At 46.8% G+C, this 1,132,690-nt stretch overlaps 10 protein-coding genes and 1 pseudogene across 55 annotated transcripts; 6 read left to right on the plus strand and 5 right to left on the minus strand.

Moving 5' to 3' along the window:
• Positions 1-292: 292 nt before the first annotated feature.
• On the minus strand, positions 293-153,686 carry EFR3B (EFR3 homolog B). 8 transcript variants are annotated; one of them, XM_073335563.1, is made up of 23 exons: positions 153,036-153,686; positions 84,858-84,934; positions 82,341-82,468; positions 70,635-70,785; positions 56,856-56,977; positions 45,874-46,023; positions 40,838-40,972; positions 38,968-39,046; positions 33,388-33,523; positions 29,953-30,111; positions 27,051-27,162; positions 23,509-23,560; positions 22,745-22,917; positions 21,815-21,890; positions 20,157-20,318; positions 16,858-16,989; positions 16,366-16,433; positions 15,666-15,793; positions 13,496-13,587; positions 11,195-11,243; positions 10,265-10,371; positions 9,270-9,319; positions 293-8,567 (listed from the first exon to the last, which is right to left on the minus strand). In XM_073335563.1, the coding sequence occupies exons 1-23, from the start codon at positions 153,040-153,042 to the stop codon at positions 8,462-8,464; spliced, it is 2,451 nt and encodes an 816-aa protein (XP_073191664.1). In that variant the 5' UTR covers positions 153,043-153,686; the 3' UTR covers positions 293-8,461. The 8 variants fall into 8 exon arrangements, with proteins under 8 accessions (XP_073191664.1, XP_073191661.1, XP_073191660.1 ...); XM_073335560.1 differs by lacking the exon at positions 153,036-153,686 and adding an exon at positions 131,490-132,091 and having other exon boundaries at positions 10,265-10,368; XM_073335559.1 differs by lacking the exon at positions 153,036-153,686 and adding an exon at positions 131,490-132,091.
• Positions 153,687-168,442: 14,756 nt separating this feature from the next.
• LOC140908348 (INO80 complex subunit E pseudogene) lies at positions 168,443-168,931 on the minus strand (annotated as a pseudogene).
• Positions 168,932-184,764: 15,833 nt separating this feature from the next.
• DNAJC27 (DnaJ heat shock protein family (Hsp40) member C27) lies at positions 184,765-205,598 on the plus strand. 3 transcript variants are annotated; one of them, XM_073335570.1, is made up of 7 exons: positions 184,765-185,024; positions 189,793-189,875; positions 190,642-190,711; positions 191,780-191,944; positions 192,397-192,519; positions 193,080-193,240; positions 205,302-205,598. In XM_073335570.1, the coding sequence occupies exons 1-7, from the start codon at positions 184,938-184,940 to the stop codon at positions 205,348-205,350; spliced, it is 738 nt and encodes a 245-aa protein (XP_073191671.1). In that variant the 5' UTR covers positions 184,765-184,937; the 3' UTR covers positions 205,351-205,598. The 3 variants fall into 3 exon arrangements, with proteins under 3 accessions (XP_073191671.1, XP_073191669.1, XP_073191670.1); XM_073335568.1 differs by lacking the exon at positions 205,302-205,598 and adding an exon at positions 196,376-200,537 and having other exon boundaries at positions 184,766-185,024; XM_073335569.1 differs by lacking the exon at positions 205,302-205,598 and adding an exon at positions 196,376-200,537 and having other exon boundaries at positions 184,932-185,166.
• Positions 205,599-214,535: 8,937 nt separating this feature from the next.
• On the plus strand, positions 214,536-308,482 carry ADCY3 (adenylate cyclase 3). Of its 3 annotated transcripts, none has more exons than XM_073335572.1 (21): positions 214,536-216,883; positions 237,288-237,437; positions 280,639-280,769; positions 282,977-283,088; positions 285,497-285,624; positions 287,319-287,477; positions 290,305-290,467; positions 291,001-291,117; positions 291,609-291,751; positions 293,032-293,193; positions 295,315-295,402; positions 296,510-296,626; positions 299,321-299,580; positions 299,908-299,989; positions 300,546-300,704; positions 302,954-303,100; positions 304,564-304,683; positions 304,866-304,992; positions 306,519-306,643; positions 307,332-307,496; positions 308,227-308,482. In XM_073335572.1, the coding sequence occupies exons 1-21, from the start codon at positions 216,209-216,211 to the stop codon at positions 308,371-308,373; spliced, it is 3,477 nt and encodes a 1,158-aa protein (XP_073191673.1). In that variant the 5' UTR covers positions 214,536-216,208; the 3' UTR covers positions 308,374-308,482. The 3 variants fall into 3 exon arrangements, with proteins under 3 accessions (XP_073191673.1, XP_073191672.1, XP_073191674.1); XM_073335571.1 differs by having other exon boundaries at positions 214,537-216,883; positions 290,998-291,117; positions 308,227-308,481; XM_073335573.1 differs by lacking the exon at positions 308,227-308,482 and having other exon boundaries at positions 214,538-216,883; positions 290,998-291,117; positions 307,332-308,190.
• CENPO (centromere protein O) lies at positions 305,892-325,685 on the minus strand. 10 transcript variants are annotated; one of them, XR_012157875.1, is made up of 8 exons: positions 324,925-325,024; positions 322,475-322,635; positions 319,825-319,994; positions 319,275-319,404; positions 317,990-318,249; positions 316,499-316,670; positions 310,570-313,622; positions 305,892-308,365 (listed from the first exon to the last, which is right to left on the minus strand). XR_012157875.1 is itself a non-coding variant. In XM_073335578.1 (8 exons), the coding sequence occupies exons 2-7, from the start codon at positions 322,503-322,505 to the stop codon at positions 313,495-313,497; spliced, it is 891 nt and encodes a 296-aa protein (XP_073191679.1). In that variant the 5' UTR covers positions 322,506-322,635; positions 324,925-325,024; the 3' UTR covers positions 305,892-308,365; positions 313,473-313,494. The 10 variants fall into 10 exon arrangements, 5 of the variants coding, with proteins under 5 accessions (XP_073191679.1, XP_073191678.1, XP_073191677.1 ...); XR_012157874.1 differs by having other exon boundaries at positions 305,892-309,211; XR_012157872.1 differs by having other exon boundaries at positions 305,892-309,211; positions 309,802-313,622.
• Positions 325,178-333,345, plus strand: PTRHD1 (peptidyl-tRNA hydrolase domain containing 1). The gene is made up of 2 exons (XM_073335580.1): positions 325,178-325,600; positions 330,970-333,345. Exons 1-2 carry the CDS (start codon positions 325,193-325,195, stop codon positions 331,138-331,140), a joined length of 579 nt encoding a protein of 192 aa, XP_073191681.1. The 5' UTR covers positions 325,178-325,192; the 3' UTR covers positions 331,141-333,345.
• Positions 333,346-343,241: 9,896 nt separating this feature from the next.
• On the minus strand, positions 343,242-702,898 carry NCOA1 (nuclear receptor coactivator 1). Of its 19 annotated transcripts, none has more exons than XM_073335585.1 (22): positions 702,565-702,898; positions 615,524-615,692; positions 568,046-568,181; positions 483,826-483,931; positions 475,310-475,476; positions 431,328-431,422; positions 423,563-423,740; positions 416,622-416,801; positions 414,518-414,613; positions 413,454-413,594; positions 411,730-411,877; positions 409,437-410,760; positions 392,595-392,778; positions 378,428-378,554; positions 374,229-374,397; positions 370,163-370,474; positions 369,367-369,468; positions 366,116-366,515; positions 364,627-364,834; positions 350,231-350,414; positions 346,485-346,574; positions 343,242-344,573 (listed from the first exon to the last, which is right to left on the minus strand). In XM_073335585.1, exons 4-22 carry the CDS (start codon positions 483,912-483,914, stop codon positions 344,403-344,405), a joined length of 4,365 nt encoding a protein of 1,454 aa, XP_073191686.1. In that variant the 5' UTR covers positions 483,915-483,931; positions 568,046-568,181; positions 615,524-615,692; positions 702,565-702,898; the 3' UTR covers positions 343,242-344,402. The 19 variants fall into 19 exon arrangements, with proteins under 19 accessions (XP_073191686.1, XP_073191685.1, XP_073191692.1 ...); XM_073335584.1 differs by lacking the exon at positions 568,046-568,181 and adding an exon at positions 569,981-570,075; XM_073335596.1 differs by lacking the exon at positions 568,046-568,181 and adding an exon at positions 344,666-344,722 and having other exon boundaries at positions 344,481-344,570.
• Positions 702,899-754,515: 51,617 nt separating this feature from the next.
• LOC140908098 (uncharacterized) lies at positions 754,516-818,592 on the plus strand. The gene is made up of 6 exons (XM_073335073.1): positions 754,516-754,628; positions 767,401-767,574; positions 772,183-772,249; positions 784,668-784,740; positions 813,767-814,530; positions 816,902-818,592. The coding sequence occupies exons 2-6, from the start codon at positions 767,438-767,440 to the stop codon at positions 816,941-816,943; spliced, it is 1,083 nt and encodes a 360-aa protein (XP_073191174.1). The 5' UTR covers positions 754,516-754,628; positions 767,401-767,437; the 3' UTR covers positions 816,944-818,592.
• A 50,232-nt stretch (positions 818,593-868,824) lies between these two features.
• On the plus strand, positions 868,825-923,428 carry ZNF395 (zinc finger protein 395). Of its 6 annotated transcripts, none has more exons than XM_073335605.1 (11): positions 870,657-870,716; positions 880,983-881,076; positions 884,720-884,977; positions 893,220-893,479; positions 895,152-895,264; positions 899,655-899,890; positions 900,725-900,825; positions 904,214-904,472; positions 908,035-908,127; positions 908,504-908,607; positions 916,755-923,428. In XM_073335605.1, exons 3-11 carry the CDS (start codon positions 884,729-884,731, stop codon positions 916,864-916,866), a joined length of 1,527 nt encoding a protein of 508 aa, XP_073191706.1. In that variant the 5' UTR covers positions 870,657-870,716; positions 880,983-881,076; positions 884,720-884,728; the 3' UTR covers positions 916,867-923,428. The 6 variants fall into 6 exon arrangements, with proteins under 6 accessions (XP_073191703.1, XP_073191708.1, XP_073191706.1 ...); XM_073335604.1 differs by lacking the exon at positions 880,983-881,076 and adding an exon at positions 883,848-884,012 and having other exon boundaries at positions 870,700-870,716; XM_073335606.1 differs by lacking the exons at positions 870,657-870,716; positions 880,983-881,076 and adding exons at positions 872,822-873,297; positions 883,848-884,012.
• Positions 923,429-992,202: 68,774 nt separating this feature from the next.
• PNOC (prepronociceptin) lies at positions 992,203-1,034,936 on the minus strand. The gene is made up of 3 exons (XM_073335074.1): positions 1,034,895-1,034,936; positions 1,017,546-1,017,688; positions 992,203-992,914 (listed from the first exon to the last, which is right to left on the minus strand). Exons 2-3 carry the CDS (start codon positions 1,017,669-1,017,671, stop codon positions 992,348-992,350), a joined length of 693 nt encoding a protein of 230 aa, XP_073191175.1. The 5' UTR covers positions 1,017,672-1,017,688; positions 1,034,895-1,034,936; the 3' UTR covers positions 992,203-992,347.
• Positions 1,034,937-1,097,268: 62,332 nt separating this feature from the next.
• LOC140908463 (serine/threonine-protein kinase PDIK1L-like) lies at positions 1,097,269-1,106,081 on the plus strand. Of its 3 annotated transcripts, none has more exons than XM_073335610.1 (5): positions 1,097,269-1,097,317; positions 1,098,986-1,099,614; positions 1,100,825-1,101,041; positions 1,103,488-1,103,734; positions 1,105,495-1,106,081. In XM_073335610.1, exons 2-4 carry the CDS (start codon positions 1,099,069-1,099,071, stop codon positions 1,103,715-1,103,717), a joined length of 993 nt encoding a protein of 330 aa, XP_073191711.1. In that variant the 5' UTR covers positions 1,097,269-1,097,317; positions 1,098,986-1,099,068; the 3' UTR covers positions 1,103,718-1,103,734; positions 1,105,495-1,106,081. The 3 variants fall into 3 exon arrangements, with proteins under 3 accessions (XP_073191711.1, XP_073191712.1, XP_073191710.1); XM_073335611.1 differs by lacking the exon at positions 1,097,269-1,097,317 and adding an exon at positions 1,097,377-1,097,398; XM_073335609.1 differs by lacking the exon at positions 1,097,269-1,097,317 and having other exon boundaries at positions 1,098,703-1,099,614.
• The last annotated feature ends 26,609 nt before the right edge of the window (positions 1,106,082-1,132,690 follow it).

Below are 1,132,690 nucleotides of genomic sequence, written 5' to 3' on the forward strand. Positions count from 1 at the left end.
CTTGACTGAAGTCAAAGGAGCAATGTCAATTTACACCAGCTAAGGATCTGGCCTATTGACTTGGTTGGAGGTGCACTGTGTAAATCTAGAGTAAGGGAGGAGAATCAGGGCCAAGAAACCCAGTTTATGCTCATCTCCAGCTTTAACATGCCCTCTACATACACCCACAGAAGGAAAAACAAACAAACCGTTGCTGTGTTTCCTGTTGTCTCCATGAAATCGGTGTCGAGGGGTAGTAAACATTCTTGGCTCTCAACGACGCATTCCCATTACGAAAAATCTCAAAGCACCATAACAGAGCAACATTAACATTTATTTGAAAAGGGCAGAGATGACTTACTTGAAAATATCAACAAAGCCCCTTACCAAAATGTGACCTTTAGCAACTCAAAACAACTTATTCCTGCCCTCGGTTACTCACACAGAAAATGATCTAATGTTCCTGAAACACAGAAATGGAAACTTGACCATGCACCTATAACAGGCTTATATAAATATATTTATATCTAATTATATATACACTATCTATACTCCCAAGGTCTAAACGGTACGTACAATCACAATGCACGGCTGGAGACATTTACAGATGGAGATCACGTGTCAAAATTCAACTCTTAGTGCAAATATCGGAAACTATTTCCAAGGAGGAGTGGGTGGAAGCATCTCACCACAGGCTGAAACAAGACATGCTTGTTTGCAATTTGGGGCAAGCCTACAGTAAAGGGGGTTCCAATCAGTCTCAGCTAGGACACCGCCCCACATGGTTTTAGAGGAAGTTCAAGAATCACTCCGTGCCAGTTAAGCCAATGCAGGAATTGACATAATGGCCAATTAGGGTGACCAGCTGTCCCAATTTTATAGGGACAGTCCCTCAGTTTGAGGCTTTGTCTTATGTAGGGGCCTATTACCCCCCAACCCTTGTCCTGATTTGTCACATTTGCTGTCTGGTCACCCTATGGCCAATTGTCCAGCTACTCCAATGTCCCGTCTCTGATTTTCTGTCCCAGCATCCAACCCGTTCTGCAGGATGCTTCTGTTACTCTTGCCAAACAATGGGCAAAACCATGATGTCCTTATTGAGGCAAAACTTCCATTGCCTTTAAGGGGAAGTTGGCCAAGTACAAACCCAAGTAAGGACTTCAGGATTTGTCCCACTGTTGGTAGAGCTGGGTGAATTTTCCTATGAGCATTTGAGCGACCAAACCTTACGAGCATGAACCGTCACAGGAATGACATTTTCATTTGCACGTATGAATACCAGCACTGGGAAGTGCTTGCTTGTGCACTTACACAATCAGGAAATAGAATCGGTACCATGTGACTTAACCTGACCAATTGCAAGTAACCCCCACACGCAAGATTTTTGCAGTGAACCAAGGCGGCCACTCTTGATTTGGTTGGCCTGGGTAGACCACATGTCCTAGGCTGTATCTACACCGGCATTTTTATTCACATCTCCCATGGTTGCACTAGTACAGTCAGTGATTGCACTAGTATGCACCAACCATTGACATTTTAACCCTGCGTTGTCTAACCCTACTCTGAGCAAGTTTAGACGAGACTGCTAGAAAATCCAACAGCCAACTGAGCCTCGTTCATATTTGTGCTGGTCACCAGTGAAGCAGAAGCCATGTAGGCAATGCCCTACTGTGTCTCCATACCAGTGCTTCATTTGTGCCAGGGCTGAGTCCCGGCACCTCTGGGCCTGGCGGTTCCTCGCCCTGGCACCTCTGGGCCTGGCGGTTCCTCGCCCCGGCACCTCTGGGCCTGCTGCATCAGTTATGAAAGTAAAAAAATTGCTTGAGCCTCACGCCTCTTTCTTTACAAACTAAGCCCTGCTCCGGACCTTCCCCACACCCTCTCCTTCCACTGGATTCGAGGCATGTTAGAAGACAACTGGGAAGCTGCTTGCTGCTGCTAAAAGGCTCGTGACCCCATATGGCCAAGGAGGGGGGAGAAGCGGAGACCAGAAATGGAATCCACGCGACTGCTGCCCGAGTCTCAGGGCAACGTGGCCCAGGTGAGGAGACCGCGACCCAGACACACTCACCCTTCCCTCGGAAGAAAAAGTTGGGCTCCGTGAACAACGGTAACCGGAGTGCCTGGTATTATGGTGGGGAAGTAGCAGCCCTGTCGTAACGGCCAAATCTAGCTTCCTATTTACCATATAGAGCTAACTGGACCCAGTCTTTTACTGACGCAATTAAAAATAACTAAAATATTTTATTTTTGTTCTACATTTTTGCACACATTTTGGGGTTTGACACATTTCAGTTTGAAGAGTTTTGGTTCATTTTGGTCGGAAGGGGGGAACAAAAACACTCCCCCTTTTTCCTCCCGCTCCTGGGGGAAAAAGTCAAAGTATTTTATGTTATTTTCTCTCACCTCAAGAGACAGGATATCCAAAAGTGGAAAGAAAATACAAGTTTTGAGGGGCAAAGGTGTTATTTTCTCTCACTTTTTAACTTCCCCCCTTAATTTTGTAGTGGGAAGGCGGGGGGGGGGGGATCCAGAAAGGTGGCGTTTTCTCGCAGCTTTGAAGGGAAAAACTTCGGCGTTTTTTCCAACATTTTTTGTTTTGAATTTAAACAAAAAGAATTTTTTTTCAAACAACTTTTTCTTGAAAAATGTTGTTTGACAAAACCCCATTTTCCCAAGAAAAGCCTTCAACTCTGTAGCGGTGCAGGGACTCACCCCTGCGGCGCCTCCTGCTGGTCACCCGGGGAATTAGCATTCCAGCCTCCGGAGCGGGTCACCACCCCGCCACAGACCAGCTCTAATGGGATGGGCTCCTATTACAGTTATTCCCATGGAGCGCAACCCGCTTCAACAATGTGGTCATGTCTCCCACCCTTTCCTGTCCTCTAGACCGAACACTTTGTATGTATGGCCAGGGATTATAGGGAGGCAGTCGTTCAGAGGAACTTACTGTTTAACAGCTGGTTTTTCTAAGCGTACGCAAGTTATTTACATCGGTTACTCCCACTTCGGGACAGGGAGCCTCACTGATAAAATAACCCTTGTCCCCCCAGCTAAATGCTGGACACCTGTGTCGGGTCACAATGCTCCCCGTTTTCTCAAACTTTCAGCTCCGCTCCTGAGCGGTCAGTCCCAGACAGTTACTAATGGAGCGTGAGGCTTCACCCAACATGCAGCCGTTAGAGGAGAGGCCGGCACGTCTTATAGAATGTCTCGGGAAGGGGTTCTCTGTGAAGGAAAAAGCAAAATGCTGCTTCTGCATCTCATTGCTTCCCACTCCTGCTCTCCCCCTTGAGGCAAGTTGAAGGGGGGACCCAAGGGGTCAGCACTGGCTCCCTCCCAGCCAGGGAAGTGCCATGAATGAAAAAGGAATTTTTCGGAAGAATGAGCTACTGTAACTGTTGTAACAAACCCATGCTTGGTTCAGGACTTCGCAGCTGCGACCAGCCACACACTGCCTGCACTCAGAGCTTCACGGGAAAAAAAAACTCAGAACTGCCTGCTCCACAAGCACAGGTCCCAGCCCCTTGGGCTAAAGGAGAATCCCCATTAGCTGTTTGCAGTATAGGGCTTATGACACACAGCCAAGCCATTCTGATTCTTTCCAATAGATAACAGTGGTGCATGTGCACACACACACAATCCTTTCCTCCCTATTAGAGCTTCCCTCGGAGTTCTCACTTGGGCCTTAACTTCCCCCTTTACCGCAAGGTGTGTCCAAAATTTGGGATGGCATGGGCTGCACCGTGGCACTTTGCCAGGGACCCCAGAAATCTTGCCCACTTGCATGGACAATAAACAAATCTCCCTTTTCTCCCCCAAGACCTGCACATTCCCCCCGCCCCTCAAAAAACTGAAACCACTTGCTGCTCAGGTTCATCCAGCTCCACATGGGATGCTTCAGACATAGCCACCTCAGGGTGCCCCAAACACCAGGGGTGACAAGATTCCCATGGACTCTCCCCTTCCACAGCAAGGAAGGCTTTGGGGCCAGGGAAGCCAGTGGTGACCAGGATACTGGAGGGTTGGGGGCAGCGGAGAAGTCAGGCTGCAAGTCTGAGTCTGGAAGGGGGATTTGGAGATAGAGCCTGGAGGGTTATGGGGGCGAAGAGCCTGGGAAGGAGAATCTTGGGGGCCAAGGGGCACCTGGGGAGATTATTGGAGGGTTGGAGGAGAAACTGCCGCTCTGAGGTGGCAGCTGGCACGTGGGCCCCTCCATAGCCAGACATCGCCTCGGGCTCTGGCGCCAAGGTGCAGACCCTGTGCCCTGAGGGAAGAAGGCAGGTTCAATGCAGGGTTTTGTCTACACTGAGTCTACGCCTTGGAGCGGCTCGACACATCAGGTTAAACCGCTCGGAGGGGCTGGTGCCACAGGGGCGCTTCACCCTTCTCCTCAGAGGGCAGGTGATCTGAGCCGCTAGCCATAGCATGTGTCTGCGGTTAACATGGGCTAATGTCTGGAGGCAGCAGCTGTCCGATCCCACGTCCCTCCGCTAAAACCTCCCCACCCAGCGTTGTCCTGCAGCTCCCCAGGCCTGGTGGGCCTTGACTATCCATGCCAGGGAGGGCTAGATTTGGCCTCCTACGGGAAGTTCCGGTGACAAACCCGCCTGCTGCTTTCTAACTCTGACCGACCTTGCCTTGGTTAGGCCCATCGTCCCGGTAGCTGAGCCCTGGCCGTGCTATTTGCCCTCACGTTTCCACTCCCTCCTCCCTGGCGCAAAGCTGGAGTAAGTGGACTTTGTGTGGGACCCCCACCAGGGCAGGGAGGAGTTTCTCCAGCCACTGCTCCACCTACACTGGCAGGAGCCGCGTGCCCATCCCGATCCACTGGCTAGGTTCCCACCCTGCAAGAGGCACCCAACATGCCTGGGCAGATGGTCTCCTTGTGCTGCAGAGAGCCCAGGCTTGGCCTCTGAGGCAGACTCTCTGGGAGCTGCACAGCAGAACCCCCCTCCCCAACTCCACTGCCTTCTATCAGCAGGCGCGGTGGGGCCCAGAGGCGGGCAGGACAAGATCTGGGGCCATAAAGCGCCAGAATCAATTCTCTTCTCCGCCTTCTGACTTGTGCTCAGGCTTTCTGCTGCTGAAGGGAAATGGTCCTGAATACCGGCCTGAGCTGCTAGAATTGCACCATTCTTCAGAGTTTACTTGGCTAAACTCAGAGTAAAGTTGATTCGTGCCAGGATAGAACCAGCTCCAGGGGTGGTCCGAGATGGTGCTATGAACTTCCCCAGGAACCAAGGACCATTCCAACCCCACTGCTTTCTGCTTCAATAGCAAGGTGTGTTTCATTGACCTGCCTTCTCTAACGTAACATGTAGCAAAAAATATGGTTAACGAATACAAATAATTAAAATAAACCCTATTAGGGACGTATGTTAAAAACAAAACCTTACCAAAACAAGATACTCCCTTCGATGCAAAGGGTGGGAAGAGTGGCTGTGTGGTCTTTTGTTTCTTTATGACGAAAGAAGGCGGCCTGAATGGTGTATTCTTTGAAAAGGGTTTTCTGTTCCTTACTGTTTTCTTGTTACATTGCGAACTCAGGTCTTTTCTACCCGGACAACTGAGAACTAGAGGAATTATCACATCCCAAGAAACTGAACACTGAGCAGTTCAGAAGGGAGGAATTTTCACCCACATAATAAATCACATTTCTGTCGGAAAATCTTTTCTCTCCTACGGTTACAACAGATCAGAGACTGGAATGGTTGATCTCTGCCTGGTCAGTTTGTTTGCTCTGTGTTGAGCAGCAAAGCAGGTCTGACTGTCCCGTCTAGCACCTTGTGACATCACTCACATCTGTGCAAAGTGCCTGTAAAACTCTGCCCTTTGGATCTGGCAGCATTTTCACGCACTTAGCTCTCACTTTGCACAGGTGTCAATGAGCACACAAGTTGCAAGGCAGGGGAGAATCAGGTCCTTGGTGTGCATTTTACACCATTTTATGCCGATTTCGTTACATCGCTGCGAAAGGCCGCATGGACCCTCTTATGCTGGTTTAAACCAGGCTTATTTATCAATCAAGAACAAATGTAAGTTGCACTGAATTAGCCCAATCAAACCGAACTAAGAGTGTCCTTACATAGGTGCTTGCACCGAAGAAACAAATGGTTTCATAAAACTGGTGCAAGTTTGTGTAGACAAGGCCTCAGGAGATATATACATCTAAGAACAAAGCATGCAGGCCATACTTACAGGATGGGGGACTCTATTCAGGAATCGGTGACTCTGACAAAGATTTTAGGGTCATGTATATTTGGCTTCCCGTGTGACGCTGTGGCCAAAAGGATGAATGCAATCCTTGGATGCATAAACAAGGCAATCTCTAGCAGGAGTAGAGAGGTTATTTTACCGCTGTATTTGGCACCGGTGCGACCGCTGCTGGAATCCTGTGTCCAGTGCTGGTGCCCACCGTTCAAGAAGGATGTTGATAAACTGGAGAGGGTTCAGAGAAGAGCCAGGAGAATGAGTAAAGGCTTGGAAAACCTGCCTTATAATGATAGGCACAGGGAGCTCAATCTATTTAGCTTAACAGTGAGAAGATTAAGGCCTGACTTGATCACAATCTATCAGTACCTACATGAGGCGCAAATATTTAAAAAATCAGCCCTTCAATCTAGTAAAGAATGGTCTAATACGGTCCAAAGGCTGACAGCTGAAGCTAGACAAATTCAGATGGCAAATGAGGTGTACGTTTTTAGGGGAAAGGAAAACATATTTGGGAACAAGAAAATGGGATTATCAAGCCACAATGATTGAAGGGAGAATCCAGGGGCAGATGTAGGATGGGAAACTCCTTTGAACTCCTGTTTTGAAGCTGGCAGATGACAGACCCTCCTCTGCCTGCACAAAGTCACCACTTTCACACTTCAGCTGTTTTTGCTGTCGCCTTGTGTTGTTGTTTTAACCGTTTGGAATGGTTCAAAAAACAGAATTTTTTCATTTTATTTTAGGTCCCTTTGCCAGAGGGATTTTGCTGAAAGCGAGAGTGAGACAGAGCCCAAACGTGGGAAATTTCAGTCCCAAAGAAACACTGGGCTCATGTGAAAATGGGGGGTAATCATTATCTTAACTAGAGGAGGTGCCTCCATGCACTCCCTGAACCGTCTGCACGCGGCACACAGTCTAACGCCCCATTTGGGCTGGCATCTGGGAAATGCCAGAGTTCAAAGGGTTAATGCACCTTTCTCTCCATTCCCATTTCACTCCTGCGGCTGCTTCTTTCTGGGTTCTCCAAGGCTGTCCCACCCTTAGTCCCGCCTGCACATCAGTACAGCCCTCACCCACCGCCTGTGAGATCCGGGTCCGGGTCTTCCGCAAGACAATCCCCACTGAAACATGGATTTTAAAAGTCAGGTATGCAACAAATCTATAACCACCTAGGACTTAAAGGGTCTCCCCATCTGCTGCGTACCACTGGCAACTTCGATTGGCTCACAGAGCAGGTCCTCCTCCTCCAGAAGCCCACGACCCCCTGCCACTTGGCTCTAACAGAGAACCTCTTTTAGCTGTTAGCAGTATAGGGCTGAGCCGTTGGGATTCTAGGCACTCACTCCACAGAGTGGGAGACACACACACAAGCTGGTTCATTACAGGAGTCATTTCCCTTTCAGTTGAGAACATGCAGGAAAAGTTTAAGGGTGTTCGCCTTGATTGTACCAGTCTGTCAATCAACCCCTTTGTCTTCTTAAACCAGCATTACTGGAAAGGCAAATATACATCTGATGTATAGGACCCTGCAGCACAAAAATAATCCTTTTTTTTTTTTTTAAATATGCATCCAACTGTGATGACTAATTTTACGTCCTGGGTCAATCTGCCTCTGACTGCTTTGGACTGTCTTAAGGCAACTAGGATTCACCTTTCGCAACAAGTTTGGGTCCTATGTTCAAGTACACTTAGTCTGTCTTTAAAATACAGAAGACCTCAAGTTTGGACAGCAGCTCCTTGCTAAGAAAGAACTCTCCTAAACTGACCAAAGGCAGATAAACGTGAGTGACACCTGTCACTGACATAGGTCTGCTTTATGTAGTGGGACATCAACATGCCAAACTCTTTCCAGGGTAAGAGCTAACACCCCCCCAAAAAAAAATTCTAACCTGCTTCTAAAAAGGGAAGCTAAAGCAAAACTCAGCTACCCCTGTGCGCTCCCCGACTTCTCACTGCTGGAGTCACAACTCAAACGGTTTCCTGAAGGCCCTTGAGTCTCATGCATTGTCAAACCCTGAACTAGCTGAGAAAAAATAGGGTGGCAAAAAAAGTACATTCGATTTGTGTAAATGGCTGAAGGATTGTGGGGTGGTCTCGGGCCATGTAGCTCTGGAAGAGGGAAGACTGCCAAAGAGTCCACCAAGAGGGGTTTTCCTTTAGGGTTATTGAGTTCAAGAGACTCATTTTCATTCATGCAGAAGGCGCGTTTCCCCCTTGGCTCCAGTTGCATAAGGCCTTGGCCTTCTCTCGGCATGCGCTTCGACTCTCAGTACACGCAGAGATCTGGGAACTTCATCTCATACACCGGGATGGAGTGGTTCTGGGGCTGGCCATAAGCTGCTGTGATGGTACCGGATGGGCTCGGGGGTGGTCTGGAATGTCAGAGATACAGAGGAGAGTTACAGGTGGACTCCCACATTTCATCAAACCGGAAAAACAGGACCCAGCCCGGCCATGGTTCTGCCCAACTCTTGCTCGCTGTGAAGATTGCAAAAGCTTTCCCCCTCCCAACTCAGGAGCCTGTCACTGTGTTACCCGAAGGTGAAGACTTATCACCACTCAACTGATGTGAAGGAACAAATCCAACCTAGTGACTCTACATTAGAGCCAAACTGGAGAGGACAAGGGGGGCCTGCCGGGGTCCAAAGCCCACCAGAGACACTGACAGCTTTGGGGAGTTGGGAACATGGGAGAGAACCATACAAAGCAGATTGGAGGCAAAGGGAATGTCGGTGGGGCCTGATCTAATGGAGAGGCTGACCTTCCTTCTCCTCCTTTGTGCCAAGCCTTTCTGCACTCACTGGTGGTATCTCTGCACCTTCCCAGTGTTGTCCTGTGTACTCGGCTTGCCTGAAGCTTTTTAGGGGCAGGGGGGCCTGTTTCCTCCCATGTTCTGATAGAGCCAAGTATGTCTCCAGTTGTAAGATTGTGGCTGCCCCCTGCATGTCTCAATCCATCCTCGTGCACGGGCCACCCAGCATTGTAGTTTACAAGCCTCTCCCTGCCCTTGCAAAGCGGGCTCCTGAAAGCCCTCTTCCTCTGACTGTCCTCTCCCCAAAGAGTCTGACGCTCACCGGATAGTGATCTCAAAGATCTGGTTCAGCTTGCTCTGCAGCAGCGAGGCCTGCAACAAACAACAAGAATTCCATTAATCTGAGGTTTTGCGCCACGGCAGAGCTTGTTACAACCGCAGAGCCCGGACACACCGCTGCCGGTCTGCGTCCTTGTGCAAGGCACAGCAGGGTGCCCGGTGCTGCAGCGCACCAGTGCAGCTGACTATGGGACACACTCCTTCACCCAGAGTCCTCAGTGCACCTCCACAGGACATCTCCATAAAGCAGGAAGGGGTGCTGGTGATGCAGGTACCATCCTGCGTCTGTACTGATCAACACTGCAGCATGGCGTGAAGTGGTGCTTTGAGATCCCAGCTTTCATGTGAGATTGTGATCTGGAGTCCGGACTAATTGGGGCTGTTAGTGTTTCCCTGACATGTTTCACAGGAGCAAGGTGCCCTGGCCAAATTTAGACTTGGATAATTCTGTTCTGCCTTCCCACTGTGGTTTTAATTGGATATGGGATTCTCCACTTCCTGTCCCAAAGGGCAGTGCAAGAGCTGCTTGAGAGCTGCTCTGTTCCACCCCCTAGCTGGCTGCATTTCAACACTGGCAGATGAGATCCTTCTCTCTGATGCGTAAGGGACTTTGGGGTATTTACAGCAGAAAGGTCTAAATATCAGTCACTCCCGAAGACCACCTAATTCCAGAGGTGTCTCAGCTTCAGGGAGCTGATGGCTTCCTGTGCTTTCACAACAACCTGTCCCATGCGTCGCCAACAGTATCTGAACTCGGAACGTACTACGACATCGGTCTCCACCACTTGAGCTCAAGGCATAGCTTAGCTGGCAGGTAGCAGTAGTAGGGTGTTATCGCCTAGTAAATCAGCCATTAGCGGGGACATGATCCACACTTTGCGGTGTGCTACGCTTTGGTTTTGTGACCCACTGGGACAGGCCCATCATCTCCACAGCAATGCAGAGCCGGTGGGTGAGAGGCCAAAAGCAGAGACTCACCCGGGCACCGCAGTGAGCCGCAATCTCTTCAAAGGGAGCTTTCTGGAACTTCTCCACCACCAGCCGCCTCCTCTCTCGCTCCTGCTCCTCCACGGCGACGCTGTCTACTAAAGCACCCGGGGGCAGGGGGGGGCGACAAAGCAATGGTGAAAAAGCTCTGCGCAGCACCAGGCACACAGCGCTAGAGTCTCAATCATTCTGTTCATGGGTCCTGGGGCCATGCACAGATCCTGCCCAGCCCCAGGGGAATGGATGCTCTGCTATGAGCCCTGGTGTGCACAGAATACCCAGAGAGCGGTGCCTTCCCACCACCCATCATCTCCCCTGCATGCCAGGTGGCGAGAGCAGGCTGAACTCCACACGGCACAGCTACTGTATTTGGATTTGTGGGTGCTCAGCACCTTTGGAAAAATCAGGCCCCACGTCTTATTCTGGGCACCCAGACACCGACGCACCCCAAAATCAAAGGACAAGTTTGAAAACTTTGGCTTAAGCGACATGCCCAAGGTCAGAAAGAGTCAGTGGCAGGCCCAGGACTAGAACTGAGCAGTTCCTCGCTCCCAGTCCTGTGCTCAGACCATTAGCTGGCCATCTCTCCAGCCCTAAAGGGAGGTCTCTCTGTGTGAGAGTTAAAGACTCGCTGGCCAGGCAGTATGGTGGGCCTGGGGCAGAATTTGCACCCTGACACTTCCAGTCACGTTCGTGGAGCAGCACAGCAGAAAGAGGGGATGTTTTACACCCCCGAACAGACACAATGTGACCAACACAGCTCGATCTTTCCTCTGTGTGAAGACTAACTTGGGCTTAACATAGCAGCAGCTGGGTGATAATGTACAGCCTGTGGCATGGAGAGGGTCAGACAAGATGATCTAACGGTCCCGGTCCGGCCTTAAACTCTGTGGCACTCGGAAAGATCGCTCAGTTACTTACCAATTGCTTTCTTCAGGGTTTCGTACGTGATCTCTTCAGCGGGGGCTCTCTAGGGGTAGGGCAACAAAAGAAAGATTATATCTCCAGGGCAGCTTGTCTTTGAGAGCAGAAGAAAGAAAGGGGACGGGGCTATTTCATTTCAGTAACAGACCATGCGGTTCTAGGGGCCAGCCCACTCGGAGGATTGATTCCTCCAGTAGTGTGGCTGACCACTAGGAGGCGATAACTTTCAGGTCTCTAGACAGGGGTACCTGGGTGAAACTGAATGGCCTGCACTGTACAGGAGCTCAGCCTACATGGTCCAATGGTTCCTTCTGGCCTCAAACTCTATGGATCTATGAAGGTGCCGACTACGACAACCACCTTTTCAAAAGGCAAAAGCGGGACACATGCAGGAGCCCCGCCCCTTCTGTGGCCCCACCCCCTGCTCCTCTTCCCCTCCAAGGCCCCGCCCCCTGGCCAGGCCAGAAGCCAGAGTCAGGCCATGGTAAGAGCTGCCGCCCAGGGAACCCGGGCCACTGTGAGGAGCCCCAGACGCTCCATCTGCCCTGGTCAGGGGGCTGGAGTGCCTGAGAGCAGCCCCTGGACCACATCCCCGCTCCCTGGGGCGCACCACCTAGGGCAGGTGATGGGTGCGGGACTCCCCACGGTGGCCTGGGCTCTCTGGGTGGCTCTTACCATGGCTGGGCTCCAGCTTACAGCCTGGCCAGGGATGGAGCCTTGGGGGCCGCGGGGGGGAAAGGTGAGAAAGGAGGGGCACGGCCCTGTGGCAAGCGGGGGCTAAGGCCCACCTAAGCCCCCCAACAATGGGAAGAGGCTGGCATCACCCCTGAGCCTTGACAGGCACAGGGGCACCACAGGGAATCCGGGACATGAAATGTACATTTCGGGGCTGTCCTGCCCATTTTGGGACGGGTGGTGACCCTAGTGCCAAGAGTCTATGGAAAAGGATAAACAAGAAGCAGCTGCCCAAAACAGTGGCTTTCAGAGAGCAAAGCAATCAAACTGGCTCTCGGAAGATAAATGCAGGACAGAATCACCACGTGGGAGCTCCTCCTCCCCCTGAGGATGGGACACAAGCCTTGATTACCCAGCCCTGGCCGCCAGCAGGGGAGTCAGGCTCTATAAATCATACGGAGGACACAAGGCCTATTCACCTCGCCCTGCTGAACACATGAGGAGTGAATTATTACTCCATTGTTCACGGCCTGCAGCGCCCAGACGCAGACACCGAGTGTTCGGCTGTGCATACTAATGAAAAATTATACGGTGCTTAAGTATGTTGCATTATCCAGTTAAAACAGGAGCTTATGGGGAGAGAACACAGGTCAGGAGATGGAAAATGTTTAACACCAAAGGGAAGGCTCAGGCTTGTCTTTTATAGGTATTTCGTTCCCACAGATCCTGTGCCTTTAATGTAGCTGCGAGGATCTGTATTAAGCACAGCGAGGATCTGTATTAAGACCAAATCTGAAATTCCCTGAAGATCATGGAGCTTCCGGGGGGTTTTAGTCTGAGTCGCTCTCTAACTGCAAGTGCAACATGGAGCCAAGTCCGCTGCTGGTGAACAGCTAATCTCAGACATCAGGCAATTAGGGAGGGGGCCAGGAGGGGCGTACGGGCGTGCGTCTTCGCCAAGATCTCGACCCGGTGGAAAGAAGGGGGAAAACGCTCCGGGGGGCGGCGGAAGCACCCACAGTCTGCACAGCACCCACAGTGGGAGAGATGGAAACACTGTGCAAAAGTTTAAAAGGTGTAAGCACTGAGGGGGGGAGGGGAAATGTTCTGGACGGGGCTAGAAGTAATGGGCTAAGGGAGGTTTCAGAGTAGCAGCCTTGTTAGTCTGTATCCGTAAAAAGAACAGGAGGACTTGTGGCACCTTAGCAACTAACAAATTTATTAGAGCATGAGCTTTCGTGAGCTACATCCGATGAAGTGAGCTGTAGCTCACGAAAGTTTATGCTCTAATAAATTTGTTAGTCGCTAAGGTGCCACAAGTCCTCCTTTTTTGGGGGCTAAGGGAAACGTCCTCAGGAAAAGCGTCCCAGGCCGGAAATCATCTCCCTCTGGGTTCACACTCCATGATCTAATAGGGCTCTGCCATCCCTAGACTGGATAGGAAAATGGCTGTCCCAAGCAAGCGCCCCCTTGCCGATCCAGCCGGCTCAGGACACTGGGCACCAGCAGAGGAGCTGTCTAGGCAAGCCTCAAAAAGCACCCCTCCTGCTGGTGACATGGTGCAACGACAAGGACTGTTCTCAGGCTGGCCTGAGCAGGCGGCAAACCGGCAGCACCCAGTACCTCCTCTTTCTCAGGACTGTTCCTCGATTCCACTTCGACCTGAAGAGAAATGGTCTCACCGATGCTCTTCCTCTTGGACAACCGATCTTCATCTGGAAAACAGGGGGAGCCAACCCGTCAAAAGGCAGAGAGGGGAGACACCCGGAGGCATTTCGGAAGGGGGCTGTCTGGGTCAGAAGAGGGAAGGATGCAGAGGTTGTGGAAGGTTTTCAGAAGGAGGCTGGAGCCATCTGATGGGGATGGTTTAGACCCAACAAATCCTGTGTCCCAGAAAGGGGTAAATGAGGGGACCCTTGCAGTCCTTTCTGACCCTACGGTTCCACTTCTCTCTCTCCTGTAGTTATTTGGCCCCCGCTGCCGTAGCATCGGAGCTGCTCACAATACATTCATGTTCACGGCCCCCTGTGAGGCAGGCCAGTGCAGTAATCCCCATTGTCCAGGTGGCGCTCTGAGACTAAGTGAGTTGACCAAGGTCACGCAGGGAGTCTGTTGGGAACACTGGGGCATGGCCACTAGGTAACTCGAGGGGATGGAAGACCACAAGTGTCGATGAAGCCCCCTCGCACTAGGCCCCTGTGTCCTTGCCCCACCCCCTCCTGCCTGGAGGCACTCGCAGCAGCTCTGCGTGCTAGGCCCAAGTGTCCTTGGCCCCCCCCGCCTGGAGGCGCACACAGCAGTTATGCTGAGAATCTGCAACAGTATGTTGCAGAGTCAGACTGCCTGAAACTAAGCAAGGCCAAACAGGGGAGATATGGAAGAACAGTGCTGAATAAAGCAGCTTTATGTATAGTTTAACAAATGATACAGAGAATCAGGGAACTAGCTGGGAACTGGATTGGCTGCCTATATGGATACTTGGAGCAGCTTGCTATTGGATAAGTATGCTGGGAAAAAGGATGTATAAAAGCCTGTGTAACTTCCTGCTCTGTTGTACAGGATTTGAGATTCAAATCTCCCTGTACCTTTTTGAAGCTTCAAATAAACTTTTCTGCTTCTCCACCCCGTTGTGATTATTGGGTGCAGCACACCGGGTAACGAACCAACTCAAGCTGTTGTTCAGCCTCTCGGCACTGGGTGCCGGCAACAGCTTTTGGCGTCCCTGGGTGGGCTCGAGGCTGCAATTTAGCCTTGCCCGGACCCCTCCTGGAGGTCGAGGATTGCGGCGAGAACCGACGCCCAGCGCGCACCGGTGAGTTCATCGGGGGCCTCGGAGGAGACGCGATTTGATCGACCCCAGAGGGCACAACGGTGCAACGCACTCATATAGTGGAGAAGCTGTTGTGGACTACGGTGAAAAACCGGTCCCTTAGACGTGGGGGAAGAGCAGCTGCAGGCCACGGTGAAGAACCGGTTCCTTGGATAAGGTAGGATCCTTTAAAATCCGGATTATATGCTCTGTTGGAACCTGGGGACGCCCAGAGTTACCCTGTAGGTATGGGACAGGGACAGAGCTCAGAGGTTAGGGCACGGTGTACGCCCCTAGAGTGCATTCTAGCAAACTGGAAGGTATTTGGTGCGGATCCGATGACTAAGAGCCAATTAAAACGATTCTGTACAGTTGACTGGCCTCAATATCAACTCGAGGACCAGGAGTGGTGGCCACCAGGAGGGTCAATTAATTACAACACGATCCTTCAGTTACTCCTGTTCTGTCAGAGAACAAGGAAATGGAATGAACATATGTATGCGCATTTGTTTCTGACTTTATGTACTCGACCAGATATTTTACAGCGCTGTAATCTGACTCCAACTGGTTTGGTAGCAGCTAATGTTAGTCCCCAGACCCCCACCCCCACTGTAATGGCAGAGCCGGTGTCCCCTTCGGCCCCTACACCCACACCTTGTAAGTCCCCAATGGTTGGCCTATACCCCTTAATCACCGAAACTAAAGTCGCCCGGTCTGGATCGGACAGGCGTCCTGCCACAACTATGCAGGTTTATACTCATGTGCCCTTTAATCCTGTGGATTTGGCTGCTTTCAAAGCACAGGCAGGAGAGTTTTCCACCAACTCAAGCTGTTGTTCAGCCTCTCGGCACTGGGTGCCGGCAACAAGTCTATGGCAAAGGAAGGACTTGAATCTCAGAAGCTAGCCACGGAGCCATGCTGCTTGCACGGCAGGACACAGCAACGGAAAAAGGCCGCAGCGCACAGGGACGCTCTGTACCATACCTGTCAGCTGGGGGATGTAAGGGGTGCTGAGCCGGTCTGAATTATAGCCGCTGCCTCCCAGCACCTCGCTGATCTTGCTCTGTCGGAAGAAGACCTCGGGCACTAAGTGATCCAAGCTCTTCGTCAGCCTGTGTGATTGAACAGGGAGAAAAACGGGTGATGACACTGGCATGCTGCAGTTTGGGTTACCTGGGCCCTTGCTGTTCAGAGGCCTGTAGGGTTTCCAGGTGAGCACAGGGGACCGGGACTGCTCCACGTCCCTCCAAGACAGCCAGATCGGTCCAGATGGGCACAGAAGACTGAGCCTGATCCGCCTCTGATTCACACTGGCGACAGCAGAGTCACACTGGTCCGAGCAAGATCAGAACCAGGCCCCGCGGCATTTCCGCCTGGAGGAGGTGATGCCACCACCTGGGGGGCGGAGCTGAGCTCATGCACGTTCTCGACTCAGTGAAGGACCCAAGGGAAAGGAAATGACTCGGCTGGGAGGTTTCCCTGGCAGCTACTTCTCCAGGATTCCTCCTTCAACTCATCTGGCAATTCGATCCCACACAAGGGCTGCTAATGGAGAATTATAAAGAGCCACAGTTTGTTGGCGCCTGGCTGCAGGCGACGGTTCTGAAAGGGGCAGCAGGATTTCTGCCGCTGCTCGCAGCTCAAATCAAGGGTGACAAGTGCCTTCCATGGCAGAGGTGCTTACCTGGGCGTCTCCACAAACACGTCTTCTGGGAGTAGATACGGCGCCTCCTTCTGCCTTGTCTCGAGGACCTAGTGGGGAGGGAAGGGAAGAGAACCTGTCAGCGGCTTGTCAACCAACTCAGCTGCAGCTGTTCAGGCTTCTTCGTTAAGGCCAATTTAGTGCTGGGGACAGGGGCCCGATGCACAGCCCTGGAGACAACAATCCTCTAGCTACCCACAGAACAGGCGCTGCAAGGGCAGAGGCCACACAAGCACCCCACCACCACCACACACACACCCCCTACCTCAGCCCCAGGCCTGCCTCCACCCTGCCCTGGAGCCACCCCCTCTCGGAGTGGGAGGGGAATTCAGTCTTCGGCTTCCCTGCTGAGACAATCAGCGAGGGGGCCAGTAAGTGCTACCTGCGGGGGGGAGGGGAGGGATTTCCTGATGGAGACCCCGATCTGGTCACAGTTGACTGAGACCCTCCAAGCTCATTGCAAGGCGCACTGACCTCGTGGATGTGCTGGCAGAAGGCGGGCACCGTGGTGAGCTGGCTGATCAGATTCAAGTAGGCGGCGCCGAGGGCATAGAGGGCGCAGCGGTTGTACACAGGCAGGTTATCCTCGTTGATCTGGGCGATCTCCTGCGAAGCCCACGGACAGGGAGAGACCCGGCAGCAGGGGCCAGACCGGGGAGCGGGTTAGTTCGTTAGCCAAGCAAGGACAGGCGGATGGGGAGACAGCAAACTAACTGGCAGAGGTTGGGACCAAAAAAAGGTGTCCCAGGGCAGCTGGCGCTTTAAGGGGAGTTGGGCCCAGCCTCGCCTGTGACCATAGGCACGGATTTTTATTTTACCCAAGGGGTGCCGCCCCAGACCCCCACCCCCACCCCAAGGCCTCCTCTTCACTCCGCCTCTTCCTGCCCCCACTCTGCCCCCTCCCCTAAGGCCTCACCCTCGCTCCGCCTCTTCCCGCCCCGCACCGTGCCCTCCCCTGAGGTCCCCACCAGCTGCTCACTGCCCTCCCCCAAGTCCCTCTCCCAGCCGCCAAACTGCTTGATCAGCTGTGTCTGGTGGGTGCTGAGCACCCACTGTCTTTTTTCCTGGGGTGCTCCAGCCCCAGAGCACCCACAGAGCGGGCGCCTATGTCTGTGACGGATCAGCTGCCTCCCTGCCAGCCGTCAGGGGAGCCTACAAACCAGCAAGTGGCTCAGTTGGGATGGAGAGCGACCGGAGCAAGATTGGTCCCTGTGGCAGGAAAGTCGGATGGTGGAAACCTGAAGGCAATAGAGAGGCCCCTACAGAAGACCCCGGGTTAGCTGGGAAGAGATGACTAACGTGTTGAATTTACAGGGAAGAAATAAAGCTCAGGGCCTGGAATAGACTCAGGGGTGACGCTGGTTCCTTCCTGGGCTGGGCAGACAGGCCAGCAGCCTACAACATGGATGGGATATGAACATAGAGCTGCTTCTCCACCTCAGTGCTAGCCCCGTGTGGGCAAATGCCGAGATGTCTACGTGCCACACCGATTTAGGCTCAGAAGCTGGATGTCCCTTCAACCACTTCACCTCAGAACAACACCCTCCTTCATGCATCTTCTAGGTCTACTATTAAGTAGATGTTCCATTGAAACCAATCTGTCGCAGAAAGGTAGTAGCTAAGTTCGTCTGCATTTGCCGAACATACGGCATTATGTTTCCATCTTACTGGCAGGTGGCTTTGCTCACTGCCATTGTGTGTGCGACAGGTGAGTGGCAGGGCAGGGCTGCTGTCATGTTCGTGTTTTGTTGTTTTCCCATCTGGGTTTACTGGCTACGTTGCATTTACTGGTTCGTTTTTGTATTGCTATTTATTCCATTTTCTTAAGGTACCCAGAGGCTTCTGGGTACCTGATGCAGAGAAATAAAAAGACTATTATAATGTTAATCGCAGTGAAAGGCTAAAAGAGAAGAGGGTTTGGTACCGACTGGGCAAACGTGGAAGAGAAACGGTTCTCAAATATTCATTCAGATTTTGAAACTTGACTGTGATCAAGACGAAGATGGTGGAACTTGCAAACCAAGGGGACAGAATGAAAGTGCGGCTGTAATTCCCATTCCCACATTACTCCTGAAGGAATCCTGCGCCAAAAAATTAAAAATTCTGCACACTAGGTTTTCAAATTCTGCATATTTGTCAAAACAACACAATACAATCACACCATTTTCAATTATTTATTTATAGTAATTTATTTTAAAATACTGGTCAGCAAATAATTGAAAATGGTGTGGTTACATTGTTACTGTGTTATTTTGACAAGTAAAACATGCAGAATTTTGCAGAATTCTAAAAATTGTAAGTTTTGGTACAGAATTCCCTCAAGAGTACCGGGTGGGTTCTGTGTGGCACAACCTGGATGCGGGCAGCTCGGCAGGGGTGGGGGTGTGTACAGGGAGGATCTGGATGCACAGGGGCTCATTGTGGGGTTCAGGGTCGGGGGAATGGGACTCTGCAGGCGAGTCCAAGTGAAGGTAGTTAGGGCTCAGTGGGGAGGGGAGGGGAATTGGGGTGCTGGGGGAGTGGGTTTGGTGGGGGGGAGTCAGGGTACAGCTGGCTGGGGCTCCACGGGAAAGGGGTCTGGGTGGGGGGCTCCCAATGCAGGGTGTGAGACTTAGGGAGGTGACTGTTTGGGTGTCGGGAGGGGTCAGTGGCGTGGAGGGGTTCTGGGTGCGGGGAGGCTCCTGATGTAGGGGGTGTCATGCAGTGGGACTCGGTGGGAGGGTTCTGGGTGCAGGGGGGGTGTGAGGCTTGACGGGGGGGATTGGGTGCCGGGGGGGTGGGGGGTGCAGTGTCCAGATGCATGAGGGTTAGGCATATAGGGGGAGCAGCTCCCCACACAGTGACTCCTTCCCTGTGGCTGAAGAGCAATGGGGCCAGGAAATGGGGGGAGGGGGTCACTGTATGGGAAGCTACTCCCCCTGTCCACCCAACCCCCGTGCATCTAGACACACCCCTCCGCACCCAACCCCCTCTGCTGAGCCTCACCCCTACACCTAGACCCCCGCCGAGCCTCCTCTTCCCTCCCCGCACAGTGCAGAGCTTCCTGCAGCTGGGGGAGGTTCCCGGGGGTTGATCTGACCCAGCCCCAGATGCCGTTCTCCTCCTCCCCCTTCCTCCCCACACCCAGCCAGGCCTAATGTCCCTGGGCAGCTGGGGCATGCCCAGACCCCCCACTTCCCCTCGCCTTGACTTCTCTCTCCCCCGGCTGCCTGAACAGACGCACCCACACCTAGTGCGCACTGGTGCAGCTTCTCTTTGTTTCCACACACACAACATTTTTCTGTGGGGAAGCAAAGAGAATCTGCGGAGGAGGGGATATTTCCACTCACGTGCAGCGGTGCAGAATTCCCCCAGGAGTACCATATCACACTTCCCTCCTGCAGCCCCTCACAATGTGAATTGTACCAGCCTCGACGCACTGAGCGAAACTTGGATCTCATTTGCACAGACAGAAATCTGGAGCAACGCCGTGGGCCCTCCCTAACTCAACATCACAGCACCCATCTGGGAAAGGGAGGCATTATAGACATGGGGCCGCATCCTGATCTCCACTGTGCCAGTGTAAAACTCCATTAAGTCAAGCAACCTAACAGAGCCCAGAATCCAGCCCTGGTAAATTTGTTTTCACCCACTTGCCAATATGGAATTTACACCACTTTGGGCTGTCTGCTCCATGCCTAGCTGAGTCGATCCCCTCTTTGCACCGAGGGGAGAGGAGCCCTCTGCACGGTGGGCCCCGCCCCCAGGCGCCTGCACTGCTCACACAATCCTACCTGCACGGCCAGCACCAGGCGGATCAGGTCCACCACCACCTCCTCGTTGGCCAGCTCGATGCTAATGAGCGCCAGCATGCTGTAGAGCGCCTCGTAGTGAGGCTGCACGTTGCTCTCCTCTTTGCTCGTCAGGTAGATGTGTCTGTAGAGCTGCTGGGAATGCTGCCGGAGAGAAGAGAACACGGCACCACGTAAACTGGGCCCAGGGGAAATACAGGTTCTTGTCAGAGAGGCGTAACGGGAGCCAGCCCAGCACGGCACAAGTCACGCAGGCAGGTGCTTCTAGCCAGCCTTCGCTAAGTACTAGAGACATTAGCCCTCCGGCAACTCTGCTCTAGGGGAGCCGTTGCCTGGCTGCGTTCTGCCTTCGGTTGCATCTACAGCTCCCACGGGCAGAATCTGGCCCAACGATGTTCAAGGGGGAGCAGTTCTGCCTTTTGGAGTCTCGTATTGTGAGAGGCTGTGCACCTTCTGTAAGGAGCCGAGACCCCTCAAGTCGGCACATCTCAGGGTCCGGCTCCTGATTCCAAAAACCATCCCCAGTCCGGAAAGCACACGAGGCCCACTGAAAGGATGCAAGCACTGTCCTAAGGCGGGGCGCGAGGCTGCATGCCCTTTGCCGTCCGGCTTTCCTCTAGCTTCCTATCCAATGTTTGAAACTAGGTTCCTTATTGGTTGTGTTCTGGTCGCTCCTGAGGGGCCCCCCCATCAGGTAGGGTCTACAAACCCATGGATTTCCCCAACGGTCCGTACAAAACCAGGCCACCAAATCCTGGCTCCACTAGGCAGCTAGCTGCCTGTGCAGATTTACATTAAGAGACGGATGCTATGAAACTGCAGCGAGTCCTTTCTACCTGTTCCCCCACCCCCCAGGGCAGATTAGCAGGGGTTTGGAAGCTTATTCTCCTACTGCCAGAAACCGTGGGTTTCAGCCTCAGGATCACAACCTCAGCATCATGTCTGGGGAATCCAGAGAGTTTCTCCAGTCCTAAGATTTCATCATCAACTTGAACTCGCTTTTCTAGTTGCAAAGGAAATCTTGTGCGTATAAACAGGGTAGAAACCCTGTTATACAAATGAGGCAACCAGAGCATCACTGAACAGAAGGCACACGTGTAGCTTACTAGATAACAGTTTTCAGATTCTCTTGGGATTCTGTGGAAGTTGCAATGATTGAATGGGTGGGTAGAAGTGGGTTCATTTACTCTATAGCAATGGGGAATACGCAGGGCAGGACATTGCGTCGGTGATCACTGTAAGATTACTTGTAGCTGTGAAATTATCCAAGGTAAATGCTGCCTCTGACACTATACCACTCAATAGTGCACATGTTGTTAGGTACTACAGCATTCTGTGAAACAGCGCAAAGGATTCTGCGGGGAGATCCCCTCGCAACGGAAAACCATGGACGGTCTGGGGATGCAAAAGAACATTCGCAGGGCAGTGAGTGGAGATCAGCTATTAGAATCCGGTCAGCGTATCTCACACGATCACTGGGTGCTCCCAGACCCGGGTGAACCGAGACCTTTCCTCTCTTCGCAGCCACGCTGCTCCGCGACACGGGGAACCGGGCCGCATCACATGCATTTTGTGGGAGAGTGACCTGGCGCAGAAGCCGGCCAGCGGCTACCATCAAATAAAGCCGGCCAGCTGCCTACCTTCTTCATGAAGACGGTATCTTGGCGGGAACACTTGTCCACTTTCAGCTTCAGGACAGAGATGTCATTGATGGTGCTGCAGTTAAAGAGAGACAAGGGGGGAGGGAAATCTAAGACACAGAGACAGCGGAATACTGTAGGAGGCAGAGAACTGCCCCTTCCCTTAGTCTTCTCGGTAGAATACAAATCCCCGCCTCCACACGCCCCGCTACCGCGCCTCTTATAGGGAGTAAGCTGGTCTGGCAAGACCCGTTGCTGGAGGCCCTGTGGCATATTTTTAAAGAAAACTGAGCTATTAAGAGATGTAGAAAGACTGAGCTATCGCCTGACCATAGTCCTCTGCAGTAGCCCTGTCCTGTTCCTGCCCCAGCGCTTCTGTTTGCAGTTACCTTCACTTGTATGTAACATCATCATCTCAACGGTCAGCTCCCTGACCGAGTGTCCTGTCTCTGTGTTCTGGAAGGCTCCTAATCAATGGGGTATTATGTTGGGCATTTAGGCTCTGGGAAGTGAGCATAGGCAGTGGGAGTAGTACTGGGTAGGTTTCATCTTTAAAGGGTTTTACAGGCGTTAGTTAATAATCCTCACAACTGCCCCCGTAAGGACAGCAAGTATCAATCCCCATTTTACAGAAAGGGAAACTGAGTCACAGGACGATTAAATGCTCAGCATCCCAGAGGAAATCAGCAGCAGGATCAGTAGCCAGTCGTTGCTGGTTCCCAGTCCTGGGATCACACCCCCAGATTATGCCTCTCGACATTTCTTTACGAACACTAAAACTGTTAATTTCTTGAAAAATGACCACTAATTTCAGGAAATGTGCGTTAAAGGGTGAGCGTATGCCTGTTGTAACATGTGCCGTAGGTGCCGGATGTAAAACCAGAGTCCGATCCCAGCCACAACCCGTCGGGGTGAAACACACCAGCGCACCTGATAGTTGAAAACTTGGGCCTGTTTCCATGGCGGTCAATGAAGCTGATCAGTATCTCGAGGACAAAGAGACGCAGGTCGGCGTCTTCCATCAATGCAGCCGAGAGCAGCCTGTCCAGGAAAGAGCTAGGCAGGGCCGTGAGCATGTTACTACACTGGAAACCCGTGGAGACCTGCAGGTTGCACAAGGTGGAGGGAGAGCAGAGAGGGATATGACCAGTGGGGAAAACGTCCCAGGGAGAGAAAAGCATTTCCTAAAGCTGGGGGATGGGCGGAAGAGATGCTCTGGCCTGCAGAGGACCAGCCCGAGCTCCATTTTAACCCCTCGTGGCACAGGGAGCAGCTTGGCATGGGAGCTTCCATGCAGCCCCAACAGGCTACAGGTTGGGCTGGTGCAGAGGCAGGCTGCATGGGGAGTCCTGAAGGGCAGCAACCACTTTTCCAGCACACAGGCCGGGGCTGCACCTGCAACCTACACCGCGTCCCTAGCTTCGAAAAGCCAGACAGAGGGACTGTAAATCGAACCCATGTGGCACGGCAGGGTACTAGCCACGGAGCCACTCAGCCAGTCCTTGCTTTGGTATAGTGTGTTCGAACATGGGTACTGTTCTTTGCATGAGGGTGAGCAGTCAAACCTTCCTGAGGAAGGGCAGGTGCATGCCCGCCCGCCCGCCAGCCAGCGGCTGTCCCAGGGCAAGGCCCGTGCTGAGACCACATGGGCACTTGCTGCCAAACCACACCTGCTCAGGAGAGCCCGTTCGTACCTGCAGGAGGGATTTCAGCAGCATTATCTGAGTCAGGCGATTCCGATTCTCCCTGTGGGGGACAAAAACCAACGTTGAACTCGGCACGGAAAAGAGACTTACACAAACCCAAAGCCATCAGTTTATTCCCTGCGCCAGGGCCAGGGCAGGAGTGTTCCCTATGGGATATTTCCTCATGCCTCAACCAGGCCAGTTTTAACAGCTCAAGCAACGGTGGCCACACCACTAACCTTAATACGGGGCACTCACTGCTCAATAGATGTCACTGCCCTTGGCTCCTAGTCAGACCCCTGCAGGCCACCAGACGTAATTCCTCTCCCTCCTTAGCATTCACACCCTCCTGTTTGCAGACAGTGATCCTACAGTCACCCCCGGTCACTGCACAGTAAGACAAATCCTGAGGTCCCTATGTGGGGGCTGGTCTCTACTGGGAGCGGACATTGGCATAGCTATGTCTCTCGGGGATGCGATTAAGCCAGACTAACCCACCCTCTCAACAGCGCCAGGTCTTCTGTTCACCTAACTACCACTTCTCGGGGAGGGGATTAACCGCAGCGAGTGGCTACGCGGAAGCAGTGCGGCTGCTGGTGTACCACTGTAGCATTTTAAGCATAGACGCAGCTGGAATTTTAACTCAGTCCGTGCTCGCTGGATCAATTAACATCACGGGGAGTTTGCAGGGAAACGCGATCGTCCTTCGGCCATGTACAAGACTTCTCTCCGCGCCCTCTAGCTCTGAACTCCAAGGCTAAAGCACCTGGCAGGAAGCCACGTCCCACAAGGATCAGTTGTGAGCTGTGACTTCATTAGGAGCAAGAGCAACCCTTGGGGTAAAAGACGAGTTCGTACCCTCGCACGGAGTCAGCTGCGTCTTTCCCGCAGCGTCTAGTAAGATTTTAAAACTCTTGGGGATGAAGCGGATAGCGGTGCTGCGCTAAATGGCTCCTGGGACTCCAGTCTGCCATCCCCGAGCCTGGAAACGCCTGGCTTTCACCCGCCGGGGGCCGCCGGCCTGACTCTGATCTCACAGCAGGGGCAGCACTGACGTTAGCGGGCCTGATTCTGATCTTGCACTGGTGCAAATCAGGAGTGTCTCCGCTGAAGTCAAGGGAATTACACCAGCGTAAATGAGGCTGTCCATACGAATCCTGTACACACCAAGCGCTAAGAATCTAGTCGCGATATGAATCTGGCACCACCCTCCAAAGCGCTTTGCCTAGTATCTCTCATCTTTGCTGCCATTATCCTGGCTCCAAATAGCAGTTTCTATTTTGTCCCCCAACACCCTTAGTCTCGTGTTTCTTTTCCATAGCAAAAACTAAATAGCATTATTCTACTCACTGAGGGTAAAAGCTTTACACACAAACTAGCCACAAGCTTGAATGCTGCTCTCTGGGCTGTGGTGTTAACACAAATGGGCTGGCGCTTCATTAAATACCACACAGTTATCGGTGATGCTTTAAGATCTGACATGCCCTCTTCTGTAATGGGAACTACAATAGCTTGGCCCATCCCTCTGGAAAGCTACAGAGAGATCTATGACCTGCTTTGTCCTTCTGGCTTCCTTAAGCTCTTCTAATTCAGCCACGAGACAAGTTAGAAGCAGCAGGGCATTCGTCACGAAAAGAACAGGCAGTTCCTGCACTATCTGGGCCTGACTGACATCTATCACTGACAGCCCTTCAGGGAGCTCCGTTTGTGATCAGCAGCGAGCGGCCGCTATTCTTGTCTGATCTCTGGATTTAGGTCACATCCCTGGTTTTTATTCCCTTTCCCAAATGTACTTGTACCCGGCTCTAGTCACTGGCCAAGGCTGAACTCGTGACCCGACTTATGGGGACATCATCTTATCTCTAGCTGTCATGCTCTGTAGCTACAACGCCTCCCCCTCTCAGTACAGGCATTCCCTCCAGGAAAGGACAGACTTCTCTAGAGCCAGAACTAGACTTCTAGCACTAGGGCTGAATTTGGCCTTCAGAACCCTTTATTTCCCCAGGAGCCAGGCCCATAAATCAGAGCACAGAATTTACACTAGGACGTGTACGTATATGGACGCTCCCCTTCAGCGTCAGTGACTTCAAGCGGTCGGCCACCTGCACTCCGGCCGGAGAGCGGTCTCTAATCTCCAAGCTGATGCTAGTGATCATGGTATCATTCCCCCTGGGTTGAGACAAGGGAAACTGTCTTCAGTGGCAGCTGAGTGCTCCACACCCCGGAACCTCAGGCCATGAGCGACTTGCTCCAGGTCATTCAGTGAGTCAGTGACGGGGTGGGGAATACCAGCCAGGATTCCTGACTGTGTCTCTTGCCTGAAACCCTAGCCCTCTGCGCACTTCCAGCCTCTAGCAGAACAGTCAAGCAAACCCACATGGCTAATTCTGATGAAGCTACTAGTCTCCTGTGGCCACGTCTGCCTGAAAGGATGGAGATGCAGCATTAAAGCATTTAATAAGCAGCAGGTTTAAAACAAACAAAAGGAAGTATTTCTTCACACAACGCACAGTCGACCTGTAGAACTCCTTGCCAGAGGATGTTGTGAAGGCCAAGACTATAACAGGGTTCAAAAAAGAACTAGGTAAGTTCATGGAGGATAGGTCCATCAATGGCTATTAGCCAAGATGGTCAGGGACGCAACCTCACGCTCTGGGTGTCCTTAGCCTCTGACTGGCAGATCCTGGGAGTAGACAGCAGGGGACAGATCACTCAATAATTGCCCTGTTCTGTTCATTCCCTCTGAAGCACCTGGCACTGGCCACTGTGGGAAGACAAGACACTGGGCTAAATGGACCCTGGGTCTGACCCAATATGGCCGCTCTTATTAAAGCTCTGCTCTCCCAAAGCTCTCTTGCCCTGGGATAAGGATTTCAGTCACATTCTGAAAAGGCAGCAAAGCGTGAGAAGGAAGAGGGAAACCCTTTGCTCATGACACACTGGATTCACGTGCCTTTCTAACTGCGCCGTAAAGAGGCTTTGACGGGGAATTTGGAGGGTGAATGCAGATGGCAAGCATGGCAGTCTCGATAGTCACAGAAATGGCCGTGCAAGCTTCCTTGCCACGGCCCTCCCAATGTACCAAGCACTGACTGAGGAGGCGGGGGTGACAGGAGGTCAGCCTCCATGGCCCACTTGCTCTTTGGTGTCTCGGTTACTAAGGGGACCAGCTGTGGTGGTGGCTCTGTGATTTGGGCACCCATCCAATAAAAGCTGACCGGAGCTCATTTTATAAAGGTCATGGATGGACACTACCTTCAACCACCGGAGGCTGGATTTGAACCAGGGACCTAGAAGTGAAAGGAGTCTTCTACTGTACAATGAATCAGAGAAGCGGCCCCAAGAGTCAAAGACCTTCCTGAAAACTGGTCCGGGATATGAACTAAAGTCTGGCCTGGTGCATGTCCAGGGGAGGCAGGGGACACTTCCCCAGGGATCCCTGCTGGAGCGAATCCAAACCCAATTCTTGATCAGCTTCCAGTGTGTCACCTGAGAGAGGTTCCCTTTCCGCAGGAGGGGCAGGGAGAGAAGAGAAGTAAATTTGTCCTCACCCAGCTTTCCCAGCGTCTAGAGCGTGGTGCAGAGAAGGCAGTGGGACCTTGCTCATTATAAAGAGCATGACCTCGGACCTCTGATAGGTGGGGAGGGTGCTGGCAAAGGAACCTGAGAAGACAGACAGCACTAAGACCATGCAAGACCGTCAAGGTCAACCTGCAGGAGAAACACACGCCCAGTTCCCATTTCCACAGCAGACGCCCGCGCACCCATCTCTGCCCTCAGCGGTCAGTGAGCATCCCACACAGAACTGAGCCCTGCACGTCCGTTTACCTACCCCACGACACGCCTGGCCAGAGAGAGCCCCCAGGCTGAACCTCAGGAAGAGCACCAAGGGGGCTTCCTCCTCGGATTGCCGCGAGCGGGATCAGCTGGGTGGCCCACCGGCATTCATGGGCAGTAGCAGAGGTTGGGTAAGTCATCACCAGCACACAGCTCAGGCGATTAGCGTTTGGTCTTGACAGGCGTCAAGCAGGACCCTTTAGCCCCTCAGAAAGCCAAAAGCGGGGGAAAGACCCACCTTAATCAGCACCACACAGGCAGCAGAAGTGGCCTTCAGAGCAGTATGCTCCGGCATATCCTGCTCCTCTCAGCCCCGGGCTTAGCAGCACACAGGGTCACCAGGTCAGGGGTAAGTACGTCCCGGCGTAGGGAGGGCCAGAACCTGCCCAGCCAGGGCCGTTCCCTCTCCTCCTCCCCCTGGGACCGCACCACTGGGTTTGCTCAGAGCTGTGAGTGGAGAATCCGCCCCGGCAGGGCTTGGCTACAGCCGGCCTGCCAGGGCTAAGCAGCAGGCAGGCTGGCTGCAGTGCCATTCCCAGCGGAGAGAACAAAAGTCCTGAGGAGCTTAGGCAGTGGCCTGCAGCAGCTTCCTCGCTCGGATTTCTCCGTCTCCCCTCATGTCCCTGCCCTACACTCACGCCCCTCCTTGAGGGAGGGGTAGGGTGAACAGAGCTCAGATCCACCAAGAACAAGGACTCCTCAGGCAGAAGGCAGACAGCCAAGCCAAGCCGGCAATGGGCTACCCCTGCTGCTGCGCCTCTGATTCACTGCTCAGACTAGAGGCTCCTCTGACGGGCAGGCCTGGATCAGCAGCATCCTGCCTCTCCACCTGGGCACCTGGAGACAAAACGATCCTATTCCAGCAGTGTAAAGGCTGCGGCACAAATTAGAACTGCAGGGAGGCTGGTACCTCGTAGTTAGCTCATGCCCACTACCTCTTACACTGCTCCCAAATCTCACAAGGGCAAACGGAAATCTCCGCCTATAGCCAGAATCTCTTTGCAGTTCCCTGTGTTCAGCCTCGGAGATGAGGCTGTGTTTGGGCATTCTTGGGTGGATACTGCCCTCCGCTGGTATTTCTTTGTCATTGCTAGACAAGTGTTAGCCCACGAAAGCTTGTGCTCAAATACATTTGTTAGTCTCTAAGGTGCCACAAGGACTGCTCATTGTTTTTGCTGTTCCTCAATTCATCTGTACCACCAAGCTAAGGACAACAGCTTTTCAATCATTTGTTTGCTCTGCACCTCGGTCCTGATTTTCAGCCCCTCCTGACCATGCACCCCTCCCATCAGGATGTGAGTCTGTGATGTGGACAAATGGGAACCCAGATGACAGATCCATCCAAGTCACAGCCACTTATGATCTAAACTGGATCCAAACTTCTGCCAAAGTATCGATTTCCTATAGGAAGCCAATTCACCCCTCTGGGAAATTTACAAATGAGACATAAGTGAAATAAATGGCAGGATAAAGAAGTGGGTGACAATTCCAAGAAGCTCCCGAGTTTGTGTTTTCCACTGAGCTGATTGGGAAAACCGAGTTGTTATGCAAGGTCTTGGAAAAAATTTTGAAGGAGAAAGTAGTTAAGGACATTGAAGTCAATGGTAAATGGGACAAAATACAACATGGTTTTACAAAAGGTAGACCGTGCCAAAGCAACCTGATCTCCTGCTTTGAGAAAGTAACAGATTTTTTAGACAAAGGAAACGCAGTGGATCTAATTTACCTAGATTTCAGTAAGGCATTTGATACCGTGCCACATGGGGAATTATTAGTTAAATTGGAAAAGATGGGGATCAATATAAACATTGAAAGGTGGATAAGGAATTGGTTATCAGGGAGACTACAGCGGGTCCTACTGAAAGGTGAACTGTCAGGCTGGAGGGAGGTTACCAGTGGAGATCCTCAAGGATCAGTTTTGGGACCAATCTTATTTAATCCTTTTATTACTGACCTCGGCACAAAAAGTGGGAGCGTGACAATAAAGTTTGCGGATGACACAAAGCTGGGAGGTATTGCCAATTTAGAGAAGGACCGGGAGATCCTACAGGAGGATCTGGATGACCTTGTCAACTGGAGTAATAGGAATAGGATGAAATTTAATAGTGAGAAGTGTGAGGTCACGCATTTAGGGATAAACAATGATCATTCCATTATCGGCTCAGATGTCACTGTCCCTGAGCCTTTTCCCAACGCCACTGCTGCACTTCCCCCTTTGTCTCTAGGGCCTGACCCCAAGCCGAGTCTGTGGGTTTCAATGCAGACTCACAAGTCAGGCTGGATGTACACTTCCCTGGTGTTCCCTCGTGTTAGAAAGAATCTTACTCAGGATGTGGGAACATCGGTCAATTAGATCCCGGCAGACCTGCCCTGTAACTAGAACTGTAGGGCTGGCTCCTCCTTGACTAGCCGATTTTGCTCCTCGGCATGATATGTGATTTGGATAGTTTCCTGTTTTATGGGTCTGGTTTTCACAACCATCAGATCACCCCTGTCCAGCCCGACCGACAGCAGCAGCAAACGACTCCGCCCTTATCTGAACACGTCCTTGTTAGCAGAGCAGGCCCCTCCGGCCAATGGAGGACGCGATGCCCCCACAGCGCGCGACCTGCATACCTGTGGTCTTGATAACGGCCTCTTGGAACATCCTCTCTTCATGCTCCTTGATGATCTTGGTACTGATGACAGCACAGTCATAGCTGCCTGTCAGCTCGTAGTCGATGCTCAGGCGGAGCTGCCGCAGCAGAGTGTTGAACACTTCCAGCACAGTCGGTCCTGAGCAGGGCGGAGAGGGCAGGCAGAGGCATTGAGCAATACCACCACCGAGCTCTTACAGTGCTTAAAGGTCAGTCTCATTACCCCCAATTTACAGATGAGGAAACTGAGGCAAAAAGAGAGGCAGGGACTTGCCCAAAGTCACCCAGCAGGCCAAGGGCCGAGCCGGAATTGAACCAAGATCTCCTGAGACCCAGGCCAGCGGTCTAGCCGCTACACCACATTGCTCCCATTCAGCCAACCCTGCTACTCCTACTGGGACATGCAGCCCCACTGTAAGCGAGAGGGGGCTGGTCACACTAGGATGCAACCTGACAAAGAAGAGGACATCCCAGGCTTATGGTCCTTGCTCTTCAGACCCCCAACAGAGACACAGGGCCAGAGTGGACAGTGCCACAAACTCAACCCTCCCACCAGTATGAACCTCACACATTACCTCTCACATCTACACTAGCAAAGATCCCACATCCGAGGATCATTTCCGAGAGCACAGTCTGGGGTTTGCCAGCACAGATGGGACCAAACGGTGCTAGTGATTTGTTAGCAATCTGAAGTAAAGCCCTTGTTAAACCCAACTCAACTCAACGGGGAGTTTGGCCCCTGGGGTCTTTATGACTGGGACATAAGTCCCCACCCCGACACATCCCACAATTGCAACCACTGGTTCAACTCCCACAGTGGGCGGTGCTTGGCCAGACGGGACCCCGGCTGCTGCCACCTTTGACCATCCTGATCATGTCAGATGAGCCAAATGATGGAGAAAGCCAACAGCCCCAAGCAGCGCTCCCTCCATTGCCACCACGGAGACTGGGGGTAACAGCGATCTGGACAAAGCTCTGATGTAGGCAAGGCCACGAGGGAGGGAGTGGGTCAGGTTTTCAAACAGGCTGAGCCTTCACCTAACTCTGCTCCCATCAAAGGGGAGTATGATCACTGACTTTTCAGGGAACAGACCTAGGACTACACCGAGCGCTTTGGAAAGCCCTGGCCAGCATGGCTTGGCAAGGTCGCTACAATGGTCTGATGCCATCTGCACAGGGTTACAGCAGTTAGGGGCTCCCCACATAACACCGCAGTGCTCCAGGGAACTCCCCCAGAAGCTAAAGACCATCACAAACCTCCCTTGCTTCTGCTCCGACTGCAAGGCGCATTTCTTTGACTCGCTCTCCCTAACACAAATACAGAGAAATGCGTGTGTTGAAAACCCCCAAATCCCCTACAACCCTAACAAAGCAAGCCACTCCCTGCAATCACGTCTGCCTGTGGGGAGAGGACAGGAGAACAAACAGCAAGAGAGCTGCGCAGTCATGCTGCTGAACGCATGACCGGGAGGGGGTTAGATACCACGGGGATGTGAGATCCTAGCGAGAACAGATGAAACAAACAGACTAGAACACGAGAGAGACAAGGCAGGAGAGGTGACCTCTTTTATTGGACCAATTTCTGTTGCGGAGAGACAAGCTTTTGAGCCACCCTGAGCTCTTCTACAGGTCATCGTCTCTCTAATATCCTGGGACTGACACGACTCCAGCTACGCTGCCTACAGAAGAGAACACGGCAGTTTTGCTATGGAGATGCACTCCGTCGCATAGAGTTGTCCAGGCTTCAAGGTGCAGAGCATGCTGGGACTCAGGACTCTGTTCCCAGCTCTGCCCTCTACCTGCTGTGTCATCCTGGGCAACTCACTTCACTGCTCCATGCCTCAGTTTCCCCTCCCATCCTTTCTGTCTCATCTATTTTGATTGCTGGCTCTTTGGGGCTGAAACCATCTCTCACTGCGTGTTGGTGAAGCGCCTAGCACAAAGAGATCCTGATGTGCTCCTATAATGCCAACACCTACCTGGTTTCTCCAAGGGTCTGTGTGTTTCTGATGCACCTCTGGCCTGAATACATGTGACCACATACTTGTAAGGAATATAAATACAAGAAAGAAAGACACAGAAAAGATGCGGGGGGGGGGGGAAGGAAATGTATGGAAAAACAAAGCCCAGTACAATCCTGATGTGAACCACCATCTCTAACAACCTGCCCGCTCATCTCCTTGTTCTACTGACCCAGTCTCATTAGCTGCTTTTTGCCGACCTTAGGTCACACGGTGAGACAGTGCCAGAAACTGAGCCGAGGAGCTCAACTCCCAGTCCCCTGCAACAGGCACTAGCCAACGCTCCCTGGCCTGATGTGCCTGAGACACTGAAGCTCAGAGATGGGAAGCCCACAGCCCCAGGGAATCCAGGATTTAAGAGCGTCTGATTAATGGACAGAACTAAGTCATCTGCGTTTATGTCACACTGTGCGTCAGGAGGCCAGGAGTGCAAGGGGTACCGAGCCCAGGACTCCCGGGTCTAAGCAGCAGGAACCCCCCTGGCCCGGATTCTGCGATTCTACAGCTCGAAGCAGGAGCGCTGAGCACAAGGGAATCCACACGTGGATGTGCTGTCCAAATGCCAGCAGCTCTCCCTTAAAGCCCATAATCCCAGGCTGCGTGTGCTCAGCTCACCCCGTAGAACCAGCCAATCCACCAGCGCCTAAGGCCAGCTGGGCTCAGGCAACATAAGGGGCACCTCCCTCGTCCCACTCGGCTGCTGCCAGAGGTGGGAGCAGGAGCAGGCCTCAGGTGTAAAAGCCTTGCCGGGGAGTCCGCCTCTCCAAATGCACCACCTGCCGCTCTCAGATCTTTCCAGCCGGGAGTCGGAACAAACCTAAATCAAACCGTTCTCTCCCCGAAGCTCGGACACTTCCTGCTCTCTGACCTGGTGCCCATGGTGCCAGCTGCTGGCAGTGCAAAGGGAAGCAACGAGCCAGGCTGAACCATTCCCTGTTGGCACAGTACTGCGGGCACCAACAATCCATCAGCCCAGTGTCTGTCTGTCTGCCTGCCTCATTTCCTTCCCAGTTGCGTAGGGGTTTTATCCCCAGCTGGCATCTCGATGTGCTGGGTAACTGCTGGCACTTCTGCAATGCCCCGTCCCGTCTAATGGGTCTCGAAAGGAAACTGACAAATGCTTCCAGTTGCTACAGTGCAGCAGCCTGCACTGGGCCAAGCTTTCGCCATGGCTCCTGGAGCGGCCATTTCTGGCTCCTGAGAACCCAGCTCCCACCGTGCCTCTCAGATCAGTTACTGCTGCAGGCCCCAGCCTGAAGGGAATCACTCCAGCCCGGCCGGGAGCTCCAGCCTGGAGAGGCAGATGCAGGCTCAGCCGCTGGAGGGACGGGGAAAGCCATGGGAGTGCCCTCCGGCCATGATCGGAGGCTCACTGGACTGGGTCCCTTCCTTACCCACTGATCCTGAGGCTGCGATGACAGCTGCCTCCGACAGGACCTCCACGATCCCAGCCCGCACCGTGGCTGCACTCTTGCTGTTGGCATCCAGGTGTCCCAGGAGTTGCTGGATCACCAAGTGGGAATGCTGAGGCTGGAAGGAAAGCAGAGAGTGAGCCACGCTGATAGACGGCTGCTGAGCCGGGCCGACCTTAGCGGTTTGGGGGCAATTCCTGCCTCGGACACCAGCGCAAGAAAGGAAGGCCTGACAGTCAGCACCTGGCAGATGACACCCATGCGAGGGCAGAATCCAGCCTGCTTTCCCATAGCAGCACCACCTCTGCAAGGAAGGCAGCGGAGTTAACTGGAAGGCACACAGAGTGCGGGGTCACTTCTGCACAGAGCCTTTCCTGACCGCACAATGGTGGCCATTAAAAATGGACGTACGCAGCACTGAACTATTGACCTGTGTGTGTGGAATCTTCCATACCAGGCCAAATTCTGTGCCTGCCTGCGGCCTGTGTAATCCCACTGACGCCAGGGAGATGGCAGCAGGAAGGTGAGTTGAGGAAGAATTCTGTGGCCAATCCCGCAAGTGCTGAGATCAATTTAACACCTGTGAGTGATAAATGTGTCACTCCTAATGGCACCCACTACCTTGGCTTGGAGAGCTCAGCGGCTCGTTTCATGCTCACATTAGCACGGCCACAGACATGCAGGTATGACAGGTCCCCTGGAAGGACAGAATCAGGAACCTTCAGCACCAAAAGCACTGGTCTCTGCCACTCGATCTCAAGGGGACCACCCTTAACGAAGGGAAAGTAAGAGGCTGGGTCCAGCCAGTAGAAGATGCGCTCACACAGACTGCACCAGTCTATTTATGGAAAGAGGCACAGGGAAATATACCATGGAGGGAACAACCTTCACTGTCCCAGGAATACACCTGATGCCTTAACAGGTCTTTTCAAGCTACCAAATAGAAATGTACGTGCAGAATGGAAACATACTTACAAAAGTCTAGTGCATGGAACTTTAGTCTGGAGATGTTCATATAGGGGAAATGATTTACAGGGTTTACATATGTATAAAAGCCACTGTCATGATTAATCCTGTATGCATGGGTGTTGTAACCGGGTCAGTCCCGGGATATGAAAGAGATGAAGTGGGGGAGGTCATATATCTTTTAGTGGACCAACTTCTGTTGGTGAGAGAGAAACTTTTGAGCCACACAGAGCTCTTGTTCAGGCCTGGAAGAGGTACTGAGAGCGTCACAGATAAATACAAGGTCAAATAGCTTAGCATTGGTCCCTTATAATATGTGCTTACTATTTATGCTAAACTATCCATTCAATCTTGTATTTCGCTGTGACGCTCTGAGTACCTCTCCCAGACCTAAAGAAGAGCTCTGTGTGGCTCAAAAGCTTGTCCCTCTCACCAACAGGAGTTGGTCCAATAAGTGATTAACCCCAGGTATTTATGAAGGGAGAATGTATTGATTGTGTATCCTTCAAACGGACCCTAGTGAGTTACTTACGCCCAGCATTTAGGTTTTGTAAAAAAAATTGATTTTATAAAACCTAATCTAAAGATAATGGGCATCGTGCAGTTTACAAGATAAAACATGCAATGAAAACAGGTGCCTTTCCTAATGTAAGCATTCCCCAAGGACAGCAGGGCTGAGCTGTCAGGAGAGAGCCATAAATCAAAATTAACGAGAAACAAAAGTGACACTGACATCTTTGGTACCCTATCACTGTAGTAGCAAAAGACTTATCCTGACAACATCACTGTGAGGCAGGACAGTGCTACAATCACCATTGTAAGGATGGGACACTGAGGAACAGGGAGGCTAAGTGACTTGTACGTGGTCCCACAGGAAGTCAGTGGCTGAGCTGGGAATTGAAACCTGGTCTCCGCAGCTAATGCCCTAACCACCAAGCTGTCCTTCCTCTCCGTTTACCCAGCTGTGCAGAGTGGAAAAAGGATAAATAACCAATGCGATGGGTGAAAAGTAAATGGGCTAAGTGACAACAAAGAAGGGAAGCAAGATGACAATCCAGACAGAAATATATTTTCATTGGGATTCAAACAAAGAGATCATGGAAACATTTCTAATTACCTCAGAATTTCTAGAATCCTGTTTTCTAACAAAACCTAAATCTGGGGCCTAACTCAATCCAACAACGTCACCTGAAAGGGGAGGGCTTCAGAGCAAGAAGGGGAAAAAGATAAAGCCCAGAATCATAGAATCATAGAAACGTCAGGCTGGAAGGGACCTCAAAAAGTTGTCAAGTCCAGCCCCCTGCACTGTGGAAGAACCAAGTAAACCTGGACCATCCCTGACAGGTGTTTGGCCAATCTGTTAAAAACCTCCAATGACAGGGATTCCACAACCTCCCTTGGAAGCCCGTTCCAGAGCTGAACTCCCCTGAGAGCTCAAAAGTTTTCACTTAATATCTAACCTAAACCTTGCTGCAGATAAAGCTGTCTGAGGACATGGAGAACAATTGATAATTATCCTCCTTATAATGGCTCTTAACATATTCGAAGACTTATCAGGTCCCCTGACAGGCTTCTTTTCTCAAAACTAAACATGGCCAGTGTTTGTAACCTTTCCTCACAGGTCCTTTGATCACAGGTCCTTTTTGTTGCTCTCCTCTGAACTCTCTCGAATTTGTCCACGTCTTTCCTAACCGGTGGCACCCAGAACTGGACACAGTGCTCCCACCGCAGTAGTTCAGCAGCACCAAGCAGAGCGAGACAGTTACCTCCCATGTCTCACATACGACGCTCCCGTCAATACACCCCAAATGATATTATCACTGGTGACTCGTATTCAATTTGTGACCCATTATAAGCCCCAGATCCTTCTCAGCAGTACGACCCCCTAGCCAGTTATTCCCCATTTTGTAGTTGTGCTTTTGATAGTTCCCTCCTAAGTGAAGTACGCTGCACTTGTCTTTATTGAATTTCATCTCTTGGATTTCAGACCAATTCTCCAGTTTGTCAAGGGGGTTTTGAATGCTAATCCCGTCTGCAAAGTGCTGGCAACCCCTCCCAGCGTGATGGCATCTGAATACTCTCCATTCCATTTTCCAAGCCATTAATGAAAAGACTGAATAGCCCTGGAGCCAGGATACCCCCCGTAGGGCCGTACTGGATACATCTTCCCAGTTTCACAGCAAACCAGTGACAACTACTCCAGTCTTTCAACCAGTTGTGAATCCACCTTATAGTAACTTCATCAAACCCACATTTCCCTAGTTTACTTATGAGAATGTCACGTGGGACTGTGTCAAAAGCCTCACTGAAATCAAGGTATAGTGAAGTTTTGGAATAGCCTCCCAAGGGAAGCATTGGGGGCAAAAGATCTATCTGGCTTTAAGATTAAACTCGATAAGTTTATGGAGGAGATGGTATGATGGGATAACATGGTTTTGGTAATTAAATATTCATGGTAAATAGGCCCAATGGCCTGTGATGGGCTATTAGATGGGGTGAGATCCAAGTTACCCAGGAAAGTATTTTCTGTAGTATCTGGCTGATGAATCTTGCCCATATGCTCAGGGTTTAGCTGATCGCCATATTTGGGGTCAGGAAGGAATTTTCCTCCAGGGCAGATTGGAAGAGGCCCTGGAGGTTTTTCGCCTTCCTCTGTAGCATGGGCCACGGGTCACTTGCTGGAGGATTCTCTGCTCCTTGAAGTCTTTAAACTACGATTTGAGGACTTCAATAGCACAGATATAGGTGTGAGGGTTTTTTTGTAGGAGTGGTGGGTGAAATTCTGTGGCCTGCGTTGTGCAGGAGGTCAGACTAGATGATCATAATGGTCCCTTCTGACCTAAATATCTATGAATCTATGTCGAAAGCTTCCCGCCCAGTGACTAGGCCAGTGACCCTGCCAAAGAGGGAAATTCAGTGGGTTTGCCGTGATTTATTCCTGACAAAGCCATGCTGGCCATTCCTGCTAACCCTATTCTCCTCCAGAGGCTGACTGATTATTTCACAGTTTGTTTCAATATCTTTCCAGTATCCTACACACGAGGGTCAAATTCTCCCCTCACTTACCTCCAGGCAACATCTTGCTAAGCCACTGGGGCTCCGTGGGAGTGACTGAGCGCAGAATTTGACTTGTATCGTTTTCTCCTGTCTGCACAGTTTGTGCTTAGCCTCGGGCGGCTCCTTTCCCTTTCTGCCGAGACAGGCGGCGTGCACTGATGTAACGGCAGCAAGCTGGAAACGGGTAGCTCCCCATGGCTCCCTTGACAAGGTTTTTCCACCATATTGCCATACCACTTAACTCAATGGGACGATGCTTTGCACTGACAAACAGGGAAAGAATGGCTCCCCAAGGAGAGAGACAGGCTGTATTCTGGGTCCCCCACACACACAGTCCTCTAGAGCGGCGTTTTATTGGCTCGCAGAAAAGGGTCGCTAGCCCTGGCCAAATTCCAAGGCAGGTAATTGACCTCTGCCTAGGTAACAGAGGTCCCCTGATATAGCAATTGTGGATGGGACCCCCTAGCCTAAGGCATTACTTCTTGTATCTGCAATGCCCTGGCTGTCCAAGACAGGAGATCTTGAGGCCAAATTCTGGCTAGCCCCAAGTGGGTGCACAAGGACGGGCTCCAGGAGTTGGCCAGAATCCCATTAGGAAGCATAGTCCCTGCTAGCCACTTCACATGCAGCAGCTCCCTGAAGAGGGCAGGGCCATGGTCCTGTTGCCTGAACCGGCTAGCACAGCTGGGACTCTGCACTCCCACTCCAGCATGAGCACCCCAGGAGTTCTGGCTGTGTCAGCCTGAATTCCTCCTGGGAGCTCCAGCCTCATGATAGGCCTTCTCTGTCCTTCTCCAGAGTGCAGGGCAGGATCCTGACACCCAGCACAGCGAGGGTCTCTCATTATTTGCTGCACCGGGCTGCGAGTGTGTCTAATGAATGAGGAAAGGGAAGGACAAAGGCAGCAATAAGACAACAAGGATTCAATGCATTCCCCAATCCTACAGTCCCGACTCAGGCAAACTCTCACTGACTGAATAACGGGTTTAGGATCAGTCACTAGTGCCACAGGTAAATCATGGAAGTAGTATGATCTAGCGGTTAGAACACAGGACTGGGAATCAGGAGTTCTGAATGGCCTTGGGCAAGTCACTTACCCTCCGTGCCTCAATTTCCCCATCTGTAACATGGTGGTAACAACCTCCCCATCTTTGCAAGGTACCGTGTAAGGGCAAAGTATCAGTATTTATATGTTGATGTAATTTGCAAAGAACCATCTGATAGCAAATCTCTGTATTGACACATACAGAGAAATTCCAGGGAATTACCCACAGGGTCTTATATAGAGTGCAACAAATCTGCCCATCATTGCCAGAGCACTGCATGCAGTGGTTACTCAGACTTTCACAGCGACAACAGGGACAGAAGCTAGATCCTTCTCCTCAAAAAGCACAGGCCTTCACCACAGTTAGCAGCACCGGGCCACTGACACACAAGTTGTGCAGTTCAGATTCCTCCTAGCAGAGAGCAATGGGGCATGCACTCACAATTCATTACAGGACTGAAATGACACAAAACGCCATCTCTCCAGCGGCTCACCTGAATGGAGTACATGATGATCTTAAAGCAACGAATAGCAAACGTCTTTGGCTCCCAGAGCGAGTGGTTGTCTAGATGGCTTCAGGGAAAGGGAAAAAAAAAAGAGAGAGAGAAGAGTTAGTTTAACGATTACAGAGGCTTGTAGACTTGCTGGTACGACAAGCAAAGGCATCTTTTCCCTTTGCTCAGAGAAAACAGCAAACAAACAGCGTGGGAGGCAGGTGACACAGAAGCAGTCAGAGCAGGGAGTGAGAGGAGGCGGAAGAGCAAAGATCGGGAAGGGGGAGCCGACGTAGAATTGCAAACTGCCAGCTAAAGCTCAAACCCTGTAAAGAGCTAATTTGTCTGCCTTTTTCTGCAATTCCCTCCCAGGCCCAGGAGTTGCTCACTTTCAGGGGTTAGTCCACAACTGTGCTCACTGACTTTGCTTCTGTATGGCTGGGACGGGGACCCAGGAACTCCTAGGTCTTTATCCCAGCTCTGCCATTCAGTCCCTCTGTAACCATGGGCAAATCATTCAGCTTTTCTGTGCCTCAGTTTCCCTCCTCACCAAACTGGGGCTGATAGTAGTTACCTGCCCACTAGGGGAAGTAGTTGTTGGGAGGAGGAGATTACCAAACACGTACACAGCCTAGGTATTGGAACAAATTCACTGCCTCCGGGACATCAGAGCTGCCATTCTGCTCCAGGCTGCAGCCACTGACTTCAAAGCAGCAGCAGAGATGGAACTCAGCTCATCCTGATCCAGAAACGAAGGTCCCACAGCCACTTGAACTAAAGGAGAATCTCCGCTGCCCATAAGCAGTCTAAGGTTTATGACACACAGCTGAGTAGATCTGATCACTAGATGATTACCTGTGCCATGAATTCCCTCTGAAGCACCTGGCATTGGCCACTGTTGGAGACAGGATACTGGGCTAGATGGACCACTGGTCTGACCTAGTATGGCTGTTCTGATGTTCTTATGATTCCATTACATACAAAGCGACACTAAGGGTATGTCTACCCTACAATCTTAAGTAGACCTATGTTAGGCCGATATACAGCTACTGCAGTGGCTGATGTCCACATGACCCTCCTTCTGTCGGTGGCGCATGTCCTCACCAGGAGCGCTTCTATCGACTGAAGAAGGGCAGTGTGGGGGGCTGAGAGCCAGGGCTCTTAGCTCCACGCAGCTCCTCACCAGCTGCCCCCCAGGCTTCTCACCTCCTCCACTCCCAGCCAGAAGCTGGGATACAGTAACCCAGGGCTTCTCACTTCCGGCGAGGAGATCTGCGCCCAGAGTCCAGTCAGCTGCCGTACTCCCCATGGGGAGCGAGGAGCCAGGACCCCAGGGGGCAGCAGGGTTCCCAGTGGCAGCTCAAGCCAGGAGCCTGGGTGGCAGCTTGGCTTGGAGTAGAGACCTGGCAGCAACCGGGCTGGGGAGCCAGGAGCCAACTTTCTCGTCAATTTCACAGCTCCAGCTGAGCCATGAAATTGACAAGACAGCCAACAGCAGATGTAAGGAACACAGTGTTTATACAGACACTGCCTCACCCTAACTACACCAACCTGAGCCCTATGCCTCTCCTGGAGGTGGAGTTATGATATCGGTGTAGTAGGGCACTTACATTGGTGGGAGCAACCCTGTAGGGTAGACTCTGACATAGTTAGGTCAACATAACCTGCCTTATGTCGACCTAACTCTGTAGTGTAGACCCAAGCCTCACTAATTCACGGCAATATTAGTGTTCCTTATTATCAACAATACAAAAGGGTCCCCCTCTGGGACAAAAGGGGATGAGGAAACGAGAACACAGACAGCCAGAGTGTCCAGCCCAAGAGAGATGCAGGCAGGGTGGAGGGACAATCACCTGATCAAGTGACTTACATGAGAACAGGTTTGATGGCGTTCTTAATGTTACCATAAGCCGCTCGCCCCAGTAACTCCCGCAGGCACCTTTCTGCCAGCTCAGTGGGACTCTCTTTCTCCTTTTCAGTTGCTTGCAGGGGAGATGGAGAGCGGCTGAGAGAGAGGGAAAGAGAGATTAAGCCTCCTCTGTACAACCCCTCAGTACAGCAGCAATCAAGGAGACCGATTTTCACGCCCTCATTCTCCCGTGCCACAACGCGACGCTCTCGCTTTCTTTCCAACGCTGCACTCCCAGCGGTGCCACTCCTCCGCTGCGAAGGACGCCAGCATCCAGAATATAAAAACCGCCCTTTGGAACTGGAAATCTGGGCCCACAATGAGAGCCATACTGCCTCCCTACATGCCAGATACACTAGCGGCTCGTCCCATCTCCTTGCAGTATGCCACTGCACCATGCAGAATAGAACTGCTGTGCTCTGCTCTGCTCCAGGGTGGCTGCATTTCAGTGCTCAGCGAAGGGATTCCCTGTGTGCGGTGAACCTGTTGACCAGTCTGGGCTCCTTTGACAGGAGAGATGATCTATAAACAGAAGGGATGCTGACTATTGGACTCCGCCCACGTGGACCTCTCCCACCCGCGCAGATCCTAACATTTACCAGCGTGGCACAGCTCAGATGTACCATGGAATGGAGGCAGACAGTGGGAAATTCCTCTGTTCTGACAAATTAGGGCTCCAAGTAAAAGAGGGCATTTGATTCAGGGTTTAAGAGGTGCCTAGTTTATTCTGCAATGGGCCAGTAGGGGGAGCTCCGACTCTCCCCTTCCCCACCAAAACCACCGATTTGTGCTTTATACACTCAGCCGGGAGTAACACGCTGGGGTTATTGGAATCGAAGATCCAAGCTCCTGATGAACCTAAACAGAGGCTGTCACACAAACCCCGTCCCATCTCCAGCTGGCCAGAACGCTGCGCTCTGTGCCATCAGACTCTGAACTGGCCACGCTGACTCTGAGAGGTAGGATGGCACAGCGGTTAGTGCTAGATTCAGAATTGGGACCCCGGGTATCAATTCTCTGGTCTACCAGTGACGCCCTGCGCGACGCTGGCAAGTCGTGTAGTCTCTGTGGCATGGGGACCACAGCACTGCCCTACCCCACAGGGTGCTGGGAGGGTAAATACAATGAAGATTGTGAGGTGCTCAGATATCCTTAACCAGCCATTCCTGACCTCTGGGCTAGCTCGCTGCTATTTATTATACCTTGTAGTGAACCCCCCAGCCCCGAGGCTGCTCCAGTGGGCTCAGACCCCAGCAGCCTCCACTCAAACACAAAAACCAACTGGGAGCCCCCCACCACACTCCTGCCTGGGAAGCACAGCGTCAAACTCAAGGACTTGGCTGTGATGGTGGCTGGCCCTGATTGCTTGAGAAACCATCTCCTTCTAAATCACCACCCACAGCAGCTACGTGCCTAAGAATGGCCACACTGGGTCAGACCAAAGGTTCATCTAGCAAAGTATCCTGTCTTCCAACAGTGGCCAATGCCAGGTGCCTCAGAGGGAATGAACAGAACAGGTAACCATGAAGTGATCCATCCCATGTTCACCATTCTCAGCTTCTGGCAAACAGGCTAGGGATACCATCCCTGCCCTTCCTGGCTAATAGCCATTGATGGACCTATCCTCCATGAACTTATCTAATTCTTTTTTGAACCCTATTATAGTCTTGGCCTTCACAACATCCCCTGGCAAGGAGTTCCACAGGTTGACTGTACATTCTGTGAAGAAATACTTCCTTTTATTTGTTTTAAACCTGCTGCCTATTAATTTCATCTGGTGACCCCTAGTTCTTCTGTTATGAGAAAGAGCAAACACTTCCTTATTTACTTACTCAACACCAGTCATGATTTTATAGATCTCTATCATATCCCGCCTTAGTCAGCTCTTTTCCAAGCTGAAAAGTCCCAGTCTTATTAATCTCTCCTCATATGGAAACTATTCCAGCCCCCTAATCATTTTTGTTGCCCTTTTCTGAACCTTTTCCAATTCCAATACTATATATCTTATTAGTACCTCTGGAGGATGGACGGGACCATGAGGACGAGTGGGGTCAGAGCTTCCTTAGCCATGGGCCCTTGAATGCGGAGCTCAGATCAGAGTGAGGAGAGACCCCAGCGCCTTGAGAACAATCTGAAAAACACACACTGATCTGCCTCGGTTTCCATACGAATCATGTTTGAAAAACATGTCGCCATGGCACCCGAGTGCCAGACGGGTGCTGCACAGACCCCCGCGTAGGCAGCCAGACAGTGAGTCAGGGACAAGGAGGCAGCAAAGCACCCAGCTCGCTGCTACCAGCCAGCCCTGTGCTTCTGACCCATGGGGCAGGAGATGGACCTTTGGTCTGCAGTGTGTATCCGTAGGAGACTGTTCACGTGCTGCACACTCAGTCACTACAAAAACTTAAGACATGCACCTGGGGAGCCAAGGCTAGAACCCCCATCCAAATACACAGGTCTCAACCACTTCAGGTAACCCCTTTCATGGGAGCACTATACTGCACACTAAGCCTGGGTCTGTGGGACCTGGTGTTTCCGAGCCTGGGCTTGAGTGTCCACACTGCACTACAATTGCTGGATCCGGGTGTCTCAGCCCTGCCAATGCATCCCTCCTGCACTGGGCTGACCATTTACTGCGGGTCTGCAGCCTGAGCTGTGTCCACACCGCACAAGGAGAGGGCTTGGATCTGTCACAGCAGGACCTGGGCTCTGACCCATCCCCCTAGCAGAGTCCTAGGGCCTGGGCCCTCAGTGCTTGCTGACCCGAGTCACACTGATTTGTGTAAAAGAAGGAGTACTTGTGGCACCTTAGAGACTAACCAATTCAAGTACTCCTTTTCTTTTTGCGAATACAGACTAACACGGCTGTTACTCTGAAAACTGATTTGTGTGTGGTCAGACTTGGGCGCCAACCTGCATCAGAGCCCGGGCTTCGTGCGCATTATAGGCACACCCAGAAAGGCTCCTTTATTCTTTCTGGGAGCCAACCACTCGAGGACAGTGGTAGACACCCAAAGCCAGGAGACTGCAGTGTTTTACACACCATAAATGCCTATTTGAATATGAAACATGGGATTTTGTGCACTCCTTCGAAAATCAGACCCCCCAGAGCCAGAACCTGCCCTCGCTTCAGCCGGTGCAAATCCAGGGTAACTTGCTGCCTACTCACAAGTTACTCCAGATACATGCTGGCATCAGGATCTGGCCTTCCGCTTGGACCTTTTGCTTATGCAAACACCATGAAGGAGTTTTAAGCCCAAACATTTGATTTTTGAAGGCATCTTTCCTAACCTTCAAAATAAACCAGGCAGAATTCATGCATACTTCCCTTTCTCGCCAGTCTGTAAAAGCATCTTAAGAAAGCGGATCTATTGCCTGAGTAATTTCCCTTAAAAATCCCTGTCTGCTTGTGAAAACCCAGCAGGCTGGGGTGGACATGCCTGAGGCATATGATGGGGAAGGGAGAGAGAGAGAGGTTTTACCTAATCTCCCGTCACAGCTGGCACGCTGTCTTGGCAATTACTCCTCTCTAAAATTGTAGAGAGAGCGGAGAAAAAGCTGAGACTTATCTGGCGAATGCACAGGTCTGCACTTTCACCTTGACAGCTCTGCAAAGCAAGCTGAGTCGAACAGCTGGTGGCTAATGATCTTGATTAGGATTCAGGAGATGGGTTCAATTCCTAACTCTGCCTCAAGCTTCCCCACACCCTTCACTTCATCTCTCTGTGCCTATGTGCCCCATCTGCAAAGTGGGGATAACAACACTGCCTTTGTCTTGTCTCTTTCGATTGCAAGCTGCTCAGGGAAGGGAGTGCTTCCTTTCAGGCGTCTGTACAGCAACTAACACAACAGGGCCTCTAAGCGCTATCATCATAATGAAGAACTTTCCCAGCAGGCAATTTCAGTCCCGCAGAGAGAAAACACCACAAACAAAAACTCAAGTTGCCTCATTTGAAGGAATCTTCCGAAGGCCCCAAACTCTAACGCCCATTAAATATCGTGCGCTTGAGAGAATATAAACAAAACGGAGAGCTGGTGGCAGGCTACAAGGCAGAGGGCAGGGAACCAGGGCTCCTGGTTCTGCTGCTAGCTAGCTGCAGAACTTGAGAAAGGCACTCAGCGAATCACTGATCCGGAAAATTGGTTTGTTTCCAGCAGAAACTTTTCAATTCCTTCAACCAAAAGTGATTCTCCCCCCCCCCCCCCCAGTTTTTTGTTTTGTTTCATTTTCAAGGGTTTTTTTGGTTGTTTAAAAACCTTTTTGGGGTTTTTTTGTCAAATCTAGCTACATTTCAAAACAAAATCATGGTTTCAAAATGAAAAATCAAAATATATAGTGTCTAAATGGTTGACATTTTTTTTGTCTTTTTGAATATATATTTTCTTCTTCTTTTTATTTCCACCAGATTCGACCCAAATTCGCAAACCGTTTTAGTCCCCTGGAAAATGGATGTTTCATTGAATTTACCATTTGCCAAGAAATAAATAAAATAAAATAAAATAAAATAAATGTCACCCAGTTCTACTTAAAGGTCACCTGCAATGGAAACAAAATGTCTGGATTGTGTGTTTTTTTTTTACACCTCTTTATGATGTCTGCAGAAAGCCTGATGCGGGGGGTTGGGGTGCAGTTTAAGAGAAGATCGTTTTGTTGTTTTAGCCATCCCTTTTTTGTGGCAATAATAGGAAATATGGGTCAGCTCCTCAACGCTGCAAACCAGCGTAGCTCCGTTGACATCGATTTGTGCCAGCTGAGGATCTGCTTCAACGTGTACACTGCGACTGAAACCAGACAGACTCCCAAGGCCGGGTCCACCCATTTCTCACCCAGCAAGGACAGAGGGCCCTCCAGGAATTCAAACCCTTCCTCGCTGCTCGGGGAACAGAACAACAGTTTGCTGCTACCCAGACTCTAGCACTGGGGAATTCTAAGCAGCACCAAAAACGCTATCTGCAGCTCCACGCCCCCTACCAGGAAGGGAAAAGCAAACTCCCACCTCTCAGCCTCCTCTGCGTGCTGTAGGTTGAAGAGCAGCGAAGGCACGATTTTGTCCATGTGCTGCGGGTCCCAGATGTTCGCTTGGAGTTCATCATTAACCGTCTTCCTCACCACCCCCTGAAGGCCTTTTATGCCAGACGTCCGAATCCTTAAGGAAAAGATTAAAATAAACAAAAAACACAAAAACAAAAGACCAACACACGGATGACACAGTGCTACCCATTCATTAGAAAGTCTGAACCCGTGACTCCAAACTGCTGGGGATTACCCATCCCACAGGTGTGACATTAGGAAAGAGATGGTCATCCAGAGGTGAGAGCAGTGGACTGGCCGTTCAGGAAGCCTGGGTTCTTTTCCTAACTCTGCAAGAGGAATGTGATCTAGCGGTTAAGACAGAGAGTCAGGACTCCGGGCTTCCTTTCTCAGCTCTGGGAGCTGGGCCTGCTGGTTAGAACTCTAGCTGTTTGAAGGGAGGTCATTCCCTTTCATGGAGGATTTCAAGAGTTCAGAATCTGGGTTTGTTCCGATTGAGAGCAAAAAATTCTCTGCAAAAGGGGACAGAGCCCCAAGCTCCAAGGCAGTGTGCCTGGTGGGCTGTTTTGCAGTCACAGACCCTAGGACCTCTGACTCCAGGGCAGTCTGTCTGGTGGGCTGTCCCAGAGCTACAGGCCCTGGAAGTGCAGACGGCCAAGGAGCTTCTAGCCTCTCTGCTCCCGCCATCCCAGACGATGTGCTGCTGAAAAGCATAGCAGGCGAGCTGGCAGGAAACCCAGCAGGGTTCCCACAGAACTTTGTCAAATCGAACTGTCTCCACGGAACATTTAAAGTTTGACAAATTGGCAAATTCCAGTGAAAAGAACGTTGTGTTAGCATTTTTCCGACCTGCTCTAATTAGAACAGTGTATGGCGGGGTCCAGGCTCTGGCTTCTCCTTCCAGCTGTGTGGCAGAGTGATCTATGGCAAGTAAATTTACTTCTCCGTACCTCAGTTTCCCCATCTCTAAACTAGAGATAATGTTACTTCTGTCTTTCCCAGGGGCTGCTGTCAGGACTAATTTTAAGTTTGTAAAGTGTTCTGAGAGCCTTAGGTGAAAGGCGCTAGAGAGGGACAAAGCACCAGTAGTGCAAGCCAGGGCCAGGGGGTGAATTCCTGACTTTATTTCTCACTTAACAGAGAGGTCAATCTGCTTAGAAACAGCGATGGGCCCAGGATGCAACATTTACAATTGGACCAAGATCTAAATTTCCCCAGCATGTGGTGGGGAGGGGGTGTTGGATCGGGGGATTTGGTTTAGCCCAATACAAAGATAAAGGGCAGCCATGAAGTGGCAGATCCAGATCTGATCTTCCCCAGAGCCTGAGGGATCTTGGAGACAGGATTTTGGTTCAAGCCCATCTTGACTTAGAAGCAAATAACAACTGGTGTTATTTCTCTGTGTGTCCTAGCAGACCCCAACAAGCAATGGGCCAGCTAACGTAAATCAGCTTCGCTCCATTGACTTTAATGGTGGTATGCCAATTTCTACCAGCTGAAGATCTAGTCCAACATAATATGATCATTCACATCTCCCTCTAATAGCTGGCTCCAGCAAGAAGAGACTGCCGCTTTGTAACAGCTAAGAGAGGTACTCCTTTAGCGGGAGTGCTGTCCTTTCGGTTCTGAAGGTCCTAGGTTCCATTCTAGCGGACTACAAAAATGTTCTCCATACTGAGAAATCCCCCGCTCTGCCCAGAGCCCAAACTGTTCAGCTGTGATGAGAAGGAAAGACCACCCCTTTACTCAGATCAGCAATCTGTATACTCAGTGGTCTCCTAGAGCCAGAAAAATAAAAATAACCCAACACACTTTGTGAAACCAATTCATGGAACCACAGATCTGAGCAGTGAACTTATCTGACTCCGAGGCAACTCCCAAAGAAGGGCTGTTAAACAGAACTAAAACGCTCAAAACCACAGGGTACTTCTGATTGCAGGAATCATAGACTATCAGGGTTGGAAGGTGTGACGAAGTGGGACTGTTCTTAATGTTTCCTCTGAATATTGTGGGGGTGCCTCAGTTTCCCCTATGCAGTTCTTAAGTATCTAGGTGGTGGGGTAAGGGTGTATGATCATTGCAGAGCCCTAGAGGGCATGTGTGTGCAGGGGTCTGGACACAGAGAATGGCTGACACCCTGTTTCCTGGCAACTGATGGCTTGGGCCCTTCCCCCCTGCAAGGCGAGAGCTAAAGTGTTGGAGAACAAAGGAATTAGGTGACCTCCTGGCCCGGGAAAGGAACAAAGCCCAGGGGAGGAGGGGCTAGAGGCAGTTTGGAGCTGGCTGGGACATGGAGTGAAGGGCAGACATGGTTGTCTGGCTCACTGCCCCCCAAAATGGACCCAGCTGAGGGGTCCTGTTCTCTGCACCTACAAACTCTGTTTTAGGCCATGTTCCTGTCATTTAATAAACCTCTGTTTTACTGGCTGGCTGAGAGTCACATCTGACTGCGAAGCTGGGGTGCAGGACTCTCTGGCTTCCCCAGGAGCCCCGCCTGAGCGGACTCGCTGTGGGAAGCGCACGGAGGGGCAGAGGATGCTGAATGCTCCGAGGTCAGACCCAGGAAGGTGGAAGCTGTGTGAGCTTTGTGTCCTGAAGACAGGCTGCTCACAGAGAGGAGACTTCCCCAGAGTCCTGACTGGCTTCACGGGGAGCAGTTCCAGAGCATCGCCCAGGGACTCCGTGACAGAAGGGACCTCAGGAGGTCATCTAGTCCAACCCCCTGCTCAAAAGCAGGACCAATCCCCAATTAAATCATCCCAGCCAGAGGGCTTTGTCAAGCCTGACCTTAAAAACTTCTAAGGAAGGAGATTCTACCACCTCCCTAGGTAACGCATTCCAGTGTTTCACCAAACCCCTAGTGAAAAAGTTTTTCCTAATATCCAGCCTAAACCTCCCTCACTGCAACTTGAGACCATTACTCCTTGTCCTGTCCTCTTCTACCACTGAGAATAGTCTAGAACCATCCTCTCTGGAACCCCCTTTCAGGTAGTTGAAAGCAGCTATCAAATCCCCCCTCATTCTTCTCTTCTGCAGACTAAACAATCCCAGTTCCCTCAGCCTCTCCTCATAAGTCATGTGTTCCAGACCCCTAATCATTTTTGTTGCCCTTCGCTGGACTCTCTCCAATTTATCCACATCCTTCTTGTAGCGTGGGGCCCAAAACTGGACACAGTACTCCAGATGAAGCCTCACCAATGTCGAATAAAGGGGGACAATCACGTCCCTTGATCTGCTCGCTATGCCCCTACTTATACATCCCAAAATGCCATTGGCCTTCTTGGCTACAAGGGCACACTGCTGACTCATATCCAGCTTCTCGTCCACTGTCACCCCTAGGTCCTTTTCCGCAGAACTGCTGCCTAGCCATTCGGTCCCTAGTCTGTAGCTGTGCATTGGGTTCTTCTGTCCTAAGTGCAGGACCCTACACTTATCCTTATTGAACCTCATCAGATCTCTTTTGGCCCAATCCTCCAATTTGTCTAGGTCCTTCTGTATCCTATCCCTACCCTCCAGCATATCTACCACTCCTCCTAGTTTAGTATCATCCGCAAATTTGCTGAGAGTGCAATCCACACCATCCTCCAGATCATTTATGAAGATATTGAACAAAACCAGCCCCAGGACCGACCCGTGGGGCACTCCACTTGATACCGGCTGCCAACTAGACATGGGGCCATTGATCACTACCCGTTGAGCCCGACAATCTAGCCAACTTTCTACCCACCTTATAGTGCATTCATCCAGCCCATACTTCTTTAACTTGCTGACAAGAATACTGTGGGAGACAGTGTCAAAAGCTTTGCTAAAGTCAAGAAACAATACATCCACTGCTTTCCCTTCATCCACAGAACCAGTAATCTCATCATAGAAGGCGATTAGATTAGTCAGGCATGACCTTCCCTTGGTGAATCCATGCTGACTGTTCCTGATCACTTTCCTCTCATGTAAGTGCTTCAGGATTGATTCTTTGAGGACCTGCTCCATGATTTTTCCAGGGACTGAGGTGAGGCTGACTGGCCTGTAGTTCCCCGGATCCTCCTTCTTCCCTTTTTTAAAGATTGGCACTACATTAGCCTTTTTCCAGTCATCCGGGATTTCCCCCGTTCGCCACGAGTTTTCAAAGATAATGGCCAGTGGCTCTGCAATCACAGCCGCCAATTCCTTCAGCACTCTCGGATGCAACGCGTCCGGCCCCATGGACTTGTGCACGTCCACCTTTTCTAAATAGTCCCTAACCACCTCTTTCTCCACAGAGGGCTGGCATTCTACTCCCCATGTTGTGATGCCCAGCGCAGCAGTCTGGGAGCTGACCTTGTTAGTGAAGACAGAGGCAAAAAAAGCATTGAGTACATTAGCTTTTTCCATATCCTCTGTCACTAGGTTGCCTCCCTCATTCAGTAAGGGGCCCACACTTTCCTTGGCTTTCTTCTTGTTGCCAACATACCTGAAGAAACCCTTCTTGTTACTCTTGACATCTCTTGCTAGCTGCAGCTCCAGGTGCGATTTGGCCTTCCTGATTTCATTCCTACATGCCCGAGCAATATTTTTATACTCTTCCCTGGTCATATGTCCAACCTTCCACTTCTTGTAAGCTTCTTTTTTATGCTTAAGATCCGCTAGGATTTCACCGTTAAGCCAAGCTGGTCGCCTGCCATATTTACTATTCTTTCGACTCATCGGGATGGTTTGTCCCTGTAACCTCAACTGGGATTCCTTGAAATACAGCCAGCTCTCCTGGACTCCTTTCCCCTTCATGTTAGTCCCCCAGGGGATCCTACCCATCCGTTCCCTGAGGGAGTCGAAGTCTGCTTTCCTGAAGTCCAGGGTCCGTATCCCGCTGCTTACCTTTCTTCCCTGTGTCAGGATCCTGAACTCAACCAACTCATGGTCACTGCCTCCCAGATTCCCATCCCCTTTTGCTTCCCCCACTAATTCTTCCCGGTTATGTGAGCAGCAGGTCAAGAAAATCTCCCCCCCTAGTTAGTTCCTCTAGCACTTGCACCAGGAAATTGTCCCCTACGCTTTCCAAAAACTTCCTGGATTGTCTATGCACCGCTGTATTGCTCTCCCAGCAACTGCAGGAACCAGGAACTGCAGAATAGGTCTCTTGCAATCCAGCACGTAATTGAACCAGGATCATTTGTGCTCTATGGGTCAGGGGGAAACAATGAGTTTTCTGCACCATTGTCTTGCTAGGGGAAAATAAAATGTCCCCTGATCAGAGTAAGGGGAAAATAAGGTGCAGTGAACAAATCGGCCCAAAGAGACTCTGCTCAGCCACTAAACTATACTCCAGATTGGAATGGGCTCCATGGGAGTTGGGCACCTTTCTGCCTTTGACAATCCCCCTCCAGGTCCGAATGGATGCTTCTCTGGGATGCTTATTATTTAAATTGGGCTGCAAGAGGTGCCTTCAAGACAAACCGGCCGACAAGATCCCTGCCTTGGATGGTTTACGAAGGTCCCGATCCTGCATTCCATAGTGGGGTGATTATTAAACAGGTGCAGCGCTCCCTGGATGGGATCCCAAGGGCCTCTGAGCCAGATCCCCGCCGGCGGGAATCAGCTTCGCTTCATTGACATAAATGCAGCTACGTCAATTTACACCAGCTGAGGATCTGGTGTAAATGCCTCTCATTCCTCTGTGGCGCCTACGGCTTGCCTCTTTCCCCAGATACAGCAGCCCTGACCTAAAGCAAACACACTAACCTCCCCACAGGCCCCAAGGAAACCTGAAGAAAGCCAACAGACCAGGCTGGAGAAGCTGTGTCTGACATGCCATCAATGCCTGGGCATCCTCACTCCCAGCCTCGCTCACTGCAGCACCACTGAAAATATGAGGCCCAAGGTGGTTAAAGGGACATATCCCTTAAGGAGGGTACGTTTTTCTGGGTTGGTTCACCCCACGCGGCATCTCTTCCCTGGAAAATGACTGCATTGTTTAAAGACATGGCTTGACTTCCCAGCAATCCCGGGGGGAGAAAAACCCTGCAGTGTTCCGTTCCTTTTGGAGGGACGACATACATTATAACTTCAGGGGAACTGTCCCAGGTCTGAACTTGGCCCTGCAACCTCATTTATCAATAAACACTAAGGATCAGACCCTCTGCTGGAATAAATCAGTGAGAGCCATTGATTTACCGCAGCTGAGGACCTGGTGCTGAATCACAGACCGAGCTCCGAGGCAGCTTGCTGACTTTTACCAGGTGAAACAGGTGTGGGAGGGCTGGGACTAGAAGAATTTGGGGCGGTGTTAAAAAGTGGATAAGCAGCTGTGCTTCAGGAGAACAGAAACGTCCACTGGCATTAGAGCTACAGGAGGCGTCAAGGGAATTGGTGCGTGAAGTACATGGACAGAACTGTTTAAAATACAGAGGCCGTTTCCTAGTATCCCAGGGCAGGTCAGATGGTCACGGACGGAGGGGTTGGCTGAAACCAGGTCTGGGGGAAAAAGAGGCCCCATGCAACTGGAAATCGTGACCCTGTGAGTAAGGGTCACAGGTCAGTCGCTATTTTCTCCTCATTTTCTAGGCGTTTGTTTCTCAATGAACTGTTTGGAAGTGGAGTAAAAGCCCCCAGACTATGAACTGTAATGTTCCCCTGGTAAGTCACCGGCAAGCCCTTCCGGCGACCATACTGCAGCTGTGTGTGGACCAGCACATCACTGAGCCCCCACACACAAGAGTCGTGCCCAAGAAACATAGGCCCTAATCCTGGGGGCAAACAAACAGACTTCCCACTGGGTCACTAGAAGTAAAGCGGGGCGGCAGTCTGTGAAGGCTTTCGATCAGTAAAAACGGAGTGGGAACCTCAGGACTTAGCCTGCTGCAAACAGAGATGGGCCTAGACTCTAGATCCAAATGTGCCTGGATGTCGGGGCATCTGCAATCCCAGTGGCAACCGAAACCCACTTGGCCCTGCCCTCCCCAGCAGCCCCCCATCTGCCCCCCCCCGGAGCACCCCTCTCCCCCACAGCAACCTGCCCCCAGATTTAGTCAGGGTGGGTATTTTTAGTAAAAGTCATGGACAGGTCACGGGCCATGAATTTTTTTTTTTTTTAAATTATTGCCTGTGACCGGTCCACGACTTTTATTAAAAATCCCCCGGACTAAATGCTAGCCTTAGTGATGGCTCCTCCCCATGGCCAATGAGCTGAATTCAACCACTCTCGGCACAGGGGCAGCTGGAGCCTGAATCTGACTCCACGTATCACTCGTCGCTTGGACCCAGCTCTGCTAGAGAAGCAGGTGAATCTCACCTGGAGCCACCAGTCCTTATTGAGTTTTGACACCAGATGAAAAGCGTGATATGGGAGCCGAGTAGTGTATTATTCTTCCGTCTGATTGTTCAAATAGTAAAGGTTGACTCTTCATGTGTGAAAATGCAATTTTCAAAGCCTTAGAACTCAGCCAAATCTCATCCAATTTTCACTATAACACTTCAAGGCATCTCTTCTCAGTTAAGGCTCGTTCCTTGTCAAATTTCAGCTTTCTAGTCTCAGCCGTTTCAGCCAGACAACTTTCAAAACACAAAGCTGCCAATGTTACTTTTCCCCTCGGGGAAAATATTTTCCCCATCGCTCTCCCTGTTCTCAGAAATGGCTGGTGTGGTTTTATTCCCCCTTTCCAAAAGAAAAAAAAAGTCTCCTTCAAGCAGCAGGCCCCAAGAAGCAAAACCTGAAAGTTACAAGTGACTGCAACCTTAAGCTTTCTCCAGCCAGATTCTCACACAGGTACCTATCATTGCACTATTTGAGCACTAGACTATCTGAAAGGTGGGGTGGTCCAACGGAGGGAGCTCTGGACCATAGGTTCTATTCCCAGCTCTGCCAACGACCCACCCTGGGTCATGTCCCCTCTCTGTGTGTCTGTTCCCACCATTAGTCCGTTTAGATTGTTAGCTCTACAATCTAGGGCAGGGATTGTCTCTTACCATATGACTGCACAGCGCCCATGACAATGTAGGTCCAGATTCTGGCTAGAGCACCTAGGGCTTCCATAAAGCTACTAATAGTTTGTCCAGCAGCATTAAAATAGTCCAGGACAGCAAAACTTCATGCCCTTCGCTCTGGGTTTGTGCATAGTCTGAGCATTGGCTGCTCTAAGGTTCCAGACTCCAAGACCAGAGACCAAACGATCACCTCTCCTTTAGGCGCTAGACACTCTTCCTGGCTCAGCTCTGAAGCACTGGGTTATTACTCTGTGCTGTCCCTGGCCTCTCTCTGCTTGTTATTCCTCGGCCTTTGAAAGGCTTCCTATAACGCCTAACCTTGCTGTGAGAGGAGGGGAAGCAATTCAAACTCAAACTCAGACTGCAGCCTAACCATGGGCAAAATATGGTTAAGAGAACAGCAGGGCGTTACTGAAATGGCACCCAGTCAGGGTGACACTTAGAAAATCCCAGTGCCAGAGGGCCTGGAGCCCCTTGGCACGTAGCAGAGAGTCTCAGCTGGCTGGTTGGCTCAGCGTGCTTCACACACTGCTGCCGTGGTATTGCGCCAAAAGATGGCATATATCTTTGGAAAACTACTAACTCACTGCTAATTCATGTTCTTGCGTGATGCGGGTACAGTTACCCTACAAAGACTTATACAGATGTGCTGGAAAGCAATTAAAACATATTTAACGCAGGCATGCCAGGGGAAGTGGATAAATGGGCTTTTCCAGATGAAGGAAAGGGGCGGACACCTGAAGCCAGGTGTGGCCAAGCACAGGGGACTTCGTACTGGACTTTGCAGGAAGATCATTTGCATTGCAAAAATCACATGCAGGGTAGAAGCCAGGATGGCGTCTACACCCGGCATGGAAAGGAACTTTATGTGGGGAGTCACTTCAGAAGAACACATTTCAAAGGTTTAGTGGTCTATAAAGAGAGGGGAAGAAAACCCTTAAGTGGCCCTTCCCCTGAGGAGACAAAGGGCTTGTCTACACTTGAAACACTACAGTGTAGACACTGCTCTAGGGGTTCTCCTGTCGGTGTAGGTCACCCACCTCCCCGAGAGGCAGTAGCTAGGTCGACAGGAGAATTCTTCCATCCACCTAGCGCGGTCTACACCCAGGCTTACGTCAGCTTCATTACGTTGCACCGGGGCGTGGATTCTTCACACCCCTGAGCGATGTGGCCAGGTCGACCTAAATTTTTAGTGTAGACCAGGCCAAAGAAACTAAGCGATTTGAACTCTGTGTTGGGATCCTGGCTAAGGACTAGCCAGCCACGCTGGAATAATGACTGTGGCGAGACAAACTCTCTGAACAAGAGACTCTCGTTTGTTGAATTTCAGGCTTAGTAGAGTATTTTCACTTGTGTGTGTTTGTAACCATTTCTGTCCTTATGGGATCACTTACACCGAGGTTCGCTTGTTCACAAACTTGGTTTACATTTGCTATAAACCAGCTCAGTGCCATGACTGAAGGAAAGGATGTGTTAACCCCCGTTAAGATAACAGGCTGCTGTATATTGTCTCTCTAAAGGAGCAGCGACCTTGGTAATGGTTGTGTGAGCATTACAGTGAGGGGCTGGGAGTTGCAGAAATATGTTCCGGGAGGAGAACTCAGGGCTGGAAGGCTTATTGAGTTCCCCTGCAAACAGGTGTTGACTGAACCCCTTCTTGGCCTGGGAGATCCCCCAGAGCATCACAGTCAGTTATGGAATGCTTTGCAAGGGACGGAGAGGAGGTAATTTTAAGTGCTAGTTGTTTTTAAATACACTGCAGACAAGATCACCATAAACAACATTAATCTGTCTGTGTTCATCATAATTAATCCTCCCGAGGAGCATCTTCCCAGCACAGGAAAGCAAGTCGCTCATTAACACTCGTGTCTAGAGAGATTCGGTTTTCCGTATTTCAATATTATAATCAAGCACGCGATCACATTAGTGGATTTTAATGCTGCTCTAAGGAGCCAGATCGACAGCACTGGAGACTGAAGTCCTATGTTGAACCACACACTAGATGCACACTTCCCACCCATATGTCTCAACCCTGATCTGAGTCACTGGGTCTCTACCAATTTGATGGCCTCTCTCTAGTGAGTTCTAGTGGTCTCTGGAAGGTTGTCCTAGAGGGTGAGTTTGTACCCTCTATGCCCAACAGCCATTGGCAAAAGAACCAGCTTTCCCTACTAGGTAGCTGGGAATAGATCCAGGTGGGAAACTGTTTTCCTCTCCTGTGAATATTTTCAAGAGTTCAGAAACTTTTCCCTTCCACATCAGAACAAAACAGAAAAAAAACAGGCAGAGACCCATTCACCTGGGATGAAGGAGAGCTGGATTCAAGTCCTGTGCTCTAACCACTGAGTTACCCGCAGGGCGTCTGCCTCTTTCAGTTCCATCCTGCACCCAAGAGACCTCTCTCGCTTAAAGTTCTGGCAAATCCAGTATGTTTCTTCAAACAGTTTTGCTTCCAACACATCGGCATTTTCCAAATAAAAAACGTTTGGTCGAAAAATTCCCAACCAGCACTAGCTGTGGGATGGCATGGAGAGCAACTGGATTCCATTTCACAGGTGGCTTCAGCTCCCAGAGGTTGTTCACAGGCTCCATTGCACAGTGATCCCAAGATGAAAAGCATCATAAAACGGCTTGTCTACATGGGGACACTCAGGCAAATTAATCCAAATTAATTTTCAAAATGAATTCGTTAAACTGCATTAAACCTGTGTGGACATTCTCGTTCACAATTAAAGTGGCCTTAATTCAGTTTAATTTAATTCGCTTCCAGATGAATTAAGATGAACCAAATTAAGGCCTCTTGAATTCTGGATAAGAGCATCCACACTGGTTAATGAGTTTTAACTCATCCCCTTTAAATTTTAACCTGTAGTTAATTCAGTTTAACTTTCCTGACCACGCCCAAGTAGAGAAGCCCCAAAAGTTTCATTCACTTGTTCAGTTATTCATTTGCTAGACAGAAGTTGGGGCTGATGTATTTCATTCCATACTCACTTGGTTCTGATCTCCAGCTCATCGTGACTAGAGTGGCACATCTCACTGAAGCGCGACACAAAGAAGTCATAGCTCCTGTGGTAGGACGGAGTGTCCTCTTCAATGTTCGCAAACTTCACAAACTGGAAAAGGGAAAATGAATGAGAGAATAAGTCAGCCCAGAGAAAGGAAAGCAAAAACGGGAGGGAGAAAATTGATTTATAAACCTCACCATCAGAAGCAAGCTCCTCACAGAGCAGGTCACACCAACTCAAAGCAGCACCAGACCCTGCCAGAAAAGATGCCAAACCGGCAAACATATCTCCACCGCTACAATGATCAACATCCCCGACAACACACCTGTCAAGATTCTTGGGTCCTATTCATACCTATCGCAACATGCGGGGTACCTCATCCAGTGCAATAAACACCCCGATAACAACTTTGTGGGTGAAGCCAGATAACCACTACGCTCTCGAATGAACTTGCACAGGAAAATGATAGAAGACAGACACCCTGTCACCTGTGGGTGAGCACGTTTCACAAAGCTATCGTTCTATATCTGTCCTCGTCCTCAATGGAAAGCTGCACAACACCACCTTCAAAAGACCGGCCTGGGAGCTTAAATTCATAACTTCACAAGACAGTAAAAAAATCACAATCTTAATAAAGACACTGGTTTGTGGCTTATTAAAACAGTCACCCGCTAACCCCCCTTTTTTGTCCTAGGACTGCAGGGGTGTTAACAGGTCACTTTGCCTTGAATGGTTTCTTACAAAACTGTGTTAACTACTTATGCTAACCTGTCTGTTCCAGCGGCTGGGACACTCAAGTACCTTTCCCAGACCTGAAGAAAAGCTCTGTGCGGTGCAAAAGCTTGTCTCTTTCACCAACAGAATTTGGTCCAATAAAAGATATTGCCTCCCCCACCTCGTCTCTCTAATATCCTAGACCCAACACGGACAACACCACCACTGCAAATAATCAAAAACTTTTTTCAATTCTTATAGCTTTTATGGGCTCCAGTGATACAAAGAGGACTTAAAGCTACATTAAGGCAGACGCTGAGGATACCTCTAATGTAGGAGAATCCTGAGCTGAATAGCCAGCCCTATGCCAGCCCCCACCATGGAGGGATAGGCAGGAGATTGGAAGGGGGATGTGACAGATGGGAACGCAATGTGCTCTGGTGATCCTGGCTGAGGGAGCAGCACCTTGAGGACCTTTTTCCACTGACAAGTTAGAGCAACCCCAAGGCTGCTCTAATTTGCATTATAGGCTAGTTCAACCTCAGTATCTCCAGGATCTGAAAAGGATGGCATTAAAAAGATTGCATAAAGCCATCTAATGCCCTCAGAAGGGCACTGAGTGCTACTCTAGCGGACCTGGAAATCTAGGCCTGAAAAGTGAAGGTTTACAATAACATGGGACTCTGAAAATCCAACTGGATTCTTCCCGCTTTTAACATCTCCACCAGGAAGTAGTGTAGATTCTGCCCGCAGAACTTAGTTGACAAGTCTGCTGCTGCTGACAGAATCCAACTCATAGCCGCACTGCCTCAGCGGGGCTAGCCAGAGTTAAAACTTGTTGTGTCAGTAAAGTCAGCAGATCTACAGATCTGGCCTTTGAGAGTCACATTTTCAAGCTTTTCTCTGCAACCACGAAGGCTAGAGACTTAGCCGACAGTCTCTGCAGTTTCTTTCCAGGACCTGAAGCTTTCAGAAAAACATCAAATACCACAAGACTCAGGATAAAATTGCAAGCACTGGTATCTAACATGAGCACCTAGCAAGTAGCTACGATGAAGAGAAGGTGGTCATTGCTTTCCTGACTGTAATCTCAGACAAACATCTTAGAAAATTACCAGTGCTGTGATACTTTGAATACACATTGCATTTATTTTTTCCCCAGGGAAAGGCAGAGTCCTTGACATTTTCTTTTTTTGCTAACAATCCCACATGCTTTATTTTTCCATTCTCCAAATGCAGGCACAACCAATTCCCTGGTGAGGTTTTGGCTACTGTAGCCCGACAGATAATTCCTGGGCTCATACTATGCTGCACCTATACAACTGGGCAGATCATGATCCGCCAGCACGTGCAAGTTTTACATCGCCACAAGAGTTCTGTTAGTAGCAGCCGCGTTTGGATGGCATTGTGAGGCAGGAAGGGATACTCTACAGCCAACCACTTAAAGCTATCTCCAAAACCGTCCTAATTACTAGCGCAACACAGCAAATCAGCCAGAGAGGAGCGACTGCTCATGGAAGAAGGCTCCTAGCAATGCTTCATTCCAGGAGCTGACATCCAGCCTCTAGCCAGCACATCAGCTCTATGCTTCAAGCTACCATCTGTCCACTAGCAAAGCAATGAAGACTGCAGAGACCCACTCCCTCTGCCAGAAAGAGACATTTATGCATCACTTCTATTTCAGATTCCCTTGCTTTCATTACGGTTTTATCATGGCTGGTGTGGAGAAAGTGAATAGGGAAGTGTGTTTACGCCTTCACATAACACAACAGCCAGGGGTCACCCAAAGAAATTAATAAGTAACAAGTTTAACACAATCATAAGGAAGTATTTCTTCACACAACGCACAGTTAACCCATGGAACTCATTGCCAGAAATGTCGTGAAGGCCAAAAGTATAACAGGGTTCAAAAAAGAACTAGATACGTTCATGGAGGATAGGTCCATCAATGACTATTAGCCAAAATGGTCAGGGATGCAACCCCATGCTCTGGGTGTCTTTAAACCTCCAAATGCCAGAAGCTGGGACTGGATGACAGAGGACGGATCACTTAAAATTGCCCTGTTCTATTCATTCCCTCTGAAGCACCTGGCATTGGCCAGTCGGAAGACCGGATACTGGGCTAGATGGACCATTGGTCTGACCCAGTACGGCCGTTCTTATGCCTTCATCTGCAAAACGGGGAGAATACGACTTACCTCTGAAGTGTGCTAGGTCTATCTAGCTTCTAATACAGTGCCCATCACCATGGCAACTCGAAGTTAAAGTGAGCACTTCAAGTCCTCCTCTCTCCCCCCACCAGTCAGGTGCAGCTAGACTTTATTCTTTTTCTTTTCTCTGCTTGCCTATCCTGAGAGGCTGCTGGGAGAACAGTGTCCAAATTGTCCGTCTTATTGGTGGCATAAACAACACAGAACATAAGAACGGCCGTATTGGGTCAGACCAAAGGTCCATCTAGCCCAGTATCTGGTCTTCCGACAGTGGCCAATGCCAGGTGGCCCAGAGGGAATGAACAGAACAGATAATCCATCCCAATGATCCATCCCGTCACCCAGCTTCTGGCGAACAGAGGGTAGGGCCACCATCCCTGCCCATCCTGGCTAGTAGCCATGGATGGACCTATCCTCCATGAACTTATCTAGTTCTTTTTTGAACACTGTTATAGTCTTGGCCAGGGATCTCAAACTCAGATGACCACGAGGGCCACATGAGGATTAATAAATTGGCCCGAGGGCCGCATCACTGGCACCCACCCACCCCCCCACTTCCCCAACCCCGCCCCCGCTCCATCCCTTCCATGAGACCCCGTCCCTGCCCTGCCTCTTCCCACCCCTTCCCTGTTCCCATTCCCAGGAGGGGTTGGGGTGCAGCAGGAGGCTCGGGTGCAGGGTATGGCAGGGGGCTCAGGAGGGGTGCGGCAGGGGTGCGGAGTACAGGAGGAGGTTCGGCTGCGAGTTCAGGGGGCAGGCTCTGGCCCGGCACACACCGGGGGCAGGGCAGGCTCCGTGCCTGCTGTGTCCCTGCACCGCTCTGGGAAGCGGCCGGAACCTGCGGGGGGGAAGAGGGCCCAGGGGTCTGTGTGTTGCCCTGGCCGTGCCTCCAGGCACCGGCCCCCGCAGCTCCCATTGGCCAGGAACGAGGAACTGCGGCCAATGGGAGCTTCAGGGGAGGTACCTGGAGGAGCAGCCAGGGCAACACACAGACCCCTGGGCCCCCTCCAGGTTCCCGCTTCCCAGAGCGGCGCAGGGGCAGGGCAGGCAGCCTGCCATGCCCCCGGTGCATGCCTGGCTGGAGCCACTCTAGGTAAATGCTGGGGGGGGCCCATGGGGAGCTGGCAGGCCGCGTGTTTGAGACCCCTGGTCTTGGCCTTCACAACATCCTCTGGCAAGGAGTTCCACAGGTTAACTGTGTGTTGTGTGGAAAAAGTATAACAGGGTTCCAAAATGAGTTAGATAAAGTTCATTTTGTTTGTTTTAAACCTGCTGCCTATTAATTTCATTTGGTGATCCCTAGTTCTTGTGTTATGAGAAGGAGTAATTAACACTTCCTTATTTACTTTCTCCACACCAGTCCTGATTTTATAGGCCTCTATCATATCCCCCTTTTCCAAGCTGAAAAGTCCCAGTGTTATTAATCTCTCCTCAGATGGAAGCTGTTCCATCCCCCTCCTCATTTGCGTGGCCCTTTTCTGAACCTTTTCCAACTCCAATACATCTTTTTTGAGATGAGGCGACCACATCTGCACACACCACGGATTTATATAGTGGCAATACGATATTCTCGGTCTTGTTATCTGTCCCTTTCCTCATGATTCCCAGCATTCCGTTCGCTTTTTGGACAGCCACTGCATATGGAGTAGATGTTTTCAGAGAACTGTCCACAATGACTCCAAGATCTCTTTCTTGAGTGGTAACAGCCAATTTAGACCCCATCATTTTATATGTCTAGTTGGGATTATGCTTTCCAATGTGCATTACTTTGCATTTATCAACACTGAATGTCATCTGCCATTTTGTTAACCAGTCACCCAGTTTTGAGAGATCCTTTTGTAGCTCTTCACAGTCTGCCTGTGACTTAAACTTTCTTGAGTAGTTTTGTATCATCTGCACATTTTGCTCAGCCTCTATCTTCGGTGTTCAGATCATTGCACGGGCAGAAGGGACTGATTCGCCTCTAGGCGCATGATTTTTGCTCTCTTAATAAAATGTCAGATCCAAAGAGGAAATGAAAGACTGGCTTTGTGCAATCCAACAAGCTGGCTCAGCCGCATTGGGAACGGTTCCCAGAAAAAAGGGACCCTCTTTCAACCTATAAATGCCTCCATTATTTACCAGGAAAAGCAGCAGTGTTATATAACGAACCTTATACCACTGGCTGCAGAAGAAGGCAGCCGCCCGCTTAGCTTACTACACATCCATGTGCTGATATGGGACAAGACTTGGACCCCGGGGTGAGAGAACTGGGAAGGATGCTCCTGCCCATCCCCCCGCCAGCGAAGGAGCTAGTTATCCCAACGGAAGAAACCGATTTTAATTAGTTTCCCTTGATTGTCACCCTAGAATCCTAAAGCTCCCAGGCCTTCAATGGCGGCTGGCACCGGCAGCGTTGGCTGCAGCCTCTCCTTTTTGGGTAGAAGGTTTGTTTTAGAGTAGGGGGACATTTAGTGCTCCCAAAAGATGCCCCATTGAAAAGCTCCAGAGCACAACAGACAGGCAGCGGAGCTTCTTGCTTGCTGCCCATTTCCTGCCAATCTGCCTCCTTCCTGGCCTGCAGGGGCCTCTTCCTGGGGCTGAGAAAGGAGAACATTCCCCAGGGCCCACTCAATCTGTGGCCCCTCTGCTCTGCCTGCCAACCAGGGCTGCAACATGGTGCCAACTGCAGACTGAGCTGTCTGAAAGCAGGGACTGTCTCCCTCTGTCTGTCTAGCCAGCGCCTAGCACAATGGGACCCGGATCGGATGGGGGGCTTCTGGATGCTACCTTAATACACGTAATAAATTGGGATGGCAACATCTGTCCATAGGGACCTAGACTCAGACCAACCACACATTTCACTCCAGTAGACAGACATCAGATCGGAATCGCTTTGTGCTTTGCCTGCCCCGAGATGGACTGGAGCGAGTGACCTGTAGATGAAAGGCTCCACCAGCCATTAGCAGTCCCTGATTAACTGTATTGGCGACCCAGGCTCAAACCAACCATTGAGAGTGCAGAGGGACCTGTGGTTTGTAATGAGGCTCTTTCTCTGCTGTACATAGACTGAAGCATATCTGGAAACACCCAGCAGCGTCTCTGGGCTCAGAGTGGGGCTGTCGCCAGTCACGCATACTTCAAAGTCTTCCAAAGCAGGAGAAGCCAGAGACAGGTACCTAAAGACCAAAGCATCAGCTTTGACAGACACTGGAAATTTTTTATGAGTTAAATTATTAAAAATTCAAGGAACTAACTTCAAATACGGTTTTTTAAATAAACATTCGCCGTTCAAGCAGGTGGGGTCACTAGGACTCCTGGGTTCTAATTCCGAGTTGCTGAGGCTCTGCAGATCATTTCCCCACTGTGTGTCACCTTCTCCACCTATACTACAGGGATAACGATCCTTCCCTATCTCACAGGGTAGTCGTGTTGAGAAACCGCCGCAGGATTCTCCCCCAAACCCCCGTCGCCCCAAACTCAGGCGAACACCCCTGACACGCGACAGCTATTGGAAGTCTCATGCATGCATCTGAACGGCACTGTAAGCTCCTGGAGGCTCAAGCCTTTACGTACAGCACCGAGCACCATCGCCGATTTCAGTAGAGAAACGCAGCAAAATTAATAACAGGACCCACACATATCTCTGCTGAACCCTAGGACCTCCGAGTCCTGAGAGGGGACCTGCTTATGCAGAGTTACACGAGAGTCAGAGTGCAAAGCTGAGCCGTCCGTGTGGGGTTAAACACCAAACAGCTGCACTTCAACCAGCAAGTTGCTTCCGACGCATAGGAGGCAAGTAGGAAGTTGGGATCTAGAAGGGATGGAACAAGCAGGCCCTGGGAATTGTGGGATAGCACTGGTGGACTATCAGAACACAAGCTTTATGTCCTCACTGCAAAGTGGGCAGGCTGGGACACGGGTTGGCACCTATGCCCCGTCCAGCAAGCCCACGTGCTAAGGGGAATGCAGGCACGTGTGCGTGGATGAGAGAGGGTTTGGGGCTTCTACATGTGTCTGAGCCGGATTTCTGCACTACAGAGACTCCCCAAGGGTGCAGAATCTGCATGGGCGAATGGAGGCCTTCAGGGATACAGCAATAACAGGATTTGCACACATCTCTGCTAAATGCCTTGAGATGGGCACATCCGAGAGAGCTGTGGAACGAGCCCCCCCACTGGGGGCGTGTGAGAATGATCAGTCTTGGGGATTAGCAACGCGTGACTCAGTGAAGGGAAGACATTTCGAAGACAAGATTTCACAGGTGTGACTCAGCCTGGCTGTCTATAAACAGCATCCTCACGTCTCCATCATTAGCTCCATTACAGTAGGGACTGTTTGCGACAATACCCTTTAATTAAGCCTGCACCTGAAACAGTTTCTCCTTAGCAGAGAGAGGAGGAAGCATCTCATTACCGCTACCCATTTCCCAACACAAGCACACAGCAGGTTCTCTGCAGAAATTGTCCTGAGCGTTCCTCTGAATTATGGAGTGCAGAACACCACATGGCAGGCAGAGGGTCCCCTCAAGTCAGACCAGAACGTAGCTGGAATAAATTTATTAAGAGTTCATTGCCAGCAATGCAACTGACCACTGAAAAAAACCACAGGGAAATACCACAAACCAGGCAGTAGCCAAATCCTCAGCGCCCATTGTTATTCCTAAGACATTTCGATACATACGCACCATACATGCACTCCAAGCCAGGGTCAATGACAGAACCCCAGCATGTGAGCCTCAGTCCTCTGCTCTAACCACTAGGCAATTCTTCCTCAAGACTGTCCTGCTTCACAATCTGGATTGCTATTGCAGACGGTCTGCGCGGCTGGAGCAATAACGGGCAAGGAATGAACGGGCGGGGACAGCTTTCATGATCCTCTCCCCGCCCCGCATTTCTCACACTGGCCCGGGGCTGCGTCAGGGGAGATGTTTGTAGCTGATCTACACGCTGAACCTGATCTGTATAGACACAGAAGACTCCGGGTCCAATTTCTGATCTCAGCTGTGCCAGCAACTCCTCTGAAATCCATGGAGGGTGTCAAAGGGCCAGGTCCACCCTGTAAGAGGGAACTGATCCAGCCCACCTGTGCCTCATAGGCAGCCTCTCTGATGGAGGGCCAGAGCTCCCCATAATGAGCCAGAGGGGAACAGGAGGAGGAAACTGTAGTAAAGGAGACCAGTTGTGAGCAGGAAGCTCCTGCAGGAGACCCTAACCTGGAGAAAGGGAGGCCAGAGGCAGAGGGCTAAACACCAGCTGGGCGCAACAGCTTCACGAAGAGCAGACTGAGACCCAAGAAGAGATATGGTAGGAGGCCCCATGGCTGACTGTGAAGTTTGATGCTTGGCTGGTGGACTTTATTTGGACCTGGAGAAGTTGGTCCAATGAAAGATATTACCTCCCTGACCTGGTCTCAAATTATTTCTTTCTGTTATTCACCCGTTCCCAGGCAGGGCTGGCGTTACAAACTCCACACAGTCTCTCGTGGCTAAGTGCCCTGAAGAGGGGGAAACTGAGGCTGGCCTGCTGCAGAGCAACCCCAGGCCAGGAAGGGATTGAGGGAGGCAGCTGGCCTGCTGGCACAGGGATTGAGATTAACATTAACGGAGGGATTCAGATTAACACTACAGTAGCTGAGAGCAGCATCTGAGCCTGTAACCGGAGTAACCAAGAGCAGCCTCTGACCCTCCGGTTGGCAGGCATGACAATCCAGCCCTGCTCAGCAGCAGTGAATTTCCCTTGAGCCCAGTGTTTTTCATTGTGCCTTTGGATGGATATTCCTCATGTTCACCGGACTCTGTGGCTCCCCTTTACTCTCCCAAATTGATTACCGACCACGGGCACCCTCGAAATCCATCATTAAATCAACTGAAGGGAACGGGGCTGCGAAGGCCATGTTCCAGTAGTGATTCCATGCTTCCCAGGTACAATCAGCCTCCCGCCTACGGGGGCCATCCGTCTCATTTAAAAGATCAGCTGCTGATAAACCCCGCTCCTTTCCACAAAGTGGCTCATGGCAGGGTCCCACTTGCTACCCCTCCATCCTAGGCTGCTCGGTCCCCATTGCATCTGGGAGGGGAACCGGACTGAGACAGACCCAGTGTTTTCTTTTGGGTCTGATCCTCCCACTCACTCACAGCTCCCTGTTGGCTCGAGTGAGCACGGAGGAGGGTTTGATCGGCACAGCGCGAGCACTGGGATGAAATGTCTGGAGCCCAGCAGCTGACGACTGTCACCTCCAATCCTTCGGCAAGCTGAACGTTTGAAAAAGCGTGAAAAAGCAACTCCCATTAAAATCACTACGCTCCAGGCGGCCCAAGAGGGGAGGTGGCTGCTGCTGCCACAAACCGAAATACAGGTCTGTCGTCTCTCACTTCCTTTCTGCCTCCATGGCTCTCCCATGGCCTGCGCAACACCCGGGCAGGTGGCGAGCTGAGACTCCCACAGGTCCAACGAACACACTTGGCAGACCCCTCACCTCTGCCTCCAAGCCCCATGCAGTTTGCCTCATCCACCTTTTGGGGGAGGAAATATCTCTTTACTGCATGTCCGTACAGCCCCTGGCACAATGGGGCCCTGGGATCCATGCTCTGGTTTATCAGAGCCACTAAAGGTTAGGAGGTGTTTGGACAGAGTTCCAATTTTCACTTAGGGAGGCAGTGTTGCTGAATGCTTTAAACACTGGACGGGGAGCAAGGAGCTTCCAACTTCTAATCCCAGCTCTGCCATGGACTTCTTCTGCAGCCTAAGGAGAAACACTTAACCTCTCGGTGTTTCAGTTTTCCCACCTGCAGAATGACACCACAGAGGTAGGGAGGCAGGGATGTGAAGAAATGACTGCTCATAGAGTGCTCTGTATTACAGTGTATCAGAATGAACTGGGGGGTGGGGAAGAAAGATCACTGCCCTCTACTGGATGGACCCAGAACAGCTCAGCTGTGTGTCATAGGCCTAAGACAGCAAGTGGAGATTCTCCTTTCCCTGAACGGATATGCGCTTTATTACTGGGAGAATATAATTCTATCCTAGGATTCCCATCCAGTGGCTATTGAGGGCAGAGTCATTACAGTAGGAGACAGTGCCAGCCTGCCAACAGCAGCATTATGCTAACTTAGCTCGACCGATCAATGATCTTGCTTCTCTGATGTCTGTGGATTAATAGCTCTGCTGATGGATGCGCCATGGCAGTTTCCCATCACTTTCAATTTGGAGCAATTAACATCATTGAAGAACAGGGTGTGAAAGCTTTTGACTGTGCCTCCGGTTTTTATGTGGCGATATTTATAACCCACGCTGGTCTTGGGAACGTTCTGTTCTGCAACACAGAGCTGCCCTGCCTGCCAGCTGGGATGCAGCCGCTGGCCGTAACCCAAGAGCAGGGTTTCCCATCCAGCAGGAGGATGGTCTATTACACAGCCAAGTCTCAAGCCAGGAACTTTGAGATGCATCCACAAGAGTTCAAACAGGAGAGCTGTAAACAGTCACCCACCCACATGGCTAAGCCAGAGAAAGCTACGGGTCTCCGCTGCCTAAAGGATTATAACTAGCAATGCTGAAGCCATCAAGCCAGGTTCCAAGAGGTCCACAGGGTCTTCAAAAGCCTAACTAACTGTCACATAAACCTAGTGCTCCAGAGAAATGAAGCAACCAATAAGCAGTTCTAGTTGTCCCACCAAACGCACGTATGAAGAGCCATTGTACGAGCAGTTACCCAGCTGGAGACAGCACGTGTAGTAGTTAGAGCAGGGGATTGTGAATCAGGACCTCCGCTCTGTGTGGTTTGGAGGAAGTCATTTCACCACTCTGTGCCTTGGTTTTCCCATCTGTAGAATGGGGGTAATGTTACATACTTGAGCTGACCAAAATTATTTCTTGCAAATGCAGTTGCTGTCTAATTCAGCCCTTTCTCTGCTCACAAACTGCACATGAACCCAGCATGATTTGTACCGAGTCTGCCTGCTGTTCAGAATTGTTCATGGTGAGCGCTCAATATTCATCCGAGGATCTCAAAGAGCTTGGCAGGGCTGAGCAACGAGACGATCCCCGCTCTACAGAGGGGGTAACTGAGGCACGGAGCAGTGACGTGACTGCCCAAGGCCACACAGCAAATCAGGAGGAAAGACAGGAAAAGAACCCAGGAGTCCTGATTCTCAGCACTCAGCGCTGGGCAATACTAGCTAAGGACTGGGAGAAGAAGTAGTGCCCCGGCATGCCTGCTAGTTACCAGAACAGACTGAGCCAAGGAAAGGGGTCTTGATCCTGGCAGCTGGGCTTGCTATGCCAGTGTCTGTCCTGCTCGCTCCTGCAGCTGTGACCCTGCCAGCTTCCCGTAGCTACAAGATGCAGGGAGGCAGCCCCTCCAGGCGCGAGCCATAGCAGCTGGGCTAAACTTGCTCCAGCTGACATTGCTCTCTCTGGATATAAAGCTGCTGCTAAGAATCTCCTTTGTACAACTCCCTTCCATGGTTCAGCCTTTGTCCAGAGGCACGGAGCTCTAAACAATCCCCCAGCGGGTCTTGGGTGCCAGAGCTCATTACACGGAGCATGAAAACCCAGCCTGGGATTTGTCTAGGACTGTCACAGCTTAACACAAAGGGAAAGACCCTCCTCTGGTCACAGAGACCAGCCATCAGCAGAGCCTTTCAGCTGGGATTTCACAGGCAAAGGACTCTGCTAAGCTTGGAGAGCAGGGTCCAAAGAAAGAGGACCAAGGTCAAGCCGCACCCTGCAGCACTGTCCCCTGCAACTTATTCCAGATCCAGAGTGGATGGTATTATCCCCCTTGTACAGAAACTGGGGAAACTGAGGCACAGAGAATTGCCTCAGCCAGGGTCCCACAGGGAATCCTTAGCAGAGCTGGGAATAGAAGCCAGGTCTCAGACGTCCTAGCCCAGCATAGAATCATAGAATATCAGGGTTGGAAGGGACCCCAGAAGGTCATCTAGTCCAACCCCCTGCTCATCTTATCCACTGGACCATGCTGGATACAGTGAAGTGAGATCAGCAGCATGTGAATCAGCCAGGGAGACTAACTGGTCTCACTTCACTGTATTCAGCATGCTTTTAGCTAAATTTGACTTCTGAGCCCACACATGGTCACGGATTTCTTGGGTGGCCAACTTCAGACACCTTGAGCCTGATTTCCAGAGGCACTGGGTACCCATCAACAGCCTTGCCAACTCTTGTGACTGCATCATGAAACTTGTTAGATTTGTTTTTTCTTCCCCCAAAAAGCCCCAAGTCCCGGAGTCTCGTTATTTCATGAAACTCATTCTTTTTATTTTATTTTTTTTTAATATGTTTCTGGCTCGTAGGGTTTCAGAAAAAGCAACTTGAAGAGGTGCCCGGAATGTGACCTAAAAGTTCAAAGAGGAAAGGAGACAGAATGCTTTTTCCTTCCGTCTCATGATTTCTGTGGACCTGACTACAGATTTTTGAATGCTTAGGCTGGCAATATTGCAGCAACTCCGAGTGAAGGCAACGGCAGCTGCGGGTGCCCTACACCTCTGATTATCGGGCCCTAGCTGGCTTAGGAGAAGCTCCTAAGAACTGATGCATCCCAAAAGAGTGGCCAGTTTTGCAAACTTTCCCCTAAGTGACCATATCCCTTTAAGGCCCCTTCACCTTTTGGACACTGCACAATCCCAGCCACAGAAAGCCAACACCAGTAGGCACCGTCTTTCTCACCCCACGTCTCCCCCTCTGCCAGCGCGCCGACCCCGCTCACACAGACGCCACTTGCAGGGTGAGAATGCAACAGAAATGACAGAGGCTCCACATTTCCCCTGGGGCTGCTGGCAGGTCGACAGCAGGGACAAACCCAATCCTCGCCCCATAAAGGTCCATTTCAGTAGGGCCATGAGCTTTGGGCACTGGCCCCTTGGTGTCCTCCAGACCCAGGACAAGCTTAATGCTTAATACAGCCCCTTCCCTCCCTCTTTGTCCCATCTTCATTCATTCCATCCCCTAAATTCAACCCACTTCCCTCAATCCCCCTCCCGCTTTCAACAGCTCCCTCCCCATGTCTCCGTTCCCCCTCTCTGCTACTGATTCCCGATCTCATCCTCTCCTGATACCCCTATTCCTCCTACCCTTCCCCCACACCCATTCACCCCATTGGGTCTCTCCCACTCTCATCCCATCAGCCTCTCCCACCTCCTCACTGGATCCATCCTTCCAGCTCTTTGCCTCCCTGTCTCTCTCACTCCACACCCCTCAGTCTCTTTCTCTGCCTCTCACCTCTGACTTCTCTCTCTCTCTCACACGCACACACACTCTTCCCCGACCCGCCATTCACCACCCCCCACCTGTGCCCCTCTTCCACTTACTGATCTCCAGAGCACAGAACGAGCTATTTCCCTCTACTAGGTTTATGGGGTGGGGAAAGCCACTGGGACTTTCACGGTTTTCCCAGTCCTGGGCTCCCCCCGTACAGCTCTGATGATGCCCCTCAATCCTGATCCACAGCCCTCCGGCTATTCTCGTCACGAGCTCTGCCCCCGCCCCAGCTCCTATTCATGCCCTTTCACCCTGGCCTGCAGCCCCCTGAGCCTGAGCCTCTCCCAACCGGAGATTTTCTGACACACACGGTGGTTCAGAGATGTGGCTAGAGAAGGAGGAGATCACGATCCACGGCACTGTGATCTGGGCAAGGCTTGAACCTGGCTCTCCAGGGGGAAAAAGCTAGTGTTTGAACATGCTCTTGTGCCCCTGCGTATTGGAACAGGCAGAATCGAACCAGGATCTCATTACTCTGCAAAGGATCACTATAAAAGGAGGGGGGTCAGAGGAGGGGGAGGAAGACAACCATTCTGCACGAGAAGATACGACGAAAGGCTCGGCCTTGCCAAGGCTGCTACTTACAGAATTTGTACCCAGGATCTGCAGGTTGGGCTTCTCGGACTCCAGCAGCTTCGCCACCATCTTCAGGAAGCTCTCCACGAACAGGTTGATGCTCTGGCAGTGACAGGCCATTAGCAGCTGGTCCAAGGCTTCCATGGCAATGCACACGTACCTGAGGGAAACGGCATATTGCAAAAGTAACTCACCTTGTAGGAAAGGAGGCCCAGTGATTAGAGCAGGAGGACTGGGTCTCAGGAACCCTTGGGTCAACTGCCAGCTCTGCTGCTGACTCACTGTGCAATCCTGAGCCAGTCACTTCACCCCTCCATGCCTCAGTTTCCCCATCCGTAAAGCAGGCTTACTGCACAACACACCGTGAAGGAATCAGATCCTCAGTTTAATTCATTAATGTTTAGTATCAGAGGGGTCGCCGTGTTAGTCTGGATCTGTAAAAGTGGCAAAGAGTCCTGTGGCACCTTATAGACTAACAGACGTATTGGAGGAAAACGCAGTGGGGATTCACCCACGAAAGCTTACGCTCCAATATGTCTCTTAGTCTATAAGGCGCCACGGGACCCTTTGTCGTCATTAATGTTTGCGTATGAAGATCTCTGGAGGCTACAACAGCACAGGGCCCAATCCTCAGCTGTCAATGGAGCCCTGCTGATTTACGCCAGCTGAGGATCTGGCCCAGGCAGTAATATAGCATTATGGGCAATTTGTATTAAACCTCACGTTTGCTTCTGAAAGGGTTAATCTGCTCCCAGCACCCATTACTCTGCAAGAGGCTGCTGGGGAAATAACTGGAATGGTGCAAACTGAGGGTTAAGAGGACTTGTGGTGGGGAATAAGCTGCAGGAAGAGCTACTCGGAAAAGCAATACGATGATTCTCTTTACACGTTCATTTCTCTAGGAATAACAGCCCCACAAGGCCCAGAGAGCTCCAGGAGGCAGCAACAGAACAAGGCTCTGAATAGTGTTTTCCAAAGCTACTCAACCGATTCCGGATTCAGTCTTCCTGCTTGGTTGTCTTCTTACAGCTGAGTCCATGGGGACACAGGCTCTTTGGTCTTTTACAATATCCTGAGCCCCGCAACAGGAGGCAGGGCAGAGGGAGCATAACCCGATAGCAAAATAGAGCACTTTGGGGGAAGTCAGACATCCCACCACCCACAGTGATGCCTCAGAGCCCTGCCCCAGCTGAACATCTGCGAGCACCGGCGGCTGGACTCGGATCTCTTTGCTGGAGGCGAAAAGACCCTTTGCCTCCTCCCGATGAAGAACAGCAGGAAACAATCACCTGGTACTAGTCATGCTACAAATGACTCGCCCCATGTCTTCTCCATCTTCAACTGCACAGTCTTTAGAGCAGGGAATCTAGCAGACAAAGGTCTAATGTGATCCAAAGGCTGGAAGTTGCAGCTAAACAAATTCAGACTGGAAATAAGGCGTGGGTTTTTTTTAAAAACAGGGAGGGTAATTAACCATTAGAACAGCTTACCAAGGGTTGCAGAGATTCACTATCACTTGGCGATTCTTAAATCAAGACTGGATTTTTTTTAAATCTATTTATTTAATTTATTTTAAGATATGCTCTAGTTCGAAAGGAATTATTGTGGGGAAGATCTCTGCCCCGTGTTATAGACAAGAGGTCAGACTCCGGGATCACAAAGGTCTCTCCTGGCCTTTAATCTATGAACCTAGTCAGTGCATTGTATGCGCAGAGACTCAACTAAATCAGATCTGTAATGCTGCCCTTGCACCCCACGTGTAGCCAGAAAACTCTCCAGGCAGCCCTGATTTTCCAGAAAATACCTGGGTAAAGGTGTCCCTGGCGCTGCCGGTCACCACCCCCAGCTCTGATGGATCATAAGAGAGGGTGAATTCCACATCAGGCATCTTACACCGACAGCATCCCCACAAAGGTCAGGCCCCCGCCACTCGCTGATGTCAATGAGCGTGGTAGGTGCGTCTCAGCTCCAAGGACGAACACCGGAGGGAGAAGCAGAAGGGCACCTCACCGGACTGTTTGCAGTGAGTTGTCACTGCAGGTCTTTTCAGGTAACTTATTAAATCTCTTTTCTAATGCTCCTATATTTGAACAGGAGAAAAGAGACGGAAGGAGAGACTGCGAACATCAGGGAATAAGTCTTTATTGGACACACACCACCGTGCAGGCTGCCTGATTAGGTTCCAGTTTCAGAATTTGTTCTGTGTCACATTTGGTTTCCAAGACAAATTGAATCTGGTTGTTTTGATGCGGCTCTGGAGGTGTCTGTGCATGCAGGCTGCAGATGGCTCTGGATTACTTCTCTGGTTGGCTAGTTATATGACAAAGAGACAGGCCAAGCAGCCTTTGGACCCTGCAGTCGTGGAAGGAGTGAGCTGCCCCAGAAATGTATTTATTGCCCTTCCCCAAATTAAAGTGCACTCGCAACAGAGAATCAGGTCCTCAGCTAGTATAAATCAGCGTAACTCCATTGAAGTCAATGGATCTGTCCCAATACCCTCAGTGGCTATTTCACAGACAGACTCAAGTCTTACCAGATGGACCTGGGACTGGCAAACAAAACTGGGCTTTCCAGACAGCTGTTGGACTTCTGAGTTACCCCAGTGAAACCAACTAAAATCCCATGACCTGATCAAAAGAGTCAGCCAGCCCACTGAAAAGGTTTATGTACGGGGAAGGCACGTGTGGGAAAGGCAGATCTAGTTCCAGACCTCTGGCAGCAGACAGTCTAGTGGTGAGGGCGCAAGCCCCAGAGCCAAGAGTTTGTAATTTCCAACCGTGCCTCAGACACTAGCCCCCATGTGTCGCCTGGGGCAAGTCCCATCACCTCGCTGTCTTAGTTTCCCTCACCCTCTGGGGCTGTTGGGAGGATGAGTTGGCTAATGTCAGCAACATGCTTTGCAGTAAGTGAGAGGCATTATTACAGCCTCCGTGAGCGTCCCTGTTCCATCTCTCAGATGCTGGTATCAGGGCTCTTGCTTTTCGCATATGTGACCCAGCCCGGCAGGATATTTTTTTGAACACAGCCTGCCCCCCCGGAGCACGTAATGAGAATTATTTGGCTCTTTGCAGGACAGGGTCCTGCTCCTCTGGCTTCAGCTAACAGATGTTTGGCATCAGGTGCTGCATCACAGATTTGATTAAAATCATAACACACTGAAAATCCTCTGTCTCCCAGAGTCAAGTCAGCACCCTCCCAAGCTGTTTGCGCTTGGCAATGATCAGTGCAACCTCCAAGCTGGACTCTGCGGGCCCCAATCTCTATCGATGGTCCTTATATGGCTCCTATCACTGTAGTATCCTCATAACCCCCGTATGAGGCAGGGAAGGGTGTTATCCCCATTGTACGGATGGAGAAGCTGAGACAGAGCAACTAAATGACTTGCCCAAGGTCATACAAAGAGTCTTTGGCAACACAGGGACTTGAACCCAGGTCTCCAAAGCCCTAGGCTACAGCCCTAATCACTGGACCACTGTTCCTCTTCTCTAGCAGCATGACAGGAGCCCTTCCCCTAAGCTTGAACAGGAGTTACTCATACCCTAGGAAAGGAGAATAGGGTCGCAGGGACTTGCAGACAGTGCTGCCCATGCACTTAGTGTGGCTATGAGCAGCCTAATGGCCTGGCCCGCAGAGCGTTAACGCCTTAGATCTCCCTCAGACATACAGGGCAGAGTGAGTGCTGTCCTCGGCCCATAAGGGCCCAGCCAGCTCAGAAGGAATACAGGCAATCCCGGAGCAGCAGCTCCTTCGGAGGGTGATGAAGCCTCCAGGGAATGTGAACTCCCCCAGCTATTGGTGGACCGAGACAGGTGTGGGTTTGTTGATGGGTTCACCCCACTAGCTCACTGCTTCCTCCCCGGCAGCCTGGGCCTCACCTCTGATGCCAGAAGAGGCTGCGGGCTCCGGTGGGCCACGTTCCATTCGGACCAGCAGCCCCCTGGGCCACCTCCCCATGTAAAAGATGAGGCCTGCCCCATTTAAACAAGAACCCAGCAGGCTCCTCACAAGTGCAGTGGCCTCTATTCCCGGCTCTGCCCCTATCAGGATGTGATCTTGGGCCAGATCATCAGCTGCTGTATGTCAGTGCGGCTCTGAACGGCGCTACGCTGATTTACGCCAGCCGGGCGTCTGGCCCAGTATCCCAAACGACTTTACAAATATTAGTTCACTCAGCCTCCTGAGTTATGGAAAGCACGTGGCAGATCCAAGAGTAGCTCCTGGAGCACCTGGCTCTTGTCCTGGAGCATTAACCACAAGATCCAGACTGAGCAGGGGGGATGCCCGCAGTGCACCCCTTCCCCCAAGCCGTGAGGTGTTGGGGAAAGGAAACCGGGCTGGGAGGAGCCAGCCAAGAAGGAAGCCGGGGAGCAGCTGCAGAAGCAGCAGAGATGGAGCTCCACGGACACGATGAGATTTACTACAGTTTTGACTGGGGCTGATCGGCTGTTTGCTCCCACCTCCTCCTTCACAGTCTCTTCACCGCCGCATCACTCCACACCTGCCCCTTCCTACCTTCCCTCACCCCCTTCCCTAATCCCCTCCTAACTCCAACCACCCACCTCCCAAAAAACTCATGGTACCATCACGTTGATTACGCCATTCATCTATCATACCCCTTTCCCCTACCCTTTGTCTGGCCTCTCCATTTAGATCGTAAGCACTTCAGAGGCAAAGGTTATGTACTACTCTGGGTCCGTACAGAGCCTAGCACAGGGCCCTGATCTCAGTGTGTCCCTGGGCATGACCCAGCACTATTCATATTATTCTAGAGAGAGGCTCTCTTCATTCAGCAGAGATTAGCCTTGGCTTTCAGAGAGGAGATGAGGGTGAAAAACAAAAACCACTCCATTCCAATTCACTCGGAGTTAGAAAAAGGTCACAAGAAAGGAAGACATAGGATGGCCGAGTGAGTCCCACCTGGATAGGCCGTGTCACATAGAGGTCCAGTAAGCAGCCAAGACAACCATGGATACAAGAATACAGCTAATGTACATTTCATGTCCTGACTCCTTAAAGATCCTAGATTTGGTAGCCTTGGTCACATGCAACAATGACCATATCGCTCTGTAAGGGGGAAAACGACGAGCAACAGAGGAAGAGAATCTCCAAGCAAAGATTTCTAGTACGAGCAGAAAATAATCTGCAGATGGAGGCTCTATTTGCATGGGTCGCCGCCTTGCCTGAATGTTAAGATGATGCAGATGAAAAAAATACACCCTCAGAAACAACGGACAAAGCGAACAGGCGATCAGCTGCTAAATATGTCAATGCACCAAATCCCTTTGTAAAAGGAAACTAGGAAGTGTACCGCACAGCCTTGAGTATGAACGCCCAAACACACCGAGGAGAGAGACGGAGAGCCCCCCACAGCCAGAATAAATGAGTTACTGTTCAATAGACTTTAACCTTCCACCTTCAGAAATACTAAAGATTTATACAGTGGTAAAAATCCGTCTGCACACTGGTGCCAGGCGCAGAACTGCTGATCAATGGAGCGCCGCAACAGCAGAGATCTGAGCCAACTACAACGGGTCTGTCTGCAAGCAGAGACATTTAGCTGCACTTAGCCTTTGTGCTAATAAGACACCAGCAGAAGCCCCCCCAAAAAGGTGGACGGGGTGTGAATGAAAGATGCACTGTATACAACGTGCAAAGCCAGCTACCTTGCTACAGACATGTACCTGCAGGGGAAGAGAAAACGGCAGTAGATAGCCAGCTACCCCCCAGAGACAGACACCCCTCTGCTGTCCTGCACTCCCCAAAGGGTGCCAGGCTTAGTTCATGCAGTTGCCTCAAAGGGTGGATTCTGGTGCTGATGCCAAGGCCACGAAATCAGGGAGCACATGGGGTCCTGGTAACAGCACATAAGGAAGGTTTCAGAGTAGCAGCCGTGTTAGTCTGTATTCGCAAAAAGAAAAGGAGGACTTGTGGCACCTTAGAGACTAACCAATTTATTTGAGCATAAGCTTTCGTGAGCTACAGCTCACTTCATCGGATGCATATCGTGGAAAGTGTAGAAGATCTTTTTATATACACACAAAGCATGAAAAAATACCTCCTCCCACCCCACTCTCCTGCTGGTAATAGCTTATCTAAAGTGACCACTCTCCTTACAATGTGTATGATAATCAAGGTGGGCCATTTCCAGCACAAATCCAGGGTTTAAATACGAACGTCGGGGGGGGGGCACAAATCAGATGTCAAGAATTATAACATTCATAAACCAGTTGGAGAACACTTCAATCTCTCTGGTCACTCGATCTCAGACCTAAAGGTCGCAATATTAAAACAAAAAAACTTCAAATCCAGACTCCAGTGAGAAACTGTTGAATTGGAATTCATTTGCAAATTGGATACAATTAACTTAGGCTTGAATAGAGACTGGGAGTGGCTAAGTCATTATGCAAGGTAACCTATTTCCCCTTGTTTTTTCCTACTCCCCCCCCCCGACGTTGGTGTTTAAACCCTGGATTTGTGCTGGAAATGCTCAAATAAATTGGTCAGTCTCTAAGGTGCCCCAAGTCCTCCTTTTCTTTTCACATAAGGAAGGTGTGTGTTTGACAAGTTGGTACCAGGCCTGATTCCACTCTCACTTACCCCAGTATTAGACCAGTGTAGCTCCATTGAAAAAACACTCCTATTCACGCTGGTGTGGAACACAGTGATACCGAGCCCAACTGTGTGTATTTTAAAAATGGTGTCCTGAACCATATGTTACAGTATTTGAAAGTCTGTTTTGGGGACAACTGAACACAGCGGTGGCCCAGAGGGCCAAATGGGACTTGGGAAGTCCTGGGGTGTGATTGACACCTGCTGCCTGCCAGTAACTGCTGGGTTCAATTGCAGGAGAGTTCAAAAAACAAGCAATTTCTAGAGAATTATTAAGGAAAATACAAGTGCAAGCAAATCAGATCACAGAGGTCACCCCGCGGGGCTACTAGCATGAACAACCATTGCAGAAGGATTCTGTAATTTTTTTTTCTTTTTTTTTTAAAAGGACTATAACTTCATTTTACAAGGCGGGAGATCAGCAAACACAAATTAAATTCTGCAGCTCTCCCGTGGCTGTTTATTCTGGACCGACAATTCATTGCTTTTGAGTTTAGGTCACAGCACGATGCTGGTCTGAAGAAGCACATCAATTCCAACTGGTGATGACCTGAGCTTGACTTCAGGGATTAGAGAAAGACTTGAGATCTGCCCTTCTGCAGGGAATGAACTGATGCACTAAGTCAATTCCATGCCTGTACCACTGGGAGGGTGTGGGGGGAGAGGGGGAAGGAAAAACAGTGCCCAGAAAGTCTCGCATCAGATGTCAGACTCTCTTCATGTCGTTCTTCTGGGTAGCATGCAGAGCCCCGTTAGCAGCCACTTATGTATATAACATCAGGCAAAGCTTTGGGGTGTCTTGTCAGTCATGATGTCTGATTCATAGCAGACTGAGGGTTTTTCAACTTTTTCACTTCTTAGGAGCACCTCTCTGCCCCCTCTTCCCAGAGGACGAAAGCCAAACTGAACTTCCCACTGCACTGTGGCGTTAAGATACATTTGTCAGTCTTGGGTTTGTTCCTGAGGCAAAGAGAATGAATCTCTCCCTTATTTCAAAGAGTGATCCCTTCTGCACTCTTCCAGCACTTGGCATCTCTAATCAGAGCAGCTGTCTAGTCTTAGCAACTGCTCTGCTACCAACGGAATAGGTTTGTAAACAATGCAAGTCCCAGACATGGCACTGCATAAAAGACAGATGGAGAAAAATGGAGAAAGAATATAGAATCCAGTCAACTGGCTGAGCCAAAAAATTGCAACGTCAAGGGAACAAATGAAATAGTTTCTCTTCCTTCAATAGGTCCCATTCTATATTGCCCCAGAAAGATGTTAATCTGAGCCTTAGAGCAAGGTAATAATTGGTACCTAGGGGTGGAATCTTACAATCCTAGAACCACAGAAATGTAGGACTGGAAAGGAACTCAGTACGCCATCTAGTCCAGTCCCCTGCACTGAGGCAGGACCATGTATTATCTAGACCAGGAATCGGCAACCGATGGCACGCAAGCCGATTTTTAATGGTATGCTGCTGCCTGCCGGGGTCCCAGCTGCCCTGGCAGCAGCGTGCCATTAAAAATCCTGCCCGCCCCAGCCCGCTCTTCTCCACACACACACACACACACCCCGCGGGGGCAGGGTGAAGAAGCTTGGTCCTGCCGGCTACTGCTGCAGGGCAGCTCCCCACTCCCCTGCCTCTTGCCCCAGCGTGCTGGGTTCCTCCCCCCCTCCTCTCCCTCCCTGCCACTCATCAGCTGATGGCCCTTGCGAGAGAGGGGGAGAAGGGGACCCACAGCACACTCGCTGCTCCAGGGAGGAGGCGGCGAAGAGGTGGGGACAGGGCCGTGGGGAAGGGGGTGGAATCAGGGAATATCCCCTCCAGCCCCCTGCCGTGAGCCGCTCAGGGCAAGGGGCTGGGCTCACCCCCATGACCCCAGCCCTCTGCCCTGACCCCTGAACCGCCCTCAGCCCTGACCCCTGCACCCTCCTCACACACCCCATGCCCTGACTCCTGCACCCCCCTCACATACCCTCTGCCCTGATCCCTGAATCCCCCACAACCCCAGCCCTGACTCCTGCACCCTCCTCACACACCCTCAGCCCTGACCCCTGCACCTCCTCACACACCCCCTCAGCTTGACCCCTGCACGCCCTCACACACCCCTTCAGCCCTCTGCCCTGACCCCTGCACCCTCCTCATACACCCCCAGCCCTCTGCCCTGATTCCTGCATCCCCCACGACCTCAGCCCTGACTCCTGCACCCTCCTCACACACCCTCAGCCCCCTGCCCTGACTCCTGCACCCCCACACATACCCAGCCCCCCGACACCCTGTGCCCTGACTTTTGCACCCCCTACATTCCCACCCCCACCCTGGGCACCAAATGGGAGCTCCTGCACCCACCCTCCACATTCCCACCTACACCCTCACACCAAATGGGAGCTGCCCAGGTAAGCACTCCACACCCCAACCTCCTGCCACAACCCTGAGCCCCCTCCCTCATTCTAGCTCCTGGCCAGACTTTACACCCCAACCGCCAGCCTGCTCCTTCACCCCCAGCCCTGTGCTCAGTGCACTCCCACCCTCAGCTCAGTGCAGAGAGAAAGAGAATGGGCTAGAGCCAGGGAGAGGGTAGGTACCCACTCTATGTGGGCAGGACCAGGACCCCAGACCGGCAGCGGGCTGAAGGGGGCTAGCATCCGGGACGCTGGCTGGCAGGAACCAGCGGACGGAACCCCAGACTGGCAGTGGACTGAGTGGCAGCGGGCTGAGCCGCTCAACCCACTGCCAGTCTGGGGTCCCAGCCACCGGCCCCTCTCAGCCCACTGCCGGTCTGGGGTTCTGACTGCCGGCCCCTTGCCAGCCGGGGTCCTGGCCGCAGGCCTCACTCAGCCTGCTGCCGGCCTAGGTGAACAGAACCCCAGGCTGGCAGCGGGCTGAGCGGGCCGGCGGCGTAAGATCAGCATTTTAATTTAATTTTAAATGAAGCTTCTTAAACATTTTGAAAACCTTGTTTACTTTACACCTGACAATAGCTTAGTTATATAATATATAGACTTAGAGAGAAAGACCTGCTAAAAGACGTTAAAATGTATGACTGGTTCGTGAAACCTTAAATTAAAAGTGAATAAATGAAGACTCGGCACACCACTTCTGAAAGGTTGCCGACCCCTGCTCTCGACCATCCCCTAACGTATTCTTATAAACCTCCAATGACTGAGATTCCACAACCTCCCTGGGCAATTTATTCCAGTGCTTAACCACCCTGACAGGAAATTTTTCCTAATGTCCAACCTAAACCTCCCCTGCTGCAGTTTAAGCCCATTGCTTCTTGTCCTGTCCTCAGAGGGTAAGGAGAACCATTTATCACACTTCTCTTTAGAACAACCTTTTATGCACTTGAAGACTCCTCACATCCCCTCTCAGTCTTCTCTTCTCCAGTTGAAACAAACCCCATTTTTTAAATCTTCCCTCACAGCTTTCCTGCACCTTTTATCATTTTTGTTGCTCTCATCTGGACTCTCTCCAGTTTGTCCACATCTTTCCTGAAGCGTGGCGCCCAGAACGGCATCTTACTTACAACCCTCCTGCTAATGCAATGGTTCTGTGAAAAGCAAATTGTGGGCTTAAGTCTCCTCCTCTTCCATGTATCCTACCTCCTCATTGCTACCAATGCAAAGTGTGCATAAAATACGACCTGCGCTCCTCCCGACACGGGTGGCAGCTGTATACACTCACTTTGCAAAGTGGTGGATGGTTACCTAATGGGCCAGGAGGAGGAGAAGCCATCCCTATGGCTTTATGAAGCAGAGATTTTGATGACCATTTACACATATAGCGCCCAGGCGAAGGGGCAGCGTGGTTTGGCAGGATTCATGAGGAATGTGCCACAGGATCCAGGGGTACGGTCGGATGGAACCCCATCTGCACAGGGGTGCATGGGCAAAGGAACAGGCTCAACACAGACAGTCGGACTTTGCGCCCCATGAACGATTAAAGAATTAGAAAATGCCTTATAGGGACTGAACTCCTTGAGTCTATCTATTTAGCTGAACAAAGAGACGGTTAAGTCTATAAGTACATACATAGGGAACAGAAATTTGATAACAGAGGATTCTTTAAGAGGCATAACAAGATCTACTGGCTGGAAGTTGAAGCTTCAGACTAGAAACAAGGTGCACATTTTTAACAGTGAGGGTAATTAATCATTGCAACAACTGGGGGATTCTCCATCACTGGCATTTTTTAAAATCAGGACTGTATGTTTTCCTAAAACATAATTCAGACAGGGATTAATTCAGGGCAGTTCTCAGGCCTGCAGTACGCTGGAGGGCAGATTAGATGATCACAATGGTCTCTTCTGACCTTGGACCCTATGAAGGCCACAGGTGCCCAAGATTCAGGATAAACCAGAAGTGAGGAGACTCCATTTTCATTAAAAGATACTTGTAGCCCTTTTGCCCTGAGCAGAGTCTTGAAAAAGTAACAGATAGAAACAGGTGACCAGGGCTAACAGCAACAAGCCAGCATGGCTCCACTCCTCAGCAAGAAATGGGGTGGGGAAAGTTCTAAAGATCTCAGACACTTGGTACGTAAAACGAATCAGTTAAGAGCCTGTGGTGTAACCCAGCATCGTCACCCACCAACCCACAAAATCCTCAAGCCTGCCCAAGCACAGCGCTCTAGCAATGGTGGGCAGGAATCAGCTATGTTTTGCAGTCCTGCCCCTCAGTGCTATGGATGACTTTGGGTAAGCAGTAGCTGTTGCAAGCCTCTTAACAGCTTCTAGCTAGAAGAAGAGAGGTGCTTTGGAACTCCATATGCATGGATGAATGCGTACTCTGAGCTTGGTGTAGCTCCAGGCATAGGTAGGTGCAGAGGAGAACGGCACAGTAATTCAATTCCTGGTCTCACACCACGTGTACATTCATAGGTGACAAGATACCATCGTCTAGATGTAACCTGATGTGTGTGTAGCTGGCCAGGCAACAGAGAACACAGTAGTTTGGGTGTCCCGCAGGACATATGGATACTTTAGTGCTTGGTGCGCCAATTCATCCCATTAGCTTCATTCAGTCTTTGCCTGGACCTTGTCCCGTATGTTTTGGGCACTCACTCTTTCTGCACACGCCGTAGTTCTTGCTGCGAGTCAGTGTCACGCTGCCTCTTACCCATATCGGTGCCGGCCCACATCTCGGATCAGCCTCTCCGAAAGGTACGCGCCAATGCGGTCTAGCTTCTCCGGCGCAGACAGCGCATAGAAGGTCAGCTTCTCCATGTTGGTTTTTACCAGCCCATCCTGGAAAATAGACCGACACGGGGTTTGATCTCCTTTGCCTTTTACAAGGCAATTCCCAAGGAACGGCACAGGGGAAGGGGCTATGGAGCTTTCGGCCTCCAGGTTGAAATCGACAGCACTGGAAGTCACACCAATTGTCATCCTGGGTCAGACCAATAGCCTAATTAGTCAGTTAGCATCTCATATCTCGGACGCTGGCCAGATTCTTGATGTTTCAGAGGAAGGTGCCCAAAACCCCCCCGGTCAGCTGTCAGTATCCGTTAGCATTGAGGGATCTGCTGCCCAGCGGCCTGTGTGAAATGAGTGGAGGAGCCACCACGCACTTCACAGCTGGCACAAGCTGGCAGCCTCAGTCCGGAGTCAAAGGACTGACTAGCAGCAAAGTCAGCCCTCAGGGTCATGCCTGAAGCACACTGGTGAGGAACTGGTGTCTGTGGAACCTGGCTGGGACTAAACAGAGACCTCCGCCTCCGGGGCGGACAACCCACCAGCTTGAATCAGCCTTCAAGTCACTTCACCCTATTTGCCCTATTTGCCCCATTTGCCCCCAAGCTTTATCTCCAGCTGCGGCAAGCCACACACTTTTTTGCAGGGATGGTGCAGAGGTCAGGCCACCTATCCAGGTGCCGTATGTTGGGAACTTGGAGCTCCTCAGATGGGAGGTGCTGTAGAAATGCAAGGTCTCACCACCTCACCATCTTCCTAAGATGATCTTTAGGACCAAAGTGATCTTTAGCCACTAAGGTGGAAGGTACTAGGCCGGATTCTGCCCTGTACCTGGTGTAGTTTACATCTGCTGGGGTTACGCAAGCAGCCTGGGATAATTACCTGCCTTTTCAGCACGCGTGTCAATCTCCCAGCTCTCTCTGAAGATGCTGTTGCCATCCTATTAGGAGACCACCAGCCACGCATCCCAGACATCAATTCCTACTCGTGTCTGGTGGTATTTGCATGCATGTGGTCACAATTAGTTACACGGGGATGCTGCTAGCTTGCCTCTTGTTCTCCCATCCATCCATGGCATTTATTATACATCTATTTTATACACAACAGCAGAACACCTCTTCAGGGAAAAGAAAATTTCATCTGTTCCTCCAGACAAAATTATACTGTAACGTATTAAAGGATCTGTTCCAGTTAGTTCTTCATTGTATCAGGGCACGAAGTTGTTGAGATAAAAAAAATATCTCTTAGCGGGACAATGACAGCATCTTCAAAGAGAGCTGGGGGATTGACGCTTTCACTGAGTGGGCAGGTAATTATCCCAGAAAGCTGCTTGTGTGTCATGGAAAGCTTTGAAAAACAGTTTTCTTTAGAAATCATTCTGTTCCCATGTGAGATGTTTTCAGCATTCCTCCTCCCTTATTCTGTACTGCCAAGGACTGCAGCATGAAAACAAGAGTCTTGAATCTGGAGGCACTTCTGCCACTCCTGCTTCCCTGTTTATGTCCTCACCCATCCATTTGTGACATCAGCCACTGAATCACATAGATGTCAAAGAAACACAGTCGGGGAGGTAATATCTTTTATTGGACCAACTTTTGTGGATGAGACAGACAAGCCTTTGAGCTTACACCGGGCTCTTCTCCAAGACTGGGAAACACACTCAGAGTGTCACAGTTACAGACAAAGTGGAACAGATGTCAAACAAAGACTTGTGACATAATGTGGGAAATAAGCAACCAATGTGAGATGCTTTTTAAACTTGGCAGTGATATGTATTCCAGGCTCTGTTGTCTACTGTTCAGGACAGTCCTGGGAGCCAGGAGTCTTAGGTCCCTCCTATTCACGGCTCAGCCACTGAGTGAGTTTGAGACAAGTCACTAGCATCGAGTACTTCCAAATTCGGGGCCAAACGATGCTACGGACATGGACCTGATTGCAATTAACTCAAGTTAATGAACGTAATCATAAACACTAGGCTAAACAGTCCCCTAATGTTTGTGGCAGGACTCAGCCCAGGGTAACCCACACACACACTTGTGTCTTGAAACAAATATTTGGGGAGTGTTTAGATTAGCATTTAGAGCTATGGTTATCACCTCGAGCTGACGACAAATCTAGTTAAACCCTAGTCTAGACAAACCCAGAGAGGCCATTATAGCTCAGGTGGTAAGGGCTTTGGCTTTTGGTACCAACACACAATGCTTCTAACTAAAATTAAGGGCAAATTACAGAAAATTAAATCCTCCATGTACGGCCCGGAGGAGCCTTAAGAGGTCACCTTTTCTGCAACAGCATTCCCCTGGCGTGCAGATGAACACCCCTGAATGACAGTGAGTTCCCTGCAATCCCGCACACAGGAGAAATGTGAAAATTCTGGGACTGTTTCCAGCAAGCTGGGGGCTGTTAAATTATTGTGCTTAAATTAAACAGGAAGCTCATTTACCTCTGGATCCTCCGGAAAGATATTGTCAACTAGCCTCTTGTAACGGGGACGCAACGCACCACAGCAGCCACACACACCTGGAAAAGAAAGGAAAAGCTAGTCAGCAATGCAGCAGGGCAGCGGTCCTCCTCACGACCTATCCTTCGTCAAGAGCCAAAGATGCGCTCCGAACAGAGGAGACGGTTCCAGGGAGAGGCATGTTTGACAGAAAACACGTACCCTGCTAACAAAAAAACAACCACCACTCATAGCATTACTCAGCGACTGCTCGGGGCCACGAGGGCCTGCAAAGGGATGAATCACGAAGATTAACGCCACTGCAAAATGTCATGACTGAGAAGACAAGGGAAACACTGGAAGCCCAGTGCAGAACAGGAGGAAGCTCTCTGTGTTGTTGTTTTACGAATATCCTATGCCCTGCAGTTTACCTGCTGGATATGATCCTGCCTGACTGCATGGAGTTAAATCAAAGAAGGCCACTGGAGGAAAACAAGCAGATAACGAAACAATGACATATTGTACAGTGAGAGAGATATCCAAGGTCTTTAAGGGAACGATGGGGGATCCATTAATTGGGAAATGCCCACCTGCCTGGCTCCAACAGGTTAGCAGGTTAAATTCTCCCCAGGCCCAAGCTTAGGGTCAAAGGGGCACTATACTATTAAAGACGCTGGCCTATAGAGGAGTTGGGGGGTAGGGAGCAGTGGGCAGCAATAGCTGGAGATGAGTCTCTGACAGAGACACACTGGGAGAACATGGCCGGGGCAGTCTATATCTCCAAGGCCACAAGTCAGGTGTCTGGGCTGAGTGGAATTTACCCAACACTTGCAAAGAAAGAATAAAGTTTTGGTAAGATCCAGATGGACAGGCCTTTTGTTAGTCAATCTCTTTCCCCTGCTTGCTATGTACCTCTGGGTGAATAAATAACGCTTGTCTTTAAATAACCTGTTTCTGAGCCACTTTGATCAGCTGTTGCCATGGAACTCTGGAGGAAAACGTCTCACAGTTGTACACAATGCAGATTCTGATTGTGGCAACAGTACGACCGGAGATCCTCTTACATGGTTAGGCATGGAAGGTTGCACGGTAGGTCACCCACAAGGCTATCTCCCTTCGGCTGGCAAGAATGCCTGTGATTTGACCAGGACCTGAATTCCATGAGCTGCATATTAATTGCGATCAGCTGAAGTAGTAAAGCTAAAAGCTACGGCCAGCCACTTCAGCCAGGAAAACTGAGGGGGGAGGGGACAAGTGCTGAGGCATTTGCGGTCCTAGCTAATGAAGCACTCTTCCTGGTAGAGAAGAGACAAGGCTCAGGTGTAATGATGACTGGACACAGGCTGTCCTTATGGTTCTCTCTGGCTCACTGGCCCCTAAGTAAGGAGAGTGATCACTTTAGATAAGCTATTACCACTCTTGGGAGAGTGGGCTGGGGAGAGAAAACCTTTTGTAGTGGTAAACACCCATTTTTTCATGGTTTGTATGTATAAGAACATCTTCTGTATTTTCCACAGTATGCACAGCCTCCCCTAACCAGCCCTCCATACAGTTTCCAAAACCCGATGTGGCCCTCAGGCCAAAAAGTTTGCCCGCCCCTGTTCTATTCCTTGAGTTAAAGTAGTAACTCCACCAGCTACTAGCTGTAGTAGACTCTTATCCACTCATGTGAGCCAGCCACTAGAGGGGGACAAAGATCCACATTTTTCTAGTGCAAGTCACGCAGCCATGGGGCAACTGCAGCTTTACAAGTGCAAGGGAAATCAGAACCTGGGTGGGTACTCTCAACAAAGAGCATTACCTCCATGGCATACAGTGAAAAGGCATAAGCCGAGGACCTCATTCAGCAATTCACTCCCCACAGAGGTATTACTAAATGCCACAGAAGGAAATGCACCCAACCAGAAACAGCGCAAGCAACTGATTACATAAGGGTAAGTAAATAATTGTTTACACAAAATGATGGGCAAGAGATGAAGCACCGGATCACTGGGCCCTGCACCAAAACGCTGGTGTGTAATCAGATCACCTCATCCAACAGGCGCCCACCCACCCACACAAGTCATCTGCTGTCCAGCCATACTGGTCAGGAGTTTGATTACTCCCTTACTATTGGCAGCATGTATACCAGAATCAGTGACAGATGGAACAGAATACAACCCACTGAAATGAGAGCGGATGCACCTATTAGTTCATCTCGTCCTTCCTCTCTCCACCCTCCCTACCAATATAGGACTCTTCCCAATAATATATTCTTGACCATCCAAAGGTCCCAATGGCATGCTAATGGAAGGGTCTCTCAAAGAGGTGAATCATTACAATTTCACTAATGCATCGATGCCAAAGGGACCCTGCACCAGACTGATGGTCCATGCCAGCACTGGCTATTTCCTGAACAGAGGTCCGGTTAAAACAGCACTGGGTCATCCCACAGAGCATTGTGGTCAAATAGGAACCATCTAAAGAGACCACAAACTCTAATTAAGGAACCTCTAAGGAGACCACAAAACCAGACTTGTTTAAGACTTCTGGCCTTCTGTTGTACCACAGGAAAGAGACTAGACTTTAGTTACTAGCTCCCCTCTTCTCTGACCCATCTGAGAAAAGATCTTACCACAAAGACAAACAGCAATATTTATGCATCCCCACCTGACCTCAGTTTTGCAGCTTGCCTGTCAAAACCTCTATCAACCAACTTGAGTACAATGTTTAGACAAAGAGTCACCACTCATATTCAGCTCTATTCCCTGAGTGATAGGGTGACCAAACAGCAACTGTGAAAAAATGAGATGGGGTGGGGGGTAATAGGCGCCTATATAAGAAAAAGTCCCCAAAAACAAGATTGTCCCTTTAAAAACAGGACATCTGGTCATCCTACTGAGTGATGATGTTTCCATAGTATTGCACAGGGCCTGCTCAGCAGAGAGAACAGGTACCCAGTAGCCTCAACGCACACGCCTCCTTACCCCCTTTTGTCTCTCTCAAGGTCGCTATTACTAAGAGAGGAAGGATGAGCCAGTGGTTAGAGTGCCTACCTGGGAGACCAAGCCTTTGCTCTTCCACAGACTTCATGTGGGACCTTGGGTGAGTCACCCAGTCTCTCTGTGCCAGTACAAGGGGGACATTAGCATGTCCTACCTCACAGAGGAGTTGAGAGGATAAATGCATTAAAGACGGGGAGGTGATCAGACACTAAACTGACAGGGGCCATGTAAGTCAGATAGTTAGACAAAAACTATCCCATTTTACAGATAGAGAAAGTAAGGCACAGAGAGAAGTGATTCGGTAAAGGTCACCAAGAGCCAGTACCAGACCTGGGAGTGACACCCTGGAGCCCTGTCCCCCAGTCCCCTTCTCTAGCAACTAAACACCTCCTAGAACATCCCAACTGACACTGATCGGCCCCCGTGTTGACAGTCTCAGGCACACAAGACAGAATGCTGAATTCCTGATCCCACAGCATCTCCCAGTGTCCCGATCAGATTCCAATTCGGAGAATGACATTCCATCTTCTCAAATTTCCCCCTCCAGTCTCCTCTGAATACAGTATTGTCCTTCACTTCCTGTCCTTCACTGTTGCTGTGCACTAATGAACAGCCGTCACAACACCCCACACAGGCTGCTAGACGGATTCCTTAGGGAACCCTTCAGGATGAAAGATGTTATAGGAATGTAAGATTTTATTATGGCGGCGCAGCCAGTTTTCACCGTCAAAAGTGCCTTTATTTTATGGGTGTTTCTTAACCCACAGGAAATACCACAGCCCAGCTGATAATGTATTTGAGGACTTAACAGTCAGTCACCCAGCACTGCAAAATTATTCTTGAGGCAATCAATGGAGCAGCCAACCCACAACATTAAAATCACTTACATTTATCAAATGCCCAGCGCTCCAAGAGCTCTGTATCCTTATTTTATATATTACCCACACACACACCCCCATTCAGCTGGCTCTATGGCCTCAAAGACACAATCCTGCCCACTGGGGATAGAATTCTCCCCACTCCAGCCACCTGGATCCAGCTTACCCCACCCCTTCCACAAAAGCCTTGGAGGCTAGACAGACCTTGCAGGGTGCTCTGATGGGCCACAAATCCACGGTGGTGCCCCTTCCAGAGAGGAAGGCCCTACTGGACCACCAGCCCATCCCCCATTTAAAAGGGGATGCTAGAAATCTGAGCACCCAATAGCAAACATTGAGGGATCCTATGGAGAGAGATGGCATCTCTCCAGAGCCAGGACTTACACCATTTACAGATCAATGCCAATGCCTTAAATTTCATCTAATAAATCACTTGGAAGTCAGCGCAGACCACGGAGACTGAGCATCAAATACTCCCTGAGCCACATGCAGGCTGCACTCCACACCAGCTGAAGTTTTCCACTGGTTCTCCCAGCACAGCCCCAAGGGGAAGTCATTTCAAAGAGTTTCCATTCAGCACATTCACATCAGAGGTGTTTATTATACACCAGCTGGGCTGTAATCATGGGATATTATCAGTATTATGCCTTGTTTCTTTGTATACTACTACAGACTCATGCTGTTTCTAAATGATTGGCAAGTGATAAAGGGATCATTTGGCCCTAGAAATTTGGCCTTGTACCATATCCAGGTCCTCAGGGTCTTGCTGTATCCCTCTTGGCAGAGCAATTGTTCATGGAGACAAGGTATTTCACTGGTGTGGTGCCGTGAAAGAAGAGGCTCTGTTGGGAACCATTCAGATCACTCCCATTTCCTTGGCTATACTGAGCACATGTTGTCTAGTGGCAGGAGCACGGGGGATTTAACATTTGTGGATTCTAGTCCCATCTCTGCTACTGAGACACCGCATGGTCAAGTCACTTCACTTCTCTGTGCCTCTGCATTTCCATCTGCGCTGCAACGGGGGCATTGCAGGGCTCAAGTGATTAATATTTGCGAAGTGCTTTGAGATCCTTGGACAAGAGGTGCTATTGGTATGATAGATGGGGTATTTTACCTACCTAAAATTCCCTTTGCTAGATACACTACACTACAATTGTTTTCCAAGCAGCACTGTGTGTTATGCAACTGCTGCAGTCCCCCCCGACCCCCAGAGGTGGCTGTACGTCAGCAGCAGCTGAAGAAGTGACCACTGTAACCATACTTCATAAAGCGCACAGAAAATTTGAAACACAAGTGATCAATACCCTTTACCTTCATTCCCCCTCCTTTTTAGAAACAGGCCACTAATGGGAACTAGCTTCTGGTCACACTGGAACGCATGAAGTCATATGCCACTCACACCAGCCCTTGTCTCTGGCGTTCCAGGATTTCATAGAATCTCAGGGTTGGAAGGGACCTCAGGAGGTCATCTAGTCCAACCCCCTGCTCAAAGCACGACCAATCCCCAATTAAATCATCCCAGCCAGGGCTTTGTCAAGCCTGACCTTAAAAACCCCTAAGGAAGGAGATTCCACCACCTCCCTAGGTAACCCATTCCAGTACTTCACCACCCTCCTAGTGAAAAAGTTTTTCCTAATATCCAACATAAACCTCCCACACTGCAACTGGAGACCATTACTCCTTGTTCTGTCATCTGCTACCACTGAGAACAGTCTAGATCCATCCTCTTTGGAACCACCTTTCAGACAGTTGAAAGCAGCTATCAAATCTCCCCTCATTCTTCTCTTCTGCAGACTAAACAATCCCAGTTCCCTCAGCCTCTCCTCATAAGTCATGTGCTCCAGCCCCCTAATCCTTGTTGTTGCCCTCCGCTGGACTCTTTCCAATTTTTGCACATCCTTCTTGTAGTGTGGGGCCCAAAACTGGACACAGTACTCCAGGTGAGGCCTCACCAATGTCGAATAGAGGGGAACGATCACGTCCCTCGATCAGCTGGCAATGCCCCTACTTATACAGCCCAATATGCCGTTAGCCCTCTTGGCAACAAGGGCACACTGTTGACTCATATCCAGCTTCTCGTCCATCGTAACCCCTAGGTCCTTTTCTGCAGAACTGCTGCCGAGCCATTCGGACCCTAGTCTGTAACAGTGCATGGAATTCTTCCATCCTAAGTGCAGGACACTGCACTTGTCCTTGTTGAACCTCGTCAGATTTCTTTTGTCCCAATCCTCTAATTTGTCTACGTCAAATCTGTCTAGGTCATGGGCCTGTTTTGTTTCCTGAAGTGTGTTTGCTCGCTTTCTGAATGCATTGCCTCTGAGCAAATGCGGCACTGTGAATAACAGCCACTGGTGCCTGCAATCCCCAGGGTAGCAGGACTCAAAAAGCTCTCTCTTTGCCACAGCTGTGTGACACTGGCATGGATAGTGGTGAACGACAGTGTGGCTCTCTTGCCCTTTGGACTTTTCACACGCTCTTCCGATGAACCCCTTGGTGCCTTTCCCACCATTGATTTTTGTAATTCTCCTTACAGTTGCTCGCTTCCTCTCTCCTGCTTCCTCCTTCAGATAGAGTTATCGATTTCTCTTTCTTTCCAATACAAAGTACCTTCAATCTGGCCTCTTAATAAATTCTTGTTTCCTATTCACATTGAAACTCACGTCTTATGATCTCTTAAAGCCTCCTAATAAATTCCCCTTGTCTCGGATCTCTGAGTTAATTCCTTCTTTACATGATTTATCTCGTCTCCGCATTGACAATGTGTGTCACTGAGACCATCCGAGTCTCTGAGCTGTCTACAGCTGCGCCCACTCACACCAGCTAAAGAGCTGGCCCTTTGACTTCACTGGAGTTGCACCAGAGACAAGGCTGGCTCCCTAATCTGTTCACAAGCCCTTCCTCTACATGTGTCTAGAATCTCCAAGTCTCTTCCTGCAAATCATCCCATTAGTTCTGAATCTGGGTCCCCTTCATCCCCCACAGTCTCAACATACATTACCTCATCTCCATAAATGCAACTTCAGAGTATTTTTAGGTCTAATTCAGATTTCCCTCCTTCCCCCCGCCCCAGAAGCCCTGGGAGAAGGGCTAGTACAACTGAGCTGCAGCCTTGATTCACTGCTGCTATTCGTCGTGGGGAAGGAGGCTGAGCAGCAGATGCATCAAGGACCCCGTTAATACGAACGGCATAATTATGTCCAGTGCTTTCCCCCACACCTGACATGACCTTCCTTTTGGAAATACAAGATTTCAAGATGCCTTTAAAGAACCGCAGCAGTCAGGACAAACGTTAAAAGCCCCCCAAACCTGCCGAGAGCAAGGAAAATAGCCTAGGTACAAACACTGAAGGGGGAAGAGCGAGGGGGAGGTTATTAATCAGGAGAAAGCTTGGGAAGTTAACAAAATTTACAAGAATAATAGATTCTTTCCCTCCTCCCCAGGGGCATCAGGTACTTGCGACATCCCCAGATGGATGGACACAGCCAACAGGTCCCACTGAGTTAATTCAATTAACTCATTTTTAAATTGCTTTTAAGAGCCAAGCAGATCCATGACTATGATTATTATTATTAATTATTCAGATGGCGGTAGCACCTAGAGGGCCCCCCCCACAGGGATCTGGGGGCCCCGTATATTAAAGCACTGCTCACACACAGCACAGACACAGTCCAGGTCACAAAGAGCTCACAGTCTTACGCCGATTCCGCTCTGGTTCTACAGCGCCGCTTTTCAGCGGAGACCCTGAGAGACAAGTTCCTCAGTGGAAAACCCACCAGAGGCTGGGGGATAGTTGCAGTAGAGGAAAGTGGCTGCCACTTTTTCTCCACAAGGGAGCCCCCCACAAGGGAGCTGCCTAGATAAGGGGGTGCAGCCAGGTGCCGGGTGCACGGATCGAGCCCCTTGCAAGCCAGCTGCCTCTCCTGTGCGGCCCCGATCATCATATGAAGTGGATTCTCCCTCCCTGAGGCAGGGTTGTGGCCGTCACAAGCAGCTCCTGCCAATGCAAGGAAGTACTGGCTAATATCCCGGTAGAGGGATGGCTTCACCCACCACCACTGGTTCGCAGCTACTGAGGGCGGAGAGCGTATGGCAGGCAGGGCCAGGCACACAGCATGCTACAAACCGTGGGGTGGCCGGGCAAACCCCTATGGTCCCAAGAAGTGCCGTGGGATCTCCCCATAAGAATCCTACCTTACGAAAGACCCAGCCCCATGAAACGCACGGGACTCAGTGGACCTGCCACAGAAAGACAAAGGGCGGAGTCGGCCGTGCCGGCGACCGAACACGCGGCTCCGCAGACCTCCCTCTCCCACCCTTTGGCACGAGGCCTGGCCCCCCCGACTTCCCCCGGCCACCAGCACTGCTCCCTAACTCCTAACCCCTTCCCCTGGTACATGGCAGCCGCCCCCTCCCGGAACAACTCTGACTTCTGCCCCTGTTCCCTCCACACCTCCCAGGCCTCAGCTCCCTCTACCCTCCCTGGCAGGGAAGGAGGCTGCTCTCCGGGGATCTGTCCGTCCTCACCCCCACCCCTTCCCCCGGGACCGCCTTACCCAGCTGATGCCCCATCGCTGGGGGCAGGGAGGGCGAGGCCTTGGCTGCACAGGGCCTGCTCCTGGCAGCAGCCCCTGGCAAGAGTAGCAGGAACTGCAGTCAGCGCCATGGAACAACAGCCCCGCGATGCGGAGGCGGGTGCCTAGCAAACAGATGTGTCTGGAGAGAGCACCACTTCCCAAATCTGAGCTCCAGTCACCCGTGTCACTCCGCTGCATGCTGCAGACACTCAGAACTTCAGAGCAACAGGGGGGGATAAACGCAAGAGCTTCCCGCTCCAAAATCCCAGGCCCCTGCCACTTGAACTAGAGGGGAAATCTCCATTTGCAGTATAGGGCTTATGTTCAGCACGCCCAATCCTATCTCATGGCCTCCATCACCCAAATCACCTCACATTCTTGACTGTGTTTATATCCTCACCCCACCCCTGTGATGGGCGCTATAGCATAGAGGGCAGGTTTGAAAAGCTCCCTCCCACCCTGCCCTGTCATCGTGACACCGCTGAATGCCCCACCACCCCTTGCCATTTGGCTTCAGATACCATGGTGCTGGGTGCAGGCTCCCAGCCCAAACAGAATAAAATTCCACACATAACCCCAGCAAGCATTTCCCCCTTCCCCGCAACATATTTGCGGGCCCCCTATAAACAGGGTTTTTTCATTGAGGATTTGATGAGTTTTACAAGAATTACCTGCTCCCCAATGCACACTGGTTTCTGTCATGTCTCCACAGAGCCAATGGGAGTCCAAAAATTCACAGCAGGTCTTATAACTCTTGTCTTCCAGGCTTTCTAATTCCACCCTCCCCTTGCTCTTCCTCCCTCCAGTGGGAAGGGACATGCTTGTACGCTGCCTGCATTGCCAGGCATCACACTGTGGGGACGGCAGAGTCTCTTTTATTCTTTCATCTCAGGGGCATCCAAGCTTTCCCCACCAGGGGGGCTGCACTGGCATCTTGCCAGGATCCAGAGGGCTGAGCCTTATTTGCATAATCAGGCTTAGCCCTTACCTAGCGCTTGACTAGTTCAACACACTTCACGGACATTAACGAATTAATCCTCCCAAGGCCCCGTGAGATAAGTCAGTCTCTTCATTTTGTAGATGGGGAAACTGAGGAACCAAGTGGCAAAGTAACTCCCGCAAGGCCATAGGACAAGTCAGCGGCAGAGCTGGGATCAGAACTCAGGCATTATTGGCTCCCAGTTCTATGTTCAAGCCCCTAGAGCACCTCCATGTGCAGATGGCACAGGGGGCCTTCACTGGATATCCTCCTTGCTAACGATGGAAACAGTCATTAGCCATACTGTAAGAGTCCCTGGATTAGGTTTTGCCTGGTCCAGCTTAACTTCAGACCTACAGGACATAGAAATTTGTCCATCTTCAACATCATTAAAGCTCATTTTATAAATGAGGAGAAACTCCACAGACCCACTAGATAGGATAAAAAAAAATGTAAGGAATATAAACCACAGCTGTATGGCAAATACTTTCCTGCCTACTGAAAACTTCAGTTTATTGATGACAATTTAGCTGAAAACTAAATTTTTTGCCCCAAACCCAAAAAGTTTGACTCAGAAATGCCCACCCCAAGGCCTTATGGGAGACATAGTTCAGGTGCCTCAGGCCACCATGCTCCTCTACAGAATGGACTTCTACGCCAGACTACATCTCCCATGATGCACCATGGTCCACCTTCTAGTCGTGCTGCCATGGTGCATCATGGAAGATGTAATCCAGCTGGGTGACCCAAGCCAGAGGGGGAAAGGGGGGCCTGAGCCACCAAAACTACAACTCCCAAGAGGCATCCAGGCAGCATTTCCTATTGCAATTGCTGGGCCAGAAACTGAACATTTTGGCTTTTTTTTTTTAATTAAAGATCAAGTTTTCTGCAGAAAGTAAGACTTTTTGCAAAAAAATTTTGTTTAGCCGAAAACCCGTTTTCCACTGGAAAAAACAGTTTTGATGGAAAATTTCCAGTGAGCTCTAATATAAGCACTAGTGCTTCAGGTCATGAACTGAGAGGGGCTAGGAAGAAACTTCCCCTAAGTACAATGGAAATTTCCACGGCAAAGTTTTCATTTTATTTTGCCCCTTCCACTGAAGCTGCTGGAAAGAAGGCATGGGTCTAGGTCAACCCCCTGCTGTGATCCATGCTGACAATTCCCATGCTCCTTTTCATTACAATCAGCAAGAAGACCACGGTGTTACATTTTCTCCCGTCCTGGATCAGCCCCCAGAGCTAGGGGCCCTGGCAGGACCGGAGCTTCATGTAAGCCAAACTCCAGGCCTTTACAAAATAGTTAGAGAAACTGCTTGGTCCGATTTGCTTTGTTAGCAGAGGATCAGCAACAACCGAAACACAAGAGGCTGCACTGCGGGTTGGGGGATGGGCAGGGATACCAACCAGAAGCTTCTGCAAGAGGCAGAGAAATCTCTATGAAAGGAACTCAGCAGCAGCATCCCACGCAACCTTGTGAGGCCGATAAAGAGCTAACTACGCAGCATCTAGGCAGGCACAAAAAGTCTCCCAGTCCCAAACCTGATTTACTTGCGGCATCCATTTGCCCGGGCTGGATCGTGAAGCTGTGATCGAGGACTGCAAATCTCTAGCCCTTGGGCAGCAACATGAGACAGCAAGGACAGCCCATCTCCATCCTGTGTCACTCTGTACCAACAGCCAAGGCAGTCAGCCGTCAGCCAGACCACAGTCACTTTCATCTCACTGCGCCCAGGGGAACAATGCCTTAGCAGGAAGCTGTGTGCCCCGGCAGGCGCCTCTGGGATGCAGCTGCCCAAGATTTGTCAACGTGCTGCCCACCAAATGGTCTCAATGGTGTCTATTTAAAATCACCTTTTCTGGCTGCATTTCCTTCCTATGGACTGAATTCTCCACTGGCAGAAACAGCTGGCACGTTAATTGAGCTGCACCTATTCTGAGGACAGTGGTGAATTTAGCTCCATGCCTAGGCCAGGTGGGCTGTAGGATTCTCCAAGCTCTTACACACTGGCTAGTCCCAAAAAGCTGCCTCAGGATTAGAAGATACCCCAAGGGTTCCATGAAAAGGGAGGTTTCCTTTCAGAGTTTCTTTTGGGCACCATTTCCATTAAGTATCCAATTCATTGTCAAGGGACTCCTGTACATTCAGGAGCTAGTCACCTCTCTTCTCGTTGTTTGGGATCTGTCTCTCCTTCCCATCCCTCGCTTCAACCGAGTTACGATCCCAAAAGCTATTCTGTTCAGGCATGACAGAAAACCCCAAACTATTACTGATAAGGTCGGGGGACAGGAGAAAGTGGGGAAGGGGCGGGAGGGTACTGGGGACTTAACTGCCGGTACTTTTCACTCCGAGTCACTGCCGTAACAATGACCGGGTACATCTCCATGGGAACATGATACCAGCGCTCTCCGATTTGCACTAGCTGGCTATTGGTTAGAAGATGCTGGGTTTGACCTAGAAAGCCCTACCTGACCTGAGAATATGGTACTAACGCTACTCCAGCTACACACCAATGGAAGTAAGATCAGAGTCGAGCCCAGCAGCAGGGACACCTACATGCATCTCCATTATTGGCATATAATGAACCTGAAGCAAGGACTAAGAAAGGTACCTCCAGCCAGGTGGCATATTGTCCAGTACAACGGGGGGCTCTCACCACACAAATCCGCTGCAGAGAGAACCAAACAACCAAATAAGACCATTATTAGCCGCTACATCGATAGACCACGTCTGATGGGCTGACATGCACTTCTTGCGAAACAGAAGCGTCCCTGCCAAAGCAGAGGCGAGAGGCTGAATTAGATTGCATGCCTGCTGCCTCCCCCGGGGAGCAGCACAGGGAAGGAGAGGGGCATCTCAGGAGGCCAGCCCAGCGAGCAGTGTTTTAAATAAATAAGTCAAAGGTGAGCTTTTACTGCGTGTCTGGAGCAAATGTGCAGAGTCACCAAGTCAGCTTGGATGGCAGCAAAGCAGAAGGATCTGGGCTGCAACACCACAGAACCCTCTTCAGGAGGATGATTTATTCTGCTGGTGTTTCACACGGTCAATCGGAGGGGGCGTTTTGCCTGTTCTACGCTGAAGCCTAAAAACAGCAGAGGAACTGCAGGAGTGAAAATGAAATGCATTCCTCTGCTGTTTGGAGGAGTTGAATGTTGACACAAGGGAGGGACAGAGAGTACTGGGAAACAGCGGGCAAGCTTCCTGTACACAGCTCCTCTATCCTGACCCACAGTACCTGCCCCTGTCCTCCATATTCCAGTGCTGGATCCACTCATGAGCCTCTTACGGTGCATCTCAAATCGGACTTCTAGCTCAGGTTGCCAATTTTGGTTGGATGTATTCCTGGAGATTTCATCACATGACATAATCTTTAATTAAAGAATAATCTTTAATTCCTGGAGGGTTGGCAACCCTACTTCTAACCCTACCCTGCTATTCCAGTCCTCCCCCTTCCTGCTGCTCCCAAAACACACAGCTCTGCTGATGTGCCACAATCCTGACCGGCAGCTCTCCTTGCTATTCCACCCTGATCCTGTCCAAGTAAACTACACTGTGGTTACGGAGATGCATAATGACCATGGGAGAAGATCCCCAAACTTTTTTTCAACATTTGTCTGAGAAGTCCAAATTTGCTTCGGGGGACCATAATTGAAGACACCCACGTAGCACAAGCCCTTAGGTCACAAAGCCCCAAAAGTCTCGGCTTTAGTTCCCTGCCCATGTCCCCTGAAGCACTTTAAGAAGGGGAATTCTACCGATGCAGCATCTCTTACTCCTTGGCCCAGGATACGCCTCTCACAGCTCACGGGACGCACCAGCAGGTTACATGGTATATGCAAACCCGGGAGAGAGGGAGTAGCACAAATACTTGCACGTGCATAGTGCTTTGCAGCAGAGGATCATAAAGTCTTTAAAGGGGTACACGAAGAGTTATCCCCTTTTTACCGATGGGGGAAATGAGGCAGACAGAGACGGGATTCGGGTCAATCCACAAACGTGAGCACTAGATGTCCTACCTCCCATGAAAGCTGCTCAAAACAGTAGCCTGCTACTAGGCTGCCATGAGCCAGCGAGAGTTTGTCCTAGTTATCAGAGTCACAGCCGTGTTAGTCTGTATTTGCCAAAAGGAAAGGAGGACTTGTGGTACCTTAGAGACTAACCAATTTATTTGAGCATAAGCTTTCGTGTCCTAGTTATGTCATCTATGTAACCCGATATCCTGCAGGAAGGGCTTCGGTGGTGGGTGGGGCTTCTACGGATTTGTGTCTCACGCTGTGTAGTTTCAGTTAAACCCAGGTGAATTAATCTCTTTTGATAAACTCAGTTTTTTTCCAGACTCAAAGACTTTAAGGCCTGAAGGGACCAGCATGAGCATCCAGTCCAACCTCCTGCACATTGCAGGCCAGAGAACCTCACCCTCCCACTTCTGTAATAGACCCACAACCTCTGGCTGAGTTACTGAAGTCCTTCAGTCATGGTTTAAAGACTTCAAGTTACAGAGAATCCACCGTTTACACTAGTTTAAACCTGCAAGTGACTCCCCACGACCATTGCTGTAAAACACAGGAGATTCTGTCTGCGTTTGTGCCTGGGGCAAGCTAAGGTAAGAGGAAACTTCTGCTTTGTTGTTTTAGTGCCAAGAACGTTGATCTAAGAGGACAATTATGGTCATTTAGCCCCAAAACACACTGCTCAGGATTACAGCCTTTAGTTCGCTGCTTTGGTGCCTGCATGAGCTATTTCTTTATTAGAAACCTGTTAAATACATTTCCTGTTTCTAAAATCGGTCTCCATGCTTTGTGGCTTGCTGCAGTTCCATGTGGTGAGAAACCAGCTCTGCTGTTGACAAAGGGCAAACCCCAGGGCTCCACTTCAGGAGAAAACTACTTCCTCTCTAGAGCAAAGAAAGAAACTGGCCAGTCTGAACAACAGATACTGACACAGACATACCGGTCTCCAGCGAATGCGGCTTCTTCACACGAAAGGGCGATTGCTCCACCCCTAACTCCAGCCACTTCAAGTCTGCCCTCCTCGGGGACCTGGTGCAAATCAGCAGGGCTGCAGAGACGTCTTTGGGGGGGTATGGAAATTTAGCCCAGCTGGGGAGCCAGTCCTATTACTTCTATCACAACAGCCCGCTACAAGAGTTAACAGCTTCCTACCCCGAGCACAGAGTCACCCCACAGTAGTTTATCTGGGCACATACGGTGAGCATCCGAACAGCTCACTAGTCCCAGACGTCACTATGCCCTGGATCTGGTTGCATCTGCTGAGGAATGTTTTCAGCTTTCAAAATGCAGTTTGTACCGGCCAAAGGTGTTGCCTTAATACCCCTGGAGACACAGAAGCCCTCTGACTATTCACAGAACAGATGCAGCAGGGCATGATTCCACCCCTCTTCCAATCCCCCACCACCAGGAAGTGTTGTCTTCCACAAGCCATTCACACGGATACCAGAGAAATGCACGTTCTAGGACGCCTATGGAATGGATTCAATAGCCAGTGTTAAGAGAGTCCTGAGGAGCCCCAGCCTGGACCCAATGCTAATCCCGGTTTTCCGGTAAGGAATTGAAGGTTGCAGTGGAAAAGACCCCTGCCAAAGTCATACATAGTGAGAAGCTGGGGAAGAGGACAAAGCTTTGGGAAGATGATATTAAAATGAGCTCTGAAGCCCTCAGAACTTCACACATGGCAAGTTTGTGTGTGTGGAACTGAACCTTGCGCCTGTTAGTTTAGAGACTGGGCAAAAGTCCAAAACCAGCAGGGACCTGTTTTCCGGATCCAGCCTGGCTGCAACCCATGTTAGCGGGAAGCTCGCCAGGACAGCGGATCTCCCAAGATTTATCTGAGACAGCAGAAATCCCACAAGCGATCAGACACAGAATTCGGCCCCATGGGGCTAAGCCCTGGGGAGAACAGCGTCCACAATTTCAGTGTCCCTTAACCCAAACCCTAGACCTGACTAAGCCTCAAACTCCCAAGCTCCAGCTTCGAACTAATCGGGATTCAGCTCTGAACACGGGATATTCAGCACCGCATGGCTCTGATGCGCTCGAAGAGGCAAGAACGCAATGAGATTCATCACCGGCCAATGGAAAGTGGCTCACGAAGGAAGGAATAAATCAGATGCAAATACACAATGGGGCCAGGGGAGGACAGCCACAGGGCCATGGCCGGGTGGAAAAACAAGCAAAGCCAATTACATTACTCCACTTGCCACCAAGTGGGCCTCAGCGCCGAGTTCTGCTCTGGAAGCCAGACAAATCAGAGAACAACCAATCATCAACGGCAGCAGCACCAGGGCTGGGAAACAAGTCCTCAGAGGAGTAGGTAACGGGACGGGGCATGTTCGCCGGAGAGAAAACAGGATGGAGGAGGTACGAGAACAGCCCGCAAAGATGCGAGCAGGGATATTCTGAAGTGGGCAGGGACCAATTAGTGTCACTTGATGGCAAGGGCAGAACAGGAAGTGACAAGCCTTTCTCCAGAGGGGAAAGCAGTATACCAGGCAGAAGAACGTGTTCCTGGGCCGCTAGCTGCCCCGGCGGGACGTGGAAGGATCCCATCAGGCCTGAGGATGGTTTAGAGAGAGTGAGATAAACCCGGCTCAGATGCAGGGGAACGGACTGGAGACCTACTGCCGCGCCCATCCAGGCAGTGACGCTGACTCAAACATGCAGTGCATGATCACTCCCACCTGCAGAACACACCTGGAAGTTATGATGGAGAGGCAGAGGCCGCTTGCAGAGTTCCTGGGACACTGACATGAACTATGAGGCCACAGAGAGGGCAGGAAGCCCATCCCTCTGACTGTACATGTCCGAGGGCCTCAGGAAAACGCTCTGGATAATGGGGCATCTGCTATTCGCCATCCTACATAGCTCCCAATAACCACACTGTCACTGGCTCCATGCCCACACCCCCTATCCCTGAGGATGGCAGAGAATCAATAGTGACAGCGCCCCCATTAACTCCCACTCAAACTCCCTGGGATGCCTCATAACGCTGCTCTACCCTGGCCATGCTCCTCCTCCAGCTGGCACTCCGGAGAACCCTCGCCAAGTGGCATTCAAGCAGAGGGGCTTCCAGAGCTGTGGAGAATGGGGAATGCCACTGCCTTGGTCCCACTCTTCTCAGAGAGACTGCCTTGGAGCCACTGCTCCTTTCACCCCCTTGGGGCCACGCCGTAGCGGGGGGTCTGTCAGACTGTAAGACCACACTGGATCATCTAGTCTGACCTCTGTACATCACAGGCCAGCAGCACCACCTGGCACCCATACGCTAAACCCAACGAACAGAACTAGACCAAAACAACACAGGAGACTTAACTATTGTACGCCACAGGCAGAGACCCCCCCCTTAGCATTTCTGGCACACACATCATGAGGGTGTCTAGCACGTAATATGGGCTATAATCGTGCCGTGGAACTGCGTGCAAAACTCCCATGGACTCTGTATGCAGAACAGACGCTTGAGGGCCAGATCCTAAAATCGTGCAAGTCAGCATCGCTCCATTGAAGTCTTTGGAGGGAGGCCAGTTTACACCAACTTAGGGGCTGTCCCTCAGCATGAAGAACATGAAAAAAAGAGATTATATTATTTTCACTCTGGAGAAACCAAAAATCAATGTGGCCACCAAACATCCAGCCAAGACAGGGACGCAAAACAATACTAACTGTGATAGCGGTGGTTGTGATGGGCTCCCTGTCTCCCGAGAACTGTACTCAGACCCGCAAGCCATTTCACCGGATGGCCACCAGACAGCCCTCAGATGGATCATCAGTGCTTTGACCTAGTGCCCATTTGCATTAGCCTCTCTCCTCCCCAATTTCGAAAGCATCCGTGTCCGAACACCACATGGAATAGCATTAGGTAAACTCCATACACAAAATGAGGGCACTCGAATTAGAAATAAATCTGCAAAACATTCATGAAACCACATATTCCATGAAGGTCATTCCCCTAATACTTGCCATAAATGCCAAACCTAAACCAGGCTGAATTAGAGCCGTCTGCTAAATCTGCTTAGCAGAATCTAGTTTACATGTCTGATGAGAGTCTTAGGAAAAAACTAAGCTCGCGCTACACTGGTTTCTTTCTCCACCAAGCCAGGGAGATAAACTGCTAAGCAAGTCAGTAGAAAAGAAAGTGATGTCTTTCCAATGGGTGCCTTCTGCTAGCCAACTCATTGAGCATTAGAGTCAGCTGAGGAGACCATCTATCTATCTATCTATCCCAGCGTAGGATGAAAGATAGAGGCAATGATCTTCAGGCCGTTTAAAGAACAGAGGGCAGAGAATTGATCTCAGAACAATAGTGCAGCAAGAAGACAAAAAAAAAAAAAAAAAAAAAAAAAAACCACTGACAAGCATTTGGCAGGCTCCATCAGCGAGATGGTAGATTTTAGCAGCTGTCGGATCAGCCCCACAGCTGGTGATCAGAGAAACATTCCGCAAATGCCTTTGTGGACTTGCTTCCTTGCCTTTCCCCGGTGTAAGTGTGTGTTCCCTCAGGAAGAGCAACAAGGTAAAATATAAACGGGGCGTTTGGAGCGTATTTCTCTGGGGTTTTATTTAGCAGCTTGTAAGAGGGGACGCCACCAATTTAAAACTGTAAAAAATTAAAGACTGCAACAGGACAGTATCTTCTCCATCCACCCCAGGGAGTGGATTCCTTCCCTTCCTCCCAGCACAAAGAGACAATGGACTCAGCTGCTGTAAATCGGTGCAGCTCCATCGAGGTCAGTGGAGCGGTGCCAATTTATCCCCAGCTGAGGATCTGTCCAGACATCTAGAGTCAAGTTTAAAACAGCCACGAGGATTGCAACAACAACACAGCTGGAAGTCTCTGTAAATGAAAAGCCTAATCCCAAGATGGGCTGAGCACCTGCAACTTGGGTGCTGAATGCCATTCAGGATATGGCCCTAAGAAAAGGCTGTATCCATACTGGGGGGTGGGACTGAGAATTTAGCCTGGCTCGAGCTATAAGCAAATGTTCCCAGTAGTAAAGTGCCAAGGAGACGCTTCCTCTTCAAACTGGGCCAGATCCAAAGCTGGCTGAAGCCAGTGGCAAGGCTCCTGTTGACTTCAATGGACCTGGAATCAAGCCCCGCTCTTTGCATCTTCAGAGAGAAGAAGAATTAAAAACACACCCCACAGAGATGAAGGGGCTTGGCTGCCGTACCAGACGGCGACATTGCCCGGAAGCTCAGCATGGTTCTATCATACGATTGTTTGTCCAAGGCCCTTTTCCTGACTGGCCCTTTGAATAGCCATGTAAGCAGCAGCCATGGTTAGTAGCACAAGTCACGTACACCATGCATCAAGGGAGCGGGGTTTCTAAAGTGCGGAAAAACCTCCTTTCATTTCGCCGTCAAGAACAAGATCAGCTCATCACATACCAGCGGCTCTGCTAGGGAAGCTGCTGAAAGGGATTTGCTAAACGGGGTTGTTTTGTTCTCTACTTTGGGGGTTCTCCTTCCATTAATAATGGAGCAGAGATGTCTCAGGATACTGCCTCACACAACAAACCTTCTCTTAGCCCAGATGGGGAATTCCCGCAATCGGCAGCATGTGCCTTGGGTGGGTATCACCCCAGCACTCTATTCTCACCTGATACCCCACAAAGGTGCTCAGCAAGCTACAGCTGGGGTTAGCTGGATGGGACAGCACCAAAGTAAGGCTGGGGATGGGTTGCCCAGGCCTGTGTAATTATGGTCTGTTCATTTGCACTGTGCTGGTTGAGATTGGTTTGGGTGGCACTGGGGGTGTTTGAGGTCACATTGGTTGCCCAGCGATCTGTGAGAGGTTACATTGGGTTGAATTCCAGAGCCTCACATAGACTTGTGATGGGTAGGAGAATGTCCATTTGGGTTGGGATTGGGACTGGAAGGCAGTGGATTAGATGTCATTGGTTCACACTGGGTTGAACTTGGTTAGATTCAAGTGCACTGTCATGGAAAACGTATGCATAGAGCGGAGTCAGAATACACTAGGTTGAATGGGGCTGGGTCGGTTCTGGCTAGAATGGAGAGGAATGGACAGTGCATTGGGTTACATACCCAGTACCAGTCCTGTGTACAGTAGACCCATTTTCTGCCCTCCTATGCCCCTCACCTACACCCTCCCAAATAATTCTGACACCATAACTTGGGATTTCTCCAAGGGACGATCTGTTTTCAGTATCAAACAGGTATCATTGTTTGGCTTTGGAGTTTGCTGTCCAATAGGGATGCTTTCCCTGGTGTGCCCTTGTGTGTTTCCCCTCGTTCCCCTCATGAGAGACAGGAGATTTTTGACACCAAATGTAGAGAGGCTGTGGCTCCAAGGTGCAAAGGATATTCAGAGGGGTTAATCCTCCCATCCCGTATGGACCACTAGAATCCGGGCTCCCTTGGGGCACCAGGAATTCCATTAATAATAATAAATAATAATATCTAGCACTTATATCATGCTTTTCATCTTCCCAGGGCATTGCAAACATTAAAGAATCCTCCGAACAGCCCATGCAGGGAGATAAGATCTGGATTCTGCCATTCTTCCTGGTTCAAGGACTCCAGGATGGAGCCTGCAAGATTATCCCCATTTTACAGCTGGGAAACTGAGGCAGAGAGATTAAATGACTTGCCCCTGGCTACAGAGCAAGTCACTGTCAGAGACGGCATTAGACTGGAGGAACTTCTAGCTAGTTCACCACCCAGAGGATTGATCCAATCTCTGTGCAATAGTCCAAGTGGCCTAGCGGATATAACATGAGATTGGGAACCAGGAGACCTGGGTTCTAAGCCTAGCTTTGCCAGTAGCCTGCTGGGTGACCTCAGGCAAGCTGCTCTGTGCCTCAGTTTCCCCAACTGTAAAATGGGGATAGTGAACATTATCTCTTTGCATAGTACTTTGAAATCAACCAATGAGAATGTCTACATAAGAGCTGGGTGTTATTACCTCAATATCTAGCATCCTGTTCAATGAAATAGCTCATTTACAGTCTAGGTGCTGGATGCACAATACTCATTACATTATGAATGGCTTTTTAATAGGATACATTCACTGCAATGCACAAGGGGAGGGGTCAGAGGAGAGGAGATGGCATATTCAGAACACTGCTGGCACAACATAATTAAAGGCAATCCACTGCCACTAATTAACCATCCTTGACCTTTCAAGATAGTGAGGAACAAGGAATAAAAAACGTGATTTTTAAAATCCAGGCTAAGCTTCACTAATCTGACGGTGTCCTTCATTAAGGACAGGCTTTGGAAAGTGGGAAATAATGCCAGATTTTTAAAATTAACAAATAATCAGTTATAGAAAAAATCCTATGGGATTTCATAGAAAATTATATCCCCATGGAGCTCTGTAAAGGTGGATCAAAAAGTCCTGTGTGTGTGAGATAGAGAGAGAATTCCCTAGATATTCAGATAGGTATTTGGACAGGTAAACAGGACAGACAGACAATAAATTTAGTGAATCAGATCTTCAACTGCTACTGTACGTTGACTTCCAAAGAGCTACATCAATTTATATGAGTTGAGGATCTAGCCTTATAAATATGTAAAGTAACATTATAGAGAACCTTATTAAGTTTCTATAGCATCCAATTAGTGTCATCCCAATGAAGTTCTAGAGGACTTTAGTATGATGTGTTACCACTTATGGAAGTTTCAGAGCTACTTCTGTAAATGGAATCTGGATTGAATCTGGTATAATGCACTTTAAGTGCATTATACCAGATTCAAAACAAACAAACACTTTCCCTTAAAAGTAGCAGCTCTGAAACTTCCATATGGGGGGATACCTTCTATATTATTTCCACCGATATCTTGATTCAAGTGTGAGGACATACCATATGTTCCTCTGTTTCATGCTCCAGCATTTTACTCCTTATGTTCTACTCCATATAGGTCCACTGACTCATGCCATCTGTGAGATGCTTGGCAAGTCATTGCGTTAGGATTGCTTATTATGCCTTAGGGGCAGACAGCGTGCTTGGAGCTGCACCCAACACAAAATGCAGACGTGACCACCTCCAATCCAGAAGGTTAAATGGAGAAGACGGGAAGCCCAGTGAAGGATGGATTTAAATTTGCTATATTTGTTGGTGTCAGTTACACCTCGTGGACATTGCAGAAGATGCAAGTCTACAGAACGTGGTGGGGGTGGGGACAAGGAAGGCCATTCCAAGCCTAGTGGGACAGCATAGAATAGACAGAGAGGGTAGAGAGAAGAGACAGATGGTACAGCCAGGCTGACTCAGCAGGTTAAAAATTAATTGATCCTTCAAAATCTCGAGTTCTGCACAACTCACCTCAGCCTATTTCTGATTTAAACACACACCCCACTACCTTCTCGGCTTCCTGTCTATGATGTGGAGATAATCATGACCTTCCTCTCTGGGGAAGCTGCAAAGCTGGATTTATTAACGTTTCTATCTGCAAACATAAGGCACTATAGGAAAGCAAAGTCCTGCCTGGAGGGAATAATTGGCTCCACCACGGAAGTGGAAGAACTGCTGAGAACTTAAATTAGCCATTGGTCAGGGGATTGTGGCGATGCCAAGAACTGCAAGCCAAGGGGTGGGTGGGGCCATAATATTTTACAGCCAAGCTGTAAACCGCTGCAAATGTGCTTTCCAGAGGAGATGTTGACATCACATTAACTACAGGAGCATGGGCGCGTGGCTGGAACTGCTGTGCCGTTACCAACTTTGAGATACCAGGCTGCTTTTATCCACTTAAATCAAGTCACTTTAAGCCAGTTGGGTGCAAAGGAAGCCCTGAGGAGAGGAGAGGAGAGGAGAGGAGAGGAGAGGAGAGGAGAGGAGAGGAGCGATGCACTTGGCTCCAGAGCAGAGCGGTGGCTGGTAGATCCCTGACTATGGAGTCCCCTTACCACCTAGTTAGACAAGATGCAGCTGGGAGACAGAGATTGGTGGGGGAATCCATCCGAAAGAGACTTTTGTCTGGAATCACTACGGAGAGATGGGGGGAGGGAGGGTTCCAGAATATTTGATAAGTCTGTGGCTCATGCAGGGTCTGCTCTGGGGCCACTATCCCCCCATTCAGACAAATTTGGGGGGGGGGGGAAATCCACCATCACAATCCCTTCTTCCTCCCAGTTGCATTAGAGATGGGACATGCCAGCACATCTGGCCTCGCAACCCTTGCCGGGGGCAGGGAGAGGGGTCACAATTCACACCTGTATCCTGAGCTGAACATCATAAGTGGCTCCTGTATCTATAACGGGCTGCAGCCAAGCCCCAGGATTCCGAACACACCCAAACTTGGGGTTGACATTCAAAATCCAGATGTGAATTCTGCAGCACAGGCCCCACCTGTCGCTTCCATGCACCGTTCGTGGGCGGTGAGTTACAGCGACATACTCAGAGCCGACAAGTCTCGCCTAGGACAGACTGAAACATCCAACAGCTTTCCCCTGCTATCTATTGTCTTCTCTGCAGGGTCACCCTGGGATACTGCCAAAGCAAAACTTGCATGCAAGTGGGTTTGATATGCACAGGAAAGTTCACAGTCTGCCGTGTGGTAAATGTACCTCTGCACTAGTGTCAGTCACTCAGAACAGCAGCTGGCAGATATCGGACATGCCCCCAAAGACACAGTGAAGTCCTTGCCACTCTGAGCTTCCAGGAATCAGTTCCTGATGCTTTTTACATAAACAGAATCCTTGTGAGGGTTTTTTTTAAAATCCAGATTAAAGACACTTTTGTTAGACACCACAGATAATCAGTTTGGGTTGTTCTCTGTGAAGTGCTCCAGCCCTATAATAGAAACGTGACGATTAACAGCACTTGGCTTTCATTGGCTGCTTTACACCCATGGATCTGAAAGCACTTTACAGAGAGAAGCCAGTATCCTCAGTGTCTCCATTTTACAGATGGAGAAAGTGAAGCACATACAGGGGAAGTGACTTGCCCAAGGTCACACGACAGAACGGAGTACAGAACCCAGCTCTATTGACTCCAAGTCCACTGCACTATCCCCCAGGCCACATATCTTCTTCAGCCAACGCCTTTCATATTGAACCGATCCCAGAGTGCTCCCCAAACCACGGCCAGCTTTTGCAAACCCAGGTGTCAGAACATCAGCACCCCAACTTTCAGAGATGCTGATTGTGCTCAGTTCCCACGGATGTCAACGGGGGCCAAGGGTGCTCAGCGCCCTGCAGGATCAAACACAAGGAGCACCCATCAGGACAGCAGGCATTGCTGCAAACCCTGGGGCTACAGCATCCAGTTGAGATGCTGAAAAAGACAGAGATCCGTTGTAGCTGGCTTTGAAAGCATCCTTATTTGCTCTGAGCCCCAGAAGCCTTCGGTATAAGGGGGTTTTGCTCGTTAGCCTTAATTTGTTATTAGCGTTTCAGCTTCACCATTCAGAAGAGAAACGCACTTTCTATTAAGCCGTCGGCGTGGGGAAGGAAAGAGGTTATTGGGGACTGTTTAACAACAGCACCAGCTGCACAGACAAAGAGCTGAATTATATGGTATATCACATACCATACAGTAAGGGTACGTACACTTGATACACGGCTCATAACTTGGCTTTCTACATAATAACCCCCTTTGGCTTTGTGTTGTGAGAACTCTAGCTGAATTGCTCCCAACGTTAGACAGGTTTTTCATTTGCTAAGCATTGCTCCTTGTCTGATCTGCAATATCAAGTCTGCACGGGAGACCTGTTGTAATCATTGTGCAGTCTGATTTACCCCCCGGGGCAAGCTGAACTGTGGGAAAGTGGATAAAAGTTTATAAAGTGTCACAAGAAGAAGAAATGTGGATGGGAAAAAAGTGAAAGAGGGAGAGACAGACTGAATTAGTCCAAATAAAAAGGCCTCCGGATAGAAGTCAAGGACAGTGTTAAGATCATGCCTGGAGAACAAAAGAAGTGTGGGACTGTGGATCAGTGAACTCAAGTTGCTGTGTCAGAAATTAGACCTAACTGGTGGTCAAAACAACAAAATTCTGCCCACCACTCCCTTTCCGAGTTCTTAAAGAAAAGAGCTGGTGGGGTGGAACTAGCAGAAGTAGCAGCTGTCTGCCAACAACCCCTGAAGCAAGCTTTACAATCCTGGCTGCACCCCACTATCTCCCGGGCCCCCAGGATCCATTGGGACATCGCTGGGCCATCTTCCTCCTGAGCCTGGGAGGTGTCCTGACCAGGCGAGGCCAGAGGGACCCAGCTTCCACCACCACCTCCCGCTAAATCCCAAATACCGTCTTGGATGCGAGTTTTTTGTTCTCCCCAATCCCCAAAGTGTCCTTTTTCTTCTCTACCACGGGCTCCGACTTTCTAATGTGCTGGTGGGAGAGGAGGGAGCGCTCGACCCCCAGCTCTGTCCCAGTACCCGCCCCCACTCCACCCCTTCCCCAAAGGCCCTGCACCCACCCCACCTCTCCCCGCCTCAACCGTGCCTCGCTCCTCCCCCTCCCTCCCAAAGCCTCCTGCACACCGCAAAACAGCCGATCAGAGCGGGTGGGAGGCTCAGGGAGGGAGGGGGAGGCGCTGATCAGCTGGGGGGCAGCAAACGCTGGGGGGCTGGAGGGAGGAGCTGATAGGGGGGCTGCTGGTAGGTGTTCAGCACCCACCATTTTTCCCCCGTGGGTGCTCCAGCCCTGGAGCACCAACAGAGTCAGCACCTATGTTCCCTACTTTATTATTTCTTTCCTTTCCCCCTTCCTTTTTCCTTCTCTCTAATCAGAGTCTGGCTTAGCCAGTCAAAGCTGTATATTTTCCAACACTGCTGTAAGCCTGTGACCAGAGAAGCCACTAAAAGCACTGCCCTAAAGAACAGTTCCATGCTGGTTCCAGTTTGCCAGGTCTCAGAGGGGCTGTTCACACCACGGGCTGGGCCTGTGATGTGCCAGCAACGAGGCCGCAAGTAACAGCCAGAACCAGAAGCTGCATATTCTCTCTTTGCGACTCTCCCCTTTTGTGTGCTCTAGGAAATGGATCGGACGTTAACAGCAGCAATGACCACAGCTCCAGCCTGTCTCAACTAAACTTCTGCTCTTCCCCCCCACCCCAGAGGACAGTTCATGACCATCTTTAATTCACCAAAGAGACTGTCAGATGGGAGGGGGCGGGATTTTCCTTCTAAAACTTCTCTTCATCTGACGGGAAAGGGATGGTAAAATGAAAGCCTTACTGAACCCTTGTTTGCAAAGTTTGTAGCACTGTTGGCACCAGGCTATGAGAGAGACAAGGTGGGTGAGGAAATATCTTTTATTGGACCAACTTCTGCTGGTGAAAAAAATATTTCCTCCCCCACCTTGTCTCTTTATTTAATACCTGACATTTAAACTGTTTTGCCTTCTTTTCTGTATCTGTAATAAAAGGCGAAAAGGAGGTTTAATGGTGTTTTTGCCATGGTGCTAAGCAGGCTGAGGTCTTTATGCCAAACCCCAAACCTTGTTTAATACTCGTTAACGTTGGACAGTTTTCACAGTCACGTTAACAGCTCTGACTCTTTGGGCCCACATAGCCCATCTAAATTAATACGACAGACCAGATGCTCAGAACTGATCTTGAATCCCAAATCCTTCCCAGATTTGCCCAGATCTAATTTTCCCCTTCCCTTTTTAATAGGGTCGCAATGCGGATGGAGCCAGTTAAAGAGATATTAACTCTCAAACATGAGCTCCTTGGGGACAGGTTTGAAGCTCGTTCAGGGCGTGATTCAAAGAGGCATTGAGCACCCACAGCTCTCATCTTCCATTGGAGCTGCACCAATCTGGATCGACCCGTTAATATAAATCAATGGGTTCTGTGCTCCTAAACCACTTGCTGCTCTTTACAAATCCAGCTTTAGAGGTTGATCTCCTATAGCAGTTTCTCTCAACCTTCTTGACACCAGGGATCGGCTTGCTGCCTTCCAAACCTGTGTCAAGGAGATCTCAGGGACCAGCGCCAGTCCAGGGACCAGCTGTTGAGAAACACTGTCCGAAAGGATGGATCCTCAGCTAGTGTAAATCAGCATAGATCCATCAGTGAAGTCATGCCAGTTTACACCCAAAGATCTGGCCCGGTACTCTCTACACTTAACCGCCCAGCCTGGTGCTTTGACACGGACACAAAGATTAAATAATGGCTGGGTTACCTAATTAATATCATATGGTGATGACTTGGTCCTTTGTACACCAGGTAAACTACCCATGCAGGATTTCATTAGGCGCCTGGCGTACTGGGGGTGCAAATTCATAAAGCCAAGAGCGTGGTTTTCGGACTTTAAGCTTTTCATTACCCAACAAATGGCAGAAGGAAGAAAAGCACTTAAATGGCAGGAAATGCAACTGAGCTAGCAGGGGCAGCAATGCTGGACTGAGCTGGGAACGGGGGAGCCACACTGAAAAGTCCTGTCGGAACGGGGACAAAGCAGTTGCAGGTGATTGATCCCTGCGCAGAATGGACCAAGCAAAGCCCAGTGCTCTTAGGAGGTACAAACAGATCCCTGGCCACACTGGAATCAGGACTATACTAGCAATGGTCTAAGGGTCCTATTCTGAAAGGAGCAAGACTCAGCATCCTAAATACAGGTACAGATTGCAAGGCTCAAGCGTGGCTAGTGGGCACAGGGGTTTATCCTTCCCCCTCGAGGGTCACAGTAGCTAGGATGTTTTTCCGCAGAGACTTTCAGCCTCAAATGACTTATTTTAGATTTAAAAAGAAACCACAACAAGAAGGAACCCCAGTTAAGTCTCTACGAGAGAGAGCACAGCGTGTGCACCTCCTCGGTGGCAGGCTGCGACGAGCGCAGGAACCACATGGCTGCTGGACTCTGCACACAGGCTGAGCTCTTGGAAATTTAAAGATACAGTACAGAAAAAAGGGCTTAACAGCTTCACCTACGCCACAGTAGCCAGATTACAGCGCAGGCTAACCCACCTACAGCAGCTGTGGAGCTGGTCACCCTTTTCCACACACAGAAAAGGTTCTAGACCGGGGGTGGTCAACCTGAGCCTGAGAAGGAGCCAGAATGTACCAGTGTGCATTGCCGAAGAGCCACAGTAAGACGTCAGCAGCCCCCGCATCAGCTCCCCCCACCCCGCTCCCAGCGCCTCCTGCCCACCGGCAGCCCCACTGATCAGCGCCTTCCCCTCCCTCCCTGCACCTCCCAGTCAGCTGTTTTGTGGCGTGCAGGAGGCTCTGGGAGGGAGGGGGAAGGCGCGAGGGCACGGCAGGCTCAGGGGAGGGGGCAGGAAGGGGTGGAGCGGGGGCAGGGCCTGTGGCAGACCGAGGGGTCGAGCCGCGAGCACCCCCCGGCCCATTGGAAAGTTGGCGCCTGTCGCTCCAGCCCCGGAGTCGGTGCCTGGACAAGGAGCCGCATGTTAACGTCTGAAGAGCCGCATGGGGCTCCGGGGCCACAGGTTGGCCACCCCTGTTCTAGGCCCTTCTCAAAAACTAAAGCCAGAACATCATCCATCTTCTCCATTTTAAAAAAAAATGAAACATTTTAAAAAAGTACCCAATACTTTTTTGTTTACTCTCACGCCCCCACCCCCCCAAAAAAAAAACCCAATCTGATTTTCAGTAAGAAAACGCTTTTTAGAAACTGCCATCATGGATTTTTCCCCCAAAAGACTGCAACTGGGGCCAGCTGGAACCCTGCAAAAATGGTAACAGCTTTGACAGTTCAAATGCTTTTGTGAAATAGTTTTGCTGCTTTGCAGCCGGCTCTGCACATAGTTCATGCAAACCAAAAATCCCTGTCCCCACCGGTCCAGCAACCCCTTTTAGAATCACAAGCAACAGGTCTCCGTAGGCCTGCACCTAGCACAGTTCTATTCCCAACAGCCTTGTCTCCACCGTCAGAGTCTGTACTTAGCCCTGTCCACGCTCGCATTCAAGCCACTGTCAACAACCGCACCCTGTGGCCAACAGAAGCTGCTAGTGGAGACATGTTTAATGTGGACAGGATCTAAAACACGGCCACCTTATGCCCTGTTCTCACCCCAGGGGTAGGAAGGAATGTTTAAACATGGATGGGGTCCAACTATGTTGCAACATGGATTTCTGTTTCCCCCAAGCTCTGACACACAAACACTTCTATGTAAAACGTTTTAAGAATCAAATCTGTCCTCTGCCCGAGAGCGCTGCGAGCAGAGACGTCACCGACGGCACGACACGGGGACTGTGGGAGGACCAATTGCACCAAAGCAGCTGAAATGCAGTGCTTTCTGTCCACACTTGCACTGCCCAATGGCACAGTGACCCCGAGCAGGCGGTCCCACTGGGGAGTCTCACTCACAGCAAATGCCATTGCAATGGTGCTAAACACTCGTTCACAGCTGGGAGCACTTGCGGGCACGAGGTATGTTACAAGGGTCACAGGGTTTGCACGGCTAAAATTCTCTCCCCCGGTGGGGTCAGGAAAGAAAAAGGATGCTGGCTACATGAGATGATGTTTGAGTCCGGTTATCTCCCTGGATTCACCCATGGTTCCTGAACTTGGTAACTACATAGTTTTTTCTATTCACAGAGGGAATAGAAAACTCTTCACAACCCTGGGCCACAGCCATGTTCCACACTGGGGGGCCTCTGCCTACACTACAGAAATAACCACCAAAGGCTCGGCGTGATTCCTCAGAAAACTGCTGCGGTAGATCCCGTGCAAGACACTGGCTCAGATCAATGCAATCCACTTGTGATACATCAGCCAGAACAAAAGCAAACTCAAGTGTGTCCTTCCCAATAGCTCTCTGGTAGCTGCATGCTCCCAGCATCACCAAAGAGCTTGTTTGCACTTTCCAAAGTGTACTGTGCTTTCATATTTCAAGAAACTGATGCATCAGCACATCCTCCAACAGATGGAGAAGATCCTCTAATTGTATGTCCTTACTACATTGTCTGGATTTATAAAAGGAGCAGGCCTCTTCCTATAAATATGTTGCTTCTTTGATATACAGAGTGTTCTCCGAGCCCAAACCACAGCCCTGATTACGGACCATCTGATGCTATTGGATGCCTGCACAAAGACCCCTGAACGAGAACACAACTGTTCAGACACGAGAACTCTGAACAGGAATACAAGCCTGAACTTGCTCCTGGAGGAGAAGTTAATGGCCAGACCAGGGTCGTAGGACATCTTGGGTCTATTCCCCAGTTCTGCACAGCATAGCCTGCCTGCTCATCGCTGAGCAAATTACCTAAACTCTGTGCTTCCATTTCCCTGTTTGTAAAAAGAGGATAATGAAACCTCTTTCGCACACGTGGTGCTGTAAATCCGTGCTCACGATGTACTCAAAGTGCTGTGAGATTCTCAGACAGGTGGTGCCAGAGACAGGCCAAAGCCTGGAGAATACTGCAAATAATCAGACCCTAGGCATCCAGCCTAACAAGCCAGTGTTGATCACACAGGGAACAACCCATAAGTGTAAGTACCGATGTGGAGCAGTTAAAAGTCTAGTAGCCTCACAGGACTCAACTAGCTTGGTTAGCAGAAGTTCACGTAAGTCACACAAAAATTAGTTTCCATTCCCACCTCTACTATCTACTCCACATAGAAGAAAATAGTGTTCTACTGCTGCCCTCTAAGGGAACTATTCCTTTAGCTCAAGTGATAGTCTGTGCTTCAGTGCAATGAAGGCCCAGGGTTCAAATCCTCTTGATGACAACCATGATTGGAGTTATTCTTTTCACATTAAGGAGCTCAAATCCCTTGAGTTTCTCATTCAAAACATGCCCAGGACTTGGCCGCAACCCCTAAGTTTTGCAGTTTCAATGCGAAGACGTAAGTTGGCCCAGGCTTGCTCAAAACTTGAGTCTGGGTTCATCCCAAACATATTGATGAAACCATGATGTGTTAAGCATTTGTAAGAGGGCTGAAAGCCAGGGGAAGTGTGTGTGGATTCAGGTATCGTAACAAGTGTCTTGTAAGGGCACAACCCAGCTGAACAGCAAAGGCCTCCGCTCTGGAGATGGCATAAGACAGGAATAGCAGGTATGTTAATTACCTTGTGGGAGCAAGATGCAATGGAGGGCTCTACAGGGGAGCCAGCCCAGCTGCCGCCCGCCCCATGCCTGAATCGAAGAGCAGGCCATCAGGTCCGCACTTCCGAGAGCACTAAAGTAACTCATTAGAAAATAAAGTCAGACTTTGCTTCCCCCTCTTCCTGACCTGCTGACCCAACCAGCCCCATGCACTGCTCTGGAGTTAATGCAAAACATGTTGTTAGATTCCTGCTGCCTAGGACTCGATGACTCGCTCTCGGCTGCGGGTGCTGACGCACCACATGGCAGTCACTTGTTCCAGCGGTGGTCAAAGCGGCTGATTTTCCACCGTTGCTGTTGTGGTTCAGAGGAGATCGTGTCTTTTTCCAGCTCCACTCGCATGGGAGGCGGCAGTTTCTGCCGGTGATCAAAAACCACAGTGATGGGTACAGTAGAAATAGATGGGAGCAATAGGGTAGATGGTAAGGCAGGATAGGTCCAACCCTGACAGCCTGTGACCATCTCCACTGCAGCCTGAATTGTCAATCGACTCCCACCTCGCCTGGGCTATGCAAGGCACACAGGGATCACCGCATCCTAGCAGTGAGATATGGGACCTTGGGAAAGTCACTTAAGGCCCTGTTTTCAAAAGTATGTACTAACTTTGGATGTCTGACTTGAGCCATGAAACCACCGACTTCAGCTGGAACTGCAGGTGTGCAGCAGCCTCTGAAAATCAAGATGGGCACCCAAAATGAGTGGGCCCTTGCAAATGTGGCCTTAGCCTCCATGCCTCAGTTTCTCCATTTACGGAATGGGAAGAACGACCCTCACGGACTTTTGGACAGGAACGAGTGAAAAACATTTTCTCACCCAAGCCAGCACCTCACACCAGAGCTGTTCTCACAATAATCCTTCCCTTACGCTTCTATAGCATTTTCCACCTCCCCACGTTACGAGTATTGATGAATCAAGCCTCACATCCCCGCTGCATGGCAGTAACTAGCCTTCTCTCCATTTGAGACCAGGGGAAAACAAGGCAGGGTAAGTTACAAGGCACACAGGTTTCAGAGTAACAGCCGTGTTAGTCTGTATTCGCAAAAAGAAAAGGAGTACTTGTGGCACCTTAGAGACTAACCAATTTATTTGAGCATGAGCTTTCGTGAGCTACAGCTCACTTCATCGGATGCATCTGAAGTGAGCTGTAGCCCACGAAAGCTTATGCTCAAATAAATTGGTTAGTCTCGAAGGTGCCACAAGTCCTCCTTTTCTTAAGGCACACAGGAAACGTGCAGCATGCAGACCATGACAGGACAGAAATAAAAGCCAGAACTTCTGACTCCCGGCCCTTAACCAAAGGCCATTCTGCTTCCCTACAGAAATGCGAGACACGCATCCAGAAGAGGAGCTGACCTCACTGCCAAGGCAACAGGAGAAAGACCTTTGGGCACCGACTGCCGGTCCAGCCCTACAGCCACAACTAAAACAAGTCATTTCCTTGCGCGTTAGCCCTCGATGGGCAGATCTACACCGCGGCAGCCAAGCCGCGTGGACGCTTCCCACAGCGACGGAAGGGGTTTCCCACGGCTGTCGTCAAGCGCCCCCCTGGAGAGGCGGTAGCAAGACTGATGGAAGGGTTCTTCTGTCCCCCCGCTGCTGCTCCGGCACAAGTTAGCGCGACCTCACCGCAGCGCACAGGGCGACGTCGGCAGCTCAACCTAGGCTTTAGGGGCAGAGCCGGCCTGAGCGTCGCACGGCACCAGCGACGGGGCACACGCTGCTGGGCTTGGGAGGTCACTCGCCGAGAGGCACCGAGAACACGGCAGGTTGGCGCGGTTCCCACGGCGCCGTTGTGGTAACGCTGTTCGGAAAACCAGCTCTGCCATTTCCGTTGCTGTCCTTGGCGTCTCGCCGATTTCCTCAGCTTGCTGCGTGGCCCGCCACTTCGGTGGGGGAGGAGCGGAGACACGTTCCACGGGCTGGTGAAGGGAACGAGGGGGTTTCATGCAGCAGTCGGAGCTGCGCCCTTCTCTACGGCAGAGGTTCCAGCTTCCCCAGTTTGGAAGACTAAGGGCACGTTACGCTGCAGTAAAAGACCCGCAGCCCGGCCACAGCTGAAACCCGCAACGGGGGCGGGGGGGTGAGTGTCAGAGCCCGGGCTCCAGCTTGACCCTGAATGTCTACATTGCATTTTTTGGCCCCACAGCCCAAGCACCGTGAGCTTGAACCAATTAACCCAGGCTTTGAGACTTGGTGCCATGGGGTTATTTTACTGGAGTGCAGACCCAGTGCCTGGCAACCCCTATGACGTATTATCTAACGCATCACAGGGTGATACTCCCCCAAAACCCAGCCCGACGGCACTGGCAGCAACCTACGCCGCACTGCAGGGTACAGCTCACACAGTGGGAGACGGTGCTCGTGCACCGAGGGCTGGCACCAGGATACAAAGGAGAAAGAGCCTGGGGCAGAAAGCACCGGTAACACTGGGAACTGCTGCCCTGGAAGCGTAAGTCCTGGCAGCCATTGCTGGGATGAGAATGCCCGTTGCGGGTGAAGTCCTGGGCCGCAGGCTGGTTTGCGTTCGACTTGCTTCCTGCATCGGTGCTGCTCGCTGGCCACGCACAGCCAGGATCTACGGCCGGCTGTTGCGATCTCATGGGAGGCTGTAAAAGGCTCCTGAATACAGAGCAGCCAAACGTCCATGCCTCCTGCCTCAAGCATTTGCAACTGCAGCCAGCCCAGCAGCGCGGACGGGCCTAGATGGGTGAGGAGCCACCATGCAGCTCGGAGTCTAACAACGGAGGGTAAGCGCAGCATCTGGGAATCAGAGCAGAAGGAAGAGGACTAGCGAACCCTGCTCGGAGTGACTCAGCACTAGCCATGCCTGGTGTCTCAACCCTTCAAGATCATCGGAGGCAGGACAGTCACTTCGGCCCTCATGACAGCAGGACGAGAATGCCCACCTGATCCTTACGACCATCTCTGCTCAGCACTGCAGAAAAGAGCAAAGGGAAACCACCAAGGTCACTGGGGGACAATTCCCTGCCAGCCCCTATTATGGTAAAAGCGTAGTCCTGTGCCTGAACAAAGGGAAAAAAAAAAAATCACCTGGCATTAAATATCTAATCCTTGCTAGAGCCCAAGAGAGAGTAAAATGATTAAAGAGACACCAATAATCCCTTGCATTTCTAAGGCGACTTTCATCCAGAAGGATCCCACAGCACTTTACAGATTTACAGGCCTGGATCGCTTCCAGCCAACAGGGACATGCAACAGCTAGGAAATTGGTTTCCAGTGCTCTTCCAGGCTGGAGTTTAAGTGGTGACATCTGGGGAATTGTGCGGAAGAATTTCCTTGTGTGTCCTGCAGTGCTCTGCAATTTTCCCACCAGTCCTTGCTTGGCAGGGGGGTGGGGGCAGGAGAGCACACTGAGTAGTCTGGAGCAGGTGCTTTGGGAGGGGCAGAAGGCATTAGCCCAGCACTAACCGTAAGGCAGGCTGTGTCTGGTAAGAGCTAAGTGCTTCCTCCAGAACTGAAGAGCCGAGATGGCAGGCGGCACCGCTGCCTTGGCCAATGGTGCCATCTCAGAGGGAGGGGTCATAGGATGGGACAGGGAAGCTTGGCAAGCAAGCCTAGAAGCAGGGGCCTTTAAGATCAGACAGATGAAATGGCACTGCCAGTTGGGCCTTCCCCCTGTCCCCAAGCTGCAGGGGGTAGGTCCCACATGGCATTTTATACAGTAGAGTCAGCTGTGACATTTTGGAGACCCTCAACCTCTGTGACCCCAAGGCTCCTGATACCCATAATTAACCCTTTGGGTCTGGTTTTTCCAGAGGTGCTGGGCACTAGCAGCTCCGGGACTCCAGTGGGGTCATGGGTGCTCTGCTCCCGGCCACAGCGATGGCTGCTCTAGGTCTCCAGTCTAGAGTTAAGTGCCCCCTTATAAGCTCCTGGGAAAATAAGTCCGCAGCTAAGCTGCGGAGTTCAGATCCCAGTCTGGACCCCGTGCCCAGGCCCGGGGAGGAGGTGGGGAGGGACTATCCCAACATCAAACAAGACCCCAGCCCCTCGAACAGCCACTCCTGTGGGTGGGAGACCTGCATGACCAGCTGATGCTCTTGGAGGACTCAGAGCTTTAGGGCATCCCGGGGCAGGTGCAGAGCTGAGGATTTAGAAATGCTGCGAGAGCTTCTGCAAATTAGCAAGCAGCTTCACCCAGTCTGTTTCCACCCGCTGGTGCGGTTCCTCCGAGGAACCAAGCAGGCCTCTGGAGAGATGGAGCTGGAATCCTACCCCAGTTGGGCTGGCGCTGACGGCAGACCCCCTTCCTGTCACTGCGCCATAACCAAGAAAGCAGAGGGAGAGGGTGCCTTGCCAAGCCCGGCACATGCTCCTCCGTCCTCAGCCAACAGCCAGGGTCGGGGGCCAGAATCGAGGGTCGCAAGGACACCACCGTGCCCTTTTCAGCAGGTTTCAGCCAAACAGCTCAGACAAGGATTCTTTTCTGGACAAAAACATTAAGCCCCAAACATCCCTGCGAGGTGGGGAAACATCACCTCATACCACCTAATGCCTATACAGAAAAACACAGGCACGGAGAGGCAAAGCGACTGGCTCACGGCCACCACACAAATCAGCCACACACCCAGGACCAGAACCTGACGGCCGAAGACCTTCCTCCGGCTCCCCTGGGCCCACCCCCCCCCCTTACGGGCTAACACGTCCCAGGGCATTTTCCCCCTACTAGCCCGTTCCAAGCCCGGCAGCCCCGCACGCTGCAGGGAACCCAGCCAGCCCGGGGTCGCAGCCGCCCCAGAAGCGTCTACACGAGCCAGAGCGGCCCCACGATCGGCGCCGCAGCAGCCCCTGCAAGGAGAGCGCGCAGCGAAGCCAGCGACCGGAGGGTGGGGGGAGGGGGGGCGACCGGAGGGTGGGGGGAGGAGGGGGGCTCACGGCGGGTTTCCCTCCCCTCTCCCAGCCTGGCCTCCCTCCTCAGCCGCGGCGGGGGGCAGGCGTGAGCCAGGCGCTGATGCCCAGCCAGCGCGGGGCTCCCACCGCCCCGTTCAGCCCAGGCAGGCGGGGGACCGGGCTGGACCCGCCAGCACCCTGGGGACACGCAGCAGCAATGTGGCTGGGGACGGAGCCAGACGCTCAAGCTCAGGGGCGGGGGGAAACCCCCCCAGCCAAACCGAGCTGCCTTATCCCCTGCTGCGCCCCCCCCCCCCCCCCCGCACCCACCGGGACCCGATCCCCCGTCCCGGGCAGCCTGCGGACCGCTGCGCCGGCTCCGAGAGCCGCGCGGGGCCGGACGCGGCGCTTGCAGAGAGCCCGGGGCGCAGCGGGGGCGCACGGGGCCGCTCTGCTCCCCCGCTCCGGAGAGACCGGCCCCCGAGGGGGCTCCCCGAAGGGGGCTCTCCCCGCCCCGGGGCTCCAGCCTCGGGGTGGGGGGCAGCCGCGCAAAGCCCGCCAGGGCTGGGGGGCGGGGATGCGCCCCGGATCCGCCGCCCGGTTCTCTCACCGTACATGGCTCCGGCTCCTCGGGCCCCCGCAGCGGCCGCCGCCGGCTCTGCCTCTCAGCCGCCGGGCGGGCCGGAGAGCGGCGGGGTGGGCGGAAGCAGCAGCATGAATGGGGCGGCGTGAGGCTCATTCCGCAGCGGGGAGAGCCGCCCCCGGGAGGGGCTGTTAATCCGGATCCGCCCCGCCCGGGGCTGCTGGCACCTGGAGCGTCCCGCACACAAAGGGAGAGGGGCCCAGACCAAATCCCTTCCGCCCTGGGGCTGGGCTCGCCCCCCTATCACACCGGAGCAGCCGCTCCTCCTCCGGCTCTCCCAGCTTTGCCCAGCCCAGGGCTGTACCTGTCGGGGATCAAATGGAGCCCCTGTCCCCGCACCACTGCCTCGGTGCGCCCAGCCGGGAAGGAAGAGCCGGGACTCAGGAGCTCTGGGTTCAAATCCCAGCGCTCCCCCCACAATCCCTGCATGACCTTGAGCAAGTCGCTCACTGCGGGTTTTTCACCTGCCCCCTGCTCCACCTGTCAAGAGTGCTCCTCCTTCTGGTGCCTGATGGTTTCTGTCTGACAATCCAGCAGGGCCTGGGTGGGCTGAGCACTTGCAAAGCTGGCCTAAGGTGTCTATGGGCCTCAGTTCCTATCCCTGAAATAGGCACAATAATCCTTCCTACAGTGCCAATGCTGAGAGGATCAATTCAACTGATGTTTGTGAGGAGCTTGTCCATGGTGGTCCCTACAAGCAGGGGGATGGAGACTGCCGATCCCAGTCTGCAATGCCCCCTCTTGGTCCAAGCACCCACTGGGACTGGAATCTGTGCCAGCCCTGGCCCTGTATTTAAATGATGGCAGCCATGGGCCACACTACAGAGCTCTGTGACTTGTGCGGCCATCAATCACTCATTACTTCCCCATTATGTGTTTACTCTGCTACAAGCAAGACACCGCTCCCATCTCTCACGTCCATGGCAGGCCATAAACCAGCGACCCCTAGAAGAAACAAAGCCAGGCTTTAACAGGAGAAAGTGTTATTTGTCCAGCAGGCAGTGACAGCCTCTGAGAGCTTAGCAACTGATCCCCGGGTCAGCCAAACACATACCCCACTTTCTGTTCTGGAAAGAGACAGATAGATGGGATTCCCCTTTCCCACGCGAGACAGCTGCCTCCCGCAATGTAGGTGTAGCCTTTCCCCAGAACAGCTGAGCAGACCTTCACCTACTGAGGGTCCCCCTCGCCACCTGAAAACCTGGTCACTGCTATTGCCCACGTCCTGGGCACCATCTGCTACACAAGTGGTTCCCAGACATGTGTTATCAATACACTTAAGATCTCTCCTTACCACCACGTGAAGCTGGATCTTCAGCATGTCGCACGGAGCTGAGATTGCTCTGAATTACAGTCTGGCAAGCACAAGCTCCCCGTCACAGGTTAGTGCACACGCACCGAGACAGGAGGTGGCAGACACTGGTTGGTACAGGCAAAACTTAGCTGGCACATTTCCCCAGAAGGCTTGGGACTCCTGGCCTGGGATATCAAAGTCAAGGACACCCATACTTAGCATTCATAGGAAGTATGATCTAATGGACAGGGCATAAGTCTAGGACGCAGGACACCTGGGTTCAGCTACTGGCTCAGATACAGACTTCCTGTGGGGCCTTAGGTAAATCACTTAATCTACCCTCTGCCTAAGTTCCCCCATATGGGGATGATGTTTCCCTATCTCATCAAGGTACTGAGGATAAAACCCATTAATGACAGTGAGGTCCTCAGAAAGTAGGGGCCATATAAGAACCTAGGCAGATTGACAATCAGGCCCTGTACACATCTGAGTTACTGAGTTCCCCCAGCCCCGGGTGAAGCCTTCAAGGAGCTGTGGGCGCTCAGCACCTCTGAAAAAATCACGTTTATAGTACTGTACCCCTATCAGCAATCATAACAGAGACTTACTGAAAGGATGGCTAGTAAGAGAGATTTTTCCATCGCTGAAGGCAGCTCGCCCTGCTGGGAACTTCAGTATTGCCTTCCGAGATCAAACGAGATTGGGGGCGTTCGGTTCTGTATTACTGAGCAAGCAGCATTGAGTAAGGCAGAATAAAGCCTAGCACAGTGGTGTAATCATCTGAGAAGAACTCTTTCCTCTTGATTCATGATATCTTCTCCCTCCCTCTCCATGCAGCCTAGGCCAGTAGTTCCCCACTCATACAAGGCTCTGCACTTCCTGTGGCAAAGGGTGTCTTGGTGAGAAGAGGAGCTTCCATCATGACCCATATGGGTCTTAGTCCAGGCCCACAATGTTTATGGCAGCAGCCATGTTTCAACCCTCCACCCACCTGGTGGCTGGCAGCAGCTTACATGGGACCCTGCCCAGCCCCAGTGCGAGGCTCCGCCCTGATTGGCAGAGTCCCAAATCAGCTGATTGGCCAACTAGCCCTACTTAAGCCAGCAGCAGGAGCAGGAAGTTGTCTGAACTAACTGGACTCCAACCTGGTCTGGATAGTGTGCCTTGTGCTCCCTCTTCTGTATTTCCCTGGCTTGATATCCTGGCATCCCTACCCGGCTTGACTCCTGGCATCTGACTTGTGGTTCCCGAACTCCAGTTTGCCTCCTGCCTCTGACCTTGCTTCCTGACTAGTGGTTCTGATCTCCCCTTTGTCTCCTGCCTCTGACCTCCCAGTATCCTGACTCAGCTGACTCTGGACACCTCCCTTGCAAACTGCAGACTCTGGCTCTGACTATTAGGTCTGGCTACCCATGACCCACTGTGGCAGATTGGCTGAGAAGAGCTAGACCAGAGAGTCACACGTCCCCATCTTCCCATTTGCTCCCCTCAGCAACAACAAGTTAAACATCTGGGGAGGCCACTCTCTTCCAGAGGGGATTATCCCTGAGTCTGTCTGAAAATCCTGCCATTTACATAGGTATCTAAATGGGAGCTACGTTCTTTTCCAAATCCAGGCCTTGGTACTCAGTATTAGTCTCATTACTCTCTGTTGCTGGCAATAAGCCATGTGGACGTTTGAAAAATCCTTTCTCCAATCTGGAAAACACTGATTATTACATCCCTCCCTATCCCTCCCCACATTATCCCTTGTGTTTTTGTCTAGAACTGAATTCCCCACCTCTGCCTCCCAGCCCAAAAAACCCGCATCAACAAGAGCTTCAACTGCGTATCCAGCCGAGAGATCTTTGTGCCCTGCACAGCAGTATCACAGATGACGTCTGCAGCAGCTCAGCTCTGGGAGCCAGGTTGGCTAGCGAGCTGCAGGGACAGCAAAAGATATCATGCCCATCTGTGCATCACACCTGGCTATTTTTAAATGTTCGGCGGAGTGGGAGTGGCACAGGTTTCCAAAAACACTGTTCAGGTGACAGGAGAGGCCGGCGCAAAAGGGGCAAGGAGAGGGAGTTAACAAATGAAGACAGATACAGGTGTGCTGTATTTCAAACCAACAAACAGGCCTAGATTCTAGAAACGACTGAAATTCTATAGCATTAGACAGTGAAGCTCTCCCTTGTGTGGAGAGTCAGCAGAAGACACTCAGCTTGCACTTGGCATGTCAGGAAGAAGCACAATGACCCAATGAAAATAAGGTCCCTAGAGGGCGCATGCTTGAAGATGACTAGGTCGGGGAGGGGGAAGAGGATGGAGAGAGAACTCAGTAGAGATGGACCCAAACGGTTATGCGAGGGGAATTGGAATCCAGATCAGCAAAGCTGGAAGGCATTTGGGTCTGGGGTTCCTGACTGGACCTCCCTCTGGTGCAAAAGAAATCCAATGAAGCTTCCACTCTGAGAGAAGCAAGATGGGGAAACTGAGGCCGAGAGAGGCCACATGACTTGCCCAGCAAGGTATTGGCAGATCCTGGCTCCCACATCCACTGCTCTCCCAACTAGGCCACACTTACTCCCCGTGATGACTTGAGTTGGCCATAGCTAACAAAGGCCCCACAGACATACCATTGATAATAGTTCTCTGCACTGATTTACCCTCTGTCCTCAGGAGAAGTGAAACCCGAGCAGGCATTGGCGATCCTCATCAGGTAGGACGTGGATCCAGCAAGCCAGAGTTCTCAGCAGCACCCTTCCCAGAGAAGGGCCCAGGAGCTGCCAGTGGGACTCACACAGGGAAAGTGAATGAATCTTGGCTCTGGGCCACATGCATCTAGCCCTGCTTCCCGTGCAGCTGAATGGCCAGTAACTAGTGGCGACATCAACACATCACTCAGGGGCTAGTGGATTGCTCCCTGCTGGAGAGTGCACGACAGGGTTTGGTCTCTGTGGCTCCCTACCCTCAATGAGCGACCCTCTCCAAGCATCGCCAGCGCTACCAACGGAAAGACAGGGCCACACTCCTCACGCAGAACCAGTCCCTGTAACCCACTGAGTGCAGGGGGATCGTTCACAGTTGGTGCGACGGGGAGGGCTGATGATTTGGTGGCAAGCGCGATGGAGGTTCTAGGACAGGCCAGGACATATGTAATGTGTGCACAGATGGGGGCTGGCGGCTGCTGCTCTGTCACCCAATGCATCAAACGCTGGTTATCGTAAGGCGCAGATGGGGGACACTTGACATTTTTTTTAATATAAAAGTTGTAGCAAATTATCTGGCTTCTTTCCCGCGCCCTTCATATGTCAATTGTCTTCTGAGACTGTAAGCTCTTTGGGGCAGGGGCCATGTGTTCGTATATGTTTGCACAGCCCTAGACACAATTCCCAGTGATCCTGATGGGGACCTCTAAGGGAGGCACTGTGGTCATGTAAATATTAAATAATCATTATGCAACCACTGAGTTTACATTGTATTACGCCTGGGTATTGGCTCCGTAGCCCGAGAGGCAAATGCAAGCTCTATCCTTCCGGTGGCATTTCGGTCACACCTAATCGGCTACGTTGAGCCAGGCCAGGTCAGTAATGGGAGACCTAGCCCTTTGGGGAACTCTCCCACCATCCACATCTGAAAGGAAAGGCTGCAGCCTCCTGGCCCGAGATGAATGTCACTGCCACTTGAACACTGAGCAGCAACGGGGATCTAACCAGCCTCCCGAGCTGAGAAGTCGAGAGACAAACGGCAGACAAATACCTTCAGCCAGGGAGCTTGGATCTAATCCTGCCACGTCCTCTGCCCTGCTGCCTGTTTTGAGAGGCACCATATGGAGCTTTAATTCCCTTCAGGACTGCAGCTACTAGATGGGGAGAAAGGACTTTAGACTAAAGTCTTGACTGCACTTCTAATGGTGCAGCCCCCATTGCACTCCACTGGGAACGGGCTCTGGGGCAGAATCTGTAGCCACCATGACAGCCCAAAGGTGGCACAGAAGCCATCTGCCTTTGGAAGCGCTCTGCAGGCAAAGCCTGGCCAGGGGAGGGAAATCTCGACTTGTGCCCGCAGCAGCACTGAACGCAGACAGACCACCCAATGCCCAACTCAGATCCCTCCCTCCCAAGGACCGCTTGTTCCTCACGCCTAGCACACAGTGGGCGGGGGGGGAGCTACCCCGAGGAAGCACCAACAGGAATGCTCTGTGCTTCCAAACATGAAGCTAAGAAACTGACACCCAGAAAACAGGAAGAGGTGAATCATGTCCTACCAGCCCTGCCACCCACAGGGAGCATGTCACCCCACTGGGTCCTCATTCATTTCAGGAGCCAGATCAAACTCTTCTTTAGGCCTGATTCATCCTTGCACCACTGCAGGGCCAGAGCTCTGCGTCTTCCTTATTCAGGAGAGTAGGGCTGATGAGGCCTCTGGCCTTAGGGCTGCCCTAAATTGTGCCCATGCTTCAATAACCCCATGAGGCTTTGCAGGGCTGAAGAATACCCCAGCCATGGCTCCTTGCTCCCTATTTTGCCCCCTGCTCATGGTGTCAGGGCAGGTTCGTGATATTAGGCTCTTCTCATGTGCTAATCACCAAGTGCCACGATGCAGCTGGTCAAAATCTGGGCATCCGGCTGTTAGTAGACCACAAAAAACATAAGGAGCTCTGATTAGTCATGGGAATCCATAGCTCTTCTCGCACCTTCACGAAAGCTTATGCTCAAATAAATTGGTTAGTCTCTAAGGTGCCACAAGTACTCCTTTTCTTTTTGCGAATACAGACTAACACGGCTGTTACTCTGAAACCTGACATTTATCTATAGATCTCATAGCACTTTACCAAAGAGGCATCAATATTCCACAGGGGGAAACGCAGCACGAGAGGGGATGTGACGTACCCCAGACAGCAGGTCTTTGGCAGAGCCAGGACTCCTCGCTCCCGCCTCTGGACACTGGCTGGGGAGGGCATGCTCCCCACTGGGGTTTGCAATGCTAACTTTGAGAGGGTACTGGTTGGAAAGGGCAGGGCAGGGAGGTGTCTCAGACATCAACTTCTCATTGCATCAGCGCAAGGCTCATGAAACTGCTTGGGTCCAGGGAGCAATCAGCCGTATGGAACCACTGGATACAAAGACTTTGCAGTGGCAGAATTTCTGATCACCAACAGACTTGGCATGAAGAGTGCTGCAGGGAGGCTGTTTGCAAAGCAGCACCCACTGCCCGCTGATTTATGGGCCTGCTCTTTTCTGATACTTCAGCACATCTTGCCCTTTGATACGTTTTGTCACCCAGCCAGGATTCGTAAAGAACTACTTCTCGAATTAAGAGAGGCCGGTTCCAGTAAATTAAGTGCTGGGCTATCCCCTTCTAGATTGTTTATCGCGCATTTTCTTTGATGAGCCTACAGAGCCGTGTTCCCCCAGTTTTAACTCATCGTTAATGCTTTGGATGCTGCCAGTTACACAGGGACCCACCTGGAAAGCAGCTTTGTGTGGCTTGAACGGTCGTCTCTCTCACCAACAGAAGATGGTCCAATGAAAGATATTCCCTCCCTCACCTTGTCTCTCTACTATCCTGGGCCCCGACACAGTGACAACAACACCGCATCCGCTGCTCGCTACAGTTGGTTTGTAAATTGGTCATCATCCTTCCTCCCTTCTCCCGCACTTGGCCATCACTTCTCCAAAGTGTCCAGTTCTTTTAATCTTTCCCAAGCCTGTCTGTCCCTCTAGCCCAGTGACACTCAGACTGAGGCTCGGGAGCCGCAAGCAGCTCTTTAATGCATCTCCTGCAGCTCTTTGCAGCACATGATATTAAAACATAGTGCGATTTAATTATTAACCCGTCTAAGTTATTAGCCGATCAGGAGGCTTTTACTTTGTTATTAACCAATTGTAGTTGATAAAAGAATAATACCTGGTCAGTCATTTTGCTGTGAAAATTTTATATATATATATACACACACACACACAGAGTAATTAAATATATATAATTCTCACAGCAAAATAACTGACCAAGTATTATTTTATTTATATATCTAAACTAAATATTAATTAATTAATATATAAATTAACTAAATATTCCTCCTACTATACTGTTTAAATACAAATATATAAGAACGGCCATACTGGGTCAGACCATAGGCCCATCCAGCCCAGTAGCCTGTCTTCCAACAGTGGCCAATGCCAGGTGCCCCAGAGGGAATGAACAGAACAGGTCATCATCAAGTGACCCATTCCCTGTCGTCCATTCCCAGCTTCGGGCAAACAGAGGCTCGGGAATATAGTACTCTACTGAGTGAAACAATGAATTCCCACTCCTGTGGCTCTTTTGGGTCGTGCTGATGGCTAATTTGACTCCTGCTCCACTGAGGTCTGAGTAGCACTGATCTAGCCCCATGTTTCTCTTGTGTGAAATCGACAAAGCATCGTCTGTCTTGCACTGAAATGCCCAGAACGGACTGCAGTGATCCAGCTGCAGTCCCACCAGGGCCACAAAGGAAAGGATCCTGTCCCTGCTCCACATCATCAGCCTCTAGTGGCCTGGTCTCCGCTATAATTCCCCAGCAGGTTCAGCTCCACCTATAATAACAGTAGCAGACGTTCTAGGGTAGTTAAGGCTCAAGTGTTTTTACCATGGTGAGCCTTACTCCCCAGCTACATGACAGGGCCTGCCATTGATACTGTACGTGGAACTGCGCCCATTGAGAATTACAGGTCCATACAATGCTAATATGGACACAGCCATGTATGAAGCCCAAAGTCACATTAACTTTCTCAGCTGCCACATCAAATTGCAAGCCAATAGCCACTTTGTTTCGTGCCATCCCTCTAGGGCGCTCTTTGGCATCCCGGCACAGGCGCCGGAGATGGGGGATGGCACCAAACAACCACCGCCCCTTTCACACACTTCTGAGGCCCTGAACTTGGCAGGGGCGCAAGGAGGAGGGATCCAGGGGGCCCAGCTCCCCCTTGTCCCCTGACCAGAGCTGGGTGATGCAATGGCAGAACCCCTTCCCTGCTGTGATGACGGAGGGGCAGCTGGGAGTGTGTGGTGTTGTGACTTGGCACGTGGGGTCTCAGCACCACCCACATTTGGCCCATTTTGGTTGCTTTCCCCCCACAGTCCCCCCACACACACTTTTGCAGTCCTTCCAGTGCCCTCACATCCCTGCCCTAAAGTCTGCGGCTCCTTTGTATTGCTTATCCAGCTGCCGCATGCATGTATTCTAACACACCAGGCTGTACGATTACACCCTTCCCCCTGTGCAGCTCTGCCCCATCAAGTGATGGTTTTCTTGCCTGTCCCTCATTTCCCATCTCCTCTCACCACAGGACATTACATTTAAAGGAAGGTGGAGCTGGTCAGTTTCAGGCCTTCCCACCCACTTGCTTAATGTCCCTAACCAGCTCCCTTCCACTCTGTGGGCCTGATGTTGAAACTGTGACTCCCCCGTACATGCCGAGGAACTCCACTGACCTCAGTGGGTGTGACCGATCAGCATGGAGACCTGCATCCTACATAAGGCAAATCAGAATGACTAGTGCTCGCTTTGGGGCCATGTGGAACCTGGCCTCCATGCTGCCTTGTCAGTAGGGGGTCAATGTCTGCCATAAAATCATGGATCGCACTGAATAAGTCCTCTCCATTGTTGACATTGACAGGGTCTCATCATCTTCCTGCCCTTAGACATAATGCCTCTTAATACACAAGAACAGCTGGTGGCCTAAAGGATATTTACAAGCCTCAGAGATTGAACTCCCATCCTACAGCTCAAAGCCCCAGGCGGCTGCCTGGTGAACTAGAGAGACTGCTCTGCCATGCGAACACACAAGCCCTTCGGACATTCTGCCCCGCAGAGGGCAGTAGCAGGCAAACCCATTTCTGCTACTGCAGAGGGGTACCCCAATCCCAACCCTGGAAAGCGTTTGAAACCGCATTCAAACCTGTAAGAAGACGCTCGCTTGTTAAAACACAAATCAGGGAGGGGAATCTGAAAGGGCTCTATCATGGGGGCTTCCACATAGCGTCTGCCATGACACACTGGGTTTGAATAGAGACCGGGAGTGGCTGGGTCATTACACATATTGAATCCATTTCCCTAAGTTAAAGTATCCTCACACCTTCTTGCCAACTGTCTAAATGGCCATCTTGATTATCACGACAAAAGGTGTTTTCTCCTGCTGATAATAGATCATCTTAACTAATTAGCCTCTTACAGTTTGTATGGAAACTTCCAACTTCTCTGTATGTATGTATATATCTATCTTTTTACTATATGTTCCATTCTATGCATCCAATGAAGTGGGCTGTAGCCCACAAAAGCTTATGCTCTAATAAATGTGTTAGTCTCCAAGGTGCCACAAGGACTCCTGTTCTTTTTGCAAACACGGATGTCTGAGATCCAGTGGCCTGCACCCATTCTAGTATTCGGCCACCGCTTGTGAACCGCATACAAACCACCTAGTCCGTGGGACGCTCAATCCTGCAACGCCACATGGAGGAAGCCAGGCTTCCTGACACAGCTGCCACTGCTGCCAAACCGAAACTAAAATTAGACACCACTTTCATTTCTCTGGAGATAGCCACTCACACGTGCTCCAGGGTCAGACCTTCCCTCAGCACTTAATAAACCTACCCTCCATTCAGCAGAAGGTGACATGAAACAATGGAAAATCTTGTTTGTTCCTTCTGGGGTTAAGCCAGGTTGGGAGAGGGAAGTTGGAGTCACAGCCATTTCATTCAGCGCGAGCCCCTGCCCTGAAGAGTTTACGATCGAAACAAACAAGACAAAGGGTGAAAGAAAGGAGAGATTATTGTTCCCATTTTAGAGATGGGAAACTGAGGCACAGAGAGACTGGATTCAGGTCTACACTACAAACTTACATCAGTATAACTACGTCGCCCAGGGGTGTGAAAAATCCACACCCCTGAGTGATGCAGATACACCAACCTACCCCCCACTGCGGACAGAAGAGCTTCTCCCAGTCACTACCTCTGGCAGAGGTGGATTCACTGTGTGGATGGGAAAAGCTCCCCCACAAAGCTGCTCCAGCACAGCTTTTTAAGTAAAAAGGAAAGGAGGACTTGTGGCACCTTAGAGACTGACCCATTTATTTGAGCATGAGCGTCCGTGGGCTACAGCTTCATCGGATGCAGTGAGCTGTAGCTCACAAAAGCTTATGCTCAAATAAATGGGTTAGTCTCTAAGGTGCCACAAGTCCTCCTTTCCTTTTTGCGGATACAGATTAACATGGCTCCTACTCTGAAACCAGCTTTTTAAGAGTAACCCTCCCCTAGGTGACTTGTCTGGGATCACACAGAGAGTCTGCAGCAGAGCCAGGAACAGAACCCCGTTCTCCCAGGCTGAAGCCTGAGCCACCAGCCCATCCTTCCTCTCCTGACTTCCAGCCTGTCTCCCATGTGTTCCCCTGCGCCCAGACAATACATTACCATTGCAAACGTGATGGTCCACAGCAGCTCTGCAATCCATCAGGCAACTTCAGTGTGGGGATGCTCCTTCAGCTGGGGCAGAGAGCTGCAGGAGAAGGAGCTGCGTCTCCTGCCTTCACAGAGACCAGGACTCTCACTGCAAACTGCACCCGCACAAATCTCTGCCTCCCCGCAAAAATCCCAATTTGCCTCCTGTGCAAAAACAGTCACCCCTGACTGCTCTAATTTCCCAGCTCTCGGCTTTAAGGCTCCTGTTATTCTGGCTTTTCCCCCCCTCCTCCTGCCTGTCTGTTTGCTCCCTGCCTCCCAGAGCCACTGTTTATTTCTTCAGCTGCCTCTCAGCTGATTCTGTAACCCTCTAATTCTGGCTCATCAGGAATCCATCCCTCTCCCTGGCTCATTCACTTGCTCTTTCTCTCTCTCTCTCTCTCTCTTGCTCTCTCTGTACTTTCTTTTGATCTCTCCCAGAGCCGTTCATTTCGCCTTGCCTCACGCTATGAAAGGCATCAGTATACAATTACCAGCTACTTTCTGTGGCTTCTCCTTCCCCTTCCCATCTCCTCTCCATTTGTCTCCCTAAATCCTTCTTCTAACCTCCCTTCTAACCACATTCCAATTCCTCCCCAAGGACAGAGAGAAGCCGGTGGAGGTTTCATTGGTTAAAGGTGCCATTAAAATTCCGCTGGGAACGCTCGAGCGGAACGGCCCCTGTTTGTCAGCACCGCACACCTGGCTACAGCCAGCCAAGCTCTTCCGATGGGGCCAAAGCTGAGACACCGTAAAGGCCCTTGGCCAGCCTTCTGGGGGGAGGCTTAGCCTCCCCGGCCTGTTACACGCGCTTCCCATGGCAAAGGGGCTGGGATTCCCCCCTTGGCTGCTCCGCATTTTCTGGAAATCAGGGTCTTTTCAAGTGTTGCAGGTTGGGTGCCTCCGAATCCCCAGGCCGCTTCCTTTTAAAAGCCTGGCCAGGGGCTTCCGCCCCACTTGAAAAGGATCTTTTCTAATCGGGCCCATGGCCTTTTATTTATTTATTGCTTCTTTCTGATGGACAAAGCAGGCCTGAGAAGAGCTAAACGAAAGGATGGGGGGCGGGTTAACCTGTCAGGAATGGCCAGTTTAAGCCCCCTGGCTTTGCATGCGCCCCAGGCACTCCTGCAGGATACGTGATGAAGCAAAGGTGCTAGAACTTTCCTTGCGAGTTCCCTTTGACATTAGAGTTAGAGGGGGCAAAGGGGTGACTTGATCCCCATCTATTAGCACCTACATGAGGACAAATATTTGGTCATGGCTCTTCAGTCTAGCAGACAAAGACATGTCAAGATCCAATGCCTGGAAGCTGCAGCTAGACAAATTCAGACTGGAAATAAGGTGTACATTTTTAACAATGAGGGTAATTAACCACTGGAACTATTTACCACGGGCTGTGGTGGATTCTCCATAACTAGAAATTTTCAGATCCAGATTGGATGTCTGTCTAAAAGCTCTAGGAATTATTTGCGGGAAGTTCTCTGGCCTATTATACAGGAGGGTTAGACTCGATGATCACAGTGGTCCTGTCTGGCCTTGGAATCTATGAATCTAAACAGGTGGTAGCAAAACCAAAGTCTGAAATCATCTGACTAAAATCCCTTCTCTTAATAGCTCCACTTTCGCTCTCTAACTCTTCTGGGGTCACCATTGCACCAGCTCTCCGCTCCTCCCATACCCGCACTGGGCAGGCAAAACCTGGATTTCTAGTGTAAAAATACAACAAATCAAGCAAGATTTTATTATTTTTACCAAGTTTCTTTTCAGACCACCAAAAAGCAGCAAATAAAAAAAAGGCACAAGCTTCATTTTCCTTGTCACGTCACCTTTAAGCCAGAGCCAAACACAGAACCGGGTCTCCTCTTCAAACAGCAAGCTAAAAATCCTTGCAGGCACTGAGCAAAGCGGAGATTCTCACTCCTCCCCACCAGCGGGCAAGGAGAGCGACGGAATGGGCTTGTTTGCTACACAAAGCGGGAAGAAAACAGCTGGGGCAGGGCTGAGCCAGGAGCAGGGTTTGGTGAGCTGGGCAGATGGGAAAGCAGGAGCAGATCTCACCTACAGATCCAATCACACGCGCTGGGATTTTTCCCTCTGAAATAATAAATAGAGCCTAATTCTCAGGACTCGTGGCTGGTTTAATGGCTAATCTCAGTGACCGTTGCCCTTTAATGAGTCACTTTGTTTGAAAGCAATTCCTGGGCAGCATGCTCAACGTCTCAGGTAACGGCCACGGCCAGCAAGCGTGAGGGTGCCTGTGTGAGCTCTCAGCCAATGTTTCCCCATCAGGGACCTGAGCCCTCTGTGTATCCAGGGCACACTGACAACCGGAGGACAAGACTCCACCAGCCCACCCTGCCAGTGGGCCTCAGCCCTGACCTGGAGGGCTCACCTCTAAGGCAGTGAAGGCAGTTCAGTCTCCACGGCCCATTCTGCCCTTGGACCAAAGCAGCTTCCAGTGGTTTTGTGCTGTGGATATTTGCATCAGCCTCATTCGACGCAGGCCACCCAACGGCACTCTGACCTTCATCACCAAGCTGGGCCAGTCTAACAAGTGGGAGCCTCCACACTCCATTAGCTATCCCGGGAGCCAGCTAGGCCCCCTCTTCCACCTGCATTGCCGCCCTGCGGCATTTAGAGCTCATAGATGCTAGAGACAGAAGAGCAGCATGGGATTATCCAGCCCATCTGCCTTTCAACGCAGAGCTATTCCCCCTCCGTTCCCAATCATTGCTTCTGGACAGTGCTTAACTTGTAAGCAAGGAGGTGCCAGGGCTCAAGCAATTTTTTTACATTCATAACAGATGCAGCAAGCCCAGAGGTGCCGGGACTAGGAACTGCCAGGCCCAGAGGTGCCGGGGCGAGGAACTGCCAGGCCCAGAGGTGCCGGGGCTCAGCCCTGGCACCAACTAAGCACTGCATTCACAGGCTGAACAAAGAGGAGCCCTTTCTACATGCCAAAAGGTGTCCCTTCCTGGGTACTTATTCACTGTCTAGACTGATCACTGTTGTTTAAGAAGAGAGGACTTGCCAGACCAGACCAGAGCCAGGGTCCATCTAGCCTTGGGTCCTGTCTCTCACAGTGGGCAGCACCAGCTGCTTCCAAGGAAAGCGCAAGAAACCCCACGTTAGGCTGACGTGGGGTAATCTGCACCCGCAATAGGCCTCCTCCTTTGCAGCGTCCTCATGAGGAAGGATTTGGCCACAAAGAGCATCCTCAAAGAAACATGCACCTCATGATTATTTGTCATTCATATTACAGTATAGAATCATAGGACTGAAAGGGACCTCGAGAGGTCATCTAGTCCAGTCCCTTGCGCACACACAGTGTAGATCAAGGCCTCATTGGGCAAGGCCCTGTACATACGCATAGGAAGAGACAGCACTTGCCCCAGAGAGTTTGCCAGCTAAACAAACCAAACAAAATCCAGACCAGGCAAAGGGAAAGACAGGAAGAAAGTCTTATTACCAGTGCTTAATTTGCGCAAGAGCTTGTGGGAGGCTCACCTCTAGGCTTGGCAGTTCCTAGCCTCGGCACCACTGGCTTTGCTGCAACAGTTATGAAAGTAAAAACATTGCTTGAGCCCCGGCACCTCTTTCATTACAAATTAAGCATAGCTTATTACCCCCATTTTACAAAGGGGAACGAGAGGCACCAGGAGATCAAGTGACTTGCCCAAGGTTACACTGGATGTTGCAGGCCATTATCTTAACCCACAAGGCCATCCTTCCTCACTCTCCCCCCACCACCCTCCGAAGCAATGAGCAGCATATCCCTTCCCATAGGCAAGTGGAAGAGGCTTCTCCTGTCCATTGATCTCCTTGAGCTGCATTCGCTGATCTCTTCACGCCAGATCACAGCAGAACTGGTCACTGTTCCAAAACAGAGGCCAAGCAAAGGGTAAAGCAGACACAGATGGTGTCCCTAGCCTCGGTTTGCCAGAGGCTGGGAATGGGTGACCAGGGATGGATCGCTTGATGATCACCTGTTCTGTTCATTCCGTCTGGGGCACCTGGCATTGGCCACTGTTGGCAGACAGGTTACTGGGCTAGATGGACCTTTGGTCTGTCCCAGTATGGCCATTTTTATGTTCTTAAAGTGGAGGAAGACGGGGCAAGTGGTGAGCACCCAGAGTTGGAAGAGGGCCTGATCATAACATGGCAAATCATCTCCATTGGCTTCCTGTACAGGCAGCAGAATGAGGCAAGAAACTTAGACCTAATAAGAGAAATTACCTCCTGAAAAGGTGACTTGCAGAAGCAGGGAGAACCAGGGGTGTCTATTTGCCTTCTGCCTGGCAGGTTTTGAGACCTGTCCCCTCGCCATCTTCGCAGCCAGCTCTCTCCCTGAATTTAGAGAGTGTTCAACCTACCCAGAGCAGGCCTGGTTTCTAGTCACATGACCCATGGTGGCAGTCCCTCCACCTGGGAAAGCAGGCTGCACCTGGCATAGGGAAGCCTGATCCTCAAATCTCTTTAAAAAGCCAGCTCATCCTGGGGCATTTCTTAAGCACCAAATTGAACTCAAGCAACTGACACTCAGTTGGGAGCAAAGTGCTCTTTGTTAAAGATTGAAAGCAACCCTTTGCCCCTTCAATGAAGTCCATCTCACTGGCCAAAACAGGGCAGATGAGATTTACTATCTGATATTTCCCAGGTGACGAGACAAGCAGGGGAAAAAATGTAAAACAAACCAAACCTCACAGGTCCCCCTCAGCACTACCCCACAGGGAGAGGTGCAAGCTGTGGGCGAGGGAGCTTTAACCCCCGACTGCTGCTTCGCTTCTACGCAGGGCTGGGGAGCGTGTTTAATTAGCCGAGACAGCAACACCAGACACCTGGCATGCTGTGCTGGGAGCTGCTCCGGGGAAGATGACAGCACCGGAGGTACTGGGATGAGTCAGATTCCAGCCTCCGCCCTGGCTAGAGAGCAAGGGGATTATTTTCATCCCAATAGCTGCTTGGCTGTTCTCTCTTCCGTGTGCTCAGTGTTCCAAGCCCCTAATGGACCTGGGAGCCGAGTAAGCAACTTGTAACATCCAGGATGGGCTCCTCTCCACAGCCTGTGTCTGTGCTGCAACCCCAGGCTGTGATTGCAGCTTGCACAGCTTTCATCTAGCTAGTCTCGGGCACTGCAGCAGTGAAGCTGCAGCCACACCGATAGACACAGCCAACATGTCGGAGATCGGACCGAGCCAGCTCTTCAGGCAGTGAAAGTCAGGAGTGACTCCACTCCCATCAGTGGGGCAAACGAGGCAGACGTGAGAGGAGAACCACCCCATCTGGAGCAGCACTACAGGGCTGGAAGGCACAGGTGAGGGTTCAAGTCCCAGCTCAGACAGCTACTTGTGGCATGAACATGAGCAAGTCAGTAAGTTAGAAGGATGCTCCTGTGGTTAAGGCATTTGATCAAGCCTAAGAGAACCAGATTCCGTCTCTGATCTCCTGGGGCACATCACTTAATGATCCCTTTCGGTCTCAATTACCCATCTGTAAAATGGGAACTCTGCTTGCCCCCCACCCCCACCCCCACCCCCCGCTCATTGTCTGGCTTCAGGGCAAGGATGGGCTGTTATGCCACAGACAGCACCTAGCACGATGGGGCCCTGATCACAGTGGGGGGACTGAAGACAGAACTGTAATACGAACAATCCCTGGTCTCAGTTTATCCCTCTATAATTAGGACAGTCATTTCCCTACCTCACAGAGAAGGAGGAATTCTCCCCACCAGGAGAGCCCCCTGGCCTATGCACCCAGCAATGCTCAGCCACACAGCCAGCACCCTAAGGAGCTAGGCTGCATGTACTAGGGGCATCCACCTTGGGCACATGGGCTCCACTTCCAGAGGGCCCTCTATATCCATGGAGAAGAGGGCAGAAGGAAATAACAGAGGGCACCACGGGGCACATACAGTGACCAGCTGGCAGTGGGAGGGATGGGAGCGAGCTACCAGGGGCTCTGCATTTTTGCTTTGCTCACCACAGCCATCCACATTCCTGGTGAGCTATTTCTGGGCTCTGCTTTGAATGCCAGTGAGTGGAAAGAAGCATGAAAAGCTGCATCGTCTCCAAGGGGCAGATGGCAGCAGACGTGCCCAGGCAGGGGCTGGGGAGGAGAGGCTTACAGCTGCTTTAGAGAAATATCTCTCTCTCTCTCTCTCTCTCTCTCTATATATATATATATATATATACACACACATTTTTCCCTTTAAACTATTGAAGTCACCTGTCAGCGGCCGCCCACCCTGCTTTGATGGGTCAGAGTTAAACACATATTGGGTCTAACAGCAGAGCTCCTTCCCAGGAGCTGCGGCCTGTCAGACTTACGCAGCTGTCAAGCCCCTGGCGCTGCCAGAAACCAGCCGATCCCAGGAGGAATCTCTGGGGAGGACTTACACAAAGGGAACCGAGGGGATCACATCAATGGGCTCCAGACAGAGAACATGCCATTCTAGACAAGCTAGGGGCAGGAAATGTGCCTGGAGGACCCCAAAGTGAGCGCCGGTGAAACGTGGCCACTTCTGGAGTGGAGGACAGTCACTGAGCAGCAGGCAACAGAGAGGAAACGTGGGGCAAAAACATCTGCTCTTTCTGAAGAGTGATGGGAGATAGAACAGTCATGTCATCCCGTTCGCATCTCATTTAATTTACACACCCAACCCCCATCTTCCCAGACTGACCTGTTTGACTCCGAATACAACCACACCTCCTATGGGATCGAAACACACGCAGCAGCCCGGAAGCTTAGAACAGCATTTAGTGACCTTACACTGAGAGGCATCCAGCTCTGCAGCCTTACAAATAATGGATGGCGGGACCGAGAAGGAATGATTAAAAAAAACAAACCTAATCCCATCAGCCAGCTGTGATTGCCTTTAGTAAGCAAATCATGATGGCCCCTCTGAGCATGCTTGGACCCTGCTTGGCCTAGCACCTAGCTTATTAACATTCACAGAGGTTTGCCCTTGGGTGTGCCTAATCCTCTGGACTCAGGAGGTGAAACCCCCAGGGGGTTGGAGATGAGTTTTTAAAGACACAGAGGCACAGGATAGAAAGCAGATGGAGAGTGGCTCTGCTGAAAGGGGCCCTGACCCAAACGGGCTCCATTTCGCAGGAGCTCGCCAGCTTCCATTTCCCCCACACAACCCAAAGGCCATTGCTGCATTGGAAAGCACCGAACAAATGCGATGACCTTAGGGTTGCCAACTTTTGAATCGCACAAAACCAAACACTCTTGCCCCGCCCCTTCTCCAAGGCCCCGCCCCCTGCTCACTCAATCCCCCCCCTCCCCCCCCCCGCTCGCTCTCCCTCATCCTCACTCACTTTCACCAGGCTGGGGCAGAGGGTTGGGATTTGGGGGGGGGGTGAGGGCTGGTGGTGCAGGCTCCAGGGTGAGGGGTGGGACGTGGGGTTCAGGGTATGGGAAGGGTCTCTGGGCTGGGGTAGGGGGTTGGGGTGCAGGAGATGGTGTGAGCTCTGGGATGGGGCTGAGGATGAGGGGTTCAAGAGAGGGCTCAGGGCTGGGGGTTGGGGTATGGGAAGGGATGAGGGCTCTGGCTGGGGGCTGAGGATGAGAAGTTTGGGGTGCAGGAGGGGGTGAGGGCTCCAGCTGGGGTTGTAGGCTCTGGGGTGGGGCCAGGGACGAGGGGATGGGGCGTGGAAGGGGGCTCAGGGCTGGGGCAGGGGGTTGGGGTGCAGGAGGGGGTATGGGTTGTGGGTTCTGGGGGGGAGTTTGGCTGTGGGAGGGGGCTCAGGGCTGGGGTGCGGGAGGAGGTTCAGGGTGTCGGCTCCAGCCGGGCGGTGCTTACCTCAGGAGGCTCCTGAAAGCAACTGGCATGTCCGTCCCTAGGCAGAGGGGCCAGGGGGCTCTGCATGCTGCCCACAGCCGCGGGTGCTGACCCCGCAGCTCCCATTGGCCGTGGTTCCCAGCCAATGGGAGCCGTGGAGCCAGCACTCAGGACAGGGGCAGCGCACACAGTCCCAGTGGCCGCTCCTATGCCTAGGAGCCGGACATGCCGGCAGCTTCCAGGGGCCGCATGGAGCAAGGGCAGGCAGGGAGCCTGCCTTAGCACCACTGTACTGCCGACCAGACTTTTAACAGCCCAGTCAGCGGTGCTGACCGGAGCTGCCGGGGTCCCGTTTTGACAACCAGAAGAATCAGGGCCGCTGACTGTTCAGCGTCTCCAGTGCTGTCCTGCGTGGGGATGAATGAACTCCCCCCCCCCAGCTGCTGAACCCACACAGCGAGGCAAGAGCGAGCAGGGACCGATGGGGAACAGTCACAATCACCGCAGCTGCTAAGCTTCCCCTGAGTTGCCGCAGGGTTTCTGGGCTCCCCACCACCCCAGAAGAGCAGCTGCTCGGGAAATCCCTACGGATGCTCTCCCCACTCACATGACACTCTGGAAAAGGCCATTGTCTCCCTTTATCTCTCTGAACCATTCCATTGCAGGGAGCGCCCCTATACCCAGTTCCCTTTCACTTACACCAGTGTAATCCTACTGATTTCAATGGAATGACTCCCAATTTACACCCAAGAGTAGAATCAGACCCCATATTTTTAACATTTTCAATGCTCAAACATGCAAACTTGGTGCTTCTAAAGCACCTGCCATCCAAGGCTCTCAAAGTGCTTTATAGGCATTATTCACTGGTGAGCTGCCAGTTACTTACACCTGTCTGAGGTAGTTCAGTGTTATCCTCATTTTCCAGGTGGGGAAACTGAGGCACAGAGCAGCAATGTGACTTGGCCAGGCATCCAGCAGAACTGGGACTAGAATGCAGAAGTTCTGATCCCCTAACCCCTTTGTTCCAGACTCTCCCAGAACAGCCAAAGCCCCGGTCTTCAATCAGGCTCTTCAATTCTAATTATGCAGTTGCTGATGACTCAGACTCTGTCCTCAAGAGATTTTAAGTTTTTAATTAAAACATTTTTGGAATGAATTTGCTTCTTCGATTTTCCTGGAAAACAGAGAAGTTCTCAGGGACCGAGAGCAGCTCAGGTTGATCCACACAAAGATCCTTGTTAGAGAGGGGATTTCGTTATCCCTGGTCTACTGAGCAGCCATCAACGTGACACCATAAAGGGCAACAGGCCTTAAAGGGAAATTAGTGCAGTATGGAAGTTCTATAGGAGAACACTTAACAAATAGGAAGCTGCCATCTTGACTCGGAGGGTACGTCTACACACCAACTAGACATCAGCAGCTGGCCCATGCCAGCTGACTCGGGCTCGCAGGGCTCAGGCTGTGGGGCTCCTTCATTGCTGTGTAAACCTCTGGGCTCGGGCTGGAGCCCAGGTTCTAGGACCCTGCATGGTGGGAGGTTTCCCCAGAAGTCTATGCAGCTGTGAAACAGCCCCGCAGCCCCGAGTCAGCTGGCACGGCCCAGCCCTGGTTTTTTCTTTGTTGTGTAGACTTACCCTGAGACACTTGGGCTGGATTCAGCACTGGTGGGCGGAAAAATCAAATACTCCCCCCAGAAATGTTTTTATTATTTGGATGGACAGTAGCACCTGGAGTCCTCAACCAAGATCAGGGCTCCAATGTGCTAGGTGCTGTACAAACATGGTGGGAGACAGTCTCTGCCCCAAAGAACTTACAGTCTAAAAAGACAAAGGAAGTGCCATTATTCCCCTTTGGCAGGAAAGTGCAACACAGAGACTAAGGGCACTGGAGGGGTTTGTTAGAGGAAGTTTATTGGCCAGGAGCACCCAAGACTTGCTGCCGGACTGGAACTCTGCCCAGGACTCCTTAAGTCTGAGTGTAGACCCATTGCTTGGTGTCTGCCCTTTTGCATTGCGGTACCGCGGGGCCCATGGGGCCTCGTGTTGAATGTAACCCTGTTTTACCGCTTCCCCAATCTTCTCTCCTGTTGTTTTTCTCCATTCATCCCTATGTAAATAAATATTTCCCTATCCTATATTCACTGTACTATTCCAGGGTGCGTGTGTTACTCCGGGAGGGTTGGAACAGGTGCCCCTGGGGTGGAAGGGACTTTCCCTGCCGCGTTTCTGCGCGTGCCTTGTCTTGGCCAGAGCTGCCTGCAGAGCAGACTCCGACTTGGCCACAAGGGCGCTAGAGTTACACATGTCATTGTGGAATTGTCTATTAGGGGATTTTTACACCTTCCTCTATCATCTGGCACCAGCCACCACCAGGGAGAAGCTACTGGACTAGATGGATCACGGGTCACAGCTCCAGAAATGTGATTCACTGATAACTGTCTCGCATTCTTCTAACAAGGCGGAGACGAGCTCGTGAAATTCTATTACAAAATAACCCAGTAACCAAAGTGTCCCACACCTGACATTACTGACTGAAAAGACCCAGGGTATGAACAGAGCTGGACTGACAGAGACTCATTTAACAATCCCACTTTGAGTCACGATAGGACAGCCTGAGCAGATGATTCATGCAAAAGGGTAGGTCAGACAGTACATTCACGAAGAAGAACAATGTCCCATGCCACTGGGCATCTTGTCTATATAGCGATAATACTTTACCTATGGGTACTGTTCCTCCCACGATCTCCAACGACTTTCCAAAAGGTGAGTAAGTAGCATTAGTCCCATTTTACTGAGGCTCAGAGAGGTTGTTCAGAGAGTGCAGTGCTTGGAATAGAAACCAAGTCTTGTAATTCCCAGCCCCGCTGCTCTAACTACTAGATAACGCTCCCTCTCTATACTTCTCTAGGGAACTTGCATGGGAACTCATTAACGTCTGTTTTAACCCAGGGGCCCTTGTCAGAATCAAGGTCCCATCAAGCTGGTCTCTGTATAAACACAAAGTAAGAGACAGTCCCAGCTCTGGAGCATTAACACAGAACGTTTGATCTGTTTTAAATGATCTTGCTACACATTCATATAACCCTGTTACTACGCCCCCCCAGCACTGTCTCTGGTTTTCGTTTTCTTCTCTGTCTCAGAATCTGCTTGCTGTTCACCCCCAAACATTCTACACCGTTAGACAGCAATCTGAGACAAACACCTGAGGAATGAGGTGTGTTGAGTGTCTAGGTTACTGGGACTCCGAGACCTGCTGCATAAATCCGGTTCCATGCAGAGTTGACAGGATCACACTTCGTTTGTAAGTTCCATTTCCAGTAGCTGCAGATTAGTAGATGTTTCAATACATGGTGAATCCTCTGTTATACAGTCCAGCATGTCAATAGGTTGCATCGATAACACCTTCTTACTGATATGCTTATAACCATCTAACATGCTTATAACATCTAGCCGTCATTTATCAACCCTTTTTAAACTTTTTGCAATGGAGCTTTAATATAAAGAGTGATTGTTTACAGTGTGTATATGACCTAAAAAACATAAGGTTTTGTTCGTGGGCAATTGTGTGCCTTGGTTTCCGTATCTGTAAGAGACCCTTTGGCATTTTTTTGTATAAGTGAGAATTTGTCCTAGTGTCCAGGGTGAAAAGAAATCCACCCTCCCAACACCTGTCCCCCTGTACTCAGTGCCACCCTCCACCCCAGAGGTTGTTGCATGTCAGTGGTGCTGTAAGAAGAAAGATCTAAAAGTAAAATATTACTAGAGAGGATCCCACTTCTGTAATTTGGCACGGCAAGTCACGCCTCATAACCGAAGACATGTATATTCACCGTCACACAACGGATGTGCCCTGCAATGTGTAACAGCCTAAGTTAGTCTTACCCAGTTGCTATAAAATGTCAATTACAGTAATAACGTCTTCCCACTAGAATGGTTTCTGATGGGCATGCTGATGCAGAAAGAAATGAAATAAGCCTGCACTGCCCACCAGAGCTTCACTGTTCTCCAGATGAAATGCTAACTCTGAAATCTGCGGCTCACTGAGAAACCTGATTCCTGAATGTGCCTGTACCCATCAGCTTTGAACAGCACGTCAGTGGGCAACACAGATGTCTGTTTAGAACATAATTAGCCTGAATACAGAGACAAGCTGCTAACACCTTGCGTTGTTCCCATTTCAGGTCCTGCACCGTAGGCACTGGATGATTGAAAAGTCCTGACATGAGGAGATAGAAGCAGACATCTGATAAGCCAGGGAGCGGTGTGCTCAGAGCAACTACAGAGCATCAGGGGGAAAAAGCTCTCCTAGCAGCTGCAAGATACTGTGGCATAATCAGGGCATGCGGAATTAGTGCCACCATGAAATGCAATCTGTCTGCACATGAAATGATAATGTCTTACATAACTGTGAAATCAAGGGGACAAATTTGCCAAGGGCCAGGATATTAACAAGAGCTGATCCCTTCTTAGTTTGATTTAGTGATAATTTTAATCACAACATGCAGACATGTTTATGAAGGACAAGTACCAACGGCCCTGGAACTCATGGGATAGTTCTACTGTTTATGGATCTGCCTCATAAGTGAGCTTGCAGCTGCCCAGAGCCAGATATCACAGCTGTCAGATACATGGCGTACATGCCCCATCAAGGAATAAAACCCAGTACCCCAGAGTCCAGAACACCTGCCTACCACTTGAACTGCAGCATAATCACCATTAACCAGCTGATGTAATAATCTTGCAGAAGCCTCTGGCCACTAAAGCAGAGTGGCACACAAACACATTAGCCAGTTAATTACAACATGACCAGCAAGCCTAGCCTGTAGGGCGATTAAAGCCACACATTTATCTTGGGCCTGAGTTGTGATGGGAGACTATGACACACCCTGTTCTGACATCTCAGCACGGCATGGGAGAGAGAGGGAAAAGTGGTGACATGGCATCACATTGTAACAAGGGGGTTGTTTTGTCCTGCTGATTAAAGGCAATCCCAACGTCTCCCCACCATTAGCTACCAAGAGGAAACGCTGTCTGGGGAAGGTAGCAGATTGCTGCTGCAGGACTGGACACAAGAGACACAGGGAGCTCTACCAGGAACATAGAGGGCAGCTGCCGGAGGGATGCTCTAAAGCTGCGTGGGACAGGATTTCAATGGGTTCAGTTAGCTGCTCAGTCCCACAGACGCTAGGTTAAATTCTAATGCAGGCCTCTAAGGAGAATGAGTTTGATGGGTCTCATTCCAGGCCCTCATGTGTCCACATCAAACACCACCGCACACTTGGGCATAAATTTTCTGTGTTTACCTGTATCTGCCCTGGGGAAAGCCACGACGGAACAGCAGGGGCCCCGTGGGTCAGGCGTGAGGGATATCGGTAGAACTGTGAGTGGGAGCGGGTTGTGGGTCAGGATTGAGGGGTGTTAGCAGAGCTGGCGAGGGGAGGGGGGGCCCAGGCATAGGTATAGTTGAGCAGGGGGGTTGTTGCCCCCCCAAACAGGGCCAGCTGTATGGGTGGGAGCCATGGTCAGGCAGCGAGGCTTGTGCATTTAACTTAATGAACCAGGATGGGCCCTGGCAAGCAGCCCCCCTGACTCCTGCCTTCCTCCTCCTCCTCACCCCCCAGCAGTCAGGGGAGCCAGCTGTTTGGCAGCCCCGGTGGAGCCTACGCTCCTGTGTCTCTCCGTGCGGTGCCGTGGGAGCCCAGCATGCAGCGTCCCCTCGCACCATGAAATACAGCAGCCCCAGCAGCTGGTACCAAGCTCCCGTGCTCAGGTCACCACAGTGGACAGCAGCAGCTGAGGCTCCCCCGCAAAGCCGGGCCCAGCCCCACCCAGTAATGCACAAGCAGGAGCGCCCGCCGCCATGTGGGTTTCATTTTTGAGCCTGCCGGACGGTGCAATGGCTGGAGTGGTTTTGGTTTAGGCCCCAGCAGAAGAGTCTTCTTCGCTGTGTGCTGACTGGCAGGGGGAAAACCGACCCGGCTCTGCACTGTAACCTTGGGTGCTGGAGCGCCCGTGTACACGGAGAATCTGTCTGCAGAACTATAGATAAAGCATTGCTACTGGGATTTAGATACTGTCTGTCAAAGCTGGGCCCCAGACTTCACGGCCATGGAGTAAAACGTGCCCAATTATACAGTCCACTAGCTGTAGTGGAAGTCTGTATCTCCCCAGGGATTTCCTTATCCCTGGCGGTCTGGAGATTTCCTTATCCAGGCGGTCTGGAGGGCTCTCTAGCATAATGATTATATAGACAATATAAAGCTACCATGTTTCTTTATTTGGCCTGGGTATAATTCAGGGTATCTCATGACAGCACAGAGAAGTTGTTTTCCCCTCAGTAAAACAGGAGTAGCACACAATGGGACATAATGAAGGAGTGATTCATTCATACAGGAGGCTCGTAAAGTGCTTTTACAAACAAGCACAATGTACTGAGCAGTGATGTTTACTGGACTATGATTTTGGGCTACTGGTGCTCACCGTGTTTTACAGAGGGATGGATAAGCCAGTAAGGCCCCTACCTTTACGATATTTATTCGCTTGGTACCATGTTCCCAAGGATGATAGTGCCATCATTCTAGGACTGACTCTCTGCCCTTCTGAGACAGGCCCACATCCCTCATCTTGGATGGCTCTAACATACAGCAGCATTGGCAAATATGTGGTCAGCAGCATTATTTACCCAAAGGGATTGGCGGGGGGCAGGGGGTGAAGGTGGCATCCCTCCCCGCACCTATCTGATGCTCCGGGACAGCTGCTGCTGTGTGCTTCTGCCGTCTTCTTCACCTTCTCCTTGTCCCGTTTTAGTCGGGGTTGGGGGCGCTTGTTCTTTGTCTCCAAGCATTCCTGTCGAGTGCATCTTCCAAGCTGACTCCAACCTTCTTCATGTTCTCCTTCAGCATCTCAAACTACCTCTTTCAGGATCTTTCTTTGCCCCGAGACTACTAGACCTTGTATTCTCTGGCCAACGTACCCTGCGTCTGGTTGAAAAACGAAGGCCCACAGAGCCTGTGTGATTGGCAAAACTTTGCACACCACCTGGCCAGACCTGATGTTCCTGGTTGGAAGTCGGAGTTCCCTTGTCCTACATGGACTTGTTAGCCATGGCAGGCAGTCCCACCTGCCTGGATCAATCGAGTTATAAGGCTCCAGACACCCATCATTCACACCCAAACTTCCAGTTCAGAACACCTCTGCCTCAAGAAGGCAAGTGGCAGGAGTTTAGCTGTCAGGTGCTATGAATTGCACCACCTGTACGAGGCATTTTCTAGGGAGTGAGAGCTGGTCCCCCACCCCACCTCAGCCAAGACAGTTCTTTAGGATTCCTGGGATTCTGCAGTAATTAATCCAAATGCTTCTCCGATGAGCAGCCCGAAGGCCTGAGTGCTGCAGCCCAGAGAATTACACAATTGAGGCTCTTTGCTCGTTCCACCTACCACAAACCAACCAGCACAGACTTCTCAGAGACACAGCAGCTAATTGAGCCTCCTGGCACCCTCGGAGCTGAGCATTACTCCCCATTTTACACAACAAAGGAAGACGAAACAGACATGTCCAAACCCACAAATCAGTGGCAGGGCTGGGATTAGATCCCACGAGTTCCCGAGTCCTAGTTCTGGGCCAAGCCACTCACTAAAAAGTGTCTCCCAAGTCTCTAAGTCCACTCCATGACACTTCAGACCCAGGAACTTCACAGCAACAGAACTCAGATCCTCCTGCTTTAAAAAGCTTAGGCTCAAACATTACAGGGCCTATGAGACACAGCTGAGTGGTTCCATCCAGCAGTGGGAACATGCACACCACATAGTTCAGTGCCGTAGTTGGGCTTCAATTAGATTTTTATTGGTAAATGTCACTAACCATCGATTTCACCATACACAGCAACAAAAAACATTTCCCTTGATAATGACTGAAACTTACAGACAGGCAAAGAAAGAAAAATGCTGTTTGAGAACTCAGAGTTTGATTTAAGGACATTTATTTTGTATATTTTGACATTTGGTGTAACTGTTATTTGGTGTAACTTTGTGTGTAACTGTTATGAAGGTTAAACTTTTAAAATCTCAACATCTACAGTCATTAAATCATTAGTATCTGTTTCCACCTCCCCATCATTTCTTGGAACTGTGAAAATTTAAATCAATCAAATTGGAAGAATATGCTTAAAGTAAGCATTGATACGATCCATCAAAATTATTTAAAAAAATCAAATTCTGTCAAGCCTAAATACAATTCCTTAACTAGTGTAATTTGAAACAGTATGTTACACAAGCATGTACTGTAATGCAGTGGCATGCATGTGTAAGCGGGGGAACAGTCCCGCTATTGTGGGGAACTTTCCTGGCTTCTGCACTACCCCAGTGAAGTGGGCTAGCGAAAGGATCCTCGCTCCCACTTCCTTTACCCAGTGGCCTCCCTGCCCTTGAGGACTCCCCTTCCACTCTCCTGTCTGGCAGAGTCCTCGTAACCCCAACAAGGCTGGGCCCAGGATTCCTGGGGGGGCTCGACCCCCAACCCTGCTGTGGTCACCTAGGACAGGGGCTAGGGTGTCCCCACTCCGGGGTACTCTCTCTGCACTGGGCACTTCTCTGACCCACTGACCATTACATACAAGTTAAAGCAAATGCAAGTTATTTAATCAACAATTAATTTTAAAACGAATAAGGAATAATGGGAAAGGTTAAAGGAAACACATCACCCCGCTCTGTGGCAGGGAACATCACAAACAGTGTCCCTGGAACGTCAGGGCAGTTCACAGTCTGTTCCTGGTAAGTCCCAGGCCCTGCTCCGGCCCTGGCCGTGCTGCAGGGATGCTGTGGGTTGGACGCTTGCTCTGGTGGTGGTCACACGCTCACAGGCTCTAAGTGGTAGGACCCGTCTACCCAGTGTCGCCCCCGCCCTGTCGGGGTTACGATCCAAGCCTGGCCTGCAGAGCCGCTTGGCTGAGGGGTCTCCCTGGGCTGGGCCCGCTGCCCAGGGTCCCCCTCGGTCTCCCCAGCTGCTCACCGCACCCAGCTCCGGACTGCTCCAGCCGCAGCTCCACCACTCGGTCTCTGCTGCTCTGCCTCCCGCTCCCTGGGCTGCTTCTTTGGCCCCTCTGGCTCTGGTTGCTGCAGCTCTGCTCCCAGGACAGGTCTGCTCTCTCGGGGCTGCTTTTCTGGTCCCTCTGGATCTGGCCCAGCTCAGCTCCCCAGCTCAGCTTGGGGCCCTGCTTTCTCCTTAGCTCAGCCCCACTCTGTCTGACCCAGGCAAGTCCAGCTCACACGGAGGACGGGACCTCCCTGGCCTCCTGACTCCCTGATTAGCCTGCCCGCCCTGTCATTCAGGCTGACCTGGAGCATTGGCCTCTCCCCACTGTTCCTGGGGGCTGTCAGTCTCACGTTCCTGAGTCCCCATTGACCCTTCCCCCTTTTTACTACTGGGAGCTAGTAACTAAAACACCCACACTGAATGTTAGTAAGGGGGCAACAGTCCCCTTACACATGTACATAATGTTGACTGGCAATGGCTAGCTCACAGACAGGATAACTGACCTACTACGAGGAGCAGTTAGGGGAGATCTTCTTTGGTTCAAGTGTCAGAGGCCTGTGCGTTGGAAACAATGGCCAAGGTTCTAGTCCCAGATCCACGGGGTGTTTGTGATTTGTATAACTGCATCTTATCTGCTGCTCATGACAGCAGCTGCATCAACACGGTCAGGAGTGTAAGAAGACAGCCACTCCTCCTGCTTGTCACACAGCTGTCCTGACTTTTCAGATTTTTCCCCACAGAAACTGCAGGACTGAGCAAGGCTAAGGCGATGCTGGTTGGGAAGACACAAGCCTCTCCACCATCAAAGACACCTGCCCCACACCCCTGCAGTCAGTCTCCATGACTGGGGAGAGACAGTGGAGAAAAATGCTTTCTTCTATCGCCAGCTTGCTCTTCCTGGAGGAGGACTTGGTCCCAGTGCGCCCTTTGTTTGTTATCACCTCCTAGCTGGATTGTGATAACTCTGTCTGGGGCTAAAGGTGGAAGCAACCCAGAGGATGCAACTTATGCAGAATATAATGTCCGACCTCCTCAGCATGCTGGGCCTCCTTCAGTGCATCACCAATGTGTCCCCTTCCCAGTCCTCTTCTGTTGCTAATTTAAGCCCTTGGTCCAAACTTTCAAAGCTATCAACAGCTACTCCAGCAACCACATCTCCACCCATGGCAGCTGCTCTCTTCAGCGACAGTGCAGCTCACAAAGTCTAGGACAAAGCGTGTGAGAGCTGAGACAAAGTACTCTTAGGGCGGGGGGGGGGCTCAGCTGCAGAGCGAGCTGCTGGAGAGATCAGAATGACCCAAAGAGTGATGGCATTTAGAACATGCTGCAGGAGCCTCCCTTCTGACCAAGCTTAAGAACACAAGAACGGCCATATTGGGTCAGACCAATGGTCCGTCTAACCCAGTATCCTGTCCTCCGACAGTGGCCAATGCCAGGTGCCCCGGAGGGAATGAACAGAACAGGGAATCATCAAGTGATCCATCCCATGTCACCCATTACCAGCTTCTAGCAAACAGAGGCTAGGGACACCATCCCTGCCCATCCTGACTAATAGCCATTGATGGACCTATCCTCCACGAATTTATCTATTTCGTTTTTGAACCCTGTTATAGCCTTGTCCTTCCCAACATCTTCTGGCAAGGAGTTCCACAGCTTCTGCACCTCAGCAGGAAGCAGATCTACCTACAACATATGCATACGCACATCACTTACCACGACAGGGCCCTATGATCTTGGGGTCATAGTGGATCACAAGCTAAATATGAGTCAACAGTGTCACAGTGTTGCCAAAAAAGCAAACATTATTCTGGGATGTATTAGCAGGAGTGTTGTAATCAAGACACAAGAAGTAATTCTTCCGCTCTACTCTGCGCTGATTATACTTTAAATGGAGTATTGTGTCCAGTTCTGGGTGTTGCATTTCAGGAAAGATGTGGACAAATTGGAGAAAGTCCAGAGAAGAACAATAAAAATGATTAAAGGTCTAGAAAACAACCTATGAGAGAAGTTTGAAAAAAGGGGGTTTGTTTAGTCTGTGGAAGAGAAGACAGAGAGGACATAACACTTTTCAAGTACATAAAAGGTTGGTACAAGGAGGAGGAAGAAAAATGGTTCTCATTAACCCAATGGGTTTAAATTGCAGCAAGGGCAGTTTAGGTTGGACATTAGGAAAAACTTCCTAACTGTCAGGGTGGTTAAGCACTGGAATAAATTACCTAGGGAGGTTGTGGAATCTTCATCATTGAAGATTTTTAAGAGCAGGTTAGACAAACACCTGTCAGGGATGGTCTAGAGATAATTAGTCCTGCCATGAGTGCACGGGACCGGACTAGACGACCACTCAAGGTCCCTTCCAGTCCTGTGCTTCTATAATGACTCTAGATGCTACTGTACTACAAACAGTAAGGCGAAGAGCAGAGCCCTCTTTGAAGTTCACTACAAACCTCGCTATGTGGATTTCCAGGTGCAGCGTTAAGATACAGCAGCCGTGGGAGCAACAGGAAGCCCTAATGCGGATGGAACCGACCACCTTGTTCTGAAGTGCGGCTGGAGGCTGGTCCAGCCTCGGCCTATGGCAATGCTGTCACAACAGCACAATGCTGTGTCTCTTAATAGATGTCGTTTCTGCTGGGATATGTAAGGGTGAAGCAGAGACCTGGGAAACCGCTGGTGTGCAGACACGGTATTAGGGAGCAGAGCCATGAGCAGACACCGCTTCTGCATTTGGTAAAGTGCAGGTACCCCTGATAAAGTGCTACCCCTCTGCCTTCCCTTCCCCTTGTTAAGGATTGATAAGCCTTGCAGCTGCATACGGAATGTGGGGATCTAAAGGATACCTTTGTGTAAAGCACTGTTTTCTTCCCCCTCCCTTCCTTTCCTAGCTACATGAACAAGCTCGGGGTCAGGGCCCCTTCCTCCCTTCCCTGCAAACTGCTCATCCAGGGCATTTGTGGCTACAATTATTGTAAAGAACTTTTACTTTGAAGATAAATGTATCTGTAGAATATGCTAATGCTGTAATCAGGGGCGGGGATAATTATATTCAGTATATAGCTATTAATATTCATTGTATGGGCATTCATGTTACTCAATAAGAGGTTTGGGGGTGTTGCAACGATTGTAGATATTTACATACTAACTTAGATAACAGGAGCGTGCTGTAGCTAATCCAGTGCTTACTGGACAATTGGGTCGAGAGGAACAAGTACCGCAATAAAGAAGCCCGTCTACTCAATCCGCCTCTGGGTCAGCCTGCTCATTCTCTAACGGTTTCCCTATGGAAGGCGAGCTCTGGTTCCCACAAACCTGTGGAGAGCAGTGGGGGACGGGGCAGCTCACCCTTCCCTGAAAAGCAAGCTGGGATTGATTAGCATGACAGAACTGTCGTGTCACTGAGAACTGTATACAACAGGCCCTAATTCTAGTTATGTCAAGGCCCATTTATAATGCTGTGGCAGTATAAGGAGGCCTTAAAGTGGGTGGAAGCAGCCCCCCCCTCCAAGAATCCCCCCCACATCCTGGTCACTGGCCCTGCTCTCAGGCCCCCAGTATGGTGTGGGGGTCATTGGTGTGGCAGCAGTATGCTGCACTATGGCTATTCTCTGCTTCCCCTGCCTATATGGGGCTGCAGCAAGGAGAGGGAAAGTTACAATAGCTCTTGGGATGCTCTGACTTAGGGCCCTCCCTAGCCCCAAAATACAGGGTGTGCAAAGGTGACTTAAAGCCACCTTACCCCCAACCACAGGAACAATCACGGAGCGTCTGGCGCTGTGAGAGCGACAGAACTGTGCAAACTCCACAGGGTCCTGTCACAAGGGCTCCTGCAGGATGTGATTCAGTTTCCATGTCAGTTTCATTCATCTGTCAGTTTCGTTTTGAGTTTCCCCTGAAAAACCACACTTGCCTCCAGGCTGGCCCACCTGTCACTGGAAGGTCTGGGGAACAGCAAAGCCTTCCAGTCTCAGCTGGGTAATAATAATAAACATTTGGGCTGAGCTGAGGTTGGCCCACCCCCACTCGTCCACTGGGCCGTCCCTGCACAAACTCCCTCCAGATCACGGCTAAAACCCCCTCAGAGCCAGGGATGGGAAAGGCCCATCAGATCTCTGCTGCGCCCTACAGCTCAGTGTATTCTCCTGTCCTCCCTCCAGTCTGGTCTCCGAAGCCCCAAGCAATGGTGCTTCCACCATTTCCCCTAGGACACAGCTCCACAGCCTAGCACAGCTCACAGTCAAGCTGCTTTTCCAGATAGTTCAACATTTTCCTGTTCTTACTGGTGTAAGATCTAACACCAAGGTACCAGTGCTAACAACAATCTCCTGCCCAGCAAACACACTGTTCTTCCAGACAGCAGATGGAAACTCCTGTGGTTTTTTCCTTTAACCCCTTCACCTCTGAATTTTTTTTGCAACTCCATAAAGGACACACAGCATTTGCTGTTCTTAAGCGCAATGTTTCACTGACACACCACACTCTGGGGCTGGAGGGAGAAAGGGCATGGAAAGGGCACTGCCTGCACCAGGCAAAACTATGGGGTATCTTATTGCTTCTCGCATGCCTAGACCAGACAAACATTACTCAACGGGAGAGAGCAACCCTTAAGGTGCAAAGCAAGCAAAAAAAGGGGTTAAGTCCTTTCTCCCGTCACTTGCCTTCCCACATCCCCTGCCATGTGCTGGCAAGCAGCTGCAACTCCCCCCCTACCTGTCATTGCTGCTCTCGAGAGCCGGGTTCACGCTGCAAGACCGGTCCCAAAGCTCAGTCCAGCCTAGGCAGGGAGGGAATCCCTGAGGGTGTCCTCTTTCCCCGTAGGCTGGCTGGCAAGTCCCAAGAAAGCCACCGACGCCGCTGTGCCCGCTGCCCCACGATCCGTCAGAGAGAGAGAGCCCGTCTTTGAAGAGTCAGCCGCAGCAAAACAAGAGCTAGAAATGTTTAGTTAAGTTACTTTGTGCGTCGGCTGCCTCCTTCCTTTCCCAAGTCACGCAGACAGCCCCAGCTGCTCAGTTTCCTTTTTAAACAGGAGCGGTGAGTAATAAGCCCGGCTCGACGCACAGCCTGAGCCTCGGTGAGAGCAAAGAGAACAGTGACTTTGGGGGAATTGAAGCAGAGATCCCTGAAGGCCCATTTACCAGCAGCGGGCCAATAGAGCCGACAGCTTTCTTGCAGGCACTTTGGACCTCCAGCACGACAGCAGCCTGGAATGATAAAATCCTCATGTGTCCTGACCAGCAGGTGACTGGCATGCAGAGGGAACTGAGTCGGTTAGGAGACGGGGGAAAGGGCCCAGCTCCCTCCTTTGTCAGACAGGTTCCTCCCTGGTCTGGCTGCTCCTTCCTTCCTCCCGCCCTCCACCTGACACTCTCTCTCACGGCTGTTTCCATGGACACCAGTAGCTGCCACAGAAACAGCAGCAGGGACTTCAGACATCAAGAAATCCACCCCTCCATCTGTCTATTGCTCCTTCCTCCCTGCGGAAGAGAGGTGGCTTCCCAGCAGAGAGCCTCCCACTGAAGTCTGCAAGAGTTTTACCAGCAGACTTCCACAGGAATAGGACTGATTCCCCTACTTTGACTAGCAGTAACAGGGAAGAGGAATGGCCCAGAGAGAGAGACACCCACCAGCGCTTGAGAAACAGGAACGGGAAGCCTGAAGTTTCTTGGAGGGGAAGTGGGGGTGGACAGATATCAACCGCAACTGGGCTTAGCAGAACAGTCAGGTGGTGCCTGGGAAGTAACTGGTGTGAGGAAAGTAACAGAACTTTCAACAGGTGGATAAGTTATTTGTGATTCTTACAGCACTGGGGTCATCAGTGCTATAATAATCAGGGTTGGATACAGTATTAGGAAAAACTATTTCACTAGGAGGTGGTGAAGCACAGCAATGGGTTACCTAGGGAGGTGGTGGAATCTCCATCTTTAGAGGTTTTTAAGGCCCAGCTTGACAAAGCCCTGGCTGGGATGATTTAGTTGGGGTTGGTCCTGCTTTGAGCAGGGGGTTGGACTAGATGAACCCCTGAGGTCTCTTCCAACCCTCATCTTCTATGATTCTATGATTTTTGGAACTATTTGGCAACAGTGGGGCTAGACTCAAGGCCAGAAGGGACCATCATGATCATCTGGTCTGACCTACTGCACACTGCAGGCCACAGAATCTCACCCACCCAGTCCTGTGATAGACCTCTAACCTCCGGCTGAGTTACTGAAGTCCTCAAATCATGATTTAAAGACTTCAGGTTATAGAGAATCCCCCATTTACACTAGTTTAAACCTGCAAGTGACCTGTGCCGCATGCTGCAGAGGAGGGGGAAAAAAAAAAGTCCCAGGGCCAGAATCTAAACCCTCTTGTTCCAAAAATGTCCACTATCTTTTGAGCTAGAGGAGAATCCAATCTGTCTGACATGATTAGCTGTTAGGATTCCACCCAGGAGACGGCAGCACACACATCTCTCCTATATATTACACTGTAATAACCCCTATAGTTGAGGTGACAGTCCCCAGATTTCTACAGCAGGGAACAGATGCAGCAAAGGGCCTTCAACTCTGGATCTCTTTTCTCCTAGTCCCACAGACAACAGACCTCAAACTTGTTTGAGTTTTCAGGGCTAGTGCCTCGGGCTTTTGGCTACAAGGAGGTCTCAGGGGCTGGGCAGTTGAGTTTCTTGGTAGACTAGATGAAGTTCTCTTGAATCAGTGCATTCACTGGTATGAGTTGAAGATGCACATGTGTCTAGAAAACGTGACAGCACATTATACAGATTAAATAAATACAATTATACATTGAAGATAATCTAGACATGCAATGATTAGAATGCGCTTCACACATCTCACAACACCCCTGGGAGATAGATCTGTATTAACACCCCAGTTTAGAGCTGGGAAAACTGAGGCACATCGGTATACATCTGACTCACAGCCAGTCAATGTCAGAACTGAGAACAGAACCCAAGAGTCCCGATTCCCAGAGCCCCCTGCTTTCACCGACAGACCCTATTCAGTCCCTCAATTAAGTGGACCTATAGCAAGTTCCTGTGATACCTCAGTGACAGGCTATGGGCCTGTTTAGGGTGTCTTTAGTAGGAATGCAATCACAGGATTGGGGTGCCTGTTTCCACGTGGGATGCCACTACGCACTCTCTTGTGACATTGCACATGGACACAAACAGGAGCCCTCACTGGCTTGTATGTCACAATGGGGCATCATCAGGTCCCAAATGAACTCGGGGTTCACCCATCCTTCAAGCTGCATGAGAACCACCTCCACTTTGGGACATCCCTCTCCTCAGACTTGAGTGCCACATACAAAGGTCAGAGCCCTAGTGCACAAGCTCTGAGAAACCAGAAGAGATGTCCTAATGGGCTAAGCCTTAGCTTTGGAGTCCCTGCATTCCACAGAAGCACAGGCTCAAATCAGCCCAACGCAGCCCTTCATCCATTTGAGGCAGATAAAGCAAGCTCTATGCCGTGAACTGCAGGAAGGTCCTTTTGAATGAGACCTTTGAAACCAAGGTTCTGCATGGCCATTAAAGAGTCTATGGTGCTTTCTGCAAGAGCAACATTTGCTCAGTGTTTAAACCTTAAACCCTCTTCTCTCAGGTGTGCTCTGTGCCTGGCTACAGCACTGCACCCCAGAGGTAGCTGCATTTCAGTAGTGCCCTGTGACGGGGCAAGGCCAGATGGCTATAGAAAAGTAGTGGGAGATAGATATATTAGCTCCAGGCTAAACAAATCCCTGGTACCAGCTTAAGTGAAATGGAAGCTGCTCCAGGTCAATTAAGACACCTGGGGCCAAGTAAGAACTTTCCAGAAGGCAGGGAGAATGCTAGGTTGATTGGGACACCTGAAGCCAATCAGGGGCTGGCTGAAACTAGTTAAAAGCCTCCCAGCCAGTCAGGTGGGGGTGCATGTCAGGAGCTGTGGGAGGAAGTTGTGCTGTTGGAGAGACTGAGCAGTACACACCATATCAGGCACAAGCAAGGAGGCCCTGAGGTAAGGGTGAAGTGGAGCTTGAGGAAGTGGGGGCTGCTGTGGGGGAAGTAGACCAGGGAATTGTACATGTCATGTTTCTAAAAGGTCAGCTACCATAGCTGATACTATTAGGGTCCCTGGGCTGGAGCCTGGAGTAGAGGGTGCGCCTGGGCTCCCCCCACCTTTGCCCCCTGATTAAGTACTGAGACTGGGAGACAACAGAGACTGTGCAAGGGAGGATAACTTCTCCTCACCTCCCTTGCTGGCTTATGATGAAAATGGCTCAGTAGACTGTGACCCTTCTCCCTAGAGAGAGAAGGGTTACGTGGAGGGTCACAGTGAGCCTCTGAGGCTAGCGAAATCTGCCAGGAAATGCGGGACCCACTGAGGCAAGGACAGAGCTTTGTCACAGTATACAGAGAGAAATCTGATATGTGCTTAATTTAAAGATTATCTGAAACCTCTCAGCTAGCGTCAGTTAAATCTTTATAGGTGCAAAGGAAGAAATTCATCCTTCTTCTCTGATGTGCTTCAGGGGCTAGCAGGTTCCCCAGGGGAACATAGCCCTGGAACAGGGTCCTGGACTTTAAATGTATTTACTGTATACAGTATGCCAGTTTAGCAGTTTCCCTAAATTATTATTTGCATCCTTCTTAAGCCACTCACACAAGGGAAAATGAAACAGAACAGAAAGCCTTCTGTGATTTACAGCTGCAGGCCACAATAATTACATTAAACAGAAGATGTGTCTTCAGTAATGAGCTCTGTAGGGCATGTGCACACTGGACTAGATGCTCAGCTGGGGCATCAGTGTCGCTTTAATGAAGAGAATGGAGTTACACCGCTTTACATCAGCTGCGGCTCTAACTCCACAATCTGTCAATGATTCAGTATCAAAACTGAAGGGAAGAGGGATTGCAATTATTTTAGAGACAACATCCAGTTTCTATTCACTGTTTCGGTTCGCCCCACTCTCCTTCAGTTTCTCTAACTCCAAAGTGCAATCTATCTGAAACAGACAATAATTCAGGGCTTTGCGTAGTTTTCAATTCAGGGATGGATGGGAGGTCACCCCTCTGCGCTCTCTCTCTCTCGTGACAGAACTTTTATCAGAGTACTGGCTGGTTTTATTTCAAACATGCCAAGCGATGGAGCTCAAGTGATCTCAGAAAGTTCCTGCTGGATGCATCTGTACTGACCTCTGTACTTTTCCATAAGCATTTGCCTCACACTAAAAAAGTCCCATCTGGTAAAGACCCTGTGCAGCTGACAGAAACACCTTTTTGGGAAGAATCTGTTAGCGATTAACACCAGCTATTAATATAGCAGATGCTTTCTTAATTAACATGCTGTGCTCGTTGTATCTGAGAGCCCTCAGCAGGATTGTTAGGATTCCCTCCAACCCAGAGAGAGCCCACTGAAAACTCCCAGTTTAAAACCACGTTGTTGTCGTTTAATGAAACGAGACAGACCTCATGCAATTCACCTTAGGTGCATATTTATTCCATCAGCATAAAAAGGCACATGTTGACCAAGATGAAAAACTGCTGTTCTGAAAGTGGAACACAATTCTCTAGTCCCCAGTCTTGTATCTAATTAGACTTGCCACATTTTCACATCTGCCTGTGGAAAGTAATACCCTCTTTCCAATTTATTTGCCTTCTCGGCCAGTAGCCTTTTACAAATGTGGACCAAGCCAATCTGAATGTAGTGAAAACACACTCGATGGATACTGAGCTGGGTGGCCAGGAGCACAGGTCTTTAATATTAGACAAAACACTGAATTCAGCTGCCTTGCCTTTTGTCATCTTACTTCCCCAATGTGTTGCAATGAAATGTGATATCGCTTCTTTGCGCTCACAGATTTGGAGTTGGAATCCACATCTTCAGTTTCCAGTGCCAGAAGGGAAGGAACGGATTGGGGATTCTGTTCCAGGAGCAATGTCTCAACCTCATCTTCCCCCAATTGCCCTTTGTGACCTCTCTAGATTTCCTTGTTGGGTAAAATGTATGCTATGTTTTGATGCAAGTCCCTTGTGGTCAGTGCCAAATTTCAACACACTGATAGTAGCTGGATGCAAATGCAGAGACCTGCTCTCCCAAAATGTTCTAATGAATGTCATGGGGCATCCATTCTCCTTTCTTCAATCAATCAGCCATGGGGCTGATGGTGGTTTCTTATCAAGTTGGAGACTTCACCTTTCTGTTACTTTTCTGGCTGCACTGCACTCACCACTGAAGGTAGCTAATTTACAGTCTAAGTAGCAAATTGCACCGATCTATCTTTTTCAGCTCTCTCATTTTTCAAAGGTTGCCCAGCCATCATCTTTTATTTCTTGCTAGGATATTCCTCTCACCCTTAATTCTATCCCAGAATAGAAGGAAGGGGAAAGGCTGTAGACGCTTCAGATAGAGTGGAGATTTAATAGAATAAGGCAACTAGAAACATGCAGTTTTAAGAGGGCTCCACATCAAAGCCCTTGTACTAGGGTTTGCTCACTGAAGGCAAAATTCACCCTGCCAAGGACCAGCACAAGAGCAATGAAGTCGCACTTAAACTAGGTCTCAAATGGTGCCTGGGGTCTTGTGCTGGTCCCACAACGGGAAGGCAAGAGCTAGAAAAGGCTGACTTTGTAGACTTGGCCCTGATGATCAGCACTGCCTCTTGTGAATCTAAGGTAAAGATCATATTTTTAAGTGACTGAGAGGAGAAAAGGGAAGTGGTCAAGCTCAAAAAAGACAGACCGAGACCCAAGAGTCAACAGGGCTTTAGATAGACTGAAGGAAGCCGTTTTCTGTTTGTAAGGCCTTGTCTATATTGGGGCGTGTAGCAGGCTGCAGACTCACCGGTGCAGCGCCTCCTGCTGGTTACCTTGGGAATTAGCTCAATTCCAGCTCTCCGAGCATCCTCTGCTAGCCGGTGTCTCATCTGCCTCAGGCCCCGTGTCCTTCCCGGACCCTGGTGCCCTTTATCTAAGGGTTCTGCCCTAGCCATACCCCCACGCTCTGGGTCTCCCCTCCCAGGGGAACCCCCAACCCTCTAAGCCCACCTTGCTTAAGTGGCTACTGCCAGTCGTCATCTGGCCCCCTTTCTCTGGGGCAAACTGCAGTCTGTAATGGCCACTCATCGCTGGCAAGGGGGTTGGACCTCTGCCTATCTCCAGGCTGCACCTCTTCAGCCCTGGTACCTCCTTAGGTCTTAAACAAGGCCTCAGCCTGGGGAGTTGCCAGGCTGGAGCTTCCCAGCTCCTCTTCCCCAGCACTGATCTGCATCAAGTACCCTTGAGCTCCCAAGCAGCCAGGGCCTTCCCGCTCCAAGGCTGCAGAGAGACTGTGTCCCAACTCCTCCCTTAGCCCTTTTATCAGGGCCAGCTGTGGCCTGAGTAGGTGTGGCCACAGCTGTGGCCGCTTCCCCATCAGCCTACCCTTTCTCCCAGGAGCGGGGTGACTGCCCCGCTACAGGGCTGTAGCCATCTGTGTAGCTGAACTGATGTAGTTGCATTAACGCAACCTCCGAAGGTAGCCTGGGTACACCGGCCTGAACTGGGACCGGGACCGACGCACTGAGTTTACACTAGGTATCTCCGTATGCACCAGCGGCTAAAATCCCCAGGGCTGGCAAGGCTGTGTCTATGCTCCAGAGTCCACCCCAGCACAGCTACGCTGGTGTAGCTATGCTGGCATAACCCTGTAGTGTAGACGCAGCCTACGCTGACAGAAGGGGTTTTTCTGTCAGTGTAGGAACACCACCTCCCCAAATGATGTTAGCTACATCAACATAAGCGACATTCTTCCATCGACAAAGCTGCATCACACTGGGGGCTAGGTCAGCAAAGCTCTGCTGGTCAGGAGCGTGGGGTCCTTATACTCTGAACAAGGTAGGGAGGTTGATCAAATGTAGACCAAGCCCAAGGCTTTAGAGCTACAGACTCGGCCACGTTGGTGGATCTGGTTACAATATGGCTGACCCCGCCCCATTGTTCCATCTCCGAGTGCAGGTGAGTCTGAGGGGTGGTCTACACTGAAGTTACAGTGGCATAGCTCTGTCTCTCAGGGGTGTGAGAAATCCACACCCCTGAGATGTAGCTAAAACGACCTGTCCCCTGGTGTAGACAGCGCTAGGTTGACAGAGGAATTCTCCCATTGACCTCGCTAGCACCTCTCGGAGAAGTGAATTGACCACAGTGATGGGAGAACCCCTCCCAGCACTGTCGTGTCTACAGTGACGCCCTACAACGGCGCACTGCGGCACTGTCGATGTGCCTCTGTAGCGGGTTAAGTGCAGACAGCCTCATCCTGTCTCTGACCTGGGCTTTAGTGCACCTCCAAATGAAGTGATGACCCCATCTACAGCGCAAGATGGAAGTGAGGTGGAGACGTGTGCTGGAACCAGTTCATCCCACTGTGGTTTGGCCAGACTAGATGATCATGATGGTCCCTTCTGGCCTCAGTCTGTGAGTAGCACAGATGGGGACCTAAGCCTGTGCTACTACAAACTACCTTGCTGGCATTTTGATTTTTTGTCCTGAAACAGGAATCTTTTTTTAATAAACCCCAAGAATTTTAGCCAGTCGGGATATTTTTGAAAAGGCCAGCTCTGAAGCGTCACACTCCCCATCCCTCCTACCCATCTGTCTCGGGGCTTCCTGCAGCACCTCGATCCAGCCTCAGCAGCACAGGCCTCCTGTCTGATTCTGCCTCTCGCCCATAGCCTCAGCCCGCTCTGCCCATGGCAGTTGTAAATGCCAAGTCATTTTCCTGCCTCAGTCCTGCCTCCTACTCCCCTGCTATCTCATACCCCTTTGATCCTGAATGCATGCCACCTGCTCTGCAGCCTCGGGCTCCCGGCATCTGCCTTGAAGATCAGTAGATTGTCCTTCAGACTTTTTTTAATGAAGCAAACGTAATGCGGAGACAGATAAAGAGAGCGGTTAAAGAACAGGGGAAGCAGAATACCAGAACAGGTCAGGGTGAAGACTAAACAGTGTGACGAGAAGTCAAAAAGGCATCCAAGGCTGCGTGTGTCTGCTGTGGGTCTCTGGCCAGCTCCACCACAAACTTCCCTGTGCATTTCAGTTTGAGGTGGTACCCAGAACACCCCCCAGAGTCAGTCGCACAGGGCTCAGCCTGGCATGATAAAGGGAGGAATTCATCCTGCCAGAATTCGCTCCAACTCCAGTCCTGATGAGAGTTACTAAACTCCCCTTTGGCATTAGCTGAGGGCCTAGAGAGAGGAGTGGATATTTCCTGGTTTGTTCAGGATAACAAAACCCTTTCAGCCAACCCTGCAAGCAGCCACAGATTAACCCTTTCTGTCCCCTCAAACCCATTCCACCCAAGGTTAAGGAAGCAAAAACCTAGCCCACAGGCTGCCTAAGGAACAGGTGCCTAATTCAACAACTAGGCAAAACTTTTGAGCTAGATAAAATGCTTTGGACGCAGTGTCCAAGTGATCTGAGAACCACAACAAAACACACAAACATGTCAGACAAATGAACAGGTTATGAAGAATCATCTGTGTCCTTTCCCACCCTTTCCTTTGATGTCTAGATATTTCCCCTTGTTTAATGTTGCCTGGGCCATGACTTTATCCATCCCATAATAATAATACCTAGGTCTTATCGGTAGATCTCAAAGCACTTTACAAAGGAGATAAGTATCATTGTCACCATTTTACAGATGGGGAAACTGAGGCACAGGGAGGTGAAATGACTTTTCTGCAGTCTCCCAACAGGCCACTAGCAGAGCTGGGGATAGAAGCCAGGGCTCCTAGGTGCTAGCGCAGTGCGCTACTCACTAGACAACACTGCCTCCCCTAGGATAATTATTATTGGCCATTGCGCCTGCAGAGGCAGGTGTATTCCATATTGCAACTGACCAACATACAAATGCAGACTCTCAAAAAACCAGTGAACACACCAACTGCAGAAGAACAACAAAGCTCTTCTTTACTAAATAGTAGCTACTCCTGGGGGAATTCTGCACCACTGCATATGTGCAGAATTCATGTGCTGCGCAGAATTTTTCCCCCACAGAAAATACATTCTGCTGGAAAGGCACTGCAGTTATGCCTTTCACCCACCAGGGACCACTCTGGCTCCAGAACAGAGCAGCCGCTCTTGCGTGGGAGCAGCCCCAGCTGTGGATAGGGAAGAAAAAGAGGCTGCCTTCCTTAGAGTGCCCTGCCTGTGGGGTCAGGTCAAGGGGAACGGGATACTGGGAGGATGGACTCATGGGGCACATGAGGCTGCTGGGGTGGGGGTCACAGACTGGGGTTCAGAAGGGGTAGTGGGAGGGACAAATAGGGGCAGGGACTCAATGGGAGTGAGGGTGCAGAGTCACATGGGGAGGGGTGACTGACTGCGGGTGCAAGGACACATAGGGACTGGGGGTGCAAGGACACATGGAGGTGCAGGGACACATGGGGACAGGGGCAGATGTGTCTGACTGAATGAGAGGCTAGGGGTCAGCCAGGTCTGCATGGTGGAGGCTCCTTTACAACCCCTCTCTGCATCCCCCTAAAAAACCTGTTCCATATTTCTCCCACACACACCCAATAATCCTCCAAGTTTAAACCCATACTCCTTCCCAGCAATTACTTCCCTCTCCCTCAGCTCCTCTGTTACCCCCGACTCCCCCAAGCCTTTGAACTGCTTCTGAGGGGTGCAGTAAATATGTTTCTGTATTGTTGTTTAAATGAATTATTACTCAGAGTTCTGTATTAATCTGCCTAGAAAGGAACCTATTTGTCAAATCACTTCCTGAATCTTTTTGGTTGTCTGTATTATTACAGACATAGTTGCTGACAGGTATTTTGAAATAAATTACCAAAATAATTGAAACTGCTGTGATTATAGTGTGTTGTTTTGACAAATGAAGTGTGCAAAATTTTAAAATCTATTGTGTGCAGAATTTTTAAAAATTTTGGCTCAGAATTCCCCCAGGAATAAGTAGCTCTACTCTGAGACACAGACCTAAGATGGTCATAATTAAAGCTACGATTATGTCATGGAGGTCACAGAATCCGTGACTTCCAGAGACCTCCATGACACTTTTCTGCCCTGGCACAGGAGCTGTCAGCAGGCAGCCCTGCAGCTCTCAGCCACTGCTGGCAGCAGGCCCTCAGCAGCTCCTAGCTGCCAAGCAGCAGGAGTCCCCTGGAGCTCCCAGGCCCCATGGGTGGGGGGGTCCCCTGGAGCTCCCAACCCTTACAGGCAGCAAGGGGACCCTGCAGCTCCAGCGTCCAAGGGCGGTGGGGCTCCTTACCCCCCACAGCAGGCAGCAAGGAGACCCCAGTTCAGCCTAGTCTGATACCCTGTCTCTGACAGTGGCCAGCACTCGACGCTGCAAATGAAGGTGCAAGAATCCCAGTAATGGAACATTAGAAATAACCTATCCATAAGGGTAGCTTCTACCTAGCCCTGGTTGATGAATACCCCTCATACGCTTTGTTATCCTAGCTAATGTAACCATGCACGTTCTCATTCACTATAAAAATGTCTAAGCCTTTTTTGAGTTAAGCTCTTGATAAGTAAAGATCCCATGGCACATTTTGTAAGAGTCAAGGTGTTAGAATTTTTTTCAGGACACTGGGGCTAAGTTGGTTCATTATGTTCCAACTCCCTACATTCCTCCTGCCACGTCAGTTGGATAAGATATTCTTCACTCTCTCTCCTATTGCGCTGCTCTGAGCTATTTAAAGGAGGCTGCCGTCCGACCTGCCAAGTCTCCTTCATTGTGCCAGTGACCCCATTTGGGGTTGGTTTTCAGGCAGGATTTTTGAAGCCTCTCCCCTCTTGGGAAGAAGGATTCCCTTGCATTTCAATGAGACATTTAAAAATTTCCATCAAAATTAGGCCCTTCAATTCTTACCGCTCAACAGTGGTGCACATTGCCTCGTGGAGGTAGCTGCATTTCTGAAATGATCCCTGGCATATATAGGGACTCTCTTCTCATTTACACTGCTGGGGCCAGTTGGGGGAACTCTACTGAAGCAGTGTAAAACCAAAGTGAGAACACAATCAACCCCATAACTTGTAAAGTCTTGAAAGCTTTGATGAAAAGCGCTACACGGGTGTCAGGATTGTCAACCAGGAATCTCCCCTCCTAAAATAAACCTGATTTTCCAGGGGAATAGACTGGCCCCACGGGGACTCTATTTCTCTTAAGAGCATTTATTTAGTGCTGAATTCAATGAGTCCTAATATTGATACAAACTGAAATCTCAGATCTAACCCCCCCTGAACTTTAGGCAAGTTCAGATCCAGGCTTCCTGGCCTGAACTCCTCTCTATAATGAACTGGAGCCTCAGGTCCAAGCACTAGGAAAGTCTGGATCTGAATTGCACGGCATAGGCCCATCTTTAACACCAAGGCACCTCTGTGTCACAGAGAGTAGGACCTGCTCAGTACCTGATTCATTTCTGCTTTGTCATTTAAATGAGCAACTTTGGGCAAGTGTCTTCACTCCTCTGCCTCAGTTTCCCCATATGTTCAATGGGGATAATATTTACTTAGTAACATCTAGCATTTCCCAGTGCTTTTCACCCATAGATCTCAAAGTGCTTGTAAAAGCAGGTAAGTGTTACCAACCTCATTCTACAAATTACAGTTATGCCTCATTCTACAAATGGTGAATCTGAGGCATAACTAAAGTTAAAAGACTTGCTCCAGGTCACTTAGCAGATCACCGGTAATAAGGAATGTGACACAGGGACTCCCGACTTCCTGCCTACTTCTCTATCACACTACTCTCCATGATAGGCTTTAGAGCAACAGTTGTCCTATCAGACATCTCATGGATTATTTGACAGCTGTGTGCAATCAGCTCTTCCTCCGGGGACCAGTAAATGCCCCCTTATGACCTCTGCTCACTGTTCACATGACACCAGGACTGTTTTCTTTGGCCCCTAATTAAGCACCCTTTATGCTGAAACCAATGGGAGTTTTGCCAGAGTAAGGTATGCTCAATAGGGACTTACAACTTTTGGTGGAGATGCTCAACAATCCTGTAGCCATACATGGAGCTACAGTGACACCTGGTGGTGCATGTAAGTTTTGACTCTGGTTTACAAGGTTTAATCTTAACATAAATTGAAATTACAGTTTATACCGACCCTGGCTCCCAGAAGTTTCACAGCCTATTTTCCCCCCTTCCTGGCAGCACAGATTTCATTAGTCCTGCTGTCCTCTTGCTTTCCTAACCAATTCAGACATGAACACAGTGCTAAAGGGCACTAACAAAGCAGCTGAACCCGTACAGGACTGGAAAGCTTTCAATCAGTCAGAACAATTAAACTTGCTGAGAAGACAACTCATGAACATCTCCCTCACTGCCTGCCTGCTTACTGGCCTCTTTGTCCTTTTGCTTTCTATGATGTTCACCCTTTGCAACAGGAGCACAAATTCTCTGCCCGTCTACAGCACCTTTCAGTGGAGGATCTCAAAGTTTCTTACAAACAGGAGCCTCACCACAGCTCTGCAAGACAGGAGTGATTAAAGCCAGCGGAGAAACTGAACTACAGAACTGCTGAGTTGCGGAAGTGCTCATAGCAGGTTAGTTGCAGGGCCAAGAATAGAACCCAGGAATCCTTGCAGTACCCTAAACTAACCATTAGGATGCACTATCTCCCCAGTTTGTTTTTTAAGTGTGAGAGTAGACAAACATCCTCCACCCACCGTGGAAGATTCAGGTGGTTAAATATAAGAAGGAAGAGCCTCTCAATAGTGGACATGGGACATGTAATTCTCCCGTTGGTTCAGAAAAAGTCATCCCCAGATAGAGGAAAGAAGACAGTTGGACACTACCCACAACCAACCTGCACCTGGAAACACCGTCTCTTATTGTAAAGCTGTCAAGTTTCCTTCCCCACTCAATAGGTATCTTATTGAATATGTCCAGAGCTCTTCCAGTCAATTTTGCAACCAATGTAGTCATCTTGTGAGCTTCAGGAATTTTATGGAGAGTGCACAGTCTCTCAAAGGTGAGAAAATATTCAGCAATATCACTGGATTCATCATACTGTGGACATAGTCGCTCCCATTTGTGGATTGTTGGGGAAGGATGGTTAGGGTTATCCAGTAGACACCACTCAGCCCTTACCTTCTCCAACTCCAGTTCAAGCTTCCTCTCTTTTTTCTTCTCCTCCATTTTTTTCCTTTGCCTCCATAGCTCTCCTGTGGGCAGCCTCTCGGGTTTTTTTTCTGCCTCTTTCACTGCCTCCAGTTCTCTCCTGTGGGCAGCCTCTTTGGCTGTTTCTGCCTTGGGCTCTGTCATGTTTGCCTCCCTGTTTTTAATTAACTTTACACCCGAGAGTTAGAAAAAAAACAAACAAACTTGGCTTGTCAAAAAAATAGCTTGTGCTGTAACCGGATACCGATGTTCTCTGACAGGATTCTCAGCCTACAGAAAAATCCTTTGTCTCCAGGCAAATAGACAGAAAAACCCTCTAGTTGCTCTTAGCTAACCTCTTCAGGTCTGTGAAGAACTTGTGAATTTCCCTGCAGGAGGTTAACTACCCTGCCTTTACGTAGAAAAACTCCAAGTCACAAAAGCAAGCTCCCTTTTGTTATGCTTGTTGCTTTGTCCCCTTTTACAAAACCCTTTAAAATCTTTTAAAATCCTTCTGTACTTCTGGTTTAAAAAAAAATCCTCAATGATTTCAAATTAATCCCACCGCTATGCCACCATGTCAAGGTTCCTTCCCCACTCTGAACTCTAGGGTACAGATGTGGGGACCTGCATGAAAGACCCCCTAAACTTATTCTTACCAGCTTAGGTTAAACGCTGCCACCACCAAAGTGTTACACAAAGAACAGGAGAAGTGCCCACTTGAAAACGTCTTAACCCCCCAACATCCCCCCAAGCACTACACCCTTCCTGGGGAAGGCTTGATAAAAATCCTCACCAATTTGCCTCAGTGAACACAGACCCAAACCCTTGGATCTTAAGAACAATGAAAAAGCAATCAGGTTCTTAAAAGAAGAATTTTAATTAAAGAAAAAGAATCACCTCTGTAAAATCAGGATGGTAAATACCTTACAGGGTAATCAGATTCAAAACATAGAGAATCCCTCTAGGCAAAACCTTAAGTTACAAAAAGACACAAAAAGAGGAACATCCATTCCATTCAGCACAACTTATTTTATCAGCCATTTAAACAAAAGAGAATCTAACGCATATCTAACTAGATTGCTTACTAACTCTTTACAGGAATTCTGACCTGCATTCCTGCTCCGGTCCTGGCAAAAGCATCACACAGACAGAGAGAACCCTTTGTCCCGCGCCCCCCCCGCTTTGAAAGTATCTTGTCTCCTCATTGGTCATTTTGGTCAGGTGCTAGCAAGGTTATCTTAGCTTCTTAACCCTTTACAGGTGAAAGGGTTTTTCCTCTGGCCAGGATGGATTTAAAGGTGTTTACCCTTCCCTTTATATTTATGACAAAGGCCCTGGCCCAACTATTGGGAATCCAGGGCATCGCCCCAGGTGCCACTGGTTGTCTGGAGAGACCTGCCTATGGGAGCTGCTGACCCAGAACAGTGCTGTTTAGCTATGTGCTGTGCAACAGTTAATAAAGGTAACCTGTGTGAGATCTCTGACTCTGAGTTGCATTCAAGGAACTATAAAAATTGGGTGGAGTGCAAGTACTGGGCAAGATCTTTACATTCAGGTAACTGCATATAGCATCCTTCTGTTTGTCCAGCTCTCTGCATGCCCACACTAGCTGTCACCAGCACCCTTCAAGGCACTGTTTGCAGAGACAGACTGCAACCTCCTTTGTTTGTGACATCGTACCCAAGTGTTACCTTGTTCTGAGTCTGCCTTCCCCAAGGTCCCAGAGGCATGGGTCTGAGACTGTCCCCGGGTAATAGCGTCAGACCCAACTGAGATTTCCTTCTACAAAAGCAGATTTTGTAACTGGATTGTCAACAGAGGGAATTATAAAGGAACCTGATGTGCAAGATGTACTTCCCGAGACAAATACAATGGAAATTTTTTTTTATTCCAAAATCCTGTATATTTGGTTAATTTGCATGTCTGGAGCCTGTTAATGCAACTGTAAAGGAGGTGAATTCAACTGAGGGGGCCTCCTGGGGCCCCCACCACAGTGCTGAGATGTGTGTATCTGGGGGGCTCCCCCCAACCCCCCTATTCTGGGATATCTATGACAAGCTCGTCATCCCCGTCCAGGGGGTCTTCGCCACTCCCCTCCTCCACGTAACTGAACATTTGCTGGGGCACAGTGCTGAGGATGGTAGGGCGTGGGAGCTTGGAGGAGAGGGGGGCCAGGGGGCACCCCCGGGGCAAGGAGAAAGGGAAACCCCCCACCACTGAGCAGTCAGGATGGGTGACCGCTGTCAGGGACATCTTTAGCTTGCGGGTGCCCTTGGCCAGTTGCTCGGGGCGGGCGCATTCGGGGCGGGGAGCACAGGGGTCTGGCGCCAGGTACTCAGAGGGAAATGGGCTGTAGTGGGGGGAGGCCAGCAAGCTTAGATAGGGGGAGGGCGCCCCCAAGCCCTGCAGGGGGAAGCCCGAGGTCGCCTGGAGAGAGAGGCCCGAGGACGATGGGGACGAGGCTCCGCCTCGGCCCCATTCATTGCTGGTGGCTCCAGATGTTAACAAAGGCCTGTAGAACATACCTGCGAATCAGTCACAGCTACAAAAAGCTCCTTCCCTCTCCCAGCTCAGATAGCTCCCAAGGCAGGGTTTAACGGCTAGAAAAATCCCTCCTTCCTTCACAAGAAACCAACTTTATTCTACCAAACATCTATCCTGCTGGCCAAGGAGATCGGTTACTCCCTGCATCATCTTCTGTAGCCATTTGGCCTGACTCAGGCATCAGCTCAACTCCCCACAGGGACAACTATCAGGCAATAGCTGCCATCAAGAGAAATTATTGGGGCTGAACTTTTTTATTTGCCTTTTCGGTCCATACAAAGGACATGCCAAAGATTAGACTAGACCAGGGGTTCTCACAAAAAAAAATTTTGGCGGCCACACTGACAATTTTTCCTAGAATAATTAACTTTAGGAAAAACAAATAAATATGCACATATACATGTCCAAATCATTGTAATTTATTTATGTAGGGTTTTTTTTCAGAATCAGTAATAAAAATAATGTACAGATGTCTCTATTCATTCCTGGACCTAAATAGAATAGAAACACAAATAAGACGTTTTGCATGTTCTTGTCTTCTTTTTGTTGTTGTTTCTATTGGAGACCCCAGGGCATGGCCATTAGTTAAGTTGAGGGGATGGAAGGCCATAAGGGTCAAGGAGGTCTCCCTGCTGAAGGCCTAAGGGCTTCTTCTCAACCCCCCTTAATAAAATTCAGGCATGGCTGGCTTAAGTAAGTTCTTTTGGTCTTAAAACAATGTTGCAGCCGCAAATAATGACTTATAGTGTAAGGTTTGCTGACGCCAAGTTAAAGATAACAGAAAAGACAGCTACAAGGCCAGACAGAATGCGCTGGTTGTTTAAGTTGCTAGAAATGCTTGTTAAAGGTTGCAGAAAATAAATATTTTTGTAACCCATATAAGGAAGGCAGAGTATTTGTGTAAAATTTTAATTGGCTAATGTGTAGTGCAGTAGCATTAAGAAATATAAAAGTGTGTGTAATAACCTGCTCTGATGTGCAGGATTTGAGATTCTATTCTCCCTGTACCTTGTTTGCAGCTGCAAATAAACTTTTCTGCTTCTCCACCCTGTTGTGATTATTAAGTAACGCACACCGGGTAACAAACCCCCCCTGCTGTTGTTCGCCTCTGGCACTGGGTGCCGGCAACAGCTTTTGGCGTCCCAACGTGGGGCGACGAGGCTGCTATTTAGCCTTGCCTGGATCCCTCCTGGAGGTCGAGGATTGCAGCGACAACCGACGCCCAGCATGCACCGGTGAGTTTATCGGGGGCCTCGGAGGAGATGCGATTTGATCGACCCCAGAGGGCATAACCGTGCAACGCACTCATATAGTGGAGAAGCAGCTGTGGGCAACGGTGAGGAACCGGTCCCTTGGATATAGGGGAGGAGCAGCTGCGGGCGACAGTGGGGAACCGGTCCCTTAAATAAGGTAGGAACCTTTTAAAATCCGGATTATATGCTCTGTTGAAACCTGGGGATGCCCAGAGTTACCCTGTAGGTATGGGACAGGAACAGAGCACGGAAGGTAGGGTACTGTGCACGCCCCTAGAGTGTATTTTAGTAAATTGGAAGGTATTTGGATCAGATCCAATGACTAAGGGTAAATTGAAGCGATTTTGTACAGTTGACTGGCCTCAGTACCAATTAGAGGACCAGGAACAGTGGCCTCCCGGAGGATCACTAAATCATAATACAATCCTCCAGTTACTCCTGTTCTGTCAGCGAACGGGGAAGTGGAATGAGCATTTGTATGCTTGTTTATGACCTTGTGGTCTCGTACTGATATTTTACAACGCTGTAATTTAACCCCGATTGGCCCGGTAGCAATTAATGTCAGTCCCCGGACCCCCACCCCAAATGTAATGGCAGATCCGGTGTCTCCTTCGGCCCCTACACCCACACAGAGCGAGTCTCCTTCGGCCCCTACACCCACACAGAGCGAGGCTCAGAGTAAGATTCCTAGTGAAGCTCACAGTGAGGTTCGAGCTCCATCTGCTGAAATATAGGTTACTTACCGAGACTAAAATTGCTCGGAATGCAGCTGAGGGTAGGCCAGCCCTTACCATGCAGGTCTATACTCATGCACCTTTTAATCCTATGGATCTGGCCGCTTTCAAAGCACAGGCTGGAGAATTTTCTATCAACCCAAGCAAGTTTGTATCGGTTTTTAAGGGATGTCTTAGTAGCTACAAGCCAGACTGGGATGATTGTAATGTCCTTCTGCAAACATTATTGACTGAGGTTGAACGAGAACAGGTCATAGCTCAAGCAAGGGAGGAAGCAAAGAGGCATTATGACCAGGACCGTAACAATATCCCGACCCCAGATGATCAGGTTCCCATAAAGGATCCTAGGTGGGACCCAAATAACAATCAGGCTATGACCCACCTCACCTCTTATAAGGAGCTGCTACTGTATGGACTCCGTCACGCAGCTGTCAGACAGAATAATTGGACTAAACCATATGAGGTAGTGCAGGACCCAAAGAAAAGCCCTGGAGCCTTTTTACAGCGCATTCAAGACACGATCCAACAGTATACCAATGCAGATCCTAATGATCCGCAAACTGAGGCAATTATTAAAGAAGTATTTACAAGCAGGGCAGCCCCTGACATTAAGAGAAAGCTACAGAAAACGGAGGATTTGATGGGTAAGACCATGGCACAGATTTTAGAAGCAGCAAATCGAGTGTATAGTTTAAGAGAAGTGGAGAAGGAGAAGAAGCAAGTGAGATTGATGGTAGCGGCGGTGTAGGCAGGCACGAAGGGAAGTGAACGAGAAGGAAGGGGCCGTGGACGCAGACGTCCAGGCTGCGGGAGAGACAACAGGGGCACAATCAGTGTGCCCTGTGTCAGCAAGAGGGACACTGGAAGAATGAGTGCCTGAACAAGACGGAAAGGGGGGGTACCTCTATGATGGCGATAGAAGAACAGGAATAGTGGTGTCAGGGGAGTCGGATCATCCTACCCCCGGAACCCTGAGTAAAAATGCGGATGGGAAATGAAGAAATAGATTTTTTTAGTGGACTCTGGAGCGGCGCGAACTGCTGTAAATCAACCCCTTCAGTTGCCAGTAGCAGACTCCCTCACTGTGACAGGAGCCACAGGCAAAGATACCAAGTACCTAGTGTATGCCCCAACAGAATGTGCTTTGGGAAACAGAACCATATCCCATAAGCTGGTATACCTCCCTGAATGCCCAACACCGTTGCTGGGACGGGACCTGCTGTGTCGCCTCGGTGCCACCCTGCATTTTACTCAAGATGAAATAACCCTTACCTTACCCCCTGAAAATGCATGGATTATGGCCCTTGCAGTTAAACCCTCGGCTATGCAAGCCCCAAAATGGGACCAGTGGAAAGTCCAAGTGTATCCCCTTATGTGGGCATCAGGGATCCCAGGAAAAGCTACTCACCAAACCCCCATTCATGTCCAGCTCATACCCGGGAAAGGCCCGGTGCACGTAAAGCAATATCCAATCAAAAAGGAAGCCAGAGAGGGGTTACAGGAAACCATAGATTGATTTCTAATGTACGGTATTCTCCAGGAATGTCAGTCAGCCTGGAACACTCCCATTTTACCTGTACAGAAACCTGATGGCACCTACCGGCCAGTACAAGACCTTAGGGCAGTTAATGAACGGGTTAAGACTCTGCACCCTCTTGTCCCTAACCCGTATACCCTATTGGCTTCTATAGGGGGACAGCATACCCATTTTTCAGTTCTTGATTTAAAAAATGTTTTGCCATCCCAGTTGACACCTCAGCACAGAAGATTTTCTCCTTCGAATGGGAGGACCGGAACAAAGTTAAAAAGCAACTTTGCTGGACAGTGTTAGCCCAGGGGTTTAAAAATTCCCCCACCCTCTTCGGTCAGGCTCTGGCCAGAGATCTGGAGGAGTGGAATAATGAGAAAGCCCTCCTTTCGCAATATGTAGATGATCTGTTAATTGCCACTGTGGGCTGAACTTCCTGCCTTAAAGCCACCGTGAGTCTCCTGGATTTTGTGGGACTCCAAGGATATCAGGTAACACAAAGTAAGGCTCAGATTGCTCTCCCGCAGGTACAGTACCTCGGGTTCTACATATGGCAGGGGGAACGCCAGCTTTCAAATGAAAAAAAGGAAGCCATATGCCAAGTTCCTATCCCGAGTAATCTCAAGCGGCTCAGAGCATTTCTGGGGATGGCAGGCTTCTGTAGGATATAAATCCCAGAGTTTAAACTATGGGCTAGACCCCTGTACGACTGTGTAAAAGGAGCAGACCATGACCCCTTTCATTGGACCCCAGAGGCTGATAGGGCATTTAAAATCCTAAAAAAAAAGCTGAAGGAAGCCCCGGTTCTAGGTCTGCCAGATCTCTCCAAACCATTTCAGTTGTATGTACATGAACGAAAGGGGGTGGCCCTGGGAGTACTCACACAGCTGCTAGAAGCATGAAAACGTCTGGTGGCATATTTTTCTAAACAACTAGACCAAGTAGCCAAGGGCTGGCCAGTGTACCTGCGGGCAGTGGAAGCCACCGCCCTGACCCTGGCAGAAGCAGAGAAACTGACACTAGGGGGAACAATACAGGTTTTTACACCACACACGGTACGCGCTTTACTGGATGTTAAGGACGGCCTCTGGCTCACACAAGCGTGTATGGCAAAATACCAAGCAAAGCTCTTAGAGAACCCTGAGGTCACGCTGCAGCCTTGTCCATCCCTTAACCCTGCCACCCTCTTACAAGAAACTGAGAAACAGGAACATGACTGTTTGGAGATCATAGATGCCCAATATTCTAGCCACCCGGACTTAAAGGATGTGCCCCTGCCAAATGCAGATTATGAGTGGTACACTGATGGTAGCAGCATGGTGATAGATGGGCAAAGAAGGGCGGGTTATGCTATTGTGACCCTCAATGACACCGTGGAAGCTGAAAGTGTGCCCGCTGGGACCTCTGCCCAGTTGGCTGAGCTAGTGGCCCTGACCCGTGCACTCAAACTGTCCAAAGAAAAACGGGTCAATATTTTCACTAATTCCAAATATGCTTTTGGTGTGCTGCATGCTCATGCTGGCCTGTGGAAGCAGAGGGGAATGCTGACAGCCCAAGGCTCCCCAGTCAAGTACTGGCCCCAAATTCTCCGGCTTCTAAAGGCAGTGCAACTCCCTTTGAAAGTGGCAGTGGTACACTGGAAGGCCCATCAGAGGAAAAATCAAGATGTAACCAGCCAGGGCAGATAGAAAGGCAAAGCATGCTGCCACCCTGATGTTCCCTCAGACTGAAAACACCTATATGCATGCCCTTATCCCATCAGTGGGGGAGCTCCCGACCCCTCAGTATTCTGGGGAGGAGAAACAGCTAGCTGACAAACTTGGTCTCCAGGAAAAGGAGGAATGGCTTCATTCCCCGGAAGGAAAAGTCCTCTTACCAAAGGGCCTAATTCTGCCAGTATTACAGAAATTACATCAAACCACTCATGCTAGCAGGAAGGCACTTATCCAACTAATGGGAAAAGTACTTCATAACCTCCAGACTCAGACCCCTGGCTGCCCAGGTACAGGCGAAATGCCTAGTCTGTCAAAAGAATAACCCCCGACCAGGACACCCAGTATCACCAGCGGCCCTGAAACCCACTCCAGGCCCCGGACAGGTGTGGCAAATAGACTTTACTGAGTTTCCCTGGACCCAAGTGTTCAAGTATCTCCTTGTTATAGTGAATAGATTCAGTAAATCGCCAAAAGCCTTTCCATGTCGCAATTGCACTGCCAAAACAGTGGCTCTCAAGTTTGTTAAGGAGATTATTCCTCACTTTGGACTTCCCCAGTGGATGGAATCTGACAATGGAACACACTTCACGTCAAAAATCGTCCAAAGCATCTCAGACACCTTACAGATTCCCTGGAAACTCCATACACCCTGAAGACCGCAAGCCAGGGGGGTAGTGGAGCAGACCAATCAAACCCTTAAGCGACATCTCTCAAAAGTATGCCAGAAGGCCTCCCTACGGTGGCCTGATGCCCTGCCCCTAGTTCTGCTCTGCATCCGTGCTCTCCCGAAGGGTAGATTAGGGCTCAGTCCCTTTGAAATTATGTTTGAAAGGGCATGGCCTATAAATGGTACACTGGTTGTGTCAAGGGGAGAGTGGAAATTGGGAAATGGGTTTCTGTCTCAGTATATGTGTTCCCTGTCTGCTGTTCTTTTGTCTCTTCACAGGTATACTAAGGATTCCCAGCCTCTACCCTTGGACTCGCCCATACACTCCCTGCAGCCTGGTGATTCAGTGCTTGTACGTACCTGAAAAAACGAGTCCCTCCAGGAAAAGTGGAAGGGACCCTATACCATCCTGCTGGTCTCCCACACGGCAGCAAAGGTCAAGGGACACAAAAATTGAATTCATTATACCCAGCTGAAAGCGGTGTCAACCCCCCCTCCCCCGGCTGAAAGGTGGACCGTGCATTCAGCCCCCTCCACGGACGATCTTGGACTAAAATTACTATTTAAACGGCAGCCCGCCGGAAAGGCAGGAAAATAGATGAAAGGGTATATTTTATTCCCCCTCTTGGCCATTTGCCTAGCTGGTACTGCTGTTTCAGGCATTGTACCCATAAATACCTGGCTGGCACTGGCCCAGAGTGCAGTGAACGCAATGTCGTTTTGTTTGCCACATACATTTTCAGTGGGTGCAATCATGAAGACTTGTTTTATTGGTGTATGTGCAGCCCCAACCCTGGTTCAGCATTATTCCCTGTTAAAAACCATAAATAAAACATTTACTTATACTGATTTATATACCCTTGGATCTGCCCAGTATAAGTTAGATGCCTTCATGTTTTCTTATTTCCTAGCCAATACAACCCTTGCCCCCCTTGTATGAGGTTTGTAAATGCTACTCACATTGGGAAAAATCTCACCAATAAAAAACTTAAATGTAATAACAGTGTGAAAATCTCCTTTGCCTACGGGCACATGAAATTGCCAGCAGGGTGGTTCCTTATATGTGGCAGACATGCGTATTCCTATGTCCCAGCCAATAGTTCTGGGGGTCCCTGCTCTCTTGGTCGCGTGGCCCCATTGATTTTTCCATACCCTCCGCAGTTATCTGCCCGTCATAAAAGGGATGCTATTCCCCTTGATTCCACCTGTAGGTCAGAGGTAACCTTATTCTCAGAAAATGAGGCAGCAGCTCTGGCCTTTTCTTTAGTTGGTATCCCTGGGCTTGTGGTTCATAATTATCACGCAGTAAAGCACCTTGCCTGCACGGTGGCAAAGGCCATTAACTTAACCTCAACTGCCCTGGCCCAACTCTCACATGAGTTAGGGGAAGTACGTCAGGGTATGCTATAGAACAGGCTGGCTGTGGACTATTTGCTTCTACGCCATGGTCACCTATGCCAGGAGTTTGCAGGCATGTGTTGCTTTAATAGAACAGATGCAGGGCCATCCGCAGAAGCTAATTTACAACGCCTAAAGCAGCTGGTAAAAGGCATTCATCAGCAAACTGGGGAGAATAGGCTAGGCTCTCTATTTTCTGGTTGGGGCCTTTCCCCGTGGCTAAATGGGTTGTTTAGCCTATTATTTAAGTTTTTTTACCTGTATTAATCATGTTATGTTTACTGTGCTGTATGTGGTCCTATGTAAAAATGCTTATTTTGCAGAGTTTAAAAAATTTTAATTTTATGCATAGCCCGCTAGTAAGTAAATAAAAATAAGAAAACTCAAGCAATAAAAATGAGTATTCTCAAAAAAGGGAATTGTAGGAGACCCCAGGGCATGGCCACTAGTTAAGTTGAGGGAATGGAAGGCCATAAGAGTCGAGGAGGTCTCCCTGCTGAAGGCCTAAGGGCTTCTTCTCAACCCCCCTTAATAAAATTCAGGCTTGGCTGGCTTAAGTAAGCTCTTTTGCTCTTAAAACAATGTTGCAGCAGCAAATAATGACTTATAGTGTAAGGTTTGCTGACGCCAAGTTAAAGATAACAGAAAAGACAGCTACAAGGCCAGACAAAATGTGCTGATTGTTTAAGTTGCTAGAAATGCTTGTTAAAGGTTGCAAAAAATAAATATTGTTGTAACCCATATAAGAAAGGCAAAGTATTTGTGTAAAATTTTAATTGGCTAATGTGTAGTGCAGTAGCATTAAGAAATATAAAAATGTGTAATAACCTGCTCTGATGTGCAGGATTTGAAATTCTATTCTCCCTGTACCTTGTTTGCAGCTGCAAATAAACTTTTCTGCTTTTCCACCCCGTTGTAATTATTAGGTAACGAACACCAGGTAACGAACCCCTCCTGCTGTTGTTCGCCTCTGGCACTAGGTGCCGGCAACATTTCTTTTGCTTTTTTTAAAGATTTGCTAGCTAGCAAGTCTGCTGCTGTGAAAATGATATTTGTATGTTTATTAATATCACTTTTCACAGCAGACTTACTCAGCCCTGGGACAAATCAAGCCCAAGATGGGGAGGTGATCAGGGAGGCAGCAGGGCCAAGGGAGAATGGTGGGGTGGTGAGCCTGGGGCTGGAGCCTGGAACTTTAGCCTGCCACCACATGGATGGAACCCAAAGCCCTGCGGCCAAAGGAGACTCTGGAAAGGGGGCAGGGCCCAACCCTTGCTGGCGGCCCTGGGAGAGGGGCCACTGCTTTGCGCTCCCCACCCCCCAAACACAGCCCAGGAGACTGGCTGCAAGAAAAGCCCCTGGTGGCCGCATTTGAAAAAATGCTGGACTAGACTAGTCTAAGCAGGGGTTTGACTAGATTACCCTTGTGGTCCCTTCTAACCCCATGATTTTTGTGTTAAAAAGGGAAAGGAAAGTTCAGTTTGTTTTTTACATTAGAAATGCAGCTCCCAGCTACCCAGAGAGGCTTGATAGCTGGATTTCTACCAGCCTTCTCCCTGAAGAAATGTCCCAGTCACGGCTGCAAGGTTAGGAGCAGTACATAGAGCTCCAGCCCCAGGAGCTGATATTTTAACTACAGCATCTAAGCCTGCTCAGAGCCAGGGTAAATAACATGGTGGATAAAGCACTGCTGCTACCTTGTCTTCTAGGAGAAACTACCAACATTTCAGAAATAAAAGAAAATACAAAAGCCATTAAGGATACTTCCCAGACAACAGCAACAACCAGATATAAAATGGCCACTTTAAATTTGGCAGAGACAAGCAGCTGCTGTGCTAAATGGTGAGCCCTCCCAGTATGCTGGGAAAAAGTTCACACTCAAGAAGGGTATGTTAGTAGGGACAAAAGGAATTGTTTCTGTGTAGCTAATATTAAAGGAGGGATGACCAGAGGCTGCATAAACTAACTAACCAACCCACCCAGGATTAGATGTCTGTATTCAGGGTTTGTCTACACAGAGAACTTGACTGGAATGGGCTATTCTGCCATTGCTCCCTTGGTGGATGTGCTATTCCAGAATAAAAAGTTATTTTAATTCCACAATAATTACTCTGCTGTGGAAGTGCACTAATTATTCTTGAATAAAGTGACTTTCATTCTAGAATAGTATTCCAGTCAACTGCCCTGTGTAGATAAGGCCTAAGCAGCCTGCAAGTGACTTGTGGTGGTAAAAAAGACAATAAGTATTTGAGAGAAGCTTACCCCTATCCACATGTGATACAAACAGGAGCTAAATAACTATATCTATGCTAAATCCCAGAAGGACAGGGCCCAGTAAGATCTGAAGATGTTGGTTAGAGCAGAGATGAAGAGCCAAGATGATGTGTCTTCTTTCTCTCTCCCCAACCCCTCAACTCCACATGCAATGAATATGACAGAATTTATGCAGACAATGACCACACAGGACAAGGTCAAGCAGTAAGGGAGACTAAAGTGAAGCCTTTTATAGTTATCTAGCTACCACAGAAGGTTTATTCCTAACTGCTGAGTCTGTTGCTTTACCAACAGACCTCACTAAAGAGAATTCAAAGGTTGTGGTCCCACAGTCTTGTTACTGCAACATGCTTTTCTGCAAGTCTGCACTTACTCAGTAATTATTTTTGGTCAACGATTGGCCACGGAAACCAACACACTAGATGTATACAGTGAGTGTGTTTGGATAGAAAACCACACTTTCAATATAGCTGCCAAGATCTGCACAATTTCCTCAAGGGGTGCTTTTTCAAATAAGCCGGGAATCTGGAAGTCACAAGGCTCCCCGTCCATCTGAACAACTGTCCCTTAATTGTTTCAACCATGTTTATCCCCATCCGGACACCCTCATTCACTCAATCTTCCTTAATTCCCCTCCCTGGCCAAGTTGAGAGACTCTGACTCTGTTGGTTGGACGTAACATCTTGCTGTACACAGGGAGGGCCTGACCCCTTTATCTGCACAGAGTGTGGGTTAGAATCATAGAATATCAGGGTTGGAAGGGACCTCAGGAGGTCATCTAGTCCAACCCCCTGCTCAAAGCAGGGCCAATTCCCAATTTTTTTCCCCCAGATCCCCAAATGGCCCCCCTCAAGGATTGAACTCAAAACCTTGGGTTTAGCAGGCCAATGCTCAAACCACTGAGCTATCCCTCCCCAGCTTGCTTGAGATGCTTGCACCATCCATCTGGTATCAGTGGGAGCAACTGCCTGGAGGTCTTACTGAGAACAGCACATGCAGGGAGAAGTTGATAGAGTAGCAAATCTTCAGCTACCTGCACATTTCATGCCACCCACAGTCCTGGCTATCAGTCAGGACTGAAACTGCATGGATGGGTTTCCAAAATCTGGGATAGTTTGGTTTAATCTGAGACTGTCGCCTGCTCTTCCCACATCTGACTCCTCAAATAGGAAGCTGTCATAGTCAAAATCAAATTGGATGCATGGGAACAAGCTGGAGAATCCTCCCTTCTTGCGGTGGTTGATACACTGCAAGATCACAGCTTGATGCATGTTTTCTTCTTGAGTAGAGCAGTTCAGAGACATCAGCCACTGAGGCAGGAAAGAGAAGAGTCACTGTCTTTCAGCAAAATAATACTAAAGAAACTAAACTCTTTGTGTCTGTAAGACTCCGTTAAGTACTAGGAGAGTTTTCTGATTCTGTTTCCAAGACCACATAAGTGTCTCTCATAAGAGAGTTGTGAAATTTTCTGTGTGTCACAAGTGAAAGAGAATAATAAACTTTTCCCTTCAAAAGAACAATGATACAGAAAAAAAATCCATAAAGAATAAAAAAGCTGGGCCCATTTTCACGTCTCAGCATAGCAGCCTTCCAGCTCCCAGCACGGGAAACACGTACAGCCCAGACCACTCAGTGCTGCTCCTAACCATCTTAATGCTATTCAGGATGCTGGTTATTTGTCCACCTCTAGTTCCTTTTAGCCAAGGATCTCTAAGGCTACAATCCTGCCATGAGCTCAGTTTTATAAACACCAATTTAGCCTCTCTTCACCCTGTAACCTTCGCTCTGTTTTATGCATGGAAAACCAGGGCTCTGGGAAGTCATTTGCCCAAGATTTCACAGCAGGTCCATGTCAGAGCTGGGACTAGAACCCAGGAGTCCTGACTCCACCCCCTAATCCAGGGGTCTCAAACACATGGCCCGTGGGCTGCATACGGCCCGCGGAGTTATTTCCTGCAGCCCGCCATAGGCGCCGACTCCATCGGTAGCCAAACTCCCCTCACCCTCCACCTCCCCGAGCAAGCCACGTCCCCGCTCCCCTGCCTACCTCCCAGTGCTTCCCGCCCCCAAACAGCTGTTTGGCGGTGCTTAGGACTTCCCAAGAAGGACGGGGAGGAGGCGGAGAAGAGGCGGGGCCGGGGCGGGGATTTGGGGAAGGGGTTGGAATAGGGGCAGGAAGGGGGCAGAGTTGGGGTGGGGACTTTGGGGAAGGGGTTGGAATGGAGGCGGGGAAGGGGTGGGAAGAGGCAGGGCAGGGGCAGGGCCTCGGCCTCATGGAAGGGGTGGGGTGGGGGCGGGGCCAGGGGCAGAGGGGCGGGGCTTTAACCGAAGTAATTCTGAAAGACGAAGTGAGCTGTAGCCCACCGACGCTTCTGCCCAAATAAATTCGTTAGCCTCTAAGGTGTCACGAGTACGCCTCGTTCCTTCTGCTAAAAGTAAATGCGTGTTTTGTCGTTTTGAGTGAGGTGCATAACTGAGTGTTTATATTTCACTAAAACCCCTCTTCGCACTGCAGGTTTTAAAAAGTGGCTACGAGCGTTGACTTCTAATAGCGCGCTGTGTTACTCTCCATTTTTTTCATTTTTGACGGCACTCTGGTGCCGTATGGCAAGGCGTCAGGGGTGCGGCCCGTGGGCGAGGTACGAGGCCTCGTGGGGAGTTGAGTTTGAGATCCCGGCCCCAGCCTCAGCGTGGCATCAGGCTGCCCCTGGAGCAGGGAGGAGAACCCAGGAGTCCTGGCTCCATCCCCCCTGCTCTCACGGCTGGACCATGCGGCCCCTGGGGCAGGGACTGGAACCCAGGCGTCCCGCAGGCCTGGTGCCCCGCCCTTAGCCTCACCACCGGGCCCCCTGGACCCCCTGCCTTCACCCCATCCAAACAGCCGTGCAACGCCCCTCCCCCCACTGTCCGCCCTACCTCAAGTGTCAATAAAGTTATTGACAGGTTTCAGAGGAACAGCCGTGTTAGTCTGTATTCGCAAAAAGAAAAGGAGTACTTGTGGCACCTTAGAGACTAACCAATTTATTTGAGCATGAGCTTTCGTGAGCTACAGCTCACTTCATCAGATGTTTACCGTGGAAACTGCAGCAGACTTTATATACACACAGAAATCATGAAACAATACCTCCTCCCACCCCACTGTCCTGCTGGTAATAGCTTATCTAAAGTGATCAACAGGTGGGCCATTTCCAGCACAAATCCAGGTTTTCTCACCCTCCACCCCCCCACACAAATTCACTCTCCTGCTGGTGCTAGCCCATCCAAAGTGACAACTCTTTACATAATCAAGTCGGGCTATTTCCTGCATAGATCAAGGTTTTCTCACATCCCCCCCACCCCCATACACACACAAACTCACTCTCCTGCTGGTAATAGCTCATCTAAACTGACCATTCTCCAGGTTTAAATCCAAGTTAAACCAGAACATCTGGGGGGGGGGGGGTAGGAAAAAACAAGAGGAAACAGGCTACCTTGCATAATGACTTAGCCACTCCCAGTCTCTATTTAAGCCTAAATTAATAGTATCCAATTTGCAAATGAATTCCAATTCAGCAGTTTCTCGCTGGAGTCTGGATTTGAAGTTTTTTTGTTTTAAGATAGCGACCTTCATGTCTGTGATTGCGTGACCAGAGAGATTGAAGTGTTCTCCGACTGGTTTATGAATGTTATAATTCTTGACATCTGATTTGTGTCCATTTATTCTTTTACGTAGAGACTGTCCAGTTTGACCAATGTACATGGCAGAGGGGCATTGCTGGCACATGATGGCATAGATCACATTGGTGGATGTGCAGGTGAACGAGCCTCTGATAGTGTGGCTGATGTTATTAGGCCCTGTGATGGTGTCCCCTGAATAGATATGTGGGCACAATTGGCAACGGGCTTTGTTGCAAGGATAAGTTCCTGGGTTAGTGGTTCTGTTGTGTGGTATGTGGTTGTTGGTGAGTATTTGCTTCAGGTTGCGGGGCTGTCTGTAGGCAAGGACTGGCCTGTCTCCCAAGACTTGTGAGAGTGTTGGGTCATCCTTTAGGATAGGTTGTAGATCCTTAATAATGCGTTGGAGGGGTTTTAGTTGGGGGCTGAAGGTGACGGCTAGTGGCGTTCTGTTATTTTCTTTGTTAGGCCTGTCCTGTAGTAGGTAACTTCTGGGAACTCTTCTGGCTCTATCAATCTGTTTCTTTACTTCTGCAGGTGGGTATTGTAGTTGTAAGAAAGCTTGACAGAGATCTTGTAGGTGTTTGTCTCTGTCTGAGGGGTTGGAGCAAATGCGGTTGTATCGCAGAGCTTGGCTGTAGACGATGGATCGTGTGGTGTGGTCAGGGTGAAAGCTGGAGGCATGCAGGTAGGAATAGCGGTCAGTAGGTTTACGGTATAGGGTGGTGTTTATGTGGCCATTGTTTATTAGCACTGTAGTGTCCAGGAAGTGGATCTCTTGTGTGGACTGGACCAGGCTGAGGTTGGTGGTGGGATGGAAATTGTTGAAATCATGGTGGAATTCCTCAAGGGCTTCTTTTCCATGGGTCCAGATGATGAAGATGTCATCAATATAGCGCAAGTAGAGTAGGGGCTTTAGGGGACGAGAGCTGAGGAAGCGTTGTTCTAAATCAGCCATAAAAATGTTGGCATACTGTGGGGCCATGCGGGTACCCATAGCAGTGCCGCTGATCTGAAGGTATACATTGTCCCCAAATGTGAAATAGTTATGGGTAAGGACAAAGTCACAAAGTTCAGCCACCAGGTTAGCCGTGACATTATCGGGGATAGTGTTCTTGACGGCTTGTAGTCCATCTTTGTGTGGAATGTTGGTGTAGAGGGCTTCTACATCCATAGTAGCCAGGATGGTGTTATCAGGAAGATCACCGATGGATTGAAGTTTCCTCAGGAAGTCAGTGGTGTCTCGAAGGTAGCTGGGAGTGCTGGTAGCGTAGGGCCTGAGGAGGGAGTCTACATAGCCAGACAATCCTGCTGTCAGGGTGCCAATGCCTGAGATGATGGGGCGCCCAGGATTTCCAGGTTTATGGATCTTGGGTAGTAGATAGAATATCCCAGGTCGGGGTTCCAGGGGTGTGTCTGTGCGGATTTGATCTTGTGCTTTTTCAGGAAGTTTCTTGAGCAAATGCTGTAGTTGCTTTTGGTAACTCTCAGTGGGATCATAGGGTAATGGCTTGTAGAAACTCGTGTTGGAGAGCTGCCGAGCAGCCTCTTGTTCATATTCCGACCTATTCATGATGACAACAGCACCTCCTTTGTCAGCCTTTTTGATTATGATGTCAGAGTTGTTTCTGAGGCTGTGGATGGCATTGCGTTCCGCATGGCTGAGGTTATGGGGCAAGTGATGCTGCTTTTCCACAATTTCAGCCCGTGCACGTCGGCGGAAGCACTCTATGTAGAAGTCCAGTCTGCTGTTTCGACCTTCAGGAGGAGTCCATCTAGAATCCCTCTTTCTGTAGTGTTGGCAGGGAGACCTCTGTGGATTAGTATGTTGTTCAGAGGTATTTTGGAAATATTCCTTGAGACGGAGACGTCGAAAATAGGATTCTAGGTCACCACAGAACTGTATCATGTTCGTGGGGGTGGAGGGGCAGAAGGAGAGGCCCCGAGATAGAACAGCTGCTTCTGCTGGGCTGAGAGTATAGTTGGATAGGTTAACAATATTGCTAGGTGGGGTGAGGGAACCATTGCTGTGGCCCCTTGTAGCATGTAGTAGTTTAGAAAGTTTAGTGTCTTTTTTCTTTTGTAGAGAAGCAAAGTGTGCGTTGTAAATGGCTTGTCTAGTTTTAGTAAAATCCAGCCACGAGGAAGTTTGTGTGGAAGGTTGGTTCTTTATGAGAGTATCCATTTTTGAGAGCTCATTCTTAATCTTTCCCTGTTTGCTGTAGAGGCCCACCTGGAAATGGCCCACCTGTTGATCACTTTAGATAAGCTATTACCAGCAGGACAGTGGGGTGGGAGGAGGTATTGTTTCATGATTTCTGTGTGTATATAAAGTCTGCTGCAGTTTCCACGGTAAACATCTGATGAAGTGAGCTGTAGCTCACGAAAGCTCATGCTCAAATAAATTGGTTAGTCTCTAAGGTGCCACAAGTCCTCCTTTTCTTTTTGCGAATAAAGTTATTGACACTGAAAAAATAAACTAGAGGCCGCTTCCCCTCTCGCGTCGCTCTCTCTCTCTCGCGAGAACTGATCAGCCCGCTCCGACGGACGCTCTCGCGAAAGTGCGAGAGGACTCGGTGGAAGTCTCGCGCGATCTCCCTGTGCCCGCGAGAAGTGGGGGGAAAATCCCGGTTCGGCCGCAGCTGCACGGGGAGCGGTGGGTTCGAGGCGGTTGTTTCCCCTGCTCTCAGGTGCAGAGCGGCGGCTTCCTGAGTCACTCCCGCCCCCGCGTGTGTTCATGGGCAGATTCGTCTCTCCCGGGGATGGAGGCGAATCTGCCGAAGCGGAAAGAAACGCGCAAGTCGCTGAGGATCAAAGTCATCTCCATGGGCAACGCCGAGGTGGGCAAGGTGAGGAGCCGTGGAAGCGAGATGGGGAGGGGATTGGCTCCGATGGGAGTGACTGACAAGCGGGCTGTTCAATCGGATGCCTTGCAGCCCTTCGGCCTTGAAGGAGGCAGCGGATTGGTTGAAAAGTTCGACTGACGTGCCGGTGAGTCAATCGAAACCCTTCTACGTTGGCCGTAAGCAGGTGGAGGCGGGGCATTCCCCAGTCGGACCCCCAGCATTGGCGGGGGAGCTTCTGAGGGGCGGTATACTAGGTGGAGGGGGCGGGGTGCTGACTCTGCCCTTTCATTGGACCAGCGGGCCCGGGACCGTTCCTTCTATGCCCCTCCCCCCTCGGGGGCGGGGCGTCCTGACGTCCCTCTTGGCCTGAGGGCTCGGCCCCGCCCCCCCGGTTGTGAAGGGGCGGGGCTGCTTCCTGAGCCTCCAGTCAGGGGGACTCTCCCTGGCTCAGAGCAGTACAGGGCCCATGACTCGCATTCTGGTGAGCCCAGCGCGGGGCCCTGGGCAGGGAGCCGGGCCCGCCCGAGCGGACTCCCCTGCCTGGGCGTCCCGGCCCCGCTGGGTGCCCTGCGAGCATCTTCCAGCCATCAAAGGGTCATGAGTTGGGCCCCCCCCGCCCCCCAGCAATCACGAGATTGGCCCCCAGATCACTGGATTTTTTTTTTTTAAGTGTGTTGTTTTTAGGCCAGCGTCTTGATGTTTGAACGGCCCGGGCCCCGGGGGGGGGTTGCTCCTGGGACAGTCAGTGCGGCCCGCTCTCCCGCATGTACAGGCTACTGCGGATTTTGGGCCCCCGCTGCAGGAGCTCTCACCCCCCACATCCGCCCATCTCCTGCCCAGCAGTTAATCCTGTTCTCTAGGCCCCCATCAGTTCTGTCCTCGCCCAACCCCCCTGACTTCAGTCCCCCAGCCCTCCTCATCACCACCCCATCAGTTCAGCCCCCCTACCCCATCGACACGCCCCCCCCCCCCCCGCCGGTTCATCCTCCCAGCACTCACCCCATCTGCTCAGAACCTACCATTGTACAGCCCCCACCCTCCTCACTTCAGCCCCCAGGCCATAGTTCAGCCCTCCCGGCCTCACCTCTGCTCCTCTGCAGGTTCTTTTCCCTCCCCCCCCCCCTTCCCCCCCGCCAAAATCCTGACATTTGAGAGTTCTCTTCCCAAATCATGAGTCTGGATTAATTTTACTTAGAAATCGCATCTCTCTTGATTAATTTGCGAGAGTTGGCATATCTGTGTGCGTCCCTGGCACTATGTTCCCTAGAGCAGGGGTTCCCAAACCCTTTTTTCCCTGAGGCTCACTTGTGCAGCTGCAGTAGGCATTGTGGCTCACCATTAACACTTCCCACTGTGTCCGGGAGGGGAGACTGAGGGTAAAAGGGAACTTGCCCAGGAGGGGGCTGTGACTCGAACTGTTCAGGGGGGCGGATGAACCTTTAAACTGTGCTCCCCCCCCACTATCAGTGTATACAGTTTGATATTGCCCCCTTCCACCTCACCTACGAGGCAGGCAGGCCATCATCCCCTCCTGCTGATCAGATGGGAAATCAGGCAAGGGGCTGCTGAGCATGCAGCCTGTTCTCCCCGAGCCGCCATGCATTCACCAGGGAGAGGGGCACCGCGGGACGTGCATGGCCTCTCGCGTCAGCAGGGACCAGGGCCAGCGAGAGGGGGAAGGGGCCAGGCAGGTGCCACAGCCAGCCCCCGCTGACATCCTCTGCCTCAGCAGCCTGCTGAATGCCTTGAGCGCATCACCTGGCAGGCCTGCTCCAGTCACCTACCAGCACCCTAGGGCTCCTCGGAGGCACCTCCTGCCCAGGAACAAGGGAAAAGTTCAGGGGCTGCCAGTGCCAGGCAGAGGCAGGTGCTCAAGCTGGGCCCAGTCATTACTAATGACGGCCCAAACACGGCCTTGTCCAGGGGGAGGACAGAGCAGCACTGCTGAGCCCCGGTTCTTGGAGTGGCCATGGGGCCAATACTCCATGGGGCCTGATAACTATGGATCATGGGGTGCGGTGGTTCAGAGCGGGAATGGTCATGAACCCTCCATCTGCCCTAGGAGCCACTGTCTTTTGCAGCCAGCCCCTTGTTCGCCTTCTGCCACCTGCTGGAGGCACTGGGCTCCTCTGGCCCTGGGTGGGTGCCATTGCCTGCCACCACTCCCATCACTGTCCACTTTGTAATGTCCTCACATGCCCCCCCCCCCCCCAAACTCCACCCATGGCTGCACCGGCGGACCACCTGGGACTGTGTCACGGCCCACAGTTCAGGAACTCCTGCCCTACAGCCCGCCACAGAGGCCACCTTGTCCTTGTTGCCCATGAGGCATGAGTGGTATCATCCCCGGCTAGTGGGCGAAGTGCGGCACCAAGTGAGGAAGGGACTGGCCCAGGACTATCCAGTGGGCGACAGGGAATGGATCACTTGATGATGACGTGTTCTGTTCATTCCCTCTGGGTCATCTGGCATTGGCCACTGTTGGAAGACAGGGTACTGGGCTAGATGGACCTTTGGTCTGACCCAGTATGGCTGTTCTTATGTTCAGTGTTGTGTGTTTGGAGGGAAGGGTTTATTTTACAGCGTGAGTCTTGTTGTATTTGGTGTCTTTCCTAAATCCCTAGCTTCTGCAGCCATGTGAAAACGTGAGTCTCCTTTTTTTCACTGGAGATGGGACACTGGATGGAGAGGGCTCTGGATTACTACAGTGAATTCTTTCCCAGGTGGGAAGTGAATTCCCAGTGAATTCTTTCCCAGGGCTCGCCAACCTGCTTAGGGTCTAACTGAAGGAATTTTCCCCCAGGTCAGATTGACAGAGACCTGGGGGGATGGGTGGAGGGGTTTGCCTTCTTCTGCAGCGTGGGGCATGGGTCACTTGCTGGTTTAAAGTAGAGTAAAGGGTGGATTCTCTGAAACTTTAAGTCTTTAAACCATGATTTGAGGACTTCAGTAACTCATCCAGATGTTAGGAGTCTATTACAGGAGTGCATGGGTGAGGTTCTGTGGCCTGCAGCGTGCAGGAGGTCAGACATGATGATCACAATGGTCCCTTCTGGCCTTAAAGTCTGAATCTATAAGCCTTCATGAGTGAAGGGAAAAGCTTGAAAACATGACTCCTAAAGGCTTTAAAAGCACGGAGGCAGAACTCAAAATGTACAACTCTTAACGCTCTTTTTTTAAAACCAAACGCATGAGACAGGCTCCCTGGAAAACTTCTGGGCTTTGATTGCTTGGGGTGAATTTGGCAATGCTGAGGATCACGGAGCAAATCAGTAGTACTGTTGGGAGTAGAACCCATGTGTCTTGACTCCTGCCTAAGGATTGTCACAAAAAACTAGCCTCTCTCTACACACATTCTGCATTTTCTTAGCCCTCCTTCCCCCAAAGTAGTTTAGAGCACAGAGCCTCAGTGGTACATGTGGCCAGTGGCAGGTTCTGCTTAGGAGGCAAGCATGCATCAGGAGTAGTTGCTTCATGGCTCAGCTTTGTGTAATTGCAGTGGCTGGCCAGTTCATATAGAGACAGAGCTATGGCCAGCAGCTGTCTACCCACAACGTGTTTCCTTCTGGATTCTCCTGGGGGACTGTATTTTGTGTTTTTTTTTTTTTAATGTTGCTGCTCACTAGGTGCCTTCCTGCGTCTGAGAAGTTTCCCTTACTTGCTGGGTGGAGCAAAGTGGTGTTACTGAGAGCACATCTGGCATGTGTAGAGTTGGATTCTCCCTTCAAAGAAAGAGAGGAGAAGGAAGTAGCACCTTCCATGAGGGAATATGATCCAGGTGTTACCTTTGACTTTGCCTTGTCCCTTTGTTCCCATCTACATTCTGTTGTGAAGATCTGCCAGTTTTATTTACTAAATAATTCCAAAATTTAGTCTCTTAAAATTACTGACACCACTAAGACTGCAATGTGTTCACTTTTCAGAGTAACAGCCGTGTTAGTCTGTATTCGCAAAAAGAAAAGGAGTACTTGTGGCACCTTAGAGACTAACCAATTTATTAGAGCATAAGCTTTCGTGAGCTACAGCTCACTTCATCACTTCATCATGTGTTCACTGTTGCTTTCTAAGCCCGATTGTTGTAACATCCTCTTTGCTGGCCTGCTAGGGTCTACTACACCCAACCTACATGGCGTGAGGCACTCAGGGTGCAGCACAAGATGCAGAGTAGGTAGAATTCTCTGGGAACCTCTTTGATCTGTGAATTCGATTAAAGGCCTCATCCAAGGGACATTGCTGGGTGGGGTGCAGCAAGGTTGTGTGGTTTCCCTGCAACGCCCACCGAACGATCCGTATGTCCTATCATGTGACCACACCACCCAAGCAACCCTGTGTATCGGATGCATTCCTTCTACCATATCCCTTATGTGGGGTATCCTCAGCGCCCCATCTCACCATCAAGTCAGATAGATTGTCAGCTCTTTCTGTCTCGGGGTTTTGCACTGTCGCCCATCGCCACAGCATCTGAGCGCCTTCCATGGAAAATAGATCGGCAATAGCAAAGCCCCTAGTGGGCTTCATGCAGGCCCTGGCTCTTCTCCCTTCTTGAGGTATAAAAACTCTGCTCACAATCAGATTATTTATTTTGGTTGATTCGTTTGTTATGGGTCCCCCCTCGCCCTTCCAGGCCAGTGACAATGTCTTCACTTGTTGTGCAAAGTGCCATGGATGGCCATGGTGCCGTATACCAATAATGTGATCAATAATAATGTGAAATAACTTTTCCTGTGATATGGAGCGGACATGTTCGTACTCGCCTCTGTTTCTGTTTTAGAGCTGTATCATAAAGCGGTACTGTGAAAAGAGGTTTGTTCCCAAATACCTAGCGACAATAGGAATCGACTATGGCGTCACCAAGTAAGTACCCTTTTCTAGCTACTTTGATGGGTGGGCAACAATTGCAAGTGAAAAGCCATGTACCATGGTGGCTGTATACACATGCTAGGGCTCACCAATCACTTACTGAAAAGAGCAGAAGTGAGTAAATGTAATTTAAACTTGAGCATTAGAGGGCTCTTAAGAAAGAAGTCATGGCAAAACGACATGATCTCTTACGTTCCTATATGTACGTAATGTTGCTATCTACGACCTGCAAATGTGTAGCATGAAATATAGTGCCAGTTCAGTGTGGCCATGAAGACTCTATCTTCCTCTGTTGACTACTGAGTGATTTGTGGAGAGCAACATCACTGGGGGCGTGGGGGCTTGAGTTATATTATTGATTAGGTACAACCATCTTAAGATTGAGTGATCATTTCTTTTCAATGCTTTGCTCCCTTTCTGGTTTGTACAGAAATCAAGAGGAGGGGGTTTCTTGTCCAGCTAAAGGTAATGGAAAGAAAGCAAGACATCTGGCTGGCTTTTGTCCCCTTTTGTTGACTGGCTACCATGCATGACAGTTATTCGCCCACACAAGACCCCCTCTTGTATTTTTTATCAAGCTAAACTAGGGCAGTAAAAATGCCTTCGTCTTGCTGATACTTTGTCTCTTTCTCTCTGAAGAATTGAACACCGTCAAATGGGAACTCTCTGGGAATCTTGTTGGGAGGGAGTTAGCTCTTTCATTGGTTCATGCTGTGTGAGCTTCATACCCCTTCTGAATGCTTCTTCTGTATCATTTCAGAGTGCAAATTAGAGATCGAGAGATTAAAGTGAACATCTTTGACATGGCTGGGCACCCCTTCTTCTATGAGGTAAGGGAGAGAGGGTTTCTTCTCTGCAGCATGGTTAAACTCAGTCTGTTCTGTCTCAGTGTGATTCTAGATTACTTCTGATCATATAGCTAGACATAAGCAGTAGGTAAGCGATGATAGGAGGCAGGTAGCAGAGAAGATCTGTGGGAAACATAGATCAGCAGTTCGTACCCTGGCAGAGTGACTGCTTCGGGGGTTATAATTGTATTTCCTATATCCCATGTTAAAGTGTTGTGCTGTGCAAGTGACATACTATGAATGAGCTCACACCTATGGGGCAGATTGATAAATTTTGCTGCTTAAGCACATTTCCAGATTGCCTGTAGCATAAGTGTGGATACCGACATAAATCCATAACACTGCCCTCCGTCACCTACCCAGCACTTGCCAATCTGTAGGGGTGTAATTGAGGCAGCAGGGTGTAGTGGACAAAGCATGGGACTGGGAACCAGGAACTCCAGAATTTTAACCTTGGCAGGGCCCCTGACTCACTGTGTGACCTTGGGCAAATCAGTTAGGGCCTCATTTTCAGAGGTCCCGAGCACCTGTAGCTTACGTGGACTGTAGCTGAGTTTGTGGGTGCTCAGTACTTCTGAAAATGGGGTCTTAGGCCAGGTGGGCCTGGGAACCAAAAATAAGTGGATTCTGAAAAGCCCTGACCTGAGTGACTAGCCCGAGGCCACAAAAGAGAGTCAGTGTCCAAGCTGACTATATCCCAGGAATCTCTGGTGGCTCCTGGTATTGTGCTCATGGACCAGGCCTTGTTCCTTCCCTGCCATAAATAACATTACTGATATTATTTATTACTTACACAGAGCTGTAAATGTGCATGTACGGTGCCTTGCTGTACAGGTTACAGATTCCCTGCCCTGAAGCACTTATCGTCTAGAATAGTTTAACATGTGTAACCCACTGGCCAGAGTGTGTTATGCATCCCCCTCTACGCCTCATTCGCAGAGGATGCGAGTCATACAGACCTTAGTTCTCTAGCTCTGGAGGTCCTGTCACCAGTGTCAGCCAAGATGGCATCCATCACATTCATTCTCACTCTTTTTTTGTCCTGGGTAGGTGCGCAATGAGTTTTACAAGGACACGCAGGGTGTTGTGCTAGTGTATGATGTCGGACAGAAGGAGTCATTTGATGCGCTGGCTGGCTGGCTGGCTGAGATGAAGCAGGAGCTCGGACCTCATGGAAACATGGAAAACATTGTCTTTGTTGTCTGTGCCAACAAGGTAAAACATGCTGTGCTGACGAAAAGAGACAGGAATTCCTGGCTGCAGCACGTTGAGCAGCAACTGCTCTGAGCCTCTGGGAATGAGTTCAGAGTGCAAAGTGGTTGTTGGAACCTGCTAAGAGGTTAATCTGTGCACCACACACTAGTAGCCATGTTTGCAGGGTTTCCCAGCACCCTGATCTTGGGTCTTGCATGCAGATTCTGTTCATGATTTCAGAATCGTCGTCTATTTCAATTCCCTCTCCTCCCCCTCAAGAAAACGTAGGCTTCCTCCCAAGGCTGTTCTGGGAAGTCTATCACTGATGCCACCGTGAGATGTTAGAATAGGAGTCAGTGCGTTTGGGATCCTGGCAACTACAGCTCTCTAGGTAGCCCTGTTGCGACTGCTGTACTGGGATATGTGGGATGTGTCCTTTCCCCGATTCCTTTTCTCTACTTTGTTCGGCTCAGATTGACTGCACCAAGCACCGCTGCGTGGATGAGAGTGAAGGGCGACTGTGGGCAGAAAGCCGGGGGTTTCTTTACTTTGAGACTTCAGCACAGACCGGAGAAGGAATCAATGAGATGTTCCAGGTAACATAACTGCAGTGAAAAGGATGCAGGCCCCATAGGTAATCTCCTTTTGTCAATAGAATGTTCACTAATTGTCGTGATCTATAGAATCTATTGACTGTTCATAATAAGGGCTGCATCGTGATAAAATTCCACCTTTCTGTTCTGAGTCCAGCATATTGGTAGCTCCCGTTTAGTAACAGCAATATTCAGAGTGAGAGGTCGATTTGGTTGTACGTTGAGGACTCCAGGCATGTGGTTCCATAGCTGACAGAGCAGAGAGGCTTTTCTGCCAGATGTCGTAGCATAGTACTAGCCATGTACTATAGGTAGGGGTGTCTTCTCTATTCTGGCAGGCAACAGAGCACCTCTGTTACAATGTTGCTTGGGTCAAGTTCTGCAGTTTGTGTCTACACTCTTAAGAGCTTTGAGTGGATGCACCAAGAGTCATCAAGCCCTTGTCACAACCTGTGTTTCAATATACTCACAGTGGCCTTATTGCTCAGGTACATAAACTGGAGCTGCTGGTTGTCGTTCAGAAAGGGGGGAAGCTTTCAGCTAATTCCTCTTTGCGTTTGCAGACCTTCTATTCCGCAATTGTTGATCTGTGCGACAATGGTGGGAAACGCCCCACATCGAGCATGAGCGTTGGGTTCACCAAAGAGCAGGCGGACACCATTCGGAGGATCCGCAACAGCAAGGACAGCTGGGACATGTTGGGAGTTAAACCTGGAGCCACAAGGTAAAGGATGCTTCAACGTTCTCCTAGTTGTCTTTGATTAACTGCTATTAGAGTTAGAGAGATTTTTTTTTTTAAGGCCAGAAGGGACCGTTACAATCATCTAGTCTGACTCCTGCAGAACACAGGCCAAAGCACCTCACCCAGTAATTTCTGCATCAAGCTCGTAACTTCTGTTTGAGCTAGAGCAGATCTTTAGAAAGACACTCAGGCTTCAAGTGATGGAGAATCCACCACAGCCCTAGGGAATTTGTTTAGTTTGAACTTCCAAACATTGGATCCAACGTTTAATCTTAATCTCTTCCCCATGTAGGTATTTGTAGGCCACCATGATCAAGTAGTCTTAACTTTCTCTTGGATAAACTAAATAGATTTGAGTTTCTGAAGTCCTTCACTATAAGGCAGGTTTTTCCAGACATCATATCATTCTGTAGCTTTCTTCTGAACCCCTTTCAGTTTTCCATCATCCTCTTCTAAGGTGTGGAAACAATATTCCAACACTGGTCTCACTGATGGCGTGATCAGAGGTAATACCACCTCCTTTTCTTGCAAATCCTCGATGAAGATATTGAATAGCTTTGGGGCAAACAGGCTCCTGTGGGACCCCACTCAAAGCACCTACAATGATGATTCCCCATTTACAATATTTTTTTGCAATCTACTAGTGAGTGTACAATACATTTAATATGAGCTACATTTTTCAGAGTAGCAGCCGTGTTAGTCTTTGTCCGCAAAAAGAACAGGAGGACTTGTGGCACCTTAGAGACTAACACATTTATTTGAGCATAAGCTTTCATGAGCTACAGCTCACTTCATCGGATGCATTCAGTGGGGAGAAAAAAAAAAAATATTGAATGAATGCATCCGATGAAGTGAGCTGTAGCTCACGAAAGCTTATGCTCAAATGAATTGGTTAGTCTCTAAGGTGCCATAAGTCCTCCTTTTCTTTTTGCAAATACAGACTAACACGGCTGTTACTCTGAAACCGAACACTTCTATTGTACCTCTTACTTCTTCTGTGGCCTTGGGCAAACTGCTTAATCCCTCTCTGCCTTCATTTCCATGCCTATAAAACAGGGAGCGAAATACTTGCTTCACTAACATTTGTAAAGCACTTCAAGATCCTCACATGGAGTACACCTTGTCACCTTAGAAGTGCTAGGTAGCATTGTCAGTACTTTCCCCTGGGATGATGTAACGCTGGTCATCTAGATTGTGGGATTTACCTGTGCAAAGTCCAACAGTGCAGCTGGTGCTAAGGACTTATACATCTTAAAATACTAAACCCAGCAAGGCTGTTCCTGCCATTGCTACTGAGTAATACCAGTGGTGAGATACAGCTTCACTTGACTTGCCACATGTCAGATCTGAGTGAAGTAACCAGAAGACAGTGCGGTCCAGTGGTTCAGGGACTGGACTGGACTGGGGCTCAGGAGACCAAGTTTCTATTCCAGGCTTTGCCACTGGCCTGCTTTTCTGGCCACTTCACCTCTCTGAGCCTTTGTTTTCCCATCTGTTAAAATGAGGATAATTATATTTGCCTCCATTGTCAAGTGCTTTGGATCTATGGATGAAAAAAGCACTATAACGGGTACAAATCTTTTAACAGTGTATACTTGCCAGCTGCACAATCTGTTGTCCTTTCTCGGTGCTTCTTTGTCCAGTCCAGTTTGTCTGACAGTAACCCTTATGATCTCTCCAAGAGAGAGATGTTAAGATTTTTACAGATAAAGCAGTATCTTTCCCTTGCTCTCTGACTGTAGGGAAGTTTTTGTGCTGCCATAAAGCTGCTGTTTTCTCCACACACCTTGCAGGCAAGGACTTGCCATCACAATGCTTCTTTCTGTGCAAATTGCTATTGTTGTGGGGTTTTTTTTCCCAAAAGATGCAAGACTTCCTCAGTCTTCCTAAAGATGGCTGACTGCTGGTTGGATCATTGGCACCCATCCTATAGCGTGATTAGAGCAGGGGATTGAAAATTTGGGATTCCTGACTCTGCTGAGTGACCTGGACAAGTCAACTCACCTCTGTGTCTCAGTGCCCTATCTGAAATTCCAAGAATATCTACCCCAGAAGGGTGCTGGGAAGCTCAGCAGATGTTTGTAAAGCACTCTGAGATCCTTAGCTGAAAGGTGCTGTACTGAAATGCAAAAACGATTATTTATTGTGCCCAAGAAGAGAACTTTACGGCTGTACCGTTATGTATTCAAGTTTCAAAGGACCCCTTCAAGTTGCTTATGTTCTGGCAGAGTTCAGGACCTGCCATCCACCAGGAGCCTTAGCCCCCTACATAAATTAGTGACTCTGCAACTGGGACAGGCAGTGCTCCCACCAACCATCCAAGGGCCAGGAGAAACTGATGGTAAGGGAATTGCTGTCTTCACTTGCTCCACAAGAGCCCTTCCCACAACCTTAGTTCCTCCCTGTCAGCTGACTGCTGTGAAGTGAGGTGACTAGGCACTTTGCTGTGAAGCTAAGTTAGTGCAGTCACCTCTCCAACACACAGGACACAATATCTTCTCCTCAGTATGCAAACAGGATGCGGCCCAGGGCCTGTGCATCACTTAATTCCAGGGGCCTGCGCTGGCCTCTACCCCAAGGTGAACTGAGCTTGCACAAAAACATCTGCACATGCTGCATATATAGTCTGAAATGGTCATAACTCTTAAATCAAACCCAGGTTCTTTCTGAACAAAGCCATGTGCTGCTCTTCCGAAAGGGTCACTTCCTTGCCAAACTTCAGCTTGTAAAGCCCAGCTGGTCTGGCTGGAGGGCTGTTTGCAGACATTTGGGAAGAATGTATTTTTTCTTTCCACTTACCTTGTGCTGAGAAGCGGTCAGCACGCTTTTCCTCTAGCTTCCCATCATAAGTTACATTCCGGCACAGTCCAAGCCTGGACAATTTCAGCCTGAAAGGGGAAAGATTTGGAAATTTATGAGCAACTGCAAAGAGCTGGGAGTGGGGAAGGTTAGAATGGGAACAACTCTGCGCCTTCACTGTTCTTCTCCCCACCTCCCCATAGTCTGTCTCCCTAGCAGGGAGTGAGGGCTGATGGGTGCCTCCTAACATGGCAGCTGTACGTAAAGGAAGGTCTCCGGACGTCACCCTGTTGCTGATGATTGTCTCGTCTCTCATAGGGACGAGGTGAACAAAGCCTATCGGAAGCTGGCCGTGCTGCTCCATCCGGACAAGTGCATGGCTCCCGGCAGCGAGGACGCCTTCAAAGCTGTCGTGAATGCGCGGACGGCGCTTCTCAAAACCATCAAATAGAGGACGGATCCGGAAAGCCCACCCTGGCGGACCCCATGCCCACGATTCCCGGAAAGCAAGTTGACCAGGGCAACCCTCTCCTCCCCAGCACTCATTACTGTCTTAGTAATGGAGACTAGGGGCCTCCTCCTGCTTCCACTAACTGACAGAGGAACAGGAGTTGGCCCTCGGTAGCTGCATTTCACCACTGTACCAGTTTCTTTCTACCTTGAGAGCTGAGCAGAGGAGCTGTGCCCAGTGCACCCAGCCTTGAACCACGTTCCTGATTGAGTCTGAGGCCCAGATTCATGGCTGGCGTTAGCAGCGCTTCTGAAGGCAGTGGTGTTGCACCAGTTCTCACCAGCAATGGATTTGGCCCCCAGTCTTGTTTCACGTGAATTCTTGAATGAAGCCTCCCTTGCTAGGCATTACTGGCCCTTGAGGCTTCTCCTTAGATGAGTGGGAGGGGCTGGCTCCGAGTGCATCGTTGTGGTTGTTTATCCCAATGCTAAAACCAGCAAGAGCAATCTGGCCTACCCCAGCACAAACAAGTCCCTCATGCCGTGGCCTAAATGCTCATCTTACAGCATTGGCTCTGAGTTTGCTATAGATTCAGAGACAGGACGCCAGCAGAGGCAGCCGCCTTACACGTGGATTAGCTGTCTACACTACAAATACCCCTGAGGTTCAAGGAAACTCCGGATATGGTCCCTGATTCCTTGAAACTAGTAAAGAATGTCAGTAACCTCTGTGTTAGACACGTTGGATCAGGGGCTGACTTCTTGGTCACAACAGGACATAAGCCTGCCCATTTCTTAGCCTCTTAAGTAAGGGCCCGATATGGAACTTGGATGGGCAGTGAATTGTCCCTGGTGGGAAAGAACCCTTCTCCGGCCAGACTGGGAAGCACTATCACTGGGGAGGGGAGGGCAGAGGAATGCAGCTTCTCGAATGTGGCTTGAGTGCAGAGGCCTTTGCTCTTTGTGCCTGTGGCAAAAGCCCAGCGAATTCACTAGAGAGCACAGCGGGGATGAAATCCGGGACGTGAGCGTTTAAAACCAAATGCCACGTGCCTGTGGGCCGACTGTCTGCAGGGAGAGGCTGAGCGCAATGCACCAGGGAATCCTATGCCCTAAGATTTGACTTAAAACAATATTCACCCCCTGTTTCAGCAGAGTGGGCCTGAAATGCTGAGTGCCCTGAGCTCCGGTTGACTTCACAGGGAGAAGAGTGCTCAGCTTCTCAGGATCAGGCCCTCTCCTGTTTGGCACGTCTAGGAAATGGCTCTTGAGACTAAGTTATTTCATAGGGACGAGCCATGTTTCCTCATGTGCTAAGCAGTAACACCTATCTTGAGCCTGCAGAAGTCAAAGGTAGTCTGACTTTCCCAGCAAAGCTTAGTTATTTCTCTGTCCCTGAGCCAGGCTGCAGAAACTTCACTGCTGGAAATACTAAACCCAACAGGAGAGATGTGCCTGAGGAAAGATTAAGGATTAGATGGTGCCTAAACCTGCCTGGGGAGGAAAGGGTGCAAGGAACTGTCTGTCGTCCTCATCCCTCTGCTCCAGCATTGCTGCTCAAATACCAGGAACAATCTCTGTCCTTCTCCCCTCTCAGAATGCAAGTTGCCGGGGGCTTAGCTACCAACGCTGCATGGGTAGGGCTGCAGGTCCTGCGTCTGCTACGGGCAGGCTGCTTTATTGGGAAGGGCACACTGTACTCTTAAAGGGTGTCCCTGCCACCGCCCGCGTACAGCCACTCCCACCTTTCCCCGAATGCAGGCTCAAGGCCACAGGCCAGCCCAGAATAAACACTGCAGGATTTGCCCCGGACACTACGATCCTAGAGCCTGGGAGGCGTCCAGCTCTGGGAAGCTCTGTTGTCACTAAGTGGAGGCCGGATGTTCTTCCTGTAGTCACACCTGGATAATGATGGCACGAACGTCCCTATGAATATGACAAGGCCTCTCTACCCAGTGTCATCATCCTGGCCATGTCCTCCCAGTTACAGCCTGAAATCTCCCACCATGGGCTTTCTCTGGCTCACTGAAATAACCTTAGCAGAGTGGGATGCACAGGCTCTGCAGCTGCTTAAACCTCACCTGTGAGTCTCTGGCCCTCCACAAACTGTTGGCATGGTACTGATTAAGGTGCCAATGGGTAAAAGCCCGTCCTGATGGGTTGTTCAAGTGAACAGTGTGCCCCCTCAGCCGTTGCACATAGGATGAGGAAATTGACACAGTGAAGAATTCTTTCAGGAAAATACAGGCCCAGGTTTTGTTGTGCACCTCTGAAACCAGAGCGCCTTCTTTTGGCACCCAAGCCTTGCACACTTTGTTCATTCCCTTTAAAATTCCTCCATTGCAAATCTGCATGCAAGTAATGCAGCTTCCTAGGGGTACCAGAGCAAATGGGGTTAGGACATTTCTGAGACTGGAGGTGTGTGCTTATGTCTGAGATGGTGCTGGAAATAGCAATCATCTCTGGTCAGGCTTCTCTTAGGGGAGCAAAACCATTGCACTCATTTTATCGTAGTGTGAAGGGAATGCTTTAGCTGTTACAAAATGTCCAGGGTGAGACTTCCAAGCCAAAAATGAGAGCACCACCCATTGTATATTGATCCACCTGTGCACTTTAAGCTTTGACAATGTATCATATGTTGTGTGGAGAGTAGGCTTTGCTTGTGAGTGTATTTTCTCTCACTTCAAATAAGTCTTTCCCCCTGCTTAACCTGTTAGATTAGAAGTTCAGTCTTCTGACCATTGTGAATGTTGTGCAAGATAAAATTGCCATAAACCCGGGTGCAGGTTCTTTGTATTTTCACATGCTGTTTTCTTTGTCTTGCATATTGTGTTGCATTCTGGGCATTTCATGTAGTCAGAGTTCTCCTGACGTCATGACCTAATTCTTACAAGGCTGCTGTCAGTAGTGTAGGCTCAGAATTCGGCCATTGTGCTCTTCCTGAGAAATTATAGCCATGATTTTTACTGGAACCACACAGAAACAAAGCTGTGAGGTCGCCCTACGGGTCTGCGGCAGCTACTCAGCTTTCTCCCTTGCATTTCCACAGGTGCCAGCTAGAAAAGGACAATCGGTAGGGGACAGAGGATTGAAGCTATGAAAGTATTAAACAGTGGGAAATAAAAGCACATTAAAGACAAATTCCACATATACCCACCCCACAACAGAGTTTTGTGTTCTTAAAATCCATTATTTCATGCAGTTGGTGCAATTCAAGACATCCTTTTCCTCTCACTTTCAAGGAAACTTTTCTGTCTTTCCCCCCAGCCCCGCTAAAAGCAATTTAAAGGTTGATGTATTTATTTTGTTTGTTTGTTTTGCTGCAAATTTCATAAGACTACATTATTTCCATCTACACCAAGTTTCAGATGCCCGATTGCGGAGAGATGGGGCTGGGGGGAGAAAAGATCTGCTGAAAAGCAGCTGTTATATCTCAGACATATAAATAATCATTTGAGACATTGCTCCATAAGGTTAACTTTAGTTTTAAATTAGCAACATTTCTCCTCTCCCAAAGCAAATTCAAATGTTACGGGCAAGATCCTGCTCTGATGTTAAGTCAGCATTGGAGTATGTGGAGCTAGGTCAGTTTACATTCTTAGGCTCTTTCGAGGCCTCCTCATTTCTCATGCTAAGGAAACCACTTGATTCTGGCTTCAAACCTAGTTCTCTGTGTATTTTCCAGGAAGGAAGGATAAATAATTCTGCTGCTGGATGGTGCAATTCCAAGCCATAAAGGCCAGCTTCTAGGAAGAGTCTTGTTAATGGCTGATTGTTGTTCAGAAATACTTCCTATGTTCAGGGATGCACTTACCCGTTCTGGTGTGTTGGATATATAAACTGTGAATGCACTGTGTTTTACTCTTATAAAAATACCTTTTATTCTGCTGGTTGAATTTATGTCTGCTTTTGTTGTTTACCTGAACTGACTGGAAACATTGAAATGACTACGCATGCGTGTCTTGTCGAGAGACTTGATGTACTTTTAAGCTGTGTAGTTTTATAAAGCAAAGCTGAGTTTAAAACAAAAGCAGCACTGTGTATTTCTCTGACTCACTGTAACTTACCCTAGTGAGAAAGTTCTTTACTGTTCATGTTTGATTGCAATTTGAATCACTGCTAACACCCCTCTTTTCTGCTCCACTGCTGAGTTGACGCTGCCAGGTTTGATGGGGATAAATGTTTGGTAGGTTTAGCATAAAACTTAATACTGAACTTGGCTTTGTGGGCAACAGAGGGCTCTGAACAGAGATCTCTACACTAGGGAGAGGCTAAATTAACCAGTCTCCTGTACCTACAAATCTATGGCCTGAGCCTCCTTACATAAAGCTAAAGGAATAATACGTCTCTGAACACTTACCTATTTTAGGGTTTTATACCGATGCCTATCACTGGAGCATCTGAGCCCCTTCCACATAAAATCAGTAATGAAATCCTGATTGGATTTCATGGAGTCTCTAGGACATCTCCTTTTTAGAGGTCAGAATTCTGCTTGGAGTAGGTTTTGGGGTTCTTTTTCTTTTTGGGGGGAGGGGTGGAGTTGGTCAGGGTTTGGATATAAATGGGGTGTTTGATTTATGAGCATTACAGAGTGGAGTTTCTTTCTTGAGGAGGAAGGCTTTGCAATGTAGGTCAGTGAGAGTCTGAATTTGTCTGCTCTCCTCTGGAAGGTTGTTCCTTAGCTGGATCCCCTTGCTAAACAATGCTTTGTCCTGGGCTGTGGGAGCTGCATTGTCCCAGAGGAACGCAGCTGCCATGGTAGTTCATAGATGGAAATTTGGTCTTTGGTTGATGCTGGAGTTAGATCGATGAATTGCTTTGAAAATGAGAACTCAGACCTTAAACTGGCATTTCAGAAGCGGACGGGGAGCCGTTGGGGGAACTTGAGCACATGCCTGATGTGCTCGCAATGGCCTCAGTCATGGAGAAGGCAGAGAGCTTGTGCATCATCTTCGCATTCAGCTTTAGATGCAAAGAATTACCATAATCCAACCTAGAGGTGCAAATGCCTGGAGCCCCGGGGCCAGGCCCTCATCGGGGATGAAGTTTCCTAGCAAGCTGGAGGTAAAGAAGGCATTTTTTTAAACTGATGCTACCTGGTTATCCAGGAGGAAAAGAGGATCCTGAGGCATCCACCACTTTGACCAATGTGGGCTGTGAGTCTTCAATGGAAAGTAGAGACAGCGACTTGGCCAGCTCTTTGAAGCATTTCTCCTTTCCACCCAGCATCACTTTGGTCTTTCCTGGGTTCAGCTTGAGCCATCTGCTCTTCGTCCAAGAGCTGATCTCTTGTATGTGTGCAGACATTTTAGTAGTGGCAGTGATTGCATGAGCTGAGAATGGGCTCTCTAGTTGAGTGTCAGCATACTCTTATTGTCTAAGCCCATAGCTTGCCCTGAAGAGTCTTTCTGTGTGATAGCTGCTAGATTTTTCCGTCCAAGAGTGACCCTGTACTCCAGGTCTCATTTTAATTTTAGATTATTTTGTTGTTTCCCTTAAAGCCCCGTGAGAGAGCATAGGGTTTGCAGGTCTCCTCTGGAGCGTCGGTTCTGCCTCTAGAGCTTTGAAGGGATAGGATACAGACAATGTGATTGAAACATATACATAGCTACACCTGCTGCATCATTTACTTCCCATGATGCAGTGGGGTTGAGAACAGAGGGCTTTATGGATCTGGTGCATCACTCCACGGGGTGTGAAACCAAATATGTTGTTTCGCTGAAAAATACAATAGTATTATGTCTGTGTGCTTTTTGACAGGAGTCACTACCCTTTCTGTATGACACACTCATGCAATTTTCTAAGAAACTAAACACAGAATGTCCTAATTGCATTGTCCCATGGGAGGCTTAAGGTGTAACACATTGATCCACACTGAATAACAACTGTTCAGAAGTCATTTTCAAGGCAATGGGTTTCCTATTATCGGACCCTTTCTGCAAAGAAAATACTCCCAGATGAGATCAGAACTACTTGGCAGTGACCTATTTCTGTTCCTATTGAAGTCAGTGGGGAAATTCGCCTTGACTTCAGTGGGAGCAACACACTTCAGAAAATCCCATCTAGGTCCGTGATATGTCACTATCCATCTGCTATTTACTGCAATACCTATTTTGTGGGCCCACTATTAGTTCTTAGAGAGACATGATTGCTTACCCCATAACTGAATGTTTTCACTGGTAGGGAACAGATAGAAATATCTTCCCTGCCCCTATGCAATGGGGAATCGATCATGTTTTGTGAATGCTGCTTCCTGATCCAAATCCACATTGTCACTTTTCTCTTGAACTATGGATCATCAGCCTCCAGTTAACCTATTGCACCACATGTAAATGCCACCGAAAGAACCTTATTTATTCTGGAGAGGTTTGTCCTGAAGAGGTCACATGTGAAGGGGCTAGGTTGCTGCTGTGGGTTCTTCTGACTGGCCTTGGGAGATCATGTTCAAAGCTGACTGTAAAACGTTACCAGTGAAATGAGTTTGGGGATCTCAGCGCAGTCCCTAGTCGTCATCTGTCTCTGGAATAAAAACCTCCACCAAGCCGCCTCACATATTTGCAGACCTTTATTTAGGACTGAAGTAGCAGGAAGAGCTGCAGGTCAGGATTGAGGGCCAAGAGCTGGGCAGGGGAACTCAGGAGTGGAATAGCTGGGGAGGGCTGTAGGTCAGGATTGAAGCTGGTTAGCCAAATTGTATAGACAAGCTAAGAGTACTCAGTGATTTGGTGGTCAGAGAATTTGCACGTATTCCACCCTTTACCGTCTCTTTACTTGAGAAATGTACCCCAGCCACTAAAGATACGTCTACACTTAAAAGGCTGCTGGCGAAGCTGTGCCACCGTAGCACTTAAGTGTAGATGCTACCTGTGCTGTCGGGAGGATTCTGCCGTCTGCATAGATAATCCACCTCCCGGAGAGGCGGCAATGCCGTCTACACAGGGGCTTAGGTCAGTGTAACAACGTGGCTCAGGGATGTGGGTTTCCCACACCCCTGAATGACGTGCTTATGCCGACCTAGTTTTCTAGTGTAGACCCACAGCTTTCATTAAACCTTGAAAACAAACCAACTATCAACCAGTGCAGTGCTGTCTGCCCAAGTCCACACACCGCCCGAAACAATCACTCTCAGACACAGGTGGGCAAATTATGGCTTGCGGGCCACATCCAGCCCGAGGGACCCTCTTGCCTGGCCCCTGAGCTCCTGGCCTGGGAGGCTAGCCCCTGGCCCCTCCCCTGCGGCTCCCCCTTCCCCCACAGCCTCAGCTCTCAGCACCGCTGGTGCAATGCTCGGGCCGGGGGGGCTGCGAGGTCCTGGCAGTGGTCAGGCAGTGCAGTTGCGGTGCCCGGCCTGACCCGGTGCTCTGTGCTGTGCAGTGGCGGGGCTGTAACGTCGCCAGCCACCAGTGCTCCAGGCTGCGTGGGAAGGGGGCAGGGAGCGGCGGGGTTGGATAGAGGGCAGGGGAGTTCGGGGTGGTGGGCAGGGGGAGGGGGTGTGGATAGGGGTTGGGGCAGTCAGAGGGCGGGCAATAGGGGGGTTGAATGGGGGCAGGCGTCCCGGGAGGGCAGGCAGGAAGGAGAGGAGGGGTTGGATGGGGCTGCGGGGGGCAGTCAGGGGCAGCGGTCAGGGGACGGGGAGAAGGGGTGGTTGGATGGGGCAGGGGTCACGGGGGGGGGCAGTCAGGAAGGAGAGGGGGGGTTGGATGGGGCTGCGGGGGGCAGTCAGGGGCAGCGGTTCCAGGGGCGGTGAGGAGGAAGGGGTGGTTGGATGGGGCAGGAGTCCTGGGGGGGCCCTCAGGAATGAAAGGAGGGGTTGGATGAGGCGGCGGGGGGCAGTCAGGGGTGGGGGTTCCAGGGGTGGTCAGGGGACAAGGAGTGGGGGGGGGGGTGAATGGGGCAGGGGTCCTGGGGGGGCCCTCAGGGGGTGAGAAGCAGGCAGGATAGGGGGCGGGGGCCGGGTCACGCCTGGATGTTTGGGGAGGCACAGCCTCCCCTAACCAGCTCTCTATACAATTTCCGAAACCCAATGCGGCTCTCAGGCTAAAAAGTTTGCCCACCCCTGTTCTAAGAGGTGTCAACTGTCCCATTCATCCAATCTGAAACCTAAGGATAATGTAAATGTCCACATTGTTAACTATTTCACTGCCGATCACTTTTAACAGAAACTTCCAGCTAATGTGTTAATCCATCTCTCTCTAACTGCTTTCAGCTCCTTTCCAGGTACCTCTCCAGATGCTAAAAGCCCCAGCTACAAAAGCCTCCAGTTTATACAGTGCAGCTATATGTTGTCAGTACAGAAATCTGCAGGGAATCAAAATAGAAACTGTGAGACCAGCATAAAAATAAATGGGTTTTAATGCCAGAATAACGCCAGGGGCTGCATTCCTGAGCCTACTATTCATGTTCATATTCAGTGCATTAAAACCTGCCATTTTTAAATGTCAGCGAAGCTGCAGAAAAATCTCTAGCTGTCTACACTGAGCGGTAGAGAATCTGCAGAGTTTTAATCCAGTTTGCTACAGACCATGGCTACAAGTCTGTTGCATCAATGGTGTGAGGAAGGATGGCCCAGTGGTTAGGATACTAGCCTGGGACTTGGGAGACCTGGATGCAATTCTCTGCTCAGCCACAGCCTTCCTGGGGGACCTTGGGCAAGTCAGTGTCTTTGAGCCTCAGTTCCTCGTCTGTAGCATGGGGACAGTCATGGGGGTGTTGTGATGATAAATACATTGAAGACTGTGGGATGCTTAGATGGGGTCCATGTACCTATACTAAAGCCCAGGCTGTTGCCCTGCAGGTTTGGGGGACCCATCCCTCTGCAGGGAGTGTCAGGAGATGAGAGATGAACTCCAGTCCCTTGACAACCCTGGGGCCCTTTTGTTCAATTGCGCATCAGGCTCCTTCATGGATCTTCTAGGCCCTGGAGAAGAAGGGTGCCAGAAAGCACATCACCTGCCTCTTGGCAGAGGACAGCACTCCTCTCACAGATCCAGTGAAGGCAGGAAAAAATGGCAGCTTCCTACACAGTCCTTTTCTCCCCACATCTGACCAGTACTGATGCTTGCGAGGTCCTGTGGGATGAACTCTCTGTGGTCAGTGCAGAAGACTGAGTCTGGCTGGAGCTTCCTCTCACTCTGGTGGAATTCTTGAAAGGCCTCCATTTGATGCCCACCAATACATCTTTGGGCATCAACGGCTGACCATGGAGTTTTACCGCACGATCTGGGACATCCTCAGCCTGGATCTTGCCATCATTTGGAGCAGGGTGCACCCCTTGTCACATGGATGGGCAATGCTTGCCCTGTTGCTGAAGAAGGGGAACTTCTGTGACCTGAAGAATTGATGCCCAGTGTCGCTACTCAGCACAGACCATAAGATCGTAGCTAAAGCCATCCCGCTACAGCTCTGGTTTGTGCTGGCAGACATGATCCACCCCAACCAGACCTACGCTGTCCCAGGCTGGACCATTTTTGACAATCTCTGTCGAGACTGGGTGTGACGTTCTGTACCTCGGAGGAACACCCTCCACCCCCACGTTCATCCTTATAATACGATTGTGTGGCATCCAATGCAACGTTTGTCATGTCGGGTGTCTTTGGAAGGCTCATGATGCACTGAGCATTGTCGTTATAGTGATGTTATAGTAATTGTTGTTACAGTAATGTTATAATAATATTACAGGTTGTAATTTCATGTGTATAGTTATGAGGCTGAAAATGTGTCCTCATGGCTTAAAACATTTTGCCCAGGCAAAATTTTCCAAGAGCAGAGGGGCAGTTCACACCTCATCAGGGCATGTATGGGACAAACCCAGCCCAGCCTCACAGAAACAAAGGACACTGGCCTATGCAGCAACAAAGGATCTGTTGGACTCTCGAGTGAGTCACCCCTCTTCCTTTGGTCAGTTTGGGACTATGATGAGGTAATGCTCACCTGACTCTGAAGAGGGGCGGGGGGCAAAGCCAAGAGGGAAGAAAGAACATGATAAAAGGGAGAGACATTTGCCATGCTCTTCCTCTCTCTTCCACCTACATCTACAGACATCACCACCAAGCGACTGAAGCGCTGATCAAAGGGGAGAGCCTGGCTGAAGGGAAACGAGTCAGTCTGTGGTGAGAAGCATCTAAGTTTGTAAGGGCATTGAAAGTGTTAAGATCAGCTTAGAATGCATTTTGCTTTTATTTCATTTGACCAAATCTGACTTCTTGCGCTTTGACTTATAATCACTCAAAATCTAGCTTTGTAGTTAATAAATTTGTTTGTTTATTCTACCTGAAGCAGAGCGTTTGGTTTGAAGCATGTCAGAGACTCCCCTTGGGAAAACAAGCCTGGTACATATCAATTTCTTTGTTAAATTGATGAACTTATATAAGCTTGCAGCGTCCAGTGGGCAAAACTGGACACTGCAAAACGGAGGTTCTTGAGGTTGTGTCTGGGACTGGAGATATTGGCTAGTGTCATTCGGTTCCACATTCCAAGGAGCAAATTACATGCCAGAGGCTGTGCGTGAACAGCCCAGGAGTGGGGGTTCTCACAGCAGAGCAGGGTAAGGCTGGCTCCCAGAGTCAAGGACTGGAGTGACCTAGCAGATCACTGGTCCAGATAACACCAGAGGAGAATGTCACACTGGGAACTTCTCCATCTGGTGTGTAAGGATTATCTGTCACTCATCCTCCTGCCCCTTGACCAGGAGAAGGCGTTTCACAGGGTGGATTACAGGTATCTTATGGGCACTTTACAGGCATTTGGCTTCAGGCTTTGCTTCGTGGGGTTCCTCCAGATGCTGTACATCTCTGTGGAGTGTCTGGTCAAGCTCAATTGGGCCCTTACTGAGTCTGGCACCTTTGGTCATCAGGGTTGCCCACTGTCTGGCCAGCGGTATAGCATCCAGCCCTTCCTCTATCTCCTCTGCAAGAGGATGACGGGGTTGGTGCTTCAAGAGCCAGACTTGCAGGTCATCTGGTGGGGTATGCCAACGATGTGCTACTCGTGGCTCAGGAGTCAGGACCTAGGGGACCTGGCACAGAGGGCAGCTTGCCAAGACAACTGTTCAGCAGCCTCTTTTGCCCGGGTGAGTTGGGTCAAGAGCTCTAGCCTGATGGCTGGGGAGTTGGGGATGGGTAGCAGGTGGGCTCCCTCCCACCCACGCAGAGACTTCCTGGACTACACTGAAGGAATTGGATGGACCCCATAGAGCTTGGCCAGCACATGGGATTGCCCACTCTACGTGTCCCCTGCCATGCTCCAGGAGCTGAGGGCGGTCTTGCACCTTGGTTCTCTCTCACTTATATCGAGCGGGTCCTGCAGGACGGTGCTCCCCACCCACCCATTGCCCCTGACCCTCCAGCACACATTGTCAGGTCTCTGCCCCGCGAGCCCTCCAGAGGGCTCTGATATACCACCTGAGTTGGCTGAATGCCATCCACTCAGTCTGTCTCCAGACCATGCCCCGCAAACATCTCTACTTGTTCATGCTCCATACCATCCACGTCTTCGCTCTTGTGTGTGCCACCTGCAGAGTGTGGGGAGCCCTGATGGGCCAGCCGGTATTTCACCTTAGACCCATGGCTTGCTGGGGATCTCAGTTAGTAGCTTCTCCATGGAGCCGGGAGCATGGGCATGTGGTTGGTGCAGTTGACTGAGTTCCCCGACACCTGCCCCTTCTGCAGTGAAAGGGAGACCCTGGCACATATCTGCGTAGGGTGCATCAGGCTGCAGCCCCTCTTCAGGCTCCTCCAGAACCTCCTGCTGAGGTCCTGGCTGTGTTTTTCCCTACACTTTCTTGTATTTGCACACTCCCATCTGTGGCTCCACAAAGTCATGAGACCTCCTCAACCTCCTCTTGGTGCTGTCCAAGATGGCCGTCCACTGCACCAGAAGGAGGAAACTTGACAGGGGTTGGGCTCTGGGACAGAGGGGGGTGGGGGAGGGCTGTTTCTGGTCCCTTGTTTTATCACATCTCCCGGCAGAGCTTGTATGGGCAGCGTCCACTGATGCTCCTTTGAGGAGCAGTGGGGCGCTGTCATGGGTTCTGTGCTTAGTGTCCCCCTCTGGATCCCTTGTTTGGGGCCTGTGACCTTTGCTCCTGGCCCGGTTTTGTTATTTGTTGTCCCTCAAACTCATTTGTGGCTTGGGCTCAGTCATTCCCCTCCCTCAGTTAGGGGATGGGCCTTTAGTTTTGGGCAGGCCTAGACCTGCCCCTCCCAGGACCCACAATAGGTATACAAGGTTCATTCATGGGTTTGCCAATATTGCAAAATGGGTGCATGGGCTGGGTGAGAAAAGGAAACCATTTCAGTAGCTACCTAAATGTCACTTGGTATTTGCACTTGCAAGAGTTCAAAAGAGCCCTTGTGACCACTCCTGTCTTAGCTCACCTGAGTCTCAAAGTGCGTTTTCAGACACAGGCCAGTCCTTATGGCTTGAAGGCAGTATTGTTATTACAACAAAAGTCAAAGTTCTGCTGAGAGAAACCATCGTGCCATCAGGAAGGGTTTCTTGGCAGTGATTAAATCTGTTTCACCACTATCTGTGTGGGTGAAAATTGGTGGTCAGGGCAGTCCATGCATTCCTCCAACAGCTCTTTAGAATTAGGAATCCTGAGGGGCAACTGGCCAGGTGGTTGGGGAAACTAAAAGGTTCTCAGTTCACAGACACACACAGGCCTGAGGACGAGCAGGGACATGCCACTGCCTTGTCCAGACGTCCTTTTTGGGAGGATAATTGCAAACACTGCCCCAAGCAGGAGAGTAAGGAATTGGTCATTCAGGGGAGTGAATGTGTCCAGAAAAAGATGGCTGTCTCCTCATTCCCCATGGATTGCAGAACAGAAGAGCAAATTCCTGGTTCATTTGCTGAAACAAGAAATGCAAGAAGAAAAGGAGTACTTGTGGCACCTTAGAGACTAACCAATTTATTTGAGCATAAGCTTTCATGAGCTACAGCACAAGGTTGCAAGAAAGGAGCAGTTGAAAGCTACACAAAAGAGAAAAAAACAAATCTCCAAAGAGATGTGAATGGGAATAAAGCAGATTTTGGGAATGGGGATTTGGAAAGTTCTAATCAGAAGAACACTTGCTACATAGTGTGTCAGAGGGCAATTTCCTGCAATCTCCTGGACAAACCTTACAGGCAAGTTAAACTTGATTGAATGAATTTCAGAGTGGTAGCCGTGTTAGTCTGTATAAGCAAAAAAAAAAAAAAAAAAAAAACAACCAAGGAGGACTTGTGGCACCTTAGAGAGTAACAAATTTATTTGGGCATAAGGTTTCGTGGTCTAAAACCCACTTCATCGGATGCATGCAGAGGAAAATACAGGAAGAAGAGATATATACACAGAGAACATGAAAAAATGGGTGTTGCCATACACACTGTAACGAGACCAATCAATTAAGGTGGACTATTATCAGCAGGAGAAAAAAACTTGTGTAGTGATAATCAGGATGGCCCATTGCAAACAGTTGACAAGAAGGTGTGAGTAACAGAAGGGGGAAAATTAGCATGGGGAAATAGTTTTTACAAAGCCCGTTGCCAACTCTGTCCACACCTAGTAGGACCTAATCACATCAGCCACACTGTCAGAGGCTCGTTCACCTGCACGTCTACCAATGTGATATGTGCCAGCAATGCCCCTCTGCCATGTACATTGGCCAAAGTGGACAGTCTCTATGCAAAAGAATAAATGGACACAAATCAGACGTCAAGAATTATAACATTCAAAAACCAGTCGGAGAACACTTCAACCTCCCTGGTCACTCAATTTCAGACCTAAAAGTCGCAATTCTCCATAAAAAACCTTCAAAAACAGACTCCAATGAGAAACTGCAGAATTGGAATTAATTTGCAAACTGGACACCATTAAATTAGGCTTGAATAAAGATTGGGAGTGGATGGGTCATTACACAAAGTAAAACTATTTCCCCTTGCTAATTTTTCCCCCAACTGTTACTTCCACTGCGTGCATCCGATGAAGTGGGTTTTAGCTCACGAAAGCTTATGCCTAAATAAATTAGTTAGTCTCAAAGGTGCCACAAATACTCCTTGTTTTTTTTTGATTGAATGAAGTTTCATATCTTTGGGGTCCATTGTATTAAAAATTCAATTGTTTGTGTGTTATAGTAGAATTGTATGTAACTTTTCTTAGAGACTGGCTGATGTAAAACCTTGGGGAAATGTTAGGAACTTCAAAGAACTGTTTGGGACAATACATGGGCAGTGGGTTTCCTAAGAGGTACTTGGGAGGCCTTTTGAAACTATGCCCTGGGGAGAAAAACCCATTGTCTGCTGATTACCTGCTCCTCCAGATCAAAGACCCCTGATCTGTGAAAGGCAGGACTAAACTTTTAATGAGTGCTATTTTATGCACTTGTGACCATAGAGGAGGAGACTCCTTTATGGGGTTTGAAGGCACCTGCCAGAGCCCATGTTGGAGTTGGCGTGATCTCTGATAAACATATTAGCTTATCAGAGCTCTGATTAACTTATTATGTGTTTAGGTTCTTTTATTGTTTTTAATACATTTTCTCTGCAATGCTTTTACCTTAAGAATAAATAAGCTTGCATAGAAAGAGCTATGTGGTAGTTTGACTATGTGGGCAGTTACAACATTAGTTGGAGAGAAAGCAAGCAGGTCTACTTTGACAATCTGTCTTTTGCTGGGAATAACACAGTAAACTGTTCAGCCTTGAGATACCCTGGTCAGAAGAGAGAGCGATACATGCAGAGCAGGTTCCTTTGCTGGATCACTAAGGGCAAATCCAGATGCAGTTGCCCTGAACTGTTACACATAGGTAAATAGCTAAACCTTTATTCATTTTTTTCTCTCTTCTGTTTGGGACTTGTACCTTTCTTGCTGTCATTGCAGATGATTTATGAAGTTACTCTGAGCTCCGTTGTGGTTGATGGAACAAGTTGAGAATGGAGATGGTGTTAGAATGGGAGTCACCACATGGTGCTGTTACACACAGTCTTCTAAGTTCTTATTCTCAGTTTGTGCACGGTGTACTTTCTTTGAAGAAAGGCTGTATCACTGTTAGGTTTATAAAGGTGTTCCTTTGGGAGGAGCTCTTGCAAACAGCAATAAAACTTGAAAAGCGCTGAACTCAGAAAATGCTAGGGGACTTGGATCACATTAATGGCTGTAGCTTGAACTTGTGCTGTCCATGTTGTACCTGATGTATAGCTCCCAAGGGCTGTCAAGCTGGGATCTTTCACCAGCACTGAATTCAGATTTTAAACAGTTATTAAAAATATATATATCTCCAAGGGCTCCCCGGCTGCACATGCGTTAATTTGAGTGTCATGCATGCACACGATTCAATCTGGTGGAGATTTGATTTCACATCAGAAAGCCTTTTTAGAGGTCTGGTGCTAAATTCTGCTAAGTTCTTGGTCTTCGTTTCTAGTGGCAATGAATTCTACTGGCTGATTTTGCCTTGTGCATGAATGTGTGTTTTCTAACACAGAAATTAATCCTTGGTGTTACTCCAGAGATTAATTTGGCTCAGAGATTTTGGTCTCAGTAGTGTATTGATTCACATGGTGTTTGTCATTTTTTTCCTCCCATTTTTAAGTGCTGTACAAGACCTCTAACGGCATCAGTATCTCCTTGCTAGGAGAGGATGTGCTGGGAGCTCAGCCATCCAGATGTTCTCACATCCTCCCTAGCTTCCAAAGATGCATCCTGCATCTGGAAAACAGTACTGGTTATGTGGAGAGAGGCAGAGAGTGGGTATGACAATGTAGGGCTTTCTCTCCTCATAGCTCTTTGCAAACCTCTCACAATGCCCCAGGAAATAAGTAAGTATTAGGCACTGTGGTGTAAAAATTGGGTAGTATCTCTTTAAATAGTATGTGAGCCCCCTAATGGCGCTCATTGTGTTCTCTGTTTAGAAACCAGCCAGGGCAGTAGTGTGTATATGTAACTAGGCTTTGCATGTTGTATACAATAAGTAAATGCAGTTACTTGAACCACACTGTGCCCGTGTGGTTCCTTCACATTGTTGTGCCCAGGACAAGAGTCACAACTGATCTGTTGTACAGATGGGGAACCAGAGGCAGGGAGGTTAAGTGAGTCACAGGGAGAGGCCCCAGGCCTGCCCAGGGTCAGGCAGCTCAGGTGACACTCGCACCTGCACCTGCTTCCCCCTCACTCCTGCTGCACAGACCGTCACCCATGCAGCTGGGCTGCAGCCACAGCCTGCCACTGCAGTTCACGGCTGCCAGGGTTGGTTGTGGTGCTGGCTGAGCCGGCTGTACCCTCCACGGATCAGGGTGGGGGAAGAGTAGCCAAGGCAACAGACAGTGGAGATAAAGAGGAGGGCATGGAAGAGTGGGTGGCCCTAGCCTTCCCCTCCCCTAGGCACTCCTCTCTACTTCCACCCCACGCCCACAAACCCAGCTTCTCCCCTCAACGACCTGCACCCTGCAGCCCCCCAGCCACCTCCACACACCTATCTACCCCCAGCTTCCTCTCCAACCCTTTGTACCGGCTGTCCTCATTGTCCCCCTGCCATTCCTACAAACCCACCTTCTCCAAGCCCCACTCACCCAGCAGCCCCCACAAATCCAGCTTCTCCCCTAAGTTACCTGCACCCAACAGCCCCCCCACCTATCTGCCCCCAGCTTCCCCCCAGCTGCCCTCATTGTCCCCCTGCCATCCCTACAAACCCAGCTTCCCCAAGCCCCACTCACCCAGCAGCCCCCCAAATCCAGCTTCTCCCCTAAGCTACCTGCACCCAGCAGCCCCCTCACCTATCTGCCCCCAGTTCCCCCCCAACCGCCCTCATTGTCCCAGTCATCCCTACAAACCCACCTTCTCCAAGCCCCACTCACCCAGCAGCCCCCCAAATGCAGCTTCTCCCCTAAGCTACCTGCACCCAGTAGCCCTCCCACCTGTCTTCCCCCAGCTTCCCCCCCAGCCGCCCTCATTGCCCCCCTGCCATCCCTACAAACCCAGCTCCCCCAAGTCCCCCCCCAACCAGCAGCCCCCCCAAATCCAGCTTCTCCCCATAGCTACCTGCACCCAGCAGCCCCCCCACCTGTCTTCCCCCAGCTTCCCCCCCAGCCGCCCTCATTGTCCCCCTGCCATCCCTACAAACCCAGCTCCCCCAAGCCCCCCCACCTAGCAGCTCCCCCCAAATCCAGCTTCTCCCCTAAGCTACCTGCACCCAACAGCCCCCACCTATCTGCCCCCAGCTTCCCCCCACCCGCCCTCATTGTCCCCCTACGAACCCATCTCCCCCAAGCCCCCCCCACCCACCCAGCAGCCCCCCCAAATCCAGCCCCCCCTTTATCTCCAGCTTCCCCTAGCCACTGAGCTTGTCCCATCTCCCCCAAGGCAAACCCAGCTTAGCCACCGAACAGCCCCCCTGAAGCTGCCGCCTTCCCCCCAGGCACCCCCACAAACACCCCCCCGCCCCGCCCCGCCCCAGCTCAGCCGCGGGGCGCTGTCTGAAGCCGCAGCGCTGGGCCCTCGGCCCCTGCTCGCTCGCTGCGGCCGCCGGGGCCGGTCCCGGTCCCCGTCCCCGTCCCGGGCGCTCGCCGCGGCTGCCCCGCACGCGGGGCCGGGGGACGCCGCGGGCGCCCAGCCGCCGCCGCCGCCGCCGCCGGCCAGGCTCCCCGAGCCCCGCGGGGAAAGGGGGCTGCTGCGAAGGAGCGGGGCGTGCAGCCGCCCAAACGTCTCCCTCCCCCGGCCCCGGGGGTCCCCTGCCCGGCTGAGACGGAACGGCAGCCGCCCCCTCGTCCCTCCAGCAGCAGCTTCTCCCCCCCCCGCCCAGTCCTGCAGCAGCGAGCCCGGCCCGCCAGCTGGGCGGAGCGAGCTTCCTGCGTTGATAGCTCGCCCTCTGCCCCGGGGGGGAAGGGGCTTCTCCCCCCGCACACCTAGGGGGAATATCCCCGCCGCCCTCTTCCTTAGTGTCATGAGCAGCCCACCCCCAGCCTGCATAACGGAGTTGTGATCCGCTGGGCAGCCTGACTTTCCTTTCCAGCGCCCCCACCTCTTCCCCCCCCCCCCCGCCAGGCGCTGAACTCCAGGTTTTGTTTGCAAGGGAGAGTCCCCGGCAGAGCGCAGGAGCCGAGCCCCGGGGTGGGTGGGTGCATGCAGGCTGCACACGTGTGTTCCCGAGCCATGCACTTGTTTGATTTTATTTTCTCTTCAATAATTTTAAGCTACGCCCATTCCCTCTCCTCCTCCATCATTTTTCTGCTGGGTGTCTGTGCTTGACAGATTCTCACCCACCCACCTCTGCGCACACGCTCCGACAAGACACCCAGTTGGGCGCCAAGGGGAAGAAGGGAATTCACCAAAAAAGCAGAGAAAAGAGAGAGAGACGGAAAAACACACAGACACGGCATCTGCCTCCCAAGACACCAGCTGCTGGGCAAGGAGGAGGAGGATGCAAGGAGAGGGACGCTGAAGATGGATGAGCGGAGAATCCAGAGGCAGAGTATGGACTCCGAATGGGGTTTTCGGCTGAGAGGGGCGCTCGGCTCTTAAAGAGACGTCTGTTTAGTTTGGACTCTGCCACCCATCCGTCTTCTCCTCCAGGCAGGACGTGGGCTCGCCCAAGAGCAAACAGAAGCCAGAGCAACCTGGTGACTGGCAGGGAATGCTAGCAGCGTCGTGGGGCTTCCAGGATCTGCCCACGCCGTTACTCTCCCAGGGTAGGAGACCACCATTTCCCACAGCCCTGCTTTAATTTCAACAAGGCCCAAACCAAAGAAGCCGAGAGGCTCTTCCCCACATCCCCTCCTGTCAGCACTGAGATGGTGAGGGGGGAGAGCTGGCCTTCTCCAGAACAAGGCCAGGGAACGGGCTACCTGGATTGATGGGGGAGCTGAAAGCAACAGTTGGGAGCCTTCAGGGTTGACAGATCAGTGCCTCTTCTGCTGACTGTCCTCCCCACCCCCCACCCCTTTTTTTTTCTTGTTGGCAACTCCGGATACAAACAAAATCTTCCTCCCTTCCCGTTAACAGCTGGATGAGAATCAAAGACCTGCAGGGTGCATGGAATGGCCGGCCAATGCTGTTTATGCCTTTGCCCCCGCATGGAGGGGGGAGCAGGTGCGATTTGGGGACCTGAGACCCTAGTGCATTGAGGAATATCATCCTGGCATTCAATTTGCAAATGGTTGCTGGGGACGAACGGTCCCGAGAAGACCAAAGGGGGAAAAATTGGGGAGGGAAAGGGGGAGAGAGACCCCAGATTCTGGCTTCTCTACTAAGGAGGCAGTGAGACATTTGTCTTTTTTTGGATTCTGTTTTGATTGCAGCCCCCAAGAGCACGGGGACTGGGGAGCGACTGGAGGAAGCTGGCTAGTTGGAGTTGCTAGTTGCAGCTCATGATTCTGTTTGTTTGGAGCCCAGCCAATTGGTTTTTAAATTGAATTTTATTTTTGGTGACATTTGAAAGGGGTGTGAGTGGGAAGGGTCGAGGTGTTACAGAGCAGCCAGTTGAAGGCTTCAGTGCAGGGGGAGGCAACTGGCACGCTTCCCCATTTGGAGCCTGGGTTTCTGACTGGAACGTCTGGGTTGGGGAGGACGTGGGTCTGAGGGGGAGAACTGAGATGCCATTGCTGATGCCTCCTTGCCCTTGCCTGTTGCTTGCCCTGAGGTAAATGGGAGCTGGAGCTCCTTTGGCGTAACCGTCGGCTGCAGACGGTGCCAGTTCTCCAAGGGTTGGCTGGGAAAAGAGGACAGGCAGAATGCCCGGGAACAGGGCCTTCTCTGAGCCGGAGTACTCGGCCGAGTACTCGGCTGACTACTCGGTCAGCCTACCCTCCGACCCTGAACGTGGGGTGGGCCGGACCCATGAGGTGACAGTGAGGAACTCAGGCTCATGCCTCTGCCTGCCGCGCTTCATGCGGCTCACCTTCGCTCCCGAGTCCCTGGAGAACCTCTACCAGACTTACTTCCGCCGGCAGCGCCATGAGACCCTCTTGGTGCTGGTGGTCTTCGCTGCCCTCTTCGACTGCTATGTCATCGTCATGTGCGCTGTGGTCTACACCACCGACAAGCTGGCCACCATCCTGGTGGCCTCAGTGGGCTTGGCCGCCCATATCTTGCTCTTCATCCTATGCAAGTACGGGCTCCTGCCGGACCGCATCTCCCGCAAGTTCATGCCCTATGTCCTCTGGATTCTCATCGCTGCCCAGATATTCTGCTACCTGGGCCTCAACTTTTCCCACTTCCACGAGGCCAGTGACACAGTGGGCTGGCAGGCCTTCTTCGTCTTCTCCTTCTTCATCACCTTGCCCCTGCGCCTCATGCCCATCGTGCTCATCACGGCCGTCTCCTGTGGCATCCACACCCTGGTGCTGGGGGTCACCATTGCCCAGCAGCAGCAGGGCGCCATCAACGGAGAGGCCTTGCTACGGCAGGTAAGGGGAGCCGGGATCCTGAGGCAGAGGTAGGCCAGCGGGAAGGGGTCTACTAAGGGCAGGAGGTTGGAGGGCCTATAATGTGGGGGAGTCAGTAGGGCCAGGGAGATGTTTCATGTGTAACTGACCTTCAGGGATGGGTACAGGGAAGTGAAGGCCCCTGTCACACATTTTGCAGGCTCCTGGGGTGAGGTAGTGAGGCAGCCTGTGCTTATGTTGAAGTGGGCCATGACTGGAAGCTTGGTCCAGAAGAGCATGTACCACCAATCGTGTCGCCAGCAATACTGGTCAGACCTTGGGTCCGTCTTCCCCACATTAGGGACATTGAAACACCATGGCCCTTACCTTACATGCACTCCAAGCCCTGTGCACCTGGGTCTGGGATAAGGGGACAACGTTTCTGTCTTTGGGGCTGTCTAGTTGCCCAGAGAGCAATGGTTCTCGAGCTGTGGGTGGCCATCTCCCCAAGAGGGGCTCCCCACCAGTTATTCAGAGGATCAGAAACCACCTCCTGTTCTCAGCTCCTGCCAAAGCTAAAATAGCCACTGGCAACGGTAGCCAGGGCCATTGTATACATCATCACACGATTCCCCCAGCACCACCTGGCTGCCCACTGTGCCCTGTATATTAAACTCTAGGCACCTGCCCATCATGGCGATGGGCATTTTAACGATGTCATCGGGGAGAGAGTGAATAGTCTGGGGTGCCAATGTCCGTTTGTGTATATGGATAGTATTTATCATCCAAAGATCTCAAAGTGTGTCACAAACTGGGGAGGTATCATTCTCTCTGTTCTACGCCTGGGAAAACAGAGGCCAGGGCAAGGAAGTGACTTGCCCAAGGTCGCACTGTATGTCGGTGGCCGAGTTGGGGGCAGAACCCTCACTCCCAGTCTGGTGCCTTCTTTGCAGGTTTACTACTTATGGTGGCCATACAGACATGCCAGGAGAATCCCAGCTCCTTTGCTGTTTTGGCCTCCCAAATGGCTGCCTGGGGTATTAAACCAGCTTAGAGAAAATATAAACACAGATGCCCTAGAATTATTGTATGCGGGGATGGAGTTTGCACACTGAGGTGGGGCAGCCGCTGTGCCAGACCACTGTGAGAGGACATGCCCATCTTCTAATCTATCACAAGGATGGAGCTTCCACCAGCAATGTGGGCCACCACTATTCCAGTGGCCAAATGCTGGTGCCATTGGATCCACTGGGAGTTGTGCTGTTTTAGATCAATGGGAGCGGGCTGTGACCCCAACCTGTTTCTCCAAAGGAGACCCTCCTGTAAGCAATCTGCTCTAGTGTGATTTTTTTTTTTTTTTTGTAATGCTCCAGCCCAGGCTGGTCTCCGGCTCGTGGATGAGCCAATTCCTACTAACGATGTTTGCAACGGGACCAGCGGTGACTTCCATTCCACTGCCCGCTTAGTGCTCTCTGTTGGGCATTCTGCAGAGGAGTGAGGCTGCTGCTTTCACCGCTATTCGAAAAGACCTTTATTTGCAAAACCCATTGGTGGTTTCAGGTGCCCAACCTGTGACCCCGTAGAGGGGTCTGATTGTCAGAAATGCTGCGTGCCCCCCATGTGAAAGTCAGGCTCCTTTTAGGCCCCCAAATTCACTAGACATTGTTGAAAATTTAGGCCAAAGGCTGTGTGACGAGAGTGCCCTACTTCTATATATGGGTCAATAGGTAGTTACAAGCTGAGGTGCCAGGAGATGGTGCTCCAGAGCATGTAGCTCTGGGCTTTGTAGGCCTAGTGAAACTTGCTGTTACTGTGCACTGCAAATGGCTTCCCTTGTGTAGTGCTTTGCATTGGCTCTTAGCAGACCGTGAGCTTTTAGGGGCTGCTATAAGAGTACAGATTGCTGTGGGCTAGATCCAGCTCTCATTGGCTTTACCAGGATCAGGCTCCCGGTGCAACAGTACTAATTGGGATGGGCTGGTGTGGGAGTCAAGGGCTATATTTTTCCCTTTGGTAGTGCCATGAGGCGCTCATCCCTCTTTACAGCGGTGGGGAAGAATCATTACCACTGTTTTCCAGGTGGAAAAACAGCAGCTGCATGACTTGCCCAAGGCCAGGCAGCGAGTCAGTGACAGAGGAAAGAATAGAACCCCATGCCTGCCAGCTGTGTACCCTACCTGCTTTGCCTCTGCACCGATACACAATTCAAAGCATGGCAACGGCCTGTGATCTCACGCCAGGCATAGCCACCGCCCCGTGACTTTTCCATTGGGACGAATTCAGTCAAGTCTGACTTTTGCAGACAGCCTGTATCTATATTTCTATTGTTTCTTTAGTCACCACCTAGTCATGTCCATGTGTTTCATGGCTGTGACGCTTTCCTCCTCGGCCCTTGGTCCTTTTCCAGATGGGCTTCGTCTGGTCTTGAATGGTCTCAGCTGTTTGCAAGGGGGCATTTGGTTGTGAGTTGCACTCAGTGGGCTGTCTTCTCTTGTTGCAGGTTTTCCACAGACGTTTTAGTGCAGGGGTTTTCAAACTGGGGGTCGGGACCCCTCAGAGGGTCAAGAGGTTATTCCTTGGGGGGGTCGCAAGCTGTCAGCCTCCACCCTCAACCCCGCTTTGCTTCCAGCATTTATAATGGCATTAAATATGTTTAAAAGTGTTTTTAATTTATATCGGGGGGGGGGGGTCGCACACATGCTTGCTATGTGAAAGGGGTCACCAGTACAAAAGTTTGAGAACCACTGTTTTAGTGCATCTGTTCTCTTTGGATGACAACTGGACCCTGGTGTGTGTGTGAGTGAGTGAGAGAGATCAAGGGGTGGGACTGCAGTTTTGGAAGCAGAGCAGAGGCAGGGTGTGAAAAAGCGTGAGCCTGTCTGAGGGTGTTGCCACAGTTTTAAAAAACCTCTGTACAAGACTGTTCCCTGTTTAACAGTTCAGCCCAGCCATTCTTTAGTGGTCTGACAATCTAGGCAAGAGCTGCCAAGAGGTCGATACAATACAGTACATCAAGCATTTGCCCAGGGAAGAGTTGCACAGAACTAGTGGGCTAAAGACTATTAGATGCCTGTAAATATCGGGACAAATTCATCCCTGCCGTAACATCAGTGTAATCGATGGGGTTTTTACATCAGGAAGTGAATTTGGCCCAAGACATTTTAGACGCAATGCCAGGCAATTGAAACAATAGCATTCACCATTCTCTTACTGCCTTGGACCTGCTTATTTGGGCAGCCTTTATATTAAACCCCCAACATCCCTCTAAAGGATAGGTATGGGCAGATCCCATCTCACGAACAGAAATCTGCCCTGGGCAAGTATAAATTGACCGATGCACTAGACCATATAGCTCTTTCCTGCCTCAGTGTCAATAACTTTATCAGCATGACGACAAATGATGCATTGAGTTTTTACAGTATATCCAGTGTCTGTGTCTAGTTTTGGCTTTCACAACAGGCATGAGTAGGCCTGAACTTGGGGAACTGGACTGAGCCAAATAGCTCAGTGTTTGTATGGGATACCATTTATGCCGCCAAAATAATAAATCAGGCCTTCTGGTGTGTGCTTCAGACCCACAAATGTCTCCTGGAGGCAATTTAAAAAAAAAAAAAAAGCTGTTGAAAATATATAGACTCATTGTTAGCACATAGAGATCCTGGCTATAAATTCAAGCCCTGGACATACACAGTAAGGGACGGTCTTCGCCTCTGAAAGCTTACAGTCTTAACAGACAAAATAGATTATTATCCCCAACTAGAGAATTGAAGCGCACTGAAATTAAGTGACTTACCCAGGGCACACATGAATCCATGGTAGAGCTGGGGACCCAGATCTCAAGAGCCCCAATCCACTGCCTTCATCACAAGACCTTCTCCCCACAACTACAGTACCAATCCTGGAACCTTCCCACACCTCTAATGTGCCCGTTTTGTATCACTGGCCTTTTCAGATTTGGTACTAGCTGCCACATATTAGGAGACTGTTTCTGCAATACTTTTCTTTCTTCCCAAGTCACATACCATTTCCCTTCCTTGCCTCTTATCAGGAACCATCTGCATCTTTCCAAGAGCTTCTTTGCAAAGCAGAAAGTGTCTTTCATAGTCAGTTTTTGTCCCACATATGAGCTACTAATTCTTTCCTCCTCAGCTTTCCTGTGGGCCCTTTGTGGCCTGGCTTTTATTTCCAGTTTGTACCCATGGATTCCGTGTAGGGGAAGAATCTGACTGTGTTTTGCACATTCAGCTGTAGTAAGATATCTGTGCACTGGATTTTTGAAAGGTTCTGTAGTAATCCAGCTTGTTGTGGGGTTTTTTGCTCTGTTTTGTCCAGTAGGCAGTATGTTACCTTTGTCAAGGTTAGTGGAGCCTCTTGGGCACCGCTTATCTTTGAGTAGGGTTGTTTACATCCTGGCTATGGATGTGCTAATGATTAGGGACCCACCAAATTTACGGTTCATTTTGGTCAATTTCACGGTCATAGGATTTTAAAAAGAATAAATGTCATGATTTCAGCTATTTAAATCTGAAATTTCAGTGTTGTAATTGTAGGGATCCTGACCCAAAAAGGAGTTGTAGGGGGTCACAAGGTTGTTTAAAGGGGGGATGTGGTATTGCCACCCTTCCTTCTGCACTGCTGCCTTCAGAGCTGGGCCCTCAGTCAGCAGCCGGCACTCTCCGGCCTCCCAGCTCTCAATGCAGCAGCGCAAAAGTAAGGGTGGCATGGTAAGGTATTACCACCCTTTCTTCTGAGCTGCTGGCAGGGGTGCTGCCTTCAGAGCTGGGTACCCGGCCAACAGCCACTGCTCTCTGGCCGCCTAACTCTGAAGGCAGTGCAGAAGTATGGGTGGCAATACTGTGATTTCTTCCCCCCCCCCAACTCCCTTTTGAATCAGGACCCCCAATCTGAGAAACGCTCGTCTCCCCCATGAAACCTGTATAGTACAGGGTAAAGGCACATAAAAGACCAGATTTCATGGGGGGAGACCAGATTTCATGGTCCACGATGCATTTTTCATAGCTGTGAATTTGGTAGGGCCCTACTAATGATGTTGAGATCAGAGTGTGTCTTTAGCACGGCTCTGTCTTGGGTTCCGCAGTGCTATGATAGGTGGAATGCTCCACTGCTCTCTCTGTTTCTCTCTTTTGCACGTGTGTCTGTGTGTGCTGCAGACCCAGTGATCAGAGCGCACGGGACCTCCAAACCGCAGGATCATCCAGCAGTGGTCAGGGCATCGCAGCACTCATAGAATCATAGAATATCAGGGTTGGAAGGGACCCCAGAAGGTCATCTAGTCCAACCCCCTGCTCGAAGCAGGACCAATTCCCAATTCATGATGTGGAGTCCTGAAGAGAATTCAGGACAGTGGTCTCCAAATGGGCATGGCTGTCCTGTGAAAAGTGGCTGGCCCAGCATAGTCACCTTAGCCTCTAATGGAGGGCTTGAGGCCTGTTAAAGAGGTGTGACGTGTGGGTGAAGACAGGCTACCCACTCCAAATGTTTCCAGCCTCTTTGAAGAAGTGGCCAAATCCCTGAGGTTTAAGGTTTTGTCATTCCCTGGGGCTTTGCCCTGATTACCAGTAGTGACCAGCAGCTGTGTCATTAAGACCCCTAGTGCAGATAGCCAAAGTTTCTATTTGCACTGGTATAAACTCATCCCTGGGTGCAGGGCACCACTGTAGAACCGGCTAATAGTGGCTAACTCTGCCTGTACTAAGCCGTACTGTGGGGTGGAATTGGAGCAAATCCCCAGGCGTGAGAGTTCACGATGGGCCTCCCCTTGTAATACATTGCTGTGAATCCCAGGTAAAGAGATGATCTGTTCCGTGTCATCCACTGAAACCAAACCCTCCACCCCAGCACCAGCCTTTCAGTGCTCTGTGTTAATTGTTTCTGTCGTACAGGGCATACAGGGCCAGGAAAACCTTGGCAACTCGGCATGCCTGAGTCTCTGCACTCTGGAAAAGAGGAACATTATGTCCAGAAATAAACATATGCGTTATTATTAAAGACATTTATATGGTTCCTGGAGGGTTTTGCTATTAATAGGGTGTTGCTGGGGCAGTTCTAATCTGGGCTGGAAGGCTATAACAAGCAAAGCCAAGAAGTTCTGCTCCTGATCAAGCTGACAAAGAGGCCGGTGAATGATGCACCGCAGCAGGGGTCAGAGTTCAGGTTCCAGTAAGAAATCAGGAAGGATGGATGGCCCAGGGGTGAGGGCACTAGCTGGAGACCAGGTTTCAATTTCCTGCTCTGCCACAGACTCCCTGGGTGACTTTGGGCAAACCACTCTGTGGTTCTGTGCCTCAGTTTCCCAGGTGTTCTATAGGCATAATAGCTCTGCCCTGCCTCACAGGGGTGGTGTGAGGATAAATAGATCCTGCAGTTGTGAGAACCAGCTACTTCCGGGAGGTAGGAGAAAGTCAAATGTTCTCCAAATCTCTGCAGTCCACGTTGTCATAGGATCCAGTCTCTGGTAGGTTGGGCTGTTATACGGGAAGCATGGCTGCGTTCATGCTATCTTGGTGCTTGCAGTCCCAAAAGTAGCCTGGAAGTCCTGGGGAATGGAAGAGAATGGAGGAGAAAAAAGAGAAAGAGAGTCAAACCTCACAAAAGCTTTGAGTTCACGGAGAGTTTTGGATGAGGCAGTTTCACCATAGGGGGTGGGTGGTAGAGGCTTTTATATAATTCAGATAGCTTGGTCCCTGTCTGATGCAAAGTCCCTGGAATATAAACAGTGAGACCCACAGGGCTCTCTTGTCTTTGTGCCTTCTTCTATACCACACTAGAGGTTTGGAACTGTCTGCCTCCTCTGAGTGTGTACGTGTGTGCTGTCATCCTCTCGGGGCAGGCCCAGAGACTAGCCCATGCATGGAGGGTGGGACCTGTAGATTGTGTTCCCCAGTGGTCAGATTGGAAGGAGGGGGAAAAGGGGCAATACACTAGTCAGACTCTATTCACAATCCTAGAATAGCTGGATGTTTTTGCTAAAATTATCAGCAGCAATACAGTTAACAATGTTGACTTTGGAACAGTCACTATTAGGTTTCAGAGTCAACACCAACATTGCAATAAATGGGGGGAGGAGTTCACCCTTCTCAGACACATTGCCGCAAACTCTCAGGAAGTCAGTACTGCCTTGAGTCACACTTGCTGAGCCCCCAGAATTCCCAGGCCACTTAATGAGGTGCCTAAATATGGATTTTTGATGCCTTATTGTAAGTGACTAAGGTAGCAAATCTTGGCCTGGGTTTTTCTCCCTGCTGCCAATATGCAGCAACTCTTGCCAGCAGCTCCATGTCAGCTCTTAGGGCAGAGCCAGCCTGTTTGTTATATGTTCGTACAGCACCGAGGACAGGGGTCCCACTAAGTGCTGCGTTAATATAAATAATAAATACCTCCCTGGTGTCCTCGAATTCTATGACCTCATCCTTTCCAGCCGATCCAATTACCGCTTTTAAGATCTTCTCCCTTCTTGATTCTCTCTACTGGGTTCCCAGTTTCTTCTCCAATCACAAGTGTCTCCTAACTTTCAAAGCTCTCCATACATTTGCTCCTGCCTCCATCTCCCCCGGCTGCGCCCAATCTCCTCTCTTGGCTGCTTCTCTTGACAGATCCCATTTGAAGCTTCGTTTCGTCTTTCCTCCCATACCTGGGATGGCCTTCCAGGTGTAGACCAAGTTCCTTCTCTCTCCTCCAAATCCCACCTGTCCCAGAGAGCCTATTGACAATGACAAACACATTCCTGTTGGCCATATCTACACTGCTACAGGGCTAGGGGAAGCGGGCTATAAAGCGGTTCAGGGGGGCAGTGTAGATGGGATGGTAACTATGTCCCAAGTCCAGTGACAGCCTTGGGTTGGCTCAGATCCCCTGGCCAGTACACAGGGGAACACAGGGTTGTGACTAACCAAGTCTGGGGGACAGACATTTTTGTCCCTGTTCCTCAGGTGGTGTAAATCAGCTCTTCTGAGGTCAGTTTACATCGATCTGAGACTCTGGCCCATGGTGCCTAGAGGCTACAAGCGCCTTGGGGCAGGGACTCTCTGGGTGTCGTGCTAGGATGTGTCTCCTGTGCAGCGCGTTGTGATCTCCCAGCGCTATGGTGATGATCGAAGCAGGGAGGTTATTAACCCTGGTTTCTTTCTCCCCGCCTGCTCCCTCTCTCAGCTTGGGAATTGTTTGTGTTTTAGTCTCTCCTCCCATTCTCTTTAAAGCCGGCTCTCGCTAATTGTTTGTATTTAGCGTTAAGTAAGTGAAGCCCTGGGCAGCCTCTGCAGGGAATTTCCTGCCTCCCGAGCCACAGGCAGTGCAACAGCACCTCTGGGGCTGAATTAAAGGTGTTAGCAGGGATGAAACTAATGGGGTCCTAAAACCCTTCCACTGCGGTTAGGCTTGGAGTGTAACCCACAAGCTCACGAAAGTTTATGCCCAAATAAATTTGTTAGTCTCTAAGGTGCCACGAGGACTCCTCGTTTTTTTTGCTGATACAGACTAACACGGCTGCCCCTCTGAAACCTCTTTCTCCAGGTGCTTCTGTTTCTAGTGCTTGTACTGGTTCTGCTTGCCTCCTCGGTGTAGCTGTTCCCTAGCTCCCTCTGCTCCCTGCTTTCTGACAGGAGACTGTTGGCAGAAGGACCTTGAATCTACCTACTAGTTTAGGGTTGCCTTGGGCATGGGGTTGCATCTCTGACCATTTTGGCTAGTAGCCATTGATGGACCTATCCTTTATCTCTTTCTTCACTGCACCCAGTTATACTTTTGGCCATCAACATCCCATGGCAATGAGTTCCACAGTTTAACTTGCCATTGTATGGAAAAAGTACTTCCCCTTGTTTGTATTAAACCTGAGGCCTATTTAAAATAAAAATACCTTTGCGTGTGCTGCTGCTGTTCTTTTTTACTCTCTCACCCTGCCTCCTTCCAGATGTTCTTAAAAAAACCTTATTGGGGTGCGGTGGGGGGTTAATGAAGAGCCACAGAGCTTTCTGCCTCCTAGTCCCAGGTGTGAGTCCAGCCCACCTGGACGCGCACCTGGGAGTGAGTGATAGAAATGACCATTTGGTGGTCTGTGTCAGTGCCTAGTGGACAAGAACCAGAATCGAAGGAAGGACAGCCACTCGCTTTAAACTTGTTTGTTCTTCCGTTCCTCTTTGGCACGATCAAGAGGACAGAGGATTAGAAATGCCGCTCTTCTTACCCAGGAGGAAAACAGACCTAGGAGATCTCCTCTGGGATGCTGGCTGTAGAGCAGCCCCCTTCGTTTGAGCCTGGGGGTTGTGTCTGATGAAACTTTCCATTCGTTAAATGGAGTGGGGATTTATTTATCTTCAAGGGTAGCAAAAATTCTGTGCTTTGGCTCAAACTTATTTTAACCCCTTAGTTCTGTCACAGGGAAAGGAGCGACTCGGTCCAAACCTGCTCCCCACACTTGTCAGGCTAGGCATACGCTGAGAAAGGCCTTCTCGAACGCAAGGGCTGCACTGGACGTTTTCCACACATGATCGTACGGGAGTCACCACTAAAGAGGAGTCTAAAGGCCAGATCCCCAGATGCTGATGTAAATCATTGTAGCTCCATTGTCATGAGACAAAGCACAGAAACCCAAGAGCGGAGGCATGGTTGGCATGGGGAAAGGAGACCCCGGGGAGGAGGAAATTCCATCTTGCTAAGGTAGCCTGAAAGGACTCCACCAGCCAAGCCCAGCCTGGGCCCCCCTCTCTGCAGTGGTTCGTTACTGGGCTGAGGATCTCTGGGTTCAGATGCTGAATAATAATAAGTGCACGTGAGAAGCTCCCTTGGAGAGGTGGATTTTGTGCAGCTCTGGTGCTTGCAGAACACTGTGGGAGCCTTCTGAGCAGACACAGCCTCCTCAGAACAGTTAGTTGTCATGACAACGTGGGGGAGTTGTTCAAAATAGCAAGTGGCCGGCGTTTGGATGGTTGTGCCCCCGCCACCCCCAGAACTTTCTCCCTCCGTCTCCTAGGAGTCTCTGTTGAGGGGGTTTCCCTTTTGTTGGGAATCCCCCATCCCCTCCGGCCAGCATGATTGCATTGCGCAGCCATTCCCGAGCGGTCCTGGTGGGAAAACCATCTCTGTGGACCTGTCAGCCTGAGCTGACACTTGTGTGGTGTCTCGCCGGCTCCAGGGCAGATGGCTCCCTCAGAAAGGAGAAGGGTGGGTTCTGTTCCCCTCTGACGGCCACCCCTCTGCAGCCCAGCTCTGGGAGTCAGCCTGCACCTCTTCCCTTCCCCTTATCGTCACTGGGTCTGGACATCACTTAGTCTCGGGATGAATCATAGAATATCAGGGTTGGAAGGGACCTCAGGAGGTCATCTAGTCCAACCCCCTGCTCAAAGCAGGACCAGTCCCCAATGTTTGCCCCAGATCCCTAAATGGCCCCCTTGAGGACTGAACTCACAACCCTGGGTTTAGCAGGCCAATAGTCGTGGTTGGAGTTTCTGAGGGTACATCTATGCCGCACTGTAAACCTGGGTCTGTGGGAGCCATACTTGCGGACTCGGTGTTTCCAGGCCTGGGCTTGAGTGTCCACACTACACTGTAAAACCTGGGTTTACAGTGGCTGGACCCAGGGCTCACAGCCGTGCTGGCGCATCCATTCGGCACTACACCAACGTTCTAACTTGGGTCTGCGTCCACGCTGCCAAACGACAGGGTTTGGACCTGAGTCACAGCAGGAGTTGGGCTCAGACCCAGGGGGACCTGGGTCCTGAGTGTTTGCTGCCAAGTCACACTGATTTGTGTATGGACAGTAGGGAGGTTTGGGCTCAGACCTGAGTCAGAGCCAGGGTTTACAATGCAGTCTGGATGCACCCAGAGTGCTGTCAGAGCAGTAATGCGCTAATAGCATCTGGATTGGAAATGCCATGTGGACAGGGCTTGGTGTTTGGGACTGTGATGGGGCGTGTACCCGTACTGCAGAGAGGATGATCAGGGTGCTGCTAGTCTGGGACTTGGGAGAGCCAGGGTCAATTCCCTGCTCTGCCAAGTGCTTCTTGCGACCCTGGGCAAGACACTTGGCCCTCCTGTGCCTTATTCCCCAGGTGGAGCATGGAAGTAATGGCCCTGCCTCACCTTGCAAGGGGGCGGTGAGGATAAATACACTAAGATTGGGGAGTGCTCAGATGCTGCAGAGAGTGAGACCCTGGCCTGCTCAGTATGCTCACACCTCGCTCCAGTGCCAGGAATCATAGATAGCATCTTGCAGCCGGTAGCTAAAGATCTCCCATAGCTCAGGCAGTGCCTGGGGGCTTACTTTTGGTGCTGAAGATCATGGGTTCCATCCTTGCTGGTGTCTTGTTTGTATGTGGCCATGGTGTGTTAGCCTGCACCCAGCTGGTGTTAAATCCTGTCCCCCAGGGGAGAGCAGAGATCGGGAAGGCTGTGCATTAGCTGCCAGGCTGGAAGGAAAGGGTCTTGGCCTGTGTCTTGGTAAGAGGCATTTGTACTAAGTGGGGTGGGGGAGGGCTGGGTGTTTCTGACACTGTGCTTTCCTCTCCTGCCCTGGGAAGATCTGGGAGCAGTTCCCTGATGCCATGGGGATCATGGGCACTCCTGGGTTTGCCAAGGAGCAGCCATTTGTTCTTCTCCCCTGGCAGAAGTGGGGAATGAGAAGAGGAGTTAGACTTTGTCTCTGGGCACCAGCTGAGGATGGAACTGGCCTGCCTGTCCAGAGGGGAAGCCTGAGAAACTGCCCCAAGCCTGGAGGAGAAGGGGCATTGCTTGCTTTAAACACCCTGTTTTCTCCACCCCGACCTCTCCTCATGTTAGCAGCCCCTTATTGCCTGGGGGGCTGGCAGGAGCCCTTGCTGCTGAGAGTCTTGGATTTTGTGACCTGGTCCTTTCCGTCTCCAGCCTGGAAGGGACTCTTGGTGTTTCCTCTTCCAGAAGGGAGAGAGACCAGCTGTGCGGGGTGTGGGGAGAAAGCCAGCACTGGAGAGACTGCTACGGGCAAAGTATGGTGGAATCGGGGAAGGGAGCTTGCGTAAAATCTGCTGTCATAGAATCATAGAATATCAGGGTTGGAAGGGACCTCAGGAGGTCATCTAGTCCAACCCCCTGCTCAAAGCAGGACCAATCCCCAATTAAATCATCCCAGCCAGGGCTTTGTCAAGCCTGACCTTAAAAACTTCTAAGGAAGGAGATTCTACCACCTCCCTAGGCAACGCATTCCAGTGTTTCACCACCCTCCTAGTGAAAACGTTTTTCCTAATATCCCACCTAAACCTCCCCCACTGCAACTTGAGACCATTACTCCTTGTCCTGTCCTCTTCTACCACTGAGAATAGTCTAGAACCATCCCCTTGTCCTGACTAATTGGCCCCTTGTGCTTGAATCTCTGGGGCTGCCTAGTAAAGCTAAAGACACCTACGAATACTCAGCATTTTTACAGGACTTAATGAACACCAACTCCTTAATCCTCACAGTGCCCCTGGAAAGGAGACAAGTAACTTATCCCCTGGTATGGGTGGGGAAACTGAGGCATGGAGCAGTCAAGTGACTTGGCCAAGGTCCTGGGAAGCCCATGGCAGAGCTGGGGTAAGGACTTGGGTGCTCATAGCCCTGTGCTCAGACCACTAGTGGCCTGACTGTACAACTCCATGTTCTGATTGGCTGCCTGGATGCTGTCGCAACTGCGCACCAGCTCCCATGGGTGAAGAGCTGAGACCTAATCACCACCACACACACGGTTTCCCTGTGCCCCAGGGACCACAGCACACACAATATCCCTACGCCCAGAGGGACAAGGTAATGGACAAAGATTAGAGCAGGCTACAAAGTGAAAGGGGTAGAGGGTCAGCTTTTCGGGGTGGGGGGGGAGCTGAAGGAGAAGGTAGTTTTTAAATGTCTCCTTCCTCTTAATGGGTCAGGCTGCCTAGTCTGCAGAAGTTGGTGGCTCTTTGCACCACCTTTGACTCCACGTTAGACAGGAACCGCTCCGTATTCCCAGGTTGGTGTTTATAACAGAACATGAGTGGCTGTTGGGTGAGTGGGGTGTCAAAAGCAATGTTTAAAAATGAAGACGAGGAAAAAGAACAACACAAGAACAGCCCTACTGGGTCAGACCAACGGGTCTTTTGGCCCGCTGTCCTGTCTTCCGACAGTGGTCAGTGCCAGGTGCCCCAGAGGGAATGAACAGAACAGGTAGTTATCAAGTGATCTGTCCCCTGTTCTCAGCTCCTTGCGTCTGGCAGCTAGAGGCTTAGGACGCCCAGGGCATGGGGTTTATTCCTGACCATCTTGGCTAATAGCCATTGATGGACCTATCCTCCATGAACTTCTCTGGTTCTTTTTTGAACCCTCTTATAGTTTTGGCCTTCACAGCATCCCACAGGTTGATTTTGTGCTGTGTGAAGAAATACTTCCTTTTGTTTGTTTTAAACCTGCTGCCTATTAATTTCCTTGGGTGACCCCTGGTTCTTATGTGAAGGGATAAATAACACTTCCTTATTCACTTTCTCCGCACCAGTCCTGATTTTATAGACCATATCCCCTGCCTTGGTCGCCTCTTTTCCATGCTGAATAGTTTGTCTTTTTAATCTGTCCTCATATGGAATCTGTTCCATACCCCTAATCATTTTTGTTGACCTTCTCTGTACTTTCCCCACTTCTACTATAGATATATTTTTGAGATGGGGCCACCAGAACTGCATGCAGTATTCAAGATGTGGGTGTATTGTGGATTTATGTAGTGGCATTATGATACTTTCTGTTTTATCATCTTTCTATACCTTATTATTACCTTTTCTAATGGTTGCTAACATTCTGTTCGCTTTTTTGACTGCTCCTGCACATTGAGCAGATGTTTTCAAAGAACTATCCACAATGACTCAAAGATCTCTTTCTTGAGTGGTGACAGCTAATTTAGACCCATCATTTTGTATGTATATTTGAGATTATGTTTTCCAGTGTGAATAGGTTCAAACTTTAAAAGATGAGGTATTTCTAGCCTTCCCCCTGCTATTTCACTTATCCTCTTGGTAGGAACTATTTGTCAGAGTGGAAGGAAACATTGCATCGTCCCACCAAAAGAGTGTGTTTTTGTTTTTGTGGGTTTTTTTATTATTCAAGTGCAGCTCTGCTCTAAAAAGTGACTCTGCAAAGATGCTGCTTTGGCCCTCAGGTGACCAGATGTCCCAATATTATCGGGACCATTCTGATATTAGGGGCTTTGTCTTATATAGGCAACTGTATCCCCTCCCTCCTCCAAAAAAAAAAAAAAGTGTCCCCATTTTTCACATTTGCTGTCTGGTCACCCTGTGTGGCACTCAGTGTTTATTGTGTGTCAGCAACTCCAGAGCAAATGGGCTCCCTTTAAAAGTAAGACAGTTTTATTCTCAAAGGAGAAGGTCTCCCAGCTCCCCTGGGATCTGAGTGTCAAGCTGAGTTTTTTACTTCTCCTGCACCATCGCCTACCATAAAGGCTCTGCAGGTTAAATTATGCCCTTGTGCTTTGCCTGGGCTAGGATAAAAAGGGTGGTGTTAGGACGTATAAGCAACCATATTTGAAGAGTCTAGACATGGAACTCCAACTTCGCATCTTGTCCGTCCGAGGCATGTGCTAGTTAGATGTGTTAAGTAACATCACCCCTAGTCTAGACAAAGCCTCAGTCACTCAAATGAAGCCCTCAGTGACCTCTGTGCCTTCCATGTTTCTGAACAGGTGTGACTGATTGGAACTTAGTGAGCAATTCTGTTGCTGCACCAGAAGGAACAGACCAGCTCATTCCTGGAGCTGGGCTGGCTCTGCAGGGTTAATGGAGAAAAGAAAGCAGTAAAAACTTACCTGGGTCACCCAAGACTGAGGGATACAAGTGGGAAGCAGGATCTGGGGAGCGAGAAGGGGCTATTTTTAAATGCTCTTCAGAGCACTTAAAGGGTTAACGATTCCTGCTCTGATAGCAATGAGCCATGCCAGGGTGTGAGTTAATAGGCTGTTGGCCTGTGACCTCTGAGCTGGCTAGAGGTGTGCAGCAATAAATAACAGAAAGAGCAAGAGATTGAGGTGAGGGAGGAGGAGGGATGTGTAAAATCTGTTTGAAGCCTCTCTGCAGTGGCAATGCGGCACCAGAAGGCAGGTGTTGCTAAGAAGACTCCTGTACCGGTGGTGGTGATGCTGTGGAGGATCACAGAGGAGGCTGGTGCTGAATGAATGGATGGGGTATTAGGTGTGAGGCTGGGGGCTAGGCTCTCAAGAAGAACAGAACAGGAGGGGCAGCCTGACGGATAGGGGGCAGTGGTGGCTTTGTGCCGCCAAGTTTCTGGGCTGCTATGGGGCTGGGAGGGTGCACATCAGAGCATCTCTTGGCTGCCTTTGGGTTGTTGTGCAGCTAAGGTAGCTGGAGAAGAACAATCGTGCCTCTTCCACCTCCCGCTCCAATATACCCAGGCTGTGAGGCGGGGAAGCATAAGGCCCAGCACAGCAGTCTCTGCACTGGGGGAATTCCACTGCTTTGCCCCCTATATGGCTCCTGCATGCTGCTGGAGCTCCATAAGGGCTCCAGTATCTGGACCTCGCTTCATGAGGTTGTCCAAAGAAAATCCACAGAGGGCCTTAAAAACAAGGAAGGTCTAGAGCTAGCTCCTGAACGAACAGGGACCCAGTGGAATTGTTTGAGGGTGGGAGAGGAAATCTGCAAAGCTGCACTCTAGGAGCTGCTGTAGAGAGTTTAGCATAACTTCTGCTCTCCCTCCTCCACCTCTATCCAGCACGACAGCTGCATTTTGCAAGTGTGGGTGGATTTCTCTTTGAAGCAGCAAAGTGCTGGGGCCTTCACGTCTTTCCAAGGGTCTGACCTGCTGGAGAGGGCTGGGCTTTCACGACACTGTTTTCCATGAAGAGGCAAAGCTCAGTGCATTTCAGAAGAGGGCCAGGAACGTCACTGAATAACACTGGAAGATGCAGTGAAGCTAGCAAGGACGAATGAGGAGGGTTAGCCAGTCCCCATGGCTCAAGGCGTCATCTGATTGACAACGAGAGTCATGTAGGAATTCCCCCTTATCCCTCTGGGACAGAGTTGCAGGAAGGGGCGGTCTGACATTAGCCGCTGATGGGGACAGGCAACTGGACTAGATGGACCATTGTTTTATTCATTGTGCTAATTCCTATGGCTTAACAGTAATTGCAAGGAATGTGCGAGGCAGGATCCCCGCTGAGGAGATAATGTGCAAGGAGTGGGCCAGAAGGGTTGGGAGATCAGGGTTTCCTGAGAATCATGAGTGTTTCCTTTCCCAGTGCACTAAAAAGAAAGCCAGGGACAAGTTCCATCGCTTCAAAATGAGCTTCCCCATCTCTGGTCCTTGAAAAGACTCATCCTTCTTATCTGTGTCCCTTCCATGTGCTCCAGCCCAGGAGTGATATGGAACGCAATGGCGATGCAGGCTGTAAACAGGGGTGGAACCATCCCTCTCTTCTTCTGAGCAGCGGTAGGGGTGGGTGACAGAAATTGTACCAGAATTTGCATTATTCATCTGTGCCGATGCACATCAATCCAGTAATGCTGCTCCCTTCTATTCCAGCCCTGGGCTCCCCACAGACAGCTCTGCCAACGGCCCTCAATCCTGACCTCCGCTATTCCAGTTCTATTCTTGCCACCCATAGCTTTGCCGATGCCCCACACTCCCAACCTGCAGCCCCTCTGCTATTTGAGCTCTGGGCTCCCCATATGTAGCTCTGCCGATGCCCCTCAATGATGACCTGCTGCCCCCCTGCTGTTCCATTCCTGGGTCTCTCCTGAGCAGACGTGCCAATGGTACTGAAATGAGCATTGTTTTTAATGTGGCGACATGTCCACTAGGGATTGGTGAGGTGTCAGCATTTGTGCCTATCCATCTCTTCCACAGACCGAGGATTCCTGCAACCCACTGAGATGCCTCCCAATCACCGTAAGGCTAATGACAGCTCAGCCTGTTGTACTCAACAGCTGTCCTTACTTTTCCTAAGCATGGGGCTCGCATAGACACCTCTGTCATCCAGAATGCCTAACCAAGGATGCTCTTGGAGTTAAAGCACGGGGCTGGAACTTGGGAGGTCTAAGCTTAAATCCTATCTGGGCAAGTCACTTCCTCTCTCTGCATGTGCTTCCCCATCTGTAACACGGGGATGATTCCACTTCCCCCACCCCATGGAGGGGCTGAGGGATTACATCCTTAGCATTTGGATGGGCCTGTGAGATCCTGTGAAGAGAGGTGCTTGAGGAGTGGATAGGATTATTATGCATCACTGGGATCGAGGAAAGCTGGCCAGCTATGGGGTTGAAGGACCCTTACCAGTGGTTTTTGCTTTTTGAGAACTTAAAGTATGATGAGTGCAAATAAACTGGAAACAAATGCAAATAAACTGTATGTTCTCTGTTGGCTTGACCAGTTCTATAGAAGTGAGTATGATCTGAATTTGTGCCTGGAGTTGTTTGTATCTGGACCTAGTGTAAATGGGTGCAACACCTTTCCGTGGTGCTGTATCGGCGTAGACCTGGCCCCCCTAGCCTCTGTGTTCAGCATAGCAAAGTGCGTAGCTTGGGGCAGAACTACTCAAGAAGTTCCTTTCCCCTGTGGCCTTCCCGGGAGATTATAGACCTGATGACTTTTTCCAAAACAGCTAAGCAGGTTTTAATGAAGAGAAGTTAGAATGTGTCTCCCCGGGGTGACTGAAGGGGCCGTAAGGCCAGGACAGAAAACAGAGTGCGCCGGCTTGGCAGGTGTTACAGCAGTGGCTTTCTCATGTGTGTGATCTTTAATGGGATGCTGCCTGGGAACAAGTAATGGCCAAGGTGACTAGTGATTGAGACACCTTATAGTATCGGTCTGACTTTTTTTTTTTCAAAGGGTTCAGCACTTCTGAAAATCAGGCCCCTGGAAGGTGTCTTGAGTTGGGCGCCCAAAATCACTGCTCCCTGTCTGAGAGGGAGGCCAATATATGTAGATGGTAACTTGGCTCCCTGGCTGAGTGAATAATCACATCCTGGCCCAAATGCAGTGAGGCTGCAGCCTGTTACAGGCAAGGGGGGATGCAGAGCGAGTGTGTGTGCATGAGACGTGCTCTGCTCCCAATGGCAGGCTCGGGAGAGAACTTTGGTGGTGTGTTTTGAAGGGCAGTGTAGGGGTTTAGGAGGCCAGAGAGGAAGGGCCGGGTCTTTGAGGGTGGAGAAGGAAACAGCAGAATTTGTACATGATGTGAAGGGCCTAGGTGTGAGTGGTGGATGAGAGGAGAGGTAGAAGACTGGCAGATGTTAAGACCAGAAGGGACCAGTGTGATCTCCTGAGTTACGCAGTCCAGCCATTTGAGGCCCTGCACAGGGGGGAGGAGCAACTTGTAAAGGGCACCAGAACAAACCTGCATTTGTACAGCACCTAGCGCAACGGGGTCCTGGTTCGTGGCTGGAGCTCTTAGGCACTACAGGAATACAGATAATAGTACTCGTACAAAAAGTAAGAACATAAGAATGACCATACTGGGTCAGACCAATGGTCCGTCTAGCCCAGTGTTCTGTCATCTGACAGTGGCCAGTGCCAGGTGCTTCAGAGGGAATGAACAGAACAGGGCAGTTATCGAGTGATCCGTCCCCTGTCGTCCACTCCCAGCTTCTGGCAGTCAGATGTTTAGGGACACCCGGAGCATGGGGTTGCATCCCTGACCATCTTACCTAATAGCCACTGATGAATGTATCCTCTGTGAAGTACCATGTCTGCCCAGAACAGAGGTTTTGCAGATTTGCTTTCAATGGCTCTCACTCCAACCTAAACGACTCAGCTTGCCTACCTTGAGCAGATGCAGATAGGCTGCTGAGATTTGAACTGGTGGTTCCAAGGAGACTAGGAATGTCAATCCTGATGCTTAAAAGGGTAAGCCACCCCCTTCAGTTTACACAGCACCAACAGGGCTTGCTTACGTTACTCCTAAATCATCAACATCATCATCATCGTCTCAGATTTTGTTTATACAGCACTGTGAATGTGCGTGACACTTTAGAGGAGGAAAAGACACCCTCCCCCCCCCCCCCCCGAGCGAAGGCAACTAATCTAAACGAGCACATGGCATGAGGAGGGGAGGGCAAGGATGAACATAATAAAAAGATCATGTCCTGCTGCTAGTGTTATTGATCATTTATTTAGCATCTATATATAGCAGCACAGCAGAGTATGTCCGTGCTGTCACTTTGAAACCCTGCTAAAGAAGTTACCATGGTTTCAGATTGACAGTGCGGTGTGCCTGTCCGACAGACTCTAAAAATATGAAGTCACACTGGAACCTTGCTGAGCAGGGAGCAGAAATCACATCTGGTAGCATGGATGGGCTCCTCTGTTCTTGCCAGAGGTTTGACTCGCACTGCTGCTACATAGTACAGGAGCAAGCCTATGGAATGCTGACCCTTTGCCCCTCTGGGGGGAGGGATGGCTCAGTGGTTTGAGCTTTGGCCTGCTAAACCCAGGGTTGTGAGTTCAATCCTTGAGGGGACCATTTAGGGATCTGGGGCAAAAATTGGGGGTTGGCCCTGCTTTGAGCAGGGGGCTGGACTAGATGACCTCCTGAGGTCCCTTCCAACCCTGATATCCTATGATTCTCTCCATGTGGTATAGGATCCTAATGAACTGCTTAGTGTATGTGTCTTACTTCCTTCTACTAGATGGAGCCAGAGCTGTTCAACTGTGTGTCATAGGCCCTCTACAGTTAGTGGGTACAAGGAGGTTCTCCCTTAAATCAGGGTGCAGTGCAGGAGGAGCTGAGTTCTTGTTGCGCAGTCACCATGAAGTTGCGAGTGATCATACTGTGCAGCATAGTGAGAGCCAGGAAGTCCTGGGGCGTTCCGGATTTATTACAGAATTGATCTATGGAACGTTCAATGACATGGAAAGGTGGCAAATTTAAACCTGATAAATAGGAATACTTTCCTACACAATGAGGATTTAGACTGTGGATCTCATGGCCATGTGAAGTTGTTGAAGCCATGAACAAGATGCAAAGAGGGCAACAGGAATATCCAGAGTTATAATGCTAAAGACCAAGAAATGAGAATTTAAGGAGGGATATAAAGCCTCATATGCCAGGACTATTGTGGGTTAGGATGAGATCTTCCGGGGGCGTTTCTTACACCTTCCTCTGAAGCACTGGCCACTATGGGAAGCGGGATGCTGAGCTAGATGGACCATGGGTCTGATCCAATCTGACAATTCCTGTGTTCCTATAGGCCCCTGGTCAGGCTAATTCAGGGTGGTGGTGGTTATTCCTTTCTTGGAAACATTTGCAGCAGCCTGCTGTGGGAGACATGATTCTGGGATACATGGACCATGGGGCTGTCCATGTGGCAGTTCTGGTGGTGGTGAGTGTGGACAGCAATGTCCCTGCCTTCTCCCCCAAGCTCCCTCTTGTCTTTCCCTTCTGCACTGATGACGTCACCCCTTCTCTCTCTCTCTCTCGCTTTCTCTGAAGATTCTGTCCAATGTCGCCATCTACCTGTGCACCATCACTGTGGGCATCATGTCCTACTACATGGCAGACCGCAAGCACCGCAAGGCCTTCCTGGAAGCACGGCAGTCTCTCGAGGTCAAACTCAACCTGGAGGAACAAAGCCAGCAGCAGGTAAGAGCAGATCCCTGATTTGCTGCCAGATGCTTGTGTCTTCCTGCCAGAGAGCATGTCGCTGGCCTGTCATCTCGCGTGGCAGGAAGGGAGATGTGGGAAACTTACTGAGGATGGAGGAAAGCTGTTCCACTCTGGGGTTGACTCTGTCAGCTCCCCAGATCCCCCCCATCCTCTGCTGTTGCCAGTGGAAAGTGTTTGCAGAGAGACCTTGTGCTAAATGATGGATCCTGACGCTAGTCAAGGGCTGGGCCTTTAGCATGGTGACACTCTGCTTTCGGTGCTGCAGGTCAGCCTCAGGGTGCATCAGCCAAGTTGTGTGCAGGGAACCTCAGACTGAGAGCGTGAACTTTTTGGTGCAGGGACCGTCCTCATGTTCTGTGTGCGGACAGCTCCTAGCGCGGCGAGGCCACTGTGCATGACTAGGGCTCCTGGAGGCTACTGCGATATGAATAGTAAATAACAATAAGAGGAGAGGACTGAGGGGCACTGGCAGAGCTAGGATGGGGGAGGGCCGGGACTGGATTAGTAGTGGGAGGCTGCAGGTGAGGATCAAGGTGCATTTGAGGAATTGTGCGCGAGGCCCAGTGCAGAAGCCAAAAGATGAGGAATCTGACCTCCTAAAGAATGGCTGCGCTGGGTAGAGGAAGTCGGTTCTTCCCCCACCCATCCCTGGGCTAATGTGACTGTTTTGTGGGGGTGGCCAATGGGAGCTATGGTAACGGAACTGAGATTGTACTCTACCTTCCTGTCCCTACCGCAGTGCCCGTGACTTTAATGTGGCTGAGCTCGTCTCTGCCTGTGTGTCTCTGTGACCTGGCTTTCTGCTGTGAGCGTCAGGTGAAGAGCCCCCCAGGTTCTTATGCCGCCTCCTTCTCTAAAGGGCAATGCATCAGCTGTTTGCGTTCTAAGTCCAAGGGCTGAATTCATGCAGTGAGAGCAGAGGGCAGGCAGTCGGGAGAACCTGGAGTATGGTAGGGAGACAGTGTTGCCTAGTAGGTAGAACGCTGCACTGGGACTCGGAGACCTGAGGTCTATTCCCAGTTCTGCCACTGAACTTTTGGATATCCCTGAGCAAGTCACTGCACCCCTTTATGCCTCAGTTTTCCCATCTCTAAAATGGGGATAATGATCCTGATGTTCTTTGTAAAGCACTTGGAGACCTACTGATGAAAAGTACTATCAAAGAGCTAGGTGGTATTATTTATTTATTTACTTATGGCTGGTTATATTTAGGCCATTTGTCTACTGGGATTTTACCCACTACACCCTGGTAGCTGCAGCAGTGCACAGCTCCAGGGTAGACATGAGTTGCACCGGAGTGAATCCTGTCTGCTTCAGGGGTTTGTGCCAGTAGCTAGAATCCCAGTGTAGCCACAGCCCCTTTTTGGCAGGGCTGATCATTCCATTCTGCATGACCTCTGATGAGTCACCGGGTGCCCTTCTGCCTCTCCTCCACCCAGCTGGAATATTGAATATAAACTGAGAGCAGAAACTCTCATCTCCCCGAGAACCAGATGCTGCGATAAGTGCACTCCGCTTTCCTGGGTAATTATTAATCATATGCAAGCCATGTGATATAAACCACATGGACGTGACGTTACAAGGGTGGCTGGGAACAGCTCTGGGAAGACACAGCTGCCCGCTTGTTCCTTCACACTGCAAAACCTTTAGCCGTGCAGACGGCAGAAGTCAGGCGGGCATGTTTCCCAGGCCGCACGCTGAATGGGTGCACTGTCCTGTTCCCATTTCAAAGGCTCCGGCTTGCCGTTCCCAGAGGAAACAGTGGTTTGGGGAATGGGATTCAGGATGGAGCAGGAGATACAAACTGGGGTTAAAGAGGCTCTAGATTTCCAACAGAGGCCAGCATTCAGACCAAAAGCCAACCTCTAACTACTGGGGTTAGGAAGAAATTTTACCTGAGGGTAGCTTATCCCATATCTGCTGACTGCAGGGATTGTAGCCTCTTCCTCTGCAGCAGCTCATGCTGGCCACTGGTGGAGACAGGACACAGGACTAGATGAGGGCTTAAAGACGGGAGGGTTGTAAGGGGTCGCAGATCCAGAGGAAAAAAACATAATTAAATGTGGAGCTGGGTCCCGGCGGGGTGCACTTTAACCAGCTCTCGGGTTATGATAGACCCCTCCTGCTGGCACACTTTCTTCAGACCACTTTAAGCACTGACTAGATGGATCCTGGGTCTGATCCAGTCTAGCTGTTCCTGTGCTCAAACCCTGATACTCTCCCACTTGACACTGAGCTCGGTGGGTCCTTTCAGAGTCGCCAGTGTTTATAATCCCCCACATCACAGAGCAGTTGGCTCGTCTAGAATAGCTCACACTTCTCCAGCACCTGGCATCTGAGTGCATTACAAACTAAATTAAACCCTGCAGCCCCCTGGGAGGGCGGTATCGTTACCCCCATCGTACAGGTGGGGAAACCGAGGCAAAGAGCAGGCAAGTGGCTTGCCCAAGATCTTGCCACAAGTTACTGGCAGAGCTCAGAAGGGGGCCTGCAGGCCTGATTCTTCTTTCGCTGTCAAGTGGGAACAGCTCCCTAGATGTCCGTGGAGTGACACTAACATAAACAGGTGTGAGAGGAGACTGTGGGCTTGTCTCTGTGGGCTCCCAGCCCTGTGTGTGTAGTTACAGCTGTGTCCATTCACCGAAGAGCTGTTAGCAGAGAGCTGGCATCTCACTGACAGGAACCTGGTTAAAAGCCGTGCTTCCTCTTGCCTGCTTCCAATTATGAGCTGGGCTAATTTTAGCACCTTATCTAGGGCCTGTCTCCCTCTCTCTCTCCCTGTCCTGTTATCTATCCAATGTGCTGCCAGCAATCTGCTCCCAAGAGCGACAAAGGCATGCACCCATCCAGGTCACTGGCTGGGTGACAGAGCCGTGCCAGCAGCTTTCTGTTTGATCAAGGACTCTGAGCAAAGCCATCATGTCTGTCCTAGTGCCCCAGGGCAAGGGTAGGGTGGTGGGGCAGGGAGTGGTCCGCTGGCTGTACTACCTGGATATTTTGTGGCCTGTTTCCAAGAGGAATCTCTGGGTTTATTGTATGGGGGAAGTGTCTTCTGGCACAAAGTGGCCATCAAACCAGAGGGATCTCTGGTTGATGTCATGAGTAGCTTTGCACCTCCTACTCCTCCCTGTCCTGGCCATCATGGTGAGGTGTGTGGTTAAGCAAAAATAGGGGGTGACAGGAGTGTCAGAGCTCTCCAGCAATTCTCCAGCTGGCGTCATCACCCTTTTGGCCATGACCATCCATCCCTGCTGATGAGATCCATCCCATCCCTGCTGATGACAGTCATGTCTGTTCATATGCGGCCAGGGAGACTCTCTCAAGTTCATTGGCCCAAACTAGCCTTCAGGGCTTCTGCATCACCAATGAAAAGACAGCAGAAATACGCTCAAACAATCTGCAGAAGCTGTTTTATGCCATACTCTTTCCTGTCTCTGCTCCGCATTTTGTTTCCCTTTTTGCCATTGTGTTCTCTCTCCCCCCTCTCTGCTCCTTTTCTCCTGAGTGGAACGTGAAGTGTCCCCAGTAATGCTGGCCTTTGAATCAAACTTTTGAAGCCCAGATGTCTGAGCTGCAAATTAAGTTGCATGCATTGATCTGTCTCTAACATACAACGTTGGTTAGTGTTTGCAGAGACCTGTTTTTATGAGTCACTCTCCTTCCAGAGCTCTCTCAGTTCAGTTGTCCCTTTCCTTCCTTCCTTTCATCCTCTCCATTTTCCTCTAGTTTCCCTCTCCATCTGTATTTCTCTCTCTCTCTTTTCATTGTCTCTCTGCCTTGAACGGTTCCTCACTACTTGCCTGTCAGGAGGACACCACATGTTCCCTAAAAGTGGCTCTCTAAGACATTAGAAAAGACCAGCACTAATGCTGGACACTCCATATACAAATACTGGAACCAGCACATACCTCAGTCCGTCATCCGTTCTGCCCTGGGACTGGTATTTTATTCAGGTGAGCGTCTTGAGGTTCAAACGTCAGCCATAAACTCCCTACATACTACCGTGATGGGTGTTTGATAAATACAGATTAGATCCTGTAAAGAAGCAGCTACTGTGTATGTGTAACCGCTACCCTCTACTGGATGGAATCAGAACTGCTCAGCTATGTGTGATAGGCCCTATACTGCCATCTGCTCCGAGTCTCTTTTGGCTCAAGTAGGAGGGGCCTGTGTTTTGGAGCAGGAATTCTATTCCTCCTCTTCACGTTACGTTCTCAGTGGGTCATCATGCACAGCGTAGTGTTGTCTGTGACATCCTGGATGCTTGAGACTTTCGTTGTGGTAGATTGGATTTCTTTTTCTTCAAAAGGGTCAGCGGCAGCCACCTTTTCCTCTGGTGCCTTTGAGCTTTGTGGGACAAAGGCAGATCTCTGATAACAACGTCTTTTGTGATAGATTAAGCATGATGCAAAAAGGCAGGTCATTACTGGAACCAGCTCTGCTGTTGCTCTTGGTGCTATATAGCTATTTCATGGCTTGTTTGGAAAGCATTTGAAAAAATGAATGCAAGCTTCTCCCGCCCACAGCAATAATAGAGCATCCAGGGTGGAAGTTTAAATGCGCAGATGTCGGAGAACTGGAAAGGGAAGGTTCCCACAGCAACATACATTCAGCCACGCTGCACATCTGTGAAAGGGTAGAGAATATCAGTGGATGGAATGACGCAAATGTCAATTTAGCTTGAATATCTGGGGAAAGTGTCTTAAAAGGGATTACAAGGAATGGTCTGTCCCCAGGGGAGTAGGGAAAAGACCCAGGACTGGAGATATTTTAAATCTGAATGGGACAAAACACTGGCAAATAGACTGTAAGGAAGAGTCTTGCACTGATTTGGGTAGACTAAATCAGTGGTTCTCAACCAGGGGTACACAGAGGTCTTCTAGGGGGTACATCAACTCATCTAGATATTTGCCTAGTTTTACAACAGGCTACATAAAAAGCACTAGCAAAGTTAAGTTCAAACTAAAATCTCCTACAGATAGTGACTTTTTTATACTGTTCTATATACTACTATACTCTGAAATGTAAGTACAATATGTATATTCCAACTGATTTATTTTATATTGATACCGTAAAAAGGAGAAAGTCAGCAATTTGTCAAGAACAGTGCGCTGTGACACATTTGTCTTTTTATGTCTGATTTTGTAAGCAAATAGCTTTTAACGGAGGTGAAACTTGGCGGGCATTCAGGACTAATCAGACTCCTGAAAGGGGTACAGTCATCTGGAAAGATTGAGAGCCACTGGACTAAATGATCTAATAGGTTTCTTTCATTTCTAATAGGCCAAATTCTGCTCTGACTTAAAACTGGTATAAAGTTGAGAACAGAGCCACTGATTTCAATGCAGATACTCCAGATTTATACCCAATTAGCCCTTGATCCTGCACCATTAAAGTCAATGGGAACTTTGCCACTGACTTCAGTTAGCATAAGATCAAGACCTGTGTCCTATAATCACTGTTAAATGTACACAGTGTGCCAAGTTCTTGTCTGGGGACAGTTCCATGGGGACAGTTCCATCTGCCTCTGTCAAGGTTCCTTCCCCACTCTGAACGCTAGGGTACAGATGTGGGGACCTGCATGAAAAACCTCCTAAGCTTATCTTTACCAGCTTAGGTCAAAACTTCCCCAAGGTACAAAATGTTCCACCCTTTGTCCTTGGATTGGCCGCTACCACCACCAAACAAATACTGGTTACTGGGGAAGAGCTGTTTGGACACGTCTTTCCCCCAAAAATACTTCCCAAAACCTTGCACCCCACTTTCTTGTCAAGGTTTGGTAAAAAGCCTCACCAATTTGCCTAGGTGACTACAGACCCAGACCCTTGGATCTTAAGAACAATGAACAATCCTCCCAATACTTGCACCCCCCCTTTCCAGGGAAATGTTGGATAAAAAGCCTCACCAATTTGCATAGGTGACCACAGACCCAAACCCTTGGATCTGAGAACAATGAAAAAGCATTCAGTTTTCTTACAAGAAGACTTTTAATAGAAATAGAAGTAAATAGAAATAAAGAAATCCCCCCTGTAAAATCAGGATGGTAGATACCTTATAGGGTAATTAGATTCAAAACATAGAGAACCCCTCTAGGCAAAACCTTAAGTTACAAAAAAGATACACAGACAGAAATAGTTATTCTATTCAACACAATTCTTTTCTCAGCCATTTAAAGAAATCATAATCTAACACGTACCTAGCTAGATTACTTACTAAAAGTTCTAAGACTCCATTCCTGGTCTATCCCTGGCAGAAAACAGCATATAGACAGACACAGACCCTTTGTTTTTCTCCCTCTTCCCAGCTTTTGAAAGTATCTTGTCTCCTCATTGGTCATTTTGGTCAGGTGCCAGTGAGGTTACCTTAGCTTCTTAACCCTTTACAGGTGAGAGGATTTTTTTTCTCTGGCCAGGAGGGATTTTAAAGGGGTTTACCCTTCCCTTTATATTTATGACAGCCTCCAATGTAACCAAGGGCTTAATCCAAATCTTTTAAAATGAATCTGAGTCTTTCTATTGATTTCAGTGGGTTTTGGAGCAGATCCTGAGAGCCTGGTGGGGCCCAGTATATGTGGCAGGGCTGAGTTAGCGCTGGGGAACTTGTATCATGAATGGCCTGTTTTTAGGTTGAATGCTGCAGGGTGTCTGTGTGACCATTTAGTATGGACAGCAAACCTGACCTTGCTGTTACATGCTTTGCTAGCTGTCATTTGGACAGGAACAGAACTTCTGTTTCACCCCACCAGAGCTGGCTGCATTTCAGTGATATGGGGGAAGCGATCTGTATGAATTATGTGTCAGATTTTGAACTGCTTTGGCGTCATCAGACTGAAAGGCAATATATAAATTATTATGACACTACTGCAGGTTCTGAGCTGGACATGGGGAGAGAAATAAAGTAGACATCTTGGGGTGTGCCATCTGAATGAGCCAGGCCAGGGGAAGCTGGACGGGAAGATCAGGTGAATAGATGTTAAGGCCAGAAAGGACCATTAAGATCATCTAGTCTGACCTCCTGCAGAACACAGGTTAGAGAGCATCATCCAGTGATTCCTGGCCCAAGCCCAGAACTTCTTGTTGAGCTCAAGTTTTCAAGTGATGGAGAATCCACCAGAATAGGAGTCCATTGGTGGGAATTTCCTGACTTTTGAAAAGTTTGCCATTTCCATAGGCAGCGTGCAAGCTGAATGCTGTCCCCTAAAGCAGACCATACCCCACAAAGGTCCATCATGCACCAGTTAGACCCACTACACTTTTCAAGAAAAAGACATTGCAAACCAGAGAGGTTTCGCTTTGTTGCTAGTGGACTGATACCTTGGTGCTCTGACTCGTCCTCTCCCCAAATACATTCTTTCACTGGGTGCCCTGTCTCAGTTGCATTCATTGTCTTTTGATGGAGTCCCTCCAATTAATTCATTTGCATTGCATCTGCCTTTGAATTTGGTGTCTGGGGCTTTCTGCTAACAGCGCTAGGTATTAGACTGTTGAGTAGTCTCCCAAGGGGGCGATAGGAAACCTCACTCCTTGGCATTTAAAACTCGGCTGGACAAAAAACTAGAAACCATAGTGTGGGGAATAATCCTGCATGAGGCACCAGAGGATGGACGGACAGACAAATGGATGACCTTTCCGTCACTCAATTTCTAGAAGTGTGAATATTCCTGATTCACATGTTTTTAGGACCCAGGTGTATCCCTGATTTCTGCATCTTGTTAAAGCCCTGACTCTGTACTCTGCGCTATCCACTGTGCAAAGACAAGCTCACTGGTGCCAACCCCAAATATTCAAAAATCATGAGTCAGGCCCTAAATCGTGACATTCGTCTTTAAAAATCACGAGTTGCTTTGTTTTTTAATGATACATTTTGGATTGTTTTCTTTGCCTTTTGGTGTTGGAGTCTTTTGGGTTTCACTTTTTCAAGATTACCTCTGCAACCACCAGGGCTAGAAACATTCTTTTCTTTTTAAATGCAAGCTGAGATTCTCACTAAATAACCCGACTCCAGGAGCTGGGACTTTAAGAAAACAAAACCCACTAAATATCACAAGACTGGCGATAAAATTGTAAGAGTTGGCAACACAAGAAAGTGTAGTTCTACGAAGGGGCCTGAGCTGAACCTACCCAAACATACTCTCTTACCCTTACAGCTTATTTTTTTTAACAAATTTGTTTGTTTGTGAATTTCCTTTAGTGTTTGTTCCAAGGGCCAGATTAGACCCCTGAGTATTATTATTTATTATTAATCATGTTTATTACGGTTGTGCCTAGTGACCAATGATGATCAGGTCATTGTTCTAGGTGCTGTACAAACACAGAGTAATAGATGATCCCTGTTGGACCTGCAGGTCTTCCTGGGGAGGGAAAAGGAGGACAACAGACCACCTGGCTTCTCCCTGAAATCCCTGAGACTGGAGGAGGGGGACAAAGCAGCCCGCTTTCCTCACTTGATGTAAGAAGTGGTGGAGCAGGAGCTAGTGGCCTTTTGGGGGTAACGGGGACAGGGTGGGCTAGGGGAAGCGCCAGGCTGTTTGGGTGCTGGTTGGGCTTGGGGTCAGCCATACATAACAGACTATTCACCCTTCTTACTAGAGACAGCTCTGGGCTGCTGCTGGCTGCTCCAGGTCTGGGCACCTGAACTAAAAGCAGGGAGACAGGTTTCAAAGGGGTAGCCGTGTTAGTCTGTATCAGCAAACACAACGAGGAGTCCTTGTGGCACCTTAGAGACTAACATTTATTTGGGCATAAGCTTTCGTGGGCTAAAACCCACTTCATCAGATGCATGGAGTGGAAAATACAGTAGAGAGGTATAAATACACAGAATATGAAAAGAGTTGCCTTACCAAGTGGGGGATCAGTGCTAATGAGCCAATTCAATTAAGGTGGAAGTGGGCTATTCTCAACAGTTGACAAGAAGGGATGGAAATCACTTTTGTAGTGCTAATGCGGCCAATGTAAACAAGGTGGCCCATTTCAAACAGTTGACAAGAAGGGGAGAGTATCAGCAGGGGGAAATTAGTTTTTGTAGTGACCCATCCACTCCCAGTCTTTATTCAGGCCTAATTTGATGGAGTCCAGTTTGCATTTTAATTCCAGTGCTGCAGTTTCTCGTTGGAGTCTGGTTTTGAAGTTTTTTTTGTTGAAGAATTGCCACTTTTAAGTCTGTTATTGCATGTCCAGGGAGGTTGAAGTGTTCTCCTTCTGGTTTTTGAATGTTATAATTCCTTATGTCAGATCTGTGTCCATTATTCTTGTGTGTAGAGACTGTCCGGTTTGGCCAATGTACATGGCGGAGGGGAAAAGTTTGGCCACTACTGCTATAAGGCATGTTTTCTAATCCTTTAATCATGGCTCGTCTCTGAAAACTCTCATATTTATAACTCCTTCTTAAAGGGTAGGCACCAGAACTAGACACAGTATTATAGCAACCGTCACACCAGTGGCAAAGACCGAGATAAAATAACCTCTCTGTTCGTATTCGAGCTTCTGCAGTATGTGTGGCCCAGGATCCCATTAGCTCTTTTGGCCACAGTGTTGCACTGGGAGCTCATGATCAGCTGATTATCCACCACAAGCCCTAAATCTTTGTCAGAGTCTCTGCTTCCCAGGATAGAAGTCCCACAGCCTGTAAGTACGGCCTGCATCCTTTGTTCCTAGATGGATGCATTTACATTTAGCTGTATTAAAACACATACTGTTTGTTTGCACCCAGCTTACCAAGCGATCCAGATCACTCTTCCGGAGACCTGTTCTCTTCATATTTACCATAATTTATATTAGAGACAGATGAGACCTGTTAGATCATCGAAGGCCCTATCCTGCAAGGTGCTGAATGCTTCCTGCGAAGTGCTGAGCACCTGCAATGACTTCCACCAGCCTTCGTCGTCCAGCTCCCTGGAGCCCATGCAGAATTGTTCCCTGTAGCCCTTCAGTCTAGTATGAAATGCCCTAAATGGTGGGGTTTCTGTTGTTCCCCTGGAAGGGCTGTTCTACAGATTGATTGCTGGAAAGGATTTCCTCATCAGAATTCATCCTCAATTTCCCTTTGCTCACTTTCATCCCAGTTCTTAGCCATCCCCTCTTTGTATCAGTCACCCCCACTATGTAAGAGGGAGAAAGATCATCTGTACCCGCTGAATACCTATAGAAGGTTCTCATATCCCAGCTCGTCATCTCACCAAGTGTTACAGCTTTAGTCTGGTGCTAATTGAGTCTGATGACTTACCGTAATCAACTGGCCCCCTTCACTCTTCCTTCCCTGATCCCAAATGATCCTTATGGAAAGCAAATCTGAATCCAGCTGCTTTGACAGACAAAACCTCGTTCCTTTGTCATAGCTTTCCTGTTACTTGTGGGTGGGTAAACGAGGTCATCCAAATATGGACTGAGTAAACATCAGGTCCTGCAAGCTAAGGTTCGAGATCTGGGATGAAATGCTGGCGCAACTGAAGTCAATGGGAATTTTGTCATTTACTTTGGTGGGGCCAGGATTTCACCCCTTACGTGTGTGGTGGTGGGATAGGGTGTTCCCAGTATTTGTCCCACTTGGGGAAATAAGTTAATTGAATCATAAGAGGCATTTCCATGACAGCTCTTCTCATCATGGGGTCATTCAGAGCCACATCTTGAAGGCAGAGCTGGATGGGACAAGGCACTGGGGAATATGCTGTAGGGAATGATGGGAGAAATGGACCTGTGACCCAGTGGATCTTTTCCGGCTCTAACTTTGAGAGATGGGCTCTGACCAGAACTCTGGATCCAAACACCCTGGAGATGGGCCCAAATGTCACAGCTTGTCCTGTTTAATTGATTCTGATCATATAAATGGGCCAGAGGTGTTAACATAACCCAGTCGGTGTCCAACATTAAACAGTGTTAAATGAATTTTGGGTTTGGTATGTAGAAAACTCAGCTTGTGTAACCCACACACCTCCTGGTTGTGGTGCTCTGTTCTCTCTAGTGCCACTGAGACCACCTTAGAGATTAATGAGTCTGCTACAGCCTTACCTAACAGCCATGTGACTTTTAGCTCATGCGTCAGAGGTCCTAGGTTTGATCCCGGGGTCTGTCAGTGTTGTACTTGTTTAATACCATGGCAAGCACACCATTAAACATCCTTTTAACCTTCTATCAAAGAGAGAGAAAAGAATCAAAATGGTTAAAGCATTTGGAATACGACGAATTAAATGAGGCTTTCATTTTAACAACAACTCTTGTTCCCTTTAGCTGGAGAGAGATTTTAGAAGGAAACCCCCTCTTTTCTGACAGTCTCTTAGTGGGTGTCACAGACGGCAATAATTGTCCTTTTGGGGAACAGAGAAGAAGCTGAGATGGGCTGGAGCTGCTATTGTTGTAGTTGTTGTTGTTGTGTTATCCTAGGTGGAGTTTGGGATTTAGCCAGAGCCGGTGGAGGTGGAGATGTCATCTGGGTCCCTCTGCCTGGCCTAGTCTGGTCAGGACATTTCTCAGGATTAGGATGCAGAAGGTCTGGGGTCCCAGGAGATGGAGGGGGTGGCAGCCATGATGGTGACACTCGCTCCAGTAGCTAGTTTTTCTTCCCTAAAGTCTCTCTCTTCAAGGACCCACAAAGGGAGTGGTGGGCGGAATAGCCCAGCCCCTCATCACGTCATCCACCAGCTCGGACTAGTGTCTGGCACACTAGTTTTGGTTCACTGATTTCTGGTTCCATGCTGTTCTTGTTTACCAACCATGAGCTTAATGCTGTCCTTGAGTTATACCAGGAGGCCTTTTTGTTTGGACTGATTCAGTCTTTCTCCCTTTTGCACCTTTTCCCATCAACATTTGTTGCCATAGGTTATTGTGACAACGTTTGAGCTCACAAGTGGGGTGTAAATTTGTAGGCCCAATTATCACTATAGTCCCCAGACCCTTGATTATCTCATTGTAAGATGGTTTTGAACTGCCACATAATTGTGTTCCATGATCATAGTTTTTGTTATCCCCATTTCATATTTAATTGTGATGGCACAGAAAACCCTCCTGGTATGAATAGATCATAAATCACTGTAAGGATGACTGCTGGAGTCTGCAGAAAGCCTGAAACAATCGCTCAGAGATGTGCAATCTGCCTCATTCAAGTCAGTAAAGTTTTTACACTGCAGTCCAGTGAAATGTCAACATTAACTGTATTACTGCTGGTTATTTTAGGCTGGATGGAAGCAAGATGCTGGGACAGAGCGTAGTGGGGAGCTAGCTGTTGGGGTAGGAAATGAAGAATCCATATTCTCTCCCACCCCAATTTAAAGCCAGACCTGCCCAAATGAAAGCGTCACTGGTGTGAGTAAGTGAGGAACGATTTCTGGTTTGTTCAGGTTATGATCTCCTGAGATTCACTGGGGAAAGCCTGGGTTTGTTATGCAGCACGTTAGCCACCTTAGCAATGGCAAGTGACTTCCATCTAGAAGGTCATCCAGTACCCACCTGTTGCTAGGTCATAGGTAGCTTAAAGGAAGAGATCATAGAATCATAGAATATCAGGGTTGGAAGGGACCCCAGAAGGTCATCTAGTCCAACCCCCTGCTCGAAGCAGGACCAATTCCCAGTTAAATCATCCCAGCTAGGGCTTTGTCAAGCCTGACCTTAAAAACCTCGAAGGAAGGAGATTCTACCACCTCCCTAGGTAACGCATTCCAGTGTTTCACCACCCTCTTAGTGAAAAAGTTTTTCCTAATATCCAATCTAAACCTCCCCCACTGCAACTTGAATGCTGGAAGCAAACACTGTGTGCCCCTCCCAGTGTTTTCTAATGGACAAGGAGAACGGGTATGGGGAGGAGTGGAAAGGCTGCCGCTAACACAGCACAGTCTCACACAGTCCATGTTCAGGTACTAGGGAGGTCTGCTACAGTGCAGCAAAAGCATCAGCTACCAGCGTTAGCCAGAGTTGGCCTGGTTTAATCTGGATCTTTGGTGAACTACTAAAAAGCAACAAACAGGAGGAGGATGTAGGACTCTGGACCAGATCCATGGTCCACCAAGTCCTGGCATCCGGTCTCCAGCAGTGGCCAGCACAGGATACTTCTGACAAAGCTGTAACCTTCACTGTGCAGTAGTATCTCATAGAAGGAAATTCCTTCCTGACCCACCTGGTGGTCAGCTTCTGCCCTGGAGCATGTGACCTGCTGTTCCGTTGGGACGGCAGATCTCCATGTCAGAAGGGTTCAGCCTTCTTTATATTTTATCGCCAGCAGCTCCCAGGGAAATCGAGAACTTGGAAATGGAGACCAAAATGACAAAGCACGGTTCCCATAGCAACACACTCTCTGTATCTGCAGCTGTAGCAGAGTAACCCCTGTAGGCTCTGAGTGAAAACCCACTTAATTAACCAAGTTATTTACGGTTAGTGCAAATCCCCAAATTAAAATTAGAAAGATTTTTTTTTTTTAAATGTTCAAATGCTGTTGTTTGCTGCCAGGACCGTTACCCAGATGGAGTAACAGAGAACTGGAACCTCAGCAGAGCCCGCTACTGCACCGCATATCGCTGCAGTCAGTATCACTTCCACACTTCCAGTCCCCTGGGACCAGTAACCGTTTTTTTCTTGACCAGCCAGGGATATTATCTTCCCTTCCGCTGTGCTCTCTGTGTGGTGCTGAGAAGTAATGAGAGTTGTTTGTGCTTATCAGGCCAGATTCTCCAAGAGTTCTCCAGATTCTCCAAACCCACTGGATTGTCAACGGTACGCTGGCACCCAGCAGCTCCCAGGATGACGTTTGCGGTTAGATTTTCAGAGGCCTCCTGTTCAGGTACCTGAATGGGAGGGAGTACTTTGGAAAATCTCACTCACCAAGCTGTTATCATAGAATATCAGGGTTGGAAGGGACCTCAGGAGGTCATCTAGTCCCACCCCCTGCTCAGAGCAGGACCAATCCCCAACTAAATCATCCCAGCCAGGGCTTTGTCAAACCGGGCCTTAAAAACCTCCAAGAAAAGAGATTCCACCACCTCCCTAGGTAACGCATTCCAGGGCTTCATCACCCTCCTAGTGAAACAGTGTTTCCTAATATCCAACCTAGACCTCCCCCACTGCAACTTGAGACCATTGCTCCTTGTTTGGTCATGAACAGCTGGGCTCCATCCTCTTTGGAACCCCCCTTCAGGTAGTTGAAGGCTGCTATCAAATTCCCCCTCATTCTTCTCTTCTGCAGATTAAATAAGCCCAGTTCCCTCAGCCTCTCCTCGTAAATCATGGGCCCCAGCCCCCTAATCATTTTGGTTGTCCTCCGCTGGACTCTCTCCAATTTGTCCACATCCTTCTTGTAGTGTGGGGCCCAAAACTGGACACAGTACTCCAGATGAGGCCTCACCAATGTCGAATAAGGGGAATGATCACATCCCTCGATCTGCTGGCTATGCCCATACTTATACAACCCAAAATGCCATTGGCCTTCTTGGCAACAAGGGCACACTGCTGACTCATATCCAGCTTCTCGTCCACTGTCACTCGTAGGTCCTTTTCCGCAGAACTGCTGCCTAGCCATTCGGTCCCTAGTCTGTAACGGTGCATTGGGTTCTTCCGTCCTAAGTGCAGGACCCTGCACTTATCCTTATTGAACCTCATCAGATTTCTTTTGGCCCAATCCTCCAATTTGTCTAGGTCCCTCTGTATCCTATTCCTGCCCTCCAGCGTATCTACCACTCCTCCTAGTTTAGTATCATCCGCAAATTTGCTGAGAGTGCAATCCACACCATCCTCCAGATCATTTATGAAGATATTTAACAAAACCGGCCCCAGGACCGACCCTTGGGGCACTCCACTTGACACCGGCTGCCAACTAGACATGGAACCATTGATCACTACCCGTTGAGCCCGACAATCTAGCCAACTTTCAACCCACCTTATAGTGCATTCATCCATCCCATACTTCTTTAATAGCTGACAGGAATACTGTGGGATACCATGTCAAAAGCTTTGCTAAAGTCAAGAAACAATACATCCACTGCTTTCCCTTCATCCACAGAACCAGTAATCTCATCATAGAAGGCGATTAGATTAGTCAGGCATGACCTTCCCTTGGTGAATCCATGCTGACTGTTCCTGATCACTTTCCTCTCGTGTAAGTGTTTCAGGATTGATTCCTTGAGGACCTGCTCCATGATTTTTCTGGGGACTGAGGTAAGGCTGACTGGCCTGTAGTTCCCAGGATCCTCCTTCTTCCCTTTTTTAAAGATTGGCACTACATTAGCCTTTTTTCAGTCATCCGGGACTTCCCCCGTTCGCCACAAGTTTTCAAAGATAATGTCCAATGGCTCTGCAATCACAGCCGCCAATTCCTTCAGCACTCTCGGATGCAACGCGTCCGGCCCCATAGACTTGTGCACGTCCAGCTTTTCTAAATAGTCCCTAACCACCTCTTTCTTCACAGAGGGCTGGCCACCTACTCCCCATGCTGTGATGCCCAGCGCAGCAGTCTGGGAGCTGACCTTGTTTGTGAAGACAGAGGCAAAAAAAGCATTGAGTACATTAGCTTTTTCCACATCCTCTGTCACTAGGTTGCCTCCCTCATTCAGTAAGGGGCCCACACTTTCCTTGGCTTTCTTCTTGTTGCCAACATACCTTGAAGAAACCCTTCTTGTTACTCTTAACATCTCTTGCTAGCTGCAACTCCAGGTGTGATTTGGCCTTCCTGATTTCATTCCTACATGCCTGAGCAATAATATTATACTCTTCCCTGGTCAGTTGTCCTATCTTCCACTTCTTGTAAGCTTCTTTTTTATGTTTAAGATCTGCTAGGATTTCACCGTTAAGCCAAGCTGGTCGCCTGCCATATTTACTATTCTTTCGACGCATCGGGATGGTTTGTCCCTGTAACCTCATTAGGGATTCCTTGAAATACAGCCAGCTCTCCTGGACTCCTTTCCCCTTCATGTTAGTCCCCCAGGGGATCCTACCCATCAGTTCCCTGAGGGAATCGAAGTCTGCTTTCCTGAAGTCCAGGGTCCGTATTCTGCTGCTTTCCTTTCTTCCCTGTGTCAGGATCCTGAACTCGACCAACTCATGGTCACTGCCTCCCAGATTCCCATCCACTTTTGCTTCCCCCACTAATTCTTCCCGGTCTGTGAGCAGCAGGTCAAGAAGAGCTCTGCCCCTAGTTGGTTCCTCTAGCACTTGCACCAGGAAATTGTCCCCTACATTTTCCAAAAACTTCTTGGATTGTCTATGCGCCGCTGTATTGCTCTCCCAGCAGATATCAGGAAGATTAAAGTCGCCCATGAGAACCAGGGCATGCGATCTAGTAGCTTCTGTGAGTTGCCGGAAGAAAGCCTCGTCCACCTCATCCCCCTGATCCGGTGGTCTATAGCAGACTCCCACCACGACATCACCCCTGTTGGTCACACTTCTAAACTTAATCCAGAGACACTCAGGTTTTTCTGCAGTTTCATACCGGAGCTCTGAGCAGTCATACTGCTCCCTTACATACAGTGCTACTCCCCCACCTTTTCTGCCCTGCCTGTCCTTTCTGAACAGTTTATAACCATCCATGACAGTACTCCAGTCATGTGAGTTATCCCACCAAGTCTCTGTTATTCCAATCACGTCATAATTCCTTGCCTTCACCAGGACCTCCAGTTCTGCCTGCTTGTTTCCCGGGCTTTGTGCATTTGTATATAGACACTTGAGATAACCTGCTGATCGCCCCCCATTCTCAGTATGAGGTAGGAGCCCTCCCCTCCCAGACGTTCCTGCCTGTGCTTCCTCCCGGTATCCCGCTTTCCCACTTACCTCAGGGCTTTGGTCTCCTTCCCCCGGTGAACCTAGTTTAAAGCCCTCCTCACTAGGTTAACCAGCCTGCTCGCAAAGATGCTCTTCCTTCTCTTCGTTAGATGGAGCCCGTCTCTGCCCAGCACTCCTCCTTCATGGAACACCATCCCATGGTCAAAGAATCCAAAGCTTTCTCTCCGACACCACCTGTGTAGCCATTCGTTGACTTCCACGATTCGACGGTCCCTACCCAGGCCTTTTCCTTCCACGGGGAGGATGGACGAGAACACCACTTGCACCTCAAACTCCTTTATCCTTCTTCCCAGAGCCATGTAGTCCGCAGTGATCTGCTCAAGGTCATTCTTGGCAGTATCATTGGTGCCCACGTGGAGAAGCAGGAAGGGGTAGCGATCCGAGGGCTTGATGAGTCTCGGCAGTCTCTCCGTCACATCGCAAATCTTAGCCCCTGGCAAGCAACAGACTTCTCGGTTTTCCCGGTCAGGGCAGCAGATAGATGAGTCAGTCCACCGGAGGAGAGAGTCCCTGACCACCACCACCCGCCTTCTCCTCTTGGGAGTGGTGGTCGTGGAACCCCCGACCTCAGGACAGCGCATCTCATGCCTTCCAACCAGCGGAGTCTCCTTCTGCTTTCTCCCCCCAGACGTATCATCTGGTCCACTCTCTGCAAAGGTACCTGTGGAGAGAACATGAAAACGGTTAGTTACCTGTGTCCGCGTTGCTGGAACCCGGACATTCCCCCTTCTTCTTCTGGAGGTCACATGTTGCCAAGCTTCTTCACTGGCCTCTTCCCTCGATCTGCTGACAGTGCTCCTACTAACGCAGCCCAATATGCCATTAGCCTTCTTGGCAACAACGGCACGCTGCTGACTCATGTCCAGCTTCTCATCCACTGTAATCCCCAGGACATTTTCTGCAGAACTGCCGCTTAGCCAGTCGGTTCCCAGCATGTAGCGGTGCATGGGATTCTTCCGTCCTAAGTGCAGGACTCTGCACTTGTCCCTGTTGAACCTCATCAGATTTCTTTTGGCCCAGTCCTCTAATTTGTCTAGGTCCCTCTGTATCCTATCCCTACTCTCCAGCATATCTACCTCTCCTCCCAGTTTAGTGTCATCTACGAATTTGCTGAGGGTACAATCCATCCCATCAATTAGATCATTAATGAAGATGTTGAACCAAACTGGCCCCAGGACCGACCCTTGGGGCACTCCTCTTGATACCAGCTGCCAACTAGACATCGAGCCATTGATCACTACCCATTGAGCCCGATGATCTAGCCAGCTTTCTATCCACTTTCTAGCCCATTCATCCAATCCGTACTTCTTTAACTTGCTGGCAAGAATACTGTGGGAGACCGTATCAAAAGCTTTGCTAAAGTCAATGTATATCATATCCACTGCTTTCCCCATATCCACAGAGCCAGTTATCTCATCCTAGAAGGCAATCAGGTTGGTCAGGCATAACTTGCCCTTGGTGAATCCATGTTGACTGTTCCTGATCACCTTCCTCTCCTCCAAGTGCTTCAAAATGGATTCCTTGAGGACCTGCTCCATGATTTTTCTGGCGCATGATTATTCAGAGATCTCAAAGTGCATTCTAAACATGGGTAAGAAAAGTTATCCTCACTTTTCAGATGGGGAAACTGAGGTACAGTTCAGGGCTGTGTTAGAAAATCAACAACAGAGCTAGCATCGAACCCAGGAGTCCTGACTCCCTATCCCTTGCCCTGAGCACCTTGCCAATGTAGGTTGGGGACTTTGGCCAGGTTGTAGTAATAATCATGATAAACTTTTAATCAAAATATTTTATAAACACTCTATAGGGATTCCTTATTCATCCCTGGAATCCCTCCACCTCTGTGGTGGAACACATTAGCCGTTTAACTGATCACCGCAACCTCCTGCAAAGTAGTTTAGGATAGGCAGTGAAGAACGCTGTATCCCACTGCAACTGCAGACGGATTTTAGGTAGGAGTTATTTACTTATCCAAGCTAGAATTTGGGCAGAACACCAGTTTATACTCTTAAGCTAGTGAAAAGTGCCATGGGCTCCCTCAGTGTCACTCCTTTGGCTTCACGTGGCCAGCCACACCTTTCAGGAGCATTAGCTCGGTCCTGAGTCAGCTACGCTCTTTACTGCAGCCCCGCACCTCTTGCCTGCATCGCCCATCCAAGCAGTGACCCGGCCTGATCGTGTGTGGCTCATGCTCTCCGACCTGCTCCCAGCATGGACCATGGGAAGCTGGGACGTGGAAGCAGCCTTTCCTTAGCAGCCTCTCTAAGCTGAAGCAGTGAGCGCTGGTGGCCAGTAGCCGGAGGACAGTTTCTGTGCTGCGTCGGGTCTGATTCAACGTGGCCCAACCGGGTGCCCTAGTCCACGTTGGTCATGTGCTTCTTCCGGCATTGGCTTTTCCTCGCAAGCATTGCCCTGGCCTAGTCAGCGGCAGCCCAATTACCCACGCCACAGCAGGGCCAATTAAGACAATGCTCTTCATCTTGCAACCTGGTAATAGGGCACCAGGAGAATTGAGTGGGGGAGAGGGAGGGGTTTGGTCTCTTTTGCCTTAGCAGTATCATCAGGAGCTTTCTTCATTGCTGCTGCGCCCTGATTCCTTGACAAGCTGGCGCTGTGGGAAGGCAGAACTCTCGGCAGGACAGGGGCGTCCTACTACTCTGCCTTGATGTCAGTATTGGGGGGGTTGAGCCGATAGAGGCGAGGGAGCTGATACGAAGGGTGTTGGGAACTGTTTCTGCAATGTGTCGTACAAGGAACAGAGGTGCAGTAGAGGCCATGAACTCCTGGGTTGTATTCCTGGTTCTGCCACCGACTCACTTTGTGGCCCTGGCCACATCTCTTCCCCACGCTGTGCAGGCATTTCCCTGTCTGCAGAAGGGGGGCAATGACACTTACCTGCCTCATGCAGAGGATTGATTAATAAGAGACGAAGTGTGGCTGCCCCGGGTGCTCGGGTGGTGACCACCATCTCAATTCCTGTGCTTTCCTGACTCCAACGCTGCTTATGGCACAAGCCGCCCACAGTGGGAGGTGGAGCCTTGTTTCCATTCCCTCCCTTGCTCGGTGACTGGCAGATAAGGTGACCAGATAGAACATGTGAAAAATTGGGACAGGGGTGGGGGTAATAGGAACCTATATAACACCCAAAAATCGGGACTGTCCCTATAAAATCGGGACATCTGGTCACCCTACTGGCAGACCATGCAGGGGTGGGGATTGCATAGGGCACTCTCTGAGGGGTGGTAGCAGCAGGCATGCACCTCTTGTCTGTGCATCCTCAAAGCTCCCCATGGGGCAGGTTGGTTCCCCTCCTCCCTGTGCTCAGAGCTGGGGCTAAATGGCAAATTAGAATCCATAATATTGGCACAGTGTGTTGAAGGTGTACTTAGATTGCAAGCTCCGTGGGGCAGGGACTGTCCCTTTGCTCTGCGTTTGTACAGCACCTAGCACCACGGGGCGCTGGTCCATGACAAGGTGCTACTGCAATATAAACAGGGCTTCTGATTGCAAGTATTAACAGAGATAAAATACTCCCAATTTAAAAAAAAATGAAATTGGTGTTTCTCCAATGAACACCGAGAAAACACTAGACATGGTTATTCGATTTGCGTGGTCTTCGCAGTTTGTTTATACAGGCGATCTCCCTGCTCCCTGGCTTGTATCTAAAGGCTTGCTTGTACAGAGTAGTCATGCCAACTGTAGGAATAAGATTTCTAAAGGGCACTAGTGTGTTGTGCCTTAATTTGTCCTGCTGGTGTGTATGAAAGGTTTTCTAGTGTGCTTTAAGCTAGTGCTGTTTGAAACAGCACTATGTGTGTATATAACAAGAGAGCCTGGAAAGCCCCTGATTTTTGGACATCTACACAGAACTCAAAAATTGCTAAAAACAAACCCCTCAAAATGAAATGAATAAACCCCCCAAAACAGAAGCCCTAAATATATATAGTACAGTTATTTCACATTCTCTGAGATTATATCATCAAAGAGCCTATCGTAATGCATGAGAGAATTAGGGCAGATGACATTCCCATGGGAACTTTAGCTCTGTGTTCCTCGACTTCCTTACAACCAATACCTGAATCCTAAAAGGTGTGTGTGTGTGTTCTCAGAAAAGGGGTCTGGGTAAAAATGGCCCCCTGTTCACTCCACAGGTCACTTCCCGGTGTGTCTTTGAGACAGATCCCCCGATTTGACTCCCCTTAGGTCTGCAGAGCCAAGCCAGCTGGGTTCTCTTCTGCCTTCTGCATCAGCAGCAGCGTTGTCAGCCAAGTTCCAGCCGCAGAATTCTTTTCACCAGCGCGAGAGGAGGCGGAGAGATCCCAGGCAGAAAGTGATGTTTGGAAGCGTGCAAGTTTGGTTTGCAAGCCATGGAGGGAGAATAAGGGCCCGATCCTGCTCCCATTGGAGTTGCTGCCAAAAGTCCCTTTTCGTATATTGGGAGCAGGAGAAGGTCCTAAATATGGATACCTGTAACGGACCTGATCGAAAGTCCATTGGTGTCAATGGGAGTCTTTCCACAGACTCTAGTGGGCTTTGGATATGAAATATCTTTTCTGAATACATGGGTGGCTTGGGCCCTGGGTTCTACTTCCTGCTCAGCCATGGGCTTACTGGGCCACCTTGGGGAAGTCACATCACTTCCCTGTGCCTCAGTTTTCCCACCTGAAAAATGGTCATAATGATGCTTACTTCCTTTATAAATTGCTTTGTGACCCACTGATGAAAAGCACTAGATAGCACGGGGTATCATTATTACTAGGGCCCTACCAAATTCATGGTCCATTTTGGTCAATTTCATGGTCATAGGATTTAAAAAATAATAAATGTCATGATTTCAGCTATTTAAATGTGAAAGGTTACGGTGTTGTCATTGTAGGGGTCCTGCCCAAAAAGGAGTGGTGGGGGGATTGCAAGGTTATTGTAAGGCAGGTTGCTGTACCGCTACCCTTACTTCTGCGCTGCTACTGGCGGGGATCTGTCTTCAGAGCTGGGCACCTGGCTAACAGCCACCGCTCTCCGGCCACCTAGCTCTGAAGGCAGCACAGAAGTAAGGGTGGCAATACTGTGACACCCTAAAATAACCTTGTGACCCCTCTGCAACTCCCTTTTGGGTCAGGACCCCCAATTTGAGAAACACTGGTCTCTCCCGTGAACTCTGTATCGTATAGGGAAAAAGCACACAAAAGACCAGATTTCATGGGGCAAGACCAGATTTCACAGTCTGTCACGTCTTTTTCATGGCTGTGAATTTGGTAGGGCCCTAGTTATTACTATCACATGATTAATTCTTAATAACCCATGGGATCCTCCCAGCAATAAGGTTTTGTCATGTTAGTGTTGCAAGATCGATCCTCAGCTGCTGCATGAATTAACATACATTCCTGAATATATCTTATCCATCAGCAAGTGCGTAGGTACGTCTCTCACACACGCACAGCAGAGAGAGACTTTCCAGACTGCCATCACTTGGAAGCCGAAACTTGTTTAGTAAAATCCTGTCCCGGGTTCTGCCAGTGTAATTAACTCTCGAGTGTATAATCAAATCTCCAGGCAAAAATGAAATCTCTCTGCTGTCTGATGGCTGGGCAAGATGCTGCAATAACACCAGGTTCTCTTCTGCTCCCACGTCACCAAAACAACCCCATCACCACCGCACTGGGAACCTGGGGGAAGAACTTTAACACTGCGCTTTTATTACCGTTGGGAGAAGAGGCAGTGTAATACCAGACTCTGAGATTCACAGGGCTTTACAGTGGAGCCGAGTATCAGCAATATTGAGTACTGCACTTTCATACAGTAAGGGTCAGAAATGTTTGCTTCCCTTCACTGGTCCAGGACCAGGTCTTGGAAAAGTTTGGTGGTCCAGAAAGTATTGGCTACTGGTTTGCTAAGATTTAACCCCCTTGACATATTGTGGTATTCAGTCACGGAGCCAAGATTTTCAAAAGCAAGAGTTTAATGTTAGGCTCCTAAATCCATATTTAGACACTAGATTAGAAGTGTCCTGATTTTTCAAAAGGGCAGAGCCCCCTAAACGCCTGTTGATTTCATCGGGAGCTGGGTGCGCACCACTCCTGAAAATCAGGTTAGTTCTGTCAGCTCTTTGGGGCAGAGACGGTCTCTGTTCTTAATTTGTACAGAGCCTTGCACAGTGGGACCTGGTCCGTGCCTGACGCTTGTAAATGCTACTGCAGTCTAGATCATTAATATTAGTATAAACCTACATCAGGCTTTTGGAGCCTAACTTTAGGCTCCTATTTTTGACAATATTGACCTTAACCCCTAATTTATGAAAATTACATTTTAAAAAATCCCATCGATAGTCTTAAATTTCTAAAATCTCCCTGCAGCTCCCCAGAAGGCCCTAACCATGTTCTGGGGGCATGCACCTCCTGTGGCAGCCTGTGCTGAACTCTGAGGACGAAATGGCACTGAACTCTCCGCGCAGGGAGAGTGCTTGGAAATGCCCGGGAGCACTATAGAGCAAGCGAAGGGCATGACAGTTCCATAGTTCGTACGCTGGGAAGTCCGAGTGGCTGTGGGCTTGTCTAGACAGAACGTGGCAATGGGTCAGCTAAAGGTGTGAATTTAAACCCATTCAATTAAACTGGTGCAAATCCCAGAATAGACACTGAGGGCTTGTCTGCGCCTGGAGTTATGCAGGAATAGCTGTTCCTGAATAAAGCTTGTGCTAGTGCTGATGACCCAAGCAGGGCCTACTCCCATGCTTCAGAGGAGCCAGATGGGCCCAGTGGAAGGACTGTTAGATTTAAGGGGAAAAGATAAAGTCCAAATATCTTCTCCACTTAACTTCCCTGGAGCTAGGTGGCCCCTTTGAAGCAGGAACTGCTTCTAGCTCCTCTGGGCAGGGATTATTTCTGACTCTGTGCTTGTATACAGAGGGACCCCGATCTCAGCTGGGGCCTCAGGCTGCTACTGCCGTACAAAAACTGTTAGCAGCACCATGGATTTCACGCAGGGCAAGTCTCCGGTGCAGGAGGATTCAGGAGGTGGTGTGGATGAGGGGAATAAGGGAAAGATCTGGTGCAAGGATTGGGACCAGGCAGGGATGTATGGCAGTCTTCTGGAAAGGCCTCTTGGAGGATGACATTTCTGGGCTGGGTGTCTGTTTCAGTGTTGGGCGGGGATGGTGGATCCTGCCTGAATCTAGCTCTGTGGCACATGGATGTGTCATGGGGAGGACAGTTTTAGCTGCTCTTTGGGGTAGCGATGGTTACCTAATTAGATCCCATGGCTATCTGCTGACTGTATTACAATCACCCACTTGTCAGGCCCAGGGAAAGCTCAGCTGTAGCCTATTTAAAGCTTCCATTGTTCCTAAAGGCCGTGGACAGGAGGCAAGCATGGTCCCACGCTAGCGTTCATGCAGAGCCCAGGGCAGAGTGGGTGAACATTCAGCCCTCACTCCCTGTCCACTCCCCGGGGAGCCAGGGATCCCTGCTTGCTTCCAGCCTTGAGGAAACAGGTGCGTCTGAGGGACTCTTTACGGGGCCTGATTCCGATTGCACTCCTGCCTGCATGGCTCAGGAATCCCTTCTCTGAGGGCAGAGGTGGCTCATGGTGTGAGCAGGAGGAGAACCGGGCCTAATCTCTCCCACCAAATACCGTATCATTCCAGTCCTCCAAGTTCCCTTTATCCAAAGATCCTAGTTATCTGAATCCACAGCGTGTCCCCTCTCCCTATAGTTTTAATTAGTGTTAGTGTTAGTTAATCACCTAATAATTTCTCCATTAGCCTCTTAGCACTTGTTTCAGTGAAACTGCAGCTCAAAATAGCACTTCCGTGTATACAAAGGCCCGGTTATGTGAATGTTTCAGAAGTCTGCCAGGCCATTCAGGTAAACGGGAGTGTATATTGCATCTGGATCAGTTTCAAGGTTCCAGGCCTGAACTGAGTGCCATTAGGTAGGTAGATCCATTTCTACTACTGGATCCCCTGACAGCAGGGGATGGTGTGTTACATTGTGATAACAGGCTGGTTCTCACTCCTGTTCCACACCCTTGGTGCCACCCAAGGGATGCAAAGGTAGCAGAGACATGGGGGGGGGGGCGGAAACGGGAGTGTGGAGCTGGGTTGTACATCCCCTTCCCACAACTCCCAAAGCCAGGGGCATGTGGAGCTGGGAAGGATCGGCCAGAATATGATGCACTCCCCACACCCCCAGCTGATGGATGGTCCCTAAGGTCAGAACAGCCTGTCCCATGGCTGGGCAGATAATCGAGGAGTCGTATTTCCTGCTAGCACCCCTGTTCTGCTGCTCCCAACCATTAACAATCAGCTTTGAGAACTCATGGAGGAGAGGTGAGGTCCCAGGGGACTGGAGAAGGGCAAACTACTACCTATCTTGAAAGAGGGGAATGAAGAGGACCCGGGGAATTATAGACCAATCAGCCTAACTTCAGTACCTGGAAAGATACTGGAACAAATTATTAAACAACCCATTTGCAAGCACCTAGAAGATAATAGGGTTATAAGTAATAGCATGGATTTGTCAAGAACAAATCGTGCCAGACCATCTGAATTTCCTTCTTTGACAGGGTTACTGGCCTCATGGATGGGATGTGGGAAACTGCAAGCCTGATAAACCTTGATTTTAGTGAGGCTTTTGATACTCCCACATGACATTCTCATAAGCAAACTAGGGAAGTGTGGTCCAGATGAAATTAAGGTGTGTGCAAAACTGGTTGAAAGACTGTACTCAAAGAGTAGTTATCAATGCTTTGCTCTCAAACTGGGAGGGCGTCTCTTGTGGGGTCCCGCAGGAGTCAGCCCTGGGTCTGGTACTATTCTGTACTTTCATTAGTGACTTGGATAACAGGGTGGAGAGCATGTTTATAAAATTTGTGGATGAGGGTTGCAAGGACTTTGGAAGACAGGATTTGAATTCAAAATGACCTTGAGAAATGGGAGAAGTGTCTTGAATTCAACAAGGTGAAATTCAATAAAGACAAATGCAAAGTACTAAATTTAGGAAGGAAAAATCAAATGTACAACTACAAACTGGGGAATAACAGGCTAACGGGTCGTACTGCTGCCAAGGGTCTGGGGGTTATAGTGGATTGCAAATTGAATATGAATCCAGAATGTGATGCAGATGCGAAAAAGGCTAAAATCCTTCTGTGGTGCATTGACAAGAGTTACTGTATGTTCCATTCCATGCATCCGATGAAGTGAGCTGTAGCCCATGAAAGCTTATGCTCTAATAAATGTGTTAGTCTCTAAGGTGCCACAAGTCCTCCTGTTCTTTTTGCGGATACAGACTAACACGGCTGCTGACTCTGAAACCTGTCATTAACAAGAGTGTCATTTGTAAGGCACGGGAGGTAATTATCCCTCTGTACTTGGCATGAGGCCTCAGCTGGATGCCACACTTTAGGAAAATGTAGACAAACTGGAGACAGTCCTGAGAAGAGCAACAAAAATGATAAAGGTTTAGAAAACCTGACCCGGGAGGGAAGGTTAATAAAACTCAGCCAGTTTAGTCTGGAGAAAAGAACCCTGGGGGATGTGGGGCTGATAAGGGTCTCCACATGTGTTAAGGTTTGTTATAGAGAGGACGGGGATCAATCATTGGCCATGGCCACTGAAGGTAGGACAATAATCTGCAGCAAGAGAGAATTAGATTCGATATTAGGGAAAATGCTCAAACTCTCAGGGGAGTTCAGCTCTAGAACAGGCTTCCAAGGGAGGTTGTGGAATCCTTGTCACTGGAGGTTTTTGAGAACAGATGGGACAAACACCTGTCAGGGATGGTCCAGGTTTACTTGGCCCTGCCGGAGTGTAGGGGGCTGGACTAGATGACCTTTTGAGGTCCCTTCCAGCGTGACATTTTTAGGACTCTCTGCCTCTATAACTAGGTGCAGCAGGGAAGCTGGCCTGGTCTTTTGTTAGAGCCCCTTTCGTTAGAACAATCCATTTGTATGGCAGGTGCAGGGCCCCGCTGTGCTGATCTAGGCTAGTTAGTGGCTGAAGGCTGTATCCCTCTGCAAGCTGTTTGTCAGCCTTGGGGTTGGATTTGGCCTCAGTTGAGAGGCACTAGGGAAGTGGAGGGGTCTTCCTGTTGTAAACAGCCCTTTTCTGCCTGCCATGGGGCCATCCAGCACTTGCCCTCTTGTCCGCAGAGTTCCTCCTGCCCGCCCCTTGGGCAGAGATGAGTGGCAGCAGGAGAAAGCAGCTCGTAGTGCAGCTGGCCAGCTGGTAACCAAGCCTGTGCCTAGAGGCCATCCAGCTCTGTGGCTGCCACTCCCACCCCTGCACAAGTGCTAAATTCATTGGTAGGGGGATATATGTCATAACAGTTCTTTGAATGGGTGAAAGAGCAGCTCTGATAACTAAGGAGCACTCAGGGGCTAATGGCCCACTTCCCCTGCTGGAGAGAGACCTCAGCGCTCCCCGGCTGGTGCTGTGCTCTTTCAGGTTTTGATAATCAGGACCAGGACCTCCAGTTAGGCCCTGAGCCAGATTCTCCACTCTAGCCAAGATCCATGTGGCACACCAGGGAGAGGGGACAGCAGGGAGCTGGTTGTGGCTCTGGGGTGGGGACTGGACCATCCTTATGCCTGCTGGGGCCTCCCCTGTGCCAAAAAAGAAGGAGAGCATGGGGGAGCATCTACCCTTCTGCATTCAGGACATGGACTGTCCTTAATCATCACATTTCTCGCACCACCACTGAAATGCAGCCAGCTCTGGAGTGCAGTGGGATGGATAAGCAGAGCGGAGGGGGACATTTTACTTCAGGGTGTAGGAGTAAAGCCCTCGTGTATGGAAAAAACAGTAGGACCTTGAACCTCCACACAGCATCTTGGGTTTTTTAAGGCATTGGCTGGCAGGACCCATCCCGCATGTAACATAGCCATCGCGAACTGCCTGGATCTCAGGGCTGCCAGACCCTGAGCCTTTGGCTCCAGGAATTTCACACATGGTGTTTTAACCCCTGAGCTACCCGGGTTCTGTCGCTGGTGCTGCATAGCCGGCTCCGGCCAGATCCCTCCTTTCTGACTCTGTGAGGAGCCAGTGAGCTCACAACTGCTCACGGGGACAGGGTCAAGATGTTGTTCTAACCTCTTCTGCCGAGGTAGGAAAGGGCACTTCATCAGCACTTCCCATTGCCTTGGCGACGGCCGCTGTGGTGAGCATCCTCTCTGCTCTAAAGGCCTCTGCTGACATCAGCCAATGGGCTGCCAAAGGGACATCGCCGAAAGCTGAGTTAAAGAGAGACCAGATGGAGGGCAGGGGTTGTATTCTTAGAGGAGACCAAGACGTGATGCTTCCCCTACCATTGCTGGGAGATGATGATGTGGTAATGAGCTGGCTTAGTGTTTATATGCTGCCTCTGCTGGATAGAAGCAGAACTGCCTAGCTGTGTGTCATAGGCCTCAACTGCGACCAGCGAGTGGAGATTCTCTGTTTGCTCCGGGGGTAGGTTCCCCTGCTCTGGGAGCAGGGGGCTGTGAATTCCACCCCCCCGGCAATGGAGACACAGCAGCAGCCAGGAAGTCCTAGGTAGGGATCTGCGCCATTACTGGTTAAGTGCTGGCTCAGCTCTCTACAGCCAGGTGTCATGGCCCCGATCCTGGGAGCGTGCAGTCTCTGGCGGACGTGGGTGGGAAGGTGCAGGTGCACCGCAGGAGACACAAGCCCACAGAACAGATTGTCCTTGACCGGCCTGGTGGGAGTAGCTTCGTTTTAAAAGGGGGAACGATGGTGACTAGGTGCACGAGTGTGAGACATGTCTAAACACCGGGGTGGTGCACAGATAAAAGTGGGATAAGGATTTAAGGGAATACTTAGGAGATGAGGGTGATTCTCATGGACTATTTGGCCTTTCCTGTGCGTCTTGGGCCAAATTCTGCTCTGCTACCAATGCAAACCCAGAGTAACCCCGGTGACTCCATCGGTCGCTCCAGCTTTACTCCAGAGTGACGCTGTAGAACCATGAAAGCTGTGTCGATTGTTCCAGGGCTCCTCTCATGAGCTAATTGGTCATCATCCTAGGGGCAGATACCTGTTGGCTGTGCGAGTAGCAGCAGAGGCTTTTGAGCTGGGCCATCCATCCCCCAGCCCAGCCCCTCTGCAGAGCAGCGGAGCGGGTGTATTTATTTTGGCCCTCTCTATTACTCCCCTTTCTGCACAGTTCCCCCTCAAATCCACCAGAGGAACAGCTCCCAGCCTAGAGCTGGCAGCTATTTTTAGACAGGCCGCTTCCGGCTGAAGCCAGGCGTCCCCTTGCTGAATGTTAATGGGAACTGAGCACTGAGCTGCGGGAGGGGAAAGGATAAAGCTGAGTAGGGGTTAGACTCCTCTATCCGCCCACCCCAGTGCAGAACTCCATAGCCTCAGCCTTCAGCAATGGGCCAGGGCCATCAACCCTGCCACTAGCTGGAGCACTTTCCTGGGCCCAGCGCAGGGTCCGTTCCTTGCCACCCCGTCGTCCCTGGTGTGAATTCAGTTCCCCAGCAGGGCCAAGAGGATCTTGCCAACGCCCAGACCGGGCCTCAGGCTGCCAGCCAGTGCAGCACGCAGCGGTAGTTCCTTACTGTGCCCCACTGGGTCGTTCTCTGCCTCTGGCCACGCTAATGCCTCCCCTGCATTTGGACTCAAGCCCCATGAGATGGGTCTAAAGCAGACGCCGCCAGGGACACACCTTCAGGCTAGTAGAGAGGAGGCTTATGAGCTCTGATGGGCTCAGTCAGCACTACCCAGAAACCCCTGTGAGGCTTGTTGTGCTGGAGGGAGGAGGCTTGAAAGAGGGAAAGCCTCCCCCGCCAGCCCAAGGGGTGGTGATTGGGAGGGGAAGACTGCTAGCTACAGAGACAGGTCAGCAAAGAGGAAGACAGTTGCAGACCCTGCTGTCCCTGATGCTGGATCGACTGGGTTTAAAGTGGGGGTTACCAAAATGAGGGGCTGGAGGCAGACCCTGACCAAGGACACGGGCGTGTCCAGATAAGCCAAACCCCCAAGGTGTGAACAAAAGACTTGGCCACCTTTTGTCTTTTTCTTTTACTGTGATTCCCCCTTTCCCAGCGGAGGGGCAAAGAACCCCTTTTGTTTATGGGACGAATCCCCGGTTGTGTCCCAAGCAGGGGAAAGACTCTGTAAACCACCCAAATCAGGAGCAGCGGAAGTGCCCTAAAAGTGGGGGGGCCACCAGGGCCTGAACTGTGGCTCCACCCCCCAAACCCCTGTCCTCACACCACCCCTTCTCCCCAACCCCCTCCCACACTGCCCCTTCCCCCAAGACCCCACCCCCACACCGCCTCTTCCCCCCAAGATCCTGCTCCCACTCGCTCCTCTCCACCCCCTCCCTCCATCATTCACCCTTACGAGTGGTAAAAAGTGGGGGGTCCTCGCCCCCCTGTTCCGGCACCCCTGGCCCAAATTGTGGTCTGGTGGGGACTCAAGGGGGTCTCCATTCATTGTACCACACGAAGAGCTGATCGCGTGACCCTTCTGCCACATGAGGCTGGAATCCTGTAGAGGCAGCCCATGAGATTGTGATGCTTTTGAGCCCCACCCCTAGGCCTGATTCAGCCTCAGATCCTGAAGCCCAGCCTAATTCTGTCTAACTCAGAGGCCCCCAAGCTCTCTGTTCATGGCTAATGATGATTGTTATTGCTTTTCAATGCTTTTAGCAACGGGTGGCAATCTGGAAAAAAAAACCTAGAGTGGTATTTTCCTAAGCTTCACCCACAGCCTAAGCTCTGCCTACTCCTGACACCAAGATGACATGCCATTCACAGCAGCTGGTGCTGGTCCTTCTGTGAGCAGTCCCCTCCTTTCTTTGATTAGTGCTAAATAAGTTATCAGTGTTGGCATTCAACCGGTCATCTTTAGGTTTCAGAATTCACACACACTTGAAATGACGTGGGGTAGTAGAAGATTGGTTTAGGCTGTCTGCAGATTCAGGCAGACGTGGCTCTGGTGGGTCACATTTTGAAGGTTCTGGAGCACAATATGGCAGCCACCAAAAAAAGAAAACCAGCTTGCTGCTCATCATGCAGCAACCACTGCTCACTATCTTGAACTCCACCATGTCCTCCAAGACAATGGGGAGTCAGATTGTAAATGAGTGCAAGGAAGTTCTGGACAGTGACTGTCCCAGGGAACTCCGACATTGGTTCCTCTCCAAACACTTGAGAGGGATGGGGATGTTCTCACCGTATGTAGAAAGCTTTCTCTCCCCCACACCGGTTTGTGTGCAGAGCCCTCCATTGTGCCTGTAAAACCACCCATCACTGGGAGGGGAAAACAGTTTGTTCCTGTTGAGATTTCTCCGTTCGGATTTATTAGATTCCCCCCCGATCGTATCTTACTGCCTGGTAGATTCACACGTCCAACCCCACCGAGAAACGGTACAGACTGTTCAGATCTGGGCAGTGAATACAGCCTGCCTGCTCGCATCACAGAGCACTTGAAATCCTATTGCAAATGAGGGGCCCGATCGTGCAAAGGGGCAGAGCTTCCTTACTGCCCGCCTGGCCTGATCCTGAAGCCCAGACTTGGTATGTGTTCTGCCCTTACGCAGGTGAAGTCCGCGGGAGTGCTGCGTGTTGGATTTGGCCCACTGAAGCCAATGGGAGTTGAGGGCGCTCTGCAGTAGGTCGAGTCGTGCCTGCAGCATCCAGTCTGCCCAGCAAGGCACAGCCCAATGATGGTTTTACTTAACACTGGGGGACTCATGGCGGGAGCGCTCGGGGCAGCCGCACCGAACTGTCAGGCAGCAGAATGGCCATAGCACAGCTCAGCTACCCTCTCCTGCTCTTCTGTCGGGACACCCTCACCCCACTTCCCTGGCACTGGGCAGGGGAGTTCAGTCTCCAGGGCTTCCCTTCTGAGTCTGCCTCAAGGGTGCTAATTGTGGCATAGGTGATGTGGACACCTGCCCTTCAGGAACTGGTCTGAGACCTACAATGCTCGTTACATATGGGCCACTGAAAAGCTAACAGAGCAATGGTTCTCAACCAGGCCTGGGAGGTACACAGAGGTCTTCCAGGGGGTACCTCAAATCATTTAGATATTTGCCCAGTTTTACAACAGGCTATGTAAAAAGCACTAGGAAAGACAGTACAAACTAAAATTTCATACAGGCAATGGCTTGTTTATACTGCTCTGGATACCATACACTGAAATGTAAGTACAATATTTATATCCCAATCGATTTATTTTTTAATTATATGGTAAAAATGAGAACGTATTTTTATGTCTGATTTTTGTAAGCAAGTCATTTTTAAGTGAGGTCAAATGGGGTACGCGAGACAAATCAGACTCTTGAAAGGGAAACAGTAGTTTGGAAAGGTTGAGACACATTGAGAGACACTGAGATAGAGGAGGTCAGATTCTCAGCTGCTGAGTGCTGCTGAAGGGGGTCCAAAGGATCCCTTTGTAGCCCCAAAGCCCTCAGTCCTGAGGCTGGCTCCAGATCATTCTGGTCCCTGGTGTACATTAGAACAGCCTTAGGGCTGCTCTAACCTGCACCAGCTGCTAAGGCGCTCAGGAGCCATTCTGGCAGGTGAGGATCCCCATGACTAAGGGCTGCTATTCCCATATAGTGCAGGGAATTCCTCCGCTGGCTTGAGGACAGCTTTGCATTAGGAGCCTAGCACAGAGCTGCCCTAGCATACCCAAGAGTCAGAATCATTCAGCCACTGTTGATCTGACCTGGCTTTGAACCAGTGTCTTGGGGGTAAAAGTCCTGGTAGCCCATAGCCAGAGCCCACCAGAGCTTGATTCAGCTTCCAAGATGAAGCGGGGATAGAGAGACAATCTGTATCTTGTGCTGGGCCAACGCCATTGGCAGTGCGTAACAAGTCATAGATTTCTTCTTCCCAGGTGCCAGTGCTCCCAGCCTGCATCCCAGCTCTGTTATTCTAGCCAGCAAGGTGCGGTGGAGCAAAGGAGGGACTGTTGGAGAGCAGAAGGAAGGCTCCCCCTGAATTCTTCTGGGAGATGGAGGGATGTTTGTTTCCCCTGTCTGGGTGTTTGCTGTTGCAGGACATAGGAAGCCAGCAGGGGCAACTGGCAGTGGCGAAGTTTGTCATTTGCTGTCATGGAAACAGGTTGCCATAGTGACACAATTTGACATACAAGGCAAATTACAGGAAGCCAAAGGAAATGAATGGAGGGGGTTTGAAATGCACCAGGCGCTGCTCCTGTCAGTACAGAGTGAAAAACCATCCCTCCCTGCCAGATTGCACTCCCTTGCCTATGGCCCTGCCCCAATGAGGGAGCGTGCCAGAGAATCGCAGATTGCCCCGAGCGGCTTTGCAGCGCCGGTGTCATTTTGAGGATGTTGTGGCTCTTTTAGTGGGCCAGAAAGTTGGTGATAATCCAGGAGACTGATTTTAAAAAATCCCAAACCCTCCTCTCTCCTCTCATCCCCAGCCTGAGCTGCCCGTAATCACAGGCTCTAGCTGGCAGCCCAGCTCACAGCCCCATTTCCAGACCTTTCCAAGCAAATCTTTCTGCACCTGCGTTTGCGCCCCAAGATTTTCAGTCTCCTGCTTCCTGGTCATACCCTGCCTCTGTCCCAAAGCCCGAGTAGATGAGTGTGGTGCTGGATGACATGGACGGGGAGGCAGGGAGACACAATCCTGTCGACTTCAGGAGCACAAACAGCCTCTGCAAGTCCCGCTTCCTGGGAGACTTTGTTTGTAGTTGTGGATTCCCTGGCTATGCCCCTGCCAAACCCCAAAATGTCATTGTAAATGTGGAATCATCGTGTGGGTTTGAGTGAGGCCCTGCAGGGATTGGGTCTTGGGCCCAAGCTATTTAATGCTTTTATCAGTGGTCTGGAAGAAAACATCAAATCATTACCGATAAAGTTCACAGATGACAAAAAGATTAGGGGACTGGTAAATAACGAAGAGGACAGGGGACTGACACAAAGAGATCTGGATTGCTACGTAAGCTGGACACCAGCAAACAATATGCCTTTTAACATAGAGAGATTGTAGGCCATACTTATACTATCCCAGGAAGCAGTGACTCTGAGAAAGATTTGGGGATCGTGGCAGATAATCAGCTGAACATGCACTCCCGGTGTGACACAGTGGCCAAAAGTGCTAATGCGATCTTTAGATTCATAAACAGGAATCTTGAATAGAAGTAGAGAGGTTATATTACCTCTGAATTTAACACTGGTGTGACTGGTACTGAAATCCTGTGACCAGTTCTGGTGTCCATAATTCAAGAAGGGTGTTGATAAGTTGGAGAGGGTTCAGAGAAGAGCTACGTGAATGATTAAAGGATCAGAAAACATGTCTCAGAGTGATACACTCAAGGAGCTCAATCGATTTAGCTTAACAAAGAGAAGGTTAAGGGGTAACTTGATCCCAGTCTATAAGTACCCACAGAGAACAAATATATGTTAATAAAGGCAGGGGTGAAAGTAACTTAAAGGACTTACCGGTACACCGGAAGAGGCAGGGCCTTTAAATCACCCCTGGAGCTACCAGCTGCAGAGGCAGCTGGGAGCCCTGGGGCTCAGGGCAATTTAAAGGGCCCAGGGCTCCGGCCGCCACTACCGCAGCGGAGCCCCTGGCCCTTTAAATCACCGCCAGAACCCTGCTGCCACTACCCTGGGGCTCCGGCAGCGGGGCTCGGGCGGCGATTTAAAGGGCCCGGGGCTCTGGCCACTGCGGGGAGTCCCGGGCCCTTTAAATCGCCAGCCTGGGGAAGCTGGTCCAGTCCAGCACGGCGTACTGTCTCTTGCTGGTACGCCATACCGGACCCTACTGGCTTACTTTCACCTCTGAATAAAGGGCTCTTCAGTCTAGCAGACAAAGGTATAAGAAGATCCAATGGCTGGAAGTTGAAGCTAAACAAATTCAGACCAGAAGGCACACATATTTAACAAAAAAGAAAAGGAGGACTTGTGGCACCTTAGAGACTAACCAATTTATTTGAGCATAAGCTTTCGTGAGCTACAGCTCACTTCATCGGATGCATCTGATGAAGTGAGCTGTAGCTCACGAAAGCTCATGCTCAAATAAATTGGTTAGTCTCTAAGGTGCCACAAGTCCTCCTTTTCTTTTTGCGAATTCAGACTAACACGGCTGTTACTCTGAAACCTGACATATTTAACAGTGGGGATAATTGACCAATAGAACAATTTACTAAGGGTTGTGGTGAATTCTCTATCACGGGCCATTTTAAAATCACGACTGGGTGTTTTTCTAACTGATATGCTCGAGTTCAAGTAGGAGTTATTTAGGGGAAGGTCTCTGTCCTTTGTTATACAGGAGTTCAGACTAGATGATCCCAATGGTCCCTTCTGACCTATTAATGCATGTATCTGTGTCCACCCTGCAGTGTGGTAAGAACCGCTGTGGAGCTGTGGTCTGCAGAGTGCAGGGTTGTGGTGGGAGGGTTGTTTATTTAACCCTGTGCAGCCTCTTCAGAGCTGGGAACCACCCAGTTCCCTTACCTTGTGAAGCATGCCTTGGCTCAGTTTCAATATCGGGCTCTTATTGATGAATTGGTGTCCTAGCAGAAGGATGGCAGTGGGCTAGGAAGTCAGATAGAAGCTGCCGTTCTGGATTAGACCATCAGTCCAGCTAATCCTGTATCCTGCCTCATGCACTGAGGATGCTTCAGAGGAAACCCAGCCCCTTCTTCTTCCCCCTCACCCCCATAATGCACCTGGCTAGTTGTGCAATGCTGTATGCAGTGAGGAGGGGAAATTTCTTCCTGACCCCACCAGTCCACCATCTTCCGGCCTGATGCATGAGATTGGATTGCCCTTTGAGTGCTCTCAGCTCTGCATAGCTGCAGCTGTTATTAGTGGTAATAAAATTACTCAGCTCCTTTTTAAAAAATCCAGCTCTACAGCTGGTAAACTTTACTTCGAAGAAGTCCCAATTAACAGCCCCACTGCTGGTCTGTTTTTATAGATAACTAAATTATTTTTAGCCAGCTTTAGTTTCCAGGAAGAAATATATGTACAATATCCTATATGACATCATTCGACTATTTACTACGGCTGTTTGCTAGAATGTGCTGTAAATCAACACATAATACACCTCCAGTAACTACAACTCAGCAATAACACGTGTACTGATTACACAAGGTGGGTCATAAGGAGACCTGGAGGTAAAAGAACAGATTAATTGGGATGATCCAAATGCTTTGCAGCTGTATGGCTGCTTTGAGTCACCAGGGTGTACCACGACATCTTGGCCCAATGATCATACATACATAATAACCATACTTCACACCTTTATAGTAGGGTTTATTCATAGATCACAAAGTGTTTCGCAGCCATCCACCACGATGGGGCAGCCCACTGTATAATGTGGTGGAACAGTTTAGGACAGGAAGAGAAGGAGAATATCAGGCTCGATTCTCCACGGCCTTGTGTCGTCATTCACACCCGAGCAGAAGGAGTGTGTCGTCCGTGCAGTCCATGGTGGTTTGGTAGCTGTTGATACTCACTTTACTCGGGTGCACATATGCATACTCAAAGGGCAAGGCAGTGGAGAACCAGGTCCACTGTCACCAACAGAAGCTGCCGGGAAGATTTTAGGGAGCCAGCACATGGTCCCCCCCGCTGGAATTTGACCAGAACTAACACCCTTATTCTTGCAAAAAACTCCCTGATTTATTTAATGGCCACAGGTGGCTGGGACTTCAGTGTGACGTCTCACCCCAGGGAGCTGCAGCCCAGTCTTATGGATGAATTGATGTCCAAGCAGAGGGATGGTAGTGAGCTAGGAAGTCAGATAGAAGCTGCCGTTCTCGATCAGACCATTGGTCCAGCTAGTCCTGTATCCTGCCTCATGCACTGAGGATGCTTCAGAGGAAACCCAGCCCTTTCCCCTCTCCCTCCTCCATAATGCGCCTGGTTAGTTGTGCCATGCTGTACATGGTGGGGAGGGGAAATTCCTTCCTGACCCCACCAGTCCACCATCTTCCACCATGATGCATGAGAATGGATTGCCCTTGGCATGCACTCAGCTCTGCATTATGTCTCTTCTTCACACAACAACTGAAACATGAAGGAACCCCACAGGCCCAGAAGGGTCCAGGTAACTGTGATTACTAACTCTACACAGCACACCAGGCCTAGCGACAGACACACATTGCTGCTCTGGCTGGTTTCTGAATCACAGAAGACAGTGAGGGTCACTAGAGGACTCACACACTATTTAGAGGAATACTACCCTGCACTACAGCCTCCTGACAGCACCCTGAGCCATTGGCTAACACTGATACTGCTACTAAATCACCTTAACCACAGCATCAGAGCACTTTGGTGTATCATAGATTCCAAGGTCAGAAGGGACCAGTTGGATCATCTAATCTGACCTCCGTTACACTAGAGGCCAGAGACCTTCCCCAGAAACTGCAAAATTGTCGGCAATGGAGAATCCACCATGGCCCTTGGTAAACTGTTCCAATGGCTAATTACCCTCACTTGTAAAAATGGACGCTTTATTTCCAGTCTGAATTTGTCTAGCTTCAGCTTCCAGCCATTGGATCGTGTGATGCCTTTCTCTACTAGATTGAAGAGCCCATTGTGAAATATTTGTTCCTAGGTATTTAGAGACTGTGATCAAGTCACCCCTTAACCTTCTCTTTGTTAAGCTAATTAGATTGAGCTCTTTGAGCCTGTTAAGGCAGGTTTTCTAATCCTTCAGTCACTCTCTTGGCTCTTCTCTGAACCCTCTCCAATTTATCAACATCTTTCTTGAATGGTGGACACCAGAACTGGACACAGTATTTCAGCAGCAGTCACAACAGTGCAAAGTAACCCCTCTACTACTCAAGATCCCCCTGTTTATGTATCCCAAGATCACATTAGCTCTTTTGGCTACCGCGTCACCCTGGGAGCTCATGTTCAGCTGATTATCCACCATGAGCCCTAAATCTTTTTCTGAGTCACTGCTTCCTAGGATAGAGTCCCCCATCACGAAAGTATGGCCTGCAGTCTTTATTCCTAGAGGGACATATTTACATTTGGCTATATTAAAACACATATTATTTGCTTGCTCCCAGCTTACAGATCCAGATTGCTCTGAATCAGTGACCTGTCCTCTTCATTACTTACCGCTCCTCTAATGTTGTGTCGTCTGAAAACTTTATCAGTGGAGATTTTATGTTTTCTTCCTGGTTGCTGATAAAAATGTTAAATAGCATAGGGACCCCACTAGAAACACACCCCTTCCATGAGGATTCCCTCTTTACAGTGACATTTTGAGATCTAGCAGTTAGCCAGCTTTTAATCCATTTAAACTTGAGAATTGGTGTGGCACTCAGATGTACTGCATTTGAGCAGCCCTCCCTCTTGTGGGTGGCCCCAGAGGTCATGACAACTCTTAATTGCAGGCTGTAGAATTACGCCTTTGTCTCAAGCAGTGGGGTCTTGTACTTTTGATGCAGAAGGTCTTGGGTTCCATCCCTGTTGTTGACCAGCTGGGATGAGCCTCTGCTTGGTAGTATCAGCACATGGCTGGATGACTGCAGCTTCCTAAACCTTCCATGCAATGACGTTTAAGTGCTCAGGAGTGCGTTGTTTCAGGCCAGGGTTGTCTGTTATGAATAAGTATTTTGAGCAGACTCCAAGCACTACGTGAAGGGCTGGATGCTCCTCTCATACCCTGGTGTCATTCCATGGTCAGCCCAGGTGCTGCTCCTCCCCCACATCGCTGTGACTGCGATCAGCATCGGGCCCAGAGAGCTGCTGACCCAGGTGGCTATGAGCGGTGAAGCTGGCAGCCTGCGAGCCCTGGGGGAGCTCACTCTGGGGCTGTTTGCCATGGCGTGTGGGCTCACTGGGAGTAAGTTGCAGAGGATGCAGTGGGGTTAATTTGATCATTCTCAGCTGCTGAGGTTTTAATGAGGATGATTTTCTCAGTGATTCAACAATCCAGATACAGTTAGGAAATAACAGGGAGGTGCTAAACTGGGCAGGACTCCTCCACGTTAGGGAAACAGCTGGCTCTGGCTACTGAGCTTGGGCTTTCATGCCTAGGACACAGGATCAAACGCCGCCCAAGGTAGTAGTGACCCAAGTACCTTCACCTCAGGTGGCTGTGGAATGGGCTGGATATTCTTAATCTAGTTTCTATTGCACATGTAAATATAACACACAAACACCCATCACAACTGGCCCCTTGTGAGCTAAGCAGAGAAGCTACTGATTGAATGAGTCTGGAGAAGTAGCTCCCAATCCACCCCTAGAGAGGTCTCTCCAAGACATGGTAGGAGGAGCTTTGCCTTTGTGCCCATCACTTTAGCACCTGGGCACCCCTCCTTTTGTCTAACCAGATGGCATTCTTGTGGCGGCAATAATTGCTCGGAGTATGTGGGTCACTAGGCTAAATGTGACACGCCACACACCAAAATGTCAACCGGATTTGAAAATAGACTCGCTAATTCCATCTAAAATTAGCTCCTTCTGGCAAAAAACATAACAAAAAACTCCAGGAGTGGCTTCCAAAACTGGATGCTGGGAGCTGCTTTCATGCACGTGTCCAGTCTGGTCCCTGATGTCTCTGTGACGGAAATCTGCTAGTATAGTCACCTTATAGTATGATTATTTGCAGCGTCCGAAGGTGAGCGAAACACTTCTCAGAGCAGATACGATGCACATGCTCCCCGCACACAAAAGCTCACAGTCTGATTTGACACAGGACTTGATCCAGACAGGCTGTGTGGTCTAGTGGCTAGGCCAGTGGACTGGGAGCCAGGAAATGTAGGTTCTATTCCTGGCTCAGTCACTGACGTGATGTGAAGCAAATCCCTTCTTCTTCCACCTTTTGTCTCTTCATACTGTAAGATCTTGGGAGCAGGCATTGTCTTTCACTGAGTGTCTGTACAGCACCTACCACAACAGAGCCCGGATTTTGGGGTGCAAATAATAATACTAGGGACTGGAATCTTCTCCAGAGGAAAGCGATAGAAGCCCCATGACTGGAGGCATTTGAAACTGGACTCGACAAGGGACCGTAAGGAGAAGCTGTGCCGTTGACCCTGCAAGATGGTGTGTTCCAGGAGAGACCAAATCGTGAGACACCCCTGGTTTCCGAGAATCTCTGACAGAAGTGAATCTGCCTGATCTGGATGCACTGCCCGTGCTGAGGACCTGAGTGGTCTGTGTGTGGAGGTAGAGCTTTTAGCCTCTGAATGCCCCATGGTGCCCTGCACTGAGGAGCTTCCCTGTGCACCAGCTGCCTGTAGAGATTGCTTTGGCCACTCAGTCAGAGTCAGTGGCTTGGCAGCATCCTTGATAGTCAAGTACGTGTGTACGGTGTGCTGGCTGTTCAGTCCCTGGTAGTACATAGCAGAGGCTCCGTGCTCCTGTTAGCTCTACCTCGATTGATCGTGGCTGGTTCTGGGCAGTTCTTTGAATTTCCCGTCTGGTCCACTGTGGGGAGAAAGGGAGGGGCTGCTTTCCTGGGTGACATCATATAACTGCTCTCCTCTGTTTCGCATGGCGGGGCAGTTGGCTCCTGCCCATCCCTGTACCAGCTGGACTCAGAAACTCTCTGCTGGGTCCCGCTGAGCTTTGAACGGAGCTCGGGCTGAGATGCCGGATGCCGCATACGCCCTGATATCCTATTGCGCTGTGGGGCGTCTATTGCGGTGAGATGGGTAGAGCTCCTGGCATCAGCGGGCAGGGGTGCGGGCTGCAGAATGTGGCCAATATTCAGATGACACAGCAAGCTATTCAATCCACCCATCCCTACTGGAGGGTCCATTGATCTGGTCGGTTGTAGCAGGTGTTTCCAACATCTCTTATCAGTTTGGTTGGTTGACTGAGCGCCCAGTGTTGCACAGTCGGCCATGTTCATCCCAGGTGAGGATATATTCAGCTCAGTATTCAGGAGTCTCAAATACATTTATATATCCGGGGTCCATTGTGCTAGGTTCCCTAATCAGAGACAGCCCTGAACAGCTTACAATCTAAACAGAGAAAGCATGGGAGAAATGAAGTGTTGTTATCCCCTTTTTACAGGTGAGTCACTTAGGCACAGAGAGATAATGGGTCTGTCTACACTGCACATTACACCTGGGTTCTGACTCAGGCTTGAGTCCAAGCCCCACTTCCATCCACACATAAATCAGTCTCACTTGGGTCAGTCAGCACTCAGCTCCTAGGCTTCTGCTAGGGGGATGGGTCAGATCCCAAGTCCCGCTCTGACACAGGTAGAAGCTCTCTCCTCCTGCAGTGTGGACACAGCTCAAGCCACAGACCTGAGTCAGAAGGTCTGTGTAGTGCAGTGTGGACACATTAGCAAGGCTACGAGACCCAGGTATACAATGCACTGTGGATGCTCAAGCCCAGGGTAGGAAACCCCAAATCCACAAGCCTGGGTCCCACAGACCCAGTGTAGACATACCCTAAGTGACTTGACCGAGGTCACACAGTGAGTCTGTGTCAGAGCTCTGAGTCCAATGCCTTTACCATGAAACCATCCTTCCTAATTTTAAGGCTTTAAATTAAACTGCAAGCTTTTGGGGCAGGGACTACCTTTTTATCCCACGTGCGTACAGTGCGCAGCACAGTGGGGCCTTGATCCCTGACAGGTGCCTTTAGACACCACTGTAATATGATATCAGCAAAATATTAATAACAGCATTGCTGATGTGTCATAAAACGCCCCCATCCACCAACCACAAATTCCAAAGCAATCAATTCTTCATCAGATGACAGCTCCTCCCCCAGCCAAAGCGCCAGATCTTTGTGTCTTGTAACCCATCCTGATAGAGGCTAAACCCATCTTCCTCTAGCCTGTGGCTTCCTTCATGGTTCAGTGATGGAAGTTCCTGTGTTTCTGTAGCCGGTGCCGAGGGTTATGTTGGCTGGAAAGCTGTTTGTGACCATGGTCCGTCCTACTTCCTCCCTCTTGCCTGCCAGAGATTGCTCCCTTAGTGGCTGAAATGTAAACCTGCCCACGTGTCTGGCACTCTTTGGAGTTCCAGCCACGGGGTGTGACCAGAGTGGAATTCTGGCTTTGAAACTGCATCCGGTGTCCCTGGGCAGGAGATTACTGTCAAGAGGCTGTTTCTGCTAGGATTAGCAAGGGCTGCATAACATGCCCCAAATCAGCGCTCAGCTCAGGAGACAACACACTGCCCCTTTGTCCAGCCTGGCGATGAGCCTGGACCAAAAGGAGCTTGTGGCTTCAATTCATTTCCCCTTGTCTGCTAGGGCATGTCACAAAAAGAGCCCCCATAGCAAGGCAAGATGGAGTTCCTGCTAGTCACCGCACCTCGTAATGTGGTACTTGGGCGTGAGATCTCTGGGGCAGGGACCTCGGGCCAGATTCTGGCTCCTGCTGCTGTGCATATATGTGGCAACACAAAAGCAGCCAGAAAGCTGGCTTAGCCTGAGATTTGCTGGAGGGTGTGGAAATCTCCCGGTGGCCAAGGGCCAGGAATAGCCTGAATCCAGGGTGGCTTGCACTAAAAACCGAAGTTTGTTGGACTGGAGGCAGTAGCGGACACCGCTAGAGGGGAACAGAGCATCGCGCAATGTTAATGTTAATTCCCATTGCCAGCAGCTTGGCTGGAGGGGTATAAATGAGCGAGTGGGCGGTTGTGGCCCAGCATGGCATTTCCGTAAGGAGAGCCAAAACCCAGGGTCAATTCCCATTGGAGTCAGTAGGCCTGATCTTGTACCTGTTGAGATCGAGGGTGGGGGGTTGCCATTCACTGCAGCAGGAGCAAGTGGGGAGGGGTCTCGCCAGACTAGCCACTGAATCAGGACTTTGGGATTTGGCCTGAGGGTGCGGACGCAGGGAGTGTACAGTGCCAATGCCATGAGGTAAAGCAGGAGGAGCTGGACAGTGTGTGAGTTTTTATGCTGCGGTGTGTTAAGCGGTGGAGCCTGGTTTGTATCCAGTTCCCCCAAACACACACTCTTCTTGCTGCCCTGCTCATTTTCACTGCGTCAGTGGGGTCTAGTCTCTAGTGGACAGAGCACTGCACTGGGGCTCAGGAGACCTTGGGTCTATTCCTGACTCTGCCACTGGCCTGTTGGCTCTCCTTGGGCAAGTCACTTCCTGTTCTGGGCCTCAGTTTCCCCATGTGTAAAATGGGGATAATGATGCTGACCTCCTTTGTAAAGCACATTGAGATCTGCTGCTGAAAAGTGCTAGGGGGTACATTATTACTATGGGTCGTTATCACAGCAGCAGACTGGCACATCTGGGCCTTGCCACAAGGCACACTGCCCATCCCAGAGGTGCAGCTAGTCACAGCTGCTTGGGCTGGCTTGATCTGTGTGAGTGCATTATGCCGGCCAATTGTGTAATTGAACCCTGGGGATTTCTGTTGTGGCTACGAGTCTAAATGAATCCGCTTGGCTGGCAGCCCTGTCCTGACACCTGCTGAGCCTACAGGGCTTTGCTTTGATCTGCCCTGAGCTCTGATTATCCTCTTCCTCTTCCCTCCACCTCAGGAACGGCTGATGCTTTCCATCCTGCCCAAGCACGTGGCAGATGAGATGCTAAAGGATATGAAGAAGGACCCGAGCCAGAAAGAGATGCAGCAGTTTAACACCATGTACATGTACCGCCATGAGAATGTCAGGTAAAGGACATGCCTTGCTCCATGGGTAGAGGGTGGATCTCCATGTGAGACATCACTTTTATCACGGTCACTTTGTCTACACTCAATTCAGTGATGAAAAATGTGCATTGGAAGGAATAATATGAATGACCTGTGTGCTTGTCTGGGGGGTTACATTAATTGTAACCACGCAGGGGAAAAACCTGGACTCCGTAGCGTCCAGGGCTCAGCGTCACAAGGCACACAAGATGTTCGGCTGCACAAAGAGTGGGATGAAGGATAAGACCGAGGCTCTTTTGATGCCATTCTGTAAAGCAGTGGGGTATGCGCCCCTGCTGCACTGTGTCCGGTTCTGGTCACCCCCTCTGCCAAAGGAGGACAGAGCAGAAACAGAGGGAATTCAGAGATGGGCAACAAGTATGATTAGGGGCCTGGGCAGATGTTGGGCTGAGGAGTGACGGGAAGGATTGGGGTGGTGTGATCAGGAGAGGAGATGAGTAAGGAGGGACACGACCGGGGTACACTGAGGTTGCTGACTGGTCTCTCCAGCCCAAGAAGGACTGATATCATCACACACAGAGTCTGGATCAGGCCCTTTCTCTCAAGGCTCCATGGATCCGTGGCAGCAAGAATCTTCAGCAAAACCCCCAAATAAGCAGTTCAGCATAAACCCAACAGCTAAACCAGGTCCTTTTTCCTGGCCCAGCAGCTGTGCCAGAGTTTTACTCCACCAGGCAGTCCTGCCCCCGTCCTCCTAGTCTAGAGGCTATCTGCCTGGGAGTCCCCCTGCTCCAGGCCCTGCCACCAGAGCCAGTCTCCTGCCTGTAGCTCTCCCGCCCCCCTGAGCTCTGTCAGCTTTATGGCAATCAGGTGTTCATCAGGCAGTCACTTGGGCTCTGCCTCAGAACAGGGCTGGAGGGCCCCAGGCTCCCTGGCCTTTAAAGGGGCAGCCCACCCTGTTACATAGATGAAATAAGGAATGGGGTAGAGGAGGTATACTGGGCACTCAGCCATAATGCAAGAACAAAGTGGCGTTCAATGAATTTGAAAGGCAACTGGCTTAAAGCTGATAAAGGAGCTGGCTGTCCTATGCAATGTATAATTAACCAGTAGAACTCACCGCCTCAAGGTGTCACCGAGAACACAAGCTTAGTAGGATTCCAAAAAAGACCAGACATTTGAGGACAATGAGAAAATTCACAGTTGGTAGGATGGGAAAAAAATGTGTAAGCAGGTATATAAACTCTCATGCTTCAGGGCATGCACCAACTGCCAAGTGACAGGGGTCAGGAAGAAATCCCCCCCCCACCCGCCGAGGAGGTGATTCCATTATCATCCCTGGTGGGGTTTCTTGCACCTTCGTCTGAAGCAGCTGGTGCAGGGCAGTGTCAGAGAGAGGATAATGGACTAGGTCAGGGGTTCTCAAACTGGGGGTTGAGACTCCTCAGGGGGTTGCGAGGTTGTTAGATGGGGGGTCGCGAGCTGTCAACCTCCACCCCAAACCCCGCTTGCTTCCAGCATTTGTAATAGTGTTAAATATATTAAAAAGTGTTTTTAATTTATAAGGGGGATCGCACTCAGAGACTTGCTATGTGAAAGGGGTCACCAGTAAAAAAGTTTGAGAGCCACTGGACTAGATGAAGCTTGTCTGATCCACTAGGGCAGTTCTTACGTTCCTGGGAAAGCCCCAAGATTCCTTGGCATGAGGAGAACAGAGTGGGATATTTCACAGTAAGAAAGCTGTGGAGAATAAACTGCAGGGAAAAATCCTACCCTGGACTGCCTCAAATCTACTAGGTCTTCAGCATCGCTGCTGCCTCTGATTCTGGCTTTCTCCGCATTCCTCTGAGTGGCCATTACAGCCCTGTCATCTGTATGGTGCTGCCACTGACCCAATGACACCAGACTGGCAAGTCTCCCTGTGGGCAGCTGGATGGCTACAGGAGGAGTGGGGAGGTCTCCATTGTTCCTGAGTGGAGGCCGGCTCTGGGCGATAGTCCCATTGTCACAATTTCCCAAGGGTCATGGTGGAGTCTCTGTCACTGGCAATTTGTAAACCAGGACTGGCTGCTTTTCTAGCAGATCTCCTCTAGGAATTATTTGGGGGCAGTTCTCTGGCCTGTGCTACACAGGGGGTCAGACTAGATGATCACTATGGTCTTCCTTCTGGCCTTGGACTCTGTGAAACCAACTCATGTTTTCTGGCTTGTGTTCTCTTCTTCTCCCAGCATCCTCTTTGCTGACATAGTTGGCTTCACCCAGCTGTCATCCTCCTGCAGCGCCCATGAGCTGGTGAAGCTGCTGAATGAGCTCTTTGCCCGCTTCGACAAACTGGCAGCGGTACGTACGCCCACGCAGCGCCTGTCAGTCTGGACGCTCTGGTTCACAACCGGCTCCGCAGCAAACGCAAGCCTCGCAGGAGGTCACAGCTTCTCTGCCACCCGAGTCTCCCCGGGGCTCAGCAGGGTCTGGGAATGCTGTGGTGGCAGAGTAAGCAGGCTTCGCTCCTTGCCCACGGGAGGAGCTGTGCGGGTGAGCTCCAGAGGGGGTCACGTCTGCCCATCCCCCTGCAGAGTGAGGCTCACCGAGACGTGAGGCCTAGGCCTTGCACCTGGTCACCTCAGGCTCCACTTGGCGGTGTGTGAACCTTGCTGCCACACGATGGCTGTTAGCTGGGTTACGTGTAGTGAGTTTGGTGGGTCTGAGCCAAGTTCCCTGTGGCCAGGGGTTTGCATAGCGAAACCTGCCACCGCTCTGGACACCATTAGCCCCCGTGGCGGTGGTGGCCTCTGTGTAAAGGCCAAGGGCTGAATGAGTCTTGGAGACTGAACTCCCCTTTGACTCCTCCAGGGCAAGCGGGAGGCCTGCTGAGTGGAGGAGCACCGCGGCTGCCTGGACTTTGTTGGTTTGGGGGATAAATAGGGGGCCCCTGGGCTGCCACTGCATCCCTGAGACCAAGGAAAGGTTCAGCCTGTGGAGGACTAGCCCCAAAGTGAGCGCCAGGAGCAGCCCGGGCCTGCCTGCACAGGGAGAAGTGCCCTCCCTGGGGTGCCTGACTCCCGCAGGCCTCACCCTCAGTAATGTCACACAGACTGCAAAAAGGGGCCTTAAAGTGGGTGCAAAAGGCTCCCTCGCCAGTGCAGAGCTGGTGTAAGGGCCCCTCACTAGCCCTGCTCCCAGCAGATCAGGGCTGTGTCTGGAGTGCAGTGTAACATGGCCATTCGCTGTTCCCTAGAGGCCAGGGAAGCTGACTGACCAGAGGCTGCTCTAAGTTACACTGGGGGCTGGGCAGGGCCCTTCATGGCCCCAGAATACAGGGAGTGCAGCGGTGGCTAAAAGTTACCTTAGCCCCTCCATGCTTGCCCCCCTGAGTGTAACTGAGAATCTAGCCCTGCAGCCCCGGTGGGGCTATTTTCCCAGCAGCACTGAGCTGTGCCTTGCTGCCGGGAGAACTGGCCGCTACCCTTATCCTTGGGGGAGGGAGAGGAATGGAAAATGAGTTTACTTCTGCATGGCCTGGGGTTGAGTGTCCTTGGACTCAGGTCAAACCCTGCGCCTGCTGCTGCATGGGAAAGCACTGTGGGTGTGAAGCATGTCAAGCAGCAGAGTGGGAAGGGGAGATGGAGGAAAGCCACGTTAACCATAAAGGGAGAGACATTTTCATTTCATTTCAACCTAACCTAAATTCTGAGTCAGTTACCGGGAAGGGGAGCGAAAGGGGGAACAGGAGAGAGACAGAGAGGGAGGGAGAGTTGGCGAGGTCAGTAACAAAGGAATTCGGAGAGAGGAGAGCAGTGCTGAAAGAGGAAGTGGAAGGAGGAAAACCAGAGACCCAATTTCACCCTTGTGAATCCAGACTGGCACTTGCTTTTACACTGGGGTAACTGGGAGCAGAAGTTTGCCTGTATATGTGTTGTGCGTTGCTCAGAACACCACAGATAGTTAGCCCAGCCCCTGCCACAGGGAGCACGGGGAATTCATAACACACTAAAGCCAGTCACTGTAACCTCGTGATGAGCTGAATCAAGTCAGAGCAGTGCAGCCTGGGGGCAGGTCTGCCCCAGCCCCTGTGCATAGCACAGCCTGGGGGCAGGTCAGTGCCTTTCCCAAACAGTGGAGAAGGGCAGGCCACGACCAACGTTGCTGATGAGGTAGGAGATCAGCATTGCCAACCCCAAATGTTCAAAAATCCTGAGTCTGGCTCACCAGAAATCACACAAGTGGCTTTAAACTCATGAGATTGTGTAAAAATAAGAGATTTGGTGTTCTTTTTATTTGTCTTCTGCTTTTTGAGCCTTTAGGGTGCCCTGGGGTCACATTTGGAAGTTTTCTCCACAGCCACAAGGGTTAGAAACTTAATTTTTCTGTAAGAACGAAGGCTGAAGTCATCACACATCCCCCTGACTCCAGGAGCTGGGGCTTTACAGGAAACAATAATTATTTTGAGATTCCTGACAAAATCATGAGAGTTGGCAGCACTGGGATATTCACAGAACAGTGCTGGACTGCTGGGCGGAAAGTGTGGGGCTGGGGTGTTTCCCTCAGGGTGGAGATGGAAGGATTTGGGTGTACGTGAGCGGAGAGACCCTGGCTCCAGGGGCAGTGTGGAAGGAGGTGCAGGGAGAGGCCAGGCAGACACAAGGGCTGGCAGAGCATAGAGGGGGGTAGCCCAGAGATGTAGGTAGGAGCCTCTCTCCCAGCCATAACCATGTGGAGGTCACATGTTGTGCTTCCCCCTGCTCTCTCAGAAACACCACCAGCTGCGCATCAAGATCCTCGGAGACTGCTATTACTGTATCTGTGGGCTGCCGGACTACCGCGAGGACCACGCCGCCTGCTCCATCATGATGGGCCTGGCCATGGTGGAAGCCATATCGTAAGCGCCACTCCCTTCGTCCCTTACTCTTTGTTCTCGAGATAGATAAGCACTTCCCCGGCCCCGTCGCTTCCCTGTAAACGAGCAGCGCTCGCTGGGCTCCTTTAGCCTGTTCTGCATCATGACGTCGGGTCCACCCATCACGCCTCTTCCCTCCCCATGGCCAGTGATGTCTGTTATCGGTGCTCTGGGCCGATGGCACCTTTGTCCCGTTGTGACTTTGGGAGTGCGTGCTTGTGTGTGTTTAGATGTGCAGCCTTCATTTTGTGCCAACAAAGTTGGCTGTATGTGATTTCCCTGTTGTGTTTTTTAAAGGATTGAAGAAGGGGGCGGGGGGAAACAAGACTGAATTAAAAAAAAAGTCCCCTTGCTTTAGTGTTGTGGGGTTGTACAAGTGTGCAGCACCCTAGGGTTTGAATTTGAGTGTGCACGTACACACAAAAACTAGCGGTAGCATATACAGAGCTGTGGTAACTACAAGATGGGATTTTTAGGGGAAGAGATGGGATTTTCAAAGGGTTTGTCCACCTAAATCTTCTAAGTGCCTTTGAAAATCCCAGCCTAGGTACTTCAGGACTCCCTAACCAGTGATTAGGGCACTAGCCTTGGATTTTGGAGATCTGAGTTCAAGTCTTTGCTCTGCCACAGCTGCCCTGTATGACCTAGGGCAAGTCACTTACCCTTTCCTGTGCCTCAGTTTTCCATCTGTGTGGTGGGGTTCATAGCCAGGCCTTGCCTTACTAGGGTATTTGGAGGATAAATACATTGAAAATTGCTAACTGCCCAGACAGGATGGGGCCAGATATATACCTAATGTGGAAAAAGTGGTATTTTTACCCCTGACCTATAACTGAAAAACATCTGAAGAGATTTTTTGCCCCAAAATTCACCTTTGAGCTGAGAGCAGGGATTGAAAATTTCAGCCAAAAGAGAGATTTATTGAAAGCTTTGAACAAGGGTTAGTTGTGGGAGCTATAATGAAAGCTGGCTTGCAACTTCAGCTGCAGGAATGAGGATCCCTAGGGGCATGTGGCCTGTTGGTTAGAGCAGAGATCTACGCGTCAGGAGTGCTGGGTTCTGGTCCGGACTCTCCTGCTAACTGACTGTATGACACTGGGGAAGTGCCTGTCTGTAAAATGGGATTAATGAGAGGTAACATGTTCAAAGGCATCTGAAGTGAGTTAGGACGTTCCTTTGACGTTCAAGTCATGTGGGTGTTTTTGACCAGGTTGCCTGATACCCACCACGTGAGGAAGGTGGGTTGTGAGGGTTAGTTCACTAATGTGCATAAAGCACTTTGAGATCCTTGGGCAAAGCGTACGCAGGAAGGACAAACTGTCGTTAGAGCTTTCATGCTGCAAAAGCAGTAGGGCCGTATTTGCAGCTGGAGCAAACTGGTGGAACTCCACGGGCTTCACAGGAGGTCTGTGACTTTACACCAGAGGAAGATCTGGCCCCAAGCGTGTCTGCACAGGAATGTGTCAGCAGGGGCCGGACTCCGCTAGACCAGCATCAACCCAGAGTAACTCCCGTGTCTTTGGTGGGGCCTCTCCCGGTTGGATCTGTCCCAGTATCTCTGAATGCTGCTGAATGCCCTGCCAGGGTGTGGGGGTGAGGCTCAGCTGGGGGACTTAGCTGCTGAGACGTGGATCCAGCGACCTCTCTGTGTGACCCCTGCTCTCCCTCTCCCAAAGCTACGTGCGAGAGAAGACCAAAACGGACGTGGACATGCGGGTGGGGGTCCACAGCGGCACAGTGCTGGGTGGCGTGCTGGGCCAGAAGCGCTGGCAGTATGATGTGTGGTCCACAGATGTCACGGTGGCTAACAAGATGGAGGCCGGTGGCATCCCTGGGTGAGTGTCTCCAGGTGGACGGACAGCCCAGGCTGAGCCTTAGCAGGGGGGTGGGGAAGCCTGCAGCGGCTAGACAGCATCAGGGCCAAAGGGGTGTCGGTCCATCTCCGTCCACTAGCCCTGCCATTCACCTTAAACATGTCCTGTGTCTCCACTGTTCCAGCCCTGTGATGTGGCTTGTTTTGGGGTCCCTCTGGCTAACCTCGCTGGCGGAGTGCACAGCACTCTGTGTCCTCAGCCTCCAGCTGAGGTGATGTCAGTGCCGGTTCTCACCCAGTGCTTCACCGACGGCGGGCAAGAGCGTGAAACCCCATGAGTAAGGCTACGTTTTAGTCATGGGTATTTTTAGTAAAAGTCATGAACAGGTCACAGGCCGTGAACAAAAATTCACGGCCCGTGACCTTTACTATATATCCATTCACGGCCCGTGACCTGTCCCTGACTTTTACTATATATCCCTAACTAACACTTGGGCCAGGGGGCCGCGGGTGCTCTGAGGGGGCAGTCTGCGGGTGCTGGGGGGGGGCGGTCTGGGACCCCCGCTGATGCTGTGGGGGAGGCGACGTGCGATCCGGGAGCCCTGCTGGTGCTGGAGGGGAAAGGGGGGGCGGCACACTGCCCGAGACCCCCACTGGTGTTGGGGGTGAGGGTTGGTGGGGCTGGAAGGCTCCCTACCTGTCTCTGACTGACATGTCCGTGCAGCTCCTAGGGGGAGGGGCAGCCATGGGGGCACCGGGCTGCTCCCACCACAAGCACCGGCTCTGCAGTTCCCTTTGGCCGGGAACTGCAGAGCCCCCTGGCCCCTCTGCCTAGGAGCTGCAGGGACATGCCGGTGGGAGCCAGGTAGCCCCCCTCCCCAGGTAAGCGCCGCCCTGCATCCCAACCCCCTGCCCCCTCCCACACACCCAAACTGCTGCTGCTGGCCCAGGGGCTGCCCACCTGAGCCAGCACTGGCCACTGCAGAAGTCACAGAGGTCACGGAAAGTCACGAAATCCGTGACTTCGGTGACTTCCGTGACAGACACACAGCCTTACCCATCAGGGCACCGTCTGTCTCAGACTCACTGCATTCCCCTCCCCTCAGTCTTTGTTAATAACAACACCTAATGCTGTGCAGAGATAGGACTTGGCCCTGCCTCCATTCAACCCCCAGATAACAAACCCATTGGCTGCACTGGGAGCAAGATCCTGGCCAAAAATAGCAGAATCCTGATCCTGTCAGCTCCTCCCAAGCAAGAGCCGTTTCTAGGATCTGGCCAGTATTTGTCCTCTTGGGTCCCACCCAGTCCCATCTGCCACCCAGTGCAGGATTGGTCCCCAGGGCACCTCAGTAGGGTTTTGTGCAGTCAAGTTTTACATGTCCCAAGTGACATTCTTCCCCCTTCTTTGCCTGGCCTTCCGGTGTGATCTGATGGAGGGGCCAGGAGCTGGCAGAGACAGAAAGGTGGAGCCCATCAAGAGGGCAGGCTCGGGGAATCAGGACACTTTCCAGAAATCCCAGCTTGCCTTGCCCCCAGCAGCCAGAAGTGGCCCTAATAACCTAGCCAGGCTCCCATGTGGTAAACATCCCAGGGCCACATTTGGAGCCAGATGAAGTCAATGGGCTTAAATTCTTATAGAGTATTTCCCGGAGCCCCCCAACATGCTATAGAAGCCCCAGAGGGGTGGGAAATATTTACCAGAGCTCCACTCCAGACAGCTCTGGTGGAATTCAAGCCCAGGGAGTCACACGTGCTGCGTTTGTTTCAAGGGCAGTCCCTGTGGGCTGGGGGGTGGCCCATGGTAACCGGCAGGGCCTGGAGGAGCAGGGAGGTCTCCGGAAGGACGGTGACCCTGGTTTGGAAGCATTTCCTCTGTGGCTGGGCACCCTGCAGGCCTAGCTAAATCCAAATACCGCACAGCACACCCGGTCTTGTCACCGCTAAGAAATGACAGCCTTGGGGCAAGGAGCAGCCAAGTGTAGCCAGCTGGAAAGCCACAAGGGTAACAAATCTGCTTTCTCCGGCTGGGGTCAGCAGCAGTGCCCTCGATCTGCCTGGGTGGAGATGCTGGGATTGATTATTAATAACAAGAATAGCCATTTAGAAGGAGCAACCGCTCTGTGGCACTGGGAAATCGTCGGAGACAGCCAGACGCCTTGGCAGGGATTCTGAGCAAACCTCAGCTTGGAACGCCCCCCACGTGGGCTCCAGATTTGGATTCCTTACCTGGCGACTCGAGCCAAATGGGGCCTTGTCGCAAGTAACTGGGGATGGTCCTGTGCAGAGGGTCCTGTGCAGAGGGATGTCGGATGCAGGGAGCGGGGGCTGACGTCGGCACCCTGTGGGCAAGGCGGGAGGTGTTCCATGCCCTGGCTCTTGCTGGCTGGCTGATTGCGCCCACCCACCCCAGGCGGGAGTTGGAAACAGCTTGTCAGCAGGCAGAGTGCTGTCTCCTTAGCAGGCCAGGCTGTTGTGAGCACACCAGCCCCTTGTTTCTGCCCCACTGCTGGGCTCCCAGATGGCTTCTGCTGCCCCTGCTCCCCACGGGTCAGGTCCCGGCTGCATCTGCCGCTATGCTTCCGCCTACCCCCCACCAAGACATGGGCCTTTGCTTTGCTCAGTCCATTCCCACCTTCCCCATGGAAACCAATCGCCGCTGGGACCCCGGGTTCTTTCTGGTAACGCAGTCCTGCCTCCTTCCCCAGTGGATGAAGGGGACGAGGGGCTTTGTGTGGATACCTCAATACCTTTGCAAGATGTTCTTCCTGAAACCTGCCTAGTTCTGCCCGGGCTGGCACGAAGGCAGCTGGGGCCTTACTGATGTCTTCTTCCCACCCGGCCCACAGGCGTGTGCATATCTCCCAGAGCACCATGGACTGCTTGAAAGGGGAGTTTGAGGTGGAGCCCGGTGAGGGGGGGTCAAGGTGCGAGTACCTGAAGGAGAAGGGGATCGTCACGTACCTCATTGTGGTGCCCAAGCAGCCCCTCAAGAACGGGATCAACGGAGTGGTGAGTGACCTTCCTCCTCCTCCAGCTCCTTTCATCTCCCCCGTTGGCACCTTCTGTTCCATGACCTGCCCTGGGCTCCGTTCTCCGGCTTGCGAAGCCCTGTCTCCGTCTCTGCCCTTCTCATGCAGGCCAAGAGGTGTGAATACTTGGCCCCATCCTCCTCTCTCCTGGCTCCCCATTCCTGTGAGCCTCTGGTTCTAAAACCTTCAGCGCTCCTGTCCCTTTCCTAAAGAGACTTAATCCATCTCTGCCATCCGTAACTTCTACTGCTCCTTAATAACCACCCTACGTCTTCCTCTGCTCCAGTCACTCTCGTCCCTCCAAGACACCCCCTCCGCCCCCGTTCCTGAGCCACCCTTCCTCTTTCCCATATTGGTAGCCTCATGGGTGAATTTCACCTTATGCAGCGAGGCCAGCATGAGGCCTGGGCAGCATGGCCAGGAAACAGAACGCCGCATCCCGAGTCGTTCCCCCTTGTTATAGCCCTCACTCCTGATGGCTGAATTCCCACCTGCTCCTTTGTGTTCTAGAAGCTGTCCCTGACGTCCTCCCATGGGAACTCCCCGCTGCTGATCAACACCAAGGAGTGTAACGGCAGCATCAACACCACCTGCACCACGCCCGACGAGGCCGAGGAGCTGGACACCAGGGTGAGAGCCGCCCTGGGGAGAGGGGAGGCTGGGGAGGGGTACTGGAGCCCAGCAGCAGGGGCTGCCCCCGGGCATTTAGAGCCGCAGCAGGCTCGAGGGTGACCAGACAGGGCGGGTACTTGTTACCCCTGGGGTCTGATCACCCTGTAGAATTCTGACACAAGGAGAAGGGGGACAAGCACGTGGGCCTTGTACTTCTCTGCCAGGCTATGAATGGAACTGGCCACGGTGACCCTCCCCGTATGGGGGAAGGGGTGGGGTTCTACTAAGAATGAGGGGCCAGGTCCTCAGCTGGTGGAAATGGGCTCGGCTGCACGGAAGTCGGTGGAGCAAGGCCCATTTACACCTGCTGGGGATCTGGCCCAGGCTGGCCAGTGGCGTTCAAGAGGAGATGGCCTGTTTCTCAGGTCGCACTTCTGGTTTTGTCAGCCAGTAACCCCGGGGGTTTGCCTTCGTCTGACTCTCCCCCCCGCCCCCCTCCTCCCCCGCAGGTGGTGAACCCCTCCTTCCCCAACCCCCGGCGGCGCCTGCGCCTGCGAGACCTGGCCGAGAGAGTCGTCGACGCCTCGCAGAACGAGCAGGAGCTCAACAACCTGCTCAACGAAGCCCTGCTGGAGAGGGAGTCTGTGCAGGCGTGAGTGGTCCCAGCCCCTCCATGTCGGGGGGGCTCCCCAGTGCAGCCCGGCTACAGGGACCCAGTCCCAGCCCCTCCATGTCAGGGGAGGCTCCCCAGTGCAGCCCAGCTACAGGGACCCAGTCCCAGCCCCTCCATGTCAGGGGAGGCTCCCCAGTGCATCCCGGCTACAGGGACCCAGTCCCAGCCCCGCTGTGTCACCGGGGGCTCCCCAGTGCAGCCCGGCTACAGGGACCCAGTCCCAGCCCCTCCATCTCGGGGGGGCTCCCCAGTGCAGCCCGGCTACAGGGACCCAGTCCCAGCCCCTCCATGTCGGGGGGGCTCCCCAGTGCAGCCCGGCTACAGGGACCCAGTCCCAGCCCCCCTGGGTCACGGGGTGCTCCCCAGTGCAGCCCAGCTACAGGGACCCAGTCCCAGCCCCGCTGGGTCACCGGGGGCTCCCCAGTGCAGCCCAGCTACAGGGACCCAGTCCCAGCCCCACTGGGTCACCGGGGGCTCCCCAGTGCAGCCCAGCTACAGGGACCCAGTCCCAGCCCCCCTGGGTCACGGGGTGCTCCCCAGTGCAGCCCAGCTACAGGGACCCAGTCCCAGCCCCGCTGGGTCACCGGGGGCTCCCCAGTGCAGCCCAGCTACAGGGACCCAGTCCCAGCCCCACTGGGTCACCGGGGGCTCCCCAGTGCAGCCCAGCTACAGGGACCCAGTCCCAGCCCCTCCATGTCAGGGGAGGCTCCCCAGTGCAGCCCAGCTACAGGGACCCAGTCCCAGCCCCACTGGGTCACCGGGGGCTCCCCAGTGCAGCCCTGCTGGGACCTGCCCAGCCACCTCAAACCTGCCGTAGTGTCCTCCTCAGCCCAGAGACTAACTGAGCTGCAATGGATCTGCTCTCCTTTCACCGCTAATGGGGGTTACATGCACTGCGTATTAGCCAGCCCAGCGGTGCCCTGGGAACAAGGGCCGGGTACGGTGTGTGTCTCAAACAGCACCAGGATGCCATTGATTGAAGGTGCTGTTCCCCTACCTCCCCCTGTGGGGGCTGTACCCTTTGCCCCCAGATACCCTGTCCTCTCCCTCAAATCCTCTTCCTCTCTCCAGGATGCCACAGGGATCCTCTTCCTCTCCCCTCTCCCCGGGATGCTCTTTCCCACGGCCCTCGTTTCTTCCCTCATGGTGATGGCAATGCCCTTGCAGCAGCCCCCCAGCAGAGTAAGGACCCTCCCTCTCCTTTTCCCCTTTGCCCACGACCTCCAGCATCTCACCAGGGTTCGCGGTGTCTCCGGCAGGCTGAAGGGGAAGTACACCTACCGCCTCTCCATGCGTTTCATCAACCCGGAGATGGAGACGCGCTACTCTGTGGAGAAGGAGAAGCAGAGCGGGGCCGCCTTCAGCTGCTCCTGCATGGTGCTCTTCTTCACCGCCCTGGTAGAGATCTTAATCGATCCCTGGTGAGCAGGTCGATCTGGGCAAGGAGCAGGGGCTGTGTCTGTGCAGCCCCTGGAACAACAGGGCTCTGCGCTGGGTTGGGGGCCTCTAGGGCTGGGAAGGATTACCCTGCCCCACCCCTCACCCTGGGCAGAACTGTAGAGTGGGCCAGGTGCATCACTTCCTACACATATTCCCCCAGAGGCCTGGTTGATTCCCCCTGGGCTGGACTTGTGTGTGGCTGTATTCACCTGAGGTGCCCTAGAAACCCAGGGAGGCCGGGGTGAGCAGGCCTGGCCCCCAGAAGGTGTGTTTGGCAGGGAGATGGAGCAAACACAGCCCAGGCAGTGGCAGTTAAAGCTTCCCCAGCACCATCCTGCCCTAGCTCCTCAGCTCTGACCTAGAGCGACCAGCTCTTGGGAGACACTGGGCTTTCTCTCCACGGCCTGCGGAGTCCTTGCCCTCTGGGCTGAGACTGCCAGCCAGGATGCTGACTGCAGGGGTAGCCTATATAACGTGAACCCCAGATCCTCAGGGACTGGGCTGAGACCTGCCCCAAACTCATTTCACAGAGGCCACTCTACAGCCCATCAAGCGACATCTGTCTTGAATGACTCTTGCCAGGCTGCAGCAGGGACCGTGGGTATGGAGAGTTCCCTGGGCCCTCAGCCCCCAGGTTTTCCTCTTTTCTCTCTGGCTGCTCTTGGGCTCTCCCAGGAGCAGCACCTGTTCTGAGAGCAGCTGCCAGGGGATGTCGAGCCGGCCAGTGGGGCGGTTTGCCGGGCGAGAGCCGCCGGCTGTGAGAGCAGAGCCTCTGAGTGAAGCCTTAGCCACCCTGCTCAGAGCACAAAGCACTGCAGCTTGTCCTCACTACGTCCTATTAACGATCGCCTCTGCCCGCACTCCTGGGGAAGGGCAATCAAATAATGAATCGACGGGACCAAGTGACCGTGCAGTGCCAGCCTCTCTCCCTATCTGATTGTGGGCAGGTTGCCATGGGCATGCCCGGTGAGAACATGCATTTGCCATGCTGCTCCAGGGCTGGTACCCTGCCTCAAGCCTCGCAGGAAAGTGACTGTGTGGCCCTAATGCTTAAATCGTTAGCTCTCCAGGGCGTATCTCCCTATGTGTTCGGAAAGCCCTGGGAGCTACATGGCTGTTGTACGCCATCAGTGTTACCTGTTATTTCTTGAAGGGGAATGGCAAGTGGGAATGGGGCAAAGCCCAGAAATTGGCACTGCTGTGAAAAACCCCTGGCTCTTCTGGCTTCACTAGAGCTCCCCTGAAGACCTTCTCTTTGGGACTGCAAGGTCCTTCCAGCAGGGGCTTTGTTTAGACATCTGTCCTGCACAGAACCACGCCCACTGTTGGTGCTTTGCAAATTCTTGTTGTCCACAGTGTTGCTACAGGGGGTGGGGATGCTGGAAAAGCCAGCCAGCTTTCACAGGAGTTAGAAGGATTTTTAGGAAGCTTAGTTAAAAAGTGTGTTGAAATAACATCCCCTCTTCTCCCCACACTCTCAGGGACTAATATGGGCCCTGTTCCTGTAGTATCCGAGCACTTCACAACCCTTCATGTAGTTATCCCTTCAGCAGCCCTGTTATCCCCATTGTACAGATGGGAAACTGAGGCACAGAAGGGTATGTGACTTGCCTATGATCACACCAAGTCTGTGGCTGAGCTGGGAATTAAACCCTTGTCTCCCAAGTCCCAGGCTAGCGCTTTGTCATCCTTTTGCTCTCATATATATTCCCCCTCAAGAGTTGGCCACAACACAGACCCTCTTCCACATCCGCTGGAGGAGTAGCCAATCTAGTTACTGGCTGCAAACAACATCCATTAGCTCCGTGTCTGCTTTGCCTTTTGAGAACATGGGCTTGGGAAGTGACCTGCAGCTTTCTCAGCCCCACGCTGGCTACGTTCTGTCCTCTGCTTGCGTTGCGCTGCCCGCTCTTCCTAGCCCTGCTGCAGGCTCTCTGCACTGTTCATGCTGGTGGTGCAGAACTGCGTGAAACGTACTCAGCAATCTAATGTTGCTGTGAAAAGCAGTGGAATCCTGTGTGAACCCATCGGGCTGTGTGGGTAGCACCGTCACTGGAATAACCTCCCACAGGGTTGTTTTTTGACTCTCTCTTTCTCTGCAGGCTGGTGGCCAATTATGTGACGTTTGTAACTGGAGAGATCCTGCTGCTCATCCTGACTCTCTGCTCTCTGGCCGCCATTTTCCCCAGGGTAAGAGACAGAGGACCTGCTCCTGAAAGGTGCTGAGCACCCGCGACTCCGAAGGAGTCAGTGGAAGCGGATGGAATCCGCCCTTCTCAACTGTGTGTCATAGGCCCCATATTGCTAATAGCTCATGGAGAGTCCCCTTTAGCTCTGGTCATAGAGGGAGGAACTTTTGCAGTAGGAGGGTCTGTCTCCACATGAGAACGGCCATAATGGGTCAGACCAAAGGTCCATCTAGCCCAGTATCCTGTCTTCTGACAGTGGCCAATGCCAGATGCTTCAGAAGGAATGAACAGAACAGGGAATCATCCAGTGACCCATCCCCTGTCACCCATTCCCAGCTTCTGGCAAACAGAGGCTAGAGACACCATCCCTGGCCATCCTGGCTAATATCCATTGAGGGACCTATCCTCCAATCCTTCATGTGCTGTGAAGTCCTTCGTGACCACGGATTTGTTGAAATGTTGTAAAGATCAGTTCTACAAAAGCAGAAACATACTGAAACATGTTGGTGTCCTTGAGTTACTAGTTCCTCCCCCTTGACCAGCTGTTTCTCTTTGGCCGAGTATCCATCACTACATCCAACAATGCTGTGTAGGTATCTTAGCTGGATGTTTCTCCTAAAGCGATCGGCGCTGAACCAGTGAACTATGTTACCACTGTAATGCTCATCATTCAGCTGTGGGGTCAACCCCCCCCCCCTGCTGCTGAGGTGAATGGCGCAGTTCATACCTCTGTTGTTTTGGGCTGTCTGCAGATTCAGGAAGGCAGCACTGCTCTGTGTTTGGTAGGGTTCCTTCACAGGGGTAATGGCGAGAAAGTTAATTGAAAGCTGAGATTGTGGGCCACCCAATTTCAGCCAGGGGCACACCCTTCATCCAGAAAACGTGGGGTTCTGGAGATACTTGATGACAATGTAGACTGCTCTCACCACGGTGTGATGGGGGGTTAACAATTAGGTCCACATCCTCAAAGGCATTTAGACCTCTAAGTCCCATTGAAATGAGTGTTGACAAAGCACTTTGGTGCCAGGTACTTACAAGGTGCCCATCATTGTAGCCTCTGGGACGAAGGGTTGAGATTCACGTCATTAAAAACCTCTTCTCTTCATAGGTATTTCCCAAAAAACTCGTAGCCTTTTCCACTTGGATCGACAGGACCCGGTGGGCCCGGAACACATGGGCCATGTCAGCCATCTTTATCCTCACCATGGCTGACATTGTGGATATGGTGAGAACCCTCTCCCCTCCCCCTGCCGCCATTTTCCCTGCCAACTCACACCAGCACGTGAGGTTGCTCCATTGGGTGCCTCGGAAGAAAAGTCTATTGACATCCAAAATCAAATGCATGAGTACAAAATGGGGAATACCTGGCTGGAGGGTTGTACGGCTGAAAAGGATCCGGGGTTATAGTGAGTCACAGATTGAATCTGAGTCAACAATGTGATGCAGTTGTGAAAAAGGCTAATATCATTTGGGTGTGTATTAACAGGAGTGTCGCCTGTAAGACAGGGGAGGTAATTGTTCCACTGTACTTCGCACTGGTGAGGCCTCAGCTGGGGAACTGTCACTTTAAGAAAGATGTGGATAAACTGGAGAGATGTGGATAAACTAATAACTAGAACAGTGCGTCTCAACCAGGGGTTCACGTACCCTAGGCATATGCAGAGATCTTCCAGGGGGTACATTAGCTCATCTAAATATTTGCCTTGTTTCACAATGGGCTACATAAAAAGCACTAACAAAGTCAGTAGAAACGAAAATTTCATGCAGACAATGACTCGTTTTGTACACAGCTGTATTTATATTCTAATTGATTTACTTATAATTATATGGTAAAAAGGAGACAGTAAACAATTTTGCAGTCACAGTGCCCTGTGACACTTTTGTCTTTTTATGTCTGACTTTGTAAGCAAGCTGTTTTTAACTGAGGTGAAACTTGGGGGTACACAAGACAAATCAGACTCCTGAAAGGGGGACAGTAGTCTAGAAAGGTTGAGAGCCATTGCTTTAGAAAACCTGATCTATGAAGAAAGGTTAAAAAAGCTGGGCATATTTTAAGAAAAAAAGGCTAACTGGGACCTGACAACAGTCGTCCACTGTTAAGGGCTGTTATAAAGAGGAGGTGATCAATTGCTCTCCGTGTCCACTGGCGGTAGGACAAGGAGGAATGGGTTTAACCTGCAGCAAAGGAGATTTAGGTGAGATATTAGGAAAACCTTTCTAACTAAGGCCAGTTACTCTCTGGAACAGGCTTCCAATGGAGATGTGGAATCCCCATCATCGAAGGTTTTAAGACCAGGTTGGAAAACCCCTGTCCGGGATGGTCCAGGTTTACTTGGTCCTGCCTCTGCGCAATGGGCTGGACTCGATGACTTGTTGAGCTCCCTTCCAGCCTGGGAGGCCCATTAGCACCACTGGGTCCTGCGCAGCCCTGGAGTATCTTCATGCCTGGTCTGGGTTTGGACCACGGTGCCTATTTATAAACCTCTCGGTGTGGGTGGCTGACCCCATCCTGCCTGCACTGTTCCTGTCCCTAGCCCATGCAGGCAGGGAGCTCAAAATGCTATTACTCAGTTTATACGTCCGTTCTGACCTTCCCGTTCCGGGTGCGCCAATAATTGTTCAGAGCACCATGCCCTGCAGGCCATTAAACAAAAGTAGCAAAGATCGACAGCAGCCAGACATCGTTAGCAGTGTTATTAATGGGTGAATCCCGAGGGCCTGATGCCGACAGCCCTTCCGCAGCCGTGTCACTCCACCCCCCGATTTACATGGCCGTGAGGACAATCAGACCCAGTGTTCGCATTTACACCAGCTGAAGTGATCCTAAACGTTCCAGTGCTAAAGCTAGGGGCCGACCTGAGTGGGACCATGCATCCTTCTCGCTAATTGGAAGCGGGGGCAGCCAGGGAGAGGATGAGTCCCAGCATGCAATGCTCTGGCTCCCTCCTAAGAGCCCAGCATCACTGTGTGATAGGGTCTCTCAGCAGCTCCATGGTCAATGGCGGGGCAGCCCAGACACCTACATTTAGCAGAGACCAGGTGCAGCCCGGGGCTCCTGGCAGGTTGCCAAGAGGGCCAGAGCATGGGTACCTCTGGCACAACCAGATCATACTTTACAGCAGCAACCTCAGCCGTCCTAAAGGGAGGAAACGGGACTTTCCAAGGGCTACAGATTCTTCATAAGGGCCCAAGTTCCCATCTAGACACAAGCTCCAATTCTTCCTTCCTGACCCCATCCCACTGCCCTGCAGCTGCCTATCAGCTTATGCCCTGAAGCATGAGGTTTGATCCTCCTCTGGCCATTACCTTATCTTTCCAAGGTCCATATGTGATCAATGGTGATAACAGTACCCAGCTGTGTGCAGGGGTGACAACGGGTGGGTTTCTGCCTGGGGAAGGCTCTGTCGTGTTTGGCTAGGTTTCCTATAGCACCTGGCCATCTGTGCGGCACGGACAGTCCCTGTTGTGTTTGGGCTCCATTACTGAATTAAACATGGTAACCAGCAGTGGAGCCTTTCACCCCTGAGTCGCTGGTTCAAAGCGAGCCCAGATCAGTGAAAACCACAAGCCCTCAGCCTCGGAGAGCTGCGTGAAAGCCTGGAGAAGTGGGAGTCCAGTGCGTGGTGGCCCAGGTAGCCACATCACAAGGAAAGCCACCTCCTCTGGAACTAACGTGCTGACAAGGCCTGCATGGCCCATGCAGCTCAGCTGCCCTCTCTGACCTCTCCAGCCCAGGGTCTGAGGCAAGGCAGAGTGGGCCGCTGCCGGCAGGGAGCACTAAACGCCATTACTCAGTTTACACTCAGGGCACTGACTTTGAGGAGACCTGGGACTTCAGGCTTGGGCCACTCCGATCCAGTCCGGCCATTGGTACGTAACAGCCTGCAGCCCCTCACCCATCTCTCTGCCGCCCTCACAGCTCAGCTGCCTGCAGTTCTACTCCAGTACCAGCAACAGCACCGCGGGGACCCTGCTGGCGGGGGGCTGCGTGGAGGACCCCAAGTATTACAGCTTCATTGCCGTGCTGGCCCTCATCGCCAGCATCATGCTGGTGCAGGTCAGCCACATGGTCAAGCTCACCCTGATGGTCATGATCACCGGGGCCGTGGGTGTGGTCAACATCTATGCCTGGCAGCAGATCTTCGACGAGTACGATAAGGAACGCTTCCAGGAGAACGTGTAAGGGCATTGGGGAGGGGAGTGGCTGTAACCCTTGGGTGCTCCCAGCTGGTCCAAAGGCAGCTGTTCTCAGCTGATGGCTGAACGGGACAAGAACTCCTTTCATCAAGTGGCTGTTTGGGTTGTCCCTGTCAGGCCTCTCATGGAGCTGACCCTGCATCCTTCCAGCAGGGGCTAGCGGGACAAGGGAAAGCCCCTTGAAGGTCTTCAAAGCCCTCGTGATCGCTGGGTGCCGGCCTGGGTGTAAGGATATGCTGGCTGCCATGGAATGGGAGGCAACCCAGCCATGGTGGGATGAACATGGCTCATTCATCTCTCCTTCGGCAGGTCCGCCCTGGTTCCCTCCAAGTACTCCATGACAGTGATGGTCTTCATCATGATGCTCAGCTTCTACTACTTCTCTCGCCATGTGAGTGATCTGTCCAGCTCCCCTTCCTTTTCCATCCTCACCCTCCTGGGATCCCTGGAGTTCTCCTGGCACAGCCACCAACAGGGCATTTGGACACACAGCCACCTTCCCTTGCACTGCCCCACTGGAGGGCATTTTCACCCTGTCCCATGCAGAGCCCCCTCTCTCTCTGTTCTTCAGTTCTCCTACATGCATCCCTCCCTTCCCAAGTCGCTTGTGTCTCTGCCTCTCTCTCTTCCATCTCTGCCTTCCCTTCTCCTTTGCGGTTTCTCTTGGTTCCTTGTCTCACTTGTTGGAGTGACTGCGTCACCGCAGTGAAAAGCTCGGTGCAAGGGAGATGGGGGCAGGGCAGTGAGAGGCAGTGGTGTTGAGTGGTTAGAGCAGAGAACTGGGTGGCGGGACTCTTGCGTTCCGTTCCTGGCTCTGCCACAGACATGCCCACGGTACTGTAAGCGGGTCCTGCCCCAGCCCTGCGCCTCAGTGAGCCCATGGGGAGGTCATTGTGTCCGAAGCACTGTAAGGCCCTGTCTGACTGCAGCACTTGCCCCTCCTGCAGGTGGAGAAGCTGGCCAGGACATTGTTCCTGTGGAAGATCGATGTCCATGACCAGAAGGAGCGGGTGTACGAGATGAGGCGCTGGAATGAGGCTCTGGTCACCAATATGTTGCCAGAGCATGTGGCCCGACATTTCCTGGGCTCTAAGAAACGGGACGAGGTGAGAACGGGCGAGCCAGACACTGTGACATGGGGAGAGCTGAAGTTTCCAGTCTCCTTCCATTGGCCTCCCAGCCCAAGCCAGAGACTCCTAGAAATCAGAGATGGAAGGAAACTTACCTAGGCCCCTCACTCAGAGCCAGTGCTAGGGCATTCCCTGCACATCTGCCTCTGCAGCTTGCCCCAGCTGTGATGGCTGCCTCCTGTCCAGCCTTCCCTGCTCCGTGCGGGTGAAGGACCCAGTCTCTGGTCATGCCAGATCCGTGGAGGCTTCTCACAGAGGGGTGAATTCAGCCTGAGTGAGCAGCGTGGGGCTCACAGGAGTGCCCCCTTCTCCTGCCAGCTGTGGAAGCAGCGGGGTAAGGAGTGCCAGCCACCCTGTATTGGAGGAGAGGGGAGGGAAAGGTGCACAGAAATGAGGGATCGAAAAAGCCGGTGAGGTGACCTGGTCCAGCTTCTCCCCCACATCGGCAGGAGTTGGGCTGGGCGGGCTGGAGAACGAGAAGCTGCCTGAGGGGTTCCTGTGTTGCCCAACGGAGTGGGCACTGGGCTAGGGGAATGACTGTCCCACGCACGCTCTAAAACTCAACAGTGTGGCCACAGTGTCCTGGGTGGCTGCCTGAGCACAACCCCGGCTGAGATCCGAGGCACGTACTCGGGCAGCAAACTTGAGCCGCTGTCGCGGCCACCCTGCTAATGTCAGCACGCTAGTATGTGTACGCCCACCTGAGCTGGGCATCACACCTCCCAGCTGCCGTGTAGATGGACCTCAACCCCAACCCTGGGGGCTAAAGCCAGCCCTGCCACTGATCTCGTGGGGGGCCTCGGGCAAGTCCCTTAATCTCGCTGGGCCGCAGTTCTGGAAAGTGGGGATGAGGCTTACCTACCTCCCAGGGAGCTGTGAGGATAAATCGATTAATGACGGCGTGCGAGGAGGGCCGGAGAAGCCCCTTAGCACGTTGGATTATACGGGCAGATTGAGAGGAGTGGCTGGGGTCTGTGCCCCAGTTTTAAAAAGCTGGGTGCCCTTCCTGGTGAAGTCAGCTCCACCCCATTCACTACAGCTCTCTTCACCGTGAGACCAAAACCAGCCCCACACCAGGAGAAATGTGGGGGAGGAGGGGGTCTCCCAAGGGCCGGAGCTGACACCCCCTGTGCGGAGTGGGGTGGATGCCATTTTCTGATGCGCTTCTAAGGGCAAAACTGAACCTCTCTTGGACTCCATGGGGCCAGCTGTAAAAAAAACAGGCACTGATGCCTTCCCCACAGGGGTTTGTGAAGGGCCTGAGATCTGTACGTGAGTGATGTTATGGGGGCCCCCAGGCTGCCCCCGGGGATCCCGTCACTAACCCTTGTGCTCTGCCCAGCCAGCCCTGTGGAATGCTGACCGGTAGGTTAGATAGGGAGTGCCCACTGCTGTTACTCAGCCCCACCCAATGGGCTTTGGGAGGAAATTGGGCGCATAGGTGAGTTTGTGGCTCAGTGGAGCCAGGGGAGCTCACAGGGTGACCAAGCTGGGAGGAGTTTTGTCAGGGGCTCTTCGGGACTGTCTACGCTGCAGTTAAACACTCGCGGCTGGCCCATGTCAGCTGACGTGGGCTCATGCTAAAGGGTGGCTTAATTGCAGGGTAGCTGTTCTGGCTCGGGTGGGAGCCTGAGCGCTGGGACACCCCCCCTTCCCAACCTCTTGTGGGGTCCCAGAGCCCAGGCTGTAGCCCGAGAGAGCTGACACGAGCCATCCGCAGGTGTTTAACTGCAGCGTGTAGCCGTACCCTTCAATGTGCTAGAGCCGGGGGTCTCAAACTTTTGTACTGGTGACCCCCTTTCCCATAGCACGCCTCTGAGTGCGACCCACCCTTACCAATTAAAAACACTTTTTAATGTATTTAACAGCATTATAAATGCTGGAGGCAAAGCAGGGTTTGGGGTGGAGGCTGACAGCTCGCGACCAACCCCCCCCCCATGTAATAACCTCACGACCCCCAAGGGGGGGGGCCCAACCCCCACTTTGAGAACCCCTGTGCTAGAGCGACTAGGGCTGCAGGTTTAATAAGGAGCCGGGTAGCAGAAGCAGTTGCATTGTACAGAACTAGTGAGCCCAGTAGGTGGCTTGGGCTGCCCTAGAATAATAAGCAGGTTGGCTCCGTGGCATCTCTGGGTGTCCTCCCCCGGCTCGGTACAGCTAATATAGTGCAATACACGAGCAGGCACTGCAGGCCTGAGTGACAGGCCTGCTTCCTGGTCCCGCAGGAGCTGTACAGCCATTCGTACGACGAAATTGGCGTCATGTTTGCCTCCCTCCCAAACTTTGCTGACTTCTACACGGAGGAGAGTATCAACAACGGCGGGATCGAGTGCCTGCGCTTCCTCAACGAGATCATCTCGGACTTCGACGCGGTGAGTCCAGCCTGGACGCCAGCCTTCCCCAATGCCAGTCGGACGCTGGCCCTTCAAGGGAGCACTTGGGAGGGTGTGGTCTGGAAGTGAAACGTAGGCCACCCCCGCTGGCATACAGAGCTCTCTCCTGGCCAAGCTGAGCAACTGTCTCTCCCTGTGGGGTCCCCTTGCTGAGACTGCTACTGGATGGGACTGTAAGCAGCCTTAGTTTGGGGCCAGCACCTTCCCATTGCCAGCTGTCCAGATGTGCATTCCCTACTGCTGCCCATCCCACTTGGAACCAAGCTTCACGCCCTGGAGACTACAGGTCCCAGCATGCAATGCTGCACCAGGTTCTGAGCAGCCTCCCCTTAGTTTCAGAGAGAGCAGTGCATGCTGGGCCATGTGGTAACCATGAGCTGCCTGTCCAGAGTCCAGGGGAGGGTAACTGTGCTCCCAGTGTAGAGCTCAACTGGCTGCAGGATGCGTTCTGGCCTCTCCAAAAGAAGCCTGCAGCCAGGGCATCAGTAGATAAAATGAGCCAGCGAATCTGCTAACCAGCCACCAGGTGTCACTGTTGTTTTAAATACAGTCGAGCCTGAGCATTCGGCACAGCTGGGGAAGGGAGGTGGTTCATAAGTCTGAAATGTTGGTAACTCTGAACTAAACATTGTGGTTCTCGCACACGTTCACAGCCGAACATTGACTGAATACAGCTTTCAAACTGTACTATGCAGAAGAATAAGGAAACGTTATTTACTTGTTCCCGTAATATAAGAACTAGGGGCCACCAAATGAAACGAATGGGCAGCAGGTTTAAAACAAATAAAAGGAAGGTGTTCTTCACACGGCGCACAGTCAACCTGTGGAACTCCTTGCCTGAGGAGGTGGTGAAGGCTAGGACTATAACAGGGTTTAAAAGAGAACTGGATAAATTCATGGAGGCTAAGTCCATTAGCCAGGATGGGTAAGGAATGGTGTCCCTAGCCTCTGTTTGTCAGAGGGTGGAGATGGATGGCAGGAGAGAGATCACTGATCATTACCTGTTGGGTTCACTCCCCCTGAAGTACCTGGCATTAGGCCACTGTCGGCGGACAGGATTCTGAGCTGCATGGCCCTTTGGTCTGACCCAGTATGGCCATTCTTATGTTCTTAAGAAAAATGCTGCTTTTACCCATCTTAATTTAAACGAAACAAGGGCAGAGTTTCCTTATCTTGTCAAATCTTTTTTTGTTAGTCATTTATGCTTAACACAGCACTGTACTGTAGTTGCTTTTTGTTTGTCTCTGCTGCTGCCTGACTGCATACTTCTGGTTCCAAATGCGGTGTGTGGTTCACCAGCCAGTTCGTAACTCTGAGGTTCAACTGTAACTACAGCTAATTCTGGCCTGACACAAGTTCCTGTAACCGCACCACTCATCAGCCTTTGAGCTGTTTTTCCAGCCACCTCCTTTGTTTGTGGCTTTTTCTCCTGTATCTCACAGCTCCTGGATGATCCCCAGTTCCGGTGCATCACCAAGATTAAAACTATTGGAAGCACCTACATGGCTGCTTCTGGAGTGACCCCTGATGTCAATACCAATGGCTACAACACCACCATAAAGGTACAGGGACAGCAAAGAGAGGGAGGTTGGGGAGGAGGTGAATTGGGCTGTCTGAGAACTCAGGCCTGATGGGGAAGGATGGAGAAAGGGGAATGGGACAGGCTGATCACTGCCTCCTGGGGTGTGGGAGGGTCTTTTTACCTCCCTCAACCTCTGCCCTTGGCTTTGCACTGCCCTTGCAGAAAGAGGAGCTCTCGGAGAAGGAGCGTTGGCAACACTTAGCTGATTTGGCCGACTTTGCCTTAGCCATGAAAGTGACCCTGATGAACATTAACTACCAGTCCTTCAACAACTTCATGCTCCGAATAGGCAAGTGCTGCGCCCTGGGAATGACTGGAGTCTGCTGACTGGGTGGGAGATTGAATGGGGGTAGTCACACTCCAGCACTCTGAGACCAACCAGCCCAGCAAGCAGAGAAGGGCTTCAACTCCGATCCCTGCATGCGGAGCACTGAGCTGTCACTGAAATATCTGCGTCTTGTTTTCTTTCATTTGTGAATTCCTTTAGGGTGAGGCCTTTAGTTTGTCCCATTACTCTCCCAGCCCCTTTCCAGGTGAGCAGAGACATGGCAGAGTGACTATCAAGCAGATCATTTATTGTTGCTGCTGGCCATAGACACACTCTGTGCTTCTCCCTAGCTCCCAGACTGGCTTGTGTCAGCACCCAGGGTCTCCTTAAGGCCTGACCTGGACTATGCAGCCGTAGAATGGATTGCTGAGCACTCTATGCTGGCATGGCATAGCATGCTATCCTGCGATTAGAGTAGGGAGCCAGAGACACTCGAGTTTTAATCCCAGCCCTGAGTGTGACTTGCTGTGAGGCTGCGGACACATTGCTCCCCTTTCGGGGCCTCGGTTGCCCTGTATGGCGCTGCTAATACATAGCTATATCTCAGGAGTGGGATAAGGATGAATTGTTTGCACAGAGCTGTGAAGCACTACGTGGTAGCATTCATAGCAGTATGAAATGGAAGAACCTTGGTAAAGGGCCCAGCCCCTTTTAGGGCAGGGTGTAGGCCCCACCAGAGCACATCTCCAGTGGCATCCACTGTTCCCAGGAACAGACATTGTTCCACAGATCAGCCATCAACATGTTTCTCCGTGGCCTGAGTGCAGCACCGGGTATGAGAACCCCGAACCCCTATTGGCTGCTGAAACATTTACAGCGCTGATCCCAGCCCCGTAGCACCACTACGTGTCACGTGTCAATAAGACTTAATATATTTATTTTAAAGCAACTATTACATAGCAGGGGAAAGCAGGGATTAACGAAGATGCAGCCATCAGCGCTGGGCTGGTTACCGCCAGGAATCTTACCATGAGCATGGCAGGAGCTCAGGGAGAGTTGCTGGCCCCAGCCCTCTGGTGCTAGCACTGGGGGCTTGTAGCTGAAAAGTAGGGGGCCAGCAGCACGGGGAGAGGGACCAGATAGGGGCTGGAGAAAGGATCGTCACAGCAGGGCTCCTGCTGGAGGCCGGAGCACTACTTGCAACTTCAGCCAAACGCTGCTTTTTAGAAAAACTTCTAGGGGGACCCTCACTTACATGCAACAACTTAGTACGTGCACCATTGCGGTGTGTCCTGGCCCCCCCAGGTGTGCACTAGGGCTGTGGGTGCATGATGGGTGTGTGTGAGAGAGAGAGACGGCACCATGCGGGTGATAGTGCCATGGGTACTGTGTACCTGCAATACGTATTGTGGATGATGCTGGGGTGCCGCCTATGGCATGTGTGGGTGCCCTGTATATTTGTGCTCCTCTGCACCCAGGGCAAGGGCTCCCTCCCCACGACAGGACCCAGGTAGTAAAGTCAGGTTGTCCTTATGCCCCATTTCCAGGCATGAATAAAGGGGCGGTGCTGGCAGGAGTGATCGGTGCCCGCAAACCACACTATGACATTTGGGGGAACACAGTGAACGTGGCCAGCAGGATGGAGTCAACAGGCGTGATGGGGAACATCCAGGTGGGTGAGCACATCCCCCTCAGAAACGCCAGGCATGACCTGTTTCAGTTCAGATGAAAGTTGTGAGCTAGTGAAAATAGGAGGGTGGAATGGAAATGCTTAGGTAACCTTAACCATAGCACCGATATTCACTGAGAAAGAGACAGCCCCGAGGAGACAGCAATTGCAGTTTGACAGACAGGGAGGTGTGTCATATCAGAGCGAGTGCGTGTACCTCTGGAGACAGGGGAGCTACCTGACAGAGCCAGGTTTGGAGAATGAGGTCACCTGACTGGTGGAGGCTGTTCCAGGCCTAGGGGCCAGTGCAAAAACGAGGAAGCAAGCTGCGAGTGATGGGAGGGAGGAGAGACTGGGCAGAGGGAAAGGCATGGTTGCGTGAAGGAGCACAGAGGGAGACAGAAAATCAGATGTAGGGATTCCTATGTCAACCATTACACTTGGGGAGTGCGGGACAGGAGCTCTGGAACTGTTCCTGGGTCTGCTATACCCTGAAGTCACTGAACCTCTCAGATGACTCTCTGCAGCAAAGTGCCAGCTGGTCTTTGAATGAAAGGGGTGATGTAAATGCTTCATGCCTGGGGTAGAGGGTGAGGCGTTATAATGGGAAGATGTGCGTGAAGGGAATTCCCTTAGCATGGGAAATGCCCAGTAAACGCAGCTGCGCGGTCGTGTCTGCTCATCTGTGCAGGTGGTGGAGGAGACCCATCTCGTCCTGAAGGAGTACGGGTTCCGCTTTATGCGCCGGGGGACCATCTACGTCAAAGGCAAAGGGGAGTTGCTGACCTTCTTCCTGAAGGGCCGGGAGAAGCAGGGCTCTTTCGTCAATGGCTCCTCAGTGACTCTTCCACACCAGGTGGTCGACAGCTCATGATGGAGCTGGGCTCCATACTCCCACTAGTGAATGAAGTCCAGTGCCTCCCACTGGCAAGAGACAAGCAGCTTTGAGTGCCCAGCGCTCTAGAAACGAGACTGATAGTAACATCTTTCAACCTAATGTCTAGATTTAAGAGAAACCAAGCCCTGGCCTGCTCCTTTTTTCCTGGAGGTTTATCTTAGAGGGGTCTGCTTGACTTCAGCTCCCCATCTGCAGCTTAGCAGAAGGGAGACGGGAGGGACTGATCCGATCCCCCTACAGCTCACACACACACACCATTGTGCTGGTGTGGGTCTGACTGTTCGGAAGCCTCACGCAGCATTTCAGGAGCACTCCCAATTGCAGTAGGCTCCTGTGTACCCTGTTAGTGTAATCAAGAGAGGCAGGTGGCTTGGATTTAATTTAGTGCCACAGACCCAGCCTCCACTTAGTGTTTGTTGCTAAGAGATAAAAACTCAGGGTGGGTGGTCAGAGGAAAAATCTCTGGTGTGCGCCAGGAGAGCTAAAACAGGAGCACTTGGGCTTTCTGTTAGTTCACAGGATGCTCATCCTTGCCCTATGCCACCGTAGCTAGGAGATCAGAGAGAGTGCAATATTTCCTTTGACTTGGAGGTGAAGAAATAAAAACCAATGTTGTGTATTTCAAATATATAAATATATATATAAAAAGATACAGATTGACATTTATATTTTTAATTGTGTCTGTTAGACTATTTGCGGATTTCTCTTTCCGATACTGCCTTGCACTCCGCTCGCTGCTGTTGTCACCTTTGCTGTCGCTTTAAGGACGAGATGGACAGGTATTGGCAAAGAACAAGACTGTTTTATTAAAGCCTTCATCCAATATTCTATTTGAAAACAAAAGCAGTGTAATTATTTCTCTAGATTCTTGAATAGAACAAGTTGAATTTAAAAGACAGTGATTCTGTGTCCAGTTTGTCCTGAACACTTCCATGCTCTGGCTGAGGCTGCTGGATGGTCAAGTGCCTCATGGCCTCACCCCATGAGGGGCTCTGCGCAAACACAGCAAGGAAGGGAAAACACGTCCCCACATGAATTTCCAGGCCTGTAGTGTAAATACATTCTCTGAGCTGTGAAGCTACTAGGAGAGAGTAATACAAATCCTTAGCACGTGTATAACAGCTTTTCAGCTGGAGGTCAGCCAGCACTTCACAGCAGTGAGTATCTTCAGGCCCTTTCCAGATGTGGAAACTAAGGCAAAGAGGCCCAATTTTTAAAGGTATTCAGGGGCCTAAAGATGTAGATTGGTGCTCAGGGGGCTTTTCAAAGGTGCGTAAGGGCTTGCCTACACTTAAACACTGTGGCAGCACGGCTGACTTTCTCCTGCTGGCGTAAGTAATTCATCCCCCTGAGAGGGGGTAGCTAGGTCAATGGAAGAATTAGTCAGTTGACCTAGCACTGGCTTCATGGGGACTTAGTCTAGCTTAACTACACGGTTCAGGGGTGTGGATTTTTCACGTGACCAATGTGGTTAAATGGACCTAATTTTCTAGTTAGACCAGATGTAAGTGACTTGCCCCAAGCTTACTTAGCTGGAAATAAAATCCAAAGGGCTTGACTCACAGCAATCTTCTTCATCCACTGGACCAGAGCCCTTGTGGGTTTCACTGTCATGAACATCACCCAGTCCCAAATTCAGTGGTGGTGTAAATGAAGTGGTAGTTGGTCATACTCTAAATAGAGGCAGAAAAGGAAAGTAGCTTGTACAGCTTGCTTGCTCTTGGGAGTGGGGGAAACAAGTAATTTACACCCATTTGGCATGTCACCCTACTATAGGTGGGTGCAGCTTTGCTGAGCTCAGGGGGTTCTAAGTATGGCCATTTACACCAGGTCTGAATTTGGGCTTAAGAACATCAAGGCCAGTGCAGCCACAATTAAAGTGTAGGTCTCATGCACCACTGCCTTGCACTGTCACTTACAGCTGTGCAAAGTGGGCGTATACACCACCAGACCAGAGGGAGGAGGACAGTTTACTTGTTAAAGCAGATGCCTAGGAGTTGGGAAACATGAGTTTAAGTCCCTGTTCTGTCACAGATTCCCTCTGAGACATTGTGCAAATCACTTAGAGGATCTGGGCCTAAGGCATTTAGGCTCCTAACTCCCATTGACTTCAATGATCGGGGCCTTAGTCTCGCTGGGTATCCCCCTCCCAGCCCCAAAATAGAGATAATACTGGCCGATCTCAAAGGGGGTGGTAGTGGTGGTGGTTCTGAGGATAAATAAAGTGTGTGAGGTGCTTAGGTAATGGGGAACTGTGTAGTACCTAAAATGGGGTTACATATACTTTGCACAGGTGTAAACAGGTAGAGCAAGGCCCCAGCCCTCAGATCACTTCTGTAGGCTCCAGCCACTTGTTTTCCCATCTCCAAAAGGGCCAGCAAACTTTGCAGAGCCTTGGCTTTCTCCTCCGCCACTCTTTCTTCCCAAATCTACCTCCACTAGTTCACCCTTGGGAAGAAGGAAAGGTTTCCTCTGAGACTGAGGTTCATACCGCAGACTCAGGCAGTAGGATGGCTCACAAGGGTTGGGAAGAGCTGCTCAAGAACATTTGTTCCTACATGGTTCCCGCATTGCAGGCTGAAGTGGCCTTGGAGAGCCTTGGTCACATTGTCCTACACCCACCGCCTTGGTGGTCCCAGCAGCTTCTACAGCTGTCTCCATTGAAAAGAGCCTGAAAAGCTGCCGGAAACAAAGAGGGACTAATGTAGCTCCCTCTCAAATGGGCTATTGTGAAGAAAAGGAAACAGGAACCAGCAACTACCAAGGAACATCTAGGGGAAAAACTAACATAGTAGCATGATCCAGGGACTAAGGGGAGCAGAAGATGAGATAGCTGGGCAGTGGATGTTGGGGAGAAGGGCTCCAGTGAGCAAGAACATACGTATAAGGGACAAGGATGAGAAGGGGAACAGGCATCACAGAAGCATGAGCAGGGAAGCGAGAGGAATAAAAAAATGGAGAGCAATTAATATTTCCAAGCAAGGCAAAACACTCATAGCATTGGAGACAGTTAAATGAATTAGAGCCTTACCTGGCAAAGTAATCGCAGTAGATGCCAGAGGGATATGATGGTACCAGTAGTGTTCAGAAGGAAACTTTCCTTAGGTTTAGTCCCCCGTCCCCCTTGGAAAAGTTTGAGCCCCTGTGCTATGCAATTCAAACACACTCAGGAACAGACTGCGTAGGTCTCCCTCAGTGCTAGAAACAAACAGCCTCTGCTACTCCTGTTGCCTGTGGGTATGTCAACAGTGTAGTGGTGTAGACAATCAGGCTTGGGCTGGTGCCTGGGCTCTAAGACCCTGTGAAGTGGGAGGGTCCCAGAGCTCAGGCTGCCAATTTTCTACATCACAATTAAACAGCCCCTTAGCCCAAGTCAGCAGGCCCGGGCCAGAGCCAGGTGACTAAATGACTAAATTTTTATCATGCTAGTGGTCTGACCTCTGTGTTCCATCTAGGTTCTTACAGCGCACCCCTCCTGTTGGCATGCAAGAACCTGCTTGCTCTTGTCTGAGGGCTGTCTGAGATCCTGAAAGATCAGGCTTTCTGCACTTTCCTTTAAGTGACATCCCTAGCTTTCTGCTAATAGGTCAAAGAGCCCTGTAGAATAAGTGGGGGAGGGGGGTGCAATTTGACTGGCTGGTTTTCCTGCCTGTTGCTACCTCAAGAACTGTGCTAACTTTGACTGAGTCACAGAAAAATGCACATGCAAGACAATAAATGGTTTGTTGTTTCTGTAGTGTCACCTCATGTATGACTGCTCCTGGACTCCTCAGCCCATAGTACCCTTCATTACTTATACCATGAATATAAACACCAAGGAGAAAGCAAAATTATGTAGTGTCACACAACGAGAAACAGGAAGGAAGGAAGGCAGGCTATTGGGCAAACTTGTTCACACTAAGATCCATTAACTTGTGAAAAGGTCTGAGTGAAATGGGTGAAGCTTTGTTTGAGTCATTTACAATTACACAAACTGGAAATCAGGCTCCACGGAACACTCAAACTGGCTAAGGGCGTGTGAGCAATGGACTAGAAGACCTCATTTGCAGTTCTAATACTGGCAGTTTCTGAAAACTAATTTATCTGAAACAGAAGGTCAGTAAGTTCCTTTTCTGATGACTTTTGCCACAGGTAATATAACATTAGTAATTATCTGAGATGGTTAATCAACCAGGCTTCAGCAGGAACCCAGTCCCTCTATTCTCTGTAATTAACACATTACACTTTTCAGTTTAATAATTGTTACTTCCAAGCTAGAGGAGGTTTTTGTGAAGTTAAAACTAAAAATCTTTAGGAAATAATGTTCATTTGTAATACCTGTACCGGATCAGTGTAATCTGTGCCCAGAGACAAGGGGCTGCAGAGGGTCACAGGTGTAGATTTGAGGGCTCCTCTTCCCTATAACATATGGTTAGGTGGACAGGTCATTTCATTCTCACAAGAGGAAGAGAAATCCCCCCCTTAACCTATCGCTCCCCATAGATATGCTCCTGCATGCTCTGCAGAAATAGAATGGTATTTGTTTGTGTCAAAGCCCCCCCCCCACAATCTGCACACCTAGTCAGCGGTAGATGCCACTGCAGCGGCAGAGGGAGCAGCAATGGCATTGCAACAGGCAAAGGAAGAAACTGCCTTTCACCATTCTAAAAAACGATGGAGGATGCTAGCTGTTATGAACAAAGACATTTTCAGACAGGAATCTAGTTAGAGGCCGTACATTATGCAACAGCAACCTGCAGGAATTTTCTGCAACCATCTGCTCAGTTCTTTCATAAATCTTCCTGAGCACCCTCCCCAAATTAACTCTGAACATCAGAAGCATAGTCTTCCACTCAGAAATGATGCAGTTGTAATAAAATAAATCTCAGCCAATGTGCCATAGAACTTCAGGTTGCAATTTAAAACGATGGTCAGGTTAAATTTGGACTCCTAAACTATCTTCAAGAGTTTTAATAAACTATTTTTAAAATTCCTCTGGAACAAACCAAAATAAATCAAACATTTCCCTGCTGCATTTGCAACCACTGCAGCACTGGGCTGGTACATGGGAAGTGGGAAGAAGAATTGCCTAGTCAAATATCACTCATCAGGCTTGAGAGAAATAATTGCCCACCATCATAGTGAAAAGTAAATTAGATTTTTAAGATTCTTGCAGTTTTAATCATGAGGCATATTTAGTAACAAGTTAAAAAGTGAAAGTGCCATTAATAATGAATTTGTAGTCAAGCCCGTAGTCTACCTCACGGAGGGTAAGAGCTCTCGTCACAAAATGCACTCTCACAGTCAGCACTAACGGCTAACATAGGCCGTGACCTATGCAGTAGGAACATTGCACCTATACAGAGCCCTATGGAAGTTGTCCTGCATGAATCCAGTTGCAGAATTGGAGCCTTCCTTAATAAGCTCAGCATGAGGCCTAGAACTAAACATGCCATTTGCAAAGCAACCTAGAGGAAGCTTACACCTGCTCTACACCATTTGATACCAGCTGGAGGGATACAGGGAAGACTGCAAGCCCCGTGGGTGTTTCCCTGACAGCTTTCACTAGGGCTAAGTTTTGTTACACTTTTGTGAAGTTTACCTGACAACTCTGAAAGTCTCTGGTTTACCATTCCAATGGGGAGATGGATTTCCTGTGTCTGTCTGCTGTCCAGTCTCGTGAAGTATTATGGAGCCATGATAGCAACTATGTTGTTAATCTGTCAGCAACCCGTTAGCAATTCGCCAGAGGAGAAGGGCTCTAGAAGGATATGCAGAGACCAGGCATCTAAGGGCCGCTCAAGAAGACAGTGTTCTCAGTACTATGAACTGGTTTAGCTATTCCTCAGGCATTTTCCTGAAACTCTGCTGCAGTCCAGTCTAAAAAGCATTTACACAGTAGCAACCTCCCAGGGAGCTTTACAGCGATCAGAAAGCACTGTAAGTGCATTTCACCTGGGGACAGGGCGTTGTCTGCTTACGTCGATTGATCCAGACTTTCTGCTGCTCTTTTGAAGGAATCAAAGGCTTTGTGCAGAGCTGTGTGGCGGAATAAGTTTGAATGAGCTGCTGTCTTCTCCACCAGAGAGGCAGAAACATCCCCTGCTTCAGAGAGAAACCAACAAATCAGTGTAGCTGAAAGGAACTCAGTATTACCCCTAACACAAAGCTCCTTGCTTCTGATTTCTCTTCTCCCCACCTCTGCATATGTTGGGAGTCCCATCTGGTTTCATCTGTCACCCTCCCTTCCCCCTCTGTTCCACCTTCCTTACTCTCCACTCTGTCTCCCCTGACATGCAGCTGCTCTGAGTGAGTCTCTCCCTCAGCACTGGAGAGGAAATGGCTCCAGGCCCACTTTTTCCTGGCATTGAGACAGCCATGGGTAGGGTTGCCACCTTTCGAATTGCTGGTAACTGGACCCCCAAGACCCCGCCCCTGCTCCACCTCTTCCCCCAAGGTCCCGCCCGTCACATGCTCCTCTCCCCATCACTGGCAGGTAGAAGAACCCCAGCTGAGCAAGATCTTTAATGACACGATACCTCCCCATAGTAACCGGACTTTTGGTTCGGGTGCCATTTAGGTTGCCAGGCCCCCTTTTCAACCAGACTTCCAGTCGAAAGCCAGGTACCTGGCAACCCTAAATGACACCCGGACACAGAAGCCAAAAATTGGACTGTCCAGGTAAAACTTGGATGGGGGGGCAACCCTAAGCATGGCTCGGGGTGTGTAAACGTGAGGGAAGTGCCGGGGGAGCAGCTTATCTTTCAGACATTGGTGCTCAGAACTGCTGTATCTGAACTTGTTGGGCAAAGGCCACAGCTTCATCTGCAGAGGGCTGATGGGGTTGGGGGGGGAAGAAACAGCTTCAGGAGATCAGACTCCCTTTGGTGTTGTAAGTGGCAGAGGGAAGCGGGAGACTGAAGGTGGTGTTCCGCCCGCAGAGCTGGGCCTCAGTTCCATACCAGCTCTGCTGTTTGGCCAATGGGGCCTCCAGACAACCAGCAACTGGCTAAGAGTAGCTCGAGTTGCTCCTTTCCCCAGAGCTCTGTCTAGCCCGTCACTGGACCAGGTGCAGAGCAAAAGAGTCAGAGCCCCCCATTCAGGCGGCCCAGCTGCAGGGTCTTTCTGCAAGATAATTGCTGGGGCAATATTAAAGGCGCACAAAGCCTCGCATTAACTCATTAACCCTCACTGCACCCACAGGAGGTAAGTGTTGCTACGAAGCACAGATAGGGAGCAGAAGCCACAAACTGGCTGCTTTTTAACCATGAAGTCTTTTGCCTATTCCTTGTACGTAAGCCTGCGGTACAGGGACATTCTGGGAAAGAATCCACAGAAAGCAGAATCAGAATCAACAGGCTGTCAGACAGTGCAAACCTCGCAACTGCTTTGGATCAAGAGGAACTCCTAGATTTCTTAGACCAACCCTTAACATTTATGGCAGCCCATCACAAACCGATGGGGAGACTGTAATATGACAAGCACTATAATTTGACTATAAAACGTTTCTATCATTGGAAATTTGGATAAGAGATGGTCCCTGCCTCAAAGGCTTTACTGCTGTCCAGTATTATCTCATGATTCCCCTGTCAGTCTGTTTATGTCCATCTGTTCTCTCTTGTCGTATATTTGGATTGTAAGCTCTTTGCGGGCAGGGACTGTCTCTGTGCTATGCCTGTACAGCGCCTAGCACAACAGGGTCCTGGTCCAAGACTATGATAATAGAAAAACAATATTATGGAGGAGGGAGGACAGATTTCCTGAAGAGGATGGGGAGGACAGGCAGACCATTCCCAGGCACAAAGCTTTCTGTCACTATAGTTCATATTATCCCTTCATGTTTCAGGTGAGAGCCATAATCACACTGCCTATCTCCCCCTGTGCCATCACTTGCTTTCTAGTATACTGTACAGGCCAATGCCGTCAAACTACACAGTATCAAATCTTATTCACAATGAAAGCTCTTCCTCCTTCCTCACCCAGAGAGAGAGGTTTTCCAATCCCAAGGCTTTCATAAGTGTGGAGAGAAATCATGGGATAATCTTTACCACAATGGATAAGTGGGATACTTGAGCAAGTTGTAACTATGGCTGAGAGTGTGCACACTTCTGAATTCATTATGAGCCCCTCTATCCTCCAAACTTTCTGTTTCAGGGAATTGAGTTGTAACATGGCAGGTTCCTCAATTGTTAGAATACAGGTTGATTTGGCCTGCGTGCTTGGCACAGAGCTTCATATATTCCTGTGGGGACCAGGGCAACATGTGGCCAATTCTCCATCATGTGCAATTCATAAATCAAGACTGGATGTTTTTCTAAACACATCTGCTTTAGTTCAAGCAGGAATTAATTCAGGGAAGTTCTCTGGCCTGTGTTACACAGGAGATCAGACTACATGATCACAACGGTCCCTTCTGGCTTTATAATATATGAATATAATAATATAATCTATTAATATAATCTATGAACTACATGATCACAATGGTCCCTTCTGGCTCTACAGTCTATGAATTTTAGCATTTTTCTGTTATTTGAAGTTATTCAAGGTAACAAATTAACATGCATTTTTCTGAGACTATTTGTATGTGCACTCCTGCACACACACTCATTCCAGTCCTGGTTTCCCATACACCTCAGTCCCGACAATGCCCCTAATGATCCAGAACCATCTTACAGCCCGGCTAAGATGGGAGCTGTAACAAGTCTGTAAAATGTTTATAACATGAGGCCACAACCTCTGCGGAACAAAGCTCTAGCTACATAGGAATCACGTGACTTGCTTTTCCAGAGGGCTCAAGAAATAAAATAAGCTGCTCATTTCTTTCTTGGCCTGAAGTTCAAATAGTGAACCATAATAATATGACCAGACTATTATTTAATAATAATAAAAACAGACTATGAAAGCCCCAATGCAGATTATTTTGCTACGGTCTTGCTTCCATACAAATGTTCTCTGATTGGACACAGATGTCCTTCTTTTACCTTTACATGTAATAATGGCCTCAGTTGGAAGACTACGGGTGAGATTGCCGTAAACCAGCTTTGCTCTGAATGGAAAGGTCTTGCTTTCTGTTTCCACATCATAATTAAAGAACAATACATTATGCAAGGAGTTTCTCTGCAAGGTTCCTTCGAGAAAGGCTGAAAAATGGTCCTGTAGGGACGAAGACAAACAGAAGCACGACACTATGAAAGGGACTCACTCAGAGAGCGGGGCTGGGATTTCTCCCATTTAGCTAAATCTTAAACACACTTAGGTCTGACAGATTTAAGGTTGGAAACATATTGTACATACCTCAAACAAAAACCTCGCAGTAAAAACATCAGAGCTGGCACACGTTTTTATTTCAAGTCAGGAAACCTGAAGTTTAGACTGCACAAAATATCTGAAATCTACCCCACCCTGTATCCTGACACATAGAACATCATCCCTACAACAGATGAGGATTGTGGCATTTGTATTCAGTAGACAGAGTGAACATGGCGGACTGTGATTTTAACAATGGTTAATATCAGCAAATGCCCTCCGCTAAAAAGATACGAAGATGTTGCAATACAGAGTATAGAGGGCAGGTGGGAGGAGGAGAGGAACATGTCTGTTCTGTGTACAAAAGCTAGAGGGAAAATATTAGAGAATCAGGGCAGTTTGGAGAAGGTACAAGTCTGAGTCTCTCAGGGATATAGATGGACTGTGTGGTGGATATGGGGTGGAACAGAGTGGAAGTTGTTTGTGGAATCTTAACTCCACGTTTCCTGGACTTGCACATGTTTATTTTTCTAAAGCCAATGAGTTTTGTTTTTATATATATTTTAGTTATGCATGCGAACACATTTAAGACATATTTCCATCAGTTTTCAAGTGAGTTCATATTTCATGCTATAATAAGCAATGCAACACCTAAAACTGGAACCTTGAGTGCTCCTTTGTAGGAGCTACGTCTTAACAGCTTCCTATACAGATTCTGACACAAACAATTCTCTGCACAATTTTCATTGCATAAAAATACCATGCAAGCTCTGATGCCCACAGGCTTTTAGGATATTTACAACCTAACACAGTTTCTAAGATTTAAACAAAAGATATTATTGTGTGTGTTTAGCTCTCCTCCTACCACACATACCTGGAATGCAATACTTACTTAACATGTGTCTTCAAAGAGCTTAAATGTTAACTCATTAACCCTCTTAACACCCTGTCATGTTCTGCATTTTACTGATGTGGAAACCTAGGTAGAATGGTTTAATGACCTACTCAAGTGCATACCCAGTGACTGTCAAAAGTGGAATTAGAACTCTCAGATCCCTGGTTCTCAAGCCACACAATCTTGAGTCCTTCCCACCTCATATTTATTGTAACTTCACCCACTCCCCCAAATACATGTGGGTAGATAACCCTCTCATATAATTTATCTCCCTTTTCGTACATACAAAAGGTCAAGAATAGATTAATGTGGTTGCTGGGGCCATCGGTACCTGTAACTGATCTGCCTGGTATTTCCTTCCAGCATAAGCATTCAGGTGATCAGACAACATAGCCAGGAAACATTTGATGTCGGTCTGCAAGTACTTCTTGGCTATTTGCTCCAAGGGGATGAAGATGGGGACAGAGTGGTGATGAATCTGGACTGGTTGCTGTATGAGGAGGTCGAGGTAGTAGGAGTCCAGGTAGGTGCCTTCATAAGCAGTGCTGATGCAGAAACAGACTCCTCGTTTGGTCAATTTCCCACTAATCCCTTGGGTACAAAAAGGGGTCTTTATTCAGCACCATTCTAGAACACTATTGTAAGAAAGCTTTGCTAAGGGGGCATGGACAGCTCAATTTTTGTTGTTCTACATATGGAATACACTACACACATTTAGTCCTTAGACAGGGCTCCTAAGAGGATTAAGGATTTGGAAGAATTAAGAGGCATGAACCCTGGAATCATTTTTTATAACCCTCCCCTCAATCTTCTAGTGGGTTCAGGATTTTGTGACCCGCAGTACTCCAGGTTCCCAACTTCTTCCACTGAGCTTCTGTGCTGGGTCCTGGTATTTTTCTGCTCAGCTTCCACACACGTGCATGCACTCTAGCCTGCTATGGAGCTTGGGCTACTCCAAGCCAGTCTTCCCATCAGGAGAAGTCCACACTCAGTGCTGAGTTAAAGAATGCACAGTTGAGTGGAGGAAGGCAGCATGCTCTGGCGGGCGTAGCCAAGGTCCAAGACTGATTAAACTGATACACAGTCATCCAAAAAGGTTGAGAAATGCTCCCCTAATCAGCTCATCTGCATCGTGGCAAGATTGGTTCAATAACATTTCAATTAGAGAAACTGGAAATTGTGGTGAAAGTGACGCCCATTAAAGTAGTAATTTGAAAAGGCTCAGAGACCGTTAGAAACAGTATCCTGCCCTTAGGGAAGGCTCAGCCAATGAGAATTTGTTCTGAACACGGTGTGTTAACTCAGTATCATGGAAGCCTCTAGTGGTGGATGGAGAATCCGAGGTGACAGACAAAGGGAATCAACCCTAGATGAATTAATCTCTTTCAAACTCAGTTATCTTCTAGCACCTCAACACTCTTAATGACTGTTATTTAAAAGCACAATAGAATCACTTTTAATAGAAAACAATCAGCTTGATAGCAAGTTCATCCTTCAAAATGAGAACGCTACAAAACCAGTGGCTGGGATCAAGGACACCTATCAGCCCCACATACAGGAACTGACTATGGACTGCAGGGCACGAGTCAGAGCTTGCATGGATCTCAGGGCTTTACCTGTCAGATGAAAGGCTTGCAGCATGGCCTTCACATTTTCCACTTTCCATTTTAGAAGAGCTTGCCCTCCGGTCTCTGCTCCTTGGACGGGCTCCACATTACTGCTGGTAGCTCCTTCCTGCCTGATGAGCTATAAAAGACAAGACATGAAAGAAAAGCCGCTCAGAAGTCACTGAAACATCAAGTATTCACTGGATGAAGGGTGGCCCAGGCTGCTGCTGGGGATTTGCTCTGCTCAGAGCAGGGCAAGACAAACTGCTTGGAATACTGTTTTGTGACAGGAGAAGAAAAAAGTTCTAGGATAGGGGGCACAACAGTTTCTTTGTAAGTAGCAGGGCATGGCAGCATTGCACCTGCTCTGTGAGCAGGACTTCAGTCTTGCGTTTTCTCAAGCCAGCACCGTGAAGTTATTTAAAAAAAAGTGAAGGGAAAGAATAGCAGCTAGTTGTATTAGAGAAATAATATAAATAAGTCAATCACACAGTCTGGAAGGACAGAAGTCGGTCAGGGACCTTCTGCCACTTGTACGTGACAAGCACCTAATTCTTACCCCAACTTGCTGCAGGTTCACTTTGGTCTGGAGTTCATCTCTTTGGAGTCTCAGCTCCTGGATTCTTGCTCTCAGCCTGACCAAATTCTCCTGCTGCCGTTGAGTTTCTTCTTGCTTCAGTGCTAGTTTCCGTGCATGAGCTTCCAGCTTTTCCAGATGGGATAGGACCCCTCCAGGAAAGGAAAAAACAGATAAATCCAGTCTGCAATTATTTATTTATATTTAGCCTGGGCAGGATTTAAAAATCTATAGACGTCAGTTATTTCAGCTGACACACTGAAATCAACGAAAAAATCAGTTAGTAACTGTTGGAGGAAGCAACAGTCCCCTCACCACATGCCTGCAGGGATCAGGTATCACCAGCCCCGGGGATACATGGAGTCCTCTGCAACCGTGCTGTCACAACCCAGCTCCTTCACTCCCATGACAGCATGGCCTCAGGGCCGGTAACACCCAATCCCTGCAGGGACCAGATGCAGTGAATGCTGCTGTCCAAGCCCAGTGGAGCAGAGACCCCTGGCCAGGACTGAGATGATGAGGTAAAGCCCCCAGCTGTTGGAGAGGCCACCCCACTGCCGAATGGTTCCAACCCCGGACAGGAGCCATTCAGCAGCAGAATGGCCTACCTCATTGCTGGGGGGCTCCTCCTCCCCCTCACAGCTCTGCCCACAGGGGTCTCTGCTTTGCCCTGCCAGGACCACAGGCTTCCCCACACCTTGCACCTTCAGTGATCAGGCATCACCAGTGCAGAGAATCCTCTGCAGCTCTGCTGCCCCAGCCCCACTCACTCATCAGCCAGGAGTGTGGGAGCTGTCCCTGGGCAAGAACTGTTCAGTAGCACTCCATGGCCAAAGGTTTGTCCTCCTCCTTGCAGTCGTGGCCGGGGGCCTCTGTGCCAGGACTACAGCCTTCTTTGTGCCCTGGCGTCTTGGACCTCTCAGCAGCTCCCCTGTCAGTGCTACCCTAGCCCTACCCCCCACCTTAATTTGCAGCAAATGTTTGAAAAACAAGTGATACTAATGGATGATAAAATCTTAAAAATAAAAATCTACGTTAACTGTCAAAATTGGGGGGGTGGGGGGAATTGAATTCTGCCAAGCCTATGTATATTATAGTAGCACCCAGATCATGCTAGGCACTGTAATGATACATGGAGAGACCCTAATCATGACACACTTATATAGGTTAGGGGAAAGAGAAATAACCTACAGTTAAGGGGCTTTTTGGTCTTATGTATATGACTGAGTCTTAATTACCCCTTGATGTAGCCATTGCTAGCTGGCTAATTTTTTAATGCAGTGTAGACTAGTGCAGTGGTTTTCAAACTTTTTTTCTAGTGACCCAGTTGAAGAAAATTGTTGATGCCTGCGACCAAACAGATCTGGGGATGAGAGGTTTGGGGTGTGGGAGGGGCTCAGGGCTGGGGCAAAAGGTTGGGATGCAGGGGTGGGGCCAGAAATGAGGGGTTCAGAATGTGGGAGGGGGCTCTGGGCTGGAGTGCAGGAGGGGGGTCAGGGCTCTGGGGTGGGGCCGGGGATGAGGGATTTTGGGTACAGGAAGGGGCTCCGGGTTTGGGGAGGCCTCAGGGCTGGGGAGGGGGGTTGGGGCATGGGCTTACTTTGGGCGGCTCCCAGTGAGCAGCACAGTGGGGGTGTAGAGGCAGGCTTCCCACCTGTTCTGGCGCCACAGACCCGGAAGTGGACAGCAGCAGGTCCGGCTCCTAGGTGGAGGCGCGCAAGTGGCTCCATGTGGCTCTCGCCCACAAGCACAGCCCCCCTGGCTCACCAGTGCGAGTACAGAGCCAGTGCTTGGGGCAGGGGCAGCGTGCAGAGCCCCGTGGCCCCCCTGCCTAGGAGCCAGACCTGCTGCTGGTTGCTTCCGGGGCACAGCGTGGTGTCAGAACAGATAGGGACTAGCCTGTCTTAGCCAGGCAGCACTGCTGACAGGACTTTTAATGGCCCCGTCAGCGGTGCTGACCAGAGCTGCCGTGATCCAGTACTGGGTCACGACCCGCAGTTTGAAAACCACTGGGCTAGTGGGTAGTGCACTGAACTGGACCTCAGGAAACACAGGCTCCCACATCTAATGGGTGACTTTGGGCAAGTCACTTCACACCTCTGCCTCAGCTCTCCTACCTGTAAAATAGGAATAATGATCTTTACCTCCTTTGCAAAGTACTTGGAGATCTCCAGATGAAGAGTGCTACATAAAAGCTAGATTTTATTATTATGGCAGAAATGGATCTTAAGGAGTGATTTTGAATGAGGAGAGGTTTCAGAGTAGCAGCCGTGTTAGTCTGTAGTCACAAAAAGAAAAGGAGGACTTGTGGCACCTTAGAAACTAACAAATTTATTTGAGCATGAGCTTTCGTGAGCTACAGCTCACTTCATCGGATGCATTCAGTGGGGGGAAAAAAATAATGAATGAATGAATGCATCCGATGAAGTGAGCTGTAGCTCACGAAAGCTCATGCTCAAATAAATTTGTTAGTTTCTAAGGTGCCACAAGTCCTCCTTTTCTTTTTGTGAATGAGGAGAGTATCACTTTCACGGAGCTGAAGAGCACTTTGCACTTAAGACCCATAGTTTCTTCAGGTCATCGCTCCACATTAAAGGTGAAGGCAGCTGCGGTCTGATCTCGAGCAACTTACCATCTCTCAGGTAAGCTGTTGCCTCTTCCATTGTCACGTCTAGTTCTTAGGCAATGGCAAAAGTATGTAGTGTGGAATGAAGGATCTTCGTGGTAAGTACTTGCCCGGTAGAATTACGCCACAAAGGCACTAGGGGCTTTGCCACCGCAAGCTTATTTGTGCTGAAAAGAAGAGATCGCTCTTTTACATTTTAGGTTATCTACTGAAAGAATTAGATGGTACAATGCTTTCAGCCCATGAAAATCCCTGCACCTGCGGCTTTTCTATGGCTGGGATCAGGGGTGCCTGCCCCAGGGCACTGGGTGTAGGTGCTGACTGTAAGGCATTAGCAGGAGCACAGACACCATGTCTCCAAGTTGATTTCTGAAGGTGCATATGGTATAAAACAATTTTAATCTATTTTCATGAGGCGTCCCATTGACTCTTCCTGCTCCTCAGACAGGGAGGGGAAGGGAAGGGAAGGGGGCGCATATGCAGAGAAGCCATTTTCACAAACAGCTGGTGCAGGAAAATGCCTCAGAGCAGCCTTCACTGGAGTGACCGTGTTAAAGCAAGTGGGCATTGGAGCCTGGTGAGGATGAAGACACAGGACTCCTGGGTTCTGATCTCTGTCCTGGGAGGGGTTCTGGTGGTCAGGTTGGTGGGGAGGGCTGGGAGCTGGGACCCCTGGATTCTATTCCTTGTTCAGGAAGGGGTTCTGGGCGGGGGGGCACTGGGACACCTGTGTGCTGTTTGGGGAGGGGTTCTGGTGGCTGGGTTCAGGACTCCTGGGTTCTGGAGGTTTGGGGGCAGTAGGACTTCTGGGTTCTGTTGGGGGAGGTGGGTTCTGTTTCCTGTTTTGGAGGGGTTTCTGGTGGTTGCGGGGAAGGGAGGGGGTCCGGACTCCTGGGGGCGGGCGGGCGGAGGGGGACGAGGAGGGGAGGGGGTCCGGACTCCTGGGGGCGGGCGGGCGGAGGGGGACGAGGAGGGGAGGGGGTCCGGAGTCCTGGGGGCGGGCGGGGAGGGGGTCCGGAGTCCTGGGGGCGGGGCGGGCGGGGAGGGGGAGGGGATCCGGACTCCTGGGGGCGGGGCGGGGGAGGGGGCGGGGGTCCGGACTCCTGGGGGCGGGGGAGGGGGTCCGGACTCCTGGGGGCGGGCGGGGCGGGCGGAGGGGAGGGGGTCCGGACTCCTGGGGGCGGGCGGGGCGGGCGGAGGGGAGGGGGTCCGGACTCCTGGGGGCGGGCGGGGCGGGCGGAGGGGAGGGGGTCCGGACTCCTGGGGGCGGGCGGGGCGGGCGGAGGGGAGGGGATCCGGACTCCTGGGGGCGGGCGGGGGGGGAGGGGAGGAGGGGGGGTCCGCACTCCTGGGGGCGGGCGGGGCGGGGGCGGGGGAGGGGGTCCGGACTCCTGGGGGCGGGCGGGGCGGGGGCGGGGGAGGGGGTCCGGACTCCTGGGGGCGGGCGGGGCGGGGGCGGGGGAGGGGATCCGGACTCCTGGGGGCGGGCGGGGCGGGGGCGGGGGAGGGGATCCGGACTCCTGGGGGCGGGCGGGGCGGGGGCGGGGGAGGGGATCCGGACTCCTGGGGGCGGGCGGGGCGGGGGCGGGGATCCGGACTCCTGGGGGCGGGCGGGGCGGGGGAGGGGAGGAGGGGGGGTCCGCACTCCTGGGGGCGGGCGGGGTGGGCGGAGGGGAGGGGGTCCGGACTCCTGGGGGCGGGCGGGGCGGGCGGAGGGGAGGGGGTCCGGACTCCTGGGGGCGGGCGGGGGGGGAGGGGAGGAGGGGGGGTCCGCACTCCTGGGGGCGGGCGGGGGGGGCGGGGGAGGGGGTCCGGACTCCTGGGGGCGGGCGGGGCGGGCGGAGGGGAGGGGGTCCGGACTCCTGGGGGCGGGCGGGGCGGGCGGGGGCGGGGGTCCGGACTCCTGGGGGCGGGCGGGGCGGGCGGAGGGGAGGGGGTCCGGACTCCTGGGGGCGGGCGGGGCGGGGGAGGGGGAGGGGGTCCGGACTCCTGGGGGCGGGCGGGGCGGGGGCGGGGGAGGGGGTCCGGACTCCTGGGGGCGGGCGGGGCGGGGGCGGGGGAGGGGGTCCGGACTCCTGGGGGCGGGCGGGGCGGGGGAGGGGGTCCGGACTCCTGGGGGCGGGGGGGGCGGGGGCGGGGGCGGGGGTCCGGACTCCTGGGGGCGGGCGGGGCGGGCGGAGGGGAGGGGGTCCGGACTCCTGGGGGCGGGCGGGGCGGGGCGGGGGCGGGGGTCCGGACTCCTGGGGGCGGGCGGGGGGGGAGGGGAGGAGGGGGGGTCCGCACTCCTGGGGGCGGGCGGGGCGGGGGCGGGGATCCGGACTCCTGGGTTCTGGGGGTGGGACCCCGGGGCGGAGGGGCTCTGCGGGCCGGCGGGCGCGGGGACTGAGCCAGGCCGGACCCCGCTCTGGGGACGGGGTCACCGACGCGGACCCTCCTACTGCGGCTTCAGGACTCACCCGCGAGCACCATGGAAACCGGCTACGGGTCCCGCGCTCAAACCTCCCGCGTACCGACCCCCCCGGGGATACGTCACGAAGCTCCCTTTGTTCTCTTTCCCAGCATACCCCGCGGCACGGTTGCCCGAAGAGGAAGTGGAGACGCCCCGCCCAGGGTTTATTTCCGGCACGCAAGCGCTCTCGTTCCCCCGTAACCGTACGACAAGATGGCGGCACCCGCATTGCTTTCCCAGCATAGCCTGCGTGTTGAGTGAGTCCGTACTGGAAGATGGCGCTGAGGAAATCCTTTTCCCGGCATGCTCCGCGTAACAGTCATCCGATTCCGTACATTAAGATGGCGGCGCCTAGCCTGTTTTCCCAGCATGCCGTGCGTGCTGATTCCGTACCGCAAGGTAGGAGTGACTGGGCCCTTTTCCCGGCATGCTCCGCGCCTCTCCCTCCCGCCAGGTGTCCGTACGCTAAGATGGCGGCGCCCGGCGGTAGCTCGGGGCGACGGTTGGTGCAGTACGTGGTGCTGCGGGGGGACCTGCAGCGGGAGCCGCTCTCGTGGCCGCTGGGGGCCCTGGTGGCTCAGGCCTGCCACGCGGCCCTGGCGGCGGTGCACGCGCACTACGGGCAGGCGGACACCGGGGCCTACCTGGCTGAGGGCGGCAGCATGAGGACCGTGGTGCTGGAGGTGAGCGGGGCCCCGGGGGGAGCCCCTGGCTCGGGGGAAGGGCGGCGGGGCCCGTGGGACGCGATATGGCCCGTGGGCGTTGGGGCCGGGCGGAAGCGCCGGGCGGGGGCGGGGCCTGGAGTGCCCCTAGTGGGGAGAAGGGGAAGCGCAGGAGACGTGGGGGTGAGGGGCCCGTGGTGGGGTGGGGGTGAGGCCCGGGCCCGTGGTGGGGGGGGGGGGGTGAGGCCCGGGCCCGTGGTGGGGGGGGGTGAGGCCCGGGCCCGTGGTGGGGGGGGGTGAGGCCCGGGCCTGTGGGGAGAGGGGTCCCAAGAGGCCCGCACGTGTGGGAGGGCAGGCTTGTGCAGAGCTGGGCGCTCTGCGTACAGTGCAGGGGACGGGACCAGCCCTCGGGGTGCCTGGCTTCCTCTAGCGCCAAGCGGTGGGTCCGCGCTGCGAATCCCGGTAGGAACCGTCATTCCTCCGTGTGAGGGCAAAGCCCCAGGGCCGGGGCTAGCGCTGCTCCCCTTGTGCGCGCCGAGCGCTAAAGCCGCGTCCTGGCCCAAGGAAGAGGTGCGAAGCCGCCTGAACCAGGAAAATGTCCTGCAGCGTCTCCTGGCATGGATGCAGGTGCCTGGCTCTGCGAAGCATCCAGGCTTTACTTCCAGCACTGCCCAAGCACAGGACATTTGGCAGCCCCTGCTTTAGGGAAGGCAGAGGGCGGGTAGGGCTGCAGAAAAGTAGGCCCAGCAGAGCAAAACCAGAGCATCTGGTCACCCGGCAGGTTCTGTCTTGATCCAAATGCTCAGTTGCTCATGGAGACTACAGGTTCCAGCACATGATGCTCCAGAATTCAAATGACTTGTGGAGTCTACAAGTCCCAGCTGTCAATTGGATTAAAGAAACTCCATTGACATAAAGAGAGAAGCAATAGTCAGGACAGTTAAATCTGATATAGTCAAGTATCTGTCCAGTGGGGCATTGCTGTATGGGAATTTCTAAACCATCTGTCCATAAGGTGGGAATTGTTTACTTCTAAACTGTGAGATGAGGGCATGGCCGATTGTGACACCTTAGAAAGCTGTGTCTTTCAGACACTTCTGCATACGATGATTTCCCTCGGTCTGAACATTCAGAATATAAGTAACAGCATATGTAACTATCCCCCCTCACAAGTCATTAGCACGTTGCTTGAGTTATTGAAAGAGTTTTGTTGCTTGGCAGGAGTTGAAGGCTGCTGTTTATGTGGACTAGCTGAGAGGGACACTACACGCACTTCTCAAGCAACTTGCATGTGAATGGCCTTGCAGTGTAGATAAAACGTGGCATTATGGAACTCATATCTTATCTCAAATCCAAGTAGTCCTACTGAACCTACTTCCCAGCTCTTGGTCTATTCATATGTATGAGCAGAACATGAATACTTAAGAGGAAAATTACCCAGTTTTTAGCAGTCTTTGCTTCTACCAAAGGCAGTGTGGTTGGTGGCTATAGCATGGAACGGAGAGTCAGAAAATCTGGGATCTGTTCCGCCAGCTCCACCTACACTTCCTGTGTGACCTTTCTCCACTTCATTTCCTCATCTGTAAAATGGGGATAATGATAAGTGCTGTATGATGGCAAGGTTTTATTGTTTACCTAGTAGTAGAAGTGGAATACTTGTCTATGTTATTCTTGGCATTAGCTAGTGCTATCAGTCCCTCATTCCATATAAACTAGCCTCATACAGAAGAAAAGCATAGTTGTGAGGCTGTCTCACAATTATTAAAAAAGTATCCTTCCCTATTGTTCCTACAGTCTGTTGTAATACGTCGTCATCTCTTCCCCCTAACATGTTTATTTCAGCAGCTGCATTTGCTGCCAGAACTGAGGGTTGATTTGCCTATTGGCAGTAAAAGATCAGTAGGGGGCAATAGTTCTTTTCAAAACTAACTTGTTGCAGCTTTGAGACAAAAAGAAAAGGAGTACTTGTGGCACCTTATTTGGGAGCTGTCTGCATAGGGAGTTGGTTTCATTCTGCGGTTCTGTCTGTATTCTGATATAGCCCAACTGAAGCAATGCATGGGGGAAGTTCATTGTTCAATCTGCAGTCGTGTGTGTGAGATCTCTGAAATTGCTCCTGTTGGTACCTGTCTGGTTTCAAGTCTTGGTTTTCACACCCACTGCTGAAAGGTAACGGTAATATTTTGTTAGCCTTGAGTTATGAGATGGTTTGATGTCACAGTAAGACTTGTCCAATGTTCTAGAGATAATGCCAGCCCAGCACTCTGCAGCTAACCTAGAATGAAAAACCAGCCCTTGAGAGCTATCCTAGAATGACAAGCTTATTATATGGTACCATCTATTGCTTTGCAAGCATTCAGGAAAATGAAACCCAGCCCCAAAGAACTTCCACTCTAAACTAGATAGATAATGCAAGGAAGAGACTACAAATCAGAGAGGGAAACTAGGAGATATACTGCAAAGGAAGAAGCAGCAAAGTGGCAAGAGCCTGGATGTGTGGAGATGATGATGCAAATCTGGGTGACAAAGAAGAGGTTTGAGTACTCAACTGTGTGAGAGTGAGATGGGAGAAAGAGGGCTGAGAGGGAAGAATGGTAGCTCGGGTTTGATAGAACACTGTGACATCTTGGGGGGTGATGTTACAGAGTCAACGAGTTGTGCACAGGCAAGGGTAAGGGAGAAATTTCCCATGCAACAGATTTGTATTCAGTATCCAAGGGATTATCACACACTGTTGAGTGGTGTTAAACTGCTCTCTTGCAGTGCCCTCACAGGTAACATCTGACCTCACAGCCATAGGTTCCTTTTACAGAAAGGCAAATGCAGATGGAAAAACTGCTCACAAGCTTGAAAATGCCAGAGGGAAGAGAATTGAAGGACTCCATGCCCCATTTGTTGAGCTGACTTGTCACTTCCATGAAAAAAGTAGATCAGTGTGGTAGCAGCCTCCTACACTAACCATCCGATGTACGGTGTGAGCACCCAGGAAGGAATCTGCTTCTCTGCCCGTCGCGTGCAGGAGCTGAATGTCCTCTACATGGACAGAATGCATCCGTTTGCTTCTAGTTCAGCATACTGAAGAAGGTGGTGGGGAAGAAAAGTAGCAACCTTTATATACACCCTTGAACAATGTGACAGGCAAAGCACCTGAGATGTTTAGTGAGCATCTGTGCAAAGGAGTTGTGGTAGCCCACAGCGTGTGGAGCTTGTAGGTCCTGAATGACCATTTCTGAATATGTTGGGCACTTGAATAATCATCTCTATTTATATTGTGCTAATGGTGTGGTATCTAGGTGCCCATCCAATACATGTTGATTGGATTAGTTAGAGTAGTTATCAGTGGTTCAGAGTCATGCTGGAAGGGCATAGTTTGTGGGGTCCCGCAGGGATCAGTTCTGGGTCTGGTTCTGTTCAATATCTTCATCAGTGATTCAGATAATGGCATAGAGAGTACACTTATAAAGTTTGCGGACGATACCAAGATGGGAGGGGTTGTAAGTGCTTTGGAGGATAGGATTAAAATTCAAAATGATCTGGATAAACTGGAGAAATGGTCTGAAGTAAATAGGATGAAATGCAATAAGGACAAATGCAAAGTACTCCATTTAGGAAGGAATAAAAAGTTGCACACATACAAAATGGGAAATGACTGCCTAAGAAGGAGTACTACGGAAAGGGATCTGGTGCTCACAGTGGACCACAAGCTAAGTGTAAGTCAACAGTATAACGCAGTTTCAAAAAAAGCGAACATCATTCTGGGATGTATTGGCAGGAGTGGTGTAAGTAAGACACAAGAAGTAATTCTTCTGCTCTACTCCGTGCTGATTAGGCCTCAACTGGAGTAATGTGTCCAGTTCTGGGCGCCATATTTCAGGAAGGATGTGGACAAACTGGAGAGAGTCCAGAGAAGAGCAACACAAATGATTAAAGTCTAGAAAACATGACCTGTGAGGGAAGATTGAAAAAATTGGGTTTGTTTAGTTTGAAAAAGAAGACAGAGGGGACATACTTTTTCAAGTATGTAAAAGGTTGTTACAAGGAGGAGGAGGAAGAATTGTTTTTCCTAACCTCTGAGGATAGGACAAGCAGCAATGGGCTTAAATTGCAGCAAGGGAGGTTTAGGTTGGACATCAGGAAAAACTTTTCAACTGTCAGGGGGGTGAAGCACTGGAATAACTTGCCCAGGGAGGTTGCAGAGTCTCCATCATTGGGGATTTTTAAGAGCAGGTTAGACAAACATCTGCCAGGGATGGTCTAGATCATTATTCCTCCCCTGAGTGTAGGGGGCTGGACTAGATGAGCTCTTGAGGTTCCTTCCAGTTCTGTGACTGTCTAATAAATCCTCCATCAGAGTCCATGCCCGCCCATCCTGAGGAAGAGAGCACCTTCTCTGCTCCAGATGCAGTCAAGATTCACTTCCATTTAAGCATCTGCTCCCATTTAGAGCCCGTACTTGGGGCTTGTCTATACTCCTAATTTTTTGTTGTTGCATACCTGTACTGGCAGCGCCCCCTAGTGTAGATGCAGTGTAAGCTGACAGGAGGAGGTTTTTCTATTGTGTAGCTAAACCACTGCTCTGAACAATATGAGCTATACCATCAGCAGCACTCTTCTGTTGGCTCAGTTGCATATACATCAGGGGATTTGCTGGCATAGCTGTATCAGCTAGGGGTGCGTGATTATTCTGTAGTACAGATTAAACCTTAGACTCTGAGCATTTTAGGACACAGTTTGAGAGATCTGTAAAGTGCTAGGCACTCCCCAGCATGGTATTTTACTAATCACCTGCATCCTGTGGTGACACTTTTCCCAGTAATTGTCCCTGTCTGCCCCTTGAATCACAGGAAAGCAGATTCTGCCAATCACTCCTGGTAGTTTTTGGTGAAAGGATTTCTCTCCCGTAGGCAGAATTGCGGACTTGAGTTACCCTCAAGAATTGGACTTATTTTGGACAAATACATAAAAGGGAGGCCTTGCCTCCATTAAGGAACGCTAGGCACCTATGGAAGGGTTACTGCTATGTTCTGGCTAACTTTGTGTGAGTTCCTTTGAAGTTTCAGTGGCAGAGTTATTCTTTTTCTATTCCTAAAAAGCTGTGAAGTATTCTGCACCAGCAGCGATTGCCACGTTCCATCCCAGAACTAGCTGCATTTCAGTTGCATGCAGGTAATTCTTCTCTCTAGATTTTGCACATGCAGTTGAAGTGCTTTGAGATCCTTCTGATACTGTGTGACTAGAAAGTGGTGTTAGAATTGTCTACGTGTGTGGGGAGCAGTAGTATGGAGGTGGAAGATCTGATCAGTCAGCATGAGGGCTGCCTTTACTGCTGGCTTCCCATGACAATCTCACGTTGAGCTCACAGTGAATTTTTCACCCCCCCTGTTCTCTAGGCCCTGGATGAGTGTGCCTTGACGACGCTAGCTGAGACTCTGAAGCAACACAGCATCGATCACAAAGTGTGGATAGAGCAGCCAGAGAACATCGCTACTTGCATCGCACTCAGACCCTACCCCAAAGAGGAAGTGCACCAACATTTGAAGAAGTTCAGATTGCTCAAATGACCTTTACCCTAGCTTCCCATTATAGGTCCCTCACCTTCATTGTGTCATACAGACTTAACCAGAACATGTAGCTTTCCTGGGTGCGTCTGGCTGTAAAAATGGTACAGATCTGTATGGAGACAATAAAGCTGCATGTGTCCTAAAAGCATCATTTTAAGATGCATCTGCTGAAGAACTTATAACCTTTTTACTGCATGTTGCTGTTAAAGCCAATGCTCTTCACTGGAGATGATGAAACACCCATGTCTTTCACTTCCATGGAAAGGGATTTTGGTGGAATGTATGAATGCAGCTTATTCCAGAATAAATATTCACATATCAGCTTTGAGCCATCAAAATTGCAGTGAGCAAAGATGGAAAAGATCTAATGGCACACTTAGTCTGTTCCACAGCCAGAGTGGGTTTTTTCCCTACAACATACTCACTAGGTTGTGTCAATTCTCATTTTTAGATGTCTCCAGGAATGGAGCTTCCACTGCTTCCAGGGGGAAAATTATTCCTTAGACCAACAGGTCTTGCTTTCTAGGGCAGAATTTTTCTTGGACATTCAGCCTAAATTTCACCCCATTATTTCTGTCTCTGATGCTGAATTCTTCTCCTGTCATGGCCTATAGAGAATAGGTAGTAGTGAGATGTCCTTTAGTTTGTCTTTCAATCCTCCTGGAGCTGTTGTAGTTCTGTCAAAGTCAGCTCCTCCAGGTCTCTCATCCTCTTCCTTTCTCCTCTCTGAGCTCTCTCCAGTTTGTCTGGGTCTTCCAAATGAGTTACCCATGTGCAGTCTGTCCTCTAACAGCTGGGGTGATGCTGCTGCATATGCAGCCCAAAATCATAGCTAGCGCATCGCATAAGATGCGTGCAGTTACACACAGGTTTGAAATTTGTGGTACCCTATTCTGCTGTAGGTCTCTCAACGCTACTGCTGCCTTGCTTTCTCCCTTCCATGGCCTCCCTGTGAAGCAGAAGACTTGTCCACAGCTGTTTGATAGTTACCCAGAGTTTGTTTGTGGGGAGTAGCTCTTGTTAAGTGCTATAGGGCAGCCCTCTACTGGCAGGATTTGAAATGAGCAAATGCTCAGAAAGGGAAAAATGTAGGTTGAATACAAGGAAAAGCTTCCATGGAGCTTTGAAGCCCTGGTGACTTAATCTTTAGTGTATGCTGGAAGGAGTGTTCCTGGATCAGTCACAAGGAGTTGGAGTGGGTGAGCTAACTGATCTCTTCCATCTCTGACGTCTGTATGAGGGATCATAACTGTCAAATAACTGCTTTGTGTGACACTGTCAGCTCTGCTGCTGCTCAGCCTTGGTAGCTTTTCTTAGCCTCTTTCTACGTACAGTGAGCACTATTGCCTTGTCTCTCTTTAATTCACCTCCATGTTGCTCCTCTGCTTAGAGTCACATCTCTGCTCTTTTGCACCCAACAACCTCACTATCAGTCAGGCTTCTCCCCCAGATTCACCCCTTTTACCTTTGTTTCAACTGCACAAGCCCTGATGCTGTTTTCCCCTAAGCAAAAGACAAGGGAAAGCTTAAAAATCTGCTTTAACAAAAGGAATGAGTGTGAGTAAATACAAGTGGTGACAGGAGGGAAGGAGAGCTGTTACTGAAGATACAGCTTTGCCCTCTGGGACAGCTGTTCAAAGCTCCCAGTGTTAAGTGGTAATGCATTTTGCATTAGGCCTCATTTTTGGCAATTTCTGATGCCACATGGCTGCAGAGTCTAATGGGGAGTTAAATAAACCCAAGTGTCTTGGTTCAAGCCAAGCATTTAGCTTGTCACCGCAAGGGGTTAATATGATATGGATAGAAATGGTTAATGCTCTTCAAAGAGGGGGTTAGTGAAGCTATTTTTTTTGGATAGGATTTAGATTATTCCCCATGTGGTGTTACAGAGCCAGCCACACTGGGCTAATGGTCCAGAGCTAGAAAGGGAAACAGACCAATCTAAAAGCACTGTCCAAGCTAAAGGAAATGCAAAAAGAAAGATGTTAGCACTGCTGGTGAGAGAGCGTGCCCCACTTTCTTAACCCCTCTCCATATGTGACCCTATGCAGCTGTAGTTCCCAATGGAAAAGGTTTGACTGTGTTTTCATGAACCAGATTAGTTCTTTATGCAGGTAAGTCTCATTTGCTCACGTGTGGCTGTGAATTGGCAGTTCTTATTTCAATAGAACAGGGTTGAAAATAAACTTGGTTTTTTTTTTTTTACCAGTCTGGTGTTTGCTCTGGCTTCAGCTTACTGGGTTTGCATACTGAGCACTGTTAATAAGAGACCCCTTTGAGGGGTTATAGATCCCAAACATCCAAGTACAGCTGCTCCTGCATCCACCCGTGAAAGCTACAGCAGAGGTGTCCCAAGGGATCACCATTTCAAACCTCCTCCCATCTGAGCAACTTTCCTCTAGGAGTCATAGCAATACAGGCCCATGCATTTGCCAGGCTGGGGGGGGGGGGGGGGGGGAGAATGTATCCTATGCAGCACTCACCCTCTCTTAAGTGGCAGAAAACCAAGCATGTCACTGCCTATATGATGGCCTTGAGTTCTGCCCCATGGGGGTGCAGGAACCAAACAAGTGTCTCAGTTTTTAGTACTGACAAGATTTCTCCTGCCCCTGATTATGGGCGAGTGGAACAGGTGCTGGGAGGTGGTGCCTTCGGCTTTTCAAATACTACTCAAGCCGTGGGAGCAAAGTGTGCTTGTAGCTAGCCATCTGAAAGGGGCGTGTACCTGTGGCCTGATCAGTAATCCTCCACCTCACCAGGGCTGCATAAGCAAAATCTCTCACAGTAAGGAAAATGCTGCTGGCTGCCAGGTGAGGTGCCAGCTTTAACCAGAGCTCTCCTAATGCATTACCAAGAAGGTAGAGAACCATGTGAGGCAGCATAAGTTACACTGTGCCACAAAAGTCAAGCTGTGCTGTATCATGGCTACCGCCATATAAATAAGATTAAACAGGGTGAGGAAAAACCACTACAGTATTCTACCCAAATGGGCCAAACCCTGCAACACTACCCGTGTAAATCATGCAGTGAGCTACTCATGCAGGACTGTATTGAGCTTTTTCATAAGGGGCCATCACCTTGTGGGCTGAACAGCAAATAAACAAGTTCATTTAAATGATCGCAGCAATGGCAATTCAACTGGGGGAACTTTCCCTGAAAGGGATGCCTGGGTCTAACAATAATTAACCCTTGTGGAGTGACTTTCAGCCAAGGACCTCTAAGCAGGGGGCAGCCATTAAAGAATTGAGTCACCATGCTCTTCTGAGGTAGTATTCCCATTCTAAATGAAGGGCAGAGAGATGGAGTGACTCATGCTAGGACACCCAGCAAGTCAGTAGAGAAGTTGGGGGTAGAAGCCAGGTGTCCTGAGCCTCATCCTCTTGCCAGATCAATCTTCCTTGCTACAATAGGGCAAAATACTATTCCACTTTACTAGTGGTGCAGGAGCAAGGCCATATTTATTTTCATCTGGGGCTGGAGCCTGCTCGTCCCTCCCCCAGAAAGTAACAGGGAGCCTTATGAGAGAAAGGCTTGATTGAGTTCTCCCTGCTTGGGGTGGATGGCATTTTCACTCCATTTCGCCTTTATATTCTATAGGTTTCCTATTTAATTCAATTCAGTGGCCCTTGTAAGGAATAGAGTAAGCAGACTGCAACTAGAAAGCCAATTTTTAAATGACTTTATTTACAATAAACAGTATAATTAAACATTGAATAAAGCTGACACTAAAACAGCAGAAAGCAGGAGTAGTCAAGCAGCTGAAGAAATATGCCTCATTTTAAATACAGGAAAAATATTCAAAACGAGTCACTGTTAAAAATGGCATTTATTTTAAGACAAAAGTGTTCTCTAAATGCCTCATTGCACATTAGAGCTGTTAAATGCAAGATGGATCAATTTTCCATCGTTTATCTCCATTTACCCTAAGCAGGGGAAACCTAATGAGGAGATTTTTCACAATGTAATAATGTGAATTTAACTTTAAGTAGGATCAGTGAAGATAAAACAGTTTTCTAGCCAAACCAAAATATAAATCTGTGCCTTAGGGTTATTTTGGGACAATTTTTAAGAATGACAAAATTGCATTCCTCTATGGGAAGTTTTTAAAAAAGTAATAAACAAATATGAAGCACTTTTTAAAGGAAAATAATTAGGATCTCCAGTGACTGATTCTCTTCTAATTCCCGTAAATCAGGAGTAACTCTGTTGGTTTGCTAGTCACACTAACCTAAAACGGGTGGGAAGTCAGGATTCATATTCTCTGACTCATTGTCGTGATTTCCTCTCTTTTTAATGGGGAGGAAATAATAGCTTCACTCAAACCAGGCAGCAGACGGTGTGTATCGAGAACAACACCACTCCTAACTTCAAAACTGGTCGTTAGTACCTCCCTAGATGGAAAGCTGTGACTGTAATTTAACCTAAAACTACACGTTTCAGTGACCTGAGTTACAGGCCACAGCAGCCTGCAGGACCCCCAGTGCTGCTACTGAAGCTATGTAATAGGCATTGCCCCTGCTTTCACCCATGCATTTCTAAAGCATTGTTGCCGTTTAATCACAGTGCACGTTAAAGCTTCTGAGATGTTTGAGGATGGTTTGGAAGTGCTGCTGAACAGGACTAGGGCCATCGGCTCATTTTATGCCATGGCAGCTAGGGACAGCATCCCACTGGGGTCAGGCAGAGTGATGTCCTTGATGCCCTCCTCACTGAGTCAATACTAAACCCAAGCATGGAACTAAAGGCACCATTGTTCAGACAAGATGTACAACCACTGTCCCCTGCCCACTCAGATCTTTTAATACAGTGCCACGACTGGTTGCAGAGCTCAGGAGCTGTCTTCCCCGAACTAGACAGTTAACATTGTCCAGCCCCAACCCAGGGCCAGCACAACACAGCTTCCAGAGCAGAGACAACTGTGCATTTAAAAGCTTGGACATTTCTTCTGAGTCCCAAATGGAGAACTTGCTTTGAGCCATGTTTTTATTTTTTTAAAGCTAGGGCACTAGCAGCAAGGTGGCCAGAGACATACAAACAGGATTACAGACTACCCCTTTGCACTGGCATAAATCCAGCATCACTTCAGTGGAGTTACTCCAGTTTTACATGGTGACCCAGAGCAGTGTCCATCACTAGGCCTATGAGTGAATGAAGCCCGAGAGTCATCAGTACTTCAAACAGGTGAACCCCGTAGCTGTAATTCACCCTGGTGCAGCTCCATCCTGAGAGCAATGGTGGAATCCTCAGTATAGACAAGATTCTGGTGTGATTACCCATGTCACGCCATCTACATTATGGTTTCCCTCTGCAGGGGCCGCACAAGGGATGAACTATAACTATGGATTCAGAGTAGCAGCCGTGTTAGGCTGCATTCGCAAAAAGAACAGGAGTACTTGTGGCACCTTAGAGACTAACAAATTTATTTATTTGTTAGTCTCTAAGGTGCCACAAGTACTCCTGTTCTTATAACTATGGAGTTTGCTAGTATAGACAAGGCCTCAGACTCCAGTACCAATCAGTTGGTTCCCCCTAAGATTGCATACATACATTTTCCTTGGAGCATGAACATTAAAATAATTATTTCCCCTTGATTAAGAGGAAGCGATGGACCAGAAGAGTATCATTATTATTACTCAGCACTTTTGTGAGGCTTGCTTCAGCTCTAAAGTGCTTTACGAACATTGTTAACTAATTAAAGGATGAAGCTGTGACATCTCTACCTGGGTTGGTGGCAAGTCTAGGAATTTGTGGGGTTTTACAAGTGTCCATTTCCAGGCAGCCCCAGCTATTTTTAAAGGTGACCTAAGGGGAAAACATAGGTTTGAGCACTTCTTTACCTGAAAGGTGTTCTGTGTGTGTGTGTGGGGGGGGGGGGTGTTTAAACCCTTTAAGGTGGTTATATATCTCCTTGCTTTTTATCTTAAATATCAGGCATGTCAAACTTTTTTCCTTGGTGGATTCAGATCTGTGGATTGGGAGCTCTCTGAGCCCTTAATTAAAGGAGAAGTAGAAGTGTGGGCGTGGGCGTGTGAGATTAATTTTAAGAAAAGAGCTTTTCTTCCAATTTGTTTCTTATGAGGAGTTAAACAGTCTCATTAGAAATAATTTCCCCCTCTTAATCTAGTTACATCTGCATTGTTTTTTACATAATCTCATAAATTCTCCAGTCTTCCATAGAGTTGCTCAGGAGAAACAGGCCAGACAAGACCTGAATTTATAGCGTAAACAATGAGCAGCCAAATAAATATAAAAGGAATCCAAACCAGCAATCTTTCAGGTCTTCCCTTTACTTCATAAAGAAGCAAGAAGGGGCAAAAACCCACTGTTTTCTGCCTTTTTCAGGTCCTCCTTTAAAATCACAGTGGAAACCAAGGGCACATTAAAACTTGACAGTCAACTTCTTAATAAGTCCTACAGCATTTTCTGGTAATGGTCCAAACCATTTCACCTCATCCCCCTCTTAGTATGGTGTTTGGGGCCATGCCAGAAGAATATGATGGTGCTTTTTATTTTATAGAATAGAGGGAAACCAGCAGAGCAGATAGATTTTCATAAGTGACCAGAAAGCAAAATTAATTTTTTTTTACTTACATCCCTAGAATTTGTTCCTCTATTTATTCCACTACGTTCTCACACTTCGATCACTTGCAAACAAGTTAAAAAAAAAAAAATCCAACACCCACCTAGTTTAAACTAGTCCCTGAATTAAAAAAAACATGCAGGCAGCAGAGAGAGAAATTATGTCTTCTATGAGGAAAAAACAGCCAGCAACCACGAGGGCTCTGCTGCGAAACAGCTGCCTCTCACCCTAGGATCTGGATTTTAATTTTTTAATGATCAGAACTGTGGCAAAGTGGGGTGGGATGGGGTGGGGGGGAAGAGTGTTTCCTGGTAAAAGAAAACAGTAAAATGTGCAAATATACATTATTTGCACATAAGTAATTATATTACATAAATTATTGATTGGGGTAGTGTGCGATTTTATCCAAACAACCCCAGTGAAAATACCGCTAGCCACTTATGTTCACTAATTAGTTCAAGGATTGGAACATTAAATCCATGATGTCTTTGTTGACCCTGATAATCTCCCCTCTGAAGCTGGGCCACTCCTCTGAAGGTTTCAGCAATGAAAACTGGGCTTTCTAGCACAGATCTGTTATTGTCAGGAGCCTCCATTGACGCAAAAAGACCCACTGGGAGAGGGCTCCAGCACCATTTCATTGGCACCTTATGCCTAATGATCATTAGGGCCTCCAATCCTGCTGCTATATTTGCTCCGGTGTAGTGGTCTGCCTGCACAAATCCAATTAGAGCATTGGGGCTTCTGCTCACAAATCTTAATCTGTTGCTGTGGCGTGAAGGGGTAAGAAGCTGTATTGACTCTTAGGGAGGGAATTGTTTCTTGGTGTTACTGCTGGATCTGTCGGTGGGATTCAATACCAATTCATCAGCATATGTTGCGATGACTGAATACTTGAATGGTTTCTGTAGAATAGCACCTACTTAGCTGGAATCAAAGTATATTCTTAGTGTCTTTATATCCCAGAGCTTGGCCAAACAGTTTCTGGGACCTATGCCAAGGATCTGTTGGTTTTTTGCATTTATACACTTCCTCTGGGCAGCAGTCTTCATAATCATGTCTCGCGTTAGAGATCCTAAGATGCATTTCTAGCTGCCAACTAGGTCTGGAGGCATTTTGGTGTTAGCACCACACAGTATCGTGCACATGCAGTGCCATGTTGCAGTCATGAAATGCCAAACAAAATGAAATATGTTTTTTAAAGATGGCTGATTGGCCAGGAAACGAGACTGCTCTGAACTGGGTAGGTTGGCACATATAATGGGTGTGGGCCCCTGTGGACACTGGTTTCTGGTTGCCTGCCACCTGTCTCCCACTTTGGTCAGTAGCACAGCTGGGGCTGGAATGCAAGAATCCTGAACCCCCCCCCCCCCCCAACACACTAATCATTAGACTACGCTGCCTTCTGGGGCAGGTGTCCAACAGGACTGGAAAGAGACCAGTGCAGAGAGACAAGTCAGCAAGGAACTGCACTGTGTGTGCACACATCACCATGAGATGGTTATTTACAGCTGTGTTAAAAGATAAGCCCAGCCCCCGCACTACTGGTATCTTATCTCAGATCCTTAAAACGGGCCTGGGCAAGGAACTGCTGCTCACAGCTGGTTTTAATTACCAAGTTCGCTGAGCTCCCATGGGTGTTTTGCACACAGGACACTGAACTCAGCGAGCAATGGGGTGCCCTACAGGAACTGTTCACACCTGAGTAGCTCAAGGCAGAACTAGGAAAGGACATGAGCTGAATGGTATTTATATTTCTCACCCCCCTCCTACAACCCCACAGAACGCACTCCTACACTACAGCATAGGAATTGAGGCAGCGTTTGGAAATTCCTTTGGTCACTAGGCTTTGGCCATGCCAGAGGAAATGGAGGGCTGGGGAAAGCGCGCACTGATGTCACACATGCAGGTACCAGACACAGACCCTTCCAGACAGCAGTGGCAACTGACCACAGCATCTAAAAGGCAAGAGTAGCTTTCATCTGGAGATTGAATGGGAAGCCCCTAATCCAGCCACTGTATCAGCTCCCACCTGACACCTGTTAATCAGGCAGAGCCACCAACTATCACAGAACTTTTTGGGTACCCTCTTCTTTATCTTCTGTGTCCACCCCCTCTCTTCTCCCATTGAGATCTTCCTTAGCCTTATGAAGCAGACGGAGAAAGGGAAAAATCCTTCTCTAACCTCTCTGGCTTGTTGACTACTAAACCTAGGGCCAGGTTCTGGATTGGGACCCCAAGTTCCAGAAACATTGGGATTTTACCAGGCAACATGTTCTTGCTGGGATTTGAGTTGCCACTGGTCCAGACAGATGAGTTCTAGGTACAATAGCAGCAGCATATAGTAAGAGCGGAGATAAGAGGACTAGCACTGTATTAATAGCCATCGTAGATTGACGATAATCATCATCATTCCTTCTATAGCACTTTCCATCCAGGGCCTGCAAATCTCCAGCCTGACAAGTGTAGCTTCACGACATCCTGGGGAAACAGATAGCACATCAACACTCCTGCAGATCCCTCGAGACCCATTTCTGCCACATTGCCCACAGATCAGCCAGTTGAGGTACACATTTGGGAGTGGTGGTCTTTATTCTGCCTGCATTTTTTTATCCATCTCCCCCACCCTCACGGATGTGGCTTGGTTTCTTAGATTGTGAGCTTATTGGGGGCAGGGAGCTGTGTATTGACAGCACCTAGCACGTGGTGGGTGGTACTGCAATGCACAGAATACATTTACCTTAATAGATGGGGAAACTGAGGCCGAGAGATTAAGGTCCACATTTTCAAAAAGTGGCCTTTAATTTTGGGTGTGTCTGTTTTTTAGGAGCCCCATTTTAGACACCCAGGGTTGGATGTTCAGAGGCGCTCAGCACTCAAACACCAACGCAGGTCATTAAGCACTGCAGGCCCACTGGAATCCCGCCCTAGCAGCCCCACAATCCAGGCTCTCAGCATTAGAGGCTGCTTTTGACAATTTGGGCCTAGGTGATTTCAGATTCATAGATTCTAAGGCCAGAAGGGACCATCAGATCATCTAGTCTGACCTCCTGGATAGCACCGGCCATTACATTTCACCCAGTTACCCCTGTACTGAATTTAGTAACTTCCGCTTGGCTAAAGCAAATCTTCCCGTCAGGTAGCCAGTCTTGATTTGAAGAGAATCCACCACATTCCTTGGTAGTTTGTTCCAATGACTAATCCCCTTCCCTGGTACAAATTTGCGCCTTTTGTTTAATTTGAATGGGTCTGGCTTCAGCTTCCACCCATCAGTTCTTGTGTTACCTTTCTCCACTAGATTAAAGAGCTGTTTCTCCTAGGAAGTTAGTCAGATACTGTAATCCACCAAGGCTGCATAGGAAACCTGCAGCAGAGCCAGGAACCCAGGCCTGTGCCTTTAACTACAAGGCCATCCTTCCTCAGTGTTAGGTGAAGCTGCATATGGAAATTCTCAGCTGCTCAGCCATCAGACTGCTTCACCCTTCTAGAAGGGAGCCCTAATTTGCACTGGGCATTCTACCCATCTGGGCTCTGTAACTTCAGTTCAAACTAAAATCCATTCAGCTCCATTGACGCATGGAAATTGTAGGGACTTCTTTGGTTCCTTGAGCTGAAAACTTGGCAAGATCTCTAGCGCTAGATGAAACTTGGAGGCTAAGCAAGGAAAAGGCCCTGTGGAGAACTAAAAAGGCTAGTCTTCTGCCTTCATCGCTGAGGCTAGGGAGGCTGTGGAAGTGGTTTTGATGGTTAGGCAAGGAAGGGCTAGAAATCCCAGAGGTATTCCACATGCAGTGGGGATAAGGCTAGTGTCTCTATCTAATACCAACTTTAGGCTCCACAGGGGAGTTCAGAAATTGACCCTTGGTCTAATGTTCTGGGTTGGGCTAACAAAGAATCCTACCAGGCTCTTAGCTGGGATTCCTTGGTCTTCACACAGAACATGACCCAAACTTTACCCCATGAGCTTTTGACAGGACTCAGACATGTGGCTTTTTGCATAGTTGCCTGAATACCTTCTGCAGTTCTGGACACGGCAGCCCCTGTGTGAGGACTGGCGAGCATTCTGTATGGACGGCCTTGCACTAGAAGCACCGTTCTTGTCCTGCAGCTGTGCCTCTTTAGGTTTCCTGTACAACCAGGAGCAGTACAGGAAGTGGAGGGTAGGGCATGAATAAGGAGGCATGGGAAATCCTTGGTTTAAGGAGCTGACAGGGCAGCAGCCATGTATATACTGAGACAGGGTTCCCATTGAAGAACTTCTTGGCTCTGCCCACAGAGAGGACAGTGTACGTGTGGCACCAGGCATCTGAATGGCACTGGCTCTGTACTATGGTGTCTCTCTTAGCTGCCCCACATTCTAAAGCTTGCCCCAGTGATTGAATGTAGGGGAATAGATCCAAAGGGAATTCACTTCTGTCAGCTCTTCCCCCTGCACAGTCTGAGGCTCGTACTTATTTCAGCAGGGTGCCTCTGTCTTGTAATGTGCCATGTACTGTTGTAGCATGAATACATACGCTGCAGTCCCTGGTGAGGTAGGGAACTAGCATCCCAATAAGGCTCACACCACCTGGACACAGTGAATACTGTGAGTGTTGGACTGGCTCTCTCATCAGATCCATGATTTCGATATACCTCTCCTGGCACAAAGCAACTCCTCCTACGAGAGTGTGGTATCATATCACCTGAGTCCAGATGGCCAGAGCCCCTATAGTTTGGAAGACTTCTAGCGTCCTGGATGGAGCTGCCATTTCTGCTCCAGATTTCATTAGCCAGTCTCCTACACGGGCTATCACAGATCCCTTCTTGTCTGAGGGTGCCTTTGTTCATCACATTCAGCTTGGGGGAGCTGCAAGGTGTCGATATTAGGATGACCATTGGTGCACAGAACCGGACATGCAGTTCCCCATCTGTGATTGGAAAAAATCCTGCATGGGGAGGGGATATGGAGGTTTGGATCTCAAGTCAAATGTGGTGAAGAAATCTCCTTGAACAGCTTCTGGCTGTGGTCACAGGGAATTGAGTGTATTTCCTCGGGGAGTGACACTAATGGCTGGGGCATTCCTGGTCTGTATTGAAAGTTCTGGTCTTTCCCCCTCTGGGAGAAGAGGGACACATTCTCTAACTGGCTTAGACCCCTTTGGGCTCAAGCTGAGAGCTTCGCAGACTTGCCTTCGGTTCACATCGCCCATTTTACTGGTGACTGCCTGAGTGGCAGGGCAGGAGGAGGAGCCCTTCTTCTCTCTAGTGGTGGCAACTACAACACCCCCTGTGGGCTTTTGGTAGAGCCAAGCCTCCCACTGGAGCTGGACCAGGTTGTTCTGTGGGGCAGAATGAACTAGTGCTTCGGAGCTTAGAGGGCCAATTTCCAGAAGTGCTGAGCGCTCCTGCAGCTCCTATGGACTAGTGGGAGCAATGAATGCTCAGTACCTCTGAAAACTAGACCTGCCCCATCCACCTCCAACCGCAAGAGAGGGAAAATCCACATAATAGCACAGTCATCAGAAAGCAGTACAACGTTAGCTGTCATCTCGATTTCTTTGTTTTTATCTCTTGCAAATTCAGTCAACAAAGCTATACATTTTCCACACACCAGCATAATTTTAGAAAAAGGGAAAAAAATAATAAATCAAATAAAAAGCGGTGATATTAAGAGCGATCGCAGCTAAAGGAAGAAAACAAAATTTACACAAGAGATCAGAGCTATGTACAGTGACAGGTTTGAGGGGGAAAAAAATAAGCTATCTCCCATCAGAGAGTTGAATTTTCATTATTTTTATTATTATTTTAAATAGTTTAAGCTACCTCAGCTGTTAAGCACAATCAAAGCAGAAAAAACCAACTGCTTAATTTTATTTAATATTTAATCAGAAAATTTTTATCTACAATTGACAGAACCCTCCCCCCTCCTCCCCATCCTTCCCCCTAAAAATTATTGCAGCTTTTCCCCCCAAACTGTTCTTTTTTTTTTGTTTTTTTATTATTGTTTTCCCCCGATGTAATATACACATTGTGGCCTCTCTCGCTAGGAGGCTTTAAACACCAGCATAAAACATGGGGAAAATGGTGGGTCAAAATACTCTCTGTTTTTCTTTAAAACTGACAAACTCACGATTGCTAGAAAAAGCTGATTGTACGCACAAGCGGACTGGGGCAGAAGGGAGAAAAGGTGTTTGGGTTTTTTAAGCATGAATAAAAACAGCCTTTCTGATAGAAGTCTGGTGTCAATTCCCCACCTTCCCACTGGGCTGAGACACGAATCAGTGACAGATCCAGCTGAAACTGAGATGATCGTCCTCCTTCCGAAGCAGTCTCTTTCAACTCGCTTCTTCCTCCATCCCCTTCCCCACTTCCCCGAGAAACCTTCGTCTGGAGTAAGATGCCAGCAACTGATTACAAAAATAAGAATCATCTGTAATTTTGGCTCAAGAAACCGACTGTCCTGCCTTGTTGCTTTGCCAACATCCAACGCCTTTTACAAAAACAAACAAACAAACAAAAACCACCCGAAGGACAAAAAGAAAATAACAACCCCAAAACAAAAAAAACTTTTGCTCCAAACACTACGAGCTGAAGAATGGCTGCAGTTTGAGATATCAAAAATCTCAGAAAAATATATAATATATATATATTTATATATCTCTGTATGTCTTATTATTTAAATTTCACATTCCTTTAAAAGCAGTTATTCAGTCAGTAGCTGCTGAAGGAGGCTCTTCTGCTGGGCCTGAGGGGTCTGAGGACCTGTCGTGCTTTTCTGCGAGCCCACTGGACCAGGCTGGTTCAGGTAAGGGTCTCCGCCTACCAGATTCACTGTACACTGCACGTCAGCAAACACCTGAACCTGTTGTACCTGCTGGGACACAAAAGACAAGAGAGATTTTTAGAGGGAAAAAGGAACAGGCCCCTTGGCTTATGGACTGGGTACTACGTGAAGTGGAAACTCACTAGAGAATTCCTCTAGTCTGTAGTCACCACAGAGAAGAACTCTTCTGTCTTCTTTTCCTATAAAAAGAAAACTACTGCACTCATTTGGATCAGAGCTCTGAAAGATTCACATGTTTTTCATTAAAAAAAAAAAAATTAAAATTGGCATTCCCATGTCTCCAGCTGCCGGCCAGCCATCACTCTGTGTTGAGAGCCACCTTGTCCGTGACACCTGCTCTGAGGGGAGCACAGTATTAAAGGCTGGAAACCAATCTCTCTCCTGTTTTAATACTGCTGAACCCCTTCAATTGCAGCGAAATAGACCAGAGGCACAAGGTAGAATGCTTATGCTATGCTGCTGAATAGGGTACACCATGGCATCCCACTCGCTGCAAGGGAATATCAAAGGGACAATACCAAGGTAGAGTTAGGTCTAAAATTGAAGTGTCACAGAACCTAAAGGTAGGACACATTTTCCTTCTTTATTTATTCCAGTAAAAATAGGATTTGTTTTGTTTGAGTGTTAACATTTCCCTACAGTCTTTGCAAATCAAACACTGCAGTATCCTGCTAATGCATAAGAACCACAAAGTGAAACGGACCAGGAAATTAAAAGTGTGAAATTGATGAGTTGATTTTCATTGTCCAAACTGAGCAAAATGAAAAAATACAAACCAAGCAGCATCGGTGGTGACAGGTACAATTGATTTGTAATACTTAATAGGTTATTAATAACACACAAGGAGGCACATCACTTTTATTTTGTTTTAAGTATGTCTACTACCCATTTTGAACACGGTAACCAGCCCAGGGGCAAAAATCTACTCACCCACCCTCTTTAAGGATAATGCTACTGAGAAATGTATACTGTTTGATGCTCTTTTATAAGCCCATCAAAAGCCCAAAATTCCTTGCCCTAGGCAAGCAGAGGACTGAACACAAGAGCGGCACAGGAGGTGCAGTTAGAGTTCACCAGCAAACGGGGGAACAAAGAGAACTTCATATTGAAGCAGAACATGTCATCTCTAAACAGACTGGTAGAATGCTGGCTCCTTCCAGACTGCTGGCCAGGTGCATGCTCTGGCTGAAACTGGCCAGAGTGCAAGGCAGAGTGGCAATACTTGGCCCAAGATACTCAAAAGTTGCTAGTTATTTTGGGTTTTCAACTTGAGACACCTTAAAAGGGCCTGATTTGCAGAAAGTGCTGAGCCCCTTTCTCTGAACAGAATGAATGGGTCAACTGCAATCGAGCTCAGACAACTCCCAACGAGGCACTAAGTGCACACTGGTATATTATGAAGGGGCTCATGATCAGCGCATTGGGTCACGGAGACGAGGATTCTGACTGCCAATGTTCCCATTAACATCATTCTACGAGCAAGCCCTGCCCTTCAAAAACAGAAACGTCTCTCGTTTGTCATTGTACCTGGGGCCAGCCTCGGAGCCGATAAGGATTTTAGCGACTCCCATCTCTCCGATGTCCAATTACTTTTCTAGCTCAGCTCACTGCGCTCCCCACACTGCTGGGGACACTTACCCTTCCTGCCAGAGCAACGAGCTTTGATCCATGCCGGCTTAAATCAGAGTAGGAGAATAAAGCAAGATTTCTGAGGCAGGTCGTTGTCATCGAATGCAGATTCCAGCTCTACACTACACAGAAAATAGAAGGCCCTACTGGGCTGAGCCCTGCAATTTATTCTCTGCCGCTACAGAAACCATCCCGGAAGCCAAAGCCGCTGATACAAGTGCAAGAAGTTTACAGTTACTGAGGTGACCAACCCACAGGCCAAACATCTCTTTGTACCTCAGATGGGTCTGTGCTTAGCAGTTTCTTACTGACCTGCGCCCCGTCTGCTTCTGTTTTCAAACGATCAGTGGAGGAAAGCTGGTTGCAGTAAAGGCCGGCGGGTCTCAGTGCTGGGTCATTTACCTGTCAAAGCAAGGTCAAGGCTCAGTGATGGTTCACCTGCTTTTCAGAGGATTCTCTATCCTCTCCCCAGTGCCCCATCCTCCAGTGTCAACTCTGCAGAAAGTGAGGGATCCCAGGAGAGCTACAGCATCGGGTTGTGTATGTGGCGCCTACATGCTGGCATGCTCTCCGTGACACGCTGGCGTGGCCTCAGGGAAGCAGCTGAGTGGGACACTGTTGGACTAAGCCTGTTTATTACAGCGTTCTCTTGCTTTTCCTCACAAAAGGCGAACAACAGAACTTCTGAGCCAAGGAGAGATTTAGAAATGCTGGGCTCCTTTTCCCCAGCACTTCCCCCCTGACCTTTTCCCACCACCTCCCCCCACGCTACAGCATCTGCCATTTTAACCTTCCAGGGGTGCAGGAAGCACAGTTCATTCTGCTCTCCCAGCTTTAAGCATGCTGTGGATACAGTGGTGAGAGAAGCGTGGATCCCAGGGCAGGGCTGCAGACCTGGTTCTGGTGCTGGCCGAGTGTGAGCAGCACTCCTGACTCTGTAGGCAGTGTTGGGAGCAGCTCACTCCCTGCTGCAAGTTTCCATTTAGTGTTTTAATTAGAGCAATACAACCAAGCGGCTGGCTGGGACCCCCTGAGCTCCTTCCATCAAGCCCAGCCTCTCAGAGCCCCAGCTGTACGAGATGGCTCACTCCATTTGCTGAAGCAGAATGAAGCCATGGAGGGGCTGCAATCCTTGTTTGCTTCACTGACCACACTCTGGACTAAGATTATCCAAGTGAGTTCCCTCGGAGGAGAGCTCCCTTGTGCCCCCCACTTGGGCTGCCGGTGGTTCCCTACAGCATCATCTCTCCGAGGAGCGTGAAGCTCCAGTGAACGGACCAGAGGGGCAGAACAAATGGCTCAGCCTTCACATTGCTTCCAGACTGAAGCGTCAGATGACACCAGGGACTAATCCTGTGTTAGCCAGGACATGATGACCTAAATCTGGCCTCTGAAGCAGGGCCTGAGTCAGTGTGTCTTCAAACCAGTCTCCCTCAGTTCCCAGCTCGCTCTACAGCAAATGCACAATGAGGGCTGGTTTCCAAACCGTTTACTGCAGCCATAATGAGCAGTTCAGAAAGCCCCCGTGACTGAATCCCTTCAGAACAGGCTGGGAGAGGTCAGCTGTTGGAGGCATGGCTCAGAGAAGCTTTAAGTGCAGACAGACAAACGCTCACAGATGAAACTAATTAAAAGGGATGCTGCCAAGAGCAATATAGCACAGATCCCTCTCGTCACGCAACGGATCCCAAAGGTGCTTTACCACATTCTTGAGTCACAAACCCAAACAGCTAGAGCCCCTTCTGGACCTGAAAGATCTCAGGTCTGGCCTTGGAAACAGAGAGAGAATCTCCCTCAGACTGAGTGGTTACTAAAGGGGCCTACTACTCGCCACAAAGAAACATTGGACAAGACTGTACTTGGCCCTTGGTGCAGGCATGAGGGCACGGGCAAGCAGCTTCCCTTGCCACTTGCACACCCCCACCACAATAGTAGTGTGGGCGGGGATTGCTCACTCCTCGGTCCTCCATCAAGCAAGTTACTGGGAAAGACCTGGGGAGGAGGTGGAGCCACTACTCAGCACGGGTGAAGCCTCAGCTGGAGTACAGCGTCCACTTCTGGGTACCACTCTTTAAGAAAGATGTGGACCTACTGCAGTGAATCCAGAGGAGAGCAATACAAATGATCAAAGGTTTAGAAAACCTGGCCTTTGAGGAAAGGTTACAAAAACGGGGCCTGTTTAGTCTTGAGAAAAGAAACCTGAGGAGGGGACATGATCACAGTCTTCACACACATGAACGGCTGTTATAAAGAGGACGGGAATCAACTGTTCTCCATGGCCACTGAAGGCAGGACAAGAAGTAATGGGCTTAATCTGCAGCAAGGGATATTTAGATCACATATTAGGAAAAGCTTTCTAATGCTAAGGGGAGTTAAGCTCTGGAATGGGCTTCCAAGGGAGGTTGTGGAATCCCCATCATTGGAGGTTTTTAAGAACAGATGTCGAACACTTGTCAGGGATGGTATAGGGTTACTTGGTCTGGCCACAGTTCAGGGGGCTGGACTAGATGACTTCTTAAGGTCCCTTTCGACCCTATGTTTCTAGGATTCTAGAACGCCTCCCATTACTAGAGGAAGCAATCTCCACCATCCTTACAGATGATGCAAAGTGAGCAGCTGCATTCACCAAACATCCTGGAAGAGACTGTACTTCTGGAGGCAGAATCTCTCCCAGTGCTCTCTCAGGGCTGGAGTAGCTCCACACTGCCTCTTAGCAGGACCCAGTGCAAACTGCACCAACCAGCCCTCTGTGTGCACAGCTGAGCAGTGAATCAGCTTGTTCTCTGCCACCCTCACTACTCTGCACAGACACTGAAGGGATGGTTTCCTGAAATGAGTTCCTAGGGGCATGAATGCTGTAGCTAATTGCAGCCAGGAGACCTCTCTGACCATTTCGGAGTGTAACAACAGGCGATCCATATCTGCCTGGCTTCAAGGGGATGCATGTGCACATGTATCTGTCTGTGTTTACTTTTATACCATCCTCTGTGACTGAAGGTTGTTGCAAAAGATGGCTGTAGAGGAAAAGGGTGTAATCAGGGGTCATGCTACTGACTTCAGTCCGAGAAGTGTCAGCTGGCCCTGGGACTGAATTTGATCCAAAGGTTCTAGAAAGAACGTTGCATTTCCATGGTACTGAACTGATTACTACACCAGTTACTTACCGGTTATTAACAGTGGGGATCCTGCTTTAGAAAAAGTTTTACAATGGGAGTTTTACCAATCCAGCCCCACCACCTGGTGACTTCCTGGGTGTGCCTAAACATGAACAAATCTGCCTCTGCCTCATCTTCCCATGAAATGTCAAGTTCTCCTTAATTAGCAATAAGGAATCCTCAGTGCACACTCGGGCTACAGGAACCGTTAGCCGCTGGGAACTCTCAGTGCAGCCACCGTTATCTTTACAGAGTTGAATGCACGCCCATCGGTTCCTGGTGAGCTGATGTAACTATCTCATAATTTGACTAATCCGGTGCCTGTTGCACCAGGCTTCAAAGCACAGAGAAGCTTACAGCTGTGGGTGCCAGTGAAGCGAGAGGGGCCTCTGCCTGCTTCCCTCCAGCCCTTTGCTCCACTGTCAAACACCTAACTGTACTACTGGAAATAGGTCCCTGCCTCTCAAGCACAGGAAGGAGATAACCTTAAGGTAAACATCCCAGAGAAAAGGGAGATCACCAGGGAGATTTTGTAAGTCTGCACAAAAGCACCAAATGACTCATGAGCCAGGATTTCCAGGCACCCAGCATGCTAGACAATAGGCGGCAGAGGTAGGGGTGTGCATGATACAGAGTGGAGAGGAGTTAGAGCAGCAAGCATCTGGCATGCAAAAACCCTGGAACACAAAGCTTAAACGCAATAAATCCGTTAGCTCCTTGGCTCAGGGAGTTCGGCAATTCCCAGGGAGAGCACCACAAAGTTACTGTGGGATACGTGTGCCTCACCAATGGAGAAACCCCCACCCCCACCCCCAGTGAAACTGGCTGATGGTCAGTGGAGCGGCGTCATCGCTGTTCGTGCTCCTGGGAGTGCCTGGTGAACGAGAACGCTGCAGCACTGACCTGCTCAGAGCACATGGAGTTCATCCCGGGCATTTGCAGTGAGCTCATCTGCATTTGTCCAGTCATTGGATTCATGTTCTGGACGTTTGTGTTTCCTCCGGCCATGGACACGGTGATGCTCATGTTGTTGTACATTCCCTGCTGCGCAGGTGTGGGCTGGTTCTGCCCAGCTTGGCTGAATACACTGTTAACCCAGACAAAAAAATAAAGAGGGATTACACAGAATCAGGAGTTCAGAGAGGCCAGGGCTCTGTTTCCAGTTGTAACATAGAGAGTGAGAGATCGACCCAGGGAGTGTTCTCTAGAGGAATGGGACTCCTAGCACACAGATATGGGACTAAACCCCCCCATCTCTACATAGGTGCCAGATGCCAGGAGAATTGTCGGTTGCTAGATGCTCACAGGTGCAATAACCCACACCTCCAGCAACAGGCATCCTTGCAGAAGTGGAACCACAGAGATGTCTGTAACAGAGAAGGAAGGGGAGGGTGTGTGTGGGGGGAATGGATCTGGCGTGATAAAGGCTGTTTTAAAAAGAGCTGATGCAATGTTTGCAGCTGACAGATCTCTGTGGCTTATTTTCCCCTGGGGAGGAATTTCATGACTTCCTGCTTCTATCTACTGAAGAAAATACCACCCTTCTGGAAATGTCCTACAGAATTTAACATAGAATGACCCTTTCCCCAAGAATGTTTAAACCAACCTACAGAATTCTGTAGCAGGGATAACATTAAACTCCATCAGCTGCTTTAAAAGTTCTCTAGAGAGGATCTCATTCTCTTAAGAGCAGTGTCTATAAAATCTCACTTAGTTTCTAAAGAACCTCATTGCTTTCTTCCTTTTAAATCCCACAAGTAAAAGGGCCAAATTCTGCTCTCAGAGGTGTGATGAAGTCACTGGGAGTTGCAAGTACTTTCCTGCAAATGGAACCCTAAAAATACAGCTGTACATTTACAAAAGTCCAAATGGAAAGCATCATGGTGTGATGATTTGAAATCTCGGTCTGGGCGACTTATGAATTCTGGTTGATATGGGTGGAGTTATCACAAAATTGCTGCATCATGGAAAGCCTAGGTCTGTGGGTCCACTCACTGTGGCTTACAAGGCTGGATGCCTATCTCTGCCAGAACAGGGACACTAGGCAATAGGTTAAGGGCTATCAGCACCTGAATAGGTCTTACCTGGGGAGAAAAAAAGAGTAACTGCATCCTAGGGGAAAGCACCTCTCTCCACTTTCCCTCTGCCAGGGTTGGCATTTGGAACAGCAGAAAATCCCCAAATGCTAAACAAAGACACCACAGACAGTGGGTGGGCCAGGGGAAGACCCACAGAGAGACACTTAGGATGTTTGGGAGGCGGCTGGGCAGCCAAGGTCAGAGAAGACTCCACGTTTCAGCCCATAAACCATGCACTGGAACAGAAGGATGCTGGTTGGCCCCTGGCCCCAGCCCAAAGAATGCACTGGAGTAGTGAGGAAACTGAGGCAGGAAAATACATGTAGGATATATTATTTTGTACAGATCTGTGTATTTCCTGGGTTATTAAGTAAAGAGCAAAAATGCTGTAAAACTCTGGGCACAGTGTCTCTGTGTGTTCTATGCTACATGTACCACATGACCCCTTGAAGAGATAAACCAAAAGGCTCACACCTTTGGTGAGATTTTTGGGAGAGAGTGTGCTTAAGCTACTGGGATATCTTGGGGGTCAGTGCTTGACCTGTGGGCCCAAGAAAGATGGGCTGGGCTGGAGCTCCCTTTCCTTAAAGGGATAACAGAGAGTTGATGCCCAGGAAATGTGCCAGAGACGCCAAGAGAAGAAACAGGCCTGCAGCCTGCTGAGATCCAGGGAAGCTTAAAACACGTGAAGGGGTCAGTGTTTGGATCCCCCTCACAACACTCTGGTGGGCCACCAGCAGGGAGGGCCCAACCAGACCTGTGTCTGGTAATCCATGGACATTAGTAACCTTTGTAAGTATCATATAGGATACAAGAAAAACACTTCAGCCAATCACCAGCCAGAAAAATCTAACATCCTCCTTTCACCAAGGATGGTGATGCTGTCAAAAGGTGTCCAATCGCATCACCCCTCATCCCCAAAGAGCCCGACTCATGGTCTCGCTGCCTATGCTCCAGCCCAGTGGGGCCCAGATTCAGCTAAGTTCTCAATGTCATTGACTTTGATGATATGGAAGCACCCGCTTAAGGGCTCTAGGGAATCGAAGAGCCCCATCTCCTCATTCAACTGCCTCCTTAATGCTGCTGCTAACACTAAGTGGCTGGAGAGCAGCAGTTCCCGGACTTGTTACTAAGGCGCCCCGCCAGCCACATTTTGTCTTTTTCGTTGTTGTTGTTTTTTGAGACCCACCATTAGATACATATGTTGGATCATATTAAAGAAGTTCTGTATTAAAATCACAAATGAGTTTGATTCCCCAGAGTTTCAATTCCAGGGTATTACTAATTAAGAGCTCTCTTGGTTTTTGGTACTGTTTCTCTCCCTCTATGTGTGAAACTTGCAAGCTGCTAATTGTGTTAGTACATTCTAAGACAGTCTGTTCTCAAAGCAATTCACAGAGAGAGAGACTCAAAGCAATACTCTAACAACAGAAACAGCACCCAGAGACTCCCCACCCTTTTGTTGTATTAACCATTGTGATTAAAATAGAGATAGAGGATGTATGTGGATGGATGCTTGGTGTGGATAATAACTGAATGATCAGGGAGGTGCCAGCCTAAGAATCCAGTGTCCATCGGCTGAAGAAGGCGTCAAGTGGAAATAACCAGAGGACCCCCCTGGAGGGCAGACTGGAATCCACCCAACAGCCTCAAGGATGGGAGAACCAAAGAACAAGATAACATCTTGGAGCCGTCAGGAATGTGCTATCTGCTGATTGATTCAGCAACAGCATGATGAAGCAATTCCCATAGACTGGCATAGGAAGAAATTCCTATAAAAATAGACTCTAAAAAGTGAGAACTTTGGGGTCTGATTCTGCAAACCAACTTCCAGGAGCATCAGATGAGCATCTGACAAGGCCCTGCTCCCTCCTCATGTCCAGGCCACCTGGCCAGTGGCTTGGCATGAGCAACTCTAAGGCTGGTAACTATGATAACAACCTTGCAGAACCTGTGTGTGTGGGTGTGTATGTGTGTGGGTGTGTGTTTGTATGAATGAATGTGTGAATAAATATGAGATTGAATGGAATGTTATAGCTATAACTAACTGCTTACTATGATTCTTTCTGTATTCACAATAAATGTGGTGTTTTGCCTTTTTTCCCTTTAATAAGATCCTGCTGGTTTTTATTTTATTGGTACAACATTTTGGTGGAGAATTGCGAAAGGGGGAATATTGGTAAAAAACCTCAGTTATTGTAAATATTGGTGTGCACACCGCCAGCTCTAGTGAGCTAGGCATTTCTATTAGGTTAACCAGACCTGCTGGCCTCCGAGAAGGTAGCAGGGGACCTGCTGGCCTCCGAGAAGGTAGCAGGGAAGAACAGGCTAACCGGACCTGCTGGCCTCCGAGAAGGTAGCAGGGAAGAACAGGTTAACCGGACCTGCTGGCCTCCGAGAAGGTAGCAGGGAAGAACAGGTTAACCGGACCTGCTGGCCTCCGAGAAGGTAGCAGGGAAGAACAGGTTAACCGGACCTGCTGGCCTCCGAGAAGGTAGCAGGGAAGAACAGGTTAACCAGACCTGCTGGCCTCCGAGAAGGTAGCAGGGAGAAATAGGTTAACTGGACCTGCTGGCCTCTGGGAGGGTAGCAGGGGACCTGCTGGCCTCCGGGAAGGTAGCAGGGGAAAAACGCATAGATTAAGCTATGATTTCAGAATCTAGGCTGTGTCACTTGCTAAGTAATACCAGCAGTGACAAAGAGATTGAAATATCCATGTTAAGATGTTTAAAAGAAAACAGGGTAAGCCAGTACTAGAGGGAGGAATGGAGTCAGAAGGAACTCCAACCTCACCTTTTGTTAAAAAAATTACACCTTTTAAACAAATCCTTCAAAAATTTGGGCACAGTCCTTGGACTAAACAAGCCCTAGCTGATGTCTGCACTATTTCGGACCTAGAGGATAGATTGGCTCAGTATATCCTCATATACAAACCTTCTAGTGCTGCCAAAAGAGATGCAGCAGCAATTTGGTTGTTGTGGGAGGCATGTAAGGATTCTTCTCTCCGCTTGTCTTCATGTAAAGAGGAAAAGGCACAAATGGAAAAGGGAGCAGACAATTGGAAGGTGCTGGCTACAAATATCCAAAGCCAGCTGAAAATAGTGAAAGAGGCACTCCAGGAATACAAAAAGAGTGAAAAAGTTAACTCTGCAGAGGCTGGAGGGAGGCAGGTAAAGGGGGAGAAGGTCCTATGTACGGCACCCCCAGGCATAATTACAAAGAGAAAAGAGAGTTAAAAAAAAAAAAAAAAAGTTAACTCTGCAGAGGCTGGAGGGAATTAAGCAGTTAAACTTTGTATTTCACCCAAACAACTTTTAACCGAAAATGTTAAAAAGGAAAAGTGTTAGAGCATTCTTGGTTTCTTTGCAGCCATTCTGAAAGAAAAATGGGCCCTTTTCCAAAGGAATGTCTGTAAATTAGCCAGGCAAAAATAAACTATCTGATTAAAATCATTTGACTGGACAATTTAGTCAAATTTGCTAAAAGAACATAAGAGGGTTCTATTGGAACTTAACTGCGTCAAATGTATAAAGGGAATGTAAGATGTAAAAAACAGAGCAGTGTGGAAGGGATGTTGAAGGAAAAGAAAATGTGTATGTATCTGTCTGTGTGTGTGTAAATATGTAAAGTTCTAAGGACCAGTTAGTTTTGTTTTTGTTTTAAATAATGCCACTAAAAATCCATTTGACTCTTTAATTCAAAGTTGCAAAACTGACAGACCTTTTTGCTAGACACAGGTAATTAGTGTTGTTTGGCTTTGGGATTTGGCATTTAACCCTTAAAAGGTAACTCAATGCTTTACAAAATTTAAAATGTTTTTAAGTTGTGGCTGCAGCAGGGCAGTCAAAATCAGGAGAATATATAAAAAAAAAAATTTTGGATTCTTTTTGTTTGTTTTTTGTTTGTTTTTTGTAACAAAATAGCAGATGAGAGTTGTAGTAAAAAAAAAAAAATTAAAAAAGACAGTGCCTCTCTGAAGCAACAGCAGGGGTGAGGTGCACAAAACAAAAAGAAGCAATGTTAGAAACACTGAGTCTTAAAATGGCTCTGAGTAATCAGACTGTCACTTTGATAAAGGTACATGAAAACTCTGTAAGCAAAAAAAGAAATAGTGACACCTTATGTAAAAATGGATCTGGATAATGTTATAGAAGTTAAACTATGGAAGAAATGTGCATTTGCCCCAGAACATGTGCAGGGTATATTGTAGAAGGGGCAAAAGAAATGCAAACATACCATGCTACTTAATTAAAATGCTATTAGGGCTCCAAAGGGAGCCACAATAGGTTGGGTTTTCTTTTTCAGATTGCTGTGTGTTTTGGAAGCAGAAGTTAAAAGTAATCAAAACTCTGGTGAAAGTTGATTGTGTCCCTTTTAAGATAGAGTCTCTGAGCTGCTGATGGCTTTAAATCCAAAAGCAGGAAGTTTCTGTGAAAATGCAAATTACCTAAATGATAAAGGAAGGAAAGAACTAGCAGCACAAAGGAGCTGCAGATAAAGGACATACCTGGTCAGCAAACAAATTGTCTAAATAAAAGGCATGGGATAACAAGATAATTTTAATAAATGTAATGATAATAAGTATCCCTGTAACAACGTATAGTGTGTATGATTTTTGGAAAAATCCTTTAAGGTCGTATGGTAATGATGCTTCTCAGTTATTACCTGTAAATACAACTTAAAGCTTAACACAGCAGGAAAAACATTATAAACTTGGTCTGCTGTATAAGAAGGAAAACTCAGGGATTTAATGACTAAACAGTGGGATAATTTCCCCATAACCCTTAAAAGATAAAAGCCTTTGAAACCTGGCCTGCCTATAGAACAAAAACAGGAAAATATGGGGGCAATTTCTCTGTTTTGCCTGCAATCAGCAAGGGTATTTGTAAAAGAAATATTTTAAGCAATAATCTGCCACCCCAAAAGGGGTAGAAACATGTTCTTTTTGTCTTTCAGAAAATCAGGAAAAGCTGATGCCAGCTGAAAAGCAACCCAATACCATGAATCTACTGTCACAATAGAAATTGTGTTCTGTGTTCTGTGTTCTATGTTTTGTCTTGTGTTTTGTGTTGTTGCTAGCACTGTTGTGTGTTTAAAAAAAAAAAATACTGAAGACCTGCAGGAACTTAAAAATAAATTAAGCTTTCTGTCCCAGCTACAGGACAGCCTGATACAAAAACAAGTACATGCCAATGTAGACTTGGTCCAAATTGGTCTGGGTAACCTAAACGGCCAATGGAATCTTTAGTAATGGCTTAATACTACCACATGGCTTATCGATAAGAAAAAAAAAATATTAGAAATAGGAAACTACACAGCCATAGCTATGGGATGCACTGAAATGCAGATACTTGCACTAGCTACTTTGGAACACAAAATGTTCTGGGTCATATTGGGAAATATTAAGGGTTTGGTGCATTTGTTAAAACAAAGAAAGAGATCATTGTTTGACACTTATCAATATGAATGGATGCAATATGTTTCCAGTATTGTAAACCAGACTTGTTAATGGGAGAAATTGTTGTCAAAATTGCACACTAACAGTTCCTGGAGGCAAAGGTATTGAAGGTTAACCCACTCCCCATATTACACATGGGATCCTTCTGGCTACCCTGGACCTCGAGCCAGTGGGCTGGGGAGGGAGGGAAGCTATTGGACACTAGAGGTTGTACCGAATGGACTCCTCAAAAGTGGGTGTGCCTCACCTTGCCTGTTGCCCCAGAACCTTGTAGTAAAGATACATCACCAGGATCATGTATGTGGCATGAATTGGAATCACAAACTCAAATTGCCTCACAGTACTTTCTCTTGAATAGGCTACATAGAAAGTGACACTGACGATTATAAATCTTAGTGTCAAAAGGGGGATTATGTTGGATCATATTAAAGAAGTTCTGTATTAAAATCACAAATGAGTTTGATTCCCCAGAGTTTCAATTCCAGGGTATTACTAATTAAGAGCTCTCTTGGTTTTTGGTACTGTTTCTCTCCCTCTATGTGTGAAACTTGCAAGCTGCTAATTGTGTTAGTACATTCTAAGACAGTCTGTTCTCAAAGCAATTCACAGAGAGAGAGACTCAAAGCAATACTCTAACAACAGAAACAGCACCCAGAGACTCCCCACCCTTTTGTTGTATTAACCATTGTGATTAAAATAGAGATAGAGGATGTATGTGGATGGATGCTTGGTGTGGATAATAACTGAATGATCAGGGAGGTGCCAGCCTAAGAATCCAGTGTCCATCGGCTGAAGAAGGCGTCAAGTGGAAATAACCAGAGGACCCCCCCGGAGGGCAGACTGGAATCCACCCAACAGCCTCAAGGATGGGAGAACCAAAGAACAAGATAACATCTTGGAGCCGTCAGGAATGTGCTATCTGCTGATTGATTCAGCAACAGCATGATGAAGCAATTCCCATAGACTGGCATAGGAAGAAATTCCTATAAAAATAGACTCTAAAAAGTGAGAACTTTGGGGTCTGATTCTGCAAACCAACTTCCAGGAGCATCAGATGAGCATCTGACAAGGCCCTGCTCCCTCCTCATGTCCAGGCCACCTGGCCAGTGGCTTGGCATGAGCAACTCTAAGGCTGGTAACTATGATAACAACCTTGCAGAACCTGTGTGTGTGGGTGTGTATGTGTGTGGGTGTGTTTGTATGAATGAATGTGTGAATAAATATGAGATTGAATGGAATGTTATAGCTATAACTAACTGCTTACTATGATTCTTTCTGTATTCACAATAAATGTGGTGTTTTGCCTTTTTTCCCTTTAATAAGATCCTGCTGGTTTTTATTTTATTGGTACAACATTTTACATATACCCTTCCCCCTGGCATCACCCAGAATGGGTTGGAGAGCGAGCCCGCCCTGCATTCACCTCGCAGCAGCGGCTCCTGTCCCGTGGGGCTGGGCCTCGTTCCCAACTCTGGGTGTTGCAACGGGGTCACAACAGCACTCAGGTTTGGCCTGCCTGCCCCTTGGTCATGGCCAAACCTGAGTGGCACTGCAATCCCATGCACCAGGTCACACCAGCACTCACTTGGATTTGTCCCGGAGGAGTGACCAGGCCAAACCTAAGTGGCATTGTGACCATGTGTGCCACATCGTAATGTTTGGAGTAGGGAGCCAGGCCCAACCCTGCAGGACAGGAGCTGCTGCTGGCGGGTGAGTGTGGGGCAGACTCACTCTCCAGCCCTACCCAGGAACCTCTCCTCCACACTGGGGCGGGAGAAGTCTATAGTTGCCTAGGGCCCTGCAACCCACTGGTGGGTCAGGACTGACCATTTGAAAAACAGGTCTATATAGCATTTACGCACACAGCTCATGGGAAATCTGTCAGCAATGACCCCTACAGAAAGGGGGGAAGGAAACAACATGATGCTTGGGCTGGACCTTCATCCAGAGCATCATGGACCTGATCCAAAGCCCATCCAAGTCAGCAGAAGACTTTCCATTGACTTCAGTGCGTGTTAGATTAGATTGTGTCTTCCTACCTCCCCAGACAGCTGTATAGTCTGTGGAAGACCCAAGAGGCAGCTCAGCTCTTGCAAGAGGAGAGAGACTACAATAATAAAATGCCCTGCTCTGGTTGCTAACAGCCATAATCTGTATTGCTTTGCAGCACTCCAACAAACAGCCTCTGAGACTGATTAAATGCCCAAGTGCGGCTGAGCACCGTAATCAATCTGGGCAGCCGTTTATTGCTTCATATATAACAAAGAGATTGAGATTATCCCCTAATTGGAGCAACTGCACTGGAGCCATTCTGCACTGTATCAGCCTGAAACCAAATCAATGAAGCGATTCTTCTGGCTTGGTCAAATTACTGAGCAAATGAAATGAGAAGACAGGCTTGTTTGGAATTCATGGTGGAGAACACAAAAACCATCCGTGACCTTCTAGTTCCATGGACTCCCAGGGTACATCTGGGTTCCGTCTGCCAACTCACTCCAGCCTCTTACCAAAAACACACTTCTCACCCAACACCCACAAAAATCAGCCAACATGTAGAACTGTCAACCATTGTCCCTCCAGATCTTTTTCTGACAGATTAAAGAGCCCTTTCGCATCAGGCACTTCGTGGGGCGGTACCATATTTACAGACTGGGATTAAGCTGCCTCTTCTCTTCCTCTTCAACCAGCTAAATGGATCGAGCTCCTTTAGTCTCTCACTGCAAGGCAAGTTTTCCAGCCTTCGAATCATTTGTATGGCTCTTCTCTGAGCCCTCTTCAATTTCTCAACCTCCTTTTTAACGTAGACACACCAGAAGTGAATACAATGTTCCAGCAGAGATCTCCCCGGTTGCATCCCAAGGTAACATCCCCTCTCTAATCCTGCTCAGTATCCCTGTGAATTGTACCCCTTGATCCCACTCCCTCTCTACTGCTGGTCTTGTTGGGTCATGTCTGAGATTTAGAATGTTGCTCTCTGGAGCAGGGATCACATCTTCCAACGTCTTGTGCTGCTGTAAAATAATAAACAGCAGCAATATGAATTCTACGTTTGTAATAGGGTACTGGGCCTTGGGGTGCACAGGCCCATCCCACTATGGTTCTTGGGCCCTTTAAGAGCAGGGATTTTGGGAAATGCCATTCCACAGGACACACTGAGAACCCAGAGGCCATATGGCCAGGGAACTATCTAAGGGATAGCCTGAGCTCCAGAGAAGGGAGATGAGGGCTGAAGGCTGCTAAGAGTGTTTTGAGTTGCCTGCTCTGTTTCAGAATAAAGCGAGCCCTGAAATAAAGGACATGAAGGGATTTGTTGGAGTTTGTATGTTCCCTGGAATGCATAAACAGGGCAAGATTGAGTAAGAGTAGCGAGGTTATTTTACCTCTGTACTTGGCCCTGGTGCAACTGCTGCTGGAATCCTGTGTCCTGTTCTGGTGCCCACAATTCAAGAAGGATGTTGATAAATTGGAGAGGGGTCAGAGAAGAGCCACGAGAATGATTAAAGGATTAGAAAATGTGCCTTATAGAGATAGACTCAAGGAGCTCAATCTACTTATCTTAATAAGCAAAGTTAAGAGGTGACTTGATTACAATCTATAAATATCTATATGGGGAGCAAATATTTAATAGCAACAGGTTTCAGAGTAGCAGTCGTGTTAGTCTGTATTCGCAAAAAGAAAAGGAGTACTTGTGGCACCTTAGAGACTAACAAATTCATTTGAGCATAAGCTTTCGTGAGCTACAGCTCACTTCATCGGATGCATTCAGTGGAAAAAAAAATGCATCCAACGAAGTGAGTTGTAGCTCACGAAAGCTTATGGTCAAATAAATTTGTTAGTCTCTAAGGTGCCACAAGTCCTCCTTTTATTTAATAATGATTTCTTCAATTTAGCAGAGAAAGGTGTAACATAATCCAATGGCTGGAAGTTGAAGCTAGACAAATTCAGACGGCAAATAAGGCACAATTTTTTTAACAGTGAGTGTAATTAACCATTGGATCAATTTACCAAGAGTTGTAGTGACAATTTTTAAATCCAGATGGGATGTTTTTCTAAAAGCTCTGCACTTGGAATTATTGTGGGGAAGTTCTCTGTCCTGTGGGATAAAGTGGGTCAGACCAGATGATCACAATGATTCCGGCCTTGGAATCTATGAATCCATTAATTTATTTTTAGTTTCACCATTGAAACCCATTTAGTTTCAACATTGTAACCCATTAACCACAAAAGCTAGTGTCTGAGCCACAGCCAACATGAAACACAGCAGTTTAAAAAACCCGAAGGATGGTTCATTTGGATGCTGAAATCTACCTGCTGGAGGATCCTGCTAGCAACCAAAAACCTCAGAGCAGGTGAGAATCCAGTAGGACACATCCTCCTTTCCATCCGTGTGATGGGGAGGGCTACTCCCAGCACTACATTCAGGGTTGAGTCCTGCATGGCCTTCAAGGAACATATAGCAAGAACAAGACACGTGGAAAAAGCCCTACCTGGTCTCTGCTATCTCAGTTCATCAGCTCTGAGCGGTGAACATAAGAATGACCATACTGGGTCAGACCAAAAGTCCATCTAGCTCAGTATCCGGTCTTCTGACAGTGGCCAATGCCAGGTGCCCCAGAGGGAATGAATAGAACAGAGAATCATCAAGTGATCCATCTGTTGCCCATTCCCAGCTTCTGGCAAACACAGGCTAGGGACACCATCCCTGCTGATCCTGGCTAAGAGCCATGGATGGACCTATCCTCCATGAACTTATCTGGTTCTTTTTTTAACCCTGTTATAGCCTTGGCCTTCACAACATCCTCTGGCAAGAAGTTCCACAGGTTGACTGTGCATTGTGTGAAGAAATACTTCCTTTTGTTTGTTTTAAACCTGCTGCCTGTTAATTTCATGTGGTGACCCCGAGTTCTTGTGTAATGAGAAGTGTGAAGTGTCCAGTTTGTATGAGGTGCTGTCACTATCAAAGTCTTTGGTGGGGGAGGCAAGGTTGATGGGAGCCTGGGGCATTGTGTTTCCTGAAGGCAATGGAGGGAGATGGATGATACCTCCCCCCCCAGCAACACCCCCACCCCCCACCATGAGTACTTAAGCTCTTTTATGTAACACAGAGCATCATCGAGCTGCAGTACAGGCATTAGCCCTCCCTACTGCAGACTGTATGCAGGTCAGACCATACAAGACAGAGTTCCTGTTGGTCCTCGCAGGTTTTTATGTTGCCTTCTCAATCTGAGTTTGTGTTATTCTAGACTCAGAACCATGACCAGCCAAAACCAAAACAGGACATTTAGTAATTTACAGGCACTTCTAGGGGGCTTGCCACTGCAATATCTGAAGTGCATCAGGAAAATAGGACAGAGAAGGGAAAACCGCACATTTAAACACTGTAGTGAAACATGGTCATGTTCCCCATGTGTTTTATAGCATGACCTCCTTTTGCCTGTGTGATCAGAGATAAACTTGTTATAACCATCTTTTAGCCTGGTTATCCACCCATGTTTCATGGAGGAATTTCTGTCCACATGGGCCAGAACACCACAATGCAGATGGGCCACAACCACACTTCCAAACTGTGTTTAGAAATGGTTATTTCTGTAGTGTAGATGGGGGAAAGAAGCTATGAGAAATATACCCTACACCAGGCACAAATACACTGATTCACAGACTACGTCTACCTGGGGATTTGCACAGTTCAGCAACTGGTGGCCAGTAGTCAGTACAACTAAAGTGCAGGTGAGCAAGCTAAGCCACGATTGGAGTTTAACTCTGTTTCAAGCAGGGAGAAGCAGAACTGGTGTGTATCCTGGCTTTCCCTGTCTATACTTGGGGTTTGCACTGGCACAGCTATGTCAACTGCTCTACCAATGGCTGAATGGCTAGAAGAGAGACAGCCACAGAAAACAAATGTCCTGTTCAAACACCTGATTCTGTTACCCAGTGGCTGGCCACTTAGCCAGTCTAAAACATTCTGATCACATAAGGTGCCCAATGCCTTGCTAGCCAAGCATCATTAGTGCATAATGGCAAACCTCTACTGGATTAAAAAATGTCCAATTCCAAGATGTAATAAAAACCAGGGAATATAAAAAGCCATTCAATGAGGAACAGACCTTGCTTTCTTCCTCAGAACTTCTAGGAATCCTAAAATACAGTTTAGAAGCACAGGGACTCTAGAAATTAGAAACACAGCTGACAACAAAGGCACTGCAGAGAAACCTAGTGGGACAAAGTTCAAACAGCCTTGAAGACAAAAATGACTCCCACAGAAACATGGGCAACTGCTTTGCAGACTAGAGCTCCCTTCCACGGCATGCACGGTACTGTGGGAGTCTTGGAAATATTGCCCCAGTTTATACTGTACCAAGCGTTTATCCAGTCTGATAAGTCTGGCTGAGGATAGGGCATGAAAAACAATGGTGACAAGAAAGGACAGTATTAAAGAAGTCCTAGCTGGACTATGGTGTTGCTCAGAAATGAAGTAAAGGCCTAGTCTGTAGAGTGCGAGGCACAGTGCAGTACTTCACTCTAATTCCCCTCCTGACAGTCTGAGCCATCCCTTTTCCTGTTCTGGAGACTGACACAACTTTCCATCCAAGGGCAAGTCAGAACAATGCTGCACGGAACAAAGCAGCCCTTGCACCAGAATTAGCACAGCTACTGTATGCTGGAGCTGTTAGTCCAGTGAAAGGGCAGCCCCTTCCAAAGGGATGTGGCCAAGTTGCAAAGTCAGTGCATACGCTAGCAGCTTTTCACCGGGGGAGATCTGCGGCCAAAGCCTTGCTAAGACAATAGGAATAGGAGCTGATGCTTTCTTACACTAGTCAACTTTTGTCATGGATTGGCCAATCTCTGCTCAAAGATGCCCAGCACCAAAGTAGCGGGCAGGACTGAGGTGTATTTGGCAGAATTACTACTAGCACAGGTCCTTTGCTTTCATGAAGACTTAATTACATCATTTTTTAAATTAAAGCAAAAGAATTGCTCTGTGGGCTACTGGATGTGTGTGCTCATTTAGAAAACCAATTTGCTGTGGGCTTCTGGCAATCTGACGATCCAAGGGCAAAATACAAACAAAGGAGTCTAAGGAGAAGCTCATGGTGTGTAAATGCTGACTGAGATTAGCACTGGTCTCCATCTACTCTTGCAGGCCCCATCACTGTGGGAGGAGACAGCCTGTGTTAAGTATCTATAAAGCATCTATCACCATGGTGATACCACCATCATCTTGGTGGTATCTCCTCGACCTGTATCTCAGCACACCCAAGCACCAGCATGGATTACTCACTCAGAAACTGGAGAGAGCTCACTGCTTTTATAAGCAAGCCAATGATCTGTTTTTTTACAAGGTAATTATACAGTTAAAGTTCAGGGCTGGATGAATGTTCTACAGGGAACTCAACATGCTAACCCGCAGGGTGAGTGGTTAGGGGATGGGTTGGTGTATGACACTGGCTTAGTGCATGTGTGACCATGTCTCCCCCTAGTGTCTGGGCCCAGCGACCAGCGCAACCTACTACGAACTCACAGCTAAAGGAGCTCTGCTGTGGAAGAAGCCTGTGATTTTGGTGCTGAAGGTGCCAGGTTCGATCCCCTTGACGACTGTGATGTCAACATCCAGAGAGCCATGTTTTGTTACCCTTGGTCCCCTGCTTCCAGACCAGCTGGGGGCAGGAGCACAGACCTCAGCAGTTATTGCTCCTGGAGTAGGGAAGGCGGGATGATAGCCTACCATCTGCGTGTACATTACTCTGACCTTAGGTTAGACTTACTTATTATTCCCCATTGTTCCTTGCTGCCAAGTCTTCATGTCTGGGGACGGGTACCCAGGGGTCGATGGAGCTGGCTGGAGCATGGGGCTCTGCGAAGGAGGGATCTGCGGCGACACCAGAGGGCTGCTGGGGCTGAGCGATGGAGCGAATGCAGGCTCACTTTGCTGACCCATACCTGGGAACAACACACAGGCCGCTTCACTGCAAGCTGTGCAGACGACCACGCCATTACTTAATAAGCTTGTTCTTAATCCCTTGGGACCAGAGTCTGCCACCTTTGCTCACGCAGAGTATTACCTTACTCCTCCAGTGGTGTCTTGTGAGGATTTCCCCTCTTTTGCAGGTGCTGGAGTTAAATTTGAAGCTTCAGCCTGGACTTTTGATCTTAGGCCTCCCCCCTCCCCTTTCTTTTGGTTGCTATTTGTATTACCCGAATACAGCATTTTGTAGCCAAATGGTGGGGGGGAAACCCGGAAGTTGCTTGCTGTAAACAGAGGGTAGTATTCCAGAACACAACTGCCGGGAGAAGGAGCTGAAGTAACTGTACTGGAGAACAAGACAATGTGATTGTTGACTTGCAAGACTATTTTAGTTGGTTTCCAAAGCCGTGATAGCTGTGGGGTAATTGTCTCTCTTGATTAATTATAGAAACCAGATCTCCCTTGCCAGATTCAAACTGAATTCTTTTTACATTATGGAAAAGTGCTGCTTAAGTGTAAAACCATGTGGAGCAGGTGCAGTACGAAGATGTCCATCTGCAGCCAATTCTGGACAAACTCACTGATTTAATCTGAGCCACCCACATAATCTATACACAGGAAATAACCTCCATCTGCAGCTGATTTCCGATACCTCATCAGAGCATGCACAAGGGTTTGGCCTTTTTCAGACATTTAGCTTCTGAATGTAAATTTAAAGTAGTTTAATTAAAATGGCCACTCTGAATTTTTCTCTCTCTTTTTTAAAAGGGAAATACAATTATTTACCTAAATGGTGTCAACTTCTAGAGATCTCTACTTTGTCTGAGGGGTACATTTGGAACACGGAGCCAGAAGAATGGGGTACCTTCCCAGAACTTGCAATAAGCGCGCTGAGATCCTCAAGTGAATGGCACTAATGAAATGCAAAGGCAGCGCGGTCTAGTGGATGCAGAGCTGGACTGGCAGTCAGAAGAACTGGGCTGCAAACCCAGCTTCGCTCTGTGCCTCAGTTTCCCCATGTATAAATTGGGCATGATGATTCCTACCCACCTTTGTAAAGCTCTTGGAGATCAGCGAATGAAAAGCACTGTGTAATTCTGACCTGATCTGGATTTCCTCCACTTGGGGCTAAGGGGTACACATGGAAGTCATTTCGTTGGCCGTGCAGTATCTTTGTTTACTTGCATCGTTTGTTGCCCCCACTCATACCGCCACATACTTAAAGCATCACCTGATGAAGCAGACACTGAACGCAGACTCCACTTTAAGGGGCACAGCCGAAGACGTACCTGACCCAGAGTACTGGAAGATGTTCTGCTGCATGGGAGGGGTCATCCCGGCACCAAACTGCCCTCCAACGTTCCCCATCATCCCTCTGTTCACCAGGCTGTTGCGACTGGCCAGTGCTGCCTCAGGGTTCGATGCCAGCTGCGAAAAGGGGCTGGTGGAGGTGGGAGGGTTTCCTGGATTCGTACCGTAGTTGGGGGGATAGGGAAACTGCTGTGGGGGTGCCTGGGGGAGGCGAGCGGCCCCCATCTGCACTGGGAGTCCAGCTGAGGGAGGAAGGTTGTTCCCGAAGCTCTGCTGTCTCATCGATATGGCTCGCTGCTGCATTAGCTGCCTCTGCCGATGCTGCTGGCTGTACAGCTCTCGTTGGCGCTGGGCCAGCATCTGTGCATTCAGAGGTGGCTGCAGAGGAGGAGGTAGATGTGACCGTTATGATAACTCTGTCCCCTGTCAGGGTAATTGTACTGTACGGGGGATGGACAAATGACCTTTCTGGCTGCCTGTGGTGTCAATCATCATTTGCAAGGAAAGCTAAAAATCCCAAAGAGCAGTTGAGGAAGCTCTGTAAATCTGCCAGTTTGTGTAGATCAAAGGCAGAGCAGATTGGAAATATTAAAGAGCTGCCTCTGTACATGCTCATTCCTGTAACTGAATGGAAAGTCTCGTATGCTCACCTCATAAAAGCTTGAAAGACTCTGGAGAGTTGGGATTCGGAACACATGTTCTCAGCCTGGCTATGAACAGGAAGCCTTTGCAAGGGGCTCCCCATCTGTGGGGGCAGCTACTGGCAAAAATTTCAGCTTTGTGTCATTTCATGCAGCTGCTAACGAGAAAAACGCCTGTCCAAAAACCACCATTTGTTGCTTCAGATCCCGCCCTGCTACCACAACCTTGCCTTTAACAACAGTTGTTGCTGGACTCTCTCAGCACAATCACTCACTTCATACTGCTCCCTGCACACTGAGCAGTCTGCCTCTTCCCGCCATCTTGATCTCCCCTCCAGATTCCCTTTCCTTGTGCCTACCCGCCCCCTAGCCACCTGTCCCTGCTTAGTTGGCACCGTAATCCTGTCTTGCTCGTATCACTATATAATCGTTACAAATGACATTTTAAAAGCCCGTGGTACTCAGGGGTGAAACTGGGGGAAGAAAGGTGGTGGCTCTCTTCCAAGCTCTGCCCACAGGAGTCACCAGACTGGAGCACCCCTCACTGCAACGTCTGTCAGCACCTGCAGAACTAGAACCTGGGACTACGGAGATTCTGGGCTCCCAAAGCTTCATCACCACCAGGAGCTCAGGCCAGGTTTCTGTTGGGGGACCCTGTGAAGCTAGACTCTGCAGGAAGGAGCACTCAGCGGAGCCTGAGTGGGAGCCCTGCAGCTCACTGATTGGCGCACGCCAGTATATAAACCAGGAAGCCATTACAGGGGCTGGCTGAGCAAGGACACAAACTGCCTGCTTGCTTCTGCGCTAGACCTCGCCTTACTGTGAACCTTACACTCTAGTTCCTGTCCCCAGTTCCGTCCCCGCTCCGCTGCTTGGCTCTTTTCTGTAACCTGATGCCTGACCCAGCTCGACCCCAACGCCACTACACGTCTCCTGATGGCAACTCGATAACTAACCAGTGTCCCACCGGCCACACACGACCCAGCCCAGACGGAGTCTGCAGTTGTTCAGTATGATCGTGTTTGCTCTCTGGACTCTACCAGCTCAAAGGGCTCAGTCACTTGGGCTTTAATGTCAAGCTCTGTCCTCAACCTTTTTCTTTGAGTTTTCTCCGTTTAGGGTTTTTCAGCTCTCCTGGGCAGGAACCTATCTTCCTAGCAGCCTATGATGCGCCAGGTGCACACGTTATACGGATGTGCCGTACTAGACTGGCAGTGACCAAAGCAACTGTTGCCATAGACCATTTCCCTTAGCCTACTTTACAAAGTGCATGCTTAGTGAGCCAGGCAGTGTCGCCTAGTAGACAGAGCACTGGAAAAAAACAGGAGACTTGGGCTCTATTCCCAGCTCTGGCACTGACCTGCCCTATGACATTGGGCAAGTCCCCTCACCTTTCTGCCTCTCCGATTCCTACCCCCGCCCCCGTTGGTCTTGTCTATTTAGACTGTAAGCGCTCTAGAGCAGGGGCTGTGTGTTTCTCTGTGTGTGTACAGCTCCTGGCACAACATGGTTTCTTGCCACCACTATAATAATGATAGCAGTGAGAAATGTGACAACTCCTTTGCAGAGCATGCTATTTTCAAACTATTCATAACTTGTTCCAATCAAACCCCATTTTCACAGAGAGACTTGAAGGCGCTTCTTGTCAGTGAAGGCTAGTTCCATGCCATAGTTCAATTCTCTAACCCAGCTATTTTGACTGTAGGGCTGTTCAAAACCATCTCTTTTAAGAATTTTCTGTAAGTTATGGGTTTGTTTCCCAAATGGCTGAACTAGATTTGCTCAAAGTTAATAAAATATCACGGTGGAAAATTTCAGCCCAGAAGAGAAAGTCTGAGAAAGTTAGCAGCAGCTGAAAACAAAGCATTACAATGGAAACTATTACAAAACTATAGTTTTGTCTGCAGCTATAGTGCCTGAGAGAATATCAAAGATGTCCAAAACTCATCAAAACAGTTTGGAGTCAGTAATGGTTTGGGGGTGGCAAGATAGCACCAATAAAAACCCGCCATATGGAACAAAGTTACCAGAACATGGCTACACCTTCCACCTTCTTTTCCCCTTATACCGAGCAGATATTTGATCCCACTTTACTGAAAGTGGGATAGAACTCCTGGACCTGGGGCTTTGCAGGATCATTACAAAAGATTCACTAGAGATTCAACTGTACGTGAATGTCATCAGTTACGAAGGGACCCCTCTCAATTAAAGTCCAAGCCAGTACCACTCATGTCCAAGCAGCAATAGAGAATTTCCAGGTGGAAATGCTGTATGGAGGCTGAAGATAATATCCGCAATCAGCTACACAGAAAATTCATTTGGGGCCGAATTCTACTATTGAGTAGTACCTCACTCTGCAATTAGAATCATAGAATATCAGGGTTGGAAGGGACTCAGGAGGTCATCTAGTCCAAACCCCTGCTCAAAGCAGGACCAATTCCCAACTAAATCATCCCACCCCAAATTAGTCTCACTGTAATAGACTGAGTTTATTGCTGCTTACAAATCAATGGTGTAGGCCCTTAGTGATAAAGTACTAATTTCCGCTGGACTGATAAGGGTGTCAACATGTGGCTTCCTACCATTACCTGAGGCGTAATCTGTGGCTGCATGCCTGCCCTCATACTGATGCCGACCGGAGAATTTGCTGCAAACTGGTTCAGGATCGCCTGCCGATTTTGGTGTATCAGCTGGAGAGGAGGAAATCAGAAAGACCTTGCAGCTCTACACCAGTTTTGTCAGGTACAGAACATCTACAGACCCACCAACGGCAACTGGCTTCCAGCAGCATTTTTCCTCCCTACTGAGAAGCAGATAATTCATTTAAAGGGACTCTGACTAGTTTCCCCACAATTTCTTCTAACTGCACAATGGCAACAGAGCACTTTTCCATTAAGCTGGTTTCCTTTACGTCAGTGGTCCTCAACCTTTCTTGTGGAAATAGCGTATTGCTATTCCCAGAAGACTGTGGCGGGCGCCCGACACCCCGCTGCCGAAATGTGGCGGCAGGAAGAAGCGCTGCCGCCGAAATGCCACCGAGAAATGGTGACGCTTCTCAGCGGCATTTTGGTGGCAGGGTGTCCTGCGGGCGCACAAAATGCCCCGGTGGGCACCATGGTGCCCGTGGGCACCGCGTTGGGGACCTCTGCTTTACGTTATTCTTGGCGCACATCCTTCTGCTGCTCTATTACAGTGGGGCATCCTAATGACAGAGCTTGTGGGATGGGCTGGCCCCATATAAGGAGAAGTGCTGCGCAAAACCCAGCGTGTGGCAGTTTACAGACTTCTGTAAACCGCACAGCACATCTGGAGGGAAGAGGTTGAGTGCTGGGCAGCTCTAGCTGAGAGCTCTGGATTCCCCACAGAACCAAAGTGAATAGTCACCTGCTGCTGCCCTTGTAGCCGCTGCTGCAGCTGAAGTCTCAGCTGGTTGGGGGCTGTCGGTGGCCTGTTTAGAATCTGCCGTGGCTGCATTCCCATGTTGGTGGGGAAAGCCCCTCGGGGCGATGGTACCTGAACCGGCATGGGCCCGAAAGAAGGTTTCTGCCTGACCATGCCTTGGAAAGGGCTGGGGAGATTAGCAGTAGAAGCAGAAGAATAAGGCTGGGGGTACAGGCCAGGCTTCTGATCCATTAGAAGAGACGGTGTCGCTTGCTGTGGCTGGAATCTGTCAGTCAGCACTTCCAGGCTGCCTCCCTGTTTAAAAAGGGGGACAAAAGTGAGACCCCTTCTTAGCTGACAAAAATCCCAGCAGAGTTTCTAACACACAAAGCAACAGCCATGTGTTCCACATCTCACAGAAGGTAGCAAACCCCAACTCAAAGGGCCCTTCACTTTTCAGGCTCCTTGAGCACAGGCCAGAAGGGACTGCTCCTGGCCCTGGCATTCACTGCTCTGGTACAGCCGGCCACAGTGCAGCCCGCTTGAGTCTAGTCATTGGGAATGTTCCAAAAAGCAACTGCAGGGAGAACAATTAATACCTCACTCCTCAGGGCCAGAGGCCTTAAAAACCTTCACAAAGAAAAGGGTTTTTTGCGTGGCCATGAACAAAGGCCACAATTTTCAGAAGGGCTCAAAACACACAGTTGGCTCCAGATTTTCCAGGGCACTCAAGGGGAAGGGAGGAAGGGGCAAGAGATTCTTTGCTGTTCTCAGGAGTGGTGATGGGGAGATGACTCTCCATGGTTTGCAATAGGAGCTGAGCTGTTCGGAAAATCTAGCCATTTATTTAGGTGCCTAAAGGGGGGCACCCATCTTTGGCTGTGCTGTGACAGTGGAAGAATCAATTCAAGGCCAGGGGAACAGCATGGTATCTCCTACATTACCCTCCTATTGCAGTCTGTAAAGGGGAGGTGGCCAGGGGAAATAGGTTGCAGCTGGGGCTTCCCTGTGCCCCAGCAATCCCCGGCCATCATGATAGCCCTAGAAACCTTTGACAGCTGGAGTAATAGCCTTCAAGCTGCTTTCAGTTACACAGGGTGACCAGAGCAATGCACAGTCAGATCTGGATCACAGGAGCATGCCGTCCTGAGCTGTACCGTGGGCTCCTCAGCTCCAGTCCGGGATTGGGGTCAGTATTTGCAAGTAAGCTGAATCAGACCACTCTGAGGAAGCTTACACAGGGGAAATAGGAGACACACTGTTCTGCGTTAGCTTTACTCCAGGTAGAGCAAAATAATATGAACCTAGCAGAGAGTAAACTTACTAAGCTTGTGGCATTGAGTTCCACAAGTTAACTATGTGCTATGTAAAAAAACCATCTTTCACTCAATGGGAGAGGTAAATTCCACAGTGGAGAACAGCTCACTGAAAATATCCTGATTTCAGCCCCTCCTCATTAAACTGGGGGGTAGGTTAACTCGAGCACTTCACCTGACCACAAATCCCTGTCTGATGCTGCAGCAGAAAGGTGGTCTTGGACATAATCAGTTACCAGATTAGGAGCCCTATCCCATCAAGTGCTTGAAATCAATCAGCAACCTTCAGCATCAGGTCTGAGTCAGGGGAAATGAACTCAGAGGTTTTGCTACTCTCTAGAGGTATGTCTTCCCTGCAGAGTTAACTCAGGTGATCGGTGCCTGGGTGTGAACAGCCACTGCGTGTGCAATATCATGCCTGAATTAGTGCACCCTGGCCGCTGCGGCATGTACCTGCGTGTGTCACTAGGAGATCTGGGAGGAATCTCATGGCTCCTTGTGCTGCAGTAAGCTGAGCCACTCCATGATTCTTTCCTAGTGAATTGTGGAAGACCTTGTCTGTCATTCTAGAGCAGGAATTATGGGAAGGCGCAGCAGGACTGTACCCTCCCTGCAAAGTAGGTAGGTGACCAGCCTGAGAGAAAGCGGCACTGAGGCTCCAGACCCCGCCGTGCCAGCTAGCTCAGGCTGAAAGCACCACTAAACTCAGCTGAGAAGGTTTTGTTGGTGGAGAGGAGGTGGACTAAGGTAACTCTACAGTGAAGACATACCTTAAGGCTTAAGACATACCTTTGAGTTGGTTCCAGGTGGGTCTGAAATACTTGGGCCTAATTATAAACAACTTGAAAGTAAGAGTAAGGGTAGTCTGTACAACATATCCAAGGAAATACAAACTGGTTTAGGAGGATGGGATACATTTCAATTATGTATCCGAGGGGGAAACTATCAAAATGAACTTCTTCCCAAAGGTGCCTGAATTCTGAATGCTGTCCCCATAAATATTTATGTCCAGTACATATTTTATAGCATTACATAAGTTATTACAAAGATTCATCTGGAGCCATGGAAAAAACCCAAGATTAATATTCAAGAAACGATCCTTGGATGGGAGTAAAGTTGGATTTCAATTCCAAACATGAGACGATGCTCCGAGCCATAGACTATTAGACAGGGAATTTGCTGGCTCAAGAGGGAAGATGATTGGCATTCTCACACAACTCTGGGCCCCAGGCTCAGTGTTCCAAGGCATCTTACTTCAGTATTTGAGAGAGAAAGTCAAATGCCTAGTACCCTCCCTAAGAACAACACTGAAAGTTGGCTGGTGTGGTTATGGCTGTTAGGTGGCTTGTATGAAATGAGTTTGGTAGATCGTGATCTGGGTCCTGGTGGATAGGAGACCATGGCACAAAAACCACCCTGCCACAACTGGCATCTTTACCGGCAGCCTCAGCAGAGGAATCAGCGACTGAATGAGCCAGGGAGACTGAACTCCCCCTCTCAGACCTACATTTTTAAAAGTGGCTAGTGACTTTGATGCCCAAGTTGATTTTTGATGCCTTAAAAGGGGCCTGCTATTGAGAGGGCAGATACTTGGCATTTTCTGAAAAACAACTCTACTACAAGGTGTCTCAGATTAGTCACCTAAGAACATCTAGACTTGTCTCTAGATTAAAGCTGCAGCATAGCAATGGGACGATATAAAGAAGTTGCAGTGCTATTCTGTAGTTATTCTAGAGGGGGCTCAACAGAAGAAGCCCCCTTCAGTTCAGTGATAAAGAAGCAGGCCTTGGAAGAGGAGAGGAATTCACTCTCCAGGGCTCCCTTTCTAGGTCCATTCCAAGAGCACTAAAATTAATGACAGATTTTTGGTTCTAATAATTTTTTTGGAAACAAACACGTACGAGTGTAAGTATTGTCTGAACTGGAAAAATAAATTATAAAAATAGTTGCAAACTATTTCATTACTTGCATGTCTCTGTTCTTTATATCTTTCCTATGATCAGGATTTCTTCAAGCAGTGCTGTTCTTCATTATTTATGAAAACCCAGCATATTCTTAGAGGCCCAGACCCTGCCATTGGGTCTGCGTGCACCCAGGCTGAACCCCATTGGGGTTTACGGGATTAAGTTCTGTTTGCGCAGCTCCGAGGCAGGATCTGGGCCACATAAGGCCAATGTTTGGTGGGGGTGGGTGGTGGGTGGGGACAAACTCATCAGCTTGCGGTTAAATTGGAGACAGGGGTTGCTGCAATGAAAGCCAGGCTTGGTGGTAAAGGCTGTGCATTTTTGTACCAGCAAGGCCATTAAGCATATATTATGCAGCATAATTAAGGCTCAGGAATCTCTACTTGTGAGATTCCAGCTGGAGTTCTCTTCTGCACTCTAACCCCAAAGTAAGATGGTGAGGCAGAAAAGTCTGCCAACTCTCCCCACTTCCCACTGCATGAGCCATTCAAGGATAAATACATTCAGCCGCCTCTGAGAGGCTGACGTTTCCCACGTTTTAAAGGCAGGGGGGCACAATATTGTATTTCATGGGGATATTTTCCAACTTTTTGGTAGAGCGCACTGGAAAATGCCATGGTATTAAGTATCCTCTTTGAACCTAATGTACTTTTTTGTTCCCATCCACATCTGGCAAGCAAGCACCAGATGTTGGAAGCCCTCCTTTGCACCCATTATCAGGCCTAAGCATTTGGCAACATACACAGTCCTCTATCAGCCCCAGCACCCCCCAAGTACATCGCTTGCTACCTGGACCAATTTGTCAATCCCAAGAGCTCGGTCCAATTCCGCCAACTCCGTTTCATCTTTGCCACTCAGGAAGGACACAAGCTGCTCGAGCAGGGCTTTCTCATCATTCCGGCCCTCCGGCGTGGTGGGAGGGCATAGGAGTTCGTCCAGCTGGGAAGTGATGCACTGGCTGTACGGACGACAAAGTTAACAGACATTAAGTGCAGAAAACAGCTCTGCATTTCAGCTGTAAGGACCCCAAGTGGAAGAACTGCTTCTGTGGGGTTCCTCCCACTGACATGCTCACTTGCCTAACTGGTTCTGAGTCCATGCAACAACTCACTCTGATCTAGCAAGCAAACCCAAAGTGATGTCTGGAATGCACCGAGGGTGAACTTCACCCCTGCACAAGGTTTAGGCACCACTTCAGACTATTGCTGGACCTGTGTGCAGGGTTGAGTTTCAGAGCCTCGACAAGATTCTTATCAAACCTTCCTGATTTTTCCAGGTTTTGTGCCTGCAAATATCCCACTAGCTGGGAAAGACAGCGGGTTTTCAGTACAGAGAATCTTTTGAAAACACCAAGCCAGAGAGGTTTGGGAAAAGTTAGAACAGCTGACACTAAAGCCCCTGAAGGCAAAGGGAACCATTTAGGCACAAAAATAAGAAGCCTGAAGAACTCTCCCCCTTGATATTCTTGGGGACAAGGTTAATATGTAATGAGAGATGTTCCAATGACGTGACTGATTGGCGTCGATGGGATTTGCTGGGCCTGACACAATGAAGGGAGCTATGGCACATCACACTGCTAGAAAAGCACAAAGGAGAGAACTTAAACATGTCAGTGGTTTCCAAGGAGCAGACCTGTTTATCCTCTTAGCTCCAGATGAGGACCAGATGTACAGTAAGTAACTGAAACTAATCTGATCAGGAACACTGCAGCCAATACACATAGTTTAATCCTGGAAAAGAAATATAAGGCACTGGAATTTCTTAGACTGCAGTACAGGAGCAGAGGAAGAAGGGGAGGGAGAGGTGAAGAACGGGGCTTGCTTCAGTTTACAACAAAGATTCCTGCTGCTTGTAGCTTCATATCAAACCAAATTTGTGTGTGTTAAAGCTGCAGCTACACATCTAGCTGTACTGGCTCCTGTACACACACACACACACACCATCGGTCCATAGGAGGGGCATCAAATTCAGAGGAAAGGGATGGATTCCAGGTTAAATTGTGGGCTGGAGGTTAGCAGAGCGCCCTTGATCCACATCAGAGACCCCAATGATATCAGTGGAAGGTTCACTCAGACATCCAGCAAACAACGCGGCCGTTACTAGTAACAAGCCTGTGATTTATTCCTGTATTTCTTTCTCTGTGGCAACTCCCAATTGGCACCTATCGAGAGTTTCACTCCCATCCCGACCCCATTCTACACACTAGAACGGTCAGTAAATGTTGAGGTTGCAGTGACGTCATTGGTCTCAGTGCTGATGCTCCAACCGGATTAGCACGAGAAGGGAGTTCACCCCTCTAACTCACTGTTGCTCCATGCAGACATCATGATGTCTCTTACGCGTGGTTCATGTTTGGAAAGTTCCCTCTTCCGCCAGGAGGACTAGAAACTTCTTTTTTTTTTTTTAAATTGAAGCTTAGATTCTGCCCAATTGGCGTATGCCATGTGGGTCACACAAATACATCATGTAGGCCAGATCCGCCCTGCAGGCGGTATGTCTGACACCGCTGCACTATGGCTTATATGCAATACAGTAGTGCTCCAAGGCCCCTACTGACCTCAGGGCTCCCTTGGGCTAGGACTGCACAAACGCAGAGAGAGAGAGAGGGGCAGTCCCTGCCCTGAAGAGCTTACAGCCTAAAGAGACAAAGAAAGGGAGGAGTAGTATCCCCATCTCAGACGGGACAGAGACAGAAATAATAAGAGACTCACTCAAGGTCACTCAGGGAGTCTGGGAACTGAATCTGGAACTCCAAACTCCCAGCCTGGTGCCTTAACTACAGCACCAGTGTTCTTCTTTACACAGCCTGCTCGTTATGCCCCTGGGTTGATATGCTATTTTACTTCTTGCAGGTCATCTCTTAAAGGGATTTCTGTGTGTGGCAACACAAACGCAAAGCCCTATGCTAACGGGACTATTATTCCTCAGAAAAATCACAGGTCCCAGACACATTTCTAACAAGCTGCTGATATGTTCCAGCAAAATGGTTCACGGGAAACAATCCAGCCAGGAACAGAACCCCCTTAGCCTCCCTATGTCTTCCTCGTGTGTACAGAAGAGCACAGAAAGAAACCCCAAGTCTTCTAAAGACATGCAGCTCAGAGTGACCACAAATTGCTACACATCTATCCAGAGACCCACCAGCTTTGTAATGTGAACAGAGCAACTCTGTCACACTCTAGTTAACATGTATCTTGCAGCAGAGCAAGGCTTACATCCCTCGCGGGAACGCTCTGTTCATAACAAACATAACCATATACGCTTTACATATGAAGTTCAATTTGAGTTTTAATATGGCCTGTCAAATTGAAAACTGGAGCATGCGGCCAGTAACCTGTAATCAGATTCTGTCACACACAGCTCCAGCAGTTTAAGAGCCTCTACACAGACATTTGATTTTATTTAAAGCTCTGCTGAGGGCTGGAGTGAGACCTTTGGGGTTTTTTGGTCCAGAAAAGCCCTCTGGACTAGGCGAAAGGCTCACCACTTTGCCTCTGGTGGCCATTGTTTACAATTATTGGGATCTTCTTCCCAATCAATGTCACGGCTATCTTATTAGCAATGGCAAAATTCCCACCCTTGTCACCTCAATGGCTTAAACACAAGACCGCAGTTTGCCTACTCTCCACGATTCCCGGTGCTGCTGCTTTCACATACAAAGAGGCAGTGTCACATTTACTCCTAACGTTGCTGGAAGCCATTTCACCTCCGCTTCCTTCCCCCTGTAAGGCACCCATCCCCTTGGTATTTGGGCATCAGATGTAGCATGCGTGACAGACAGGCTCTCTCTAGTCCCCTGGTTAGCTTTGTGAGTTTACATATAATGAAATTTTTAATAAGTACTTTTATTTTATTTATGGCCATTGCTCCTGGGGAAAGGCCTCATTGAAACTATTTTGTTCTGTCCTAATTCTATTCCAACAGCTCCACCTTATTGCTTAATGTTCTGTTCTCCTTCAGGAGCACAGCTGGTCATTTAGCAGACTGTTTACCTCCCCATCACAAGCCTTGCTGTAGTCACCGCTGAGGAAGCCCAACTGCAGCTATTTTAATAGCTAAATGGAAAACCCTATTCAGAGGTTTTTCCTCAAGCAGAATTGTACAGTACCTTCCTTCTGCCTCAATTCAGGTCAAAGAAAAGTTTCTGCCTGCAGAGTTTTTGCAACCTTATAACTATACCACTAGGTGGCAGTAGCTTAAATTAATGGACTATGGACTATCCTTCATTATTTGGAAAAAATCTTTGTCCCTCACACTGTCTTAATAATGATTTCAGCGTATCTGGTCTGTGAGACACCTTTCATCATTGACAGTGCACTAATATTATTCGTACTGACACAGGGTGAAGTTCACCCTTGTGAAAAGGGCCAGCACAAAGCCTGTGCCTCAGAGATGTTCTGACTGTGCTGGCTGGCCCTTCCATACAGGTGTGAATTTCACCGTTGTGCTGTTGTATCTCCTCCAGTCTTAACTAGCTATGGTGAAAACATTCCTCTCCCTCGACTCTCAGCCAAGTGCATCAGACTAGAGAATATCAGGACATCTTATTATGGCCAACATTTGAGTTGTCTGATCACTTAACAAACCTCATGTAAGTTTAACTTCAATGGGTATGCCTTTCACAGCCAGTGAAAGCAAGTCTCGGAGCCTAGTTTGACAGACGGGCTCATGCTACGGCATTAAAATTAGCTGAAGCCTAAGGAGGTGGGTGGGCGGGCTTCATAGCCCAACCTTCAGCCTGAGCCCAAACCTCTACATTGCTATTTTTAGTGCAAATCTCAGACTGTCTACCTGGGCTTTGACACTCATGGCCATGGGTTGACACTCGCTGTGTGGATGTGCCCATAGGGACCTTTACTCAAGGGTGGGCACAGCAATCTCTATCCACAGATCTACAACAAACGGTAAGCCTACTAAAAATATACCATAAGAGGCTAGAGGAGGGTGGGGTAGTGGGAAGGCAGATTATCCAAACCCATGGTACTTACTCGTCTGGTTTATTCAAAGATACTCGATTCATGGAGGCCATGGTGTTATCTGCCCATGGAATCTGGTCACCCATTCCTGGCTGTCCAAACTGTTGATCAGAGACTCCCAACTCCAGTTCAGACAATCCTGATTGGGAAAAGCCAGGGTGGGGGAGAGTAAGTGTTACAGAGCAAAAGAGGTGTCATAAACCACTATACAAAGGGAGTTACAAGTCTTTCCCCATTCATCATCCCATTCGCTTATGTGTAAAATATCTTCAGTGTTTAAGTGAAAGAAGAGTGTGGAAAACGCAGAGGAAGCTAACAGTTCAGACAAATGGTAATGTCTGCTTAGACTTGAAATCCTTCTGGAGTCAGCTGCGAGAATCCCTGGTTCACAGAGGTACAGAGGCAGTACCTCACCCAAATCCAAAAGCATTCTGACATGAGCTGATTTTGCGGACAAGTACTACCACTGCTAAAGGATTAAGGAACGGGGCTACTTAGCTCTGACATACATGATGCTCAGACACCATGATGATGGCACAGAATACATGCCAAAAACAGAGTGATTAAACGGAAACATGAAATCTCTCATCAGACTCCCTTTACCACCACCTCAGATCAGGAATCCAGAGGGGCAACCAGCTGAAGCAGGGTCAAGGACTTGCTCCACACTGATGTCCTATATCTCTGTGAGCAAAGCTCTAATCAGGCTGAGTACGTCAAATCTTACCAAAGCAATGGGAATTCACACAGCTGACTCCCTTCACTTGCAACACACAGCACACTGTCACCCACAACCGAGGCAGCCATACTTAACAACTGCAGCTCAACGACACTAATTCTAATAGACTGTAGCAGGTCAGCGACTGCGTCATGGCTCTAACGCTTTGCGAGTGCAGGATAAGCAATAAGGAAAGGGATAAGAGAACACTAAGATTTCAAAATAAATGACATGAGTTTTCAGAAAACAGAGACACTCCAGCTCAGAGAGTTTGTCACATAAACACCAAGACCCAGAGAGCTTTGTTCCTAATGGCAGGACTATTATGTGGCTGTTCTTTTCAGCCCCTAAGTAGCAGACATCAGCTATAGCTTCCCTCATACCAACAGACGTTATCTTCTGGGTACACTTATATAGGAAGGTTTCAGAGTAACAGCCGTGTTAGTCTGTATTCGCAAAAAGAAAAGGAGTACTTGTGGCACCTTAGAGACTAACCAATTTATTTGAGCATAAGCTTTCATGAGCTACAGCTCACTTCATCGGATGCATACCGTGGAAACTGCAGAAGAGAGTGGGGTGGGAGGAGGTATTGTTTCATGGTCTCTGTGTATATAATGTCTTCTGCAGTTTCCACAGTATGCATCCGATGAAGTGAGCTGTAGCTCACAAAAGCTTATGCTCAAATAAATTGGTTAGTCTCTAAGGTGCCACAAGTACTCCTTTTCTTTTTATATAGGAAGAGAAAGTCTCTCTCAAAGGCTATACACACAGCAGCTTTGTGTAAGTGCCTCTTCTACATAGATCTATGAATGTTTTCAAAATGTAGCCAGTTAAAGAATTCTTTATTGAAAGTTGTTACCACTGGAGATTTTTCCTAAAAAAACAAAATAAAGCGCATACATATTCATGCCTTTTGACTTTCCATTCTGGAGAAACTCATTTTACAGGGGAAACGGCCAATTTAAATTCAGCAGGAGTTTGAGCCCAGCCCAGAACTGAGCAATTTATGAGGTCTGGAGACTTTACACCATCCTCCTATTTAAAATATGAATTGATATTTAAGACTAAAAGCATCTTGACTAAACTAACCATCGGACAGCAATACGAACAGAGAACTGCAAGGGATAAGAAAATCTCTGACTATGGTGGCATCCCTTCTCCTGGGCATGCTCCCCGTGTCTATGCATAGTCCTATTATTTCTAAGGTTTCAAGTACTTATAAGGCAGTTACTGAAAATGAAAAGTCTTTATTTATTTTTGGTGTTTTCACCATACTCAGCTGTGCTAATTCCTCTTACAATAAAATGGGTTACATATATTAGTGATTTTAGAGGTGCATATCCTTTAAAGGTCAGGATCTAAGCATACTGAATGTTGGCAGAATATGGCTCTTTGTCCCTCTCTAGCAGCTGCAACATGTAAGAGGTTTTGCATCTGCTGCTGCTTCGAATTTAATGGACCTGGTCCTTTAGCTCAAGCACTAGACCAGGGGTCGGCAACCTTTCAGAAGTGGTGTGCCGAGTCTTCGTTTATTCACTTTAATTTAAGGTTTCACGTGCCAGTCATACATTTTAACATCTTTTAGAAGGTCTCTCTCTATAAGTCGATATATTATATAACTAAACTATTGTCAGGTGTAAAGTAACCAAGATTTTCAAAATGTTTAAGAAGCTTCATTTAAAATTAAATTAAAATGCTGATCTTACGCCGCCGGCCCGCTCAGCCCGCTGCCAGCCTGGGGTTCTGTTCACCTAGGCCGGCAGCAGGCTGAGTGAGGCCTGCGGCCAGGACCCCGGCTGGCAAGGGGCCGGCAGTCAGAACCCCAGACCGGCAGTGGGCTGAGAGGGGCCGGCGGCTGGGACCCCAGACTGGCAGTGGGTTGAGCGGCTCAGCCCGCTGCCACTCAGTCCACTGCCAGTCTGGGGTTCCGTCCGCTGGTTCCTGCCAGCCAGTGTCCCGGATGCTAGCCCCCTTCAGCCCGCTGCCGGTCTGGGGTCCTGGTCCTGCCCACATAGAGTGGGTACCTACCCTCTCCCTGGCTCTAGCCCATTCTCTTCCTCTCTCTCTCTCTCTGCACTGAGCTGAGGGTGGGAGTGCATTGAGCACAGGGCTGGGGGTGAAGGAACAGGCTGGCGGTTGGGGTATAAATTCTGGCCAGGAGCTAGAATGAGGGAGGGGACTTAGGGTTGTGGCAGGAGGTTTGGGTGTGGAGTGCTTACCTGGGCAGCTCCCGTTTGGTGTGAGGGTGCAGGTAAGAATGTGGGGGGCGGGTGGGGGGGGGTTCGCAGGAGCTCCCGTTTGGTGCTCAGGTTGGGGGTGGGAATGTGGGGGGTGCAAGAGTCAGGGGACAGGGTGTGGGGGGGCTGCGTATGTGTGGGGGTGCAAGAGTCAGGGCAGGGGGCTGAGGGTGTGTGAGGAGGGTGCAGGAGTCAGGGCTGGGGTCCTGGGGGGATGCAGGGGTCAGGGAAGAGGGCTGGATGTGTGTGTGAGGGGATGCAGGGGTCAGGGCTGGGGTTGTGGGGGATGCAGTGATCAGGGCAGAGGGCTGGGGGTATGTAAAGGGGGTGCAGGAGTCAGGGCAGAGGCCTTGGGGTGTGGGCTGGGGTCGTGGGGGTGCGCCCAGCCCCTTGCCCTGAGCGGCTCACGGCAGGGGGCTGGAGGGGATATGCCCTGATTCCACCTCCCTTCCCCACGGCCCCGTCTCCACCTCTTCTCTGCCTCCTCCCCGGAGCAGGGAGCGCGCTGCAGCTCCGCTTCTCCCCCTCTCACAAGGGCCATCAGCTGATGAGTGGCAGGGAGGGAGAGGAGGGGGGGAGGAACCCAGCACGCTGGGGGAAGAGGCGGGGGAGGGTGGAGCTTGCTTGCCCTGCAGCAGTAGCCGGCAGGACCAAGCTTCTTCATCCTGCCCCCACGGAGGGGAGGGGGGGGGGTGGAGAAGAGCGGGCCGGGGCGGGCAGGATTTTTAATGGCATGCTGCTGCCGGGGTGGCTGGGACCCCGGCAGGCAGCAGCGTGCCATTAAAAATCTGCTCGCGTGCCATCTTTGGCACGCATGCCATAGGTTGCCAACCCCTGCACTAGAGGTTCACGCTTTTAGATCTAGAGGTCCCAGCTTCCATTCCCACTGATGCCCTAAATCAGGTGCATAGTTACAAAGTGGTCATTACCCACAGATGACCCTACTATTGTGGCAAGTGGTCACCAGGTTCCTGGAAAGCTAGCCCTAAAATCTGAGACGGCTGCCTGGATCTAGCTGCCGTAATTTTGATCTGATCATATGCTAATCTGATCATAGCTATGCACCAGCAAGTAAAGTCAACTTGCAAGTGTTCATTTACTTCATGAAATTACTGTACAATAAGACAACAGTCTTAAGGTTGCTTGGCAACAGAAGAATAAAATAAATTCTAGCAGCAGCAACGTCAGCTCCAGCTGGGGAAGAGAATGCTCCATGCACAATAACTTTGCAGCCTAATTCAGTTTCTTTATAGGCTTCTTTGACATGTTTTCACATATTTGCTTGGGCTGAAGCTTATGGTCTTCTCCAAACAACAACAGTTCAGCTGCTGTCCATGTGCACCAATCAGCAAGATGAAAGTATTCAGAAATCCAGGTGCCATCTTCTCCACAGGCAACTTCCTTCCTCCTTCAGATAAACCAAGTCACAATCCAGATATCCTTTTGGTGCTGAGTCAACTTGATCCAAGCGATTCCACAAACTACAGTCTTATAAGTGCAACTGAATAAGCACTTTACACGGAGGCCACTGTGGGCAGAACCATAATAAGTCAGTGCTTATGACCACGATAGCTGGGACAAGGCACAACATAGGCAAACGGTATGCAATTTCCTCACACAGCTCTGCCACTGCTTCTCAGTCTTGGCCTCCCTACTACTACTGTCCTAAGCCAAAGCGATATCATACCAAACTGTCTTTCTGAGGATAAGACCAACTGCCAAGCTCATTTCACTTGTGAGCCAAGGCAAGTCCTCAAGCTAGGTCTCTGGTCTGGGAAACCTAGTGCAAAACTTAACTCAGAAACTGATCCTTGTATTTCATATAAGACCTGTGATCTCCTGCACCTACTGACTTCAGAAGGAGAAGAGGACACTCAATACTTTGTAGGAAGTACCTAGCCTCTCACAGGGTTGCGCTCATAGAAGAGTTCTGCACTACAGCCTCCGAAGTCTTTAAGCTTTCCGCCAAAGAGACGCCAAAGAGATGGAAAGCAAAGAGTAGGATTATATGGTTAACTTTCATCTTGCAAAAGGTTAACAACAGGGGTTTCAATGTTCTTTACTAGGTCCCAAGTTGTTTAATATAGTTATTAATAATCTGGAAATGGGATAAGTAGTGAGATAACAAAATTTGAAGATGAGACAAAGTTGTTTAGGTTAGTCAGCCTCAGAGAGGGCTGTGAAGAACTTCACGGAGACTTAACTAAGCTGGGTGAACGGGCAACACGATGGCAAATGTCATTCACCATTGACACATGCAAAGTAATGCACGCTAGGGAGGAAAAATGTAAACTACTGGTACACTTTAAAGGGTTCTACATTAACGGTCAGCCCAAGAAAGGGACATGGGTGTCACTACAGACAGATCAATAAAAACCTCTGCTCAGTGCACAACTGCAGTCAAAACCGCCAACAAGAAGTTAGGATCTATAAGGAATGAGATGGAGAATAATAATGAAAATATTATAATGCCCTTATATAAGCCAATGGTGCAGCCTCATCTGATTACTGCATATAATGCTGGTCACCCGATCTCCAAAAGAATACTGCAGAACTGGAGGAGATTCAGGGAAGAGCAACAAGAGTGATCGAGGCCTGGAAAACCTCTCCTATGCAGAGAGACTGAAAAGGTTGGGATCATTACCTTAGAAAGGAGATGAATACGAGGGGACCTGATAGAAATCTATAAAATAATAAATAATCTGGAGAAGAGAGATCAGCAGCATTTCTTCTTCCAGTCTCATGCCATGAGAACAAGGAGACATGCAATAAAATTAGGGTGGCAAATTCAAAGCCAATAAAAGGAAATACTTTTTTTCACACAATGTGTAATTAAGATGTGAACCTCACTGCCACTGAAAGTCACTGAAACCAAGAATTTAACAAGAATAAATGGGACTGGACAGTTATATCGATGTCAAGAATATCCTGAGTTATCATAATTAATGGCAATAAAAATATTGGAAGGGATATTAAACTGTGTGCTTCAGGGCTCACGCTAATCTCAAACTACTAGAGATCAGGAAGAGACCTACGTAGGGGACAGATTATCCCACATCTGCCTTTGACAGGGTTCTTACAACTTCCTCTGAAGTGTCTGGTTCTGGGCCCTGTTGGAGACAGGACACTGGACTCAATGGACCTTCGGTCTGATCCAGTCTGGCAATTCCTATGGTCATATGTTTTCCTTGGCTTCCAGTGGAAGGTGAGTGATCCTGGGTCTGTGACTTCCTGTGATCCATTCCCTGCTGCGGAGCTGCCATTACAGAACTTCTCTTCCTTCACTGAGGATGAAACATATGGGTCTCTTCTGAGATCATCTTTAATATCTCGCCATGTTGACGGGGAGAGGTGGAGATAGAGTAGCAATACCCTCCCTTCCTGGAGGCCCCTGCAGCATAGTCTGGAAAGCAGGAATACCTAGGTCTCCAGCATTGTGCCACTAGTACCATCAGGTGCCCACCACACTAATCTAATTCGTTGCCTGAACTGGGATCCTCACTCCTGAAGCTTCTTATACACCTTCTTCTGAGCCTCTGGGGAGAGTGTAACCGAAGTCATTTGCAGTCATGAAACCCCAGCCTGCTCACGGAGTTTAATGTTGCCATTCAAAAGCAGTTTATTCATTCCAAGTTTTATGGAAAGATCTTTAGATCAATTTCCAGAGGAATATGGCCCTTGCACTAAACTCTAAACAGCTTTCTCCGGAGCTGGCAATTTAGTTTGACAATATCTGTCTAGAAACAGGTACAGGAAAGCAAGGTCTGTTTGCCTCTTTTTCGCAGTAATGCAGAATTAAAAAAAAAAAAAAAGCTGTCTTATTTCAAACATTCACACTGAAGTGGATTCACTGGGTTATCCTTCCAAGACACCAAAGCGGTATTCCCCAGCAGGTAAGTGGAATAAAGGAAAGAGGCTGACAAAGTAGTGCATGCCCTTTTCCAGACACTGCACTGAAGGTGGGAGTGGCTTCAGTACAGTGTCTTTCAGCACCAATGTACGCAGTGGTGTTGCAGCCGTGTTGGTCCCATGACGCTAGAGAGACATGGTGGGTGAGATAATATCTTTTATTAATGGTCTGCAGGATGGTGTGGACTGCACCCTCAGCAAGTTTGCAGATGACACTAAACTGGGAGGAGTGGTAGATATGTTGAAGGGTAGGGATAGGACACAGAGGGACCTAGACAAATCAGAAGATTGGGCCAAAAGAAATCTGATGAGGTTCAACCTGAACAAATGCAGAGTCCTGCACTTAGGATGGAAGAATCCCATGCACAGCTACAGACTAGGGACCGCGTGGCTAGGCAGCAGTTCTGCAGATAAGGACCTTGGGGTTACAGTGGACGAGAAGCTGGATATGAGTCAACAGTGTGCCCTTGTTGCCAAGAAGGCTACCAGCATTTTGGGCAGTATAAGTAGGAGCATTGCCAGCAGATCAAGGGACGTGATCATTCCCCTCTATTCGGCATTGGTGAGGCCTCATCTGGAGTACTCTGTCCAGTTTTGGGCCCCACACTTCAAGAAGGATGTGGAAAAATTGGAAAGAGTCCAGCAGAGGGCAACAAAAATGATTAGGGGGCTGGAGCACATGACTTATGAGGAGAGGTTGAGGGAACTGGGATTATTTAGTCTGCAGAAGAGAAGAAGAGGGGGGATCTGATAGCTGCTTTCAACTACCTGAAAGGGGGTTTCAAAGAGGATGGATCTAGACTGTTCTCAGTGGTAGCAGATGACAGAACAAGAAGTAATGGTCTCAAGTTGCAGTGGGTGAGGTTTAGGTTGGATATTAGGAAAAACTTTCGCTAGGAGGGTGGTGAAGCACTGGAATGGGTTACCTAGGGAGGTGGTGGAATCTCCTTCCTTAGAGGTTTTTAAGGTCAGGCTTGACAAAGCCCTGGCTGGGATGATTTAGTTGGGGATTGGTCCTGCTTTGAGCAGGGGCTTGGACTAGATGACCTCCTGAGGTCTCTTCCAACCCTGATATTCTAAGATTGGACCAACTTCTGTTGGTGAGTGAGACAAGCTTTCTAACTTACACAGATCTTCTTCAGCTCCATGTAAGCTTGAACGCATGTCTCTTTCACCAACAGAAGCTGGACCAATAAAAGATATTACCTCACCCACCTTGTCTTTCAATACCAATGTTAATCAAATTTTCTGCTTTCCCGTATTCGCTGCTTGGAGAAAGCTGGGTGGGATTGTTTTGCCTTGTCTACCTTGCATAGTGCCGCTGTCAGAATTGGTTTTCAAAACACAGGTCTAACATTACCTCACCTTACCTAGAGTAGAATTCAGACACAAGGCCTTTGCCCCATGTAAACCTTCGGCTCTGCACGGGGTGAATTTAACTTATCTTGGTGCCCTCTCTGCTATACTTTTATATTGGTAGATCCCCCCAGAAACTGCAGGCATAACCTAGTAGGGCGCAGAAGGCCCAGATCAGCAGATCCCTGCGGGAGCACATACCTGTATCAGGCTGGAAGGGGTTTGGTCCAGTTACTGTCCCCCTGCCCTGCTCTGACAGTAACCTGGAATGCGGACTGCTGCCATTCATTGCAGGACAATGAGCTGGCCTGAGTTGAACTGGCTCCACGGGGTCGCAGAACTCAAATGGGGACCGGCCAGCCTGCATGCCCTGCCCAACATTAATAGCTAGAGATTCATTAAATAATAAATAAGCATAACTCTGACAGCTTCCGAGGGCTCATCATGACATTACCAATGATTGACTGATTCATCCTGCGAGCCAAAGGAGCTGATATCAGTGACTTTGGAGGGCAAAAGAGGGATTGGTGTGGGAATGGCCTACTCATGGCACTCGGGACTACAGACTGACAGATGTGACTTCATTGCTCAGAGGCCACCCCAGGGAATCACACCTTAGGAATGCATGCAAACAAGGACACTATGCTGCCGATCAGCACCGGGGCTCTGATTTAGTATTTCTGAGAAGGCAGGCAATCCATGCTGCTGCCACAATGGTGAGGTAGAGAAAGGGACCAGCACCCAAGTTGTTAGGCTGGGTAAGTGAAGGGATACACAGGGTAGCCCATGCTTCAAGTCAGAGGATATGCAGAGGGCAGCTAGGTTTGACTGGATTCTTGTGCCTATGTATTATATGAAATAAGCAGGTTTTGAACCCCAGTGCAAGAACTGCACAAACCTCACTTTCACTTCAGGTCAACCAAGGAGCCCCTTGCGGGGATAATTCACAGCTGCCCGCTCACTGTCGTCAGAACTTGATCCAAGTACATACAGCAGGACCTCACTAACCCACACACGGTGAAATTCACCCCTGTGCAGTGGGCCAACTCTAAGCCTTAAGGGGGATTTAAGTGATGCCCATGCCTCAGGCAGGCCCACTATACAGGGCTGAATTTCAGCCACCATTCACCATACCCTCTGCTCTTTTCAGCTGTGATTTAGTGGGAAAAAGACTGTAGTGGGGTCCCATCTTTATTCACCCTGTAGAATCATCTGGGCCGTCAAAGTTTTGTATCTCTTGATCACAGCTTAGACTGGGTTTCACCCCTGTGCAAAGCACTAGTGCAGAGCACACGCCTTGCACGGACTGAGTGTCCATGGAATGACCAGGCATCTCGTGGCAGAGATGAAGAGCGTTTTCCGAGTTAACCATTGTAATCCATGCACAGTTTAACCCAACAGCACTAACTTAAAGGAAACTGGTTTCCTTGTGGGCACTTGGGCTTGAGATACAGTATCATTTCCCAGCAAGAATATGTAAATTCTGGATTATATGGGGAGTCGGTGTTGGGAGTTTAAAGCACAGAGTTGGACACATCTCGCCATAAATGTACTCCTACTCTTTGCCAATCTCTGTTTCAACCGTCTGATAGAAGGTTCCCTTGTCTCCCAAAGACAATAAAGTCCCATTATAATTATACTTCTGTCACTACATTATGAATGCCCTAGTACTCCGTTCCTGAAAGTGCTGTCCATTTGAGTCTTTAGAATAAGAGTCCTTGGCATGCAAATAATAGGCTTGAGTGATAAGCGGCTGTCTGATCTTTAGCTTTGAATTCAGTGGAGAGGTGATGGGACAAATTGGTCAATGGCTATGATTAGAGCTGACAGCTCCTTTTCAAACTGCCAGACATTCCCCCTATTGTGGAAAGGCATAGCATGGCTCTCTGATGCATTTAGTCTCAGTGCAGCTGTCATTCAAAGCCCTCACCAGGTTTATTGCCCAGTATAGTATCTCCTATCCAACTTGAGCTCCTATGTTTCCTCTCAGAGCTGATATCGTGATCTTAGAGTCACATGGTGGCTCTTGATTCAGATAATCTCCTCTCTTTACAGCATATGTAACACATAACCATGTCACCCTCTAGTGGCTGGTCCCAGTGACTATAACAACCTGCTTGCAACTAATGGATTTTTCTTTAATTTGGTGCTAGAGGCCTGTTTCCCAAGGATGACTGGTGTGTGTTTAGTGTGATAGACCCAGGCCAGTTGGGTACAGCAGAGTAGAAGAAGGCAGATATACTGGCCACTGGATAAGCAGTTTTCTGTTCCCTGACTGACCAGAACAGGGGCTGCTCCAGGCTAGGGTGGACACATGACTTCAATTAGCCTGCAAAGAGTCAGTTGAAGCCGTTAGGCTAATGAGAACACCTGACTCCAATTAACCTGCACAGAGTCAGGTGAGGCTGTTAAGCTAATGTGAACACCTGACTCTAATTAAGGCCCCTCTGATACTATAAAAGGGCTCACTCCAGTCAGGCTGAGGAGAGCCAGGGGACAGGAAGCGTGGCTGAAGGGCTGGGTAGTGAAGAAGCCCTCAAGCCACTGGAAAGGGAGCCCTAAGGTAAGGGTGAAGAAGGTGTTAAGAGGGAGAAATGGGAGAGCTGTGGGGAACTGACCCAGGGAAATGTAACAACTCTGGCAGTGAAAGTTCAGCTGCCAACAGCTGCTGCCATTAGGGTCCCTAGGCCAGAACCTGGAGTAGAGGGCAAGTCCGGGTTCCTCCCAACCCGCCACTACAGAAACACCTCCTGGGAGGGAAAGACAGGCCCCTCTCAGGACAAGAGGCTAAACTGTTCTGGAACAAGCCCGCAGGGACAACAGAGACTGTGGGAGTTCTCTCACCAACCTTCTTGCTGGCTTATGATGAAAAGGGCTCAGTAGACTGTAACCCTGGCCCTAGAGAGAGAGGGGCTACGTGGAGGGTCGCAGTGAGCCTCTGAGACTAGCGTAAACCTCCTGGAAGTGCGGGACCCACAGAGACAAGGTCAGAGTTCTGCCACAGTAGCTACAAAATATTCTCAGAGTTCAGGCCTCCAGAGCAGAACTTTGCTCCTGCTTACAACACTCTAATTTTTTTTACCCTTCTAAAGATGCCAAATCTACATAAGAATGGCCATATTGGGTCCATCTAGCCCAGTATCATGTCTTCTGACAGTAGCCACTGCCATGTGCTTCAGAAGGAATGAACAGAACAGGACAATTATCTAGTGACCCATCCTGTGTCATCCAGTCCCAGCTTCTGACAGTCAGAGGTTTAGGGACACCTACATCATGGAGTTGTCTCGCTGCCCATTGTGGGGCTAACAGCCATTCATGAACCTATCCTCCATGAACTTATCTAGTTCTTTTTTGAACTGTTATACTTTTGGCCTTCACAACATTCCCTGCCAATGAGTTCTACAGGTTGACTCTGTGTGGTGTGAACAAGTACTTTCTTTTGTTTGTTTTCAACCTACTGCCTATTAATTTAATTGGTGACCCCTAATTCTTATGTTATATGAAGGGGTAAAGAACACTTCCTCATTTACTTTCCCCTCCATCACTCATGATTTTCTAGACCTCTGTCACACCCTCCATCAGTTGCCTCTTTTCTAAACTGAACAGTCCCAGTCTTTTTAATGTCTCTTCATCTGGAAGCTGTCCCAGACCCCTCACCATTTTTGCTCAATTTCTCTGTACTTTTTCAAATTCTAAGATCTTTTTTGAGATGGAGTGACCAGAACTGCCTACAGTATTCAAGGTTTGGGCATATTATGGAATTACATAGCGGCATTATGATATTTACTATCTTATTATCTATCCCTTTCCTAATGGCTCCTTACATTCTGTTAGATTTTTTGACTGCTGTTGCACACTGAGTGGATGATTTCAGAGAATTATCCACGAGTCCAAAATCTCTTTCTTGAGTAGTAACAGCTAATTTAGACTTTGTCATTTTGTATGTATAGTTGGGATTATTTGTTTTCCAACGTGCATTACTTTGTCCTTATCAACACTGAATTTCATTTCCCATTCTGAAAGTCCAAGTACATAGGGTCAGGTTTTCGAGAGCTCAGAACACGCTGCGACACTTACAGGCAGATTCTGAGAGCTCAGTATGCTGAGTGCATGCTGGGAGCTGAGCTCTCTGGAAAACCTGGCCATTTTTTTTGGGCACTGAACTCTTCTAACCATCTGGCTCTGATCGTAGATGACAAATGCTTTTGAAAATCTGGCTTTTGTGCTCAATAGGTGCTACTTCGCTATAGGTAATTGTGTAGAGTCCTGTTAGCACTGTTAAGCCACCGTCTTACTTGGGCTGTTAGTAGTTAATTTTCTCACTTAATGTAAGTTTAGCACAACCGATTGTAGCATTTTGTTAGTGCTGAGAAGTGCTTGTCAGATTGGTGTTATGCAGTTCACTGCAGCTACTCTGGCTCCTTAGCATGGGATCACCCTTGTCCACATGTTTGTTGACCCCCTCAAAAATTCTAATAGATTGGTGAGGCATGATTTTCCTTTACAACAGCTATGCTGATTCTTCCCCAGTGTACCGTGTTCATCTGTGTCTCTGATAATTCTGTTCTGTACTATCATTTCAACCAATTTGCCTGGTACTGAAGTCAGACTTACCAGCGGCCTGTAATTGCCAGGATCGCCTCTGGATCCTTTTTAAAAAAATTGGTATTACATTAGCTATCTTCCAGTCATCTAGTACAGAAGCTAATTTAAGCAATAGGCTACATACCAAAATTAGTGGTTATGCAATGTCATACGCGAGTTCCTTCAGAACTCTTGGGTGAATACCTTCTGGTCCTGCTGAATTATTATGTTTAATTTATCAATTTGTTCCAGAACTTCCTCTACTGACACCTGAAACTAGAGTCCTATGAAAACATTCCAGGCCGTTCATTTACCCCCTTCCTGCCAAACCAATTTTGTGGGCTTCGTCCTGATTTCTGCTTGAGACAGGAGAGCCAGCCAATGGCCTCATTATCTCTATTTACTGAATAAGTGATGTGTGGATTATCCCTCCCAGGGCAGAACATTAAACAGCAGCTAATTGGTTTATACCTGGGATTATTCTGCCAATCATTAGCTTTTCTTTTTAGAATTCCCTTCCCACTCCCTCTCCCTCTTTCAGACAGTCCTGTTCATTAGCAAAACTCTGCACCTCCTCTCTTAAGACTCAGTGTAATTCTCAGTAACAAGATGGATATATTTCTGCTTGTGGTAACATAGTGGATGTAACAAACAGTACTCTTTCACCCAAAGCTCAAAATAAAAACCCGGGATAGGTAAGCCCTCACATAGCTGGAACCGGGTTATACTCTGTGCACTGGGGCTGCAAGGAGGAGGATTTCCCAGAACTGAAGCTGATAAGTGAGAGCAGCCTGAGCTGAGGGAAACCTATCAGAAGGAATACAACCGGCACTCCTGGGGGGAAGCCCGTGAGTGCTAAGTAAAAGCACCACAAGGTTTATTACACTTCCACTGAAAATAGCGGAAAACCCGGGCTTTGCTGAAGTTGCTTTGTGCTGCCTCACCTCTGAAAATCAGGGCATTTATTCAGGTATCTAAATAGGGATGTGGGTGATGAAACGCTAAGCACCCAAATTGATTGTGATGCTTCAAAACCACATGCAGCAACCTGCTCCTTACTGAGCCCAGTTGGCACATTGACTCCCCAACTCCTAATTTGTGAAGGAATGTATCCCTGTCCTCTTACTCACTCATGTCATAGCTATTTGAAATGCAAATAGATGTCTGCTAGTGAACACATCTCTGCAAGGTCACCAAGCTTTAAGATACAAAATACAATTAAGAGGACACACTGGCCCCAGTGTACCACATAAAGCTAATGCTGTATCCCTAGAAGTCCACTACAATGACAAGAGATGAACTCTCCCTCCCAAGTGCTGGAAAACGGTCTTGCGGATTAGCATGAGAGAGCAGAGCTATTAGCACTGACACGTACTATTAAGCCCCATTGGAGTTCTTGCTGCAGCGCTGGGCTGGAGGGGGGCTGCCAGGATCTCAGGTTTGACCGCAACACCAGCCATGCTGCTTTCAGTTCTATCTGTCCCACACAAGCCTGGCAACTGGGCTGCTTTCTCCAGCGAAGGCAGCAGCTGATCGAGCTGGTCAAGGTCAGCAGCAAACTAAGGAAGGAAACAAGGTCACAGGTCAGTCACTGAGCCCCTTTGGGCAGCAAAATCTCTTTACACACAGAAAAAATTCAGAAACAGTTCCCCCCCACTCCCCTTGCCCCCCAAAAATTAACTGGCTCATTCAAATTACATGCAAAGAAGGCAATCAGGACTCATTCTGTCCCTGGCAGGTCAAGCATTTTGCAATGTAGTTTTCTTCTGGCTACCCGCCCCAGATGCTGGTGTAAAGGCCTCTGTTGGAATTACTTCTGTGTACCCTCAATCACAGATCAGCAGCAGCAGCACAGAAACAGGGTCTGATTTTCCACTCACTATGTTACCTCCTGGCTTACAGCTGCATATCTCCACAGATTTCAGTGGAATTACCCATGTGAAGCTGGAACACAGGGGAAAATCAGGCCCCTAGCCTCTAGAATGAGCCGAGAACATTACACAGAAGATGCAAAATCAACATCTTGGATATGAGATGCCACCATTTCATGTCCATTAGGTACCTAGAGCCCACCTAGCGGGGGTAGTTTGCTCTGCCAAAACATGTAGAGACATATGGCCTTGTGGTTATGGCACTGGACTGGGACTCAGGAAAGCTGGGTTCAATTCTTGACTGCCACCAGCTTCCTGTGTGACCTTATGCAAGCCTCTCTATGTGCCTCGGTTCCCTGTCTGTAAAATGGGGATAATATTTCCTTTCCCCACCCTTTGTCTGTCTTGCCTAGTTAGATTGCAAACTCTATAGGGCAGTGACTGTCTCTCACTACATCTGTACAGTACTGAGCACAATGACACTCTGATCTCAATGGAGGCTTCTAGGCACAACAATAAAACAAATATTATTAATGGCTTATGTGGGCATTGACTTGAATGGGCCCTAGACACCTATAGCCATTTGGCAGGAGGTAATTTGCTCTATTAATACATATACATTTACACTGATGTAAAAAATGGCCTCTCCTGAAAAGTATAAGATACTTTGTAGACAGCCCTCTAAACCTCTACTTATACATTTGCCTAGGGCAAGTAATTATTCTCGATGGTCTAGTAATATATCATTTAGCTTTTCCAATCTTCTTCACAGCAAAGAATAGGAGAGTAGACGTTTGGCCTGGGGACCCAAATAAATGGGGAAATTACTGAGGAAGGGATTCGCACCAGGGGATATAATGGAGATCCTGGTAAGCAACAGTTTGGGATTAAAGGGACTAAGCTAAATTAGGTTTTGGTTAAAAAAAAAAAAAGATCCCAAGGGAAGACAATTTTTAAAAAATCTCAATCTAAGTACACATTGAAACACGCTTCCACAAGAGCCAGTGGTCGGCGGGCAAAGAGCATGCCTGTTGAGCGAGGTGTGTATTTACAGGCAATTCCTTTCCAGATTATTAGGCTGACATACCTTTGCATTTGACTGACAGATGCAGAGAATTAAGTTTAGGTCACAGTGAGGTTTAGCAGAAAGTTGCCTAATTAGCTGGGACACAAGGCTGGAGCTGACAGGCCCATGGCCTATGATAAATATAACCAGATTTACCAATAGCCTGGGGTATATAAACAGCTGTGCGTTTCACAGAGGAGTCAATACGTCAGCAATGCTATGGAGAAATTAGCTGTGAGATCAAACTGCAGCTCCAGCCAGGGGAAGGTTCCTTTGCCTGGAGGGCTGCTCACTTTGGGGCAGCTCAGGGCTTGCCTTATTCTTGTGCTGCTCTGCAAAAATGGATTCAAGCTTCTTAAAGAGCTGCCTTCTTGGTCAGCCTGGCTCCGGCAAGAGCAAACTTTGACAAGTGTCTACAATGGGCTGACAGAATGCTTGAAAGGAAACAGCCTCTGCAACTAGCCTCTTAGGGTATGTCTACACTGCAATGAGACACCCAGAAATGGCCCACGCCTACTGACTCTGGCTCGCAGGGCTCAGGCTAAGGGGCTGTCTAATTGTGGTGTAGACATTCGGGCTTGGGCTGGGACCCGGACTCTAGAACTTCACAAGGTGGGAGGGTCCCAGAGCTTAGGCTCCACCACGAGCCCCAACATCTACATTGCAATCAAACAGTCCCTTAGCCCAAGCCCTGTGAGCTCAAGTCACCTGGCATGGGCCAGCCACGGCTGTCTCATTGCAGTGTAGACATACCTGTATGGAATTAATGCCAGGGAAGCCCTCCAGTAAGCAGCAGGGATGGAGGGAAATGGCTTCCTAGCCAGAAGAAAAGTTCAGATCCCTCTTGGAAATGTGGGTCAGATAGTTCATTCTCTCTTTTTATGGATATACAGAAGTTGCACATGTCAAGTCTTCCTCCTCCCACCTTATGCAAACCACCTCTTAGAGCCCATAAGGCACTGGGAATGCTGGGTAGCCTCCTGGCGATAAGCAGCCTGTTCTAGTGACTGCTAAATTTGTTCCAGTTCAGATGCAGCAAGCCACAGCCAGCGAGTGAGGGGAGCAAAGGCTCTCAGCTGTCACCGTCAAGTGAGCAGCCTAGACCCCAGAAAAAATTTAGAACATAGCAACTGCCAGATGAAATCAGACCAATAGCCTATCTAGTCCAGTATCCTGTCTCCATGAGTGGCCAGCAGGAGTCGCTTCAGAGGAAGGTTGACTCATAGATTCATAGATTCATAGATATTTAGGTCAGAAGGGACCATTATGATCATCTAGTCTGACCTCCTGCACAATGCAGACTCTTTGCTTCCTCCAACAGGAATTTACGGGTAAGTTTCTTTTTAGTCCCCATTTGGTTAAAAATATATTAATCCAGTAACGGGAAAAGGATGGGCACATCCTCCCTACAAGGTGCAAATCTTGGCGCGTTGCGAGGATAAAAAGCTTGGCTCTTTCATACTACCAATGCCCCATACAATGACAGGCTTGCCTACTGTAGACAGGCCCTTTGTGTGGAGGGACCAGTGCTGATAAAGTGCCATTGCATCTCCTTAGCATGAGTTCAAGGTTATCATTCTCCAAGGATCCAACTTAAAGACTTATCTCCATATTTATTCAAGTACAGCAAGAAAAGCTACAAAAGACAGCACTGTCTACTAGATTCTCTCTCTTTCTCGCTCACTCTTTACTGACAAGATTTCATCAATTTATCACATCCCACAACAAAGGCATAAGGCCTGCAATGTACTTTCAGATGGGAAAGCGCTGTATAAAACAATCAAGTCATGACTGTATCATAAAAAAGGAGACACTAGTGGACCATCTAAGGCAGAAGAAGGTGGTTATGTTGTTATAACCAACAGCTGAACTGTTTAACAATCTTTGCCACAATACTCACCAGTAGTGCTGTATTATATACATTGTTGAGACATTGTGAACGCGCTCCGGAGGCTGTGCCATAGGACTTTGGGAGAGACCGTTCTCTTCCTAGATATTCAAGAGCGTCTCGCATTTGAACCAGGATAACAATGCCACATTAAACAAAAGGATGGATGGTGTTGTGGTTAAGGCACTTGATGGGACCCAAGAAATCTGGTGCAATTCCCAGCTTTGCCACAGCTTTGCCTGTGTGACCTTTCAGCAAGTCACTCATTCTAGGGTCACGTAAGTATTTAGATAGTTAGGGATTTTTAATGTACACAATTTCTGTGATAGGGCAAGTACTTACTTTCCTCGCAGAATTGTGAGGATTAAACAATGTTTATGTAATGCTTTAAGGACAATAAACATGATGATTTATAATGGAATATCCACCCATTAATTTCATAGTGTATGCTATCCATCAAACTTTAAGCCCAGAGTCTTTAGGAAAAGAACATCCTTATAAACATAATCACTCCCACTTACAGAAACAATAAAATACAGGAATTGCAGCCTCAGCACTGCCTCTGCAAGAAGAATGCAATTCTAATTCTTCGAAGAAATAGAGCTTCTTGAAACAACAGATTTTAATTAGAGCACAAGATTGCTAGATGCCTTGCAACAAAGGGAATACATGTAGTAAGCTATTTATTACTACACGCAAATATAAGACACTCACTAAACCTGGATTTGTGCTGGAAATCACTTTAGATAAGCTATTACCAGCAGGACAGTGGGGTGGGAATAGGTATTGTTTCATATTCTCTGTGTGTATATAAAGCCTGCTGCAGTTTCCACGATATGCATCTGAGGAAGTGAGCTGTAGCTCACGAAAGCTTATGCTCTAATAAATTGGTTAGTCTCTAAGGTGCCACAAGTCCTCCTTTTCTTTTTGCGAATACAGACTAACACGGCTGTTACTCTGAAAACTATCTGTAGTGTGGGGACACTTTTTAACAGGACTGAAAGAAGCTCTGTTACATGTAGAACGTGTGTGTGTGTGTGAAAACTTAGTCATCGCGAAAGTTTATGACCCATGGCAAAGAGAAAGGAAAATGAAACCCATGAGTCTAGTTACATTGCCCAGGAGGCATGGAAAGAGACTGGGCAGTGGAGAAGGGAGAAATGGGTGTGAAGGGGTAGTAAACACAGTGTTCACATTTTACTTTATGAACTAAACAACTCGGGCCATATCAATCACTCAGAGATGCCCTTGCAGTTCCCACTGATTTCAATAAAAGATCCAGCCTCCATCTGAATAATTTGTGGTCTGAAAAACATGTCATACAATGAGAGACTAAAAAAGCTCAGTTTATTTAGTTTACTGAAGAGAAGGTTAAAAGATGACTTGATCTTGGTCTGTAAGTACCTATACCTGGGTATGAGAAGATATCTGATAATGGAGAACTATTTAATCTAGTGGTCAAAGGCAGAATATGATGCAATGGCTGGAAATTGAATTCAACAAAGGTTCATCTGGAAATAAAAAGCTAATTTTTTACCAGTGAAGACAATTAACTCCTGGAACAGATTACCAAGGGAAGGGTTAATTTAAAAGATAAAGTGATGGAGAATTCAAGGCTGAACGTCCATCTAAAACAGAGGTGGGCAAACTATGGTCCACAGGCCACATCCAGCCCGCGGGACTGTCCAGCCTGGCCCTTGAGCTCCCCGCCAGGGAGGTTAGCCCCCGGCCCCTCCCCCGTTGTCCTCCCTCCCCCGCAGGCAGCACTCTGGGTGCTGGGCAGCGCACTCCTGCAGGGCAGCACAGCAGTGGCTCTGGCTGGGTGGCGTGGCTGCCAGACATGCTGCTCTGAGCAGCATGGTAAGGGGGCCGGGAGGTCCCAGGGGGGCAGTCAGGGAGCAGGGGGCGGTTGGATAGGTGTGGGAATCCCGGGGGGCCTATCGGGGCGGTTGGATGAGGTGAAGGTTCTGGGGGGGCGGTCGGGGAATGGAGAACAGGGGGGTTGGAAAGGTGTGGGAGTTCCAGGGGGGGCCTGTCAGGGGGTGGGGATGTGGATAGGGGTCGGGGCAGTCAGGGGACAGGGAGTGGGGGGGTTGGACAGGGGGTGGGGTCTCAGGGAGGGCGGTTAGGGGCGGGGGTCCCAGGAGGAGGCGGTCAGGGGACAAGGGGGTTGGCTGGGGGGTGTTAGGGGGAGGGGGCAGACAGGGGGCGGAGCCACGCTGTTTGGGGAGGTACAGCCTTCCCTACCCGGCCCTCCATACAGTTTTGCAACCCCGATGTGGCCCTTGGGCCAAAAAGTTTGTCCACCCTGATCTAAAAGATAAGCTCAACCATAAACTGCTGGACTAGATGCAGGAATCAACGGGTGAAGTTCCATGGCCTGTATTATGCAGGAGATTGGACTAGATGACCATAAGAGTTCTTTCTAGTCTTAACATCTATGGCTATGTCTACACAAGTGAGTTTACAGTGGTACAGCTGTGCCACTGTGAGATTGCACATGTAGCCGCTCTATGAGGATGGGAGAGCGTGCTCCCGTGGATATAATTAAACCACCCCCAAAGCAGAGGAGCTATATCGGCGGGAGAGCGTCTCCCACTGACATAGCGCCGTCCACCCCAGCGCTTCCGTCGGTGTAACTTACGTTGCTCCGAGAGGTGTTTTTTTCACACCCCTAAGCAACATAAGTTATACCGATAGAAGTGCTGGTGTAGATACAGTCTAAATGTATTGAGCCAGGTCTGCCTTCAGACACACGTGCAGCGCTCATGCTAACTCCCGTGTACGCAGTATCCCAGAATGGAATTTGCCCCAGGAACTACTTTATAAATACTTTGGCCCTTAGACAGTAACACTTTTTTCCTTAGAAACTTAAACTTGCTTAAATCCATTTCCTAGATTCACAGATTCTTAGGCTATGTCTACAGTAGCTTATGTCTATAACTTACTTATGTCACTCAGGGGTGTGGAAAAAACCCCATCCCTCTGAGCGATATAAGTCACACCAACAGAAGTGCTGGTGTGGACAGCGCTATGTCGGAGGGACACATTCTTCCGCCGACATAGCTCCGCTGCTTGTTGGAGGTGGTTTAATTATGTCAGCGGGAGAGCTTTCCCGTCAACAGAGTGGCTACACGTGCAATCTCACACTGGCACAGCTGTGCTGCTGTAAACTCGCTAGTGTAGACATGACCTTAGTTTATTGCATCTAACCTTATCTTCAGTCTAAGCAGTATTCCGGGCGGGTAACTTGTTGAGAAGCAGTGCAGACTGGATTAGTACCTGGAGGGGGTGTACCTTGAAGTTCCAAAGAGAAGCCTCCACACATCAGGGTCAACATAATGATGTAAAGTCCTTTTTAAAATAGCTAATATAATTATCTTGTTAATGAGCCTGCCTGAAAGCAGAACTGCATAGCCACGGGATTAATACATACTTCACAAGGAAGCAGGAGAAAAGTGCTTTAAAATGAGGTTGATTGCTATGAGGAGTCCCTGATTCTTACTTCACTCCTATCTAGTTTTTTTGTCATTTAAAAGGCATTATTAGGCTGACCATGAACTTGGATTCTGATCTGGGGTAAGAGAACTCCAAGGAGTGCAGAAATTCCAGGTATTTTGAGAATTCAGGTTCATCCAATGACTGCGGACAGAATTCAGAATCTTGGTATTTATTATAAAGGTTCCCAGCCCTTCTGACGGCAAAGACAGGTTTGTTGCACAAAGTAAACTGGTTCTCTGTTTGGGTACTGACTATGCAGCCAAGCAGAGTGAAAGAGTAGCACTGTGAAGTGGCTATTTCCCCCTACTCCTGCCGTTCACCCCTATGGGGTCTTAACATGGATGTTAATTATGGTCACATAAATGCCATCTTGGACTCTGTTATGCAACAGACTGTCAGTATGGAAATGGGCATTGCATGGATAGTGAGCTTGGTGTCAGACTTTGTCAACGATATCGAACTTACAAATAAATCAGTTGAAGATATGCAGTGAGACAGGTGGTCTCACAAATTCTACCAACCCAATAGGTCTTATCAATAAATCAAAGAGTAGGAAAATTAATTTACCTATCAATTCATCTATTTGGAAGGTGAAGCCTTGAAAAACATTAATCTTCCCTGAGAAGCAACACTCACAAAACTGATGACTGCACATCGGATGTAAAGTCCAGAGTAGGAAAAGCAAGTGCTGTATTTCAAAAACTCCATACAACATGGAAGTCAACATAATTAGCAATAACACGAAACTCAAAATCTTAAGCAGCCATGTCCTAAGTATCCTTCGATATGGAGCAGAGTCCTGGAACATTCCAGTGCAAACTGAACAGCAATCAATGCAAGTGTCTGCATAGAATATTCAAAGTAAAATGGACTGAGACAATAAGTAATTAAGTGGTACTAGAATGGGCATAGCTACCTACAATGATACAAGTAGTGCGGAAGAAAAGATGGACATATTTGGGATATCTGTTAAGAATAGCCGATAATAAGCTACCTAAAGAAGCATTTCTTTGGCAACCCCAGACAAGAGATGGAGAGGCCGTCCTAGAGGCATTCTGCAGCACACTAATGAATGGAGTGGCATTTACTACATCTGAACATAAAAGACTTGGACAAATGAGCTCAGGACAGGAATGACTGGAGACATTTGGCACCGGCCAAATGGCCTTATGCACCGGATGGTGTGGTAAGATGATGATGAAATGCCAATGTGCTTAATCCTTTCAGCAGGGATCAACGCATTAAACTTTCAGCTAATGCACTGGTCCATTGATACTGGATGAATCACATACATCCTGCTAAGGAAAAAAGTTTAGCCCTTCCACCGAGAAAGGTCAGCGAGGCAGATGATAAATATCTTTAAAACAAAGTCCAAGTGAAAAGGGCAGAACGGCGCTCCCTCGTTATTTTTATTGTCCATCCCACAACTGCACATCAAATGAGAGAGCCTAACCTATTTACGCTAGCCTGGGGAGTGCCCAGCATAGCACAGTGGATACACAGTTCTCCCATACTCACGAAGGAGCTCCCAGACAAGACCCACAAAGCCACCAGTTTACCCTCCTGAAATCTCACCCTTGTTGTAAAGCATACATCGTTGCAGTTTGGGGCGGCGACTTGCAACATACTTTGTGTTTGTACAGCGCTTAACTCAACTGGTTTTTGACCTTCTTGGCCTCCATGTGCTACCACAATATAAAAGTTAACATTCATAATAAAATTAAGACTATCCCCACTCGCACTGGGTGAGCCATAGGAACAAGCTGCATCTTTTATGGGTACTAGAGAGCTGCACATTTTATCGCCTATCCACTCACTCAGTCAACATTTGCTAAAATCAAACGGGTGTGATTTAAAGGGGTGCGTGAGATCACGCAGGATTTTGCTGGTTTTCAATAAAGCCTGGCCAAGCAGCAGCAGCAAAGTCACTAAGCTAATATTAAATTAAATCCTGCAGCAGTGCTAGTTCAGCTGAATAAGTTAACGCTTCTTGAATGACCCAGCTTTTGTCTCGCAATGGTCCTGTAATAAAGGCTAAGCACACACACACAAAAACCCCCCGCCCACGCAGAAATTCAACAGAATTCCTCTTTTCCTTTCTAAGGATAATCTGTCCTCCTGACAGCAATATAATTCCCAGACAGAACCTATAGTTTAAAGAGAAGGGAGCATTACTCTAGGGTCCACTTCTCAGGATATGAAATAATTATGGCAAGTCATTTGATTTCTTACAAAATTAATAGGCTGTTGAAGGTTCCATGGCACATTTATCAGGAGTGGGGTCCCTCATTCCCAGCAACATTCAAGGATGGATCATTACATTCTGCCCACCTAAAGTTTCCAATGGATACAATATTCTTCCTGACCTAAACTGTTGGATACTGTAATTGTACACCGTTCAGCAGCTGCTGCATTCCACCCCAGAGGTGACTACATTTTAGCACTGGAAGTGATTTCTATGTCGTTTATATGCCAGTGAGTAAAGGGCTTTACACTGCTAAATGGAAGAAAGGTGGTTATAGGTAAATCATCAAAAATATTTGTGCACAGGAACAGAGGTTAGTATCCTTTCCTTTACCAAAGCACCTGACAAAGTCTAATAAGGTTTCCTCCTGCAGAGCCAGGAATCAAACCCAGTTGTGGGGCTTAACCAACTTAACTACATGACCCTGCTTCCTAAGGGTAGTAGTGGGAGGGAGCTCTCTATGGGGGCATGGAATAGAAAGGTTTTATTTAAAAAAAACAACAACTTGGATTTTACCAAAAACATCCCAGACTGACAAGGTGTGCGACTTCTGCTGGCCCTGCTTCTGCGAAACTGGCAGCCTGAAGCGTAGAAGAGATTACTTTACTTACAGCTGATGAGATTAATTTAATTAATAGAAGCCTGTGGTGTCATTTAAATGATATAGCCACGAGTTCCTCCAGAACTCCAAGAGGCTGTTACCTCTCCAGCAGAATAGGCACCATCAAGCCTGCAGGCTCTTCTTTGCATAAGATGCAGAAAAGAAGCTGTGAGTGCAATTTTAAGTCAGGACGAGTTGCCTCTCGGTTGCAAATATAAAAACTAACGTGCTGCAGATTTCCCAGCAGGCTGGAAAGTGCTGAAGTATAGTGCTCCCCTAGTGCTTCCCTTGATAGGGCAACTCTGCAGATCCAAATTCCATTCCATTCCTGTTGCTACAGTTAAACTTACAACAGAATTTTCATTATCAACCCTACTTTCAGGCATTTACAGTTTAACCCTACAAGCTCCCTCCAGCCTGAAACGAAAGTAGATGATGTCTGAGGTTGGGAGCAAGGCCTTTTCCTTTATAAAATTTGGAATAAAGCAGAAACCTCGCTCAGACTCATGGGAAAGAAGGTGGGCTGTTTATTAAGTTAGTGGTTCCCATGTACTTTTTTGCTGTCCAAAACGGCCATACTAACTTGGAAGGGTTGTTCTCATCTTAGCTGGAGCCTTAATAATCCCTCCTATTTTATAGCAACAACCTCACTACCTCCCATGCCAACCACCATTCTCTCAGCCAAGCAGGACTCAATGGGACTTGTGCTCCAGGGGTTAAATCCTGCACTCACTGCAGTCAGTCGGGAGTGTTACCCTTGATTTCAGTGAGTGGAGCATCAGACCCCATGCGAGGTAGTTCACTGCTGCACAAGTCAATCCCCCTCACTCTCAGTGCTCTGGCAGTAGTGCCATCTCCTTTAATCTCTTCCTTTCCTTTAAAGATTGTTGGTTAATTGACTTGGAAAACCGGCCTCTCTTGATTCATAGATACTAAGGTCAGAAGGGACCATTATGATCATCTAGTCTGACCTCCTGCACAACGCAGGCCACAGAATCTCACCCACCCACTCATGCGAAAAACCTCACCTATGCCTGAGGTACTGAAGTCCTCAAATCGTGGTTTAAAGACTTCGAGGAGCAGAGAATCCTCCAGCAAGTGACCCGTGCCTCATGCTACAGAGGAAGGCAAAAAACCTCCAGGGCCTCTTCCAATCTGCCCTGGAGGAAAATTCCTTCCCAACCCCAAATATGGCCATCAGCTAAACCCTGAGCATATGGGCAAGATTCACCAGCCAGATACGACAGAAAATTCTTTCCTGGGTAACTCAGATCCCACCCCATCTAATATCCCATCCCATCGGGCCTATTTACCATGAATATTAAAGATCAATTAATTACCAAAATCATGTTATCCCATCATACCATCTCCTCCATAAACTTATCGAGTTTAATCTCAAAGCCAGGTAGATCTTTTGCCCCCACTGCTTCCCTTGGAAGGCTATTCCAAAACTTCACTCCTCTGATGGTTAGAAACCTTCGTCTAATTTCAAGTCTAAACTTCCCGGTGGCCAGTTTATATCCATTTGTTCTTGTGTCCACATTGGTACTGAGCATAAATAATTCCTCTCCCTCTCCGGTATTTATCCCTCTGATATATTTATGGAGAGCAATCATATCTCCCCTCAACCTTCTTTTAGTTAGGCTAAACAAGCCAAGCTCCTTGAGTCTCCCTTCATAAGATAAGTTTTCCATTCCTCGGATCATCCTAGTAGCCCTTCTCTGTACCTGTTCCAGTTTGAATTCATCCTTCTTAAACATGGGAGACCAGAACTGCACACAGTATTCCAGGTGAGGTCTCACCAGTGCCTTGTATAATGGTACTAAAACCTCCTCATCCCTACTGGAAATACCTCTCCTGATGCATCCCAAGACCGCATTAGCTTTTTTCACAGCCATATCACATTGGCTGCTCGTAGTCATCCTATGATCAACCAATACTCCAAGGTCCTTCTCCTCCTCCGTTACTTCTAATTGATGCGTCCCCAGCTTATAACTAAAATTCTTGTTATTAATCCCTAAATGCATAACCTTACACTTCTTACTATTAAATTTCATCCTATTACTATTACTCCAGTTTACAAGGTCATCCAGATCCTCCTGTAGGATATCCCGGTCCTTCTCTAAATTGGCAATACCTCCCAGTTTTGTATCATCCGCAAACTTTATTAGCATGCTCCCACTTTTTGTGTCGAGGTCAGTAATAAAAAGATTAAATAAAACTGGTCCCAAAACTGATCCTTGAGGAACTCCACTGGTAACCTCCCTCCAGCCTGACAGTTCACCTTTCAGTAGGACCCGTTGTAGTCTCCCCTTTAACCAATTCTTTATCCACCTTTCAATGTTCATATTGATTCCCATCTTTTCCAATTTAACTAATAATTCCCCATGTGGCACGGTATCCAACGCCTTACTGAAATCTAGGTAAATTAGATCCACTGCATTTCCTTTGTCTAAAAAATCTGTTACTTTCTCAAAGAAGGAGATCAGGTTGCTTTGGCACGATCTACCTTTTGTAAAACCATGTTGTATTTTGTCCCATCTACCATTGACTTCAATGTCCTTAACTACTTTCTCCTTCAAATTTTTTTCCAAGACCTTGCATGCTACAGATGTCAAACTAACAGGCCTGTAGTTACCCGGATCACTTTTTTTCCCTTTCTTAAAAATAGGAACTATGTTAGCAATTCTCCAATCATACGGTACAACTCCTGAGTTCACAGATTCATTAAAAATTCTTGCTAATGGGCTTGCAATTTCGGATGCCAATTTCTTTAATATTCTTGTATGAAGATTATCTAGGCCCCCCAATTTAGTCCCATTAAGCTGTTTGAGTTTCGCTTCTACCTCAGATATGGTAATATCTACCTCCATATATCCTCATTTCCATTTGTCATGCTACCATTATCCCTAAGATGCACGAATGAAAAAACAATAAAATCAGCAAGCACAAGTATCTGAGAATTGTGGTATAAAGCTAAGTGGCAACCTCATGCAATAGTGGAGATGGCAGAGCACCCTGCTACTTATTATATATGTCACAGAAAGGCACAGTCTGGAGTAAGGCAGCTTTGCAAAGCAAAAAAAGATCTCCTTTAGAGAAGCGACTCAAGACAAGACTATTGTCTAGGAAGGAACACACATTGCCATGCAGGGTCAGACCAATAGCTCTAGTTCAGGGCCCTGCCTCCCAGGCTTGTAATTTTATCATGAGTCTCACAATACAGTATTTAGAATCTTTCACAAAGTCTCGGCTCCTGGAAGCAGCGGATTCCATGAGATGCTCAGCTTTCTTCTTCTTCTTTTTAAAGTAAGATTTTAGCCCCTCTGGTTGTGCAGGAAAGTCAGGAAATATGATCCAAGTGCAATTTAAAGGCTCAGAAACCAGAAGGCAAATGAAAAGAAGATAAAATTTAGTATTTTTAAAACCTCATAATTTTTAAGCCAATCTCATGATTTTGGGAGACCGACTTCATGATTTTTTTTAATGCATGGGATTGGCAATACTGTCTGACAGGTGCCAGTGTCAACTGCTGCAGAGGAAGGCACAAAAACCCAGTAAATAGGGCAATTATTGGATAACCTCCCCCCAGGGAATGTTTTTTCTTCATTCCCTTTAGTTAGTGTTTGGCTCATGCCTCGAAGCAGGAGGGTTGGAGTTTTTTTTTTGTTTGTTTTTAGTTTTTGTTTTTTACTATTAACCACTTTAACTCCCGTTAGAATCCATATAAATATCTAATCCTTTTTTGAATCCTATTGAACTTCTTGTTCTTTGTGATATCATGTAGCAAGTAGTTCCACAGGCCATCAAGTGTGTGGCTCAATGTTTTGGTCATCCAAGGCTTGTAGCATCCTTATAGGCTAGTTACAAAATGAGAATAAGGACTGAAGCTGATGCACTGTCCTTTAATGAGTCCCAAGATTATAAAACTCTCCCACTCCAGTGTCAGGTTCGTAGACTAGTCACAAGCACAACAACTAAAATGAAGGTTGGATTCAAGATCTAGGTGGTGTTTTATTTTTAGTGACAGAGCATAAAAATAAACTGAAACCTCACCGAAATGGTTTGGGTAGCTGAAGAAATTTGGACACTGGACTCTCTCCTTGGATGCTGTGGAGTCAAAGAGTTGCAATCTGCTAACAAGTAGGCATTTTAGGGTTCTAAAACCCCTCTTCCTTAACTCTTTGGAGAGGGTCATTCTGGTCATTATAAAAACCTGGCAGTCCCGTCGTCTTTGGGAAGATGCACAGAGAAGAAAAGTCACTTGCTAGGATAGGAATATTAGGTCGATTCCAAAGGCTATGGGGAGCCCTACAAACACATTCAGATTACGAGTCCCTGAAATCCCTCGGCCCAGCTCAGCTCTTTGCTCAGTCCTGGGCCGAGTGCACTGTTAGCAAACAGCAAATAAAGTAAGTCAGGAGAATCCCTTCTTAGTTACAGAAGGGGCTTAATTATGCCCTTAGTCGCCCAGTGTTTCCACCCCCCTTAAAAAATGTTGCAACTACCTTTCTAAATTGTTTATCAAAGGAACTGGCAGCTCCATGCCTGGGAACTGCAGGAAAGCAAGCAGAATCCTCTAAACCAGGGCAGGCCTGGTCTTTTCGTATGGAAGGAATCGTCCATGCACTGTGCTGCTAAACAATGCTGCTCTGGAGCCAGAATGGATGGAGACAGTGCTGATAACTTAATCGCTGCCCACAATACTGGAGTGCCTGGATGCGTCTGCGGTAAGGATCAGCAGCAGTGAAACAGATGAAGTTCCTGTGAAGGGCCTTGTTATCAAGCTGTTGAGACCAGGGGTCTGTTTACCACGAATATAAATGCTAACTATCGGTTTGTACATACAAACTGCTCAGTAAGCTCCAATCATGCACACATGGCCAGTCTTCACACACAGCACCCATAACTTCATCCACAAAGTAGTCCCACGCGTGCATGTACAGACCTCAGGTTTCTGAAAAGCACACACCCCATTAGACTCCAGAGCTGACAACAAATTGTTACTAAAGGGGGCAATTCATGCCTCTCAGAGCTATTGTTTCAGACGTGTGTACGCAGGCTAGGGCGGGTAACACTGCAGTCATCTGGAAGACAACTAGGGCCAAACGCTTTTTAACCAATAGCATGAATTATACAACACAGAGTGGCCTGGCAGAGATATGCAGATAAGCGTGGCAGCTCAATCTCACCCCTGAACTGCTGGTCTCAGGGCAAGAAAACAAAGCAGACAAACCAGTTTTCACTGTGGGGTGCGATCCTGGATCCTCCTTCCCATAGATATAGAGTCCCTCTCTGTACACCAGCTTTTAACTGAGTTTGTAACAGTGAGCATCACAGCTGACTCTAAACATGGTTGGTTGCTCACATGCAAAAAAGTTATTACTCTACTAGTAACTGTGGGAGCTAAGAGTGTTGTCCCATCAGCAGACGAATCTGGCACACAGCTCTCTTCTTGTAACCAGGTTGTTGCAAATTGGGCTCTATGCTTTTATTTTCCCAGAAGGCCTGATATTAACACAATCAGGCAGTGCAATGGTGTTGATAAGCAAACTCTGCTGGGCAGTGAGATAGCCTGTTGTCATAACCAGGTCAAAGGAGTATCAGGCTGCGTGTGAAATATAACAGGGCCAGAATGCCAGAAAAACAAGCAGCTGTGCATTTCAGTTGCTCCTATTTGTGCATAGCCTGCATAACTTTCAACATGACTGTAGCAAGATGTTTTCCTTTCTGCAGATATTACAGTGGTAAGTGCTATACAAAACCCTAGGGAGGGGCAGATTGCACCCCCCAACTCTCTAACATTCCTGGACAAAGTAGCTAGTTGCACAAAGCTGTATGATGTCCAGTCACCAGCTCAAAGCTCCATTGTTCTTTCCAAAACAGATATATCTTAATCTGTGTCTTCCCTGGTCTAGAGGCAATTTATGTTAATCTAGACAGCTGAGCCTGAATGGAAGGAGAAATATCTAATGTATCTAAGGTGTGAGTGATACCAGTAGGAATGTTTTATAGTAAGGTGGAAAGAGTTAGTTAGATTCCCACTTACAGATGGGATAACTGACTGAGGCTCCCAAATGAATGGAGCTCTTAACCTTATTAAGAGGCTTCTTGTGTATTTGCCATTTGAGGCTTTCAGAGCATTCTGTGTTATTCATGCAATATCTTCCCAACCCAGCAGCCCTGCTTGACACAGTCAGTAAGCAGGCTAACAGGCTTGCTCTTAATATCAGACTCTCTGTACTCTTTGTTTAAAAAGGATTAAGCAGTTTTATCCATGTTACCATCTCCCCTGGCTTTCAAAAATAAGAAATCTCTTCTATTCATAGCCACTTGTAATGAATATCTATACTCTCAAAACTCTATCACTGGGATCTGTCACTGGATTATTCAATTTAATAATACTTTTAGGATAACTAAAGGGCCCTTATAATTGCTAATCTCAGCCAACAAGTAGGCAACAGATTGAAAATTCCCCAGTACATAAGCCCTGAATAGGCTTACAGATGCTGGATACGAAGAGTTTTTCCCCTCGGCAATGCAGAAATGTCCTACAAATGGCTTCTCTCCTCTCAGCGTTTGAAGAATCAATGCATCATGTTCCATCGTATTGTGATAAACCTCCATTAAGCTTTCTTTTCTCTCCCATCATTGCTGCTCCTCAGAGCGTGTGCATGAGCAACAAGAAGTTTCAAAGTGGCTCCCTGAGGGTCTACATTTAGGCACCTAACTGCTCACATGATCATTTAGGAGTCTAATTACAGTTCGGGGTCATTTAGAGATCTACTTTTAACACCCCAGCTGGCAAGTTAGTCTTGGAACCGGTCATGCCACTACCAGTGTTTGTGAAGCAGCAAAACCCGAGACCACGCACTGGGCTATAGCTCCATGAATCGAAGGAGAACTGCTAAGGGGTGTGTGCGTGTCTGTCTGTCTCTCTCATAGGCCTCAGATCACTATGTGCTAAGAGAGATTCTCCTTTAACTTAACTGGTGTTTAATGCTAACCCTAGATACACAGCATGGATTCTAAAGGGCAAACCCACCTGGCCCTGTGACTCTAGCTTTACCTCCTCTGCGGCAGGGGGCTTGGTCAGCTGGGCCGGAGTCGTATTGCACGGATCCATCTGCTCCGTTTTCTCCACTTTCACCTTCACGTCGTCCAGACTCAGGGCCGGGACTGCGGCAAGGTCCTTCTCGTCCTTGTCTAGTAGGTAGCGTAGGAGCTGATGGTCCTTGGACTCCTTTTTCTTCAAGGCCTCTGGCTCCAGTTTGATTTCAGGGGTCCCCGGGATCTGACTCTGAGAGGTAGGGGTGGCGGCAGCATTTGGCGCAGTATCCTTCTTGTCGTGCTCCATGGACAGAGTGGTGATGTCGGAGGGGCTGCCCTCCTGCAAGAGACGGTGTAAGATCTTGTGCCGCTCTGTGAGGGAGCTATGGGAAGAGGGACACGCATTGCCTGGAGGGTTCCCAGAGGCACCTGTGCAGGATAAGGGATCTTTGCAGCTAGTGTCTGCATCAGCATGCCGCAGCTGTTGTTCTGCCGTTGTGGCCAGGAGCTGAACCAGCTTGTGGCTGGTAGCTTGGGAGCACTTGGTGTCTCCCTCCGCGAGTCTGTCACTGGCATGTAGCAGGCCTGAGTCCAGTGGCTTGCCATCGCTCGAGCCACTGTCAGACTGAATCATCTCGCTCAGGATGGAGGTAATCTCCTTGCTGTCTTTCGGCTCCGTTTTCACAGGCTGCATGCTGAGCCGGCCAGGCGAGTTCTGGGAGCTCGGCTGCCTCAGAATGGGAGGTGGCGTGGAGTAGCCCATAGGGGTGCTGGGGCCTTCATTAAGCCCCTGCATAGAGTTTATTGGGGCACTGGGGAAAGGCCTGTTGCTGCTGCCACCGCTGCTGCAGCCACCACTTGCCATGCCCACAGGAGAGTGCATGGTTGGCATGGTAGGAGAGAAAGGATTGCTTGGCATTCTGGGCCTTGGTACCAATCCTGGGCTAACCCGATGCCTAGGAGACATGAACTGTGCTGGGGTAATCCCTGGACTATTCAAGGGGGAGCTATTGAGGTTTAAAAGGTGGTTATTGTTCTGGGGACCAGCTTGTCCCTGGCTTAAGGCAACATTGGCTCCGATCTGATTCCCAGGTGAACACCCAAAGCTCGTCTGGCCGGTGCTGGAATTGCTGCTATGGAGGCCAGAGCCTGGCTGCTGATTTACACTGGTTGCCAACATGCCGCTGTTGGATGGAGGGATGGCAGACGAGAGAGCCATGCCTTGCCCTGGGGAGATGTTGGGGTTTAGCGCAGGGCTGACACGGGGAAGGGGCATTCCAGAGTTAGTGTTCTCTTGAGGAGAGAGCATGTGGTGATCCCTGGAAGAAAGAAAAAAAGACAGAGAGGCTGGGTGGTGGGGGGAGACAACTCAGAAGACGACTCAACTAAATCTGTAGTACAGCTCAACTAAACCTTTCCAGCGTCTTTGGGATTAAGCTATCACATAGACCCATCAGGCCTGGTAAGTCTGACAGCTGCAGCTTGTACGATATGGTGTTTTCACACACTATCTTAGCCCCACCACTGCCCTAGGGTCCCAGGAGGACAGAGAGCATATTTCAGTAGCATTTGTGGATGGAGCAGCTACATTGCTCTCTGTAGGTATTTAGTGGATTGTGCAGCACTGTGGCAACTGAGGAGTTACAAATCTATCTCAGAGGGGAAAGTCTACTTTGGGCTGTGTATTCTCGCATTGGTAGGGAGAGGAGAGTGCTAAGAGAATACAATTCTTTGCCCTCCTCCATCTGGTTGCATTTCTTTAACACACAGTAAGTTCCCCCATCTTTCCTGTTCTATAACAACCTCTTCCTCCTGAACGAGTTTGAGTGCAAGTTCTCTGGGGCAGGGCATGAGCCTTCGCCATGTTGGTAAAGTGCCGTGTGAATTCATGGAGCTGCATAAGCATCAGATACAACTGCGAAGCCACAGAAATAGCCAAACTTTAGTGAACTTTTGCTGCCTTGGCTTTCAAACATATGGACTAAAATCCCCCAACGCAGCACCTCGCTGTGGAATTGCACTCCCAAAACCAGCGTGAGAGGATCACCCCAGCCGCCACTGGCATAGAACCAGCAATGTGACTCCTAAGACGCCACCATCCCCGCAGCTGACACTGATCTCTGACCGCACTTATAGGCTCCTAGACACCGTTGGCAGCTGGTCTAGCTTACAGCAACCTCCAGACTACTCCTACTCCTGAGCTGTGCTGTGAACTCCTCAGCTACAGCTGAGGATCCAGGACAAGTCGTGAGCTAGCAGCGATTTCACCCCAAGTTCTTAGGACTCACCTGTCAATGATATGGATGCCCATGATGAAAGGCTGCATTTCTGGGCTTTGAGGATAGCAGAGCTTACACTTGGTGTGGGCGCTAAGTACCGTCCCGTCGCTCAGCGTGAATCTGTACGATGGACTGAAGGCCGTGCCACGCGTCATCACTGGAGAGGGGGGAGGGAAACAAACCAGACGTGATCCATCCATCTGCTTAGCAATTCAGACAGGGCTCACAAAACCTTTGAGAAGGGATGTGGGGGGTGCAGGATGGTGGTGAAGGTAGTAGGGGATTGACTTCCACCATCCATCTGTGTGCACGCAAGGATAGCAACACGGAGTTTGCAACCACCTTTGCACCTTCCCCTTCTCCCCCTCCGCCCAATTGCGCTCTGTGTATTTTAGCCAGTCCCCAAAGATCCCACCGTTAGTGTGCAAACAATGCAAGTCAAAAATAATCCTCAAGTGAAGTTATGGCAATCCAGGTAGTCTCTCTCCTCTGTTCTTCACTGCCTTATCACGGTCACATCACCATTTTCAGCTGCACTAACCCAGTGTATTGCAGCTAGGGTGACCAGATAGCAAGTGTGAAAAATCAGGACAGGTGGCAGGGGGATAATCATAGGACTGGAAGGGACCTCGAGAGGTCATCTAGTCCAGTCCCCTGCACTCATGGCAGGACTCCGTATTATCTGGGCCATCCTATAGGTCATAGGCACCTATATAAGACAAAGCCCACAATATGGGGACTGTCCCTATAAAACTGGGAGATCTGGTCCCCACAGTTGCAGCGGGTGTTTCAGGAAGATCTGAAGGGTGGTGTGATGCAAGTTAACTTCTCAATGCTGCTTGTTGTGGGCAGGGACATGGGGCACAATGTGAGCCAGGAATGTCTGCGCTGTAACTGATTGCCTTATCAATGTACTCCCATTTAAATCAATTAAGCACCGTCCTTGAACATACAGTGCTATAGCAGCAGAAAGGGCAATTATTCTATCACCAGTGTACAGTACATACTCAGTGTACCCTGATGAATCCAAGCCAGGTATTGAGAGCTGCAACAGGATACTAACCACGGCAGCACTGGGAGAATTAAATCTTTCTCGATGCTCAGCCAATCTCCTTATGCAACATTCTGTCTTCCTGATTTCCTTTGTTAGTGTCCTCACCAACAGTGCATCAAGCTTCCATGACAAACCCCCAGAGGGAACAATATCTTAAATCACTACCATGATCAGAGGAAAACCCTGCTAAAAAAAACTACCGAAAAGGAGGAGAGCTTGAAGATCAGTCATGGGACTTTGACACTGGGGCTGATGTATGCATGGAGTGTGGGAGGAAAAAAAATCACCCTCTGGTTTCAGTGCAGTGACCACAGTCGGTCTTTGGAAGTTTGACTCATTTCTTTATTTGCAGAAGGGTGTGAACAAACCTCTAGCCTGGCATGACACACATGAGTTTTGGGCCAATCATATCCCCTAAGCAAGTTACTGTAGCAGTGCTGGGATCTGAATGGTAGTTTGTTGAATGCTGTGAGATCCACAGCCAGCCTCTCCAGTTGCAGGAGCCATTTCTGTGCTACTGGGCCTTTTCTGCTACTTCATTGGTACTTTATTATTCATGCAGAATTCCCTTTTTCCAGAAAGCACTTATCCAGCAACAAGGGTTATGCATCAGCTTCTGATTGAAGCCACCCCAGCTCAATATGCAAGGCAAAGTACAGCAAAGAGAGAAGTCTGGTACCTTCTTGAAATAGCTGTTTGGCATAAGATGGCTCTCTGCCCTGAGGCTGGAAGAAAGCATAGATGCACTTCCGCACTAAATCCTCCCAGCCAGTCCTGCCTGCGGCTCTCAGGGAACTGGTGTCAATGGAGATAATTTTACCTGGGTGGAAAGAAAATTCACATTATTCAGATACAGAAGCAGTGCAAAAGAAGTCACTTATACTGCTCTCACTCTTATCCTCCTGGTGTGGCATGTGTATATAGGTACACACAGAGCTAGAGGCGTGCACATACTTTGTTTTGAGATGAGCTTTCACAACTAAAATTAGAAGCTATACTCAAAGTATGTACAGTGGGCTGAGCCTTGCCGAGGTTATACTGGCATAAAGTTGGAGTAACATAGTAGGGAGGCCCCAAAAGATCATTAATAAGGACATTTGTATGTTACCCTCATCAAAAAGACCTCTCTCTAGTCTAAATTCAGCATCACAAAATCCAGATGCATCCAACTTGACATCAGCCAGGCAATCAGCGATAATACTAGGGATGTCCTTACACAGATCAAAAAAATGAAATATACGCCCAAGGAGTTATCTACCTATTGAGGATACTGAAATCCAGGCAGCTTTACTAAATGACTGACTGACTGTGGACATGAAGAGAACAATAAGAGAGGAACATGCACACATTGCAACTTGTCTCATTCATGAATACCTAGGGGACGCACCAGAAATAGAGCATTTCTCATCTGTTCACCAGTTTCGTATTGAAACTTCACTACCCTCTTCAAAACTGTGTAATATACAAGTATCCATTTTAATTAAGGGGGAAGTATGGCTGGCTAGCTTCAAGCCAGCCATCCTTGCAGACTGTTTTAATTTAGCACCCTGTGGCATTATCTTACTGGCTGGATGAAATTCTGGGACAATGCTACATCTGCAAGAGCTACATCATCTTACAGTTCTAGCGGAACAAAGATGCTGTTAGCCTGGAAGCATTCTGATTGCAAAGATGGCTCCTTACCCAGAACAATGCTTAGCATCTCCCAGCATAAAACTCCCCCGAGCTCACTGAGAACACTACCTGTAGTATCTTGCTTGGTCATGAAAGATTCTGAACTGGTGACAGCTGCAGGTCGAGGTAATCTCCGTGCAATACATATCAGACAAGATTGGAAATCTGCCGTAACAGAACAGGGTGGGGAGAGTGGGAAAGTGAGAGTCCAGTGTTATAGAAACCACTTGCAATTCAATGTTTTAATTAAAATAGCATTGTTGTACTCGACAGCCACATCGTACTCTGGATGCCTTTACCTGGCCTGTCACCTAGGCCTTCAAAACAACAGGGCTCTCTATAAGCTGTATGATGTTTGCTGGAGAGGAAAGAACCCCATTGTTTGGAGGAACTAACTGTAAGGCCTTTCAGAAGTACCACACATAATAGTCAGCACTGAAAGCCAACAACTGTTGGCTCCAGGGAAAGTATCTGGTCATAAAATACTGTAATTTATTCCTTCCAATCATGATCTCCTGTGTAAACCACAATGGATTAATTCAGTTAATGCACTGGAAAATAACGGCTGGTACACAGAAATGAGGGTTAAGGTTTTTTGCAAGAAGACTTCTTTCCTCTACCATTTGGAGATCAGTGGTGGATACGAACCACGGCCCTGATCCTGCAATCGGATCTGTACAGGGTGACCCTTCTGACCGTCAGGAGCCTGGGCAGAGGTGCACCCCTACAGATCTGACTGGGGCCAGAAACTCACTGGCTACTACAATTGTCAAACACTCCTGGCACTACTGGAGGCACTAGGTAAAAGTGACAGAAATCAGAGCTAGAGAAGTCCTGTTAGGGCAGGGGTAATCAATTATTTTTTGTCAAGGTCCAAATTTCTTGGTCAAGGTATAGTCAAGGTCCAGACTCCAGAGAAAATAAGACAAAAATAATAACAATTATGATAACAAGAAGTAAATAAAAAGATTTTGCAGTCTGTTCAAAAGCGTCTGGCGGTCTGGATTTGACCTGTGGTCCACCTACTGACTGCCCCTGTATAAGGGCATCAAGTCCACCCGCTGGGGATCAGGGCAGGACTGTGCTATGCAGTCCAGTCCAGTCTTACCCATCTCAAGGATTGGGGCTCCCACTGTTATTCTGCAGTGACAGAGCTCCCTGTGAAGCAGCTTTTCATACTAATCAATTTATCTTTCCCTTTCCTTAATTTCTACCTAACATGCTCCATTGCGAGTTCTCCTGATGCACGGAAGGGCAGCCTGTCTCCATCTCTGCTTATAGAGAGAGGGTAAAGGCTTGCTGACTGGACAGCATCAATCCAGACAACAGGAAATGGATAAAGTAAGAGCTGGAGATTGTGCTCTCACTGTTGGTGCAATTCACCCTTGGGCAAAGGGCTGGCATGAGCCCTGTGCTCCCCACTTCAGTCCCACTCACCATGGTGCACAGGCCTCACCTGCATGGGACGGGAGGGGGAGGTCACCCTGTGGCAGCGTAAAGCAGCCTTGCAAAATTTTGGATTTGCCCATTTTTCAGCAGGCGAGTTAAATTTCACTAGCACTTTCCATTCCCCTCCAGGTTATGGAGGGCAAGTAGATCTTGTGCCGGTAACTTCTCTTCAAGACTGACACAGGCTTAGAGCCTCATATCAGCCAGCGCTTCCCACACATTTCACCCCAGGAGTTTGAGCAACACAGCTCTGCAAATCCCTGGGGCTCAGCACAGCGGTCAGAAAGGACTTGAAAGCTCCAAGTGTAGTTTAAGCTGGAATAAAAAACAGAGGAGGGAGGAGAACCAATGACCGACATCGAACTCTTCTAAATGTGTTTCCACTTGTCCCGTCTGCATTTCCCAGGCTGTGCCAGGCTGTGCTGGGGAGGAGAAACCCTTGGAAGGCCCTCTGGGGAGAAGGCCTTGTGTGACTGCCCCTGGACCTGATCCTGTGCCATCTGCACTGCAAGCCCCATCCCAAATGCAACAGCAAACGTGGCAGGCTGAAAGTAAACTCTCCGAGGCTGCTCTCAGCATGAACTACAATCTCCTAGAAGGAAGTCCTGCATAAGGACAGTAGAGGGCAGTTCGTCCTCTCTTCCCACTCCAGCCTCCTTCCCTTCCCCAAGACGCAGTACAAAGCAATCAAGCAGGGTTTGAAATAAATGATCCTCTACCCTACCTTCTCCTTCCTCTTTGATTGATTTGGGCTGGGACACGGTGAAGCACTGCATCACCTCATAGCGCTGGCGAGCCTCCTGGTTCTCCGCACCCAGCTCATCAGGGGGGCGGATCAGCATCCGGCAGCTGAAGGTATGGCTGCTGCGTCTGGTTGCTTCCTGAGGCCAAGGAACTCCATTTACTGTGGCGAGGGAGAGGGGAAAAGAGAGAATCACAGACTCTGATCACAAGTGAACATTTCAAACAGCAGGTGTTAAGGATCAGAGTTCTCTGCCTGACCCTCTCCATGTCATCTTCAGCATTTGCTAGGCAGCCAGAGTAAGAGTGCCTGGAAGAGTTTATAGCTGAAACAGACAAGGGTTGGAGGGGGAACAGAGTCACAGAGAGGTGAAAGGATTCACCCAGAGTCACCCAGCAGGTCAGTGGCTACAAGCTGGATCTCCTGGGTCCCAGTGCACCGCCCTACCCACTGGACCACACTACCCCTTTGACAGTGGTGTGATAACACTTTGCACTTCTACAGCCTAACAAGTCCAAAGAATTCCAGGGTTGATGAATTATACCCCACAACACCATTGTGAGGTAGGTACTACAGGTATTGTTATTTCTGTGTAACAGAGGGGGAAACTGAGGCATAGAGAGGTGCTTTGATTTGCCCAGCTACACAGTGAGTCGGTGGCTGTGCCAAGAATAGAACTCAGTTCTCTTGACTCCCCATCCAGTGCATCAGCCAGAAGAACTTTCTTCCCCTCCCCTCAGTCACAGAAGCAGGTGATAAATCGCTCATGAGTCAGCATGTTCCAGGACATTTCACCCGAAAGGCCTGTCCCTCCGAAGATCATTCAGGTCCCCAGCACTGGTAGCTCCCTAGACCACACCTCCATCAACTTCACTGCCACACAGAGGCTATACGTAGCCATGATCTCCTCCCTTTCAAGGAGGATTCTGAAGGCAAGTGGTCTGGCTCCCTGCAGAACAGCTGCTGGCTGAACACAACCACTGCTGTTGAACTAGGCTCTTCAAGCTCTATGAAATCAGAGTCTACTACACTGCAAGGGCAAGATATAGCCTCCCCCAGTAGAGGATACATCTGATTTTAAAGTGATACTACTGTGTAGGTGGCGAGTACAGAAAATGCACACACTCACATTAGGACGAGATTGAGGTCTGCCCCTACATAAATGCACAGAGCGTGGAGGTGCAAGGAGAAAAGGGGGATTACACAGAATTACTGGTCACACTGATTGCATTGTGAATAAATTCTCCGCCCCCAAATTTGCTCCAGCATGAAATTACCTTCTTCAAAGATCAAGAACGGTACCTCAGCTAAAACCACCAGACTGCAAGGCAAAGGGAAAACCCTTACCCCAGGCTAAGGAGCCAGAGTAGCCACAGTGAAGCTACAGAACACCAATCCAACAAGCCCTTCCCGGCACAAAATGCTACAATCAGTAATGCTAAGCTAAACTTACACTAAATGAGAAAATTAACTATTGACAGCCCAAGTAAGACGGTGGCTTATCAGTGCTAACAGGACTCTACACAATTACCTATAGCGAAGTAGCACCTGCTGAGCACAAAAGCCAGATTTTCAAAAACATTTGTCATCTATGATCAGGGCCAGACGGTTAGAAGAGTTCAGTGCCCAAAACAAATGGCCAGGTTTTCCAGAGAGCTCAGCTCCCAACATGCACTCAGCATACTGAGCTCTCAAAATCTGCCCCCAAGTGTCACAATGTGTTCTGAGCTCTCGAAAACCTGACCCTATGTACCTATGTACTTGGATGCCTTTGGCAAGGTCCTTCACCAAAGGCTCTTAAGCAAAGTAAGCAGTCATGGGATAAGAGGAAAGGTCCTCTCAGGGATAAATAGCTGGTTAAAAGATAGGGAACACAGGGTAGGAATAAATGGTCAGTTTTCACAGTGGAGAGAAGTAAATAGCAAGGTCCCCCAAGGATCTGTACTGGGACCAGTGCTGTTCAGTATATTCATAAATGATCTGGAAAATGGGGTATACAGTGAGGTGGCAAAGTTTGCAGACAATACAAAATTACTCAAGATAGTTAAGTCCAAAGCAGTCTGCAAAGAGTTACAAAGGGATTTCGCAAAACTGGATGACTGGGCAACAAAATAGCAGATGAAATTCAGCATTGATAAATGCAAAGTAATGCACACTGGAAACATATTCCCAACGCTACATACAAAATGATAGGGTCTAAATTAGCTGTTACCACTCAAGAAAGAGATCTTAGAGTCATTGTGGATAATTCTCTGAAAACATCTGTTCAGTGTGCAGTGACAGCTGAAAAGGCTAACAGAACGTTAGGAACCATTAGGAAAGGGCTAGATAATAAAACAGAAAATATCATAATCCCAATACATAAATGCATGATACACCCACCCCTTGAATAGTGTGTGCAGTTCTTGTTGCTCCATTTCAAAAAAGATCCATTAGAAAAAGTACAGAGAAGGAAAACAAAAATGATTATGGGTATGGAACAGCTTCCATATGAGGAGAAATTAAAAAGGCTAGAACTGTTCAGTTTGGAAAAGAGGTGACTAAGAGGGGATATGACAGAGGTCTGTAAAATCATGACTGGTGGGAAGAAAGTGAATAAGGAAGTGGTATTTACCCCTTCACATAACACAAGAACCAGTCGTTATCCAATGAAATTAATAGGCAGCAGGATTAAAACAAACAAAAGGAAGTACTGCTGCATAGACTGCAAAGTTAATCTATGGAACTCATTGCCAGGGGATGTTGTGAAGGCCAAAACTACAACTGGGTTCAAAAAATAATTAACCAAGTTCATAAAGGACAGGTCCATCAATGGGCTATTAGCCAAGATGGTCACAGATGAACTCCATGCTGCGGGTGTCCCTAAGCTTCTGACTGCTAGATCACTAGATAACTGCCCTGTTCTGTTCATTGCCTCGGAAGCATCTGGCACCGGCCACTGTCGGAAGACAGGATACCGGGCTGGATGGACCATTTGTCTGACCCAGTATGTCCGTTCTTATGCCAGAATCATGACTGGTAAGTACTGGATCCAAGGGAAGAGAGTTCTCTGTGTTATTTGTTTGATTCCCTTTTAGATAAGACTCTAGACCAGCCACCGCAAGCTCTGACAGCAATTGCTAAACACCACAAAAGAATGGGGAACTCACCAAACACACCAGCACATGAAACCAATATGCGGATTGAAATCTCATCCTTGTTACTGTTTATTATTTGTATTATATCATCTAGAATCAACCAACTGAGATAAGCACCCTATCGTGCGAGTTACTATGCAAACGTTAATGAATTAATCCTTGCAACACCCTTGGGAGGTAAGTATCACTACCCCACCACCACCACCACCGCCCTTTTACAGACAGGGAAACTGACACAAAGATGTGTAGTGACTTTGCTCCAAGGTCACACAGTGATTCAGTGGTAGAGCTGAGATGATTTCCTGACTTCCAGTCTTGTGCTTTCACTATCCTTAAATGATGTTCTGAGGACTTATGAAGTGCATAGGCCTTAAGCTGGCCCTCTGCATAGGGACACCTTTCACCCTTACTTCTGGTTGAAGCACTCACGTGGCTGATGGAAAGTCATGCTCATATTGCTTTTATGGTACACTGAGGCCTCCCTCTGGAATCAGTCAGAAAGCAACTGCTAATTGTGCTATTTACAGTTCGATACAGCACCTGCTGCAGAGCCTATGGTGGCCTGCTTGCAGTCTATCACATAGCAATGAAAAAGCTTCCAGTGGTTTTTTCTTGGAAGTGGTTTAATCATAGGGACACATTTTAGAATTCCATAGTTACAGTCGTGTCAATGGTTTTATTATCAACCACTATTTTAGATGGGTTATAACTCAGCTGTAAAAATTCACTGTAGTCTAAGACCCGGCAATTTAACTCCTAACTCAAGTCCAACTCGAAAAAAACAAAACAAAAAACACATCCCAAATGAGAAAAACTTGTCTAGCTGTTTTGGCATATAGGTCACTCAGCTTAAACTAATTCCTTACTAAATTAAGCTAAATCAATATAAGGCAGTTTTAAACCCATTTAAAAGCATGCACACAGGGGATTGGATTGCTTTAACTAGTTTAAAAACACACTTTAACTACCATGGTGTAACTATGTTAGCAGACAATGCCTTAGTCTCTACGCCTGCTTCCACATGCTGATAACTTGAGTCAGCAGCTCTTGAGAATTCTTCTCCAGAAGCTCATTCGAGGTCTGCCCTATACCCCAAGACTTGACAGCCAACTCACCTTATTACCACCACTACATGAGTGACAGGTTTGTGTGTGTTGATGGGGGTTGAGCTAACGGGAACAATGGAGCTATAACTCCTGTTAACTCATTAGTGAAGACAAGCCCTCTTCTGGCACCCCCTCTGGCAGATGCTTGCTGAGTTATTAAGAGGCTATACACAATCTCCCTGGGCCTTGGGGAAAATACCAAGGGGTGGGAGAAGAAAATGGGAAAGACCTTCCTGAGGCCCAACCAACCCTCTCAAATTCATCCTTTGTTTCAAATACACTGCTTGGCACACTGAGGTATTTTTGCTACAGAACATGAATTCCACACTGTTTAGCATGAACAGACAACTGGGTGGACCTGAAAGACAGTATTGGCTCCAACAGTTGTTCAGGCCAGTGGTCTGTGAATTTATAAGGGTTTATCTAATAGGCCCTAACTCTGATATAGAATCATAGAAGATATGGGTTGGAAGAGACCTCAGGAGGTCATCTCGTCCAACCCCCTGCTCAAAGCAGGACCAACACCAACTAAATCATCCCAGCCAGGGCTTTGTCAAGCTGGGCCTTAAAAACCTCCAAGGATGGAGATTCCACCACCTCCCTAGGTAACCCATTCCAGTGCTTCACCACCCTCCTAGTGAAATAGTGTTTCCTAATATCCAACCTAGACCTCCCCCAGTGCAACTTGAGACCATTGCTCTTTGTTCGGTCATCTGCCACCACTGAGAACAGCTGAGCTCCATCCTCTTTGGAACCCTCCTTCAGGTAGTTGAAGTCTGCTATCAAATCTCCCCTCATTCTTTTCTTCTGCAGATTAAATAAGCCCAGTTCCCTCAGCCTCTCCTCATAAGTCATGGGCCCCAGCCCCCTAATAATTTCCATTGTCCTCTGCTGAACTCTCTCCAATTTGTCCACATCCTTTCTGTAGTGGGGCACCCAAAACTGGACACAATACTCCAGATGAGGCCTCACCAGTGCTGAATAAAGGGGAATAATCACTTCCCCCAATCTGCTGGCAATGCTCCTACTAATGCAGCCCAATATGCCGTTAGCCTTCTTGGCAACAAGAGCATACTGTTGACTCATATACAGCTTCTCATCCACTGTAATCCCCAGGTCCTTTTCTGCAAAACTGCCGCTTAGCCAGTTGGTCCCCAGCCTGTAGCAGTGCATGGGATTCTTTCGTCCTAAGTGCAGGACTCTGCACTTGTCCTTGTTGAACTTCACCAGATTTCTTTTGGCCCAATCCTCCAATTTATCTAGGTCATTGCTACCCCTACAGGGTCTCTACCTCTCCCCCCAGTTTAATGTCATCTGCGAACTTGCTGAGGGTGCAATCCGTCCCATCTCCAGATCATTAATGAAGATGTTGAACAAAACCGGCCCCCGGACCGACCCCTGGGGCACTCCGCTTGATACCGGCTGCCAACTAGACATTATATTATCAAAACAGCAGAATGTGGGCAAGGTGGATAGGCCACAGACTTGACCTACCTTGAACAAGACATTGATCTGAGGGCTGCAACAATTCATTTGACTAAAACCAACTGTGTACTGATCCTACAACAAACCAAAACATAGCTTATTCTTTGTGTTTGTTGCCACGTGCCTGAAACCTACCAAAAAGCCCCAGAATTCAAGAGGCAGGGCACATTTTTAGCATATCTGCTTTAACAACATGCCTTTAAAGTCAATGCTTTTTAAGCTGTGTGTTTAATAAAGTTAGTTGAGGTTTCTGGCTGAGTAGCCAATAGAGGTTCTTACTAGGAGTTACATGATTGCACATAGAGTAAGCATATTATTTTAAAAATGAGCTTAAATACAGATTAAGCGACAGGCATTTTGGCAAGTGAGCAGGCAGTCGACAGGATTAAACAGGATTCTTTACACTAGCCCTCAAAACCCAAACGTCCTCCAGTTATTCGCTCTCCAGGTGACCTTCTCACACTGCCCTCTAGTGTTCTCAAGTGTGCACTGCATGCACTCAACTCCAGATAGACAATTTATTTAACACACAAAGCCTCAGAAAGTTTTGTTGTTCCACAACCCATGAGCTATTCTGATCTATGCAGAAGTTGCATCAGTAGCAGAAAGCAGAGAGAAAAGGCTCTGACAGCCAACAGGAAGAACATTCTTTACAAAAAGTTAATATGAATTTCTATTATAGGAGGGAGATTCTCATTGTGCAAAAGTTGATGGATCGGACCCTGAGAGCTGAGACAGAAATATACACCTGCTTTATTTCTTTATGTAGTTAACTGGTTTGTACAGCTCTCCAAATTCCAGTGTGCAGTTAGGTATACCAAAATCTCAGTCATTACAGAATTAACTTAATTGTAAGAACAACAGCGTTTTACACACTGTTCTTCAAATGCCAAAAAATAAATATTGTAAACATCTGATATGATTTCAGCACTTTGCAATTCTACAATGGCTTGCATCTGAAGATCTCAGAGTGCTATATATATATATTAATGCATCTAGTCTCACAACACAAGACTCCAAAGCACAGAGAGGTTACACTTCTCCACTTTAGGTAACACAGTGACTGTTGTGTTATAAACACATGGACAGGCCAATCACAATCTGACACCAACTGTTTAGTTGCTTCATCAGGAAAACATGGCGCAAATCCCATTTTTCTTTGAAATAAAGAAGGAAAAACCCATCCGCTTCTTACCTAGAGACTTTGGCAGCAAATTCTTGACAAACTCCGCATGATCCCCTACATGCAGGATGCTGTAGACACTGGTATTCATGAGCTCCTCCTGGTTATAACCCAGGTAGCTGGTCACATTCTCGGACACAAACACAATCCTCCCCTCACGATTCACAACGAAGAAAAAGCCATCTAGCGCCTGCAATGTCCAGAGGAAATAAAAATGCAGTCAGTGCAAGAGCAGCATGCTCCAGAAGGTAAAGCGCTGGATTGGGAGTCAGGAGACCAGGGTTCTATTCCACTGACCTGCTCTGTAAGCCTGGGCAGGTAACTTTGCTTCTCTGCAACTGTTTCCCCCTCCCGCTCTTGCCTATTTAGGCTATAAACTCTTCAAAGCAGGGACACGCTCTCATTTTGGGTTTGTACAGCACCTAGCACAATGGGACCCTGATCTCACTACCATAATAGAGATAATAGATCACTTCAAGTGGTCTGACATAATTAACATTTTGCTCTGCTTGCACTGTCCTTTCATTTTGCTTTCCCCCCACCCCCGATAATGGGTTGTTGTTCATCCTCTTTTAGGTGTGTGGAAGGCTCCTTGCTGTCTGTGGGTGGTGTCTGGTGAGCTGACCCAAGAGCACAGATTATCTAAAGCATGACCAGCTATATCTACTTGACGGTAAGAAAGGAATAACCACAAAGAAGATCTAAGTGTAGAAGCCAAAGGGCTCTACTTGTAATGAAATATTTCACAAACTCTGTGGCTCCTTTGCTGAGGATCAAATATCAGTACATTTGCTTAAGCATGTACTATGGCTCTGCCAGCTACAGTAAATAGATCTCTTTACTTTGGGGCATAATAGCTAGTAGCAAACAATCCTCTTTGAAGAGTCAGATTGTCAGTGAGGCCCTGATTCAGTAAAGCATGCAGGTCAAGCACATGCTTGCTTTGCTGAATCAGGGCCTGAGAACTAAAAGATATTCAGCATCTTGCAGACTAACACATTTTTCATGTTCCTGGGAAACAACTGGCAAATCCAGCCCAAGCCCTGCAACCACAGTGAAATAGAATATCTGCAAACAGGGGGCCAATCTTACACTATTAAAACCAGTGGGAGTTTTGCCATTGAGTTTAATGGGACCAGGGTCAAGTCCTTATTTACTCCTTTGGTACTGTTCATGAGGGGGAAACTCTTTCTACCAACATGGAAACGCCCAAGGTAGGAGACTCCACTGTTTCTGGAAGAAGCCCTGGGAGAGGTAGATTGATAATTTAGAGGTGCTAAATGTCAGTAGGATTTGATTTTTACCTACCTGGAGCCTAAGTTAATGCCATCTTTAGTAATTAACAGCCAGCGCCCTAACACAAGCCCTGATCCTGCAACTGAATCCATGTGGGCAGCCCCCTGGTGCTGGTGTGGAGCCATAGCACTGCACACGGCACGTAAGTCCAGGGATCAGACTGTAGAATCCGGGACTTCTATTCACAGAATCATAGAATATGAGGCTTGGAAGGGACCTCGGGAGGTCATCTAGTCCAACCCCCTGTTTAAAGCAGGACCAATCCCCAATTTTTGCCCCATCCCTAAATGGCCCCCTCAAGGATTGAACTCACAACCCTCGGTTTAGCAGGCCAATGCTCAAACCACTGAGCTATCCCTCCCCTCCCCCCCCCCCCGCCAAGCTATCCCTCCCTGGACAAAACCAGGATTTTATATTTTACATACACCTCCCCTCCCCTATATGCAGCAACATTCTAACCCCTTTCTCCACCAAACATATGCCGTATAATTTTATTGTCTTGTGAAGCCTGAAGTGAGTTATGTTGCTACACAGTCTCTGATTTCCATTTAATACATTTTCTGGAAATCAGGTTTGCCATAGAGCAACATGCAAGAACAGGAAGACTTTTTTTTTTTTTTTAAAGAAACTCTGTCAAAATTTGCTCTGGCAGATCAACCACAATTTTCCTTTTTCACAGCTGTTGCCTGTTGCCAAGCAACCAGATTTTGCACTTCATGCTCCCACAGAAGAAACAGACTCCTGTAGAAGGGTCAAATGGGTTTGTCCAAGAGCCCTGCATTAAACTTTACTCCCTAACTGCCCTCCTTTTCAAGTACATCGTGATATTTCCTCCATCCACCCCCCATCACACACCCAGTAACAAAGCTGATCCGGTTATTCTAAAGTATTTAGTAAAGAATAGCATGAATAAAACAGATGGGAAATAAGAGCAGTTAAAGAAACAGAATGAATCAGCACCTAACAAATGGTTTGAGCTTGGGTGTAAATCAATCACGGCTCCATTAACACAGTCGGACTGATGTCTAACCAGCATGTAACTGGTGCTGAATAATCCATTTCCGGAAATTAGGAGAGGAGCCCATGCCTCTCTTGTGAGCATCCTAATCAGAGGCCAATAAAACACTAAAAATTTTTTTGAGGGAAACTAAGAAAGCAGGGGGGCCTTGGATCCAAGCCCTGCAGGAAAGTACAAGACAAGGTTTCTAACTAGTGCTCTCTGCACACAGTACTCCAGGGTGCTTTGCAGAAGGAAGAGGCTACTGAACTAAAACTCATGTGGGGTAACAGAACTCACTCCTAACTTAGCAACACTGAGCAAATGCTACTGTGGGGTTTACAAATACTTGGTGTATCAGCACTGCTGATCGTGGAGCTTGTGAACCATGACGAGGGATGGATCTGGTCCCAAACAGCAGAAAACCTAACCAATAAATAATTTGTCTCTGTAGCCACTTCTATTTGAAGCTGTAAAAGTGCTTTAACAAACATTAATGAGCTAATAGTTTGTGAAGCAGGGAAATCGTATTATCCCCCACAGGAAAACAGAATTACAGAGAGATTTTCCCAAAGGGGCACAGGAAGTCCATCCATAGCAAAGCGGGAAATTACAACCCAGATCTGCTGACTCCTAGTCCTTGCAGTTTAGCCCCAAGACAATCCTAGAACACAAAGACTACCCATTAAGATGTCACTAGCCCAAGCATTATGTTCTGTGGAGAAGATCAGGAATATCAACATTTAAAACCTACACTGGTGCGGTCTTCTAGTGAACATGCTGCACAGTAGCAAGTTAACTCCTTAATGGAAGAAGTCCAGGTAAGTGGCAACTGATCTGGTACCCAGCTCAGAAGGTCTAGGAATGCAGCAAAAGGTTTGTGAGATGACAGAAAGGGATTGTGGCCATTAATATAGAATGGAAATCAAAACATAGCATGCAGATGACCCCATGGTTCCCAATCCTGATGCATAGCCTATTTTAGTATTTCCATGGCCCTCATCACTACAGTAGCTGAGTGCCTGCAACTCTGAATGACTTTAATAGTGGACACACAAGTCCTTCTCTTTAAAGCAGGAACTCTCTCTCATTTTGGGTTTGTACAGCTCCTAGCACAATGGGACCCTGATCTCACTACCATAATAGAGATAATAGATCACTTCAAGTGGTCTGACATAATTACAAATTTTCTCTGTTTGCACTGTCCTTTCATTTTGTTTTGATCCCCCCCTCCAGTAATGGGCTGTTCTTCATCCTCTTTTAGGTGCATAGAAGGCTCCTTGCTGTCTACAGGTGGTGTCTGGTGAGCTGACCCAAGAGCACAGATTACCTACAGTACAACCGGCAATAAGAAAGGAATAACCACAAAGATGATCTGTGTTGTGATTAGCTAAAGGACTCTAATGGTAATGAAGTATGTCACGAATTCTGTGGCTCCTTTGCTGAGGATCAAATATCAGTACATTTGCTTAAGCATGCAAGTTACAGTAAATAGATCTCTTTACTTTGGGGCATAATAGCTAGGATTTGGGTCCTTCTGAGCAGCAAGCTCTTGTATCCCAAGAGTTAAAAGAAACAGCAAAGGACAAGCAGGTGGGGATGGGAGTCACCTCAGGAACATTTTCAGACGGCTGAATCTGAATGCTGCTTAGGAACCTACTGGAACCTAAAACTGCTTCTCCTGGTCAGTTGTGACAGAAAACTAAACTCTTCATAGTTGCCTCAATATAAGCAGGATCTGAAGCCATTCCTCAGCGAGATCATTTATTGGGAGCACCAAAACAGTCCCATTAATAATACTAATAACTACTGAGCACAGATGGGGAGTGTTTCCAGAGTGCTTCACAAAAATTAACTAATATGTTCTCACAATGCCCCATGCCTCTGTTTCCCCATGTGTAAAACAGAGGTTGCAACATTCAGCTACCTCATAGGGTGGGCTATAGGCATTAGTTAAGGTTTGTAAAGGACTCTAAAAAAAAAGTCCCATTAATAGATCTCATGGGCCTAAGCTATGCTGGGTTGGAGAGAAGGAGCTTTCCTCCTGTCCTCTCCTCTCTGCAGTGCCTGGAGGCAGGAAAGGGCCTAACACCTCTAAAAGGAGTAGTCTGAGGACAGGAGGGGAGGAATTTGCTTTGCTACAGCCTTGTGGCAGGAATATCTAGCACTCCTCACCCCCTAGTGCAGCCACAGCCCCTACCCTCACCTTACCAGAAAAACCTCTCTCTGAGCGGCTAACAGCATGAGCATTACCCCAACTTACAAACCCTAGCGCTGCAAGACAGGTGATGCTTGGCCCCTGACGGGGGTGAGGGATGCCAATGTGCTGAATATATTGAAAAGAAATTCGAGCTACACATCCAGGCATCTTCTTAAGTATTAAAGCCTTGATCCTGCAAGCCCTTAGATGATGCACCATAACTGCTGCACTCCAGCCCAAGTGCAAATGGCAGATAGATAGGGGCACATGTAAGGTTCCACTTTAGGCATCATCCTCTACACCAGCGGCTCTCAAACTTTGGGGTGGAGGTTGACAGCTCATGACACACCCCCCCCCACGTAATAACCTCGTGACCCCCTGAGGGGTCCCAACCCCCAGTTTGAGAACCCCCGCTCTACACTGAAGCTCTCAAGCCCTCTGAATACCTGCTCTCTTAATCACAGGAACACAAGGTACGGTAGGATATGAAAGGGGACAGGGTGTGTCTGGGAGAACCTGGGTTGAAGTGCAAGGATCCTCGGGTTAATGAGGGATAAGCTACATGCTTCCCCTCTTAGGCCTCAAACCTGCTACTAGGAAGGAGTAAGCTGGCACTCAGATTAATGCAGCAAAAAGATTCCCTGCTCTCTTGGTCCTGCTCACCACCTTGCTCTTATCCTTGCAACACTCCACAGACGCACTGCGCAGGAGCCAGACCTAAGTGAACGTTAATGGCGCCCAGGGATAGAATACAAATACAATCTGATACTGGCTCTGGAAGCCAGAGATAAATATGTGATTTGACTTATGTTGATGATACATGTAAATAACAGCATGTAGCCTCCATGATCTCAACGTGCATTGGCTAGGGTCAATGTAAATTACCAAATTAATGGTGTTGGAGGTCTGGTGTCAGAAGGCAGCTTTGTACTCCAGAGCAATTCACCCATCTATTAGTGTTTTGCATGTTGGTTGTATGGGATCTCAAGTTACAAAACTATCCTTCCGTCTGCATAACTGTTAGATATTTTTAGCACACTGTGTATAATGAATTCTTCACAAAGCAGAACTTAACAGAGCCACAACACACCTTTGTTTTAATTCCCTGCAGGAATGACCTATTAATGCTAAACTCTGAGCATGGTGCCGTATTCTCAGCCATGGGCAAGCTGATCTAATTAACTCCCCATCCCAGATAAGCACCCAATTTTTTCAACCCCTATAGAGAGCTATTGGCTAGGCCTAGCAACTCTGGAATAAAAGTCTTCTTAAACTGTACTAGGGTCTTAAATTGACCCCTGATTTCCAATTTATGAGAGCTACATCCAGGGGTGACTTTCCAGGGGTTGCTCTACAAAATGTTGGGAATGCTGCAAATTTATTGATGCCTCTTAGGCAGCCCACTCTCCTGGAAAGTCACCTCCTCTGGCTTCTTCCGGTTGTAGAGTTTAATCCTCCATTACTCTAGCAGGATGCACAACTCTCTTATTGTAGCCCAAGCTCTATATTACTCTTGAGGAACTGCCACCTTTCTCAGAACAATCTTGCCCACCCCCCCCCTTTTTTATATTTTTTTACTCTTCTCACTCACTGTTTCCATTGTTCAATGCTGTTTTCTCTCTAATGCCACTTCTGCTTTTTTGCTTCCTTTAGACAGCACCTCCTTTGCTGAGCAGACAACTCTCAGTTAGCTCTGGCCACATATTTCAGGCAGATGGCTTTAATTCTCTTCACAAATCAGATCCTTCCTTTCAGTTCAAATACGTTCTCACCTAGGCATTAATTTTGTCTGTAGTGAACCTTTGATCATTCCTCAGTAGCTTCATTTGCTATAAAAGTGCTCCTATTGCCCCAGATTCTCCTGCTAGTAAGCAAACATGGGCAAATGATTTAGCACTGTCAGCCCTTTACAGTAGCCAATATGTCTCTTTATCAATTAGTAAAAACATAAGAACCACTTTGGCAATTGCATCCACTTCATGCCAAGAAAAGAGCTTTTTGTCAGTCCCATACCATCACACTTCACTATATTTCATGTTACACAGATCTAGTTAGCACAGCCCACACCTTCCCCTCTGCAGCACAAAGTGTAGGTCATTTGCTAGGATCACTGTGGTATATCTCACTTACTTCCCTGTCACAGAAAGGCCCCAGGCATTGGTTCCGTTGGTCATAGTCAGTGTTTAAGGCCAGAAGAGACCACCAGATCAGCTAGGCCAGAGGTTTTCACCCTTTTTCCATTTGCGGACCCCTAAAAAATTTTGAATGGAGGTGCAGACCCCTTTGGAAATTTTAGACGTAGTGGACCACAGGTTGAAAACCACTGATATAGACTGACCTCCTGACTATCCCAGACCACTAGCATCCACACACTAAACTCAACAGGTCTCGTCTGTTCTCTGCCATGGCACGCAACAGTTTAGCCTCCTGAAGGCTGTAATACTCAAGTCTAATTCTGGTTGTTGGAGTTGGCGTGGAAGTGGCTGGGTGGCGTTTATTGGCATGTGTTATGCAGATGGTCAGACTAAATGATCTGGTTGCTCCTGATGCCCTCAAAATGGGACTATTTAATGCTGTTGCATTTTAATGGCCCACTCCAATTCACTGCTTTGCACTCAGTATTCATTCTTCCTGCCTTTAACTCTTGTTTTCTCATGCCTTGGCTGGGAGGAGGAAGTTTACTAGCACACATCTAAGAATGCTGGTGCCAGAAAGGGCTAGCAAGTCTTCAGCACCCCTGGCAGTTAACAAGACAACCTGTCTAACCGGTGACTTAGGTCAGTGTGGTTGAAAGTGAAGTTTTCTCCCAAAGCAGACTGCTTTCAACTTGCTCAGTTGAACGATGGCTTCTCAGTCATACTGTGTCCCCCCACAATGCTACTCAGGCTAAGTGGAAAGAATGAAATAACTACACAGAGGTGGGCAGGCATCAGTATGGCACCTTTATACTAGTATTAAGACGTTGCTCACTTTGGCTCTGATTCATGCAAAGCACTTAAGCGCATGCTTCAGTTGCTTTAATTTCAGTGGGACTTAAGTATGTGCTTAAGTGCATTGCTGATAGGGCTAGGATTCCCATGCTTAAGGGATAAGCTGAACAGGGGGACAAAAGTGGGCTACCCGCAGCTTTAGTGAGGGATAATCTAGCTTTGGAACAACCTGATTGGGACTGTGTTTTTCTACTATTCTGTATTTTACTTTCTTAGTCAGCAATTAAGTAAAACAATCTCAGATTTCAAATACGAAAAGACTGGTGGTGTTACTGATTATAATAGAGCACCTACTTCCAGGAGAAGAGGTCCCAGAGATTCCTTTTCGATCACTCCTTGGCTGCTGGATGAGATGTCAGACTTCTGGACGTCATCATCAGCTGTTTTCTCTGCAGTAAGGGAAAGGACATGTTTTAGATGAAAAGAACCAACTTTTTACCACTGAAAAGCTACTGATTAGCAACAAACATTGACTATTGTTTAATATCCATTGTCCCAGTGAAGCAACAAACCGAAAGCACTGAAGTGACTTCCGTATTTTGATCTGTGCCCCTTTCACTGTATAGAAGGGGAAGCAATGTGAGAAAAGAAAACGCCATTTCCAATTGTAGGAAAATGCTCTGTATTAGCTAGATTCACCCCATCCTCTCCTCCCTGGGTTCAGAGGAAATTGAGGAACCACTCACACCATTTTAAAGAGGAAGACTGAAAAACATCAAGCTTTTGAAAGAGGACTAATCAGCTCAGCCTTAGTATGGGCTAAAATGTTTGAGCAAATAATTGATCTGTAAGATCTGACAACATCTCAATGAGCAATCGGCAGCAGGAGTTCACAAAGAACAGACTGTGCCGGAAGAAACCAGATAGCCTGCTTTGACACAAGCAGCACAGGCTCAGAAGACAAAGACGTAGCTATGATGTATAGGTGGCCTGATTTGCAGAAGTGCCAAGCGCCTGGGACGGAGTTGAATGGGAGCTGCCGGTACCCAGCACCTCTAGAAAGCAGGCCACTAGGTTTGAGTAAAGTTTTCAACATAGCCCTGCATGAGAGAGAGAAAAGTCAGAGCTGTGTGTGAGAGTTTTATTTTGAGTATTATGGCTCAGTTTAAAATCTGGGTGGCAGACCTCATTACTGAACTAGACTCCAAGGATGCTAGCTGCTTTACAAGCCAATAATCAGACAAGAGCCTTACTCCAAAGAGTTTATCGTCTGTTATCAGACAATGGGGGGGGAGGGGAATGGGACAAGGCAAGTGACTACAGTAAGTCAGCCACGAAAGTGAGGTGGTTTCAAGTTTATTTGGTTACTCTCCCCTGGCACTCTCTTCACAACCCCTGTGGCTGAGTCAGGAGCTGACTGGCCTTGGGAATGAAGGGAGTTTTGAGGAGGGGTTTGCAAGAGGAGAGTATGGAGATGGATCAGAAGGATTATTTTGTGATTAAGGCACTGGACTGGAATCAGGAGCGCTGGGTTCAATTCTTGGCACTGCCTCATACTCCCTGTGTGAGCAGTGCCACATGTGGATAATAGCACCTCCCTATTTCACAGGGGAGTTGTGAGGATAAATACTGTAAATGATGGTGAGGTGCTCAGACACTACAGTGATGGAGACCATATAAGCTCTAGCTCCATAGTCAGGGAGGAGATGTTCCAGGCTAGGGAACTACCAGGAGCAGGAGTACGAAACTACGAGGATGGCTAGTCATGTGGCTTGAGTGCAATAGAGAAGAGAACAGAGAGGCAGGTGGGAGTTAGACTGGGTATGGCTTTGAAGAAGGCACAAGGAGCTCTCATGTAAGGTAGAGGGCCAAGGGAAGCCAGTGAAGGGGCAAAGAGAGGGATGAGAAATGATAAGGTTCCAAGTTGGGAAGAAGTAAGTTAGTTGCACCTTATCTACAGGTCTGATCCCTAAAGCCTGAATGCTCCCCAGAGGGCTAGGTGTCAATGGATGTCAGAGCTGGTGTCAAAGCAGATGGTGGGACAAGGCCTCAAATGCACAGACCACGCCCAATTAGAAAGGACTGTATAGATGGAAAGTACAGAGAGACCAACAATATTCAGAAAAGCAGAAGTGTCTCAAAGTAGGCAAATGGCAAATTAGCTACACGTCTCCAACAGCAAGGCTCTGTTGTTGGATTCCTTTGCTAGGGACTCAAAGAATGTTGGGATACTTATCAGAAACATTCAAGAATAGACCAGATTAAAGACATAGGAGTTTAGTACAGAGACATATCCCAGACATGGACTAACTAGGTATCCTAGGAGGTCCTTCCCAAATCCACCATCTATAATCCCCATAAGGAGTGGGATGAGAACTTTATGGAACAGACATCTCACCCTTCACAATCCCGGTTCCCTCAGTTGTTCACACAGCTGTAATACAGTCTCATGATAAAGAACTTGGTTACCAATGGGACACTCCAGGCAGGCATCCAAAACCTATTCTAACCCCCTTGCCCCTTTCCGTGAGCTATAAAAAACTTTGAATAGATCTAGTGTAAAATCCCTAAATAGATCTCAAGTTTTGCTTAGGGTGGAATAATTTTTCATGCAACAGAAGCAAGAAAGGGACACTGGCTTTGTCCAAGACAGTAATACCTAGAAGGGACAACTGTACTTTACTTAGCAATAGCATTACTTTGTTCTTCTGGTGCTATTTAGCAAATGGAAGAAAGGGACATTTTAGATTGTAAACTTTTGGGGGCAGGGAGTGTCTTTGCTCTTGTAGCTCTTCCTGGTGGAAGTCAGAGAATTCACATCCTCCCATGTGCATCACAATCACTAGACACTGGTTGCTGTGCATCATCTTTGGAACTTGCACTAAGGATTCTGGGATTCATTTAGAGCATCACCTGCTACATTTCAATGGAAAGAATAAAGGACAATTTTTTAAAAGGGTAAAACACAGGTGGGGGAAATCGACGGCTGCATAAGAAGCAAAATAGTGGTCAGTTTGGATGAGCTATTACCAGCAGGAGAGTGAGTTTGTGTGTGTATGGGGGTGGGGGGGATGTGAGAAAACCTGGATTTGTGCTGGAAATGGCCCACCTTAATTATGCACATTGTAGGGAGAATGGTCACTTTGGATGAGCTATTACCAGCAGGATAGTGAGTTTGTGTGTGTGGTTTTTGGGAGGGGGGTGAGGGGGTGAGAGAGCCTGGATTTGTGCAGGAAATGGCCCAACTTTATTATCATGCACATTGTGTAAAGAGTTGTCACTTTGGATGGGCTATCACCAGCAGGAGAGTGAATTTGTGTGGGGGGGTGGAGGGTGAGAAAACCTGGATTTGTGCTGGAAATGGCCCACCTGATGATCACTTTAGATAAGCTATTACCAGCAGGACAGTGGGGTGGGAGGAAGTATTTTTTCATATTCTCTGTGTATAAATAAAGTCTGCTGCAGTTTCCACGGCATGCATCCGATGAAGTGAGCTGTAGCTCACGAAAGCTCATGCTCAAATAAATTGGTTAGTCTCTAAGGTGCCACAAGTACTCCTTTTCTTTTTGCGAATACAGACTAACACGGCTGTTACTCTGAAAATAGAGACTGGGAGTCTTGGAACATCAGGGGGACAAATAATTTGGAAGGGCAAGCTGCAGACATGCATGCCTCCTTCACCAGCACAATTTACTGTTGCTCATTGCAATTTTTGAATAGCTACTAATCAAAAGAACTCCTTGTGGCTATCAGAAAACGACTCTAAACACAGAATCTCTCTGGTGTCACAATCCCTTCCTCAGTGACTCTTCTATCAAATTTGCATCATTTGCAAGATTCTCCCCAAGTGCCAGAGTTGCAAACTCTGCCTGATAGCTGAAAACAAAGCTATGTTCTTTCTGCATCATCACCAACCTTCAGCAACGATAAAAATCCTGGGATCATGATTCAGCTGGCAATTTGGTGGATAATGTGCGAGGTACAATAGGATACAGCCTGCCTCTCTGCAGTTAGGCTGGCTCTGCAGTGCAGGAAGGAGTAAAAATACTTGCTTTTGCCAGGCAACTAAGCAGATATAGCTCAGAAAAAACCTAGGGCCCAATCCCATGCAGTGCTGGCATTGGAAGGAACAGGATCAGCCCCCTCAGGAACAGACATGCATAGTAACCAGGTATTTTTCTATGGCTACTTTAAAGCAAAACTCCCTAGACCAACTCCACTGTATTCTGTGTACTGTGCTCACTCCACTGATAGGGAAGCCTCTTTTCCCACAGAACCTAAAGATTAGCATCCTCAGCAAAGGCTTGATTCTGCAGACCTTCTGTGTGCAGAACTCCCATTGACTTCAGTGGGAGTCCTGAATACAGCAGTCTTGCAGGATCAAGCCTGAGTTCTGAAAAATGCTGGAGTGAGAATCACAGACAATAGACCTAGAAGAATGGCCTTGGGGGTAAGGAACTGGACTGGAACTTGGGATAGCTAGGTGAATTCCTGGCTCTGACACGTACTCCTTTGTGATGAGATCAATCTATACATACTTGAGATGCTCAACTGCTGTTGTAACCAGGGCCATAAAAGTACCTGTATAGATGAGAACATAAGAATGGCCATATTGGGTCAGACCGATGATCCATCCAGCCCAGTATCCTGTCTTCCAACAGCAGCCGGTGCCAGATGCTTCCAAGGGAATGAACAGAACAGGGCAATTTATCAAATGACCCATCCCTGTTGTCCATTCCCAGCTTTTGGCTAGCACACATGGACGGACAGAAGAAACCTATTTGGCCCATCCAATCCATCTCTAGGAGCCAATGGAGAAACCTTCCCTACAGCATATTTTCTAGAGTTTTGTTCCATCTCTTGTAAAATTCCCAAGCTATGGGACTTCCCCCACTTCCTTAGGAGACTACTCCACAGTCTAACACATCTCCAGTGAGCAACACTGACATTCTCAACATAACAGGCCACAAGCATCTGTATGCTCTCTGCTCCGACATTCATCTCCACGCTATCCTGGCACTGAACAGAGGATTATTTCCATGACTTGTCTGTAAGCAAAAGCTAAATTGCATTTACAGTTTTTTGGGGAAGTGTCTAATTCAACCCAACATTTACCACAAGCATCAAATTAATACTGTGATTCACTTGTGCTTTGATCTAATGATATGAATGAAGAGCAATTCCAGAAACTTACAGATGTGTCCTTTCACATACACATATTCCCCATACCCTCATCATTATAGAAATTTTTTATAGGATTCTCTGAGCAAATATTTTCCTGCTTTGTTCTCTTAACTCAAACCTCACCTGTAAGACAATTTTTTAGGAGGAACAGATGTGGAATTGCCAGTTGCTCAACACTCATTCATAATCAATGGCATTCTTAGGAGACTCAGCATATTCCAGTGGATAGAGCACGGGACTGGGACTCGAGACCTGGATTCTGTTCCTAGTTCTGCCACTGACCTCCATGCCTCGGTTGCCCATCCCACCCTTTGTCTGTCTTGCATTTCAATAGCAGTTTATCTGGAAGGTACTGTCACTATGGTTTGTACAGCACCTGGCACAACTTGTGTCAGATCTTGGCTGTGACCTGTAGGTGCAACTTGAATACAAATAATAAATTAATAATAGTAATGTAGGATCAATGATAAGACAACACTGATTTCTGCCTGCATTCCAGACAACAGCTTCCATCGCTCGGATGCAACAACATGACATGTGGAACTGACCATTGTGGGTGACCCAGTAAAAAAAATCAGATCACCTTCCCCTCCCGATAGCCTGTGAAAGGCAGACCCACTTCCAGAAACAAAGCCCTCTCTGAGCACAGAAAGTGTCCAAGAGATCAGGCAAAGCCTTTTAAATAACTATCTCAAATTTCAAAACAACATGGAAGGAGAAAAGATTAACATTCGAACGCTCTAGCACATGCTGGGCCTAGTTTTCAGAAAAAAGCCACCATGCCGGTACATGCATGCCTTGCATTCTACCTCGCCACACCGTACTCCTCAAATGCAGGCTCCCACCCAATCGCCTCATTCTTCCAGTCCCTCCTCCTCAGGGCAGCAGCCTGCCAGTCTTGATCCACCTTTCTAAGCAGGGCTACTACCTATACACAAAAAACTCCCAAAGGGTGATCTGTTTGCCTTCTTGGACTATCAGCTTCTTGGGGGGCAAGGAGCTTCTCTCTTACATATTCTGTACAGCAACATGCGCATTGGCAGTGCATCACAACCAGCCACACCCCCACGGAGACACTTGGGCACCAAAACAAGTATCCACACACTACCGGTATGTCTACGTGGCCTATGGCAACTAACTCAGGCTTGGGCTTTAGAGCTCCCGGGGTCCCAGAATCCAGGCTGAAGCCTGAGCCCAAATGTCTACACTGCAGTTTTATAGCCCTGCAGCCCAAGCCTGCTGACATGGGCCAGCCACGGGTGTTTTATTGTAGGGCAGACATACTCTCAAGGGCCCATTTTATGCACATAGGTAGGATTCCTTCACAAAATTTAGGTGGGCACTGGGCACCTTTGGAAACACTGATCCTGCCTTAGTGCGGGGGAATGGACGAGACCTGCATTTCTGTGATTCTATAAAAACCAGCCGTATGGTATGTGCCGTCTCAATGCTTTTGTGACTTCACCATTAGAAAACAAATACTTCATCCTCAGAGAGGAATGTTAAGTTTAAGACCTTGTTGGTGGCCTTGTGTGTACAGTGTGGGACTGCAAGCCAGAAGACCTGAACAATGAGCATTCCTGGCTTTGCCATAGACTCCCTGTGTGACCTTGAGCAAGTCACTTCATCTTTCTGAGTCCCAATTCCTTATGTGTCAAGTGCGGAATATCAAACTTCATTCCTCCCACCCTTTGCTGCTGCCTTATCTATCTAGACTGTAAGCTCCCTGGAGCACGGGCTCTCACTATGCATATGTCTAGCTCAACAAAGCCCCAGTCTCAGGTTAGTGTCTCAAGGAGCTATTGTAATACCAATAATATTTAAAACATTTCCATAGCGTCTGCTGACTGAAGATCTCAAAGCGTTTTACAAGGGTTGCCGAATTTACCATGAAAACAAACATGGGGGTGTGGGATGCATCATCTCCTCCATTTTACAGGGGAGAACCAAGGCAGAGAGAGAAGTGATCTGCCCAAGGTCTCTCAAGCAGCCTGTAGCAGAGCCAGAACCTCTTAATACTGAACAGCATGAGAGATGTTTTTTCCACTCCTAACTAATTCATATACTTACGGGTAATGTGCTGGCTTCCAAATCTAATCCTTTAACTGCGTTGTGGAATCCTCCCACTTTAGCAAAATAGTTTCATATGCCAGTTCCAAGCCTATTATTCAAAAGGATTAGCTGACAGAACGAGGCACCATTTTGCCATCTCAACTGTGTGCAGGCTTTTTCCTTCCCTAGTTTGGAGTCATCAGGCATTCTTGGGTGTCTCAGCTAAAGTAGAAGTATCAATTAAAGCACTGCTCACCTTTTCCAGGGTGACATACACAGAATTCTTCCAATCGAAGTGTCAGTTCATCCCAACCAAGCACTTAAGTTAATGGGCTTAAATGCAAAATTTCATTAAATGCAGTTCTTTAGCTTTTCATCTCGAGAAGCCTCGCAGATATGAAAGGAATACATTACAACAAACCCCTGGTTTTCACCTTAACCCATTAGTCTCAGTCCCCTCTCCTGTTCGCATTACACTAAAATCACTGACAGCTCTGCTGTTTTGAGAAACGTTCTGGTGACAGGCAGAAACCTCACCTACATTTTGCAGTGGAGGGCACCAAAATGTTCCCCTACAGCTGCTTGTCCTCGAGTTCCACCTGACTCTTTTGGTGATTATTTACATTGTGGTAGCACACAGGGCCCCAGTCATGAAGAAGGATCCCACTGTGCTAGGCGCTGTACAAACATGACACAAAAATGGTCCCTGCTGCAAAGAGCCCACAATCTAAGTATTAAAAAAAGAGACAAGAGGTAGATACAGACAGACACCGGGAGCACAAGAAAACTATGAGGCAATACTGGTTAGCATAAAAAGCAGTAGCCACAGCACACCAATTTAGGATTCAGTTAATCAGTAATTACAGTAAAAGACATCCTAGGTGCCATCTACACTACAAAGATCAGCCAGCGCTGCTGAGGGGAACACCTGGGACCAGCAGCACCAGCTGCCGGGGACCACGGCTTCTCCGGTCAGTTGGCCAGGGACCACTGCTGGGGCCAGCAGACTTGACTGCTCCAGCCGTCTGGTGATTGCTGCCGGGACCAGCAGAGCGCTGCTGCTCCAGCCACCCTGGGGTTGCTGCTGGGGACTGTCAGAGCAATGGCTGGTGTGGCTGTCCCCGGGGCCGCTGCAGCAGCGACTGAAGTGGCTGTTCTGGGGGCCAGCTGCTTGGGTGGCCCTGGGGTCAGCTACACTGGCTCCTGCAGAAGTCATGGAGGTCGCAGAAAGCCACGGAATCTGTGACTTCGGTGACCTCCGTGACAGACATAGAGCCCTAATGATGGTGTCCAGAGTGAATGGGGTCAGGATCCTCAGAGAGGCCAAAGCTAGCCCTGAATTTGGCCAGGCACTGCAAGAGGGAATGGATGCTTGGATGCTGTAATGCATGTCAGGCGGGGAGGAGATCAGTACACATGCTCAAAGGAAGAGAGAGCAGAGCAAGTCAGTGGGAACAGATTTTCCACAGTGGATGGGGAACTTTTCCACACGACCAGACAGAGCACCCCAGGCACCTTCAGTGTTCCCAGCCAGGTTGTTCTCCTCTCACATCCCGTCACAACTGAGGCTCTGTCTCACCTATGCTGCGTTTGATGCAGTGGAAAAGGGGCACAGTATCAACTCCAGCATTCAGCAATGGAAAGGGAGCAGGAGCCTACTGAAATAAAAATAAACATTCCTGGCTAGGTGCCACTGTTCAAGGGCTGACAACAGGATGGCAATCTGCTGCAACAGCATGGTGCAACCAAATGGGGTGGGGGAATGAGTGAACAACAAACTAGGGCAATATCTGGTGTGAGGATGGGCAGCAGTCTTAACTATGGCATTTCCCCCTGGATTTTAGGAAAGGTAAGTGCTTGAGTCCTCCTTTTGTTATGAGGATCCTGTGCTTATATCATCAGATCTCTATTATATAGCTTCTCTCCTGTAACCAGAATTTGATAGATGAGTTGAGAGCAGTGAGGCTGTTATTTTACTAAACAGCAGTTTTGGATGATCAAATAGAAAGGTGTGAGGCATTTATAAATGGAGGAAGGGGAAGAACACAACACTTTCCCCTTTCTGTGGCTTCTTTTCAGTTCACCAAAAGAGACATTGCAGTCAGTCTTAGGAACTGGGTTAGACCCTCTGCATTGAGAGGTCTGCCTCAAAAAACATTACATATGAAAAAATAAGCAAAGGAAGTGGGTTCACTTGCCCGTAGAGTTAGGTCATTGTCAGAAGCCTGCTTCCTTCCAGATAGACACATCAGTGGATAGGGCTGAGTTTATGTACTTGTCTGAATTCCCAGCACGATCATCCTGATCAGACTCAATCAGCCTTGTGATCACCCTCCCCCTGCGTGATTAATGAGGGGGTGGGACTGATCTAGAAGAGAAGCCTAAAGAGCCAAAGGCTAAGCACCAAAGGGAAGCTAGCAAACAAGGGAGGTTGAGAAGGAGTTTGTAAGAGGGAGTTGTAATATAATCACTATGATTAGGAAGGGCTGCATCGCCAGTGGCAACACTGCTCCTGTCTCCTTCACCTGCATGTGGATCCAGACAAAGAACCTGATCCTGGATGCCTCTACCCAGATCTTGGTGTGGATTTGAAAAGATTGTGGCCTGCATTCCCACTCTCAGAAAGCCAGGCTTGGGGGAGCAGGTTTAAAACAAACAAAAGGAAGTATTTTTTCACACAACACACAATCAACTTGCGGAACTCCTTGCCAGAGGATGTTGTGAAGGCCAAGACCATAACAGGGGTCAAAAAAGAACTAGATAAATTCATGGAGGATAGGATCATCAATGGCTATTAGCCAGGATGGGCAGGAATGGTGTCCCTAGCCTCTGTTTACCAGAAGCTGATAGTAGGGGGGAATCACCTGATGATTACCTGTTCTGTTCATTCCCTCTGGGGCACCTGGCATTGGCCATTATCAGAAGACAATACACTGGGCTAGATGGACCTTTGGTCTGATCCAGTATGGTCTTTCCTATGTTCTTATTGGAACATTAGTTGATGTTATTAACTCTCTCACTCTGGGTCACCTGGCATTGGCTGCAGTCTGAAGATAAGATACTGGACTAGATGGACCTTTGGTCTGACCCAGTATGGCCGTACTTATGACCATCCAGTGTGAAATGTGCCTGCTGGTGGAATCTCTCAGGAAGCAGGCGGAAGAGCTGCAGGAGGAAGTGGCTAGGCTGAAGAGCATCCATGCCCATGAGGAATTCACTGAGAGTACTCATATGGAGACATCCAAGGCTGAGGAAGCTATCCAGCTAGAGAGGACTGCTGTCACGCCACCAGGGGAGGAGGATATGGCTCTGTCACACAGGGAGGTCACTGGCTGCTGGTTACCACAGTGATGAAGAACCGTTATGATGCCCTGGCAACAAGAGATGAGGAATCACCCCCAAAGGTGGAGGAGAAGAAGCCATGTACCCCCAAGGCTGGGAGGATTGCAGCCACCACTCCCAGGAGGAAACAGTAATGGTGGTTGGTGACTCTATTCTGAGGAGGACGGAGGCACCCATCTGTCACCCTGACATAGCATCCCAGGAGGTATGTTGTCTGCCAGGGGCCTGTCTCCGAGGCATTAGGGTGGGATTGTCGAAGATCATCCAGCTCTCTGACTGCTACCCCATGCTACTCATCCATGTGGGCAATAATGATGCTGCGAGGTATGACCCTGAACAGATCAGAAGTGACTACAGGGCTCTGGAAGTAAGGGTGAGGGAGCTGGGGTGCAAATGGTGCTCTCTTTGATTCTTCTGGTCAAGGGTAGGGGCTCAGGCAGAGACAGAAGCTTCCTGGAGGTGAATGCCTGGCTGGGTGATGATGTCGCCAGGAGGGTTCGGATTCCTTGACCATGGGATGTTGTTCTGGGAAGAAGGACTGGTAAGCAGAGACGGGGTCCACCTATCAAGGAAGAGGAAGAGCATATTTGGATACAGACTGGCTAACCTAGTGAGGAGGGCTTTAAACTAGGTTCAACAGGGGCAGGTGACCAAAGCCCACAGGTAAGTCAAAAACATGGAGAGCCAGGAGAAGGGTCAGAATCTTGGGGGAGCATGGGCTGTTATAGCAGAGATAAGGGAGAGACAAGACAGAACTGGGGAGGGGGTAGAGAAGGGGGGGAGAGAGAATCAAATCAGTATCTTAGATGTCTGTATACTAATGCGAGAAGTATGGGGAATAAGCAGGAAGAAATTGAAAGCTAGTTAATAAACAACTATGAAATATGCATAACTGGAATATTGGTATAGAAGGGTACAGCTTGCTCAGGAAAGAGGCAGGAAAAAAGGGAGGAGGTGTTGCGTTATATATTAAAAATGCATACACTTGGACTGAGGTTGAGATGGAAATAGGAGACAGACTCATTGAAAGTCTCTGGGAAAAAGGGGTAAAAAAATAAGGGTGATGTCATGGTGGGGTCTACTACAGACCACCTAACCAGGAAGAAGAGTTGGATGAGTTTTTTTTAAACAACTAACAAAATCATCAAAAGCACAGGACTTGGTGGTGATAGGGGACTTTAACTACCCAGACATCTGTTGGGAAAATAACATGCCAGGGCACAGATCATCAGACAAGTTCTTGGAATGTATTGGAGACAATATTTTATTTCAGAAGGTGTAGAAAGCTACTAGGGGAGAGGCTGTTCTAGATTTGATTTTGACAAACAGGAAGGATCTGGTTGAGAATTTGAAAGTATAAAGCAGCTAAGATGAATGTGATCATAAAATGATAGGGGCAGGAAGTGGTAGATGTGGTATATCTTGACGTTAGTAAGGCTTTTTATATGGTCTTGAGTGACCTTCTCATAAACAAACTAAGGAAATACAACTTAGATGGAGCTACTATAAAGTGGGTACATAACTGGTTGGAAAACCATTCCCAGAGAGTATTTATCAGTGGTTCACAGTCAAGCTAGATGGGCATATTGAGTGGGGTCCCGCAGGGATGGATCCTGGGTCTGGTTCTGTTCAATATCTTCATCAATTATTTAGATAACGGCATAGACAATATCAAGCTGGGAGGGGTTGCAAGTGCTTTGGAGGACAGGATTAAAATTCAAAATGATCTGGACAAACTGGAGAAATGGTCTGAAGTAAATAGGATGAAATTCAGTAAGGACAAATGCAAAGTACTCCACTTTGGAAGGAACAATCAGTTGCACACATACAAAATGGGAAATGACTGCCTAGGTAGGAGTACTGCAGAAAGGGATCTGGGGGTCATAGTGGATCACAAGCTAAACAGGAGTCGACAGTGTAACACTATTACAAAAAAAAAATCATTCTGGGATGTATTAGCAGGAGTGTTGTAAGCAAGACATAAGAAGTAATTCTTCTGCTCTACTCCACGCTGACTAGGCCTCAAGTGGAGTATTGTGTCCAGTTCTGCGTGCCACATTTCAGGAAAGATGTGGACAAATTGCAGAAAGTCCAGAGCAGAGCAAGAAAAACTATTAAAGGTCTAGAAAACATGACCTATGAGGAAAGATTTTTAAAAATGGGTTTGTTTAGTCTTCAGAAGAGAAGATTGAGAGGGGACATGATAACAGTTTTCAAGTACATAAAAGGTTGTTACAAGGAGGAGGGAGAAAAAAATGTTCTCCTTACCCTCTAAGGCTAGGACAAGCAGCAATGGGCTTAAATTGCTGCAAGGGTGGTTTAGGTTGGACATTAGGAAAAACTCCCTGTCAGGATAATTAAGCACTAGAATAACTTGCCGAGGGAGCTTGTGAAATCTCCACCACTGGAGATTTTTAAGAGCTGGGGGTTAGACAAACACCTGTCAGGGATGGTCTAGGTAATACTTAGTCCTGCCATGAGTGCAGGGGACTGGACTAGATGACCTTTCAAGATCTCTTCCAGTCCTACGATTCTATGACTTGCCCTCAGTCAGGACTTCAACACGGCTGACAGGAAGAACTACATTTCTAAGCAAACCTACCCCCTCACTGTCACAGAGAATTACCCCAAGTCCCTCTCGACGAGAGTATTCCAGCCCAGACTACTAATGGAAATACAGCCTGGGGCCCTAAGGACAAGGTCAACAGCATGGGCTTTGTCAAACTCCAGACTGCTACCTGAGACCAGATCTCCTGTCTCACGGTTATTTTTAAAAGGCACACCTAGAAAGGGGAATTACTCATTCTGGAGGGCTCTCCTCACATGCCACTCTGTTAGAGTAATCCAGCTGGTGACCACAACACAAATTGGGTTGTTCACATTTAACACTGCAAACGATCATGACAGCCACCAATATTAGGGCTATTTTTATTTTCACACTGTTTCTTCTCATGGATTTGACTCTCCTTTCTCTTTTGTCTCACTGTTCTCTGTCTTCATCTGCTAGACTGAGTTTCTATATGGCTCCTATCCCCATGGTATGAAAATGCCTCCTCTTTTTTAATCTCTTGAGCTCTCCATTCTCTTTTGGTCTTTTCATCTGTTTTGTCTTCTTTTGCTCTCCGTGGGATCATCAGTATTTTACACATCTGAGGGCTACAGAGAGAAACTGACTAGGATCCTGTATAATAGGACTAAGTTTGTCTCCCTCTGCATCAAGGGCTTTGCACATGGAGCCATTGGCAGAGAGAAATTCAGGCATCTTAAAATTGAAAAGGGAAAGTTTTCTATGAAAGTAGAAATATGCATAGCAAATATTACCGGAGATTCTCATGGGAACAGCATCATAGGTCTGCCCAGAGGTCAAGTAAAGATAGTCAGCCAACAACAAACACGGTGGGGGACCAGGAAGCATGCTCAGCAGTCAGCAGAGGATGTATTACCACCACAAGGGCAGCACAAGTCAACCAGGGAACAGGCATCTAAAAGGGCTTACCAAAGAATAGTGTTTTACTACCGCTTTAGACGTCAAATGTAGCAAAACAATGCAAGGAAAGTTAATCAGATTCTGAAGAATTTCCTGAAAATGACTTTTACTTCTTTGCAATGACAAATGTTGCAAAATTTGCAAAACATTTTCAGCTCCATCATGAAAATGTATGTAGGGGGGAAAGTCAATTTGCCCATATTCTCTCTCCTTCCTCTTTATTACTGCTATCACAGAAATGCCCAGAATCCTACTGTGTTAAGCACTATACAAACTTATAGCTAAGTAGAGCAAATAGGCATCTGGATTCAAAGAGAGCAGAGAAGCAATGATGTTTGAGCAGGAAAATGGCAGAACGTGAGGAGGTCAGAGTTAATTTGTGGTGGAGGAAGTCTGGCATGACCATGGAACTCTCTCCAGAGGAACTCAATGGCCTGGGAGCAGAGGCGGAGCAAGCAGATGTTGGGCATGAATGGATTGGATGTTGCAGGGGGAACGGGGAGGCAAGAGTGGTGGAGAACCTGGAGAGGGAGTCAACAACAAGCTGATGCACGAGAGGCTAGAAGCGGGTGATCAGAGTGACTGAGAGGTGGAGGACGCATGGTCCAACAGTTAAGGTGCTAACCTGGGTCTCAGGAGACCTGGCTTCAATTCCTGTCTCTGCCACAGACGCCCTGTCTAACCTTGGTCAAGTCACACAGGGTATGTGTTTACCCTGCAATCAGAGGTATGGCTGCAACTCGGGTAGGCATATCCATGCTAGCCTTTATCTAACTCAAAATAGCAGTGAAGACAAAGAGGCACAGACCCTGTTGATAGCCACACAAGCACATACCCAAGCTCCCAGTCAAACTTGTACCGTCTGTGCTGCTGTATCTTAGCTGCTATTTTTAGCCACACTAGCTTGGTTAAAGCTAGAGTGGGTATGCCTACCCCAATCAAATCTTCAGCTGCATTGTATACAGCCCCTTAGTCTCTCTGTATCTTAGCTCCCCCTCTGTGACATGGGGATGATAATAGAGCTGGTTGAAATTATTTGTTCAAAACATTTTTTCAATGAAATGTTTTTTGTTAAAACAAATTTCTGCAGGAAGTATTCATTTTCAACAAAATTTCCAAGTGGTTATTTTGACAAATTGAAACATTTCTGCCATAAACCAAAAATTTTCAATTTGCAGCTACGATTTTTTGTTTTCTAGTTTCTGAAAACTGACAAATGTTTGGTTTTCAGTCTTTCATTGAAAATGCTAAAACTTTTGAGTGGAAATGTTGATTTCTTCACAAAGTTTTGCGGGAACAAAAAAGTGTCCTGTTTAGGCAATAGTACTTCCTGCCTCCCACAGGGTCTGTGAGGATAAATACATAAAGAACTGTACAGTAATAGTACAGGACTGGGGGCCAAGACAGACAGACGCATAACGGAGCTCATGAGACAGGAAACCTCAGAAAGACCAGGTGGAGAGACCAGGGTGCAGGAAGATGAAGTGGTGGCCGGAGAGAAGGCATGGGCCTGAAGCACATTCCCTTCCTGAGTTCCCTTTGAAGTCAGTTCTACATGGACTCCTACGAAAGGCTGTACCTATCCAGCACAATACAGCTCCTAAATGATCTTTCTACTTTTGAAGCAACTGGGAAGGTGACAGAATATATATCTGCAGTTTCCCTAATGCGGAGATTTGATTTTTAGTTAATTAAAATCAGATGTAATAGACTCTGGTGCGCCCATCGATCGAAAGCTTGACAGAAAGCCATGCCATTAATTAGTCCCCAACATGGAATTCATTAATCCAGTAAATCCAACAGGAAAGAACAACCAGCATAAAAATAAGCCATCCGAGAGAAGGTTTTCTGTGTGCACCGAGTGCAGTTCTCATAAGATGGTTTAAATGGCAATGAGATGAAATACCAAAAACTGCAAGCAGCCTGGGAGAGCAGCTTGTCAGCATAAAAGGCAGCTTGAGACTTTAAATGATACATTAACACGTGAGATTGATATGGGAAAAGGAGTGGGGGGAGGAATGTTTTACCTCTATATTTCAGGTGCCATCCACCCACCCAGAAGGGAACATCCAGGGAGGAGAGTTTCCAGTTGCTTCTCTGAGCTACCCAGACAAGGTAGAAGGAAGGGATGGACCAACTTCCTTTCATGAGCCACTGCCCAAAACATGGTGCTGATTGCCCAGTCAGTTTGGGAGCTGGGCCTCCAGCCCCCCTTCTAAACTGTCTACGTTCAGCCTCCTCCCAGCTGTTCAAATGGGAGAACTACGCCTCTCCTCGTTCACCACTGACTGGTAGGAATGGGAGGAGTCAGACTGGTAAACTGTGTATGAAGGCAGTGAAAGGATATGGCCAGCTGGTGACAAGCATCAGGTGATGGGAGATGGCAGAGGACCTGGTCCTTTCCTAAGTCTAGGCTTTGGAGCAAGGGATATGGTGTGGAGCCCCACTTTAAGAGCTGGGTTCAGAAAGCCATTTGCAGTGCATAATAACGTTATTGAACCTACTTACTTATGTACAGTGCTACATAATCTTCTGTTCTAGTACATGGAGTTTCTTATATTAATTACCTATGTATACATACATATCTCCTTTACATCACCCTGTAAAAAGCCCAGGAAATGAAACTCTCTGTACTTCTCTCTTCACTGTGGTTGGAATTTCAATTAGTAGGAATTCCAGCCAATAACCTTTAACTAAGAGCAAGGACGCTAACGAAGCCTTGGAGATTCAGACACCCCCGCAGGGCCTTTTCAGTGACTTTCCTTTTTGCTTAACTAGGTAACCTTCTTTTTCTCTAACCCACATTTGTTCACATCCTGATTACAGGACCTGGTCCAACTCCCAAATAAAGTCAAACATAAAACTCTCACTGACTTCAACTGGGAGCTGGGAACAAAGGACAAGGAAGAGCTAGATTGTCCTGCCTGGTCTGCAGAGCACGTCTGTCCAGATCACAGAATTGCCACTTAGTTCAGTGTGACTGGCATTCTGGGTTAGAATAGGTGGGGAAACTGTAAGTCATGACTGACATGTGCTGGCAGAACTATTTGTGCAAAGAAGCACCTGCCTACACACCGCAGCACCCAGATATTCCAGTGATAGGGTACTAGGAACACGCAGCACAGAAAAGCACTGCTCTGCGTTATCACTCCTTCACCTTCTGAGTACCAGATTCTCATAAAATATTACATGGAAGTGAACAGCACAGAGGTTGAGAATTTTTTGATCTTTTACTCCAGGAGGTGGGTAGCAATTTGATCTATGAATTAAAACAATATACGGGAAGCTTACTATATATGAGGCACAGAACTGGAAATACCTATGCAAGGAATAAAGGGCGAGATCCTCTGCTGTTGTAAATCGATAGAGCTACACTGACGTCAACGGAACTAAACCAAGTTTACATCACCTGAGGATGTGGCTCATCTTTTCCAAGCCTTTCAGCATTTCTGATTAACAGTTTGCAGTACTGCCAACATGAAGCATTCAGAAATCATGAGTCAGGTCCCCCCAGAATAATGAGATTGGCTTCAACATCATGAAATTTAAAAACTAGTGCATTTGGGGGGGCTTTTTATTTGTTTTTAAGCTGTCAGAGGTCATGTTTTTCAAAGTTTTATCTACAATCATGCAGGCTAGACACCTTTTTTTTTAAATGAAGTGTGGGATCCTGATGTAATCACATGACTCCAGCTGCTGGGGTTTTCAGAAAACCACCATGTGTCACAAGGCTGGCACTCATTTCTAATTTTCTACCTTTGTTACATGAAAACTGTCACAGGGGGATCCCCTTTATGGGGGTTGGGGCTCAGCTGCATCTATGCCCAACTTAGCTCATCTCTCTGGGAGCAGGAAATCAGTGACAAAGGATTAGGAGACTAAGATCAGGCCTTCTGAGAAAATAAGAACTAGTAGTTCAGAGGGAGGCCAGGCAGACTCCAGGGACCGCAGACCTGGAAATCAGTGCTCTACCATGAGCAGGAGGCAGTCAGGAGGCATGAGAGCCTAGAAAGAAGCCAGGGAAGAAGCCAGAGCAATTTGGACTACAGGAGGTAGACAGCTCAGTTATTTAGGGTTCCCCAGGGTCAGCAACCTAGATAAAGAGTGGGCACGGGAACCCCCTACATTGGCACCTGGAGAGGGGATGCAGCAAACCCTGTTCTAAGGGGAAAGACGGACAGACTGTTGGTTATTCCAGAAGTGGTGTAATGGTTTTGGACTTACCCAGAGGACTCAGTCACAGCAAACAACTGAAACTAAGGGGAAACTGAAGCAGAGGCAGAGCCCAATGCTGAGTACAGAGGGTCCTTGCTACATGCTGTGTAACTGGCCCCTGAAACCAAAGGGAGCTAAGGAACAATTGGCATTGCAGGCTTGCTCCCAACTAGTAGAGAGCTTTCTATACTCACAGTGCCCCATCCAAGCCCCTCCCTGGTTACCGTGTGTAGGAATTACACAAGTTGTATAATGTTGTTTAGGATTGCTATAGGAAAAGGAATACAAACAGGTTTATTCATCTCCATTCAGCTACACGCAGCCTCACAGCTGTCGATCCCTGTTGACTGCAGCTTGCAAACAGGCAGTGGGGCAAGTAGGGCGGTACGGTACAGCACGCCATACCAGGAAGCTATTTATAGCCAGTATGGCGTACCGGAAAGACACAGGAGGAGCTGGGCAGCCCCACGCCAGCAGCTCCTCTGGCCCAACTGTCCCACCCCTAGCCCTTCCATGCAGCTGCACGCCTGCGTCTCCTGTCCGGGGTCTGTACAGCAGCTCCACCGGAGGACAGGGCTGGGGGCGGGGCTGGAGGAGCTGCCAGCGTGGGGCCGCCTGGCAGTCCCACTTTCTGCTCCTTTCGCTGCTGCCTTTCCTGGGAGAGCCTTGTGGTTCAGGGCTCTCCCGGGAACTGAAGTGGCGAAAGGAGCATAACCCCACACCGGCAGCTCCTCTGGCCTGGCTGTACCGCTCCCAGCCCCGCCCCCAGCCCTGTCCTCTGGAGGGGCTGCTTTACAGACCCTGGACAGGACACAGGAAAGCCTGGGCGCCGGGCTGGGGGCAGTTCAGCCGTGCCAGAGGAGCAGCCAGGATGGGGCTTGGTTGCCAGCATGTCTGAAATAATATTCTCTGCTGTCAGTGGGAGCTGGTTTGAAGCTCTTCTGCTGGTGATTCCCAAAGCAGGTGTGACTGCGAACTGCCTCTTGTTCCAGAGAGCAAGCCCTCCTCTTCTCTTAGCAGCCCACACAGCAGCTGTGCCATGTCCACCTGCTGGAAGCGCTCCCCCCAGGTAATGTGGGATGGATCATGGGGAGGGGTGGGGGAGACTGTGGGCCTCAGGCTGGGGGCGGGGTCATGTTGGGGCGCCACGTGCCCCATCCCCTTTAGCTGGTGCAGCATACTGGTAAGATAGGAATTCTACTTGCACCACTGCAAACAGGGCCTGGTTTTACAATCCCCTAGAACCAAGCACAGTGCTTATTACCCTGAGCAAGCCCCCAGAAGGCAATGGGATTACTTGCCGTGGTGTTTGCTCTACTTACACTGGTGAGGCCTCAGCTGGAGTATTGTGTCCAGTTCTTGGCACCACGCTTTAGGAAAGATGTGAATAAACTGGAGAGAGTCCAGAGGAGAGCAACAAAAATGATCAAATGTTTAGAAAACCTGGCCTATGATGAAAGGCTAAAAAAAACCCAGACATGTTTAGTCTTGAGAAAAGAAGACTGGGGGGGAACCTGATAAGTATTCAAATCTGTTAAGGGCTGTCAAAAAGAAAATGGTGATCAATTGTTCTCCACATTCCACTGAAGGTAGGACAAGCAATGGGCTTAACCTGCAGCAAGGGAGAGTTAGGAAAAACTTTGGAACAATAAGGATAGTTAGGCTCCAGAGTAGGCTTCCAATGAAGCCTATTCCATCACAGGCTGTTTTTAGGAACAGGCTGGACAAACACCTGTCCGGGATGGTCCAGGTTTACTTGGTCCTGCCTCAGTCCAGGGAGCTGGACTTGATGATCTCTTGAGGTCCCTTCCAGCCCGATATTTCTATGATCCTATGAGTCCTACCTGTCACTCACCACTCTGACGACCAATAGACAATACTTCCTTCCTTTTTGGTTTGTATGGAGCAGTTAGGATTTTCAGTGTAAGTCAAAAAGTAATCAAAGTAAAGAGAGTAGTACAAAATAGTGCCACTATAGAAAGATTTTCCTTTTCTTTTTGTCATCCTCTAGGGAGCATCTGAACATTAATACTGCCTAGATGCCTTATTAAGTTAAAAAGGCTGGTTGTATGAACTATATCTGGAAAATTATGTCTTATTGAATGAATGCAAAATTAATGAGGGCTGAATACTGACCTGAGAATAGGAGTAAGGAGATATGCCTTTTCTACTCAACTCTATGAGATCAACCACTGCAAATGCATCCTGCTACAGTACTTGCAAAGGAACAAACCATTATTTTATCTCCTTTTTAAAACAATTTCAATTTCTTTAAAAATGTAAGGTTGCATGGCTAAATCCACACAAGTCAAGAAAAGATAATGTTGTGATTCCACACACAGTCTTAATTCAGCCCTAAATAACCTTCACTCTCTCCTTTGGCAAATAGATTACAATACAGCCTAGATCTGGGGAGGGCAAACTACGGGCCGGATCCATCCCATCAGGGCTTTCAATCTGGCCCGCAGGATTGCTAGCCCCATGGTGCAGCAGGGCTAAGGCAGGTTCCCTGCCTGCCCTGGCCCCATGCCACTCCCAGCACCATGTTTCTGCAGCCCCTGGGGCGGGGTGTGCGGCTGCCCTCACCTGGAAGCACCTCCCCCAGCAGCTCCCTTTGGCCGGGAACAAGTCCATGAAAGTTACTGGCATGAAACAGCTATTTAAGTTAGCAATCAAGTTAGCTTCACTTAAGTTGCAAAGATATTCTTAAAAATGTATCCCAAGGGTAAACAGAACTAACACAGGATGTCTGCCCGAGTCTGGAGACAGCACAAAACTATAGCTCTGGGAGAGGTGTGAACTACCTTTTATTCATTCCTGTGAACTCAGTTGGAAGTGTAAACTTGCCAGCAGATGGCTATGAAAGAGATCATCCACTCCTACCTTCTCCAAAAACAACTTGTCCAATATAGGACCAGACTATGCCCAGATGCTGTGTGGACAAACAAGAGGTGAAAGATAACACACACACACACACACACATACATACCTGTAGCTGCCAGGCATAATTGCAGCCCTGAGCCAAGAGACACCCCAAAAGAGGCAGGGAGCAACACAAGACTTCTAAACTCTTTGGAACAGGGACGGTCTTCTCTTTGTGCATGTGTATAAAGTAGGGGTGGCCAACCTGTGGCTCCGGAGCCCCATGCAGCTTTTCAGAAGTTAATATGTGGCCCCTTGTCCAGGCACCGACTCCGGGGCTGGAGCTACAGGAGCCAACTTTCCAATGTGCCGGGGGGTGCTCACGGCTCAACCCTTGGCTCTGCCAGAGGCCCTGCCCCCACTCCACCCCTTCCCGCCCCCTCCCCTGAGCCTGCCACATCCTCACTCCTCCCCCGCAGAGCCTCCTGCATGCCACGAAACAGCTGATCGGGAGGTGTGGGGAGGGAGAGGGAGGAGCTGATCAGCGGGGCTGCCAGTGGGTGGGAGGCTCTGGGAGCGGGGGTGGGGGCTGATGACGTGTTACTGTGGCTCTTTGGCAATGTACATTGGTAAATTCTGGCTCTCTCTCAGGCTCAGGTTGCCCACCCAACACAACCTACACAACAGGGCCCTGATGCCCGAATGAGACCTCTGGGCACAACTGTAATACAAAGCAACCAACAACAAATGAAATGGCACTACCCCCCCACCCCACCCACACACTCTAGCATCAGCCCATGGGGCTGCACCACTGAAGGTGCACGCTCCCACTGGGCATGCCAGGAAGAACTGGAAGGAATTCTGCTCCATAGGGCACAAACTCTCCTGCAGCACCCCCCGCAATGTGGGTCAGTGCCTATGAGGTGGTACACCACAGACTGTTAGCTCCTCAGAGCAGGGGTCTTTCATTCTACACTCGTCTGTCAAGTGCCATGAGCACCTAGACATAAACACACTTTACCAGAAACGTTTCAGTGGTCTCTCTCATCCTGCTGTGCATGAACAGTCTGCATGGAGTGCAAACTCACCTCTCTTCGGGTGGCCTGGCTTTATCAACAAGATAAAGTCCAGCTTCAACCTTCTTCCCAGGTTTGGCTGTTCCTAGGATTTCTTTATTGGGACTGCTTAACCCACATCCTAGATCCTCCATCTCCAGCTAGCCACTCTCGCTGCCCTGGTATACAAGGGAGGAACAAGTCTCCTCTCTCAGTGAGTCAGCAGAACCCACTTGGCCCTTTCCCAACAAGATCAACACTTGCTAACTGGATGGGGTTACTGCCCGTCAGTTACAGTAACTCTAACACACAGAGCCTTCTGCATCCAAATGCATGTAACTCTTATTCATCATTGGAGAAAAACAACTCATTTTTAAAACCCAGTTGCTCTACATCAGCTATTATTTCAAAAACAAGACACACTAAGAACTATTCCCTGTTCTCATAAGAAATGGTTCATGTAGCCTATGTATGTAATTTGCCATTTTAGTCCGGCAACTGTAAAACGCAGTACAATCTATTAACCAAAGGAACCATGAGCCCAATCCTCAGCCCCAGTGTTCAGCGGTGCAGTTCATTATAATAGAGACGTAATGATTTAAAAGGTAGTTAGCTGAGATTGGCAGTTTAATTAATTAATGGAAAACATGTCCTGGAGTGGGGGAGGGGGCACTGACATACTAAACAGAGAGAGAAATGATGACAAATATCATTTAAAATCTTTCAGTGTCCTGAGGCTGGCTAAACTTCAGGCCTCAGTCTTTTTCCATAAGGCTGGTGGATCTCTAAGTGCCACAAAATGACACGGGCGCTCAGACGAAGAAGTCATCACTGTGCTGAACAGCATCCTAAAAAGCTCTTGCTCTGCACTGTTAAATAGCTGTCATGTTCCACCCCAGAGGTTGATGGATTTCATTACTGGGTGATGTGATTCTTATCTATCCAAGACTTAACTCACATGGGTGTTTTGAGAATTAAAGGTTTGTTCAGCCAAAAACTCTACTGAAAGTGAAAAGAAAAGCAACAGTGATCCCCCCTGGTCAATTGAAGAGCTGTGTCTAGTGTAGAGAAATTTACTGCTAAGCACCTGATGGGCCCCCCAGCATGCCTGTCACACACTTGAGGCTCACATACAGAAGGGCTCCCAGTGGTGCACTGGCATCCCACTACTGTTTGCAATGACTAGCTTTAAACAAGGCTAAACCACCGTGTGGTCCTTCAGCATGCCAGCCAATACCAGCGTCATGCCAGAATGAATGGAAATCAGTGGCACAATAGCTCCATGGAGCATACAGTCTTACTATTCTGCAGTGCATCAGCCACTGCCAAAGTGGCCTGTCTTCCTTGCCTTCTGCTCTCCTTAGAATTGCGGTCAAGTCTGCCAGAAACCAGTTGCATGCTATTTGTCCAATGATCATCTTCTGGTGCCTTCTAGTGACATGATCCATAAGAGGTCCCCATGATCTATGCCCCAACAAGGCTTTTTGAAATGTCCCAGAAGTCACTACTGCAGGGTGCTGGGCCTGGAGCTGTAGAACAGGAACCCCAGTTTAGTGGATACGAGGCAAAACTGCATCTGAAACAGCACGGGGTTAGTGTGAACATGCTGCACCTTCTGTGTTTACAGTGGTTCTGTTCCAGTGGTTCAATTCTCTAGGGCACACACAGCCTAAAGGAAGTCCTGGACGTCCCTAAGCAGGACCAGGTGGTGGTGAGAAAGGAATCTTGAAAGGCAATTCTTTTCCTTCTCCTTTCTCCACACTCCCAGAAAAATAAAGGCAGTGACTCAAGTACAGGAAACATAGCCCAGCATGGCAAAAGTACTGCATAAGAACATAAGAATGGCCCTACTGGGTTCGACCAAAGATCCATCTAGCCCAGTATCCTGTCTTCCAACAGTAGCCAATGCCAGGTGCCACAGAGGGAATGAACAGAATAGGTAATCACCAAGTAGATTCATCCCCTGTCGCTCATTCCCAGCTTCTGGCAAACAGAAGCTGGAACACCATTCCTGCCCATCCTGGCTAATGGCCATTGATGGACCTATCCTCCATGAATTTATCTAGTTCTTTTTTAAACCCTGTTATGGTCTGGGATTATGGTAGTAGTAGGAATTCTCATTTCTTTAGGTGGTTATAACAATCCTGTGTGCTGCACATGCAGGGCCAGCTTTATAGCTTATGCACCCTTAGGCACAGCATCTTCAGCACCCTCCCTGCCTACAGCTGGCTTTCATGTTGCACATAGTTTTAGAGAGGTAAGGCATTCCTAGAACGTCGGTGCCCCTAGGAACGTGCCTGCTTTGCTTAATTGGAAATCCGGCCCTGTGCACATGTATGTTACGTCCCATAGGATCTCTGTGTTACAGTTTTTGGGTAGTGAGTAGTCATGGTGTAGGCTGGTCTACTGCAGGGAGTAGTCATCCCTGTGCACATGAGCCTCATGTCTGACTGGCCCTGATCAGTAATACTCAGTAAGAATCCCTGCTCAGGGTAATGTTGGTGTTCACTTGATGGACCCAGAGGATGAAGGCCAGGTTCCCCATTTAGGGAAGAAGCAGCCCTAAACGACCCCAACTTCCCAGAAGCCGAAACCAGACCTTAGAGGTGCATGCCGTATCAACACGTGGAACGTATTAACTCTGAACAGCACCATATACAAGACAACTTGTCTAAGAACTCACCAGTTACAAAACTGAACTCACTGACGTTGCAGAGACCCGTCTAGCACAAAGCACTCAAATTACCATGGAAGAAACAACCTTCCTCCACTCAGATAGTCCACACCGAACTCAACGTGTGGCACTTATTATTCGACAACCTGTAGCACAAGCTTTAGTCACACAGAACACCATCTCTCCATGCTTGCCCTCTACTGAGCTCCAATATCGTCAAACACTTATCTGTCACTGGGGCCTGTGCTCCAACAGAAGACTCATCACCTGAAGAAAAGGACAGACTCGACCACCAGCTAGTAGCAAAAATCCAGTCAACTCTCCCTCATGACATAGTGCTAGTGCTCAGAGATTTCAATCACGTGACTGGCTGCAATCAAACTGGTTATGAAACTGTGATAGGTTTACTTGGTTCATGTTCCCCATATGACACCACCCACTGTTTGACACTGTGTGCGGCTGAGGGCGTGTCTGTTATGAGCTCTGTTATGGGTGCCTTAACAACCATCGCTGGACCTGGCTTGCAAACAATGGACGTGCCATGAAGGAAACTGAGCATGTCCTCATCAGAAATCACTCTGCAGTGAAATCTCACCAGATCTTTGGCAGTGCAGAAGCAACCGCAACCACAGACCATAGACTAGTTGTGTCTCAGCTCTAAGTGCATTTTCTGAATCCTTGCAAACCAGACATCCACCTACTGTACAATGTCCAGCATACATCCAAAGATCCTGCTGAAGCTGTGAAATACACACAGGCCATCAAAGAGCACATATATAACCTTGATACCCTCTCAGATGACACAGAGATCACCTGGAGTGGTATACAGAATGCTGGATCACATGCTACTGCTGGAACAATCGGTTTCAGACAGTCATGCAGGAAACTGTGGCTTTCTGAAGAGGCCTTTGATATATTAGCGAAAAAGGAAGAAACACGTAAGTAGGAAAATGCCCAAGAACATAAATAGCTAAAAGATATTTTCCAGGCCATGTCAAAGTGTGACTGACATCTCCATCACCTCCCTGACTGATGAAGCAAAGGACAGCCTAAAGTACAACAATCTGCATACTGCGTACAGAGCCATCATGAGCCTGGCTGGCAGCCATAAACAGCCTTCTAACATCCCCATCACAAAATCAGATGGGTCTCCCTGCTCATCGATGGACAAGGTCCTGCACAGACTGAAAACACATTACGAAAGAGTGCAGAAACCACACACCTGCTGACTACAGTCCAGAGCTATGTGACCTGGCAAACCACAAGGCTGCAGACCCAGGGACAAACACTGACCCTCTGTCACCTGAGGAAGTACAAAAGGCCATCCGAATGTTATGGAACAGACATGCTTCTGGACCAGATGGCATTGCACCAGAGTTACTCAAATGTGCCTTGGAACCAGTGCGCATCGGACAGCAACAACTGCTCTTAAAAGTGTGGGCATCAGGCCAAGTACTGGCAGAATGGAAAGACAGCATCATTGTGTACCTGTATAAAGGCAAAGGATCTCACACCAAGTGTGTCAACTACAGGCCAATCTCCCGGTTATCAATTCCTCGAAAGGTCTTCACTCATGTTCTGTTTGGTAAGATTCAGCCACTCTTTAACTGACATCATTGTCCACAGCAACCAGGTTTCACTGGTGGGCAGCTGACTATGGATGCTGTCCTTACCTTCATGCTTCTGGCTGAGCTGCACCAAGAATTTAACCACTCACTTCACATGGCATCTTTTGACATCTAAGTGGCTTTTGATTCAGTCAACAGGTCAGCACTTTGACTTGCATTGAAAGGAGGTGGCATTGCAGATGTTCTGCTAAATCTACTGAGCAATCTTCATACTGGTACCAATGCGAGGGTAAGCCCTGGTTCATGGCTTTTGCTGCATTTCTACATAACCTCAGGTTTGCAGCAGGGATGCATTCTCATCCCAGCACTATTCTCTGAGCCTATCGACTGAATATTATGACTTATCACTTCAGACACAGGAATGAAGATTGATCAAGAAACATTCACCGACAAAGACTACGACAACAACACTGCCCTGCTTGTGTAGACAACAGACAATTTCAGCACTGCCCTCCAAGACGCTACCTGCACTATGGGGTTGAGCATCTCATTGCAAAACCCAAGGTCCAGAACTTCAAAACTGGGCTCCCAGAACCCCTTGTGCACGTGGGGTCGAGTATCATGGAGAGCACTGACAAGTTCATCTACCAAGGCTCCAAGCAGAATACAAATTGGTCACCAGAAACCGGATGGTGCTCAGTGACTAAATCTCCCTGCCTCCTGCATACCGTTCGTGTCTCATTTATGGATTCAAAAACATCTTTGTGATGAGACAGAGTTCAATATATATCAAACCACCTGTACTGCCATATGGGTCAGAAACCCGAACCCTCTCACAGGCAGACCAGGAGCAGCTAGAGGTGTTCCATGAGCTGTGTCATTGCCAAATTTTGAGCACAAAGAGGTGTGACTTTGTGCAAAATGTCAATGTCACAGATACGTGTGGCCTTCCTTCAAATGCTCATCAAAAGTGGCATAGCATACTCTGTGGCCATCTCGCCAAGATGGACAAATAGACCCCAGCACACCATGCTCTCAAACTCTCTATCAACACGCCAAGGGGTGCTTGCTCTGATCCCATCTGTCGCCACCTGCCAGGCCACCCCAGAGATTTGTGGATTCACAGGATTGAGCCAGATCCAGGAACTTCACTATACAAAGCCCAGTGTGACGCCATCAACCACGGTCACTGTGGCTGGCACAATGGTCCTCAGTAAACTCTGTTTGATGATAATGACTTACAGTTAGATGCTGAAGTATTTATTAGCCCTTGACAATATAAGATGTTTAATGCTTCAAGAGGTAATGACCAAATGTTCTGCTAGAGTTATAAAATAAAGGCAACGGTCAGGGAAGTTTGTGAGATTCTCAGCAGCCTCCCCTTCCCCTTGTTCTATATTTAAACTGTCAACTAGATTAAAATCGTCAGCCCAGGAATGAGAATTTTATTGACATGCTTCATAGGCGGTGTGGCTCTATAAAATAAACACATACAAAGCACACTGCCGGGTGGTACTGCGCAGGCAGAGATTTTTATAGCACTGACCTGGGGGAGTTTGTATCTGAAATCAATCCCTGATATAAGAGAGATCCCAGAGGATACTGAGAGACAGATTTTACAAATGTCTGCACAAGGTGTGGGCAGAGAGTCAACCCATTTACTATTTTACACTCAAACCGAGGGGAAGAGAAGGGGAGCGTGTAAAATACCCAGAATTCTTTCACAGGAACATTCTACATGGGACTTGTGATATAACATGGAATTAGTCACTCCCCACAACGCAGGGGTACTCATCCTGAAAACACCAAAGGCCTGATTCTCCACTGACCTGCATCTTGTGCAGTCATTTCTGCCAGTGCCCAGTGAGTGCAAAATGGGTGAAAAATGCTACCACATGAAAATGAGGCATTCTTCTTGACTTCACACTGGTCTACATGACTGTGCAAGGTCTAGGGCAATGGAAAATTGAGCCCTGAGGAACTTGACTCAAGTATGTTTGCAGGACTGGGCCGAATAACCACCTCATTCTGTTTCAACCTGCCTTTCATATAAAGCAAAATAAAAAAACAGAGATGACCCCCTTTCTGTTGTCAGTGACACAGCAGTCTCATACTGCTCCTCTGGTTTATCAAGGCTGGGCCACCCTTTCCCATCATTTCACTCATCCACATGGAAAACACTAGGAATCCACCAAGATTAAGAAGACAATGCAGAGGAAATGGATACTTTGCTAGCAAAATGATCCACACAACAATTCCTGCATTTAATCACTTTCGGTTATCCAAAAATTCTCAGCCTGCCCATGAACTAAAAATCCAGTCATACATAGCCTGGATGATGCATGAAACCAGATCACAGAAATTCACGGATCTAGTCATAACTAGGACTCCTGATAGACAAGGATATTTTCCAAGGCACAAATGGGAGCTCGGCACCAAGCTCCCACTGGACAACCTTCACCAACTGAATATCAATGGGAGAATAGTGCTACACTGTCCCTCTGCCCCACTGAAATCTTTTAGTATCTCTATGAGGAAAATATTTATAGAGCACAGCGCAGTCTGTAGTAATGCCTATCTCCCTTTTGCCCACATTCATTTGTTTGTTTCACCCACCTGTTAAATCTTGATCTTAACCCAGATTGTAAACTCCTTAGGGACTGTCTTTTTAAGACTAGATACGTGTAATGGGCTTCTGTTTCCTGACTGTGGCTTCTAGGTACTACCACAGTACAAATAATAAAGTTTTAACATGTTATAAAAGGTTTTTTTAATGTTTATTTTTAAAAAAAGTGATCGAAATGAAAGCAACTTTACAAGTAATTTTTTTTTAAAATCAAAAATAATGTTTGCAAATTCTAATGATTTTGGACCACACAATAAACTTAATTTTATTAATTAAGTCAGGCTAGTAACAGCCACAATGAACAGGTTTCAAGAGGCAAGGACATTGTCCAGTTAAAATCCACTTTAAAAACAAAACAAAAAGTGTCTCAGCTACTCTGATTATTAAAACAGGAAGAATGGTTAAAATCAAACTTACTTTTCACCATGTGCCCCATTTGCTCAATGACTGCAGTTCATTCAGGTTAGACAAAGAACACGTAAAAACACTGACTAGACAATGCTGTCTTCTGGTCCTCTTGCACTAGCAAAATGCTGCAATGTTTGATTTGCAAACACTGGGGCCAAACCTGCACCCCAACTCCTCCCCCTGCTGAGCACCCCAAACTCCCATTGACTTCAAAAGACAACTGAGGATGCTCAGCAACTCATAGCCATCATGTTGCAGGATCAGGCCTCCAGTATGATTTACATTGTACTATAGAGCCTGCTAATTGCCTTTTATAGAACAAATACATAGGTCCCAATTCTGATTCCCCCTTAAACCAATGCAAATCATGAGTAACTCCAATAAAATCAATGCATTTAAACTGGAGAGATCAGAATCAGGTTGACAGTTGTACACTGAAGAGATTACAATCTAATTTTAGACATGACAATCTTTCATGCAGTTTGAATTAATTAATTTTAAATCCTTTAATTAATTAAAAACCTTTAAAGAACTTTGAATTTACTTTATTTCCAGGAGCCATTTCCCCTTGCGTTGCTTTTCATACAACGTTCTGTTGTTGGGTTTAGGTTTTTTTGTTTTGTTTTTTTACAAAACCTGTATGTTAGACTTAAACTACTGTTATTTATTTGCATGAAAGCAGTACTTCAAGGCCCCAATCTGGGATTGGGACCCCTTTGTGCTAGGCACCATACACACTTAATGAGAGGACAGTTCCTGTCCCAACAAACTTACAGTGTAAGTGAATCAGACTGAAGTGATCACCTCCCTCCAGCTCTAACACCACAGTGAGCCTCACCAAGTCACACTAATACCTGTTAGACCTAGGCCTAATACAAGGTTTTGCAAATTACTGAATAAGGGAATTTCACCCCGTGCAGAAGGCCAGCATGAGGCATATACAACATTTAAGTGCTATAGGCCATATGCTGGCCCTCTGCACAAGGGTGACTGTCATCCTGCTCTAACTACAAGTCTCAAAGCCTCCATTCCCAGACTATATATTGTAACTTAAAACACATGATATTAATGCCAAAGTCACAGCAAAGCCAGTTAAGGCTACAAAGCCTGTGATGCTTGATGTTGCTCAATGCATACAGATGAAGGGCAAGGACCTAATTAACTTCCTCCATTAATAATGTTTCTTTTAACCTTAAACAGCAGAATTAGTAGTTAGACAACTTTTATTGCCCCACAAATCACTTTACAAAAGAAAATGTGCATTCCAGAGAAGATAGGAAGTTTAAGATTCTCTAGATTTTAATATTGCAGGCAACAGACCTAATCATATCATCCTACATATAACACAGATCGTCTAGTTCATATGTGGTCTCTTCTAAGGACCTAATCCTGACAGATGCCCATTATCTAAAATTAACAATAACTTCAACATAGCTTGTGGGTGTTCAGCCCTGCTCAGGATCAGGCCCATATACAATATATGCAGGGACTTTGGCTACTTAGGAGAAAATGGCTTTTCTTATAGTTTTGTTTTTGCCGCTGATTTGAAGGTATACATGGTCCCCAAATGTAAAATAGTTATGGGTAAGGACAAAGTCACAAAGTTCAGCCACCAGGTTTGCCGTGACATTATTGGGGATAGTAGTAAATGGACACAAATCAGATGTCAAGAATTATAACATTCATAAACCAGTCGGAGAACACTTCAATCTCTCTGGTCACGCGATTACAGACATGAAAGTTGCGATATTACAACAAAAAAACTTCAAATCCAGACTCCAGCGAGAGACTGTTGAATTGGAATTCATTTGCAAATTGGATACAATTAACTTAGGCTTGAATAGAGACTGTGAGTGGCTAAGGCATTATGCAAGGTAACCTATTTCCCCTTGTTTTTTCCTACCTCCCCCCCCCCCCCCGCCCCGACGTTCTTGTTAAACCCTGGATTTGTGCTGGAAATGGCCCACCCTGATTATCATACACATTGTAAGGAGAGTGGTCACTTTAGATACGCTATTACCAACAGAAGAGTGGGTTTGTGTGTGGGGGGTGGGGGAGAAAACCTGGATTTGTGCTGGAAATGGCCCAACTTGATTATCATACACATTGTAAGGAGAGTGATCACTTTAGATAAGCTATTACCAGCAGGAGAGTGAGGTGGGGGGAGGTATTTTTTCATGCTTTGTGTGTGTAAAAAGATCTACACTTTCCACAGTATGCATCTGATGAAGTGAGCTGTAGCTCACGAAAGCTTATGCTCAAATAAATTGGTTAGTCTCTAAGGTGCCACAAGTCCTCCTTTTCTTTTTGCGAATACAGACTAACACGGCTGTTACTCTGAAACCTTAGAAAATACAATCCATGAGGAAAGTACTTCAGTTACTTTCCCCACTTCGCTTCTCCTTAGCACTCCAGCTCATCCCTTCTGTTATTGTCGATGACCGGTGATGTGTCCTATGTAGATGTCCCTTGACCATCTGATGGCGACTAACACCCTGAGTTGACACATCAGCCAAGTGTAGCATTGACCGATTCCGCATTTTCTCAGCACTCGCTCTTACTGGGGTTCCATGCACCCAAGGCTCCGAAGATCAGCATGTGTGTCTGAACCTGGTAACCCCTAGCTCTCAAGGTTTCAGCCAGATGGGTGTATTTCCCCACCTTTCGAGCTTAGGCATTGTGGAAGGCCGGGGTCTTATTCTCGAAGGGCACGGTGACATCTACCAGGATGATCTTCAGCCAGTCCTCGTTGGTGATGACGATGTCCGGTCGCAGTTGGCTGTCGATTCCAGGGTCTGCCGAATACACGGCAACCTTCCCTGCAGGCGGTGGGATGGTTCTGACCAGGCGATCTTGGATGGTGATCTGTCGCAGCTGCCAGGCTCTGCAATGGGGCTTGCAGCTACAGAGGATGTGAGGTAGTGTCTTGTTAGCATAGCCACATTTCCTTCATCGCTTGTCCCAATTCCTGTGGCAGATGGCTCCGTTCAGTGGAATGCAGTTGAGCCAGGCCCTGTGCATGAACCTCCAGTTGGCACATCGGGTGACGCTGCCCCCAGGGAGGAATAGCTTAAACTAGGAAGGACTGGGGAGTGGGAGAGAGGATGTGGGGAGGAGGGTGGAGGGAAAAACAATGTATCTTCTCAGCCCTACCATCCTTCCCCATTCTCTGCTCCATTCCCATGAACAGACCTTGGACCTGGACCGCCCCCTCTGCAGGCTACAAAAGGTGGAGATAGGGCTGTGGAGATAGACTACCACCTTTTTTTTAAAGAGGGGAGATCCAGGCTCTAAGAATCCCCTGTGCTTGCTGGTCTAAGGGATCCTGGTGGGGGAAGGAAAGACAGAGAACCTTCAGAAGAGATCATAATTAAGACAAAACATACATTCCTCTGAAAAAGAAAAATGCAAGAGATAAAGCAGTAGCCAAGATGGGCATCTGGAGGAACTGCTCAGAGAACTAAAGGCAACGATCCTGGCAAAGCGTAGAAATAACCAAGCAAGAATATTTAGAATAAGTTGACACTTGCAGGGGAAGTTACAGACAGACAATTCAAGACTAGGAGTTAATGCCGCTGGAGGGATTCAAGTATTTTTATCAGACTATCAGGAGAAAGGACTAATACTAGAAAGAGGAGGGAGATTAAATGAACGGCAATTCTAAGGATTTTAAAAGGCTGTTCCACACCTTGAACAAACTCATTCTTTAGTAAAACAACTAATGTAATGAAGTGGATAGGACTAGGATGCAATGATGAGATCGCTATTGATACAACAGACCAAGAATAATGGAAAACTGAATATATATGAGTGTATGGTCCAGATGTTAAAGCTCCCAGGATCTTACAATCATTTCCAAATAAGCTTACCAAACCATTGGCAATTGTTTTTTTTTTTTAGAAGGCCTGAAGAAGTTGGCAGGTACCAGAGAGACTGCAAAAAATAGGGAAATGTGATACCAGTTTCCACCTCCTCCCCCGCAAAAAAGGAAATGATAGGTCCTGACAATTAACATCCATCACTATTATTATTTCTTATTTGTACTGAGGTAGAACCTAGAGGCCCCAGTCAAGGATCAGAGCCCCATCATGTTGGGTGCTGTAAACACAATAATGAAAAGACAGTTCCTGCCCTCAAAAGCTTATAATCTAAGTATGTGGTGGCAGATGAGAGGTGAATACAACAAAGAGATGAGGGATAAGGTAAACCCATACATCTGACATTAATCTTTAGTGAAATATTTAGGACAAACTATGCCAGTGACAGGAGCATAATGAAACCATGAGCACCTCACACTTGAGTTTTATAAAGATGAAACCATTCTATAAAAATCTTTGATCTTTTGGTACGTAATTACAAAATGACTGGATGAAAGAAATGCAGTGGATGAGAAATTTTTCTGTCTTAAAATCTTTCTTGAAAAGATAATTTAGATCATTTTGAATATGAACGACATTACACGAACTGAAAAGTAGCTGACAGACCATAAAGGAAGGTAATTGACAAAAAGTAATATAGCAAGTTGTGGGAAGTGATCATCATGTTTGAGTAGGAAGCTACACAATACTAGATACTGCAGCAGGCGTATAAGGTGTGATCATCCTAAGCGAGGGAGTTAGGGCAGAAAATCCCTCTCAGAGATTCCCAAGGCACAAGGTAGCTCCTCATCACCCCTCAATCAGATGGCCCATAAAGAGACAGGAATTGTTCAGAGTGTAAGAAAGGAGAAATGGGCTTACATTCTGTGTGTAAAAGAAAATCTAGGCTGACTTACTGACAATGAGATCTCTCAGGCTGTGGAATACCCTCCCAAAGGCAGGGGTGTGTGTCCCTCAGAGACAGATTGGACAAGACCAAATCATTCTGGGCTTGTTCTGAGCAGAAGGTGCTGGGAATCAAATACATATTTTCCACCAACACTGGACACCGAACATTTATCCTGCTGTGTCACCGTTCACACAACAAGCGCTTTGGTTGAGTCACACTGTCTTGAAAATGTGGCTGTGTTAGGCTGAAACTGCAAAAATCTGACACCTCGCCAAAGAGTAAAGATCACATGGTGTGGATCTTTAAGTCAGAAGAGAGTGACATTTCTCCCTCCAGACACACACCATGCCAGAGAGGAACAGGGCTCTCAGGAAAGGATTGGGAGGTTTCCTCCACAGCCACAGACTTGGCATCCCAGCTTGGTGTTCTGTAGTCATTATCTACTTTGGATTCAAATTAACACCAAATAGTGACAGCCTGAGTAACAACCATTAGAATTTGTATTTCTGTGGATCTGAGTTTGTTTGGTATTTTCCCCATTTGTCATTAATAGTTGTAACAACATTGTGTTCTTATAACAGGACATCACATGACTACTGAGTTGACTGCAAACATCAAAGATATGAGAATGCTGGGTGACATGGAGACTAACATCAGAAAACAGTTAGAACAACAGAAGAATAGAGGAGAAAGATGATCTTGTGCTCAAGGCTCTGGACTGAGTCTCAGAAAATCTGGGTTTATTTCCTGGCTCTATAACAGATTCAGCGTGTGAACTTGAGCAAGTCACTTAAAGTCATACATATCCCAACTTCATCAAGCTTGCACTCTAGTACAAAAACTTTACAGTGACCCTAGCAATGTTCAGCAGAATAGCTTTCCAGATTCATGGAATGTGCAACACGTGCTGATCTGTTGACATAATTAATATAAAAGCATAGGAGGTTAGTGGTTTTTGTTAGAGTCTGAGTCTGACAAAGATGGGGTATGTATTGCTTTTGGCTATCTGTTGAGGACGGAAATGAAAGCCACACAGAGTGCTGAAGCAGGTTATCAGCAATGCTACAGGCAATGCAAATGTGCGCAAGTCTCTCCCTTAAGTTCTTATTTCCATGCTTTTCCGGTTGTGGATGTGTAAGGTGTGTCCTGCTGCAACCTTAACCATCACTAACCATAGGTTTTGTTTGCTAATAATAATAAATGTATCCTCAAAGGCTACTCAGACCAGGTAGAAATTGGACAGAAAGTGACCAGAGCAGAGTGGACATCGACTGGCAACCATCATTTAGAAAGAAACCTTAAGGAGGAAAGCACTCTACCCAATCTTCAGGCCCAGCACGAGGCTCCAGAATGCAGAATTTCGTGAACAAAAAAGTCTGCACCTACAAGTTCATTAGCCCCGGTGTGAAATGAGTTTGGTGGGTCTCAGTCTAGTTCATAAGGGATAAATGTTCACACTGCAAAAAAATTCATAAAAATGGTCACTAACTGAAAACAATCTCAGCCCAGTCCATTAGGGCTAAGGCCTAGTGTTCTAGTACGTCACTGGGAGCTAGGAAGTCTAACAGAGTGCTAATCCCTGTTCTGCCACTGGCTTCTGGTGTAAACTTGGACAGTCTCTCTGTGCCTCAGTTTCCCTACCTGTAGAGTACATATAATATTTGCTCCCAGTATTCTTGTGCTGTTTAATTTTAAGATCTTTAATAAACATACACAGAACCATGCAAATGTTATCATCACTGTTACTACAAAATGAACCATGGAGCCTAAATTCTTCTCTTGTCCCTGACAGGGTCTCCCGCAACTCAGACTGAGGATGCTTCAGCAGGGCAGCTTCTGAAAGCTCACACCATTATTGGCTTTGCCGAACCTGCTCAGTGGATGGAAGCAGTCAGTCCAGGGCTGTCAATCTCCCACCTTTCACCAATGCTAGATTCACTCAAACGTAGTGCATAGATGGCCCAAAGAAGAATCAGGCCCTGTTGGTTTAGATGCTGTACAAACACAATGCCGCAAAGAGCTTACAGTCTAAACATATGATGAGACAGCAGGTGAAAAACAGAGGGAGGACGCTGACAGCACAATGATCACATCTGGTACAATACTGAATATATATAAGAGAAGATAATTCCTAGTCCACCACACTACTAAAACATCCACAGATCAGTCAAGTTTTATGGGCAGTACTGTAACAGAAATACTATTATTAAAGATCTGCAAACTGAACCTAACACTACCATACCATACCACACACAAGAGGGCAGAGGGTTCATTCTTATGATCTCCCTTCTGCCATGAGAACCCCTTTGTCTGCATGGACAGCCTGAGAGTTCATAGTTGCCTATGTAGGATTTATAAGTGGTATGACACACTGTCACGGTAGCCATGGAATAAACTCCTTTATTTTGGAGACCATGGAATAAATTGACTGGGGCTACCAGGTACTAACTAAATAATTGGCATACCAAATACTGTGGACGCAGAACAGGGGGATGCACGTGCTGAACTAATGAACACAGAAGTAACGCTGGTTCTAAACACTGATCTCCACAGAGCACTAATGAGGTACTGCAGCACAGCAGGTGCAGAAGAAAGCAAACAGCAAAAAAGCAAATACAGTAGGGGGGAAAAAAGGTGGTCCCCCTTGAATATTCTTTGCTGTAGATTTACTTGTAATAATTGTTAGGAGGGTTTTCAAGGACAATCCTCTGTGGTGATGATAGAGTTTGCAGATCCTGATCAAAAGTTCAATACTATTTGATTTATGCTATTAAGATGCTGCATTTAAACTACCACTTTGAAAAGAAATTAAGCACCCTATCAATGGAGGGGTGTTTGGGGCAAATGATTGGGTGACAGTCTTAAAATGGACACAGTCAAGGTTGGTAGGTCTAAAAGGGAAAAAATACCCTCTCTCTGACAATAGATCCACCAGCACCAGGGACTTCCCCACCCCTCTCCTTCCAGACTCTTTCCCGCTATTTGTTTTGTAACACAAAGGCTAGTGCCTTCACACAAGGAACTTATTTATTTAAAATTCGGAAAAAAATATCCTTCCAAAAACCAAGACACACATCCCAGCAGAGCAGAGCTGCATCCTGTCTTAGAGCAAAGAGTCAGTCTCTCTTTATTTGGCTCCGGGGTGACCTCACCTGGAACAATGTGTTCAGTCCTAGGCATCTCACTGCCAGAAAGATATCGATAAATTGAAGGGAGTTCAGAAAGAGCAATAAAATCACTGGGGTTGGATTTGTGATGGAAAATTAAATAGGCTGAATCTGTATACAGTAGTGTGGGTAAGTGAGGCTATGAGAACAATGAGCAAACATTTGAAGGTTGTAAACACCAAGGAGGTAGAAGAATTGTAAACTGTGTGTTTGAAGGTAGGAGGGGGAAGAGAATATAATGAGCGGTGAAGAGATGAAATTAAAAAAGGGAAAAATCAGAGTGAATTGGGAAACACTTCCTGAGTCCATTAGCCTGTGGGAACAGTGTCCCAGGGGAATAATGGAGGCCCCACCACTTGAGAATTAGTAGCAGTATTCTGCAAATAAGACCTAGAAGCCTCAGTGATGGACCAAGGCTCCACTGTTTTACTGTACAAATATGTAGCAAAAAGAAGGCCCTGCCCCAAAGAGCTTACAATCTACGTAGGCAACTAAATAATAATAGATAGCATTTATCTTTCATGTTGTGTGTTCAAAATACTGCACAGATATTAATCCTTACAACACCTGTTTGGGGTAGGTGAGTAAATATGTTACCCATTTTTCAGATGAGGGAACTGCGGCATGTAAAAGTAAAGTGACTTACTCAAGGCCACAGAGTGAGTCAGCTACACAGCCTGGATTAGAACTCAGCAATTCCTGATTTTCTACCCTGTGTTCATTCCTACAGACCTCGCTGCCTTCACTGACCTTTTTAAAGTAATATGGACAAAGCACTACAAAATGTACCATTTCTACTGTACAGCAAGCAGGGCCTTATCGCCATAAAGTCATCTCTTTCGCCCCTCCCAGTTGATTTGTGAAACAAAGATTTATTAAATCTCAGAAGCAGGACCTTCTTGGATGTACATCCTGTCTTTCTAGGTCAGCTTTTAAGGATTACTCTCTCAATGAACTATTAACACCTTATCTAGCAAACTGGTTTAAAGAGAAGCAGCATAGATCTGTGTAATGGACCTATGTTGGAGGCAGCACCTTGGATGGGTTGATCTACATTTGGTAAGTGCATCAGTACTATCCAGGTTATTTCATGGGTCCATCACCATAACGTTTGGGAGCCTTCCTGCAAAGCACTTAGCAATGTGACTAGCATCTATCATGTGGCCCCACGTTCATCCAACAAAAATCTCCCCACCACCAAACTCATTATGGGACAAGTTTCCCAAATTCTTAGGAAACTCCAAACTTCTGAATCTATCCCTGCTCCCCTGCCTCCAGGCATGCCCACAATAGCAAGCCTATTAAAAATATTATGTTCAACAAGACACCTGGATTCAATTATTTTTCCCTTTTCACTCCAATGTTACGTGTGGCCCAAATGACTGCAGTGAGCTTTTGTTCTCGTCCCTGTCTAAGGGACTTTGCTAAAGCACTATCGAAGGCCTGAAAAGCAAAATTCACAACGTTGCACTAACTCAAAATCTAAAAACTTTTGTGGGACAGATGAGTACTGAAAAATTAACTTTCTGGACCCTTCCTCTGCTGCATTTATTGCTGTCTTGGCAGATGAATTTCAGGTTGTTGCCACAGCCGCAAACGGCTTGTTCTGCCAACTGTACATTACTAACATTGGAAAGTATCCAAACCTAGGAATCTTTTCTAAAAGCATTTGCTTCATACTTTAAATAACAGCCGCCAGGCGTGCTGGGGGATGGGGAGGGAGGGCTTAGCTGATCTATGTGATGCATTTACAAGATTTCCTGCCTCCTTTTGGTTCTTCCACCATTTTGTGGGACAAAAAGAAGTAAGATCCTGCAGAGAGAGAGAGAGAGAGAGACACACACACACACAAAGATGATTTTGGAGAGGAAAAGCTGAGGAGATGTGACCTCTAAATCTTTAGGAGAAACAAACTCTTCAAGGCTGACAGTGGGGGAAACTTCCACTAGTGAGTGAACACTTGGCAAGAAGTGGCTGAATTGTAGATTGTTTCCATTCATTATGAGCTTACACCTGCTGGCTCCCATAACTTCACAATTTGCAGAGAACTCTGATAAGTGCTCGGCACTCAACACAGGCTTTCATTTAGGAATTTTCTAACAGAATTTAAAGGGATTTAGTCCCCTACTTTACTTCATTTAAATTCTCTCCGCCTCTGCTGCTCTGTTTGCATGTTCAGTGTAACATTTCTCCTTTTCCTATCAATTATCATAGAATATCAGGGTTGGAAGGGACCCCTGAAGGTCATCTAGTCCAACCCCCTGCTCGAAGCAGGACCAATTCCCAGTTAAATCATCCCAGCCAGGGCTTTGTCAAGCCTGACCTTAAAAACCTCTAAGGAAGGAGATTCTACCACCTCCCTAGGTAACGCATTCCAGTGTTTCACCACCCTCTTAGTGAAAAAGTTTTTCCTAATATCCAATCTAAACCTCCCCCACTGCAACTTGAGACCATTACTCCTCGTTCTCTCATCTGCTACCATTGAGAACAGTCTAGAGCCATCCTCTTTGGAACCCCCTTTCAGGTAGTTGAAAGCAGCTATCAAATCCCCCCTCATTCTTCTCTTCTGCAGGCTAAACAATCCCAGCTCCCTCAGCCTCTCCTCATAAGTCATGTGTTCGAGACCCCTAATCATTTTTGTTGCCCTTCGCTGGACTCTCTCCAATTTATCCACATCCTTCTTGTAGTGTGGGGCCCAAAACTGGACACAGTACTCCAGATGAGGCCTCACCAATGTCGAATAGAGGGGAATGATCACGTCCCTCGATCTGCTCGCTATGCCCCTACTTATACAGCCCAAAATGCCATTGGCCTTCTTGGCAACAAGGGCACACTGCTGACTCATATCCAGCTTCTCGTCCACTGTCACCCCTAGGTCCTTTTCCGCAGAACTGCTGCCTAGCCATTCGGTCCCTAGTCTGTAGCGGTGCATTGGATTCTTCCATCCTAAGTGCAGGACCCTGCACTTATCCTTATTGAACCTCATCAGATTTCTTTTGGCCCAATCCTCCAATTTGTCTAGGTCCTTCTGTATCCTATCCCTCCCCTCCAGCGTATCTACCACTCCTCCCAGTTTAGTATCATCCGCAAATTTGCTGAGAGTGCAATCCACACCATCCTCCAGATCATTTATGAAGATATTGAACAAAACCGGCCCCAGGACCGACCCCTGGGGCACTCCACTTGACACCGGCTGCCAACTAGACATGGAGCCATTGATCACTACCCGTTGAGCCCGACAATCTAGCCAGCTTTCTACCCACCTTATAGTGCATTCATCCAGCCCATACTTCTTTAACTTGTTGACAAGAATACTGTGGGAGACCGTATCAAAAGCTTTGCTAAAGTCAAGAAACAATACATCCACTGCTTTCCCTTCATCCACAGAACCAGTAATCTCATCATAAAAGGCGATTAGATTAGTCAGGCATGACCTTCCCTTGGTGAATCCATGCTGGCTGTTCCTGATCACCTTCCTCTCATGCAAGTGCTTCAGGATTGATTCTTTGAGGACCTGCTCCATGATTTTTCCAGGGACTGAGGTGAGGCTGACTGGCCTGTAGTTCCCCATTATGTTCCCCATTGGGCAGATTATTTTAGTTTGCTATTTTGTTTTTTAAATTAAGCATTGCAACAATAAAAATGGATTATCATATATATATTTCCCCGTGTTAGTGTTGTGCTGTCCACCAAAAATGTCAACCATTACTTGGCCCAGTGCCAAGAACCCTGCCCTACTCTGGTCATTGCTGGAAAACAACTTAAATTCCACAGGTGGGCTCCCTAACAGACAACCAACTGGATGCTCAGATGAGCTTTTAGGTGTATGTGTGGTTTTTTTAAAGCTTGCCTTGCCCATGTGCAATCACTGTATATAGATAGAGAGAGAGGTGTATGTAACATAAGACAAGCTTTACATAAGTGCCCATTTGAACACCTGCATGTGGGATTCGGATTTGTAATTCTTGTGTTGGGGAACACCTGTTGCAGTGCATTAAGAGTAGCAGCACAGGAATGAAGAACGCACAACAAACTCACACACAATCTCACACTCTCTCTCACACATGTAGGTGTTGTAAAACTAATGAATTCCTTATCACACCACTGCCAATTGGGTACACTCCACTTAAATGTCTTGACACCACAAATATACAGCTTTCCATTCAAGAGAGTGCGCCCGCGAGTGGCTCTTAACCCATTAGGCTGCCCAGCGATAACAGATGGATGTTCCTAGACTTCATCTGTTCAACACATTGCAACACACTGAGCTGCTGACTTGACTCGACCACACAATGAAGTCCTTGCCTCATCTTGATGTAAAATGCTCCACTATTTCTGGATAAGCCTCAAGTCTCATTCCCATCTCTAACCCTATGGCATTAAGCATGCTCTTGGCTGCTGTTGCCTAGCTGGGCACCGAGGGCTGTACCTGTGAAAGTTTTCACTGTGCTTCTGAGTGCTGTCGTAGGCCACATTAGATGCACTCCCAAGATGTATGTGACCCTCTTCCTCAGGCAGAGCTCTGGCTTCCCTTGCTCTCAACAGATCATAATGCAAGTCCTCTGGCTTTGCAGTAGATGCTCTGCCATTCACAATGCTTCCGAAGCAAAACCAGAACCTAAGCAATCAGATGACACTAAGTGATTCTTGACTGGGGCTACATGGAAATAAAGACGAGGGGAGAACAGAAAGGAGATAAGGAAACAAACAACATGTGTGTAACATTCGGTACAAATGCAAGTATTGAAAAAGCTTCTCGTGACCCCAGCGCAAATGTACTGACATTTCAACATCTCTCCATCACCTTCTCAGGCTAAATGCCTCTGCAATGAAATGCTAGCTAAGAAAACGCAGAGGTGAAATTTCATTTCTTCAGCAGTGCAGTGCAGTACCAAATAAGCCGGCAATACAGAACAAAGTTCAAGGAACAATATTTTTAAGTAGCACTTATCCTAGTTAATGTTCAGCCCTGCTGTGCAATGTCAAGAAAACTAATGAATACTGAAGTGCCAGTAACTAAGAATCTCTTAAGTACCTACCCACTATGAAATTCTTTTCAGATTTCAGACGTAACCTGAATGAAATCTGAAAACAGTTTCCCTGTTTCTTCGCGACGACAGTACGGCTAAGTAACACATACAACACTTAATCAGAGATGACTGTTTCACAACAGCCCCCTCACCCCCTTTTTAACACTATGCATTTGCATTCCTAAAATAATAGTCTGTGAGGAGGATCCATGCCAATGACTCCTGCACATACAACCTAAAACGGTGTATTCAATGAAGAACTAAATAGGATTGAAGTTAGCGCACACATACACAAGCCAAGTACTGTGTTTATGAAATCTTCAACATCTGTTACAAGGCAACAATATTTAATTCTGAAAATGTCCAGCGTGAATTTTGGCAAAAGGAATTGGCTGAAGCTTGGGCAAGCCTGTCTTGCCTCGGTTACTAATGGGTGAAATTCACCCCAAGGACTATGTGATGGCTGCCCCAACCAGGTATCTCCAGAGCTAAAAGCATGAGCTGCTACAGCTGGGGGCTGTAACCACTCATATCCTCTGCAGACTGGCACAGAAGGGGACCTGTAACACATACTCACTTGTGGGTTCTACATGCAGCACTTAATCCTGGTTTCCTAAGACCTTTGGATTTACGTGGCGCATATGGTTTGGGCTTGATCTGCACAGGGGTGAACTTCAACCCCAAAAGGAATACTTCAAGTGACTTTCATCTGAGGGTCCCAAAGTGCTTTTCAAACAATAAATTTAGCCTCACAAAGGTGAAGGATGGGAGAATTATCCCTGTCAATACAACGGCTTCAAATGAGGGAGAGGTGGGTCTTTTTCAGACAGAAATGATTCTTCTCTTAATTTTGTTTATGGTGCCCAGACACATCAGTGATGGATGGATAGGTAATGTTTAGATTCATTGTGCAGATGGGGAACCACGTAAGATGAAATTAAATTAATCACTCAAGGTCACACAGTGCAACTGTGTGGCAAAGCTGGGCAGAAAACCCAGATCTCCTGATGCCCAGTCCTATTCCTGTAACAACTAAACCACTGCCCCACATCCCCAGACCTTCAGCACTGCAGAACTCCTTGGGATGCTAAGCAAAGCTTTCATTTATTGACAAACTGATATAGAAACATCCCCTTTTTTCTTTAAAAGCCTCCTGATGCCATGTGGAAAGCTTGGAGAAAGCATTCTATTCAGAGAGCATTCTGAATGTCTCCTTCCTCTTTTTAAATGATTAGGGACAATGGCACAAAAGTTGGTCTTTAAAGAGTTCATTGTTTCTGATGCTTTCTCCTTGCTTAAAGTCACATAGAAGAGAAGCCTGGTCTAGCAATACAAGCACAAGACTAAGAGCCAGGAAAATTTTCTAAAATCTAATACCAGCTCCTAAAGCCACGCCCTCCTCAGCCTCTCATCCTACCCATCTTCAAAATGGGTTTAATGCATATGTACCTACCTTACAGTGACATCAGAGATTCATTAGTTAACAAGCTTGATCCTGAAAACTTCACTTTTAAGAGCAGTCCTGTTCAAATTAATGAGAATGCTCATAGGAGGAAGGATGACTCCTGTGAATTAGAACTGGGCTCAGTGCTGGTAAAGCACTTCCAGGATAAACCAGATAAATGCTCAGCATTAGAGTGTGCAGACTTATAGTGCTTAACCGATCACTCTGGAAATGAGGACATCATCACAAACAGAATATTATGACTTCAAGTAACCATCTACAGAAACAAATGATACTTTCTTTCATGGAAATGCCTTACAAGTGGGAGAAGAAAAACTTTATAAAAGAGAATTGTCTCTATGTCATGGTTATTGTTTGTAACTTAATCAATACTGCCGATGCAAACAGAGCATGGTCTTTCTATCAGGCTCACAGCCCCAGAGTTCAAGCCTTACCTTGTTCCAACCTCTTCATCTGCTGGATTTGGTCGACCGTCTTTTTTAGAATCTTGCATTTGTCTGGCTTGACACTCAGGGTGTCGATGTCGCCAATGTTTGCCGACAGCAGCTCTGCCAGCTCCTCTAAGTATTTATTCTCTTGCTCCCGGCGTCGCTTTTCATTGCTGTGACAAAACAAAACTCCAGGTTAATGACTTTCCCACTGCTTCCCCCAAACAGGCATGTGTGTGTCTATCAGGCACCCAGAAACTTTTCTGCTTAGAGACAGGATGAAGCTGCAATCTGAATGTCTGCAAAATGCAGGACGATTTGGTTCAGGCCCTTGCCTATTTTTATGCAGAATGAGTCACAGAACGAAAGCCCAGGAAGACATGCACAATGCAGACTCAATACATTCCTCAAAGGTATCTTTTTAGAAACCAACATTCAGGACTCCTTGCTTATTTCAGAAAGGGAACTATAAACCTGCAGTGCCACTTACCTTGCCAAAGCCAGCATTCAAGCTGGTGCAAAGCAGTCCTAATGTCACACACAAAGGATCAACAAAGTCCACTGAAGATTCACATTTTATTTTTAGTTGACTTCAGTGGCAGGACTGGGATGAAAAGCAGTATTGTTATTTTCAGAGTAACAGCCGTGTTAGTCTGTATTCGCAAAAAGAAAAGGAGTACTTGTGGCACCTTAGAGACTAACCAATTTATTTGAGCATGAGCTTTCGTGAGCTACAGCTCACTTCATCCACAGTATGCATCCGATGAAGTGAGCTGTAGCTCACGAAAGCTTATGCTCAAATAAATTGGTTAGTCTCTGAGGTGCCACAAGTACTCCTTTTCTTTCAGTATTGCTATTGGTATCATCCCAACAAATGCCAACAGCAGCTCTCCTCCTTGAGGTCAGAGCCAAATGAAAGGGCCAAATACTTCCCCATGAACTCTTTCCCTATGGCAAAATTCAGAGGTGTGGACAAACTGCCAACAGCTGAGCTGTAACTTAGATCTCATGAGAGTCCCTCTAGAGACTATAACATATTTCTGTGCCAAAGACACTGCGAACAGGAAAAGAGTGCAATGAACTGCTCTGTGACACACATACGCCCCCCTCTCTATCACTAACCTCGGTTTTTTTGTTGATACAGACTAACATGGCTACCATTCTGAAACCTCTACTGAGTGGAATCAGAACTGCTCAAATGTGAATTATAGGCCTTATACTCTTAACAGCCAATGGAGAGTCTCTTATAGAGACTAGCAAGTAAAAATGTATATATACACACTATTTGCTAAATAAAAGTTTTTATAAAAACAGTCAAATCACCTTCCTTGCAACCTTCAGAAGGACGCAGAATAATAAATGATTTCAGAAAATATCATCTAAAAATGGATTATTCTCAACAATTAACAAGCTGATGTGACATGAGTGGTAGGTCACAAACAGGCCACAATTTTGAAACTGAGCTAGAACAATTTCCAGATCATAAGGCAAATGCTACAAGGTACATTCATCAGATGGAAAGAGACAGGGAAAATTGAAAGGAATATGTTGGGGACTGAAAATTCTCTGAGCATGCAGTCAAGTTCTGTCCAGCCAGTGCAGGAGGTTGTGCAGAGGAACAAGCTAAAAGCTGCAAAAAGTGATCAGTTCCATCTTCTGTATGTGGTAGTCCAGAGGTGAGCAAACTTTCTGGCCTGAGGGCCACGTTGGGGTTGCAAAACGGTATGGAGGGCTCGGTAGGGAAGGCTGTGCCTCCGCAAACAGCCTGGCCCCTCACCCTATCCACCCTTCCCGCTTCCCGCCCCCTGACTGCCCCCCTCAGAACCCCCGAACCATCCAACCCCCCCGCTCCTTGTCCCCTGCCCGCCCACTTCCAGGACCCCCCACCCCTAACCGCCCCCCCGGGCCCCACCCCCTATCCAACCCCCTCCTTCTCCCTGTCCCCTGACTGTCCCAACCCCTATCCACACCCCCGCCCCAGAGAGGCCCCCCAGGACCCCCAACCCATCCAACCCCCCCACACTCCTTGTCCCCTGACCGCCCCCTCCTGGGACCCCCGTCCCTAACTGTCCCCCAAAGACCCCACCCCCTATCCAACCCCCCTGCTCCCTGTCTCCTGACTGCCCCCCGAACCTCCACCCCATCCAACTGTCCCCTGACTGCCCCCCAGGACCTCCTGCCCCTTATCTAACCCTCCCCACCATGCCGCTCAGAGCAGCAGGACAGGCTTATTGGAAAGCCTGGGAGGTGGGCGGGCACGTAGCTGCAGGGGAGGGGGGAGAGCAGGGGAGGGGCCAGGGACTAGCCTCCAGGGCCGGGAGCTCAGGGGTCGGGCAGGACAGTCCAGCGGGCCGGGTGTGGCCCAGGGGACATAGTTTGCCCACCTCTGTGGTAGTCACTCTGTAAAAGTGGACACATACAAAATGCTTATGACCAGCGTACAGCGAGCAGCACTCTGATATGTCTGCAGCTACTGCTTAGGCTCCTTAGAGATTATTCCATCCCCAAATATCCAGCCAACTACACACCCATATACCCACAGGAAACTCTATGCACACACTGCACAGATGTTCCGGGGTTTACAGAGTTGTTCCTTTTTCTGATTTATTTCTAACAATATTATTAATTTTTTCTGCTAGCCCTGACGGGTGTGCACTCTCCTCTGTCCTCTTCACTGTGGCTTGGACTCTCTGTAAACAACTAACAATTGCACACACTCCTAGATGGACCATCATGCCCCTCACCGTTCTGGAACTCTGGCTCCTCCCTGGTGCCTCCATTAGGCTGAGGTTCACCTTCCTACACCTTGTTGTCCTTTCTCCTTCCCCAAACTGCTGCACATAGGGTTGAGAAGCCAGAGAGGTAACTTTCTGTTCAGCTGATACAGCAGATCAGGAGCCAGGTGGTCTCCCAGAAGAATCTGTATTTTGAAAAATAATCAACTACCTGACTGTGGGCAACTCCACAGTGTGGAGAAAAGGAATAAAATTTCTGGTCTGGTTTGCCAAATCTGTGTAGCTTAGATTCCTATTAAGTGACAGGTAACAAGTGACTGCTAGGCCTTTTCAGGGAGACAGGCAGCACTGTCCAATAACTTTTATAGGATCAGATAATGATTGGCTGCTAACTCAGGAGTGTGTACAGTTACATTCATTCTCCCATCAGGCAGCTGACAATGAAGTGGTTGGTAGCTGTATCATACCCAAGCAAATAGTTAAATGTTACTGTAAACAGGCCAGTGGCAAGTTTGAGTTCCACCTTCCGCAAAATTGTTGGGTCTGTCCAGGCTATCATCTTATCCTCTTTTTGTAATTGGTATCAGTGAAATCTGAAGTAACTTTTGTGCTCTAGAAAGTGACCCACTTACATCAAGGGAAGGACTAAACTATACCCAATTACATTAGCTCCAGGGATCTAATGCACTTGGCAGGGGCCTAGAGGTATGTGAAAGAGAACATCTATCTGAAAAGTGTGATCTCCCCACCCCCACTACCATATGCATTTCAAAGGAAATGTTACTCAACATATTAACATACATACGCTCCACAGAGCATGCTGTAAATAGGCCAATAAAATTTTCTGGTGAGATACCAAAGAGAAATATGAGGCACAATGCCAAAGGTCTGAGATTTCATAAGTTAAAAGGTAAAAGTTTGAATGAAAGAAAAACAAAAAAGAAAAAGAAAGAAAAACTGCAATCAATCTCTGTTTGCAAAAGCAACTAAAGCAAATCTAGTGGATCACTTTATAAGCAAGTCACAGAAACACCCCACATACCACACTGAGCCATGCAGATGAATACAGAGCAGCAACCAACTCCAATGCAGTGAGTCATTTTGCAAAACATTCAGACTCACACACAGGTAGGTCCTCTTTGCTTATTAAAGGGCAGGTAAATGTCTCAATAGAGTTGAATAGGTATTTCAGTTAAGGTCAAATTAATTTCCTCCCCTCTCTGTGAATCAAAAGGGAAAAAGAAGAAAAGCTACTTGTTGTGGGTGAACTCATTTGGTGCAAAAAAAAACTTAATGCCACTGTTGCTGTGGCAACTTTCAAGTTGTGGGAGGGAGAATAGGCTGATTTTCCCTACATAAAAGCATCAGGAGAATATTATAGCAGTGGGCTGTTCTTTATGACTCTGGAGTATCATCACAGTAACTAGAAAAGGAGGACTTGAGGCACCTTAGAGACTAACGAATATATTTGAGCATAAGCTTTCGTGAGCTACAGCTCACTTTAGGACGAAAGCTTATGCTCAAATAAATTTGTTAGTCTCTAAGGTGCCACAAGTCCTCCTTTTCTTTTTGCGAATATCGACTAACATGGCTGCTACTCTGAAACCTGTCACAGGAACTGTGACACTGTCCATGCTTTTACACAGGAATTCTGAAATTCAAGTAGCTCTGTAGCATGCTACATACTCCAGCCTTTGAACAAGATGTGGAGCAGGAAGTTGTCTCTGCCAGACACCGGTGGAAGTTAAAACATCTCATTAGCACTTTCTGAAGAGAGTAGGATATAGCACCGGGGCACTGGCCAACATTCCCTCTCCTAGGGAAACACATTCCAGTGTCCCAATCTGTGAGAAAGCTCCTAATGGCTGCCACATTTGCATACAGGTATCCCAGTTAGCACTTTGCAAAGTGCTTTTCGATACCTTATGTATAGGGGTCTACTCAAATCACAGAGAAATCACACAAATTTTGCAGGTTGGTCATGGCACAAATAGCAAATTTTGCAGATGTGTTACACATCAGTGAAATTTTCTGTTTATGCCGTGACCAACCCATAGGAAATGTGTGATTTCTCCGCAGCGTTTCTCAAACTAGGGGTCTGGACCCAAAAGGGGGTCGCAAGCCTATCAGGGCGTTGCAGCAATGCCACCCTCACTTCTGCGCTGTTGCTGATGGCAGCACTGCCTGCAGCTGGGAGGCGGGAGAGCAGCGGCTGCTGCCTAGGTGCCCAGCGCTCACGGCAGCACCGCTGCCAGCAGCAGCCCAGAAGTAAGGTTGGCAGTACCATGCCACCTTTACTTCTCTGCAGCTGTTGGCTGCGGTCCTGCCTTCAGACCTGGGAGCCCAACCAGCAGCCACTGCTCTCTAGCCTGCCTTCAGAGCTGGGCGGCTGGAGAGAGGCAGTGCAGCCGGCAGCAGCTGCAGAGAAGTGAGGGTGCCATGGTATTGCCACCCTTCCTTCTGAGCTTGGTGTCCTGGCAGCAGCCACCATTCTCTGCTCTGCCTTCACAGCTGGGCAGCCGGAGACCATATTTCACGGTCCATGACGTGATTTTCACGGCCAACGGATTTGGTAGACCCCTACTTATGTGTGAAAGGAGCTGTATAATCCATTCTACTGTCCTAGCCTGCTCTTACTCTGAATCTTCTTAAGGACTTTCTGTATCTGTATAGCAAGGTTTCTGAGGGAGTGATCACTACAAGAATGGAGAATGAGAAAGCTAGTTAGAAAAGAAAATGCATGGCCGGTTTAAGGACTTTACTATTGGGCTATGAGCCAGGTTTCCCAATAAAGAAAGGCGTTATAATAAATATAAGAAACAGAACCATGCACATTCTTATTTATTTAGGCAATGGAGCCTTCAAGAACAGGCATACAGGTCTTCTTTGCTCCACACAGACACTACACATGGACTGTGCTTGAGGGACAAAGGGAGTTCATCTCTAAGGGAATGACCTGGCTCCAGTTGAAACACTAGAATTAATTGGATTCGGCTCTACGCTAGACTCAGGGCTTTAGGCAGGCCTAGAACACGTGGTAGAGTTTTGATTCAAACACCTGCTCTCCTACACAATGGCAGAAATGGCAAATGTCTCACAGTACTATAGAAGTCTTTGCTAGGGATGGAAATAAGTGTTACCAGAAAAGCGTTTCTTGTGGAATTACTGCAGTTTACACCAAATATATTCGCAAAAAGAAAAGGAGTACTTGTGGCACCTTAGAGACTAACCAATTTATTTGAGCATGAGCTTTCGTGAGCTACAGCTCACTTCATCGGATGCATACCGTGGAAACTGCAGCAGACTTTATATATACATAGAGAATATGAAACAATACCCCCTCCCACCCCACTGTCCTGCTGGTAATAGCTTATCTAAAGTGATCATCAGGTGGGCCATTTCCAGCACAAATCCAGGTTTTTTCACCCTCCACCCCCCCACACAAATTCACTCTCCTGCTGGTGATAGCCCATCCAAAGTGACAACTCTTTACACAATGTGCATGATAATCAAGTTGGGCTATTTGCTGCACAAATCCAGGTTTTCTCACATCCCCCCACCCCCATACACACACAAACTCACTCTCCTGCTGGTAATAGCTCATCCAAACTGACCACTCTCCAAGTTTAAATCCAAGTTAAACCAGAACATCTGGGGGGGGGGGGTAGGAAAAAACAAGAGGAAACAGGCTACCTTGCATAATGACTTAGCCACTCCCAGTCTCTATTTAAGCCTAAATTAATAGTATCCAATTTGCAAATGAATTCCAATTCAGCAGTTTCTCGCTGGAGTCTGGATTTGAAGTTTTTTTGTTTTAAGATAGCAACCTTCATGTCTGTGATTGCGTGACCAGAGAGATTGAAGTGTTCTCCGACTGGTTTATGAATGTTATAATTCTTGACATCTGATTTGTGTCCATTTATTCTTTTACGTAGAGACTGTCCAGTTTGACCAATGTACATGGCAGAGGGGCATTGCTGGCACATGATGGCATATATCACATTGGTGGATATGCAGGTGAACGAGCCTCTGATAGTGTGGCTGATGTTATTAGGCCCTGTGATGGTGTCCCCTGAATAGATATGTGGACACAGTTGGCAACGGGCTTTGCTGCAAGGATAAGTTCCTGGGTTAGTGGTTCTGTTGTGTGGTATGTGGTTGTTGGTGAGTATTTGCTTCAGGTTGCGGGGCTGTCTGTAGGCAAGGACTGGCCTGTCGCCCAAGATTTGTGAGAGTGCTGGGTCATCCTTTAGGATAGGTTGTAGATCCTTAATAATGCGTTGGAGGGGTTTTAGTTGGGGGCTGAAGGTGACGGCTAGTGGCGTTCTGTTATTTTCTTTGTTAGGCCTGTCCTGTAGTCCTGTAGATCACTTTAGATAAGCTATTACCAGCAGGACAGTGGGGTGGGAGGGGGTATTGTTTCATATTCTCTGTGTATATATAAAGTCTGCTGCAGTTTCCACGGTATGCATCCGATGAAGTGAGCTGTAGCTCACGAAAGCTCATGCTCAAATAAATTTGTTAGTCTCTAAGGTGCCACAAGTACTCCTTTTCTTTTTGCGAATACAGACTAACACGGCTGTTACTCTGAAACCAAATATATTGTTTCATTTTTTAAGTTGATGGCATAGTTAGGCTATGAACCCAAATCACCATTGTAATCAGCACTACTGGAAGGTCTGGAAATTCCGTAGAAGATTCACTGCTAAAGGAAGGGAGAAGCAGTCACTGAAAAGGTGAGTAGAAAATATTTGAAGTTATCAAACAGAATCATCTTAAACCTCTTTACTAGATTAACAACTTACTGCCATCTTTATATTTACGGTCTAGAAACGGCCACAACTTCAGTCAAATACAAAAGGTCCATACATGTGCAAAACGGACAGAAAGCAAACACTGAGCATTGTCACTGCACATGCGCTGTGTGAAGATGAGCACAACAGCTTCATAGGAAGCAGAGGCACACACTTAACAGCGGCACTAAAATGCAATAAACTCTTTCCTAACATAGGCTGAACCAAAAGGGAAACAGCCAGACTTGACAGAGTCACACCAGTGCCAGCAAGGACCACACAGCATGACAGTCATTTTTGCTACAATGCTCACAACTACATAAACCAGGATGAAATACATGTTGGATTTGCTTAGCCTTAACCAATGGGCAGCACAATGGAAAAATTACTGGGAAAGCCACACACAAAAAGCAGATTTCTAGAGCAAGCTGAATTATGAAAGGAATCTGCCATTAGGGCTGTTTGGACAATCACATGAAAATGACTATAATTTAGACTAACGTGTCTCCTGAATGTACGATGGTGTAAAAGAATCTCATCACCAAGGTCTTTGGAACCTGATGGAAATATGCATTGCTTGGGCACCCTGTAGGGAGGCACAAGCCTTGGGCTGACCTGAAGACCTCACACACGGCTTTGACATTCACAAGTAATGCAACCATCCCTAACTCATACCAAGAAAGCCCTCTCGATATCTCCCCATGCCACCACCAAATGCTCTCAATTTATAAATCAATAAATTAACTTTGATAATGAGCCTCTATCATCAGTTGCCGCCTAAAAGCAAGAAGAGCAGATGGAAAGTTATATTTCCATCATGTTCCCTCTTCCACCACAGTCACTAATAAAAGTGGAGCTGAGTTCTGGTGGGAAGTGTGAACATTTATGAGTAGATGAAACCTGCTCCATCTGCTCAAGCAGATGGGACAGAACGATGCGGTTAGAATGACAAAGTAGCCATGTGGGAGAAATGGATTTGGAACAGCGCACGTACCTCTGGGCCAACGTATCACACGGCGACCCCTTCCTCTTCCGGGAATCAGGGTTAGCAGGATCTGTTGAGCTGTCCCCAAGGCCACTCATGTTGAGCTACTTTGCACCTATACATGAAAGAGAAACACGAATCAGGAACCTGACAGGGGGAGCAGCTTACAACCAGGTAATGAATGATTCATACACAGGAATACCAGAAAGCATGAATCCAGTGACCACCGAATAGAAAACTACTCCAGCAGCCAATTGCTCTTAATGTTAAACATCATCTCCCTAATCTTCCACCAGAATATATTACCTTCTTCAGTTTTAGCCTCGTCCCACCAACTTGTAAAGGAAGCTTATGTAGAAAGTACAAGTGGAGAAAATAGACCATGTGTATTACCACCTTGAAGGTATTTCTCTCATACAAGCCCTCAGCCTCTATTATCCCTTTTCTTCTATATGATATGGATTGAACTCCCTCAGTTTCCCCTGCCCCCATTGCTTTTAAATCTGGTTCTTGTATCATTTCCATTGCCCTTCTCTGTTTTTTTCCCCAGTACCCTCCAACAAGGTTCAGAACAGCACCCACTACTCCAGATATGATCTTCAAAGGGCTCTGTGCACACAGCCTTGTTATGAGAACACTCTATATACAGGGGAGAACTGAGTTATATTCATTTATTTTTTGGCAGCGTGACACAGTTAGGTGATTTTCAGTTACCTTTAGCATCCTCTGGTTTCTCTGATTTCTAGATAGCTGCCCCACCCCCTCACATTTGCGTCTGTGCTATCTATTCCCTCTCTCTCTCTCTCTAAGTATATGGCTTTACATTAATTGGAAATAACTCATCTTGTTGGATGTAACATCCCCCCCTCCAAAAAAAATTGTTTTCTCATCTCCCTTTACAGTTGGACTTCTGTGTTTGGTACCTCTCCCATTTTGCATCAGTGTTGACTTAAGACCATCCATTAGTGCAGAGGTTCCCATTAGTTGACTGGTCACATGGCAGGTGGCACTCCTTGTTTCCAGTTCCATTAAAAGAAGCTTTTTTTTTTTTAAAAAAAAAAAACAAACCCTATTATCATTGTCCCAGGAATGCAATTGCTATAGATGCTGCAGTGCTGTTATGGGATTATCGACGGAAGGAGGTGGTGTCCATGCGAGAAGACACAGAAGAGGCAAGTGTACTTTAGACACTCATTCTATTAAGATGTGGTCCACACTAGGAAAGTGTTTGCAAATCCCTGCCTAGCAGCTTTAATAAAATTCCTAAGCATTGAGGGTTACAATATTGCAAAATCCCATTTGCTACCACTCCCTAATTAGGAGTTTTTAAATACAACCTTATTTATTTAAACAAAGAAGTAACAAAATTCCAAATATACTGACAAGAATTTTCAAAAGTAACCGGTGATTTGGGGTATTTCAATACCTGATATTTCTATCCTGCAATTTCTCCATATAATGTAGGTTGCCTTTTATTTTATTTTTAATATTATTTGTACCACCATAAAATCTAGGCACCCCAGTAATGGACAAGAAGTCCACTTTATTACGTGCTGTACAAACAGAAAAATGATCTCTGCCCCAAAGAGTTTACAATCTAAGCAGAAGAGAAGAATCAACAGATTGATAAAGAGAGACCGGGGAGTACAAGGAATCAATGAGACAACATTGGGTCAGCATTATACACAGCGGTCTCAGCACACTAGCAGTCTAACTGTTGTCAAGTTTTTTGTAGACGACAAAGCAAAGGAGAGACTTTTAAGGAGATCTGAAGGACAATGAAGTAGCTTTACAGATGTTTACAGGAAGCTCCTCCCAAGGGTGAGGGGCATCATAGGAGTAACCATGAGGATGCTTGTTTAAAAATTTAACAAGTGGGCAAGGGTTGCTAGCATCATGGGCTAATCAGAGATGGGGATCGGCGTCTCGCTGCTGAATCAGAGATAAGTTGTGTAGAACCTTGAAGGCAAAGACAAGCAGCTTATATTTGATACAATAGAGAAAGGAGGAGGGAAAAGAGGGGGTAACATGGCAAAGCGATGGGCTAGGAGGATGTCCTCTGCAGCAGCAGTCTCAATAGATACGAGCGGGGCAAGATTGCATTTGTCAAGGCCAGAGAACAGGATGTTGCAGTATTCGAGACACAAGATGATAAGAGCCTGGAAGAGAGTTTTCTATGTATGGATGGGTAGGAAAGGCTGTATCTTAAGGGTGGTTAATCAGCTTTCTTTCTAGCACTGCTAAAATCCAGGCCACCTATTCTCTTAAGTTATTAAGCTATGTTTTTAAAAGTGGGTTATTTAAAAAAAATTAAACACCTAAACCAATTTGAGAGTCAACCCCTTCCAGATACTTGCCTCATGGCTTTCTACACTCAACAACACAAACAGAAATTCCCAGAACAAATGATCTGGTAGTAATGGGGGACTAACTACCCAGACATCTGTTAGAAAAGAAATACAACAAAATACAAAATTTCCAATACGTTTTTTGGAATGTATTGGGGACAACCTTGTGTTTCACAATGTGGAGGAAACAGGCAGCAGGAAAACCATTTTAGACTTTATTCTGACTAACAGGGAGGAATTGGTTGCAAATTTGAAGGTGGAAGACAGTTTGGGTGAAAGTGATCATGAAATAACAGATTTCATGACTCTATGTAAAGGAAGAAGAGCGAGCAGAAAAAGGAGTTTAGGAAAGCTGGCAGTTTCTCAAAGAGATGTTAAAGGAGCAACAACAAACTATCCCGATGCGAAGAAAAGACAGGAAGACTAGTAAGAGGCTAAAGAGCTCCTGATGGAGTTATATTGATTACTTGAAAAAAAAAAAAAAGGAATCCTACAGAAAGGGGAAAGATGGACAAATTGCTAAGGAGAAGTACAAAAGAATAACACAAGCAAGTAGGGACAAAAGCAGAAAGGACAAGGCACAAACGAGTACATCTAGGAAGGGACATAAAATACAATAAGAAGAGGTTCTTTAAATACATTAGGCACAAGAGAAAGGCAAAGAAAGTGTAGGTCCTGTACTTAGCAGGGAAGGAGAGGTAAAAACAGACAACATGAATGGTGACAGGTAGACAACATGAAGAAGGCCAAGATCCTTAATGTCTATTTTGCCTGTATCCACTAAAAAGCTAAATTGTGACCAGGCACTCAAAACACAATTATTATTAACATCAGCGGAAGGAATGCAGGTCAAAGTAGGAAGAACAAGTTATAGACTATTTAGATAAATTACATGTATTCAGGTCATCAAGGCCTGATGAAATTCATCTTAGGGTGCTTAAGAAACTAGCTGAAGCAATTTCTGAACTGTTCACAATTATCTCTGAGAACTCATGGAGAATGGATGAGGTCCCAGAGGATTGGAGAAGGGCAAACCGGGTATCTATCTTTAAAAAAAGGAACAAAGAGGACCTGGGGAACTACAGACCAGTCAGCCTAACTCTTTACCTGAAAAGATATTGGAACAAATTATGAAACAATCAATTTGTAAGCACCTAGAGGATAACAAGGTCATATGTAATAATCACAAGGCTTTGTCAAGAACAAATCATGCCAAGCCAATCTAATTTCATACTTTTACAGGGATACCGGCCTAGTGGATAAGCTGTAGATGTGATATATCTTGATTTTAGAAATGCTTTTGACATATCCCATATGACATTCTCATAAGCAAACTAGGGAAATGTAGTCTAGGTGAAACTACCATAAAGTGGGTGGACAACTGGTTGAAAGACCATACTGAGAGTAGTTATCATTGGTTCACTGTCAAACTGTGAGAATGTGTCTAGTGGGATCCCACAGGGGTCTGTTCTGGGCCTGGTACTAGTTGATATTTTCCATAATGACTTAGATAACGGAATGGAAAGCGTGCTTATAAAATCTGCAGATGACACCAAGCTAGAAGGGATTGCTAGAACTCTAGAGAAAAGGATTAAAATTCAAAACAACCTTGCCAAAAAGTATTCGTCTGAAATCAACTAGATGAAATTCAATAAAGACAAGTGAAAAGTACTACACTTAGGAAGGAAAAAATCAAATGCACAACTACAAAATGGGAAATAACTGGCTATGCAGTAGTACAGCTGATAAGGATTTGGGTATACAGGTACAGTGGATCACAAATTGAATATGCGTCAACAATGTGATGCAGTGTTATTGTAGCTGTGTTGCTCCCAGGATATTAGAGACACAATGTAATGCAGTTGAGAAAAAGGATGATATTATTCTGGGGTGTAGTAACAGGAGTGTCATACATAAGACATAGAAGGTAACTGTCCTGATCTACATGGCACTGGTGTGGCCTCAGCTGGAGTACACTGGGCATCACCCTTTAACAAAGATGTGGATAAACTGGAGAGAGCCCAGGGAACTGCAGCAAAAATTATCAAAGGTTTAGAAAACCTATGAAGAAAGTTTTTAAAAATGGGCATGTTTAGTCTTGAGAAAAGAAGACTGGGGGCCGGGGGCGGAGGGGAGGAGAGCAAGAGACCTGATAACAGTTTTCCAGTATGGTTAAGGGCTGTTATAAAGAGGACGGTGATCAATTATTCTGCATGTCCACTGAAAGTAGGACAAGAAGTAACTGGTTCAATTTGCAGCAAGGGAGATTTAGGTTAGATAATAGGAAAAGCTTTCTAGCTATAAAGATATTTAACTACTAGAATAGGCTTCCAAGGGGGGCTGTGGAATCCCCATCACTGGAGGTTTCTAAGAACAGGTTAGACAAACACCTAACAGGGATGGTCTAGGTTTACATGGTCTTGTCTCAGTGTCGGGCGCTGGACTAAATGACTTTAGGGCTGAAAGAGTCCTTGAACATTTCTATGATTCTGGGACACACTTACTCAGCTTCGTATGGCTTGACAAACCAGCCAGACACTCTCAAAGGGCCAGATCCTGCAAGATGCTAATCACTCTCGACTCCCACTGGCTTCATAAAGTTGGTCTCTAAAGGTGGGATTTTCAAAAGAACTCAACACTGGCATAGCCCTGTCCCCACTGCAGGCAGTGATGAAACTCCCATGGACTTCAAAGGGAGCAGAGTTAGGCCAACACTGAGTCCTTTTGAAAACCTCACCCTCCATCTTTAAATGGCTTTTATGCATGCTCCTTTCAAATCTTGTGCAATATACTAGTGAAGAGAGAGAAGGCATGCTTCTCTCTGTCTCCTCTCCAGTAGCTGGTCCCTTAGAGGCTAATGGGCTACTAGTGCTACTGTTAATGGAGTTTCTCCTTTATCTCATTTAGTAGAGATGTGTGCTGCGATGCTAAAGATCCTGGATTCAAACCAAACTCATGATTCATTGTGCTTGCTATTTATTGGTTAAAGTGTCTATTCTGAAGTAAATGGTACATCTGTGTTTAAATAGAAGTGCCATGAGAAACCAATCTTTATACAGCAAGCAGTCATTTTTGCTAATGTTTGCGTCACTATTACCAAGATGAAAGCTGTTCCTGAAATCTTTTCAGCAATATTAGCATAGCCAAACAATAATTCCTCCTTTGTGCCAGCGAGAATGAAAAGCAGAGTGAGTTGTCCTAATTTATGAGAAACAAGAATAATCAACAGCAGAGAAACTCTGGTCAGAAACCAACAAGCTAGCTGATGACCATAGATCTAATTTTATTCCTCGTATTTGTCGAGTTTGAAATAAAAATCAATGTCAAAAGCAACTGTAATCATAAGAAAAAAAACCTTTAAAAATTAAGGACTGGAAAACAAACTGCCGTATCATCTGCTCCAATTACAAGGGGTTTTTTTTTAACTTTTTTTTTTTTTAAGATATACATTTGTTGTTCAATGTTTTTAAATATTTCCTTTACAAAATAGATGTACCAAGCAGCATCTTTCCATCCTCCCTTTTTTAACTTAACATGCTGCTTATTTATACTGTACACATTTCAAGAAAATTCACATCAAGAAACGTGACACTGAAGTTAAGTTAAAAGTTTAGCTTAAATCCACAAAGCCAGGAAACTGAATTCTGACGGCTACTGCTGCTCACACAGGCCCTGATCCTGCAACACTTACTCATTTGAGTCAAGTTACTCAAATGAGTAAGTGTTTTGCAGGGCCAGAGCCATGGACTGTAATCTCATCCCTCCCACTGGAGTCCTCTGTTACAGTATCATGACCTTGGCGATATCTTCTTTATGCCCAACCAGGCTGAATTAAGGACAGAATTGCAGCCTTAGCTGAAATCCTTGGCTTGAGTTAAACCCTTGATGTAATACATTCGTTGTTTCTTTTTATTATAAATTCAGTTTATTTTGCAGCAACACTTGCCAAGGCTGACAGGCCAAAAATTTAACTTAGCCTAAAAATAACTCCAATGGCTTAGTTTGACAACGTTTTGACCCTGACGGCTCAGAACAAGGCCTGTAACACTTAGCATGCCGAATACGCCATAGGATGATGCACTATCCCAGGGGATTGTGTTCTTCTGAGATGCAAACAGGCCTTGTGTTGTCCTCACTCTGCTCTCTGATCAAAGTATTGAAATTTACAAGAAACCTGATTTCTGTAAAATGACAATATTCTTCTTGCTCACAAGAGCAGACAGAAGCAGATAAAGGACAGAGTGATGGAAGCAAAAACAAGCGAATTAGTTCAATTTAAAAAAAAAATTCTAATGCAAATTCTCTCTGATGAAAACCTGCTCAACAAAACAATCGCTCCTTTGCCATTGCTAAGGTTAACCACTAAAGCTATAATGGCAGCCTGGGTAAAATGTTGCCTTTTAGCTGCTTGTTTTATTTACTTATTAGGGTTCCTTTGGAGCGGATGTCAGCCACTGCGTGAACACATATTAAGTACTGCATCAATACACAGAGTGTTTTATTGCCCCCTCCCTCCAACCCCCACACTTTCTCAACATGTTAATGGAAAAATCCTAATGGAAACTTCATTTCGCGAAGAAATAGCATGTCTGCACTGGAAATGGCTGTTCTGAAACAGAACTATATTTTGGCTTCGCAATATTAAACGGTTGTCAGTTTATACAGTTATATAGTTTTCAGTATAACTGCACTCCACTCAAAAATTCAGCTTCATGCAGTAAGGCCCTGTCTTACTTGGGATCCAGAGATCAGTGGCCAGCAGTTGATATAGCTGTGTGCAGTGGTAAGCTGGAGCCAGTTCGCTGGAACCGGCTGTTACATTTAGAAGCCCTTTTAGAACCAGTTGTCCTGCGTGGCGCTTAGGCGCCGACTCTGGGTACTCCAGGGCTGGAGCACCCACGGAGAAAATTTGGTGGGTGCAGAGCCCCCACTGGCAGCTCCCTGCCTCGTGCCCGGCCCCAGCTCACCTCCGTTCCGCCTCCTCTCCTGAACGTGCCATCCCGCTCCTCCACCCCCACAGCTTCCCATAAATCAGCTGTTGGCGCGGGAAGCCTGGGAGGGCTGAGAAGCAAGTGGTAGCTTTGCGCTCAGGCCCAGGGAGGCGGAGCGGAGGTGAGCTGGGGCGGGGGGGGGGGTGTGAGGAGGGCCGCCCACGCCGCAGCAGGTAACCGGGGCAGGGGGAGGGGCAGGGGAACCGCTCCCCACCCCAGCTCACTTCCACCTCCCTGGGCCTGAGCAGGAAGCAGCCGCCTGCTTCTCAGCCCTCCCCAACTTCCAGCGCCAACAGCGGATTCGCAGGAAGCCGGGGTGGGGGGGCAGAGAAGCAGAGCAGGGCGGCGCATTCAGGGGAGGAGGCGGAGGAGGAGCGGAGGTGAGCTGGGTCCAGGCGCGGAGCTGCCAGTGAGGGCTCTGCACCCACCAAATTTTCCCCGTGGGTGCTCCAGCCCCGGAGCACCCACGGAGTCGGTGCCTAAGACACCACTTTTGATGTGATCAGTGAGGGGAGCGGCCGCTCCCCCTGCTCCCCCCAGCTATGCTACCCCCCCCCCCAGGAGCCAGAGGGACCTGCCCAATGCTTCCTGGGAGCTGCCCCACATAAGCACCACCGGGACTCCCCACCTCGCCCCCGGGCAGGTCCCTCTAGTTCTTAGGGGTAGGATGGGCACCCACTACGGTGGCCCACAAGACCCTCCTGCCTGGTTCTGGGGGCAGTCAGGGGACAAGGGAGGGGAGTAGATGGGGCAGGAGTCCCGGGGGGCGGGGGTGGACCACGACCCCCTCGTGGGGTGAGGAGGGAACCGGTTGTTAAGATTTTGGCAGCTTATCACTGGCTGTATGGGAGTCACAATTGCACCAACTATGCTTGAAATCGAAGTAAACTCAACTTATACAAATGGCAGCTCTCCTTGTCTCCAGCAGCTCAGCTACTGCAGTGGCTTGCCAACAACAGCTAAATTAGAGCTAATCTCAAGTACAGACAAAACCTGAGGGGTTTAGGAGCATGAACACTTGCCCCAGAACGTAGACTGTCCAAATCCACTCTCCTGCCCCCAAATATTTATTATATATTTGTATTATAACTAGGGTTGCCAACTTTCTAATCTCACAAAACCGAACACCCCTACCCCACCCCTTCCCCGAGGCCCCACCCATTCTCAGAGTCTCAGCCCTGCTCACTCCATCCCCCCTCCCTCTGTTGCTCACTCTCCCACACCCTCACTCACTTTCACCAGGCTGGGGCAGACACACACCAAGGGAGTTTTTCTTCCGAAGAGTTTGTGTTCCAAACAGAAAAGAGAGGCAAAGAGAAGGAAGAAACAGAGGTACAGAGTGCTGACGCAACGTGCCCAAGGTCACACAGCAAGCAGTGGCAGATCTGGGAACAGACCCCACACACATCTTCTGATTTCCAGTCCAGTGCCCTATCCACTAGAGCAGTGTTTCTCAACGACCAGTCCGTGGACTGGTGCCAGTCCCGGAGATCTCCCTAACAGAGTTTAGGAAGGCAGCAAGCCAGTCCCCGGTATCAAAAACAGTTGAGAAACCCTGCGCTAGAGAACACTGCCTCTCAGTCCTGATCACACTAATCCATTCCTCTACCCACGGGAGCTCATTCTTCAAATCACGTGAACACCAGTGTGTGTGTTAAAAGTGACAAAAGGCCCTGCCAGACTGGGATGCAAAGGACCAAGCTCAGTTTCATGCTTGCACAGATATGCTGACAAACTCTTAATCCATCAATGGCACTGTGATAATTCTGTAACTTCGCATGTGCACAATTTCTTCACTGACTGTCAAAATAATTAAAAGTGGGGAAAAAAAAAGTAATTACAGTAGCTGGTGCTTATGCTGCATTTTTATTCACATATCTCAAACAGCTCACAAAGGTATCACTATCTGCAAATGAGGCACAGTGCACCATAGTGATGTGCCCAAGATCCTACAATGAATTAGTGGCAAAGCTAGGCACAGAATATAGGTCTCTACTGACTCACAGGCCTGTGTCTAAATATTTCTGATAGAACGATTTCCCCTGGTAGAGAGGTGTGACAGGGTTCAACTCACCACTGCGGCACCTCCTACTGGCGGTCCTGGGAATTAGCTTAGTCCACCCGTGCGCCCTCTTCTGGTGACGTCTCGTCCCCATCACTTCTGCTCCAAGGTGCGTGTTGTCCCAAAGGATACATCATCCTCTTCAGGACACACAGTGTCACACTCTGTCCTCCCACCTTCCGGTGGAACCACAGTCTACTGTCCAGCCACTTCCTCAGTGGCAAGTTCGGGTGTGGGGGGACCCAGGCCCATCCATTACTCTGGGTCCCGGCCCAGGGACTCTGTAGATGGCAGTCGCATGCTGCGTCTCTCCCCTAACCCAGCAGTCTACTTCCCTGGGCCACTTCCCCGTAGCCCCAAACACCTTCTCTGCCCTTGTCTCAGGGCCCCAGCCTGTCAGCAGTCAGCCAGGAGCTCACTCTCACTCCCCTGATCCTGCCCAGTACTGCTCTGTCCAAGGTGCTAGCTGCCCTCTGCATGCAAGGCAGCCAGTCTTCCTCCCTCCCTGAGGTCCAGGGAGTGCTTGACCTGTTCTGTCCCATGGCTCTTCTTATATGGGCCTGTCTGGCTCTGATTGGCTGCTCCTTGTAGCCCTCTCCAATTGGCTCCCTGTTGCGCAGCCTCCCTAGGGTTCTATTAACTCTTTATGGGCTAGTGTGGGGCAGATGCCCCATCACAGGGGGGAATTTCACCCAGAAACCAGCATAAAAACATATTTAATGTGTATCACACTTTAACGACTGGAAAACAGAAACAATTAGTAAGCTGCTTTTAAGAAAATGTTTGACGTTAGAAAAGTCCCTTACAATGCAGTAATTTATTATTAAAATATAACCCATCTGTGCACACACAGAGCAGACAGAGTCTCAATTAGAGATAATTAAGAGCACACTTAGGATGCCACAAGGACACATCTATATTGTCCCACTCATGAGTACATCATTAGTTGCTAATCTAAGTACTCAAATCTTAATGAGCATTTTTATTGTGTGTTTTGTTGTTATTTTTAAACCTCTGCAGGTTACAAAACAAACACTGAAGCTCTACATTGAAACACAAGAGGCGATGGGCGAAAGTGATAGGTGAGTTGCTACTCCCCTGAGACAGGAATGGTATATTATTAAATTTCTTTTTCTGACCTCACATAAAAAAATAGGACCTACACTCCAGGACAAACATCCACAACTTCAGCTGCCAAAGAAAACAAATATCACATCTATTTAGTGTGATGGACCTTGAGGGAATCAATGCATCCATATGCCACTGGTTCAGTGAATGGCTAACAGAGACTTCTGATTTCATAGTAAGTCCTGTTTTATTGTTACCTCATTCCCCATTTCTCTGTTTTGTTCACCTGCTGCAGCCTAACACCTAGATTGCAGATGTCAGACACTGTCTTGTGACTGAGTATTAGGAGGATACTAACAGATGGAACCTTTGGCTCTGGTACATCATACAATACCTAGAAAGAACAGTTTGAATGAGAAAGATCTGGAAGTTTTGGCAGCAGAATCATCTTCCAGTGCGGAGCAGAAAAACAGCTGCAAAAGAATCAAGCTAGCAGTCTCTTCCTCTAGGAATCCTAGCTATTTTTGCCAATGAAGTGTTAGAGTGTATTGTACTTCTTCCATCACAGAGCTTATGCTGAAAAGCCTGGAACATGCGCACAGGCTAATTTTGCATGGACTTCTTGGGGAGAAAGATGGATCAAGAAGACACTGAACTGCAAAGCTGTATGCATCTGCTTTCAATGGGCCAAAGCGTATCACTATCCACTTCCTCCTAATGTCACTCTTCTCTTGTCTCTGCACTACCCAGGGTCTTCTGTTCAATGCGCTACCGTAATGCCAAATCATCAACGTCTCTTCATTAAAACTCTTATTTTACTCATAGTCTTGCTGCAGTACCTAGCGCACCCAGCTGAGGTCAGGGCTCCATTGCGCCAGCCGCTGTACATCCATATAAAAACAGTCCTTGCCCCAAAGACCTTCCAATTTAAATAGAGAAAATGGACAAGGAAAGTACCACAAATTACAAATGGGGAAATGAGGGACAGAGAGATTGAAGGCCCCAGTCTTCCGTTGATTTCAGTGTGCTTTAGATCAGGTCCCAAAGGAGGTCTGCAGCAAAGCTAGCAACTTTTAATCCAGATCTCCCAGGTCAAAGACCTGTCTGTGCCTTAAAGAGCAGAAGACTAGCTTTGTGGTTATCAAACACTTCTCCCACCAAACCTTCACCAAAGAGGGAATCTTGAGCAGGAAAACTAGAGAGAATGAAGATCTACACCGGCTTGAACCTGGACATTCATCTGGGGCTCATAAGCTGCACATCAGTTTTGTCTGCTTAAGGCCAGACCTGCAAACACTTACTGTTAGGCATAGCACTTCCTACACTCAGGAGCCCAACAGACTTCAATGGGCTACATTCAACAGCAAGAACCGACGCTCACAGGCAATTGTTTGCAAGACAGACCAAAGAATACAAATTTAATCTAGTGCCTCACCATCCAACACAGCAGAAACACAAACGTCACTGCAACTGGCCTAACCCCGAACCCCATATCCTCCAAAGCAAACTGCCAGTCTGAAGTGAGTGTGTTTGCTTTTATTTTCTACTGTGTAGGTAGAGTCATTCAGAAATCTGATAATTACTACAGGATCTCTCCAGGTGGCAGGCTAATAAAACCTGCCAGTGCAGAGATGTAAGGGAGGGAACATTCACAGTCTTGATTAATCCTGATCAAAAAAGCTATAGATATGAAAGCTACTAACATTATAAAAGGGGCACATTTTGACAGCTAAAAACAATTCTAAAGAAAAAATATTACTTTCTTTTGTCTTATTTGTATTAAAGTAGCACTGGGAGGCCTCAACTGAGCCCATGGCCCCATTACTAACATGTAGTAAGAGACAGATTCTGCCTCAAAGATCTTACAATCTAAGCTAACAAAGGATGGGAGACAGGAAGTATAATCCCCATTTTATAGATGGGAACTGAGGCAGAGAGACACTAAATGACTTGCCCAAGGTTACAGAGGAAGTGTGCGGGAAGGCTGGGAAATAAACCCAGCTCTCCTGAGTCCCAGCCCAGAGCTTTAACCCTTCCAGAATGAATCCTTTAGTCTCACCATGATCCCTGCCTCTAGATGTGGTGCACCTTGCACTGTTCTATAGATGTGTCACTGCTCCTTTAAGTATATGGCGTCCAAACAATCAGGTTTTAGACTGCAGAGCGCTCCACAAAGGGGATACTTATAACCTTAGGATTTTGAAAGGCACAAAGGAAAGGAACACAGCACTCTGTGGTACTTATTGTTTTAGTGAGCCACATTCTGCTATTGGACCAGCCTTCAGGCTTTATCTTTCTTGTAATGTAGGAATGTAAAGTCTTCTCTTTCTGTCTCTCTGAAAGTTGGATAAATATCACCAGCAGGAGTGCTGGGAAAACCCTAGGACCAGTCACACTCAGAAGAATGCTTTGGCTGAAGGTTAGGTTTTGTTGCTGTTAATAATAAAGGCAAACTTGGGTTAGGGTAAAAAGAAAAGGAGGACTTGTGGCACCTTAGAGACTAACAAATTTATTTGAGCATAAGCTTTCATGAGCTACAGCTCACTTCATCGGGTTAGGGTGTATATCTGGATCACATCCTGTATATATGTAATGCTGGGAGAAGGGAAGGAAGCACCAACAAGGAAAAGAGAAGTTCTGAGCTGGAACAAGAGCAAACCTAACAGCCATCTGGCAAACCAGCCCACCACACAAAAGGGAATAAGCCAGGTCTACACTACACACTTACTTTGTATAACTACATAGTTATACCGACCTGATCCCTGCTGTAGACAGTGCTATGTCAGCGGAAGAGTTTCTCCCACCGACACAGCTACCTCCTCTCAAAGAGGTGGAGTTAGTAAGCCGATGGGAGAACTCTCTACCGTCAGCTTAGAGCATCTTCACTAGAAGTGCTACAGTGGTGTAGCTGTGCTGATGCAAGTTTATAACGTAGACTTGCCTTAATTCTCAGTTAGCACACACAATGAAGGGGCAACATACATGGAAAGGGAGAAGGAGGAAAAAACAAAAAAGAGAAGGCCCAACAAATGGGCCCGGATGAGACTTCCAAAATAAATGGACCCTGGTGACTTCCAGGAGTAAATTCCACAACTGAGAACCTACTTTACCTTCCAGGAGTGATGGGAGGCTTAATTGACTAATATTTACAAAGCACTCTGAATCCTCTTACGGAAGACACTGTAGAAGTGCAAAGTATTATTATTAGCAAGCAAGCTACGCCTTGCAACCTGTGTTTACAGTGTTGAAACTAAAGACTACACACTGGATAAACGTAGCTACTGTGTAGATGCTCAGCTACTGATGAACACCTTAGATATATCTAACAACAACAACATGTGTCATGTAGTGATTCACTCTCAGGCAGTTGCAGCCTCGGGCTCTCTATTTGAAAGCTCAACGCTTACACTGCTATTTAAAGCGTGTGATACTACTCCAATGAGTGTCATAGGAACAACATTTTTTATTCTTCGTGCCCAAGTGTATACTGACCCTCTGCAGTGACAAAGGATTCATGGGTTTCTGTTCCAAGAGCTCTCACTCCTCTTCAAGGAGGGCTGACTCATACCAAACAAAAACTTAAGGGTAAACCACAGGTGGCATGACATCCCACATTCATTACGATAGTATGTCTTATACTTGGTAATGCAAGGTGCTCTGTTTGCTCACAAGGCCACACATGCTCATTGGGGACAACTACTTAGAATTCAACATGTTATATAAATACCCATTTTGAGTAGTCAGTCAAGACGGAACCTGGGACCTCCAGCACTAAAAGCGTGAGACTATCACCTGAACTAAGGGAATAACTCCTTTAGCTGGTAGAAGCAGTTGGCTCATACCCGCTATACACCAGCCACAAGAGGGAGATGTACAAACACACTGAGCAGCATGTCACATACATATTAATATTTAAGAGATATAAGAAATTGATTCTACCTCTCAAGGTTCAGTTCTATTTGTATTTGTGGCTCCAGGCTTTAAAAGTTATACCATATGTGCAATATTGAGAGCTCTATTGCCCCCCAAATTCAGTCTTCTGAACCCATTTAACGATCTTTTGTCAACAGGTGACCTCTGCTTTGGAAGGGTAACTTGTACTCATGGTTAGGGCCCTACCAAATTCACAGTCCATTTTGGTCAATTTCATAGTCACAGGATTTCAAAAAATCTTAAATTTCATGATTTCAGCTATTTGAATCTGAAATTTCATGGTGTTGTAATTGTAGGGGTCCTGACCCAAAAAGGAGTGGTGGGGTATTCACAAGGGTTGCGGTACTGCTACCCTTACTTCTGCGCTTTTGCTGCTGGCGGTGGCTCTGCCTTCAGAGCTGAACCGCCGCCACCAGCAGCGCAGAAGGAAGGATGGCCTGGTGTGGTATTCCCACCCTTCCTTCTGCGCTGCTGCCTGCAGAGCTGGGCCCTCCGTCAGCAGCCGCCACTGTCCGACCTGCCCAGCTCTGCAGGCAGCAGCGCAGACGGAAGGGTGGCACAATATGGTATTGTCACCCTTACTTCTGCGCTGCTGCGGCAGGGCGCTGCCTTTACAGCTGGGCGCCTGGCCAACAGCTGCCATGCTCCGGCCACCCAGCTCTGAAGTCAGCGCAGAAGTAAGGGTGGCAATACTGCTACCTCCCTAAAATAACCTTGTGACTCGCCCCGCGATTCCCTTTTGGGTCAGGACCCCCAATTTGAGAAATGCTGGTCTCCCCTGTGAAATCTATATAGTACAGGGTAAAAGCACACAAAAGACCAGATTTCACGGCCCATGACGCGTTTTTCATGGCCGCGAATTTGGCAGGGCCTTACACATGGTCAGTAACATTGACTCAATCTGCATAGGTCCACAGAACTCCCTATAAGGCAACAAAAAATACTCATTAAATTGAAGAATGGAATTCCCTAAGGATGAAACCATAGTAACACTGGCTGCCAGTTCAAATATCTGTTCAGCAAGGACATGAAAGGAACAAACAGCATTCTTTGGTAGACAATACAAAATACCATAATGCAAAGATAAGGAAAGAGGTATTGAACCAATGCCCTATGGATGATGAAAAAAAAGGTAACCCTACAAAGGAAGCATCATCATAAAAGAGGAGGCTGATCAGAACTGATCACTGTAAGCTGTCCAACGTAGCCGCTCTAAGCTGACAGGAGAGAGCTCTCCTGTCAGCTTTACTACTCCAGCCCCCGTGAGCAGAAGTAGCTATGCTGGCAGGAGACGCTCTCCCGCCGACACAGCGCTGTCCACACCGGTACTTATGTCAGTGTAAATTATGTTGCTCAGGGGGATGGTTTATGCACACCAATGAGCAACATAAGTTATGCTGACATAAGCTGTAACCTGTAAATAACCTTAACCTGTAAATCATCCACCCTTACATCAGCTCACCAACTTAGGGCACCAGCTCCCTTTTAGCACAAGAGGGATTTCAAAAGCCAATCTGATTTACAAAGAATGGGACATATTGGAATAAGAGCTACAAAATGCTAACTCTTACCACTAAAACAAAGTCGCCACCTTCGGGAAGTAATGAACTGAGCCATGAGAAGAACTCCCCCATTCAAATCCACAAAGCCACTACATTACCCTTCAAACCTTTCCTTAAAGCTCACCTCTGAGATGCCCACAAAAACATTCAACAATGGCAAGGCAACTGATGAGCTGTTATTGCTGCTTACTACACTGCTCATAATCATCTCATTGTTACCTTTTGCTCACCAAGTCTGACTGTTGTATCCACCTGTGGTCTCCTATAGTTAGACTTGGAAGGATTTGATTTTTATTGGTAAGGGTTGGCAAACATCAATTTCACCGCACACAAACCAATGAAAAATACTTCCATCAACAATAACTGAAATTTATAGATAGACATAGTAGGAAAATGCCACATGCAAATATATTAGAGTTTGATTTAAGGATATTTACTTTGTACTTTTTGACATGCGATGCTAACAATTTGTGTCTAACACTTATAAAGCTTTAACTTTTGAATCTCAACATCTACTCTCATTACATAATTATCTGCCACTCCATAATGTCTGACAATGGTGACAATTTAAATAAAAATAAAAATAAAAAATGCTTAAACATCAATATTATCTGTCCAAAAAAAAAATCAAGTTCTGCAAAGCCTACTTATATTATACTCAGATTGTCAACTCAATGGGGCAGGGACTGGCATTCTGTCATAGGCATGTACAGTGCTTAGCACAATGAGGCCCCGATCCTAACTGGAACCTCTAGGTGCTACCACAACACAAATTATTCTTATTCACACTATTATGAACCACCTTGCAGAGGAGGATGTCATTCCAACAGGGGCAGTGAAGGACAGCTGAAACCAAGGACCAGCATTTCTTCAGGATAGTAACTATCATAGCAGTTCACAACAAGGAACTGCAAAAGAAAGCCTATAAACAAACACAATAAGTTCCCTCAAATACAGTTAGCACAACACAAGAAACAGAGCATTCTGGCAGAAAACACTGCCATAATGGAATATCCAGGAAAATGATTCGCTTCCAACACCTGTCTGTGCTTTTGTCCTTACTTTTCATGATTCATCTTTCAATGTAGTGCATTAACTAAGTAAGTTAATGTTTGGAAATTAGAGTGGGTGTGTGTGGTGCTTTGAAAACGTGAGATGCTTTGTCAGGCTTCCCCCTGAAATTTACCATATATAGCCCTAGTGGAAAGCTAGTTTAAAATGGAAAATTAAACTTCTCCATCTACCCCCACCTAATAAAATATTTACAAAGAACCAAAAAAGGACTCTACTCACCCCATGTTCTCCAGCACCATCCCTTCTGTGGCCTCCAATAAATAAATAAAATCAGCTTCTATACCAGATGACTGGAGGATAGCTACTGTGACGCCAATTTTTAAAAAGAGCTCCAGAGATGACCCCAGCAATTGCAGGCCAGTAAGCCTGACTTCAGTACCAGGCAAACTGGTTGAAACTATAGTAAAGAACAAAACTGTCAGACACATAGGTGAACCTAATTTGTTGGGGGAAGAGTCAACATGTTTTTTGTAAAGGGAAATCATGCCTCACCAATCTACTGTTGAATCTTTGGGTTAACAAGCTTGTGGACAAAGGGGATATAGTGTATTTAGATTTTCAGAAAGCCTTTGACAAGGTCCCTCAGCAAAGGCTCTTACACAAAGTAAGCAGTTATGGGATAAGAGGGAAGGTTCTCTCATGGATTGGTAACTGGTTAAAAGATAGGAAACAAAGGGTAGGAATAAATGGTTAGTTTTCCGAATGGAGAAAGGTAATTAGTGGTGTCCCCCAGGGGTCTGTACTGGGACCAGTTCTATTCAACATATTCATAAATGATCTGGAAAAAGGGGTAAACAGTGAGGTGGCAAAACTTGCCGATGATACAAAACTTCTCAAGATAGTTAAGTCCCAGGCACACTGCAAAGAGCTACAAAAAGATCTCAAAACTAAGTGACTGGGCAACAAAATGGCGGATGAAATTCAAAGTTGATAAATGCAAAGTAATGCACACTGGAAAACATAATTCCAACTATACATATAAAATGACGGAGTCTAAATTAGCTGTTACCACTCAAGAAAGAGATCTTGGAGTCATTGTGGATAGTTCTCTGAAAACATCCACTCAATGTGCAGCGGCAGTCAAAAAAGCGAACAGAATGTTGGGAATCATTAAGAAAGGGACAGATAATAAGACAGAAAATATCATATTGCCTCTATATACATCCAGGATACAACCACATCTTGAATACTGCGTGCAGATGTGGTCGCCACATCTCAAAAAAGATATATTGGAATTGGGAAAGGTTCAGAAAAGGGCAACAAAAACCATTAAGGGCATGGAACTGCTTCCATATGAGGAGAGACTAATAAGACTGGGATTTTTCAGCTTGGAAAAGAAATGACTGAGCGGGGATATGATAGAGGTCTATAAAATCATGACTGGTGTGAAGAAAGTAAATAAGGAAATGATATTTACTACTCCTCCTAACACAAGAACTAGAGGTCACCAAATGAAATTAATAGGCAGCGGCTTTAAAACAAAGAAAAGGAAGTATTTTTTCCATACAATGCACAGTCAATCTGTGGAACTCCTTGCCAGGGGATGTTGTGAAGGCCAAAACTATAACAGGGTTCAAAAAAGAACTAGAAAAATTCATGGAGGATAGGTCCATCAATGGCTATTAGCCAGGATGGGCAGGGATGGTGTCCCTAGCCTCTGTTTGCCAGAAGCTGGGGGACAAGGAATGGATCACTTGATAATTACCTGTTCTGTTCGTTCCCTCTGGGGCACCTGGCATTGGCCACTGTTGGAAGACAAGATACTGGGCTAGATGGATCTTTGGTCTGACCCAGAATGGCCGTTCTTATGTAAGGATGCCATTAGATACAGAAAAGCTTTCAAAAAGAACAATCTTTCATCTGATCTCTCCACATTAATTTCTGGAGCACTGAAATGCTCCTGATTAATTATTAGCAACATGGTATGTCAACTCAAGAGCTTCCTGATAAAACACCCTGTCTTACAGAATTCTCTATCCTTTCCCCGGAAGGTGACTGCTCAGAAGATAATTCCCTTCTCTGACTCAAAGGATCAGAAGTGATCACAGCTCTAAGTGATGACATTAAAGCATGTGCCTCATTAAAAACAAAAATGAGCAAAAGTGACTAATAAAATACTGTCACTTGAAATGAGAGTGAGATGCAATGTTTCCAACAGAAATTTAAATTTCAGCACTAACAAGCACAGTGCTCTGTCCACATGTTTGCTTTACACAGCGTTACCCTTCAGGTATAACTCACCTTTCAGCTGCTTCTCCCTTTGATGATTTCCCAGTATGCATCTTTCAGACCTGACCCAGCAAGTGCTTACCAGCCCACTCTTGCACAGCGATGTCAGTCTTCAGCTCCCATTCACTTCACTGGGAACTGAGGGCACTTCACACCTTCTAACATTAAGACCCAAAGAGTCTCCTTTCGACATTATCTGTGATGCAGTACAACATGAGAATTTACTTAATGTTGCCATCTTCTAATTTGATAGTATTTAGCATATGAGGAAGGGAGCTTCATCTTTGCAATCGGTTGTAGCTCTAAAGGAAGAAGGGCTTGATACAACTCCACTAACCGACAGTGTTAGATTTCAACGCATCCATGCTGACAATCCACTAAGGGCTGGTATGGGATTGAATGGCATTCATGGCCCAATTGTCCCTGGTAGTTTCTGGTTCTACTCAAAGGCACGGTTTGCACATGCTCTGGATGTCCTTGACAGAACTGAAAAACACACTGCAAGTGTGGTGGATGAACCTCAATTGCTGCAAATCCTCCTCCTTTTGAATAATTTCGCATCCCAACTATTTCAATTCTGCCTCATTTGCAACTGCTTGGATGAAAAGATGAGCTTTACAATATGTTCTGAAGGTCTTAAGATTTGGGCTATTTCAGACTTGGAGTGGTCGTGGGGGGAAGGGAGAGTCAATTTCAGTGCTGAAAGGCACCTCAGAGAATATCCTGCTAGTAGGCACAACTCAGTTATAACTGCAGGACTCCAGTTCAAGCATCTAAGCTGATCTCAATTGAGGCAACAAACCACAGCAAGAGAGACTCTCTCTCCTCATATTAGTTATTATTTAAATCATCATAGTGCCTAGGAGAGCACCAATCATGGACCAGGACCCTGCTGTATAGATTTGTACGTCCTTGCAAAGGTGCTCAATTAAAAGCAGGTTTGTAATAATTTCAGCATGGAAGCGCATGGAATACAACACTACTGAAGAGACGTCAACTGAAAAATGGTAAGTGCCTAGACACTAGACAAGACAGTGATCCCTGAAATTATTTTTAATTTAGAACTGTATGGGCCATAATTTCAAATTAGTGGGGTTATTTTATTACCGCCATCTGTGTATATAAATTAATATGCCACATGAAAGGAGGTCAAGGCAGTTCTCCACATACCTAAGTGTAGGACAACACTGTTCAGGCACTTTACGCTATTTTAAATGTCTTCTTCCAGCATTAAAAGCACTTTGTTTTGTTTTACCCATTAAGAACCCATTAGAAATTCAAATTTGATCTTATACCAGCTGTTTTCCCTAAACATGCCAACTGGTTATTATGATAGGGTTGCTCATGAATGCCAGCATAGATTTTTTTTTAACATATATATAAATAGAAAAGAGGCATTAAAACATTTGTTTGTTGTTAACAGATATAAGGAGGGGGGTGCTGGAGAAGGGAAGAATCAAAATGCTCTAGGCTGAATGTGAGCTTCCAACCTGGATGCTGTTCGGATTTCAATGGGCACTAAAGAGCTTTCTTGAGTGTGCACATGCTTGTCCTTTTTCTGTTCATTTTGTTTCCCCGTTGGTGCACCACAAACAACAACAGAAGTCTAGTTCCGAATTTAACTGTTGTTGTTTAAGGGGGCACCAGTTCATCCAAAAAACATTGTGCACGTTTTTACCATTAATTATAATAATTACGGCAGCAACTACCTGCCCCAAAACCAAGATCAGGGCCAAGGACTGTCATTATTTTATATGTCTATACAGCCCTAGCACAATGGAACCCCACCCTGTTTGGGGTTTCTAGATTCTATTGTAATACAAACAATTACTTGACCACATCCCCACCTCTGCTGCTAGAAAAATATTACACTTTTAAAAACGTTAACACTTCCATAGCAGTGACTGAAGTTGTAAAGCTACTCCTGACCATTAATTTTGCTACTGACATCGCTCCTGTTCGCTATGGCCACAGATCAGTGCTCCACTGTGCCAGGCACTGTACACACAGAGTAAGGGACATGCTATGCCCCTAAGAGCTTACAGTCTAAAGAGTCAAAGGAAGCATTATTAGTCCCGCATTTTAAAGATAGAGAACTGAGGCACAGAGAAATTAAATTACTCGGTCAAGGTCACACAAGAAGTCTGTGGGAGAGCTGGAAATTGCACCCCGATCTTCTGAGTCCCAGTCCAGTGCCTTAATCACAAGACCACCCTTCCTCAAAATTGGGTCTAAGTGGTACGGGCTTGAGACTGGGCAGGGTGCAAAGGGATGAATTTAATGCAATACACACTTTGTATACTTAGTTTTATGCTTGAATTTCACTGTGCAATCCGTGCACAGAATTGTTCAGAAACACCAAACCCACAAGAAACTCCACAGCATAAAAAAATTCCAGCTTAAGAAATACTGACCTTTAAGTGCAATTTTGAATCCCATAGAGTCCTAGCATGGTGACTCGTTTTAATAAATCACACAGAGATTCCTTAATCTGCACACTATTTTGCTTTTTTGGAAACTGCACTGACAACACCTGGCAGCTGATTTCTGATTCCGGATTCATGTTTTCAAGGTAAAATAGTAACTCATGTATACAATGAGTTTTTCTGATCACAATAGTCCCTTCTGGCCTTCATCTATGAACCTAGCGCCTTTCATCCAAAAGAACCAGACCTCAAGGTGCTTTATAAGCCTCTATCTTGTTTGTAAAAAGAAAAGGAGTACTTGTGGCACCTTAGAGACTAACCAATTTATTAGAGCATAAGCTTTCGTGAGCTACAGCTCACTTCATCAGATGCATATCATGGAAACTGCAGCAGACTTTATATATACACAGAGAATATGAAACAATACCTCCTCCCACCCCACTGTCCTGCTGGTAATAGCTTATCTAAAGTGATCATCAGGTGGGCCATTTCCAGCACAAATCCAGGTTTTCTCACCCTCCACCCCCCCCACACAAATTCACTCTCCTGCTGGTGATAGCCCATCCAAAGTGACAACTCTTTACACAATGTGCATGACAATCAAGTTGGGCTATTTCCTGCACAAATCCAGGTTTTCTCACACCCCCCACCCCCATACACACACAAACTCACTCTCCTGCTGGTAATAGCTCATCCAAACTGACCACTCTTCAAGTTTAAATCCAAGTTAAACCAGAACATCTGGGGGGGGGGGTAGGAAAAAACAAGAGGAAACAGGCTACCTTGCATAATGACTTAGCCACTCCCAGTCTCTATTTAAGCCTAAATTAATAGTATCCAATTTGCAAATGAATTCCAATTCAGCAGTTTCTCGCTGGAGTCTGGATTTGAAGTTTTTTTGTTTTAAGATAGCGACCTTCATGTCTGTGATTGCGTGACCAGAGAGATTGAAGTGTTCTCCGACTGGTTTATGAATGTTATAATTCTTGACATCTGATTTGTGTCCATTTATTCTTTTACGTAGAGACTGTCCAGTTTGACCAATGTACATGGCAGAGGGGCATTGCTGGCACATGATGGCATATATCACATTGGTGGATGTGCAGGTGAACGAGCCTCTGATAGTGTGGCTGATGTTATTAGGCCCTATGATGGTGTCCCCTGAATAGATATGTGGGCACAATTGGCAACGGGCTTTGTTGCAAGGATAAGTTCCTGGGTTAGTGGTTCTGTTGTGTGGTATGTGATTGTTGGTGAGTATTTGCTTCAGGTTGCGGGGCTGTCTGTAGGCAAGGACTGGCATGTCTCCCAAGATTTGTGAGAGTGTTGGGTCATCCTTTAGGATAGGTTGTAGATCCTTAATAATGCGTTGGAGGGGTTTTAGTTGGGGGCTGAAGGTGACGGCTAGTGGCGTTCTGTTATTTTCTTTGTTAGGCCTGTCCTGTAGTAGGTAACTTCTGGGAACTCTTCTGGCTCTATCAATCTGTTTCTTTACTTCTGCAGGTGGGTATTGTAGTTGTAAGAAAGCTTGACAGAGATCTTGTAGGTGTTTGTCTCTGTCTGAGGGGTTGGAGCAAATGCGGTTGTATCGCAGAGCTTGGCTGTAGACGATGGATCGTGTGGTGTGGTCAGGGTGAAAGCTGGAGGCATGCAGGTAGGAATAGCGGTCAGTAGGTTTCCGGTATTGGGTGGTGTTTATGTGACCATTGTTTATTAGCACTGTAGTGTCCAGGAAGTGGATCTCTTGTGTGGACTGGACCAGGCTGAGGTTGGTGGTGGGATGGAAATTGTTGAAATCATGGTGGAATTCCTCAAGGGCTTCTTTTCCATGGGTCCAGATGATGAAGATGTCATCAATATAGCGCAAGTAGAGTAGGGGCTTTAGGGGACGAGAGCTGAGGAAGCGTTGTTCTAAATCAGCCATAAAAATGTTGGCATACTGTGGGGCCATGCGGGTACCCATAGCAGTGCCGCTGATCTGAAGGTATACATTGTCCCCAAATGTGAAAAAACCTGGATTTGTGCTGGAAATGGCCCACCTGATGATCACTTTAGATAAGCTATTACCAGCAGGACAGTGGGGTGGGAGGAGGTATTGTTTCATATTCTCTGTGTATATATAAAGTCTGCTGCAGTTTCCACGATATGCATCTGATGAAGTGAGCTGTAGCTCACGAAAGCTTATGCTCTAATAAATTGGTTAGTCTCTAAGGTGCCACAAGTACTCCTTTTCTTTTTGCGAATACAGACTAACACGGCTGTTACTCTGAAACCTATCTTGTTTGTAAACATCCACTCTCTTTGAGCTGCCCTATTGTTTAAAAAAGAAGGGGGGGGGCAGTCAGAACTACTTTACCCTTCTACTCCCCCAAAGGCTGCATCATGTGCATTTAACAATGTTTGGAAGTAGCAAGGCCAATAGCAAGGTTAGATAAGTGGTTATACTGTGCAGGAACTGAACAACAGTGAAGGAAGAAACCCTTTGAAAAGGTGAGTCAAGCTTAGGTTTATACAATTTTAATGATGTTTCACTCCACTAATTTTTAATCTTTCCCCCCAGTGCTCAAGCTTGTAAAACAAGTGCCTCCTCCAAACACACCCTTTTAAGGTCAACAAACAATGGTGAGTTCAGGGAGTGAAATATATCCCTGCGCAGGAGGACAGCAAAATGCCCGAGTCCTTAAGACTCTGGGCTTCCATGGTGCCTAAGCTTTGTGCTGTCCCTCTGCACAGGGGTGAATTTCACACTCAGACTATAATGAAATTTTAGCTCTTCTTTTTGATTTAGGACCCCGTCCTATGGGTTTCAATGGGAGTATGATCCAACCCATAATGGTTCCATATTTGGGGCTTGGCTACACTTGCGAGTTACAGCGCGATAAAGCAGCCCCGGGCGCCTTAGCTCACTCCCCGTCCACACTGGCAAGGCACGTAGAGCGCTCTGTCTCCGCGGCTACAGCGATGCTGGTACTCTACCTCGGTGAGTGGAATAACAATTGCTGCACCCCTGCTGGAGTGCCGTGGCGTCAGTGTGGATGCCCTGGTCTGTTATTGCGCTCTGATCAGCCTCCAGAAGTGTCCCACAATGCCTGTTCTAGCCACTCTGGTCATCACTTTGAACTCTACTGCCCTGCCCTGAGGTGACTAACAGTCAGACCCGTCCTTTAAATTCTCTGGGAATTTTGAAAATCCCATTCCTGTTTGCTCAGCCAGGTGTGGAGTGCTCTCAGCGAATCTTTCCAGGTGACCATGCCGCCACGCGAGCCCCAGTATGAAGCAATGGCGAGGTGCTGGACCTCATCAGTGTTTGGGGGGGGGCGAGGGGGGAAGCTGTCCAAGTCCCAGCTGCGCTCCAGCCGCAGGAATTACAATATCTTCGGGCAGCTATCAAGGGCCATGCTGGAAAGGGGCCAGGACCGGGACACACTGCAGTGCAGAGTTAAGGTGAAGGAGCTGTGGAATGCCTACCGCAAAGCCCGCGAGGCAAACCGCTGCTCCGGTGCTGCCTCCGCAACCTGCCATTTCTACAAAGAGCTGGACGCAATACTTGGGGGCGACCCCACCTCCACTCCAAGTACCACCATGGACACCTCAGAGGCCAGTGTAACAAGGCAAGAGGAGGTGGAGGAGGAGGAGCAGCAGCAAAGCGGGAGCGAGGGTGCTCCAGCGGAAGAAGACACCCTGGAATCCCTAGATGCATGCAGATAGGAGCTGTTCTCAAGCCAGGAGAAAGGTAGCCAGTCGCAGCGGCCGGTGCTTGGGGAAGGACAAACACCAGAGGAGGTTCCGGATAAGCGGCTTTTATTTTGGGAAGGAAGTTATTCGGTGCGGGCTCTTGGGGTGAGGAGGGTTAGGGCTGCATGCATGCCTAGACGCGGAATAGGGCATTGATGTGCTCTCTCACATCGCGGTAATTGGCCTCAGTGATCTCTTCAAAGGTCTCAGCCAGAACTTGGGCAATGCGCTCAAGCAGGTTTTTCGGGAGAGCCACTATTGTCCTCATCCAGTAAGGCTAACTTGTCCGCGCCACTGTGCCGGGAGGGATCATTGCTGCACACAGGTAAGCTGCATATGGGCCAGGGCAGAAGCCGCATTACAGTAGAAGACCCTCCCCCTTGCTTCCCTGGTCACCCTCAGCAGCGAGATATCTTCCAGGACGAACTCCTGTGGAAAATGTGGGGACAGTGTTCAGTATAGGGGCCCCCTGCCGCTGTTGGCTCTCCCCAAGGCACAGAAACCCAGATGACAGTACAGCCGTGAATCAGTCAGTCACACTTGACCCTGTGCTTACTCACCATTTTGGGGCTCCCATGGATTATGTGCACTCGCTTTGGGACAGGCAAATTATGCTATTGTGTAAACTGTGCTTGCCCTTGAGTACAGGAGAATCATTGCTCTGTCTGGGGTGAACAATGCTGCCTCCGTTAAGTGTTGCATTTTGCCTTTACAGATTCAACCTTGAGATCTCAGCTGCCTGTGTTATCAATGGCCAAGAGGCTGAAAAGAATCAGGAAGAGGCCACGTAGAAGCAAAGAGGACATGCTGCATGAAGTCATGCAGCATTCAACTAATGAAAATAAAAAAGTGCAGGAGTGGTGGGAGAGTGAAAGGAGGGTCTGCCAGCAGAATGTGGATCGCCGGCACCAAAGCACAGAGTGGCTGACAAGCATCATGGAGCACCAAGTGGACTCGATCCAGGCATCTGTAGCCATGCAGGCCTTGTCTCAAAACTCTTTCCTTTGTGCCACCATGTCACCTCCAAACCACTTTCCCCAGCATCTGGGTTCTTACCACCACCCACTGCCTCCAATACCTGTAGCTTCACCATTCAGCCCTGAAAACTACGACCCTTACCCACTGCACTCAACCCCCATCACCATGCAGTATAGCCATCCTGAAGCACGCATTGCAAAGCACTCCAGACAGGACATATGCAAATTTGTGATTGTACTATTTCCCACCCCACCCCTTGCCCTTTGTGTTTCCCAAGCAGTTGTGTTGTGTTTCTTTTCAATAAATTGGTTTTTTTGGCTTTGAAAATATTCTTTATTATTACATAACGTAAAAGAAATCTTATCCCAGGAAAGCAACAGGCACCGCAAGTCAGTGTATCATACGTAGCAAACACAGATTCCTACCGCACTTCACTCCCATGCAGGGCACCAGACCAGACATTACTGTTGGCTTTCAGCCTCAAATTGCTCCCTCAAGGCATCCCTAATCCTTGCAGCTCCACCCTGGGCCCCTCTAACAGCCCTGCTCTCTGGCTGTTCAAATTCAGCCTAGAGGTGTTGAACCTCCGAGTTCCATGCCTGAGTGAATCTTTCACCCTTCCCTTCACAAATGTTATGGAGGGTACAGCACATGGATATAACCACGGGGATGCTGTTATCAGCCAGGTCCAGTTTCCCATACAGAGCGCCAGCGACCCTTTAAATGGCCAGAAGCACACTCTACAGTCATTCTGCACCAGGTCAGCCTGTTATTGAACTGCTCCTTGCTGCTGTCAAAGCTCCCTGCGTAGGGTTTCATGAGCCACAGCATCAAAGGGTAAGCGGGGTCTCCAAGGATCACAATGGGCATTTTGACTTCCCCTACGGTGATCTTCTGGTCTAGGAAAAAAGTCCCGGCTTGCAGCTTCCTGAACAGGCCAGTGTTACGAAAGACGCGTGCATCATGCACCTTTCCGGGCCAACCTGCTTTAACGTCAATGAAACATCCACGGTGCTCCACAAATGCCTGGAGAACCACAGAGAAATAGCCCTTCCAATTAACGTACTCAGAGGCTAGGTGGGCTGGTGCCAGAATTGGAATATGTGTCTGCCATAAATATAAAGGGAAGGGTAACCACCTTTCTGTATACAGTGCTATAAAATCCCTCCTGGACAGAGGTAAAATCCTTTCACCTGTAAAGAGTTAGAAACTAAGTAACACCGCTGCCACCATGTCAAGGTTCCCTCCCCACTCTGAACTCTAGGGTACAGATGTGGGGACCTCCATGAAAGACCCCCTAAACTTATTCTTACCAGCTTAGGTTAAAAACTTCCCCAAGGTACAAGCTTTGCCTTGTCCTGGAACAGTATGCTGCCACCACAAAGCATTTAAACAAAGAACAGGGAAAGAGACCACTTGGAGTCATCTTCCACCAAAATATCCCCCCCAAGCCCTACACCCCCTTTCCTGGGGAAGGCTTGATAATAATCCTCACCAATTGGTACAGGTGAACATAGACCCAAACCCTTGGATCTTAAGAACAATGAAAAATCAATTAGGTTCTTAAAAGAAGAATTTTAATTAAAGAAAAGGTAAAAGAATCACCTCTGTAAAATCAGGATGGTAAATACCTTACAGGGTAATCAGATTCAAAACACAGAGAATCTCTCTAGGCAAAATCTTAAGTTACAAAAAGACACAAAAACAGAAATATACATTCCCTCCAGCACAGCTTATTTTACAAGCCATTAAACAAAAGAAAATCTAATGCATTTTCTAGCTAGATAACTTACTAACTTTTCAGGAGTTCTAAGGCTTGCATTCCTGATCTGTTCCCAGCAAAAGCATCACACAGACAGACCAAACCCTTTGTTCCACCCCCACCCCCCCGCCTCCATATTTGAAAGAATCTTGTCTCCTCATTGGCCATTTTGGGTCAGGTGCCAGTGGGGTTACCTTAGCTTCTTAACCCTTTACAGGTGAAAGGATTTTGCCTCTGGCCAGGAAGGATTTTATAGCATTGTATACAGAAGTTCAAAGCAGGGCAATTACAGCCCAAGGCTGGGATTTCTATGCACATCAAGGCAAGCCAAACCAGCCAAACAGAGAAGACTTTGGTTTTACCCCACTTGGCTAACCACAAGTCACACAAGCAATTCCCTTAGACACTCCAGTCTCCCAGTATCACCACCAGTGCCACTCATTATGGGGACAGATGGTTATGAAAATCAATACCCCAGTAAAAGAAAAAAGGTTCTCCTGATCCCAAAGGACCAAGCCCCATATATACAATATACAAATTAGATCTTACCCACACATCACGCTGTTGCCAATCCTTTAGAATCCAAAATCTAAAGGTTTATTCATAAATGGAAAAAGATATAGATGAGAGTTAGAATTGGTGAAAGGGAATCAATTACATACAGTAATGGCAAAGTTCTTGGTTCAGGCTTGTAGCAGTGATAGAATAAACTGCAGGTTCAAATCAAGTCTCTGGAGCACATCCACAGCTGGGATGGGTCATTCAGTCCTTTGTTCAAAGCTTCAGTGTAGCAAAGTTCCTCCAGAGGTAAGAAGCATGATTGAAGACAGACCAAACCCTTTGGTCCCCCCCTCCAGATTTGAAAGAATCTTGTCCCCTCATTGGCCATTTTGAGTCAAGTGCCAGCGGGGTTACCTTAGCTTCTAAACCCTTTAGAGGTGAAAGGATTTTGCCTCTGGCCAGGAGGGATTTTATAGCACTGTATACAGAAAGGTGGTTACCCTTCCTTTTCTATTTATGACACGTCCCATCTATCGCCCCTCCGCAGTTAGGGAAACCCATTTGTGCAAAGCCAGCCACAATGTCATGCACATTACCCGTAGCCACGGTTCTTCTGAGCAGGATGCGATTAATGGCCCTGCAAACTTGCATCAACACGATTCCAACGGTCGACTTCCCCACTCCAAACTGGTTAGCGACCGATCGGTAGCTGTCTGGAGTTGCCAGCTTCCAGACTGCAATAGCCATCCGCTTCTCCACTGACAGAGGAGCTCTCAATCTCGTGTCCTTGTGCCGCAAGGTGGGGGCGAGCTACTCACACAGTCCCATGAAAGTGGCTTGTCTTATCCAAAAGTTCTGCAGCCACTACTCGTCATTCCAGACTTGCATGACGATGTGATCCCACCACTCAGTGCTTGTTTCCCGAGCCCAAAAGCAGCGTTTTGCGGTGGTGAGCATGTCCGTGAATGCCACAAGCAAACTTGTGTCGTTTGCATTACTCGAGTCAATATCATCGTCGGAGTCCTCACTGTCACTTTGGATCTTAGGGAATAACTCAACTGCCAAACGTGACACGCTGGCGATACTCATCAGCATATTCCTCAGCAGTTCGGGCTCCATTCCCGCAGACCGAAAGGGAAGACAGAGCGCGCAGTACAAAGACTGCTGAAAGATGGCGCCAAATGTGGACAGAAGCAAAGGGAATGCTGGGATGAGAACCGATGCATCACGGAGAGTTGGGACAGGACCCAGAATGCCCCGCACTCTCCGCCCCCTTCCCACAAGCCACAGCGCCAGAATGGGAAGAGATGCTCTGTGGGATAACTGCCCACAATGCACCACTCCCAATGCCACTGCAAGTGCTGCAAATGTGGCCACGCCAGCGCGCTTGCAGCTGTCAGTGCTTTCCCTACTGCACTGTACGAAGGCGGATTTAACTCACAGAGCTCTTGGTTAATGCCCTTGGTTAATGGATATGAGGGGCATGTCTCATCACCACATGCATATCTGGGATAGAGCAGAAGCAGCAGAACAGGAGCAGTGACAGTTGCACCACCCACTGCGAAAGGTATACATTCAGCAACAGGTATGGGCCCCAACCCTGCACACATGCCTGCAAGTAAGTTCTTTAGTTCAGTGGGACTATTTCTCATGTGTGTTTTTACAGGATCACAGCCATGTTGTCCAATGCAGGTTCCCCACTGCAAAAAATATGCAGAAGCAGGCTTCAATTGGAGTTTTAGATGTTTGGAATACACCAATAGGTCAACAAATGGTTGAACAGAGAGGATCCTAGCAGAATGGATTATCATTTATTATTTGTATTAAGGCAGCTTCTAAAGGCCCCTCTTCAGAGATCAAGGCCCCACTGCTCTAGGTATTGTACACACATATAAAAAGATAGCTGCTGACCCCAAAAGCTTACAATGTATGCCAGTCTGAATGGCATTTGGCTTAGTTTATAACAAAAATTAGGGAGGAGTTCAGATTTTGAATGCTCCCAATATTCCGCTGTGTCCAAGATCTAGAATTTTGGTTTGAATCTAAAAGTTGAGTTGATTTAGGGAGGCAGAATGATCCAGTGGATGGGGCACTGGACTCAGGAGACATGGATCCTGTTTCCAGCTCCACCACTGACCTGTTGTGTGACTTTGGGCAAGTCACGTAACTTTCTGTTTCCCGTCCCACCTGTTGTTTAGGCTGTAAGCTCTTTGGGACAAGGCCTGTCTCTAATTACATTTATGTAGTGCCTAGACCAGCATTTCTCAAACTGTGGGTCGGGACCCCAAACTGGGTCGCAACCCCATTTTAATGGGGTCGCCAGGGTTGGTCATTGACTTGCTGGGGCCTAGGGCTGAAGCTCGAGCCCCTCCACCTGGGGCTGAAGCCCAAGCCCTTCCGCCCAGGGCAGCAGGGCTCAGGTTACAGGCCCCCCACCTGGGGATGAAGCCTTTGAGCTTCAGCTTTGGCCTTCCCTCCCCTACTCCACATCCAGGACAGTGGGGCTTGGGCAGGCTCAGGCTTCGGTCCCCCCTCCTGGGGTCATGTAGTAATTTTTGTTCTCAAAGGGGGTCACACTGCAATGAAGTTTGAGAACTGCTGGCCTAGTCCAAAGAGGCCCTGATCTCTGGTTGGGCACTGAATTTGAGCTAAGGAGACAATATTAACTAACTTCTTAGCTTGGATGAGAGAGAGAGAAAGAACGTACACTACTGAGGCAGCCCTTGTGTAGCCCTGCAGGGTTGCTTGTCTCTGAAATCCAACAGTATGATCTGGCCATGTTTACAGTGGAGATAAGATACAAAGTTCAACTGTAGGATCCGTAACCTTTTCTCCCGGTAGCAGCTGAAAAAGTAGATTAATTTCTATAACTTCTGCAAGGGATAACAACATGAATTCTCTTGTACTTACAGAGCATTACACACTTAGTTTAATATTACATTTGTGAATTACATACCATAATTGCATAATTTTCTCTATGGGGAAAATAAAATATTTAGGCTGGATGCACACATACACTGGTGCTCACGTAGCAGAAATTAAATTGTGGTGGAAGCAAATGAGATTTCAAAAAAAGTTACTGTAACTCTGTCTTGCTCACACAGTAACTGGAAGGTAGCCATATAATTGGTGTATCTTAGGGCAGGGGTTCTCAAACTGGGTCGTGACCCCTCGGAAGGTCACAAGGTTATTACATAGGGTGTCACGAGCTATCAGCCTCCATCCCCAAACCCCACTACACCTCCAGCATTTATAATAGTGTTAAATATATTAAAAAAGTGTTTTTAATTTATGGGGGGGGGTCGCACTCAAAGGTTTGTTGTGTGAAAGGGGTCACCAATAATACAACCGTTTGAGAACCACCGGCTTAGGGTATGTTTACCCAGCAACTAGACACCCAAAGCTGGCCTCTCGGGCTGACGGGGCTGCGGGGCTGCTTCACTGCTGTGCAGACTTGCAGGCTCAGGGTGGAGCCCGAACCCAGGAGTCTACACAGCAATGAAAAGGCCCTGCAGCCTGAGCCCGAGTCGGCTGGCACTGGCCAGCTGCGGGTTTTTCTTTGCTGTGTAGACATACCCTTAAATTAAAGTGTTACAAAAAGAATATTAAATAGGGCCAATCAGAGCTGGTCAGTCCGGCTTAGGTGCAAGTCTACAACTTTCCCCCAACATGTTAGCCCCAGTGGTTTGAAGGGCAACAGGAAGAGAATCAGCAAGCAGCCATAGGACTTAAGTTCAGGAGTGACTTTAGGATTCTTACTCCCAAGGCCTGATAAGCATATATGTTTCTGATGCAACAAGCCTGAACTGTCAGAAAGGACAAGCCAAGGATGTTTGCTGCCCTGAATTTGCAGAATGGCAAAGCTTGTTACTCCAGTATTGGTTTAAATCCAGTCATTATCATTGTGTGTTTCCAATAGCACCCTCATGGCAATCCCAGCTAAAGGAAAATATCAAGATGATAGCTGTATAAAAGAGTAAATGAGCGCATGGGTTAAATGACACCAAGACTGCTCCACATTAAATGGTTAGTGACAACTCCAGAATACCTGGTCATCCCTTAAGTTAAGGCCAACCATGAAGGATGGCCTGACCTCAAATGCTGTGAAAAAAAAAAACCCTTTGCAGAATATAATCTAAATATGGGATGTGTCCATAATATAACAGTTTATTACATACTACACCACTTACAAAAGTACCCTAGGAGTATTAAAAGAAATACAACAATACAATACAAAGGACAACAAACAAAGTTTAAACAATTGGAATGACAACATAAATAAAACCAACCTGCTGTACAAAAGGTACAGCAAGGCAGAAAGCCCAAAGTTCACAGACTGAGAGCTTCTGCTGAGCTCAGACTGTGTGATGGTATATCAGAAGCTAGAAGTTCAGAAAGATGTTGGGAAACTGGTCCATTGATAGAAGCCTTAATGGTTACAACTAGAATCTTAAATGCAATCCGTAGCAGGAGAAAGAAAGCAGCAAAGAGGAGATTCAATCTAATACTCCTGGGGGAATTCTGTGCCACCGTGCATGTGAAGAATTCATGTCCCCCGCAGATTTTTTTTTTCTTCGCAGAAAATAGATTCTGCCGGAGAGGCACTGTAGATACATCTTTCACCCACCAGGGGCTGCTGTGGTATCAGAAGAGAGGACACCCAGCTCAGAGTCAGAGCAGCCAGCTGTAGACAGGGAAGGGGCAGTGACTGCCATCCTCACAGCACCCTGCCTGCAAGGCTGGGTGCGGAAACAGAGGATATGGAGACGGACACAGTGAGGCACATGGGGTTTCTGGGGAGATCACATAGACTGGGGTTCAGAAGGGCTAATGTGGTGACAGAATTGAGCCAGAGGCTGAATGGGAATGGGAGTGCAGGGCCACATGGGGACAGGGGAAGACGTGCCTGACTGAATGGAAAAGGCTAGGGGTCAACCAGGGTCTGCATGGGGAAGGCTCCCCAATGCCCTAACAACTTCCCCCCACCCAACCTTTTCCATACTTCTCTCACCCACACCCAATAACCCTCCAGGGTTCACTCCCAGGCTCCTTCCCAGCAATTACTTCCCTCTCCCTCAGCTCCTCCGTGTCCCCCAAGCCTTTGCACGGCTTCTGAGGGGTTCAGGAAATATGTTTCTGTATTGTACAGACATACTTGCTGACAGGTATTTTAAAATAAATTAGCAAAATAATTGAAACTGGCATGATTATTTTGTGTTATTTTGACAAATAATATATGCAGAATTTTAAAATACTGTGCACAGAATTTTTTAATTTTTGGTGAAGAATTCCCCCGGGAGTAATCTGACTAACAAGCTGTCTTTCTGGTAACCCACAGTAAAACCTATTGCAGTAGTTTAACATTGTTGTCTCCAAGAAACACATCAGAATCACCACATCAGCAGGTAAGAGAGGGCTTCAGTCTGATATTTCTAACAGCTCTAACCATAACAAATAGCTAACCCAACATCAGGCATGATTACAATCTCTGCCTAGATTTCAGTCCCCTAAAATGACTCCCCATCACACACTGGGGCATGGCACCCACTTTAACAACTGCAGGAAAGGTACTAAAACGCCAGCCATATAGAGGTCTTGAGGAATGATTCTCTCCCTACAGTTTCTCTCTGATCCAATCAGCATGATTTTGGTCTTGCTGGGGATCAGCCTTAGCCAGTTCACAGCCATCTCATTCTTCATTTTTATGATGCAAGTGACAAATCCCTTAACCCGCATTTTGAACCTGGAGACATATATATAATTAGGTATTATCTGTGTAATAGTAATATCCCAGCCCAAGTCTCTCACAAGCTATAGACATAAAGGAGCACTGCACCAATCTTAACCTTTGGAGAACTCTACACATAATCCCAACACCCAATGACAATTCATCCATCAGCACCTACTGGCTCACTCCATCAGGTTCAACCAGAACTCTAAAAAAAACCTGCACAGAAATGGAGACAAATCCGATGATCAATGACATTAGATGCTTCCAATAAATTCATTGCTGTCAACAAGGCCAAGGCCATGCCCATCAATTATATTAGGCAGAGAGTTGCTGACTGACAAGGGCAGCCTCCACACCATAACCTCACCTGAACCACAGTGAAATTTATGCTTTACACTTACATGCCAACACATGGCTTAATTCTGATCTTATTGACGCTGGTGGGAATGAGGAGATTCAAGGAGTAAAGAGATGAAATGACAGAAGAAGAGAACTTTAGCAGTGACATTCTTGATCATTGGGGATGGGAAGGGAGTGAGCAGCAGTGAGGGCTGATGAGAGATCAAGGTGAGGAATCATCATTTCAGAATCTCAACTTTGGTTTAAAAAAGTTCTAGCTCTCATGACTGTGAAGAAAAAACTTGAAAACCTGAACCACAGATAACGGGTATCATTGAATCATAAAACTGGAAGAGACCTCGAGAGGTCATCTAGTCCAGTCTCCTGCACTCAAGGTAGGATTAAGTATTATCTAGACCATCCCTGACAGGTGTTTGTCTAACCTTCTATTAAAAATCCCCAATGATGGAGATTCCACAACTCCCTAGGCAATTTATTCCAGTGCTTAACCACCCTGTCAGTTAGGAAGTTTTTCCTAATGTCCAACCTAAACCGCCCTTGTTGCAATTTAAGCCCATTGCTTCTTGTCCTATCCTCAGAGGTTCAGAAGAACCATTTTTCTCCCTCCTCCTTGTAACAACCTTTTATGTACTTGAAAACCGTTATCATGTCGCCTTTCAGTCTTCTCATCTCCAGACTAAACAAACCCAATTTTTTCAATCTTCCCCCATAGTTCATGTCTTCTAGAGCTTTTCTAGACCTTTAATCATTAATCAAGCCACTGCAGTAAAACAGATGAGGTTAACAATTACACAAATACAAAATGGGGATAACTAGCTCGGCGGCAACAGCACTGTTGAGAAGCAACCCACCACAACACCCAGATCCAATCTCAACATGAGTCGATGTTGCAAAAAAAGCAAATGCTATTTTAGGTTGCATTAACAGAGGCATAACATGCAAGTCATAGGAGGTGATAGTACCGCTCTACTCAGGGCTGGTCAGGCCTCAGCTGCAGTATTATGTCCAGTTTTGGTCACCACTGTATAGAAAGAATGGAGAGAAACTGGAAAGGATCCAGAGGTGAACGACAAAGATCAAGGGGATGAAATGCAAGTCATATGAGCAAAGGCTGAAGAAACTGGGTATGTTTAGTTTGGAAAAGAGGAGATTGAGGGGGGACATGAGAGTGGTCTTCAAATACTTGAAAGGCTGCCATAAAAAAGATGGACAAAAGCTGTTCTCTCTTGCCACAGAGGGCAGGACAAGAGGCAATGGGGTCAAACTTCAGCATAGGAGATTTAGATTAAATCTAGGAAAAACTTCCTAACTGTAAGAACAGCAGGACAATGGAACAGACACCTGGGGATGTTGTGGAAGCTCCTTCACTGGAGGTTTTCAGAAGGAGGCTGGAGAGCATCTGTCTTGGATGATTTAGACACAACAAATCCTACATCTGGGCTGGGGGTTAGACTAGATGACCCTTTGGGTCCCATTCTAGCCCTACGATTCCATGAGCAGAGATATAGTGTGGGCCTCACCTAGCTACCTAGCAGTAAAAACTACAGATATCTCGTCTCCACTAGGATCTCTCCGTGAGATCACAAATAAGCATTAGTTCTCTTGCGGTAAAACACATTCTCTGTTTGGGGGGAGGCAGAGAGAGAGAAAAAGCCTCATTTGAAAATCTCAGCCTAAAACTTTACAGTGTTGGATTGTGCCTCATATGCCTCGGAGTGAAGTTGCTGTAAACCCCCAGTTACCAGCTCTTTACCTCCTAGAAGGGCTTACACTTGCTTAAAGTGTAAAATGACAAAATATAAAACCTGAGATACAGATGGCACAATCCTCTGCCTCAGTACGGTTCCTTTGTGCCATTCTGTTGCCATAAAGGGGCATAAAGATGCCTAACCAGCCAGCTGAGTATTTTCCCAGTGTAGGAAATCCCTGAATGGCACTGGGCTGGTTATCTCCCTTTGCAGCAGGAGCATGCTGGGGGTGTGACCAGAGCATCATTGTGCTTCCAGCAACAGCCAGGTGTTGGAAGAGCCCTTAGGGCCATTGGCAATTGGGCTCTACTCACTGAAGCCTCACAGTTCTGCTGTACATTGTACCAAAGCTGAACCAGCTCCAGTATCATGTGTGTAAAGTCACTTTTGCTCCACATTCTCTGGCCCTGTGCTGAGCAGAGCTGCCCGCCTATACCCATTGACTGAGTCAATGTTCTTCACAATTATTTAGATTCAGCTTTATATAACTGCAGACATGAGCATTTGCAAAATAAATATAGCAATAGTATCCTGGAAATCCAACATTTCTTGAAACATTTTGTGTATAAAGATAGAAGAAACTGAGGTTACCTTTTACTATTCAATGTTCTGCCCTTGTTTCAAGTTTAAATGCCACACAGAGCCTTGAATAGGAATCCACATATGGTAGTCACCATTAACAAGTCACCATTTCCCACAGCAGTACTTGAGACTCCACCATTACCTTTCCTATACTAGGAGTAGGCGGTGACCATGGTAACTGCAGGCTAACTTTCACTTTTTCCGTGGGGACCACGCCACAGATTTCATGTTACAGAAGTGAAAAGTATTTATTAAATCTCCTAGAAATTTCAGTGACTGACTGGTGCAGATTTTCCTTCCCTCTCCGAAACGTGAGACTAGCATTGCCTTCTGCTTCTCCACAGTTGTTAATAGCAGCATGACCTATCAACACATCAGAAGTTAGATGTCAACTCTATAAAGAAAATGAGCAGGTGTACAGAACAATGTAAACATAAAGCTCTTAGCTACTTAGATTACTGTGACAGAAGGAGAAAAATTCCACCCAAGAGAAGCAGCAGCTGCAGCCGACACCTACTGCTCATCCATAGGAAAGATTGTGCTCTAGAGCATGGGCGGGCTGGCATATTGTGTCTTCATGTGCGCACACATGCTCTCAAAAGAGTAAATGCTTCTCACTTAAATGCATAACGTGGTCCATGATGAGCAAGTTTCCCGCAATGGTTAAAGAAGCAACCCACCTGTCATATCCTTGGAACCAAGCAGGAGGTGTCCAATCCTCTCATCTCCATTCCAATATAACCTTCCTCCTAGTTAGGTGGCTGGTCCCCTCACCAGAATCAAAATGTTTTGAGAGCATTAATGCCATTGGATGGGATGCTGCATCATAGGGTTACTACACCGCATTTTGGACACAGTATCATAGACAGACCAGCCATTAACTGGGTTTTTTTAAATACAGAATTAGACACACACTGAACTCCATAGGAACCTGAAAGATGAGAAGAGATTTCAAAGGCCCATTGAATCTGACCCAGCCATGTAGCTCTAGATCTCAGAGACCTATCTCACCACTACTTCTCCATGCTCATCCAGCACTGCTCTTCTATGTGCTCAGTCTCACTACTGTTGATATGAGAGCCTTCTCCACTGCAGCTCCCTTCATCTGGAGCAGGTTTTCTGTATCGCTCTGATTTTTCAACCCTCCCTCTTTTCGCCCTCACCATTACCTCTTAATTATCTCTCCCTTTACAATTGCATCTGACCTTGTAGAACACTTCTGGATACAGTCTGTGTGCCAACTGCTATGGAAGGTAAGTTGCACCTCATAAATATCACTCCCCTTCTGAACATGACTACATTAGTTGTTTTTAGAGCCACTACTGTGGCACAGTGTTCCACAAATTCATTGTTTTCAGTGCAAAAGGTTTCTCTCCTTTGTCTTTTTATTACACATTTGTTTATTCACAACCTGTAACCCTAAACTTTGAGATTTAACATTTAGCTGGTTTCTTTTAGCTACATTTGATTTGTGGAGGGACACTCCCTTAAAATAAAAGTATCATTTTTCTAGTTTACCCTCTAATAAGCATTCTTACCCCAGTGTATTACAAAGAAGTTTTAAAAGTATCCTTTTTTCCTTCCCCTATGATCCTATTTATGCCAGTGGTGACAGGTATGAATATACCTCTTCATAGGTATCACAGGGATTTGCATTTCCATTCACCAGTGTTTTACGATCCAACATTCAACTACCCATGACCAAAGCAAACAGCTTATCAAAGCAATTGAGTGCTTCACTTTCATAAATGATGTCCTCCCCTCATTCAGCTAAATATATTGTGGATCAAGCTAAGTGCTGTACTGCAGCTTTTTAAGTCAAGAGAAGGAAAGACACTGGGAAGTCCGAATTAAGAGAACATATCTGTATTAGGTTTCTTTTCTTCTAGAAAAGGAAGGGTTTTGTTTTTAAAAAGGTCTTACAGTGAAATATTTAAAAGAAAATTCAGCTAGAAAAATACGAACATTAATAACCTCTTCAAAATAAAGGAAAAGCATATGAAACATGGTGCAAGGTTATGTATATCAACTCCTAAAAAAATATTACTGGTTCCATATAAATACCTACAATAGACAAATAGATCTATTGCCTATTATCTAGCAACATCTGAGTGATGAGTTACAGAGCAAGACACAAAATGGTCATTTAATTTTCATAGATTTTAAAATCATAAAGAACCATTATGATCATCTAGTTCAACCTCGTGGATAACACAGGCCAGAGAACCTCACCCTGTGATTCCTGCTCAACGCCAATAACTTCTGGTTGAGCTAGAGCAGATCTTAGAGAAAGGCATCCAATCCTGATTTAAAGCCTATGCCTATTTCTGGGAATGAGCGGGAAGAGGTGAGTGGCTGTTATTCCTGGCTAAAGAACAGTATCAACATTGAGGGCAGCCTTATGCAATTGTATTCTTTGAAATATAGCCAATAGCATCTAGCTACTAAAGAGAGGAGGAGTTCTTTGTCAGTTGGCTCTGATCCAATTGTACAGGAATGAGTCGTCTTATTTTTTAATACATGCACCTCAACGCAATGGGGGATGCATTTTTTAAAACAGGGAAAATAAGTAAATTATCATAGTAAGCCTCTGTATCAAACAGGATTCCAACTCGGATATAAAAGTATGCTGTATCTCTCTTCCTTGCATTACATTCATACTGATATAGGAGAGCTTTGCTTTTGTTTTTATGTGCTTAAGAGTTACACTCCTCCAATCATTCAGACTGGCTCGGATAGGAGCTTTTTTCCCATGGAGTGAAACAGGCTTGCAGACCATAGACAAGGTCATGATAAATAACCAAGAACAGAGTTGCGGGGGACGTGTTTAGTGGGGTGTCAACGGGCTTTCTGTTAGGCCCAGTCTTATTAAATATCTTCATTAAGTATCAGCAAGCTACTGAAATTTGCACAGGATACTAAATTTGGAAGAGATGCGACCATCACTGGGGACAGAAACTTATTACAGAGTGACCTAGAGAGGGAAGGAGGCAGGGAATAAAATGAGACTCAACTTCGACAAATTCTAATCTATGTCATGGAGAGGCACTCTTTTTGCAGCATTGTAAAAAATTCCAACAAATACTTAATAGGAGTGAGGGCACTTGGAAAGTAGTAATACTGAAGTGAGACCTCGTGATAATACTGGGCAAAAAATTCATATATAAAAATTGCAAACTAATGTAATTTGGGGTTGCATATACAGAGGCATCATGTCAGGGAGAATGAAGGTGACAGTTCTCTGTATAGCATCAATGTCTCAATATCAGAAAGATATTGACAAACAGACGCAGTTCAGAGAAGAGCAACATTAATGACCATGGGGCTAGAGCAGAGGTGGGCAAACTATGGCCCGCAGGACCACCCCGGCCAGGAGGCTGGCCCCCGGCCCCTGCCCCGCTGTCCCCACTCCCCCGCAGCCTCAGCTCACCATGCCACCAGTGCTCTGTTCCGGCCGCGCAGCGTAGCTGAGCGGAATGGTAAGGGGGCGGGGACCAGGAGGGCTGGATAAGGGGCATGGGGTCCCGGGGGCAGTCAGGGAGCAGGGGGTGGTTGAATGGGGTGGAGGTTCTGTGGGGGAACAGAGGGGTTGGATAGGAGTTGGGGCAGTCAGGGGACAGGGAGCAGTTGGATAAGGCATGGGAGTCCCGGGGGGCCTGTCGGGGGTGGGGGTGTGGATAGGGGTCAGGAGGGCAGTCAGGGGACAGGGAAGGTTGGATGGGGGGGATCCTGGGGGGCAGTTAGGGGCGGGGGTCCCAGAATGGGGTGGTCAGGGGACAAGGAGTGGGGGGGGGTTAGATGGGTTGGGGGTTTTGAGGGGGGCAGGCAGGGGGTGGGAAGTGGGGGGGGGCAGATAGGGGGCAGGGGCCAGGCTGTTTGGCGAGGCACAGCCTTCCCTACCTGGCCCTCCATACAGTTTTGGAACCCCAATGTGGCCCTCGGGCCAAAAATTTTGCCCACCCCTGGGCTAGAGGGATTTATAAGAAAGACATCAAAAGAACCAAGTGCATATAGTTTAGCCAAATGACTGTGACAAGGGGAAGTAAGGGAGGTGACTTCATAATCATCCAAGAATTTGAAGGGTGTAAACACCATGGACAACATAGATTGGGCAACACCTTATCCAACAAGTACTTCTCCACTGAACTCACTGGGCCTTTTTGTGGAGTAAGGGTCTCGTGTCAAATTGAGCGGGGTGGTAGAATCTGAACTTAGGAAAAAAGAGGAATGTGGAATCTCAGGGTCTATGGTAGGAAGCCCCCTGGCTTGAATCATTTAAATCAGATGGAAATCCTGCTTTGGGAATAGGGAGGAAGAAGATCAGCCAATACAGTTATTTCTAATTTTATGAAAGGATCTACACAGTTGGTTTTTTTGGAAATCTATTATCCTGACCTCATTAAAAACTAGTATTTATACTATAGTAGCACCCAGAGACTCCTACGTTCTGCTCGGACGTCTGGGACTGGAAGACAAACCATGGGCTTTACCATTGGACTCAGAAGTAAACTTTAGACCACGGAGAGGACTCTGACTGTTGTACCCCTATGACTACGTTTCCTAGTATAGTTTAAGCTACATTACGCAGCACAGTTATTGGGATCTACACAGTGCAAACCAACTCCAAAGAACTCAGATCCCATTATTTTAAAACTAAGTTGTGTCTGTGATTGACCATCCTTCAAGCATAATGATAGCTTGGGTGGGAGAAGAGAAGAATTATCTGTACTCTACTATTTCAGTAGGAGCTTACTTAAGAAGCTTCAGTTAATCACGATGCCTGAGAAACTCTGAGAGAAAGGAATGCTTGCTTCATTCTTGCTTGCTACAGTTATTCAGATTTTTTTTTTAAATGGGTGGAGAGAAGGGAAAGGGTCTACACAATGGTGACAAATCATTATTTAGAAACACAACATCTGGCTTGATTTATTAATCTTTGCACTTATTTCCTGTATTACAGTAGTGCCAAGGGGCTCCAATCAAGATGGGGGCCTCATTGTCCTAGGCACTGCACAAACACATAGTAAGAGACAGCCCCAACCCCAAGAGTTTACAAGATAAACAGACTATGTGTGCAAACTGAAACAGCTATAAAGATGTGAAGGGATTTGCTCAAAATCATGCAGCAGGTCAGTGGCAGAGCTGTACCCACATCTCCTGACTCCCAGTCCAGGGCCCTATCCAGATTTAGAAGTTAAACTTTATGGTCTGTAATCTAACCAGTTTATGGTGATCAATCAGCGGGGCATCCTTATCAAGAAGAGAGGAATAGACTTATGTTCCACCTTCCTTTTTTTCCCCCACTGCCAATGAAACTACCATTGAGTCCAGGATAGGGAGGAAGTAATAATATTCCACTCGCAGCTATGGGACTTGATAAAAGTGGTTGGTTTGTGGCTTGGGTTTTTTGCCATCGCAAGGACTGAGGCTTAACAAACTAGAGGTAACGAGCAAATTTCTAATAGGCTTTCAGCCATCCTCTCTATTGACATCACTGCCTGACGGTAATGATACAGGGACACACTGGCCAACAGAGGTAGTGGACAAAGGACCCACTTCACTATGGTACACAGATGTATCCCAGACACCTTCCCCGTCAGCATGCTTAGTGCATGACAAGCCAGCAGCATTACCACATGAAGTGATGATTTGCCAAAGTGGAGGATGAGGTGGAATAGAGGGGAAAACCCCAGTGCATATAGGAGGAGGAGCAAAGAAGTGCGGGCTTGGACAGCTCCATTTTCTGGGCAGATCTGTCAGGCAGGTGTGTCACCATCTCCAGTAGCAGGTGTCACTTCAGTGCGGAACTGAAGGATGAACCATAGTCTGCAATGATGCTTTTACTATTTCCTTGTCAGGCACTGCAATCTATTGTATCTCTCCTGCCTGAGGAGTTAATTTTAGAGAAGGAGCTTCTTGGCCTCAGCTGCTGCTTTTAGGACCATCATAAGGACCAAGAAAACAGCAACACTGCACAGGAAATCAGAATTCATCAAGTTATTAGCTATCATTTACTTGTGTTGGTGCCTAAAGCTTTGCCAGGCACCCCCCAGAACAGAAAGATCCCTGACCCAAGAAGCTCATAAACTGAATTAGACAGGATGTAACAAATAGATAACAGGGAGGGAGGCGGCAGGGGCTAACTTCAATAAAGGTATGTGATTGTGCAACAAGGGCTAATTTATAGCACGAAGCACAGAGGGCCGCTATTATACTTTTCATGACTGAACTGACGCCTTGGCTGGTGAGTTTTTTGTCAGCAATCATGGTAGAAGTGGGCAGAAAGGAGGGGGACTGAACGTAGAGAAAGAAGGCAACTTGCTGATCAAGGCATTCCAGGATTAAGGCCCAACATGGAAGGAAAGACAGACAGCGGTGGGAAAAGCAAACAGCCTGTTGGCAGAGTGGACGAGGGGTAACAGGAAAAGTCTGGGCAGCATTATGAACACAGATTAATTATGTACCTTTCAACAAACCAGATGCTCCCCTTTACAAGAAGCCCTTAATGGATTATATTATTACTTGTATTACTATAACACCTAGAAGTCCGATTGTGCTAGATGCTAGATGTGCATCTAGCACAATCGGACTTCTAGGTGTTATAGTAATACAAGTAATAATATAATCCATTAAGTTTCCACAGCCCATCCACCACCTAGTTATTTACTGTACAGCTATAACAATGGTAGCTGCAGCATATCAAAGGTAGCTGAGACTGTATAGCTCTGTACCTACACATTCCCCAGAATCCTCTATGACCTTTGACTATGTTTAAAATATGTTTGACTATGACCTTTTAAAAGTTGCTCAAGTGCTTCATTCAGGAACAGCCAATTCATATTATACATATAAACTACTTTCCTCACTTTAATATCTGTGTTAGTCTCAGGCACAGGTTCCATTATAGATAAAATCAACACAGGGATGGATCACAAAGGTATCTGACAACTACCTGGATAACTCTGCAGCCTAAGGCAATGTGTGTCAAAAGGAGTTACTGTACATTTCACAGACACTGTTTGAAAAGAGGAAATACTATATCTGGAAACAGCCCCTCAAGTCTGAAGCTAGAACTTATCCCAAGTGCAGAACAGAGAACTGTGCTCCTAGTGAAAGACAGCTAGATGGGAAGGAGGAACTGCAAGAGGGTTTTACTAGCACACACTCACATCAATCTGCACATGCTGGTTTTACTAAGTTGTTTCTCTACACCTGTGGTTTTCAACCTTTTTTCATTTGCGGACCTCCTAAAAATGTCAAATAGAGGTGCAGACCCCTTTGGAAATCTTGGACGATCTACAGACCCCCAGGGGTCCACGGACCACAGGTTGAAAACCACTGCTCCAAACAGTTCAACAGCAGAGCAGGCCAACGTCTGAAGCCTATTTTGAATAATAGATTCCTCAACATGGGAAGCTGGAGAGCTGGCTAGTAGGTCATTGGTCACTTCAGCAGCCAAACATAGGAATGGGGAGGATAGGTAGAGGGTGTGCCATCAGAACTCCTAAAATGATACCTTTTGTATGCCATTAACTCTTTCAGATGGAATTGGGGGTTGTCACATATTCTGCACTGCAAGGACAACAACAACAACAAAAAATTGGTAACAGCCAAAGCTAAAACAGAAACTGAGCAGAAAATAGTCTGCTAACTGCAGGACAGAAGAAGGATGTCAAATGGATCCAGAATACTGCAACTGAATCCAATGCCCTGAATTGCAAATATTTTACTTTCACGGTTGAAGCTACACATTTAATTAAAAGCAGTCTTGATAATTAAGGTTTCCAACCAATCCCCTCATCCACAGCCCTGCTGGCTAAGTAGATCTTCATTCTTCCAAAGATATTGAGAGGGAGAAATGGGGCTGTACTTTTTGGCTGCCTAGAGGGCTGCAGTGCTTGATTAGGTCTGAGGAAAGAGACAAGGTGGAATTCAGTATGCCAAATGCTGTACTCTAACTAAGCCCCAGGGCCATAGAGGAGTGCTTAGGGAGGAAGACTGAATCTTGTAAACAGAAATGGATCGTTGCAGGGAATGGCATAGCTGGAAATTACATTTATCTCTCCATTTACGTAGTGCACCCATCACAACACTCCAGGCATGCAGAGTGATGAGGAAGGTTATGACAACTACCGCACTTACCAGATTCTGAAGTTACCATGTTCGGCAAATGTAATCTCAACATTTCCCTGCCAAGTCAGGGAAAAATATGTTCCAAACAACTTAGCAGAAGCAAGGTACATGAGGACTTTTTAGCATTGCATCCCCAGGAGTACAACGCTGGAGAAGTTAACCTTGTAGAGAAGGTAGAAAGAAGCAAATATAATTGCATCATTTCATGCCCTTTGAACAACCTTTGGATTCTGATGTTTTTGCCAGGAAGAATAATGAAAGTCAAACTAATTAAGCATTGAACATGCCCACAGTACAGAGTGTGAAAATCTCAGAAGCCTGACAAGTTGGTAGGAAGCACTCAGCTCAGAGCTTAGGTTTCATGCTGTAATTTAGGGAGCAATCGTGATGGTGCAAAAAACTGGTAACATTTTTTTAAGAGTATTCGTTCAGCTATAAAGTGGGTATTGTGAAAGGAGTCAACCTAAGACCATTCTGAAGGGGAAGGTAGCTGGTACACCTACCAATTGTTATATTTAACAAGCATATGGGCTAAATCTTGCTTGTCTTACTCCCGTAAGTACATTCATTAAAGTCAATGGGTGCAAAGGTCAACAGTGATTTCACCTAAAGTTTGTAATAGCACGTATCCTAAGTAACTGTGCTCCCACAGAGGAAATTGGTCTAATTTAATTATACATTTTGGATTACTGACCCTCCCAGGGTGAAGTCTCCCCATCTGAAGCAAAGACCTCTTTTTTCAAGAGAAAGGGAGGGGTTTTGTTATCCACCATGTTTCTTGTCTATTGTTTTACTCCTGGGGGAATTCTGCACTACTGCACACGTTCAGAATTCATGTCAAATAAATTCTGCTGGGGAGGCACTACAATTAGAGTTTTTGCCCACCAGGGGCTGCTGTGGTGCCAGAAGAGAGGGCAGACAGCTCAGGACTGGAGCAGCTAGCTGAGTAGAAGGAGAGGACAGTAGCTGCCTTCCTCATAGCACCCTGCCTATGGGGCAAGGTGAGAAGACACAGGATATGGGGGGGGGGATGGACAGAGAGGGTCACAGACTGGGGATCAGAAGGGCTTGTGATGGGGGAGGACAGCCTGGGCACAGGAGCTAGCAGGGTGACAGCATTGAACCAGGGGCTGAATGGGAATGAGGGTGCAGGGCCACATGGGGACAGGGGGTGCAGGAGAACAGAGGGAGGAGATGGCAAAGGGATACATGGGGGCAAGGGCTGATGTGCCTGACTGAATAAGAGAGACTAGGGGTCAGACAGGGTCTGCTGGGCGAGGGGGGAGAAGGGCTCCCAACTCCCTAACAATCCCAACCTCCCCCCCCCCCGCAAAAAGACCCTTGTTCCATAATTCTCCCACCAACACACAGCAACCCTCTAAGTTCACTCCCAGGCTCCCTCCCAGCAATTATTTCCTTCTCCCTTGGCTCCTCCGTTACCCCTGACTCCCCGAAGCCTTTGCACTGCTTCTGAGCGGTGCGGGAAATACATTTCTGTATTGTAGTTTAAATGAATTATTACTCACAGTTCTGGATTAATACGCCTAGTAAGGATTCTATTTCTCAAAAAACCATTTCCTGGAACTTTTTTGTTGTCTGTATTATTACAGACATACTTGCTGACAGGTATTTTGAAATAAATTAGCAAAATAATTTAAACTGATTGGATTATTTTGTGTTATTTTGACAAATAAAAGATGCAGAATTTTAAAATATTGTGCACAGCATTTTTAATTTTTTGGCACAGACTTCCCTCAGGAGTAACTTTTTAGATTCACCAGAGAGAGTGGAACCTTTATGAGTTCACTCTGAATTACAATGGCAAACGAGCACATCCCAAAAGCGGTCCCACAGCATTCTGTTGGCTACCATACTGCTGCCCAGGCAGTATGGGTTTTTCATGTGACTAATCAGTATAAAGAAAGCTTTTCTTAGAATAATGCATTCCTAGCCATTTCACAGCCATGCGTACCCTGTCCCATTATGGGTTTCACACAAATAGTTCCCAAACCCACATAACTAGTTTGAACATAGTGTCTCTCATTGTCAGCCATGGGGATGTGGCAAAAAGCGGCAGAAGCAGCACTACAAATCTTTCCTCATCAGTTTACCACCTACTGCTCCATGCTGGAGTCAGAGGTGTCTCTACTCCACTGAGGAGGTGGTGGAATCTCCATTCTTAGAGGTTTTTAAGGCCTGGCTTGACAAAACCCTGGCTGGGATGATTTAGTTGGTGCTGATCCTGCTTTGAATAGGGGGTTGGACTAGATGACCTCCTGAGGTCTAACCCTAATCTTCTATGAGACAAGCTGGTGCCAGGACAGACACCCCCTTAAGGCTCATTGGCCCAGCCAACACTAGAACATCCCAACGGACCCCAAGAACTAACTCTAGAGCAAAGAGACTTGGAGCTAGGGGGACACTACACTAACATACTATCCATTGTGACTGACACCAGGCACTGAAGCATCCATTCTCCACTATTGTCTTCATGAATCACAGTGGCAAAGGAATCTGAAGTGCTGATTGTGAAAGATGCCCAATGATTATGCCACAGCTGTTAATAGGCTAAGAAAAATCTCTTCCATCATGGAATCCACTAGATCAGTGTTTCTCAACCAAGGGGTCGCAACCCCCTGGGGCTCACAGTATGGGTTTAGGGGGGATCATAAGCAGGGCCGGCATTAGGGTGTAGGAAGCAGAACAATTGCCCCAGGTCCCACACCACAGGGAGCCTACCAAAGCTAATTTACATGTTTTGCCCAAGTCCCAAGCTTAAGGTAGGAGTTCGCAATTTTTTCTAGTGGAGGGGTCAAGATCTTTAAGTTCAAAGGGGATCACCAACACAAAAAGGTTGAGAAACACTGCACTAAATCACAACCAGTAGGCCTGCCAATTTATTGGCCAACACATAATACCTCCTCCCAATTGCAGATAGCAGTCCATGCCAGTCAAAGCAATTATCTGCCTGTTTCACAGACAAGATCATCAAAAGTCTGGATGACCTCTCCGGATCCCAGGAACTGATGGTCACACATTAGACTGACACTAGAACACCTTCCTTCCCAGGATCCTCATGCAACAAGTATTCCCTCAAGTTACTGAAGGAGGCACCAGTCACTACATGCAATGCCATCCTGTTTCCATCCTGACTGGTGAAATCTCACCAAAAATGCTAAAGCCCTCTGCTATCATCTCCTTTGAAGACAGCCTGCCTCCTTGAAGCAGACAGCCTGTCCAATACTCAAGAAACAGTACTTTGATGAAATTCACCTTGCCAACCAGCATCCAATGTCAGACTTCTCAAGTTTGAACAAAGTAATTAAGAAGTACAGCTTAAAGCCACCTCCAGCAACTCCTGGCCTTGCCAATACCTCGGACCCTTCCAAGTCAGGTTTTAGTCAAGGATATGGCAGACATCACACAGGCTGCACCATTACACAAATTAGACTAATGGCTGCACCATTAGAGAATAGCCCGTTGAACAGACTCTCTCATGCTAGTAGAGGCTTGTCTACACAGCAAGTTAGTGTGCAGCAAGCCAGGGTGTGAATCTACAGCGCACCAGCTTGCCATGCACTAACTCACCATGTGGACCCTGCTACTGCACACTAAAAAGGTCCATAGTGCACTTTGGCATACCTCCATCTGAAAGTGCGTGGTAGCAGGGTCCGCACAGCAAATTAGTGTGCGGCAAGCTAGTATGCTATAGATTTACACCCTGGCTTGCCACGCACTAACTCACTGTGTAGACAAGCCCTTGAGTTCTCAGCAGCATTTCACCATGTTCACCAGGAGACACTTGGCTGAGTGGAAGCACATGGAGCTGTCTCCCATCCTTTCTTACAGACTGACTGCACAGGGTTGTAATGGGAAGCTGCCTGTTGGACATGACAGCACTCCCATATGGAGTTTGTAGATGTAATGGAGAGAGGATGAACCTTGACATATACATGAGACTACTGAAGGGTAGGGTGAGGGGGTTGTGCAGATAAAAACACAGTAATGCAAAGGCAGAATGGACTAGAGAGAGGAACGATGGTCTTGTAGTTAAGAAACTGGACTGGGATTCAGGTGATTGAGTTCAATTCCCAGCTCAGCACTGCTAGCTGTGTGACTTGCTCAGTATCACAATCTGTCTGTGCCTCAATTAGCCCCCTGTAAAAGGCAGAGAATGCTTCCTTTTCTCGCTCTTCATCTTGTCTGTTTAGAACGTAAGCTTTTCACGGCAAGGACTAGCTCTTGCTACATGTCTGTACATGACAGTTCCCAGTCTTGGTTGGAGACTCTAGGCGCCCCATAACACAAATAATGGTAATACGATGCTGCAGTGCAACACCACAGCTTGAACACCTGGAGATTATTCTTGTGTATTTGGTGACTGTGCTGCTGCCGGCAAAGAAAACAGTGACTGGCGAGAGAGACAGTGGAGTTGGAATTGGGGATCCGCTATTTCTGTCCCAGAAGGGAGTGGCAGCGACTGGCTTGTATTTGTGCAGCATGCTGAAGATCTAAAGGTTTGTACAAATGCTGACACTATTCTCCATCAGTCCAGTTTGTGACAGAGATGTACGTATGTAAATACTTTGCTACAGTATTATATTAAATGATTGTATACAGTGACTCACTTCGTGCTACAATATCTCGGTCATGAATATGCTAGATGCAGTGATTGCATCATTAGTTATTGTGTTCCAAAAGTGCACACGTGCTAGTTGCTGTCTACACACAGTCCCGTCCCAAAGTGTAGGTTAATATGGCAGTTGGTAATATGCACAGCAATTTTTCACACAGCCATGGACTTGACAACCAGTTCTATTCAGAGGGAGACAATGGCCAGGACACAGGGCTTCTCCCCTACTCTTTTTGAAAAGTGTCATGGGATCTGTAATTTTCACTCAATTCATATTTAACACCTTATATAAAAAACTGCAACCCGTAGAACCATGCTGCAGTATCACCAAAGCTTAAGTCTGGGATTTGAACCCATGACCTTCTGATCCAGAGGTCACGATACTACCATCTTATTTAATATTTGCACACAGTGCCAGATTGCAGATGTGCCTTGATATTTTAGCTTCTAAACCATACTATATACAAGTATATTCAAGCGCACAAGTACTCTTACAGACACACTCCAGCATTTACAACAATTATTTGTGCTGATTCCATCTTCTCTGAATACGCAATTCTGTCTAGGTGAAGATATAAATGCCTCTGTACATACATACTAGAATAAACAGGTTGTGTGTACTTTTAATTACACCAATACACAGATGGACCTTTCTGTAACAGTGTGCAAGACATACTGTACTCCACTGTCCTGGGCTACTGCCTAACCCTCCTCCCACCCCCTTCTCTAGATCACTATATAAGAGTGCACCACAGCGTCAGCAAACAATAACTTGCAGATCCATTGTATTTACTATATTCCCAAATCTGCCTCTAGGATTTATAGAAATTCGTGAAGCCCTCAGTCAGAAAATGGTTTCAAGCACATGCCAAAGACAAGTCAGCATTCCGAATCTGTTTACACAACAATCTAAAATGAATTTCCATCATAGGAAGATTTCCTTCAAATTGTGCAATAGTTGGTTTTGGGTTCTCTATAACAACGTACACGTGAAATCATTAACTTCATCTGTTGCTTTAAATTATTTCATCAATGATTAACAAATGTTAAGCAATCAGCAATTTTTTCTTTAAGCAAGGAGCGCTCTCTCTCTCTTTAAACTAACGTCCTTACTTCTGCGAGTTGCTGCGAGGATCCTTGCCAGATCTAGCCAGTTTAAACATTTACGCATCGATTTTCAAGGTCACTGCTGAAATATGTAATTTTCTACTTTAGTATGTTATTTCAAAATGCACAACATTATTAAATACTATGGGGTGGGGGAAGTAAAGCAAACAGTACCAAAAAAGTTCAATCAAAAAATATCTAAGCTAAAATACTCGTGGTAAAAAGGACATTTCCTCAGAAAATTTAAATATAATTATCTGGACATCATCTTTTGTTTGCACTGTTACATAAACACAGACATAAAAGACAGTAAAAGCTTCTCTGCCTTGTAGAGAATCCCCTCCGATCTTCTAGCAAAATGTGGTTTGCCTGGAAACAGCTGAGGTCTTCAGTGAAGGATACCAGCGTTTAAAGCTGGAGGGGGTGGGGAGTGGAGGCAAAAATTCTGAAGGTTGGGGAAGCAGATTTGTTACTAGCTCACAATAACCAAAAAAAGCACATTTTGGAGGCTTAAAGATATCAGACCGCTCTCCTTACCTGAGAGATTTCCAGCTAGACAAGTCTGTTTTCAGGCTGAGCAGCAACCAGATGACTAACATGCTGTTGTGAAGCTCTCTCTCCCGCTCTCTCCCTTCCTCTGTTCCATGTGCTCCTGGATGTTTGCAATACATTCAGCGTTTGTACTCTCCAGCACATGCTGCTGCCATGACAGGCGAAGGATTCTGAGCCAGCTCTCCCACTTGATTCCCACACCAGCTGACTGATAATTAAACTAAACACATACAGCCAGAGCCACTCGAACGCGGCGACTCTTCTGGGATCACCAGTGCCACCTGACAGACTCCGCCAAACACACACAGTGGCAGGACAGATTCAGAACATTACTTAAGTCAGGTTTGCAATTCAATTACATTCAAAGAATCAAGTGAGCCATAAATGCTCTGAGATACATTTGACTTTCACCAAGAAAAGAGGGCACACACAAAAAAACCCTCTCTGAAAGCAGCCAAAGCAAACTACTTACCACCTGCATAATGCTTAGAATTCCAACTGGTAAACAGCTTTTTATCTAGCTAAATACATGTACGATCCCCCATGACCATAGGATCTCAGTGCTCCATAAACACCTGGTGTGATACAAAAGAATTACCCCCATTTTAGAGATGGAGAAATTGAGGCACAGAGAAATAAAGTGATTTGCCCAAGGTCACATAGAAAGCCCAAGGTAGAGCGGTCTCCTGAATCCCAATTTAGTACAATAGCCATTATATGTAAAGCCTATACCAGCAATCTCTCCCACACATCTAGAGTGTTAAAAAGATTAATCATTTCTTTATTTAATAATAACCAGATTTTTATTTAATTGTTTAGGAGAGGGACTTCTTTAAACTTATATTTGACCTTAAAATACCTCTTTTAATGGCTACGCTTATTACACTTTATAGTAAAAGAGGGTGTGATCCTTATTTTTAATGACCGCAGTATCACCTAGAAGCCCCAGTCAGGGATCAGGACACTTACATAATAAAAGATAGCCCCAGCCCAAACAGCTTACATGGACCCTGAAAAATGAGTTCAGTGCAAATGTTGGGTGTGCAGGGAACAGCAAGACTGGGCAGCTAAAGAAACTGGAACCACTTCAGTCAGTTCAGTATGCTCAACCAACTATTCTTCATAGTGACCAAGTTTGTGAAGGCCTTACACTCCACTCAACAGCATTTCTCTGTTTGTCTGTAACATGATAACTTTTAAATGCCACATCAGATCAACTCCAAAATTTCAGAGAATGTTCTCGGCATCAATGGACAGAACCCTGTTGATTTTATGAAAAACAGAAAGACCCAAAGAGGGGAAATAGGGGGTACATGAAGCCCCTGACCGCTCTTTAGCGCAGCCACAAGCATCTGTGCAATTGTCTACAGGTCAAACTGTTCAATGGCACCCACACACACACGCCAGCATAACAGTACACCAGCTCAACTCTGCTCATCCACCCAACAAAATTTAACATGTTGACACTGAGGTCTGGTCTACACTACCGACTTAGGTCAACGCAAGGCAGCTTATGTTGACCCAACTATAGAAGTGTCTACACTTAAATTTCTCTCCCGCTGACATAACCGCCCTGCTACGCCGATTTAACTCCACCTCCACGAGTGGTGTAGTCAAGGTTGATGTAGTTAGGTCGACGCAGTGTCAGCATTACTTATGTCAGCTGTTACTGTCTTTCAGGAGCCATCCCACAATGCCCCACACTGACAATACAATCGATACAAGCACTCCTAGTGAGGACACACACTACTGACACCAGAAGCAAAGTGTGAACATGCACAAGCAGCTGTATGCCAATTTAAGTTAGGTGGACTTAATTTTGTAGTGTAGACGTGGCCCCAGAATGACTTACCTTCCAGACAAAAAGAATAATAATGGTGGGGATAAGGGGGAATGGGTACGGTGCACAAAGCCCCAGTTGGGAGAGGAGAATGGTATGGCTGGAAGGAGTAATGAGAAGCATGGAGAACCCCTGGCAGGGGGAGACTGGTGACCCTGGTATGGGGTAAGGAGGAATGCAGAACATAGGGAACAGAGGCACATGGGGAGGCCCTACCCAGGGGGAATGATAGAGGGATCTGGAAATGGTGAGGGGACACAGAACCCCTAGTAGTGGGAGTGACTAGGGAATCTGGTAGGGGAAGGGGGCAGTCACTGGCATGGGAGGAATGGCATGCATGGAGGAAGGGGGAATAGGAGCTAACACAGAGGAAGAGAATGGAAGAGTCTGGTATGGGAGCAGAGTAGAATGGGGGGCACACAGAACCTGTGGCGGGGGGACACTGGGAGAACTGCAGGAGTCCATGACAAAGCGGGATGAAAGGGTGACACACAAGGTGTTTGGGTGGGGGAAAATGGAGAGATGAAAGGAGCCTCTGGTGCATACAATATGCTCAGCCTATACAAGCTACGAAGCATGCGGTGCCCAGTCACCCACACAGCTGTCATCGTAACACAATGACAAAGTGCATGCTGTTTACCCCTCCAATGGCTTGCCCACTAAGGGATAACTGTCTACTATTGCTACTACGTAACAGATTTCTACCACTTGAATGAAGAGTAAGTCAGTGCTGTGGTGCTGATCGCCCTGGATTCAAGTTCTGTTGGTGACCCATAGGGTGCAGAATTGGTGTCATTTCACTATAGTAGGGGGTCACGACACGTGGACTGTAGAGGTCTAGAGGTTATTTTCATAGAATCATAGGGTTGGAAGGGACGTTGAGAGGTCATCAAGAACAGTCCCTTGCACTGAAGAGGGTAAATAAAATTCAATAGAAAAATCGTACAGAGCCCAGGCTATAGAATGGTTGCTGATATTATCAAGATCTCTGTATTTTCAGTTTAGCGACTGTGGTAGAACTGAAATATCTAGCTACAATTTACCATCAGGATAGCATCTGAATAGCTCATTCTGGATTTCCAAAGAGGGGCTCTCCCTTATTGTCTCTTTTTTGTTTAATGCTTGAGACAGAAAGACTCACTTTCATACTTTCTCCCAAAAGCCAAAAGATAAAACTGTTTTCCCAGTGAGTCAGATAATGCAGCCTACGGGGATAAAAATAGCAGAAGGAGTGAGAAATAAAGAGGCAAGGAAGAAGGGGAGGTTTTCATCAAATGTGAAATGAGTGTATCAGTGGAGTGAGAGATACAGGAAGGCTGTCCCAGATAGCAGGATCTGCAGAGAAGAAAACTCTTGTGGCTGCATTAAAACAGAAGAACCCAGAAGCAGCCAGTGCTAAATTAAAAGAAGAAAAGAGGTGGGGGGAGAGAGAAGGTGTGGAGGCAGCTGGAGCAAGTCAATGGAGAGAGAGGGAAAAAAAAACCTCCTCCTCATTATTTAAGTGGATCCTATCATAAATCATGTCTAGTGGGGCTATTTTTAAAGGAGGGCGGATGAACACATTCCTCTTTATTCACATGAGAGGGCAGGCAACATTGTTCTCCACAAGGTAGTGTCTGCAGACCTTGGACTTAGAGAAGGGAGTTGCAATAGTCAAGTAGAAAAGAGATAAGCATGGATGAGGATTTTAGCAAAGGTGGAGCTCAGGCAGTGACGCTCCTGGATAACATTGGGGCGGTGATGAAAGATGAGTTAGAAGACCCAGGAGACTGAAGAAGTTGTTCAAGATCAAGGAGAATACCAAGGTTACAGAAAACAAAAATAAATGGAAGGGAAGTCTTAGTTGAAAAAGATAGAAGAGAGTGACGGAGCTGTATAAGACTCTCAGCCACTCTCTCAAACTAGAATTAATTGGCCAGACAAGGAGACTGTTCTCTCAACACCTATGGAAGAGGCTACCACAAACAAGTGCAGGTTCACCACTTCAAACTCTGCATAGACAAGCAAGGCCCCAGTTTGATAACCTTCAGAGAACAGGGTTTGTTTGTTTGTTTTTTTTAAAGAAAAGGATAAGGAGAGAGATTTCAGTTTTCTGTTCACTATAGGCCTTGGAATCTTCTTTTAATGATGTTTAATTTGCATGTTGCAGTTCTGAAACACATCCATGTCCCCACAGAAATTTACATATGCATAATATAAATTGGAAAAATAGAAATATGATAAGTTTGGGTAGTTTACGAAACGAACTCTACCCCTTCAGCAGTTTAATTTTTTTCATGATTCGGGCAGCAAATGTGCCCTTTTTGTAACTGTCTGGGCCCTGCAATGAATTTGATTATAGTTGGTATGACAGATGAATGATTAGTAGATGTATGGGATGCCATGTCACAGAATAATGCTTTCTATGGCACTTTCAGCAATTCAGGTAACATAGCAGCATCTGCCTCTTTAGCAATAGAGCATTTCACTGGAGTAGGAACGTTAATCTGGGTGTACAACCAAATTCCAATTTGGGTAGACTATATGCTGACTACCCAACATTCCCCTGCAATTTCAACCAAAGATGTTTTTTCCTTCCACTCATAATACCCCTGGGAAAAAAAAGGGGGGGGTGCTTTAGTTTGTTCCACCCCAGAGATGGTTATATTTCAGTGGTGAGCAAGTGATTCCTGTACAGTCGACATCCACTTTGTACAAGGGTCTGAGATCCTTCAGTATCATTTGAGGAGACTGGAGGAGGAGAGAGCCCACACAATACCTAAAGAGGAAATAAACCCCAGTAGAAATGGATCATTCAACACAGAGAGTTAAACAAGGCTGGACTGGTAAAGAAGAATTTGCAGAAGCTACAGAAATGTTGTAAGCCTCTCCAGTTTCACTTTCTATCTCTTTCTCCGGAACATGATGATTAATTATCAGGACTGGGGAAAATCCAGGGAGCGGAAGGGAGTGATTTCCCACCTGTTGCACTTGTGCCCCAACACTTATCCATCACCCATACTGCTAATAAAATGTTGATAAAGAAGGGACAAAGACTACCAGTCACCTAGAATAAAGCCTCCAGTTTAGAACTGTCCATGAACTGGTGGGTGCCCCCAACACTCACCTAGTGTCATCACACTCCCTCACACTATGGGTCATCTACCTAGTTGTGTTCACTTTTAAAGTGAGCTGCAAAGCATTGATGGAAACTGAGGCCCTTTCTACATTGAGGAAAAATTCACACCAGTATAATAAATTACATGGTATCATTACACCAGCGTGAACTTCCAGCACATCTCTGTGGCAGTGGGACAATTGCTGCAGCTCTCTCCAGAATCCCCAATTTAGTACACTACACTGTTGTGTTATACCAGTACAAATGTTCTAATGCAGACAGGTCCTGAGATCTGGCCTACACTAGAGATCGAGGTCGCTACAACTACATCACTCAGAAGTGTGAAAAATCCACACACCCCTCCCAAGCGACAGTTATACTGACCTAACCCCACATGTAGACAATGCTATGTTGGTGGGAGAGCTTCTCCCGTTGACCTAGCTACTGCCTCTCAGAGAGGTGGATTAACCATGCCAACAGGAGAGCTCTCTCTCCTCGGTGTAGAGCATCTTCATGAAAGCACTGTAGCGGCAAAGTTGCACCAATACAGTGTTTTCAATGTAAACCTGCATCACCAGGGGGGTTTGCTGAGAGGCCCCACTGAATAGGCTGTGGGGCACATTCAGTGCACAAAGAAGTTTTAACCATCTTTAAAGATTTTTCCCTCTTGAATCTTCCCACACAAAAACTCTCTGGTGTTACCTGAATTGCTGAAAGTGCCCCAGAAAGCATTATTCTGTGACATGGCATCCCATACAATCCATGGTATTTTATAAAACTTCCAGTGTTTGAGATGTTGTGCTCTAGGATATTGTCTATGAACCCAGAACTACGAAGAAGCTGTCAGAAAGGGGAAAAAAGGAATGTCAGGAAATTTAGTTAAAGCTTGTTGTTCTCCTGAATGTTCCCACTTCCTGGTTAGCTAAAGGAGTCAGCACAGAGATTAAGGTTTATATCAGTCTTCAATTATATATGCTGTTCCCCTTTTAGAAAGGAGGCATTTCTTTGCAGCTCCGAACAAATGAGAGCTCTGACTTTCATTATTATTTTCACTGAGGTAGCAACTAGAGATCCTGATCAAGCATTGGAGCCCTATTGTGTTAGGTACTGTATAAACATAATGAAAAACAGTCTGCCCCAAAGATTTTACAATTTAAGTTTAAAACAAGGAGTAGCATAGATGGATACAACGAACAGATGAGGGAGCACATGCTAACAGCGAGATGGTTTTTCATGAGAATGGGCAAACCCAACATTTTAAAGTCACAGTTAAAGGCCTGACCCTCTGCTGCCTTGGGAAGCGGTATACAAAGCAGCTGTAAAATGTTACCAAAATCAGAATTCCCCATTCACAGCAGTGGCAGTGTTTTACAATCATTTCTCAGTGAATATAAAAAAAGTGATCAAATGTGTCATACAGGGAAGAGCAATTCATTTTAAGATTTGTTCCAGAGTAACAATCTGACTGGTTGTTTGTGCCAGATGAGAACATTTAAAAAAACATGGTTAGACTTCACAGTGTCTCTTTAAAGACTGAGTTGACTAAAAGAGCCTTAGATGGTGCATATGGTCTATTTAGGGAGGGAAAGCCAGGGTTTGCTTTTCAAAGGCATTGACAACCTTACAATGAGCACCTAGCAGAATATGGAAAACCTAGCCAGAAAAGCCAGTTCAAGGATAGAAAGCACCTTCATGATAAATGGAGGCATGGAAAAAGTTCTCCAGATCCTGGAATTGCTCGACTGAAGACCTAACTACAGCCAGCATCTTCAGTAGGCAAATGTTTGTACTTTCTTATTAGGAAGGAAAACTCATCTTGCTTTCCTATATAAAGAAAGAACTTGGGGGGAAACCTTCTAACTTTTGAAGTTATACTTCATAAATATGGCACAACAGGTCCCGTACTGTATAAAGAACTTGATCCTGTGGGAGACCCAAGGTCTGTGCTACTGGGTACAAGAGACTGGCAAAGTCATCACAGACGTTGGGACCCCAGCCTCTGACTCCAGGAGACATCATCACGTATTTCATCAGAATCATCCACTGAGCCCACTGGGTGGTTTCAGGTTCCTATTTTATAGCTTCTCCCTACCTTAGCTCTGATTAGGTCAGTTATCAAATTACAAATATTTATTACTCCACCCATCAGGGAAACTTACTCTCCCACACATGGAAAAACACTGATCTGCCCAGTAACTTACCACCCCTTACTTCTGGGCAGTTCTGGACACTTCAAGTAAGTGGCCTTGTGTTGTCACCTTGCATGCGTACACACAGATACAAACAGAAATCCATTAATTTTCCAACTGCCTGCCTCACTCACGCTAACAAATAAAATACTGCAGTGCAAAAGGCATGTGGGTTACACAAGCAGAAGTCTGGGATTGCTGTTAGTTATTTTGTAGATGTGGGAGGAATTATGTAATAAGGAAGTAGGAGCCAAGTGTGCAACGAGAAAGGTGTCAAAGCAGGACACTGCAGGAAGAAGGGACAACCCTCTTCAGAGTGCAGCTTCTAGTGCTGATTTCAACACCTGGGAACGGGAGGAAAAATTCTGCCATGGTCATAAAAAAAGACCCTATCTTTGGGAATATTTTCAAGAAATTTCTGTATCTCTGGGTACAAAAGGAACATGCACCAAACAAACAATATCACAAGGAGATGCTAGGCCTGGTTGTTAAAATGAAACAACAATATGAAAAATGCTGCTCAGAAGGCAAAGACTTTGAAGATAGTGACGTGGACACATTTGAACAACCTAGATCAACTGGTTACTCAACTCATTACAGACTGTCTTCCATGTCTTACTATATGAGCAAATGATAACTTCAATTATTGTCATAAATTTGTGGTTTTGGTGGATTACTTATGAATATCAAAATATGTGTGTTCAAAATATAATTGGTATGATTACTGTGGAAGTATTTATCAATTACATTTTTACTGTTACTACTGAACATCTGGAATAATTTGTATTGCTCAATATAATCAAATATCCTAGACAAAGATTTCCTGTTTAAATGTAGTTTTATTAGGCATTTATGAACTTTAACATTTAAAAACACTTTCAAGCTGTTTGGTATACTGCTAGAGATAAGAGTTTACACAGATTTTGATAATCATGTATGAGTTATTTTCCCCCATATGATTGGGTTTGGAATAAATTATATCATTTAAACACTGGTACAAACAGCTGCAGTAAGAGGAATCTTTCATTTACCATCTCTCTCTCTTTTTTTAAAGCCACTCACTGAGAAATACTCAGTGGCAGTGACTTTTTTTAAAAATCATTTTCTTTAGGGTCCAGCTTACACATAAGAAGTTATGAACATCCATCATCTGCAATGTGAAAAACTTCAGAGTCATTTGCTGGTACCACCACCAGCAGCGCTGCAACTAATCATATGTCAGACAGTAAATATCTTCATCTCCCCTCCCACCCTGCCAAAAAGCCTTCATCCTCCAGTAAAATCACAGATGAGCTCACAATCAGGACCAGCAAATTCCAGCAAGGCTCCACAGATAAAAAGATTGTTTGGTTCATTTATGCAGCAAATTCTCCCTTTCATCTTATTCAGAACAAACTTTACATTGACAGGGTTCAATCACTAAAACTAGACTACTCTCCACTCAGCCGATTAGACATTGCTGAAAACTGCTGGTTATGAGTGTATGAGAGGAGAACTGAACAGTGCAAAAAAGATTGAAGAGAAATTTTTTAATCTGAGTCTTGATGGGTGCAGCAATGTATACAATGATTCTGTAATATGTGCCTGTGTGACAACAGAAGACGGGGTTGTCTATCTTACAGAAACAACGGATACATGAGGAAATGCCCTTATAGTAGAATACTTAAAAGTAGCAGTAAAAGCCATAACCAACTGAACAAAAAGTCAAGTGTGTAGCTTTGTCACAGATGATGCAAATGTAGCAAAGATGAGAAGAAATCTAGAAGAAGATTATGAAGGAAACCTAAAACTTTCAACATATGGGTACAGTGCTCATTTGATGCTGACTTTACACAAAAAGACTAAAGTACAGTAGAACCTCAGAGTTACGAACACTTCAGGAATGGAAGTTGTTCGTAACTCTGAACAAAATGTTATGGTTGTTCTTTCAAAAGTTTACAACTGAATACTGACTTAATACTCTTCGGAAACTTTACCATGCAGAAAAAAATACTGCTTTTAACTGTCTTTAATTTAAGTGAAACAAGCACAGAAACAGTTTCCTTATCTTGTCAATTTCTTTAAAAAAATTCCCTTTTTTATTTTAGTAGTTTAGGTTTAACACAATGCTGTACTGTATTTGCTTTTTTTAGCCTCTGCCTGATTGTGTACTTCTGGTTCCAAATTAGGTGTGTGGTTGACTGGTCAGTTCATAACTGAGGTTCTATAGTACAGCTCTAGGTAACATGGGAAAGTACATGATAACAAGACTTGTGGTCAGGCAGAAAGCAGCAGACGTGGTATATTTTGACTTTAGTGAGCCTTTTGATACCGTCTCACATGCCCTTCTCATAAACAAACTAGGGAAATGCAACCTAGATGGAGCTACTATAAGGTGGATGCATAACTGGTCGAGTAGCTATCCATGATTCATTATAAAGCTGGATGGGCATATCAAGTAGGGTCCCGCAGGGATCAGTTCTGGGTCTGGTTCTGTTCAATTCTTCATCAATTATTTAGATGGCACAGAGAGTACACTTAGTTTATGGGGATAATATCAAGCTGGGAGGGGTTGTAAGTGCTTTGGAGAATAGGATTAAAATTGAAAATGGTCTGGACAAACTGGAGAAATTGTCTGAAGTAAATTGAATTTCATCCTATTAGAAAAAATACAAAGTACTCCACTTAGGAAGGAACAATCAGCTGCACACATACAAAATGGGAAATGACTGCCCAAGAACAGAAGGTTATAGTGGACCACAAGCTAAATATGAGTCAACAGTGTAACACTGTTGCAAAAAAAAGCAAACATCATTCTGGAATGTATTAGCAGGAGTGTTGTAAACAAAACACAAGTAGTAATTCTTCTGTTCTACTTTGAACTGATTACGCCTCAACTGGAGTATTGTGTCCAGTTCTGGGCACCACATTTCAGGAAAGATGTGGACAAATTGGAGAAAGCCCAGAGATGAGCAACAAAAATGATTAAAGGTCTAGAAAACATGACCTATGAAGGAAGTTTGAAAAAACTGGGTTTGTTTAGTCTGGATAAGACTGAGGGGGGACATGATAACAGTTTTCAAGAACATAAAAGGTAGTTCCAGGGAGGAAGGGAAAAAAATTGTTCTCTTTAACCTTTAAGAATAGGGCAAGAAGCAATGGGCTTAAAGTGCAGAAAGGGCGGTTTAGGTTGGACATTTGGAAAAACTTCCTAACTGTCAGGGTAGTTAAGCAATGGAATAAATTGCCTAGGGAGGTTGTGGAATCTCCATCATTGGAGATTTTTAAGAGCAGGTTAGACAAACACCTGTCAGGGATGGTCTAGATAATACTTAGTCCCGCCATGAGTGCAGGGAACTGGACTAGAAGACCTCTCGAAGTCCCTTCCAGACCTATGCTTCTATGAATAAAGGAAAATGTTGCTGAAATTCCAAAATACTCCCATAACAACCATTTTGCTTCAGCTTCACTGAAGAGAGCAGGAGGATCCAAACTAATTCTCCCCCAAGATGTGCAATGGAATTCAGTGGCTGATTGTTTTGAGCTATTTATTATGAATTGGCCTATTCTGATGACAATTTGTGATAATCACTGGACTAAAGAGAAATGTAGAAGATTTGCTGAATATACTGAAACCTATTTCCATAGCCTTGGATAAACTGAAGAGAGATGGCTGCTGCATTGCTGATGCTGTTGAAATTTGGAAAGAACTTCAAGATAAATTGCAGGCAGTAAAGAAGGGTATGGATCAAGCACTTATTCCACTTCAATTTCTTTGTCAATATTCTCAACTCAAAGTACCACAGTAGATGCCTAACTGCTGAAGAAGTGCCATGCCATGGGCATCTAATCACCACTCATCAACCATAACAAATTTCAGGGCTGGAGGTGAACCATTCAAGCAGTACGTGTTTGTTGCTGATGTTTTAAAGAAAGTCAAACCACTGAACTGGCGGAAGTCACTAGCTAAACACCTGGAACCAGAGTTTGTTGAAGTGCTAAACCAGCTTTTGAAAGCAGTACCTCTTATGCAGGCACAGAAAGAATATCTTCTTCACGTGGACCAATTCACTCGAAGTTGAGAAACCGACTGGGAGTTGAAAAAGCAGGAAAACTTGTCTCTCTCTCTTCCAGTCTATGAATAACAATGAGGAGGGAGGGGATAAAATCTGCTAGTTTTAAAAGTTTGAAGGACAACCTAAGAAACTTAGGAGATGGTTGTCTCATTTTCAAGAGACTTAGCAAGTAGGAACTTACACTGCAGTCACTTTCACTTAGACATATTTGAAAATTCTCCCAGGCTGACCTGAAATCAGTTTAATTCGCTGACTAGAGTTAATAAATCTGTTTAATAAATCACTTAGTTGTAAATGTGAAACATATTTTGATAAGAACAAGTTTATGTATCCAAAACATTTCACATTGTTTTGTTTAATATAAATTTTATATGCTGTTTTGTATGTTTATTTAAATCCCAGTTACCATACTAATGCAGCTTGACACAAATCATGAGTTGTAAATGTGAAACATATTTTGATAAGAACAAGTTTATGTACCAAAACATTTCACATTGTTTTGTTTAATATAAATTTTATATGCTGTTTTGTATGTTTATTTAAATCCCAGTTACCATACTAATGCAGCTTGACACAAATCATGAGTTAATTACATAGTAAATAAGCAATATATCATTCACCATTTTCTAACATATTAAAAATGTACAATGAATAAAACTGAAAATATTAAGCTATATAATTTACATAATATATTTACATTTATATTTAATTTACATAATAAATGTATATAGTTATAATGCACCTTTCTAGGTAGCAAAAAGATGTATCAAATCTAGTGTAAAGGTTCTGTATAGTTATAAATTAACCTTTTAATAGTTATATCAACCATTTTTTTTTAGAAAATAACTGGAAGTACAAATGGAAAAGTTGATTAGATTTGATTATTTAAATGTAGGCTTTCCACTTCCTGATTTAAATCATTATTTAAATTGCTGATTTAAATCAATCCACCCAGTTGTGTGTCAACTCTTAGGTCTATTGGCCTGGTCTCAACCATTTTGACTTGCAATTTACATATGAAAACTGCATACAGGAGTCTATCATCAATATTCTCATCAGAAATATATCCTCTCTTCAGTATTCCATCCAATCTCAGCAAGAAAAGGGATTGCAAGTTACTCGGAGTAGAAAGCAGACCTGGTTCTATTGCATCATTCACCTCCCCCAGAGATAATTACTCTAACATGCCAGCCTCCTTAATTGGAAAGAAACCCTGTTTATAACCCACAAATTATTCATGGAGACTAATCATCCACCAAGAGGCATATTCTTCCTTTGTGCTTTGTTGGCCTCTGTAAACTCTAAAAGCGTCCTGGTCTGGGTTACAACCAGCTTGCAGACTGACAGATGCTTCCTCACTGTGACAGCAGCATCTCTTTGGCCCACCTACAAGTGACCACGGACTACAACTGGAGAATTACCACAACGGACTATAAAACAACAAAGCACAAGTGTACAAGACACAGCACATTGTACAGGTGATGGACACTGACCTTAAACCTGCGTGATGAAGCTAACATCCTTTGACAGTTGCTCTTTCAAATAATACTAACAGCAACCACAGACAGAAGAGAACATAAGAATGGCCATATTGGATTAGACCAATGGTCCATCCAGCCCAGTATCCTGTCTTCCATTAGTGGCTGGGCAAGATGCTTCAGAAGGAATGAACAGAACGAGGCGATTATCTAGTGATACATCCTCTGTCATCCAGTCCCAGCTTCTGGCGGTCAGAGGTTTGGGGACACCCAGAGCATGGGGTTGCATCCTTCACCATCTTGGCTCATAGCCATTGTTGGATCTATCCTCAATTAACTTATCTAATTCTTTTTTTAAACCGGTTACACCTTTGGCCTTCACAACATCCCGTCAATGAGTTCCACAGGTTGACCATGCATCGTGCAAAGAAACACTTCCTTAGGTTTGTTTTAAAACTGCTGCCTATTGGGTGACCCCTGGCTCTTGTGTTATGTGAAGGGGTAAACAACACTTCCTTATTCACTTCCTCCACACCAGTCATGATTTTATAGACCTCTTTCATATTTTTCCCACTCCCACCCACCCCATCATCTCTTTCCAGCCTGAACAGTCCCAGTCTTTTTAGATCTCTCTTTATAGGGAAACCGTTCCATTCCCCTAATTATTTTTGTTGTCCTTCTCTGTACTTTTTCCAATTCTAAGATATCTTTTTTGAGATGGGGTGACTAGAACTGCATGCAGTATTGAAGGTGTGGGTGTATCATGGATTTATATAGAGTCATTATCATATTCACGGCCTTATCTGTACCTTTTCCTAATGGTTTCTAACATTCTACTCAGGGGGGTGTTTGACTATCGCTGAACACTGAGTGGATGCTTTCAAGAAATATCGACAGCTTACTTAGAACCCATTATTGTTTATGTACGGTTGGGATCATGTTTTCCTATATGCCTTTGTTTGCATTTATCAACATAGAATTTCATCTGCAACTTCACAGCCCAGTCACCCAGTTTTGTGACTCCCCTTTGTAACTCTTCGCAGTCAGCTTTGAACTTACCTATCTTGAGTAGTTTTGTATCTGCAAACTTTGCCGCCTCGCTGTTCACTCCTTTTCCCAGATCATTTAGGAACATGTTGAACAGCAGCGGTGCCAGTACAGATCCGTGGGAACCATTTATTCCGGCCCTTTCTTTCCTGTCTTTTAACCATTTATAGATCCAAGAGAGAACCTTCGCTCTTATCTCATGACTGCTTACTTTGCCCCAAAGCCTTTGGCAAAGGATCTTGTGAAAGGCTTTCTGAAAGTCCAAATACACTTTATCAACTGGATCACCCCTTTTGTCTTCCTCAAAAAAACTCTAATAGATTGGTGAGGCATGATTTCCCTTTACAAAAGCTGTGCTGACTCTTCTCCAACCTACTGCGTTCATCTGTGTGTCTAATTATTCTGTTCTTTAGTATATTTTTTGCCTGATATCAAAGTGAGGCTTACTGACCTGTAATTGCCAGGATTGCCTCTGGAGCCCTTTTAAAAACAGTTGGTGTCACATTAGCTATTCTCCAGTCATCTGGTGCAGAGGCTGATTTAAGGGATAGGTTACATACCACAATTAGTACTTCTGCAATTTCAAATGAGAGTTCCTTCAGAACTCCTGGGTGAATACTATCGGATCCTGATGACTTATTGTTTAGTTTATCAATTTGTTCCCAAACCTCCTCTATTAGACACCTCAATTAGTTCCTCAGATTTGTCACCTAAAAAGAATGGTTTCTGTCCTCTCCAAGCAGGAAATGATAGACAGGGAACAACCAAGGAAATACATCTGAGTGAAGATATTAACTGCACTGAGAGGGAGAAAAAGAAAAAGTTTCAACTCCTTGTGTCCATTTCAGACAATGAAGTCAGACCTCTGCAATTCAAGAACAGGTTTGTTCTCCTGCTACCCTCAGTACACTGTAAGAAACGTTACAATTTTTATACATTATGGTTAGTTTCTGAATTCAGAAGATGAAGTTTGTTACACGTTTATCTTAAATGACTGTCAGCACTTAGAAAAGGAGTACTTGTGGCACCTTAGAGACTAACCAATTTATTTGAGCACTTAATGTTTCTATTTAGTCCAGTCCAAAAGCCTACACTTTAATTAAGTTCACAGTTTGATTTAAAAGCATGCCAACTGCATTTGTGAGCAAGATGCCTTTCTCAGGCTGCTCTATTAAATCCACACATACATACAAGACCAAACTTACCCCCATTTGTTTGGCTTTATTAAGTAAGAAATCAACAATACAATAAAGTTCATGTCAAACTTTCTCCCTAGGGTTTCTCCCTCAGGACTGCTCAGTCCACACCCTGTATTTTCCCAGACAAGCACTCCTATCTCCCTTATAACTAGGGGGGATTATAAGACACTTGCACCAGTGATTTAGCAAAATCCATGTAACCCTCTTCACAGCCAGATCAATGCCTGTTAACAGGGTGGAATATTTGAGGAAATCTCTGGCAGTACAATACAACTGTGTTTATTACATGGCAGAATTATCTTTCATAAGTCACAGGTTACAACCAGAGTTCAGGAAATAGTGTGGTTTTCAGAATCATCTTACACAGATGAAACCAAAAATCTTTTGTGCCCTCCCATAAAAGGTGTATGAAAAACAAATCCTTACTCATCATTGTGCCTAGGACCACCACACTAGTTTGATAGGGCATTGTAGATATATATCCAGCAATTTTAAGTCCAGACCTAAGTTTGATTTTTCACTATCTGCTACCGTTTTGAAAAGGCACAGTTAACAACCCACTCACTCCTGATTGTAAATATGGCTACCTATTCTAAAATTACAGTGGTCCTTTTATTCACTACCCAAACTCCATGTAAGCAGCTACAAAATTTCTGTCACACTGCCTGCATTGAGCATTTCAAATTTTGCCCTGGAGAGATCTTATCTTTCAGAGTCAGATATTTAGTCATAACTGAGAAATAAGCCAGCTCTGGTTTTAATATGAACAAAGGCCACCAAGTGGGTGAATGATGAAATTTGCTTGCTATTTTTGCAATGCAGCCTTCTGCACGCTAGGGAGAACCCTGAAACAACCTATTCTTCTCAGGACTTCAGATTGGGCCTGAGCCAGAATTTCCAGAAGTAAGAGCTAGTTATTCCTAAAGAATTGCAGTCTCCTACATAGAAATGACACAAGTAAACACCTTAGCACCTGCTGCTTATTCTTCTGCTGGATAATCCACCATATATATTACTCCTAGGGGAATTCTGTGCCACTGCACATGTGCAGAATTCATGTCCCCCGGAAATTTTTTTTCTCCGCAGAATAGAGTTTGCTGGAGAGGCACTGCAGTCACACATTTTGCCCACCAGGGGCTGCTGTGGCAACAGAAGAGAGGACAGCCAGCCAGCAGAGAGGGAGGGGGAAGAGGCTGCATTCCTCACAGCAGGGCCAGGTGAAGAGGCACAGGACAGACAGGGCACACAGGGCTACTGGGAGGTTACAAACTGGGATTCAGAAGGGCTAGTGGGGAGGACAGACTGGGGCATGAGCTCAGGAGCTAGTGGGGTGACAGCACTGAGCCAGGGGCTGAATGGGTAGGGGGCTGCAGAGCCACATGGGGACCGGGTGTAAGAAGGTCCAGGGCCATATGGGATGCAAGGACACACAGGGGCAGATGTGCCTGACTGAATGGGAGTGGCTAGGGGTCAGCCAGGATGTGCATGGGGGAGGCTCCCCAACAATCCCCCCCCTACAAAAAAACCCTGTTCTATACTTCTCCCACCTACACCCAACAACCCTCCAGGTTCATTCCCAGGCTCCTTCCCTCTCTCTCAGCTCCTCTGTTACCCCTACTCCCTCAAGCCTTTGCACTGCTTCTGTGGGGTGCAGGAAATACATTTCCGTATTGTAGTTTAAATGAATTACTCAAAATTCTGTATTAATATGCCTAGTAAGGAGTCTATTTGTCAAAAAAACATTTCCTGAAACTCTTTTTTTTGTTGGTTTGTATTGTTACAGACATACTTACTGACAGGTACTTTGAAATAAATTACCAAAACAACTGAAACCGACATGATCATTGTGTTATTTTGACAAATAAAATATGCAGAATTTTAAAATATAGTGTGCAGAATTTTTTAATTTTTTTAGCAGAATTCCCCCAGGATTAATATATTTGTAACACATCTTTAACTAGGAAGTGCAGTTAATTTGATACAGAACCTCCACTGGCTCTGGTAAGGGAAAAGTGAAGTTTGTTGCTGAAATTGAAAGTCAGCCGAGAATCGCTAAGCGACAAAAACAAAAGATGTTCTTCTGAATGGATGTGGTGTGCTGTAAACTCTGCAGTGGTGCAATCATGATTTTCAGCAGCAAGAAGCACATGTAAAAAAATCCCCAGATCTCAACTCAACAAATCCTCAAAATGTTCATTCCAAATGGATTAAGTATATACTAGATCCTCACTAGTTTTCAGCAGCGATCAGGGGACTGACACAAATGCCTGAATTTTGCAAGTTAGTAAGTGAAGAACAAATACAAGGAGGAGACTACATCATAAAACTTAGTTGTCTTATTTTAACAACTGCAGGTTAGCTAGTTGGTTATGACAACATAGAGAACTCTGTTCCAAAGGACAAACTAAAGAGACTGACCAAAAGTCTGCTGCTTAAAAGCACTAGTTTTCCAGTACAGGAGGAACTCAATTTACCCAGTGCAGGATCGCTTCTGGCCAGCCTTCACATGAAGCCACAACACTGGGAAACAACACAAGCAGCATTATTATTATTTTCTTCTCACTACAGTAACACATAGTCATTTACAGAGATGAGGGTCTCATTGTGCTACATGCTGTATATACACATAGTAAGAGAGAGTCCCTTTCCTGAAGAGCTTACAAATCTAAATAGGCAGGGTGGGACAGAGGCACTAAGAGGAAAATTGACTTGCCCAAGGTCACCCAGCAGGTCAGTGGGAGAGCTGGGAACAGAATCCAGGACTTCTGACTCCCAGTTCAGTGACCCATCTACTAGGCTTACACTGGTCTCCCAAATCTCACACAGCTTGCATCCCACATAAGGGATAGGCAGAACTGCTGTCTTTGTGCTAAGGGACACACCGGATCTTGTCCCTCTCTACTTCCCAGGGGACATACAGCATCATAAAGGAAGTGGGGAAAAGGCAGAACTATTGGTCCCACCCATTCCAGTACCAATCTACAGGCTGCATTGCATACGGAGGTTTAGTAGCAGCCAATATACCTGCTGTACATTGAGAAGTTCAGGAAACATCCAGTGCCACCCTGAGGCACTGTGAATCAGCACTGCCCACAATGTAAAGCCATGCCTAAATAGCTCCAGCTAGCCTTACATTTGGGGATACCATGAGCTACTCTTTCAAGTCAGGTGGTTGTCTAATAAGCGCGGTCTCCTGAACAGAGGTAACTGCACTTCAGAATGTACCACTGCATATCTGTAACCACCTTAGCTGAGTAGCAAGCAGAGACTGCTATTTGGGGGCAGATTGGTGACGCTCTACTGCACTATTAGGATCCATCTCTAGATTGGTGTTGCTCTTGGCCATTCCCTCTGAGCCATACATTTCCCATCTGAAACAATAAGATGTCACTTTAACCTCTGCTCTGCATAATTCTAGAATTAAATTTTTATTAATATTTTTAGCACTTTCCACCTCCAAGAGCTTCACAGACAAAGCATTTAGAAGTAGCAGGCTGTACACAGGCCCCCTCCTGAGCAGAAAGGATCAGTATCTCACTGCCCTTATTATTTTAATTTTAACGCCTCATAAGAGGTTTCACAACAGAAATAATTATAAACTAGTGATGAAAATATCCTGCCTCCCATAGAGCGGAGGGGACCTAAGGGTTCAATTATACGACAAGAGAAAAAAAACAAGAGATACCTTGGATCCAGTCTCGCTTTTGGAAGTGTGTTGCCTTTGTTATTCTTATCTAATTGTAACGGCTTAGGTAACCAGCCTTAATTGTAAGCCAGATGTGACTGGGACACGTGTTCTATGAAATATGTTTGATGTCAGCATCTCTGACAGCCTGCCGAGCAGATCGGTTAACACTTCCTTATTGTTCTGCTTTTATCAATACCATCTAATGGACCAGATCTATTCCCAAATGGGAAGCAGGACTGAGCCCATTATAAACACTAAAAAGATTCACTATATTTTAGATTATAATCTAGAGGACTTTTTTAAAATTCAAACATTGCCAGAGGTTTTCTTTATTCTGCAAAATTAATAAAATTATAATTTGGAAAAGATGGTCTTGTGATTAAGGCCCAGGGTTGAGGTCAAGGTTTTTTTCCTGATGCAGCCATGGACTGCCTATGTGATTTGCTGAGGGTCACACAATCTGCATCTCAACTCCCTCCTCCTTCCTCCCAAAATCTGAGGGGGGGGGGGATGCTTCCTCTCTTCCCTAGGGAGAAGAGTTATTCATTAATGTTCATATAGTACTTTGAGATACTTCACTGGAAGTGTTTATTATAAAGACAATATCCTCTACAGAATTCTGAGTCTATACATGAGTATCACTGTCATATCAAAGGTAACAGTAGCCTGACCATGAACATATTGAGAAGCCTACTGCAGATGTGGCCTATATAGAGCTAGTTATGGCCCAGATTGCCACTAGTCTGTATGCAGAGATTAGGCACAAGATTTCCTTATTCCCCTGGCATACCTCGCACAAGGATAGATAACCCCAGTCCCCCATGCTTAGTGGAGTGCAGAGTGCACTCCCTCCAGGCGTCCTCAGGGGAGCACATTGTTCCAAAGGGAGCAGAGAGCGGTAAGGCAAATTCCCTCTCAAGATCCACCCTCCCAACAAGAGCCTGTGTACAAAGTACCCAATCTGGCTCTGCATATGAATTATTTTAAAGAGAGGTGTGTGCCAGTGTTCTTATTTACACTGCCATCAACAGCATTCAAATCAAAGTTATACACCACTGGCAATGCAATTTTACAAAATAGCTGCATTAGAGAAGAGCGCACCCTTAGCCTGCAGAACAAGGCAAGCAAACACATGCGTAAAGGGGCAAAACGTGTAGGAAATTTTGAAACTCTTAGCCCTTAGGGTTTAGAAAAGAATTTAGTTAATTACACTGAAAGAGAGAGAGAAAAAAAGAGACACACACACACAATCTCTTGAACTTTGCACACCAGAAGAGCTTGTCCATTTTTTATTTTACATCAATTATTTTTAAAGTAGAACATGCCTAATGTACTTCTGATCTCTTACCATTTGAGTCTTTAAAGCAAAATTTAATACTCAAACTGTTGAGTAAGACTCAAGTAGCTTAAAGGAAGAGCATGTCTGCCTGTTAAACCTACTGAAAATCTCCTGTTCAAACATATTAAACAGCACCATGATAAAACACTGAAAACAGTCAACCATTGGAGACAGCTGTACATTTACAACTAGAGATATACATGTTCCCTTTTGGCATGCAACCTCAGTAAACTGAGGTCAAATCCTGATTGTTTTAGTCAAGTACACACTCTCAGTAAAGTCAATGAGCAGTCCACTCAGATCAGAAAGGCAAGTATCATTTGGACATCATTAATAGCAGTAGCGTTTTTCATACAATGCACAATTAGTCTGTTGAACTCATTGCCACAGAGTATATCACTGACCAAAAGATATACCAAGATTCAAAATAAGATTAGACATTTATATGGATAGAAAAATATTGACTTCTAATATTATATAAACAAGAATTTGGAAAGGCCTCTAAATCCTCCTGCTTCAGGGCATACGCTAACATCTAGTTTTGGGGGTTAGGAGGAAACTTTCCTAAGGGACAGGTTGCCCTTTAACTACCTAACTGCAAAGATTTTTGCACCTTCCACTGAAATAGATGATGCTGGCCAAGTTCAGAGATGGGATACTGGACCAGATGGACAACTGTCTGATCCACTTTGATAGTTCCTATGTATTACAGCAGTGTCCCAAACCTCCAACCCAGAGTAGGGCCCCAGTGTGCTAGACGCTGTACAAATACATAGAATGAGACAGTCCTGGCCCCAAAGTTCTTAATATCTAAATAAATTAGACAAAGAAAGAGCAGAAGGAAGTATTCTCTCTCTCTTTTTTTTGTTAAACAAATGGGGACCTTAAGTACAGAGATCTTAAGTGGTTTGCCCAAGATCATACAGGAAGTCTGTGCCAGGGTCAGGAACTGAGCCCAGAACTCAAGTCTCAGACCAGTTTCCTAACTACAAGGCTATCCTTCTTCCCCACAAACTTGTCTATTAACTACTCTAGTGACCAGGCTACTAAAAGGAACAATAAATTATTGTACATTGCTCCATAAACCTCTTCTTCCCGGCTAGTATTTATTTTCTTATCAAGATATGCTGATTGTCTCCAAACTGATACAAATCACGTTTATTAGTAGATTGTAGCAGTTATCTTTTTTGGTGTCATATTCAAAAAGCAAACTGATAAACTAAAGCTTTATCTCTACACAATTTCTCCAGCTATAAACACACAGCTTGGATTTGGTATCTGGATTACTACTGCAGTAGTGAAATGCTTGGCTTGTAATGGGGAAAGAGAAGGGTAGACAACTTTCCCTACTCCCACACAAAAAGCAGATCAGTTTTTGCTCCTTTTTGTCACATCTCAAGGGCCCGGAGCAGAAATCCCATTGGGGCTACTGAATGTACATTGAGGGCCCAATCCTGCAAGGCAAACCAGCATAAATTGCTCATTGGCACGCAGACTACTTTAAAAGAGCCTCCAGCTGATGCAAAACAAAAATAAAGCCATATGAAGTGACAAAGGGAACCACACACTGTTCCAATCAAGAGACTTATCAAAGGCAAGACATACATGGAACAGATGAGCATCTCTTCTGAATCAAGCAATGTAATAGGGAAACACTCTACATTTGTGTGTAAGGAGGTGGAAGTGGAGGTTTGGAAGGAGACAATGAATTCATTACCTGAAACACCATGTTAAAGGGTCAGGGGTTCCCAGAACAAAGTCCTAGGTTCACACCCCTCATGTCCAAAATTAAAATAAGGGACTTAACTTAAAATTCACAAGAGCTAGCAGCTGTTTTATTAACCCTGCTGTGCCCAGTTTGCGCAGATGATACAGGCCTGGGAACAGCTGATTCCCAATGAGAACTGAGGGTTAAACTGTATTCTCACCATGGTGAACCACAGGTAGACACTACGATTTAAGAAGGTTTTTGGGGAGAGGAGGTGGTGTTTGGAGAAGTAAACAGTAGTACTGAAGAGAGATGGAAAAAATGATCTTGACAGGGGCAAACTAAACAGCTTGTGCCCAGGTGTGAAATGTGAACAGGAGTAGATCAAGGATAGTAGTGGCTGAAACATACGGACTCTTTCTCCCTCCATCATGGGACGAAGTTGTTACTGTGAATTGCATGGACTATCTAACCTCCACCTCTCTGCTCATCAGAGGCCCTAGAACATGAGACTCCATTGCCTTGCACCTTGTGTTGTTGTTTCCCCTGCAAAGTGTGCATAAAACACTATCATAGTCACACTCACTTTGCAGAGATTGAAACTACCACACAAAGTGCAAGGCAAGGGAGAAATTGGCCCTACAGTCTCCTAACGTGTTCACGTCTGTAGAACAGAAGGTCACTGCAAAGTAAGCTCCCAATTACCAGGGAGATCCTCAGAGAGCCAACTCCCATAGGGAGTCGAGATCTCTGAACCAAGCAATAACACTCCCTCTCATCCCTCTGTTTATAGTGACCTGCTTATTGCCTGAAACTTAACTGTTTCATTAGATTTCCCCTTCCCCCAGTCATTTCACACATGTTCACTCGCAGAGCCAGTCTGGCAGCATTTTCCGAGGTCGTGCGAGAATCACTCGAGGCGCCAGGTCTGTTGGCAAAGCAGCCAGAAAGCTATTTATATTTAAGACAAGAACAAGGGGCGTGGTGGCCTCCATTGACTGCACGTGCAACACAGGCTTCAGAAGGGCCATCATGGACTTGTTTCAGGGATGCAAGGATTTAGACTAACGTACAGATTGGGGCGGGGGGGAGGCCACACAGGAAATTACTGGACACGAGCATTGTTAGCATATACAGAGCTAGAGAAAGGGAGGGCATTCTCTGCCTCCCGACCTTGCCAGCGTCCTTTAGAACACACATGCTTCCCATATTGTAAACAATTGTCACTAAAAAATGCCCTTTGTAATCGACCAGTCAAAACAACTGAGACTTTAAAGCCACTTTCCCCAAGCTTGATTTCACATTGCAGAGAAGGCAGCTACAACCATATCTGCAAGAGGATGAAGAGGGAATGCTAGCACCTCAGAGAGCCATGGCTCCATAGCTAATGCAGCAAATAGCCTTCAATCACCTCCTCCACATCAAATATTGTGTGTGGGGGAGACGGGGTAAGAGGGGCTGACAGCAAGGAAAAGTATATAGTTTTTAATCACTTAAACATTTAATGAGACTTGGGGTCCTAACTCACTTAAGGGGTGATCCTGCTTCCACAAAATTCTATAACAAAACCCTCACTGAATTTATCGGCACAAAATTTAGCCCTTAGGCATTCTGAAAATACCACCCTATGGCTTGAAAGAACTAACTTAAACCCTTGAAAGTAAGGTCCTGTGCACTAAGGCAGACTTCGAGGTGAAGAGTTAAGTGGCATAAGTTACCGAACAAGGATCAGTTGCCAACTTACACCTTTTTCCAGCCCTTTAGCATGTCTGTTATGGTAGGAGGTCAGATCTACCTTAACTTAACACCTTAAAACGCTCCTGCTTCAGGGCATAAACCAGCCTCTAATTAATGGGGGTTAAGACGAAACTCTTCCAGGGGCATGTTTTTCCCTAACTTCCTACCGCAGGGCTCTTGCATTTTCCTTTGAGTCAGCTGGTGCTGGCCATTGCTGGAGACAGAACATGGGACTAAACTGGTCTGACTCAATTTAGCAATACCCACGTCTGTATTCCATTTCCCTCTGCATAACTGATTTTCCAGCTACATCAATGGTGGAATCTCCATCACTGGAGATTTTTAAGAGCAGGTTAGACAAACACCTGTCAGGGATGGTCTAGATAATATTTAGTCCTGCCATGAGGGCAGGGGACTGGACTAGATGACCTCTCAAGATCCCTTCCAGTCCTATGACTCTATGATCACTCTCTTCTAGCTACATGTAACCTACAACACCTAATGTATCACATCTGGAATTGTCCCACTCTTCAACTAACCCCAGTGGAGTAGAAATGTAGTATTATTAATCCTAACCGTTCAAAAAAATGAGGCCCCCAAATTCATGAAACAGTCTTTAAAATCATGAGATATTTCTAAAGTCATATGTTTGCCATTCTTTTTGTCTGCCTTCTGGAGACTCAGCCTTTAGGGGTCATATTTTTAAGGTTTTTCTCTGCACCCATAAGAACTAGAAACTTTGTTTTTAAATAAAAGCTGTGGTTCTCAAGTAATAATATGAATCCAGAGGCCAAAAACACAAAATATCCCAACATCATTAAATAAAATCACAAGAGTTGGAAACACTGGGAATGTAATACAAGGGTTTGAGAACAGCAAGCATTGCAGTCCTCCTTTTTCCATTTACTTTTAACACAGATTCTATTGACAAAGTTTTCTGTGAACGGTTTCAATTTATCAGTTCAAAAAGACCACCTGTCTTGGAAGTCTATGAAGCTGAAGCCAAAGCAGAAAAAACAGTGATTCGGTGAAGACATGCTAAATCTTAAAGAACTTTTAAAAACACTTTTATACTTAAGTTTTTATTGTTTTTTAAAACAGAAAAAAGATTTTAAAACCTTTCAAAAGCATTTTAATAGCTCCTAAGGAGCCATTACAGTATAATGTAAATTACAGTATAATGTAAATATGTATAAATTCGGGGGGAGGGATAGCTCGGTGGTTTGAGCATTGGCCTGCTAAACCCAGGGTTATGAGTTCAATCCTTGAGGGAGCCATTTAGGGATCTGGGACAAAAATTGGGGATTGGTCCTGCTTTGAGCAGGGGGTTGGACTAGATGACCTCCTGAGGTCCCTTCCAACCCTGATATTCTATGATTCTATTCTATGATTCTATGTATCTTAACCAAATATTCTAAAATGTGGATACTCATTTGGTATTGCGCACGCACACGCACAGCCTTTGGTTTCTGAATCAACTTATTCCTCTTTTACCCAAGACATAACAAGAAATCCTACTAGAAGAGCTTTCAAGAGCCTCTACACTAACATTTGGAAACACTTAAAAATCAGAGACTAGCTCAAATGGAGTTTCTTCCCTTACGCTTTTTATGAAGCACATGGCAATGTGTATTCCCACATTGTCATGTGTTACTAGTCTATGTTTGTTATCTTCCTAACATGGGCCTTGCTCCTGAAAATGGATCTACACAAGCAGATCCCTGTGTCCATAAGGAGCCACAATGGAGCTCTGGGCAGAAGTCTGCCCATATGGATCCAGCTGCAGAACTGGGGCCATGGTTTGCATAACACATGCATGTGAACTAGCATTTTATTATACTTTACTGTAATATTTTGGAACATGCGTGTTCTGTCTGATCCTCTTAGATCTAGAACTGTGAATCCACTTCCTTCTCCTAAGAAGGAGGAGGATCTTCCTAAATTTTCCTCATTACAGGCTCAATCCTGCACCCACTGAAGTGGACAGCAAAGCTCCTACCAACATCAACTGTCTAGTTTCAAGCCCTATAACGCCCTTCCCCCAAAGCCCTGTGTCATGGTGAGTATTGCTCCAGTGAGAGGAGTGACTATGTCTCCCTGTGAAGCTCATCAACTCTAGAGGGCCAAATTCCCCCTTTCTGCTAGGCGTGAGCACACTGTTTCTGTGGGGCCTTCCAGGCTCAAAGGACCAAACACAGGACTTGCTGTATGGCACCTTAGAGACTAACCAATTTATTTGAGCATGAGCTTTCGTGAGCTACAGCTCACTTCACTGGATGCACGAAAGCTCATGCTCAAATAAATTGGTTAGTCTCTAAGGTGCCACAAGTACTCCTTTTCTTTTTGCGAATACAGACTAACACGGCTGTTACTCTGAAACCAGTATTATTATTACCACTGTACCTCTCAGCTAGCCCAATGGATAAAGCTTAAAAAGGGACACGAGACTGGTCAGACTTAAAATTCAGGTGGTGTAAAACAAAAGCCACCAAGCTTTTACAGCTCAGCCACAGAAAAGTTCCTGTTATTTCACTTTACAGTCCAATGAAAGTGTTTTATAGATTTAAAAATTCCACAGCAACATTTGAAATCTAAACACAGTAGCATTATGAAAGGACATGAAAACAAAACTGACCAGAAATAAAAGTAAAACTGACTGGTCAGTTATTGTGGTCCAAATCCAGTGTAGTGCATAATATAAAACTACATTAAGGGTGAAAAGTTATTCAGCATTTTAAATTCGCTTCAACATGATAGCGTAAGCATACGTACTCACACTAATATCACTTACATACATACACACACATCAACATGTGTGTATAAACAAATACATATATTTTAAAAGCCTTATTTTTACCCTAGCAGTGGCCCTTTAAATACAAATAAAAGGCATCCCACCTAATCTTTTAAATCTTCTCAGCAATCCCAGCTCCCAGACTGCTGCGCTGGGCATCACAAAATGGGGAAGAGATGGCCAGCCCTCTGTGGTGATAGAGGTGGTTAGGGACTATTTAGAAAAGCTGGACGTGCACAAGTCCATGGGGCCGGACGAGTTGCATCCGAGAGTGCTGAAGGAATTGGCGGCTGTGATTGCAGAGCCATTGGCCATTATCTTTGAAAACTCGTGGCGAACCGGGGAAGTCCCGGATGACTGGAAAAAGGCTAATGTAGTGCCAATCTTTAAAAAAGGGAAGAAGGAAGATCCTGGGAACTACAGGCCAGTCAGCCTCACCTCAGTCCCTGGAAAAATCATGGAGCAGGTCCTCAAAGAATCAATCCTGAAGCACTTGCATGAGAGGAAAGTGATCAGGAACAGCCAGCATGGATTCACCAAGGGAAGGTCATGCCTGACTAATCTAATCGCCTTTTATGATGAGATTACTGGTTCTGTGGATGAAGGGAAAGCAGTGGATGTATTGTTTCTTGACTTTAGCAAAGCTTTTGACACAGTCTCCCACAGTATTCTTGTCAGCAAGTTAAGGAAGTATGGGCTGGATGAATGCACTATAAGGTGGGTAGAAAGCTGGCTAGATTGTCGGGCTCAACGGGTAGTGATCAATGGCTCCATGTCTAGTTGGCAGCCGGTATCAAGTGGAGTGCCCCAAGGGTCGGTCCTGGGGCCGGTTTTGTTCAATATCTTCATAAATGATCTGGAGGATGGTGTGGATTGCACTCTCAGCAAATTTGCGGATGATACTAAACTGGGAGGAGTGGTAGATATGCTGGAGGGGAGGGATAGGATACAGAAGGACCTAGACAAATTGGAGGATTGGGCCAAAAGAAATCTGATGAGGTTCAATAAGGATAAGTGCAGGGTCCTGCACTTAGGACGGAAGAACCCAATGCACAGCTACAGACTAGGGACCGAATGGCTAGGCAGCAGTTCTGCAGAAAAGGACCTAGGGGTGACAGTGGACGAGAAGCTGGATATGAGTCAGCAGTGTGCCCTTGTTGCCAAGAAGGCCAATGGCATTTTGAGATGTATATGTAGGGGCATAGCGAGCAGATCGAGGGACGTGATCGTTCCCCTCTATTCGACATTGGTGAGGCCTCATCTGGAGTACTGTGTCCAGTTTTGGGCCCCACACTACAAGAAGGATGTGGATAAATTGGAGAGAGTCCAGCGAAGGGCAACAAAAATGATTAGGGGTCTGGAACACATGACTTATGAGGAGAGGCTGAGGGAGCTGGGATTGTTTAGCCTGCAGAAGAGAAGAATGAGGGGGGATTTGATAGCTGCTTTCAACTACCTGAAAGGGGGTTCCAAAGAGGATGGCTCTAGACTGTTCTCAATGGTAGCAGATGACAGAACGAGGAGTAATGGTCTCAAGTTGCAGTGGGGGAGGTTTAGATTGGATATTAGGAAAAACTTTTTCACTAGGAGGGTGGTGAAACACTGGAATGCGTTACCTAGGGAGGTGGTAGAATCTCCTTCCTTAGAGGTTTTTAAGGTCAGGCTTGACAAAGCCCTGGCTGGGATGATTTAACTGGGAATTGGTCCTGCTTCAAGCAGGGGGTTGGACTAGATGATCTTCTGGGGTCCCTTCCAACCCTGATTCTATGATTCTATTCTATGATTCTATGGGATCATATTACTGTTGTGCAAGGATGGTGGGATCTTTTACTTCCCAATTCCCCACCCCATGACATAACAGTGCAAGAGGTACTACAGAGACTAATTTCAGGTTTCAGAGTAGCAGCCCATCTGTGCACACAGTGTTCAAAAAAGGGTATTCATTTTACCAAGCAAAAGAGAGAACAGCAATGTTGAGGACATGCGGGTAAGTGCTGCACTTCCACGCAAAGCTTGTTTGGTTCAATCCCAGTAACATTCCTTATTGATTACCCACGTCTGTAAACCACCTAAGAGACATCTCTGCAGACTGTTTGCTTCATGCTGCAGCTTCCTTGCTGGGGGTGGGATGGGACAGACACCCACATGTAATTAGTTAAAGGATGTTTTCCTGCTGTTGGAGGTGGAGACAGAATAAACAGGCACACTGACTTTTAGCATATAATTACTAGGCTCTTAGATCTGGGTGTCAGCTGTCATGATCTTAGGGATGATAAGCTGCCTCTAGCCTACATTTACAGAGGTCAAGAGGACATGTACTAGTTTGGCAAATGCACAGGTTAGGTGAGGAACTCAAGACACAGAAGTGTGCACTGAAACTAATTCATAGCTAACAATAACTATAGCTTACCATTTTAAGACACACCAGCAGGACTGACGTCTATATATGCATTCTTTGGTGCAGTGCGGAGAAGGATGGTTTGGGGGCTACAGGACAACACAAGAAGCCAGGACATCGGGGTGATCATGGCTGCAACAGTGATTTTCTGCACAACCTTGGACAGGGAGTGAATGGGGTCTGCAGAAGCAAAGGGCCTGTGTGTGGATGGTCATCTCCACTGGGATCCATAAGGTTTGGAAGTGAAACCATAGCCTGTTCTAGAGGTGGCAATGGTGGCAAACTCCACCCACTGAATGATTTTGGGGGGAGGGGAAATCAAGGAAGGGGCCATCATGGAGTCTTCCACCCCTTGTCAGGAGCTTTTTTCTGAGAAGGGGCAGTCTAGGAAATAGTATTTAGAAAAGTTATGTTATAGCTCACACACTCCCTCTCTCCCCGCATCCATCTTGGAACCCAGCTGCAATCTGCAAGCTAAACTTTTACAGCCATCTCTGTGTCACTTCTCCCCAGAGTCAGCATTCAGACAGACAGCATTAAGCGGTTTATGAAAGTGAGCGGCCTAATGATGTGTGGTAATGGGGTTCTTGCCGTTTGGGACATGGCCCGTAGCTTTGAGGCCTCTCCAGAGCTGCAGCTGAAGGGGGGAGCAGGAGGAAGAAGGGAGCACATTCTGCTCGAAGGGAGCAAGTAATACTTTTAAGGAGTGAGAAACTGAAGACAGGCTGCAGAGAAGTCAGCGATGACTTTTGCGGATTTAACTTGATTCCAGAGTGTGGCAGAAGGTCCAAATGTGCTCTATACCAGGGTTTCTCAATCTGTGGGTTGGGACCCAAAAGAGGGTCACCAGAATGATTCCAAGGGTCACATGATGGCTCCTGTCCCACAGGGCTGGCTGGGCTCCCCTCCCTGCTCCAAGCACTGCAACCCTGGGGTCCCAGCACGACTTAGGTTTGGCCCGGGAATTCAGGTAGCCCAAATTTGAGTGAGTGGCACTGCAACCCCATGAGCCAGGTCACAGCTCCACTCACACAAATTTGGTCCAGAGAGGGGGGTGCAGCCAAACCTGAGCAGGGTTGCAACCCCGGAAGCTGCAATCCCCAGAGCCAAGCCCAGCCAGCCCCACAGCACAAGAGCTGTGGGAGTAAGTGCCAGGCAGCACCCAACCCCCTTGTGGGGGCAGGACATGACTGAAAGCACCCCAGGGCTTCCACCTCCAGACTATTTACGGGGTTGTAACAAGCCATAAAAATTTACAATTGGGTCCTGTGCTCAAAAAGGTGGAGAACTGCTATTCTACACAGTTCTAACAGGTAGCGAGGGCGCATGGTTTAGTGACTGGAGCATGAAATCAGGAACTTCCAAGTTCTAACCTTGCCTTTACAACTGACTCACTGTTGGCCCTTAGGAAATAATCTTAAAATCTGACTCTGCTCTGAGAAGTGACTAACCATGGCCTGAGCTCCAGAGTAGTTTTTCTCACTACCTACATATGAGATTTACTCAGTTTACAAGCTATGTGCCTTTTTATGACTGCCAGCCCTGAAACTTCACTCTGGGATCTGAAAGTCAAGCTGGGATTTTTCCTGCTTGTGCAGCATCACAAACAGTCGTGACACAAGATGTATGTAGGTAAGGTGTCACCAAAGTATGTGCTTCAAACTAGAATTACTTGTTAACCTATTTGTTGGAACTTGCCCATCCGTAAAGTGGGAACAAGATCATCTACCTACCTCACAGCTGTGAGGATTGACTAATTAATATCTGTATAGCATTTTGAAAATGTAAAGCACATACAGGGGTTACCATAAAATCTTTCCTGTTTCTATTTGTAAGTCACTGATCTTACCATGGTATTCTCTGTACTATGTAAAGGAAATAAAGCAAGTATGGTAATGTTAGGCAAAATTATAAAAATGTTGATGGTGGCCACTGTCTAAGTGTTGATTAATTATAAAATGGTGCCTGCAATCACCCTCTGCTTACGAATGTAAAGTGAGAACTAAATTAAAAGATTGTAGGCTCTCATTTTATTATTGGACACTTTATATAGTGCCCAAATTCACAACATGTGCTTTACAGAATACATTGTCTTACTATGTCCCTACCCTAGGAGCCTGCTGCTGGATCTGTGTAGGTGAGCTCCTGAACCCCTGTGGAACCCCACTGAAATCAACAGGACACCAACAGAGATGCAGTGGTCTGTGCAGACAGATCTGATTGCAGAACTGAGACCTAACATTTATGACAACATAACATGTGAAGGTGACAAAAAATAGGGAGGGTAGGGAACAGTAATACGATTGTGCCACTGATCAGTTTAGAGCACGTGTACTCCTTGATGGCTCAATTTTAATTACAAAATAAATTATAAATTCACTTCTCGTGGGCATGTAGGGATCTAAATAAGAGGGTGACGGCTTGGCAGATTGGAACAGTTGAGAGGGTGTTCCATGTGTGGGAGGAAACATGAAAAAGAGACAGATGCTTGTGGGGGAAGTGCACAAATAGAGGGCAGGTAGGGAGGGGATCATGGCCAGCAGCATTGGGGTGAGAGAAGGAAAGAGGCAAAAGGGATAAGCAGCTAGGGTGCAGTGACACACTTGAAGACAAAAACAAGCAATTTAATCTTATGGAGCTGGAGATCATTTCTAGGGAATTCAATTAGGAAGCAATTTATATTCCTCCAAACTGGGAAAAATGAGTTCAAGTAAACATGCTTGTGTGTTTGCTTCCCTTCCAAGATTATGTAAGTTTATATACACATTAAAAGCAGCCTTTGGACACTTTCCAAGTTACCAGTATGTCCTTGGGAATTATTGCATTTGGGCACCCATATCTTTGACCATGAGTGTAAGAACTAGTCACACCTTCAGTCTCTTTAACTCATAACTTGCTGGTCGGTGATTGAATTTGCTACAACCGCATCAATGACCCCAGATGTCACGGTTCCATGGTAGCATTTTTATTCCAATTTTTTTTAGATACAAAACCCAATGGTTTTGCAATTAAGACGTGTATGATTAAGACTACAGCGTGGAAGCTAAAAAGATTGTGCAGCTATTGACAGCACTTCAGTGCATGCTTTTAGAATGAGATTTCACTTCTGAGGACGGAGAATACGTCTATGCCCAATTTAATATCTGACTGACAGCTTTCCAAGGCTGCCAAAAAGCTGACATTCTGCAACCTGCCATATTTAGGTTCTAAAAACATATAGGTGACAAACTGATTGGAATCTGAAGGATTTATTTTGACCCGCCAGTAGACACTGCAAGGAACATTTTATGAGGCAGCTTCCCTCCCTTCTTCTGGTAGTGGAGGGGAAAAAACACAACAACTTTTGCAACAACTGATCTAGGAATAATGCAAAGTCCGAGGCAGCCACCCTCAGCCAGAACAAGATGACAACATTAATGGGTTTTGCTTCCCAAGGTTCAATTCCCTCTCCATTTCCCTATGATGTGTGACATTCCCTTTGAGGTCAATGGAATCTGGTCCCAAGACAAAGAAGGGGGAGTGGGCGTGTGGGAAGTCTAAGAGAAGCCTCACATTTCTTCCCCCCGTGCAGTTCTGAAACCGCTCCTGTACGAGGAAGTTGTCAGAATTGCACTTGATAAGCAAAAACTTTAAAATGTAAACTCAGCTTTCTGGAAAAAATAGCGTGTAGTAAAAGTCAAACTGTTCCCTCTGGCTGCAGTACAGATAGGGTGGGAATGGGCGGGTCAGGGGGGAAAAAAAGAGGTGGTGAAAGGGTTTTCAAGGGTACCCCTAACATTGCAAACTGGGGTGCGTGGGAGAAGACTATTTGCTGCATGCTGTTATAGCATGCTATGCACAGTACTGGAAACAAAACTTTCATTACTCATCAACGCACCCTTCTCCCATTGAAAGCTCGCATACTGCAACACACACACAAAACTGGCTGATTAATTCATTAAACACAGGCTCGAAGACCTATAGAAACAAAACTGTTTAAACAGATGCATCATTTTGTTTACATTATTTTGTTAAGCAACATTTTCTTTAATAAAAAAAACAGCCTGGCGAGGGGTCTTGTGTGCCACTGAAATGCACAGCAGACAGCCCACTCTACTGCAAGACTATTTTCAGCAGCACTCAGTAATTGTTAAATTGTTACTTACTTTGTGCCAAAACTATGTTCTGAACAGCTGGCTTTAGCCAATGTTTGATTAAATGTAGTTAGGTGTCCTTACAGAATAACTGCAGGATTCCCACACAGGCAAGACATATAATCAATTATATTTCCGTTGGTACATCCTGAAATATTAAAAGTTTGTGTTCTAATTAAACAGTTTATTCATGCAAAAACTAAAATTACAGTGGATAATTATGCAACAAATTGCTCACTTTACTCTATAATCAATATCTCTAAATGCTGGATAACGAATGATCATATGACATGACAGGGTAAATATCTAGTACCCTATCAACCAGTAAAGGAATTAAAAATAATCAAGCTGCTTTTAAATTTTTAAAAAGCCTTTCAACTATGAGAACCAGTGATATTAGACAATATTCTGCAGAGACTGCAGTTTCATGTCCCCATTCACTTATTGGTGAGAATGAGATTCAGCTTGTAAGGATAAAAATATTCCTGTGAAAACATGTGCCACTCGCAGCTTAGGTTAAAAGCTTTCAATGAGGTTAACAGGCAATGCTAAATCCAAATCCAAAGAAAGAAGAGCAAGCAGCAGCTGAGATGTGAAGTCCAAAAGGTGCAAGAAAAAAAAGCAAAGGCACACTATAGTTTTCAATTATGTGGAGCACTCCTCTGAGAACAGCTTTTACCTCCTTCAGTTGAGTATAGGTTGCAGACCCAGCGTAAAAGGATCTGTGGACCATAGAAAGACAGATGGACAGACACTGCACTCCAATAGATTAACATCTTCTATCAAAATCAGTGTACTGGTGATGCACTGGTCTGAGCTGCCTGTTGTTGTTCCTGACATTGAAGTGTAAACAGGGCATCAATATTCAAGAGTAAACATGACTTGCAAGCAAGTGGATGTTTAGAGAGTTGCTCTTGCATTTTCTGTCAGAGAAGGAGTGAGCTGGGCCATGCTATTCTTGGCACTTCCTGAAGTTCAATCAGTGGATTTAACTGGAGAGAAGAGGGAGATGGAAGAAAGGGAAACCAAATCCTTTACATAAAGCTATGTATGATAGAAACGGAGGGCTGGAAGGGACCTCAAGAGCCCAGCCCCCACACTGAAGCAGGACCACATACAGCATGTTAAAAAATTACTTGACCACAGGGGTCTTCTGCAGTCACCAAGCTCATTTTCTGAATGGAAACAAAGGACTCAGGAGCTGAACATAATGCCATTTTGCCAACAGTGACTACTGAGCAGGGACAGGAAAAGACTGCTAATTAGCATGAGGACAGGGACAACCCAAAGTGCAGCCCAGGGTGCTTTAATGTGTCCTGCTGCCATCTTCATTTTTCATATGAAGGTGCAATCTGGAGAAACTAAAACCTGGATTTGTGCTGGAAATGGCCCACCTGATGATCACTTTAGATAAGCTATTACCAGCTGGACAATGGGGTGGGAGGAGGTATTTTTTCATATTCTCTGTGTATATATAAAGTCTGCTGCAGTTTCCACGGCATACATCTGATGAAGTGAGCTGTAGCTCACGAAAGCTCATGCTCAAATAAATTGGTTAGTCTCTAAAGTGCCACAAGTACTCCTTTTCTTTTTATGTACCAATGTTCTGTCTTGATCTGCTGCAGCACTCCCAATAACTAGGGGACAGGACATACATATTTCCACTGGTTAGTCTGATGGTTGAGTCAAGCAGCAGCATTGCATGCTGGGACCTAAGCATCAAAGACAACCCAGTGGAGATACAGGCATCTTTTCCTCCTCCTTATTGGGACTACAACAGCAGCCCAAGAAGGAGCATTGCTGGGACTCCAGCAGCTAATTCTTTGTTTGAAAGATATGGGCAGGTATTTTTTTTTCTCCAGTACTGTTCTGTTTTAATCTCTCTCTCTCCCTTTGTATATTTGTGAATGGCCAGTAAAATGGATACTTAGAGAAATACAAGGTTACCTCATGTCATGTTCACAGATGGACACCACAGTATATTCATGTACATGCTAAAGGTTACTTTGTCTTCTAACTGGGTTCCTCTCAACTTTTGTCACCTTTGCATGAAATAAAAGATACAAGAAGGATAAGAATGTAATTTTAATTTAGCTAATTTTAAACTCTTTAGAAACAGTATATATCAATTTCAGGCTACAGTCTAATCTGCACAAGTGACCCATTATTCATCAGCTCCACTGGGGCCTCCATTGCATTAGCAAGACTTCCATTCCCCTCTTACTCACCCAAATTTTTAAGGCTTCTATTTTTAGTTTTTTCCCCTTATTGTGTCACTGTTTCTTCTTTTCCCCGCTGTCCTCACTTTTCTTTTATGACTCTTGTTTTCCTTAACCTACACTCTGAACTGCGTCGACAAGTTTTGTTTGTTTAAATGCATTTCCTTTATTTTACTTTTGATTTTATATTTGCTCTCCTCTTGCTATTTGCCTTTTCCACTGCAACTTTTGTTACCTTTGTTGAAAGCCTTTGGATATTAAATTATTTTATTTTGGGGACAGTAAAGGAGGTTTACCTCCGTATTATTATGGTTTGTCTTGCTTTGATTTAATCTAATCTCATATGTTTAACATATTCCGCATGGAGCAAGTGTTGCTACAGTTTTTCTTTTCTTTTGAAGAATTCCTCACTATCTGCAATCTTGACTCGTGTATTTTCTTTATGCACTTTAATCCTCTCTCCTCTTGTCTAGGAACATTTGTATGGCTGCATGCACCTTCCTTGAATCTAATTAAGCAAAAAGACACTGTTTGCTTCCTAGCCAAGTGTTGTAAGAATTACACCATCTGATCTCTAGAGGATTTCCCCAGATCAAACCCCCTCTGATTAATTTAACCCAAGCAATACTTCAAGCCATATCAAAATACTGTATTTACTTAAACAGGAAAAGTTATTAAAAACTAAAGAAAACCCAGGGGATGTGGATGAGGAAATCACATTGTATCTGTGTTGATCAAATTGGTTCATAAGCATAGACAAAGTACAGGTGAACATCTTTTTAGTCTTTTTACACACAAAATTTTTTTTCATTGTCTTCATTAGACATTTTGAACTATTAAGTGGAGACCGTCAGATCAATTTAGGACTAACTTTTATGTTTGATTAAAAACAAGATTTTTACAATTTGTCATTAGAAATTTTCCCTTTTTTTATTCTAATGAAAATAGTTTATGTAAATACAAACATTCCCCTGCACTTTTTTCCAACCCAAACATTACAGCATTGTGCTCGTGCATGAAAGCCAGAAAGTGAAACTAACTAGTCCATTTTCAGTGTCCATGCTGAATGAAAAATGTAAGATCGTCGTATGAATTGCAAAAAGTGAATTTGTTGTGGGTTTTTTATTAGTTGTGTTTCAATAACTTAAGGTATCACTACCAGACAGGTTTTAAAAAAAAAAGGTCAAAACAATGAGCTTTAGAGTTCACGTTTGAACACATGGATGAAAATACTGTGCATGAAGTTGCTGGATCAATGCATAGAAACATTTTAAGTTTACTAAAATGGCTGAGTTTAACAAGAGGATACAGCACGCAACCTGATCAACTCTTCCTTCACTAGCAGGAGAGAAGTTCAGGGTCAGTGGTTTAATAGTGCAATCGTCTTTCATTTTTTAAAGAGACTACAAATTCTGCTTAGATCGCAAATGAAAGCGAACAGCATTCTCTTCCTTCTCTCTAGTAGGAGCTTATCCACGTCACAAATAAACCACCACAGAAACAAGCACAGTCTCTGACCAGAAGGCTCTGCATGTCACGATGGAGGTGTACTGACAGAGCAGGAAATCTTATTTAAATGTATGTCATGCCATGTCCTAGTTAATACTATTAGTTCAGGACTTCCATAAGCATCTATTTATTCCAAACATGTTTTAAAAAAATAAATATGGAGTTTTTCAAGGATGCCACAGTATCTCCATTTTTGCTCTGGGCCATACATAGTTTGGCACTTCATTGTAATTATGTTTAAATAAGACAATTTATGTCCAAGAGAAACAAAAAGACATTTTTTCTTCATAGCAATCATATGCCCTTCTACGGACTTACAAACCAAAGAGATTTTGAGAGTTAATATTTAAAATGATGCTTTTGGTATCTATCAAAGTATTTAAAAATATATTTCAGAACTTATTAAATATTTTATTTCTGTGAGAACAAGAATATTTCAGCTGTCCACTGGTGATCAACTAATCAGGTAATGAGAGATGCTAGATGCTTCAAATGAATTAGGATTTTCTTCCAGAGAAAACTAAGGACATTAATATGTGGCCTTAGTAATATTTTTATTCTTTACTGAATTTAAAATCAAGTGCCATATGATAAAACCATAATAATACACATAAGGCTCTATCCACAACATCTGACCTTTCCTAATCCCAACTGGTTTGAAGCAACAGTCTCAACCACTTAGAGACAGTCTGATATAATCATTCACTCAAGTTAGTTACTCATTAACTTGTTACATAATATTTATGTTGCATTAGTAAAGCCTATGTTTAAACCTCAGACAGTAGCTCAGAGGGAATGCTCCTAAACCAAGCTGACCCTAGTTCTCGAACTGGAGAATTATTACTCAGTTCCCATTCACCATGGCTAGTTAAGTCTGAGGCATACTCACCTGAACTCTTTCCAAGAGAAATAATTAGGGTTGCAGCCTATTTACAAGCAGTCCTATTCAACATGGAATTCAGGATGTGATTACCTAACATTTTAATGATCTCTAAGTAGAGAGCAATTAAAGAAACACTTTAAAAAACAGCTAAAAACCCTACTGGGTGAAGGGTCATGTCAAATATTTACAACAGGAAGAGGGGACTTAGATAAACAGCAGAATACATATTTACCTATCTTCATTTTCAGTTCCATTTCAATTAAAGTCCACTAAAATACTTGAGTGTTAGATAACATCTCATTCTTAATCACAACTGAATAGAGGGTGACAGTGCAAAATACCTAATCTCTTCCTCCTCCCCAATCTAAACACCTGGACCACCTTGTCAACACCACTAAAGCATGAGAAATCTGCAAGTATAATTACACCTTGGGATTACTAATGTGACAGCTCTAATAAATACTCCCCAGAGCATCTGCTGATCTAATAATTGGCACTAGAAAATAACACATGTTGCTATTAACTTTCATTGACTAAACACACTGGCAAGCCACTGAACCGTGCCAGGCAATGGGGGAAAAAAGAAAAGCAAGGGAAGGTGCAGCAGTTGTAGATTTATCCAGTTCAATCTCTATTTTTGGTATTTGTAAGGCACCTATCACGGTGCACCACTATCTAAGCACCAATACCTGGTAATTTAAATATTACCAGGATGCTACTATTAAGACCTATCTCTTTAAGTGTGGAATCTGTCAGTTTAACAAACCAGAGTTACTGCAGCTTTAAACGTATCCCATGAAAGGAAAAAAATCACCTTATTAGAACTCTTCAAATTCCCATCTCTCTACCATCCAGTCAAAATGCCATTTTATTTTACAATGCACAGCTTTCTTTAGTTGGAAACACATTGGTCTGGGTAATGCTCACAATAAGGAGATTCCTTGGGTATTTGACAGGCTGGGCTATGTTTAGTTTAGGATCACAAACATTTTTTATCTCCAATTCTCTCAAGACTTTGATTTGGCATTTGGGTTTTTAACGTGGTTCCTGGGCTTCCTTAGAAGTTTGTTGGTTGTTAAACCTGAAAGCAACTGACATATACTAAAGGGATCCTTTCCTGGCATTTTCAGTTTAAATTGTTTGTGAAACTGACAACTCTTGGAGAGATGGGTCTGTCAGCTAAGATTCTGGAAGAGAAACTTCATGGCTTTTTTTGCTCCCTGAAAGGATGAGGAATGAAAAAAAAGCAACTTAGGTAGATATGATTCATAAAGACTCAAATCAAAGCAACCCTAATTGTGGTTGTTCAGGGAATACAGGGGAGGGGGAAGGAGAGAATATAAAGTTTTAAATGCAATTCTTACAGAAGTGGATTCCTGTTTTTAATTTTTTGAGATTTCAGACTTTTTTTTTTTTAATCCTCAGAATGTAGGATTCCGAGTTGTGGTACCGTTATTTGTACTTCAATAACACCTATATGTCCACATTGTGCTAGACAGCATACAAATACACAGTAAGAGAATCTCTTCATAGAAGAGTTTATCTAAATAGACAAGACAGACAAAAGATGAGATAGGAAACAAATGCAGAGAGAAATTAAAGGCACTTCAGAAGGTGATTTGTCATTGCACTCTGCATTGCACGTAGCCCTGCTGGCACACTCTAAAAGGTACCCATGTTTACATTAACATAGTCCCATTTGAAACCCTTGCTCACATAGAGAAGTGCCTTATTCTGTGAGTGGCCCCAGTGAAATCAACAGAGCTCATCATGGAGTAAAGTGCTACTCAACATGTGTTAGGATGGCGAAATCAGGCCTTTAATGTTTTAATAATTATTTAGTGGGTGTTAACACTGAAGAGGCCCCAAAAATAGAGTTCAAGAGAGAGAAGCTAGATCCTGAAGCAAACTTTAAACACTCAACACTGAGAAGAGAATTGTGAAATCACAGCATAAGTTATCAGCTCCTCAAAAACAACAAGGAGTCCTTGTGGCACCTTAAAGTCTAACAAATTGATTTGGGCATAAGCTTTCATGGGCTAAAACCCACTGACTCCTCGTTGTTTTTGCTGGTACAGACTAACATGGCTATCACTCTGAAACCAGTTCCTCAAAGTATATCAAAAGCATTAGACATTGTGGGAATTCCCCATGGCTTACACAACACAAATAGGAAGTCATGTGCTACCCAAAAAACAAATCTAGCAAAAAATATTAGGGCAGAAACAAGAACAGGCTGGATTTCACCAAAACTGTCCTTTAATGAAACATGTTCTTAGTATTTGTTCCACTGTCCATTAGAGGGAAAACAAGCTCCATAAACAGATGCCCAGACATGAGCTACACATCTCATTTACAGTCAGCAGAATACAGTGGGATGTGTCTTTGTTCTAATAAATGATTGAAAAGGGTTTGTTGTTCAGTGGTCACGGCAGTGGTACATATAGCCTTTCCTTTCCAGGTCACTGGCGGAACAAGGCCCAGAACTGTAGTGATCAAAAGTAACTACCATTCCAGTGGCTTAAATAGGTATAAACTGGCCATGAATAAATTTAGGCTGAAAATTAGAAGGCTTCTAGCTATCAGAGGAGTGAAGTTCTGGAACAGCCTTCACATAGGAGTAGTGGAAGCAAACAACTTAAGTAGTTTTAAGACGGATCTTGATATATTTGTGAAGTTGATTTTATGATGGACTGCTTGTGATAGTAGGGGACTGGACTCAGTAACCCAGGAGGTCCCTTCCAGCCCTATGTTCCTAAATGAGTTGCTCATCTCAGTCCTACTACTAGGGGAGAAAGAACCTTCATCACAGAAGCACAGCATGAATGGCAGGAGACTGAACTACCTTGTCATCAACAGACTAATCTTCTTCTAGAGAGGGTGTGGTCTCAGTGTGGATCACTATACAACATTACATCATGCTGGCACTTCTTCCCCAGTCTCTGAGCTGTACATATGCAAGAGCAAGGCTCACAATACTCCCTCACACCAGCTGTGAAGGCAAGAAGCTCCTTGCTCACGCTTCCAAGGTTTGTGCAGAGCAAGAGGTGAGTCACCAGGTTCCCCCTCATGTGGAATTCTGAGTAGGTGATACCTGGGCACCTTTGCCTATAAGGGAGGAGGAAAGATCCACCATCACCCTCCTTCCTTCCCAGAAGGTTTACTAGCAGTCCAGGGGGCTGTGGTAGTGGAGAATATGGGCTGGAAATGAAACACAATGAGGAACACTGGGAATGTGGGTATGGCCAGTGACTGTTACTGGTAGACTACCTCACTTCTCCCTCCTCTCAGTCCCATTGGGATAGAGCAGCAAATCTAGAACTACCATAGCCTATTCTGCATCTGTCTATGGCTAAACAACTTCAGTCTCCAGAGCTGTCAATCTGGCACAATTCCCCGGCACTACATTCACTCTAAGGCCCAGCTACTTTGAAATCTTGATTTACTATTATCGCAAGACCAAATCTTCTGCAATGGGGTTCCACTTTCACTGCTGTGAAATGGGCTGTCAAAACACATTTATTAGGCTGAATTAGGAATGAACTCACAGGAGCTGCATATCACCTGCCTATGACCTCTTTTTCTTCACTTTTAGTATCATCATTTTTTATATTACCGTAGTGCCTAGGAGCCCAAGTCATGATACTCTTAGTTCTTATCAAACAAAATTGTTTGGCTTTGCCTCCCAAGTCCTTTTCGTTCTAACCCAAGCTGAACGTGAGACAATACGCCAATTACACATATTACATGCAATGCAAAGTCTGGCAAGGGCAGCACAGCATAATACGGTGGGAGTCCTGACCCCCTCTCCCCCACGCACTCCCTCAACATCTGAGCTCAGCTGCACCATTCACGCTAGCAGGCCCCAGATCTAAACGTTAATTGCTTGGAGGAAGGGAGTAGGATTTTCCTAAACACTCAACACTGACCTAACTCTGTTTCCATTGAAAGCCAATGGGAGAGAAATTTAATGGGAACAGATTTTGGTCAATGCTCAGCACCTTTGAAAATCTCACCAGGTTCTCAGTGGAGAGAATTCACTTCAGCAAAGCCATGGTGAGCAATCTTGGTAGAAATACACACTACGAGAATGTCTGCTAGCTTAAATATTGAACCTGTTTTTAAAATACCATACAAGGAGCCTTTGCAAGTGGAAAATGTGAAGCACTTGCCTCAGAAACCTGTGAATTCTGGATAGGATAAATAAGTAGGTCAAGCTGACTTGCTAAAATTTGCAAACCTTTCTTCTACCCCCATAAGGAAAACTTTTTAGAGGATACAAAGTCTAGTTTATACTCTAACAGACCAAGAGCCTGTGCTGACAACAATTTAGCAGCACTTTAAGAGGCAGGCTGCTGTGCAAACATTAAAGTTGTTGTGTACACAGGTTTCTGTGTTGAATACTCCCACTAAGCGGGCTGGGGGACAGAGGTTCAGGTCAAAAATCACTTTCAATGGTTTCCTTCACTAACCTCCCCCACCTGACAATGAATTTCCACTAGTGTTCCCTGTACACCCGGTGACAGTATCCCAGATTGCATTATTCGGAGACATCCCAAATGCCATGGGTTGCAGTGAGATATGTAGTATTTTCTATATTATATTGTAAGATATGGTCAGTGAAGTAGAAAAAAGCAAGAGGATTTCACCAGGTGCGAACATGGGCTGGGAAGGAATAATTTTCGGGAGATCAACTGTGGTTTGTTTCTCAATTGAATGTTGCGCACCCTCCCTCTTTCCAAAAGCCCAGTTAGTGAGGGATTCTGTATAGAAGACTGGGCCTACCTTAATTTTAATTTCCATCTGGCAGCTGTTCACCTTTGAGAATGAGAAACAGGAAATCCACGAGCAGAGCAGGCTTAGGCCATATAACCAGGAGCCAAAACAATACACAGGGACACATTTCAAGCTCTCGCTAACTATATACAATTTGGACTCCATATTGTTCTTGGAAGACTGTGAAAATAGACAGCCTACTGTATTTTCTGAAAGGTTGGACACTATGTAAGTAAATCAAGGCAGCTGGCCAAAAAGCCTTATTGTATCAGACAGATCCTTTGGATTTTTTATGATGGGTGGGTGGATTCTTGGTTTCTGAGAAAGAAAAGAGTGTACTGGCTAATATGTAACAGTTACGTTTTGAAGATCAACACTGCTGCTTTACAGAACATAACCTTCTTAAAAAAACCAAAATGCTTACATAAAATAGGTTTCAGAGTATCAGCCGTGTTAGTCTGTATTCGCAAAAAGAAAAGGAGTACTTGTGGCACAAGGTGCCACAAGTACTCCTTTTCTTTTTAAATAAAATAATCATCCTACTGTCTGTTTCTGCTAAGGGTCTAAAAGGTAACCAAAATGATCAAAGACGTAATTTATCACCTGCTATTTTGGCCTTGTTATTCCTAGAAATGATGGTCCCAAAAATCAGTTTATTATTATGATATTTTGCATGTTTTATAGTACTGGCCATCAGACCTCCTCAAAGTATTCCATGAATGTTAAACTTCACAATATTATCCCCCTGTTGTAGGTATTATAGATGGAGAAGTTATGCACAGAGAAGTACTTCTCCCACAGCTGAAAAAGAGAGGTTCTATTTCCTGAGTTTTCACAAATTTTCTGACTGCCAGTTTGTGCTTTAAAAGTGAAGGATGTTCGTTGGTTAAGGGTATACGCTGTTTTTCACTCCGCTGGATCTTTGCAGAAGGAGATTGGTTCAAAAGTGCCCCTCCCACACCCCAAAAAAAGTCCATGACTCTTTGTTAAGAGCATAAAGCATCTGAGAAATTACTAAGGACTGCGGTTTTCTATCTCAGGAGGCCATTATTTAACCAGAGAATCTCCAAGCAGATCAGTTCCTAGAAAGGTTCTTCCTCCAATATTTCGGGAATGAAATCTTTCAAATTAAGTATGTTGGAAACTTAGCCGATTAGAGAGGATAAGTTATGTCTCCTGAACAGCCTGATCTCTACATTTTTGGAGAGAATAAGTCCTTCACATTCCTCTTCCTCAGCAGACTATTTTCTCCAAACAGGAACAGTGGGCAAGAAGGAAAGGGAGATCCTGCTTCCATTTCCTTAGACCCTGAGTTAATGAAAGGCAGCACTGCGTGAGACTGAGATCACTAATAAGAAAAGGAGTTTGGCGCTTAAGAAGCATGGAAGGAAACACTCTCAGCCTGGATCAGCACCATATTAGTCTCATCTCTTGACCTCAGCCACCGTTAAGGTACTTGTAGTCTTAGGGCCATTGTGAGCTAGCATTTGGAGGGTTCAAAACAAATTGTGCCAAAAGAGTCAACAGCACCTTTTAAAAAGAAACAATGCACAGAGGTGTTGGATGGGCAAGTCACGTTCTTTCTAGAACCTTAAACAGTTACAATGCCCCTCTGCCATGTACATTGGTCAAACTGGACAGTCTCTACGTAAAAGAATAAATGGACACAAATCAGATGTCAAGAATTATAACATTCATAAACCAGTCGGAGAACACTTCAATCTCTCTGGTCACGCAATCACAGACATGAAGGTCGCTATCTTAAAACAAAAAAACTTCAAATCCAGACTCCAGCGAGAAACTGCTGAATTGGAATTCATTTGCAAATTGGATACTATTAATTTAGGCTTAAATAGAGACTGGGAGTGGCTAAGTCATTATGCAAGGTAGCCTGTTTCCTCTTGTTTTTTCCTACCCCCCCCCCCCCCCCAGATGTTCTGGTTTAACTTGGATTTAAACCTGGAGAATGGTCAGTTTAGATGAGCTATTACCAGCAGGAGAGTGAGTTTGTGTGTGTATGGGGGTGGGGGGGATGTGAGAAAACCTTGATCTATGCAGGAAATAGCCCGACTTGATTATGTAAAGAGTTGTCACTTTGGATGGGCTAGCACCAGCAGGAGAGTGAATTTGTGTCGGGGGGTGGAGGGTGAGAAAACCTGGATTTGTGCTGGAAATGGCCCACCTGTTGATCACTTTAGATAAGCTATTACCAGCAGGACAGTGGGGTGGGAGGAGGTATTGTTTCATGATTTCTGTGTGTATATAAAGTCTGCTGCAGTTTCCACGGTAAACATCTGATGAAGTGAGCTGTAGCTCACGAAAGCTCATGCTCAAATAAATTGGTTAGTCTCTAAGGTGCCACAAGTCCTCCTTTTCTTTTTACAGATTAAATAGTATTTCTCACCTAAAAGAGCTCCCCTCAGAGAAAATCTACTTTCTCCTAATGATCGATTTGAAGGAACCAGGCCCACCTCCCCTGCCCCCTCCTCCAACACATACAAATCCCTGAAGTTCATCTGGGAGTGTATGAGGATATACTGCCATCATCTGAAAAATGGATTAGTGGCACTGGAGAAAAATCAAAACGTCATGCTTCACAATTACATCATTTCCTGATTTCAAATGCCTACCTACTGGGTGCTGGAATATCTAACTCTTATGAGGGACATATACGAGATGCTTCAAAGAATGAGTATGGATCTTGGCAGGAAGGAAGCACTTACTGCCTGCCTAATGTAATATGAATGATCGTTTGTTGCCAATAGACAAGTGTAATTATTATTACTCAGCAGAAATGCTATTGCTGAAGCAATGGAGAAGCACTAGATCAATCACTGTCCTGGGAGGCAATGTGGACCAATGGACAGGGCACTAGAAAAAAGTTTCAGGAGAATTTTTTTCTATTCCCAGCTCTACATTATTGTGCGACTCACTTGTGATGCTCAACTTGTAACCCCTCGAGCCTGATTTCCCACAACTCTAAATGTCTTCAATGGGAGCTGCAGCTGCTTAGCACTTCTGAAAAGCAAACCTGCATATCCCAATTGGACATCCAAATTTAGTGGCCACTCTTGAAAACGGTGGCCTTGTGTCTGTGCCTCATTGCCCTACTTCACAGATGTGAATAATGGCACTTATCCCCTCTTTGTAAAGCACTTTCAGCTCCACAAGTGACACATGCAAAATATTTGTGTGTTAGGTTGTTAATGCCCTGTTTATACAGAGGCTTGTCACTATTTATAATACTTTAATGTGTTACATGGGCATCTTGGAACACATGTAATGCAGTACAGGATATTAGATCAATAAGCCCGGCATGTTTGCATATAATCAGCTTCACCTTCTGTCAACTTTCCATTCCTAACATTCCTATAATAATTACTAGCTAAGAGCTAGTTTGGGTAAAGATATGCTGGACAAGCCAAGTTTCACTTTAAGTTTTGTGCAATACAACTTCGACTTCAAAATCTAGTTAGAGATGATCGTACAAGGGCATCCCAGAAATGAGAGCCAAAGCTTTCAAATTACTTCCTAATAAAGATACCGCCTCAGATACGTACTCTGCAAAAGAGATTACTCAGTATTACATTCATTTTAGCTTTCAAAGCCTACCCAAGCCTATAAATTACTTAATAAAACACTTTCTTTCAGATACGGGAAACATTTTGCAAGACTACATGAAAACACAAAGTATCCTCGCACTGCTCTGAGGAACACACTGAAACGCACTATTGCTTTGTGCCTGGTTTCCACTTCAAGCGGAAAGAAAACACTGACCCAAGTCCTATACAAATCCAAATTCAAGCCAAGCTAGTTTTTCCATTTACTTTAATGACAGAGCTGTAATTCAAAATATAACTCGCATTACAGGAGAGTGATCTTAAAGAGACACTCAACTTGAAATGTAGTCAACGTTTTAAAACAATTAAGTTTAAAGTAGTTTCAGGTGTTATACCCCCTCCCTCCTCCCCAAAGTCCCCACTGCCAGTTTCTGTGGCTTTACAATGTTTGATTTTTGGTTCCCAAAATGTTTTTATCCCTTCACCGTTGCTGTGTGAAAGACCCATACAAACATAGGAAAATTATTAATGAACGACTATAAGGGGAAAACAGTGAAACTGACTATAGACAAAAGGCCAGATTTTTAAAGTTATTTAGGCATCTAAAGGGCTTCTATTCACTGCAAGAGCTGGAGTAAGCAAGTAGTGAGAGTGAGCACACTGTGAAATACTAGAGCTAGTGATTTACTTAGCAGAGTGATTAGATTAGTGGTCAATGAGTTTGGCTTCTGGATTACTAGCTGGAGCTTCAACCCATCCCCAAACAGGCCTGCTGGTTTGAGTGTGGGGGGGGACAAGAGTCGGGTTAGGGGTAAAAGCCACAAGTACTCCTTTTCTTTTTGCGAATGCAGTGAAGATGAGTCCAAAGACGCAGATCGGTGCCTAGGGAGATTTTCAAAGGCACATAACTGCCATTAATTTCAGAGGCACGTAGGCGCTGTTGAAAATCCCATTAGGTGCCTATCTGCATCATAGGCACCTAAATACCTTTAAAAATCTGGACCAAAGTGCTACCAAACACACAATATAAACTGGAAACAACTAGAGAACAATATTTTTCTCTATTCTCTGTTCGTTAATAATCTTAGGGCTTGTATGTAACAATGGAAAGTACAAAGTCTTCAGACAGAGGATTTGTTAAATTTCTCTAACTTTTACCATACCTGCAAATACACAAGAGGGTCGGAACCTCAGATAATGTCAACCTGGGTAGCATCATCAACTGACCTAACATATGCAGCTGAACAGCAGATCGAGGGACATAATCGTTCCCCTCTATTTGGCATTGGTGAGGCCTCATCTGGAGTACTGTGTCCGATTTTGGGCCCCACACTATAAGAAGGAGATGGCCAGCCCTCTGTGGAGATAGAGGTGGTTAGGGACTATTTAGAAAAGCTGGACGTGCACAAGTCCATGGGGCCGGACGAGTTGCATCCGAGAGTGCTGAAGGAATTGGCGGCTGTGATTGCAGAGCCATTGGCCATTATCTTTGAAAACTCGTGGCGAACCGGGGAAGTCCCGGATGACTGGAAAAAGGCTAATGTAGTGCCAATCTTTAAAAAAGGGAAGGAGGAGGATCCTGGGAACTACAGGCCAGTCAGCCTCATCTCAGTCCCTGGAAAAATCATGGAGCAGGTCCTCAAAGAATCAATCCTGATGCACTTGCATGAGAAGAAAGTGATCAGGAACAGCCAGCATGGATTCACCAAGGGAAGGTCATGCCTGACTAATCTAATCGCCTTTTATGATGAGATTACTGGTTCTGTGGATGAAGGGAAAGCAGTGGATGTATTGTTTCTTGACTTTAGCAAAGCTTTTGACACTGTCTCCCACAGTATTCTTGTCAGCAAGTTAAGGAAGTATGGGCTGCATGAATGCACTATAAGGTGGGTAGAAAGCTGGCTAGATTGTCGGGCTCAACGGGTAGTGATCAATGGCTCCATGTCTAGTTGGCAGCCGGTGTCAAGTGGAGTGCCCCAAGGGTCGGTCCTGGGGCCGGTTTTGTTCAATATCTTCATAAATGATCTGGAGGATGGTGTGGATTGCACTCTCAGCAAATTTGCGGATGATACTAAACTGGGAGGAGTGGTAGATACGCTGGAGGGGAGGGATAGGATACAGAAGGACCTAGACAAATTGGAGGATTGGGCCAAAAGAAATCTGATGAGGTTCAATAAGGATAAGTGCAGGGTCCTGCACTTAGGATGGAAGAATCCAATGCACCGCTACAGACTAGGGACCGAATGGCTAGGCAGCAGTTCTGCAGAAAAGGACCTAGGGGTGACAGTGGACGAGAAGCTGGATATGAGTCAGCAGTGTGCCCTTGTTGCCAAGAAGGCCAATGGCATTTTGGGATGTATAAGTAGGGGCATAGCCAGCAGATCGAGGGACGTGATCGTTCCCCTCTATTCGACGTTGGTGAGGCCTCATCTGGAGTACTGTGTCCAGTTTTGGGCCCCACACTACAAGAAGGATGTGGATAAATTGGAGAGAGTCCAGCGAAAGGCAACAAAAATGATTAGGGGTCTAGAACACATGACTTATGAGGAGAGGTTGAGGGAGCTGGGATTGTTTAGCCTGCAGAAGAGAAGAATGAGGGGGGATTTGATAGCTGCTTTCAACTACCTGAAAGGGGGTTCCAAAGAGGATGGCTCTAGACTGTTCTCAATGGTAGCAGATGACAGAACGAGGAGTAATGGTCTCAAGTTGCAGTGGGGGAGCTTTAGATTGGATATTAGGAAAAACTTTTTCACTAAAAGGGTGGTGAAACACTGGAATGCGTTATCTAGGGAGGTGGTAGAATCTCCTTCCTTAGAGGTTTTTAAGGTCAGGCTTGACAAAGCCCTGGCTGGGATGATTTAACTGGGAATTGGTCCTGCTTCGAGCGGGGGGTTGGACTAGATGACCTTCAGGGGTCCCTTCCAACCCTGATATTCTATGATTCTATGATTCTAAGGATGTGGAAAAATTAGAGAGAGTCCAGAGGAGGGCAACAAAAATGAATAGGGGACTGGAACACATGACTTACGAGAAGAGGCTGAGGGAACTGGGATTGTTTAGTCTACAGAAGAGAAGAATGAGGGGAGATTTGATAGCTGCTTTCAACTACCTGAAAGGGGGTTCCAAAGAGGATGAATCTAGACTATTCTCAGTGGTAGCGGATGACAGGACAAGGAGTAATGGTCTCAAGTTGCAGTGGGGGAGATTTAGGTTGGATATTAGGAAAAACTTTTTTACTAGGAGGGTGGTGAAACACTGGAATGCGTTACCTAGGGAGGTGGTGGAATCTCCTTCCTTAGAAATTTTTAAGGTCAGGCTTGACAAAGCCCTTGCTGGGATGATTTAATTGGGGATCAGTCCTGCTTTGAGCAGGGGGTTGGACTAGATGACCTCCTGAGGTCCCTTCCAACCCTGATATTTTATGATTCTTCAAAATTAATAGTAAAAATACATGGTTCAACCCAGTTCTCAAATTTTTCTAGATCCTACTGAAGCCACTTCTTATTACATGACCAATCTCGGTAACCTATAATCTTAAAGGTTAATTTAAGAACAAGTTAAGGCTGAAGCAATGTGAACAAGTCTACCTAAATTAAATTAATTATAGAGGGCAAACTACATGATGCAACCTTCCCATTTTGCCACTTAATCTTTTCTAAGAGATCAAGGCAAAGTGGACAGTATAAGATCCAAGTTCAGAGGTGCAAGATGTGATAAAGTAGCTACTATGGCAGGTGTTTCAGTGAAGTGGTGGGTTTAAAGTAGGAAGAGGTAGTAGAAATGCCATTTTCCCCCATTCTCTCTCGTGATAATGGTTTTTAAAAAGTATTTACTCTGTTCCTCATTTTAACTGATCAGCTTTGAAAGTACGATCTATGCCTGTCAATGCAATACTCAGACCAGTGTTGGTGTTGTCATTGTGGCAACATGCCACCTGATAACCTTATTTTCAGTTTTGTAGAGCAGAGCATTAATTAGATCTTAACTATAAACATACTAGTAAATTTAATAATCATTTAATAAAGAAATTATAAATACACAAATTCCATTTGCTTTATACATCTGAAATCTAGCAGGCCAAGCACAGAGCTGAAACCCAGAAATTCCCAAGTACTAATCTTGGCTATTTTCATTCCATGCATCTGAAGAAGTGGGTTTTTTACCCACAAAAGCTTATGCGCATATAAATCTGTTAGTCTTTAAGGTGCCACCAGACTCCTAGTTAATCTTGTCTCTGACATTGATTTTTTAAGTGGTTTAGGGTAAATCACCTAAAGCTCCCTGTTTTCACTTCCTCAGCTGAATACTTACCAACATTATGGAGTGTTGGTGATGATGAGAATTAATTAGCATATGGAAAGTACTTTGAAGATGTAGTGTGCTAGGTATTATTAGTAATTAAGTATATTGACTATGTCCCTTTAAACACTGGCCAATAAAGCAAGGAAGAAAGGGCTAGTCTATACAAACAATTAGTTCGCAGCAAGCTGATGTGTGAATCTACCCCATACTAGCCTGCCACAGGCTAACTGTTTGCATGGACCCTGCTGACCTGCATTAACAGTTCATTACATGCACTTTGATCTAGTCCCATTCAAAGAGAACTGCCAAGGTCTCTCCTCAGCAAAGTGATCAAAGTGGATAGAAGTCAGTTAAGTTTGCAGAATGGAAAGCTATTCTGCAAGGCCACCCACAAATTCTGAACTGCGAGAAAGACAAAAAACAGATTTAAGGAGGATTGGATTGACCCAATATGTGGTTGTGATGGTGTATCAGCACCTCTCTGAAGCTGCTATCTTGTTCTCTCGGCTTAAACCTACTTGTGAATACAGTGTAACAACCAATGGAGAAATATTCATGTAAGAGAACCTGTAAAAATAGCTCTAAGAAATGACAACTGCCCCCATCCATCTCAGTGAGGCTTTAATTCATGTGCCCAGCATTAAGTATCTATTTTGTCAGCTTTCTCATTCTTCATGTGCCAAAGGAGAGGGAGTAGTGTTATTTTGGTCACTTGAATTGGTATAGTTTAGAAAAGCATCCCCTACCTGATTTTTCCCCAAAATTCTATTCCCGGATTTAATACAAATAAATAAAAAGCCACACACCCCGTACACGTTACTCTAGCCATAAAAGGGTTGCCAATAAAAAGCATGTGGTCTTGAATATCCTCCTCCCCCGCCCCCAGCTCCCAATCTACCCAATGCAGAATATTTTCAGGGCCAGAGATGCTTTCCAAGCACTGCAACTGAAGGGTTTTACGGTCTTCAAGGCCTAGGGTCTTTTTTAAAAAGGGCCTACTACAATGAAAAACAAGTTTAAAACAACTGGGCTCTCATATAGCCCAACTTCTTCCCCCAACACTAAGTATTTCTAAATCATAATTAATTTCTTTTTTTTTAAATCACACCATCGTCAGCGGATCACTCACTAAGGACTGAAATAAAAAACATTTTGGGTGCTGGAGGCACCTTTCTAGCACTATATTTATCCAACTTACCATTTATTATTTTTGTTCTACAGCAGCAAGATTGATCTGCCTTCACAATATATATTTCTACTTACATTGCCTTTAGGTTTTCTCCTTGAAACAGACTGCAGAGAGCTCAAGAACTGTACTTTGAGTTCTGCAGCAAAGGTCCCTGCAATAGAAGGCTTACAAACTTGCAGCTGAGGAGAATCCACTGGGAAAGATTAAAAAGAAATAAAATGATCCATTCCCAGTGACAATAAGATACAGCTTCATTTTGTGTGGTCTTTCCTACTTGTCATCCCAGAGCTAAATAGCAGCAGCAAGAAAGAGAAGGAAGTGTAACAGAGGCAAGGAGGAAGGTTTAGTGGAAACGAGCCTGTGACAAAAGAGACAGACTGGCATCTTGTGCAGTTATTTACACCTGGGCAAAACAGGTGCGAAATGCTACGAAGTCAGAATGACAGCATTTTACACCTCCTTTACCCAGGTGTCAGACAGTCAGCAATCAAGCCTACAGGATGTTCAGCATACCATCACATCTGCTACTGCCAGGTTTGTATAATGGAAGAATTTTAACTAGACAGCTATCAGTTTCTCCCCTCTACTGTCTCCTCAGCACAAGTTTGTGACCTCAAAGAGACACAAACTTTTCCCACTGGCTGCTTCTTTTTACATTTGCAGAATAGTGCTAGACATAAACATCAAAGTGAAGAGTAAGGCACAAAATAGTATATGGAGAGAATCATGTTTTCCAAACCAATCACACCCCACTCCTCCAAATGGATCTGCACAGAAAAAGGGGTGAAAAACAGCCAGCTTCATGGCACCACCCTCCTCAGGTTAAGGGATCTGTGTCTGGAGAAAGGGGACGGGGCCAGAGCCTCAAATTATAGGAGTCCCCCAGGCACTGCAGAAAATCTATGCAATAAATATTACAGCATAAGTATGTGCAACCTAAATACAATGGGATATATTAATAAAGTGTTGAAGAGCTACTTCTTGGTGTGTAGGGAGGAGCACTCCAGTTCCACTGTGATAACTGGCACCAATTTAAGAACCTAGATAGTTAGGAGAGAAGTATGAACTTCTATGCTCAAGCGAGGGGTACGGGGACCGGAGAGCTCAGTCCCTCATGAGGAAGTTGTGAGGCTAAACTAATTGAAGTAGGCAGTCCTTTGAGATCCTGGGATGGAAAGTGCTACAGAAATAAGTCCAAGGTGGTGTTATTAAATCTTAGACATTAACAGTGCAAGAAAGCTGAGATTATCTAGTCTGTTAAACTGGAGCACACCGGGTACATTTCACTGTCAAATATGTTTACTTCTTGGGCTTGATTTAGTTCAATCCAATAAAACATGTAATAGTCTGACTGAAAACACTATCTGGAGGGTATGCCCTAAAGGATGATTTTTACACTGGTGCAGGGGACCAGCCCAGTGCCTACCTAGTACTTAAATGTACATGGGGCAAAAGTGTTGCCTAAACCTTCCGATGGATTCTGCACAGAGGTGAACTCTATCCTAACAGAGTTTCCAATCAATAACCAAAACATTTCCACACAAAACACTTCTGAAAATGATGACTGGCATTTTTGTATGACACACCAAAAAGGAGCTCTGCCTACTGGCCTTGAAGCAGCTGTTTACACACATATAAGCTATACTCAGGACTACAAACACTCTCACTGATACCAGCAGTGCTAATGCACAAACATGGCAGCTTACAGAACACAGCAACACTGGCTTCTGCTCCATTAAGCACACAGGAAAAAATAATCAATCTTTGCCAAATAGAAAGGAGGACAAAAAACAGTAAGGAAAGAACACTCAAGCTGCACAGGGGACATTATAAAAGGATGACAAACTGCTAAAATCTTCCACCCAGGGTACCAAACTCCCTTAAAGTTAAACACATCTATAATACAGGGATGAGTAAATGCTGGAGAGAGTATAACAAAATGAGTAGATTTTTTTCACATATGGTGGACTTGTCCAAAAATTAGGACATTTTGGAAAGCGGTTGGGGACTTCATTAAAGAAATGGGCTGCCAGCTGTCACATAATCCTCTGTTGTTTTTGTTGAATTTTCCTGAAAATTCTGCACTGTAGAAGAGGTAGAAGGAACGGATTACCCATTTGTTAGTTGCAGCAAGAATCACAATCACAAGGTGGAAGAGACATGACTCCCCTAAATCAATTAACTAGTTCCACAAAGTATGGGAAATACTATTATTAAAAAAGCTAACCCATCAAGTCAGAGTTCTACGGGGAAGAAAGAAAAGGATTAACCAGAAATATGGTGGAGTTTCCTGGAGTTTGCAGGGAAAGAATCATCCCCATCAGACTGAGGACTTTCTCTGAATACTGAGTATGGGAAACTGTTACACTGCTATCTTATTAGATGGCCATCACTCTAACATTATGGAATTCCAAAGGCCAGTTTATACTTCACAACTTTTATGTACACCAGACCTATTATTTGTGGAACAGTAATGTTGGCAGTACAAAAATGCTTCTGTTAACAATGTATTAGATTGCTAATAAATAAAATTAAAAAGAAATGAGGATAAAACTCAAATGTAAGATTAGCTGGTGTTTAATAAACTGTTAAGAAATAGGCCAAAGTTACTAGCTCACAACAGAGTTTAAATTATCAGAGAGTTAATTTAAAACTTGAGCAAAATATGTGCATTACAAGTCACACATTTGTGCATTCTGTACAAATCTCACACAGCCAAATAAAGTGCCTATAGGACCCTCAATGTCAAGTTCAACCAATGTCAAGTTCCACCAATCCCTGATTGGTGCAGGGATCTTGCCTATTTCTACTTTGCATACCATCACATCATTGTATAAAGTAACAGTTTTATTTCTGTTTGAGGTTAAACCCTGTAAAAACAAAGGTGATCACAAAAAAAAAAAAAAAAGACGGGCATACTGTTAGTTACAGGATTAGTTATATGGTAAGTGAAGTATCAATTCAATATCCGATACATTCTCTTTCACAAGACTGTAACCAGTAAAATCTGGTTAATCCACTATTAAAGAGACTTATTAAAATACAGTCCCTACCCCCCAAAATTGCTGTTTCCTACAAAATAAAGGCTAAATTCTGAGGCTTTCACTTGAGCAAAACTTCGACTAAAACCAAACTGTTTTTCAAGTAAGGACTGGAGAATTTGGTCCAGAATCACAAGGTCACTGCTCAGGCTTTTCAATCTCGTGTATCATTAGTAGTAACACTGAGAGTCTCTAAGGGCTAGTCTACACTGGCAGCGCTTTAACATGCCTTGTGTGGTCACGGCGCAGCGCTCGAAGAGAGCTCGCCCAGAGCTCTAAAAAAAACAAACAAAAAAAAAACCCCACCTCAACGAGGGGCATAGCTCCCAGCGCTGGGGCACTGTTTACACTGGCACTTTACAGCGCTGCAACTTGCTGCGCTCAGGTGGTGTTTTTTCACACCCCTGAGCAAAAAAGTTGCAGCACTGTTAATTGCCAGTGTAGACAAGACCTAAGTGAGACCAAGGGCCCCACTTACCTAGACTTTGCACACGCATGCATACTAAAACTGTCCCTGCCCTTAAAAGCCGACAACCTAAACGTAGAAGTTCAGTAGTAGACAAAAGGTAGTACTATTCCCACTTTGCAGGTGGGGAACTGATGCACAGAGATTGAGGGACTTGCTCAGGGTCACACAGAGTCTGTGGCAGAACCAGGATTTGAAGCCAGATCTCCCAAGTCTTAGTCCAGCGCCTTAACCACAAGATGATTGTTCCGTTCAGTAATTTCTTAGAAATACTACTGAATTAGTTTCAGAGTAGCAGCCATGTTAGTCTGAATCCGCAAAAAGAAAAGGAGGACTTGTGGCACCTTAGCCCTGGTCTACACTAGGACTTTAGGTTGAATTTAGCAGCGTTAAATTGATGTAAACCTGCACCCGTCCACACGATGAAGCCCTTTATTTCGACTTAAAGGGCTCTTAAAATCGATTTCCTTACTCCACCTCTGACAACTGGATTAGCGCTTAAATCAGCCTTGCCGGGTCGAATTTGGGGTACTGTGGACACAATTCGACGGTATTGGCCTCCGGGAGCTATCTCAGAGTGCTCCATTGTGACCGCTCTGGACGGCACTCTCAACTCAGATGCACTGGCCAGGTAGACAGGAAAAGAACCGCGAACTTTTTAATCTCATTTCCTGTTTGGCCAGCGTGGCAAGCTGCAGGTGACCATGCAGAGCTCATCAGCAGAGGTGACCATGATGGAGTCCCAGAATCGCAAAAGAGCTCCAGCATGGACTGAACGGCAGGTACGGGATCTGATCGCTGTATGGGGAGAGGAATCCGTGCTATCAGAACTCTGTTCCAGTTTTCGAAATGCCAAAACCTTTGTCAAGATCTCCCAGGGCATGAAGGACAGAGGCCAGAACAGGGACCCGAAGCAGTGCTGCGTGAAACTGAAGGAGCTGAGGCAAGCCTACCAGAAAACCAGAGAGGCGAACGGCCACTCCGGGTCAGAGCCCAAAACATGCCGCTTCTATGATGAGCTGCATGCCATTTTAGGGGGTTCAGCCACCACTACCTCAGCCGTGTTGTTTGACTCCTTCAATGGAGATGGAGGCAACACGGAAGCAGGTTATTGGGGACGAAGAAGATGATGATGAGGAGGAGGTTGTAGATAGCTCACAGCAAGCAAGCGGAGAAACCGGTTTTCCCGACAGCCAGGAACTGTTTCTCACGCTGGACCTGGAGCCAGTACCCCACGAACCCACCCAAGGGACCTCCTGTGAGTGTACCTTTTAAAATACTATACATGGTTTAAAAGCAAGTATGTGAAAGGATTACTTTGCCCTGGCATTCGCGGCTCTTCTGGATGTACTCCCAAAGCCTTTGCAAAAGGTTTCTGGGGAGGGCAGCCTTATTGCGTCCTCCATGGTAGGACACTTTACCACTTCGGGCCAGTAACACGTACTCGGGAATCATTGTACAACAAAGCATTGCAGTGTATGTTTGCTGGCGTTCAAACAACATCCGTTCTTTATCTCTCTGTGTTATCCTCAGGAGAGCGAGATATCACTCATGGTCACCTGGTTGAAATAGGGTGCTTTTCTTCAGGGGGCACTCAGAGGAGCCCGTTCCTGCTGGGCTGTTTACCTGTGGCTGAACAGAAATGTTCCCCGCTGTTAGCCACGGGGAGGGGGGAGGGTTGAGGGTGTAGCCACGCGGTAGGGGGAGGCAAAATGCGACCTTGTAACGAAAGCACATGTGCTATGTATGTAATGTTAACAGCAAGGTTTACCCTGAAAGAGTGTAGCCACTGTTTTATAAAATGTGTCTTTTTAAATACCGCTGTCCCTTTTTTTTTCTCCACCAGCTGCATGTGTTTCAATGATCACAGGATCTTCTCCTTCCCAGAGGCTAGTGAAGATTAGAAAGAAAAAAAAACGCACTCGCGATGAAATGTTCTCTGAGCTCAAGCTGTCCTCCCACACTGAGAGCACAGACAAATGCGTGGAGGCAAATAATGTCAGAGTGCAGGAAAGCACAAAACGACCGGGAGGAGAGGTGGCGGGCTGAAGAGAGTAAGTGGCGGGCTGAAGACAGGGCTGAAGCTCAAATGTGGCGGCAGCGTGATGAGAGGAGGCAGGATTCAATGCTGAGGCTGCTGGAGGACCAAACCAGTATGCTCCAGTGTATGGTTGAGCTGCAGCAAAGGCAGCTGGAGCACAGACTGCCACTACAGCCCCTGTGTAACCAACCGCCCTCCTCCCCAAGTTCCATAGCCTCCACACCCAGACGCCCAAGAACGCGGTGGGGGGGGCCACCGGCCAACCAGCCACTCCGCCACAGAGGATTGCCCAAAAAAAAGAAGGCTGGTATTCAATAAATTTTAAAGTTGTAAACTTTTAAAGTGCTGTGTGGCATTTTCCTTCCCTCCTCCACCACCCCTTCTGGGCTACCTTAGAATCATAGAATCATAGAATATCAGGGTTGGAAGGGACCCCAGAAGGTCATCTAGTCCAACCCCCTGCTCAAAGCAGGACCAATTCCCAGTTAAATCATTGGTAGTTAACCTTGGTAGTTATCCCCCTATTTGGGTGATGAATTAATAAAGAATGCATGAATGTGAAGCAACAATGACTTTATTGCCTCTGCAAGAGGTGATCAAAGGGAGGAGAGGAGGCTGGTTAGCTTGCAGGGAAGTAGAGTGAACCAAGGGGCGGGGGGTTTCATCAAGGAGAAACAAACAGAACTTTCACACCGTAGCCTGGCCAGTCATGAAACTGGTTTTCAAAGCTTCTCTGATGCGGACCGTGCCCTCCTGTGCTCTTCTAACCGCCCTGATGTCTGGCTGCGCGTAACCAGCAGCCAGGCGATTTGCCTCAACCTCCCACCCTGCCATAAACGTCTCCCCCTTACTCTCACAGATATTGTGGAGCACACAGCAAGCAGTAATAACAGTGGGAATATTGGTTTCGCTGAGGTCTAAGCGAGTCAGTAAACTGCGCCAGCGTGCCTTTAAACGTCCAAATGCACATTCTACCACCATTCTGCACTTGCTCAGCCTGTAGTTGAACAGCTCCTGACTACTGTCCAGGCTGCCTGTGTACGGCTTCATGAGCCATGGCATTAAGGGGTAGGCTGGGTCCCCAAGGACACATATAGGCATTTCAACGTCCCCAACAGTTATTTTCTGGTCTGGGAATAAAGTCCCTTCCTGCAGCTTTTGAAACAGACCAGAGTTCCTGAAGATGCGAGCGTCATGTACCTTTCCCGGCCATCCCACGCTGATGTTGGTGAAACGTCCCTTGTGATCCACCAGAGCTTGCAGCACTATTGAAAAGTACCCCTTGAGGTTTATGTACTCACCAGCTTGGTGCTCCGGTGCCAAGATAGATTCCCCACCACAGTTAGGGAATCCCATTGCAGCAAAGCCATCCACTATGACCTGCACATTTCCCAGGGTCACTACCCTTGATATCAGCAGATCTTTGATTGCGTGGGCTCCTTGCATCACAGCAGCCCCAACAGTAGATTTGCCCACTCCAAATTGATTCCCAACTGACCGGTAGCTGTCTGGCATTGCAAGCTTCCACAGGGCTATCGCCACTCGCTTCTCAACTGTGAGGGCTGCTCTCATCTTGGTATTCATGCGCTTCAGAGAAGGGGAAAGCAAGTCACAAAGTTCCATGAAAGTGCCCCTACGCATGCGAAAGTTTCGCAGCCACTGGGAATCGTCCCAGACAAGCAACACTATGCAGTCCCACCAGTCTGTGCTTGTTTCCCGAGCCCAGAATCGGCGTTCCACAGCATGATCCTGCCCCATTAGCACCATGATGCATGCATTGGCAGGGCCCATGTTTCAGAGAAATCTGTGTCCATGTCCTGATCACTCACATGACCGCGCTGACGTCGCCTACTCGCCCGGTATCGCTCTGCCAGGTTCTGGTGCTGCATATACTGCTGGATAATGCGTGTGGTGTTTAATGTGCTCCTAATTGCCAAAGTGAGCTGAGTGGCCTCCATGCTTGCCTTGGTATGGCGTCCGCACAGAAAAAAGGAGCGGAACGATTGTCTGCCGTTGCTCTGACGGAGGGAGGGGCAACTGACGACATGGTTTGCAGGGTTGCTTCAGGGAGCTAAAATCAACAAAGGGGGTGGCTTTACATCAAGGAGTATTTCAGGCAGGACTTCACGGAGGGTTCCAATAAGAAATGGTGCACCTAAGTTATTGTTCTTATTGGAACAATGAGGTTAGTCTGGCCTCTGATTGATACATGGCTAGATTCACCTCACTGCACCTTCTCTGTGAGTGACTGCAGTGTGACCTAGAGGAATGAGTCCCCTAGATGGGGGAGGGGAGGGAAGCAAATGAGTACAAAACAAATCTGGTCTATTTCTTGTTTTGATCCACTCCATCTATCTTTAACATCTTTGGCTGGCAGCAGACGGTGCAGAAGGACTGCATGCCATCCACATCTCATGGCTGCCCGGCAGAAGATGATGCAATAGGACTGCTAGCAATCCATATCGCCTGCCTGCTCACCATAAGACGGTTCAATAGGACTGACTGCAGGACTAAAGAGAATGACCTGGCCGAGTCACTCCAAATTTAGTCCCTGCGCCCATGTCTGCCCAGGCGCTCCTGGCCGACGTGGCCAGGAGCACCTCGGACATGACGATGACGGCTACCAGTCATATTGCACCGTCTGCTGCCAGAAGGCAATGGGTTGCTGCTACTGTGTAGCAATGCAGTACCGTGTCTGCCAGCACCCAGGAGACATACTGTGACGGTTACCTGAGCGGGCTCCATGCTTGCCGTGGTATGGCGTATGCACAGGTAACTCAGGAAAAAAGGCGCGAAATGATTGTCTGCCCTTGCTTTCACGGAGGGAGGGAGGGAACGGGGGCCTGATGATATGTACCCAGAACCACCCGCGACAATGTTTTAGCCCCATCAGGCATTGGGATCTCAACCCAGAATTCCAATGGGCAGCGGAGACTGCAGGAACTGTGGGATAGCTACCCACAGTGCAACACTCCGGAAGTCGACGCTAGCCTCGGTACTGTGGAAGCACTCTGCCGAGTTAATGCACTTAATGCACTTAGAGCATTTTCTGTGGGGACACACACACTCGAATATATAAAACCGATTTCTAAAAAAACGACTTCTATAAATTCGACCTGATTTTGTAGTGTAGACATACCCTTAGAGACTAACAAATTTATTTGAGCATGAGCTTTTGTGAGCTACAGCTCACTTTATCGGATCCATGCAGTGGAAAATACAGTGGGGAGATTTTATATACACAGAGAACATGAAACAACCCATGTTCTCTGTGTATATAAAATCTCCCCACTGTATTTTCCACTGCATGCACCCGATGAAGTGAGCTGTAATTCACAAAAGCTCATGCTCAAATAAATTTGTTAGTCTCTAAGGTGCCACAAATACTCCTTTTCTTTTTACTGAGTTAGTCTCTCTCTCTCTCTTTTTGGCAACTTCTCTAAAAGGGTATATTTTAAAAAGAAGAACGTAAGTTAGAGCTGATTTTGTTACACTACTGAAAACAGCAAATTCTTATATCCAAATCCAATACTTAAAATAGGATAGACAAACTGGCTTTCAGCAAATCTCCTCTCTCAAGCGTGTTTATTAGTTTGTGAAGGCCATTCTTAAAATTCTATAGAAGTCTGAAGAGGCACTTTGGTAACTCTCATTAAATATTTGTTAGTCTGTTGATGAGTTAGTTAAAATGTTTAACAAGATCTTTGTATCTTTCACTGGAATTATTTACTTTATGTATGGTACATGGTATTGACGATAGATGGGTAAGTACTGCACTGAGTGATTTTTTTTAATCCCTTAGTTACTTTACTCATCTGCAAACACTCTTATCTTTGCTAATGTTTGTAGACTTCTGCGTTGTTCACATTTAATATGCTCAGTGATTTCCCAAACGACACAGATCAGGACATTCAGCAATTATTACTCTGCCCAACTCATTCAAAAAACAGGGTTACTGCAATTATTATAATCTAGTTGAATGCCCAACAGCATTCGAAAAACAGGGTTACTATACACTAACACTAGACACTAATGAAATAGTTTATTATTTATATGATCATTAATACCTGCAGGGTGATAAAAGACTAATACTAACATATGTGCCCTCATGAAATGACATGTCAAGAGCAGCTAATCATAATGACCTGTTTTCACCTGCCATTTCAAACATGAGCAACAGGACAATGAGGCAGGCAACAGTGCATGTCTGGAAAATTATGTAAAAAGAAAAACTCAGAAGAGTGACTTCAAATAGACACACACACACACACACCCCCTACCTTCCCTCACCCCCCCCCAAAATGGATGGGGACAATTGTACCAATTGTTGGTTCCAATGATTGAAAGCAGAAGATATTTCTAGTCTGAATTTGTTTAAGGTGTTAATTTTTAACAGTGAGTGTAATTAAGCACTGGAACAACTTTCCAAAAGATTCACAGAATTTAAGGCCAGAAAGGATGAACCATTAGATCATATAGTCTGACCTCCTGTACATCATAGGCCATTAAATTTCACTCAGTTACCCCTTTACTGAGTCCAATAACTTGGGTTTCACTAAAGCATCTCTTCCAGAAAGCCAGTTTGTTCCAGGGGTTAGTCATCCCCACTGTTAAAAATTTGTGCCTCATTTCTAATTTGAATGAGTTCTTGTTATGCCTTTCTTGGCTAGATTAAAGAGCGCTTTTGCATTCAATATTGTCTCCCCATGAAGGAACTTAAATACTAATCAAGTCACTTCTCAATCTTCTTTTAGACAGATCAAGCACTTTAGGAGTCTCACTACAAGGCATTTTCTCCAGCCCTCCAATTATTGTTGTGTCTTTTCCCTCTCCAATTTTTAACTTCCTTTTTAAAATGTGGACACTGGAACTGTACACAGTATTCCAGTTTCAGTCTCAGCAATGCCATATATAGACATAAAATCATATCCCTACTACTCCTCAATACTCCCCCAGATATACATCCAAGCATTCATTAGCCCTTTGTGCTACAGCATTGCCCTAGGAGCTCATGTTAAAATACTATGACCCATGAAGTCTTTTCAGAGAGTCACTGGTTTCTAGGATACAGACCACCATTCTGTGGGTATGGCCTGCAGTCCTCATTCTTACACACATAACTTTGCATTTTGACTCTATTAAAAACATTTTGTTTGAATGGGCCCAGGTTACCAAACAATTCAGATCCCTCTATATGATTATCCTGTCATCATTATTTGCCAATCTGTGTCTCACCTGCAAGTTTTATCAGGAGTAATTTTATATAAGAAATACGCTATACCTCAAACAAAAGTTATGGACCTGATGGCAATGTTCTCTGGCCCTGTGTTATGGAGGAGGTCAGACTAACCATCACAATGGTCCCTTCAGGCCTTAAGAATCTAGGACTATTCATTACTAACCTGTAATGGCTTCATTGAGAGAATGGCACTAACAGAATGAAGTCCTTGCATTCAAGGGAGCAGAACAGCTGCAACTGTCGCTGATTCCCGCATTGGGGGAACACAGAGAAGCTTCTTGTGCCTTCCATGTCATGGCCTAATGTGTGAGAGAGACACTGACAACGTGTGTCTTGTCCCTCTCTAGTTCCTGTTCTTCTAGTGGATAAAAGCCTGTTAGTGCTAAACGCTAATGGAGTTATTCCTTGAGGCCAAGTGGGAGAGCTCTCTGAGCTGCAGTGCTGAAGGTTAAGGGTTCAAATACCTCTGAAGACCAATCCCGGGAGCTGTTTTATATGCACACAAAGCTGCAACAAAAAAGTACTTTTGGGGTCCATGCATTCACTTGGTACAGTCTTTTTTAACTGTAGCGTTCTCCTGCTTGAGAAGCAAAAATAATCCCATGGCAGCTGTCAAAAGGATAAAGATACCCCGCAGGTACCACTGCATGTTGCTACAAGGAATGACACCAGGGCATTTCCACGAAGAATACAGAGTTGTTTACACAAACTAGAGAAACCTCCAGTCCATTTTACAGGATACAGGAGACTGCCATACACTAGCTGTTTCCATCTAAAGGCAGGTAGAGCAGAAATAAATATAGAGCAAAGAAAGTTGGTTTGTCTTAGAGTACATATTGTAGAAAATACTGCAAATATAAGAACATTAAAATGGCCATACTGGGTCAGACCAATGGTCCATCTAGCCCAGTATCCTGTCTTCCAACAGCAACCAATGCAAGGTGCCCCAGAGGGAATGAACAGAACAGACGATCAGGTGATCCACCCCTGCCATCCTCTCCCATCTTCTCGCAATCAGAGGCTAGGGACACCCAGAGCACAGAGTTGCCTTCCTGACCATCTTGGCTTATCAATGGACCTATCCTTCATGAACTTATCCAATACTTTTTTGAACCCCATTATAGTTTAGGCCTTCACAACATCCCCTGCCAATGAGTTCCACAGTTTGACTGTGTGTTGTGTAAAGGAGTACTTCCTTTTGTTTGTTTTAAACCTGCTACCTATTAATTTCATCGGGTTACCACTGGTTCTTCTGTTAGGTGAAGAGGTAAACAACACAAATTTTAGGGTCCTGCCAACCTGAGTTTTATCTGGACCTGTGGCTACTTATTTTTGAAAGGAATGGCCAGTATAAAATAAAAAAAATAGTTGAGAGGATTGAAGATGAGACTCTATAGTAAAAGAATTACAAAAGGATTCATGTTTGCAGTGTTGTTGTAGCCATGTAGGTCTCAGGATATTAGAGAGACAGAGTGAGTGCAGTAAAATATCTGTTCCACCTTCTATTTAGCTGTGACACTCTGAGTCCATTTCCCAGACATGAAGAGCAGCTCTGGGTAAGCTCAAAAGCTTGTCTCTCTCACCAACAGAAGTTGGTCCAGTAAAAGATATTACCTCACCCACCTTGTCTTTCTAAAAGAATTCATGTCATGTGATAGTTGGCAATACTCTGATGCTTTATTCCAGCCTTTAATTTAATGAACACACAGGGACAAATAACTACAGTAAGCCTCAAAAGCAAATAAGACTGAATAGCTAGGGTACCCTAAAACAGGAGAATGGTTGGAGTGTTTTACATCAGCATAGCACCACTGAGTTCACCACCGAAGTATGTGAGTGGAGACTCAGGGCACCAGATGTCCTTTTCTCTCTTTTTAAGAAGCCAGGAGATATGATCTGTTTTTGTGGCACCCGGATTAAGCAGCAATTAGGCTCTGTTAAACTCTCTCAGATGTAACTTGAACTGGAAGGCAGTTTTAGATTCTCTTGTGGGAACATAAGCCATCCTTTCCAAACAGGAAGATGTGAGGGTTGAGGATAGTCCCTGCAGAGCCTAAATGGTGTCAGGGTTGCTGGAGCAGCTTTGCAGCAGCTTAGTTGAGGCCATGAAGAAAAGAACTGGAGTCTAGGTGATATAAAGCAACGTCACAGATCAGGGAATATTGACATCCTGGAACAGAATTCTGGCATTGCTGCCACCCTAGGATATTGTTCTGCCTTCCAAGGCTATTTTATCTGGAAGGTTTAGGCTTCCTCTGAGATTTCCAAACAGAACTAAAATTGGCTACCGGTGAGGAACATGCAGTGAAATTGTATGATCATTTTATTCTGTAATAAAGTCTTTCTAGTAGGAATTAATTTGATTAAGCTAGACTGCAGTCCACTTATGTGATTGTTAAACACAATATTTTATCCTGCTACAAAAGAGTTGTTTATATGCAATGATGGCAGTGATTCATGGATTTTATTTTTTATGTGCCTTTGCGACTCAAAATATTTTCATTTTCCTTCAGCAACTATCGACAGAAGTATGTCTATCTTATTAACAGTGGTTTCTCCCTCACTTTTATTCAGAAACTTCTACAGTGCTCATCAAAGTGTCTGAGCACCATTAGCCATATGGCATCAGTGCATTGGTTTTTGGCTTCTTTTTCCAGTGACCAGTTTTTAGACGACAATATGCAGATTCCACTCATTTAAATTCCAAGTTTGATACTTCTGTACAATTAACAGTTAATAATGCTGGTGGATTTCATCTTGACATTTCTCACATTCCTGAATAGCTTTTTCTTGCATAAGAACATTTTACACTATTTTAATTATTTTGTTGTTGTTGCTCTTGCAGCTTTGAAACTATGTTTCTTGAACTGCCCATATAAATTTTTACTGCATCTTTGCAGCATCTTTGTGGCTTCATTAATCTAAAAAAATCTTCAAAGTGAAACATGTAAACTTTATTTATTTTCTTTTTCCAGAACTGTCACTGTTACAGAGACAAGAGTTTTTAAAGTCTCATTTCTAATTTATTCCTGCCACTTTCAGAATTTTATTCAAACATCTAAAGAAATGATTTTCCCTTCATTTATTATATTCAGAGCTGTATGGAAATTGCTCTTGAGTGCATAAATCTATGGCTTTACTTGTAATGTTAAAAGATCCATCATCCATCTGATATGCTGTTACTTTGTTATTAAAATTTACTCATTAGTCTACTTTTCACTCTTCACCAATTGCGTTGGGGGTGGTAGGGAGATATTCTATTTCCCCACAGGTGAACTCAGTCCCCATCTCAGCTAACTATTCACTCTTCTAAAAGAATGTGCGTTTCTCCCTAGTGACATTTTGATATGAATTATAGCACGCAAGAGGGGCAATTTTCCTTTGATTCTGAAGTTCATTTTCAACTTCTCACAATATGTTTTAAATGTACATTTATATGCAGCACATCCACAGCCACGGTTTGTGATGGCGCTATTATATAAGAGTATGCCTTTCATTCTCTAAAGGAACTCTAGCATAACAAGGTAAAGGGGAACCAAAAAAACCAACACACTGAAGCTAAAGCTTTCGTTAACCTCACGAGAATTCTTTGAAATCTGCAAGGGGAGGCTAAGGTTCTTTATTAAATATACTACCAGAAGTTTACTAACTATTCCCAGCATCCCACTGTCTATTGGCAACAGCGAAGGGCTCTCTTAAGCTCAAATATCTAAAGTAAAGTAAACCCAGGGAGTGTACATGATGGAAATACATGAAAGAAAGTACACAAGTTTATTATTATTAAAAAACTCATTTTTTAAAATAAATGGGAGAAAGTCATTTTAAACAAACTACCTATAAACAGATGAGTCATCAAAGTTGTGGGTTCATCGGCCATGATATTGCTGCCAGTAATTGCAGGTGAAATTCACCTCTATGCAGAGAGCCCGCACCAATTCCTATGTACCACTTCCACTTAAGTGGGGCAGTAAGTGGTGGACAGGCATTGGCCTTGTTCTGGTCCCCTGCATGGGGAGAATTTCCCCCAGAAATAGTGCTGATCCCAACGAGTAGCACACTGTGTTACATTACGTGGATTGTAAATCCACACCCTGAGATACTAGCACATCAACTAACCTTTCTAACAAGACAAGGAAGTGCTGCAAGTCCAAGACAGATTTCTGGGCTTGAAGATTTTTCTTGGAAGAAATAGCATAGGCATGCCTGGTAGGTTTATATCTTCCCCTTCCACTGAGAAGAGGTCTAATGGAAGGAACACTAGTTAAAGATAAAAAAAAAACTAAAGATCTGCATTCCAAGCCTTTAGGTGCTCCATACCCGCTTTAGTTGGGCGAAATTCCAAAACTAAACATGGAGAAGAAAATTATTTACCTGTAATTCTTGGAAAGTAGTAGATATAAAAAACATTACTCTGGGATTATTAAATCAACATCCCCAATTGACTGGTGGGCCATAGAATTACAGGAATCACTTACCCACTATGGAGTCAAAACAGCCAGCAAATGCTTTAACTGACAATCCCTTTTCTACCACACAGAGTACAGTAGCACACAATGATCCCCAGCTCTGCAGGAAAGGTGGTTGGGGGAGTGTGTTTATTACAATTTGTATTTGTTTTCTGAAGGTGCAGAACTTCTGATAGGTAATGTTCTTCTCCAAAGGCCAAAAGATCCACACTCTGAGGACAAAAGCTCCAAGCACATCTCTAAAAACTATTCACAAAAAACTTATCACAAGACCGTGAAGGAAATAATAACAGTATCTTGAAACACACAGTTATTCCTATGAGGTTGAAATTTCCCACGCTTGCTCTCAACCCAGAGGTGAATCTTTTTCGAAAGTTTGTGGAAAATCCCTCCAGTCATTTGAGAGTTACTGGAAAGTGAATAAAACCCATTCTTTCAGCAGTAAGACTTTTTTGCTCACTAATAACTGAAAAACATGAACAAACCACCACTAAACTGAACAAGTACTACTTCCTGAGGAGTCAACCTTTCGTTAAATTTACCATCCCCCCAAAACCTAACAATCAGAAAGTTACAAGCAACAGAAAAGCACTTCTGAGCATGCCCATTTGTCATCAGCTTATTTTTAGAACAGGCTAGTAGGGCCTCCCCTTCAATCCGTGCCCGGTGCTGCCCATTATGGGCCCAGAAGTTGTTGCTGGAGATAAATTCACAAGTGAACATGGCAAAAACTTCCAGCAGGCACAGATTAAGGAGCTGATCCCATGCACGGTTATTCTTAAACACAGTATTTATGGGCTTATGCACAATAGTAAGCACAATACCTGGCAGCTGCAGCCTTGGGTCTTAAGATTTTATCCTTCTGTTGCTATTGCCATCAACCCAGCCTTACAGAAAAAGGTCACCAGCCAAATGATATTAGTAGCAAAGATGGGACTTCAACCCTCCCTTACTCCAATAGTTCCTTGTTGTAGAAGTATGCCAGCACCTAGAGGCTCCAGCCAAAATCAGAATCCAACTAAGCTAACCAGCAAGAGACAGTCCCTGCCCCAAAAAGGTTACATTCTAAATAAACAACACAAAAGTCAGTAAAAAGGAAGTATTATTCCAGTTTTACAAATGGAGAATTGAGATAGAGATTAAATGACTTGCCCAAGGTCAAATCATCCTTCCTAATGGTTTTAACACATTTATATTGTGGACAACTTTGTAGTCCTAATACCTGCAGCAACAGTAATTTTCTGCATTGCACTTTTTTAAATGGATAGCCTTGGCACTGAATTAACTTTGTTCAGTTATCTTTATAGAGACTGCACAGAGAGACAAATATTGTAGAACAATTAACTATGGTAACACATTGCAGGGAAAAAACAGCCTGGAGATAGGGGAGTTGGGCTATTTTCAGGGCATTTGGTTGCCATATGGGGGATGTGGAATATATATACACACCCTATTTCTGGGGAAATTTTGTTTTCCTTGATATACATGTCATAACAAGTGGACTAGATTTTCGTTATAAGGCCCTGAGTAAATCATGTTATTAAAAAAAGGGGAAAAAATATTCACAAAAGTAAATGGCAAAGTATTGAATTTCATGCAGTTTGCACAAATGAATCTTACAACTAACGTTAGTCAATTTCAAGGACTGAAATTCATTCTATCCTTGAAATTGACTAATGTTCACAGTCTGGGGGCATTTTCTTGATTTCTGTGTCCTCCATGAAATCATAATTTACACAGGGCCCTATTTACGAAACTTAGTGTAGAGGCTGAGATGGATACAGAGTGCAAGTCCGAGACTGTGAATCTGAGGCTTACATTAAGGAGTTATGGGAAGGTCCAAGAGTTCTGGACCAGCATATCATCATACTTGGAGAATTTCACATCCAAAAGTTTCCCTTTGAAATAATCTCTATTCCTCTTCTTAAAAAAAAAAAAAAAGAGTTGATGAAGATCCTAATTTTGCTCAGTCAAAACCAATATTCTGCCAACCGAGGAATGGAAGCTATGTCAATGCCAAATTTCACCATTCAAATTTGGTTTGGTTTGGTTTTTTTAAGTATAGCCCTCGTCTAAAAAGGCTAGATTTTTTTTAAAGATGTATTTATTTAAAGAGGAAAATTACTTCCCTACTCCACTCCCCACATTGAGTCCACTAACTTAAAATATGGTTTAAAGGGATTTTGTTCAAGCTTTCCAAATCAATTCATCTAAGCATGGGGGAGAACTGCCCTAAAGATGAGCTTTTTGGAAAGTCAGGAGTAATAAGAACATTATACAAGTAATGGAGGCAGTTTTACAATATTAAATATAGAAGCTGCGACTTGCACCACCACTACAGTAACTGGGAGAATAGAACAGAACGTATTTTAGAAGCCTGTCAATAATGGTAGGACACCAAATTAATTCCCACAACATACTACCGGTATATTATTAATGTGAAAGGTAGAGCTGTACAAATGTATATGGAAGCCATAGAGAAGGGAAAGGAAATAAGTACCAATTTATATCCTATTAATGTCCACCGGAAGGGCCTTTATAGCAAATACTGCATTATGTGAAGTGTATTGGATCATTAAGTCCAGAAAAGAAATGGATTGATTATTTAAGTGTATGGTTTTCAGTTGTACAATACATCCTCTTTGTTAGCCCAGGAAATAGAAACTCCTTGAGGACAACAGAATATCCAGCAGACTAAGAAGCCACTGAAATTTCTAGCATCGTTTATGGTCCTGTGGGACACTGATTATGGTTTTGCTGAAACAAATATATACACAGTTCATCCTGTGTACTCCACAGAGCAACTTCTACACAAATAGAAGAGGCTGAAGAGAATCATGGATTAAACATCCTTAACTCAGCCAACCTCACCCAGTCTCAAGTAATGTTTTATATTACATGCACCAATAGCAAATTAACACAAACAATTTTGGATCTGGGCAAATATTTGAAAACACAACAGAAAGTTATATAGGTTATGTAAAAGGCAATAAGAAGAGGTTTTATAAGTACATTAGGAACAACATAAAGACAAGGGAAAGCATGTGTCCATTACTTTAATAAGGCTTCTGACAGTCCCACAGTAGAGAGACAAGGTGGAGTGAGGGAATATCTTTTACTGCACCAACTTCTGTTGGTGAGATAGACAAGCTTTCAAGCTTAAACAGAGCTCTTCTTCAGATCTGGGAAACGTACTCACTGTCATAGCTAAATACAAAATAGAACCGATTGTTTATCATAAATACCTAACTCTTATTTCAAGGGACTTTTCATGGTGAAGTGACCCCGTTAACACCTCTCCAGTCACAGAGGGGAAAGGAAAAAAATTGGGGGGGAGGAAGAAGTGGGGGTTATAGATTGTTGTAAGAAGCCATTAATCTAGAATTTCTATTCAGTCCATGATTTTAAGTATCTAGCAAAGTTATACATTTAAGCTCCTAGGCTCATCTTTTGAGGGTGTTATTCAAGTTGTTTTCTTTGAGGATGAGGACTGAGAGTCATAGAGAGAATGATTGCATTATGAAAAGTATTCATCCACAGGTGATATGGTGTTTTTGTTTTTTATTTTTCTGTTTGAGTTCATTCGACAGTGCAGGGACCGTCTCATTTCATCCACTTAGTAGTTGTTGGGGCTTTTAGTGCACTGGTAATGTACACCATATGTTGTGACAGGCATGTGGTAGCACACACAGACCTTGAAAGGTGTGTTGTGGGAGAGGTGGTGTGTTCTTGCCAGCAAGTTAAAGAAGTATGGGCTGGATGAATGGACTATAAGATGGACAGAAAGCTGGTTAGGTCATCGGGCTCAACAGGTAGTGATCAATGGCTCCATGTCTAGTTGGAAGCCGGTACCAAGCAGAGTGCCCAAGGGTCGGTCCTGGGGCCGGTTTTGTTCAATATCTTTATTAATGATCTGGAAGATGGCGTGGATTGCACCCTCAGCAAGTTTGCAGATGACACTAAACTGGGAGGAGTGGTAGACATGCTGGAGAGTAGGGACAGGATACAGAGGGACCTAGACAAATTAAAGGACTGGGCCAAAAGAAATCTGATGAGGTTCAACAAGGACAAGTGCAAAGTCCTACATTTAGGAAGGAAGAATCCCATGCACTGCTATAGACTAGGGACCGAGTGGCTCGGCAGCAGTTCTGCAGAAAAGGACGTAGGGGTTACAGTGCACGAGAAGCTGGATATAGGTCAACAGTGTGCCCCTGTTGCCAAGAAGGCTAACGGCATTTTGGAATGTATACGTAGGAGCATTGCCAGCAGATCGAGCGACATGATCATTCCCCTCTATTCAGCATTGGTGAGGCCTCATCTGGAGTACTCTGGCCAGTTTTGGGCCCCACACTACAAGAAAGATGTGGAAAAATTGGAAAGAGTCCAGCAGAGGGCAACAAAAATGATTAGTGGGCTAGAGCACATGACTTATGAGGAGAGGCTGAGGGAACTGGGATTATTTAGTTTGCAGAAAAGAAGAATGAGGGGGAATTTGATTGCTGCTTTCAACTACCTGAAAGGGGGTTCCAAAGAGAATGGATCTAGACTGTTCTCAGCGGTACCAGATGACAGAACAAGGAGTAATGGTCTCAAATTGCAGTGGGGGAGATTTTGATTGGATATTAGGAAAAACCTTTTCACTAGGATGGTTGTGAAGCACCGGAATGGCTTACCTGGGGAGGTGGTGGAATCTCCTTCCTTAGAGGCTTTTAAGGTCAGGCTTGACAAAGCCCTGGCTGGGATGATTTAGTTAGGGATTGGTCCTGCTTTGAGCAGGAGGTTGGACTACATGACTTCCTGAGGTCCCTTCCAACCCTGATATTCTATGATTCTATGATCATTGTTGTAGTGGAGATATGTCTACAGGTTTTGCATCCTTTGTTCTGGCAGGGTCTAGTGCTGCTTTGAATTGGTGGGTCCTGATTTCTGTTTGCTTCTGATGATGAGGTTGGGGGTTTTTTGAAGCCCAGAAGAGGTGTGACATTACTCTCCATCTGCTTTATGAAAATATGCTTATGAACGTGAATATGATATAACTGAAATATGCTTTATGCAAAAGGTCTCTTGTAAAATACCATGCATCCGATGAAGTGAGCTGTGGCTCACGAAAGCTTATGCTCAAATAAATTGGTTAGTCTCTAAAGTGCCACAAGTACTCCTTTTCTTTTTGCGAATACAGACTAACACGGCTGTTACTCTGAAACCTGTCATTACAAAGCTTATAATCTTCTGAGTGTGGTCATCCTATTTGTATGAATGTATCATTCTTGTATACAAAGCTAAAAATATGAAGTATAACTCTGAGGTCCTATTGTAATTATGCAAAGTGTGGGCCATTAATGGTGGTTTAGAATCTTGATGGTTCCCATTGACTAGGACAACTAGTTGTGGATGGTTTATTTACCTGCAAGCCTTCCTGTGTATGCGTGGGCCTGCCTGTGGGTAATGAAGAATGAGGTCTTACAGTGACCTGTGACCAAGTCATCTGATAATGAAATCCATGTTAAATCTGGTACTTTTCCATTTAGAAGGAAAGGTGGGGACCCAGAGAGACAAAAGATTCCCGCCTTGTGCCAAAGCTATAAAAGGGGGTGGAGCAGAACAAAGGGGACAGCCAGTCATGAGAAAGCCCCTGCTTTCCACCTAAGATGTCTGCTGGAACTAACAAGGACTTTACCAGGGGAAAGGATTGGGCCCAGACTAGGAAAGAGTCTAGTCTGTGAAAGAAGCTTACTTGAACATCTCTGAGGTTGAGATATTACCTGTAATCAGTTTCTTAATGTATTAGGCTTAGACTTGTATGTTTTTGCTTTATTTTGCTTGGTGATTTACTTTGTTCCGTCTATTACTTGAAACCACTTAAATCCTACTTTTTATATTTAATAAAATCACTTTTGTTTATTAATGAACCCAGAGTAAGTGATTAATACCTGGGGGAGCAAACAGCAGTACATATCTATCAGTGTTATAGAGGGCAGACAATTTATGAGTTTACCCTGTATTAGCTTTATACAGAGTAAAACAGATTTATTTAGGGTTTGGATACCATTGGGGTCTGGGTGCTGGAGGCAGGTAACCTGCTAAAGTGTTTTCAGTTAAGTCTGCAGCTTTGAGGACATGGCCCAGACCCTGAGTTTGTGTTGCAACAAGCTAGTGGGTCTGACTCAACAAGGCAGGGTTCTGGAGTCCCAAGCTGGCAGGGAAAACGGGTCAGAGGTAATCTCAGCACATCAGCTGACAGTCCCAAGGCGATTTCTGTGACCGAACCCATCACAGAGGGGGTTCAGGAAAGGTTTCTTTCAGGATATGGTCCCCACTGAGCACGGATTGCAATTGTTTGATGATACCCCATATGCATTCCATGGGTACTAGGATGGCTCCCCAATATGCCAACCTCATAACTTTAGTGGATACTAAAAATCATGGACTGAATAGAAACGCTGATGCATGGCTTCTTACAATCTATAACCCACTTAACACCCTCCGACCCCCACATCATATCTTCCCCCCTTTCCTTCGTATGACTGGAGAGCTGTTAAACAGCTTCATCTTTAATTGTCCCTTGAAATGTGTGTTTACTGATGCTAAACAATCTGTTCCAAATTTTATTTAGCTGTGACACTCTGGGTATATCTACACTGCAAGGGTTAGAGTAAATCACAAATTATGAATCATCAGCATGATATGGTTGCAAAAAAAGACTAATCTTTCTGAGCTGTATTAACAGGAGTGTCATATCTAAAACACAGGGAGTAACTGTTCCACTCTGCTCAGCACTAGTGAAGCCTCAGCTGGAGTACTGTATCCAGTTTTGAGCTCCATACTTTAGGAAAAATGTCGATAAATTAGAATCCAGAAAAGAACAACAGAACGTATAAAAGGTTTAGAAAACTTGACCTATGGGGAAAGGTTAAGAAAACTGGGCATGTTTAGTTTTGAGAAAAGATGACTGAGGAGGGATCTGATAACAGTTTTCACATATGTTAAGGGCTGTTATAAAGAGGACAGTGATCCACTATTCTCCATGTCCATTAAAGGTAGGACAACTAGTACTGCGCTTAATCTACTGCAAGACAAAATTTAGGTTAGATACTAGGAAAAAATTTCTAACTCAAAGGGTAGTTAAGATCTGGAACAGGCTTCCACGGGAAGTTGTGGAATCCCCGTCACTGGAGGCTTTTAAGAACAGGTTGGGCAAACTCTTGTCAGGGATAATAGCCTACATGTTACTAGGGGGCTGGACTTGACTTCTCAAGGTCCCTTTCAGCCCTACATTTCTATGATTCTGTACTGACTTATAAGCTACAAATGAGCCCTATCTATAAATAAAGTTGCTGAAACACCTGAAGAGGCTTGCAGTTTTGCCATCTTCTGGAAGTTTCTAGTTACTGACACCAAAAGTAGTATTTTGTTATATTAGTTCCACATACACTGGCCAATAGGTTACATCTTAAAAATCTGGACAAATTTTGTAAACTTTAGTGCCTCAAGTTAAGAAATCAAATCCTTATTTATGCATCTAAGTGGTTTGACTTTCACTGGTGTTGATCATCAACAGAAGCTGTGGGTACTCAACACCTTTCCATAAGCCAGGGCACTTTTACCTTGAGTACCCAATTTTAGGCACCCCCATTGAAAATTTTGGCTTTAAGGCTACAATTAAATTTAAAAAACAGAACAAAACCCAAGAAATGTAATGAAAACTAGTTACTTTAAATGAAAAGGTTCTTGCCCGTAATTCCCATTCCCCAAAGTCTGAAAATTCTGCTAGAATGTTTGTTTTCTCTGTCATTTTTCCTGAAGACCCATGAGTTGTTTCTCCATCCATCTTTGAAGTTTTTTAGTCTTTAATGTGATCTAAGTTGTACAGTCAACTCTGATTCCTATTAATTTAATATGAACATGAAAAAGAAGAGCTGGTCTCTTCAATGCTAACCAAATTATTCTCATTGATTCTGCAGCAGTCCACAGCTCAACAAAGATCAAAGTGTCTTTATCTAGTTAACACTTGAACACTTTTAATAATGTTGCCTTAAACTCTCTTGGCAAAATAGTTCAGTCTAATTCCAATTAATCTTACTGTTAGAAACCCTTCCTTAAAATGAATTTTTCCTACTGATTGAAGACATGTCATTTTTTGTCAGCTAACTAGCGATGAACTTATTTATTTCAGCAAATGGATGACCAGAAATTCCATTCAGAACAATTTAAGAATTTCAGGCTAGAATGGTCTTCATGTTTAGATCTTTAAAAAAATTTGATACACTTTTTCAGAGAAGCTTTAGCCAGAAAGCACAGTGCTATCTGAAATATCTCCTGCAGATACTCAAGTGCTTTCTTTAGGCATCAATCCTACAGTAAGAATCTTATACAAACAAGCCATCGTTTCCTTTTGGGGAAAAACTGAAGAGGTTCAAAACTTTCCAAAGCTCTGCTCTGATGTAAGTTGCTGAGTTTCATTCACACCTGAATTGAGGACTGAAATGGGAATTAAGAATTTTTTTTGCCACAGTTTATTAGAAGTCACCACATCTGAAGAATTCAACAAACAAGGTAGGCTTCTGTAAGCACCTCTGAGAGCGAAATTCATTTATGTGCTGAGGCTAACACATTATATATACACATCACTTCAGTCATCTTTGGAGGTCTTTGCAATGGCACAAGAGCCTTTTGCTGACCCCTTTACACAAGGGCGAATTTCTTCTGAAAAAAGAAAAGTAAGAGCTGACAAGCCTATCAGCTAGATATGGGAAAACCCTGATAACTTCTAACTTTAGCTGACACCAAAGGACACCATCAATTTGGTTAAGTGACATTATCAATTGGAATTTCTTTTTATTCATAATGCAACTTTTCTAGAGTAAATCATAAATACTTCTGATGAGTTTCTCTAACAGGAACATGAAGAGGAGACCTGTTCTTCAGTTTTATTCATGCAAAACAATCCAAGTCTGACTCTCCAACCATGATATACATGTATAATTCAGCATTAAAACACAAAAACCTAATTTTCACTCACTCATTTTCAATAATAGACTGTTTTAAATGCGTGAACGTTAGACAATTCTATACTTCTGTGGAAATTCCAAGCAGCAGCAATCTAATGAGGGTCAATAACATAATGGCCTTCCACAGCCAAGTTATGTACATCACTGATGCTTTTTCCCCAAAATGGTTTTTCTCTTCAAAAAGAATATGTACAAAAGACCTTTTGTTATAAAGTTGACCATCCATTTTATTACATTATTTATACAACAGTTTGGCTTCAAATGCAGACTTGTCAGACACTACCTCCTCCCTCGTCTTCAACGGTGACTGGGAGATTACACTACCAAACTTTACAATACAACCTCAAATACAATGTACAGTAGCTATAAAAGTAGCCAATAGTATGTTACTTTTTTTAATCAACGTATGGGCAGGAGGTTGCAACCATTTCTCCCACATCAGAACTCTGCTAGCGTGATCCATGCCTTCGTCGCTGAGATTATATTACTGAAATTCACTTTATGTGGGACTGCATCTCAAGTCAACTGGAAACTGAAGCCAGCAAAGAATGTGGTAGCTCACTTAATCACGTGGAGTTTCTCACTCTGAGCAGGTGACTGCAGTGCTCTGGGATCTCTACTGTTCGCTAGCTTCTGAGTGCAGTTTCAGTTTTGACATATGAAACTCTGAATGGTTTAGAACTGATGTACTGGAGAGGCACCTCTCTCCCTGTCTGATACTGCTGCAGGTCCAGTCCGTGGTGCCATTGCTCAGTGTAAAAGAAATAGAGCTGGGGCTAGGAACGCTTTGCAAGGGGCCTCTGGTCCCAAATAGCCCAAGTTTGTTGACCTTCTGGGCACCCTGTAAAGCACATCCTTTCCCCAAGCTTCAAGAAGGGGATAGTGGGCTGATAGCTTTGCTTTGTGCCCTGAGAACTGGGTATTCATAGATGTAGTAGGTTTGGGTTTTCTTCCTGATTTTGGTAGGGCTGGCTACATATATTTTTGTTTTTATTCGGGTGACTGAGTTTTAAATATACTACAAAGGCTTAGAGCCATCAATAGTCATTTTATGTTATGTATAAATCTTAAGGATAATATTAGAAAGCTTTTGTTTAACGTGATTACATTTTTGCTTGTTTTACGTCCAAATACATTTTTCTTTTCATTAAAAAAAACCTTTAAAATTGGAAGGATAGAAGGAGTCTATTTATTGCTCTGTAAAACCCTGATTCCAGATTGACAAGAGATCTGTCCAGAAAATAAGCAGTGAAGTGAAAACAGTGAGCAGAGCTGTGGAGCATTCAGTACTAAGTGCTATGCTCACCAAATTCTGAGACTTTTTTTTTATTGTAAGAACAAATACTCATAGAAATGTCTTTGAACTTAGTAACTAATCAGAAAGCCACAGTTCTTCTTTGCACAGGGAGTCTGAAACCTGACAAATTAAGTGAAATAATGATCATTAGTAATACTTTCTTCTTCATTCACTCATTTTACTATTAAAGCTCTCCAAGAGCTTTACAATGGGGTTACATATTATTACCCTCATTTTACAAATGGAGAAACTGAAGCATAGAGAGGTCAAATGATAAGCGGGGGACTGGACTCGATGTCCTACGAGTTCCCTTTCCATCCCATGTTCCTATGGATCACCCAACACCATGCCGCAAGTGTGTGGCAGAGTCAAGAATAGTACGTAGGGTACCTGAGTCCATTAGCCACCTATTAACCCACAGACATCCTTCCAGTAACAAAATCAGCCTATGAAGGAGACCAACAACAGCATCATACTTCTACACAGCATCTGTATTCTATTAAGGATAATATCGTGAATTTTAGTCAAGCAAGGGACATTTCAAGCCTACTTAAAAAAAATCGAGAAATTCTAGTTTGCATTCCAACCCTAGTGCAACCTGGTTCTGGACAATGGACTTTATTTGAAAGCTTCTGAAGAAACTCTTGGTGAGTGAAAGATTAGCTACATTGTATACATTAGTATAACTGCTCACCTCGTGATAATACCTGCATGATTATTTTCCCCATTGTGGTTTTTTGGGCGGGGAGAGGTAATTGTTTGGCCTGTTCTTCATGCATTTTCAACATCTGGTGGAAAGAACATTTCCTTTCATATTAAACTGTCCAGAGATGATGATTGTGCACAGGGTGTATAGAAATGCCAGTGCTAAGTTAGAAACAGAAGAGGGACCAATAACATCCAATGAAATTAAAGCACCCTCAAACAGGGGAAAGCTTCTGAGGTTGACAAAATTCCAACACGGGAACTAAAAGTGGGAAGCAGCCACCTTTGACTGAGCAGCCCACAAAACTCTGAAGAAATATGGGTGAAAACAAGTGCCACAAGATGGTGGTATTGTGGTATTGCGACAAAGGGGTGATCTTACTCAGTGCACAAACTGTAGAGGTATTGCACTGCTGTCAATCCTGGGCAAAGTATTAGCTACCATTAGGCTGAAGAGAATGAAGATGACAGCGGGTGAAATACTACAAGAAGAACAGCCTGGGTTCCATCCAGGTAGACCATGTTGTAAACATATGACTGTTAAACTTTTTGATGGAGCATCGAAAAAAGCTACTGGCTGGCAAAAAACCCTTCTTAAACAACTTTAAGGAAGTACTTGACAGAGTCTATAAAGAAACCCTGTGGAATACTGTTAGAATCTATGAGATATCAGACAAACTGATCAACATAATAAGGAGTTTATATGATGAAAGTAGATGCACAGTAAGATCAATACAGGTTTGGGTGTATAGCTCAATATTGTGATTGGACTTAGACTGGGGTGTGTGTTAACAATCTTTTTAGCATTACCAATAGACTATGTGATGAAGCAAGCAACAAAAGGTATCATGGACAGTATAGAACGGGTTAGTGGAGATGAATTATATGATCTTAACTTTGCTGATGACATTGCTTTACTAGGTGGGAGACAATGACTGCCCTTGCATCAGAGAGAAAAAGAAGCACTAGGATGGTGGTGAAGCACTGAAATGGGTTGCCTAGGGAGGTCGTGGAACCTCCATCCTTAGAGGTTTTTAAGGCCCTGCCTGACAAAGCCCTGGCTGGGATGATTTAGTTGGGGATTGGTCCTGCTTTGAGCAGGGGGTTGGACTAGATGACCTCCTGAGGTCCCTTCCAACCCTGATATTCTAGGATTCTGTGATTCACTGAAAACTGGATTGAAAGTAAACGCAGGGAAAAACAAGATTATGAAGGTACGAAATGGAATAATAGATGCAAAGGTATACACAGCTGGAAAAGAAAATGAAACAGGAAGAGTTCTGCTATTTGGAGAGTGTGATGATATTTGATGACGAGATGAGGAAAAGTGAACACTACTTTTGGAAGGATGAGCAACATGTGGCCAAACTGAGGTCTCAAAACGAAACTAAAGGTCAGATTATACCATGTGATTGTACTGAGTACACTACTGTGCAGGGCAGAGACTTCGCTGAAGATAGTAGCTAACAAACTGGAAGTTGCCCAACAGAGATGGCTGAGGAAGATACTACACATTTTATGGAAAGACAAAACAACAACAGAGAGTAAGGGAGCTGACACAGCAGGTTGTATTAGAAAATATCAAAGAAAAAAGCTCAGGCAGTTGAGACACATACACCATATAGAAGATGGGAGATGTACTATGCAAGCATTGAATTGGGTATCCGGATAGAATAGAAAATGATGTAGGCCAAACAAGAACTGGTAGACGACAGTGACAAAGGTTACTGAAGATGTGGACATTGCTGAGGAAGAAGTACCACAATTACCACAATCAATGGACGAACTGGACCGCCCAATACGTCAATGGCACAGGAGGAACTTAGGTCTAAATTTAGGGTGATGGCGTTTATAGCTCTTGGTATTTTTACCACTATGCTCATTTAAGTTTTTCTGTTCCAGGTAGCGCTCACTCTATTACAGCAATTTTTCTTCAAATTAAAATATAGCTGGGTGCTAGCAAGCTATAGAAATGTCCAAGCCATTATGTAGATCAGCTAGTAAGGGCTACAAGGATACTGACTATACTGTTCCTTCACCAGAGACTGTATTTAGTCCCTGACATTAAACACACAAGCTTGAGACTTGGGAAACACACTATGGACTCAAGTCTTCTACAGAGAAGCTCTGAAAGCTGCAGGTCAAAAACCATGAGAGTAACGTTAACTAATTAAAGCCACTATACCCGGCTTGAGTATGTAGCCTATGCATAAGAACGGCCATACTGTGTCAGAACGAAGGTCTATCTAGCCCAGTATCCTGTCTTCCGACAGTGGTCAATGCCAGATGCCCCAGAGGGAATGAACAGAACAGGTAACCATCAAGTGATCTATCCCCTGTCGTCCATTCCCAGCTTCTGGCAAACAGAGGCTAGGGACACAATCCCTGCCCATCCCGGCTAATAGTCATTGATGGACCTATCCTTCCTGAACTTCTCTAGTTCTTTTTTTGAACCCTGTTATAGTCTACGCCTTCACAATACTTCACTCTGCAATTGCAACAACTAGCCATTAAAGCACACCAAGTCAATATGGTCTAGTTTTGCAGTAATTTTTTCCTTTATGCACTTCTAAGGCAGATTTTTTAACTGCCGATGCACTACAGAATGGCTGCCAGTCTGATCCATAGAAAGCAAACTCTTAGGATGCAGAGGAGAGAGAAAATGCTTTAAACAGTTCCAGTGATTGATTCCACATTTAGAGATGCCTCAGCAAAAGGCATCTCTGATAGGTTTAAACAATTTTCACCTGAGGTGGAGAAAGAACAAGAAAAAAACCCTGAAAACTTACCTCTATCTTTCCAGAGGTGGAAGATGACTCATGGGAAAAAATGGACTCTTCAGTAAATTAAACAGTAAAGCAAAGAATCCTAGAATTTCAGCAAACATAAGCATCTATCGTCCATGGGCAGTCTTCAGATGAACCCTCCAAGCAGGGGATCAGCATCAATAATTGAATTCTGGTGAGAAAAGGGGCAGACAGATATTTTGGTTACAATACTGTCTCCCAATAAACCAAATGACACAGGATTCAACTTTCAGCATCTTAAGTGAAAAACCGCAGTTAGTTAATTTCAACATTAATTTGTGGCAATATCATATTAAAAGCATGTTGGTCTTATTAATGCTACATACACCAAAGCAGTTTGTTCTTTGGCTGCATTACAGAAAGGTTTAATAGGGTAGCAGTTTTTCCAGCCTTTAAGTGATTTGGAAAAAAAAACAACAACAACATTTAAAGACCTTTTTCCTCAACAAATCCATGCTAAAGAATGGAAGTTTCACAGTCCAGGAACCCTAGGGCTTTTAGCAAACATTAGGTTCAATGTCACTAACAGACATGCTCATCTTCTGCCTCTTTCCCTCTCTTATACAATACCTAACATAGAATACCCACAGGAAAGAGCAACACAGATCCAGAAACAAACTGATTACAATTTGCGATAGCCAGACATCATCCACCACGACACAAATGAGTACCAAAAAATTAAGTTGACGTTCATCAGCGCTAGACTGGTGGTCAACAGGCCTCAAATCATCAGTGAATTCATTACAGATGAGGCCCCGGATACAATGTGATCACCTTCTGAGCACTACCTCACAGGGTGTGGGTAGTAATTTGCTTCTGTTATAGTTCAGGAAGGATCATCCAGTGGCTAGGGCACTAACCCAGGACTGAGGAAACCTGAGTTCAAGTCCCTGCTACTCCACAGACTACAGCAAGTCATTTAGCTTCCCTGTGCCTCAATCCCCCATCTGTAAAATGGAAATAAATAGTACTTCCTTACGTCACAGGGGTGTTGAATAAATACATTAAAGATTGCAAGGGGCTCATAATACAGCAAATGGGGCCACGTAAGTACCTAAGAGACTGCAAATTACTATCCGTCTGGAACAAGAGGAAACCAGGGAGTAGTTATGGCTCCCTAAAGCCACAATTCCTTCCCTCAGCTGTTCCTGTGGCAGTACAGCAGCACACCATCCACTTTCTATTGGGGGTGTTCAGACCCTACTACAATGAGCCCTTGATCTCTAACTGGAGTTCCCTAGGTGCTACTGTAATAGCAGTAAAACATTAAAATCAGGCCCAGAGATGGTCCACCTCACCCCTGCCAGACTACAAACAGAATATGGCACCTACCAGTAATGTGTACACTTCAAAACTTTAAAAGGGCCAGTTACCCAAAGCTTAAAGCAATTGGTCAGCATAACCAACAGAAAGTGTTAACAACAATTGGGAATCACACAAGGCCATCCTACTAGATGCCTGAAAAAACGCAATTGCACAAACTTGAAAAAAAAATTACACTACTCAAAAAACTATCTTGGTTAAAAGGAGGAGATGTGAAAGCAGCAATAAAAATATAGAAAAAAACCAAAATATAAAGACCACAAAAAGGGGAAGTTAATAGCAATAAATTAAAGTTAAAAGTTAAAAAATGCAGGCAACTGGTAAGTACAAAGAATCAATGAAATATTAATGGCCAATAGGGTTAAAGCCAACAAGACATTTTTAAATCATATTAGGAACAATAAGCATCTTAGTTAATGCATAGGTTAATTGCTAGATGCACAGACAGTAAAATCGTAAATAGTGATGCAGATGAGAGAAATATTCGTTAGGTATTTCTGTTCTGTATTTGAAATGAAGAGGAAGCTGTATCTATCCTATATGTCGTCGTTGGTACTTTTTGGCTAACCAAAAGCATACATTATATCTATACACATTTAAACAATTATATAGCTAAATATATATACATTTATTCATATTCTTCATTTTTATATATTTTTATATTAGAAAATGATCCATTTCCTTACTAGACTAATTTTTTACTTGTGATTTCTGTCAAGCTGCACTTGGATGAAAACTAGAATTCAATTAAAAACACACAAGAACAGCATCTAAAAATTGTTTACCACATAAAACAAAACTGCTTTAAATGTACTGGATACCTAACAAAATAGCAGGTTTATTAATACGTTTTACATTTTGGAAAAACTGGTTGTTTTTTTAAACAAAAGTAACATTATCTATAGTTATTGAACTGAACTTATTGTTTCTGGTCACCACGACCTTCAAGATTTTAGAACTAATAGAGCTCCTTTCTCACCTCAGTTTTATTCATAGACTGAAGGAGGAAAATAAGCTTTCCTGCTTTTTCAACTCCTCATCAGTTTCTCAACTTTGAATGAACTAATCATTGAAGTAAAATAGCTGAATATACTGAAATGAAGAAAATATTCTCTTTGCACCTGCAGAAGAGGCTACTGCTACCAAAAGCTGGGTTTAGTACGTCAACAAATTCTGGTGCCAGGTGCTTAGCCAGTAACTTTCACTAGTTCAGTGGTTTCTTTAAAATTTGTCAGCAAACATGTACTGGTTGATTTTTTTTATTTAATTTAAATGATTTAATAAATAATAATTTTAAGCCTTAATATCCGTTGCCATAATTTTTAAATAGGTTTATTTTTAAAAGAAAATGCATTTAATTTAAACAAATGAACTTTTTTTTTAAATCTATTTTTATCCACCCTGATATTCAGCAGCAACAGCCCAGCAAGGGACCAAGGAGCAATCAAGTTGTGCATCATTATGACCACACATTAACCACTGTAATCAAAATAACAGCTCCCAAACAACATTCTGCCTTCACATCATTCACACAGGTCTCTATGTGACTAGCATAATATGAAAAGAAACTAGAGCACTGAAATCTAGATAAGGTAGAAATATTGAAACAAAAATTTTCAATATGTAAAAAATACACTAAGGCAAAATAACAGGCTAAAATCTTTTTTCTCATCTTCTGTAGAAGCCACCCAAAAAAGCTATTCTGGTTAATGAAGCCCAACCGACTGTAGCCTGCAGAAGAATCCAGTACCACTTTCTGCTATCTTCTTCCTTACTGAGAACATCCCCTATATAGCCAGTAGTTTCTTGGGGTACACAGAACCAAACATTACATACAACTTCAATACCTGGACACCTCCCTTCCCCAAGTCTGATCCTTCTACACATCAGGAAGCACTGGACAAAGTGAATGAAACAGAAGCCTCCACTTGCAAGTCAGTTCTTTGCCCTTCCTGGCTGGGGAAAGTTTCAAGAATAGCTACAGTATCTGACAGATTGCCAGTGCCTTGTTCAACGAAGGACCTGTCTCTCCTGGTTTACAGCAAGACCAATCTTGAAACATTTGTTGATTACACAGAACAAGACTTCCACCACCTGCAGTCAAATCTCCTATTCCTGAGCAAGCTGACTGAGAAGTTAATGAACAGCAGTTCCTTAGCACATCAGTCTATAGCCTGTAACCTAGATACAGGATCAATATCTCCCCTGTCCCACTCTTTCCACAAGCTCCTTACTGAACTTCATCAAGATTCTAGTCCTGCAAAAAACTGGTACCAAGGTACCTAAAAATTCACCTCATCCTCCAACTCTCAATTGTTCAACAGCTCTGATCCTCATGAATAAAGGAACTATTTACCACAAAGGCAAAGCTCACAGGAGCTTTCTTGGCAGATTTGTTGTAGAATTCACTCCCAGAGGGCTAAGATTAGCCAACAGGCTCACCAATTTTCAGATCCAAATGTAATAAAAAAAAAACTCAGATCTTTGACCACTCTTTCCCACAAAACAACACACCCTATTAGTATTTAGGTCAGAGAAGGAATTTAAAGTGTAGAAATTACTATCCATGGAGGGCTGCATGAGAAGAAAACGGAGAGGAAACATCACTTTAATTTGTTGATGTATTGTACTTTGTAAAAGTTTTTTACACTTTAAATGGTGCTCATGGCCCATGGTATAAGAACCTAAACAGAACAGAATAGTGGATGTAGCCTTTTATCCCTTCACCTTAGGGATACCATAAGTGCCATGTCACTTCCACTTCCTCCGCTACAAGGAACAAGTTTCACCAACTCGATCCTGCATATTGCTGTAGCCAAATCATCGGTCTAAACCATTGTAATTTTTTCAGGCATCAAGTCTCCCAAAATTTACACCCATGTAAAACCTGGGTGTAAAACCCATGTAAAACCTGTAAAAAGTGACAACTCTTTACACAATGAGCTATTACCAGCAGGATAGTGAGTTTGTGTGTGTGGTTTTTGGGAGGGGGGTGAGAGAACCTGGATTTGTGCAGGAAATGGCCCAACTTTATTATCATGCACATTGTGTAAAGAGTTGTCACTTTGGATGGGCTATCACCAGCAGGAGAGTGAATTTGTGTGGGGGGGTGGAGGGTGAGAAAACCTGGATTTGTGCTGGAAATGGCCCACCTGATGATCACTTTAGATAAGCTATTACCAGCAGGACAGTGGGGTGGGAGGAGGTATTTTTTCATATTCTCTGTGTATAAATAGAGTCTGCTGCAGTTTCCACGGCATGCATCCGATGAAGTGAGCTGTAGCTCACGAAAGCTCATGCTCAAATAAATTGGTTAGTCTCTAAGGTGCCACAAGTACTCCTTTTCTTTTTACTTAATATGAGAGTTTTTCTATTCCCCTAATCATTCTGGTTGCCACTCCCTGACCCCTTCTTATTCTGCAATATTCTGTTTGAGACAGAATCATAGGACTGGAAGGGACTTCAAGAGGTCATCTAGTCCAGTCCCCTGCACTCATGGCAGGACTAAGTATTATCTAGACCATCCCTGATAGGTGTTTGTTCTAACCTGCTCCTAAATAATCTCCAGTGATGGAGATTCCACAGCCTCTCTAGGCAATTTATTCCAGTGCATGGAATGAAGCATTCTAGATGAGTGTGAACCATTAATTTATGTAACAGGATTCTAATATTTCATATATTATTATCCATCCTACTCCTTATGCATCCTAATATCATTTGTTGTTTTGACAACTGCGCTTTGAGCGGAAGTCTTCATTGGACTGTCCACAACAATACCCAAGTCAACTCCTGAGTCGATACAGTTAACGTAGAACCTAGTAAAATGTATTAGAACTTAAGTTTTCCCTTCAATGTGCCTTATTTTGCCCAATGCTCCTTGACCAGTCAGCCACCTTTGACAGTCGACCACGCCCTCCTGGAAATCTTGTCCTTCCTTGACTTCTGTAATTCTATGCAGGTGATATACAGATCTACCTCTCTACTGTAGACCCTTCTCCTTCTAGCCAAACTAAAATCTTGGCTTGTCTCTCTGACATCCTTTCATATATGTCGACCCATCAGTTCAAGCTCAGCATGGCTAAAACAGAACTCTTAATCTTGATCTCCCCTCACTCCAAGCGATCCCACCTACATCATCCTTCCTTGATCCCTGTGGACAACACCACCATCCTCCCGCCGGTCACTCAGGTTTGTAACCTGGGTGTCATTTTCAACTCAGATCTCTCTCTAGGTCTCATCTCTCATATCTTGCAGATTCTTTTTACACATCAGCTCTAAAATACAGCTTCCCTATTCATCCACACAGCTAAAGCTCTCATCCAAGCTCTCATCTTAGTTACTGCAACTTCCTTCTCTCTGGCCATGACAAATGCTGTTTTGCCCCACTCAGATCCATTCAGAATGTTGTTGCAAAGATCATTTTCCTAGCCCATTACTTTGACCATGTTCACCCCTCTCTTCGCAACCCTCTGCTGGCTCCCCATTATCTATTGCATCAAACAAAAGCTGTTTGTCTTTACTTTCAAGGCACTTAACAGTCTATCATCTCTCATCACCATCGAACTGTCTGCTCCCAACTCTGATCGGTCCATGACACCAACCTCTGTCGCCCACTTGTTACATTTTCATATAAGCTCCTTTGTGCTTTCTCCCATGCCCCAGGCTTGGGAAGAGCTCTCCATAAACATCCGCAAAGGTGTCATTATCTCCCTTCAAATCCTGCCTTAAAACTCTGCTTTACTGTGATGCCTATAAAAAAAATTGACAATTAGGATGGCGGTTTGTTAAGACCACAGCTTATCATGCTGACCACTGCCTCATTGTTTCCGTGTACTCTCCCATCAGTCTGTATCCATCCGCTGCTTCTGTCTCATACTTAGATTGTAAGATCTTTGGGGCAGAAAGCTTCTCTTGTATAGCATCTACCACAGTTGATCATGGTCCACGACAGGAGGTCCTAAGTGCTAGGGTAATATCAATAATACATTTATTAGTAACATTAAATTTCTTCTGCCATTGCATTGCCCATTCACCCAACTTGATCAGATCCCTCCAAAAGTTCTTCACAGTCTTCTCTGAATTTATAACCCAAACAAGAAACATTTATGTCTCAGTGATACACTTCTTTGATATGGACATGGATATCACTTCAAATGAGTAACTATAATCAGGCTGTTCTAGTGAGTGGACAGGGTAACAGCCCTGAGCTGTGGCTAGATGACTCGCTTCTACCATATCTTCCTAGCTAGCTGTTCTCAGCCATGTCTGTTAGACTGCTTCCTCACAGGCAAACTGTGCTTTAGAGTGTGAACAGTGCTACTGTGGCTGCTTTGGCTACACAAATTATAAACCTGTATAGATGGGGGTTCTGAAGTTTTGTACAGCGTGAACCACATCTTAGGCTATGTCTATACTAGCACTTTTATCGGTATAACTTATCTCCCTCAGGGGTGTGAAAAGAACACACACCCCTCTGAGCAATCAGCAATCTGCAGATCACCAGCGTGACAATCATGGGTTTAGACAGTGGGCAATAATGCCAGTTCGGCAACTACTACTCTCTCCTTACCCAAGTAAGCGGATTATCTTTATGTCCAAATATATTTTTCCATATATCTGTAGCTTTTTTGTTCTAAAGCAGATTTTTTTTTTTTTTAACTATAGTGCCTGGAGAGGATAACGAAAGGCACTTTACAAATAGTTTTTATACACCAACGTGACTTCAGATAAGTCTTCAATTTAAGATAAAAAGATGGTTGGAGGACAAACAGTAGAATGAAATGTCCACAGAATATAAATATCTCCACCTCACAATGTTTTTCACTCCATCAGAAAGCTTTTCAATTCTTGTTACTACGAGGAGTATGTACTTAACGATTTTCAATGCAAGAAACCTGGCCTTTCCATAAAGCTTGCATTAGCCTGAAATCCTTGGTCCTCTGACTGTTACCTTCCATAATCCTGTATTCAGTATTTCATGCTCAACTCTTGTCAGTGACTTGTCTGAAGTGGTTTGCTTAGAAGTGCTGAGGTTCATTTTTATCCTTTCTTTCTGACAACTAATGAAGCTGTCGTGAGAGGAACAAATATTCAACACAAGATGAATGTTGTTTGGTTTTTAAGCAAACCATACCTAATAATTATACTTCCCAGAGAGTGGTGGGGTGAAGGCAGGCTGTAGGTTATCTAAGGTCTCTGTAAACATGTCCTTTGAAGATGAACTCTTCTAACTAAACTTCCTTTACAATACCTCATTATGAAAAAGACTCATCTGGTTAGTACTCTATTACTGATTATAGCAATTTTAAGAATTCTTGTAATCCATCTAAAATGTACTCAAAAATATATTATGGTGCCAGTCATGTCACTGTGTCTATCAGTCTTTCCATTACGTACCCCTATTGTAAGGTTTTAGAAGACAGCTGTAAAAATTCTTTGGGGGCTAAAAAGTGGCACAATACCTTAGCCCAAGGGCAGCTGTTACTAAATATTTAAGGCAAAATCCATTCACTAATTTACCAATCAGTCACAGACAAAATATCTTTCCATCATTTTTAATCCAGACCACATTTCAAAGAGAACTTTCTTTCATCTTTAGTTTAGTTATCTTTCTCCATTTACATTCCCCAAGTCATGTGTTCCCTACAGATTTTTTACCCATGGGTTTGTTTTTTTTTTCCATAGATACTAAGGTCAGAAGGGACCATTATGATCATCTAGTCTGACCTCCTGCACAACGCAGGCCACAGAATTTCACCCACCCACTCCTGCGAAAAACCTCTCACCTATGTCTGAGCTATTGAAGTCCTCAAATCGTGGTTTAAAGATTTCAAGTAGCAGAGAATCCTCCAGCAAGTGACCCGTGCCCCATGCTACAGAGGAAGGCGAAAAACCTCCAGGGCCTCTTCCAATCTGCCCTGGAGGAAAATTCCTTCCCAACCCCAAATATGGCCATCAGCTAAACCCTGAGCATATGGGCAAGATTCACCAGCCAGATACGACAGAAAATTCTTTCCTGGATAACTCAGATCCCACCCCATCTAATATCCCATCACAGGCCATTGGGCCTATTTACCATGAATATTAAAGATCAATTAATTACCAAAACCACGTTATCCCATCATACCATCTCCTCTATAAACTTATCAAGTTTAATCTTAAAGCCAGATAGATCTTTTGCCCCCACTACTTCCCTTGGAAGGCTATTCCAAAACTTCACTCCTCTGATGGTTAGAAACCTTTGTCTAATTTCAAGTCTAAACTTCCTGGTGGCCAGTTTATATCCATTTGTTCTTGTGTCCACATTGGTACTGAGCTTAAATAATTCCTCTCCCTCTCCGGTATTTATCCCTCTGATATATTCATGGAGAGCAATCATATCTCCCCTCAACCTTCTTTTAGTTAGGCTAAACAAGCCAAGCTCCTTGAGTCTCCCTTCATAAGATAAGTTTTCCATTCCTCGGATCATCCTAGTAGCCCTTCTCTGTACCTGTTCCAGTTTGAATTCATCCTTCTTAAACATGGGAGACCAGAACTGCACACAGTATTCCAGGTGAGGTCTCACCAGTGCCTTGTATAACGGTACTAAAACCTCCTCATCCCTACTGGAAATACCTCTCCTGATGCATCCCAAGACCGCATTAGCTTTTTTCACAGCCATATCACATTGGCTGCTCATAGTCATCCTATGATCAACCAATACTCCAAGGTCCTTCTCCTCCTCCGTTACTTCTAATTGATGCGTCCCCAGCTTATAACTAAAATTCTTGTTATTAATCCCTAAATGCATAACCTTACACTTCTCACTATTAAATTTCATCCTATTACTATTACTCCAGTTTACAAGGTCATCCAGATCCTCCTGTAGGATATCCCGGTCCTTCTCTAAATTGGCAATACCTCCCAGCTTTGTATCATCCGCAAACTTTATTAGCACGCTCCCACTTTTTGTGCCGAGGTCAGTAATAAAAAGATTAAATAAGATGGGTCCCAAAACCGATCCTTGAGGAACTCCACTGGTAACCTCCCTCTAGCCTGACAATTCACCTTTCAGTAGGACCCGTTGTAGTCTCCCCTTTAACCAATTCCTTATCCATCTTTCAATGTTCATATTGATTCCCATCTTTTCCAATTTAACTAATAATTCCCCATGTGGCACGGTATCAAACGCCTTACTGAAATCTAGGTAAATTAGATCCACTGCATTTCCTTTGTCTAAAAAAATCTGTTACTTTCTCAAAGAAGGAGATCAGGTTGCTTTGGCACAATCTACCTTTTGTAAAACCATGTTGTATTTTGTCCCATTTACCATTGACTTCAATGTCCTTAACTATCTTCTCCTCCAAAATTTTTTCCAAGACCTTGCATACTATAGATGTCAAACTAACAGGCCTATAGTTACTCGGATCACCTATTTTCCCTTTCTTAAAAATAGAAACTATGTTAGCAATTCTCCAATCATACGGTACAACCCCTGAGTTTACAGAGTCATTAAAAATTCTTGCTAATTGGCTTGCAATTTCATGTGCCAATTCCTTTAATATTGTTTGGATTATCTGGGCCCCCCAATTTAGTCCCATTAAGCTGTTTGAGTTTCGCTTCTACCTCAGATATGGTAATATCTACCTCCATATCCTCATTCCCATTTGTCATGCTACCATTATCCCCAAGATCCTCTTTAGCCTTATTAAAGACTGAGGCAAAGTATTTGTTTAGATACTGGGCCATGCCTAGATTATCCTTGACCTCCACTCCGCCCTCAGTGTTAAGCGGTCCCACTTCTTTCTTTGTTTTCCTTTTATTTATATGGCTATAGAACCTTTTACTATTGGTTTTAATTCCCTTTGCAAGGTCCAACTCTACTTGACTTTTAGCCTGTCTCACTTTATCCCTACATGTTCTGACCTCAATAAGGTAGCTTTCCTTGCTGATCCCTCCCATCTTCCACTCCCTGTATGCCTTCTGCTTTTTCTTAATCACCTCTCTGAGATGCTTGCTCATCCAACTTGGTCTACAACTCCTGCCTATGAATTTTTTTTAAAAGGCATGGTCTATCTGCAATTAAAGTTCTCACAACAGACCATGATGCAATAGACTTTCAGCACCTTTGAAGCAGTTATGATCTAGCATGCAAAGCACATGCCTTTCAGCAACTCCCTTGTTACATTTTACTTAGTCTAGTGAATAAAATGAATTTCAAAATTTATGTACGTTCCAAATGTTATGTATATGCAGTAAGCAATTTGGACAGTGCTGACAATTTTTTATTACTTTAGCTACCACAATTTAAAAAAATATCTCCAAATATATAATATGGACCTAATATAAAAGCAATGAACTTTAAAAGACAAAAATCTGCTTGAGAACTTTAGGCTTTATTTTATGCGCCACTGTAGCCTAGACTTCTGACATGGGTGACTGATTAGTTTATGTCTGATTGTTCAGTCAGGATTTTCAGCCAAATCCGGGAATTTCTTGTCTTTTTGGTCTGTCCTTTGCTAACCTGCTTCAGAACAATAATACTACTTTGTATGGAAGGTGCCATAAAATACAAAGATTTCAAAAGTGATTTACAGGCACTGTTAAGTCTCACCACCTTGTCATTTAGGGAAATACTACCCCATTTTACAGATTACAAAGTCACAATGAAAAGGAAGAGCCAGGGGCTGGAGTCCCTTCTTAGTTACACCAGTGTCACTCCTCTGACTTCAATGGATTTACCCAATTTAAAGCAGTGAGAATGGAGAAGCAGGATCCAGATTTCTCGATATATAGTCCTGTCCTTCAGTCATAATAAGACCATCCTTTCCTTTCACCTACACCTACCTGCCTAAAATTATTTTTGAAAGATATGGGTAGTAAATTAAATACAAAATATATGCTGCAGGCAGAAGAGTTCAGATGTTTCTGTACATATCACCAGAACTCCCAACATAAAAGTACAACCTTATAGTACATACCGCTGCATGTGTTCTCTGTTTAGTATCAGAGGTACCAATTAAAAATAAAATGACAACTTCTGTAAACTTTAAGGAGGCGCAATGACAGACACCAAAGGAAGTGTAATTGGCTGGAAAGGTAGGTAGTGAATGATCCAAGGCCCTTCCTCTTCTGCACTTCCATATGCAGAGAGCGCTGTTTCTGAGTGGGATGCAAGACATTAGTGCCAAGAATCTAACCTGCATCTCCTCCAAGGCTATTGGGCCAGTTTAGAATTCATATTTCTCAGGGACACTTCACCTCCCCTGGATAGGAACATTCAGGCAGCAGTACCTATACAGTGTTATTTCACACAACAGGTTTTTCTGAAATTTAGCTCTCAAGTATGGTTTGAATTTAATGCATTCATAGCAGAAAGGAAGGAGGGAATTCTGCCAAGAAGAAGAAATAGGTGCATAATAGGAGGACACCAGGAATTTATATCTTTGTCCATTTCTACTCTTTCAGATACCACAGCTCCGTTTATACACAATATTATAAAATAATCAAATTGCAGAGAGAAGAGACATTTTGGTAAGAGGGTCAAATTAGTCTGCCAATTAACAGCTCCAAATTAAAGGTTGAATGCTCACCACTGTATTTTGAGAGTTTGCAGTTTTCTACAACTAAGGACTGAAAAATAGAGAAATCAAATGGGTTTGAGTGAAGCGAGTTTGTCTTTTATCAGCTCACAAGAAAGGTTAAACTATTTTCTGTACTTTTAAAGCTTTTGAATGTATGCCAAGCTTTTTGTGGAGTTTTTGCTTGCCCTAGTTGAAATTAACATGTTTCACACTTTCCAGTTTTCACTTCAAGGTGCTAAAAAATCTGAAAGTTTTTTTATTCTTTGGTTAAAGTAACAAAAACTTCTAGGTGAACAAGATGCAATACTGTCTTTAAAGAAAGTGGAATCTGTGGTTACTTCTATTGCAGTAACCCTAACAGAGATTACGGTCTGGAGAAAAGTTAGACAATTCCTGCCCCAGAGAGCTCACCAACTAAATCTATGATTTAGCCAATACCCGTAGGAATAAAGACAAATAGAGAAGGACAAGGTAGTCAGAAGTGGCTAACTATGTAACCAATGCCAGGCATGTATTAAAAAAATCACGTCTGCCTAACAAGACTGAGTGTATTTATATGCACCTGAATTTCTCCTTGGACATGATATCTTTTATGACTGAGTTTATCTAGTCTTCACATTTCCATGAAGCAACAACTTAGTCTTAAAGAATGTTGTCTCCACCAGGCCATTTCCACTAAATGCAGGAAGTAACAAACTTGTCTACAAAACACTTACAGGCCATCTAGGGTGTTGGAAGCAAGCATACTTTTGGGGGCCCCTCCCGAAACCATTCCTACTGCCCTGTCAGTGGGCTTATGAGACTAACACCTACTCAGAATTAAGTGAGGTGCGGCTAGTGGGTACAGTAGGAATATGAAGGTATAGATGTCAGGGAAGAACCTGAGCCACCCTTCCATCCACACACTTATATGGGGCCATCACCACCCATGTATGTTTTTGCCAGTATCTGAAGATTTAATTAAAATCTATAGTTTGCTCCTAGCCAATAATTTAAAACTGAAATCCTAAGATCACCTACAGTATCTTAGTTGTGTATTTTGTATTAAAGATCTCAGGGACTTCCCCTCTAAATTAGACCAAACTATAATAGTTTTTAAACCGTGCTCATTTGCACTGGATGGAAAGCCCTGTTCACTCTTTACTACTTTATTAATATAGGAATTGGTACCAGAGACCTCTCAGATATTGTCTGTAGAGAGAAATTAATGAATATCATGCTGAAATCATGGGATATTATACCATACACAATACACAAGTAATATACAAAACTGGGCCAATGAGGATTTGTACCAATTTTTTCCAACATTTAAATGCATGGATATCTTCCTTTTCCCTCTTTGTAGCACAGTCAATGTTGTTTAGAGTAGACTGATAGACTGTACATAAACAGAGTAATTTCTGGACTACCACATGCATACCTAGTTCAGAGAACAGTCAGTTTCTCTTATTAGGAAAACACACACTAATGGTTCACCCAGTTCAATACTCCTATTTTATTTGGTCTGTCCTCCCTTCCCAAGGCCCATCAGTTTTATTAAAAAATGTTTTTGTCATTTGCAAACTATTCTTCATCTGGAGGCCAGACAACACAAGGAAGTGATGGGTGTTTGTTTTCCTGATTTAATTTTTTTGGAGACAGGAGAGCCTAAAATTCTGTCAAAGTCATCTAAGTAATCCAGCAGAGATGATTCATTATGGAAGACTGTAAATAGTTTTATGAACTGTCAATGTTTCCATGAGGTGAATAGAAGGTACACAGCTGAAAGTAGAACTTGTGGCAGCTGAAAGTTCCATGTTAAAACAATATTAGCCAGTACATGGGTGAAAGAAATTGTTCTGAACTTGCAGCTTTCAAAGACATATGAAATGAGAAAAAATGAGATGAAAGAACCAATAACCATAAGTGTACTAAGATTGAGACAAGATTTCTATCTGTTTTAGTATGTTAAAAGCAACATTTTCAAATCAATTTGATACTTTATACTTCAGGGAAGAATCTTGTTGTGGCCAAGTTAAGATGGACAAGACATCTTTTCCATCTATTTTATTGTTCTATTCAGTATTAATGAAGAGGACTAAAAATAGGGTGGTATGATCAATCAGACTGTGAATTTCACCCCTGTACAATGGTCCAACAAGGCCTAAGCCCTGCTTAACTAGGATTTATGTGAAGCGTAGTCGTAAGTGATTAAATTTACCCTTCACAGGAATCTGAACTGTATTTTGAATTGCCAAAACATGACCAAGTACCTCAGATTACTCTTTTTGCTTTCCACTGTTAAGACTTGATATTTTACAACATAATCTCAATAGCTTGAGGCAGATGTTGCTATTTTTTTCCATGCCAAATTCATAATTTTTAATGGAATGAAGTATGTTTTTACAGATTATAATAAAATGAAAGCATTTACTGGATAATAATTTGTTATGACTGAGGTGTACTTGAACCTGATGGTGGTGATTTTACTGCTGATTTTACTGGATGTTAATTATTGTTGGCTTACATTTTATGAAGAGGTAGTAATATCTGAAATGCAAATTGAAGATTCTTCAAGGTTTTGATAGCTATCCATAAAGACATGAAGTCATTTGAGGGCTAAGCAAATGATAGGAACTCTTTCCTTTCAGTTGGACCAGGACTTAACCCAACAAATAATTAAAGATCTTATTTACTGGAGTCTGGATCATGTCCTCCAGCACAAAGCCATAAGAGTGGTATCTGTGGAACCATCTCCCTGCAGTGTTCCCCTTCTACCATTCAAACTATGGGGAAAGTACAACCAGAAAATGAGAGCATGTACCTTTTTGGTTAAGGTTGACAACACTGGTAAATTGTTGCTTGGTAGATATTTAAGGCATTTCCCTAAATACTGTTTATTTGCAAAGTCGTCATTCCTATTGTAGCAATTGCTACAGTATCTTGTGTCACTCCAAAAGACAGCATTTGAGGCAGCTACCGAAAGGAGGCTCCTGTAGAGGTACATGGCAGAGTTTGACTATAGAAAGAAAAAGCTGCTGGAGTTCACTAAGGGCCCGATCCTGCAAGATACAGTACGCCCTCAGCTCTGACTGAAGAAAATGTAAATTGAAGGTGCTTAGCACTTTGTAGGATCAGACCCTGAATCTGTGCATCTATATATTTCTAATATACATATCACTTTGGTCCTGTCTAGTGATCTGGCACTATCTTCACAGCACAAGGCCTATTTAAAAGCTTCTATGCAGCTAGCTCAACAGCAAGCAGAAGACTAATCTTTACCCAAATAATGGTGGCCCCTTAACTATCCTTCAGCATCTCATGCTAATGATAAAATAGGATCGAGACCATGGGAGAGAACAGGAGGTTGGAGCAATTTAACAAAAATTGAAGAGTGGTAATTCTTCCCCCTTCCCCGTACAATTATTCTGATTTTATTTAAAGCGTTTATATCACATGTATAAGATACACAAAATATAAACAGAGTGGATATAAATACAAATCAGTAGTAAGTTTATTATAATCTTTGGATAATTAAATGAGAAAAAGCAGCTTAATACTAAGCAAACAATGAAATAACTCTAAGACTATGCATTAATACCATGCTACTGCTGACAGGCACGCTTACACATACATAGGAGAGAAATAATTACAGCCAGCAAAAGGGTAAAATAAAAATGAGTAATGAATGAAAAAGTAAACCCTCACATAGACCCCTCAAAGTGTTACTCTGAGCTCTTCACACCGTAAAATTATCCCCGATAAAGATCTAGCACAAACACAGAGGATGTTAGAATTCATATGGAATCAGAAAACACGAAGAGCGAAAGAAGATACTTTGTACACATCCATTAAATAGCATGGGCTAGCTATTCCAAATATTTTATGGTACTACCAAGCCAGCCAGCTCAAACCAGTAGCGGATTGGGGGTGCTCTAACCCAGCCAAATACTGTGTCTATACTGAACAAGTTTCAGAGTAGCAGCCGTGTTAGTCTGTATTCGCAAAAAAAAAAAAGGAGTACTAGTGGCACCTTAGAGACTAACAAATTTATTTGAGCATAAGTTTCCGTGAGCTACAGCTCAAATTTGTTAGTCTCTAAGGTGCCACAAGTCCTCGTTTTCTTTATACTGAACAAGAAAATCACAACAGTGTAAACATCACTAGGCTACTACCAATGCATAAAAAAATTCACACTCACCAGAAATTTTACATACATCCTTTAGCAAAGCTACTCTATGGGTCTCAGATAGAACTAGCGATAAGATCAGCTCTTTTCCATCGCAAACAGTTTTTAAATGCATACAATATTTTAAAAGACAAACAATGTGGCATCGCTAAAAAGGCTGGAGGTTTTACATGAGGCCAAGAATGTTTACAGAACATCTCTAGAAGGTGAGAGTTTAGATTATCTTTAAAAGGGAGGGACTGAGGTGGATGTTAAGCAGCAGCGAATTCCACATCAAAGAAGGGTCAAAAACTAATTAATCCAGAAAACTATGGTGCAACAGTGGAGCACAGGTTCCAACCAGGATGCGGATGACTGAGGTGGTCTTAAATATAGTCAAGACTTTCAAGATGGTGCACCCGGTTTTTAAAAGTCAATCTGAATGAACTGAAAGATTTGGAAATACAGATTTTACTGGGTGTTTATTCAGAGACAGTTATGGTTAATGTCAAGGTTAACTCCACATTTTCTTATTCAGGCATTTTGCTTTATTTAAAAGTACAGTATCCTAATGATGCCATAAACTGATCTGTATTTACAACCTTGACTACCTGCACAATTTCCTGACTGGGAACTTATTCCTGATGTAAACTTGGATTTTTTTTCATAAGCTATTTGAACCAACCTACTTTACATGGAAGCAGGCTGGATTTTAAAAAATGATTTTTTTCCTGGAACAAAGTGGGGTTTTTTTTATTTATAATTTAAATTACAAAATCAAAAATAAGGTTTAAGTTTTTCTTTTGAAAAATAAGACTGTTTAAAATAAAATCAGAATTTAATACAAACTATGTTAAAGCCTAAACTTACGATTTAGTTGTAAAAGGTGAAACACGTTTTGATAAGAAAAGTTTATGAATCCAAAACATTTAAGATTTTGTTTAATAAAAATAAATATTGTATGCTGTTTTAATTAAAATTTGTTACCATCCTAATGCAGCTTGACACAAATCATGAGCAAGAAGTTAGTTATCCATCTCCTAGGTAGCAAAAAATATATAACAAATGTAGTATAAAGGATCATTTAGTTGAAGATCAACGTTTTAACAGATATCAACCAGTGACAATGCACCTTTCTTTAAAAAGAAACTGAAGTACAAATGGAAAAGATTATTAAAATCGATTATTTAAATCATGATTTAAAAAGCTGATTTAAATAGCCTTGATATAAATCAATCCACCTTGCTTGGCAGGACAAACATAGCACGCTTTGCATAAAGGGCTGAGAACATGAAGCATACCTTTTGGCAGTAACTGAGCTACGTGTATGGGGAACAAATGAAGCAATGGGTAGGGCTCTGTGTAAATCACTTTTTTTTTCTTTAAAGAAAATTCTCAACAGTGTAAATGGCAAAAAATTAAATTTCCTGGAGTTTCCACAGAATGAATTTTAAAACTAAATGTAGTCAATTGCAAGGATGAAATGAATTCTATAAGTAACCGTCATCAATTTTGACCATTTACATTCTTGACACTGACTAGTTTAGGTAATTTTTTGAATTAAAGACTCAGTTGCGGATATTTTCCTTTAAAAAAAATATTTTAAAGGTCACTATTTGGGGGCATTTTTGCAGTTTCCATGCCCTCTATGAAATAATTATTTACACAGGTCCTTATGTATGGGATATGGAAATGAGATGGCTCAATATAGGCACAACTGGGTAAATTCTATGCTCTGTATTATCCAGGTGGTCAGAGTATGCGGCTATGGACTATATAATTGGATTGGTCCTTTCTGACCTTAACATCTACAATACGCTGAATGTCTCACAGTCTGCTGAACTTCTTACATGTTACATAAGAACACAAGAATAGCCATACTTGGTCAGACCAATGGTCCATCTATCCCAGTATCCTGTCTTCCAACAGTGGCCAGCGCCAGATGCTTCAGAGGGAATGAATAGAACAGGGCAATTATTGAGTGATTCATCCCATCATCCAGTCCCAGCTTCTGTCAGTCAGAGGCTAGGGACATCCAGAGCATAGGGTTCATCCCTGACCATCTTGGCTAATATCCATTGATGGACATATTCTCCATGAACTTATCTAATTATTTTTTGAACCCTGTTATATGTTTGGCCATCCCAACATCCCCTGCCAACGAGTTCCACAAATTGACTCTGTATTGTGTGAAGAAGTACTTCCTTTTGTTTCTCTTAAACCAGCTGCCATTTGGTGACCCTGGTTCTTACTATTTATTTTGTTTATCATTTTTATAGTGCAAATATTTGTAATAAAAAATAATACATACTTTGATTTCAAATTACAACACAGAATACAATATATATATGAAAATGTAGAAAAATATCCAAAATATTTACTAAATTTCAATTGGTATTCTATTGTTTAACGGTGCAATTAAAACTGCGATTAATTGTGATTAATTTTATTGAGTTAATCATGTGAGTTGACTGCAATTAATCGACAGCCCCAATTCTAATAGATTTTAATTTAAGATGAGGTGACTGGAACTGCATGCAGTATTCAGGCTGGAGGTGTACCATGGATTTATATAGTGGCAGTATTATACTATCTATTCCTTTGCTAATGCTTCATAACATTGTTAGCTTTTTTGACTTCTGCTGCACATTGAGCAGATGTTCTCAGAGAAATATCCACAATTCTCTTTCTTCAGTGATGACAGCTAATTTAGATCCCATCCTTTTGTATATATAGTTGGGAGTACATTTTCCAATGTACATTATGTCGCATTTATCAACACTGAATTTCATCTGCCGTTTTCTTGCCCATTCACCCAGTTTTGTGAGATCCCTTTGTAACTCTTCAGAGCTTTGGACTGAAATATCTGGAGTAATTTTGTATTGTCTGCAAACTTTGCCACCTCACTGTTTACCCCTTTTTCCAGATCATTTCTGAACATGCTGAACCACACAGGTCCCCAGACAGATCCTTGGGGGTCCCCGCTATCTACTCTCTCCATTCTGAAAACCAACCATTTATTCCTACTCTTTGTTTCCTGTCTTTTAACCAGTTACTGATCCATAGGAGGACCTTTCCTCTTTTTCCAGGACTCCCTACTTTGCTTAAGAGCCTTTGGCGTAGGACCTTGTTAAAGGCTTCCTGAAAGCCCAAGTACACTATATCCACTGGATCATCCTTGTTCACATGTTTGTTGACTCACTCAAAGAATTCTAATAGATTGGTGGGACAAGATTCCATAAACAGCTGGTTATAGAGCAACCTTCATTAGGAAGTTAGAGGTGGAGTCTAACTTAGTGCTATAATGAAAAGCTGGTTACAATCTGAGCTGTAGAGTCAATATCGTGGTTCCATATTTCCTCCAGATGTCTCTCTTCCAGTACTTAAACTACTATATACAAACAAATCTTTTAAGTTCAAGCTTGTTCCACTGACAAGGCTAAGGGCCAAGCATAACCCCTCTGAAGTCAGTGGAGTAACACCTCCAGAGAATTTGGCCCATAGCTTCCACCTTTTGGCCCATGGCAATTTGAACATTTCCCATCTCTCTGAAGTTTCTTAAATTAGTTTTAAGCGGTTGCATTTGATTCAGAATTAAAACAGATGACAAATATATCAAAGCTCGGGTAATGAAACAAAGCTATCTAAACAGTATTGGGACTTGATATGCCTCTTTGAAAGTGTGCCCTCATTACCTTATTGAAATATTTTCTTTTTCCTTTTACAGCTTGTGCTCTCAACTCTGTTTGATGTGTTACCATTTCACGACAGTTGGGGTAGCCGTTTTCTCCCTGCTTTTCCAGAGATCTCATAATTCCAGTGGATTTGGCAATTTCTTAACCAGTATCCCCACGAAAAAGGTGGCAAAGAACTAGAGGTCACATGACCAATGTAGGGGTGGTGCGGGAAACTCTAATTGAGGACCATTTCTCAGGGGATGCACCCAATCTTCCACCATGAATATAATTCTTTGGACCAGAACCTCCTCCCCGCTGTCCCTTGTATCAGTAAGCAGAACAATCTTGTGTGGGTCATGCTCTTAGAGCAGGGGTTCTCAAATAGGGGGTCGTAAAATTATTATGTGGGGGGTCCAGAGCAGTCAGCCTCAACCCCAAACCCTGCTTCGTCTCCAGCATTTATAGAAGTATTAAATATTTTAAAAGTGTTTTTAATTGGGGGGGGGGTCGCACTCAGAGGCTTGCTGTTTGAAAAGGGTCACCAATACAAAAGTTTGAGAAACACTGTCTTAGAGAATGATAAGTGAGCAGTCCCTGCACTTAAAAGGAACACAGGGACTGCAATCTATTTATCTAAGAGTTTTATACTACCACCCATTATTATATCGTATGACTTCTTTCCGCATGAAATCGACAGCAATAGCAAAGTCCTTAGAGGACTTAATGCAGGCATAGTGCCTGGGCCTTGCCGGGAGTCTCTCTCAAGGGTTGGGGAAGCCTCCTCATGCCCTATCCACTAGCAAAGACTGCCCCAAAATTTCAAGCAGACACGAGGATTAGATACTTTCTCTTGTGACAAACAATCCAATTGCAGTGGTAGAGTAAAAACCCAGGAGTGCTAACTCCTACTTTTGCGCTCTTTAGACCATATCATGAATTTATAACGCACTATTAGCAAAATGAAAGTAAAGTATGTCAAAGGCCATGCTGTTTCAGGCCCAGACCAATACAAACACTTTGTTCATTATTACTTTAAAAATACAGAACAAGTTGTCTTCAAACTTAGCTAGAACCTCTTATCTCAAAGAGATCTTCCATATAAATGGGGTCTGAAATGTCTAGTTCCAATTATTTTTTTAATTATCAGAACATAATAGTGCTGATCAGAACTTGTAGACAAACTGTAATGTTTTATTCTTGAAAAACAGGCTACATGAACAGTTTTTGCTCAGACTCTTCAGACAATCATCATCACTGAACAGACTGCACAGAAAATTTCAAACTAGAAAAAATTGGTTTTCATAGATTAAGGCCAGAAAAAACTTATGATCTAGTCTGACCTCCTGCATACCACAGGCCATCGAACTTCACCCAGAAACTCCTACATCATGTCTGTAATTTCCATTGGAGCGATAGCTACAGCATATTTTGTTAACTGGGAAAAAAAAGTCTAGAAGTAGAAATTCAGCTTCACCTAATACACCCACACTATTTATATATATGTTGATTTTACTGTTTGTATTTCAACATCAGTAGTGGTGTAGTTTACCTTATAGGAACATCATGACGGAAAAAAAAACCCAGTTCCACCTGAAAACGATACCCACTTTGGTTACATGTAATATCAGAGCTTTCCAAAACTCACAGATTAGAAAATTTCTCTGGATTTTCTGCCATTTACCCTGCACATCTGACAGCCCTTCACACACAACTGGGTTTGCTGTTCTGTTGATGGTCAGTTGCACTTCCTGTCTCATGCACCAGCAGGACATCACTCATGTACTGCTCTGGGAGGGAATGCATGTGCACACCCATGCCCAGTCCCTGAGGAAGGCTGTTTACTACTCATCTCAAACCAAAGAGGCTGCAGAAAGGCATGTGCACAGAGTGGAAAAGAGAGGGAATGGCTAAGAGAGGTAGGTCTGAGTGTGTCTGGCATAGGCGCTGACTCAGTTGGTGTTCTGGGGCTGGAGCACCCACAGAGAAAAAAAAAACAGTGGATGCTCAGCCCCCATCAGCCAATCGGTTGCGCCGCCAAACAGCTGATCAGTAACTCCGCCAAACAGCTGATTGGAGGCTGGGGAAGGGGCTTGGAGGAAGGCAGAGAACACTGCAATCGGCAAGGGGCCTCGGGGAATGGGCAGATCTGAGGGCAGGGCAATGGGGGAGGGGCAGGGCCTCAGGGTGGAGCAGGGCTGGAGCACCTCCAGGGAAAAGAAACACTCAGTGCCTATGGCAGGGGTCTCAAAGTCCCGACCCGCAGGCCATCTGCAGCCCGAGAACCTCCCCACTGCGACCTGCAGAGGAGAGACACATGCAGACATGCTGCCAGGAAGGTCAGCTGCAGGCACCGCCCCCTGCAGCTCCCATTGGCTGGGGGAGAGGGACAGAGATACCATCACTAGTCGCCGGGCAGAGTCAGCCATGGATGCAGCATCACTAGTTGCCAGGCACAGTCAGTCGAAGGCAGCATCACTTTTTTCCCCACAATGAATATAAACGAGTCAAAATACTGAACACAGCTATCTGATACACACCTTGCTGCAATCCTGAAGGTTTCAATTGCTCAGTCACTGAGGCCAAACATCAACAAACTGACAGAACTGAAGCATTGCCAGGTGTCTGGCAAACACTAAAAACTCCCTGACAGGCGAAGAATTGTATGACAGTTTTATTATTTCTAAGAAATTCAAAATAAAAAATACAATATAAACATTTTCTTTTCTGAACACCGTCCTCAGTGACATGATTGGCCCGCGAGGAGGATCTGAGGACTGTCACTGGCCCTACGGTAAATGGAGTTTGAGACCCCCAGCCTATGGCGTCTGGTGTTGCTGCTCTCGAGGCCCTACCAAGCTGCAGCACCCTTCTCAACATCAGTACAGGAGCACAAAGCTCACACTTTAAAGGAACATAATTCAAAAGAAGACTATCAACCAATTTCAAAAGATTCAAGTTGACGGGGTTCACTTCATTCTAATGCTGATTTTTAACATGGGTTATTTTGCACAGACATGTGCACACTGCATATAAATAAATTAAAGAAAGTCAGGCATAACAGTCACCAGTTTTTGCCATAATGTAAAAATTCAATTTACTAAGTCATCTCAACGTTTAAACGTTTGGACTGAGGGCCTCGATCTTGTTTTCCAACAACCAGACAGGCCAATCCAAAAATCAGAGGTCTTCTGAAAGAAAGGCTCCTTGGCGGATAATACTTACATGTCACTTGATATTATTCAGAGCATTTTACAAACAGATCTAATTAATCCTCACAACACTGGAGAGAGGTAGCTGAGTAAGTAATGGGACAGAGCGTATAGAGCATTGGACTGGACTCAGGACACTTGGCTTCTATTCCTGACTACCACTGGCCTGCTGCATAACCATGGGCAAGTCACTTTACATCCCCACGCCTCCCTTTCTCCATCTGAAACACATGAATGATACTGATCTCCTTTGTAAGTCACTGAGATCTACTGATGAAAAAAAAACTATTAAGTAGCAAGTTCTTCCCTAGACTCAATAGTAGTTCAGTATTAAGACACTAATTTATGGGAGTCACTGTATGTTCCAGATGCTTGCAATTGTTGCTGCAGCCACCTTATGCGGCGCCTCCACCCCCACACCCCCATCATCTGATGGTAACATCAATCAGCAGCTTAATAGCATGGACTTCTAGTCACATTCCCAAAATGCAAATAAGCAGAAATAAAGGCATCTGTGTTCAATTTAACCAGCAAGTCTTTCATTTATCAGCAACTAAAGTTATTGGATTCTATCACATACCCATCTTGGGGGGGGGGGGGGGGGGCGCGGAGGTTTAAAGGACTCAAGATCTGAATGGCTGTCATCAACATTTTGCAACATGCTAGTAAGACTGTTGCACACTGGACTGCAGTATGGTGGTTAATAAAGGATTTTAAATACAATTTCCATGGGTTCCTCCATACAATACTGTGGGTCACACAGAGGTTGGAAAATTTATCCCCAGTCCCATCCTAAGTATTTCATAGCTACAAAGCGTTTCTGAGCAAACACCTGCCACACTGGACCTTTATTAAAGTTTCTATTTTTCTGCAATTCACCAACTGCAGTATAAATAGCTTATTTAATTAGAAGATATTGTAAGGTATCTTTGAGATGCCAAATTAATCTTGACTCTTTGAATTTGTGAATTAAAGGCTCCAAGAAGGGCAATCTATCACCGCCTGGACTGAAAAGCTGTTGGATTAAACAGATCTCTAAAGTGCTACACCAGAAGTCAGGGGCGTTGTACACACTGGGATAGCTATACTAGCTATGCAAAAGAGAGTTTAAACACTGTTATGGCTAGTAAGATTCTAGCATGGGTTAAACAACTTCTTGATATGAGATGATCATTAATCTCCATGGCCATCCAACTCTCAGCTAATGATAGTACCAACAGCTGAGGTGGTGGTTTGGTGATGTGGACATCATCCGCGGGAAATTAGCCAGAATATCCAACTCCTTTTCCAAAGGCTGAACAGCTCTCAGGTGGTAAGTACTTTCACCCACTATCAAACCTGGAAGAGATTTCGGCCTGTTACCTAGAGATAAAGTATTCTGTACCCCATTCTTCTTCTATTGGATCATTTAATACATTCATCCATGGCAGATCATGTGGATCACCCTATTGGATCTGCTATTTTAATTCTCCAATTACTGTGAAAGTCGCAAACAATAACAGGAAATTGACTTCTGAAAGGCATTGGACAAAGTTCAAGTCTGGGGGAAAAGATGGTTCAAATTCTAGTCACCTTATTGATACATACTATTATGATAAATAGATCTTCCAGTGGACCTAGAGACTTTCACAATGCAACAGTTCTCTTAAACTGAAACAATTCTCCACAAAATGTCAGAGTATAGAAGCAAACTTTAAAACCAAGACTGTTTTTATAGTGTCCAAATTAAAGGGAAAAAAGGTAATTTCTGTACTTCAGTACAATTTCTGAAAAGGAAATACAAAGAAAGTGGTTTTAAAAAACATATTAATGAACAGTATTGTATCCAGATGTAAGGATACATATGAAATGTATTTCATATGGAACCATGGCTGTGTTCAAAATGTGTAAGGCATTACAAGTAACAAAAGTGAATGTGAACTAAGTCCCAAGAAGGAAAATATCATGGTTTTCGATTGGGTTGTTTGTTGTTGTTGTGGGGTTTTTGGGGGGGGGGAGGAGTGGGGAGAAGAGAAGAGTTATTTGAAATAGTGATAATTTAAAACTCTACAATCAGGAGACTAAGCAGCACTAGACTCTAAAAATATCAGACTCTAGATTGAATATTCAGTTTGCCTTTTTCATCTAATAGTGCCTGAGTGTTTAGAAGTGATTTTACAATATTCATAGGTTTACCAATTCTTTTAAACGCTCCCAAAATGTTACATATAAAAACTATAGTAGGACTGGTAGTGGTATGCAAGTAGGGTGACCAGATGTCTCAGTTTTATAGGGACAGCCCCAATATTTGGGGCTTTTTCTTATATAGGCCTTTATTACCCCCCACCCCCGTCCCAATTTTTCACACTTGCTATCTGGTCATCCTATACGCAAGTAGCCCAAAAGGTCCAAGCTAGTAAACACAAGAGCAGGAACAGGTGCCAGATGATGACCTTGACAATTTGTCTCCCTTGTGTAGCCTTTCAGTTGGCCTCTTGGTGTTGCTACGAAGTTACTGTTACTCCCACCAATTTGTAAAACAACCTACACATCTTCTGTACAGTCTCACATTTGAAGGGACACAGTGTCTGAATATTTGCATGTTTAAAACGAAATTGTGTTATAATGTGTTTAGTTGCTGAATATCCCTATCTTAGGAGGAAATGATCTACAAAAGTTTTATTTGTTTTTTCAATCATGTTACAGCAAATTAACTCCCTAGTGTTTGAAGTCTGAAGTGAACTCGTTTCATCATAATTACCTCTTCTTCATATACAAGTAGCAGCTTGCGCCAACTAAGCTTGCACTTGCTTTCGAGAGAGAATGAGCTAAAGCACTGTAATACTGCCATGACAGTTTACATTTCTGGAGATGTGTCTGAAGAACTTATCTGCTTTAGAACACTCCCTTCAGAAGGAACTGTTTAGCATGTAAAACTGCAGAGGCTTTTCAAGGCTGAGGAATTTTTCTTTTAAACAACACAATGAATATTTTAGAACTCCTTTGTGGTACAAGCATATATTTACCGCCAAATTGCAAGCCATCTTGGAGACGAATTAAACCAATTTATATAACGAATACCATTGCAAAATGGCAGTAAGTCCCCTGCTACTATGGCAATGTAACTATTGGAACTACAAGCCTGCACATTCACACACGAGTGACCAAAGGTATCTAAATGAGAGGCTTGTTTTTCCAGAGTTGCTGGGCACCCACTGACTTCAATGGAACCCAGAGGCTTTGGTGCCTCACTATTGGTGCACACAACAAAATTCTGGTCACAGTACAAAGTCGTTTATTAAGTGGTATGCCCAAGAATAAGTAAAAATCAAGATCCCACAGAGATATCCCTTTGCCAAGACCTTCTTCACTTTTCTTAACGAGAGGATACACAACCAGCAAAATTACAAATATCAGAACAATCAACAAAAAACAAGCCACTAAAAAAGAAAAAACCCAACAACTTTGAATGTTCTTTCTTTTCCGAAGACTCACTCTCCCATTTCCTTTGCATCTAGTGTGTATGTTCCTTTCTGAAGAAAAAGGAATTCTTATTTTTATAAAAAACAGCCTGTTGCTGTGTTCTAATTCCACACTCATCCTCCTCCCTCTGTAGTTCCACAGCTCCATGCTTTGCACCAGGAGCTGTACAGTGGTGTTTACTAGATTATAACAGAAATGCAAAGTACTGATTACATCAGCTCTGAACAGAAGACCCCCAAAGTACTTACACATAAAGTCCAACAGACCTGCAAGTACAACAGTCCCCATTTTATAGGCCCAGTGGAGTAAAGTGCATTGACCTAAGGATACAAAATGAGTCAGAGATAGATCCCAGTGGCCCTGATTTCTAATCCCATTTTCTAACCACTTAAGACTCCCTTATTAATAAAGTTTCACTTCACAGCACTTGACAGACAGAAGGCTTGTCTTCACTACCGAGATAAGTCGACCTAAGTTGTGCTACCCCATCTATATGAATAACGTCGTTGGGAGTCGACGTAGCTTAGGTCAGCTTATCCCAGTGTCTTCACTGCATTGCGTCAACAGGAGACGCTCTCCGGTCAACTTACCTTACTCTTCTTGGAGAGGTGAAGTACCAGGGTCGACTGGAGAAGACTGACCCGCTAAAATCGACCACGCTGTATTGAACGCAGCAGCGTCAAACTCCCCATAGTGAAAACAAGCCCACAGAACACAAAGAAAGGTACAGTAGGGAGAACTAGACTTGAAGCAGAGAAATGGTACATTGACAAGCAGAAACTGCATCTAAAATGCCTTTAAGAGAACACAACTTGAATGTTTTGAAATTGATCAATATACACAAATTCAATTTTGAATAATGTTAAGGGTTTTTCTTCTCATCTGTTTATGCTGGCAAAAAATGAAATTGACAAGAAGGAAAAATGGTGAAACTGGCTATATCCAAAATGTATCAAATGCACAAAAGTAAACAAACTGGGGGGGGGGGGGGGGGGGAATAGTATTCACTAGCATCTTTCAGTCTCAATCACTGCAACTCTTGTCTAAAAAAATATTTTTTAACCCACTAAAGTGTTTATTCTTAAGTTGATGCTGTTTCTTTGCAAAACTGGTCCATTGGCGGATCATGTTAGGAGCCTGTTTGACCAGTACTTGCTGGGATAGTTCTCATGGTGCCCAGCACTGTTACCCCCCCCCCCGTCTCCAGCATGAGGGCCAGTGTGTTTAGCTGGGTGTCAGCTCCCTAACACCTTCAGGCCGCGAGCGACTCAAGCATGCTCCTCTGGGCTATGCCAGCTCTGACTTTGCCTTGCAGGTTAACAATAGGTGCACCCCAGTCCCCGAGTCTGTTTTAAGCATTCCCCTGTGATATCCAGCCCCTGACCCTGGCTACTCACAGAAATACCAGGCCTGCTGTTCCCAAAAGAACAGTATGCAAACCAGCTTGTAACAATCAGCTCAGGACTAGCACTTTGCTTAACACTACAGCACTCAGATATTCTTGTTTTCACTATAAATGTAAGTTTATTATCAAAGACTAGAGATCCAGAAGATAGTATGGATACTGGAAACAAATGGCCACATATGAAATAAAATCCTAACATGCTTTCTAGAGACTAAGCTTAACTACCACCTTAACCTCATGTCTAAAGTGTATCTTATCCAAAGTCCTCCTCAGCATTTTCAACCAAGGTTGGCTGAGATCTCATTTTCATTACTGTAAATGTGCTGTTTACTTCTGAGGTGCAGGATAAGTGGGAATCTTCTTGGTCTTCTAAATATACCCCGAAAGTTCATTGCCTTTGCTTACAGGCAGGATAACCACCCATCACTTGTTTTTACTTGTGTGCTGCTCTCCTGTTGACTTCACATCTCTTTGTTAAGATGTGACTTCTTCTAGAAATATCCATCCACTTTGCTTAATTAAGCATGCACAATGCATAATTTACATCCTGACAGAGATACATATTTCTTACCTCCTGTCTTACAGAAAACCTGTTTTTCACCTTTGCTGGTGATTAATACTTTGATACAGACTAAAAATATGTTTTCAGTATATATACATAATTACTTACATAGTATCTGTACATACACTTCACAATGATATTAATAACCAGTAAGACACTAGCGTTCATTTGAGATTCATTTGATATTACTGTAGCCCCTAGGCTCTAAGGGTTCTTGGGTCACAGTTCCCAGAAGTACAATTGGGTCACCACTTGGATACATTTAGTTTAGTACCAAGTCCTCCAACATATTCCACAAGTAACCCCACTGGTATGAACAGGGCTGTTCATGAAGTATGGTGGCATTCAATGCAAATAAGGTGGCAAAATCTATTCCTAGATGTAAAAGCTACATCATATGCATTATACAGATACAACATTCAGTTGTTTAACTGCGTCATATTTTGTTTGATTTTTTGGTCTGGCCCTTTCTAGATGAAGTTTTTTATTTTTAAACTATGAACGCCTCATGTACTGATGGAGGAAGTGGAAAAAGGATTTGAGGTTTAATTGTTGTGCCAGTATTCTTTGGACATGCATTTTTACAGTACTCTTAATCTAATAAAGTTTATTACAAAAAAACCCCAAAAAACATATGCTTTATGGTACTCCAGTGTGGGGAAATTTGTTTTTTACATGATCCTTTTCAGATCACAGCTCTATGACTACAGAAATGTTTTTAGTGAACATTTAATTTTATACAGCAGAATGTAATTACTATTTTATGTTTTTGAGCTCTTGTGCATTCTGAACATATAAATGACTCCAGACTGCTCAATGCGTATGTTCAAAACAAGTAATCCCAATACAATTCCCTTTCCTGACTTCTTAAAACAAAAAGGGAGAGATGAAAATATATTTAATTGATTAAGTGGTAATAAGTATAATGAAAATGCAATCCCACATGATCAGTAATTCATAAGGTTTTTTCAAAGAGTTATTTCCCTAAAAGGGAGTGAAATCTGCTTAATGGCAGGACTGTTTAATAGAGATGCAGAAGTGCAGGTAACATGAAGCTGTAAAATTGAAAAGGCAAAGTGGCAGGCAATGCCATGGGAACTAAATATTAGAGATTATTCATAACACCTGCTTTAGTTTAATTCTGTGTATTAATCTTGCACACAAGATATAGTCCATGGTCAATTACTTACAGCCAGACAAGAGAAACATTTTTAAAGTCACTACTGTATATTATAACGCAGCAGAGACCATGATTTCTGCAATCCGAGGCCCAATCCTGCAGATGCCACTTTCTCAAAACTCTCAAGAAAGTCAATGAATACAGTGGGAAAGACTAGGCTTCCTGCTTATAAAAACCAGTCCCTAAAAGTTCTCCCTAACCTGTAGGTTTTGGAATCCCTATCACCACCCAAAGAGCTCTTCTGTCCACTCTCTCATGCTACATCATCATCAGTATATGGTGAACACAACCTTTCTACTTAGAAGCATTGGAGACAGCACCCCTCTGCCTGGAGTTCCTGATCAAGGTCCAGTTCAGTTCCTCTCCTCCTCAAAACACCTGTTTGTGAAGTCCCATGCACCTCCACCTGCCCTCCACCTTTGCAGACGTGCCAACTAATGAATCACTAAGAAATATGAGATGCAAAACTTTTCCATTAAGTTTAATATAAGGAAATTCATGCAGATAAGGTGAATGTCAGTTAACCCTTCAAATCACACTGCTTTAAAAGTTGTTCACCAGTGAGTTTTTATTATTATTATTAAAACTGTAAAACCCTGCAAGCTGGTCCCTGGCCTCCATGCCTGTCTGCCAAGTACTTAGCACATTTGCAGCAGCAAACAACAAATAATATCCCCCTGGTCTTTCATTACCAGTGCTGATTGTCCTGTGCCATCGAACAGAAACTCCCTCTGGACAAGTAAGATCAAAGCCTAGATTTTCACATAGCAGTATACTAACCCATCAGGAGGCTTTCCTGCTCACTCAGCAGTGGTGCAGCCAAGGGCTTTACTCCCCTGGGACAAGCCTAAAAAATAATATTCTTCTTGCCTCAGAGAAGCAGAGCCCAATGCTATCACCTAGTGCAGTGTTTCCCAAAGTGTGGTACGCGTACCCCTGGTGGTACGTGAAAGGGTTTGAAGGGGTACGGGGCAGAATCTTTTATTTTACTTTATCATAACGGGAGCCCTGCCCCGCTGCCGGTCCGAGCGGCTCAGGCCGCCAGCTCCTGCCAGCCGGGGTCCCAGCCGCCGGCCCCGCTCAGCCCGCTGCCCGCAGGCCTGGGGTTCCGTTCACACCAGCCAGCAGCCAGGGCCGGCTCCAGCTTTTTTGCCGCCCCAAGCGGCAAAGAAAAGAAAAGCGGAAGTCGTACCACCGAAGAAAGAAGAGGGTCAGAAGCACAGCAGACCAGATGCAAACCACGCATGCGCGTTACCACAGCTGGGGCAATACACTTGCCTTTGTGGCATGCACAGAAGTCATACTGATAGAAAAATTTTGTATATTAATACACACCAAGTATGTACTTGCTACGATCTTTAGAGTAGTTATTCACTTTTATCTGTTTTTGTTAAACCCATTTACAATGGATTGCTGGCTAAAAACAGGAAGTTTGAAACATACAAAAGAAAATTATGAAGGAAATATGAATGTTAGTGATAATTATGCCGAAAAATGCAGTAATATGGCTACATCAGACAATTGTGACAACAAGTTTATTGAATGCATCAGCTGCAAAGAAAACGAAAAAAGCCCACAAATATGTTGAAGAATATCAAACTGGGATTTTCGTGGAATGGCGATGAGGTGGAGCCAGTTCTGCTATGTGTGATTTGTTACAAGACTCTCTCAAATGAAAGTATGAAACCATCCAACCTAAAACGCCATTTCCATAGCAAACAAAGAATATGAGGGAAAACCTGTAGAATTCTTCAAAAAATAGGTGCAAAGGTCTTCAAAAGTCCCAGAAAACAATTCGTAATGTCACGGGAGGTGAAAATATGAAAACTTTGGAAGCTTCATGTAGTGTGGCATACTTAATTGCAAAGTCCGGAGCTGCTGAAGTGATTGGCGAGACATTAGTAAAACCTGCAGCCAAAGTAATAGTGCAAGTGATGATTGGAGACAAGGCTAGCAAAGCTATAGATCGTGTCCCCCTCTCAAACAACACTGTTCTTCGCAGAATCACAGATATGGCTGAAAACGTAAAATAGCAATTATTGTCAAGAGTACAAAAGAATCATTACTATGCACTGCAAGCGGATGAATACACTGATGCTGTGAATTTAGCTAATCTTCTGTTGTTTGTCAGATACGAGCTGAATAATGAAGTCCCTGATGATATTTTGTTCTGCCAACCTATACCAACACATACAACTGGAGAAGCTATTTTTAAAGTTATTGATGACTTTATCAAAAACAATGACTTCAATTGGAGTCATTGTGTTGGAATAAGCATGGATGGAGCCAGAGCCATGACTGGTTCAAAGAAAGGAGTTGTTGCATGTATTCAAGCTGTTGCGCCAGAAGCAAAATCGACTCATTGTTGCATTCACAGGGAAGCACTCGCCACCCAGAACATGCAGGCAGATCTAAAGCGAGTACTGGATGAAGCTGTGAAAATAATCAATTTTGTGAAAGGCCGCCCTTTGAACGCCTGGCTGTTTTCTCAGCTTTGTGATGCGATGGGCAGTGATTACACACAACTCCTATTTCACACTGAAGTGCGTTGGCTTTCGCGTGGAAAAGTTCTGAATTGCCTGTTTGAGCCGTGAGAAGAACTGCACGTTTTTTTAGATGAAACTTTTAACCTGCGAGACTGTATACACAACTGGAAATGGCTATGCAAACTAGCATATATTGCAGATATCTTTGCTCATTTAAACAACCTCAATCTATCCTTGCAAGGGAAACTCATATCCATATTCCATGTTCAAGAAAGAGTGAGTGCCATGGTCGCAAAATTGAAACTGTGCCATAAACATCTTAGTCGTCGTGAACTGGATTCCTTTCCATCTCTTCATGACTGAGCCCTGGTCTACACTAGGAGCTGAGGTCGAATTTAGCAGCGTTAAATCGATTTAACCCTGCACCCGTCCACACGATGAAGCCCTTTTTCTCGACTTAAAGGGCTCTTAAAATCAATTTCCTTACTCCACCCCCTACAAGGGGATTAGCGCTGAAATCGGCCTTGCTGGGTCGAATTTGGGGTACTGTGGACACAATTAGATGGTATTGGCCTCCATGAGCTATCCCAGAGTGCTCCATTTTCACCGCTCTGGACAGCACTCTCAAATCAGATGCACTGGCCAGGTAGACAGGAAAAGAACCGCGAACTTTTGAATTTCAATTTCCTGTTTGGCCAGCGTGGCAAGCTGCAGGTGATCATGCAGAGCTCATCAGCAGAGGTAACCATGATGGAGTCCCAGAATCGCAAAAGAGCTCCAGCATGGACCGAACGGGAGGTACAGGATCTGATCGCTGCATGGGGAGAGGAATCCATCCCATCAGAATGACATTCCAGTTTTTGAAATGCCAAAACATTTGTCAAAATCTCCCAAGGCATGAAGGACAGAGGCCAGAACAGGGACCCGAAGCAGTGCTGCGTGAAACTGAAGGAGCTGAGGCAAGCCTACCAGAAAACCAGAGGGGCGAACGGCCACTCCGGGTCAGAGCCCAAAACGTGCCGCTTCTATGATGAGCTGCATGCCATTTTAGGGGGCTCAGCCACCACTACCCCAGCCGTGTTGTTTGACTCCTTCAATGGAGATGGAGGCAACATGGAAGCAGGTTTTGTGGACGAGGAAGATTATGATGATGAGGTTGTAGATAGCTCACAACAAGCAAGCGAAGAAACCGGTTTTCCCGACAGCCAGGAACTGTTTCTCACCCTGGACCTGGAGGCAGTCCCTCCCGAACCCACTCAAGGCTGTCTCCCGGACCTGCCAGGCGGAGAAGGGACCTCTGGTGAGCGTACCTTTTAAAATACTATACATGGTTTAAAAGCAAGCATGTGAAAGGATTAATTTGCCCTGGCATTCACGGCTCTCCTGGATGTACTCCCAAAGCCTTTGCAAAAGGTTTCTGGGGAGGGCAGCCTTATTCCATTCACCAGGGTAGGACACTTTACCACTCCAGGCCAGTAGCACGTACTCGGGAATCATTGTAGAACAAAGCATTGCAGTGTATGTTTGCTGGTGTTCAAACAACATCCTTTCTTTATCTCTCTGTGTTATCCTCAGGAGAGTGATATGATTCATAGTCACCTGGTTGAAATAGGGTGCTTTTCTTAAGGGGACATTCAGAGGTGCCCTGGGCTGTTAGCCTGTGGATGAACAGAAATGTTCCCCACTGTTAGCCACGGGGAGGGGGGAGAGGCTAGCCACACTCTGGGGGGAGGCAAAATGCGACCTTGGAATGAAAGCACATGTATGTAATGTTAACAGCAAGGTTTACCCTGAAAGAGTGTACCCATTGTTCTATAAAATGTGTCTTTAAATACCACTGTCCCTTTTTTTTTTCCTCCACCACCGCATGTGTTTCAAGGATCACAGGATCTTCTCCTTCGCAGAGGCTAGTGAAGATTAGAAGGCGAAAAAGACACACTCGCGATGAAATGTTCTCTGAGCTCATGCTGTCCTCCCACACTGACAGAGCACAGACGAATGCGTGGAGGCAGACAATGTCAGAGTGCAGGAAAGCACAAAATGACCGGGAGGAGAGGTGGCGAGCTGAAGAGAGGGCTGAAGCTGAAAGGTGGCGGCAGCGTGATGAGAGAAGGCAGGATTCAATGCTGAGGCTGCTGGAGGACCAAACCAGTATGCTCCAGTGTATGGTTGAGCTGCAGCAAAGGCAGCTGGAACACAGACTGCCACTACAGCCCCTGTGTAACCAACCGCCCTCCTCCCCAAGTTCCATAGCCTCCTCACCCAGATGCCCAAGAACAAAGTGTGGGGGCCTCCGGCCACCCAGCCACTCCACCCCAGAGGATTGCCCAAGCAACAGAAGACTGGCATTCAATACATTTTAAAGTTTTAAACTTTTTAATTGCTGTGTGACCTTATCCTTCCCTCCTCCACCACCCCTCCTGGGCTACCTTGGTAGGCATCCCCCTATTTGTGTGATGAATTAATAAAGAATGCATGAATGTGAAGCAACAATGACTTTATTGCCTCTGCAAGAGGTGATCAAAGGGAGGAGAGGAGGCTGGTTAGCACACAGGGAAGTAGAGTGAACCAAGGGGCGGGGGGTTTCATCAAGGAGAAACAAACAGAACTTTCACACCGTAGCCGGGCCAGTCATGAAACCGGTTTTCAAAGCTTCTCTGATGCGCACCGCGCCCTCCTGTGCTCTTCTAACCACCCTGGTGTCTGGCTGCGCGTAACCAGCAGCCAGGCGATTTGCCTCAACCTCCCACCCCGCCATAAACGTCTCCCCCTTACTCTCACAGATATTGTGAAGCGCACAGAAATCAGTAACAGTGGGAATAATGGTTTCACTGAGGTCTAAACGAGTCAGTAAACCGCACCAGCGCGCTTTTAAACGTCCAAATGCACATTCTACCACCATTCTGCACTTGCTCAGCCTGTAGTTGAACAGCTCCTGACCACTGTCCAGGCTGCCTGTGTACAGCTTCGTGAGCCATGGCATTAAGGGGTAGGCTGGGTCCACAAGGATAACTATAAGTATTTCAACACCCCCAATGGTTATTTTCTGGTCTGGGAATAAAGTCCCTTCCTGCAGCTTTTGAAACAGACCAGAGTTCCTGAAGATGCGAGCGTCATGTACCTTTCCCGGCCATCCCACATTGATGTTGGTGAAACGTCCTTGTGATTCAACAGTGCTTGCAGCACTGTTGAAAAAGTACCCCTTGAGGTTTATGTACTCACCAGCTTGGTGCTCCGGTGCCAAGATAGATTCCCCACCACAGTTAGGGAATCCCATTGCAGCAAAGCCATCCACTATGACCTGCACATTTCCCAGGGTCACTACCCTTGATATCAGCAGATCTTTGATTGCGTGGGCTACTTGCATCACAGCAGCCCCAACAGTAGATTTGCCCACTCCAAATTGATTCCCAACTGACCGGTAGCTGTCTGGCGTTGCAAGCTTCCACAGGGCTATTGCCACTCACTTCTCAACTGTGAGGGCTGCTCTCATCTTTGTATTATTGCACCTCAGGGCAGGGGAAAGCAAGTCACAAAGTTCCAAGAAAGTGCCCTTACGCATGAGAAAGTTTCACAGCCACTAGGAATCGTCCCAGACCTGCAACACTATGTGGTCCCACCAGTCTGTGCTTGTTTCCCAAGCCCAGAATCAGTGTTCCATCACATGAACCTGCCCCATTAGCACCATGATGCCCACATTGCCAGGGCCCGTGCTCCGAGAGAAGTCTGTGTCCAGGTCCTCATCACTCTCGTCACCACGCTGATGTCACTTACTCGCCCAGTTTCGCTTTGCCAGGTTCTGGTGCTGCATATACTGCTGGATAATGTGTGTGGTGTTTAATGTGCTCCTAATTGCCAAAGTGATCTGAGCGGGCTCCATGCTTTCCGTGGCATGGCATCTGCATAGAAAAAAGGCGTGGAACAATTGTCCGCCGTTGCCCTGACGGAGGAAGGGGCGACCAACGACATGGCTTACAGGGTTGGCTTACAGGGAATTAAAATCAACAAAGGGGGTGGCTTTGCGAGAAACTGATTGTCCCCCTCGAGGATAGAACTCAAAACTGGGTTTAGCAGGCTGTTGATTTCACGGGGGGAGGGAGGAGAAAATGAATACAAAATGAATCTGGTCTATTTCTTGTTTTGAGCCACTTCATCTATCTTTATAGATCTTGCTGGCAGCAGACTGTGCAGTACAACCGCTAGCCATCGTCATCTTCTGGGTGCTCAGCAGAAGACGGTGCAGTATGACTGCTGGCCATCATCTTCTGCTGGCTGCTGATTAAAAGACAGTGCACTGCTGGTAGGGCTCAATCGCCATGAGATGAAACTTAAAAGGGAAATGACCTGGCTGAGTCACTCCCATGTTTGCCCAGGTGCCCCTGACCTCATCAAGGTCAGTTAAAAGAGCACCCAGGACTACGTCGATGATGGCTACCAGTCATACTGCACTGTCTGCTGCCAAAAGGCAATAAACTGCTGCTGTGTAGCAATGCAGTACCACGTCTGCCAGCACCCAGGAGACATACGATGACGGTTAGCTGAGCAGGCTCCATGTTTGCCGTGGTATGGCATCTGCACAGGTAACTCAAGAAAAAAGGCGCAAAACGATTGTCTGCCCTTGCTTTCACGGAAGGAGGGAGGAAAGGGGGGCCTGATGATATGTACCCAGAACCACCCGCGACAATGTTTTAGCCCCATCAGGCACTGGGATTTCTACCCAGAATTCAAATGGGCGGCGGAAACTGCAGGAACTGTGGAATAGCTACCCACAGTGCAATGCTCCGGAAGTTGATAGTTGCCTCGGTACTGTGGACACACTCCGCTGACTACATGCACTTAGAGCATTTGTGTGGGGGGAAACACAATTGATTGTATAAAAACGCTTTCTACAAAACCGACTTCTATAAATTCGACCTAATTTCGTAGTGTAGACATACCCTTAGTAGTAAACTCGACTAATAAACTTGATAGTGATGTGTTGCAAACCATGAAGCAGCGTTTGGAAAGCTTGCAGAAAGATCTTCGTAAGTATTTCCCTGAACCGGACAGCACCTTTGAATGGATAAGGAACCCTTTTATCATCAATGTTCGAACACTGGCAAATAACCTCTCTGCTTCAGAAGAACAGCAGCTCTTGGAGCTGGCTTCAGATAGCTTCCTGAAAACAAAATTTGAGCAAAATACATGTAACCTCCACCCTGACATCTGGTGGTGAGGTGTGGCAAGTTGTGGAAAAGAACTTCAGGGGGCGATCTCATTTGCATACGCACACCCACCCCGCCTAGAATGAGGCTATAGCTGCCCAAATGGTCACTTTGGCTGCTGTGGGATCCTCAGTGTCTTTGTTATTGGGGCAGGAAGAATAAATTGTTATGACCCTGATTATGGGAATCAAGGACAGTGGAACGGTACTTGGCCTTTTGTTATGATGGAGGGACTCGCCATCAACTAAGTAGCACTCGCTAGGCAAGGGACATGGGTTCCAAAACTCTGTGAATTGAGAGAGACTGGAGACAGGTATTAATACCTGGTGGTGTGGACCCCTTTGTGAGAGCCTGAAACATCAATTGCACCTCTGTCTCTCTCCACTGTGGAATATCAGAGCTAATTTTGGGTCTATTAGGAGTCTAGCTACAGGTGCTGAGCTGAATTCACTTTGGCCTTATGGTGCACCAGCACTAAGGCTCCCACTACTACAAGCTGAAATCACTAAAGAGCTAAAATTACTAAGAGCTGAAATCACTGAGCACTGTGTTGAGTAGTGGAGAGCCTGAAGATCTAAAGCGGAGCGGAGTAGTTTGTGGGACACTGGGAGCTGCTTGTGGGACGCGGAGCAGAGCAGTTCATGGGACGGCTGGTGGAGCAGTGCGGATCCCTATGGAGCTGTGGGGCAGTCAGCTTCAGATCATGTAAGGTGTCCCTTACCTCTTTCCCCCCCCACACACACACACACACTTTCACCCAAACTGGGGAGTAACACTCTGCAGATGAACTTTTGAACTCTGGGGCTGGACTTTTGGGTTGTTGGACTTTTTGGACTTCGGGTGATTTTTGGAGTGCTGGACTCAAGAGACATTTGGGTTGTGGGACTCAAGAACCCGAGGGAAAGGATATGGCCCAATTTGCTGGGGTGGGTCTTTGCTCATGGTTTGGTTGATGAACCCTAGTTGTGGTGTTTTTCCCAATTTAATGCTGATGTCGTTTACCTCACGTTATTAAAGATTCTCTGCTACACCGAGACAGGAAGTATTGCCTCTTTGAGGCGCCCAGGGGTGTGTGTAAGATTTTCCCAGGTCACTGGGTGGGGGCTCGAGCCAGTTTTGCATTTGCTTTGATGAGAGGGAACCCCTGTGTAATGAACCCAGCCCTTGCTGCTATCAACTCGGCCCGGCAGAAGGGTTAAATACACTAACGTCATTTTGGTTGGGGGTTAGCTCTGAATATCCAGCTCTATCGGACAAAGCTGTCAAGTATCTGCTGCCTTTTCCCACCTCGTATTTGTGCGAGATCGGATTTTCTGCGCTGGTTGGCATCAAAACAAAAAAACAAAATAGTCTTATTGACATGGAGCCCCATCTTTGTCTTAAGATCACAAACATTGAGCCAGATATCCCCGCAATAGTGTCTGGTCAAAAGCAGTTCCATCCCTCGCACTGAATAGTTTGGTTTGTACTGAAAATTTTTCAATACCAAATAGTAAGTACTAAAACTAGTGCTTTCTTCACTAACCGAACCAAACCAAACCAGCGTATTTTAAATTTCAGAATGCTACGAATTCACCATACACACACACACACACACACACGCTGTTGTGCCAGACTGTTGATTCGCTTCTATTATTTTAATTATTTCTAGTACTATTTCTATATGTAACTATTATTTCTATTAAAATTTTTGTTTCAACTGTCTGTAATATAATGTTGTATTTATTTCTAATAAACATTTAATCCAGAATGAAATGAATTAGGAGCGTGTTATAAAAATGTGGCTACCCTCCGTCCCCACCCCCACTGCCCCCCCCCAAATTATCTTCACCAGAGAAGGGGTACACTGATCAGACAAAATGTCTCAAAAGGGGTACGCACCTGTTACAAGTTTGGGAAGCACTGACCTAGTGGTTAATCATTGCCCTGCGAGAGTTCCATTGCTAGTGCTGTACTTAGTGGTAAGATGCTAAAGTCTCTGGAACCATGATGTAATGTGGGTCAGAGTCCTCCAGCAAAATACACAAGGGAGCAAAGCCTCCACCATGAGGCACTCAGGCATAAGGCTATTAACACTAAGAGTACTATCTGGCTCATTTTTGTTTTTATAAACAATCCCTTCATCACCTCCGTGTTACTACAGAACACAATATTCGTACGATAGGAACCTTAGACTATGCATGTTTTTTCTTGTAAATCTGATTGACAGGAACCCCTTTGGTCTACTGAGATAATCTGCTACAGCCGTGCATGTATAGTAACTGATCCTTTCCCATCAGTGTCAGGAGGATTTATCTGGTTAGTGTACATTAATGCTAATGGGAACAAAATCCCTTGTGCAACAATAAGAAAACAAATTACTATGTTTACTTGACAAAAATCCTTAGGCAGTTTCCACCAGCATGAAAAGAAAACAAATTTTGAGCATGTCTCCTCTTTTTTTGTTTTTTTAAGAGTGGAATGTTTGTTGTCTCTCAACTACTCCACATCAAATTTGCTCAGACTTACAAGTAAAAAATATATATCGTTTTTGTTTGCCTTGTAAACTCACATGTGATCTAAAAGTCAACATGGCTTGTGCTAATGAAGACTCTGCAATTAGAACATCCCTTCCTCTGTCTTTACTTAATGTAACCCTAGCATTGCTTTTGGTTTTCTAGTTATGGAATGTCTTTATGGTTTGTATCACTATTAAATAACACTGAAAAATCGTTTTGTCCTGGAGACCTTACATGTTAACATATAGCAGGGGTACGCACTTTAAAAAACACCCAGCACAGCCTCAAGGCCATTTGGAAAGTAATGCAGTTCAACAGGTAAAGCAAGGCAATCCATACTTTCAAAAACAAGTTGCACACAAGACAACGGTTGTTAAATAAATATGACAATGTGTAGCAGAGTCAACTACTATGTTATGCCAATAAATGTTCTTAAACTCAGTACTATCCAATAAAATGAATTGGTTCTCCTTCCTATGAATGCCAGGACCTCAAGCACTTACCAACTGGCATTCTAATTGAGTCAGCAGTTGAAAACTTTAATTTCTGAGGATCAGACTCTGAAGCTAGCCTTGATTTTATTTCCCATAATCTTCAGCAATAAATTTTTACACAAGCTTTGCCTCTGTACAATTACTCTCACAGAGGCAAAACATGAGGAACGGTTGAAAAATAACTTTTTGAGAAAGCTAGCAATCATATTTGAAAGCTGTCATCCTACAAATCAGGCTGCAAAGAACTCCTACTATCAGTCAGACGACATAGGCAACATTTCTATGAGAGTTTTAAAGCCAGTATTATCAAAGGGAGAAATTCCTAATATCTCCCCTGCCTTGTAGAATGTGCTTACAAATTACTGCATATCTGTAGTTTTGACAAGGAGATACAGCAGAGTCTTGTAATTTAATTTTTTTTTTTTTTGGCTGGTTGTTTTTCTTTAGAGCTTCTCGATTCCCCCTTGGTGCCTCTCAAAGTGAACCAGCACATCAGACAATCTGAGAAAGAAAACTCTTCAAGTCAATATACTGTAGCATCCAATGACCTCCTTTAGCAAATGGCATATGGACATACAACATTAGAAATAAATTAGACCTTGAAATTCATTTTTGTGAAAGCCAGACCATATAAAAGCCCATCAAAAGTGTTAAAGAGAAAATCCACTTGGGATTTCCAAATTTTTACATCCATTTTGCAGACCATGGCCTGCAAGTTAAATAGTTATATCAAATGACTAATGTATCTCTCACATGACCAATTTTAAGTTTGCAAAGTAAACCAATATGCCACTAAGAATAAATAAGCCATGCAATCAATTAGGACATCACACAGAACTCAAAGTCATGCCACCTTAGCCAAGGCTCTCTTTTAGCCCCAAGACACTGAACAAACAATAAACTCTTTATTTTATACATTAAACACGGCACAGACCTAGAAAGCTCTGATCACTGAGCCAACAGCCCTTTATCCAAGGTTTATAGCGGAAAACAGATTAAATTATATTTCATACCCCTTCCCTACACCAATTCTGCAGCTCTTGCACATAAGTATTTAAATCCTGTTTGTCTACACAACAAAAGCAACTCGCTTAGTACGCATCTTACTGTATTTACAAAAGGCCTCCACATTACTGCTCACATACTATGTAAACTAAGCCTTATAGAGATTCATTTCAGAACAAACATTTCCCTAGGGAATCATCCATGTCAAAACACTAATTTAAGACAACTGCATATTATAAATCCATAATACAAATACAATTAAAAATGGACACTTAGCCTACGCCAAATGAGTATTGTCCCTTTAATGTGAAGAAAATTTGAACAAATTGCAAAAATGTCATGTCAACTTTACTACCAGCATGAAAAAGGCTTGGGAGAGAAGAGTGCACAACCTAAAATAAAACTTTCAGTGTCGCTGGAAGCTTTAATCCTACAGAATAGGATAGCAAAATAAGACAGGACGTTACAAAATAATCATGCAAAAGAAGAAAGTTGATCTAGAAGTGCATGGGCCCAAGCTTGAAAGTTAGGGGATTACCACCATTGCTTGAGGGCCATTACAGGACCAGCTGCAATATCAGGATTCAAATTTTCCCAATCTTTGGGAGAGTCTGACCCCTAGATTTTGGTTACTACCCCTCTCTATTTACAATAGGTGTTAAATAAGACTGCTTCATTATTTGTTTTGAGATGTTTCCTTTGTGTGTATGTTGGTGAGGGTGGAAACCTCAGTGTTCAGAACAACAGATTTATCCAGGGCTTTTAAAGTTTGACCAACACCTCCTAATTTAATTTAAGCACTAAACCAACCATGCCCGGACAAAAATACAACTGTACTCTCTCAAAAGAGAGAGCAGCAAGCTGAGTAGTAGTGAGCCCCAGCTAGCCTGAAAGATTGGCTATTATCTTTGAAAACTCATGGCGATCGGGGGAGGTCCCGGACAACTGAAAAAAGGCTAATGTAGCGCCCATCTTTTAAAAAAGGAAGGAGGAGGACCCAGGGTACTACAGGACAGTCAGCCTCACCTCAATCCCTGGAAAAATCATGGAGCAGGTCCTCAAGGAATCCATTCTGAAGCACTTAAAGGAGAGTAAAGTGATCAGGAACCGTCAGCATGGATTCACCAAGGGCAAGTCATGCCTGACTAATCTAATTGCCTTCTCTGACGAGATAACTGGCTCTGTGGATGAGGGGAAAGCAGTGGACATGTTATTCCTTGACTTTAGCAAAGCTTTTGACACCGTCTCCCACAGTATTCTTGCCAGCAAGTTAAAGAAGTATGGGCTAGATGAATGGACGATAAGGTGGATAGAAAGCTGGCTAGATTTTCGGGCTCAATGGGTAGTGATCAATGGCTCCATGTCTAGTTGGAAGCCAGTATCAAGCAGAATGCCCCAGGGGTCAGTCCTGGGGCCAGTTTTGTTCAATATCTTCATTAATGATCTGGAGGATGGCGTGGATTGCACCCTCAGGAAGTTTGCAGATGACCCTAAACTGGGAGAAGCGGTAGATACGCTGGAGGGTAGGGATAGGATACAGAGGGCCCTAGACAAATCAGAGGATTGGGCCAACAGAAATCTGATGAGGTTCAACAAGGACAAGTGCAGAGTCCTGCACTTAGGATGGAAGAATCCCATGCACAGCTACAGACTAGGGACCGAGTGGCTCGACAGCAGTTCTGCAGAAAAGGACCTAGGGGTTACGGTGGACGAGAAGCTAGATATGAGTAAACAGTGTGCCCTTGTTGCCAAGAAGGCTAACGGCATTTTGGACTGTATAAGTAGGAGCACTGCCAGCAGATCAAGGGACGTGATCATTCCCCTCTATTTGACGTTGGTGAGGCCTCATCTGGAGTAGCGTGTCCAGTTTTGGGCCCCACACTACAAGGGGGATGTGAAAAAATTGGAAAGCATCCAGCGGAGGGCAACAAAAATGATTAAGGGACTGGAACACATGACTTATGAGGAGAGGCTGAGGGAACTGGGATTGTTTAGCCTGCGGAAAAGAAGAATGAGGGGGGATTTGATAGCTGCTTTTAACTACCTAAAAGGTGGTTCCAAAGAGGATGGATCTGTTCTCAGTGATAGCAGATGACAGAACAAGGAGTAATAGTCTCAAGTTGCAGTGGGGGGGGGGGGATTAGATTTGATATTAGGAAAAACTTTTTCACTAGGAGGATGGTGAAGCACTGGAATGGGTTACCTAGGGAGGTGGTGGAATCTCCTTCCTTAGAGGTTTTTAAGGTCAGGCTTGAGAAAGCCCTGGCTGGGATGATTTAGTTGGAAATTGGTCATGATTTGAGCAGGGGGTTGGACTAGATGACCTCCTGAGGTCCCTTCCAACCCTGATATTCTATGATTCTAAGGCCAGCTGTGGCAGACTACCTACCTCCTTCCCTAGGCCTAGAAGTATTTTAAAAGAGAAGAGGGACTACCATCACCTCACCAAGCACTCTGGAGGATGATGGTAATATCAGGAGCTGTGTCCCTCCCCTCTACAGAATCCTCTGCAGAGTTGTCAGGAGCCCCACACAGAGCCCTGTCTGGGCCGGTTTGCCCCTGATGGGAACTTTCTCAAGAGACTGGCATTCCCCAAAACTCTACAACATAGCACAGGGTAACGGACACCCCTCAGGGGACCCTATTCCTAACAGCAGTCAGTGGCCAGGACCCAAAGCAGTAGCAGCAACTGCACTGGGACAAGGTGAAGTCAGCCATCACAGCATCAATTACATTTAGTAGTTAGAAGGCTTTTAATCATAAAAGACACCTTTTTTTTAAAAATGAAAGCTGAGATGACCTTTGTCCAGGAAAGATTTCTGTTTACCCCAGGCAAGTAGATTTTTTTCAAGACCAGGATCTATTATCCTAATATAACAAACTCATCAGCCTGAGATCCAGCAGCTATTTAAGCAGATTCACACTCCTGGAAGCAGCTGAAAGGATCATTTCCCCACCTTTACAACTCATCCATGTCAGTCTGCACTCAAGCTCATTCGTAGGCCACAAGAATGGTTTTGCAGGTTAAGATGTTGAGGAGATCAGAAAGATACAAATGCTCTTGTACCCACAAGTGCAGACAAGCTCTCAGCATGCAACAAACCTTCGAGAAAAGGCCTGATTCTACTATGAGATTAGTGAATTCCCGATCCGTTTGAAGGCTTACTATCAGTGCTCAGTACAATCCCAGACATTCTAACACAAGAGTGGGATCTTACTTGTGAGCCAAGAAGAATTTCAGTATTCCAATGCCCCAAAATTTCTATATTGTTTCAGAGAGCAGACAAAAGAAAAGTACTAGTGCTTGACAACTACTCTTCACAGTCCACCCTTGACTACAGGAGACAGGGATGCTGCTATTCCCCCGCACGCAACCAACCCAATATGAGAATCAAAAACAAAGCCTTCAATATACCCCTAGCCCTTAAGCTGGAACTGTACAACTCCATATCCATGAGCTGTGCATGAGTTCACTTCAGCCCTAAGGCTGAACTAGTTCTTGCAAGCTTCACAGCTCCAAGACAGAGTTTGTGGGAGCTCATCTGCATGGACTCTCCTCTCTCCAGCAACACCAGCTGTGCTGCTCATTTGACCCTACCCCATCTCCCTAGTATTCAGATCTTTGGCACTTTGCACAGAAGATTGACCTTTTCCCTAGATAAGCAGGCCTGCCTCTGAGTCACTTCCCAGACTATGAGGAGGATATTTTCTGGTGGGTCATGCCCTTTACAGCTACCTTGGGTAGCTTCTTCTATACACAGCATCCACTTTTGCCCTCTTGTTTTAGACTTTGCCATCTCAGGAAGTTTGTTGTGGCATCCTTCTTCTGGGTACATCTCAACATTTTAAAAGTCTCAAACATGCTTCCTCAATTTCTTCTTTCGTAATGACAGTGGGAGCAGCTGTAATTGGTAAAGTAAAGGCTGCATCATTATTTCCCTTGATATCAATCCCTCATATTTTTCCTGAAACTTAATTTTAGGGCTTAAATTTTCCAAACCTGGTCTTTGCCATCCTGCTTGCTCCTTTATATTTTTCCTGCTCCAATTTTTCAGTATCCTTTCTCTAATACGGGGCCCAGAATTGTCCCCCTAGTCTTTACACGTGGTCAAAGATTTCTTCCAATTTGGACGCTATTTAGTCATCCCAGTACTCTTTGCTTTCTTACCAGGTTTTAAAAAGGCTATCAAATTTCCTTAAATGAACAACTCCAGATCCTTTTCCTGATCAGTGTTTTGTAATTTGTGACCATTTAAAAGCATGATCCCCATTTGCCAAGTTTCTAGCCACATTACTCCACATTATTCTACAGTAAGTTGCAGAAGCTATCCTATTAATTCATGTCGGTTTCCTCTAAATGTCTTTTTGGACACAGTATCACAATTGGGTTAATATATTATAATCAAATTAGTTTGTCTCACCTGCAGATTTATAAACCTGGCCACATAGTGACTTTCAGAATTAGCTGATACAGTTTGAATGTGATTAGGGTCAGGTTAACAATTTCCTGTAACATTCCTCTTGCCACCTCCCTCGTACAAAATCTGTAACCATTTACTGCTAACTTTGACCTTCATCTCTGGGCCTCTTTTTAACGCAACTGTGTGTCTCATATCGATACCACAGCTGCTTACATTACTGCATCAGAGACTAATGTCCAAGAGATCGAAAGCCTTCTAGAAGATTAAGTCACTTATTTCTACTCTTTCACCGTCCTTGTTATTTCTTCAGTCTTTCTAAGCAATTTTTATCATTGTGTTCATTTTCATCCCTGATCAGTGATATGGGTGAAACTTATTTCATTTGATAAAATAATTGTTACTTATTTACTTTTAGTAACCACTTTTACATGCTGTACACAACTGAATTAACAGACCTAACCAAATGTTTTTAATTAAAAGGGGGGGGTAGGAAATCAAGAGAAGAACAGGGTGACTTTAAATGTAGGCCTCCTCTCCATAACAGAAATATTCTACTAGAACTCTATTTACTCCTTTATTTGGAGCAGGGAGGGTATTCAAACTGCTCTGGCAGCTTTTAAGTTTGGGGTTTGTTTTTTGTTGGTTTTTTTTTTTTTTTTTTAAGGGAAATTAGTAATAGTGAAGTGTGGCTTTCTGTCTTCTTTAACCACAGAAAAGTTGAGTACAGGCAGAAGCAATTCAAGTTTTCCCACACTGCTTTTAAAATAATCAGTGACATGGTGTCTATCGAGGTAGTTATATGGTCCTCATCTCACGATCATTAATGCACTACCCTCATTTTACAGATGGGGAATTGAGGCTCAGCGTAGATAGTGTGTCCAAAGTCAGACAGGGCGTGTGTGGCTAAGCTGGGAGACTTGGGTTCTGTTCCTACATCCCAGTAGGAGTGCACTATCCATGAGAACACAGAATCATAGAATACCAGGGTTGGAAGGGACCTCAGGAGATCATCTAGTCCAACCCCCTGCTCAAAGCAGGACCAAGCCCCAATTTTTGCCCCAGACTGCCCCCTCAAGGATTGAACTCACAACCCTGGGTTTAGCAGGCCAATGCTCAAACCACTGAGCTATCCCTCCCCCCTTACCGAGCTATCCCTCCCTCTTCCTAACTCTCAGGACAATAGTGGAAGTCAGGCTCCCTGGGCCATTCAGCCTTTGGTCTGTTTGCAGAAACTGCCAAGCAAGCTGCCAAATGGAATGGAGGCGTTTTTACTTTTGAGTATTTATCATACCCAGCTTTTCTGCAATACTCAGCACCATAAGCATACTCCTTTTGGCCTTCAAGAGTTTACCTTGATCACTTTTTGTGTGTAGGAGTGTCAGACTAGGGACTGGAAGGAAAGTTTGGTAAGTAAAGTTTCCAGTGAGTTAAACATTTATATGACATTGGTTTTGGTCCCATTACTGGCCTCCTACTCACTGTCTTTCAAAATTCTGGCAGGCTACTGCTATTCTGGTCCATCTAATCTCCTCTTTACACAGTGTTCTACAGGTAGGCTGGCTACTGAACGTGCTTTTTTCCAATCAATTTAATGTCGTACAATTTTTTTTAGTATGTTTTAAGTTGGTTACCCACGTAACTACAGAAGTTGATAAGCAATGTAACACAGGAGATTGGTTGTACAGAATTAAGTTTCTACTTTTTTCCTCTTTTGGATACCCAGCATGGCTAGAGATAAGACTTTATTCCAGAAAGAATGAGTTTCTCAACTCTGAGTTGGAGACAACTGGCGAGCTAAGAAGGGGTTCAAAGTTCTTTTCATCTGAGTGGGACAGTTAAACAGAACCAACTTTTGAGTGTTTTTTGCTCTGCCCGTTTCCTGGTAATTTAATTTTCATTAACGATAGGGCCGGTTATATAACCCACAGAGGTCAATTTAGAGAGCAAAAAGCTCTATTAAATCATTTTGTTCATCCCACAATCAAGCTATGATTGTTCCTCTAGTCTATTCTCCAGTGCTTTGTTAATTCACATAATAGAGCTTGCACCACTTCATGGTTGAGTCTATTTTAGTATCCTATAAGCCCACCTATTGGGAAACACTTCCTAGTACTCAGTGTACAATTTCCTTCAGTCAGTTTCATTCCATTAGCTCTAGTGATACTACTTTGAACCCCAACATCCAAATCCTCTTCCATCACAGGTGTTAACACCCTTCAAATACAGAGGATTACATCTCTCAGTCCTCCCTTTTTCCTTAAGTGAGTTATTTAAGCTATATGTTTACTCTTAATCTTTCTCATAATTTAACACCCCCAAACTTTCAGGCAATTGCTGCTTTTCACTGAATTCCTCCGTGTTGGCAGCTCGCTGATACTGAGATAACCATAATTGCACATAGTAGTCTAGAACAGTGGTTCCCAAACTAGGGACGCCGCTTGTGCAGGGAAAGCCCTTGGCAGGCCAGGCCAGTTTGTTTACCTGCCGAGACCACAGGTTCAGCCAATCGCGGCTCCCACTGGCCGCGGTGAACCGCGGCAGGCCAATGGGGGCTGCGGGAAGCAGCATGGGCCGAGGGACGTACCAAGCAGCATCCCAAGTTTGGGAAACACTGGTCTAGATCACCATTTGCCTTCAGAAAGGATCTATATCACCTTCCTACTCTGTCTCGTCTCTTGAAGCCCACAAACACACTGACTTTTCACATTGCATAACAAGTTCATAGCTAGTGAGTCCCCTACCTCCTTTTTGTTTTTAAATTAAAAAGCTGTCTTTTTATTTTCAATATTTGTTTGATTTGTTTTACTTATCAGCCAATAATCCTCAGCTGATCTCTTCCTCATGAAGATACTCCATGCTATCACACAGGTGCTCTTAAATGTGGTGTTTGGCCTACGCTGCCGTGTTTCATAACCAACCAATGTACAAAGTGACACCCCACTTTTGAGCACAGCTGCTTGTATAATTCTGTAAGGATTTAAAGGCAATATTCCAATATAAACAGACTTGTTTTTTTGTGATTCTGTAAGAAATAACTCGTAGCAAATAGCTGAAGTTGTCAAATATTCACCTTACTTTTTGTATGTATTTACTCTTGAGCTACATGCATTAGCGGTAGCTGTTAACCCTTTCTGAATCTTCCCCACTCATTTGTCTCCACAAAGTTATTTACTTCCTCCCTTTGCATCTTCTACAACACAATTAAATAGCAAAATCTTTATATATACTTTTAAAACACACAGTCCCAATTAACAGTATTTGTTTGGTTTAAAGTGGTAAAGCCAATCTGGGGTGAGGGGAAATAAAATCTTTTACTGTGCTGAGATAGAGTTCATCTGCAATATCTGAGGTCAGTACAAACACCTGGAACATCTCTGAAATTCCCTCCCTTTCAATATCTCCTTAAGTGCTAAACTTTCTAAATTTTAAATTTATCCATAATGAGATGGGCTGTCTCCTCACTCTCAACCACAAATAGGCTCTCACCCCCATCCTGAAGTTTCCACTAACTTCTTAATCATGTCAAAGTCCAGAGTACAACTACACTTCTGTACTTGAGATCCACCAGAGTTTCCCCCTCAATCACTTCACTGTTCTTTGGCAATTTACTTGTGCTCCTCAAGTACTAGATTTCTGCTTCATTTCCCAGTTCTCCTGAGTGAGCTTCATATCTCTCCCATGCACCATCTCCACCAGCTAGAATAAGTTCCCTGGGGCAGATCCTCAGCTGGTGTAAACTATCATAACTCCACTGGGTTCAATGGAGCTATAATAGTTTTTCTACACATCTTAAACCACATCTCTTCATCTATAATTCAAGCAAATATTGTTGATATTCCCATTTCTTCTAAACTTTGGCCATTATAGGCCTCTTCACTCTGTCCTATCACAAGTAACTTCTAGTTTACTTTTATTTACTCATACAGACTTACCAGCTCTGAAATACTCCATGATGTTCCTCCTCATATTGACAACAATGAAGGAAGCTCTTACACTGAAAGAATACTCCCACTTGTAATATACTGTTATCTTAATCACAGAATCTGGACATCACCTATTTTAAAAGATTGTGCAATGAATAGTGAGCTTATTTTAGTTTGCTGAATTTTTTGGAGTCTAATCTGCTTTCATGGTGAACACAGTTCCTGACAGGTATATATTATTAAACAAACAAAAGCAGTTTTTCACAGCTATTGGTATCATATCTGTTTTTCCTTCTTGAAATTTTTCTTTTTGATCCTTTTCCAAATAATTTTCATGGCCCCATTACAGCTACAATAACCCATTTCATATCATCATGCCAACTTGCTGGATGCAATCTGGATAGTGTCACAGCAGGAAGCGATGCTAATACATTAGAAGACCAACAATTGAGAAAGCACACTTACTATTATAAAGCTCTACCCCCTGACTTCAAAGGGCTTTCAAAAGAAACAGAAAGGTTTTACCCTTCAATATAGTATTCAACACACCCTACTTGGAATTTCCAAACTGTCTTTTTTTTGCAGAATTTCATCAGCAACGTACTACGATCACCAATAAAATTTAGGATTCTGGCAACGCTCGCTACAATCTATAATTTTGATGACAGACAGAACATATAAATCCTGGCTGACATCACTGCTGTAGTCTCTAGTGAAGTCAGAATTACTACGAAATACAATTTGAAATACAAAATGTCATAAATATAAAGGGAAGGGTAAACCCCTTTAAAATCCCTCCTGGCCAGAGGAAAAATCCTCTCACCTGTAAAGGGTTAAGAAGCTAAAGGTAACCTCGCTGGCACCTGACCAAAATGACCAATGAGGAGACAAGATACTTTCAAAAGCTGGGTGGAGGGAGAGAAACAAAGGGTCTGTGTGTCTGTTGGTATGCTGCTTTGCCAGGGATAGAACAGGAATGGAGTCTTAGAACTTTTAGTAAGTAATCTAGCTAGGTATGTGTTAGATTATGATTTCTTTAAATGGTTGAGAAAAGAATTGTGCTGAATAGAATGACTATTTCTGTCTGTGTCTCTTTTTTGTAACTTAAGGTTTTGCCTAGAGGGATTCTCTATGTTTTGAATCTAATTACCCTGTAAGGTACCTACCATCCTGATTTTACAGGGGTGATTCCTTTACTCCTATTTACTTCTATTTCTATTAAAAAGTCTTCTTGTAAGAAAACTGAATGCTTTTTCGTTGTTCTCAGATCCAAGGGTTTGGGTCTGTGGTCACCTATGCAAATTGGTGAGGATTTTTACCAAACCTTTCCCAGGAAGTGGAGTGCAAGGGTTGGGAGAATTTTGGGGGGAAAGACGTGTCCAAACTATGTTTCCCAGTAAATCCAGTTAGAGTTTGGTGGTGGCAGTGGTTATCCCAAGGGCAAAGGATAAAATTAATTTGTACCTTGGGGAAGTTTTAACCTAAGCTGGTAAAAGTAAGCTTAGGAGGTTTTCATGCAGGTCCCCACATCTGTACCCTAGAGTTCAGAGTGGGGGAGGAACCTTGACACAAAACAATGCTGCAAGAGTTGCATGCTTTTCAGCATAATTCCTTATTCAAACTGATGTTCCTTAGTTTAAATGCAGATTTGTTTTACACGGGATGATTTTTTTTTTTTTACATCAACTTTACTTGAAAGTCTGAAATACTAGGCTTAAATAAGAACCTATTTAAAAAAAAAAAAGCAAAGGTTACATTAAAACAAGAGCCAGACGGAAAAGTTAAGGTTCTCTTAGGGCTGGTCTACACTGCACAGTTAGGTCGATGTAAGGCATCTTACGTCGATATAATTAGGTCAGTGTCTACACTACAGCCTTCCTCTGCCAATGTAAGTGCCCTACTACACTGACATAACTCCACCTCCACGAGAGGTGTAAGGCTTATGTCGGTGTAGTCTGTGTAGACACTGAGTTCCTTACGTCAGCTGTTGGCTGCCTTGTGGTCAGGGCCGACCTTACCCATACGCAAAGCATGCAGCTGCGTAGGGCACCAAACTTCCCCAAATTTCCTGCTGCCCTGCGCAGCTGCGTGCTGCTCCAGCCCCTACTCCGGCTCTTCCCCAAGGCCCTGCCTCTTCCCCGCCCCTGCTCTGCCCCAGCCCTGCCTCCACTCCCCTGAGCTCTGCAGCCCAGCTGGGCCTGCACTCACCAGCAGTGGGAGTGCAGCAACCCGGCCTCAGCCACGCCGCCAGTGAGTGCTGGGGGGTGGTTCCCTCCCAGCCCCCCCAAGCCAGCCCCAGCCCCACCCCCACCGCAGAGACCTGGGGCCCCACACCCCCACGGGGGGGGGGGGAAGAGGGGGCTGCGTAGGGCCCCAGAATTGCTAGGGACGGCCCTGCTTCTGGTAGCTATAGCCCAGCTGCCCCCCCGCCCCCTTGGAGAGCTGGGCAGCTGGAGCCAGGATGAGAAGCCCAGGAGCCCCCTCACCCAGAGCTGAGCAGCCATGTCAGTTTCCTGAGCTGTGAAATTGACAAGGCTGCCCAGCTCCCAGCCCGGCACTGGGAGGCACCAAGAAGCCCCAGGCAGCTTTCCCACTGCTGCAAGTGGGGAATGGGGAGGTGCCGAGAAGCCCTGTGAGGCTTTCCCCAGCTCCCAGCGGGGAATGGGGGGAGAGCCGCCCACTGGGAGCCTGGGCTCTCAGCTCTCCACGCTGCTCCTCTTAGGGGTCAGTGGAAGCACTCCAGGTGAAGACAAGCACCACCAACCCAAGGAGAGTAGTGTAGACATGCACCACTGCAGTAATTATTGCGGCGGATGTAAGTCTACCTAATATAGATTGACTTGCATTTCTAGTGTAGACATACCCCTAGAATTATCAAAGCACATTGTGTAGGCTATATCATTTAACAGCCATACCAGTAATCAAAAATCATGTGAATAAGGATTAGTATTACTAAAACATTAACTTTTGAATTTGCTGCCTTTTTTAATTTAAGCATATATCCCTATCACCAAATTAACATAGTTCTATGCATTTAATGCCCAAGTTCTGTAAATGGACAAGATTGCCTAAGCACTGAATCCTGGAAACCATCCTGGAAGGGACCTCAAAGTCATCTAGTCCAGCCCCCTGTAATGAGGCAGGACCAAGTAAATCTAGACCTCCCTGACCCGTGTTTACGTCTGCTCCAACCTGTACTTAAAAACCTCCAAAAACAGTAATTCCACAACCTCCCTCGGAAGCCTATTCAAGAGTTTACCTACCCTTATAGTTAAGTGTTTCCTGATATCTAGTCTAAACCTCCCTTGCCGTGGATTACACCCATTACTTTTCCTACTTTCAGTGGACATGGAGAACAATTGAATACCATCTTCTTTATAATAGCCATTAACAGATTTGAAGATTATTAGCAGCCCCAAGTCTTCTATTCTCAGGACTAAACATGCACAATTTTTGTAACCTTTCCTCACAGGTCAGGTTTTCTAAACCTCTGATCATTTTTGTTGCTCTCCTCTGGACTCTCCAATTTGTCCACATCTTTTTTAAAGTCTGGCATCCAGAACTGGACAAAGTTTTCCAGCTGAGGCCTCATTCGTGCCAAGTAAAGTGGGATATATAACTTCCATGTCTTACATACAACACTCCTGTTATTACACCCCAGAATATTAGCCATCTTTATAACTGTGTTACATTGTTGACTTATTCAATTTGTGATTCACTATATCCCCCAGATCCTTTTCAGCAGTACTACCGCCTAACCAGTTAGTCCCCATTTTGTAGTTCTGTGCATTTGATTTTTCCTTCCTAAATGTAGCACTTTGCACTTGTCCTGATTGACTTTATTTTATTGATTTCAGACCAATTCTCTAATTTCTCAAGGTTGTTTTGAATTCTAACCCTGTATTCCAAAGTGCTAGCAACCCCTCCCAGCTTGATGTCATCTACAGACTTTAAAAGAACACTTTCCACTCCATTATCCAAGTCATTAATGACAATATCGACTAGTTGAAGACCCAGGACTGACCCCCGCAGAACCCCACTAGATATATCCTCCCAGTCTGACAGCATACCACTGATATCTACTCTTTGAGGACAATCTCTCAACTGGTTGTGCAACCCACCTTATAGTAAATTTCACCTAGATCATATTTCCATAGTTTGCTTATGAGAATGTTGTGTAGGACTGTATCAAAAGCCTTACCAAAAAAAAAAACACCAAAAAAAAACCAACCCCAAGATATATCACAGTTACAGCTTCCCCATTAGGCCAATAACCCTGTCAAAGAAGGAATTTAGGTTGATTGGACAAGATTTGTTGTTGACAAATCCATGTTCGCTATTCTTTGTAACCCCACTAAGCTCTAGCTATTTACAAAATGATTTAATAATTTGTTCCAGACCCTTTCCAGGTACTGAAGTGAGGCTGACTACAGAAATTATAACTACCACTTCACTTTTGGCAGTGAAGACAAATCCTCTGGGTATATGCTATTTCTCTCTCCCTTCCCTCCCACCTCCATTAGGCTTTCCCTCTGTTCACTGCCCTCAATTTCTTTTTAATTTTACCTACTCCCCTCTTATTCCAGCAACCCCTTCTGACCATTCATACAATTCCCAACTCCAAATTCCAAGTGACAGACAGACAAAGTGTTTGCCCTTCAACAGGAGAACTGATGTATGCTGTCCTTTTTCCATTTGTTTCTCTGAATCTACTAACACTACTTCAGTCTTGTCGGGACTGAGCATCAGATAGCTCTTAAAGCCCCACTCTCAGACACCAGGGAAGCCACTCAGCTAGACCTGATAGATCAGACAGGATGAAGAGAGCTGAAGAAAAATACACCTTCATAAATGCACTGTAACCTATACCCTCTAACCCCTCCTAAAGGCTCTGTTTACTTTCCTAGCCTTTACAATCATCTAAAGAATTCTATTCACGGAAGTATTATCCACTAGTGTGCTCTTATTACTCAGCCTGTCTGGCCAGCACCATGCACACAGGCGATCATATCTTCTAAGGCCAGCAGGGCCTGAGTAGGCTGCAGAGCAGTAGGTCTAGCCTCAAGGGAGGTATTCTGCTTCTCTCTCCAGCAAAAACCATCTGGCACAACCCAAGAGTGGTGCGAGCAGTCTGCAAAAATAGCCAGAGGGAGGGTCAGCAGGACTCAGAGCCTTTGCTGGGGGACAGGAGAATTGTACACCCAAGTAGAAGTCACAGTCAAGTATACTACCATCCACAGAGACACCACTTCATTGTAATTCTCATAAAGCCTAAGTATCTCACATCAAGGCACTGGCAACAAGGACAACTGATTTGTCATCTAAACAAACAAGGTCACAAATGCCTTTTATGTTCCCCCACCAAGTAAACAGAAAAGAGGAATAAACCCTTATGTATCACTGTAAATCCAGAGACCCAATGCCAATTACTACAAACTGTATCTACACAGATCAATACTGCTGGTTAGGATGATCAACTTTTGATAATTCAGGACCTTGTTGCAGTAACAGGGCTTCAAATCTGCAGGGGGAGGGAGGGAAGAATGTTACATACCTCTGTAGTATTCAATTTAAGTACATATTCCTGTCTTGCACCACCGCATAAGTCACATTGGACAGTACAAAGACAGACAGTTTCAACCCACCCTGGTTATTACTGTGCCTGGCAACATTCTTCTTGTTTACCTGGCTATATTGATGGCAGATCTGCATTATTATTATATTCTCTGTCAACTACACAATTATGTAATGGTTACATACATAGCTGATTTGATCATTCATTCAAAGAAACCTGTCCCATTAATCAAGTTACATGCCTGACTAGAGGAAGTGATTGTGATACAACAAAATCATGCTAGACTCTTCCCTTCTAACATAAGGTAACAGCTTTGAGAGGCTTTCTAGGGAAATGCAATATACAATGTTAGATGTTTAAATAAAATCAATTTCATCAGCTTCAATACTGAGTAGCTCATTGCCTTCTCTTTACCTTCTTTTCCATTCACAGCATACTCTTACTCTCCCTCAGTTGCCCTTTCTTCCTCTCCTCGTTCCCTGTCTCTTCTTGCCTCTTTCAGTGAAAAAAAGAAAAACCAAAATGTATGGAATCAAAGTAGACTCCATTTTCTGCCTGGAAATGGCCCCACCTTGCTCTGCAGCTGGCTTTTTACAGCTTCTCTTCTTACCCCACACACTGCTCCTGCCACAATGACTACTAGGTGCCCCCTAAAGAACAGCTTTTCAAAAGCTAGGTGCTTTGCTCACACAGTGCCTGCCTGGAGGAACCTAACAAACTCTGAATGCTCAATACCAATGATATGCAGCAAGCTTTTATAAATATTTTGAACCTGAATATGAAAGTGACAAGAGTCACAGAATAAATTAGAACTGACATTAAAATGCTTGCGTAGTTACTGACTTGATATGGTAATGATCCTAATTTAACAAGGCAAATTGTGGTTCAGCAATTTACATAGGTTGTGCAAGGCGTTAAGAAAACTATTTCTTTAACACTTATAAATTTCAAGTTATTTTCTTTAAAGAAAGTTGAAGGCACAGAACAAAGAAAAGGAGACTTCAACGGAATCTGCATGTTTCCAAGTAATCATATTTTAATATTGGCCAGGGTCATGTGTGGGGACATACCGAATCTCTTGCAATTATGCTTTATTTTGAAAAGTTAATAGAGCATAGATCACCAAATACCTTTTCAAACCAAAGAGAATAAACTGCAACAATATTATCTATGCACAAAGGCTATTTATTTAACAGATTTCTGCTGAAACAGAGGTGCCCCAACTGGTTTAGCAAAAGCATTCAATGAACTGCTGGGTCATATTACAGAGGGCATTTTTATACTGACATGTAATAAAGATTAGAGGAGTTTAACCTTAACATACATCTGCTTAAAGTGACACCTATTCTTTTAAAGGGAAAACGCTTTGGCTTTTGAAAAAAATTCCCTGAACAGTTTCCCTTGGTTGCAAAAGTTTCCAAGCAGTCTAGTTGCAGCACACTGTGCTCCTAAGCCAAGGATCTGTGTTCAAGACCAGAACTCCAGCTCTGTGCTGGCCTAGTAAAAGAGGAATTAGAGTCATACCCTGTCTATAGTAAAAATCAATTGGTGATATTCTTCACCAGTTTGTGACACTCAACTAATGTGGGAACAGCAAACTCATTTGAATTGTGCCCACACAGCAGCATTTTGCCTCCTCCCAAAACAGTCATGTGTCAAGTGTTCGTGAATTTGTACCAACCACAATTCCTAACCATGTTTGTAGCTAGTTATGCGTGCTGGGGAAATCTGAGCATGTAACACACAGGCCCATCTATGCTGGGAAATCTTCCCCAAAAAATTCCAACTGGTTTTAAAACCAGCTCAGCGAAATAGATTTTGCTGGAGCCATTGTGTAGCCCACAACCATTTTTTACCACACCAGTTGCAAAACCAGCTTGAGGTGGTTTAGAGACACATTCATTTGAAATTGTTCAAGCTGCCTGAACTCTCGTCTACACTACAGCGCCAGCCAATTACATCTGTTTAGCTGAACTGATTTTAAAACCAGTTAAAATCTGGGGGAAGTTTTCCTCACGTACAGCAGGCCCATCATGCCTCTGCAGTAGATCATATGCCCACAGATGATCCACTCTGCCGCATATGTAACAATGCACGCTGGAAAGTCTTTTGCATAGAATGCTGGGGTGGAAGGAGGGCCACCCAAGCCATTTACACAGACACTCTTTGGGGAGGGGGATTAAGCTCCAATAGAAACAGCGCTGATCTGGTTACATGAAGGCATGCAAGGGCAAAACACTTCGCTGCTATAGTTACTAAGAGCATTAGCCACATTGGACACAAACCACATTTAGAGTAAATATTTCACCATTAGAATAGGCTGGTAACTTAATGCTTTCAACCTAGCCATGGGGTGAGAAGGTAGGCTATCCTGGAAGTGGGGAGACAAGCGGAGAAGAAGAGCAGTGGTGGTGGGAAGAACCTATATCCACTCTGACTCAACTGCAACGGCTCCCAAAAACTGTGGTCTGTGATCCACTTGGTAGTGGTCCATGGAGAGCTGTCTGGTGGGCTGCTGCTGGTTCCTACTCTTGTCTCTAACTACTAGATCAGCATAGAGGACAGCTAAAAATACACTGGACTAGGCAACTGCAGGGAGAAGAACAGATGCTACAACTAACTGACTGAAAATAAAATGAACTGTACCAGGAAATGGTACAAAGCGATTGGTATATAGGCTCTCTCTCTCTCCCCCCTACTCTTTGTCCCTATTGTCTAGCGTGCAAGCTCTGTCAGGGCAGAGACTCTCTCCTACTCTATTTCTACAGTGCTTGGCACAACGGTGCCCTGACAGCGGTGGATCCCTAGGCATCACTGTGTCGAACATACAGCTAGCTACCAATCTGTCACAAGCGGAGCTCTCACAGACGGTTGGAAGCCACTGAACCCACTGGTTACAACTCCTAAACTAGTTTGTAACATAGGAGTTACAGGCAATTCACACAGCCTGACTGAAAGGGGACTCTGACTCAAGTGATCCTCTTTGGCCAACAGTGAAACAGCATCATATCCAGACTTCCTTCTCCAGAGGTAGAGTGGCTACAATGCAAAATCAGAAGACTGAGGGAAGAAGTGAGAGACCCCTGGGAGAAGCCACCCTAGTTAAAAAATAAAACACCAGAGATTTACCAGTTGATATTCTGCATGAAAGAGAGCTATATTTAATATTTCACCATTAGAATAGGCTGGTAATTCCCTGATCAGAACTTCTCCAATCAATAATGCATAACGTTTGTTTGTAAGAGAACTACACAAGTTAGGTACTTGATGTTTTGACAATTCTTTCCCTCAAACAGTCCAAAATAACCCCTGAGAAGCTTGCAGCTGAAGTCTGTTTTGTTATAGAAGTGAGCCTCTCTCAACCTTAGCATACATTATATTGTTTCTTGTGAGGTGGAACCAATAGATTTGAAGTGTTTATTCCTTTAAGAAAAATAGACTACAGGGATTAGTTTGACCTTGGATAGTAAATATTAAATTTTAAAAACAGGTTTTAAAAATATTTATTTCGTTTTCTCTGTGTGGATGCTCTACTTCTTGCTGCACGTCCCCTAGCACTTGGGATTGGTGCTGCAGGCAAGCCTTGCCATAGTTTCCCTAAGCCAGGTATAGGCCAGTCCAAACAAATCTCTGTATCAAAGAGTGCCCCCCCTTTGGAGGGCCTCATTTAATGACATCATAAATTAACACAAACATAAGCAAGATCTTACTCAGGAACCCCCAGGGTATCCACCATGCTGCAGTCAGTGCATCTAGCTTTGGACAGTGACCTCTGGCTCCTCCCTTCAAGAGTCCTCTTCCCTTCTCCTGGAAACAATCGCTGGTTCCTTTTCTTCCAGATAACCCTACTCCCTCACCTGGGGGACAGTCTGATTCCTTCTCCCAGAATACTCTTCTTCACTCCTCCTGGAAACAGTCTCAGGATATGTCTATACTGCAGCTGGAAGCAACCCTCCCACCCCAAGTAGACAGATTCACACCAGTAAGTCCACTTGAGCCGCCGACACTTGAGAGGCCTGAACGCCAACTGTTATTGCTAGCTCACTAGCTTGAGCCCAGGTAGCTTGAATCTGCGTGCCCGCACTGGGAGGTTCGCTCCCAGCTGCAGTGTAGACATTCCCTCAGATTCCTTCCCTTCAAGATACTCCTGCTCCTGGCAACTGGGAAACAGACTCATTCTCTCTGGAACTCTCAGTTCCCTTCCCCATGACTACTCCTGTTCCCTCCCCGAGGACATACTCCCTCGGGGGATGCCCCCTTACAAACCTCTTCTCAGAATAGCCCTGTGTAAGCTGAAAAGCTTGTCCTTCTCACCAACAGCAGCTGGTCCAATAAAAGATATTACCTCACCCACCTTGTCTCTCTTCTCATCAGAGGTACTTTCCTCCCGAGAGCTCTTCCCCAACTGAGCTCAGGCAGCCTTTTTATGGGGTGCAGAAGCACCATTACCAGCCACCTGGGAAAACCACCTTGACTCAGTTAAGTCTTCAGAGGGCCATCATGGGAAAGCTAGGCCTTGATTCTCCTTAAAAGGGCCAACTGGCCCTTGACACTATTGCTGGAACTAGTGATTCAATATTAGTTACAGTGAGAGAAGATTTTCAAAACTGTTTTAAGTTCTACTGTTTTCTAGAAAAAACTGGTTAAATCATTGAAGCTCTGAAAGTTTCCAGCCTCTCTCAAATTCATGTCATGGGCTACATTTCTTTGTGGTTTCCTGTTTGTAATTTCTCCAATATACTTAAGATATTTGTTTTAAAACGTAATTTACTCTTTTTGCTCACAAATTAAGATTAAACTATGTAAACACTTGTCTGGAGGAAAAACAAAATTTTTCATGGGCTTTATCAGTGGATAAGAGGAGAGTTGCTTAAATTTGGTGTCTCCACAACATCCCTTGAGATGTACATAGAGACACTATTTTTAAAATAAGCAATTCTTTAGCTCCTTTCTTAATTGTTCAACAAGATTTCAGCTGAAAAACTCAGTGGATGTCACACATACTCCAATATTACAATAGACCCATTTCTTAATTTGCATAAGAAAGGAAACATTTAACTGTTGAAAGCTTATGCACTTGTCATTTTAGCAAATGAACCAAAATCCTTAAATTATTCTAATTTTCTTACTTGCTCCTAAGTCAACACTGAACACATGTTAAATGCTTTAAGCTCTTACCACAAACCAGAATAATAAGAACAAGTTTCCTTTGGGGAGGAAGGTCAGCCACATGGTTAAGGCACAAAATTATTGAGTTCTGACAGATGGGTGCCACCCAAGCTGTGCTACTGACTCACTGCAAGACCTTGGGTGTGTCACTTGAGGTTTGTGACTCAGTTTAGTCATCTCTAAAATGGAAATACTGTTTGCCTACCCCTCAGTGACATTGCAAGGGCAAGTTCATGCATGTTTGTAAAGTTCTTTGGAATTTTTGGACTGAAGGCACCATATAGACACCAATGATCATGAGGTACAGTTGACACATCTGAAGTCCCTAACAGGGTTAGGCCAGGTGTAGACTATAAACTTTTGGTGGCACAGCTATGGTGGTCAGGGGTGTGATAAGGTGTGATCTCTGGCTGACAAAGGTCCTTAATGTAGATGCAGTTTGTTTATAAATTATGCACACAATTAAACTTTTGCTGCTATAGCTTATTTCTGGCAAAAGCAGATTTGTTGGTATATGCTGCATCCACATTAGGAGCACTTTCCTGTTATAGTATACTGGTACAGTTATACTGAAAGCACTCCTAGTGTCAACCTGGCCTTTGATTGACTGACCTCTCTAAAAGAGGAATAGTCCTCAAACAGGTGCTTTGTGATTGCTCTTCTGCCCTACGGGCTGCCTCGCGGGATACCACAGGAGTTCTACAGCATCACCTCTCTCTCAAACATCCTAATGGCCTCATAATGAGGCTGTTTAGGCTACAGTGTCTCTAAAATGCTGATAAAGTGGCAACAGAGCTCCAGTTATGTGTCCTGGCTGATGCAGCTGAACAATTCACTCAGTGTGCCATCTGAGGCTAGGGCTAGCTGGCTGAGGAACAACTCAGACAAGACAGAGGTATTCCTCTGGTATTCATGGGTTGGGGGAAGACAACCAGAAGAAATAGAATCATAGAAGACTAGGGTTTGAAGAGACCTCAGGAGGTCATCTAGTCCAACCCCCTGCTCAAGGCAGGACCAACCCCAACTAAATCATCTCAGCCAGGGCTTTCTCAAGCTGGGCCTTAAAAACCTTTAAGGATGGCGATTCCACCACCTCCTTAGGTAACCCATTCCAGTGCTTCACCACCCTCCTAGTGAAATAGTGTTTCCTAATATCCAACCTAGACCTTCCCCACTGCAACTTGAGACCATTGCTCCTTGTTCTGTCATCTGCCACCACTGAGAACAGCTGAGCTCCATCCTCTTTGGAACCCCCTTTCAGGTAGTTGAAGGCCATCAAATCCCTCCTCATCCTTCTCTTCTGCAGACTAAATAAGCCCAATTCCCTCAGCCTCTCCTCATAAGCCATGTGCCTTAGCCCCCTAATCATTTTCATTGCCCTCTGCTGGACCCTCTCCAATTTCTCCACATCCTTTCTATAGTGGGGTCCCAAAACTGGACGCAATATTCCAGATGTGGCCTCACCAGTGCCGAATAAAGGGGAATAATCACTTCCCCCAATCTGCTGGCAATGCTCCTACTAATGCAGCCCAATATGCCGTTAGCCTTCTTGACAACGAGGGCACACTGTCTACTCATATGCAGTTTCTCATCCACTGTAATCCCCAGGTCCTTTTCTGCAGAACTGCCGCTTAGCCAGTCGGTCCCCAGCCTATAGCAGTGCCTGGGATTCTTCCATCATAAGTGCAGGACTCTGCACTTGTCCTTGCTGAACCTCATCGGATTTCTTTTGTCCAATCCTCCAATTTGTCTAGGTCACTCTGGACCCTATCCCTACCCTCCAGCGTATCTACCTCTCCCCACAACTTAGTGTCATCCGCGAATTTGATGAGGGTGCAATCCATACCATCATGCAGATCATTAATGATGATGTTGAACAAAACCAGCCCCATAACTGACCCCTGGGGCACTCTGCTTCATACCGGCTGCCAACTAGACATTGAGCCATTGATCACTACCTGTTGAGCCCGACAATCTAGCCAGCTTTCTATCCACCTTATAGTCCATTCATCCAATCCATACTTTTTAAACTTGCTGGCAAGAATATTGTGGGATCACAGAAAGCATATTGGTCCTCCAGATTGAGAGAACGTACTTGCTGCTTGTTAGTGGCTTCAATTTGGGGTTCATGTTAGATCCTGGATGGTGAAACAACTGTAACCAAGAGAGTCCCCTTCTCCATCTGCATTTGGCAAGAAGTGGACAATTTCTTTTGGATGCAGAGCTTGTTATGAGTTAACCATGCATTCATCATCTCAAGATTTGTGGTGCACCTGTCATACGCTCAGCATGAAGCTAGGACTTAAGGTCACTTAGGACAGGTCTACACTCTAAGTGCTACACCAGTGCAGCTCCACAGATGCAGCTATGCCGCTGTAGTGCATCTGGTGAAGACACTCTATGCCAACGGAAGAGTGCCTCCCACCAACACAGTGCCGCATGGACAGCAGAGCTTAGGTCGCTGTAACTTGCGTTGCTTGGGGGGGGGGTGTCTTTTTCACACCCCTAAGCAACGTAAGTTAGATAGATTTAAGCAGTAGTGTAGACCTGCCCTTATGTTCTTATATTGATGCAGAATGTAGCTGCCCTCTTGAGTGGTACTTCTTGAGAGCATAGAATCATAGAATTGTAGGACTGGAAGGGACCTCGAGAGGTCATTTAGTCCAGCCCCCTGCACTCATGGCAGGACTAAGTATTATCTACACCACCCCTGACTGATGTTTGTCTAACCTGCTCTTAAAAATCTCCAATGATGGAGAGTCCACAACCCCTCTGGCAATTTAACTAGTGCTTGACTACTCCGACAGGAAGTTTCCTAACATCCAACCTGAATCGCCCTTGCTGAAATTTTAGCCCATTGTTTCTTGTCCTCAGAGGTTAATGAGAACAATTTCTCTCTCTCTTCCTTGTAACAACCTTTTGTATACTTGAAAACTGTTATGTCCCCCGTCACTCTTCGCTTCTCCAGACTGCACAAACCCAGTGTTTTCAATCTTCCCACATAGGTCAAGTTTTGTAGACGTTTCATCATTTTTGTTGCTCTTCTCTGGACTTCCTTCAATTTGTCCGCATCTTTCCTGAAATGTGGTGTCCAGAACTGGACACAATACTCCAGCTGAGGTCTAATCAGCATGGAGTAGATCAGAAGAATTACTTTTCATGTCTTGCTTACAGCACTCCTGCTAATACATCCTAGAATGATGTTTGCTTTTTTTTGTAACAGTGTTACACTGTTGACTTATATTTAGCTTGTGATCCACTAGGACTCCTCAGATCCCTTTTTGCAGTACTCCTTCATTGGCAGTCATTTCTCATTTTATGTGTATGCAACTGATTGTTCCTTCCTAAATGGAGTACTTTGCATTTGTAATTATTGAATTTCATCCTACTGACTTCAGACCATTTCTCCAGTTTGTCCAGATCATTTTGAATTTTAATCCTATCCTCCAAAGCACTGGCAGCTTTGTATGGTCAGCAAACTTTATAAGTGTACTCTCTACACCATTATCTAAATCATTGATGAAGATATTGAATAGACACATCAACACACTATAGTCAGCACTAGCTTCCAGTTATAGTTTACTTAACATCAGCATTTGCTAGGCCCTTTACACGGACAAGTATTTACTTATTTGTTTTCAGATAGAATTTAAAAGATATTGTTTTGAACATGTGCTACCTTGATACCTGAGGGTCCACTTTTCTCACAGGATGCAATAACACCATAGTTTCAATCAGCCACTGAACACTGGCCAACAACTGCCAATATAAAAAGAGGGAACTGCTGACACAATGTTTTTTGCAAGGTGTCCTCAATCTCAGTCGCTCCCCCTTTTCCTAGCAAAGCCTAGATTTGCTGACCATCAGAACATGCTGTAAAGCTAATGTATTTCTTCCGGATTTTGTTCAGGGGCATTTGAGGATTACGGGGTGATCAGATATCAGAAGCTATTTTGTTAGCAGTTTTATTTTCTTTCTTAGGGTTGTCTTGGATGAGAAGAACAAGTTGTTGTATTTGGGGATTTTAATCTTTAGTTTTGTATATTAAATATTTGTATATGCTTCCAGAGCTCCAGGCTAGGTGGCTTTACATACAACTGGAAGAAAAATAAAGGTGCAAAGCATTATTTCAGAGCATTTTAGGTTCTGTTGCTGTGGTTTTTCAGTTATTTGTACTATTTCTGCTCATCTCTCAATCAAGTTAGTATAACTGTGCATTTGTATTACTTACAAAACAATCAATCCACTATAAAAATACCGTATGTAACAACAGCAACAATATCCTACACTTTACAACACGGGTAATTAACTTTCTTTTGAAAAATGCAAAACTTGCTCAAACACCCTGGCTTTTGTCAAGGTACAATAGGCAAATTAAAAGCTGATCTTTTAACACTCTATTGTAGAACCAGACTTCTGACAACCTGATAAAGCTCCCTTACCCTGGCAACGCAAGGTGTAAAATTCTCATGTTGATTATATAGAGCATGCCACATGTTACCATGACTCAGCAGCCACAGAAATTAAGACTCTAGTTCAAGGCTCCTCACACCCATGGCCATACCTAATATGGACTTTGGCTTCAAAGTCTATGCAGTTTTTCATCTGACATTTTTCCGTGGAAAGCTCAATCACAGCAATAATTTAAAACATCTTTGAAATACTAGTTATACCCTAATGATTTTTGTCCAAACAATTTTAAAAGTTCACAAAGATTCTGCTGGAATATATACAAATTCAGTAATTATGAAACTGACGTATAAAAGACTGCACAAGAGGCTCTCTCCCAAACAAAGATCAGGTTAAAGGCAAAAAATATATTTTATATACATGTGTGAAAATAGCATTACAGCTGAAATTTTAACCGCACAAAACGTTGATAATTTACGTTTATGATGCCAGCAGCAAGTGGCTGCTGGAAAGGGAGTTGCGGTGGGGGCAGGTGTTGGTACTCTCTCCCCCATTTTGGGGTGTTTGTGATGTTATTCAGCACCTTGGTACCATATACCCCGTTCACCATTCTTCCTGAAGCCATTAAGCAAGGCAAGGTAGGGCATGAAGCACCAAGCAGCAGAATGCAGCAGAAGGGGAACGATTATCTCAGGGCCAGGAAAAGCTGCACTCTCAGGCCCACCATATGACTCAACACTTGACAGCAGGACAAAGCGTTCTCCAACCTCTCCAACTGCTGTGCCAAGTGTTTCCCTAAAAATGGAGTGTTATTTTCTCAGTTTGAGATCAGGTACAGAAAAACATCACAGTTGTTTAATTTGTACAAAATAAAGCTGCATTGCATTATACAATCCATGAACATCCAGTAAATATAGAGTAGTAATTATATTTAACCAACACTAAGCAGGTACTAGCAATTCAATGATCGCTTATTATGCCAAATAAAGGAGTCAAGTATTACTAAAATATCTGAAAAAGAGGCAGATCCCTCTGGTATTTGTCAAAGGCAGGTATAGCCCACCCACGGTATGGTTATAAATAATAAAGGTTTTTTCATGTTTTTTCAGAGGCTCGTTCACCTGCACATCCACCAATGTGATATATGCCATCACGTTCCAGCAATGCCCCTCTGCCATGTACATTGGTCAAACTGGACAGTCTCTACGTAAAAGAATAAATGGACACAAATCAGATGTCAAGAATTATAACATTCATAAACCAGTCGGAGAACACTTCAATCTCTCTGGTCACGCGATTACAGACATGAAAGTTGCGATATTACAACAAAAAAAACTTCAAATCCAGACTCCAGCGAGAGACTGTTGAATTGGAATTCATTTGCAAATTGGATACAATTAACTTAGGCTTGAATAGAGACTGGGAGTGGCTAAGTCATTATGCAAGGTAGCCTATTTCCCCTTGTTTTTTCCTACTCCACCCCATCCCCACCAGACGTTCTTGTTAAACCCTGGATTTGTGCTGGAAATGGCCCACCTTGATTATCATACACATTGTAAGGAGAGTGGTCACTTTAGATAAGCTATTACCAGCAGGAGAGTGGGGTGGGGGAGGTATTTTTTCATGTTGTGTGTGTATAAAAAGATCTTCTACACTTTCCACAGTATGCATCCGATGAAGTGAGCTGTAGCTCACGAAAGCTTATGCTCAAATAAATTGGTTAGTCTCTAAGGTGCCACAAGTACTCCTTTTCTTTTTATAAATAATAAAATAATTGATAAATAAAGTCCTGCACTTTTCTGACTAGCTTAACTGGACTACTATAGTTTCTTCTAAAGACATTTCTATTGGCACTTCCAGGGGACTTTGTGAAGGCCAAAATTATAACTGGGTTCATAAAAGAATGAAATAAGTTTCTGCAGAACAGGTCCATCAATGGCTATGAGCCAAGATGGTCAGTGACGCAACCCCATTCTCCAGGTGTCTCTAAGTCTCTGACTGCCAGAAGCTGGGACTGGATGACAGGGGATGGATCATTCGATAAATTCTCTGTACTGTTTGTTCCTATTGTCCCACTGTTGGAAGACAGGACACTGGGCTAGATAGACCACTGATCTGACCCAGTATGGCCACTCTTATGTAACCATACACCCGTAAGTGATCTATTTAAGAAGTTGTATTACACATGTAACAGCAGCCATACAAACTATTTAGACAGTAAATAAATAGTTTTCAAATTCTAGGAGAAATACACAAAAACGTATTTTATTCTTATTATATAGCTGTTTTATGACACCTCTCTGACACGAGATACTTCACCTTAAGCTTCTAGCTACATCTACAATTGCCCTATTATAGTAGAAAATCCAGTATGGTTAGATTCTCCAGTCCTACAGTCACAAGAACAATGCTTAATATCAGCTATAAAGACAAGTGGAAGGACAAGTTCTGCTGCCATCTGAACTATTTGATAAAAGCTTTCAGTACTTTTTCCTTGAGTAAACTTCTATAATAAACTACAGTTCTACAATTAAACAACTATACTATGAACAAAGCCATTGTTCTTAAAAGCAGCAGATTACCAAAAAAAAATAGCACTTTGGTCTTTGTTCATTGTACCTCAACAGTTATGTCACCTATTGCTGAGAGCAAGTGGAATTACAATTGCAACCTGACTATATATAATCCACTATACATAAGGGGCAATGCAATTATATGAGCTGAAGAGCTTTAGAAGCAAAACAGAAACAGATTTGTAAATAGTTTGAACATTGGCAAGCCCACTGAGAGAAGTTTGGGGGTCTAGTACATAGTGTTCGCTTAGTCCCATTTCACTTTATTTACACAGATGTTTTGGGGGGCTCCTGGAACTCAGGGCCCGGGTACAATTGTCTCCCTTCCCTGCCATCAGCACTGAGCATTGGGAACAAGACTACAAGGCTTGTGTTTACTATCACTTTTAGAGATAGCCTTATGATTCTACAGCTTTGCTGCTCATAAGCTGCAATAGGCATTTCTAAACCATTTTATGTTTGCCCACCATGAATATGATAAAAGTGCTCACTAGTATGCAAAATGCACCAACGCAGGGGAGCTCTTTCGTACATTTCCTCTATATGAATTACTAAGATGATTAACTGTACAGATGTTCCCGTTAAGAATGAACTTTTTCCTTTTTAGAGACTATCATCTATAGTTGCAGTAAACCCAGCATCCTTATGTCTTAATGCGTCTGTCAGTAAAGGAATATTACCATATCTGTGGCCTGATTTTCAAAAATGCTGAGCACCTACAATATCTTATTGACTTCAGTAGCAGCTGGAGCTGTTCAGCGCTTCAAAGTCAGTCCAATAGTTAGTTAATTTTCCTCTCCCCATCCCCCCCCAATAAAAGAGGAATGGGTTTTGTTTTGTTTTATTTGTAAAACGTATTGCCACTCGGCCACACAAAAGGAAAAGAAAAACAGAATTATCCTGGAGAGTGAATGTTATGAGATCATGGAGCAGATATAAAATACCCATTTTAATTAGAAAATATTTTAGGCTTCTGCTGATTAAGTATCCCTGGGGTTCTCTCTCTCTCTCTCTCTCTCTTTTTTTTTTTTAAGACAAAAACAAAAGAAAGACCACCACAGAGAGGCAAAGGGATTTTGCTAGCTCTATCATGAATTGCTACAATGTCTGGCTCCACATATACAATTTTGGACTGGAAGTTCAGACTTCAGTACTACCAAGGAAGGGTGGTCTTGTGGGTAAAGCACAGGATTGCAAGTCAGGAGATCTAGGTTCTATTTCCAGCTGTCACAGACATGCTGTGTGACTTTGGGCCAAATCACATAATTTGTGTGTCACTGTTGCCCATACATTAAAAAAGTGTTTGTATAGCTTTGAGTTCAGATCCCTGGATGAAATTAAAGGTAATGTTGAAAGAGATGTGAAGAGTATAACACAGTCTAACACTATTGTTTATCTTTAACAGTCATTTGCCAGACATTTTACTGAAAAGAGAATAATCTGATCACCATTCTTGGGTACAAGCATGATACTAAGAGGAGCAGGGTTTCCTGAAAAATTACCAGATCCCTGGATCCTCCTCCAGTTCCTCACCCCTCCCTGGCTGAAAATCATGCTTCCGTGACAATACCGACAAGAAAAAATAGGGAAATGAATTGAACTAAAAACAAACTGGACAACATAAGTGAACAAAAAATTCAGCAGAATTAAAAAAATGAGTTTTATAACTCCAGTAAGCATAATATAGAGCTAATGATCACTCGGAATAAGAATAGCTAAAGAAGTACTCTAAACCAGCGGTTCTCAAACTGTGGGTCAGGACCCCAAAGTGGGTTGCGACCCCATTTTAATGGGGTCACCAGGGTTGGCTTAGAGTTCTTGGGGCCAAAGCCAAAGCCCGAGCCCTACAGCCCAGGGCTGAAGTCGAAGCCCGAGGGCTTTAGCATTGGGAGGCAGGGCTCAAGTTACAGGTCTCCTGCCTGAGGCTAAAACCCTTCAGCTTTGCCCCCCTTCCCCGCCCACGGCAGTGGGGCTTGGGCTTTAGCCCTCCCACCCAGGACAGTGGGGCTCAGGCTTTGGTCCCCACTCCTGCGGTTGTGTAGTAATGTTTGTTGTCAGAAAGTGGTCACAGTGCCATGAAGTTTGAGAACCCCTGCTCTAAACATAACGAGTGGGGGATCAGTTCTGGGTCCGGTTCTGTTCAATATCTTTGTCCGTGATTTAGATAATGGCAGAGAGTGTACACTTATAAAGTTTGCAGATGATACCAAGCTGGGAGGGGTTGCAAGTGCTATGGAGGATAGAATTAAAATTCAAAATGATCTGGACAAACTGGAGAAATTGTCTTTCAGGGTTTTGTTTGTTTTTTAAGAGCTCTAGCATTTTGTGTGGTTGTAAGAGTTGCATATAATGGAATTTATTTTTGTCTCTTCATAAAGGTCTAGGACAATCTGTTGTTGTAGTCTTCTGAACATACGAAGTGCAAGAAAAATGCGAAGTAATCTGAAAAATCAGGTTCCTAAGTCAACCAAGTTGAGTGGGCAAAATTAATCTTTTGCCAATTTTGGCTTTGATATCCCAGGGCCTCAGTTCCCCATCTATAAAATGGGCATACTACTACTCAAATATCTCACAGAGGTTATAAAGAGAAGTTCATTATTATTTGTGAGTCTCAAATACTATAGCTGTGACTGCCACAGATGAGACAATGAGGCAGCTAATTCCATATTCAGTGCAGCATGTGGATGGGGTACAGGAAATTGGGCATGGAAAGACACATTGAATGATGAGGGTAAGACATAAAACTGAACCATTGCCTTGCTCCCTGAGTACTATCCGTCCTGTGCAGGTAGTGTGTAAAAAACACAATATGACCCTGTAAATAAAGATTGTATCACAGTGAATAGGCACAAAGGGGCAAAATTAGGGTGGCATGGGCAACCTTAATTCTAGCATTTCCTGTCTCTTCAGTCCTTCACTTTAAAAGATTATTTATATTGCAGTGTAGTTTTTTTTAATAGGTATATAAATGTTTAGCACACTTTGGCATGAATCTACACCACATAATTAGGACAGGCTGTAGGTGGATGCCTGTTCTAATAGACATCACCAGGCAAACTAATGTACCATTAAGCCAAGGGTTCCCAAACTGGGGGCTGTGACCCCCCAGGGGGCCGCAAGGTTATGCCGCCGGGGGGGGAGGGAGGAGTCCACAAGCTGTCAACCTCCACCCTGAAGCCCCACTTTGCCTCCAGCATTTATAATAGTTTTAAATATTAAAAAAGTGTTTTTAATTTATGGGGGGGGGGGCAGGTCGCACTCAGAGGCTTGCTGTGTGAAAGGGGTCACCAGTATAAAAGTTTGAGAACCACTGGATTGGGCTAAAAAGTTATTATGATCACTGTTCTAGTTAATAGTAATAGTGGGAAATATTATGTGTTAGCAAATGTAGCAGTTTATACCTGTAAACTCTTTCCATATCGACTACTTCTCCCTCTATTGCTTCTTACTATCAATATATAGGAATTATTTACTCAGCCAAATATTTAGCACTGACAAACATTTTATGTCTCTGAAAGTCTCCAGTTTACGTTAGTTTGAAACGGGGTGGATTGATTTAAATCAGATTTTGATCAAAATTTAAATCAGCAAATAGGAAACCTTGGTTTAAATCACCAATTTTAATCTTGTTTTGCATTTGTAATTTAGTTATTTTCCTAAAGAAAGGTTTATTCTTGTTGGATGGTCATCATCAAAACATGTTGATTTGCAACTAAATATAGCCTGTACACTCAATTTCATACCTTTCTGCTAACCAGGATAATATGCTATATCTATAAACATTTAAGCAATTATATAGCTTACCATTCACTTATTCAGATTCTTAAATTTAATATTTTTATGTTAGAAAAGGGTGAATGACATACATTTCTTTACTACAGGATTAATTTTTTTTACTTATGACTTGGGTCAAGCTGCATTTAGTTTGAAAGATATTGATCATGTTCAAGCTTATAGTAAATAAGCAGATGCTCCATAAAAGTTTTTATATTAAAAACATTCTTAAATCTCAATTTAATTATTTTTACGACATAGAACAAGTAAAGATGGAAAGATATAGCTCATAATTCAATTTAGATATATCTGCAGAAAAGAGACTGATAGACAAGAAATATATAATATTGATACTATTTTCTAGTCTCTCTGAAAAAGTGTACTAAATACAATGGTATTATACTGTAAAGATAACTGTCTCAAAGAGGTAAATTTTGTTAGCACCCTATAAGTAGATCTCTAATAAAGAAGACAGCTGAAAAAATATCACTAGACACTACATGTATATAAAGTTACTATACTGTCTCTGAGAAATATGCAATTTTGTAATTAGACTGTGTAAGGCATTTATGCAGAAAGGGGGTAAAGACTGAATGATCAACCTTAACTCTGGCATTCCCTAACAACTCTGAGTAAGTAATATAATGCTAAGGTTGCACTGTTAATTTAGGCTTTGGAGTAAGTTACACAAGTAATGCCAAGACAGAGGCTATCCCTCACAAATTTTAGTATTTCTCTACATATTTCATTTGAAGACTATATGTAATATGGAAGCTAAATTTTGTTTAGTGTATTGCACTTACCTACCCATCAAAAAGAAACATACAGTAGAACCTCAAAGTCATGAACTGACCGGTCAACCACGCACCTCATTTGGAACTGGAAGTACGCAATCAGACAGACAAAAAAAGCAAATATTGTACAGTACAGTACTGTGTTAAACATAAACTACTAAACAAATAAGGGAAAGTTTAAAAAAAGATTTGACAAGGTAAGGAAACTGTTTCTGTGCTTGTTTCATTTAAATTAAGATAGTTGAAAGCAGCATTTTTCTTCTGCGTAGTAAAATTTCAAAGCTGTATAAGTCAATGTTTAGCTGTAAACTTTTGAAAGAACCATAACATTTTGTTCAGAGTTATGAACACCCTCCATTCCCAAGGTATTCTACTGTACTAACCTCCCTTTTAATTCCTTGTAGGGTCCTTCCTCCCCTTAATAGTTTCATATTTAATCTCAAATACATCCTCCCCACATGTAATCATAGTTTATTAGAACTGTCCTTTAACACCTCTATATAATACTAATTTGAGTTTCTCCAAATATACTTCTCTCCTCCTCCCACCCCCTTCCATAGCTTGGTGAACATTCTAGCATGACACCTACAAAAAATTTGATAATGGTTAGGCAGCTGGTATACAGTGACCACTGCTTTTCACACTGACCACTTTCATTTAATTATTTCCTTGTGCTCCTCCTGTCTGTTGTCCCTTTTTTAAGACGTAGGCTGTAATCTCTCAGGAGAGGGACTGTCTGTTCTGTGTTTGTACAGTGACTAGCACAATGGGGACTTGATCTGATTGGGGTCCTTGTTCACTATTGCACTACAAATAATTGATATTACTACTAAATTATTAAACACTTAGGTTAGCCCATGACCCTAGCCAAAGATGCCCTCTCAAGTCTACATTAGAGGCAATGGCTCCTGCTGAGGAAGTCCACAGCATTTAAAATGAAAGATTGAGCCAGCAAAATTGTATACGTAGACTAGCTTCTGATCTCTCATGACCATTAGCTCTTTATTTAGAATTTCATGCCAGAATAGAACGTACTGAATATTCCAAGGCTGCTGCAAAGGCTTTGAAATGTCTTTGGGGTGCCTATTCCTATTTGCCTACTCTTGAAATAGAGATGGTCTTTTGCTAGAAGGATTATTCTTCAGAAAAAATGAATCAGTTGCATCTACTGCAGGACGCAACACATTCTATCTTTGCCAAATCCGCTGACCACTCTCTCACAGCCACATGCAGACAGTGTGTTGTTCCCAATGAGAGTTACCACAGTACAAAAGCCAGTTATTTATTCTTCTCCCCTTATTGGAGAGTTATGTGCTTTTAAATAGCATTATTAATGCTTAGCATTTATGTTTAGTCTCAACATCCATGTGAAGTATCTGTTATCACCACTTTAGATACAGGGAAAACAAGTATGGAGGATAAGTGACTTGCCTAAGAGAGCCAATATCCAAGCCAGAATCAGGACTCAGACGTGTATTCAAATCAGTAGTCCACAGATCATTTCTCTCTGCATCACAATGGAGTACTCCTTGAATTTGAGGAAAAGTGTTCACTAAAGTAATTTTGGACCTCCTCCTGTTCCATCTTAATAACCAGTTCAGTAGTAACCCTGTTGTCATTTCAAAATATACATTCCAGAATTATCCCAAGAATTTAATTCTGATTTGCCTCCCCTGGGAAATAATATCTATGTCTTACACAGCACTTCTCATCCACAGATCTCAAAGCAGCAAAGACTGCACTGTTTCTTTAGAGGTTTCAAGTGCATGTGTGATGAAAGGCTACCTCACAAAATGAAAGCTCATTTTCTATATATTCTTATCAAATTCCCTTTAAAGTCTCTTTGAAAGAAATGGCAGGTTTTTTATGTATGGCGCTGAGGTTCAAGGAGCTCAAGTATATAAAGAACTGAAAACGTGTTCACCCAGCTCACAGAGAAGGGCCTACAGCTAACATCTCCAGAGAGATGTGGTTTGGGGTCATGCCCTTAGAGGTTAGACACTAGAGTGGGATAGGAGATGGCACTAGAATGAACAAAGTTTGGCTTCAATATTAAAAAACAGCCACTTCTCAGAAGTCAACTTCCCTTCAGGGAGAAGAGAAAGACAAGCCCCTTTTGGCAACTGCCATTAACTGTTGAAAAGGAAGAGCAAAAGGTTCAAACATGGACTCTGACAATGAAAGGTTTCAGAGTAACAGCCGTGTTAGTCTGTATTCGCAAAAAGAAAAGGAGGACTTGTGGCACCTTAGAGACTAACCAATTTATTTGAGCATAAGCTTTCGTGAGCTACAGCAGCTCACGAAAGCTTATGCTCAAATAAATTGGTTAGTCTCTAAGGTGCCACAAGTATTCCTTTTCTTTTTGACAATGAAAGGTTACAGCTAACAGCATTTAACCTTTGTAGCTAAGTAGTCTAGCCTGTTTAGCAAGCATTGCAGTCTCTTCACCCAAGTGTAACTGAGTGCTTCTATTTTATTCCCCTCCAACATGTTGATCCTCTTAAATAAAGACTACCATTTGGATGTGACTGCTGAGTTGAGGATTCGACTACGCCCTCTCTAGGCACACAACAATCTCTGCTGTCTTATGAAAAAAAAGGCAAATGTAGTTTACTGGCCCAGCTGCATCCAATGCTGCTTATTTAAAAAGGGCCTGGAGAGGTGCAAGAGATGGCAGACAGTGTTCCCTTCTGGCTTATAGTGAATCTTCAGACTTTTGTGTAGGGTTGCTATTACGGTGCTCATTTAAAAAAAAAAAAAAAGACTATTTTTGGCTATTAAAGGAACTGCTTTTGTCTCTTGTTCTGCTTTTCATGTTTACATTCTTTTTTCATTATGGTCCTTTCTATTTTTGTGCCCACTCAATACCTTCCACCAAAGGAGAAATATAATGGCCTCTTATATGCTTAGCAGTGGGGAATTCTAACTTCCTCTTACCCACATCAGAAAGATCCTTAAACCTATTCGTTCTTTGTTTGCACAGAATTCCAGCTAGCCATTTCTTCACTTCTAGGAACACAAGTACTACTCCCTTGTGCAGAAATCTTTGTGGGTACTGGAATATGCTTCACCCACCTTGCTGTCTTTTGAAGGCTGGAAACTACCTGTGGATTAAGTCCAGAGTTTGAAGCAAGGCACAATTCTCTAAATTGCTGAATTGGCAGGGACCCCATTGTTCACAATGGCACTGAACAGAAACAGGTTTGGGGGGGGGGGGGTCAGGAGAGAACTCCCTTAACCTTGTGGTTCTCATTACAAATCACTTATCAGGATGCCAAATAGGCACTTATCGCTATACTCAAGGATACAGAGCAGCATGTCAAGTTGTGTTTGTTTCCCATTCCTGGCACTTTTGAAGGCTTATCCAAAGGACTCTGTTGCTAAACAAATCAAGTTTATATTGCTGTAATTACCGTAAACATGTGCCATACATTAACCACTGTAGACCAACTGCTCAAGAATTAAATAAGTGCAACTACACAAGTGATTAGAGTGCAGGACTGGGGCCTGCTCTACACCTAAAACGAGAGACGTGAAAAATGTCATGCCCTGTGTGATTATAGTTAGGTCAACCAACCCCTACAGTAGATGAAGCTAGGTCAACAGAAGAATTTTTACATTGACCTAGCTACTACCTGTTGGAGAGATGGATTACCTACATCAACAGAAAAACCCTTTCTGTTAATGCAGGAAGGTTCTACACCAGTGATTCTCAAATTTTTTTTTTCCCCCGCAGACCACCTGAAAATTGCTGAGGATCTTGGCGGACCACTTAATGATCTTTCCAAATGTTGTTTGTACCGTTAGCTAACTATTGTAAAGCACTTTAGATAAAAAGCTCTAAATATAAAAAACCCTTAATAATAATTATTATTTTTGTTCTACAAATAAAAGCACACAACTCATATTTTAATATCAGTAGTCTTACCTTTCTAATGCGATGGATGGGCCTTCTCTCCCACGCCACAGCAGCTCCCAAGCTGGGGCTGGGAAAGAGGCGAGGTCTCTCCATAGCCACAGCAGCCACAGAGCCTAGGCTGGGAAGGAGGGCCATCTCTCCCTGGCAGCCGCAGCCCTGGAGCTAGGGAAAGTAACCTCCGTCTCTGGCCACCGCAGCCCTGCACATCCCAAACTCCCCCCACCCCCTCTTCTCACCCCACTGAGCGCTCCCACCTACCCCCTGTTCCTCCCAAGACCACCACCTCACCTTACATGTGTCTCTTCTCCAGAGTCCAAGCACCTAATTTGTGGAGCCACGCCTGTGCGGCTCCACACGTTAGGTGGGTGGCCATTCATGCTCTTGTGTGTGGCTGCCCAAGCACGCACCTTCAAGGGAACTATCTGCGGACCACCTGAATGCAGCTCGCGGACCACTGGTTTGAGAACCTCTGGTTTACACTATAGCAGCACAGCTGCAAGGCCACAGCTATGCTGCTGTAGGGTAGCCATGCCCTAAGTCGGGAGACCTGAGCTCCATCAGCACATCAGTAAGATTTCCTGTGTGACATTTAGGGTATGTCTGTGGTTAAACCGCCACAGTGGCATAGATGCAGCACTGTAGCTTCACCGCTATAGAGCTTCAGTATAGTAGCTACCTATGGCAACAGGAAGGGTTCTCTCGTTGGCGTAGGTAACCCACCCATCAACAGAAGGATTCCTAGTGCTGTCTATACTGGGGGTTAGGTCAGAATAGCTACGTCTCTCAGGGGTGAGGATTTTTCATACCCCCGAAGGACAAAGCTATACCAATGTACCAGTGTGGACCAACCCTATGTAAGTCTACATGCATATGTGAAATGGGAATACTTACCTACCTCTCAGATATGTGGTGAGGTTTATTATATTAATATTTAGTACAGTGCTTTGAGATCCTTGGATAGAGAAGCACTTATTTCAACAGGAAAAAGTTCTAACTGCCAACCTATACTTGTTGCGTGGCAGAATTTCTGGGGTGGATCTAGAGGGCCGGTCCTTATAGAGTAAGGTTGACAACTGATAATTTCAGCCGCCTCTGGTAGCTTTAGTAATACACAACTCGCACCCAGCCTAATGGACAGATGAGAGGAAGAAAATGTTTCCCGACTTCTATTCTAAAGGTTATTTTGTCCATTTTCCATGCGTTTTAAAAGCTATACATAATAAAATCTTGATCTAACTAGATTCTTTAGATGTCTTTAAAAGCTTGGATTTGTTTCTTTTTAACTTACCCATTGGATGTGGAAAGGCCTAATGACAATATACACAGGCTTGTCAGAATTTTATTTTATTTTTTATAACTTCAATGGATAATATCAAGTTTATTTTCAAGCATTTTTTTCAATCATTGATTTAAACGTTCACAGTTGCAGGAAATTATAATCATTTAACTCCAGCATTATAACACATTTTATACACATTCACATGGGACTCTAATCTCTCAAGCAGCAATTTTCTCACTTTGCCTATCTGTTAATTTTGACCATTGATAAAAAACCTAACCCTTCCAAGCCTAAGCATACACGTCTATGTCAGCATCAGGGATATAAATCCCCCTTTCAAAGTATTTGAACAATTAAACATGCTTTTAAAATTGATTTTAAGATAAAGACTCAAACAGAATTGGAAGACTATCCAACATCTCTGCAGTGGCATGTTCTACAGCAGTAACAATGATTTTCAAGCCTGAGTTCTCCCCCACAGTTAGAGTGCTATGCACGTTTATGTTTTATGTATAAAAAAAATTTAGACATCACAATGAGAAGTAGAGTTGGTCTGCAGAATGAGAGTGATCAGGTGCCAGTCATAAATCCATAAGGACCAACACATCCCTGATGCAGAAGAGTCAACTGCCAATGATGATGGGTCCCTTCTTGATCTAACTCTCAAGGTACGCTGGCAAATTCATGATGAGTTGCACCAATGTAACAAATCAGCCTCTCTGATCACAAGTTTTCTAGTCATGCACTGAGCACTTGAGAATATTTTAGTTTGTCAAATGCCTTTTCTCCTTGGACAGAAAACCCTGCTACATGGGCAAGTCACTCAACTTCTGTGCCAATGTCCCGCATTTGAAAAATGAGAGTGCTCTTGCTTATGCCCAAGGTATTATGAACAGTTTAATATAGGTCAGGTGTTCAAATAATATCACAGTAAGCACCACAGAAAGGCATATACATGTTAAAAGATTATCATCTAAGTTGCAACATCAAGCACACAAAAATTATGAAATGGCAGATTTACAGCTGTCTGTGCAACCTTAATCCGGCCCTCTTGCTTACCAACCTGTACACTGAATGTGGCAGGGGTTCCATGGAAAAAATATTATGTAATTAAAAACTAACAACAGTTGCATGGGCATCCCTAAATCTGGCATTTCCTGACTTTTCAGTTCTTGACTTTGCAACCTAGATAATTGCCGCCTGATATAGCTTCCAGACGGGATGAGAAAGGAAAGGGAGGTGGGTTAGTACAGCAAAGCAAGGCCTTACACGTAACAATAGCATTTCTCTGTTCATATTACACTGATATAATGGTATTCCCATACAGGAATATAACTCTGTCCACATTAGGTGCGTGCCTTCATTAGGAAAAGAAGTGTACTAATTTGAGTTAAAAACCTAGTGCCGATGGGCAGCCTGTAGTATTCACACAAGTTAGCATGCCAAGATAAACCACAGGCTCCCCCGTAGCAGGGTGAGATAAAGACTATGGGAATCGTAGGATTTGCCTTAACTTGTTTAACTCAAGTTAAAATCATAGTGAAGACAAGCCAGTTTGTAGTTTTTATATGAGATAAGTTGAGAACACACCTTTTTCCTAAAAAGAAAAGGAGTACTTGTGGCACCTTAGAGACTAACCAATTTATTTGAGCATGAGCTTTCGTGAGCTACAGCTCGCTTCATCAGATGTTTACCGTGGAAACTGCAGCAGACTTTATATACACACAGAAATCATGAAACAATACCTCCTCCCACCCCACTGTCCTGCTGGTAATAGCTTATCTAAAGTGATCAACAGGTGGGCCATTTCCAGCACAAATCCAGGTTTTCTCACCCTCCACCCCCCCACACAAATTTACTCTCCTTTTTCCTAGTGGAGACAAGGAGTGGGCGGGGTGGGGGAGGGAAGTGTACCACTTTCACTATACTGGTATATTACATACACAAGTTGTTACTACTTTAGATAAGCCCTGAGAGAACGGAAATAGCGATTTTTAATATTTTACAATTTAGTTAAATCTGAATGGAATTTCACCAAAAAAAAAAAAAGAAAAAGCACCTTTCTACCTTGACAGGATTACCCTGGTGCAAACAATGGAGGCATTAAAGCTTCTCCAAGATTATAAGGAGAAAAGTTAGGGAACCTAAGTACAGGATCACTACCAGCTCCCCTTATAATACTGAAGACTGTTACAGGATAATATAAAGAAATTGACACTTGAGGGCACATTATATCCAGGCATTATGGTACTTGTCACCAACACAGATCTACACCCCTGCAATACCTATGAAGTTAACGACAGTAGAGCAAATCCTGTCCGCCATAACCACAAAGCCAAAAGAAGCAAGACTACTCAAGCGAGTAACAAGCAGAATTTGGTCCAGACTTCCCTTGATGTCAGAATTTGTTACTTAGATGTACTGCACTTTGCTTTATTTTTTTAAGAGTTTAATCTTAGCAGCATTAAAGGAATTTAAGTCAACATCTTAGGCTGTAGAACAAAACAGAAAATAGGTTGTGTTACTTTTTCTGATCTGGGCAGCTTAGTTCTGTGTTCCCCAAACAGTAGGTCCAGGGAGGGGTCTGGGTGGGTCACACCCCTCACCCCACCCCCAGCATCTCACTTTTCCTGGGCAGTAGGCAGCGGTATGGGGGGAGAGTTCCAAGCAGCAGCAGAGAGGGAGTGGCCAGAGTCAGCGAGCAGACAGTCAACCATCTGCCCCACCCTGCATGTGCCCAGAGACATTCCCCTACCCCACCATCCATGCTCTCACTTCCCCTAGCCCAGCAGGCAGTGGGATCCAAGCAGCAGCAGCATCACTGAGGAAGTGCCCCTGGGGCACGAGGAGGTGGCCGACTGCCCTCCCTCTGGCTCCAGCCACTTCCTCTGTGCTGCTGCCGCCAACCCAGATCCCGCTCTCACTTCCCCTGGGCAGCATGCAGAGGCACAGGTAGCAAGGTCCAGGTAGCAGCAGCAGCCCAGAGGAAGCAGCCGTGGCTGGCCGGCCAACAATCAGCTGCCTGACAGCAATCGCAGCCCGGCCCAGCCATAGGGTTGCCAATTTTGGTTGGACGTACTGCTGGAGGTTTCATCACATGACATTCTTTAATTAAAGATTAATCTTTAATTCCTGGAGACTCCAGGACAATCCGGGAGAGCTGGCAACATTCCCCAGCCATAGAGAGAGAGGAACCAGCTGGGGCTGCAGGAGGGGCAGGACAACCGAGAAGGCGAGAGGAGAGGGAAAACAGGGGTAAAGGGGTGTTCTCAGAAAGGGACAAAATGCAGTTAGTGGGTTGCCTTAGTCAGAAGTGTGGGAAATATTGGTTTAGTTTACTTTTTTAACTTCACTCATTTCGAAAAGTGAAATCAGATGCTCAGTTTTACTTTCCATGTACAGTTCCCCATGCATTACAGTAATATGCAGTTGTGTTTATATTTCCAATACTGCAAAAGAATGTATAAGCCCAGACAAAACACTGGTTTCAGTGACATTTTAGAAACACTTATTCATATTAGGTTTTGTAAGGTTATAATGGTGGTAATACCTTAAGACAAGACTGTAAAATCTGGGAGCCTAGAGTTAAGGAGTAACAAAGTGGCCCGGTTTTCAGAGGGACCGAGCACCCGCAGCTCCCACTGAATTCACTAGATGCTCTACACTTCCGAAAGCCAGGCCAATTAGTGTTGAACTATGGATCTGATGTGTAACTTTAGGCACCCAAAAAAGTTTTTAAATTGATCTCTTTCAAAGGAGGGCCTTTTTTCTTATAAAGTATACTGGAAGAAAGTAAACGGAACGTAGTCTAAGGACTACCTGGAACTTGTAGAACAGTAAAAATATTGAGGCTATTCTGAAATGCACGTTGTTTATGCTTTTAGTTTACACAAAACCCGTTATTTATGTACATGCTAGCAAAGGGAGAACTAATTAAACCCTATTCCTATTAAAAATGAGTCAGCAAGAAAGAGCAAAGACTGAGGCCTGTGAAGTATAATTGTTATACCTGCATTTTTTTTTTTTTTTAAATAAGTGGCTCACACTTGTTTTCCGTATAACAATATTCTTAACGTGTCATTTGGAGACATGTGCAAAGATGCTTTACAAGTGAAATCTATTCCAAGGAATTCCAAATACTAACACAGTACTGAGTCAGGCTTCACACTTTTAATGTACATTTGGACTTGATGCATAACTGTACAGTAAGTTCAGATATGAGCATACTGTAAATGCTCAGGTTTCATATTCTTAACAATATTCTATACCCAGCATTTTACTATTAAATTTGCACTTACACATGCAAGCAAGAATATTGTATGACCTATTTGGTATAAATGGTTCCAGAGTGACCAGCTGTCATTCCTTGAATCCGAACACAATGTGCTTTGAAATTAAACAGTACTTGTGTTTGCTTTTCACCTTTGAGTCAACTGAGTCTTAAGTGAAAATGAGGTTAGTGCACTCATCCTATGCACACTAGTGGATATTGGTTCACACCATAAATAACCTCCCAAAACCATTTGATTAGGAGTCTCTGCTCAAGAAAGGGTCACCACTGAAACAGAAGTTAGCACTGATGCGCATTGGCAGAGCAGGAGAGAAGATGCAGTACTAGAGTAGCAGGGGTCAGAATTAAGGAATAAAACAGAAGAGATTAAAACTGGGTAGTAGGTCCTACTCTAGCTAATGCTGTAAAGTTCTTGATTTTCGTTAACATAAATTCACCCACAATTTTTTCAATCTGATTTGAAATTTAAACTAGTCACAAACAAGTGTCAAAAAAACTATTCTGATAAGTCATTTCCATTACCATTAAAACCACTACTTTCAGGTATTTAACTCAACTTGAAATGTGTTCTGTTAGAAGTTGTATGCAAAGTCTCCGTTTAGGAATGAAAAGGAAGCTTTAGGAGGGGTGAGGGAGAATTGCATTATTTTTAAAATAATGCAACTATAAAAATTAATGATTCCAGATACTTTAGAGGGTTTGTTGTAGATCCTGCAAAGGCTTTTTTAAGTCAGGTTGGTTCAGCTTTATACATAGAAGACCGATAGGTTTAGAGGTTCAATGCTTCAATTATCAACTTTTCTCCCAAGTTTTGGAGTTAAATATATATGAAAAAAGTGAACACAAAAATAAAAATCCCTTTCCCTCTCAACTGCTAAGCTTTAAGTCTCTTGATATGTCATCATTCTCCATTCATAGAGCTCCAAGCCAGAGTACCCTGAACCTCTGACCCAAAAACGTACCCAAGACCTAAATTTTGTTTTTGTTTTTAAAAACCAACAGTTCCTTATTCAGGACATCATGAACACACAGAACAGGTGGCAAGGCTCGTTTCTTCTCCCCCACCCCCTTTTCCACATCAGCTAATTCATGTAATATCCTGATCAATTTTAAGCATATAATAAAAAACTGAAAAAGGTGATCCAGTTTAAGAGATCCTGTTCTTAGTTAAGCAGCCTGTTTTATACGTATCTTTCATGACACTTAGATTTCATAGAACAAAACTAAACAAGTTAAACATTTGTTTCCCCCAAAAGTTAGACAGAGGGTCAGCCTTGATTTTGCATCTCCTTGAATCTGTCTTTTTAAGACGGAGCTTTAAACATTTAAATGTTTTTGTGCCTCTGGGAGAAAATTACACATACATCTGAGGGCAGAACCTGCCTCAGTTTTATTTTAGAAGTTGTCTTAGCTTCATCATAGGCAGTGCCCATATTTTGCAATTGAGGCTCGTACAGCTTACTTGCCAGAAAAGTTCGAGTGACACTGCTCATTCGTATATTCATTGAACTATTTTGCATTTCTATTACACCTTTCCTTTGACAACACACAAGCTTGTACAGGTTTAGTTAAATCAGGGCAAATCCCTCTGTGGGGACACATTAATTCAAAACTGGCTGTCAGTTTACCTTGCTCCTATTTGTTTACAGGGGCAAGCTAAACCAATAAGCAAGTTTAAATGGATTTAAAGTGTCCACACACCAAGATGTATTGTCTTAACTAAATCTATTTTAAAAAAATAATCACATTTTTAGTTAAACTGATGCAATTTTGTGTTTAGGGCAGTCCCCAGAGTCCTCAAAGCACTTTAAAGCTTGTCTACACAGAAGGTATGCCTATTTAACAAGGGATGTTATGTTAAACTGATGCAACTTTGCATGGCACTACCCTTGAATCTGCTTAAGAGCCAGGTTTAAACAGATACAAGAATAGTGCCAAGCAAAGTTGCACCATTTCAACCATTTAGACCAGGCCTTAAGTATTATGGTTATCTACAATTGTCTGTTTGAACTAGTTTCTAAATAAACCAATATTAAATGCTTGATTGAATTTGTCAACAATTAGCCTTTGTTATATGGCAGCGGTAGCTACAGGATGTAGTAGACTCTGGGCTGTATTTGCCCTTTTGGGCAGGCTTGATTTAACTTTTACCTGTTTCTCTGAGCTTTCCCTATTTCTCTTTTAAAAACAGATTTCAATGTAACTTTAAAAACTATTTTTTATTCCCTCCCTTTGATAAAAGAGATAAGTATTACTGCTTCAAGGAAATGAGGAACCAAGCAAAACTTGCAATATAAGTAGTTTGCTTACACAAAAATTAAATTAATGTTCTTCAACTGGCAAATTGCTTATGCAAGAGAGGATTTTTTTAGTTACAACGCTCACACCCTAACTTCTGACAATCCTCATAGGTCACATGCAAATTAACTCTCTTGGATTAGTAGCCCACAAGGTGTTGATCTCCAGCAAATCTGCTCGTTATAAAAATGTTTATAAAAAGTTAAGGAAATCTAATGATCCTAAAGGTTTCAAACATTTATAGATGTATCACATATAAATGATGTTAAGAGACTGAAGTCTCAGCAATGGGCACATATGTTTCTAAAACAAGACAATGCAGTATTAGAACATAAAATGATAGTATTTCTATGCCAATAATTCTACAATGGAAGTTGTATGACTAATTACGTGAATTAGTCATACAGTCGTGAATTTTTCTCTTACAGTGTTCACAGCAGAGGGCAAGTTATGGGGGAAAACCAACAGCCTAACACCATCTCTAAATCAAACTAATGACTAAAAAATAAAGATCTTAATTAGTACTACTCTAACCCAACGTGGTTTCTTGTGAAGTGCATTTGTTTTGAAAGCAAGGAATCATGCTGCTAAACAACATGACAGCAGCATATTTCTAGACAATAAATACTTAACTTGAGCAAACCAGGTAAGATCATATCATTTCAATCATGCCCACAGGCTCTGAGACAGGTATAATATTGCTGAAGTTACTATTGTTGTCTAGCATCAGTAGGTGTTTGTTTTTAAAAGGGACAACTTGAACGCCAATCATTTTCAAAAACTCAGTTAAATGTAGTTTCAGATACTATATCAGTTTCTGAGACCCTCCGCAAATTTGTCGATTTATAATCACCTTTTCCTGTTTCTCTCCCTGTTGCTGTTCAAGGGGCTTAAACAAACTGGAGAAACTGTATGTAATAGTTTTTGCTGTTTCCGCTACATAAAGAGCTGTCATAGGCACAAAGTAACTTAAACATTTTAGAACATTTAAACTTTCCCATAAGATTGTGGCAAGCTGAAAATACTACAGGCTCTGAATTGGAATAGGATAGTACACCCCTGGAAAAGTAAACAGTAAACCTCATTTTTAGTTTAAATCCACTAACATACTACTCATCTGTACTTCATCAGGTGTACCACTTTTGAGATTCACATTTCCTGCAACCCCACATAAGCCAGGTCACGTATATAAATGTAAACTATGAACATAAGGAATGCAAGATCTTAAGAACAGCACATGCTAAACACCTACATTATTAAGAGTTTTCAGCTCTGCCTTGCTCTTTGCTGTGTCCCCCTTTTTGGTTATGCCATATCTGGGTCTGTAGAGTTAACATCCACTATATGTTGAGTAAACTTTTACATACCAACTCTCTAGCACTTTAGGTCACAAACCACCCCCTTGTTGCATTGTAGTATAATGCAATACAATCATGAAAATATCAAACATAAAACAACATAATGGCAACGCAATTCTCAGCTATTGAAAGGTCAACATGCACCTAAGAAACCAGGGATTTTAGTGTCTAGAGCCGCCTACACTGGAAGAAAATTGCCTCTCAGCCACTGCTTCTATATAACTAAATGTCATATTCTACTAGCTATAACCCCCTTAGTTCCAACTGGAACTCCTGGGTTGCCACTTACACACACCCCCAACTTAAGAATTATCCACAGTCTGCTGCTGCTTCTAGTCCACGTTTCTAGGACAGAAACCTACAAAATTTAGGGCAACAATTCAGCTGCTGACAGAGGAAAAAAAGCAGAAAAAAATCAAAATCTCCCCACACACTTCAGAACAGCAGTAAGCACCATACACATCTTTTACTCAGACTGTTGGCTGTTTTTCCAAACAAAATGCATAATGACTGAGCCATCTTCTCAGCTCAAATTACACTGAAAGCTATTTGATACCACATTACCATCTTCATTTCCTTTAACCAAGAAACCGCATTAATGTATTACTTGTTTTTCCTCTTAGAAATTTTACACGAAAAAATTAATGTGCGTAACCTAATTCAATGGTGCTGGTGTAATAATGTAACTGATCAGAAGATGCAAACAAACAAAGAGCTGTCATTTAAAAGGCAACAAAATGAAATGTCTTCCCCTCCCCCAGCCCGCTGTCCCTGCAACAGACGTTTCAGCAGCTCCCTGTTGCTGTGTGACCACCACCACCCCCATTTGTGCGCAGCTTCACCCCATCAACAACCCCCATTCCCTCCCCTTCAGCCATGTTTGCAGAACCAAGACAAAGTCACTCCATATAGTTCCAATTCCTCCCTCACAGGGACGCTAGAAGGAAAAAACCCTGCTTCCTTACTTTTCAAATCAATTTCTTAACAATCTGAACAAACGCACAAACTAGTTCAGAAACGAAGAGCCCTGATTTAATCAGCTTCGACTGTCACCCATCCCCTTCCCCGCACTGCTGCTGTGCGGGAGCCAAAGCGTGCTGCACCCTCCCACCCCCCAAACCCCCTTATCCCCAAACCAACAGACATTTCTTTCACATTACCCCTACAGCCACCCCCCTCAAAGAAGAATGGCATGGCACACAGTACAGCCCAGAAACCCGCAAAAAAAAAAAAAAAGGCCAAAATACCCCTTAGACTAGGAGTTGTCTATGGGGAGAATGCTCAGCTCCTCACCAGCGTCCAGGACAACTTCAAAATACTGAACATCCCCCTTCCCATCCCCCTTCTCCTCCCCTGCCTCCCGCACACACCCATTTGCTACTTTCTAGCACCATGACAGCTTTAGTTTCCCCCCGGCACAGCCCAGACCACGGAGGGTGCGTTTGCCTGGTGGTTTCCCCTCCTTACCCCGACGCGCGGCTGAAGGGGAAGGGGCCCAAAGTAACAGCCCCACCGCATGCCCCCGTCCCTCTCCCCGCATTTGCTCCCCCTCACCCTCTCCGTGCCCCTAGCCCGAGTGCTCCGCTCCTCCCGAGCCCCACAGCACCGGGGGGGGGGGGGAAATACCCCACCCCGCCCCCTCGTCCAGGGCCCCCCCAGTGCCCTAGATCCCCGCCTCCGCCGCGCCGCGGGGCGAGCACTGGGGGGTCCTCCAGACGCCGCTGCACCCCAGTTCCCGTCGGGCTCGCCCCCTACCCAGCCTGGGGCCCGCCCCCTACCCAGCCTGGGGCCCCCCTGCACACACACACACACACACACCCCCGGTGCACTGCTCTAGGGTGCCCCTCACTGGACCTGCTCTGCCCCCAGCCCCCCCGCAGTACCCCAGAGCCCCCCCACCACACACCCGTTGTGACCCGCCCCGCCCCTCCCGGCCCAGGCGGGGGGCAATGGGGCGCCGCCGCCCCTCCCCTCCGCCCGGCCCCCTGACAGCTGCAGTCCGGCCGGGCTGCGAGCTCCGCTCACCTGCCGCCGCCGCCGCCTCCGGCCTGCCCCCAGCGGAGCTCACGGGGGTGCGACAGCGGCTCCGCCGGCCACACGGAGGGGGGCGGCCCCGAGGGGCTCCGGCTCCCGCTGCTGCTGCTGCTGCTGGGGCCCCGGCTCCCGCTGTGGGGTCCTGGGCGCCCGGGGCCCCCTGCTCCGGCTGCTGGGCTCGGCTGCGGGGCTCGGGCTCCGTCTCCCTCCCTCCCGGCGGGGCGGGGCCGAGCGAGGGGCGGTGTCGCCGCCGCGGCCGGGCCCGGATCCCTCCCCCTCAACCGCTCTCAGCGCCGACGGCTGCCGCCATCTTCCCCCCCCCCCCCCGCCGCCGCCCCCCCCCCAGGGGCCTGGGCGCAGGCCGCGGCCTTTCCCCTCCCGCAGAGCGCGGGGTCCTCCAGCCGCCAGGGCGGCGCCGCCGCCACACGGGGCCCGCGCTCGCGGGGGGGGAGGGGTGAAGAGAGAACCAGTCGCCATCTTGGTAAAGGGGCCCAAGCACCGCCCTGCCCCCACTCCCAGCACAAGCCTGCCCCGAGCACCATCCCCACCCCCATCTCCTCCGTGCCGGGGACTCAGCCTCCGCCCCTCTCCCCTACAGGGCCTGGGGGCCGCTTCCCACCCCCACTTGCCCCTGGCCCCCCAAGCCCCAGTTAACGTTCCCCGCTGCCCTCCAGCGGGCAGCCTGCAGGCCCAGGGTCGCCGCTAGGGTGCCCAGACAGCGGGGTAATAGGAGCGTCTCTAGTAAAAAGACCCAAAAATTGGGACTGTCCCTATAAAATCGGGACATCTGGTCACCCTAGTCACTACCCTACCGAGCACCCCCCCCAAGTGCTCCCTCCCATAGCAACCGTGTACCACCAAGCACCCCCCAAGCGCTCCCTCCCGTAGCACCCATGTACCACCAAGCACCCCCCTAGCACTCCTTCCCATAGCACCCACGTCCCACTGAGCACCCCCCCCATTTCCCCCACCAAGCGCTCCCTCCCGTAGCACCCATGTACCACCAAGCACCCCCCCTTTCCCCCACCAAGCGCTCCTTCCTATAGCACCCACGTCCCACTGAGCACCCCCCCCCCCATTTTCCCCACCAAGCGCTCCCTCCCGTAGCACCCAGATACCCCAGAGCCCTGTTTTCCCCTCAGGTCTGTCCAAACATGACTGCTTCCCCCCTGCCCAAGGCCCATCCACTCCATCATAACACTTAGGGTTGCCCACCCTCCAGGATCATCATGGAGGCTCCGGGAATTAAAGAGTAATCTTTTATTAAAGGCGATGTCATGTGCTGAAACCCCTGGGAATACATTCAACCTCAGGAATACTGATACTAACGCATATAAAGGACCCACCCACCAATGCGGTCTGTGATTTAAGGACAATCCCCTCCATGGCGTGACTACTGGGACTCTAGGAAACAGGGTGGAGGTAGATTACCAGGAGCGCTGGGAGATCTCTCCCCCAGTACCCAAGTGCAACCACACTTGCACTTCAAAGCGCTCCCATAGGAGCGCTTTGAAGTTTCCAGTGTAGCCATGCCCCCAGACATTCAACCATTTTAAGATACAGGGTCAGCACAATTCAAACAGAGGCAAAAAACAGCTCCTCCCACCAATAAGTATGATGTGAGATATGACAAGCTTTTAAGCCAAAGTGGTCCCATCCACTCCACTGTACACACCAGGACCTACTTGAAGCCATTCTACTAGCACTTGCTGTTACTTCTACATAAACTGAACAGCAGCAAGTGCTCCATCTGCAGCAGTCAACTATTTTGCCACATTTTCATCTTCAAAAGAAAAGGAGTACTTGTGGCACCTTAGAGACTAACAAATTTATTAGAGCATGAGCTTTCGTGAGCTACAGCTCACTTCATTGGATGCAGTATCCGATGAAGGGAGCTGTAGCTCACGAAAGCTTATGCTCTAATAAATTTGTTAGTCTAAGGTGCCACAAGTACTCCTTTTTACAGATACAGACTAACATGGCTGCTACTCTGAAACCTTTCTTCATCTTGTTACATTCTTCATATGGTCTATGGAAGTGTGAAATAGCTCAACAGCCAACATGCCATCAAGGAAAATAGATTGAATACTTAAAATCAGACAATTCTTCAGATAGCTCACATTCCTCCTTAAGGCTTTTTATTCCTCAAAGTATTCCAAATGCAGTAGTGTTAACAAAACAAACTGGGCTTCACAAGCCAAAAATCAAAGTCAGAAAAAACTCCAATCTAACCTATAACCTCAGCGCAAATAACTTGATATAGATCCCTTCTTAAGGCTAGGCTAGTTCCTAAGCAGCTATCTTTATGGTGTTTCCTGTCATCCAACGGAGGAAACTGATTAGCCTGCATTCCATAACCCTGCCTCATTATCTTCCCCTAAGCACCTGTGCATGTGGAGAGGTGACCTGAGCTAGAATTAACTTGTTTTCCAGGTTGGGGAGAGGGGGGAACTCTGCACTGTCACAGACAATTTTATTATTCATTCTAAGGTAAAACAAAAAAAAAACTAACTATTTTTAGAACGACCATACTGGGTCAGACCAAAGGTCCATCCAGCGCAGTATCCTGTCCGCTGACAGTGGCGAATGCCAGGTGCCCCGCAGAGGGAGTGAACCTAACAGGTAATGATCAAGTGATGTCTGTCCTGCCATCCATCTCCACTCTCTGACAAACAGAGGCTAGGGACACCATTCCTTACCCATCCTGGTTGATGGCCATTAATGGACTTAGCCTCCAAGAATTTATCCAGTTCTCTTTTAAACCCTGTTATAGTCCTAGCCTTCACCACCTCCTCAGGCAAGGAGTTCCACAGGTTGACTGTGCACTGTGTGAAGAAGAACTTCCTTTTATTTGTTTTAAGCCTGCTGCCCATTCATTTCATTTGGTGGCCCCTAGTTCTTATATTATGGGAACAAGTAAATAACTTTTCCTTATTCACTTTCTCCACACAACTCATGATTTTATATACCTCTATCATATCCCCCCTTAGTCTTTTTTCCAAGCTGAAAAGTCCTAGCCTCTTTAATCTCTCCTCATATGGGACCCATTCCAAACCCCTAATCATTTTAGTTGCCCTTCTCTGAACCTTTTCTAATGCCAGTATATCCTTTTTGAGATGAGGAGACCAATGTGTCTCTGGCTTCCAAGGTGGCTACCCCAGTGAGGTCTCTCTAGGTAGGTCTGGAGGACCCATCTTTACTGCTCTTTTCCTCCCACCTTCCCAGGGCAGGGTGTAGCTGAGCAGCAGGGGGCCAGGAAGGCCTGGTACACTTCATCAGAGGGGGGAAAATGCTCAAACTCCACAGCTCTTAGAATTATGGAGTTTTTACATCAGTGTGGCTTCCTCCATTAATTTTTGCACAGGAGACTAATATATGGGTCAGTCCCAGGGAAGGGATGCTTAAGTTTTCAAGTGAGAAGCATAAGGCCATTTTTATTAATCTGCTAGTTATATTTTAAAATACATACAGGGATACCAATATGAATGAATGAAATGAATTCATTTCAATATGAATGAGACTTCAAAAGAAATAAGCGAGATTTAAATCTCATTGAAATATACATAGCAAATATAAATCCATCAGAAGAATGAAATTATAACCAACTTTTAGGCATTTTTAAAAGTATCTCATTTTACCTCTGGGGAAACTGAGGTACAGAGTGGTTAAGTGATTTACCCAAGGTCACTCAGCAGGTAAGTGGTGGAGTCACCAAATAGAATAGAACCCAGGTGATTTGACTTCCCAGTTTCCTGCTCTAACCCCTGTATAATGCTGCCTCCCTTTAGCCCATTGTTTCATTTAACTTGTTGGGTAAGGAGGCCTTTTTCAACCTTCATTGCAGTAGTTCTGGAGTATCCACTGGAATAATCACTACCTCAGATTGATTGAGGCAGATTCATTAGTTGATATTGTACAGTTTTAAAGATACCAGCTCTGGTGTAAGTGGGCCTTAATTTTATTGACAACAGCACTGCACCCCACTTCATGACTGGGAGAATCTGACCTCTTAGTGCTACATAAATTCTAAGTATGAGCCGATTCTCCAAAGTGCCGAGTACCTCTTGGGAGATATTGACTTCCCTCTAAGGATTGGGACCTAAATGTTGGCTTGTAAAATCTTTATAAATACTGAGCCTTTTCCTGCAGTTGGGTTAATCTATAACTTGGCTCCCTAGTTTTGGTCCTGTTCTTACCCTCATTAAGAGCTATAGGCATCAGCCTTTTACTTTCATTGATGATCAGTGTAGCTAGCTTTTGAGACCAACAAAAGAAGTATCAAAGTTTTGTTTCTTACTTAGCAGAGGATGCACTTAATACAATAATTTGGAGGCTTAGAGAAAAATGCTTTTAATGCATTGATTTAACATCTTTTATGTACACTTGATTTTTACAATTTTTTGTGACTATACTTCAGCTAAGATTAATGTATAATTCCATTAAAGTTAATTAGTTGTTTTACATTCAGACATCTACTTATCCTGTGATAATTCATGCGAGCAGTTGGCAGTGATGAAGACTTTTAGGACTTGCATGGTTTACAGGAAAGTAGCTGTCTACATTTAAATAAATCCTTTACTAAAATGGTTGTTAGAGTGTTCATAAAACTGCGTGTCTGCATTCTGGCTCTCAGCAGAGATTGAGTCAAACACAGCGCCCTCTTGTGCTTTAGACTAAAATGGAAGTATTTGTTCTGTGGAAGTCTTAATGAAAAGCAGCTCATAAGCAAGTTACGTAACCTAATCATAATCCAGGATCAGCAGGGTAACAATATTTAAAGATACAGTGCCCCCTTTTCTGTGACCTATTTTATAGTAAACACAAGGGCAAAAGTATACTACTACTAACTCTGCCCTACCTTTCACAGTGGAGTCATTCAGTGCAGTTTTAAAAGCCCAGATCTGCATTTTTTTCCTGCCTTCAAAACAGGCTACTAGTACAAAACAAGCACTTTAGTTTCCTCCGTGACTTTTTATGGTATCAAATCCAACTCAGCACAGAGCAACCTCTAGCAGCAGCAAGAAAGTGAACTATAATCAACCAAAAAGGCTTAATATCTCACAGGAAACTTCTGACATACAGCAAATTGGGTTTCATAGGCTGCCCAGTATCTGTGGCTAGGTTACCACATACTTTCAAAGCCATCCTTAACCACACAAACAGCTTTTATCACTTTATTGGACCTCGCACAGCTATAGTGTGTGCTTTCCACATTCTGCTGTCACATCTGTATTTAACTTAATAAGAAATTCATTAAAATTGTATTGCATTAAATTAAAAGGCCAGCTTTCGTAACAATTTTTTCCCCTTCAGGGTCTGGTAGTTTGAACAACAGATTAAATACTCATATGTTGATTCAGATCTCACCCTTTAATCTGACAACAGACTGGATCAAAATAGGGATGTATATATAGGAGTATGGAGTTTCTCAAATTAATTTTTTTTTTCCTTTGACTAAAGGTGTAGAGCTTTAGGCCAAGCTTAAACGCAGGAAACCTCACTTCCCTCCCATTCCCCTTCAAAACACATCCCAGAGCTCTATGAATTAGATCATTTCTATTAATGATTAACATGTATATAACTATACATTTAACAATCATTAGGTTTTGCTGTTATTAGCATTTATCTTTAGCACCATAGGCAAGGATGATACTGTACAGTTAGATTAATGGCAGGGCCCCTACTCCAAGGAAGTTAGAATATTGGGGCAGATATTATGACTACTACTGGCTACAGGCCCTGACCCTGCAATGGTAGCCATGCTGGCAGACCTTTATGCATACACAGAGCCCTGTTGATTTCAAAATTGCAGTATTTACTACCATGAGTAGTCCCAGGTCTTGCATAACTTATTACCAAGTATGAATACTTACTACCATGAGTACTTGCAAGGAGCTCTTAGAAATTAAAAAATGATTTAGTTGTGGGTGGTTTTTAAATATTTCTTTTGAAACAGACACTGCCAGACAATTTAGGCTCAACATTTAATTTTCTTTTTAAAAGTTTACAAAACCTAATATTTATAGAAATGTTTCATAACGTTTAAAAAGTAAATAGAGAAAATTCAATTAAAACAGTTATATGTTTGTTGGGATTTTAATCCTTTCCCTGCTGTGTGGAACCAAAATACTTCAGCATTGTACTAGTGTCTGAGAAACAGATGGGAACTAACTAAAAACTGTTATAATGAAAAGTTAAGCCACAGGGAAAGCAACTAATGAAGTTTCAATGTCTAAACTAAGTGAAGAGCAAAACTGGGGGGGGGGGAATTATTTTGCTTTCAGCAATTAAAGTAAGGAATACATTTTAAAAAATGTCCCCCTCCCATGAAGGTTTCATCCTAATCCCTAATAGTTAGAGATTGTTGTAAAGCATGAGGTTTTTTTTAATCCCTCCCCAAAAATTATGAGCATTCATAACAACTCTGGATATTCTTGTTATCCATATAAATCTCCACTCCCTCTCTGAATCATGCTAAATACTTGGTCTTAACGAGATCCCGAGGCAGAGAGATCCACAGTCTAATTGTGTAGGGAAAGTATTTCCTTTTATCAGTTTTAAATTTTCTACTTTTTGATTTCATTGCATGACCCATGTTTTTTGTCTTAAGTCAGGGAGAACAAAAGTTTTTGATCCATCTTTTCTAGACCACTTATTTTTTATATTTTTATCATGTCACCTCTTAGGTCTCCTTTATAAGGTAAGGAATCTCAATCTTTTTTCATATGATGGTTTTTTCTAAGGGTTTCCCTACTCATTCTCACAACCTCTCTCTGAACCTCCTTTAATTCTGCAATACCTTGTTTGAGATGTGGTGACCAATACTCCAAAGGCAGATGATGGCAAGCCATTGATTTATATAATAGCATTATAGAATTTTCCATATTGTTCTACAACCCATTCTTTATGCATCTTAACTTCTTGTTTTGCTTTTTAGACCACAGCTGCACACTGAATGGAGGGCTTCAGTGGTGCCTACGTCCCTTTCATAGACCCATAGAAGATGAGGGTTGGAAGAGAACTCAGGAGGTCATCTAGTCCAACCCCCTGCTCAAAGCAGGACCAATCCCCAACTAAATCATCCCAGCCAGTGCTTTGTCAAGCAGGGCCTTAAAAACTTTTAAGGATGGAGATTCCACCACCCCCTAGGTAACCCATTCCAGTGCTTCACCATCCTCCTAGTGAAATAGTTTCCTAATAGCCAACCTAGACCTCCCCCACTGCAATTTGAGACCATTGCCCATTGTTCTGTTATCTGCCACCACTGAGAACAGCCAAGCTCTGTCCTCTTTGGAACCCCCCTTCAGGTAGTTGAAGGGTGCTATCAAATCCCCCCTTCACTCTTCTCTTTGCAGACTAAATAATCCCAGTTCCCTCAGCCTCTCCTCGTAAGTCATGTGCCCCAGCCCCACGATCATTTTTGTTGCCCTCTGCTGGACTCTCCAATTTGTCCACATCCTTTCTGCAGTGGGGGGTGGGGAATTGTTCCTGTTAATTTAGACCCCATAAGAAGTAGTTTAAAGTTTTCCATCCAATGTACATTACTTTGCATTTGTTACCATTGAACTTCCTCAGCCTGCATGTTAACCATTTACCAAGTTCAGTAGGTTCCTCTGAAGTATCTGTCTTCTCAGGACTTGACAAATCTAAAATAACTGTCACTTGCAAATTTTGCTATTGTATAGCCCACCCCCTCTTCTAGATTGTTAATAAGGTTCTGTAATATGTCTGGTGTATATTTGAGACCTCCCACCATTAACCTTTTTGCCTTGATGAAAATTAACCCTTTATTTCTACTTTATTTCCTGTCTTAGCTTTTAATCCATGACAATACCTTGCCTCTTGTCTAATGATTATTTACCTACCATTGAGTTCAGTAGAACTACTGCTTAAAGTTAAGCATATGCTCAAGTGCTTTGTTGGATCAGAGCCTGTGAGAGGAAGGAGAGAAACCCAAAGGGGCAGTGCAATGAAAGAAAGACCTAAAGGGTACAGAAAGGAAATGTGAGATGACCTCATGGAGGAGAGAGACTGGGACAGAGAGAGAAAAGGAGAGAAAGCAAACAAGTCAGTAGTGAAAACGAAGAGGAGTAGAGCAGACTGCTGGTGAGGGCCGAGGAGATGTGAGGTCAAGTCTCTGTTCTACCACAAACTCCCTGTGTGACCTTGGGCAAATCACTGAGTCTGTGTTTCTGTTCACTCCCCTTATGGGAATAGCAGCATTGTTCTGGGTATTGGGAAGATAAATAATTTTTAAAAAAAAAGATAGTGAGGGACTGAAAGGAGGTGAGAAGGGAAACACAGGAAGTAAAAAATTAAAATGGAGAATATAAAAGCTAAAAATCAGAAGAAATGCATCTTCATGAAACAGCTTTAAAGGTAAAAAGAAAAATATAAGGGGTAAAAACCTTGTTTGTATATTTTCCTTCGGACACTGAAGGACAGGAAGAAAAAAATTCAGAGAAAAGTGGAGGATAGGAAACTAAACGAAAACTTCATTGCAATCACAAATGTTTTATTTTTATGTAAAGTTTTCTTCATTAAACTTCTTGAATGTATGATTTATTGGTGGTTTGGCTGTATCTGTACTAACAAATCAAGCTACATTCCAGCTTTGGACAGGCAGGGGCTGATGCCCCTTCAGTCTGTTGAATGTTGTAGATCACTCTCCTTTTGTTTCTGAAAAGTTGGCAGGTGTGGGGGGTGAGATCTACTGGGGGGTGGGGGGGAGGAAAGTGTGCACTATTACCCATGTGATAAGTATATTCTCCAGGGATGCCAGTTTAGCTTGAGAGCAGTTCTTTTTGTGGGTTTATTGCTTATTGAAAATCTAGAGGAGGTGACATAAAAAAATGCAAGTAGGGCACTCCTACTGGTACAATATTGCCTTGTGTGAAAATGTGCCTAGATTCTACAGTGAGAATTAAATTGAGGCTACAAAAATCAGCAAATGATATAAAAGGTAGATGACCTTGCTAACCATAGTGTTGAACTGGTACAGACCTTAAATCTTTAATCACCCAAAAGGTGTCACTACCTGATGCCTGCTGGTTTTTGAGAAATGTACTGGTGGCCTCTGTGGACAAATGTGCACATCAACTGGCACGATTAGATTAGTCTGAGGCTGAAAAGTCCCCTTCCCAGGAGTCATTCCTCCAGGTGGGGGAACATTGGCAGGGCAGTGCAGGGAAGCTTGGACTGCTGTGTATTAAGAGAGGACATCAGGCCTCTCAATCTAACTTAGTTCAATAAAATTACATTTTGCAAAAAAAACCAAAAAACCAACAACCCTGCCCCCCCCCCCCCGCAAACCTGGTTATCGGAAGTGTTTTGTGGCCATCAAAATCATCCAGATAAATGGAGAGTCAAGTGATCAGGGGAATTCTGGGGTAAATGATTCATACTGGTGGGGTTGGGCGGGGGGGAGAATTTAGATTAGGATGAGAGGGAATTGTAAAATATACAGGGTTTTTCTGGATGTATGCATGTTTTAATTCTTCCTACTGTGGCAATTTAAAGTAGTCATTCATATGTATGGTTACGATTGTATGGTAATTTAGAGTAGAGATTTTTCTTTGTGAGGGGGTGGAGAAAGGGGTATTCTGAGGTGCTATTGGTTTACAGTGTAGGTCCTCATGAGAGAGGAAGGTCTCGTGATGAAAGCATGGGTCTGGAATCTAGCAGATATGGGTTCTAGACCTGCCTCTGCTACAGATTTGATGGGAAAGTTTGAAATAATTCACTTAACTTTCATGTGTTGCTTTCCTTGTATTCAAAAATTGTATTCAATCCTCAAGTTGCAGTGGGGGAGGTTTAGATTGGATATTAGGAAAAACTTTTTCACTAAGAGGGTGGTGAAACACTGGAATGCGTTACCTAGGGAGGTGGTAGAATCTCCTTCCTTAGAGGTTTTTAAGGTCAGGCTTGACAAAGCCCTGGCTGGGATGATTTAACTGGGAATTGGTCCTGCTTCGAGCAGGGGGTTGGACTAGATGACCTTCTGGGGTCCCTTCCAACCCTGATATTCTATGATTCTATGGGATAACAATGTTTACCTGTGAAAGGGTTATTCTGAGGCCAAATTAGCATTTGTACAATGCTTTGAGATCCTCACATGATATAGAAATGCTATGTATTAATAGCAGCATTTGCAGGGACACTTGCTAAAAGGGGTCTTTGTGCTACACTAGGAACCTCTGGATTTTGACACTGCTCACTTTTTTTTTTTTAAACTGTCTCCCTCCCAATCCCCTTGGAGACTCACATTTTTGGACTCAATCCAAAGACTTCTCATTCTTGATCTCCTACATCAGAGAACAGCCACTGCTATAGCCACGCAATTCCGTCTGTTTGTGTAGGACATGTTAATCTAACATGCCACATCTGAGAAAAACTTGTTAGTTCTTCCTCTAGTTGCAGTGCTTCTCCAACTGTGAGGTTGGCCTCCCCCGGGAAGCTCTGATCTCCTCCCAGAGAGGCTCAAGCAAGTCCAAGGACAATGAAAAATGGAATATTATTTCCTTGCTCATTTAGTGATTTTTCACCTAGGATTCAGCAAAGGCAAAACCATCTGTTGTGTATGTAATATCCAATAATAGATAGAATTCAGCAAATTGAGAACAAAGTGGAAGCAAGCCAAGATGAAAAAGAATGTTCTCAGCTCTTCTGTTTCAGAATATACTTCCAAAAGATTAATTTTTTGCCACCCTCTTGAGACATTTCCAACGAGAGGTCATTTATGGAAGAAACAGGGAGGATGAAGATTAAGAAACTCAATTTTCCTTAGTGATGTCAAGTTTTCCTTATTACTGTGCTTTATATATGAAATAACTAGCAAGGTACCAGCTTACATGGTGTTTTACAGAACAGGTAAGATGACATAACTGACAAACTAGGGGCCTGATCCTATCACACTGAAGTCAGCGGCACTTGCCACAGATTGTGTGTGAGCAGGCTCAAGCTGTAACTCAGAGGAACAAAATAGACATAAGACACAGATGGGTCAACAAGTCATCCATGAGAAAGTGGGGCAATCTTGTTGGGGAGGAGCTCAATTTAGGAAAGCAGGTGTTCTCTGATACATCTGTGTTCACACCAGACCTTTTCCAGGGTCAATTACAGTTCATTTAGAATCCAGCAATGTGCACAAGTAATTCAAATTATTTCTTCCAATGTGCATAACCATGCATGTGTCAATAGTGACTTGTGTCTGCTGTAGGCCGATTGTTCACCTGACTTTTAGGTTCTACTGAAGTTCCTCAAGTCTTCCCTTTAACCTAAATAAGGTTATCTGCAAAACTAACAGTATTGATGTTTATCAGTTTTCCAAGTTAACAAAATTTTAAGAACGGGGTCAGTTCCCATTTCTCTCAGAACTATGGTTTCAGGCCAGCTACAGACTCAGGCAGACAGCACTGCATCGGGACTCGTTTGCCCTGGGGTTTGTAGCCACCAGTGCAGTTACACTGATGCAACAGCACTGATGCAAACCCAATATAGATAGAATGGTAGACCTGGAAGGGACCTCGAGAGGCCATCTACTCCAGTCCCCTGCACTAACAGCAGGGCTAAGTATTATCTATACCATCCCTGACAGGTGCTTTTATAATGATGTAGATTCCAAAGCCTCCCTACACAATTTATTCCAGTGCTTAACCACCCTGACAGGAAGTTTTTCCTAATGTCCAGCCTATACCACCCCTGCTGCAATTTAAGCCCATTGTTTCCTGCCATGTCCTCAGAGGTTAAGAGCAGCAATTTTTCTCCCTCCTCCTTGTAACAACCTTTTATATACCTGAAAACTTATCATGCACTGCACTGGTGTAAACTATGACTTGCACCAATGAGGTGCTCACCACGATAGTGATTTGCAGTGATGCAGCTACATCAGAGGCTAAAAACCTGATGTAGACAAGGCCTCAGTTTATACTTAGTTCATGTTTAGTAGGTTTTTTGTGGCTACTGTAATAAGCTTTAAAATGTAAACTGAAACCTTACATTCTGGATAGCCGTTCTATAGGAAGGGATGGATTCTGGGGCAAATTCTTTGGCCATGGAATTGCAGTGTTTATAGGGCCCTGTGTATCAGAGACTGCAAAGGGGAGACATTTTGGTCACTAGTTACACATATAGCACTGGAAATAGAAATCAGGCCCTTCAGATCCAAAAATCACAAGCTTGAGCTAAAGCTTTATATGCCACTTGAGACAGACTCAGTGAAATAATCACAACCACTTGAGTGGGTCTACATCTACCAAAGAGGGCAGTGGTGATACATATACACTAGCTAGCGTATTGTACCTTCCTTGATCCAAAGACTCCACGGTATATTTAGGAAAGACGGAATAAAACAAAGTGCTTTATTCTATAGAAGACAAGGCAAGCAGATTTCAGAGTAGCAGCTGTGTTAGTCTGTATCCGCAAAAAGAAAAGGAGGACTTGTGGCACCTTAGAGACTAACCAATTTGAGCATAAGCTTTTGTGAGCTACAGCTCACTCCATCAGATGCATTCAGTGGAAAAGGCAATCAGAGTTACCAAGCCATCAGACAAACATACTGACAAATTCATTTTTTTCTTTTATACACACTCCATCCTTTGACAATTCAAGTCATCCAAAACAAATCATGGAGTTCAGATGAAAGCATCTAAAAACACATATAGGGACTAAAGAAGTCCCACTGCAATTGGGTTAAAGGTGTAGAGCCCTGGGCATTGAGAACACAACACTTCACCAGAATATTCAGTAGTATCAATCCATGAATGCATTGCCCTAAAGCCACCAGCAAATCACTTACTATCCAAGCAAGGTTAAGGGCCTGTCCAAAGTAGGGAAACTATATGAGGAGTTTGCAGTAGTGAAGGGTTGTCTTACATTGGTGCAAAGTGCTAACTCCTAGTCCTCTCTCAATAACACATTGGTTCAAAAGAATTCACTGGAGTGCAGTCAGTATACAGAAGTCTGGTGTACAGGGATACTGAAGCTAGCCACTGGGGATATACCTGCTGTAGCAGATTCTTGGATGGCACAGAGTGAGCATAATAGCTCTAGAAACTATGTCATCCTTCACAGCTCAGGCACAGAGGGTAGGTTACCACTGTGGCTGAAGGAAAGAGCATGGCTAGAGCGCCTCTACACTATAGCTATACTTGGCTGTTGGAACTGCCCTTTGGAGCCCTAAGCAGTGAAATGTGAGAGCAGCCCCAAGGCTGCTCTAACTTATGCCAGGAGCTGGCCACATAATACAGGGGAGATATGGTGGGTGGCATAACCCACCTTTGCCCTCCAACAGCTTCTGCATTGAGGATAGTCCAACTGTCAATTTTAGCTGAACTGTGTCTTGTTAATGTCAGTTTCATTGTTAGGATAAAATATTGATCTATTTAAAATTGTAATGAGCTGGAAGGGGAATGTACTGGAAATTATAAATATTTTATATACTGAGCTCAGACTTTCCTCTAACTGGAAAACACTGCTCTTCAATCCTTTAGATACCAATGTGATAGGCACCATAGAGACAAACAAACACGTGCATCTCACTAGCTAAGATATTATAAACAGTATAACTGGGATTTGTCATTACAAATGAGAATCAGTGTTGCTTATGATATGACCTACAGCCACAGGATAATGGAAAAAACCCTGACATTTTATTTAAAAAAAAAAATCTTTGGGATAGATCTTTTTAATTCAATTAAGAAATTCTTAAACACTTATCACCAGAGCTACGCCGACGTTGATTTGACAATGCTAGTATGCTCAGAAAACAAAAAAACCACACATGCTAATTTTAAGGCCATAACCAAAAAACTGGATGAACATAGATTTTTCCTTCTATTGAGCATATATGTAAGTAGGGAATGGCATTTGATCTTAGAGCTTCTGATTTTGAAGCCCACAAACGTGATTCACCATGTCCATGATCCTTGTGTGATCATTTACACCAGTCGAAAGTAGGTCTAAACAGGATACCATTTTGGTTTGATTGATAACATTTTATATTCACTTTGCACTGGTGTAAGTGATTACACAGGGTGCAGGGCAATGGTGACCAGAGCACCAGATGTGCATATAATGCTCATTGAAGTTAACAGGAGTTTTGCCTGTGCAATGAATTGGAAGCTAGGAATTCTTCCTCCCTGCCCCCATCTCCTGGCTCATATTTGTTTGTCGCAGCCTGGGAATGCAGTGTTGTTGCTGTATTGCAATGCAATGCACCTGCTGTATTGTTCCCCCACCCTGATCTGATTTCTAAGGTGTAATGCTATCAATCCCAGACTTCATTGGGCTCAATGTACCGATAGTCCCACATGTTCTTCCACGCGCCCCCATGATTACCTCTGAATGTCCCTTTAGGAACTTATGTCTCTTGCTATAAAAAGAGTTGCTTGCCTTTGAAAAATCCTTCACTTGAGAAACCTATTCTAAATACTTGGACCCTCTTAGCCCTAGGACATTTCTGATTGATTAGAACCTGGAAGTTATCCAAGAAATCACTTTGAGTGAAATTAAAAATACCATCTTGTCTATGGATCTGGGAACACTTGAGCACCTGAAGGTCAGGCACTTCAACAAGAGGAAGTACTTTCAAATAGCGCCTCTTATTGTATTTTGGAGACGGGTTTGAATTACAATCCTGTGTCCCAGCATCCCTGAACCTTGTGGAAGCACAGATTTGGACCCAAGCTCTGTAGGCTGGCTCATCTGTGAAATGGGGCAAACCAAAACCTTAGATCTGAACATCCCTATGTTTTGGGGGAGTTCAGAGCCAGCCCCAAACTTGGCAAATTGACCTTTTTTTTTTTCTTTTTTTTAAAGAAAAACTCTGTTTCCTATGGCTGCCTTCCTCATTCTAAGTGAAGCACAGAGTGACTTAGAGGGAACACAAGTTTAAATTAGCTTCAACTAGCTTGGTCTGAAGGAGGCTCCTTTGCAGTTTACCTAGTAGGTTGGCTGTCAATGGGCCACAAGGGCCCCAGCTTGCCTCTCAGGTATATTAATGTGCAGGATACACTCACAAACAGTAAGGACAGGTATTAATCAGAAGCCTTCACTAAAGGGTCACGTCTGCATTGTCGTCTAGACTAGCTGACGACCACGGGAACATTCACTCATAGAAACCACAAACATTTTCCCTATTACTGACCCACTTACCTTCAACCTCATGACAGGGCACTTCCAGCACTAGCCTACGCTATAACTGCACTTTACAGCACCTTCCATTCAATGAGCCTGCTGGGCTCCACAAACAGAATTCATCTTTGCAGTCCTCCTGCAATTTAGATATTATCCCCACTTTACATATGGGGAAACCAAGGCACATGAGAAGTTAAATGAGTTACCTAAAGTTATATGCTAAGGGCCAGGTTAACAAGGGGGACTCAGGTGCCTACCTACCCCTTTAGGCACCTAAGTCTAACAGTCACCATTTGTGGCATTCAAAGCCCCTGCTCAGCTGCTACCTAACCCTGTGGGGCCTAAATTTGCTACATGCCTAAGTTTCTGCTGGTGGGTGCACACACAGCCACCTCAGTCCTAACACCAGCAAGCAGCTCGGTGCCCAACTTGCACCTAAGCCCTAATGGGATTCACAAACTAGGGTCTCCCTCATCTATCTTGCCTGCAGTTCCCAATCTGGTGGACATGCTAGGAGACCACCTTAGATCATGTCTATCAGATGGGTCCTCCCACAAACAGCCCAAAGAAGCGCTCCCCCCTTTACTCAATACCCCAGTGATTAAAGCACTCACCTGAGATGTAGGTGACAGGGGTTCAAATCTCCATTCTGCGTGATGTGGGGCAGGGACTCGAACCCAAGTCTTATAAATCCCAAGTAAATGCCCTATGCATTCTGTTTGTCCTGTATATGGAGGGACGAGGGGGAGGGAAAACAGAGGATATAGGATCATCATGTGGTGATAACACACTTTTCATTCCACTAGTGTCTCTGAAGGATGTTAAACAGAAGCTTCAAAAGTTAAACATTTTAGAATCAGCAGGTCCATGGAACTTGGATCCAAGAGTTTGAAAAGAGCTGGCTCAGGAGCTTGCTGAACCATTAATTCTTGGAGCACTAGGGAAGTTCCAGAAGAAAGCTAATGTTGTTCCAATTTTTGAAAAAGGTAAATGGGATGAGCAGGGTGATTATAATTCTGTCAGCCATACATTGATCCAGGCAAGATAATGATGCTGCTGATAGGACTCTCGATTAATAAAGAACTAAAGGAAAGTAATGTAAATCAATATGAATGTATGGAACATAGATCCTGTCAAACACTTGATTTTTATGAGATTACAAGTTTAGTTGTTAAAGATAATGGTGTTGATGGAAAAGACTTCTGTAAGGCTTTTAACTTGCTACCACAACATTTTGATTAAAAACTAGATATAAAGTTAACAGCCAATTTTTAATCCATTTAATGAGTGCCAACTGATAGGTCTCAAAATGTAACTGTAAACAGGGAATCATCATCAAGCACATCTGTTTCCAGTGGGGTCTTGCAGGGATTTGTTCTTGGCCCTATGCTATTTAGGCATCAATAACCTGGAAGAAAACATGAAACCACCACTGATAAAAGTTGCAGATAACAAAAATTGGGGACATGGTAAATAATGAATTCAGATCACTGAATCAGAGTGATCTAGCTCACTTGATAAACTGTGAGCAAGAAAACAATAGGAGTTTTAATATGGCTAAATGTAAATGTGTACATCTAGGAACAAAGAATATAAGCCATACTTACAGCATGGGGGAACTCTATCTGGGAAGCAGTGACTGAAAAAAGATTTGGGGGTTGTGGTGGACAGTCAGCAGAATGTGAGCTCCTAGTAGGAGGCTGTGGCCACAAGAGCTAATGTGATCCAGGGATGCATAAACAGGGGAATCTCAAGTAGGAGTAGAGAGGTTATTTCACCTTCGTATTTGGCACTGCTGCAACCACTGCTGGAATACTGTGTCCAGTTCTGGTACCCAGAATTCAAGAAGAATTTTAATAAATTGGAGAGGGTTCAGAGAAGAGCTATGAGAACAAATAAAGGATCAGAAAACAAGTCTATTACTATAAGGCACAAGGAGCTCAATCTGTTTAGCTTAATGAACAGAAAGTTAAGGGGTGACTAGATTACAGTCTATAAGTACCTATAGGAGGGACAAATAGGTAACAATGGGTTCTTCAGTCTAGCGGAGAAAGGTTTAACATGATAGTGAAGCTGAAGCTAGAGAAATTCAGAATGGAAATAAGGTGTACATTTTTTAAGGTAAGAGTAATTAACCACTGGAACAATTTACCAGGGTTGTCATGGATTCTCCATCTCTGAGAACTTTTAAATCAGGAGTGGATGTTTTTCTAAAAGATCTGCTCTAGGAATTGTTTGTGGGGTGGGAGAAGAGGTTCTCTGGCTTGTGTTATACAGGAGGTCAGACATGATCACTATGGTCCCTTCTGGCCTTAGGCTATGAAAGCACTGGGCTATGGGGTACCCTGGGGTGGGGCTCACTCAATCTCTCCTGTTGAAGTTGTTCCACTTTGTATAAAAGATACAGTGAGTGCCCTAATAACCACTCAGCTACCGAGTCAATCTTTCTTTGGCCCTATGAATAGATATTTTATACCAAATGGAACCGCTTTAACAGGAGAGTTTGAGGAAGACCCTCCCTATAGCCAGGGCACTCAGCTAGGAGGGCTGGGCTCAAGTCTCAACTCCATATCAGGCAAAGTGGGGATTTGAACCAGAGTTTCCCACATCCTGGGTGAGTGCTCTAACCACTAGGCTATGGGTAAAAGGGCATAATTTTTTCCTCCAGTAAGGACTGACATGACTGAGCTCCTTACCTCCAAGAGAGCATTCACAGCTCTGAATGCAGTGAGGACTCCCTTTGAAGGGGCAGAACTTTAGACACACCCCTCTTGTTTCATTTTACCCCTGGCTAGCTTAGGCTGCTCCCTGTTCAGTGTGCTGGCTTCGGGGAATCCATTTTTAGGCATGTAATTCTCCTGATGCCTTGTGTAGGGAAACTGAGCACCTAAGTCAGGGTTGTGGATTCCACTTGGGGTAGGGCACCTAATGTTAGGTTGAGCATTACAGTGCCTAAGTGCCCCTTTGCAAATCTACACCTAAGTTTTTAGTGTAGGTGGAGACAGATCCAGCATCTCCCGTTTCCCATTCCTGTGTGTTAGCTATAAGGCTGTCCATGCCTTCTGTGGCTATATACGCCCATTTCTTCTTCTCATGACTCTTCTGCTGAATGAGATGGACTATAGGACTTCAGTACCATCATAGGATTGCCATGGTGGACCAGACTCTTGGTCCATCAATCCAAGTACTCTGTTCTTGCACTTCATGCACCAGCAGAAGGCAAAAAATAATTTAATGTGCTATGTAATGCACAATACTCCTGGCCAATTGACATGAAGGTAAATTCCTTCCTGAACACAATGCTAACCTTAAGCAGGAGATGTGGCCGTCAAGAACTTAGTATGTAGGACTGTTATTAGTTGGACTCACACAGTCACTTTTTAAATCTAGTTGCAGTAAATGAGCTAAAATGAGTTCTTGGCTACATCATTGTAAATGTGGATTAACTCCACTGAAGTAAATGGAGTTACTCTTGCTTTACATTGGGGAGAGTGAGAGCAGGGTTTGGTCCTCTGGCTCTGTGACCTCATATGGCAGGAAATTACACAGGCTGGCTTCATTGCCTGAAGAAATACTAGTTCTAACTCATCATGCCATTTAGTCTCATCAAGTGAGAACCACTTTTTTTTTTTTTTTAATAGGGCAGAGCGAAAGGAAGGGACCAAGCAGGTGTCACTAAGCCCTTCTGTAGGCTGCTGGCCTATCTCCCCAGCCCAAGAAGGATTAAAAACCACACCCATCATCTGTTCAGTCTTTTTCTTAGGGTACTATGCATTTGTCACACCAGTAATCTTTAGCAAACCCCCAAATGAACTAGCTCAACATGAACCCAACAGCTAAGCTGGGTCCTTTCATAGACTATCAGGGTTGGAAGGGACCTCAGGAGGTCATCTAGTCCAACCCCCAATTTTTGCCCCGATCCCTAAATGGTCCCCTCAGGGATTGAACTCACAACCCTAGGTTTAGCAGGCCAATGCTCAAACCACCGAGCTATCCTTCCCCCCACCGCTGACACAAATCTTTCATGCTCCAGTCTCCCCTGCTTCAATTCTAGCAGCTCTTCCCCAGTCTTCTGGCTCCATGGTCCACCACAGGAGCCAATTGACTTCCTATAGCCCTGCAACTCCAGTAACTATTTTTCAGCCTTTATCAGAATCAGGTGCTCATCCAGTAGTCACCTGACCCCTTCCTTACTGGGTTTGATAATCCCTTGCCAGGTCCAAACACCTACTCTTATTAGGAGGGCTGGCTGGCCTCAGGCTCCCTGGCTCTTCAAAGGGCAGACTACCCTGTTATACCTTCATTGTGGAATCAACAGCTGCTGCTTCACAGCCATGGTCAAATGTCGCTTCCAATTTAAGTCATTTTTAAATCCATACCATAACTTTTCCAGTAAAGAAATCAGTCTTCTTGAAATGTCCCCCATGGCTTCTCATCTCAGAGTAGAACTTTTCTGGAAAGAGGAATTTTACAGGCCAGATCTTCAGCTGGCGTACAGCAGTGTAGCTCGACTGAAACCAGTTGGAGCTATGCTCCATGTCACTAGCTGAGAATCTTGCCCAGTGTGCTTCAGAAACTGTACCCATTTTCATTCATCTCCTAGTAACTTGTTATCTTGATCTTTTGCAAGGATTCTTGCAAATTTGGGGCAGGGGCAAAGTTAAAGTAGGATCTAGCTGGGTCTGGGGGATGAAGGAAGGTCCATGGGGTGGCCCTCTGAAATTAGATCATTAATTATGCAGAAGCTGAGCTGGTGATGTAAATCAGAAGTGATGAAGATAGTACTGCCAATGCCTAATCATGAGTCACAAAAAGTTACAAGATTGACTTGCAAATTATGATTATTTAAAACAAAAATAAATGTATTTTAGCCTTTCAGGTAGGCAGACCATGTTTTTAAGATTCTCTCATCAACCATGAGGAGTAGAAACTTAGATTTTAATCTTGTAAAAAAGCGAGAACCTCATGTAATTACAGGACTTCAGAAGACAGGGCTTTATGAAAAAAACGAGTATAATGAGGGGCACTCACTTCTCACAAGCACCCGATCTCAGTCCACATGCCTGCGCTCTCTGTAGTGAGTCTCCAATGACTCAGCCCTTCGGCCGAGTCACACAGTCTGTCTGTGAGATAAGACCAAGGCAAAACCCTCCCAGGGTACAAGTCCAACAGGGGCCTCTCTCAGTGCCCTCTGTAATGTCTCTCAAGTTGCCCCTGCTTCAGTATAGAGCAGTGCCCCAGGGCTCCCTCCCTGGAGGAATGTCTGTGCCCCCTCAGGGCTTTTCTGGCCACAGCACTGCAGCTGAGCCACTATGGTTCAGTTCCTCTCCTGGGGTGCCTCAAGGGACCCTATAGATAGCAGCCATGCCATGTCTCTTTATGTAAGTCACACAGCTGCTCTAATTCCCTTGGCCACTTCTCCATGGTTCCAGCATATTCTTCACCCTTACCTTAGGCCTGATTGTGTCCCAACAGCTAGCCCATAGCTCCTTCATATTCCCCTTGGCTTCTTCCAGCACTGCTCTAACCAAGGGCCTGTAGCAGCCAGCCAGGCACACAATCTACTCTACTCCAGCTCTGTTAAAGAACTGACCTCACTTTGGCCCTGCAGCTCTTCTTATACTAACCTGCTGAGCCCCGATTGGTTGTTCCCTGAAGCCTCTCTAATTGGCTGCTTCCCACACAGCCACTCTAGGCAGCTTGGAGGATCTCTCTACTGCCCCTTTTTGGGGTGGAGTGTGGCAGGGCCACGAGGCCTCCAGCAAGGGGCCTTCAAACCTAGTCCACCCTGTCACAACAAGATTCCACAAGAATTGTGATAAAATCATAAGATGGCAACTCTGTGAAGGAGTATATTGCAATAGAGAACTGTCTGGATACATTTATTTTTAAATTGTTCATTTCCATGCATTCTGCTGATTGGGTTTTTTTAAAAAGGTCCAGAATTTTTGAAAAGAAAGCATAAAACTGGTTTGGGTATTAGCTGAACAGCATCAAAGCATGCTTCAACCTTAACTCTTTTTTAAATTACTATTTGTATTTAGGAATATTCTTAAAAGCTACATTAAATCCTAGATATTCTGCTTTCTAGTTGACCTAAATCCTAAAACACCTAGAAGAATCCACCTGCTAGAGATGTGATTAACAGCCTGGGAGATGGAAGTGAAGAAAAGCAGTCCCATCTCCTCCTCCATGAGTAAAATGTGAGGCACACTAGTGAATCAGGATTGATGGACTTTAAAGACTCAATTTCGGGGAGTTAGGTCTTAATTTGTAAATGTTTAGCTGTCTTGCAGAAGCCCAGGGATGTGCCATCTAGTCTCCATAAAGACAGTGGTGGAGGAATGGGTTTTATGGGGAGAAGTGAAATAGAGATTCAGTCTGCTCAAACTACAGACTTGGAACATACAGATGTTCTTATAGGGCTGCTAAGGGATCAAAGTACAGTCCCGAGGTATGTGAAGAACGTTATCACAGGATTGATGAGGGATCAAATTATGGCCTCAGAATACCAGGATCTTATCACAGGGCTGATCAGCAATAGCAAAAGAATGTCTAACAATAAAATGAATTACACACCATATTACTATGCTTGTTATCTATTGTAAAAGCAGAGATGGAACCCAGGCTTGACGTTCAGATCTGGATTTGATGTTCAGAAACTCTTGCTAAGGAATACAAAGTCAATCAGCAACAAATCCTGTATTATTCATGATCTGGCTTCAGACAAACCTTCCAACCTGGCCAGCATCACTAAGACCTGGCCAGATTACTTCTCCAGCCCCATACTGGCCCAGCTGGTTTTATTAACTACTCAGCTAAAAAGCCCACTCTGGAGAAAAAAAATATCATTTGAGAGCATTCACAGGACACCTGAATCTACATATGACAGAAATCGATCTGGTATAAACACCTCCTTCCTCTCCCCCAAAACCCTACAGGATTCATAGAGAAATTACCGGATTACTATTCAGGAGGATGTTGGAATTCCCGAGACTCTTGATCTTTGGCGACTGTATATCTTACAAGAGAAGTATGTTAGCATACAGAGTCAAATACTAATGCAGAGACTTCAGAAAGAAATTAACAGGAAGAGGTAAACAGTGGAGGGAAACCCTGTTTTCAGGTGAAGGTTACAGGTCTATTCTGATACATCTGGGGTGTAGATGAACCCTTCAGTCTGTGAGGAGAAGCTGCCAATGGGCTTGATTTTATGAAAGGGGATATTAGCTAAACTGACTGAAAACACTGGGAAAAGGACTTGGGGTAAACTGACCTGTAGGAAACAGGGGAATGTCTTGGGAGTAAGTTTAGGATCTAGAAAGATGTGTTATGATTTTCTTTTATATGTAACCATTGGTTTCCAATACTCCAGTTCGTTCTCAAGCAACCAACACCAGATGTTAACAGTTTCACCAAATGCTCTTCTGTTTCCAACCTTTTGGGCAATGATCTGCACAGGACTCTCACTCCTGTAATTTCTGCTAATATGCATAAAAACCTTTCCTGATATTTGTTCTTAGTGGCAGTCTAAGGGCTGTGCGGTGCTGAGCCCTAGAAGCTGAAGTCACTTAGAACCTCACAGGAGTCACTCATTGCTTCGTGGGATCAAACCCAAAGCATTTGAGGGGAAAGGAGCTGAAAGCTACATAACAGTCCCAGGGCTTTATCCATACTTAATAATATCCTTTTCCACCCCCCTAAAACTCATCTCATGCCTGAGTCCACATCAAGAATCAATATTTCAGTTTCTTTTCCTTTCTGCCGTGGTTTCTATCCACAGTTGGACCCCTTTCTTCTTTTCATTGAGCTGTGCTGGAACATCTTGCGCCAATCATTAAGTTCTGCTCACAACACACAGTATAGACTTTAAAGAATGCTTGTACAAAAGAACACTCTGCCCATACCGTGGTCTGCATAGGGTTATCTGCCTCCTCCAAAGTTGTGTGTTCCTCCTAAAAAGTGTCTGAGACTCATGGCAGTGTGCAGTGGTCTATACAATTTATTGTGAGCCCTTTTTTTTTCTTTGAACTGCTCCCCTCCTGCATTCCCTGTAGATCACCCACCCAACTAGTGGGTATAAAGTTCCTAACTCACAGTATTGGGCAACTAATAGACTTTTCATCTGAGGACCCCATTTTAAAAATGTTAATTTTCACAATCCCCACTGTGAAGTAGGTAATTATTATTACTCCCATTTTTACAGATGGATCAGCTGAGGCACAAAGAGGTTTCATATATTCATAGATTCTAAGGTCAGAAGAGACCATTACGATAATCTAGTCTGACCTCATTTCAGAGTAGCAGGCGTGTTAGTCTGTATCCGCAAAAAGAAAAGGAGGACTTGTGGCACCTTAGAGACTAACAAATTTATTTGAGCATAAGCTTTCATGAGCTACAGCTCACTTCATCGGATGCATGTAGTGGAAAATATAGTGGGGAGATTTTATATACACAGAACATGAAACAATGGGTGTTACCATACACACTGTAACGAGAGTGATCAGGTAAGGTGAGCTATTACCAGCAGGAGAGCTGGGGGCGGGGGGAACCTTTTGTAGTGATAATCAAGGTGGGCCATTTCCAGCAGTTGACAAGAATGTATGAGGAACAGTAGGGTGGGGGGAAATAAACATGGGGAAATAGTTTTACTTTGTGTAATGACACATCCACTCCCAGTCTTTATTTAAGCCTAAGTTAATTGTATCTGGTTTGCAAATTAATTCCAATTCAGCAGTCTCTCGTTGGAGTCTGTGTATATAAAATCTCCCCACTGTATTTTCCACTGCATGCATCTGAAGTGAGCTGTAGCTCACGAAAGCTTATGCTCAAATAAATTTGTTAGTCTCTAAGGTGCCACAAGTCCGCCTTTCCTTTTAGTCTGACCTCAAGTATCGGAGGGGTCGCTGTGTTAGTCTGTATCCACAAAAACAACGAGGAGTCTGGTGGCACCCTACGTTTTCTAATCCTTTCATTATTCTTGTAGATCTTCTCTGAGCCCTCTCCAATTTGTCCACATCCTTCTTGAATTGTGGCACCAGAACTGGACACAGGATTCCAGCAGCGGTCGCATCAGTGCCAAGTACAGAGGTAAGATAACCTCTTTACTCCTGCCAGAGAGTCCTCTGTATATGCATCCCAAGATCTCATTAGAGGCTACGTTGTGCCTGCATAGGAGTACAAGGAGAGGGAGTGGATACAAGTTGATATCTTTGCTCAAGGGGAAGGTATAATCATTATATTCCCACCCAGTATGCACAGAGCAGGGGTGACTAGTGCCAACAGAAATGCTAGAAAACACAGAGGCTGGGATTTATAAAGGTGCCTAAGGGAGTTAAATGCCCAAATCCCATTTAAAAGCTGGGTGCTCAACTCCCTTAGGCACTTGTGAAAATTGCAGGTGCCCCTCACTTCAACAGATCCAAGTTAGCCTGGGGGAGGATGGCTACTGCATTCTCTGTAAGGTGGAGGTGACAGCAACAAGTGCCATGTTCAATACCTAGGGGTTCCTCTTAACAATATAGAATTGGCTTGAGTCCCCACCCACTAATCTGGGAAAATTTAACACCACCCCTGGGTATCTATAAGAGGCAATACTTGCCAGCCTGAGTCAGTATAAGAAAAGAAAACTTCTGTTAAAAGGGAACCCAGCATTAATCTGGGAAAACACCACAACCACATTCAAAAGCATGTCACCATAAGCAAACACCCACCCCACAGTACCGTGGGCAGTGTCTTCTGCCTCAGTTTCCCACCTTGTGGTGTGAAAGTCCAATGAATGAATGTCCCTTGAAGATGCCACTCCCCTCTCCCTCCACTGCACCCCCCTCACAGTTGGTTGCCCTTGGTGAGTGAAGACCACGAGTTCAGAGGTGGGTTCACGTCCGCACCTGAAGAGAGGTGAGGGGAGGCATTGAGCAATGTCTCTGCCCTTGCCACACACCTCTGCAACTGGCTTGCCAATGCTGTCACTTTTTGTTGCCGCCACTGCTCGCTTGATGCCGCTGGTTTTTCTGCCCCTGCTGGCAGCTTGCTGCCACTGTTATTTCCGCTTCTCGATGTGCTTCCTGCTGCATTGTGCCTACCTCACGCAAACTCATCCTGGTAAGAGCTGCGCTGATCTTCCTGAGCCCTCCACAGCAGCTTAAAGCAACAACCTACCTCAGAGGGGCTCGCCCGAGGTCATCCAAGAGTCAGCATCAGACTTTGGAACAATCCAGCAGTCTTGTATTATAGGTCTTCCTTCCCCACGATCATCCCCTCGTTCTTGGATATGAAATATAACAGAGAGGCAGGTGTCTGTTTGCTTTTTACATTTCACCCAAATGCACTCATTCAGGCCCCCGATCCTGAAAGAGTAAACAAGCAGATTGATCTGTCTATCTATCATGTACCTCTCACTGTAGTGTCGAGATGAAGAGGAAGTTAATTCTGCAAGAATCTCAGTTTTCATAATGTAATATTATCAGTCGACAGATCAGTTTCACTCTGGGCTGCTTGTGCACCAGCTCCAGGCTGCTGGGTCTGAGTTCCTAGCGCTGCATGGGGAGGTGTGGTGAATGTTTAAATCTCATTTGCACTGACATTTTACAAACATTTTGAAAACATTTCTCTTAATGCTATATTTTCTAAAACCCTTTAAAACAACACATTCAATCCGAGTGTGACATTCATTCCATATTCCTTATGAAAATACGCTTATGATATGAATATGACACAACTGAGATGTACTTTATGCAAGATGGCTCATGTGAGATATCATTGGAAAGGTTATGATTTACTGAATGTGATTATTCAATTTTTATGCCTGTATCATTTCTGTGTCTGAAGTTAGGAATATTAACTATGTATCTGTTTTTCAACCATGCTACTTTGGATGACGCCCACGACTAACATTTCAGGTATAACAATGGAAAAGGCAGAAAGAGCAGATGGCCAATCAGCAAGGAGAGTGGACTATGAAAAGCTTGACCTACCTGTGGACACTCCATACTGCCACTGACTCATGGACCCTATGATCCTACAGAGTCAGGTGGTCTTGTCACCTGATACTAAAACATTACCTGGGATGTCTTGTAACTTTCCACTGTAAGGGAAGGGGGGTCAAGTTTGGGAAACAAAGGATTCCTGCCTTATGTAAATCCTATTTAAGGGTGGGGAGGAAGGCAAACAGGACTCCGCCTCTCCATGGCCTGTCTGCCCAAGAAGAAAGACTGCAAAAGGGAAGGCAGGGTGGGAGTCTGGATGGAGACAGGGGTCCAGTCTAAAAAGGAATATAACTGGACCTCTAAACCACAGAAACTTTGCAAAGTACCTGCAAAAATATCTAGGGAGAGAAATACTATGTGTAACCTATTTCTTTAATGAAACTAGCTTAGTTTGTTTATTTGATTTTATTTGCTTAGTAATCTGCTTTATTCTGTTTGTTACCCCTTTTACCACTTAAAACCTGCCCTTTATTGTTTTGTTTATTAGTAAAGCCAGTTTCTGTAATTTCTAACTGGTGGGGGGAAGGAGGGGGAAGAAGTATGCACACCCCTCTACACATTGAGGGAGGGGGTGAATTTCATAATATATCTTTGGGTCTGCACTGCTGAGTAGGGCCCCAGAATAGCTAGGGATGGCCCTGTCAGTAACCCTGCCAAAGAATGAAGTAAGATTGGTCTGGCATGATTTGTTCTTGGCAAATCCTGCTAGCTGTTACTTATAACCCCATTATCCTCCGGGTATTTACAAATTGATTGTTTCAGAATTTGTTCCAGTATCTTTCCAGATGTTGAAGTTAGACTGACCGGTCATTAGTTCCTCGGGTCCTCTTTGTTCCCCCTTTTAAGGATAGGTACTGTCTTTACTCTTCTCCAGTTCCCTGGGACCTCACTCATCCTCTGAGTTCTCAGAGATAATCGCTAACAGTTCCAAGTTTGTCTCAGATACCTCCTGAAGTACCCTAGGGACCACTTCATCATAGAATCGTAGAATCATAGAATATCCGGATTGGAAGGGACCTCCGGAGGTCATCTAGTCCAACCCCCTGCCCAAAGAGGGACCAATCCCCAACTAAATCATCCCAGCCAGAGCTTTGTCAAGCCTGACCTTAAAAACTTCTAAGGAAGGAAATTCCACCACCTCCCTAGGTAACGCATCAGGCCCTGTCAACTTGAATACATGTAACTTACCTAAATATTCTTTAACATGGTGGGTTTATTGTGTATATTTGTCGTGTTAAGTATCTGGTCACAATTTACTTTTCCAGTGAAGACTGAAGAAAAATAGGCATTAAACACCTCTACCTTCTTGCAGTTGCCTGTTACTAGTTCTCCTCCCCTACTAAGTAGAGGACCTACACATTCCTTCATCTTTCTCTTGCTCCTAATGTGTTCATAGACCCTCTTCTTATTGTCTGGTATGTCCCTTGCTAGGTGTAACTCACTTTGTGCCTTAGTCTTTGTGATTTTGTCCCTACATGCTTGCGCTATTCTTTTGTACTCCTCCTCAGCAATTTGTCCATGTTTCCACTTTTTGTAGGATTCCTTTTTGATTTTCAGGCCATTAACGAGGTCCTGATGGAGCTATATTGGATTCTTACTATTCTACCTATCTTTTCTTTGCCTTAGGATGGTATGCTGTTGCTCTTTTAATATTGTCTGAGAAATTGCCCCATGTAACAGTATAAGTGATTACAACAGACACAATGAATTGTGAGGATGTCTGTAACACAGGTAGTACCATATTATGTATCTCTTTGAGGTAGGTCTATAAATTATTCCCCACTACGTTAGAAACCAGAACAAAGTCAAGTCTTAGGCTGGCACCTGGGCATTGTACCTCACATCCCTTGAAATTAGCTGGAGTTAGAAGCTATAAACCCAGTTTGTTTTGTACTAAATAATGGCTACAAAACAAGAAACAAAGTCAAAGTTGGTTCAATTATTTTAACGTTATGAACATTTTAAGTCAGCAGTTTTGTGCATGCTCATTAGATGATTGCTATTCAGGTATTTTTATTAATCGGATAATTTAAATGTGTGTTTAAGGACACACTCAGTGTTTGGTGGCTCAGAACTTTAAAGTTTGAGGCCCCTACTCCTGTATCCATGCAGAGCCCTGCTGAAGTAAATTGGACTCTGCAGAACCACAGGTTTGGCACTAGTGAATCCTGCATCAGGGTCAGGCATTTTATTAGATTTGTCACACATCCAGTGTTACAAATTAAAGAGTGGCATGAGCTGCAAAGGTTAAATATGAATTCACATTTCAAAGCCTCAAAATTCTTTCTTGAATGGCTTCTCTTACTCCTAATATTGGGAATGGCAGAATTTCTCCTTCTTCTACTTCTTGGTTGTAGGGATTGCTCAGGTTGGCCTGAACATCATATGGGATGTGTTTTGAGGTCTTGGGGTCTAAGGCTTCTAAAAGCTCCATCTTCCCTGCTCTTTTGCAGGGGAGGTACAACTCTCGGAGGTACTTTGAGCCTCCCTCCTCCCTCATTTTGAGCGATGTGACCTTGTTGATCTTCCCTAGATCCTCAGATCGTGAAAAGAAGGAGGTGAGATCAATCTTTTCCTAGATTCCTGTCAGAATCTTTTAGGTCTGTGTCAGAAGTTCTAGCCTCAGAAGAGTTTTTGGTACCAGAAAGATCACCTCTAGGTGTGGACCCTAATGCTGACTCTGAAGTCTTGGTATTTTCTACTTCACTTCAGGATAATGTTAGTGCTTCCCTCCCCTTTCACCCAGCTGGTCCGAGACAGATGGGAAGAATGGCTAGCAACCTTAAATATCCAGACAGTAGCAATGGCCAGTCCCAATTTTAACATCTTAGGTTCTGGGGAGAAAGATAGATTCACTTTACGCACAACTGAGGGAATCTTCTAGCCTGCTAAGAAGATGGGGTTAACACTAGCTTCTGCACCATCTGTTTTTACCTAAGATGAGATCCCTGCAGTTTTGATGAGCTAATGCCAATGTCTGCCTTGTTCAGAGAAGGCCCCAATCTGGATCCAACAGCTTGTCTCTATTCCAGTTTCCATATTTTCTCAGTGGGAGACTGTTGGGGAGATACATATTATCCAGTCTCTTGTTCTGAAGGCAATACCATCTGTGTTTTTCACTCAGTACGTTGATCCAGAGAGCAAACCTTCCTGTTGCCCAGTCTGGGGACTGACAAGCATTTAACCCCCCATAAAAATAATCAAAACCAACATGCCTATAAGCTGCAACCACAGCTGGATGTTCATCTGCCCTGTCTGCAGTTAGGATGCTCGGGATTGAAGTTTTGTGTGTGGGCAATCGTACGTCACTGTAAACCTGTCTTACATCAGCTTAGTTTGCTCCTGTGAAGTTACAATTTTATTTACAGTTTTTATATAGTTTATATACAGCTTTTAATAGTTTTATTTAATTACTTAAATAAATACATTGTATTTTTGGGTGCCAGGCTTGAGAGGCTTTAAAGGGTGCCAATATTCACATTGAGGAAATGTTGAGCACCCAGTTCTGAAAATGTCTCAAGTTGGGGATCCAAAAACTGAAGCATCCAAACTCACTAGTTGCTTTTGAAAATCGTGGTCACTGCCTATATCTACACATTAAAGAGGAGGATTTTGGTTCATTTACCTCAATGGCTTTCAGTCTTTCCAGACTACTGTGCCCCTTTCAGGAGTCTGATTTGTCTTGCATACCCCCAAGTTACACCTTACTTTAAAACTATTTGCTTCCAAAATCAGACATAAAAATACAAAAGTGTCACAGCACGCTATGACTGCAAAATTGCTGACTTTCTCATTTTTACCATTTCATTATAAAACAAATCAACTGGAAGAGAAATATTGCACTTACATTTCAGTGTATGGTATATAGAGCAGTATAAACAAGTCATTGTCTGTATGAAGTTTTAGTTTGTACTGTCTTTGCTAGTGCTTTTTATGTAGCCGGTTGTAAAACTAGGCAAATATCTAGATGAGTTGATGTACCCCCTGGAAGACCTCTGCGTACCCCCAGGTTGAGAACCACTGATTTACCTTACACCAAAACAAGGAAGGAAATCATTTTATGGACAGTCACATAAAATTATACACACTGAGATTAAATTATATACACGTTTCTAATCCATATATAATCAGAAATACTTTCAGAAATGTCCAAAGGAAAAGTGTAATAATTGAACATTCCCTGGCAGTGTAAGGCAATTAGTAAAAACAGTTCTATTAAATAAATGCTTAGGGAAACAATCCATAGAAACGTGATAAAAATTCAAACACAAAAAAAAATCAATGATCCATTAAAGAGGCTGTCAACACAAGAACTATTAGATGTAAATCACTATTGCTGTTGTATGTTCTAGTAGGAAGTTGGGTACATACAGTTCTCAATGAATCCTTTGGAGGGGAGAGGAGAAATGTAAATGTTTTACCAGAAAAAGTAGAGAAATCACATCACTGTACTTGTGACAATGAGGAAAATAGTCCTGCAAGGTGAAGATCACTTTGCTTGTGATCCACTGAAGCATGTTAGGGACTATTCACACTCGGGCCGGTTTTAAAGGCAGGCAACCGAGTCAACCACCTGGAGCGCTGGGCTTTGGGGGCTCCACGCTCAGGGTGTGTGTGCTGCTTTTCGTTGGTAGCGACAAAAGGGAAAATAGAATGTTTCAGGTTTTCCGAATGTGGATTCATTTTTCACTCACCTCCTAGAATGTTCTGAACCTTTGTAGAATCTTGTGGAACCTTCCAGACTTTCTGAGAACTACATTTTCCTTGAACCTCCTAGAATGTTGTCAGCCATGCCCTTGGAACTATATAAGAGGCGGGGCATCGCCAGTCAGTCTGGACCAATCTACGATGGGAGGTCCACTTCCTAGATACCACGGTGCAAATAAGTGACGGTCATGTTAACACCACCCTATACCAAAAAGCCACCAACCGCTATGCCTACCTTCATGCCTCCAGCTTCCATCCCGGACACACCACATGATCCATTGTCTGCAGCCAAGCACTGAGGTACAACCACATTTGCTCCAACCCCTCAGACAGAGACCAACACTTACAAGATCTTCACCAAGCATTCTCAAAACTACGATACCCACACGAGGAAATAAGGGAACGGATCAACAGAACCAGACATGTACCCAGAAGCCTCCTGCTGCAAGACAAGCCCAAGAAAGAAACCAACAGAATTCCATTGGCCATCACATACAGTCCTCAGCTAAAATCTCTCCAATGCATCATCAGTTACGTACAACCCATCCTGGACAATGATCCCTCACCCACAGACAACCCACCAACCTGAAGCATATTCTCACCAGCAACTACACACCGCACCATAGTAACTCTAACTCAGGAACCAATCCATGCAACAAACCTTGATTCCAACTCTGCCCACATATCTACACCAGCGACACCATCACAGGACCTAACCAGATCAGTCACACCGTCACCGGTTCATTCACCTGCACATCCACCAATGTAATATACGCCATCATGTACCAGCAACGCCCCTCTGCTATGTACATCGGCCAAACTGGGCAATCCCTACGTAAAAGGATAAATGGACACAAATCAGATATTAGGAATGGCAATATATAAAAACCTGTAGGAGAACACTTCAATCTCCCTGGACACACACTAGCAGATTTAAAGGTAGCCATCCCGGTGCAAAAAAACTTCAGGACCAGACTTCAAAGAGAAACTGCCAAGCTTCAGTTCATTTGCAAGTTTGACAGCATCAGCTCAGGATTAAACAAAGACTGTGAATGGCTCGCCAACTACACAAGCAGTTTCTCCTCCCTTGGTGTTCACACCTCAGCTGCTAGAAGAGGGGCTCAGCTGCTAGAAGAGGGGCTCATCCTCCCTGATTGAACTAACCTCGTTATCCCTAGCCTGATTCTTTCTTGCATATTTATACCCGCCTCTGGAAATTTCCACTACTTGCCTCCGACGAAGTGGGTATTCACACACGAAAGCTTATGCTCCAATACGTCTGTTAGTCTATAAGGTGCCACAGGACTCTTTGCCACAATAAAAAATAAGGTATTCAAAGGTTTAACAAATGTGGGGAAGGGGGCACCATTTGGTCTAGGGCCAGCCCTGACTATTTTCATGCTTAAAGTTAAGCATGTACTTAAGAGCTTTGCTGGTTCCGGGCCAGAGTGCTCAGCACCAGGCAGGATCAAATATAATTCTCTGAAACTCTGGAAATGTAGAACCCAATCTTCAGCTGCTGTAAATGAATGTCACTCCCTTAACATCCATGTAGAGTCGATATTGACTTACTCTAGCTAAGTTTCTGGCCCATAATGAATTATGCAGCTGATATGCTCAGTCTTTTAAGACAATTAGAGGTTTTTAAGGCCCAGCTTGACAAAGCCCTGGTTGGGATGATTTAGTTGGGGATTGGTCCTGCTTTAAGCAGGGGGTTGGATTAGCTGACCTCCTAAGATCTCTTCCAACCCTAATATTTTATGATTCTATGAATTCATGCCTTTTTGAAAACATACAGGTAAAGTAATCAGACAGAGAGAATAAAGGGATCCAAAAACTAGATGAATGCCCACTCAGGGTCATACAACACCACTAGGATACAACTTGGCATGTTTAAATTTTGAAAGCTACAGCAGCATGGTACATTGCTTAAAGGCTATATGTATAGGGAAAGTGGGTTGGTGCCCTTTTTTGGCTTCTTCGTAAGGTACGAAGGAGGTTTTTAAAGAGGTATTAATCTACTTGCCTCACACATTAGTAATTCAGAGGCTGTCTTCTCTGCTTTTCTTGGAAGACAGAAGGACTAGCAGAAATACAACATCACATGTATCAAGTGACAGAAAGTTGAGTGGGGAAGTGACTTTTATTCAGATTGCTTAACACTTAGCATTTGTTTTGTTTTTGGAGACAGCTGCTCAACTCAATCCCTTTGTAAACAGTTGGAAGGAAAGATCTGTTTGGTAAAGACGGAACATCACCTCTCCTTCAATTAAAGACTGTGAACTCCAGTTATGTGGCTGAGCCCTACAAGAAGATATCCAGAACAAGATCACACTCGCTGTTCTTATGGTTCTAATGTTAAAAAAATATTAAGCCCCTGGCCCTCCAGACCTTCTTTTATATGTCATAATTAAGCATAAAAGGACATAACCCCCATTTTGTTTCCCTTGCACATCACCTTTGATAATGACACCAATTGCTCACAATCAGACAAGATCCCTTTCCAGGGAGATGTACAGAATCAGCTTGTAACAATTTAACAATGTCATTCTTACTGAGGTAAATATGTTTAAAATCAAGGGCTACATCCTACTCTTAGTCAAGAGCATTCTTTAATATTGGAGGGGAGCTGTTTCTGCAAGGTGGAAGCTGGACTGTCCATCATCAAGGGTCTTTGCTGAATGGCTTAGTAGCACAATGGTGGGATTACTGATCAGCTATATTCGCTTGTCCACAAGCGATGTGCAGAGGCTGGCATTCATAAAAACGAACTAATACCTGCTTCCATGTAAATACCAAATACCTGAACATTTGGCTACTAGATGGGAGAGGAAGCCCAGTGATTAGTGCTCTAGCCTGGGACTTAAGGTTCAGCTTCAATTCCCTGGTCTGCCACAGACCTCCTGTGGGATCTTGGGAAAGTTACTTAACCTCTCTGTGCTGCTGTTCCCAATCTGTAAAATGGGGATCATAGCATTGCCCTACCTCACAGGGGTGTTGTAAGGATAAATGCTTAAATATTGTGAGGTAGTCACATCCTGCAGTAATGGGGACATATAAATGCCATAGAGGAAGAGAAGAGTAATGTGACCAGGAATCTCTGAGTACTGAGAATTATACAATGGTGGCTACTTCTCCATAATTTAGATTAAAACTCATTTTTCATTATGAGCCTCTCTTAAAATGGAATTTTGGCTCCTTGCCAAATGAGTTTGTTGTTTAGTAGTTTTTAACCAAGATGCCAGTTAGTTGGTCAAACTGTTTTTAAAAGATGCCAAATTAAAAGAGAGGGATTATCAGAGTTCTAAAATTCTTCTAAATCCTTTTTGCTACTTGAGTTAGAAAATGGGAAGTAGACAAATGAAGTGGACTTTGCTAGATCCATCTAGTCAAGAGGTAGAGCAGAAGATCAAATTTCTCAGCATCCTGGAAATTTTTTTAAAAGTAATAAAGTTTTTAAATAGGACCATCAGAATGGCACACCAGCTCTGGAGGGCTTGAAAATGAGTGACAGATAACCGCTGGTGACACAAGATTTCATTACAAAACGCAGTAAGGCCAGAATTAACATGTGTGGCTACTGGCTTGGTGTGCCTCAGTTTTGGGGGGACCCCACCTTGGGTCCGTTTTTCATAAATGCTGAGCATCCACTCCTCCGTTTGGAAACAAATCAGGTGCTACATGTCTCAAGTTGGGTAGCCTAAGTCAATGGCCATTTTTGAAAACTTTGGCGTAAGCCTTGAGTGCTATTCTTTGCAGAGATGAATGTTAATGTGTAAACCAAACACTATGGGGGTGGGGGGAAGAAATCTCTGCAAGTTTCTCTGCAAGGAACTCCCTCCAGAATCATTCCATCGGGGGGGTAGGGTTTGCCTTCCACACATCAAGCTCCACGGGCCACAAACCGCATGGATCCCTGCAAACTATGTGGAATCTGGGGCATCCCTGGAAAATTAAACCCACCCTTGCAGAGGCCCTGGAGTTTCTTGCTGGCTCTGAATCCATGGCAGTTGGCTTTGGGACCTGTGACAGTGCAACTCCTGTCCATGGCAGTTCCTAGGACGCCTCCTAAGTGAATTCCCCAGCAGGGATCATGGGCCACAGAAAGGTAGTAAAACCTCAGCCTGGATCTCTGCTCTGTGATCTGGCAATTCCTGTGTCGACCTGTGAGCACAAACTCTAGACTGCCCTACTCTCACATGTCTACAAGGGTTGCACAAACCCCAGCTTTCTTTACAACCAAGCATAGTCAACCAAAACAAATATGTACTTTACAAATTTCCGATTAGACAGAATAGCATACTGGAGGCCTTTGTGCCACATTCTTCATTGACTCCATGTGCTGCCATACTTGATACACAAGTATCAGTAAAATACCAAGCTAACGTGTCTATGCTTTACACAGAAAAACAATGCATTAGAAGGATGTGAATGCTGCAAAGTCCAGCACTCAAAAGTCAGGAAATGCCAGCATCAAGGTTGCGCAACCTTAAGTCGGCCCCCTTGTGTGTATGCATCATGATATGTGAGCATGGACCATTTTTCTCACAGGACCCCTGGCTCAGTGCACAGACTAGAGAGTGCTCACTGACTGAGCAGCTGTTCAATATTTTGTTTTATCCTCACTGTTCAACATGTGGCCCCAGGCCTCATTTACTGCTTGCTATTCAAACCCTGCTCTGAAGACAAAATTATTCATTTCCTCATGGGCTTTTCCAGGATGCTCATCACTATAGGACCTGAGTGATTCACAAAGATTAATTTATTTTCACAACACTCATGAGAGGTGAGGTGGTGTTATCGTAATTTTGCAGATGAGAACCTGTGATACAGAGAGCTTACGGTCAAAGTGGCCCCTCGTTTTGGCTGGTCAATCTGAGACAGGCAAGGCCTGATTTTTTCAGAGTACTTAGCAGTATATAGCTCTTCACACGTTCAAAGCGCATCTCCCATTGACTTCAGCTGCAGCCGCGTGTGCTCAGCACTTCTGCAAATAAGGACTTCAGGGTCTCAAGTTGGCCCCCAGAAAATGAGAGCCACTAAGAAAATCAAACCTTTGCTGGTGTGGAGTACAGTCCTTCTGTCTAGACCAGGGATCGGCAACCTTTGGCATGCAGCCCATCAGGGAAATCCACTGGCGGGCCGGGCCGGTTTGTTTACCTGCAGCATCTGCAGGTTCGGCTGATCGCGGCTCCCACTGGCCGCGGTTCGCCGCTCCAGGCCCATAGGGGCTGTGGGAAGTGGCGTGGGCCGAGGGATGTGCCGGGGAACGGCCTGACCAATACACAGTAAGAAATAAAAGCAGCACTAGATTTTATGTAAACATAGAAAGACACCAGTAGAGTGAAATTCCCTCTGCATGCGAGGATGGCATGAGTCAGCCATTGCTGTGTTGCTTGCTCAACAGGGCAACAAAGTATTTAAAAACTCATAGCCAATGAGAAGCCAAGTATTATTAAACAGCTCACACTGATCATGATAGGCTTTTTGGTGTTAAAAATATACCTTTGCGGCTACACCATTTTACAAAGCCATCTGAGAGGGAAGAAAGGGAACTAACATATTCTACCCAATATTTGCCTTAGCAAACAAGTCGTTTCAGCTGAAGTGCACCTGTGCTGGACATCTGATGTCTGTCAGCAGATGCCTATAGCTAACAAAGGAAGCATGATCACCACCTGCGATCCCCAGAAAATAATAGCAGGAAGTGGGGTTGTATTGATTAGGACTGTGGGCAAAAAAGCAATAGGTGCAATTTCTACAGAGCAGTCGTTATTATTCTTTGATTAACGGCACATCATGTTCAGCAGTTTTCAATACAAAATTTAATAGCACAGGGAAAACAGAACATTTAGGGGCAGTGTAAGATGAATTTGGTCCCAGATTAAACCACACAAGGGACACTGTTCTGATTGCATGTCTCGTTTTCATGGTTAATTCAGTAAAACCATCTAATTTCGAATGTACCTGGAAGTTGCTGCAGCAATCCCAGTCTGCTGCCGGGAGTGCCATAGACAGCAGGGGGCCTTGCCACAGAATGTCAGTTGAGCTTCTCATCGAATATATGTGCACCAGCGATTACGAGCTCAGATCCATCCTTTCCCCAGGCAGGACAACAGCTGGGCTTGGACACATCAGTGTGGGCAGGATAGGATCCAATTATCTTTGATGCGTGTTCTCTCTTCCCCCCTCCACCCTTTATTTCACAGTGACTGGTTATTTAAGTGTCTGCCCTGCAGTATGATGCACACTAACAATCAGTCTTGTTACCTACCTGCTTGTGCTGCTTCGCCACCATCCGTAGCCAAGGGAGTGAAGTCATCTGGCTAATACCAGCATAATCACTACTAAGCAGCTATGTGGCATCACTGAATATGCCGGGTTTCAGAGCAGCAGCCGTGTTTGTCTGTATCCGCAAAAAGATCAGGAGGACGTGTGGCACCTTAGAGACTAACCCATTTATTAGAGCATAAGCTTTCGTGGGCTACAGCCCACTTCATTGGAGGCACAGAATGAAACATATAGTAAGAAGATATATATATACACATACATACAGAGAAGTTGGAAGTTACCAAACAAACTGTGAGAGGCTAATTAGTTAAGATGATCTATTATCAGCAGGAGAAAAAAAACTTTTGTAGGGATAATCAAGATGGCCCATTTAGACAGTTGACAAGAAGGTGTGAGGATACTTAACTTAAGGAAATAGATTCAATATGTGTAATGACCCAGCCACTCCCAGTCTCTATTCAAACCCACCTTAATGGGATCTAGTTTGCATATTAATTCAAGCTCAGCACTTTCTCATTGGAGTCTGTTTTTAAAGCTTTTCTGTTGCAAAATTGCCACCCTTAAATCTTTTACTGAGTGGCCAGAGAGGTTGAAGTGTTCTCCTCCAGTTTTTGAATGTTATGATTCCTGATGTCAGATTTGTGTCCATTTATTCTTTTGCATAGAGACTGTCCGGTTTGGCCAGTGTACATGGCAGAGGGGTATTGCTGGCATATGATGGCATAGATCACATTAGTAGATGTGCAGGTGAACGAGCCCCTGATTTGAACAGAAAAGCTTCAAAAACAGACATTGGTCCCCACCCATGGTTCTCACATAGTGCATACCGCATTTTAACAGAGAGATTAAGCCAGATTCTGATCTCACATTAATGTGTCTGCAAAACAACTCCACTAAAACTAGTGGAGTGACTCCAGATTTACACTGCTGCTCAGCATTCGGTGTATTGTCTTGGGGACACAGTCCCTACCATTTGCAATTGCTCAAACCATCTCACTTTTCACTTGCAGCCATATAACATTTCCATGGCAGCTGCTGCAATTCTTTACATGGAGGAGCAATACTAGGAAAGTTTGCATTTTTAGCTGTCTTAAATGGAGAACCAGATTTGTTAGTCTCTAAAGTGCCACAAGTACTCCTTTTCTTTTTGCGGATACAGACTAACACGGCTGCTACTCTGAAATCTGATTAATTAGCTCACTGCCCATCACTGATGCTCTGTAGACCACAGCTTGGGACCCACCTCTCAGCCAAAAATCTAGGATTCTTGAGCTTTTTCCACCAGAGACACAAAAATCAGACATGGTTTCCTGGAGTGACCTAAAATACCAGAATCTCCTACATTCCTTATGAGAGAAAGTCCTAATCTAGGTCTTCTCCAGCTCTGATTTCTGTGATTGTAATAGAGATAGGATTTAGTCATCTGTAAATACCTCTGATCTGGGAGAACTAAAAGGAATGTAGAAAGCTGCCTACACATTACTCCAATATGAGTGCAATTTGCCTAGTTTCTGCCCTACAGACCTACAAATGGATGAAAACCAGCAGCACTGGAAATTGAACTAGCCACAGCACCCACTGGGCTGAAAGAGAGGGAAGATTTGCCTTCCACTGGCCCAATCTAAGTAAGCCCAAGTCTGGCTTGAAGAGTGTCTTTGTTACAAATTGAGACTCTGGGGTTGATTATTAGAATCCATACTCAGTTTCTTTAATTAGATCCTGTCCTTTTTAGCAGGAATATATATTTTTAAACCTTGGCAGAAAAAAGTAAAGATTAGTAGGTGTCGCTGGACAGCGCTGTAGGTGAAATGGGCCAGTTTTCATAGCCAGAGACTGTGCCAAGGGTGCTTTACCTGCCAGGACCTCATCTCCAGAGCATAAGGAGAAAACTGGTCTGGACCCTTCCCCACCCATTCACTTGGTCTTGAATATTCTCTGAATACTCCTATCTACCAAATCCTCGTTCCTCCTCACATGACAGACATCCCCAACCTGCCCTTGCCCCACCAGATTTTCCCAGTTCCCCCTTAACAAGTGTCCACAATATTCCGTTTGCCCCCGTGATGTGCCAGGGGAAGCAATTGGCAGGAAAGGAAGAAGCACTTACTCACAAACAGATGTCAGATGATGTGCACAGAGGCCAAGGAAGATACTAATAACTTATCGGCAGAGTCCGCTAGAAGCTTGCCACGAAGACCAGAGGAGACGTATAATTAGGGTGGAGTCTGCTTGCTTGGTAGCTGAGAAAACATTCAGATATTTGCCAAGAAATCTACTTACTTTACCAACTTTTCTAGAAGAGTTTGGACTCAGGACCTCAGACCATCTAATCAACTGCCAGAATTTTCAAAAGAGCTCTGCCTTCAATAGCTCCCACTGTGGCACTTTCAGCCAGTTTTAAGAGGGCTGAATCCAGCATGCTGAGTTCTTCTGAAAACGTAGCCACTTATTTTGTTGCCTAAATGGAATCTCGGCTCTTTTGATAATCTGGCACAATAGTGGGTGCTGTGAGCCAGTGACAGGGTGTACCAGGCATTCACTACCCCCCACCCCCACTGGACACCCCACTTGGTGCACACGGACCTAAGAAGTGAAAGGTGTAGAGTCTGGACTTCCAGAAATTGCCTAAAAAGGCCTCCCAGGGTCAGCTACTGGTGGAACCAGTGAGACTTGGTCCTCCAGTGGCTAGAAGGGCTGGGAGTAGGCAGAGGCCAGTCAGAGCACTATCCCAAATTAAGGTTAATAAATGTAATGATACAGTTTAGATATTAGCATCCAAATATTCGGGTACATCACTCATACAAGGTTATACTAAGAGGAGATTGTGGAAAGCAAATATAGCAATGAGTGTTGATTGTCACTCAGTAATTGAGAATTTAAGATGGATATTTACTGAGGGACAACCTATCATAGGAGTATTTCAGTTACTTTCCTGGCTTCACTAAAGTGAACTGTAACCGAAAACCAGCCAAAATTGATCACTTTGGCAAAGCAGCTCTGCCTGTCCAACACATAGGCAGAGTAGGTGTGTCTATGCAAATACTGTCTGCTCCTGAAGTCTTTCCCCCCAGTTTGTCACTAAATGTCAGAGAAAAGCTCATTCAGACCCTGCTTACACTTAGATATTAATTGGGCTACTGAAATTAGGCAAGCTCACTTTGCAAGACGTCCTCTGGCTGAAGCGAGCTTGTGACAGCCCTTCAGAAAATTCCAGCCAGTGGATCAAATCCACGGGTGCAATATCATAATCTCCCACTTACAAAGCTCAATGATCAGCAAAAGGAAGGCGGAGGGGAATACACCTTGATGTTTGCAGTCTCTAGGGAGTCACATTCCATCCATCCCTACACATGATGAAGAAAGAACCTGGTAATGCCAGATGATATGTTGCTGGTGCATGACTGAGTTGAGTTTCTGGTTATTATGTGGGAGTGGTTTTTTTCTCCAAGTCTTGGAGGAGGTTTAGTGACTTATTCCATTTCATGATTGCAAACACACCACTCCAGGATTTGGCTTTCCAAGAGCTTGTTTACTTCTTGTATTTTTCTGAGCTTGGACAGTGGAAATAAAGTAGTTATTTTCATTTTCATTTATGATCTGATTTTGGATCTGTTTCACATGGATTTGCCCAATGCTGCAGTGTTTGGACTGCAAACACAGGCTGCAGGGGGGTTGTTTATTATGTATTTCAATTTACATCAAAGCACCCATCCATCACTCTGGGCATTTTTACCAAATTAAAAAAAAGCATGGAAGCATTTTTGTTGGTCTTAGGCTTTAGACAACCTTGTTCTTATAAAAGCTAAATTTGGGTCCCAATTTGCCCTGACAATGGCACAAAAAAGTCACTTCAAAGGGAGAAAAAAAAGAAGGGAGGTTTTGTGCATAAGCCACAGGACTGGGAGTCAGGGGATACTGGTTCTATTCCAGGGCTGGTTGTAGGGACAGGCAAGCAGGGAGGTTGCCCTAGGCACCAACTTCCAGGGGGTGCTAGACCACTATGCTGCCAGCTGGGATTTTTTTTTTTTTTTTGGCTCAGCTACTAATGGGACCTCGCCAACACCAAAAATGCTTTCCTCCCTGGCTGGCAAAAGGGCTAGGGCCGCTCCTGATCTATTCCCTGACCTACCCTAGACATGCTCTCTGATCTTGGGCAAGCTGCTTCACCTCAATGCCCCAGTTTTCTCCAGCTGTATAAATGGGGGATAATCCTATCCATTTCACAGGGCTGTTTGAAGTTTTAATTCTCTAATAGCTCCTGTCTTGCAACTGGGGTCACATTGACCTCAGTGGAACTCTGCAAGAGTGCATGGCTGGATTCCAAGATTGGGGCCAATATTTGTAAAGCTTGTTGAGATCTTGGATAGAACGGGCCATCAAAGTGCAAAGCAGAAGAACTAGAAGGAAAAGAATTCAGCAATCTTATCCGGTCATTCTACACCATGTCCTAGAGTCTCTCCAGTACAAAGTTTCTTACTTGAGCAAATTCTTGGTCATTAGCCTGGTGGGGTACAAGAATTACAAAAAATACTCCTTTGACAAATAGGGAGGTACTTCTCCTCCTCCTTGGATCTGCAGCCACAAAGCACATCTGGAAATATTTCCTCTCCCCCTCAGCTGTTCAGTTGGGAAAGGAATTCAGCAAATCGGTAACAGACAGTTTGGAGAAGGAAACAATTTACTCTAACCCCCTGGAGCTTAGTGAATTTCTCTGTTCTTATGCTGGCCAGCCAACTGTGAGCGTGATTATTTTGTGCAAAAATCAGATGCCTTTTTTGTTCTACCTTCTCAGGGCTAATCCAGTGTAGGAATTATAGAACCATGGGGAGATACAAATACACTGGCTTGTGGCCAATGCACACGTCTCCCCAACAGAAGGACAGGGCTCTATTCCTGGTCACACCGCAGACTTGCTTTGAGCCCTTCAGGTGAGTCACTTAATTGATCTGAAACTCAGTTTCTCCATCCACAAGAGGATGGAGAAACTGAGTTTATCTACCCACATCATAAGGTGTTGTGAGGGTTGATTCATGTATCCAAAGGGCTGTGACCTCTTTGGGTTGACGGTAATATCGAAGGGGTCTCTAACACTCCAAAAAAACCCAACACTGAACACACAGGGTGAAATTGGCATTGACTTCAGTGAGGCTGTGATTTCACTCATACTGTAGTGAGCTTCCCAACAGATGGTGCTGCTGCTGAATCTGTTGCATGAACCCAATATGCCAATCAGCTAAACGAAAAGACAAGGGCTGGTGGGGGTGGGCTGGGGCTCACCTTTTACTCGGTGATGATTATTTTGGGAAAGTGTTTGTATTAAGTGCTACCAAAAGTCTGATAGGTTGGGAAACTTGGAAGATTTGTGTGTTACCTTTGGGGAAAAAGATGTTGAAAAACAGTTTGAGGTGCCACAAAGTATGTGGCAAAATTTGGCCCTCTGGACTTATTTAACATTCATATTCCTGTGGTGCCTAGAGACCTTACCTGTATCGAGCACCATTGTACTAGGCACTGTGCAAACGATAGCAAATGACAACCCCTGCCCCAAAGAGATTCCAGTCTAAAAATCCTTAGAGTTTAATTGCTACATTCTCAGATGGTGGAAATTGGCATAGTTCCGTTGACATCAGTGGACCAGTACTGATTACACCCGATGAGGCTCTGGCCTAGATATCCTTAGGGAAGTTCCAAGTACGTGCTCCCTTATACAATAGCGACTAATAATTTCCTGTGCTGCAGGACTCTCTGGGTGCAATCCTGTACCCTATGTTACGCAGGAGGCCAGATTAGATGACAAGAAACAATTGTCCCTTCTGGCCTTAAAACTTTTGAATTTATGGCTATTGCTATAGCTGACTGACTGTCAAAAACAAGTGTCAACACTGCTGAAAGAGTAGAAAAACTAATTCACATTAAGCTGCTGTTTCAGAAGCTGAAATGGGATATTAAGATATTCTGTTTAAACAGACAAACTAAGGTGAGTTTATATATAAAGTATCTACATTCTGAAAGGATTTCCCAGCTTTAAAATGTTAATGAATAGCAGCTGCAATAATTCCTGGCATTTGTGAAAAGATCTTTCAATAGGAGGACAAAAAAAAATATAAAAAAATATCTTCAACACAGTAAAAGCTCTTGTGAGTAAGCCTGGGATGACTTATTCCCGATTTATTCCCACTGTGAAACCAACAGATTTGTGTTTTATAAAATGGATATCTGGGAATAATCCTATGTTGGGGAGATGAGAGGATTTCTCTAACTTCTTCCTTCCAGTAGTACTTGTGGTGTCAGATAAAAGGGGTTTTCTTTGTTGAGCTTAGAATGCCCCCCTGGAGTATGGGATTCAAACTGTGTTGAGTACATTAATTTCAGCAAATTAGATACAACTCATGGCCCACATCCAGCAATCATATCTTCCAGCATAGTACCCTGCATTGGGGATCCAGGCAGGTGAAGAGGGCCATTTTAGTTGATCTGCTTGCAGGATTGCAGCTGAAAATGTAAGAGCAGGCTGGAGAATATCCACTGGAGGGCAGTGAAGAGATCTCTGAAATGAGGGCGTAGGTTGATACTAATGACAGGGAAGCAGGCCGCATTGTGACAGAACATTTAGATGGCTGAGCGCTCACAGTTAAGGACAGATTTTCAAAAGAGCTCAGCAAGCTGGGATTTAAGCGCTCTTAAAAATCTGGTCCTACGGGTTACATCAATTGTGGTGATAAGTAAAATCCTGATTTTGGAGCAACACACAGCAAGCTCCCTTTCTAGCTGAACGTGAGCAGTAGTTCAGTAGCCTCGTTTCCAGGACTTTAGCAACGGACTCTTTCATCACCTCCTCCTGGAGCTTATTCCACACCGGATAAATCCTTGGGAATTTGCATAAATTCCTGCTGCATTAGAGCAAACCCCAAGTGCAGGCAAGGAAAGCCCCAAAGTGCTCTGGTGAATGTATCCTGGTTTTGAGAAGGGGAAAGTTCCATGGATGCAGATCACAGCTGGCCTCGGGTACCCTTGGGGTTTGCACAGCAGCATTGCACAGCAGCTCCATTGGTGCAAATTCCCAATATAGGCCCGGCCTAAATTACACTCTCTTTCTCTTAGTTATGCCCCCTTGCACCACACTAAATAATCCCTCTCCCTCCCATCCTGCAAATATTTGTAGAGGGTTATTTTGTCCTGCCCTCTCTTAGTCTTCTCTTAGCCAGCCAATATTTACTTTATTTGACACTTACGATACTGCAGCAATCGAACACATACGTAGCTGTCTACGTATTCCAGGGTTGCATTGCCTCGTTTTTAGGGTACTTAGTCATAGTCAGAATGCAGCAACCTTAACTCTTGGGTAATCAAGATTTTAGAGTGGGAATGGAGATGGATTTTTGTCTTCCCTCTTACACCACTCCACCCAGTCCCCTGATAGCTTTTGTTGCTCTTTTTTGAACCCCTTCCCTCTAAAGCAGACTAAATATGCAGGGCGTGATTCACCATAGCCCCTGCACTATGTGTAGTCACATTCACTAGTGCAGTGAGTGAACAATGCTACCAGCATGATTTAGTATAGTTTTACACCAACTTTGCACTGGTGTAAATGATGATACAAGGTGCAAGACAATAGCAAATCAGGCCCACGATTCACAGTATTTTTAGATGAATGCTGCTGGAGATTGGGTACCACAATGATGGGTATGGTAGAAGAGTCTAGAATAGAACAGAGAAGAGATGTGGGGGCACAGGATGGGTATTCGAGTATTTTATATTCAAAACAAAGATCAGAAATGCCTTCCCTTTGTCTAATATCTTCTTAAATGACTCAATTTCCCCCCCTAAAATCCCTTTTTCTAAGCAAACTTTTCTGGAACCTTGCTCTTAAATGATTATTTCAATTTGTGTTCTGCTCAGCTGTGTTCCCCTCCCCTTTTGGAAGTCCTGAATTGCTGTCTTCACTCAGATTTCTCCTACAGATTGAACTGTTGCTGTCAGCAGAAGGCTTTCAGAGCTCACGCTGAAAACCTCCCATCTTTCAAACACACTCTCCCATTTCAAACAAATGATTCTAATTTTTAAAATTACACTAATGCACTTTGGTTTGGAATTGCTGAAACAAACTAAACAGAGAGAGAGTGATGGGGAGAGGGCGGGGAGTGTAGTGGCTAAATAGAACTGGGAGAGTTCAGAGGTTTTGTGTTGCTTTTTAATTAAATGACTTACAGTAATTTACTGCCTGAAACAACAGGTTTAAATTATTCAGCTTGGGGATTTTTTTCCCCCCTACTTGGCTTTTAACACTTTTTATTGCTTTTTATGTGCTTCAGTGTCTGAATTCTAATGAAGTGACAATAAAGTGATGATCTCATTTCAGTAAAACTTGCCATCTTAATTGAATAGAGCAATAATGTACATTGCCATAGTTCAAAGATTCGAGGAAGATCCAGTTCTACCCAGAGGCACAACAATACAAATTATGGCCCCAATTCAGCAAAGTATGTGCTTAAATATAAGCATAAGGGTAGCTCCATTGACCATCATGGGACTTCTCATGTGCTTAAAGCTAAGCACATGCTTTAATTCTTTGCTGAGTTATGGCCCAGTTTATTTAGTTAAATATGGAACAACTGAACCCTTAAGAGAACAAATGATTATTAATGGATTATATTATTTATTTGTATTGCATCAGTGATTGGGCAGCGCTAGTCATGGGCCAGGACTCCATTGTGCTAGGTGTTGTACAGACACAACAAAAGGATGGGCCCCACTCCCAAAAGTGTACAATAGAAGTAAAAAACCAAGAGAGAACAGATGAATGCACACCGACCAACAGGGGACCACAAGGAAAAAATGAGACAATATTGGTCCACCTGGTATGATATTGGTCACAGCACACCAGCTACCTAAACATTTAAAAAATGAGGTTTGTCTGGCACCTGGAAAAGGAAAACACTCCATAAACTTCAGTTTTTCTTCCTCCTTCTCAGCAGTTGCTCTTTTTCTCATCCTCCTTCCACTCAGAAGCCCCGCCCACTTAACTACAGCTCCCCTGGCTTGGCTTCCCCTAAAATAATAGGGAAGCCTAATTTGGTTCTCCTGTATACCCTTTCTCATAATACAAGAACAAGAGGACTCTTTGGGCAATGAAATAGCATCACATCTGAAAATGGAAATGGAGTAGTCTCTTATTGCAAAAGACAATTATCCTGTGGAACTCATTGCTACTGGATAATTCTGAAACACACATCTTAAGATGCCAGATAAGATGACTACTCTAAGTGCTCTAAAATTCAAATACTCTCTTGGATTTTCTTGAAATTTGCTGTGCCTCATAAGGCTGTAGGGTAGGGTTAATGGACCAAATTTGGGATCATTTGAGAAAGAAGTTCCTGAGATACAGCCCCCCTAAAAATCATGAGTTTACAAAATCACCTGCAAATTGGAATTTGCAGTGGTGTTGTAGCCGTGTTGGTCCCAGGATGTGAGAGAGACAAGGTGAGCGAGGTCATATCTGTTATTGGACCAGCCTCTGTTGGAGAAAGACAAGCTTTCAAGCTACACAAGAGCTCTTGAGTACCTCAAATGCTGGTCTCTTTCACCAACAGAAGTTGGCCCAATAAAAGACATTACCTCACCCACCTTGTCTCTCTGGTTTTGGGAATGTTTTATTTGTGCACACCTGGGGCTCAAACTGTAGAATTATAGAAATGTCAGGCTGGAAGGGACCTAGAGAAGTCATCAAGTCCAGCCCCCTGAGCTGAGGCAGGACCAAGTAGATCTAGACCATCCCTGACAGAGATTTGTCTTACCTATTTTTAAAACTTCCAATGGGGAGGTTCCACAGCCTAACTTGGAAACCTGTTCCAGAGCTTAACTCCCCTTACAGATAGAAAGTTTTTCCTAATATCTAACCGAAAAATCCCTTGTGCCGATTAAGTTCGTTCTTTCTTGTCCTACCTTCAGTGGAGAACAACTGATCACTGGCATTGAGCTAGCTGCTGCCTTTTGGGGAGGTGTATTCATAGAATCATAGAATCTTAGGGTTGGAAGGGACCTCTGGAGGTCATCTAGTCCAACCCCCTGCTCAAAGCAGGACCAGCCCCAACTAAATCATCCCAGCCATGACTTTCTCAAGCCTGACCTTAAAAACCTCTAAGGAAGGAGATTCCACCACCTCCCTAGGTAATGCATTCCAATGCTTCACCATCCTCCTAGCGAAATAGTTTTTCCTAATGTCCAACCTAAACCTCCCCCACTGCAACTTGAGACCATTACTCCTTATTCTATCATCTGGTACCACTGAGAACAGTCTAGATCCATCCTCTTTGGAACCCCCTTTCAGGTAGTTGAAAGCAGCTATCAAATCCCCCCTCTTTCTTCTCTTCCTCAGACTAAACAATCCCAGTTGCCTCAGCCTCTCCTCATAAGTCATGAGCTCCAGCCCCCTAATAATTTTTGTTGCCCTTCGCTGGACTCTTTCCAATTTTTCCACATCCTTCTTGTAGTGTGGGGCCCAAAACTGGACACAGTACTCCAGATGAGGCCTCACCAGTGCTGGATAGAAGGGAATGATCATGTCCTTTGATGGGCTGGCAATGGTCCTACTTATACAGCCCAAAATGCTGTTAGCCTTCTTGGCAACAAGGGCACACGGTTGACTCATATCCAGCTTCTCGTCCACCGTAACCCCTACGTCCTTTTCTGCAGAACTGCTGCCAAGCCACTTGGTCCCTAGTCTGTAGCAGTGCATGGGATTCTTCCGTCCAAAGTGCAGGACTCTGCACTTGTCCTTGTTGAACCTCATCAGATTTCTGTTGGCCCAATCCTCTAATTTGTCTAGGTCCCTCTGTATCCTATCCCTACCCTCCAGCGTATCTACCTCTCCCCCCAGTTTAGGGTCATCTGCAAACTTGCTGAGGGTGCAATCCATGCTATCTTCCAGATCATTAATGAAGATATTGAACAAAACTGGCCCCAGGACCGACCCCTGGGGCACTCCACTTGATACCGGCTGCCAACTAGACATGGAGCCATTGATCACTACCCGTTGAGCCCGACGATCTAGCCAGCTTTCTACCCACCTTATAGTGCATTCATCCAGCCCATACTTCTTTAACTTGTTGGCAAGAATACTGTGGGAGACCGTATCAAAAGCTTTGCTAAAGTCAAGGAATGACACGTCCACTGCTTTCCCCTCATCCACAGAGCCAGTTATCTCGTCATAGAAGGCAATTAGATTAGTCAGGCAGGACTTGCCCTTGGTGAATCCATGCTGACTGTTCCTGATCACTTTCCTCTCCTCTAAGTGCTTCAGGATTGATTCCTCGAGGACCTGCTCCATGATTTTTCCAGGGACTGAGGTGAGGCTGACTGGCCTGTAGTTCCCTGGATCCTCCTTCTCCCCTTTTTTATAGATGGGCGCTACACTAGGTATTACCTATGCCAATAGGAGAACCCCTCCTGTTGGTGTAGGTCACGTCTACACTGAAGTGCTATAGCAGTGCAGCTCCTCTGCTGTAGCATTTCAAGTGTAGACAAGCCCTCAGGCTCTGTTCATGCTAGAGTGTTTTCAGGCAGTGTGTTGTCACAGTAACTGGATGGCACAAGGTGATCTGCTGGAGTCATTGAACCTGAGGTACACCCATGCACTATAAGTTCACGCCCTACCCTTGGCAGCTTTCACAGGATTTGTCTTCTTTGCATCCTGCATGGGCTCCTTTGGTAAGTTTTTCCCTGAGACCAACATTTCTGTTCTAGGAGCAATATTTTAAAATGCTTGAAAATCTACATACAGACTCCGATTTCACATTGGAAGTGCTGTCAAGAAAAATCTGCATTAATTAACTAGAGGGAAGATGAAAGACTCTAGCAAGCTATTAAGGTAGCATAATTGTGACGCATGCTCCTCAGTCATTTCCTGAACAAAGGGACTTTGTATGATCAAAGGAAAGGAAGTCACCGTGCCAAAGAAAAGCAAATTTTACAAAAGATAGATCACGTCAGACCAACCTGATGTCTTTCTCTGAGACAATACTTGATTTTCGAGACAAAGGAAATAGAGTAGATCTAATCTACCTGGATTTCAGGAAAGCATTTGATACAGTTCCACATGGGAAATTACTAGTTAAACTGGAGAAGAATTAATATGAAAATCAGAAGGTGGTTAAGGAACTGGTGAAAGAGGAAACTACAGTGGATGATGCTGAAACATAGGTGCTGACTCCATGAGTGCTCTGGGGCTGGAGCACCCACGGGGAAAAATTAGTGGGTGCTCTGCACCCACTGGCAGCCAAGCCTGGGAGAAAATATAAAATTGTCACTTAGAAAGTTTGCAGCAAATATTGGGAGAATGGTTAATAATGAAGAGGGCAGGACACTGATTCTGAGCGATCTGGATTGCTTGGTAAACTGGGCACAAGCAAGCAAACAATATGCATTTTAATATGGCTAAGTGTAAATGTATTATCTAGGAACAAAGACTGAAGGCCATACTTACAGGATGGGGGATTCTATCCTGGGAAGCAGTGACTCTGACAACGATTTGGGGGTTCCGATGGATAATTAGCTGAACATGAGCTCTAAGTCTGACTCTGTGACCACAAAAAGGTAATGCGATCCTGGGATGTCTCGAATAGGAGTAGAGAGGTTATTTTACATCTGAATCTGGCCCTGGTGCAACAGCTGCTGGAATCCTGTGTCCGGTTCTGGTGCCCACAATTTCAGAAGGATGCTGATAAATTTGGGAGGTGTCAGAGAAGAGCTACAAGAATAATTAAAGGGTTAGAAAACATGCATTAGTGTGATACACTCAAGGAGCTCAATCTATTTAGCTTGACAAAGAGAAGCTCAAGAGGTTGCTTGATTACAAGTGCCTACATGAGTTACAAATATGTGATAATGGGCTCTTCCATCTAACAGAGAAAGGTATAACACAATCCAGCAGTTGGAAGTTGAAGCTAGACAAATGCAGATTGGAAATAAGACAGACATTTTTGTAAGGGTGAAAGTAACTAAACATTGAAACCTTTTACCAGGGGTTGCAGTGAAGTCTCTATCACTGACAATTAAATCAAGACTGGATGTTTTGCTGAAAAATCTGCCTTAGAAATTATTTTGGGGAAGTACTCTGTCCTGTATTCTACAGGAGGTCAGATTAGATTATCGCAATGCTTCCTTCTGGCCTTGGAATCTATGACTTTCCCAGCCTGCTTGGTATTTTTTTAGAGTGTACAAACTGCAATGATTAACTGAGTGAGGAATGCAAAAAGATCAGTCTGTTTCCCGGGATTATAAAACAGGGCTAAGTCTCTGTTGCCTTGTGTAATCATATACACCTGTATAAAGTGAGAGTCGGATGCTAGCACTCAGGTCTGATGCTTTTTAACCCTTACTTTGTACAGGTGTCAATGACAGCACAAGCTGCAAGACAATGGACAATCAGGCCTAATAATTATTCTTTACACAAACCCATTAGTAGGGCTGGGGGAAAACCATTCTTCCTATGCTGGAGCTTCAGGATACTCAGCCACCCTGCTTAGACCCCCAGCATGAGGTTGTGGCTGGAATGCTGTGATGAGCTTCTCTATGCGATGCTGGGAGACTGAAGCAGCTCTGGGGAAGTCTCTGGGGGGTGTCTTACTGTGCTTAATTTGTAATGAAAGAGATGTGGAGGTCCAAGCAATTTTTTTTTTTTTTTTACATTCATAACTGATGGAGCAGGGCCAGAGGTGCCGGGGCTAGGAACTGCCAAGCCTAGAGATGCCGGGGCTCAGCCCTGGTACCAATTAAGCACTGATACCTTGTGGTCATGAACCCTGTCCCCCCACAGCAGAGCTGCAGGGGAACCATCTAAGGCTCAGAACCGAATACGGACACATAGGATCTCAACTGATGATTCAGCCCACTGCAAAGACTGGAGCAAGTGGCAGAACTGAGACCCTCATCTGGGTTTGAATTTCAGTTATGTGCCCCCCCAAAGTTCTGGGGTGTTCAGATCGGGGGAGGGGGGGTTGGCAGGGCTGGATTAATGCAGGAGCTTTAGGGGCTGAAGCCCAGAGTCCCAGGCTAAGGAGGGGCCCTGGAGCAGCAGGGCTCAGGCAGGCTGCCTGCATGCCATGCCCCATGTCGCTCCTGGAAGCAGGCGGCTGCTGGCACATCTCTGCGGCCCCTGAGCCCCCACCCCTCACCCTCTCCTGCACCCTGACACTCTGCCCTAGCCTGGAGCCCCCTCCTGCACCCAAACTCCCTCCTAGAAAGAAACTAATATATCAGCTGTTCTAAGGTAAGAAGTAGGCTTGAATTAACTTAACTATATTCTACATGTTTTAAGACTGAAATGTAACCACAGAACAGCTCTGTTAATTAAAAGGCAAGTTTAGTATAGCATTAATAGCCTCAATGCCATAATTGTTTTAAATTTTGTTTTAAATTAGGAAAAAGACTTGTATACAGGGGCCCCACAAAATCTAATAGCCCCAGGCCCACAGGAGAGTTAATCCGGCCCTGAGGATTGGTTGGACCCCTCTCTACAGAAAAGGGGGCTTGCTGGGTGGATAGGTCAATATAAAGGGTTGGGTCAGTTCTTTAAAATGGGTACTTTGTCCATCCCTAGTTTCCTTTGTGCCCCATTATGGGCCCATGGCTGCTGCCCATGCTGGGTGGACTCCATCTGGGCCCCTTTTACCTGTATAGCCACAGGTGGATCTGTTGGTTTTGGCAGATGTCTTTGCTCTGTGCCCTGGCTGACTCTGCACAACCAGGAAGTTTCTGAGCCAGCAGCTACCCACCCACCCACAGGCTCCTGTTCAAAGTTTAGAGCAGCTGGGGGAAGGCAGCTCACAGCTGGGAGAAAGTTTCCCTGCAGAGAAGGAAGCCCCTGTCCCCCTTCCAGGAGGCAGGACAGCTTGGGACTGCAGGAGACTTTGAGCCAGGGACTTGCTTCTCCTTGTGGTGAGTGGCTTTGTGCTCACAGAAAATTTGTTCTGGGAGAAGCGAGTGGGAATAAGGGTGGAGATAGCAGCTGTGTGTTCTCCCCTGGGGCTTCCCTCTGCACTGCCCTGGGGAAAACCAGCATGGGGCACCCTGCTCTCCCTGGTGGGATATAGGGGTGACTCCTGCCCCCTTCTCTTCCCCAGGGCTCCTCTGCTGTCCCTGAGTTGTGGGCAGCAGCAATCTACTCTCTCCCATGTGAAGTCCCTTTGCTCTCCTAAGGGGGTCCCTTTGCTCTCCTAAGGGGTAGCCTGCCCCATATCCCTTAGTGAGCCCCTTGTGCTCCCCAGGGGGGCCCTCTTCCTCTGCTCTCCTGCAGGAGTTGTGCCTTGGGAAGGTTCCCCTCCCTCCTCCTGGAATTAAAGCTGCCGCCTTGCATTGCTCAGACAGGGGAGAACAGGAGGCAAGGCAGGGCTTCTCCCTGTGGGTTTGAAGTGGGGACAGGCAAGGTCCAGGGGTGTGTGAAAATGGGTTGCAGAGTTTGGGGGTCTCCAGGCTAGATGCAGGGGAAGCTCAGAGTTGCTGGCAGAAGGGGGCATGGCTCTGTAAAAGTGGGGAGCTCATGGAATTGCAGGGAGTTGGTTTGGAGGACAGTGGTTATGAAGTGCTGTGGGGAGGATGTGGGGGGCACCAGCAGGGTGGTTATGAAGTGGCATGAGATGTGGGGGATGGGGTGTCTGGGAGGGGTGGTTATGAAGTAGGCATTGGGGAGGGGTGGTTATGAAGTGGCATGGGGGGTTGAGTATCTGGGAGGGTGGGTATGAAGTGGCATGGGGGGTGTGAGAGATGGAGTATCTGGGGGTGGTGCTTATAAAGTGGCATGGGGGTGTGTGGGGAGCGTGGCAGGGATTTCAGAGGGGTGGTTAGGGAGTGGCCTGGGGGGTTGTTCTGGGGAGAGTGCGGGGGTTCAGAGGAGTGGTTTCTCCATGGTTATGAAGTGGTATGGGGGGAGGGGTGGTTGTGAAGTGGCCTGGGGGGTTGTGGGGAAAATGGGGGTGTTCAGGGGGTGGTTATGAAGTGACATGAGGACTGGTGGGGAGGTGGCCAGGAATTGTGACGCGAGGGGATGGCAGAATCCCCCGTTCGCACACTGAGAGGAGATCTGAGTTACATGCAAGGCGTGGGGTGGGGGAACCTGGGAGCCCAGGTCAGGAAGAGAGGTGGCTGGTGTCTCCTACCAGACTGCTTTTGTGTCCCTAAGGGAGGGAGGCAAATCACTGAGGGACTAATGTGATGGGGAATATTTGGCGCCTGGTATCTCTGGGCCGGGCCCTCTCTGACTTTATTAGTACTTGGGCATTGGGCAAACACCCAGTGATAGCCTATCCCTGCCCTAAAGAGCTTGCATTCTAAATACACAACAGGCAGTGCGGGGATGAGGGAAACACAGGCCCAGGGAGGGAATATTATTTGCCCAAGATCACCAACAAGGTGGCAGTGAGGATTAGAACACAGGTCTCCTGAATGTCAGCTCAGTGTCCTAACCATTGGATCAGGCTGGCAGACGGTTTCTGGCAAGCACCCTTCAAGGTGACTTGAGGTGTGGGGGGAGGGATTTAGCTTGGGCTCCTCTTGTGCTGCTTTATGAAGCATAAAGAAGGCCTGAAACTTTGGTGGTTCTCTAAAAATAGTGTGGGGGGTGTTTTTTAATGGGTTTTCTCTGGGCTTTTTTTCCTCTGTAGAAGTACCAGTGACAACTCCTGTCTCCCATCTGGTGGTCAAGATTTCCTTGGGAGCTTTCTCATCCCTTCACTGAAGAAGTTGTGAAGGGGAGAAAGGATTGGATCTTTAACAGAGACCTTTCTCCCAAGTGTTTCTCTTGTGTTTGAGTTAAATAGGTGTGGGAGGTAGAGGCAGAACAATGAGTTGTAAGCAATCTGAATAAAAATAATTTTCCCTCCTGGTGAATCAGATTTAACTTTGGTCCTCTGTAGGCTAGAAAAATTGGTTGTTTTTGAAAATCTGGTAGCTAGTAGGTTTTTTAAAACACAACTTGGTACCTCACTCAGACACACCTTAACAGCTTTAAAAGCCTTTAAAACTGCCTTGGCAAACTCCCACAGGAGCCTTTAAATATGTGTTAGCTGGCCATGGCCCTAAGATCGGCTGTGATCAGCTAATCTGTCTACGCTAGGTGCATAATGCCTATTGAACAGCTTCTCGTGGTTTAGCACTGCCCCATCAAGCCCGTTACATTGGTGTGTGCCCCCCAGACCACTGGTGAAAAGAAGCATACTGCTCCTGGTACTGACTAGTGTCCCCACCCCTGGCAGTTATCAATTCTTTACCCACCAGCTGCTATTACTTTTTCTCTTCACTTCCTTCTTGGTTCTTGTTCCCCAGCTGCTTCTCTTTGAGAACAGGCCACTTGCTGTGAGTAACTAGGCTGTAAGAGAGACATATCTTGCAGCCAAGATTTTTCATTAGTGGCAAGGGATTTTGGGTGCTCCAATATGACACCTTAAAGGGGTCTGATTTTTCTCCAGCCCTGTGTAAGGACCTTGTTTTGATGGGCACCCAGATCCACTAGTTATTCCTGGAAATCTTGGTCCATATTTTTCCACTTCCTCCTGAGCTAGCCAATCTCTGCAGTTAGACAGCACCTTTCTGTTTGTGCCGCTCGATCAGGAATCTGGTTTTCTTCAGTGCTCAGAGCTTCCCTCTCGTTCACCAGGCAGAAGCTCCTGCTGTTTCCACTGTGAGCTGTCTTGGATCCTTGATGACTGCTCCGTATTCCGTGTCTGTCTTTTGCCTTAACATATTCCTCTCCTGTTCTTAGAAGGTGTCTGAGATGCAGAAAGTCCTGGTGTGTTCTCTAGGAGCAACCTGTCTAGTGCTCTCTGCCCGTCTGTACTATAAGACCAGCCTCCCGTGTCTCTCACACCTCTAATCCCTATGGCTCTTTATTAATAAGGATGAGCTCAGTGAGCGGTGGGGATGCAGATTTCATTCTGAATGTTCAGTTTGGTCCGTAATATAACTTAATGTGATCACCAGCCTGTCAAGTGAGGATTTTGCATCTCATTTGCAGTTTAGATGCTGGAAATACCTGAGTTATTCTGCAAGCACTTTACCCATCTAAGTGGTTTGTGAGATGAGCTTTCTTTAATGTTTCTTGGATAGAGTAGAAATGCAGAAAAAAGTGACTAGACCAGCTCTCCTTAATTACAATATAAAGCTCTTCTGTAGTGCAATTCATTCAGGGATCATATAGCACTTTTACAGTCAGTATCATTATCCCCACCTTATGGGGAAACTGAGGCACAATGCGATGAAGCGGCTTGGTCAGTCCAGTGTACTAGGCTACACTACCTCCCCTAATGAAGAAGGGAAATCGGAATCTGAAATGACATGTAGTATTTCCCAGCTTCCAAACCCTTTTGCAAGCATTAATGAAACAATTCTCAAATCACTAGAGCCCTGCAAATTTGCAGATATCTGCTTTATATCCACAGGCCACGACTGCCGACCAGATGATACAAATTTTGTATCCGCGCGGGGCTCTGCAAATCACCCTGAGGTAGTTCATAATTACTATTCTCATTTTTTCCATGGGAAAACTGAGTCTCAGAAAAGTGGAGAGACTTTGCCATGATCACACAGCACATTAGGGTTAGAAGCCAAGAATTCCTGGATCCCAGCCCTTGCCTCAGACCCCATAACACAGTGTTTCTGACCTATAAGTATATTGCAATTGACACGACTATGATGCGCTCTTCTGTCATTATCTGAAATAATAAATTGGGGTCCCATTGTGCAAGGCACTGTACTCACCCCTAGAAAGAGAGAGCCCCTGCCCCAAAGAGATTACAGTCTAAACAGATATGATGAACAAAAACTGAGAGAAAGGAAGTTGTATTATCCCCATTTTACAGATGAGGAACTAAAATACAGACTGGCTTAGATCCTTTTAGATAGTTAGGCTCTTAACTTCCATTGAAATCAGTGGGAGTTAGAAGCCTAAGTGACTTGACCAAGGTAACACAGGAAGTCTGTGGCAGAGCTGTGAATTGGACCCCAACCTCCTCAGTCCCCATCCAGTGCCTTAAGTGCAAGTCCAGCCTTCTTCAGGTTAACCTTCCTTCCACACTTGGGGTCTATTCCTGCAGTGCGCCCTTGGCAATTATTGGCATTGAGGACATTCAGCACTTTTCTGTAGCGAGTGATCAGCCAGGATGACTGACAGTGGATTCATGATCTCTTTCCGGTGTTTAAGGGCAGGTGCTTTGTAGCTGTTGAGATCTCCTCTAGAGACTAAATTTAGATGACCAATTTTCCCTATGGTGTGGTGTTTTAAGTCAAGAAGCTTTGCCCTCTGCTTGAGTAGCCAGACCACATATCATTAGGAAGAAAATGAGATATTGTTTTCTTAGGGTTCTCTAATTTGTAAAGGTTCAGAGAGGAAATTCTACAGAGGCCTAGGGAATTGGAGAATCATATTGTTTCTAAGTGCATTCAGTGCTGGTGAAAGGTTCCAGACTGTAGACGCTGGAGAGCTAAGCCCCCAAGGTACTCAGAGTAGGTATAATATGAATGGATGATGCAAATCCTCCATTCTATTCTATCTAGGTTCTTACACCATCTTCATTGCTCATCACTATAGCATCTGAGCGCTTCCCAGTTGGTGCATTAACCATTGTGCCTAAGCACCTGTCACCTGTTGTATCTTCTCTCATCCTCTCCCCAAGGGGAGAAATACATACACTGGAATGTCTTGTTTTGGTGGGGGCTTTAGGTTTTTGGATTTTTTTGTTTTAAATATACCTGCTGCTCTGTATTTGTTAGAGAAAGCAAGGTTCCAAAAAAGTACCTTGCACTTGGAGTGGAAAGTGATGAGGTTTGTGGTGGTCCATAGTTCCTCGGAGAGTTCATGCCACAGGCTCGGACCAGCCCCTGAGAACGTTCTGTCTCCTCCACAGACAAGCTGCTCCCATATTTTTGAGAGTTCCATTGTGCCAGGGGAGCAGAGTTGTTAAGCAGGGTCTTCATCCTGGAGGTTTCGGCTGTTTTAAATAGGCTGCACCCAGGAGCACTCTGAAGCTAAGAAGCGAGACCTTGAATTTGATCCCAAAATCTCCAGGAAGCTGGTGTAGAGAGCAGATGTGCAATGTGCTCACGGTTGTCCGTATTGCTGAAGGGACGCTCTGCAGAGTTCTGAATTAGTTGGCATTTCCTAAGTGCTGAAGGCTTCATGCCCAGGTATACTGCATTGCTGTAGTCCAACCAAGCATTGACAAAGGTGTGCTCAAGTCCAGGTCATCATCCATCAGGATGGGTCAGAGCTTCCTAGACAACCAGAGTTGATAGAAATTAGTATTTGTGGTTGCTGCTATATCCGACCTTAGTGTCGGCAAGAGTTGAAGAGTACTCCTAAAGTATGGACTGAACTGACCAATTGAGAGTAGGTGCCTTCAGCCACAGACAATTGCAGCATGGCTGCAAACTCCTCGAAATACTTCCCTCTGCCCACCATCCTCACCTGTCTTGCCTCTGTTCAGCTTCAGCCAGCTGCTCATCCATGAGCTGATCTCGGCCAAGCACTGAGCCGTGTTCATGGTAGTGGCATGGTCGTTCGTGGTGAAGGACAGGAGCAACTTTGTCTCATCTGCATATTACTGGCACTTGAGTGAGTGTCATCTGACCAATTGACCTATCAGTTCTGTGAAAGGGTTGAAAAGGACCGTGGAGAGAAATCATCCTTGTGGGACTCCACAAGGCAGGGGTTCTGCAGTGGAGATACTCTTTCCCATCACTGCTCTTTGAATGAGCCATTCCAGGAAGAATTCAGACCATTTTGGCGCATTTCCCCTTGGCCCCCATTACCTCTCTCGGGTGAGGGGCACCACCCTGCCGCCTGCACGCTGCTCTGAAAGAAGTCCCTCCAGTGCGGTCCTAGGAGTTTGGTCTCTGTGGTGAATTCAGGCCTTAGCCTCCTGGCTGAGAGTGCCAACAAGCGTGGTGAGCTTTGGGGATATTATACCGTAACAAATATACGTGCTGCAGGTAAGTGTGCGTGTCAACTCCCCAAACTCCATCCCAAAGTTGGGCCTTGAGCCCTTACGCGCCAAAGGCCTCTACCAGCTGAGCTAAAGAAGCATTCCCTGCATACTGTGATTCGTGGTCCCTAGCCACTAAGGTTATGTCTATGCAGCAGTCAATGATATGCCAACAGGTAGGCAGACCTGCCCTCGCTTGAATCTAACTAGCACTGGTAACAGTACTGTAGACATGGAGGCATGGGCTTCAGCACAGGCTAGCAACCCAAATAGGTCCCCAGCAGGCTTGCACTTGGGCAGCTAGCCCACTTCTGTTCCTAGATTAAAGCTAGGTTTCAGAGTAGCAGCCGTGTTAGTCTGTGTTCGCAAAAAGAAAAGGAGGACTTGTGGCACCTTAGAGACTAACCAATTTATTTGAGCATGAGCTTTCGTGAGCTACAGCTCACTTCATCGGATGCATGCCGTGGAAACTGTAGCAGACTTTATATATACACAGAGAATATGAAAAAATACCTCCTCCCACCCCACTGTCCAGCTGGTAATAGCTTATCTAAAGTGATCATCAGGTGGGCCATTTCCAGCACAAATCCAGGTTTTCTCACCCTCCACCCCCCCCACAAAGATTCACTCTCCTGCTGGTGATAGCCCATCCAAAGTGACAACTCTTTACACAATGTGCATGATAATCAAGTTGAGCCATTTCCTGCACAAATCCAGGTTCTCTCACCCCCTCACCCCCCTCCCAAAAACCACACACACAAACTCACTATCCTGCTGGTAATAGCTCATCCAAAGTGACCACTCTCCCTACAATGTGCATAATCAAGGTGGGCCATTTCCAGCACAAATCCAGGTTTTCTCACATCCCCCCCACCCCCATACACACACAAACTCACTCTCCTGCTGGTAAAACCCCTTCAAAACTGACCACTCTCCAAGTTTAAATCCAAGTTAAACCAGAACATCTGGGGGGGGGGTAGGAAAAAACAAGAGGAAATAGGCTACCTTGCATAATGACTTAGCCACTCCCAGTCTCTATTTAAGCCTAAATTAATAGTATCCAATTTGCAAATGAATTCCAATTCAGCAGTTTCTCGCTGGAGTCTGGATTTGAAGTTTTTTTGTTTTAAGATAGCGACCTTCATGTCTGTGATTGCGTGACCAGAGAGATTGAAGTGTTCTCCGACTGGTTTATGAATGTTATAATTCTTGACATCTGATTTGTGTCCATTTATTCTTTTACGTAGAGACTGTCCAGTTTGACCAATGTACATGGCAGAGGGGCATTGCTGGCACATGATGGCATATATCACATTGATGGATGTGCAGATGAACCAGCCTCTGATAGTGTGGCTGATGTTATTAGGCCCTGTGATGGTGTCCCCTGAATAGATATGTGGGCACAATTGGCAACGGGCTTTGTTGCAAGGATAAGTTCCTGGGTTAGTGGTTCTGTTGTGTGGTATGTGGTTGTTGGTGAGTATTTGCTTCAGGTTGCGGGGCTGTCTGTAGGCAAGGACTGGCCTGTCTCCCAAGATTTGTGAGAGTGTTGGGTCATCCTTTAGGATAGGTTGTAGATCCTTAATAATGCGTTGGAGGGGTTTTAGTTGGGGGCTGAAGGTGACGGCTAGTGGCGTTCTGTTATTTTCTTTGTTAGGCCTGTCCTGTAGTAGGTAACTTCTGGGAACTCTTCTGGCTCTATCAATCTGTTTCTTTACTTCTGCAGGTGGGTATTGTAGTTGTAAGAAAGCTTGACAGAGATCTTGTAGGTGTTTGTCTCTGTCTGAGGGGTTGGAGCAAATGCGGTTGTATCGCAGAGCTTGGCTGTAGACGATGGATCGTGTGGCTACAGCCAAGCTCTGCGATACAACCGCATTTGCTCCAACCCCTCAGACAGAGACAAACACCTACAAGATCTCTGTCAAGCTTTCTTACAACTACAATACCCACCTGCAGAAGTAAAGAAACAGATTGATAGAGCCAGAAGAGTTCCCAGAAGTTACCTACTACAGGACAGGCCTAACAAAGAAAATAACAGAACGCCACTAGCCGTCACCTTCAGCCCCCAACTAAAACCCCTCCAACGCATTATTAAGGATCTACAACCTATCCTAAAGGATGACCCAACACTCTCACAAATCTTGGGAGACAGGCCAGTCCTTGCCTACAGACAGCCGCGCAACGGTAATCACTTTAGATAAGCTATTACCAGCTGGACAGTGGGGTGGGAGGAGGTATTTTTTCATATTCTCTGTGTATATATAAAGTCTGCTACAGTTTCCACGGCATGCATCCGATGAAGTGAGCTGTAGCTCACGAAAGCTCATGCTCAAATAAATTGGTTAGTCTCTAAGGTGCCACAAGTACTCCTTTTCTTTTTTAGATTAAAGCTAGCGCAGGTATATCTGCCGTGCTGCAGTACCACCTGTCGCCATATAGACACAATCGTAAGGGCAACATCACTTGTGCTAACTCATTTTGCAGGTGTGAGGCCTGAGAATGTCTAAGAAGTCGGCCCCATTATTATCATCACTTTGTTTCTATGTCACCATGAATACACAAGGTGGTAGCCCTGTACAAACATAGATGTGCTGAGCAATAGCCGGCGTCCCTGCCTGCAAGAGCTTCCAGGGAGCATGAATGCAGCAGAGAGGAGACATTAAATCTCTGTCAATCAACTGCCTTTGCCAAGACTCAGGGTCCCAGGCTAAGCTGGTGAAGGATCAGCTGGAACACAGCAATGCTGGTATGTGTCTTAGATTCTTTGCTCCAAGCGTCTCAATCTGAGGCCAGTCAAAACCAGGAGGAACTGAAATAAATCACGCCAGTGCAGCTGAAAACAATGCAAGCCTCTCTGGTGAGTCAGGCTCAGCAAAACTGGATCATCCTGTTTGTTGTTTCCCGGGACCACGTGGATCTTGCGGCTGCTTCTCTGGGAGTCTCATCTTTGTCCCCTCTGCTCCAGGGTTTGGGGTTTGTTTATTTTTTTTGAAAAGTAACAAATTCTTCTACTAAATTTTACCATTCTCCCGGGGCTACTTATGCTAATATAATCCATCTGTTACTCCACCCAAGGAACAAGGGTCTCAGATATTTTTCCAGTGCGGATTGAGGGCCAGTTTTCTTAGTCTGTCATCTTAAAAAGGGAACTTTAATTTCTTTCTGGGAAGGAGCGAAATCTGCCTGATTTTAGTGAAGCCCCTTCAGCTTCTGGTGGGAGAGAGCAATACCCTGGTTCATGAGGCTGAGAACTCGGTTTCGGGGGGCGGGGCAGCAGCAAATGTTTCTTTTGGGAAATCGTTGGTTGTCTTTTTCCTCCCTAATTTTGGAAATTAGGAACAGAAGGTCTGATCCTTAGCTGGGGAAGGCAACAGGGCTCCACCAACTGTGGATCTGGCTCTGAATGTCCTTTCCCCCCATCCTTACCCTGTCTATTTCCAGGTGGCATCTAAATGCAGGGCTGGATTAAGGTGAGGATACATGGAGATCTAAACTGAGAGGCCCCCCGCCCACTAATGTTAGAGGGATGGGCACTGTCAGAGTGTGCTGGATCTCTCCTGAGAATGGGGATCCGGAAGCAGCCACAGAAAAAGAGCCAGGAGCACTGTGATTTGTTGGGTCTATTGGGCTGAGCCCAGTTTCGGCTCAATCCATCACTGTCTCAGCACATTCCATACAGTTCATGCTGCTGGAAAGGACGTGTTGCTTTCACTTCTCTTGTATTTTAGCTCGTTTCATTATTAGTGAACACTGTGTTGAACAGGAGAAGGTTGCAGCTAAACAGGTAACCCAGCCCTTGCTCGGAAAGAGCTAGCTCTGACTGAATGCAAACAGTACAAGACCAGACAGATCATACACAGAGCAACAGGGTGGGGCCAGTGCAGCTTGACTGGTTCATGGCATAGGTATGTTCTTAAAGGCTCTTCCCAGAGATGGAGGGTGGTGGGGGCAACTATTCCAGGCACGTGGAGTGGCACAAGAGAGGGGTCGCAGGCCCAAGCACTGAACACTGGAAATAGTCATCGGCACTCCTTCGAAGTGCCTTTAAATATAGGGCTCTTGGAGCGCTTTACAAACGTCCATTCATTCTCCCGACTCCCCGGAGAGAGGAGAGAAGTGTGGTTCCCTCCATGGCACAGATAGGGATCTGAGGCACGGTGAAGGGAAGGGACTTGCCCAAGGTCACATGGGGAGTGTGAGGTAAAGTCAGGAGGAGAGCCCTGCTGTAAAGGTTGATGCCGGTGTTTCCCAAACCGTGTGCCATGGCGCAGTGTTGTGGGTGTCAGGTCAGTGTGCCGTGTCATCTTTTTGAAGAACCACAAGCGAGAACAAAAACACCCTTCCCTTCTATATTTTAATGAGTGTTGGAGCCGGATCCCAGGCTGTACTTTTGCTCTCTGGGATGAAGCCCCTTTCCAATATTATGCACGCATCACGTTCCATCCCCCAAAGCCAGGTTACGATAGCAAATCTGAGTCCTGCAGGGTGGAGGTGGGAAAGGAAAGAGGGGAAGCTGCCTTCCGATTGGCCGTCTGCCTCGCTGCCCCTCCTCCTCTTCCAGTGGCAGAGCAACCAATCAGAGCTCCATCTCCCTCTCCTGTGAGCAATGGGTCCGCTCCCCCCCCCCCCCTGCAGCCAGGGGCGGGGGGAAGATCCCCTGGAGTTGCCCCTCCCCAGCCTGAAAGAGGAGCAGGGACCCTGCTGCAGCCCCTCAGGAGGTGAGGCTGGCAGGCAGGCAGGGGAGCTGAATTGGGGTGAGAGCTGGGGGTGAGGGGGTGGACCCGGGGGGGCAGAACTGGTGGAAGCAGCATTGGGGTCAGGTGGGGGCTGGACAGGTGGAGGGTAAGGACAGAACTGATGGGGGGCTGCAGGGTAGAACTGATTTGGAGACTGGAGCCACAGGACTGATTTGGAGGTTTGGGGGCAGAATTCATTGTTGGGCAGGGGACAGGGAGATGTGGAGGTGAGAACTCCTGCAGCAGGGGCCATACGAAAGAAGTGCCTCAGAGGTGAAAAGGTAATAAAATAAGTCTTGATACATAATAATATTTTTAGCTGTTGTTTCTTGATTGGTACAACTTCTGTATTATTTGTTCATCCTATAATAAAACAATTCATTTTTGTATTTGGCATCTTGGTGTGAACTTGTGAGTCGACAGAAAATGCACCTCACAGGCTGCACATAAAGTGCATGACGTGAATGGCCAGGGTGGTAAACAGCTTGGACCGAGGCGATAAAAGGGCGAGATCATTTTGGAGACAAAATAATTAAAAGTTTCAAGGTTTGCCATGGCAGAGAGAAGGTTGGGAACCACTGATCTAGATGTCTTGTCACCTCTTTACACCCCCTTCCTTTGCTGCTTTATTCCTTTCCTTGTCTCTGCCCACTTTGCAGGATTTCCCCCCCGCCCCTGTGGATTCCACAGGGGACCCTGAGTGGTACAATCTCACCTCCTATTTCTGTTCCCTCCCACTCCACAATCCAGGGCTCGTTCCCTTGCGGTGGCCCGGGAGGGCATCGTGGTGCTGCCAGAGTGAGAGTTAGGAGAGCTGCTAAGATAGTGTCCTGGTGATGGCAGGGGTGAGTGCTGGAGCTACAGGGAGACTTCTCCAAGGGGCCAAGGCTGCCTTGTGCAGGAAGCGATCCCTTAATAAGGCACTTCAGTTTCCCCAGTAACTAGGGCTGTGAGATAGCAGGCCGGGCAAATGCAAGTAGACCTTTTTTTTTTTTTTTTTTAAATCTTTTTACAGTGCAAATATTTGCAATAAAAAATAATATAAAGTGAGCGTTGTACCCTTTGCATTCTGTGTTGTCACTGAAATCAATGTTTTGAAAATACAGAAAACCATCCCCAAATATCTATAATAAATTTCAATTGGTATTCTATTATTAACAGTGCGATTAAAACTGTGATTAGTTGAGATTATTTTTTTAATCGTCTGACAGCCCTAGTTTTTTAATTTTTATTTTTCATATTATGTTATAATAAAACTTTGGAAAGAAAAGTCCTTTTCTAAAGGAAAATTGAAATGTTTCATGACGAAAATGTCAAAACGGGACATTTTGATGGTGTCAGGACTTTCCCCTTTCTTACTCTGAAACAAAATTTTAGCAAAATCATGTCAGTTTCATGAAGTGTTTTGATTTTGGCAGAACTGCATTTCCTGACAAAACTGTTCGTTCAACCTTTTTCTAACCCACTCAAGCTGAAAGGCAGCCAGCCTGGCAGAAGTGAAGCTTTAGGATGAATATGGCTTGAGGTCAAGGGCTTGCTGATCATTTTTGCTTTCTGGTTCCAATATTCTAGCACTTGGTGCTGTTCATTTGGTGTTCCTCCATTGCAGTGTCGGATGTTTAATAACCCCTTGTAACATTTCTCTGGTTGTTACAGGAGGGTTCATAAAACCTTTGTAGGTTTCATAAACCCTGCTGCTGGGCTTGGGGTGTGTTCCGAGTCCCTTTCAATCAGGAACACTTCAGAATAAAGCTTTATTCTGGGAAAAGCTGAATCTCACCTACTGCCAAAGTCCAATCCCCAGCTCACATCACCTCCCTAAACTCTACACATGCACATATTACACATCATACCTCCACACAAACCTTTAGATACAAGCACACCCTTGTACAAACAACATATGTCATCTCCTTCTGATGCACATGGCTACCTGAATAATACAAATGTTACAGGTTGGTATTCTTTGTGATTTTTATTTGCTCTGTGTGTTTCTTTTTTCAGTGGTTTTATTGCCCCACCCTCCCTTCCACCTGGCCGCATGGCTCCCTCTTCGGCAGAGAGACCAGAGTATTCGAAAGTCACTTTCAGCTCTTGCCTGCTGCAATGGAGTTTAGCATCCATTGTCCCTGTCCTGCTCACAGTTCTCCTGCTCCTTCTCTGCATCTCCTTTAAAAGGTAGGTGCTCTCCCTCCTAAATCTCTCACTCTTGCTCGCTCTCATTATTCATGGTGGAAGGTGCTGGGCAGGGCTGTCAGCCCTGGGGACAAAGGACCAAATTCAGAGTGGAATCTCAGGGCTTGTTGAGGTTAGGAATACTAGCACTGGTATGACTACGCTGATGTAGTTCCATGCTGTAACCCCTTGGTGCTGACACACTGTGCCTGTGCAAAATTGAAGCTAGACAATTTGAGACCGGAAATAAGGTGGATATTAATTACCCCTCACTGTTAAAAATCCCTGGAACAACTTATCAAGGGCTGTGGTGAATTTTCCATCACTTTAAAATCAAGATAAGCTCTCGTTCAAACAGGAATTAATTCAAGGCCTGTGCCATACAGGAGGTCAGGTTAGAGGATAACAATGGTTCCTAACTTATGAATATGTGAAAATGGGTTTTGCACCAGTGTCTGGTCTATATGCAGAGTTGCACCAATTTCACTGAAGGGTTGTTTTGAAATAGATTTAGTTTAGGTGGTGCAAACTCCTGTGGAGATGCTCTTAAATCCATTTAAACCTGATAGCTTACTTTGGTTACTAACCATTTTAAAAATGTACCAGTTTAAGTTTAAGCATGTCCGTAATACGCTCTAGATCAATTCAGTTAAAGCAGGGCCCTGCTTTAGCATAGACCAGGCATCCCGAACACGTTGATCAGAGAACATAAGCAGGTCAAAGAGCATTTGCATGTAAAGGAGTGTGACTCCCCCTCCTGCACCCCAGCAAAAATTGGGCCATAGCAATGGATGAATCAAAGCGTTAATTTTCTAGCTAGCACAAATATCAGGCCTAGGTGGCGAGCTGGATATTTCTGACGGGTCTTCGTTTATCTGCATGCTAGGCTGCTCACCGCCCTGTCTGATGTGACAGCGCCTCTGGGGGGAGGGGGATGAGGGAGAGAGAGACAGCACCTTGCATTTGTTGATGCCAGTCTCCTTGCCTGATTGAGGCTGATCTGTATTATCCTCAATGGGGGTCCCGTAAAGTTTGTGGCAGAGCAAGTAGAGGGACGGACCATGTGAGAGGGACAGAGATGCTTCCCCTTCACTCCAGGGAAGGAAGCAAAGCTGTGGTCAGGCACTGGGCCGGTTTGGAGAGGGTGCAGCTGGTCTCTCAACTACACTGTGTGCCATGGTGCCGTGAGATGTCTCCCCTGGAGGTGTGCTTTGCCAGATTGGCCACCGGGTGGCATCCACTCACACACATGGCAGGGAAAGAGCAGTTGTGTGGCAATGTAACTCTAGCCATTAACGCTCACAGGGCAGAAGGGGAATTCGGCTACCCAGGTTTCATGTCGCTTCGAACAGGGGTCCTCAACCTTTTTCTTTCTGCCCCCCCCCCCCAACAGGATATAAAAACGCCACGGCCCACCTGTGCCACCACAACTGGTTTTCTGCATATAAAAGCCAGGGCCGGCGTTAAGGGGTAGCAAGCAGGGCAACTGCCCGGGGCCCCAGGCCACAGGGCCCCGGCCACAGGGCCCCCGCAAAGCGAAGTTGCTCAGGCTCTGGCTTCAGCCCCGGGTGTCAGGGCTCAGGGCCCCAGGCTTCAGCACCATGCGGTGGGGTTTCAGCTTTCTGCCCTGGGCCCCAACAAGTCCAACACTGGCCCTGCTTGGAGGACCTCCAGAAACCTGTTCGGGCCCCACAGGGGGCCCCAGACCCCTGACTGAGAACCACTGGCTCAGTACATCTCTTGCTGCTAGTATTGTGTTGGACTTCATCTGTATAGCCTCATTGGCAGAGCCAGGTCTTAAAACCAAGTGGTGTGGGGGGGGGCAGAGCGAGGGGTCACTGGTGGTGGGTTGGCGAGCGAGCCCACCCCACGCTCGCTGGGGAGCAGTCGGCTGTTGCGCCCTGGCACACGGGGTTACGGCACCAACTCAGGTGTGGCCCAGCCACTGCTCCATCATGACAGAGGGGCGGCCGGGGCAAATCTGAGCGCGTGGCATCGTGACAGAGAGTAAGGGGTTATGGAGACACGTGACACTGCACCAGTGTTGCAAAAACGGAGTGGGGAGCCACGCCCAGCCCCCCGGGACAGGAGCTGTTTCCGCCCTGTGTGGAAGTGAGTATCGTATGCCTCCTTTTGTCGGCTGCGTCGTGCGCTTGAAAAGGCGCCCCACGTACATCGAAAGGCTGCCAGGGGAGGGAAGGGCCTGGTCACTCTGCCACTGCATATCCTGTGTGCTGCTCCTCCTGACCATGTGCACAGAGGGCTCCGCAAGGGGGAGGGGTGAAGGGGGATTAACGGGCAATGCAACATCTGTCAGATGAGACAAAACCACAAAGGGTTTGGTGCACAGCAAGTCACTGTGTGGCAAGCCAAGATGTGAATCTACAGTGCACCACCTGGCCATGCAGCTCCGTCCTATGTGGACGCTGCTCCAGTGCAGTGAAAGCCCCGGAGTGCAGCTTGGCTTACTGCTCCTGGGAAGCATTACTGCGCGGCAAGCTGGGAATTCACACCCTGGCTTGCCACACAGGAGGAGCAAAAGACTTACGCACGTGCCTGAACTGAAGCAGGAGACTTGTGACTCTGTTAGCCGACGGCCAAGGATGTTTGGTGAGGTGCCAGCTATGCCCGTTTATACCATCTGTGACTTTAACCGCTAGGACGCACTGTCCCTTCGCGGCGGGCAGCCCGGGCTAGGCTGACGGATGCCCCAAGGTCCTAACCACCCGTGACTTTAACTGCTAGAGCTCAGAGCTCCTTCGCAGCGGGCAGTCAATACTGACTGACAGGTGCCCCAATGGCAGCACTAAGAGCCTCTCCACACCCGTGACTTTAACTGCTAGAGCTCAGAGCTCCTTCGCAGCGGGCAGCCAGGATTGACTGACAGGCGCCCCAAGAGTTTGCCCCGTGGAGGCGGCACAACTCAACGCTAGGCTCTTAGTACTCTCACCTAATGGCCAGGCTTTAGAGCCAAAACGGCTGAGTTTCTTTAATTGTGTTGGCTGCTTTACAGTAAACCAGAGAAAACAAGTCAGGCTTATGCATAAATGGTTACCAAAATTTATTAAGCTAGATTCTAATCATGTGGTTACAAAATTGCTAGTGCCTACTTATTTAAATGTAGAGATGTTACACACACAAACAAGTTACAAAACTGAAGCCACAATCCCAAAGAAAGAAAACAAAGTATAGAGCTCTATTTCAAAATAGGTGTACACTAAAGATAGGAGATCAGGTGTGGGTGCTTCTTACCCTCCTTGCATCTCTCGATTCCAGCGGTGCCAAGCCAGGATCGGTCACTCAATTCCACGGAAAGACGAATAAGGGACAAGGCGTAGGGACCCTCTTAGCTGCAGAAGCCTTGGGAGGCTGTCACTTATCTGACCAGCAGATAGATAGTGAAAAGCACTCAAAAATCATGGTGCTGTAGGTCCCCTACTTATACCTCTGTACTCCTTTATTCTCTTTCTCCTTTCTTATGCCAAATTGAGGCTGGTCTGTCGGGGTGACGCCAGCTTTCGCAAGAGTAGTTTACACTTGCAAAGGAGAGAAACAATAAGTTTCGACTACTGGACATTTCTTTTATCAGGGTAAATATTTTCCCACCTAGGATGTTGGGGTGTGTGCATCACGCTATTTAGTAGGGGCTAAAAGCCATGTCTGTCCCAGGGCCTCTGCCTGCTGTGAGCTTAATCGTCCTATCTGTTCCCAGAGGCACATTGTAGCAGCACACCTGTGCTTTCACTGCTTCAAAGGCTGTGCTGGAATATATGTTAAGTGCCCTGTTCCGGCTTCCTCCTGTGTTTCCAGCAATGCTGGTCTGAGAGGAGGGGGGGGCTGGCTGTCTGGCTACAGACTCGGGCTCGCAGAGCTCTAAAATTGCAGTGTAGACATTCAGGCTCTGGGCTCTGAGACCCCACATGGAAGCCATGGCAGTCATTACAATGCCTCTCTCTGCCTAAGGTGCCCATCGCCCCGCAATGTAATTATTCATAGTCCGTGAAAAAAGGAGGAAATGGCTGGACAATACGGAAATACGTGTTAGAAATTGCTGATGGGGAAAGCTGTGTTGGGTTCCATCTTAGCCCATCCCCCAGCCAATGCTGGGCCTCCCTCTTCTCTAGTCCATTCCAGTACACCGGACCCTCGCTAGAACGCGCGTCTGTATAGCACAAATTCGCATATAACACGGTCGCAGCCATGGATCCCAAATTTAATTACTTTAATTGCAATTCATTCTAACGCAGTCCCCGCGTTAACGCGGTACTGTGCATGGATCCCAAATCCCGCGTTCTAGCGAGGATCCGGTGCATTAGGAGTGTCAGGTGACTGGGCTTCCACCCTTTGTCTGGGAAGAGACTGCAGTCATCATCTTGCCATTAGGAATTCCCTGAGCTTCCTTTTAGCGGAGTTTGATCCTGCTACTCCAAGTTACCCACCTAAACAATTCCTCTCTCCATCCTGGCTGGGGTCAGGAAATATATCCTGGCCCCCTTCTGATCTGTGCAGCTGGTGGCTTTGGGCACAGAAAGGTGATGAACATCAGAAAAACTTTCCACGCATTCTCCGGAGGAGCAAAGTGAATCGTTTGTGTCTTTTTCATCTTTGCAGGAAAAAACAAAGTTTTTCCACCAGACCCCTTGGGAGACATGTTGACTCCTCCAAGCTCATCAGAATGGTAAGTTCTGGAGGCCTCTGGAAAAGGTGTTTTTCCTTAGAACCTCTGCAGCAGGATGATCCTACAGCAATGTTAAGTGGGTGCATTCCTGATACCTTTGCTTTTGCTTCCCTCTTCAACTTGCTGTACCTGGTGCTGGGCACTCTAGCTCTTAAGCTTTGCTCATGCTTGGCGAGAGAGAGGACAGGATGGGCCAACCCTGGTGTGAACTCTGCCAATGTGAGCTTGTGCAAATCTGCTGGAGACTGGCTCTTTGAGGGCAGGACCTTGAAGGAGGGGAGAAAAGAGTTCAGACTAAGTAGTGGAAATTAGGAACTTTGGGATCCCTCTGATATTGGGCAAATCACCTCCCCTTTCTGTGCCTCAGTTTCCCAGTTCAGTAATGTCACAGTTATGGAGCTCATTGCACCACTGTCCCCTTTTGGTCTGTTTGAGTGCATCCCCCCAGTGTCAGGCCTCATGCCCTTACTTATCCTGCCATGCAGTTTTGCAGTTAGACCAGGCTCAGAGTACAATCCTTACCCACCAAGTATGCCAACCACTTCTGTGCAGGTCTGACTGGATGCCTGCATTTCTTCCCTTCAGGAGTTTCAGAGGGTAGCTCTGATACTTCCACAAGGGGGAATGAAGCAGCTCAAGTTCACCTGGGAGTAGTTACTCAGGGAGTTAATCAGTCAGGCAGGGAGGCACTGGGATATGCTAAAAGGTTAAGGAGCTCAGCTAGATGGGGAACTTCAGAGGAGAAAAGTTGCTGCCAGAGAGACTGCAGGGACAGGATCCTTCCAACAGACTGATGAGAAGCTGCCAGACAAAACCACCACTCCAAAGAGGGAGAAACAGGGCTGACAGCTGGGGAAGACTACACAGATGGGAAGTAGCTCTGGGAACAGCAAAGGACTAGATGGACTGGTTCTGGCCATCGCAAACAAGGGGCCTGAGCTGGAGCCCAGGGGAGTGGGCAGGCCTGGGCACACACCCGCACAACCCAGCCATGGACTTTTAGAGAAGAAGCTCTTAAACCCTGATTAGCCCCTACTAGAGCCCTACTCAGTCCCATGGGGGCCCTCGGGAGGTGACAGTGACCAGCAATGCACCACACTCAATGTCCTTTTAAAACAAGTATGTTTATTCGCAAACTGAACAAAGCATTGCAGAAAGTGACTTCAACACAACAAGCAGCCTGCGTGCCCGCCTAGGCTCATCCATGCTTACGCTTCGCGACGAGCTAAGTTATGATGGGCTTTCCTCTGGTGTTACAGGAGAAGAGCAGACCCAGTTTACATTAGTTTAGGAAAGCAAGGGGCTCTTGAGACCCAGCCTCGTCCAGTTTGCCTTCAAGAGAACATATGCCCCAGACTGTGCCCCCCCCTTCTTAGGCACAATTGCCTTTCTTACCCCCCCAAAACACCACCCAACCTGTGTGTGCCCGAGCCCAGTTACCATATGGCTCAATGGCCTTTGTGACAGGGCCATGGTGTAAGATCATCTATTTGCCAGTAACTGGTGTTTCCCAGCCAGCCAGGCCATAAGAGTTCCCCCATGATTGTAGCTATGTTGTCTGGCAGTTAAACCAATTCAGTCTTAACAGCTCTCAGTCCAAGGCCCCGTGACTTTGGAGAAGGGTAACGAACCTGTCAGCTCCCTCTGACATACCACCTCCCCACCCTATACTTACAGTTCTTTTTGGGGTAAAGATCCAGATGCACCACAGAGCACCCCCATGTTCAACACAAGTCAAATGAGCAGAACTGCTCTTAATTACCTCCTGGCTGAGCTTTTGCAAGGAGTAATTATTAAGTACTTCAGGGCAGGGGCTTTCTTTATTTTTGTCTCTTGCATTGAGCACAGCACAATGGTGTGTAATTAATGACTAGACTTTCTTAATATGTGACCATTATTTTCAAACTTGGGTGGTTGGTGTTAGGCATCAAAACCTGTATTTAGTCACCTAAATAAATGTCCTGACTTTTCATAGGCACTGAACACACCCAATTCCTATTGACTAGATAAGTTCATGGAGGATAGGTCCATCCATGGCTATTAGCCAGGATGGGCAGGGATGGTGTTTCTAGCCTCTGTTTGCCAGAAGCTGGGAGTGGGCAACAGGGGATGATGACCTGTTCTGTTCATTCCCTCTGGCACCTGGCACTGGCCACTGTCGGAAGACAGGACACTGGGCTAGATGGACCTTTGGTCTGACCCAGTATGGCTGCTCTTATGACTCTAATTGTTCCACTCGATCTGAAACCATGCCCAGCACTCTGAACTGTTAATGGTACCAGCGTCACTGCAGAGGGATAAACTGTGGGAGCTGTTCTTAGGTTGTGTCATCCTCTCTGCCTGTTTGAAAGGGCTGGCAAAATCTTCCAGGGATCAGTGGAGTGACCTGAGCACTGCCTTTTGTGTCTCTAGAGAGAGATGCTACAGGAGGAAGAAGAATCCCTGAACTAATAGAAAAATATTTGTTTGTAACTGTCAGTGGTCCTCACCTATCCCAATAGTTGCTGGACACCCTTGATGTTAGAAGGGACTAAAAAATGGGAGAGGCAGCCCTTCACCTTTTGTTCAGCACCTCATAGCCAGTCATTACAGGTCTGTAATGACTGGAAGTTGTTACCATCTCTTAGCTGGTTGGTAGCCTAGGTGTAGCAGGTCTCCGTGCACTTCCTAGCGGGCAGGTATCCACCATAGTCTGGATACCATGGACTGTATGGTATATCCGTACTACCGCCAACTCCCATATCGGAAGTCTCAGCCCCGAGGCTAAAGACTGAAGGGACCTTCGATTCACACCCTTGTGGTTAGAATAGTCACATTGGGTCATAGGGCGGGAGGCTGGTGCTACTTTGGTCTTTGTTGCATGTGGGGGTTGCACAGGGGACTCTGTCCAATGGTGCCTTTCACCAACACATCAAAAAGAATGGCCCTAGTCTTTGTTAAAGGGAAAACTCCATTGTACCCCTCCCTGACGAGAGAGAAGTCCACGTTCACGCTGAGAGACTACAGCCTGGCTTCACTTCTGGTGTCCTGGAGAACAGGGGGAGAAACAAGTAGTAACTCACTATGAGCAGCCTGGTTAAACACAACCCTTGCAAACAGGCTGGCTGTGGATTGAAAAGAACCAAGAGAGTGGAGGATTGGAGAGAGAGTGAATGATACTAATTAATCTCATCAGAAGATTTTGCAGCCCTTTGCAAGCATGAATTAACCCTCACTGCTCCAGGGTGAGACAGAGAAGTTCTATTCTCGTGGTTATCCCCATTTGTAAAATGAGACACAGAGATTAAGTGACTTGCCCCTCATCACCCAGCAAGTCTGTGACTGAACTGCGAACTGAATCCTCCCCCTCTGAATTCCCGGTCCCGTGCCTTGGCCAAAACTACCAAGTCTCTGGGAGCTGCAGGGGCTTAGCATCTCTGCAAGTCAGGCCACTTTTATTTAGGGGCCTATGTGTAGGTTTAGGAGCCCAGTGTTAAGCAATGAGTTAGAAAATGTCAGCCTACATTACATCTTCAGAGTGCTATACAAGCACTGTATATATGCCCTGAGTATTACTAACAAACCATCGCATAGGGACATATTGCAAAAGCCCATTCTACACACCAATGGGAGACTGCTCCCCCAGTCAAGACCCCTCCCTAATAAACATCCTTTCCCCCTATCATCTGATGTGGAATTGATTAGTGATGCTAATGATCACCTAGCAATACTGGGTGGAATGTGTAAGCCCATGTGGTGGGAATCTGTAATGCCACTTCTGTACTAGTGCTGTGTACAAAATATCAAGACTCTGGCGTCTTGTGCTATGACAGCCCTCTAGTGTCGGAAAATGGAAGAAAAGGAGGACTTGTGGCACCTTAGAGACTAACCAATTTATTTGAGCATGAGCTTTCGTGAGCTCACTTCATCGGATGCATACTGTGGATGAAGTGAGCTGTAGCTCACGAAAGCTTATGCTCAAATAAATTGGTTAGTCTCTAAGGTGCCACAAGTCCTCCTTTTCTTTTTGCGAATACAGACTAACATGGCTGCTGCTCTGAAACCTGGGAAAATGGAAGGTTCTCCGCCTTTTAGGAGAGGTTACAAACTGACTAGTCAACCACACACCTCATTTGGAATTGTAAGTACGCAATGAGGCAGCAACAGAGACAAACAAACAAAAAAAAGCAAATACAGGACAGTACTATGTTAAACCTAAACTACTAACAAGATAAAGGGAAAGCAACGTTTTTCTTCTGCGTAGTCAAAGTTTCAAAGCTGTATTAAGTCAATGTTCAGTTGTAAACTTTTGAAAGAACAACCATGACGTTCTGTTCAGAGTTACGAAGGTTTCAGAGTTACGAGCAACCTCCCTTCCCAAGGTGTTCGAAACTCTGAGGCGCTACTGTATAAAAGGGGTGTTTGAGGTAACAGGTCAATGTTTCTATACCAATTTGAAACACTGAGTTTTACTTAAATGCTAAAGACTATTAATTTAAATAAATGTTTGGATGGAGCAGAGACAAGATAAGTAAACAGGAATACGGCCAGTTCTGGCATCCTGCAATAGAGCCCTTTTTTTTTTTTTTTTAAACCATTGAAAATCATGCACACATGAATGGCAGCAAAGCTGGTGAAAGCACGAAGGTTCTGTATTTGTGAGCCAAAGATCTAGGGCAAATTTCTAACCAGAGTTGCTGGGAGCAGTGTTGCTACGTGGAGAGACAGGCATTGGCTACTCGTTGCTTGTAGCCTCTGGATTTTCTGAGGTCAAGTCCAGGAAAGGAGAGCAGACTAGAAAGGACTTTGTTTCTAAATGTGCTCCTGTGACGATGTGACGCAGCAGGGAGGGGGGAGTGTTGACCTGGGAATGTGTCCTGGGGATGGGAGACCCGAGAGCCTGTAACCTGAGCTAGGAGGGGGAAGGGGAGGGGGAGGTAACACCTCTGCCTGGGAATGTGGACAGAGGCAGCAGCAGGGAACCTACTGGATGGGTTTAGCTTCAGTTTGAGGCTGGGTGGAGGAACGCAGGGAACCCCAGGGCTGGGGTCTAAGCTCCCTGCTCTCCCAGAAGGACTTGACTGAGGGGTCCTGGGTGCACCCACAAGCTGTTTTGGACTGAGTTCCTGTCGTCCAATAAACCTTCTGTTTTACTGGCTGGCTGAGAGTCTCAGTGAATCCCAGGAAGAGGGGTGCAGGGCCTGGACTCCCCCACACTCCGTGACAGCTCCTTTTTTCAGGTTCACTGTAGCCAGTTAAGTTGGTTCCTCTGGCACTACCAAGGGGGAGAGCCCAGGGTGGTAAGAAGATGCCCGCAATCCCTGTTCTGGTAGGAAAGCCTGCAGATGCCTAGCAAAACTCCAGAAGTGGTTGGTCGATCTATCTGCTGTGCTCATTACCATATACTGTGTAATCAAAACCACCCTGCAGCTAATCCCCATGCTAAGTAGAATTCCCTAAGGGGGAGAAAATAATCTCCCATTATTGGACCTCTCCTGGGGCCTGAAGCAAAGTTACAGAAGTCAACAGGAGATTTTCAGGCCAGCTCTGGTCAGGCTGGCCTGCTGCTGGCTGTGCCATTGCCATGGCAGCAGGCAAGCGGCAAACACCACTGATTTGGTCGACTTAATGTACCCTCACTACACACATCACCTCGTGCATCATTTGAAAGCTTATTATGTCTACTTTTAAGATAAGATATGATGTGGAGCTGTCACATAGTGCCGTTACCATAGAAACAGAGAGAAACGATTTCATCAACGCATTAAAATGACCGCTTTGAAATATTTGCATCCATTTCTGTTAGTTTAAGGACTGTGTATTATTTCAGGACATAAAATTGGATTTCTTTGTGACCTCAAAGCATCACCACAACAAGCTACAGCATCAAACAAAATCTAATAATAAATTTGTACAGGTATTATTGAAATGTCATATTGCTGGTGAGATTTCTGGGCAACGTCATAGAATATCAGGGTTGGAAGGGACCTCAGGAGGTCATCTAGTCCAACATCATCATCACATCTTGTTCATCACTATGATCTCAGTCAAGAGTGCATGGGTTTCCACAGTCTTCATTGCCTTGACATGTAAACCGCTCTCTGTAGGGGTGATTATTCTCACTGCAGACTCAACTGATTGTGCATTGTGCAGTGCAGTCTCCTGGTACTGGCACAAATAAGATCTTAGATGTCACTGGGCCCTTGAAGAATACAGGAAGTAGTTCATCATCTGAATTTTTCCATCCATGGTGATCTAATACCTGGCTTTACCTATGCATGAAGACATCCACATCTTTGTTTGCCACAAATGCTCTTTTGACATGCTCTTCAAAACTGTCCTCTCGCGGTGGGAGTTTGGCCAGCAGCTTGTCCTTTTGTGATGGACAGACTGAGGTGCAAGCAATTCAGGTCTCTGTGAAGCTCCTTTTCTTTCTCACTCTGGTCATACAGTCCTGCTACCAACTTCATTGCTGCAGAAATTGTGTTTTGTCCATCACTCTTTTCCAACCGGGCAAGATCTCTGAAGGGATAAGCTCCCTTTGTTTAGAAAACATTAAACACGGATTTCCCCCCCATCCCCAGTACCAAATAGGGATGACACAGCTCACAATCCTGTTTAATGTGTGTACAGCAGGAAGTCGGGAGTGTGTGCACCACAAATTGGCCGTACAGGTATGAAGCGAGGCGTGTCAGTTGTGCCGGTAATTGTGCCTACTTCCAGAAATTAAACACAGATAACATGTGCATTGAAAACATGGCACAGCAAGGACCAAAACATCTGTATCAGGTGGCCTAATTATTATGGTTCCTTTTGACACTAGGAGACCCCAAAGCCATATTGACACATGTGGAAGCATCCTTGTGTCTGCTTCCTCTTGAGTACCGTACAAGCCTTGGGTTCCTTCAGCACCTCTCCTGGTGATGGACTTTGTTACTTCCCTGTTGGAAAAGCCTCCAGCAAGGAGGAATGTTTGTGCTGGGCGTGCTCCTACACTCTCAGGTGCATTTTGAAGAACCATATATTGACAGAGGAATTTTTACAAATGACTTTAAACTTGGTATCCAGCAAGCAAACCTTTTCTATGGAGGCATAGGGCATCCCCCAATCACCTGGTATTTCCTGAATCCAACATTTTATCCTGTCCAGCTCTGTCCTTTTGTTGTTTTCATGCAGTTGCTGTTGTCCTAACTGTCAGACTTCGATTACAGAATTATCTATGTTAAATTCTTTTAAGACACACCTCAAGTACTCAACAGCCAATTCATCGAACGTGTGGAATTTGTCTCGAGCTGTCATTTTTGTGACAGCTGTGGCATCTCTGTGGCTTTCTTTGTTGCATGCCCTTAGCTCATGAATGCTTTCATCTTGAGCATCCAGTTGATGCCCTAATTCAGCTTTGTTTGTCCTTCTCATTGTTCCATCAGCATCAATATCAGTCACCCCATAGGATCTGTGCCTAAGAACAGATACTATTAAAACATCATCTCTTGCTAAGGACAGGACTCAGCAAAAAAATAATTTCTGGACTGATAGCTGCTGTGATTGTCCATCCCTTGCCCAAGAAAACCAAATTTAATTCTGGCATATTAGCAAAAGTTTTTTTTTATGCCAGAGTTCTTGACTGAGCTGAAGAAGTTCCATGTCCCATCAGAATCAAGTGCATCTCTCAGAGATCTCTCCACTTGTTCTTCACCAGCATCTGCTATTTTCGGTGCTGACTCCTCCTGTACATCTGATATTACATGCATTCCAGCAGATATGCTGATGGTACTTCTGGGTGTGATTCAGGATCACATGGGTTTTTCATATTGATTACATGGTTGATGATAAGAGCTGTACCATGCTCTTTACCCCTCTTCAGGGCAGAGGCAAGGAACTGTTTGTGGACTTTGTCTTCACTACTTTTTGTTAGGCCACTTGTTTCTCTCATAAAGCTGTGTATTGTCCTCTCCAACACTAATGCTGACTTGTGCATGAGAGTCACTGAATTAAAAAGCTAGTTTCTAGAATATTTCAAAGGCTAGTACTGCATGCATAGGTAATTTGAAAAATTAAAACCTTCTGCCAGGCAGACTAGACGCTGCATTGTATGTGGTTATGTCTACACTGCGCACCTTACAATGGCACGGCTGTGCCTCTGCAACCGTGCCATCGTAAGGCGCGCCGTGTCACGGATCTTTCTCTCCGGCAGAGAGCTTTCCCGGCAACAAAATAAAACCACCTCCAATGAGGGGCGGTAGGTTCATCAACGGGAGCACAGCTCACGCTGCTGAAGTGCTGTCCACACTGGCACTTTTCGTTGCTCAAACTTTTGTGGTTCTGGGGGCAGTGTGTATTTTTTCACACCCCCGCGCAACAAAAGTTTTAACAATGAAAGTGCCAGTGTAGACTTGTATGTACAAAAGCTTATACATGGAAAAGCATTTCATTAGGAGTTCACATACTTTTATATCTCCCTATTGTGCTACACAGACTGTGGGCATGCAATCTACTGCTACTCCGTGAGAGACTGATCTGGTGAGCAAACTTCAACTGAAAATTATAAATGATTATTATAATCACTTGTGAGATACTTTGACAATTAAGAGATGTGAATATACTGCAAAATATTGATGTTTGCTGTCTTTCCCATGGGCTAAACAGCTTCATCATTTCTGAAAGAAACAAAGCTTGCCTATGCAAAACCAATAAACATCTTTTCATCCATTGTCATTAGGTAGTTTTGATGAGTAAATCCCACCTTTAAGGTGTTGAAGTTAACTCAAACAGTACACACGGTAGTCATGGCCCAGTTGCAGTGTTTCTGGAGCTGTGCAGAAACTTTCTTATTGTGGATCCCATCCTTTCACCTCACCTTTAGCACCACTTGACAGCTCAACTCCGTACCTCACCTAAACCTATATAAAATAAGCTTACAAATGATATCTAATGTGCGGGGGGAGATGTAAGGAGGGTTTTTTGGGAATTGTTATACGCCTCCAGTTCTTGGAGCCATCTTTGCATGGCCACGGGTTCAGCGCTCTCTTTAGGGGCGATGGGATGCAGAGTTGGGCTGCTGGATAGGTGCAGGGTTCAGTCTTCACCTGCCACTGGGGGAAGAGCGTCCAGCGCTTTGAAGAACAGAGCACTGTGGTGGGAAAGGCCTTAGTGATACAAGATCTGAAATGCCATCTTGGGGCAATCTCTGACCCAACAGGCCTTGCTGGAGAGGCAACCCCTAGAATTCCCCCCCCCCCCACATGCAGACACTCTCTGGACCTGCAGGGGTAAAGGGCAAGGAAGCTGGGTGTAACTACCCAGCACAGGATCATGCCAGGATGCATTGTGTCAGGGAATTCAATGTGACGTGGGAGTTGCAGTAACTGCAAACGGTCAGGACTCTGGTTTCTCGCATGCGAGACGTGTGCTAATATCTTCTGCCTACGGGTGGCAGCAGGCACCTATGCATTCTCGCCTCGGCTGCATTGAACGGTAGGCTCCTTACTGTGTAAGGCTACTGACTCTGTGATCAAGATTAGGCTCTCTGATCTCTACAACCAGAGGTGGCTGGGCAGCCATATCTGAGCCTGGCTGGAGTATTGTGGTGGGAATCTCCAGGGAATGCATGAATGCTTCGGTGCCGGTTCTATACTGGCAATGCCCAGGGCTAGCCCAAGGCTCGTAGCACTCTGCTGGGGAGAAGGATGTGGCTGGCCCTTGTCTATTCATCCAGCCCCATCCTCTGCTCCTGCTGCTATTCCTATCAGGAACCATGGCTACAGACACTGCGGTCCTCACTGGGGCTTGAACCCAGGACTTTCAGCATCAAAAGCACATGACTCCGCCCCTGGAGCTAACAGAGCTCCTATGGCTGTGAGCATGTAGCAGGCTAATACAGCCCGGGGGGGGGCAGATGCTAGAAGGCGACATGATCACGCTCGCTAAGTCAGAGTATTGCACTGAGATAGCAGAGCCCCCAACTAGCTGCTTCTCTGTCTAGTGATGCCCACGCTGGTAGGTCTCCAGAGCCCTGATCATAGGCATTGTACGTGGGGCACAATGGGGCTCCTGTCTGTCAATTGTTGCTGTCCCATTGTTGCTGTCAGCTCCCAGGTGGTAGGAGCAGAGAGACCCTTTCACAGGTGCCCATCAGTCATTGTGGGGATTGCTGCAGGGTCCAAGCAGGCAGCTCTGAACCTTTCCCAGTCTGGGAGCCTTCCTCCTATTCAGCAATATGGGAAAGTCAGAACGGTCATAGCCCCTGACACCTGGTCTTGACCCCCAGGTTGACAACCCCTGATCTAAGAGATCTCTCTTTGCTGAGGGTGGGGGAGGCTGGAGGAATGTTGCTTGCGATGAGAATGCAGGACAGGGTCCTAAGAGTTAACCTCTGTTGCAGTCTGCTCTCCCCAGCCTGCCAGCCCACCCATGTGTTCACAGCTCCCCGGTTGTGGCTGTGTTCTCCAGAGAGCCTTCCTTTATATGTAGCCCCTCAAACACAAGTGAAAAGGTGTGTGGGGGTGGGAGCAGCAGGTCAGTGACCACAGCTGGCCCTTGGGCACCTCTGTGCGTGTAACCTCTTCTCTGCTGGGTCACTCGCTCGAGTCAGGCAGAGTAGTGCAACCTTGCTGTGTGAAAGTGGACCTGCAAAGCAGACCACAGTGCTTGCTCCAGTTCCCAGGTCTGTATCTAGGCGGCCTCATCATAGCTTGCCTCTGCTTGCCTTGTACATCTGGAGGGTCACCTCAATGTTCCCCTCTCTCTGCTGGAAGATCTTAGCAAGATCTTCGGAGGACCTGACTAGTGAGGTCCCATGTGGCTGCTGTAATCTGAGCTGCTGCCCTGCCTGCTCCCAGGGAAGAGGGATGGGGATGCTGGTTCTTAGACAAGCTTCAACTTCCACTCCCCTTCAGCTGGGAGCCACATGTAAGCTTGGGGGCTTTTAACCCCTTTATGTGCAGCTTCAAGGGAACTACAGTGACAGCAGTGGGTTGGAGTTGCCCACTCGCTGTGCTAGGGGATCCTCTGCCTTGAGGCCAGGTACAGATGAGTTTAGCACTGGTCAGAGCCCTCGTTTCCAGGCAACTCCTGGGCTAGGCCTATTCTTATCACCATGTTAATGACACCACCCCCACCATCCCACTCTGGAAGGGCTCCCGCCAGCACCAACCCAGGTTCAGCTGTAGTGGTAGGGATACTCTGTGTCTCCCGGCAGTGTAGACACAACCTCAGAGACTGCATCAAGGTGGGGGAGAGGGGAAAGGAAGAGTTTGAAGGGCCAAAAAAGATGCAAGGTGTCCAAAGGGGTTATAACTAGGAGTAATGGGGAAAAAATGGGAGGCTGCATGGCATAGGACACCTGGGTTCTATTCCCAGCTCAGCCACTGCCTTCCTGTGTGACCCTGGGCAAATTACATCCCTTCTCTCCTTCCCCTCCAACCCTCTGTCTGTTAGGTTGTGAGTTCTTCAAGGGACTGTCTTGCAATGTGTAGGTGCAATGCCTAGAGCAATGGGGCCCTGATCTAGACTCAGCTTTAATAATAAGGGAAATTTATGCTGATTACCAGTGGCTTTTGGAATAATCCCCCAAGGAAAACAATGTTGGAGCCCTTGTGTAGATGGGGCCCACCAGCTGCTACCATTTTAAACACCATGTCAACTCACCTGGCTCAGAGCAGGTCTAATTAACACAGTCCCCTACCCTCCCACCCTCACTTCAGGCCACCTTCACCCATCGCAAAGAAGTAGGGATACTGTAGGTCTGGGTTTTCCTTGATGTCATTTCTTCTTTGAGGCTCCATCCTCTGTCCGGGTGGATTTTTCAAATAACAGGAAACGTCTGGGATTTTTGCAGAGGAGATGCTGGTTCGCTTCCCGATTGGTCTGTCCCCTGCATCTGCACCTGTTTGGTCCATTGCCCAGCAGCCACAGCTGCTGGATCCCTCTTGCCCACCCAGGCCCCGGCTCCCAGCCCGGCGGGGAGGCACTGTCTGATGTCTGGCACTGCATCCTGGGCTTGCACCAGCCCCCCCACCTCCAGTTAGTACGCCCTGCTGCAGGTGTCCCCGCCCCCGGTCTCCCCTCCTGTCCCCTCCCTGCCCCTCCCGCAGTACCCTCTTTTTGGGAACCTGAGCTATAGTAACCCTACAAAGAAGCAGAAACTGGGGGGCAACAGCCCCATCATGTTGGAGACAGGGGACTTACCTCTGTGCTGTGTGATGCTCCAGAAAGGATCTAATCTCTGTGTGTTTACACTGTGCCCATCTCCAGGGTATGTTGGCACCTGTTCGGTTTTTGTGTGAAACCGGTCCTGTCAGGTCTGAAAAAAGAAAGATCTGGCTAGAGATTAAGGCTCCATTTCAGCAAAACACTTCACCAAGTTCCTGCTTGCTTTGCTGAACCAGGCCCCCTGGGAGGGCCAATAGGGCCACTGTCAAACTTCTGTTTCTCTCTGCAGACTCGGCTAGGAGACCGATCAGCCAGCAGTCCTGCAGGGAAACAACCAAAGGCTGAAACAACTGTGCAGGAAGGTAGGACAATGAGATGGTTTGCGTTGCAACAACACCAGGTATTAACTGATCACAGTTCCTGCCTGCCCTGTGCTGCAACAGTGATTTGGGTCCATTCCCAGCACCTCCTGGGTCCAGTCTGAAGTTCTAAATCTCTATGGATACATAACATAGTTCGATACATGTCACAGCAGGGGGGTCTGGGGGGGCCTTGTGGATCAGTTCCATTCCATTGGGGGAACTCACACAATGCCTGGGGTGGTTGCCCGACGCCTAGCTCATTTGGGTGCTGCCAATCCTTTGCTTTTGGGAGCATGATACGGTTTGCAAACTCTATGAATTCCTGGGCAAGGTTAATGTATTGCTGTGAGCTAATCAGCCCTGCCTGCCACACCTGTGGGTGTTAGGCCAGAGGGGTGGGGCTAAAAATGGGAAAGATGCTCAGAAGGGGGCTGGCTGGGAAGTTGCTCAGAGCAACAGACCTGTGGAGAGAGAAGCTGGGCAGGAATCCAGAGCTGACTAAATCTGATTCCTGATCAAGTCCCCCTGGAGGGGTTGTAGGCCCTGACAAGGAACCATTCGGATGTACCTGGGACCGGCTGATGAATTTTAAGATGAGCCATGTAGAGGAGACAGGAGGACAGAGAGCTAAACCCAGAGGGCAGATGGATGAATAACCCGAGGAACTGCGGACTTAAGCCAAGTTTACAGGCAAAGACTCCTTTGTTTAGTGACTTTGGTCTCTGCTACCCTGGAAGGGAATTGAGCTTGTGTAATGACTGGCTAGAAGGCTGCGCTACGTAAGCCACCAGAGCGGGCTAGAAACACAGCTGGGGAAGCTGAGGCAGGGAGCCCGCGGCACCATGTCTCACCACCAGGAGGCATCGATTCAGTCACAGGGAGTCTTTCACAAATTAAAGGAAAACCAGTCCCTAGGGCAGTGGTTCCCAAACTTGTTCCGCCGCTTGTTCAGGGAAAGCCCCTGGCGGGCCGGGCCAGTTTGTTTCCTGCCGTGTCTGCAGGTTCGGCCGATCGCGGCTCCCAGTGGCCAACAGAAGCTGCTGGAAGTGGCGTGGGCCGAGGGACGTATTGGCTGCCACTTCCAGCAGCTCCCATGGGCCTGGGAGCAGCGAACCGCGGCCAGTGGGAGCCGCGACTGGCCGAACCAGCGGACGCGGCAGGTAAACAAACCGGCCTGGCCCGCCAGGGACTTTCCCTGCACAAACAGTGGAACGAGTTTGGGAACCACTGGTCTAGTGCATTGTGATGGGTCAGTGGCTGCATACGGTGGGGCAAGCTCGTTCTGGACGCAGCCCTGCTTAAACCCTACATGGCGCTTGGGCCTACAGGGTCCCTCTGCACGGGGGCGGAATCCCATTAGCAGCACAGATCTGTGTGGTGTCCATTTTATTTTATTTCCATTTCATTGCTGCTTAAGGATGTTAACCTGCCTGTGTAGGATGATGGGCAAAGCTTGCCGTTGTTCTCCCAAGCTAAGCGGGGCTGGGACTGGTCAGTACGTGGATGAGAGGTTTCTCTTTCCCAGCAGATACAATGTGAAGTTGCCTAACCCGGCTGAAACAATCCCACACCCTGGTGTTGTTTGGATCAGTTTATTCCCGGCTGACATGAAAGCCAGATCGAATCGTTAATGGTTCACATGAGCGAGCCTTTTATCCCAAGCGCTGCCTGGCAAACAGTAATCAGGCCATCGCTAGGTATCTGCTCCACGACTCTGAGCTGGGCCAGCAGAGCGGGATTTATTGTGTGTGTGTATTGCTTGGCAAGCACTTGTCCCCTTGCCTGGCTAATCTTGTGTAATCCCTTTATAAAGGCACTATAAACATTTGGCTTCCTCGGGGGCTTTGTTTGCATTTCAGTGTAATTAGGATTTCCTCCATATGAACTTGGAAGGGGCGAGGGAGAGGGAAGGGGGAGAGACTCCTTTGATGGCAGCAATCCTCTGGCCTTTGAAGATGCTGCCTGGACCTGGCATGTGAGCGCTGCCTGTTTCTGCTGGAGCCGGGAGATGCTCCTATGAGGGAAGTGAGAAATGAGAGCCCCATGCATCCTCTCTCTAGGGTTGCCAACTTTCCAATCACACAAAACCGAACATCTTTGCCCCACCCCTTCTCTGAGGCCATGCTCCCACTCACTCCATCCCCCTTCCTCTGTCCTTCCCTCCCTCACGCTCACTCACTTGCTCGTTTTCACCAGGCTGGGGCAGGGGCTTGGGATGCGGGGGTGGGGGAGGTGATGGCTCCAGCTGGGGGTGCGGGCTCCAGGGTGGGGCCAGAAATGAGGGGTTCAGAGTGCAGGAGAGGGCTCTGGGCTGGGGCAGGGGGTTGGGGAGGGCACCTGCTGGGCGTATAGGCTCTGGAATAGGGCCAGGGATGAGGGGATTGGGGTGCAGGAGGGGGCTCTGGGCTGGGGCTGGGGGTTTCAGAATGTGGGAGGAGGATCCCGGCTGCAGCAAGGATTGGCATGTGGGAGGGAGTACGGGCTCTGGGCTGGGGGTGTGGGCTCCTGGGTGGGGCTAGAAATGAGGGGTTCAGGGTGCGGGGCTCTGGGCTGAAGTAGGGGGGTCCGGGCTGAGGTAGGGAGGTTGGGGTGCGGGAGGAGGTACAGGCTCTGGGCTGGGGGTGCGGGCTCTGGGGTAGGGACAGGGATAAGCATGTGCTCAGGAAAGGGCTGTCCGTGGCACCGGATCCCTCCCCCCCAGAGTCTGCAGGGTTGAGGCCGTGGCAGCAAGGAGAATGCCTTGCCTCAGAGGAGCAGGGAAAGCCTGGTGTGTGTCACACCCCAGCTGGCAGGGGAGGGCAGAGCCACCCAGAGCAGCAGTGCCCCCAGTCTCTCTCGTTCTACCCTAAAACACCAAGTTTCCTTGCATTGAGGCAGGTGTCCTGCGGCAACTCCCTGTGCAGCCCCTCTGTGTGCCCTGATTTGGGCCCTGCTCCTTTCTCCTGCCCTGCTCCTTTCTCCCACCCTGCTTCCCCAGCCCCAGGGCTTGCTGGGTGCCCCACAAGGGGGCACTAAACCAGCCCACGACTCATCCTTGCCCTGCCTGGCACTGGATGGACCCTCAGTGTTTTCATTTCACTTGGGCTTGTTGCTCTGCTCCCCGACGGCATGGGGACTGTTGAATCTCGCACCCACCACTGCGGTCTATAGGTGCTCAGAGTAAAGAGACACCCCCACCATTCCCAGTCTGGCCCATCTCCGCTGCTGCTCCTCTGGCAGGGCTGGGTGTTTAAGGGTCAGGCTAGCTGGGGAGCAGGGGAAGATGCCAGGCCTCCATGTATTCTTCTTTAGCAAGGAAGCACTTGGCAAATAAGTGCGTCTTCCACCATCTCCATCCCACTCCTAACGGGTTGCATTAGGGATGGAGGAGGCTGGTGCGGGAGCAGCAAGAGGGAGAGGCCAGGTCTGTGAGGCTGGGGTGACTCCAGGGAGGCTTTAAAAACAAGCCCGCTGAATATCGCTTCATAACACGGTCTCCATGCTAGTGGCCCCAGTGCACAAAGGTGCCTGGTACAAGCCAGGGGCGTCTCCGTGCTGCCTAGCATACAGATCGTCTCACTGGCAGGACTTCCTCTTCCTGGTCCTGAACGCCAGAGCAAAGCAGCTGGGAGCGAAGCGGAGGGAAAGCCCGGGAGAGGGGACTGGTGACCGACTGTAGGTCACAGTCAGTTGCCCAAATGTGCATTTTAATATTGCTTCTAAATCAAGCTCAGCCAAATGAGAGAGACGTCCCCTCCACAGGAGCACAAGAGAGGGGCTCCCTTCTCCAAACCTCTGGCAAAGTATATGGCTGCAGCAAGGGGAAACGTGCTCTCCTGTTGCTGAAACAATTGCTTCCTGCTGGTCAATAGCTGTGTCTCTAATCAGAGCACTCTGCATGTCTGCTCAGTGTCTCCTTTTCAACGTGGCCTTGTAGGCACTGGAGATAGAACAAACCCTGTTATATCATCCAGCCCATGTCCCCAGGGCCAGCATAGTGCTCTTCCCGCCAGCATAATAACACGGGTTGTTGGTCCAGTCTAGTGACCCAACCAACGGGGATCCCACCAGTTCCCATAGCCTGATACAGGATGTGTCTCTTGATATTCAGCCCATCACTCCCACTTTATAAACCCTTGTGCCACCCTTAACAATTCTTCTCCTCCCCCGGTGCTTGCAGCCTTCAGATGTTTGTTCTCGGTGGATCCTTTGTGCTTCACACAGCCAAGTGACGTGTATTTAACTCTTTTTCGCTCTCGTCGAGGTGAGTGAGAGGGGAGTTATGGATAGAACCCCTTAACAGGAGCCAGGAAACGTTTTTTCTTATTTATGGTTTCTATCATAGCAGCATTTATAGGCCCGCAGCTGAGATCAGGCCGCATTGTGCGAGGTGCTGTAGCGGCGTATCCTAAGAGGCAGTCCCTTCCCCAAAGAGCTATGGAGACAAGACAGGCAACAGCTGGGGTAAAGTTCTCTTCTGCTCTGGGTCTGTTTTGTTCTCAGGTCTGCCGCTGATGCCTGTGTAACCTAGGACAAGTCACTTAATATCTCCATGCACCACTGCCCAATTTGCAGATCACCCCTCCCACCTGTGTTGTGGGGCTCAGTGCTTCCCTTCCCTGGAAAATGCTGTAAAAGTTCAAAGTATGGGCATGAACTGCCTGGTGTGTATTTTGCCCTGCTCTCTGCCCCTGGGGAACTGCTCCCCTTGGGCCATAGGCTTTATATTGCTAGCGGAGATTTGGTAGCTCAAGAGACCTGTGCTTGTGGTTGATCAGGTCTGAGTTCTGTCCCTGCGCTAGCCATGAAGTTCCAGGAGGCCTTGGTGTGGCCTGTGACAACAGCTGAGAAGCCCTAGCTGGCAGTGGATTTGTTACAGTATTATTGATCCTTCCAGCCCCTAGCTGTCATTGCTGCTCGTCGCCAGTTTGTTTCTAACAGTCTGGTAATGCAGTGCCTGGAACTTACTGCAGCTGAGTTAATGTCACTTAACCAGGAATGTGACTGGTGCCGTGTTCTCTTCATATGGGTAACCTGCTGGCTTGTCTGGTGGGAGCTGAAAGGCCTCTGCTCCTGTAGAGCCCGCATAAGGTGACTGGGATTTATTTAACATGGATTATACTGCAAAGTAATAGCCAGACGGAGGCTGCGGTTTAGCACAACATCTGTGGAGCTTAAGCTGCATTGATTTCATGTCCGAGGCTACGGGATGGGGATAGGAGTTTCTGCGGGCAAAGGAGGATTCCCTGCCCCATCTCCTCCCTCCCCAGGCCTGACTGGTCTTTACTCTCTGTTCTGGAGAGAGAAGGACTAAAGCTCTGATTAACCCCCGTGGACTCCGGGTTGCCCAGGTCTTAAAGCAGTGAAAGGATCTGTCTAAGCAGAGAGCATGCTTTCCAGATGGAAGCGCATCACTTAAGGCCCAGCTCTGCTTCTGTTAAAGCTGTTGTGAAACTCTGGCACTGATTTCCCTGGGAACAGGCTGGGGCCTTGAGGGCACGTTGACGAGAGCCACAAGTGACTTCATTTACTTACATAATGGCTTCGGAGACTTTAAGACCAGAAAGGGACCATTATGACCTAGTTGGACCTTCTGCATAACGCAGTCCCGAGAACTCAGCCAGCCTGTACGGAGCAAATCACAGGGCTAGGTGGTGGCTCTAAACAAGAGGGTGGGTGGGTGTTCTTTGCAGGGGGAGGGTTGCGTTCTTCCGAGGGGAGCTCCCCAAAAGTTCCATGCTGAGGCAGACAGGATCTCCCCAGAAATGAGTGGCAGAGAAGTAATTGCTATGCCCTCCTATGTAGTACAGCATCTCCACCTTGGCCGTGCTGGCTGGTGCAGAAGAAGGCATGGCCATGACGCTGTCCCACCTCACTGGGAAAGCCAGCGTTGCTGCCCATGTTAGCCTCTAGCAGGAGCTCAGGATGGGCAGTGGGAGGAGACTGTCCCCAGCACAGATGTGCACATGAGGAGGAGGTTTCTTGTACCCTCTTCCTCATCCTTGCACACCCACCCAGAGCTAGGGGCTGGGGACCATGTGCATGTACAAGGCCGAGCACCACATGGGTCCTATCCTGACTGGGACCTCTGGGGACTTCTGTAGATTCACAATATGCCTTCAGCGCCCTGTGAATTGCCTGGTAGCTACTACAAAAAGTGTGTTGGCTACTGTAACATTAACCCAACACGACAGTAGTCACTATCTGCCTTTGCAACTAGCTCCCTGCTGAAGCAGATTGTGCAGTCAGCGCATGGCTTTTGCAGTACTGTAACACCTCATCCCAAAGCGCTTTTCCGTGTCCTTATACCACACAGGGCCAGTGAAGTGCAGCCACCTCTGGGGTGAATGATACACAGAAGAGGCGAGGGAGAGAGACATTTTGCCAGGAACGCCAGGGCAAATCCCTGCTCTTACGAAAAATCCTGTTGTATCTTTAACATCCACACGGAAGATGCAGGACCTACGTTTTTCAGGTCTTTGTGGAGTAGCCCTCACTGTGTACTGCATGGAACTCAGTGCATTGCTCTAAATGTCCCGGACATAAATGTTTACGACATGCTAGGAAGACAGACAGAGCTACAGTGCTATTCCCTGTGAAGTGCTCAGTCAATCCAGACAGGACTCATCGCTTCCAAGAGTCTGGGTGCTGTAGGCCTAGCACTGGGACCACCAAACCAGCCCTTTCTGGGCCTGACCCAGCACCTCGCATCTGAACACACCCAGAAGTGGGGAAAGTGCAGATCCAGATTCACACTTACCAGATCAGGCCCATCCTTACCTTGGCCAAGATGCATTTAAATGGAGCCAGCTGAGCCTCTGAACTCCTGCTTTGTGTAACTCAAGTGCGAATTGCCGATCCTGAGTCTGTTTCAGCACCTGGTATCAAGGCTGGACAGGAGGCTTGGAAATGTATCAGAGCTGCCTTTAGGCTTTGGAGCTCACATGTTGAATGACCAGGGCTCTTGAGAAAGAATCATAGAATCATAGAATATCAGGGTTGGAAGGGACCCCTGAAGGTCATCTAGTTCAACCCCCTGCTCGAAGCAGGACCAATTCCCAGTTAAATCATCCCAGCCAGGGCTTTGTCAAGCCTGACCTTAAAAACCTCTAAGGAAGGAGATTCTACCACCTCCCTAGGTAACGCATTCCAGTGTTTCACCACTCTCTTAGTGAAAAAGTTTTTCCTGATATCCAATCTAAACCTCCCCCACTGCAACTTGAGACCATTACTCCTCGTTCTGTCATCTGCTACCATTGAGAACAGTCTAGAGCCATCCTCTTTGGAACCCCCTTTCAGGTAGTTGAAAGCAGCTATCAAATCCCCCCTCATTCTTCTCTTCTGCAGGCTAAACAATCCCAGCTCCCTCAGCCTCTCCTCATAAGTCATGTGTTCTAGACCCCTAATCATTTTTGTTGCCCTTCGCTGGACTCTCTCCAATTTATCCACATCCTTCTTGAAGTGTGGGGCCCAAAACTGGACACAGTACTCCAGATGAGGCCTCACCAATGTCGAATAGAGGGGAACGATCACGTCCCTCGATCTGCTCGCTATGCCCCTACTTATACATCCCAAAATGCCATTGGCCTTCTTGGCAACAAGGGCACACTGCTGACTCATATCCAGCTTCTCGTCCACTGTCACCCCTAGGTCCTTTTCCGCAGAACTGCTGCCTAGCCATTCGGTCCCTAGTCTGTAGAGGTGCATTGGATTCTTCCATCCTAAGTGCAGGACCCTGCACTTATCCTTATTGAACCTCATCAGATTTCTTTTGGCCCAATCCTCCAAAGATCAGGGGCTAGCTGGTCATAACCCGAGGGGTGATGGAACGTAGGCTCCATGATGGCTGGCCACATGCTTGTTCTGAGCAGTTTCTTGTTTCTCTTCAACAGCCGTCCTATCTCTGGTTGTGATCTTGCAAACTAAGCAGAAACAAGCCTGGTCAGTCTTTGGATGGGAGACGTCCAGGGAAAACCCCCAGTGCTGCAGGGAGAGGTGCGGGTGGTTCTGTAGGAGCCACTTTCCTCTGTGAGTCAGCAATGAGCCAGTGCACAAGAGCAGTGTTTATGGGGATATTGTGCTGGAGTTACCGTCTTTCAGCTGAGGCCTACAGCTGACGCTTGTGGCCATTACCGATCCCATGGGGCTTTTTTGCAAGAGCAGGAGTTTTATTCTGACCCAGCATCCAGCTCAGGCAGTTTCCCTTCTGCTGGTCTAAACTTCCTCTTATATGGCTTTGTGTGGGGAAGTTTGTTTGTTACTCCCACCTGTTGCATCATGTCTGTAATTAGATTGTAAACTCTTAGGCTCAGTGATCACATCACTGTGTGTCTTCTCTGAAGTGTCTGGCATGCTGGGTGGTGTTCTTCTCTGCCCTTTGTAATGCTGATGGCACAGAAGGGATGTACCATTCCACTCCAGCAACAGCTGCCTTGCTGTGATGAGTAGAGCGATTTCTATACGCAGAGACCAAGCAGTTTGTGAAGTGCTTTGTTCAGGATGAAAGCCATTAGAGTAAACTCTGCAGGGCTATAACCTCTTCTGTGCAAGGATCTCCATGCGCTTTGCAAGCACGCATGAGTTAAGCGTTCTAACCCCCCTCTGGGTGGCGGAGTTATCCTTTCCATTGCAGGTTACATGACTTCTTTGAGGCTGTGTAACGCCGACAGATCCCAGTTGTCGACGGGCAGGATGGAACCGCGGACATCTGGAGCTTAGTGCATGAGTCTCTACAGCATGAGCTCAGAGCCGACTGGCTGTTAGCTAAGGCTGTGGAGCAGACTCATTAATTGCTCTCTAAGTGGTCTTGGTGCCACGCGAGAGGACAGAACACCACACCCAGGAGGTGTGTGTTTGTTAGTTCCATGGGCAGGGCCCAGATCCTTTGACTCTCAGAAATGTGCCTCACCAATAAGGCACCCTCTTCTCTTGGGAAGATATAATCTGGCTAATGATTATAGGTTCCCTTCTTTCAAGCCATGCCGTATTATCCTGCAGTGTGAACCGTGAGCAGATTCAGTGCTGCACCAACTTCAAAACGGATTTTCCAAAAGCTGTAAGAATGTCACTGTAAATTCACATAATCTCCTCATCTGAGCTGGAGAGCTGCGTGATTTGACAGTGCTGAGCCCAGTGCAGAGAAGGGAGCTGCAAATCTTTTTTCTGGTGGTGACCACACTACTCAGTTGTATGTCAAGGCACCTCTGCTGCCTCAGCTTTTTAACCCCCCCGCCCCCAGCCTTTTAGTACTCCCCACCACTTCCTGCCTGTGTGCTGTGAATGACTGTGTGTGGTAATGCAGTGTTGTAGCTTGTAGTCCTGTCGGTCCCAGACTATTGGAAGATAAGGTGAGGTAATATCTTTTATCAGATCAACTTCTGGTGGTGAGAGAGAGACATGCTTTTGAGCTACAAAGGGTCTATATCTACACAGTAAAGAAAAACTCGCAGCTGGTCCCTGCTAGCCAACGTGGGCTTATGGCTCTTGGGCTACAGGGGTGTTTCACTGCTGTGTAGACTTCCAGGCTTGGGATGTAGCCCAGGCTCTGGGTCCCTTCCACCCTGCAGGGTCCCAGAGTTTGGACTCTAACCCAAGCCTGGAAGTCTACTCAGCAATAAAATACTCCTCCAACCAGAGCCCTGCGAGCCCGAGTCAGCTGGCACGGGCCAGCTGTGGGTTTTTCTTTGCTGTGTAGACGTACTTGTAGCACTCTTCGCGAGATCTGGGAAGGGTGCTAAGAGTGTCACAGCTAAATCCAAGACCAAACAGCTAGTTTAGCATAAGTGGGTTTGGAGTTGTCTGTAGTGGTCAGAGTCAGGGCCGTCCCTACCCATATGCAAAGTACGCAGCTGCGTAGGGCACCAGGAAATTTGGGGCACCCTCTGCTCCAGCCCCTGCCCCACCTCTTCCCCATGGCCCCCGCCCCTGCTCCGCCCCAGCCCCGCCTCCACTCCCCTGAGGACTGCAGCAGGGGTCGGGCGCCCTGCAGGCACTGGCGGTGATAAGAGCGACCCGGTTGCAGCCTGCACTGCTCTGCCGGCTCCCAGCTGTGCCACTGGTGAGTGCTGGGGGGCAGTTTCCCCTCTGCCCCCCACTCCCAAGGCTGGGAGCCAGGGGAGCAGAGCGAAGCGGGCTGGGGCCGGGTCACTCCACTTCCCGCCGCCCCGTGAGTGCGGGGTCGGGCCTGCCCTGCCCCCAAGCCCAGGGCCGCCCAGAGGGGCGGGCAAGTGGGGCAATTTGCCCCAGACCCCAGTCCCCGCAGACAGGGTGGGGGCAATTTCGGTGGCAATTTGGCAGCGGGTCTTTCAGTCCCTCTCTTCCTCGGCAGCGGAAGGGGCCCCCAAAATTGCTTTGCCTCAGGCCCCCTGAATCCTCTGGGCGGCACTGCCTAAGCCTGCTCCCGCCTCCGCACGGAGGCCTGGGGCCAGCCCCCTCTCCCCTCCCACGGAGGCCTGCCCGCCCTCCCTCCACTCACAGGCCCAAAATGGCTAGGGATGGCCCTGGTCAGAGTGTTATAGAGGGTGAGACCTCTGGGGATGATGATCTGCCCAGGAAGTAGATGTCATGGTTAAGTTTTGCTTCCTTTTTCTTCATGTTGTGGAGTTTCCATTTCAGATGGCGAAATTTGATATCTTCTGTTGATCACTCTGTCCTCATCCCCAAAAGAAACCTGCACAACACTTTCAAAAAACAAGCCTGGGAGTTAAATTTATAACTTTGCTAGACACTGAAAATCCATAAAGACACTGCATTTGTGTCTTGTTACAACAATCTGTAACCAACTAACCCCCCTTTTTAGTCCTATGTCTTACAGGGGTGTTAACGGGCCACTTCACCTTGAATGGCCCCTTAGAATATGTGCTAACTACTTATGCTAAAAGAAAAGGAGTACTTGTGGCACCTTAGAGATTAACCAATTTATTAGAGCATAAGCTTTCGTGAGCTACAGCTCACTTCATCAGATGCATATCGTGGAAACTGCAGCAGACTTTATATATACACAGAGAATATGAACCAATACCTCCTCCCACCCCACTGTCCTGCTGGTAATAGCTTATCTAAAGTGATCATCAGGTGGGCCATTTCCAGCACAAATCCAGGTTTTCTCACCCTCCACCCCCCCACACAAATTCACTCTCCTGCTGGTGATAGCCCATCCAAAGTGACAACTCTTTACACAATGTGCATGACAATCAAGTTGGGCTATTTCCTGCACAAATCCAGGTTTTCTCACATCCCCCCCACCCCCATACACACACAAACTCACTCTCCTGCTGGTAATAGCTCATCCAAACTGACCACTCTTCAAGTTTAAATCCAAGTTAAACCAGAACATCTGGGGGGGGGGGGGGGGAGGAAAAAACAAGAGGAAACAGGCTACCTTGCATAATGACTTAGCCACTCCAAGTCTCTATTTAAGCCTAAATTAATAGTATCCAATTTGCAAATGAATTCCAATTCAGCAGTTTCTCGCTGGAGTCTGGATTTGAAGTTTTTTTGTTTTAAGATAGCGACCTTCATGTCTGTGATTGCGTGACCAGAGAGATTGAAGTGTTCTCCGACTGGTTTATGAATGTTATAATTCTTGACATCTGATTTGTGTCCATTTATTCTTTTACGTAGAGACTGTCCAGTTTGACCAATGTACATGGCAGAGGGGCATTGCTGGCACATGATGGCATATATCACACTGGTGGATATGCAGGTGAACGAGCCTCTGATAGTGTGGCTGATGTTATTAGGCCCTGTGATGGTGTCACATATATGTGGGCACATATCTATTCAGATGTTCTGGTTTAACTTGGATTTAAACTTGAAGAGTGGTCAGTTTGGATGAGCTATTACCAGCAGGAGAGTGAGTTTGTGTGTGTATGGGGGTGGGGGGGATGTGAGAAAACCTGGATTTGTGCAGGAAATAGCCCAACTTGATTGTCATGCACATTGTGTAAAGAGTTGTCACTTTGGATGGGCTATCACCAGCAGGAGAGTGAATTTGTGTGGGGGGGTGGAGGGTGAGAAAACCTGGATTTGTGCTGGAAATGGCCCACCTGATGATCACTTTAGATAAGCTATTACCAGCAGGACAGTGGGGTGGGAGGAGGTATTGGTTCATATTCTCTGTGTATATATAAAGTCTGCTGCAGTTTCCACAGTATGCATCCGATGAAGTGAGCTGTAGCTCACGAAAGCTTATGCTCTAATAAATTGGTTAGTCTCTAAGGTGCCACAAGTCCTCCTTTTCTTTTTGCGAATACAGACTAACACGGCTGTTACTCTGATACTTATGCTAAAACATCTGTGTGACTTTGTATTTAGATATGACCCCTTTTTCCTCAGACCCGAAGGAGAGCTCTGTGTAGCTCCAAAGCTGGTCTCTCTCTCACCACCGGAAGCTGGTCCAGTAAAAGATATTACCTCACCCACCTTGTCTGTTATATTTACTTGTAGTGTGAAAAGAAAAGGAGTACTTGTGGCACCTAAGAGACTAATTTGGTACGATGTCCATCTGTTTGCATTTGGCAAGGAAGATGATGTCTGTCTGTATCTGTACGAAGTTTTTCATGAAGTTGATAGATTTCCACTCCATACTTGTAGTGTAGTATTCAGTCACTAGGTGGTTCTGTGTGCTTTGTAGAGCTCTAGTCAGGGTGCGTCACTGGTAAATCAGGAAGGCAAATCTGGAACTCGAGCTGTGTGGAAGCCTGTTTGTTTGTGTCTGTAGCTAGTATCATAGAATCATAGAATATCAGGGTTGGAAGGGACCCCAGAAGGTCATCTAGTCCAACCCCCTGCTCGAAGCAGGACCAATTCCCAGTTAAATCATAATAATTTTCATAATTCATAATTCATAATTTCATAGTACTGGTTTTCTCTAATAAATGTTTCCTGTCTAAAGAGAACTGTGATTCCATCTATCATGATCCCATCAGGGGCAGGGACTCAGATTTCAGGGGAACCTGGTTTTCAACATCACTTTTTCCCCCTTTGTTTCAGAGTAGAGTGCCGTCCCATCCCTTTGCAGAACCCTGAGAATCTCTCTTGTCCCCTTATCGCACCCCATACTGCAGCTACTCCCCTTCTGCCCAAGGGGGACTGGATGAGGCTCCATTTGGAGAACGCTCGTGCTGTTTCTCAATCTCCTGAGTGATGTGAGGTGGTCCCTGTTCCCATGGGGGATGCTCAGAGATTTGGGAACAAGAGACCAGAACAGGGAGCCGAACCTGGCTCTTCAGCCTGGCTGTGCAGATCTTACCACCAGACAGTCAGGCCAGTCCCAGACTCAAACTGGAAAGCATTCAGAGAAGATCCACAGAAATGATTAAAGGACTGGAAAACCAGGCATACAGTGAGAGGCTCTAGGAGCTCAATCTTCATCTTATCAAAGAGAAGGTTAAGGGGTGACCTGATCACTGTCTGTAAGTACCTACACGGGCAACAGAAATTTTGGTACTAGCAGGCTCTTCAATCTAGCAGAGAAAGCTTTTATATAATCCAAGAACTGGAAGCTGAAGCTAGACAAATTCAGACTGGAAATAAGGCTTCCAATGTTGACCGTGAAGGTAATTAGCCTTTGGAACAATTTACCAAGGGTCCTGGTGGATGCTCCATTGCTGGACATTTTTAAATCAAGACCAGGTGTTTTTCTAAAAGAGCTGCTCTAGTTCCAACAGGAATTAATTTCAGGGAGTTCTTGGTCTTGTGTTATGCAGGAGGTCCAACTAACTGATCACCATGGTCCCTTCTGACTTTATAACCTATGAAACCCTGCCGCTTCCTCTCAGAATTTCCTGGATCATTTGCATGGTATTTTCCAACTAATATTTATATGCTTGTTCCCAATCTTGTTAGATTGCTCATGAAATCTGAAAATTCTTATGAAATGCATTTTTGTCCTCCCAGTAAACAGACAGGCAGTCGGGTAGTTTGTGAGTACTGGGCACCGTGTGCAGGTTTGTCATTGCGGAGCTAGTCTGTGTGCCCTTTGTTATTGTAGAGTTACTTATGAGCACACAGTTGGATGCATCATTTGCTATTGTAGGGTCACTTGTGAGTTGTTGGCACAGATTACTCCATAAAGCAATTGCTTTGAGTGCTGGTTTTTATTCTCTGTCTCCCTTGAGCTATACCAGGGGTGGCCAACCTGAGCCTGAGAAGGAGCCAGAATGTACCAGTGTACATTGCCAAAGAGCCACAGTAACACATCAGCAGCCCCCGTCAGCTCCCCTACCCCGCTCCCAGCGCCTCCTGCCCACCGGCAGCCGATCAGCGCCTCCCCTCCCTCCCTGCACCTCCCAGTCAGCTGTTTCATGGCATGCAGGAGGCTCTGGGAGGGAGGGGAAAGGCGCGAGGACACGGCAGGCTCAGGGGAGGGGGCGGGAAGGGTGGAGCGGGGGCAGGGCCTGTGGCAGAGCCAGGGGTCGAGCCGTGAGCACCCCCTGGCCCATTGGAAAGTTGGCGCCTGTCGCTCCAGCCCCGGAGTCGGTGCCTGGACAAGGAGCCGCATGTTAACGTCTGAAGAGCCGCATGGGGCTCCGGGGCCACAGGTTGGCCACCGCTGAGCGATACCAAAGTCCTGACTCTGTGTATGGCTTGCAGTCGCTGGCGTTGCTAGGATCAGAGAGAGCACAGAGCAGCCACAGCATAAGGAACTGATACCTTGCTGATATCTGACAAATACTGAAAGGCTTCAGCTGCCCCTGGCCTGGAGGTGAACATTACAGGACGCTTGATATTTATGCTTCTGGCTGGAACTCTTCTCAGCACCTGATCAGTATGGATGAAGGAAGACGTGCCTGAGAGCAAGGAAATAAGAATGGAGTTTGTTACCAGTGAACAGCAGCTTCTTGCATTCCCTACCCTAGGAGCAGGACCAGAGAATGAAGCAGTCCAAGGGAATAAGATTTCAGGAGAGACAGTTTGGGAAAATTAAATCTGCAACCGAAGGGAGAATTAAAATTAACCTGTGGAGAAGAAGGCAGGGGAATCTCAGCAGACACAAGACCAAATCAAACTCCACAACCTCTGAAAAGAGATGCTCGGAACAAGCAGTGGCCAATGTGGCTGCAGCAGTGTCTGGTCAAGGAAGTAATAGTCCAATACCTCGACTGTGAGTGGAAAAGGCAATCAAAGCAGGTCTGAGAGTCAATATCAAGGCGCAGGGAAAAGATATGGGCAGGAAAAAATAGAGAGGCTCTAACAGGTATATTGGGGGAAGGAAACACTGAGTGGAAATTAGGCCAGTGAATGAAATGGAGATGAGAGTTTGATGATGACTAAAATGACTGAGATATTGACTCACTTTTTAAAATATCTGACGCTGGCAATGACTAGAACAAAGCCGTTTAGAAATTTTGGAAGAAGGGTAGATCTTGTATAAACAGCTATTGATTTGGGCCAAGGCAAGGGTCTGATTGCACTGGAACAAATCGTTAGCCACCTGGGAACTCCAGCATTGTCACTAGGGCTATGTCTACACGGCACAGTTAACCTCAGTGCTCAGCACCCGAGTCAGTCTAGCCCAGGAGCGAGCGTCCCTACTGCAAAGTCCTACCTGCGTGTTCACTGGTTCTGTAGTTGCCCGGGTGTGGCTGGGGCCATAGCTCCTGGGTCTTTGTGCTGAGAAGCTTTAGGATTCTTTCCCAGTCAGTTATGTCAGTTGCAGGAGAGCTTGCCTGTCGTTCAAGGGACTTGTCGGAAGGCATTGGAGGACAGTCAGTGCTAGAGACTTTGCAGGCACCCTCATTGCAAAGGTGCTGAATGCCATCCTGAATTAAAGTGGAACTCGGGCTCTAACCTACACTGCAGCCGACTGAGCTAGCCCAAGCTTAAAGCCCCTCCGTATCCAGGCCAAAGGTTTTTCTGTGTAGACAGTAGTGGGGTTAAGACTAAAACCCTACTAAAAGCCTGGGTTAACTGTACAGTGTAGATGTACACTATACTGCGCTCCACTCTGCACTTCACCACAGTGCAAGAACTTGGATTCTCCTACTCTAAAAGCACAGATCGCCACCATTGGAGGGAAAGGAGATTCTCCGTTAGCTGTTATCAGTCTAGGGACTTTGACACGCAGTAAAGCAGTTCCATTTATGACCCACTAGAGGGCCCTGCTACACTAGCACATTCACTTCACTAGCGTGGTTCGTTATTGGTTTAGAAGAGTCTGTTCAGGAACAGTGGTGCTTCCAGCAGTCTCCTGTCAACTGTGGTTTCACAATGTCCCCTGCTCTGGGTTCTGTATTGGCCCGAAGCCATTCGACATGGGGAAGCTATTTTTAACAAAATAATAAATACATGTAACACTCCAATAAGAGAAATCAATCTGCAGACTTAAAAATTCAAAGTCCACCTGCATATCAAACAAAAGGATAGTCGAGTGTGAGTTTCTTTCCTACTTACCTGTCCACAATAATACATTATTTAGCGATGTTCACATGATGGGAAGCGTTGTGGAGCAAAGTAGAGGCAGGGCGCTTGACAAAGAGAGGCCAAAAAGTGACTAGTGGTTGCGAATGCCCAATTTGAGATGTCTCAAGCTAATTCTCAGAGAGTGGGTGCTCAGCGCTTTCCGAAAATCAGGCCTGTTCTTAAGGAACCTCAAGTTGGGCCCCTGGAATCATTAGTCACTCTTGAAAAGAGCAAATTCTGTGGCACTTCATCAAGCAAAACTCCCCAAAATCTTACAGTTGAAATAAGGGGTTCTCAGGCTTTGTAACAAAGCAGTGCTCATCTTACTAGAGATTGCCTTGTGGACACTTCGCATTCTGTTCCCCATTGCCTGCCTGTCCCATTCACAACCATCCACACCCTTCTCATTCACAATCTCATCATCTCCCTGTGGCAATTGCAACCGTTGCTCATGCAGTAGAGTGATATTAGGACACTTGTGTGTTGTGTGCTTTATTAATGCAATTTAGCTGCCGAAAATTAGGAGGAGGAGCCGGCATCAGGTGACCAGCCGGTCCTCCACACAGCACTCTGCAGACCTCAGCTGGGGGACCGCAGAGCCAACTAATAATAAATTATGAAGGGGCACCTTCCTTTTTCTGCCCATTGGTTGGCGAGGCCGCTGCCCAGGAAAGAAGCTTCAGAGGCAGGCGAGAGGAAGCTGTAAGCCCTGGGCTAGGGCAGCGGGAAGGGCAGACTTTGTGATGACAGAGCTGGATTTAGATTTCAGAACAGGCTTGGGCAGGCAGTGGCTCCGAGGGGACTTGGTCTCGCCTCTCTGCTTACTGCACTGTGCTGAGACGCTGACGGTGTGTTCCAGGCCTGGCACCCCCCCAGCTCCCTGCTTTGAAAAGCTTTGAGGGTGAGCCCTGAGGGAAGGCAGAAGAGGGGAATCTTGTGACTTCCTGGCCTCTGGTCACTGGGTTTCTTCCAGGGAGTGTGGACGTGATGGGTGAGGAATAGGCATCGGACATGCAGGGCCCAGAACAGTGGCTGCTGCTGTTCCTGATGAATCATTGTGGTTTCCCTGTGAGACGCCTCACTGAGAAGATGATAGGTTGTTTTGGGAGCTAATTAGCAGGGAGCCTGGCTAAGCGCCCCCTGGCTGGAGGGGGGTGGGGGTGGGGGTGAGGAAGAGGGAGTTATGCTGAGATGATTTCCCCAGAGGCTGCAGAACAGGAATGTAAACCCTGAGCACTAGTTAAAACTTAGGGGGGAACAAAAAGCCCAAGTGTCACTTTGGCTGTCTGTGTTGCGTGCTGGGCGGTTCAAAGTCTCTCTCCACCTGCCGCCTTGCTTGCGCAGTGCTGCGGGACTGGTGTCTTGTGGTCTGGGAGCTAGGACTTCTAAAGTTCAAATCCCATCTCAGATGCTGCGTGTGGCTGGATGCGTCTCTTAACCTCCCTGCCTGCATTTCAGGACATGCCCCAGGCTACCTCCCAGAGGTGCTGTGACTGCAGATCGGGGCGGGAAGGGGGGAGGAAGGATGGTCGATAAGGTTAAGCAGTGTAACTGCAGGATCAAAGCTCTAATACGGGCTCTTTGAGTTTGTGGGTGTGTTACGTCCCCGCCCTGTGCCTCAACTTCCCCATCTATAAAAGGGAGATGACACCTCTCTGCTCTCACAAAGGAGCTTTGAAGTTTAGCTCATTAATATCTGTGAAGAGCTTTGAGCTCCTCAGAAAGTTCAGGTTTCAGAGTGGTAGCCGTGTTAGTCTGTATCAGCAAAAACAACGAGGAGTCCTTGTGGCACCTTAGAGACCAACACATTTATTTGGGCATAAGCTCACAAAAGTTTACTCCCAAATAAATTGGAAAGTTCAGTGTATGGTTTTAGCAGCTGTTGTCTATGAAGCTTGAAGTTCCGTCTTAGAAATGGCCTCAGACATTAATCTCTGACTTTCACGAGCTATTGGCCACTAACTCCACTGTGGGGTGGAAGTGTGGAAGGGGTTGGGAAGTAAGTAGTAGGTGGGTCTGTAAGGTCGAATATCCCGTGACCTGCCATGGGCCCAGCAGACTTTTCCAGTCACAGCCCCAGCGATCGGAAGGGACAAATGCTGCTCCCTGTACAGCTGCAGCTTCTTGAACAACCAGGCCACTTGCTTTAGTCTAATCTCCCACCATGGAGGGGATCGGGAGTGCCTTCTTGCATAGCCAGGATTCAGCCCTGACCCAGGCTCTGTGCTGCTCGTGACATGCACTTGTGCATTCGGCCACGCTAAGGGGTTACAGTCGGGTCCTCCGCCTCATTACACTTGCCTCTTTTCCTGGAGGGGAGAGCCCTGCTCTTCTCCCCCCGCCTGCCTTGGTCTCAGTGACCCCTTTAGGTGGCTGAAGAGACTTCTAAAGGAAGAGAAACCTTTTTAGGGTGGTGTTGGCCCCTTTAAGCCTGGGCGGTGGTGGAATTTTGGTTCCCTGACGGTGGAGCTATTTGGTGCCTCTCTCTTGGTGCCAGTGTGGCTGGGAAGGGGGAGAGGGGAGACAGCGTGCTGCTAACAGAATTAACATATGCCCACCCAGTCAGTGACCACGGAAAACAACCAGGGCAGTTGGCAGCTCTCCCGTCAGCGGCGTGAAAGCCTGCTCTGAGAAGAAGTGACCCTGGGATCAGAAAAGCCTTTGCGGTCCAGAGAGAGCAGCGGGAGGCAGAATAACCCTCTGGTCTGTTGGGGGGGTTCAGGTCGTTGGCCCTAACCTCTGGGCTAGCGTCTGTATGCGTGTTTGTGCGTGTTGTTGGCTGGGTTAGGCGTATGGTGGTTATTTTTAGTTGCGGCTATATTTGCATTGAATTGGAGCCAGTGGAGCCTGACCCCTGCCATGTGACAGGGGGTGTTAATCTTTAGTAACCTTGCCCCATGCCAGGCAATAAAGAGCTGACTCGACTTTTACCAGTACTGCTGTGTGCCACACTCTTAGTCCACCTTCTGGGACTGGCTCCTTGGTACAAGTCTCCTGCAATAGATTGAGCAGTTAATACAGAGACAGCATAAACATGGCTGGGCCTGGGAGAGCCACAGCACTGTCTCAACCACATGGGGTTTGCTTTGCTGGAAGAAACCTTTCAGCATGTGTGGGTTGGGAAGGGTGCGGGGGAGAGTGCGTTCGTTCGTTGCTCATCGGGTCGTGCCCGGTAGCACAGGGTGGGCGCAGTTTTGGAGACAAGCGGAGCCTTGGCTGGGACACCTTGGTTCTGCAGGCCCCTGCTTGCTTCCTTTCTCTCTCTCTAATCTCAAAGCTTCGAAAGGCTGTGGCTGCTGGCACTGCTCACGCAGTGATGTGTGATGTTCAGTGCTGCTCCGGGGAAGAGCAGGCAGCAGGATCCAGGCCAGACAATGGTAGTGATTTGACGTGAGGATGGTGGTGGCGTGGATGTCTGTTATATTCCAGCACTCAGATTCGTGCACCAGTAATCTGGTCTGGATTACCAGACCGTAATACGCAACAGCCAATTATATCCTATTAACCTGTGAGGGATTAGTTTATAAATAGACCTACGCCCGCTTTTGTATGAATTCAAGATCCCTATTAGATATAAATATCTAATATTTTATCTAGAACCCCCACAGGGGTTCAAGTGAGGCTGGGAGTTCAGCTCCTTCTCTTCTGCTAAAAGCAGCAGGAGCCCTCCATCACTCGTAGGTGTGGGTGAATTCCCCCTCCTCTGTGGCTGGTGCAGTGAGAGTTTCCCCCGCCTATTTCAATCCATGGTTGCCTCCCCTCTGCATGTAGTACTGAAGGTCAGAGCCTTTCAGCTCCCATTCTTGTTGGAAAAGTATCTGGAATGTGGAGTCATGGTATATTGTTAGTGTAATTTATTTGTTTACTCGCATACACAAGTCCTGGAACAGAGGTGGTCACAAACAGCATGCACGCAAACTCCTCCATCAGGAATCTCAGCCCAAACACCAATGCTAAGGTGGATAAAAAGCTCTAAGGTGGATAGAAAGCTGGGTAGATTGTCAGGCTCTACGGGTAGTGATCAACAGCTCGATGTCTAGTTGGCAGCCAGTATCAAATGGAGTGCCCCAGGGGTCGGTCCTGGGGCTGGTTTTGTTCAACATCTTTATTGATGATGGGATTAATTGCACCCTCAGCAAGACCCTAAATTGGGGGGAGAGGTAGATATGCTGGAGGGTAGGGATAGGGTCCAGAGTGACCTCGACAAATTGGAGGATTGGGCCAAAAGAAATCTGATGAGGTTCAACAAAGACAAGTGCAGAGTCCTGCACTTAGGACGGAAGAATCCCATGCACCACTACAGGCTGGGGACGGACTGGCTAAGCAGCAGTTCTGCAGAAAAGGACCTAGGGGTGACAGTGGAAGAGAAGCTGGATATAAGTCAGCAGTGTGCCCTTGTTGCCAAGAAGGCCAACAGCATATTGGGCTGTATTAGTAGGAGCATTGCCAGGAGATCGAGGGAAGTGATTATTCCCCTCTATTCGGCACTAGTGAAGCCACACCTGGAGTATTGCGTCCAATTTTGGACCCCCCACTACAGAAGGGATGTGGACAAATTGGAGAGAGTCCAGCAGAGGGCAACGAAAATGATTAGGGGGCTGGGGCACATGACTTATGAGGAGAGGCTGAGGGAACTGGACTTATTTAGTCTGCAGAAGAGAAGAGTGAGGGGGGATTTGATAGCAGCCTTCAACTACCTGAAGCGGGGTTCCAAAGAGGATGGAGCTCGGCTGTTCTCAGTGGTGGCAGATGACAGAACAAGAAGCAATGGTCTCAAGTTGCAGTGGGGGAGGTCTAGGTTGGATATTAGGAAAAACTGTTTCACTAGGAGGGTGATGAAGCCCTGGAATGGGTTACCTAGGGAGGTCGTGGAATCTCCATCCTTAGAGGTTTTTAAGTCCCAGCTTGACAAAGCCCTGGCTGAGATGATTTAGTTGGGGTTGGTCCTGCTTTGAGCAAGGGGTTGGATTAGATGACCACCTGAGGGCTCTTCCAACCCTAATATTCTATGGTTCTATGAATGCCCCGTTCCCAGGGACCAGCTCTGCCCCAAAACCTGACTCTGGTTAGAGAGAGCCTGGCACTGACGAAACTCCCTTGCGGCTTGCTCCAAAGCAACTATAGACTGGACATTGCTTTATGTTAAGAAATAGAATTTATGGGACTACATGAAACGCCGCCATCCAGTGACTCAGGCTGTAACCCCACTTTTAACCACAGCTTGTTCAGACTATGTTCAGCTCTCTGGGTGCATGAGCCTGTGAGTCACCAACTGAGGAACTAGGCTTTGAGCAACCCTAGATCAGATGAGCAAGTAGATTCTATTTTTCAGCAACAACAGGGCACTTAGGTAAAAGGGTGAGGACTTTTGGGGTATGTTAAATACTGGGCCAGTGCCTCAGAATTCAATTAAGTCTCTTTCAAAGGCTCTTTCGTCTTTAGGTGAACAAACCTGCCTAGCGTACAGCTTTGTTGAGCACCAATGTTGACAAATCCTGTATGGGTAGTAGAGAGCCCCTTCTTAAATAAATATTTGACTAAAGAAATAAACTCACTACAAGAATCAACATTCTGCGGCCTGTGGACTTGAATACTGTGGTCCTCCATGGTTAGGAAGAATAGACCTGCTAAGCAAATGTTAGAACCTGCCTCGGCCTGATCCGTGTCTGTGCTACACCGAGTGTGCCGTGCTCCAAGACGAAGACCTGGCAGTGAAGGAAACAGGTCCCAGAAATAGACTTGCTGGACCAAATCCTCTCTAGTCAGGGAGAAGGTTTTGCACATACCACGCAGCCTGTTTGTTTTGCAGAGAGCCTTCATTTTAATAAGGGGGTCGAGGGATATTTGCTCATTGCTTTAGGTCACTGCGGTAGATGCTAGCCAGGCTTCCCCTTGGTCCCTGTTGGAGCCAAGGGAGAGCCAGCAGTGGCTCTTCAGCCTGTTGTGTCTACAGGGGCCCCAGGAAGCCATTTGTTTCCCCTCCTGCCCACGCTGCTGGTGCATGGAGGAACAGGCAACATCTTTGTGTCTCCTCCTCAGTCTTCTGGTGCCCTGGCTGACCAGAGGGAGCTGGCAATGGCCATCAAGCACAGGAACTGTTCAAATCCAGAGCCCTATAAGTGTAGGTTACAGTCAGTACAGCAGAGAGCAGCAATGAAGGGGCATTGTCTGGTTACGAATGTCCTTGCCTGAGGTGGCGGTAACACCACAGATGATTAAGAAGGGATGATCCTGTGCAGTTTTTACTATTTTTGCTGTTTGTTTCTTCTCTTGTCCAGTTAACTTTAGACAACAAAAATAGGAACATAGGAATTGCCAGAGCAGCTCAGACCACTTGCCCATGTGTCCCAATACCCTCTCTCTGACAGTGGCCAGTACTAGCTGCTTCAGGGACAGATACAAGACACTTTATCACAATGTAGGCAGTGATAAGATAACCCGTCCCCAGGGATGTTTCTTGTGCCCTGGAGCCAGAGGGTTTAGATCCCTTCCCAAAGTCTTGTTAGCTCTTTTATCATTAATTATTATAACTCTGGATGTTATTCATAAATTCCCAGGCGAGAAGGGACCATTGTGATCAGGTCATATGTATAACACAGGCCATAGGACTGCCCTGAATTAATCCCTGTTTGAACTAGAGCGGATCTTTCAGAAAAACATCCTATCTTGATTTTTTAAAGTTGCCAGTGATGGAGAATCCACCATGACCCTCAGTAGGTTGTTCCAATAGTTAATTACCCTCCCCGTAAAAAAAATTTGCCTTATTTCCAGTGTGAATTTGTCTAGCTTCAACTTCCAGCCATTGAATATTGTTAGACCTGTTTCTGCTAGATGGATGGGCCACTCACTAAATTTTTGTTTCCTGTAAATACTTATAGACTGTGATCAAGTCACCCCTTAACCTTTTCTTTGATAAACTAAACAGACGGAGTGCCTAGAGCCTCTCACTATAAGGTGTGTTTTCCAATCCTTTTATCATTCTCATGGCTCTGCTTTGAACCCTCCACCATCGAAATCCTGCTTGAACTGTGAACGCCAGAACTTCTATTGTTCTTCACATAAATGTCCCATTCCTTCTTTTTGAACCCTCCTAAACCCTTGGCCTCAATAATACTTTGTGGCAATGAGTTCCACAGTCTAATTATGTGTTTTGTGAACAAGTATTTTCATTTAATGAGTTTTGAATTTGCTGCCTTTCAGTTTTATTTAATGTCCCCTTAGTTCTGGACTGGTCCATAGAACTTTTGTTTTCTCGAAGTTCTCACTTTTTAGCACTCCTGTATTAGCATAGCACTGCAATGTCTGGGTTGCAATTGCTGCAGAGGCATATTTTAAATCCGAACCCCTCCAAAATTTGCTTAAAAAAATATGGAAATATTTCTAATGGTCATAGGACTTATAGTCGCCTGTTTCTGTAAAACCTGAAAGCTGTGCCTACATAGACATTTAGAATTATTACTCCACTTCCTTAGCCAAAAGACCAATAAACATTTACTGATGCTCCAATAACAGATTAATTCCAGCTGTTACAATTAGTTTTTTGTAAGTGGGATACACAAATTTACCCAATTTTCATAAATGTAACATTCTAAAATAACATTTAAAGAAGGAAAAAACAGAATATGGGTTTGTATCACTATTAATGCTTTTTTGATGGTAGTGATTGAAGACCCCATCTAAGATCAAAGCCCCATTGTACCAGGCACTGTACAAAGGCATAATAAGACACAGATGCTTCATAAGAACGGCCATACTGGGTCAGACCGAAGGTCCATCTAGCCTAATATGCTGTCTTCTGACAGTGGCCAATGCCAGGTGCTTCAGAGTGAATGAACATAACGGGTAATTATCAAGTGATCCATCCCCTGTTGCCATTCCCAGCTTCTGGCAAACAGAGGCTAGGGGAACCATCCCTGCCTAAAGATCTTGCAGCCTAAATGGAAGGAGAAAGAAAGTGTTTTCATCATGCCCATTTTACAGCTCTGGAACTGAGGCACAGATGGATTAAGTGACTTATATCAGGAAAAAGCAGCAAGGAGTCCTGTGGCACCTTATAGACTAACAGACGTATTGGAGCATAAGCTTTCGTGGGTGAATACCCACTTTGTCGGATGTATTCACCCATGAAAGCTTACACTCCAATATGTCTGTTAGTCTATAAGGTGCCACAGGACTCTTTGCCACTTTTACAGATCCAGACTAACAAGGCAACCCCTCTGATACTTGTTCCAGGAAGACTGTGGGAGAGCTGGGAATGGAACCCAGCTCTTGCACTGCTCAGTGATATAACCACTAGCCCAGCCTTCCACTTTGTGCTGTATTTATTGGGCCCAAATTTGTTTGAGAGTTTGTCCTCGCTTTTTTTTTTTTTTAAATAGAGATTCTAGGTGGATTTTGTTAAACAGGTTTCACTGAAATCTCTAATTGATTCTAACATTCTCACTTTCTGTTGGTGTACAGGGAACTTTTCTGGTGAATTGCAGAGTCTGTAACAGGCTGGCAGTTTGCCTGAAACACCCCTTTCCTGCTATCGGGTGTTTGATCCTGCCAGGAAAGCGTGAAGTGGGTTCTGCTGACTCACTGAGGCAGATGGCTTGTCACCTGGATATAAGAACATAAGAACGGCCATACTGGGTCAGATCAAAGGTCCATCTAGCCCAGTATCCTGTCTTCCGACAGTGGCCAATGCCAGGTGCCCCAGAGGGAATGAACAGAACAGGTAATCATCAAGTGATCCACCCTGTCACCCATTCCCAGCTTCTGGCAAACAGAGGCTAGGGACACCATCGCTGCCCATCCTGGCTAATAGCCACTGATGGACCTATCCTCCATGAACTTATCTAGTTCTTTTTTGAACCCTGTTATGGTCTTGGTCTTCACAACATCCTCTGGCAAGGAGTTTCACAGGTTGACTGTGAGTTGTATGAAGAAATACTTTCTTTTATTCGTTTTAAACCAGATGCCTAGTAATTTCATTTGATGACCCCTAGTTCTTGTGTTATGAGAAGGAGTAAATAACACTTCCTTATTTACTTTCTCCACAGCAGTCATGATTTTATAGACCTCAATCATCTCCCCCCTTAGTCGTCTCTTTTCCAACCTGAAAAGTCCCAGTCTTATTAATCTCTCCTCATACGGAAGTCGTTCCATACTCCTAATAATTTTTCTTGCTCTTTTCTGAACTTTTTCCAATTCCAACATATCTTTTTGAGATGGGGCGACCACATCTGCACGTAGGATTCCAGATGTGGGTGTACCATTGATTTATATAGAGGCAATATGATATTTTCTGTCTTACTATCTATCCCTTTCCAAACGATTCCCAACATTCTGTTTGCTTTTTTGACTGCTGGTAATGACTCTCCAGAAAAAGAGGATCTAGGGCGTGGGTTGAGCACGCCTCAGGGAGGAATCCTAGGAACAGCCAAGCCTGGGGAGGACTGATCAGAACTTTGTTGTATTATTGTTAACCAAATCCAGGAAGGGTGTGAGTTTTAGTTTGACACAGAGTGTGGATTGTATTTCAGAGCAGGTTGGGAATGGCACATACCCGCTGTATTCCACTGCTTCTTGGCAGCCAGGTATTGGTAATGGGATTCTATAAAGTGCTGACCTCATTTGACTAGATCTTTAGCCTCTTTGAAGGGTGGCTGTTTAATGCCCATTGATTTATGGGGCTACTTTAAAGCAATCAGTTAGGAGGTGGGATCACCTATTGGAGGAGTTTTACTGTATCTCTCAGTTTTTGCTGGACTGGGATCTCTGCAGATTTGAATCTTCTGTTGAAATAAATGCAAATAGGGTGCAATACACCCTTGTGCACAGGGCCAATTTCTGTGCACCATGTAATCTCACTGGATCCTTCACCTCTGCGGACCATAGGTTCCCAGTCGGGACTCACAAACGGGTGTTAGGGCATGACCCCTCTGCCCTTCCAGTACAGCAGAGTGACCCCAAAACCCTCCCAATCCCGAGTTTTCCCAACACCATCATCTGCCCTGTGACGATCTGCTGGGTTTTCCCAGAATTGAGAGTTACTGTGTTATCCCCTCTCAGCAATTCAGAGTTTTGCTGTGTGACAACTCCCTGATACATCAGCTTGTCTGCCTTACCAGCAAACTCTTCAGGGCTCTGACAGCCCAGACCTTGCCTTGTAGGTTACAAACAACAAACCCCAATTCCTGAGTTCCCCAGAGACATCTCCCTGTGGTGTCCAGCCCTCTCCTGGAACACTCCCAGAAATTATTCAGTTTGTTACTCCTTTAAAGAGACAAATGCTCCAGCTCGTAAATTTAACTGGGGTTTGACAAAGAATCTTATTTAATCACAGGCCTGAACTGGTTTATAGTAAAAGTCATGGGTTTAACTGATCCCAAGTATAAGGAGTAAAGACAGAAATGGTTACAAACAAACACAAGTAAAAACTATATTTCTAAGGCTAAAACTTAATTTCAGCAGTTACAATCTTTGCCTAGGCAGGTTTCTCACCTGTGTTCGGTTCCCTGAGAATTCAGCCCCCTTGGGTGAAGGATCCAATGTTCTGTGATTCCAAGAACTCTGGCCCCTTTAATTCCCCAAGTGATGGCTACCAAAGTGCCTTTCTGTCACTGCTTATATCTCCCAAAGTTCATTGACCTTGTTACAAGAGGCAGAAATGCTTCCTGCTGTCCTTCCTTTCCTGTGGTGTTCCCATCTCCCTGCTGATTCGTATGTAAATACAGCCTCCATTGTTTTGATTCCACAATGCTTAATTTACTTTGCAGACAGTTAGATTGCTGCCTTCCCAGAGAGGAAAACTCTGGTTAAAGCATGATATCAGTGAGTATCCATAACTCCTCGCATAGTGGTAATACAGACATTTCACAATGACGTTAATCACCAGATTGTCGCAGGCTTTCATAAAAGACCTTATTCTATACACTTTTATAGCACAGTAATAGTGTGTACAATCACAGGTTTCAGAGTAGCAGCCGTGTTCGTCTGTATTCACAAAAAGAAAAGGAGGACTTGTGGCACCTTAGAGACTAACCAATTTATTTGAGCATAAGCTTTCGTGAGCTACAGCTCACGGTGTTAGTCTGTATTTGCAAAAAGAAAAGGAGTACTCAAATTTATTTGAGCATAAACTTTCGTGAGCTACAGCATCTGATGAAGTGAGCTGTAGCTCACGAAAGCTTATGCTCAAATAAATTTGTTAGTCTCTAAGGTGCCACAAGTACTCCTTTTCTTTTTGTGTACAATCAGTTGATTCAGTCTTCATCGCCCAATAATTCTTTGACATGTATTCCTTGAAAAGCAAGCCTAGACCAAGCTTCTCTCTCCTGCTGGAATGGAGGTGCTGAGCTGCCGTCCCAAAGTTCATTGACCCTGCTTCAAGAGGCAGGAAGTCTCCCTGGCCTGCGCTTGGTTGAAATTGCTAAGTATTCATCTTTCCCCACTTGCTGTCTTGAAGGCTTTGTTTACCTTGCATATAAACATGCTTTTCTTTATCTTTGGTCACACCTTGCCTAACTTACAGTGGAGACACATTCAAGAAGGTGGAACCACATTCCTTTGCCTAGGATGAGGTACCTTGTGGGGTACTTCTAAGAACATATTTTCAGCATAACTTTGTAGTTTGACGTATGTTACCCATTTGTACACCACACAATAATATTAATGAGCAGTGAGTTATGAGTCTCCCAGTGATCTATTACATGCCACCTTTTGCATATATAGCCTGACAACACTGTTAGGTGTAGTGAGTATGTCAGGCCTGAAGAGTGGCTGACTCAGAGTAGTGGGCCACCAATGGCACTTGGTGTCAAAGACAGGGATTCCAGTTAGACGAGCTGAGGTTGTGGAAGGGTCCTGGCAAGGAAACAGTGGAAAACCACTGCCACAGGGCATTTATTTTTGTGTGTTCACTCAGTCCTTTTTAAATTAAGGAAGTTCAGTCCAAACATCTTGTGCTGCTGGAGCACTATGGCCAGGGATTTAAAAACCCAAATCAGGCAATTTAAATTTAAACCCACATCAGTCTTGCCCATGTTTGAACCTACACTAAACAACATGCACAGCTACCCAAGGTTACTACCTTTGAACAAGGAAGGTTGATGTAGGACCAGGACATTTGAGTGCTCTGATTTTCATGCATTTAAACTCTCAGCCATAAGACTACATTAACACAAGATTGTCTTGCGCTGATTCTGTGCAGAGCTGTGAATAAACATCTTGTCATCCTTTACAGCCATCTTGAGAGAGGGAGTGTGATCCCTCTTCCCACGTCGCACCCTGGCAGCTGGAGTGACTGCCGTCCTAGACACATATTGTCTTAAATATGCTGAGGATGACTTGGCACCCAGGAGATTAGCCCTAGGACGTACCCAGGGAGTCATAGGGTTGCTAAGGGATTAGGGAGAAAGAAACTGATCCTGGAGGGGCTTGAGAGTTTGCAGTGATGCATGGGGGCAACAGGGTGCGGACACCCCCATCCCAGGTACGTTGCTTGATATCGTGCTGCAATTCTCCACCTACCCAGCAGACTTTGCTCACCCAGCTGGTTTTCCGCTTGTTGCAGTTGTCTCATTTGTCCTACTTCAGTTTAATTAAAATGAGGAGCATGCATTTGGCTCAGTCTTTCATTCTGCTTTTCTTTCTGCAGGCGGCTCTTTGCCCAGCGACCCAGGAGCACCAGCCCAAAGGCAGACAAATGGCTTCACTGGAAACACCCATCCTCAGCCAGGAGGCTCCAGCTGCACAAAGGATTTGGACTCCTCTCCAGCAAACCATCGAGGGGAGAGGGAATCCAGAGCATTGGCCGCAGGTGTCTTGGGAAGTAGCTCCCCAGTGGCATCTCAGGAAAATTCAACTGCCATAGAGTCTTTGCAGCTCCGGGAGCTCCCAGCGACTCCAGGGGATATGCAAGTAACGACTGCAGAGCAGCTTAGTTCCAGTCAGGACGCATATGGTCCAATCTACGAAAGCATCAGGGATAAAGGAATCACGTGCTACCGAGGGAGTTTGTACGAACTAAGTGCTGGCACTGCAGAAGGCCCTAATATGAACTCAGGCCATGCTACTGCAGGGGGTGAGGAGAGTGAGCCAGGGGAAACACTGCCACGATGCAATAGCAAACAGGAGCAGCTGGTGGCTGATGATTCCAGGGGGGACCCCGGGAAGTCACCTCGGGAGTGGCAGGAACTTGCCTTGGAGGAGGATGCTGTGAACGAGTCCTTGACTGAAAGGGAGAAGAAGCTCAGGGCGATGTATGCGCGAGTGTGTAAGAAATCCAAGTCCCTCGGGCTCTCACAACCTGCAAGCCCAGACGCTTCCACGGAGCCAGAAGAGGAGGAGCCTCCACCCCTACCAGAAAAGCACTTGGATGTGATCTATGAAACCCTGGGGAGTCTGGGGTCTGAGACGCAGGTAATGCGGGTTGCCCTCTGCCTGGCCTGATGTTCAGCGGGCCCTGAGTTCCCTGAACATCTGCTGCCCTCTCTCCTGCAAGGTTCTGTTTCATCTAGGCTGGGGTTTCTCTCTGCTCCCCCTTCTACAGATGTTTCCAAGGGGAGGCTTTTGGCTGTCTCCTTCTCTATCGGCTAGGAGCCTCAAAGGAATATTTGAGCTGCTACCCTGCTGTGATCTTATTAGCTCTCCTAAGCTCCCCAGGGCTGGACCTGGCCAATACTTGGTTGGAGAAGCCTGCCAGATGCTGAAGGGAGTGTCATTTGGCACTTGGTATGTACAACTCCTCCCCAGGTCTGTGCTAATTGAATGCCCCACCATGATGCTGGGGGCACTCGATGACTGGAGATGCTGTCTGATGGATGGGATGTGAGCAGGATCCTGGATGTTGTGTAGTTAAAGATCCCATGGCATGGTAGTTTCAGCAAGGATGGGGTGTTAACCCCAGTCTCCTGGCTAAATTCCGTCTTGGGGAATTGCATCCTGACCTGCGAATTCGCTCTGAAATCTCCCCTCTCCCTCCACTCCCTCTCCCTCCCCACTCCTTCTCCTCTTGGGGCCGGATCCAAAGCCCAGTGAAGTTAATGGAAAGCTCCTCGTTGACACCAATGGGCTTTGGATCAGGCTCTTGCTGCACTGAGCTTAAACATCCCCCAGTGATTGAACTTTAAAGCCACCTTTTTTTCTGAGTCAGCACCACTATTATCAAGGCCCCTGTTTGGTTTGGGGTTTTTTTTTTTTTCTCTTGTAACTCTGTAGCCCAGCCTGTGGCTCTCCTCTCTCCCTCTCTGAGGCCTGTTCCTTATTCCGGAGTCAATCTCAACCCACGCCCCGCAGACCTGAGGTTATCTCGCTGCTGCCCTGTACATTCTTTGCACCAGAAATGCTAATTCGGGAAAGTGGCCGTAGAGGAAACACGCTGCTAGATGAGTGAAGCCCACGTGGTTTAGGGGCGTCCATAAATTGCATAACACAGTTTGTGGTGATTTTTCAAGACCCACCGACCCCCTTATAACCTGGAAACAAGCACTCATGCAAAATTAAGGACCCAGCTACCGCCCAATGTGTTATGTAATTTAATTTCCCTGCGCTTCTGGTTCATGTGTCCCCTGTTCTGCACCTTGATCCCATCTTCTCAGGAGGTTGAGAGCTATTTGGGGGGAGGAGAGGGGAGACCAGGATGAGAGGAGGAGGGGAGGGGGCGGAGCAGGAGCTGGAGAGAGGCATTGGAGGTGGAGGGGATGGGGAAGGCTGAACAATTTGGGAGGAGGGGCAATGGCACACTGAGGGGGTAGGAGGGACAGCGGCATGAGGGAGGAGCTAGCTGAACTAACCTCAGTATTACTGAGTCGGTAGCTAGCTTTAACTTTGCAGCACCGGCTGGTGGGTGAGCTTGGGACCTCTCCAGTAGAATCCTGCACATCAGCCCAGCTCTGAAGCTAGGAAATGACATGTGGTGGGAGAAGGGGTGAATCCAGAGAACCCACTTCAAATAAAACAGGGCAGAAATCCTATCTGAAGTCAAGGGGGCAGACTGGGTGCTGGTGTGAACAGGTGAGGCTGCATGGACATCAGCCCTGAATTTGTGCTCAGAAGTTCCCGAGACCGGGGGGGGGGGTGGTGTTTCACATCTCTTCCATGATGTGCTGGAGAAAAGTTGGGTTCTTTTTACCAAGCTGAGACAGGCCTTTGATCCACAAGCAGCTCTGACTGTGACCCATCCAACTTGCTGGCATGTACAGTAAGCATCACACCTACAAAAGCTCAGTCACAAGATATGGGCCTGATGCAGGGCTCAGTGAGGTTCTCCACCCAGCCTGTGTTATGCAAGAGACTAGATAATCCCAATTGTCCCTTCTGGCCTTAAAACCTATGACTCTACCTCCCCAAAGCTTTGGCCTGACCTGAGCAGGTGTCATCCCTTGCCATCATTCCCCTTCAATAGATGGGAAAACAGAGACAGAGAAGGACTACATGAATATGCTGAGCTTTCTACAGGAAATCAGCAACACGGCAGGGAATAGTATCCAGGTCTCCCCTTGTCTTGGCTGGTCTACAAAGTCATTTGTCATGAACAAGCTTAAAGCTTCTTCCAAAAAAGGGAAAAAACAAAACCTTCTCTTGTAACAAAACAGATGAGCTGGGTTTAGTGGGCGCTATATAGGGAGGTAAATTATTAACAGTATTATTATTCCTAGATAAGTCTGCACCAGACTCCAAGATCTGGCTGCTACCAAACTCTGGAGAAGTTTGGACCTGGAGCCACTTTGGATCCATCTCTAATTATTGCTCATGCTAACAGGCTTCTGCTTTCCTCTCTGTCATCCCACAGGACAGTGAGGTGCCCACCGTCATAGCCCAGCCAGAAGAATGAGGAGCCCCAACTTCAGGGGAAGGCTATATCAAGTACAGAGAGAACTCCAATCCTGACTAGCCCTGCCAGGAGAGGCAGACATTTGCTGACCTTTCATGGAGGGACGCTGTGAAGCCATGCCTGACACAAGCATCCCCAGCTCCTGCCCCTACCCTGTTAACGGTATTACCCGGATACACCAAGGACCTCCTTAGAGATCACAGTTAGGAACGTCCCGCTGCCGCTGATATCACAGTGTCGACAGCTCCATCAAAGGTGCTGGAACAGCATGTCTTACCCGCAACAGCTGTTGAAGAAACTGATACCAATCATGTCTGAGCATGGAGTGCGACATGACAGGCTCTGAGTGTTACAGGGAGACTAAGGGAGTGACGGATCTCCACCAGTATCCTCCTGAGACCTGTGCACTGGGACGTGATGTCTGCCCTTTTGGAGACGCTGTTGTTCTGCAAGTGCCAGAACCCTCCCTCTCACCCAGCTGTTACTACAGGGTTTGAAAGCCAGCGCTGTACAACAGCGTGGTACAAGAGCTGTGCACTCAGCTGTGATGAAGCCTTTGGCTAGTAACTGAATGCCCTTGAGGAGGCATTCCCTGGCTGGGGGCAACAAGGTTTCAGAAATGAAGAGCATGTCTTGGAAGTCCCAAGGGGAAAGCAGAACGAGCAGGGTGATTACAGTACATTATGCAGGCAGGAGCAAATCAGTATAGGTCACCATGTCCCACAGGGCTGCTAAGTGGTGGCTTTTGGAAACTCATGTCTAATTCTATAGGAGCCCAGATGTTTATCAGACCAAATAGTAATTTACCAAATTTCTCTTTCTCCAGTACTTGATCTGGGAATTAATAGCCCTGCTGTGATCTAAACTTTAGGGCCTTCTGATAGTAATCTGTAGCCTTATCTCGATTTCCCCCTCAATCTGCTGTCTGATACTGGTATAAATCCACTGACTTCAGTAGTGTGACTTCTGAATTACACTAGCATAAGTGGGAGGAGAATTGGGCCCAGTACTTTACCTGGGCTAAAATCTACTGTCAGCATGTCCCAGCCTGGCTTACCCATTACACTAAGGGGGTACAGAGCATGTCATGACTACAGAAGCTGATGCATTGTGACTGTTAGTGTAACTAACAGTGACAGTGTAACAGTAACTTTGTCAGTGTGCCAACGGGACATTGTTCAGAGCTGCATCTGATAGTGTTTGGTGCAAGGGGAAGGGCCGTCCCTTCTCCGTTATCAACCCGGTTATTCAGAGTTAAGACAAACAAATATCTGAGCCAACCCTCCAAAAAGCATTTAGCGGGAAATGGCTGGGGGTTGTGCCAGGGAATTCTGCCCTCCCCCCATCAGCTGTCCTGAAAATAAAACCAAAAGACATGAGTGTGTTCATCTTGTAAGGAGGCATCAAGATCAAGAACCACCTGAAGTCTGTCTCCCACCCACAAGAACTGGCAAATAATGTTTTACAGGGAATCTTAAAGCTTGGCTACCTAGCAAAGAGCTCACTCAATAAGCTCTTAAACAAAAATTTCCACCTTTCTGCTCTGCCTGGGGCTATGAAAATCAACAGGGTAAGAAACCATTCTCACTGTGAAATGTGTATATTTTTTCACTTTTCACTCTGTTTGTAAGGAGTTTTTAAATGGTTAATCAGTGATTAATAAATGGTTTATAGATTGTTACAGATCTAGCACACTGAGAGGTTGCTTATAACCAGTGGCTTATAACTGTCTATAACACTTACTGTTACCTTGTAACTGTCTATAACATATTTATCCCCTCATTTATTAACCTGCGATATTAACCTGCCTTATTATAAATGGAACCTTAACAAAGGGCGACTCTCTAGCTGAAGAGAGTGGTACCTCAATCACACTTTATCCAACCCCCGTTTTTGCTCTGGTGGTTTGGACCAAAGGGACCCTGTGGATGAGCTAGCCCTGGTTTTGCAAAATGAAAACTCCATCCAGTCCTGTCCTATCCTGTACTCCTCATGCTGGTGTGTGTATATGCGCGCCTCGTTTTCATATGTTCAACCCAAATGACCCGCAACAGCTGAAATGTTGCTATTTGCTGAGGGAGCTGCCATGGGCCACAGCAGGAGCTGTGTCTGCGTTAGCTGGTGCCAGACCAGAGCTGTAAAATCCTGTGGAAGTTCAAGCTCCTCAACTAGGCAAAACGGTTCCTTTTCCCTTTAAATGGCTGATTGTGCAATAAGTGATCAAAGGACAGACAGGTCCACACGGGATACTTTTCTCACTGGGATTGAGGGTTGAGACCCATTCTCTATTCTTTCACGTTCTTATACTGTGCCCATCGCTGTGGTATCTGAGCACAAGACATAATCTGAACAGCAGGCAATTGGGAATAAATAGGGATGAATATTATTATTTATTGTTTGTATTGCAGTATTCAGGCCCCGTTGTGCCAGACGCTGTACAAACATCTAGGAAACCTTTGTCCCGGCACTGAAGATCTTACAGTCTAATTACATCTAACGGAGGCAGATCTAATTCATGCAAAGACCAAAGTAACCTGTGGAAATAATAGCCACAGCAGGTGACTGAACCAAAGTGTGGGACAAATTCAGCTAGGTGCAGAGCTAAATACTGAGTGCCATAGTTGAGGGCTGCTAGGAGATCTAGCCCTGTCCTCTTCTGCCCCTTCCAAGGCCCTTCGACTAGTGCCTATCTGCCCCTACAGATCCACGAAGGTACATAGGTGCCTAGACCCCAGCCTTAGGCACTTAAGTCCCAGTTTTAGGCTCTACTCGATCCACAGAACTCCCACCAAACCCTGCAGACACCTGCATTTCCAGTATGAAAGTTCGACCGGCACCTTTGTTTGTGGTTCCAAGGATGCCCACTGCTGCCTCGTGCTTGGTGGCCGGATGCCTATCTCCCACTTAAGCCCCAGAGCGCTCTGCGATCCAGGGGAAGATGAGCATTCAGCTATGTAATGTGAGTATAGGAGGGGCCCTCTCCAGTAGGTGTGCTCAGAGGCTGCCTGCCGGAAGGACTCCCATTCAAAATTAGGGGGAGAGGAGGAGGTAACACCTCCCCACCACCTTATAACTTTCATCCCAGGGGTTAGAGCATTTACTTGGGAGGAGGGAGACCCAGGTTCAATTCCCCCCTCAGCAGAGGTGGAGAAAGGTGGGAGACCTCTGTTCAAATCCTCCTATGTGGGGGTGTTCTAACCCCTGAGCAATGGCATGTTCTGATATAGGGTTCCTTCAGTCATGGGTGCCAACTCCGTGAGTGCTCTGGGGCTGGAGCACCCATGGGGAAACAATGGGGAAATGCCCCTAGCGAACGCACCAGCAGCCCCCCATCAGAACCTCCCCAGCGCCTCCTACCCGCTGCTGGGCCATGCCAATCAGCACCTCCTGTTCCCTCCCACCCGCCGCAATCAGCTGTTTCGCAGCATGCAGGAGGCGCTGGGGGAACGTGGGAGGAGGGGTGGAACAGGGTGGGAAGAGGCGGGGCAGGGGTGGCACCCCCCAGCACATTGGAAAGGTGGCACCTGTGCCTTCAGTCACTCCTGCAGAATCTGTTCCTCTGTGTATACATAATTAGACAGGCAGTAGGCCGGAGAGAGAGAGCAAAAGTGAGGAAGACTGTATAGTCCAGTGGTTGGAGCAATCACCTGGGTGTGGGGAGACCCAGGGTCCAGTCCCCTTGCTCTCATTAACTTCAAACTTCAACTGTTGTGTCAAGAGTCTGTATATATTGAGCCTTGGGGACTGGCTAGCTCGGGGATTGCTTAGGGGACACAGAGCCTTTCATCCCTAGGGGATTCAAATCCAGCCAGCGTTGGTGATGACTGAACAGTTTGCTGATGCTAGGTGTCCTGTGTGCAATGATCCACAAGTCTCAAGTCTCTTTTGGAGTGGACGAGCCTGCATGTATCACACCGCTGGTGCTGCTTTGTCCCCTTGCCTCAAGCCCTGGTGACTTTGGGGGCCCGTCCACGGGGTGGGATTTGCCAGGGCTGCATGGAACATGAACCCCTTGGAGTGGGAGACAAAGGTGAGACCCCGACCTACCTTCCAAACTGGATGGGAGCAATAGCAGCAAACCCTGGGGGTTCAGATCTGGTGACTAAATGCTGATTCTGGGAAGGGGAGAGGGAACTGGGACAGAAAAACAGGAAGAAAAGAGAGAGTGAAAAGAGAGGAGAGCTCTCTTTTCGTCTCTCCCCCTCCATCTCTCCCCTTCCCTTCTTCCACACTACAGTGCCCTCCCTCTGCGACCTATTGTCCAAACATCCCTATTTTTTGGCATCCTTTCGTAGCGTTCGCTCTGTGGTTGGTGCTCTAACTGTGGCCAGGGCCCTGGCTGTCTGGGTTCAGTCCTTCTCCAGCTGCCTGACAGGTGTCTTTGTCTCCAGATGGCCCCGCAGCAAGTTCTCTGGAAGCTAGTCTGTAAACTATTTGCGGGGAGGGAATCGCCTTTTGTCATCTCAATTGTGAGGCTCGTAGCACGTTCTGGGGGGCTGTGCAATAATAACATCAACATGCATGTCAGGACAGAGAACTCTGCCAGGGGTAAGCACACTCCATGCGTCCACCAGGGAATCCTCAGGAGATTAGTCTCAGAAATGGGATCTGGAATGACCTTGTGTTCCAAGGGACTATTATCCTTAGTCTTTGTGCCTCACTCCATCCACCAGGAACACTAGGTAAAGAAAAAACAGCAGAAGCCTCACACTCAGCCATGAGCTGAGCTGGGGGAATTGAATGCTGTGAGGGAGACGTTGTAAAAGGTCCCGTCAGATCTGCAGGCCGTGAGATGGTGGCCGTGGGGGAGCAGTTTTCACTTGCGTCCCAATTGCACAGTCCTCTAGCCCTGCCCTTCTCCCACACTTGAACATCAATGAGAACATTGTTTGTGACCTAATTTTTTCCCCCTTGCTGAACTCTGGCTTCTATCTCTGTAGTAAACTAACAAAGAGGGGCTATGTTAACGCAGCAAGGGTCCTGCCTAAACTGGAAACAAAGCAGGGGTATTCAGAGTTTAGGCCCCAACAGCCTAGCTGGCTGTATGGCTGCTGCCTGGCCTGATAGAAAACCAGGTGACACAATGGGGCAGAGAGAAAGAGAGAGGGTGAGACATCTGGAGAAGAGGCCTTAGCTCGGTGTTCTTTATTTGTGTGTTTCAGTATGATCACGGGGCTTACATTCCTTTCATGAGATGGCTCTGTTTCATTATAATCTCATTATTAATAATATTTACTGGTTTTTCAATAGCACTTAAGACCCCAACTAAGATCAGGGCTAGGTGCTATACAAATACAGAGTAAGGGACAGTCCTTACCCCAAACATTACAATCTAAGTCAACATGACCAACAAAGGGAGTGTTATGTCCATTTGACAGACTGGGAACTGAGGCACAGAGATTAAATGGTTTGCCCAAGATCATGCAGCGAGTCCATGGCAGAGCTCCTGATTCCCAGGCCAGAACATTGCCCATTCAACCATCTTTTCTTCCTCCCTAACTCCAAGCTCACACTATCTGTGCTACACGTCCATAGGGTTGCCAACTTTCTAATCATACATAACCAAACACCCTAGCTGCGCCCGCTCCCCGCGGCCCCTGCCCCGCCCCTCCCCGAGGCCCTGCCCCCACTCACTACATTCCCCCTCCCTCAGTGGCTCACTCTCCCCCACCCTCCCTCACTTTTACTGGGCTGGGGTAGGGGATGCAGGAAGGGGCTCCGGGTTGGGGGATGGGGCTGAGGGATTCGGAGTGCAGGAGGGGACTGCTGGTTAAGGCAGGGGGTTGGAGTGCAGGAAGGGGTATGGGTTCTGGGGTGGGGATGAGGGGTTCAAGGTGTGGGAGGGTGCTCTAGGCTAGGGTGCGGAGGGAGGGGGGGTGAGGGCTCCAGCTGGGGATGCACGCTCTGGGGTGGGGCTGAGGATGGGGGGTTTGGGGTGCAGGAGGGGGTTCTGGGTTTGGGGGCTCAGGGCTGGCGCAGGGAGTTGGGGCTTGGGGTTGGGGTCCCGGCTTACCTTGGGCAGCTTCCAGTCAGTGGCACAGCAGGTCTAAAGCAGGCTCCCTGCCTGTCCTGGCACCATTCTGCACCCTGGAAGCGGCCAGCAGGTCCGGCTCCTAGGTGTGGGGTCCAGGAGGCTCTGCACGCTGCTCTTGCACGCAGGCACCGCCCCGCCCCCAGCTCCCATTGGCTGAGGTTCCGTGCCAATAGATGTCTGGAGCCGCTGCTTGGAGTGGGTTCAGCGTGCCGAGCTGGGTGGCTCCCCCGCCTAGGAGCCGGACCTGCTGGCTGCTTCTGGGGCACAGTACGGTGCCAGGACAGGTAGGGACTAGCCTGCCTTAGCTCCGCTGCACCGCCAACCGGACTTTAATCTGCACATGGGAGCCCATTGCATGAACTGCAGCCTGGAATCCACTCCAGAGCCATCTGTGAGGCGAGGCTGGAGAGGGATATATAGATATAGAGAGAGAGCAAGATCTATATTAGGGCTGTCGATTAACTGCAGTTAATTCATGCGATTAACTCAAAAGAATTAATCGCGATTAATTTAGTTTTTAATCGCACTGTTAAACAATAGAATACCAACTGATATGTATTAAATATTTTGGATGTTTTTCTACATTTTCAAATGTATTGATTTCAATTACAACACAGAATAGAAAGTGTACAGTGCTCACTTTATATTATTTTTATTGCAAATATCTGCACTGTAAAATGATAAACAAAAGGAATAGCATTTTTCAATTCACCTCATACAAGTACTGTAGTGCAATCTCTTTAATGTGAAAGTGCAACTTCCAAATGTAATTTTTTTTGTTACATATCTGCACTCAAAAACAAAACAATGTAAACCTTTAGAGCCTACAAATCCACTCAGTCCTACTTCTTGTTAAGCCAATCGCTAAGAGAAACAAGTTTGGTTACATTTATGGGAGATACTGCTGTCCACTTCTTATTTACAATGTCACCTGAAAGTTCAAACAGATATTCACATGGCACTTTTGTAGCCAGCATTGCAAGGTATTTATGTGCCAGATATGTTAAACAATCGTATGCCCCTTCATGCTTTGGCCACCATTCCAGAGGACATGCTTCCAGGATGCTCAGGATGCTCATTAAAAAAATAATGCGTTAATAAATCTTGTAACTGAACTCCTTGGGGGAGAATTGTACGTCTCCTGTTTTACCCGCATTCTGCCATATATTTCATATTATAGCAGTCTCAGATGATGACCCAGCATATTGTTCATTTTAAGAAGACTTTCACTGCAGATTTGACAAAACACAAAGAAGGTACCAATGTGAGATTTCTAAAGATAGCTACAGCACTTGACCCAGGGTTTAAGAATCTGAAGTGCCTTCCAAAATCTGAGAGGGACAAGATGTGAAGCATGATTTCAGAAGTCTTAAAAGAGCAACACTCCAATGTGAAAACTACAGAACCCGAATCACCAAAAAAGAAAATCTTCTGCTGGTGGCATCTGACTCAGATAATGAAAATGAACATGTGTCAGTCCGCACTGCTTTGGATTGTTATCGAGCAGACCCCGTCATCAGCATGGATGCATGTCCTCTGGAATGGTGGTTGAAGATGAAGAGACATATGAATCTTTTGTGCATCTGGCATGTAAATATCTTGCAACGCTGGTTACAACAGTGCCATGAAAATGCCTGTTCTTACTTTCAGGTGACATTGTAAACAAGAAGTGGGCAGCAGTATCTCCTGCAAATGTAAACAAACTTGTTTGTCTGAGCAATTGGCTGAACAAGAAGTTAAGTCTGAGTGGACTTGTAAGCTCTAAAGTTTTACATTGTTTTATTTTTGAATGCAGTTATTTTTTGTACATAATTCTACATTTGTAAGTTCAACTTTCATGATAAAGAGATTGCACTACAGTACTTGTATCAGGTGAATTGAAAAATATTATCTCTTGTTTTTTACAGTGCAAATATTTGAAACCAAAAATAAATAGAAAGTGAGCACGGTGCACTTTTGTATTCTGTGCTGTAATTGAAATCAATATATTTGAAAATGTGGAAAACATCCAAAATATTTATATAAATGGTATTCTCTTATTGCTTAACAGTGCGATTAATCGTGATTAATTTTTTTAATCGCTTGACAGCCCTAATCTATACATAAGTGGGGAGGTCAGGTCTGGGTTAGCCCTATTCCAGCCTGCCTCAAGCAGGGAGGGAGGCAAGTTAGTCTGGGAGATCCAGGAGGGAGCCCAGCAAGTGGGAGGCAGCAGTGGGCAGAATGGAGGGAACCGGTGGGGGGGAGATGTTGTTAGGCTGTTGTGTTTGGGAAGCCTGAGGCGGCTGGAAGGCTGCGGCACTGCGGCGGGATGAAAAGCGGTGGAGGTTCAGGGTAAGACCGCTACGAGAGTGCTGGCTTCTGTTTAAGGGGAAGGCCGGGCTCAGTGTTTGGGGCAGTGCTGGGGGTGGCAGGTAGGAGGAAGGGAGTCTGTGGCATAGGGGCCAGACTGGGGGAGGGAGAGGCCGGCGGGCCAGCACTCCATGGTTGTCATCTCACCTTTGCTGGCCCTCCCTGCTGTCACATGGAAATTCCCAGTAAAGATCCTGAGCCCTTGCCAGTCCTGGCCCCAGAAGAGGGGTTTGCCAGGGGCCTGGCGTGACTGGGTGGGCCTTGTTTACACAACAGTACAGATAAGATGTCTGCTGTGGTCGGTGTCGCTAGCCGGGCAGAGGGGGCGCAGAGCAGGCTTGTCCCCAGGGCGTGCCATAGGCAAGGAGGCTGGCAGGAGTTTTGGCATAAAAACGGAAACAGCGCTGCCCTTGCCGGAGTGTGGCCAGTCTCTGGCTCCAAGAAAGGAAGGCAAGCCCCGCTCCCCAGGCGTGTATTCCTCCCTGAGGGAGGTTGTCCTGTGCTTGCCTCTAGCTCGCTGGTCTCTGGAGTCCCCATTAAGTGCCGTCATGCCCTGGACACAGAGCTCAAGCTAACTGTGTTTTGTGTGGCATGTCTCAACAGGCAAGCTGTCTCTGGAGATGTGTGATATGGATAAATAAATAAACCACCTCCGAAAGAGAGAAGGATCCTGAGGGCTTGAGCAGGGGGACACGGTCAGGGTGAAAATGGATTGAGTATCACTGATGCAGGGAGGCTGTGCAGCCGGCAGGGGCGGAGCTGCAGAGGTGTATGCTCTCTGGTCAGCAGAGGTGCGGGCAGGTGACAGGGCAGAGAGGAAGGCAGGGCTAAGTAGTGGAAGGAGCAAGCAGGTGAGTGGAATGAGAGAGGGCCCAGCCTGGCTGCAGGGTGGGTTTGAAAACCCAGGAGGGCAGATTGGAGCTGGCTCCTGACAAGAAGGGAGGTGCCTGCGGGTGGAGGAATGTGGCATCGTGCATGAGGAGACGGCAGGTGGCAGCAATCTGCTCAGGCTGCAGGCAAGCCAGCTGGGATGGGGGAGGCCACGAAGAGGGCTGCAGCTGCAATAGTCAGGGTGTGTGGCATTCGAGGGAGTTGGGGTGGCAGGGATCTCTAATGGGGCTTTTCATTTCAATAGCTCCATTCATGGGGGAAGGCCAAAGTCCTTTACAGACAATGGAGCCTGCAGGGAGGGAGTCACCCCTGCTTTGCGCATGAGGAAGCTGAGGTACAGGCTTCATTAATTAACTTATGCGATTGGCCCAAGGTCACCTAACACCTCAGTGGCTGAGCTGGCACTCAGGTATGTCCTGACTCCTGGTCCCCTGCTCTGTCTGTCTGTGTCATTGTATTTATAGCTTACCCACCCTGGTCGTGGCTGGGGACTGCACACCGAGACTCTTGCCATCCTAAGGATCAGCCTCTTCCCCTACTTGCCACATCAGATGTAATGTAAAACGGACCCTTGAAGTCAGTGAAGTTCTAATGGCTCTTTTTGCATGAGCAGGGCATGTAGCAGCATCTAGACGATAGATAAATGTAGTCCTGGTCAAATTCCTGCCTAAATACTATTTCAGTTGGGTCACACTTCATTCCTGTGTGAAGTGGCTGGGCTGTGGTACTGTGCACAGCGGAACAACTTCCGCCTTTCAGCCCAGAGGTGACTGCACTTCACTGATGGGTCTGTCTAGCAGTGTTTTTCCTGCATGCACAGGCTATACAAAGCTTTAGAAACTCCTCTGTGCTCCTAGCAGCTCTAGTTCTAAATGTAAGTATCTTGCTGGGGCTAGTATATTTGGATTGCAATAAATCATAATCTTTATTTTCCTCCCCTGCCTTGGCGTCCTCTGTCTGTAATATCTTTAGCTGCTGTCGTCTGGGGTTGTTATTTATGCTGCTTCTCGTGGCTGCAAATCGGCCATATCTACGCAAACTGCCACCAGCGTGCACAGCAAAGCTGGGAGCTGGGCTGTATCTGGAACAGTCTTTCCCTTTTTCTCAGCACAATAATTTTTAAAGGTTTTAACAACCTGGGATTTATTTATTTTAGTGACTTGGCCTTCAAGTTGCTTGACATGTTCATGAGGAAACGTAGCTGTTTGCCTTACAGGTTCTCCGTAAAGGACAACAAAATTCCATTTTTGTTGCTTTCTAATGTAGAGAGAAGCCCTGAAAGATTTTTTTCCCTCTTCTGGAAAAGGGATATGGGCTTTTTTGGGGGAGCAAGGGTTAGTTGCTTTCATATTAAAATATCTGGTTTTTCTCTTGCTCTGTCTTTGCTGGAGGGCTCTGTGGAAGACCAGAGAACTAGTGGGGTTATAGGATGATGAGGAGAGAAGCAACTCAAAGCTGAGCTCTTGGGAAGGGAATTTTAAATCAGACTATTTAAAATTCTTTGTTTAACTCAAACACATGAGCTAAAAAGATCTTCTCCGGAAAGCCTGGGACATGCTGATGAAGGGCAAGGAAAGCTCACCCTCCAGGTCAAGGAGCATGGGGGACTCCAGCAAAAGCAGGGAAGTTATCCAAGGTGAAAATTCCCTTGTCTTCACTTCCCAGGTCACCCTGAATGTTGTCTGGCCAGTTGGATAACAACGATGCTTTTCATTTCTTGAGCACCCTCCATCCAAGTGCTTTTATTACAGATGTCAATGGATGATGCCTCATGGAGCCTGCATGACGTAGCCACCATCATGGTCCCAGAGATGGAGAAACTGAGGCACAAAGAAGTGAAGGAACTTCCCCAAAGTCATGACCTGATCTATGGGGAAGCAAGAACTACAAATGGGTCTGGCATTTTAACCACAAGGCTACTGCTCCCCGTTACACTCACAATAATGCCAATGATGTGGTGCTTGGAAAGATGGTCTAATGGCTGAGACATTGGACTGGACTCAAGAGAGCTGGGTTCAGTTCGCAGCGCTACTATATGTTCCCTGTGTAACCTTGGGCAAGTCATTCAATTTCTATACGCCTCAGTTTCCCATCTGTAAAACAGGAATAATCATCTTTTCTTTTCCATACTTTCTCTTGTCTAGTTAGAGAGGGTAAATTCTGTGAGGCAGGCGCTGTCTGTGTGTGTTCACAATGCCTAGCACATAGGGACCTGAGCTTGGATAGGGCATGTGGGCCTACTGAAAGCTGAACCAGTATCACAAGGCTGCCATGCGGTGGGGGTTCCTCCCCCTGGAGTCAGGAGGTTTCCCCTCCTTTCCCCCGCTTCTCTGTGTTGCAGCCATTGCCCTGGCAGCCCAAGGGGACTGGTTTGGCTTGGGAAGGTGCTGAGCAATGTGACTCTGTGCTCCACAGCCCCGCCAGTCTGGGGAAGGAGCGTGTGCAAAATGTGCGTGTACGTAGCTGGGGGCGCTGCAGCCCTGGGGTTGGCCGGGGCAGCCCCAAAGAGCTGGTCTGGACGTGCACACAGCTGTTTCTCATGTGCGTACGCACACGCACACTCTATCTGGCAATGTGGTTTTTGTGCAACCCAGTGTTTTTGTGTTGTCAGGTAGGTCCCAAACTTGTCGTACCTGTTTTGCTCTTAGCCTTGGCTGCTCACATACACTCCCTGTTGCTGTCTCCCTGCTCCACTTTTATTGGTAACCGTGAGAATGCCACACACGGAACGGGGGGCTCAAAAGCCTGAGGTGGAGGGAAGCTGCCCACTGGCTCGTTCCCCATGGTCGAGACAGGTTCAGGGAGAATTGTAACTTCTAAGGGCCTTTAAGGAGGCTGAGTCAAAGGACAAAAACAAGCCAGGCCAATGTTGGGGGGATGAAAACTAGCAGCTTTAATAACTCTCGCGGCATGGGGAGGTGCCAGGCTGCAAGCACCAGCATTGTTATCAGCAGGCTACTGTGCAAAGATTAATGTCAGTTATAAGGTGGGTGTTTCAGAGAGAATGATTAAGCAAGGGTGCATGGTGAGGTGCCGTGCTTGCAAGGAAATCATCTAATCACAGAGATGCTTTGAGGCACAGGGGGATGCAGCTGATTGCCTCAGAATGCCAAGGGCATGATAATTTCACGATAACCAACCCTGCCTCATATTGTTCATCAGTTTTATACCTGAAGGCATCGCAGGGTTTTAGTGCATTAGAGTCACAGCAAGAGATTCTGTTCTAAGGGCTGCAGCGTATAATACCTAGGGACATGACAGCTAGAAACAGGGACACTGACTGGAAGGAGCTAGAGAGAGAGGCACATATGGCCTGGCCTCTGACTCCTGCTTTTCAGGAGATCTAATCAGAAATATCATCGACCCTATGTGTAAATTCCTTTAAATACTGGTGCTTCCCCCACATATACCTGGTAGCTTCTTCCAGATGTTCATGATCCTCAGCTCCTTACCCCCGGACTCCTCTGTGTTTAATTTTGGTTTTATGCCACCTTAGGTCTCACTTTCAAAGCAGAACGAGGAAAATCACTTTCTCCCACTCTTTGGGTTGTTTGTGAGCTGTTCCTGTTGATCCACTATTCACGATGTGTGACCGATCCCCTGAATGACCCAGAATAGTTTCTGCTCCCTGCCTGGATGACTGAAACTCCTCAAGCGGTAGAGTAGCAGAGTGAATGGCAGATAACATCTTTTCAGGTAGGAATTTCTGGACAAACGATCATCAGTGCTAAAATCCCTGCAAATGTGGGAATTTTCAAGCATTTTCCCCAACTCCCAAGGGTTGTCCAAGTGCTTGTGAAAGACGAATAATAAGACCCAACAGGCAGCAGTCTCTAAGGTGCCACAAGTACTCCTTTTCTTTTGACTCAGACTGAGAGCTCTGACTAATGAACGGATCTGATTCTCCCCCACCTCCCTCCAGCTCTGCTCTGGACACATTTTGCCCCATCGATCATCAGCACGAGATTGTCCCAAAATGTTGTCATGCCGTCAAATGTGCACACAGAGAAGGCCTGCAAACAGTGAGAAGCACCACCAGATCAGAGGGCTTATTGCCCTATACCTAGTTTAATGTCAGGGCTCTAAAGAGGGTCATTGCAGAACTGCTGCAGTAATCCCAGGTGTCCTGGCTCTTGAGCAGCACCCCTGAGAGCAGACTATTGCATGGCAGCAAGTCCACCAGAAAGGAGCCCACCGGTTCCTTGGGGCTTGGTTTCCTGTCGTCTCGCACCCCTGTGTTCTGAGCCAGAGTCGTCTCCTAAGGCATACAGCCTAGGATTCCAAAAACAAATCGCATCTCAGCTCTCACGGTTTCTACTCCTCTTCCAGGTGACACACACCAGCCAGCCAAGAACTTTATGTCTTGGTGTCACTCAGTAAGCTGTAAAAGCAAAAGTCTCTCTCAGGCCTGACCACTGCTCCACATACAGATCGGATGAACTGTAGGGGGGGCTAGAGACTATGGAAGGGAAGCTAGTTAAATAGACTCTAACAACCATTCTGACCACTTAACAACAACCAGATAACAATATTGTCCCCTTCTGCAACTCCTCTCACTTGAAGGCCTCCTGGCACTTTATTCCGCTAACGAGTCAATCCTTGTGATGCCCTGTGAAGTTGGTCAGAGAAGGGTAGTGTGTATGTGCCACCACTGCCCTTCATTGAATGGAATCAGAACTGTTCAAATATGTGTCAGAGGCCCTATACTGCCATCAGCTAATGAAGATTCTCCATTAGCTCCAGTGGCTGGGGCCTGTGCTTCTGGAGCAGAAGGATCTGGGCTCAATCCCAGTCACTATTGCGAAGTTCTTTGGAATGGCCAGAATGAAGTGCTAGATGGATTATTATCCCCACTTTACAGCTGTGTGAACAGAGGTGCAGAAAAGCTAAGGGATCTGGCCAAGGTTGCATGGAGGGTCGCTGGCAGAGCTGTAAAGAGAAGCTCTCTCTCACTGTCCTTCCCTAAGTGCAAATGTCTTTTCAACTTTCCTTCTGCTGACTTTCTCCTGCTGTCCTTCACTGGCAGCAATCCTTGGGTGTGGCATAGCCGGGTAGGGGGCGTGGGGCTCCAACATGGACTTTCACTACTTATCTCCAAACAGCCAGGCTTCTAGACGTCACAAGGAGACTTTGATGCCAGCATATAATTAGAAACAACCGGTTTTTTTTGGAGCAACCAAGATAACTTCGTTGTGAATGTTCCTGGGGCTTGTGTGTGTGTCTTAGCATGTTCAGGCTGCTCCCACAACAAGGCACAGAGAGCCAGCAGGCACAGCAATCAGCTAAACAGCAAAGCCAGCGATAGCAGATACATGGGTTAATGATTTCCAGAGGGCAGAAGACTTGAGCTGCTTGGGCGCACTCTAAACCCGCCCTGTCGTTTGGGGGGATATCTCTCAGGGGCCGCAAGGTCCACGTTCAAGGTGGCAGTGCAGACACACTGTGACCTCCCCGGTCTCTGCATTAGCTGAGCCCTTTCACTGGCACACGATATAGGAGCACGCCACGCCCTCAGCAGACAGGGAGGCCGAACTCCCCTCTCGGGCACCGAGAGGAAGGCTGGTGGCTTGAGGCACATAGGGATGGATGAGGCAATTCATACCTTTCACAGAGTGTATCAGACTCAGGGCAGCAGTACTTTACTTCACATTTGGCAGGTTTAATTGCATTTCCCGTCTCATTTTTACTGGTGGGGAGGGGAGAGTTTCGCTGGGGTCCTTCCCATTTTCCCCCTGGCCTTAACAACCCTGCGATCAGGCTGACCAGGCTTTTGGGCTAAGGAAAGTTGGCAGCAGTGCTCCCTGAGCAGCTCCTGGAAGATCAAAAGGGGTTGCTGAAATGCACCATCAGTTAAATTTGCTGATAATTACTGAACACCTTTGAACTAAGAAGCAAGTAAAAGCAGGGACATGGAAGGCGGCATTTTTGCTGGTAGAGGCTCCGTCGCTCCTTTAACTCGGGCGTGCTGGAAACATCTCAGTGCCGGGCTTCATTGACTGGATTTATCACGTGTGCTGGATTTATTTACACCTGAACAAACAAAGCAGGCCCACTTGTAGCGTGGAATTTAGACCCACTTCGATTTTTCCATTGCCAGAGAGCCTGGCACATTCCTGGCGTAGAGCGAGTGCAGAAATGCATGAAAAACAAATACCGGAGCCTCTAGTGACCTGGAACACTTCACGACACCTGGGACAGTTCTGAGTCCATGGTGCTTTCCAATGTCATCTGGCTCTGGAACATCTGGCTCTTTGCCCTGTAACAAATGGAGGAAGCAAGCACTTATGGTTATGGCACAAGCCTGAGCTGCAATAAAGGTCCAACACACAGGGGTGCTGGTAACACACTGGTCTTTATTTGCTGGAACCGGTCATCTGACATAGACTATCCCTGTCACTTGACATGGGTTCGCTGGTGCAGGAGGCCTGGTCTCATAGTCTTGGAAGCCAGGGGCCTGCCCCTGTGGAACTGTCTGAGTCCTAGGGGGCCAGCCCATTAATGGGTCACTCCCAGGAGACTGGTTCCAGGCTGGACACAGACTAGACCCCTCCACCCCGTGACGCTCCCATTGCGTTCTGATCCCGTGACCACTTTGTGTTTCCAAAAGGCAGTGGCCTGCTGGGAGGCTAGGAAGTGGATGCATTAGCAGTGGAGTCTCTGCTTGTTGCTCCTAGTGTATTTCATGGCCAGTGATTGCATGGGCTTTTTGTGTGACGTCTGCGGCTTGGGAGCCCTGCCAGCAGCATTCTAGGTGTCTTCACGCAGCAGTCTGAGCACAACTTAGGGGTGCATTGGCTTAGCTATGTTAACATGCCCATGAATCTCTGTAAAGCTTCCCTGCTTATAGTCTTTCCATTTGTCCAATTGCCTCCACTTTTCTTAAGTCCAGTCAAGTGCCTGTGTCACTAGCCGTCCAGGGTAATTAAACTCATTTAGCCCACCCTGGCACTGGTTCCTGTTCTGTTCAAGGTTCTTTCCCTAGGCACACTAAAATCAGCAGATCATCAACAATGAATCCTACCTTATCTAGATCCTTGAAGATCTGGGCCAGGATGCTTTGGCACACCCAAGGTGCTGTGGAAATCCCGAAGGGAAGTTGTCTAAACTTATAGCTACTGAGGAGAGGCTGAGGGGGCAAAGTTCTGCACTTTCTGTATCAAACCAGACCTGCCAAAATCCTTGGCTTGCATCCAAATCTGAAAATACTCCTGCATTTTGAAGTCAAGGCATCACCTCCCCATCTGTTCTTATGCGTTAAGTCCTATTTATTTGATGCCCCTGTTCAAACCTTTTGGATCTATACAAATCCCTACCTTGGGACCATAGTGTGAACCCTGTCAGCTGGTGTCTGCTTTCTCTCAGTAACATCTAATTTTGCCATGCAATCCAGTTCAGCTCTCAGTGCTAATGGGACTTTGCATGGCACAGGTAGCTGGGGTTTGTGGCAGCTGTTGCCCACCTCATCAAATTCTTTTGCATCCTGTTCAGTGGACAAGTTATGCACCATTTGATCATCTGCATTTGCAGTTGCAATTCAGCCCAAGCACATACAGGGTTTCCATTCCCACTACTTCAAACTCCGCTACGTGGTATCTGTCTTTATATAGACAGTCCAGTGAAGTTTTCCCATGTGAGTTCATTTTTGTGCCTGCTACACCAAGCAAACTTAATTTTCAGTGTTAACATTCCGTGTTGTGGTTACATGGTATCAGCTTTGAACTTCACTTTTTGTTCATGTGTTTCCAGGGTCACAAACCAATCTGGACCCAGGCTTTGTAAATGTACCAAACTCTGTGTCGACAGCATCCCCCTGCAGCAGAGCTGTGTCCTCCTGCTGTTTGGCCATGAAAGGATTTTGCGTTAGTACCTCTTTGCAGACGAAGTCAGTGGGAGCATCAGGAACTCCGCACCTCTGAGAATTGGTGTAGGATATTAAAATAAGCTAACTCGTTCATCCTGCAATGTTGGCAGGGCCTCTCTGCCCATTGGCAGATGGGGGGCATGTTCCACAATGTGGGAAGGTGAAGGGGTGGAGCTGAACAAGGAAACTACAGTGTCCAGCCCCCTCCTCACTGCCAGATCACATCCCTGCAGCCCACCCACAGAGTCTAAGGGAGGTTGGGAGCATGCCAAGGTAGGATCACTGCCCCCCAGCCCCCAGGTGCAGGCTCCTCTCCGGGGATTGGAAGGAAGCAGGGACTCTAGCAGTCAAATTCTGCCCTTGATGGCACTGTTTGCTGCGCTCCATGGAATCAACGGATGCACATCTTGAGGATAAAACTAACCTCGCTGAAAATTCTCGAGCTTAAGGCAGCAGCAAGTGTTCTCCAGTTGTTCTAGTGCGACGGCTGCAGCATAGCCAGGGCTGTAGGAACTGTGCCTTCAGGAAGAAATGGTTAATAAGCAATTCATTCCAGTTGCAGTTTGTCAGCCTTCCGCTTCGTTACCCTGACCCTTGGGGAAATGTGCACCCTGCTGAAATGTTACAGCAGACGGGTCTGCATGCACAGAGCTCTGCTCAGGACGCGTGTGACAGCTGACACCGGCCGTTGGAGGCAGGAAGACAGGGGGATCCATAGAACGTTCCTGTTTACAATAAGATCGCTGGGTTGCACTTATTTTTATTGTGCATCTAATTCGTAGGAAGACGCTTCCGCCCAGGTGCTGAGCTCTGTTGCACAGGCTGCTGTTGGATTTTAAATGTAGTAACTTACATCCTGGTTAGAGAGGGGGAGACGCGCTCAGTGGACCGACATGCAGTAAATAGCTTCCTTCAAGCTTTCCTTTTTTGAACGGTGGCTTTGCTGTGTGACAGTAAAGGACGAGTAAAAGAGGTTTGGGCCCAGCTAAAGGGCAGGCAGTGGCTGGGCAAGCCTCTCTCACAGCTCTGCCAGCCCATCCCCTGCCTGACCTGTGACCCCCTCTCTTTACTATTCCAATCCTGGTCTTCCCCCCACCACGCACACACTGCTCTGCCAGTGCACTTCAGTGGGTGTTGAGAGTGCTCCGCATTTTGTACAGCGCCTAGCACAATGGAGCTTCAGACAGAAGGCTCACCTACACTTGAAAGGCAACCGGGGCTTTGCACCTCCGCTGCTCTAGCACTTCAGTATAGACACTACCTACGCCCACGGGAGGGGCTTTTCTGTTGCTGTTGTTAATCCACCTCCCCAACAGGCGGTAGCTAGGTTGACAGAAGCAAGGATTTCCCTACACCTCCCCATGGGGGTGTTTACCCCCCCGGAATTTCCCCAACACCCCACCCAACCAGTTTTGTGAACTAGTTACATGCAATGTTGCCAATTTAGTGATTGTTTGGAAATGTGAATTGAAGTTGAAACATTAATACACACTTTAAAAGCATATAAAGTGTATGATAAAATACGTGTATCTGAAAAAGTATAATGGATTTGAAAAGTATGAACATAGACTAGCTTCCTTATACAGCTGTTGTTTTTTATGACCATGTCAGTGCATCCATTTTGGTGATGTTGGCCAACCTAATAATTTCAAATTATGATTTGTAAGTAAAATCTAAATGAGCTCTCCCTGACGGCTAGTGATGAGCTAGGGGCTCGGGGGGGAAGACTTCAGGACCAGATTGTATTTACATTCAAACCTAATCTACCTAGGTATCCAGCAAACAGAGCTGTGTTGCCAAAGTGATAAATTTTGGCTGGGGTTGGGTTACAAATCACTTAAATGCGGGGGGTAAAGAAATGTTGTTATTCTTATTGTATGAGTAAAAGACAGTAGAACTGTACTTAGCCTGTGCCGATTGAGGGCATCAAGAGAGAGGGTGGGGGCAGTTGTTTTGCTTGATGGTCTGCCTGAGTCACAAGTATGATTTGACCTGCCCCTCTCCACTGTTTAAAAACAGAACTGATTAGGCTCCATAGAGAGTCTTTTGTTCTGTTAAGTGACCACTACAGCTGAAATCACTGATAGTCAGGTCTAAGTGCTTAGACCTGCTGTGGGACAGTGTTTCTGTGGAAGAGACGGCCTAGTCTGCTTTAGCAGTGAGGTTCCCCCACTGAGAGCTCAGCTGAAATCACGGAGAGCTGGGTGGAACCTCAAGAGACCGACTCGCAGAGGTCACAGTGGCAGGTGGCAGCAGAAGGTGACGGTGCAGGGCCATTGGGAACGGAGCGATGGCGTGAACGGTGGCACAATGAACAACAGTGGACAGAGTGAACAGTGAGCAGCTGGAGGAACGAGCAAGGTGCCTTCTTGCCCCCCACCTGGGAGGTGAACTCATGTGAAAGCACCTCTGAACTCTGAGTCCCCACTGACCAAGGACAACACCGGTGAGTGTTAATGAGGCTGTTACTCAACACAGTTCATGCGAACCAACATGGCCGTGGCATCCTACTTTCTATTTAAGCAAGAGATACCACACACTGCAAACTGGAGGCCAATGTTAAATGCATGGTCACTTGTTCATCCTGAAGTTGGACGCTGGTTCCGAACAAGACCAGCAAACGCTCACTGTCTTTCTGCAAGAAACTCAACAGACTGGCTAGACGCAGGCGGTGCAACAGTGAAAGACTCAACAGTTGAAAAAGTGAAGAACTCTCTCACCACATTCAAAAAAATTGCACACATGGCTGATGAATGCACCAATGCAAATAGTCATCAAGTATTAAGTCATTGTGTACGTTATCTTGATGTCAGGGGTAGGCCAGTACATGCATTTCTAGATGTTCAAGTTATAGAAGACAGATTGGCTGCATCTGTGACAACCCACATCTTAGAAGAGTTAAATGCTTGTCAATTGGACCCCAAACAGATGGCTGCTTGTGCATTTGATGGAGCTGCAAACTTCTCTGGAAGACATGGTGGAGCACAAGTTTTGCTCAGAGAAAAGTTTAACCCTAGTCTCTCGTATACACACTGCAGAGGCCATCTACTCCAACTAGCGCTAATACGAGACTCTTCAAAAAACATTTAAAAAGCTATACATTTAATGTCTTCATTATACTCTTTTTTCAGCAAAAGTCCTAAAGGACTGAATATCTTGGAAAATATAGAAGATACACTGGGACTGAAGTTCAAATTAGTCCAACCTGGGAAAACCCTCTGGCTTTCTCATGAGCGATCCTTGGCTGTTGTCTTAAAATTACTCCAGCCATTATTACTGGCTTTGGAAAGTATATACCAAGATGGGATGGATCTAAGTAGTGAGGCTGGTGGATTACTTTTGTTACTACGTTCAGAGAAGACTACTGCCATTTCTCTCCCCCCACCCCACTCTCCTGCTGGTAATAGCTCATCTTAAGTGATCACTCTCCTTACAGTGTGTATGATAAACACCCATTTTTTCATGGTCTGTGTGTATATAAATCTCCTCACTGTATTTTCCACTTTATGCACCCGATGAAGTGAGCTGTAGCTCATGAAAGCTTATGCTCAAATAAATTGGTTAGTCTCTAAGGTGCCACAAGTACTCCTTTTCTTTTTGCGAACACAGACTAACACAGCTGCTACTCTGAATTCTCTCTCTTGTAAGTCCACTGTTGAAACCACTTGGGTCATTAAACAATGCCATCCAGGCATCTGCTACAACTGCAGTAGATCTTTGTCCAGCAATAGAAGCTACATTTGGATCAATCAGAGAGCTATCCATTGAAAAAGTACTGGAAGAAGCAAAGACTTCAGTCCAGAACTTGACTAATGAAGGCATTTATATTGAATCCTTAAGTGAAGAGGACAAGAAGTGTTTGTTAAGACAACTGAAAAAGTACACAGACTTGATCCTTAAAAATCTACAACAGTGACTTCTTCTACATAGCTTTTACAGCTCCCTGTCTTATAAAACACTGACAGTTGAGTGGAGTGATCCACTACCAGCAATAAGAAAAGGAGGACTTGTGGCACCTTAGAGACTAACCAATTTATTTGAGCATAAGCTTTCGTGAGCTACAGCTCACTTCATCGGATGCATCTACTACAAGCAATGGGTCTGCCATGTGCTCAGAACAGAATAGAGAATTTGAGCACAGAGTAGAACATCATATGATGAATGAATGAAGATTTGGGTTCAACTTCTTTTTTATCATCATTAGTGGTTCGACCTGATCTTTATGCTGTTTCCTGGGCTGAAAGAAGTAGGAATTCATTACCTCTCAGTACCTGAGAGGAGGTACGCTAAGGGCTGCATTAAGGCGGCTGTGTTGGTGAGTATCTGAGTGTTTGTTGTGAGGACAGTATGACTGTGTGCTGTGTGCTTGACTGGTTGTTTGAAAAGGGTGGGAACTGGGTGTGTTTTGTTCCAGGTGAGCCTTAAGTGGGCCTGACTGCATAAAAAGCCAGTCAGTTGCGAACCAGCTGAGCAGCGAACAGCAGAGCAGCTAACAAAAGGAGTTTGCCTGGGGAGAGCCCACTGAAGCTTACATCTTGCCGGATTCTCTGAGTAATTACTACAACTCCTGAGGAAGCTCGTAGAAAAAAGGTAATATGGATGGGGGGTGTTCAGCTGTTGTGACCTGCACTGGATGTGCTATGTTTGTCTTTCTTCCACAGGACAGATGCAACTTTGTCTGTACACAGTGCAAGCTGGTCTCCATATTGGAAGAGAAGGTTCAAGGTCTGGAGCAACAGGTTTCGACTCTGCGTTGCATAAGAGAAACTGAAGATTTCCTGGACGGATGTCAGGATAGGCTTCTACGGGCACAAGGTTCTGAAAATTCAGAGCAGGCTGCACATCAGGGACAGAAGGATGGTGAAGAAATTTGGCATCATGTGACCTCCAGAATTAAAAGGGGAACGTCCATGTACCAGCAGGGCAGATACAGGTAAGTAACCGTTTTCATGTTCTCTCCACAGGTACTAATGTGGAGAGTGGACCAGATGATACGTCTGAGGGAAGGGAACAGAAGGAGACTCTGCCGATTGGAAGGCATGGGATGCACTGTCCTAGGGTTGGGGGGTCCACGACCACCGCTCCCAAGAGAAGGAGGTGGGTGGTAGTGGTCAGGGACTCTCTCCTCAGGGGGACTGAGTCATCTATCTGCCGCCCCGACTGGGAAAACCGAGAAGTCTGCTGCTTGCCAGGAGCTAAGATTTGCGATGTGACGGAGAGACTGCCGAGACTCATCAAACCCTCGGATCGCTACCCCTTCCTGCTTCTCCACATGGGCACCAATGATACTGCCAAGAATGACCTTGAGCAGATCACTGCGGACTACATGGCTCTGGGAAGAAGGATAAAGGAGTTTGAGGTGCAAGTGGTGTTCTCGTCCATCCCCCCCGTGGAAGGAAAAGGCTGGGTAGAGACCGTCGAATCGTGGAAGTCAACAAATGGCTACGCAGGTGGTGTCAGAGAGAAGGCTTTGGATTCTTTGACCATGGGATGATGTTCCAAGGAGGAGTGCTAGGCAGAGACGGGCTCCACGTAACGAAGAGAGGGAAGAGCATCTTCGCAAGAAGGCTGGCTAACCTAGTGAGGAGGGCTTTAAACTAGGTTCACTGGGGGAAGGAGACCAAAGCCCTGAGGTAAGTGGGGAAGTGGGATACCGGGAGGAGGCACGAGCAGGAGCGCATGAGAGGGGAGGGCTCCTGCCTCATACTGAGAAAGAGGGGCAATCAGCAGGTTACCTCAAGTGTCTATATACAAATGCACGAAGCCTGGGAATCAAGCAGGGAGAACTGGAAGTCCTGGCACAGTCAAGGAATGATGATGTGATTGGAATAACAGAGACTTGGTGGGATAACTCACATGACTGGAGTACTGTCATGGATGGATATAAGCTGTTCAGGAAGGGCAGAAAAGGTGGGGGAGTTGCACTGTATGTAAGGGAGCAGTATGACTACTCAGAGCTCAAGTATGAAACTGCAGAAAAACCTGAGAGTCTCTGGATTAAGTTTAGAAGTGTGAGCAACAAGGGTGATGTCGTGGTGGGAATCTACTATAGACCACCAGACCAGGGGGATGAGGTGGACAAGGCTTTTTTCCGGCAACTCGCAGAAGTTACTAGATCGCACGCCCTGGTTCTCATGGGAGACTTCAATCACCCTGATATCTGCTGGGAGAGCAATACAGTGGTGCACAGGCAATCCAGGAAGTTTTTGCAAAATGTAGGGGACAATTTCCTGGTGCAAGTGCTGGAGGAACCAACTAGGGGCAGAGCTCTTCTTGACCTGCTGCTCACAAACCGGGAAGAATTAGTAGGGGAAGCAAAAGTGGATGGGAACCTGGGAGGCAGTGACCATGAAATGGTCGAGTTCAGGATCCTAACACAAGGAAGAAAGGAGAGCAGCAGAATACAGACCCTGGACTTCAGAAAAGCAGACTTTGACTCCCTCAGGGAACTGATGGGCAAGATCCCCTGGGAGAATAACATGAGGGGGAAAGGAGTCCAGGAGAGCTGGCTGTATTTTAAAGAATCCTTATTGAGGTTACAGGGACAAACCATCCCGATGTGTAGAAAGAATAGTAAATATGGCAGGCGACCAGCTTGGCTTAATAGTGAAATCCTTGCTGCTTTTAAATACAAAAAAGAAGCTTACGAGAAGTGGAAGATTGGACAAATGACCAGGGATGAGTATAAAAATATTGCTCGGGCTTGCAGGAGTGAAATCAGGAAGGCCACATCACACCTGGAGTTGCAGCTAGCAAGAGATGTTAAGAGTAACAAGAAGGGTTTCTTCAGGTATGTTAGCAACAAGAAGAAAGTCAAGGAAAGTGTGGACCCCTTACTGAATGAGGGAGGCAACCTCGTGACAGAGGATGTGGAAAAAGCTAATGTACTCAATGCTTTTTTTGCCTCTGTCTTCACGAACAAGGTCAGCTCCCAGACTACTGCACTGGGCAGCACAGCATGGGGGAAGGTGATCAGCCCTTTGTGGAGAAAGAAGTGGTTCGGGACTATTTAGAAAAGCTGGACGAGCACAAGTCCATGGGGCCGGATGCGTTGCATCTGAGAGTGCTAAAGGAGTTGGCGGATGTGATTGCAGAGCCATTGGCCATTATCTTTGAAAACTCATGGTGATCCAGGGAAGTCCCGGACAACTGGAAAAAGGCTAATGTAGTGCCCATCTTTAAAAAAGGGAAGAAGGAGGATCCGGGGAACTACAGGCCAGTCAGCCTCACCTCAGTCCCTGGAAAAATCATGGAGCAGGCCCTCAAGGAATCAATTCTGAAGCACTTAGAGGAGAGGAAAGTGATCAGGAACAGTCAGCATGGATTCACCAAGGGCAAGTCATGCCTGACTAATCTAATTGCCTTCTATGACGAGATAACTGGCTCTGTGGATGAAGGGAAAGCAGTGGACGTGTTGTTCCTTGACTTTAGCAAAGCTTTTGACATGGTCTCCCACAGTATTCTTTCCAGCAAGTTAAAGAAGTATGAGCTGGATGAATGGACTGTAAGGTGGATAGAAAGCTGGCTAGACTGTCGGGCTCAATGGGTAGTGATCAATGGCTCCATGTCTAGTTGGCAGCCGGTATCAAGTGGAGTGCCCCAGGGGTCGGTCCTGGGGCCAGTTTTGTTCAATATCTTCATAAATGATCTGGAGGATGGTGTGGATTGCACCCTCAGCAGGTTTGCAGATGACACTAAACTGGGAGGAGTGGTAGATACGCTGGAGGGTAGGGATAGGATACAGAGGGACCTAGACAAATTGGAGGATTGGGCCAAAAGAAATCTGATGAGCTTCAACAAGGACAAGTGCCGAGTCCTGCACTTAGGATGGAAGAATCCAATGCACTGCTACAGACTAGGGACCGAATGGCTCAGCAGCAGTTCTGCAGAAAAGGACCTAGGGGTTACAGTGGACGAGAAGTTGGATATGAGTCAACAGTGTGCCCTTGTTGCCAAGAAGGCCAATGACATTTTGGGGTGTATAAGTAGGGGCATTGCCAGCAGATCGAGGGACGTGATCGTTTCCCTCTATTCGACATTGGTGAGGCCTCATCTGGAGTGCTGTGTCCAGTTTTGGGCCCCACACTACAAGAAGGATGTGGAAAAATTGGAGAGAGTCCAGAGGAGGGCAACAAAAATGATTAGGGGACTGGAACATATGACTTATGAGGAGAGGCTGAGGGAACTGGGGATGTTTAGTCTTCAGAAGAGAAGAATGAGGGGGGATTTGATAGCTGCTTTCAACTACCTGAAAGGGGGTTCCAAAGAGGATGGCTCTAGACTGTTCTCAGTGGTAGCAGATGACAGAACAAGGAGTAATGGTCTCAAGTTGCAGTGGGGGAGATTTAGGTTGGATATTAGGAAAAACTTTCTCATTAGGAGGGTGGTGAAACACTGGAATGCGTTGCCTAGGGAGGTGGTGGAATCTCCTTCCTTAGAAGTTTTTAAGGTCAGGCTTGACAAAGCCCTGGCTGGGATGATTTAGTCGGGGATCAGTCCTGCTTTGAGCAGGGGGTTGGACTAGATGACCTCCTGAGGTCCCTTCCAACCCTGATATTCTATGATTCTATGATTCATCTCTTGCTACTCCCAGTCACAACAGCTACAGTTGGGCGTTCTTTTTCATCATTGAATAGAATTTTGTGTTTTGAAAGAAGTCGCCTTCTGCCTGATCATGTGAATGAACTAATGAGCATGTCAATTGAAGGAATGGACGTACCGGACACATGAGAAGCCACCAAAGCATTGCATTCAAGAAGTTCATTAACAGAGTTGTGGAAAATTATAACAAGAAACCAAGGAGGATGTAAACGTGGTGCTTCATAGAAGGCTTGAGTAGCCAACTTTAATTTGTGTGATGATTTTAAAATCTAATAAAATGGTCATGAAACATTTTTCAGTTTTTACTATGGTGCCATCCAGCCCACCTTCACCCTCACGGTCTCACCCCTCATCGGCCCTGACTTCCCCCTGTATATTTGAACACCCCCTGTAATTTCAATTCCTGGGGAAAACACTGGACAAAAGAATCCTGCTATTGATCTAATGCTGGCTATACAGGGGCTTAGGCTGGCTTAAGTATGATTCTCTAGGGTGTGGATTTTTCACACCCTTGAGTGCTGTTGTGGGGGTTGACCTAATTTTCTAGTGTAGACCAGCCCTTGTTCTCCTTTCAGCACTATCACAATATAAATGTTAAATAATAGTAATCGATCCAATTGAAATTGAGGGGAAGAGTCCCATTTAGTTGGCTCAGGCTCTTAAAGTCTGACTGAGTCTATTTCACAGTGTTGTAAAGCACATGGCATTGCCTCTGGGTGTGACAGAACTAGGAGATGAGCAAAGAGAGTGTGAGCAGCCCTCCTATCTCACCCTGGTGACATCGGGCGGCATTTCCTATATTCCACCCAGAAAAATATGTCCCAACAGCTACGTGGGTTACAAGCCTGTGTTTGCCTCACTGTCTGTAATCACAGCCTTCTCTCATTTCTTCCTCTTAGTCATAGGAAAGGATGTGAGTGCCTTAGTCACCAGAGCATCAGAACTTGTTGGCTGGAGATGACTCTGTTGGCTTAGCTGACCATGCACACGGCTGTGGCTGTTTTACGTGTGACTCTGCATGGTACTCCTGCCTGCAGGGAAGAAAGGCAAGAGGGGGAGGTTCTCCCCAGGAACAGTTGGCTAACAGGGAGTGAGTAGGAGAGGAATAAACAAAAGGAGATTGCACTTCCAAACACCAATTCCATGGAGATTATTTCTTGCTTGTTTTCATTTTAATTTGTAGCTATAATGGTGCTCGGAGAACGGCATGCAAGGAGGCCATATATCCCTGTCATGTTATGCTCCTGCAGCCCTTAGCACAACCTGGTGATGCCCTTCAGGTGCTGCCTCAGTATAAATGTGTAATGACGCCGGGTTTTAATCAGGTTGGGAAAGCGAGTGAGGAAACCAGAATCCTTTGTTCGTCTAGTGCTTTTCATCAAAGGCTCTCAAAGCACGTATGCACATTCATAACCCTCTTGAGGTAGGTCAGGATTATCAACCACCCTGCAAAGGTAGGGAATTATTACACCCATTTTACAGATGGGGACACTGAAGGTTTGTCTAAACTTATGGTTAAATCGGCACTGCTGTGATAGATGCAGAAGCATGGGCGGCGGGTGAAGCCCCACTTCAGGGAGGCTAGCCCCTGGCTCCACCCCTGCCTCCCCCATGGCTGGAGCCACCAGTCCCCCTGGCCCTCCTCTGTGGCCGGAGCCCTGAGGCCCCCTCCCTACCACTGCCTGAGCCCCTGCCCGCCCCCGTGGCCAGAGCCCTGAGACACCCTGCCCTCCCCCCCCGTGGCCAGAGGCACCCCAAGACCCCCTGCCCCCCCATGCCCATGGCCAGAGAAGCCCTAGACCAGCCGGAGCCCTGAGTCCCCCCACAACCTGCTTGGAGGAGCCCCGGGCTGGCTGGAGCCCCCGCAGCCACGCCTCCCCTCTGCAGACCCCAAGCCGCCCCATGAAAATTCGAAAGGTCTTCTCTTCTCTCTTCCGGAAGAAGAAACTGAGCTTTTGCCATGCCCCATGCCGGTTCCGGGGTGGCTGAGCAGGCGGAATGTGTTACTCAGCATCCCGGGTTCATCAGTAACCTCCCTGGCGTGCAGGGAGATTACTAACGAACCCAGGAAGCTGAATAGCACATACCGCCTCCTCAGCCGCCCCGGAACCTGCATAGGGCATAACAAAAAGCAAAAATTTCCCCTCCAACCGGGGTCCCACAGCAGCAGCTGCGTTAGGGGAGGCAGAGCCTCCCCTGACCTATTAGACCCACTGCCTATGTCAATTTAGCGGGTCTGGTGAAGACAAGCTGCGTCAATGGCAGAGCACTCTCCCATCAACTTCTGTTCTCCACCTCCCCAAGTAGCGTCAGGTAAGTCAGTGGGACAGTGTCTCCCATCGACACAGCACGGTGTAGACACCACTGTATGCCGACCTAAGTTACGTTGACTCCAGTTATGTATTACTTCAGTACTGAAGTAATGTAACTTAGGTCAACTTTCAGCTTTAGTAGACCAGCCCTGAGACTCAGAGGGGTCAAGTGACTTGCACAAGGCCATATACGGTGTCAACAGTACAGCTTGGGAATAAGACTCTGGGCATTATTCTTATCTCGCAGTGGCTTTACACTGATGTAGCGCTGTTGATTTAACTCAGACTTTATTCCTGATGTCCTCATGTAAGTGAATGGCAAATCAGGCCATGTCTGTCATCATGGAGATAGCCCTATCTGATAACTCTTAGAACACTGCCTTATTTTTCAGCTCTGTGTTCTAACCACGAGATAACATTCTTTCTCACACAATTGTTCACCTTATTTGTCTGCCTTTTTACATGGCTGCTGCGGGTAACTCCTCACACCGAATGGCATGTTACCACATGATGATTTACTCTAAATCAAGGTCACTGAACAGTCACTGATGAGTTCTTCCTGAGTGATGACTCAATAGACTTGTGACCATGTGCCTCTTGATGCCATGATAAGATTGCAGAGCCGGAAAAGGAAAACACTGCAGTACCTTACCCACAAGGCCAGATATGACATTTGCACTGACCCTATGGTGTCTTCGTTGGTGACAATTATGAAAGGGTTAATTAGCTCTCTGTAACATCCTAGTGTAGACATAATGTCCTACCCCGAGGGTACGTTCAGTCAATGACGGTATGCTGATTATGCAATGTTTCTATCTTGGGAGTTGTGGAGACTAACCAGACACGTGTTTGCTTTCACCTGCTCATGTAACTGAATGTATCTCTTCACAAAAGCCTTCATCGTCTTCCTAACTCACCTCCAGAGTCTAGCAATCCTATTCAGCTCTGAGTATACACACAGCTGGAATGACGGGCAGGACTGTGGCTCTGATAGAGCAATTACCAATGCGCCCGAGATGTTAGAGTGAAATGTCACCACATTTGATTTGTAAAGTAACACTAGCAAGGCCCAGCAGTGCTCGTCTCAGCCTCTGGAGAAAGAGGGAAATCTCACATCAAGTGGCGCACAGTAAAGAGAAGAAAAGGAGGACTTGTGGCACCTTAGAGACTAACCAATTTATTTGAGCATAAGCTTTCGGGAGCTACAACGAAAGCTTATGCTCAAATAAATTGGTTAGTCTCTAAGGTGCCACAAGTCCTCCTTTTCTTTTTGCAAATACAGACTAACACGGCTGTTACTCTGAAACCTGTCAGTAAAGAGAACACCCATAGAATGAGATGCAGTAAGAGCAAAACGCTTCTACTTACTCTACCACTGGTAGCCAGATAGGTGCCAAACGGGTGCCACCTAATAACCCTCTCCGTGTATCTCTGCCTCAAAGAGGGTAATTGTTATTGACAGGACATATTTAACCCTTGAAAACCAGAGAATGAGTTCACATGCATGGAACAGTGATTGACTTAAAGGAGACAAGATTTTTTATGTATAAAAAGGGATGGCTTGAAAAAAAGTTTTCAAAAGAATTTTTTCTGCTTTAAAAAAGAATAAAATAGCAGGATTATCAGGGTTTCTCTTCCCTGTTTTTGTTGGAGCTCTCCTTGGAGGATCTCAGAGGTGGCATGGGAGTTTTTCTCCATTTTTAGTTGATGAGATGGGGCTGTTAAATCACAAATCTTTCCTCACAACAATTTACTAGTTCCCCAGCTTTCCAGGAGAAATATGGTTGATAAGAACTGAGGTTTTAATGTAAAAAAAAATGTGCAGAAGGAAAAAAAATCACCTTTCAGGGTGTATTTATACCCCGTCCAATAGCAAACATAAGGCACACTCTCCTTGTGTTTCATCTCTAACAGCTGGAGTCATGGTAGCTTGTTCAGTTTATCCACGCTCGTAGCAATTGGGGCAGCCGAGGAGAGGAGGAAATTGGGGCTAGAGGGGGCATCACCAGAGACAGCAGGGAAGATGCATACCTGGGCTTGGAAGAGAGTGAGGAGATGAGATACCAGGGATCAGGGAGGAAATCAGGAATAGGGAAGGAAGTGATGCACTAAGAACTGGAAAGTGGGCTGAGGAGGAAATGCCTGGAGGGACAGATGTCTTGGAATCAGGGTCGAAGGCAGCAATGGGACGGAGTAAGAAATCCATGTTCGCTGTCTTGAAAGAAGAATAAAGATGATAGAGACAACAGAACAAGAGAGGACGGAGCGAGATAGAAAGGAGACAGCAAGACTGGTAGAGTAAGGTCCCAAGAGTATAGCCATAGGACATGTTACCAGTACCAGTCATCTAGCACTAGAGGGCTCCAGATTGGTGTTTGCCAAAGAATAAAAAGGGAATTGGGCATTGTTTTATTTTATTCTAATCTGACACAGTTATCCTTTTCCTGGACTTCTGAAATCAGGCATGTATGAGGTCTCCTTAGTACAGGGAGTTGTGTGTGTGTGTGTGTGTTTGTGTGTGTGCGTGCAAACATGTGACGGTGGCTGTGAGTTAATTTAGCCTCTGGAGAGATGTCAATTTAGCATGTGGCAAACAAATGTTCCTGAGCAACAACCACAAGAGGAGATGTAGGAACAAGGCCAGGGCAGCTGGAAGGGGGTTTCACACAGGTTGATCTATCGGTGGGAGTTAGTGAAAGAGAAGCTCTGCTAGGTTAGTTAGTCCATCTTGCACTGCCAGCCCTGCATCACTCCCACAGAAGAGCAAGGAAGATATCTTGCTGTATGTGGGAAAAGCAAACAGACACTCTGGCCTAAATCATGGGGTCTGTTTTTAAGCGGCAAGGAACACATGCTGTATGCATTTCTTTTCAGCCAGCAGTGCAGCCTTTCTTATGTGCAATTCATAGGACAATTCAGTTAATTGTGGGAGGCGGGGGGAAGAATTGTTTTGGAGTTGGAAGAGGGGAACTAGGTCTGGTTGTTGGGCAATGAGTCTGGGGTAGGGAGGCAGACTACAACTCAGATGGGGAGCCCTGGGGAACCCTGTGAGGGGGAGACTGGGACTGGCTGGGCAAAGAGATTGGGCCTGGGATGAGAAGCCTAAGAAGTGGAGACTGGGAATGGGGAGAGAAGGAGAATGGGACGGGATGACAAGCCAAGGGTAGGGAAGAGACAGGATTGGGGCAGAGGCAGAGGGTCAAGCTTGGGGGAAACATTCTCCCCTCCAGAGCCTGGAATGGAATCCCAGATTCCTGAGTGTCAACATTCCTCTGCTGTCAGCAAATATCTGTGAAACCCCGTGTGCATCTCACCCCACCCCCCTCCAGTGTTGGTCCACCTAGAGGATGACAACCTACTATTGTGATCAGTTACTTTGTTAGCTTAAGTGCCCAAAGTCTAGGCAGTGGAGCTAACAGCTCCAAACCTGCTGCTTAGCCATAGGTGTGGAGATGATGCCACATAGTGGAGTTTCTGTTTATTCAGGTTGCTTTTTTAACCTAGGAAATTACGCACAAAAATGTTAAAAGAACATTAAGGTTGCAAAGTCAAGTACTCTAAAGTTAGGAAATGCCAGAATTAAGATTGCCTGTGCAACTTTAATTTGCCTGTCCCCCTCCCCCTTATGTATGATCTATGTGTTTATATAACCTTCATTACCAGAGTAGCTGGGCACCCCATTTTACAGATGGGGAACTGAGCCATGAAGAGACTAAGTGCCTTGCCCACGGTCCCACAGGCATTCTGTGGCAAAACAGGGAAGAGAACCCAGGTGTCCAGCTGAGAAAGGCACTTTGTCCCTGAGGTGCCTCAGAACTGGGCTCCGTCTGCAGCTCATACAAACTGTGCCGGGGTTGAGGGAGGGCTTCTTGTACGTTTAACACGTTCCATGGGAACTAAGGAAAAGATGGGGTTTGCCTGATCCCATGACCACCTTCAGAATGCTTGTCACTGTGCTGTAAGTGAGGCAAACATGCAGGCGCAGGAATTCCTTCCTTTGTTGTGCTGCTGAGCTCTGCTGGATGGACTCAGAACTGTTCAACTTTGTGTCATAGACCTGGTAGGGGAAACATTTTAATTTGGATACTTCGAACATTGGACATATCCCTTTGATATTTGCCAATCAGCGTATACTGTGTCAAAGCAGGAATGGAATGGGAGTGCAGGGAGTGAAACCAACAAGGATTAAACAACAGCAACCAAAATAGAGGCAAATGGGCCATGATGATAAACATTACAAACAGGTGCAAAGACAGTCTTGTGGTGCTTCCCTCCCCGCCCTTTTTTCTGTTCTTTCTATAAGTGTAAACGGGAGTGGGGGGTGCTCAATTAGTTGCAAGACTGGGCCCTGACAGTTTAATCCTGCGAAGGGAACTATATCCTTCGTGGGTTTTAGGCACTGTGCAGGCAGATTCCTTTGCAGAATCAGGACATTAGGTTGTAAGTTCTTTAACACAAGGACCTGTCTTTCCTATGTGCCTTTAAAACACTTTTGGATGCTGCAAACTCACAATATTAAACAAACTGGCATGGTTATTGCTGGGTTCTTTTATCTCTGCTAGGGGAAGTAAAGATTTCATACTGTGGGAAACAGAATGATGTGTTAGCGGGATGTAGTATGGATGTACCATAGATTTGTCTAGGGCCAGAGTGACCTAGACAGATTGGAGGATTGGGCCAAAAGAAATCTGATGAGGTTGGACAAGGACAAGTGCAGAGTCCTGCACTTAGGACGGAAGAATCCCATGCACCGCTACAGGCTGGGGACGGACTGGCTAAGCAGCAGTTCTGCGGAAAAGGACCTGGGGATTACAGTGGATGAGAGGCTGGATATGAGTCAGCAGTGTGCCCTTGTTGCCAAGAAGGCCAATGGCATTTTGGGATGTATAAGTAGGGGCATAGCAAGCAGATCGAGGGACGTGATCGTTCCCCTCTATTCGACATTGGTGAGGCCTCATCTGGAGTACTGTGTCCAGTTTTGGGCCCCCCACTACAGAAGGGATGTGGACAAATTGGAGAGAGTCCAGCAGAGCGCAACAAAAATTATTAGGGGGCTGGGGCACATGACTTATGAGGAGAGGCTGAGGGAACTGGGCTTGTTAGTCTGCAGAAGAGAAGAGTGAGGAAGGATTTGATAGCAGCCTTCAACTACCTGAAGGGGGTTTCCAAAGAGGATGCAGCTCAGCTGTTCTCAGTGGTAGCTGATGACAGAACAAGGATTAATGTTCTCAAGTTGCAGTGTGGGAGGTCTAGGTTGGATATTAGGAAACACTATTTCACTAGGAGGGTGGTGAAGCCCTGGAATGCGTTACCTAGGGAGGTGGTGGAATCTCCTTCCTTATTAGAGGTTTTTAAGGTCAGGCTTGACAAAGCCTGGCTGGGATGATTTAGTTGGGGATTGGTCCTGCTTTGAGCAGGGGGTTGGACTAGATGACCTCCTGAGGTCCCTTCCAATCCTGATCGTCTATGATTCAATGATCACACGAGACTATACTTACATTACACTGTTAATGCTACCTGCTCCGTTTTTGCTGTTGTTTTTTAACCTTTTTTTAATTTCACTCCCTTTCCTTTCCTGATTTGACACAGTATAAATTGGGTTGCAAATATCAAAGGCATATGCAAAAGACATTTCCTCTTTCCATGCCTCGTGGTCTATCTTGTTTACTTAGATTGTAAGGTCCTACTACTCTGTGTCTGTACAGCACCTAGCGCAGCGAGTCCCTGGGGCCATTAGGTGCTATTGTAATACAAATAATAGCAATAATAGTGGAGTAGAAGCTGCCACAAGCTCTGCCATCCTGGGTGAAAACATCTTGCCCAGTATCCTGTTTTGGACAGGGGCCAGTACCAGAGCTCCAGAGGGAGTGTACAGTACAGGGCAATTAGGCGTGATCATCACCTGTCTTCCACTCCTGACTTCTGGCAGTCAGAGGCACCCTGAGCATGGGGGTGTGTCCCTGCCCATCCTGGCTAATAGCCATTGATTGGCCTATCCTCCATGAACTTATCTCATTCTTTTTCTACCCCATTCTTCTTTTGGCCTTCACAACATCTCATGGCAATAAATCCTTGGAATAAAGACAATATTGACTTTATGGTGCTGTTATTTGCAGAATATAACAACCAGGTTCAAGATTCTGAATCTAGGCCAACTTTTGCTGTTAAAAGCAAAGCTGGAAGGTGGTGGGGGGAAGGGGTGATTACTGATTAAAAATGTGAATTCTTTAACCCAAATATGGCTCAGTCACTTACATCATCCTGAAGTCAGTTATGTGTACATATCCGCTTCCATTGAAGCTTCCCTAATGGGTTTTAGGGTACTGTCCCTTTAAGGCAAGAAAGATCTCTGCTTCCATGTGAGTGTGCTGTTGGGAGCCAAGCCAAACAACCCAGATCCCCTCCCCCTCTCACGTTTGTATATCCAGCCTGTTGAGACTAGATTTCTCTGGCTCAGGCATATTTGGCAGCCCCAGCCAGGGAGTGAAAAGCTAAGATGTTCGGATTGGTTCATACGGCTCCTGTTGTTATAGTGGAAGTTGCAGTTGAGAGGAACCCTACAGACCAGTAGCTGTTAGTACTTGTTGCAAATTAATGACTGCATACAGCCTGTGAATATATAAACCAAGGGACAGATTCTCAGTAGTGAGTTTAAAGCTAAGGGCAATCATAGGATCACTGTAGTTAGAGATGTTTCAGAGTAACAGCCGTGTTAGTCTGTATCTGCAAAAAGAACAGGAGGACTTTTGGCATCTTGGAGACTAACAAATTTATTTGAGCATAAGCTTTCATGAGGTATAGCTCATTTCATTGGCTGCATGCAGTGGAAAATACAGTGGGGATTTTATATACACAGAGAACATGAAACAATGGGTGTTACCATACACACTGTAACAAGAGTGATCATGTAAGGTGAGCTATTACCAGCAGGAGAGAGAAAAAACCTTTTGTAGTGATAATCAAGGTGGGCCATTTCCAGCTGTTGACAAGAACATGTGAGGAACACTATGGGGGGGAAATAAACATGGGGAAATAGTTTTACTTTGTGTAATGACACATCCACTCCCAGTCTTTATTCAAGCTTAATTTAATGGTGTCCAGTTTGCAAATTAATTCCAATTCAGCAGTTTCTCGCTGGAGTCTGTTTTTTAAGTTTTTTTGTTGTAATATTGCCACTTTTAGGTCTGTAATCAAGTGACCAGAAAGAGTGAAGTGTTCTCTGACTGGTTTTTGAATGTTATAATTCTTGATTTCTGATTTGTGTCCATTTATTCTTTTGCGTAGAGACTGTCCGCTTTGGCCAATGTACATGGCAGAGGGGCATTGCTGGCACATATCACATTGGTAGATGTGCAGGTGAACGAGCCTCTGATAGTGTGGCTGATGTGATTAGGCCCTATGATGGTGTCCCCTGAATAGATATGTGGACACAGTTGGCAATGGGCTTTGTTGCAAGGATAGGTTTCTGGGTTGGTGGTTCTGTTGTGTGGTGTGTGGTTGCTGGTGAGTATTTGCTTCAGGTTGAGGGGCTGTCTGTAAGCAAGGACTGGCCTGTCTCCCAAGATCTGTGAGAGTGATGGGTCCTCCTTCAGGATAGGTTGTAGATCCTTGATGATGCATTGGAGAGGTTTTAGTTGGGGGCTGAAGGTGATGGCTAGTGGCGTTCTGTTATTTTCTTTGTTGGGCCTGTCCTGTAGTAGGTAACTTCTGGGTACTCTTCTGACTCTGTCAAACTGTTTCTTCACTTCAGCAGGTGGGTATTGTAGTTGTAAGAACGCTTGATAGAGATCTTTTAGGTGTTTGTCTCTGTCTGAGGGGTTGGAGCAAATTCAGCTGTATCGTAGAGCTTGGCTGTAGACGATGGATCGTGTGGTGTGGTCTGGATGAAAGCTGGAGACATGTAGGTAAATATAGCGGTCAGTAGGTTTCCAGTATAGGGTGGTGTTTATGTGACCATGCTTATTAGCGCTGTAGTGTCCAGGAAGTGGATCTCTTGTGTGGACTGGTCCAGGCTGAGGTTGATGGTGGGATGGAAATTGTTGAAATCATGGTGGAATTCCTCAAGGGCTTCTTTTCCATGGGTTCAGATGATGAAGATGTCATCAATGTAGCGCAAGTAGAGTAGGGGCATTAGGGGACGAGAGCTGAGGAAGCGTTGTTCTAAGTCAGCCATAAAAATGTTGGCATACTGTGGGGCCATGCGGCTACCCATAGCAGTGCCACTGATTTGAAGGTATACATTGTCCCCAAATGTGAAATAGTTATGGGTAAGGACAAAGTCACAAAGTTCAGCCACCAGGTTTGCCGTGACATTATCGGGGATACTGTTCCTGACGGCTTGTAGTCCATCTTTGTGTGGAATGTTGGTGTAGAGGGCTTCTACATCCATAGTGGCTAGGATCGTGTTTTCAGGAAGATCACGGATGGATTGTAGTTTCCTCAGGAAGTCAGTGGTGTCTCAAAGGTAGCTGGGAGTGCTGGTAGCATAGGGCCTGAGGAGGGAGTCTACATAGCCAGACAATCCTGCTGTCAGGGTGCCAATGCCTGAGATGATGGGGCGTCCAGGATTTCCAGGTTTATGGATCTTGGGTAGCAGATAGAATACCTCTGCTTGGAGTTCTAGGGGTGTGTCTGTGCAGATTTGCTCTTGTGCTTTTTCAGGGAGTTTCTACTTCGCACAGTAGCTTCTCGGAGCCTTATGATGACATTGGGGCTAGAACTCAGACCCTCTTAATCGAGAAGAATAGGCCCATACCAAACTAAAGGAGAAGCCTCTTTAAGCATTAGCAGTATAGAGCTTTTGAGACACAGTTGCACAGTTTGGAGTCTGTTCATTGTTAGGAAGTCACACAAACAAGTATGATACAACACTACACACTAGGCACAATGGCAAATCTCCAAAATGGAAAGAAAAAAAATTAAACCATGAAATGGGGGGGGGGGGGGAATCGCTCAGTGGTTTGAGCATTGGCCTGCTAAACCCAGGGTTGTGAGTTCAATCCTTGAGGGGGCCATTTAGGGATCTGGGGCAAAAATTGGGGAGTGGTCCTGCTTCAAGCAGGGGGTTGGACTAGATGACCTCCTGAGGTCCCTTCCAACCCTAACCTTCTATGATTCTATGTAATAATAATCATGATTAATAAGCCACAGAAGCCACTAAAAGAAGACAATGAAACCTCCCAAAGGAAGCAGCTTAGCTTTCTCCGGTAGATTTAGGGCAATGTTGCTCTCTAAGCAAACCTCTGCCCATAGTGATATTTTCATTACATCTCAACTGTGCAAGAAGTGTTTAGTGGTTGGAATAGAGGTTTGCATCTGAGCCTTTTGCCTCTAAGTTTTGAGTCCAATTTCAGTCCAGGGACAGTAATAGCTAAAAGTTGTTACAATCGCAGAATCGCCAACCTCAAGTGTTCAAAAATCACAAATCGGTCACCCAAAAATTATGAGATTGTCTTAAAAAGCATGATTTCAAATAATAATAATAATTAATAATATATTTAGGGTTCTTTTTCTTTGAGTTCAGAATTTTGGACCTTCAGGTCACATTTTCAAACTTTTTGCACCAACCATGAGGATTAGCAAGTGTTTTCAAAAGAAAGCTGAGATTCTCACATATTCTCATGAATCCAGGAGGTGGGACCTTAAGAAAAACACCTAATATCATGAGCCTTGGAATCAGTTGGCAAGAGTTGGCAGCACAGCCTGCCAGGTGTTCACATCACAAAAACACACCGTCACTGTAGGCACAAAATAGCCCTGGGAACTGATTCCCTATCGGGCAATGGTCCCCAAACTGTGGGGCGTGCCCCGCTAGGGGGACATGGAGGAATGTCCAGGGGGGTGCAGCAGATTTAATTAACCTGCTGGGGTTGCAAACCAGATTTAATTCAATTTAAAACTCTGAAAATATAGATCTGTTGTAATGCACAGGCTCGTGCTCTGTCCATTACCCAGTGGAATCAGAACTACCGCTCAGTGGGGTGTCAGAGGCCCTATATTGCTAACAGTCACTTTGCATTATTATTATTGTGTCTATTATTAATTTGCATTGTGGTAGCACCTAGAGAGCCCAGTCCCACTGGTCTAGATGCTGTAGGCACACAAAACAAAAAGACAGTTCCTGTCCCAAAACACTTAAAATCTATGTAGAAGCTGAGGGACAACAGGTGGATACAACAAACAGACAGTGGAGAAAGCACAAGGTAACTGAGACTGTAATGTATAGGAATTGAGTAGTAGTCCTTTAAATAGTTTGTGATCCCTCTGATGGCCGTGACTGAATGTCTTCTCTGTTTCAGAATCCACCAGAACACTGCCCAAGCAGCTGTGTACCTATGTCACTAGCCCTTGAATGTTATAGGTGGTAATCACAGTAATGTGGACATCACTGTAACCAGGTGCTTCCTGTTATGTTGGTTGTGTAAAGAGTAAAAGATACAACAGAGACAATTATGATAGGGGTGTTAGGACTGTGTGCTTTTGCAGCAGGTAGTTCTGAGTTCTAACAATGATGAAGTTCTTAGGTGGCCAAGGATTTGTTGCACTATATGTTTAAAACACAATCAAATCTGCCTTGCTTTAATTTTTTGGGGGGGAAAGGAAATATTTGTACTTTCTTTTAAAACAATCTGTTTATTATTTGCAGGATGTTATGGTACATCTACTCCTTTCATATATATTGTAAAAACCTTAGTATGAAAGAGCTACTACACATTGTTCAAGATTTTCACTAAAAGAAAAGTACTTGTAGAAAACTGAGACAACATGTAGTTCATCCTGTAGAACACATACCACACTGTGCAGTTACTGCCTGCCCTTTGAATTAAATTTTGAAGGCTTTTTGTCCATATTGTAGGATAATGACATGGGGTTGTTTTGAAGAAAACAAAATTGCGAACAGCAGAGTTCTGTAACTTAGAAACATAGCTGTAGATACGTTCTATTGTAATCTTCTTTTGGATTTGTAACTAAAAATGTAATTATTGCCTGCAGTAGTATATGTGTAAATTAGTGTCTTTAGTTACCACCTATAACATAATATGCACTGTTACTACAGGTATACTGGCTCAAAGGCAATTTCTGTGACCTATTGTGGGTCTCGCAAAAAGAAAAGGAGGACTTGTGGCACCTTAGAGACTAACCAATTTATTTGAGCATAAGCTTTCGTGAGCTACAGCTCACTTCATCGGATGGGTCTATGACCCTGGAGATAATGGAGTCGCAGAAAGGTTTTTGAACAGCACCGTTCAGTTCATGATGCTGGACTTCGAGGATAATCTTTTGATACACCTCCACACATCTGGCCCAGTGTCCGATATCCTTCCAGATGGGAGATGCATCAGAATTACATTAAAATTGTATTAGAATCAAGCCGCCAGATTTGACACTATGACTGTAGAAGTCCCGCTGAAACAACCATTTCACTAACCATTTTAACTAAAAAACAAATTTAAAAAAACATAAAAAAGGAGTTTAAAGAACAGATTTAAGGGATTTTTCTTAATTAAAAATAGTTTAATTACTTTCTTTTTATAATAATCCCTGGGAAGTTTTTAACTGGCATATGCTTCTTTACCAAAATCCCAGCTCCTCCACTGCACAATGCTTTGTTTATTGTAGGGGAGCATTAAACGACACGGCAATTTGTTATTATAGGCTATTCGTGAATTCTGAGATGTCCACATTGGTGTCTTAGAGCATGGCTGCCCATGAACACTAAGTGTTATGGGAAGAAGGGCTATGTTATTTGCTCAGAGCCAGTGAGACAGTCATGTAGACCTTGGATTGGAACTCAGTTGTTCTCGGCACCTAGTCATGTGCTCAGACAACTTGACTACGCCTTACTTGTCACCAAAGCAGCACATAATACCCATCTTTTCCTGGAGGCCTTTCTGAAACATTTCTGTGTCTCACACACACACTGCATAACAGAAACAAGTAAGCAAGATGCTGTGATCCTTCACTAAGATACAGGTAGTCCAGTGGCGTGTACTAGGAGATCATTCTTACATATAACTCTTCCCGTTCCCCACTGTATTGAGAGAAACCATCCTGCTTTCTGGCAATCGCCTGGTGGAAGCACTGTTACCCAGAAGACCATAAGGAGTTGTTACAATCTATTTTGAAAAAAGAAAAGGAGGACTTGTGGCACCTTAGATGCATCCGATGAAGTGAGCTGTAGCTCACGAAAGCTTATGCTCAAATAAATTTGTTAGTCTCTAAGGTGCCACAAGTCTTCCTTTTCTTTTTGTGGATACAGACTAACACAGCTGCTACTCTGAAACCAATCTATTTTGAGTCTTTTAGCAGGGGCCTTCATTCAGCAAGGTACTTAAGCAAGTAGTCCCATTGACACCTGACTAATCTTCATCAATGGAACTCATGTGGTTAAAGTTAGGCATGTGCTTAAGAACCTTGCTGAATTGAAGTCATAGTTGGGAAATCTTTAATACGTGGAGTATGGATGTTACGTCTGTCATGGCATAGCTGTTTTGTGTCAACGCATCCTAGATTCTATGGATCACACAAGGGGTGAAATTCTGGCCCCATTGAAGTTAATGGCAAACTAAAATCTCAGCCAGTCTCTCTGACATCTCCTCCTGGATGTCAAGCCATCAGCTCAAGTTCAACATGGCTAAAAGAGAGCTCTTAATCCCCTCCCCCCGCCCCCACCTCTTTTCGATCACTGTGGACAACACCACCATCCTGCCTGTGACTCAGGCCCATAACTTTTGTGTCATCTCTTTCTAGGTCCCACTTCCTTCACTGTCTAAGTCTTGCAGATTCTTTCTGTAGAATGTCTCTCTTAAGATACAGCTTTTCCTATCCATCCACACAGTCTTTCCTGTCCATCCACATGGGCTCTTATCATCTTGCATCCCAATTACTACAATGTCTTTTTCTGTGGTCCTGACAAATTAAATCTTGCCCCATTGATATCCATTTAGAAAGTTGCTGCAGAGGTGGTTTTCCAAGCATCCCTCCTCCAGCTCCCATGTCTCTATCATATCCAACATAGGCTACTTTTCTTCACTTTCAAGGCCCTCATGACCTATCACAGGTACCGGCTTCCTCCTTTCCCCAGGGGTGCTCAGCCCTAGGCCCCGCCCCCACTCCATCACTTTCCCCAAAGCCATGCCTCACCCTGCCTCTTCCCTCCCAGTTCTGCGCCCTTCCCCAAGCGTGCCCCATCCCCGCTCCTCCCCCACCCCCTCCTGCATGCCGCGGAACAGCTGAGAGTGGTGGGTGGGAGGCGCTGGGAGGGAGGGGGAGGAGTTGATTGGTGGGGCCGCTGGTGGGTGGGAGGCGCTGGGGGGGGAGAGCAGGCTGATGGTGGGTGCTAAGCCGCCACTAATTTTTTTCTGTGGGTGCTCCAGGTCTGAAATACCTAGCTCCTAAGTGCTCTGTATGAGCACTGAAGACACACTGATACTTTCCATAAAAGGGGGATATTAAAATCTATACCTTTCGCCCAGAATGTCCATCTTTTTCTGTTTGCTGACACATTATGTGCGAGTGGTTCAGCCGAGGTTATTGCCTATAGATAATAGTGAAAAACGGTGTGGTTGTTCAGCAGGAAATGTCCCGTACACATGTGGGGAGCTGATTGATTTTGGCGGCCAGTTTGTCTGGCTGCACGTGTTGTTTAGATGTGTGTCTGCCTCTGGCGTGGCGGCTGTAATCAATTAGGTCGAATTTTTTTTAAAGTGGGTCAGCTACTTTTGGGTGCCTGGGTGGATCATGATTTTGGCTTTCCAATGACATCAATAAGAGCTGCAGGTGCTTAACACTTCTGAAAAACCAGGCATCTGTGTCTCAAGTTGAGCCCCTAAAAATAGAAGCATCCAGAATTAGTGACAGTGTAGCCAAACCACAGAGTTCAGATTCTAGTACTGCCAACCCCAAGTGATAAACAATCATGCGTCAACTTCCCCCCAGTATGAGATTGGCTTAAAAATCATGAGATTTTTTAAAAGTGGGCTTTTTTTCATTTGCCTTCTGGTGTTTGAGCCTTTAGGTCTCACTCAGTTCACACTTTCAAGCTTTTCTCGACAACCATGAGGGCTAGAAACTTACTTAAAGCAAAAAAAAAAAAGAACTTTGAGCATCTCCCCAAATCACATGCCTTCAGGAGCTGGAGCTGCAAGAAAACATCAAATACCACAAGACGTGTGATAAAAATCACAAGAGTTGGCAACACTGTTCTGAACTTTTCCAGTTTGGTGGTGTTCAGATCTGGATTAGATTTGGCCCATTATAGGGACTTGAAGCAAAATCTGCATGCACATTTTTCTGTATTTTAGGGGGTGTTTGGGTCTGGTGGTTTGGTTCAAATTCACCGCTACTAAAAATGAAATAAATTATATTAATGGATTCAAAATGTTAGTTAAGCAATTTGTTGTGAACTGGTATGCCTAGAAACAAAGCATCTGTAGAGGTCCACCGTCCATGGACAGATGCCAAAGTAAAATGTCATGCAGAACAACCAGGCAGATAGTGTTGAGCTACCTGTATTCAAGCAGACAACATTGTTAAATGCACACTAACATGTAATATAATTGAAGTCACCTTACGCTGTGATTAAATACCATTCTGTTGACGTGTGGTTTATTATGTGTGGCATTTCTTGCTCCATTGCTTTTGGTCTATATCTCTTTTAAAATGTTGCAAAATTAATAAAGATTTGGGTAAGTTCCTTGCATATATTCACCATTGGAAAAGCTATAACCAGGAACAACTCAGGAAGCAAAAACAGAGACGCTTCTGAATGCCTTTGAAATAGTGTAAAATAAGTTAATGCTACTACATAAATGTTAGAAGTAAGTTATTACCACATGGCAGCTTTCTAGCCTGTGAAATGAATTGGTGATTCGCAGTGCAGGTTCTAGTATATTAAAGTCCACACATAAAAAAGAACAAAACACATTTGGCACTAATTGTCACCCTTGCTGGCAATCTTAGCAGAGATGCTAAAGTGTAATGGGAGAATTAACTCCCATCTGATAGAGTCCTTCTAGTTTATGGTTCAGTTACATTGGCAGAGAATTTCGCTGCCTCTACCATATCTGATCTGTGGACAGAGGAATTCACAGACTGTCAAGGTGGGACCTTTCTTTAGCACTAAACTTGCACATCCACACATTGCTTTCACTATATTCATAAATGCTGTAAATATTTTAACCACACCTATCCTGATTCCTTAGATCCATGCTTTATATGGATGCCATGAGTATTATTTGTGTGTGTGCACGTGCTCAGAATGAGCATTTATTCAGCTTGTTTAGTGTGCAATTTACCTTCAGCTGAAAATCAGTCTGACAACAAAGCGTGCATGAATCAAACCAGAAGAAGCAATGATTTTGGCAGTGTGCTGTCCAGTAAGGCTAGGATTTTTGGAAGGGAGAGAATGGGAATATACAGAAAAAAATGTCCTGTTGGAAGAGCTTTCTACCACCAGAGAGGAATTTTTGTGGATTGGGGTATATATTTGATTAGCACAATTCTTGCTCATTTATTATCTTGAGCTGATGATGTTCGTTAGTGGGTTGTAGCTATGTTTAAAGCAAAGAAGTAAAAACTGAAGAAAATGTCCTCATAAATAGGAAATGTTTGCATATGCTACACCATGGTAAGTGCTGTGGGTGCTTTGTAGTCTTGGGATGCCCTGTTTTTGAGTTAACTGAGTGCTAATTGTTTGCAACTAAATGTCTTGTTTCTTTCTTTAAAAGGAAAAAAAAACACCCACTCCTACAACTTAACTGAACTTTTCCCCTTTTAATAGCATAAAAACAAACAGTGTCCCCCAGGGCTAGTTTGAGGCCGGACTAGAAGGGTTGCTGCCCTTCCTGAATTCTGCAGGATTGTCCAAATTTCAACAGTTGGCCACACACTGTGCCAGTGTTTTTCACGTTTTCAAGCCATGTTGCAACCTGACACTCTGCCCTTCCAGCGTGCGTGCCCCTCACCGAGGGGCATTGAAGAGGGGAAGTTTCACCCTGCAGTGCCACTCAGGGTGTGGGGGTCGTGCCCCTCACACTGGGGCTGCTGCGAGAGGAAGCAGGGGGGCTTGTGCCTTGCAGGGTCTGGGGCGTGGGGGAGTGTCACATCCTTCATGGTGGGAGTGCTATGTGTGGAGGGGAGCAGGCTTATGCCCTGCACTGTCGGTGGTGGTGGTGGGGGGGGGAAACATATGGGGGAGGGAGGGGGCTTATGTTCCCCATGGAGACCGTGCTGTGGGGGGGGAGAGGGGGGAAGGTGGACCAAGCCCTGCAGTGTCCCCAAGGGGTTCATGCCCCTCAGGGGAGCGTGGTTGTGGAGGGAAGTCACCCATGCTTTGCTGGGTCAAAGGGTGGGTTCATGCCCCTTAGGGGTGCTACAGGGGAAGGGGCCTACGCCCTGCAGTGTGGTGGGGTCCATGCCCCTTGGCGCCTGCTGGGGGGGCCGGGAGCCCATGCCCTACAGTGTCAAGGGGGAGTCATGATGTGGGGGGGAGGGGCCCACGCCCCGCGGCGTCAGGGCGGCCGTGCCCCTTGGGGGGGGGGGCGCTGTGGGGGGAGGGGCCCACGCCCTGCAGTGTGGTGGGGTCCATGCCCCTTGGCGCCTGCTGGGGGGGCCGGGAGCCCATGCCCTACAGTGTCAAGGGGGAGTCATGATGTGGGGGGAGGGGCCCACGCCCCGCGGCGTCAGGGCGGCCGTGCCCCTTGGGGGGGGGGGCGCTGTGGGGGGAGGGGCCCACGCCCTGCAGTGTGGTGGGGTCCATGCCCCTTGGCGCCTGCTGGGGGGGCCGGGAGCCCATGCCCCACAGTGTCAAGGGGGAGTCATGATGTGGGGGGAGGGGCCCACGCCCCGCGGCGTCAGGGCGGCCGTGCCCCTTGGGGGGGGGGGCGCTGTGGGGGGAGGGGCCCACGCCCTGCAGTGTGGTGGGGTCCATGCCCCTTGGCGCCTGCTGGGGGGGCCGGGAGCCCATGCCCTACAGTGTCAAGGGGGAGTCATGATGTGGGGGGAGGGGCCCACGCCCCGCGGCGTCAGGGCGGCCGTGCCCCTTGGGGGGGGGGGCGCTGTGGGGGGAGGGGCCCACGCCCTGCAGTGTGGTGGGGTCCATGCCCCTTGGCGCCTGCTGGGGGGGCCGGGAGCCCATGCCCTACAGTGTCAAGGGGGAGTCATGATGTGGGGGGAGGGGCCCACGCCCCGCGGCGTCAGGGCGGCCGTGCCCCTTGGGGGGGGGGGGGCGCTGTGGGGGGAGGGGCCCACGCCCTGCAGTGTGGTGGGGTCCATGCCCCTTGGCGCCTGCTGGGGGGGCCGGGAGCCCATGCCCTACAGTGTCAAGGGGGAGTCATGATGTGGGGGGAGGGGCCCACGCCCCGCGGCGTCAGGGCGGCCGTGCCCCTTGGGGGGGGGGCGCTGTGGGGGGAGGGGCCCACGCCCTGCAGTGTGGTGGGGTCCATGCCCCTTGGCGCCTGCTGGGGGGGCCGGGAGCCCATGCCCTACAGTGTCAAGGGGGAGTCATGATGTGGGGGGAGGGGCCCACGCCCCGCGGCGTCAGGGCGGCCGTGCCCCTTGGGGGGGGGGGGGCGGGCGCTGTGGGGGGAGGGGCCCACGCCCTGCAGAGTCGGAGGGCGGGGCAATAAGCGGCCGCACCGCGCGGAACCCCCGGCAGGGGCGCCCCGCCCCCTGGGAGTCGGCGCTCGGAGTCGGAAGCCGGCCGCGCGCGGCTACCAAAGGGGGCGGCGGGCGGGGCCATACCGCTCCGGGGCTCTGATTGGCTGTTCCCTGTTTTCCCTTTTCCTTGTCCCGGGCTCCGATTGGCTGCTTCTGTCCCCCCTTTACCCCCCCCCTCCAGTTGCCGCTCCGGGCTCTGATTGGCCGCCCGCTCCCCAGTGCCCACCCGCCCTTGCCTGGCGCGAACGTGCCGCGCGGCTGTGCTCGGGCGGCAAGACGAGGAGAGCGGTTCTGCTGCCACGTGGGGATCTGCACGTAGGCAGCCCAGCGGGGGGAGGAGCGGTTTGGGGGAGCCGCCCCAGCGGCGCGGGGGGCTCAGCAGCGCCTGACCGTGGCTGGGTTTGGGGGATGGCGCCACTCGGGGGGGGGGGCGGTATGGGAGCTGCCTGGAGCCGCCATCCCCATGGGAACGGGGGGGGGCGGAACTAGAGCCGCTTTCCCCCTAGGAACTGCGGGGGGGGGGCGGAACTAGAGCCGCTTTCCCCCATGGGAACTGCGGGGGGGGGGGCGGAACTAGAGCCGCTTTCCCCCATGGGAACTGCGGGGGGGGGCGGAACTAGAGCCGCTTTCCCCCATGGGAACTGCGGGGGGGGGGCCGGAACTAGAGCCGCTTTCCCCCTAGGAACTGCGGGGGGGGGCGGAACTAGAGCCGCTTTCCCCCTAGGAACTGCGGGGGGGGGCCGGAACTAGAGCCGCTTTCCCCCATGGGAACTGCGGGGGGGGGGCGGAACTAGAGCCGCTTTCCCCCTAGGAACTGCGGGGGGGGGCCGGAACTAGAGCCGCTTTCCCCCATGGGAACTGCGGGGGGGGGGCGGAACTAGAGCCGCTTTCCCCCTAGGAACTGCGGGGGGGGGGGGCGGAACTAGAGCCGCTTTCCCCCTAGGAACTGCGGGGGGGGGGCAGAACTAGAGCCGCTTTCCCCCTAGGAACTGCGGGGGGGGCGGAACTAGAGCCGCTTTCCCCCTAGGAACTGCGGGGTGGGGGCGGAACTAGAGCCGCTTTCCCCCTAGGAACTGCGGGGGGGGGGCGGAACTAGAGCCGCTTTCCCCCTAGGAACTGCGGGGGGGGGGCGGAACTAGAGCCGCTTTCCCCCTAGGAACTGCGGGGGGGGGCGGAACTAGAGCCGCTTTCCCCCTAGGAACTGCGGGGGGGGGCGGAACTAGAGCCGCTTTCCCCCATGGGAACTGCGGGGTGGGGGCGGAACTAGAGCCGCTTTCCCCCATGGGAACTGCGGGGTGGGGGCGGAACTAGAGCCGCTTTCCCCCATGGGAACTGCGGGGTGGGGGCGGAACTAGAGCCGCTTTCCCCCATGGGAACTGCGGGGTGGGGGCGGAACTAGAGCCGCTTTCCCCCTAGGAACTGCGGGGGGGGGCGGAACTAGAGCCGCTTTCCCCCTAGGAACTGCGGGGGGGGGGGCGGAACTAGAGCCGCTTTCCCCCTAGGAACTGTGGGGTGGGGGCGGAACTAGAGCCGCTTTCCCCCTAGGAACTGGGGGAGGGACTGGAGCTGCCTTCCCCATAGAAATGGGTGGGGGGGGGGGAGAGTTTACAAGAGCCATCTTTCCCATAGGAACTGGGTGTGGCGTGGGAACTAGAGCCACCTTCCCTGTAGGAATTGGGCTGGGGGGGATGACTAAAGCTGTCTTCTCTGTAGGAACTGGGGTGTCTGGAGCTACCTTTCCTGTAGGAACTAGTGAAGGTGGGGTGTATGGGAGCCACCTTCCCCATAGGAACTGAGCTGGGGGGAAATGGAGCCACCTTCCCTGTAGGAACTGGATGGGGGAAGGGATTGGAGTTGCCTTCCCTGTAGGAATTGGGAGGTATGAGAGCTGCATACACCTCCAAATGGCCCTGTACCCACACCAGGGAATAGGTGCTGAACTGCCCTGGAGGAGGAGAGGGTGACTGATTGACATGCACATACTGGGTAGAAACCCCTTCCTTGTTGGAGGGAGAGATGTTAGCTAGAAATGCTATGGCGCCCTTTCTCACTCATTCTGTCCACTCGCTTATAACGCAGGTATTTTGAAGTGTTAGCTAACACCTAGAATAGACAGGGCGGGTTGTATTGAAATATGTTAGCTGGTTGAGCTGAAACTTTGGCTCTCCTCCTAAGCACCATGTCTTCACTTGAACCTTAGCCACATTTTTTAAAAGAAGAAAAGGAGGACTTGTGGCACCTTAGAGACTAACCAATTTATTTGAGCATAAGCTTTCGTGTGCTACAGCTCAGCATCCGATGAAGTGAGCTGTAGCTCACGAAAGCTTATGCTCAAATAAATTGGTTAGTCTCTAAGGTGCCACAAGTACTCCTTTTCTTTTTGCGAATACAGACTAACACGGCTTTTACTCTGAAACCATTTTTTAAAAGCACTCTGGTCCCATTTTCAGAAGTGACAGAGGTGCTTAAGAACTTTTTTCACTGAAAGTCAGTGGGACTTAGGCTCTTAAGAGCCTGTCACTTCTTTGAAAATGGGATGTGGGCACCTAGGTCACTTTGGACAAAAAAAAACTTCCCTGACTACACTCAAGTTTAAAAATGTGTTAGTTAAAACAGGCCTGGAGTATTACCCTGACTGCAATGGGACTACTTATGGTATAAGGTACTATTCAATGTGAATGAAGGTATCTCATTGACACCCAGACTGTACATTCTTTAGGGCAGGGACGTTCTTTTCATTATATGCGTTTGCAAAGTGTCTGACATGATGTGGCCCTGATCCTGACTGTGGCCTCTAGAGGCTATTGTAATGAAAGTAATCATAAAAAGGAGAAATTACCCTGAATGAGAAGTTCCTGCCTTCCCAGGCACGAGGCTTGGTGGGTCTGATGTTAGGATATCCTTAGATGTAACATCCCAGTAATAAAGTCTTGGATTAGGAATCTTTGTTCACGTGACTTGCCCCTCTTCAAATAACATATGCATGTGTGTGATTTATTATTTATTTTTGTTATTAACAGGGGAACAAGGATCTTAACTTATTCTCAGAAAAACCCATCCTCTTTTCCCTGCATCCAGACAGATTGCTTCAGCCCCACTTTATCTCTGGTATTGAATAATCTCATGCACAATTGGGCCAATTTAGTCCCAGGAGTATTTGTTATTATTTACTCTTTTTATTACAATGGTGGCTTGGGACCCAGCACTCTCTGGTGCTAGATGCTATACGTACACATAGTAAAAAACAACCTCTGCTATGAAGATCTTACAATCTAAATAGAGTAGACAAAGGTTAGAAAAAGCAAGTGTTCTCACCATTGGACAGAAGGGAAACTAAGGCAGAGATTAAGGCCTTGTCTGTACTAGAAAAATTGCATTGGTTTGACTAAATTAAACTGGTGCAAACCCCTAATATAGAAGCACTTAAACTGGTTTTTCTTTGATTCCAAGGCCAAAAGGGACCACGATGATCATCTAGTTTGACACAGGCTAGAGAACTTTCCCTAAATAATTCTGATCTTTTAGAGAAACATCCAGTTTTTTCCAGGATGGAGAACCCACCACAATTCTTGGTGTAAATTGTTCCAGTGGTTAATTACCCTCACTATTAAAAATTGATGCTTTATTTACAGACTGAATTTGTCTAGCTTCAGCTTCCAGACATTGGATCGTGTTGTCCCTTTCTCTGCTAGATTGAAGAGAAAGATTGAAAAGCCCATTATCAAATATTTGTTCCCCGTGTAGGTATGTTTAAACTGTAATTAATTCACCCCATAATCTTCTCTTTGTTAAACTAAATAGATTGAGCTCCTTTAGTCTGTCATTGTAAGATGAGTTTTTCTAATCCTTTAATCATTCTCATGGCTCTTCTCTGAACAATCCCCAATTATCAACATCCTTGAATTGTGGACATCAGAACTAGACACAATATTCCAGTAACGGTTGCAGCAGGCCAAAGACAGAAGTAAAACAACTTCTTTACTCCAGTTCAAGAGTCCCTTGATTATGCATCTCAGGATCGGATTAGCCCTTTTGGCCACAGTGTTGCACTGGGAGCCCATATTCTGCTGATTATCCACCACAACCCACAAATCTTTTTCAGAGTCACTGCTTCCCAGGATAGAGTCCTCCATTGTGTAAGTGTGACCTACATTCTTTGGTCCTAGTTGTATACATCTACCCGTATTAAAACATATTGTTTGCTTGCGCCCAGCTTACCAAGTGATCCAGATCACGCTGTACCAGTGACCTGTCCTCTTGCTGTTTACCTCTCCCCCAATTTTTGTGTTGTGTGCAAACTTTATCAGTGATGATTTTGTTTTCTTCCATTGATAAAAATGTTAACTAGCGGAAGGTGAAGAACTGACCCTACTAGAAACACTCCTGCTTATTTTGATTCTTTATGTACAGTTACATTTTGTACATTATCAGCCAGTTTTTAATCCATTTAATGTGTGCCATATTAATTTTATATCATTCTAGTTTTTTAATCAAACTGTTGTGCAGTACCAAGTCAAATGCCTTACAGAAGTTTAAGCATATGTCTAGGAAATCTAAGTTTAACCCTCACTTAATTCTACCAAAACAAGCTAAATTGATTTAGTCAGACTAGTACAACTTTTCTGGCATAAGCAAGGTCTATAGGATTTGCAAAAGGTCACATTGTGAGTCTGGCAATTGAACCAGCTCTCCAGAGCCCCAATCCAGTGCCTGAACCACAAAGTCATCTTTACTGTCTGATTGAAATTAAGGGAGTTATCTAAGTGGATGAGTTTGTCCCATTAAATTCAAATTGCCTTCAAGATGTAACAAAAAAGCCTCTAGTATCCAGGATCCTGTGACAGGGAAAGATCTGAAATTACAAACAGAAACCCTTATCAATGGATTTGAGAAGGGTCAGAAATGGGATAGAAAAAGTCCTATAACAGAAGGCAGTTAAATTACAGAGTGGCCCACAGAGTGGCCACAGAGATCTTAAATGCATTCCATGTCTCCTTTCTCATTAATGGAGCAGGCCAATCTGTGGCAGACTACAGTCCCCAGCATGCCTTCCTCTATATTGATTTGGAGTAGCATAAGGCTAAATGGGTGTGGATTTCAGCATGCCAAACCTCATCTTGATCCAAGCGGTTTGGAGCCAGTAGAGGGTCTGAACTCCAGCATATAATGTTTGTATTCTATCTTGGTCCCAGACAGACCCTAGCACGCTGGGATCTGTGAATGTGTCGGCAGGCTGCCCATGTGTTAAAGATGAGAGTTACCTACTCATTTTATGTTAATTAGGTGCTGTCTTCAGCATTTACAGGCTGCCAACCTGTCCCCCTTGGTTAAGCAAAATCTGGACATTCTCGCTTTAAAAAAAAAAGAGAGAGAGAGAGAGAGACATTCCAGCCAATACAGCATAGGAAGCAACAAAAAATGTCAAGCGTGCTGCCAAACGCCACGCCTTCCCCGCCTCCCCCACCCTTGGGAGCCAGAAGCGTTTGGGTAAACAGTGATAGTCCTGCACGTTTTCGAGCCACATGGGGCTTTGCATCATGCCCATCCCATGCGTGTGCAAGAGAGACGGAGACCCGGCCAGGGGTCTAGGGGGGAGCCAACAAGGGTGGCTTAGGAGCTGCTGGGCTGCACGTTGGGGTGCAAAGTGGGCCTTGAGCTGGTTCAGCTCCCCAGGGCGGGTGTGGCGAAATCTAGCAAGGACCTTCCTCCCTCTCTAATTCGGTCACCGAATTCCGGGGGGAGGGAGAAGTTGGACAGTGAAGTGTGCCTTGGTTCCCTGCCAGCCACTCTGTGTGTGTGTGTGGGGGGGAGGAATCACTAAGGGGGTGACCCCCCCTCCTTTAATCTCCCTGCTGCTGGGAGAGGAGAGGAGAGGAGTGGGTGGGGGTGAAGCGGGCACAGAGCGGCTATCTGTCCCTCCCGCCCCCAGTGAGCAGCAGAAATGGAGCGGCTGGGTGATTTCAGGCTACTGGATGCAGGAACCGGGGGGCAGCTGCCATTCCGCAGCGTGCGCAACCCCCAAAAGCCCTGGCTGTCCCGGCTTGGGTGTCAGGCCACAGCGGGACTGGTGCAGGACTCGCAAGGGAGGAGCCCGGGGGGAAGCCGCGGCAAGCTCGCCCCAGCCCCGCACTGTTTATTTTCTGCAGGCTCCGGTGGGGGCGTGTATTTAAAGGGAGCCGGGCAGCCAATGCGCGGGAAGGGGCTGAGCATGTGGGCAGCTTGTTTACACCAGACCTTCCCGAAGCGCTTTAACCCGGCCGGCAGCGGGCAAGAGGCAAATCCCGGCGCTGGGAGCACGTGTGCGGCGTCGCGCTGCCTCCCGGGCCGGCCGCCCGAGGGATGGGCCCCGGGGCCGTTCCTGGAGGGCGCAGACCAAGGTAAAGCATGCGGCGCAGTGGAGGCGAGGCGGCAGGTAACCGTGGAACAAGGGAGGATGCCCAAGGGGCTCCCAAGTTGCCCTTGTCCAGCGTTAGAGGGGCTGCTAAACCCAGAGCTGCATCTGCCCTGAGGGAAGGGCACCAGGGGCTGCATCACATGCCCCCCTCTTGGATGCAGGGGTGGCCCACGGAGACAACTGGTCCCCGCTGCTGGTCCCACCGTACAGGCCACGGGTCTCAGCATCTGTGCATCCCTCGCCAACTCCCGATACCCCTGGTCTCAGTGGAGGTTGAAAGAGGGAGGCCCATGAGGTATAACTCTGTCTCCCCAGACTGTGTTTGGCCCCCCGGGGCTGCACTCCAGCCAGCCCTGGCCTGGATCAGGGGATCGCTTGGAAGGGAGGTGGGAGGATGAATTTTCCTGGCCTCCTTCTCCTCTAGAAAGAGGCGACCAGCAAAGTGGCTTGAGCGGTGTCCAGGGTATTTGAGAGTAACCATTATGGGGAACAGAGGAGCAGCCCTGTTAGTCTGTATTCTCAAAAAGAAAAGGAGTACTTGTGCCACCTTAGAGACGAACCAATTTATTTGAGCATGAGCTTTCCTGAGTTACAGCTCACTTCATCCGATGGAGTGAGCTGTAGCTCACTAAAGCTCATGCTCAAATAAATTGGTTCGTCTCTAAGGTGCCACGAGTCCTCCTTTTCTTATTATGGGGAATAGGCAGGGGTGCTGGAACAATGTGTAGAGTGGGGGTGCCCAGAGCCATTGAACCAAACTGTAAACCCCTGCATATGATGGAAACCACTTCAAGACAGGGGTGCTGCTGCGTCCCCAGCACCCCTCCTTCCAGCACCTCTGGGAATAAGGGTGCAACAACGACTTTGTTTTTCTTTGCAAGGAAGATCCTTGGGGTTTGGCTGCTCCTGCCTGCAAGAGACCATGCTTGTCTTGGGGTGCACCCTTGTGCCTCTTTCTGTGGCTACCTAGCGGCGGTCTACACTGGTATAGCGTGCCACGCCAATAAAACATGAACACAGTTGATTACATTGTGCGGCAAATTATATATGTGTGCAGGCACACACACACACAGATGAGGCTGCATATATGTGTGATGGCATCCAGCCACGTATATGCACCGTGTGTGTACCTATGCCTGCTGTACCGGGCCTTGAGGGGGACCCATGGAGTCATGTGTATGGGGCTGTATGTATACGTGCCTTCCCGGGCCGCGATCTTGATCTTCAGAGGTGCTGAGCACCTACAATTCCAAAGGAATCAAATGCAAACTAAAGATAGATCGTCAGCACCTCCGACGATCCGGCCCTGTGTATCGACTTAGCTGTATGCCTCTGTCTGCACGGACCAAGCCTGGCGTGTGTTCGCACGTGTCCGTGTTTGCCGGCAGCTGAGCGTCTCGCTGTTAGGACGGGTGTCTGTCTAGGTCGAGGTAGCTCCCGCTGCGTCCCCGGCCCCGCCGTTGTAGCTGTTCTCTGCCTACCGCTGTCCCGGGGTGTTACCCAGTGGAGTCCCCCGCAGTCCCTTCCCGGCCGGGACTCCAGGCCGGGGGCTGCCTGCAGCCGCGTACGTGAGGCAGCCTGTGCCGGGGACTCGGGGAGGGGGAAGGGGAAGGTTAATTTCAAAACAAGCCGAGCTCGGGAGGGAGCGAGCGAAGCGAGCGGAGCGGGAGGTAAGTGCCGCGCCGCGCCGCGCCGCGCGGCCGGGCAGGGGGGCCGGGTCGGGCCCGGCCCGGGGCACTGCGGGGAGCCGCCCCCCGGGGGCGCGGGGGGCCCGCTGCCCGCAGAAGGCGGGGGAAGGGAGCAAGGCGGAGAGAAGGAGGCGCGGGCTCGGCGGCGCGGGCTGCAGGGCACCGGCCGGGGTGCGCGGGCGCTGGGGCTGCAACAGGCCGCCCCGTGCACCCCGCGTGCCCCCCGTCCTCCCGCCCCGTGCACCCCGCGTTCCCCGTGCGCCCCCCGTTCCTCCCGCCCCGTGCACCCCGCGTTCCCCGTGCGCCCCCCGTCCTCCCCGCCCCCCGCACCCCCCCGTGCGCCCCCCGTTCCCCGTGCGCCCCCCGTTCCTCCCGCCCCGTGCACCCCGCCCTCCCCGTGCGCCCCCCGTTCCTCCCGCCCCGTGCACCCCGCCCCGTGCGCCCCCCGTTCCTCCCGCCCCGTGCACCCCCCGTTCCTCCCGCCCTCCCCGTGCGCCCCCCGTTCCCCCTGCCCCGTGCACCCCGCGTTCCCCGTGCACTCCCCCGTCCTCCCCGCCGCGTGCACCCCCCGCCCCCCCGTTCCCCCCGCCCCGTGCACCCCGCGTTCCCCGTGCATCCCCCCGTTCCCCCCGCCCTGTGCATCCTCTGTCGCGTGCAGCCGCGCCGTGTATCCCGCTGTCTCCCCCCCATACAGCAGTGCCCTGCTCCCCTTGTGCCCCCGTGCCGCATGCAGCAGCCCCGCGCACCCCCTGTTCCTATATTGTCCCGCCACACAACCGTCCCCTGCACCCCCCATTCTGCGCTGCATGTAGTGGCCTCTTTACCCTTATTCCCATAGTCCCCTGCTGCATGCACCCGCCCCATGCTCCCCCGCTGCTTGCACCCCGCCATGTACAACCTTATTCCTCCCTGCATGCAACCTCCCCTTTTAGTCCCTGTTTCCATATTCCCTCGCTGGGTGCCACCGCGCCGTGCACCCCCCATGTCAGCTTCCCCATGCACCTTCTGTTCCTATCTGTGTCCAGCCTCTCCATGCACCCTTAGCCCCTTTGCCCTCAACCTGCTCTACACCCTGTTTCCCTTCCTATACATCTGCCTACTGCACTCCAATTCCCCCCACGTGGAGCTGTCCCATTTGTCCCCATTCCCTTGTGCACCCCGTTACCTCTGTGTGCAACATACCCTGTAGTTCCATTCCCTCATGCACCCTTCTTCCCCTCTGCATTCACCCCCAGCTCCCTCCATGGCACCTCTCTGTCCCCCTGTGCATCACCCCATTTCCTCCTGCACCTAGCACTGTCCAGGTATTCCTATTCCTCTTCTGGGCCCATCTCCATTTCCCACTGTGGAAATCCTTGGAAACTCACCTGTTACTTCTGAGTATCCCCCCATTTCCCTCTGCACATAACCCCTATGCTTCCCCAGTGCCCGCTGCATGTCATCCCAGTGTCCCCCTGCTTGTTAACTCCTCAGTCCTCTGTGCATGCACCCATTCCCTGTTCTTCTGCACACATGCCAGGCCTCCTCTGGCACCTCTTCCCTCACGTACAGCATGCTGCTTCCTATTGCACACCTGTCCCAGGGCCCTGCCCCCTCCCTGTTGCACTCCTGCTCCGGGCGCCTCCTCCTGGCTGCACTTCTTGCCCTGTTTTATGCGTGCCACGCCCCCTCTTGGCTGTACTGTTGCTCATTACATGGGTGCCACGCCCCCTCCTGGCTACACTATTGCCCCGTTTTATGCACGCATGCCACCCCCCCCCACTCTGCTACACTCCTGGCCTGGTGCGCACATGCCATGCCCCCGCCATTCTGCTACACTCCTGGGCCCTGTGCACACACGCCACGCCTCCCCCTTCTGCCACACTCCTGCCCTCGTGCACACACGCACACTACCCTCCTGCAGCACCTCTGTTCCTGGAGCTTTACAATGCATGCCACACCATTGTCTCTGCCCTTTGCATGCATTTTGTGCTTGTCCATGACTCTTTGTATGCCTTCCAGACCCCTTCCAGCTCATCGGCTTGCACGTCAATTCCTTGTACCCCACTGCCCGCTTTTGCGTGCACTTCAGCGTTTTCCCCAGTGCTCCCCAGTCCCCTGGCGTGCAGGCCGCTCCTTCTCTCATATTTTTCTGTCGGCCAGTTTGCAGGCATGCCACACCCCCTTGTGTTGCTCTCCTCTCTCCTGAATGATTGCCACACTCTTGCACTGCCCCATTGCATGCATTCCACAATCCGCCTTACAGCCCCCCCCCCGTGCCGCTTTGCGTGCCCCTCGTGTTCCCATCCTTGCCCTTTTGCAAGCATGCCACAGCCCCTCCTGTAGACTCATACCTGTCCCTTTGCAGTCATGTGCTGAGGGTATCAGATGGGAGTTTGCCAGCTGTAGGCTTGGTTTTGAGAAAGTAGCAAATCTCCACCTTTTCCTTCCCAGACTCTGTTACTTTAACCCCTTAGAGCCGGCTATCTTTCTCAAATGCTAGCAGATGGCTGGTGTTGGTTGAGGGGCTTTCTTAGGGTGGTGGGGCTGCTGCTGTTTTAGGGACAGCCTGGTGAATGTGTAGGTAGGTGTATGAGTGTTTATATATGTTTACTGCCCAATTAAAAATTCTCTCTCCTCAAAATCCTTATCTCCTTCTTGAACTCAGCAGCAACACAGACATTCACACTGGAGTGAAATGGGCAAGACCCCCCCCCACACACACACACTCAGGCTTTCGTCCAAGCCCCAATGGGAGGGCCAGAGACCCCTACCCACCCTAAATTAAGGCCTTCGGAAAAATGCAGCGGAGTACGAAATGGCAAGTCTGAAGTTTTCTGTAACTTCAGTGCATGAGAGAGAGATGGGTGGAGATGAAACTTGTCATAGTTGTCGTCAGCTTAGCCCCAGTTTTAACAGGGCTCTCTGGCATCCTCCAAGCTGGGACAGTAAAAAGTGTTTCTAATCAGAAGGATCCCAACAGCATTTCAAAGACCATGAATGAATACAGGCCGCATGGCTAAAATGCAGCCACCTCTGAGACGGAGGGCAGCAGGCAACATAGCAGAATGAAAGGGAAATTTTGGGAAAGGGTGCTGGAGCAAAGTGCTTCTTCTTTTGCTAAAACACCATGGGATCTTCAGTGTCCATGAAGAGCAGGCTGGAGCTGGGTTTTTAAAGTCTCATCTGGCAGATCCTTGTTCAGTAAAGTAGAGGGAATTGAATTTATGTGCCTTAGAAGGATGAAGGGGTGAATTGTCTCAGCTGGGATTTGAACCTTTGATTCTAAAGATTTGAAATATTCCAAGCCAACAGCCCAGTTCTGCCCCTGTTGGAGTCGGTAATGTCTGAGTGGTGTATAACGCTTTTTATCCGTCACGTTCAGAGTTCTTTACAAGGGAAGGGGAATATCATTTTTGTAATGTTAAGGATGGGAACGCTGAAGCACAGATAGGTGAAGGTGAACTTGCTCTAGGCCAGACAGCAAGCCAGGAGTTAAACCCGGTCCACTGCACTGCCCACTTGACCACACTGCCTCCCACATATATAGAGAGGCCGGCTGTTATTCTCACTAATAAATGCATTTAATAAGAATAAGTAAAGGCCAGATTTATGCTGTGAAATTGAGTCTTACCCACTTGTAATTAAGGAACTCCTGGGCATTTTCTGCAGGAGTGGGGGTCCTGGCCAAATTTTGATTTGCCACTTAGTTTTCTTTCTTAAACTTTCCCCATGCAGTTTTAATAGGTGATGCAATTTTTCACTTCCTGTCCTAAATTATCATATATATCATCTATCATAATTATAAATAGCAGCCATGTTCCATCTCAGTGGTGGTTGCACTTCAGTGTTGGTTGAAGCAGGTTTTGAATATAGGACCCAAATCTTGCAACTGGGTCTGGGCAGGCATCCACGACACATGCAACAGATTGCAGGATTGGGGCCATAGTCTGTAAAGTGTTTTCTGATCCTTCTGGAAGAAAGGCACTGTATACATGTGAGTTAGTGGAATTGAGGAGGCAGAAGTTATATACGTTTTTCAGTCGGTCACAGTACCATTTCACTTTTGACACCCTTATTCATGTTGAGTAACGTTTTACACCATGAGTAGTTCCATTGACTTCAGTGCAGTAGGATACTGTGTTATGTGAGCTTGGCTTTAGCGTGTGCTAATTGATATTTCCAAGATGATGAAACCTACAAACTTCTGTTTTTAAGAAAGTAGGCAGCAGTTTAGATTGTGAGCTCTCCGGGGCAGGGACCATGGCTCTGTAATGTGCTTGTACAGTACCTCGCCCCGTACAGGAGGGGCTTCTAGTCACTTCTGCGATGCAAATGCTAATAGCAGAATTACTTTCCTGCTACATTTGGGTGTTCTGACTGGGGAGCATTAGTGATTAGAATGTGGAACTAGGGTTCTAGTCCGCTCTCTGCTGTGGATTTGTTGTGTGAATTTGAGTAAAGTGTTTCACCTCTGTGCCTCAGTTTCCCCATTTGTAAAATTGAGTGAATGATACTTCACCTTCTCTGTAAAGAGTTTTCAGACCCCAGTTAAGCACCGAAGCATTGCTGTTATTTATTAGTATATGACTCCAATGTGGAAAGGCTGAAGATGGACGGATGTCTTCCCCACTGCTTGTTTAAAGCCGAACGTTGACAATTGCCTCCAAAGTGTATGCTCAGTGTTCAAGAAATAATTCTGGATCTCTGCTGGTTCTCACCTGTGTGAAGTGTGGTTGCTAGCAACTGATAGGCACTGTGTGCATTAGTCGGCAGTGTTCATACGGGTCAGAGTCTAAGTGGTGGGCGTCTAAGCAGAAGACCCTGTGTTCCTAGCTCTGCCATCAGAGCTTGCTTTGTAGCTGTGGGCAGGTCAGAGAGAAATTATATGCCTCTGTTTTTTCATCTGGAATATGGGTATAATGACCCCAGCCTTGGTAAACTGCAGTTGCTGTATGTAAGAGGTAGCGTCTTTCAAATGCCATTGCTGTAGGTTGTTTAGCCTCCCTTTTTTTGGAGCCGTGTTTATGACTCTCCAGCACAAATCTGGACAGCTTCTCTCTCAGAAGGGTTCTTGTTTCCTAGCATTTCAGCTCAGCTGCCATCGGAAGTTTTCACAGGGGTTTCCCCCTTGTTCTTCTAAGTGGGGTGTGGCTCTCAGCGGACTTCACAGCGATGGATCCTAATGCCGTCTCCACTCACCCGTCTCCACTCACCCTGTAGCGTTCAGCTAAAGCCCCTCAGCAGTCCTCTTTTCAGCTGAGTAGCTGTGTTAGCATGTACACTTCCTAATCACAGGCCACGCGGTATGGGACATGGTGTTGAAAGAAGATCCACGTTTCACCCTGCAGGGTCTGCTGAAAGCAGATGTGGCTCTGGCGTTCCTGAGCTCCCTACTCTTAAACTCTTTTTGCAAGTCAAAAATACCCCAACCCCCTCTTCTGGATCAGAGCCAGGTGCTGCACTGAAAGATTAGCACAATTTAAAGGAACCTTGCAGCCCTGTTGGTTTCAGTAGTTGTTTGTTTGCATAGGGGAGATGAGCGGGACCTTTTAAAGTGGGAGAGGACTGGGCTTGGCCGGCAGTAAAACCTGCAGGGAAGGGTCATGTGAATAGAATTTACAAGGTATCGGGGGAAAAAAAATAAACTTTCTGGAGAGATACTGAAGTGGGCATTATATCCCAGCCTTTCTTGGTATGGAGGAGTAGGGCTGGACTGGTGCAAGGGGAAGTCTTTAAACTGTCAAGCCCCTCAAACAGCATGGAATAAAAATGCCACTGATAATCCAGAATCCACTGTCTGAACAGAGTTCTTGGCACTGGCAGTATTTGAGTGCAAGTTATTGAAAGCAGGAGGCGTGGGCTATGGGCTGACGCGTGGTCTAGTGGTAAACACGGAGTCAGGATAGACAGGCCTTACCACAGGCTTGCTGTGTGAACTGGTGCAAATTTCTTTACCTCGTTCTGCCTCTGCTGCCCTGTCTGTAGAATGGGGAATAATCTTTTCAGGGGTTAGATCTGTGAACCGAAGGCGATAAATCGAGATAGATAAATACACATTTGGATTGTTGCTACATAGCTTCCCTCTGCCTCAGGGAATGTGCATTTGTACCTTGAAAAAGTCCCCTGGTGTCCTATTTTTAAATTTCATGGTAAATTGGTGTGGATGAGTGCCCAGTCTGGGAACACGGTGGCTTAGTTATAAGGAGAGAGAGTGATTCCCAAGAGCCCTGCCGTTCTAGTAGCAATCCGGTGTGGTCAACGTATTTGCAAGTTAGTTCGGATGCTGAGGGATTTCCCTGAGGTTTTAAGGAAGGGTGGGGAGAAGTCAGCAAATTTGTCTCCATAAGTTCCTAAAAACAGAAAAAAAAACTTGGTATAGGTTTTCCATGTGACTGAGTTAAGAGAGGGGAGAGGTACGTGTCAGCGGTGGGGGCAGTAAAAATGTAAAGGCTTTGCCACCCACTAAGAGGTGCTCCCGGAAATGGTGCCAGTGAAACGGAAGGTGGGGCTCTTCCTAAAGGCCTGGCCTGACCTGGCATAGGGGGGGCTGTGCCCCTGGGAGCGCCTTTCTGCTGAAAAGGGGCCTACCGCTTTCAGCACCTGGTTTGGCAAAGCCCTGAGGTGCACATGCTTACATTTAAGCACTTGAATAATCCCAGCAAAGCACTCGGAGCACCTACAAGGGAGCGAGGTGGTTAAGGGCTTGTCTGCACTTGAAACATGTACTACTGTAGTGCCTCAGTGCAGACGCTACCTACGCCGACGGGAGGGGTTCTCCCATCAATGTAGGTAATCCGCCTCCCCCAGAGGTGGTGGCTAGGTTGGCTGAAGAAGAATTCTTCCATCGACCTGGGGCTGTCTACACAGGGACTGGGGTCGGCTTAACTACCTCACTCAGGGGTATGGATTCATCACACCCCTGAGTGCCGTAGCTGGGTCAATCTAATTTTCCAGTATAGACCAGCCCCTATGTGTTTTGTTGAATCAGGACCTTAATTTTTAAAGATAAATAGCATGTTTCTTAAGAGTAGGGTGCTAGCCATGGTGTCCTGGTAACTGTATTGTGTCTGCTTTCCCTGATATTCCCTGTGTGGTTTCAAGTGGATACAATATTCTTCTTAGAGACTAACACATTTATTTGAGCATAAGCTTTCGTGAGCTACAGCTCACTTCATCAGATGCAGTCCTCCTTTTCTTTTTGCGGATACAGACTAACACGGCTGCTACTCTGAAACCTGTCAATATTCTTCTTCACTTCCCATTGGAAACACTTTTGTAGTGTTACTATGGCTGTTAAATAGCTGCTACTTTCCACTTCGGTTTTGAAATGAGATATTATTTGGGATCAGGGTCAGTTTGAAATTGTGATCTCTGTGGCTCCTTTTTTTCTGAAATTCTGTGTGACTGAAATGGTATGTAGGCTACAAGAGTGCTGTATAAACTACATATATCCATCACTGAAATGTGGCCATCTCTGGGGGAGAACTCCACAGCTATTTAACAGCACACAGCAACACCATGCAACAATTTAGGCCTGGAAATGAAAAAGAATGCTAAAGTCAAATGAAAGTACACGGGGAATTTCAGTGAGAGGAATCAGAATATAGGTGCTAGAGTTGGTATTTAGTCAGGACACCACGGCTTAACACCCAAACTCTTTGGAAAAGCACCATCTGTCTTAAAAAACCAAAAGCGGCTAGGACCTTAGTTTTATTTGTAATCAGGAAGCTGGCACGTCCAACAGCATAGCGACCCCTGGAGGCGTGCAGGTGCATTGCTTCAGTACAAAGTCATATGGAAAAACACCACTTCCAATACCTTTCCCTGAAGCACCTACGAGGTGGCAGCTACTTTCCACTTCAGTTTCTCATCTTTAATGTAATATATTCATTTAGGGCTTGTCATCCCGTACAGCAGCCCAGCGGCATGGGGGGGTTAGTTCGGTATAACGACGTCGCTCAGGGGGTGGATTTTTCAGTCTAAGTCTGTCGTGTAGACCTGACCATAGTGTGGTGCATTTATTTCACGTTTGTCAGCTCCCTAGCTGTGAGTGGCTTCTCTGAAGCTTGAGGTGGGGTGGCAGGTTAAAGTTTTCATTCGGAATTCAAATCTACAGAGTGTGAGTTTGGGCAAGTCTCTTTGGGTATGTCTGTCCTGGAGCTGGGGGCGTGCCTCCCAGCCCGGGCAGACAGACTCTCGCTAGCTCTGCTTCAGCTCGTGTGCTAAATATAGCAGTGTGGGCGTTTCAGAACAGATGGCACCTCAGGATAGTCACTCAAGTCCAAGCCTGCCAAACCCCTTGGGTGGAAGCCACTGTCTGTGTTGCAGTGTCCACGCTTCTGTGTTTTGTGCACTAGCTCAAGCAGAGCTAGCTCAGGTCGGGTCCTCAGGTCTGCCGAGGACACTTTGCACAGGCCGCACAGAGTGGCCTGAAAGCAACCGGTGGAGAATTCTCTGTGGGCAGGGGAACTCCCTGCTGATGGAGGCAGCCCTGCTGCCTATGCTTGATGCAAGGAGAGAGAGACTAGGTGGGGCACGGGCGGGAGGGAGTGTGGTAGGTGGAGCAGACCTACGTCCTAGCCTCCACTGCTGTAAGTTAGGGCTGGCCCTGTGCCGGTACCTCCATCTGACTGCTTGCAGCTGCCCTCCTCTAGTCCATTCAAGCGCTCAAAGCCTAGTGGATAGAGCATAGAACTGTGTGTGTGTGTGGGGGGGGGGGGCTAGAGGAGAGCGTTGTCAGGATTCCTGTGTTCTAAATCTAGTTGTGGCACGCACTCACTGTATGTCCTGGGTCTAATCACTTTGCCACTCTCTGCCTCAGTTTCCCCCTCTGTAAAATAGGGCACTGTGACTTTGTAATGTGTTTTGAAGATGAAGAGTGCTAAGTATTACTATAACACTGTTTACCCTGAACAGTGCATGTTACAGTCTTTTCTCTCTTTGGTTCTTTATGCGTAAACTTGGAAGGTTTGTTCTCCCTTGGCATGAATTCTCCTTGCTCTTAGGAAAACCCATATTTTTACAACAGAAAAAATGCAAATCTAAAGGAATAGGAAAAGCCAGACAGAGAAGTTCTCTTTATGTACTTGCTACATGCACCAGTCAAAAGGGAAAATCCATCACTGCCTGTTTTCAAGGGGGGGGAAATAATTTTAGAAAAAAGCCTAAGAAAAATTACTGTGGATGTGTTAATGTCACCAAGAGAGAAGAAAAATGCTCCTAATGGTGCTTTAACCAAATAAAGTGGAGTGGTAAGACATGGCTACTTCATTAATAACCCAGCATTCCACGTGTTTTACCGATATCCTAATGGGACTCTTACCCATTTCACAAGGCTTATGGGTGAGGGAACACCATCACAGAGAAGCTACGTGACATTCCCAAGGTTACATAGCAAGTCAGTGTCAGAGCTGGAATTAGATTCTTGGAGTTCCTGGATTCCCGTCTTGTGCTTTGACCACTACAGCATGCTCCCTCTCTTCCTTCATCTCAGAGCTTTGTGTAACTCTTTCTCCTTTATTATTTTCTTTCCTCCTATCATCTGTTCTCTTAAGTCCTAAAGGCACAACCCTGAGAAATGTATTTTTTTTTGCACTTTTATTTTTCTTGAGTTCTAGATTTCCCCCCCTCCTTTTTTTTTATGATTATTAAACAAGTTTAAATTGTTGAGCCAACATTGCCTTGCAGGGAGGGGGCGGTAATGACACAGTTTAGATTTAATTGCCCTCTTTGAGGGTTTGATCATGTTCCCGCTGAAGGTTGTGGCCAAAATGCCTGTTGACTTCAAGGTGAACAGTGTGAATCTTTGTGAAAGAATAAGCTTTTGACAGTGGATTTAAAGCTTCAGTTACATTAGAACACTGATTCTCCCTCTGCATGCTAAGACCAATCCACCTGTTTCAGTGGTGTAGGAGGATAGTTGGAACTTTGTGTCCTAGTCTGACTAGAGTTTTGGCCAAGGTGTCAAATTCATTGGGACTTGAGGGTCAAGCGTTGTGTTTAATTATGGTGTTTAATTATGGTCTGTGGGCCATGGTGCACATCCAAAAATACATATTTACTGCAGTGCAGAGGGAATCTTCTCTGGCCTATGTTATACAGGAGGTCAGATCCCTTCTGGCTTTAAAGTCTAGGAATGTGTGCATGCTCACTGGTGTTAGTGGCTGGTTTTGCCCAGAGATCAAGGGAAGAAACGGCCTTTAGGAGGGAACTACACATTTAGTTATTGATTATAGTCCAGTGCCTGAATGCTGCATTCATCATCAGGGAGAGAATCTACTGGACTGGCAGCACCCAATGAGCGTGTGAGAGGAATCCCACCCTGGAAAACGCATCTGGCTGAAACGACTGTTCCTCCCAGGTAGGGAAGGGAGAGGAAAGGAATTCCTGAAGGATGCAGAAGTGCCAGCCCTAATGTGATGTTTCTGAAGGTGATCGTTTCTCTCTTGACGGGTCTGGTGGGTGCTCACCTTGTGGACTGTCTGCAGTTTTGGGCACCACCCGGCCAGAAAAACGTTGGCAAATGGATGGGAATTCAGGGAAGAGCAGCAAAAGCGGTCACTGGGCTGGGGAGGCTGAAAGGGTTAAGTATGTGTCTTTTGGCAATGTAGAGGTATGTAACTGTAAAACCCAAGGATTTACTTAGGTCGGACCAAGGGGATATAACTAGGAGGAGTGGGCTGGAAATTAGGTCAGGAAAATTTAGGCCGTATATCCCAAAACTTCTATAGAATCCATAGATTCATGGGTTCTAAGGCCAGAAGGGGCCATTGTGATCAGCTAGTCTGACCTCTGTAACACAGGCCTGCAGAGCAAAGCTCCATAGGCCTGTGGAATAGTCCCCATAAGGAAGGGGTGGAAGCCCCATTGCACAAATCATTTAAAACTAGACTGGACAGGGTACTGGAGGGGACAGCCCTGCCTTGGCAGAGAGTGTGCAGGTGAACTTTGCCATCACCAATTTCCATGGTTCTCTTGATCCAGTGGTTTGAGACTGCTGCATGTGTATTCTGGGTGGACTGGCTGCCACCTTAACTGTGTGGGTTAGTAGAGGTACCAAAGGCTAAAAAAACCCAAGTGTTGCCTGTGGGAACTTGAACCCTAAACCAGGAACACACAAGCGAGAGTGAGATGAGGTAATAGTGCTAAGGAGGGAGTGGCGCATTCGGGCACAGTTCTTCTGCATCTGGAGTCCTTAATTGGAATCTGGATTACTTGAGCAATAAAAGAAAAGGAGTACTTGTGGCACCTTAGAGACTAACTAATTTATTTGTGGAATAAAGTGGATCTTTGATATCCTGAGAGACGACTTTTGTCCACATCATGAGCTTGTCAGTTTCTTTAGGCACCACTATTTCCCTGTGCCCAGGACTGGCAAGTGGATGTTGCGGAATTGAGGGGAGCCCCCCATTGAGGTGCACTGGCAGAGTCTCTTTTGGAGGGCCAGGTCTGTAACAGCAAGGGGGCTGCAGGTTGTGTGTGGGAAGCCTTCCTAGCTGTTCTCTACATGATGTTTGGCTCTCCAGGGCCACGAATATTGCTGGGCCACAGCTGTGAACAGCGGATGAGGTCGATTTGGAAGATCCATCTGGGAACATCATTTCAGTGGGTGGGGGGGAACACCCACAGGAATGTTACAGGTTAAACAGGTTCAGATGAGGGGAATCTGATCAGAGGTGGCTGTTAGAAAACCATGGTTTGCAGCAAATGCAGTGGTAGGTGTAGTAAGAGTAACATTGGATCCTCCTGTCTATTTTTTCAGCTTTAATTGTTCTTGCTTTGCTGGGCTTCCCTGTTACGTATTGTAAAGCACAGTCTGGGTGCATTATGTGGCTTTGTGGATCGTTGTTGAATCCCCAAAGGGCTTTGTCTTTGTCTGTAGATGGACTGTAGAACCTGATTTAGTGGCAGCTGAGCTGACAGCCAGGGTAAAACCCCTTAGCCCACTGGATCCGATACTGCCACAACTGATGAATGTCCTCAGAGCAAACCATAGCTGTCTGCTGGAGCTGTAAACTTGCCCGTGGTGCATTCCCATTAGCCTCGGACAATGCAATTGGTTTAAAAGTGTCTCTACTGATATTCCTGGGGTGGCAGCCACCCAAAGAGACTGACGTGTAGTGATCGATGTGGCCAAAGCCTGGGCTCCTGCTCCTGGTTTAACAAGATAAATTGGTGCTTGCAGCCCAGTGCTCATAGGCCACCGCACAGTACCATACCCATGGGTGTTGGCTCAGCCCTCGTGTGTCCCCCTGTGATAATATACCTCCCTGTGCTGCTCAGCCCTCATGTGCACCCTTCCGATAATAGCAATAATATTTATAGTGCTTTTCGTCAGTAGATATGAGAGAACCTCAGAGTCTTTAATATATGTATCCTCACAACACCCTGTGAGGCAGGGCAGCACTTTTGCGGACGGGGAAACTGAGGCACAGAGTGGCTAGTTGACTTGCTCATGGTCACATGGGAAGTCTGATGGAGCAGAGAATTGAACTCTGGTCTCGCAAGTCCTAAGCTAGTGCTCTAACAGGGTGGATTGATTTAAATCACTGGCTTTAATAATAATTTAAATCAGCAAACAGAAAACCTTGATTTAAATCAACAATTTTAATCTTATTTTGCATTTGTACTTTTTAGTTAATTTCCTAAAGAAAGGTTGATTCTCATTAGTTGGTAACCATTAAAACATGTTGATTTGCAATTGACTATAGCTTTTACACTAGATTTGGTGGTGCTTTTTGCTAACGGGATGGTACACTGTATCTATATACATTCATTCAAGCAGTTATGTAACTTACGTTTATTCAGACTTAAAATAGTTAGCAAATTGTGTATGATGCATTTCTACTTTACAAGACTTTGATTAATCTTGTACTTGTGATTTATGTTGGGCTCTATTTGGATGGAAATTAAAATGCACAGAAACATTTTAAAAAGTATTTGTTTAGTTAAATATAACTACCTTTGACATGATGATAGATAAGACAAAACGTTTATCAAAACATGTTTTGACTCTAAAACTAAGGAGGTATTTTCTGTAGTTAGTGAATTGAATTGATTCTAGGTCACAAAATCCTTCAGAATTTTAGAACTAGTAGGTCTCATCCTCTTGCACCTTGCTTTTGTTCATAGATTGGAAGTGGAAAACAAGCTTTCCTGCTTTTTCAACTCCCAAGTGGTTTCTTAATTTTGAATGAACTAGTGGAATAAATGGAGAAGAATATATTCTCTCGCTGAACCTGCGGAAGAGGCCACTGTTGTCAGAAGCTGGTTTAGCACTTTAAACTCCGGTTCCAGGTGCTTAGTCAGTGACTCCCACCAGTTCAGTGGTTTCCCTTTCTTTAAAACTTGGCAGCAGATGTTCTGCTTAACAGTATTTTTTTAATTAATGTCAGTGATTTTAATAGCTGTATTGTAAGTTCAGGGTTTTGTCTCAATTTCAAATTCAATTTTAAATAAGGTTTTTAAAAAAACTTCATTGACATAAATCTGTTTTGTTTTTTAAATATTTGATTTTATCCACTTTGCGCCCTAACCACGGGACCTCCTTCCACTGTGTGCAGGACGGGGGGGAAGGAACGTCAGTCCAGGTTCAATGAAGAGGTTGAGAAATAACAGCGAGGGGGAGGGATGTGATTTTCCAAAAGGCTGTGAAATGGGCTGTGACGAGCGCTTTGTGTGGAGGCATCGTTCCTTCCAGCCAAGGATCTCGAAGCACTTTCCATTTGGCAGGTGGTCAGTGGTGTGATCTCTGTTTTACAGATGGGGGAGACTGAAGCACAGAGAGGTAGGGACGTGGCCAGGTTGGCTCAGTGAGTGTCCCATCAGAGCCAGTCACGGAAATGAGGCCTCCTGACTCCCAGCCCGCTGTTTTGAGCACAAGACAGTGCCGCTGGAGGAGTTCAGGGCACTCTCAGCCCAGTACCTTTCGCCAGCACCCCAGATGCAGAGCAGTTTGTGTTTTGCACTGGAGGTAATAGCACCTGTCTGTTTGTCCTTTACAGAGTGTCAAGATGGCGAGCGTGCTGTCCAGGCGCCTGGGGAAGCGCTCCCTGCTGGGCGCCCGCGTTTCCACGCCCAGCTCCTTGGCAGACAGGATGCTGGGGACGGCCCAGATCCCCACGTTGCAGGCAGAGCTCAGCAGAGTGTCTTCCCACCTGGCTTCGTATGAGGGTGGTCGGTGCACGGAGCAGGCAGAGGAGAGCAGCACAAATCCCAGCTTCCCAAACCTGAACCGCTTACAGCTCCACCCAGGACAAAGAGTACGTAAGGAGGCTGTTTGTACAGTGCTGACCGGCGGTGTTAATCCCTTGAACCTGGGTGCAGTCCGCTGTGGGTCTGGCTTCAGTGCAGAGCTAGCCTGGGCTGTAGCCTCCCCCTTCTGTCCACACATAAGAACCTCTGGCCCAGGCTTGAGGGTGCTCTAAACACAAGCTAGCGGGCATCACTGAGGGTGGTTTAGGCTTGAGCTAGCATTTCACTTTCCAAGCTGGCAACCCACCCTCTATGCAGTGAAAACATGGGCTTGCCAGGGTGCTGTTAGTCCTCCAGTCCTATCCCACAGTGCCACCTGGGCTGTACTTTCTTGTTGAACTCCTCCCTTCTTCGTCACTGGGTCTTAGCCCCCTCACCCCCCAGTTTGCCTGCTCCATTTCTGCTGTACCTCCATAGCATTTGGACAGAGGTGCCAGCCAAGAAATCCATCTCCCACGCTGCCAGTTGGCCAGAAGCTGTGACCAGCCTTCTGGTAACACTGTGGTGCGATGCCAGTAAGACTCATCAGGGCACTCTCGCCTGGGAGCCCAGGAAGGACAGACAAGTTCTCTCACAATACACTGCGAGTGAATTCATTGGGTTGGCCCAGTTTAATGCACCAGTGAGAGCCATGGGATATCTTGTTAGAAAATCCAGCCCAGCACACGGGCTACCTCAGCACCATTGTGGATGCAACCGCATGGGTCCGAACCGGGTAGGGCTTTGCAGGGGGGGCCGCTCCAGCAGGAGGGGCTAACTCTGCAGTGAAGACATGCCCTCTGTGGTTCAGGGGATGGGAAATGGGATGAAAGCGTCTGACTGCATTAGTTCAGGGATTACAATTGAGTTGCTGGCTCAAATCTGGCTTAGCTTTGTAATTACCAAGTCATTAGCATCTGCTAGCTGTTGGGTAGCCAGTGTGGAATGAGTTTAGTGGGTTCCCCGTAGACAAGCGTCTCCATCAGCAGCTCAGTAGATACTAACTGGCTTCTTTTGGCAGCCTCAGTAGAGGGACTAGGGACTGTAAGAGCCAGGGTCACACACCTGTCTTCCTTGTCTCTCATGGATAAGGAGGAGGCAGAGATGTGTGGCATCTTGCCTTGCCCATGCTGAGTACCCTCCACCCTGGTTGTGCTCAGGGGCGTGAAGGCCCTTAGAGGGTCAGTACAGTAGACAGATTGCACACTGTTAGGGGTAGGGTGCTTTGCAGAGCACTGGATCTATCTTCAGTGGTATAGGAATGATTACTGTTCCCAGAATCCTAGAAATGTAGGACTGGAAGGGACCGCCATAGTTTCATGTAGTCCAGTCCCCTGCACTCATGGCAGGACTAAGTATTATTCTAGACCACCCCTGACAGGCGTTTGTCTGACCTGTTCTTAATAATCTCCAGTGATGGGGATTCCCCAGCTTCCCTAGGCAACTTGTTCCAGTGCTTAACCACCCTGACAGTTAGGAAGGAATAGTAAAAGGTCTCGGAGTGTGGCTGTCCGAATGGAGCGGGGCAGCTGCTGATGTGCCACCAGGGCCCCTGAGTTCTGCCTGGAACAAAGTGTCAATAAGGCCCCTCGTTTGATTTTTTTTTGGCTTGCACACAGAGCTATCCTATAAGCTCACAGAGAAGCCAGATTCCTTTTGCTCTACGGTTTTTAACCCCGTGACAGCGAGGGCTGTTTTCTCCAGCACACATCAGTGTTGGGCTTTTTTGTTCTTCACACCAGAAGCAGCATAAAAATAGTCATCGGGAGTGGGGTGCTGTATTTACATACCAGTGGCAGATGACTTTTTTGTGTTTGGTTGCTGTGCAGCCTCAGCAGATGCTCGAGCGTACGTGTTCTGTTGCTCAGTGCTTGTCTAGGTCTGGGGAGTCCGCTGGCGTAGTTCATTGTGGAGCCTCCTTCCTTATTGTCTGCAAAGATATTCTTGGAGAGAAGCAGGGTGTAGTGGTCAGGAGCTCCTGGGTCCTAATCCCTACACTGCTGCAGCTGCTCTCTTTGAGTTTGGGCAAATCACATCCCTTCTCTGCTTTGGTTTCTGCATCCAGTGTCAGCTGAGACATTTTCTCTCTGCCTCAGAGCACTGTGCGTTTATGTATCCATCATATACAGGCCTGTCCACACGTCACCTCTGGAATTTAGGTATAGGAGTGCATGTCCCTATAAATACCTACGAACGCTAACCTGCAGAAGTGTGCTATATTTCAGCACAGATATATTTACCTTAATAAAAACAGACATTTAGACATTAGGAGAAGCAGCCTATTAGGTCATTGGGTGTCTCTGAGAGAAAGAAAAGGAGTACTTGTGGCACCTTAAGAGACTAACCAATTTATTTGAGCATAAGCTTTCGTGAGCTACAGACCGCTTCATCTGATGAAGTGAGCTGTAGCTCACGAAAGCTTATGATCAAATAAATTGGTTAGTCTCTAAGGTGCCACAAGTCCTCCTTTTCTTTTTGCGAATACAGACTAACACGGCTGTTACTCTGAAACCTGTCATTTTGAGAGAAAGGAAGCGTTTGAATATTTCCTCTACTTTCATAGAATCATAGAATATCAGGGTTGGAAGGGACCCCTGAAGGTCATCTAGTCCAACCCCCTGCTCGAAGCAGGACCAATTCCCAGTTAAATCATCCCAGCCAGGGCTTTGTCAAGCCTGACCTTAAAAACCTCTAAGGAAGGAGATTCTACCACCTCCCTAGGTAACGCATTCCAGTGTTTCACCACCCTCTTAGTGAAAAAGTTTTTCCTAATATCCAATCTAAACCTCCCCCACTGCAACTTGAGACCATTACTCCTCGTTCTGTCATCTGCTACCATTGAGAACAGTCTAGAGCCATCCTCTTTGGAACCCCCTTTCAGGTAGTTGAAAGCAGCTATCAAATCCCCCCTCATTCTTCTCTTCTGCAGGCTAAACAATCCCAGCTCCCTCAGCCTCTCCTCATAAGTCATGTGTTCGAGACCCCTAATCATTTTTGTTGCCCTTCGCTGGACTCTTTCCAATTTATCCACATCCTTCTTGTAGTGTGGGGCCCAAAACTGGACACAGTACTCCAGATGAGGCCTCACCAATGTCGAATAGAGGGGAACGATCACGTCCCTCGATCTGCTCGCTATGCCCCTACTTATACATCCCAAAATGCCATTGGCCTTCTTGGCAACAAGGGCACACTGCTGACTCATATCCAGCTTCTCGTCCACTGTCACCCCTAAGTCCTTTTCCGCAGAACTGCTGCCTAGCCATTCGGTCCCTAGTCTGTAGCTGTGCATTGGGTTCTTCCATCCTAAGTGCAGGACCCTGCACTTATCCTTATTGAACCTCATCAGATTTCTTTTGGCCCAATCCTCCAATTTGTCTAGGTCCTTCTGTATCCTATCCCTCCCCTCCAGCGTATCTACCACTCCTCCCAGTTTAGTATCATCCGCAAATTTGCTGAGAGTGCAATCCACACCATCCTCCAGATCATTTATGAAGATATTGAACAAAACCGGCCCCACGACCGACCCTTGGGGCACTCCACTTGATACCGGCTGCCAGCTAGACATGGAGCCATTGATCACTACCCGTTGAGCCCGACAATCTAGCCAGCTTTCTACCCACCTTATAGTGCATTCATCCAGCCCATACTTCCTTAACTTGCTGACAAGAATACTGTGGGAGACTGTGTCAAAAGCTTTGCTAAAGTCAAGAAACAATACATCCACTGCTTTCCCTTCATCCACAGAACCAGTAATCTCATCATAGAAGGCAATTAGATTAGTCAGGCATGACCTTCCCTTGGTGAATCCATGCTGGCTGTTCCTGATCACTTTCCTCTCATGCAAGTGCTTCAGGATTGATTCTTTGAGGACCTGCTCCATGATTTTTCCAGGGACTGAGGTGAGGCTGAGTGGCCTGTAGTTCCCTGGATCCTCCTTCTTCCCTTTTTTAAAGATTGGCACTACATTAGCCTTTTTCCAGTCATCCAGGACTTCCCCGGTTCGCCACGAGTTTTCAAAGATAATGGCCAGTGGCTCTGCAATCACAGCCGCCAATTCCTTCAGCACTCTCGGACGCAACTCGTCCGGCCCCATGGACTTGTGCACGTCCAGCTTTTCTAAATAGTCCCTAACCACCTCTATCTCCACAGAGGGCTGGCCATCTCTTCCGCATTTTGTGATGCCCAGCGCAGCAGTCTGGGAGCTGACCTTGTTAGTGAAAACAGAGGCAAAAAAAGCATTGAGTACATTAGCTTTTTCCACATCCTCTGTCACTAGGTTGCCTCCCTCATTCAGTAAGGGGCCCACACTTTCCTTGGCTTTCTTCTTGTTGCCAACATACCTGAAGAAACCCTTCTTGTTATTCTTGACATCTCTTGCTAGCTGCAGCTCCAGGTGTGATTTGGCCCTCCTGATATCATTCCTACATGCCCGAGCAATATTTTTATACTCTTCCCTGGTCATATGTCCAACCTTCCACTTCTTGTAAGCTTCTTTTTTATGTTTAAGATCCGCTACGATTTCACCATTAAGCCAAGCTGGTCGCCTGCCATATTTACTATTCTTTCGACTCATTGGGATGGTTTGTCCCTGTAACTTCAACAGGGATTCCTTGAAATACAGCCAGCTCTTCTGGACTCCCTTCCCCTTCAAGTTAGTCCCCCAGGGGATCCTGGCCATCCGTTCCCTGAGGGAGTCGAAGTCTGCTTTCCTGAAGTCCAGGGTCCGTATCCTGCTGCTTACCTTTCTTCCCTGCGTCAGGATCCTGAACTCAACCAACTTATGGTCACTGCCTCCCAGATTCCCATCCACTTTTGCTTCCCCCACTAATTCTACCCGGTTTGTGAGCAGCAGGTCAAGAAAAGCGCCCCCCCTAGTTGGCTCCTCTAGCACTTGCGCCAGGAAATTGTCCCCTACGCTTTCCAAAAACTTCCTGGATTGTCTATGCACCGCTGTATTGCTCTCCCAGCAGATATCAGGAAAATTAAAGTCACCCATGAGAATCAGGGCATGCGATCTAGTAGCTTCCGCGAGCTGCCGGAAGAAAGCCTCATCTACCTCATCCCCCTGGTCCGGTGGTCTATAGCAGACTTCCACCACTACATCACTCTTGTTGCACACACTTCTAAACTTAATCCAGAGACACTCGGGTTTTTCTACAGTTTCGTACCGGAGCTCTGAGCAGTCATACTGCTCCCTTACATACAGTGCTACTCCCCCACCTTTTCTGCCCTGCCTGTCCTTCCTGAACAGTTTATAACCGTCCATGACAGTACTCCAGTCATGTGAGTTATCTCACCAAGTCTCTGTTATTCCAATCACGTCATAGTTCTTTGACATCACCAGGACCTCCAGTTCTCCCTGCTTGTTACCAAGGCTTTGTGCATTTGTATATAAGCACTTGAGATAACCTGCTGATCGCCCCCCATTCTCAGTATGAGGTAGGAGCCCTCCCCTCACAGACATTCCTGCCTGTGCTTCCTCCTGGTATCCCGCTTTCCCACTTACCTCAGGGCTTTGGTCTCCTTCCCCCGGTGAACCTAGTTTAAAGCCCTCCTCACTAGGTTAGCCAGCCTGCTGGCAAAGATGCTCTTCCCTCTCTTCATAAGATGGAGCCCGTCTCTGCCCAGCACTCCTCCTTCATGGAACACCATCCCATGGTCAAAGAATCCAAAGCTTTCTCTCTGACACCACCTGCGTAGCCATTCGTTGACTTCCACGATTCGACGATCCCTTCCCAGGCCTTTTCCTTCCACGGGGAGGATGGACGAGAACACCACTTGCACCTCCAACTCCTTTATCCTTCTTCCCAGAGCCACGTAGTCCGCAGTGATCCACTCAAGGTCATTCTTGGCAGTATCATTGGTGCCCACGTGGAGAAGCAGGAAGGGGTAGCGATCCGAGGGCTTGATGAGTCTCGGCAGTCTCTCCGTCACATCGCAAATATTAGCCCCTGGCAAGCAGCAGACTTCTCGGTTTTCCTGGTCAGGGCGGCAGATAGATGACTCAGTCCCCCGGAGGAGAGAGTCCCCGACCACCACCACCCGCCTTCTCCTCTTGGGAGTGGTGGTCGTGGAACCCCCAACCTCAGGACATCGCATCTCATGCCTTCCAACCAGCGGAGTCTCCTTCTGCTTTCTCGCCCCAGACATATCATCTGGTCCACTCTCCGCAATGGTACCTGTGGAGAGAACATTTCCTCTGTGAAGAAGCTGAGAATGGGGAACCAGACATGACATGAATGAGAGCTCTTGTCTGCCAGACTCTGCCTGTCTTGCAAAGGAGGATGCATATTCCATTGGTTTTGTCCACTCACTCAAATGAAGAAATGTCTCAGCTCTTGTGTTTTCTTTCCCTTTCGTTAAATGGTTGATCAGTCCTGTTCCTCTGAGGAGTTGATGGTTTTTAAACAAGGAAACCTCCTCTCTCCCCCGCCTGTCTTTTTGTTTCATCCACCTGCTATGTCTTGTCATAACCCCCCCCCCACCCCCCCACCCCCCCGTTGTAAGCTGTTTGGGGCAGGGACTGTTTGGTACTTCATGGCTCTGTTCACCTAGTGCAAGGGACCCTGATCACTACCGTAATGCAAATAATGATAAGTGGAAACCCAAGGATGTGATGTGGGGAGGGGATGGGGCTGGTTTCTTTCCTTTTGGGGAGGAATGTTTTTACTATGTCTGTTGCTTTGGGGGTCAGAGCACAATCATTTAAGAGGATAGTTGACAGGGGAAGCTAGAGTACATTTTCCTTCCTCTGTGCCGCTCCCCCCGCAAATGAAAATTAGACTAGAAGGGTCAAATTTATTGCTGGCCTAAGCGGGTATAACTCCATTGACTTCCATGCAGTTGTGCCCACTTACACCTGCCATGAATTTTGCTCTGGGGTTGTATAGTGGAGGTTCTACAAGAATGCTACCCTGTAAATGGGGTGGGGGTGGGGGGTCTCCACACTCCTGCAGTCCTGCTCTGACTGTTAAAGGGCCAGTGACCACCATCCCTGCTAAGGAGTCTCTTCAAGCATTATATCCTCCACTTTCTTTTCTGTGTGTTTCTGTACTGAATGCACCCAGCTGTTCACTCTGTCCATTTTGTACTGAAGTTTGGCTTTGCATTATGAAAAATCCATGCCCTTGTAGGACCGCATGGTTGTCACTGATGCTTTGAATAACACGGCCAGTTGGAACTTCTTGATCATAATGGGGGTTAGACACCCTAAAGGCTCGGGCTCCTCCTGATACTTGGGCTAATCAAGAATCTCCTTTTAGCAATATATGGCCTGACACACAGCTGAGCAGTTCTGAGTGCAACCAGTAGAGGGCAATGGTATGTGTGTATGGTCCTTACAATGTTTCTATGCTTGAAATGAAGGGATTCAGACAATTTCTTTGTAAATCTCCTCTAGCCCTGTGAAGTTGTGTTTTACACTGTATTCCACACACCTTTGTCCAGCTGAGTTTAAAGGGACCTTGTTCAAGTTGAAAATCCTTTTTAATTAAAATCCTCTCCCATGTTTCTAATAACATCTTCAAAAGTTGAAATTGAGAAGTAAAGAAATCTAACTGACTTTCAGCATTTCTGCTGGCCTTGCATTTTAGATTTCACTCAGTCTGGCAACTGAAAGCAGACTTGTCAGTTTTATTGTTTGTTTCTAGTCTGTTTTCCTTTCCTGGTCTCATGCCCCGGCACAGTGCTGCAATGTTGTTGAGTTTTTTTAATTTCATGGGAATGTTGCTAGTAAGTTTTATAAAACTTTGTTGTTGCAAAAACCTAAATTTGGCTGAAATCTGACCTGCTGGGGCCCAATTTTGCTCCCATTCAAATCAACAAAACTTCCATTGGGTTCAGTGGGAGCATTCCAGTTCTTCGTTATTCCACAGGGTCTCTGAGGAATGCCACTGCCTTTGTATTTACCCCCTTGGGGAGTCCCTGTGTTAACGCTGCTGATCACATGGAGTGATATCCTGCTGCAGCTCTGTTGCATCAGCCATGACCATATATTGAGGGGGGACCCTTGAGTCCCAACAGGCAAGTGGAGAAAGTCCTGAGATGGGTGACAATTGCTAATACTGTTTCACTCAGAGTGGTGGTGCAGGATAGGGGTGCTGAACTGGTGGAAAGGAAAAACCCTGGCTTTATGCTATTCCCGGTGATGGAATCCTTGCAACTGGGGCTTTGCACAGGAGGGTGCTCAGAGACAGGGCAGGTGAGTTTTGGCTGGATTTTGTTTAAAGGATGGAGAGTAACACTGACCAGCTGTGACTTGTCCTCACGTAGGTTTACGTCACCTATAACGGGCAGGAGTGCACTGGCCTGGTAGAGCAACACAGTCAGCTGAGTGATGAGGTGAAGGTGCTGCTCCTTGAGCAGGGACTGCACACCTGCTGGAAGACAGAGGATGTGAGACTGGCTCAGATGCAAAGATCGCCGCCCCCTACCCTTCCGATGGACCATAGTCCTGCCACTGCGATGGACCATAGTCCTGCCAATGGATCAGTTCAGAGATCGGTTTCTAGGAATATCGATGTACCTAAAAGGTATGTGTCCTTGGCTGCTTGGTGCTTTTAGCTTTGGAGACTGATTCTGGTTCATCTTGCCTGGTTCAACAGCTGGGTTTGCGCACTGGTTGCTTACAGAATCCCTCTTCTCTTTCTGTTCTAAACTAGTATGTAGTGTTGCTGAGAGCTGTTTAACAGCGGCTGGATTCTACTGCAGAGGTGGCCGCATTTCCATGCGGGGGTGAAATGATCCCTGTGTATAGTTTATAAAATGCCCTGGAATCCTATAGTATAAAGCATATTTCTGGAAACAGTTGCGCATGGCTACATAAAATGTGAGATGCTGAATTCTGGTTCTGCTCAGTGTCACTATGGCTAAAATAGAATCAAAGTCCCCTGGGTTGGGAGGATGTAGTAAAAATCTAGCAGGAGTCTGCAGAGGAGCTGTTAGATTGCACTGGAAGCTCAAAATAATGCAGAGGCGTTAATTCTAGAATGGTCCTTAGTGTTGTTCACCCAGAGCAGTAAAATGCTGTTTGTTTCAGTGTATGATGAGAAATGAACCGTCTCCCACCTCTGCCTTGTTCGTACGCGGGATGAGACCACGTCATTGTAACATACTGTGTCAGCCTCTCCAAAGGGTGGATTATCCAGAGTGCTGTTGAATTTAGGATTAAGAGGATATTTTTATGGTGGTTTAGGAGAAAAAAAAAGTTCTCTTTTAAAGCAAACTTCCCTAGTTGCAAGTTAAAAATCGCTCTGGTCCTGTTTGGCCCCGGGGACAGCAGAGTGGGGAGAGGTTACGGGGGAAAGAGACATGTGGCGAGCCATGCAGCCTCAGTGTGTGAACACTTTAGGACTGGGAAGCTAAGCAGGTTCAGGTCTGATCAGTGGTTGGATGTGTGACTTCCAAGGGAACCTCTTGGAAGCAGAGGAAGTTAGCCGCCGCTAACCGTAGACAGCTGGATTGTTTTCTGAACCCTGGCCTCTCTGTGGCGCTAGGGGCAACATGTTGCTACAGTGGTTGTGTAAATGCCTGATAATTTAAACAGAGGCCCTAGTCATTTTGTGGAGCAGTTCTTACCCCCAGAGCCACTGTTCACGTACCTCTACAATAATCCTCAATTTTGACTTCCACTTAAACCGTTAAATACAAAGGTCTCTCCCGAGCCCCAGCCTCTGTTCCCTGGTCTGTGCTGCACTGATGCTTTCATAAGCATGAATTTGGGAGCAGCGGTATAGCTCATGCTGTGAGTAGGCAGTGTCCCCACCCAGGTGCTCGCTTTACTGGGGTTCTGGGGGAGGGACAGACACCTCGGACTCAGGGCTGGATTTTTAAAGGTATTTAGGTGGTTAAAGATGCACTGGGAGGCACTTTTGAAAATCCCACTGGATGTCTCTTGCCATCTTTAGGCATCTAAATTCCTCTTAGGATCTGGGCTTGACTCCAGATGGGTAACTGTGCTTTCTATATACAGGAAGGCACACTGGGGTCCTGTAGAAAGGAAGGAGGTACCCAAAGGCAGCAATGATCATTAGAACCCCGTGGGTCCAATCAGCCCCAAGTGTAACACCTTTGGGCTCTGTGTTTGCTCCCATGGCCCTTTTGATTATATGGGGTCTTTGAAATAGAATCCTCACCTTGTCTCCTGAATATCTGCCTTCCCCTCCCCCACTGAAGTCTTTAATGGTTCTCTGTCTCCTGGCGCAGGAAGTCCGATGCTGCTGTGGAAATGGACGAGATGATGGCAGCTATGGTGCTGACTAGCTTGTCCTGCAGCCCTGTGGTGCAGAGCCCGCCCAGCCGTGAAAGCAGCATGCCGGGTAAGTCCGACTGTGCAGCTGGACGCTGGGGTCCCAAATCTGCCTGACTCTGTATTGCAGCAACTGGAGGCTGAATTAAATTGCTTTTGTGGTGCCCCCGAAGAAGGAGGGGAAAACTGCTCACCTCAAACAATAAGTTTTCCCAGGTAACCAGAGCCCCAAGTGCAATGTGAACAGATTGCTGTCTGACTGCCACGTCTGTCTCGTTGCACACTCTGGTGTCCCAGCATGCTCTCTGCTGGTGATGTCGCCCTCACCATGAAACTCTGCCGCAGACTGGAGCCAGCCTTTGGGGTCAGGTACATAGAGAGGCCCCGTGCTGCAGTGAGTAAGCCACTGGGCGGGAAGTCAGTTGTCTGACCCATTCTAATGTATCTCCGGATTGAGAATGTGGCTGGAGATGTTCTCTGTCTGTGCTGGTGAAGGAATGAATGGTGGGGACTCGACGGCTGTGGGTACGTACAGAGCTCTGCCTGCACAGCTGTGTTGGTGAGGGGACATCCTCTGCCCGATGTCGCTGTGCCAGCAGAAGCCCCTCGTGTAGACGCATTGTTCTGGCAGACCTGCCCTCTTCCCGGTGTGGGGCAGCTGGAATAAACCAGGCTGGTAAAAGCCCAGGTTTGCTGGTAGAGGCTGCGTCCACACTGGGAGCACTGTAGCAGTAGAGTACAGTATGCTGCCATGTACCCGAAACCCTGTTGTCTGAACCTCTACATTATCTGAAGCCCTTCCTTGCCCCCCACCGACCTGATGGTGGGGGACGAGGAAGGGGGTCAGATAATGTGGAGGTTTGGGTAAGAGAGCACAGACCCCCAGCCAGGACTGTGAGGGGGAGGGGGGGCAAGAGGAGACCCCGGCCGCGGGGGAGGCCACGCTGCTGCTGAATGGTTCCTGTGGCAGCTCGGGGAGCCCTCTGCCGCCCCACTGTGACGGGAGTGAGTGAGCAGGGCTGTGACAGCAAAGCTGCAGAGGGCTCCCTGTGCTGCCGAAGGGCCGGTGGCACCCGATCCCTGCAGGCACCAGGTGCAGGGAAGCCTGCGGTTTTGGCGGGGCAGAGCAGAGTCCTGGCCGGGACTGTGAGGAAGAGGAGGATGAGCCCATGGGCGAGGCCAATCTGCTGGTGAATGGCTGAATGGCTTTTGCCCTCTCGAGTATCCAAATAAAATCCATGTCCCCTCTGCTGTCTGGCTAATCGGGAGTGGGCATGTGCCTCTGTTGGTAAAGTGCTCCTAGCGTGGACAGGTGCAAGTCAACGGTTACCTTGCTCCATGGCATGTAGCTGTCGTGGGACAGCCTGCCTGCAGAGGGAGAGCAATCTCCCAGGGTGATGGGGCCAGTCTCATAGGGTGTTGGAATATCAGGACAGAGACCTCGAAACTGAGCTCCATATTTGTGAGGAGTTGGTGTACCAGGTTCCTCATGGCGACCTTTGTTACTAAGCACATGGGCTGTATTAGCTGGAGCTCTTCCAGGTTATCATTCCTAGACCTAAGGAATAGCAGTGATGGAACCTGAAGGGTTAGCGTGGACGCTGCCAGGCTGTGCCCGATAGGATGGGATGTGATCTTCTGGCCTGTCAGAGATGGATGTGGGCAATGTTTGCTGTCGTGGCTATTTCGGGTTCCAGCTGAGCTGAAGACTCTCAAAGGACCCAAGGCTGTGGACAGCCTTAACAATCTGAGAGCAGGTGCCCTCGAAGCAGAAGAAGCAAGTTCTTTAAAGTGCTTCCCTCTTCCTCCTAGCATCACCATAGTCTTGCCAGGGCTCAGTTCGAGCCTGCTGCTTTCCATCCAGCTGCTAATTGTAGCTAAGTGCTGGGAGATGGTGCCGATTGCATTGGCTGTAGAGCTGGGTGGTGTCTGTGCATTCAGCCTGCATTTTCCCAGCAGCATCCTGTAGACCTGGAATAAAATGCGGGAGAGGATTGAGACTGCAGGGGTGGGGAGGTTGGAGGGGTCCGTGATGACCCTGTGAGCTCAGTCTGAGAGGAAGGACTTGAGCCATTTTCAAGTGTTTCCAGGCACCTTTGCAACTTCTTGGAGGCTGGAGAAGTGTCTTTGGTGAGGAACGGCAAGTGAGTCAAATGCAGCAGAGAGGTGCAGCCAGCTGACTGGCTGGAATTCCCCTGTCAGTGAGCGGGAGGAGGCCATTTACCAGGTGCTATGTCTGACCCATGCCCTGGCCCATCCTGACTGAGAGGGATCCAGTATACTGACAGCTGTTAGCTTCTTGGTTAGACTTGAGTCTAATTCCCAGCTCCTTAGCAAGTCACATAACCCTCTGCGCCTCAGGTTCCAGGTCTGTGCAATATGGTCTATGACTGAAAGGCATTTTATTGTACGAGCACCGGCTTTTATTTTAAATATTCCTACTGGGCTTGTTAATTTTGTTTTTTCATATTTTTGATCCAAAAGTTCTGTAAAGTAACCTTTTTAAACCCTTCCCTACTTCAGAGAAATGCACAGGGTCTGGTTCTGACCTCGCTCATGCTGGTGTCTGTCAGGAGAACATGAGGTCCGGATCCCGCTTATAATATTACAAAGGGGAAAAATGCCAGGGACATGGCCGTTCTGCAGAAGTGTCCCATGGCACGTGTTGGACAGCAGCAGATCATGTTCTGTGTATCTCCTGCAGAGGGACCTTTACTGGGCTTTTGATACAAATCCCTGCGTAAGTGGGTCTGGGTGTCGTGAGCAGCATGCGGCTGGGAGGATAGTGTAGCTTAATGTGTTGAATTCCTCCCGGAAAGCCTGAGTTATGAGTGCCGGGAGCCCCTGTTTTAATTGGGAGATGGCTCTTCAGGCTGGCCCCCTCCTCCTCTTATTTATTTGGAATTGTTTGTTCTAATTATCAGGCCTAACAGATTGGGATGAACCAACTAAGAATTGGGGGGTGAGGGGGACTGGCTTTCCAAAAGAGTCTGCACATGGGAGTGCTGGCTGTTCAGAAGCTGTGGGGCTCCGTGAGCAGGGTGCTTTGGGACAGCCGCTTTAATGCGGTCTTGCTGAACGGCTGGCCAAGCTGGGAGGCCATGTATATTTCTCGAGAGAGAGAGAGAGAGAGAGAGAGAGGAGAGCGTAACCCTGCCCGCAGCTGCCATGTACGATAGAGCGGCAGGACCTATTCTGGGAGCCACAGGCATGGGAGCACAGAGTGGCCCGGCTCCTTTTTTTTTAGCGGCGGCTCCATTCCCAAGTAGTCAAGTGGATACAGGTGGTTAAAAATAGATGTCTGCAGCTGTGGGAAATCTGCATGTCCTGTCACTAACTCATTCTCTGCACGCAGACTTGGCTCTAGCTAGCAACAGGCAAGTCCTCGAGGGGCTAGGCCTGTGAGTTTCTGCCGCAGCCCTGTCCGGAACGCTTGGACATGGAAACCGGGTTAAAGCGGAATAAATGAACTTGCATTCAGACCATGCGTCACTAAAGGCACAGCTAAGCTCTTCCAAGGTGAGGGTGCGTTCAGGGCAGCTACGCCAGTGTCCCACGTTATAAAGCACATTCCCCTAGAGAGCAGCTGTGTATCGCTGAACAGCCCAGCAGCCTCCGGGCCCTGAACTGAAAAAGACGCTGCAAGAGTCCATATAATCAGCCCTCTGTGCCATCTGGGGAAAAGTTTGTCTTCAGGTCGATGGAGGCTTTTGGTTCCTGGGGGAGTAAATCTCCATGCCAAACCAGATTCCCAGGTCTGGCTGGCCAGTGATGGTGTGAGAGAGGCTTTGTCGTGGTATTTCAGCCCTCCTGTTGCCACCGTGGCCAAAACCTGTAGCTGCAGAACTGTTGGGAGAAGGAGGAGGAAGATTCTCTGCTCTTCTCTGACATCTTCCATCCAGGGCTCTCAAAATGCTTTGCGACTGTGATTAAATGAGGTAGGCAGCATTAGCTGCATTTTACGGAAGGAGACGCGAAGCCAGAGAGAGGCACCGGGCCACGCAGTGAATCGTTGGTAGAGCTGGGTATAGAATCCAGGGCTCCTGGCTCGCAGCCCTGTGCAGCGGGGAGAAGGTAAAGGTTACACACGTTGTTTTGATCCTGAAGCCTGTGGTTTAAGTTTTGGGCCAAAGGTCTCTGTTCTGGTTGCATCCACGCCATCCTTAATGGCGCCGTAACCCAGGGGGAAGCACGTTATGTGTCTCCCCACCGTGCCTGATCCACAGCAGATGGGAGTGTTACAGGGCCTGGCGCTCGGTAGAGCTGTAGAGACAGATGCTCCTAGCTCCAGAGGTCCGTGATTCGGTCCTGGGTGTTGATCAAGATGAAGGTAACCGAACAGACTGAATGGAGAGGGGCAGGGGGGCTGGGAGCAGAGCTACCGCATCCCGCAGGCAGGAGCTGTGTTCGTACCTGTCAGTTTTCATGTCTGTTCCCTTCTCCTCTTCCCCCTGGCTCAGCGTCCCAGGCAGCCTGCGACGCCTGGAAGGAGAGCGGCGACGTTTCAGACAGTGGCAGCAGCACCACCAGTGGTCACTGGAGTGGCGGAAGCGACATCTCCACCCCGTCACCCCCGCATCCCGAAGCCAGCCCCAAGTACTCGAGCGAGGCCTTGAGCTCCCCGCAGGCCGACGATGGCTTTGAGACAGACTCGGATCCCTTTCTTCTCGATGAGCCTGCCCCAAGAAAGAGAAAGGTACCGAGGGCAGGGGGAACTGTGCTGTGAACTCTCAGTCATGGGATCTGCTGCCTGGTAAAACTGACAAGGTGTTGGTAAGTTTCACTCTGACTCTGAAGCTAGCAGGAGAGAGTGGAAGCAAAGTGCCTCTTACTAACCCCTGGCAAGCTTCACCTTGAGATCCCAGAGCAGAAGGGGTGCTGGGGATGGGAGAAGGGAAGAGACCCCAGGAATGCAAAGGGGATTGGCGGGGAAGAAGAGACAGTAGCCCAAGGGTCAGTTGCCTGCCATCTCCCCAGATCCTGCTAGTGGCTCCAGAGTTCTCCCTGCTCCCATTCACTCCTGTCCTTTACTCATCAGCATTTCCCACTCTGCCTGATATCTGTGACCAGAGCAGGGAGCCGGGGCGGTTGGGGAGTACTCCGTTCCATGCATGGAGCTCTTTCTCGGCTCAGTTCCCTCCTCTGTCCACATGGGCCAGGTGGAGCAGGTGCACTGATCGTCAAAGGGGCTGGGGGAGGGGGAAAATAATGTATGGGAGACAAGTCCACTTTAGGGCAAGAGAAAGAGGAGCAGAGAGGGAGAAACAGGCAGGATGGGAGGGCAGAAATAAATCCAGATAACTGGAGTCTTCCTTGTGTCTGGCTGAAACTTGGCACCTCGTGAACTGGCACCTTGAGAGGGCCAGGGAGGCCCAGGAATGTGTGTGGGGTGGATGGGACAAAACGGCAGCATCATGCAGACTGTTTTCAGTGATCCTGAGTGAATCTTAATTCTCTGGGGCTGTTTCTGTCCCTTCGGAGCAGGGCTGGGGTGTAACCTTTCCGTGACGTGGGGCTGTCTTTTTCCTAGAACTCGGTGAAGGTGATGTACAAGTGCCTGTGGCCAAACTGTGGTAAAGTACTGCGATCCATTGTCGGTATCAAGCGTCACATCAAGACCCAGCACCTTGGGTAAGACCTTGAATGGCGATTAACCTGCAGAACCCAAGCAGGGTCTGAGGGGCTGGGGGCAGAAGGAAGAAGGAATTTCAGAGGCTCACAGAATTAAAAGTCGGAAAAGATTTGGTAGATCATTGAGATTATCCCTCGGAAAGGCAGGACATAGTCTCCCAATTGAGGATATATTGGGTATCAAACTGGTACTGCCCTGGCCTGTGTGAAATGCGTTTGGAAGTTCTCAGTCCAGTGCCCACCAGTCATCCATGTCACCAAAGCCACCATCATTGTTGTCCCTATGTGTCTGCAGCCTCTGCAATGAGGCCAAGGGTTGAAGGGGCCCTGGAGAATGAACTTCCCTCTCATCCTTGAAGAGGAATCCCTTTGGGGCAGGTCTAACACACTGCGGCTGTTTGGTGGGTAAAGCTCGTCAGTCTCCAGAGCTGTGGGTGCAGTACCTGTCACCAGTGCTTAGGGCAGATGCCAAAGGATTTTCTGCTGCACTTGACCTTCACTAAACCTGCTGCTTGGGCTAGTAGGGAACGCAGGAAACTACCCTGGCTAGAGAATTGCTGCTGGCCCAGATGGCTGATGGCTGCCATAACCTGCTTTCCAGCCCTCCCCTCTCCCTCTCGGACACCACTGAGATGGGCCCTGTACGGTAGCTCAGGGCTGCGTTGCCCACCCCAACCCTTGCCTTCTGTGCTCTTCTCCATCTTTCCTTTTCTCCCTTCCCCATTTCTCTGTGTCCCTCTTCCCTCATGTTTCCTGCTCTCTTGCTCTGTTAACTCTTCTCCAGCCTTCCACCCCCACCTTTGCCCAAGAATACAATAAGAAAAGGTAGATTTGCCAACCATCATTCTGCTCGTGTATTGCATCCCTTTTCTCCAGCCTCTCTGCCCTGTCTATTTTGAAGCAGAAGCGCTTTGGGACAGGAACAGTCTCGTGTGTTTGTGTGATGGCTGCCACTTGGCCACCACCAGGGAATGAACCGGGGACATCCAGAGCTTTAAATTATGAGTCTCTGCAGCCCAAGCTAAGAGTGGGGCTGGCAGGGAGTTTTTATCCGGCTCATACAGAGGGGGATGCATGACCGACACTGACCAGTGCGTTACATTTGTGTAGCACCTGGCACAGTGGAGGCCCTAATTCTGTTTAGGGCCTTTGGACACAGCTGAAATACAAATAAATAACAATGACGGAGACTGGGGGGTATTGAGAAGGGGAGATGGGATGTATCTTTAAGGGCCCCCCCCCCCAGGGTAAAACTGGTATTTCTTGGAAACAAGCCCTTTGCTTTATGCTCCCCTTTAAGCTGCTAATTAACTGAATAGAACTCAAGTAATGACTATAGTTGCTCAGTTCAGCTAAGGCTTGTTTCTGGTGTAGTGGGGCCCCCTAGTTTCAGTTCAGGGTTGGTTCTCCAGGCATTGCAAATTCCCTAAAGCGAAGGGGTATAAAGGTGGGACAGGAGTGAGCTGTAAGCTCTTCTCTCCCTGACCATCAAGGGCTCAGAGTAAAGAAAAAGCGGTTGCACCTCCAGCCAGTGGGCCCCTTGCTGCCCCATCTGACTGATACAGGCACAAGCCGCAAAGCTTGACACTTCTGCATTTGTACAGCAACTGTGGTACAGTGAGGAAAGAGGCTTTTATCACAAAAGAGCAGGACGCGCAGGGGAAGCTAACATCCTGTCAAACCTCCTGCTTTGCTCATGTTTCCAAGAAAAATCCAGCCTCGAATGGAAGTTGGTTTTTGGTTTAATTTTTGTGTTCCATGGTCTCCCTGCTGTACTGTAGAAGTTATCGCAGAAGAGAAGCTGGGTCTGAGCACTGGGGGCCAGGAACTCCTGGGTTCAAAGCCTGGCTTTGCCACTAATTCTCGCCATGGGCATCTCACAGTCTGTCCGTCCCCGTGTGCCTCGGTTTCCCCATGTTCAAAATGGGGATAATTCTTCCCCTCCTTGTAGGGATATTGTGGTGGTGTCCATTCTAAAACCCATGTCTACCACTCAGTCCCCCGTGCCAGTGTGGTTTTACAGCCTCACGTTTTTCTGTTTTGTGAAATGTTTTTTCTCTCACCTTGTTTCCATGTGAAAGCTCCAAACAAACCATGGGAGAAACTGACTATACAGAGGACGTGGGGAAACTGACAATTCACGAAATACTGTCAGGAGCACAAAATAAACATGCTGGCAATATCGAGGGGAAAAAAGCCTGTTTTCTAATCTCTTTCCTACACTCCTCTTGGGTTTTATTTGCAACAATGGTAGATAAAACAAAATTAGTAAGCAGTGAGATTTTTAAGCCGATGATGTCTGTTTAACTAGTTAATGCTTCTAAATCCCTTTGAAGATACAAAGCACCTTCCCATCTAAGTGCTAAATATTACTGGTGCAGTGACTGTAGACCATAAAGGTATGTCTACACAGCAGTTCAGAGCCCTCAAGAGCAAGCCTCCCAGCCCAGGTTGACAAAATCGCTGTGTTGACGCCACTTTGAAGTTGCGGTTTCAGCCTCAGCCACAACTTCAAAGCGTTGTCTACACAGCGATTTTTACAGCTCTCACTCAAGTCCTGCTAACCCAAGTCTGTCGGCCAGATCTGGGATGCTCGCTCCCGCAGGCTCTAAAATGCTGTGGAGAAGTGCCCTTAGAGTCCAAAGGTTTGCTTGACACGTCTTCCGTACTTTCTGAGGTACGTGACACAACATAGGCGATGCTGAGCAAAGGAACCGAAGTAACTGAATATTTATGCAGCCAGCAAAGGGAGAAAGGAAAAATATTCATTTCCCAAAAGCAGCTAATAACACTGGATATGGTGGCAGGAGACATTAGATGGTACGAACGGGGGTCATGAAATATTGGCAGAACTGCATGCTGATGTTGCGTTACAATGTTTTACTGGGTCAGCATGTGCTGTTGCTGCTGTGTGATTATTTCATAGCCCTTTGCATCTCCATTTGGGGCCAGCCAGCTCTCCAGGTTTCAGTACGACGGGTGTGCGCAAGCCCGTCCGCATTCCTGCACGGAGCAATAGCTCGCTGTTGTCTTGAGCGTCAGAACTTGCTTTGTTGGCCGAGGCAGTGTTGGCCAGGACACCTGGTCTCTTGGAAAAGTGCGTGGAATCTTTAATCCCAGCCGGGCCAAAGAGACCTTGGTTTAACAGCATAACCGAAGAAGAGAACCCTCCGCAAGGATGACCCCACCTGCTGCCTCACACTGTCAGCTCTGAGAATGAGCTTGAAACTGGGGCGGGTCTTGAACCTGTGATTTTTTTTTTTTATAGCTCCTTGGTTGAGTGCTGCCACCTGCATCATGCTGGCGCCTTGCACAGATCTGATTGGAAGGGGGAGTTACTTATCATGATTACTGACTCATACCCTTTCCCCTTTTTAAACCACCACAGAGATGGCGCAGACTCTGACCAGCGGAGGAGGGAGGAAGACTTCTACTACACCGAAGTGCAGGTGAAAGAAGAAGCTGCTCCAGAGTCTGCCACCAGCCCCACCTTTGGGTCCTCACCCATTGTCATCCAGCAGGCCCTAGCCAAGCCAGAGGCTTTGGCTTTGGACCAGGCAACCTTGGAGTCTCACCTCCCAAACAGTGCTCTCAGTCAGTCTGCCCCCAGTTCCTTCTGGCACATCCAGGCAGATCATGCCTATCAGGTATGTTGGCCACTTACGGAAACATCATGATGGAGTGGCATCTGGCATCCTCATTCTTAGGGGCATTTGTTTTCATATCTAGTGACAAGGTTCAGAAACCAGCTGGCTACTTATAGAATCTTCCTTACCACATCAGACCATTGGTCCATCAAGTTCAGGGTCCTGTCTATGCCAGTGACCAGTGCCTGATGCATCAGAGAAAATAACACATAGTGAATTCTGTAGTGGTTGTGCATAGCAGGAAGGAGAAAATCTCCTTCTCGGACCCAGCAGTTGATCAGCTAATGGTCTGATTCTCCTTGTTGTTTTGGCTTGGATAGCTACAAAAGTTAGTGATCCTAAAATGATCCAGTTCTGTTTTAAAATCCAGCCACAGAATTTGACTGTACCTCCTGCTGCAGTGAGTTCCACAGATTGGCTATAGGCGACATAAAGTATTTTGATTTGTTGGTTTCAAATTTACTTAGTTTTGATCCAGTGTTTCCATAATTTTCATACTACAAGACAGCATATGGGAGGAACTTCATTATGTCTTGTAAACATTTGCAGCCTTGTTGTCCTCCTACCTGCTGGCTAGGCCTCATAACCATGGAGCTGCGTATCTGTTACTCTTTGTTTAAGTGATCAGTGGATTTCTTTCGCTAACCTGTATAACACAGTCATTCTCTTGCTGTGAGCACTCTAGTTTCCAGTCACCCTGTAATTAGCCAGCTTGGTGGTATGCAGCACATCCCTATGTATGCAAAAAAACCACAACCAGGAATGTAACTATACCGGGTCCTTGCATGGCTTGGGTATTAGGAGTCCCGAGTTCAAATACATGGGAAGCATGGGGATCCGGTATAACTGCATCACTTGCAGTTCCTCATGCTGCTAAAACTGTTAGGCCTTCTGTACACACACAAGTGTACCTAAACCAGTTTAGTTAAAGAGATACAACTTTCCTGTTGTAGGTGGTGTTATACCAGTATCGGCCTGTTTAGGCTGGTGTAGCTTATTCCTTTATGGGGAGGGGAATAAGCTGTACTGATATAAGGCACCTTTATATCTATTTGCCCGCTAGGGCTTGTATTGCTATAACTACATTCGTTAAAAAAAAAAATCACACCCCTACCCCACCTAGTAATACTAGTGGACAAACTGCGTAGACCAGGCTTTACAGCCCAGGATATCTCTGTGTTACACGCGGGACGATTTGTGGAGCTAAGGCAGCATAAGCATTTCCACTGTAGCTGCCTGTCTTCAGTCACTTTCACCTTTCAGGCATGGTCTCCGCCTGGGGGCGGGGGGCAGGTTGTGTGGAAAGTCTGAACAAAAAAAATGTATCCTGTTTTTTTAAGTAAGAGAGAGAGGAGGGAAAAAATACATTTTACACATTGGGGGTGTGTGGGTGGGGCAGGGAATCTTGTAACATTTTTCTGACTAGCCCCACAGCCCAATCAGTTGGGGGTTGAAATTGAAATGTGTGTAACTACCTTGGAGAAATCTGTTTCAGGGGGAAACGTTTCTTAGTGCCCTGGGGCACTCTGCTCTCTTTCTTTCTGTGCAAGGGGTACTGCTCATGCACAGTGGGCGGAAGGAAAGAAAGCCGCCCACTGTGCATGAGCAGTACCCCTTGCACAGAAAGAGAGCGGTTAAGGTTGGAGAGGAAGGGTTGCTCTGTAGTCAAGGCACTAGACTGGGACTGGGGAGATCAGGGCTCAATTCTAGACTCTGCCACAGAGTCCATGGGACCTTGGGCAAGTCATTTAAGGGTAAAAATTTCAAAAGTACCTAAATGACTTGGGAGTTTAAATTCCAATGGCTCTCAGAGCCTAAGTCTGTCGTAAAAATGGGACTTCGGCTTCTAAATCACTTTTGGAAATTTTACCCCAATCTCATGCCTTGGTTCCCATCTGTACAATGAGGATAATATTTCCTCTCCTCCCGTTTTGTCTTGTCTCTTTAGTTCCTATCTTGAGGGCTGTTGCTGTTTTTTTGCTGTATATGTGTATATACGTACCTACCACAGTGAGGCCCTGGGCTTGGCTGGGGTCTCTAGGCACTCCCGTAATACAAATAAATAATCGTAAGGAAGGTTGCTATGCACATATGGTTGCTGAGGCTGCATGCTGAAAAGTGAACTAAAGGTGCAGCCTTGCTAAGGGTGGGGGACTCTGCCTCTGGACTCTGAAGCAGGCCAGAAGCTGTGTTAGGTGTCTGCCCAGTGGAGCTCAGAGTCTGTGCTGGAGTAGGGGCTCTGAAGGCTGGTATCCCACAGCTCCTGTGGCTGGCAGGTCAGGTACCCTCTTCTCCAGACCTTATAATGGTCCTGGAGAAGGTGTTCTGGTGGGACTTAGTGAAATCGTTCCAGGTTAAGGAATTTACCTAAGAAACATCTTTTAAAAACTCCATTAAGAGAACATGCAGGCTGCATGGTTCAGAGCGCAAAAGTCAGGGAGGAGGGGTATTGAGGTTCTGAGGTGTTTGGCCAATTCACCCAGTGAGTCAGTGATAGTCAGATGGAAACCAGTGTTATACCAATAAAATAAAAACCAGCAGGATCTTATTAAAGGGGAAAAGGCAAAATGCCACATTTATTGTGAATACAGAAAGAATCATAGTAAGCAGTTAGTTATAGCTGTAACATTCCATTCAATTTCATACTTATTCACACATTCATTCACACACACACAGGTTCTGCAAGATTGTTATCCTAGTTACCAGCCTTAGAGTTGCTCATGCCAAGCCACTGGCCAGGTGGCCTGAACATGAGGAGGGAGCAGGGCCTTGTCAGATGCTCATCTGATGCTCCTGGAGGTTGGTTTGCAGAATCAGATCCCAAAGTTCTCACTTTCTAGAGTCCATTTTTATAGGAATTTCTTCCTATGCCAGTCTATGGGAATTGCTTCATCATGCTGTTGCTGAATCAATCAGCAGATGGCATATTCCTGACGGCTCCGTGCTGCCAGATGTTATCTTGTTCTTTGGTTCTCCCATTCTTGAGGCTGTTGGGTGGATTCTAGTCTGCCCTCCGGGGGTCCTCTGGTTATTTCCACTTGACGCCTGCTTCAGCCGATGGACACCGGATTCTTAGGCTGGCACCCCCCTGATCATTCAGTTGTTATACACAACAAGCATCCATCCACATACTTCCTCTATCTCTATTTTAGTCACAATTGTTAACAAAGCGAGATGAATACAACAAAAGGACAGGGAGTCTCTGGTGCTGTTTCTGTTATTACAGAGTATTGCTTTGAGTCTCTCTCTGTGTGAGTAGTTGTTGTTACAAAGAATTGCTTTGAGAACAGACTTTGTCTTAGAATGTACTAACACAATTAGCAGCTTGCAAGTTTCACACACAGAGGGAGAGAAACAGTACCAAAAACCAAGAGACCTCTTAATTAGTAATACCCTGGAATTTAAACTATGGGGGATCAAACTCATTTGTGATTTTAATACAGAACTTCTTTAATATGATCCAACACCAGGAGTCCTGGCTTCCCTGTCCTTGCAGTTACCAACACTGCCTCTGAAGGGTTAATGTTAAACCACTAACCTTTGCTCCCCTTTCCTTCTACAGGCCTTACCGTCAATTCAGATTCCGGTGTCACCACACATATTCACCAGCATCAGCTGGGCTGCTGCCACCTCCACCATCCCTTCTCTCTCCCCGGTGAGTCACGCTTGCTTGGCTCTTTTTTCTTTACACAGTTAATTGCCCAGCACCTTGGAAAGGGTGATCGGGCAGGGGTGGGAGGGCATAGGGAGTGGGAGTTTTAAAGAGAACCTGGTTTACCCTTTGTCACTCCCTGAAGCTTATGTGCTGCCTGACAGGAGATCTGTGCATTGCCACCAGCTCAGAGGACATGGCACCACATGGTTGAGCTATGTTCTCTATGCTGCTTTACGCACGCAATAAAACCAGTCTCCATAGGCTATTGAGTACAGAGACTGGGCTGGATTCGTCTGACTGGACAGATCTCAGCAGCAGAAAGCGAGCTCTGGTGTGTGTGATGACTCATAGATCTGGAATTGATTCTCATGTGCAGGTTCGAAGCAGATCACTGAGCTTCAGTGAACACCAACAGCCGACATCAATGCTGAAGTCACACCTGATCGTCGCGTCTCCTCCCAAGGCTCCCAGTGGCACCAGGTAAGAGTTTGCAGAGAGGGGAAGCGGGTGGGGACCATGCTGCCCTGGTACTGTCGGAGAAGAGAGAGTGTTAACATAGGTAGTAATGAGCTGATACCATATCCTGCACAGGGACAGCTGGGTATGGTTACACCATTGCAGGTGGGACAGTGAGAGAGGAAGGTTTCAGAGTAGCAGCCGTGTTAGTCTGTATTCGCAAAAAGAAAAGGAGGACTTGTGGCACCTTAGAGACTAACCAATTTATTTGAGCATAAGCTTTCATGAGCTACTGAATGCATACAATGAAGTGAGCTGTAGCTCACGAAAGCTTATGCTCAAATAAATTGGTTAGTCTCTAAGGTGCCACGAGTCCTCCCTTTTCTTTTTGAGAGGAAGGATGTTGTTATGGTTGTGTTGTATTAATTTAGGTGGATTATATGGGCCCAAAGAGTCAAAGATATAATTTAGGTGGATTATATGGGCCCAAAGAGTCAAAGGTGTTAATGTGGCCCTGTCACTGACCAACATTAAACAGTGTTAAACAAGGTTCCGGGTTTGGCAGAGAGATTTAGTACCATGGCAAACACACCATTTAAACATCCTTTTAACCTTTTATTAAAGATATACAGAAAGAAGGAAAAACAGTTAAAGCATTTGGAATGTAAAAGTATTACGTGAGGCTCTCATTTTAACCATGTCCCTTGTTGCCTTTAGGTGAAGAGAGTTTTTAGATGGAAAAACTTCTTGTTTGACAGTCTTTTAGGTGGTATAAAAGATGGTTGTAACTGTCCTTTTGGGGGAAACATGGGACTGAATATCTGAAGTCCTGGGTTCTCTTCCCAACTGTGCAACAGACTCTCTGTGATCCTGGGCAAATCACTTAACTTCTCTGTGCCTCAGTTTCCCCATCTCCAGAATGAGGATGATAATAATAATAATTTCCCAGAAACTTTCTGAGGCTAAGCTCTTTGGAGCAGCGGCCATCTCTTTGTTCTGTGTTTGCATGGCGCCTCCCACTGTGGGGTGCTGCTCCATGAGTAGCTGCGGTAACAAATAATGTCCTCCGAGTTCTTTGATATCCCCAGAGAGAAAGTGCTGTCCAGGTGCCAATTATTATTGACTCACTTCTGCCCTGGCCCAGATCTCTGGCCTTGTCTCCTACCAAAAAGAAAAGGAGTACTTGTGGCACCTTAGAGACTAACCAATTTATTTGAGCATAAGCTTTCGTGGGCTACAGCTCACTTCATCGGATGCATACTGTGGAAAGTACAGAAGATCTTTTTATACACACAAACCATGAAAAAATGGGTGTTTACCACTACAAAAGGTTTTCTCTCCCCCCAACCCACTCTCCTGCTGGTAATAGCTTATCTAAAGTGATCACTCTCCTTACAATGTGTATGATAATCAAGTTGGGCCAGAGAAAACCTTTTGCAGAGAAAACCTTTTGTAGTGGTAAACACCCATTTTTTCATGGTTTGTGTGTATAAAAAGATCTTCTACACTTTCCACAGTATGCATCCGATGAAGTGAGCTGTAGCTCACGAAAGCTTATGCTCAGATAAATTGGTTAGTCTCAAAGGTGCCACAAGTACTCCTTTTTCTTTTTGCGAATACAGACTAACACGGCTGTTACTCCTGAAACCTGTCTCCTATCAAGTTTCCTCCTGTCTCCTCCATTCTGCAAAGGAGGACAGCCTTGTATTTCCTAAGCCACTTCCATGCAAACCCTGCTTAGAACACTCTGCCAATCCCTGTTAACCAAGCCACCAACCTCTCCTAGCTTAGGAGCCTCCCTTTGAACTCCCTTGATCACCTGGCTTACAAGAAGCATGAACTAAAATAATAAGAATGATAGGTAATGAAATCTCCTGATGCACGTACCCAAACTGAGGTACCCCATGACCTCACTACAGACCTTGTCCTTCCTGTGTCATGTCCCTGGCTAGCTCGGAACCTGGCATCAGCACCTTGTCTTTTGATATGTTCTTCTGAGGTGCTCAGCGTGCTTTTGGGCACTGTAGAAATCATGGATGCTCTGGGACTGGGTGATCTAGGATGGTGAGATGTTAATGGGGACGTTTTAGAGGCTTATAATCTTCTCCTGTGGCTATTTTGTATTGGTTAAAGCCTAATCACCCCTCCAGTCTGCATAGCCTCCTTGCTGGGGCTTCTGCCTGAATAGGTCTTTTCAACCCAGCCTCTTTAGCCTTGTACAAGACGTTAACAGACTAGCCCAGACATGTCTAATGTGCATCCAGGTGATAGGCCTGGTGCTGTCACACCTGCATAACTCTACGTTGGGCCGGGGTCTACACTTGTGGTCCCCCGAGTAGGTTAGTGCCCTGCAGGGGAATTGCCCCATGTTCCTGAGAAAACCCCAAGAAGACTTCACATGTTCAGGAGACCAGGTGCATTCCTCCCTAGTCCAGGGTTACCCTGGGGCCCTTCCTCAGCAAAGACCAGAGCTGGCCCTTCCGTATTTCAAAAGCTGTGTGAGAATCTTCTACAGTAGCCTCAGTATCCTCCATCCCCATCCCAGAAGGCTCCTGTTGCTCGGGGGCCCCAAACCTGAGGGGTCAGTTGCTGTCCTCTGCCCCCTTCCTTCTTGTTCCTGTTTAAAAAAGGAAAATTATGTGCTTTCTGCCAGCCCCAGCTCTGCCATGCAGCTGTGTGTGGCACTTTATAAATAATAACGGATCTCCACTGTATCATACCTTGGTTCTCAGATTTCTGGACTCTAGCCTTCAGGTGAAGCCATCAGAGCTTCCCACCCTGCTATAGAATCATAGACTCATAGAATATCAGGGTTGGAAGGGACCTCAGGAGGTCATCTAGTCCAACCCCGTGCTCAAAGCAGGACCCAATCCCCAACTAAATCATCCCAGCCAGGGCTTTGTCAAGCCTGACCTTAAAAATATCTAAGGAAGGAGATTCTACCACCTCCCTAGGTAACGCATTCCAGTGCTTCACCATCCTCCTAGTGAAAAAGTTTTTCCTAATATCCAACCTAAACCTCCCCCACTGCAACTTGAGACCATTACTCCTCGTTCTGTCATCTGCTACCATTGAGAACAGTCTAGATCCATCCTCTTTGGAACCCCCTTTCAGGTAGTTGAAAGCAGCTATCAAATCTCCCCTCATTCTTCTCTTCCGCAGACTAAACAATCCCAGTTCCCTCAGCCTCTCCTCATAAGTCATGTGTTCCAGTCCCCTAATCGTTTTTGTTGCCCTCCGCTGGACTCTTTCCAGTTTTTCCACATCCTTCCTGTAGTGTGGGACCCAAAACTGGACACAGTACTCAGATGAGGCCTCACCAATGTCGAATAGAGGGGAACGATCATGTCCCTCGATCTGCTGGCAGTGCCCCTACGTATACATCCCAAAATGCCATGGGCCTTCTTGGCAACAAGGGCACACTGTTGACTCATATCCAGCTTCTCGTCCGCTGTCACCCTTAGGTCCTTTTAAGCAGAACTGCTGCCGAGCCACTCAGTTCCTAGTCTGTAGAAGGACATGGGATTCTTCCTTCCTAAGTGCAGGACTCTGCACTTGTACTTGTTGAACCTCATCACATTTCTTTTGGCCCAATCCTCTAATTTGTCTAGGTCCCTCTGTATCCTATCCGTGCCCTCCAGCTAATCTACCTCTCCTCCCAGTTTATTGTCATCTGCAAATTTGCTGAGAGTGCAATCCACACCATCCTCCAGATCATTTATGAAGATATTGAACAAAACCACCCCCCAGACCGACCCTTGGGGCACTCCACTTGACACCGGCTGCCAACTAGACATGGAGCCATTCATTGATCACTACCCGTTGAGCCCAACAATCTAGCCAACTTTCTATCCATCTTATAGTCCATTCATCCAGTCCATACTTCTTTAACTTGCTGGCAAGAATACTGTGGGAGACAGTGTCAAAAGCTTTGCTAAAGTCAAGGAACAACACGTCCACTGCTTTCCCTTCATCCAGAGAGCCAGTTATCTCCTCATAGAAGGCAATTAGATTAGTCAGGCAGGACTTGCCCTTGGTGAATCCATGCTGACTGTTCCTGATCGCTTTCCTCTCCTCTAAGTGCTTCAGAATTGATTCCTTGAGGACCTGCTCCATGATTTTTCCAGGGACTGAGGTGAGGCTGACTGGCCTGTAGTTCCCCGGATCCTCCTCCTTCCCTTTTTTAAAGATGGGCACTACATTAGCCTTTTTCCAGTCGTCCGGGACTTCCCCGAATTGCCATGAGTTTTCAAAGATAATGGCCAATGGCTCTGCAATAACATCTGCCAACTCCTTTAGCACTCTCGAATGCAGCGCATCCGGCCCCTTGGACTTGTGCTCGTCCAGCTTTCCTAAATAGTCCCGAACCACTTCTTTCTCCACAGAGGGCTGGTCACCTCCTCCCCATGCTGTGCTGCCCAGTGCAGTAGTCTGGGAGCTGATCTTGTTCGAGAAGACAGAGGCAAAAAAAGCATTGAGTACATTCGCTTTTTCCACATCCTCTGTCACTAGGTTGCCTCCCTCATTCAGTAAGGGGCCCAGACTTTCCTTGACTTTCTTCTTGTTGCTAACATACCTGAAGAAACCCTTCTTGTTACTCTTAACATCCCTTGCTAGCTGCAACTCCAGGTGTGATTTGGCCTTCCTGATTTCAATCCTACATCCCCGAGCAATATTTTTATACTCTTCCCTGGTCATTTGTCCAATCTTTCACTTCTTGTAAGCTTCTTTTTTGTGTTCAAGATCAGTAAGGATTTCACTGTTAAGCCAAGCTGGTCGCCTGCCATATTTACTATTCTTTCTACACATCGGGATGGTTTGTCCCTGTAACCTCAATAAGGATTCTTTAAAATACAGCCAGCTCTCCTGGACTCCTTTCCCCCTCATGTTATTCTCCCAGGGGATCCTGCCCATCAGTTCCCTGAGGGAGTCAGTCTGCTTTTCTGAAGTCCAGGGTCCATATTCTGCTGCTCTCCTTTCTTCCCTGTGTCAGGATCCTGAACTCGACCATTTCATGGTCACTGCCTCCCAGGTTCCCATCCACTTTTGCTTCCCCTACTAATTCTTCTCGGTTTGTGAGCAGCAGGTCAAGAAGAGCTCTGCCCCTAGTTGGTTCCTCCAGCACTTGCACCAGGAAATTGTCCCCTACATTTTCCAAAAATTTCCTGGATTGCCTGTGCACCGCTGTATTTCTCTCCCAGCAGATATCAGGGTAATTGAAGTCTCCCATGAGAACCAGGGCGTGCGATCTAGTAACTTCTGCGAGTTGCCGGAAGAAAGCCTCGTCTACCTCATCCCCCTGGTCCGGTTGTCTATAGCAGACTCCCACCATGACATCACCCCTGTTGCTCACACTTCTAAACTTAATCCAGAGACTCTCAGGTTTTTCTGCAGTTTCATACTTGAGCTCTGAGCAGTCATACTGCTCCCTTACATACAGTGCAACTCCCCCACCTTTTCTGCCCTGCCCGAACAGTTTATATCCATCCATGACAGTACTCCAGTCATGTGAGTTATCCCACCAAGTCCCTGTTATTCCAATCACATCATAATTCCTTGACTGTGCCAGGACTTCCAATTCTCCCTGCTTGATTCCCAGGCTTCTTGCATTTGTGTATAGGCACTTGAGATAACTCGCTGATTGCCCCTCTTTCTCAGTATGAGGCAGGAGCCCTCCCCTCTCACTCGTGCCTCCTCCCGGTATCCCACTTCCCCACTTACCTCAGGGCTTTGGTCTCCTTCCCCCAGTGAACCTAGTTTAAAGCCTTCCTCACTAGGTTAGCCAGCCTGCTTCCAAAGATGCTCTTCCCTCTCTTCTTAAGGTGGAGCCCGTCTCTGCCTAGCACTCCTCCTTGGAACATCATCCCATGGTCAAAGAATCCAAAGCCTTCTCTCCGACACCACCTGCATAGCCATTCATTGACTTCCACGATTCAACGGTCTCTGCCCAGGCCTTTTCCTTCCACGGGGAGGATGGACGAGAACACCACTTGCACCTCAAACTCCTTTATCCTTCTTCCCAGAGCCATGTAGTCCGCAGTGATCTGCTCAAGGTCATTCTTGGCAGTATCATTGGTGCCCACGTGGAGAAGCAGGAAGGGGTAGCGGTCCGAGGGCTTGATGAGTCTCGGCAGTCTCTCTGTCACATCGTGAATCCTAGCTCCTGGCAAGCAGCAGACTTCTCGGTTTTCCCAGTCAGGGCGGCAGATAGATGACTCAGTCCCCCTGAGGAGAGAGTCCCCAACCACCACCACCCGCCTCCTTCTCTTGGGAGAGGTGGTCGTGGAACCCCCAACCCTAGGACAGTGCATCTCATGCCTTCCAATTGGCAGAGTCTCCTTCTGTTCCCTTCCCTCAGATGTATCATCTGGTCCACTCTCCGCATTAGTACCTGTGGAGAAAACATGAAAACGGTTACTTACCTGTATCTGCCCTGCTGGTACAGGGATGCTCCCCTTTCTTCTTCCGGAGGTCACATGCTGCTAAATTTATTCACCGTCCTCCTGTCCCCGCTGCGCAGCCTGCTCTGAATCTTCAGAACATTGTGCCCGTAGAAGCATATCCTGACGTCTGTCCAGGAAGTCTTCAGTTTCTCTTATGCAATGCAGGGTCGATATTCATTTCTCCAATATTCTCTTCCAATATGGAGACCAGCTTGCACTTTGTACAGACAAAGTTGCTTCTGTCCTGTGGAAGAAAGACAAACATGGTACATCCAGTGCAGGTCACAACAGCTGAACACCCCCCATCCATATTATCTTCCTTCTACTAGCTCACTCAGGAGTTGTAGTAACTTCTCAGAGAAGCCGGCAAGATGTAAGCCTCAGCAGGCTCTCCCTGGGGAATTCCCAGGCAAACTCCCTCTGTTCGCTGCTCTGCTGTTCGCTGCTCAGCTGGTTCGCAGCTGACTGGCTGACTGGCTTTTATACAGTCTAATTTAGGTCAGGTCCATAACTGTTCCAGTATGTCCATTCAATCCACCAACCTGTTGTATTATACTTCCTCTTTGCTGTCTGCATGTAATAGCTTTGCCTAAATACTGAATAACTGGGGACACTGTTCTTCATTTCTCCTTCTAAAAACTCTTATGTAGCGCTGCTGGTTCAGAGTAGCTTCCACATTCCACCCCAGAGGTGACTGCATTTAAATGGTGGATGACTGAACTCTGTATTTAGTTTGTCTGCTGCTTGTGACTCTTCAGAATGAAAGCGGGTATTATTCTGTATTTGAATTATTTGCCCCAACTAAGATCAGCTATTATGCATAGGCACTGTGCATAATACACATAGTAAGAGACAGTCCCTGCCCCAAAGAGCTTATGGGTTTAAATAGACGAGAAATAAAGCGTGGGAGAAAGGAAGTGTTGTTATCCCCATTTTACAAATGGGGAATTCACAACACAGATCAAGTGGTTTGCCATGGATCACACATGGAGCCTGTGGCAGAGCTGTGAATTGACTCTCAATCTTTTGAATCTCAGTCCGGTACCTTAACAATAAGAACAGCCTTCCTCTCTATTAGCATTCTAATAATGGTGCTGTGGAGATGGCTAGTATTGCTGAGTCTTGATGGAAAACAGTCCAAAAGAAAAGAAGGAAACGCTTTGGTTTAAACTTCCACTTTCTTTGGACTCCCTCAGGATGGGAACAGCCCTTTGACGTAGGCCTGGTCTGCACCAAAAAGTTAGGTCAACCCAGCTGCGTCACTCAGGGGTGTGAAAAATCCACACCCTTGAGAGACTTAGTTAAGTTGACCTAAGCCCCGGTGTAGGCAGTGCTCGGTCAACAGAAGAACTCTTGCGGAGAACTCTCGGGGAGGTGGATTACCTACACCTGTGGGAGGATCCCTCCTGTCAGCATGGGTGGTGTCTACACTGAAGTGCTCTAGGAGTGTAGTTGCAGCTGCAATGCTGTGACATTTCAAGTGCAGACAAGCCCTTAGAATTCTAGAAGCTGCCACATAAGCAAGAGATGTTACTGTGGGTTCAGCCCATCCCTCTGCTATTGCAGGGTTGCTCTCTACTGGGAACGTCTAATGCTTTGTTCACACTGGGGCTTCCTCCTCAGGTTTAGCTCAACCTTGCATTGCGTTGCACATACTCTCTTCTCCCCTGAGCTCTGTAACGCTTTAATAACCATGTCACCGTCTCGGTTATTTTTGTTACTCTGCAGAAAAGTCCGTGGCGAAGCCAAGAAATGCCGTAAAGTGTATGGAATTGAGCACCGAGACCAGTGGTGCACGGCCTGCCGGTGGAAAAAGGCCTGCCAGCGATTCCTGGACTGAGCACATGAACATTTCAGGAGTATTGAATTTCTGTCTCTCTCAGCCGAGAGCTCCCAAAGTTGGTCATTGCTGCAACCAGGGCACAGCAAACTTGGAGGTATCTATCTCCTGTGGCTTCAGCAGAGATCTCAAGAGCTGTGTGTAAATTCCAAGTTCTGTATATTGTATGTCAGCTGGATTTATTAATTTTTTACACTTTCTGTGGGTTTTTTACAAATGTAAAAAAAAAAAAAAAAGTCCTCCTATTTTATAGTAAAAATAGGGAGGGAAAGAAAGAAAGCTGGTTGCTTGGTGTTCACAGCAGACTTGTTATTTGGTGATCCAGGGACCAAAGAACTCTTTACTGATCTCCCAGCTCAACAGTACAGTCTACTGAACTTTCAGGTCAGTAGCTGGGATAAGGAGGTGAGGATCATCTCTCTCTCTATTACGTGACTGGCTAGAAAGCTCAAAGTCTGCTGTAGTTTAAAGGGCACTGTCAGAATAACAATCATAGCTTAAAAAAGGAAAATGATGTTCATGTTTTACTAGTAACACCTTAAATTATTGGAATGGGAGGAATTTAAAGTTCTTTCCTTTGCTTTTTACCAATGATACTGTGTTTACTTTTTACACCTCTCAGCTCTGACATTAAAGCTGGACTTGCTATGTCTCTGGTCAGTTTCACTTCCTGGTATTTATGTGTTCTGATACAGCTGCATCAGCAATGTTGAAATCTTAAAATAAACATCTACATATATTTTTATCTTTTAATTACAAACAAATTTTTTTTAAAACAAAACTAATTTTTTTGTTAGATTCATGAAAACAATGTATTTCTTTGAAAAACCTATTTTTTGGGTCTCACAGTGTCTCTTTAACCTACAGGGAATGAGTTTTTATTTTGAAACCTGATGTAGCTTTCTGCGAAGTTGGCAGGATCAATATTGTTAACCCAAGAGGACTAGAAAGGGTGGACACACAAAAATTTAGGCCCCAATTCAGCAAAATGCTTACATACATTTTTACATTATGTTGCAATCAGTGGGACTAAAGTACATGCTGAATGAGTTGGGATTACTTGCACGCTTAAAGATAAGCACGTGCTTATGTCATTTGCTGAATCAGTGTCATAGATACGTATGTTATGAAATCCTGAATTGTGAAAGATGTCTGAACCCAGCTTTCTGGCTTTCATTTTTTAAAAATTCATATTCTTTTTACATGATTCAAATGTTTCTGATTTGATCTGTCATTGTGTACAGTTTACTGTCTTCTGGGGGTAGAATTTATCCCTGTTTGCCTGATTCTCACTTATAGCAGTGTAACTTCAGTGGAGTTACTCCTGACTTGCACAGGTTTAAATAAGAGAAGAATCAAGCCCAAGGAGTCTTTCTGGAATTGCGGGGGGAGCTGGAGGGAAAGATCAAAGGTTCCATAGGCCCCTCTGATTTTGGAGAAGAGCACCATTTAATCCACCACCAGCAGTCAGGTCCAGTTTTTATTGTTTTTGGTCTTTGCACTCATGGCTGATCAGCCACATGTAGGAAGTGCCCAATCTACTGTCTGAGCTGTGAAAAGCCACTTGGCAGCAAGTGCAGTCCAGCCACAATACCAGCACACACATTGCAGCTGCTGTGAGGAGCAGCAGAGTGCATCCCATGGCACAATAAGCTGTCCTGTGGAAGCTTGGCCCTGCATGGACAGGACCCTGGCGACCAGGTTGCTAATGTCAGTGTCTCTGTCCATCTCACTGTGTGGCCTTGGAGCACAAAGGCAAAGAATTTTGTTCTATACGTCCCCATTTTGTGTCTTGGGGAGTCAGTGGTGTTTCCATCATTGAACTCAGTACAGTATGCGATGGTAGCAGTGCAGGTTGACTGGGACACTGCCCCCAGAGGGTGCCATTTTGATCGTGTTGAACTCAACGGGTGTCACAGAAGTGCTCTGTCACAGTCACTAAGGAGTCCTGGTTTCTCTTAACAGGGCAAGGAATGCCCCGTCACTAAAGCCATTCAAATGCTACACTCTGTTGTGCAGAGAATCCTGGCGCTGTGAAGTCTGTTCTGTTTGTAAATACAAAATGGCAGCTACACACGAGCCATGTGGTCCATGTTGTGCATAACTCGGCTGCAGTCAGAGTTGAGGGTTTTGTATTAATGGGAGTGGGTGGGAAGGGGATCATTGGACTTTTTGCTGCGTTTTTGATAATCGTAGGCCATAAACTGCAGAGCTCAACCCATGGGCAAGGCAGAAACAAGCCTGGTGTATTTTTAAGGACCATAGGATTGACTACACTTTCTTTGTAAAAACAATTCATGTGACCAGGAGGGTGTTATTTCCTCCTGGATCAATGTGAGCCTGGTTGATAAAGGGGCAGGTGGTGCAGTCAAAGGGGTTATATATGGGGGTGCTTGTTGGTATTTTTTTGTAATTTTATACATATATACAGTATATTGTTTTAGAACCCAGTCTTCTGCTCGCTGTTAAATTGGTGGTTGCCAAATTGGCCTATGGGAAGCAGGAACAAAGTGAGTGTGTCTCCCTATTTGTTTGTTTTTTTTACTTAGTCCACTGATTCTGAGCCAATGGAATCATCTAGGTCTGATTCAGTAGGGTCAGGTTCTCTAGCTGGGTCCATGTGGGTCTGATGCAAAGTCCATTGAAAACAATGGGAGTCTTTCAGTTGACTTCAGTGACTGCGGTTCAGATACTTTATGAAGGAAGGAGTTCGTAAGAGGCCCTCTCTTACACTTTAGTCCCTCCACTGTGACTCTTACTCTGATGACCACCATAAAGAGCTAGCAGTTTGAGATCCACTGTCTTAGTCTGATGTGAGAAATGTGGATTATGAAAGCAGACAAGTTGCTGAACTGTTCTATATAGGTGACCTTTAAAGGAATACTGCAGTGGTTTGTCATACCAGGTGGTGTTATACCTCCCTGGGGCTTAATATTTTACTAAATACTGGAAAAGAATGAAATTTCAAAAGAGATTTCAGACATTGTGGTTGCTCGCCTAAAAAGTACCATTCAGAGAAAGGGGTTGATGATAGTCAGTTGGGGCTGCCATTTTCATGGTGAAGAATTGTGCTTCACAGCAGCCAGGGTACTACTTGAACCCCTCACAGGACATAGGTGAAAATTGGGCCATTCTAAAATATATTCTATTTATTTTTAAATGTTTCCGTTTCAAAAACAATGTAAAAGCCCACAAACCTTTAAAACAGTCTAATTTCCAGCTGTTTTTACTTGACTTGAATTGGCTGAATCCTAACCTGCCAATGCACCTTTCTGTTTATTAATAATTCGTCTTTATTGTATTTCAGGCACTTGGGGCCTACTCCTTGAAGTGCTTGTTTGAGTACTCCCAGTGACCTCAGCACTGCAGTGGGACTACTCACATGAGAAAGGATTGCGGAATTGCATACATAACTCTCAAATGCAGTGGTTAAACTATCTCTTGGGTTACACTGCAGTTTTCCTTTAAGGCTGGCACCTGGGCCCATTGATAAAATTATGAAAGGAAACCTCTTGTCTCCCAGTTTGAACTCTTGATGTTGGATGCTGCTTACTTGCATGCAAGTGCTTCTGTGTTTTTTGCACTCGAGTTATGGAAGGGTAAAGTAAAACTGACTAGAACCGTTGCCTGCAATTCAAATAGAAGTCTCTTTTGAGGCCCAAAAAGTTCAGTTTCTGATATTATTAGTTGTTTTTCATTCCCAGTCCTGGAACCAGAGAAATGCCTCATCTCTTATTCCTGGCTCTGCTGTTTAAGGTTTTCATCCCTCATTATTATAGTATCTGAGCACCTCATAATCTTTAATGTATTTTTCCTCACAACACCTCTGTGAGGTAGAGTAGTGCTCGGGTTCCTATTTTATAGGTAAGGAATTGAGACACAGAGAGCCAGGTTTCTAAATGTGTTAGATGCCTGTTATGGGGCTCACCATCCCAGAGCGCTCCCTTGTGGCGTTGTTGTCTCTCACCATCCTGGAGTGCCCTCTTGTGGTGGTGTCATCTCTCTCATGTCATGGGGTACTTGGCCCTCTGGCTGCCTCCCTCTAGAGTCCCACCCCTTTTGGGACATGTGTCCTTAATGTCCTTCATCAGTATTAAAACAACCAAAGTGAACCAAAAAGTCTTCTGCCCCACCTGGGGTCTTCAGTTCCAGTCTCTTCACCGAGTGACAGCACGTGAAACAGTAACAGCAACTCACTTCCAGCCCTATGAGTTTGAGATTTCAGTCTCTCTCTTCCAGTTCCCTTTAGTCCTCTGACCTATTGTCATGATACTGACCTGCAGGGCCCCAAGTCCCCTTCCTGCCCCCCCCCGGGGGGGTGGGGAGGGGGCATGACTATAGTTAATTGTGACTTCTGCAGTTTATTCCGCTTTTCCCCCTGTCACAAATTTGGTCACCTCAGCAGATGCTATGATCAACCTTCTTGATCCCCAGATGTTCCAATCTTGAGATCCCTACGCATACTTTTGGAGCACAGATCCTCTAACACTCCCTCGGGAGAGCTGTGACCTCGCCATCCACTACCCAGCGCCTGGAACCAATGCTGAGACACCATAGACTCCCCTTGTAGCTTAAAGATCCCCTCTCCCAAAACCGCACCAAAAATATGAGCCTTCTGGGTTACCATTCAACCCTCTCAGGGGACTCATAAAAGTTGTGACACATAATAGACACTTTGCCCAGAGTTCTAGAACGCTGTTGCTCTTTACTGAATCATACAAGAAATACACAGGTCCATACAAAAATAATAAAACCTATGCTCATTTCTCAGTTTCTTCACCAGGGCATTCTTTGGGCTGGGGTCAGAGCCTCTGGGGCCAACCAGGTCCTTCTGCTGTGGACCCTTACGTTCTGAAACATGGAGTCTTCTTCCCAGCTCAGTTACTAGTACTTTCACCTTGGCTGATCCATGTCTTTCCTTCTTTCTTCCCAAACATCCTGTGTCTCTCAATCTTCTCCTGACCCACGCAACCTCTGTGTTTTTTAAAGGCTAGCATTAACACCTAGGTATCTTTGTTCTGCTTGGTAACTTTCCGCTCTCCACTTCTTGTTCCTTCCTTCAGAGAGGTAGAGTAAAACTGTTTGGGTTTATTCCCCCCACTTCCCCCCCCCGCCCCAGGCCTAAACTCACCCACTGTTCCAAGGTGTTATCACTTAATAAGTTCTAAGGACCTTCTGTTGTATCTGGTCTACTAAGAGGATGTGATACAGCTCTGCTTAGCCCATAGTGGATACGCATAGCTGGAGGAGCATTTGTGATACAGCATTTTTCATGGCAACCACTTCATAGTAACTTTGTAGTATCAACCAGAAGTTGCAAGTTGTACAGATACGGGGTGTGACAACTTGAGGGATCTATTTCAAGGTCCTTCTTCAGACTGTCCACCCCGGAGAGGGTTCCTCCCTGCATTTCCTCTAAGTTCCTCTCCTCCCTACCTGACCATGCCCTCTCCAGGTGTAACCAGTAGGGTCACTCAAGCTGTCCAGCTGTTCATTAAAACCTTCTTTGCTGAACTTCTCCGATCAGCCTCAGCCCAGGGCAGTTAGCCCAGGTGCAGACCAGCTCCCCCTTAAAGGGGCCCAGGCACCCCATGACACCATCTAATTCCCATTGATTTCACTGGGAGTTAGGCACTTGCATACATCTGATCCAGGGAGACTAAGGGCCAGATTTCTAAAGATCCAGATATAGGCACCTACTGGGATTTTTCAGAAGCCCCTAACTCATGGGAGGGTTTGTGGTGGAGCAAGGAATTGAACCCCCAAGTCTTTTGAGTTACAGCCTAGCACCCTAATCATTGGACCCATTGTGTCTTTCAGGAAGTGGAGAGGTCCAGAAATCTTCTTAGAGAGCCTATTTTATGACACTTTTAGTACAATTTGCAGACTTCAAATGAAGCCATCTTAGCAGTTTACTGATTGTAGTCTCATCTCTCTCTCCAGCCGTGAGATTGGAGGAACAGGACACAAACTCACCCTGACCACCCTTCCCTCTCTTTCTCTGGGACTTTTGGGGCCCTTCTCTTGCTTAGGACCCTGCAATTCATAAGGTCAATCTGGGTCACTCAGGAAATTAAAATATGCATCCAGACGCACGGGTGCTGATCAGACCAATCCTATGAGCCTCTTTAAGGTTCACCCCTCAGTAACTGGCCTTGAACAATCCAGAGTCCTCAACCCAAACATTTGTATGTGTTATATATATGTTTATTTCAAGGATAATTTTTTTGCTGACAGAAGATTGGGTTTTGAAAAAAATAACATTTTGCTTTTGTTAAATGTGATTTTTTTTTTTTAAAAAAGTGTAAATGACTTTGGAATAAGCAGTCACCTATAGAAGCATGTGGTATACCGTATACCCTCGCTAAGCTGCACAAACTCTTAGGCCAGAGAGGAATGCAGAATCCGTCTGCTATTGCCTGGCATCACAGGCGTGTGTGGGATGGGAGGAAGGTAGGCAGAAGAGAAGTATTACACCACTAACACACACTAAATACTGTCCACTGGCTTTTTTTCCCCATCTTGCAGCACCTTTGTTTGTACACATAGCCATCTTGCAATGCCTGATTCCAAAATGAAGAGCACTTACTTAATCATAATAAAGAAAAAAACATCTTACATAGGAATATTTTGTATCCGTGTTTTTTAAAAGATTTGAAAGGGGATGGGGGATTCTTACACTTTATTTTGAGGGCTTTTGCGGTACAGATTTAATTGGACAAAATAGTTCTTAACAATATGGTGGTTGTTTTATATGTGGGTGTTTTTTTTTTTGTTGGAACAGCTGGTGCACGTCTTTTTTAATTTTATTTTTTACACTTTTTTTGTTGGCAGAAATGACACAGCAAGATTTAAAAAAAATTTTTTTTTTCCTTCTTTGCTTTTCTCCGCCTAATTTTCTAACTTGCTTCCAACCACACTTGGTAGACTCTAGTTTTCCTTCTGTCACTCTTGCATAGACTCCATACTTAAGAACTTTTCTAATCTTAAGCAAGTCCCCCTCAACCTCCAAACATTAGGTAGCCGTGACCTGTGAATTCAGCTAAGAAACACCTCCCATATGCACCTGTTTGGTCTGATTGTCTCTTTGTGCATGTATGTATGTACATAGGAACCTTTCTGCTAGGCATTAACTGGAGTGTGTCCAGCCTACACGTTGTGACCCTTCATTGTTGATGGGAGATTGGACCCCTAAAAGAAGCAAAGCAGTTGTGTTGTGTGAAGTTCAGCACCTGGTGACCCCCCCCCCCCCTGTCACTCTACACCCCCATTGGATTAAAGAAATGGGAAGTCTTCAGGTAGATACACAAAGCTAGGGTAGGGTGTAACTTGTTTTTTTTGTGGAGTTATGGGATATGAGAAAGTGTGGAAAGGATGGGACATTTGTTGCCAATAGCTGCTCTTTGGCATGCTATTCAGCTTAACGGGGATATGCCATATCAGTGAATTTCTGTCTCATTGGAGCTTTTTTCAGCTGTCTTCCAAGTATTATTTTTTATTGTAATAAAATAAAAATGTGAAATGTAATTTTTACAGCAGCAATATAAAATATATTTTATAAGAAATAAAATGAAAAGTTGCCTGATATCTGACTGTGTCCTTTTACCTGTTCTTGTACAGAAGGAAGAAAAAGCAAGAGACCTTGCTGTCCTGGACTAGGGTAGCTATTACATGTTTCACTGTTTAGCCTGATGCTCATGTCCCAGAGCACTGAAGGGAACATTTCTTCCAGCTTGATGTTTCCTAACGCGAGACCACTTTTGCTTGGCTAAAAAGTCTTGTTCTTTATACATTGTATTAACCTAGTTTTTAAAGCAGACAAGAGACTGGAATGACAGCTGCATTGCGCCCATTATGTATACCGCAAGGGTGGGGAACCTACGGCCCGCGGCAAGTCTCCAGGCCTGAAGCCTCGAGCCTCGGCGCCCCACCGCGGGCCTGGAGCCGCGAGCGCTGTCTCGTTCTGCGGGGGGAAGCTAGGGTTGCCAGCCTGTTAAAAGTCTGAGCAGCTCCGCGCAAGTTCCGGAAGCAGTCAGCATGTCTCTGTGGCCCGGGAAGCTCCGTGTGCTGCTCCAGCACCAGCTCGGCAGAAGTGCCTGGTCGCTCCTCTGCCTAGGGTCTGGACAGGCCAGCCGCTTCCGGGAGTAGCACGGAGCCGGGGCAGGCAGGGAGCCTACCTTAGTCCCGCTGCGCTGCCACCTGGAAGCTTCCTGAGGTAAGCGCTGCCCGGCCGGAGCCCACACCCTGAGCTCCCTGCCCCAGGTGGGAACCCCCTCCCGCACCCTAACTCCCTTCCAGACCCCCCAACCCCCTGTCCCAGCCGTGAGCCCACTCCTGCTTTCCAAACCCCTCAACCCCAGCCTGGAGCCTCTTCCTGCACATCAAACCCCTCATCGCCAGAACCCTCACCCCCTCCTGCACTCAACACCCTGCCTCAGCCCAGATTCCCCTCCCACATCCTGAACCCCTCATTTCTGGCCCCACTCCAGAACCCAGGGGAAGCCCTGAGTCTCCGTACCCCCCTGCGGGGCTGGAGCTGCAAGTGCTGGTTTGCCCTGCTGTGGGGGAAGCCCCAAGCCTCTGCGCCCCTATCCCCACCCCCCCATGGGGCTGTGTGGCCTGTAACTGACTTCTTTTTTCTTATGGGTCAATGGCCCCTGATAGAAAAAAGGTTCCCCATCCCTGACATACAGATTCAAGGCAACTTTACAGTTTCCTTTGAAAAAAAAATAGATCTAGCTGAACTTTCTACATTGTAAACAAACCCTAAGAACATAAGAACGGCCATACTGGGTCAGGCCAATGGTCCATCTAGCCCAGTATCCTGTCTTCCGACAGGGGCCAATGCCAGGTGCCCAAGAGGGAATGAACAGAACAGGGAATCATCAAGTGATCCATCCCCTGTCGCCTATTCCCAGCTTCTGGCAACCAGAGGGTAGGGCCACCATCCCTACCCATCCTGGCTAATAGCCATGGGTGGACCTATCCTCCATGAACTTATCTAGTTCTTTTTGAACGCTGTTATGGTCTGGGCCCCAGGGCCGTCCCTAGGAGGCTGCGAGACCCGGGACATTAGAAACTCGGTGCCTATCTGCCAGGGGGTGCTCCACCTGGCTCCGCTCAGGCCCTGCCCCCACTCCACCCCTTCCCCCAAGGCCTCACCCCGCCTCTTCCTGCTACCGCCCTACCTCTTCCCACCCCGCCTCTTCCCCGCCCAGTTCCATCCCCTCCTCTGAGCACGCTGCGCCCTCGCTTCTCTGACCTCTCCTCCAGCGCTTCCTGAAACCGCAAAATATCTGATCCGCGGTAGGTGCTGCGAGGGAGGGGGAGGTGCTGATGGGTGCGGCCCACCGGTGGGCAGGAGGCACTGGGGGGGGAGGTTCTAATGGGGGGCTGCTTGCCCCCGCATTCGCCTCCTCACCCCGCCCGCCTCACCTCCCCGCCTGTAGGGCCCCCCAAAGTGTGAGGCCCAAGGCGGTCACCCTGATTCACCGTACCCGAGGGACAGCTCTGCTTGGCCTTCACAACATCCTTTGGCAAAGAGTCCCACAGAGGCTGAAGGCAACTGTACAATTTCCTTTTGGAAAAAATTAATCTGGCTGAGCTTTCTACACTGTAAACAAACCCTCTGCTTTACCACCCACTTTTTGCTTTGTTTTTTGCCAGCTGGCTTGAATGGAGTCACAAAGGAAGGTCAAGTATCTTTTTCTCCAGTGTCTTTCTGTGGCCTTTGGGCCCATTATGCCTAAGTACGGGAGGCCACAGTTATGTGACTATGAGGACGTGCAGTGGGATGCAACACATGAATCTTCTCTCTACTGCTGTGGAAACTCTGGCAGGGTTTAGGTGATATTCCTTTAAGAGGAGAAGAGAGGGAGTATTGGAATCCAACTCCAGATCTGTTGTTAGTGGCATGCGGGAACGACCGGCAGAAATGGGCAGGTGTTCGGAAAGGGGAAAGGGTCTGAAGAAAGTATAGTGACAGGAGGGGGATGAGGAGACAGGGAAGCACAGAAACTAGGCAGTGAGGAAAAATGAGGTGGACGTAGGGAAAAGTGTATGAGAGGAACACCGTGAGGGAAATGGCAATGCGCTGAAGGAAGGAAAAGGGAGAGAGCAATACTAGAAGGAGCCACCAGAAGCAGAAGGGACAGCTGCTGAAATGATAAATATGCCACTGCTGATTCTCTCACTCTGCACCGAGGGTCTAGGAGGAGCGTGAATGGCAAATTCAAATTGACTTTTCTTTAGCAATAAACCATTACACTACATTTCCCTCATGGAATACGTTCTTGTCTCTGACACTGATTCCTCCTAGTGCAGGGTGAATGCATTTGAGGGGCTACTAGTAATGCTCCTGATATTTATGTCATGGGATGTGGGCTCCTCCAGATTCTCACAAGAATAGTGTATCTCTCAGGTCACTTATCATCTACAAACCATTTTACCAGCAGCATCAGACTCATTAGTCCCTGCAGCTCCTAACCAGGTTGGCCATATGGGGGTTAGGAGATAACCAGTACCCAGCCCTGGGATGTGTGCTAGTGAAATTAAAATTCCTAAAGGATGTGGTTGGAACTGAGAAAGAGAGAGACACTGTTGTTTGATCTGTATGTCCATCAGGTATCCAAACGAGGTGCCTTGTATTGTGGAAACAAATGTTTGGAGCTTTGGCTCAGCTATGCCCCCATTCCCGCACGGAGCTGGCCCAAGCCCTGCCGCTCACTCGCTTCCCCCTGCCTCCCCCCACCCCCGCAAGACCCTTTTTGGCAAAACTGGTCATTTGTCCCATTTGCTCTTGCCAACTGGTCATCTGCAGGGCCATCAGTTGGGAAGAGCAAATGGGACAAATGGCCAGTTTGCCAAAAACGTTGGGACGTCATGGGCAGGGCTTAAAAAGGGGAACTGTCCTGGCCAAAACAGGAAGTATGCTCACCCTAGGCTATGTTAAGATTCACCCCGGGAGCCTGGGCCTCTGTGGAGAGCCCCGGACCCTCCACCTGCCCTGAGCAGGAGGCCTGAGAAGTAGGTAATTTAAGAAGTAGATAATGGAATCATGCATCATGGAGATGGGGGGGGGGTTGACCTTTTGATACTGAGCTACAGATGATAGGTGAGGTAGAGACAGGTCATGAAGGGCCTTGAAAGGAAGAACAAGTAGCTTACATTTGATATAATAGATAAAGAGGGAGCCAGTGGAGGGATGCAAAGAGAAGTATCGCATAATCAAAGTGATGGGCTAGGAAAATTGTCTTTACACAGCATTCTCAATGGATATGAGTGGACAAGAGGGCATTTTAAAAGGCCAGAGAGAAGGTTATTGCAGTAATCGAGACATGAGATGGATGAGAGTTTTAGCTGTGTGAATGGATAGGAAAGGCTGTAACTTCAAGATGCTATGCAGAAAGAATCTGCAATTCTTAAATACAGCCTGGAAGTAAGGACTTAGAGCAGTGGTTTTCAAACTTTTTGAGCTGAGCCCCTGCTTTGAGTTATAATTTTTGATTGCACCACCCCAATAGCTGCCCCTCCCACTTGGGTTTTCAGGGTGGGGGAAGGTATGTGTAATGGTCTGGGGAGGTGGGGGGGGGGGCAAGGAGCCAGCACAGGTCTTGGAGGCATTGACACTGACCCATAAGCTGGGTGACTCACTTAAGTGAGTCAGGGGGTGGAGGTGGCGCTCCTTCCCCAAGACCCACCATGCAGGGCTCAAGCCAAAGACCAAGCCCCGCTGCACAGGGCTGAAGCCTGAGCTGCCTGGTGTCTCCGCTCACCCTCCACAAATGTTCCTTTGCCTCCCTAGGGGGCACGCACAACAGTTTGAAAATCTCTGACCTAGAGAGAGAGATCCAAGTCAAAGATGACACCCAGGTTACAGGCCTGAGTGACAAGCGCAGGATGGTGGTTTTGAGAAAGGAGATGGTGGGTAGGAGATTTAGAGCTCCTGAAATAATCTGCTAATAACAAATATAATCCTTTTTTGTCTATAGAGTTTAAGGCCAGAAGAGATCACCAGATCATCTAGCCTGCCTGAAAAAATGTGTGCTATTCAGCAATCTTTCATACTTGATTTAACCATTCTAACAGGGGTTGAGGATCCATCTTTCTCCAGTTCCTGTGTGCTGACCAAGCTTTCCTCCTGCACATGAAGCTGTCCCAGAGTTCAAAGACACTGTACTTGTACTCCATCACATGGAAAAAATTCACAAGAGACCAGAATAAGTTTTGGTCAGGCTCAAAGTATATAAACAGTGAGGCATTTTAGTTATAGTCACTCTAATATTTAGCCCATCTATTGAGCCAAGAATAGGGTTGCCAATTTTGGTTGGATATATTCCTGGAGATGTAATCACATGACATAATCTTTAATTAAAGATTAATCTTTAATTCTTGGTGACTCCAGGCCAATCCTGGAGGTTTGGCAACCCTAGCATTTTACCAAGAGTTTGATACTCAAGGTATATTTTCTTCTGGAATTCTACAATATCTACAGCTATGGCATTATATTAGCATGAATGTTGTAAGCAAGACACGATAATGAATTCTTCTGCTCTACTCTGTGCTGATTAGGCCTCAGCTGGAATATTGTGTCCAGTTCTGGGCCCCACATTTCAGGAAAGATGTAGACAAATTGGAGAAAGTCTAGAGAAGAGCAACAAAAATGATTAAAGGTCTAGAAAACATGACCCATGAGGGAAGACTGAAAAAAATTGGTTTTGTTTAGGCTGGAGAAGAGAAGACTGAGAGGGGACATAACAGTTTTCAAGTATATAAAAGGTTGTTACAAGGAGGAGGGAGAAAAATTGTTCTTCTTAACCTCTGAGGATAGGACAAGAAGTAATGGGCTTAAATTGCAGCAAGGGAGGTTTACATTGGACATTAGGAAAAACTTCCAAATGGTTAGGGTAGTTAAGCATTGGAATACATTTCCTAGGGAGGTTGTAGAAGATTGGAGATTTTTAAGAGCAGGTTAGACAAATACCTGTCAGGGATGGTCTAGGTAACCCTTAGTCCTGCCATGAGTGCAGGGGACTGGACTAGATGACCTCTTGAGGTCCCTTTCAGTCCTATGATTGGAGCATAAATTGGTCATTATATTTCCCCATCTCAACCCACATTCTTTAGGAAAAATTAATAACCCAGCTCCCTATTCCTGCATTTCATTGTACTCATGAGTGTGTTGTATAAGCATCTCATTAACTCTGAACTCACTGACCAAAAATACAACAGATTCAACCATTAGCTCCCTTCTGCTCTGTGCTGTCTTATTAGCAGGCAGAGTAAGGAGGCTTTCTGTTTGAAAATATTAAAAGTATAGAAAGGAGTAAAAAGAAAACTATCAAATTCCGCTTCCTAAGCATCTCTGCCAGGGAAATAAATTTATTCTCAGAATATTGGGAGTAAAGGTGTGAATTACAAATTATAACCGACAGATCTGGGCAATGGGGAAAGTAAAATGGAAGACATTCTATATGAGTAAAAGAAGGCAAGCTAGTAGGAATTTTAAATTTGGCACAAACAATTTTCCAAGAAGATAGTGATTCATAGAATTTAAGGCCAGAATGGAACATTAGAACATCTAGCCTGACCTCCTGTATGTCACAGGCCACTACATTTCACCTACTTATCCCTGTTTTGAACCTAATAACTTGTGTTTAGCTACAGCTTCTCATCCAAAAAGCTTCCATTCTTGATCTGAAGACATCAAGAGATGGCCAATCCACCACTTCCCTTGGTAGTTGGGTTTCAATTGTTAATCACCCTCACTATTACAATCTTGTGCATAATTTCTAAATCGAAGTTGTATGACTTCAGCTTCTAGCCATTGGTTCTTGTTTTGCCTTTCTCCACTAGATTAAACAGCCCTTTAGTACCCAGTATCTTCTCCCCATAAAGTTATTTCTCCATCACTTTGATAAGCTAAAGAGATCAAGTTCTTTAAGTCTCTCACTGTAAAGCACTTTCTCCAGCCCTCAAATAATGTTTGTGGTTCTTTTCTGCACCCTGACCCATTTTTCTACACCCTTTAAAAAAAATGTAGACATTAGAACTCTTCGCAGTCTTCCAGTCTTGGTCTCACCAATGCTGTATACAGAGGTAAAATCACCTCACTGCTTCCTTCTTTATACATCCAAGGATCACATTAGCACTCTTTGCCACAGCAGTATACTGGGAGATCATGCTGAGTTGCTTGTCACTGTGACCACTAAATCCTCCATAGAGTCACTGCTTCCAGGATACAGTCCCCTCATTCTGTAGGTGTGGCCTGCATTTATTGTTCCTAGATGTATATAACTTTGCATTTGGCTGTATTCAAGCACATTCTCTTTGAATGGGCCCAGCTTATCAAGAGATCCAGATTGCTCTGTGTGACTGTCCACATACTCATAATTATTTACCACTGTGCCAATTTTTGTCAATGGCTATTAGCCAGGATGCAGCGATGGTGTCCCTAGCCTCTGTTTGCCAGAAGCTGGGAATGGGCGACAAGGAATGGATCACTTGATGGTTACCTGTTCTGTTCATTCCCTCTGGGGCACCTGGCATTTGCCACTGTTGGAAGACAGAATACTGGGCTAGATGAACCATTGGTCTGGCTCTGTATGGCTGTTCTTATGTCATCTGCAAATTTTATCAGTAGTTATTTTTATAGTTAATTCCAGATCACCAGATGGATAAAAGATCTTTTCCTTCTCTTCTTTCTATGGTATCAAACCACTCTAGCTAAGCATATTAGCGTGATGTTTTGGCTCAAAGGATCTTTTGGCTCAAAGGATCGGCAGTGTTAGCTTTCAGGGTCAGCTTAACTTGACATCATTAGACTTCAAGGTAACAGTAATTTAATATGTATGGAGACTGTTTATACCTCTCAAGGTTATATTTTTTAGATAGCTGCCTGGATGGTCAGGTAGATAACAGTGCATTAGTTTATGTTGGGTTCACATTTGAAATATTTTCCTTCACAATCAGAAAGTTTAGAAACGTAACTCTTCAAGTGAAATCATAGATGCTACAGAAACTGATGGTGCCTCCAGAGAGGTGTTAGACCTACATTTCTGCCTGTTCCTGCTCACTCTGAGCCCAGGCTCTCTGAGAGGAGGAGGAAAAAGGTGAAGGGACACCAGGAAAGAGAGGGAAGAAGTCTAGTAATTCCACTCATGTGGCCATAAGATCAAAATGAAAGGATACCCCAAAACTCCAGCCAGCACAATCCAAATTGTGCAGGTAGCATGACTCATATCTAACTCCACTACTTCAGTTCATTTAAACAATGCAGACCACCCAAACAACCCCCACAGAATCCCCTTTCTTCCCAAACACCTCAGCAGACCTCGTGAGGAAAAATAGCAGTAGCATTTGCAGCTGTGATAACCCAGCCAGCAAAGAAGACTGTCAGCTACAGTCTGAAATACCCAGCAACTCTAAAAATGAACCTTGAAAGCAACAAGAAACCCTTGACACTGACAAAAACCTCCTTTTGGTTGCATAGTTAATAATGCCCTCTCTAAATGAACGAATGAGCCAGAGTATGCAAAGCACTGATGGTGACTTGTACACTTTAACCTTCTAACTTTACAATCTCATTTAAGCCTCTGTCTATTCTTACAGACTGAATAGTTTTGCCATGACACCACTAGATAGTGCTATCCACCAAGGTTTTCATCTTTACTGCTTATTCATCATGCCCTTTTCAAACCACCAGAGGGCAGTACCAGTTCTGCAAAGACACCCAGTAGAATCAAACACAAACATAGCAGCCAAGTTTTGTTCAACTCCATGTGTCACACTGATTGCAAAAAATATTAGTGAACTTGCATATTTTCAAATAATTTACACATGACTTTCAATAGAAGTTTATAGTCAATACAGCCTTTGACCCTTCCTCTAGTAGTGGTGAGTGTAGGATATGGAACTGTGCAAAATACAGGCTAGGTGTCTAGGGATGCTGAGATATCTGAATAGGGGAGTGCTGGTGGGAGTCTGCAATTGGCTGGTTAGGTGAGTGCTGGCGATCTGGGATGCCTGGGTGCTGCCTAAGAGTAGCAGTGGTGTCTAGGTGGGTGCTGTCAGGGTAGGGGGGTGCTGGGATGTCTGGGAGTGCTGGGTTAGGTGGGTGGATGCTGCCTGGGAGGGGAACTGAAATCTGTCTGTGGGACTAATAGCTAGGATGTTTCTGGAAGGCAGGGAAATGGGATGTGATAGGGGCCTCTCTGGATGTCTGGAGTGCGCCTATGTGGTAGAGGTATCCTCGGGAGCAGGGGTGCCATTTGTGTGGGGGACAGAATTTCATACCTGAGTTCTGCTCACAGCCCACGCCCTAGCCCCAGATGGAGCTCGTAACTGCAACTCGGCTTGAGTGTGATATGTGATGAGTAAGGCTACGATTAAGTCACAGAGATCATGGAAGTCACACAATCCATGACTTCCAGAGACCTCCGTGACATTTTCTGCCGCGACGCTGGAGCTGGCAGCAGGAAGCCCCACAGCTCTCAGCCACAGCTCCTAGCCGCAGGACAGCAGGGGGACCCCGGAGTTCCCAACCCCTCCTCCAGAACTCCCATTTGCCATAGGTGGTGCGGCTCCCTGCAGCCGCCCAGCCCCAGCAGGCGGCGGGGGGACCACAGAGCTTCCAGCCACTGTGGGGGGACAAGGGGATCCCAGCTGCTGTTGATGCTGACCATCCTCCCTCCCCATTTTATCTGGGATATTTTTAGTAAAAATCAGACAGGTCATGGGCTTCCGTGAATTTTTGTTTATTGCCCATGACCTGTCTGATTTTTACTAAAAATATCCGTGACAAAATCTGAGCCTTAGTGATGAATCACAGAATCATAGAATATCAGGAGGTCATCTAGTCCAACCCCCTGCTCAAAGCAGGACTGACCCCAACTAAATCATTCCAGCCAAGGCTTTGTCAAGCCTGGCCTCAAGGATGGAAATTGCACCATCTCTCTAGGTAACCCATTCCAGTGCTTCAGTACCCTCCTAGTGAAATAGTTTTCTGTAATATCCAACCTAGACCTCCCCCCCTGCAACTTGAGACCATTGCTCCTCGTTCTGTCATCTGGTACCACTGAGAACAGCTGGACTTCATCCTCTTTGGAACCCCCCTTCAGGTAGTTGAAGGCTGCAAGCAAATCCCCCCTCACTCTTTTCTTCTGCAGCCTAAATAAACCCAGTTCCCTCAGCCTCTCCTCGTAAATCATGTGCCCCAGCCCCCTAATCATTTTTGTTGCCCTTCGCTGAACTCTCTGCAATTTGCTCACATCCTTTCTGTAGTGGGGCACCCAAAACTGGACGCAATGCTCCAGATGTGGCCTCACCAGTGCCGAATACAGGGGAATAATCACTTTCCTCCATCTGCTGACAATGCTCCCACTAATGCAGCCCGAAGAGTTCTGTGCTGCTCCCAGTGTCATCTTTGGGGCAGGGAGTTTGTTTATAAACAGAGGCAAGGTGATTAAGATAACAAAAGTCTTGTCATTAAATTAAATTAAATAAAATTAAGGATTGTTAGATGATCCTGAAAGCATTGTCAGGCACTCCAGTTAAAAGATAGGAAAAAAAGGGTAGGAATAAATGATGAGAATGGAGAGAGGTAAACAGTGGTGTGTTCCCCCCCCCCGCAGGGGTCTGTACTGGGACCAGTGATGTTCCACATATTCATAAATGGTTTGGAAAAAGGGGGTAAACAGTGAGGCAGCAAAATCTGCAGATGATACAAAATTACTCAAGATAGTTAAATCCAAAGCTGACTACAAAGAGTTACAAAGGGATCTCACAAAACTGGGTGATTGGGCAACACAATAGCAGATGAAATTCAGTGTTGATAAATGCAAAGTAACGCACATGGCAACATATAATCCCAACTCTACATACAAAATGATGGGGTCTAAATTAGCTGTTACCCGCCAAGAAAGAGATCGTGGAGTCATTGTGGATACTTCTCTGAAAACATCTGCTCAATGTGCAGCGGCAATCAAAAAAGCGAACAGACTGTTGGGACTCATTAGGAAAGGGATAGATGATAAGATAGAAAATAGCATATTGTCTCTATATAAATCCGTGGTACACCCACACCTTGAATACTGCATGCAGATTTGGTCTCCCCGTCTCAAAAAAGATATATTGGATTTGGAAAAGATACAGAGAAGGGAAACAGAAATGATTAGGGGTATGGAACAACTTACATATGAGGAGAGATTAAAAAGACTGGGGCTTTTCAGCTTGGAAAAGAGATGACTGAGGGGGGATATGATATAGGTCTATAAAATCATGACTGGTGTGGAAAAATTGAATAAGGAAATGTTATTTATTCCTTCATATAACACAAGAACTAGGGGTCACCCATTGAAATTAATAGGCAGCAGATTTAAAACAAACAAAAGAAAATATTTCTTCATAGTCAACCTGTGGAACTCTCTGTGAAGGCCATAACTATAACAGGATTCCAATAAGAACTAACGAAGTTCATGGAGGATAGGTCCATCAATGGATTTTAGCTAGGTGGGCAGGGATGCAACAACATGCTCTGCGTGCCCCTAGCCTCTGTTTGCTAGAACCTGGGAGTGGGCGATAGGGGATGAACCACATGTTAGTAATAGAGCTGAGTGGGTCTAATATTTATTTACTTTTCTTTGTTTTGTATCAGAATTAGATGCAATGCTCCTGTCACCTATTGCTAAATTATCTGCCAAAAAACAGAGCTTTCAAGTGTCTAAGTAGCCCCTGGAATCACGGTTAAAGTTGCGGTTAAAGTTGCCCCCACCTCCCTCTACCAAAATCTGAAATGACTCCCCTAGCTGGGAGGCAAGGACTTTTCCTGAGGGTTGGGAGGGGGTGGGGGTCAGTGTGGAGGTTAACTGTGGGAGCCTGGGGCTAGTATTTAGCTCCCTTAGTTTGTGTAGTAACGAGCCAACTGGCTGTTGTCACTGCCTCCTTCCCTTCTGAGATCTAGCAGGAAAAGCAGCCAGAGGAGAGGTAATCTGACTCCATGAAGCCAGGCTTGATGACTTCCAGCAGTCAAAAGGGTTTCTGCTCACAGCTCAGCTGGGTGGAGGCAATTCAGACTGAGCTGCAGGCAGGTGCATAAGACCTGGCAGCCCTGCCACCCAACGGGAATTACTACCAAATGCATTGTCCATTGGTGTCTATCTCACATACTTGTACTGCAGCATTTAGTGGTGTAAATAAGGGAAGTAAAAGCAGGGAGGATACTTATGCTCTTGTTTTTGTTTCAGGGGATGCTGTGTGCCCACAGATTTACCAGAGCTGGATAATGTGACTCTGTTGGTTGGGCAAGAATCACCCAGAAACTGGAAGTGCTCATTAGCTGTTTGAAGCTATTTAGGCAATTTCCATTGTGGGCATGCAGCCTGGCAGGACACACCCAGAGTCACTCTCTGAGAGTGGAACCAATGGGAGCTCAAGGGTAGGAGACGGAGTTTATAAAGAGAGGGAGCCAGACCAACAGGAGGACTCAGTTGTGGAGCAGTGCAAGGACCACCAGGGTTTGCTGTAAGCCTTAGGGCTGTGTTCAAGGACTTTGACAGTTTGGATTTGGACAGCAGGTTCCCTCAGCCCACTGAGGAAGAAAGAGGACTAGAATTGCTGCAGGCTTAGTTAATTGCAGGCTATAGTGGTAGAGACCCAAAAGTGAACGAGTCAATGGAACTATCACTTATTTCCCAATTTTAAGGAGCTGACCCCATGCCACAGCAACTGAGAAAGTTAAGTCTGCCCAGAGAAGAGTCCTAGTGGGAGCATTTGTATGTACATGCAGGTAATATTTTGCATTTGAGCTTGTGACAGTAACCGGTACTACTGGGGCGTGCATGCTTCGTCCCTTATGTCAGCTGAGCTCATTACACATACCACTGACTCCTTGCATTCCTCCATTCGCCTGCACAAGCTCCCTGTGTGCCACCTCCCATCCCCCTCTATTTCAGGGAGTCCCTGAAATTCCTCCCAAACCCCCTGCCAGGCTTATGTGTGCATCCCACACTAGGGTCCCCATTCTCTCTCCCCAGCAGTTCTGTGTGCCCTCATTCCCACTCCCCGCCCACAAAAGTCTATAAGATGGACCAGAACTTCTTTAGCTCCCTACATGATAAACTGGTAGGGAAGCATAATTATTTCTGGTAGTTTCAGGAGCAAGCAGTACCGTCAGCTCCATTATACTGTTATGCTGGAAGGGGTTAATGGCTGTCATCTTGTCTTTGATCTATGGGAAATAACAGACCGCCTTTGGTCATGCCAGTTGCTTTTCATTCAGGCTAAATAAGAGAAACAATTAAACTCTGTTATGGAGTAAGACAGCTGAAACAACAGAAGCCCCCATCCAAGGGATGGGCCATATGGAAAGGCCTGAGCAAGAACTTGGAGAAAATAAGAAGGGTTTCCCTGGGGAGCGATTGCAAACACAAGGTCTGAAACAGGAACTGAGTGATTGCAGCTGTGTTTGTCTGTGGGTGTCAGAGGCAGAAAGCACCTGGAAAGCCAGGAGAAAGTAAACAGAAAGCCACAGAAGCTGTTGTGAATGTGGCTCTGAGAAGGAGCGTAGATGGAGCTCCTTCAGGCACAGGACTGGCTGAAAAGGCAGGCTTGGAAATTGTGAGCAAGGAAACTGCCTGCTTTTTTATTCCTGCATGAGGAAGGAAGACCTAGTGATTAGAGCACTAGCCTAGGACTTAAGAGACCTGTGTTCAAATCCCTGCTCCTCCTGACATCCTCTGTGTGACCTTGGACATGTCATTTAGCTTCTCTCTGCCTCAGTTCCCCATCTATGAAATAGGGATAGGGTAATGTTGTTATCTCCAGAGGTGTTGTGAGGATAAATACATTAAAGATTGAGGTACTCAGACAATGCAGTAAGGGGCACCATATGAGTATGATAGTGTTCTGGGAAACAGGATTCTGTATGCATTCACTGTAAACAAATAGGACTGGGTCAAAGAATCATATAATCAGTTTCTCTTCCTATTGGAAACAATCCAGCAAGGCCTTGAATATTGATTAATTGCTCATTCCAAGGAGCAAAAATACTTTGTGGATGTAGTAAACTATATGTGTTCCTAAAGAGTAAACGGTGACAAGTTCCTCAGGTGTCACAGAGGTTCTCATGTGTGGTCATTGGGCATTATTAGAATCCAAGTCCTCACAGCCACATGCCAGACAGTACAGGAGCCCTTAGTAGAAGGAGAGCCTGAGACATGAGGCCTGGTATAAAGCCTAAGGTCTGCACTAAAGTCAGGCCCTGTTGAGATAAAGCAAAGTTAGCAAGAGTCAAGCTATGAGCAAAAGTCAGGCCCTGTTACAAAGCAGATGCCTGCTTGCAAGTTCACTGTCCAATTCATGAACTTGGCAAGACCAGGGCGGGTGTTACAAAAACACAAGCACTCCTAGGCACTAAACATTCACTTAAACACATTCCAGAAGGGTAGCATCACAACACCCCAATACAAGGTTATGGTATAAACACACTCTCTGAAGATAATAGGGACACACTGACCCCTCTTAAAGATAAGGTCAGGATGACAGGGTGATGGATAGAGATGTTTTGATCAAACCAACATGTACAAAGTAAAGGGTGGTAATGTGAGAGGGGCAATACGTAATTTGTCTGTATTGGTGTATAAAGCGGAGTCTCAGAGGGGATGTCTTTGTCCAGCCAAGGGGGAAATGAAAAGTCCCGCCATTCACTGAGCCAAATTCTTTATCATAGGCATACACATACTAGTGTAACTGTAGACATTGATCCGGGAAGCTAGGACCGTGCTTCATCGGTAATTAACCTGCCAGAGTGCCTTCACTACCAAACTGAGTCTGTGGTCTTTTTGAGCAGTTCGATCAGAGCCTGCTGTACAGGCAATCTGGCCAGAGTTAGTGCAGCACACAGACAGAACACACCTGCAGCCAACAACTGACTACAGCCTGTACTCTTTGACCCTCAATCCACAGCAGGGTAGTCTCCAGGCACCCTCCCTTCATTACCTCCTCTTACAGAACAATCTGTGTGATTCCTGAGTAGCCTAAAACCACAGGTATTTTAGTAAAAGACAAAAGTCTCTAGTCTTGTGCTTTGAAACTGGGTGTCATCCATGTAAAATTTCTAACAGCGAAGCAGATTAGCCACCAGAACAAACTATTATGCTGTCTGAAGTGACTCATGATTGTGAGAGCCAATCTCAGGGCAGACTGTCAAGAAGCAGGGCAGAGACCCCAAACTGGTTGTATGTTCTATAATTAGATTCCACCAACCCAGTAAGAACTGTGAACTCCAAAAGCACTGTAACAGTCTTACCATGGAGTCACAGACAGGACCCTTGGGCATTCCAGTCTAGCTTGCCACCCAGTCAAACTGGTCTTAGTGATAGATGGTTGCTATATACCAAGATCACAAAAGATTCAGGTTACTCCCAGTCCCAAAGGGACCAGTCACTTACCCCAGGTTAATTTGAAGCTTACATCTCACACCAAAGGCACTGTTTGTAGCCAATCCTATAATAAACTATCTAAGGATTTATTAACAAAGGGCTTGTCTTCATGTACAGCGCTATAGCAGCATCAGTGCAGTGCAGGAAAGAGCTTCGCCTATTGGTGTAGTTAATCCACCTCCCCGGGAGATGGTAGCTATGGTGACAGGAGAAGCTCTCCCATCAGTTTAGTGCTGTTTACACTGGGGGTTAGGTCGGTATAGCAACATCTCTCATGGGGGGTGTGTGGATTTTTCACACCCTTGAGCGACATAGTTTTACTGATACAAGTTTGTAGTGTAGACCTGGCCGAAGAAAAGAAATGAATTATTACAAGGTTAAAGCAGGCAAACAAATATACACAAACGAGTTAGTCTGTGGGTTCAAAGGGTGATGGAGTTGTAGTAATCTGTCAGCTAGGAATGTCTTGTAGGGCTTACCCAAGTAGACCCTGGGGATCTCTGCTTCTGTTTCATAGCTCCAAGTCCAAACAGCAAAAGAGATGAAAATTTTTCTTGTCAGCTATTTTTATTTCCTTCTTCCAGAATTCAAGCTGATGGGACAAGCCCTTTTGCACATAAGCGAAATAAACAAAGTCTTGGTATTGTAACGTCCCACAATGGCCCATTTAGTTTTGATAGGCCTTATTGATAGGCAGGAGATCATAGATAATCACTCCTGACTGGGTTCACAGTTTCAGAGCAAACATTTTTTACAGTTAAAAAGCAAAAACTTTAATATTACCGTATAGCATGTGATAAAGAAATTGTAAATGCATGCAGTAATTTACAAACATTTCACAAAGTCTAAACAGCAAACACATTGTTAGAAGTCTAGTATTTCTCTTAACCATATTAACATACAAGTAAAACAGACTAGTTTCCACCAGTGAATTCATCAGTGTTCAGCTGAGGCCCAAAGCCTTGGCAAGAGCTGGCACCTGGTTTGCCAGCATCACACAAATTACCAAAAGAAGGGGTGGATTCTCCATCTCTTTATGTCAAATCAAGATTTGGTCCCTTTGTGGAAGAGTTGCTTTGGCCAAATCTAATGCAGAAGTAACTGGATGACATTCTGTGGCCTGTCTTACACAGGAGAATAGTCTTTTAGATGAGCATCATGGCCCCTTCTGCCTTTTAAAATCTGGATCTGTGTCACTACAGGAAAATGAGCAATGTCTTACATTTCTGGAGAACTCTCCATCCCACATCCCGCACCAGCTCTTGATTTCCAACCTCATGTTCCTGCCCTGAAAGACTTGTCCATGACAGTTGAGTCTGTATCACCTAGAAAATCACGCTTTCAGTGTTTGGATATAAAAGCTGTCTCTAGATAAGAAAAGCTTGGTAAAAATCTGTCATTTATGGAAAATGTGGAGAGTCCAATGAGGTTAAGGTGGGAGGGATAAGAGGTGAAAGGGACAGAGGGTAAAATATTGAGGGATGAAACCAGGTGGGAAAAGAGAAATGAAGAGGAAAGAAACCACAATGGAAAAGAAAGGAGAGACTAAAAGTGTGAGATAGAAGGAGAGCCCCTGGTCTATAAGTTGGAGCCGGGGGGGCAATGATCCCATAGAACTGTGCTCTGAAGCATGCAAGTGTGGTGGATTGGGATCCCTTTCACAAGTTCCCAGAGTCCTGCTCTGCAGGAAGGGACTGAGGATCTGCATCAAAGGGTATGTCTACAGTCTACACAGCAAAAGAAGACCCATAGCAGTAAGTCTCAGAGCCTGGGTCAACTGATTTGGGCTCACACTGCGGGGCTAAAACTAACCGTGTAGACATTCCCACTCACGCTGGAGCCTGAGCTCTGAGACCCTCCCCCTTCACTGGGTTTCAGAGTCTGAGCTCCAGCCTGAGTCTGCATTGCTATTTTTAGCCCCATAGTGTAAGCCCCGCGAGCCTGAGTCAGTTGACCCAGGCTCTGAGGCTTGCTGCTGCAGGGGTTTTTGGCTTTGTAGACATACTCTTAGTGATTTCATTCTAAGCAAACTGCACGAATCTAGAGGTATAAACTCTCCCTTAGGCCTTTTCTAAGGGCTCTATCTCTGTGTTGCAGAAACACGAAATGATAGAAAAATTAAACGTAAGAGTTAACAAGAAGGTGCAAAATATACTGTCTCTTTCCTGTGCTGCAGGGAACTTGCCCTAATCCAGCAGCAGGATGAAAACTAACGTGCACTGGCAGCTTTTCTAACTTGCTCACGTGGGCGCCTCTGACGCACTAGCGGCCAGAAGTTGGTATGGAGTTAATTAGCTAACATCAGCGAGGAAAGGATTTACTAGTGTGACCTTGGACAGCAAGGGAGTGTGGAGAATGAGTGGTGGAGAGAACACTGTTTTGAATGAAAAATCATATTTAATCTACACATCATGCCCACAAGCCCAATAGCTGATTTTTATGAGCTACGTGGTAGTGATGCACATCAGCAGACTTGCTCTTAAAGGCATACCGATTGCTCAAGCTGGGCTGGTAAGGCTGGGTATGTAACACCAATGTCCAACCTCTGCCCCTTCCCAGTGCTGTGCTGTGAATGGAAGGGAGGACTGGGAGGAATGCACAGGCTCAAATGCCTGAGAAAGTGGACACAGCAGTTTGACAGTGACAAGACTGCAACTCTTATGGTCAGTAACTGTTCCTGGTGCTTCCTTCCCTCGGTGGGGTACTCCTTTCTGTGCAGAGATCTTCCTGAACCCACTCTGGATTGGGCTTCTCTGACAGCCCAACAAAAGTGGGAGGGGCAGGGCCCACAGTGTCTGTTTTTTTTCCTTCCTGGGCTGGCTCCCCCACCCCACTCTCCTACTTCCAAGCATGCCAGATGGAGGCACCGGTGAGCAGCTCCTCCTTATGGTCCAGTCTGGAACTGTACCTTCCATTTTAACTTACCCTTTGACCAAAACTCTTGCTGCACCCTTGTGTTAGACCCACTTCTCCGATCAATGTGAATGCTTTTCATGAGTAAACCCTAATACTAAAGGGTGGCTTTGTCCTGCCATGGCCCTACACCTACCTCCTGCTTGGATGGCTCCTGCTGCCGAGGCTGGGAGTGGAGGAGCGAGGAGAGGCAGATGCTGTTGATGGTTTCTATAACAGGACACAGACAAATGCAGAATCTGCAAAATGCCGTTTTTTGTCCCAGAATGGTGGGAACCATTGATTGGCTCCCGAAGCAGTGATACTGCACATTTGGTGGGCAGGAGTTGGGGGCGGAGGGCAGGGAATGAGACAGGAAGGGAAGAAGCAGTCTGGATGGAGAGGTAGAGGTAGTGGGGAGGGATAAAAATGGCAGATCCACCCCCACAAAGGTTAAAGGGTAAGTGGAGCCTCTATCAAAAACAGCTGGTGTGGAGACTCACATTTTTGTGCATACACTTAGTGTTGAATTTTGAACCTGAAAATGATCACACACAAATCGGGAATGGAAAGCTTCCTCTTGAATCAGAAGGCAGGCAGCAAACTGTTATATTTGGTTAATCTTGTGATTCTGGGGTGCCTGGCTCCATTCATTTTGAATGCTTGGAGGTTGGAGTGCCCAAGCAATGCAAGATCAAATCACACAATAGTAGTCTCCTAGGCTGAGATCATCAAAGGTAATGGGAAAAATGGAAATTTAAGAGGCTAAATACCGCTGAGGATCTGGACCCTAGATCATACCTCGTCATTGCTTTTCTCTTGTGACCATAAAAACCTAGGCCTTCAAACAAATTAAAGCAAATCTATCTTCAGCAGTGACCACTCTTCCTGGATACTCATCATTTGTGTAAAAGTAACGTTAACACAAATTGACAGCATATCACATCTAGGTTTACAACTGAATTTTAAGTGTGGAATTTTCCCCAGAACTTGTCTTATCTTTAGAGCTCAGCAAATAGTTATTTTTACGTGTTTCTTTACTAGCACTTTGGCAAATGAAACTAGCAAGTTAGCATCACTTGCAGGCTCTCTCTCTCTCTTTGAATATATTCAGAAAGCTGCCCGTTAATTCATATTTGTGAAAAAGTGGAAAGGGAAAGAGGGAGTTTTGGGGGGGCAAGAGACAGAGATGTTCTCCATTTTTTGACCAGTTGTCCATAGAATCCTCTAGGATTGACAAGTCCTGAAATTCTAATGTAAAGGCAGACAGAAATTTAAAAAATGCCTTTCAAGCCATCTTTACACCCCCAAAAAGAAGGGGAAAAGGGCAGAAGGCCAATTATTTTCTTTGACTGCAGGTCACCTTTAAAACATACATGGCAGGTCCCAAGCTGCCTATGCAGAGCCCTGGCAGTCAATCAAATGAGTCAGTACACACTTCGCTTCACATTGAAATATAGTTAGTGACTGTGGGAAGCGAATGATAGCATGGCATAAAATGAACACCCATGGATTCAATCCATGCACATGGCAGATTGTGTGTGGGAATAAACAGCAGCTCCCCGAGACTCCCTGGCCAGAGCCCTCGCACTCTGTGAATTAAATGAGTCAGACAAGGATCTGGCTGCATTCTTCACAAATGGAATATATAGACATGGTTACTTGGTGTCAATGTTTAAGAGAAAAAGAATGCAAAGTGTGCTAGATAATAGCCCATATATATTGCCCTGTCCCCTGCTGCCCATCTCTGCTTGGAATTTTTAAGTCCAGGGTTCATGTATGTAGCCAAAAGAGAACACAACGATCTAAAATGTTCTAAGATTTGCTAGAGCTGCTCATTTCTTCCTATATCTTTGCCCACCCTCTTCTTGCAAGTCAATTTACCAGTGATTTCTGTAGGCGCGGCTTCTGTTTGTAAAGGTTAGGACAGTCAATCATAGCACTGTAATTATGTCATCTGATTCCAACAACCCAGCTGCAAACTGAATCCAGAATACTGAATTAATGCTTCTTGGAACCATTCGTAAAACCCTGGGAGTTCAAAAATCTGCACGTCTGACGTTTGGGCTGTTATGAATGGATGATTTGGGGAGAATCCTCACTGGCATATGGACAGTTCAGCCATTTCTGATGAATGGATTGTACATGTAACCCCCAAGGAGATGACCTAGATTCCTGGGGCTCTGTCTGCTGGCAGCTCAGGGAGAGGCGCACTGTCCCTGGTAGGGAGGGGGAGCCCAGGCAAACTAAGAGTCTGCTGGGCAACCGACAGAGAGTGAGATGCCCTTCCCAGGGAGTGCAGGAAAGGGGAGAAGCCATTTTTGAGTCCGTCTGGAGCCAGCCAGGGCAGGATTCGCTGTGTGGGGAGCTGGCAGGGCTGTCCTTACCCATACGCAAAGTACGCACCTGCGTAGGGCACCAGTGGTGACCTGCGCAGCTGCGTACTGCTCCAGCCCCTGATCTGGCTCTTCCCCAGGGCCCCTGCCCCTGCTCCACCCCACCCCACCTCTTCCCTGCCCCAGCCCCACCTCTTCCCGCGCCTGCTCCACCCCAGCCCTGCCCCCACTCCCCTGAGCTCTGCAACAGGGCCGGAGCTGCACTCACCGGCGGCGGGAAGTGCAGCAACCCAGCCACAGCTGTGCCGCTGGTGAGTGCTGGGGGGTGGTTCCCTCCTGCCCCCCAAGCCAGCCCCGCTCCCCCCCCTTGGAGGCCTGGGGCCCATTCCCTCCCGCAGAGGCCTGCCGGCCCCCCCCCTTCCCGCAGGGGGGCTGCATAGGGCCCCAGACTAGGGATGGCCCTGGGTGCTGGTGAGTCCCAGGCCTACATGCAGGGTTCCCCCTGAGAACTGGCCTCTAGGGACCCGAAAGCAAAATCCCTCAGCTGGGCTTTTCCTTCTCCGCAGATGATTCCCAGTTTGTAGAGTTTTATTGGGAAACTTCCCCAGCCAGGCTGAGTTAGCCCTCCAGTTCCCTAGGTGAGACCAGTCACCACATGGTCAGCTCTTCTCTGTCTGCTAGTTCAGGGCTGCTGCCTGCTGTGTGTGTGTCTGGACGCTGGGCTCGGAGACTACAGTTTGGATTTTAGTGCAGTTGTGTAATCTGCAGCTTGAGCCCTGTACCCCTTTGTGGTGAGGGGAAATCCTGGGACCAAAGCAGCCTGATTCCTGCCAGAAGAGGATCCCTGCCAGCAGAGATCAGCCCCTCTGCAGTGACGGAGGAGTCCAGAGTTATCTCTGAACCTGAGGATCATTCATGGAGTTTGTGAGTGCACCATCTTTTAGTCAGTCAGGAAATTTGTTTTGGGGACCCCCTACTCCCGGAACTGTGTCCTCAAGCCAGGGCATAAGGGTTTAGGGATTTTATAACCTGCTGCATATTAAACCTGTGGAGGGATTTACCACCTTCTCCCACATGAGTCCTTTGGGCTGTACTGAACCCAGTCAGCCACGCTGCTAAACCCCTGCAGAGAAGAATTTTGTGGTCATAGGTCATCAAGGGCCCCAACAAAGTACGCGTACCAACGGGACACTAATCTTACGTTTGCTACATCAAGTCACGTGACTGGGGAAAGTCACAGGTATTAGCAGCGTGGGCACCAGTGAACCTAAAAATAGTGTTTTACCCGGTTATGTTATATTTGTCTCCTGTTTAATATAATTATTGTGTTGAACATATTGTATGTGTTTGTGTTATTTCTTGGAAGTTTCCAACTATCTGACAAGTAAGTGGGGATTACCCTGTGGTTAGAATTTTCCTCCCAAGCTGCCCTGGTGACCCTGCCAGGAAGGAGGGAGGGGGGTGGAGGCACTGCCGAATAAATTCATAGGGAAAAATAAAGAAGATACACCGCGCTGAGTGGGTGGCGGGATCCAGAAGAACCCAGACCTGTCCATCAAAACCTGTCAGCAGATTGGCATTAAAGAAGGTAACCGGGTGGAGAGGGGGTGCTACAAACATAATTAATCAGTAATTAATCATCCATCTCTGCGTTCTGTGGTGTTCTTATGGCAGTACACAACAACACAGCCAACAGTTCAGGGAAAGGAAGTGAATAGGAATCATATTTGAAGTGAAACTGCAGAGGGAATTGTGTTTTAATTGAGGAAAGCAAGCAGTTAGTAGAGTTAATTAGGATTCTTTGTTCATCAAATGTACGAATATGTAAGCAGCCTCCACTGGGGGAGGACTCTAGACCCCTCCAGGCTCTCTAGTGTCCGCAAGTGTGTATTGCATCTATGCACTTCTGCATTTGATACCACTGGAATGTAGAGAAGCAGAATGTAATTACCCTTAACTGATATTTAGCTTGCAGGCTAGCCTTGACTGATGATTGCAAATGGTTTTACAGCTCCTGTGCATGACAACCACACAGCCCCCTGTCACCATTATGGGTCATTGGTTCAGTGCTGACTCAGAAGGAACAATGCCACTAGAATAGTGGAAGAATGGAATATTCCTTCCCAAGGAAAAAAATTGAGATTTTGAAAAAATTCTTGTTCCAAATCAGAACCAGAAAAAAAAAATGAAATTTTTCACGGGAACAAAAGGGGAGGAAAATTCTGTTTTGGCAGAGCTGAAATGGCAAGTTTTGGCTTGCTAGCCGCTCATCTGAGGGGTGGGCAGGTTCCCTGGCTCCATGGCAACCCACTTGGTGGGTGGGTGGGCTGCCTGGTTCCTTCGCTGGCCAGCTTCCTAGCTGCCTGCCTGTTTCTGTTGGGCAGCTTAGTAGCTGACTAAGAGCCCATGAACCCAAGCAGCCTCCCCGGTGAGCTGCTAGGGAGCCTGGGGAGGTGGGTGGGCCAGGAAAGCAGGCAGGATGGCCAGTCTGCCTGCTTGGTTTCTGTCAAACGTTTTGACAGAGTCAGCATGTTTCTGTGGAATATTTAAGTTTAGCGGAATCAATGTTTTCTGGTGGGGAAAACTATTCCATCATAAAACTTTTGACCCGCTTTAAATTGCACTGATTGAATCATCATCATCACCTCTTCCTGTGCTGCATGAGTTTGCCTTCTAAATACCAACTCCCAAACCTCCCTAACCTTGTGAGATCAGATAGGTCACTGCTCAAGGTGATGTGGAAGTCCTGCAGCTCTTTTCTGAAGTGTGTTATAGCCAGTTATACAAATAAAACTAACACCCTTTTAGAAAATGATGAACTTCAAAGTTGGCCTTTTCACCCCCTCAGTCTGTAAAACATAAATTACTCCAAACTACTTAATTGTCATGTCTCTCTCTGTTGGGCTGGCTTTATGATAGTCACTCAACCTCCCAAGTGTGACCAGGAATTGCAGTTTGACAAAAGGCTGGAACGTCATTCAAAACTAAATACTTCCAGGGCTTGTTTTATGAATGCTGACGACAAGAGTTGCTGCTGGTTATGCAAAATAAACTCGTTCTGAATCATTGAGCTCTTCATTATGTTGCCAACCTGCTTGTCGGCTGCTTTATTTCCTCTCTCATTTACGCAATGGGAAACCATTCTTTTCTTAAAACTTGTGGATTAATTTCAACTTCAGGATGATAAAAATGCTGCAGTATTAGCAGGATCATCTGCCTAACAGTGTAGGCAGCCGCTCTAAAGCTTCCTACGCACAGATCTGCCAATGCACTGGAGTCCTCATCAGAAGTACTCCTTCTATTGCAGTACTGGGGACCCCTGCACAGCTCTGTCACCACACCTTAGTCCTGATCTGCAGCAGCCTCCTGTTATTCCAGCCTTGCCCTCCACCAGCATTGATCTGCCATTGTACCTTAGGCTTGAGCTGCAGCATCTCTTCACTGTAATGTCTGAGAGCTTAGTAGGATTCCAAAAACGATTGGACATTTCTATGTCTAATGAGAACCTCCACAGCTACATTAGCTAGTGTGTGTATATGTATGTATTTATGGAATGCTTGTCTATCATATGGATTCTTGTATGTTTCTCTGAAGCCTTTGATACCAGACTTTAGGGGCTACTGATCCAGCATGGCAATTGCTGTGTTTCTGTTTGAATGGTGCTTCTGCTTGCTGAGAATTGGTGGGCAAATGTTCAGCTACTCCACCTCATTGCCTGAAGTGGATCTGTTGGCTCAATCTATTTACATATCTGTCTTGTTCTCATGCGTGCCACTACCATGTCTGGGCACCTTCAGTTCTTTGGCTGTGGTCTTTACATGTAACCCGTGCATGGAGAGCTTTGCCTCAGGTAGTCACGTTCATAATGCATAGCTTGACCACAGCAGGTGGAAGTGAGCCCATACCAGGTGGCATGGTGTTCTACAATTTTATTTCACTCTTGTAAAAATCCCACTGGATCTTTAAAGTCTCATCCAAAAGACTCCCATAGCCATCCTCTTGGTTATCAATTTACCGCAGAAAGACAAAAGGCTGACCTGACCCTGCTGGGAGTTGAATATGTGATTCCAGCAGAGATGGACCCAAGTTGTCCTAAAGTGGGTGGGAGTCAGATCCATGGTATTGGTTCATCCTGTTGTAGAGAAGAAGAATTGTCCAATGGTTAGGGTGCTAGCCAAGGACTCTGGAGCCCTGATTTCAATTACTTGCTGTCCCATACTCTTGGACAGATCACTTAGGACCACATGTGCAAAGGTCTTTAGGCATGTAAGTTCACAATTTAAGTGCCACTCCCTTCTCAAAACAACTGTACAGCAACTGCCTGAGTTCCCTAGGTACCTAAGCTTCCACCAGTCAGCATTCACAAAGCCACCTATGTGCAGACAATGAGCTGCTCGGAGCCCTAGCTCAAGCCGAAGTTGGATTCTCAAACTAGGCAGGGGAGTGCATATCTGTCCAGCAGGATCCAATCCTGTAGGTGTGCTTTGAGCACACCTGGTACCTGTCATGAAAGACAGCTGGGGTGAGCAGATCAGGAATTTTTCAACAAAACCTTTGGGTACATAATTTTGAATAAATAATGCACTGGACCAGACAGAGAGAGTCTGATTCTATAGCCCATTGGTTACATCACTCACCTGGGATGAGTGGCTCAGGTTCAAGTCCCTGCTCCCTTGAATATTTAATTATTTATACACAATGGAATGGCTCTGGTAGGAGAAACTGAGAGAGGTCCACTTCAGAAGAGCCAGCAGCCTGGGGGTCAGGGCAGTCACTAAGGATGTGGGTTAAAGTCTTTTGTCTGAATCAGGCAGAGTAGGAACTTGAATTTGAGGGTCCCACATCCTATGTTAGTGCCCTAATAATCAATCTGCTGTAGAGGGGTGTCTCTTGCTCTCTCTGGTTTTTCTTGAGGCAGGTCTTTGTTTCAGCCAGATGAGTTTTTGCTGCTAGGGTGTGAGCTACCTAAGTGGCTGACTTGGTTAAGGTGCCTAACTACAGGAGAGGAGTCATGGCTGAACATCCGAACCAGAGGGATGTGCCTATCTCTAGCCTATCAGCCAGGCACTGAAGCCTTCTTTTATCTTCCCTGCTCCTTTCCTCTGCATTTCACTCCAGATTAGCTTAAGTGGCTCCCTGCTCAGTGTGCTGGCTTCTGAAAATCTCTTCCTTAGGCACCTAACTCTCCCCATGCATTGTATGGAGAGCCTGGGTGTCTAACTCAGGGCTGAGGATTGTACTGCAATATTGTGGATATGGCTTTTCAGTACCTCAGTTATCCACCTGTATAATGGGAATAATAGTTCTGTATTATCTCACGGGGGGGTGGGGAGGATACATTAGCTGAGGTGCTCAACTACTGTTGTAATGGTATAAGTATCTAAGGTAAAAGGCTGACAACAAAGCTCAAAACCAAAGTTCCATCAACATCTGAATCTGGGATTATGGTTTGTGGCCCATGTCTAGATTCTAGGGAGACAAACCTGGTGTCCTCTGTGATGGGGCATGCAAACTCCACAAAAGGCAGGAGAAGGTTAGTGGGCTATTGGATGCCTGGGGCAGGAGTCAGGCTTCCAAGGAGGAGTTAAAGCCCCTGTTCAGTTGGCGAGAGGAAGACATGGAGAGCAGATGTGCAGCTCTCACTATGCAGAAGAGGGCTGGCTGGGGCAAGACTTATCAGGGCACGTGGGGGGAAAGATGTTTATTTTTTGTATTTGTTATGGACTTTGGGTATTCCAAAGGGGTAGAGCTGTAAGTGACCTAGTCACAGAGCTAAGTCACTGCAACCTGGAAGATGTTGGAATATTGGAAGCTGGGCAAAGCAGTGGAAGATCAACAGGGAAGCTGGGTCTGATTGGCTGCTACACTGGACAGTGTTGCAAGGGGGCGCTCTGGAATGGATATGCTGTATTATGCCTCCCCGCCCCAAAAGAGAAGGTGCATTGTGTAGCAAACAATGTAATGTGGCCAACAGTAAGACCTAAGAGAATGATGCTCCCTGCCAGTCTGGTCTTGTAGCAGTTGATATGGGTAGAAATATTAATTAGTGGAATTTCCCTCTGGACAAATTTATGGTGCCGATGATGATCTTGCTAATGAAATATACTTGTATCCAGTGGGGGTTTCTTCATATTTCTTTATGCTCAGTGCACTAGAAAATGTAGATGGAGATTTGTTTCTCTGAAATTAAACTGTGATTCTCTTATTTAACTGACTTCATCATTCCTGAGGCTATAACAGAGCCAACTGTTTGCTGGGAGGTGAAACCTGTGCTAATCTGTGTTTTATGGGCACTGGAAATGAGATGGGAGGAAGAAAAAATAGTTAGTAGTGTGAATAGCAGAGAATCAAGAAAAAGCAGGAGTTCTGGGTTTGAACGATCCCCCTGCAGAGTTCAGAGTGTGTGTGTTTGTGCCCAGACTTTTGTTCAGGCCCATCTTTAAAGTATTACAAGAACTTTGTATAGATAGAGAATTGAGGGATATTTGACCCTCCACCCCTTTCTCCCCAACCAACACCACCCATATGCCTTTTGGGTATATTTGAACTGCAGCCACAAGACACTGGTTTCTATGGAAATGCTAAAAATAGCTCTGAAGTTCTCAGCCGCTATTTATTTGTCTCCCCGAATCCTGAGTTAACCCCTTCTTCAATTTCCTCCCCATCCCGGATGCATGCTGAGGTGAAGGAGATATTTTTTTTAAAGATAGGGAAGATAGGGAACTTACTAAAATGAGTCACTCCTTTGAAATACAAAAACCATCCCCTCTTCCTCCGTAATAGCAAGTAGTTTACAATGACAAATGCCATGATGCAGACAGCCCTGTAGACTGCCATCCTCAGCTCCCCACATTCCCTGCCCTGGAAGGACCCTCTGAGAGGCATTTAATCCCCATGGGTTATTAACTCCTGGGTTCCTCTGACATTATCAATGAGGAGACCCATTAGTGTTTTTAGTGATGCAGATCCCTGCTTGCATGAAACTGGAGTGAGATCCACTCAACTAATTTCAGACCAGGGCCATTAAATAGCTGTGAGATGGTAGCAGTTTTATTGGCTACCAAAATGGGGTCGATTTGAACTAGAGACCTAATATTAAAACTCTCTCTGAGCCACTCAATGACTTTGTAATGAAATGTTCTATGGGGTATATTAATGAGGCTCTGTTTGTCCCAGTCCTGATTTCCATGGCAAAAAGAGCGATTTCTTCCACTTTTTATTATAACGTCTTCTCCTAACTCTCCCATCTCTGTGGTATCTGAGCACCAGTCTCTACTCGTGAATGACATCCTGGTTTCCATCATTGCACCCAAATAAATCACTTAACTTCACACTCATTTTTACAGATGCCGGATCACAAACAATGCTAGGTCCCAGTCTGTCCCCACCCCCTATAATCCCAGCCTATTTAACCATGATATTAGAGTATTACCAGTTGCCATGTCCCTGCTCTAAAGTGTGTAAAGACTTCAGAGGTAATTTTATTCTAGCAGTCCTTCAGTACTGTCCTGAGTCTGTGTGACAAACCACCTTCAAATGTTTTTATTCACTTGATACTTGTTCTCCAGCTAGCTGTAATTGTTCTGTAATCTCTTGGGGGAGAGCTGCATGGGCATTTGCAGACTCAAGAACCACCCTTGTCTTAAAGGCACCAGTGTTTGAAGATCCTCTGAGGGTGACATTTAGGGTTTAACACTTTCATCATATTTTTCTTCCATAACATTTTGTGTGTTAGTTTAGTTCTCATGCTAATGTAATTCATAGATTCTGAGGCTAGAAGGGACCATTGTGGTCATCTAGTCTGAGCTCCTGTATAATAGGCTATAGGACTCTCCAAAGTAATTACTAGAGTAATCACAGATCTTTTTTAAAAAACATCCAATCTTGATTTAAAAATTGTCTGTCATGGAGAATCCATCATGACCCTTGGTAAAGTGTTTCAATGGTTAATTATTCTCACTGTTAAAAATTTATGCCTTATCTCCTGCCTGAATTTGTTGCAACCATTGTACTGTATTATACCTTTCTCTGCTAGATTGAAGAGCCCATTATTAAATCTTTGTTCCCTGTATAGACACTTATAAACTCAAGTCAGCCCTTAACCTTCTCTTTGTGAAACTAAATAAACCGAGCTCCTTGAGTCTCACTATGCCATATTTTCTAATCATTTAATCATTTTTGTGGCTTTTCTGTAAACCCTCTCCAATTTATCAAATCCTTCTTGAATTCTGGGCACTAGAACTGGACACAGGGGTCACACCAGTGTCAAACACAAAGGTAAAATAACCTCTCTACTCTTCCTCAAGATTCCTCTGCTTTAAAACAAAAGGGAAGTATATTTTCACACAACACACAGTCAACCTGTGGAACTTGTTGTGAAGGTGAAAAGTATAACTGGGTTCAAAAAACAATTAGACAAGTTCGTGAAGGATGGGTCCATCATGGAAGTTAGGACCATCAAGAAGGTCAGGAATACAATCCCATGCTCTGGGTGTCTGTAAACCTTCAACTACCAGAAACTGGGGCTGGACAACAGGGGATGGATCACTTGACATTGCCCTGTTCTGTTTGTTCCCTTTGAAGCATCTGGCCCTGGCCACTGTCAGAAGACAGGGTACTGTGTTATTTGTTCCTAGATGTATATATTTTCACTTAACCTTATTTAAACACACATTGTTTGCACTCAGCTACTAAGCAATCCAAATTTCTCTGTATCAGTGACCTGTCCTCTTCATTATTTATTACTCCTGCAAATTTATGTCATCTGCACACTTTATCAGTGATGATTTTGTTTTTTCTTCCAGTTTCTTAATAAAAATGTTAAATCGCATGGGGCCAAAAACTGATCCCTGCCAGACCCCACAGAGAAACACCCGTTCGATGATTCCTAGTTTAAAATTACATTTTGACTTACCAGTTAGCCAGCTTTTAATCCATTTGTGTGCCATATTAATTTTGATTAATGAACCCCTTTTTCTAGAGTCCAATATGTTATTTTATTATTTGTATTATCAAGCATCTAGGAGACCTAGTCAGGGACCCTAGTCAGGACCCTACTGTGCCAGGTGCTGTACAAACACAGAACTAAAGGACAGACTTTGTCCCAAAGAGCTTACAATCTAAGTATAAGAAAAAAGACAACAGCTAGCTGCAGACACATGTGGGAATCTAAGTGTGATGGGGTGTACAAACCCCACACTGAGCAACAAGGGCTCATTTTTGGCTCAGCCAGCCCCGCCCCGCCACATCTGCTGCAAATGTGTCATCTGCTGGAAGAATTAAAAGGCAGTGAATTAGCTCAGTTGACAGGTGGTGCTGAAGGTGAGCAGACCTGCAGCCCACAGCTCCAGCAAAGCAGAGTGAAGCAAAATCTAAAGGCTCTGACGCAGCTGCCCAAAGGGGCCCTCCATGAGGAAAAGGAGGTCCCTCCGCAGAGACAAGCAGAAAGGGAAGTATCCTGTGGCCCTGGACAGTGGTGACTCCCTCTTGCTTCCTTGTGATTTGGATTTTCCCACCAGGTGAAGGTCTTGGACTGAGGTGACCCCAGCGGGGAGACGAGAGGAAGAGGCCCAGGGAGGACAGCCTTAAGTAGTCTTGGTTGCCAGGTTACTGGTAGCCCAAAGGGCCCTGGGTTGGAGCCCAGTGGAGTGGGAGGGCCCTGGCTCCCCTCCCCACAACCTCCTTAGCAGTCCGGGGTTGTGGCTGTGACCACTAGGCCATGCAGCAGAGGTAGCCAGGGAGGAAGCTGCTTACAAAAGAGCCATGAAAACCCAGAGGCTAACCCTGGAGTTAAGACAGAGAAATACAAGCTCAGATTGAGACTCAGAAGCATGAACTGTCTGTAATGGAGTGGCAGAGACAGAACCCTCTCCAACTCCTGCAGCAAATGGTTCGGCCCTAGCGGCCCAACAACAGGAGCAGCAGCAAAGGTTAGTTCAACAAGTTGTGGCGCTGATGCAGTCCCGGGGTCCCGTGGAGCCTCCCCATCAGGGGGCCTGGGCCCAAGCTCAGGAGCCCTGCCAGTACCCATGAAGCTCACAAAGATGGGCCCAGAGGATGACCCCGAGGCTTTTCTGACAACATTTGAGCGGGTGGTGACGGCTGCCCAATGGCCCCCTGACCAGTGGGCCATCCTGTTGGCACGCTACCTAACGGGGCCGGCGCAGGCTGCATACCGGGGACTGGATTCAGAGAGCACCCAAGACTACCCCCCAGGTCAGAGCGGCCATCTTGGAGTACCTCAACATTACTGAGGAGACCTTCCCCCAGAGGTTCTGGAGGGGAAGGTACCCTCCAGGGGCCCGACCCCGGGTTGTTGCCTGGAAACTGTGAGGCCAGGAAGGGTGAGGGGGCCAAGCACCTGGGGGATGACATCCCCCGAGGCCTGGGCCCTGACTAGCAGTCTCAGGTCTAACCATGGGGGCCTGTTTCTCCTGTGGGTGTCCTGGCCACCATTATCAGGAATTCCCCTATATGGAGTGCAGCTATGGGCAAGTATGGATGGCAGAGAGACGTACCCAGAAGTGCACCCCAGCAAAACTAACAGTTCCTGTACAAATAAATGGGACTGAGATAATCAGTGTAGTAGACTCAGGGTGTGGGCAAACCCTGGTCTGGGACGACCTGGTCCCCAACCCTGAAGCCCCCAGAGAGACCATCTTCCTGCAGTGCATTCATGGAGACATCACACCAGTACCCGGGTAGAGGTCACCATAGGGGATAACACGAGGCCCCTTATAGTAGGGCTAGCCCCAGCCCTAGACTACCCTGTTATCTTGGGTCTGGATTGGGAGCACTTTTCTGACCTATTGAGTGGATGTAGACCTGTTCCCGGGAGCACGGAGGAAGTGCCTGAGGGAACCAGGGCAGGCAGGGAAGCTCGGCCCGTGACCCTGGTGGGAGTAGGTGAGGAGCAGGACCCCGGGGATGGGGGTTCCCGCCAAGAGGGAATGCTGCCAGAAGATCCGCCCAATCAGGAGACATTACAAACCCTGCTCCTGGAAGGGGAGTTACTGACCCAAGAGACGGATTTTGTGAAGGACCAGAGGAAGGTTGTAGATCCCCACCAGGATGCGCAGTACCCCCACTTTGAACTCCAAGAGGAATGATTATATCAGCTGGAAAAGGACCATCGGATGGGGGAAATCCATTCACAACTCCTTGTCCCTTGGCCGCATTGGCGAGAAGTCACGCGATTGGCCCATGCCATCCCCTCTGCAGGCCACCCTGGACAGGAGAAAACTCTGGCCCAGATCTTAGACCACTTCTTCTGGCTTGGTGTACATCAAGAAGTTAAAAACTTCTGCAACTCCTGACCGGAATGCCAGCTAGTCGGGCCAAAATGGGGGATGAAAGCCCCCCTTGTCTCTCTCCCAGTCATTGATGTCCCCTTCAAACAAATTGGAATAGACTTTGTCGGCCCCCTGGAAAAAAGTGCCGCCAGATACAAACACCTATTGGTGATAGTTGATTATGCAACTCGCTATCCGGAGGCAATCCCACTGTGTAACACCAATGCAAAGAGTATTCCCATGGAACTTTTGAAAGTCTTTGCTTGAGTAGGAGTTCCCAAGGAGATTCTCACTGACCAAGGCACCAATTTCACATCCGGCTTGCTGAAATAGGTCTGTGAGCTTTTGAGAATAAAGAGCCTCTGTACCTCTATTTATCACCCGCAAACGGATGGCCTGGTTGAACACTTCAACTGAACCCTGAAGCAGATGCTGAAAAGGTTTATGCCAGAAGACCTCCACCATTGGGATCAACTGATCCTCCCACTCCTGTTTGCCGTTCCGGAAATCCCACAATCCTCTACAGGCTTCTCCCCATTTGAGCTCCTGTATGGGAGATGGCCCTGGGAATCCTCGATCTGGTCTGGGATATGTGGGAAGGACAAACTCTGAGAACTCAGAATGTCCTACAGTACGTGTTGAGAGTCAGGGAGAGACTTGAGACTGTGGGAGCTATGGTTAAAGAAAACCTCCTCACCACCCAACAAACCCAGGAACTCTCCTATAACAAGGGAGCGCGGGTACATACTTTCAGACCAGGCGATCAGGTCCTCCTTCTACTCACAAGTACGGAGTCTAAAGTACTGGCCAAGTGGCAGGAACTCTATGTAATTGTGCGCCAAGTCGGACCAGTCAGTTATAAGGTTAGACAATCTGTCAAATGGAAGCCCACCCAGGTCTATCACATCAATCTGCTGAAGGCATGGAAAGAATGAGAAATTCTATTCATCAACTCGTATTCCCCAGAACCAGAACTGGGGCCCCAAGTACCTTACACCATGTCCCCAGAGGCTATACAGGTGGGGAATAACTTTGCCCTGAACAAAGAGTCCAGGTACAGAGTCTAGTGAAAGCCTTCCCAACAGTGTTTTCCTCCCTGCCAGGAAGGACCCACCTCACACACCACCACATCCAGATGGAACCTGGACCCGATCATCCAGGAGAACCCCCGGCCGCTTCCCTGGAAAGTGCGTGAGGTGGTAAAATAGGAAGTTCAGACCATGTTGGAGCTTGGGGTCATTGAGGAATCCCACAGCGAGTGGTGAAGCCCTGTCGTATTAGTCCCAAAGCCGGATGGCACTGTCCAATTTTGCACTGACTTCAGGAAGGTTAATGCGATCTCCAAATTTGATGCCTACCCCATGCCCTGTGTGGATGAATTACTAGAACGGCTGGGTGAAGCTCAGTACATCACCACCTTAGACTTAACAAAGGGGTATTGTCAAATCCGACTCACACCAGAATCTCAAGAAAAAAATGCTTTTGCCACTTCATTCGGTCTGTAGCAGTTTTGAACTATGTCCTTTGGACTTTATGGGGCACCCGCAACCCTCCAATGCCTTATGGACCAGGTGGTGTAGCCCCATAACTCATACACCACAGTCTATTTTAGATGATGTAGTCATCTACAGCTGAAGCTGGCAAGAACATCTGGCCCAAGCGACGCTCGTGCTCTGCTCCCTGCGACAGGCTGGACTAACAGCAAATCCTGCAAAATGTAAAATAGGGAAAGAGGAAACCACCTACCTGGTGGTCGGTGGAGTGGAAGGGCCCGGGATCCCCTCCCCAGAACCTCCTTGGCAGTCCGGGGTTGTGGCCATGACCACTAGGCCACGCTTCCCAACCAGACTCTGAGTGGAGACCATTACACCAAGGAAGCAGATGATATTGTCTAAATAGACCAGATAGACACAGGATGGGGGAAGGGGCAGAATACACAAGTGGAGTGACAGAGGGATAGTAGCAAATGGCATGTTTTGTTCCACAATTTGCTTTTATTGGTTGCTTTTTTGGGTGGGTGGGTCGATGGATTTACTTAGGAAGGGGTGTGGGCAAGAGGCGCTCAAGCAGGGGTATGGCCCTCCAATCAGTGGGGGCACAGAACTCCTCTGGTGCCAGGGCGAGGAGAGTGACCTCCTCTGGCCCTAGGCTGGGGCGGGAGATGACAGCTCCACCAGTCCTGGGGCCGCGGAAGGAGAACCAGCTCAACCAGTGCCGGTGCTGGGGTGGGGGTGGGGGTGGGGAGGAGGGAAGAGGCAGCTTCTCCAGCTGTGTGTGGGGGGGAGGAAGGCAGCTCCTCTGGCTGTGGGGGGGCACAGAAAGTACCCCTCCAAAAGTGGCCAAAATTTTATTCCTGTGCACGCCCCTGCAATCAGTTAAATGGAAAGAAAAGGAAAGGGAGGAAGACAGGACAGGGCAGGAGAGGAGAGGAGAGGAGAGGAGGGACAAAGCTGGGTGAAGTGACTGTGGCTGGGAGGCAGAGGGTTGGAGCAAACAGCCAATTGGCACAGGGCAGAGAATCAGTCAGAGGACAATGTATGGTTTTGACTGTAATGTCCAGTCCAGACCAAAGATGTCCCTGCTTTGGATGCTGCTGTGTCCCTACCAGTTGGAGTCTGCTGTTTTTCCCCAAGGCCACACACTGAGGAAGGAAAGGAAAAGCACCACTTAGGTCCCTCCTGCTACAAGAGGGGGGTCTTCCCTGCACAGTTCCGAGTCTAGGGAGGTGCTTGAGGGGATGGTGGCATCAGCTGGGCCCCATTTTACCCCCCTCCCCCAGTGTAGCAGTCCCTGCTTGGCTGTGGCTTCTCTTATTGGCTGGAGTCTCAGGTTGGAAGTTCTCTGCAGTTTTTCCCGGCAAGGCCAAACACTCCTACTACAGCTCTGCCAATGCAACCAAGCTCAACTTTGACGGTTTTGCCAAACCATGATGCTCTCATTCAAATCCCTCCTTAAAAAAAAATCTGTCCTGCCTGTGACAGAGTAGGGCAGGCTGGGAACCCTCACTAGGCTATAAAATAAGAGTTACCAGAAAGGAATCATTCTGAGACAGGCTAGAAAAGGAAAGACCAGCAGCCTGCCCTGCAGTAAAGAACCCCAGTATGGAGGTATGTGTCACTTTTTTGTTTCTTTCTCTTGTGGCTATAAACTGGGATTTAGCCTTTTATCCCTCAGTACCTTGGAGGTGTTAAGCTCTTGGCTCCAGTGGGTTATGTTTAAAATAATTAAACCCTTTCCAGTAACCCTTAGGCTGTTGAACATGTTGATTTGATCATAATGGACCCTTCTGACCTTAATCTATGAATCTGTGTGTACGTGCCATAACTGAGTAACCATGGATTTTATTGCTGTATTATTGCTTTTCCCTCCTTACTCTTTGTTGCTCTACTCATTGTGTCATATCTAATGTTCGATTGTAAGTTCTACAGAGTAGGAGCTGTTATCTTTACTTGTGGGGTAGTAAAAATAGCTTATTGAGCCCCTTACTATTCCACTTCTGGACCCCTCACGCAGCTCTGCCAATGTACCAGTCCAGACCTGCAACAGCCCCTGCTATTCCAGATCTAGCTTGAGCAGAGACTACATTATATAACTAATACATTAGCAACAGAGCTTGACTTCTTCTTGAATGTACTTGACAATTTAGCTGCTCAGCAACTGAGTTCTACCTGGATGTATCTGATGCATTCGGCTCCAGTACATGCGGGTAGCAACTGCTTCTTGTGATTAAACCAGAACTCCTTATTTGTTCCCCGTTATGACCAACTCTCTGAGAGCTGACCATCAGGAGCATTTCACACAATAGAAAAGTGTGAAAGATAATGCAACAAAAATCTAGGCAGAGGCTAGAGTATTTAAAATTTGTCCCTTCTGACCCTCTTGCTGACGGCTGTAATTGTCTTGTAAATATAAATTGTAAATGTCCCTGAGCAGCCTTCTCTCTAGCCTGGACATTGGCTTTTTCAGCACAGTGTTGCTGACTGATATTTAGAAGAATGTTGAATTTTAAAGGATTAAAATGCATGAGAAGGAGGGAATGGATAAGTCTTTTAGGTGGTAAACTTTTCTTCCCATTCTCCATCCATTTCTCTTCTGTTTCTTTCTCTTCATTCTTATATGGAAGCAGTTTTGGATCATTCCAGCTGGGCACTGCCCTTCTGCTTCCCTGCAAACAAACCAGAAGAGAAAGAGGATCAGAAAGTGTAGCAGGATAACAAATCACAATGAGGAGCTGTCAAATGTTGGGCACCCTCGTGTGGAGCACTGTGTGGTAGAGATGTGGTAGAGATGGAAAAGGGCCAGATAAGGGCAGTGAAGATAGCTAGATGGAGGGAGAAGTCCTGATGGGACTTGCATATGAGAACAAATGGCAGAAAATGATTCCTTAGACTGGAAAAAGGTGACCTATTAGAGGAGACTTTAGTCAGGTAGTTCTGATTATGACAGGTCTGGTAAAACCAATCAGTCCCTGTTGTATACACTTGCCCATAATGTAACTGTAAGGGACAGTGACATAAGAGGAGATGGTAGGTTCTCCATCATTTGAAGTTTTTAAATTAAGCCTGGATGTCTTTTAAAAAGATACACTCTAACTCAACCAGAAGTCATGGGCTTGGTGCAGAAATTACTGGGTGAGGTTCTCTGGACTGTGACTCTGGACTGAGGAGGTCAGACTAGTTAATCATAATTAAGGCTAAGATTATATCACAGAATCCGTGACTTCTGTGACCTCCGTGACATTTTCTGTTTCAGCCTCAGGGCAGCGGGGCTGGAGCTGTCAGCTGGCAGAGGGCCCCGCAGTTCCCAGCTGCCACAGGCAGTGCCAGATGCTGGACCCCCCCCACCTGATCCGCAGCAGGGCTTGGCTCAGCCTCATTTTGTCATAGTTACTTTTAGTAAAAGTCAGGGACAGGTCACGCATGGGCTTCCATGAAGTTTTGTTTATTGCCCGTGACCTGTCCCTGACTTTTACTAAAAATAACTGTGATGAAATCTTAACCTGAATCATAATGGTCCTTTTTATAGTTATATCTGCTAAGATGAGGGAAATTAAATCTTATGATTCAGGGCCCCATAGCTTGCTAGGGTCAGGAGGGAATATCTCACTTCCTCAAATGGATCTTCTGAGGATTTTGCCTTCCTACAAGGTATCAGTCCTGGTCCCTAGTAGAGGCAGGGTACCTAAGGGACACTTCATCTGATCTGATGTAGCTCATCCTATATCGAACACTGTTTTTAACTTTATTTTGTCCCATTTCAGTTGCTAGTATCTTGTGGCTAATAGATTCATAGACTTTAAGGCCAGAAGGGACCATTATGATTATCTGGTCTGAAGTTCTGCATAGCACAGGCCATAGAATCTCTCCCAGTGATTCTGCAGTGGAGGGATATTGCTGTATCCAGCACCGTTCCCTCTGATTTCAGGCTCAGAGAATGATACACGGTAGCCAGGCCTTAGTACTCGACACAGCCGTGGAGAGAGCCCAGATAGTCCCACACAGCACTGGCGGTGTGGGGGAGCATGCTCATGTAACGCCGACAGACCCCGGTTGTCGGCAGGCGGGATCGAACGTGGGACCTCTGGAACTTAGTGCATGAACCTATATTGCGTGAGCTAAAAGCCATATGACTGTGGCATATGAATGTGTCTGTAGAACAGACTCATTAATCTCTCTCTGAGTGGTCTTGGTGCCAGTAAAGGGGACAGAACACCACACCCAGGAGGTGAGTGGGTCACACTCACTTCTGTGAGATGGCCAAAGACTGTTCAGTTATGACTCCTCTGGCCTTAAGGAGCTGTGCTCACAAGTTCTGAGTTCATTTTATCTAGTGCTTTTCAAAAAGCTGGGACCTGTGATGTATGCCTTGAAAGGTGGTGGTGGTGGTGGTGGGTACATGTGGGTTGGAGGCCCTCAGGGTCTGGATGGGGATAGGGAAGACTGCTGGGAATGCCCCATTTCTAGTGGTAATGAATGGCTTGGGCAGAAGCCTTCCCTTGTAAGTTACCTTCTCCTCCCATGATTAGGGTCTCTGTTCTCTTTCCTCTGTGCTGATTGGTCTCAGTTTCTCCATCATCCATGGTCAGCTTCAGTCTTCTCTTCCTCACTCCCCTTTCTCAGAAGTATTTTGGAAATGGCACTAAAGAGCGTCACAGTCTTAAGGCTGCTGCATCTCCCCTTCACTGCAACCAAACAAAGAGGGTGATGACAGTGCTGCCAACTCTTTCTTGGGATATTTGGTGCATTTCCCAAAGCCCTAGCTCCTGGAGGTGTGTGAGGTGAGAATCTCAGGCTTTTGTTAAAATAAGTAAGTTTCACAATTGCATAGAAAAGCTTGAAAATGTGACTCAAGTGCATCCCCAAAGGCTCAAACAAGAAGGCAAATGGAAAAAAGATGACTTTTATTTTAAAATTTTCATGACTTTTTTGGGCCTGACTCATGATTTTTAAATGCTTGGGCTTGGCAATATTGTGACAGGCAGCAGGGAAAGGGACAAGGGAGAGACCCACTGGCAATGGAAACCAGACAGATGGATACGGGAACATGACTCTCCAGGGAAGGGAAGAGAACATCACTGACCCAGCCACACACAGGAGCTCACAGGTGGCCAACTGGACTCCTTCACAGGCATACTGACAGACTGCCCCAAAGGTGAGCAAAGGTGGGATCTTTGAGAAGTGGGTCCAGTGGTCTGTGGGGTCCTGGACAGAGAATGAGACAGAAGTTCAGTTTGTGCCAGGAGGCTAGAAGCAGGGAGACCAAGAAGTGTATCGGAGTTGGGTGAATCATAGAATCATAGAATATCAGGGTTGGAAGGGACCTCAGGAGGTCATCTAGTCCAACCCCCTGCTCAAAGCAGGACCAATCCCCAATTAAATCATCCCAACCAGGGCTTTGTCAAGCCTGACCTTAAAAACTTGTAAGGAAGGAGATTCTACCACCTCCCTAGGTAACGCATTCCAGTGTTTCACTACCCTCTTAGTGAAAAAGTTTTTCCCAATATCCAACCTAAACCTCCCCCACTGCAACTTGAGACCATTACTCCTTGTCCTGTCCTCTTCTACCACTGAGAATAGTCTAGAACCATCCTCTCTGGAACCACCTCTCAGGTAGTTGAAAGCAGCTATCAAATCCCCCCTCATTCTTCTCTTCTGCAGACTAAACAATCCCAGTTCCCTCAGCCTCTCCTCATAAGTCATGTGTTCCAGACCCCTAATCATTTTTGATGCCCTTCGCTGGACTCTCTCCAATTTATCCACATCCTTCTTGAAGTGTGGGGCCCAAAACTGGACACAGTACTCCAGATGAGGCCTCACCAATGTCAAATAGAGGGGAACGATCACATCCCTCCATCTGCTCGCTATGACCCTACTTATACATCCCAAAATGCCATTGGCCTTCTTGGCAACAAGGGCACACTGCTGACTCATATCCAGCTTCTTGTCCACTGTCACCCCTATGTCCTTTTCCGCAGAACTGCTGCCTAGCCATTCGGTCCCTAGTCTGTAGCGGTGCATTGGGTTCTTCCGTCCTAAGTGCAGGACCCTGCACTTATCCTTATTGAACCTCATCAGATTTCTTTTGGTCCAATCCTCCAATTTGTCTAGGTCCCTCTGTATCCTATTCCTGCCCTCCAGCGTATCTACCACTCCTCCTAGTTTAGTATCATCTGCAAATTTGCTGAGTGCAATCCACACCATCCTCCAGATCATTTATGAAGATATTGAACAAAACCGTTTGTTGAAGGGAGAAGAGGAAGTGTATTTGGGGAAAATTCTTGGGTAGGGGGTGGGGCTGGTGGGTTTTGGAAAGAACCCAAATGTTGGCGTCTGTGAGCTCTATTTAGTCTAAATTCACCTACGGAAGATCTCATCAGACATCTGAACACAACAAGACAATAGGGAGTGGGAGGAGGGAGATGGATTGACTCGTTCATCTGCAGGCAGGAATCGTTAAGAGTTTATTATTAGTACAAAGAGGGGAAGTCTCTGTACAACACACAGCATGGTCTCTAGCATGGTCCATGCTGTCTGAGCCATGCCTAGTACATTCCAACGCAACCAGGGCCATGATGTAGAGAAGGGCAAGTGTCCTTGCTTGAATAGACACTTCTAAGGCTTATTAGAGAGACAAGGTGGGTGAAGTAATATATTTTATTGGACCAACTTCTGTTGGGGAGGGAGACAAACTTTGGAGCTACACAGAGCTCTTCAGGTCTGGGAAAGGTACTCAGAGAGTATGTCTGCACTGCGATTAAAAAACCCGTGGCACTTAGTCTCAGAGCCCAGGTCAGCTGACTTAGGTTCCTAGGGGCTTGATCTGCAGGGCTAAAAATAGCATTGTAGACACTCGGGCTGGAGCCCAGCCTCTGAGACCGTCTCCCCTCATGGGGTTTTGGAGCCCAGGCTCCTACCTGAGCCCAAATGTCAACACTGCAATTTTACAGTCCCACAGCCCAAGTGCCCCCCTACCCCTGAGCCTGAGTCAGCTGACCTGGGCCAGCTGTGGTCTTTTGCTGCAGTGTAGATGTACCCAGGGTGTCACAGCTAAGTACAAGGTGGAACGGATTGTTTAGTATAAAGTAGTTAACAACTATTGTAAGAAACCGTTACATGAGTTGGCCTCAAGCCCTGCAGCCTGAAATAAAAAGAATCTCACTGTCGGGAACAGTGAAGGAGCATCACCTGTAGGGGATTCAATTCTAGCCTTTCCTAGCAGGGGATGAGTGCAGGAGTGCTGGCAGTGGGGGGACCCCAGCAGGAGGGTGTGGCAGTGAGTGGTGTAGGATGTTAATTGTTGGGGAGTGCCTAGCTTGTTCAGTCTTGACCTCTGCGAGGGGGGCAACTGTTGCAGTAGTTAAAGGGGATGAATATGTAAAAATGTAACAGGATCTGTTTCATACCTGAAGTCTGTGATGATGTGTTTGTATCCTTAGCTTTTTTGTTTGTCCTGTCAGACACTGCTGTATTTTCCCTGGAAGCAAAGAACCCAGATTAACACAGACAACTCAATCATTACTGGTAGGCTCTGTACTGTCACACTCACCTGGATATCCTGGTGCAGACGTGATTAGCAGCAAAAGTGCTGCCAGGGTATCCATCCCCTCACTACACCGTGAACGCCTGTCACTCCGGTCTCCCACTTTTTGGGAGATAGGGCCCCGGTCTACTTGGGATTGGCAGAGCTGTGAACAGGACCCTACGTTGGTGGGAGCCTAAGAAATATAGCCAAGATATAATCCAGATGCTCCTTCCCTATGGAAGTCTCTCCCAGCCCCTGTGGAGTTCAGCGGAGTGAAAGAAGAGTTGCTATTTTATCCCCAAAGGTCAGCCTTTATCACTTTGGGTCCACATTCATTTCATGGTCTGCACCACCAGTCCAGACTCAGGAGCAAGGCCCCCATGGCAGAAAGCTCCACCTGGAGCAGAGGCTACTGCAGAGCAAAGGTGCTGCAAGCTTCTGTCCATCGAGATGGTTAATGCTAGCCAGGAAAGGGGTGTGGCTAGCTCAGATGGGGTGTGTGTGAACTGATTCAGTTTCCCCATGGCAGCACCTGTCTCAGGGATACAACCAAGTACAAGAAGCAGTTAGAGGTCAAAAAGCATCCTTTAAAAAGTGGAGGTTAAATCCTGTTCAGGAAAATAGAAAGGAGCATAAGCTCTGGCAAGTGAAATATAAAAATATAATTAGGAAGGCCAAAAAAAGAATTTGAAGAACAGCTAGCCAAAGACTCAAAAAGTAACAGCAAAAAATGTAAGTACATCAGAAGCAGGGAGCCTGATAAACAACCAGTGGGGATGATCAAGATGCCAAAGAAGCACTCAAAGAAGGCAAGGCCGTTGCGGAGAAACTAAATGAATTCTTTGCTTCGGTCTTCATGGCGGAGGATGTGAGGGAGAGTCCCAAACCTGAGTCATTCTTTTTAGGTAACAAATCTGAGGAACTGTCCCAGACTGAGATGGCATTAGAGGAGGTTTTGGAATAAATTGATAAACTAAACAGTAATAAGTCACCAGCACCAGATGGTATTCACCCAAGAGTTCTGAAGGAACTCAAATGTGAAATGACAGAACTGCTAACTGTGGTATGTAACCTATCAAATCAGCCTCTGTACCAGGTGACTGGAGAATAGTAAATGTGACACCCACTTATTTTTTTTTTTTTTTAAAGGCTCCGGAGGTGATCCCGGTAATTACAGGCCAGTAAGCCTGACTTCAATACTGAGCAAATTGGTTGAAACTATAGTAAATAACAGAATTATCAGACACATAGATGAACACAATTTGTTGGGGAAGAGTCAACATGGTTTGTGTAAAGGGAAATCATGCCTCGCTGATTTACTAGAATTATTTATGTAACAGAATGTTGGGAATCGATAGGAAAGGGATAGATAACAAGACAAAAATATCATATTGCCGCTATATAAATCAGTGGTACACCCACATCTTGAATATTGCGTGCATATGTGGTCACCTCATCTCAAAAAAGATGTATTGGTATTGGAAAAGGTACAGAAAAGGGCAACAAAAATGACTAGGGGTGTGTGACAGCTTCCATAGGAGGAGAGATTAATAAGACTGGGACTTTTCAGTTTAGAAAAGAGACAACTAAGGGGGATTTGATAGAGGTCTATAAAATCATGATTGGTATGAAAAAGTAAATATGGAAGAGTTATTTCTCCTTATAACACAAGAACTAGGGGTCACCAAATGAAATTAATATGCAGTAGTCTTAAAATGGACAAAAGAAAGTATTTCTTCAAACAACACAGTCAACCTGTGGAATTCTTTGCCAGAGGATGTTGGGAAGGCCAAGACTATAACAGGGTTTAAAAAAGAACTAGATAAGTTCATGGGGGATGGGTCCATCAATGGCTATTAGCCAGGATGGGCAGGGATGGTGTCCCTAACCTCTGTTTTCCAGAAGCTGGGAATGGGCGACAGGGTGGATCACTTGATGATTACCTGTTCTGTTCATTCCCTCTGAAGCACCTGGCATTGGCCACTGTCGGAAGACAGGATACTGGGCTAGATGGACCTTTGGTCTGACCCAGTATAGCCAATCTTAAGTTCTATGGAACTGAAAGCCGCATGAACTCCCAAGGAAAGGCAGCAGTGGAAGTGTTTTATGGCCTCTCCTGGAGTTGCATATGTCCCTGGATGCAGCAGCTCTTACTGGCACAGCCAGGAGCCAGTTGTGGGACAAGGACAAAACTAGCTCTAGTTGTGTGGCCAAGTCTGGATCTCACATTTGCCTTGACCAATGGGCATGCCAGGTACATTCGGGGCTGCCTAAGCTTTGCCCAGTCAAGGTCTGCAGTTTGATTTGTCAGGAGCCTGAGGGCTAAAGCCAATTTAGATGAAAGTAAGCAGACTGTAATCACTCAGATCTTCAGTACAGAGTTATCGCCCATGGAGAGTACAGGTCCCAGAATGCATTGCTTTCATGTTGATCTGAGCAAACCCTTCACAGTTTTACATAATCTCCTGCCACCTTCCCTGCAACCTATACTCTTCTTGCTCTTCTTACCTTCACTCATATTTCCTCCTTGGCTTGAAACAATCTCCCACTCCCTTTTGGCTAAGTAGCCTCTATCCTTCGGATCCTTCCTTAAAACCCACTCTTCCCTTCTCCTCGCACCCTCACCTGTTGTCCTGTTTCTTTTCTTTGCTGGCTTAAGATGGAAGCTCTTCAGGGGAAGGACTGTGTCTCATTCGATGTCTGTAAGTTTACAACACTAGGAATGGTTCTTAGTAGTGATTTAATGTACCAATCAATTCTGAATTAAAAGATCCCCTGCATCTGAGGTCTATGCCATGTGGCATCCTCTGAGAATGGTGTGTGGCAGGCCCCTCAGTCAGAACCACTATGCCCCTTTGCCACCTACATACCTGGCCTGATCTAATGCTGTGCTGGAGTCCAGTGAGCTGCTGTTGGCCCTTTCTCCCAGATCCCCTTCATTTCTCACCACATCTGTCTGTGTGAAACTCTCATGCTCTTTGGACTCCGAGTTGAGCTCTGGCTTGGTGTCTGTGCTTGGCCCTTGGATGAGGCTCTCTCTGCTGCTGCTCTCTCCAAGAGGACTTGCAGCATTGCCCACCTCCTCCTTTCCCTTCTCTTCTGCATCTGCATCCTCCTGAGCCTTGTTCTGGCTTTCTGGCTTTAGGGAGTTAAGTACAGTAGCAAATCAGAGACTGCAAACATACAGCAAGACAGCTACATCAGGAGACTAAAGTTTATGGTGTGACGGTGAGGGGAGAAAGAGCTGTAGCAATGCAGCATATGATGGGCCAGAGATAATGAAGAGGCTACAGCACCATAGATTTTAGGGTTAACTTACAGTTTGAAAGAGACAGTAGAGAAGCCATATGGGAGGGGATAATCATGGGAGGCAACTGTGGATGCTGGGACGGACACTGCAGGCAGGTTGTATTTGAGCTTATCTTATTTGCATATGCTGAAGGTGAGGCTTGTGCCCACTGTGGACTCACCACCACCTCCTCTTCCTCCTCGCTTGCTAGGATTTGCACACTGAGGTTGTCTCTGCACATGCAGGAATTGGGGCGCAGGTAGCAGTCCGGGGGGTGATGCAGCAGGTAGATGAGTGACAGCCAGCGATCAAAGAGGAGCTGCTGCTCACCCGGGGAGGCATAAAGCTGCAGGTAGTAGGAGCGCCCATTGATCAGCTTGAGCTTGATGCGCTGCCTGTCGGGATCGTGAACGGAGATGCGCACAAACTTCAAGGGCAGGAGCCTACAAGGAAACCCCAGTGTGAGACCAAATAATGCCTCTTCGCTGAACCTCTGCACCTATCACTGTGTGGAGGAACTCGGAGTGCAGAGGGAAGAGCTTGAGTGGAAATGCATGGGGAGTATGCTGGTAATGTGCTGTTGGCTTAAGAAGAGACTCCAGGAGCCATTTCTCAGCCCAGCATGCACTAGTATCTGTGGGAGCAAGCTGGGCCTTTTTGCCCTTAATTTTGGGAACAAGCTTTTTGCCAGAGCTTTAAACAACAGCAGCTCCAAACAGCTAGTGAAAGCTTAGCGTGGGGGGTCATATCATCTTCCCTAGGGATAGCCTAGTCTTTTGCAGCTTCTGCTTATAGGTGAGTGGAATCCTAGAACTCTATTCCCTAGGGAGATGCTCCAGTCTCAGACAGGCAATATAGCCCTGGGAGACTCTAAAAAAAGAAGCTGGGATAACTATAGGGAATCAATCCTATTTTGGAGCTGCGTTCTGTCTCCGGGTACCCAGTACACTGGGCAACAGACAGGGAGTTAAAGCACCAAAGTTAAGCGCCAAAGCACTTTGCACAGCAGGGAGTCTGGTGCCGGGACCACCCAGGCTAGTGCAGCGGCTGTTCTGTGCACATCAATTTTATAAACAGATGACGATGCTGGCCAGAACGCCTGGGTTAGATCCCTGCTGTGTCTGAGCAGAAGCAAAGGCATCTTGACTTTCCACCTGGGCAATCCCTAGAGCTGGGGAAAAGAGTTCAGCTGTGTTACTCCCACTAGCATTCTGCGCCCGGGTTGGCCTCACAGGGCACCTCTACTCTGCTGCTGGAGGTGTAATTTCCAGCCTGGGTAGGCCTACGTACGCTGGCTTTGATCGAGGTAGCGCAATGAAAATAAGTGTAGCTGCAGTGGCACGGGCTAGCCACCTACACACTTAAGGTTTTGGACAGAATTATACTGGGGTGGCTAGCTCATCCCGTTACCTGCGCCCTTACAGCTGCCTTGCTGGTTTTGGTGTGCAAGCTCAATCAAAGTTAGCACACGGGTATATTTTCTAGCTTGGGTGGACTCCCCTCTAGCTGCAGTGTAGACATACTCACCTGGGCGGACGCCCTGTGGTGATACTAATCTACAGACTTTAGCCCAGGGTATAACTGTGTTCTCTCCCTTTCCTTTAGGAGTATGTCTGTACTGCAGCTGGGAGGTGGGATTCCCAGTGCGGGTAGACGAAACTGAGCTAGCTAGGCTTAAGCTAGCACATGAGTGTGACGGGTTGGGTCACAGAAACTCCCTCAGGACTGTCCCTAGATGTGTCTCACCCTTAGAGATGTTCCAATAAGCTTCTTTCACAGACTGGACTCCTTCCTAATCTGGGCCCGATCCTTTTGAGACCAACGTTGTAGTTTATGGCCTGGGTCCAGCAATCGCGTACACCCCCGTAGTTACTGTCCTTTGTCCAAGTTTCTTTCAGGCATGTCTTTGGGGTGGAGGGGCCATCTCTTGAGCCAGCTGAAGACAGGAGTGGAGGGGAGCGTTTTCCGGCTGGGGGTTTGTTCTCAGTGGTATCCCAGAACATCTAGTGACAGTCCTGGGGGAGTTTCTGTGCCCCAACCCGTCACAACTAGCCAGAGCCGTGCGGACGTTGTGGTGCAGGCAGCAACTCAGGCTAGCCAGCTGGGCTCAGACCCAGGGCCTCAGGCAGGCTTGGGCTTGGGAGGTTGGCTCCAGCTGCTGACTGTGCGGCAACGTCCACACTGTTACTTTTAGGGTGCTAGCTTGAGCTGAGCTAGTTGACTGTCTGCTCGCTCTGGGAATCAAACCTCCTGGCTGCAGCATAGATACACCCCAGGAGGCTACATGAGTGAGTAGAGGTCAACACCCCCGCCTCCCAAAGCCAGCCCGCGTAAGGGCAGGACCTTTGTGAACTCACCTGGTGAGCACCAGCTGCTCAGTGCGGCACCCTGCGGAGACCTGGCCGTTCTGCCTGGGCACTGGGCGAGCGATAAGCATTATGTTGGGCAGTGGCAGTTTGTTGTCGGTGGAGATGATGCCGATGATGGCCTCGGTCGGATGATTATGGACGTCCACGTTCTTGCCCTTCCTAGTAATCTGTGCAGAAAGCCTGAGATATCATGGCAATAGCTACATTGCAATACAAGGGAGTGGATACTGTACAATAACTTGCTCACTTCACTGCTACTTCCCCCTCAAATCTCCATCTGATTTATTTGCTTTGTCCACTTGCTGCTTCTTATCATAACCTAGACTGTGAGCTCTTTGTGACAGGAACTGTCATTCTCTGGCATGTCTGTACAGTGCCTGGAGTGGTGGAGCTGTGATCGGCACGCCTGTATATGGCACCCGTATAAATAGCAGCATGTTGAGAAAGGGGGTTACACCCAGGGATCTCTTTCAGCTCTGGGATTGGGGGCAGTAGATAAACTCTTCAGCATTTATGTTAACCTTTAGGGTATCTTCCCTTCCGACCCATGGGAGCAGAAGGGGAGTGTCTGAGGCCTCTCCCGTGGACTAGAAGGGGACATATTCTGCTTTAGCAGTAGACTGATAAGACCCAAGTTTCTAGTATGATCCAGGAGGGGGCCTGTGTGCATGGGAATGAACCTCCTTGCACTATTCCACCTGGCCACTCCCTCCTTCTGTAACACTGCACACCTGTGTGGGTAGTGTGCAGTAGGGATCGAACCTGGGAACTCTGGGTCTTAACATATGAGCTTTACTGCCTGAGCCAAAAGACGCACCTCAGCTACTTAACACGGTAGCTGGCTCATCAACCCCTACGTGTGACCCAGCCCCCACCGCTACACAGGGACAGCGCCACCCAGTGTGGATTACAGCTGAGAGATAGATGCCTAAAACTGCCAGGGAGATGCTTCTACTGATCTCTGGTTCCAATAGCTGTTAAATCTCTATGCCTGTTGAACAGGCGTGATGTTACTATCCCCTTTCTGCCCCATCCCCATTTTGCAGATTGGTGATGTGATATGCCCAAGGTCTTAAAGTCAGTGGTAAAGCCAGGTGCTGGAACCAAGTACTCAAGGCTCCCAGGTCTGCGATCCAACCCTCCCACTTCAATGTCCAGTCCCCATTTACCTGGATGAAGTTGCTCTCAAACATTGCAACAGACCGAAAGGGAGGATATTCCCCTTCATCCAGGTATCTTTGAAGGTCTTCCCTGTGGGGGATCCAGGCCATGGAAGAGACCTCGCTTTCTGACTGGCTGATAGTGGAGTTCATCACACTGCGGTGTCTGCAAACAAAACCCTGCAGCTTCAAGACTGGTACCAGAAACCCAGAGGCCATGATGACAGAATGAACCAAAGGCAGGAGGTTCAAGGGCTTTTCTAGCTCACCTTGTGGCAGGTGCTGTCTCTAGCTACATACCACGGTCCAAACAGTCAAGCATGCACACAAGCAAACATGCACATGCAAACACCCATGCAAAGAGTCAAACTTTCTAACTCACACATGGGACTCTCTCAAGGGTCTCTACAGTCATCTGAGGGCTCCATTTTACACTTACTGGGAACTCATGTAAATGTCCGAAAGTGCAAAGTAGTGGAGAATCAGGGCCATCATATGGAGAGTAAATGGAAGCATTCAGTCATCAGCTTGCTAACTAGAGATGGCCCTGAGCTTGGACATGGACATACACATTCAGCCTTCTCTGGAGTTCTGATCAGCTGTCTCAGCTCTGGACTTATAGCTAAGGCCCTGTGTAAATCATGATTTCATGGAATGCCTGGAAATCATGAAAATACTTCAATACCATAATTTTTTTCAATATTCTCAAGTGTATAATATAAAGTAATTTATCCAAAAAATCAGCATAGCAAACTGTGCAGCCCAGCTGTTACGCACCTGTGTGTCCTGTTCTTCTGCATGCGCAACATAGAGTGCTGTGTAAGTGAATTGATCTAAATGCAATCTAGGTGGGAAACGCTGAAACAGGAAACTGGATGTCTCTAAAATAAGCTAAAAAGGTGTCTGCCGCAGATCTCGTCAAGTACCAGCCACCGATATCCACCAGGAGTTTTACACAGTGATGGAGGCAACCTCCTCTGTACCTCCTGCAATGCTACCGTCGATCCTACCAAAAAGGGTCTGTTGACAGGCGGCTGGATTTGGGTTTTCACCAAAAGAAAGATGGAAATTCAAATTGTGGCAACGGCTTTACTTGTGAAGGAACAAAAATTCCTCATTTCAAAATTCAGTGGAAAACTGTAAAGTACGTAACTTTAAATTTTAACCTTACACAGGGGTTTGTTTGCACAAATATGGACAACCAAACGCTATGGGAATTCTTCAGTCCTAATGTAGCAAATGGTTGATCGATTCCTTCATCAGCCTCACTAAGACGTGAATATATAATGTTACCAATTGTCACAAGGATGAGATTATAGCATTGCTAAAGCAGTCTGATTGTTTGTCCATGATCACTGTCAAATCGACTGATGCTCACAATCCATATGTGTCACATTTTATTTTGTTTTGCAAGGCCTAAACGATGAAGACACATCTAATTCAGAACTGAAAGTTGTGCTGGCTGATATGATTTGTTAATTACAACACCATTGCAGAAGCTATTGTAAAATGCTAGAATACCTTTGGGGTGGATTTTGATGATAGTGCTGCATTTATCGCTGACAGTGCATCGTACGTGTTAAAAGTTTACAGTCCAGTACATCAGGGATCACTGCTTAACTCAAGGTACGTCTACACTTACAGTGGTGTGTAGAGTACAGACACTGCATGCCCAGCTACCATGGGTATAAATAACAATGTAGACTGTGAGGTGTGGCTTAAGCTAGTGGAGTGCCCTACATGCCTGATTCCCCCCCTCCTCCCCCAAGGGTATGTAGCCTATATAGGCTCTCTACATGCCCAAGCAGTGTCTCCAATGTCTATGGTGCTATTTAAAGCTGGGTAATGTCCTACTGCTTCCTCCTTGCCAGAGCCTTTCACTGCCCTGTGCAGCTAGACATAACCACATGGTAGCCCTTGCTAGTGACCTTTAGGGAACTGTATATTTTTGTGTTTACTGGTGACTTTAGTTGTAATATTACTTACGTATGCACTGTGACATTCAGTACTTTGCCCTTTATACTATCATTAATTTTCTAAACAAAATTTTGCGATTTACACAGAGCCCTGCTAATAACAAAGGGGGATAGGTACTGGCGGGTGTGTGTATGTCTAGGGAAGGGAGAAAACATCTTAGCCCAGGTCTTCCAGTCTGGCTGAACTGTATGGAACAGAACACCCAGAGTGCAGGGGGAGTGAACAGGTGTCTTTAGGCCATTTTGTGGCCCCTGATCTTCTTGCTGTAAACTGAATTGTCTGACAATGGTCCCGAGGAACTGTTCTTGCTGCTGAGGCTTGCAGGGGTGTAGAAATGCCCCTGTTTCCCCAGACGTGCCGCCTGCTTGGCAGGTTAGGAGAGGGGTGGTATTGGAGCAACAGCTGTCTCATATTATTCATCTCTATAAAGGATTTTGCAACATGGTCAGCATGAAACTCTACAGCATCTGGATGGCACCAGAGGATTTCTCTGCACTCCAGTGATCCTTTCTGGTAGCTGGATGTACCAGTTTTAAGGCAGTTTTGCCGTAATAATGAACAGGAGACTCTGGCCTAAGGCTTGAAGATGAGATTTGAAACTGGAGTGAGTCAGGTGGAGAAATACAGGTAAGCTCTTCTAGGTGGCATGAGCTTTATAGGAGAGCTGAGAGTGCAAAGACTAGATAGTCAAAAAGGCCTGGCTCCTGCTGGATAAACAGAGGGAGCTGAGAAGAAGGCAGGCATTCCTTTGGGGGTCTGTCTACACTGCACACTAAGCCTGGGCTCTGACTCAGGTTTGAGCCCAAACCTTCCTTCCGTCCACACGCAAATCAGTCTGATTCAGGTCAGCAAGCACTCAGTACCCAGGTGCTAGGACATCACTAGAGGGATGGGTCAGAGCCTGAATCCTGTTCTGACTTGGATACAATTCCTCTCATTTTGCAATGTGGACACAGCTCAAGCCTCAGACCTGAGTCAGAAGGTCCGCGCAGTGTAGTACAGAGGCGTTAGCACAGCTGTGAGACCTGGGTCCAGCAAATGGAAGTCCAGATTTACAAAGCAGTGGGGATGCTCAAATGTGGACCGGAAACCCTGAGTCCACAAGCCTGGGTCCTGCAGACCCAGGTTCACAATGCAGCTTAGACATACCTTGGCAGGCAGGAGAAAGCAGATGGAGAATTTCATTCCTTTGCGCTGAATTATTGAGCAGAATATGGGACAATTTGATCAGAGAGAACTCTGATGCCTTTGTTACTGTAGGCAAAATTATCATGTTACAACAAACATGGAATAGGGTGTAACAATACAATGGGACGGGATGGAGAAGATAAGCAGAGCTAAGTCTTTTGATTTAATGCTGAGGCTTACAGGTGCGTCACTTACCTGGAAGCTACAGGTACAAGCTGATTCTCAGAGACCTTCTCTGGAAATCCCTTCTTTAGGATTCCCTCCCTATTGGCAAGACCGTCTTTTTTCCAAGCACCCTACATTTGGTAGGTGAATAACATCTGGATGGTGTCCTCAGAAACACATCCTAAGCCAGCTGGGAAACAGGCTTGATGCCAGCTCCCTGTAACCATAGGCATGCCTACATTATGATGTCATCAGAGGCTATCTGTGTTCATCCTGTGTTCGAATAAAGTCTTTCCAGAGTGTTTGCCTTCTGTTATGACCTGCTCCTGCCCGCTTCTGCAGGCTCAGGCCCCTTAAAGAAGAGTGGAGAATGATAGCATGCTGAAGGCAATGGGGTTTTGTAAAAACCCTGTATGTGTCTGATGATAAAGAAAGCCACAAAACTACCCAGCTGCTATATGATTGGAAATGAAAAGAGTGTTATAGATATTGTTTTTTTGGCGGGGAGGGAGATTTCATTTATTTAATTTTTTTAAACTATTTATTTGGGAAGTTTTTAACAAGTTTACAAATCCTTGCCATGGAATAATCAGAAACAAAACAATCCATTACAGCAGTTATCTTTTGTTTAAAGAGACATGATACAGGAATATAGTCACTGGATCTTTCTATTTAACAGGGTGCTACCATGTTACAGAGTGAGCATCATTACAACACCTATGTTTCGAGTGATTTTATTAAATTGAGTGAAATCTTTATATACACATTTAACAGACAAGGTATGTCTATCAAATGTTAATATTAAAAATAATTGGACAGGTGTGCTGGGCTTTTTGCAGGTGAATGTACTTTGTCTGAGTACTGAATAAAAGATAACCAAATATCTTCGTATCTATCTGTCCTCTGTCAATTTTGCTGAGTACGTAATTGGTGTGTGAATTCTTCCATAACCACAACTTCCTATATATTTTTAACCATCCTCCATGGTTGGGCTATTTTTCTTTTTCCAGTGAGAAGCTACCAATAACCAATGAGAGATTAAGTCTTCATTTCCTTTTGTGTGACCCTTTCTGATTGGTTATCCTCCTGGGGCTTCCTAAGGATCATTTGGGTCGTTTACATAGTCTTGACACACCTAAGTACATATCTTATTACAGAATGACCAATACTAAGCAACATATTGTATATTGACCATCTATAGTTATAGCACCCCCTCCCCCAATTATTTAAAGACAACCTTAACATGCTATACCATTCATATTAACTTCTTTGGGGGCGGGGAGGAAGCAGAATGTTTCCTGGTCAGGGAAGTATCTCAGGAGAATAGAAAGAAAGGAAAGATAAAGGAGAAAGAGGGATGTAATTTTGTTGTTATCCTCCGTGTATATCCTTCTTGATTATCCTATCAGAATAGGAATACCATGTCTGTATCAAAGCATCTTGATGATTTCAGTATTTCTATTGTATTGTTTTCCTGGGCAAGGCATACTATTACTTTTAATCATTTTATTGTGAATTTGTCTGGCACTGTTCTCACAAAATTTGTCAGGTCCTCCACTGGTGAGGCTACACTTGGAGTATTGTGTCCAATTTTGGTCCCCCCACTACAGAAGGGATGTGGACAAATTGGAGAGAGTCCAGTGGAGCGCAATGAAAATGATTAGGGGGCTGGGCACATGACTTATGAGGAGAGGCTGAGAGAACTGGGGATATTTAATCTGCAGAAGAGAAGAGTGAGGGGGGATTTGATAGCAGCCTTCAACTACCTGACGGGGGATTCCAAAGAGGATGGAGCTCGGCTGTTCTCAGTGGTGGCAGATGACAGAACAAGGAGCAATGGTCTCAAGTTGCAGTGGGGGAGGTCTAGGTTGGATATTAGGAAACATTGTTTCACTAGGAGGGTGGTGAAGCACTGGAATGGGTTACCTAGGGAGGTGGTGGAGTCTCCATCCTTAGAGGTTTTTAAGGCCCGGCTTGACAAAGCCTTGGCTGGGATGATTTAGTTGGTGTTGGTCCTGCTTGAGCAGGGGATTGGACTAGATGACCTCCTGAGGTCTCTTCCAACCCTAATATTCTATGATTCTATATTCTATGGATGGTTGAGGAAGAATAGCAGTGTTTATTTTATTTAAGGGCATTGATACATATGCAGTGCTAAGGCGAGCTGGGTATCTTGTTAGAGTAATATATCTTTATCTCTGCATTTCCTGGGTATCTAATGCTTGAGAGTGTTTTAACTCCTACATTCAAGGAAAGTAATAAGCACTCCAACCATTGATATTGTTACGAATTACACCTGGTAGGGCACGCGCACAACTGCTGCGAATTATGCCTGGTAGGACACGCACACAAGTGCTACGAATTACACCTTGTAGGACACGCACACAAGTGCTGCGAATTATACCTGAGAGGTCATGCACAGTTCGAATCTAGGCTGAGGCACAGAAATAAAGTCCACAACTGCAGAGTTCCCAAAAGACACTAAGTTTATTACGCTCGAGCATGGTGCCCCCCTGCTAGCCAGGAGGGAACCCTGAATGCAGATTATACAAAGGTTATATACCTTTTAGCAAAGCATGTTGCCCTCGTGCATCGGAAACCTTAGCCAATAAACAAACCCTTGTCTTATCTACCACCTATCCCTGCTTGGTGCATTCCTCGTGCTATACCAGTATGTTAATTACACAGCATGGTCCTAAAGCCATGCATCAGTAACTTTTATTATCAGGATGGGAGGCCTCACATCAAGGCCAAGAGACAGGGAGTTAGAGACTGACAAAAACCAGATACTGGGAGTCAAGGCAGGCTGGAGACAAGGAGGAGGATTTTCACAGGGATTCAGTATCTAAGGATTACTCCTCCTGGTGTATGATGTGCTGGCATTTAAACAATGGTGGGCCCCAAACCAAAATGGAGTCACATGTGCTAACTTTTCCTTAACAATATGTGCCTGCAGCCTTAACTTCATTTTAATGAAGTTTGTTGGTGTAGAAATTTCCTTAGTTTTTAAAACAGGCATGGCATGGTACTGGTGAATGATGGAAGTTTTCAGGTTGGGGACTTCCCCTCCGTTCCTCGTGGCTTCCTGAGGTTGGCAGGGTGAGAGCCAGACTAATGCACATCTCCGACATTCTCTAGGAGGGGCGCCCATTTTCTGCTGACCATAGGGGCTCCACAGGAATAGAGCTGTTCTCAGACAATTGTATCACCTGGTTGGCAAAGGGTCCCACAATCCCTGTGAGCTTTAGGAGGGCATGGGTGCCTCCAAACTCCTATCCCAGAAGCCCTATTCCTATAGACTGGTCATATGCCCTAAGAACATGGGGGAAGAAGCTTTTGTTGGGAGAGCTGCAGGGATTATTGAGGGTTGGTAAGGAAGCTAAGGAGCAGCTCAGCAGGAGAAGAGGATGGGGAGAGAAACACCAGTGTTTCCCTTGTTTCTGCAGCTGGTGAACCCCTTGGCTTACAGCAACAATATCCCAGTGAAGCAGAAAGATATGATCCGTATTTTACAGATAGGGAAGCTAAGTCACAGAGGTGGTGACTTTCCCAAAGTCGCTTAGGAAATTCTTGGCAGTAGAGCTGGGATCTGGGTCTTTAATTACATGACCAGACTTCCTTCTCCTTCAGAAAAAGGGTGCAAGTATGTGGCATTTCCAGGAAAACGAATTCCCTGCCAAGAGCTGATTGCTGTGCGCCATTAACGTACAAGAAATCCTGTAAGCCAAGACTATTATTCCTGTTCGGATAGAATATGGTTTTATAACTAGTGTCTTTCATACTCTAGGCACTTAACAAAGCAATGAGCTCTATACTTCCTGTGCTGTGACTGTTGCAGGTAAATGCGTCAGCCCTCCTGCACTCAGCTGTAGCTCACGTGCAGCTGTGGGTGTTAGCAGCTGGTTTCCTGAGAGAGTAAAGGTTAGCTGGGGTCAGGTCATTCCCTACCCTGATTGAACGTGGCCATGGCATCTGTAACTTGCTCCAACAGACACCAGGAATGGGCCTAGGGGAACTTGCTTTGACATCTCAGGTTCCTCAAGCACAACTGTAAAAATCCCATTCCCCTGCCTGGATCATTGTGTTGTGTATATTGAGGCTCTCAGTCTGTCTTTTGAAAGAGTAAACGATTGAACAGGGAGTTGCACTAAATGCAGACCAAATTACAACTGTTCTTAACCAAAATCGGGATACAGTAGAACCTCAGAGTTATGAACACCAGAGTTATGAACTGACCAGTCAACCACACACCTCATCTGGAACTGGAAGTAATCAGGCAGCAGCAGAGTCAAGGGGGGAAAAAGCAAATACAGTACAGTACTGTGTTAAATGTAAACTACAAAAAAAAAAAGGGAAAGTTTTTTTAAAAAAAAAAATAGATATGACAAGGTAAGGAAACTGTTTCTGTACTTGTTTCATTTAAATTAAGATGGTTAAAAGCAGCATTTTTCTTCTGGATGGTAAAGTTTCAAAACTGTGTTAAGTCAATGTTCAGTTGTAAACTTTTGAAAGAACCATAACGTTTTGTTCAGAGTTACGAACATTTCAAAGATACGAACACCCTCCATTCCTGAGGTGTTCTGAACTCTGAGGTCCCAGCAGGTTCCTTTCCCTACAGCTGTTGTGTAGTTTTTATTAAATGCAGCTTTTTGGGAAGCTCATTCCTTTCCTCCCTGCATGTACACCAAGAGATGTTATCAGCCAGTATGGCTGGATCAGTTCTTGGATGGGAGGCCATGTCTACACTACAAACGTTGGTCGATGCAAGTTACATTGGCATTCAGCTGCGGAAGTTAGTGTATTGTTCATGTGCGTGCATACCTGGCTGTTTGGCATTGGTGCTGCACATACCAAGAGTGCTTGAGTCTTGATGCAAAGTGCAGTGCACCATGGGTAGGTATCCCAGTGTGCCATGTGCTACCATCTTGTGCAATGCCTTCTGGGAAGCTTTTACAAAATAGTTTGGGGGACAGATAACTCACGTAGGGATCTCTGGGAGGTAGAGGTCAAGTTCCCAGCATGCAACTTTTTCCCTCCCTAATGCCATCTATATCCCATAATTTTTGCTTAAAAAAAAATCCCACAAATCCACATGGCACTATTCAGTGTCTGCCAACTCTTACAAAAGCATGGAGCCCACACAGCTGTGTACTAGTGTCATGCATCCTGTATGTGCAGTGTTCAAAATTTTCCAGTATTATCAGCGCTGCAGGAAGGTCCGTAACAGTGGGGGGGACATGATGATTTCTTTGAGGACAATTTGCTGAGGGACATAGTGAAAAACAATTCAAGGTTCTTAGTGGTGTTCACAGAGCAGCTGCGGATGGTGGAGCACCACTTCTGGGCTTGAGAAATGCCAGTTTGGGATGATCAGCAGTGGTTCCAGAACTTTCAGATGCAAAAGGCCACATTTCTGGGTCTGTATGCAGAGATCGCTCTAGCCCTTCAGCTCATGGACACCAGAATGAGAGCTTCCCTGGCAGTGGGGAAGTGAGTGGTGATTGCACTTTGGAAACTTCAATGCTGCATTGCTGCCAGTCACTGGGAAATCATTTTGGAGTAGGAAAATCCACAATGGAGGCCATTGTCATGCAAGTGTGCAGGGCCATTAATTGTGGCCTGCTATGCAGGATTGTGACTCTCACTATGAACTCTGATGGGACAATAGATGGCATGCATATCCCTATTTTGGCACCAGCCCATGTTGCTATAGTCTACAAACATAGTATATGGTTTCTATGGTTATGTAATGGTGTATGGTTATGGTTATTCTATGGTTAATAGTTTCTATGGTTATGTAAGCTTTGGTGGATCACTGCAGATGCGTCTCTGACTAGCCAACACGGATGCCAGTGAAGGTGCATGACATTTGCATCTTTAAGAACACAGAACTGTTCAGAAAGCTGCAAGCAGCTTCTTTCATGACCAGCAAATTATGATTGGTGATATTGAAATGCCAATAGCGATCCTGGGGGACCCAGCCTACTCCTTGCTCCCCTGGTTCATGAAGCCATACACTGGCCACCTCATCAGCACCAAGGAAAGATTCAACTATCTGCTCATTAGCTGCAGAAAGACAGTTGAAAGTGCTTTTGGTAGATTGAAGGGTCGCTGGTGTTGTTTACTCACTAGATTGGATTTAAGTGTGAAAAATATCCCAATGGTGTTAGATGCCTGTTTTGTGCCGCATATTATATGTGAGGTGTCATAAATATAAAGGGAAGGGTAAACCCCTTTAAAATCCCTCCTGGCCAGAAGAAAAATCCTCTCACCTGTAAAGGGTTAAGAAGCTAAAGGTAACCTCGCTGGCACCTGACCAAAATGACCAATGAGGAGACAAGATACTTTCAAAAGCTGGGAGGAGGGAGAAAAACAAAGGGTCTGTGTCTGTCTGTATGATGCTTTTGCCGGGGACAGAACAGGAATGGAGTCTTAGAATTTAGTAAGTAATCTAGCTAGTATATGTTAGATTATGATTTCTTTAAATGGCTGAGAAAATAGCTGTGCTGAATAGAATGAATATTCCTGTCTGTGTGTCTTTTTTGTAACTTAAGGCTTTGCCTAGAGGGATTCTCTATGTTTTGAATCTAATTACTCTGTAAGGTATCTACCATCCTGATTTTACAGAGGTGATTCCTTTTTACTTCTATTAAAAGTCTTCTTGTAAGGAAACTGAATGTTTTTTCATTGTTCTAAGATCCAAGGGTTTGGGTCTGTGGTCACCTATGCAAATTTGGTGAGGATTTTTACCAAACCTTCCCCAGGAAGTGGGGTGCAAGGGTTGGGAGGATTTTGGGGGCAAAGACATATCCAAACTACGTTTTCTCAGGAACCCAGATAAAGTTTGGTGGTGGCAGTGGAAGTCCAAGGGTAAAATAGTTTGTACCTTGGGGAAGTTTTAACCTAAGCTGGTAAAAGTAGGCTTAGGAGGTTTTCATGCAGGTCCCCACATCTGTACCCTAGAGTTCAGAGTGGGGAAGGAACCCTGACATGAGGCAAAGTCGGAAAAGTTGCTGCTGCGGTGGAGAATGGAGGTGGAGTGGCTGTCTGCTGAGTTTATACAGCTGGACACAAGGGCCATTGCCAGAGCCCACCGTGGAGCTATGTGGTTAGGGGAGACTTTGAAAGAGCATTTTAACAATCAGCTACAGTAATGTGCTGTGCCTGACTGTGCTCTGGCCCTAACGGTTTGTTAGGAATGCAACGCTGTAGTGCTTGGTGTACGTTTATGCGTATAACCCTGTGTCTTATAGTGAACCTAGGAATTCTCCTGTTTTGCTGTGCATTTATAACTGACACTCTTTCACTCACACAATGCATTATGCAGTGCTTGCTGTACATTACACACGATTGGGTGGTTTCTTGAAGGTACGAGTACTGTCGGGCTGCACACTTAAAGTACTGGGTGCTTTGAGTCCTACTATACATTCTGCAGTATGTGCAGTGAGCTAATGAAGCTATATTGTTTTTTAAATGGAATTTTATCAACTGACAAAAGCAGTGTAAAAAATGTATAAGTAAGAGGACAATACAATGCAAACTTCAAACATAAATTAACCAAATGAAACTTTAAATATAGAAAGGCAGCAAACAGCTCTGTCCATTTCAGTGCAGAAATACAATCCAGTTTGGCTACACATACACTGACCTATGAGAGGCATGGTTGTTGTATGTGAAGCTGTGATTGTCCTTACTGTCTCCCAGCATACAGTGGTAAGGATGTGACCCATGGTGCCACCTGGATTTTTGGAGGGGGTGTAGGGAGCTGCCATCATGGAGTTCTCCAGGAACTGCAAAGGGTGGTGAGTCCATGATTGTTGGACCTGTAGGTCAACCTAGAGTCTGCAGCATTTGTGTTTGCTGCCTGAGAATCCCCATTGTGTCCTGGTGAATCTCCCTCTCCTTTTTTCCTGATGTGATTCTTGGCTCTTTCTCCATTTTCTCCTGTCCTCGCTATCTCTCTCCATGCTGTCTGCCATGTTGGCCTTTGTTCACAATTCGATGCAGAGCTGGCTTGCAGCATCTTGCTGAACATGTTCTCCCTAATCCTCTTCTTTCTCCTCTGCAACAGGGTCAGGCATTCTGTGGGTGTGGGGAAGATTCCCCCTCAAGGCCACAATGGCGGCAGCTATAGATAAAACAGACAAACGTATTGTCTTTACCATCACAATGGAAAGTGAAAGATACATTTCAAAACTCTCTTCCTTCGTCCCCATTAACATTTTTTTAGTAAGGCATGTCTTATTGACACTTCTGCTGTGGAGTGCCTCTGCACTGTACTGCTTTCCAGCCCCAGCTATGATGAGTATTGCCCATGAGGGACTGGGACTGGGGGGGAAGGAGAATGAAATTAACATTTTAAGTTGCATGAAACAATTTGGTCCATATATCCGTGGGTACAAGCATAGGGCAATGGCACTGAAAATTGGCTCTAATTTCCACAGGCGGCCATGATTTTAGCTGATATCTCACTCCTGAGAGTGACAAAGGCACAGAGAACACAGCTGCTGCTGGCATCCAAAAGCCAGTTGGACCCATATGCCACTAGCCTGTTTACTGCAATGATGCCAGACGAACTCTGTAAAGAGTGGTGTGGGAATGCGTCCTACTGTGAAGGAAGAAATAAGGCTGCCATCCCTAGAATCCTTCAGGAGAGGACCACAGAGTATCTCCGTGAAAGTTTCATTGAGATCTCCCAGAAGGATATGAGGGACATCAACAAACTGCTCTGCATGCCCCCCCACTCCTTGCCTAATCCTACGGGGAATGAAAAGCCGATGATAACTCGACCTCTGTTTGTTGTACCCCTACCTCTTCTTGTATGAGTAAAACAATGAAAAATTGATACATGGTATGGTTCAGGGCAACTGTACCGACAAACTGGTAACTACAAAGAAACCCCTAGAGTTGGGTGAAGGATTTATCCTACCAGCATCTATGTTAGGGTTGGGGTTAATTCTGGCGAGCTTATTAGCATGTATCTGAAGAGATGGGGTTTTTTACGCACGAAAGCTTATGCCCAAATAAATCTGTTAGTCTTTAAGGTGCCACCGGACGCCTCATTGTTTTTGTGGATACAGACTAACACAGCTACCCCCTGATATTAGCATGTGCGTAGGTTCTTTTATCATTTTTAATATGGTTTCTCTCTAATGCTTCTTATCTGAAGAATAAAATAGGCTTGCAGAGAAAGAACTGTGTGGTACTGATAACTGTAGCAATTAGACCTGTTAACCATCCCTGAAGAGAAAGCCAGCAGATGTGCTTGGGCACCCTGTCTGCACTGGGGAAGACAGTGAAGGTGGGGAACTGTGCAGCCTGGAAATACCTGGGACAGAAGGGAGAGGTGTCTCTCCTCCACCCAAGAGAGGCAAAAGCTGGGAACCTAAGAGTGGGTGTCCTTGCTGGGCCGCCTCTTCTTGTATGAGTAAAACAATGAAAAGTTGATACAGTAAAACAATGAAAAGTTATGGGTTCAGAGCGACTGTACCTGTATTTCCCCTTCTGGCCTAGGCTGGAGAGTCTGGCACCCTAGGGGTGGGGTGGCAGGGGGTAAGGGGACGTGGGCCTGCCCAACTCCACCGCATCCCAGCCCAGGACCCTAACAGCAGCGGAGTGGTCTGCCACTGGGTCAGCCGCAACACGCTGCTCTAGAGTCAGTCAGCAATTTAGCCAGACAGTTGTCAGCTGCCCCCGAGCTACTGCCTACCTCCCAGGGGTTTGGTACCTCTGTAATCCACAGGTCCTCTGCCTCCTCTGGGTACACAGCTGCTGGCAGTCCCGACAACTCCTCTTCAGGGTCAGTCTCCACTGGGGGCAGGGTGCGGCAGAGCACAGATTCAGACCCAAAGTGCTTCAGCAAAGTGGAGGCATCCATCTCCTTCCCTGGCTTCCGCTCGACTGAGCTGCAGAGCCCTCCCTTTATACTTCTTGTCCCACCCTGGTACTTCCAGCAAGGAGGGTGTGGCTCTGTCCACCACGGGGGAGTGCAGTAGTCCCTCGCTCTCAAGTGGGGAGGGAGGCCACTCCACCTCACTACACCAAGTATTATTTTATTAACTACAGTTGATTAATAACATAGTAAAAGCATCATGATTGGTTAATACTTAAATCACACAATGTTTTCATACCATGTGCCGCAAAGAGCTACAGGAGACGCAATGTTAAAGGTAATATTCACAATGTTAAATTCCTGAGAAACCTGTGTATCTAATCCAGGCTTTACATTCAAACACGAATGACCATGGCTTGGAGGGGGCAGAGCGGATATCGGTATCCTTAGGGAAGTTTAAAAATTTCTGGTAGCGAGTGAAAGAAACTGATCATGTATTCAGGAAATGCTCAGAGGCAGGATGGGAGTCAGAAGCACAATTGGTTCTGATCCTTATTATTATCCCAACACTCAGCCTGGAGGAGGCAATTTCTAATAAACACTAGAGACGAGTCCTGATGGCATCAACTGCTTTTGGAATCATTACTTTAATTTTGTTTTGCACGGCCTGCCTTTTGCAGCGGAGAGATTTCTCAGGAGCTAAGTGTGTATCCTCTCTAGGCCCAAAAGAATAAAGGGGAAATTTGTGTGTGTGTGTGTGTGAGAGAGAGAGAGACGGAGCTCAGCATGGAGTGGGAGTGGCGATCCATCTGTCTGGGTAAGGTATGTCTAGTGCTTGTGCAGCTCTATCTTTGCTATCTCCGTGACATTCTGAGTAGCCGTGGCCCACGGCACAGCTGCTGCTGTGAAGTCCTAGCTGGCTGCAAATTAGTTGTGTTATTATCCCCCCGAAACAGTTTGCATGGTGGGAGTTGGTTAAAATGTCTCTTCCGGTGAATTTGAAGCTGACTAAAGGCATTGAGTTGATGGCATTGGAAGATGGAAGCCCCCTGTTTAGCTACAGGGCAGACATAAGGCCGGCAGTGGGTAGTACAGATGAAGCACACTGGCAAAGTGTACGTAGTGTCCTTGGCTGAAGGGAAATAGCTGACTGCCGCTACCATCTAATCAAGTTAATCCTGTACCTCAGGGGTTAGAGATCTGTGTTGTGGTGCTGAAGGTCCTCCCTTAGCATGCAAATAGAATGAAGGGTACAAACTGATGGAGGGGTCATTACACAGGTATCTCCTCCCTAATCTAGGGTGAGACAGCCATTCAGTAATCATATCCATCAGACTTGGCCTGGTTTCCGGTAAGGATACAGACTGGTCTGAGATGTGGACACCAGCATCTACTGAGACAACCCCTCCTCCCACCCCAGGGATCTCATGATTGGACTAGCTTTGCTTTGCTGATCTAGATGAATTTCCCTCCCCACCCCCCATGCTATGTACAAAGACTTTTTGTTTTGTTTTCTTGCCTAAATGAAAACTCTGTTTTTCATTATGGATAGAAGATTGTGTATCACTCAGAAGAATGTGTATGCATGTGTCTGCAAACTGAGAGCATGCCAGCTAGTTCATTTGTATAAACCGGTTTGGAATTTTTATCAGTGAATGTCGACTGAAATGTCGAGATAGGCAAAGTAAGAACAATGCTGCTTTAGAACTTACTAGCGTTTGATTTAAGGATATTTACTTTGTGTATTTTGACCTGTGATCTTACAATTTGTGTTTTAAGGGTTATAAAGCTTTAACTACAGTATTTGAATCTCAATGTCTACTCTAATTAAATAATGATTGTCTCATCCCCCTATTGCAATGGTCCCCATACTGTGGGGCGCGCCCCCCCTAAGGAGTTGAGGAGGAACATTTGGGGGGCGCAGCGGGGCCCGGGCCAGCCCTCCTGGCCCCAGCTCTGCTTCAGCCCTGGCTCCCGTTGCAGCCCCATCCCCAGCTGTGGCTCCTGGCTGCGACCTCGGTCCCTGGGTCCTGGCCATGGCCCCTGGCTCCTGGCCAGAGCCCTACCCCAGCCGCAACCCAGCCCCACTCCCAGCCCCAGCCCTAACATTGTTCCCTGGCTCCTAACCACGGCTCCGGCCCCAGCTGGGGCTCTGCTCCCAGCCCAGACCGCGGCCCTGCTCCCGGCCTCACCTCCCAGCTGTGGCTCCCAGGGCGTGCAGGTAAATTACATTAGGCCTGAGGGGGTGACTTAAAAAATTTGGGGACCACTGCCCTATTGTGTGACACCCCCCATAATTTTGTGCAATTATGAACATTTAAACAGATAAAAATCTAAACAAATAATTAAAAATAAACATCAATATTATCTGTCAAAATTATAAAAAAAATTTGAATTTTGCCAAGCCTATGTCTACATTAGCTCCACTTGCATGCTGCACATCAGCCGGCTACGGTTACATCCTTCATGGTCCTGAAGGTGTAAGTGACTAGACAGACGAAATGGATGTGGTTGGTAGGGTGCTGGATAAGATCCAGCTGCATAGGCGCTGACTCCGGGGCTGGGTGGAGTGGGGGTGGGGCCTGGGCAGAGATGGGGGTCGAGCACCCCCCGGCACTTTGGAAAGTCTGCACCTGTGTCCAGGAGAGGTGGATGCAGGCATGGCATGGGGCACAAATGACTTCTTGGAATTCCACAGTTCTGTGAAGACTTGGCCCTGTCTCTCCTTGTGGGTGTGAGACTAGTGGGAGGTAATGCTCATTGCCTTACAATCCTCTGTAAGGATCCAGAGGCAGGATCAGAGTGGGGTCCACAAGTCGGTTCCTTCCCTATCTCCTACCCAGAAGCGAGACCAAAGTGGGAAGGAACTGACCCATGGTCCTGGTCTCTTCTTCCTTCCATACCTAAGGGAAGCCTGCTTTCCTCCATGCAGGCATGGCAACTCTCAATGTTTGTCATGAGTCTAGCAGTACTTTTCCTAATGCCCCCACACCTGGAGTCACGTGATGATGTGAGAATCTCAGCCTTCATTTTAAAAAAAACCAACAAACTTCTACCCTTGTGGCAGTAGAGAAAAGCTTCAAAACCTGAACCCAAATGCACTCTAAAGACTCTGAGGCCAATAACCCAAATGCTTTATTTTATTAAAAATTTTCATGGTTTTTAAACTAATCTCATAATTATGTTGAGGTCTGATTGGTGATTTTTGAACAGTTTGGGGTTGGTTATATTGCCCTGTGGGACCCTAGCAGTGGAGGTGGTATTATGTGGACGTTTGTGGGGTGGGTGCTCAGGAAGCCAGACCCAGTGATTGTGTTGATCACAATGATACAGTAGAAATAGTAAACTAATTTATTAATCATTTTTTGCTATGTACAAGTTTAATGGAGAAATATTTGTATGAAACAATTAAAAAGAACTGGTTCTTTTTACAAACAGTAACGGCAGTGACGCAGGTAAGACCCAGGCTTGTTGTTTATTGGTCATGCTTTCGTCTGCGAGTTAGGCAGAATAGGGCAGAGCGGCAGGCCCAGCTCCATTTGTCATCCTGGGAGTTACAAAAATACACCCTCTAAAGTGACAGCACTGAGACAGCAGCTAGGACAAGATACATGCCATGGGAAAGAGACATAATGAAAACACAGACACCGCTGTATCGCTGAGCAAAGAAGTCAACCCCGGAGTGATTATAAAATCTCAAGGAATGCTGACCAGGAAACCTTGTTTTCCTGCTGCTTCCTGTACCAGCCTTTAACTGACAGGCTGGTGCTGACTCTGACAACCCTTGTATACCTTACTGGATTTGAACAGTAAATGGATACCTGTGTTCATGGCAGTAAACAGTTCAACTCTTACCTGGGATGGAAAGAGAAGTACTTGGTAACAAAAGAAGGGGGCTAAGAGTTGGGACATCTGGGTTCTGTTCCCAGCACTCCTCTGGGCTCACTGGATTACCTTGGTCAAGTCATGTGACTTCTCTGTGCCTCGGTTTCCCTATCTGTAAAATGAGCTATAACAATCCAAGAGTGATGTGAGGCTTAATGCTATCAAAATTTAAGTGTTTTGTGGCCCTTGGGGGAAGATGGTAGAGAAGTGTGAGGCATTTAAAATAATTACAGTAGGATCAAATTCTGATGCCCTTATTCATACAAAATAGCAATTTACTCCATATGTGGGTCCACTCATACAGTAAGGCAATATTTAACATCAGTAAGGGAAGCAGAATAAAGTCCTTAGGTTTCATTTACGCTCTTATATTTCTGTAGTTTCTAATAGCAATATTGATCTCCTAGTCAGACATTTCCTGGCAATTAACGACCAGCTGGGTAAAGGACTCAGGGAGGTGGGGGGGCATTGATCAACATTCTTATCGCATCTCCGTCAGTACCTGGCCCAAGCCAGGGAAGCTAATGATCCAACCAGTGGACCAAATTCGGTGATGAATCCTGGTCATGTGCCACCTGAGCCATGTGCATATGCGAAGAAGGAAGAGGAGGACTCAGGACCTCGCCTGCCAATACTCAGACAGGGAGATGACAGCACTTTGTATTGCAATAGCACTTGTTCTCTAATGAACTCAGTGCACTCTCCAGAGTAGTAAGGGGGTAAATATGATCACTACCCCCATTATACAGAGGGGGAAACTGAGGCACAAAGAGGGGAAGCGATTGCCTGTGGTCTCACAGTGAGTCAGTCATGGAGCTGAAAATAGAACCAGCATGTATTAGAGACACAGAGGACATAACAGGAGTATCATTTTAAATATCCTTACATAGTATCACCACTTGGAATGGCCTATTGCTTTTTACAGGGGGATGAAAAAAAAATTCTGTTGAAATTCCAGACCCACAGATCTAGTTTGGTATTTTCAGTGACCAATCAGATGTTAACTCTTCTGTAAAATCTGTTTCCTCCACCAGTTGTACTACCCATAGTTCTTTGCTCCAGTAAATTCACAATCCAGTTGCAGATGGATGCACCCTTCTTTACATCCTGTCTTTAACTGTTATTGTTCTGTTAAACTGTAATGTTAAACAGCTTTCATGCCCCACCATAGAGGTGGCTGCATTGCGGTAGTTGGTAAAGTGATTCCTGAATAAGTCCTGAATAAGAGTCTGAAGTGCTTTGGGATCCACCAGAATGAGTTGGATGCTATATAGATGTATATGAGATATTTTAATCCAAAGGATTTTTCTAAGGACAAACTGAAGCAATGTTCTCACGAATGAGTCTGTATTTACACACAGTGAAGGGGCCATTAAGCTTCTTTAATTTTTTTTAAAAAAGGCAATGAATTTGGTGCTGGATGAGCAGTCCTGAAAACTGTAGTCCTCTTTAACCACAGAGCACGTGCAGCACAGGCAATGGTAATGCCCACTCTCTTTGATCAGATATTACCCACTCCCAAAGTGCCTTGATTCTGTCCTGGAGGGACACTTCTAGTGGTAGAGCTCATTTCCCATGGCCCAGTCAGCCCTGAGTCTCTGCTGAGGCTGCCCGCTAGTGGCTGTCTTGTTCAGGTGTGTATGTGAGCTCTCATTTGTTTCATGAGAAATGAGTATTTTGGAATCTCTAATCGTGTACAGTTCTCTCCCTCTGTCCTACCATGGCTCTTTCACCTCCAACTCTGAAGAGGCCGCCTTTTTACTTTGAAACCCTGCACTGTAACCATGCAGCTGTCGTGTATATATGCCCTAACTCTCCTCCAGGCGGTGCAGGTACATAATCAATCCTCTGATCCCAGAATAATCCTCCTAGCCCACATAACTGATTCTGGTGTCAGAGTTCTTTTTCCTCCCCAGCTGTGAGCATGGGGGTTCATCTTGTAAGTGACACTGCAGTGTCTGGATAAAGTCAAAGAGAAAGGATGGTTGCCAGCTTCACTGAGGAAGGAGGGCAGTGGGCAGGAGCGAGGTGAACTCATGCAGAGAGGAAAGGTTTTCTCTGGCTTGGGGGGGCTGTGGTTACAACACAGATAAAAATTGTAGTAACCGTGTCCCTGTCACTAAACCCTTGATCAGTCCAAGGTGTTAACCTGGTGTGGGGACACAAATAGGTCCCATCTACACTACAGATTTATCCATGTTGAAACTGGGCTATATGATGACCATGTTCTAACCCTGTCCTCTGCCAAGGTTACAGTTGGAGTGTACCTGGAGCCTTCTGGTGTGGGTTAAGTCTCAGAAGAGAGCTCAAAGAATGAATGGGCATTGGGAATCAACTCCCCTCTCTGCCCCCAGAGCAGGGCTCAGGCATGGTGGTGGGGCAGTGTGTACTGAAGCTTCTGTAACCACTGGGAAATTTATATTACAGGTCCCTGTTTGTGCCTGGGCTTAGACAATGAGTCTATCACAGCCAGAGCTACAGAGCCTGTCTCTTTAGCTCAAGCTGTAGCAGCTCAAGCTTTCACGCTCAGGAGGTTCCCGATTCAGTTCGTGGTGTGGCGGCCATCAGACTTGCACTCCTGCTGGCCCATGGCATACTTGTTTTGTAGTTGATTAGCCTCCAGGGATGTTAATCCAGCACATTTAACCCAAAGAAAATGCATTTAAAATAAACAAACAAAGTCCCCATGTGGAGCAGGGAGAGCAGCATGGGTATTAGGTTTGGAAGGGCTACATTTTTAAAAGCAAAAGCCCAGATTGAAGAAGGAAAGAGTGACATGACTGATTTAAAACAACTCCATCTTGTTGGGCTAGAAATTGTATCCCCCAGGGCATGCTGGTCCCAGGTAGAGAGGGATGGCCATGGGATTTCCCTTGGCTGCTCTGGAGGGGGATTACCTTGGTGGTAATGGGTGCCTGCACTGCCCCTGGAAGTCACAGGCCTCAGAGGTTTATGGATTCTGTAGTTAGTGGAGCTTTGAGTTACTCATGTGGCCCTGAGACACTGAGACATCTACGCTACAATTAAAAACCGGCTGCTGGCCTGTGCCTGCTGACTCACGCTCAGGGGGCTCAGGCTAATGGGCAGTTTAATTGCACTGTAGGCATTCAACTCAGGGTTTAGGACCCTGCAAAGTGGGAGGGTCCCAGAGCTCAAGCTGCAGCCCGAGCCCATGCAATTAAAAAGCTCCTTAGCCCAAGTCCCACTAGCCTGAGTCAGCTGGTACAGGCCAGCCACGAGTGTCTAATTGCAGTGTAGACGTATCCTAAGGGACCAAAACACTTGGAAATCCATTTTGAATGTGAAAAGAGAAACCTGACTGATTCTCTCTCTCTCCCCTCACAAGTAAATTCCCATTCTAATAAACCTAGACTGTAAGCTCAGGGCAGGGACAGTTGTCTTGTATTTGCAGTCAAAAGTGCCATGAAAATGTAGAAGAATTAATAAATACATTGGATGATTCAGAAACCACCACCAGAAGGCTTTCCCCCCTTGATTCTGAGCAGCAATGAATCCGGTTGTGTCTGGTGAACCATTCCTAACACAGGCTCTTTGGGATCAGGGAAGGGGTTGACTTCTTTGGCCATAGCAGACTTAAACCGATTCACTATGTGTCAGTGACGTGAAACAGAGTTTCCAGTTAGATCTCGTTCTGTTCATTCAGGTCATTGGTTAAGCTATCGTACTCGCTGGAGCGCGGTGACATGCCCAGGTACTGCTTCAAGAACTCGCTAAATCTCTTCTGGTTGTTCCACTTCCGGGCTGACTTCCTGACCCCGATGAAGCCCCCGTACCGCTTCTGCACCCCCTGCCCGGTGGGCTCCAGCACCTGCCTGTAACTGTACTTTCCTTTGAGGAAGCCACCAAGCCGCTTGGAAATATCCTTGGGCTGCTCTTGGAAGTCACCCAGCGGGGTCTCACTCCCATTGCTGACACCCTTGTCTACCTCCCGCTGGTGGATCAGGCTGCTCACCTTGGAAACTCTCTTCTCACCTTCCACTTTGCTAAGATCCACCACTTTGGTGAGGTCATTGAAGTGCTTCCGGCTGCCTCTGAACAGGCCACTGTCTTCCATCTCTAATGGCTGGTAGGAATCTTCTTCCAGGCTGTCAGTGCTCACCTGTATGGATGACTTCCCAGCCACTTTGGTGCAAAGCTCCCAGGTAGTACTCGAAAAGGCCTTCCCTTCGCACTCCATGATGCAGACCTGCAGAGAGGAACAAAACAAGGAGGCTTTCAATCGGCCATGCAACCTTTTCTCCAGCAAGTGGAAGTAACCTCCTGCAGGACACTAGCACAAGGTCTGTGCTCTGCTTCAAGCCCAACTTAAGCCCTCAGTGACAATTGCTCACCAACGTGAGCTTCTGTAACCTCCTGGGTGTGGTGTTCTGTTCCATCTAGTGGTACTGAGACCACTTAGAAAAAGAGAGAGAGATTAATGAGTCTGCTCTACAGCCTTAGCTAACAGCCATATGGCTTTTAGCTCATGCAGTAGAGGCTCATGCATTTAGCAGAGGTCCCAGGTTCGATCCCGCCCACCGGGACTGGGGTTTGTTAGTGTTACAAGTTAGGGCTCATCTAGGATTTCAACTGGGAAGTCTCTGAAGCTTGGGACGCGCTTCCTCAGCTAGGAGAAGTGTAACCCACACACCTGCTGGGTGTGGTGTTCTGTTCCATCTAGTGGTACTGAGACCACTTAGAAAAAGAGAGAGAGATTAATGAGTCTGCTCTACAGCCTTAACTAACAGCCATATGGCTTTTAGCTCATTCAGTAGAAGCTCATGCATTTAGCTTCAGAGGTCCCAGGTGTGATCCCACCCGCAGACAGCCAGGGTCTGTTGGTGTTACACTTGGGTTTCCCAAGCTGGCTGTTTGTTAGCCAACAAGTAATAGCTGTAGACCATTGTACAGATCTGGCAAAGACCTCAGAGTCTTTCCAGGATTCTGCCTAAACTGCTAGGGAACCAGTAATCCCAAGATGTTTGAAAAGGGCTGCACAGAATAAGGATTAATTGAAGCAAGTAATTATGCTAATTCCCAGGCCTGCAGGCAGAGCTAATTTTGGTATGCATGGAGTTCTGCACATCAGAGGAATGGCATGACTTTGCTTTTCTAGCTGGGATGCCAATGACATAGTGTTGCTTTTTTGACCTAGGCAACTAGTTACATTTTGGGATAATAGGGTGACCAGATATCTGAATTTTATAGGGACAGTCCCGATATTTGGGAGTTTGTCTTATGTAGGCACCTATTATCCCCCAGCCCCTGTCTTTCACACTTGCTATCTAGTCACCCTAGGTAATGGGGATGTTCTAGCTGGAAGTAGAAATTGATGGAATCTGGTCTTTAGCTTTGATACAATCTTGTTTATTTACAAGGAGTGAACAAGGACCTGCTTCCCCAAACGCAGTAGGAACCACGAACAAAAGCAGCTGCACACTCTCTAGCCTTTTCCAGGGTCACACTGTGTTCACTGACTACTGCTGGGCTTTCTTGCCTCCCCCGCCGCCTCTCTTTCTTTGTTCTGTCTCTCAATTTCTGTGTGTTCTGCCTACACATGAACACCCCCCCTACAACCAATACTCAGCAAAACCCTTCCACCCACTCAGTCAAAGAGCCCCTGGGTGGGCTCTCTTAGGCCTTAGTTAAGGGGCCACACCCGAAACGCTTCACAGCTATTTTAAGTGAAGGGTCAATTCGCACATCAGTTTCAATGAGGTTTTTATTTCACCCATCACAAGGTTTAATCCAGTTCATAACAGCAGCATTAAAATACAGAGTGTGTGCGTTAAATGCACCCTTCTGCTGGAGGACATTTTGAAACAAATCTTTTGTTTCAGCCTCGTGGCAAAATACATTCCCATCAGCCACAGCTGTAGAAGGTTGTGCAGAGCCCCCCGCTGAGGGGGCTAGATACCATTCATGCTCATCCCAACTGTCCGATTACAGCAGCCTGTAAAATGCCCGCAACTGTGTAATGCTGAGGTTATAATACTGCACAGCAGCCCCTCTGATCTGCAGAATGGTATTTAATTAGCTTTTTGTAAGTGACTAAAAGATCTATGGGGAAAGCAGTTGTGCTCACAATGGGGCTATCTAGCCAGCCCTGTAATCCTGTCACTGAAGCATGTTTGGAAATTGTATAGTTAACACCCTTCCATGTTTTTCCTTCCTTTCTCTGCTTTGGCTGCTTGGCAGCACTGAACTGTCTGTGCAGAGGATTCACAGACAATATTCAAACCTGATGTTGGAATTATCATACTGCATCCATCGTAATAGTACCTGGGTAATAGTATCTGGGCACCTTTTACAGCCCAGCAGGCATCCCTTTAGACACTGTAGACACAAAGCTAGATTTTCTTCTGGGTTATGCTGGTACAAAGCCAGAGTAACTCCACTGACTTGCATCGGGTGAACTAGTCTACCCAAAATCAGAACTAACTAGCCTGAAATGATCCTTTTTTGAGCTTTGGAACTGCTCCCTCTCCCTTAGCTTTCATTTGTTTAAAAACCTTCTGGTCTCTGGTTCTGGCATCCCCACTATGAAATACACATGTGGGATGCTGTTCTCACCATATGTCTGACTTAACATTACTGGTTATCTTTACAATAACAAGTCTGACCCTGAGAGGCTTCCACCCCAAATATAGGAGAGTTGAGAGATTCCAATAGGTCGAGTAAGTATCTGAACTTATGGGTTCTCAGACACTGTCTCACTGTGTGATCTTGAGCAAGTCACTTTGCCATATGTCTGTTTGCTCATCCATCAGCTTGGAATGATAATACTTGCCTATCCGGGGGCAGCTAATGCTTGTAAAGCACTATAGATTCCCTTGGGTTGAAAAGAGCCACAGAAATGCAATGCCTTTTAGAAGTGCACAATGTATTAATTATCCAAACTGATCTTCAAGACCGTTCACTTCACCCCCATTTCGCAAGGCCTTATCTGTACATCCTCAGTCTGACTACTGGGGAAGCAGACAGCAACTGCTTCAAAAAACAATATCCACTCATTGGTGAAAATGATTCACGTTTCCCTTTGAAGTTTGTGCTTCTGTTCCACTCTCCCTCTGCTTATTACCGCTCTGTCCTTAATCCAGGCATCATCTGCATGCTTCCTCCTTTTATCAGACCTAGTTCTCCCCAGGCTAGGATGCGGATCAAACAATGGGCCATGTGGCCACAGCTTTTGCTATTAGTCATGGTTAGTAAGCCTCATGTTGATGACTAAACCAGCCAACGGGGAAAACTGGTTCAGAGAGAAATAGTATTTTTTTGTTATCTTCAGAAAGAAACCAATTTGGTCCTCACCAAAGTTCCTTGTATGACGCAGGCTGGGCCCAAATGACACACTGGTTGCAGCAACAGATCAATCAAACTAAATGATGTGTAAAAAGAAAAGAAGTACTTGTGGCACCTTAGAGACTAGCCAATTTATTTGAGCATAAGCTTTCATGAGCTACAGCTCACTTCAACGGATGCATTCAGTGGAAAATACAGTGGGGAGATTTATATACACAGAGAACATGAAACAATGGGTGTTATCATACACACTGTAAGGAGAGTGATTACTTAAGATGAGCTAATACCAGCAGGAGAGCGGGGGGGAGGGAACGCCACTAGCCGTCACCTTCAGCCCCCAACTAAAACCTCTCCAACGCATCATCAAGGATCTACAACCTATCCTGAAGGACGACCCATCACTCTCACAGATCTTGGGAGACAGGCCAGTCCTTGCCTACAGACAGCCCCCCAACCTGAAGCAAATACTTACCAGCAACCACACAACAGAACCACTAACCCAGGAACCTATCCTTGTAACAAAGCCCATTGCCAACTGTGTTCACATATCTATTCAGGGGACACCATCATAGGGCCTAATCACATCAGCCACACTATCAGAGGCTCGTTCATCTGCACATCTACCAATGTGCTATATGCCATCATGTGCCAGCGATGCCCCTCTGCCATGTACATTGGTCAAACTGGACAGTCTCTACGTAAAAAAATAAATGGACACAAATCAGATGTCAAGAATTATAACATTCATAAACCAGTCGGAGAACACTTCAATCTCTCTGGTCACTCGATTACAGACCTAAAAGTTGCAATATTACAACAAAAAGACTTCAAAAACAGACTCCAACAAGAGACTGCTGAATTGGAATTTAATTTGCAAACTGGATACAATTAACTCAGGCTTGAATAGAGACTGGGAGTGGATGGGTCATTACACAAAGTAAAACTATTTCCCCATGTTTATTCCACCCCCACCCCCACCCCACTGTTCCTCAGACATTCTTGTCAACTGCTGGAAATGGCCCACCTTGATTATCGCTACAAAAGGTTTTCTTTCCCCCCTGCTCTCCTGCTGGTATTAGCTCATCTTAAGTGATCACTCTCCTTACAGTGTGTATGATAACACCCATTGTTTCATGTTCTCTATGTATATAAATCTCCCCACTGTATTTTCCACTGAATGCATCCGATGAAGTGAGCTGTAGCTCACGAAAGCTTATGCTCAAATAAATTGGCTAGTCTCTAAGGTGCCACAAGTACTCCTTTTCTTTTTGCGAATACAGACTAACATGGCTGCTACTCTGAAACCTAAACAATGTGTGTAGACTCTGCTAGTTTGGGGGCTCCAGAGATGTAGCTCGCACAGGGAACAGGGCCGCACAGAGACTATCTACCTGGGCTGGGGAGTGGACACACCAGAAGTGTGATTGACAACCTGGGTTTCCCCTGGGAGGTACTGTCAGAGGGACTGCATGACCAGAGCAAGAGAGACCCAGAAGAGAAGGGGGGGGGTGATTGTTAACCTCCACCACCACATGGAGAGGGACCCGTTTTCTGACTGTCCCAGTCAGAGGGCCTGAGTCTACCTCAGATCCCCAGAGAGCCCATGGGCTACTCCCCACACTGGAAGCCAGGAGTCAGCCGGGCCTTGATTCGACTGGGACATCAACCAGCTGCATGCAGAAGCTGCCTGCAGCTCAGACAGTGATACCTATCTGCCCCTCAGACAGCTCTCTTGATCAGGCTGCGGATGGCCTTTGGGGAGAGGTGAGGTTCTCTCCTAATACTGCTGGGAATAATTAAGAAAGGGATAGATAATAGGATAGAAAATATCATGTTGCCTCTATATAAATCCATGGTATGCCCACATCTTGAATACTATGCGCAGATGTGGTCGCCCCATCTCAAAAAAGAAATATTGAAATTGGAAAAGGTTCAGAAAAGGGCAGCAAAAACTGATTAGGGGTGTGGAACGGCTTCTGTATGAGGACAGATAAATAAATCTGGGACTTTTCAGCTTGGAAAAGAGACTGCTAAGGGGAGATATGATTGAGGTCTATAAAATCATGACTGGTGTAGAAAAAGTAGATAAGGAAGTGTTGTTTACTACTTCTCATAACATAAGAACTAGGGGTCACCAAATGAAATTAATAGGCAGCAGGTTTAAAACAAATAAAAGGAAGTATTTCTTCACAGAATGCACAGTCAACCTGTGGAACTCCTTGCCAGAGGATGATGTGAAGGCCAAGACCATAACAGCATTCACAAAAATTCATGGAAGATAGGTCCATCAATGGCTATTAGCCAGGATGGACAGGCATGATGTCCCTAGCCTCTGTTTGCCAAAAGCTGGGAATGAGCAACAGGGGATGGATCACTTGATGATTTACCTGTTCTGTTCATTCTCTCTGGGGCACCTGGCACTGGCCACTATCAGAAGACAGGGTACTGGGCTAGATGGACCTTTGGTCTGACTCAGTATGGCCGTTCTTATGTTCTTATGTACTGGTATCGTGGTGGGTTTTTACTTGGTGTTGTAAAATTGCTTGCAGCTTTTAGTCACCATCCCTAGCTCCGTCTCCTGTCCCTTTCTCCTCCCTTAATGATCCCCTTTCCTGTTCCAGGGCGTAAACTGTTGTTATTTTTGATGTGGTTTAGATTTGCTATGTTAGTTTTTATCTAAGAGGTCATGGGGTATTAGCCCTGTGTATGCCTGCCTTTAGGTGGGGGCACCTGTCACCTGGACCCAGAGCCCATGGGTCCTAAGGGGAAGGGAGAGGGTCTGAGAGTAACCAAGGCGGGTGGAATCAGGGACTACACCACCTTTACAGATTGGGGCCCTCTAGGAGGGAACTACCCTTAGAAACCATAGGTGTAGTGTGACTTCTATATTTGTGGGGGGGAGGGGGGAGCAGCTGCAGTCAGGCCAGTGGGGCTGCGTTTGCGGGTCAGGGGGGTGGAATTCTGTGCCTGCCAGTGCCCTGCCAAACCACACCCATGTTAGAAACCAGTAGGTATATTAATTATGTAGCTCATGGGCCTGTCTTACCAAAGTCCAGGGGTGTCTGGACCTGGAGTCTTGGTTGTGACCATCTTTTTTGTATATCTAATAATGGGGAGAACACCTTACATTAAAACAGAGGGCTCTGGGAGTATGGAATGCTATTCTCAGCACTCCTGGTAAGATCTATCCTGAGTTGTGAATGCTCTCTTCAGAGGTAAGTATAGACCTGTTGGTGAACTGTATGCCACTTTCATTGTAACTCCTATGTGGTGGTATGCTTTTACTCTGGTCCATGTGGCATTTCTATAGCATCTTGCTTCTGGGGAACCCAAAGTGCTTTACAAACACAGTAAAGGCTCACCCTTGTTATATTGGCATTATGAAAAGGGGGCAGCCTGTCCATACAGTAGTTAGTTGCAGCCAGCTTCTGTTATAAAATCCTATTTTTAACACCCTACAGCTTTGGTTTGGAAAATTCCTTTAAACTAAAAAGTGCCACATTTAGTCTGAAACAACGGAGGACTGTTTCTGCAAAGTTTGAAGAAAATCAGTCTAAGTGACTGACTGGTCAATAAATACCTAGATTTGAAAAAAAATGGTCTAACATTCCTTTGTCTCCTTCTAGTGCAGACTGATTACTACACTATCCCTTCAAACTTTTTATAGTCACCTCTCCTTGCAAGCCCAGGCACTAGCTGTGTTTGAAGAAATTAGATCATTAATAAGTTTGCTTGCTTACAGTGTTTTTGTGAGGGATAGTTTGGGGCTCAGTCCTCTGGCAAAAAATGCCCTTGACATGAATGTCAACAGACTTCATTGGTAGTAGGATTTGGAACCAATAGAACCAAATATTTGGAACCAAATAGAATACCATTTATTTAAATATTTGATGTTTTCTACATTTTCAAATATATTGATTTCAATTACAACACAGAATACAAAGTATACAGTATTCACTTTATGTTTATTTTTATCACAAATTTTTGTTCTGTAAAAACAAAAGAAATAGTATTTTTCAATTCACCTCATACAAGTACTGTAATGCAATTTTTTTATCATGAAAGTTGAACTTACAAATGTAGAATTATGTACAAAAAATAACTGCATTCAAAAATAAAACAATGTAAAACTTTAGCGCCTACAAGTCCACTCAGTCCTACTTCTTATTCAGCCAGTCACTCAGACAAACAAGTGCAGGAGATAATGCTGCCCGCTTCTTGCTTACAGTGTCACCTGGAAGTGAGAACAGATATTTGCATGGCACTGTTGTAGCCGGCATTGCAAGATATTTATGTGCCAGATGCACTAAAGATTCATATGTTAGGTTGGATATTAGGAAAAACTTTTTCACTAGGAGGGTGGTGAAACACTGGAATGCGTTACCTAGGGAGGTGGTGGAATCTCCTTCCATAGAAGTTTTTAAGGTCAGGCTTGACAAAGCCCTGGCTGGGATGATTTAGTTGGGGATTGGTCCTGCTTTGAGCAGGGGCTTGGACTAGATGACCTCCTGAGGTCTCTTCCAACCCTGATATTCTAAGGTTCTATAAAAAGAAAAGGAGTACTTGTGGCACCTTAGAGAGGTACTCCTTTTCTTTTTGCGAATACAGACTAACACGGCTGCTACTCTGAAATCTAAGATTCTTCATCTTCAACCACCATTTCAGAGGATATGCGTCATGCTGATGACAGGTTCTGCTCAATAATGATCCAAAGCAGTGCAGACCGATGCATGTTCATTTTCATCATCTGAGTCAGATGCCACCAGTAGAAAGTTGATTTTCTTTTTTGATGGCTCGGGTTCTGTAGTTTCTGCATCGGAGTGTTGCTCTTTTAACACTTCTGAAAGCATGCTCCACACCTCGTTCCTCTCAGATTTTGGAAGGTACTTCAGATTCTTAAACCTTAGAGTGCTATAGCTATCTTTAGAAATCTCACATTGGTACCTTCTTTGCGTTTTGTCAAATATGCTGTGAAAGTGTTCTTAAAATGAACAACATGTGCTGGGTCATCATCTGAGACTGCTATAACATGAAATATATGGCAGAATGCAGGTAAAACAGCAGGAGACATACTACTCTCACCTAAGGAGTTCAGCAAAATGTAATTAACGCATTATTGTTTTAACGAGTGTCATCAGCATGGAAGCATGTCCTCTGGAACAATGGCTGAAGCATGAAGAGGCATATGAATCTTTAGCACATTTGGCACGTAAATATCTTGCGATGCCAGCTACAACAGTGCCATGTGAACGCCTGTTCTCTCTTTCAGGTGACATTGTAAATAAGAAGCCGGCAGTATTATCTCCCGTAAACGTAAACAAACTTGTTTGTCTTAGCAATTGGCTGAATAAGAAGTAGGACTGAGTGGACTTGTAGGCTCTGAAGTTTTACATTGTTTTGTTTTTGCAGTTATGTAACAAAAAATATTGACATTTGTAAGTTGCACTTTCACAATAAAAAGATTGCATTATGGTACCTATATGAAGTGAATTGAAAAATACTATTTCTTTTGTTTATCATTTTTACAGTGCAAATAATAATATAAAGTGAGCACTGTACACTTTGTATTCTGTGTTGTAATTGAAATCAATATAATTGAAAATGTAGAAAAACATCAAAAAATAGTTAATAAATTTCAATTACTATTCTATTGTTTACTAGCACAATTAAAACTGCGATTAATCACAATTAATTTAAAATAATTTAGAAGAAGAATTAAGTCTTCTTTTCCTTTTTTTTTTTTTTTTGAAATGTTTGGGAAGTGTTTAACATTTGTACCTTCTCTCTACTCACTGAAATCACATTGCACCGCACTTTGCACTGTGGTAGATTCAAACACACTGGCTCAAGTTAGAGTACCTTATCCAGTTAGAGCTACAGAGGAATTTTAGGCACAATGGGAAGTTAGTCAAGACGTTAGGGTTGATGCCCCCAGCTTTAGTGGCCTTTGTTCTGTAGCTCATCCATAAGACAGCACTGCTAGTAGTTAGTGCTGCTTGTCCTCACGCATTAACATAGCACTGACTCAAAGGAAAGAGCATCGTCATTTCCACGTCCTACAGCAGCGAGATTTCCTTTGGAGGTCTCCTAGCCAGCCCCTCTTAGTTTATACTGTCTGGCCAGCTCACAGCCCCAAATGTTATGGCCACAGGAAGTTGTCCCACCGTCGCCTAGGACTGCAGCCTTTCCCTGTCTTTTGCTTTAAACCTGACCATGCAGCGCACACACTGCGGACAGCAAGCAGAGCATTACTTCCCCACAAAGATCATGCTAACGGTCCATTTAACAAGTCAGCTGAAAGACACTATCAACTGTGTCTCCCCGTACTGTGCCACCGCTTCACTTCCAAGCCAGTGAGCAGAAATAGAGGTCCTGAATGCTATTGATTGAGCTGATGGGTGCAGGGAGGGGGAATGACATCTGTCTCTCCTTCCCCCACCCTGCTGCCCCCAGACTATTCTCTGTCAGAATGAGAGCAGGTGCAATTTTTAATGCTTCGTTTCCAATAAAAGATAATGAAACTCCTTTGTTGCCACTCAAGCGTACTTGCAAATGGGTTTCCACTTGCCGTTTAGGCACTGATCTGTGTCTACATTAGGAACATTACATGCTAGACATGGCTTCCTCAGGAGGATTCAATGGAGCTCTAATGGAGCGAGAGGCCCTCGTTGTCAGGGTTCTCCTCTCTCTCTTTAACTTGTGCCTTCCAGGGCACACAGGCACCTACTGATTAAGGCTGACACAGTGACACTGCCAGGGGTTGCAATGGGGGTGGGAGATAAGGGTTGGGACTGTCCGAATGAATGTTACATGCCAGATCCACTTCCCTACTCCCAGTTTCTAACACCCCTTTGTTTTTAATTTCCCAGAGCCATAATGGTAGATCCTGAGCTGTGAATAGCGCCCCATTGATTTACACCAGGTGTGGGTCTGGCTCAGAGTGAACTAGACTGAACAGCTCATCTACATTTGCTCCACAGAGTTTCTCCCCCCAGTCCTTTACACCTCACCCCAAATTCCTGCCCCCACTGACAGCAAGTTGATATGATGACAAAGGACTTGAGGTCATGCCCATAACTTTGCAGGATCTGAAGCTGGCTAGGGCATCATTAAGAAGTCTTAACCAGCCAGCCAATTAGGTCACAACACTGAAAAACTACTCCTACATTTTCAAAGTGTCGAGTGGGGCTTCACCTGTCCATGAGACTGAATGAGAATTAGTTGGCTGATGCTTAGAAAATGTAGGCATCCCATATCAGGTTTCAGTATAACGTTCTCACTGTCAAAACCAAATCTTCTTTCTAAGTCTACTGTGCCTATCACTGTGGAATCTGAGCCTCCCTGATTCAAGTCATCCTCTGCTTGTGTCTCAGTGTCACACACTGGCCCACCACCCGCCAGTCATCTCCTCTCATGAAGCAATTATTTCCAATGCCACTAGTCACCTACATTTTACTGGTCATTGTTGCTGGTGGCTGCATGCCAGCTATCATTCATATCCGTCCTGCCACACTCTCAAGTGGAACAAGAAACTTAGCTCCTTGCAGGGCAAATCAAGTCTGTCATAATGTAAAATGCTCTTCTTCGGTGCTCAACTTGCATCTGGCTTGAGACAAAATGTGAGATTGTACTGGACACCACGCAGTGTCCCAGAATCACGAGCTAGCAGGAAATCTGAGCTCTCGCCTACATCTCACTTCCCTTCATCTTGCCTGGAAATATTCCCAACATGGCCAACTCTCAGTACTCAATGGGCATAAGATCTAACTACCTGTCATCCTTGCTATTAAACTCTGTTTCTTTAGGGCAACCACGCACTAACCTTAATGGCCTTTAAGGCTAAGGAGACAGTCCTCACTATTAGTGCACCAGCAAAAAGTGTAGCTGAGAGACTGGACAGAACCAGATCCTCTCGAAAACAGAATATGTCTATATTCCTCAGGGAAAAGCCTAATCTCGCTTACACCAGATGACTCCTTTGACTTCAGTAGTTATGTCCAAGTGTGACTGAGAGCTGAATCTGACCTGTCACTCTACAGAACTGGTAGCCTGGATCAGTTTCCCCAATTCCTATAAAAGGGAGCTTCAACTATGTGCTCGGTGCTGCACGAGCCACAGCAATAAGGAGCGCTGCCTGACGAGCTTATGGATAAGCTGTTTACTGACAGAGAGAAGACCTGATATGCTGGGGAAAGCAGAGATGGGAAGAACTGAGCATGCTTCAAGCTTCAGCCTTTTGAGGTAGTTCTGTGAAAAAATGGTGGAGTGGGGGCTAGAGCCAGTGATGGGAAAATAATTTTTTGCAATAAAAAAAGGAACTGGAGGGACTTTGCTCTAACTTTCAAGAGGAAAAAAATAAATCTTTGAGTCTTGAATCTTAGCCTGAGCTGGGAACGTGTCAGAAATCTGAGCATATGATAATGGGGGTTTATAGTAGCTGATTCGCAAATTATTGCTATTAATACAGAAAGGGAGAGCAACCTCCTGGGCAGACTATGGTCCTGATCCTGTTTCCCTTTAAATCATTGGTCCTATATTAATAACTATGATAAGTGAGCAACAGGATCATAGGAACAGCCTTGCTTTATCACCTTCTAGTTCTTATTTACTTCCCCATGCAATCCATTCTTTTGTACTCATTTGCCACCCTCCCTCCTGCTCCAAATACCCGTTCGCTTAGCTGCCTGCCAGGGGCCACTCATGACGCCAGCTGCTAACGCGGATTCTTCCAGTGCATGCATTCGTTCATCATCCCTAGTGATTGCCTGGGCTACTGAGCCAGAAAGTGACCATCTGCACAATCCCTCGCTGCGAGGCCATCACATCGCTGCTCCCAAGCACAGCAGCAGCAAGAGCTCACAGAAGCCTTCTCCCTTCTGCTGTGCCCTTGAAGGGCTGTTGAAGGTGCAGCATGTTATGGCAGGGATTAGTCATAGTGCTGAAGCACAGAGACCACGGGAGAGCGCAGCATGGAATGGTGATGGGTGTTCAAAACTAACCGTAATGATGCATCAGCTGTGTTAACTGTCTGTTGTCCTTTACAGGGAAATTGGGGGTGGGGAGTCAAGAGCTGTAGAGGTTCCAAAAAGCTCCTCTCACAGACCAAGTCAGCCAGCAGGAGTGACTTCATTAAAGTGCTACAGTGGTGCAACTGTGCAAATGTAGCATTTTAAATGTAGACTTGCCCTCAGAATGAATCCAGGGCTTGGTGTAGAATATAAACCAGTACCTTCCTAGGACCAAGTCATTTGCACTGCATGTCCTGTGCATGGTTACAAGGTAGAGCGTACAGGAGGAGGTAACTCTAACTGGGGGACTGTTGTGCTCAAGGTTCTCAACTGGGGGGCATCAAACTTTAGGGGAGTGCAGTGAACCAGGTCAATTTTGAGTTAGTGGTGTTGAGACCTGGCACAGAATTCAGGTTGCACTTCTCAAACTAGGCACTCTAATGACTTCAGCTCTGCTCCTGCAGCTATGCCCTGAGTGTAGGGAACTCAGCCCACCTTATCCATCCACAACAAAGAGTTCCATTTGTCAGTGAAAAAAACAATCCTAATCATACAGTGGCTGAGCTACTTCACAACCGTCTTTAAAGCCATACATAGCACACACCAAAACATTTTACAAATTGTTAATTAGACACAGAAGGCAGTAATTCCCCACACCTTATTAAGAGCCTGATCTTTCAAGGTGCTGAGGATACTCAATACAAATACATTAGAAGCAAGAGAAAGACCAAGGACAGAGTAGGCCTGTTACTCAGTGAGGGGGGAAAAACAATAACAGAAAATATGGAAATGGTAGAGGTGCTAAATGACTTTTTTGTTTGTTTTCACCAAAAAGGTTCATAACGATTGGATGTCTAACATAGTGAATGCCGGTGAAAATGAGGTAGGATCCGAGACTAAAATAGGGAAAGAATAAGTTAAAAATTACTTAGATAAGTTAGATGTCTTCAAGTCACCAGGGCCTCATGAAATACACCCTAGAATACTCAAGGAGCTGCTGACTGAGGAGATATGTGAGCCATCTTCAAAAAGTCATGGAAGATGAGTGAGATTCCAGAGGACTTGGAAAAGGGCAAATATAGAGCTAATCTATAAAAAGGGGAATAAGAACAACCCTGGGGAATTACAGACCAGTCATCTTAACTTCAGTATCTGGATAGATAATGGAGCAAATAATTAAGTAATCAATTTGCAAACATAAGAACAGCATAGTAGGTCTGACCAAAGGTCCAGCTAGCCCAGTATCCTGTCTTCTGACAGTGGCCAATGCGAGGTGCTTCAGAGGAAATGAACAGAACAGGTAATCATCAAGTGATCCATCCCCTGTTGCCCATTCCCAGCTTCTGGCAAACAGAAGCTAGGGACACCATCCCGGACCATTCTGGCTAATAGCCAATATCCTCCGTGAATTTATCTAGTTCTTTTTTGAACCCTGTTATAGTCTTGGCTTTCACAACATCCTGTGGCAAAGAGTTCCACAGGTTGACTGAGCGTTGTGTGAAGAAATACTTCCTTTTGTTTGTTTTAAACCTGCTGCCTATTAATTTCATTTGGTGACCCCTAGTTCTTGTGTTATGAGAAGGAGTAAATTCCTTATTTACTTTCTCCACATCAGTCCACACCTAGAAGTTTATAAGATGATAGGTAATAGTTGCATGGATTTGTCAAGAACAAATCATGTTAAACCAATCTAATAGCTTTCTTTGTCAGAGTAACAAGTCTCGTGGATGGGGGGAAGCAGCACATGTGTATATCTTGGCTTCAGTAAGGCTTTTTATATTGTCTCGCATGATCGTCTCATAAACAAACTAGGGAAATACAAGCTAGATGGAGCTACTATAAGATGGGTGCATAACTGGTTGGAAAATCGTTCCCTGAGAATAGTTATCAGTGGTTCACAATCAAGCTGGAAGGGCCTATCAAGTGGGGGTCCCACAGGAATCAGTTGTTGGTCCGGTTCTGTTCGATATCTTCATCAATGATTTAGATAATGGCATAGAGCAGGGGTTCCCAAACAGGGGGTCCTGACCCCTCAGGAGGTCACAAGGTGGTTACATGGGGATCGCAAGCTGTCAACTCCTTGGGACTGACAGCTCCCAGCCTCCATTAAATTAAATTACCCCTCCCATTTTTAATGGATCAGCGGGGGTCACACTCAGAGGCTTGCTGTGTGAAAGGGGTCACCAATACAAAAAGTTTGAAAACCACTGGCACAGAGAGTACACTTATAAAGTTTGTGGACAATACCAAGCTGGGAGGGATTGCAAGTGTTTTGGATAGGATTAAAATTCAAAATGATCTGGACAAACTGGAGAAATGGTCTGAAGTCAGTAAGATGAAATTCAGTAAGGACAAATGCAAAGTACTCAACTTCGGAAGGAACAATAATTTGCACATGTACAAAATGGGAAATGACTGCCTAGGAAGGAGTACTGCAGAAAGGGATCTGGGGGTCATAGTGGATCACTGCTGCAAAAAAAGCGAACATCCTGCTGGGATGTATTAGCAGGTATGTTGTAAGCAAGACATGAGCAGTAATTCTTCTGCTCGCCTTAGCATTGATTAGGCCTCAATGGGAGTATTGTGTTGAGTTCTGGATGCCACATTTCAGGAAAGATGTGGACAAATTGGAGAAAGTCCCGAAAAGAGCAACGAAAATGATTAAAGGTTTAGAAAACATGACCTTTGAGGGAAGTTTGAAAAAAGGTGGGTTTGTTTAGTCTGGAGAAGAGAAGACTGAAAGGGGACATAAAAGTTTTAAACTACATAAAAAGTTGTTACAAGGAGGAGGGAGGAAAGTTCTCATTGACCTCTGAGGATAGGACAAGAAGCAATGGGCTTGAAGTGCAGCCAGGGTGGTTTAGGTTGGACGTTAGGAAAAACTTCCTGTCAGGATAATTAAGCACTGGAATAAATTGCAGAGGGAGGTTGTGGAATCTCTATCATTGGAGATTTTTAAGAGCAGGTTAGACAAACACCTGTCAGGGATGGTCTAGATAATACCTACTCCCACCATGAGCGCAGGGGACTGGACTAGATGATCTCTCAAGGTCCCTTCCAGTCCTATGATTCAGCTGGTGCTCAGCATAACCTGATGAATCAGGTGGCCAGCTCTCCAAGTGTCATTAGACACATGGCTAATATGTCTCTGTATGCAAACTTTATTTGGTTAGATCATGAAGGTAGAGCACTTGTATGAAAAAGGAAAAGGTTGCCGTGGTGTCAAAGCAGCACATTTACTACCAGAGCCATGTATGAGACGTTAGAAAGCTAATATCCTGAAACACACAATTTCAAGACTGGACGTGTGAATAAGATAAGCTGGCATCTCTCTGGGGGCAGAGTTAGGGTAGTTTGGGTGCCTTGTCTGAGGAGTACATGGTTATGTAGCGGTATCATTTTTGCTATTGGAAAAAGGGACGGGGCTCTAAGTTTAAAAAAAAATTTCTATGGTGGAGTGTGATTCAGACAAGATTAAGGACCCCTGCTTTAGTACAGCGGTTCTCAAACTATGGGGCGGGCCTCCCAAGAGAGGCACAGGAATGTGTTACGGGAACCACGAGCTGTGTGCCTTTCTTTTTTTTTTTTTTAAAAGAGCTCCAGCTGTCAGCTCCGATGGTGGGGCTTGTGCACACCCGGGTTCTCCTCCTCCCCGCCCTCTGCAGGAATCCCTCACTGGGAGGCAGCCCAGACTCAGGATCTCCTCCCCTGCCAATCCCTCACCTGGTCAGCCCCAGGATGGCAGCAGCAGTGCAGAAGTAAGGGTGGCAATGGGGCGCTAAGTCTGCTGTGAAAAGTGATATTGACAAATATCACTTTTCACATTGCCACCCTTCTGTGCTGCAGCTGGCAGAGCACTGCCTTCAGAGCTGGGCACCCAACCAGCAGCCGCTGCTCTCCGCTCTGCCTTCAGAGCTGGGTGGTGATATATGTTCTTGGGGAGGGGGCATAAATGACTACAGACACAAAGAAGAGGGGCCTGATCAAATAAGTTTGAGAACAACTGCTCTAGTAGATTGAGTGATAGGATGAGTAACAACAAGTGAAGAGCTATAAATGTAATTAAGTCAAATTCTCATTACGCTCCTGACAAACTGGAGTAACTCCATTGACATCAGTGGGTCATTTGGATTTACACTACGTGACTAAGGAGAGGGATCAATTACCAGTACGGGACTGAGTACTTCTGAGCATGTCCTGTGTGAACTTGATGTCTCTAGACGTCTGAGCAGATTCAGACTGAGCTGAATGCTCATGTAGTTGATCCAAGCGCTGTGCCCTGTAGTCTCTGAGCATCTTCCAGGTGGTAGCGCTCTTTCTACAAGATGGTAAATTATTTATATGTGCTGCCCCTCTGAGAGCTGTTAAGCTGTGTGAGGTATTAAATATCCTGTTGCTGCTCTCCAGGTCTAAAAGAGTGCAGACTGAAAAACGCAACTGTTATTCCATGTTTTTTTAAGCAGGAGAATAGAGAGGAAGACTAGTTTTGTGGTGAAGGCCTTGGGGGAGGGATTGGGAGATAAGGGTTGCGTCATTTGCTCTGCCACAGAATCTTTGTGGCTTTGGGCAAGTTACTTAATCTCTGTTCCTTATCTATAGAATGGGGACAAAGACGTTTCCTTTGTCTGTATATATTTAGGCTGCAAACTCTTTGGGATAGTCCCTGCCCTGAAGAACTCACTATCTAAATCGACAGGCACTTGTGCAATAGGCGTTGATCTTCACTGCGGCCTCTTGGTGCTACTGGAATGCACTGCACACAATAATTCTCTCATTTAGAGAACTGTAAAATCCATATATGTTAAAAGACAATCCATGTGCAGTTTATGGTGAGTCTTCTCCTGGCAAACAGAGCCAGCCAGCTCAGAGGGTATGTCTACACTGCAAAGAAAAACCCACAGTACCAAGTCTCAGAGCCCAGGTCAAGTGACTGGGGGTTGTGGGGCTTGTGCTGTGGGGCTAAAAATACTAGTGTAGATGCTCCAATTTGAGCTGGAACCCGGGCTTCAAGTCCCACCCCACTGGGGGGATTTCAGAGCCTAGGCTGCAGCCAAAGTGGGAACTTCTATACTGTTATTTTTAGCCCAGAGCACAAGTCAATTGACTTGGGCTCTGAGACTCAGCGCCGTGGGTTTTAATTTGCAATGTAGGCATACCCAGAGAAGTGCAGTGCATTCCCTACTGTCCCAACCATCTCCTCCCTCTCCCCCTGCATTTCCAGGTTGGCACTGGCCAGAATCACACTTACAAAACATAAGCCTAACACAAAGATTTGGAAGATCCATGTTTGGTTCCAAAATCACTGGGCTGGGTGATGTGGCAGCACCATGATCAGCTGATGTCTTGGTTGGCTGTAGCTAGGCAATTACACTGTGCTCATCACCATAGTATCTGGTAATCATCATCTAAGCATTATTATCCCCATTCTACAATTGGGGAAACATGGGCACAGAGAATAATTTGTCCAAGGTCACTTGGCAAGTTAATGGCAGAGCTAGGATGGGAGTGCAAGACTTTTGAGTCCTAGGGTAGTGCCCTAACCATTGGGCCATATTGCTTCCCACTCCTGCAGATAACGGGTGCACTGAGGGTCCCTAGAAGAACCCCCCACAATAGGAATTAACTTCTTCAGCACATTTATAGGAGGTTTGCTGATGCAGAAGGTGCCTCCTGCAGGCCAAGTCTGGCCCATCTGCTGCAGGGTGATGGATCCTGCAGGGCATTCAGTGCAGAAGATGCATCCTGTGAAATGTACCCAAGTGACTCAGGACTTGTCACCATGACAAACTCAAGTAAAACACCGTGATGTACTGTCTTGGGCTTGTTAAGAAATAGAAAGGGGGAGGGGAAATCAATACATACCAAGGAGAAAAGAACAATAGGGAAAGAGAGGCGCCTACCAACGCTGTCACAGAGGATCAATAGAGAGGAAAAGAAAGCATTATGAACTGTGAAAAAGTACTGGCCAGAGTCTTTAATGGCTCTCATCCCTGTGTGCTCTTTAATCAAGTGCTGAAGGCAAGTCTCATTTTCCTGCACAACAGGCTAGAAAGATCGGAGCAGTGATAACCAAGGAATGAGAAGATACTGATCTAGACACCCAAACTTCCCTAGGGAAGCTAGGGCCTGATCCGGAGAGTGGTCAGCAAGTGCACCTCCTACTGACTTCCATGGGAGATGCAGCTACTCATCACCTCTCGGGATCAGGCCCTTCATTTCCATCATAGCTTAGGGAGGATAGAAATGTCCTCTTTCCTATCCTTCCAGTCCTGCTCTGCCCCTCTCCACATGTGTGATCTGCATCAGGAGATGCTCTGAACTAAGTAATGCTCATTAATCAGTTTACATGTTGAATCAGATCAGAACGTCGCCTTGTATCGGCACAGTGAGCCTCGCTGGTCTTAACAAAGACAGTTTTCATTTGTACGTGTAAGGCTGAGTCCTGAGGGACAAACAGCTGGCAACAGGGATGAGTTGTTGCGACAAGTTAGAGTGGGAGTGACTCAGGAGACTAGCAAAGCTTAGCATGGTTTCTGAAAATGTGTCTAAAGACTAGATTATAAAGTTACGCGCCAGCTCCCAAAGCTCATGTCTGTTGGGGTCGGGGAGTCAGGTCTGACATGCTGATTCATTCCTTTCCAATTAAAAGTTTCCATTCTGAATGCACTTACTGCTAGCTTGACAGCCCTGGAGTTTGAAGTCCTCTTGTTATCCCCAGAACATTTAAAACAGGAGGAGTGATCATGTCAGCTTCCTCCTTCTCCATGCCTCAACCTTGCCCAGGAGGAGAGACCACTTCTGGGAGTCAGATGGCCACACACCCTCCATGGACCATGCAGTTGTTGGTGTCTGTGTTGAGAATGCTGAGAAAGGGGACTAGCTATTGTCCATTATGTTAGGGGTACCTGGGTGCTGGAAAGGGGGTGTAAAGACACCAAGAGTGTTTCACAGAGGCCACCAAACAGGCAGCAGCTGCTTTTGATTATTACCAACCCAGGCTGGATTCAGCCAGAGGTGTTTGTTTTTGTGTGTGTGTCTTCAACGCACTATTTTACATGTAAAACAGAGGATGAGACTTAAAATCCTTCAGAGTAATATTCATGCATGAAACTATAATGTGGCCAACGCCTTTATTCTAAATGGTGGTTTGCATTAGCAGTGGCTGAGCTTCCGAAAGGGTACAGAGGTTCAGATGAACATCCAAAAGTTTGGCTTACATTACTGAGACTGTAAGCTCTTTGGGGCAGGGACTGTCTCTTTATTCTAGGTTTGTACAGCACCTTGCCAAGGGGTGCTGGTTTATGACTGGGGCTTCTAGGCATCCCAGTAATACAAATAATGAAGAATAATCTAGACATTTTGGATTTAAACAGCTGAGGCTGGAAATCACATGAGAACTGCTTTTCTCTGAGTATTTAGCACTTTCCCTTCTAGCTGCAGTGCACAGGGTTGTATGAAAGAAACAGAATAGGGATGGCAAAGTTCGCCCAAACCCAACTGGAACTGAGGAGGACGTGTGGGGAGTTCTGCTCCCTTGAGCCTGGTAGAAGAGGGATATTTCTCCCTTGGCTTTTAGCTGTGTATCCCCACACCGCCCTTATTGTAACCCTTGTCCAGCCCTAGCTTGGAGTGGGAAGGCAGATTGCACTCTAAAATTGATATGAATAATTGCTCTTCAGAGCCCAACCGGCCAGAGTGGTCCCTGTTAAGCAATGGGAGTGGCTGAGCAGCCTTCCTGCACAACCCCTTACTGCCACTGATGCAGGAAGCAGGAGACTGGATGGAATCTAAACAGTTGTATGGATAAGAGCACTAACCACAGCCAATCTGCATTCAGCAGTATGATTCATTTGGCCTAATCTGTCATCATCATGTGCCCAGATTAGTGTGACCAACTTTGTAAATCCTTTTCCTGACACTTCAATCAGTACCAGGAGGCATCTAAAGCCAGCCCTGAACATGAGTATGTAAGCAGAGTCAGGATGAGCTCCACCCTGACATCTGGTGGTGAGGTGTGGCAAGTTGTGGAAAAGAACTTCAGGGGCCAATCTCATTTGCATAGGCATACCCACCCCACCTAGAATGAGGCCATAGCTGCCCAAATGGTCACTTTGGCTGCTGTGGGATCCTCAGTGTCTTTGTTATTGGGGCAGGAAGAATAAATTGTTATGACCCTGATTATGGGAATCAAGGACAGTGGAACTGCACTTGGCCTTTTGTTATGATGGAGGGACTCGCCATCAACTAAGTAGCACTCGCTAGGCAAGGGACATGGGTTCCAATTCTCTGTGAATTGGGAGAGGTTGGGGACAGGTATTAATATTTGGTGGTATGGGCTCTCTGGTGGGGGGCCTTACATGTTAATTTCACTTTCTTCTCTTTCCGCTGTGGAATATCAGAGCTAATTTTGATTCTATTAGGAGTCTAGTTACAGGCTGCTGAGCTGAGCTCACTTTGGGCTAATGGTGCACCAGCACTGAGGCTCCCCTACGACAAGCTGCAATCACAAAAGAGCTAAACTGACTAAGAGCTGAAATCACTGAGTGTTGTGTTAAGTAGTGGGGGAGCCTGAAGATATATGGGGGAGCAGTTTGTGGGATGGCGAGCAGAGCAGTTTGTCAGATGCCTAGAGCAGCTCATGGGGCGGCTGGCAGAGCGGAGCCCCATGGAGAGTTGGGGCCATCCGCTTTGGACCGCATAAAGTGCCCCTTAATTCCCCCCCACCCCTGCAATCTCCACCCAGGTTGGGAGGTAAAACTCTGCAGATAAACTTTTGAACTCTGGGGCTGCCCTGACCAGGGACAGACTTTTGGGTCGTTGGACTTTTGGGACTTTGGGTGATTTTGGGTTGGTGGACTCAAGAACCAAAGGGAAAAGACACCCGCCAATTTGCTTGGGGTGGGTTTTTTTTGCTCATGGGTTGTGTTATGAATCCTGTTGGTGGTGTTTCTCCGACATAATGCCACATTGTTTCTCTCTGTTATTAAAAGGCTTTTTGCTACACTCAGACTATGTGCTTGCGAGAGGGGAAGTATGGCCTCTTGGAGGCGCCCAGTGGGGGTGGTATATATTTGTCACTGGGTAGGGGCTCGAGCCGGTTTTGTATTGTGTTATTGGAATGGATCCCCCAGATACTGAACCCGGCCCTTGTTGCTGCCAGCTCTGACAGGCAGAAGGGTTACATGAGTGTTTGTGGATCAGGACTCGCAGTGCAGCAGGTATCCTAGCAGACTGTGTCAGTGTGAAGTCAGAGACACAGTAAAGCTGGTGCATTAGATCCCCCAGCTCTGCCACCCCAACCTTGTGATGAGGGGGTGGGGGTTACTTCAGGCCCTTTATCCACCTCTTCCAGTGTAAATACAAATCCTTGGAAATTCTTCCTCTGCACAGGACACCAAGTAATAGAAGCTACCGTTACCCATACAGATGGGCATTCTATCAGCCACTTCCCACTGATTATTAATATGCACCAGACGGGAATCAAATCCTGACTCTCCTTGAGCCCAGCTGTAACTCCCTAGGCAAACTGCAAACCCTTCTCCTGGGTGCAGTTACTGAGACCTGTTTTTTATGAGCTGGGCTTTTCCGCTCCTTTGCCTGGTGCATTCTGTGGTACCTCTTGTGAGCCATAAACTTCAACAGAAATTTATAGAGCCAGACAAGGCCTTTCAAACACATTGTTGCCAATAAAACTGGTCAGGATTCACTGCCTAACAAACACTGTGCTAGAGAGAGAGAAGGAGGTGTGAAGAAGAAGAAAAGCAGGACTATTCTTCTCTATGGGCTTAAAGCTGCAGTAGAATAGTAGGGGGAGCAGTGAAATGGTTCAAGTCAGCTGTGATCTAGGTGCTGTAATTAAGTGTCCCTATCACTCCCAACAGTCTTGTCTCTGTCTGGGCTGACTCGAGGGTTGACACTTCGAAAAACTCTTTTGTCCTCAGAACAAAGTCGCATCAGGAAATGGCTCAGATTCTATCTATGAGCAGTTTGGGCCTAGAGATTGTTTTGGGGTAGGGTGGCCAACTTTCGCATTTGTGAAAACCGGACACTGAGCGCTGGAACCTCTCCCGCCCCCTGCTCTGCCTCTTTCCCTCGAGGCCCCGCCCCATCGCTCGCTGCTATCTCCACCACCCTCCCACTCCCAGCTGAGCAGGGCTCTAGAGGTGACTGGGGCAGGACATTGGAGAGAGAGCCGGGCTCCAGGGGTGAGTAACTGGGACAAGTCACGGGAGGGAGAGCCAGGCTCTGAGGGTGGGAGGGTGACTGGGGTAGGGCAGGGAAGAGAGAGCTGTGCTCTAGGGGTGGGGTGCAGGGGGGCTGAGTGGGGCAGGGAGAGCCACACTCCGGGCGCAGGCGATTGGGGGTGGGTGAGTGGGACAGGCAGAGCCATGCTCGGGGCAGGACAGGGGAGCCGCTGGTGCCTCCTTCCACGCAAGCCCTTCCTGAGCGCTCTTCCAGGCTACAGCAGCCCTGGTGTCAGAGGCTGGTTACTGTAGGCAACCAAACTTTTAGTGTCTGGTCAGCAGCGCTGACCGGACCCGGCCAGGTTCCCTTTTCTACTGGACTTTCTGGTCGAAAACCAGACACCTGGCAACTGTATTTTCGGGGGTGGGAAGCTGACAACACCAAGATCTCAGCTTTCTGATTGGGGGCCCTCAACATATCAGATTGAAACACCCCACTTGTGTGTCCACAGCCCCAGCAAGCCTGTCTTTCTGCGTTATTTTTAATGCACCCCTTGCTATAGTGTCGAAAGTCCAAGAAGCAAGTGTCCTAATGTAATCAATCTCAGAAATTCTACGATTGTGGGTGGAAATAAGACCTCTCAGTGTCTAACTGACCTGCACACAGGTGACATCTGGGTGAGAACTTGTAACCTGCTGCTCTTAAAACACAGGCCTTTACCATTGCTAGCCATGTATATAATGCCATAGCTGTACACGGTGCTATGTTATAGGTCCCTGTGCCAAACATACAGGTCCCACAAAGTATTCCAGCTTTAGGAGGTGCCTTCCAGGGCTCCTAACAAATTCAGAGAAGAGAAGGGTGGACCTGATTCACCACTGTGCTATGCTAGTTTTACACTGGTGTAACTCCATTAACTTCTATAGGATTACTCCTGATTTACACCAGGGCATGCTAGCTCAGAATCAGGCCTTTGTTTCTATGCTTTTTATTTACTTGACTGTCCCTCTAGCCATTGATCTTAATCTGTAGCCATAAAAATATAGCTGGATGTTTCACACATTCATAGATGACATAGCTCTCCTGCAAAGCAACCCCCAGGTCTGTCCCTGAAGCCCTAGGAGATGAACGGATCTGATCTCCCACCTTACTTCCAAACGCTCCTGAGAGTCCTTTGCATGGGGCTGCCCTGGCTGCTAATGCAAGGAATAAAGGATTCTGGAGTGGATGGGTGCAAGTGGGGATCTCACTATGGGGTACAAGATGACCCTGGTATATTTCCAACAAAAAAGAGGGATAGAAGGTGTCATAAATGTAAAGGGAAGGGTAACCACCTTTCTATATACAGTGCTATAAAATCCCTCCTGGCCAGAGGCAACATCCTGTTACCTGTAAAGGGTTAAGAAGCTCAGCAAACCTGGCTGGCACCTGACCCAAAGGACAAATAAGGGGACAAGATACTTTCAAATCTTGGGGCGGGGGAAGGCTTTTGTTTGTGCTCTTTGTTTACATGGTTGTTCTCTCTTGAGACTGAGAGAAGCCAGATGGAAATCCATCTTCTCCAACCCATCCTAAGCCAAGTCTCCAATATTGCAACCAGTATAGGTAAGCCAGGCAAGGCGGATTAGTTTATCTTTTGTTTTATGTGAATTTTCCCTGTGTTAAGAGGGAGGTTTATTCCTGTTTTCTGTAAGTTTAAGGTTTTGCCCAGAGGGTTTTGCCCTCTGTGTTTTGAATCTGAATACCCTGTAAAGTATTTTCCATCCTGATTTTACAGAGATGATTTTTACCTTTCTTTTTTTTTAATAAAATCCTTCTTTTAAGAACCTGACTGATTTTTCCATTGTTCCAAGATCCAGGGGTTTGGGTCTTTGATGATTTTGTAACAATTTGGTTAGGATATTATTCTCAAGCCTCCCCAGGAAAGGGGGTGTGTAGGGCTTGGGGAAAAACGTCTTCAAGTGGTCTCTTTCCCTGTTCTTTGTTTAAAACGCTTGGTGGTGGCAGATTACTGTTCAAGGCCAAGGAAAAGTTTGTACCTTGGGGGAGTTTTTAACCTAAACTGGAAAGAATAAGTTTAGGGGGTCTTTCATGTGGGTCCCCACATCTGTACCCTAGAGTTCAGAGTGGGGAAGGAACCCTGACAGAAGGGCTCATTTATTCCCATGAAGCACTTTACCAATTCTACTGCCCCCCATCTCCTGATGTGGCTCTAGGTGATTGCTTGTGTTATCTGTTCCTAATGCTGGTGACATCGGGACAGGGCAGCGTTACTGGTGCACCTGGGACATCTGCATGTCAGTCGCTGGAGAGTGAGTGAGGCTATGGCCTTGACTGACTTACGAGAACATTGAAGTTGTCCTGTTGGTTGTACAAGTGTCTGTTGCAGCTCAGACAGTCCCTCTGACAGTCGCCGAGCACGTGGGCAAACAAACACAGCAGCAAGAGATCCCACAGCAGAGCCCCCATGGCGGCAGTTGCAAGACCTAGAGAACAGAGAAACAAAGACAAGTAGCGCATTGAAGAGATCACTCCCGGTCTGTTAGAAAGAGAACTTCTCCATTGCTGAGTCACCAGAGCCGCAAAAACTCTTAAGCAACCGGATTATTTTCCCAGTATACTAACAAGGTGCATGTGGTCTGACTGGTCAGTAATTGCCAGGATCATGCTTTCATTTTTGGAAACAGATACTGCATTTGCTTTTGCCCCAGTCAGTTGGTGCTTCCCCAAACCGTCCATGATTTTACAAAACTAATGGTCAGGACTCCACTGTTCTGTTACCAATTCTGCCACTGATTCCCCATGTGACCTTGGATGAATCATTTAATTTCTTCAGATCAGTTTCCCATCATTAAATTGCAGGTTGTGTCTCTCCACAGGAGCAGTGTGAGACTTAATTGTTTGTAAGGCACTTTAAGATCATGGAACAAAAGGTGCAAATAGTCAAAGTAAACTGTTAATGAAGAGCCTCTGGTCTGAAAATGTATCTGTCGAAACTATTCAGCAAACGTGAGTAATGAATACACTCATAGGCGACCAAATTTGGCTTCCAAACAATCTGATAATTTAAAGAGCAGCTAAATCCATAACAAACCGTATTACTCATAATACTCCATCAGCTCTTAGTGACACATGTAAGGGAGATATTGTCAAACATATGGGACCAAATTCTGCTTTCAGACACATTCATACAATTCACATTGTTTTCAGTGATAGATGTACTTGTCTGGTACATTAATTTTATATTTGAGATGGTGCTGGAGGAAAACTGCATATCAGTGAGCTAAAGTGGGCCAAGTTGTACTGTCACTCTTACAGGGGTGTACCACTAAAATCAATGGGTGCAGCTCTGCCCTTCTTTGTGGCACTCTTCAAACCCAAAGCAAGTTCTGTTAAGCTTCAGTGTAACTGAAACAGGTTTTAAAAGTTAATTCTATGTTGATGAAGGATTGGCTGGAGATGGAATTTGTCTAGATGTGAAGTTTACCTTGACCCTGGAGTGATCACATGTTGGCTGTGAGGGGAAGTAAGTTTCTGTGACCCATCATAGTTTCTGAGCTGAGGCTGCCAGCCAAGGCAGCTGATTTAAAGCCAATTAGGGATGTAGTTTGTGGGATGTAGATCCTGTCTGCTAGGAGCTGAGCAGAGACCACCTCCCGTCTGAGCTAGTAATCTAGAAGTGAACGTGTTTGCATCTCATTCCCAGTCCTTGGAGCCATCCTCTTCTCCAGCTTCAGCTTGTTTGTATGCACTTCACTTCTCTCTGCCTCTCTAGTCTCTCTCTATTTCCAACACAACTAGAATACAAGTTTCTCTTCTATCTAAGGTTTCAGAGTAGCAGCCGTGATAGTCTGTATCCGCAAAAAGAAAAGGAGTACTTGTGGCACCTTAGAGACTAACAAATTTATTTGAGCATAAGCTTTCATGAGCTACGGCTCACTTCATCGGATGCATGTTATCTGATGAAGTGAGCTGTAGCTCACAAAAGCTTATGCTCAAATAAATTTGTTAGTCTCTAAGGTGCCACAAGTCCTCCTTTTCTTCTATCTAAGTGCTTCCATAGCCCTTGTCATTGACAATATGACAACCCGAGCCCTCTCCCCGGGTTTGGTTGGCTCTAGGGCTCTACCTGAAGGACCTTTGTACCTCAGATCCTAATTTTCTATCCCACTTCCACCTCCACAAGTGCCAAAACTAGTTAGCAGGAATCAGTCAGCAGCTGCTGAGAATGTGAACGTAAGAACGGCCATACAGAGTCAGACCAATGATTCATCTAATCTTGTATCCTGTCTTCTGACAGTGGTCAATGCCAGGTGCCCCAGAGGAAATGAACAGAACAGGTAATCATCAAGTGATCCATCCCCTGTCGCCCATTTCCAGCCTCTGGCAAACAGAGGCTAAGGATACTGTCCCTGCCCACCCTGGCTAATAGCCATTGATGGACCTATCCTCCATGAATTTATCTAGTTCTTTTTTGAACCCTGTTATAGTCTTGGTCTTCACAACATCCCCTGGCAATGAGTTCCATAGGTTGACTGTGCATTATGTGAAGAAATACTTCCTTTTGTTTGTTTTAAATCTGCTGCCATTAATTTCATTGGATGACCCCTAGTTCTTGTGTTATGAGAAGGAGTAAATAACACTTCCTTATTTACTTTCTCCACACCAATCATGATTTTATAGACCTCTATCATATCCCCCTTAGTCGTCTCTTTTCCAAAATGAAAATTCCCATTCTTATTAATCTCTCCTCATATGGAAGCTGGTCCATACTCCTAATAATTTTTGTTGCCCTTTTCTGAACCTTTTCCAATTCCAAGATACCTTTTTTGAGATGGGGCGACCACATCTGCACACAGTATTCAAGATATGGATGTACCAGGGATTTATATAGAGGCAATGTATTATTTTCTGTCTTATTATCAATCCCTTTCCTAATGACTTCCAACATTCTGTAGGCTTCTTTGACTGCCACTGCACATTGAGTGGATGTTTTCAGAGAACTATCCACAATAACTCCAAGATCTTTCTTGAGTGATAAGAGCTAATTTAGACCCATCATTTTATATGTATAGTTGGGATTATGTTTTCCAGTGTGCATTACTTTGCATTTATCAACATTGGATTTCATCTGCCATTTTGTTTCCCAGTCACCCAGTTTTGTGAGAAAGGGATCTTCGCAGTCTGCTTGGAACTTAACTATCTTGATTAGTTTTCGCAAAAAGAAGAGGAGTACTTGTGCCACCTTAGAGACGAACAAATTTATTTGAGCATAAGCTTTCATGAGCTACATCTCACTTCATTGGATGCATTCAGTGGAAAATACAGTGGGGAGATTTATATACATAGAGAACGTGAAACAACGGGTGTTACCATACACACTGTAACAAGAGTGACCACTTAAGGTGAGCTATTACCAGCAGGAGAGCAGGGGTGGGGGGGAAACCTTTTGTAGTGATAATCAAGGTGGGCCATTTCCAGCAGTTGACAAGGATGTCTGAGGAACAGTGTGGGGTGGGTTTGGGAGTAAACATGGGGAAATAGTTTTACTTTGTGTAATGACCCATCCACTCCCGGTCTCTATTCAAGCCTAAGTTAATTGTATCCAGTTTGCAAATTAATTCCAATTCAGCAGTCACTTGTTGGAGTCTGTTTTTGAAGTTTTTTTGTTGAAGACTTGCCACTTTTTGGTCTGTAATCGAGTAACCAAAGAGATTGAAGTGTTCTCCAACTGGTTTTTGAATATTATAGTTCTTGACGTCTGATTTGTGTCCATTTATCCTTTTACGTAGAGACTATCCAGTTTGACCAATGTATGTGGCAGAGGGGCATTGCTGGCATATGATGGCATATATCACATTGGTAGATGTGCAGGTGAACGAGCCTCTGATAGTGTGGTTGATGTGAGTAGGCCCTACGATGGTGTCCCCTGAATAGATATGTGGACACAGCTGGCAACGGGCTTTGTTACAAGGATAGGTTCCTGGGTTAGTGGTTCTGTTGTGTGGTGTGTGGTTGCTGGTATTTGCTTCAGGTTGGGGGGCTGTCTGTAAGCATGGACTGGCCTGTCTCCCAAGATCTATGAGAGTGATGGGTCGTCCTTCAGGGTCGTAGATTCTTGATGATGCGTTGGAGAGGTTTTAGTTGGGGGCTGAAGGTGATGGCTAGTGGCATTCTGTTATTTTCTTTGTTGGGCCTGTCCTGTAGTAGGTGACTTCTGGGTACTCTTCTGGCTCTGTCAATCTGTTTTTTCACTTCCGCAGGTGGGTATTGTAGTTGTAAGAATGCTTGATAGAGATCTTGTAGGTCTTTGTCTCTGTCTGAGGGGTTGGAGCAAATGCGGTTGTATCGTAGAGCTTGGCTGAAGACAATGGATCGTGTGGTGTGGTCTGGAGGAAAGCTGAAGGCATGTAGGTAGGAATAGCGGTCAGTAGGTTTCCGGTATAGGGTGGTGTTTATGTGACCATCACTTATTAGCACCATAGTGTCCAGGAAGTGGATCTCTTGTGTGGACTGGTCCAGGCTGAGGTTGATGGTGGGATGGAAACTGTTGAAATCATGGTGGAATTCCTCAAGGGCTTCTTTTCCATGGGTCCAGATGATGAAGATGTCATCAATATAGCGCAAGTAGAGTAGGGGCATTAGGGGACGAGAGCTGAGGAAGTGTTGTTCTAAGGAAATGGCTCACCTTGATTATCTCTACAAAAGGTTCTCCCCACCCCTTCCCCCCAGCACTCTCCTGCTGGTAATAGCTCACCTTAAGTGATCACTCTCATTACAGTGTGTATGGTAACACCCATTGTTTCATGTTCTCTGTGTATATAAATCTCCCCACTGTATTTTCCACTGAATGCATTCGATGAAGTGAGCTGTAGCTCACGAAAGCTTATGCTCAAATAAATGTGTTAGTCTCTAAGATGCCACAAGTACTCCTTTTCTTTTTGCAAATACAGACTAACACGGCTGCTACTCTGAACCCTTGATTAGTTTTGTGTCATCTGCAAATTTTGCCACTTCACTAGTGTTTACCCCATTTTCCAGATAATTTATGAACATGTTGAAAAATACAAGTCCCAGTACAGACCTCTGGGGGACACCACTATTTACTTCTCTCCATTCTGAAAATTTATCATTTATTCCTACCCTTTGTTTTCTTTCTTTTAACTGGTTACTGATCCGTGAGAGGACCTTCCTTCTTATCCCATGGTTGCTTACTTTGCTTTAGAGCCTTTGGTGAAGGACCTTATTAAAGGCTTTCTGAAAATCTAAGTACATTATATCCACTGGATCACCCTTGTCCACATGCTTGTTGACCCCCTCAAAGAATTCTAGTAAATTGGTAAGCCATAATTTCCCTTTACACAAACCATCTTGACTCTTCCCCAACAAATCAAGTTCATCTATGTGTCTGATAATTCTGTTCTTTACTATAGTTTCAACCAATTTGCCTGGTACTGAAATTAGGTTTACCAGCCTGTAATTGCCAGGATTGCCTCTGGCGCCTTTTTAAAAAATTGGTGTCACATTAACTATCCTCCAGTTATCTGATACAGAAGCTGATTTAAATGATAGGTTACAAACCACAGTTAGTAGTTCTGCAATTTCACATTTGAGTTCCTTCAGAACTTGGGTGAATACCATCTCGTCATAGTGACTTATTGCTGTTTAATATATCAGTTTGTTCCAAAACCACCTCTAATGACACCTCAATCTGGGATAGTTCCTCAGATTTGTCACCTAAAAAGAATGGCTCATGTTTGTGAATCTCCCTCACATCCTCTGCCATGAAGACTACTTAAACGTACTTAAAAATTTTTTTGCTGTTGCTTTTTGACTCTTTGGCTAGCTGTTCTTCAGATTCTTTTTTAGCCTTCCTGATTATGGTTTTTTTTACACTTGCCAGAGTTTATGCTCCTTTCTATTTTCCTCAATAGGATTTAACTTCCACTTTTTAAAGGATGCTTTTTTTGTCTCTAACTGGTTCTTCTTTGTTGGTTAGCCACGGTGGCACTTTTTTAGTCCTCTTACTATGTCTTTTAATTTAGGGTATACATTTAAATTGAGCTTCAGTTATGGTGTCTTTAAAAAGTTTCCATGCAGCTTGCAGGGACTTCACGTTTGGCGCTGTACTTTTTAATTTCTATTTAACAGACTTCCTCATTTTTGTGTGGTTCCCCTCTCCGAAATTAAATGCTACCAGGGTGGGTTGCATTGGTGTTTTCCCCCGCAGAGGGATGTTAAATTTTATTATGTTATGATCACTATTACTAACAGGTTCAACTATATTCACCTCTTGGACCTGCACCTGTGCTCCACTTAGGACTAAATCAGAATCTCTCCTCTTGTGAGTTCCAGGACTAGCTGATCCAAGAAGTAAGCATTTAAAGTGTCAAGAAACTTTATCTCTGCATCCCATCCTGAGATGACATGTACCCAGTCAATATGGGAATAGTTGAAATGGGCCAATAGAAGACTATGCTACCTTGTTTCAAGCACCTTTCATCTGAAGAGCTGAATACACTTTTAGCCATGAATGAAGACTCACACTTCTGTGAGACTGGGGTTGTTTATTGCCATGTTATAAATGGGGAGACTGAGGCAAATAGCGGTGAAATGACAAAATCAAGGTGCAGCAGTGAATCAGGCCTGAAGAAGTGGTACCCAGGACTCCTGCCAGTGGCTTGTTCTTTTAACCATCCTTCCTCCCCTTGTTAAGGAGACTTGGTACATTTCAAATTAAGATATCAACTTAAACAAAAGTGAGTAAAGCAGGTGGCCCACCATCTTTTCCCTTGTCCCCCAAAGTTCTCACCACTGCAATTCCAGCACTGGATATATTATTGTTTATTGTTTGTACTATAAGAGCACCCAGGCGCCCCGGTCAAGGATCTGAGAGTCACTGTGCAAGGTGCTGTACAAGTACATATAGGCTGAGGTCTGACCTATCTGAAAGCTCTCTCTTGAGCTGTTGTATGTAATCAGCAGGGCTGGGAGAAGTGGAACAAGGACTTGGGTCCTGGCACACAGGAGAAGCAGGTTTTCTTATTTGCATGACAGTAAGAGAGGAGACATGACACGCAATTACTCATGAACAGAGCCCAGGAGCAGGCAGGGTGCCTGTCACCAGGGTGATTTATGCTGAATACAGTGGGGATGCCAGTCTCTCTGCTTCCTGTGAAATTCCTGATCTGCATTTCCCCTGCATGGGGCAATGACTCCCACAAAGCAGGGTGGTGTGACAGATGTTCAGCATTATGTCTCCTGTCTAATGAGATGTTCTGTTTGTGATTCGCATTCCCGTCCTCAGTGTCAAGCAATCTCTGCATGTGTGGCACGAAGCTGGCAGGCTTCGGAAGGCCCCCTCCCTGCACGGTGACTTTCATTTCCTTCCCTGACACTGTAAGATTCTGCTCAGAGGTGACAATCCATGAATGGGGGTCCGCCCTATGAACTGGACATGAGCTGGGACAGCATGGGGCATTGCTTTCGATGGCACTGTTCTCCCTGAGCAATACACTGAGGGCCAGGAGCTCCTTCTGATCAGAGACCAAGGACTGGATCTAGAGACGATGTGTAGAGCAGCACAAATTCTACTCACTCACACAGCAGTGGATGTGGATGAACAGAAGAACAGTGGGATTCAATCCTGAGCCCCGCTCTGGCCCTGTTGGGCATGGGTCTTGGTGCGAAGAAGTCGGAAAGCAGCCTGATCTCCCCAGCTGGGAAATCCCCCCCACATGGACAAGTTCTCCACTGGCAGAGAGTCAGGCTAACTGACTCCTACGCCAGCACCTTCTGCAGCCCATAGTACAGGGGGCATGTCAAGTCATTCTTGGTGGCAGAGGGGAAGATGGCGTAGCCAGAACATGATGTGCTCTGGCAAGTCGATGGCAGATGATTCTTTGGGATCACGGCCATCTGGGTGTAGTTTAGACTAGCCAGGGCTTCCCTGAACTGGCCCCAGGCTGCTGAAGGAGTGGGCAGCCAAAAATGCCATGACAGGTCTGAGATGTACCTGTAGCATTTAAAGGAGTTGCTTGTCTCATTCCTCACTTTTGTAACCTGTGCCTTAAGACTGCCATTTTTTTGTCACTGTGAATAAACTTAGCTTAGAAGAGGCAGACGTGACTCTTATTCCAGAGGCTCATTTGCCATTACTCAGTTAGGTGAATAGCTTGAGCAAGGTCTTTAACCTTAGCGCACGTCACCATTCAAAAACAAAAATAATGAATCATTTTAGGTAAGGAAAGGCAATTCCCTCCACACTGGTCTTATTTGTCACAGTGTTGTTCTCCACAGTGGGGATAACAGCTTTTATTCAAATGATTAGCAGCTCAGAGCTGAAATTCCCATTCACCTGTATAATCAAAAACATTTTGTGAACTAGTTTTTTTTAGGGTGTTTCTGATGACAATAGTAAGGGCTAAACAAATTCTAAGAGGAAACTGTCTAAGTGGGATGATTTGGGAGGCTACAAGGTTAACTAAGCACTTGAGTACGCTTTTTACCAACTCCTTGTTGCAATAAGAAATCAGGTATAGTGCTTGTGATTGCAGTATTTGCTGCTCTGCCTGCTCTCCAGCTTGTAATTGCCCTTGAACAAATGCAAAAGTGAGATGTTTGATACAGACCTAATAAACGAGGGCCACATCCTGATGCAGTTGAAGTCAGTGGCACAATGCCAGCTGGACCTGATTCTGACCTTGCTCACACCAGGGTAAATTGAAAGTAACCTGGTCAAAGTCAGTGGAGTTCAGCGGGTGTCAAACTGGTATGAGAGCAGAACTGGGCCTGTTGACTTCAGTAAGACCAGGATTCGGACCACAACATTTCTTTTTTGCTTCTGTTTGTGGTTGCTGTGTGAAACAGGATCTAGTGCAACCCCTAAAAGTCTTTGTGGGGAAAGAGAGAGAGAGAGGAGGTGGGAAAACAGAGAAGGCTGGAGAAGACGATACTTTGAGACTTAGGGCCAAATCCTGGTTCTGTTCCCTTTGTGCCAGCTATCTCATTCCAGACAGGGATGAGAATCCAGGCCCCTAGCTCATGCCAAGAGAATGGGCATAGCTCCCTCATGTATAGAGTTTGCATGCAGAGCTCTCTTGACTTCAGTGAAAAGGGTGTACAGAACTTAGCCTAGGGTGCCTCTCTGGAAGAGATTTAAAAGGGGCTTTGTTACAGAGAGATGAGATGAGTCCACCTGCATAACTGAAGGGTTGCATATTACATTGTGAATCCTCTTTAAAATCATTCCCCTGGGTACAGTTTACTGCAGCGATGCTGTCAGTGGGTTGGAATGTGGTCACAGGATAATGTTACTTAACCACCTGCTGCTGCAGCATCAATTTACCGAAAATAAGTGATCAGATCCCTGTCAGAGCTGCCTCACGTAGCACAGATCTGAGGTTGGGGTGCTGCCCCATTCACCCGACGTGGCACCTTTGCAGTGTATAGCTAATCCAGGCACACATATGCATGTAGCCTGTGGAAGAATCTCCCAAAGGGAAAACTAGACTGGACAATGCACTGGAGTATATACATAGGGAATCACCTTGTACTGGCATCTGAGGGATGGACTAGATCTGTGGCTCTCAACGAGGGGTACGCCTATTCCTGGGGATACGCAGAGGTCTTCCAGGGGGGTACATCAACTCATCTAGATATGTGCCTAGTTTTACAACAGGTTACATAAAAAGCACTAGCCAAATCAGTACAAACCAAAATTTCATGCAGACAATGACTTGTCTATACTGCTCTGTATACTATGCACTGAAATGTAAGTACAATATTTATATTCCAATTGGTTTATTTTAGAATGATATGGTAAAAATCAGAAAGTCAGCAATTTTTCAGTCGTAGCGTGCTGTGACACTTGTATTTTTATGTCTGATTTTGTCAATAAGTAGAATTTAAGTGAGGTCAAACTTGGGGTACGCAAGACAAGTCAGACTCCTGAAAGGGGTTGTGATATTGCACTCCATCTGTTTATGGAAATATGCTTATGAGTATGAATATAATGTAACTGAAATACCTTATCTTTTGCATGAAGCATATCTTTACAAAGCTTATGATCTGCTGAGTGTGTTCGTCCTATTTGTATGAACGTATCATTCTTGTATCTGAAGCTAAAAATATGAAGTATTACTCTAAAGTCCTATTGTAACTATGCAAAGTGTGAGCCATTAATGGTGGCTTAGGATCTTGATGGCTTTCATTAACTAGAACAATTGGTTGTAAATGGCTCTGTTTACTTGTAAGCCTTCCTGTTATTGTGTGACTCAGGCCGGAAAGAACGGAGGCTTGGGGGTCTCACAGAACATGTGACCATATCACCTGGTACTGGAATCCATCTTAAACCTGGTGCTTTTCCATTTAGAAGGAGGGGTGGGGACCCAGAGAGACAAAAGATTCCTGCCTTGTGCCAAAGCTATAAAAGGGGGTGGAACAGAACAAAGCGGCTGCCAGTCATGAGAAATCCCTGAGTTACCACCTGAGTTGGAACTAACAAGGGCTGTACCAGGGGAAAGGATTGGGCCCAGACTAAGAAGGAGTCTAGTCTGTGAAAGAAGCTTATTGGAACATCTCTGAGGGTGAGATTTACCTGTATTCAGTTTCTTAAATGTATTAGGCTTAGACTTGCGTGTTTTGTTTTATTTTGCTTGATAACTTACTTTGTTCTGTCTGCTATTACTTCAAACCACTTAAATCCTACTCTTTATACTTAATAAAATCACTTTTGTTTATTAATTAACCCAGAGTAAGTGATTAATACCCCGGGGAGCAAACAGCTGTGGATATCTCTCTATCAGTGTTATACAGGGCAGACAATTTATGAGTTTACCCTGTATAAGCTTTATACAGAGTAAAATGGATTTATTTGGGGTTTGGATGTGAAGGTAAGAGACCTGGGATCATTTCCCAGCTCTGCCACTGTGTGGTCCTGGGCAAGTCACTTTACCTTGCTGTGACTCATTTATCCCATCTGCAAAATGGGGATCATTCATCTTCCTCAGAGGGATGTCAGGGTGTGGAATCCATTAGGGCCCAAGCATGCCTGATAAGCGCTGCCCTGAGCTGGTGTCTCAGCGCTACCCCAGAGGGAGCTGCGGAAAGGATTATGGCTCCTTGGGCCTCTGCTGCACCTTAGGATGGTACAGCATGTCTTGCCCTGGTGTCTCCAGCTGGCTCTGCTGGCTGGTGTTGGGGCCATGGCACGTTTTCCCAGCAGTTCGTGGCGGAAACAGGTGCAGTCACATGCAGGGCATGAATATGCCATCTCACGTACAAGACCAGGCAAAGTAATCAGAGCAGTTCTGAGATTTGGAGCTAACATGTAGTTTGTTTACCTTAGGGGTTTCTACCGCCACCCATCACCCCGGCATCTGAGCACACCCTTGTGTATGTCACTGCTGAACTTGGCCCAGAGATATCTATGGATGTTGCAGCTGCTTGTTCCAGGTTGCCTTGTTGAATGTGGTCCCGTGACTCTCGTCCTATTGTAAATGCTCATTTCACTGGTTGATCAGAACCCAAGTGAGAAAAAGGGGATTTGGGTAGAGGGAAGCAAGCTGAGTGTAAACAGTTTGAAGCTGGGGGATTGGACAGGCATAGGAGGGAACATCCGTCTATTACTGGAAAATCAAGGTTGCAGTGCCATGAAAAACTAGTTTGTCCAAAGCTCTGATGCCTGAGAACAAAGACTCAGTTTGAGCCAGGGTCAGCTCTAACTTGGGGAAACATTTGAACTGGTTCCAATCTGATCTGGTCTGACCTAGTTAACTTCTCTGGGGCTTGTGATAGCGGCAAATGTAGAGAGGAAAAGGCTGCCCTCAGGATCCTCAAACCATGATTCTTTTCCCAGGCTGAGTACAAAGAACACGTAAGGCAGTAAAGAAATGAAAGCTGGGCTTCTTCTTTCTGCTTGGAAGTGATGCTATGAAGGGCTGGTTCATACAAAGTTTCCTTAATTCAGTGTTACCAGCAGTGTAAGAGTGTTACCCAGCTTCCCATAAAGTCTGGAGTATCAGATTCATAGCACTTTGGTACCAGGGTCACACACAGTTTCTCTCTGGCTGGAGTAGAGTATGCCAAAGGCATGGAAGGGTTAATCTCAGTAGCTTGTTTGTTGTTTGCCGACTGTATAAGGGAGAGAGCTGATAAGGTTTGGAACTACTTTAATCTTTGCTGAGTCTCATTAAAGCTGGATGGCAGAATGAGTCAGAGCTTCCAGAGCTGGCAAAAGCTTCCAGAAGAGGGGCTGGGAATGGCAATCACCCTTTCAACTCACCCCTAAAAGTCATTCGGATTAATCTTTCTCACGATGCACAGAGGCAGAGTGACCTAAAGGGCAGAGCATGGTTTAGAGGGCCAGGCAGTGCTGTGTTCTAACCCCTGCTGCCACTGATTCCCTGGCTGTCCTTATGCACATTGTGTCACCCCTTTGTGCCCCAGTTTCCCCATCTGTAAAATGGGGGTTACTGGTTCTGGCTGATCTGTCTCACACAGTGTTATGAGGGCTAATTATTGAAGTGCATAGAATATCTTGGAGATGGGAAAAACTCTATAGAAGTGCTAACTGTTACTATCTGCAGCATCTCTCTGTCTGTGGCATCTCCTGCTTCTTTACCTGGTCACTACAAGGCTCTGGTTTTAAAGCCTGTTCTCATTTTTCAACTCTTACATTTGGGCTGCACCTGAGATCCTTGAATGAAAAGTGCTGTAGTGGTAGGAAGTGCTACGAAGCTCTTCCACTGGCCATTCAGGCCAGGCTAGATGATCTTAATGGCCCTTCTGACTGTGAAATCTGTTAATCATTCTACAAAGCGCAGTGGTCATTTTAGAATTAAGACTAGGATAAAGAAACAACACCCTACCAATACTTATTCATTTACAACCCTTTTATTGGAGTCTAATGTTTAAGACCTCTTCTTTCCCTTGACTTTATTAATTATTATTTCAGCCCAGAATGGCTGGCACCACACTCACTGACGTCAATGAGAGTGTGTGGCTTCCATCCTGCTCTCATGCAAGGCAGTGGGAAAGAGGCAGGTGTTGGCTGTAATTAATATAAAGGGGATTCTTTTGTGGCAGCTGCTGGACATATTCAAGACCCAGTAGTTCTTGCTGCTTCCCAGACTAACTAGACAAAGGCTGTGCTCTCCCCCGTACTACAAAGGGCAAAACTCCAGTGAGCCTGATTTTGACCACACTCACACAGTGTAAACCATGTAACTGCAACAGAGTTGATCCTGATTCATACCAAAGTAACTGGGATCAGGATCAGGCCCTCCAGGCAGCTTACCACACTCCTTTTGTCCCCAAAAGAGGTTTCAAGTTCACTGTGCCCTAGAAAGGCAGATTGCAACTGGCTGTCACAAAGTGGCTGAGGGAGACACACAGACTACCCTTGATTCTTTTCTTTCCTGCTAATTGAAAGATTTTATCAGCCCAGTCTCTCCAGGCACTAGCAATCATCACCCAGTGAATGAAACGCACCACAGAGAATTGGCTAGGACAGACATGTTCTGGTTAGAGAGATAAGCGAAGCAGCTGATTTGTACTGCTGTGCAATGTGAAATCCTGGTTTGGCACACAATTGCTTGTGGCTCTCAAGAGATCAACCATGAGGTGGGGTCAGAGCAGCAGCTATGAACCTTCCTGCTGTCATAAACTTCCCAAAATCAGCCCAGCCAGAAAGTGATGGGGGGTCCCTGGGATGGAGGGCAGAGATCTGAGCAAGGGCACAGAGGGCTGAGATATGGTCAAGAAGCAGCCACAAGTCCCCAGCTAGTGAATGTAGAGCCAGCGTAAACAGTTCCTACCCTGGCCTCACCCACCCCACCTCCCACGCAGCCCCAGGTGTAGGGGCACATGGCCAGAGCACTCTGGCAATCTTGGTTGGTGTACAGCCTTTGGAGCCCAGAGCCAGCCAGGGTAGTTCAGAGCAGCCCCTAGGTTGTCTTAAGTTACATGAGGGCTGGTGGGCCTTGCAACCAGCCCCAGGATTGGGAAGCCACTCCCACCCACACCCTTCTGCTGGTCATAGATGAGGTTCTGGCCCATAGACTTGTAATAACATTCAAATTCCAAATTTGGTGTCATTAAATGTAGCCAAAAATATGCCAGTCTAAGTCTAGCAGTGAGCAAAAGGAGAATTTCTCTCCAGATTCCCTCTCTGGGCATCAGCTTGGTGACTGCCCTCTCCAATAGAAATAGCATTTAAGGTACCAAGGTATGAAGAAAGATTTGAACTTGTCTTCTGAATGCTCAATGACACAGGGCCAGGCCCTGGAGCCCTTCCTTCATGTTGAAATCAACAGAACCGCAGGGTCAGAACTATGAGGCTTTATAAACTGCAGGGAGCATGGGAGGAAGAACGAGTGTGAAGGCAGGGAACCAAAGAGATGCCGATAGCTTCTGTGAGAGGCATTCCAGTAATGCAAATGGCGGCGTAAGACACTCGAACGTACTAGCCTATAGTCAGGTTTCAGAGTAACAGCCATGTTAGTTGTAGCTCACGAAAGCTTATGCTCAAATAAATTGGTTAGTCTCCAAGGTGCCACAAGTCCTCCTTTTCTTCTAGCCTATAGTCATCACATCTCCACCCACAGGGTGTCAAGAGGAGAATGTACCCTTATTCACGGAATTAGCAAAAAGTATAGATGAAGCTGTAAAGATTTTTTCCCCAGAACAAATATGTGCTCAGCAGAAATCTCTGCCTGGAATAGGGGTATTGATGTAGCTTCCAGAGGGGAAAGGGGAGGGTGGGGGAAACAAGGCATCTCTCCCTTCCAACCTGACAGGGAGGGGCGGGGGTATGCAGATTCATTCATGTTTTGTAAAGTGTTTGGGATCTCTGGATGGAATGTGTTAGGGAAGCATAAAATATTGGTAATTATTATCACTCAATGTAGCTTAATTGTGCTCAATTTCTACTGTGAAGTAGCCAAGCTGTAAAGCACTATGGAAATCCAGCCTACTAATTCAGATATTAGGAGTCTGGCTATTGGAGGAATATCTGTGGTTCCAGACAGGAGCATGTTGGAGGTATATAAAATTATGAATAATACTGAGGCCACTTGTACTGAGCACAGCTCATGAGATCAGTCAAGCACGTCCATTAATAACCCTTTTCCATATGATACAAGTGGAAAGGGAGGCATAAAAGAACATGCTATTTTTAAAAAGTAGCATATGATTAAGCTGTGGAACGTGCTGCTGTAGGATGTTGCGTTGAATGGGTTAGTAAGATTGAAAAATGGATTAGACATTTAAATGACTAAGAATAGTACCGGCCAGTTAGAATAAAAACTACAAGGCCCATCAGTCCTCATGCATCAGGGCACAAACTGATCAGTAGCAGGCTACTAGGAAGAAATTCCTCCCCATCAGATAACACTGCAGAAAGCACCTTGTCGGTCAAAACATGTTGCCATTTGGTAATACTGCTGTGAAACAACCTAAGAAGTCAAGACTGAACCTGTTCCTGTGACCTACTGTATCCAAGCCAGCCAACTCTTCAGCTCAGAGCTAGTCTTACTTCATGCTGCAGATAAGCCTAATGCTGGAGTCTGGCAGTACTAAAGACCGAATACTTCCTCTCATAGGCATCTTCTATTGCACTAAAGCACTTTATCCAGGCAGAGAACCAGTGGCAGGATCTTTGCCCTCTTGTTTGTCTTTGGAAAATTAATTTAAAAGGTACTGATGCTTTTATACTGAGCGTTTGTGAGAGCAGGCTCAGAATTATTAATTCCCCCTCCCACCCACTGGCTGCTCAGCAATCTCCTAAAGGACGTAGCAGAAGCCCCATTGCTTGGGACATGAGGCTGGACACAATGTCTAGGAGGGAACCATCCCACAGAGGGGAGAGGGGATGGGCTGGATGGTCTAGTTTTCCTTCTGTAGATTCAATAGCCAGAAAAGTTAGAATCGGTGACAATATGATCAGTTTTCTATAGCTTTGTTGGTGTGTGTGGAGCTGTTGCTCTGTGGGTGAAGTGATACTGAATCAGTCATGCTCTTACTGAGCTAACAGACAAGGAAAAGGGTGATTTCCATACCAGGGAATGACAAAGAATTGTACCCTGCATTCTTTAAAGTTTTCATTTATAAAGTTAATCCATCCATAACATTCTTTCATTCATTCATGCACACACACCAAAGTGGGGCCTGAGCGAAAGCCCAATTGGAAAGACTCCCATTGTCTTCAGTGGGCTTTGGATCAGGCCTTTGGTCTGAACACGCTGTGGCTAGCAGATGTTAGTCGCAGGGAATGTGTCCAACTGATTTCAGCAAATAGCCACAACATTGTCCCATAGTGCCCCCCACTGGCAACAGTTAAAACATTGGCAGTTTTGCTCTCTGAATCTCTCTTCCAATGCTAAGTATAAAGTTATGACTAGCCTGTCTGTAAGCAAGGAAGAATCTGATTCATAAAACAGAAAATGTTGTTTTAAAAGATGTATGTATACAAAATAATAAGAATATTTAACATGTCTAGAGTATCTTAAAGCAGTTCACAAACATTATTGAAATCACACTCCTTTGCAAGAATGGGCGGATAAGAAGAAAATTTTATTTCTGTCTTTAGTGAGATTTCAGTGAGGGTTTTTATTGGCCATAGATTCCTCTAGTTTATTTGATGCTTGCAGAAAAGCAAGTGTATTCTCTTGTTAATTCACTAAATTGTTCAATTGGTCATAATTGGCCAAATTATAAGATGGAGTAAATCTATAGATTCAGAAATGCAATTTAGAGGTAGAGCAATGTTGGGAAAAGCTTTCCTTGCCGTTCTCCTTCCAGTATAACCCAGTTTGAATCTCAGTCTTCCTACCCCTTCTTGTCCTGCACGGGTGACTGCAAGAATACTCTGTTTACCTTTTTGTGTGTTTTCAAAAAGATCAAGGCACCGCCCCTAATTCAGATGTCTTTGAGAACACCTTCCAGTCAAGTTCCAAAGTTAGTGATCTCTTTTGTTCTTGCTTTAAATTAGATGAGATAGAAATACCGAATGGGGGAAATAATGGTGCAGTGCCGGAGGGAATTCTGAGCCTGGGTCAAAGAAATTCTCCTGGGAATTATTGCACAAAGCTCATAGCAATTTATTTTTTAAAGATAGCAAACAAAAAACCCCCCATTTTGTTCAACTGAGGATCAGGCACCTGCAAAATATTTGTCTAGAATGAGCAGTCATGTAAATGATACCTGTCTAATAAATATCAATAGAAATAACAGGGAGGGTAGAAATCAATAAACATATTACTAAGAAGATGATGTGGTTTTTCCACAGGGTTAGTAGATTTCAATACACTGAGCAATTCCATCTTCAGTTACATTTGGTCTTTCATGTAATTAGGTCCAAGAAAGATTTTCTAGGCAGCTGGATTGTGAAGGCAAAACTTTTTTTTTCTGAACCACTCACCCAAACTAGCATCTTAAGCAGGGTCTGATCTTTTAGTCCCTTTCAGCCAGAGAAACTCCTTAAAGGGAATGTATTTATTGTAACCCTTTAAATGGGGGGGGGGAAATCTCAGTAAAACCAAAAGCCTCTCCCATTGTCTTTATACTAAAAGGATGTCCTGATCTGAAGAAGCACCTGCATGCAGAGAGAGAGAGAGAGAGCAAGCCCTTGTGGTCCTCTGTTCCCCAACGACACAAAGAGAGCAGTGCTGGTATTATCAAGCAATTACCTACCTGAGGGTGTGTTGTCAGTAGCAAGGCTTCCTCTGATATGTGACTCTTCCACAGTGTCTCTGTCACAGTGGTGTGTGTGTATATATATATATACAGTGTATACACACACACACACACACACATACATCCACGTACCTCCCTCCCCAGCCTACCACCACGTGCATCGATGAGCCCACCCCCAGGATGCTGGCTGGCTGACACGCTAACTAACAGCCGGGGAGCAGCACTGTGCCCTTAGCATCTCCCCCCCTCCCCACTTCCCCCAAAACCCTTCCAGAAACAGTGTCACTTCGCGATCTCTTTACCGGAACCCTTTAACGTACACGCCGTGACACCGGCCTGCTGCGGACAAGCAGTACCTCACAGCATTACTCATTCTTAGGAGGTGCAGCAGTAACTGACGCTCAGACCTCCCGGTGCCAGCTAACTGCAGCACAGAACCCCAAAGCAGCTCAGTCAGAGCCACGGCATCCCAGAAACGAGCCAAGAGAATCCCAGGTTTCCAGTCAGGAAGGGACTGAGCTTCCCAATCCCCTGGCCTGCACCTCACTCACAAAGCACTTCAGCTGAATCCAGAAGGATGAGGTGTGAACATGTAGCACCTCTTGTTCTCTTCCCAGGGCTTGTATCATTGCATATGAAAAAACACTGACAGGGAGACTGTGTGGTGATGTGCAGAGAGCCCTGGACTGGGAGACGGGTTCTGTTCCAGTCACTTTATTGCTTTGTGACTCAGTTTCCCTTTCTGTAAAAGTGTCTTGAGATCTAAGGATGAATAGTGCTAGATAAACGCTTTGTGATTTTTTTTGTACGCTCTGGAGAGTTTGAGAGTATTATTAATAATTCTTTGCCTTTATATAAAGTTACTGGCAGCTTTCATCCAACAAGCTCAATGTATTAAGCTTCACAAGACCCCTGTGAAGTAGGAAAAAGATTGAGAGGGATCACTCCACCCACCACTGAAACACAGGCAGTGCTGGAATGGAATTCAGCAGCTGTTTAGAAGCACATCTGAACCTACCCAACAGTATAAGCCAGAGTGCTAAGGAGAATTCTGGCTCCCACTGAAACTGCAAAGGGGAATTTTAGGAAGACGCTAGCTAGAATTTTGCCAGAACATCGGGATTAAGTGGCATTTTTATATGAAAAGTACCAGGAGATCCAAGATACCAAATGAATAGGCCCTGGGTTTTCCACCTTTCCTGAAAGATGGTGCCTCCCACAGCACAGCACCCTCCCCCGCCTGCACCTTGCTGGGGTGTTGGCTCAGTACTAACTCAGGAAGGAGTGCGAGCTATGGAATTGCCAGCACTACTTCCTGCATCGCCTAGATGCTCTCTGGAGATCTCCCATTCCAGGCCATTCTAAAATCTAAGCACCACCCCCTTAGCCCACTCTCCAACCCTGCTACACCAGCATGTAATATCTATAACAGGCCATTCGTGAAGCTTTTTCACAATATAGAGCTGTGACAGCAGCAGAAACACTACGCTGGAGGGCAGGAGGGAGAATGTGGGTGGGGATGTCAGGAAAAGAGGTGGTAACGGAGAAGCATTGGGGGTCAGGGCTGTGTCATACAAGGGTTGGGAGTCAGGTTCCCAATTTCATCCTGCTGCAATAGCAGCGGGCAAAGAAATAGCCTCTGCTAGCGGGGAGGAGGAGGGAGTAGGGCTGCATAGGAGGGGCCATAGCCATGTGTAGAGATGCAGTGGGAATCCAGAGTGCCTGGGAGGCGGTGGAGATCTCTGAGGTTTGATGTGGTTGTGTCCATGTGGATAGGTGACGGTGCAGACCTCCTGGGAGAGCAAATGAATGGGTCCTGCTAGCCAGACGTAGGTGAGTGCTCAGAACAAAGTGATCTTGCATCTGCAGAGCACCAATTGAGTGTGAAGCCCCACCTCCAATTTGCTCTATAGGGAAATGTGGCCATCACTTGCCTCTCCCATGGTCTTGCCCCTCATCTGAGATCTACTGGGTGGCAAGCTGCTAAACAAGAAGTCTCTGAGCAGTTACCTGTTTGTCTTATTTTTCTGGCTGACCTTGACTAGAGGCTGCAGTATCCAGCAGAAAATCCCTGCGCTGGATTATTTAATCAAGCAGTGATCACCATGGATTGTGAAGAGACAGCCACTAATTTCTGTGCAAAAGCAGTGAATGGATCTGATCCCCAAAATTTAGACCCCAAAGAGCAGCACAAGGTAACTAAAATCCTTTTCTCCCCTAAGAAGCTGCAAAGGCAGCTGACCACTGATATGAGAGACACCAGCGAACAGCCTCTCCAGACAGGACCTTTAGAAAGTATGTCACCCTGCTCTGTGAATCGGTGTATGCTAAACAACAACTGAAAGTCAGAGAGCAAAGGGATCAGCGTGAGTCACTGGCCACTCAAGCTGAAACACTCAGAGTGATGGTGCTGGAAACAAAACCCATAGAGCAGTAAGAGCTAGACAAGGAATGTCAGTCTGGTGTGTCAGATGAAACAAGAACCTAACCACTCCTGATCAGCAAAGGTCCTGTAGAAGTGATCCCCAGAGCAGGCGAATTAGACCCATTTCCCTGCTGAATTCCAACTCCAGCAGTTACATTCTGCTTTCTCCGATCCCCCACTCTGCAGTCTTAGTTGGAAATAAGATTTTTCTCTGGTTCCTGTATTAACTGGTGTTACTGTTTGTTGTGAAACAGCTGCCACATACCACCACACTAGAGGTGGCTGCATCAGAGGCTGATGAAGTGATCTAGGAACTGTATTTGTGGGAAGTTGGGAAAGCACTTTGAGCTCCTTTAGGATGAAAGATACTATAAATATGAGCTATTATGCTTTAAATAGGTCATATTTACTGAATCTCAAACTAGAGGGGGATCACACATTATCTGGTAGAGAGTCACTATCAAATATCTTCATCCCAAACTTTGACCTTCTTAAAATAGTTCATAATCCTATGAGGAAGATTATCTGGATTCTCAGTCCATTTATTTCAGATCCATTCCAGAGGCATTTGCTGTAGCTCCTTACACACAAAGAACGCAACATCCTTTATTCTTAGGTACTTATCTGGCCTCCATTCCTGTAGTATCTGAGCTTCTCTCATTCTTTAATATATGTATTCTAACTGCACTCTGGTGAGGAAGGGCAGTACTATTATTCCCATGCTACATCTGGGGAACTGATGCAGAGAGAGACTAAATGACTTGCCCAAGGTCACATAGGGAGTTTGTGGCAAAGCACTGAACTGGACCTAGTTCTTCTGAGTCCTAGGCAAGTTCCTAACCCCTGTGCCATCCTTATTCGCTATGAACACATTAAATCTCACAGTACCCTGTGATGCTCCCTGGGCAGTGAGCAGTGTGAGCAGCGTTCCCTCTATTTTTTCCCCGCACAATGCCCGAAATAGGAGGATCCTCTTTTTGATTATGGTGGAAGGGTTAATGGCACCAAGGGAGGGAGGTGGCTGCCGAGGCACATCGCAAACAAAGGGCAGAGAAACTCTAGGCGCTCTGGCGGGGCTGTGTGTCTGCAGGAGCTGTGCAGCCTTCTGTGCAGATGGTCAGGCTGGGGTTTCTATAAGAATAGCTCAGATGCAGGGGCGCAGGTTGGGCCAGAGTAACAGGCTGAAACTGAGAAGAGGGAATGTAGAGTGAATCTCACCACTAAGCCAAATACTGCATATCTCCATCGCCAGATGCCTGTAGTCTTGGTCAGACTGGTACAGGGTGTCCCCCTTAAAGTCAAGCACTGGATCTAGCCTTTGTGAACATAAGTATTGTGGCCCCTGACTTAGTGCAATAGCATTTGTATAATAATATTTCTTAGCTAACCCACACAACACTCCTGTGAGATAGGGAAGTATTAATCCCATTCTGCATGTAGCCCATAGAGCCTGATCTTGGGACAAGTACCTGTCAAACCTCAAAGTGATAACTGAAATTCTTAAGCAATCAATATAATTAATACACAATCCATAGATCAGGCAACTGGCAGGGAAACTGAGGCACAACGATCAAGTGCCTTGAACTAGTCATACAGCTAAACCAGTGGCAGAGTCAAGAATAAAATATAGGAATGTGCACCTGCTCTAACCACCAGAATGCATTCCCTCCCACAGCCAGGAAAACAACTCAGGAGTACTGATGCTCAACCCCTGTGCTAGCCACCAGACCACTCTCTCCATGTTAGTTCGGGGTGGGGGCGGGTCCTTCTGAATTAATCTTTTTGAGCAACCCAACACTGACAAAGGATGCTCCTGAAGACTAAACAAACTGGTCTGGAAGGCTCAAACTTTTGTTTCTACTGAAATCAATGACAAAATTGCAGGTAACTCAAGTTCGACCATGATCTGGCCCAAGTTGAGTGTCAGAGAGATGAGAAAAGACTTCCTCGGCTCAGTGTTTTAAACTAGACAACAAAAGGCTCAGTGGTGGTGAGATTTTATCTGTGTAATTTCTTGTAACAACACCCTAGAAAGGTCTGAACATCAGTCAGACCGAGAAGGATTTGTATTTGTGTGTTAAACCTTTTTGTTTCCACATTGCTTTTGGTGTTACTTGACTGGATTTTATGTCTTACATCTCACAAATAAATCTTTTTTTAAAGATGTAACTAGTAGACCTGCAGCACAAGTGCATTTGCAGAGAGGTGGGGATGGGATGCCCAGGGCTGGAATAGCAGGGGGACTGTGGGTTAGGATTGAGGTTCACTGGCAGAGATGGGGCGCAGGACTGGAATAGCAGTGGGGCTGCGAGTTAGGATTGAGGTGCACTGGCAGAATGGGAGAAAGGGTCAGGACCGGAATAGCGGGGGTGGGGGACTGTGAGTTAAGATTGAGGTGCATTGGCAGAACTGGGGAGGGGGCCAGGACTGGAATAGCAGGGGGGTGTTAGGACTGAGGTACATTGACATTGCTGTGTGTAGGAATCTTGTACAGACCTCACCTGCAGTTTGCCTGGCTCTAGCCAGTCCTCTCACCACCTCCCTTTTCCCGGAGGTTTGCTGCTACCTCAAGTCTTTCGTTGAGTCTGGTAGATCTTAGCTTCCTCCTCCCACTCTCCTTAAAAGGTCCCATGCTGTGACTTTCCTTCCAGGAAAGAGGAGCCAAAACGTCTGAGTCACTTATTGCTGCTTCATGCATCCACTGGACGGGGATCAATGTGAGGTCCTCCTTCTTCCCTTCCTCTGCTTAAGCATGCTGCCTTTGCACCATTCTTGATCCTTGAACTCAGATCCTTTTATATGGTGGTCATTCATATTCATAGATTCCAAGGCCAGAAGGGACCATTGTGATCATCTAGTCCAGGGGTGGTGAACCTATGGCCCGCTTCATTTAATCCGGCACCGTGGGCCGGAAGCCCCAAGCCTGTCTCTGCAACCCCTAGGTGCAGGGGCGATCAGGGAAGCTCCGCACACCTCCCCCACTCCCAGCGCCGGCTCTGCAGCTCCCATTGACCAGGAATGGCCGGGGGCGGAGCCTGCAGGTACAGGCATCACGCAGAGCCACCTGGCCCCTCCCCTGCCTTAGCCCTGCTGCACTGTCAACCGGGAGCCACCTGAGGTACGTGCCGCCCGGCCAGAGCCCACATCCCAAACCCCCTGTCCCAGGTCGGAACCCCCTCCCGCACCCCCTGCCCCAGGTTGGAACTCCCTCCCAGACTCCCACCCACACCCCAGCCCCCTGCCCCAGCTCTGAGCCCCCTCCCGCACTCAGACTCCCTCCTGGAGTCCACACCCGAGCCTCCTCCGCACCCCTGCCCCAGTCTTGAGCTCGCTTCCACACTCCAAACTGCTTGGCCCCAGTCCAGAACGCCCTCATACACCCCAAATGGCTCATCCCCAGCCCCACCCAGAGCCCACACCCCCTCCCATACCCCAACCCCCTGCCCCTGCCCAGAGCCCCCTCCAGCTTCCTGAACCCCTCCTTTCTGGCCCCACCCAGGAGCCCAGGGGAAGCCCCAAGCCTTTGGGGGCCACCGTGGGGCTGTGTGTGGCCCATGACTGATTTTTTTCTGTGAGTCAATGGTCCCTGATAGAGAAAAGGTTCCCCGCCCCTGATCTAGTCTGACCCCCTGTAGAGCTCAGGCCAGAGAACTTCCCCACAATAATGCCCAGAGCAGATCTTTTACCAAAACACCCAATCTTGATTTTAAAATAGTCAGTGATGGAGAATCCACCATGACCCTTGGTAAATTGTTCCAATGGCTAATTACTCTCACCGTTAAAAATTTACACCTTATTTTCAGACTGAATTTGTCTAGCTTCAACTTCCAGCCATTGGATCATGTGATCCCTTTCTCTGCTAGGTTGAAGAGCCCATGATTAAATATGTGTTCTCCATGGAGGTACTTACAGACTGTGATCAGGTCACCCCTTAACCTTCTCTTTGTTAAACTAAATAGATTGAGCTCTTTGGTAAGAGATATTTTCTAAGCCTTCAGTCATCTCGTGGCTCTTCTCTGAACCCTCTCCAATTTATCCGCATCTGTGCTGACTAGATCCCAGAACGTAGGCCGGATTTTCAGAAGCACTGAGCACCCACAACTCTACCTAAACTCCTTGAAGAAGCTCTTGCTCAGTGCTGCTGAAACTCAGGCTCCCTATGACTGTGCTGCTTTGGGACAGGACTGCAATATGGGGCTTTCCACTGCTAAATGGCAAGCTCCAATCCAGCCCAGGGCTGTAGTGACTGAAAGCTCTTATTCCCAGATGGCTGTGAAATTATTTTAAAGGAATAAGTGTAGTCTGGTCTGTGCCTTGGCTACAGAAGCCACCATCTCAGGGTGGCACTAATTGTCACCCTCAAAGAGAGAGGCTAAGGAATGAATGAGCCACGGAGACTGAGCTGTGGCTGAAGGTAGTCAGTCCAGCTCAGGTTGTGTCATCAGGGAGCATGAGGGAAACTTTTGTTGCTGGTGCTTACCCATTGCATGTGTAATGCCATGCTTTTGGGTGGGTCATCGTTATTGGGGATGGGACCTCCATATCTGAATGGATGAGTCTCTAGTGCTTGAAATTAGCTTATTGCAGGCTCATCAACCACCACCTGACAGGGACAGAGCACCACACCAAGTGAGCATGGGTTACACATGTATGAGCAGAGGGTGGGAATCTTAAATTCTGACACTCCTGTCATCACTGTGGAATTCTGAAGGAAATAAATATGCAGATGTGGGGCAAATAGTCACTTTCCAGACCCTGAGGTAGAACTTTAAAAAAAAACAAAACACTTTTTGTTTGTAATTCTAAAAATGGTTTCTTTGGTGAATTTTGTGGTGAATATAAATTGGCATTATTAATGTATTATGGTAGCCCCTAGCGACTTCAGCACAGAGTGGGGCCCCATTGTGCTATGCGCTGTACATACTCTTAATGAGAAACAGTCCCTGCCTCCAAGAGCTGACTGTCGAAATAGACAAGCTGACAAAGGTGGTCTCATCATTTTTTGAGCCTTCAGTTGAATTCTAATTGAAGAACACTGGGTGTGCTTGCTTAGCTGAGCCACTTACCATGAAAGCCAGCTTGTTAGTATAGCTGTGAGCCTTTCCTCTCAAACATTTATTTCCTGGGTTTCTTTGGGTTCTCATTAGGGTCAGACTCTGCCACCCTTAGGCTATGTCTACACTAGAAATGCTACAGAAGCACAGCTGCACCACTGTAGCACTTCAGTGTGGACACTTTCTGCAGCAACAAGAGGGGTTCTTCCTTTACTGTAGCAAATCCACCTTCCTGAGAGGAGGTAGCTAGGTCAACAGAAGAAATCTTCTGAAGACCTAGCATTGTCTATGCTAGGGCATAGGCTGGTTTAACTACCTCTCTCCCGGGTAGCTGGGTTGCCCCACCTTTCTAGTGTAGACCAGCCCTTATCATGCTGAGTAGCACATTACCCCATGAATGGGCCCACTAAATAATTGGGTGAGATTCCGTGCTATGACTCCAAGAGGTGCAGCCCAGAACTTGAAGCCCAAGGTGAAGGGGGGGGGGCTGAGATAGTTTTAAGCCACCTTTGCCCCCTCCTGATCCTGGGTTGCTCCATGGCCCCCAGCACACTTCAGAAAGTCCTGTGGACCTAAGTTATAGAAGCCTTCGCAACTGCCTAAGGGCTGCAGCACTTGGCCTCATCAACAACACCCTTCCTAAGTCCCACCCATATACCTTATACCAGGACTTGTGAGGAGGTCCTTGGAAGGCAGCCTGTGGCTGTCTTCCTCAGTCTCTGAAAGCTAGGATTTGCTCTAGCTGTGAAAAGAGTAATTGCTTTTCAATGCTTTTTTGAAGCATGACAAGGGTAACCTTTCACTGCTAATCTATTAAAGCAAGACTATATGAGAGGGATGTTTTTAAAGACTATGATTATCATGACAATTCAAATGCTCAGCACACTAACAACATCTTATTAAGACTAGCTGGCAGGAACCTCCAAGATTGTACTGTAACTGTGTAACTATGATAGGTCTGGAAGCTTTGCTCTAATGTGCACCAGTCAACACAAGAAGGTGACTGTGGGGTACAAACTGGTCGTTCAAGTTGTTGAGTGCCAAGTTATTTTATCCCAAAAATTACTCAAATGTATAGTCTGAAGAAACAAGAAATGGGAGGCCAAATCTCAATAATCGTCTTTCAAGGCCAGTTCAGGGATGTGACTCCTGCTATTTTGGCCACATGGAATTCTTTGCCAGGCCCAAGAACAAGCAAAGACAAGCAAAATAGTCACAATTATTAACTATGACAAAAAGAGAGAAAGAAAGAACACAAACAATGGCTATTTCAATTGTAATCTCTTCTTTGTGGAGAACTTGCAACAGATTGCCCCTTAAGAGAGAGTCTATCCTGGTGAGGGTTCTCTTCTCTAAACAACTTTGGACCAAAATTACAAGTGAATTCTGTCTCAGTGTATCATAGATACCTGAAACAAGGCAAGGGAATTTCATTTCCAGGCAGGTGAGAGTCCTATTTGGTTTTTCATGGATAACCTGAACAGTTTATAAAGGGGCAAAGGTGAGCGGACTTAATTTGTCCTATGAAACTGAAAAAAGGATTTAAATTCAGTTACTTAAAAGAAGCCATTCCAGGAGTGGTCTTGAGACAAACAATGAATATTAAGACTCTTAAACTCAAATTAAATCTGCTATTTTTCTCTTTTTAGCTCTCCAGAAATACATAGTCTATCAATCTGATGTGTCCCAGAAGAAGCTGTTAGTATCTTAAATTACAAAAGCATTTTGATATCCCATTAAAATCATTACAAGAAAATTTTAAATCTAATCTCTTGGCAGCACTTTTGCAAACTCCATCTCTCTTTTGCATGTTGAAGTCTTGGTGATGTCATCATATTGCAGAAACAGTACTGAACTAGAAAGTTGATGAGTCTTTGTTCTTGCTGCCTTTTTACTGCTGTTGCCGCTTGTTAGCTTGAGATGAGATAAGCTTGTTACAGCGAAGAGAGGAGCAGATTGCATTGGCTGTTTGGTTTGCTGAATTCAGAGATTTGATATGCTTCTCCTTCCACAGTTTTACTGGAGGAGGCAAGCACACTTCCTTCAGGTGTTGGCTGGATTTGGAGATCAGCTGCTTTCATCCTTTCATTGGCTCAGCACCTTCCTGAGCTGATTTTGGAAGCATCTTCACTTCATGCATATGCAATCTGTTAATGCATATGCAACAGAGTTCTGATTGCCTTTACTTTTGTGGTGGGAACTCTTAGAACACCTTTACAGTTGAGAGTTTACATTCTTTCTTTTATTCAGTCTGTTTCTGAGGTTTCCCTTTAGTTCCATCATGGTTTAATAGGAGATGAAATTCTGCTTCAAACAAGTCCAGACACTCTTAAGTCCCATTAAAGGTCTTTCAGCTCTCAAAATAATTTTAAAAAAAAAACTTAAATACTTCTTAAAGAGAGTCTTTGATGTAAAAAGTCATCAAAGAAGTTATTGTCCCTCCTTCTTAACAACCTTTAAAGAGATGATTCTTGTCTTGGGCAAGGAGTTGTTTAACCATTGCCAGGTAACTAACTAATTCCCCAGTATAAATAGGTTTCAGAGTAGCAGCCGTGTTAGTCTGTATTCACAAAAAGAAAAGGAGGACTTGTGGCACCTTAGAGACTAACCAATTTATTTGAGCATAAGCTTTCGTGAACAGTTCACTTCATCGGATGCATCCGATGGAGTGAGCTGTAGCTCACGAAAGCTCATGCTCAAATAAGTTGTTTAGTCTCTAAGGTGCCACAAGTCCTCCTTTTCTTTTTAAGGTGCCACAAATACTCCTTTTCTTTTTCCAGTATAAATAGTCCATACTCAAGTGGCTTCTTATTTAGCAACTAGTTCTGGTATCAGATAACCTTCCTCTAATGATACCTAAAATATTTTGTTTTTTATAAACCAGTGGTATCAAAAAAGTATTATAAGGTTTGCATTTAGATACAAAATGTCTGCAATATACATCTCAAAAGCAGCTCATACTATCTCAAGCCTTAAAGGCGCAAACTTTGGTTGTTCCTTAAAGTGGAATGATGGGTTGGATGTAAAAAAAAAAAAAAAAAATCTTTTGTAAAACTTTTTTCCAGTCATCAGTGTTCTCTGAAAAGTTTAAAGAATGGAGACTATACAGTGCTTATAAGAGAAATCACTTTTAATAAGGAAATCTCCAGCACCTTTTGCAAGGGAAAGTAGGGATGGGGTGTAAAGAAAAACCCACTTTTATGACATAGTTTGTGGCTCTTGATAACATATCACGAAACATTATTTCTATTTGATTCTGAACAAGGCTTCCTTACATTCTTTTTAAGTTAGGACCCTTTCTAAAACATAAATATCTTATAAAGTTTGTTCTCTTCAAATAAATTCATATCTATACCAGCTGATATCTTATGCCACAGGGGTGTGCTCTGGTCATCCATAACACCAGTCTTGATGAATTGTTTGCTCTAGATCAAATGATTTGTAGATTTACAATCTGCTATGTGTGGTACATTTACAATTTGCAACTAAAGACGACATCTAGCAAATATTCTCAACAAAGCACAAATCCCAATAACCAACGTGCATGTACATTTTTCAAAGAATATTACAAACTATCAGAAAGTTAAAACAAAATGGAAGTTATAAAAGCTGCATTTCAGAGTCTTTGTGAACACACTAAGGGTACTAAACATAGTGTCCATGAGCCTGTCCCGGGTGACAGAAAGCAGAGACCTCCTAGGAATTAGGAAGTACCTAGCTTACATCTTTCATATAATTAATTAAGCAATTAGAACACAAGCATGTAAGTTGTTATGTTCTCCAAGCATCATGCCTATGAATGTAACTAAGTATTTCTTAAAAGTTTCAGAAAAGGCAAAGATAAGTTTATAATAACGTAGAAGAATAAAATGATAATAATTTTATTAATAACCATTTTGCATCAGTATTTCAGTCTTTACCAACTCACTCGGGATTCTCCCAGAGACTTAACCTTTGGTGGTGGCATGGGCTGAATATACAGAGTCTAGGCCTTCTTTCATGTCTTTATTTAACAGCAAAGGGCAATCATACAGTCATTTTCCTGACTCTAAGCTAGCTAACGGTAACAATCAACGCAAGTCTTACCCTACAATGTCTGGGGAGCTCAGTGAGCTGAAAGGGATCCACCATCCAGATCTTCCTTCCTCAGGCTGATCTTTCTTCCTTCTGTCACTCAGCTCCCCCTTAACTATTTATAACTTTCCTATGATCCTTGCACTGAGAGAGCCAAGCTTTAATGATACATTCAAGTTAACAACAATCAACTAGAGCAACTACTGGAAATTTGTTAACCCTTACCTAACCACTTGAGAGAGAGAGAGAACAAATGGAAGGAAAACCTAACTGAGGGCATGGCTACACTTGCAGATGTAGAGCGCTTTGAGTTAAACCAGCCTTCGGAGAGCGCAGTAGGGAAAGCGCTGCAGTCTGTCCACACTGACAGCTGCAGGCACACTGGCATGGCCACATTAGCAGCTCTTGCAACGGCCACAGAGAGCAGTGCATTGTGGTAGCTCTCCCAGCATGCAGGTGGCTGCAGCGTGCTTTTCAAATGTGGGGCGTGGGGTGGAGTGTGACAGGGAGTGTGTTGTGTGTATGTGGGGGGGAGAGAGAGTGGGTTTTGTGGGGGGCTGAGAGCATGTCAGCATGCTGTCTTGTAAGTTCAGACAGCAGCAGACCCCCCTCCGCCCCCCGTCTCTCTCACACACAGCATTCCACAGTAATGGTTGCTTTGTTTTGCAGCAGATAAGCAGCCAGCTGTCAGAAATGGAGCTTTGAAAGGGCATATCCGCATTCCTGCAGCGAGTTCAAAGCAATGAGAAGAGTGTTCACTTAACTTAAGGGGATTATGGGATGTTTCTGGAGGCTGATCAGAGCGCAGTAATGCAACACCTCGTTCACAATGACGCCCGGGCGTTTCAGCCAAGGCGCAACGAGTATTAATCTTCTCGCTGAGGTGGAGTCAGAGCGCTCTACGTGCCTTGCCAGTGTGGACGGGTAGTGAGCTAGGGTGCCTGGGGCTCCTGTAATGTTCTCTAACTCGCAAGTATACTCAAGCCCTAAGAACATTCAGTTCTACAATTAATGTGGTAGCATAGGTTAAAACACTGCGGCCTGGTCTACTCTAGTATTTTATATTGGTATAGCTATGAGGTGTGAAAAATCCACCCCGAAAGACTAAGCTGTATTGTCCTAACCCCTAGTGTAGACAACACTAGGTCGATGGAAGAATCCTTCTGTCAACGTAGCTACCGCCTCTTGGGGAGGTAGATTACCTATGCCAATGGGAGAATCCCACTTGTCAGCATAGATAGTATCTACACTGAAACACTACAGTTGCACCACTGTAACATTTTCAGTGTAGACAAGCCCTCAGCTAATCCCTCAGTGAATTTGGCAGAACAATTAAAACACTCAGCACTCAGTTCAACAGTTTGTGGCAGAGCAAGTCACATGCACTCAAAGAGTTAACCCTGAGCTCTGCAAGCAGCAAGATCAGCTACATTAAAGCTGTTCCAGAGGAGGAGGCATAAGAGAATTCTCTCTGTGCCTGCTACAGAGTCCATCCCCTACATAACACTGCAGAATAATTTGAGTGAAAAATAGTCATTAGTGAAAAAAATGGAGTCTGGAACAATGGTTTAAGGCTGTTATATGAGTGATCTGACATCATTTTTATAAGGTTGTTTTCATTGTTTATCTTATTCTGCTGACACGTTTGTGTAATGTAGAGAGCCCTTTCTGTGCCGTTCAGTGGTGAAAGAAACTCAGCATGAACTGAGAGAGGACATGAAAGAAGGCTGTCAGCAGCCAATTAAAACCACAAGCTGCACTTCCAAGAGCTGGAAGATTTGAGAGACAGAAAATTCTTGAGACTGGAGATGCCTGAAGCTGGAACAACCTAGGGCTGTGCTATGTCCTAAGTTGTCTTAAGAGTATCAAAAAATTAATTATCTGAAAAAGGGGGTGAACAGCAAGGTGGCAAAGTTTGCAGCTGAACAAAATTACTCAAGACAGTTAAGTTCCAAGCAGACTGCGAAGTATGAAAGGGATCTCACTAAACTGAGTGACTGGGCAAGAGAATGGCAGATGAAATTCAATGTTGATAAGTGCAAAGTAATGGAAAACATAATTTCAACTATGCATATAAAATTATGGGGTTTAAATTAGCTGTTACCACTCAAGAAAGAGATCATGGAATCATTGTGGATAGGTCTCTGAAAACATCTGCTCAATATGCAGCAGCAAACCAAAAAGCTATCAGAATGTTAGGAAAGAGATAGATAAGAAGACAAAAAAATCATAAGGTCACTATATAAATCCATTGTACACCCACACCTTGAATACTGCATGCAGTTCTGGTCACCCCATCTCAAAAAAGATATATGAGAATTGGAAAAAGTACAGAAAACAGCAACAAAAATTACTAGGGTATGGAACAGCTTCAATTCAAGGAGAGATTAAAAAGCCTGCACTGTTCAGCTTAGAAAAGAAACAACTAAGCGAGGATATGATAGAGTCTAAAAAATCATGACTGGTGTGGAGAAAGTGAACAGGGAAGCATTATTTACCCCCTTCATGTAACACAAAAACTAGGGGTCAGCTGATGAAACTGATAGGGGGCAGGTTTAAAAAAACATACACATAACGCACAATCTGTGGAATTCATTGCCATGAGAAGTTGTGAAGGCCAAAAGTATAGCTGTGTTAAAAAAATAATTTAGATAAATCCACAGAGGATAGGTCCTTGAATAGCTTATTAGCCAAGATGGTCAGGGACACAACCCCATGCTCCGGATACCCCTAAATGTACAACTGTCAGAAGCTTGGACTGGATTACAGGGGATGGATCACTAGAAATTACCTTGTTCCGTTCATTCCCTCTGAAGTACCTGATACTGGCCACTGCCAGAAGGCAGGATACTAGGCTAAATGTACCATTGGTCTGACCCGGCACCATCAGCGTATCTCATCTGACTTCCTGTATATCACAGTCCACATAGAACCGACAAACAAACCCATCAATTCGAATTAGACCAAAGTACTACAGCCCTGGGGTGGCTCAGCTAGTATGCGCTACAGGCAGAGAATAGGTGGGACTAAGGTGCACCAATGCCTTGGGCCACTGCAATGGCAGGGAGTTGATTAAGTGAGGCATAAGAAGTTGTTCCTTTCTTAAGGCTCTAGCTGGGACTGTTGGTCTTATAGATGTGTCAACCAGAGGAATTTAAAATATGCACAAAACCAGGTGCCTTCCAAGAAAAAATATCTTGAGCTGGAACATTAGTTGATTTTATTAACTCCGTCCCTCCGGGGCATCTGGCGTTGGCCACTGTTGGAAGACAGGATTCTCGTCTAGATGGACCTTTGGTCTGACCCAGTATGGCCGTTCTTATGTCCTTATGTCCGCCACGTATTGAAATTCAGGTTTATAGGGCAGCATTCCTTGGAGCATTTGCTCCTCTCTGTTCCATCCAGAATTATTTTCCCCAATGAATGTTGGCTGTATAAATCCTGCTCCTAGACTCTTCATGTGGTCAGAATAACCTCTTAAAATACAAAAAGAAAAGGAGTACTTGTGGCACCTTAGAGATTAACAACTTTATTTGAGCATAAGCATCCGATGAAGTGAGCTGTAGCTCACGAAAGCTTATGCTCAAATAAATTTGTTGGTCTCTAAGATGCCACAAGTACTCCTTTTCTTTTTGGGAATACAGACTAACACAGCTGCTACTCTGAAACCTATTAAAATACAGCAGTTCCTCTTAGAGATGGTGAGTTTTACATTAACCTTTCAGTGAAATGATTAGATGGGGGCCAAATTCTACTTATGATGAAACTGGTGTAATTTCACTAATGTTAATGGTTCTGTGTGTCAGGGTAAGCTGGCCCTTTAAGAGATTTGTGCTCTGCCGCACCTGTACCTTGTTATCCAAACCCAGCTGATGGGTTTGGGCTGGTGGTTTGGATCAGATGACCAGGCATCACATGGAGGTGGCCTATAAGAGGGAGCCTGCTCCGTCAAAGAAAGAGAGAGAGGGTCTCAGAAAGATCATGGAGAGATTGCTCTAGAGAAGCCCAGAATGTGGGTGAGCCCAGCAGAGCACCCTTGCTCGGAAGCATTTAGGGAGTGAAGAGAATGCTGGGCCCTGAAGCCGTGATACAAGGATAAATGAGGAGAGAGACATGCGATGACCCAGGGTCAGTCAAAGAGGAGTGGGGAATGCACTCCTTATAGCAGCCACATGAAGAGGCTGGAGTTACCTGCAGTGAGGGGCAGGAGCCATTAAAGGAGGCTGGAGGAAGCACTAGGCAGTAGAACCTGGGTTTTGGAAAAGAACTGTTGAGCCAGCCAGGGGCTGAGGAAAATGTGGAGTGGAGGAAAGGCTTGTTCTGATTTCAGCTGACTTTTGACCTATGATGTTGCTTTAATAAATGAGATTTCTCCCAAGAAGGGGCAGCGTTTGACTCAAGAGAGTCTGGGTGCAATTTTTGAGATGCCCCAACATGGGAAATTGAGGCAGCAGCAAGGTCCAGCACTGAACTGGGTTAGATCCTGTGACAGGCTGCAGTGGTGTTGCTGAGCGGGGAATTTGGTCCACTGGATGCCACTTGCAGTGTCCGCAATAGCCTGTTGACAGCTGTATAACACAAAGCAGCAAGCAGCACTGGGAGGTGAAGACACACACCACGCATTCAATGGCAAAGGGTCTGATGGAGCATTTCCCAGCAGTCACAGTTGGTGATGACTTCGAGAGACTCAGGTTCTACCACTGTGATGGAAAAAAGTTCATTCCCCCTTTCAAATCTGCGCTAGCCAAGCAAGGTGAGAGAAGGCCATTGGAGCCCTGCAGTACCCTGGAGAGCAGCACCCATAACACTGCCGACCCTGAAGCTTCAGGCTGGGAATAAGTGAGACAGTGTGGGGTTTGTGGCTGCTGTCTTATCAGTTTCCCTTCCTTTTCCTTAGCTGGTATTGTTTGTCATGCAGTTTCTACCAGCAATGATCCAGCCCATTTTATTATCTCCAACCCTGAAGGGAGCCCCTCATTGCATAGACCTTCCAACATTAAATACGAGGCTTGAGCTTTCCAGTGATGAAATTGTATTTTTTAACTCATGCAGGAGGATGAAGCTGCCAACCTGTCTTATGGGGAAGGAAACTGCTCCCACTTAACTTACCATATACTATAGGGGTCACTTCTGAGAGGTGGCCTTGTAAGATTCCTTATGGTCAGTGCTGGGAAATGACCTTGGTTTTGTCTTTGGGCCGTGGTGGCTCTCCGTGATTCTCCCATCATCCCATGGAGGAAGCTGTCTCATGTGCTTTATGTATGTTTCTCAAGTAAGTGCAGTGGGTCTCTAGATAGGGGTGGACATGATCAGCTGCAGTAAGGACTGACCTAAATGCCACCTCTCTCTTTTTGAGGCTCAAAATGTTCAATGAACTCTCTCTCAAAAAAAGGCAAACTGCTTTACTTCCTTGTATCTTTGCATCACATAAGAACATAAGAACAGCCATACTGGGTCAGAACAAAGGTCCATCTAGCCCAGTATCCTGTCTTCCAACAGTGGCCAATGCCAGGTGCCCCAGAGGGAATGAACAGAACAGGTAATCATCAAGTGATCCACCCCCTGTCTCCCATTCCCAGCTTCTGGCAAACAGAGGCTAGGGACACCATCCTTGCCCATCCTGGTTAACAGCCATTGATGGACCTATCCTCCATGAATTTATCTAGTTCTTTTTTGAACCCTGTTATAGTGTTGGCCCTCACAACATCCTCTGGCAAGGTGTTCATTGCTCTGTAATCAGAAAGCAGACAAAAGGGTTGCACAAGTCCTTTGCATTGGTTAGTGACACATTCTCGGGGCTCTGCACATGTGGCCCAACTCAGAAGGTAGAAACGGACTTCTTCAATCCAATGTTGCTGGGGAAGAAACTGAAACTCTTGAGTTATTTTGAGTAGCAATATATAGGAGCCAGATTATTATTGTGAAACACTGGCCAGACCTTCTGAGGGATGTTCATTGTTTTCGTGAACATACAGGGCTTTTACAATGCAGTCTGGAACTGCTTCATGTTACCACTTGACCAGGGGAATCCAAGTTTGAGTCCCTAGCCCTAAGTGGCTCATTCCTAGGACTTAGAAACACCACAGAAGTGATACAGTGATTTGGCTGAGGGATATGCCTTTGCCAGGGCACCCCATTGATCAGGGAAAGGGGAAGATGCTTTGGAGTGATAGAAATGGAACCTACAAAACCTTTTTTTAAAACCTCCTTTCACTGCATCCCAGTTAGTCACAGAGTCAATGTCCTGGTAAGTATGTTGTCCTTGCAGTATCTCACTAGCATATGTGCCTCTGGCATGTCGCTTGGAAGGCAACAGTTGGCTTTGATTTTCTCTCACTCTCTCTGGTTCTGTGCCACTGAAGCCAATGGGAGTTTTGCCATTTGCTGCAGAGGCACGGTATGGGAATGGAATGGAGTGCAGAGACCTAGCGAGCAGTGTACGATAGCTAAATCACATAGCGTGTGCCTCATTTGCATGCTGGGGATCAGACGTACACCCACATATCCTCACCACTGCCCAGCCCCTTTTTGTACTAGTCTCTAGTGGGTAAGTATGTGGACAAGCGAGGCTTGTGACTGTGCTGTCAGCTGCATCCAGTATGTAGCACGACTGTTGCACCCACAGGGTAGCCTCCACTCACTCTTTTGCTGGAGCTCCACAGTTTTACACACCCTGCTGAGCAACCTGCAAGGACTTGCAGGAGCAGAGCTTTAGCAGATTGTTTTTTGTGTGTTACCTCCCCTGCTCCTGATATTGATGAGTCTTAACTAAGATGTCTAACTCAAGTCCATGCAAAAGGAACTGGGGCTGGGAGGCCACTCTGTTTGCCCTAGGAGATTAGCTGGACTTATTCAAAACAAATGACTGAAGTCATGCTGAGGATGCTTTGGGTTGCCTGGAAACCGACCTGCTTTGGAGGAGAGAGAAGCAGATGCTCTGAGAGGTGGTGGTGAAAGGCAATTAAAACACAAACGCTCCGAGTCAGATTACTATGGATTCCTGAAAAAAAAAGAGCAAGAGACAGACTGATTCTTAGCAAAACATAAGCTCAGTGATGATCACAACCTGGAAATAGAAGGCAGACGGTGGAAGGCACACAGGAGAGCCATGAAGGCCTGGCTGTGTCATTAACCAGGCAGAGGAAAAATTGAAATGGAGAGACATCCCCTTCTCCGTGGAACAACATGCAGAGAGCAAAGTGAACGCTGAGACCCAGAGCTCTGCACTGTGGGAGAGAGCTGTAATGAAAGGGCCACGCAGCATGTAGCAGCCTGATACACAGGATTGGAAATGGGCAGTGATGCAGAAAGGGACACACGGGGCCAGTTTCAACCCCATAAGCCAGCAGCAGGGCCCTGGTGCTAGGACATTAGCTGGGATGGGAGCCTGCAGTGATGCAAAACAGTCCCAGTCTCCAGGCCATCAGGAGGTCTGCGGGGGAGAAGGGGGGAAGTGCAGCCCAGAAAGCGGGAGTGCTGGCTGGGAGGGGGCATGGCAGGTGCAGCCAGAGGAGAAACTCTGATTCAGCATCCATCACCAAAGCTCCTGTGGACCCAGTAGTGTAAATAGCTCAAAACAGAAGCGGGACTTGCCAGTTCTGTGGGTTGTCGTGACGGGTCTAGAGGTCCTGGGAGGCTGCAGCGTTGGGTGGACTTTCGGTGATGGGATACACCATGTGGAAGAGAATGAGGACAAGATATAAAATTGTGTTTGAAAAGTCTTATGCCTAAGGCAGTCCGTAGCCGGCTAAGTGAAAATGTGTATGTAGCAGAGCCTGCACAAGGGAAGGTATGTCTCTGGGGGTCTTCCTCCTTTTTCCTATAAAACCCACCATTTAGACTTAAGCAGGATGAAGAATCTCTGTATTGATTTTAAAGCAACAAATGAAATGGAGAGGCCAGCGCTCCTTCTCCTGGATAATGCGGAATGCCCCCAAACCCATTCTCCTGCATTCTAGAAAATAGTTCAGTGCGGGGGTTTCCTTCACAAAGTCCTTATGTTCTACTGAAATGATCAACAGCCATGTATCAGCTCCCCCAGGTGCCACCACATGTACCCAGAGCGTGTTATCCCTTCTACCTGGGCTCTTCTGTGCAGCTCCCACCTGGGTCCAAGTCTCTCAACCCCCTTTCTCCCACCCCTAGGCTGTAACATCTCTGGAACAGGGGCTGTCTTTGTTACTTGCTTCTACAGGGTCTAGCACAGAGGTGGGCAAACTACGGCCTGCGGGCCATATCCGGCCCACCAGCTGATTTTATCCGGCCCTCAAGTTCCCGCTGGGGAGTGGGGTCTGGGGCTTGCCCTGCTCCTGCACTCCTGTCGGGCTCAGGGGCAGTTCCGCACGCGCATGCTGCTGCTCTGCACGGCTCCTGGAAGCAGCAGCATGTCCTCCCTCCGGCTCCTATGCTTAGGGGCAGCCAGGGGGCTCCACATGCTGCCCCTGCCCCAAGAGCCACCCCCACAGTTCCCATTGGCCAGGAACTGCAGCCAGTGGGAGTTGCAGGGGCGGAGCCTGTGGATGGGGCAGCGCGCAATGCGCAGAGCCACCTGGCTGCGCCTCCACATAGGAACCAGAGGTGGGACATGCTGCTGCTTCCAGGTGCTGCTTGAGGTAAGCGCTGCCCGGAGCCTCTACCCCTGAGCCCCTCCCACATCCCAACCCCCTACCCCAGCCCTGATCCCCCTCCCATGCTCCGAACCCCTCGGTCCCAGCCTGGAGCACCCTCCTTCACCCCAAACCTCTCATCCCCCCAGCCCCACCCCAGAGCCTGCACCTCTAGCCAGAGCCCTCATCCCCCACCCACCCACATGCCCCAGCCTGGAGCCCCCTCCTGCATCCTGAACTCCTCATTTCTGGTCCCACCCCAGAGCCCACACCCCCAGCCAGAGCCCTCACCGCCTCCTGCACCCCAACCCCAATTTCATCAGCATTCATGGCCTGCCCTACAATTTCCATACCCAGATGTGGCCCTCGGGCCAAAAGGTTTGCACACTCCTGGTCTAGCAGAATAGGTCACCGATCCTTGACTAGGTTTCCCAGGGGCTACCATGGCATAAATAATAATAATGTGGCCCTTTTGGCCCAAGAGGATAGCAAAATTTCGGACCTTACAGGGCTGTTTCCATTTGATTGTGAAATCAGTGACATGAGTCAGGTGTATTCCTGGTGCAATCATGTATATTTATAAGAAATGAACACCAAGTTCTGTTTCCCTGAAAACGGTAGAAACAAACAGCAGGCAGCTTCCTTGCTCAGGAACCCCCAAATCTGCCACACCAGTGAACTCTGTGCCCAAGAAGCTGTCTCTCTGCTTGCTCTCAAAGTCGTGCTCACAACTCCTCCTGCTGGCTTTCCTGCCTCCTACAGACACAGCCTGCAACCAACCTCTTAGCTCCTGTGTTTGTAACAAGGGAAATCCCTGTTAGGCTACCTGGTTAAGCTCTGCCTATTGCCTGCATCGTCATCACTATTGTCTGCAGTCGTCTTTACTACATAAAAGGGCTTGATTACATCTTCTGTTGAACCAGAGCATGCTTGGCACCTCCATTGGCTTTAACATGATCTGTGATTTTCTTTGGATCCAAGGGCTCATCTGCTGGTAGTCTTCAGCATAACAGTGATACATGGTCATATCCCCTGACATCTATACCAGACATGGAAGGGCACTTGATTGCAATGTGAGTGCTTAATATGTTCCAGAGGAACTAAAATCAATGTGAGGTAACAACACCAACACCATGAGAATACAGTAGAGTAGATGGGTTGTTTGCAGCAACGCCTTGTAAGAGCACTTACACTTGTAAGACACTTTGAACTGTCGATGCTCCCCGTGACAGCAGTTGCTTTGGTGCAACATAGCAAAGGGGCACCGATATGCTGCTACTAATGAGCGTCTACTCTACTGCTGTCCATCGGGAGTTAGAGCTCTTGGCAGAAGTTTGTGGTGGGCACGTTCTGAGGCCTTGAAGATTTTGTCTCGTTACAAATTACAGTTTTATTGAAAGAACAATTTCACTCATTTAGCTGTCACTCAGCTGGTGCCGCAGCCACTTACTAGCATTGAAACAGTGCTACAAGAAGGAGCAATCTTCGATATTTCTGGAGATCATGGGTCCTTTCACAAATGACCTCTTACTGGTAAATTAAGCTTGTCAATACGAAGCTCGCCTGGCTGTGCTTTAAGGGTATAAATGTCTGAATTTAAGAAAGAAATGAAGAAGATACAGCACAGACCAAATGCAAATTTCACATATGATACACTGTATCATGTAGCAACCACTAGAGTTAGGGCTGCAGAACACTTTCCATTCTAACCCCCTTTGTTTTCATGTGCTTGTAACTTTGAGTCATTCCCTGTTGGAATGAAGGGCTGAAATTTCTCATGGTCTCCATTGTGGAAACGTGAAATGGTGAAAAAGAAGCTGGCATCTGAAACCTAACTTGGCCAGGATGCAGTGCTCCATTGCCTTGCTTAGCATGAAAATAGATTAACTTTGATTTAAACGAAGGCACCAATGTTTGAAAGTTGCAGTGGAAGTAGAAAACATCCTTGCCTGCAGGTATGCACTTTCACATATATAATTCTGTATATCTGTGAGAAATAAATTTAATTGTGCACTGGTTGGTTCAAATAACTTCTTACAAGCTCCCCTGGTGGCAAGGTGCAGAGCAAAGAATTTACAAGCTGTACTGTTAAAGATCCTACTCTTACCATAATATCTGCACAGGCAGATCCTTGTGCGAAGCCCACGGGGTCTCTGTGTAGCAGCAAGGATTCACCTATGCAGATCTGATGACTAGATGGGAGCCTAAGCCAATAAAGTTTGTAAGCTTCACAAGCAGACTAGCTGCAAACATTTATACTTATATTTTTAAACCTGCAGTGTTTCCCATCTCATTTTCCTTGTTGTACTATGTGACACTCATTGAACTTCTCAGTCAAGACCTCGGCCGACAATTTCAGAATGCAGTACAGCTGTGAAACGAGAAAATTGCAGCAGCATTTAAAAGTGGTGCAGTACAAAGAGGCTGGGTGCCACGGTTGGGTTGGTTTCAAAGGTGGGTAGAAAATAATAAATGAAATGAGTTTGCTGGTCCTCCTTCTAGCCCCCTTTGGTGTTACCAAACCTCTCTACGATTGGCTGTAATTTGCCAGGAATGGCACTCCCCACTAGAGGCGGCGAGGAACAGAATAGCAGGGCTTGGTGCAAATCAGGATTGAGATGTATTGGCGGGGCTGTGCAGGTACGTCTTCACACCCGGTGGCAGCAAGCCTCCCAGCGTGGGTTAACCGACCCAGGCTTGTGGGACTCCCACAGTAAAAACAGCCATGTAGACATTGCAGCTTGGGCTGGAGCTCAAGCTCTGATGCCAGGGAGGGGCTTCGGAGCCTGAACGGCAACTTCAAAGCACAGTCTATGCAGCTATTTGTAGAGTGCTCATGTTAGTCCTGCAAGCCCAAGTCTGTCAGTCTGCACTGGGAGGCTCGATTCCATGGGCTGTGTAGACATACCCTATGAGGAACAATAAGGGTTGCTGCAGGTCTGGATTGTGATGCACTGTCTGTTGTGGTCCCAGCAAGGGAGAGCTGCAGTTCAGGATGGAGGTGCATTTGCAGAGCTGTGTGGGAGCCCACTACTAGATTAGCTCAAGGGGCTGCAGGTAATATCTGACGTACAGGGGTAAGACGGTGAGTTAAGAAACTTGCACAGCGTCTGTTGTTATTTGTTTGCACTGCAGTAGCACCTTGGAGCCCCAGTTATGGGCCAGGACCCTATTGTGCTGGGTGCTGTACAAACACAGAGCAAAAAGATGCTATGCCTGGCTTTAATCACACAGTGGTCCCTCAGTTTAACAAACAGTAACATAAAAGTGGACTAACTGGAGCTATTGGAGATTGCGGAGCTGCTTTGTACTTACTCTGGGCAACTGAGCAAAACAAAGAAACAACAGTACCAAATACCGTTTTCAGCATTAATAATACAAAATCTGTTGGATTTAACTTATTTCATCCTCTGTTGCAGGATTTCTCAAACTGGGGTCTGCAAACCCCTGGGGGTCCGTGAGGGTACTCCAGGGGGTCGGCGAGTCATGTCTGGGCTGCCGGCCACACTGATCAACTCCTTGCCCTCCCTCCCAGTGCCTCTTGCACGCCACGGAACAGCTGTTCAGTGGCGTGCAGGAGGTGCTGGGAGGAGCGGGGACGGGGTGCGCTCAGGGGAGGGGGCAGAAAGAGGAGAGACAGGAATGGAGCAGGGGTCGGAAGAGATGGGGTAGGGGTGGGGCCTTGGGGGAAGGGGTGGAGTGGGGGGCAGGGCCTGGGTTTGAGCTGGGAGCTTGAGGATCTGTGAAAAATTTTAAATCAAAATGGGGATCCTCGGGTTGCCAAAATTTGAGCACCACTTCTCTATTGCAGAGATGTTGCTTTGTGCTGGTTGCAAGGTCTGGGATCAGATGGTGGCTCTGATCTGATAAAGGTCTCTTCTATTAAGATATGGGAAGGCTAGCAGTAGGTTTTCCTGTGAGAAGCTTTCCTGATCCACCTAGATATTTTATTAAAGTTCTTTAAAGCCCAAGCTGCTCAGGGTTCCCTCATCCTTAAATACTATACTATTACTGAGCACTTTATTAAAGCATCTTTCTTCCATGGATCTCAGCGGGCTAGATTCACAAAGAAACTTAAGCGTGGTGACACTGAACATCACTACACCTAACTTTTAGGCACCAAGAAAAATCAATGGACTTCACAAAGCATGGGTTAGGCATCAAGGCTCCCTACACAATGAATGAGGAGAGATGGGCACCTCAAAATCGGATTCACAAAAGCTCACTGGGTAGGCAGCTCCTTGCCAAACTAGCCAATGGGAGATGCCAAGGTGAGGGGTGTGTGCCAAGCCCCACACCTCTCAAAGAGGCAGGCACCTCCCTCTGCTTGGGATTCCCAGCTGCAAACCTTCTCTTGGCAATAGGGGCCCATGCCATTTTTGCAAGAAGCTGGTGGGGAGGCCCATCCTCATAACTTTTAGCCCAGTGGTTAGAGTACTCACCTGGGATGTGGGAGATCCCCAGTTCAAGACCTTCCTCCACCTGAGAGGGAGAAGGGATTTAATAGGGAACTGCCACCTCTCAGGTGAGTGCTGTAAGAATGTACAAGAACATAAGAACAGCCATACTGAGTCAGACCAATGGTCCATCTAGCCCAGTATCCTGTTTTCTGACAGTGTCCAATGCCAGGTGCTTCAGAGGGAATGAACAGAACAGGGCAATTTTGAGTGATCCATCCCCTGTTGTCCAGTTCCAACTTTGGGCAGTCAGAAGTTTAGGGACACCCAGAGCATGGGGTTGCATCCTTGACCACCTTAGCTAACAGCCATTGATGGACTTATCCTTTTTTGAACCCAGTTACTCTTTTGGCCTTCACAAACTCCCTCAGCAATGAGTTCCACAGGTTGACTGCATTGGGTAAAGAAGTACTTCCCTTTGTTTATTTTAAACCTGCTGCCTATTAATTTCATTGGGTGACCCTTGGTTCTTGTGTTAAGTGGAGGGGAAATAATACTTCCTTATCCACTTTCACCATCCCATTTATGATTTTATAGGTCTTTATCACATCCCCCCTTATTCATCTCTTTTCTAAGCTGAACAGTCCCAGTCTTTTACATATCTCCTCTTTTGGAACTGTTCCATACACTAATCATTTCTGTTGCCCAGCTGGGCTGTGGGATATTCTGGTGTAGGGCTCCCTCTGTCTCTCCTGCTGAGGCTGTGCCATTGTGGATAAACTATTTAAAAATGAATTGGAGCAGGGGGACTGGCTCCAGTCACTCAGGAGGTCAGACGCTAACCCCCAGGCTATAAAGTTGTTTTTATGTATGCTCACGCTCTCCCTGTCTTTGGTCCAGTGATTCTTCCATTATTTATTCACAGTAATGCAGCTTCCACAGGAGAGACTGAGGGAGCCCCACATCAGACTGTCCCATAGCCCAGTGGTTAGAGCACTCATCTGCAAGGTGACAGATCCCTGTTTGAATCCTTTCTCCACTCAGGCAGAGAGGGGACTTGAACTGGGGTCTCCCACATTCCAGGTGAATACCCTAACCACTGGCTAACAATTACGAGGGAGGGCCTTCCCACTGTCCCCTGCTGTGTAAGCTCATCTATAGGGTTCTGATCTGATAGACAAGATCTGAGGTCACACTTACTAGATTGGGCCCCGAGAACACCACCCATCTTTCCCCAATTTGTGCATTGGTCTGGGGCTTGTGCGTCCATTCACCTGGCATGGGGCTGCAGTATGCATGTACATAGGGAGAAACATAGGCACCGAGGGAAATTTTACTGCAAAAATTTAGGCATTGAGTGTGTGTATATGCCTACAGGGTTCAGTAGCAGCTGAGCAGAGGCTCTGTGAATCCCTCACTTAGACTGGTGCAAATCAGGAGCAACTCCATAGATATCAGGCATAAGTGATATCAGAATTAGCCCACAGATGGCTATACTTGAAGTTCCCTGCTCTAACCACTAGACAGACTTCCTTGAAGTTTTATGATTCATGTCTGTTCCATTTGCAAATTACTCTTGTAAATACTTTGTGTCCACTACTGTGCTTCCTCTCAGAATGTTGAGTGAATGTGAAAGAAGAATGTAATGGAACAAGTGTGCAAGTGAGGGACCCCCACTAAAACTAACAGGTGTTGGTAGTGTTCTCTGCCCTCATCGGTGCTTGTCTTCCAGTTCCTCATCCCTCACCATCTACCCCCTATACACAAGAATCAGAAAGTGACAGCAAAAGCCACTTAGCACTTTTAGTCAAAGCTAGAGAATCAGGCTATTAAACTCCACCACCAACTGCTGTGAGACAGATAATGAAATCCCCCGGCAGCCTTCCACTGAGTGACACTTTCCATATTTTCTATCAGGCACCACAACAATTACTTACCGTATTGCATATCTGACAAGAGAGCACAGATCAAATTTATGCCAGCTAATAGTAACAATCTCACTCTCCCCATTCCATTGAACCCAAGAGGGCAGCTTCTTTAAAGGGGACATAAATTTATATTAGCCCTGCCAATGCACAAGCTAATTCCTAATTCCTTCCGTTTTGCTCTTGTGACCTCGGTTGTTAAGGATCAGTATACTAGGTCCATAGGGCCACGTCCAGACCCAGTGTAAAGATGTGGAACTGCACTGAAATCAATTGGAGTTGCGCCAGATTTGAATTTGCTTCCTACTGTCAGAGTTGATGTCAATAAGCCTGACAAAAAGCTTGATTCGCTGTGTAGTCATGTACACCGTTACGAAGCAAGTGGGAAATGCTACCGTATCAGAAGGGGAGTGTGTTACGCCCACTTTGCACAGGTGAAAATGACTGCACAAGGCGCAGGGCAATGGTGAACTGGCCCAGAATCTCTGAGGGATGGCATCCGGGCCTGCCGTAGCTGGGACAATCCGCAGCAGGAGATCTCTATGTAACTCACTAAGCCACTAACCCAGCTGTAATTTGGTCACGGTTAATGTCCCCACCTTGCACAATATGCTGTGGGGCCTTTTAACACAGCAAGGAAGTCGGGACTTTGGTTTTACGTCAAAGCTGAGAGAAAGCTTTGCAAGTTCAAACAGCCTGTTGGGGGTCAGGACTGTGTTTGGAGTAAAAGCATCAACTACTCACTTTTCGGCACTGCCTCCTGCAGCATCTGGATTTCCCTCCATTCAAGGATGTCCCTGCCTAGAAGATGGAATAGGATGCCAATGCCTGTGTGATATGCCTACAGGGCACAATGGGTGATTGTTTATCCTCCATTAACTCTGATGGAGTCACGTCCACTTTACACCAGAGCATGGTATCATTCAATTTGGCTCTAAGAATCCTTCCCCCATCATTTCTCAGACTCAGTAAGCTACTTGGCTCCAACAACAGACTCATAATGCGGGGTTGAGCTCGACACTAAAGGAGAGAGATTCCAACCATGGTAATGGGATGTATGAGCACCAGGAATGTAACTCACACCAGACTCTCAATAACGTTTGCTTGTTTTCCAGCGTGCACTTCTTCGCATTATCCCTCATGTACAGATTCCCCTCACCCTCCTTTCAGAGTCAGAGCCTTTAAATGGCCTGAGACTGAATAGGCAGCCCCAACACCTGTGCCCTCATCTCCTAAGAAAGCTTCATAATCATATGTCTGAGCTTGTTGTCTACAATCTCATCCATCTAAATGGGGATTTAATAACAGGGTCTAGGCCTCAGTTGGCTTCAGCTCCTTTCTTCTCTGGTTGGGGCCACAGCTGCCTCTTCACCTCGCCTCGGCTAATGCACTTAACAGGCCACGGCCAGCCGAAAATTCATACAGCTGGACTCATACGGGGGATGGAAATGGATTCAGAACAGTGACGAAAGTGCACTGCCTGGATCACAGACTCAGGGCAGGGAGCCAGGGTCATTGGCAGAAAGTACACAACAGAGATATGTCTCTGTGCTCTAATAATAGCAGCATTTGAAGTGTGCCTACGTGCGGACAGCAGCACGCTCGTCATCAGGGACAGACCCTGTGACCTCCGGCACCAGTCTCTACTGCCCTTCTAGCTCCATGGAGCATGCTCTTATAGTTGCAGAGCCAGCCACGAGCAAGAGGTAGGATCACATTCGCTAAGCCAGTGTTTTGGATTGTGCCTTTGTTTTGCCTTTGCACGGCACCTAATACAATGGGGTCCTGGTTCATGACTCGGGCATCTAGGTGCTACAATAACACAGATAATAATAATAGTTCACATTTTTAAAGTGCCTTTCATCCCAAAGGAACCTAAAGCCCTTTGAAGAACCAAGTGCCCCTATGCAGAGTGTCAGCACAAGGGCTATGCACTACGCCAATGCCAAAGTGAGACTTAAGTTGAGTCTAGGCCTTGTGCCCGCCCTCTGCATGGGGTGAATTTCACCCGTTCTCCATAGTGAGGTCAGTCACCTGCCAATGAAATGCAGCCACAACTGGGGTGGAACACAGTAACTGCTTAACACCGCACAGTGATGCCACACAATAGGGTTTAGTGAGGGGGCAGGGGTGGGGAGGAAGCAGAGGATAACATTTCTGACTGACCCTGAATTTGGCCAGGGGACTGAGGCTAAAATTGCAATGGCATCACTGATGACCGCAGATAGTCAAGACCTTGTGTTTAACTGTCATCTGAAAGGCAGCATCTGCAGCAGTACGGTGCTGTTTCTGATGTACTTAAAAAAAAATCTGTTAGTTTTTGAGTCTTTGGCTAGTTGCAATTCAAATTCTTTTTTGGCCTGCCTGATTATACTTTTACAGTTGACTTGCCAGAGTTTATGCTCCTTTCTATATTCCTCAGTAACTTCCAGTTTTTAAAGGATGCCTTTTTGCCTCTAACCACTTCTTTTACTTTGTTTAGGCAGGGTGGCACTTTTTTGGTCCCCTTACTATGTTTTCAATTTGGAGTATATAATAGAACCTCAGAGTTACGAACACCTCGGGAATGGAGGGTGTTCATAACTCTGAACAAAACATTATGGTTGTTCTTTCAAAAGTTTACAACTGAACATTTGCTTAATACAGCTTTGAAACTTACTAAGTGGAAGAAAATGCTGCTTTCCCTTTATTTTTTTTAGTAGTTTACATTTAACACAGCACTGTACTGTATTTACCTTTTTTGGGGTCTCTGCTGCTGCCTGATTGTGTACTTCCAGTTCCAAATGAGGTGTGTGGTTGACTGGTCAGTTTGTAACTGGTGTTTGTACAGTAGAACCTCAGAGTTACATTTAATTTGAACCTCTATTATGGTATTTTAAAAAAGTTTCAATGAAGCTTGCAGGCATTTCACTTTAGTGACTGTACCTTTTAATTTCCGTTTAACTAGCTTCCTCATTTCTGTGTAGTTCATCCATTATTATTAACTGTTCTATTTTTATAGCCCCTCTAATCTCCCTGAGCATTTCAGCCACCATCACAATCCTGGTCAGGTTGTCGGTAGTATAGTCCTACTGCTATATTCTTACTATTCAAGCATGGAATTTCTATCCGTAGAGATTCTATGGTACGGTTTGCAAATTCCACTTCTACAATGCTCTGAGCTTTCTTTGGACCTCGATACCCCTCATATTGGATGAGAACACATGCAGAGATGGGCATGGCTGCAGGCCTTCCTATAATGACCTATACAAATTTTTGTTCATAGAATCATAGAACTGGAAGAGACCTCAGGAGGTCATCTAGTCCAACCCCCTGGTCAAAGCAGGACCAACCCCAACTAAATCATCCCCTCCAGGGCTTTGTCAAGCCAGGCCTTAAAAACCTCTAAGGATGGAGATTCCACCACCTCCCTAGCTAACCCATTCCAGTGCTAATAACGGGGCAGCACTCTGCACTAACATGGGGAGACCCTGCTTTGTTTCCAGTCAGCCATGACTTTCATACATTGTGCCTAAAGCCCCCTAAGCTGCATTAGCCCCTATGAACTGAGCATTGCCATGGAGATCATTAATACAGGCCAGAAACCAGTGCAGCTTTCATAAAGTCCCATTATTTTAAAAATTCCAACAGGCCAGTTAATGCGTAGGGGTGGCTAATTGCCGTGGAAAATGTTAGTTCAGAGCTTTCAGACATATCGCATTAAAAGGGAGGCCACACTCCTCCAAAGAAGGATGGAATTCCTGTTTCCCCTTTCCTACCCCTGGTCTATTCTCACACCTGAATCATGAGACACAGGGTTCCATGTGTTAATGCAATGACTCCCTGCTTGGCTGTTTGCTGTCGCGTTTCTCCTGGCATTGGCTCTATCTCACACATTTCAAAGAGCAGCCTCACGCTTCTGCGACTCAACCGCTTCAGAATCATGTGTGCCATAATTACACATCACACAGCAACCTGAGTCTTCGTGAGAGAACAACATTCCTGTTCTTCCCTCCCTGAACGTAGTGCTAGTGAAGGGAGCCTGATTGACAGCCCTGGGGTCTGCAGTCCTGTATCCAGCCAGAGACATGGCACAGCACAGGCAGCCGCGACAGCCAGAAGGACAATGCCACTGGTTAGGGCACTGGCCTGGGGCTTGGGGGATCTGGGTTAAATTCACAGCTTTATCATAGACTCCCTGTGTGATATTGGGCAAGTGTTGCTTATGGCTAGATCCACAAAGGGGACTTAGGCTCAGCATTGCAACATCTAGTTTTAGGCACTCTGGTGCGTAGTGGAACTGCAAGCCCTGTGTGAGGAGCCCAGGCGCTCCATCTGAGGCATAGGGAGAATTAGGCACTGAAGAACGGGATTCGCACAGCCTGCTTTTGCCCTAAGCCCCACGCATCAAAGGAGTTAAGCGCCAAAGTCCAGGTCAGAGGTGGAGCCTGTCCTCACTTGTGATCCCCAGCCATGAACCCCCTCCTGGAGGCAGGCACCTAAGACAGGTCTGCCCTTTCTCAAGAAAAGTGGTGGCGGTGTCATTAAGGGGGGGTCTCTTCTGGGGATGTGTGGGAAAGCCCCATCTTCTGAGCCAGCCAATTAGCACCACTTGTGACAGGGAGGGAGGTTGCGTGTGATACGGATGCTTGCTGGCTAGGATGGGGAGGGCTTTCAGATACTGTCAGGGCTGGGCTGCGGGCGTGGGCTGAACTGCTCAGTGTTGGGGCTGAAGAGTCAAAGATCAGTCTGAGGTCAGTCCAGGTCACACTGCAGAGTCAGAGTCCGTTATCATGCTGAAAGCGTGAGGTGAGAATCAGGGTCAGGCCAGGCTGAGGTCTTGCACCGGGGTCAGCAGTGGTCCTTAGTCAAAGACAATAACCAATGTCAGGGTCAGGAGCTAGGTCCAGAATCTGGGATCCAGGCAAGGTGGGGTCTAGGGCAAAAGCACACTGGAGGTCTGTATTGCTCAGCCAGCTCCCAGAAATGGCTTCTTGGTTTATATGGAGAGTGCCAGCCAATCAGGGAATCATAGAGGGCTGTCCCTCATGCCATTTAGGGTGGGACTTCCTGCAGGGCTTAGCCTCTCTGGACTTCTTGGTGACCACTCTGCCCCTGGTGCTGAAAGGAAGCAGCATCTGCCTCAGACTACACAGTCCCTGGTTCTAGGCCCATGGGTTCTTACAGCCTCTCCCACCCAGCAGCCTGGCTGTGAAAGGCCTAGTAGCCTATCTCTAACATCCTCTGTGTCTCCTCACCCCACAGCAGGGCTATGTGAAGAATGACTTTGGTTTTAATTGAAATTCTCTCTGTCTCTTACACGCACACCCCCACACCCTCGCCGGCTCTCTGGGCTTGGGCATGCTAAAACCTGAGAATCTCGAACTCTCAGTGAAGGGGTGCTCAGCACTCCCACGAAGTGCTCGGCACCCCTCCAGGATTGTTATCATCCCATCTATGCCATGCAGATAACTGCAAAATAGGCTGCTATTGACCAGCTTTCTCAGGCATTCCCGGAGAGAAAGATAATTAGCAATCAGCTTTCCTTTGAGATTGTGATCAGTTGTAGCTACCACATTGAGATGCTGAGATTAAGTGGAATGTGCTGCCTGATCAATACTAATCAGACTCTCAATGAATGCTCTGGAATGAAGCTTTCCTTCCAGGTACCATCCTCACAGACACACGTAAAAGAGCCACAGCAGGGTTGGGAGGTGGAGAGCACATTTCAGCACCATGGAGAGCAGAAGTATACATTAAGGGCATGCCCACCGACTGGCCCGTGCCAGCTGACTCTGGCTCACAGGGCTTGGGCTAAGGGGCTCTTTAAGGACTTGGGCTGGGGCTGGGCTCTAGGACGCTATGGGGTGAGAGGGTCTCAGAGCTTGGGCTGCAGCCTAAGCCCGAACATCTACATTGCAATCAAACAGCCCCATGAGCCTGAGTCAGCTGGCACAGGCCAGCCATGGGTGTCTGATTGCAGTGTAGACATACCCTAAGAGGGCCAACACATACTAATGTTATTTAAAGGGACCCTGCTAAAGCCATCCATTCACCCATTCCTTCTTTCTTTCTTGTTTTAAAAAGCCCCTCTCCCTAGCTCTAGGAGTTTGTACAATCTTTTAAAGCGACTGACCATTTTCCCATTTCCCAACATTCAGACTGCCCAAGAACATAACTCACCTCCCACATCTGCTTGTCCAGCATCCCCCAAAGCATGAGACCAGCTCCCAAGCTTTGGAAAATAGGCAGACCCCTCAGAGGGGCTAACTCTCTGTTGTACTCTGGCCCCTTTGCCCCAGGGGAGGAAATGGCTTCTTATGTAAGGGGGTCCCCCTGCCAAAATAGAGTGATCAGAGTGGCCTAATAGCAGGTCACTTCCCAGCCCCCAGCACAAGGGAGATGCTGGGAGGCAGTGAGGAAGAAGGTCAGGGGCAAGCCTGGAGTCGGATGTGGGAAGAAGGGGAAATGGCCAGGGTGCCGTTGTACTGCAGCTGTTCTCTGCTTCCCATGGCCCTTGGAGTACGATGGGAAGCAGAGCAGCCCTGGGCCTGGACTGATTTACACTGGGGGCTGGACAAGCCCCTTAATATGGGGAGACAATGGTGGAGTAAAACCTTCCCACTCTGCTCCTGCCCTAGGTGCAGGGACAGAGCTCCTGGGAAACATGTCCTGAAGGTCATCAAAGCCAGGCCATGTCAGACAGGAGCAGAGAGTGAGTTGAACTGTCCAGGATGCCCATGAAGCACACTCTGCTGCCAGTCCACTCTCCCATTTAAGCCAGGGGACTATAAATTTGAGCATCTCTGATCAGAACAGAAGTGGGAATGCACTGGGAGAGATGCAGTTTCTGGAGTAGGCTGGTCCTGGGCTGGTTAGGTCTTTATGGGTCAAAGCCAACACTGCAAATGCAACCTGGAAACTGATCGGAGGCCAGTGCAGAGTACAGCACGCCAGTGTCCTCTGCCCTGACCATGCAACTTCCGCTTACCAGGAGGCAGCTACATCCAGTACTCGCATATGTTTCTGGATGCGCTCATGTTACAGCCTCATATAGATGGTGTTGTAACATCTCCAGGTGCGAAAGGCCAGGATAACTAGTGAGATCTTTCAGAGTAGCAGCCGTGTTCGTCTGTATCCGCAAAAAGGAAAGGAGGACTTGTGGCACCTTAGAGACTAACCCATTTATTTGAGCATAAGCTTTCGTGAGCTGCAGCCCACTTCATCGGTGGATCTCTGTCCAAATGACTAGCCGCGCCAAGTGCCAGTGAAGAAAAGCAGCCTTACCCTCATCTTAACCTGAGCTTTCCAGAGTGGCGGGGAGGCTAAAAAGTGTTGTTAAGTGCTGACGAATGTTGTCGCTGCTGCAGCGTTGTTACTGTCTTGGAGCTCTGATGTCAGCTGCACGAGCAGACAGCGCAGCGTGTTCATTCACGAGAACTCAGTGTTACTCGTAAGGAAAGACCACAGGCTCTGTTCAGTGGCAAAGGCGCCCGGCCAGCTTGATTGTCGATGAAGCACAGTACTAGTGCTCTGGCTCCATGGTCACCAGTACACTAACACATGTATGCCCACAACAATGGTACCCGCTCAGTCAGCGCGCCAGGACGCTGTCCCCTAGGCTGGACAAAAATGCCCCTCCTATGAAATAAGTTACATATTACACCCCAGCTGTTACTAGTTACCACCCTTCTCCTTGTACCTGCTAGTTCGAACAAAACATCCTTTGCCATTATCCTGTCATCCCATCCTTTGGAGGGGCTGGTGTGTTCCTGTACCATCTCTTAAGACTGTGTTTACGTAGTTACTTGAGAACTCTTCATGTCCTGTACCATCTTCTCAGGTCAGGAATGTGTTTATTCGGTGTTAGCTAATACTTAGGGTATAGTGTATTTTTTGCCAAGGCCAGGCCTACTCTGGTTCACTGCCTTTGGTTCACACTGGCCTAGGGCTCCAGCAAGGCCTACAATAAAACCCTCTCTCAAGTGTGCAGCTATGTGATGGTGCCTTCAGCTCAGTAGTTTAAGGGTCTCAGTCTGTTGCACAAGGATTAAGTGGAAGGAAACTTTCCAATGTGTTCCCACTAGCTTGATGTGCCTGAGAACAGACATAAGATAATACACTGTTTTTTACCAACGTTCTAATATGTACACATTCCAGTGTTTAATTAATCTGTATTTGATCCTGAAAGGTAGTGAGTGGCCTTCACTCCCATTTAAATCATTGGGAATTAAGGGTGCTCAGCCCTTGCAGGATCAGATCCTTTATTTGAGAGAGTGAGCTGAGGAGAAGAGGAAATTTGACAGGGGAATACTGCTTTCAAAGCGGGTTAATCCATCTCTCTGAAATAGTGTTTACATAAAAGTTTAGCAATTTGGTAATCTATAACCTGCAATAATAGTTCAATAACAATTGCTATTTTTGTGAGTCCCACTGAACCAATTCTTTGCACTTCCCCTGCTGGCCATGCAGCAGCAGTGATCTAACGGATGCCCTGAGATGAGAGGATACGTAGAATAAATCTATGCTGCAAATTCAAGTGTGATTATAGTATGAGTGGGCATATCTATGCTAGCTTTGTCACAGTTCCAGGTTGCTGCACCTGTATTCCCCCTCCATGTTCCACCAAGGGCACCCGCTTAAAGGTTCCCAGCTCCCAGCCATCACCTCTCTTGAGTGGAGACCCAAGTCTCTCTTCCTCTTGACTGGGGTTTTTCTAAAGCTGTGCAGTTCTCTGCCTTACACAGTGATCTTCCCAGCAAGCCAAACTACCTAAACAAGCCAGCGTCTGCACTTTGCTTTCTCTCCAAAGGTTATGAGCAGCTGTAATTGCCAGTTATGTTACCACCCATCTCTTTCTATGCAAACATATTTATTCTTAAGGTGAAAGCATTACAAAGAAAACATATTAAAACAATAAAAGAACCTGAACACATGCTAAAAAGACCATCCCATCTCCAACCTCAGGCTCTGGGAGGAGTCAGTCCTTCAAAACCCATTCATAACTGTCTTGGATCCAGAACCACAAGCAAGGCTGGGCAGTTCAGGCATTTCTTTACACACCTTGGGCCTTTAATCTCCAGTCTCCAGGAGCAGGTAATCAGCTGATAATGACCACCCACTCCTCAGGGGAGTAGCTTGAAAAGTCTGGGTTTTTGCATAACCAGAGGTGGCAAATTTGCATTAACCTCCCGCTAGGGAATCCCCAAGAAATCCACTAAACATTTATTGTCCGTAAAGTCCATATTTGTTGGCACATTTTCGATCTAGTCCTTTGAACTCTGAGGTGTCACATCACATCTGCCCCCCTAGAGAGGTTGTGTACAATCCTGGCCAACCATAATACATAACCTTTGCATTCAATGCAATAGACTTGATTCAGTAAGGTTTTTCAAGGATATTGCAGGAAATTGCCATATGTGTCACAGCTTTAATCTACCTAGTGCAGGTAAAAATAGTATTGATGATGTGGCAGCATAGACTTCGGTGTGGGCTAGCAACCCAAGTACATACCTTGGGTCCCCAGCAGGCCTATACTGGGATGGATAGCTTATGCTGGAGCCCATGCCATCTTCAATACTATTCTTACCTATGCTAGCGAGACTAAAGCTAGCGGAGATGTGTCTACCTGCAGTACAATTACACCTTAATTTGTGATGTAGATGTAACTTCATAAACTCCTTGGGGTAGGGACCATTGTTTTATTTGTAAAAAGAAAAGGAGTACTTGTGGCACCTTAGAGACTAACCAATTTATTTGAGCATGAGCTTTCGTGAGCTACAGCTCACTTCATCGGATGCATTCAGTGGATGCATCCGATGAAGTGAATGCATTCAGTGGATGCATCCGATGAAGTGGGCTGTAGCCCACAAAAGCTTATGGTCAAATAAATTTGTTAGTCTCTAAGGTGCCACAAGTCCTCCTTTTCTTTTTGCGGATACAGACTAACACGGCTGCTACTCTGAAACCTGTTTTATTTGTGTTTGTATACTGCCGAGCACAATGGATCTTGGTCCATGATTAGGGCTCCTAGGTGCTACAGTAATACAAATAATAAATGTCATCACACAGTGATACTGGTGCGTGAAGAAAGGGCCATTCTGATTCAATAGCATTTCATACCCATTTTGCACTAGCGTCAATGACTACGTAAGGTACAAGGCCTTACTGATGCACTGAGCCCAAAAATATTTCAGCATGATACAGCGCTACTATGGGTTGAAGTTCTTGTTTAACGGAAACGTGTGTGCTAATTTCAAGTTCATTTGAATCAGAGAGAAATTGTTTCAGGGTTATTAAAATGGGTTCTAAAAACAATCTGTAGACAAATAAGAATTATAAAATTGAGTGATTTTATTCAACCTCTATTTACCACCCCAAAAAAATTCTCTTTGGTGTTTCCTTCCATCAAATTCACCTCTCCAGGCAATGTGAGATCACCCACAACTCTTCTGCTGTCATTATTATTGCTCTTGGATCCAATTCAAAACCCACACAATTGAGTGACTGACAGAGAAGACTTCTCAATGCACGAACAGTGCTCGGCCTGATTCTGATCTCATCTACCTTGGTTTCTGACGAGCCAGGATGCCCAAAGATGAAGAGCTATGGTCCTTTAGAAATGGAAAATGCTATATCATGGTCTCCTTTACATCTAAAAAACCCTCTAAGTCACAAAAAGATTATGCAGTGCTTTTTAATTGCTTCCAAAGTTGTCTTAATGGGCCAGAGTTTAAAATTCTGTACGCAAGACTTTGATTTATTTTATTTTTATTTTTCTGGCCTTTCACATTAAAACACTCTCAGCAAAACTCACCTATTGAGGCTCTAGGTGCATTGTCGTCAATTAGAAATGCAAATGCTACTACAGACCCAGCAACCTCCTCAAAGCCAGGAAGAAAGCAGAAACCATCTCAACCTTAGATACCACCACACAGATCCCAGGCTTCACTGTGGAAACTGTTGCCAGGTGGCAACAGCAGTAACAGGGGCCGAGTTCAATATCTAGGGGTTCCTCTTAAAATTACGAAACAAAACAGGCTGAAGCTCCCACCCAGAAATCTGGGAGAACTACCCTTGGTACCTCTAATAGGCAGTACTTCCCCACTCGCAAGCACTGAGTCTGTGTATAACAAAAAGAACATTTTTATTAAGAGGCAAGGGAACGCAGCATCAATTTTGGAAAACACTGCAACAGTGGCTCAGAGGTATTCAAAAAAATAAACGAAACACCCACCTTGTGCTATCTTGGGCAGTAGTCTTCTGCCTCAGTTTCCCACCTTATGGTGTGAAAGGCCAGTGGGAAAATGTCCTTTTAATACGCCACTCCTCCTTTCCCTCTGCTGCACCCTATGCAAAGTTCGTTGTTTCCCTTTCTTAAAGAAGTCCCACAATCCAGGGGTGCCTTCAGGAGAGTTCACCTCCAGTCCCTGCGGCTGCCATCGCGCTGTTGCCTCCATTGTGCTTTTCAGCCTCTGAATTCTTGCTGAGCCACCGCGGCTGCCGCCAGCTGCTGATGCTCTGCTTGCATCCTTGGTCTGGTCCAATCCCACAGCACCACAGCTAGCTAGCCCAGCAATTCACAGCCCTAGGATTTTCTGCGTAAAGGACCTCTTCGGAGCTAGTGCTGCTGCTACAAGTCTTTCACCATATTGCCTTTAGCTGCAATGCTGCGTTCTGAGGTTCCACCCCTTGGCCCAGTTCTTAGTGATTGCAGCTCACGTGATTTCACTGGGTAGTGGAAAGCCTCACTACAGTTGCTTCCTCTGCATTTGCTTCTACCACAACACTGTCTCTACACCAGGTCTAAAGCTTAGGCCCATAGATCAGCTTATTAGTGATTTCAGCTCTAGTGGTTGGCGGAAAGAAACATGAAATCTCGCTTGAGTCTAATCACTGGGGAAGAAGGTCAAATAGCATCTAGAATCCTAAAACAGAGTCCTCCCCATCAGCTATCAACTTCTACAAATAGATTCTCCGTTGCTCACTTGGATTTGGCTCACTACCCAACACTTAGCAAGTGTTGTTTCAGGTATGGTGACCCCCAATTAGGGCCTATTAAGTGCAGTTCTTCTGCCCTCTAGTCATTCAAGAAGGATAACAACATTTCATTACCCCTGCCTCCAAGGTTTAAGTGAATTTTAACCCAAAATGGCTAAAATTGATCACCTTGGCAAAGTAGGTGTGTCTATCCAAATAAGATCCGCTCACCAGGGCTTTTCCTGCAGTTTACCAACAGTAGAGAGCTCCTTCAGACCACTGGCTCACAAATGCATTCCACCCTCTCCCAAGAGACTTCCTCTGCAGCATGCTCTGAGGGTCAGTAGATCTGGCTGTTTCTGATGGGGGTAGGGGGGGATTCTAAAGCTGATGGCCCCTCCCAGAGCACACACTGCCACCAATATCTTCTCCTTTATATTGACAGGATTCCAGCCTGTGGATGCCTGTTGATCACTAGCTGGGGTGAGAGGTGGTCTTTCATATAGACCCGTTCTCAGCTGCTTAGGGCTTTATTGGTCAAAACCAACGTCTTAAACTCCACCTAGAAACCCACAGGCCAATGTAGATACTAACACCCATCATTCTTTCCTTACATACTTAGGTGTTTACAGAATCGGGGCCTGAGTTTTAGTGGGGACCCAACAAGTGGGAATTACAAACAGGAGGGGTTAGAATGGGTGAGGGAAGGATACTCAGGCAGTGACTGAGTTCATTCATATCCACATCTTCATGCTTCGGTTTTTATTTATTTTTTTAACCTCAGTGTAAAAATAATGGCTCGTTTTCTGTGGGTGAGATGTCTGATCTCTAAAGTCCTGTGGCTTTGTTTGAAATGAGCAAATGAAACAGATTTGTGGCTCTAGTCATAAAAAAGGGCTTTACTCCACCTCAAAATAAACAGGCACATAGGAAGTGCCACACTGCATCGAACCAGTAGCCTACCAATGCCGATATCCTGTCTCTGACAGCAGCCAGCCCAGGAGGAAGGGTTGCTTTGTGGTTAAGGGCTTGGGTAATTTAGGGCCAGTTCCTGGTTCTGCCACAGACTTCAGGTGTGACCTTGGGCAAGTTACATAAGTTCTCTGTGCCTCAGTTCCCCAGCTGGCAATTGGAGATAATTCTATTTCCTTTTGTTTGTCTTCTCTATTTATCTTGTCTTGTCTTTGGGGCAGGAACTGTCTCATACTTATAGCACCTAGGAGGATGGGGCCAGGACCTTGGAAGACATCCCTAGGTGTTTACTCAGTAATAATATTTTAATAATTGAGTGCAGGAGGGCTAGCAGTATAGCTGTCTCCGTTCCTCAAGGTCTTCCTAGGTACCTTGTGCACAATGAGCAGCAGTTCTGCCTCTGGGAGGCGCTTACAGGAACAGGGAAAGTGTGTAGTAAAATCAAAGAACTGCATTAAGGGAAGAGGTTATCAAGGCCTCATTAAAAGATGAAATCACAGGACGATGATCCCATCTGCACCCTACCACCAAGCGATTGACTTAGTCTCACTTGTCCGTCCATGGTGTGAGGATGCAACTGGAGCTGCCGTGCTGATGAAGAAGTCGGGCAAGGATTCATCAAGCCCCGTTGGGACCAAACAGCATGTGTCAGTAGTGAAATCAAAAGGAAAGGGTAATTAAGGAACCTAGCATCATATTTCAATCAGAAAGCTTGTTTATTTCATTCTGAGATTTTCATTTCCTCCCTGAAGTTTCTATGTTACCTTGCCAGCCCTGTAGCACATCGGGGCTGGTGATTCATTCCTTCTCAGAAGAAAGTAATGTTGCAATAACTGGGCCTGCAAATTTACCCTATCTGTGAGCTCAACTGTCAAAAATGAGTGCAAGTTTATAAAATGTCACAATAAGCTATAACAACCAATGTGGATGAGAAAAGGTACAAAAAGGAGACAGATTTAATTAGGCCAAACAAAAAGACCTCGTGATATGAACTCAAGGACTGTGTTAAGATCATGCCTAGTAATCAAGAGAAGTATGGGACCGGAAATCAGTAAACCAAAACTGGTGTGCTGGAAATTAGGCCTAATTGGTGGACGAACTATTGAGGGGATGGTCTATTCCACCCAGCAGTCCCTTTTGGGGTCCTCACCAAAAAAAAAAAAGACTTGGGGGGGGCAGGGAAATATGGACAGATGGAGGCAAATGCTAGCTGACCGAAAGATAAAAGAAGAGGCAGGAGCGAGAGCATTGGGCTGTTTAGGCCATTGCTTTTAGTTGCCTTGCTGGTCACAGGCTTACAACAATGTTGTAAAATACACAATCTTGGCTGGCTAAGCCAGACTCTTACTGGACAGAAATTTAAAAAGAGGGGGATAGGAAAGAGAAGAAAAAAGGTGGGAAGGAAAAGGACACAAAGGTTGGAGGAGAGTTGTGAGACTAAGTCTTGCATCCCAGGTGGTATTCGAGATTTAGCCAAAGCCAGTGGAGGTGGTGATATCATCTGGGTCCCTCTCTCTTGTCCTGGTCTGGTCAGGACATATCTCAGATTCAAGACAACAAAAGTCCAGGGTCCCAGGAGATGGTGGGGGTGACACCCATGCCCAGTAGTCCTGTGATTCATTATTTAACCTCATGGGATTGATTTGTCACTTCATTCTTCCAGTTTTACCCTGGTGCAACGCAATGAAGTTACACCCGAATAACACAGTGGTGAACCAAGTCTCACAGTTGTAAAGTGTGCTGGGGTACAGTTGGTATGAGGGAATCTATGCAAAGGAAAGCTCCATTGTATTGTAAGGCTTCCTTTGCTGTTTCCGATCAGGGCTTTGGTACTGTAGTTTCAGCACCATGCGGTGGGGAGTACGAAATTGCTCATCAGCACAGAACCACCTGCTGTGTGCTCAGAAATTAGATTTGGCTTCGTGCCTCCCTTCACAGATAGGTTTGCTAATAAAGTGACAAAATGGATTTATGTATGTATTTGGATTTATGTATGTATTTGGCCTGCCTCCCACTTTTTGCTTTTGATCTCTGCACAGAAAGATGGAAACATTTGCTAAGGTCCCACCAACAAGGTGCTAAGCCAAAACTCTGTGCTCCAAATGCTACAGACAAATTCCACCTCCCCTTATGTCTTTCAAACGTAAAAGTGGGATCACCCTCCCCTTAAATGATGCCTCTTCTGAAAAACCCTCAAAAATGGGCTTCCCCTTCCCCTGGTACAGCCTCCCTTATCTGAAAAGTTGCTCTTTATTTTGTCTGGTCTATCCTAAACTGTAAGCTCTTCAGAGCAAGGATACTATTTTATTTTGTATTCGTTAGTGTCATGTAGACTTACAGTGCTGTGACTAAGAAAAGGAGTACTTGTGGCACCTTAGAGACTAACCAATTTATTAGCGCATAAGCTTTCGTGAGCTACAGCTCACTTCCTCAGATGCATATCGTGGAAACTGCAGCAGGCTTTATATATACACAGAGAATATGAACCAATACCTCCTCCCACCCCACTGTCCTGCTGGTAATAGCTTATCTAAAGTGATCATCAGGTGGGCCATTTCCAGCACAAATCCAGGTTTTCTCACCCTCCACCCCCCCCCCCCCACAAATTCACTCTCCTGCTGGTGATAGCCCATCCAAAGTGACAACTCTTTACACAATGTGCATAACAATCAAGTTGGGCTATTTCCTGCACAAATCCAGGTTTTCTCACATCCCCCCCACCCCCATACACACACAAACTCACTCTCCTGCTGGTAATAGCTCATCCAAACTGACCACTCTTCAAGTTTAAATCCAAGTTAAACCAGAACATCTGGGGGGGGGGGGGGGGTAGGAAAAAACAAGAGGAAACAGGCTACCTTGCATAATGACTTAGCCACTCCCAGTCTCTATTTAAGCCTAAATTAATAGTATCCAATTTGCAAATGAATTCCAATTCAGCAGTTTCTCGCTGGAGTCTGGATTTGAAGTTTTTTTGTTTTAAGATAGCGACCTTCATGTCTGTGATTGCGTGACCAGAGAGATTGAAGTGTTCTCTGACTGGTTTATGAATGTTATAATTCTTGACATCTGATTTGTGTCCATTTATTCTTTTACGTAGAGACTGTCCAGTTTGACCAATGTATATGGCAGAGGGGCATTGCTGGCACATGATGGCATATATCACATTGGTGGATGTGCAGGTGAACGAGCCTCTGATAGTGTGGCTGATGTTATTAGGCCCTGTGATGGTGTCCCCTGAATAGATATGTGGGCACAATTGGCCTAATAACATCAGCCACACTATCAGAGGCTCGTTCACCTGCACATCCACCAATGTGATATATGCCATCATGTGCCAGCAATGCCCCTCTGCCATGTACATTGGTCAAACTGGACAGTCTCTACGTAAAAGAATAAATGGACACAAATCAGATGTCAAGAATTATAACATCCATAAACCAGTCGGAGAACACTTCAATCTCTCTGGTCACGCGATCACAGACATGAAGGTCGCTATCTTAAAACAAAAAAACTTCAAATCCAGACTCCAGCGAGAAACTGCTGAATTGGAATTCATTTGCAAATTGGATACTATTAATTTAGGCTTAAATAGAGACTGGGAGTGGCTAAGTCATTATGCAAGGTAGCCTGTTTCCTCTTGTTTTTTCCTACCCCCCCCCCAGATGTTCTGGTTTAACTTGGATTTAAACTTGAAGAGTGGTCAGTTTGGATGAGCTATTACCAGCAGGAGAGTGAGTTTGTGTGTGTATGGGGGTGGGGGGGATGTGAGAACCTGGATTTATGCAGGAAATAGCCCAGCTTGATTGTCATGCACATTGTGTAAAGAGTTGTCACTTTGGATGGGCTATCACCAGCAGGAGAGTGAATTTGTGTGGGGGGGTGGAGGGTGAGAAAACCTGGATTTGTGCTGGAAATCACTTTAGATAAGCTATTACCAGCAGGACAGTGGGGTGGGAATAGGTATTGTTTCATATTCTCTGTGTATATTTAAAGCCTGCTGCAGTTTCCACGATATGCATCTGAGGAAGTGAGCTGTAGCTCACGAAAGCTTATGCTCTAATAAATTGGTTAGTCTCTAAGGTGCCACAAGTACTCCTTTTCTTTTTTGCGAATACAGACTAACACGGCTGTTACTCTGAAACCTGAGTGCTGTGACTGTAAGTTTATTATTAAGAACAATACTGAGCATGGTTGATGTCCAGCGTGTAGTCTGCTAGGCAGCCATGAAGATATAATGGCACTATGAATTCTGGATGGACTCACTGAGTGAACTGTCAGTCAAGAATAAAATTTACTGTTGGTTAGGGAGCTCTACAGAGAATCTCTGCTCACTGAGCCACACAGTCTACAGTAGCAGCAAGTATTAAGTAAATGTATTTTTATTATAATATAAGAAATTGGGCAAAGCCTCTATTGCTTTTTATAAGATTCTCCAGCAGAAATTTGTACACTCTAAGTTGTGTGTTGGTTCAGTTTTCAGAAGGCTCCCATTTTCAATGCCTGACATCACTGTGGTCCCTGGCAGCTGGGAGGAGCAGCTGCAAAGAAAATCTTCTTCTTCTAGTGATGGTCCCTATTGTATTCCACTGAGGGTTTACGCATCTGCACCATGTGTCCAGAGCCGGAGAGTTTGAAAGTAGTAGTGTCTGTTGGTCCACGCATGCACCCTGGGCTCGCGTCATGGTTTTGTCCAAGGTGGTAAAGAGCAGGATGGACTGACTGTGTCTCCAGTTCCTTCTCACCATTACATGATCCAGGTCAGGACTCTTACTGTCCTCTTGCATATGACACACTTTAAAAAACATAGAGTTGTATATAGTTAGTCTTAGAGTATTTTACTGTTTTTACTGTTTACATAGTAGTATTGGTACTTACTAGTTTTAGGAGTAGAATTGGGGCTTGGGGGGGGGCTGTTTCCAAGTAAACACCCCCTCCATGTCACCCCTGTACTCACACACTGGTACTGGACTATGCCAAAGATCCCAGGGTTTAAAATCTGTGCCTCCTGCTTGCATTCCTCCTAGGAACATCAACACTGCCTCTACGGCTTTGGAAAAGCCCACATTTCATCCAAGTGCAGTAGCTGCCAGTCCTTCCCCAGCCATTCCCGAGGAAGCCGGGTTCTCTGCCTCTAGAAGCACCTCATGGAAGTCGCCATGAAACCTCATGCAGACCCAGGAGAACCCCGCTTGTGCATCGGCCTGAGGTAGCTAGGCGTGCGCCTCCAGCCAAGGAGTCTGAGTCCAGCACCTGTCTGAGTCCAGCACCACCAGTATGGATCCCGTGCCGGGACCTAGTCGGGAGGCAAGGAAGCATGCACGTAAGCATGGCAGTAAGTCTTCCTCCAAAACCAAAAACGGAGAGGGTCCTTCTACGCATTCCAGTTGTGGGGAGTGAGCACAGTCTAAAGCGCACAAGCATGAAAAGAGACCACAGAAACCAACGGATCCATCAGTACCGGCTACCGACCGACACACACCGTCAACACTGGCATTTCTCCGAGCGCGAGAGCCGTCCACTCCAGGGAAGACCATTACGCCCATATCAGTTCCATGGATTGAAAGAGTAGCCTTGATTCCAGGGAGGTCAGGAAAAGTGCCAGAGCCCCAGGAAATATTTGCACTGGGAGAGCTGGGGTCTCCACGTCTTTTGGGACCGTCTACTTCCGAGGAGACTTTATCTCCTGTTCAGGGCATGCTGTAACCGAGGTGCTGGAGCTGTAAATGCTTCCGACAGCTCCAATGGTACCGCCGATGGAACCGGTCTCTGAATTTTCATCTTCAGAGGAATTGAGTGAGAGTCAGGGGCTGTCCATGCCTTCCCGCCGCTACAGGTACCAATGGAGGCCTTCTCCATTGTTGCAGTATCCTCCATTCCAGTCGCCCTGGAGTCTCTGGTTTCCTGCACCGTGGGGCCCACCACAACACCCTCCGGATCTGTCATGCTGGCCCTACTGGGAATCCTGGCCCCTATACCCACCCTCAGAACCCATCTGTTCTGCCAGAGAAACACTGTCTATTTCACCAAGTCAGGTGCCTTTTAGTAGATGCTTGGAACCAATGATGGAAGAAGAGCCGCTCAGTCCAGCTCTGCCGGTACCACCAGAGCAGGAGAGATTTCCATAATCTTCACCTGATGCGACAGGATCTTCTGCACAGAGTGGCAGGAGAGCTGCACATTCCCCTGGAGGAGATCCAAGACACTCAGCATAAGCTGCTGGACATACTTCACACATCGGTACTGGGTAGAGTTGCTCAGCCAATCTGATGGCAACCTCAAGCCAGCTGGGATGGTTTGGCATATGCTGGCCACATGTACACACACCCCTAAGGGGGCAGAGAAACGCTATTATGTACCAGCCAAAGGGTCTGAATTTCTTGTCTCACTCCCCACCCAATTCACTTGTGGTCCAGGTAGTGACAGAACAGGTTAGACAACAGCACCCACACTCCACCCCATCTGACAGGGAAGGCAATTAACTGGATTTTTTGAGCTGCGAGGTCTTCTCCTCAGTCAGCGTTTAATTCAGGATCTCAAATGATCAGGCATTACTTGTGTGACACTGGCAGACCAACCAACTTATGTATGACCCATAACAACTTAACAAGAGGCATCACAATTGTATCAGGACAATTCACTTGTATGTGAATGTCAAACAGATGTACTTGACCAGCAATCACCAACCCATTCATTTGTAGTAACAGAAATCAAGGATAGATGCTAAGTGTATTTGTCCATGTTTACCTGTCTCTTGTTAGAAGTTTAACAATGGAACCAAATTAGCCTGTAGATGTTAATTCCCTTTCATGTCTTAATTGACTTATATTATGTATGTGACTGTGGTCAGTAAACCTTAAGATCAAAGATGTGAGGCACTGCAGGAAACTAATAATATTATCTAGATTGTCTTTAGCTTCTCTCTGTTATAATTAAGGCTGCGAGTCTGTCACGGAGGTCACGGAAGTCACAGATTTCGTGACTTTCTTTGATCTCCGTGACTTTTGCAGCGGCTGGTGCTGGCTCAGAGGCTGCCGGAGCCAGGCAGCCCCTGGGCCAGCAGTAGCAGTTTTGGTGTGTGGGAGGGGGCTCAGGGCTAGGGGCAGGGTGGTTTGCGAGTGAAGGGGGGTGCTTACCTCGGGGTGGGAGGCTCCCCAGCTTCCACTGGCATGGCCCCCCTGCAGCTACTAGGTGGCGGAGGGGCAGGGGGGTCTCCGCACCACGTGCTGCCCGCGCCCACAGGCCCCAAAGCTCCCAATGGCTGCGGTTCCCGGCCAATGGGAGCTGTGGCAGCCGGCACTTGTGGTGGGAGTACTGGAGCCCCTGCCCTGGCCCCCTGCCTCCGCCGCCTCGGAGCTGCAGGGATGCGGAGCTAGGTAGGAAGCTCCTGCTAGCCCCGCCAACACCGCTCCCCCCAGCACCAGCAGGGGTCCTGGGCTGTGCACCGCCACATGCGCCCCCCCCCCAGTACCAGCGGGGGTCCCAGGCCACCTCCACCAGCACCCGTGGCACGCCCAGACCACCCCCCAGAGCACCCGTGGCCCCCCACCCAAGTTTTAGTCAGGGTGGGTATTTTTAGTAAAAGTCATGGACAGGTCACGGGCCCGTGAATTTTTGTTTAGGGGCCCGTGATCTGTCCATGACTTTTACTAAAAATACCCATGACTAAAACGTAGCCTTAGTTATAATGAATGACCAGCTGTTGTTTTATAGTGTTACTAGTTTACCAGTTTATGCATAGGAAATAGAAAATTAACTTCAAAGCAAATGTCCACAAACTATCTGCATTGCCTGTTCTTCCACAGAGGAAAGCCCTGTTGTGACAATTTCTGTGAGGAAGCTTGTTAGCCTGCTGAAGAGCTATAAAAGAGAAACCTTGGGCTTGATCCTTTCATCTCTAGTCTGATGAACTTTGAACAGGGAAAGTGTAAGCTGTAGGACAGAGATCTTCTAAATAGTTACTTGGAATACCCTGGAATATGCATAGAAAGACTCTATCAGACTCTACATCTAAGCTGCATTTGTATTTGAACCTTTGGGATGATTCGAGAGAGACTTTTACAAGCTAGCAGCTATAACGGGTGGCCAAACCACGGCTCGTGAGCCGCATGTGGCTCTTTACAGTTAAAGTGCAGCTTGTGGAGTGCCCCCCCATTCTCCACCTACCAGACTGTTTGCAGGAGCTCTGGACTTCTGCCCTGCAGCAGGATGGCAGGGCTAGGGGTTTCGGCCCAGCAGGGAGGGGAGTCTCAGGACGTCAGCCCCATCAGAGGTGCCTCCCGGGGCTCGGGGCTTCAACAGGAGCAGGGCTTCAGTCCTGAGCCCCGGGAGATGCGCCCTGCAGGGCTGAATCCTCGAGACCCTCAAACCCCACAGGGCAGAAATCCGTAGTCCCACCACTCTGCCACAGGGCTGAAGCCCCAGACCCCATCAGCCATGCCCCAGCTCCCAAACTTCTGAAGATTGTCCTATGTGGCTCAAAGGGTCCGTAAGTTTGGCCATCCTTGAGCTATAACATCACTGCTATGATCCTGATCTATGAACACTGAAAGTCACTTGTACGTATGATTCCTTAAACATTAATATCTCTCTTCTTTTCTTTTATTAATAACTATTTAGTTAGTTTACTAAGGACTGGCTGACAGTGTGATATTTGGGTAAGATCTGAGATTCATATTGAGCTGAGGGTAAATGTCCGATCCTTTGGGATTGGTAGAACTGTAAGTATGGTGAATAGGGTTTTCAGTAACCCCGTACAATATAGACTTGGTTGTCTAGCTGGGAGCCAAGGGCTGGAATGCCTAAAGGGGACTGTGTTTGGCTTCTTGTTAACCAGTGTGGTACCGTAGAAGCTCTTTTGTTACTGGTTTGATTAATCTAATTATAGAATAAACCTCCAGTTTTGGGGACTGTCTGCCCTATTTCTTGCAATCTGCTCTGAATGCGGCATTCTCAGTGTGACCCATCCAGGCACCTGGTCACAACTGGCCAAATACAATTTCCAGAATTACAGCAAATTAGAGGACTTTGCTGAAAAACAAGCCTGGGCCCACTTCCAAGCAATGATAGAAGAGGGGAAGCTTGTAGCAAGAACATCGCTTCCATCAGTGATGAATGTGGCAGATACCTCACTGTGCTCTATGGCCATGGGCATAGTCATGAGGAGGGAGTCATGGCTGCATTCCTCTGGTTTTCCTGCTGAGGTACAAAATACCATCAAAGACCTCCCTTTTGATGAATCTCATCTTTTCAGCTAGAAAATGGATGGCTCCCTCCAGACCCTCAAGGATTCGAGAGCTACACTTCGTCCCTTGGGTATTTACAAATCTGCGCCGAAGCATAAATTCTACTGCCTGTTGCCCAGACAGCATTACAGAATCTCTTAGTTTTTCCATCAGAGGCCTTACGAACCACCAAGGAAGCATCAAAAGACTCAAAGATCTCATCCTCAGGGCCCATCCTCCCAACCTTCCTCCACCCAGATACAACCCCCACAGAAGAGATATTTATGAGGAACCCTAGAGAGCTGTCAGCCACCTTGCCTGCAGCCATAAAACCACCCCACCCTCTTCAGGGGTCATCTAATACTCCTCTTACCAGCTTGGAGTGCAATAACAACAGACAAGTAAGTACTAAACGTCATCCACGATCAAGTTCATCACACTACCTCATCCATAACCTCCTCCCCGATCCCTCCTCAGGGATCACTCTTTCGACGGCATCCTTGCCCTAGAGATGGACTCTTTACTACAACGAGGAGCGATAGAGCGAGTTCCTCCAGACTATCAAGGGACAGGATTCTATTCAACTTACTTCCTGATACCCAAGCAAATGGAGACCGATTCTGGACCTCCAGCGTCTTTCTCGCTTCATCCGCAAACCCAAGTTTGGTGTGGTCACGTTAGCAGTGAGCATCCAATCATTAGAAAAAGTCACGTGGTTTACTGCTTTCGATATGCAGGATGCTAATTTTCACACGGACATTCCTCCGGCTCACAGACAGTTTCTGCGGTTCACTGTTGGCCCGCAGCATTTTCAATGCCGGCTCATGCCATTCGGACCTACCACAGCTCCCAGGGTCTTCACCAAAGTTTTCCCCATTGTGGCAGCTCACCCCATGCGTTATGGGGTCCTGGTATCCCCCCACCTCGATGCCTGGCTCCCAGCAGTGCATTTCAGAGATGAAGCTCAACTTTCAACCTCCATGTTGCTTGGACTCCTTTTTCCCCTTGGAGTCAGCTTCAACATCAAAAAATCAACCTGATCCCTCACACAGAGATAGCAAAAGGAACATCCTTGACACCGTGGTGACCCCTCTGCCAAAGGTCAGGTCCCTGCTTCAAAGCATGCGGTACGAGAGCATCACAATGAAACAGATGTAAGGATTTTTTAATGTGGTTAAAACAGTGTATTTTTTCTTAACTTTGTTCTGAGACATAGCTGAACTGTTGGAGGTGAGACTTCCTGAGAAAGTTCAGACTGGGGCAGACACCCAGCGTGGAAAATTTCAACCCAAAAGGTTTAAGTTCGGCATAGATACCAGCAGCTGAAAACATGGTTTTATAATAGAAAATGTCAGGCAACTTAACTGTCGGTGTTGCTCCCTGCACCCCCTATAATCTTATGGTTGCATCTAGGAGTACATCTACACTGCACACTTTTTATGGCGGTATGCCGCATACATACACTGCACTCCCCCCAGCACGGGTATAAATATCCGGGAGGCACTACTTAGGCAAGCAGGGGAAGGACAGGCCTGAAAGCTCTCTACACACCAAAGCAGTACGTCCCCTGTCTACCCTGCGATTTTTTGCAGTGCAGTGTTCTGCTGCTTCCCTGCTGCCAGAGCCTTTCCCTCCTGGCTCCTCCTTTCACTAACACATAGCTACACACTGCAGCGTGAACGCAGCCTGCTTTTCACTGTGGCGTGTAGCTACACATTCCCTACGTGCCCCCGCCAGTGTAAGCATCGCCTAGGTGCCCCGATCCAGATCAGGCCCCCATTGTGCTAGGTGTTGTACATACGAGGCAGTCCTTGCCCTGAATGCAGGGATTAAATAGACAAGACTGACAAAGGGTGGAGAAAGGAATTGTTGCTATGCCTCTTATACAGAAAGACTATGGGACTTGCCCAAGGTCACACAGGGAGTCTGTGTCACAGCTGGGGAATTGAACCCAGGTCTCTGGAGTTCCGATCCAGGTAATGTCTTTGGGAAAGGGACATCTCTTTGTTTTCTGTTGTATAAGGCCTTGCCTAATGGGGCCCTTACCTTTAGACACTACCGTAATACAAATACTAACATTAATAATTACATGCTCACCTTCTCTCTGTGTGTTTAAAGCTATGTTTACTGACTAATGTGGGTTCCTGCTCCCAGCACCCCAGGCAAGCTGTTACGGGTAAGTAGCTGCTTGAACCAAACAGTAAATAGCATTATGCAGCATTCTCCTGCGATGATCCTGCTCTGTTCTAGATGGGCTCTTTCCGGTTGGCACATCGTTACGGGGGCGTCTCAGATGGGAAAGTGCCGATTTGCAGAGTTTTGTAAATGAAATAGATCCATTTGCATAAAAAGAGGTTAAAAAGCAATTATCGCCGCCTCCTGCCACCATAAAGTGCACTGTGCTCATTGCCTAAAAGGGTTTGTTCATGCCATCATGCCCTGTATTGTGTGTGCCTGTGTATGGGGGCGGGGGAGGGGACAAGGCGCGATGTAAATGAGGCTTTTCCATCATGAGCTCTGGTAATAGCCCCATATCACATTCCCGGAGTCTCAGTCATCTGGCATGCCTCAGGAAACTCTGGGATTAAAGGCACAGTTGAAAGCTCACTAAGACATTAACTTCTTAATGCACGCGGGTTAGGAATTAAAACAAGCTTTGGCATTCAAGTGTCAGAATGTGGAGGGACTGATTTTCATTTGACCTGGCTTCTTAACATGCTGGGGCTCTGATTCTTTCATTGTTGTTATTCATTATTATTATGATGATTTATATGACCGTAGCACGTCAGCGCCCCAGTCCCGGATCAGGATCTCACCGTGCTGGGCGCTGTGCAAATATAGCCTAAAAAGACCATGGGTGGTGCCTGAAGTGCCTGTTTGGAGAGGCTTGCCCCAACCCCGCCCCTTCCATTCCCCCTCCCCTGTCAGAGCCTTGAGCCAACCACTGCAGCCACCACCCCAGCCCCAGCCCCGGAGCCCCTGGTGCTGCCCCAGCACTCCCAGCCCTGGAGCACCAGCCGGGCGGGCACATCCCCCAGTGCCCCCAGCCCCAGAGCGCCAGGTGGGCAGCACAGCCCCAGTGCGCCCAGTCCCAGCGCCCCCCGGCCTAGAGTGCTGGGCAGCACAGCCCCCTAGCCCCAGACCGCCACTAACCCTGGAGTGCAGGGTGGGCGGGCAGTTCAGCCTCCAGCGCCTCCAGCCCCAGAGCACTGGGTGGTTGAGCCACTGCCCCACGTCTTGGGCCGCAGTCCAGCCTGCCCTAGCCCCAGACCTAGCCCATGGGAAGAGTGGGAAGCAGGAGGGGGCCTTGGGGCTGGGGTATTTGGGGAGGTTCAGCCTCCCCTGTCCTGTGATACGCCCACCACTCATTAAAAAGACAGTCCCTACCCAATCTAAGTATAAGACAAGAGACAACAGATGAATACAAGATAGACTGACAGGAGAGTACAAGGAAACAATCAGACTGTATTGGCTACCTGATAAGTACTGGTCTCAACACAGCAACTGCCTAACTGTTGTCGAGCTTTTTGTAGGCATCACAGCAAAGGAGATTTTTAAGGGGAGTTGAAGGAGGATAATGAGTTAGTTTTCCAAGTGTTTATGGAGAGCTTCTCCCCAGCATGAGGGGCGGCAAGGGAGAAAGCACAAGGGTGCTTGTTTGGAAATTCAACAAGTGGGTGGTGGAGGCTGGCCTCATTGGCCAATTGGAGATGGGAAGTAGCAGTCCTCTCTCTCACACTCACACACAAACACACATTCTGCTTTCCCACCCCTTCCTCTCTGCAACACAGCGAATAAGATACGGAATGAGAGATGGTAGGTAGGGTGTGGGTAGGCCATGAAGGGCTGTGAAAATGAAGACAAGTAGTTTCTGTTTGATGCAACAGAGAAGATTGAGCCAGTGGAGAGATGCAAAGACAGGGGTGACACATGGTCAAAGCAACCAGCTTGGAAAATGGCCTTTGCAGCAAGATGCTGGCTGGATATGAGCAGAACAAGATTGCATTTGTTAAGGCCAGAGAAAAGGATGTTGCAATAATGGGGACATGACATGGATGAAAGTGTTAGCTGTTTGGATGGACAGGAAAGGCCATATCATAGCGCTGTTATGCAGAAAGAATCTGCAAGACTTAGACACAGCCTGGCTGTGATAAACTACAGAGAGCTATGAATCAAAGATGACACCCAGCTATGGGCCTGAGTCACAGGCAGGCTAGCAGTGTTGTCCACATTGATCGTAGAAGGAGGTAGCAGAGAGGGCTTGTGGTGGTAGGGAAAAATTAAGAGCTCTGTTTTAGCCATGTTGAGCTTGAGCTGATGGCCAGACGTCCCCAGGGAGATGTCAGCGAGACAGGCTGAGATTTTAGTTTGGATAGAAGGAGACAGTAGAGCGGTAGATCTGTGAGTCATCGGCATGGAGAGGGTAATTGAATTTGTGTTTGCAGGGCAGATTACCCAGAGATATGGTGTAGAGAAAGAAGAGAAAGGGCCCAAGTCCACAGCCCTGTGGAACCCCTTAGAAAATTGGAGGAGAGAGAAGGAGGATCCTCCAAAGGACATGCTGAAGGAACAATTGGAGAGGTCAGAGAACCAAAAGGGGACAGAGTCACTGTCATAAATATAAAGAGAAGAGTAAACACCTTTAAAATCCTTCCTGGCCAGAGGAAAAATCCTTTCACCTGTAAAGGGTTAAGAAGCTAGGATAACCTCGCTGGCACCTGACCAAAATGACCAATGAGGAGACAAGATACTTTCAAAAGCTCGGAGGAGGGAGAAAAACAAAAGATCTGTGTCTGTCTGTATGATGCTTTTGCCGGGGACAGAACAGGAATGGAGTCTTAGAACTTAGTAAGTAATCTAGCTAGATATGTGATTATGATTTCTTTAAATGGCTGAGAAAATAGCTGTACTGAATAGAATGGATATTCCTGTCTGTGTGTCTTTTTGTAACTTAAGGCTTTGCCTAGAGGGATTCTCTATGTTTTGAATCTAATTACCCTGTAAGGTATTTACCATCCTGTTTTTACAGAGGTGATTCTTTTTACTGTTTCTTCTATTAAAATGTTTCTTTTCAAGAACTGAATGTTTTTTTCATTGTTCTAAGATCCAAGGGTTTGGGTCTGTGGTCACCTATGCAAATTGGTGAGGATTTTTACCAAACCTTCCCCAGGAAGTGGGGTGCAAGGGTTGGGAGGATTTTTGGGGGAAAGACGTTTCCAAACAACATTTTCCCAATACACCTAGATAAACGTTTGGTGGTGGCAAGATGGAAGTTTGGTGGAAGTCCAAGGGCAAAGGGTAAAATAGTTTGTACCTTGGGGAAGTTTTAACCTAAGCTGGTAAAAGTAAGCTTAGGAGGTTTTCATGCAGGTCCCCACATCTGTACCCTAGAGTTCAGAGTGGGGAAGGAACCTTGACAGTCACGGAAACCAAAGGACAAGATTTCACAAAGAAGAGCATGGTTGATAACATGGAAGGTGGCTGAGAGGTCAAGGAAGATGAGGATGGAGGACTGGTTCTGAGATTTGGCTAGGAAGAAGTAATTAGAGACCAGTGGCTAAAGCAGTGAGCTTGGGACTCAGGAGACCTAGGTTCTGTTCCCAGCTCTTCCACTGGCTCCTGGCTAGACAATCTCTCTGTCTGTGCCTAGGTAACTGCGGCTAATTAAACTTACTTGTCTCTATAAAGTGCTTTGAGCTGTATTGGTGGTAAGTGCTAAATGCTATCGAGAGCAGGGGAAGGCTGCTCTTATAGCTAAAGCATAGAACTGGGGGATTCAGGAGAGCTGAGCTGCAATCCTGCCCATCACTCACTTGCTGTGTGATGGTAGGCCTTGGGCTTGCAATCTTTACTCACACAAATCACCTCACATAAGGCATTGCTCACTGAAATGAATAAGGGCTGCTCATGTGAGTGAAGGGAGCAGGATGGAGTCTTTAACTGCTCTGTGTCAGTTTCCCCATCTATATCATGAGGTTTAATAGCACTCACCTCACAGGGTTGTTGTGAGGCTAAATTTACTAAGGTTTATAAAGTGCTTTGAGACACTCAGATAGAAGGTGCTATAAACACACAAAGTACCTGGGAGTATATAAAGCCCTCACCAATCATAATCTGGAGTAATTGTGTGATGGCCTGTGTCCCTGCCCCGCAAGTTTGATCAGTCAGGCTGGGTTGGCTCTTGGTCTCTTGGTTCAGTCGGGATGCAGGATAGGGCTTGTTCAGTTGAAGATTTGGAGTCTCTCTGTGGCTGCTTTTAGGGTACAGTGTGTGTGCCATATACTTTGGCAGGCTGATCTTTGACCATTTTCTGTGTCCCCTGCTTTATGGTTTGCATTTGCTCCTGTGACAGGCCTTCCAAGGGTGCAACCTGAACTGTCTGACTGCTGAGCTCTCTGTCCAACCAACTTTGGCTCCCTCTCACATGGTAAAGCTGTTGCTAAGCCATAAACCTCTGTCAGGTACTGTACTTACACAGACTTCCATAGGCAGGGACACACCCAGCTGAGTTACATGAATGCTTTTGCCAGCCACTCATGATCCAACAATAGAGATGATCCAGCCAGTTCCCCCCAGAGCTCCCCATCCATGCACCCCAGAACTGTACCATCCTGCCTCGGTCAGAAGCCTGAGCAGTGTACGTTTATTACCCAGTCATGCCCCTCCCTCAAAGGGGGGAGGGCATGTACCAGTTTTTGTTCCTGAGTCGAGGTTTCCCAAGCACTTCAAGCAAAACACACTGTTTTAGGTGAAACATTAAACAGGTTTATCAACTACAGAACGATAGATTTTAAGTAATTATAAGTGGTAGTCATAAAGGATAGAGATGGTTACCAAAGAAAATAAAAATAAGCGCACAACCTAAATTCTATAAACAGGCGTTGAATCAAGCATTGTCTCACCCTGATAGCACAAGCAGGTTACAGATCTTCAATACACAGGCTGGAATTCTCCTCCAGCCCAGGACCACCTTCACCCTTTCAGTCTTTGTCCTCCAGACGGGTTTCCAGATGTTGAGTTGTGCGGGGAGTGAGGCTAAGTGATGATGTCCCTTCTCTTTTATAGTTTCTTCCAGCTTTCTGGAAAAAGCCTTTGCTATGACGTGGGTCAAACAATCTCCATTGTGTATGTGCTATCTCTGAGAAGTCTCCATTGTATACAGATCCTGAAATAGTCCTTGGGAGTGTGGCTTCCCTTTAATGGGCCATCAGCGTGTCTGGCTCCTCCAATGTAGTACCTGAAAGGCTGGTTGTGGGTGTTCCCAACCTCACAACATGTTTCAGTAACACACATGTAGCAAAACTTCCTAACTTCACATGCAATTATAGTATATTCAATCCAACAGGATATTAATGTTCAACAGATCAAGACTTTCAAAATGATACCTCACAAAGCATACTTTGTACAAAACATATCATAATTATATGATGGTGGTGAACATGGGGTTCCAGGGTGTTGTTTTGAGATACCAACTTCCACAGCTCCCTCCTCTGTCCCTGTTCTTTGTGATAAGTAGGGGCTGTTCCCTTTTGTCAGGAAGGTTGGATTGTCTGGGAGTTCACTCTAGTACTTGATCTGCTGGGCTGGGCTGGCTGATCATTTGAGCTGCTTGGTTCTTTATTTTGATGTTAACACTAAATATTGATTTAATCACAGGTCCCTCAGATATCTATTGAGAGGTACTTTATAAATATAGCAAATTGGAAACAAATAGGGGTTGGGTCCTGGCATGATTCCAACACTTGAGAAAAACTTCTGTGCAAGAAGCAGCACATCTTTGTTATGGAGAAAGATGTCATGGGAATGTAGCTTCCTCTTCCACTACCAGAGCCTCATAAAGGTAGTCTGGAAGATGAGACAAAGTGAGAGCTGAGTTAAAGAGAAAACAAATACAGTGGCATTAATGCAATTAACATATCAGCAAATTGCTCAATTTTCTGGCAAAATTGGATTGTTAGAATGATTTTCTGTTCTATTAAGTCCTGCAGGTGCTTTATCTAAAGCATTTCTCTCTCTTGCTTTCACAAACACACACACACACACACTCTGCTTTCCCACCCCTACCCCTCTGCAACACACAGAGAATAAGAAAATAAGCCCATTAGCACAATGAGCAGAAGAATGACAGCAGAAAGTTTGAAAAGGGCCACCAATCCTGCTTGAGACTGTGCCCCCTAAAGATTGGCCGGCTGTCCTGCCTTGGGCTGTCATAGCCTTAGAACTTATGCTAAGCAGGGTCAGGACAAGTTGTTACTTCGATGAGGGACCTCTGAGCTGTTGCAGTAAGCAGAGCTCTTCACTCTGAGTTACTCAAATAATAATACCCCAGCATGGTGCTGGGGGCTGCTGGAGAGGCTGCTTTATTTGTTAAATTGAGGTCAGGCCTGCTGGTAATCTTTATATACCCCAGAGTAGGAGTGCTAAACCCCAGTTTGCTGGCCAAATTTCAACATGAGATAATTGCCCCATTTTAAAATGTCATCCTTCCCAAACGGCTGGCTTTTTGACATCAGTGAAACTTACCTACATTTCTAAAGCACCTATCACCATGGTAGCTAAACATCTAAGGCAGTGGTCCCCAAACTTTTCAGTGTCGCATCCCCCCTACTCCTGTCTGCACCTCCCCCGCCTAGCGCTGGGGCTGGGAGCAGGGCTGTGGCTCCTGGGGGAGGGCAAGGAGAGACTCAGACAGAGGTAAGGGAGCGGAGGCTGGGGCAACAGCTGGGGGTGGGTCTGGGCCAGAAATGGAGCCGTGGCCAGGGCCTGAGGCTGAGACCGGGGCTTGGGCCGGGTACGGAGCCGCTGCTGGGCTGTGGTCGGAGGCCAAAGCTGGGAGTGGGCCAGGAGCTGGGTCCACAGCTGGGGGCGTGGCTGGAGCAGAGGGGATGGGTGGTGCTCTCTCCCCGCCTCCCACCGCAACCCCCACCCCCAAATATTCCTCCATGCCCCCCTAGGAGGGCACACCCCATTGTTTGGGGACCTGTGATCTAAGGCATCCTGTTCTAGAAAAGGATACCATGGCAGACAGAACGACCACAGGACAGCGGTCTGGTAGGCAAGGTGTTAGTTATGGAGAGGCAGAAGCTGATGAGAAAATAACAGATCTAGAAAATATTAGAAAATAAACATACATGGTCATGTTAATATGTGACAATGTGGGGCGTTTCAAAGGTGGTATTGATGCAGCTTGGGACGGCTGCATTACTGTCAAGTGGTGAAGCTAAGAGTGAGTTAGGCAGATCATTTTTGCGCCATCCTATATTCTGCACAGGCCACCACCACAGTAGGGGATAAAGAGAAGATTTCAGTCTCCAAGGTTGTGAGTCCAACACCCTTCATCAGCACAGTCACGTCAGAACAGAACTCCTAGAAGGAATTATCTAGATGCTGTACCTATGCATCCCGCAGTCGCAGAGTGGAGACGTCTTTGTTTTCCTCTGGTGGCTGGCCAAAGATGAGTCTGATGAGTCTAGTGCAACCAGGAGGCAAAGCAGCACCTTTAGCTCAAACAGTGCTCATGGTTTTCGCGCTAGAGGTCCTGTGTTCAACCCTTGATGTCAGCCCAAGCAGGGTGGGTTACATCTGCTTAGATTGTCTCAAGGCGTAGGCTGAACTGCTGAAAGATTCCTACCTGGCCAATAACTGCCAGCTCGTTCTTTTCCACGGGTCATTGCTTTTCAACTTCCCCAAATGCCGGCCATCATTTAGTTGCTCTTCAGCTAATCAATATGCTCACCTCTCCCATGTGAAAAGCTTATCTTCCTAGCATGTCTTCTGTTCAGTGCATGAACCAATCCCCTTTATTCTGCAGCCCATCTGCTGAGGCAGCAATTAGTTTATGGTCAGGTTTTATCATTAGGGTTTAAAAGGAAAAAAAAATTGCAGAGTAAAAAGGTTCCATGGTTTATCCAGTGGCCAGCGAAATGTGGATGCAGCAAAGCAACTGCAGTAAGAATGTGACTCTCCTTTGTGTCACACGCTTATTACACCAACCATATTCTCTGTGTGTGTAACAAAGAGGCAGCCAGACACTGACAAAGAAAGAAGGGGGCATTATCCTAACTTTCCCCCCTCCTTTTGACATTATGGTTTTGTTTGATTCTCAGTTGCTGGGCAGCCAAAGCCAGTGACTAGGGACTTTCTATGGGAGGAAATGCAAACTGCTAAATGACCAAAAAAGTAAGTCATAGTAGACCAGGTCCCAGGCCTTGCTCCAGCCTTGAAAAGAAAAAGACCAACTGGAGTCTCTAGTTCGATTATCAGATTATCTAGTTCCTCACCTGGCACCAGTGCAGCATTGTTCCTGGCAGCAATTTACTTGTGTTTCCTTGTGATTAAACTTAGATTGCATTGTACTCCTGGCAGACTTCTGTGCCAAAAAAAATACTTTGTGCATAATATTTTAAAATTCTGCAAAATTGTGCCAATTTTATTTGTCAAAATAACACTACATAATCGTGCCAGTTTCAAATATTTTGATAATTTATTTCAAAATACCTATCAGCAAGTATGTCTGTAACAATACAGACACAAAAAAATTCCCCCAGGAGTAGAGCATTAAAGAAACCCCAATTCCTGTTTCTCTGCTCTCTGCCTCTCAGAGCCCCGCTGGGGGACCAGACACCCACAATCCCTCCCCCCAGCCAATACACCCAAATCCCCTACCCTGCCCAGAACCCAGCCGTGGGGCCTTCCCAGCCCAGATACCCGTACACCTCCCTCCCAGAGCCCAACCACGGTCCAGATACCCACACCCTCCCCCCACCAGAGCCCAGCCGTGGCTCCTCCCAGCCCAGACACCCACCCCTCTACCCCTCAGAGGGCAAGGATACAGAGGGAGAAGCAGCCTGATGCTGGGTCCCAGGCTTGTGTGGAGTTTCCTCTGCACCGCCATCTCCTTCCCTCAGGGCATGTTGGCAACTGCAGCTGCTGGGACCCCTCTAGCTTCCTCCCCATCCCCCCGGCAGTGTCTTCTATATGCGAGCTGGGCTTTGCCGGATCCAGTGGCCCCTAGTGGTGGCCAGCTGCACTGCAGCCCATTTCTGTGGGGGAAAGGAAATTCTGCGCGCACATTAATGTCTGCAAAATTCTGCATTGCACAGTGGCACAGAATTCCCCCAGGAGTAGCACTGTAAGTGTTACTCAAGCTTGAAGGTCACTAATGTGGGTATTGTGAGATGGAAGGATCCTCCCGTGGATAAGGCACTGGACTAGCACTCAGCGAGCTTGGGTTCGAATGCAAATGCACAGGTAACCTTAATTCTGGTGTTTCCTAACTTTTGAGTACTTTACTTTGCAACCTTAGTATTTTTAAGGCACTGGTGAGACCTCATATGGAATACTGTGTGCAGTTCTGGTCTCCTATGTTTAAGAAGAATGAATTCAAACTGGAACAGGTACAGAGAACGGCTACTAGGATGAGCCGAGGAATGGAAAACCTGTCTTTTGAAAGGAGACTCAAGGAGCTTGGCTTGTTTAGCCTAACCAAAAGAAGGTTGAGGGGAGATATGATTGCTCTCTATAAATATATCAGAGGGATAAATACTGGAGAGGGAGAGGAATTATTTAAGCTCAGTACCAATGTGGATACAAGAACAAATGGATATAAACTGGCCATCGGGGAGTTTAGACTTGAAATTAGACCAAGGTTTCTAACCATCAGAGGAGAAAAGTTCTGGAATAGCCTTCCAAGGGAAGCAGTGGGGGCAAAAGACCTATCTGGCTTCAAGATTAAACTCAATACGTTTATGGAGTAGATGGTATGATGGGATAACATGATTTTGGCAATTAATTGATCTTTAACTATTCATGGTAAATAGGCCCACTGGCCTGTGATGGAATGTTAGATGGGGTGGGATCTGAGTTACTACAGAGAATTCTTTCCTGGGTATCTGGCTGGTGAATCTTGCCCATATGCTTCAGCTGATCGCCATGTTTGGGGTCAGGAAGGAATTTTCCTCCAGGGCAGATTGGAAGAGGCCCTGGGGGTTTTTTGCCTGCCTCTGTAGCATGGGGCACGGGTCACTTGCTGGAGGATTCTCTGCACCTTGACGTCTTTAAACCATGATTTGAGGATTTCAATAGTTCAGACATAGGTGAGAGGTTTATTGCAGGAGTGGATGGATGAGATTCTGTGGCCTGCATTGTGCAGGAGGTCAGACTAGATGATCATAATGGTCCCTTCTGACCTTAGTATCTAGGAATCTATGTGCAGTGGCAGAAATTTAAGTGCCTACAGGATTAAGCGGCAGCTGAGAAGAGGTTCTGAAATTCTAAGTTTTGGATTCAGATACCTAAAGTAGCAGTTAGGCACCTAAATCCCTTTGTGGATCTAGTCCTAAGTGCTTTACAGACATGAAAAAAGACATAGGTCTAGTAACAGATATTGGGAGTCACCAAATGGTATTATTAGATATAGTTTTACAAGTTTTATTTAAATTAATGTGTAGGTAGTAAGATCTTGGAGAAATGCTAGCTGTTAGTTGAAGCTCTTAATATCACTAGTAAAATTGGTTCTCTTCGAATGGCATAATTTCATGGTTGCAAATTTGCTGTCTACAGGGGATACCCTCAGGCAAATTAAAACATGATGTCAAAAGCACTATGATCCCGGACATGAAGATTTTACAATCTACACAGACCACACAGGAATGTAGGGAAGGGGGCTATGAAAGTAGTGTGAACAAGCAGTTAAATTATGACATAGTCCTTGTGAGGGCCATGGTTTTTTTGCTATAATAGGACATACAAATCCTTGGTTGATGGGAGGGCTGGGCTGTGTCAGATTGGAGGGAAGGGGCCTTGTAAGAAGGGAACTGAAGGAGTATATTGTGGAGGCATGAAGAGGTCATGGAAGAGAGCAGGAGGACGAGACAAAGGGGTTGGGTGCGTTGGGCAGAGAAGGGGAAATGAGTATGGGGAGCAAAGAGGCCAGCCAGAGCTGAGTTGTCGAGTGTCGATGCTCTGAAACGGGAGGAAGGCAAATCAGGGCAAGGCAGAGCTTTGAGGGTGGGTGGGAAGAGGACGAGATGGGGGGCGGGGGTCACAGCAGCAGTGACAGGAGTTGAGTAGTGTGGGGCTTCCAGGGTACAGGGTGGCCTGGAGTGTGTGTGGGTGGGTGTTGGGGGGGTTGGCAGGTCCTGTCTCATGGGGCGTGCCCCAGAGAAGGGGCATTGCGACCTGTTGTTTCACTGAGTGGCTGGGGGAAGAGGGAGGTCCCAGTGTGAGGGTCCGCTACAGGATGCAGACAGTGGTCAGCCCTAGGGGGAGATGGTGGGTCTCACCGCGGGGTGGGGGGAGGGGAGGGTTTTGGCAGCTTCCAGCCCACCAATGCCCCAACTGCACAGGAGATGGGCGGTAGTCTACAGAGACTACAGGCCCCAGCCTGCAATGCGTTCCATTGACTCTAGCCGTAGGCCTCTGTAGTTTGTTGAGACCACGATTCCCAGCAGGCATTGGTCCTATCTAGGAGCAGTCAGGGCTCATTTTTGCGCAAGGGATGCTGGGATTTGGAGTTTCCGTGCCACCCGCGCTTCAGCACGCGTCCCAGTCGGTCTTCAGAGCGCAGGCGCAGTAGAGGCGGGGCTGTGCTGTGAGGGACCCACGCTGAGGGGGCGAGCCCAAGTGTTCGCTGGTTGGCGGGTGCGTGACTGCGGCTCCGCCCCCTCCGGCTGCTGGTTGGTGTGCGTGCGCCCGAGGCTCCAGCCCCTCCTCGCTGGTTGGCTGGCGCGGGCCAATGGGCTGTGCCGCGTGGCGGTGGCGGGAAGTGCGGCGGGCACCGGCCGGGTAGGTCCGCGCGGGGCGGTAACCGCTGCGGCAGAGCCGGCTCTTTTCCCCGGCCTGAGGGGAGCCAAGCAGGCGCGGGGGGTGAGGACCCCGCGGCCCTGAGCAGCCTTCGCCCCAGTGTGCCGGAGGCTGGGGTGGTGGGGAGCTGCGGCGGTGGGGGCTGGGCCGTTGGTGGGTGAGGGGGCAGGATGCGGAGCAGGGTGATGGCTGGGCCGTGGGGAGGGTGAGGGGTCGGGGGTGGGGGCAGGATGTGGTGATGGCTGGGCCGTGGGGAGGGTGAGGGGTCGGGGGGGGGAGGATGTGGTGATGGCTGGGTCGTGGGGAGGGTGAGGGGTCGGGGGGGGGAGGATGTGGTGATGGCTGGGCCGTGGGGAGGGTGAGGGGTCGGGGGGGGGGGAGGTTGTGGTGATGGCTGGGCCGTGGGGAGGGTGAGGGGTCGGGGGGGGGGGAGGTTGTGGTGATGGCTGGGCCGTGGGGAGGGTGAGGGGTCGGGGGGGGGGGAGGTTGTGGTGATGGCTGGGCCGTGGGGAGGGTGAGGGGTCGGGGGTGGGGGCAGGATGTGGTGATGGCTGGGCCGTGGGGAGGGTGAGGGGTCGGGGGGGGGGAGGATGTGGTGATGGCTGGGCCGTGGGGAGGGTGAGGGGTCGGGGGGGGGGGAGGTTGTGGTGATGGCTGGGCCGTGGGGAGGGTGAGGGGTCGGGGGGGGGGGAGGTTGTGGTGATGGCTGGGCCGTGGGGAGGGTGAGGGGTCGGGGGGTGGAGGTTGTGGTGATGGCTGGGCCGTGGAGAGGGTGAGGGGGTGGGGGCAGGATGTGGTGATGGCTGGGTCATGGGGAGGGTGAGGGGTCGGGGGGGGGCATGTGGTGATGGCTGGGCCGTGGGGAGGGTGAGGGGTCGGGGGGGGAGGATGTGGTGATGGCTGGGCCGTGGGGAGGGTGAGGGGTCGGGGGTGGGGGCAGGATGTGGTGATGGCTGGGCCGTGGTGGGGCTGGACTGTGGGAAGGTGATGAGGGGCTGGGGTGGTTGGAAGATGAAGAGGGTTGCGGGGACTTCTGGGGTTGGGAGTCAGGACAATGTTGCGGGGGAGGGGAGAGCTGGCACTGGGATGATGATACAGTGGGTGTATGTGGCTCGTCAGCGAGGGACTGGGATTTGGGACTGCAGATGTGGGCAGTGGGGGTTGGTGCTGTTGTGAGGTGGGGTAGGGCTGAATTAGAGTTCCTGTCTGTTCAGCACCTTTGGAGAGACTAGTGTTGGCAAACCGGCTTTGTCTAGAAGCTGCTGTTCAGGTCATGTCTTCCTCCTTTTCTCCCCTAGTTGCGAGGTACGCTCTCCACTGGGAAGCTCACCTTTCTCTTTACCAAACATTGTTTGTTGTGTTCCCTGTTGATGCAGCAGTTTAATTCTGTACAGTGCCATTTTGCAGTGGTTATAGCAAACTCTGCAGCAGGACTGTGCTGAACAGTGATTCTTGAAAGCTGTCTCCATGCTCGATTTCTTCCTTAAAATCCCACTGTTGCTACCAATCCCTATGCAACAGGTTTCTATGTTCCAAGCAACACACAATAAAATATAGAGCACTAAAATAAAGCATCAAACAGAAGCACATGAAGCACTGGGGGGTCAGCTGTCAGATTTTTACCAAACTTTTCTTGTCTTTCTATTTCAGGATTTTCCTGCAGGTGAAAGTCTGAGGAGTGTTATGACTTCAAAGGTCTTTTTTGTCTGTTGCCCATTGGGCCACAAAAAGATATGGCTGCAGAAGCTAAGTACAGCATTGTAAGGGAAGTGGGCCGAGGGAGCTATGGGGTAGTTTACGAGGCAGTTGTCAGGCAAACCAGAAACAAAGTGGCAGTGAAAAGGATGCATTGTAATGTACCTGAAAATGTGGAACTGGCTTTGCAAGAGTTCTGGGCCCTGCAAAGTGTCCAGAGCCAACATGAGAATGTGATCCAGTTAGAAGAGTGTGTCTTGCAGAGTGGTCAAGTCTTTCAGCCAATCAGCCGCCAGTACAGGAAATCCGACAGTCATCTGCTGCTGATTGAGACCTGTCTGAAAGGGCGGAGATGCATGGACCCCAAGTCTGCCTGTTTTGTGTGGTTTGTGATGGAGTTCTGTGATGGTGGAAACATGAATGATTTTTTGCTGTCTCGCACTCCAGATTCACAGCTGAATAATAGCTTCATGCAGCAGCTGAGCAGTGCTGTTGCTTTCTTGCACAGAAATCAGATTGTGCACAGAGACCTGAAGTCGGATAATATTCTTATTTCCCATAGCCCTGGAGGTCCTTTAGTAAAGGTAAGAGGGTAATCCTTCTTGCTGCTGCTCAATATGTGGGTGAAGTGTTATGCCAATTGCATTACTTGCACTGAGTTGGTCACTTGGGTAACATTGTAATATTCAGTTTCTTCATTTGTTTCCTTCCCTTTGAACTTTTAGAAAAGGATGGGCAAGTCACTTGTATGAGTCTCAAAAGAGGATTTTGGTGAGGATGTGGGTCAGTCAGTTGCCTTTTGGACTCTTCCGGGAATCCTGAGAGCATTTCTGTAGCATCTTTCACGCACAAGACATTCCCTTAAGAGGAACAATTTAGGGCTAATTCAGTTTTAAATCACTACCTAGCCACTGTGTTCCTGATCAGTGGTGGAATATTTTGTCACTGAAAGCAGCAGGGCACCTGTGATTTCAGTGCAATCACTCTGCTGGGTCCAGGACCTATTGGGGCTAGACTTGGTACCACTGAGACTAGAGGGTTGCCATGCTAAATTGTAGAGGGTAAAATTGCTGGCAGAGAGGGACATTTTAAATACACTCTGCACTAACCAATTGCAACTAATCGTACTATAGTTCCTGCTTTCTGGAACAGGTTAATTTGTCCTTGGGGGGTATGGGAAGGAAGCATGAAGATATCGAGAATAAGGTCTTCAAAGGTTTATACAGCATCTTCCCTTCCCTTATTTGTGGACCTACAGTCCTTATACACTTGTCAACACTTACAATATTGTAGCCTCTAGCACTGCTTGCTGTTTTGGAAGCAAGAGGTTTTCTTGTCTCTTGCTTCAACTGGGCTCCAGTCATGTGTCTTTATGGTTAAAATGAAGACTGACTAATTCTCTTCCTTACAGTGACAGACTAAAAACAAGTCTGTCTTTGTAACAATTCAGTGGGAAGAGCAGCTTAGTGGCAAGGAAGTCAACTCACAGTTTACTCCTAAACTCCCAATTCCATGGGAGTTCCAGTAGTTAACCTAGAGGATGGTAGGTCTGTCCCTTGTGGGTAATCCATGTCTTGGCCCTCCAGATCAGTACTGGCATATGCTTTCACCTTTGGAACAGCCAAAGGACAATCAAACTGAAGTTTTGTTATTCAATACAGATAATAGTGAATACAATAGGGTTCAGAGCACTCAATAACCTGCTCAACTGCTGTTCTGTTCATGCCTGTATGCACAGTACAATGTTATAGGTAATAATGGTGACCTTCTAATCTCTTCTCTTTTCGTATATAGGTAGCAGACTTTGGCTTGAGTAAGATATGCCAGGGGAAAGTGAATGTGAACCAGCATTGTTTCTCATCAGCCTGTGGGTCAAACTTCTACATGGCACCAGAAGTGTGGGAAGGTCGCTATACTGCCAAAGCTGATATCTTTGCCCTCGGGATCATTTTCTGGGCTATGGTAGAGAGGATTACCTTCAGGGATGGAGACTCTGAGAAGGAATTGCTGGGTGAGAGTAATTGCTGTACAGCCAGCAATGAGCCCTAATTTACAGATCATTCTCCTACCCTATCCCCAGCAATCCTCTAAGCCATGAGGATCCTTTTCCCAGGTATAGTCACATCACCACCCTTTTTCCTGTCATAGTATTGGATATGGCTTCCTCTGGAGTCGGTCAACATTTCTCCATGTTACCACCAGAGGTATTGTCAGAAATCCGTAAAGCCATCTTCCCCTTTCTCCCTACCCCTTTCCTCATGTTGCTTTCTCTGTGGGACTCCCCATTCTTTAAGTCCTAGGAGCAACATGTTATAGAGCACATTATCTTAATTTTACTTTTGTCTGAAAGCTCTGTTAGACTTTTGTGATCTCTACTGCTTTTCCATTTACAAAAAAACTTTTGTGACATAAACGGCTAGGAGAAGAAAACTTGTCATCTGGCTTGGGCCATCCATTGAGGATAGGGGGTTGGGAGATCAACAGGTGCTCAGCAGAAATGGGACTAGCTCCAATGAACTTTAATCAACCAACCAAAGAACTCCAAAACAAAACCCCCAAACATATTCAAAAGGAAATACTGAAACTCAAGAGTTAAATTCCATTAGTGAAGCATTTTCAGTATATCCACACTCAAGATTCAGCAGCGTTATAACCATGTATGCTTTTCCAGTGGTTTTCAAACTGATTTGATCACGCCCCCCCCTTCTTTGTGTTTGTAGTGGTTTATGCGTCCACCTCCAGCTACACAAGTACATATACCAATATATGCTTCACTTGAATGAGTTTTGGTGTCTTTGTTTTTCAGTTGAGTTGTTTTTTTCTGGTGCACAAATGAGCCAACGATCCATTGTAATAAGAGCAAAAGCAAAGCTGCAATTGTGGTCCATGCTGACACTTAAATGTGCAAATGGATTAACCTACAAATGGCAATTTGTATAATGCTAGGCAAGCTTAACAGATATCCATCAAAATGCACAGCACCATCTGAGGACCTGATATGTCTGGAGGAATCAGCTTTGCTAGTTATTCACTGCTGGGGGTAAAATGTGCATAGTAAGATTGGGGTTCCCCCCCATCCCCTAAAGCTTCTCATGCCCTCCCGCCCCCGAATACAATCTGCACCCCCCAGTTTGAGAACTGCTGCCCTACCTTGTTACCCCTGCTGTAAACCTATCTTTCCTTGGGCTGATCTACAGTTGGTACATTTTGTCCTGCTGATAGTGATGGTATATTTAAAGGCCACGTAAGAAAATCGGTTATAAAGCTGGAAGGGATGTTGAGGTCATCCTTAGTGCTGTGTCTGGCTGAACAAGATTCTATAGCGATGGATGGTCTGTGATTCTAGGAATATCTATTGCAATAGAAAATCCACCTTGAAAGAACAGAATGACAATCTTTCATATGAGCATACTAATCAGAGGCATCTCAACTCATACGCAAGGAAGCCCAATATACAAAACGTACACATTTTTTTAAATGTCTGACATAATTTCAAGTCACAATAAAGGCATTCAGAGAGAGGTTCCTTTTACTGAGCTGCTGCTTTAAGTTTTCAAAACATCATGGAATTAAGAACTGAGAGAGTTCCTTTTCAAAATGCCAAACAGCAAAAAATGTTTTAGTTCTTGGCTAGAAAAATAGTAAATATTCTGGGTCTGAGACCAAGGCACGAACAGACTTTATTAAAGTTTATTCAATAGCCATCCGCCAACTTGAGATAAGAGACTTGCCTGGCTAACCTCCATATGCACATCGGTCACTTATTCCGTGCTTGCAGCAAGGGCAGAGCAGCTTGGCTGAGCAGAGCTTTCTTTGCTGTCTCTTTGGAACCCAGCTAATCTATTTTGACCAGTGATTTTATTTACATTTCTGTTCCTTAATTTTGCTGAGGAGAAGCTGTATCCAGCAGTCTGGATAAATGTAAATGGAACATACTGTCATTTAATATAAAAAATTGTTTGACTTAAATAACTGAATCACTATTTTCTTAGTTAACTTTTTTCTAAGTCATCTGAACCAAACACAACCTGCCTTTGTCTTTCTTAGAGCTTCCAGTTCTACTGATGCAGTAAAATTAATTGAAAGAATGGAGTAGGGGAAGCTCTTTGCAACAGGCTTTTTTCTCTGTCAAATGGTTATAGGGATCACACGCAATGTCCTGTGCAGGCTAAATTTAAAAGTGTGTTTCTGTTTCCCCCTCTGCTTGATGCACACTTGTGCTGAAATGGGGATGTGACAAACTTGAGGGTTCCTGTTTTGGTATTGAACTTCTTCTGGGGCTGATATCTTACAACACTTATCTTGGCAGTAGCCTCTGAAGTTGGGTTTCACATGCTGTGATCTTTTACTAATCTTGTGTTGCTTGTCAGATGGACGTGTGCTGTGGATGAACTTATTCTTGTGAGAATTCTCCTTTTCCCCAATCTGACTTCTCCCTCTTTCCAAACTATGCCCAGGAACCTACATCTGTCAAGACAAGCAGCTTATTCCTGTTGGGGAGGCGCTGCTGGAGAATCCCAACATGGAACTGCAAATTCCTCTGAAGAACAAGAAGTCCATGCCAGACGATCTTTGCAGACTTCTGCATGACATGTTAACTTTTAACCCAAAGGAAAGACTGGATGCCTTCCAACTAGAAATTCGAATCAGGAGAATCTCTTATGGCAAAAAGCGCCAACGCTCATAGCAGCATGGGGTGATCAGGTTGGTGTCTACTGGGCTTCTCATTTCAAACTTGCAATCCTAGTTTTTGATACTGACCTGATTGGCCTAAGTTCTTTAAATCTAACAGCAGTTCCCTAGATTCATTGCTTGGTTTCTTTCAGTTTGATTGCACCCTTCGCTGTCAGGATAGCTGCTCTATAGAAGGAATATTTTGGGTTCAGTATATTGTATGGCCCCATGAGTGGTAACTGCTCAGCACACTTATAGGTAATAGAACTGGAGATAAGAAACCAGTGTCAAATTAAGCTGTTTATCCCTAATAAGCACCTGTAATGGGTTTTGCACACATTCGTTACTGTGAGTTACCACATATTTTCTACGTGTGGATTCACCTTAAAAGGTGGTGTTTGGCACTCTTGCATGTTAGAAAAATGTGAGTCAGGTTATGTAATGAAAAGTTGACTGTTATGTTAATGCCAAGAGCCCTATCAGATTGGGAGTTGTGTTGTACTAGGTAAGGTGCTGTACCCAGAGAAAGGTGGGGTTCCTGCCTCAAACTGCTTTTACAAACAGGCCTCAGTCCTGAAATAGAATCTCCTAGAATGTGTCCCTGTGCCCTTCCTGGGCCCCTATGAAAATAATGCTGCTTATTAGGTCTGACTTTGTGCTCACACTTGGAAAATTTTGGCCCTGGTCATTGCATGTTATTGTGTGTCCTTTGTTTTGTTTTGTTTTTGAGACTAGACAGTATCAGCTTTAAAACTTCAAGTGTGTACAGCACAGATTTCAGAAATTCTTCCTGTCAAATGTTTTGTACATTGTAATGAGGAAGCAGTACGCCGTTAATAGGGTAGTGACCAAAACACTTCATTCTGTTGCAAATTACATTAATTCACTGTAATTTTCTAATTGTTGCATCTATTTTTAAGTCTGCTATAAGACTGTTCTCCATGGTGGACTGCAGAAACATTAGTTGAAATTAGCTGCAATAGAGATGATACCAAACTTTATAAGACTATCAATCACCTTTCTTTTGCCCCCAAAGGGGTCTCTTGCATCCTTTCCTCAGTGATGGAAAACCCCAGCTTTCTTCCTGAAGAATACTGGGCTCTCCCAAACCCACCAGGCAGAAGCACAGTTGTCTGTAAGGGTTGCTAATAAGTACAGTTTTTTTTCCTTCCTGGAGCTGGGAATGTCTTTCTGGCACCTCTAGCTCATACCAGCCTGAGAAGCAAGTGACACCAGCCTGAAACTTGTGGTCTAAGGCACTGTCATGCCCAGCAGTACACTAACGATCAGATCAGTGTTAGATTGTTTACTGTCATTTGACTGTGAATTCTTAAGCTAATGGAGTAGAAGAGCACAAAGGATGCTGTAGAAGATTGTGAAACTGATGATGTTTCCGTGGTGGTTGCAGTGTTTTAACAGTAAATCTGGAGACTGAAGTCCTCTCTGAATTGCAGGTACAGCAGGAAGGGCAGTGCAAATTCCCCCACAAAGCCCTAAGTGGCTGTCTCAGTCACCTGCTTCAGCAGTCTCCTCTCAGGAGACAGGGTAGCTCACTTGATGCTTGTTCAATTTTTGACCTCTGTTGAACCAGTACAGTGGTGGCTTAGCTATGTAGAAAGTTGTACCCTAGGAATTGGTCTCAAACCACTAACTGCAAACTAAAAACTGAATCTACCTGCTAACATGTAATTTGAAATAAGGGTTCTTGTTCCTTGAAATGCTAGTCTAATTAAAATCTTACTGAGAGGTGTGGTGATGAGGTCTTTGATTCTGACTGGCTTCTTCCACAGGTCCTGTATTCTTCTGTTACCATCACACAAGCATCCTGACCAATACCTCTGAATTCTCCTTGGATTAATGGTTTGACTCTGAGGGAGACTGGTCAGAATAAATCTTGACTGCTTCCCATTTACCCCAATGGTTGTATGTAAAGGAACAATTATTTATTTGTATAGTAATTTTAATACGCAAGTCTTATATAGATTGCCCAATTTTTTTAAATGGAGTATTGCAGACTGACCCTTCACTTGTATAATAGGGAAGAAGGATGTTGGTGACTGGGGCAGCCAGCCTTATCAACTCAGTGGCCATGCTCCGAAGAGTCAATTCCAGCATAACCTGTTCTTGGTACAGCGGATGGGGATTGTCTTGTACAGTGTTTAATTAGAGCTTTCCTTGTAATTCCTTCATTCCGTGGGACTTGGCAGGTAACTAAATGGTGGCTGTTTTTGAAAGAGTTGGCATGGTGTAATCTAATCTAATATTTATCCAAAAACTTTCTAGCAGAAACAGAATGTATTTTCATCACAGTAGTTTGTGAATATTCTTGCTTAGATTAACAGAAATGCATTCTTAGAATAAATACAAAGACTTTTAATATGCCAAATTGTTATTGGAATGTATGCATCACTATCACTTTAAGTAGTTTAGAGCCTGAAGCTGCCTGCTGTGTTAGCTGTTTGTCCCAGCTATTCTGACATGGGAAATGAAAAGGACTGAACGGGAGTACTGGTAGGTAAATAGGGACTCAACCTGTCTGAAAATAGTTAACACCTGTGGGATTGATATTTTAACTCTTTCTAAAAGCCCTTAGTTCAAGGAAGGTAACTAAGTAGCCTTGGTTTTCCTTCCAATTCTCTTCTCGCCCTATGCTCTATTTTAACTTGTGGTTTGGAGGTGGGCTACAGTATCTTTAGACACAACTGATTTTATGGGACAGGAATGTATTGTCAGAGGAAGAGAGAAGAGACTACCTCCTTTTGTCTCAATGTATGCCTATGCCATACAGGAGACCTTGCCAACACACAGGCATGTTGGGAGAGGGTGTTGGGGGAGGAAGACTGATGTGAAGACTTCACAACAGCACCGTTTATGGAGGGAGATCAGTGATTGGAATTAATGGCAAAAATTGTTTGAAATATGTTACAGATTTTTAAAAATTAATCAGATCTCTAGGCCTTGTCCTTTTGCTGTGGGTGCATTAGCTACTGGCTGCAAACCAGTCTCCATTCTCTCTGTCCCCTTCCCTTCCATTCTGGCACAGAACCGTGACTGCAATATAAAAGCTTCTGCATTCCCTCATCTTAAGTCTCTATAGTTAGAACCTTCCCTAGAATATAAGCCACACTACTTACTTGTTTGATCCGGAAGCCCTAGTGGGCTTCACAGGAAGAAGTGGAGAACTCTCCCTATGGCTTGGTGATGCCTACCTCCGTAAAATGCTGCACTGCATAGATATCTTGCAGACTCAAGTCATCTGAGCTCTAGCTGTAATCATCAAATAACAAACGAATATCCATGATCTGAGCTGCTGCAGGAACATAGCCAAAACTCTCCTTTATCAAACTCCTGGAAAAACCTCAGAATCTTTTAATAAACTTAGTGCTGGTGGAAGTTGCTGGCCTGGCAGTTATAGAGTGAGGTAGCAGTCCAAATTTTTGCTCTACATGCTGCCCTGGACAAGTAGATTAGCTCTAGCTAATGAAAGGAGTTGGTTCTTCCCAACCAGTTCAGCATTGCTCAGAGGGATATGGTTGGATAGGTTCAAGCAGATGAGAATGGGAGTCTGAAACTCATTTGTCAGATGTTGTATTTTGAAGAAGGTTCTTGTCTCATTAAAGCAATGAGACTATTAGTAATTATGCTTTGGCTTTGGTCTGCTCTTCTTCCCATACAGCACTGCCAAATTTTACCTGTTGCTGTGGCTTTATTTGTTTCTCAAGTTAGATGGCTCATATCTCATGATCTTTCTTAGAAACTATAGCACCAGCTGAGTGTTTTTTGCTAACCGGCTTTAGGCTGCCAAATTGTTCAACCTGCTTTACTGAAGAAATTATTCTTTAAAATGTATTTCTTCTTCCTTCTCTCTTCACGCCCACAGCTATTGAAACTGTGCTGTCTGTCTCTCCAGTACCATCTGTTCTGGGAACAGGCAAAGTCTGCTAGTCTTGTGGAACCATCATAGTTGAGGAAGAGTCAAACTTTGGAATGTAGACCACAATTAAGATTGCACCAGGCAATAAAACCACTTTGAGGCACTTTAAATGTTTGTATGGCAGAGGGTTGGCTACTCACTGCAACTCTTGCTTGTTTTGTCATACTTTGGTGATGACTCTATGTTGACACAGCCTCTATGCTAGAAATACTTATTTGTATGTGTGCACTTTTGTTACCTCAGACTGTGTATTTTAAATTTAATAAAAGGTTTTATACAGATACCTTATATCCCTGCTCTGGTCATGAAGCACTAAATCGTGACACCACCTACACAGAAGGAATGATGTGTGTAAGGTGGATGGCCCTGGTGAAAGCTATTGCTTCAGTGAGTGAACAGAAATATTTCTCAGCTTTTATTATTTACATGACTAAAAACTAAATGCTCTCGGGGGAGGTTTGGAATCTGCTCTTGGTTATCTGTCTTGTGCTCCTGACGTGCTTGTTCCTGAAACTCCCTCTTGTCTGTGACATAAGGTGGTGCTGACAGCAAACAGGGACAATTCTGTAGACCTTGCACAGTACTGGGACTAGATCACCTAACAAATCTCATCCATTTTTTACTTCTGTTTTGTCCTACAGAAGGTAGCACTTTTTGAGAATTGAGCCTATAGTTGGGGAATGTGTGGAGTTTATGTATGGAAGGCACAAACTGAACATGAGCATGGCCTGGAATAAAGAAATATCCTACTTCCATTCTGTAGGGGAGAGGAGGACAGAAAACTGAACCTTGTGAGTTCCTATGCTACCAAAGTTTCTCTCTTCAAAGTTATACTATAGTAGTTTCAAGAAAGCAAAATACAGAAAATCAGTTAGTTGCCTTCAGCTTGGGCCTAATGTGCATTTTGTTAATTGGAAACTATTTCCATGACAGACAAGTTTTATGTGAAGAAGGAATTTTGAACTAATCTACTTTTTATGTTTGTACTACCTTGGCATAATATGGTTATTCTACAGCAAGTGCTTTTGTTAACTTGCACAGTCCTGAGAACTGCTGGTTTCAGAACACTTAGACTTCTCAATATGAAAGTTTGGGACTAAAAGCAATGTTAGGGTTACAGTAAGTTAATGCCCCTGTGCCTAGTCCCTAGCTCTTAAATACTGAAACAGGATGGCTTCTGTAATATTTGAGCAGTAACACTAGCTAGAGTTATCATGGATCTTTTGCAATTGTGTATTCTATGTATGAAAATTCTTTCAAAAGATTAAAATGCTAGGATTGAATAACAAACAGCCTATGCAAAAAGGGGGGAAAGTCTATTCAATCCTGCTAGAAAATGGGAATACCAGAGCGCAAACACCCCTGGCAGAAAGTGAGCATCTTGTCCCTGACTGAAAACAGGGAAGGTTGAGTCGGTGGGTTGGCTGTTGACGAAATTGGGTCTGACTACTTCTCAGCAGCTTGAGGCAAATGGGGAGGGGCTTCTGACATTACTTTCATGGTATCGGGTACAATGAGGCCTGATGGAAACAGTTTCTGATGCTGGTCATTCTGACTTTAATAACCATTATTACAAACGGCTCTCACTAGGAAAAGCTTTATGCTGTACCTAAGTCTATCTGTATCTGCTACATTTTAAGCTCTTCATAACCACTCTGACTGCTAGGGCATCAAAATATTTGCTGTCCCCACCTGTATGTACTGCTATGATATGCCTCAGAGCTGGAAAACGGGGAGGGGAATTAAACAGGTGTGGGAAGGAATGCACAATTTTGAAGTGTAGCCACCCTTCTTATATGGGTGGCTCAGCCAGCTATGTCAGATCACCCACCAGCACTTAACTGACTTTAGGTTAACATACAGTGGAGGACATCTGCTCTCCTATTGTGTTTCCATTATCAGTTCTGGAAGTTGTGTAACTCCTCCCTATAAAATGTTAATATGCATTAAGCATGTGTTGGCTTCAGCAACCATCCCCATGCGCTGAGAAAGCAGCTCCATATAGTAACCTCCCATGTCAGTGCTTCTTCCAATGATGCTAGCCCAGGCAGGAGGGGCTCAGGTTGGCTATGGGATGACAGATGCTTTCAAACATGTTTTTTTCAAATGGGACTAGGAAACTATACATGCAGAGAGGTAAGATGATATGGGAAGAGCTCACTGAAAGGAAGAAAAGTCTTTACGAGCTCCTCGCCCTGGCAGGGAAAGGTAGCCAGTGTGATTCCATTTTCTGCTATTGCTCTGGTTTTAAAACTAATCACAGCAACATGTTCACCACTTGTGTAGCTTTAAAAAAAGGGAGAAAATTCCATCATTTCTTCATCTGGAAGGTAAAAGTGGACAGTGATGGGGAAGACAAAGGGGCTGCTTCTTTCTAAGTCCCTCAGATACCCCACAGTACCTGTGAGATCTAGACCTGCCAGGAAATAGTTGTAATTAAACTCAAAGGGGCAGCTTTCCATAGAGTAACGAAAGCTTTTTAGATGCCTGTTGTTGCCAAGGTACCTACATGCTGCAAAGGGGGTGATTTGAGGTGTACATCATTTGGAGCTGGTGGAAGTAACTGCCTCATCTCAGTGGGGGCTCAAGGTTGAGACAATGGGAGCACCTCTCCCCAACCTGTAGCCAAAGTTTTGGAGTGGGCAAGATGAAAAGTTTGGCAACTTACTTCACGGCTCCAGACTGTGGCTTTCATGTCCTTTGGCAGCTACTGCTAGAATTTATCATCAGAAGCATCAGTGCTTGTTCAACTCTGGTCACTCACTGAAGAAAAGTTCTTCAAAGGTTAAGAAAAGCACATGAATTTCTTCAGGCTGGAGAGGTGAGGGGGCAAGGGTCTGAGAGAGAGAAGATTACAGCATTTAATTTCCTGTACTTGATGTGTGAAGAAGTGGGTCCAGTGTGATTTGTGGACTATCACTATCAAGCAACAGAATAGCCCCTAAAATTTTTTTCTCTGGGTTAGAGCTAGTGCAGCCTAGCAATTCTGTCTTCCCCTCTGTATGTAAAGCAGGGGTGAGAATGGATCAAGCCAAATGCTAGAGGAAAATTCAGCAGATGGGGCTCTGCTCACTTGAAGCAATGCTGCTACAAGACGCAGTGCTCTTACTGGGGCTGGCCATTAAGATGAGATGTAAAACAGATTCTTACCATGGGTAGTCTTTGAAAACACGACAGCATCTTTTACAGTAATAGGGATCTTAGAGCCAATGTCTTTAGTGAACTGCATTCAGTCTCCCTCCTTGTCCCTAGCAGTTTAAACTGGCTACACTGTTCTTCCCTTCCTGTCCTCAACTTTTGAGATAGTGTTACTATATCCTGTAGCTACTGTACTTCCCACTGTACAGGAGGCTAGAGTTCCACGGTGGGTGAGATGACATAGCTATAGGTAATCAGTTTGCAAAGCACAGTGCAGACATTTGTGAGCATAATGGTAGGGAATATTTGAATTCTGCAGTATCATTGTGATGAGTGGGGTAGCACTTTAAAATGACATTAACAAGCTTGTACATTTCCACTATCTTTCTGTCAATCCCTGTTACTCTTTCAAGAGCCTTCTTGATTTCTCCAAGGCTTTTTTAAGTTGAGTGTTGCAATTGCCTCTCTTCTAAGCAACCCCAGCCTTCCCTTCCTTTCAAAGAGCTGCAGGAGCGGAGAACTTCAATTGAATATTCTCTCTCTTTAAAAACAATTGTTAATCTGCAACCACTAGTCTCTCTTTACAGCAGTACCTATTTGCCAGCATGCAGGCCCATTTTTGCCCCATAGTCCAATACCTGCCCTCAGCAAACACTATAGGATGATAGTCAAGGGAGAGAATGGCAATAGGTGCTTCCATAGTGGTCATACATAGAAATGTTTACAGTGGAGCAGATACATTTTAAAAAAAGATTCTGGTTTTAAGCAAATGAGAAGTCAAATTCATTTCCCATGACTTAGCAGCAGTAGGAGAGAGAGACAGTTTTACCAGGGCTATAGGCTTCCGTAGCTGCTTTTTAGAGTTCAGGTCACTCGTGCATGAGAGTGCTGAGGCCTTGTCTACAGGAGAAAATTGCACCACTCTAACTTAAATAGTTTTTTAAATCGTTTTAGTTTAATGAATGCAAGCCTGTTTGGATACTCTGGTTTTAGGCTAAGAATGTCTGCCTGCAGGTTAGCATCAGTTCATTAGGAATCTGTTTTAAGTTAAACCAAAATAGGCCACCAAACCGGAAATAAAGCAATTTAAGTTAAACCAGTGCAACTTTCTGCTACAGCAGGCCTAAGTAAACTTAACCCTCAGCCAGCAAGAGAATGTGTAAATAGTGGTGTCCCCCAGGGACCAGTCCTCTCCAACATATTCATAAATGATCTGAAAAAAGGGGTAAACAGTGAGGTGGCCAAATTTGCAGATGATACAAAACTTCTCAAGATAGTTAAGTCCCAGGCATGCTGCAAAGAGCTACAAAAGGATCTCTCAAAACTGGATTACTGGGCAATAAAATGGCAAATGAAATTCAATGTTAAGTAATGCATATTGGAAAACATAATCCCAATTATAATGATGAGGTCTAAATTAGCTGTTACCACTCAAGAAAAAGATCTTGGGAGTCACTGGGGACAGTTCTCTGAAATCATCCACTCTATGTGTAGCGGCTGTCAAAAAAGTAAACAGAATGTTGGGAATCATTAAGAAAGGGATAGATAATAAGACAGAAAATATCATATTGCCCCTATATAAATTCATGGTACCCCCCCATATCTCAAATACTGTGTGCAGACGTGGTCACCCCATCTCAAAAAAGACATATTGGAATTGGAAAAGGGCAACAAAAAGGATTAGAGGGTGTGGAACAGCTTCAGTAGGAGGAGAGATTAATAAACCTGTGACTTTTCAGCTTGGATAAGAGCCAACGAAGGGGGAGTATGATAGATGTCTATAAAATCATGACTGGTGTGAAGAAAGTAAATAAGTGTTATTTACGCCTTCACATGACACAAGAACTAGGCGTCACCAAATGAAATTATTAGGCAGCAGGTTTAAAACAAACAAAAGTATTTCTTCATATAATGCAGTCAACTTGTGGAACAATTTGCCAGAGGATGTTGTGAAGGCCAAGACCATAACAGGGTTCAAAAAAGAACTAGATTAATTCATGGCAGATAGGTCCATCAATGTCTATTAGCCAGGATGGGCAGGGATGATGGCCCTAGCCTCTGTTTGCCAGAAGCTGGGAATGGGCAACAGGGTGGATCACTTGATGGTTACCTGTTCTGTTCATTCCCTCCGGGGCACCTGGCATTGGCCACTGTTGGAAGACAGGATACTGGGCTAGATGAATCTTTGGTCTGACCCAGTATGGCCGCTCTTATGTTCTAGAATAAGGACTGGAAAAATCACAAGCATATGGTAGACAGACACTATGCCAGGGGGGTGAGATTTCATCATTATGCAAGTGAGTTGATCATCTCACTGATTAGAAAGATTTTGCAGTTAAATTACAGTGGCTGGTTAATCCGTCTTGGCAAGTTGCTGAAAAGGCCAGGTTCAGTGCTGTAGTTAACTTTAATTTTTTTTAATTTTTTTTTTTAAAAAGTCTATCCCAGAAACATCACAACCTGAATAAGCTCAAAGGCCAGTAATGGTTCCATATAGACTTCAGAGATGAACAGCAGCAGGAGTTCATAGCACAAGGCCAGTGCACAAACCAAACACTTTAAAGTCACAGGCAATCCCAGTTCCAGTAGGCAATTCCATGAACTACTGCCAGTGATGAAAATCACACCCTGTTCCTGGAAGGCATCGTTACTGTAACTTTTCCATTAGAAACATGGGGGAAGGGAATGGGACGTTTGCAGAATGGAAAAAGGACCGAAGTCACAGTCAAAAACATATTTTCATTGTTACAAGATTATACAAAATCAGGAGAAAAGGCCTCTCTCACCGCTGCTTATTTAAAGGCTGGTTGTTGGTAATCCCCCCCCATTTTTTTTGGTTTTGAAAATCAGTTTCCCTTACTTTGTAATAAAGTGAGGCTGATGGGCACAGACCAATCAAGGTTGCTATTGTTAAAATTTGCTTCCTTTCTGGCTCACATTTGCATGGGTTTAATCTTCTCTAATTCTTACTGAGTCTAGGGACATACCCTGGAGCTCCTGTGATGGCTGCATATTATGTTGCCCCTGCTGCTATGGAAAGAAGGGAACAGCCTAAGACAAAGAAAACAAAACATGAGCTGACAGACTGGATTGGTCACTGAGATAAGGTCAATTTCCTGCCAACCAGCAGGCCCCAATCATAATGCCAGAATCCAAACTTTTAGCAGGTATGAAGTATTTAGCAGTTTAAGTCTAGCATTTCTTGAGATACTAGACCTTCGCATCTGTGTAGAGGTTTGTGCTGACATGCATCTCTGGAGGTATCTGAGCACCTTGAGATGTTTCTGATCAATGTTCCCTCTAATTTTTTCCACCCCTGTGCAGAATAAATTTTGTTTTGTGCACTATGGTAATGTGCAGATGTTTGCCACCAGTAGAAACAAAAAAAACTAGATCTATATATTTTAAAAGTTACTAATAGCGATAATTATTCCAGCTAGGACAAGTTAGGCATTTTAGAACTCACTACTCAAAGTATTAAATTTAAGTGTAAGAGAGAAATAAAAATTATGAAATGCATAGACCAGTCAAAATACTAAAACAACACACTTTGAAATAATAAAATTACAGAGAATATATGTGCATTGCAGGAACTACCAACAACAGTAGTGCTGGGAGGTGTGTGTCACAGTGTGAGACTCAGGGATTGTGTATGAGAGAGACAGACTGTGTGTGGGTGACATTTGTGTGAGACACAGTATGTGTGAGACTCAGACTATGTGGGACAGACTGCATGTGTGCGCGCGAGAGAGAGACGCACACACACACACAGAGACTGTATGTGCTGGCTGCTGGGGAAGTTTCTGAGAGATGCCCATCTGCTGTCTCTTTAAGACACTAACTGAAAGCTCTCCTCCCCACAGTTTCCGATCACCCGTTTTCTTCCTCTTCTCCCTCTTATTATTCTGTTACTGTAGTAAGTGGTAGCTCCAGACATGGACCAGGAAGCAGTTGTGTTAGGTGCTAATCTCCAGTTTGATTCTGTAATGATTACAGCAGCTAATATCTCACGAAGCACAGAAGCTAGCCGTGACTTGTGCATGCTATAAGCGGCTATAGAATCTGGGTTTGTTAGCTCAGGTAGTAGCTGCAGAGGTCCCAGGTTCAATCCTTGGCTTTTCAGTCTCATGCAGGGGTTGAGTCATGGAGTATGAGTCCTGCATGTGGCAACCTGTCGCACCCACTTGCCTCTTCTCTAGAATCTCAGAGATGCAGCAGAGCTGGGAGCAAGAGCCCCAGTTGCTCTGGTAGCCACTAAAGGCTGCTCTTGCACACAGTGACAACCTCAGAACAGAGAGAGCATTCAGATAAAACTGCAAGGGGAGAGGAGGGGCAGAAAAGGCAACAGGGACTGAAATAGGAGGGGGGAGGCTGCCCCAAACCCTCAGTGACACCCTGGTTCTCACTACCCCTGTTAAAGTTAGACGAAATCTCTTCCACCGCTGCATAAGGGATGCTAACAGGAAGCACCTGTGTACAAAGCTTGCTCTGCATCTGCCCTGCACAATAATGAAGGGCTTCATTCACAAGGGTTGTCAAATAAGCCAACCCTCTTCACCTGCACTAAATCCACCCAGTAGCTTTAAAGGTGAAGTTTAAATAGTTGAAAATAACCTGCATATAGTCAAATTAGCTGATTACAGGATTTGCACAAAATGCCAGACACAGCTGGACACACAACCTGGCAGTGAGACATTTGCCACTGCCCTGCAAAAGCACCCATGGGCTCAGCCTCAGCTGAGGACCCTGCTGCCACACATGAGGTGAGAGATCTCTAGAGTTCATCCTTCTTGCAGCCAGCAAGAGGGCAGTCAGAGTTTCACAAGGAAGAGACAGGATTGAGACAAGACCTGAATTTCTAAAGAGAGAAAAGCAAGCAGGTCCAGGAATATCACTATAGCTTGGAAGGGGAAGAGCTAGCAACCCTTTCAGACCTCCTTTCAACATCAGAACACTGCAAAAAAGGGCACAACTGTATTGCTCCTGCCCGCTGTGGATCATTCCGATGAACTCCCTAGCTGAGCCTTCTAACCTCATAGGTGTGTTATTTCTTCTTTGGCTGGTGCTAGGAAGTGGGGAAATGTCCTCCCTGACCTAGCCAGGAAGAGGGGGCTAAAATTAATACAGAACCATGTATGACTGGCTGCTGCCTCACCCTTCTTGTGTGTTTAAAAAATATAAAAATAAAAAAGCACCCTGAGTTGACACCTGCTGTCCCTTAAGAAAAAGCAGCAGCTTTTGTAAGTTTTTCTTTAATAATGAAATTTCCTGAGAACCTCTTAGCTTTGGGAGACCTAGAGAAGTGGCTGTGGCATCTGTGAAGGGCTGCTGAGCTGCAGCATAGTGAATCAGCATCAGGGTGTGCGTGTGTCTGTTTCTTCACTGAACTCCTCCAAATAACTAGCCCTGCCCGATGCACAAGAGCCCTAGTGGGGAAAAATGTTATGGGGTTCACGCATGCTAAATGCTGTGTGACATACAAATCCAGGCCCAAGCTCCCCCCATCCTATATCACAAGTTTACAGAAAGGATACAGGCACATTGTCATATTAGTCCAGCAGTACAACTTCACTTTTACCAAAAAAACAAAGCAGGTTAGCAATAGAACACATTACAGTGGGAGGGTCTATTTTATGCTGGTTAGATTCTTATACTGCACTCGGCAGTGTACATAATGACCACAATGGCAGCTGCAGGGAGAAACTGATGCCATCTTTATCTTTTACAGCATATGTACACACTGGTCAGCCAGTTACCCCAGGGCTTAGCTACATCTAAAAACATGGACCAGGGTAACTAAACCCCTTCATGGCTTGTCTACATGGGGGGGAATTATACGGTTTCCACAGTAATATTTGTATAACACCCCACATGGACCCGCTTATTCCCTAAGGAGAATGCCCATACAAGAAGTTATACCAGTGTCACTACACTAGCATGATAATACCAGTGTAATTCCCCATGTAGCCCAGCCCTTTGGTTCCATTTAGTTACACCATTGTAAATCCCTAACACAGATGCACTTTAACTGGTTTTAGACTCACTTAATTTGGTAAAATACTGTGTCAACTAAACTGCTTTAGCTTAATGTGGTCATTATGGGAGGCGTAAACCATTCGAAGTGTATCATCATTAGGGGCTAGACAGCTTTAGTTATGCCAGTGCAACGGTACGTATTCTTCTATTGACCAAGCCCCGGTGTCTGGCCAGCACTGAGGAAGAGCTGGATGAAGATTAAACCCAGACAAACTACGTTATTGCTGATGGGTAGAAGGAAATACATTGAAGAGCTTGCTGCCCTCAAACATCATCCTACATCAAAGATATCTGCTCTTAAATAGCCAAGGTAGGCTAGGAGGCCTCGACTCCTCACTGCTGTTGGAATTGAAATAAGACGAGTTGCAATATCAACAACGGCTCTCTAGGAGATTGTGCCTAGATACTACAGCGATGGCTGCCACTGTAAGAGCCATGCTGCTCATCGCTGATGCTTCACTCATATACGCCTCTGTACTTGAAAGCATCAGCCTTGAGAAAGTTGCAACTGGTGAAGAATGGGGCCGCTTGCTTCTTTACCAACAGCTGCCCACACCCCTGGGTCCTATTGAATTTAGGCTCAAGATTAAGGTCTTGGGCCTGGATCCACAAAGCGACTTTGATACTCAGCCTCGCAGTGCCTAACTTTTGGGCACCGAGAGTGTCACTGGGATCCACAATGCCTCAGTTAGGCACACAGATGCCCTATACAATGCCCTGAGGGAGAGAGGTGCCTCAGAACCTGTCTGCTTGTGACATATAACCAGCGCCCTTTCCTCCCCCGCCACCCCATCTTGCCTCTCTGGAGGTTGCCCCCTCATAATTTTTTAGACCAGTGGTTAGCACTCTGAGCTTGGAAGTGGGAAAGGCAGGTTCAGTTACCTCCTCTGCTTGATGGGGAAAAAAGGTATCTCAGGAGTGTGCTCTAGCCCTTGGGCGAAGGGATATTCTCATGTCGGGTGCTCTCAGTTGCTCCTGTTGAAGTTATCCCACTGTGGATAAATAGTTAGAATCATAGGAGCGGTGGGAACCAGACCCCCTGCACTACAGAGCCTTTCTTACTCTGGCCTGCTTAGCTGCTGCCTAACCCTGTAGACAGCAGAATTCCCCAGGCATATAACTTCCTGTCAGTAAAGTGTCTCTCGTGCCTAAGTTTCCAATGGTGCACATGTGCAAAACCACCCAAATCCTGACACAACAGAGCTGATTAATGCCCTAGCTCTCACCTACAGCCCAGCCAGTGGGATTCACACACATAGCTTTCCCCTGCTTATGACACCTGGGAGGGGGCAGTGTCCAAGGTCACTGACCTTCCTCAGAGCACACCTCGAGGACTGGGCCTTACACAAAAAACAGCTTGGGACAACCAGCTCAGGAATTTTCCAGCCTGGGGCCTGTGTGTCAGCATATGCCCACAACCCAGTGTTAGGGCATTCTCATGGGAAACATGTTTTCACATCCCCACTCTAGAGCAGAGACTTGACCCATGGTCTCCCTTATCCTAGGTGAGTTCCCTAAGCCCCCGCCTACAGGGGGTTCTGGGATGGGACTCCCCATCTCGCCTGTTGGAGCTGTTCCACTTTATCTAAATTCAATATTTAGTGGGGCAAAGAGAGATTTGCTTTGTAGCCCCTTAGGGCACTCATTGGGGATATGGGAGACCCAGGTTCCAATCCCTGCTCCACTGAACATTTATTTATTAGGGCTGTCGATTAATCGCAGTTAACTCACGCAATTAACTCAAAAAAATTAACTGCGATTAATCGCACTGTTAAACAAGAGAATACAAATTGAAATTTATTAAATATTTCTGATGTTTTTCTACATTTTCAAATATTTCTATTTCAATTACAACACAGAATACAGAGTGTACAGTGCTCACTTTACATTATTTTTAATTACAAATATTTTGCATTGTAAAACTGCTAAACAGAATAGTATTTTTCAATTCACCTCATACAAGTACTGTAGTGCAATCTCTATCATGAAAGTGCAACTTACAAATGTATTTTTTGTTACATAACTGTACCCAAAAAGAAAACAATGTAAAACTTTAGAGCCTACAAATCCACTCAGTCCTACTTCTTGTTCAGCCAATGGCTAAGAGAAACAAGTTTGTTTACATTTACAGGCGATATTGCTGCCCACTTCTTAATTACAATGTCACTTGAAAGTGAGAGCAGGCATTTGCATGGCACTGTTGTAGCCAGCGTTGCAAGATATTGATGTGCCAGATGCGCTAAATATTCATATGCCTCTTCTTGCTTCAGCCATTGTTCCATGCTGATGATGCTCATTAAAAAAAATAATGCGTTAATTACATTTTGCTGTCTCCTGCTGTTTTACCTGCATTCTGCCATATATTTCATGTTATAGCTGTTTCAGATGATGACCCAGCACATGTTGTTCGTTTTAAGAACACTTTCACTGTAAATTTGACAAAACGCAAAGAAGATACCAATGTGAAATTTCTAAAAATAGCTACAGCACTAGACCCAAGGTTTAAGAAACTGAAGTGCCTTCCAAAATCTGAGGGGACCGAGGTATGGAGCATGCTTTCAGAAGTCTTAAAAAAGCAACACTTTGATGCAAAAACAACAGAATTCAAACCACCAAAAGAAAATCAGCCTTCTGTTGGTGGCATCTGACTCAGATGATGAAAACAAAATGTGCATCAGTCCGCACAGTTTTGGATCATTATTGAACAGAACTTTTCATCAGCATGGACGTATGTTCTCTGGAACAATGGCTGAAGCATCAAGCGACATATGAATCTTTAGCACATCTGGCACGTAAATATCTTGCGAGGCCAGCTACAACAGTGCCATGCCAACGCCTGTTCTCACTTTCAGGTGACATTGTAAACAAGAAGCGGACAGCATTATCTTCTGAAAATGTAAAACTTGTCTGAGCGATTGGCTGAACAAGAAGTAGGACTGAGTGGACTTGTAGGCTCTAAAGTTTTACATTGTTTTATTTTTGAGTGTAGGGTTTTTTTTGTACATAATTCTACACTTGTAAGTTCAACTTCCATGATAAAGAGATTGCACTACAGTACTTCTATAAGGTGAATTGAAAAATACTATTTTTTTTGTTTTTAACAGTGCAAATATTTGTAATAATAAATATAAAGTGAGTACTGTACACTCTGTATTCTGTGTTGTAATTGAAATCAATATATTTGAAAAGGTAGAAAATATCCAAAAATAAATGGTATTCTATTATTGTTTAATAGTGCAATTAATCACGATTAATTTTTTTAATCACTTGACAGCCCTATTATTTATACAAATATACAGGAGGGAGAAAGTCGCAGCCCAGAATACTCTATAACCTGGTGGTCAGGGCACGCACCTGGGAGAGATGTTCAAGTCCCTTCTCCAAACCAGGCAGAGCAGGAATTTGAAAACAAGGCTCCCCCGCACCCCAGGTGACTCGGCTAGTCCCTGGGCTATTGGCTGTAATGCAGTGAGTCTCTCTCAGACTCTCTGGTTTTCATGAGGAGGGGCTGACCTGTGATGGTTTGGGCACCTAACTCCAAGAGCAGGCTCACAGCTGTGAATCTCAAGCAGAGATAAGCACCTCCTTCTAGCTCACAGTTAGGTGCCTAATTACCTCTGGTGGTGAAGCTTAGGCCACAGACCTCTTCTCAGCATTTCCTACTAGCTAATTTAACCAGCTGCTGCTCAGCCTGCTGGCTGCTGTGAATCCCATTTTTAGGCACCTAACTCTTCTCATGCATTGTATATGGTAGCCAGGTGCCTAATTTGGGGCTGATTCCACTATGCAGCAGGGCACTGCAGTGCTGACCCTAAGTTCCCGTTGTGGATTTTGCCCTAAAATGCTATGGTGACAACTGCAGTGTAAAAACCCAAACAGAACGGAAGAAAGGGACAGAGGCAGACTGGACATTGAGCTTGTGCTTTCTGCATATAGCTGCAGTGCTGGATATGACTGGCACTTAAACAACAGGGAGTGCAAGGCTGGTTGTGATTTCTCCTAGTTCTCAAAAAAAAGGTTCCTACAATTAATTTTGGGACTATAAGAAGTGCTAAGACATTTAGCTACCTAATTTGCAGGAAGTTAGACAGCTAAGTGATAACATTTACACCTATGCTGAAATTATGCCCATGAAAACATATGCAGCCTTAAAAAAAAGATAGATAGATAGATAGATCTTGGAGGATTACTGGAAAAAAAAAATCACACCAAAGTGAAACAAATTTTCAGCCTGGAGAAAGTCTTCACATCAGAGTAGCAAAATAGGAGATTGATCACGGACAAAGCTAAAACAAATTGCCCAACCTAAAGCACTGCTAAAAACATCTTCCATGATGGAGAGTGTTTGTACCCTGAATAATTTCTATGCAAAGGTTTCTTTTCCTCTTCAGAAGAAAAAGACAGCAGACTGAAAACAATGCTGAAGCCCAGAAAAACCTCACTTGCATGGACTTTAATTTTTCCACAGGTTAAAATCCATCAAGGAAAAGGAGAGGGAAAGTGAAAAGAGTCACCTTTGCCCTTACTAAAATGAGACCTCACGCTCCAGTGCCTCAAACTGAACAGCAGGCTTGACATTTGGTGGAGCAGCAAGTGCTTTCTACACTCCGCTGCCTTATTGATGGGTTGGGTTGAGGCTTCCCTATTTATTTTCACTCCACAATATAACTCTTTCTTTAGCAAAAGGCTTACACAAAAAGCACAGGATACTACACAAGAGAGAAATGGGCTAAGAAGTTGTTACATGCAATTTAGTAACCAACAGAGAAGCTAGAAAGGTCAAATCTTAAGAGACCATCCAGCAAGGGAGGGGGAAGGGGGAGAGACCTGCACAACCACAAAAAAGATTCTTGTAATAACCACTGAGGAAGGCCCCTGGTGCAATGTGCTATAAATACAGAGCAACTTCCAGCTGAGATAACTAGCACTACTTAGCGAGGAAAAGTTCTTTATAGCCCTGCTGGGAGGGCTGCTAGCTACAGGTATGGTCCATGAAGGTTGTGGTTTGAAGTCTTGGCTGTGGCAACATGCAGAGTACATATGCTGATAGGACAAAGAATGGAAGTGAAAGTTTAAGAGGTGGCTGCACCTGGCCCTTTGGGGACATTTTTATTAGCAGGGCCAGCTCCTGCCTGAAATGCTGGCTTTAGGTCTGGGCATCTCTGTGGGTAACAAGAATATCCAGAGTTAGAACAGTAGTATAAATAATACTTGTAAAACAATTCTGGAAGGGACAGAAATCTCTCTTCTTCAGGACATGAGCCAAACTACTGGGACAGTAGGAGGGAGGGGAGCAGGAGAGGGTGGTGTCAATGGATACTTTCCTTTGGTGAAGATATTAAAATTGGGCCATTATGGCAGAATGCTGGGCATTGCTAGAAGCTACACAACAAGTTTGCGGCATCACCAATGAGTCACCCAGACTACTCTCTTTCCACCTTTCAGTGGCAGCAGCAGGGTCCAGCCCCAGCTCAAACTGCAGCAGCTCCTGAGAGCCCTCAAAGGGACCATGTTCTTGCTCCCCAGCCAGTCTCCTCCATCCCCACAGCCCGCCTATGTGACCAGCCCCAGAGCAAACAGTAGGGGGGACCTCTGGTTGCTTTTTACTTTTCGGATAATTTCTTTCGGCTTCCAAATGTGAAAGTGAGGCTGTGATTCCTCACCCAGCTTCTCCCTTAGCTCAGGAGTTACCACCAGGAAGGCGGCTGCCGAAGGGAGCAGTTCTTTCACCAGGAAGGAGCCCCAGCCCTGCTCCTTCAGATTCATCTCCACCTGCTACTCCACCATGTTTCAGCCCTTATTCAACCAAGACTAAAAGAGAAGTGCTATTTCTCTTCCTCTCTCCTCTCCACCTGCCTCCCAAAGCAGGTAAGAGCAACACAGGCATCATGACAACACAGATAGCTTATGTCAAGGAAATGGATGGCTGATGCCACTGAAAAAGACAGTTACCTGTTCCGTAACTGGTGTTCTTCGAGATGTGTTGCTCATGTCCATTCCATACTAGGTGTGTGTGCTTGCCACATGCACCAGTGCCAGAAGTTTTTCCCTCAGCAGTATCCATAGGGGACTGGCTCTGGCGCCCTCTGGAGTGGTGGCCGCATGGCACAGCATAAAGGGTGCCTCTGGCTCCCCCTCAGTTCCTTCTTGCTGGAAACTCCGACAGTGAGGAAGGAGGGCGGGTCATGGAATGCACATGAGCAACACATCTCAAAAAACACCAGTTATGAACAGGTAACTGTCTTTTCTTCTTCGAGTGTTTGCTCATGTCCATTCCATATTAGGTGACTCCCAAGGAGCACCATCAGAGACTGGGTAGGAGTTCACGGACATGTAGATTGCAACACAGCTCTGCCGAACCCAGCGTCATCTGAGTGATGGCACAATGTGCCGTGAACGTGTGAACATGTCACGGCTCTACAGATGTCCTTGATAGGGATGTGTGCCAGAAAGGCCATCGAGGACACCTGAGCTCTGACGATTGGCGGTGGCGGGACCTCCACCAGGTTGTAACAGGTCCTTGTACAAGAGGTGATCCATTTGGAAATCCTCTGTGAGGACACCAGAAGGCCCTTCATCCTATCCACTGTAGTGATGAAGAGTGGAATTGATTTACGGAAAGGTTTGGTACATTCTAGGTAAAAAGCAAGGCTCTCCGGACGACCAGTGCATGAAGACGCCTCTCTTTGCTGGTCTTGTGCGGTTTGGGACAGAACACCGGGAGGAAGATGTCCTGGTTCATATGGAAGGTAGACACAACCTTTGGCAGGAAGGCTGGGCCGCAGCTGGTCCTTGTAGAAGACCGTGTATGGTGGTTCTGAGGTCAAGTCTTTAATCTCCAAGACTTGTCTTACTGATGTCACCACCACCAGAAAAGTGACCTTCCATGACAGATGGGAAAGGAAGCAGGAGCCCAGCGGCTCAAAGGGCAGGTCCGTGAGCCTAAAAAAGACCAAGTTGAGGTCCCACTGTGGGACAGGGATCCATACCTGCAGGAAGAGTTTCTTGAGACCTCTCAAGAATATGAGTGTCATGTCGTGAGAAAACACCATCTGGCCCTGGATTGGTAGGTGAAAAAGTGGAGATGGCTGCGAGAGGCACTCTAATGGAAGATTCCTCAAATGAAGTAGGTAGTCTAAGACAGATTGTATGGAAGAATGCGAGGAAGAGATGCCACACTCGGACGCCGAGCAGGAAAACCTTGTGCACTTGGCCAGGTTAAGTCAGTCTGGTTGAAGCCTTCCTACTTCCCAGGAAAACTTGCTGGACCTCCTCCGAACAAGTCCGCTCCTCTGGGTTCAGCCACACAGCATCCACGCTGAAAGGTGGAGGGACGCGAGGCTGGGGTTTAAGAGCTGACCGTGGTCCTGTGATAGCAGGTCCAGTCGGTTGGGCAAGGGTCAGGGAGGGCCACTGTCAGGTTCATGAGCGTGCCGAAGCAGTGCTGGCATGGCTGCACTGAGGTGATCATGATAACTTGTGCCCTGTCTCTTTTGATCTTTGCCAGGACCTTGCTGATGAGTGGAACTGGAGGGAACACATACATCAGGCTCCCCGATCACAACAGGAGGAAGGCACTGGAGAGGGAATCCTTGCCCAGACCTTGCAGAGACTAAAACAGATGACATTTTCTGTTTTGCCTGGTGGCAAACAGGTCCACTTGGGGAGTTCCCCAACTCTGGAAGATCATGGAGCAAGCACTTGTGGTGAGAGAAGGCCCTGCTGAGGTGAGCTGCTAGCGTGTTTTTGACGCCAGGGAGATGACAAGCCTCCAGGAGGATCTCGTGGTTGATGCAGAATTTCCAGAGATGGAGTGCCTCTTGGCAGAGAGCCGATGAGCATACTCCTCCTTGCCTGTTGATGTAGAACATCTAGGCTGTACTGTCCATCAGAACTCTCACCACCTTGCCCGACATGTGAGGTAGGAAGATCCCACATGCCAAGTGGACCGCTCTGAGTTCTTTGACATTTATGCGTAGCATCATCTCCTCCTGGGACCACATACCCTGGGTCTGGAGATATCAGAGGTGCACTCCGCAGCTGAGGTCCGAGGCGTTCGACACCAACTCGATGGAGTGAGGGGGGCTGTCGAACGGAACACCCTCTAGGACCTTCTTGCGACCGCTCCACCAATGCAGTGAGGCAAGTATTGCCGGGGGCATGGTAACGATCTTTTCCAGGTGATACCTGGACTGGGAATAGACTGTAGTCAGCCATTGCTGCAGGGGCAGCATCCGGAGCCTGGCATGGTCGACAACATATGTACAAGATGCCATGTGGCCCAGCAGATGCAGGCAAACCCTGGCCGTAGTCAGGGAGAACGCGGAGACTTCCGCGATGAGGTCCGTCAACGTCTGGAACCTTTCTAGCGGTAGGAACACTCCGGCGCAGGTTGAATTGAGCACCACTCCGATGAATTCTATCCTTTGCACTGGAAGTGACGTAGACTTTTTGTCGTTCACCAGTAGACCCAGGGAGCAGCACGTCGTTTGCAATACCACGACATCCTTTTGGACCTGAGATCTGGAGCTGCCTTTGACCAGGCAGTCATTGAGGTACGGGTAGATCTGGATACCCCGGCGCTGGAGGTAAGCTGCCACCACCGACATGCACTTGGTAAACGCTCTTGGTGCTGTCGCCAGGCCAAACAGAAGGACCATAAATTGGTAGTGGCTGGGTCCCACCGTAAATCGGAGGAAGTGTCTGTGTCCCTTGAAAGATCACTATGTGGAAGTATGCATTCTTTAGGTCGAGGGTGGCATACCAGTCTCCCAGATCCAGGGAGGGAATGATGGAGGCCAGGGAGACCACGCCGAACTTCAGCTTCTTTAGGTACTTGTTGAGGTCTCGCAGGTCCAGAATGGGACGGACACCACCCTTGGCCTTTGGGATTAAAAAGTATCGGGAATAAAACCCCTTGTTCCTGTATTCAAGAGGAACCTCCTCCACCACATCCAGTTGCAATAACCCTTGAACCTCCTGTGTGAGGAGACTCTCATGAGAAGGGTCCCTGAAGAGGGACAGGGAAGAGGGTGGTGGGGGGTGAGGTAGAAAGAAACTGGAGGGTATAGCCCTGCGCCACCATGTTCAGGACCCAGCACTCCGAAGTTGTAGAGGTCCATGCAGGGAGGGAAAAAGGAAAGGCAGTTGGAAAAAAACAGAGAAGATGGATCTGGGGTATAGTCTGGTAGGTCGTCCTTGGGCGCACCCTCAGAACGGTCACTTGGCCCCCTGCTTGTTTCAGGTGGAGCCTGACTGAGCAGAGGGTGGCGGCTTGAGTGGCGTTTGTAACCCTTGGCCTTCTCGTGAGGCGGGTCCTACCAAGGCTGGCTCCCTTGTCCATAAGGCTGTTGCGGTTTGAACTGCTTATGTGCCAGGCCTAGGACGTAAAGGGTCGTACGGGATTCCCTTGAACCGTGCAGCTTGCTGTATGTCTGCTCTGCAAACAGGGCCTGGCCCTTGAAGGGAAGGTCCTGCATCGACTGCTGAGCCTCGGTGGACAAGCCCGAGAAGAGCAGCAGGAAGCTCGCCACATGGAGATGGCGGAGGCCATGGTGCCATGGTCCGCCGCGTCTGAAGCTGCCTGGAGTGCCGCTCTCGCCTCAGCCATGCCCTCCTCAAGGGTGATTCCTTCCTGGACCCTTCGGGAAGTGAAGCCTCAAACTTGGCCATGACCTGACATGTTGTAATCACAGCGGCTAAGGAGGGCTTGGTGATTGGCCACTGTCAATTGCAGGCTGGAAGACTAATAAACTTTGCATCCAAAGAGATCCAGTCTCCTTGAGTCTTTGTTTTTGGGGGTAGCCCCAGGTTGACCTTGCCTCTCCCACCAGGGAATTGGGGGCTGGGTGGGAATATAAGTACTCGTGCCCCTTGGATGGGATGCACCGCTTGACTTGAGCTGCCTGACTTCCCGAAGGGGGCCTTGAGCTGCCTGGTATGGGTCTGGGCTCACTCACAGCACCCGAAGAAGAACTTCCTGTGGCTGGGCTCAGTCCTGCCTAATATTAGTGTCATTTATTAGAGTTTCCAGGGTTATTATGCCACTGTGTTTGCAGCACACCCAACATTCTTCCAGGAACACGTTGCTCCAGCTTCAACTAATTCCCAAAACTTAGCCAGATTGTAGTGCCGAAAGATACCCAACAGACCTGCCTTTCCAAGGGCATCTGGTGAAGCAGATAACTGTTCCTCCACTTGGAGCATCTCATGCAACATCTACTCCATCTCCTGTCACAGTTCAAATTGAGAGGAACTGTCCAAGGAAACAGAAAAGCAGAAATAAGAAACCAGATTCTAGACATCTAACATCTATACACTGACAAGTCCACTACCTACGCACGGGCCAGAAACAGATGGTACAAAAGCATTATGAACTAAAGTTGAGGCTGATCAACACTAGATCTGCCACTAACAAGCAAAAGACAATACACGACTTCATCAGCAATGAAGTACCCAATTCAGCCTGCATCACCAAGACCTGGTAGGCTAGCACAGAGTTTGCAGTGTCATCCAATCTCATCGCCCTAGGATACTTGGTACACCTCTGACCTAGATAGGACAAGAAGGCAGGTGGCACTGCATTTATCTTCTCTGCAAACATCAAATGTAAAGAGAAATGCCTCAGGTACCACAACTTCATTTGAATTCATTCATCTGACAGTAGAAACCAGAGTTAAAGCCAACAAATTTTATGCTTATTTACAGACCACCACAGAAAAAAGTATTCATGAAAGAGCTCACTGACACCTTGTTGCCAATGGCAGTGAGATATCCCAGGCTTGTGAGCACGGGAGATTTCAAATGCTTGTATTGACAAGGCTACAGATGCAAACACAAAAACTCATCTCCTCACTTGCTTCCCATGGACTTTCATAGAACATCTTGGCCCAACCCACACAGCCAGTTATGCTCTGGACCCTTAGATATCAAGATGGTGGACATCACAAACCAACTGCTGTCTTGGCCAGATCATCACTTCATTAAAGCAGTGGTCCGGGATTTTCCTGTGCCCAGGCAACAAGTCAGATCAATGATCCTGATTCATCCATGATGGCTCATGGACACCAACGAATTCCAAAGCCTGCTAATGGACATAACTACTCCATCTACAACATGAGGAGTTGAGGCCTTACCATTCCACACTGGCCTCAGCCACTGATACGCTGGCCCAAAAGAGCCCCTTTCCTCCCTACCACAGACTTGGTCTTCTGACACCCTGCACCAGTTGGAGAGAGGAGGTAGAACTTGAGTGCTAACTGCGGAAAACAAAGGCTGATTTAGATAGGATGAAACAAACTCCTCAAAACTTATGCTGAGGTTGTATTACAGGCCAAGAGAACCTTCCCTGCACTGAGGCTGCCAAATCCCACCCCAAGGAGCAAACCAGGGTGGTAACTCACTTAATCAATCCTGAATGCCTATAAGGTGCATCATAGCTGAGCACTGCAAAGGACTATCATACTACTACTGTTGGGATATATCACACATATATCCATGTAATACATTATAGGTCATCAAGGCCTAGTCGGGATGGCGTGTGTTTGACATAAGTACGTGCATTGTGTGTTGGCAACTGAAGCAAGAACTTAAGGTTTCAAGCTGTCAAGGACTATTTGTACAAAACAACTTTGTTACGTCCCTGGGAAATAAACGAAGAATCAGCAGATAAGGAAACAACACCAGCTGGACTGCTATAAAAAAAAATGTATAAGAACTGGAGGAAATGGCACCCCTTGAATCATGGCGGTCTGCCTGGAACTGAGTTGTGGGTGAAAGGTCCAAACAGAGACAAAAGACTAATGATGTTACAAAGTGGATTATAAATGGAGGTTTCAAACATTTGCAATTTGGAGTCTTTCAGCAATCCCAGAGCCCTGTTTGGATATAGATGTGGTCTTTCTGCCAGCTCCCTGCATCTGACCTGAGTTAACCTCGACTGGCCATCGGGACTTCATTCTGATCTGCGGACTCTGGTGTAGTATGTTTGGGGTACAAATGTGGAGTTAATGAGGTTTATTTTGTAAGCAATAAAGAGTACTTAAGAGTATTATATACCAAAACTATATCTGTCCATAGGGAGGCCCCTGCTGCAGGTCTAACACTACACTGAAAAGATCACATACATTCTGGAAGCCTTCTGAAACAGTATGGATCTGCTACACCTGCAATCACCAACCAACAGGCCACCTGCATTCCTAGAGTTCAGTATGTTCACTCGTCAATGTGTTCTAGACAACCAAAAGGAGTCTCAACCCAAGACTTGTCAATCTGACCCAAGCTTTTCCTGTCTTGTGAAAGGGAGTCATAAAAAACTGGTGCAACTAACTGACCAAAATAGCCAATGCCTCATTCAGAGAAGGAATCTTCCCTTTCTCCTTCAAAATATGCTGTAGTCCAGCCAACACTGAAGAAACCCACCCTGGATATTTCAGTCCTAGTCAACTATCTTCTTCATATGACATCTACAATACGGAGGTTGTCAACCGCCACCTTCCATCTTTTCCAAATGCAACAGAGCTGTAAAATGTCCAATCTCCTTTGGATACCAGACTATCTGACAACGTTTCTGATACAGCTGGCTCTCTTTATTTCTCTTCCTGGTTTGCCTGCAATCTTAGGTGATCGTATGAGTGCCAGAATTGAGTCATTCTACAATCAGCAAGCAATGTGTTCACAGAAAGATGTTATTCTCTTATCTAGGATTTTAAAATATATATATATATCTTTTAAAATTCAGCCTTGTCATTACCTCATTGTATCTTGTTTTGGTTATCCAAATGGTTAATTTCTGACATTCTTCCGTAATAAAAAAAAACACTCTGAGTCATCTCTGTGTCCTTTTTAAGTGTCCAGCTCTCACATCCATACAGGTAAGTTTACTATACGTAGCACTTCAGCAATCTAGTACAGATGTGTAATTCAAACTTTCAACAATACAAAAGTCTTTGCAAATTGTTGAATGCACTTTTTGCAAGTTGTATCATCCTTTTCCTGATTTCTTTGTTGCATCTTCCTTCTGATGTTATTGGATTCCCTAAACAGGGGAAGCTATTCACTCATTTCATCACTTGACTGTTGAGATATAGATATTGCCTATCTTGTGTATTTCTATGGTTACTTATACTTTTTGTCTTTCTAACATTAATCATCCTTCCATATTTCTTGCTGGCATTATTCATAGCAATAAGCATGTTCTGAAGTTTTCCCTCATCATAGTGATGCAAACTAGGTCATTGGAGTATTGTATGTTGCTAATGTATATGCCATTGACCTGTGTATGTCCTGGTAAATGTCTTCTAAACTTTCCCTCATTAGAATTTCTGCATATATGTTGAATAGTGGTGGAGATAGGATACAACCCTGGCATACACCTTCCTTGATGCTACAACACTCAGCTATTTCACAGTTCATTTGGATTGCTGCTTTCTGTCCCCAATACCAGCTTTTTATTAATCATAGATCTTGGAAGTCAATACTACATTCTTAAAAAGAGTATCCATCATTTTGTCACATTGAATTTTATCAAATGCCTTTTCTAAATCCAAAAAGCACATATGGATTTCCCTTTGCATTTCTATCACATGCTCAGATAAGATCCTCACAGCAAATACTGCCTCCCTCTTGCCTACTCCTGGACAGAAACCAAACTGACTTCTGCTAATTCTTGTCTTGAGATGCTGATATATCTCTGTGCCATGCTAGAGAATGTGAACATCACTGAACTGTAAAGCTTGACAAGCCATACATAACATTTTGTTGAAAAAAGCCAATTATTGCTGAATGTCAGACCTCCCATTCCTGAGCAAGCTCACAGAGAAGACAGCAAAAGGACAACTAGCTGCTCATCTAAATAAAGCCAACTTTCTAGACCTGGCACAATCTTGATTCATGCCAGGACAGGGAACGGACACTGCTTTCGTGGCACTCATAGTGAATAGAGTGACAGTGAATTTGACGCCGCTGATCATGAGATACTGCTCTCTCACCTGAGTGAAGTGGCAGGAGTCCAGGGTAATGCACTATAGTGGTTTGAGTCCTTCCTGATGGGACCAACAAGTAGTGATGGGAAACTGCACCTACACCACCAGACTCTTCTGCTTGTGGGGATCCTACAAGGATCAATTCTCTCTCTGGACCTTCTCAATATCTACATGCAAACACTAGGTGAACTGATCAGACAATATGGACTCAAGTGCCAGCAATATGCAAATGACACACAGCTCTACCCATCCTTAACCACATAAAATGGTGCAGTGCTTGGATGAGAACAAATGGCTAAAGCTGAACCCAAGCAAAACAGGAAGAGGTGAAGATGGTCAGAGGAAAGTACTCTGAGGACTGTGCAATCTCCGTTGGTTGAAGTTTGACATCCACAACTCGTCAATACAGTCTATAGTCTAGAAGTATTCTTTGTTTCCTCATGGATGCTGAGCTCTCACATAACAACTGCAAGTAATGCTTTGTACTATCTCCAGTTAGCTAGAAGACTCCATCCCATCCTGGCAGAAGAAACTTGGCCTCAGTTATTCATGCCTTCACCACTTCTCGGCTGAACTACAGCAATGTGATATACCTAGGCATGAAACTGTCAGCACTTAGGAAACTCCAAGTAGTACAAAATGCTGCAGCATGTGTCCTCAGCAACATGGGTTATTGTGAGCACAACACACCCGTTCTTTGCGTCCCACAGAATTTTGAATGAAGTTCAAGGTCTTGGTCCTTATCTTCAAAGTGCTCCATGGTCTGGATCCAGGATACCTAAAAGACTATCTAAAGGTCCAGGGCAAAGACCATGGTTGACAACTTAGCTCCTCTGGCACAATGGAACTCGCAACAGTAAGAGTAAAGCTCATCTGTGTGGGAGACAGACCTTTCTCCAGGGGTGGTCTGAGACTGTGGAATGAACTTCCCCAGCAACTAAGGACTGTCTCTAATGTCACCACTTTTCCAACTGCAAGGTGCATTTCTTTGACCTTTCCTTCCTCAATATACACACACAGCAACAGGTATTTTTATTTAATAAATAAAAAACCTTACCAAACCAAGATACTCCGCTGCACACACTTCCCCCTCTGGCAAGAGGATGAGAACACAAACACCATGTGACAGATGTGTAGTCACATTACTTAATGCACTACTGGAAGGTGCTCAGATACTATGACAATTAGCGTGGTATAAAAACCTATCTAGAATAGAACAGAGATTACATATCTAGAAAATACACTCCAACGTATGGGTTCCCAAATGCTTTTAAAGACAGAGCTAAGGAATCACTATCCACCATTGTAGGGCAGCTCCCTCTAGGGTGCAATGTAGCAGCTGTTTGTGCACAGCAATGTCACACAGGGGTTTAGGCCAGGAAATGAAGAAAACTTTGTCCATTTGAAACTGTTAAGAGGAATTCAGCTCAGCAAAATGTGGTTACTCAAACTGCAACTTGCACAGGATGCTGCTGCTAACACCAATGGGCTGAGAAGATTTGATATTTTGTGGAATGCTGAGTGTAGAAGCCTCCATTATAACACTGGTTCTAGGTATCTCTGTAATCACGGCATGGTCAAGAAGGACTAATGAATCTGTGTTCTGGCATAAGCAGAGCAAGTGCAGAAAGAAGACATGAGGTGACCTGTAAAAGGAAAACTAGATCATCGGTTTTGTACCTTTTGATGCTTCTTGATGAAGCAAGCAAGTGGCTTGAAAGGTGTCAAATCTGGTCTTCCCTGGTTTTGCTGGAAGACCTGAAGGTTTCAGAAATGTGCACTGTGAGCATTCTCAGCCCTTATTTAAAGGATAATGGGAGGGGTTGTTAAATCTTAAAGCAAGAGTTTTATTTTTATTCCAAGTGTATATGAGTCATGTAAGCTAAACAGGTGATA

Source organism: Lepidochelys kempii, chromosome 3 (genome assembly GCF_965140265.1).
Source record: "Lepidochelys kempii isolate rLepKem1 chromosome 3, rLepKem1.hap2, whole genome shotgun sequence".
NCBI lineage: Eukaryota > Metazoa > Chordata > Testudines > Cheloniidae > Lepidochelys > Lepidochelys kempii.

Bases quoted from the DNA above. Each gene is read 5' to 3' on its own strand.
- EFR3B (XM_073335559.1), bottom strand. From the start codon at position 131,529: ATGGATTGCAGAGCTGCTGTGGACCATCACGTTTGCAATG. The intron at 46,024-56,855 runs GTGAGTATGGAA...CTTTTCCTTAAG, and splicing joins GAGCTGGAGATCAGAACCAA to GATTCGGACGTCTGGCATAA. The intron at 16,990-20,156 runs GTAGGATTGTGT...TGGGCTTCGCAG, and splicing joins GCCTGGTGCTGGCCGTGCAG to GAGATCGCCCAGATCAACGA.
- DNAJC27 (XM_073335568.1), top strand. From the start codon at position 184,938: ATGGAGGCGAATCTGCCGAAGCGGAAAGAAACGCGCAAGTCGCTGAGG. The intron at 189,876-190,641 runs GTAAGTACCCTT...GTATCATTTCAG, and splicing joins ATCGACTATGGCGTCACCAA to AGTGCAAATTAGAGATCGAG. The intron at 191,945-192,396 runs GTAAAACATGCT...TGTTCGGCTCAG, and splicing joins TTGTTGTCTGTGCCAACAAG to ATTGACTGCACCAAGCACCG.
- ADCY3 (XM_073335571.1), top strand. From the start codon at position 216,209: ATGCCCGGGAACAGGGCCTTCTCTGAGCCGGAGTACTCGGCCGAGTAC. The intron at 287,478-290,304 runs GTGAGTGTCTCC...CCCGGCCCACAG, and splicing joins GAGGCCGGTGGCATCCCTGG to GCGTGTGCATATCTCCCAGA. The intron at 299,990-300,545 runs GTGAGTGATCTG...CCCCTCCTGCAG, and splicing joins TCTACTACTTCTCTCGCCAT to GTGGAGAAGCTGGCCAGGAC.
- CENPO (XM_073335576.1), bottom strand. From the start codon at position 322,505: ATGGAAGAGGCAACAGCTTACCTGAGAGATG. The intron at 319,995-322,474 runs GTAAGTTGCTCG...CCTTTCCTGGAG, and splicing joins AACAGCTTACCTGAGAGATG to GGGTCCTATCCCATCTGGAA. The intron at 318,250-319,274 runs GTAAAGCCCTGA...TTTGTACCCAAG, and splicing joins GCAAGCCTTTCATCTGACAG to GGATTAGTGGGAAATTGACC.
- PTRHD1 (XM_073335580.1), top strand. From the start codon at position 325,193: ATGGCGCTGAGGAAATCCTTTTCCCGGCATGCTCCGCGTAACAGTCAT. The intron at 325,601-330,969 runs GTGAGCGGGGCC...CCTGTTCTCTAG, and splicing joins TGAGGACCGTGGTGCTGGAG to GCCCTGGATGAGTGTGCCTT.
- NCOA1 (XM_073335589.1), bottom strand. From the start codon at position 483,914: ATGAGTGGCCTTGGGGACAGCTCAACAGATCCTGCTAACCCTGATTCC. The intron at 413,595-414,517 runs GTAGTGTTCTCA...CTTTCCACCCAG, and splicing joins GACCAAGCAAGATACTACAG to GTAAAATTATCTCCATTGAC. The intron at 411,878-413,453 runs GTACCAGACTTC...CCCCCTCTCCAG, and splicing joins CAAACAGCTATTTCAAGAAG to TGATGACGCGTGGCACGGCC.
- LOC140908098 (XM_073335073.1), top strand. From the start codon at position 767,438: ATGGCTCCCTCTTCGGCAGAGAGACCAGAGTATTCGAAAGTCACTTTC. The intron at 772,250-784,667 runs GTAAGTTCTGGA...TTCTCTCTGCAG, and splicing joins CCTCCAAGCTCATCAGAATG to ACTCGGCTAGGAGACCGATC. The intron at 784,741-813,766 runs GTAGGACAATGA...TTCTTTCTGCAG, and splicing joins TGAAACAACTGTGCAGGAAG to GCGGCTCTTTGCCCAGCGAC.
- ZNF395 (XM_073335602.1), top strand. From the start codon at position 868,840: ATGCGCGGGAAGGGGCTGAGCATGTGGGCAGCTTGTTTACACCAGACC. The intron at 869,065-884,719 runs GTAACCGTGGAA...TGTCCTTTACAG, and splicing joins CAGTGGAGGCGAGGCGGCAG to AGTGTCAAGATGGCGAGCGT. The intron at 908,128-908,503 runs GTGAGTCACGCT...TCTCATGTGCAG, and splicing joins CCATCCCTTCTCTCTCCCCG to GTTCGAAGCAGATCACTGAG.
- PNOC (XM_073335074.1), bottom strand. From the start codon at position 1,017,671: ATGGGGGCTCTGCTGTGGGATCTCTTGCTGCTGTGTTTGTTTGCCCAC. The intron at 992,915-1,017,545 runs GTAAGTCAGTCA...TCCTCTCTGCAG, and splicing joins AGGACAACTTCAATGTTCTC to GTCTGCATCATGGAGTGCGA.
- LOC140908463 (XM_073335610.1), top strand. From the start codon at position 1,099,069: ATGGCTGCAGAAGCTAAGTACAGCATTGTAAGGGAAGTGGGCCGAGGG. The intron at 1,099,615-1,100,824 runs GTAAGAGGGTAA...TTTCGTATATAG, and splicing joins CTGGAGGTCCTTTAGTAAAG to GTAGCAGACTTTGGCTTGAG. The intron at 1,101,042-1,103,487 runs GTGAGAGTAATT...AACTATGCCCAG, and splicing joins CTCTGAGAAGGAATTGCTGG to GAACCTACATCTGTCAAGAC.